This window comes from Thalassophryne amazonica, chromosome 4 (genome assembly GCF_902500255.1).
Source record: "Thalassophryne amazonica chromosome 4, fThaAma1.1, whole genome shotgun sequence".
NCBI classification, from domain to species: domain Eukaryota; kingdom Metazoa; phylum Chordata; class Actinopteri; order Batrachoidiformes; family Batrachoididae; genus Thalassophryne; species Thalassophryne amazonica.
Window position 1 is genome coordinate 111,783,857 of NC_047106.1, and position 1,153,433 is coordinate 112,937,289.

General features: G+C 41.7%; 3 protein-coding genes, 4 long non-coding RNA genes and 2 pseudogenes across 8 annotated transcripts in view; 4 read left to right on the plus strand and 5 right to left on the minus strand.

Annotated features, from left to right (window-relative positions):
* Positions 1-40,147: 40,147 nt before the first annotated feature.
* On the minus strand, positions 40,148-757,257 carry LOC117508633 (cell adhesion molecule 2-like). 2 transcript variants are annotated; one of them, XM_034168434.1, is made up of 11 exons: positions 757,182-757,257; positions 298,399-298,425; positions 220,561-220,710; positions 174,104-174,256; positions 161,305-161,442; positions 89,915-90,073; positions 82,755-82,845; positions 80,738-80,916; positions 47,270-47,296; positions 42,113-42,235; positions 40,148-42,020 (listed from the first exon to the last, which is right to left on the minus strand). In XM_034168434.1, the coding sequence occupies exons 1-11, from the start codon at positions 757,240-757,242 to the stop codon at positions 41,902-41,904; spliced, it is 1,227 nt and encodes a 408-aa protein (XP_034024325.1). In that variant the 5' UTR covers positions 757,243-757,257; the 3' UTR covers positions 40,148-41,901. The 2 variants fall into 2 exon arrangements, with proteins under 2 accessions (XP_034024325.1, XP_034024327.1); XM_034168436.1 differs by lacking the exon at positions 47,270-47,296.
* LOC117508635 lies at positions 146,907-155,854 on the minus strand. The gene is made up of 3 exons (XR_004560151.1): positions 155,681-155,854; positions 147,013-147,019; positions 146,907-146,916 (listed from the first exon to the last, which is right to left on the minus strand). It is a non-coding gene; the product is annotated as an uncharacterized LOC117508635 (long non-coding RNA).
* LOC117508634 lies at positions 393,776-396,642 on the plus strand. Its single transcript, XR_004560150.1, has 3 exons — positions 393,776-393,854; positions 396,287-396,288; positions 396,632-396,642. It is a non-coding gene; the product is annotated as an uncharacterized LOC117508634 (long non-coding RNA).
* LOC117509309 (protein BTG4-like) lies at positions 600,159-600,623 on the minus strand. Its single transcript, XM_034168973.1, has one exon. The coding sequence runs from the start codon at positions 600,621-600,623 to the stop codon at positions 600,159-600,161; it is 465 nt and encodes a 154-aa protein (XP_034024864.1).
* An 18,940-nt stretch (positions 757,258-776,197) lies between the features above and the next one.
* On the plus strand, positions 776,198-802,795 carry LOC117509256. The gene is made up of 5 exons (XR_004560336.1): positions 776,198-776,328; positions 781,952-781,963; positions 782,559-782,561; positions 787,219-787,223; positions 802,785-802,795. It is a non-coding gene; the product is annotated as an uncharacterized LOC117509256 (long non-coding RNA).
* A 9,518-nt stretch (positions 802,796-812,313) lies between these two features.
* LOC117509257 lies at positions 812,314-838,854 on the plus strand. Its single transcript, XR_004560337.1, has 5 exons — positions 812,314-812,444; positions 818,039-818,050; positions 818,645-818,647; positions 823,276-823,280; positions 838,844-838,854. It is a non-coding gene; the product is annotated as an uncharacterized LOC117509257 (long non-coding RNA).
* Positions 838,855-1,034,487: 195,633 nt separating this feature from the next.
* Positions 1,034,488-1,034,606, minus strand: LOC117509673 (annotated as a pseudogene).
* Positions 1,034,607-1,055,409: 20,803 nt separating this feature from the next.
* Positions 1,055,410-1,055,528, minus strand: LOC117509674 (annotated as a pseudogene).
* Positions 1,055,529-1,090,055: 34,527 nt separating this feature from the next.
* gbe1b (glucan (1,4-alpha-), branching enzyme 1b) overlaps positions 1,090,056-1,153,433 on the plus strand; it is a 555,782-nt gene continuing 492,404 nt past the window's right edge. Inside the window, exons 1-2 of the mRNA XM_034168442.1 lie at positions 1,090,056-1,090,293; positions 1,143,889-1,144,058. Coding sequence (XP_034024333.1) covers positions 1,090,196-1,090,293; positions 1,143,889-1,144,058 — 268 coding nt within the window. The 5' untranslated portion in view covers positions 1,090,056-1,090,195. The remainder of the gene's footprint in view (positions 1,090,294-1,143,888; positions 1,144,059-1,153,433) is intronic.

A 1,153,433-nucleotide genomic window follows, 5' to 3' on the forward strand; every position in this document is an offset into this window, starting at 1 on the left:
TTTTGACCTCATACTGACATGCTGGCAATGTAACCCAAGTCATCCAGAGGCATAACTTTTAACTTATAGTTAAAATTTTAACCAAACTCATTTTGGACAAGTTATTTAAATTAACGTCACGTCTGAAGTTTTCTAAAATGAAAATATCATATATATATATATATATATGTATATATATATATATATATATATATATATATATATATATATATATATATATATATGTATATATATATATATATATATATGTTTTAGTTTTAAAGTAATGCACTAATTTTGAAGGTTTTAGTGTGAACGTGCTGTCTCCACAGAGTGCATTATGGGTAATCTCAGTACATTCATGACAGAAGAAATGCATTTGAGATGCTCTGATCAGGCTCCACACGGACAACACCATTAAACTCTTTGCATATTGTGCCTAAAACCCTCGTGAACATATTCTCTGGGTTTATAGATGTTCTTATTGTGTTTGTTTTATGTAAAAATTCCAGAATAAGCCCAGGTTGCTTCTCCATTATTTTCAACTGGAATCATTGCAATCGATTCCTGTTTGCACTTTAGAATCCTGCTTATGTCAAACACTGTCTGCTGTCTTTGTTCCAGAGTAATATATATAAGATGTCTGGAATTCAGCTTGCATTTATTAAATTCCAAGCATCTTAAACATAGAGACACGGATTATCTGGAATTATGTTTTGGTAAGTGTTCACGGTCTCTACTGCCATCTACTGGCCAGTAGTGTTCATGTCAGTAATCGCCCTACGCACTGAGCATCTGGGCACCAGCAGAGGGCAATGTTCTATTTATTTTGACATCGTTATATCAGATGGTCGTCTAATTACAACTTGCCAATGATTTGCAAATGCCTTTTTTTTTTTTTTTTTTACAAATAAAAAAATATCATATTTTACAAAAGCACATTTATATGTAAACACTAACACACACCTCACATTAATGTGTTGGTTTTTACATAGAATGAATGAGTCAACCAATCAGTGTTAGCAGAGGCACATTTTACCTATAATCCCTTTGGCATCTGTCTATGTTTGTTACAAAACTTCAGAATTAGTGCATTATTTAAAATGAAAAGATATGTTATATTTTGAGTTATTCTATCAGTATTAATTCTATTTATAAATCAAAACCATAAGTCAGCACTGCTTTATTTTCCAAGAACTTTGCCTCACAGCGCCACTGCTATTGAGTAGACAGTTAAACTTCTCTGCTGCAAGCTATGTAGTAAATAGGAGCTTCCAGCAGTGGGCGGGATGCACAAAGAAGTGCTGACTCATTGTTTGGGTCTGTAGTAGACTTTGATGCTACCAGAAACCATCGTGGTGTTAAAACTCAAAATCAGCTTGTTAGTAGTTACAAATGTACTGGAGACAATACTGGAAGTTATTGGTTATCTATAGCTTCTGATATTTTTGGGTGGTTTATTTAACTTTATAAAAGATGACTTTTCAGTTAGCTGATTATCTGTTATTGAAGCTAACTTTGTGGTTATCTGTGCCCACCACTGGTCCAGACTGATCTGACTCAAACACCCCAAGATTTGTGCAGTGCAGGGGTGGCAGGAAGTACGACGAGTGCACAAACACCAACGTACTGCGTGCACATTATGTTAGCTTATGATACATTAATTATAAGTTAAAAAATAGCAAAATATCCTTCCTACCAATGATTGATGCCCTGTGACAAATAGGGCAACAGACTCATACCGCTAATGTGTAAGATGGAGCGAGCGCTCCAGGCATTCATTTAGGCCCACTGCCGTTTGAGTTACATAATTACAGTAGATAACAGCTTTTTTATGTACATAAGTTCATAAGGCCCTGACAGGACTGCTTTGAGTGCTTCCATTTAACAATCATATACAAGAGCGCAACAACGCTCATGAGCGAGAAGCTAGTGTTCCTCCTGAAAAATTGTGGTTTGCAGTCCACTCATGCTAATTACTCTTCAGCTAGGAACACTTCAGCATTTCCATTGTCAAGTATTTGCTGGGACTAGCAGTTCAAAAAGAGCAATAAAAGCTGGCATTTAAAGAGCTCACACAACTTGAATTGATTTGAAAGCTACAAAAAAGGAAAAGGAGAATCAAAATATATATTTTTCTATGATCTTGTCCAATAATTGCTGCTTTAATGAAGGGCATGCCCTTTCTTTAATTTAACAAAAACATAGTCATGCTACTACCCAAATTAATAGAGTTCCTAAAGCTGTCATTTTACAGGAGAGGACTCATTCTCACACTCACTAATATTCCAAGTTTAATTAAGTCTCTAGTGAGTTCCTTGGAAGAATCTCAAGCCCTCAAATCCAAACAGATGGCATGCTATTTATTGCATACCTTATGCCACAGGTACTCAGTTAATTTTCCTGCAAAAGAAGATACCCAAGACAAAGCTTCTTTTTTTAAGCTCTCCTGGGGGTGCGTGATTCAAAAATCAGCCAAACAATACGGAAAAGTTTGTTTTAATTAGATCTAAATATACAACATTGAATAAATCAAGTGGCAGACAGACAATCCCTGGACAGACTATTTAAAGCTATACCGCAGGGAGGGGGATTCAGTGTGGATGAATGAGTTTAAAATACAGTGGGTAGCCCTGTTTATCTCATCAATCCACGAGCCTGCATGTGGCCTGGTTTGTGTAGCGGAGCCGTTGCCACGCAAAGTGGAAGCCCTCATGCAGCAAACAAGGGAATTGTGTCTGACTGTACACATTCATCTACAGCGCCGGCACGATGATGCATCTAGTGGGAAACACAAGCTCCTGTTCTTTGTTCCAGATCATTTGATTCCACTCGGCACTGTCACAAGTGGAAGCCTGAGTGATCTGTTTCATCTCATCAAATGTGATTAGGCAAAACACATCTCAAGATAATATCCTGCAGCCATCTTATTCAGCAGCAATACAGATGAGACATGAACATGGTGGCTATAAGTCAGCAACGTGAGTGCTCCACCTTTATTAGGTTTAAAGGCAAATGTGCCGTTTAAACACAGGAAAGTAAGAAGCAATTAGCTGATCCCTCCTGTATGAAGTTACTGCAGGAGGGCTTTGAGAGGAAATCTTTTTGACCTCGTCACACATAGCAAGAATGTGCAGCAAGCAGGCCGACACTGCAAAAAATGTTCATAATCCAGACGCAGTCAGGAGGAATAGAGGCGTGGTCAGCCGTATCAGAACAGCCTAGTGGAGCAGCTTAACTACAATTTCCATAACAATTGTTCATTGTGTGATAAAAGCATGGAATTTGGAACACATATTCTAAATTAGCTAATGTTTATTTTCAGATATGGAACCATCCTGGAGCTGACCTCTAATGAGCTACAGGGGTCAATAAAGAATTACACAGGGGTCAAAATTTTAAAATGCTCCAATCATTATTTGTCTGATCATAACAGTTCCAAAAAGGTATAGTTTGGACTATCTATGACTGAATCCCATGGAGTTATGCGGTAAAAACAGCAAAAATGGTGACAAAGGTCAGTTTTAGTTTGTATAGGGGTCAAAAGTTAAAGTTGCTCCATCCATCCATCCATTTTCTTCTGCTTTATCCGGAGTCGGGTCACGGGGGCAGCAGCTCAAGCAAAGCCGCCCAGACCTCCCGATCCACACACACCTCCCCCAGCTCCCAACCCCAAGGTGTTCCCAAGCCAGCCGAGAGATGTAGTCCCTCCAGCGTGTCCTGGGTCTTCCCCGGGGCCTCCTCCCAATGGGACGTGCCCAGAACACCTCTCCAGCGAGGCGTCCAGGGGGCATCCGGAAAAGATGCCCGAGCCACCTCAACTGACTCCTTTTGATGTGGAGGAGCAGCGGCTCGACTCTGAGCTCCTCCCAAGTGACCGAGCTCCCCTCCCTATCTCTAAGGGAGCGCCCAGCCACCCTGCGGAGGAAACTCATCTTGGCCGCTTGTACTTGCGATCTCGTTGTTTCGGTCATGAGCCAAATCTCATGACCATAGGTGAGGTTTGGAACATAGATCAATCGGTAAATCGAGAGTTTTGCCCCCCTACTCTGCTCTCTCTTCACCACGACGGTCCGATACAGCGACCGCATCACTGCAGATGCTGCACTGATCCATCTATCGATCTCACGCTCCATCCGTCCCTCACTCGTGAACAAGACCCCGAGATACTTAAACTCCTCCACTTGAGGCAAGGACACTCCATCGACCTGAAGAGGGCAAAGCACCTTTTTCCGGTCGAGAACCATGGCCTCGGATTTAGAGGTGCTGATTCTCATCCCGGACACTTCACACTCGGCTGCAAACCGCCCCAGTGCACACTGAAGGTCCTGATTTGACGAAGCCAACAGAACCACATTGTCCGCAAACACCAGAGACGAGATTCTGTGGTTCCCAAACCAGACCCCCTCTACACCCTGGCTGCGCCTACAAATTCTGTCCATAAAAATAAACCATAAACAGTGCTGGTGGAGAGCTGCTTCCACCTCCTGAGGCGCCGGACGGTTTGCCAGAATCTCTTCGAGGCCGACCGATAGTCCTCCTCCATGGCCTCCCCGAACTCCTCCCAGACCTGAGTTTTTGCCTCTGCGACCGCACGGGCTGTGGCACGCTTGGCCTGCCGGTACCTGTCAGCTGCCTCCTTTTTTTCTTTTTTTTTTTTTACCAAAATTGGAGCAACTTTGTCAGGAGGCAGCTGACAAAGTTGCTCCAATTTTGGTTAAAAAAATTATGCAAATTATTGGTTGAGTTAATAGCATTTTAAAAAAGGAATAGTTTGCACCATCTGTCATGCTTAGTTATCATGTTAAAGGGTAACATATGTCACATGCTTGTCTCCCTTTATATAGCACCTCTTGGGCATATACTGCGGCGTTTTGGGATTGCCTTTCATTGCTATGCTGATGATACTCAGTTGTACATGCCGACAACTGCTGGTAATCTCACTCACATAAAATCCTTAGAAGATTGTCTTGCATCAGTAAAAAGCTGGATGTCTAGTAACTTCCTACTTGTAAATTCTGATAAGACTGAAATGAAGGTTCTTGGTCCAGTGAGACTTCAGCATCAATTTGACCAGCTAGCGCTTGGCCTGGGTTCGTGTGTCATACATCATACAGACAAGGTGAGGAACCTTGGGGTAATTTTTGATCCTACGTTGTCCTTACTTTGACTTCCACATTAGCCCTATAACGACAAGTGTGTCATATTTAATACAGGATTTTCTGAGATGTCTACATCATCCGTGTGATATTGTTTTCCCCAAAAAACCCATCGTATACAATGAGATACCTGTAGTGCACAGACAAACCATCAGAAGTCAATATCTTATGCATCAGAGGGCCTTCAGATGAGACATTCAAAATGGCTGCCTGCAACAAGCGAACCACAGCAATTTCCCTAAGAAACCCCAGCATTTTATAGGTTTGAAATGTTATGTTTGCCCTGGATTTAAAATGGATGTTTTTATGCTAGAATGTCCAATATAGCAAATATGACACAAATAAAAACATATATGCAAAATGTATTTTTAAAATTTTTATTTAGTTTTAATTAAATAATTTTATTTAGTCTCCTGTTTCAATTTTTTTTTTTGAATTTTCTGGCAATTTTATGGGGTGAGTTTTATAGGGTTAAAGACATTACAAGGACTGCTTTCTTCCACCTGTGAAATATAGTGATGATTTGTCCCATCCTGTCTATGGCTGATGCTGAGACCCTGATTCACGCATTTTATTTTCTGTGTTGCCGCAGTCCAGAATCAGGGGTCTTCAATTGGTTCAAAATGCTGCTGCCAGACTTGAAGCAGAAAGTTTGACCACATCACACTCATTTTGGCATCTGTTCACTGGCTTCCTGTCACTTCGAGATCAGATGTTACGGTTCTCCTGGCCTATAAAATTGTTCATGGTCTGGCACCATCCTATTTGGTTGAACGTTCTTCTTCTGTATAGCACTCTACCAGCAGCATTTGGAACCAGCTGAAGACTTTAAATACTACTGTATGGGAGCCAGAAAATATGACAGTACAGTAATCAATTCTAGGTGGAACAAATGCATAAACCAATGTTTCTACATCTGACATGGACAGAATATGCTGAATCTTCCCTATATTCCACAAAAGAAAAACAGCATTCTTAGTAATGTCTGTAACAACAGTGTGGGATCAAAGATCACTCTGACATTTTTAGCTTTACAATGATGAATTGCACATGCATCTAATGGCAAAGGGCCTCATTCACTCATTATACAACCCCTGGCAAAAATTATGGAATCACCGGCCTCGGAGGATGTTCATTCAGTTGTTTAATTTTGTAGAAAAAAAGCAGATCACAGACATGACACAAAACTAAAGTCATTTCAAATGGCAACTTTCTGGCTTTAAGAAACACTATAAGAAATCAAGAAAAAAAGATTGTGGCAGTCAGTAACGGTTACTTTTTTAGACCAAGCAGAGGAAAAAAATATGGAATCACTCAATTCTGAGGAAAAAATTATGGAATCACCCTGTAAATTTTCATCCCCAAAACTAACACCTGCATCATATCAGATCTGCTCGTTAGTCTGCATCTAAAAAGGAGTGAACACACCTTGGAGAGCTGTTGCACCAAGTGGACTGACATGAATCATGGCTCCAACACGAGAGATGTCAATTGAAACAAAGGAGAGGATTATCAAACTCTTAAAAGAGGGTAAATCATCACGCAATGTTGCAAAAGATGTTGGTTGTTCACAGTCAGCTGTGTCTAAACTCTGGACCAAATACAAACAACATGGGAAGGTTGTTAAAGGCAAACATACTAGTAGACCAAGGAAGACATCAAAGCGTCAAGACAGAAAACTTAAAGCAATATGTCTCAAAAATCGAAAAATGTACAACAAAACAAATGAGGAACGAATGGGAGGAAACTGGAGTCAATGTCTGTGACCGAACTGTAAGAAACCGCCTAAAGGAAATGGGATTTACATACAGAAAAGCTAAACGAAAGGCATCATTAACACCTAAACAGAAAAAAACAAGGTTACAATGGGCTAAGGAAAAGCAATTGTGGACTGTGGATGACTGGATGAAAGTCATATTCAGTGATGAATCTCGAATCTGCATTGGGCAAGGTGATGATGCTGGAACTTTTGTTTGGTGCCTTTCCAATGAGATTTATAAAGATGACTGCCTGAAGAGAACATGTAAATTTCCACATTCATTGATGATATGGGGCTGCATGTCAGGTAAAGGCACTGGGGAGATGGCTGTCTTTACATCATCAATAAATGCACAAGTTTACGTTGATATTTTGGACAATTGAAAGGATGTTTGGGGATGATGAAATCATTTTTCAAGATGATAATGCATCTTGCCATAGAGCAAAAACTGCAAAAACATTCCTTGCAAAAAGACACATAGGGTCAATGTCATGGCATAGGGTCAATGTCAATGAGCAGATCTGATTTGATGCAGGTGTTAGTTATGGGGATGAAAATTTACAGGGTGATTCCATAATTTTTTCCTCAGAATTGAGTGATTCCATATTTTTTTCCTCTGCTTGGTCTAAAAAAGTAACCGTTACTGACTGCCACAATCTTTTTTTCTTGATTTCTTGTAGTGTTTCTTAAAGCCAGAAAGTTGCCATTTGAAATGACTTTAGTTTTGTGTCATGTCTGTGATCTGCTTTTTTTTCTACAAAATTAAACAACTGAATGAACATCCTCTGAGGCCGGTGATTCCATAATTTTTGCCAGGGGTTGTATAATATGTTTTGGTAATTTACAGAGTGTTTTTTATATTAAACGAAATTAAATGTACACTGTAAAAAAATGATAGCCCATTAAGTTAAGTGAACTTATATCTTCTCATTTACTTCACTTGTAATGGTGAGTTTAGGATATTGGACGCAAGTTTATATATTTTCAAAATCTGAACTTAAAGGTGCCCATTGTCTTCACTAATTTTGAGTTGAAACAAAGCTTATCTTTAAGGTGAAATAACATACTAAAAGTATAGAAAATTATGTCAATGAGAAGATGATTTTTAAGGCATAATAACGATATGCAACTGACTTGATAATTTTTGCTTCAGGAAAAAAAAGTATTGGTCATTATTAGTGTTTTAATCTTACAGTGCTGAAATATGTTGCATGATGTTTAAGCCTGGTTTTCTTGTTGACATTAATGAACCGAAAGTGGCAACTGAAAAGACTATACATATACTTCTGATTGGTCCCACATATCAGGCTTGGTGGCTAAAGACGTCTGGACGCAAATGCAAAACTCAGATTCAAAGCTCTGTGGTTCAGAAGGTTTTAGTGATGATTCAGGCAGAGGTCGGTACATGTAAAGGGAGTCCAAAACAAGCGGCAGTACAAAAAAGATCAGGCAGAGGCAGAGTCAGATACACAGGCAGGCAGTCAAAGAATGGTGAGGCAAAACAGGACTAGAAAACACATGGGGTAGCACTGGAAAGAAAGCACAAGGCGCATTGATCTGGCAAGTGACTAGTGAAACCTGTGAGCCTTAAATACCCCCAGGTGATGAGCTACAAATTAGGAACAGGTGTGCATGGAAAGCACCAGAAAAAGGGTGTGGCCAGACAGAGTGAAACGCCCACCACCAAGCATGAAGGAAAAGACAAAAGAAAAAGGGACAGAAAAAACCCAAGCAGAAAAAGACCAGAAAGATAACTAACAACATAGAAAAAACAAAAAACACAATAACTAAATCAGAGCACGGTTCAAGCCAGACAGTTTTACAAACTTCAGTCAAATGTATAATTTATTTTCACCAGGGGAAGACTGGGGTCTATTATTTTATTTAATATTGTACTTCCCTAAAATCCTGCCAACTAGGAGTATATAAATGTTGCTGCCTGAATTCAATTTTCATTTCACTCATCTCAGAAGAGATATGAACAGTCTCACTGTTCACATTCAAAACAAATTGTTTTAAACACATAATCTTTCATTGAAAATGCTCATGTGATGATTTAATGTTTCACTGGATTTTTTTTTTTTTTTTAATCTTGTAAATGGTATGGTTAATTCAAGTTTTGGCAAGATCTAAAAAAAGGTATATTTTGATGGTAGTCAGAAACATCCAGTCCAAATGAATAAGCTGTGTGTTCGGTGAAAACCTCTACTTGATAACGAGGCGACAGTGACATTCACACGAGGAGGCTGTGATGACATCCAGAGAGCAAATGCAGCTCGAGAAGAACTGCTGTCCATTTCTGTTGGTCAGAAGGTGCACATTAAATGTAGCAGACACTACATCAACACCAGTGTCACTGCAAGAGACAAAAAGAGTTCATCTAAGGAAGCAGGTCGATCCCAGACATCTCTGAATTCACGGTCAACCAAGACAGCTTTCGTCTATGTTGAACAATGTTTGTTCTATAGTTGTGGAAACAGCTCTGGAGGCAGGCAAGAAGTTTGTAAGCTCATACCTGTCTGCACAATGAACACGCAAAACCGCATCCTCGAGGCATGTGAGAAGTATGGCGGTTCATGGGTCGACATTGTCAGACACTGGCTTCTGTCTGTGCGTGGTTTGCATGTTGTTGACGCAGTGTATCACAGTCTGTGCTCAACGAATTTTGAACTGGAAACCAGATTCCCAATATTTTCCAATCTGATAGCAAAGCCTTCAAGCGGACCAAGAGGAGTGACACAACAAGAGAAGCGTTCCTGAAAGTTACTGAATATTTGAAGGAAAATGACAATGAACAGAAGAGTGTCACATACTTGATTATGAAAATGAAGGAGTACTATGATGCACATGAATTCATGCACATGAAAAATGAATTAAAACAACACTTTGGAGAGGAAACTGTCATCACAGAAATTGAAGGCAACACAAATGTAGTCACTGAAAAGTATAACATTCCATATATTTCATGGTTTTAAGATAAAGTCAAAGGATGAATATTTTGATGAGTAATGTGAAGTAATAAAAACTGATGCTGTTCTCATCTAGAATGATATCAAAGAAATTAAGCAACCATGAGACATGTGTCCAACCTCCAGCACCACGCAATCCACAGAAGACAACTTGAGTTACCTCCCAGTCTTGTTGCACAAGCATGTGGACCATGTAGACCATATGTTCAAATATGTGCACCATCAAATTGGAGGAACTAAACACAGAGAACTTGAACCGGTAAATATAATGTTTATATCATGTATTCAGGTAATGTATACTTTACTGTACTAATTACAGAACATCTAGTTTTTCACTTAAAGACAATCCTCTAAAATCATGAGATTAAATTTAAATTGGAATCAGTATATATGATCAGTCATGAAAGTGTCTGACCAGCAATGCCCAAATAGTTTTATGTCTATCGGTGTGCAATGATCTATAGGTAGGGATGGGCATTGATAAGATTTTATTGATATCAATACCATTATTGATTCCAGTTATAAATCTGATTCCTTATCGATTCACTGATACCTCTTGTGAATTTTCTGCTTTACAGGTTTTCTATGTTAACAACAGCCCAGTCTCATGTTTTTTTTTTCGTGCTCCCATGATGAAATGACAGAGCTTTTTTAAACTCACTATTCCTAACCCTACTCCCACCCCCAACCCAAATCAAAGCCATACCCTAAACTTACTCCTTGCCCCCACCCTAACCATAACCACCCCAGACCCGGATCCCCCCACACACACTTCACTTTTAATTTCGTGCAGCCATCACTGAATGAATGAGAATGAATTTGTGCTGCCGTGACGAAAATGAGGTGCTTTTCGTCACAATGTCATGAACTAACAGATGAATGTATATTTCATGCTGCTGAAGCATGACTTGCCGTGAGACCAGTCTTAAAGTAAATAAAATATGAAATTGGTCACTGAATCCCTAAACTCTGGACATAAATAAACTTTACATGGTGGATGCTTGATCTCTGGACACAAAAAGAAATAAACAAAATCTGTAGTTTTTGTTAAAAGCATTTCCTTTCAGACATTATTGGCATGAATATCATTCCATACATCTGAGCCGAGCTCTTGCAGCTGGCTGTGCTGCACGTCAGCATCAATGTAATTCATAAGGAACGAGGATGTCTCATTTTGGGAGGAAAAAAACATTTTAGTCGATTGTAGTGTGTTGTCTGTTACAGCGTTTGGAAAGAGGTGTCATTTTATTTAAAGTGGCAATTCTCTTTCAAGTTATTAATACAGACTCTAATTTGACTCAGCACAGAATAGGGCAGTGTTTGGAGCTGTGCCAACGGAACGGAGGACTATTCTCATGTCTTGACTGCAACAAGACAGGGGTCCCAGTTAGTGAGTTTAATCCGCACAAAAGTGATTCACGATTGACTTGACATATTTTAATGGCTTTAAGAGGGGTTAAGAAGCGGACTTGCCGCTTCTGAAGAGCAGCGAATCAAAGAACCAACGAAACAGCGGATCAAAGCACTGCTTTATTGGTTCAAGCTTCAAACAGTCGCGCTGCAGAAACGGTTGATTGCAGAGCTGCTGCAGGGTCTGCAATCAACGTAGAGAAATGATCATTTTTTTCCCGACAAACACCCTCAAAAACAACGGCTGCTCTAAAAGACCGATAAGGGAATCGTTAAACAAAAAGACTATTGATGTTGGTGGATTGAATCATTTCTTAACGATACCCGAAAATAATCGGTTCTCAATACCCAACCCTATCTATAGTATTATAAGCTCCAGCAGCAGCAGCAATCTGAATCCACAGTGAGCTGAAGATCATTTGCCAATTTCATGAGTGGTGTCACTGCAAATTTAAAGCATGCAGGAATGTAAGTGCAGGTTGTAAGTGACAGATGAATAATATTCACCATAGTGGGGCCGAATGAAGGCTACAATTCCTAAAATAAATTAGCTGGCAGCAAATCAAAAAGATAGGTAGAGCTTTTTGCATTGTCCACCATTTTCAACATCAAGTGAGGCAGTATAAAAACCTATAACTATTATCTGTCAAAATTAACACCTATCTTAATTTTAGGATCAGTGATCAGTGCACTTGCTTCCAAAACAGAAGTTCACCCCTGCCCATTCTCCATGTACTGTGGGGTTGTGTCAGGAAGGGCATCATTGTACAAACTCTTGTCAAATCTGCATCTGTTCTGCTGTGGTGACCACAAGCAGATGGGAGCAGCCAAAAGAAATTATGGATTCATGCCTTTGTCTCTTCTAGATTAATGTAGTGACATATTTTCTGGTTCACCACAGACCAGCATAAGAAGTCGTCAGAACATTTCAAAATAGTGTTGCTAGAGTCTTGCCTAGGAGAAGAAAGCTTGATCACATCATCCTGATTTTGGCTTCCCAGTGTGAGGCCAGATTCTAAGTTTTTTTTTAATAACATACAAAATCCTCAATGGACACGTCGCCCTATATGGCTGATCGAATTAAACCCTATGTACCAGGTTGTGCTAGGAGTTCTCAGAATGTAGGATTACTGAGTGTTCCAAAGGTTTAAAAGAAGTCAGCAGGTCACAGGTCTTTCTTCTCATGCACCTTTTCCGTGGAGATAAAATAATCTGATTCTATGGACTCATTCAAATCCAGAATAAAGACACATCTGTTCGCTTTCATATAATTCCTATAGATGTGTACTGAATTACCTCTCACATCCATCCTAAAGTCACATTACTACTAGTGGAACTGGTGTCAGTGTACCCATATCTAAATTCTGGATTGCCTGTGAAATATATCTCAATGTTTCTAGCGATTATGTTCGCATTCTGTCCGGTATTTTGCTGTTGTGAAACACTGTTCCTATGAGTTGCTTGTTCTGGCTGATTTCTGCTCTGCCCTCTTGTCTGTGGTGCCATGGATAATGAAGCTGCAAAAGGATCATCACTAGTAATGAGACCTACTGTGGAAGAGGGGCATCACATGCATCCCAAAGTTTAACCCTCACTGACAGTAAAAGGAGCAGTGAGAGTTTAAGTGCCTGTGTCATTGAAGGTTTAAGGGATGCACATTTTTCACAGGTACCTATTTTTTTTCACTTGGTTACAAACATGATAAACTTGGTTCCATTATCTTTACCAACTAATTGATTTGTGGTCATTGTGACCACAGGACGTGACAGTTACCTGGATTTCTAGTTCTATATCTGTCTTTGCATATTTGATCATTCTTTGCTATTCTTTGTTTATTTTTTGATTTTTTTTGTTATTGTATAGTCATATGATCAAAGCAGATGGTCACCCCTCTGAGTTTGGTCTGCCTGTGGTTTCTTTCTGCAATTCAAAAAGACCAAAGGCACCACTGTTGCCAATATACTTGCTCTGCGGGATGGTTAAGATTAAACCTTACCCTTATGAAGTGCCTTGGGGTAGCTTATGTTGTTATTTGGCACTAGATAAATAAATAAATTTAACTTACTTTAGCCTAGATGAAATCTGCTGATACTGTTACCCAAATATCCTATTTCCTCTTCAAAATAAGCCAAGAAATTCTGGGCTGTGAATGTTTGAACAGCTTGCAAATGGTTGCCTTGAATAGATTTAACCACAGTGTTGAAAAGGATTTTTGGATTGTGATTTTTGCTAATAAGGTCAGAATAATAAACCCTTTTAGCAGCCAATAAAGCATATTTCTCATTTAATATGCAGTTATGCCAAGCAAGATGAAAAATGTCCAAATTAGAACTCTGCCATTTATGCTCCAGTTTTCAAAATTTACACCCAAGATTTTATGTGTTCAGTGAAAAAGTGCAACTGCATCCTAAGGGAATTTGATTTCCCAGTAAGTGGTGGAATTGGATTCAAGAGTTTAGTGAGAGCTGTATTCAGGATACTTGTGAGACTGTCAACTGGATGACCATGTTCAGAGTGTGACCCCAGAATCTCAGGAAACTTAAAGTTGTCCAAACACTTTATGTCTGTGTGCAGCCTGCATGGTTCACAGCTGGAACACAAACACAGTGCACAGTGTATAGGGCTTACACCTTGTTTAAGCTGCATGCACAATTATCAGGCAAGTTGTATTTTTGAGCATTCCTTTTATTGAACAAATACACTCTTCTCAGTCAATCCAAAATGTTATTAAACCTCATACCTGAATGTGTAACAAAGGAAACGTGCATGTCCTCCTCATGTTTGTGTGGGTTCTCTCCAGGTGATTCCGCCCACTTCAAAAGACACGCAAGTTAGGTGAATTGGCATCTTTAAATTGACCGTGTGTGCATGCGCAGGTGTGAATGGGTTTGTTTGTCTATATGAGGCCCTATGATAGACTGGCATCCTGTCCATGGTGTACCCAGCCTCTCACCCCATATCTGCTGGGATAGGCTCCAGACCCCTGTGACCCTTGCTTGGAGTAAGCGGCTATGGACAATGAATGAATTTTCCCATATCACTTGCTTATTTTCATTTATTAGAGTAAATACAACAAATAACTGCAAATTACCAAATAAGCACTTCTGACATTTTAAAAAAATCAGTCACCAATGTAGCCCCCCTTCGTTCCATGAGTCCATCCATGGAGTCTGTCAATTTCTTCATCTGTTGACAATCAACTTTGAGGCATTTGCTGGCTAGTCAAGCAGTGGACTTGGACACGTGATGGACCATTTTCATGCATAAAAAGCATGGCTTTCTTGAACGATGCAGACTTTTTCCTGCATGACTGATTGAAGAACGTATCCTATGAAGTGCTTTGTGTGTATGGCTCTGTATGTGTCTGCAGTGAAGGTGGCACTCTTGGCATTGTGGATTTCTATGTGCGTAAGCCACCACCTCACTTGACAGGAAAACACAGGAAAGCACACACACTTCTTTGATGATCTGTTAGGCCAATAAACCACATTATTACAAAGATTTGTAACAAATTGCTCACAAAGGAGCCATTCGGTCATGCTAACCATAGCCGTTAGCATCCTATGTGATGCTGGCGACTTCTATAACAATGGTCAACACGATTTTTCTTGCATGGAGTTTTTCAATGGATGTTTGGGTAATTTGGGGCGCTGAATCCAAAACCAATGTTAGTTTATGCCGGTCACATCACATTTTTCAGATATGAAAACATTTCTCATGTCAAGCATTGAAGCAAAAGCTGTAGTCTCGCACACCTCTTCTGTGCCATAAACGATATTACGGCTCTTGTTCACATTTCACAAACCTGGTTTAAAAACTATGCTTTTGAAGCTACGTTTGTGCAGGATTAGTGGTGTCAAACTCATGAATGAATGAGCAACTTTTGTGTAATCCATAAATAAGGAACATGGAGATTGCAAGAAAACGTGCTGCGAAAGAGGAAATTTGAGCTCAGATTCAGATTCAGCACCCCAAAATGACCCTAAATCAATTCTTAAAGTCCATGCAAAAAGTTATTTAATTTTTGACCAGTGTAATGTGACACTTACAAGATGTCACTGATTAAATCCATCATGCGATTTTGCAAGTTCTCCCACTTAGAAATCATAGAGGGGTCTGAAATTTTCATCTTAGTTGCATGTCTACTGTGAGAGACATAATCAAAAAAAAAAAAAAAAAAATCCGGAAATTACAATGTATGATTTTTTTTTAAATAATGTATTTGCATGTTACTGCTGCAAATAAGTATTTCAACACCTGCCAATCAGCAAAAATTCTGGCCCTCAAAGACCAGTTAGTCCGCCTCTAAAAAGTCCACCTCCACTCATTTTCCAAATCAGAAGCACCTATTTGAGGTCATTAGCTGCATAAAAACACCTGTCCACCCCACACAATCAGTAAAACTCCAACTACTTGTACTAACATGGCTAAGACCAAAGAGCTGTCCAAAGACACCAGAGACAAAATTATAGACCTCCACAAGGCTGGAAAGTGCTACGGGGCAATTGCCAAGCAGCTTGGTGAAAAAAGATCAACTGTTGGAGCAGTTATTAGAAAATGGAAGAAGCTTAACATGACTGTCAATCTCCCTCGGACTGGGGCTCCATGCAAGATCCCACCTCATGGCATATCAATATCCTAAGAAAGATGAGGAATCAGCCCAGAACTGCATGGGAGGAGCTGGTCAATGACCTGAAGAGAGCTGGCACCACTGTTTCCAAGGTTACTGTGGGTAATACACTAAGACGTCTTGGGTTAAAATCATGCACGGCACGGAAGCTTCCCCTGCTTAAATCAGCACACATCCAGGTCCATCTTAAGTTTGCCCATGACCATTTGGATGATCCAGAGGAGTCATGGGAGAAAGTTATGTGGTCAGTTGAGACCAAAATAGAACTTTTTGGTCTTAATTCCACTCGCTGTGTTTGGAGGAAGCATGCTGAGTACCATCCCAAAATCACTGTCCCTACTGTGAAGCATGGGGGTGGAAGCATCATACTTTGGGGTGTTTTTCTGCACATGGGACAGGACGACTGCACTGTATTAAGGAGAGGATGACCGGGGCCATGTATTGCGAGATTTTGGGGAACAACCTCCTTCTCTCAGTTAGAGCATTGAAGATGGGTCGTGGATGGGTCTTCCAAAATGATAAAGACCCGAAGCACACAGCCAGGATAAACAAGGAGTGGCTCCGTAAGGAGTGGCTCTGTAATTACAAACAAAGGCTACTGTACTATTCGGATATTTTGGGGGTCCCCTGTGACCTCCTCTTATCCCGTGCGTCCATTGATTTGAAAGAAGGTATTAACCAGTCATTTAAATTTGAACACAATTACTCTGAGGGCTAGTCCACCACTCAGAGATTTATTGAACAGGATTTAATTGTCACAAATTGTCACAGAATTTAAGTTTTACAGAATAAGTGAGATAAACAAAAACATACCCAGAAGTTCTGAGGGTCCCAGGAGCTGCGAGCTTCCAACCAGCAATCTGGTGTCCCAGCAAGCTGACAGCAAGGAGGAACCCTGTGGGCTGGCATTTAAATTTATACCCTAAGCTACTACAACGTCTTTCTGCTAATCTTGGGCGTTATCCTTCGTCTGGGTGGTCTTGATCCCTCTTTTTCGTGGCATGGTCCCCACATGCGCTGTGAAGTCTTCTGATAAGGTTTTCAGGCAACAACTGTCAACTGAAGGTCCTGCCCACACGCGCTGTGAAGTCTTCTGATAAGGTTTGCAGGCAACAATCACTAACTGAAAAACTGTCAGCAAGTTACATCACAAGAATGTTTGCACAATTCAAAAACAGCATTCAAACATATAACCCAAGAGTATTTGAATATATAGATATCATGTAATTAACCTTAACTATTGTTTCACTATGAGCATATGAGTAATATATTCTTCAGCAACAAGCTCTAGTAATATATAAATGATGACTTCTAAACATTAAAACACACTCATGCAACAATATATTGTTAGCTCAATAAAAGATAAATAATATTATGATGATACTGAATGGGGAAAAAGCACAAAGTTTAATGCATAGTAGCACATTTAGGATATATTCCTTCAGTACCAAATATTAACATTGATTTTCACAGGTGTTCAAATACTTATTTGCAGCAGTAACATACAAATAAATTATTAAAAAATCATACATTGTGATTTCCGGATTTTTTTTTTTTTAGATTATGTCTCTCACAGTGGACATGCATCTAAGATGAAAATTTCAGACCCCTCCATGATTTCTAAGTGGGAGAACTTGCAAAATCGCAGGGTGTTCAAATACTTATTTTTCTCACTGTATATGCTATAGTTGTGTTTTATAAGTGTAATAAAGGTTTACAATCAGAAATAAGAAAGGAAAAAGTAAAGTGGAAAATAATTTTCCACACATTTATTCAAAACACACAGCAAACTATAATAAACAACTGTTTTGACACTTTAGAAAGGTAATTTGGGCTCTTGTGTGAAAGACTGTACAACAAAAAGGTTCAAATAATAAACACAAATGAACATTTTGAACAATATATTCAAAATGGTCTATGTGTTTTGTTTGTCTTCATCTCAAAGCAATTTCTGTCTGCTATTACACAAAGGTCATATCACAAACTTCTACTATGAAGTTGACTGTGTGTTTGTTCTCTCCTACTCTGAAAGCAACATTCACACTTCGAGGCTCATTCAGTTTGAGGAGCAGCCCCTCCCCCCTCGCTCCATTGATATGGTAAACAGTGCTTTACACCGAGCAAGAGAGCTTGCCACAGGCTTATCCAGTAACATTCACAGGAAAACGTGTCGAGCAGTCCTGATACTCACACACTCTGTTTGAGCACGTAAGATTGTATGAGAGGTTTTCCCTGTCTGCTCCGCCTGCTCACGTTCACTTTCGCTGTGCGTAATGGTGCAGGGCACATTGGAGCAGCTAGGGGGCTATTCAAATGGGCCAAATAGTAACACATCACTCCTAAAAAACAATCTTTGGTGTGTCATGTGAGGTGAATGCCCTACGATTGGATTTTGGAAAACTATGTGACGGTGAACCAATTCTGATTGGACACTCACGATTAAACACTCACATTGCTCACATCATCACACAGCTTCTATGAAGAGTACAAATATGGTGGACGGTGGCTCAAAAGTCAGCGGAGTTAACTTTTCAGCAAAAAAGTAAGTTTCCATTTCATATCATTAAAAAGTTATTTCTAATTTAGTAAAGCTTGGCTATGGTGGACAGGTTGGAGTGTGATTGATTAAGTGTGTGAACAGGTGTTTTTTTTATACAGGTAACAAGTTCAAACAGGTGCAATTAATACAGGTAAAGCATGCAGAATAAGAGGGCTTCTTAAAGAAAAATGAACAGGTCTGTGAGACCCAGAATTCTTGCTGGTTGGTAGGGGGTCAGATACTTATTTTATGCAATAAAATGCAAATTAATTATTTAAAAATCATACAATGTGATTTTCTGGATTTTTTTTTAATTTTATTTTATTTTTTAGATTCTGTCTCTCACAGTTGAAGTGTACCTACGATAAAAATTACAGACCTCTCCATTCTTTGTAGGTGGGAAAACCTGCAAAACTGACAGGGGGTCAAATACTTATTTTCCCCACTGTATAAAGAGAAACTACATAAGTTTTTCTTTATTTTCTAATAACAAGTTTATTCACTGAGAGAAACAAATGCTAAATTATTGCTGTGTCATAACTTAATTTTTGTTCAGCCTTTGTGACCCGTCTTCATGAAGTTAGATGCAAAAATGTTGAAACTGGCTCTATCCTGCAATGATAAAGAATCCTTAAAAAAAATACTGGATCCAGATCATGTTCTGGATCATTACCAAAATTTAATGACTTCTACGTTAGGCCAGGATACACCCCTGGTAAAAATTTCATTGAAATCCGTTGAGGATTTTTTGAGTAATTCTGCTAACAATCCGACCAACCAACAAACAAACGGACGCAACCGAAAACATAACCTCCTTGGCGGAGGTAATAAAATATCAAATGACAAGGATCTATTTTAGCAGTTATATAAAACAATTAATGTTTTTTTTCATTCATTCAGTGGAACAAATATTTCATGTGGTGAAAGAAAATTTCACCTCGTGAAATATTCGTGCCATTGAACTCATAAACATTAATTATTTGTATACTATTGCACAGTGACTCCTGCTGGCTTCCATCACACTTAGTTTGAAAACATGCATGCAAATAATAAGGCAAGAATAGTAATTTGTAACTGTACATACAGTATACCTCTGTGTACATATGTGCACATATTTGGCAACCATTTACCCATTTATTGCTATGGAAGCCTCTGTTCGACATTTTTTGACACATTTCCTTTTTGTTTTTTTGTTTTGCTTTGTAGAGGTATTTTGGTCTAGAATTTGCCTTGAGTACATTGAACAAAAAGGAAAAGTTGGATTTCAGAGGGATTGTATATGCGCTGTGTGCCAGAAAGCTGGCTTTGATAAGCTGCTAAGCTTTAGAAAACTAGTAACCTTACTTAGCTACTTCAATTCAGTTACCTGACTGGTAATAGTGTAGTTGTATAAGTGAATAGAAACTATTTTAGCAAGATAAACACAATGTGAATATGATTTAGGGTTTGCAGCTATATCATTAGTTTGTCACCTCTTGTTTTAGTGTATTTAGAGTTCCATGCACATATTCCACACAGCTGGATGATGAAAACAAACAGAAATAGCCTCTGTGGTCTCCATAAAGGAATGCATTTCACTAGAGGGCCTGTATATTGTGGACATTAGGTTTTGTTCCACAGCTGTTTTCTGGTGAATGTAAAGCATACTGTACTCAAAAGTTGGATGGTATTGAAATGATGATTCTATCAAGCAAACACTGCACAGTTCATATGTGTACATTACATTCTGTCTGGGCTATAGTTCAGTGAATTTTCTCCCATATAAGTGGGTCTTGGCAACACAGAATGAAATAACTGTCAATATTGAGAGATAATAATGTACAAGATTGATCTTAAATGTCTGTATCATTTGCCATCTGCACTCGTGTGCACCATTATTCAACCCAAATGTAAAATTGTATCTCAGCTGTGGCAGAGATCCTCAAGGTTAATGCCAGCCTTGCAGCTGTCGGAACACTGCGTTGTGAAACTTCTTTTAAAAGCTAATCCTTTCTGCTTCTCCCTTGTTTCACTCTGGGTCATCACAGCAGATCCAAGGTGAAAATGCATGTTGATTTTGCACAAGTTTTATGCCAGATGCCCGTCCTGATGTAACCCCACATTATGGAGAACGGACAGGGATGACATTCAACGGGAAACATCTGGTAAGTACTTGGGTGCCACCAAATTCTGATGCATTTTATAAGAAGTGTAGAAAAAAATGAAAGCAACCAGGTACAACTTCCTCTTGTCATTCCTATGTAAGTTTCTGAAAGGCACTATACAGTAGAAACCTTTGAATAGTTGGGTCAGGTGACTTGTCCACCTTCTTATTTTCCTCCTGTGAGCTCCTGGTCCCTGACACACAGCAAATGAAAAGCATTGTCTTCATATCCACTCCTCCACTGTGGTCAAAGTAATGGAGGCCATTCTCATAAAAATGATAATGTCCTGCACTATAATCACTGAATTTCTGAAAAATCAACAACACGTGCACAAAGTGATGATGGATTTGCTGTGCATATGAGCACTATTATTGACATCTGTGACTACGTTTATATGCAGCCAATAACCCTTTCATAACCTTTTTTATAACCGGAATATTAGCAATAACCCGGTTGCGCACGGCCAAGTAAACACCCACAAAAACCTGAGTATGCTCATATTCTGGTTTTTAAAAACCTGAATATGACCCCTGGGTTACTCCTTTTCTAACCCGAATATCAGGTCATATAAATGCGCATCGGAATATCCCCATAGAAAGGAACATTATTTTGCACATGTTCTATCTGCAAGGAATCTTGGTCTTTTGAGTATGGCAACTACTTGTATGCGGCGCGCGCAACCCACCGGACACCACAGAAGCAGAGGTAAACAAGCATGGGGAAATCCCACTTTTGGAGCGAGGAGGAAACCGAGTACTTCATTAGTATCGTGAAAGACATGAATATAATGTCTTTTATTGATGGTAGAAAGTACCGAGATATTGACATTTACAAGAAGGTGGCCGAAAAGGTACGCGAAGCAGGATTTGCATGAATGCCAGACCAAATCAAGCACCAGTGGAAGACGTGCATCGCTGTTTAGATGAGGATATTCCAAATGATACCAATGACCATGTATACAGGAGTAACTGTCTGCTTAAGCATGTAAACGGGTTATTCCTAATGATTCAGAAACCAGAATATTGACCTTATCCTGAATATTAATGGCATGTAAACGTAGCCTGTGTAGCAACGTGGTCAGGGCGCGGAGTAATACTTTAAATGTGAAATGGTTGAATATTTTGCCACTGTCAATGCAATCTTTTATGGTTGGAAATCTCAAACGATTAACCAGTCAGATTTGCGGATGAAATGTAATTGGAATAGGATGTTCAGTATAGGATCTAAATGTACTTACTGCTAATTTCTCAATTATGTGTTTAATTGTCCAGAAAATACACTTGTAAGTATTATTTGGTGGATAATTAGTGTTTGTCACTACATAAACATGATTGTGCTGTAGACCTAAAGTGTATTAAGTGGAATGAAATTTGAAGGTATCAGTTTGTCCCTGAGGCATTTTGTGTGAGACTCATGTTCTGCTATGATCAATCAATCAATCAATCAACTTTTTTCTTGTATAGCGCCAAATCACAACAAACAGTTGCCCCAAGGCGCTCCACATTGCAAGGCAAGGCCATACAATAATTATGAAACACAGTCTACGTCTAAAGCAACATAACCAAGGGATGGTCCAGGGTCACCCGATCCAGCCCTAACTATAAGCCTTAGCGAAAAGGAAAGTTTTAAGCCTAATCTTAAAAGTAGAGAGGGTATCTGTCTCCCTGATCTGAATTGGGAGCTGGTTCCACAGGAGAGGAGCCTGAAAGCTGAAGGCTCTGCCTCCCATTCTACTCTTACAAACCCTAGGAACTACAAGTAAGCCCGCAGTCTGAGAGCGAAGCGCTCTAATGGGGTAATATGGTACTATGAGGTCCCTAAGATAAGATGGGACCTGATTATTCAAAACCTTATAAGTAAGAAGAAGAATTTTAAATTCTATTCTAGCATTAACAGGAAGCCAATGAAGGGAGGCCAACACGGGTGAGATATGCTCTCTCCTGCTAGTCCCCGTCAGTACTCTAGCTGCAGCATTCTGAACCAACTGAAGGCTTTTTAGGGAACTTTTAGGACAACCTGATAATAATGAATTACAATAGTCCAGCCTAGAGGAAACAAATGCATGAATTAGTTTTTCAGCATCACTCTGAGACAAGACCTTTCTGATTTTAGAGATATTGCGTAAATGCAAAAAGGCAGTCCTACATATTTGTTTAATATGCGCTTTGAATGACATATCCTGATCAAAAATAACTCCAAGATTTCTCACAGTATTACTAGAGATCAGGGAAATGCCATCCAGAGTAACGATCTGGTTATACACCATGCTTCTAAGATTTGTGGGGCCAAGTACAATAACTTCAGTTTTATCTGAGTTTAAAAGCAGGAAATTAGAGGTCATCCATGTCTTTATGTCTGTAAGACAATCCTGCAGTTTAGCTAATTGGTGCGTATCCTCTGGCTTCATGGATAGATAAAGCTGGGTATCATCTGCGTAACAATGAAAATTTAAGCAATACCGTCTAATAATACTGCCCAAGGGAAGCATGTATAAAGTGAATAAAATTGGTCCTAGCACAGAACCTTGTGGAACTCCATAATTAACTTTAGTCTGTGAAGAAGATTCCCCATTTACATGAACAAACTGTAATCTATTAGACAAATATGATTCAAACCACCGCAGCGCAATGCCTTTAATACCTATGACATGCTCTAATCTCTGTAATAAAATTTTATGGTCAACAGTATCAAAAGCAGCACTGAGGTCCAACAGAACAAGCACAGAGATAAGTCCACTGTCCGAAGCCATAAGAAGATCATTTGTAACCTTCACTAATGCTGTTTCTGTACTATGATGAATTCTAAAACCTGACTGAAACTCTTCAAATAGACCATTCCTCTGCAGGTGATCAGTTAGCTGTTTTACAACTACCCTCTCAAGAATCTTTGAGAGAAAAGGAAGGTTGGAGATTGGCCTATAATTAGCTAAGATAGCTGGGTCAAGTGATGGCTTTTTAAGTAATGGTTTAATTACTGCCACCTTAAAGGCCTGTGGTACATAACCAACTAACAAAGATAGATTGATCATATTTAAGATTGAAGCATTAAATAATGGTAGGACTTCCTTGAGCAGCCTGGCAGGAATGGGGTCTAATAAGCATGTTGATGGTTTGGATGAAGTAACTAATGAAAATAACTCAGACAGAACAATCGGAGAGAAAGAGTCTAACCAAATACCGGCATCACTGAAAGCAGCCAAAGATAACGATACATCTTTGGGATGGTTATGAGTAATTTTTTCTCTAATAGTCAAAATTTTGTTAGCAAAGAAAGTCATGAAGTCATTACTAGTTAAAGTTAATGGAATACTCAGCTCAATAGAGCTCTGACTCTTTGTCAGCCTGGCTACAGTGCTGAAAAGAAACCTGGGGTTGTTCTTATTTTCTTCAATTAGTGATGAGTAGAAAGATGTCCTAGCTTCACGAAGGGCTTTCTTATAGAGCAACAAACTCTTTTTCCAGGCTAAGTGAAGATCTTCTAAATTAGTGAGACGCCATTTCCTCTCCAACTTACGGGTTATCTGCTTTAAGCTACGAGTTTGTGAGTTATACCACGGAGTCAGACACTTCTGATTTAAAGCTCTCTTTTTCAGAGGAGCTACAGCATCCAAAGTTGTCTTCAATGAGGATGTAAAACTATTGACAAGATACTCTAACTCCCTTACAGAGTTTAGGTAGCTACTCTGCTCTGTGTTGGTATATGACATTAGAGAACATAAAGAAGGAATCATATCCTTAAACCTAGTTACAGTGCTTTCTGAAAGACTTCTAGTGTAATGAAACTTATTCCCCACTGCAGGGTAGTCCATCAGGGTAAATGTAAATGTTATTAAAAAATGATCAGACAAAAGGGAGTTTTCAGGGAATACTGTTAAGTCTTCTATTTCCATACCATAAGTCAGAACAAGATCTAAAATATGATTAAAGTGGTGGGTGGACTCATTTACTTTTTGAGCAAAGCCGATAGAGTCTAATAATAGATTAAATGCAGTGTTGAGGCTGTCATTCTCAGCATCTGTGTGGATGTTAAAATCGCCCACTATAATTATCTTATCTGAGCTAAGCACTAAGTCAGACAAAAGGTCTGAAAATTCACAGAGAAACTCACAGTAACGACCAGGTGGACGATAGATAATAACAAATAAAACTGGTTTTTGGGACTTCCAATTTGGATGGACAAGACTAAGAGACAAGCTTTCAAATGAATTAAAGCTCTGTCTAGGTTTTTGATTAATTAATAAGCTGGAATGGAAGATTGCTGCTAATCCTCCGCCCCGGCCCGTGCTACGAGCATTCTGACAGTTAGTGTGACTCGGGGGTGTTGACTCATTTAAACTAAGATATTCATCCTGCTGTAACCAAGTTTCTGTTAGGCAGAATAAATCAATACGTTGATCAATTATTATATCATTTACCAACAGGGACTTAGAAGAAAGAGACCTAATGTTTAATAGACCACATTTAACTGTTTTAGTCTGTGGTGCAATTGAAGGTGCTATATTATTTTTTCTTTTTGAATTTTTATGCTTAAATAGATTTTTGCTAGTTATTGGTGGTCTGGGAGCAGGCACCGTCTCTACGGGGATGGGGTAATAGGGGGATGGCAGGGGGAGAGAAGCTGCAGAGAGGTGTATAAGACCACAGCTCTGCCTCCTGGTCCCAACGCTAGACAGTCACAGTTTGGAGGATCTCAAAAAATTGGCCAGATTTCTAGAAATGAGAGCTGCTCCCTCTAAAGTGGGATGGATGCCGTCTCTCCTAACAAGACCAGGTTTTCCCCAGAAGCTTTGCCAATTATCAATGAAGCCCACCTCATTTTTTGGACACCACTCAGACAGCCAGCAATTCAAGGAGAACATGCAGCTAAACATGTCACTCCCGGTCTGATTGGGGAGGGGCCCAGAGAAAACAACAGAGTCCGACATTGTTTTTGCAAAGTTACACACCGATTCAATGTTAATTTTAGTGACCTCCGATTGGCGTAACCGAGTGTCATTACTGCCGACGTGAATTACAATCTTACCAAATTTACGCTTAGCCTTAGCCAGCAATTTCAAATGTCCTTCGATGTCGCCTGCTCTGGCCCCCGGAAGACAATTGACAATGGTTGCTGGTGTCGCTAACTTCACATTTCTCAAAACAGAGTCGCCAATAACCAGAGTTTGATCCTCGGCGAGTGTATCGTCGAGTGGGGAAAAACGGTTAGAGATGTGAACGGGTTGACGGTGTACACGGGGCTTCTGTTTAGGGCTACGCTTCCTCCTCACAGTCACCCAGTCAGCCTGCCTTCCCGACTGCACGGGGTCTGCCAGGGGGGAACTAACGGCGGCTAAGCTACCTTGGTCCGCACCGACTACAGGGGCCTGGCTAGCTGTAGAATTTTCCACGGTGCGGAGCCGAGCCTCCAATTCACCCAGCCTGGCCTCCAAAGCTACGAATAAGCTGCACTTATTACATGTACCGTTACTGCTAAAAGAGGCCGAGGAATAACTAAACATTTCACACCCAGAGCAGAAAAGTACGGGAGAGACAGGAGAAGCCGCCATGCTAAAACGGCTAAGAGCTAGTAGCTACGCTAAGCTAGCGGATTCCCAAACAGGGAATCCGACACTAGACAGGCTGTGGAGCAGCACAGGTAACGCACGACAACAGTGCTAAAAAATAAAATAAAAATAAAAATCCACTGGACAGGCTGTGGAGCAGCACAGGCAACGCACGACAACAGTGCTAAAACAAAATAAAAATCCACTAGACAGGCTGTGGAGCAGCACAGGTAACGCACGACAACAGTGCTAAAATAAAATAAAAATCCACTAGACAGGCTGTGGAGCAGCACAGGTAACGCACAACAACAGTGCTAAAAAATAAAATAAAAATAAAAATCCACTGGACAGGCTGTGGAGCAGCACAGGCAACGCACGACAACAGTGCTAAAACAAAATAAAAATCCACTAGACAGGCTGTGGAGCAGCACAGGTAACGCACGACAACAGTGCTAAAACAAAATAGAAATCCACTAGACAGGCTGTGGAGCAGCACAGGTAACGCACGACAACAGTGCTAAAACAAAATAAAAATCCACTAGACAGGCTGTGGAGCAGCACAGGTAACGCACGACAACAGTGCTAAAACAAAATAAAAATCCACTAGACAGGCTGTGGAGCAGCACAGGTAACGCACGACAACAGCGCTAAATAAAAATCCACTGGACAGGCTGTGGAGCAGCACAGGTAACGCACGACAACAGCGCCCAAAAAAATAAAATCAAAATCAAAATCCACTGGACAGGCTGTGGAGCAGCACAGGTAACGCACGACAACAGTGGTAAAAAATAAAATAAAAATCCACTGGACAGGCTGTGGAGCAGCACAGGTAACGCACGACAACAGTGCTAAAAAATAAAATAAAAATCCACTGGACAGGCTGCAGAGCAGCACAGGTAACGCACGACAACAGTGCTAAAAAAAAATAAATAAATAAATAAAATAAAATAATAAAATAAAAATCCACTGGACAGGCTGCGGAGCAGCACAGGTAACACACGACAACAGTGGTAAAAAATAAAATAAAAATCCACTAGACAGGCTGTGGAGCAGCACAGGTAACACACGACAACAGTGCTAAAACAAAATAAAAATCCACTAGACAGGCTGTGGAGCAGCACAGGTAACGCACGACAACAGTGCTAAAATAAAATAAAAATCCACTAGACAGGCTGTGGAGCAGCACAGGTAACGCACGACAACAGTGCTAAAATAAAATAAAAATCCACTAGACAGGCTGTGGAGCAGCACAGGTAACGCACAACAACAGTGCTAAAAAATAAAATAAAATAAAAATAAAAATCCACTGGACAGGCTGTGGAGCAGCACAGGTAACGCACAACAACAGTGCTAAAAAATAAAATAAAAATAAAAATCCACTGGACAGGCTGTGGAGCAGCACAGGCAACGCACGACAACAGTGCTAAAACAAAATAAAAATCCACTAGACAGGCTGTGGAGCAGCACAGGTAACGCACGACAACAGCGCTAAATAAAAATCCACTGGACAGGCTGTGGAGCAGCACAGGTAACGCACGACAACAGCGCCCAAAAAAATAAAATAAAAATCAAAATCCACTGGACAGGCTGTGGAGCAGCACAGGCAACGCACGACAACAGTGCTAAAACAAAATAAAAATCCACTAGACAGGCTGTGGAGCAGCACAGGTAACGCACGACAACAGTGCTAAAATAAAATAAAAATCCACTAGACAGGCTGTGGAGCAGCACAGGTAACGCACAACAACAGTGCTAAAAAATAAAATAAAATAAAAATAAAAATCCACTGGACAGGCTGTGGAGCAGCACAGGTAACGCACAACAACAGTGCTAAAAAATAAAATAAAAATAAAAATCCACTGGACAGGCTGTGGAGCAGCACAGGCAACGCACGACAACAGTGCTAAAACAAAATAAAAATCCACTAGACAGGCTGTGGAGCAGCACAGGTAACGCACGACAACAGCGCTAAATAAAAATCCACTGGACAGGCTGTGGAGCAGCACAGGTAACGCACGACAACAGCGCCCAAAAAAATAAAATAAAAATAAAAATCCACTGGACAGGCTGTGGAGCAGCACAGGTAACGCACGACAACAGTGGTAAAAAATAAAATAAAAATCCACTGGACAGGCTGTGGAGCAGCACAGGTAACGCACGACAACAGTGCTAAAAAATAAAATAAAAATCCACTGGACAGGCTGTGGAGCAGCACAGGTAACGCACGACAACAGTGCTAAAAAAATAAAATAAAATAATAAAATAAAAATCCACTGGACAGGCTGCGGAGCAGCACAGGTAACACACGACAACAGTGGTAAAAAATAAAATAAAAATCCACTGGACAGGCTGTGGAGCAGCACAGGTAACACACGACAACAGTGCCAAAAAACAAAACAAAAATCCACTGAACAGGCTGTGGAGCAGCACAGGTAACACACGACAACAGTGCTAAAAAATAAAATAAAATAATAAAATAAAAATCCACTGGACAGGCTGTGGAGCAGCACAGGTAACGCACGACAACAGTGCTAAAAAATAAAATAAAATAATAAAATAAAAATCCACTGGACAGGCTGCGGAGCAGCACAGGTAACACACGACAACAGTGGTAAAAAATAAAATAAAAATCCACTGGACAGGCTGTGGAACAGCACAGGTAACGCACGACAACAGTGCTAAAAAATAAAATAAAAATCCACTGAACAGGCTGTGGAGCAGCACAGGTAACACACGACAACAGTGGTAAAAAATAAAATAAAAATCCACTGGACAGGCTATGGAGCAGCACAGGTAACACACGACAACAGTGCTAAAAATAAAATAAAAATCCACTGGACAGGCTGTGGAGCAGCACAGGCAACGCACGACAACAGCGCCAAAAAATAAAATAAAAATCCACTGAACAGGCTGTGGAGCAGCACAGGTAACGCACGACAACAGTGCTAAAAAAATAAAATAAAATAATAAAATAAAAATCCACTGGACAGGCTGCGGAGCAGCACAGGTAACACACGACAACAGTGGTAAAAAATAAAATAAAAATCCACTGGACAGGCTGTGGAACAGCACAGGTAACGCACGACAACAGTGCTAAAAAATAAAATAAAAATCCACTGAACAGGCTGTGGAGCAGCACAGGTAACACACGACAACAGTGGTAAAAAATAAAATAAAAATCCACTGGACAGGCTATGGAGCAGCACAGGTAACACACGACAACAGTGCTAAAAATAAAATAAAAATCCACTGGACAGGCTGTGGAGCAGCACAGGCAACGCACGACAACAGCGCCAAAAAATAAAATAAAAATCCACTGAACAGGCTGTGGAGCAGCACAGGTAACGCACGACAACAGTGCTAAAAAATAAAATAAAAATCCACTGGACAGGCTGTGATAAGAGCTTATTGTGAGCTGTAGGACTGGTACGGGCCGTGCCTTCAGGGTCCAGCGGGGATCAGTTCCTTCACTTTATTGTGACTCGTAGGGCGTCCTCAGAGGTCATGCTGTGATTGTTATATCACCCATAGTGTGGTTCTCACATTTCAAGAGAAAGGAGAAAATCTATTTTTCAACTCACTATTTACAGTCGTACACAAACGCTTCCCCCTTCAACATCCAATTACTAAATTATGATGGATTCTTAGTATTATTTTCTGCCAGGCATTACTCAAGACAGTCTATTTCAATTCATGCAGCTTAATGAAGCACTGGGGTTTTAATAAGGATATGATACCATGAGCTGATGTTTATTTCAACTCGCCGGGCTTATGCTGGTAATGATTATGAAGCGTGCGTTGGGAACCATGTCGGTGAGATGGGGAGCAAGTTACGGTGTGAAACGGGCAGATGGTTGGCCGGCCAGTGTAGTGTGTTGGTAATTGCAGCATTAGTCTGCTTGGAAGCAACATTATTCTCAAGGTCAGTAAAGGCTGGAGAATGGAGGATAATGATCTGCTTCCATGTCCTGGAACCAGATCTCCCTTTAAGGGTGCTTAGATATTTAATACAGGCCCATCTGCACAAACCTGTTACCTGTGTTTGAATTTAAGGAAAGTGTCTGTGTCAATCAATGAAAGCGTATACCCAACAGAAGCTTTGTTCTTTATCTTTAATTCATATATAGTTTACAGTAAATGTTAACCCCTGTACAGATAACACTTTGTCTAATCAGAATATTATATAGAATAGTATACAAATAATGAATGTTTATGAGGTCAATGGTATGAATAGTTCATTCGGTGAAAGATATAATGTACCATCATTCACCAAATGAAATATTCGTTCCATTGAAAGAATGAAAAAACATTCATTATTTGTTTTATATAACGGCTAAAACAGATCCTTGTCGTTTGATATTTTATTAATTTATAAACAGAAAAGGGACTTACATTTTGGTGTTCGTTACTGGTGCCTTGACATCAACAGTCTAACATGAACTTCAAATAGGAGTCCAAAATTGTTCTCAGTCAATTTGCAAAAAACAATTCTGACGATGTAGTCCGTGATGCCGTCCACTGACTTCGTGTACAGACTGCCGTCTGCTTTCCTCACTCCAGCAAAAAACCGTGTCAGAAATTTGTCCAGCTTTTCATCCTAACTTCATCCTCTTCATCCAAACAGCTCTTCATGACTCCACATGGCTAACGGCATGGTGATTTTTGTGTGTGTGTGAGTTAGAAGAATTAGCACTGTCAGTTAGCTCCTTCAAACCGTCATCTGCCAGCAAAACAAACTCCGCCATGTTTAGCTAAACGCCGTCCCCACTAGTGTGAGCATGCGAGGTGGATGAGGCGCGCAATAGCACATTTCATATAATAACAAAATTACATGCTAAAAAGAACTATTGCACGGTAAATTAAACACAACAGCAAATGGTACGAATAATCCATGTCACATGACAAGGATCCACTCAGCCATTATATAACACAGAATGCTAAATAGAAAGAACAACAATATTTTCCAAGTGTTTATAGCAGCGGTTAGCTAGCTAATTTAATTAGTTGGACAAGTATTAGACATTTATTTGCCTCTACTGGTGGTTGGCTCTCACTGCGGTATTGTATCACTTCCTGTTCCGGAGCACAGCGGTGTTTTTCTGTATCTGTTAGCTGTTTAATCTGCGCAGTTAGATTGATCTAGTTATCTAGATTACGATTTGTTTCCCAGTGTAATCTTTACGTGCCTTAACTAAAGCACTCCTTCTGCTGAATCACCTCTAAATTTTTACACATTATTCACTTTGCGTGTTTTTAGGAATCTGCTAGGTTAGCGTAGCTACTAGCTCTTAGCCGATTTAGCATAGCGGCTTCTTCTGTCTCTCCCGCACTTTTCTGCTCTGGGTGTGAAATGTTTAGTTATTCCTCGGCCTCCTTTAGCAGTAACGGTACTTGTAATAAGTGTAGCTTATTCGTAGCTTTGGAGGCCAGGCTGGGCGAATTGGAGACTCGGCTCCGCACCGTGGAAAATTCTACAGCTAGCCAGGCCCCTGTAGTCGGTGCGGACCAAGGTAGCTTAGCCGCCGTTAGTTCCCCCCTGGCAGATCCCGAGCAGCCGGGAAAGCAGGCCGACTGGGTGACTGTGAGGAGGAAGCGTAGCCCTAAACAGAAGCCCCGTGTACACCGCCAACCCGTTCACATCTCTAACCGTTTTTCCCCACTCGACGACACACCCGCCGAGGATCAAACTCTGGTTATTGGCGACTCTGTTTTGAGAAATGTGAAGTTAGCGACACCAGCAACCATAGTCAATTGTCTTCCGGGGGCCAGAGCAGGCGACATTGAAGGAAATTTGAAACTGCTGGCTAAGGCTAAGCGTAAATTTGGTAAGATTGTAATTCACGTCGGCAGTAATGACACCCGGTTACGCCAATCGGAGGTCACTAAAATTAACATTAAATCGGTGTGTAACTTTGCAAAAACAATGTCGGACTCTGTAGTTTTCTCTGGGCCCCTCCCCAATCAGACCGGGAGTGACATGTTTAGCCGCATGTTCTCCCTAAATTGCTGTCTGTCTGAGTGGTGTCCAAAAAATGAGGTGGGCTTCATAGATAATTGGCAAAGCTTCTGGGGAAAACCTGGTCTTGTTAGGAGAGACGGCATCCATCCCACTTTGGATGGAGCAGCTCTCATTTCTAGAAATCTGGCCAATTTTCTTAAATCCTCCAAACCGTGACTATCCAGGGTTGGGACCAGGAGGCAGAGTTGTAGTCTTACACACCTCTCTGCAGCTTCTCTCCCCCTGCCATCCCCTCATTACCCCATCCCCGTAGAGACGGTGCCTGCTCACAGACCACCAATAACCAGCAAAAATCTATTTAAGCATAAAAATTCAAAAAGAAAAAATAATATAGCACCTTCAACTGCACCACAGACTAAAACAGTTAATTGTGGTCTATTAAACATTAGGTCTCTCTCTTCTAAGTCCCTGTTGGTAAATGATATAATAATTGATCAACATATTGATTTATTCTGCCTAACAGAAACCTGGTTACAGCAGGATGAATATGTAGCACGGGCCGGGGCGGAGGATTAGCAGCAATCTTCCATTCCAGCTTATTAATTAATCAAAAACCCAGACAGAGCTTTAATTCATTTGAAAGCTTGTCTCTTAGTCTTGTCCATCCAAATTGGAAGTCCCAAAAACCAGTTTTATTTGTTATTATCTATCGTCCACCTGGTCGTTACTGTGAGTTTCTCTGTGAATTTTCAGACCTTTTGTCTGACTTAGTGCTTAGCTCAGATAAGATAATTATAGTGGGCGATTTTAACATCCACACAGATGCTGAGAATGACAGCCTCAACACTGCATTTAATCTATTATTAGACTCTATTGGCTTTGCTCAAAAAGTAAATGAGTCCACCCACCACTTTAATCATATCTTAGATCTTGTTCTGACTTATGGTATGGAAATAGAAGACTTAACAGTATTCCCTGAAAACTCCCTTCTGTCTGATCATTTCTTAATAACATTTACATTTACTCTGATGGACTACCCAGCAGTGGGGAATAAGTTTCATTACACTAGAAGTCTTTCAGAAAGCGCTGTAACTAGGTTTAAGGATATGATTCCTTCTTTATGTTCTCTAATGCCATATACCAACACAGTGCAGAGTAGCTACCTAAACTCTGTAAGGGAGATAGAGTATCTCGTCAATAGTTTTACATCCTCATTGAAGACAACTTTGGATGCTGTAGCTCCTCTGAAAAAGAGAGCTTTAAATCAGAAGTGTCTGACTCCGTGGTATAACTCACAAACTCGTAGCTTAAAGCAGATAACCCGTAAGTTGGAGAGGAAATGGCGTCTCACTAATTTAGAAGATCTTCACTTAGCCTGGAAAAAGAGTCTGTTGCTCTATAAAAAAGCCCTCTGTAAAGCTAGGACATCTTTCTACTCATCACTAATTGAAGAAAATAAGAACAACCCCAGGTTTCTTTTCAGCACTGTAGCCAGGCTGACAAAGAGTCAGAGCTCTATTGAGCTGAGTATTCCATTAACTTTAACTAGTAATGACTTCATGACTTTCTTTGCTAACAAAATTTTAACTATTAGAGAAAAAATTACTCATAAACATCCCAAAGACGTATCGTTATCTTTGGCTGCTTTCAGTGATGCCGGTATTTGGTTAGACTCTTTCTCTCCGATTGTTCTGTCTGAGTTATTTTCATTAGTTACTTCATCCAAACCATCAACATGTTTATTAGACCCCATTCCTACCAGGCTGCTCAAGGAAGCCCTACCATTATTTAATGCTTCGATCTTAAATATGATCAATCTATCTTTGTTAGTTGGCTATGTACCACAGGCTTTTAAGGTGGCAGTAATTAAACCATTACTTAAAAAGCCATCACTTGACCCAGCTATCTTAGCTAATTATAGGCCAATCTCCAACCTTCCTTTTCTCTCAAAAATTCTTGAAAGGGTAGTTGTAAAACAGCTAACTGATCATCTGCAGAGGAATGGTCTATTTGAAGAGTTTCAGTCAGGTTTTAGAATTCATCATAGTACAGAAACAGCATTAGTGAAGGTTACAAATGATCTTCTTATGGCCTCGGACAGTGGACTCATCTCTGTGCTTGTTCTGTTAGACCTCAGTGCTGCTTTTGATACTGTTGACCATAAAATTTTATTACAGAGATTAGAGCATGCCATAGGTATTAAAGGCACTGCGCTGCGGTGGTTTGAATCATATTTGTCTAATCGATTACAATTTGTTCATGTAAATGGGGAATCTTCTTCACAGACTAAAGTTAATTATGGAGTTCCACAAGGTTCTGTGCTAGGACCAATTTTATTCACTTTATACATGCTTCCCTTAGGCAGTATTATTAGACGGTATTGCTTAAATTTTCATTGTTACGCAGATGATACCCAGCTTTATCTATCCATGAAGCCAGAGGACACACACCAATTAGCTAAACTGCAGGATTGTCTTACAGACATAAAGACATGGATGACCTCTAATTTCCTGCTTTTAAACTCAGATAAAACTGAAGTTATTGTACTTGGCCCCACAAATCTTAGAAACATGGTGTCTAACCAGATCCTTACTCTGGATGGCATTACCCTGACCTCTAGTAATACTGTGAGAAATCTTGGAGTCATTTTTGATCAGGATATGTCATTCAAAGCGCATATTAAACAAATATGTAGGACTGCTTTTTTGCATTTACGCAATATCTCTAAAATCAGAAAGGTCTTGTCTCAGAGTGATGCTGAAAAACTAATTCATGCATTTATTTCCTCTAGGCTGGACTATTGTAATTCATTATTATCAGGTTGTCCTAAAAGTTCCCTAAAAAGCCTTCAGTTAATTCAAAATGCTGCAGCTAGAGTACTGACGGGGACTAGAAGGAGAGAGCATATCTTACCCATATTGGCCTCTCTTCATTGGCTTCCTGTTAATTCTAGAATAGAATTTAAAATTCTTCTTCTTACTTATAAGGTTTTGAATAATCAGGTCCCATCTTATCTTAGGGACCTCGTAGTACCATATCACCCCAATAGAGCGCTTCGCTCTCAGACTGCAGGCTTACTTGTAGTTCCTAGGGTTTGTAAGAGTAGAATGGGAGGCAGAGCCTTCAGCTTTCAGGCTCCTCTCCTGTGGAACCAGCTCCCAATTCAGATCAGGGAGACAGACACCCTCTCTACTTTTAAGATTAGGCTTAAAACTTTCCTTTTTGCTAAATCTTATAGTTAGGGCTGGATCAGGTGACCCTGAACCATCCCTTAGTTATGCTGCTATAGACGTAGACTGCTGGGGGGTTCCCATGATGCACTGTTTCTTTCTCTTTTTGCTCTGTATGCACCACTCTGCATTTAATCATTAGTGATCGATCTCTGCTCCCCTCCACAGCATGTCTTTTTCCTGGTTCTCTCCCTCAGCCCCAACCAGTCCCAGCAGAAGACTGCCCCTCCCTGAGCCTGGTTCTGCTGGAGGTTTCTTCCTGTTAAAAGGGAGTTTTTCCTTCCCACTGTAGCCAAGTGTTTGCTCACAGGGGGTCGTTTTGACCGTTGGGGTTTTACATAATTATTGTATGGCCTTGCCTTACAATATAAAGCGCCTTGGGGCAACTGTTTGTTGTGATTTGGCGCTATATAAAAAAATTGATTGATTGATTGATTTACCACACTGTCTCTAGATGCTGAAAAGACATTCGACAGAATTAAACTGCCTTAATTATTTGAGGTCTTTTGCCAATATGGATGTTGTCCAAAATTATGTCAGCAGATTAATTTACTTCATTGTGAAGCAGCAGCTTCCGTTATTATGAATATTTGAAATTCTGGGCCCTTCAACCTTCTGATGTGACAGTTGTTAACGTATCTGTTGTTATTTGCTGATATTTATATTAACACTTAAACCTCTAGCAATAACAATTCGAAATCCTTCAGGGATAAACAGAAGTAATATTTCAGGCCAAAAACGGGTTGTTTTAAATTTGTTGATGATGCGCCATTATATGTTTTAGATCGTTTAAACACACACACACACACACGCACACATGCACGCACGTGTGCGCCTGCTTTTATTAATGTAATTGATCATTTGAGCAGCATTTCAAGTTATAAAGTCCATCAGTCTCAATCATCGTTTTGTGAATGAATCAGAAATTGGAGAGATTGTGCACAGTCCAAGTTTTGCATTTTACTTCACCAGTTATCCAGCTTCATCATGAAATGGTAAAGAGACAGATTTTCTGAAAAAGAACTGAAACTTCAGCTACAGTTTGCCAGAAGACACACAAGCGATGCATGACTAGATTTAATCTGCTTTGTCGTATGACAGTTCTTCTCTGCTCAGCTCTGCTATGAAACTGTGAGTGGTGAAGTACGTAGAATACAAAACTTGAACCATGCACAATCACTCCAATCGCAGGCACAGAAACCAATAACATCTTCAGGATTGTCATGGGTTTCTTGGTGTCTTCCCTCATTAGTTACCTTCTTGCACAGTCACTCATTTTTTGGCAACTGCCTCCTCCGGACAGATTTACCAGACAGTACCATACTGTTTGCAATTCTTAATAACTAAGGTAAATATAGTCCAAGACATAACTGGTGTCTTGGAAAAGTTCCTCAAGGTGCTTCATACAGGTAAGCTCTAACCTTACCAAGCCCCCTGAACAACCACACAGGCGACAGTGGTAAGGAAATGCCCCCCCTCCCCCCCATGATGCTGAGGAAGAAACCTCAAGCAGACCACACTCGGAGGGGTGACCCTCTGGTTAGGTCATTCTAACAGTTACAAGGTTTTTTTTACCAACCTGCAGAAACAGGAAACAGAGCCCCACTCATACTGCTAGAACATGCATTGACACCAGGGCTGCATACCATTATTTTGGCTTTTAGATTTTTACCTGAAGCCAAAATATGGCCATCAGATATCGCAAAGACTTTGCATCCGTCCGTCTATCCATCCATGTGTCTGTTTGTGCACAGCATAAGTCCAGTCCTGACTGCCAGGGTCTTCAGATTTACAGGGAACATTCTTGGGACACAGACTGTGGACAAGTTCAAAGATGGCTAAGCTTGACCTATTTTATTAGGTCAGATGGTCACCCTTGTTTCCTATTCTTATGCTCACATGGCCGAGGGTATTTTAGCATTGTGTTATATTTTTCTTTTGATGTCATAAAAAATTCAAACATGTAAAAGCTCAAGGGTGCACCAACTTTTTCTACATCATTGCATATATAGAGGGTTGCTTTTCCACTGAATCAGTCAAGTGAGGGGAGGCCTGTCTTCACTGGTTATTCTAAACACCCTCCCAAATGGATTCAGAAGAGGCAACAATGGAGAATCAGCCACCACAGATGTGCCACTGGCTCTAAAAAGGACTCATTGAGATTTTGATGCCTTCTCTCCCTCAAAAAATGAATTGGTAGCTTTTAAGAATTCACCCTGAAATTACATGCCCCCCTGGCTGTAAATTTTGACATGTAAGTATATACTACAGTCAACAGACCACAATGGTTTCCTATTAGATCACTGCTTTTTATGTTAAAAACATTTATATCGGTCTTTGTTATTTTTGCTTAATGGCATTTAATTCTAGGATATTCCAGGAGGAGCATTTGGGGGTTGTGAATTGTGCCACAGAGGGTAACCACAATCAGAATGATAACCTTTCAAATAATCAATATTGTTTGTTTGCAAGTGTGACCAGTAACGTCATTGCTATGATTCTTTGTTAAAATGGCACAGCCCATAATATTATTATTTTTTTATTAAAATATACACAGTTGAATTACAGAACACATAAAGCAAGTACTTTTTATTGTTAAAATTTTAAAAGTAAGTACTTTTTAAAGTTGAATTGCACATGAAGTGCGCATGAAGCAGGAATCATATGCAAACCGTGTAATTTCATAGCTGCTTCCAATGCCTCATACACCTGTTGCTACAACTATTTGTGCACACCAGCGGCTGAAAGACAGAGTGTGCACTGTGCGAGCCCATTGAACCCTCTTGCGGCAGGTGTCGGCCAAACTCCAGCTGACACACACGAACATCTAACCTCGCCCGTTTGGCACTTGTGTGGCCATTTGCACTCTTGACATGACAACCGACTGCAGACAATCACTGCCGTACTCGCAGTGAATTTTGTCTAAGTTCCCCATGAGTGTGGCTTTGCAAACACATACACACTGACACGTGGGTGTGTGCGCTCCACTGACAGGAAGCGTGGCTTCGGACAGAAGCAGCTGTGGCGATCTGTGGATTTGGACATCCCAGCTGGACAACACCTACTCTGTTTGGACAGACATGGACTAACAACTGTTCATTGTGAGGCGTATGTGTCTGATTGCTGTACTTAGGTGGACTTAAATAAAAACATATATCGCGACAAGCTGCAGTGAGCGAGCATGCGCACGGAGCGGACATTGACAGCCTGACAGCCAGGTTGAAATGGACCATCAGATCAGAACACGCAGTGGGCGATATGACTGTCACGAGACCCACATGAGCTCTGTTCCACATGACGTGGTGTTTGTGCTGCAGAGTGCCGTCCACAAGACACGCGTATCAGGCAGAACACGTGCGCGGGGTGAATGGATGCACTGGACCAGTAGATCTGGACATAATCAGGGCACACTGCTTCTCATTCATGTCATTTCATGACTGTATGTCTGTAACCATGTGTCATCTACAGAGGAACAGACGGATCATATTTGTATCACCCGTTTGATAAATGCAGTGTTTTTATATGGTGTGTGATTTAAATTTTGTTTTTGTAATCCTTCCATATCCTTCCTGGTATGAGGCAGATTCCTGCAGCTTTCAAAACACAGCTGTGTAGCTCAGTGGTAAAGGCAATCAGAGCTTTTGGAAGGCACAGGTTCGAGTCCTGTGGGTGGGATTTCTTTTTTCTTTATTCCTCATAAGCAGCGTGATGTGGTCCCACAGGTACCAGCTGGTTTTTATTTTTATTTATTCCTCATAAGCAGTTTGATGTGGTGCACCTCGCACTGTGTTCCTGCTCGAAAGACACCGTCACGTGCATGAACTCTTGAACCGGGATTGTGCATGCCTGCCCGTCTGTGCGAAGTTGTGTGGTGCGCTAATTCAAACTGTTTTGCGCTCTTTCACCGTATTCGACCAAACTTTGCACTACGTGTGAAGGGGCCCTTACTTAATTATGGTTGTTTATGTGGTACTTCTGACTTCTGCTTTTGATTTTTTTTTTTTTAGTTCTTTCTTCTTTGACTGAATCAATGAATCTGAGTACTTCTTCCACCACTGTTTCACTGGTGGAAAAAAGTTATGTAATGGGCTCGCAAAGCAGAACTTTGTTATAAAAGAACAGCTGTTACCAGGCTACAATAATAATGGTACTGTATTTCGCTCATCTTTGTGAAAACATTTTTTTTGCTGGGTGGCTTACATCTGATGCATATAAATAACAAAACTTTTCAGTAAAAACAGTTTTGCAAATCTTTGATTATGAGTGCAAAAACATTTTTCATTGAAAACAGGTTGGTCGTATTTTTCTACTAAGGTTTGAACTTTGAGAGTGTTTACACACGAGAGAAAAGTGAGAAAATGTTAATGCCTGTTTGAGAAAGTGTATAAAGTGTGTAGTGAGGGGTTTTACAGCCTTAAAACGTCTATAATAATTGTAAAAAATAACGCTGACTACTTCGTGGATTTCGCTTATTGCGGGTTATTTTTAACTCCCGCAATAAACTGTATGTATGTATATATATATATATATATATATATATATATATATATATATATATATATATCTGAAGGAACTTCATGGTTTTTAGGTTCTTCCTTCACTGAGTTGCTTTGCATACATTATTAATACTAAAAGCTGAGCAGTGTTCAGCAGTTGTATGCACTTACAGCTTCAGTCAATGTCTGTCAGTGTACACTGGATTTTTGCAGCTGTGGACACATGGCCTGATGGTGTGACTTTTCAGTGTCCATTAGCACATTTAAAAAGTAAAACACAGTCACAAAAAAAAAAAAAAAAATAATAATAATAAAAAATAACAGAGTGGCAATTTTCAAGTTGTTCATACTTTAATCCAGATTTTCCTTCTTTTCTTTTTCTTTTTTTCATTTTTTTTTTACAGTGGCATAGTTGAAAAATGAATATTCAATACATCACACATCCCCCATAAAAAGCAAATTAATTACAGCGAATAAAACTTTATACAAAATGAGTTATTTATAGCATTGTACTGACTGAGCTAACAAAATAACATGTGTCCATTGGCAACAATGAATTTAATACAGTGACTATGTACAGTGAGGGGATGTCTGATTCACCAATGCCTCAGCATGTCATTAATACTGTTTGCAGCAAACTCAAAGGCCATAACGGTGATCATCATATTGTTTGTCATGATAACTTACAGAATAAAAATCAAACAAACAAAAAAGCAAATGGAAAGGTTAATGTCAGACAACAACTTTAGTAATGACAGCAATAATATCAATCAATACAGTATTATCTAATAAATGTCAATCAGAATAATAAATACATATATTTTAACCAGATTCCCTCCCCCCAACACACACACATACACACATTTTATTCTTTCGATTCGGATCCCTGTTTGAAGAATTCTTTCAAAATGTGAAAACGGTATCTTCAAAGTGACAGGTAGTGATATGATCTGAAATTAAAAAGCTCTAATTTGTGTTTTCTTTTACTAAAACATAATACTTACACATTATTTACACGCCTTCTGGCAAAACAATCTCTGGTTTTACTTAGCTTAATGACAAAAATTAAAATGTGGAGTATGTAAATAGTGATTATGCTAATATACAAATTGTTATGTGTCAGGAATCTCAAGTTTCAACAATTTCGTTCACCATTATTCACGTTAGCAAAGTATTTTACAGCAATATCCACATATTGAGCATAGTTATTCAATAAAATAACATACATAAAGAACACCCACAAGGTTTCATTCATTCCAGTTGGATTGTACGTGAAATAGGCAACGAAAAAAATTCATTAGTGGCAACAACTTTTGAACTCCTCATCGTATAACTGACATCATCTCTCTGTCGAGACTCGCATTGAATCCTGAGAAACAGTTGATGTGTTATCCCTCCATTTTAGTCCTCAGACTTTGTGCTTTAATTTTCTAACTTGCTCTCTGTTGTGGTAAACAACAGCAAAACACAATCAAAATGGAAATAAATCAATGCAAGAATACACAGACACTGCTAAAAGTGAGCTGATGTCATCTAGAGACGATCACCAAGTGTGCTTCTACGTTTTGTTTTGTCTTGTCAAAATGTTTGGTCTACTTCAGGATTTTTATTTATTTTAAATAAATGCAGTATGGGCACAGTGGGGTTGACTCCGCGCAACAAAAAGGGCACTTTTAAAAAAAAAAATTCTTCATCAAATGTTAATATCTGATGAAGTTGTGGATCTATCATGTTTTGCTGTTACAACAAAACAGTATGAAAAGCTGATGCGTTGAAACATAAATGACAAAAAAAGCTTTGTTACAGGTTGAGTGAAGAAATCAGGCTGTTATAACTGAAAGAAATATATTTTTTAAAAAGTACAACAGTTTTCTACCATGGGACCTTGGAAATAATCCCAAAGGACACAGTTCAGACTGAATACAAATGGAGAAGAGTATGTTGTCAGCAAATGCTTTGAAAATAAGCATATAATCATGTGAGGACAAATGAAACAGATTATGTACCAACGCAGAGGCAGCTTCAAAAATCACACCTGCCATCCAAAATTGTCAAAATGAGCAAAAACAAATGAGCAACAGAGGTCTAAATGAAATACTCTTTCTTTTCCTCTGCGTGCACATGGTTTCCCTCGGCGTTGATGATGGCCGTGTCTGCATCGGGGGCATCCTCCGCGCCTTTGGCCTCGTGTGTTAAATATGTCCCTGTGGGCATAAAAAACGACAGTGAGTTATTGATGTTTTTGCTCGAGGCCAGAAAAGTTATTATTCAAGGGAGCCAACGTGACCTATTTTACCTTTATGTCTGGCCAGATAACGTCCCAGAACTATTATCAAACACAAGGTGATGAAGACGACCACTGCAACAACACCACCGATTAAAGCGTGGTCAGGTCCGTGCTGTCCTAAAGCGTTGGGGTCTGGATGAAGACAGACAGAAAAGCAGAGGTAATGTTAACACCTGCTGGTGTCTCACACACAGCTGCTTTATTAAGGAGCAATGAAAATATTTTAATCCTTTTGTTCTCCTGAGCAAATCCAGCTGCAGCTTTTACACTTGTGAACAAAGCATAAGAGGCCCAACTGAGCTTCTGTCATACTTAGAAGCAACCTGAACTGAGGTATAAGACGTAATCACAGGAAATGCCACGGATGTCTACACTTCTTAAAATGGTTTAAACAAACGCTGAAAGAATGCTTTGTCTTTTTGTGAGCTCACTCCCACATTCTGCTGCTGAGGACCAGGATTTTCAAATAGGCATTATTTAACATGAGGCATCCTCTAGACAGAGAGCATGCTGATGGTTTCCCATGCCTTTTGTGTGTGCCCTGTAATAAACTGTACGTGGATGTGTCTTTACTGTGCATCTCAGGTGCTCTCATTATCTCAAGCTGATGAACGGCGGTCGCTTGCTCTCAGTTTTGCAAAGTGACCTGGGATATGACGGCGGGGATGTTCCTGCAAACCTTGTTAGTTTCCCCTGCTTTGGAAATATAATGATCTTTAAAAAAAGAATAAAAATATTGTGTATTTAAAATAAAAATAGTGAAACATGCAGGTTGCTGAAGTCCATGCAGAATAGAGCCATCAGGCAGCAAGCACTTCATATTTTTTAATCAACAACTCACTTGCAACAGTTGGATTAATTTAATTGCATGTTGATGATATAATGATGTGTACAGGTGATCACAGTGTGCACACGGGGCATAAGTTCTTTTCATATCACACCAAGCTAAGTAGTGGTGCAGCTTAGCTAAAATTTCCATAAAAAGTGTTCATTTTGTGATAAAAGCATGGAATTTGACACACGTATTCTAAATTAATTAATGTTTATTTTCAGATATGGAGCCATCCTGGAGCTGACCTCTAATGAGCTACAGGGGGCAATAAAGAATTACACAGGGGTCAAAATTTAAAATGCTTCAATTATGTTGACAACAATACCACATTATTTGTGTGATCATAACGACTCCAAAATGGTATAGTTTGGACTATTTATGACTGAATTTCATGGGTTAAAAACAGCAAAAATGGTAACAAAGGTCAGTTTCAGTTTGTATAATGGTCAAAAGTTGCTCCAATTTTGGCAAAAAAATGATGCAAATTATTGGTTGAGTTAATAGCATTTTAAAAAGGAACAGTTTGCACCATCTGTCATGCTTAGTTATCATGTTACGGGGTAACATATGTCACGTCAAAGAATCCAATGGACGTCGACCTTGTTTTACCTTTACTTTGGAGACCAAGCATTCCACACAGTCAAAACTATTCCATTTATTAATCCTTTTATTTCGACCAATAATTTGCATCACATTTTACCAAAGTTGGAGCAGCTTTAACATATGACAACTGTACAAACTGAAACTGATCTTCGTCACCATTTTTGTCATTTTTACTCCATAACTCCAGAACATTCAGTCCTAGAAAGTCCAAACTATACCTTTTTGGAATCGTTATGATCAGACAAATAATGTGGTATAGTTGTCAACATGATTGGAACATTTTTAAATTTTGATCCCTGTGTAATTCTTTATTGACCCCTTTAGCTCATTAGAGGTCAGCTCCAGGATGGCTCCATATCTGAAAATAAACATTAATTAATTTAGAATAAATGTGCCAAATTCCATTCTTTTATCACAAAATGAACAATTGTTTTGCTATGCCGCCCCACTAAAGTGGCCAAGTGTTCGCAGCAATGACAAACGATGAACTGCCCGCATTTCAACCCAGCACAACTTGTCGCCAAAACATAACCTCATCCCTTTCACCTCAAAAGGCACAACTCCTCATTGAAATGCAAACATTGTCACCTCACCACTGACATACAAACAGCTTTAGAACCCATTAAAAATCACTGACCAATCTATTTTTGAAGGTGAACAAAGTGTGCCACACACAGCTCAGTCTCATTTTTTTTCAAAATATCATCACAAAATGTATTATTATTTTCATGACGCGGTCACCCTTCGCGTACTAATTTTAACCCTAACAATAACCCTAAACACAACCCCAGTGTCACGCCAAATTTGATGACACCATCACAAAAATCTACTCCATTTCCTTACGGTATCACAAACTAATAGATTAAATCACTTTTCATAACGCCATCACAAACTTGGCATCAGATCGGGTTGGCCACACGTGTACCAACAAACACAACATGTACACATTGTGCGCTATGTTCCACTTGACTTTGCATGCTTCTGTGGAGTCTGTCATAAGGAACCTCTTGTCAAAGCATTTGCATTTTGGACTCAAATTATTTAAAACATAAATGTTTATTTGGACTCTAATCAAATACTCTTATCCTGAGTTATAAATGCAACATGTTTTTTGCATACACATTTGTTTGTTTTTCAGAAATCTCAGGTAATTTCAAAAGTGCCATATTATTATCACTCCAAAGCACACCTGTGCAATAATCATGCTTTTTAATCGGCATGTTGACATGGCACACCAGCCAGATGGATGGATTGTCTGGGCGAAGATAAAGTTTGTTCACTAATGCTGATTTTAACAAATTTGTGAACAGAATTTGATGGAAATAAACCTTTGGTATGCATAGAAAACATCTTTTACTACAAGTCATGAAAAATGGGAGGTTAGAGTTGGCTTCACTTAAGAACTTGTGTAGCAATCTTCTGCTTCTGCTTAAACTAATTAAGGTTTTATAGAGATTCAAGTAAAGCGATGAAGTTGCATTAATATGGAACTTTAACTTCTCTGTTCTGTTCTACCATGAAACTGCAACTGTTGACACAACAGTCACGTTTTCCTGTGCACAATGTAACTTCTCCAAACAGAAGCACAGAACATCTTCTGGCTTGGACGTCTAGTGTTCTTCTTGCTCGGCCACTCAGTGTTTGCGAAATGGAGATGACAGACAGATTAACCATGGTGTGCCATGATGTTTGATTGTAGTCTAGGGATGGGTATCGATAAGAGTTTATCGATATCGATACCATTATCGATTCCGCTTATCGATCCGATTCCTTATCGATTCCCTTATCGATACCGCTTGTTAATTTTTTTGTGTACTAAAAGTAGACTTTATAGGTCTTCTATGTCTGTGGGTCAAAGAGCTTTTTCTTATCGTGCACCCGCTCTGTGGAATGGTCTTCCTGCGACCGTGAGGCAGCTGGAGTCCATGGACATTTTTAAGTCAAGACTTAAAGCCTATTTTTATTCTCTTTCTTATGAATAGTTTTTTTTTATATCTGTTTTATTCTTTGACTTCTGTTTTTAATTATGTATTAGAATTTTTTTATTTATTTATTTATTTATTTATTTTTTATGTTGACCTGTTCTATGTGAGGCGCCTTGACATGGCTTTTGTTGTGATTTGGCACTTTATAAGCCGATTAAACTGAAATTGAACAACGTTTTTACTGAGTCTTAAAGTAAATAAATATGAAATTGATCACTGGATCCTTAAACTCTGGACATAATAAACTCTACATGGTGGATCCTTGATCTCCGGACATAAATAAAAATAAACAAAATCTATAGTTTTTGTCAAAAGCATTTCCTTTCAGATGTTATTGGCATGAATGTCTTTCCATACATCTGAGCTGAGCTCTTGCAGCTGTGCTGTGCTGCACGTCAGGATGTAATTTATAAAGAAAGCAGGACATCTCATTTTGGGAGGAAAAAAAAAACGTTTGAGTTGATTGGAGTTTCTTGTCTGTATTACGTTTGTAAGAGGTGTTATTTTATTCAAAGCGGCGATTCCTTTTGAAGTTAATTTTAACCAGACTCTGTCTCAGCAGAGAGCCGCGCAGCATTTGGAGCTGTGCCAATGGAACGGAGGATGATTCTCGTTTCTTGACCACAAGACAAGAGTCCCAGTTAGTGACTTTAATACACACAAAAGTGACTCACAATATTTTAATGGCTTTGAGAGGGGTTAAGAAGCGGACTTGCCATTTCTGAAGCACAGCGAATCAAAGAACCAATGAGCTAGTGGATCGAAGCATTGCTTCACTGGTTCACACTTCAAAGTGGTGTCGTGCTGCAGAAACGGATGATTACAGACCCGCTGCAGGGTCTATAATCAACGTAGAGGAATGATCATTTTCCCGAGAAACACCCTCAAAAACAATGACTGCGCTGAAGGACCGATAAGGGAATCATTAAGCAAAAAGGCTATTGATATCAGTGGATCGAATAATTTCTTAACGATACTCGAAAAGAACAGGTTCTCGATACCCAACCTTATTAATGACTGATGGAAATTAAGTGCAAAACATATTTAGTGGCTTGGAAATGTTCATGTATTCATCCCCTGACTTGTCTAAATAAAACTGCTTATAAAAGTGATGACTTTTATAACCAGATCTCATATTTAGTTTGACTATGAATATAAATGTCTGTAATTCCTAAATGGAGAATATGGTATTTTTGTTAAACCCTTTGAATCAAAATCTACACCACAAGCACATCTCCACTGTTCCATTACAGAAGCCACATTACAAAACAAACAACAAAAAAGGCATTACTGTCCAAATACTTATGGACCTGACCATTCTTAAATAAATAGCTGCAAATGCCAGAAAATGCAATGCATATTAATGTACCTTATCATGAATATTATGAAAATGTACTTTTGTCAAAGGAACAAAGTTAAGAGAAAATGTTGAATTGCCATTTTCCATTGAATTATGCTATGATCACTTCTTAAATCAAATATTTACACGTGGGTGCAACTCCACTCAAACAGAGCCATTTTATTGTGCAAAGCCAAACCAAAGGAGTAAATAGGTCGTGGGATAACTTATGCAGCCTGAGACATGGCCAGAGACAAAGTGAGTGGCATCAGCAGAGCGGGCATCCATGCATGGTGATGGTTTTTTGGCTCATGGAGTGGAGGCAATGATGTGTCCTGACCCACATCCAGATCCAGCATCACACACTGTAAATCTGGCTTGCAATGATTATCCAGTGGGATATTTACCTGTTGTGGGCCCTGGTAAGCCTTTGGCTGTTGCCATGGTTGCAGATAGTGACAGCAGTAAGGGAAGACGAAGGGAACAAGACGGTGATAAAAAATGTGACCACAAAGTTCAAAAGAAACATGAGAAAATACCACTGACTTTTTTTTAGCCATTGCTTAGACAGCATGCATAAGTGACATTAAAGAAAGCTTGCCGTCTGAACCAGATTCATGCTGAACTAGAAAACAACTACTGGAAACCTCACTGAGAGATCAGCACACGACACCTTGACAAAAACAAGATAACCAACAATGGCGTACATACGTTTTTGGTGTGTAACTGCAAAGATCATAATTACACACTGTGAGTTTGGTGTTTCATACAATTGGCTGTCAGGTAACTCTGTTTGTCTGCGCCCAACACCACCCCCCCATCCCCACCGCCAAAAACATTCTCCAACTTCATAATTATGAACACCTGTTTGATGACTTGGATTTAATTTAAAAAATACTGATCAGATCCGATTAGATTGGGACATCCCTCTTAAAACCATGCATGCTGTCATCTTGTAAATCACCAAACTAAAAATGGCACATAACAAAGATGATCTTTTTCATTTGTGGTGAATGCCAGATTGTCTAATCTGCCATAGACGTGTCTGTTCCATGGGGGAACATGATGCCCACTGTGTTTGTAAAATCGAGATGAAATATATAAGAGAAGAGGAGAACATGTGGCTGTGGGTGATGTGAACAACTTTTTGTTGTTACTGCAAATTACTGTTGGCTAACTCAAAACACTACTTGGAAATGTTTTGAAACCTCTGAAACACCCATGTTCTGGAAGATTGTTCTGAAACCCACATGAAAAGGAACACTTTCAAAACAGCACAACAGAATGGGAACGAAAACCGTATTTAAAGAATATAAAGAGTGGCTGGCGATGGCCCCAGATCTTTTAGTTGCCACTACACGAGTGACAGATAAGTCAGAACACTGCTTTGATATGTTTTGAAGCCTTATACTTGTAGTAAACTGGCAGACTACAACTAACATGAAATGCACACTGCCATCTCCTCTACTGGAGGGTGAAGAGGAACTTATTCTTATCTACGCCATAGATAGATAGATAGATAGATAGATAGATACCGTAGATAGACAGATAGACAGATAGACAGACAGACACTGATGCAGAAGTGATGATGTAGAAGACAATGACTGTTATGTTTGTGCAAAACAGTGGGTTTAAAGTGTAGGTGACACGATATGTAATGTTTTTTGAGAATGTAAGACTAAAATTAAACAACAGTTTGAAATTTATCCTTTCCTGGTGTGCAGTTACTGAAGAGATAAATATTAAGATTTTGAACTGTGCGCCATTAAAAACCAGGAACTTCCCAGTGAGTCCCGACATTGGAGAAGAAGGAGGAAGTGGCATCCCTGCCGCAACATTACCTTAATATTCCCATTAATTTTTTGATTAATTTCTGGATTTTTACAGGCTACTGACAGCACTGTTTCTACAGAGTGGTTCGGGTTGGTGGTACACGTTTTTTTAATACGTGTCAGAATGGTTAATACTCGCCGACAGAATCCTTTTAATTGGCAGGTGGAGCACTTTTATTGACAAGCGCGCTCACACGGTGTCGGCAACTTCTCCACGGTCTTAACTTGCAGTGCAAACAGGAGAGACTTGATCCATCAGCTGCAGACCTGTAGCTGACCGTGCTGGTCGCGGATCAGTACAGCATAGACTCGAACCATCATGGACTTTTCTTCAGCCAGGACAACGAATTAAATTATTTTCAGACGTTTTCATCAGACTGAAGATGATCTCACTGAAATAGGCATGTAAGACTATATATTATTTCCTCCTTGTGTGAATGGTTTTAATATTTAATATCAACGTGTTAAGCTACTAACGTACAGTACACTAACTGTATTCAAGAAGGAAAGAATATTTATTTTAAAAATAGCTGATATTTTCAGTCCCACCTGAATTTTTTTCAGATTTGAATGTACCTGTTTCTCAGGGAAAAAAAATCAGAAATAAAAATCCACACCACCACTTTTTTCTGATGTCACAGATAGTAATTTCTTTCTTTTTTTATCAGTTGATTAGACCAAAGAGCTGGCAAAAAGTATCACCTCCACCCACATGGTGAAATCACCTGAACTATTTATTTATTTTATAATCACCATTCTGTGTTCTGAACTCTGCCTATATCATCACTGTTGTCAGACTGAAGGTTTTCCTCCAAGGTTTAGTCTCCCTCATTTTTATCTAAATAAGGCTCAAAACCATAAAGTTGTGTCCTCCATAGCTTCTTCAGAAACACCTTCAGAATGGACTTAAAAAAAAAGCTCCACACTAGAAAAAAAAAAACTGTCCAAAAACAGCTCGACCTCTGCTGTGTTTACAATTGATTTGGTTTTGAATCAGCAGGTCCGTTCTGGTGATGACGTCGCAACAATATTATGCAATATCATTTTTATATCATGCACATGTTTACATCATGAAATTAGACCTAATTTGACTGTTTTTTGGTTTGTGGATTTTTCTGTTTATTATATGATGACAGATGATTCTTTTGAATTTACCATTGCACAGGAACTCAATTAAAAAAATTTCATTCCACTGAACATAGTTTTCATAATATTGATCCAAACTGTTTTTTTTTTTCTTAAAAATATTATTCATCATTGTAAATACTTTACTGAAGAACAATTTAAGGATGATTGTTTGACAAATGGGATGTTCTCCATCATACATTTTAATAGCAGAAGTCTTCTTATCAATTTTTCTAAAATTCAGGACTGTTTAAACATATCCAACAATCATTTTTCAGTTATTGCAATTAGTGAGACTTGGTTAAAACAGGTTGACATTGTTCAGCTTGAAGGATATGAATTTTTTTTTGCCACAAATAGGATAAAAAAATGGGGTGGTGGTGTGGCGCTTTATGTTATTTCACATCATCAAAGTGAAATGTACAAAATATGTCATTTTCTTTGGAGAATGTTATGGAACGTGTCAGAGTGGAAATTAAATGTAAAAAAAAAAAAATAAAAAATCAAAAAATATAATTATAAGCTGTGCTTATAGAGCTCCCGGATCAAATATTAATATTTTTATGGACAAATTGACTGAAATGTATAACACAATTATAAATAATAAGCTTTTATTTGTTTGTGGAGACTTTAATATAGATGTCCTAAATCCTCATGGTCAACCCCAAATAATGGAATTTATAAATTCTGTGTTTTGTATGGGGTTGTATCCAGTGATTACACATCCAACTAGGATAACTATGAATACATCAACACTTGTCGACAACATATTAACAAATGTTACTGTAGGAAATTTAATGGGTGGATTACTCATTAGTGATGTCAGTGATCATTTGCTGGCTTTTGTTGCTTTCCAGTCTTTAGTTCATAAAAATGATCAAAACAAAACTACAAACTTCGTAAGGAATATGACTGATGTTACGATTGAAAATTTCGGAATGGACTTAATGAATCAAACTTAGTGTGTTTATATTGAAGATATTGACAAATCATACAAATTATTTATCTCTATTATTTCCAATTTGTATGATAAACATTGCCCATTTGTGTCAAAAATTGGTAACAAGTGAAAAATTCATAAACCTTGGGTCACAAAGAGACTCCAGCATGCATGTAAAAAGAAAAAAAAGTTTTGTATAAGCAGTTTATCAAACTCAGAACAAATGAAGCTGAAACAATAAACAAGACACACAAAAACAAATTAACTAACATTATGAGATCTTGTAAGAAGCAGTACTATATTGATTTATTGACAAAAAATAACACCAATATTAATATTAATATAATATTAATATTAATTTAATTAATCATTAAATAGAAAAGTTGTTAAAGATTATCCAGCTTATTTTACACATATTCTGACACAATCGTAAAAGAAAATAAAGTTATTGCAGATCATTTCAATGACTGTTTTGTTAATGTGGGAAAAAAAACCACAAATTCAATTGTATCCTTGAAAACGTGTTCTTTGAACAACAGTAAAACAATTAACACAATTCTAGATTCAATGTACTTTAAAGAAACAGAGGAAAACAAAATCATTGACATAGTTCATAAACTAAAAGGAAAAAAATCAACTGATATGTTTTGATAAAGAATATTATTGATTGTATTGTTAAAACTTTACCTCATATTTGTAATTTGTCATTAATGACTGGAAAATTTCCTTCTAAAATTAAGCTAGCTAAAGTGATACCACTGTTCAAATCTGGTGACAAACACGTCTTTTGAAACTATAGGCCAATCTCACTCTTAACACAATTTTCAAATTTCTGGAAAAGATATTTGTAAAGAGGTTAAACGATTTAATAACTAAACATCATATACTCAGTGAACAGAAATACGGATTTAGAAAAAATCGCACTAATTCACTGGCTTTAATTGATTTTGTTGAACAAATTACAAATGCAATTGAGAACGAGAAATACACTGTAGGGGTTTTCTTTGATTTACAGAAAGCATATGACACTATAGATCACACTTTAGTGTTGGATAAACTACAGAAGTATCATATTAGAGGACTGGCACATGATTGGTTAGCGAGCTAGTTACACAACATGTATCAATGTGTCCATATTGGTGGGATACAGGGTTCTAGCCAAGGTGGGTGGCGCCAGGCTGTCCTGCCCGGTACTGCAAATTTCCACCCATTTCTCGGGTTCAAACTGGCTATGCCACCTTGCACAGAATTTCTGAAAAATGAACTGAAATGTTGCTGAAAATGTACCAATTAGATCGTATTTCAAGCTTATAGCATCATAGTTTTGCAATTTTAAACCAATAATTAAAGTACTAAGAAATATATTTCTAATTTTCTTCGTATCAAATCGCAAACAGAAGAGATCAGAGAGTCAGCGTGTTCTGTGGTCACAGAGCTGTAGATGAACAGCATCTCTCCTGCGCGCTGAGCTGAAGAAAATAAATGAACCCCACAATGAAAGTCCTCCAGAGGTCTTTCTGAATCTGTATCCTGAAACCAGGATGACCAGCATGGCAGCACCTGTGTGGGCACAGACAGCCCCTGTTTCCTCGCCGTATTGCACTCTGGGCCGGCCGCAGGTCTGTGTGCAACTCCAGTAACAGTGGCGTTGGTAAATGAAATCGGTTTATGAGCCAATTATCGTCATTTGCAAGTAAATCCTCGTGTTCTGAGTACACGCTCACATCGGATTGCACCATTTGCAATGTGCTTTAACAGTGCTAACACAGCCATTGTTAGTGCCATTTTACGCATCACTTTGCGCATGCTTTTATATCCATTCATATAACTGCAAACGTGGGTGCGTTAATTGCTCATCACTGTGTCACTGATGTGCACATCACTCTTCTAGCGGCAGGTCTGCAATGTCTTCATTAAACCCTCTCAAAGCCATTTAAAGATGTCAGCTTTGTGTGGATTAAAGTCATGAACTGGGATTCTTGTCTTGTGGGCAAGAAACGAGAGTCATCCAATGTTCCACACCGGAGTTTTACGCAATGGTTCTCTGGCATGAGCACCAGCTGGTGTGTAAACTGAAGTTGCCCATCAGGAAAAGGAAATAATAATAATTGTAATAATAATAATATTAATAATAATATCCTCCAACTTGTGGGACTAAGTGCACAGCTCCAAAGAGCTGCGCAGATTTCGGTCATAATTAATAACTTCAGAGTGAATTAGCATTTTATATCAAATGACACATTTTTCCCAGCATTACAATACAAACGATAAACTACAACCGACCAAAACCGGGGTTTTTTTTCCCCAAAAATGAGACAGCCTCCATTTTTTATGAATTAGATACTGACGTGCAGCCAGTTGCAAAAGCTCAGCTCAGAGGCTTTGGAGTTACATTTGTGTCATTAGTATCTTAACCCTCTGGGGTCCGAGGGCATTTTTCAGTTCACTTGTCTGGCATAAATGTTTTATTATTGCTGCTAACAGCTCTCCCTGCTTCCCACAATCAAGTTTTATGTCTCTTTTTTTCAGGACAACCTGTACTTTCAGAATATATGCTACAGTGGTGTTTTATAATGGAATAAAGGTTTACAATCACAAATAAGAAAGGAAAAAGTAAAGTGGAAATGATTTTCCACACACATTTATTCAAAACACACAGCAAACTATAATAAGCAAATGTTTTGACAATTTATAAAGGTAAGTTGAGGTCTTGTGTGAAAGACTGTACAACAAAAAGGTTCAAACAATAAACACAAATGCACATTTTGAACAATATATACAAAATGGTCTATGCGTTTTGTTTGTCTTCATCTCAAAGCAATTTCTGTCTGCTAATACACAAAGGTCACATCACAAACTACTACTTCTCTGTTGACTGTGTGTTTGTTCGCTCCTGCTCTGACAGCAGCTTTCACACTTCGAGGCCCATTCACACTCTGAGGAGCGGCCCCACCCCCTTGCTCTATTGATATGATAAACAGTACTTTACACCGGCACAAGAGAGCTTGCCACAGGCTTATCCAATAACATTCACAGGCAAACTAGTGAAGCAATCCTGATACTCACACACTCTTTGTTTGAGCACGTGAGACTGTATGAGAGGTCCTCCGTCTGCTCCATCTGCTCACTTTCACTGATTGCTGTGTATAATGGCGCAGGGCGCATTGGAGCCAGCAGCCAGGGGCTATTTAATCGGGCCAACTAGTAACACATCACTCCTAAAAACAATCTTTGGTTTATCACGTGAGGTAAATCTGCCCTACGATTGGATTTTAGAAAACCATGTGATGGTGAACCAATTCAGATTGGACACTCACATTGCACACATCATCACACAGCTTCTATGAGGAGTACAAAGATGGTGGATGGCTGGTTCAAAAGTCCGCGGAGTTAACTTTTCAGAAAAAAAAAGACAAAAAAAAAAGACTAAGTTTCTATCTCATATCATTAAAAAGTTATTTATAATTTAGTAAAACTTGGTCTCAGCCGTCGTATACAACGGCGTCAGCCCCAGAGGGTTAATGGAAATGCTTTTGGCAAAAACTACAGATTTTGTTTATTTCTACTTATGTTCACAGATCGAGAATCCATGATGGACATCAAGGAACCTGACCATGTACAGATTTTATGATTTTTATTTATGTCCATAGATCAAGGATCCAGTGACCAATTTCATATTTATTTACTTTAAGACTCAATAAAATGTTGTTGACATAGAAAACCTGTCAAGCCTACTTTTGGTACACAAAAAAATTCACAAGAGGTATTGATATGGGAATCAATAAAGAATCAGATCGATAAGTGTAATCGATAATGGCATCGATAGATAAAATCTTATCAATACGCATCATTAAATCGTATTGCACCAAATCGCATCCTATCATATTGTGAGGAATTGAATCACCGTCAAATACATATCAAACTGCATTGAATCGGGAAAGGGGTAAATCATACTGCATTGTATCATCAGTATCGCTATATGTAACGTATCGCTGGTAATGTATCGAGGGGTATATCAAATCGTTGTCAGTAATGAGAGTCACATGCCTAGTGTTGTGGTTTGTTTATGACCTGAAGCTCAAATGTGTTGAGGTGGTTTTGCAGGCGAGAGAATGTAGCTACTCTGGTTAGCTGTGTAGGCTAACACTTATCGAGACGATGTCTCCCATTTGCCTCATGTTCCCTTCTCCACTGGGAACCAAAAAACTGCACTTTTCATGACTGCTTCAGTGACTGCAGCCGAAAACAAAACAGTACACCATTTTCCGTGTGAAGTTATGCTGTGTATATATTGCGCAATGGGAGCGGCTGTCTCCATAAGTAGTCAAATCCCGCGATATCATGCAGGGTTCAAACGAGACTGCACTGCCCTATTACAATAAGTGTTCTAGAAAATGAATGAATATAGTATATGGTGGGTTGCACTGTTCTTAAGATTGGGGACAGCTGCTTTATGTCTTTAGTAATTGTGTGACAAAACAAAACCAATAATAACAACCAACAGCAACACATCTATTGTACAGCATGAAGAAGAAGCAAAGACAAAAACAAATTCAAACCAAACCAAACCAAAAGAAAACAAAACAAAACAAAACCACTAACACCCTGTGAGTTAAGAGAATTCAAGCCCTTAGTTTGAACAACAATTACTCATTTCTCAGTTCAGGGTTTGTGATAATGAGTTGATTATCAAAATGAAGCACATGAGAAACCTAAGCAACCCTTGTGCTTTCTCCATGACAACGCTGAAACTATTTTAGCTGTCAAGGAAACCACTTAGCATGTTTTACCAACAGAGTGCTTTTGTAGCACAATATGGTAACAAGTCATAAGCAAACACTAAAACGCTACACTACTTATTCCATTAGGAGACATGAGCTGAGTAAACACATGGCGCGTGTAATTAATGTTCCATAATTGCATGTGTTCTTGTTGATTGCTTGTAATTCTAGAAAGAACAAGAACAAAAATGTTATTGTATTTTGTGCTCATATTTTATCATATCATTTGTTTCTACAGGTAGTTTTTGCAACAGTTTACATATACAGAAGTATGCAGAAGCATACACAAAAACATGCATTTGGTATTTCCCCACCAAAAAGGGGAACTTTCTCAAAAAACATACATACAGTACCAACATATGCATCTCATGCACACTTTACAGCATCCATATATACGATTTTGTATAATTGCCTCAGTTTGATTTTATTTTATTTTTAAAAAGGAGATGTGGGGGGGGGGGGGGGGGTGTGTGTGAAAAAAGCAAGACAACAATTGTACATAATTACTATTAATATATTACTGTAGAAATGATGGATGGGTGCTATAGGTATCACAGTAAACCATAGTAACACTTGCTCTATTAAGAGTCAGCTGGTCTTTATTCTGACCAATAGTAGAATCATAATCTTGGAATCTGTGACCACCTTCTTCATACATTTCTTTTTTCCTCGATGGATTGGAAAACTAGAGCCATTTTAAAGAAAAAAAATGGCTCCTATGTATCTCTGGAAAGTGGGGCTAACTTTGGTGGAGTGAAATTTTCCAAAATGGCCACCGCCACTATCTTGAAAAACAGTAAATGGACTGCATTTATATAGTGCTTTTCCATCTGCATCAGATGCTCAAAGTGCTTTACAATTATGCCTCACATTCACCCTGATGTTAGGGTGCTGCCATACAAGGCGCTCACTACACACCGGGAGCAATAGGGGATTAAAGGCCTTGCCCAAGGGCCCTTAGTGAATTTCCAGTCAGGCGGGGATTTGAACCCCTGATCTTTTGGACTCAAGCCCAACACCTTAACCACTAGACCATCACCATCACAGTAAAATGATCTCGGGCACCATATAAGCTAGATGAGGTATTATTTCCCCACAAATTCTGGCGTGACAAATTCACTGAAATGGTTATTTTAGTGTTTCCCGGTCATCCTGATCTGTAAATCCAAGATGGCAAGCAATAAATGATTTCATCAGCAAAAAGGTAAAGTTCATTTGTCAGGTCAATATTACCTTTTTTAACTGTTGAATGTAAAATGGCAAAAATCATTTGTATCAAATGTACATATGATAATACTTTCCATAACCTATACAGAATGAAAACCAAGCAATATACCATATGACCTACATTAACAATTCTGAAAGATGTGCTGTCTAAACTTGCAAAATCAATAGAAGATAAAAAGATGTCCTTTGCAGTAATTGTTGGTGATCATCCCGTCTATGTGCTTATGCTGGAGTTGAAAAGTGAGAATGCTAAGCCATTTGGCAGAATTTTACCATTCATAGGACCCTTACACATTCAAATGTCATTCATCTACACTATATACAAGAGGTTTAAGGGGTCTGGTTTAGCCATATCTAAATTCTGGGATTGTCTGTGAAATGTAAGGCTGTCACACTAGCACTGTGTCTGTTATTTTGCTGTTTTGAGCTAATATTCCTGTGAGTTTGTTTTAGCTGACTGATTTCTGCTCTGTGTTCTTGTTCAAGATGCTGGGGATGATGAAGCTGCAAACAGATCATTACTGACCCGTTAGATGTATCATGGAACAGGAGCATCACATGGTTCCCAAATAGAATGCCCTTGCCTTCATCTACTGTGATTGGAGCAAGAAGACGGTTTCAGTACCAGTTTGAGTGCCAGTGCAAGTGGTGGTTTGTGCTTTCAACTGTCAGCTGACTGTAATGACCACGCTTCATGGGGCCATGATCTTTACCACTTGGTTGATTTGTGGTTGTTATGACCACTGGACTTCAAGATTACCTGGACACCTTGTTCTATCATTATGTGTCTTTGCATGTTTGAAAGTTCTTTGTTGAACTTTTTTGATTTGATCGTTTGTTATTATTAGTATGGCCAAAGCAGATAGTCACCTCTCTGTGTCTGGTCTGCTTGACATTTCTGTGTTTAATGACCTTTGATCCTTATTGGTGAATTTGCAATATGATTGCTTTGACACAAACAAAGTTGTTTGCAGTTGCCACAGTCAACACAATGAAAACCCACATTGGGATGAGGGACACGTTTTACACCAGGTGGCATTCCTGATGTAACTCCAGTTATATATGAAAATCATCTTGAGCTCCTGGTGTTCCCAAGAGCTTGCCCAGCCAAGTACTAATCTGGACCTACCTCTACTTATCATCTGCGATCTGCACAGAACAGCATGGCTGCTTTATCAGCCATGCTGATAAATACTGCCAGTTACCCTCAGATTAACTGTTAAAAATTATTCAGTTACTGTTACGTAATCCACTGGGTCCACAGACGTGCCAGTGCATCCAGGTCAACTGTTCATCATATCTATATTATAATAGCCAAGTGGCCTACGTGTGTGTGCATGTGTATAGGTTCGATCACGCAAAAACCGGGGAGTGCTGACATTTTCGGTTTGGCATGCCTATGTATTTTGGGTCTAGGATGAACGCTGTGAAAACAGACAGTTGATAGGACAAATATTTTTGGAGAAATTAGCAATTTTAGCTAACCAATAAACAATGAATGCTGTGCTGCAATGCACCATGGGAGTTCAGGGTTTTGAGGATTTAAATGTTGTTATTGTGGTTTCTGTTATTTTAACAGTGTTGTTAGTGTTATTGATTTATTGTGTTTTTGTAGCTCAATTGCTTTCATCAGTTTAGATAAGTCTCATGTTGCAGTTACCATGAGTGACTTAAGTTTCATGTTGGAACCATGAGTGAAATGCTTTGTGGTTTTCATGTCTTCAGCCACTGTCTTCGTTTCTCAAGTTAAAACCACCTGCTTACAGCAGCTGTGCGTGCGTGCGTGCGTGCGTGCTAGAACATAGAACTGTTTTACCAAGCCATGACAATGTAAACATGGCAAATAATGACCTTTTTAGATGGCTTCAAATACTTTCTCCACCCGGCGCGGTCCTCTGTGATTCAAGAAGTGATTAGAGCTGTTTTCAGCAGCCAACTTGCAGAGAAAATGAAGAATCCACTACAAAATTATTTTATATACGCAGCATGCAGCGCTCAGCGTGTGGCAGCCGGTGGAACAAAGCACAGTGTCCAGCTGGGAACACAGAGGGTGGGATCGTTATGACAAGCTGTCTCTCTGTCTGCTCTTTTTTTTTCCGAGACCTGCTGTTTGTGTTCTCTGGTTTTGAAAGAAATCCATTTTATGAATTGAAACAATGTAACCATGTTTTCTGATGTGTGTTTTAATGGATGGATCCCTGCGGGCTCATGCACACACGGCAGGCTCTGTGGATCATTTATCACAGACTCGCACACGTTGGATCACACACGCTGCGTGCTACATGGATCAAACCTGTTCACTTTTCACAGTTGAAGTCACGCTTCTCTAAACTGCTGCCTGGTTTGCACAAACCAAGGCGCAGTTCCCTTTGTTCACCATATCGGCCCTCAGCAGCACCAAGACAACAAGGGTGATCACGCTGCTGCAAAGCCTCCCTGCTGTGAATAAATACACAGCCATCAACGATGGTGTCAACACTTAGCTGCACCATGGCAATGAGGGTGATCGCATGCCTGCAAAGCCTCTCCCACCACAGCAGTGCTCACAAACTGGCTTCTGTTTCTACCACACAACATTCTGAGCCACCGACTCAGTTTCTACAGCGTACAGCTGTGTAGATTTGAATGCAATAGCTCAGTGTAGCGTAGACTTACATACAGAAGCGCAGACTTGCTTAAAACGGCGTGCTTTAATCATGTAGTGTTCTACGCAGAAAAGATTAAATGTGTTTAATTTCTTCCGCTTACTTGGAGGAGCAAAAACTCGGCGCTGAGCTGCATAGAGCTGCATAACTCAACGTAGTAGGTACGCCACAATGGGGAACTCTACTTTTGCGCTGGTGTGAAAGGGGCTTAAGATCATAATAAGAACAGCCTTTATCAGGATCTTGAAACACAATGCTCCATCAAAGTATCCTAACTTTTCAATTTGCAGCAGTAGTTAACAGGTGTTGGTTCAGAAAACTGTTCATAAGTATCAACAATCATGTCCCACATATGCACTTTATTACTTATATATGTATGTGTGCGTGTGTGTGTGTGTGTGTGTGTGTGTGTGTGTGTGTGTGTGTGTGTGTATATATATATATATATATATATATATATATATATATATATATATGTGTGTGTGTGTGTGTGGGGGGGGGGGTGTTATACACACAAGGCATATTCACAAAAATGGCGTGTGCACCTTTGTTCACATTTTTCAGTATAATACTTCAGTAAACAGTCTGAAATGGATCTTTTGTGTTTCTGGTCCTGTGGTTCATATTTCAAAGTGACTTGCATGTAAAAAGAAGAAGAAAAACAAAACAAAACAAGAAATACTGCATTATCATCTATGGTCACAAGATGGCACCTTCGACACGTGAAAAGTTGTTCATGTATACTGATCGGAAGGAGGTGCTGTTTGATCTACACACTGGAACAGAAGGTGATGGTAATACACCATCAAGCTGGATGCCAACTGCCATAAAACAAGAACAGGAAGATCTCACTGATAATGACATCCTGGGTTTTTGAGAACAAGTGAAATGAATAAATCATGCTCTCATACCAAAACACCAGACTCAGGGAATACCCTTCATACTACTTGGCACTCCACTTGTTTGCACTTTGTGGGACAGCCAGAGGCATAATGAGGAGGACAGCTAGGCTAAGGTGAGGCTTACTACAATGTTTTAAAAATGTATAGGCATTTTTAAAGTTTTACTTACATTCACTGAGGTAAACATGCACAGGTTTAGATCTGCTTTGAAGTTTGCAGCTGTACAGTGATGACATGAAGACGTTTGCTGTTGAATTCTTTGTGGCTTATAAAATAGCATTAATTCCCAGCTGTTTCACACACTGAATGATCGCTGGCCCTTTGTTCTGCTCACACAAAGCTGTTTCTTGTAATCGCAAAGTGAACTCTATCCAACGACACAATGTCTCACGCCAGGGGTTTCCTGCTTCATTGTTTATTTCGTTGTTTATTATTATTGCATGGGTTTCCTTTGGGTACTCTGTTTCCTCCCACAACAACATGCTTATTTAGGGTCTGCTCCTTTCTCTGCTCCTGACCAAGGAGGAGTCTCTACATCTGGAGTTGGTCCCTGGGCGCTGGACTGTGGCTGCCCACTGCATCTAGTAGTTGTATTGCGTCTAACTGTAACTAGAATGGGTTAAATGCAGAGGATAAATTTCATTAAATGTATGTATTCATTTATTCACTCGTTAGCTTCTGTTTGCTAGCCTGGTGTTAGCATTATAAATGTATAATGCACCAATTAAATTATTTTTGCTTCTTGTTTCATGAAAAAGCAGTACCATGTCTCAAATAAAAAAAGGCGCACTGCAACTTAAAAGTTTTTTTTCTTTTTTCTTCTTCATGATACATGTTTGAACTGATGTGACTAATACTGCAGTACGACATATGGTCAGGAAAATACAGTAATAAGAGCGATAACTGCTGGGAAGATTGTCATCATATTGACCATAGTACAAGGTGGATCATCATGCAAATCATGTCAGTGGCAACAAGGTCAAATTATTACTAACAATATAACATTTCATGCACAGAAAGTATGTATTCCTTGATTAATCTGTAAGCAACAGACAACACTACCAAGAGAGTAGTTTCATTTGACACGTGTTTCAGTGCAAGTTGGCTCACTTAGACCTGGCAATTTCAGTACTTGCTCAGTCTGATTGCCTTCGTGAGACTTGCTGTCCTTTTCAGTTTATTAATGATGAGGAGACATCAGAGGTGAAGGAGAGATTAATCACTCCTCCAAAAAATTAGATGATATTAGTGCCATTTTCCCAGCTGCCCACTCTGCTCCCAACTTAACTCTTAGATGGTGGTTACCATGGTTGCCTCCAAACATGCGCCACAGATGTTCTATCTTTACCTCAAGGCATGTGTCGAGGCCACACCATGTGACCAATGGTAGGACAAAACACATTGCAGTGCAAGGCATTGGAAATACTTTTAAGGAGAATAGCAAAGCACCATAGATGCATTACAATATGTACTGTTAAATGTGTACTGCTAAAATATGATTTTTATTCCCCTTTCTGTTTTTTTGTTGGGTTTTCTTTTTTTTTTGGTTTGCTTTTTTGTTGATTGGCCATTGGACACACCAATGTCCAATGGCATTTGTACAGCATCCAAACTATTGTGAATGCGCTCTTGCTTTGAAATTATTTCCCACAAATTATTTATTGATTTTTTTTTGGCTGCTTCCAGTTACTTGGGGTAACCACAATGGCTCGGCTAGAGATCCATATTAGAATATGATATGTGTTATAACCTTCTAATTGCAAATCCAGCTGTATGTGGAGAACTGCTCCAATATGGTATTCCAGCCAAGCACAATTCAGGACCTACGGGATCAGGTGTGCACAGAGTGACGTGGCTGCAATGTAATCACTACTGTTATGGGACTTTTAGTAGTGACTCACTAAATGCAGACAGGGAATATCTGAAGTATGCTTTCTTCATAAATCTTCTGAAGCCACTTCCAGAGAAAAGTGTAAATGACAGGTGAGTACTACTGATGTATTTTCACTGATCAGGATACACTACTAGCATGAATCGAAGTAAAGATGAAAAACTGGCTTGTTTACCATATGATCAGATGAATGTTTCACTCATCTTCTTCAGTTCCTTTCTGTGTAGAATTCACAAGTTCAACTTGTGTGTCGTGGGCACTCTGGGTTCCTCCCGCCACTAAAATATGCACATTATGGCTTAAAAAAAATCATAGTTTCTATTGATGGAAGATCTCCTTTAATGACCCCAAATGAAAGACAACCAAAACAAAAAATTCTAACCACTGCATAAGTTGTGCATTTGTTTGTCCCTTAACCTCTTTGTCAGTAAACGCATGTGTTGTGGGTATACAGTTTTCTATTTAATTTATTATGTGAAAGTTTGACATTGATGCTAAAATTCTTGAATACACTGCTTTCACATGGGCACATAATAGCATTTTAAAAACCTGTTTTTCTGAGCAAAATGGCAAGGGAAATTGTGAATATTCATGAGATAATGATGTAGTATCTGTAGAGTGCTCCTCAGACTGGAGTAGGCTTTACTAAGCCAGTACCATGAATGACACCTGTTCAGCCAGGGAAAGTCATAGCAAGTCAGGCAGTTTGTTTTTCTCTGTAAATCTTTATTTTTTGCTACATGAAGAGAGGCTTATCTGGCCCATCCATGGCTGCAAGTGATCCTGTTAATGTTTCCCACAGCGCTTCTGACTCAGTTCACACTGCAGTGGGATTGAATTTACAGGCTGCCCATGAGCTCAACTGGTCCCTAGTGGTGTGCTAAGGCATAGGCAGTAGAAATCATCACTCTCTTGAGTGTGGTACCTTGGCCTCTCTGAGTTCACAGGAATTTGCTGATGCAAGCTCAGGGGCAAATATTGGACTCAAACCTTCAAATTTGGGATCTGAAAAAGATTTTCCGTTGAAAAGGGGAGGTTAGTGTCCTAGAGTTGCTTCAGCTATTGTAGTATTGTAGCTATTGTAGTACACTATTGTATTATAATGTGCTACCCTCCCTCAGGGAATAGTAACAACATGCCATATTTCTCAACGCAAAACAAGAAAAACTAACCTTTCCTACCTTCACCACTTTATCCAGCTCTTGCTCAAAAACTGGGCTAGGAATAAAGGTGATATCCTGTTCCAAGCTGTCCTGTCCACTGGAAGTGTATGCCTCCAAGGTGATGCTTCTATCAGTGCATGTTTTTTGGTCAATTTCACATTGCCAAAATGCATGCGGTATGATGACAACTACATTTGCACACTACACCACTGGAAAGTTGCAGAAATATGGAGTTACATTTGTCTCATTAATACCTGCAAATGCACAGAGGGTGATCTACAAATAGTCCTTGATTTGCACGTGTTTTGTGATCCACAAACACAATGTTCAGATTTTTAACTTGTGTGTTGGTTTTTACAAATAAATGTGTATTTGTAAATCTGTAATTTTTTCATTGAAAAAAAGGCATTTGCAAAACTGAAAATTCTGTTTGTGAAGTGTGATTCAGCATTTGTGGCTCACCGATCACACGCATTCATCACTTTGCACAGCTATGAAATATTGAGACATTCTAAGCATAAAACTGTCATTGAGATTCACAAATATATGTCACTAGTCATACTCCCATCCTGTAGATGGCAGTGTTGTTCTATGCATTTTGACGGGGTGGTGGTGGGGGGGAGTGATCAGACAGAAACTTAGAAAATATCATTTCCCACAATGCCTTTTGGCACATGTCAGTTAACGTGCAAACCTTCAGAATCAGTGTGTTACTATAAGATATGTGCTATATTTTCACTTTGTAAAAAAATGAGTGTTGCCGTTAATATTGATAAACTGTCTGGAATTAGTTTTGTTTATAAATTAAACCATGAGTGAAACTCCAGAAGAAACAGTTTCACTCAGTTTTGCAAATGTCTTTTTTTTAACAAATGAAAAAAATTACATATTTACAAATACACATTTATTAGTAAAAACCAACACGTAAGTTACAAATCAAAAATTTGGGTTTGTGGATCACAAAACACGTGTGCAAATCAAGGACTATTTGTAGATCACCCTCTCTGCATTTGCAGGTATTAATGAGACTAATCAGGGGAGGTGATGGTGGAGTGGTTAAGGTTCAAATCCCAGGCTGACTGGAAAATCACTAAGGGCCCTTGGGCAAGGCCTTTAATTCCCTATTGCTTCCGGTGTGTAGTGAGCGCCTTGTATGGCAGCACCCTCACGTTGGGGTGAATGTGAGGCATTATTTGTAAAGCGCTTTGAGCGTCTGATGCAGATGGAAAAGTGCTATATAAATGCAGTCCATTTACCATTTACAAATTTAATTCCATAGAGAAAGGAGTCATGCAGGAGAAGAAGTGACCAAAACATGGCTCAGCTTCACAAAGAAAGAACAGTGTTACTTGTAATGTCCAAAAAATGATTGTTTCAAGTAAGAGTGGAAACCCCAGCAATATGTTCTAAGGGTGAGTGGCACTGTTTCAAAAATGAACAGCACGTTTGTTGCTGAGGATAACCATCCAAAGTCATAAAAATAGCATCACGTAGGCAGGATCATCACAATGACTTCTCTGACTAAGAAAATCGAAGTACAAATGAATGCTGTATAAATATCCTTTCATTTTGTTCATTTTAGATGATGACAGACTGTTTGGCAGTGATCGCTCTGAAGCTACAGCCAGCTGCTCGACTCGCCCATCAGCTCCCAGCCAGCAAACCCCTTTCACGCTTTCTGCACATGGAAGGAAAATGAGCGAATAAAGGGTGAACGAGTGTCACCGTGCAGTCACAAAATGTGCAGGAAAAGGTTTTTAACCTTTCAACAGTAGAAGAACAAGAATTTCCATAGGTTAAAGTTATATCCTTTGAGGAAGAGTAACTTTCAAATTCATTTTAAAATGTTCAGATTTTATGAGGAAGACGTTCTTCATTGTGTTCAAACTCAGACTGATGAGGAATCAATGCGGAAATCGATAATCAGAACAATAAGTGTGATCAGTAATGGCAGTGGTATCAATAAAATCTGATCAATTCCCATCCAAACTCAGTAAAAAAAAATGCCCTCAAAGGTTTCATGAAAATTGTTCAATCCTTTGCATAAGTAATAAAATTAAAACTTTTGCAGATACAGTGAGCTCAGAATTATTTTTTTGTTCCCCAAATAGTAAATGATGATTTGAAACTTAGGGCCCCGTCACACTTAGTGTGGATGAGAACGAGCCAAGCCCAGTCAGGCGGTATGTCAATAATAACCAAACTTCGTGCCACATCTGGCACAATAAGAATTGTGGAGGACAGCTGTCCGAATACCCAGACAGTGCTCTGACCCGCCCTGACTGATCCATGCACATGCCGTGCACATGAGCCTCTGAACGCAGTACAAATGTAGGTGGAACACTGTAAGAGTACCTGAACAGCTGCCAGAATGTAGTAAGAACAACAAGAATGCACTTACAAGCCGTGTGATTGCGGCCCTATTGCGATTTGGCAGAATACAGTATGTTCCAGCAGCACTCGAGGTGCACTCATGATGCGTTCAGCACATTTGGGACATTTGGCCAGGGTTCGACGATGTGGCAGAAAAATGCTGAACGTCCCCCCGAACACAATCAGAATGCTATGAATGTTGTTTTCACACCGTCTGATTGTTTAGAATGCAGTCAGACTCCTGTCAGATGGCACTTCGACTGTCATTCGACATTTTTCCACTTCGACTGCGCCCTGAATATTTTAACATAAGCAAAACATATGGGGCGGCCACACGATTATGCTCGACTGTTTAGATTGTGCTCGGAATGCTGTCTGATGGCCACAAATGCACCTCGACACCTCCTGAATCGAAATCGGTCCCCCCGATGACATGGTTCACGGATTAACACCTTGTTTCTGTTTCAAACCGTACTCCAGTCATCATCTATCTCAGCAACAGATATCTGAAACTTTTGTACAACAATCATTCCCACATAAATTCAGCATTATTTCATCATAAAAGGCGATGGAAGCATTCAGAGTGCCACGGCTAAACGAGCTGCTAGCTGATGCATTCACTGCGCATCAGACATTTCAGACATGCCTCATTTCTGCTTAAAACTGACTTTAGTGTCAGGGCGGGCGGCTGCCCGACAACTGAAGTGACTGGACCCGCAATGCAGACTCCCAGACTTGGAGTTGGAGTAGGAAAAAACATGGTCTTTATTTCAGGCTTAGGTTCGGTGCACAAGTGGTCAAGCAGCGGACCAGAGGTACAATTGGGATCAGACAAAAACGCAGTCATGATCAAGCAGGGGTCAAGGCACGAGCAAGCACAGTAATCAAAGATGAGGCAAAAAGCGTGGTCGAGGAGAACACAGCAATAATTGGTACACGGCTTGGCAAAAAAAAGGACTGACAACAAAAGGCTGAGATGTGTGCAAGAAGCGACAACAAACTGGTAAAGGAGTGGTGGCTGGGAGGAGATTAAATAAGCAAATGTTAACAAGAGTGCACGTGAGGAGAAGGATCTAGAAAGGGGGCGTGGCTAGTGAACAAAGAGTATAGCTGGGGCAAGACAGTGAGGAAGGGAGTGTGCAAAGTGGCGTGATGTAATAGACAAAGAGACCTGAGCTGGTGCAAGAGTGTGAGTGAATGGAAACAAAACAGACTGACTCAAAGTGAGGGAAAAAACATAATGGCAGGTGCAGGACGTGGAGTGAACCTAATTAACTGGGCGTGAGGGAAACTGAGAATTATGGACAAAAGTAAAATAAAAACTGAGGGCAGAATAACATAACCAAGAACAGGGTATGAACATGAGGACCGAAATGGAACATAAATACTTAAGCAAAACAAAACTAGGAAAGCAATGTGGTAAACAAGCTATAAGAAAAACAAACTACAGAAGGCAAAACAAACAAGTGATAAACAATGATCAATAATGCAAACACAAACCAGCAGAACAAAACTAGAATGGAACTGGATAATGGCTCAAGAATGAAAAGTAACAAAACAAAGTAACACAGCAAAACTAGAACAGAAAATAACCACATGATGACAAAAACTAACGAATACATCAAAGCTGGGGCAGGAGTTGAGCCAAAGGGAGAGGCAAAATAAGGATCAAGGCCTAGACCCCGGCCGGGCATGACATTTAGAATGATTTAAGAGGTTTTACCTTTATCATCTGATGGTTAATAATCCCATTAATCCATGTGGTTGCTTTGGGTGAAGAGACTCTGTCTCAGACATGCTGCTGTGGTCCGAAATGACGCATGCATAGATGCAAAAGGTGGACTGATTTTTAGGGGTGGACCATTCAGTCTGCGACACTGGAATTCGGCCTCTATTGTTATGCGGGCACAAAGGACTTTCCAGATTAGCAATGATGATAATAAGTACAAGCAGCATATTAGTGCATGTACAGAACCTATGCTGAATGTAGTCTTTGGACATGCCAGCACATCTAAATCATTTTCCTTGTTATGTTTCTATTAATATCTCAATAACGGAATGCCGCATTGAAATTCAAATATTTCCTGGAATTACAATTTCTTAGCTCCCAAACCAGTGACCTTGCTAGATGATATACCACTGACGGCCAACCAGAGAAGCTCACATGGTACTGTGCTGTCTGCCCCTCTGTGCACATGAATGGCTGGTCTTCATGTCTATCAGCTTCTGAGTGAAATGGACCAATGAACACTCACCAAATTGCCCACCAACTTGTAAACAACTTTTTCATGGGCTTTAAGTCGAGGGAGAAGGAGACAGTGACATTTAGAATAGTGGTGAAGAGGTTGCAAAACTTTACTGCTGCTTATTATTTTAGAGAGCAGTGGCTTCTATGCACACTGTGCAGTGTCCAGAATACATCTATCAATAGCTAAGGACTTTTTTTTAAATATATATATACAAAATAAACATAGCTGAGGTACAACTGAAGATCTATAAGCATATTTATTTTACAAAATGTTTGTTGAGCGTCCTGAGACGATGAGTGTCCATGCTGTATGCAGTGGCCAAAATGCATCTGTTTATCAATCACCATAAAATGTGCACAATCCAACATAAATATAACACAATGCTAAAAATCCCTCAGCCGGATGAGCATGTATTTAATGAAACAGCGTGTAGAAAGAATGTGACCTTTTGACCCTTTAGAATAGGTCAAGGTTAGCCATCTTTGAACTTGTCCAAATTCTGTGTCCCAAGAATGTTCCTTGGGAATTTGAAGACCGTGGCAGTAATAGAACTGGACTTATGCTGAGCACAGACAGACAGACAGACAGACGCAAAGTCTTTTCAATACCTGATGGCCATATTTTAGCCTCAGGTAAAAATCGATTTTAAACATAAAAAATAGTGGAATAAGTTAGACATAATAAGACTAAAAACAGAGGGAAAATGACAACATTTTAGTCTATGTCCTTTTTTAAAATGTATTTTATACACAGAAGAATCATCATTGCCAGCACCACCTGGGCTTCAGTCACCATCATTATCAAGTGTGAGTGATTTGATGCTGGATGAAAGATCAAAAATGTTCTCTGATGCATACATCTGTATAATGTACCCAAAAATGAAATTGGTCATTGGTCATTTCAAAGTGAAAATAATGGCGGAGCATCCTGAGCTTCTTCTGGCATTTTTACATACACACAATAACAAGGTCTATAAATCCGGAATATAATCACAAGAGTTTTAGGCACAATATACAAAGAGTTTAACGCTGTTGTCCGTGTGGAGCCTGATCAGAGTGTCTCAAATGCATTTCTTCAGTTGTGAATGTACTGAGATACCCATAATGCACTGGGCACAGCATCTCCACACTAAAACCTTCAAAATTAGTGTATTACTTTAAAACTAAAACATATATCTGATATTTTCACTTTATGAAACTTCAGATGTGACGTTAATTTAAATAACTTGTCCGAAATTAGTTTGGTTAAATTTTTAACCATAAGTTAAAACTGTATGCCTCTGGATGACTTGGGTGATATTGCCTGCATATCAGTATGGGGGGGAGCTTTTTTTCCTCCTCTTCCTTCTTCCTTCTTCCTTCTTCCTTTTCTGTGACCGGCTCTCCTTTACTTGCAGAGAATAGAGTGATTTTTTTTATTTAAACCAGCTCTCCTCTGTTGACAGAGGATAGAACTGTGTATCTACTACAAAACATTTAACAGGTAGGTACTCAACTGATTTTAGATTTCATAAATGTTTGTAACTATTCAGCTTTATTTATCACATCGTTAGTGGTCTAAAAATTATTGGACCAAAACTTATCGGAAGATAATTAGTCCGATCATGGTTTTCAAAGTTATCTGAAAAGCTAATCCGATAATGAAAACATCATCTTCTGTAATTAGCGGTTTCTGTAATTGGCGGAACTGTGCCCACCACTATGTATGTATGTATGTATGTATATATATACATGCATACATACGAGGTCTATTAGAGAAGTATCCGACCTTATTGTTTTTTTCAAAAACCATATGGATTTGAATCACGTGTGATTGCGTCAGACAAGCTTGAACCCTCGTGCGCATGTCGGTTGCGTCATTCGCCTGTGAGCAGGCTTTGAGTGAGGAGTGGTCCAGCCCCCTCGTCATTGTTTCATTGCCAGGAAATGGCGGAATGATTTGGGCTTTTTTTCCATCAGAATTTTTTCAGAAACTGTTAGAGACTGGCAGCTAGAAACCATTAGAAAAATTTATCTGGCTTTCTGTGAAAATGTTGCGGGCTTGGTAGAGAATAAGGAGTGTTACTGTCGCTTTAAGGATGGCCCCCAGCAGCTGTGGGGCACGGCACCCTCCGAAGCCGCCATCGACAGGCTGAACAACCATTTCATTTCTAAACGGATGGCTGTCTGGATCCGTGACCATCGTGTGCCATTTCTCTGGTTATCACAAGAGCTGGACATCAACCATTTTCCGGCAGATTTCACTTTTAAAAAGAGATTTAGTCATGGAAAGCCGAGCGGAGGCTTGGCGCGTCACGATGGATTCGCTACTGGAGCGAGACAAAACCACGTCCGTTTTGGTCTCACAGGACGGCTTTGAGATGGCGTTCAGACAGCTGTCGGTGATTTTTCCATCGAGTGATTATCCGGGAAATTGTGGATGTGCCTGGACATGCCAGAACATGTCCTGTGAGGCTTCATCACGGCGTTGCTTTGCGCCATGCGGCACCGCCACGACACACGGAATTCCTCCGCACGTCTGTCTCAATGTGCCGAAAAAGTGCTGATGTCCACGTCTTTTCACAATTCCTGTGCTAGTCAGACGACATCCTGGATAAAACACAAGGTCCAGTTTGGAAATGAACGGCACATTCCACTGTTACAGGGGTTTTTGTCATGGAAAGAGCGGATTTCTCGGATAATCACTCGATGGAAAAACCACCGACAGCTGTCTGAACGCCATCTCAAAGCCGTCCTGTGAGACCAAAACAGAGGTGGTTTTGTCTCGCTCCAGTAGCAAATCCATCATGACGCGCGAAGCCTCCGCTCGGCTTTCCATGACAAAATCTCTTATTAAAAGTGAAATCTGCCAGAAAATGGTTGATGTCCAGCTCTTGTGATAACCAGAGAAACGGTACACAATGGTCACGGATCCAGACAGCCATCTGTTTAGAAATGAAATAGTCGTTCAGCCTGTCGATGGCGGCTTCGGAGCGGGGCACGCCCCACAGCCGCTGGGGGCCGTCCTTAAAGCGACAGTAACACTCCTTATTCTCTACCAAGCCCGTAACATTTTCACAGCCAGATAAATTTTTCTAATGGTTTCCAGCTGCCAGTCTCTAGCAGTTTCTGAAAAAATTCTGATGGAAAAAAGCCCAAATCATTCCGCCATTTCCTGGCAATGAAACAACGACGAGGGGGCTGGACCACTCCTCACTCAAAGCCTGCTCACAGGCGAATGACGCAACCGACAGGCGTGGAAAAACTCACGCATGCGCACGAGGGTTCAAGCTTGTCTGACGCAATCACACGTGATTCAAATCCATATGGTGTTTGAAAAAAAAATAATAAGGTCGGATACTTTTCTAATAGACCTCGTACATACATATATATATATATATATATATATATATATATATATACGAGGTCTATTAGAAAACCCTCGTGGGCATGCAAGAGTTTTTTCACGCCTGTCGGTTACGTCATTCGCCTGTGGGCAGTCTTTGAGTGAGGAGTCGCCCACCCTCTCGTCATTTTTTCATTGTTTAGGAATGGCTCAGAGACTGCTGCTTTGTTGATCAAAATTTTTTCAAAACTGTAAGGCACAACTGAGTGGACACCATTCGTTAAATTCAGCTGGTTTTCGGTAAAAGTTTTAACGGCTGATGAGAGATTTTGGTCTGGTAGTGTCGCCGTAAGGACGGCCCACAGCGCCTGATGGTGATCTGCGCTTTGAGGCGGCAGCGTCTCGCCGTTTCAAGTTGAAAACTTCCACATTTCAGGCTCTGTTGACCCAGTAAGTCGTCAGAGAACAGAGAACTTTCAGAAGAAGTCGGCATGAGGAGTTTATTCGGACATTCCATTGTTAACGGACATGCGGGCAGAGTCGCATGTCGGGCAGGACCCGACCGCGTGGGGCGCGACAGGAAAAACACCTCTGTGTTGGAAACCTTAACGGGCAAGTTGGAACATGCCCAAGCTGTTAAACAATTTCTCAGTTACTCACTTGTTGAAAGCCATCAAAAGCCGCCTGAATTTTACAAATGGTTTTCAACACGGAGGTGTTTTTCCTGTCGCGGCGCACACAGATTTGCCGAGTCATCACGGAAACGACTCGGCGAATTTGCGCGCACGTCTTTCATTAAAAAATGTCCTTAAACAGTGGAATGTCCGCATAAAGTCCTCATGCCGCATAAAGTCCTCATGCCGGCCTCTTCTAAATCTTCACTGTTCTCTCACGACGTCCTGGGTGAATTAAGCCTTAAATTAGGATGTTTTCAGGTCGAAACAGGCTGACGACGGCGCCTGGAAGCGCTGCACGACGTCCCACTCCGTGGGAAGTCCTTACACCGACAGAAACACCCCATAATCTCTCATCAGCCGTTAAACTTTTCACCGAAAACCAACTTAATTTCTCAAATAGCGTCCACTCGGATATTCCTCACAGGTCCAGAAAAAATTTTGATAAAGCAACACGCGCCGTCTCGAGCAGCGTGTGAAACAAAGGAATTCAGCCGAGAGGGCGGGACCACATCTCACTCGAGGCCTGCCCACAGGGAAATGACGTCACCGACACGCGTGAAAAAACTCAGGCATGCGCACGAGGGTTCAAGCATGATTGGTGTGATCGCACGTCATTCAAATCCATATAGTTAAAAAATAAATAAATAAAAGTGTTGGTTTATTATCTAATAGACCTCATATATATATATATATATATATATATATATATATATATATATATATATATATATATATATATATATATATATATATAGACACACACACACACACACACACACACACACACACACACACACACACACACACACACACACACACACACACACACACACTTTGCGGTGGGATACCAATTTAACAACTGCAAATTTTAAAGAAGACAATGCTCATACGGCTGAGGGCATTTTAGCATTACATTATATTTTAAGCTGTAGAGTCAAATTAATTATCTAACCATTGTTCTAGATAAATATAGAACATGCACTCAACAAAAATATAAATGCAACACTTTTGGTTTTGCTCCCATTTTGTATGAGATGAACTCAAAGATCTAAACCTTTTTCCACATACACAATATCACCATTTCCCTCAAATATTGTTCACAAACCAGTCTAAATCTGTGATAGTGAGCACTTCTCCTTTGCTGAGATAATCCATCCCACCTCACAGGTGTGCCATACCAAGATGCTGATTAGACACTATGATTAGACTGCCCACAATAAAAGGCCACTCTGAAAGGTGCAGTTTTGTTTTATTGGGGGGGGATACCAGTCAGTATCTGGTGTGACCACCATTGACCTCATGCAGTGCAACACATCTCCTTCACATAGAGTTGATCAGGTTGTCAATTGTGGCCTGTGGAATGTTGGTCCACTCCTCTTCATTGGCTGTGCGAAGTTGCTGGATATTGGCAGGAACTGGTACACGCTGTCGTATACGCCGGTCCAGAGCATCCCAAACATGCTCAATGGGTGACATGTCCGGTGAGTATGCCGGCCATGCAGGAACTGGGACATTTTCAGCTTCCAAGAATTGTGTACAGATCCTTGCAACATGGGGCCGTGCATTATCCTGCTGCAACATGAGGTGATGTTCTTGGATGTATGGCACAACAATGGGCCGCAGGATCTCGTCACGGTATCTCTGTGCATTCAAAATGCCATCAATAAAATGCACCTGTGTTCTTCGTCCATAACAGACGCCTGCCCATACCATAACCCCACCGCCACCATGGGCCACTCGATCCACAACATTGACATCAGAAAACCGCTCACCCACACGACGCCACACACGCTGTCTGCCATCTGCCCTGAACAGTGTGAACCGGGATTCATCCGTGAAGAGAACACCTCTCCAACGTGCCAAACGCCAGCAAATGTGAGCATTTGCCCACTCAAGTCGGTTACGACGACGAACTGGAGTCAGGTAGAGACCCCGATGCGGACGACGAGCATGCAGATGAGCTTCCCTGAGACGGTTTCTGACAGTTTGTGCAGAAATTCTTTGGTTATGCAAACCGATTGTTTCAGCAGCTGTCCGAGTGGCTGGTCTCAGACGATCTTGGAGGTGAACATGCTGGATGTGGAGGTCCTGGGCTGGTGTGGTTACACGTGGTCTGCGGTTGTGAGGCTGGTTGGATGTACTGCCAAATTCTCTGAAACGCCTTGGAGACGGCTTATGGTAGAGAAATGAACATTCAATACACGAGCAACAGCTCTGGTTGACATTCCTGCTGTCAGCATGCCAATTGCACGCTCCCTCAAATCTTGCGACATCTGTGGCATTGTGCTGTGTGATAAAACTGCACCTTTCAGAGTGGCCTTTTATTGTGGGCAGTCTAAGGCACACCTGTGCACTAATCATAGTGTCTAATCAGCATCTTGGTATGGCACACCTGTGAGGTGGGATGGATTATCTCAGCAAAGGAGAAGTGCTCACTATCACAGATTTAGACTGGTTTGTGAACAATATTTGAGGGAAATGGTGATATTGTGTATGTGGAAAAAGTCTTTGAGTTCATCTCATACGAAATGGGAGCAAAACCAAAAGTGTTGCGTTTATATTTTTGTTGAGTGTATATTCTGAAAGCTGAGATTGTTATGAACAGTTTGTTATGTAAAAAAATGAGCATTATAACCAAAAAGTACTTTGAACGGGGAATTACTGACAGTATGGGAAAATTAAGAAAATGCCCCTGGACATCATAGCGTTAAATATGAAAATTATAGTTTGACAAGGATGCACATTTCTGAACTGTACAGCAGGTGGCAGTGTTCACCAAGTGGCAACAGAGCACATGATATCTTAATTTTAATGCAGACTCTGCAGCAATGGTTGAAACATAAGTGTTTAAGGGTTCCAAACATTTTAAAGCAATGTTTTGAGTCACAATACTGACAGAAAGATCTGGCATCATTCACATTCTATCCACCCTTTAGTTATTGTTATAGTTTCCCCTTTAGTTCACATTTTGGCTCATATTGTGATGTCTTCCTTTTCATGCAGACTGTTGAAGCACAGGTGTATAGATAAATAGATATACTTTATTGAGCTCACCATGGAGAAATTACATTTACACTCCAGTTACCTCAGACAGCAATTTGTCCACAATTATTACTTGTTTACCGTAATAATTGCACACATCAGAATTAAAGGCAACACATACACATTTGACATTGTTTATGTGCACTAAGTTTGAAGAAGTACGTTATCCGAATTGAGGCAAGTGGGTGAAGGTCACGCAGCAGCCCTGAGTAATTTGCAGTAACTATGACATCTCCAGCCACAGGTTCTACCTATTGTTTAATTCCAGTTTTACTTCCCTCTTCTGTTGAATATTTCATATGGTATTTGCTCATGTAACAGGCATCATGTTTCTCCGCACACTTGATAACTTAAATCTGCTTGTTAGCCAACACTGACATAAAGGGCGGAACAGACAAGTTTACGTGAGCTTACAGAAACAATAAAAAGCTGCTTTTAGGATTGATCTGATGAATCAAGGTTCACCACAAACTATCAGATCATCCTCTCTGTGCCATTGAACAGACTTTTGAGACTTGCAAAATTATAGCATTTATTGTTTTAGTTTTATTGTCTATACCAGTGATTCTCAACCGGGGTGCCGCGGCACCCTAGGGTGCCGTGATCGATTGTCAGTGGTGCCGTGGGTATTTTTCATATTCGCGATTATTTTTCATATTCGCGATTACCGTGAATTATTTATTTTATCCATAAAGCATAAAACGACTCAGAATCTGACGTCATTGTGCTGCAGCCTCGCTCTCGTCTTAAGGCGGGACAATAACAAGGAGGCTGACGGCTGATTAAAACAGTACTGTCTCCTTCAAAAGCCGTCTAAAATGCGGAGCTGTCGGTGTGTGTGTCGGTGTCTGTGCCTGTGTGTGCGCGCGCGGAGTTAACAGGCTGCAGACTGCGAAGGAGGGGGTGGGTGAGGGAGATTCCTGAATGCAGGCGCAACACGTTCAGTGCGCAGCGAGCGTGGAGCAGAGAGAGGATTTTAACCCGAGTGAACGTTAACAAAACGGAAACATGAAGCTGATTTTACTTCTCTCTGAACTTTCTCTAAAGGTGTGATTCTGCCGTTACCGTCCTGTTCACACCATGTGCGCGTCGTATGCTGAATTTATGAGATCATGAGATGAAATAAATGGTCAAATATCTTTAAAAACATATTTAAAAAATGAGAATATATGAATGAACTGAGCCACAAAAAAAAAAACAATGTTCAGACGCAGAGATCACAAAAAGCAGGTGAGAACTCTGAACTTTAACAGCTGTTATTTTCCAAAGGTATTTATTTGTTCAATCTTGAGCTTAATGCAGTGTTTAAGCACAAAACGTGACTGATGAGGAGAAACAATTTCAGAAATGCAACAGAAACAACCACAAATCAGAAAAAGTTGGGACTGTATGTAAAATGAAGATAAAAATAAAAATGTTGCACCATTCCCAGTTTCTCCACTCACAGAAGCCAAACGTTCTTCCAGAGTTGTGTAATTATACTACAATAGTAGAATATAAAGAAGGGGAAAAAAAGAAAAAAAAATAGACAATATATTCGTCAATCGCAATTATTTGTCTGACAATTAATCGTCTCCAGAAATTCCTAATCGTGACAGCCCTACTTGAGATCAGAGCACAAAATGCTTGAGGATTTTCAAAATGCGGTGTTTTCTGTATCGATTTTCTATTGCGATAATTGGGTTTTGCGCAAAACCAGAGGTAATAGCATTATAATATTTTGGTTGGTGGTGTGCCGCAGGATTTTGTAAATATAAAAAGGGTGCCGCAGCTCAAAAAAGGTTGAAAATCACTGGTCTATACAACCCAGCTGGGATGATCAATCTCATTCTACTACATTTTTACTGTCCAAGCTCTACGTTGTTAATAGCACAGGGTAAACGGGTCACACACAGGGTATATAACATATATCATATATGTGAAATAAAGCTGAAGTGACATTGTGTTGAGATGCTGCAGCTTCACATCAGTTTGACATTTTCCCGCTGCTCCATGTATTAAAGTACAGGACTGTTACTGTCTCTCCACTGTTTCAGATGGAGTAATTATCGTATACCCTGTTTCTACAATTTATTCAATACAGTGTATTAAGGACTATAATTGCAGACGGTGATGAATTGCACTGAAGCGGTGACATTTATTGCTTCTCAGCTATCCTGTCATTAGCAAATTAGGCTTAGAGGCTGAGATGATCCAAAGAGACCCTGTAAGTACTCAGCCAGACACGCTGGAGCTCTGAAGAATGACTGTCATCATCAGTGGAAATGAGCCCGTCTCACACATCTTCTACTGTCTCAATTTTTCATTCTCCGCCAGAATCTCTGTGTTTAGAGTGTGAGGGCTACATCGAGACACAGCTGCTTGGCTGAAAACCCAGGTGCAGTCCAAAAAAACCTTTAAGATGTTGGGTCTTTGTTCCTTTTTCTTTCTTTCTTTCTTTCTTTTTTTAATCATTGCATGGCACCCAGATGAGACATGATGTTATGTCATAGCTCCCTTCCATTGTCCAACGAGCACATTGAAAGAAGAGGTAATATATAAGCTCGCTAAAAGGGCAAATGTGTCATCCTCTCTATGTATCCCTCCTTTTTTCCCTGACTGAAGGGCCTTCCCTCTCACAAAGCCGTTGCTTTTAAAATCGAACAAAGAACCTGCTGTGCATCAACTAACTGCTCGGGAGCACGAATAAGTCCATCATCTGAGCTGTGATAAATCCTTCTGAAGCAAACTGCACTCTCATGTGGGATTGTTTAATTGGCAAAATGGGATAAATCCATGTTGAATTTTAATATTCTGTCCTTGTTTTTGTAGTTTTTGGTGCGGTTTATTTGATAAATGCTGCAAACGTGTTGCAAGAGCCTTAATGATGTTTTTTTTCTTTACCATGCTGTCTTTACTCAAGCCACTGTTTTGGGATTAACTTCTCTCTCCTCCAGGCAGTACTCAGAAGCTAATTTCTGAATTCTCTAACACCTTATTTTTTTTATACCACTGTTTCATTACAGGCAAACTCCAGGAATTGTGTACAGATATGAACAGTGTAGTGAGGCAGCGCAGGTTATCCTGCAACACTGTCGAGACAAAACTTGGAGGTGGATTTTCATGGAAATGGTCTGTAAACTGGTGACACTGCAGTATTTCATATTAGTTTGTAGTAAGTGCTGAATTTTAACCAGTGGTGCAGCACAGTTCCCCTAATCTGCTAACCACTAATTAGCAAAGCTAACTTTTTTGTTAGCTGATCAGCTTTTGAGCTAACTTTGAAAACCATCAATGGACCAATTAACTTCTGCTAAATTTAGTTCCAATAACTTTTAGACCGCTAACATCGTTTTGCGGGTATAGTGGATAAAGCTTAACAGTTAAAAACATTTGTAAAGCCTGAAATCATACATTTTATTTCCTGTCTTTTACGTGTTTTGTAGCAGACAGGCAGCTATGAGAAGTAGAGCTCAATCCTCTGGCTGCAGAGGAGACCTGGCTAGCAGAGAGAAAGGAAGAGCAGAAAAAAGGTCATTTATTTTCACAGCCATGCAGTCTTGCAGATGTGTCGGAGGAGACATGCACAGCAGGCCAGTTTTGACTTATGGTTCAAATTGTAAACAAACTAATTCCGGACAAGTTATTGAAATTAACATCACCTCTATTATTTTGACAAAGTGAAAATATGAGCTATATGTTTTAGTTTTAAAGTACTGCACTAATTTTGAAGGTTTGAGTGTTTACAGACACACATGCCAAAAGGCATTATGGGAAAATGAACGTCCTGTCATCAGTGGTTGGTGAGTTTATTTATATGTAAAAACCAACACACACGTTACTGTAACGTGTGTGTTGGTTTTTACAAATAAATCTGTATTTGTAAATATGTCATTTTTTTCATTTGTAAAAAAAAGGCAATTTGAAAACTGAAAATTCTGTTTGTTAAGTGATTCAGTGATTAAGTGATTCAGCACTTATAGCAAATGTGGGCAATTGGTATTCACACTCCCATCCAGTAAAGGTGTTCATGGTAGTGAATACCAATTGCCACACATTCGCCATATGTGCTTAATCACATTTTTTTTTATTTAAGTGTGTGAGTGATTTGTCCGTTTAATAAAACATGAAGGGTATGCCAGTTGGTCTGGGACACACAGAACTGCTTCCTTGAGGGAAAGTTTGATGCTCAAGTTAAAACAGCTTCAGGTCAAGTAAATAAGTAAAGTATAAGTAAATAACTAAATAAAACTGCTGCACAATTCCTGAAAAAAAGTCATTCCATGTTTTTCCACAACAATTTTTTTGTCTTTAAGACTAAATAAAAAAGGTCAACAGGACCTTTATATTAGTTTTTAGAAAATTTCAGTGGTGTTTTTCATTGAGGATCTCTCACTAATAGACACTGTGAAAATGCAGTGAGTGAGGGTGAGTGAGGAGACAGACCCATGTGATATTCTTTGCTCCCTCGGACTGGCTGTGAAACAAAGATCATCTGGAGGAGAGATGGAAATTACTGATGAGAATTTGTATTTACAGGAAGTGGCCGAACAAAGTTTCTGTGATGTTTCGTCGCTGAACTTTTAATGGAAATATTAATGCAGAGAAGTACAGTGACATTCTTAAACAACATATGTTGTATTCAAGAAGACATCTTTTCCAGGGATGTCTATGCATTTTCCAACAATACAATGCAAAACTACATTTCACACACATTACAAAGGCATGGCTGTGGAACAAGAAGCTACCGGTAGAGGACTGGCCTGCCTGCAATCCTCACCAGTCCCCAAAGAGAATGTGTGGAGAATTTTTAAATGAAAAATTCAGTGATGAACCTGAAGTTGCATGCCTTAGGGCCCCTTCACACACAACATGAAAGATGCAGAAACCGGAAGAAAATCTGCAAACCAAAAACAAAATGGGGAACCATGAAAACATTCCACCTGCTGTCGGGAGGGACGCATGGTCAGACAGGCGTGCACAATACTGCGGAAACGGTTTTGTGAGCACAGTGCGAGCGCGTGGAAAGTCGCGCACACAGCAGTGGAGGAAAAAATTGATCAAATACCATGAGAGGCTTCGTGGCTTGGTTTCTCCAATCCCACAGTGAATTTTAAATGTTGTAAGAAGGAATGGCAACATTACAAAGTGGTAAATGCTTTTTTATCCTAATCTTTTCTGGATTGTGTTGCAGGAATGGATGTATAAATAAAGGTGACAAGGAAAAAACATGAAATAAAACATGAAATATCTTGGATTCATACTATTTGCAATGAAATGGAAGTTAAAGTACTGAAAATCACTATTATTTGTTTGTTTATTTATTTATGCATTTTCCATACTTTCCAACTTTTTCTGATTTGGGGTTACACTTCATCAGTTACAGTGAGGTGTATCAGATGTCTGATGTCAGATGTGTCTGTGTTTCTGTTTCAGTTGGTCAAACCTTTTTTTTCTATTTCCTGTCACCTGTTTGTATGCAACCTTATGTTTAACTCAGTGACATTCAACAGTCATTGTGCATGTTACCCTGGAAAGATTACATTCATACTTACAGAGTCATACATCGTGTCTGCAAATGTTAAACTACCACAGGCAGTCGTTATGCTGGTTGCGCATCTGGGGAATGAAGCACAGCTGTGACAGCTGTGCTGCAAAACCTTGAATTTAAAGCGAAGGCAAACCTGATCCATAATACAAAACCAGGCCGTGCTGAGCTACTCACCATATACAAACAGTACATATTCAGCACTGCTGGTCCCCAGGTAGTTGCTGGCCTCACATCGGTATGTGCCGTTGTCTGTTTTGTTCAGTGTGGTGATGGTTAGTTCCCTGCCCTCCACAATCATCCGCTCAATGTCTGGCAGCTCTCCTCCATCTTTAGACCACTGCACCTGTTCAGGTCTGGGGAAGGAGAGGGAAGAGGCATAAAGTACTGCAGAAATGTGTCTCCTACTGCTTATAATTTTCTAAATGTCACAAATTGTGAACTTTAGAGACATTCTGGGAAAAGTGGCATGCACTTCGGAAAATATGGAAGATTCATGAGGCTAACCTCCCATGTTACCATGGTTGAGGTATGCATAAGGTGTTGTTACTGTGAACGACATGTTGGTCGATGAGCTACTGCAAGTAGTAACAGTCCACAGTCCAGATAGTGTTATATTCTGCTCATCTTTACTAAGTGCCAGCCACTTCCAAAACATCCAATCAGTTCAGTGCCAAGCAAATCCTCCATACTCTCAGAAATACACCACACCAATTGCAAACACCTCTTTCAGTGTAACTTGAAACACACTTATTTACTTTATCACAAAGAAATCACAGGTTTATAGTAAATTAATTTGTTCTCTTGGTTCATAGGAATGGATCATTTTTCATGAACCCCGAAAACCCAGTCAGATGACCAGGAATTAAAGCTGCACGGCCTTTCAAATGTCAAAATTTCAAAATAGGCAAAATTTAGTTTAAACAGAAATACAAGCTTCATAATGTAGGTTCATGTTTGTAACGTGTTGCAAAATTACAGCTCATTTTAATGAAGAGAACATATTTATCTGGGGGGGGGATTCCACTGCAATTTTTTTTTCCTTTTAACACTGAGGTTTTGAGATTACATTTAACACAACTTTCTTGTGTGATGTGTATTCATGGGGCGCGCATGATAACATCACTCCAGAAGTGTTATCTTATTTCAAAATCAGTATTTTTCAATTTAGAAGTGTCTATTTCTTGCTAACTTTTACATAATATATAAGAAGCATTAAATTTCTATAGAAATAAGCTGTTTTGGAGCATTTTCCATGATCTTGGTTTATTTTGTTTGAGCAAGCAGCCAGCTGACATCACGCTGTCTGTCTTTACACCAGCTGGCTGTTGCAGGTGCTTCGCAGCATCCCTTCTCAAGTCCGGGAAAGCCTTCACATGATCTGACATAGCTGCCAAATGTAGTTCATGGTGAAATTTTATATGTTTTCCAGACAGCGTGGAGTTTGATCATAATAGCAATATCATATTATGAATCCCTTATTTAAAGGCTAAGGAATAAAATTATAGTGGTTCAGAGAAAATTCTTTGCATGACTTAAATCTTGAAAAAAAACAAAAAAAAACAGAGGACGTGCACCTTTAAATAATCAGGTAAAGCAAGACAGACAATCAAGCATCCAGCATCCTTTCTCAAGTTGGGGAAAGCTTCCACATGATCTAACATTGTTGCCAAATGTAGTTTATGGTCATCTGGTCACTGGAATTTCTTCCCTTCAGGGGAAGAAAGTTTATATGTTTTCTAGACAGTGTGGACTTTGATCATAATAGCAATATCCTATTATGAATCCCTTATTTAAAGGCTAAGGAATAAAATTATAGTGGTGCAGAGAAAATTCTTTTCATGACTTAAATCTTGAAAGAAAAAAAAAAAAAACAGAGGCCGTGCACCTTTAAATAAAAAATGTTTGCAATTTTGTGTTGTCTACTGCATTTGGGATAGAGGTTTTACTTCTAATAAGGTAAAGCAAGACAGACAATCAAATGCATATTTTATTCCAGAATTTTCAAAGTAACACTGTGGAGGTGGAGCTTAGTCATGTCTATGGTGCCACATACTGAACACCGCTGCAATGCAAAACACCTATTTACGAGTAGTAACTATTAGGTAAAATTTCCATTCATCCATATTTCAAGCTTAATCTATTTCTATTTTAATCTGTTTCCTTTGACATATTATATATACACACAACTTACATTGGATTGCCTATGGAAACGCACTCCAATTTGAAGTATTGGCCTTCTTGTGGAATAATCAGTGAATGTGTAATCTCCAGATGGGGAACATCTGCAAAGAAGAGACATAAAATGCACTGCTATGACAGACTTGTACTGTACGATGCAGTGTTTCAAACTAACGAAGTGCTACAGTCGTTGGCTGTTTGCCCATTGGGCAGCTCTCAGTTGAAGTCTATATCCGTGTTGTGCTTCGGTACTAATCCCTTACCTGCAAACTAATCCTGCACTAATTCTGAGCAAATGCAAAGCTAAACCTGCAGACATAAATGTAATCTCAAACCTTGTATTTCTTCTCAGTTCTAAGCTTACACCTAATCCTATCAGGATTCTCCCTCAGCATCCACTTCTCCCAGCCAGTGGTGAACTCACCATGCCTCTCCTGTTCTTGCTGAACCTATCACACCTGTGTTTCATCTGTGATCACGGGTTCTTTGGCTGAATCTCAATGCTCTCCAAAAGCTCTAAACCATGAACCCTCACAGATTTAATTGGCATCACCTGGAAAGTGACTGAATGCAAGAGGCTGCAGGGTTCAAAAGTGGTATAAAAAAGAATGAAACGGCACCACAGACTGTATATATACTTTATAAACCCTGTGTGCCGCACGGTGCATCTGGAAAGTAGTCATAGCGCTTCACTTTTTCCACACGATTCCACACTGTGACTGTCATTTCAACGTGAGTTAGGGAACAATCATTTTTTATGTGTGTGTCCAACTGTCACCCAACAGCAGCACAAATATATAAAAATACTTACGTCACCATCAACTGAGATTATAATCCAGATTAATCAGCGCTCCATGTGAATAAAGTTGAACCTTGTCAACTCCAAAGTGGCACAGACAGCAGTCACGTGACTGTTTCCATATGTGCATTACTGTAACAACAGCGGTGGGTAAGGGTCCGGTCCCACTGGGGAGAGGATTAATTGCACATGAATTGAGTACAAATTTCGGGCGTTTGTTGTCCTCTGCAACAAAATTGGCCTGAAATGACAAATCCTCAGTATGCATCGGACCTGGCGCCACGAGGGGGCGTTTGGGGGCGACGCCCCCTCACGTCATCAACCTCCGATGTGAGAGTTATCAAAAAATAAAAATAAAAAAGAAAGAAAAAGAAATACTGGAAAATATAGCAAAATATTAGTTATTCAATAATATCATGTATTTAACAAATAAACCAAATTAACTAAAGTAATTCATTTTAAAACAAACGGATATGGTGTGTGTCTGTGTTTGATAGATTTGATAGGTTGAAGGTTGCGCTTGTCAGTGTGGCAGAGGGCAAGGATCCTGAGTCCAGCGATTATGGCAAGGTGGACGAATTAAAGCATGCTCCATTTATTCAAGCAGTGTCAGAGCTGGAGTTCCTGGGATTCGTCAAGTCCAGTTAGTGCGAGAACTCTTTCTCAACATTAAAAAGAGTGTTCAGTGATCACAGACTCAGCATGCTGCATGAACGAAAGGCGAACTTAGGCTGGGCATACACTGTACGATATTTTCAATCATTGTACTTGGCTCCAGCTCAAACTGTGCGACAAAACCGCAGGGTTTAAAAGTTCAGAGCGCACGATTCATGTTCTCACACTGTATGGCCCGATGCTCTGATGCGATCTGACTGCTCACATTGTACGTTCAAAAACCACACGTCGGAAACTTTTTTTCCTTTAAAAAAAATTTATTTCATGCCTATCAGTGTGCACAGTGAGTGAAATCAGGTGGGGGAGACTGAACATATATGCGCGCACGCACACACAGCAGACAGCAACATGATCCATGAGAGGACAGTAAAAAAGAAAACATAAACATTCATAACAGGTGTTGCTACTTACACTGTTGTATAAATAAACTATATTTCATACGGAGTCATACAGCTGTGCAAGGTGCAGAAGCTTACTCCCTCATCTGTCGTAAATCCTGCTGTTGTCTGCTGTGTGTGCACGCACGCATATACGTTCAGTCTCCCACCGCCTGATTCCACTCACTGTGCGCGCTGACAGGCATGAACTTTAATATGATATTAGGTTATTGCAAGAGAACGCAATAAAAAAACACAAGACTTTACATGAGAGAACTGTTTGCTCTCTCTGGTGTTTGCTCATCGACAGTGCGTGAGGTAATCAACGCGTAGACGCTTGTAGTGCTGCTTCAGCAGCACGGAACCCTCACGAGCCACGAGGGCCGACGGTCGTCCCACTGGCGTTTAGGAGGATTTGCGCATGAAATGAGGAGACAAAAGCTGAGCATCCGCAACAAAGGTGGGCGGAAATGACAAATGTCCCGGGGTGGATCAGTGAATACATGAGGAAGAAAAGCGGATATAACAGGGAACAGAAGCGAAGGCGACCGCGGAGGCGCCCCCATGAGGGGCACAGCGGCCGTGATGCACTCGCTTCATCCGTGCCCACTCTGTCTGCATGCGCGACATACCATTTGCGACCGTCATGTGGCCGTGCTGGGCACGCGTCATATCTGTTTTGCACACTGTCCCGGTCCGCTGCCAAGCCGTGCCAACCCGTCGGTTGTGGATATCAGCGGATGACAGGGGATATGCGGCGCGTTGGTTGTGTATGTCCTGCGTATGTCTTCAGTATGTGTTCAGGCAGTGATGCGGATCTCATCCGCAGCAGGATTTTTGAGCCGCTCAAAAATCCTGGCTGCGGACATGTGTGCCTCTGCGGATGATCACAAACGTTTTCGGATAGCGGCCGACTCATACAGGAATGTTACACGGTTATTGCAGTTGTTTGGCGGATGTGGGCCACTTTTGTGCGCATTCCATCCGCAAATCCTCCTAAACTCCAGTGGGACAGGGCCTTTAGTCTGTGATGTGGATGTAATAGGCACGCAAAATATTCATTTTACACACTGTCCCAGTCCGCTGCCAAGCCGCAATACCCCGTCAGCTGCAGATATCAGCGTATAACGGCGGATATACAGCACATAGCTTCAGTATGTATTGCGTATGTAAGGCGCATGTGATCCGCAACCAAAATTTTGTGCAGCTCAAAAATCCTGGCAATGGAAAAACGCGCCTCTGCGGATAATTGCAGAAGTGTGCAGATGTCAGCCGACTCATACAAGCATGTTTCACGGATATTGCAGATGTTAAGCGAATATGAGCCAATTTTGTGCGCAATCCATACACAAATCTTAAATGTGGCTTGTTGTGGGACTCACAAAACTGATCTCGTCATTGACTATGTGTTGCCACAGTTACTTTGAAAAGATAGTTTTTAGTTACTTTATACAGTTATTTTATAAGCAGATGCTGGCAAATTGGAACTAATAAGTAATGTAATCATTAAGGTAACTAGTGATTTTACTTGGTTACTCTTAAGATTGAGTAATCAGCAAAGTAACTAATCAGCAATGTAAAAATAAAATAAAAAATAAAAATAACCAAGTTACATTACTAGTTACTTTATTAGTTACAGTCAGTTAATGAAGTAACTGTAAAAAGTAACTAATAAAGTAACTTTTCAAAGTAACTGTGGCAACACCTGTTTGCCATACAGTGCTGTGAAAAAGGTAGTGCACCCTTGAGATTTTATGTTTGAATTTTTTATGACATCAAAACAACAAAACAAAAAAGTCTGGTGTTTTACATATATAAAAAATCTAAAATGATTGCCTTTAAACTCATAGTAAAAAGTTATCTGAATAAGAAGAAATAAAAATCTAAAAGACACAATTATATTGTGAATACGTAAGTGCACTCTTAATATATTGCATGTAAACCATCACTTTGACATCCAGTCTTCTTCTAACAAGTCAGGGGATGGATACATGAACATTTCCAAGACACTTATTATGTCTTTGACTCTATTTACATCAGTTATGAAGAAATACAAACAGTGTGGTAGTCTGTGGTAAATCTGTGTGGGGCAGACAATTGTCAAAAACTGAGTGACTGTGGAAGAGGAGATGAGTGAGGAAAGCCACCAAGACACCCAGACAACCCTGAAGCAGTTATCAGCTTTTGTGGCTGCAAATGGAGAAATTGTGCATAGTGCAAGTTTTGCATTTTGCATCACCACTCACAGCAGGTTTGAAGCTGAGAGTGAAGTGACTGGGATGAGAATCAGCACCTCCAAATCTGAGACCATGGTCCTGTGGTGGAAAACGGTCGATTGCCCCCTCTGGGTCATAGAAGAGTTACTGCCCCAAATGGAAGCGTTTAACTAGTAACCCATAGGTTTTCTATAGACAACCATTTTGAAGTGCAAAACCAGCTCTCTGTGTTGCCAAGTTGGCAGCACTTGCTGTGCCTATATCATGGCCAACCCACATTTGGATAAAGAGGTGGGATGCTGGTGAGACCATGTATGACCTGGGAAGGACCAATGAAGCCTGATCATGTGCCCATGTCTGAATTATCAAATAAACTAAGCTAACAGGCTAACCTTGGTTTGGGTGTTTATTAAATCATATTTTTGGGGGAGGGAGTGGTGGCTTTGGTAAAGGTTTGCTTTGGTGTGGGTATTACAAATATATTACCTGCTTATTTCATCACTAACTGTGGATTAACTGGACCTAATGTCATCAAGCTACCAATAGCTGCTAAAAATGCTAACACCATTACTATAATGCCGGGAGGGGGACCGAAACACAGCCGTTAGCACTCCTAACGTCTGTGTGTTGTGGGTCCTGGATGACAATCACCCAGGCAGACAATTGGCCCATTTTCACATCTAAAATAACCATCTATCTGGAAACGGGCCACATGGCCAGAATGTCAGAACTGATGCTCCTTAACAATACAAGCAATACTCCTCATCTTACTCTCTCTTAGTAACCGCTCCTTTGATACAAAGTCATTCCAGAGGCACCCAAGGATTGACCAAAGAAACCTAGTACCAAAGACATCTAAGGTGCCTCTAACCTATAGACAGAAAAACACATTAACACTCTTACTCACACCTATTTAATATTTCCAATTCACCTATACTATCCTGCATGCCTTTAGAAATGTGAAGCAGCCGTAGCACTCGGAGTGGACACATGCGAACATGGGGAGAACATGCACGCTCCACACAAAAAGGACCAGGTTGGATCTGTACCTGGGTGAGATAAGCCTGGGTCTGTCTCACTGTGAGGCAACAGTGCTAACCACTAAGCCACGATTTGTAATAAAATGCTCAAAAAAGGGACAGTCCTCTAAACAGGTAGCAGCCACAACATGCAGCCACTCTACTACTGAAGCTCTGGACTCACCTCATCGTCAACAAACGAGCTGTCATACAAAGCGACCGCAGCCCTAATTATGCATAACGTTATGGCTTTAAATGTCTTAAACTAAGAACTTATAAAAATTGGGAGAGTTAAACGAGTTATAGAGACCAAAACTGCTTTTTTGTACCATCTTTATTCCTGCTCTAATGTTGGTCATTTTAACATAGGTTTCTATGAGAATCTTCTAATTTTGGAGCCAAGCAGCCAGTCAAGGAAGTGCAATTTTTTCTTGTTCCAGGTGCATCTCATTTTTGATTGTCAAAGCTTACCACTAGGACAGCACGTTATGAGATAACATGTTATGTTGACAACGCTAACATTCATGCTCCTGAAAACTGTTTCTTTTTTCTTTAGGCTTAACATACCTCACTAATCTAAATGTCACTAATCTCCCTACATAGTACATGCCTCGGGACTCTGAGGTTTTGATCCCGGTGTATCTTCAAAGGATTCAAAGGATTCAAAAGAATTTTATTGTCATATGCACAAAGGAACATGTTCCCTGCAAAATGAAATGTGTCTACTGCATTTAACCCATCCTAATTGCCAGTTAGGAGCAGAAGTCGCCATTAGGCGCCCGGGGACCACCTCCAGATGTACATCCCTGCCTTGGTCAACAGCAGGGCTGAGCAAACCAAGACCAACCCATAACAAACGACACACATAACACACAACACACATAGGCCGGCCCGGTACATAAACACATATAAAAAGCACACGAGGTAAGGAAGAGAAAAAACCCTCATAGCCACTGTGTTACACAGCAGCAATGAGGAAAAAAACCCCCATCAGCACAGAAAAACAATAATCACACAGACAAACAAAGATGCAGGACGACAACCGAGATTTGAAAGTCCAGTTTATCAGAACACTCCGGAGGCAGCCTATTAGGCGCCATCAACGGCCTTGTCCAACAATCCTGAAAGGGGGAGGGGCTCAGCCCTGAGCAGTCCACTGTCCACAGTCAATGTCAGAGCTGGAGAAGCTGAGGGGAGGGGGATGACCAGGGAGCGAGGCTTAAGTGTTGATCTTCTTGAGGAGGTTTTTTATCGCAGCGGCCTTGAAGTGCAGCTGTGTTTGGGGAAGCCAAATGAATATCCAGATTAGCAGACGCCTGAAAGATTCCACAGTTCTGAGAATAGAGTGGCTCTCAATACATCTGAATGTAGGATGTGGTCTTTACTGATGGTCAAAGCGGATTTCCAGAGCTGCAATCCTGCCTGAGATGTTTTCCAGCGTGCGGTTAACACCCGCCGACTGCGCAGCCACTGCCTTCCCAATTGAATCAATCATGTGGGGCAGCCTGGACGGCCCAATTATTGCTGCTTCCACTTTCTTAATTTTCCGGTAAACCAGCGCCATGCCCGCTCCACACAGCAGAAAGCCGGTCACCACCAAGCCAAATATATACACATCTTCAACGTCCTCCACAGAAAGCGTGTAAAGGCACATGACCTGCCATCTCCTCCACGAGTCCATCACGTAACCCATCACATGCGTCCCGGCAGGACAGGTCGGGTCCTCCGCCCCCGAATGTCTTGTGGAAAAAATAGTGTCAATTGCGTTCAGAGACCACTTTAACAGATCCATTTTTGTCGTTTTCCAGAAGAGCAAAGCTGCAGCCTCACAGACAACACGCCACAGAAGCAGGAAAGATAAGGAAAAAAAATCTATGGACACAAATTGATTTTTAGAGTGTTTTCTTGCCATCTACAACTGTGGACCCAGCCGAGTGTCTTTAAAACTATTCCCTTGTTTTTGGACTTTCCTGTTTTCTGTTGTTAGTGTCCTTTCCTCACTTGTGCAATAAGTTACTTTCTTTAATTATGCCTCGCTGTTCACCCGTGACAAATCCGGCTTTGCGGCAGGTGTGTGTTGCACTCACAGTGGACCTCTAGGACCTCTGTTGTCATGTAGGGGTTGGACAGAGACACTTGCTCCACGCTGCAGGTGTAGGCGACCCCATCATCCCGTCTGTCCACCTGAAACTGGAGGCTGCTTTTCACTGTGAATGACTTTCCTGTTGCATTCACCTCCTTGGTGCCTGCACAGTCAAAACAATGACACAATCAGATGTACCAACTGTTGTTCAGGAAGAATAATTAATTATAGTATAAAGAAACAGGTTATAAGAGAAATCAGCTTGTATGTCATGTTGTGAAATTCATTTCATGTTGCTTTTCTGACACAGACAACAGCAGTTTTTTTTTGCTATATATCCTTCAAGAGAAAAGAGTCCTTGGCCTTTAAAAATCAAGTCAAAGTAGAGAGAACGGTGAGGGCCAAGCCGCACGAGCATGAGTCGGTTGGATGGGTATGTTTGCTCCTGGAGGACCGTCTCTCAAACATCCCCTTCAGCACAAACAGGCACACCACGGGCCGAGTCACTCCAAAGCTTTTCTTATCCTCCTTTGTCTCAGTATGATGCTCTGAATCCTACAAATCTTAATTTGTGTTTGTATTGTCCCTGCCCTGTGATGTCTTCATTCGCACAAATCCCTTTTAAATTCTAATTGGACACACGGCTTTGTTGTTTACAACACAACGCCGCTGCTGGGTCCTGTCAACACCTTGTGCAGAGGCGCTATGTTTCTCTGGCAAAAGCATTGCACCAGTGTGCTGCACCTCAAAGGGACTGAAGCATCATCTGCCAGCAGAAATCGCTCACTTTTAGCTGCAGCCATGAGCTTCCTCAGTGGGCTCTCTCTCCCATACAGAGTCAATACAAAGTACGGTATGTGCACGAGCAACTAGTTCACTCTCAAATGCACATTGAGTGAATACATAAATGTATGAGTCCATTCTGATAATTCAAAACAAATAAATAAGTAAATAAAATAAATACATACATTCATCTTGCGACTCGCCATATTAAAAGGCCCTATAATGAGACAAACACTTTATCAACAGGGAATCTTTGATCTCAAACAGGACTGAATGGATTTCAACAACAGTTTGTGGAGAAATGGGTTGGAAGAAAGAAATGATTAAATTCTTGTGGTGATCATGTTCTACCTAAACTAAAAAAATGCTTCCTTTAGTTTATTTCTTTTACAATGTGAGAAAGGATCAAAACAACGAACAAAAAAAAAAAGAAAAAAAAAATACAAATCTTACCTGACATATCAGAAAACCCAACACTTTTCTTATCACAGCCGAAAGCTCAACACACCAGATCAGATCAGCAGTCTGCAGTGGGACGCCGCATTATGTGTGAAACTAAACTGTCCCAACTGTTCCACAATGGTGTCATTTGGTATTACATTAAAGTACAGACAGAAGTGCATATATGGTAAATGTGAAAACATTTTTTTATGTGTTGAATTGTGACTGCTTTCCTCCATCACTCTGCGGAAGTCCTAATGGCACTGCCCGTTATTGTTCTGGTGGAGGTTCTGTGAGTGATTCTCTCAGGGCCCTTTTATTTGCCTCTCTTAATATCACAAGTCTATCAGAACCAGTGGTACAAAAAGGCTGGACACAAATGCTAAGCTCAGATTCGGTCAAAGGGTTTTACTGGTGCAACGAGCAGGGTTCGGTACACAGAAAGCAGTCCAAAAACTGCAACAGTAGCAGAAACATGAGGCTACGGCATGGCCCAAAAAACAGGCAGTCCAAAAAAGTATGGAAACAGGTTGAGGAAAAACACAAGGAACAGGGCTATGAAGCAATGGCATAAAGTGCAACTATCTGGCAAGGAAGTGAAGGAAACGAGAGGCTTAAATACAGGGTGTGATGAGCAGATAACAGAAAACAAGTATGCAGGAAAGCTCCAGAACAAGACGCCCACCACCAAGCACCCAAGTGACAGAAAAGAGAAAGCACTAATACAAAACCCAAGCAGAAACGTAACAGCTGCTGTGAAAAGCTGTTGTGTTCCTGCGTGCAGAAAACCGTTGCAGCAGGTATTTTTAAAAATGTTATTTATTTTTTCTTCACAGTAACCACATCGTGCAGCTGGTGGCACTGTGTTCCCGCATGCACGAACTGTCGCACCGGCATCGTGCATGTCTGCCCGTCAGTGCGATGTTTCGTGGTGCGCTCATAGGAGTTGGTCCAACAGGTGTCACCCTGAGTTGTACATATTCGCACTATGTGTGAAGGGGCCCGAAGCAAAGTAGGGTCCTGGTTAGTACTTGGATGAAAGACCTCTCAGGAAGACGAGGGACTGTGCCTGTTTCTCCGGATGGAACTGGAGTTGCATCAGGAAGGCCAACCGGTGTAAAACTTGTGTCAAGTCTCAATGCAGAGCTGCACTGGATTCGCCATGGGGACCCTAATCAAACGGGATCAGCCGAAAGGAAAAAAACAACAACATGGTTATGGTGTTGCCTTAGCCTAACTGTCCTCCTCGGTTGAGTTTAGGCTGTCCCACAAAGTTCAAACAAGTGTTCAGAGAATTCAGAGTAGTATGAAGATTATTCCCTCTTATTATTTAACACTGTGGTCTTTCAGTTTGAGAGCATAATTTATTAATTTTTTTTTTTTTTTGGTTTATCAACCCAATCTCATGCCAAGATTGTGATGGCATCACGAACAAAAATTACTGGTGAAGGGTGACCGCATCAGGATTCTGTGATGGTATCACAAAAAAAAAAAAAAGTGACACTGGGTGGACATATAACTCGTAAGATTAGCCAAACAAGTAAAAAAAAAGTGACACATAGTCTGGGATATATGGTATACGCAAAACCACTATTATAATTGCTGCAACACAGTGGTTAGCACTCTTGCCTCACTGGAATGACTGTGTCAAGTAGTGACATTGAAACATGGCCTATAACTTGCACTGTGGGAGAATATCAGCTACAACACGATCACCATGTGGTATCCTTCCCTAAGCATGATCCAACACACAGCTGACTCAGTGTTGAGGACCCCAGCAACTGCAAAAGTCCAAGGGGATGCCCACAGTTCATCTGGCTGTGACAGATGGATACATTCAGGAGTCAGATATGGAACAGTTTTCTGCCTGAATGGTTGCCATCCAAGACCCAGGGCTGTTCTGTAGGATGATGGATGAAGTGAGGGGCAGCACCAACAACATACTCTCAGACATGACCTGATGTATTTCTACTGCTGCTGCATCCACCCTAAAAAACCCCATAAAAAATGTAATAAATCATACAACGGTTCTTAAAATTCAGTCTGTGTATGAGCATTCCCCAAAATTTCAGTTATCTTGGTCGCTTTGCATAAAAGTCATGTTCTTTCCAAATTACGCTCCAAATGGTATGATTTGTTTGTGAAATAGGCCTCCAGGCAAAATGTTTTTTCCTTGGTTGACCAAGACATGGGGTGACACGGGAGTCGTCTTCCAGCAAACTGAAATTTGCTGGACCTTTGTAGGATTTGTTACAATTTTTATGGGTTCTGTTTTTGTGGGGGGGAAGGGGGGGGGGGGTCACCCTGTACAACCTGAACTCCAGTGCACCCTTGAGCTATTACAGGTTTTATCAACTTTTATCTGGTGTATCACTGGTTACAACTTCATAGTGGAGTCCAGCAGACAAGAATTTTATTTAAAAGAAAAGATTAAACCTCAGGTAGTTTGTCAGAACACACTTGAGATTTTCAAGCTTGCAGTAGATGTAATCTGCATTCTTGTATGTGCTAAAAATTAAAAAGGCATTCATGTCAAAATATGGAGAAAGGTGTTGCAGACAGTACTGCGTCTTCCTCAGACACAAAAAGAAAGAAACATATTTCTTAAGGCTGCAATGAACAATTTTTTTCATTATCAACTTATCATTTGATATTTTCTGGATTAATCAATTGGTTCTTTCATCAATAAAATGTCAGAAAAGGTGAAAAATATCTATCAGTGTTTGTCAAAGCCCAACATGACATTCTCAAATGTCTCTACAATGCAAATATGTTCAGTTAACTGTTGCAGAGGAGCAAACACATCGAAAATATTTACATTTAAGATGCTGAAATCAGAGAATTTGGCCATCTATCTACAACCCCTGGCAAAAATTATGGAATCACCGGCCTCGGAGGATGTTCATTCAGTTGTTTAATTTTGTAGAAAAAAAGCAGATCATAGACATGACACAAAACTAAAGTCATTTCAAATGGCAACTTTCTGGCTTTAAGAAACACTATAAGAAATCAAGAAAAAAAGATTGTGGCAGTCAGTAACGGTTACTTTTTAGACCAAGCAGAGGAAAAAATATGGAATCACTCAATTCTGAGGAAAAAATTATGGAATCACCCTGTAAATTTTCATCCCCAAAACTAACACCTGCATCATATCAGATCTGCTCGTTAGTCTGCATCTAAAAAGGAGAACACACCTTGGAGAGCTGTTGCACCAAGTGGACTGCCATGAATCATGGCTCCAACACGAGAGATGTCAATTGAAACAAAGGAGAGGATTATCAAACTCTTAAAAGAGAGTAAATCATCACGCAATGTTGCAAAAGATGTTGGTTGTTCACAGTCAGCTGTGTCTAAACTCTGGACCAAATACAAACAACATGGGAAGGTTGTTAAAGGCAAACATACTGGTACACCAAGGAAGACAAAGCGTCAAGACAGAAAACTTAAAGCAATATGTCTCAAAAATCGAAAAATGTACAACAAAACAAATGAGGAACGAATGGGAGGAAACTGGAGTCAACGTCTGTGACCGAACTGTAAGAAACCGCCTAAAGGAAATGGGATTTACATACAGAAAAGCTAAACGAAAACAATCATTAACACCTAAACAGAAAAAACAAGGTTACAATGGGCTAAGGAAAAGCAATTGTGGACTGTGGATGACTGGATGAAAGTCATATTCAGTGATGAATCTCGAATCTGCATTGGGCAAGGTGATGATGCTGGAACTTTTGTTTGGTGCCTTTCCAATGAGATTTATAAAGATGACTGCCTGAAGAGAACGTAAATTTCCACAGTCATTGATGATATGGGGCTGCATGTCAGGTAAAGGCACTGGGGAGATGGCTGTCATTACATCATCAATAAATGCACAATTTTATGTTGATATTTTGGACAATTGAAAGGATGTTTGGGGATGATGAAATCATTTTTCAAGATGATAATGCATCTTGCCATAGAGCAAAAACTGCAAAAACATTCCTTGCAAAAAGACACATAGGGTCAATGTCATGGCATAGGGTCAATGTCAATGAGCAGATCTGATTTGATGCAGGTGTTAATTTGGGGGATGAAAATTTACAGGGTGATTCCATAATTTTTTCCTCAGAATTGAGTGATTCCATATTTTGTTCCTCTGCTTGGTCTAAAAAAGTAACCGTTACTGACTGCCACAATCTTTTTTTCTTGATTTCTTATAGTGTTTCTTAAAGCCAGAAAGTTGCCATTTGAAATGACTTTAGTTTTGAGTCATGTCTGTGATCTGCTTTTTTTCTACAAAATTAAATAACTGAATGAACATCCTCTGAGGCCGGTGATTCCATAATTTTTGCCAGGGGTTGTATAAAGCAAGAAACGTCTGTGTGTGTGTGTATGTGGCTCTCATATCTCATTGACTCTTTGTCACATCAGCCTCAGCTTTCAGATATAGCTTGCACATGGCATGATGATGTGCATCCTTTATTATAAAAAATTTTAGGATTAATTTTCAAAACCTTTATTTTGATATTATACCTTTATTTTGACATTGTAACATTAGTATTTCCAAGATGGCACCATTTGTAGTAAGTATATGGATTTCCGTCAAAATTAGCTTATATGTTCTATTTATTTCGTGATATAAAAATATAGAAATATATATTTTATGGCTTTATTTTGACATGATAGAAACCGAATGATCTGCACAGCCACAGTGATTCCAATACAAAAAAAGGCTTTATTTAACAAAAAATAAATGTAACGTTTCGGGCAGACAGCATGCTCGATGTGAAACACCTGTCTAAATACTGACATAATTGATGACTGCCCTCACCTGAAGACTAATCAAACCAAAATTAAAAACATCTTGACATATTATCTGCTACAATCAAACTCACAAATTAATGAGAGCAAACAGATAAATAAGCGCCCCAGCTGATTCGGTTTCTATCTTTGGTTTCTATCTTTGGTATATTTTTGGATGTGGAGGTGTTTTGGATGTGCGTGTCTTCATTGCATCACTTTTATTTTGACACAAAACACACTCCTCTCAACATGTGACCCTGTGGCTAAAAACAAGCGCACCCTTTCTTCTTCTGTGGCAGCCGGCATCCATGTTGTTGCACTGCTGCCACCTGCTGCATCAGTCCGTTATAGCAATACTAAATCCTCTCAAGACATCCAGTGTCTTTTAAAGTATTTAAAAAGCCAACACTTCCCCCTCTCACTTGACCTTATGGCTAAAATACTTCCTACAGAAACTTCTTTCAGGCCTTGCAATTGATTTCCTTCAGTTTTTACTCTGTAATAGATAAACCATTTAAAAATGACGAGGTATAGTTTGCAAAATATTAAAGCACTGTGCTAAATACTGTACAGGTATATTCATTGGTTATGATTTTTATTATTTATATTGCAACTGGTGGCGTCTGAAAGTGCTGCATTCTGGCGATGGCATTTCACAACACTTTATTTAAAATTCAACTGGTCTGGTGGTGGTATTTGGCATTGTTATGCAATATTGATCTAGTGATGGTAATATTTTAATTAAAATTTTTAGCTCCCAATTTTCTGTAGGAATACAAACAAAAGAGAGGCTGTCTAACGTCAAAAGAAACAAACATTACGGGAATATTGGATTAGAAAAAAACAACAAAATAGCAATATTTAACGTGACTTACCCTTCTGTCGCCATGACTGTTGGAACTACAATTCTTGTGAGAGCCTAGCTGGAATGGCAGTTATCACAAGAGGACAAAACCCAGTGGTCACATTCCATCAATCAATGGAAATGCTGTCAGTTCCCGATAATGTTTTGTTAACATTCTATAAATATCACTTAACTTTTGCAAAAAGCTGTAATGGAAACTGAGCTCCTGACAGAGGTGGGTGTTATGAGGTGCATCTTGTCTGTTCTTTGTTTGTTTTTGTGTTCAGGATACCTCAAAAACACAGTGATGGATTTCTGTAAGATTTTTAGGGAGTTGGTCTTCAGGACAGGGATCTCACAGGTTTTTGTTCATGGGGCTTTCAATTAAAACATCTGCTGCTCAGTCTCTCCTGTGCATATGCATATGACTGTATGAGCGGGTGTCAAAGAGCAGAAAGGAAGTCCAGACGTGACCTTCAAAGACATTGCTCACAGAAGTCTAAAAGTAGTTATTTCAGCATGGGGTTGTCTTATTCCTCCTGCTGTTACTGCAACTCACATTACTGCTACTACCAATTGGGAATACTACTTCTTATAATAATAGCACTGAAGAAGAAAACAAATGAACAAACAAACAAAATCACGGCATAATTGCTACAGCTCTTCTAATTTATATTAACGAATGCAATGCAATAACTTAAATAAAAAATATGCCGGATATCTCCGATCATCTCATGCAGGTGAGATGGGGTTGTTGCATTTTGCCCTGAAGTACATAAGTGAAACGGGAAGTGACTCTGTGGTGTCGAACACAAATCTGTCTAGGTTTTGCTCGTATTTGTTAACACGCCTGCAGGATCACAGCTCCCTCAGTGAGGCTGTCACTCTGCTTCAAGGTGGCTGCTGGCATTGCCAGACATCATGCACGTACAGCGTTCCTAAGATTGGGAATGCGTCCATGTGTGCCTGCTTTAAACCAGAGCCCCGGGGGGTAAAACAAATCCACATAAAGGCAAGTAGAGGCCCTCCTGTAATCACCACCTCACCATCTGTTTGAACAAGCAGGAGCCTCAGCAGCAGAAACTGATGACTTTGAATATGTCACTCACAATATTTTGTGAGCTGTAAGAGCAGGCTTACTGCAGGCTAATATTAAGACGGGTCAGATATCTGCAGTGAATTACGGTCGTATCTTCTACTGTGTCATTCCAAGAGCACCAGCAACATAGTTGTGATTTTCACCAACATGTCATGTAAATTATAAATAGAATTTCTTTCATTTACTCACACGTGTGTGTGTCAGGCTGTAGTCAGGAGCTGTGTTGGAGCATTGCTATTTTGTGGCAACAGAACATTAGTGTGCCGTAGACAAGAAAAATCATGGTTTAAAATCAAGCACAATGATGTTTTGGAATTTTGGAATTTATAGGATACAATTAATGTTCATGAGTTCAATGGTATGAATATTTCATGAGGTGAAAGCTGTAATGTTTCATTAAAAGAATGTAAAAACATTAATTATTTGTTTTATATTACGGCTAAAATAGATCCTTGTCATTTGATATTTTATTAATTTATAAACAGAAAAGGGACTTACATTTTGGTGTTCGTCACTGTTGCTTTGATGTCAACAGTCCAACATGAACTTTAAATAGGAGTCCAACATTGTTCTGTCAAATTGGAAAAAACACTTTGATAGTTCAAAAATAATTTTGATGATGTAGTCCATGATGTCATGCACTGACTTTGTGTACTTCTACAAAAGAGACTTTGTGTACTTCCTCAGTGCAGCAAAAAAATCACGTCAGAAATTCATCCATCTTTTCATCTTAACTTCATCCTAATGGCTCTTCGTGCCTCCAGATGGCTTACAGCATAGTGGATTTGTTTTGTGCGTGTTTGTGTGTCTGTTAGAAGAATTAGCACTGTCAATTAGCTCCTTCAAATAGTCGTCCATCAACAAAAACTCTGCCATGTTTAGTTACACACCGCCCCCACAAGTGTGCGGTGGTCGCAGCGTGCAATGGCACAAAATGTATGGAACCCAATTTTCACTGTAATTGGAACCAAATTACACGGTAAATGTAACGCAACACAAATGGGACGAAGAATCCGTGTCACGTGGCATACAAAGCACCAATCAAATGACAAGGATCCACTCAGCCGTTATATAATATCCAATATTTAAATAATCTGCTTGTATACACAAGAAAACTAAAATGAGCACAACCATTAAATACATATGATATATTAAGTCATATGCTTCCATGTGTATTTGTGTTTAAGATTGACTGCTGGTTGGCTCTCACTGCGGTATTGTATCACTTCCTGTTCCGGAGCACAGCGGTGTTTTGCTGTATCTGTTAGCTGTTTAATCTGCGCAGTTAGATTGATCTAGTTACCTAGATAACGATTTGTTTCACAGTGTAATCTTCACGTGCCTTAACTAAAGCACTCCCTCTGCTGAATCACCTCTAAATTATTTACACATTATTCACTTTGTGTGTTTTTAGGAATCTGCTAGCTTAGCGCAGCTACTAGCTCTTAGCCAGTTTAGCATGGCGGCTTCTCCTGTCTCTCCTGCACTTTTCTGCTCTGGGTGTGAAATGTTTAGTTATTCCTCGGCCTCCTTTAGCAGTAATGGTACTTGTAATAAGTGTACCTTATTCGTAGCTTTGGAGGCCAGGCTGGGCGAATTGGAGACTCGGCTCCGCACCGTGGAAAATTCTACAGCTAGCCAGGCCCCTGTAGTCGGTGCGGACCAAGGTAGCTTAGCCGCCGTTAGTTTTCCTCTGGCAGATCCCGAGCAGCCGGGAAAGCAGGCCGACTGGGTGACTGTGAGGAGGAAGCGTAGCCCTAAACAGAAGCCCTGTGTACACCGCCAACCCGTTCACATTTCTAACTGTTTTTCCCCACTCGGCGACACACTCGCCGAGGATCAAACTCTGGTTATTGGCGACTCTGTTTTGAGAAATGTGAAGTTAGCGACACCAGCAACCATAGTCAATTGTCTTCCAGGGGCCAGAGCAGGCAACATTGAAGGAAATTTGAAACTGCTGGCTAAGGCTAAGCGTAAATTTGGTAAGATTGTAATTCACGTCGGCAGTAATGACACCCGGTTACGCCAATCGGAGGTCACTAAAATTAACACTGAATCGGTGTGTAACTTTGCAAAAACAATGTCGGACTCTGTAGTTTTCTCTGGGCCCCTCCCCAGTCGGACCGGGAGTGACATGTTTAGCCGCATGTTCTCCTTGAATTGCTGGCTGTCTGAGTGGTGTCCAAAAAATGAGGTGGGCTTCATAGATAATTGGCAAAGCTTCTGGGGAAAACCTGGTGTTGTTAAGAGAGACGGCATCCATCCAACTTTGGATGGAGCAGCTCTCATTTCTAGAAATCTGGCCAATTTTCTTAAATCCTCCAAACCATGACTATCCAGGGTTGGGACCAGGAAGCAGAGTTGTAGTCTTACACACCTCTCTGCAGCTTCTCTCCCCCTGCCATCCCCTCATTACCCCATCCCCGTAGAGACGGTGCCTGCTCCCAGACCACCAGTAACCAGCAAAAATCTATTTAAGCATAAAAATTCAAAAAGAAAAAATAATATAGCACCTTCAACTGCACCACAGACTAAAACAGTTAAATGTGGTCTATTAAACATTAGGTCTCTCTCTTCTAAGTCCCTGTTAGTAAATGATATAATAATTGATCAACATATTGATTTATTCTACCTTACAGAAACCTGGTTACAGCAGGATGAATATGTTAGTTTAAATGAGTCAACACCCCCGAGTCACACTAACTGCCAGAACGCTCATAGCACGGGCCGAGGCGGAGGATTAGCAGCAATCTTCCATTCCAGCTTATTAATTAATCAAAAACCCAGACAGAGCTTTAATTCATTTGAAAGCTTGACTCTTAGTCTTGTCCATCCAAATTGGAAGTCCCAAAAACCAGTTTTATTTGTTGTTATCTATCGTCCTCCTGGTCGTTACTGTGAGTTTCTCTGTGAATTTTCAGAACTTTTGTCTGACTTAGTGCTTAGCTCAGATAAGATAATTATAGTGGGCGATTTTAACATCCACACAGATGCTGAGAATGACAGCCTCAACACTGCATTTAATCTATTATTAGACTCAACTGGCTTTGCTCAAAATGTAAATGAGTCCACCCACCACTTTAATCATATCTTAGATCTTGTTCTGACTTATGGTATGGAAATTGAAGACTTAACAATATTCCCTGAAAACTCCCTTCTGTCTGATCATTTCTTAATAACGTTTACATTTACTCTGATGGACTACCCAGCAGTGGGGAATACGTTTCATTACACTAGAAGTCTTTCAGAAAGGGCTGTAACTAGGTTTAAGGATATGATTCCTTCTTTATGTTCTCTAATGCCATATACCAACACAGTGCAGAGTAGCTACCTAAACTCTGTAAGTGAGATAGAGTATCTCGTCAATAGTTTTACATCCTCATTGAAGACAACTTTGGATGCTGTAGCTCCTCTGAAAAAGAGAGCTTTAAATCAGAAGTACCTGACTCCGTGGTATAACTCACAAACTCGCAGCTTAAAGCAGATAACCCGTAAGTTGGAGAGGAAATGGCGTCTCACTAATTTAGAAGATCTTCACTTAGCCTGGAAAAAGAGTCTGTTGTTCTATAAAAAAGCCCTCCGTAAAGCTAGGACATCTTACTACTCATCACTAATTGAAGAAAATAAGAACAACCCCAGGTTTCTTTTCAGCACTGTAGCCAGGCTGACAAAGAGTCAGAGCTCTATTGAGCCGAGTATTCCTTTAACTTTAACTAGTAATGACTTCATGACTTCATAACTATTAGAGAAAAAATTACTCATAACCATCCCAAAGACATATCGTTATCTTTGGCTGCTTTCAGTGATGCCGGTATTTGGTTAGACTCTTTCTCTCCGATTGTTCTGTCTGAGTTATTTTCATTAGTTACTTCATCCAAACCATGAACATGTCTATTAGACCCCATTCCTACCAGGCTGCTCAAGGAAGCCCTACCATTATTTAATGCTTCGATCTTAAATATGATCAAGCTATCTTTATTAGTTGTCTATGTACCACAGGCTTTTAAGGTGGCAGTAATTAAACCATTACTTAAAAGCCATCACTTGACCCAGCTATCTTAGCTAATTATAGGCCAATCTCCAACCTTCCTTTTCTCTCAAAAATTCTTGAAAGGGTAGTTGTAAAACAGCTAACTGATCATCTGCAGAGGAATGGTTTTTCTGAAGAGATTTCAGTCAGGTTTTAGAATTCATCATAGTACAGAAACAGCATTAGTGAAGGTTACAAATGATCTTCTTATGGCCTCGGACAGTGGACTCATCTCTGTGCTTGTTCTGTTAGACCTCAGTGCTGCTTTTGATACTGTTGACCATAAAATTTTATTACAGAGATTAGAGCATGCCATAGGTATTAAAGGCACTGCGCTGCGGTGGTTTGAATCATATTTGTCTAATCGATTACAATTTGTTCATGTAAATGGGGAATCTTCTTCACAGAATAAGGTTAATTATGGAGTTCCACAAGGTTCTGTGCTAGGACCAATTTTATTCACTTTATACATGCTTCCCTTAGGCAGTATTATTAGACGGCATTGCTTAAATTTTCATTGTTACGCAGATGATACCCAGCTTTATCTATCCATGAAGCCAGAGGACACACACCAATTAGCTAAACTGCAGGATTGTCTTACAGACATAAAGACATTGATGACCTCTAATTTCCTGCTTTTAAACTCAGATAAAACTGAAGTTATTGTACTTGGCCCCACAAATCTTAGAAACATGGTGTCTAACCAGATCCTTACTTTGGATGGCATTACCCTGACCTCTAGTAATACTGTGAGAAATCTTGGAGTCATTTTTGATCAGGATATGTCATTCAAAGCGCATATTAAACAAATATGTAGGACTGCTTTTTTGCATTTATGCAATATCTCTAAAATTAGAAAGGTCTTGTCTCAGAGTGATGCTGAAAAACTAATTCATGCATTTATTTCCTCTAGGCTGGACTATTGTAATTCATTATTATCAGGTTGTCCTAAAAGTTCCCTGAAAAGCCTTCAGTTAATTCAAAATGCTGCAGCTAGAGTACTAACGGGGACTAGAAGGAGAGAGCATATCTCACCCATATTTGCCTCTCTTCATTGGCTTCCTGTTAATTCTAGAATAGAATTTAAAATTCTTCTTACTTATAAGGTTTTGAATAATCAGGTCCCATCTTATCTTAGGGACCTCATAGTACCATATCACCCCAATAGAGCGCTTCGCTCTCAGACTGCAGGCTTACTTGTAGTTCCTAGGGTTTGTAAGAGTAGAATGGGAGGCAGAGCCTTCAGCTTTCAGGCTCCTCTCCTGTGGAACCAGCTCCCAATTCAGATCAGGGAGACAGACACCCTCTCTACTTTTAAGATTAGGCTTAAAACTTTCCTTTTTGCTAAAGCTTATAGTTAGGGCTGGATCAGGTGACCCTGAACCATCCCTTAGTTATGCTGCTATAGACTTAGACTGCTGGGGGGTTCCCATGATGCACTGAGTGTTTCTTTCTCTTTTTGCTCTGTATGCACCACTCTGCATTTAATCATTAGTGACTGATCTCTGCTCCCCTCCACAGCATGTCTTTTTCCTGGTTCTCTCCCTCAGCCCCAACCAGTCCCAGCAGAAGACTGCCCCTCCCTGAGCCTGGTTCTGCTGGAGTTTTCTTCCTGTTAAAAGGGAGTTTTTCCTTCCCACTGTCGCCAAGTGCTTGCTCACAGGGGGTCGTTTTGACCGTTGTGGTTTTTACGTAATTATTGTATGGCCTTGCCTTACAATATAAAGCGCCTTGGGGCAACTGTTTGTTGTGATTTGGCGCTATATAAATAAAATTGATTGAATTGATTGATATGCAGGTTGTTGGTGTCAGAGAGGAATATGCAGAGGACAGGGTGAGATTGAAATAGATGATCAACTGTAGTGACCCTTAAATTTAACAGCTGAAAAAAGAAGATGAAGTACTATTGCATGTCGATGGTGCACAGTGCACGTGCCAAGTATGTGCCATTTGAAGCTTTAAATACCAGAAAGTGACTGCACTGCGCGCTAGATTTTTGCTGGTATGAAGTTTAAATGCTTTCTGGTGATGGAGGATATGAATGTGTCAACTTTGTGTCCGTGTACACACACGTCAGTTTTCAACCCTCCCACAAGAGCACAAGGCTGCATAGCAATTAAAGAATGTGGGCACTGGGATTAAAAATGACAACTGCCTCAAGTGGAAACTAAATCAAATCAAATCAAATCAAATCAGTTTTATTTATATAGCGCCAAATCACAACAACAGTTGCCCCAAGGCGCTTTATATTGCAAGGCAAAACCATACAATAATTACAGAAAAACCCCAACGGTCTTAACGACCACCTATGAGCAAGCACTTGGCGACAGTGGGAAGGAAAAACTCCCTTTTAACAGGAAGAAACCTCCAGCAGAACCAGGCTCAGGGAGGGGCAGTCTTCTGCTGGGACTGGTTGGGACTGAGGGGAGAGAATCAGGAAAAAGACATGCTGTGGAAGAGAGCAGAGATCAGTCACTAATGACTAAATGCAGAGTGGTGCATACAGAGCAAAAAGAGAAAAAAACACTCAATGCATCATGGGAACCCCCCAGCAGTCTAAGTCTATAGCAGCATAACTAAGGGATGATTCAGCGTCACCTGATCCAGCCCTAACTATAAGCTTAAGCAAAAAGGAAAGTTTTAAGCCTAATCTTAAAAGTAGAGAGGGTGTCTGTCTCCCTGATCCGAATTGGGAGCTGGTTCCAGAGGAGAGGAGCCTGAAAGCTGAAGGCTCTGCCTCCCATTCTACTCTTATAAACCCTAGGAACTACAAGTAAGCCTGCAGTCTGAGAGCGAAGCGCTCTATTGGGGTGATATGGTACTAAGAGGTCCCTGAGATAAGATGGGACTTGATTATTCAAAACCTTATAAGTAAGAAGAAGAATTTTAAATTCTATTCTAGAATTAACAGGAAGCCAATGAAGAGAGGCTAATATGGGTGAAATATGCTCTCTCCTTCTAGTCCCCGTCAGTACTCTAGCTGCAGCATTTTGAATTAACTGAAGGCTTTTCAGGGAACTTTTAGGACAACCTGATAATAATGAATTACAATAGTCCAGCCTAGAGGAAATAAATGCATGAATTAGTTTTTCAGCATCACTCTGAGACAAGACCTTTCTAATTTTAGAGATATTGCGCAAATGCAAAAAAGCAGTCCTACATATTTGCTTAATATGCGCACTGAAGGACATATCCTGATCAAAAATGACTCCAAGATTTCTCACAGTATTATTGGAGGTCAGGGTAATGCCATCCAGAGTAAGGATCTGGTTAGACACCATGTTTCTAAGATTTGTAGGGCCAAGTACAATAACTTCAGTTTTATCTGAATTTAAAAGCAGGAAATTAGAGGTCATCCATGTCTTTATGTCTGTAAGACATTCCTGCAGTTTAACTAATTGGTGTGTGTCCTCTGGCTTCATGGATAGATAAAGCTGGGCATCATCTGCGTAACAATGAAAATTTAAGCAATGCTTTCTAATAATACTGCCTAAAGGAAACATGTATAAAGTGAATAAAATTGGTCCTAGCACAGAACCTTGTGGAACTCCATAATTAACCTTAGTCTGTGAAGAAGACTCCCCATTTACATGAACAAATTGTAATCTATTAGATAAATATGATTCAAACCACCGCAGTGCAGTGCCTTTAATACCTATGGCATGCTCTAATCTCTGTAATAAAATTTTATGGTCAACAGTATCAAAAGCAGCACTGAGGTCTAACATGACAAGCACAGAGATGAGTCCACTGCCACTCTTTCTGCCAGGTGGAACTTGCAAGAAGAAGGTAAACTTGGGGTTAGTAAGGTCAGACCTTACTTGTGTGAACGCTGTTGTGATTTGGCACTATATAAATGAAAATAAATTGAAAAATTTTTTTTTTAGCATTATTCATAATGTTGTCATGTATGTGATAACAATGTGATGGCATTTGTTGTTTTTGAGTTATTATGTTGACTGACTACACAGAATGGACTCGTTCACTTATTGCATTTTACAAGGCATATGCCTAGGCTTTTATCAAAACCAAGGAATAATTCATAGATAATTGTTCATGGAGAAATGGTCAGATGTTGTCCGTTGCTTTCATGCCAGTCCCAGCAGAAGACTGCCCCTCCCTGAGCCTGGTTCTGCTGGAGGTTTCTTCCTGTTAAAAGGGAGTTTTTCCTTCCCACTGTCGCCAAGTGCTTGCTCACAGGGGGTCGTTTTGACCATTGGGGTTTTTACGTAATTATTGTATGGCCTTGCCTTACAATATAAAGCGCCTTGGGGCAACTGTTTGTTGTGATTTGGCGCTATATAAATAAAATTGATTGATTGATTGATTGATTGAATAAATCTGTACAGTGAACACATTTCTATGTCAAATGCAAACTAGTGTTTAATTTTATTTGTTGGTTCAATTATCTATCCACATCTTGATTATTGCCAGATGTCTGCATGCTCAATCTTTTTTGGAAACCTCCATGTTCAAGCTTTACCATATTAAAATTCCAGCTCTTTGGGTCTGCTTTTCAAGGGTTTAGAGACCAAAAACAACAACAACAAAAACCATGAAGTAAATATTCTTTGCTGTTGTAGTTTATCAGTTTAACATGATCACAGTTAACTTTGCAGTTTGTGGATTAGTAATTGAAAATGAAGAATGAAATACTTTGCACCTTTGTCATATTTTATGCTCAGATGGCAAACAGACTACATACCTAATGTGGAGTTAGTGTTGTGTGGGCCGCTGAAGAGGAGGTACTGCTGGCCCACCACCAGAAGGCGCCCTGCCTGAAGTGCGGGCTTCAGGCACGAGAGGGCGCTGCCGCCTCAGGAACAAGCCGTGGTGACAGCTGTCACCCATCATCCGTGACAGCTGTCACTAATCAACACATCTGGTATAAAAGCAGGAAGACACCTCCACCAAACTGCCGAGATATCATCTTCATCTGGAGGTAATACTCTCAGCCCTTTTTGTGAGATTTCTAAATCTGTTATTGTGAGTGTTTGCAGGAGAACCGGTCGTGTTTTCGGAGGCTGTGCAAGACGGCGCTCCTTTTCATCTGAGACCGCTGCAACGTGTTGAGTGAGAGGTGGCATTCCCACCATTGTTACTGGGTGTTCACACACCCACCCTTTGACTGTCTTTTGCTTTCTGCCAGCAGTACCAGATCCGACACGCCGGGAGGGTGGCCACCTGGGGACTCCGGGACTTGGCGGCTCCAGTATTCCTCGCGTTCAGGTGGCGGTGGAAATCGTGTGGTTCCGATTCGTTTCCACACGGGCGTCTCCTATCGTCGAGCCTGCCCACACGACACCTTTATTAATTGACTGTTGCACATTCTGAATCTGCTGTGTTTGGTTGTGACATTCACAACAGTAAAGTGTTATAATTTGACTCCTTCCATTGTCCGTTCTTTTACGCCCCCTGTTGTGGGTCCGTGTCACTACACTTTCCCAACAGGCTATCTCGGCCAGCGTCATGGACTCCGAGGGGCGTCACCAGGCTGTTGAACAACCAATGGGAGAGCAGGGAGCGCAGGCATCTGCAGGAGGCGTGATTGGTGAGCTACAGCATATTCTCACCGCCTTTACGGCTCGAATGGATCAAACAGCCGAGCAAAACATCCTCCTGAACCGCAGGGTGGAGGCTCTCTCCGCGCAAGTGGCGGCGAGCGCTCAGGGCGCTGCTGCAGCTCCTCCTCCTGTCGATCCTGTGCTAGATATTAATGTTCCAGTGGTGGTCCAACAACCCCTCCCACCATCCCCTGAAGCATACATAAGCCCTCCTGAGCCGTACGGAGGTTGTGTGGAGATGTGCGCGGACTTTCTTATGCAGTGTTCGCTCGTCTTCGCACAACGTCCCGTCATGTACGCGTCAGACGCAAGCAAAATAGCTTATGTGATCACTCTGCTTCGGGGAGAGGCACGCGCTTGGGCTACGGCGCTTTGGGAGCAAAATTCACGGCTCCTTCACACATACACTGGGTTTGTGAGGGAGTTCAGAACTGTGTTTGATCACCCTAACAGGGGAGAGACCGCTTCAACCGTGCTGCTGTCAATGAGACAGGGACGCCGGAGCGCAGCCGCTTATGCAGTCGACTTCCGCATCGCGGCTGCGAGGTCCGGCTGGAATAACGCTGCACTCCGCGCCGCCTTTGTAAACGGACTGTCGTCAGTCCTAAAGGAGCACCTAGTGGCCAAGGATGAACCGCGGGAATTAGATGGGCTTATTGATCACGTTATATGGTTAGACAATCGGTTGGAGGAACGCCGTCGGGAACGAGACGAAGGACGTGGCCGGGCGCACGCCGTCCCTCTTCCTTCCGGGTCCGAGAAAGGTCCGCCCTTCCCACGCTCCCTGGCCTCTACGTCCCGTGGGGCGACAGCTCCCCCTGCTGACGAAGCTATGGACACGAGCAGGGCCACATTTAGACCACCTAATAGACAGAGGAGGTTTCCACGTGGGGCGTGTTTTGTTTGTGGCTCAATGGAGCATCAGTTGAGCGATTGCCCCGAACGGTTAAACACCAACGCCCGCCCCTAGAGACTGGGCTTAGGGTGGGCCAAAAAATTCACGTGGGACACACACATATTGCCGCACGACTCCCAGTTACAATCCTTAGTGGGGATTTAACCCTTCAGGCCCCAGCACTGGTAGACACAGGGTCAGAAGGGAATCTGTTAGACAGCAGATGGGCTAGGGAGGTAGGGCTCCCTCTGGTGGCGCTACCTACACCATTGCAGGTGCGAGCACTAGATGGCACCCTACTCCCTTTACTCACACACAAGACACCACCAGTAACTCTGGTAGTGTCAGGGAATCATAGGGAGGAGATTGAGTTTTTTGTGACTCCTTCCACCTCCCGTGTGATTCTGGGGTTCCCCTGGATGTTGAAACACAATCCCCAGATTGATTGGCCGTCCGGGATGGTGGTACAGTGGAGCGAAACCTGCCATCGGATGTGTTTGGGATCCTCGGTTCCTCCCGGTTCCCAGGCTAAGGAGCAGGTCCAAGTACCCCCCAATCTGTCGGCGGTGCCGGTTGAGTACCACGATCTTGCTGACGTTTTTAGCAAGGATCGGGCACTCACTCTTCCCCCGCACCGTCCATATGATTGTGCCATCGATTTGTTGCCAGGCGTGGAGTTCCCGTCCAGCAGGCTGTACAACCTCTCCTGACCTGAGCGCGAATCGATGGAGACCTACATCCGGGACTCCTTAGCTGCCGGGCTGATCCGTAACTCCAACTCTCCGATGGGAGCGGGTTTCTTTTTTGTGGGAAAAAAAGATGGCGGTCTTCGTCCATGCATTGATTATCGGGGGCTGAACGAGATCACGGTTCACAACCGATACCCGTTGCCTTTGTTGGATTCAGTGTTCACTCCCCTGCATGGAGCCAAAATCTTCACAAAGTTGGATCTTAGGAACGCATACCACCTAGTTCGGATCCGGAAGGGAGACGAATGGAAGACGGCATTTAACACCCCGTTAGGTCATTTTGAGTACCTGGTCATGCCGTTCGGCCTCACTAACGCCCCCGCGACGTTCCAAGCTTTGGTTAATGACGTCTTGCGGGACTTCCTGCACCGATTCGTCTTCGTATATCTGGATGATATACTCATCTTTTCTCCGGACCCTGAGACCCATGTACGGCATGTACGTCAGGTCCTGCAGCGGTTGTTGGAGAACCGGTTGTTTGTGAAGGGCAAGAAGTGTGAGTTTCACCGCACTTTTTTGTCCTTCCTGGGGTTTATCATCTCCTCCAACTCCGTCGCCCCGGATCCGGCCAAGGTCGCAGTGGTGAGAGACTGGCCCCAACCTACAAGCCGTAGGAAGCTGCAACAGTTCCTCGGCTTTGCGAATTTCTACAGGAGGTTCATTAAGGGGTATAGTCAGGTTGTTAGCCCCCTGACGGCCCTGACCTCACCAAAAGTTCCCTTCAGCTGAAGTGGACACCTCTGACTCAGGGATAGGAGCCGTGTGCCTATTTTTCCCGCAGGTTGACCCCAGCAGAGCGGAATCATGACGTGGGCAATCGAGAACTCCTTGCGGTGAAAGAGGCCCTTGAGGAGTGGAGACACCTGCTGGAGGGAGCGTCAGTGCCTTTCACGGTTTTCACTGACCACCGGAACCTGGAGTATATCAGGACCGCCAAGCGACTGAACCCCAGGCAAGCCCGCTGGTCACTGTTTTTCGGCCATTTTGACTTCCGGATCACCTACCGCCCCGGGACCAAAAACCAAAGATCGGATGCCCTGTCCCAGGTGCATGAACAGGAAGTCAAGACCGAGCTGTCGGATCCACCGGAACCCATTCTCCCGGAGTCCACTATCGTGGCTGCTCTGACCTGGGACGTGGAGAAGACCGTCCGGGAGGCCCTGGCACGGAGCCCGGATCCCGGAACAGGACCGAAGAACAGACTATACGTCCCACCAGAGGCCAGGGCTGCCGTCCTGGACTTCTGTCACGGGTCCAAACTCTCCTGCCACCCAGGGGTGCGTAGGACCGTGGCAGTAGTCCGGCAGCGCTTCTGGTGGGCGTCCCTGGAGACTGATGTCCGGGCTTACATCCAGGCCTGCACCACCTGCGCCAGGGGCAAGGCTGACCACCAGAAGGCACAGGGACGTCTACAGCCACTTCCTGTGCCTCACCGCCCCTGGTCCCACATCGGTCTGGATTTTGTCACGGGCCTCCCGCCGTCCCGGGGACACACCACCATACTCACAATAGTGGACCGTTTCTCCAAGGCGGCCCACTTCATGGCCCTCCCGAAGCTCCCGTCGGCCCAGGAGACGGCGGATCTCCTCGTCCACCATGTTGTCCGGCTGCATGGGATACCAACAGACATCGTTTCGGATCGCGATCCCCAGTTCTCCTCGCAGGTGTGGAGAAGTTTCTGCTGGGAACTGGGGGCCACCGTAAGCCTCTCGTCTGGGTATCACCCGCAGACTAACGGACAGGTCGAACGGGCCAACCAGGAGTTGGAGCAGGCCCTCAGGTGCACGACCTCTGAACACCCGACGGCTTGGAGTGAACATCTGGCCTGGATCGAGTACGCTCATAACAGCCAGGTGTCCTCTGCCACTGGCCTCTCCCCGTTCGAGGTGTGTCTGGGGTACCAGCCCCCTTTGTTTCCTTTGGTGGAGGGAGAGGTCGGTGTGCCCTCGGTCCAGGCCCACCTGCGGAGATGCCGTCGGGTGTGGCGCACCGCCCGTTCGGCCTTGTTGAGGGCCCGGACGAGGGCTAAAGCCCATGCAGACCGTCGACGGTCCCTGGCCCCTACTTACCAGCCCGGGCAGGAGGTGTGGCTTTCCACCAAGGACATTCCACTCCGGGTCGAGTCCCCCAAGTTGAAGGACCGATTCATTGGACCCTTCCCCATCCTCAAGGTCCTCAGTCCTACCGCAGTGAGGCTCCAACTCCCGGCCTCACTGCGGATCCATCCGGTCTTTCATGTCTCCAGGATAAAACCGCATCACACCTTGCCCCTCTGTGCACCCGGTCCAGCGCCGCCTCCTGCCCGTATTATTGACGGGGAGCCGGCTTGGACAGTTCGCCGGCTCTTGGACGTCCGTCGAATGGGCCGGGGTTTCCAGTATTTGGTGGACTGGGAGGGGTATGGACCCGAAGAACGCTCCTGGGTGAAGAGGAGCTTCATCCTGGACCCGGCCCTCCTGGCTGATTTCTATCGTCGCCACCCGGACAAGCCTGGTTGGGCGCCAGGAGGCGGCCGTTGAGGGGGGGGTCCTGTTGTGTGGGCCGCTGAAGAGGAGGTACTGCTGGCCCACCACCAGAAGGCGCCCTGCCTGAAGTGCGGGCTTCAGGCAAGAGACGGCGCTGCCGCCTCAGGAACAAGCCGTGGTGACAGCTGTCACCCATCATCCGTGACAGCTGTCACTAATCAACACATCTGGTATAAAAGCAGGAAGACACCTCCACCAAACTGCCGAGATATCATCTTCATCTGGAGGTAATACTCTCAGCCCTTTTTGTGAGATTTATAAATCTGTTATTGTGAGTGTTTGCAGGAGAACCGGTCGTGTTTTCGGAGGCTGTGCAAGATGGCGCTCCTTTTCATCTGAGACCGCTGCAACGTGTTGAGTGAGAGGTGGAGGTGGCATTCCCACCATTGTTACTGGGTGTTCACACACCCACCCTTTGACTGTCTTTTGCTTTCTGCCAGCAGTACCAGATCTGACATGCCGGGAGGGTGGCCACCTGGGGACTCCGGGACTTGGCGGCTCCAGTATTCCTCGGGTTCAGCTGGCGGTGGAAATCGTGTGGTTCCGGTTCATTTCCAGACGGACGTCTCCTATCGTCGAGCCTGCCCACACGACACCTTTATTAATTGACTGTTGCACATTCTGAATCTGCTGTGTTTGGTTGTGACATTCACAACAGTAAAGTGTTATAATTTGACTCCTTCCATTGTCCATTCATTTACGCCCCCTGTTGTGGGTCAGTGTCACTACACTTGACCAACAGTTAGATACATCCCAAATACACTTGCAGGATGCACTGTACATCGTGTGTCATAGGTAGTCAATGCCTCCTTATCCTGTGTGCTGAATTTGATTCATGTTTCTGTGGTTTATGCATTTATTATTTGAGTGTGATTCATTTATTTAACTTTTCTCATCTTCTGTGGTTCCATGCTGTGCATCTTTTAATCCTACAGATCTTAAATTATGGTCCATTTGTTAAAGTCTTGAATATTTCATATCTTCCTTTTCTTTAATTTTGGCCTCATTTCTTAATTAATTGTCTGACTATATTTTAAGCATGAAAACTTATACTATGCTCAAACACCTTGTCTTTCCTTTATTTAGAATTAGTTAGCATTAATTAATTTTACATGGATCATTACTCTTTATAGTCTTGCACACTTTGTATTTTGGTGTTGGGTTGCAGGAATCAGAGATATGTTAATAATGTCTCTACAGAACAGTGTGAAATGTGTGGTGAGAATGTATGGCTCTTATGCACGCTTTAGACCATGTGCAGATATTTTTCAAAGCAATTTAAGCCTCATATTGTTTGGCTTTGGAAAAGCTTAAGTACAACCCCAATTCCAATGAAGTTGGGACATTGTGTAAAATGTAAATAAAAACAGTATACAATGATTTGCAAATTCTCTTCAACCTATATTCAATTGAATACACCACAAAGACAAGATATTTAATGTTCAAACTGATAAACTTGATTGTTTTTGTGCAAATATTTGCTCATTTTGAAATTGATGCCTGCAACACATTTCAAAAAAGTTGGGACGGGGCAACAAAAGACTAGGAAAGTTGTTGAATGCTCAAAGAGCACCTGTTTGGAAACGGGTGAGTGTCATGACTGGGTATAAAAGGAGCATCCCCAAAAGGCTCATCCGTTCACAAGCCAAGATGGGATGAAGATCACGACTTTGTGAACAACTGTGTGAAAAAACAGTCCAACAGTTTAAGAAAAATGTTTCTCAACATTCAATTGCAAGGAATTTAGGGATTCCATCATCTACAGTCCATAATATACACTCAACAAAAATATAAACGCAACACTTTTGGTTTTGCTCCCATTTTGTATGAGATGAACTCAAAGATGGATGGAGCAGCTCTCATTTCTAGAAATCTGGCCAATTTTCTTAAATCCTCCAAACCGTGACTATCCAGGGTTGGGACCAGGAAGCAGAGTTGTAGTCTTACACACCTCTCTGCAGCTTCTCTCCCCCTGCCATCCCCTCATTACCCCATCCCCGTAGAGACGATGTCTGCTCCCAGACCACCAATAACCAGCAAAAATCTATTTAAGCATAAAAATTCAAAAAGAAAAAATAATATAGCACCTTCAACTGCACTACAGACTAAAACAGTTAAATGTGGTCTATTAAACATTAGGTCTCTCTCTTCTAAGTCCCTGTTGGTAAATGATATAATAATTGATCAACATATTGATTTATTCTGCCTTACAGAAACCTGGTTACAGCAGGATGAATATGTTAGTTTAAATGAGTCAACACCCCCGAGTCACACTAACTGTCAGAATGCTCGTAGCACGGGCCGGGGCGGAGGATTAGCAGCAATCTTCCATTCCAGCTTATTAATTAATCAAAAACCCAGACAGAGCTTTAATTCATTTGAAAGCTTGACTCTTAGTCTTGTCCATCCAAATTGGAAGTCCCAAAAACCAGTTTTATTTGTTATTGTCTATCGTCCACCTGGTCGTTACTGTGAGTTTCTCTGTGAATTTTCAGACCTTTTGTCTGACTTAGTGCTTAGCTCAGATAAGATAATTATAGTGGGCGATTTTACCATCCACACAGATGCTGAGAATGACAGCCTCAACACTGCATTTAATCTATTATTAGACTCTATTGGCTTTGCTCAAAAAGTAAATGAGTCCACCCACCACTTTAATCATATCTTAGATCTTGTTCTGACTTATGGTATGGAAATAGAAGACTTAACAGTATTCCCTGAAAACTCCCTTCTGTCTGATCATTTCTTAATAACATTTACATTTACTCTGATGGACTACCCAGCAGTGGGGAATAAGTTTCATTACACTAGAAGTCTTTCAGAAAGCGCTGTAACTAGGTTTAAGGATATGATTCCTTCTTTATGTTCTCTAATGCCATATACCAACACAGTGCAGAGTAGCTACCTAAACTCTGTAAGTGAGATAGAGTATCTCGTCAATAGTTTTACATCCTCATTGAAGACAACTTTGGATGCTGTAGCTCCTCTGAAAAAGAGAGCTTTAAATCAGAAGTGCCTGACTCCGTGGTATAACTCACAAACTCGTAGCTTAAAGCAGATAACCCGTAAGTTGGAGAGGAAATGGCGTCTCACTAATTTAGAAGATCTTCACTTAGCCTGGAAAAAGAGTCTGTTGCTCTATAAAAAAGCCCTCCGTAAAGCTAGGACATCTTTCTACTCATCACTAATTGAAGAAAATAAGAACAACCCCAGGTTTCTTTTCAGCACTGTAGCCAGGCTGACAAAGAGTCAGAGCTCTATTGAGCTGATTATTCAATTAACTTTAACTAGTAATGATTTCATGACTTTCTTTGCTAACAAAATTTTAACTATTAGAGAAAAAATTACTCATAACCATCCCAAAGACATATCGTTATCTTTGGCTGCTTTCAGTGATGCCGGTATTTGGTTAGACTCTTTCTCTCCGATTGTTCTGTCTGAGTTATTTTCATTAGTTACTTCATCCAAACCATCAACATGTTTATTAGACCCCATTCCTACCAGGCTGCTCAAGGAAGCCCTACCATTATTTAATGCTTCAATCTTAAATATGATCAATCTATCTTTGTTAGTTGGCTATGTACCACAGGCTTTTAAGGTGGCAGTAATTAAACCATTACTTAAAAAGCCATCACTTGACCCAGCTATCTTAGCTAATTATAGGCCAATCTCCAACCTTCCTTTTCTCTCAAAAATTCTTGAAAGGGTAGTTGTAAAACAGCTAACTGATCATCTGCAGAGGAATGGTCTATTTGAAGAGTTTCAGTCAGGTTTTAGAATTCATCATAGTACAGAAACAGCATTAGTGAAGGTTACAAATGATCTTCTTATGGCCTCGGACAGTGGACTCATCTCTGTGCTTGTTCTGTTAGACCTCAGTGCTGCTTTTGATACCGTTGACCATAAAATTTTATTACAGAGATTAGAGCATGCCATAGGTATTAAAGGCACTGCGCTGCGGTGGTTTGAATCATATTTGTCTAATAGATTACAATTTGTTCATGTAAATGGGGAATCTTCTTCACAGACTAAAGTTAATTATGGAGTTCCACAAGGTTCTGTGCTAGGACCAATTTTATTCACTTTATACATGCTTCCCTTAGGCAGTATTATTAGACGGTATTGCTTAAATATTCATTGTTACGCAGATGATACCCAGCTTTATCTATCCATGAAGCCAGAGGACACACACCAATTAGCTAAACTGCAGGATTGTCTTACAGACATAAAGACATGGATGACCTCTAATTTCCTGCTTTTAAACTCAGATAAAACTGAAGTTATTGTACTTGGCCCCACAAATCTTAGAAACATGGTGTCTAACCAGATCCTTACTCTGGATGGCATTACCCTGACCTCTAGTAATACTGTGAGAAATCTTGGAGTCATTTTTGATCAGGATATGTCATTCAAAGCGCATATTAAACAAATATGTAGGACTGCTTTTTTGCATTTACGCAATATCTCTAAAATCAGAAAGGTCTTGTCTCAGAGTGATGCTGAAAAACTAATTCATGCATTTATTTCCTCTAGGCTGGACTATTGTAATTCATTATTATCAGGTTGTCCTAAAAGTTCCCTGAAAAGCCTTCAGTTAAGGGGACTAGAAGGAGAGAGCATATCTCACCCATATTGGCCTCTCTTCATTGGCTTCCTGTTAATTCTAGAATAGAATTTAAAATTCTTCTTCTTACTTATAAGATTTTGAATAATCAGGTCCCATCTTATCTTAGGGACCTCGTAGTACCATATCACCCCAATAGAGCGCTTCGCTCTCAGACTGCAGGCTTACTTGTAGTTCCTAGGGTTTGTAAGAGTAGAATGGGAGGCAGAGCCTTCAGCTTTCAGGCTCCTCTCCTGTGGAACCAGCTCCCAATTCAGATCAGGGAGACAGACACCCTCTCTACTTTTAAGATTAGGCTTAAAACTTTCCTTTTTGCTAAAGCTTATAGTTAGGGCTGGATCAGGTGACCCTGAACCATCCCTTAGTTATGCTGCTATAGACGTAGACTGCTGGGGGGTTCCCATGATGCACTGTTTCTTTCTCTTTTTGCTCTGTATTTAATCATTAGTGATCGATCTCTGCTCCCCTCCACAGCATGTCTTTTTCCTGGTTCTCTCTCTCAGCCCCAACCAGTCCCAGCAGAGGACTGCCCCTCCCTGAGCCTGTTTCTGCTGGAGGTTTCTTCCTGTTAAAAGGGAGTTTTTCCTTCCCACTGTAGCCAAGTGCTTGCCCACAGGGGGTCGTTTTGACCGTTGGGGTTTTACATAATTATTGTATGGCCTTGCCTTACAATATAAAGCGCCTTGGGGCAACTGTTTGTTGTGATTTGGCGCTATATAAAAAATTGATTGATTGATTGATTGAAAGATCTAAACCTTTTTCCACATACACAATATCACCATTTCCCTCAAATATTGTTCACAAACCAGTCTAAATCTGTGATAGTGAGCACTTCTCCTTTGCTGAGATAATCCATCCCACCTCACAGGTGTGCCATATCAAGATGCTGATTAGACACCATGATTAGTGCACAGGTGTGCCTTAGACTGCCCACAATAAAAGGCCACTCTGAAAGGTGCAGTTTTGTTTTATTGGGGGGGATACCAGTCAGTATATGGTGTGACCACCATTTGCCTCATGCAGTGCAACACATCTCCTTTGCATAGAGTTGATCAGGTTGTCAATTGTGGCCTGTGGAATGCTGGTCCACTCCTCTTAAATGGCTGTGCAAAGTTGCTGGATATTGGCAGGAACTGGTACACGCTGTCGTATATGCCGGTCCAGAGCATCCCAAACATGCTCAATGGGTGACATGTCCGGTGAGTATGCCGGCCATGCAAGAACTGGGACATTTTCAGCTTCCAAGAATTGTGTACAGATCCTTGCAACATGGGGCCGTGCATTATCCTGCTGCAACATGAGGTGATGTTCTTGGATGTATGGCACAACAATGGGCCTCAGGATCTCGTCACGGTATCTCTGTGCATTCAAAATTCCATCAATAAAATGCACCTGTGTTCTTTGTCCATAACAGATGCCTGCCCATACCATAACCCCACCGCCACCATGGGCCACTTGATCCACAACATTGACATCAGAAAACCGCTCACCCACATAACGCCACACACACTGTCTGCCATCTGCCCTGAACAGTGTGAAGCGGGATTCATCCGTGAAGAGAACACCTCTCCAACGTGCCAAACGCTAGCGAATGTGAGCATTTGCCCACTCAAGTCGGTTACGACGACGAACTGGAGTCAGGTCGAGACCCCGATGAGGACGACGAGCATGCAGATGAGCTTCCCTGAGACAGTTTCTGACAGTTTGTGTAGAAATTCTTTGGTTATGCAAACCGATTGTTTCAGCAGCTGTCCGAGTGGCTGGTCTCAGACGATCTTGGAGGTGAACATGCTGGATGTGGAGGTCCTGGGCTGGTGTGGTTACACGTGGTCTGCGGTTGTGAGGCTGGTTGGATGTACTGCCAAATTCTCTGAAAAGCCTTTGGAGATGGCTTATGGTAGAGAAATGAACATTCAATACACGAGCAACAGCTCTGGTTGACATTCCTGCTGTCAGCATGCCAATTGCACGCTCCCTCAAATCTTGCGACATCTGTGGCATTGTGCTGGGTGATAAAACTGCACCTTTCAGAGTGGCCTTTTATTGTGGGCAGTCTAAGGCACACCTGTGCACTAATCATGGTGTCTAATCAGCATCTTGATATGGCACACCTGTGAGGTGGGATGGATTATCTCAGCAAAGGAGAAGTGCTCACTATCACAGATTTAGACTGGTTTGTGAACAATATTTGAGGGAAATGGTGATATTGTGTATGTGGAAAAGTTTTAGATCTTTGAGTTCATCTCATACAAAATGGGAGCAAAACCAAAAGTGTTGCGTTTATATTTTTGTTGAGTGTAATTAGAAGATTCAGAGGATCTGGAGAACTTTCTACACGTAAGCAGCAAGGGCGAAAACCAACATTAAATGTCTGGAACCTTCCTCAGGCAGCACTGCATTAAAAACTGACATCATTGTGTAAAGGATCTTACCGCGTGGGCTCAGGAACACTTCAGAAAACCATTGTCAGTAACACAGTTTGTCGCTACATCTACAAGCGCAAGTTAAAACTCCACCATGTAAAGTGAAAGCCATTCATCAACAACATCCAGAAATGCCGCTGCCTTCTCTGGGCCCGAGCTCATTTGAAATGGACAGACACAAACTGGAAAAGTGTGCTGTGGTCTGATGAGTCCACATTTCAAATTCTTTTTGGAAATCATGGACGTCGTGTCCTCCAGACAAAAGAGGAAAAAGACCATCCAGATTGTTACCAGGGCAAAGTTCAAAAGCCAGCATCTGTGATGGTATGGGGGTGTGTTAATACCCATGACATGGGCAACTTACACATCTGTGATGGCACCATCAATGCTGAAAGGTACATCCAGGTTTTCGAGCAACACATGCTGCCATCCAAGCAACGTCTTTTTCAGTGACGTCCCTGTTTATTTCAGCAAGACAATGCCAAGCCACATTCTGCATGTGTTACAACAGCGTGGCTTTGTAGTAAAAGAGTGCGGGTACTAGACTGGCCTGCCTGCAGTCCAGACCTGTCGCCCATTGAAAATGTGTGGCGCATTATGAAGTGCAAAGACCCCGGACTGTTGAACAACTGAAGTCGTACATCAAGCAAGAATGGGAAAGAATTCCACCTACAAAGCTTGAACAATTAGTGTCCTCAGTTCCCAAATGCTTATTGAATGTTGTTAGAAGGAAAGGTGATGTAACACAGTGATAAACATACCACTGTCCCAGCTTTTTTGAAAGGTATTGCAGGCATCCCTTTCAAAATGAGCAAATATTTGCACAGTTTGAACATTAAATATCTTGTCTTTGTGGTGTATTCAATTACAGACCCACTGCAGGGTCTGTAATCAAGTAAAGAAATGATCATTTTCCCGATAAAACACCCTCAAAAACAACAGCCGCTCTGAAGGACCGATAAGGGAGTCATTAAGGAAAAACGTTATCGATGACGGTGGATCAAATAATTTCTTAATGATTCTCGAAAAGAACTGGTTGATGATACCCATCTCTCGCGCTACCCGTGAAGAACTCTGGTGTTAATTTTACATTGGTGGTTTTGCTGTGCACTGCTGTGAAGAGAGGAGTGTGGTGACTAGGGAAGGATTTTTTCTGTCATCATTTCTTTTTGTGTTTACGTGTTCCAGGCCTTGCCAGTATGACAAGGTTGTGGGTTTAATCACCTGACCAATTTTCAATTTATTTCAATTTATTTCATTTTATATAGCAACAAATCACAACAAAGGCTGCCTCAAGGTGAGTCACACAAGGACTGACCTTACCAACCCCTAGAGCAAGCACAGGCCAGATGAGTAAACTTTATTTCGACAAGGTGCCAGTACAGCACGTCTTTGTACCATTCTCATTACCACCATTATGTTGCCCTTGAGCAAGGTTAATAATTCCCTAATTGCTCCTAGTGTGTAGCTGAGTGCACAGCAGCTCCTTACATCAGTGTTTGTGTAAATCACTTGGAGCATCTGTTGAGATGGAAATTTGCCATAGAAATGCAGTTTTTGATGATGTACCAAATTGGACATGTCTCGTGTTTTTGCTATCTCTGAGTTTGTTTTCAAACTAATTTTGGCTTGGCTTGCTTCACTGGCAATAACAAATCTTTGGACTTTCTACATCATACTGACAGTAAGAATCAATAGATTATGAATGAAAATGCAACATTTAACATCAGCTCCAGATTTACTTGTAACTGAAATGATTTCATATGGAGCACCTGAGGGAACAACATTTAGACCCTGGAGACTGGGGTGGGGATAAGACCTTTGAAGAGCCCTTATACACAAACCGTGCTGTAATTCCAACACTGTAAACAATATATTTTACAAACCCTGGCAAAAATTATGGAATCACCGGCCTCAGAGGATGCTCATTCAGTTGTTTAATTTTGTAGAAAAAAAGCAGATCACAGACATGACACAAAACTAAAGTCATTTCAAATGGCAACTTTCTGGCTTTAAGAAACACTATAAGAAATCAGGGAAAAAAATTGTGGCAGTCAGTAACGGTTACTTTTTTAGACCAAGCAGAGGGAAAAAAATATGGAATCACTCAATTCTGAGGAAAAAATGATGGAATCACCCTGTAAATTTTCATCCCCAAAACTAACACCTGCATCAAGTGATCACACCTTGGAGAGCTGTTGCACCAAGTGGACTGACATGAATCATGGCTCCAACACCAGAGATGTCAACTGAAACAAAGGAGAGGATTATCAAACTCTTAAAAGAGGGTAATCATCAATAAATGCACAAGTTTACGTTGATATTTTGGACACTTTTCTTATCCCATCAATTGAAAGGATGTTTGGGGATGATGAAATCATTTTTCAAGATGATAATGCATCTTGCCAATCAGAAAAACTTGGAGCCAAATTGATGAAGAGTACTGTTTGTCACTCATTAAGTCCATGCCTCAGAGACTGCAAGCTGTTATAAAAGCCAGAGGTGGTGCAACAAAATACTAGTGATGTGTTGGAGTGTTCTTTTGTTTTTCATGATTCCATAATTTTTTCCTCAGAATTGAGTGATTCCATATTTTTTCCCTCTGCTTGGTCTAAAAAGTAACCGTTACTGACTGCCACAATCTTTTTTTCTTGATTTCTTATAGTGTTTCTTAAAGCCAGAAAGTTGCCATTTGAAATGACTTTAGTTTTGTGTCATGTCTGTGATCTGCTTTTTTTCTACAAAATTAAACAACTGAATGAACATCCTCCGAGGCCGGTGATTCCATAATTTTTGCCAGGGGTTGTATGTTGCAAGTGTATTCATTGTTGTAATATTTTGGTTGGATATGCTTTTTATATTACATTATTTTTGGAAAGCATCACATAAGAATTTATTTATATCACACTTTGAAGTAGAACATTTTCCAAGTTGCTTGACATCATAAAAAGAAAATCAAGGAACAACAATTAAGCAAATTATACAACCCGTGGCAAAAATTATGGAATCACCGGCCTCAGAGGATGTTCATTCAGTTGTTTAATTTTGTAGAAAAAAAGCAGATCACAAACATGACACAAAACTAAAGTCATTTCAAATGGCAACTTTCTGGCTTTAAGAAACACTATAAGAAATCAAGAAAAAAAGATTGTGGCAGTCAGTAACGGTTACTTTTTTAGACCAAGCAGAGGAAAAAAATATGGAATCACTCAATTCTGAGGAAAAAATTATGGAATCACCCTGTAAATTTTCATCCCCCAAATTAACACCTGCATCAAATCAGATCTGCTCATTGACATTGACCCTATGCCATGACATTGACCCTATGTGTCTTTTTGCAAGGAATGTTTTTGCAGTTTTTGCTCTATGGCAAGATGCATTATCGTCTTGAAAAATGATTTCATCATCCCCAAACATCCTTTCAATTGTCCAAAATATCAACATAAACTTGTGCATTTATTGATGATGTAAAGACAGCCATCTCCCCAGTGCCTTTACCTGACATGCAGCCCCATATCATCAATGACTGTGGAACTTTACATGTTCTCTTCAGGCAGTCATCTTTATAAATCTCATTGGAAAGGCACCAAACAAAAGTTCCAGCATCATCACCTTGCCCAATGCAGATTCGAGATTCATCACTGAATATGACTTTCATCCAGTCATCCACAGTCCACAATTGCTTTTCCTTAGCTCATTGTAACCTTGTTTTTTTCTGTTTAGGTGTTAATGATGCCTTTCATTTAGCTTTTCTGTATGTAAATCCCATTTCCTTTAGGCGGTTTCTTACAGTTCGGTCACAGACGTTGACTCCAGTTTCCTCCCATTCGTTCCTCATTTGTTTTGTTGTACATTTTTCGATTTTTGAGACATATTGCTTTACGTTTTCTGTCTTGACGCTTTGATGTCTTCCTTGGTCTACCAGTATGTTTGCCTTTAACAACCTTCTCATGTTGTTTGTATTTGGTCCAGAGTTTAGACACAGCTGACTGTGAACAACCAACATCTTTTGCAACATTGCGTGATGATTTACTCTCTTTTAAGAGTTTGATAATCCTCTCCTTTGTTTCAATTGACATCTCTCGTGTTGGAGCCATGATTCATGTCAGTCCACTTGGTGCAACAGCTCTCCAAGGTGTGTTCACTCCTTTTTAGATGCAGACTAACGAGCAGATCTGATATGATGCAGGTGTTAGTTTTGGGGATGATAATTTACAGGGTGAGTCCATAATTTTTTCCTCAGAATTGAGTGATTCCATATTTTTTTCCTCTGCTTGGTCTAAAAAAGTAACCGTTACTGACTGTCACAATATTTTTTTCTTGATTTCTTATAGTGTTTCTTAAAGCCAGAAAGTTGCCATTTGAAATGACTTTAGTTTTGTGTCATGTCTGTGATCTGCTTTTTTCTACAAAATTAAACAACTGAATGAACATCCTCCGAGGCCGGTGATTCCATAATTTTTGCCAGGGGTTGTACATTTGTGAATGCAATCTAAAATTGAAGCATCTAAAGCAAAATCGACATACAGACCAGCAGATATACTTAAAATATCACAATGAAAGAAGTTATGAACAGCAGTAAATAAATCTTTATTTAGCTTTAGAAGATTAATCTGACAGCGACAGACTAGTGTCTTGTCCAGGGTGTACCCCGCGTCACGCTCTATGATTGGTGTGATAGGCTCCGGCACCCCCCACAACCCTAAAGTGGAGTAAGCGTTTGAAGATGAGTGAGTGAGCTTAATCTGAAATGGAGTTTCAACAAACTGTTCCACAAAACTGGATCCTTATAAGCAAAGACTCAAAAGTCTGCTGACTTCTCCCAAATTCTGAAACTATAGGGCACGAGAAGGCACATAAGGCTTTCCAAGTTCAGGAAAATAAGTTGGTGCATGACCATTTAGATATATATATGTCTGCAGCAAAAACTTGAAATCTGCTCTTACAATGACATGGAGCCACACAAAGGGAAGCCAAAACAGGTGTAATATGACCAAATCTCATAGTTTTAGCACAAACTCAGGCCGGCATGTTCTAAACCATCTGCAGACATAAGCCACTCTGTTATGATCTGGGCTAAGTCAAAGTCAAAAAAGGAACCCCAGTATGCAGGCAGCCAGGAGACCAAAGGTTAGTTGCAAAACCACAGTACGTTAATACTACAGTGAACAATTGAATCAGATGATGTGCCATGATGTGAAAACAAAAAGAGCCCAAACCAAAATATGGGCGATGATCAAACAGGATGTGCCAAGGAGTAAATAAAACTAACCTTTGATGAAAAACAAAGTTGGAGATACTTACTCATAATACTTTTGATTTGGCAACAGATGAGATCAATGTTAACAAGTAGCACAATATTAACGATAATATTATATATATATATATTAACGATAACAATGCAATGTTAAACCACCAGTGGAGACACAGACAAAGACGTACGGCTAAAAAACAAACCAACTAATGAAACAACAAGTGCAAGGAATCAGGACGGACAGGAACAACAAGATACGTGATAAAAGAAATGAATGCTAGGTGACTAAAAACTAAACAGACCTAAGAAAGTATGTAGGAAATAAAACATAATAACAAAATGCAAGAGAGAGACTCACAGAAAAAAATTACATCTCCAAAAACAAAATGTAACAACAACTGTGGAACTTAACAGTAACATGGAGGCAAAAAGAACACAAAGTACAACAGGAACAAAATCATAATCACAAGTAAATTAAAGAATACATATAGTAAAGAAATATGGAGCTCAAATGGGAAGCAGAGTGCAAAACCTGAAAAACCCAAGAACACATAATGACACTAACAGAGCAGAAACCAAAGACAAGATAAACATGAGACAGGGGAAATATAAGGACAACACAGACAGCAGGCTGACCACCAGGATGCAGGTGAGACAGATGACGAGGACCAAGACTAACAGACTACAGACACAGACAGGGGATAGACCACAAGGATGACAAATACAAATAACCAACACAGCAGAGAGTTTTCCCATGGCTGCATGTTTGATCATTTTTTCCTGTACTTGTTTGTTACTTCTTTGATATGCATGCAAGGTTTCAGACGACGCTTCTCACTGGCCAAAGCTCTGGCGCCAGAAATCAAATCTTGATGCAGCAACATGCAGCATGGCTGTTCATTTAGCCAAGGTCTGCTGCTACCTGCTGCTGTTGCTATGTGTTTCCAGTAGGACCTCTTTTCTGCACGGACTGACTCCTCAGTGAACGGACTGAATGGCGCTTTTCTAATTAATATAAGGTTGTAACCGTTTTTCTCATTTCTGTGACCTTTGCATCACTTCTGTTAGTTTTTAAATGTAACAGCTATGAATTTTAGCTCATTATCTTACTCCTTACATGACTGACATCATACCAGACCAGTCTGACTGTGTTTTGTACATTAACACTACTTCTAACCTTAATGACATGAAATTTCGGGTTCCACAGGGGTCCGTTTCAGGCCCCCTGCTTTTCTCTCTTTATATAGCACCCCTTGGGCACATATTGCGGTGTTTTGAGATTACCTTTCACTGCTATGTTGATGATACTCAGTTATACATAGGGTTGGGTATCGAGAGCTGGTTCTTTTTGAGTATCATTAAGAAATAATTCGATCCACGGATATCAATAGCCTTTTTGCTTAACGTTTCCCTTATCGGCCCTTCAGAGCAGCCGCTGTTTTTAAGGGTGTTTGTCGGGAAAATAATCATTCCTCTACGTTGATTATAGACCCTGCAGCAGGTCTATAATCAACTGTTTCTGCCATGCGACACCACTTTGAAGCGTGAGCCAATGGATCAGTGCTTCGATCCACTAGCTCATTGGTTCTTTGATTCGCTGCTCTTCAGAAACGGCAAGTCTGCTTCTTAACCCCTCTCAAACCATTAAAATATCGTGAGTCACATTTGTGTGGATTAAATTCACTAACTGGGACTCATGTCTTGTTGCAGTCAAGAAACGAGAATCGTCCTCCGTTCCATTGGCACAGCTCCAAATGCTGCATGGCTCTCTGCTGAGACACAGTCCGGTTGGAATTAATAACTTCAAAACAAATTGCTGCTTTAAATAAAATGACACCTGCCAAGCATTGTAATACAGACAAGAAACTACAATCGACTAAAACGTTTTTTTTTTCCCTCCCAAAATGAGACGTCCTGCTATAAATTACATCCTCATGTGCAGCACAGCCGGCTGTAAGAGCTCAGCACAGATGTATGGAAAGACATTCATGCCAATAATGTCTGAAAGGAAATGCTTTTGACACTAGAGATTTAGTTTATTTCTATTTATGTCCAGAGATCAAGGATCCACCATGTAGAGTTTATTATGTCCAGAGTTTAAGGATCCAGTGACCAATTTCACATTTATTTACTTTAAGACTCAATAAAATGTTGTTTAATTTCAATTTAATCAGCTTATAAAGTGCCAAATCAAAACAAAAGCCATCTCAAGGCACCTCACATAGAACAGTTCAACACAAAAATTAAAATAAATAAATAAAAACAGAAGTAAAAGAATATAACAGATAAAAAATAAAAACTATTCATAAGAAAGAGAATAAAAATAGGCTTTAAGTTTTGACTTAAAAATGTCCACGGACTCTGACTGCTTCACGGTCGCAGGAAGACCATTCCACAGAGCGGGTGCACGATAAGAAAAAGCTCTTTGACCCACTGACATAGAAAACCTGTAAAGCCTACTTTTAGTATACAAAAAATTCACAAGAGGTATCGATAAGGGAATCAATAAGGAATTGGATCTCTCGATACCCATCCCTAGTTATACAGGCCGATAACTACTGGTAATCTCGACATACAGTAAAATCCTTAGAAGATTGTCTTGCATCAGTAAAAAGCTGGATGTCTAGCAACTTCCTACTTTTAAACTCTGATAAGACTGAAATTATGGTTCTTGGCCCAGTGAGACATCTGCAACAATTTGACCAGCTAACACTAGTCTAGTGTGTCATACATACATCACACTGACAAAGTGAGGAACCATTGGGGTAATTTTTGATCCTACGTTGTCCTTTGACCTCCACATTAGAGACATCACAAGGACTGCTTTCTTCCATTTGAGAAATATAGCAAAGATTTATCCCATCCTGTCTATGGCTGATGCTGAGACTTTGATACATGCATTTAACTCTGCTAGATTGGATTATTGTAATGCTTTATTTTATGGTTTGCTGCAGTCCAGTGCAAGGGGTCTTCATCTGGTTCAAATTGCTGCTGCCAGATTGTTGACAAAAGCAGAAGGTTTGATCATATTACCCCCATTCTGGCATCCCTTCACTGGCTACCTGTCTCTGCGAGGTTGGATTTTAAGGTTTTGCTATTGGCCTATAGATTTGTTCATGGACTGTTAGTTAAACCTTATGTACCGGCCCGGGCTTTGCGTTCATGTGATGCAGGACTGCTCTGTGTCCCAAGGGTGAGCAAAAGGACTGCGGGACAGAGAGCCTTTTCATACCGTGCTCCTCTTTTGTTGCTCTCCCGACCTCAGTGAGACTTTCAGATTCTGTGGAGACTTTTAAGAAAAGACTAAAGATATGTCTTTTTACCCAGTCTTATGGCTAGCATCCTTTATTAATTCTTTAAAGTTCCTTTACTCTTTACTGTGTTTTATTTTGAATTTTTAATTGTGTTTTTGATGTTTTAATTTTATTTTACATTTTTTTTTTATTATTTTATATTGTTTTTTGAGCTGTTTTTATGTGAGGCGCCTTGAGGCAACATTGTCGTGATTTGGCATGACATAAATTGAATAAATTGATATTAATTACTGCAAGGTTTTGTTTTATTTTTATTTATTTATTTATTTATTGTTTTTTACATTTTCCATACGTCCTAACTTTTTCTATTTTAGGGTTGTTGGACTGTGTTCATTGTTATTCATTAATTTTGGAATAGGTGTCTGCCTTGGCAGCTGACAAAGCATGTTCGTACCTCGCCAAGTAATCATACCAACCACAAAAGGCCCATTCCAAACTTGATAACCAGAAATCAGTCAAAAAGACATAAATGAAGCAAACTTGTAATCTAGTTCTGGCAGACAGCTTGAGCTTCATGCTACATATACAATGACATTATTTACACAATCCTCTAAATTGCTACCCTTAAATTGGGGGGGGGGGGGGGGGGGGGGGGGTACTGTTTAAGATGCAAAAAATTTCCCTGCCACCCCCATCAATACTGCTGCCACATCACTTCTGCTATTAAGCCCCGCATCCAAACCAGCATCCATCTGTGGGGTGGAAAAATGTCTAATCATCATTCCCTCATACTGTATGTCAAAAAAAATCAGAGGGGATCGGTGATGATCAGAGCCCATCTGCCAAACTCCAGACTATATGCTGCTGTCGTGTCTGTGTGGGTTGGCTGACTGAACTAGAAATGGTCAAACTTAGGCTTCTTTTTACTTACACTTATACTATTTTTTTAAAATCTGCTCTGAGAAAAAAGTTAACAAGTAGTGCAGATTTACTTTTACACACATAGCATAACCTCCAATACAAAATAGGACTAAGTGCAGCTGTTATTTTACATACAAGTTAATCACTGTTCATACACAGTAAAGTCACCAGTGTTAGTTTTACACTGGTGATTTTACTGTGTATCATCCATCACCAATATTACTGAGACGTACTGCACAAAACAATTTAGGAAATAAAGAGATTTTCCAACATGGCATAGTGGATATCACTGCTGCCTCACAGCAAGAAGGTCCTAGGGTCACTTCCCGCCTGGTCCTTTTTGTGTGGAGTTTGTATGTTCTCCCTGTGTCTGTGTAGGTTTCCACAGGGCACTCTGGTTTTCCCCCCACAATCAAAAACATGCCTTGTTTGGGGTCTGGTCCTTTCTCTGCACATCACCAGGGCACCATCTCTACATCTGGAGTTGGTCCCTGGGCACCAGACTGTGGCTCCCCATTGCTCCTAGTGGTTGGATTGTGTCTAACTGTAATTAGGATGGATTAAATGCAGAGGACAAATGTCCTTGAAAATATGTACAATGACAATAAAGCCCCTTCTTCTTCTTCCTTTCCTCTTCTGTACATTATTTTCTGACAAAAATGAAAAATCCTGTTTATTCCATCAAAATCTACTGAATTACAAAATCCTCTGCCCATCTGAGAGTGGCTGCTGTTGTAAGAATGAATTATGCAATGTCTCAAACAGAATCAACAACTAAGGCCATATACGTAAGAAAATGCTTTAAGATTAAACAATACGTAATGTACAAGGAAAATTACAAGTCCACCATCGCACACGTGGAACTACAAAGCAGCAGTTCCTCAAAGTAGACACGGCACATTTATGCAGACATTAGCTCTGCAGCTGTATGATGGCTGCACGGATGTAATCTTCAATTATTGCTCATATGACTGTTAGACTATAAATGAGGCATAATGTCATCACAGCACTGATGTGGTGGAAAACAAAGGAAGGGTAGAAGGGAGGTGTAGGTGGCGAAGGTCCACATGCAAACAAATCAGCATTTTTCACACGTAAGCTGACTTTTTCAGAAGAAGAAGCTGATGCACATCTCACATGTACAGCATGTCAAACCAGCGTAACAGTGATATCTACAACCATCAGTGTGATGTGATGAAGTGGAAATGTCAAAATGATGCAAATCTGATATGCAAAAAGCGCAATGAGATATCACAGTGCCCAGCTGATCAACTCCCTGCTTCTTGTGTGTTAAAATCTCTTTGGAATGTCACAATGCATCTCAAAAAGTGGCTTATAGGTTACAGTGACTTTTTCTGGACAGATGGTCCACAGTGAATGGAGCATTCAGCTAATTTTAGTGGTGATATGAACCAGTTTCTAAATTTTCCCATTTATCACTTTTTTTTCAATTTCTTAACCATTCTGTGGCGGGCTTTTCTTTCATTGCTTTGTCATTCTTCCCTTGTAATGTCATAAACCCTCCTCTGTCAATTGGAAGACATAATAAATGTTATCCATTGTCCTCCCCAACAGAGGTATGGTCTCTCTCTCTCTCTTCTCTCTCTCTCTCTCTCTCTCTCTTTCTCTCTCTCTCTTATGCTCTCAAGATAGAAAAGAATACTACAGAGGCAATGTCTGCACTGATAGAGAAGGCCAGGGGCAGTTACATTGTGTGTTTGTGAAGTTAGAGAACACTTATCACAACATACCAAGAGAAGAGTTGTTTTATTGTAGTATGAGGAATTCTGGAGTGGCAGAGAAGTATGTGAGAGTGGTGCAGAATATGTACAAGGTTAGTGTGTCGGCAGTGATGCACAGTAGGAATGGTGGATTTGTTCAAGGTGGAGGTGGGATTACATCAAGGATAGGCTCTGAACCTTTCTTGTTTACAGTGGTGATGGACATGATGGCAGGAGAGATCAGATTGGGCACTCTATGGACAATGATGTTTGCAGTTGATATTGTGATTTGTAGTGAGAGTAGGGAGCAGGTTGAGATGAGCCTCTAGAGGTGGCGATACACTCTGGAGAGAAGGGGAATGAAAGTAGGTGCAAGATAGACTACTTGTGTGAATGAGGGAGCAAAGTAGCAAAGAAGTAAATTTGGTGGAGTGAAATTTACTCTGCTGGGATAACATTTGGTCCCAATCCAAAGAGAGTTAAATATACTCTATCACAGGGTTAAATCAACTCAACACAGTGTAAAATCAACTCTTAATGGAGTAAAATTCCTTGAATTGACAAGACGGTGTCGCCGACCGAACGGTCTCCCCAAAAACTACAGTCACCATCTATCTCAGCGACAGATAGCTGAAGCTTTTGTACAACAATCATGTCCACATCAGTTCAGCATTATTTCATAATAAAAGACAGAGGAAGCCATCAGAGTGCAGCAGCCAGGCAAGCTGCTAGCTGCTGTGTTCACTGTGCATCAGCCATTTCAAAGTGTCACTGATTATCGCCTCGTTTATGCTTAAAACGGCCTCGTTTATGCTTAAAACTGACTTTAGAATGATTTAAGAGGTTTTACCTTGTCATCTGATGGTTAATAATCCCATTAATCCATTTGATTGCTTTTTGTGAAGAGACTCAGTCTCAGATGAGCTGTTGAGCTCCGAAATGACGCATGTGCAGTGAAGGCAGGGCGGACCCATTTTTAGGGGGGACTATTCGGTTGGCGACAACGGTAGAGCTGATTTCCCTCTATAATAGAGTGTATTTTACTTTATTTAGACTGGGACCAAATGTTATCTCGGCAGAGTATATTTTACTCTGCAAAATTTACTGTGTACAAGGAGCAGAGGTGCTTAAGGCAGATGAGTTTAAATTCTTTGGGCCAACTCTCCAAAGTAATTGAGAGTGTGGTAGAAAGTGCAGGCCTCGACGAGTGGGTGGACAAAGATGGAAGGAGGGATTTGTGATAGAGGGGTATTTGCAAGAGAGAAAGGAAAGATGCTGTATTTTTTGGGGGGGGGGGGGTGATGGGGAGTGGCGAGGATGGACAGAATTGGGAATGAGCTTGTCAGAGGGAGAACACAAATCAGACAGTTTGGGGAGAAAGTCAGACAAGTGAGATTGAGATGTTTGGACATGTGCAGAAGAGGAACCCAGGGTATATATGGAGAAGGATGCTGAGGAGGGAGGCCAAAGAGGAGGTTTATGGATCTGCTGAGAGGATATGCATTTACTTACTTTATACATGCTTCCCTTAGGCAGTATTATTATACGGCATTGCTTAAATTTTCATTGTTATGCAGATGATACCCAGCTTTATCTATCCATGAAGCCAGAGGACACACACCAATTAGTTAAACTGCAGGATTGTCTTACAGACATAAAGACATGGATGACCTCTAATTTCCTGCTTTTAAACTCAGATAAAACTGAAGTTATTGTACTTGGCCCCACAAATCTTAGAAACATGGTGTCTAACCAGATCCTTACTCTGGATGGCATTACCCTGACCTCTAGTAATACTGTGAGAAATCTTGGAGTCATTTTTGATCAGGATATGTCATTCAAAGCGCATATTAAACAAATATGTAGGACTGCTTTTTTGCATTTACGCAATGTCTCTAAAATTAGAAAGGTCTTGTCTCAGAATGATGCTGAAAAACTAATTCATGCATTTATTTCCTCTAGGCTGGACTATTGTAATTCATTATTATCAGGTTGTCCTAAAAGTTCCCTGAAAAGCCTTCAGTTAATTCAAAATGCTGTAGCTAGAGTACTAACAGGGAATAGAAGGAGAGAGCATATCTCACCCATATTGGCCTCTCTTCATTGGCTTCCTGTTAATTCTAGAATAGAATTTAAAATTCTTCTTCTTACTTATAAGGTTTTGAATAATCAGGTCCCATCTTATCTTAGGGACCTCATAGTACCATATCACCCCAATAGAGCGCTTCGCTCTCAGACTGCAGGCTTACTTGTAGTTCCTAGGGTTTGTAAGAGTAGAATGGGAGGCAGAGCCTTCAGCTTTCAGGCTCCTCTCCTGTGGAACCAGCTCCCAATTCAGATCAGGGAGACAGGACACCCTCTCTACTTTTAAGATTAGGCTTAAAACTTTCCTTTTTGCTAAAGCTTATAGTTAGGGCTGGATCAGGTGACCCTGAACCATCCCTTAGTTATGCTGCTATAGACTTAGACTGCTGGGGGGTTCCCATGATGCACTGAGTGTTTCTTTCTCTTTTTGCTCTGTATGCACCACTCTGCATTTAATCATTAGTGACTGATCTCTGCTCCCCTCCACAGCATGTCTTTTTCCTGGTTCTCTCCCTCAGCCCCAACCAGTCCCAGCAGAAGACTGCCCCTCCCTGAGCCTGGTTCTGCTGGAGTTTTCTTCCTGTTAAAAGGGAGTTTTTCCTTCCCACTGTCGCCAAGTGCTTGCTCACAGGGGTCGTTTTGACCGTTGTGGTTTTTACGTAATTATTGTATGGCCTTGCCTTACAATATAAAGCGCCTTGGGGCAACTGTTTGTTGTGATTTGGCGCTATATAAATAAAATTGATTGAATTGATTGATATGCAGGTTGTTGGTGTCAGAGAGGAATATGCAGAGGACAGGGTGAGATTGAAATAGATGATCAACTGTAGTGACCCTTAAATTTAACAGCTGAAAAAAGAAGATGAAGTACTATTGCATGTCGATGGTGCACAGTGCACGTGCCAAGTATGTGCCATTTGAAGCTTTAAATACCAGAAAGTGACTGCACTGCGCGCTAGATTTTTGCTGGTATGAAGTTTAAATGCTTTCTGGTGATGGAGGATATGAATGTGTCAACTTTGTGTCCGTGTACACACACGTCAGTTTTCAACCCTCCCACAAGAGCACAAGGCTGCATAGCAATTAAAGAATGTGGGCACTGGGATTAAAAATGACAACTGCCTCAAGTGGAAACTAAATCAAATCAAATCAAATCAAATCAGTTTTATTTATATAGCGCCAAATCACAACAACAGTTGCCCCAAGGCGCTTTATATTGCAAGGCAAAACCATACAATAATTACAGAAAAACCCCAACGGTCTTAACGACCACCTATGAGCAAGCACTTGGCGACAGTGGGAAGGAAAAACTCCCTTTTAACAGGAAGAAACCTCCAGCAGAACCAGGCTCAGGGAGGGGCAGTCTTCTGCTGGGACTGGTTGGGACTGAGGGGAGAGAATCAGGAAAAAGACATGCTGTGGAAGAGAGCAGAGATCAGTCACTAATGACTAAATGCAGAGTGGTGCATACAGAGCAAAAAGAGAAAAAAACACTCAATGCATCATGGGAACCCCCCAGCAGTCTAAGTCTATAGCAGCATAACTAAGGGATGATTCAGCGTCACCTGATCCAGCCCTAACTATAAGCTTAAGCAAAAAGGAAAGTTTTAAGCCTAATCTTAAAAGTAGAGAGGGTGTCTGTCTCCCTGATCCGAATTGGGAGCTGGTTCCAGAGGAGAGGAGCCTGAAAGCTGAAGGCTCTGCCTCCCATTCTACTCTTATAAACCCTAGGAACTACAAGTAAGCCTGCAGTCTGAGAGCGAAGCGCTCTATTGGGGTGATATGGTACTAAGAGGTCCCTGAGATAAGATGGGACTTGATTATTCAAAACCTTATAAGTAAGAAGAAGAATTTTAAATTCTATTCTAGAATTAACAGGAAGCCAATGAAGAGAGGCTAATATGGGTGAAATATGCTCTCTCCTTCTAGTCCCCGTCAGTACTCTAGCTGCAGCATTTTGAATTAACTGAAGGCTTTTCAGGGAACTTTTAGGACAACCTGATAATAATGAATTACAATAGTCCAGCCTAGAGGAAATAAATGCATGAATTAGTTTTTCAGCATCACTCTGAGACAAGACCTTTCTAATTTTAGAGATATTGCGCAAATGCAAAAAGCAGTCCTACATATTTGCTTAATATGCGCATTGAAGGACATATCCTGATCAAAAATGACTCCAAGATTTCTCACAGTATTATTGGAGGTCAGGGTAATGCCATCCAGAGTAAGGATCTGGTTAGACACCATGTTTCTAAGATTTGTGGGGCCAAGTACAATAACTTCAGTTTTATCTGAATTTAAAAGCAGGAAATTAGAGGTCATCCATGTCTTTATGTCTGTAAGACATTCCTGCAGTTTAACTAATTCGTGTGTGTCCTCTGGCTTCATGGATAGATAAAGCTGGGCATCATCTGCGTAACAATGAAAATTTAAGCAATGCTTTCTAATAATACTGCCTAAAGGAAACATGTATAAAGTGAATAAAATTGGTCCTAGCACAGAACCTTGTGGAACTCCATAATTAACCTTAGTCTGTGAAGAAGACTCCCCATTTACATGAACAAATTGTAATCTATTAGATAAATATGATTCAAACCACCGCAGTGCAGTGCCTTTAATACCTATGGCATGCTCTAATCTCTGTAATAAAATTTTATGGTCAACAGTATCAAAAGCAGCACTGAGGTCTAACATGACAAGCACAGAGATGAGTCCACTGCCACTCTTTCTGCCAGGTGGAACTTGCAAGAAGAAGGTAAACTTGGGGTTAGTAAGGTCAGACCTTACTTGTGTGAACGCTGTTGTGATTTGGCACTATATAAATGAAAATAAATTGAAAAATTTTTTTTTTAGCATTATTCATAATGTTGTCATGTATGTGATAACAATGTGATGGCATTTGTTGTTTTTGAGTTATTATGTTGACTGACTACACAGAATGGACTCGTTCACTTATTGCATTTTACAAGGCACATGCCTAGGCTTTTATCAAAACCAAGGAATAATTCATAGATAATTGTTCATGGAGAAATGGTCAGATGTTGTCCGTTGCTTTCATGGTGAAAACAAGTAAGTAAGTCCCTTGAGCTGCTCCCTTGTTTGCACTCGGGGTTGCCACAGCAAATCTAAGGTGGATCTGCATGTTGAATTGGCACAGGTTTTACGCTGGATGCCCTTCCTGACGCAACTCCACATTACATGGAGAAATGTGGCAGGGGTGGGATTTGAACCCGGAACCTTCTACACTGAAACCAAGTGCATTAACCACTTGGCCACCACCCCTTCATGGTGAAGCCAAGAGTCAATTTAAAAGTATTAAATAACCTGCTTTGTTGTTCAACAAAAATATTTTAACTTTTGATAGTTCCAGTTCCAGTTCCAATGTATTTCTGACATGTCAGAAATACATTGTCTCCTGTAGCGCAAATATAAAGTGAAGGACAATAATTACCCTAAGCTATGTTGCTGAGCCCAACATCAAACTTCCACAAGGTATAATCTACAGTGCCAAGTTTGATCATGATCCATGATGACCTCAGAGTTCTTGCATACACGAGGTTTCAGAGACTCTGTCCCCTGGTGGCCAAAATAAGAAGTGAGGTACAACCAATGTTGAACATGTACAAGAGCTCATGAGTTTGACCTTGTGCACCACGTTTCACCTTGAAACACCAAGTCTTTTTCAAGATATAGCCTATAGAAGGTTTCACATTCTGTTTGTCTGTCTCACTGACAAGAACACCTGTTTCTAATCCATCATCAATCTAGCATCCAGTAGCCATTCAGCAGGTGGCAGACACATCTAGGTAAAATAAATTTGGTTTTTAGATTACTCTAGTGCAGGGGTGGCCAAGTTCAGTCCTCGAGAGCCACATTCCTGACACTCTTAGTTGTCTCCCTGCTCCATCACACCTCTTTCATTGGATTCAGGTGTGTTGGAGCAGGGAGACAACTAAGAGTGTCAGGAATGTGGCTCTCGAGGACCGAACTTGGCCACCCCTGCTCTAGTGCATCAGAGTTCACGAAATGCAAAACCTTTGTCCTCCTTATATGATTATTTGATCTGGCGAGGTACAAGATGAAAACATGTATTGTTTTTGAAGTATCATGTTAAGAAAGAAGAGGGGATGGATTTGTTTGTCTATTCACTCAATCCTTTTTAGAGCGTATATGTTGAGACTTTAGAATTTACATATTTCATGATTTGAATTGTACTAGGAAAAACATCTCTTAAATATTTATTTCTTAAATTTCTGGACTCTGCATGAATTATTCTCCACCTTTATTCTGCTTTTGTGTTTGTTTTGTCTTTACATGACACACTTCATGATATCAATGCTGTCAGTGTGTGATGATGAACACTATGACAGTTGGGCATAACTGAGGTGCATGTGGGCTGTGTTAAAGAATTACTGACACTTTGGTTGCAAATTAGTTGCAGCTGTGCCTTGGCACAAGTGTACTGACGCTGTGACTGCAATTTGGAGAAATATGTTTTCAGACACAAGAATTCAGAAGCAAACAGTTGGTCATGGACCAGTCTCCATCCGTGTCTGGGTAACTGTGGGAGTTAGAATTGTACACTGTTCCACAAGGACTGAGAGTTATGAAACAGAATCATCCATACACAGAATTTAATATGCATAAGAATACTTATGTCTTTGTGTGTACAGAGCTTTTGTCTGCAAATTACAGTTTTCTGCATCTTGTGACAGGAGTCAAAAAATTCTGAGCAATCAACAGTTGATGAAGACAACACCATCCAACACCATCACATATTGCATCTCATGTCCATAAAAACCCACCCACACTCCAAACCTCAGCTACTTGCAGCTATAGCATAAAAAAGGGCAGTCAATCTGATGTAGGAAAAGAATCTGAATTATTTAGTTATGCAAACTGAGTTGTCTAAGTTCAACATAAAAATAATACAGGGGAGGTGATGGTCTAGTGGTTAAGCGCTGGGCTTCAGATCAGAGGATCCTCAGTTCAAACCCCAGCCTGACCGGAAAATCACTAAGGGCCCTTCGGCAAGGTCCTTATCCCCAAGTTGCTCCCAGTGTGTTGTGCGTGCCTTGCATAGCAGCACCCTGACATTGTTGTCTGTGTGAATAGGTGTATGTGAGGCATAATTTTAAAGCACTTTGAGCATCTGATGCAGCTGGAAAAGCGCTATATAAATGCAGTCCATTTACCATTTACTATAAAGTCGTAAAAGTACCTCATAAGAAGGTCAAAGTTGTTTGTTCAAATAAAATTAGATGATAATGTGCATTTTGATGTATTATAAAAGCTATACCAGACCAGTCAGTTGTGGAGGTTGCTTCAGAAATAACGTGCAGGCTGTATGTGAGAACGATGAAGCACATTCGACACATGGCGAAAGCTGGATGAGGATAAAAAGTCAAAAAGTCAAAAATTGTTGAGAAAAGGTTGACAAAACATCCTGTACTTTTCCCATCACTGAAAAGCCTGCGAATCAAGTAAACTCAAACAGAACTTAAGATGAAAAGAAAAATGAAGCGAACGTCAACCTCGCTGCTTAAAATGAAATTAAAATGAAACATACATGATGACAAGACCGAAAGCATGAATAAAACAGAGCGCACATGCAGGCCAGCCACAAACGTTGAAACGTATGTAAATAGTTAAAGTAGTACATAAAACATTCTTAACGCTATTGTTTCTGTATAAAAACATTGCTTTTTCGTCCCAAGCATGTACAGTTCATTAGCAATACATGGATGTTCCATTCAGCTCGTCGAAGCTTTAATTATTAATTAATTCAGATATCGTCAACCTCCGTTCAAAACGTCGGACTTGGGAGCTTGAACAAAGTTGGACTAAAGTCAAACAAAACGCTAACGTTCCGAAAACTAAGCAAATGATAAGAAACTGTCAACAATGAAAGCAAAACAAAATATGGACGAATTGAGGTTGTTGTTGGTATTTGTTCAAATTTTTCAACCATTTAAAAATCCTGACGAAGCGCCAGCTGCAGGAATGAAGCTGGATGAAGATTAAACGATGTTTTGGAAAGTCAACAAAAATCTAGATTTCTTGTTTCGTTTGGGCTTCGTTAACTCTCGTTAGTGCAGTGTGACCGGGGCTTAAGGCAGTACTATATCAACGCCATTTATTTTAGAAGAAACAGAGATCACAATGCACACATTATGGTGCACAAAGGAGGGGCTGCGCATTGTGCGCCGCTCTGCACACCTCTCTCACACCAGCCACAGATAGCTGGTGTAAGAGAGAAATAATAATAATAAAAAAAAATCCACTGTGTGCACAAAATATAGTTATTTTCCCCATTTAATTAATTTATATGCACATTATGTGTCCATGTTTGGCAAATTGCCAGGTGTACACAGAGACAAGAGTTAAGGCCCCTTCACACAGTGTGAATATGTACAACTCCAGGGCGACACCCGTCGGAGCAGCTGGTATGTGCACACCACGAAACATTGCATCGACTGGCAGGTGTGCATGATGCTGGTGCGATGGTTTGTGCATGTGGGAAAACAGTGACACCAGCTGCATGATGTGTAACTACAACGTGCAGCTGGTGTGAAGAAAAAATAAATAACAAATAAAAAAAATACATGCTGCGACAGTTCCGTAAATGCGGAAACATAGCAGCTTTTCCCCAGCAGCTGAGTCTTGCCAACATGCGTGTCTTGTGGACGGCAAGCTGCAGGAGCCCACATCATGTGGAACAGAGCTCATGTGGGTGACGTGACAGTCAAATCGCCTGCTGCATGTTATGATCTGATGGTCCGTTTCAACCTGGGGGCAGCCTCTACATGTGCATGAAATGTGCGTGCACTTGCTACAGCCCGTCGCCGCAGTGATTATGTTTTTATTTTTGGCCACTTGATGACAGCAAACAGACACATGTGCATCACAGTGGTCGGCTATTAGTCCATGTCCATCCAAACACAGTACTGTCCAGCTGGGATGCCCAGAATGACAGATCTCCACGGTCACTTTTGTCATAGCCACACCTCCTCTCAGTTCAGCGCACACACCAAAGCCACACTCGTGGGGCACTTAGACAAAATTTCACTGTGAGTACGACAGTGATTGTTTGCAGACTGTTGTCTGCAAGAGTGCAAATGGCTACACATTTTCTAAGTGCCATGTGAACGGTGTTAGATGTTGCTGTGTGTCAGCTGGAATTTGGCCGACACCTGCCGTGAGAGGGTTTGATGGACTTGCACAGTGCACACTCTGTCTTTCAACCGCGGGTGTGCGCAAATAGTTGTAGCAACAGGTGTACGAGGCGCTTGAAGCAGCTAAGAAATTATACAGTTTGCATACAATTCCTGCTTCATGCGCACTTAATGTGCAATTTGACCAAATTTGCACTATGTGTGAAGGGGCCTTCGAAAATTACACTGTATGTCATAAACATTACTACTGGGTTTCGTTGTTGATAATAACAAACAAACATAAATACATTTATTAAGCACAGAATAGATTTTGTTTGCTTTGAGAGCATGGTGCAAGCATCCAATCTGCTCTGTGTCAGCCTGTTCCCGTCAGTTCTCAGAAGCTAAGCAGTGCAGCATCTGGTTTGTACTTGGATGGGAGACCTCTTCGGAACACCAGCGGCTGTGTGTGTTTCTCCAGGTGAAACTGGAGTTGCGTCAGGGCATCCAGCGTAAAAGTTGTGCCAAATACCAATGCAGATCTGGCTGTATCTTCTGTGGCGACCCTGAACATTAATGGGAGCAGCTGAACAGACAACAGCAACAACTGAGAGCATGGTGCAAATTAACCACCTTGCCATTTCCAGTGGTATGATACTACCCCAGTCCAAATACTGTCAGGCCAGCTCCTTAGTCACAGTTTCCTGCCAGGTCAATATGATATCTGTACATTTTGACTCAATCTTGTCTCTGTGGTTGTAACAACATATATATAATGCAATAAGTGTAAGGCATTGGTCGCATTCCAGTAGTTTTGAACATGTTTGAACTTCTGCATTGGTCTCTTCTCGTCAACAGGTAAGCTCGTGACACAGGTCTTGTGCATACCTTGCAATAGGAGTTGCATTTCTGTACAATCTTGGCAAAACAAATTCCTATCACATCACCGTTTAGTGAGTGGCCTTAGAGATGATGTGTCATGAAGTGCTATCATCAGCAGACATCTTTGGTTTAGAGAAGCATGGAGTGCAAATAAGCCTCCATTTGTTTCTGTAGTAATTGGTATTACATTGTCACATTTTCTGGTCCTTGTTGGAAATTTTTGAGTGGATGTGCTGGCAATACTGTATTTGAGATGTTGGCAAAGGACAGGAAGTAGAAATATGTACAGTGCAAGAGCTGCATCACAAAGTGTGTTTGTCAACCTAAAGGGAATCGTCGTGTCAAACATTATAAATGACAGTTGCTTTTTCGTTCCTCTGCTTGCTCTTGAAGGGTGTGAGGCCAATGCCAAATGAAGCACGGCACTAAAGTTAACATCACTCAGTTTGAAACAAAAGGTTCTTTCAGACTGTGAGCTTCTACCACTGCCCACGAAAACTGAGACTGGGGCCGGGGTTTAAATCTGGCTATGTGATGCATCTGTCTGCATGTTGTCATGTTTTTCCAAAACTCCAAATGCATTCAGATTAGGCCCATCTGGCTGTACTGTCAGGTCAATACATATTTCAACAGTCACAATTTTTGTAATCTTGCCTCTGGAGTTGGAATGAAACAAGAGCGCTGAGCGACGTCTCGCACCGTGGGAAGTCCTTAAAGCGACAGAATCACCTCAAAATCTCTCATCAGCCGTTAAAATTTTCACTGAAAACCAGCTTAATTTTTAGAACCGTGTCCACTTCGATGTGTCTCACAGGTTTAGAAAAAAGTTTGATCAAACAACGCGCCAGTCTCTCAGCAACTTCTCAGACAAAGGAATTCCGACGAGGGGCTGGACGACTCCTCCCACAAGGAGTGCTCACAGGTGAATGACGTCACCGACAGGCGTGGAAAAACTCACGCATGCGCACGAGGGTTCAAGCATGTCTGACGTAAAAACATATGAATGAAATCCATATAGTTTTTGAAAAAAATAAAAAGGACCGTTACTTTATTGACAGACCTCGTATTTTTAACAGTAAAAGTCAATGATAAGTGCACAAGTCAAGGATAAACAACAGCTGTCTGAAGCCTGCGCTCCATTTGGGCCCTCAGCCGTGGCCATATTGTTGCTACGTCACTGGGAGAATGGGACCTGCTGATTCAAGCCCAAATCAATTGTAAACACGGCGGAAATCAAGCTGTTGTCGGACGATTTTTTTTTTCAAGTGTGGAGCTTTTTTGAAGTCCAGTCTGAAGGGGTTTCAGAAGAAGCTGTGGGGACACAGCCTTATGGTTTTGAGCCTTATTTAGATGACAATGAGGGAGACTAAACCTTGGAGTAAAACCTTCAGTCCGACAACAGTGATGATATTGGCAGAGTTCTGAACACAGAATGTGATTATAAAATAAATAAATAAATAATGCAGGTGATTTCAGCATATGGGTGGAGATGATAAATTGTTGTTTTTGTGTGTGTTTTTTTTTTTTTTTGCCAGCTCTTTGGTCGTAATCAACTGTGGATTTTGTGTACATTTGAAATTAGTATTGAAAAGCCCATTCATTTTGCATTATATCACAATCAAAAGTGCCTCAATCACTCTCATTCGTGACAATGAGGTGCAAACTGCCACTCTCATTGAATAGACTAAGTCTGATCTGTATTGCGGATTTAGCAGATATTTGATTTTAATATTGAAAAGCCCTTTTGTTCTATATTTTGTATTATAATTTAGCTTATGAAAAGCCTCTTCTAACAGGACTTTTTTTCCAAGATACAAATTTGTGGAACTGGAAACTAGTGTTAGGGAGGTTTGCACTCTACGAGCGTGGTGCTGTAGTTATTATTGTAATGGGTTGTTTCAGTTTTGCCTTCATGGTATCCTGTCTGTGGTGTCTTTGTTGTCTAGTTAATTGTCTTCTGATGTTAGTTGTCCATGTGTTATTGTCATTTCTGTCTCTGGCATGCCATTTCTATGTTTCAATCTTCCCTCCTCTCTGGCTCCCACTTAGGCCCTCTTTCAGGATCATCCCTCGTGTCCTCAGCTGTCATTAATTATTTGTTCCACATCTGATTCCCATTGTCAAGCAATATATCAAAGAATTAACCCCTTAACGCCCGAATTTATATAGCTGTATATAAAAAAATGTTTTGTGTGTGTTTTTGCCTTTAAGTAGATGGTAAATAATGTTGAGATTACTAATTTCACTTTTGCACAAAAACTAGATAGTAATATTGGGTATTCTGGTAATGACTTTATGTTATAATGTTATAATAATAATGATGGTATGTTGCAAATTTGCGACAACGGGCATACAGGTCAATTTGGTAAGTTGTATATTCGATGGGCGTTAAGGGGTTAAAATTCCTTCCTTTGTTACACGGTTCATTTTATGCCACTCTCATGATTGTTGCTATAGTCTTTTTTATTGTTATCCAGTTACAGACATCCTGTTGCTCTTGTATTTCTTCATCACTGCTCTCCTGTTTTAACCTTGGCTAACAGCTTGTGTTTCTGAGTTATTTTGCTTGCTGTTTTCAGTTGATCATTCTTGGTATGACATTGTTTTGCCACTGAAGTCAGCTGGTTTTTGGAGAGCCCTCTTCTGCCTGCTTTAATTGACTGCTTCCTGTGCTGGACTGTTGATCTGTGTTTTTGTTTTTTGCCATCAGCCTGACTCCTGAGTATTTAACATTGTCGTGTAACATTCTTCGGTTTTTTAGTACCTGATCCCCCTGTTTTTCTTTATTAATTACTCTGTACTGATACATCTGGGGGGCAGCATGGTGGATTACTGGTTAGCCCTGTTGCCTCACAGTGAGAAGGTCCAGGGTTTGCTTCCAACCTGGTGCTTTCTGTGTAAGGTTTTCGTGTTCTCCCTGTGTTTGCATGGGTTCCCTCTGGATGTTCTGGTTTCCTCCCACTTTCAAAGCCATGCAGGTTAGGTGAATAGGAGACTCTAAATTGACCATAGGAGTGAGTAACAATGTGCATGTGTTTGTCTGTCTATATGCGTTGGCCCTGTGACAGACTGACTTCCTGTCCAGGGTGTACCCTGCGTCTCGCCTAATGACTGCTGGATTAGGCTCCAGCTTCCCATGACCCTTAATTGGAATAAGTGGGTTTGGAAAATGAATAAATGAATGATATATTTGGCTCATGTCTCTGTACTGGGTTAATGTCTAAGAACTCATCTTTACGCTGGGTACCTCAGTTAAGCTTCTCCCTCCTTCTTTTTCTTCTGTAGGTAAATTCATACAAAATGAATTGAGTGGTGTTCTCAACTCCACTGGTTTCAAATCTGATGTTTTCTGATCCAAAAAGCTCAAAGTGTACACATTAAATCATGAGCATTGAACATTGTTGAGGCATATCGACATGCTGATTAAATGGCATGATTACTGCAAACATATGCTTTGGACTGGTCACATTAAATGGCCACTGTAACGTAAGATGATTCAAAAGTAAGCTTGTAGAGCTGTGATTTAGTACATCTAGCCTAAGAGTGAGCCAGCCTGTGTCTGAGAGCAACTCTGAGCAAGGAGGAGACAGAAACTCCTATCTTTGTGAGGAGGCGGGGTTGACCCCGTTGCTAGGTATGATGCAGTCCTCTAAGAGCTGTGATTGGTTGTCACCAAAAGGGGAGGAGAAATAAAAAACAAATGCTCTCCGCCCTCCTAGTCATCAATGGACAGTAAAATCAACCAATCATATAACCTGAACTGCATTAAAAAGACATGTAATCATAAGGGTAACTTTGTTATGATGAAACCCAGCAAAATTGAATAGTTACACAGCTTGAAAATGTTTGAACGTACATCATTCACATGCCGAATATCTATATATTAAAAACCATGCGTGAGTTTATTTAGTACATTCATTGAGTACATTGTTAAAAATACATGCATGACACAAGAAAGTGAAAACACTTATTTCCATTGTGGGTCCATTTAAAATCAAATGACAAAATACAAGTAATAATAAATATATTAATAATACCAGCAATGATAATATTAACAGTGTACATATGATAACAAAACCTAAACAATTTATAGATACATTAAGACAGTAAATTAACATAAAATAATTATGTAGAACAAGCCGGTAGTGTGTTACTGACTCACTGTCATCCTACATACAGAGAATATCTCTCTGTCTTTTCTGCCATCTCCTCTGCTTAAGACACTCTTAGGCTTCTTAAAAGTCCTCCTCCCTCCTCTTACCAGTTTGGCTCCTTAGGAGCTCTCTTAAGGCCAAAGTGCTTTGTGGACAACTTTCATCTTACCAAGGGAAAATTATAAAACCTCCGTTACACATAGCAAGAATGTGCAGGAACCAGGTCAACAAGGCAAATATGGTCATAATCTGGACGCACTCGGGAGGGAAAAAGGCTTGGTCAACTGTGTCAGAACAGAGCCAAACTGCCTCATGCACACCTGCAAGATGCAGCCCAAACATAGTTCAGACAACAGTCAGGTGACACACACCGACTGCTGTCAGATGGCACCAACGTTGGAGGTGTCACTCACCCACTCACTCACCCACGCAATCAAATCTTTGCTCATGCTCACATTCTCAGTGCTCACTGACCTCTCATCAGGAGGAGGGTCCACTGACAGGAGTGCATGAGTCTTACATGACGGAGTGTGCGTGTGTACGTGCATAGAAGAAGCAATCACCCTGTAAATTTTCATCCCCAAAACTAACACCTGCATCAAATCAGATCTGCTCGTTAGTCTGCATCTAAAAAGGAGTGATCACACCTTGGAGAACTGTTGCACCAAGTGGACTGACATCAATCATGGCTCCAACATGAGAGATGTCAATTGAAACAAAGGAGAGGATTATCAAACTCTTAAATGAGGGTAAATCATCACGCAATGTTGCAAAAGATGCTGGTTGTTCACAGTCAGCTGTGTCTAAACTCTGGACCAAATACAAACAACATGGGAAGGTTGTTAAAGGCAAACATACTGGTAGACCAAGGAAACTGGAGTCAACGTCTGTGACCGAACTGTAAGAAACCGCCTAAAGGAAATGGGATTTACATACAGAAAAGCTAAACGAAAGCCATCATTAACACCTAAACAGAAAAAAACAAGCTTACAATTGACTGAGGAAAAGCAATCGTGGACTGTGGATGACTGGATGAAAGTCATATTCAGTGATGAATCTGAAATCTGCATTGGGCAAGGTGATGATGCTGGAACCTTTGTTTGGTGCCGTTCCAATGAGATTTATAAAGATGACTGGCTGAAGAGAACATGTAAATTTCCACAGGCATTGATGATATGGGGCTGCATGTCAGGTAAAGGCACTGGGGAGATGCTGTCATTACATCATCAATAAATGCACAAGTTTACATTGATATTTTGGACACTTTTCTTATCCCATCAATTGAAAGGATGTTTCGGGATGATGAAATCATTTTTCAAGATGATAATGCATCTTGCCATAGAGCAAAAACTGCGAAAACATTCCTTGCAAAAAGACACATAGGGTCAATGTCATGGCCTGCAAATAGTCCGGATCTTAATCCAATTGAAAATCTTTGGTGGAAGTTGAAGAAAATGGTCCATGACAAGGCTCCAACCTGCAAAGCTGATCTGGCAACAGCAATCAGAGAAAGCTGGAGCCAGAATGATGAAGAGTATACTGTTTGTCACTCATTAAGTCCATGCCTCAGAGACTGCAAGCTGTTATAAAAGCCAGAGGATACAGATCCTGGACCTTTGACCCTACAATTACTTCACTTTGAATAAAGTCTGATGTCAGTTGAGGTTAGACTGACCTCATCCTCATGAAAACCAAAAGGATGTTCACTAAAATATGCCGTGTGTGAGGAAATCTATTTTATTACAAAGTATCATGATGTTTAACCTTCTCTTTGATATCTGAATTTTGAGGTTGACTATTTTGGGACCCAAACATTTGGGGAGGTGACGGTCTAGAGCAGGGGTAGGCAACCTGTTCCAGAAAGAGTCATGAGGGTGCAGGTTTTCTTTGCAGCCACTGACTCCACCAGGTGATTTCACTGATTAACTGATTCCATCTGCTCAAAGTGATATTAATCAGTAAAATCACCTGGTGGAGTCAGTGGCTGCAAAGAAAACCTGCACCCTCATGGCTCTTTCTGGAACAGGTTGCCTACCCCTGGTCTAGAGGGTAAAGCGGTGGGCTTGAGACTTGAGGACCTTTGGTTTAAATCACTGTCAGATGGAAATTCACTAAGACCCCTTGGACAATGCCCTTATTCCCAGAAGTTGCTACTGGTGTGCAGTGGAGCGCCTTGCAGCTGATGTCAGTGTGTATTGGGGAATGTGAGGCATCAGTATTAAATGCTTTAAGTGACTGCTTGAGATGGAAATGCAGTCCGTTTATTGTTGACAGTGACCTTAACTTCATTGACCTACACTTGCCTCAGTATTATTCAAATATGCTAAATAAATAAATAAATAAATCACCTTTGACCTTGATCTTCAATCCTACACAAAACAGGACCATAACCCGATTGCATGCTGAAAATCAAGGTCAAATGTCAGTTTAAAAGTGAGAGCACGGACAAACAAATAAGATAATACAAATTGTGCTTCTCTCCTTGCCTGTCAGTGCAGTCAGTAAAAATGTGGTGTATTTAGAAAATAAGTGAATATTTCCAAGAATATATTCAACTATCCATTTATTCTTTTTTTAAATATTTGTATTGTCTTTACAAGGCGGTGGAGTTAATGTGTGCATTACCAGCAGTCCAAACATAGCACTATAACTGTGCAGCTTTCCTAACCTTTGTGGATACTGGGATATCACCCCCCCCCCCCACCCCCAACCAACCACCACCACCCAGCCAGTGACCCGCAAACAAAACACGCAGGTATAGATGGATGAATGGATTTTTTATTTATTGCAACTTGTGCAAAAACAAACATATGGAACACAAACTTGATAAGGTCAGTTTAATAAGATTCAACATTTTTTTTCTTCTTTTGCTAATGCATGTCCTATATTGATAAAGGTTTATTAAAAATCAATCAAACCACTTTCCTATAAAGGGCAAGATGGTTGAGGGGCACAGTGTTTTTCAGCTTCTAAAGACGTCAGTAAAGATCCACTGAGGGAAGATCACATTGTAACATCATTTTAAAGAATATTATATTTGATTCTGTATTTTGAATTTATTTGTTAAGGCACCTCTCAAAATTGCTTTTATCATCAATAAGGATTTATCTTTTGATTATTTGAAATAATTAATGACATCCACCGGCAGTCGCACGTGTTGGTATTGTTTTTGGTTGTGTATATGTCAGTCTGTATGTGACCTAAATAACTTGAAGAATTCTGATCTGACTTGGCCAAAACTCTGTGAAAGGACTGATGGCCAGTCAAGAAAAAAGTGATTTGATTTTGAGAAAAATTGCTTAAAGGTCACAGTCTAAGCTCAAAATTTGGGCCCAGTGCCAATAATTTACAGTATACAGGGGATATTCATTCATTCATTTTCTGAACCTGCATAGCCCTGTTAAATGTCTGTCCCAGCATACACACAAACACTCTCACTCACACCTCCTGCCAGTTTGGAGATCCCAATGTCTTTGGAAGTGAAGGAAGCTTAAGCATGGGGGAACCTGCAAACTTCACACAGTAAGGACCAGGTTTGGATTCAAACCTGCAACACTCGCGGAATTGGATAACGATGCATCAACTGTCACTGTCAAACATGGATATAAAATCATGTAACCCTTCTTTTAGTACTTAGTTGACCTTGAATGGTCATATTGAAGGTTATAAGCACTTAAGTCAAACAATTTGGAACCAATATGGGTTACAGATGGTGGAAGGGTTGTGTGTTAATAAAAGATAACTAGAGACATTCATCACGAAATGCCCTGCGCGCAGTATTGTTTTCCATGCAAAGTGCAGTAATATGTACTTGTATGGGGTGGGTATTTGGTTGAAGCCTTATGTGTTTGATGTAAACTGGGATATACAATGAAAAAATTGGAGATTGGCATAATATTTATTTAGAGGATGTGACAAACAGTGACCATAAAAAGTCGGTCACGGTCGCCAGCCTTCAAAAAATGCAACCACTGGTCACCTTGAAACGGAGGTCAAGGTCACCGGCCTTTGAACCCATGCGAAGTACTCCTCCAAGGCATGTACCCACCAAGTATGTTTCTATGAGCAAAAGGTGCCGAGCTACGTTGTGGCAAAGGATTTGACAGTTGTGACCACTGGTGACCTCCAGAATTAGGTCAAGGTCACCGGCCTTCGAACCCATGCAAAGTACTCCTCCAAGGCATGTACCCACCAAATATGAAGTTTCTGCGAGCAATAGGTGCTCAGCTACGTTATGGCAAACGAATTGCGGCCGGACAGACGGACGGACGGGCAGACGGACAGACGGACAGACGGACAGACGGACGAACTGACAGAAGGATGGGCGGACAGACAACCCGGATGCCATATGCCCCGTCTCGCGGCACAAGCGCCGCATGGGGCATAATGAAAGTGATTCACATTTGTACAGAATTGATCAAAGGTCTAGGCAGGAACCATATACAACCCCTGGCAAAAATTATGGAATCACCGGCCTCGGAGGATGTTCATTCAGTTGTTTAATTTTGTAGAATAAAAAGCAGATCACAAACATGACACAAAACTAAAGTCATTTCAAATGACATCTTTCTGGCTTTAAGAAACACTATAAGAAATCAGGAAAAAAAATTGTGGCAGTCAGTAACGGTTACTTTTTTAGACCAAGCAGAGGAAAAAAATATGGAATCACTCAATTCTGAGGAAAAAAATTGTGGAATCACCCTGTAAATTTTCATCCCCCAAACTAACACCTGCATCAAATCAGATCTACTCGTTGACATTGACCCTATGCCATGACATTGACTCTATGTGTCTTTTTACAAGGAATGTTTTCGCAGTTTTTGCTCTATGGCAAGATGCATTATCATCTTGAAACATCCCCAAACATCCTTTCAATTGTCCAAAATATCAACGTAAACTTGTGCATTTATTGATGATGTAATGACAGCCATCTCCCCAGTGCCTTTACCTGACATGCAGCCCCATATCATCAATGACTGTGGAAATTTACATGTTCTCTTCAGGCAGTCATCATTATAAATCTCATTGGAACGGCACCAAACAAAAGTTCCAGCATCATCACCTTGCCCAATGCAGATTCGAGATTCATCACTGAATATGACTTTCATCCAGTCATCCACAGTCCACGAATGCTTTTCCTTAGCCCATTGTAACCTTGTTTTTTTTCTGTTTAGGTGTTAATGATGGCTTTCCTTTAGTTTTTCTGTATGCAAATCCCATTTCCTTTAGGCGGTTTCTTACAGTTCGGTCACAGACGTTGACTCCAGTTTCCTCCCATTCGTTCCTCATTTGTTTTGTTGTGCATTTTTCAATTTTTGAGACATATTGTTTTAAGTTTTCTGTCTTGACGCTTTGATGTCTTCCTTGGTCTACCAGTATGTTTGCCTTTAACAACCTTCCCATGTTGTTTGTATTTGGAGATGAAAATTTACAGGGTGATTCCATAATTTTTTCCTCAGAATTGAGTGATTCCATATTTTTTTCCTCTGCTTGGTCTAAAAAAGTAACCGTTACTGACTGCCACAATCTGTTTTTTTCTTGATTTCTTATAGTGTTTCTTAAAGCCAGAAAGTTGCCATTTTAAATGACTTTAGTTTTGTGTCATGTCTGTGATCTGCTTTTTTTCTACAAAATTAAACAACTGAATGAACATCCTCAGAGGCTGGTGATTCCATAATTTTTGCCAGGGGTTGTATTATGGTGTCACTGAATCCCAAAAACTCAATTTGCATTAATCAGGGTCAAATATGTAAAGTTAGAGGACAGCATTCCAACATGGACATTCAACATACATATCAAAATAGCTGATGATTATTTCCTGTTGGTTGATTCAACTCTTGGGTCCAATGCACTCAGTTTAAAAAGCAGACATAACCTTACTGATTCTGTTCCTGTTGTAATCGTGCATTTGGCTGTGTATTTTTTTGTATTCTGTGAAGGTAATGTTTAGGATATTTTAGACATGTAAACACAGTGACAGTGGGTATATTTTTTCCTTATTAGATGACAGGTTGAAGCTAAGCTGCCATTCAATCATGCGAGTAATTTGTATGGTTCTTCTGTGCAAACACGTTGACGCTGGATGACAGTTGCATTTTGAGCTGTGCAACAGTGTGTGCATTTCTAATATGAATTGTTGAAAAACAAATCATCAGAGCATGCAATAAATATGACATGTTTTTACTCGACACCTGCTGTCGTCTTGGAGCTTTGTAGCCCGGGCCCCCGGTGGGGATAGATTTGACTGACAGCAGACACTGGCGGCAATGATCTACCACACAATAACCAATGGCAAAACATGCTGCTCCCAGCACATAGTGACGAAAGAAAGCTTTAAAGCACACCTACAAAAGATGTGGATCCAGAGCACTGATTGACATCTCCCCTCTTTGACACTTTGACATGGAAATGAAGTTTTTAAGTCAAGCCCTCCAGTGTTTTCTTTGTTCTTTACCTGGGTTTGACTTTTATATGCAGCACACTGAGTTTGTTTGCCCAAGCGAAGTAAAAATAATAAAAGCACATTTGGGTACAAGACACTGATTTGAGCACATTTACACAACATGATTTTTATTTTTTACATCAACATGTAAATTAGGCAGCACATCGCTGCTTTTTCATACATCATATTCCAGGGCAGGGTATCATTCTTGTGCCTTTATTTTCTATTCTGCATATTTGTGATTGACAAATTCTGTATTAAGCATTACATTTTTAATTGTCTACTTCAGAAAAGAGGGTTTAGTGTGTTATGCACTGAATTAGGCTGTTATAAATGTACAACTCATGAGGAACCTTTTTATTGTTTAAAGTGGTGGACATACGTTTTCATACACCTTTGGCTAAAATCTTTCATATTAAATTTTCCCCAATTGCACATATTCCATTTTATCAAACAGTATTGGTGTCAAAAAATAATTTTGACACTGGTGGGCAGTGGTGGGCACAGATAAGCAAAAAATTAACTTCGATAACAGATAATCAGATAACTGAAAAGTTATCTTTGATAAAGGTAAACCGATAAACCACCCAAAAATGTATCGGAAGTTACAGATAACCGATAAATTCCAGTATTATCTCTGGTACATTTGCAACTACTAATAAGCTGAATTTGAGTTTTAACACCACGATCGCTTTTGGAAGCATCAAAAGCAACAAAAGGCCCAAACAATGAGCCCACACTTCTATGTTTGAACATCCTGCCCCCTGCTGGAAGCTCTTGTTTACTACATGGCTTACAGCACGGAAGCACACTGAGCGCAGCCACAAAGCTAGCTCTCCACCAATCACAATGCGCCGGTCACTTCACTTCACTTGTGTCCCCATGGGGCAATTAGCTTTGCAGCTTGAGAATACATTAAAAACACATGACACACAGAACACATATCAGTACCATGGTGCAGCATCACAAACAATTACACAGTCCAAACATTAAAAATACAGTCCATTAAAGGTCAGGCGGAGGTCTTGGAAAATAAAGTCATACTGACTTATGGTTTGGTATGAATACTGATAGAATAACTCCATTAATGTCAATTCTGTCATTTGTACAAAGTTAAAATATAACCTATATCTTTTAATGTTGAATAATGCACTAATTCTGAGGTTCTGTAACAAACACAGACAGATCGCAAAGGATTCTGGGTAAAAGTGCCTCTGCTAAACACTGATTGATTCAGTCATTCATTATGTAAACCCACACATTAATGTGATGTGTGTCGTGTGTTGGTGTTTACAGATAAATGTGCTTTTGTAAAATATTCCATTTTTTATTTGTAAAAATGTATTTTTACGGAGCCCTGGAAGTGTCATTGCAAAATGTTTTGCATGTGGAGAGAATACGCGCTCATTTTATTAGTGCCATGCACACGTTTTATTATATTGTAAAACGTGCACTCAATATTGTCTTGACACATAATTGTTGGCGTTACACTGTGCGAGTTTTGGTCCTTTTTCAGATGATTTTTCATTCGTGTGAGAATTTTTTGGACCGAGTTTCAGGTTAATCGTGCGTCCTGCATCGTGTAGTGTACATGGAGTAACAAGCTGCGTTTAACATCTCACGACCACCTCCTGATCGCCGATCGTATGGTCGAATGAAAATCAAACCTGTTTGATATTATTCTGGTTGGCCGTCGTGAGGGTTTCCTGCTGCTGAAGAGCTACAAGCGTCCAACCACGCACACTGTGCCTGTGCAAACACCGCAGAGCTGTCTTATGTTTTTTTTGTCATTTTGTTTTGTTTTTAAACTTTGATGTCTCCCATCGAGAGTTTTTGTAAATTAAGTTTGAAAAAACTTAACTTGTCATTAAAAATATCATACAGTGTCTGCTCATCTTCAGGACGAATACTGCCATGAACTGCCATGTACACTACTGGCCAGTAGATGGCAGTAGAGACCATGAAAACTTGCCAAATTAGCACATTAAAACTAAAACATATAGCTGATATTTTCACTTTAGAAAACTTCAGACATGACAGTAATTTTAAATAACTTGTCCAAAATTAGTTTGGTTAAAATTTGAACCATAAGTTAAAATGTATGCCTCTGGATGACTTGGGTGATATTGCCAGTGTATCAGTATGGTGTTAAAGGAAATGATTTTTTTTGTGTGTGTGTGACCAGTTCTCCTTTACTTGCAGAGAATAGAGCAGTTTTTCATAGAAGCAGCTCTCTTCTGTTTGCAGCGGGTGGAACTATACATTTTTTAGGAAACTTTTAACAGGTAGGTGCTCAACTAATTTTAAAATTGTTTGCTGCTCTTCAGCTTTGCTTACTACGTTATCGGTCTAAAAGTTATCGGACAAAAATTTATCGGAAGATAACTAGTCCGATAATGTTTTTTAGAGATATCTAAAAAGATAATCCGATAATGAAAACATTATCTTCGATAATTATCCGATAGTTATCGGATTATCGGAACTGTGCCCACCAATAAGTTAGCGTTGATAACAGCTAATCCGCTAACTGAAAAGTTATCTTTTATAAAGCTAAACCAATAAGCTACCCAAAAATTTATTAGAAGCTACAGCTAACTGATGACTTTCAGTATTGTCTACGGTACACTCTCAGCTACTACAGTAACAAGCCAATTTTGAGTTTTAACACTACAATCATAAACCCAAACAATGAGTCATCACCATGCGCCCAAACATATTTCCACTGCTAGAAGCTCCTGTTTGCGACATATGTTGCAGTAGTAAAGCAATTGAAAGGCACTAAACTCAACTGCAGCAAAAAGAGCCTAACTGTCAGGCCACCACAAACAAACAAAAAAGTAATTATTGCTTAATAGCATGCAGCAGTCCCCCCCCCGTGAGGCAGACGTCTTGGAAAATAAAGCAGTTTTGACTTATGGTTTTGATTTATAAATCAATTAATCCAGGCAGAATAACTCCATTAATGACAATTCTGTCATTTGTACAAACTTAAAATATAACACATATCTTTTAATTTCACATAATGCACTAATTCTGAAGTTCTGTAACAAACACACACAGATGCCAAAGGGATTATGGGTAAAATGAGCTTCCGCTAACACTGATTGGTTGACTCATTCATTCTATGTAAAAACTAACACATTAATGTGATGTGGCATGTGTGTTGGTATTTACATATAAATGTGCTTTTGTAAACTATGCCATTTTACATATTTCATATGTTAAAAAAAAGCCAAAAAGCCAAAAGTCAAGTTGTGATTAGACAACCGTCTGATATAACCGGCATCAAAATGCATAGAACACTGCCATCTACTGGCGCCCAGATGCTCAGACCCTAACCCATAATCCTTTGTGCACCAGAGATTTTTTTTTTTTTTGCATGCTAGAGAGTTGTTGCAGTTTAAACAGCACAGAGAGAATCCACAACAACAATTGTAAATGAACATTATACGACCAAAATGTACATTTTTATTTCTATTCATCAGCTGCAGCAGGAGGCTGCAGCAACTCTCTGGTGTGCAAAGGATTATGGGATATCTCAATATTTAGGGTGGATACTTCCATGAACACTACTGGCCAGCAGACAGCAGTAGAGACCATGAAAACTTGCCAAAACAAATATTTCAAGTAAACAATCGGCATCTGCCACGTTTAATCTGCGTGGAATTTAATAAATGCAAACTGAATTTCAGACATCTTATGTATATTACTCTGGAACAAAGATTACAAACAGTGTTGTAAAGGACAATAAGCAGGACATTAAAGAGCAAACAAGAAGCGATTGCAGCTCACAGTGATTTCAACTGAAAATAATGGAGAAGCAACCTGAGTTTCTTCTGGCATTTTTACATAAAACAAACACAATAACAACATCTATAAACCCAGAGAATATATTCACAAGAGTTTTAGGCACAACATACAAAGAATTTAATGCTGTTGTCCGTGTGGAGATCAGAGCGTCTCAAATGCATTTCTCCTGTTGTGAAGTTTTACCCATAATGCACTGGCACTGCCAAGGCATGTCCACACTAAAACCTTCAAAATTAGTGCAATATTTTAAAACTAAAACATATAGCTGATAGTTTCATTTTATAAAACTTCAGAAGTGACGTTAATTTAAATAACATGTCCGAAATTATTTTGGTTAAAATTGTAACCATAAGTTAAAACTGTATGCCTCTGGATGACTTGGGTGACACTGTTGGCAAGTTAGTATGGTATCAAGAGAAATGGTTTTGTGACCAGTTTTCTTCTGACTGCAGAGAATAGAGCAGTTTCTTCTGAAACCAACTCTTCTCTGCTTGCAGAGAATAATACTGTATATGTATTACCAAATGTTTAATAGGTAAGCACTAAAATCTCTTATATCAGACTTAAACATTTTAACTGTTTAAGCTTTATTCACTACGCCTGCAAAAAATGTTAGCAATCTAAAAATTATCAGACCAAAATTTAGCAAAAGATAATTGGTGGTTTTCAAAGTTATCTGAAAAGATAATCCGATAATGAAAACATTAGCTTCGATAATTAGTGGTTGGAGGATTAGCGGAATGGTGCCCACCACTGAATTTAGAATTTCTGCTTTACATCAGGTTTTTTACTCCACTATTAATTCATTATGTCAGATTTTCACTTAACTCTTTGAAATCCTCACATATTTCAAGCGGTTGAGTTGACTATTATATGCACAGTAAAGTATGTGCAACTGATCACTTTTCGCCTCAACGTCCTGGGGCCTCATATACAAACCGTGCGTATGCACAAAAACCTGGCATACATCTATCTGTCTCCAGGCTAACGTTCAGATGTATCAAACATGAAATGACCGTGGAAATATGCGGTGCATCACGCAAAAATCCCGGCTGGCGTACATACGTTTCTACAGCTATTGCTCATCTGCTGACACGTAGAGGTGGTGCTGGGGGCCATTAATAATGTGAAAACATGAAGTCATCAGAGTGATGTGCACATCAGAAACACACTGGTGAATAATTAACGCACCCACGTGTTTGCAGTTATATGGGTGGACATAAAAACATGCGCAAAGTGATGAGGAAAACGACATTAACAATGACAGCGCTAGCGTTGTTAGAGGACCTTGCAAATGGTGCAATTGGGGATTCAGGGAATGCGAGGAGTTGTACTTGCAAATGATGATAATTGGCTCATAAACCGATTTCGTTTACCAAGTCCAGTGTCACTGGAGTTGCACGCAGAATTGCGGCTCAGAGTGCAATACGGTGAGGAACCAGGGGTTGTCTGTGCCCACACAGGTGATTACCACACTGGGCTTCCTGGCAACAGGGGCATTCCAATGGGGGCTCGCCGAGTGGTCAGGAGTGTGCCAGTCAACCTTGAGCCTCTGGCACACAAATAGTTAAAGAACGTGGGTACTGAGTATGAAAATGACAGCTGTGTCTGTTGAGAACTCGCAATAACACTTCTGCTGTACTGTGCACAGCTATGCTGCCAACTGGGGCATAGTGCCCTTTGAGTGTCAAGGATCATGAAACAGCATAGCAACTTTCATTCTATTCCACACTTTAAAGTGTATTTTCAAAGTGTGTAAAACCTGCTGTTGCTTGTGAAGTGGCACGTTTTCAAGGATGAGTCTGAGTGGAATTGTTTTAGTTTGAGACAAATTGGTTCAGCAACTGTAGCACTGAACTTGGAGGTGCAAAACACCAGTGGATCCATCATAACCGACTGGATTAGTGGAGAAATATCTGAAGACGGAATGCGCTGTGTTTCTCCACATGCAGCGCCTCACTGTACTCTGTTGTGCGTGCACAGACAGAGTACAGTCTACTCATATGAATTTGTGATCTTTTCAAACACTTATATGGTTGATATTTGCACTGCATTTTGCTGGTGGAAGTGCAGAGGCAGCAGCTTCTTTACACAAGAAGACCTGAGCCTAAGCAGAACTAATTGACAAAAACCTCACAAGTGTGTGTGTGTGTGTGTGTGTGTGTGTGTGTGTGTGTGTGTGTGTGTGTGTGTGTGTGTGTGTGTGTGTGTGTGTGTCTGCAGAGGATTGATCTGTCAGTCACTGCAATTTGTTCAACAAAATGATGAACAGGCTTGCACACACTTAGAAAATAATAATATCTAAATCTATACGATCTAAAATCTAATAGCAGGCAACAGAAAATAAATAAGTTTTAAGACTAGTCTCAAAAAACGTCAGTGGAATTTGCATGTCTCATATCAACAGGCAGGATATTCCACAAGGCAGGGGTATTGGGAGGAAAAGGCTCTGAAGCCTGCTGACTTCATTTCAACCCTCAGGACACAAAGCAAGTCCACATCCAGAGACTGCAGGGTACATGGAGGCACATAAGGCTTCACCAGTTTTCCACGATAGTTGGGTCCGTAACCATTTAGAACTTTACATATCAACAACAAAACCTTAAAATCTGCCCTTCAAGTCATGGGGAGCCAGTGAAGGGAAACCAGAAAATAATGATACAAAAGTATATTTCAAGCTCCAGTGTGTAGGATTTAGTGTTATTTTTGGGCAGCACAGTGACTTACTGGTTAGCACTGTTGCCTCACAGCAAGAAGGTCATGAGATCAATTCCCACCTGTGGCCTTTCTGTGTGGAGTTTGCATGTTCTCCCAGTGTTTGCGTGGGTTTCCTCCAGGTGCTCTGGTTTCCTCCCACATTTAAAGACATGCAAGTTAGGTGAATTGGAAACTTTATAATTGTCCAGGTCTCCCTTGCAAAAGAGATCTCGACCTCAATGGGACTTCTTGTTTTTGTCCATTCGATTGCTTCTGTTCCCATTGTTCGAGGTCGCCACAGTGGATACAGCCAGACTGGCATTGCTATTTGGCACAGGTTTTACACCGGATGCCCTTCCTGACACAACTCCAGTTTTACCAGGAGAAACACACAGCCGCTGGTGTTCCGAAGAGGTCTCCCATCCAAGTGCTAACCAGATCCTGCTCTGGTTAGCTTCTGAGATCCAGCGGGATCAGGCTTACACAGAGCAGACTGGCTGCCTTGATCTCAATGGGACTAACCTGCTTAAATAAAGGTTGAATTAAATTAAATCCAATGGTGAAGTTGCAGAATACACTATGTTGTTGACAGTATTGAATTATGTCCCTTTTGGTCTACTGTAACAGCAACATGGTGGCTTCCATGATTGGGCCCACTCCCATGTAGATATGTTACGCACATAACAGCCATGACCGTCCAATGCATGTACATCACCCCCCAAATAGGTCCACTCACGTAAAGCTTAGCTTCTTTAAAGTGTGTCTGCACACACAAAGCAACATGAAGATCAGCTCAGTGCCTCTTGAGATGGACAGCAAGCCCGGTTGTGATGCTGCATGCCAGCTCACTGCTGGCCTTTCAGGAATCTACGTGCAAGTCATTTCAACAAGAAAACTTCATATCCCAGCCTCTCTCCCATCAATCATCATGCCATGTTGGGCAGACATAGAGACAACCACCAAGAAAAAGCTCTCTGGTGCAAATCTTCAATAAAGAGCAACTGTCACACTGAGTATCCGCAGCAGGCTCCACTACATTAAAGAGCTCCACTCGGCTTACCTCTTCCATCAAGTCGAGGGGGAAAAAAAAAATTCTATTCCTGTTTTTAAAAAGTTTGTCTTTTTTGTATGTGTGGTTTTTGTGTGTGCCAGAAATAAGAAAGTGATAAAAGCTCTAAAAATATAAGATTCAGACAGTTCACAAAGAGGTGCACAAGAAAGTGAGTTTGTAAGACTGTGCAGAAACAGAAAGCATCAGTGGGATGAGTGTGATCAGCATCAACACATTACATTGTACCATCTGCTGCCTGATACATTGTCCCTGTCAGTGATTTGCATTCTGAGTGAAGCTATTTATGTGGCATTTCTGAGTTTGCATTCTTGTGTCCTCAACTTGTCCCACAGTCTAATCACTATACTATAATCCCTGAATAAATAACGCACATAGTGCAGACCACCTGGGCTTGACGAGTACCAAAGGGAAGCTGTGCAACATCACCCCTTCAGGTTCAAGTAGGGCTAACATCTGTTCTACTGAGAATTGTCAAAGAATTCTGCATCTTAAACATCTGAGTTATGTGCAGTGCTCAAAAGGGAAACAACTAATTTTAACAAGCGAATATCTGTTATTCCTTTGTTAGAAATGCTGGAAAATCCATCATACCAAAGTAATTAATAGGATGTACTTTTACTAGCTTTATCCTAGTAATTAATAGGATGTACAACTGTAGAACTCCTCACTCAGGGGGAGGAGGAGTAACAGGAAGACAGAGGTTGGGAATGAGAGGAACAGTAGTAGCCAGTAAACCAGCATTGATCAGTATGTTTAGTATTTATATTTATATTTGCAAGCTGTTTTTCTTTTTTACTTTCACTTTTTATACTCTAGGTAGTTCTATTTAATCTAATCTAATCCAATCTAGGACAAATTCACATTCATTGAATAAATGTTGATGTTGTCCATTCGGCTGCTCCCTTTCTGCTCGGGGTCGCCACAGTGGACAGAGCCAGATCCGCACTGGTATTTGGCACAAGTTTTGCACCGGATGTCCTTCCTGATGCAACTCCAGTTTTACCTGGAGAAACACACACAGCCGCTGGTGTTCCGAAGAGGTCTCCCATCCAAGTACTAACCAGATCCTGCACTGCTTAGCTTCTGAGATCTGACGGGATCAGGCTGACACAGAGCAGACTGGCTGCTACATTCATTGAATAAATGAATCAGCTAATTAAATAATGTGATTCATATTAGATTATGCGTATCCATTGATTTGTGCATAGACTGATGTAATATGGTCATACCATCTTAATTTTGGTGTCATATTATAGAACATCTTGCCAGAAACTACATAGTCATTATGGTAGTGACTACAAATAACCAAATTCAGAGTACACAGATATCAGTAACCACTGATCCCAGTGAGCATCTGAGCTTAAATTACCCAGAGACATTAAGTACCAATTTGATTCAACTTAAGCTTTTTTTCTAAATGTCTCACTTGAGTCTTTGATGAAAGGACCTCTTTCGGTACATGTCAATAACAGGTTAGCAAAATCATCCCAGTGAAGAGAAAAACCAAAAAGGCCAAAGACAACTTCTGGTCATGTCACTTTGATTAAAGTCAAGTTGTTATAATCAAGACAAGCCAAAAAATGTCAACCTGTCATTATAAAAACCGAATGACACTTAATGACAGCAGTCATAAATGTTTATGACATTGACATAATGTTTATGACACCTTCATGACTGTGTCATGTAACAGTTATGACAGTAACATGACACTATTATGACGATATCTTTAAGTAAAGTGTGACCGCAAAACCTAACTGAGCTCTCACCCAATTTTTGTGATGTAATATAGAAAACTACACAGCTTATCCAAAACAACGTTCCTTATGTGCATGTGTCCAAATGAAAGTCACCTGATTAAAAACATGATTTTGCTATGGCAGCTACAGAGTCTAGCAAAAACAGCACATTGGTTTCTTTGTTGGCAGTTTATTGCTTCGCATTCAAAATATTTGGCAACTAAAGAATTTTGAATTAAAAGCACAGCATGAAATAGAACATGCAATGACAGAAATGTTGCAGCTCAACAGCCATACAGTATGTCATCCAGTTTTCACAGTGACAGCCTTGTTGAAAATACAACAAGTATAGAGTCCCATTGGAATAGACGCAAGTCAGTATTTGTGTTGATTCCAGATCAGTCAGTGAGGTATTCCCTACAGCACACCCAAACTCAGATATACCTCCAATCTCTCACCAAGATGCCCCATCTTTTGGCAAAATGCAAAATGAGTTTCCAAGTTCAAAAAGTTCCATTATAGACTGCATGCATATCGATACAAGGCTGCACTTACATTGCTCATACATTTGATGACCCTGAGTTCATCCTACACAACCTAATTTTTTTTCAAATTAGATTCATAGAGTCCTGTACAGTCACACAGCAGCAGCTGGACATCACATTTATCAATAGATATGATCCATCCAACAAAATAATCACTTAGTTATGACAAATGTTCAACTTTACTTGCAACAGTTCATACAGTATATGTGTAAGGAGAGTTTTTTTTTCCGGAAGCCTTCATATCAATCCAATCCCAACTATCAGCTGTATTTGACTGGACTACGTATGAGTCATAATGTGCCTGTAGGCTTCTAACCTCTCACAAGGTCATTCATGTACGTGTGCCTGAAAAATGATTGAATTTGTTAGACCATTGGATCAGCAGCCCTGAGTGGCATATCCCATCTCAAATACTGTAAGGATGTGATTTTTGCATCGTTCTCCACCAGGATAGAAATATTGACTTCACATTCTTATGTGCAAATCACCTTTGCTCTTGCCTGATTGATTTGTGATCTGTTAATTAGCCATCTGAGTGCATTAGGATTCAATACTGTTGTGCCACTAGTGGTGACAACAGACTGCTGTACAGACCTTGTTTGTGATCTACACTTTATAATTAGAATCAATAACAGACACTCTTCTATGTCTGCTTTAGTCAGGCAGTGAAATGTGGACAGCTCCGCTACAGTCCAACAAAAATTGGACAGCTTCCAATGGCAGCAGGAACTGGCTGTGAGCCCGGTAAACCATGGCGTTGCTAAACCCCGGCCAGTGGAATAATGCATGACTACGAGCACAAAGGAATGCAGCTGCTGAGTGATGTGACAGTAATAATGTGTACAAGAGAGTACAAATGTTCACAAAGGATACATGACTCAAATGTCCACACCACTGACATACTATACCTTGGACCTCCTTGTCATTGCGGAACCATCGGATGACGGCAGCTGGTTTGCTGCCTGTTGTAGTGCACGTCAGGGTTATGATGTCCCCCTCCTTGGCAGGCTTGGTGAATCCAGTGATTTCTGGTCGTACTGGCATTCCTATGGGGCAAAAAACATGGCAAATTACATTTCCGTATGCATCATTTCATTTCAGGAAGTTCTAAACCATATATGGGTGGGTTATTCTGTGAGGCAGTTGGGTTTGGCCCGCCCACCTTTGAAACGCTCAAAAATGAGGGCAGGTCTGGGAGCATGGACCGGCGTAGTGTGTTTCAATTCATACCACAGAACTCCCTTGAACCTTTCAGTATGTGCAAACCATCCAGTCAGATAACTGGTCCATCCACCTGCTTAAAGTGAAAAATGGGTTTACACCATCTGCTGGGGTACTCGGCACTGAGGTACCCGTGTGCTGAATCATACCCAGAGAAATATGCTGGGGTAAATTTAGTTGACTGGACATGATTTGGAAAGGCACACGCCTGACTACATATAAGGTGCCACAGTTGACAGTACATGTCAGAGCACAAACCGAGCATGAAGTCAAAGGAATTGTCTGTAGACCTCCGAGGCAGGATTGTTTCGAGGTGCAAATCTGGGGAAGAGTACAGAAACATTCCTGCTGCTTTGCACGTCCCAATGAGCATAATGGCCTCCATCATCCATAAAGGGAAGAAGTTCAGAGCCACCAGGACTCTTCCTAGAGCTGACCGCACGTCTAAGCTGAGTGTTCAGGGGAGTTTGTCAAAAGGCACTCGAAGGACTCCCAGACCATGATAAACAAAATTCTCTGGTCTGATGAGACAAAGATTGAACTCTTTGGCATGAATGCCAGGCCTCATGTTTGGAGGAAACAGGCACCATCCCTACAGTGAAGCATGGTAGTGGCAGCATCATGGTGTGTGGATGTTTTTCAGCAGCAGGAACGGAGAGACTAGTCAAGTTTGAGGGAAAGATGAATGCAGCAATGTACAGAGACATTCTGGATGAAAACCTGCTCCAGAGCGCTCTTGATCTCAGACTGGGGCAACGGTTCATCTGTCAGTCAGATAATGACCCTACACACACAGAGCAAAGATATCAAAGGAGTGGCTTCAGGACAACTCTGTGAATGTCCTTGAGTGGCCCAGCCAGAACCCACACCTGGCTCTGACTGAACATCTTTGGAGAGATGTGAAAATGGCTGTGCACCGTCGCTGCCTATCCAACCTGATGGAGCTTGAGAGATGCTGCAAGGAGGAATGGGCAAAAGCACCCAAAAATAGGTGCACCAAGCTTGTGACATCATTTCCAAGAAGACTTAAGGCTGTAATTGCTGCCAAAAGTGCATCAACAAAGTTTTGAACAAAAACTGTGAATACTTACGTACTTGTTTTTAATGAATTTACAAAAATTAAAAGACCAGTTATTTTCATGTTGTCATTATGAGGTGCTGTGAGTAGAATTTTAGGGCAAAAAAATTTTTACTCCATTTCTGAATACGGCTGTTACATAACAAAATGTGGAAAAAGTGAAGCACTGTGAATACTTTCCAGGTGCACCGTACATGAGTTCCTTCATCTTCTCTTTATTTCAGTAGGGTCGCCACAGTAGATCTGAGATGGACCCGCATGTTGATTTGGCACAGGTTTTATGCCAGATGGCCTTCCTGACACAACTCCACATTACATGGAGAATGAGCAGTGGTAGTCTTGAATTCTGCTCTGGCAACAAACAGGCTAACCGCTTGGCCACCATGCCCCAATTAATAGAAAAGTATGTTGAGATTTTAGAGCTAGGGCAGGCATGAAGGGTCGAGCCAGTGCAGGTTGTGTATTAAGAATGATGTACAGTATATTAATACATAATATGAAGCTGGCCACAAAAAACAAAACAAAAAAAACATGAAATATACTGGGTTTACTTTTTGTCATTTATTTTAATTTGAATTTTCCATGCAAATTTTGTTTCTGATTTGGGGTTGAAACATGTGCACCTCTTGGTGTTCCTAAACAGTCTACCATTCAGGACCAATTCTGCTTAATTTCTAAGATCTGGATGTGCACAAAGTGCTGTAGTTGCATGTGTGGTATTATGGCAAATTATTATTATAATTATTTTTCCAAGAAGATGTCAAAGGTTAATAGTGTTCTGACCACTTTTCTGTGTACTTCACTGCAGCATAACAATAGGAGTCAAATCACGGGTCAAAGAAAATTGTACTGTTGAAAGTTAAATCTGGAAATAGGACTCATCATCATCACATTAGTATCTATATGAAATTGCTCATTCCCTCTCAAATCTTCAACAGCATTGTGCGAGAACCTTTTCTCAACTTTGAAGTGGATTTTTTTAGCCAAGGGAAGATGCATGTTGCACTCAAAGGAGGCCCATTTGATTCAACTCACACTTGAAAAAGCGCTAAGACACAGATGGAAAAAAAAAAGTTCTGTGTGCTTCAATTTACTGGTAACTGGTGAGCCTTTGGTGTTTTATTTCGTTTGCCAAGGACATAATAAAAGCATCTGCGTTTATTTATTTATTTATTTGTCTTTCTGTTAGCAGAATTACATCAAAACTACTACATGGATTCTCACCAAATTCACACCACAGATGGATATTAGGCCATGAAACTCTATTAAATTTTGGAGGTGATCCAGATCTGGATCCTGGATCAAGGTTTCACTTTATATAGGCTTTGAAGGATTATGTCAAAACTATTTGACAGATTCTCACCAAATTTGCACCACAGATAGATATTAGGGCATGGAAGACTCCACTGAATTTTGGAGGTGATCCAGATCCGGATTGGTGGATGTCAGAAATCTCAGATTGCTCTTGTTTTATGTGCATTCAGTGTGGTTTTGTCTTAGACACTGGAACGTCACCTTTTGAGAGGTGAGATATACAAACTGTGTGGTTGAATCTGTAGTTTGTATTGATTTACCTAGGCCGTAACCTATGCTTCCTGTCTTACTTTATGATTGTGAGACTTGGATGCTGTCCACTAACCTAAGCTGATGCCTGAAGGCCTTTGATACCAGGGCCTGGTTTCATAAAGCAGTCTAATCTTGTTTAGTCAACTAAAGTCACTTAGTTGACTAATTTTTTTTTACATTAGTCATTGAGCAAAGCACTTAGTAAGCAAAAGTTTTGCGTTAGCCGACTGAAGTTTTTAGCCTGCTACAGAGAAGGCTAATCTTATTTCAGTCAACAAAACACGTCTTACCGAAAAAAAAGTGGCTATCATGTACCACCACTTGATGGAGGAGGAAGGAAGGAGAAACTTGAAGCAGGAGCGGGTGTTCTAGGACTGGAATAATCCATTGGAGATGTTTACAGACGCTGAGGCCAGCAGCACTTCTTCTCTGCTGTGGTGGAGTCAGCCATGTTTGTAACATATGGACCAACCCGGAAATAAAAAAAAAAAAGCTGTCACGCATTGGAGGCATTTCTAGGCAACGGCACTCGCAAGGCCGCTATGACTGTACTATGACTGCTATGACCCCGAGGCCGCTATGACTGTGAAAATCATCGACTAACGCAAGACGGCTAATCTACAAGTTTACCCATCAATGTGAAACGGAGATTAGACAGATAATGTTGGGTGACTAATCTTGGTCGACTAAGTGCTTTGACTAAAAGATTAGACTGCTTTATGAAACCAAGCCCCGGTCTCCTTGGAGGATCCTCTGGTATGTTTGGAATGGTTCTGTGTCAAACAGACAGTTACTTAGTGAGACACAGATGAGGAGCATCACTTGCATTGTGAAAGAAGATCAGCTACAACATTTTGGTCATCTGATACTTTTCTCTGTGCATGACCCAGCACGCAGGTGCCTGAGTGTTGAGAACCCAACCTCATCTCACGCCATTTCATGATGGCATCACGAAGAGTAAGTTAATCTATTAGTTTGTAGTATCACAACAGTGTGATGTGGGGGGGGGGGGGGGGATGTCTGTGGGGGTTATGGTTAGGGGAAGGGAGAGTGTTAGGTTATGGCTAGAATTAGAGGAAGGGGTAGGGTTAGAAATAGTACAATGAATAAAAAACAGGGTCACAAAAAGTCACTCATTTTGTGATGGGAGTACAAAAAAAAATGTGTGAGACTGGCTTGTGAGAACCTCAGTGGCTGGAGAAGGCCAAGAGGATGTCCACATTTCAGCTGCCTGTGGCAGATAGATGGTTACTTTTCAGATGTGGGGATGGAGTGGTTGTCTGGTTGGTTGATTGTCCTCCAGGACCTGATCTTTGACCTGACTTTTTGTAAGTAATTTGTGTGATGTTATCAGTTATGCAAAGTGTCTGGGCAGTGTTCGAGTTCCACCTGGCTTGGCTGCTTCCCTAGAAAATAGAAGGCCCTCATGTTGATGGTATGAGTGAGTGACATTTTTATCAGTCTTTAAATAAGTGTTATTTTATTCTCAACAATATAATCACAAACAGCAGTGCAGTTTTCATTCCAAAGGAGCTGTATAGTGTTTCAGTGGTGAACACTATCACCCTGCAGGAAGCAGGTTGAGGGTTTGAGCACAGTGGCCTTTCTCAGTTCTCCTGAAGTGTGTGTTTTGTCCAGGTATGCTGGCTTCCTTCTGAAGATGAGAACACTGAGCAAACAGGAGACTCAAAATCGACTGTACGTGTGAGTGAATGGTTGTGTGTCTGCAATGTTTTAATGTGGGACAAACCGGAAGAAAATTAGCCACATTTTTAATATTTTATGCATTCTAATTTGTTTTATATTTCCATCAGCCTTCGGGCTGATCTGATTAATTAGTGCAATAAAATGTGAGTCAGAGGTGAATCTAACAAGTCTTACAGCTCTCACTCTGACTCCCTATGAACAGGACACCAGAATGTGAAAGCAACCTAAAAAAAATGTGAAGGCCATATTCTGACGACGGGTGCTAACATGAGCTGTACAGCTAGCAGGGTTGGGTAGGATTACTTTGAAATGTAATCCAAAAGTAATTAGATTACAAGTAATCCAAATGTATGTACATACATATATGTAATCCACATGTATTCTTTCAAAGTAATCCTACCCAACCTTGGCAGCTAGCACAGTCCATTTAGGACATGTCCAACCGTGCTTTGTGGGAAATACTTGCGCAAATCTCTGCACTCTGTGCAAAGGGGTTGGATTTGCTGTGTTCATCACTCATACACCTATTTTGGTCTGAACATGATATCAGCCAATCAGAGTGCCACCTGTCCTTTCCTTCAAACTGGAGTTTGCCAAGCACACAGCACCTTCATATCAAGGGAGCGGACACAAGTGAAAGGATTAATTCGTGGCTTGTTAATGGATCAACTTCAACGTGTCAGAACCCACAACACACAGTTTTGTTTTGATTTGTTTTTGGAGTGTTAACTCTTGTTTTGTTTGATGGTTGTTCTCAAGCCACTTTCATCATGCATTTTATGCATATGATGCTGCATTTATGTGAGAGAATGTTAATTAATATTACACCATTACTGGTGGGTGTTTTCATGTGGCGCCGCGCAATGAGCGGCTGCGTCCTAACGCGCAAATCCGTCCGCACGTCTTTCATTACAAAATCTCCTTTAACAGTGGAATGTCCAGATAAACTGCTGATCCCTACCTCTTCTGAAACTTCTCTGTTCTCTCACGACGTCCTGCATCAACAGAGGCTTAAAGTTTTCAGCTTGAAACAAGCTGACGACGGTGGCTCGGGGCGCGGCGCGCCGTCTGCCTCCGTGGGCAGTCCTTAAAGCGACAGTAACACTCCATAATCTCTCATCAGCCCTTAAAATTTTCACCGAAAACCGTCTGAATTTCTCGAATGGTGTCCACTCAGATCTGCCTCACAGTTTCTGAAAACATTTTGATAAAGCAAAGCGCCAGTCTCTCAACAAGTTGTCAGACAAAGGAATTCCGACGGGAGGGGTGGACCAGTGCTCACTCAAAGCCTGCCCACAGGCTTGAAAAAACTCACGCATGTGCACGAGGGTTCAAGCTTGGCTGACGTAATCGCACGTGATTCAAATCCATATAGTTTTTGAAAAAAATAAAAAGGACCGTAACTTTATTGACAGCCCTCGTATGAGGTCTGTGAGAAAAGAAACGTTCCTTTTTATTTTTTTCAAAAACTATATGGATTTCATTCATATGTTTTTACGTCAGACATGCTGGAACCCTCGTGCGCATGCGTGAGTTTTTCCACGCCTGTCGGTGACGTCATTCGCCTGTGAGCACGCCTTGTGGGAGGAGTCGTCCAGCCCCTCGTCGGAATTCCTTTGTCTGAGAAGTTGCTGAGAGACTGGCGCGTTGTTTGATCAAAATTTTTTCTAAACCTGTGAGACACATCGAAGTGGACACGGTTCGAAAAATTAAGCTGGTTTTCAGTGAAAATTTTAACGGCTGATGAGAGATTTTGAGGTGAGACTGTCGCTTTAAGGACTTTTCACGGTGCGAGACGTCGCTCAGCGCTCTCAGGCGCCGTCATCAGCCTGTTCAAGCTGAAAACCTCCACATTTCAGGCTCTATTGATCCAGGACGTCGTGAGAGAACAGAGAAGTTTCAGAAGAAGTCAGTTTCAGCATTTTATCCGGATATTCCACTGTTAAAGGAGATTTTTTTAATGAAAGACGTGCGGACGGATCCGCGCGTCGGCTGCGTCCCGACGCGCGGATCCACCACAGGAAAAACACCTCTGTTGAAAGCCTTAAGGACAAGTTGGAACATGTCCTGCCTGTTAAACAATTTCTCATATACTCACTCCACTGAAAGCCATCAAAAGCCGCCTGGATTTTACAAATGGTTATCAACACGGAGGTGTTTTTCCTGTGCCGCCGCACCGTGTCGGCTGCGTCCCGACGCGCGGATCCGTCCGCACGTCTTTCATTAAAAAAATCTCCTTTAACAGTGGAATATCCGGATAAAATGCTGAAACCGACTTCTTCTAAAACTTCTCTGTTCTCTCACGACATCCTGGATCAATAGAGCCTGAAATGTGGAGGTTTTCAGCTTGAACAGGCTGATGACGCCGCCTGAGAGTGCTGAGCGACGTCTCGCACCGTGAAAAGTCCTTAAAGCGACAGTATCACCTCAAAATCTCTCATCAGCTGTTAAAATTTTCACTGAAAACCAGCTTAATTTTTCGAACCGTGTCCACTTCGATGTGTCTCACAGGTTTAGAAAAAATTTTGATCAAACAACGCGCCAGTCTCTCAGCAACTTCTCAGACACAGGAATTCCGACGAGGGGCTGGACGACTCCTCCCACAAGGAGTGCTCACAGGCGAATGACGTCACCGACAGGCGTGGAAAAACTCACGCATGCGCACGAGGGTTCAAGCATGTCTGACGTAAAAACATATGAATGAAATCCATATAGTTTTTGAAAAAAATAAAAAGGACTGTTACTTTATTGACAGCCCTCGTATATATATATATATATATCACAGATCGATATTAGGGCATGGAAGACTCCACAGAATTTTGAACGTGTAGCAGACCAAATGGCCCGCCCCTAAAAATCAGTCCGCCTTTCGCATCTGCACATGCATCATTTCGGACCACAGCAGCATGTCTGAGAGGGTGTTTCTTCACCCAAAGCAATCAAATGGATTAATGGGATTATTAACCATCAGATGATAAAGGTAAAACCTCTTAAATCATTTAAAGTCAGTTTTAAGCAGAAACAAGGCAGTTTTAAGCAGAAACTCGAGGAAATTCCGTGACGCTTTGAAATGACCAACACGCAGTGAATGCATCAGCTCACAGCTCGTTTAGCCGTGGCGCTCTGATCGCTTCCTCCATCGTTTCTGATAAAATAATGCTGAATTTATGTGGAAATGATTGTTGTACAAAAGCTTCAGATATCTGTCGCTGAGATAGATGAAGACTGGAGTCCAGTTTGAAGCAGAAACAAAGTGATAATCCGTGAACCGCGTCATCAGGGGGGACCGATTTTTGGGGGGACCATTCGGTCTGCGACACAGGATCTGGGTTGGTGGATGTTAGAAATCTCCGATTGCTGTTGTTTAAGGTGTGTCTGACTGCTGCGCTAAACATTAGATTGGATTTTTGTTGGTCTAGTATAGAGATGCTTTCTAGTGATGGATATCAGTGCCACATTCTTCAATAAATATGCACACATGAGCCCAACTGGCAGTCATTTACAAGATGCAGGTGCAAGTCATAAAAATTCGCATCAGGTGGAAATTAACAGTGGAACTCCCACTGGGCTTTGCTCTGCTCTGTGCAGATATACTTTATATATATAAAGTTGAATACACCACAAAGACAAGATATTTAATGTTCAAACTGATAGACTTTTTTTGTTTTTGTGCAACATGTTTCAAAAAACATGGGACGGGGCAACAAAAGACTGAGAAAGTTGATGAATGCTCAAAGAACATCTAATAGGAAACAGGTGAGCATCATGATTGGGGTATAAAAGGAGCATCACCAAAAGGCTCAGCCGTTCACAAGCAAAGATGGGGTGAGGATCACTACTTTGTGAACAACTGCATGAAAAAATAGTCCAACAGTTCAAGAACTATGTTTCTCAACATTCAATTGCAAGGAATTTAGGGATTCCATCATCTACAGTTCATAATAGGCAAAAATGTACGTATGCTGTCTTTTCACGTCTTACCACACAGCCAGCCATACTTCTCCTTTATATATCTCAGTAGCTGTGAAAGTGAACATAATTTGCGTAAACCTGTCTGAGTCTGCCACTCAAAGATGGACCTGTTCTGCCACACAGTGATGAACCCGGAAATTGGTACCGTCCTCTGAGAGGTGGAGGAAACAAAGTATGAAAAGCTACTGAATTAAAATATCAGGTGATCAGAGCATGGCTTTGAATATTGCAACCAACATCAACAAATGAATAAATAAAAACAGAGGTGTGATCAAATTTAGCACATGCTTGATTATTTACCATGCAGTGTGTGAGTGTGAATTTTATATATTAATACGTGTGCATGCAAGAACAATATGTTAATAATAATAAGAAATATAAGCTCTTATTTTTTCTGTTCATCCTTGTCATATCAGGATTGACCTGCTCTGAAAAATGTGTACGAATGGTCTGAAGAATGTGGGAGGTGTGCAGATTGTCACTGCATCTTCTTCCTTTACAAATCCAAATGTATGCATAAGAAATGGCATATATATGGTTTTTGGCCATATACAGTGCATCCAGAAATGATTCACAGTGCTTCACTTTCTCCACATTTTTGTCATGATCTGGCCTGTTTGTGCCAGCTGTTCTGATTCTGGACTTTGTTTTTTCTCTTTCATGTTCTGAGCCTTTTGTCTTTTAGTCATGTATAGTCCAGCTTAGGTTATGTCTGGTCTTGTTTCATGAAAATTCAGTAAGGTATGTTCATGTTCATGTCAGATTTTCATGTTCATGTTATCATTGGTTTTGTTTCTGTCAATCGTCCTTGTATTTGTTCCCTCTTGGTTCCTTAAGTAGCTGTAGTTTAGTTCTGTTCATCACATTCTGTGTATTATGCTTTGGTCACAGTTTTTGGTTGTTATTTACCTGCAAGTGTTTCCTGTCTGGTTATGTTCCTTTAGTTACAGTATTCATTGCACTCTGTTTATCATTTATTTTGTGTTGCTTTATTATGCTTTAATCACTGGTGTTGGTTAATATTTATCTTCAGTGTTTTCATCCAGTTGTGTCCCAGTTGTATTACATTTCCTGTTTATGATTTATTTTGTTGTTTGGTCTCTGGTTTTAGTCTGTTTTATTTTTGCTCATCAGTTGTTGTTTTTATTCTTATACTTTGATATGGGTCAGTCTGGTTAATATATTATTCAGTTTTAGCTTTGTTCATAGTTCAGTGTTTCCTTCTTGACTGTCCAAGTATGTTCCCACTCCACATCACTGCACCAGCCATTGTGTTTTTGCCTCACACTTTGTTTCTGTCTGCTTTGTATTTTCACTCACTCCCGCTCTTGCACTTGCTCACGTGCCTTTGTTACTTTCATCACTCCACTGTGTTTTCCTGCCTTCACTCTCTTGCACTTACCTTTGTCTTCCCTGGTCACGCCCCCTTCCAGAACCTTCACTGACACCTGTGTCTTGTTCCACTAATTACAACACCACTTATTTAAGCCCTCACAGTCTTACAGTCCCTTGCTCGATTGTTGAATGATTTCACTTTCCAGCACTCATGTCATTGCCTTGTATTCAGCCTGCCGGTATCTGACCTTGTTTTGCCCTCGACCTTGTACTTGTCTTTGGATCTGATTACCTCCACGCCGTGTTTTTTGACCACAGCCTGTTTTTTGGACCAAGCCTCAGCCTCACGTCTGTCGGTGCCTTTGCCGTCGCTACTGGACCTCCCGTGTACTGAATCCCAGCTTGTAATTAAACCTTTTTTTTATACCGGTCTGTTTGTGAGAGTTTTGAATTTGTGTCCTGCTCAGTTTGTGCCATGCCTGACAATTTTGTTATGTTACAGTCTTATTCCAAAATGGAGTAAATTCATTTTTTCTCTCAAAATTCTACTTACAACACCCCATAATGACAACAGGAAAAAATGTTGTTTTTTTAATTTCTACAAATTTATTTGCAAAAACAACACCCCCCCCAAAATAAACAAACAAACAAAAGCAAAATCGAAGAAATCACATGTACATAAGTATTCACACCCTTTGCTCAATACTTTGTTGATGCACCTTTGGCAGCATTTACAGCCTGAAGTCTTCTTGAATATGATGCCACAAGCTTGGTGCACCTATCTTTGGGCAGTTTTGCCCATTTCTCTTAGCAGCACCTCTCAAGCTCAAGCAGTTTAGATGGGCGGCCAGCTCTAGGCAGAGTCCTGGTGGATCTGAACTTCTTCCATTTATGGATGATGAAGGTCACTGTGCTCATTGGGTCCTTCAAAGGAGCAGAAATGTTTCTGTACCCTTCCCTAGATTTGTGCCTCAAGGCAATCCTGTCTCAGAGGTCTACAGACAATTCCTTTGACTTCATGCTTGGTTTGTGCTCTGACATGCACTGTCAACTGTGGCACCTTATATGTAAACATGTGTGTGTCTTTCCAAATCATGTCCAGTCAAGTGAATTTACCCCAGGTGGACCCCAATTAAACTGCAGAACCATCAAAAGGATGATCAGTGGAAACAGGATGTATCTGAGCTCAATTTGGAGCGTCACTGCAAAGGTTGTGAATACTTACGTACGTACGTACGTGTAATTTCTGAGTTTTTTTTTTAATTTTTAATAAATTTGAAGAAAAAAAAAAAAAATCACAGTTATTGTGGGGATGTCCGGTCTCAGCTGCTTCTGCAAGAATTCCCCTGACACACTCCGCATTTCCAAATCCTCCATTACAATGGGACCTGTCCTTATCTCCACATCTTCCACAGGTTCTGACACGATGGTCCTCCATGACCAAAGTCCATATTCTGTCAATCACTTGGTCATTTTGGTTTGTGAATGGCCTCAATTCATTTCATCCTGAAAATCTGACTGGGACACAGTACATGTCTGCACTCTTTAGCTTGGTGCTTGTGCTCTGTGGACTATAAAAAAATGAAGGCATGCGTAAACAACAACTTGCACCAAACAACAACTTGCATGCTTCATTTGTTTCTGTGGGTTAAAATAAGGTTGCATTTTTTTTCATGCACCTTGTATATTCATCATGCTTTTTGACATCAGGTTTTATATCTGACTAAAGACCAGTGTGTTTTCAATTCAAGTAATGAGGAAAGCATTGATCTGTGGATATCCACTAAAGTACATTTTATCAAAGAAGGTACAAAAGACCTTGGAAATTTGGAAATTACACAGCCAGTCTGCTCTGTGTACTTCTGATCCCACCAACTCTCAGAAATTAAATAGAGCAGGTCCTGATGAGTACTTGGATGGGGGACCTCCTTCTTAGGAAGACCAATGGTTGTGTGTGTGTTTTATTGGGTGAAACTGGAGTTGTGTCACGGAGGGCATCTGGTGTAAAACCTGTGCAGATCAGTACTGGTTCTGTTGTGTTGACTCTGTACATATGGGAACAGCCATAAAATGAACAATGACCATTGCAACTTACTCTCTGACCTTTCTGGAGAACAACCCCAAGAACACCGTCCCAACCATGAAGCATTGTGGTGGAAACATCAGTTTTGGAGGTGCTTTTCTGGAAAGGGGACAGGACGACTGCACCCTATTGAAGGATACCCTCCCCACCCCCCCCGCCCTCAAGGTATCCCCAGAATGCATAGCTTTCACCTCAAAATATGAGATATGGCACAAAATTTGAGATATGGCAAAAAAAAAAAAAAAAAAAAAAGTGGACTAAAGTGGGACACTGCCCCAAATGGCCCAAATTTGTGCAACTGTCAACGTGGCTGTGGGAGCTCACATGCACCATTAGAAGCAGTCAACCACACCAGCCCTGGGCTCTAGTGTCAGTTCAGGGGAGAACAAAAGAAAGGCAGATGTGGCACAGTTTCCCCTTCATGACACAACAGCCCCCCACTGGGCCATGTCACACAGGCCCTGCTGATTCTGCTGAGATTATTCCGGCTGCCCTGCCTCACTGAAATTAAACATAGCAACATGACTACTTCGCAAGCTGTCACTCATAGCTGCCATTGTTAATTACAAGAAACAAAGAATATAAAATGTCATTCACAAATGTCTTTTTTTTTTCCTGCTCAGCAATATAACAAGTGTTTTGTGAAGAAAAACAGAAGGCATGAATCTCTATATTCTGACAGAAGTTGAAGAATTAGCTACAGATAATTGGCCTGTGGAGACTTGGTCAAAACAGATGTACTCACCCAGAACCGTGAGGAAGGCCTTGGTGGTCTTGACAGGCATGGTGAAGAGTGAGCAGGTGTACTGGCCCTCATCTGACAGGCTGACGTCACTGATTCTGATGGTGAGCTCCTGCCACGAGGCTCGAACCAGCTCGATTCTGTTGTCCCTCAGAGCTTCAAGGGGAAAACCGGAGACAAAGGTTCACTGAGAGCAAAATAAACCCTCCCCAGAAGCACATTACTGACCAAATTAATGTCCATTTCAGTGAACGGCACTTTTAACTTGTGGAACTGCTTTTGGGAAATCCAGTGACATGTACAAAAGCACAAGCTGCTACACTGTGATTCCTGCAATTTCCAGTTGTTGGTGAGCACTGTAAACATATTGTAGCAAATAGATTGAAACACTTATGTTTCCTTTACATTTGCATTCTTGGCTGACACTTAGTTTGAATACACAAGGCATCATTGTGACATATTGAGTGTTGGAGAAAAAAGCTTATAGGCCTAGATTACTATGTTTAGTTCAGTCAATGCTTATATTCTGGGTACTGATCTTGGCATTTTAGCTACTGTACACCCTACACACAACCACTTAACCGGTAATTACATTCAAAACCAATACCAACTATCACATGAAAGTGGCAGCATTAAACATATTGAATCGCTGAAGTTAAAACTGCTGGGAATCAAAGTCCAAGCTAAATAGATCATACACAGATCACGTCTGACCTTTGGAAAATTATGTAAAAAATGATGCAGATGGTTTGGTGAATTGAAAGAATTCCAGCTAAAAAGTAATATTTGAGTCTAATCTACAGTTAACTCAGTTAATGCTACACAGTGTGGGTCAGTGCAACTCCCAGAGATATGAACAGATGGTGGAATCCAATAAGTAAGAATAATTTTTTTTTTCCAGTGTGAACTTAAAATAAGTATGCAGTATATGAGAAATACAGAGAGCAATATGATGTAATCAGATGGACGGTATCACTGAAATCTGAAACACCCAGTGGAGCCAGGCTCTATTGTGTGTGTGTGTGTGTGTGTGTGTGTGTGTGTGTGTGTGTGTGTGTGTGTGTGTGTGTGTGTGTGTGTGTGTGTGTGTGTGTGTGTGTGTGTGTGTGTGTGTGTGTGTGTGTGTGTGTATGGGGGGGTATTTGCAAAGTCAGAAAACATCCAGCAAGAGATATGCATCTAGTTAACATAAAGAAAAAAAAAACTGATTAAAGAGATAGGGGTGGGGGGGCATGTTAGTGTGGGGAAAAAAACCTGTTTCTAAGATTATGGGACTCACAATCTCCACAGGATTTCATCAATACATGCATCCAAAAAAAAAAAAAAAAAAAAAAGAGACAAGTACACCCATGCAGCTACTTTGGGAACTACAAACTGTGGTCACTAGGATCCATATTTCCATCATTGCAAAAACATGTTAAAAATTGTATCCATAGGAGAGTTTGAAGGTAAAAATAAGTGTCTGTAGAAGGAACATACAAGCTGTAAGGATGTTGCATTCACATTATTTAAAAAAACAAAAAGAAAATATCTGATAAAGTCCAGTCAAGGATCACAGGGGGGACTGGAGTCTATCTCAGCAGTCTTAGGGTGTAAGGCAGAGGACACCCTGGACATGATGCCAGTCTATCACAGGGCCACATATAAACAGACAAACACATTCATTCACACCTATGGTCAATTTAAAGTTTCCAGTGAATCTAACCTGCATGTCTTCGGATGTGGTAGAAAGCTGGAGCACCTGGAGGGAATCCACTCTACCATGGGGAGAAAATGCAAACTCCATACAGAAATGCCCAATGCGGGAAGCAAACCCACAACCTTCTTGCAGTGTTAACCACTCATCCACCATGCCATGATCCAGACCCAGATAAGGTGCAAAACATGAATGCTAAAGCCCATTAATTCTGGGACAGTGTTCTGTGAACTAGTGGAAGTAACAGTTTCTGTTACATGAGTTGCATTCAAACCCTGCGGTGGTGGTGTGATGGAACTCACCCAGAAAATGTTAGAACCGTAACCTTTGTGTGAGTTGGGCTATACAGTCACACAGAGACACACATGAGCAAGTCCACCTCAACTGCATCAAATTAAGGTTGTGGAGTGGCTTTAAATGCTCCAAGATGCTGAGGCAAAGTCTGTCTGAGTTTGGGCAATTCTGCAGAGAATGGGTCAATAACCTTCTGCAGTGATGTGAAAATGATGTCAAGTCATCAGAACAATTTGGTTACTGAGGTTATGGAGCAATTTTGTTTTCTAAGGCTGACATATTCATCAATCTATATTCCACTGCTTATCCAATGCTGGATCATTGTCACTAAGAATAGGTTGGCATGATCACTGTCTGGTTCTCCTCAGCCACGTCCTTCACTTTCTGTTGAAAGATCCCAAGGCATTTCCAGGCTAGAGGGAATATGTAATTCTGCATGCAATGGATTGATCCCATTGATTTACTTAGAGCTGTCAATGACATCCATTTTTTTTTAATTTATATGTCAACATATTATGTTGAGTAGCAGAGGTACCAGCATATCAACACTGTGGTTTCAGGGTATAATTAAACTACAACACTCACAGACTGCTCTTGTTCAATCTTTTAAATGTGCTGTATTATTGCGCCAAAATTGTCAAACTTGTGCCATTTCATGTGTTAAGATATTTATTGTAGAGTTTTATTATTTTATTTTTCATTGTATTGTTTCACGTTCTGTACTGTATAGACTTAGAATAGTTCAAATCATTATTCCACACACTCCAATACAGTAGGTGGCGATATGCACCTCTAGAGTTGTTTGGAATCCACCAAAACTCAAAGAAGATTAATTTTCCTTACAAACTGATGAGTTTATTTTCAGATTTTGAGTGAAGAAAAAGATTGGCAGTGATTTGTCCTTTCTACTAAAAGACCAGAAGTGACGCTAGCAACCACACTCAACTCTCCTGGCCCACAAGAAGTTACCAAGACCAAAACAATAATGCCGGCAAAGATGAAGCCTATACCTAGCAGAAAGAAATCAGCTTGACTGTCACAGTGGCACAAAATTTCTACTAAAAAATATCCAATCCAGGAGGCCATGTAATAATTCATTCCTTGGCAGAGTTTGGCAGCAACAAATTTCAGGAAAGGATTTGGCGACTAATGCCAGGCGGCATCAAACAGCCACACAAACAACACAATATATATTGCAATATTCGCAATAGATTTGCTATAATCTGATAATGTACTTTGGGCACATTCTGAATGTTATTCTTTATTTATTGTTCTTTCCTATCACAATACTGATACTTGCACATTTTATGTTTGTTGGATTCCATAGTGAAGCATTTTTGTAATCAGGTTGGAGCCACATGGGGCTACTTTGAACCAAAAGGGGACTTTGTTCGCTGCATAAAATGGATGATGAGAAACCACAGTGTGTTCATCGTTGTGCCCATAGGAGGACCAATAATGCCTGCAGGTGTCTAACATGCTACGTGCTGTTAGCGTGCCACCCCTGAGTAGCACGGCTCCAACTGCAGGGTGAAGAGGCACCTGAAGTGGCGCTCCGTGTGGGATAACTCCATCAGGGTGAACAACACTGCACAATGCACTGTGTTAACTACTTATTAAAGTCGGTATGTGTGAACTCAGACTGGAAGATTTGACACGGTCACATTGCATGCGTGTTGATAATGCTGCTTATAGTGTGGCTACCACCAAAACCTTTTATTACACTGGTTCAATTTATTTAACCTTTTAGAGGACAAATGCAATCAAATATACTAAACCACTTATTAAGCAAATTATAAAAGTCTCATGGCATGTACTTTGTAGTGGCTGAGTTGGAATTTAAAAAGATCCATGCAAATTAATTGTTACCTATTTTTTTTAAGTTGAACACTGCAGTCTTCTTTTCTTTTTTTGTGTGATAGACCACCATAACAGACACTATCATTCCAAAAATAAATGGACAGGCAACCTTATAACAAGGATTTCCAAATGTCATATTCTCTCAAAAACACCAACAAGACACAAACATTTTAATGGATCCTTGTTCTTTGTGTTGTCTTTAGAACAGTAGAAGATATTCTCAGAGAGCATTGTCTGAGAGTTGATATTGTTAACCTTTTGGTGTTGGTGAGTGCAGCGGCTCACCCAGAGGGTAACATTTTATTTATTTGATTTAGGAGATGGTATAGTTCTCTTAGGTTTATGGCCAATTTAATTTACACCCATGGGCAGAGGTAAATCAGACAGCTGTAATGCCTGACTGGGACATGTACACTCAACAAAAATATAAACGCAACACTTTTGGTTTTGCTCCCATTTTGTATGAGATGAACTCAAAGATCTAAAACTTTTTCCACATACACAATATCACCATTTCCCTCAAATATTGTTCATAAACCAGTCTAAATCTGTGATAGTGAGCACTTCTCCTTTGCTGAGATAATCCATCCCACCTCACAGGTGTGCCATATCAAGATGCTGATTAGACACCATGATTAGTGCACAGGTGTGCCTTAGACTGCCCACAATAAAAGGCCACTCTGAAAGGTGCAGTTTTGTTTTATTGGGGGGGATACCAGTCAGTATCTGGTGTGACCACCATTTGCCTCATGCAGTGCAACACATCTCCTTCGCATAGAGTTGATCAGGTCCAGAGCATCCCAAACATGCTCAATGGGTGACATGTTCGGTGAGTATGCCGGCCATGCAAGAACTGGGACATTTTCAGCTTCCAAGAATTGTGTACAGATCCTTGCAACATGGGGCCATGCATTATCCTGCTGCAACATGAGGTGATGTTCTTAAATGTATGGCACAACAATGGGCCTCAGGATCTCGTCACGGTATCTCTGTGCATTCAAAATGCCATCAATAAAATGCACCTGTGTTCTTCGTCCATAACAGACGCCTGCCCATACCATAACCCCACCGCCACCATGGGCCACTCGATCCACAACATTGACATCAGAAAACCGCTCACCCACACGACGCCACACACGCTGTCTGCCATCTGCCCTGGACAGTGTGAACCGGGATTCATCACACCAGCGATTGTGAGCATTTGCCCACTCATGTCAGTTACGACGACGAACTGGAGTCAGGTCGAGACCCCGATGAGGACAACGAGCATGCAGATGAGCTTCCCTGAGATGGTTTCTGACAGTTTGTGCAGAAATTCTTTGGTTATGCAAACCGATTGTTTCAGCAGCTGTCCGAGTGGCTGGTCTCAGACAATCTTGGAGGTGAACATGCTGGATGTGGAGGTCCTGGGCTGGTGTGGTTACACGTGGTCTGCAGTTGTGAGGCTGGTTGGATGTACTGCCAAATTCTTTGAAACGCCTTTGGAGACGGCTTATGGTAGAGAAATGAACATTAAATACACGAGCAACAGCTCTGGTTGACATTCAGCATGCCACTTGCACGCTCCCTCAAAGCTTGCGACATCTGTGGCATTGTGCTGTGTGATAAAACTGCACCTTTCAGAGTGGCCTTTTATTGCGGGCAGTCTAACGCACACCTGTGCACTAATCATGGTGTCTAATCAGCATCTTGATATGGCACACCTGTGAGGTGGGATGGATTATCTCAGCAAAGGAGAAGTGCTCACTATCACAGATTTAGACTGGTTTGTGAACAATATTTGAGGGAAATGGTGATATTGTGTATGTGGAAAAAGTTTTAGATCTTTGAGTTCATCTCATACAAAATGGGAGCAAAACCAAAAGTGTTGCGTTTATATTTTTGTTGAGTGTAAAAAGTGTTTAAGCTGCTGGTGCCTTTCTAGCAGGTCAAACCAGTCTGGCCATCCTTCTCTGACCTCTGCCATCAACAATTAATTTTCACCTGGAGAACCACTGGTCAATGGATAATTGTTCTTTTTTGGCCAATTTTCTGTATACCTTAGAGACGATTGTGGAAAAAAAAATCACTGTAGATCATCAATTTGTGAAACACTTGAACCAGCCCATCTGACAGCAACAACCATGCCATGTTCAAATTCACTTAAATTCTTTTTCCTCCACATTCTGTTTTTCATTTTGAACTTGAGGAGATCCTCTTGACCATGTCTACATGCCTCAATGTTTTTAGTTTCTGCTGTGTGAATGGATTATTAGATATTTAATTTAATGAGCAGTCAAACAAGTGTAACTGAGTTGCCATTGGCTTTATATTGTTTGTGAGCTCAGGCAGACATATTTTTGAAAATGCTTTTCTTAATTATTTTAAAATAGATGCTTAGACCAATAACCTTTAGGTTGAAACAAACTAAAATAAAAACACCAAAAAACAAAAACAGTTGTATCCATTGGTGGTTGAAATGCCACATGCAGAACTTTTAAAGATAACTTAAGCGTTGTATCAGGTCTAACAGGACACGAACAAAGAGCTCTGTGTGTAAAAATAGTTTACTGAAGCAGTAAACAGGGTCCGGTACACAAAAAGGCAGTCCAACAAGAGCAAACGTACATGGAACATCAGGCTTAGGCGTGGTCCGTAACGGCAGGTGGTCAAAACACATGACAGGCAAGCAGGTTGAGAATACACAAAAACAGAGCTGGAGAGAAGGCACAAGGTGCATCAATCTGGCAAAGGAGCAGAGCAGAATGAGGAGCTAATATGCACCCAGTGTCAGGCTCGATAGGCAGGATGAGCTGGACGCAAATGCACAATGCTGGAACACAGCTTAGTGGAGACAAATTGTTTACTTCGTGAACAAGCAGGGGTCGGTACACAGAAAGGCAATCCAGAAAGAGCAACAGAATCAGAAACATCAAGCAAAAAAGCGTGGTCGGAGTACAGAGGCAGGTAGTCAAAAACCGATGAGGCAACAATACAAGGCTAGAAAACAGGAACAAGGTTGAAGCGAAGGCACAAGGCGTAACGATCTGGCGAAGGACAGAGACAAACTGTGAGGCTTATAAAGCACCCATGTGATTAACAGTAAACTCAGAACAGGTGTGTGAAGAAACTCGAAACAACGGGCTGGAACGGAACAGTTTAAGATGGCTAACATGAAAAGTGGGGTGGACCTTCAGAGACCCAGGAAGACGAAGACGGACAGAGACAGGATTTACGATCCTAGTAATCGGGAACGGACCAACGAACCTGGGAGGCACACCACGAAACGGCAGATGCCACGTGGACAGCCAGACCCGCTGTCCTGGCATGTAAGAGGGCGCTGCAGAACGCCTGCGATCCGCCGCCACTTTGTAACATTTGGAGGACCGCAAAAGAGCCCTCCAGGCCCGAACGCAGGTCCGTTGGCACCGCATGACAAGACCCAGAGCAGAGGGTACCGGCGAGCGCAAACCAGCAGAGGGGAACAAAGAAGGTTGATGATCATAGACAACATGGAATGGAGAAAAACCAGAGGAAGCAGTAGGTAAGCAGTTATGAGCCAGTTCAATCCAGGGTAATTGAGTGGACCACGAAGCGGGGCACTGTGAGGACAAAATACACAGCCCCTTCTCCAATTCTTGATTTAGGCATTCGGTTAGGCCATTAGCTTGAGGATGGTACCCCGAGGTGAGACTAGAAGTGATCCAGAGAAGACGGCAGAATTCCCTCCAGAAATGTGAAACAAACTGGGGACCCCGATCCGACACTATGTCCTGAGGCAAACCATGCAGCTTGAAGACATGTACCAACAATGCCTCAGCGGTTTCTTTGGCAGACGGGAGCTTTGGTAGCGGTACAAAATGAACCATTTTAGACAATCGATCTACCACCATCATGATCACAGAATTCCCCCTGGAGGGCGGTAAGCCAGTCACAAAGTCTACTGAGATATGAGTCCAAGGCCGAACGGAAATGGGTAGAGGCAACAGAGCCTCAGAGAACAAGAGAGAAGTCTTATGCATTGCACAAACAGCACAAGCATTCACATATTCTTTTTGACATCTGAGAACATCTTTGGCCACCAAAACCGTTGGGAGAGAATATACATTGTTCTTCGGGCACTCTGGTGGCACGAAAAGCGACTATAATGTCCCCATTGAATGACCTCCCCCCTGAGAGCTGTAGGAACAAATAACTTGCCGTTCGGGCAATCTGGAGGCACAGGAGAGTTGCCTACAGCAGACCCAATCTTTGATTCAATGTTCCAGGTTAAGGCTGACACGAAACACTTGTCCGGCAAAATTGATTCGGGAATGGAAGTGGAATCAGCAGAGTCATATAAGTGAGAGAGCGCATCAGGCTTGCCATTTTTGGACCCCAGTCGATAAGACAAAAAAGAAGTTGAATCGGCTGAAAAAGATGGCCCACCGAGCCTGATGCGCATTTAGACGCTTAGCGGAACAAAGATACTCCAGATTTTTACGGTCTGTCCAAACCAAAAAAGGCAATTGTGCCCCCTCCAACCAGTGACGCCACTCCTCCATGGCCACTTTGACTGCCAGCAGTTTGCGATCAGCGATGCTATAATTGCGTTCCGCGGCAGTGAGTTTCTTGGAAAGGAAAGCACAAGGGTGCAACTTGTTATCAATGGATCCCGTTTGGGATAGCACTGCCCCAATCCCAACATCGGAAGCATCCACTTCGACAACGAACTGCCAGGCAGGGTCAGGAAGGAGCAGCAGGAGGGCCGTTGTAAAACATTTCTTTAGGTTCTGGAACGCTTTATCGCATTTGGAGGTCCACACAAACGAACGGAGTGAGGAAGTGACGTTGTGAAGTGGAGCTGCAGCCGTACTGAAATTGCAGATGAATTTGCGATAAAAGTTGGCAAAACCAAGGAACCGTTGAACGTCTTTGCGGCATTTAGGAACTGGGCACTCGCGAACTGCGGCCACCTTAGTCGGATCCATCTGAATTTGTCCTTCAGAAATCACAAAACCTAAAAAAGATACCATGGAGCTGTGGAATTCACATTTTTCTGCTTTAACATATAGATTATTGCGTAATAGCGTTTGGAGGACGGAACTTACTTGTTGAATGTGGGTCTTCAAATCAGGGGAGTAGATCAGTATATCATCAAGGTAAACGAAGACACATTTGTTAAGGAATTCACGCAATACGTCATTTACTAGATTTTGGAAAACAGCTGGGGCATTAGTGAGACCAAACGGCATTACCAGATATTCGTAATGACCGGTGGGAGTATTGAAAGCAGTTTTCCATTCATCACTGGCGCAAATGCGAACTAAATGATAGGCGTTCCGTAAATCCAATTTGGTAAATATCTGGGCTCCCTCCAACAGTTCAAAAGCGGATGAAATAAGTGGCAAAGGATACCGGTTCTTTATCGTGACCTCGTTAAGACCTCGATAATCTATGCAGGGACGGAGTGATTTATCTTCTTCTCTATGAAGAAAAACCCCGCCCCGGCAGGCGAGGAGGAGGGGCGGGGTTTTTCTGGCGCAGATAGAGAAAACAACTTCCCCCTCGGAGGGGTGGCCCTGGAAGCAGATCTATGGCACAATCGTACTCGCGGTGTGGTGGAAGTGACTTGGCTCTACCTTTACAGAACACGTCGGCAAGATCATGGTAACATGGGGGAACTCCTTCCAGATCAGAACTATCTACACTACAGGCGCTGACAGGCTGAGTTAGGCAGGTATTATAACAAGCAGGACCCCAGGAATCTATCTTCCCATGGGACCAGTCTAAACGAGGTTTGTGGCATTGTAACCAGGGGTGCCCCAGGATTACCGGGTGAGTCATTTTGTCAAAAATGTGGAAACTGATGCTTTCAGAATGATTCTTGGGAATGGTCATACCACCTGATTGTGTTTGAAACCTGATTTGACCTAATGGACTACCATCCACTGCATCCACAACCAATGGACGTGGTAGCCGATATAACCTAAGATGGAGGGACCTGGCAAGAGATGATAACATTAGATTAGAGTCAGCACCAGAATCAATAAACACTGGGCAGATTTGAGTGGATGAATCAGACTTTAGCTCAGCATTAATCACATTCTGTGAAGAGGGAATAATAGAACTTTGACTCACCTGCACTACTGTTTTTGGCCGGACCGGGGCACCCCTGACTGGACAATGAAGAAGAATATGACCAGGTTGACCACAATAGATACAGAGTCCTTCCACATGGCGGTGCTCCTTCTCTTGGTTGGTGAGGCAGGCCCGCCCCACCTGCATGGGCTCCTCGGCGGAAGTGGAGGGGAGAGCACCCAGATGACCGGAAGTAGGCGGCCGGTCAAAGGAAATAACGTGATGAGGACGTTCATGGCATGGATGGTCCGACAGGTGACAGTCCATGCGGATAACCAGGGCAATGAGATCGTCCAGATCTTCGGGCAAATCCACCACGATCAGCTGACTTCGGATACTTTCGTTCAATCCCCAGAAAAATACGTCTTGGAGTGCCGCGAGATTCCAATCACTCTTCGCGGCCAGAATACGGACGTCAATAGCGTAGTCGGCCGCGCGCCGATTGCCTTGCCTCAGCCTCATCAGCTCGTGTGCCGCCTCATGCCCCGGAAAAGAGTGCTGAAAGACCTGCTGGAGAGATTTGGTGAATGCTGCCAGGGAGGAGCAAGACGGCGAATCTTGGCTCAATTCAGCCGTGGCCCACGCTGCCTCCCGACCGGTCAGGTGAGTGATGACGAATGCTATCTTCGACCGCTCAGTCGGAAACATTGGCGCCATCAGTTCAAAATGTAGTTCACATTGGGTTATGAATGGTTTGATGTCTCCAGACTCACCAGAAAATCGTTCAGGTCGCGAGAGTTGGTTGCAGACCTCAGGAACAGATACAGGAACCAGTGGAGCAGCTAACGACCCCAGAATTGGCGTGACAGTGGGAGTCGTACCGGACTTAGCCTGATGTTTTACAGCAATAAGGAGTTGCTCCATCTGAGCACTCTCAGAGTCCATAAATGTGTTTTGCCGCTTTGCCAGCTCTCTGAGTCCGGTGTTCAGAGCGGCCAGCTGGTCCTCCTGTTGCACTAATTGCTGACTATGTTGGCGTACCGCCCGCTGAAAGGGGTCAGCGTCCGCTGCGTCCATAGTTGGCCAGATTGTTCTATCAGGCTCGATAGGCAGGATGAGCTGGATGCAAATGCACAACGCTGGAACACAGCTTAGTGGAGACAAATCGTTTACTTGGTGAACAAGCAGGGGTCAGTACACAGAAAGGCAATCCAGACAGAGCAACAGGATCAGAAACATCAAGCGAAAAAGCGTGGTCGGAGTACACAGGCAGGTAGTCAAAAAACCGATGAGGCAACAATACAAGGCTAGAAAACAGGAACAAGGCTGGAAGCGAAGGCACAAGGCGCAATGATCTGGTGAAGGACAGAGACAAACTGTGAGGCTTATAAAGCACCCAGGTGATTAACAGTAAACTCAGAACCGGGGTGTGGCCAGACAGAGAGAGACACCCACCAAAGAACCAGGAGAGAAAAGCAAGAAACAACAAGACAGAGAAAACCCAAGCAGAAAGATAGAGCAGAGACAGAACAAGAGATAGATGGAACAACAACAACCACCCAGAAAACCAAGAACCTGACACACAGGTGATGAGCTGCAAAGAGTGAGTGAAACGCCAACCACCAAGAACCAAGAGGCAGACAAGAGAGACATGGACAGACAAACCCAAGCAGGAAAAAAACCCAGCAAGAGAATAAACATACAAGAAAGCAACAGAACCATGACAAAATAAACCAAAGTATGAAAATAAAACCTGGCAAAAACTCACATCCTGACAAGTTGTCTCTCTCTGTACACTATGACAGAGTTAGAGTGAATGTTCTTTATCCATTATAAGGTTGGAGTGTGTCATTAAAGTTTGTAAACTGTTCCTGTATCAACAGGCTGTGAAGCATTTCAGTGATGTACTGTATTATCAGCAGATACAGTATGTTTTCATTTCAATGTAACATCTGGACTCACTGTGAAAACTGAATCGTCCTGTCTTCCTCTACATGATATTCACACAGCCCCAAGGTAAGAGCCAGAGTTATTTAAGATGTGTGTTTTCCTTTAATTATTTCTTTTATTTTGTTATTATTTTTGCATTCAATTCAGTTCTGAGAAAGTGCCTCTGCTTACCACAGTGTCAAACATTACACTCAATTTTCTTCATAACTAGCACAACACAGTTATTTCATGCAGTTTTTACTATTTCTCAATAAAATGGGATTTCATTCTCACAAAGCTATGAAAACAACACATTTATGCTGAAAGGTCATCTCACGCCTGATGTCTCTTGGGCAATTTTAAATTCAGAGTGACCTGCTCCTACAAACCACTAACTACAGGAAAGAAACGTGCTCTTCATTGAATAAATTACACATACTTAATCCTTCCTCCCTTCAGGCTCTCTCCCTGGACATTATTTCAGCTGAAGTAATTTGAACTGTACTGGATTGTCCCACGCAGAATGAGTCTTACAAAATGCAGCAGCAGAAGAAGCGCTTAGGTTTTAATCAATTTGACCAATGCAAAATTGCGTCTTATCAGATAATGAACACATTTGCAAATCATTAATAACCCGCTACATTCAGATTTGATTTTAGTGATAACATATGTGGCACACATGCAGTACACAATTAAATTAAAGATTGTCTGAAATGGATATTACACAGAGACGCGTCATTACGAACAACACTGTTGTTCAGCTGTAATTACACAACATCATTTGATGATCATTATCATATAATGACACAGTTACAGAAAAAACAAAAAACAAAAACGAGAGGACAAAGATTGGCTATAAAGATATTGATGGCACAGAGAAGTTTCTTATTAGAGACCGGCTGTTATCGAAAAATAAACAGCAGCGTAAATAAAAACAATCTTGAAGCCAAAATTAAATTTTAATAAGCTGTGCCATCGCAGAAGCCGCTTACGATGTGCTATGGGGCTTAATACAAACATTTGACAGCGTTCCTGCAACAAACCGCATCCTGAAACAAAACTGCCTGACGTTCTTTGTAGTTAAGCATCCTCACTACACAGCTTGAAAATGCCCAGAGGCTCTGGCAGAAAACAGCAAACCCTTTGCTGGATGGATGCATCGGAGAGGTTATGGGGTCTAAGCAAACATCGTACAGTAACTCAAAAGATGCAGAGCAGAAGCTTGGCAGATCAAAGCTTTGGACAGGATGACATACCATACCTCTCAGGGCCCGTATCCCTCCATCTCCAACACACAGAGGAGACAGGTGGAGAAACACACTTGTTTTTGTTCTTAGCTCTTCTTCCTGGAGCACAAACACCTCTGAGATGCTGTTAAACGTTTCCAACTGCATCTAAAGTAGGAATTGTTAAGGGGTAACTGACATGGTTTGCTTTAAGTGATGTTCCACACAAATCTGTGGGTGGAAAAGGTGCAAAGTCTATATTTTGCTGCAGCAGCTTCTGCCAGCTTGTATTTGTGTCAGATACAGTAGATTCCAAAGGTGACAAGTTGTCACTGTAGAACAAAAAAAAAAAAAAAAGTTATCAAGCCACTTCTGCAAAATAATTCATTTTCCTTTGGCCATATGTTCATTATGTTTATGCTCACTTTCTGCTGCTACTGTACCATGTGCTGGTAAAACTGAGTAATTATAATCAGTACTTTTCTTTTACTTGTTAAATAATAAACACAAATAATATAAAATTACAGAAAATGAAATACTATGTACACAAGATGACAAATTGTCATTTGTACTGTAACACACAGCATAGGCCATAGAGCATGAATACATAATAGGTCTTAATCAAATTTTGAGGTTATCATAACAGTAACAACAAATAACAATAACGAAACCCCTCTGGTTTACAGAAGTTTTGTATCATCAAAGAAAATAATCATTCTTAGACTACACTAAAATAATTGATAAAGTGCGTAAGGGGCTTTATATGACATCTAAATAGATCCTTGTCATTTGATTGGTGGATTGTAGGTCACATAGCAGACTATTTGTCTGATTGTATAGAGAAATAGTCCATTGCATGATACAGTGCATCCAGAAAGTATTCACAGCTGTTCACTTTTTCCACATTTTGTTATGTTACAGCCTTATTCCAAAATGGATAAAATTATTTTTTTCCTCAAAACTCTACACACAATAGCCCATAATGACGATATGAGAAAAGCATTTTTTAATTTTTTCATTATGTTTTTTAGATTTTTGCAAATTTATTAAACATAAACACTAAAAACAAAAAAAAAATCACATGAAGCCACAGCCTTTGCCATGAAGCAAATTTATTAAAACAAAAAACTAAGTAATCACATGTACGTAAGTATTCACAGCCTTTGACATGAAGCTCAAAATTGAGCTCAGGTGCATCCTGTTTCCACAGATCATCCTTGAGATGTTTCTACAGCTTAATTGGAGTCCACCTGGGGTAGATTCAGTTGATTCGACATGATTTGAAAAGGTATATATGGCCCCACAGCTGACAATGCATATCAGAGCACAAACCAAGTACGAAGTCAAAGGAATTGGCAGGATTGTCTGGAGGCACAAATCTGAGGAAGGGTACATAAACATTTCTGTTGCTGTGAAGGTCCCAATGAATACAGTGGTCTCTATCATCCGGAAATGCAAGAAGTGCAGATCCACCAGGACTCTTCCTAGAGCTGGACGCCCCTCTAAACTGAGCGATTGGGGGAGAAGGGCCTTTGTCAGGGCATGACCAAGATGGAGCTCTGACAGGTGACCATTGGGTAATGGTCACTCTGTCGGAGCTCCAGCTTCCAGAAGGACAACCATCTCTGCAGCAATCCACCAATCAGGCCTGTATGGTAGAGTGGGCAGATGGAAGGCACTCCATAGTAAAATGTACATGGCAGCCCACCTGGAGTTTGTCATAAGGCACTTGAAGGACTCTCAGACCATGAGAAACACAATGATCTTGTCTGATAAGACAAAGATTGAACTCTGGCGTGAATGCCAGGCATCATGATTGGAGAAAACCAGGCACCATTCCCACAGTGAAGCGTGGTGGTGGCAGCATCATGCTGTGGGGATGTTTTTCAACAGCAGGAACTGGGAGACTAGTCAGGATTGAGGGAAAGATGAATGCAGCAATGTATAGAGACATGCTGGATGAAAACCTGCTCCAGAGTGCTCTTGACCTCAGACTGGGTTGACAGTTCATCTTTCAGCACGGCAATGACCCTAAACACACAGCCAAGATATCAAAGGAGTGGCTTCAGGACAACTCTGTGAATGTCCTTGAGTGGTACAACAGGGGCCCAGACCTGAATCCGATTAAACATCTCTGGAAATATCTGAAAATGGCTGTGCACCGACGCTCCCCATCCAACCTGATGAAGCTTGAGAGGTGCACCAAGCTTGTGGCATCATATTCAAGAAGAGTTGAGGCTGCAATTTCTGCCAAAGTTGCTTCAATAAAGTGTTGAGAAAGGGTGTGAATACTTATTTGATCAATACTTTATTAATACTTATCTAATGTCCTAGTTTTCTATTTTTAATAAATTTGTAAAAAATGTAAAAAAAAAAAAAAAAAACTTATTTCATGTTGTTATGGGCTGTTGTGATCAGAATTTTGAGGGGGAAAATGAATTAAGTAACAAAAAAAGTGAGCACTGTGAACACTTTCCCGATGCACTATATGTGTCATTTTTTGTGCAATTGTAGCTCCACACATTTTGCACACTGAACAACTTCACTAACTTTTCTTAAAAATGTACTCATGATATGAGGTAGCATTCTATAGCATATTGCTATGTCTATAAAGCTGTTTAGGTGTCATATCACACAAATAATGAATATTTTCCAGTCCTGCAATGGAAAGAATATGTGCATGGGTTGAAAGATGGAATATTCCATCCAACCCAACGCACAGAAGCACAGCACAAGTGTCACTGCTAACTTCCAAACCGACACAACTGTCATTTTTATGCTCTTTAAGTACCATGTCTATTCACACCCATCTCTTTACCCATGGACATTTTGGTCCTCAGATGAGGTGCAACTCTCTCTTAAAGGGAATGACAGTTTACATTATGGGAGAATACACTTCATCTGCATCATCCCAGTGAACACACCTGTAAATGGGTATCAGCTTTAGCTGGGGATTTTCATAACAGAAACAGGTATGAATTAATCTAGTACCAAATTTAATGTATTCACCTGAAAATAAACAGAATACATGAAAAATTAAAAGTGACACTTTATTGGTGAATAAAAAGACAAACAACAATAAACAGTTTTAAGTACATTATTTAAAAATACACTAATTCAAAAATGAATAATGGTATTTAAAATTCTCTTTGAAAATGCAGCTTCTGAAGAGTAATAACTGAATCCACACACTGAATTTAATGACTCTATTCAAGGACTCCAATGCAAGGAACAAAAATGAAAGGCTAGAAAAACTGACATGTTCTCCTACTGCAGGTAGGATTGGACAAAACAGGCTCAGGAATCTGTCCAAAACAGCAACAGTCTATTTGAGAGACGAAGCAGAAGACCAATCCAAAAAAAGCAGTTCAGTAACCAAATTTCTCATTTTAGTGGTTATGCTGAAGAATGATCCAAAACAGTCAAAGATTAATTAAAAGAGATTCTCATACCACTCAGTGCAAAAGGGCAAGTGCAATCCGAAAAGGCAGCAAGTGTTTGAAATGTGGAATTAAAATGCAGCAACTTGTGCAAAACAGTAGGCAAAAAACAAACAAACAAACAAAAAAAAAACCATTCGGCCGTAATGGTAGCAAAGGTCAGTAACATGGAATCAAAATCACACATACATGGAATGCTAGAGAGCAACTTGGAACTAAATACAATCTGGTGACTAAGAGATGGTCTCATGGTGTTTCTAAAGAATCTAGAAGACAAAAACTCAGAAATGAAATGAACAAAAGTGAGGCGAGCTCAAACAAAAGGCCAACATCAGAGCACCACTAACAAACACCACTAAATGACATGGAGGGAAAATGACCAGAAATAACTAACTTAGAATATTTAGCCAAAAAGAGCAAAGCAGAACTGGAGGCAAAAACATAACCCATGACACTGAATTAATACAGATTATAATCACATATTTAAAAATCTTACTGAAAACAACAATGTAAGTTCTTTTGTCTTCTCACTTTTTCATTCAAGGTCACCACAGCAGACATGGATTCACATGCTGATTTGGCAAAAGCTTTTACCCTCCCTGACACAACTGCACATATTACATGGGGAATGGATACAGGTGGTCTTAAACCAGAAACCTTCTGATTGAAAAACAAGCGCACTAACCACTTGGTCATCACACTGCGTGGCTTGAAAAGAACAATAGATACCTAAATTCACAAACTGAATTAAATGTACAACTTTTAATCAAGAATTTTTGCAATTTGGTGACACGGTGGGTTAGTGGTTAGCCCTGTTGCCTCACAGCGAGAAGACCCCAGCTTTGTTCTTAACCTGGTCATTTCTCTGTGGACTTTGCATGTTCTCTCTTGTGTTTGTGTGGGTTCCCTCTAGGTGCTCCGGCTTCCTCCCACTACCAAAGACATGCAGATTAGGTGAATTGGTGACTTGAATTGACCATAGGTGAGAGTGTGAGTGTGTCTGTATTCGGCCCTGCAGTAGACTGGAATCCTGTTCAGGGTGTTCCCTGCCTCTTGTCCAGTGACCGCTGATATAGCTCCAGCTCCCCCGTGACCCTTAATTGGAATAAGCAGGTATAGAAAATGGCTGAAATAATTTTTTTTGTAATTTCCTGTTTACTTTTATGCAAGCTATTTGATTCACCCAGTCATTGAGTTTCTCCTTTTAGCCACTCCAGTTAGCCTTTGCTTTACACTTTGGGCCTTGTGTTGGTAAACCGAGGTACAATACAAATTAGAGTTTTAATAAGTGCTCTTGGTGGGAGGGGTTATTAAGTTACGCGCCAAACGGTAGCCACAGTTTTGCCGCAAGTTTATAGGAAGCAGTTTGAGTGGAAAAATTGTTGGGGTGTCTACCATGTAGGTTTTCTAGGTGCTGCACACTTGGAGGGTTAATGCTGGCTTGAACTTACTAAACTTTCACTTATTTCCAGTCCTTCCAATATTATGAATCCACTTTTTTCTAAATGTTCCTGTTGTGTGGGCCGCCAGAAGAGGAGGTACTGCTGGCCCACCACCAGAGGGCGCCCTGCCTGAAGTGCGGGCTTCAGGCACGAGAGGGCGCTGCCGCCACGGACACAGCCAGAAGTGACAACTGTCACTCATTATTTCCTGACAGCTGTCACTCATTCTTCATCATCTCACTCCATAAAACCCAGACGTCATCTCCACCTCATCGCCGAGATATCGTACTTCTATGGAGGTAACTTTCTCTGCCTGTATTGACTGATTCCAAGAGCTATTGTGTTGCAGCTGTCTAACCAGAGGACCGGCATGGGTCGCGACTGTTTCGTTCTACTTCCCGTCAGATAAGTGGTTACACAGACGCTGCACGAGTGTGTATTAGAGGTGGAGGTGGCATTCCCACCGTTGTTGTTACGGGGTGTACACAGACCCACACTTGACTGTCTTTGCTCTTCGCCAGCAGTACCAGATCCGACAGTCGGGGACGGTGATCACCTGGGAATTCGGGACTTGGCGGCTCCAGTATTCACCAGGTTCGGTGGCGGCGGAAATTGTGTGGTTCCGGCTCTTCTCAGGACAGACGTCTTCTATCCTCGAGCCTGCCCACATGTCACCTTTGTGGATTGACTGTTATCAGATTCTGAGATTGTCTGTATATTCGTTGTGCACCTTCACAACATTAAATTGTTACTTTTTTGGCTCATCTATTGACCGTTCATTTGCGCCCCCTGTTGTGGGTCCATGTCACTACACTTTCACAACAGTTCCATTCTTAGGAAAAACATAGAAGTTCACAGTTTATCCTTGAGATGATTATTGAAGCATCCAGGCACACAACAAGTAATCCCAGCATTCTGAGCCTTTTGTTTACTTTCCACAGCAGGCACACATTTCCCACAATCCCCTATGCAACCAAAATCCAATATGGCAGGTATGTAATCCCCCTACTGGAAACTTTAAACTGACCAAAGGTGTGAATGTGTCTGTCTGTCTGTATGTGTCCCTGAGATAGACTGGCATCCTTTCCAGGTGTACCCCATTTTTGGCCCAGTGACTGTTGGGATAGGCTCCAGCCTCTGTGACATTAACTGGAGTAAGCGGGTATAGAGAATGAATGAACAATTGCTCTGATTGGCTCTCATCTGGTATGGGAAGAAAACATTGACAGAGGAATTGCTCCGGTATTTGGTGAACACTGATCTCTAATCAATCACAGAGCTTGTTCCATCCCCTGGTGAATTTTCAGTGCCTACAGGCATGTCCAATCACATGGGTGCTGAGAAATTTTGAGTATGTTTTGTTATGAAGCTTTAATATCTGAAGGTTTTAGCAAAATTAAAACCCAGGCAGTAACTGCTTCGCAGAGGATGATGAATAATTTTTAAATCACACAAAACATTCCAGCCCATCCATTTATGAATATTCATCAGATAAAAACATACTGTGCCAAAACAATTTCAAAACCAATTGACTGGAAGCATAGAGAACAGTAAACAGACAACCGGCTATGCTAAAGACTTTCTAGAAGTGTCTGTGGTTCCTTAACTGTGTGTTGAAATCTGATAAAATATAACGCAATGCTAAAATACCCTTGACCTTATGAGCATAAAAATAGGAAACAGAAAGTGACATTCTGAATCAAGGTTAGCCATCTTTGAACTTGTCCAAGGTTTGTGTCCCAAGAATGTTCCCTGAGAATTTGAAGACCCTGGCAGTAATAGAACTGGACTTATGCTGAGCACGGACAGACACAAGGCTTTTGCAATACCCAATGGCCATATTTTGGCCTTGGGTAAATATGATCTAATTGAGATATTTTAAAATATATTTTGTCAATTCAGTTCATTTATATAAATCACAATTCACCACAAAGTGCTTCACAATGGTAAGGTCTAACCTTACCCACCCTTTGAGCAAGCACATGTTGTGTTGCCAGATTCATTATATATCATGTCAATAGCCGGCTTACTAGTGTACACCTACTTTGAAGAATTAAACTGATACATTTCAAACAAACTTTAAAGAGGATTTTAAATACTGAGTTGATTTTCTCTCACAGAATAGATAAAGTAAATCTAAATGTAGGTTACTGAAATACTGATACAAACAGAAAAAACCTTACACGTAAATAAAAGATAGAGTCTGCTGATGCATTTTTGTTAAACAGCCACTGGCACTACACAACATATGGGTCAATGACATATTGATAGAACGAGATGTACAAAGTTTGAATAACCCAAAGACAAGTGTTATCTATTACTCAAGCAGTGTATTCCTAAGAGGCCATAGCACCAGAATGCAATCCAGGCTAGAGGCCCTGACTGTGGGCAGATCTGTCACAATCAAATCCAAATGCCAACAGCTGACAAAGCTTTTTTCCAGGTGCTTTAGGAAATCAATTTGATGAAAAGGTTCATTTCTCCTAAACCCTAGATAGCTCCTGCACTGTTCATTCTGCTTAGGAGAGGGCATAAATCTGCACCCTGACCTTGTGTATGCGACAGCCTTGCAGCTTGGCAGCTTAATGTGCAGTACATCTCCAGTGATGGAGTCCTTACCAAGGCTGTATCAGATCAGTAAAACTGACACACCACTCCCCCTCAGGGCAGGTGATAGTCTCAGTACTGCCCTATGATGCAAAGTAATGTTTGCCTTGTGTCCTGGCTGTCCTTCTCACCATCGACCGTGCTGCTAGAGGAACAATCTTGGGTCGTGCTTCACAGCTGCTGTCTGTCAGATCCAGTGTAGGTCAATATTATTTAAGGTTTACAAAATATTCTGTAATTAAGATCCAATTTTCAAATGTGAAACTGCTCTTAAAATGGCTGAATGCAGTGTAGTGTTCTGCGTTCAAGAGAAGAGCTGATGTCACTGCATTAGTTCTATCTTTGGCTAAACCCAACAGAGGAGAATTTGGGAATGGACTTAAAACATGGCATTCACTTCTCTACTCCACTGGGTAGCAGACACATGTGAACCATTCAAAATCCAAAACCAGAAATCGTGTCCTGACAATTCATTGTTCTTGGACTCCAAGCCAGTGGCTGTTTGGTTGAGCCAAATTGTTTCACATCTGCATAGTTGCGTCCCATTTGGCAATTATTTGCGTTTTTTTTAAACCCGTTTGAGCCAGTCCTGGGCCCGGTTGCAGTCTAAACTTTTAGTCTACTAAACTTACTTAGTCGGCTAAGGTTAGTTGCCCAAGATTAGCTATCTAATCTCCATTTCACATTGACGCTAAACTTGTAGATTACCCATTTTACGTTAGTTGACAGTTTTCATGGGTATAGTGACCTTGTGAGTGCCGTTCCCAAGAAGCGCCTCCAATGCGTGAGAGTTTTGTTTACTTCCGGGTTTGTTGTCTGCTACAACCATGGCCAAAAGCGGAGGAAGCTTTCCTTTTGGAGCAATACGAGCGATATGCCAAGCTAACATTCCTCATGATTCGGCACACGTTCGACTTGGAGACGTGGATGGTGTTGCTGATAACCTGCTGAAAGGTTCCACAGGCGTAAAAATCTGGCTGGCTGTAAAAATCTCCAATGGATTATTTGGGTCCCGGAACACCCGTTCTTTCAGCCATTTTTTGAGGTAAGACACTTAAGTTTTGTCGACTAAAATAAGATTTACCTCCTCTGTATCAGGCTAAAATCTTTAGTCGGGCAACACGAAACTTTAGCCGCTTTATGCAACGACTAACGTCAAAAAATTGGTCAGCAAAGTGAGTTTATTCAACTAAACAAGATTAGACTGTTTCATGAAACTGGGCCATGGAATGTGAAAGCAGAAGCTGTCCTCTGCAGTGAGAACATAGGGTTCTGGCACTACTCTTGCTTCATTCCAGCCAGGAGCTCCACTCTTTGCAATTAAGAGCACGTTTGCTGCTGGCTGTGCTCACTCAGTGACTGTGTGGGTGAATGTGGATGTTTTCAGGGCTACTGGTACAGGCAGGAGCCTCTTTCCCACCACACATGACTGCAATTAAGAGAAGGAAAGGGCCTTGTTCCAGAGGGCCATTGTTACTGCCGGCACTCGCTGAGATCCCACAAAGCAGATGCTACTCAAATTGGACTCATTTGCAGTGCTCAAAGGAAGGAAGGTAAGACGGGGGAATTCTCCCATCAACTATCACACTTTGCCTTTTCAAGTGGTGAATAATGAGACTGAATATATTTTTTGACTTTTTTTTTGTTACCCCACTGACATTAGCTTGATTGTACACTTTTTTGTGTCAGCGTTTTGAATCCCTCTTTAAAATTTCAATAAAACTGATGAAAATAATGGAAAAATTCAAATAAATAAAAACAAATACTACTACTATTACTAATAATAACAATCAGATCCACAGAACAGCACACTAGACCCTTTACTCTCATCTTGAGGGTGGAGAGCCCACATAGAGGTTGATACCATGTTGTTTGTTCATGATGAGCCCAACCAAGCCCTGTGGCTGTAGACTCAGCACCCCCTCCCCACAGGTCTGGCTCCTGGAAGAGGCCCCGGTTTCCCTAATTCCAGAAAGCTGACTCTATCCTTACTTGTCGAAAGCCTGGATCTTACCCTAGATTCGAGACTTGATCCAGGACAACAGCAAACCCAAACTCTCAGTTTCTCTGGTTCTGCAATCATGGCCTCCACTGATTACACAGCTTTTCTACAGGGTGAAACTTACACCTCAAAATAGTTAAACTTACCCTTGTAGGGCATAAAATCAACATTGATCCCATCAACTGTCAGAAATAAATCCAACACTGTGCATATGTTAACACTGTCAATGTTATAACTGTGTTAAGAGTTAAAATCAGCTGTGAAATACTGAACATTTTCATACAACACTTTTTTGTTGAGTCTCTTTTGATTTGCCATTCAGATTACCCATTTCAGAGGAAAACTCTTAAAGGAATTCAAGTACAATTCCTTCAGTAGTCTAAAATGCAAATCCCCTTTCAAATGATTTTCATGTTGCAGACTGCTTATTATATACCACAGCGAAAAGCTGCACTCATGTTACCAGTGTAGATTGTTGAGTTCCATAAAGCTGGATTCCCGTCTCAGGTCTGACGGAGGTAACCCAGTACACTTAAAAGCCCATTAGTCCCTAAAGAAAGGCATTAGACGTGGCCATGAGGCCCTTTCCACATTTTGTCGCTACTTAAATTAGTCCTCAAACGTAAACACAACGTTTGCACAAACAAACCTGTGCCCTTTGTCCTGGGAAACATTTCTCTGCATTACTGAGATTCTTGTCTGCTTGAAAGCAAATGCAGGAAATCCTTACCTGTGAATCCATTTGCAAAATTATCTTCATTGTGTGCTGCACTCTGATGGTTTTCCCTTTTTGACCCAACCATCAAATGTTGTGTGTTTACAAGAATGTAGGTTTAAATGTGCCTTCACTGGTACTCACTCCTGTAATTGCATCCTTGGTAATTATCCTTCATTCTCTCAAACTAATGAATGTTTTAATGCTCTCATTAGGGCATTCATTTAGCACATAACAGCATTTTGATTACTACAAGCCAATTAAGATCAATTCTGCTTTGTGACCTTTATGATCCAAGCTGAATGCCCCTATTAAATGTCGCGAATGACGAACCATTAAATTCTGGAACTCGGAAATGAGATGAGATAGTGATGTTGAATTTGCCACAGTATGTATGCATACCTCGTTTCTTTCTGTGGTGCAGGCATATGTATACTGTAGATCAAACAAGCAATTTGTTATCTGCTGTTGACATGCATCCTGCAGTAGCTTCCCATTAATTGCATTATTCATATTCAGTGTATCTGACAAAAAAATTGTGCTCTCTACCTGCATGCCTCCAGAAATGTCATTACTATTCTCTACAACACTGCTGCCTCAGTTTTATCCTTTTCCCACAGAAGCTAAAAGTGGAGTAAATCATAATGAAGATGGCAAAGGACAGCTCTGCTCCCATTTGTGCTGCTCAATAATAATAATTTACAACCCCAGAAACATAAAAAAGTGATAATTCTACACAAGGCATATGGTCCAAATCGATTTCTTCATAGAGGCAGCAAACCAGCTCCCTTCAACACTCTCTGCTAATTGGCCTAATGTATGAATGCTGTGTTACCGTGGCTACAGCTCATTTTCATGAAATATCACTTCTAGTGAACCTCAAGTGAGGTTTTGATCAAAAAGTTTGTTTTGATACAAGGTAACAAAGGCAGGTAAACACATGTAGAAAAACGTCTTATATAAGCCCTGACACCCTTATCTTGAAGGTGCTTATCTCGAGATACCCTGAAGCAGTGGAGAATCTCTGACTCACCCTGGATGGGATGCCAGTTCCCATGCAAATTACTTCCCCACCCAATGTGGGTACCCCTTTGTGAGGGTACTGGACAAGACAGAAGAATGCCTTGTGCAAGGACACAAACAGGTAGCATGACAGGGAATGGAACCCAAGATTACATATTGGTTGTCTAACTCCTTATCCCATTGAGCTCCCTGCTCACAGCAATGGAATACTAGAACTATTAACCCTCCGGGGTCCGAGGGCATTTTTTGGACAGTTCACTTGCCCGGCATAAATGTTTTATTATTGCTGTTAACAGCTCTCCCTGCATCCCACAATCAAGTTTTATGTCTCTTTTTTTCAGGACAACCTTTGCTTTCATAATATATATGCTTTTGTTGTGTTTTATAAGTATAATAAAGGTTTACAATCAAAAATAAGAAAGGAAAAAGTAAAGCGAAATATAATTTTCCACACACATTTATTCAAAACACACAGCAAACTATAATAAACAACTGTTTTGACACTTTATAAAGGTAATTTGAGGTCTTGTGTCAAAGACTGTACAACAAAAAGGTTCAAACAATAAACACAAATGCACATTTTGAACAATATATACAAAATGGTCTATGCGTTTTGTTGTCTTCATCTCAAAGCAATTTCTGTCTGCTAATACACAAAGGTTAAATCACAAACTTCTACTTCTACTGTGTTTTGGAGTGTTCTGTGCTGCTCAAACAGCTTTCATTCACACTTTGGCCCACTTTGGCTCCTTACAGTCTGAGGAGCGGCCCTCCCCATCACTCCATTGATATGGTAAACAGGGCTTTACGCCAAGAAAGCAACAGAGTTATCCAGTAACATTCACATGCAAACTAGTGGAGCAATCCTGATAGTTACACACTCTTTGCTTGAGCATGTGAGATTGTCATCAGAGGCTCTCCATCTGCTCCGTCTGCTTCTCTGATCCCTGTGTGCAATGGCGCAGGGTGCATGGAGACCAATAGTATGTAGTCATTGGAGCACCCAGGGGGTTATTCAAACGGGCCAACTAGTAACATATCACTCTGAAAACGATCTTTGCCTTTTTACATGAGGTAAATCTGCCCTACAATTGGATTTTGGAAAACCATGTGACGGTGAACTAATTCCGATTGGACACTCACATTGCACACATCATCACACAGCTTCTATGAGGAGTACAAAGATGGCCGATGGCTAGCTCGAAAGTTCGCGGAGTTAACTTTTCAGCAAAAAAAAAAAAAGTAAGTTCCTACCTCACATCATTTAAAACTTATTTATAATTTAGTAAAGCTTGGTCTCAGCCGTCGTATACGACGGCATCGGCCCCAGAGGGTTAACTGGACTGGGTGGTACTATAAGGTCTAACTAAGGTTAGACCTTGTGTGAAGCACCTTGGGGCAGTTTTGTTGTGATTTGGTGCTATATAAATTAAATAAATTGAAATTTTAATTACTATAGTCATGGAGAGAAGTAATGATTTACAACTTCTAAACTTAGTGCAATTAAGTATTCCTGGGGATTGAGTATTTACGAGTATTGTAGTGTGTAATTGTGCTCTTAAGTATGCATTATGCAATGTAATCTACTTTGCTTCTTTTAAAATCATTATTGGCAGAGGGGCTGACAGTTAAATAGCATCTCTAAACCAAATCACATCTATCAGACTAAATATCACATGAACTAGCAGATGTGTCTGGTTCCCATATAATTTGAATGATATCAATTCAAGCTGTTGAGGAAACCATGGAACCACTTTGATTCATGGATGGCAACTACTGGGGCAGACAAGTTGTCTATACCCACCTCTCAAAAGTAACCATGTATGTGCTGCAGCCAGGTATACATAGTGGTAGTCCAGGTCCTGTCCCACTGAGCTACCGCTTCTGTGTATGAACGTAGTATTTCTTGAAATTTTCTTAAATCCTCCAAACCGTGACTATCCAGGGTTGGGACCAGGAAGCAGAGTTGTAGTCTTACACACCTCTCTGCAGCTTCTCTCCCCCTGCCATCCCCTCATTACCCCATCCCCGTAGAGATGGTGCCTGCTCCCAGACCACTAATAACCAGTAAAAAATCTATTTAAGCATAAAAATTCAAAAAGAAAAAATAATATAGCACCTTCAACTGCACCACAGACTAAAACAGCTAAATGTGGTCTATTAAACATTAGGTCTCTCTCTTCTAAGTCCCTGTTAGTAAATGATATAATAATTGATCAACATATTGATTTATTCTGCCTTACAGAAACCTGGTTACAGCAGGATGAATATGTTAGTTTAAATGAGTCAACAACCCCCCAGTCACACTACTGCCAGAATGCTCGTAGCACGGGCCCGAGGCGGAGGATTAGCAGCAATCTTCCATTCCAGCTTATTAATTAATCAAAAACCCAGACAGAGCTTTAATTCATTTGAAAGCTTGACTCTTAGTCTTGTCCATCCAAATTGGAAGTCCCAAAAACCCGTTTTATTTGTTATTATCTATCGTCCACCTGGTCGTTACTGTGAGTTTCTCTGTGAATTTTCAGACCTTTTGTCTGACTTAGTGCTTAGCTCAGATAAGATAATTATAGTGGGCGATTTTAACATCCACACAGATGCTGAGAATGACAGCCTCAATACTGCATTTAATCTATTATTAGACTCAATTGGCTTTGCTCAAAATGTAAATGAGTCCACCCACCACTTTCATCATATCTTAGATCTTGTTCTGACTTATGGTATGGAAATTGAAGACTTAACAGTATTCCCTGAAAACTCCCTTCTGTCTGATCATTTCTTAATAACATTTACATTACTCTGATGGACTACCCAGCAGTGGGGAATAAGTTTCATTACACTAGAAGTCTTTCAGAAAGCGCTGTAACTAGGTTTAAGGATATGATTCCTTCTTTATGTTCTCTAATGCCATATACCAACACAGTGCAGAGTAGCTACCTAAACTCTGTAAGTGAGATAGAGTATCTCGTCAATAGTTTTACATCCTCATTGAAGGACAACTTTGGATGCTGTAGCTCCTCTGAAAAAGAGAGCTTTAAATCAGAAGTGCCTGACTCCGTGGTATAACTCACAAACTCGCAGCTTAAAGCAGATAACCCGTAAGTTGGAGAGGAAATGGCGTCTCACTAATTTAGAAGATCTTCACTTAGCCTGGAAAAAGAATATGTTGCTCTATAAAAAAGCCCTCCGTAAAGCTAGGACATCTTACTACTCATCACTAATGAAGAAAATAAGAACAACCCCCAGGTTTCTTTCAGTACTGTAGCCAGGATGACAAAGAGTCAGAGCTCTATTGAGCCGAGTATTCCTTTAGCTTTAACTAGTAATGACTTCATGACTTCATAACTATTAGAGAAAAAATTACTCATAACCATCCCAAAGACATATCGTTATCTTTGGCTGCTTTCAGTGATGCCGGTATTTGGTTAGACTCTTTCTCTCTGATTGTTCTGTCTGAGTTATTTTCATTAGTTACTTCCTCCAAACCATCAACATGTCTATTAGACCCCATTCCTACCAGGCTGCTCAAGGAAGCCCTACCATTAATTAATGCTTCGATCTTAAATATGATCAATCTATCTTTATTAGTTGGCTATGTACCACAGGCTTTTAAGGTGGCAGTAATTAAACCATTACTTAAAAAGCCATCACTTGACCCAGCTATCTTAGCTAATTATAGGCCAATCTCCAACCTTCCTTTCTCTCAAAAATTCTTGAAAGGGTAGTTGTAAAACAGCTAACTGATCATCTGCAGAGGAATGGTCTATTTGAAGAGTTTCAGTCAGGTTTTAGAATTCATCATAGTACAGAAACAGCATTAGTGAAGGTTACAAATGATCTTCTTATGGCCTCAGACAGTGGACTCATCTCTGTGCTTGTTCTGTTAGACCTCAGTGCTGCTTTTGATACTGTTGACCATAAAATTTTATTACAGAGATTAGAGTATGCCATAGGTATTAAAGGCACTGCGCTGCAGTGGTTTGAATCATATTTATCTAATAGATTACAATTTGTTCATGTAAATGGGAAATCTTCTTCACAGACTAAGGTTAATTATGGAGTTCCACAAGGTTCTGTGGTAAGACCAATTTTATTCACTTTATACATGTTTCCCTTAGGCAGTATTATTAGACAGCATTGCTTAAATTTTCATTGTTACGCAGATGATACCCAGCTTTATCTATCCATGAAGCCAGAGGACACACACCAATTAGCTAAACTGCAGGATTGTCTTACAGACATAAAGACATGGATGACCTCTAATTTCCTGCTTTTAAACTCAGATACAACTGAAGTTATTGTACTTGGCCCCACAAATCTTAGAACACACGGTGGCTAACCGATCCTTACTCTGGATGGCATTACCTGACCTCTAGTAATACTGTGAGAAATCTTGGAGTCATTTTGATCAGGATATGTCATTCAATGCGCATATTAACAAATATATAGACTGCTTTTTTGCATTTGCGCAATATCTCTAAAATTAGAAAGGTCTGTCTCAGACTGATGCTGAAAAACTAATTAATGCATTTATTTCCTCTAGGCTGGACTATTGTAATTCATTATTATCAGTTGTCCTAAAAGTTCCTGAAAGCCTTCAGTTAATTCAAAATGCTGCAACTAGAGTGCTAACAGGGACTAGAAGGAGAGAGCATATCTCACCAATATTGGCCTCTCTTCATTGGTTTCCTATTAATTCTAGAATAGAATTTAAAATTCTTCTTCTTACTTATAAGGTTTTGAATAATCAGGTCCCATCTTATCTTATGGGACCTCATAGTACCATATCACCCCATAGAGCGCTTCGCTCTCAGACTGCAGGCTTACTTGTAGTTCCTAGGGTTTGTAAGAGTAGAATGGGAGGCAGAGCCTCCAGCTTTCAGGCTCCTCTCCTGTGGAACCAGCTCCCAATTCAGATCGGGAGACAGACACCCTCTCTACTTTTAAGATTAGGCTTAAAACTTTCCTTTTTGCTAAAGCTTATAGTTAGGGCTGGATCAGGTGACCCTGAACCATCCCTTAGTTATGCTGCTATAGACTTAGACTGCTGGGGGGTTCCCATGATGTGTGTGTTTCTTTCTCTTTTTGCTTTGTATGCACCACTCTGCATTTAATCATTAGTGATTGATCTCTGCTCCCCTCCACAGCATGTCTTTTTCCTGGTTCTCTCCCTCAGCCCCAACCAGTCCCAGCAGAAGACTACCCCTCCCTGAGCCTGGTTCTGCTGGAGGTTTCTTCCTGTTAAAGGGGAGTTTTTCCTTCCCACTGTTGCCAAGTGCTTGCTCACAGGGGGTCGTTTTGACCGTTGGGGTTTTTCCGTAATTATTGTATGGCCTTGCCTTACAATATAAAGTGCCTTGGGGCAACTGTTTGTTGTGATTTGGCGCTATATAAATAAAATTGATTTGATTTGATATATGTTGTGTTACAGTATATTCAACCGTTTATCAAATGACACAGCTTAAAAAAAATTGTATAAAGAAACTGTTCTTATAATCCGTAGTGCCACTCTGTCTCCTTGTTTCTGAAGATAGGAAATCCATCCTTTTAAATAATGCATCTTATGGGTTACACAGTGCTTTAACTCTGCACACACCCAAGTCACATAATATTAATGCTTTTCTGCAATTAAAAGTGCACTGTGATCTGACACTTTTTGTTAATCAGGCAGTGCATTCATGTGCATAGTGACGAACTGACAACAGAGTTTCACATTCAGCTGCAGCTGCATTCAGTCTCTGCTAATCTTTGCACAATTTCCTCCTCCTTCTGCCCTGGCTCCAACAGTAGTTCTATTAAAAGCTCCACAGTCATTAGATCTCATTATCATAGTAGTCACTCTTGAAATCTTCATTTTACAGTGGTTGATCTCTTTTACCAGTTCTTTATCACAGTGCATGAAAACACCACCAAGAACACTGAGCACTTTACTGCAATATTAAAACTTGTAACTTCAAATAAATAGATCCAGCAGGATAAATCCTCCAGGATCTATCCTGCTTGTTAAACTACTTAAAGCTAAAAGTTTGCACTACAAGCACATCTTGATTGTTTCATTCTAACTCGATTGTGCTGGTGTACAGAAAAAAAAAACTGTCAAAAAGAAATGCGTCATGACCTAATAGGTTACGCATCTGACTGCATATTATGGCTTAATCATACAAAATGGGCAATATGTCCCTCTTGTGGATTAATCGATCAGAATGATTCCATTCAGACTGGAATCCTTTATATGACCATAGCTAGTGTTGTGCTGTGATCAGTGCCATTGACTGCTCAACTCAAGGTACCATTAAAGGAATTATTCAGTTTTTAACAACTGGAGTCTATATTAAAACAATTTTATCAACCAAACCTCCGAGTGAAGTATTCATCTTTGATGATTACTTTCTTTGCAAGAAATCCTTTACTTGAAGAAGTTAATCTATGCATCCCTCTTAGAGTAAAACAAAGAAACCATGAGCCATCTCCAAAGGCGTTTCAGAGAATTTGGCGGTACATCCAGCCGGCCTCACAGCTGCAGACGACATGTAACCACACCAGCCTCGGACCTCCATATCCAGCATGTTCACCTCCAAGATCATCTGATATCAGCCACCTGGACAGCTGCTGCAACAATCGGTTTGCATGACCAAAGAATTTCTGCACAAACTGTCAGAAATCGTCTGAGGGACGCTCATCTGCATGCTCGTTATCATCATTGGGCTCTCGACCTTACATACATACATACATATATTGTGAATAATATTTGAGAGAAATTGGTGTTTTGTGTACATACAAAATGTTTTAGATCAGATACAGTTCAGCTCATGAAAAATGGGAGCAAAAACAAAAGTGTTGTCTTTATATTATTGTTCAGTGTACTTAAAATGGGAATAACTGGAAGTATGGGAAAATCTAGAAAGTACCCCTATACCCCAGATGCTTAAGATTGATGGTTATCATGAAACCGGGAGCAGGTAGTTCTGAGTAAATCCCCTGCAGGACACCATCATGTTGAAAGACGTTACCACATTTACAACTTAAAAGATAATACTTACTGCTCTCAGAATATTGAATGTACATGTTTATGTTGCCTGCCACGTGATGATGTTAGTGTACCACATGTGCACCAGTGTACCATGTAATCTATCTGAGTTGTCACTGTGCAAAGTAAGGATCTGTATGCTGTAGTTTGCTGTCTTTGCCACGGTGTACTCTGAAGCCTCCGAGGTGGTAACAATCAGCTAAGACTCCGATATATATAATGAATGAGGAGAAGCAATGCCAAAGAGCCAGCTGGCACAATATGAGAGGAGAGCTGTGTTCAGGTTTAGACAAATGTGCAAAGACAGTCCAGCCCATATGGATCGACTTTGGAATTCCGGCAAGGTTATCACTCCTGTTGGTGCACCATGAGTTTTGACTGAGCTTCTTACGGGAGAGGATGAGAAGAAAGTCCTTCGCTATCACTCACACTCTCACCAAAGATACATTAAATGAACGCACTGCCACCCTTTCCACATTTCTTATCCGCCTTCCAGGACTGTGACAAGACGTGACACTGCTGTGTGGACAAATTGCAGGTCACAGCTTGTTGAATGCACTGCTGAGATCATGCTGTGTCCACAAGGGTCTCTAAAGCCCTCATGCACCATTCTCATTCAGCACCTTTTCTGTTGCATGTTGCAATCAAATTAACAGAAGGTTAATTATGATAATCTTGTCATTACTGGCACATATGACCAGTTGCTGATGCACATGAAGAATTTCTTAGTGCAATTTTCAAGAAGCCGCAGCATTCAATCTGTTTAAAATTCTGGAAAGGCACAGAAATCCCTTCTTTCCTTGGCTGTAACAGTGAGTTCTTGGGCTTTTTTCATATGCTCATTTGTCAGACCTGAATTAAAATGGAACAAATTATAGTCGGGGCAAAGATCAGATTTTTGTCTTTCTTCACCCAGCAGCTGTCAAACTCAACTGATACAACATGGAACTTCAGCTTCTTTACAGATGTTTCCCTTCGCTTCACTACAGCTGTTGAAAAAGATTTAAAAAGGTCATTTGAATACTCTTTTCCTTGCTTGCTGTTTTATGTCAAACTTCCAAAATATCCAGACAAATGCCCTTATCTTTAATACCGTGCTTCAGGCAAAAAATTATTTTTTTTTAAACAAAAGCCTCAGAACATTGAGTCTAATTTATGAAAGAACAGCAGATGTATTTTTATCATCACTACTTGTACATTATGTGCTGAGGGGTCACACATAAAACCTATAAAAGCTGAATTTCTTTGGACGACAAACTCCTACAATGACAAACTACCTTTGTGGAGCGGGAATGGAGCAGCTTCAAATGCTGACATATGGCAATGCTGACATTGGCACCCGTGGGGATTGTAAGCAGAAAGGTAGGCAACAAGGGAAATGAAGCATAGAGACAACAAGCACCACAGAACAGAAATATGTACACTAACTATAAAGAATACTAACACACATGAGCTTTTTTTTTTGTCTTTTTACAATACTATACAGTGAGGAAAATGAGTGTTTGTTACACTGTCGATTTTGCATGTTTCCTACCTACAAAGAATGGAGAGGTCTGTAATTTTTATCATACAATGAAAAAAGAGAATGTTTGAACCAACAGTGTTACAATTTATAAAAACCTGAATGAATTAAGTTGTTTGAACTTAAGTTTGTAAGTTAGAGTTGATTGAACTTTCAAACTTAAGTTCAAACAACTTAATTCATTCAGGTTTTTATACATTGTAACACTTTTTTAAGTTGGTTCAAACATTCTCTTTTTTTAGTGTAGATACACTTCAACTGTGAGAGACGGTTGGGACGGTGTTCTTGGGGTTGTACTCATCCTCCAAACATGGCGAGTGGAATTGATAAAAAGCTTTATTTTGGTCTCATCTGACCACATGAACCACCGAATAATAAGTCATGAGTAATGAGCCACGCATGGGTGTGTCAGCAATGATTCAAAGAATGGTCCACGCCTTAAGCCGTCACATATCCGCTACTAAGGCACCTCTATGTGCCTCTCTGTACCACACATGTGCCAGGTATCACGTTTATGAGCCACGACGACCTGTCATTTGGGCCCCGTCCAGCCTCCAATGGCTTGTGTCGCCACATATGATCCATGTACTGCCATGTAACACGATGTTGGTGCACGTTTAGGCGTGAGTTTGGTCCAAACCTCCAGCCCTCCCACACTTGGTCCCTTTAAAGTGTAGGTTTTCAATTCCCAGCATCTATTCAACATGTTGTCAAATGTTTTTAAACACATCCCAAAAAAGACGCTCCTGCACAGGCGTGCACCATCCGTGCGCCAGGCTGCTGTTCACCTGTGTTCCAGAGTCATTAAATGCAACAATTCTGCGTGTTCACCCAGCTCTCTGTAACCATAAAAAAAACACCACAATGAGGTGGCCACTGTGGATCCCCCCCCCACCCCGAAAAAAGCCACAACACAAAACACATCCATAGTGCAGCTAAAACTGAACCACGGGTTCCTGGACAGTTGCCTTTGTGCTTGTTCTCGCTGGCTTTATTTCTTCCACTGCTTACAGTCATTTTGACACAGTGATCCAACTTTTAACTTTGTGTTTGTCCGTTACTGTCTGCAAAACTGCTCTTTTGCGAGCTCACATTCTGCGTAAATGCTCATCTTGAGCATGAGTCATTGCATCAGTGCATGCCCAGAGTGTGCCTCATCTGATCCATTATAACAAGATGTTAAATATATCATAAACATACTTCTACAGCTGCTTATAAAGAAGGAATGAATATGCAACTGTTTTACCAAGTTATCACAATACAAACATATACGTACGCAAATACGTACCTTTTAGGCTATTCCAAATATGTGCTCCACCTCAGCGCACGAGACAGAGAGAGAGAGAGAGAGGAAAAAAGGGTCCAGATGAAACAGTCCTCTGTGATTCCAGAAGTGATTAGAGGTGTTTTCAACTGCCAAACTGTGACAGAAAATGATTAATCCGCTATGAAATAATTATTGAATATACAGTGTCCAGCACACAAAGTAGGTGGAATTGTAGTGTGCAAGAGGGCCAGATGCTCGGATAATGGGCATTTAACAGCGTCGTCCTCATCACAAACATGCCTCTAAAATCCTCGTTTGTCCCCCTTGTACACAAACTGCCCCATGCTGTTGCTAAATTTTGTGTGTGTGTGTTGGGGGAGTGGGGGGGGGGGCAGTGTTTGTGTGTAGCAGCTGGAATTTGCCGACACCAGCCGAGAGGGGGGTCGAATGGGCACTCGCAGGGCACTCGCTGTCTTTCAGCCGCTGGTGTGCGTGAATGGTTGTGGCAACAGCTGCACGAGGTGTTTGAGGCGGCTCTGATTTTTCACGAGGGGCATGTAATTCCTCATTCGTGCACCAGTCAGCTTCAGTCATGTTATGTGTGAATTCAGGTCTACCAATTGTAGTGCATTTTTAAGTTGGTTCTTTTTCAGTGTAGGATATGATCAAAAAAATAGTTTTCTAAAAAGATAAACAATAGGTGATACTGATTACTTACTCCCTGATTGTTAGAAGGTTAAAGATAAGAGTAAAACTGTGAACATATGGGAAAGAAAAATGTTAAAGAATGGAAAGAGGATCCATATTAAAAACAGATGAAGAAAATACAGATGTGAAATTTGTGTTTAAAAATAATCAATCAAACAAACAAACAAATAAATAAATAAAAAGAAAACATTGCAATTTCTTGAAACATTAAGGAAAAAACATCAGTTTACAGGAGAACTGAATGTTGTCAACTGCAACAGATTGGTTTTGATGTTACATGTGAAAGGTCAAGTGAAAAGAGGAAAGACAAATATTGTGGATATGATGTGCTGAGATGTTGGTTGAAAGAAGCAAGGGGTAGATGAGATGAAATGAAAGAAGGAAAAGAAAGTTGAGACATTACAGACCAAGAGTGATACAGAAAGGAATGTCATAAAAGGAATTGATAAACCATTCCCTCCATCCATCCATTTTCTTTCGCTTTATCCCGAGTCGGGTGGCGGGGCACAGCTCAAGCAAGCCGCCCAGACATCCCGATCCACACACACCTCCCCCAGCTCCTCAGGGGGAACCCCAAGGCATTCCCAAGCCAGCCGAGAGATGTAGTCCCTCCAGCGTGTCCTGGGTCTTCCCCGGGGCCTCCTCCCAATGGGACGTGCCCGGAACACCTCTCCAGCGAGGCGTCCAGGGGGCATCCGGAAAAGATGTCCGAGGCACCTCAACTGACTCCTTTCGACGTGGAGCTCCTCCCGAGTGACCGAGCTCCTCACCCTATCTCTAAGGGAGCGCCCAGCCACCCTGCAGAGGAAACTCATCTCGGCCGCTTGTACTTGCGATCTCATTCTTTCGGTCATGAGCTAAATCTCATGACCATAGGTGAGGATCGGAACATAGATCGATCGGTAAATCGAGAGCTTTGCCCCCCTACTCAGCTCTCTCTTCACCACGACGGTCCGATACAGCGACCGCATCACTGCAGATGCTGCACCGATCCGTCTATCGATCTCATGCTCCATCCGTCCCTCACTCGTGAACAAGACCCCGAGATACTTAAACTCCTCCACTTGAGGCAAGGACACTCCACCGACCTGAAGAGGGCAAAGCACCTTTTTCCGGTCGAGAACCATGGCCTCGGATTTGGAGGTTCTGATTTTCATCCCGGACGCTTCACACTCGGCTGCAAACCGCCCCAGTGCACGCTGAAGGTCCTGATTTGATGAAGCCAACAGAACCACATCATCCGCAAACAGCAGAGACGAGATTCTGTGGTTCCCAAACCAGACCCCCTCTACACCCTGGCTGCGCCTAGAAATTCTGTCCATAAAAAATAATGAAACAGAACCGGTGACAAAGGGTAGCCTGGCGGAGGCCAACGTGCACTGGAAACAGGTTTGACTTACTACCGGCAATGCGAACCAAGCTCCTGCTGCGGTCGTACAGGGACCGGATAGCCCTTAGCAAAGGACCCTGAACCCCGTACTCCCGGAGCACTCCCCACAGGGTGCCCCTAGGGACACGGTCGAACGCCTTCTCCAGATCCACAAAACACATGTGGACTGGTTGGGTGAACTCCCATGAACCCTCGAGCACCCGATGGAGCATGTAGAGCTGGTCCAGTGTGCCGCGACCAGGACGAAAACCACACTGCTCCTCCAAATTTCTGAAGTTCGACCATCGGTCAAATTCTCCTCTCCAGTACTCTGGAATAGACCTTACCGGGGAGGCTGAGGAGTGTTATCCCCCTATAATTGGAACACACCCTCCGGTCCCCCTTCTTAAACAGAGGGACCACCACCCCGGTCTGCCAATCCAGAGGCACTGTCCCCGATCGCCGTGCAATGTTGCAGAGGCATGTCAGCCAAGACAGTCCCACAACATCCAGAGACTTAAGGGACTCAGGACGGATTTCATCCACCCCAGGAGCCTTGCCACCGAGGAGCTTTCTAACCACCTCGGTGACTTTGGCCAGGGTAATGGATGAGTCCGACTCTGAGTCCCCAGTCTCTGCTTCCTCTTCCGAAGACGTGACAATGGGATTGAGGAGATCCTCAAAGTATTCCTTCCACCGCCCGACAACATCCCCAGTCAGGGTCATCAGCTGTAAACAGTGCGGGTGGAGCGCTGCTTCTGCCTCCTGAGGCATTGGATGCTTTGCCAGAATCTCTTCAAGGCCGACTGATAGTCCTAAATTTTGAACATGTTTTTAAAGCTCTTAATGTTCTTTCATCACCATATTTGAGTGAGTTATAGTAGGTGCTATATGACCAAAGCAGGGTTCTGAGGTCATCCAATCTCCATCTGTTGGAGGTCCCTAGATCAAACTTGAACCATTGGGGTGACCGGTCTTTCTCAGTCACTGGGCCCACACTTTGAAACAAGTCCCCCAAATGATGCACCATACAAAAGCATTTGGTCACCATTTGGGCTGTGTAAAAGGTTATACAAATAAAAGTAGATTGAGTGATTGAACAAATAACACAAGGTTAGCAAAAAAAAAAAAAAATTTGCTGCTGTAATTTTGCCAAAATACAGTGAAATATTTGGGTTTTACCTATACAGTTCCTATGGCAGGCTCAGATAATATTGTCTGGATTTCTTAGGCAAGGGAGGCATGAATGATACATGAACTGACATTCAAACGACATTCGTGCAATTCGTGCTGCACTTGAACGCTTCGTACAGCATTCCTACAGAAGTCGGCACACTGGTGTGCCACTTGTGTTGGGAAACATCCGAAGGGCAGTGGAGTCAGTTGTACTGCATTTGTACTGCCGTAGGAATGGACATTTCAACGTCATTCGTGCAATTCGACTTGCAGTCGAACTGCATTCGACCTGCAGCATGAATTGCATGAATGCTGTACGAAGTGGCATTTGAACTACATTCATGCAATTCGTGCGGCATTCGACCTGCAGTCGAATTCCTTGGACAGCATTCGTGTGGCAGTTAGGGAAATACACCAAATTGGCAGGGCAGCACAAATGTAGAGAACAGGCACACTACTGTTGTGCTGCATTCAAACTGCCATACCGTGGTTGACTGTGACATAACAATTTACAAGACAAGAAAATCAAGGATGAGAGGTTGAATCTGTGCCCCCGCTGAGGAAGAGGAGACTTTGGAGGGTGAACAGAGGGGCCATCTGCGCTCTGGACTCCAAAAGCACACACGCTGACGCACACATGTATGCACACAGATTGGCTCCCACTGAAGTGGAGCGCATGATCGGTTTTAACACACACTTGAAGGGAAAACGTCAGTACCGACAAAACTGGCCAGTGTGGTTGTTTCGTTTTATTTATTTTATTAGAAATTTTGGTAAAAGCAGCTGCGTAAAAGCAGCACCACGTTTTGGATCTGAGGGAGAGCGCTGCATTTGGTTGCTTTGCAGTAGTTGGTGGTGGTGATGCTTGCAAAAGTTTTTTTTTTTTTACTTAAATCTGGCAAACTGTGTAGCTATAAATGACTGTTCTCCACCCTTCCCTGTTGGCAGTCGGATATCTACGCCAAATGTCACCAGCAGTTGGTAATCCTCTGCACGTGGAACATGTCACCATGTCTTCCTGGCTCATTGCTGCTCGGCCGAAGGTGTTGGACAAAGTAATCCTACCTGCCCCTAAGCTGATAATAATCATCTCCTCTGTCAAGCGTCTCTGCTTAATGCCACAGGTGGGTTAAGAGCAGTCTTTATTATTCTTTATATGATGCGAGCGTGACACCCAGCAAGTGTGACATGGCAGGTCTTCAAAAGAGCGGCGCTCGGTCTGCTGTGCTCCCCCCATGAACAGCTGATTTCCAGAGAGGGAGAGAGAGTGCAGGACAGAGAGACAGTAAGAGACAGAGGGAAAAGAGGATGGTATGTGTGCAAGGGGAGGGGGCAGATATCAACCTTGGAACTGTCATGTATTCAGTTCATGGGTAGGATGTCACTGACACCCAGCAGGACTTCTGTCCTGTTGCAGGTTCATAGCGGGAAGCTGAGAATTGTGGTATATTACTCTTCCAGGCTGGATGCTATAGCTCATGCTCTTTCTCCATACATGCGGGGGGGTAATTGTCTCAGCACTGGCCATTCAGGCTTCTGCTTCCATTGCTTTCTACAGACCACTCACCTTAAAAGTTCCTCATGCTGTCTCCATTATGCTTTTGCAACACAAATTATCTTATCTATCCCCAGCTAGACATCTATCTTGCATGACCGTATTACTTTCACAACCAAATGTCACTATTGAAAGGTGCACCACACTGAACGTTGTTACACTTCTTTCCACTCCTGAATATGGGGAACCACCTAACTGAACTGCTGAAACTGATAAATGTGTTCTTCCCAGACAAGCTCTCTGACACCCTCTTCCTGATGTGACATGGTGTTATTTGTGGATGGATCATGTAGTAAGACATTTGATGGAACAAACCAAACTAGATTTGCCATTGTTACTTCTGCAGTTCTGGGCCTTTACCTTCTCATTTTCAGCACAAGCAGCTGAGGTTTATGCTTTTGTGTGCTAACAAAAACGTTAAGGTGTTGAAATACTATACACCAAAATAAACAGTAATCAATTCACCGCCCTGAGTGAAAGTCCGCTACAAAGGGACCAGTGGTCAATAGGATACTATCATGTCAACTGAACATATTGTCTAACAGTGTTTTCTGTTTCTGCCTCTCCTACGGGGTTGCCATGAATGTCATCATCTCAGCTCAGCTCCTCACTGATCGAGAGAAGTTTGTTCAAATCACCAAAGGAAACAAGTGGTATCAATGGGTTAATCATAGTTTGCGAGTATTTACCCCGGTAACATGTTTGCATGCGCTGGGGCAAATCCTGAACGTGAGTAGCCGCAGCCTGTCCTATAACACTTTTATCTGCAACAGGTTGTACTCGATCTCAAATCTGGAAAAACTTATATGCGGAAGAATGGAGCCAGGAATTCCACAATGAGATGTATGTTCAAAATGTTATTTGTAACAGAACTACAACTAAAGTAAATTGTTTTGATTCATTTTATGCCAAAACAACTCTGTAAAGGAAGAATGGCACCATTGATGTGCCAACAGTCAACTTTTTGCAAGGTAGCATTTGTGGTAATATGCCAGCATCAGTATTTCCAGCTAAATGCATGCTATGGCACATGGCTGGAGTGTCCTTTAAGAGTTGTAATCATTGGTCGTGGCCTCCTATGCCTAACAATACAAAACCACCAATGGTCAGAGAATTCTCAAAATCCCATTATGAATGTGTTTCGACCATGCAATTAAATCATACAAATATGATTTGGTAAAGTAAAACTGGAAATATTTCCTTGTTGTTGTCATACTTTGTATGTGCACCCAAATCTGTTTGTTTACTGTTATAACACATCTGGAGGTAGGAAAACTCCAGCTGTCCATGGCAATCAACCAGAGTACAGCCCTGGTAGATATCTGGTGGAACATGTGGTAACGGTTAGTCTGCACGGCTCTTCTACCTAAAGGATGGAAGGGTAACTGCAAGTATGTCCTTGTTCAGCCCTTCTCGTATACAGAAGGTACCAGGTACTCGCCAGCATGTTATAAACTCAGAGTTCTCAGAGATACAGGATCTACCAGGGAACCAGCTGATGAATAGCAACAACCCCTGCAAGCATCGCATGGACACAATAGGCATTCCCACGGTTGTCCCTGATAGGTACAAAGCCATGAACCAAATCCACTGCGGATTTGAATCTGCCATTGTGGTGGTGCACTACAAAATAAAAATGTGGATTGGCTTAAATTTATTTGCTATAAATCAAATGTACAAGCCAGTTTGACCAGAAAAGCAGTCCAATTAATCCAGGAAGAATTGCATGCAAACACCAAAACAAACAAAACAAAACAATTAGCAATACAAGTAGACTGCTACTGGCTGAAAAAATCTGTGCTATGTAAAATGTTGGAGAGAAGTGCTGCACCTTCACTTTTAGCGGAATATGCTGACCGTATTAAAAACGCTGGCATACATACTGGAGTCCGTTGTGTTCTACGCCTACATTTCTCCGTATGGCCTCACAGGAGCTGTATTAGTTGTGCAATAAAGCTTTTCATTTGGCTGTTTAAAAGATGGAGAGGAAGTGTTCTCACACTTAGCCCAGACCAGCCTCTGCTGAGTGGACTACATCAGTTTGTCATCCATATTCCTCGGAAAACGGGATCCTGTCATGCACATCTAAATGGCTGCCCAGGAATGGCAAAGTGGCTATACATATTGTGCTTTCTGAGCGCTATGGACATGCTTTCAAATGGCAGCATGTACGTAAGTATTCAAGCTTGCTGTGTTCATAGACGAAAACACGCCTTTGCTGAGGTCAACAAGGCCAATGAAATGAGATCATCTTTGAACTTTCATCACAGTTTGCAGATGGAATTACCGGCTTTTCAAACCTTGTTCATTAAATGCAACTAGATATCTCTGAAAAGCAAAACCACTGTAGTGTGTACTCTATATACATTTTGTGGTAGTGGGTCATCACAGTAAAATTAGGAAATGACCCTGTTGTGTCTGATGATTTGCAGACATTAATGCTGGATTTTACGGCCGAAATTTGACTTTTAGCAGAGCCAGTTTATTTTGCACGGTTTGCACGGTTTATTTTTCTGTAAGTAATTCAGTCGGCAAATCGTTGTGAAATCAGGTTCTCCATCTCGTCAGCTGCACTGAGTCTAATCCACAGTGAATCCAGCAATCAATCCAGTTAAATCCATGAAATCCAAGTTAAATCCATTAAATCCACAAATTTCAGCATCGTCGTCACTGCACTAGTTTCTGTCACTCTCACATGGGCTGCATTTTATATAGCGCTTTTCCATCTGCATCAGGCGCTCATAGTGCTTTACACATCAACGCCTCACATTCACACCGATGTGAGGCTGCTGCCATGCAAGGAGCTCACTACACACCGGGAGCAACTAGGGGATTAAGTACCTTGCCCAAGGACCCTTAGTGATTTTCCGGTCAGCTGGGATTTGAACCGAAGATCCTCTGGTCTCAAGCCCAACTCTTTAACCACTACACTATCACCTCACCTCTCAGCTGACAGTGCCATTAGTGACACCTGCGCAGCAACACAGTCATGGTGCAGAGTTATACATCAAATGTTAAACAGCCATATATGGTCCAGATGAACCATTTCAGAAAATTCTGATTAAATTGAAAAAATATTCTGCTTTAATGCAGGAAGGAGCTGGTGCTGACACATCTCTCTTTGATTTCTTGGATAACTGGTTTGGTAAATGGAAAGGAGTGATTGTTTCTCTTGTTATTGTTGTATCTATTGTGTATTTTGCATTATCCTGTGCTTGATGTGTTGTTCCGTATTTGAGGTGTGGCATCTTGACTGGTAAACTATGCTGTTGATAAATGGCTTATTTTTAGTTGAATTTTTATCTTATCTAATAGTGTTGTATTCTTTTTTCTTATTAGTATAACCTGCAGTAACCTATTGTGTTTACATGACCAGGCTTGAAGTCGTTGTGAGTCAAAGGGCAATAAGATGTATGAAACTGCTGACCTTTGGGTGTGGTTGAAACTGATTGGAGCCATATCCAGATGACTGCATTTCAAAGAAACTGTCTTTGTGCACAAGACAACCACCCTAATGTGTAGCCTGCCCTACTGTGTATAAAAATCATGACGTGACACTCTGTACTTCGAATTACCTTTGGTCCGTGTACCAAACTGTAACTCCTTTTGTGAGAAAAATTCAACAAAGGTTTTGATGCCACAGCACACCTTACCCAGGTGTCTTGTATTTATTTAAAGTTAAGGAAGTTAATTCAGATTTTTCTATCATCAACAATATTTTTTCCTTGCAAAATAAAATATGCTGCTCATTATTCAACATGTTGATTTACCTTTATTTATAATATGGAGTCAATATTTTGTCCACTGGGTCAGACTGCACTTTCATGATAAATGAACCACCACCAAAGTACAAATGAAATCAGATTAGAGGTACAACTGGTCCCAGTCCAATTATTTTAGTGCAGCTTCAACTGTGAGTCCAGCATTTATGTATAAACTGAGTGGAGGTAGAAAATGCACCAAGGTCCAAAACGCTCCAAACAACCACGGTGTTACAACGCTCTATGTAAGTGCACAAAGGAGAACAGTGAGGGAAGCCATCAAGACAACATCTTCCACCTGCCGACTTCACTAGTCATAGCATAAAGATAGTTTTATCTTTGATATAAATAAACAATAAAATCTCGGCTGACTTTCTTCGTATTACATGAATACATTTGATTTGAGGTCACAAAGCAATAAAATTAAATTCATAAAGAAGTAAATGAGGTATTTTTGTAAGTATGTAGCAGAGGACAAAATCTAATCATCATGCTGCTATCAACCTTATCTATTTGGAAAAACACAGTCTGTGTAAATCTCCTCATCAGAAGGACAGAACAGCCGTCCTGACACTCAGCCAGTCTGCAGTTAGTCGTTGGAATGAAAAGCAGGTATAAGGTTCAAACTAACATTTTTCATTGGCTCCTACAAGAAAGCACAACAAACAGGAAAAGAAGGACAGTTACAGGCCTTTGCCAAGCAATTAACTGGTGATTTGGCACAGCAGAGATTTCATCCCAGGTGTCCTACCCTCTTCCTCGCATGGAGTCCGTTGTGTTCTACGCCTCCCATTTCTCCTTATGGCCTCACAGGCGCTGTATTAGTTGTGCCAATAAAGCTTTTCATTTGGCTGTTTAAAAAGATGGAGAGGAAGTGTTCTCACACTTAGCCCAGACAGCCTCTGCTGAGTGGACTACATTCAGTTTGTCATCCATATTCCTCGGAAAACGGGATCCTGTCATGCAATATAAATGGCTGCCCAGGAATGGTGAAGTGGCTCATACATATTGTGCTTTCTGAGCGCTCTGGACATGCTTTCAAATGGCAGCACGTACGTAAGTATTCAAGCTGCTGTGTTCATAGACGACATCACGCCTTTGCTGAGGTCAACAAGGCCAAATGAAATGAGATCATCTTTGAAACTTTCATCACAGTTTGCAGATGGAATTACCGGCTTTTCAAACCTTGTTCATTAAATGCAACTAGATATCTCTGAAAAGCAAAACCACTGCAGTGTGTACTCTATATACATTTTGTGGTAGTGGGTCATCACAGTAAAATTAGGAAATGACCCTGTTGTGTCTGATGATTTGCAGACATTAATGCTGGATTTTACAGCCGAAATTTGACTTTTAGCAGAGCCGGTTTATTTTGCACAGTTTATTTTTCTGTAAGTAATTCAGTCGGCAAATCGTTTACACATCAACGCCTCACATTCACACCGATGTGAGGCTGCTGCCATGCAAGGAGCTCACTACACACCGGGAGCAACTAGGGGACTAAGGACCTTGCCCAAGGGCCCTTAGTGATTTTCCGGTCAGCTGGGGTTTGAACCGAGGATCCTCTGGTCTCAAGCCCAAAGCTTTAACCACTAGACCATCACCTCACCTCTCAGCTGACAGTGCCATTAGTGACACCTGCGCAGCAACGCAGTCATGGCGCAGAGTTATACATCAAATGTTAAACAGACGAATATTTTGCCACATCTACTAGATATTGTTTATGGTCTGAAATCTCACACGATTAACCAATCAGATTTGTGGAACAAGTGTAATTGGATTAGAATAATTGTTTACACAGTAGCTGGCTTCTCTGTAACATGCACCCGTGCACATTTATTTGATCAGCATATGCTCTGATGTTGAAACAAACTCAGGAATTTCATTTCACATTCATCAGTTTTTGTTTCTAATGTTTCCTCTATGAAACATTACATCTTGTGTATCTGAAAGAGCATCAGTCTCACAGTGCTTCATAAGCGTGGAGTGATAACAGGTAGCACTCAATGCCAGTTTTAAAAACATTTCATTCTCCTTTGCTTAAAATATGCACCAAGTGTGTTCTGATGAAGGGCACATTTAATATACCCTTGATGCAGTGTACAATATGGTGTAATTTCGCACAAAAAATAACCCATGTTTTGTCTTAATGTTTTGGATGTTTTCCCTCTGCTTTTACAGAGACAGTACACTAACATAGCCAGAGAGGTGAGGAAACAAAAAGGGAGGGCCATCCCTCCATCCCCCTTGTCGAGAATAAAGGTCCACTTTTGAAAACATTTTAAAGACATATTTTCAAGTAACAACATTAATAATAATAATAACAATTATGGGCAGCAGGGTGGCTTAGTGGGTAGCTGTGTTGCCTCTTAGAAAGAAGCTTCCCACCTGGTCCTTTCTGTGTGGAGTTTGCTTGTTCTGGAGTTCCATCCAGGTACTCCAGGTTCCGCCCACTACCAAAACCATGTTTATTTAGGGTTTGTTCCTTCTTCTGTCCCTGAACAATGAAGCATCTTTTCATCTGGAGTTGGTCATCAGGCATTGGACTCTCGCTGTCCACTGCTCCTAGTAGCTGGATTGTGGGTAACTGTAATTACGATGGGCTAAATGCAGAGTACAAATTTTGTTGTATGCATTCTATCTATGTACAATGACAATAAAGGCTCTTCTTCTTCTTCTCTTTCCTTAGCGACTCTAAATTGACTGTCGGTGTGAGTGCATGTGTAAATGAGTTTGTCTGTTTCCATGTGGCACTACGATAGACTGGTGTCCTGTCCAGGGTGCACCCATGTGTCATGCCCTATGACTGCTGCAGTAGGCTCCAGCTTCCCTGTGACTCTTGAGTAAGCAGGTATAGAAAATGAATGAATGAATGAATGAATAATTATCAATGCCCTGCTCCTGCTGCCAATATAAATCCTAGAGGACACACTGCATCGTTTTGATGGGATGACTTTTGCTCGACACCACGGCAGTCTATATTTAACATCTGGTGAGCTTTTGTTAAATTGTATTTTGAAGTTATCCCACCTAATAAAATACCTTAGACCTCATTATTAAATCCAATCACTTGCACGAAGGAAAGTATTTCCACAATCCAGACTGTGACTCTTCTGTTCCTTCCCTTTCCATCTTCTATCTCTCTGTCCTACCAATTGTTATTCAAAAGAAAGTTCATTTTCAATCACAGAGCCTATGATATTGTATTAGCAGCTACCGCACAAATGAAATGGTAATAAGATGAGAAACACCTCCAACCCACGCAACACTAGCCCACTGTCACAATCCCTGCTACCCCACTTCCAATTTATCAACCACAGACTTTTGTCACTTTTAAATTGGAACAGGCCAGTGAGAGCACATTCTAATTCAGTCTGGTTTATTTCACGAGGTTGTAACAGCATGCGTGTGTTCAGAATGACATCCAAACACCCATACAAATTAGGGCAAGCAAAAATGCTAATTGAACCCAATCAGTTGGCAATCCACAGGCACTACAGTGTTGTAAACAACAAAGTCACTGTTGCCTGATTACGAAATTTCAATTCAGAAACATATTTTTAGTATGTGCCCTGAGACATCAATGGAGACATTGATTCATTACAATGCTGCTTTGACATTAGGGGTAATGTACTCCTTTCTTATGATGTCTTCTTCTGTATTCAGTCTCGCAGGCAGGCACGAAGACAATTTCCACGTTTGACAAATTAATACAGACGACCACCATGCTAATGTAATCCACAGACATCTTTATGCATAGCTCATCATTTTTATCATTACACCATTATGCTCTATTACTCACCTTTCTTGTCCCCAAAGACAGGGTCTGTTGTGCAGGATTCGACCACTGGAGGGAAGTGTTCATCATTGTAATCCACACGGCAGGTCATGTTGGCCGTGCCCCCCTCCACCACCGTCACATTCTGAGTTATGGGGAACTGACCTTGGCTACCTGCAGGATTATGAGACAGAGCTGAGGTCATGGTCGTGATGTGAATAGATGGCAGTTTTGGACCTATGGTTTACTGTCTTATCATTGAATCACATTAATGTAAGTCAAACCTGACATGGTTCAAAATTAATGCTCTGTGGTCACAGCACCCAAGAATAATAACCATCTTCACTACATCACAGAATGAACATAAGTCAGGGAGAACCCGGTCAACACAGATGCCAGGCTTCGACAGCTGCTGGAGTTGGAAAAACAGCTTTTTTTCATGTGAGGAAACAATGGTAGGTTTTACTTTCCCAGAGTGCCTTCCTCGCTGGCTTATTGCAGAGCCCTAATTGGTAGCATGGCCTAATTAGAGGTAGTCATGTTCTGCTGTAGAGTCTCAAGCTGCAGCTGGGTGGTAAATTGACACATAATCCTAGACACTGTGGGCCTTCGATCCAAGCAACTACCTCGCCCTAAAACAAGGCGCTTGTCACAGTGTGCACAAGACATCCAAATGAGGCCTAATCACTCAGCGTGGCTGGAATGTACCGCCTTATTTTACATTTGTACTTGTCTTCTCAGCAAAGTCACCAAAATACATTGCAAGAACAGTTCTGCTCTGTTGTGTTTGGCTGAACTCTGCCAGCCTTCAAACACAGATGTTTTAAAACAAGTGTGCTTCTGCTGGGACTTGTAAGAAGTCAAAAAGTTGGCTAACAAGAGCCTGACCACACTGGCTTCTTAAGGATAACAACATGAACAATAACAAGTGTACAACCCTGCACACACACACACACACACACTTCAGGCAGCCAACAACAGACAAGTTGCCAAATTCATTATGCATTTTTTGTTTCCTGTTTGCTAATGACCTATAAAACTGCCTGATGCAAACACAATCACTGCTTCTTCCAAACCACGACATCAGCATCCACCTGCAGCCACTGACTGGAGTCTTTGGGGGGAAGAACTGTATTGTCGTCACTCCCCAATCTCCCTCTGTGCCCATATATTCTGCACCTGCCCCAGTTTACCATGTGAATTGGTCATAACACTGTTCCTGCTTTATTTATTTATGTACAACAGAAGACTGAAACAAAGACTTTAGTCCTGAAACCGATTTAAAAAATAGAGATGCTTGACTGATTTGGTATCACATTCAAAATACCTACAGCTGAACAATTTTAAGAAAAACATAACTTGCAGTGACCGTAATAGGTTATTTACATAGCACTTTCAGGTTAGAATGCTTCAAAGGTTTTTACATTATAAACACATCTAAGCACAAACACCTTAAACTTCCACCTGCTGTAAACAGGCACAGACGGCACCACAAGTATAACTGGCTGGTACTTTTCACTACCTCATTTTTGTGATCAGTGCCTGCATCCTCTAAATAACAATACCACTTGTCCTGGTCTAGTAAAATGTGGTGTGGTTGACCCATAGAACTGTTGTGTTGAAATTTTCTGGCACCAGAAAGTGTTTGCACCCTGAGGACAAGCAAAAAACAGGTCTAAACACATGTGCTATCTCGGTCTGTGGAAAAAAGGACCTTTTCCTGACTTTTGCAGAGTGGTGTTGGATGCTCGAGAGGATGCAGCCAATCATGGCCAGGCAGAAGCTCCATGGGGCAATCGAATGAGGTGTGAAAAGTGGTGTCTCGCACTTCACTAACTAGCTAAAGGTTGTTCTTCACAATGGGGAACATAGTGACTGTGAAGGCCCCTGACACTTGCATGACTTTCTTGCACGTACATGCATGCCCTGTGTCATGCAGGAAAGTAAACTCATCGTTAACAGGTGTAGACTGAACGTGAGAGGTGCACCGGCGCACGCAATTGTGGAAATTGAAATGTTCAAAAAATCTTTCACGCATAAATGTTGTGCAACATTGCGTAATTTAGTCGCCAACACTACATGCAGCTTGTCAAGTTGAGTAAAGAATGAACAGTGCAAGTGGCTGTGTCAGCGCACCGCATCAGAGCGCAGCTCGTCTGAATGATTATAACGATATGTTGAATCTATCACAACATACTTTTACAGCTGCACACAAGAAGTAAAGAACAGGAAACAGTTTTACCAAGCCATGACAATGTAAACATGACAAAAAAAAAAAACCTTTTTAGACAGCTCCAAATGCTTTCTCCACATCGTTCAGCATGTGCGTGAAAACAGCTGTGGCTGGAACGTTCCTCTGTGATTCAGGAAGCAATTAGAGCTGTTTTCAGCAGCCAACTTGCTGAGAAAATAATAATCAGCTAATAATAAGTAATATAATAAGTACTTTATATATGCAGCGTCCAGCACACGTGTGGCAGCCAGTGGAACGACGATGTGTGTGACAGTGCATTGCATTCAAGTCGTGCAAGTGTCAGGGGGCCTGACTCTCACCAGCAATATACAGAAGACATCATCTTTTTGAAAAATTATTTTAAGCTGTAATGTCAGGTCTGTTTTTTTTTTTTTTTGTATTACTTTTTTATGATCTCGACAAACCCAATTTTTCTCCACTAGTATTGTTCACATTGCAATCAAACATAAGAATTAAGTATTCATTCATCTGTCATTCATTTTATGCCTTTATCCAGGATAAGGTTACGCTGACAGCAGGTCAAGCAGCTCAATCCACACTTCCCTATCCTCAGCCAAGTCCTGTAACTCTTCCTGGGCTATCCCGAGGAGTTCCCAAGCCTGCTGGGAAACAGAATCTCTCCAGCGTGTCTTGAGTCATACCCGGGGCCCCCTTCCGATGCCAATGTTCCACTGACTTCAGTGAGAGGGTGATGGAAAAATTCCATCTCCAGTGGCAAATTGATGTTTTATTTTTAAGGAGGAGAAAAAATGGACTGCAAGATTGAATTGATAATTTAAGTGCAGAATCACATGATTTCAAACAGGTATGAACTTTTGAAACTACCATCAGAACCAGGTGTCGGATACATGATTTGATACATATCACAATACTAATCTTGCAGCAAGGTTCACACTAATTATGTAGAAAAGCAATATATGGTGAATGTTTAACTTTAACGAAACAAATTATTTTGATGGATAAATTGCAATTCTTGATGTTATCGTTTCCTTTTTGTAGGTTTTCTAAATCATTTTATGATTGTTCTGGAAAAGGTCATTATTACTCTTTGCACTAGCTGACTTTTCATGGCTTCAAGATACTTACTTAAAAAAACAAACAATACAGTTCAAGTACAGGCTCCACAATGATGTATCATTAACCCCAGCCCAGTCTCACGTATTTGTTCATGCCCCATCACAAAAAGCACTCCATTTTCATGACACGTTTCTTTTTTCATTTTGCTATTTGGTAATCCTCCCCATTCTCTCCCCTAAACATAACCATAACCCCCCCATACCCTTCCCATTACCCCACATTTGTGACCCCGAAAGAAATTGTGCCCCATCACAAAAAGCACCCCAATTTTCATGCCCCATTATGAACCCATAGATTAATGTACTTCGTAATGGCCACCGCGAACTGCTGTGAGGACTGGATTGTGCACTCCACCTCCTGATGGAACTAACAGAAGTCTTGAAGTGGGGTGAAGCTGGTCTAGATCATACAACTGCACTTATGAGCACTGTTTCTGACTGGCTTATCAAGGCAAGGCCAAAAGCAAGTCAAGTCAAGTCATAGGTCACTGTTTTCTGTCTGTGGTGGCACCTTCAAATTCAAAGAGCAACATCAATCAGAATTGTTGGATATTAACTAGGTGAACCACCCTCAGTCAAAACAGGTCAAATTAAGTTCATATATCTAGGCTCACGGTCAAATCACAGGGCATCATCAAAACTACACTAATGACCATATCTCGGTAAGTACATGAGATAGCACCAGAACATCAATTACTTGGTAGCTCATCCTGGCCCATGGGGTCTTGAACAGTCATAAAATCAGTGTAATTACATTGCTGCCATGTTGCACAAAATCACACTAAATGACAACCAAGTATGGATTTGAGAGCTGAGCAAGCAGATATAGTTTTATTGAAGAAAAAAAACAACAGTGTAAACAGTTTGTTTACAAGGTGAAAATCAACAAACAAATGACCAAGTTTTGTTCCTGAAGGGGAGTTCTATCTAAAACATTAATCAGAAATGAAATCTCAGGAGAACTGAGGGAGGAAATATAGTTTTTCTGAAATGTGGACAGACAACAGACATTGTCATTGCTCACCTGGACTTCAGCCCGGATTGAGCTAAAAATGTTGCTTTGCACAACCTTCTGCTGTTCTTGGAGCCAGCAACATCTGACATCTGCTGCCAGTGACGTCAAATGATGACCGCAAGCAAAGTCAAAACAATTAGCTAGTGGCAGCAAGACAAAGAAACAAACAAGGCATAAGCATGTCTTGAATATTCTATTTTCACAGAAATTTCTCATGCCCTTGGACACACGCGTGGTTGCACTGGCCATGAATTTCTATGAATTGTTGTGAAATTGCTAATCTCCTGACATCTTTGTCGGACTGTGCTCCCACAAGGTTGATTTCATTCCATCCAATTCAATCTATTTTAGCTATATAGCACCAAATCACAATAACGCGGCCTCAAGGCGCGTCACATGAGTAAGGTCTAACCTTACCAACTCCTCTGAGCAAGCACACAGGCAACAGCGGTAAAGGAAAACTACCTTTGGTAATAATGAGGAAGAAATGTCAAGCAGACCAGACCAGATGGGTTACAAGGTTTTTGTGCTGTTTAGGCTTTGTTTTTATGGTCTGATTAGTCTGGATTTTAGATTGTGCAGTCTCTGTGACTTCTCTAGCTGGGTGTTTTCTGTTTGGGCTTTATCGGTCCATATTTCTCGTCTGTCTCTCTTGGTGCTTGGTGGGGGGCGTTACACTCTGTTTGGGCCACACCCTGTTCTGGATCTTTCCACAGGTGTTTCCAATCTGCTGCTCATTACTATGTGTATTTAAGCTTCACTGGTTGAACTGGTTATTCGCCTGATCATTGCGCCTTGTCCATGTTGTGTTTTGACCACCTGCCTGTTTATACCAACTACGCCATTTGCCTGATGATTCGGATCTGTTTGCTTGTTTTGGACTGCCTTTCTGTGTACCGGACCTCACTGATTTATTCAGTAAACACCTCTTTGACCCAGAGCTACTGTGTCGAGTCCCGCATTTGTCTCCAGCCTTCTCTGTTTGACAGATCTGATACATACCCTGTGACCCAATGTCTTGAAGGTAAATTGGGTATAAACCCAGTGTAACACCCTAGATAGGATGCTAGGGCCAGATATAGACAGACAAACATGGTCCCATGCACACTCATCCCCGTGGTCAATTTAAAGACACCAATTCATCTAACCTACAAGTCCTTGGGAGTAGAAGGACGCTGGAGCACCCGGAGGGAACCCATGCACACACCAGGAGAGCATGCAAACTCCCCACAGAAAGGGCCAAGCAGGAAGTGATCCCATGACCTTTCTTGCTATGAAGCAACAGTGCTAACCATTAACCCGCCAGACTACCACTCACTAGTCATTGGTTTTAAAAAAAACAATTTTGATCTGGGAAATTTTCTAATTCTCCATGCAGCGACTTTCATCAATCACTCTTTGTATATGCAACACCTTTCCCATATTTTATCATTATCACACATTTGGTCAACAGCTCAAGGGAGGTGGATCTGCTAGGGTGGGTGGGTGGGTGGGGGGTCAGGCCACCCAGATTTGCCACTTCAGCTGTGTGTATGGACAAAAATATTTGAGAAATGCTTAGAGCACCTTGTTTGGTAAAGGTAAAAATGGGTTCAACTTGGCAAGAGCATGGTCTACCTAATGAAGTGGCCAGTGAGTGTACACACAGTGTGAGTTGGCGGGGTTTCTCTTGATTTAACACATCTGCTTTGCAACCGCCCATGCTATGCCTGAATATGAAGGTGACATTATCTCTGCCTCTCTCAGGTACAGTTCACCACGAGGACATTTCCACTATGGGAGCAGCTGTCTGCCTCATTAGTCAAGCTCACATAGGGATTGGATGAGAATGGGACAGAGAAAGGTCTGCGGACCTTCCTTGACCTCGATTGTCCTGATGGAGAGCATTGTCAGCTGGTGGTGAAGACGAAGCCGACTATAAATAGTAATAGGAAAATTATTCTGTGAGTGCTCATTAGTTATATACTCATTACTATGGAAAACATATCAACAAGCACATCATCATTTCATCACTGCAATATTTCTAGCTGGACAGATGTCAACTGAGTGTAGTAAAAAAAAAGAAGCTATATGCTATTATATTGAAAAAAACAGATGTGGATGTATAGTGTGTGGGGTCTTGAATTCCATAAGGAGGTGATATTGTCGGTTCCTGTTTAACTTTCAACTTTTTTGTCATGTTATCTCCCCACTATATTCCCTGCTTGTCTCCAGCATATACTGTTAAAGTATTCACAGAATGGTTACGCCAAAAAAAAAAAAAAAAAAAAAAAAAAAAAAAAATCAAAAATGCACACAGCTGAAATCCTGTTTAATTATGCCTATGAGGCCAAAAAGGGTTGTTGGCATAATAAGAAGAAGTCTGGCTGTGTCCTGGGCATTGTTTTCAAAGAAATGTCAGGTTTGCATGCGCTGCAGCTAACTGGGCTTCACTTAATGCATTCATGAAATTCCACTGTCTTGACATTCTGTAGCAGTCGAGAGTGCAGCAAATGCTGTCCTTTCTGTGGAAACATAATCCCTAGTGCCAACTACAGAGTGTATTTTTTTTTTTTTTTTTTTTTTTGGAGATGGTGATTGGATGGCGGCTGGCTTATTTCTGCAGTATGCAGTATAGTGCCAAACAATATTCTGGAAAGTTACTGAAGCACAAACTGCTCCAAGGACTCGACATTGTGCTGCGTGCCCTGTGCAGTGACCTGTCTATTTAAAAAAAAGGCACATGTTCAGGTCTATGTGTCGAGGAAAGATATTCCAAAACACATTTCATTTATGCTGTGTAACCTAAGCTACACCATATATTTAAAATTCAAAATGGAATTGGCAAGTGTTTTCTGCCCCCTGCCACAGCATATATAGCCGCTGTATAACTGACGTGTTCTGTGATCTGCTTTGACAGAAAATAAGTACCTGCCAGGCAGAAATTTATATTTTCTTTCTCGCTCTCTCTCTTTGGTTCCATGATTGCATACCTGTCAGAATGATGTTTCTTTTTGTAAATAGAGAACTTCTCTGCATACAGCCAAATGATCACTGAGGATACATTTGCAGGATACACAGAATTAAATGAAGCATATTTTATAAAACTTTATAACAAAAGGTTACAGGTAGCCTGAAATAGAAATCTCCAAATTTTAAGCATCAGATCAATGATCTTAAAAAAACATAGAATATAGAAATATAGAATTTAATAATGAGCCAGAATTCACAATATTATAAATCTTCAGATGTAAAACCATTTTGTGTGTGCATTTATACAATTAAAAAAAAAAAAAAAAACATTTCCTAAAGCTCTTTGCAGGAGAAAATGCACACACAAGATGTTAGAGCTTCTAAAGATGAGCTGTCCATGGTGCTGATGCTGTGCAACACAAGAACGTGGTGTGGCATGTTTAAATTACTGTTAGATGTCTCAAAGCAAAAATTATGGCACATGACTGTTACAAACAACATATAAAAGTTATACATATTAAATGAGCATGTATCCATCATACTGTGTGTCAATAATTCAGGCTGCTGGTGGACGTGGTGTAATGTGGCAACTGTGCAATGCAATTATGTCAGTATAGACCAAAATCTCTCTCTGAGATGTGTTTCTAGCACCTTGGTGAATCATGGCACAAAGAATTAAGGCACATTTTAATCCAAAATTGCTTAAAATGTTTAGATGGGCACATTTGCAACTTGGTTAAGGTTTTGTGTGTGTATATATATATATATATATATATATATATATATATATATATATATATATATACACGGGTGATTCTTAGACTACAGGCACTTATTATGTCCTTTGATCATATTGTATGAAAAACAGAAAAAAGGGGAAATTTCACACTTTTATAGTTATCTTTACAATGAAAGTGTGTTAGGAAATTTGTTCTAGTAGTCTATGATAACTTTTTCACCTTTTTTCAGCATCATTATATGCAAATATTGCCGTTTTGTGCTTGTCCCACACCCAGACTTTTGATCTTCAATGATAAAAATGAATGGTAAAGAAACGTTTTTTCTAATGTTTTAAAATATCTCTGAATAAAATATCAGTAAAATAATCAAAACATAATTGGGGTATTCAATGTCATACAACTGTTGTGATTTTTTTTAAACAAAATGTAGTTGTCCCACACTATTGCCGTAATTTCCACCACAACACTGTAATGTCCCTAAACAGTTTGTATGAAAGATTGTTTGGGTAGTTTCTATGGAGATAAACAGTGACATCACAGCACATGTATATAGCGCGAAATCACAACAAACAGTTGCCCCAAGGCGCTTTATATTGTAAGGCAATGGTGTGGTGGAAATTACATTTACAAGGCCAATAGTGCCCGTAGTTAAAGAATCACTCATATATATATATATACATACAGTGGGGGAAATAAGTATTTGATCCACTGTCAATTTTGCAAGTTTTCCCACCTACAAACAATGGAGAGGTCTGTATTTTTTATCATAGGTACACTTCAACTGTGAGAGACAGAATCTAAAAAAAAAAAAAAAAAAATCAGAAAATCACAATGTATGATGTTTAAATAATTAATTTGCATTTTATTGCAAGAAATAAGTATTTGATCCCCTAGAAAAACAGACCTTAACAATTGGTACAGAAATATTTGTCTGCCATTAGAGAGGTCAGATGTTTCCTGTAGTTCTTGACCAAGTTTGCACACTGCAACAATGATTTTGGTCCACTCCTCCATACAGATCTTGTCCAGATCTTTCAGGTTTTGAGTTTCAGCTCCCTCCAAAGATTTTCTATTGAGTTAAGGTCTGGAGACTAGCCAGGCCACTCCAGGACCTTGAAATGCTTATTACGAAGCCACTCCTTAGTTGTCCTGGCTGTGTGTTTGGGGTCATCGTCATGCTGGAAGACCCAGCCACGACCCATCTAAATGTTTTTACTGAGGGAAGGGGGTTGTTTTCCAAAATGACCCCATCCATCCTCCCTTCCATACGGTCCAGTCATCCTGTCCCCTTTGCAGAAAAGCACCCCCAAAAATGATGTTTCCACACCCATGCTTCACGGTTGGGGTGGTGTTCTTGGGATTGTACTTATCCTTCTTCTTCCTCCAAACGCGATGAGTGGAGCTGATAACAAAAAGCTCTATGTTGGTCATCTGACCACATGACCTTCTCCTATGCCTCCTCTGGATCATCCAGATGGTCACTGGCAAATTTCAAACAGACCTGGATATGTGCTGGCATGAGCAGGGGGTCCTTGTGTGCCCTGCAGTATTTTAAACCATGACGGCATTGTGTGTTACTAATGTAATCTTTGCAACTGTGGTCCCAGCTCTCTTCAGGTCATTGACCAGGTCCTCCCATGTGCAACCCCAGCAGCTAAACACAGCTGTTGGTACAGGGCACAGGTGGGTCCCATGCTAAAGACACTGTGCATGATACAACCCCAATTCCAATAAAGTTGGGAAATTGTGTAAAATGTAAATAAAAAGAGAATACAATGATTTGCAAATCCTCTTCAACCTATATTCAATTGAATACACCACAAAGACAAGATATTTAATGTTCAAACTGATAGACTTTGTTGTTTTGTGCAAATATTTGCTTATTTTGAAATGGATACCTGCAACATATTTCAAAAAAGTTGGGGTGGGGCAACAAAAGACTGTGAAAGTTGATGAATACTCAAAGAACACCTAATTGGAAACAGGTGAGTGTCATGATGGGTATAAATGGAGTATCCTGAAAAGACTCAGCCATTCACAAGCAAAGATGAGGTGAGGATCACCACTTTGTAAACAAATGTGTGAAAAAAGTGCAACAGCTTAAGAATGTTTTGCAACGCTCAATTGCAAAGAATTTAGTGATTCCATCATCTACAGTCCATAATATAATCAGAAAATTCAGAGAATCTGGAGAACATTGTACACATAAGCGGCAAGGCTGAAAACCAACATTGAATGCCTGTGACCTTTAATCCCTCAGGCGGCACTGCATTAAAAACCGACATCACTGCGTAAAGGATTTCACGGCATGGGCTCAGGATCCCTTCATAAAACCATTGTCAGTTAACACAGTTCGTCGCTACATCTACAAGTGCAAGATAAAACTCTACCATGCAAAGCGAAAGCCATACATCAACAACATCCAGAAATGCCGCTGCCTTCTCTGGGCCCGAGCTCATTTTAAATGGAAAAGTGTGCTGTGGTCTGATGAGGCCACGTTTCAAATTGTTTTTGGAAATCATGGACGTCATGTCCTCCATACAAAAGAGGAAAAAGACCATCCAGATTGTTACCAGCACAAAGTTCAAAAGCCAGCATCTGTGATGGTATGGGGGGGTGTTAGTGCCCATGGCATGGGCAACTTACACATCTGTGATGGTATGGGGGTGTGTTAGTGCCCATGGCATGGGCAACTTACACATCTGTGATGGCACCGTCAATGCTGAAAGGTACATCCAGGTTTTGGAGCACAACATGCTGCCATCCAAGCAACGTCTTTTTCAGGGACGTCCTGCTTATTTCAGCAAGACAATGCCAAGCCACATTTTGCACGTGTTACAGCAGTGTGGCTTTGTAGTACGGGTACTAGACTGGCCTGCAGTCTAGACCTGTCGCCCATTGAAAGTGTGTGGCGTATTATGAAGCACAAAATACAACAACTGAGACCCCGGATTGTTGAACAACTGAAGTTGTACATCAAGCAAGAATAGGAAAGAATTCCACTTACAAAGCTTCAACAATTAGTGTCCTCAGTTCCCAAATGCTTATTGAGTGTTGTTAGAAGGAAAGGTGATGTAACACAGTGGTGAACATACCACTGTCCCAGCTTTTTTGAAATATGTTGTGGCATCCATTTCAAAATGAGCAAATATTTGCACAAAAACAATAAAGTTTATCAGTTTGAACATTAAATATCTTGTCTTTGTGGTGTATTCAATTGAATATAGGTTGAAGAGGATTTGCAAATCAGTGTATTCTGTTTTTATTTACATTTTACACGTCTCAACTTCATTGGAATTGGGGTTGTAACATGCACAGTGTCTTTAGCATGGGAACCACCTGTGCCCTGTCCCAACAGCTGTTTTTAGCTGCAGTTACACAGAGTTTTCAGTCACAGGACAGGTTTGGTCATATCAGATGGCATTCACTCGTGCTACGTATCAACACAATCAGCACACTATGGATCCAGCTTGGGTCCTGAATGACAACCTCACAGACAGAAATCCATTCCATCTCCACCTCCCAAAAAAAGAGAAATTCCAGCCATTCCCTGGCATGAGCCATCTCAGATCTGGACCTGGAGGCAGTGCAGTGACTGACTATTTAAAGGACCAAATAATTTTTTGATAACAACAACCAAGCCTCTGAGTGCAGTACTCATCTTTGATAAATGTGTGGCATTAAAATTCATTATTTATGATACAATTTGTGTAAATAATTATTAATAGATAATTACTACTAAAACTATCAATAGGCAAATGTAATAATGCTCAATGAATTCGCACTGCAATGTTTCAAAATCCTGCCCCCCTGCGGCAGGCCTCCGTTCTTCCCAAGCTGGCAGGTGGCGGGACTCCAGTTGCAGCGGCTACCACACACTCACATCGCCTCAATTTGGAAAATGGACTGTTTCAAGTTTAGTGCACATAAACAATGTCAAATGTATATGTGTTGTCCTAATTCTGATGTGTGCCATTATTACGGTAAACAAGTAATAACTGTGGATTAATTGCTGTTTGTCTGTGGAATGTGAGTGCGGAAATCTCGTTGTAATGACAATGATAATAAAAGTTATCCATCCATCCATCCATCCATACTCACACTGTAAACGTCCACTGATGATTCAACATTATACCATCAGACTGTGGTGCTCTTTGTTCAGTAAAGTTTGGAAATTTTAGCTCGTTCAGCTAATAACAGTTGTCAAGGCAAACTTTGCTAGCTAAAGACACTGTTGCATAACACAGTGAAAACAGGTATCTATGAGCAGCAATATCGTTTCATGCAGAGAAAGCGCACTACTGTTGCAATGTTTGCTCTGAGGGCACTGATGGAGAAGTATAGAGAAGGCTAGATGGAGTTGTATGGTGTGTTTGTGGATTTAAAGAAAGCATATAACAGGGTGCCAAGAGAAGAATTGTTGTATTGTATGTGGAAGTCTGGAGTGACAGAGAAGTATGTGATGGCAGTACAGGACATGTACATGGTCACTGTGACAGCAGGAATGACAGATTTGTTCAAAGGTGGAGGGGAGATTACACCAAGGATCAGCTCTGAGTCATTTCTTGTTCGCAATGGTTGATGTACGAAATCAGATAGGAGTCTCCATGGACTATGATGTTTGCAGATGACATTGTGATCTGCAGTGAGAGTTGAGAACAGGTTGAGTCTAGCCTGGAGATGTGGAGATATGCTCTGGCGAGCAGGGATATAAAAGTCAGTAGGAGCAAGACTGAGTACATGTTTGTGAATGAGAGGGAGCCCAGTGGAATATTGTGGTTACAACGAGTAGAGGTGGTAAAAGTAGATGAGTTTAGATACTTGGGCTGAACTGTCCAAAGTAATGGAGAGTGTCACAGAGAGGTGAAGAAGAGAGTGCAGGCAGGGTGGAGTGGGTGGAAAAATGGTAAATGGACTGCATTTATATAGTGCTTTTCAATTTGCATCAGATACTCAAAGCACTTTACAAATAATGCCTCACTTTCACCCCGATGTGGGGGTGCTGCCATACAAGGGGCTCACTACACACTGGAGAAAGGTGGCAGGAGTGATTTGTGACCAAAGACGATCTGCAAGCGTGAAGGGCAAAGTTGACAAGACAGTAGGGAGACCAGCTATTTTGTACACCTTAGAGAAGGTGGCACTAACAAAAAGACAGCAACCAGAGCTGGAGGTGGCAGAGCTGAAGATGTTGGGATTCTCTTTGGGAGTGATGAGGATGGGCAGGATTAGGAATGAACATATCAGAAGGACGGCTCAGGTGGGACGGTTTGGATTCAAAGTCAGAGAGGCAAGATTGACATGGTTTGGGCATGTGCAAAGGAGGGACCCAGGGTATATAGTGAGAAGGATACTGATGATGGACACACCAGGCAGGAGGGGAGGGAGGCCAAAGAGGAGATTTATGGATGTGTTGAGGGAGGACATGCAGGTGTTTCGTGTGACTGAAGAAGATACAGGGGACAGGGTGAGATGGAAAGGATTGATCTGTTGTGGCAACCCCTAACAGTAGCAGCCAAAGGTAGAAGAAGAAGAAGATTAAAAAATCATGACAAACAGCCCTGATCATTGTGCATTCATTCAGCATCTGTTGGGAGGTCATGGCATCATCAGTGCAGTGTTTGTGGTCTGTGCTTGTATTTGAGCATCCTCTAGCCTTGGAGCCTCTTATGTGTTTTTCAGGTGCAGCTCTATAATTCGTGGTGACCATGAAGACAGTGGTATGTAGTGCACAATGACTTAGCATGCCTTATAAAGTCCTGGCATGCACTGTGCATTTCTTTGGGATCCTCTGGCATTCTCCACATTTTCCTGCTTACACAAGCAGACAGCCAGCAGAAGGCAGAAAAGTGCTTCCAAAAATGTTTTTTTTTTTCTGCTTTTTTTGTTACAAGCACGCATCTATGCTAGATCAAGTCCTTATATAGTAAGGTTTCACATCAGGGGCGATGTCAAAAATAAAAATCATTTTTGGCCATTTTTGGGCCAAAACCCTCCATTTTTGGGTCAAAATTCAAAAATGGTCCAATCCTTTTGATAGGCATATCAAATTACTCGTCTTGATGAGTAGAGTTCAAAAATATACACTCAACAAAAATATAAACGCAACACTTTTGGTTTTGCTCCCATTTCGTATGAGATGAACTCAAAGATCTAAAACTTTTTCCACATACACAATATCACCATTTCCCTCAAATATTGTTCACAAACCAGTCTAAATCTATGATAGTGAGCACTTCTCCTTTGCTGAGATAATCCATCCCACCTCACAGGTGTGCCATATCAAGATGCTGATTAGACACCATGATTAGTGCACAGGTGTGCCTTAGACTGCCCACAATAAAAGGCCACTCTGAAAGGTGCAGTTTTATCACACAGCACAATGCCACAGATGTCGCAAGATTTGAGGGAGCGTCCAATTGGCATGCTGACAGCAGGAATGTCAACCAGAGCTGTTGCTCGTGTTCATTTCTCTACCATAAGCCGTCTCCAAAGGCGTTTCAGAGAATTTGGCAGTACATCCAACCAGCCTCACAACCGCAGACCACATGTAACCACACCAGCCCAGGACCTCCACATCCAGCATGTTCACCTCCAAGCTGACGAACACGGTGCTTGCTGTTATTCCGGCTTGGCGAACAGAATAGCTTCAACCCTTGGATATCAGTGTGAGCAGAGTGTTTAAGTTGACGCTGAGAGCTGCGTGGGAGCACTGGGTGAGCGACGGCGGAGGATTAGCGTGTGCACTTGGAAGGAGCTGGCATCGATGATTGTGAAAAGCGTTTGAAGCAGACGAACATGGTGTTTATTCCGGGATGGCTAACAAAACAGCTTCAACCCTTGGATATCAGTGTGAGCAGAGTTGACGCTGAGAGCTTCATGGGAGCACTGAGTGACGGCGGAGGATTAGCGTCTGCACTTGGAAGGAGCTGGATCGACACCGCTGAGTGGTCATGAGCTGCGCAGGTAGGTGCTGCATGGTTCGGCTCGCAATGTGGTCCGCAAAATATAAACATATCCGTAGGTAAAACTCAGCTCACGAGAGGGCACTCGAGGCTTGTGTGACTGTTCCTGCGACTTCTGACTACCATAGAAAAATAAAAATTTCAACGTTACTGATAACTTAACAAGACAACGGAGAAGGCCCGAAAAAATGCCACCAAAAAGAAAATCATAATCTGCAGATTACAAGTTACGACTGGTAAAATATGCATCCGAAAACGGTAGCCGTCACAATATTATCATCTGAACTTTTCATGTTAACATACCTGTATGTCCATGGGACTTATAGTCCAGTGCAACTTATTTATGGTTTATTTTTCTTTATAATGGATAAAGTGGCTGGTGCAACTTATACTCCGGTGCGACTTATAGTCCGGAAAATACGGTACTACAGTAATGGGTGGGTAGTACATATTACTTTTCTGGAGTATAAGTAATGGGTTATTTTATTAATTTGAGAAGTCCTGCAACTTATACTCTGGTGTGATTGTATAACAACAACAACAACAAAAAAATCATGAATTCATTATTACCTCCACCAAGGAGGTTATGTTTTCGGTCGCGTTTGTTTGTTTGTCTGTTTGTCTGTCTGTCTTTCAGCAGGATAACTCAAAAGGTTTTGAACGGATTTTGATGAAATTTTCTGGAGTGGTTGGAAATGACAAGAGGAACAAGTGATTAAATTTTAGTGGTGATCCGGATCACGATGCTAACACGTTAGCATGTCTATGGCATTTTCAATGTTAAAAGTTAGCATTAAGCAGTTGCAGCTGTCATCACGTTCAGGTGCATTTGTTTTCAAATTGTAATATTTCTTAAATTTATTTTTGTTTATATATTAATAATCTAATGATTATTAATACAATTTTAGAGAAAGAGACAAAAAGAAATAGATCACTGTGCCAAGGAGGGAATCTCTTTAGGGCCAGTGACCCTATGGCCTTGTTTAGAGAAGTGTTTCATAAATGTTAAAAAATTCATATATTTGCAGTTTAGTTGAATAATAAATTGAATTTTGTCTCTTATTTGTTTTTGTCTATAAGCACATGCAATATCAATATCAGTGCTCAGATGACAGTAGCTTCTGGGAAAGGTGCAAGTTGCACTAAACTATGATGCCTAAGGATACATGCTATCCAGTCACAGCAGATGACTTTTTTTACTACTGAGCAAACATCATTGTTAGATTTTTTTAGGTTCAATGATTCCACGGCGTGTAGATGGTATGCCGTCAGTGACCCCATGGCCTTGGCGGAGGTTTGCACTCTCTGAGTGCTTCTAGTTAATAATAACTGTTATAATCACTATTTATACAGGACTTTACCAGGAATCAAAGCACTAAATAAATTAAACTACCAACAATTATTCCGCAATAATACATAAAAAATCTCATATTCAAGAGTTGATATTGCAGAAAAAAGGTGAAACTTTGACTCCATTGCAACTTGCAATCCAATGTAAATTGTGTTTTTTCTTCTTCAAGAGGTTTTTTTTTTTTTTTGGACAGGTGCATCTTATATTCAGGTGTGACTTACAACACAGTTACTTAAAATACAATAACTGACTTTCCTTGCATACTAAGTATTTGGATGCAGGGCTGCTCTGCCTTTAATGATGCAAGTGATCTGTCAATTGCCCCATTTGCAACACTTTTTAGGCTCTTTTTTATGTCTCAAGCAAAACATTCTATAACATTACATGAAAGCAACAAGAACTTTATTCGTTGAGCTTGGTGGCAGTGCAGTATATAACTACCTGTCATCACTTTGGTTAAATGACTGTAATGTTACAAAGGCCCGCGAAGGACAGAGGCAAACCAGGCTCAAAAGATTAATAAGTGACAATATTAAGTCTGCACCTTGATCACAGATATCCATTTAAAAGAGAATAATGGCTAATATCTTTCAGATATATTCAAATTGTATCCAGCTTTTGAAATGACTGAGAGATGATGGTGAAATTAGTGAGCTGCTTTCCATCTGCATCAAGGACGAGATAATGAGGAAGCTGAAAGGAAGCGTGAGAGACAGCTCGTACGTTATTCACAACTTCTGCTTTGATAAATATCACCTACCAGTTTGAAAACACTCTGCAGTCGTTACTGCTTTTCTGTGAAGGTCCTGTCATGTTAGAAGACAGCTGCTAAAAGACCTTTGTTGTGAATAGGATACGTTTAAAAGTTCAAATACAGTCAGATTAATTGCATGGTGATGCCTGTATTCCACGGCTTGCATGTGTGAAAAGGGTAAACAGTCAGACAGCAGAGTATGACATGACACCGTGCAAACCACAGATGTTCAATCTCAAAACATACAAGCTTTCAAGCACAGCTATGAATCCTCACAAACAAGCATGGAAACAATGATGGAAAGTACCTGTAACCCTGCTTTAAGTGTAGTGAAAGTACACGGATAACATGAGAAATATCGGTGCAGTGACCGTAAAGGACTATTTACCACATTTAGCATTAGATTTTTACCAAACGACAAACTCTGTTGCTGAAAACTGAAGCCAATGTAGAAAATATCCTGCATTTTCTTGAATGAGCACTTGAGGCTTGCTCCAAATGAGAGACAGTGTCCATAGAACAGACCCCTAGCCAAGATATGAAATTGTTTTTTTTTTGTTTTTTTTGGTGAAAGTGGACCTTTGTCAGCAGGGTGTCTGGGAGAAAATTTGGGGAATTTCATATCCAAGGATGTATTCTGGAGGGTTTTTTCATGACTGTTTTCTTCCCCCAATTTAGTTGAACTACTTAATATCTGGTCTGGTATTTTTTTTTTGCACATTTTCACCTTTTCTTTGCCTTTACCCCAAAGTGATATAACAGCCTACATGTTTGTTATTTCGATAGCTCTTTACAGCAGCCAGACAGTGTCCAAACTGTTTTACAGTAAAATTACGGAACAGGAATTCACAAAAATAAAAGCAAACATAGAGGAAAATTAAGGCGGCACATAAAACCAAACATGTCACAGTCTCATATTTTTTTGGAGAAACAACGGATATTAGCTAGCATTGCTAATTACATTCTAGATTAACATGTCATTCCAGCAGGGGGCAGGAAAAACATCTTTATATTAAAAATGTAAGTGCATGTGTGTTTTTGTTTAGTAAATTCAACGTAAGTACATAATATCTATCTGTAAAGCAAGATGTGTAAATGGATGCGGAAAGGACTCTGCTGCAGGAACAGATTAACTGAGTGGCTTGATGACACCCCCCCATTTAAAAAAAAAAAAAAAAAAAAAAAGCCAAGTTGTATTTAGATAACCGTCTGATATAACCGGTGTCAAAATAAAGAGAACACTGCCATGATCTATTGGTGCCGGGCAAATACTGCCATGAACACTACTGGCCAGTAGATGGCAGTAGAGACCGTGAAAACATGCCAAAACAAAATTCCAGATAATCCGTGTCTGCTACGTTTAAGATGCGTGGAATTTAATAAACGCAAACTGAATTTCAGACATCTTATATATATTACTCTGGAACAAAGACAACAGACAGTGTTTGAGATATGCAGGACTCTAAATAGCAAACAGGAATCGATTGCAGTGATTCCAACTGAAAATAATGAGAAGCAGCCTGAGCTTCTTCTGGCATTTTTACATAAAACAAACACAATAACAACGTCTAAACGCAGAGAATATATTCACGAGAGTTTTAGGCACAATATACAAAGAGTTTAATACTGTTGTCCGTGTCAAGCCTGATCAGAGAGTCTCAAATGCATTTCTTCTGTCGTGAATGTACTGACATTACCCATAATGCACTGCAGGGCACAGCATCTCCACACTAAAACCTTCAAAATTAGTGCATTACTTTAAAACTAAAACATATATCTGATATTTTCACTTTATAAAACTTCAGACGTGACGTTAATTTAAATAACTTGTCCGAAATGAGCTTAGTAAAAATTTTGACCATAAGTTAAAACTGTATGCCTCTGGATGACTTGGGTGATGTTGCCAGTGTATCAGTAAGAAGTCAAAAGAAATGAGCTTTTTTTTTTGTGGCCAGTTTGCCTTTGCTTGTGGAGGATAGAGTGGTTCCATAGAACTGGGCATTTACTACAAAACGTTTAGCAAGCAGGTACTCAACTGATTTTAGGTTTCATAAACGTTTGTAACTATTCGGCTTTGTTTACCATGTCTGCAAAAATATCTTAGCGGTCCAAAAATTATCGGACCAAAACTTATTGGAAGATAATTAGCCCGCTAATGGTTTTCAAAATTATCTGAAAAGCTAATCTGATACTGAACACCTTATCTTTGATAGTTAGTGGATTAGCGGAATTGTGCCCACCACTGTTCTCTGCTCAACTCCACTATGTGCAGCTTTTCACTATGTCAATGTACAGCCAAAATCAAAAATTTAACTTTCTCCAGTGTTACAATGTAAGTTCATCAATTAAAAGGTAATATTTTTATAGATGTTTTTGTCTGTATGTGCTTTAATCTAAATATTTCTAACATCAGCCTGCTTATGGGCCTAAAGCTGTTTGGTCCCTTGGCAGTGCTTACCTGTTTTATCACGCTTTCTTTTTTTTTTATGATAGCCACATGGTTCTGAAAGCTGCCTTTTTATGATTTCTAAAGCAAAAAGCCCACTCCAGTAAAAGCTGAAACTGGCAATATCATCCTGAGCTGGGAGATTACAGCCCACGTTTGGTTGGGCTACAGGCACACACATCATCCTTCCCAATGTCAGCACACACCTGATCAGTCAGGTTGTTTGCGACGCTTCACGTCGTCAGTGACGGCGCTGACACATCCCTCCATGGAGACACCAGCTTGCATACAGAAATGAAATATTTGCCAGCGCAGTGGAAATTAGGTAGAAATATAAATGACAGAGATGGTAGCATCTTCATTTTAAACCCAAATATTTATTGACCAGATTCAAAAGGGAAACAGAAGTCTTAAAACACCAAAGGTGGACACAAATGAGTGGCCTTTTTTTTCCAGGTCTGTCCAGCAGCTGTAGAGCAAAATATGAATGCAGATGTTCAGAATGGCTGATAGTTGAGTGTGCATTATTGATAAACTATTTCATTTCATCTCAACAGCCCTCTATTCACACTGTTATCAGAATGCGGCTCAGACCCGAGCCTGATGGAATCGCAGTCTGACAATATTTGAAACCAAGAATAGGATGCTGTGGTGATTGATTTTGCAAGTCCTGTGGTGCAGATGGCTATCTCAAACATGCAAATCTGAGCGGGTCACGGCTGGGGCATAATATACTCACAGCATTTCTTTTACTTTTCTTGTCAACACAGTGCTTTATTGTTCTTGATAATGCTGAAATACGGTGAACTTTGATGCCATGCTGAAAAAGCAGCGTTGGATATAACTTGACAGAATCCTCTAATGAGCGCTAATCTGAGATGATCGGTGAAACATATGAACAACATCTCTGTTGTCGAGAACAGAGTTCGTGGAGGAAGAATGAGCCGTAGCCCCCCCGAAAGCCTTTCTCAGTTTCAGCTGACTGCACCAAATAATGGAAAGCGGTGCCTTGATGAATGGCTGGAGAGCAGTCAAGCAAACCATCGCAGAATAAACTGCAGGCAGGATTAAAAGAAAACAGATATCTCCAAAAAAAAAAAAAAAATGAGTGCAAAAATCAAGTTATTCATTCCCAAATAAGAGCAATTACTAATGTTATTTGTCATGGATTTACTAAACCACAACCTGTGACTCTTCAGTTTTCATTTATTGAAAGGAGGTCATGATCCGTATCTGCATGCTCCAGAATGATGTCATCATTATGTAAATATTTATGCTCACAGAGCAGAGTGAATGTGAAATTGGATTGTTTGATATTTTAAATAAAAATGCAGGCAACAACAGTATTTGTTCCTGTATGTGTGGTTGCAGACATACAGGAAAGTTTGGGGATAACTTTGAATTGCTCTATAATACAAGCTGCTGATGTACCAAATCAGAATGATGCCATATTTTACTGTATTGCCATAGTTTTATTTGCTGTATATATCACAGTGTAGTATAAGTCACATCTTTTTTTTCTGTATTATCAGATCATTAATTTGGTACTTTTGTGCATTGTTTTGTGCATTTTTTTTATTACTGGCATTTATTTTTTCATTATTGGAGTTTATTTTGTTTAGTGCTTTGATTCCTGTAAAAGTATAAGAGATAAGATAAGACTTTATTGATCTCACAGTGGAGAAATTCACATATATATAACTAGTTGCTGTCATAATTATTATTAATAACAACATTATGATTTTTCACTGTGTAAATTACACCAGAGTATAAAATTGCAACTTATGCTCCTGAAAATTTGCTAATTAAATATTGTTTGAAATCTACTGTCTGAAATCTATTGTTTGAAAATATTAAAGCTACAGTATGTAGAATTTCTGGTCTTGTGAGAAATGGGAAAAAAAAGGAAAATAACATTAATAACTATCTGTACATTCATGTATAATTATTTGCAACAATGAAGCAATGTGTTGTTCTAAGCTGAGGTTGAGTTGTTCATAACTACATGTTAGTGGGCCCATTCATGGGCTGTGACCCAATTCAGGGGGTGCATACTTCTAAGATTGCATGCTATGATGAGCTGGCCTACTTAGACAGCGCAAGTCAGACCAAGTGTTCTGAAATGAGATGGTCTAGTCCATGAAGCATTTTTCTATTATGTCATTAGCTTTTCCCACCTCTTCCCCTGTTGCCTGGCAACCTTAACAGTTGCACCAACAAGCTGGCATAGTGACAGTAACAAGTAGTTAAGAAATCTTTTTTCAATAATTAGTTATGCTTTACTTACAAACATTACTTATTTATCCTTTTTTATATTTACCAACCATTTTGTGTTGAAAAAAATGCGCAATGACTCATGGGATTGTTTGGGATCAAAGGATACATCTGTTGTATCCTTCAGTTTTGGGAAAAGAAGGCTGCTCGAAATGGGACAGCCTGTTCAGAGCCATTTATGGCGCATGTGATTGACAAATAAGGGCCTGAAAGGGTGCAGCTCCTGAATTGGAACACAGCCATGGAAGCCACCATGTTGCATGGTCACGTTGATACAGTAGCCCAAAAGGAACATATTCCAGCTTTCGCATTTCGTAGCACAGGTGGAAGACCGAACAAAAAAAGAAGTGGAGTGATGGCTGCTCCCTTACACAGTGTCTATTAGTTACTAGTGCAGATTAACAAGTTTGAGAATCATCATATTTGTGAAATGGGGGAACATAAATATTGCCAATCACAAGAGAAGGCAAGGAGGGGTGGTGGCCAAGTGGTTAATGCGCTTGGTTTCAGTTCAGAAGGTTCTGGGTTCAAATCCCACCCCTGCCACATTTCTCCATGTAATGTGGAGTTGCGTCAGGAAGGGCATCCGGTGTAAAACTTGTGCCAATTCAACATGCAGATCCACCTTGGATTTGCTGTGGCGACCCCGAGTGCAAACAAGGGAGCAGCCGAAGGGGCTTACTTACAACAGAAGGCAAGGATTCATGAATTCCCATTGCCAAAGAAATAAAAATGTGAAAGAAAACATATTCATGACCAATGATGACATAATGCAATCTGCAGCTTTACCACTAGATGACACTAAATCTTACACACTGCAGCTTGAAAGCAGCACAACATACCAATTTATTGCAGTGCCATTCCAAATTAATTGTATTCTACAGAAATGAGGTAACCGCTGCTTTACATGGTTCTTGTCGATTGATTTTTACCAAAGGCCATCAAATATGGCTGTCGGGTAGTGCAAAGACTTTGCATCCATCCATCCATCTGTCTGTGCTCAGCATAAGTCCAGTCCTATTACTGCCAGAGTCTTCAAATTCACAGGGAACATTCTTGGGACACAGACCGTGGAAAAGGTCAAAGATGGCTAACCTGAACATATTTTAAGAGGTTAAAAACTAACATTCTGTTCCTATTTTTATGGTATGATCTCGCAGACATTAGTGTAGGGACGTCACAGGTGTCTCTAGCTACTAACTTCGCTTTGTTTTTGGCTAAATATAACACCTTTATCATACTATAATATGTTCGATGTCACTGACATTAATGAGTGAAGCTTTTCACTCTCTGTGTATTAACAACCCCAGTTCCAGTGAAGTTGGGACGTTGTGTAAAATGTAAATAACAGTGACAATGATTTCCAAACCCTCTTCAAACTAAGTTCAACTGAATACACAAAGACAAGATATTTAATGCTCAAACTGATAAACTTTATTGTTTTTGTGCAAATATTTACTCATTTTGAAATGGATGCCTGCAACACATTTCAAAAAAGCTGGGACAGTGGTATGTTTACCACTGTGTTACATCACCTTTCCTTCTAACAACACTCAATAAGCGTTTGGGAACTGAGGACACTAATTGTTGAAGCTTTGTAGGTGGAATTCTTTCCCATTCTTGCTTGACGCACGACTTCAGTTGTTCAACAGTCCGGGGTCGCCGTCGTCGTATTTTGTGCTTCATAATGCGCCACACATTTTCAATGGGCGACAGGTGTGGACTGCAGACAGGCCAGTCTAGTACTCGCACTCTTTTACTACAAAGCCACACTGTTGTAACACATGGAGAATGTACCTTGGCACTGTATTGCTGAAATAAACAGGGACGTCCCTGAAAAAGATGTTGCTTGGATGGCAGCATGTGTTGCTCCAACACCTGGATGTACCTTTCAGCATTGATGGTGCCATCACAGATGTGTAAGCTGCCCATGCCATGGGCACTAACACACCCCCATACCATCACAGATGCTGGCTTTTGAACTTTGCGCTGGTAACAATCTGGATGATCTTTTTCCTCTTTTGTCTGGAGGACACGACGTCCATGATTTCCAAAAACAATTTGAAAAATGGACTCAATAGACCACAGCACACTTTTCCACTTTGCGTCTGTCCATTTCAAATGAGCTCGGGCCCAGACAAGGCGGCAGCATTTCTGGATGTTGTTGATGTATGGCTTTTGCTTTGCATGGTACAGTGGTGGGCACAGCTAACCAAAAAGTTAGCTTTGATAACTGGTAATTAGCTAACTGAAAAGTTATGTTTTATAATGCTAAACTGCTTAAAAACCTATTGGATGTTACAGATAACTGATAACTTTCAATTTTGCCTCCCATATGCTCTCAGCTAACAAGCCAATTTTGAGTTTAAACACAACCAAAGCTTTTAATAGAATCAAATGCAATCACAAACCCAGCCAATGAGCCAGCACTTCTATATTTGTGCACTCTACCCACTGCTATAAGGAAGTATTATTTATCTTGACAGCATACAACGGTTCAGTGATGAGGCAGAGGTCTTGAAATGGAAGGCAAGTTTGAATTATGGTTTTGCTTTATAAATAAAATTATTCCCGATAGAATAACTAGATTAATGTAAACTCTTAAAATGTACAAAGTTTTATATAACACATACTGTATCTGTTAATTTTAAAATAATGCACTAATTCTGAAGATTTGAACATTAACACACAGATGCCCAAATGGATTATGGGTAAACTTAGCCTCCGCTCATACTGATTGGTTCAGTCATTCATTCTATGTAAAAACCAGCACAAGTGAATCAATGTAACATGTGTTGGTGTTTCAAAATAAATGTGCTTTTGTAAAATATGTCATTTTTTAAAATTTGTATAAAAAACGAAAAGAAAGAAGATCCCACTAGACACCGCCTAAGCGCACGTGTGATGAGCTCACAACTCTATCTGGTTAGGGAGACAAGGTTTCTTTCAATAACAAGAACTGTCAAAAAACTTTCTCGTGTGCGGTTGGAGTTGTGTGGCAACAGGAATCGCCTTTTGAATGCTTGAATAACGATGTCAGTCGCACAAAGAAATCAAATAATAGTGAAAACATGTTCATTGCACCCAGAATGTTGGTATTTTGGTCATTGAACTTTGTGGTGTGGTGTCATAATAATGCATCAATCAGTCGCTCCGTGCGGTGTCATAACATCCGATCGGTTAGCGGCTCGGTGCGGTGTCACAACGGATCAATCAGTCGCTCCATGAGGCGTCATAACATCCGATCGGTTAGCGGCTCTGTGCGGTGTCACAACGGATCAATCAGTCGCACTGTGAGGTGTCATAACAACAGATCTGTTAAGCCTGGTTCACATGACAAGATAATTAGGCCGATATCGGACCCGATCTTGCCCTTCCGACAATCTTAAGAATACCCCGTCAATCATGATGACGCTAAATATAATCAGATATTCCTGCCGTGTGTAGTATGTTAAGAGTGCTCTGATCTGCCCGGAAGGACGTGAGGAGCTAAATGTTACATGCAGCCAATCAGAAAGCGAGGTGTTCGACCTGAGAATGTTTGTGTGTGAAATCTGTTTGTGTGTGTTGTTTTTACCATGTGGCTGCACATCACACACTGTACAACTAAACCTGTCAGAGCTATGATTTTTTATCTCCACGTGTGTGGTCTCTCAGGTTTTGGAAACCTACAGATAATTTTAAAATCCTGCAGTTGACAACACTCTGATGTAACCGGTTGCCAGTAGATGGCAGTGTTCTATGCATTTTGACGCCGGTTATATCACACAGTCTGATTCACAATTTAACAGAGGTTTCGGCTTTGCAAATGCTTTTTTTTTTTTTTTTTTTTACACAAATGAAAAAAATGACATATTTTAAAAAAGCACATTTATTTGTAAACACCAACCCATGTTACATTGATTCACTTGTTTTAGTTTTTACATAGAATGAATTAGTCAACCAAGCAGTATGAGCGGAGGCTAAGTTTACCCATAATCCCTTTGGACACATGTGTGTTAATGTTCAAATCTTCAGAATGAGTGCATTATTTTAAAATGAACAGATATGTGTTATATATCCACTTTGTACATTTTAAGAGGTTACATTAATGTAGTTATTCTATCTGGAATAATTTAATTTATAAATCAATATCATAAGTCAAACCTGCTTCCCATTTCAAGACCTCTGCCTCATCGCTGCACCACTGTATGGGATTAAGAAATGAGAATTTCTTTTTTTTTTTTGTGCGGCAGTTTGGCTAGGTCCTTTCTGCTGCGGGCAGAGTTGAGCTCAGCTCTTCTTAGCTATCTCACTGCTGCAAAATACATAGCAGACAGGAGTAAAAGGGATTCTCAATGTTTTTCAAGTTACTAGCAATGTAAAAAAAAAAAATGTTAGCGGTCTAAAAGTTATTGGAACTAAATTTATCGGAAGATAATTGGTCCGATGATAGTTTTAAAACTTATCTGAAAAGCTAATCTGCGAACAAAAACATTAACTTCAATAATTACTGGTTATCGGATCAGCTGAACAGTGCCCACCACTGGTATGATCGATTTTTAACTTGCACTTGTAGATGTAGCAACGAACTGTGTTAACTGACAATGGTTTTCTGAAGTCCTGAGCCCACATGGTAAGATCTTTTACACAATGATGTCAGTTTTTAATGCAGTGCCACCTGAGGGAACGAAGGTCACGGGCATTCAATTATGGTTTTCGGCCTTGCTACTTACGTGTAGAAAGTTCTCCAGATTCTCTTAATCTTCTGATTACCAAGGCACCAAGGCAGCTTAGCCGCCGTTAGTTCCCCTCCAGCAGATTCCGAGCAGCCGGGAAAGCAGGCCGACTGGGTGACTGTGAGGAGGAAGCATAGTCCTAAACAGAAGCCCCGTGTACACCGCCAACCCGTTCACATCTCTAACCCTTTTTCCCCACTCGGCGACACACCCGCCGAGGAACAAACTCTGGTTATTGGCAACTCAGTTTTGAGAAATGTGAAGTTAGCAACACCAGCAACCATAGTCAATTGTCTTCCGGGGGCCAGAGCAGGTGACATTGAAGGAAATTTGAAACTGCTGGCTAAGGCTAAGCGTAAATTTGGTAAGATTGTAATTCACGTCGGCAGTAATGACACCCGGTTACGCCAATCGGAGGTCACTAAAATTAATATTGAATCGGTGTGTAACTTTGCAAAAACAATGTCGGACTCTGTAGTTTTCTCTGGGCCCCTCCCCAATCGGACCGGGAGTGACATGTTTAGCCGCATGTTCTCCCTGAATTGCTGGCTGTCTGAGTGGTGTCCAAAAAATGACGTGGGCTTCATAGATAATTGGCAAAGCTTCTGGGGAAAACCTGGTCTTGTTAGGAGAGACGGCATCCATCCCACTTTGGATGGAGCAGCTCTCATTTCTAGAAATCTGGCCAATTTTCTTAAATCCTCCAAACCGTGAATCTCCAGGGTTGGGACCAGGAAGCAGAGTTGTAGTCTTACACACCTCTCTGCAGCTTCTCTCCCCCTGCCATTCCTTCATTACCCCATCCCCGTAGAGAGAGTGCCTGCTCCCAGACCACCAATACCCAGCAAAAATCTATTTAAGCATAAAAATTCAAAAAGAAAAAATAATATAGCACCTTCAATTGCACCACAGACTAAAACAGTTAAATGTGGTCTATTAAACATTAGATCTCTCTCTTCTAAGTCCCTGTTAGTAAATGATATAATAACTGATCAACATATTGATTTATTCTGCCTTACAGAAACCTGGTTACAGCAGGATGAATATGTTAGTTTAAATGAGTCAACACCCCTGAGTCACACTAACTGCCAGAATGCTTGTAGCACGGGCCGAGGGGGAGGATTAGCAGCAATCTTCCACTCCAGCTTATTAATTAATCAAAAACCCAGACAGAGCTTTAATTCATTTGAAAACTTGACTCTTAGTCTTGTCCATCCAAATTGGAAGTCCCAAAAACCAGTTTTATTTGTTGTTATCTATCGTCCACCTGGTCGTTACTGTGAGTTTCTCTGTGAATTTTCAGACCTTTTGTCTGACTTAGTGCTTAGCTCAGATAAGATAATTATAGTGGGCGATTTTAACATCCACACAGATGCTGAGAATGACAAACACAAACTCGCAGCTTAAAGCAGATAACCCATAAGTTGGAGAGGAAATGGCGTCTCACTAATTTAGAAGACCTTCACTTAGCCTGGAAAAAGAGTCTGTTGCTGTATAAAAAAGCCCTCCGTAAAGCTAGGACATCTTACTACTCATCACTAATTGAAGAAAATAAGAACAACCCCAGGTTTCTTTTCAGCACTGTAGCCAGGCTGACAAAGAGTCAGAGCACTACTGAGCCGAGTATTCCTTTAACTTTAACTAGTAATGACTTAATGACTTTCTTTGCTAATAAAATTTTAACTATTAGAGAAAAAATTACTCATAACCATCCCAAAGGCATATCGTTCTCTTTGGCTGCTTTCAGTGATGCCGGTATTTGGTTAGACTCTTTCTCTCCGATTGTTCTATCTGAGTTATTTTCATTACTTACTTTGTTACTTCCTCCAAACCATCAACATGTCTATTAGACCCCATTCCTACCAGGCTGCTCAAGGAAGCCCTACCATTAATTAATGCTTCGATCTTAAACATGATCAATCTATATTTATTAGTTGGCTATGTACCACAGGCTTTTAAGGTGGCAGTAATTAAACCATTACTTAAAAAGCCATCACTTAACCCAGCTATCTTAGCTAATTATAGGCCAATCTCCAACCTTCCTTTTCTCTCAAAAATTCTTGAAAGGGTAGTTGTAAAACAGCTAACTGATCATCTGCAGAGGAATGGTCTATTTGAAGAGTTTCAGTCAGGTTTTAGAATTCATCATAGTACAGAAACAGCATTAGTGAAGGTTACAAATGATCTTCTTATGGCCTCAGACAGTGGACTCATCTCTGTGCTTGTTCTGTTAGACCTCAGTGCTGCTTTTGATACTGTTGACCATAAAATTTTATTACAGAGATTAGAGCATGCCATAGGTATTAAAGCCACAGCGCTGCGGTGGTCGGAATTATATTTATCTAATAGATTACAATTTGTTCATGTAAATGGGGAATCTTCTTCACAGACTAAGGTTAATTATGGAGTTCCACACGGTTCTTTGCTAGGACCAATTTTATTCACTTTATACATGCTTCCCTTAGGCAGTATTATTAGACAGCATTGCTTAAATTTTCATTGTTACGCAGATGATACCCAGCTTTATCTATCCATGAAGCCAGAGGACACACACCAATTAGCTAAACTGCAGGATTGTCTTACAGACATAAAGACGGATGACCTCTAATTTCCTGCTTTTAAACTCAGATAAAACTGAAGTTATTGTACTTGGCCCCACAAATCTTAGAAACATGGTGTCTAACCAGATCCTTACTCTGGATGGCATTACCCTGACCTCTAGTAATACTGTGAGAAATCTTGGAGTCATTTTTGATCAGGATATGTCATTCGATGTGCATATTAAACAAATATGTAGGACTGCTTTTTTGCATTTGCGCAATATCTCTAAAATTAGAAAGGTCTTGTCTCAGAGTGATGCTGAAAAACTAATTCATGCATTTATTTCCTCTAGGCTGGACTATTGTAATTCATTATTATCAGGTTGTCCTAAAAGTTCCCTGAAAAGCCTTCAATTAATTCAAAATGCTGCAGCTAGAGTACTGATGGGGACTAGAAGGAGAGAGTGTTTCTTTCTCTTTTTTCTTTGTATGCACCACTCTGCATTTAATCATTAGTGATTGATCTCTGCTCCCCTCCACAGCATTTTCCTGGTTCTCTCCCTCAGCCCCAACCAGTCCCAGCAGAAGACTGCCCCTCCTTGAGCCTGGTTCTGCTGGAGGTTTCTTCCTGTTAAAAGGGAGTTTTTCCTTCCCACTGTCGCCAAGTGCTTGCTCACAGGGGGTCGTTCTGACCGTTGGGGTTTTTCCGTAATTATTGTATGGCTTTGCCTTACAATATAAAGCGCCTTGGGGCAACTGTTTGTTGTGATTTGGCGCTATATAAATAAAATTGATTTGATTTGATTATATTATGGACTGTAGATGATGAAATCCTTAAATTCCTTCCAACTGAATGTTGAGAAACATTGTTCTTAAACTGCTGGACAGTTTTTTCATGCAGTTGTTCACACAGTGGTGATCCTCGCCCCATCTTTGCTTGTGAATGGCTGAGCCTTTTAGGGATGCTCACAATTAGTGTCCTCAGTTCCCACACGGTTATTGAGTGTTGTTAGAAGGAAAGGTGATGTAACACAGTGGTAAACATAGAGTGAGGAAAATAATTATTTGAAAACCCTGTGGTTTTGCAAGTTCTCCCACTTAGAAATCATGGAGGGTCTGAAATTTTCATCTTAGGTGCATGTCCACTGTGAGAGACATAATCTAAAAAAAAAAAAAAAAAAAAAAAAATCTGGAAATCAGAATGTATGATTTTTTTAATAATTTATTTGTATGTTACTGCTGCAAATAAGTATTTGAACACCTACCAACCAGCAAGAATTCTGGCTCACACAGACCTGTTAATTTCTCTTTAAGAAGCCCTCTTATTCTGCACTCTTTACCTGTATTAATTGCACCTGTTTGAACTTGTTACCTGTATAAAAGACACCTGTTCACACACTCAATCAATCACACTCCAACCTGTCCATAGCCAAGACCAAAGAGCTGTCTAAGGACACCAGGGACAAAACTGTAGATCTGCACAAGGCTGGGATGGGCTACAGGACAACAGGCAAGCAGCTTGGTAGAAGACAACAACTGTTATGATTATTTATTAGAAACACAAGATGACTGTCAATCTCCCTCGGTCTGGGATTCCATGCAAGATCTCACTTTGTGGGGTAAGAATGATTCTGAGAAAGCTCAGACCTACACAGGAGGACCTCGTCAATGACCTGAAGAGAGCTGGGACCACAGTCACAAAGATTACATTAGTAACACATGATGCTGTCATGGTTTAAAATCCTGCAGGGCAGCAAGGTCCCCCTGCTCAAGCTAGCACATGTCCAGACCCGTTTGAAGTTCACCAGTGACCATCTGGATGATCCAGAGGAGGCATGGGAGAAGGTCATGTGGTCAGATGACCAACATAGAGCTTTTTGTTATCAACTCCACTCATCGCGTTTGGAGGAAGAAGAAGGATAAGTACAACCCCAAGAACACCACCCCAACCGTGAAGCATGGGTGTGGAAACATCATTTTTGGGGGTGCTTTTCTGCAAAGGGGACAGGATGACTGCACCGTATGGAAGGGAGGATGGATCGGGTCATGTTGGAAAAACATTTAAGATGGGTCGTGGCTGGGTCTTCCAGCATGACGATGATCCCAAACACACAGCCAGGACAACTAAGGAGTAGCTTCGTAATAAGCATTTCAAGGTCCTGGAGTGGCCTGGCTAGTCTCCAGATCTGAACTCAATAGAAAATCTTTGGAGGGAGCTGAAACTCAAAACCTGAAAGATCTGGAGAAGATCTGTATGGAGGAGTGGACCAAAATCCCTGTTGCAGTGTGCAAACTTGGTCAAGAACTACAGGAAACATCTGACCTCTCTAATGGCAGACAAATATTTCTGTACCAATTGTTAAGGTCTGTTTTTCTAGGGGATCAAATACTTATTTCTTGCAATAAAATGCAAATTAATTATTTAAACATCATACATTGTGATTTTCTGATTGTTTTGTTTTTTTTAGATTCTGTCTCTCACAGTTGAAGTGTACCTATGATAAAAATACAGACCTCTCCATTGTTTGTAGGTGGGAAAACTTGCAAAATTGACAGTGGATCAAATACTTATTTCCCCCATTGTATATATATATATATATATATATATATATATATATATATATATATATATATATATATATATATGGGTGATTCTTTAACTATGGGCACTATTGGCCTTGTAAATGTAATTTCCACCACACCATTGCTTTACAATATAAAGCGCCTTGGGGCAACTGTTTGTTGTGATTTGGAGCTATATACATGTGCTCTGATGTCACTGTTTATCTCCATAGAAACTACCCAAACAAACTGTTTAGGGACATTACAGTGTTGTGGTGGAAATTACAGCAATAGTGTGGGACAACTACATTTTGTTTAAAAAAAATCACAACAGTTGTATGACATTGAATACCCCAATTATGTTTTGATTATTTTACTGATATTTTATTCAGAGATATTTTAAAACATTAGAAAAAACGTTTCTTTACCATTCATTTTTATCATTGAAGATCAAAATTCTGGGTGTGGGACAAGCACAAAACGGCAATATTTGCATATAATGATGCTGAAAAAAGGTGAAAAAGTCATCATAGACTACTAGAACAAATTTCTTAACACACTTTCATTGTAAAGATAACTATAAAAGTGTGAAATTTCCCCTTTTTTCTGTTTTTCATACAATATGATCAAAGGACAACCCCAAGAAAACCCCAAGAAAACCATTCCAACTGTGAAGCATGGGGGTGGAAACATCATACTCTGGGGGTGCTCTTCTGCAAAGGGGACAGGACGACCACACTGTATTGAAGGGAGGATGGATGGGGTCATGTATTGCGAGATTTTGGCAAACAACCTCCTTCCCTCAGTATGAGCATTGAAGATGGGTCGTGGCTGGGTCTTCCAGCATGACAATGACCCCAAACACACAGCCAGGGCAACTAAGGAGGGGCTCTGTAAGAAGCATTTCAAGGTCCTTTAGTGGCCTGGCCAGTCTCCAGACCTGAACTCAATAGAAAATCTTTGGAGGGAGCTGAAACTCCAAACCTGAAAGATTTGGAGAAGATCTGTATGGAGGAGTGGACCAAAATCCCTGCTGCAGTGTGTGCAAACCTGGTGAAAAACTACAGGAAATGTTTGACCTCTGTAATTGCAAACAAAGGCTACTGTACCAAATATTAACATTGATTTTCACAGGTGTTCAAATACTTATTTGCAGCAGTAACATACAAATAAATGATTAAAAAAATCATACATTGTGATTTCTGGATCTTTTCTTTTTTTTTTTTTTTTAGATTATGTCTCTCACAGTGGACATGTACCTAAGATGAAAATTTCAGACCCCTCCATGATTTCTAAGTGGGAGAACTTGCAAAACCGCAGGGTGTTCATATACTTATTTTCCTTACTGTACCATTGTCCAGCTTTTTTGAAACATGTAAAAGAGTGCGGGTACTCAACTGGCCTGCCTGCAGTCCAGATCTGTTGCCCATTGAAAATGTGTGGCACATTATGAAGCGCAAAATACGACACCCCGGACTGTTGAACAACTGAAGTCGTACATCAAGCAAGAATGGGAAAGAATTCCACCTACAAAGCTTCAACAATTAGTGTCCTCAGTTCCCAAACGCTTACTGAGTGTTAAGGAAAGGTGATGTAACACAGTGGTAGACACACCACTGTCCCAACGTTTTTGAAACATGTTGCAGGCATCCATTTCAAATGGAGCAAATATTTGCACAAAACAATAAAATTTCTCAGTTTGAACATTAAACATCTTGTCTTTGTGTTGTATTCAATTGAATATGGGTTGAAGAGGATTTGCAAATTATTGTATTCTGTTTTTATTTACATTTTAATGTCCCAGCTTCATTGGAACTGGAGTTGTATCATTAATAATAATTTAAAATTGAATAATTGTTGCAGAACCTCAAAGTAATGATAGGCTACTTCACAATTGTCATTACAGTTCTTTTTTTATGACAATATTGTAATAATGTAAGGAAAGAAGTTTGTGCCATTTCCGGATTGCGGCTTCGTGTACCATCAGTAGAAAGTCTAGAAAGTGATTTACAGCTTCATCCAGCGATGGGAGTTGTATTTGTGTTGGCAACCTTCCTGTCCTGTGCGCCAACAGCATTTCTTGTATATTCATCTGTGAATTGTTCTGTAATTTATGTTTGTAGCATGGCCCAAGTAGAGTGTCCCCCCTTTGAGTCTGGTCTGCTTGAGGTTTCTTCCTCAAACTGAGTTTTTCCTTACCACTGTTGCTATGGGGGTTGGTAAGGTTAGACCTTATCTGTGTGAAGCGCTTTGAGGCAACTCTGTTGTGATTTGGTGCTATACAAATGAAAATAAATTGAAATTGAAAATTACGAAGCCCCAGTATCAAGTGGATGAATATTACTTATTGAAGCTTATACATTTATTTTTCCATGAATTATTTCTATAATTTGTGTTTATAAAAAACTGTTTTCAAGTTTAACCAGAAATTATGACAGTTGTATTTATGATAGTTTCTAAAGGACTTATATCACAACTGTATATAAGACAGTCACACGTTACATAGCTGGTTTGCTGAATTATAGTTTGTGCATCAGCATATATTTAATAATTTTGAAGAAGTCTTTATAATCATGTGTTTTTTCATTATATTCTAAGTTGATTCATGGTGCCCCGGACACTGATTCACTTTGCCCCGTGAATTAGTGTCCGGCTGTATTAAATCCACAATAGAATGACCTAAACTTATGCATAATGTGTTTATACAACCACAAAACAACATTTCTGATCCACTGTGCCCTGGTTTCCCAACCTCTGTCATATATTATGTAAAAGCTACCGAGAAATAAATACTTCTAAAACTGGAAATGCTGTTTTTCTAACCTGATAATACTGCTGGAATCATTTACAAAACAGGATCTTAATAATTAATGTAAATAACCATAAATGTACAATTAAATTTATATGATACCAAGTAAACAACTGCAAATTGTAAAGAAGACCATGCTCATATGGCAGAGGGTATTTTAGCATTGCATTTTTTTTCTATTTCTATGCAGTATAAGTACTACAGTCTGATACACACATCTCAGAAAATAATTCCAGTATTGCATAAATTAAATCAACAACTATCCCTAAAGTATGTCAAATGCATCTGCTAATATTTTCATGGCCATCCTTTTCAGTCTGCTGGTGTTAACTGCACATGGCATAATTAACGGAATATATTTTAACCTCTATGCGCATAATAACCAGAAGGCTGGAGAAGAAACTCAAATGCATCAACAGTCAAAAGGTACTTAAACAGATAATATACTCCTGAGAACATAATAATTAGTCACAACAATGGCTGTCGCTTGAAAAAAATAATTACTCAGCCACCTCTAAACTGTGTGGCCTACTTGTTGGTATGTTGGGAGAGAAGTTCACCATGCACAGTGTTTAAATATACCATTTAATTAAAACTTGAAGCCTCTTGCTGTGTGGAATCCTTGGTGGAGAGGACAAGAAATAACAAAGCTTGGCTTACATTTACTTTCAAAATCCTGCTGGATTCCTATGTTCCTCTTTTACTTGTCCCGGAGTGCTTTACTGTCACTTTCACAACAGCTTTATCAGATATAAATCATATATTAGTCCAAAAGACTGCATGTCTTAAAATAATTTAACAAGTCAAAAGTCTGTTGACTAAACTATGCTGCTTTGTGACTTGAACACACCAGCCCAAAATGTGGTGGCTGGCTGGTCTAGCTACCTGCTAACTGTGCTTCCTTTGTGTGAAAATATAACAACTTTCTCATATATTATGTAAAAGCTACCGATAAATAAACACATCTAAAACTGAAAGTGCCATTTTTGTAACCTGGCAACAACTTTGAAGTGATTTACAAGACATCTCATGGACGTCAGCGTGCACGCTAACTTCCGCTAAGGCCTGGTTCACACAGCAAGATAATTAGGCCGATATTGGACCCGATCTTCCCCTTCCGACAATCTTAAGGACGCCCCGACAATCGTGATGACGCTAAAGATAATCTTATCAGATATTCCTTTCATGTGTGCTGTGTTAAGAGTGCTCTGATCTGCTCGGAAGGACGTTAGGAGCGCTCTGATCGCAAATCGGGGATAGTCAACATGTTGGATTTTTTTGTCCCGATATTACAGCGTGTGTACGGAGCAGAAAATAAAATCAAAACAGCTGTTCTGACTTACCAGAAAGTCCAGTGGTCACGCTGTCTCCACTCCTTTAAAGAACGCCTTTTCTTTTTCTTTTTGTATCGTTTTTTTCCCTCTGTTTTAAATAGTCCACAAAGTATCTCCGTTTGTTTACTCTGAAGTCACGTTTAATCTCGAGAGATTTTGCGAGATTTCCTGTCTGAGCTGGAAATGTTCGTGTGTGAAATCTGTTCATGTGTGGTGTTGTTGGCTGAACACCACACACTGTACGACCAAACTTGTTAGAGCTATGATTTTTTATCTTCACGTGTGTGGTCTCTCAGGTTTTGGAAACCTAAAGATAATTTTTAAATCCTGTCGTGTGAACCAGGTTTAACTCAAAGCTAATTTCCACTCTTGTCAAAAGTTCATGTATGCGAATGTGCATGCCCTCCTGCAGATGCTGTTAAAATGTAAATACGTAAAATCTTGTTTATGATTGATTGATTGAGTTTATTCTGCAACAGCAATATAAATATAAAAATACAGAGGTGAATGTATCAATGATACACTGATAACACAATAAAGCATAAATGCTTATTTCCATTGTGCCCCTTGTGAAAGTACCACGTGACAGGGGCTTGATTGAACATGGATTTGCATATGTCTCAACACCTCTCTACCATATCTAACCCTAAGCCCAGTCCTATGTCTATGAAGAAAAGTAAAGGACATCTTTTCACTGCTGCCAGACAAACCTTTTGCATTGCAGTGGGCTTGACACTACTTATAAACGTAGCCATGTCATGTCACATTCTATTTACATAACAGTGAATAGTCTGACCAAGAAGAATGGCATAAAGGCAGAACAGTGGACCAAGAAAAGAACCCTGGAGTACGCCATGTCATTATGGAAAACATACTGACACTGATTTAACCAGAAACAATTCAAATACCTGAGTATTTTACCACAGTTGTCGTAAAACGTAAAACATGTTTTACCAAAAAAGCAGAGGAAGAAGAAAAAGAAGGTCGCAGGATACGGGACTGTGTGTTCCTAGGGTGAAGAAGAAATCAGCGGGTGCACCCGCTCTATGGAACAATCTCCCTACTACTGTGAGGCACTGATTCCATGGACATTTTTAAGTCAAGACTAAAAACATATTTTTACTCCCTTTCTTATGAATAGTTTTAATTTTTTAAATCTGTTTTATTATTTTACTTGTGTGCAGGGGTGGTGGCCAAGTGGTTAATGCGCTTGGTTTCAGTGCAGAAGGTTCCGTGTTCAAATCCCATCCCTGCCACATTTCTCCATGTAATGTGGAGTTGCGTCAGGAAGGGCATCCGGTGTAAAACTTGTGTCAATTCCACATGCAGATCCACCTTGGATTTGCTGTGGTGATCCCGAGTGCAAACAAGGGAGCAGCCAAAGGGACTTAATATTCTTTTACTTGTGTGTTTGAATCTTTTAATTTACTCACTTATTTTGAATTTGATTTTGAACTGTTTTGTGTGAGGCGCCTTAAGGCAACTTTTGTTGTAATTTGGTGCGTAATAAATTGATTAAATTGAAATTGAAAGAAAGTATGTCCAAGTTAGTTAATAACTGACTGAAAACTGTAGTTTTTGACTTCATTGCCAATACTTTACCCAGCAACAACTTGTACTAATCAACACCATAGTGAAGGTAGCCAGCACCATGAGCTTCCTGAGATTTAAAAATAATATCAGACAACTCATGTACTAGAAGAATATTTATTGCAACTGCAGCACGTATAGGGTATCTCAAAAAATGTACCCAAAAGTATTTTGACAGCACACAAAAACCAATCAATATTAGTTTTTAGTTCAGTCTTTCCTTTGTGATGTTTTAACCCTTTATCTTTTACACCACATGGTCAATGCAACCTCCTCATTTGAAGTTTCCTAAGAAACAAATCATCCATCTCTAGTTTTCCGGAAAACCACCCAGCAAATTCAAGTCTCCTTGCCATTTACTGGGGAGTTAGTTCACTCTGAGGCTGAATTTTGTATGGAAAGAGATGTACAGTGTCAGCCCTTAGGATGCGTTGCATAGAACTCAACAATTTTTGTTCTCTGAATTAGGGTCAACTGCAGCATTTTTTCTAGACTTTAATGTCTTGCAGAACAAACTTTAGGGTTCCTGAAATGAGAAAAACACCATTATTTCTCAGTAAAACCATTTCCTTGTATTCATATTTCAGAGTACTTTTGGGTCCATTTCTTTGAGACACCCTATAGATTCGAGTTTGGCCAGTTAAGTTCACATCACTCCCTTCCGATGCTTGCTTGTGATATAAGAGAGTGATCATTAGATATACAGGACATAATTTCTCCCCGATTGAGCCCATAGGTGGCGAGGGTGGTGGGGCGGAGCAGCAGCACTGATGTGAGGCAGCAGACAGTGCTTGACAGGGGGAATTGTTGCCTCTTAAATAGCATCCCAATTAAAGACAGTGTTTAATAGGATTATGTAAACAATGTGTTGTCATCAAGCATCAACACTCTAGCCTAAATTTTGGTCCCAAAGCGGAAGTCATAATTCTTGTAGTTTCTTGACTGGCCACTTGAACCTGGCTCCAAAACAGAGCACTTTTCCATAGCACCCAATGTTAAAATGTCAAACTTTAAACCAGAAATAAGCATGTTTGCAGGTTGGTGTAAAGAAGGGTTTTGGTCTCCATAGACAGTTTCCCCTCCATGACAACTGTGCAGCGGTGATTTTTTTTTTTATAACTTGTTATTTTAAGACATTTTAATAAAAAAAAAAAATCTGTAGAAATCTTGCTTTGAATGTCAGCTGCTGAGTTCACAGTTGACTCCTTCTCTCATATCCTCCGACCGTAACTCTGGAGTCCGCGGGCAGCGACCACTTGCCGTTATGTTGTTGCTATGTCTGTTTGGAGGTATTTTATTAAAAAGCCTGGAATAATATGTTTTGTTGTTCTGTGAAATGTCCTAATGGATTATCTAAGATGTCTCTGTTACAATATTCATGCTGAGTGAAATTCTCATCTTATTTAATGTTGTATGCTAACGGTGTTAGCACTTTTAGCAGCTGTCTGTTAGGTCCACTTAATGCACAATTACTGAGGAAATACACAGCTCATAAGTTTTACTGCCTACACCAAATTAAACTGTTATAAGAACAAATGCACAGTCCTCAAAAATATGAATTAATAATTACCAGAACCAAGAACCTGAACCACTAATTACTGAAGATAATGTTTACATGCCAGAAGAAGCTCAGGTTGCTTCTCCATTATTTTCAATTGGAATCATTGCATTCGATTCCTGTTTGCTATTTAGAGTCCTGCTTATGTTAGACACTGTCTGTCTTTGTTCCACAGTAATATATATAAGATGTCTGAAATTCAGTTTTTATTAAATTCCACGCATCTTAAACGTAGCAGACATGGATTATCTGGAATTTTGTTTTGGCAAGTTTTAACGGTCTCCACTGCCATCTACTGGGCAGTAGTGTTCATGGCAGTATTCACCCTAAATACTGAGTGTCTGGGCACCATTAGATGGCAGTGTTCTATTTATTTTGACACTGGTTATATCAGACAGTTATCTAATTACAACTTGTTTTTTTTTTTTTTTGGCAAATGGCTTTTTTTTTACAAATTAAAAAAATGGCATATTTTACAAAATGACATTTGTATGTAAACACCAACACACAACTCACATTAACGTGTTAGTTTTTACATAGAATGAATGAGTCAGTGTTAGCGGAGGCACATTTTACCCATAATCCCTTTGGCATCTGTCTGTGTTTGTTACAAACCTTCAGAATAAGTGCATTGTTGAACATTAAAAGATATATGTTATATTTTAACTTTGTACAAATGACAGAATTGACATTAATGGAGTTATTCTATCGGTATTAAGTTTATTTATAAATCAAATCATAAGTCAGCACTACTTTATTTTCCGAGACCTCCACCTCACAGCAACACTACTACTGAGTAGAGAGTTAAGCTTTGCTGCTCCTCTCAACTGCTTCTCTACTGGAAGCTATGTAGTAAACAGGAGTTTCCAGCAGGAGGCAAGGCGCTCAGAGACAGAAGTGCTGATTCATTGTTTGGGTCTGTGGTCACCTTTGATGCTACCAGAAGCAATCGTGGTGTTAAAACTCTATCCTCTGCCGAGTCCTGTCACTCTTCACCGGGGATGCACAGGCGTTCCCAACCCAGCTGTGGAATATAATCCCTCCAGTGTGTCCTAGATCTTCCCTGCAGCTTCCATCCAGTTGGACATATCTCCTCACCAGATGCCCAAACCACCTAACCTGACTCCTTTCAATGTGAAGAAGCAGCTACTCTACTCTGATACCCTCCTGGATAGTCAAGCTTCTCACTCTGTCTGGGTGTGTAAATCCAGATACCCGACTGAGGGATCTCATTTCTGCCGCTTGTATCCGTGCCCGGTGCATGTCCAACTCCATTTTACTATATCAAAGGTACATAATCTGAGCACAAAATTAGAAGTAGGGTGCAAAGGGGCTAGATTTATCCCATAAATTACTCATTATCTTGTTTTGAACTGAACATAAAATAAACAAGTGTGATCTCTCATTGCCTTTAACAGCTGGATTGAATCAGGTGCACAGTATAGTGTTATTGAGAAAGTAGATTCAAGTGAGAGGTTTGATGGTGAGTTGATGGCTGTGTTCTGACCTGTCAGAAAATACCAGCACACAGTAAACACCAAAGCTCCCTGAAGTGAAGCAAGCAACAAGATGACATTTAGTATTTTTTCCATGTTTACTTTTGTCTTGCTTAACGGTTGCAGTCAATTCAGCTTGATTACATATGTAAGCACTAAGCAGGGTGGATAGGCATTGTGCATATGCTTATTTAAGAAGTAATTGAGTATTGCATCAGTAATGAGTAATAACACAAATACACCATGCTTAACTCTGTACACGGTTTTTGGTGGTCTGTGGTATAATGGCTGTCTGTTTCCACATGATTGCACTGGACCAGCACAGCACTTGGCCACACCTCATTTTTAGACCAGCACGTCCATGGATCCTTGGAGGTGACTGCCCAGACACACAACTAGTTCATCCCCATCTCTCAAGAAGTGACTATCTCTCTGTCACAGGCAGGTGAATTGTGGGCATCCCCTTGGGCTTCTCTCACCTCTGGGGTTCTAACCTCTGAGGCACCATAATGCATGGCCCATAGAAATGTGCCATACGGTCAAAATAGTGTAAGCACAGATGAGCCCAAATTATACTTGCTATTTACACGATGTGGGAACTAGACAAAAACTATAACTGCATCAGGTCCAAACTACCAATGATACTTGCATTGTGCTGTGTACTGCTTTGTGCTGGGTGGAAGATGGGGCCTGTTAAGATTAATCAACACAATCTAAATCTAAATAAAGATAAAAAAAATGTTGGCCTCAAGAAAATAATTATTCATGCTTGAATTCACTTACTTATTTGTTAATTTTACTTCACTGGATTGATGCACTCAGTTTCCTCAAAACGCTTAAGTTGGATGAACTCAACATGTTTTACAGTTAGTTTTCATCAAACAGTATTTTGGCTTGGAATTAAAGGTATTTCAACACAAATAATTTTTCTTCAGATGAATTCAATATTTTATTGATGACTTTTATGGCTTGTCAAGGCATTGCCTCTAGCTTTGACTCTGACAATTTGGCCAAGTATGAGTCAGAATGCAGTTTTAACATTACCCGCAAGGCTCTCAGTACTTCCTATATCTAGGCTCAAGATGAAAGATGACTGGATTTCACTGTCAGGACACCAAGGCTGTGGGATGTCATGCTAGACAAACTCAGACTGTGACATCACAATCATCTGTTAAAAAGACATTACACAACACCCCTCTAAGAAATAAACAAACAAAACAGAATCCATTTTCAAAGATCAAATTTGCTCTTATTGCTGATCTTGCATGGGTATGTAACATCTGTCACTCAGTTAATTAATCCACTATTATCTATTAACAATTTATTTGCACAATATTTATTCATCTTAACACATTTCATATCCTTCAATTTTCTTAACATAATTTTTCTGTCAAGGTGCAATAGGCTATGCGTAAAGTTATAGAGTTACACAAGGGGCTTTATCTATGGTGCACAATCAAAACATCTAAAACTGTTTGTGGAAATTAATTTGGGTTGTATCCAACCCTAATTGCTGGGGGCAAAGAGGGTGGTTTGATAGTTATTATTTAAGGGCGCAGGGTGTTTGTTTGTTTTTTAGTAATATGACACAACATAATATCATCCATATGTGGTGCACAGCCAGTTCATTGTGAGTGCTGCTCCCAAGCTGGGTAAATGAGAAGGGAACAAACAGGAAGAGTGTACACCATAAACATTGTCAAATCTCCACCACACTGGGTACACAAGCCAGTGTGCTCTGAGTCCCAGTCCCAAACCCAGACAAATGAGTAGGGTTGTGGTAGGAAAGGCATCCAGCTATGGCTGCAGCTATCGATTATTTTAGTAAAAGAGTTTTCAACTGATTATTCTGGCAATTAATCAGATAAAAAGTAAAAAAGTAAGTCCCTTTGGCTGCTCCCTTGTTTGCAATCGGGGTCGCCAGCAAATCCAAGGTGGCTCTGCATGTTGACACTGGCAAAAGGTTTTACACCGGATGCCCTTCCTGACGCAACTCCACATTACATGGAGAAATGTGGCAGGGATGGGATTTGAACCTGGAGCCTTCTGAACTGAAACCAAGCACATTAACCACTTGGCCACCACCCCTGCTGAGTAATCAGATAAAAAGTACTTTGCATTTTTAAACATCAATAGTCCCGAGCTCTCCCTAAGCAATGACACAATGTCTCTGCACCAAAATCTTAGTAAATCAGAAGAGACACGCACATCCAAGATGTGTAAAAAAAAGGCGTACTGGATCAAAAAACAGAAAATACCAAAGCAAAAATCTGCACAACCTGAGTGCTCCCATGCAAAAAGCTTTATTTGGACACAAATAGCAAAATAGCTGCACCAAAATCTTGACATTTTGCTGAAATGGCAATGGAATGTGGTTTCTGTTTTGTTTTTTCCCCAACTTGTAAAATTTAACCTTTTTTTAAGGTTGGTGGACTGGCTCCCTGCGTTATTTTTTTAATCCCTCTTTCTCTGCAATTCAGCAGATGCATTTCAGCTGGAGGCTGAACATGCAAGCCTCACGGTCAGTTTATTATTATTATTATTATTATTATTATTATTATTATTTTATTTAAGTTACAGTGTTTGTGAAGCGTTGTGTATTGCCCAAAATGGCGAAAATTAAAAAGGGAAACACTCGATGTGAGTCTGAGCAAAACACAGAAGAAAGAGTGGACTTTTGCTGAGAGGATCTTTCAGAAACTGTTTGTCAGTGTAGCTGGGGACGGAGCTGTGACTTGCCCGGTCTGAGGGGAGTGCTGAGCCCCTCACGCTGGACTGAGAGAGAGACAGCAGCCGGCCGTCGGGTCAAGTCACTCCTCACGTAGAGCGGACCATGTGTTTTTTAATAATAGACAAACACACTGCTTCGCTTTAAATGCGCAGTCAGTCTATTTCAGACGATCAGCGTGGACCGTCTTTCTCTTAAAAGGCTTAATTTTACTCTGTGTCATGTTGGAAAGCGGCAGCTTTAGGCACTAATTTGATTATCGTTTACACGGTTTATGGGCATGCTCTAGTCTTCTTTTTTTTTCCTGAGGACGTTACAGCACCACACACAAGCCTGGCATATGTACTACAACTTTAAATGAAGCTTCGAGGAACAGAATTTGCCTCAAACATTTTTTGCAATTGAATTATTCAAGTAACTCAACTAATTGTTTCAGCCCTACATCCAGTATAAATTTTGCCAAACCAAACATGCAGATCACAAATTAAATTTATGTATCAAATTGTCAACGCCCCTGTTAACAATGACCACCACCACAATTGCTGTCTAACAGGGTGCCAGTGGAAATTGGGCTACTGTTGGGTGAGGAAGAGGAGAAGATGCCTGGAGGCAATGGGAAAGGAGGAAAGTCAGGGGTGTGGAAGCAACTGTCAGTATGACTGGTAAAGCGACAGTTAAGTGATATGATATAATGAAGAAAGACAGACATACTGTGTGTACAAGAGACCAAGTGAAAGGGAAGTCATGCCAAGAGTATTGGTGGTGGGTTCAAGCTGTTGTATCATGGTGTGGATAGGAGGAAAATGGGGTTTGGGGTCATTCTAGGTGGCGCGGGCCCCGCCTGCTGCGGCCTTCACCCACTTTACCTCAATTCGGATGATGGACTGCTTCAAGTTTAGTGCACATAAACAATGTCAAATGTATATGTGTTGTCTTTAATTCTGATGTGTGCAATTTTTATGGTAAACAAGTAATATTTGTGGCTTAATTGCTGTATCTTGTCTGAGGTAATTGGAGTGTAAACGTAATTTTGTTGTTGCACTCATGTAATGACAATGACAATAAATCTCAACTCTCATCTCATCTCTCATCTCTCTAAAAGAAGAACATATAAAGGGTGTCTTAAAACTGAAGATAGTGTCCCATAGGTTGATGAGAGTGAAGTTGGAAATTGAAGGGGTGATGATGAATGTCATCAGTGCATATGCCCCATAGGTTGGGAGATTAAGGAGAAAGAAGATTTCTGGAGTGAGTTAGATGAATTGGTAGAGTGGTGGATGAAAGGATGAAAGAGTGGTGATTGTAGCAGACTTCAATGGTGAAGGCAACAGAGGTGATGAGGAAGTAATGGGTAGACATGGTATCAAAGATGGGAGTGTGGAAGGGCAGATGATAGTAGATTTTGCAAAAAGGATAGAAACAGTTCAAGATAGACAAATGCCACCCCTGCCACCTGGTGGCATAGCTAGACAGCATCAGATGGTCATTTGTAGGATGACTTTGGAGTTGAAAAAAGGAAGAGAGTCAGAGCTGAATCAAGGATCAGATGGTGGAAGCTGAAGAAAGAAGACTCATGAGAAATTCAAGGAGGAGGTGAGACAGGTACTGAATGGATGTGCAGTAATTCTGGACAACTGCATAACTACTACAGATGTGGTGAGGGAGACAGCTAGGAAGGTACTGGTTGTAACATCCAGACTGAGGAAGGATGACAAAGCAACTTGGTCGTTCAATGAAGAAGCGCAGGAAAATATAAGGAGAAAGAAGGTGGCAATAAAGAATTGGGAAAGTTGGAGAGATCATCAAAGTAGACAGGAGTACAAGGAGATGTGGCAAAGGCTAAGGAAAGGGCAGATAGCAAGCTGTACATGAAGTTAGACACTAAGGAAAGAGATAAAGACATACAAATTATCAAGACAGAGGGCCCTAGTTGGCTAGGTTGTGCAACAGGTTTGGGTGAAAAATGTTTAGGAGAGATGGCAGTTTTTTTTACCTGGTTCTTCAATAAAATCTGTGAAAGTGAGAAGACATCTGAAGAGTGGAGAAAAGTCAGTGAGTGAGTGGTAGTCAATAAACACTGTGCCATCTAAAAAAAAAAAGAATAGAGAAGTGTACTGTTCTTATTTTTAAGAATAAAGGTGATATGCAGACCTGCAGTAACTACAGTGGCATAAAGTTGATCAGCCACAACACAAAGTCATGTGAAAGAATAGTGAAAGTTAAGCTCAGGAAAAGGTGGAGGTTTATGAGTAGCAATATGGTTTCATGCTGAGAAAGTGCACTACAGATGCAATGTTTGCTCTGAGAGTGACGATTGAGAAGTATAGGGAAGGGCAGAAGGAGTTACACTGTGTGTTTGTGGATTTAGAGAAACCTTTTGACAGAGTGCCACAAGACTTGTTATATTGTATAAAGAAGTCTGGAGTGGCAGAGAAGTATGTGGGGGTAGTGCAGGATATGTACAAGGACAGTGCACAGTAGGAATAACATGTATTCAAGGTGAAGGTGGAATTATACAATCCTGTCTCACGGCAAGTTGTGATACAGGAGCACGAAATGTACATTAATATATTGGTTTGTGATATTGTGATGAAAAGTGCCTTATTTTCATCATGGCAGCACAAATTCATTCTAATTCATTCCGTGATGGCTGCACAAAATTAAAAGTGAAGGGGGGGTTATGGTTAGGGTGGGGGGAAGTAGTAAGATTAGGTTATGGTTATGGTTAAGGTTAGGGTTGGGGGTTGGACTAGGGTTAGTAATATTGAGTTTAAAAAAGCCCCATCACAAAAATTGGACTCATTTTATGCCAGGAGCATGAAAAAAACAAAACAAAACATGAGACTGGGCTGAATTACATCAAGGATAGACTGAGCACTTTCTTGTTTAAGTAAAGAGCAGATTGAGATGAGCCTGGAGAGGTGAAGATACATTCTGGAGAGAAGGGGAATGAAAGTCAGCCGAAGCAAGATGAAGTATGTGTGTGAATGAAAGGGAGCCCAGTGGAATAGTACAGTTGCAAGGAGTAGAGGCGGTGAAGATTCGTGAATTGAAATACTTGGAGTCAACTATCCAAAGTCAGGGAGAGAGTATTAGGCAGGGTAGAGTGGGTAGAGAATGTTTCCAAGACAGTAGTGAGACCACCTACTGTTTTAGGGCTTAGAGGTGGTAGCACAAACACAAAGAGAGCTGGCAGAGCTGGAGGTGGCAGAGCTGAAGATGCTGAGATTTTCTTTGGGAGTGAGGAGAATAGAATAGGATGTTTTGGAGACAAAGTCAGGGATGTGAGGTTGCAGTGGTTTGGACATGTACAGGGAAATGACACAGGGTAAATAGGGAGAAGGATGCTGAGGGTGGTGCCAAAAGGTAGGAGGAGAAGAGGGGGGTCAAAGAGGAGGTTTATGTATGTGCTGAGGGAGGACATGCAGGTGGTTGGTGTGACAGAGGAAGATACAGAGGACAGGGTGACACTGAGATGAGAGTAGCTGCAAGAAGAAGATACAACAACATAATAGTGGTAAATCTGAGTGTCACCTTTTATTCTCTGTCAACAGGAGTGTGCACGTAGAAGGAGTGTGTAGTGCCATGGTAAGAAAGAGTTGCAAGAAAAAGATGCACAAATAATTTCTGCTGTGAAAAAGGACTTGCAGGGTGAGCATGCACACATATGCATGGAATCAGATTGAAAAGGAGATGCAATGCTGGATGTTGCGTGACAATTGGATTAACACCTTTGTCAATGTTGCATCCATTACTACCTGTTACTCCACAAGTGTGAAGAACACATTTAACAGTGTGCACAAGGCACACACATCATGAGGCACATGCGGCTGGACTTACAGATGGACCTCATCCATGCTATTTGAGCTACATTAGTTAGTACATTAGTACTGTGCACTGTGTTGTATTTGAAGTGGTCATTCTTTGTCTATTTTAAGGTCAAAATGTGTGGTTAATGTTTTGAATGTTTTTGTGTGTGAGAGTATGGGTTGTTGTTTTCATGAATTTTATGACAAATTTTTTTACTTTCTTATGATGGATGATAGGAATGATGGAAAATCAAAACCCTAAAGACTTGGGCTTTTGTTCTCCTGCAAATATAATGGCATTACCAGTCACCTCTATTCAAAAGTCCAAGTAGCCAGAGATGTGAATGTCACTGTCAAGTTAAGTGAATATCCCTCCAACTTCCACTCGTAGATACACTTAAGATGGCCAAGTACAAGAAGTCAGTGAAAACCTGTCCTGTGGAATGATCTTCCTGCAGAGATAAAACAGTCAGATTCTGTAGAGTCATTCAAGTCCAGAATAAAGACTTGTCTATTCTCCCTCTCATATGGCAATCATACCAGTGTAGTCTGGGATTATGTTTCCTCTCCTTTTATATCATATTATTAAGAATAGAACAGGTCTCAGCCTCACTATATCTAAATTCTGGGTCTGTTAATAAAGCACAGGCGTAGCTGTTGGCGACCACTTTATTGCTGATGCCAAGATCTGAGAGGTTGGCGTTGCTTCCAGAGTAATAGGCTAACATGGCACTGGCATTTGATGTCAGCTATCAGAAGTATCCAAGAGCTGAAACTAGAGAATGTACTAAGATGGACCATTTGTACTTTAATAACATACTCTATCCCATCTTTTGAAAAACCTTGTACCTGTTCAAATGGCCCAAGCAGTGGGTCACCCCTCTCAGAGGGCTAGGTAATGGTGCTTTTACACATAAGCAAGACGCATTACGAATGTCATTTTTCTGTCATTCGTGACACATTCCTGACATTCTTAACGTGACTTAACGCATCTGAATAGGTTTCTTAATAGCACGTGTTGGTGCGTGATATTCTTGATATTCGTGGAGCATGTTTTTTGGCTGTCAAAAAATCTTCCACGAATGTCACACACCACCCTCATTTCGCCTCACGTCGTGGAGGTCGCAACTGAGCGTATTGATCCATCTTGATAAGTATTGATCCTTAATAGAACGTGACAACGTTCGTAGTGGTTCCTGTGATGGTTCTTGGAGCCCAAACTGTCACATGTTATTATGAAGTGACACGGAAACTGTCAAGTTTTGACACGACTTGTAACGCAGCATCACATTTCAGTGCGCACCACGACAAATCAGTTTTCTGTCATGTGCGCACAATTAAACTCGGCTTCACAGTGTTCAGTTTGATGCAGTATGCCGAAGAGGAACAGTGACGCAAAGTCAGCCAAGTGTCGTTCCACAGTTACTGCTGAAGCTCCTCAGGATGCTCCTGCAGGTGTTGCACCTGCTGTTGTAACCGATGAACGGGAGAACGAGTCTGAGCAACCAGAGGAGCGAGAGGAGACTCACGTGTAGCCAAACATCTCTGCACCTCCTCCTCCCCTCCTCCGGAGGAAGAAGCGCGTGCACAATTAAACCCTGCTGCACCACATTCAGTTTGATTGCTGACACCAAGTCAGCTAACAGTCTCATTTCAGTGCTCTTCAGCGCTCTCCTGCAGGTGTTCCACCTGCTGCATGTGCCTGATGTTTGGGAAAATGCACGAGACGAGAGCCGCATGAAGCCACACATCTGGCTCTGTCCTCCTCCTCTCTGCGCCACTCCATGGCACAGAGCCCAACTACGCATGCAGTCACAAAGTTCTTAGAAAAACTGGAGCGATCTGAATTGGTTGGATGAATATGGGTGTGTGTGTGGAGACAATTCACCTCGTTCACAACGTGACAGAACTTAATGATGCGCTGTTATTCTTGACCGTGCGTAATGGTTCCTGATAATTCTCCAGCAACACGTGCCATTAATCGTAATGCGTTGTAACAGGTTGCAGCAGTTCCTGAGGACTCCTGACGCCTCTGCCCCGAATCATCACATTCGTGATCAGCGGCCAAGAATGTGTACTTCGTGACATTCGTGACTTCTTGTCGTTATGTGTAAACGCAGCATAAGGGTAGAACTTACTCATGTGAACTGGCTTGAGGCAGTGCTGTTGTGATTTGGTGCTATATAAATAAACTGAATTGAACTGAATCCTGGATCTTACTCTTGATCTAGGACAATCACAACTCTGATTCCTCTTTCAGCTTCTCAAATGCTGCAATCAGAGTATCCACTGATTCCACAGCAATCACACTGACATCAGGGTGAATGTGAGGCATTATTATAATGCACTTTAAGCGTCTGATGCCGATGGATAAAGCGCTATATAAATGCAGTCCATTTACCATTCACACTATCATCCGCAAAGTCAAGGTCAGTAAACCCTTTGTCACCATGCCTAAATTGCTGGTTTCAGGTGTTAGACAGATGTGTTGGACATGGAGGAACACAACACAGCCTGAGGTGATCCAGATCTATTACATAATAATGAAACAGTTCAAAGCAGATGTGTCTAGGGAAATTATTTCTTATTAATGCAGTTACACAGCTTTTAGTTTTCGCAGTTTGTTCTAACAATAGCGAAGAGGCAAAAGAGAGAACAGCGAGACCTGTGGAAATTGACAATTAAAGAAATTCAAACCTTCAGTCAGTATATTTATGCCTCTAAAGTTATGCTCAGTCGTCTACTTAACAGCCAGCGCAGCTCATTTTAAGTACTTTAAATATTTCATATCACCAAACTGCGGCAAACAACAGTGCTCTAAATTATGATGAAATTCAGGTGAATCTGTTTCATTGCTTCATTGAATCATTTTTATTTTGGCGAGTGGGAGCTGCAGCAGTGCTGTGTTTAATGGGCAAACAAAACAAATCCTTCTGTTTGAAGAAATTCCAACAGTTAACTCTGTCCAAACACAAAGCTGTACACATACTACATATTGAGAAAAACTGAGTGGGTTTCATGACAGCAGTGCAAACTGAAAAAAAAAGGGGGTTTTAATCATGTCCCAGCACATTTCAAATCAACTTTGTGGGAAAACAATTTAATAGCTGTCTTATTAATGTAATGAAGGATCACTTGTGATTACATAATCACGCTTATAATGCAGCTGGTGAAGGCATGCCTCTTTATTTTTCTTCAGTCAGTTTGCTTTTGAAACGCTTTCAGTATTTCTGATATGCCCAAATGCTTTTTGAACATTTCAGATACTCCATGAATATTTATTAAATGTGTCTGAACAAATATTATATTTCTACATTTTGTTTTGAATGCAGACTGCTGTTGATGTGATGTTTGCGGGCCAGAAACGTGACCCCATCCCACCACCACCAGTTGGTCCCTATGTGACCTCAGGTGTAGACTCCACCCCTGCCTTCTTCTGACAGCAGGATTCAAGATCATTATACCCCTTCACATTCAAGAAGGGGACCCAAGACTGTCCTAATATTTTGTACAACATTGCTATGGACTAAATGTTAAACAGTTTCTAGTCTCATGAGTCTCAATGGTGTTACTCTATTGGCAGTTAACATAACAATAATTCTTTCAATATTTAAAAGTTCCATAGTTGCAGATGACAGTCATTAAACATCTGATAGCCGTAGTCACTTTTGTGTCTTTTGATTCTTTCATTTGTCCAGCAATAGTCAATAAGCTGGTAAGCATAGACAGATCTAACTAGCAGTGCTAAATACTTCAAAGTCCCATGAAATCCACATCACAGCTATACTGTCAAGATTGCTAAACCAATGTTGCTTCCTCTCCAGGCCTTCGTGGAAAGTAGGATAAACTTGCACTGCTTTTTCGTAGACACATACAAAATCAAAGGTGAACATCAAGCATTACAAACAAAGTGACTAGAAATTCAGCTGACTAGAAAATAAAATGATGTTGGCGAAGCAATGCATTCTGGGCCAGTTTTTCCTACTATATGCAGTAAGAAGAACTGAAATGAAGTTGACCACACAAAACAAGAAATATTTTGGTTTCACACTGTTTGCAGTAAAACAGAAGTCAAGATAATTGCAAGGATCACTGTTGTTTTTTTTTGTTTGTTTTTGTTACTTTGAATTTTCCATACCATCCCACCTTTTTTTTTATTTGAGGTTGTAATGAAGTACAGATTTTCAGTACACTTTCTACCACTGGCTACAGCAGAATTAATATTACACATTATAGGATCTGGCATGATCCGCATACCTTCAAAAAATACAAAACCATTTCTGTACTGACATTTAAAATAGTCATCAGCTGAAAAAAACATTTTATTTAAATTCAGATGTGCAGTGAGGACTGCTGGGTAATATGTAAATTGATGTTCTTTAGTGTTAAGTCTGTAATTTATATCCATTTGACTGTCTCACTCCTCAGTACTCATGCACATTTGGCATAATTCTGCATGATTTTTTTGTTAATACACAAACATACAATACTGCTGTGCCAATGCATGACTTCATTATAATTTATGTACCCTCACTGTCAAGAGTTCCCAAATAATTTTTTATAAATGCTTCAAAGGAAATGGCATAGAAGTTTAGTCTTCTGGGAAAGGTGAAGATAATAAGGAAATAGGAAAACACTTCAACATGTAAATTAGATAACCTTCGATGAGGGTACCAAAAAGCTCTTCATGTGAACAGTTAAATTGCCCACTGGTGGCAATGTATAGAAATGAAAAACACTTTCATGATCATATGATAAATAAATGCTATATAGTACTATAAATGCCATATGTTTTGTTCCACATGCTAAGAAATTAAATTCTATACTTGCTTCATCTGGTTATGTCAACATGTCCCACATAACTTTTTTAAGGGAAACAAAATATACAATTCATTAAAAAAACCTGTAACAAATAAATGGGAATAGTTGACATAATTGGATGAATATAGCATTTCATTTCTTAAAGTGCACTAAAAAGATACTCACTGTAAATGGATCCATAGAAAAAAACATAATCCATACATATTTCACCAATTTTAATCGGTAATACACATAATTGCCATTATATTTTTCTAGGATTTTGAATCTGAACTACAGCAAATGCTGAAGGTGTGAAGAATGTGGACTGCAACCAGCCTTCATTAGGCCCAGCTGGCAATGTAGTGGCCATTTAATAATACCGTCATTACAACACCACCTATCAAAGAATGACATCTGACTTGACTGTGTGATTTTTGCATGATTTTGCTTGTTGGTTTTCTTAAATATTACATATTAACACCCGAGGCCACGTCATAAACGCAACTGTTCCTATGGTTTTTAATTAATTGCTATTTTGCAGTGCAGAAAAAACCCTCTTGGGTCCTGCCACTGGTAAAACAACTAGAATACTGCGCTCGTAGAGCACAAACCACCACCACTAGTTCCACTAATTCCACAAGTTGTTACCTTGGAAAAAACTTTCAAGGTCAAAGTCCTGTTAGAAGTGGCTGTTCATAAGATATAATATACGAGGTCTGTTAGAAAAGTATCGGACCTTTTTATTTTTTTCAAAAACCATATGGATTTGAATCATGTGTGATTGCATCAGCCAAGCTTGAACCTTCGTGCGCAGGCGTGAGTTTTTTCACGCCTGTCGGTTGCGTCATTCGCCTGTGAGCAGGTTTTGAGTGAGCACTGGTCCACCCCTCTCGTCGTTAAGGAAATAGCGGAATGATTTGGAGCTTTGCTGCATCAATTTTTTCCAGAAACTGTGAGAGACCTCCAGGTGGACACCATTTGGAAAATTAATATGGCTTTCAGGGACGATTTTATGGGGATTACACAGATTAAGGAGTGCTCCAGCCGGTTTGAAAGCGCGGCGCGCTCCGAGCGCTGATCGACAGGCTGACATCCCTCTGAAACAACCAGATCATTTCCAATGTGAAGGCTTTGTTGATCCGGGACGTTGTCTGACTTTCACAAAAAGGCAGAAGGCGTGGACATCAGCACTTTTTCGGCACATTCCACTGTTACAGGAGTTTTTTTCATGGAAAAAGAAGCGGGGGATTGCCCCACCGTGCCGCTCATGGTGCGGGACAAAACCACCTCCGTGTTGGTCTCTCAGGACAGCTTTCAGGTGGCTTTCAGACGGCTTCCGGTTGCTTTTCAGTTGTGTGAATATCCGAGAAATTGAGCATGAGCTGGACATGCCCCAACATGTCCTGTGAGGCTTCATCACGGCGTTGCTTTGCGCACATCACGGCTCCGCATGTCTGTCTCAATGTGCCGAAAAAGTACTGATGTCCACGTTTTTCGCAATTCCTGTGCTAGTCAGACGACGTCCTGGATAAAACACAGCGTCCAGTTTGGAAATTAACAGCACATTCCACTGTTACAGGAGTTTTTATGATGGAAAGAGGAGCGTAGGAATCCCGTGTGTCGCGGTGGAGCCGCATGGCGCAAAGCAACGCCGTGATGAAGCCTCACAGGACATGTTGGGGCATGTCCAGCTCATGCTCAATTTCTCGGATATTTACACAACTGAAAAGCAACCAGAAGCCATCTGAAAGCCACCTGAAAGCCGTCCTGAGAGACCAACACGGAGGTAGTTTTGTCACGCGCCATGAACGGCACGGTGGCGCATTCATCCGCTTCTTTTTCCATGAAAAAAACTCCTGTAACAGTGGAATGTGCCGAAAAAGTGCTGATGTCCACGCCTTCTGCCTTTTTGTGACAGTCAGACAACGTCCCGGATCAACAAAGCCTTCTTGTTGGAAATGATCTGGTTGTTTCAGCGGGGTGTCAGCCTGTCGATCGGCGCTCGGAGCGCGCCGCGCTCTCAGACGCTGTGGGCAGTCTTTAAACCAGCTGGAGCACTCCTTAATCTGTGTAATCCCCATAAAATCGTCCCTGAAAGCCATATTAATTTGATGCAGCAAAGCTCCAAATCATTCCGCCATTTCCTTAACGACAAGAGGGGTGGACCAGTGCTCACTCAAAGCCTGCTCACAGGCGAATGACACAACCGACAGGCGTGAAAAAACTCACGCATGCGCACGAAGGTTCAAGCTTGGCTGATGCAATCACACGTGATTCAAATTCATATGGTTTTTGAAAAAAATAAAAAGGTCCGATACTTTTCTAACAGACCTCGTAATATGAGCAAAGTGTTGGCACCAAAGGCACTGGCGCAAACTTGTTCATGGTACAGGGAGGCCCAAAGAGGAAATGCCAAATCTTAAGTCCACAGTGAACCAGGAAAGGTCAAATATTGGACACTTCCTGGACCAACAGTACATGAGATTAACCTGTTTTTCAGTACGTTGTTTATGCTGTGGTATGTTCATCTGTGACATTTTTGTGTAACTTTTTGTTTGTCTCAATTTCAAAAAATAATTGAATAAATAAATAAATAAAAAAAGACAAAAAGACGATCTCGTGTGAATAGATGAGATCTCACAGGAAAGTCGACACTGAAACTGGACATGTCAAATGTTGAACATTTCCTGGACCAACAGTGCAGGAGATTAAACTGTTTTTCAGTGCATTGTTTTTGCGGTTGGATGTTTATCCTATGTAATGGCCCCTTCACACATAACACAACTGAGGGAGAATGGCACCCAAAGGAGAAGATGACTGGTACTCACGGAAAATCGGCGCTGTACTCGAATGCCTGGTACAGCAGTCACCACATCCATTCAGGCACTGCACACAGACTCTAAAGTCGTGTGCCGCTCACACCGGAAACCCATTTGAATGGCAGGCACGTTGAAGTTGCACTGCCATGTGATCATGCTCGCAGCATTCTCACGGCATGTTGCATGCAGGTCGGACATATCGTGCTGCGGCTGAGCAGCTGCATGAAATCACTGGCCATGTCAAACCATGGCCGAATGACGTGATTGAGGCTGCCTTCACGCCACAGACCGAAAGTGGGTGAATGCCATGCAAGTGGCCATTCAACCCATTCTTGGCTGGAGTCGTCCAGAGTCCAGGTGCCAACCATGAACATCCAACATCTCTCTTGGGGCAGTTAGAAAAGGTGGTGCCATTCGTGTTGCCAGCACAAAAATAGAAAGCAGTCGACCACTTTCGAGCTGGATGTGTGAATGGACCCGGATTTTCAAAGTGTCCACAAGTGTGAAGTGTCCCCCCTCCCTCCCCCTCCAACAACACATATGGTGTGCAAGTGTCCTCCCCCACCACACAGATGAAATGGTGTGTGAGTGTGTGTTTCCCCAGTAACACTGTCAGTATGTCACGTGTCTCCCCTCCACCCCCAAACCACAATCCAACATTGTGGAGGTTCGGCTGCAGTGGAAAATGCTCCAACACGGCCAGAGTGCAGTGCGATCACTGTCCAACGCAGTGTGCACATCTGGTCGGCCTGTCATGTCCATGATGGACGTCATGTAACCTATTCCCTCTCATTACACAAAATAGGACATTAGGATCATTGCAGCTGTAGTAGCACACATGCAGGTGCATCCAGCTCTGCGCCCACACAAGTTGATGCATATGAGGCTCGCATGCACAGCTGACCAGCATGTCAGAGCTGTGGACCGCCCATCATGTCACATTCTGCATGTCCCTCTTGAGGTGGGATCATCACGCAGCAGTGCACACATACCCGCACTGCAGAGTTAAAAATAAAAATGCTCAGTCCATGGCCAGCACAGCCATCAAGCAGGCAGCCACGTGACACGCGGTCGCAACATCGGGCTTTGAATGACAGCCAGCCGTGAGCCCAAGGGGGACTGTTGCTCAGATCATGTCAGTGCAGACTCACCGACGCTGTCAGATAACATGCATGTTGTTGATTAATCTCCACATGCCTATTTCATGATCATTCAATCATGTCAGTTCGGTAATCCTTTGGTCCATGTACAGAGGAACAGGGAACAGAGGAATGATCATTCTTGTATTGTCTGCTGTTTACACCAGGAATTAAATATTTTACCAGAAAAAAACACAGTCCATTTGATCAGTCATTTTCAGCACAGACCGTCACATCATCAAGCATCAATTACACATCATAAGAATAATAAGGGAACTTTATTAATCCCAAAGGAAATAGTTTTGCCAGAGTGCTGAAACAGTCACAGTAAATTTTTTTTCTTTTTCTTTATTTTATAGCAGTGAGAAAAGAATCATTACCAGATTGTCTTACATTTCAACAGTACATTAATTGTTCTCATTGTTTTCATGTTCTGTGCGCTCTCATTTATTTGTCCTTAGGCATTTTCATTGATTTAAGTACATTTACACATGTAATTCCTTCCGTTGCTGTATGAGCACGGTGTGGTCTCACACATCTGACGTGGTCACAATGTGTTCATGCGCACGCACACCGTTGCTGTGGGATCATTCACACCTGTCCGACTGTGTGTCCCTCCCGACAGTGGCTGGAATTTTTTGCAGCTCGCCAATTCTTTTTTTTGCCCTTTTTCAGCCAGTTTGTGCTTATTTCACCCAACTTTGTGTTGTGTGAAGGGGCTCTTAGGTTTTTGTGTAACTTTTTGTTTGTTTCATTTAAAAAAATAAAATTAAATAAAAGACAAAGAAGAGATCTCGTGTAAATAGATTAATTCTCGCAGGAATTCAGTGGAAAGTCAACACTGAAACTGAAGCCGGACATGTCAAATGTTGAACACTTCCTGGACCAACAATACAGGAGATTAAACGGTTTTTCAGTATGTTGTTGTTTTTGCTGTGGTATGTTTACTCGCTGTAAGGTTTTTGTGTAACTTTTGTTTGTCTCAATAAAAAAAAAAAAAATTTTAAATAATTAAAAAAAAAGACAGAGTAGATCTCGTGTGAATAGGGGAGATCTCACAGGAATTCAGTGGAAAGCCAACACTGATATTGGACATGCCAAAAGTTCAGTCGACACTGAAACTGGAAATGTGTAACTTTTTGTTTTGAAAAAAACAGTACAGGAGATTAACCTGTTTCTCAGTATGCTGTTTTTGCTGTGGTTTGTTCATCCTATGGAAGGTTTTGGTGTAATTTTTTTGTTTGTCTCATTTAAGAAAAATGAAAAGAAAAAGAATACGAGGGCTGTCCATAAAGTATAGGTCCTTTTTATTTTTTTCAAAAACTATATGGAATTCATTCATATGTTTTTACGTCAGACATGCTTGAACCCTCGTGCGCATGCGTGAGTTTTTCCACGCCTGTCGGTGACGTCATTCGCCTGTGAGCACTCCTTGTGGGAGGAGTCGTCCAGCCCCTCGTCGGAATTCCTTTGTCTGAGAAGTTGCTGAGAGACTGGCGCTTTGTTTGATCAAAATTTTTTCTAAACCTGTGAGACACATCGAAGTGGACATGGTTCGAAAAATTAAGCTGGTTTTCGGTAAAAATTTTAACAGCTGATGAGAGATTTTGAGGTGATACTGTCGCTTTAAGGACTTCCCACGGTGCGAGACGTCGTGCAGCGCTCTCAGGCGCCGTCGTCAGCCTGTTTCAAGGTTAAAACCTCCACATTTCAGGCTCTATTGATCCAGGACGTCGTGAGAGAACAAAGAAGTTTCAGAAGAAGTCGGTTTCAGCATTTTATCTGGATATTCCACTGTTAAAGGAGATTTTTTTAATGAAAGACGTGCGGGCGGATTGCAGCGTCGGCTCGCAGCCGCCGCAACGCTCCACCACAGGAAAAACACCTCTGTTGGAAGCCTTAAGGACAAGTTGGAACATGTCCAGCTGTTAAACAATTTCTCATATACTCACTCCACTGAAAGCCATCAAAAGCCGCCTGGATTTTACAAATGGTTATCAACACGGAGGTGTTTTTCCTGTGCTGCCGCACCGCGTCGGCTGCGTCCCGACGCGCGGACCCGTCTGCACGTCTTTCATTAAAAAAATCTCCTTTAACAGTGGAATATCCGGATAAAATGCTGAAACCGACTTCTTCTGAAACTTCTCTGTTCTCTCACGACGTCCTGGATCAATAGAGCCTGAAATGTGGAGGTTTAAAGCTTGAAACAGGCTGACGACGGTGCCTGAGAGCGCTGCGCGACGTCTCGCACCGTTGGAAGTCCTTAAAGCGACAGTGTCACCTCAAAATCTCTCATCAGCTGTTAAAATGTTTACCGAAAACCAGCTTAATTTTTCGAACCATGTCCACTTCGATGTGTCTCACAGGTTTAGAAAAAATTTTGATCAAACAAAGCACCAGTCTCTCAGCAACTTCTCAGACAAAGGAATTCCGACGAGGGGCTGGACGACTCCTCCCACAAGGAGTGCTCACAGACGAATGACATCACCGACAGGCGTGGAAAAACTCACGCATGCGCACGAGGGTTCAAGCATGTCTGACGTAAAAACATATGAATGAAATCCATATAGTTTTTGAAAAAAATAAAAAGGACCTATACTTTATGGACAGACCTCGTAGAGTGGTGTTGTTCACTCCGTTTACGTCAAGGCCACACCGAGTTGTGATTGAATAACAGCCTTTGTTCGCTGTCACTCTCACTGATTCCCACTGCGGTTGCAGGCTGTTCTCAGTGGGGTCTCCATGGTCGGAAAAAAGTCGGTCACCATCACTCTCCATCACCCCCATCACTCTCCTACAGTTGTGCGAGTGTACTGAACTGTGTAAAACACATGCACAAGTTGTGTGACCAGTTAACAGATACAACCCCAATTCCAATGAAGTTGGGACATTGTGTAAAATGTAAACAAAAACAGAATACAATGATTTGCAAATCCTCTTTAACCTATATTCAGTTGAATACACCACAAAGACAAGATATTTAATGTTCAATCTGATAAACTTTATTGTTTTTGTGCAAATATTTGCTCATTTTGAAATGGCTGCCTACAACACGTTTCAAAAAAGCTGGGACAGTGGTATGTTTACCACTGTGTTACATCACCCTTCCTTTTAACAACACTCAATAAGCATTTGGGAACTGAGGACACTAATTGTTGAAGCTTTGTAGGTGGAATTCTTTCCCATTTCTTGCTTGATGTATGACTTCAGTTGTTCAACAGTCCGGGGTCTCCGTTGTCGTATTTTGTGCTTCATAATGCGCCACACATTTTCAATGGGTGACAGGTCTGGACTACAGGTAGGCTAGTCTAGTACCTGCACTCTTTTACTAGGAACCCACATTGTTGTAACATGTGCAGAATGTGGCTTAGCACTGTCTTTCTGAAACAAGCAGGGACATCCCTGAAAAAGACGTTGCTTGGATGGCAGCATGTGTTGCTCCAAAACCTGGATGTACCTTTCAGCATTGATGGTGCCATCACAGATGTGTAAGTTACCCATGCCATGGGCACTAACACCCCCCCATACCATCACAGATGCTGGCTTTTGAACTTTGCGCTGTAACAATCTGGATGGTCTTTTTCCTCTTTTGTCCAGAATACACGACATCCATGATTTCCAATAACAAAATGAAATGTGGACTCATCAGACCATAACACACTTTTCCACTTTGCGTCTGTCCATTTCAAATGAGCTCGTGCCCAGAGAAGGCGGCGGCTTTCTGGATGTTGTTGATGTATGGCTTTCGCTTTGCATGGTAGAGTTTTAACTTGCACTTGTAGATGTAGCGATGAACTGTGTTAACTGAAAATGGTTTTCTGAAATGTTCCTGAGCCCATGCGGTAAGAATCTTTGCACAAGGATGTCGGTTTTTAATGCAGTGCCGCCTGAGCGATCAAAGGTTACGAGCATTCAGTGTTGGTTTTTGGTCTTGCTGCTTACGTGTAGAAAGTTCTCAAGATTCTCTGAATCTTCTGATTATATTATGGACTGTAGATGATGGAATCTCTAAATTCCTTGCAATTGAATGTTGAGAAACATTGCTCTTAAACTGTTGGACTATTTTTTTCACGCAGTTGTTCACAAAGTGGTGATCCTCACCCCATCTTTCCTCGTGAATGGCTGAGCCTTTTGGGGACGCTCCTTTTATACCCAATCACGACACTCACTGGTTTCCAATTAACATGTTCACCTGTGGAATGTTCCAAACAGGTGTTCTTTGAGCATTCATCAGCTTTCCCAGTCTTTTGCCTCAACTTTTTTGAAAGGTGTTGCAGGCATCCATTTCAAAATGAGCAAATATTTGCACAAAAACAAAAAAAGTTTATCAGTTTGAACATTAAATATCTTGTCTTTGTGGTGTATTCAATTGAATATAGGCTGAAGAGGATTTGGAAATCATTGTAATCTGTTATTATTTACCTTTCACACAACGTCCCAACTTCATTGGAATTGGGGTTGTACATGGGTCTCATCTCACTCTCAACTTGATCCTGTGGGTTGTAAGAGACTCTCAGTTGACTGTGCATGGGGTTGCATCAATGATCGCGGATATTTTCACTCACACAATTCAGTCACAATGCGAGCTTGGTGTAAACCAAAACAATGGATCACAGCAGAGATCAGCCAAGACTTGTGAGAGTTGACAAAATGTTATGATCTTGTCGGTCTTGTAGGTCTCAGTCCAGTGTAAAAGGGGGCAATACTCTTAAAAAAAAAAAGACAAATGCAGATCCCTGGGATGCACCATTTGCAAGATCATCAACAGCATGATAAAACTGCACACCTTTGAGACATTAAGTCAGAATCTAATAAAAAATTGATGATTTTAAAATTCTCAATCCACAGCTTGATGCAGCAGCTCAGCGAGACCCACAATCAGAGCTGAAAATTGTTGTCCAGTAAATGGCTGCCTGTCACACGGGTCTCCACAGCAATATTGATATTATTGTTCAGTATAGCATTCATGTGGTCTTCATGCCAAAACCAAAACAACAGCCTTTTCAAAGGCAGTGAAATGAATTAGATTAATGCTCATGCTTCCAAGGACGATGACTGAAATTCATAAGCACTCCCTCTAAAGGCATTCAATCAAGTACCAAACTAAGCAAACTGCTTTCAAGTTCATGTCTGTTTAAAAGAAAGATTCAAAAATTCCATTCTCTCTGCATTCTGACCCTATGAGTATATGGAACAGTACAGAGACTTTACTTTCAAATTTAAATGATTGGCTTGTTAGTAGAGACACTGCAAGTATAGGAAAGCTGTGAATTAATATTCCATAATGTAAGTCAGTGGAATGCAGAAGCTCTCTTTGAAGCATATCTTGCAAACAACATAATCTATTCTGTGCCGTTTAAATAACGCAAGGTCTGAAAAGTCACATTCTGGTTAGTGGTTGGCGATATTATGCAGGATACCCAGAATACTAATGCATGCAAACGCATTCTCTTAGTCTGTGGCAATTCGGTGATGCTAATTGCTTATTTATTTCTGGTGCATGAGAGAACAGAGGATGTGTGCATGAAGAAATCATAGAGCCACATATAGATAAACACATTCACACAGACAGTCATTTTAAAGTTTCCAATTGACTGAACCTGCATGTCTTTGAAATCGGGTGAAAGCTGAAGCACCTGGAGGGAAACCATATAGACCCGGGCAGAACAAGGACCAGGTGGGATGTGATCCAAGGACATGCTTGCTGCAAGGCAAACTCCACACACAAAGGACCAGGTGGGATGTGATGCAAGAACCTTCTTGCTGTGAGGCAACAGTGCAAACCATTAAGCCACTGCGCTGTCTTGGTTTGAAGAAAAACATTCAAAAGTATCTATGGTAAAGATGTCACAATTCAATCAAGGCAATCTAAATTTGGTTCAATCAAGGCATTTTTCTGATTGATTGGTTTCAGATAAATTCAACACGATTCACCAAATCAGTGTACATTCCATTTGTTTTTTGATTCATAAGCACAGTGCCAGCAGGTCAAGCAGGCAGCACTTTGTCATAAGTGCCGAGGTGCATGTTTCATTTATGCTTTCCTTCACTTCCAATATGCAGCAAGTCTGTTTTATTTACACAAATTATCATCATTATCATCATTTCACTCTCCTTTGCTATGAGTATGCACAGAGTCTTTATCTGATGAATAGCACATGAAAGTTGCTTCTTAATGGCCAATCAGGTAGCACTTTCCACATAAATAAAAGAGTGTCTCTCATTATCTTGTTTGCATTTTCATCCTCCTAACAGGTACTATACCGATGAGGAGCCAAAGAGGCGAGTGGTTCCCCCTTTGAATACAAGGTCCAATTCTGAAAACATATTTACCATTCAGTCATTACTTTGAGAGTTCTAGTTTTACCACTACAATGCTGTATGAACTATATTTTAAAAAGGTGCTATTTTGTAAAAGATAAATACATTAATAAGGGCAGCATGTAGCACTATTGTCTCATAGTGAGAAGGTCCATAGTTTGAATCTGATCTGTGTGGAGTTTGTATGTTCTATCCATGTTTGGGCGGGTGCCTTGTGAGTGCTACGACTTCCTCTCACTTTCAAAGACATGCATGTTAGCTGAATTGGAAACTCTGAACTATAGGTGTAGTTGGGAGAGTGACTGTGTTTGTGTGTCTACATGAGTGTTGGACCTGTGATAGACTGGTGGCCTGTCTAGCATGTATCCTGCCTACTGCCCAATGACTACTGGCATAGCCCCCCCGACAAAACTGACAAAATTTAGTTTCCTGAAATCCAAGCATTATAATGTTGGTTTATTTTTTTAATGTATTGTAAAATTATTGCTCAGTTTAATCAAGAGAACATATTTATCTGGGGGGAATTCCAAAATTAATATTTTCTTTTTGTTTTTAAATGCCATCTGCAGGAGGATGTGCATGTGCGCATGCATGAGCTTTTGAAGTTACCTTGATGCAATGCGTGATGCTGATGTCTGTAAAATGTCTTTAAAATCACTCCAGAGGTGTTATCAGGTTACAAACACAGTGTTTACATTTTAGAAGTGTTCATATCTAGCGAGCTTTTACATAATATATGAGAAACATCTTAGATTTACACATAAACACTGCGGTTTCTGAACATTTTCTGCAGTGTTGGAGGAGGAGCCAGAGTGAGAGGAGCCAGCATACATCACTGTAACTCTCTACTCTGATTGGCTGCCACCGTGTGCTTCCCATAATGCTTTGCACAAGTCTAGGGAAGCCTCCCACATGATCTATGATATCACTGTCATACACTGTATTGGTCTGAACTGTCACTGCCGTAAGTAGTTCAAGGCTGTCTGTTCTTTTGAAAATTTGCCCTTCAGGAGAACTTTTTATGATTTTTTTCTGGACAACACCAATTATGATTGTATTGGTAATGTCATATTATCAATCACCATACTTATAGGCTAATAAGTATAATTGTAGTGTACCAATGAAAATTGTTTGCCTTAAATCTTAAAAAGCTCAGTAGCTCTATATTTTTAAGGACCAGCTTGACAGAGCTGTTAACCCTCTGGGGTCTGAGGGCATTTTTTGGACAGTTCACTCGCCTGGCATAAATGTTTTGTTATTGCTGTTAACAGCTCTCCCTGCATCCCACAATCAAGTTTTATGTCTCTTTTTTTCAGGACAACGTGTGCTTTCAGAATCTATATGTTTTTGTTGTGTTTTATAAGTGTAATAAAGGTTTACAATCAAAAATAGGCAAGGAAAAAATAAAGCAAAAAAGAATTTTACACACACATTTATTCAAAACACACAGCAAACTATAATAAACAACTGTTTTGACACTTTATAAAGGTAATTTGAGGTCTTGTGTGAAAGACTGAACAACAAAAAGGTTCAAACAATAAACACAAATGCACATTTTGAACAATATATACAAAATGGCCTATGCGTTTTGTTGTCCATTGATATGGTAAACAGTGGTTTACGCAGAGAAAGCAACAGAGTTATCTAGTAACATTCACATGCAAACTGGCACAGGGCACACTGAGTATGTACTCATTGGAGCACCCAGGGGGCTATTCAAACGGGCCAACTAGTAACATATCACTCCTGAAAACGATCTTTGGCTTTTCATGTGATGTAAATCTGCCCTACAATTGGATTTTGGAAAACCATGTGACGGTGAACTAATTCCAATTGGACACTCACATTGCGCACGTCATCACACAGCTATGAGGAGTACAAGGAGTTTTTTTTTTTTTTTTGCTGAAAAGTTAAGTTTCTATCTCATATGATTCAAAAGTCATTTATAATTTAGTAAAGCTTGGTCTTAGCCATCGTATATGACGGCGTCGGCCCCAGAGGGTTAAATTGTCAAACTTATACATTGGATGAACTTTAATGTATTTGTATTGTGCTCTGTGCAAGTTTGAAAATACACTAAATCAAAACTGAGACAAGGAAAGAGAGCAGACACAGACAGCATGAAGAAGTTGGAAACCCTAAATGTTGACAAAAATGCATTCCCAGACATTTTCAACCTGAAATTATAAGCACGCTGGAAAGAAAAAATGTATTGAAAGTGAATGTTTACACAAATACACGAGGCTGCCATCAGTTATATACTGGCCCATGAGGAAGCCCGCTCATATCTGATTCTTTTCACCACCAGACACCATTGCCAAAGCCTTAAAAACATTGACAAAAGAGATTTCATTCATGTGATTTATTGCAATAAATTCTGAAAAGTCATATCTGTCACCCAAAACCAACATTTGTGCTCAAAGTGTGAGTTAAGGCCTGATTTAGTCCAATTTAGTCTTTCACAGTATCCACCATGCCAAGGCAGCACAGTGGATTAGTGGTTACCTCACAGCGAGAAGGTCCCAGGTTTGCGTCTTTCACCCCCTGCTTATCTCCCTTTATATAGCAACCCTTGGGCACATACTGAAAAGCTGTGGGACTACTATTCACTGCTACACTGATACTTAAGGTGCACTGACACTTGCACGACTTTGATTCGCACACTTGCAGGCACATCATCATGACGATCCCACCCGCTGGGTTCCCAACTGGACACTGCGCTTTGTTCCACTGGCTGCCATGTGTGCTATACGTGCGCTGGACACTGCATATATAAAATAATTATTTCATAGTGCATTAATCATTTTCTCTTCGAGTTGGCTGTTGAAAACACCTCTAATCGCTTCTGGAATTACAGAGGAGAGCTTCAGCTGCTGCTTTCTCACGCATGCACTTAATGAGGTGGAGAACATATTTGGAGCCATCTATAAAGGTAATTATTTTTAATGTTTATATTGTAATAGCTTGGTAATAAACAGTTGCATGTTCATCTCTTCTTGTGAAAAGCTGTAAAAGTATGTTTATGATAGATTTAACATCTTGTTATAATTGTTCAGATGAGCTGCACACTGATGCGGTGCACTGACACAATCACTCGCACTCACATGCTGCGTTTTTAAATTGTTTGCATAATGTTCCTGTGAAGTTCACGTAATTAATGCGTGACGGAGATTTTGAACATTTCAAAATTTAATTTCACACTTGCACAAAGCTGCGCACAGTTTACCGTTGTTTACAATGAGTTTGAGATGAGTTTATTCTTGTGAACGGCAGCGTATGTGCAAGTGCGCGGATCAAAGTCGTGCAAGTGTCAGGGGGCCTTTTGTTGTACATGTCGATAACTACTGGTAATCTCATACATATCAATACTTTATAGGATTGGTTTGCGTCAGTGAAAGCCTGGATGTCTCCTTGGTCCAGCGAGACACACACACTCACCATTTTGACCAACTAGCGCTTAACCTATACTCATGTGTCATACATCACACTGACAAAGTGAGGAACCTTGGGGTGATTTGAACCCACATTGTTTTTTGACCTACAGAAATCACTAGAACTGCTTTCTTCCACCTTCATAACATAGGAAAGATTTGTCCCATCCTGTCTATGGCTGATGCAGAGGCTCTGATCCATGCATTTGTCTCTTATAGACTGGATTATTGCAATGTCCTATTCTCTGGTTTTATGCAGTCTGGCAGTAGGGGTCTCCAATTGGTTCAAAATGCTGCTGCCAGAATTGTGACAAGAAGCAAAAAATTACACCACATTACATCGATTTGGGCCTCCCTTCATTGGCCTCCAGTCTCTATGAGGTCTAATTTTAAAGTACTGTTATTGAATTATAAAACTTAATCATGGATTAGTGCCTCCCTACCTACTTACCTACTTGACCTAATTACACCCTATGTACACCATGCTCTGCATTCTCAAATTTTAACCTTTGTGTCCCAAGGGTTAAAAAAAAGTTGGCAGGCCACAGGGTCGTCTGTTATTGTGTGCCTGTCTTGTGGAATGATCTCCCTACAGAGATAAAACTGTCAGATTCCGTAGAGACAATTAAGCCCAGACTAAACATGCATCTATTCCCCCTCTCGTATGGCTAACATGCCAGTGTGGTATGGAACTATGCTTCTTCTCCTTTTTATTCATATTATTAGTAACAGAATATGTCTCAGCCTCACTACATCTAAATTCTGTGTCTGTTAATGAAGCAAAGGGCCAGCTGCCGGTGACCATCTTCATAATGTCTTTTGCTTCCATGTTGATTTGCCATGTTGATTTTTCCCTCTGTCTGAGGCACTGGTGAGACCTTCAACGGATGCTGGCCCTGCACCCCAGGGCACCGGACTGACCTCAGGATACTCTACCTATTCAAGGAGGAAGCAACTAAGTACCAGGATGGATAGCCTTTTAGCTCAATAATGGACTGTGTTTTTGTTGCTCTTCTGTTTTTTTCTGTTTCTTCTACTGTTTGTAAAAAAAAAAAAAAGGTAAAAAATTTGTATGTGAGTCTGGTCTGCTTGAGGTTTCTTCGTCATTATCATCAGAGGGAGTTTTTCCTTACCACTGTGCTTGCTCAGGGAGGTTAGTAAGGTTGGACCTTAGCCGTGTTTAAGCGCCTTGAGGCAGCATTGTTGTGTTTGGTGCTATATAAATAAATTGAATTGAACTGAATTTCTTGGCCTATGTGGCTGAAAGACTCCATATTAGAGGTTAATGGAGCAGTGTTTGGATGCTGATATATTTGCTGGAAAACTAAACCTCAAGTCTTTGTTCTTTGTGGAGGTGATGGTCAAGTGGTTAAGGCAGTGGGTTAGTGACCAGCCACACCAGAAAATCAGAAAGTACCCTTGGACAAGGTCCTTAATACCCCAGTTGCTCCAAGTTGTCATAAGCACATATGGCACTCTAACATGGATGAATGTGAGGTATCACTGCAAAGTGCTATACAGATGCAGTGCCTTTACTATTTCATTGTCGTCGTGCTTCCACTGTTACTGTATGGTTGCAAAATTGGAAAGTAACGTGTGACCTCTGAAAACAATGGGTCAACTTTGGTACAAAGTATCTCCAGAGAATCCTTATGTAGTCCTGCAATGACTTTGTGTCAAATAACTGGTTATTTTGGAAGTAGTAGATGAGATGCATTGCTTGCAATGTTAGAGAACGTCTCCTATGACACTCTTGTTATGTGGCACACTTTCTTGGGTTGTGATCCAGCATGCAAATAGCTCAGTGCTGAAGATGTAAACAACTGGAAAAAGCCAAAAAAAAAAAATGCTCACGTCACACCTGGCAATGGGAGATTGATGGCTGCTTTTGAGAGGTGAAGATAGACTGGGAGTCTCTGCGGGTGGTTGCCAATCAAGACCAAGGGAGCTTCTTTAATGTACTGGATGCAGCAAAACTCAGCAACAGGGCACTGCTCCCAGAGCCTTTCTGAGTTTCATCCTGCACTCTTCTTGTAGTGCTCAATACATTGCTCACTCACAGTCATTCACTCACCATTCACTTCATGTTTCCAACCATTCATCCATCTTCTAAACCCACTTATTCCTGTTAAGGGTCATCTGGGAGGGATTAGAGCCTATGCCAGTGGTCATTGTGTGATACAGGTCACCAGTCAATACATCATGTTTCCTGTTATCTGCTTATGAAAACCACAATGTAAATAAACACCATTATTAGAAGCTGTGTTTCTGTGTTCTCCTCAGTAACATTAGTATAGACTGTAAATATGTTTTAATATTTGTTGTTATTGGCCAAATAAATCATACATTTCAAGAAATTGACTTTTTCCTCTTGATTTATGAATATTGTCAAACATAATTATCTCAATTTTTCTTCACCCCACCAAAAATTTAATCTCATGCAAGTACCATATGAATGAACATAAAATATAGTACTTCATTCAAAGGAAGACTTTTTGAAGATTTCACTCCCCCCGCCCCCATCAAAAATAGCCCCTCTTTGGATGATTACTCATTAGTAACTCAGTAAACAAAGTAAACATATTTATGTAATTGATCATTTAATTAAACAAAACACACATGCTTGATTACTACCACTGTGCAGAATCCAAATACAGTAGTAGGTCAATAGATCCTTTCAAGCCATGTCAAAAAGGCTAAAAAAGTCTCAACAGACAAGGCATTATGACACAAAGCACAACCAACGTGAGACGAGACTTTTTTTAATTTGACATTATTTTTGCCTGATGATGGCCTTTGGCCGAAACGTTGCTTGATTAAATTTACCTTTGTGTTGCAAGTGAGGCAGTGTGTGAGAGTTTTTTGTTTTCTAATTTGACGTTATTGAAATGGGAGTCAGGTATACAAAGACTTCTCTAAGACTACTGCTCTGATGTTAACCGCATTAAAGCCATTGCCTCCACATGCAGAAAACCTGGACCTGTGAAGAATTTTCATAAAGGTGATTGTCCTGCAACTGGATCAGGCTAAAGTGATAACCACCAATGGCTACTTTTGAGAAATAGGGATGGACTGTTCTTTGGAGTTGCGGATATGGGAACACACAGTACATGCTCCTGGACGTAACCTGGCAAACAAAAGGAAATAAGTTCTACTCTACTCAGGTGTCTTGAGATGTGTGTTGATCCAAAAAGCTCAAAAAGGTCCACATGAAATCATCAGCAGTGACTGGTGAAATTTCTATCTTTTATTAGAACAAGGCAGCAGAATCATAGCTTTCCTTAAAGTATGACAGAATTTCTGTAAAAAGAAAAAAAAAAGATATAAGTATAAAAAATACACTTCCGCAAATCAGTAAAAGCTGGGATGCTACAAAAAACAAAAAACAAACAAACAAACAAACAAAAAAAAACAGTTTTCCTTCCAGTTTTATTTCATTGCCAATTGTATGAACCCAAGATATTTCATGTTTTTCTGGTCAACTTAATTTTATTTGTTAATATGCATCAATTTCTGCATTTTAGGCTTGCAGCACATTCCAAAAAAGTTGGGATGTTTTTCATATTTATCTTTTTTCTTTCTTTTTAAAAAGGATTTTCTTCATTTCACTTCATTAGTTTGGACTATTATTTTGTAAGCACAATGTCTAAAAATCCATTTGAATTACTTGTTGTAATGTCAAAAACAAACAAACAAACAAAAAAGTAAGACATCAGGAGGGATGAATACTTTTACAAGGTACTGTATTTATACATGTATAAGAAATAATCTCAACACAATGCAAATACACCCAGTTGAATGGACAGCTTTCAATGTATGGTGATGTATTGCAGCAGGGAAATCACTGTGTATGATGTGATACCAACATCAAAGATGATCCAGCTTGCACAAAAATCTGCTCGAGGTGCGTTGTGCGGCATCATGGCTCAAGCATCACGGGAAGAAACTGACTGGTATAATATATGTACAGGTCAATCTTTTCTGCTTCAAATATGGTTTTGTGGAGCTTTACTGAGACCAGTGGTGGGCACAGCTAACCAAAAAAGTTAGCTTTGATAACCATTAATCCAATAACTTAAAAGTTATCTTTTATGATGCTAAACCGACAAACTGCTAAAAAAATTTACCTTTATTACAGATAACCAATAACTTTAGAACTGATTTGGATGCGACCACATCAGATTACACTGTTGGCTTCTGATAAACCAGTTTCAGGGGCTGCTGGGTAAATTCAAGGATCACAAACACAAAAAGAATGCACGAAAAATGAATGAGTAAAAAAAAAAAAAAAAAAAAAAGAAAAACCCAAACACTGTCATCATCTTTCAAAAGCAGTAAAACACAGTGTTAGAAGTCAGTTTATCTGTTATATACACCGTCATTTACGTCATTTGCTGCTTTTTTTACACGTTTTGAACCCTGTGGCTTAAACAACTGAAATATGTCCATTAATGCATTGATTGGCAAAGTAAAAGACACGTAGTAAATATAAATTCTTACCTGTTAGTTTCATTGGGGTTCATTAAATTCTGAAGAAATAATCCACATAAAGTGTCCTGATTATTCAAAACGGTGTCTAAGAAAAGTTCCTTTGTGACACAGCTGCGCTGTGAGATCTCCTCTCTCCCACCGAGTCTTGGTGATTAAATTATGCCGTCAGCCACAAAGAAATAAAATAAAATAATGTTAAAATTAGTCAGTTTTGTTTTTGCATCGAGCGGACAATGCTCACTGTAACGTCCAAAGTGAACCTGAACTACACTACCCACAATGCTCCCTGTGTCGACCAGCCAATCATGTTTTGCGCTTAATGATGACGTCATCAGTAAGTGACAGCCACAAACACACAACAGACGGACTGAAATGTTTGATTTTAGGGTTTATAAATGTTTTTGACCATTAAACTTTGCTCACTTTACCAGCAAAAAAAATGTTAGCAGACTGAAAGTTATCAGAACTAAATTTATCGGAATATAATTGGTCCACTGATGGATTTAAAAGTTATCTGAAAAGCTAATCCACTCGTAAAAACATTAGCTTTGATAATTATCAGTTATCTGCGACAGACTGGCGTCCTGTCCTGTCCTGTCAGTTATCGGATTAGCTGGACTGTGCCCACCACTGACTGAGACAAATACAAATGCACACATTTACAAACTTGCACTGGGTTTTCTGAAGTGCATCCATCATCAGTAAAGTGGAACAGATGTTGAGATGACCCACTGCCACACCACAACTGGGTAACAACCCTGTACGGTATTCAGAGTCCGCGCTGATAGCGTGATCTTAAATGATGCAGTCAGGTGATTGAATTGTTACAGAGCCTGATGAAAGGTGTTAGGAAAGAACCAAGACAGAGTGAGCTGTCTGTCAGCTTTACCCTCCATCAGAAAGGACATTTGGTGCCTGTTACTGAGTAGCACCTTTGCAGAAGTGAACATCCTTCGATTCAGAGGCGGTACTGAGCGCTGTCTTCCCCTGTGATTTGCCACAGTGGGGGAGACAGGGGAATCTAATGAGGTGGGGTGTTGGGAGGGGCAACCCAGAGAACTGACAATAAATATCCCTGCTGAGGGAAAGTCATAGCTATCTGGATTTTTTTTTATTATTCTGCTATACAGCAAAAAAGAAAAAAGTGGAAGGTACAAATACTGGGTCAGAAATATTGTACTGTCTCCAGGTAAGATTAAAAAAAATAAATAAAATCCATGTTTAGATGCCAAGACTTGCGCTGAAGTATGTGCACTGTCTCATCATTGTCAAAGTTTATATTTTTCACAATATTAGCAGGTAGCATAACACTTTTTAAAAACAACTCTAAAATACAAATGGCCTGCAATAATAAACGTCCTGAAGAATTATTAACAGAACTTTAGAGGCCTGCTATCAGGCCAATAAATGCTTTCATTAATGAGAATTCAGACAAACACAAGCCTGATTGTGATTTACGCAGCATATTCTCTCAATAACCACAAGTATGGATTTCCTTTAGAGTGCAGAGGAGCCATCAAGGGGGAATAAATGAGACTAGTTACCCTTTATATACTTCTTATATACAGCACACACACACACACACACACACACACACACACACACACACACACACACAACACACACACACACACACACACACACACACACACACACACACACACACACACACACACCTCAGTGAGTACTTTGGACAAACACTGTTGCATATCTTGAGATGATACTCTTCAGGTAGCAAATAAATCCTGTCTGACAGTCACTAAATGTAGAGAAAGTATCCACAGCGCTTCACTTTTTCCACATTTTGTTTTGTTACAGCCTTATTCCAAAATGGATGAAATTAAATTTTTCCCCTCACAATTCTACTCACAACACGTCATAATAACAACATGAAACAAGTATTTTTGTTTTTTAAATGTTGCAAATATATTAAAAAAGAAATCACATGTACATACGTATTCACACTCTTTCCTCAATATTTTGTTGATTCACCTTTGGCAGCAATTACAGCCTCAATTCTTCTTGAATATGATGCCATAAGCTTGGTGCACCTATCTTTGGACAGTTGTGTGCATTCCTCTTTGCCACACCTCTCAAGCTCCATCAGGTTGGATGGGGAGTGGCGGTGCACAGCCATTTTCAGATCTCTCCAGAGATGTTCAATTGGATTCACATCTGGTCTCTGGCTGGACCACTCAAGGACATTCACAGAGTTGTCTGAAACCACTCCTTTGATATCTTGGCTGTGTGTTTAGGGTCGTTGTTCCACTGAAAGATGAACTGTCACCCCAGTCTGAGATCAAGAGCACTCTGGAGCAGGTTTTCATCCAGGATGTCTCTGTACATTGCTGCATTCATCTTTCCCTCAATCCTGACTAGTCTCCCAGTTCCGGCTGCTGAAAAACATCCCCACAGCATGATGCTGCCACCACCATGCTTCACTGTAGGGATGATGCCTGGTTTCCTCCAAAACATGACGCCTGGCATTCACGTGAAAGAGTTCAGTCTTTGTCTCATCAGACCAAAGAATTTTGTTTCTCATGGTCTGCGAATCCTTCAGGTGCCTTTTGGCAAACTCCAGGTGGGCTGCCATGTGCATTTTACTAAAGAGTGGCTTCTGTCTGGCCACTCTGCCATACAGGCCTGATTGGTGGATTGCTGCAGAGATGGTTGTCCTTCTGGAAGGTTCAACTCTTTCCACAGAGGAATACTGAAGCTCAGACAGAGTGACCATCGGGTTCTTGTTCACCCTCCTGACTAAGGCCCTTCTCCACCAATCGCTCAGTTTAGACCAGTTTAGGCCAGTTCTAGGACGAGTCTTGGCGGATCTGAATTTCTTCCATTTACAAATGATGGGGCCACTGGGCTCATTGAGACCTTCAAAGCAACAGAAATGTTTCTGTACCCTTGCCCAGATTTGTGCCATGAGACAATCCTGCCTCGGAGGTCTACAGACAATTTCTTTGTCTTCATGCTTGATTTCTGCTCTGACATGTACTGTCAACTGTGGGACCTTATATGTAGAAGAGGTGTGTGTCTTTCCAAATCATGTCCAATCAACTAAATTTACCCCAGCTTGACTCCAATTAAGCTGTAGAAACAGCTCAGAGATGATCAGTGGAAACAGGATGCACCTGAGCTCAATTCTGAACTTCATGACAAAGGCTGTGAATACATGAGATTTCTTAGTTTTTTATTTGTAAATAAATTTTCAAAAATCTAAAACAATTTTTTTTTCATGTTGTCATTATGGGGTATTGTGTGTAGAACTTTGAAGAAAAAATTAATTTCATCCATTTTGGAATAAGGCTGTAACATTAATAAATGTGGAAAAACTGAAGTGCTGTAAATACTGTCTGAATGTACTGTACAGAGAAGAAAAAATTTCCTGAAATGGGGCACTGGTTTGCCCTAGCTTTTAAGCACTAAATGTAATTTAACAGTTGCTTTACAAATTACACAATAATTATTACAGGGCAATAGCACTGCTGATGAAATGTATCAATCAGCATTCAAGACTGACTACATTCATTATCCAATCCAATCCAATCCACTTTATTTATATAGCACATTTAAACAACAGAACAGTTTCCAAAGTACTGCACATAAAAATGATTATACAACTATACAAAACAATAAACCCACTCAGATACTAATAAATAAATAAACATAAAAACAATAAAACAATAAATAAATAAAACACTAGGCCAAAGACAACAGAGGACCATACAACTCATGCAGAGCTAAAAGCCAGAGAATAAAAGTGGGTCTTCAGACGAGACTTAAAACACTCCATTGTGGGGGCTGTTCGAACGTGGAGAGGCAGAGCGTTCCAGAGTCTGGGCCCAGCCACAGAGATTATCTACATCCATGTTAATAAAAGTTATTAACCATAATTACAGTGCTGCCAAATAAGGCTTTCAAATGTTGAACTACACTCCAGCAGTACAGATGCTGACTGTGCATCTCATGTTAATTAAAAACTAGCTGGCTAATTATTTCTGTAATTAGAAAACACTAAATGTTGGGAAAAAGCACAAAAACACTGTTTTTGTTATCAACATTAACTCCTGGTCTTTGTTTATCCATAAAATGGCCTAAATTCCTCAACCTTTGGGTTTAGAAATAAGCAAGTGGGGGATCTTAGTGCTGTAAGAAGATACATTTCGTTTCCCAAATTTGGTGTACTATTGGGGAAAGGTTACGAAACAAACCATGTAACAGCATTTATGCGTGGTTCATGATATTTGGTTGCACGTCATCCCTTACCAGTCTTTCTTAGCACTGTTGAATGACTTTTTTTTCTTAGTCTTTTTTTTATACATGTAAATTCCAGACACATTATCCAAGTCAGGTCAGGTCAGGTCTGGTGACATGTCTTAGTACCACATGTTACTGCATCCACCACACTGCCTTGGGTCCTAGAGGGCAACTAGCCAAGCAGAAAACTGGGTCATCGCACCTCTCAAAATTGAGCACTCCCTGGGCCTTTTCCAGTTGCTGGGTTCAAAAACCTCTGTCCAGTGACCTTATGAGTCCATAAGCTCTTCCCTGGAGTCTCTTGAGCTCAAAGGTTGAGGACCCAGAGACATGAATGCAATTGCTGAGATACGTGAATGGTTCCACACCTTCACCACTTTCAAATACAGATCCATTTCTTATGGCTGGGTCCAGAAGGACAGTGAAAGCCTGGATCTTTGTCCAAGAAAAAGTTGATGGATGACTTGATAATGCTGTTTAACAGGTTCATCTGTAACCCGTGAGCTAGTTCTGTCAGACAACTTGAACTACTTTGCTCTCCTCATAATCTACCCAACCGCATCCTGTGAATTGAGAAGGTTATTTAAGAATCAAATTCCCAGCTCTGCCATCTGGCTGTGAATGCCACTATATCTGCATCAATGTTGCAGCCAGCTGTCAACTCCACCTCCACCCCAGCATCCAAAAGTGGGCCCCGATAAGTTGTGTATCTAACATCACTCCCCAATATTGCAAGTAATAATGCGAGGAGAGTGATGAGGTTGGACGCTCAACGCCCAACTCTATGTGCTGCTGCCACAATAGGGATTATCAAATGCGAGTTATCTGAGTGAAATGGCTATTCTAAAAGCTTTTGAACTTTCAAGGTCACTCAAGAGCAACTGTCATGTGATAAATAGAAAGACTGTATAGGACTTCATATTTGGGTTTAACACTAATCACAAGAGTCTCTGGTACTAACCCCTCAAAACAGCCATTCTAAATATCTCACACATAAGCACTGGGCAAAACTTTGTGTTTTTGTACATTTTCATCAAGATTCAAGATTCAAGATTCAAACAACTTTATTGACCCCTAAAAGGGCAATTCATCTTCACACCCAATTACCTCAGACAAAAATACAGCAATTAATCCTACTAGTTGAATGTAATAATGGCACACATCACAATTAAAACAACCACACATTTACATTTGATTTGTTTATGTAGGCTGAGCTTTGAAACACTCTGTCATCCGAATTGAGGAAATGAGTGTGTGTGGGCTGCAGCAGCATTTCTGCTGTGCGGCCGAGCTCGGGGAGTGGCAGAGGTTTTGGGCTGGGGTTGGGGGGGGCAGAAACACAAGTGGGGGGGAGTGTGTCATGTGTGCAGATGAGTTCATATCAGTCTCTGTCTGTGTATGCATAGAGTCTGGAAGGGCCTTGACAACAACTGCAGACTGAAGGGCAGGGTAAATGAAGAGAGAGCCAGATGCTTCAGCAAGGCCGTTGGAATCCTTCTGGAGGAAAACAAACGGGGCATTTTAGCCTTCAGTAGCTGATATGTTTGGGTTAGGCAGAAAAGCAAAGAGTTCCAATATGGCCTCTCTTTAACCATCCAGATCCAACTGTGAATATTCACTGGTCTCCAACATCAATTCCTTTGCAGGGCAGACATTTGCGCCGAGATGATTTCCAATTTGCGTTTAAGTTCAAGAGCTAACGCAGTCTGAGTTTGTACCGCCTTGCACACCTCATTAATCATGATGAACAGGTGTGGGGTTGTGGTTTTGCTAGCAGCCGTCTTACACATTTCTGGTAGGTCAGGGCAGCACCTAATCCAAGAAGCAAAAGCCCTCCTGCCATAAAAGCAAATAAGAATAAATCCTCAACGTCTTCCACAGAGAGTGGTGCCAAGCACACAACGTGCCACTTCTCCCAGGCGTTGAGAGCATAGGTTGTATCTGGGCATGCAGGGTCCCCCAGCCCTGATTTCCTTGTTGAAAAGATGGTTGAGATAGACCAGCTGATCAATTCCATGGTTTTTAAATAGTTTTTCTATATTTATTTACATAGGGATGTTGCACTGACTGGAGAGCACTTTAAAATTTTGTTGTATATATTACAGTGACAATAAAGACCTATTCTATTCTATTCTATTCTATTCTATTCCAAATATAGTTAAAAGAATTCACAGTCCGGTAAAGTTGGGACTTTTGATGGTTGGGGCAGAGACAGAGAAACACAGAAAGAGAGGAGAAGAGATGCGACCGCCCTCGCTGGAGTCCAAACCGAGTCATCATTTCTCATATAATCAGAATTCAGTGAGGTAGCTCACATCCACTGTACTTTCCTTCAGTAAATGTATTCTGCAGTGTCCTTTGATAGCAAAACAAACCACACTGAACTGATATTCAATGTGCTCGGTTCCTGTCATTTCAATTATTGGTTGGATATTTGTTTGGTTGTGTTGGATAAAATGAACAAATGAACAGCATCAGAACTCCCTAGAATTCACTTTAAGACTAACTTCTGCAAGTGGGCCCAGTGTGATTATGGTGGTGGAGATCAATTACTATGTTCACATATGTGGAAACAAACTAAATATAAGTGAAAATGCACCAGGGTCCGAATCAAATGCTCCAAATAAACTCTGTGAGAAAACACCTTTAGTCTTCAATTTGAATCACGCCACCTGTGAATTAAGACGCACGCTTTTTAAATCACAAGTTTGATTGTAAACTGAATGATCGTTCAGCCCTACTGAACGCCTTTTTTTTCTCTTGATACAGCAACAAGCTAATATGATTTGACACATTTCAGTAAAGATTCTAACAGTAGCATCAATAAGAGTTCTCAGGGTGACTCCCAGAGACACCGGGGTATTGATGTTAGGATGCTGCAACAGCATGAGCCAGCAAGAACATGAGCAATAACACAAACTGTATATCCAATATACAAAGTCAGAGAAATGCCTGTAAATCATTATGAAATACTCCGAAGCAGCATTTTTTTTCCTCCTCACAAGTAAAAGTAATTTGTGGATGAGCAGCAAGAAAGAAAAATAAAACACCCTAGGTGCTGAATTTCTCATCTTGGCACCTAATGAATCTGAAAATGACAATTTATTAAGCAACAGATTGGTGAATACAAACACAAGCAAACATCAGGAATACGCAATAAATCCCCGGCAAGGAGCAGTAGGCTAAAACTATAAGTAGCAGACTGGCAAAGGGAGCGATGTGAAAGCACGGTGTGTCTGAGAACATCGGGGTGAGGAAAGCAAACAGGGAGTACTGATCGACCGCTGAGCTGTCCTTGAACGGGCACCGACACCCCCCAGCTGCTCCACTGGAGCTGCACAGCGGCCAAATAGAGAAAAAGCATGACTGACTGAGGTGGCAGAGCCCCGATGTGACCATGCGAATCAAAACATATGTGAAGCAAGTCATATCTGAGAGAGAGCAGACATGTTCGTCAAACCTCTCCTGAAATCACAAAGGTTAAACACTCCCCAGAAAGCTTTGCACTTACGCTGTATGTTAATGCTCCTCTGGCTCTTGTGGGAAATGAAAGGGCGATCCAAAAGGTTGGTTATTAGCAAGTGTGTGAAACATAAATCAGATAATAAGAAAATGGAAACAATAACTCACCTTTCACTTTGCTCTTTGTCCCAGCCACTGATAGCATGAGGAGTAAAGGAAGAAAAGGGCAGGTTAGACAGCTCGTACCGCAAAGAAACATTGACAGCATGATGACTGTTTGTTCTATCTGTGGTGACAGCAGGCACACGGCTGGATGGACTGAATATGGACAGGAATACCCAGGATGAATTTAGATCACATTCTGTTGTGATGGATCAAATGTCAGCATTTATCTATGCAAGGATAAAATGGTGATATGAACACCAAAAAAACAACTGAAAAACAGGAATAGAAATAATAGTTTGATTCATTTGAATTCCATTAAAAACATACTTCAGAAGAACTAAATCCAGATCAGGCCCTGAGGCACACTGGCGTCAGTGCTTATCTCCGGATTCTGTAGCGTGAAGTGGATACAAGTCTATGACTGTTCCTGGATGGAATATCAGTCCATCACAGGTTAATTCCCCAGCTAAGGCCAGCACGTATTTGAAGCTGGGTGAACTGAGACAATGCTGATGAACTGGCTTCTGCTAAAGAAGCCTTAAAAACTGTAAGAGCATTAGCTCAGTCTTCGCTATTTATTCTGCTTGACTTATCAGCTGCTTTCAAAATGGGCCGTCACTACATCCTACTGTCTACAGAATACTTGCAAATATAAGCATCTCAAGCAACAAGCATTCTTAGTTTGAAGCCTGTCTCATTGGGCAGTGATTTACTGACTTTTGGCTAGGACAGTCATTGCCTCTCCACAGGGATCCCCCAAGACTTGGTATTGGGGCCCTTCCTTTTGCCATTTACAACACCTCACTGGGGCTGATTATCCACTTACTCGGCTTCTCATGTCACTGTTATGCAGATAATGCCCAACTCTATCTGTCAATCCTGCCAGATGGTGTCCAAGGTCACACAGATTTTAGACCGTCTCTGAGACATATCCTCATCCTAAAGGTGCCTTTACACTTGCATGAGTTTGATCCACGCACTTGCACGCACGTCATCGTGATGATCCCACCCACTGTGTTCCCAGCTGGACGTTGTGCTTTGTTCCACTTGCTGCCACGTGTTGTGTGCTGGATGCTGCGTATATAAAATAATTATTTCATAGCAGATTAATCATTTTCTCTGTGATTTGGCTGTTGAAAACACCTCTAATTGCTTCCGGAATCACAGAGGGCTGTTCCAGCTGCAGCATTTCTTTCTCATGCGCACATGCTTAATGAGGTGGAGAAAGCATTTAGAACTGCCTAAATGGTATTTGTCATGTTTATATTGTAATAGCTTGGTAAAACAGTTGCATGTTCTTTCCTTCTTATGAGTAGCTGTAAAAGTATGTTTATGATAGATTTAACATCTCGTTATAATCGTTCAGATGAGCTGCGCTCTGATGCGGAGTGCTGACGCGATCACTCGCACCCACACACTGTTTTTGAATGCATAATGTCCACATGACGTTCACGTAATTAATGCGTGATGGAGAGTTTGCGCACTTGCACGAAGCTGCACACAGTTTACAACGGTTTACAATGTGTTTGAAACAGATTTACTCTAGTGCGTACAAGTGCATGGATCAAAGTTGTGCAATTGTCAGGGAGCCTTAATACTGTCATATTGGTTCAGAACAGAAAAGATACATTATGGTAACTACAGCTGACTTACATTATGACTTTAGCTTTCAGTCAGCTGTGCCAATCACAATATTTTTTGAGAGGCTATGGATATTAGCCAACAACACTGAACAATGGGCATTGCTAACTACAATCTGGACTCACATGCCATTCCAACAGGGGGCGGTAAATCATCTTTATATTAAAAGCATGAGTGCATGCATGCTTGATTTTATTTAGTAAGTTCAATGTAAGTATAATTGTAAGTATTATAGTATAATTGTAAATATGTTAAAAATACATGGATGACACAAGAAAGTGAAAACACTTATTTCCATTGTGGTCCATTTAAAAATCAAACGACAAAATAGAAGTAATAATAAAATATAATTTTAAAAAATAGTGTGTATATGATAACATGAACCTAAACTATTTAAAAATACATTAACACAGTAAATAATAATTAACAGGAAATGAAAGAGATGAGTTCCTCTTCTAAATACTATTGAGGTATAAGGTTCTAAAAACATTGTGGATTCTCACACCATTCCAACTCATTATACATGCTTTGCTTAATTTATTACCACCCTTGAAAAATGTGAGCTACCTATTTTATAAACACTACCCGATCTACAGCTTGTGGCTCCCCACAGGCAACACACTAGTATTCTTACTAATGGTCCATATTATAGACATTCCAACCTCCACTTTAAAGACACAAATCTTTTATGCAACTCACATTCATAAATTATCAAGCAGTCACAGATGACGCATGCAGAATCAGCCAGTCTTCATCTTCATGCTTTCAAGTTGTGTGAATGAAAGACGTGAATAATCGTTATTTAATTCCCCGAGCAACTAATTGGAGGAAAATCCAAGTTATGGTGTGCCCTTCTGATTGGATGTATAATAAAAATCTCATTCTTTTTTCAGCATTATTGAGCAATTGCTGCAATTTTAGAGCAAACATTTATTGTGTGATTTTATGATAGAATCAACACATAATGAGGGATTTGGTTGGGTGCCAGGAACAGACGTGGTTCTGACAAGTTTTGATGCAACACCTAAGCCAATTTCCCACTGAAACAGCAGAAACTCACTTCATGCTGGCTCTCCTGTCATGCCAGTGTTCTTGGCACAAAAATACTTTTTTATTGTGCAAACTAGTGAGGTCCATAAAATTTCATAAAATTTGCTGCTTGAAGACAAGTGTGACCACATCATGACTCAATGTAAATCTAATGACTTGTTCAAAGTTCGCTTGTTGTTTGTGTTGTGTTTCCACAATTAATGCTGTTTCACTCTATTTCCAGCATCATTCCAGTGTCTGAAATTTTGACAATGGAGCATTTTTTGTAGGTGCAACAGTGACGAAGAATAAGACAAAGACTGTAAATAAATTACATTTCTCAGTAAAATGAGAGCATTAACAATTTAAATTACTATTACAATCACTGCACATGCCTTAATGTTCATGTATGAGGTGCATTCAAAAGGTATCTATTTAATTTTATCCATCAGAAACAAACGAAGCGTGTTGAGGGAGTGTAGGCAGCCTTCTTGTACAACCCCAATTCTAATGAAGTTGGGACGTTGTGTGAAATGTAAATAAAAACAGAATACAATGATTTACAAATCCTCTTCAACCTATTTTAAATTGAATACACCACAAAGACAAGATATTTAATGTTCAAACTGACAGACTTTATTGTTTTTGTGCAAACATCTGCTCCTTTTGAAATGGATGCCTGCAACACGTTTCAAAAAAGCTGGGACAGGGGCAACAATGCTCAAAGAACACCTGTTTGGAACATTCCACAGATGAACAGGTTAATTGCAAACAGGTGAGCGTCATGATTGGGTATAAAGGGAGCATCCCCAAAAGGCTCAGGTGTTCACAAGCAAAGATGGGGTGAGGATCACCTCTTTGTGAACAACTGCATGAAAAAAATAGTCCAACAGTTTAAGAGCAATGTTTCTCAACATTCAATTGCAAGGAATTTAGAGATTCCATCATCTACAGTCCATAATATAATCAGAAGATTCAGAGAATCTGGAGAATTTTTTACACGTAAGCAGCAAGGCCGAAAACCAACATTGAATGTCTGTGACTTTTGATCCCTCAGGCGGCACTGCATTAACAACTGACATTGTGTAAAAGATCTTACCGCATGGGCTCAGGCACACTTCAGAAGACCACTGTCAGTTAACACAGTTTGTCGCTACATCTACAAGTGCAAGTTAAAACTCTGTCATGCAAAGTCAAAGTGATACATCAACAACATCCAGAAAACCGCCGCCTTCTCTGGGCCCGAGCTCATTTGAAATGGACAGACCCAAAGTGGAAAAGTGTGTTATGGTCTGATGAATCCACATTTCATTTGTTAAATGAAAGCACCCAACCATTCAATTCCGCTGATTCAGGCTTTCCTGGCCAAACACAACACTCCTGTGATTTGTCAGGCTCCCTACTCTCCTGACATGGCTCCCTCTGATTTTTAGTCTTCCAGAAATTATTCCTTCAATGGCAGAACTGCTGGGAGAAGTGTGTGCAGTCCCAACAAGACTATATTGAAGGGGATTAGGATTTCAGGTGAGTAACTGCATTTTTCATGGCCAAAGGTCAGATACTTTTTGAATGCACCTCGTATGTGTCTCATTTTTTTTAATTAATGCTTTGTGGGTTATTTTCTCAATACAGTGTTGCTTTTTATTAACACGTAAAGGACAAAAAAATAAATAAATCATGGCATACACTACTTTTATAATCACACCCAAATCTTTGAGCCAATGATATCCCCAGTGAATTCCATGAATATAGCATAAACTAAGAAGCACAATCATTGATTTTAGTGTGGAATCATGGATGAAAAAAGAAGAAAGACATAAAACATAATTCAGCTTTCACGATGTTGCCTGAAATTTCATTTCCCCAGATCATAAGAGGGAACATCAAACAGAAAACACTTCAGATATAACAAATTTGTATCTGCTTGTGGATACACAAACACACACACACAAATTATACAAGCATTGCATATTTCATGCGTGAGAAGCCTCTTGAGGAATGCAAGTTATTCATTAAAGTGTGAAATTTGCAACAGATGTTGCACATTCACTGCCCACATCAGCAAAACAAAAAGACCTGTGAGCATCACAGACCTAACTCTGAACTCAGTGCTTCGCTGTGATGTAACACTGTAGGCTGTAGCTTGACAGTCTATGATGCACAGTCCATTTGGGAATGGGCTGACTCATTTTTGCAATTTAAATGGTGCATAATCTCAGGACAAATTTGGTGCTGAATGCAAAGGGTTTTGGATTTAATCTCTAGTTATGAGCATGTTTATGGTATATGAAAGAGACCAATCAGAGCTTCATCTGTTATCCCCTTTAAACTGGAGTACACCAGGTGCACACACTCTACTACTTAGAAAGTGAACTCAAATGAGAGGTTTTCTGGCAAGTTATGGATGTGCACCAACATGTGACTGCCAAAACTCCGTGAGGTGATGCAGTGAAGGAGTAAGGGGAAGTTTTGTAGTTGACTAATTACTTTTATTTCATTGAATGGCTGTTTTCAGTTTCTTGTGTATACAAGAAGGGTATATATGTGTCATAAACCTCCTTATGTGAGGCACGTCTGAGTGTTGTGCAGTTTACGTATCAAAAAGACCCCACGCTGGACATCCATCGGTGCATAGATGAGTGTTATTCTACTACTTGTGATTTTCAGGCCTTTGAATAAGGGTGTAAAACTATGTCAGGTGGAAACCGATAAGTGTTGTGCTGTGCGTGCCTTTGTGGTAGGCAGAAGATTTGTGAAACATCAGGTAATAGCTCACATCAGATGTAAATTTAAATTCTGTTAAAATTTATATTTAATACACCCGTAGCCACACAATATGAGGTCTATTAGAAAAGTATCCGACCTTATTATTTTTTTCAAAAACCATATGGATTTGAATCACGTGTGATTGCGTCAGCCAAGCTTGAACCTTCGTGCGCATGCGTGAGTTTTTCCACGCCTGTCGGTTGCGTCATTCGCCTGTGAGCAGGCTTTGAGTGAGGAGTGGTCCACCCCTCTCGTCCTTTTTTTCATTGTTTAGGAATGGCTGAGAGACTGCCGCTTTGCTTGATCAAAATTTTTTCAGAAACTGTGAGGCACATCCAAGTGGACACCATTCGAGAAATTCAGATGGTTTTTGGTGAAAATTTTATGGGCTTCAAAGAGATTACGGAGTGTTACTGTTGCTTTAAGGATGGCCCAGAGTGACTGGTGGTGCGCCGCGCTCCAAAGCCACCATCGACAGGCTGAGCGACCATTTCATTTCTAAACGGATGGCTGTATGGATCCATGACCATCGTGTGCAATTTCTCTGGTTATCACAAGAGCTGGACATCAACCATTTTCCAGCAGATTTCACTTTTAACAAGAGATTTTGTCATGGAAAGCCGAGCAGAGGCTTCGCGCGTCACGATGGATTCGCTACTGGAGTGAGACAAAACCACCTCCATTTTGGTCTCACATGACGGCTTTGAGATGGCGTTCAGACAGCTGTCGGTGGTTTTTCCATCGAGTGATTATCCGAGAAATTGTGGATGTGCCTGGACATGCCAGAACATGTCCTGTGAGGCTTCATCACAGTGTTGCTTTGCGCCATGCGGCACCGCCGCGACGCGTGGAATTCCTCCGCACGTCTGTCTCAATGTGCCGAAAAAGTGCTGATGTCCACGTCTTTTCACAATTCCTGTGCTAGTCAGATGACATCCCGGATAAAACACAGCGTCCAGTTTGGAAATGAACGGCACATTCCACTGTTACAGGAGTTTTTGTCATGGAAAGAGGAGCGGAGGCTACGCGCGTCGCGGCGTTGCCGCATGGCGCAAAGCAATGCCGTGATGAAGCCTCACAGGACATGTTCTGGATCCATACAGCCATCCGTTTAGAAATGAAATGGTCACTCAGCCTGTCGATGGCGGCTTAGGAGTGCGGCGCACCACCAGTCGCTCTGGGCCGTCCTTAAAGCGACAGTAACACTCCGTAATCTCTTTGAAGCCCATAAAATTTTCACCAAAAACCAACTGAATTTCTCGAATGGTGTCCACTTGGATGTGCCTCACAGTTTCTGAAAAAATTTTGATCAAGCAAAGCAGCAGTCTCTGAGCCATTCCTAAACAATGACAAAAACGACGAGAGGGGTGAACCACGCCTCACTCAAAGCCTGCTCACAGGCGAATGACGCAACCGACAGGCGTGGAAAAACTCACGCATGCGCACGAAGGTTCAAGCTTGGCTGATGCAATCACACGTGATTCAAATCCATATGGTTTTTGAAAAAAATAATAAGGCCGGATACTTTTCTAATAGACCTTGTATATTTACATGTATGGTTTTGGTTCCACTCAAAAAAGCATTGAAATAAATAAAAAACAATGAATAAACTACTTAACTAAATGCTTTACTAAACTTGAGTTATTCTAACAATGGGTACCTTCTGCCAGTGATTTTGCGCAACTGCTACTAGTCTATGCCTATCCAATAGACTTGGTGTTAGGAACAGCTACTGCAAGGGGTGACCCTTTAGTCTGTTGATTAGTCCTTTAAAATAAGGGTTGGTGGAGTTGGACCCGTGACTTTGGATAAGTGTTTGTATATAATGGCTGAGTGGATCCTTGTCAATTAATTGGTGCTTTGTATGTCACGTGACATGGATTATTTGTCCTATTTGTATTGCATTGCATTTAGCATGCAAGTATGGTTCCATTTACAGTGCAAAGTTGGATCCATATGTTTTGTACCATTGCACGCTGCGAACTCCGCCCACACACACTAGTGGGGATGGCGTTTATGTAGCTAAACATGACGGAGTTTGTTTTGCTGACAGATGATGATTTAAATGAGTTAATTGACTGTGCTAATTTTTCTAACACATACACACACACACACACACACACACACACACACACACACACACACACACACACACACACACAAAAAGCATCCACTACGCCATAAGCCATCTGGAGGTATGAAGAGCTGTTAGGATGAAAACCAAGCCAAATTTGTGACACAATTTTTCACTGGACTGAGGAAATACATGATACAAGTCTTTTTTTTCCCAAACTATCATGGACTAAATCTATTTTTCCAAGTTGACTGAAAACAATTTTGGACTCCTTTTGGAAGTTCGTGTTGGACTGTTGATGTCAAAGCACCAGTAATGCACACCAAAATGTAAGTCCCTTTTCTGTTGTTTATAAATTAATAAAATATCAAATGACAAGGATCTATTTTAGCCTTTATATAAAACAAATACTCACTCTCATCACTCATCTTTAACCACTTATCCAGGATCGTGTCGTGGGGGCAACAGCTCTAGCAGGGGATCCCAGACTTCCCTTTGCCGTGCCACATTGACCACTTCTGACTGGAGGATCCTGAGACGTTCCCAGGCCAGTGTGGAGATATAATCGCTACACCTAGTCCTGGGTCTTCCCCGGGGTCTCCTCCCAGATGGACATGCCTGGAACACCTCCCTAGGGAGATGCCCAGGAGACATCCTTACCAGATGCCCGAGCCACCTCAGCTGGCTCCTTTCAATGTGAAGGAGCAGCAACTCTACTCCGAGCTCCCCATGGATGACCAAACTTTTCACTATTTCTAAGGGAGACACCAGCCACCCTCCTAAGGAAGCCCATTCTGGCCACTTGTACCCACGATCTAGTTCTTTCGGTCATGACCCAACCCTCATGACCACAGGTGAGAGTAGGATCAAAGATTGACCAGTAAATCAAGAGCTTCCCCTTTTGGCTCAGCTCCCTTTTCGTCACAAGAGTACGGTAGAGCAAATGTAATGCCACCCCTGCTGCGCACATTCTCTGGCCAATCTCATGCTCCATTGTCCCCTCACTTGAGACCAAGACCCCAAGGTACTTGAACTCCTTCCCTTGGGGCAAGACCGTACTCCCTACCCGGAGTAGGCAATTCATCGGATTCCTGCTGAGAACTATGGCCTCAGAATTAGAGGTGCTGATCCCCACACACAACTGGCGCCTCACACCCTGGGCAAATCCAGAGAAGAATAAAGTCCAACCCCTGTCAAGGAGAGTGGTTCCGGAGCTGAGGCCATAAGGTGATGTTCCACACCCCTGGAGCTACCCTCTGCCATCCGGGTCTCGTCCGCCGAGCCCCTTGACTTTCACTGCCACCAATGGGACAGTGCACCTGACACCAGCGGTTCCCCCTGTAGGTGGTGAGTCCACAGGGTGGAGATAAAAGGTACACGTTGCCTTTTTGGGCTGTGCCTGACTGGGCTTCGTGGCAAGTCCAGCCACCAGGCGCACGCTGATGGGCCCTACATCCAGGTCTGTTTCCAGATGAGAGCCCGGCTTCCTCTGGGCCGTGTCACATGTCCTCTGTCTCATTTTTTCATGGTGTCTTGTGAACCATTCTTAGTCTGGTCCCTCGTCTGACTCCCATTTGCCACAGGAGACCCTACCAGGAGCACAAAGGCTCCAGACAACACAGCTCTCAGGTTCATAGTGGCAGACAAACCTTTCCACCCCGATAAGGTGATGATTCCTGGAGAGGAACATACCATTCAATGAGGCCTCATTGAATGGTACTTTCTAGCTTTAACCTCATTAAATATTTGTACCATTGAACTCATAAACATTCATTATTTGTATAACATGTCCTGAAGAAAACTCTGAACTTCTCTGGGGCAGAGTTCCCCCAGTATCCCAAACAACTATGCAGGGAAAGAAGAAAGTCTGATGATGGTCTGGATTCACAGTTCAATTGGCTCCATTAATTATAACCACAGTACATGGTTAGTATGAGTACCCTGAAACTACGTTTGTTCCCTCTGATTTTAAGACATCATTGTAGGGGAAGCAGAACTGGGCATATCCTAAAAAGCAGCACACTGTGTAGCTGAGAGGTCACACAATGTGCTGCTTCTTGGGGACAAAGAGGTTGACAAGCACATTTCTTTGCTCCTAATGCAGGACAAAAAAAGGCTCCATTTCTAGTATTTATGTTGTGTGGGCAGCTGAAGAGGAGGTACTGCTGGCCCACCACCACAAGATGGCGCCCTGCTTGAAGTGCGGGCTTCAAGCACGAGAGGGCGTCGGCTTTGCTGGAGGTGACAGCTGTCATCAATCAACACAAGCTGTCACCCATCACCACCACTACAAAGACCGGACTGCAACTCCACCTCCTTGCCGAGAAATCAACTACCATTCAGGTAATCTCTCTGCTGACTGACACATTGTGTAACAATCTAATCTCATTTGCAGCCGTTGTCCTGTGGTTGTTCCCTTATCTGGGATTTTGGCGTTTGGTGTGACTGCGACGACTGCGCCTCACACTCCAAACAGATAAGTGGTTAATCAGGAGCTGCACGAGTGTGTAATTTGGAGGTGGAGGTTCTCCCTCCTAACTGTGTACAGATCGTGGACCACTGAGTGTGTGAACTCACACTCATCTGGACTGTCTCTGTTCTCTGCCAGCAGTACCGGGTCTGACTGCTGAAGACAGCGGCCACCTGGGGCGCAGGGCTTGGCGGCTCCGGTGTTCTTCAGCTCCGTTGGTGTTGGAAGCTGTGTGGGAATCCGGCTCTTTTCTCTCCAGGCGTCTTCTATCGTCGAGCCTGCCCACACGTCACCTGGTGTATGATTGACAGTCCACCATATTGTTATTGTCTGTACGTTGTTGTGCGATTCACAACATTAAATTGTTACTTTTTGGCTTATCCACTGTCCGTTCATTAACGCCCCCCTGTTGTGGGTCCGTGTCACGCCACTTTCACAACAATTTACCTCTTTTCCACTTCTGCTCTACATGTGCATTGTGTGCAGAAACATCCTGTCTGTTTTGGGAAACGTCTAACAGCTCCTAATTCTCTTCCCGCTATAAGCACCAGGGACACTGTCCACGCTGTGCACACCTTGTTTGCTTCTGTTGTCAGGAATACCTTCTGGATTCTCCCCATCTTTCTGCTGCATGTGTTCGACATGCTCATCAGTGCTGCATTCATGTGTTTTCCACTCTACTGACATCTGAGAACTGCTGGGCTTAACAATAACAGCCGGTCAAGCAGATATGGCTGCAAATGCTGGTGTCTTTATTCTTTATTCTAACAAGTCCAGGCAATCTGTTTTTTGTTTTGTTTTGTTTTTTTTTTTTTTTGCATAGAGTGAATTGTTTTTATATAGTTTTGTTTTTGCAGCTGGACTAAGCATTAAATTAAAAGGTTGATTATGACCAAAACTGTCAATAACATCCCAAACTGAGAATTTAATGACACCTTATTTGGTGAAAAGTAATATTTCTATATTTAAATTAAATCACTGTTACAAAAAAAAAGACAAAGACAGACAGAGCTGATGGCTGTGACTCTACTCAAAGCTATGTAGCTCAGCAGCAGCCTCACTGCATATTTCAGAAGCATTTCAAAAACATATCTAGGCTTCACTTTTGCATATAAATATGCATATTTTTCCATTTTTTCAAAGATACCACTTTATTCCTTACCATTACCATGCAGTTTTGCTTACCTTCTTTGACCTTTGTCCTCTTGACCTCTATCTATCTATCTATCTATCTATCTATCTATCTATCTATCTATCTATCTATCTATCTATCTATCTATCTATCTATCTATCTATCTATCTATCTATCTATCTATCTATCTATCTATCTATCTATCTATCTATCTATCTATCTATCTATCTATCTATCTATCTATCTATCTATCTATCTATCTATCTATCTAATGTACTGCCTTTTTGCACCTCCCTGTTCTGTTCAATACTTTTCCAATGTGTCATTTCACATTATTAGACATAACTTGTGTACTTATTTGATTTGATTTCTTTGGATGTGTGTGGATTACTTGGGTTGTTACTGACACCTGGTGATATTTTCATGTCAATAACACCTTTAGAAATATATTTACTGAGAAAAATGGTGCCATTTTCAGTACATATTTCATCTGCTGTATACAGTGCATGTGGAAAGTATTCATGGCACTTCACTTTTTCCACATTTTATGTTATAGCCTTATTCCAAAATAGATTAAATAATTTTTCAAAATTCTACACACAATAACACATAATAACAATGTGAAAAAATGTTTTATTATTATTTTTGCTAATATATATATATATATATATATATATATATATATATATATATATATATATATATATATATATATATATATATATATATATATATATATATATAAACTAAGAAAAAAGTTTTCACAGCCTTTGCCATGAAGCTCAAAATTGAACTTCCATGCATCCTTTTTCCACTGATCATCCTTGAGACAGTTCTAGATCTTAATTGGAGTCCACCTGGAGTAAATTCAGTTGAGTGGGCATGATTTGGAAAGACACACACCTGTCTATATATATATAAAATCCCACAGTTGACTGCATGTCAGAGCACAAACCAAGCATGAAGTCAAAAGAATTGTCTGTAGACTTCTGGGACTGGTTTGCCTCAAGGCACAAATCTGGGGAAGGGTACAGAAACATTTCTGCTGCTTTGAAGATCCCATTGAGCACAGTGGCCTCCATCATTAGTAAATGGAAGACGTTGAGATCCACCAGGACCCCTCCTAGAGCTGGCCGCCCGTCTAACCTGTGATGGGGGTGAAGGGCTTTAGACCAAGAATCCAATGGTCACTCTGTTGGAGCTGCAGCATTCCACAGTGGAGACAGAAGAACCTTCCAGCAGTACAACCATCTCTGCAGCAATTCACCAATCAGGCCTGTATGGTAGAGTGGCCAGACGGAAGCCATTCCTTAGTAAAAGGCACATGGCAGCCTGCCTGGAGTTTGCCAAAATGCACCTGAAGGACTCTCAGCCCATGAGAAACAAAATTCTCTGCTTTAACGAGACAAAGATTGAACTCTTTGGAGTGAATGCCACACATCATGTTCAGAGGAAACCAGGCACCATCTCTACAGTGAAGCATGGTGGTGGCAGCATCATGCTGTGGGGATGTTTTTCAGCAGCAGGAACTGGGAGACTAGTCAGGATTGAGGGAAAGACAAATGCAGCAAAGTACAGAGACATCCTGGATGAAAACCTGCTCCAGAGCAGTCTTCGACTGGGGTAACTCCTCATCTTTCACCAGGGCAATTACCTTATGCACACAGCCAAGATATCAAAGGAGTGGCTTCAGGACAACTCTGTGAATGTCCTTGAGTGGCCCAGCCAGAGCCTAGACCTGAATCCGATTCAACATCTCTGGAGAGATCAGAAAATGGCTGTGCACAGACGCTCCCCCTCCAACCTAATGGAGCTTGAGAGGTGCTGCAAAGAGGAACGGGCAAAACTGCCCAAAGATAAATGTGACAACCTTGTGGCATCATATTCAAGAGGTCTTGAGGGTGAGGTTGCTGCCAAAAGTGCATCAACAAAGTATTGAGCAACAGATGTGAATTCTTATCTACATGTGATTTTTTTTTATTTTGAATAAATTTGTAAAAAAAAAAAAAAAAAACTTTTTTGATGTCATTATGGGATGTTGTGAGTAGAAGTTAAAGCAAAAATGAATTTACTCCATTTTAGAATAAGGCTGTAACATAACAAAATGTGGAAAAAGTGAAGCGCTGTGAATACTTTCTGGATGCACTGTAGATGTCAATTTCTTAAGTTCCTTAATCAAAATTGCTCTTATCTCATAGGGAAACCATACAAACAACATATGCCATTCTGCAATCTAATGTAAAATTCAATATTTTTTGCCACTCATCAATATTTCTGTATGCTGCGAAGCTTGCACATCTTCCTATTTTCTCCTTAACATAGAAGTTATTAATCTCTGGCTCTCTCTAAATTTAATAGTGTTGACAAAGTCACATACCATGATAAGACTCTCTTTGCTGTGAACTGGAAATGTTTGAAAGCACGCTGCAAGCATATCAATATGTTCTATCTGAAAAGTGTAACGACTTGACATTCCTAAGAGGACTTTCTCTGAAAATCAATAACAGACCACACTACTTCTTTGTATGAATGCCAATGTGTTTAAGACATTTGTGGTACAAGTATGTTAAATCTAGCACTGTTGAGATATAATACAAATACACATGAAGAGATTTTGATTGTGCTAAATAACCTGAATAAAGACTTTATTAAACTCACCAAAGAAGCTGTGCTATGTCAAAAATTTGTTGGAAGTGCTGCTTGCTATCAACAGAATACTTGATTGCACATTAGTAACGACCGGGATCCAGAATAGGAGTCTGGAGTTCTTTAACTTTGCAGGGTGCAGTATTTGTGATTATTTTTTCCAACAGCATGACAATCAGTAGAGCAGTGATGGTCAATGCAGTGGTCAGTGAGCCATGAGCTAAACAGAAGGGCACTCAGAGAGGGTATAGCTCCACCAATGGAGGACCATTGGTCAACAATACTATTACCTCCACCACCTGACAGATAGCACTGGTCAGAATTAAAAAATGGGCAAGGTGATCACATTAGGTCCATCTCTCCTCTGCAGTTTTGCAGGAGGTACCCCTCCAGAGGATGTTACTTACTACTCCTACCACTAATCATGCATCAAGAGGCACCCCTGTAGAGTGCAAACCTCCATCTGACCTGGAATTGCCCCTTTAACCAATTTAAATCCAAACCACATTCTAACACTTATTTAAATGGCTGTCAAAATAAAAAAAATTGATTTAGATAAATTAATTAAGCCATTTTGCCTTGCCTAAGTGTATCACTTGTCATTTTCTACTCACAATAAAAAAATCTCAAAATGCAACTTTTTCCACTTAAAAGAAAAAATCTGAGCATAAACGGGTTAATTACAGCAGGTATAACACATCAGTTTTTAAAATCTCAATTAATCACACTTTGATCTGATTTGTTTTGAAATTACTTTCTTGTTGGGTAAATAGAGTGTTTGAACCTGCATTTGGACACTATTTAAACAGTTCTGTAAAAATCTGCACCAACCCAAAAAAAATTTTTTTCTTATTATCGCCAATGAAATATAACACTATCAGCACATCCACAGCGCTCGGATCAGCCTTGTTAATGTTTCCTGCTGCTCAGCTCAACACATAAGTAAAATACCTGTTCAATACTTTTCTGTCAAAGTAACTTGCTTTAAGTGTCATCGATATAAATTTGCAGGGTTTGTATGTAAACTAGGGCATGTTTTGTGCTACTGCACTGCTCAGGTTTAATGATCATTAATTAAACACAGTGACAGAGGAATGACAGATAAAAAACTGTGTAGAAATTATAATGTTTTTCATCCACAATTTTTTTTTCAGTGAGCAGACTTAAAAATGAAATGGTCTTACATCCAATAATATAATTATTAAAGGGGTCACATTGTGCCAAATCACTTTTTATGTACCTTTCACAGTTTCATGTATTTGATAGTTAATGTTCAACATCTCTAAAGTCCCATAATTCAGCCTGTTTAAGACCTCTATGATCTAATTTTACCTCAGATTATTAAAAGCTCACCCAATTACATCCTACACACTCTTTTTCAATAGCCCAAGAATAATCCAAAATCAGAAAAAACCCTAATGTGCAAAGTTAAAATTACTACACCACACACACCACTTTAATTAAGGTGACAAAAATGGTTGAAAATACACTTTGTAGTGCAGCAATAAGTCATGCTCAGTGTGTTCATGATGCACCATTTTTGCAAAGTTCATAGATTGCACAGTTCATTTTTATGCATTAAAATATTTCTCCAGTTGGTTGCAAGCAGATACAAGGTGGATCTGCATTTTGATTTGGCACAGGTTTTGCAACAGATGTCATATTCCATGGACAAAGAGCAGGATTTGAACTGGGAAGCTTCTGCATTGGACACAAACTAACTTAACTGCTTGGCCATCAGCTGCAAAGCTTGTAATTAATTCAATATTTTTTTTAAATCTCCAAACAGCACTAGAGGTGGGCAGCTGGATCCTAATATTGATAATATCGATACCAACGCTGGTATTGATATTGAACGATCCTCGTATAAAAAGATCGACACTCAAGCTTTTTTCTCTCCTGCAAGCACTGACTGCTGTGCATGCAGATTCATCAAATTCTACTCTCTGTCTGTAAGAGCAGCAGTGCACTGTGTCATACAACATGGAGCAGCGCACCCTTGTATTGTGGTTTGTCATGCAGCCCTCTTTCTCAGGAGAGTTTAAGTTGTGTTGAGGGATATTTTTTAAGCAAAAATTGATTGTGATAATAAAGTAATTTGTTGTCACGTACAATGTTTGGCGAAATTCTATCCTAGGTCTTTTGGATCCTTTGGATCTACGAAGCTTAAATATGAAAAAGTATCGGTATCGGTATTGATATCGGCGATACTGGGCCTGTGTTTACTTGGTATCGGATCAATACCAAAATTCCCGGTATCGCCCGCCTCTAAACAGCACTACTTATTTATCATGCTCCAATTAAAATGTTTCTCTGTCTTCATGTTTAGTAGCATCATATTTAATTTTTTAGTACCAAAATCACTGATATTTTCTTGCCAGTGTGTTTTAGTTGTGCGAATAGGCTATTTTAAAATTTCATGTGGCTAACAGCTTTTTTGAAGAAGGACTTCTCAGAAGCATTCATACCAAATTTGGTGCTTGTATCATCAACTTAATTATTCTTTTTTAGTGAACACTCTCTTTGACTGTAAGTGATGATGACTGTGATCTGATGTTGGTAATGACAAAGATGATGATCTAACTGATTGGGAACGTGGATGTACAGCGGGCTGTGGCAATATCAGCAATTGATTAAGACAGGGATGTTCCATTGATGGGGACTGTTTTATCTGTTACAACCCTTTGCACTTATCTGTACTGCACAAGATGTGTGTTTTCTTGTCTTGTTGTCTGTTTTGTGTGTAATTCCGACATTCAGTTTCTCACATGGGGGAAAATAAAGTATTTTGTATTGAATCGCATCATATCATGTTGTATGCAGTAACTAACAATGGCAACTGTACGTGCACACTATCAGTGACTCTGAAAGTGGAAAATCAGTGTCATGTGCTAATTGACGCTGTTATAAGGAAAAAGTCATGCTTCATGCTTCAGTATATTGCCGCGTTCACACCGGGCGTGACCAGACTCGCCCGGTGTGTCGCTCTGCTTTCGCTGCGAAAATTCACCCCAGTGCGTCATCAAATAGGAGTAGGTTCCATTCCACTCACCGGCTCCGGTTGTCAGTCAAGTTAACATGACGGACTTTGATCACACGGAGCGAGTTGTTGCGGAAAGCTCCCAATTCGGGGAGTTTCATTATTTGCTGCAGGAGCTGCGTCTGGATGACAGCCACTTTCAGCGGTCCTTCCGCCTCTGCAGGACCCAGTTTGAGGACCTCCTGTCCTGTTCGCGCGTGCACATGTAAACAATTAAAAAAAAAAAAACCTCTGCTGCTTGCTGTGGGGCTGCTCCTCGCTCTTCCCCAAAAAACTCTGTCATAATTGTGTTTAGAAACCAGTCACCATTTGTTTTATTATACATCTGTGTAGTTAATAAGTAAAATAATCTCCACAGATGATTCGCTCGCACGTGCATGTAAGAAAGAAAAAAAAAAATGAAAGAAACTCCGCTGCTTGCTGTGGGGCTGCTCCTCACTCTTCCCCAAAAAACTGTCATAAATGTGTTTAGAAACCAGTCACCATTTGTTTTATTATACATCTGTGTAGTTAATAAGTAAAATAATCTTAACGGACGATTCGCTCATGCGTGGACGTAAAAAAAAAAAACCTCTGCTCCCCCTGCCTTCGGGCGGCTGCTCGCTCCAAAAACTCTCTCATAATTGTGAAATAAAGGACAAAAGAGACATAAGTCCTGCTCACAGGCTGCTACCAGAGACAGGACATGTTCACATCCTCAGTCAAACTCCAGACATCTCCATGTCACTAAATGGAGGAGGGCAACGCGACGTGATGCGAGATGCGACGCAATATCGCGCCAATCGCTCAAAATCGCTTCATTCGCATCCATCACGTCGCACTTAGTGGCTTGGCGCCAAAATGCCTCCCTTCCATAGGGATTACATGGCAACCTATCGCTGCTGTCGCTCGCGTCGCGTCCGTTGTGAACGCGGCATAAAATGCAAAGTAGATTAATCCTCTCCCTCCCAACTCTTCTGTACTTTGCTGCATGGTGAAACTGTCTGATAAGACTGATGATTAAGTTCTGCACATATCATTCATCACAGAACCTACTGTGGACAAACTGTATCTGCATGAATTACTGACCAATTCCCATTTAAGTCAAAATGGGAGCCTTGCTACTGTCAAGACATGAAGTTTGTAAAATGTGTAAAAAAAAAGATTATAATTTTGCCTGGGCTGAAGAGGATTAATATGTGAAGGTCACAGTAACCTGAAGGGATTTTGGCTTCTAAGTTTGATCTGAAGCATGTAGGACACAGACAGTGTTCTAAGTGCAGCTATTCTTGTTGTTTTTCTCAGAAGCAGTGAACTTTTCCCACCAATTTTCCATGCCTCGCTCTCAGTGAAGACAGGGGGAAAACACTGAAAGACAAGAGAAATGGAAGAAACCACACTGCAGACTAGGCAGGAATCCCACAGCAGGAGGGATGAGTGCAATATGTGCCAGAACAAAACAATGAAACAGCCAATAGACTGTCAATGACAGTGAGATAAGGAGGGAATGAGAAAAAAAAGAGCTATATCGACGGAGACTGATGTGATTTTGGCCAGTGACATCAGTGGAGGCATCGATTTGGAGCATTCTGGCTGCTTGTTAGCTATATTTGCATTGTGTGAGGTTCAACGTGTGGCCCAATTAAGTCCATTCATTTATCTGTCAGGCTATTTCTGAAGAGAGGATGCAGCAGTTTGTGGTGCGTATGGTGATTGCTGACAGCTGGCCTCTGTCCCACAGCTTTCCATGACAGGGGTCATCGCTTTTCCACTGTCACACAACGAGATGGTGGGGCTGTAAGCAACCCTCTCACAAGAAGTATTTCATCATATTCACCTCTCACTGGTACAAGGGGAATCGCTGCTGCTTCAAAGAGCCAGGGATGTTACCGAAGCAAAACATACTGTGGACATATAGGCCTTATCTTAGGGATGGATTTGAGGTTTGTCCAGTTCCTTTTTTTCTATTTAGATAACAGGTAATCTGAGATGTTATATATGTCCTTCAAATTAGTTATGGGTATTTTTTTTCTAACTGTACCATAAACGTCCTTACGTTTGTGGCTCTGTGTGTATGTGTGTGTCCGTAGCAAAGGCGGCACTCTCGCCATAGTGGCTTTCTGTGTGTGACAGAAATAAATGGAGAACAAGCCTCTTAGATGATGCATTAGACCAATTAACCACACAATAAGCCATATTATTCCATATATTTAGAATAAAACGCTCCAAGGAGCCGATCTGTCACATTAATGATAGTCGTGACATATGTGATGTCAGCAACTTATAAAAAGTGACATCATTTTCAAGACAGGTGAACAAGTAAGTCCATCATGAATCACTGCTTTAAGGCAATCGGCTTAAAGCCTTGGTCAGGCCATCAGTCACAGTTTGAAAATAAACCTAAAACTAAAAAAATAATTAAAAATACATCTTGTGTGTGTTTACTGGTGGATCACAAACAAGCCTGAGTGGTGTGTATCGCCACCTACTATATTAGAGTGTGTGGAATCATGACATTAATTATCCTGTCAATATAATACAGAACATCCAATCATAGAAAATGAATGAAGTCTGTTTACCTGGATGGAACCCATGCACTGTCCACTCCTTTGTGCCAGGTAGAAGGTAGAGTCCACATTCACTTCTACAACTACAAGTAATCAAAAGGGAGGTGAAATAAAATTTACCGATGCCCTAAAAATCTAACCATTACTGATGCACGATCAAACCTATTCTGCCAGATTTTGAAAACTGAATTGCTATGGGCTGTAAAAGAGACAGCCACATGCGCATCAGTACCCGACATCAAAAGTTAAAACATTTCAACTTTTTCCACTTTTTCCAGAGTGTGAACTATGCTCCTATGTATGTACTATGCCAACATGACCCAGACTTGGACAAACAGTAGAAAACAAATGAATGGCTGAAGGGGTGAAGATATGTTGTGTGCAGATTTATTCAGTGTCATTTCATCTAAATCACTCACAAATTTGGTTACATATACAGCAACTGACAGCATGTTCACTTAATATGACAAATTACACATTTTTGTTTTGGACATTTATTATCCACTAATTTTTTTTTTTTTTTTTTTTATGTTAGGCTACTTTTGTTACCCAAAAACGTTACTACACTAATTTCTAAAACCAAAGCATTTTGTCCACATGAACAAAGCAGTATTTTCACGAAAGATTTGAAGAATATCTACAAAGCACTTTTCATATATTCGGATTTAGAGCCACGTTGCAGCCTGACACACTGTTTTAGACAAATATACAGTGGCTTGCAAAAGTATTCAGCCCCTTGGTATTTCATACATTTTAATTTGTTTATGACATTTCAAATACAAAAAGTATATCAGGCTTCTCAATATAAAAATTTATATTATCTTCCTTAGACTCAAACTGAAAGTAAATCTCTACAACTTGATGTAAATTAATTAAAAATATAAAAGGCAAGATGATGGGTTGCATAAGTAACCAGCCGCTTTGGTATAATGCCTGTAAATAATCAATATAATTTGCAGTTTTATTCAGACAAGTCAGGGGATGGATACATGAACATTTCCAAGTCACTCAATGTGTCTTGAACTTTATTTACATCAGTTATGAAGAAATACAAACAGTGTGGCACTCTGTGGTAAATCTGTGTGGAGTAGATAGTTCTCAAAAACTGAGTGACTGTGCAAGAAGGAGAAGAGTGAGGAAAGCCACCAAGACATCCAGACAACCCAGAAGAAGTTACAGGCTTCTGTGGCTGTGACTGGAGAAATTGTGCACAGTGCATGTTTTTGTATTTCTTCATGATGTAAATAAAGTTCAAGACATAATCATTGACTTGTATCTGTCCCCTGACATGTCTGAAGAAAACTGGCAATTAAACTGATTACTTACAGGTATTATACCAAAGGGGCTGATTACTTATGCAACCCATCATCTTGACTTTTATATTTTGAATTAATTTATATCAAGTTGTAGAGGTTTACTTTCAGTTTGAGTCTAAGGAAGATAATTTTAGATTTTTTTATATTGAGAAACCTGATTTACTTTTTGCATTTGAAATGCCATAAACAAATTAAATTGTATGAAATACCAAGGGGCTGAATACTTTTGAAAGCCACTGCATGTCTCAGAAAGCTGAGGTTGTTCTGAACATTTTGATATGCAACACATTATACTGTATACAAGTACTAGTAACGGGAAATTACTGAAGGTGCGTTAAAATTGAGAAAATACCCTTAGGGCTGTAAGGGTTAAGCTAATAGTGAACATGTGCTCTGAACATTTTAAATAACCCTTGAAGGTACTGAACACCTCACTGGAAGAGGTAATTAATTTTTCATTTGCTTCATAAATGCTGTAATCCATAAAAGAAAGTTGACAAAACATGAAAAAGAAACATAGCCCATTTCTAAAAAGTCAATGTCACATTTATAAAAACACACAAAAGCTGCAAACTCTCACACCTGAGAAGCCAGAGATGAGAAAATTTCAAAACATTTTACATGATAAATGTCACAAAATATTAATTGAAAACTGTTGTGGATTATTTGGAGACTAATCGTCAACTCTTGAAGATAAATGCATATTTTTCATATTAAGTTGAAGAAATATGAAGTTACATGGGAAAAAAATGATTCATTTAATTTCTTACTATTGTGATTTATTTTCTTTACAGAAGAACCAACAGGCGAGGTCTTTCACCAAATGCAAGCATTTTTTGTTTTGTTTTGGTTATTGGGTAGTTGGGGAAACTACCTGTTGAGAGTATTGCATCGTAAAATCCAGTCTACCACGACTTTCAGGTGAAAAAAATTGCAGAAGTTTCTTTGATGGTTTTATTGCATGTTTCTGAACCTTATCAATCAAATGTGAAGTGAAATGGAGCAGACGAGTAGAAAAGTTAGAAGTGCACTCTGCTGAACATGAGGTGACACAGATGTTATAGTTCAATTGCTGAAATATCTCCTCACCTGTGTCCAGAATTTTGTGAATAATTCAGGGTTTAGTTGATTATTGATGAGGTCGAGCTGTAAGAAATGATCAGTGCCTCCAGGTTTTTGCAGTGATAATACAGAATGAATTACCCCAATAAAAGCAGCGACTCCTGGACACACAGAGCGAGCGGCTCCCTAAAGCATCTTTTTCTTTCCTGTCATCACACCAACAGACTTGAATCTCTGCTTGCTTGTCCAATTAGCGCACACACAGATGCACACAGCATACATTTTGATGACGACAAAACAGTTCCTCCTTCAAATGTCTCTTAATTTTACTCTCGCCTCCACTGTTTCAGTCTGAGCACTTTGTATAACCAAAACATGTGAGTCCCCCCAGTTATCTGCTAACACATGCATGCAAAGCCGAGGGTAATTGCCAAAATGCGATTTCACAGTTGTGTCACAGTGTAGCTGCTGTGTGATGAATAAGACTTAGTCATCACTTCATATTCCACTGATAACGCAAAAATCAAAGCATTATAATGTTTTTGGACACAACAATGAAGGCTGAACTGCACCAAAATTCAGACAATAACATATATTCATTCTTCTCAATTCTCTGACGCATATAATGGCATCAAAGTAATTCTTTATAGATTATAACTGAATGGTTTTCTTAAAACTCTATAACAATTTCACCTGTGAACGTAACATTCAATCAATCAATCAATCAATTTTTTTTTTATATAGCGCCAAATCACAACAAACAGTTGCCCCAAGGCGCTTTATATTGTAAGGCAAGGCCATACAATAATGATGTAAAACCCCAACGGTCAAAACGACCCCCTGTGAGCAAGCACTTGGCTACAGTGGGAAGGAAAAACTCCCTTTTAACAGGAAGAAACCTCCAGCAGAACCAGGCTCAGGGAGGGGCAGTCTTCTGCTGGGACTGGTTGGGGCTGAGGGAGAGAACCAGGAAAAAGACATGCTGTGGAGGGGAGCAGAGATCGATCACTAATGATTAAATGCAGAGTGGTGCATACAGAGCAAAAAGAGAAAGAAACAGTGCATCATGGGAACCCCCCAGCAGTCTACGTCTATAGCAGCATAACTAAGGGATGGTTCAGGGTCACCTGATCCAGCCCTAACTATAAGCTTTAGCAAAAAGGAAAGTTTTAAGCCTAATCTTAAAAGTAGAGAGGGTGTCTGTCTCCCTGATCTGAATTGGGAGCTGGTTCCACAGGAGAGGAGCCTGAAAGCTGAAGGCTCTGCCTCCCATTCTACTCTTACAAACCCTAGGAACTACAAGTAAGCCTGCAGTCTGAGAGCGAAGCGCTCTATTGGGGTGATATGGTACTACGAGGTCCCTAAGATAAGATGGGACCTGATTATTCAAAACCTTATAAGTAAGAAGAAGAATTTTAAATTCTATTCTAGAATTAACAGGAAGCCAATGAAGAGAGGCCAATATGGGTGAGATATGCTCTCTCCTTCTAGTCCCCGTCAGCACTCTAGCTGCAGCATTTGAATTAACTGAAGGCTTTTTAGGGAACTTTTAGGACAACCTGATAATAATGAATTACAATAGTCCAGCCTAGAGGAAATAAATGCATGAATTAGTTTTTCAGCATCACTCTGAGACAAGACCTTTCTGATTTTAGAGATATTGCGTAAATGCAAAAAAGCAGTCCTACATATTTGTTTAATATGCGCTTTGAATGACATATCCTGATCAAAAATGACTCCAAGATTTCTCACAGTATTACTAGAGGTCAGGGTAATGCCATCCAGAGTAAGGATCTGGTTAGACACCATGTTTCTAAGATTTGTGGGGCCAAGTACAATAACTTCAGTTTTATCTGAGTTTAAAAGCAGGAAATTAGAGGTCATCCATGTCTTTATGTCTGTAAGACAATCCTGCAGTTTAGCTAATTGGTGTGTGTCCTCTGGCTTCATGGATAGATAAAGCTGGGTATCATCTGCGTAACAATGAAAATTTAAGCAATACCGTCTAATAATACTGCCTAAGGGAAGCATATATAAAGTGAATAAAATTGGTCCTAGCACAGAACCTTGTGGAACTCCATAATTAACTTTAGTCTGTGAAGAAGATTCCCCATTTACATGAACAAATTGTAATCTATTAGACAAATATGATTCAAACCAACGCAGCGCAGTGCCTTTAATACCTATGGCATGCTCTAATCTCTGTAATAAAATTTTATGGTCAACAGTATCAAAAGCAGCACTGAGGTCTAACAGAACAAGCACAGAGATGAGTCCACTGTCCGAGGCCATAAGTGTTGTATGGCTGGGGGGGCCTGGCTGCTGGTTTGTTTGCCTTTTGTTTCCTCCCAGGTGGCATGCATTTGGGACTGAGTGGCTGTGTTGCTGAGGCTGTTAGGACTTCACCCTGATCACCTGCGACTCGTCAGGACTCACAGCTGAGGTGCATCTGGAGGGATTGGAGTATGTTGGCATTTAAGACTGAAGTGCGCAGTGGGCATTTGCCAGAGACTCGACCTTGTGACCAGACGGGTGAGATCGTCGTCTTGGGAGCCATCTCATCAGCAGCGGACGCTGAGAAACGTCCAGGTTTGATGCACGGTCTGTGAAAGAGGAGAGGGTGAGGTCTCACGCTCGTCAGCACACTTCCTGAGGTACGTTGGATTTTGTGACTAACAGTTATACAGTCAGTAAATGTGGTGTCCCTCACACCTTATTGTATTGAGCTGTATGTTAGTCATGTATCAGCTTCCACTGCTGTGGTGATTTGTGAACGAGATGTTCCATGCCTGCAGGTTGGAAGCTGATCAGTAATCAAGCCAGGAAGTGTTTGCTGTTTGTACACCTTTAAGTGTTCTGTGTGTAGAGTGTGGACTCACATAATGGTTCCTTCTTTCACAGACTCGGTTGTTGCGGCCACCTGGGGGGTGTCGGCGGGGTCCTTGGGTCCGAAACAGCTTCTGGCTCCGGACCATTAGCGCTGCTGGGAGCGCACCACGCCAGACCGCACCTTTTATTATTATTATTATTATCACTGTTATGTATTAAATTCAGTTAGCCTTTGTACCGTGCTCTGCTTATTTCATACTGGGTCCTTCAAACGCTGGTCGGTTCTCCGAGCTGCGTCCGACACATAACAGTAGTCTCTGGCCAAACACCACGGACCCAGCGGTAGCAGAGACGGTAACGCGCCGGGAAGGCGGCAGCAGACGTTCAGTGGTTATCCGGATCAGTTGCGGGGCTCTCCGCCCGGAAGGTGCGTGTTTGAGAACCCATTACTGGATACTAATTTGTGCTCTCTTGCAGCCGTGTCCTGTGTTTGTGCCTTATCCGTGGGTCGTGGTGGAGTGTGACTGGCGACAGCTTCGCGTCACACTCCGACCGGATAAGAGGTGTAAACGGGAGCTGCAAGAGTGCGTTTGTAATGGGTTCACGCGCACGGCGGAGCTCTGTTAGCACGGGTCGCTGGGCTTCCTGTGCTACAGTCGTAGCCCCGTTTCCCCGGATAAAAGGTAACTACTGCGTCTGTTGTTTCAGCTCCGGCGTTATTTAGTTGAGCACATTTTGGTTGTGTTGCACACAGCTGCGCACGAGGATGCAGCTCGTTTGTTTTTTGTCACCAAAGGGGGTTTTTCATTTTTTAGCACTCTGGTTCCCCCTTGTGGTGACTGAATCACGGTACCGTCAAGCTCTTGAGTAGGAACAGGTGTGTTCCATTTGGTTGAGCTTGACGGTATACCTCACTGATTTGTTTTGTGTTGGTTCATTTTGTGTGGGTGTTTTTTGAGTGGGTTTTTGTGTGGGCTTTTGTTTTTTTTGTTGTCCACTGTTTGTCTGGGGGTGCGATCCTGCAGCCTTTGCTACACAAAAAAAAAAAAAAAAAAAAAACAAAAAAAAAAAAGAAAAGACGGGGACCCAAAGAACTGTGTGTTGGTCTGTTTTTTTTTTTTTTTTTTCTTGTTTCTTTTTGTTTCACATCCCCAGGATTAGGTGGAGCGGTCCCCTGGGGGGGTGATGGGGTGGTATTCGGGTTGTTTTTTTTTTCTCTTTGTTTTTTGTTATGCCCTCTCTTCTCCTCTGACTCCAGCCGGGGGTGCCGTAGTGTCGGCATTGCTGGAGGGGTGCAGTTGGGTTGTGCTGGGCGTTTCCCAGGTGGCCTCTGCACCCGGGAGGGGAGGGGGGGGGGGTTTTGGGGTTTTTATTTTGTTTTCCCTCCCCCAGTTTCCGCCCTCAGGGTTTGACTGTGGTGTCCTCTGGGGGGGGAACGGGCGTTGGGTCCATCTAGCCGTGGGCGGCCGGGGCTGGGTCCATTGGTCGTGTGGGGAGGCGTCTCCTGGGGTTGACGAGTGGTCCTCTGGGGGGCGCTGGTAGTCCCCATGGGTGACGGTGGATCCCAGAGGGACCTCGGCCGTGGTTATTACTCCTGGAGTTGGCGAGTGGCCCTCTGGGGGGTGTTGGTCCCGGCGTGTCGTTTGGGGGGGGGGGGGGGGGGGGTGTTTTAGCGTTTTTGTTTGTTGGGTTGTTTTTCCTTTCTCCCCTTCCCTGGGGTTTGATGGGACGGTCCCCTGGGGAGGGGGGGGGATGTTTTGGTTGTTTTGTTTTTGACTAATCACACATGTTTTGGTGAAAGGCTGACCGCACAGGTGTAGGAACTCCTGGCCACACCTGTGCTAAGACTGTTAGAACCAAGGGCAAATATGCAGCCAGTTCGGGCAGTCTGTTGGAGGACGAGCGCGGACGTGGTTTCCAGCCATGGTCCCTGGAGGGGGGTGTTTCTCCTGGGCCAGGTGTGTGTGGTCGCCGGGAGGCTTCCCGTGAGGGTGGGGTACTGTTGTATGGCTGGGGGGGCCTGGCTGCTGGTTTGTTTGCCTTTTGTTTCCTCCCAGGTGGCATGCATTTGGGACTGAGTGGCTGTGTTGCTGAGGCTGTTAGGACTTCACCCTGATCACCTGCGACTCGTCAGGACTCACAGCTGAGGTGCATCTGGAGGGATTGGAGTATGTTGGCATTTAAGACTGAAGTGCGCAGTGGGCATTTGCCAGAGACTCGACCTTGTGACCAGACGGGTGAGATCGTCGTCTTGGGAGCCATCTCATCAGCAGCGGACGCTGAGAAACGTCCAGGTTTGATGCACGGTCTGTGAAAGAGGAGAGGGTGAGGTCTCACGCTCGTCAGCACACTTCCTGAGGTACGTTGGATTTTGTGACTAACAGTTATACAGTCAGTAAATGTGGTGTCCCTCACACCTTATTGTATTGAGCTGTATGTTAGTCATGTATCAGCTTCCACTGCTGTGGTGATTTGTGAACGAGATGTTCCATGCCTGCAGGTTGGAAGCTGATCAGTAATCAAGCCAGGAAGTGTTTGCTGTTTGTACACCTTTAAGTGTTCTGTGTGTAGAGTGTGGACTCACATAATGGTTCCTTCTTTCACAGACTCGGTTGTTGCGGCCACCTGGGGGGTGTCGGCGGGGTCCTTGGGTCCGAAACAGCTTCTGGCTCCGGACCATTAGCGCTGCTGGGAGCGCACCACGCCAGACCGCACCTTTTATTATTATTATTATTATCACTGTTATGTATTAAATTCAGTTAGCCTTTGTACCGTGCTCTGCTTATTTCATACTGGGTCCTTCAAACGCTGGTCGGTTCTCCGAGCTGCGTCCGACACATAACAATAAGAAGATCATTTGTAACCTTCACTAATGCTGTTTCTGTACTATGATGAATTCTAAAACCTGACTGAAACTCTTCAAATAGACCATTCCTCTGCAGATGATCAGTTAGCTGTTTTACAACTACCCTTTCAAGAATTTTTGAGAGAAAAGGAAGGTTGGAGATTGGCCTATAATTAGCTAAGATAGCTGGGTCAAGTGATGGCTTTTTAAGTAATGGTTTAATTACTGCCACCTTAAAAGCCTGTGGTACATAGCCAACTAACAAAGATAGATTGATCATATTTAAGATCAAAGCATTAAATAATGGTAGGGCTTCCTTGAGCAGCCTGGTAGGAATGGGGTCTAATAAACATGTTGATGGTTTGGATGAAGTAACTAATGAAAATAACTCAGACAGAACAATCGGAGAGAAAGAGTCTAACCAAATACCGGCATCACTGAAAGCAGCCAAAGATAACGATACGTCTTTGGGATGGTTATGAGTAATTTTTTCTCTAATAGTTAAAATTTTGTTAGCAAAGAAAGTCATGAACTCATTACTAGTTAAAGATAATGGAATACTCAGCTCAATAGAGCTCTGACTCTTTGTCAGCCTGGCTACAGTGCTGAAAAGAAACCTGGGGTTGTTCTTATTTTCTTCAATTAGTGATGAGTAGAAAGATGTCCTAGCTTTACGGAGGGCTTTTTTATAGAGCAACAGACTCTTTTTCCAGGCTAAGTGAAGATCTTCTAAATTAGTGAGACGCCATTTCCTCTCCAACTTACGGGTTATCTGCTTTAAGCTACGAGTTTGAGAGTTATACCATGGAGTCAGACACTTCTGATTTAAAGCTCTCTTTTTCAGAGGAGCTACAGCATCCAAAGTTGTCTTCAATGAGGATGTAAAACTATTGACGAGATACTCTATCTCCCTTACAGAGAGATATTGAATGTCACTTGATTACTCTGAGAAAAATAAATCTGGGGGGATGTAATGACAATGCAGTTAAACCTGTGATATTAACAACCAAAAGGTGTGTTTATTAACAGAAAACAGAATTAACTCCTTAACAGAAAAATCTAGTTAAGGAGCTAGTTTCAGTGGTGGGCACAGTTCCACTAATCCGCTAACTGCTAATTAGCAAAGCTAAGTTTTTTGTTAAAGGATTATCTTTTTAGCTAATTCTGAAAACCATCAGTGGATTAATTAGCTTCTGCTGAATTTAGTTCCGCTAACTTTCAGTCCACTGACATTTCTTTGCTGGCATAGTGAGTAAGACCAAATGGACAAAACCATTTGTAAACCCTAAAACCAAACATTAATTCCTCTCTGTTGGATGTTTAGCAACAGCCAGACTGCTGTAAGGAACTCAGCCCTCCCCCAGTAGAAAGAGGCGGGCTGGCTGCTGATGTGGCTAGAAAAAAGTAATTTAATTTCAACATGCAGCAGCTCAGACAGTGGAAGAAGAAGTAAATCGCAACATCAATTTCACTCATGGTCACAACATAACTCTTCATCAAACTAACTACATTCTTTGAACTATAAAAACACAACAAATCTATAACACTAACAACACTCCTAAACTAACATGTACTACAATAATAATAAAAAGAACAAACAAACCCCGAACTCCCATAATGCATTGCTGCAGTGCATTATGATCAACAGTGTGCCTGCTTTTAAAAGACAGCATGTACATGCAAACCTTTACGTTTTTTAAGTGCAAAGACACTTATTTATGGAGTTAAATTTGCCTCATTAATAGGTGCAAATGCACAGAGGGTGATCTACAAATAGTCCTAATTTGCACGTTTTGTGATATACAAACATAAATTTTTGATTTGTAAAAAAAGGAATTGCAAAACTAAAAATTCTGTTTGTGAAGTGTTACTCAGCATGTTGCCCACTTTTCTCACTCCCATCCAGTAGATGGCAGTGTTCTATGCGTTTTGACGGCGGGGGGGGGGGGGGGGGGGGGGGGGGGGGGGATAAGACTAGCCTGACAATCGGCCCGGCTATGAATTGGGCTGTATACTGGCCTCCATTTTGGTGTGAGATTTCCCACCCCTAAACGACCAATAGGAGAGCAGCACTGGAATTCCCTCTCCTAAACGACCAATAGAAGAGCAGTGCTCGCGCCACATCAATGTGAGGCTGATGCATGGGCTGACGTCAGCGTCTCAGCCGCTAACAGGCTAGGAGAGAGAGGCCAGAATCTGGCCCAAATCAGGGCCGGTTGTGGGGCTCTGCTAAGACAAGTCTGATTTCCCATAATGCCTTTTGTGTCGGTTTAGCGCTCAAACCTTCTTTATTCTTTCTTCTTCTTTACTTTAAAAGTGCGATATTTTCACTTTGTAAAAAATGACAGAGTTGCTGTTAATGTGTTGATAAAGTGTCCAGAATTTGTCTGTTTATCCATGAAACCATAAGTGAAAGTGCCTTGCGTTTGATCTACACTGCCACCGTAAAAGGTAAGTGAGATGTCTTTGCAGCAGCTGACAGGGTGTTTAAAGACACAAGCGCTGCACTGAATTTACTCAGAAGCCTTTGCGGCGCTAAAAGTTGCTGACAGTATGCCAAGTCTATACTGAAAGTTAGTGGTTAGCTGTAACTTCTGCTAATTTTTTTTTTTAGAGGTTTATGGGTTTAGTGTTATAAAAGTAAACTTTTCAGTTGGCTAATTGACATTTATTAAATACTGCTTAATTTCTGCTTAAGATTTATTTACTTAATTTCTGCTGATCTTTTCAGTTAAATCAGGGGTGGGCAACTTGTTCCAGAAAGGGCCAAGAGGGTGCAGGTTTTCTTTGCAGCTACTGACTCCACCAGGTGATTTCACTGATTAATATCACTTTGAGCAGATAGAATCAGTTAATGTTGGATTGTTGGATTTACGCTGCGATCGCCAAGGCTGTAAATTGTTGTGCTGCAATGCATTATGGGAGTTCTGTACCACAAGTGTAAACTGTTTTGTGTTTGATGTCTTCCCTCTGTGTTGTGTAAAAAATAATAGAATCTCTTTTTGGCAGAGTACAGAAAAAAAACCAAAGCTCTGGCTTGGTCTTTGTTCTTCCATGCAGCTTGCCACAATAATATGATGAATTAATTGTGGGGGTGCTACTCCATTAAAAATGTTGCCTATGGCACCAAATTGGTTAGGGTCAATACAACAGTTTGTAAGGGTAAGTCTAGGTTGACATTACTTAAAAAAATGTGTTGTGCCATTTTGCAAAGTTAAGCTAACCTTACTTGAAATCTGAAGCTGATTGTAGTTAGAAAATGCATTTCTTTGAATACAAGAATGAAGTAGATTCTACAAAGAGCAGTCTTACTTTATCTACATAGTAATCTTATGCAAAAAGTTGCCTTAATTTTTTAAAGTAAATCAGTGGAGACATTTTTATCAGTGTAGATCTGAACAATTGCTGTAGTAGATTAATTGATTATTAATCGACTATTGTTCGTCTATCTATTAGAGCCAGAGGAGACAGAGGAGGGAATGGTACAAGAACAAGCAGAGAGACAGAATGAAGCTGCAGTTGAAACTACTCGTTTGTTACAGCCCACCACTTGATAGTGTTATACCACAATCACTCATTGGCAGTGTGTGCCATCCCATCTTCAGTGAATGTACAACAAAAAATTCTGCCACCTTTGTAAGAGAGGCACTCACGGATCACAAACTTATTCCACTTGCCACAGCGACAAGGACAAACCAGATTTTGATTTACCTTTAACAGTCATGAAAGACAGACAGAGACAGATAAATGATTTTCGTTGAGATACACATGGCTTTATAAAAGGCAGAATTTGAGTGATATTACAGAGAGAAATGTAGCTGCAACATCACATAAAAGGTGACTTTGTAAGCAGAAATCAGAGTGAGAGTTTCCTGTTTTAATCTAGCATTGTGCCAAACACTAAAAATCTGCTGGATTTTTCTATTAAGTAAACTATAGGGCCTTTAATTAACAATGTTTGCATCGTCATATGTACTATCTGCCTCTGCAGATTACAGTGATTCTGCTATAATAATCAGTTCACCTCACTGAATGTGCGTTCCATCTTTAACCTCATGAAATATTTGTACCATTGAAAGAATGGCAAAACATTCATTATTTGTTTTATATAACAGCGAAAATAGATCTTTGTCATGTGATATTTTATTAATTTATAAACAACAGAAAAGTCACTTACATTTTAGTGTGCGTCAGTGCTGCTTAACAGCCCGACACGAATTTTAAATAGTCCAAAATTGTTGTCAGTAGTCCGCGATGCCGTTCACTGACTTCGTGTACAGACTGCCTTCTGTTTTCCTCCCTCCAGCGAGAAATTTGTCCAGCTTTTCATCCTAACTTCATCCTAACAGCTCTTCATGCCTCCAGATGGCTTACAGCATTGTCGATTTTTTTTTTTTTTTGTGTTAGAAGAATTACCAGCGTCAATTAGCTTCCTCAAACCATCATCCGCCAGCAAAACAAACTCCGCCATGTTTAGCTAAATGCTGCCCCCGGTAGTGTGAACATGCGTGGCGTGCAATAGCACATTGCATATAGCACCAAAATTGCATGTTAAAATGCACTACTGGACAGTCAGTGAAACACAATGGCAAATGATATGAATAATCCATGTCACATGACATACAACCCACCAATCAAATGACAAGAATCCACTCAGCCGTTATATGAGTAATATATACAACCGTATAGTACAACTACAACAACCGTTTTTCTGCCTTCTGCAACATTATACCATAACGTTCTAACAGTGCATAACAAGATAATAGACATTAGCAAAAAATTTGTGTCTTAATATTAATAATATATCACTTTGATTAAGCTGTCACTGCTTTGTTTCATAGTTTTAACAGCCAGGCTTCAAAACAAGTTGCAGGCTACTAGTGGTGCAACAGATCATAGTTGATGGTGATCCATACAGACTGCCGCTCATGGTTTGCCATGCTTTCAAACTGTGGCTTATATTAATTGGTAAGATTAGAAAATAGTGTGAAATACAGATTTCATGTAATGGTGGCCTGTTTTTAAAGTAACAACTGCATAAATCTCTGTAGATTTACAGTGAAGTCAGAGTGTGAGCAGAGGGAATACATTTGTGCCTTCATGTGAATGTATGTTTTAAAAACAGACGGCCTCTGACATCTCATGGTTTGCTGGAAACAGCCTGGTGGCTGGGTCCAAACATGGAAACTATCTCTCCAAAATATCAGGAGTTGAGGACCACATGTTTGTTGCGTCTTCCTTGTGCCATCATGAGTCCCTGAACCAAGCACGTGCTTGAAGTGTGGGTGGGGCTGAAAGACCACTGAATTCCTGAAATAAATTACTTTTCTTGACTGTTCCGAATGGTGTGTCTGCTCAGTGTTATCCTGAAGGTGCCATATAAATAAAGCTATTCCCCTCTTACAGGACAATGTAGGCATCCTCATCTTTTTGAAAAAGGATTTGAACTTATAAACTTAAATACATTTTTCTCATTTTCTACCTTTTCTTAAATACTTCTTTTATGATGATGAAGTAAGTAAGTATTAAGTATTAGTATTAAGTATTATACTGTATTTCAAAATATTAATATATTATTTAAACATCAGACACCTTTGTATTCATTCAGGTCCACAGGCAAAAGTTCCTTGTTTCATTGTTCTTTAAGTTATTTTTGAAAATGGAAGCAAAGGGGTATTTTCTTTGTTTTTTTCCGCCCTGATCCAAAAATGATATGATCTGTGACTTAAAACTGTGATCTGATACAAACTGTTGGTTCTGTGATCCGTTACACCCTTAGAGGCATTCTGCTTTCTCTGCTTATTTTGGCAATGCTGAAAAATAGTGATATTGTCACAACAACAGGCATAGTACAACCCCAATTCCAATGAAGTTAGGACATTGTGTAAAATGTGAATAAAAAAAAGAATATAATGATTTGGAAATCCTCTTCAACCTATATTCAATTGAATACAACACAAAGACAAGATATTTAATGTTCAAACAGATAAAGTTTATTGTTTTTGGGCAAATATTTGCTCATTTTGAAATGGATGCCTGCAACACATTTCAAAAAAGCTGGGACAGTTGTATGTTTACCACTGTGTTACATCACCTTTCCTTCTAACAACACTCAATAAGCGTTTGGGAACTGAGGACACTGTTGGGAAGGTGTCGTAGCACGGACCCACAACAGGGGGCGCAAAGGAACGGACAATGAATAAGCCAATAAGTAACAATTTAATGTTGTGACAACACACAACTAAACACACAAAATATATATAGTCAATTAACACCAGGTGACGTGTGGGCAGGCTCGAAGATAGAAGACCCCCGACGAGAGATGAGCCGCGTCCCACACGGCTTCCACCACCAACGGCCTGAAGAACACCGGAGCCGCCAAGTCCCGAGTCCCCAGGTGGCCTCTGTCTTCGGCTGTCGACCCTGGTACTGCTGGCAGAAAACAAGACAGGATGGATGAGTGTGAAGTCGCACACTCAGTAATCCACAGTCTGCACTCAGTTAGGAGGGAGCACCTCCACCTCCAATCACACACTCGTGCAGCTCCTGTTTAACCACTTATCTTGGTTTGGGGTGTGAGGCGAAGCCGTCGCTGATCACACCAAACGCCAATCCCACAGATAAGGCAAAACACCACAGGATAACGGCTGCAAAAGAAGTTCAGATTATTACACAAGGTTTTTGTTCAGCAGAGAAAATTACCTCTTCGGTAGTTGATTTCTCGGCGGGCAGGTGGAGTTGCAGTCCGGCTTATATAGTGGTGTAGATGAGTGACAGCTGGTGCGATGAGTGACAGCTGTCACTTCTTCTGGGTCTGGCGCCCTCTCGTGCTTGGAGCCCGCACTCCAAGCAGGGCGCCCTCTGGTGGTGGTGGGCTGATACGATGTCCGATGGTATCCCATGCAGCCGCATGACGTGGTGGACCAGGAGGTCTGCCGTCTCCTGGGCCGTTGGGAGCTTCGGGAGGGCCACGAAGTGGGCCGCCTTGGAGAACCGGTCCACTATCATGAGAATGATGGTGTTGCCCTGGGACGGCGGGAGGCACGTGATGAAGTCCAGGCCGATGTGAGACCAGGGGCGGTGAGGCACCGGCAGGGGTTGGAGGAGTCCCGAGGTCTTCCGATGGTCTGCCTTGCCCCTGGCGCAGATGGTACAGGCCTGGACGTAGACCTGAACGTCGGTTTCCAGTGACGCCCACCAGAAGTGCTGCTGGACCACTGCCACGGTCCTACGCACTCCGGGATGACAGGAGAGCTTGGATCCGTGACAGAAGTCCAATACGGCAGCTCTGGCCTCTGGTGGGACGTACATTCTGTTCTTGGGGCCGGTCCCTGGGTCCGGGCTCCTTGCCAGGGCCTCCCGGACGGCCTTCTCCATGTCCCAGGTGAGGGAGGCCACGACAGTGGACTCGGGGATGATGGTCTCGGTGGGGTTCGACAGCCCCGCCTTGGCTTCTTCTTCGTGCACCCGGGACAACGCATCCGATTTTTGATTTTTGGTCCCGGGGCGGTACGTGATCCGGAAGTCAAAGCACCCGAAGAACAGAGACCAGCGGGCTTGCCTGGGGTTCAGCCGCTTGGCGGTCCGGATGTACTCCAGGTTCCGATGGTCCGTGAAAACTGTGAAAGGCAACGACGCCCCCTCCAGCAGGTGTCTCCACTCTTCAAGAGCCTTGTTCACCGCGAGGAGGATCACAGATGCTGGCTTTTGAACTTTGCGCTGGTAACAATCTGGATGGTCTGGATGCCCATGATTTCCAAAAAAAACCAATTTGAAATGTGGACTAAAAGACCACAGCACACCTTTCCACTTTGTGTCTGTCCATTTCAAATGAGCTCGGGCCCAGAGAAGGCAGCGGCATTTCTGGATGTTGTTCATGTATGGCTTTCGCTTTGCATGGTAGAGTTTTAACTTGCACTTGCAGATGCAGTGACGAACTGTGTTAACTGACAATGGTTTTCTGAAGTGTTCCTGAGCCCACGCCATAAGACAATGATGTCGGTTTTTAATGCAGTGCCGCCTGAGGGATCGAAGGTCACGGGCATTCAATGTTGGTGGGCTTACGTGTAGAACGTTCTTGAGATTCTCTGAATCTTCTGATTATATTATGGACTGTAGATGATGGAATCCCTAAATTCCTTGCAATTGAACTTTGAGAATCATTGTTTTTAAACTGTTGGACTATTTTTTCACACAGTTGTTCACAAAGTGGTGATCTTCACTTCATCTTTGCTTGTGAACACCTGAGCCTTTTGGGGATGCTCCTTTTATACCCAATCATGTTACTCACCTGTTTCCTATTAGGTGTTCTTTGAGCATTCATCAACTTTCCCAGTCTTTTGTTGCCCCGTCCCAACTTTTTTGAAACGTGTTGCAGGCATCCTTTTCAAAATGAGCAAATATTTTCACAAAAACAAAAAAGTCTATCAGTTTGAATCTTAAATATCTTGTCTTTGTGGTGTATTGAATTGAATATAGGTTGAAGAGAGCTTGCAAATTATTGTATTCTGTTTTTATTTACATTTTACACAGCGTCCCAACTTCACTGGAATTGGGCTTGTAGATGTTCCCCATTGGTGGCTCAGGCTGTAAACAATGCACACTTCACTAAAATTTTCCTATGGTGCTGATTACTCTTATACAACAAGGTGATTTACACTGTAGGTGGAATGCAGACTAGTTCATGTATGATTAAATGACATCTTCATTTTTGGCTGTGTTTAAGAATGAAGTAAAGTACTAAATTAAGCAATATATTTACAGGAGAACCACAACCTATAATATGCGCAAACTACAGTATACTGTTGTGGTTTAAGGTCAGTTTATATTATACTTTGGTCACTACCAGGCATTCAAAGCACAGAGGTAAGCAACAGTTTCTACTGCACAGTCATGTAAACTAAACAGAAATATTGGCAGATTCTGCACAGCACCAATATAATTTATGTATCATGTACATATTACATTTAAAACATCCCTGTGCAATATATGGAGTAATTATCTGAATTGTCTGGCGCACCTTAAACTCAAGAATCTTTCTTTTTTTTTAAATCATATTTTGTTGTTTTTGTAACTACTTGTAAACAGTATTACTTGTGAATGCCCCAAACAGAATTGCTGTAGAATTGCTAATTTTGTTGTACTTGTACAATGACAATACATGAGTTACAATTCTAGCGTAGGATTAATGGAGTATGTTAGGGAGTGTGTCTGTAAGTCAGCAATTTCACAAACACAATTGTATGTTCTGTTTTGAAATTCTGTATTCTGATCGATACAGGTGAGGACCAGTGAACCTCCTATTTTTGGCCAGATTGGTATCTTTTAACATAGCAATTTGCTGTTGTTTTTACCTGAGGCCAACAGATGGCCATTGGGTATTGCGAAGACCTGCCATTGTCCGTCTGTTCGTCTGTCTGTTTGTGTACAGCATAAGTACAGTTCTTTTACTGCTACCGTCTTCAAATTCACAGGGAACATTCTTGGGACACAGACCTTGGACAAGGTCAAAGATAGCTAACCTTGACATATTTTAAGAGGTATTTTTGACGTTAAAAACTCACATTCTGTTTGAACCTGTTCGATTTTGTTTTTGAGTGGCAGGCCAATCAGAGTCAAGCTGTACAGTGACATCAGTGGTTTGTCTATCCAAAACTCCTTCATTTTGTGTGTTTATATACATGTTTCTCATATATTATGTAAAAACTAGCAAGAAACAAACACTTCTAAAACTGAAAATGCTGTTTTTGGAACCTAATAACAACTCTGAACTTATTCTGCAGATGTTAGCATGTTGATGTCATAGGCTGGAAGCTAGCTGCAAAACTCTGTTTCATTTGTGTGTAACTATGTCGTCGTTGTCATATATTATGTAAAAGCTCATGAGAAATAAACACTTCTAAAACCGAAAATGCCATTTTTGGAACCTAATAACATCTCTGAACTTATTTTGTGGATGTTAGCATGGTGACGTCACAGGCTGGTAGCTAACTTCCTATGAAGTTTGTCTCATTAGTACCAGCAAATGCACAGAGGGTGATCTACAAATATTCCTTGATTTGTGTAACTTCCGCATTTGTCAAAAGCTCATGGACATGCACACGCAAAGGCTCCTGCAGACGCTGCTAAAACTTAAATATTGTTTTTGATTAACTGTTTAATAGAGGGGCTTTACTGAACAAGTACAAATTGTATGTAAGACAACAGGATCTTAATAATTAATTAAATCCATCCATCCATCCATCCATTTTCTTCCGCTTTATCCGGAGTCGGGTCGCGGGGGCAGCAGCTCAAGCAAAGCCGCCCAGACCTCCCGATCCACACACACCTCCCCCAGCTCCTCTGGGGGAACCCCAAGGCGTTCCCAAGCCAGCCGAGAGATGTAGTCCCTCCAGCGTGTCCTGGGTCTTCCCCGGGGCCTCCTCCCAGTGGGACGTGGCCGGAACACCTCTCCAGCGAGGCGTCCAGGGGGAAAAGATACCCGAGCCACCTCAACTGACTCCTTTCGACGTGGAGGAGCAGCGGCTTGACTCCTAATTAAACAATTAAACTAATTAATTAACTAATTAACTTAATTAATTAACTTAATTAATTAATTAAGTTAAATAATTAATTAATTAATCAACTAATTAAACAACTGCAAGTTATAAACAACACAATGCTCATACAGCTGAGGGTATTTTAGCATTGCGTTATATTTTAGAAATTAGTTTACGCATGACTGTGACGTATGAAGCTGTGTTACTAACTAAAGTGCCCTGGTCACTGTTCCTTGTATAAAATTAAAATATGAGGCAGAACTATTTACACAATAATCATTTATAATAATCACAGCTATGGGTTAGCATGGAGGTCCACTGTAGCTCAGTCAGCTTGCACCATATTTCAGCAGCTAATTTCTAATAATAACCTGATAATTCATTTGGATATGTTTTCGATAGAATTAAAATAATGACATCTGATAAAACTCCCATATTTTCACACCAATACACTGTTTACTAAGTTGAACTGAGGTTACCATATTTACGTATATGAGGTTGCAACGGAATGGGTTCTGCCAGTCGTCTGACAGTTGTGCAAGTGAAATAGTTGTTAACTTTCGAGAGAATTATACGAGCTCCAAACCAAGAGAAAATCTGGACTGTAAGTTTTGTTTGCCAACAGTTCATGGAAATCAGGTGAAGAAATTTGTTGAAACCTGCATCAAAGTCTGGTCTGTAAAATTACAACGGCCACACTTACATCTGTAGAAGGCATTTTGACAGAGGTATGTTTTTAGAAAATGTAGTCAGTAACACAAGCAGTGATAATCCTGCATAAGCATGTATTTTTCAAGGCTTTGTACTACACATTTACACAATGGCATAATAGGGCTGATTTTTAAAAGACGGAGCTTGCTGGGCAAGAAAGGGAGTGTTAATAATCTGAGAAAAAAAAAACACTCAGAATATATAAGATTAAAGTCATACATTCACAAGAAAATGCTTGGAAAAACAGTTTGGAGTGTTCATCCGGAAGCCACATTGCTTTGCTTCACACCACAGATGCCGCTGCTTGTGGGCGTATGGCTACATTATGCACAACAACACATGCGTGCACACCACTGATGAGCCTACGTGGAAAATCCTCCTCACATTCATAAGACATCTTTGTCCCAATAACATCTCAAAACCGCAATTTTTCAAAAAGATTACAAAAATACAGGACTCTAGTCAACCGCTCACATTTGTACCCATCATACACATGGCCAACATCATGCTGACTTGGAGAATAGACAAGCTAGCTAACATCCTGTAATAATTTCACAATCATCTGAAGGAATTGTTCATGTAACTAACGATTACTGTCTTATTCAAAGAAGTTGCCCACGACAAGATTTCCTGGATTACTTTGAGAAGAAAATAGAAGACATTAGGTTAAACATATCCCACCCTGCTATTGAGGTGGGCACCATTACTGAGGTATTACCGAGATTTACAGAATTTAACAGTATCTCACTAGGCATGCTGACGAAACTCATAACGTCAACAAAAAGCACAACCTGTTTATTTGATCCTATACCAACAAAACTGTTTAAGGACCTGTGGCCCACTCTTGGGCAGACTGTGCTGGAAATTATTAATCTTTCTTTAACTTCTGGATCTGTTCCTAAATGTTTCAAATATGTAGTGATTAAACCATTACTTAAGAAACCTAATCTTGACCCTAGTGTATTGAAAAACTACTGGCCGATATCAAATCTATCATTTTGCTCTAAAATGCTGGAAAAAGTGGTGTCATGGCAGCTCAAGGACTATTTTACTGACAATAATCTGTCTGAGTCACTGCAGTCTGCTTTTAGAAAATATCATTCCACAGAGATGGCTCTCACTAACGTGGTGAATGATCTTCTACTTGCAATGGATTCGGACACCACTGCGGTTCTGGTGCTGTTAGATCTCAGTGCTGCATTTGATACTGTGGATCATTATATTCTACTTGATAGGCTGGAAAATCATTTTGGGATTACTGGGAGTGCCCTTGCATGGCTGACATCATACTTGACCAGTCATTCTCACTGTGTTTTGTACAGTAACACTACCTCTAACCTTAGTGACATGAAATCTGGGGTTCCATGGGGTCTGTCTTATGCTCCCTGCTTTTGTCCCTTAATATACAACCCCTGGCAAAAATTATGGAATCACCGGCCTCGGAGGATGTTCATTCAGTTGCTTAATTTTGTAGAAAAAAAGCAGATCACAGACATGACACAAAACTAAAGTCATTTCAAATGGCAACTTTCTGGCTTTAAGAAACACTATAAGAAATCAAGAAAAAAAGATTGTGGCAGTCAGTAACGGTTACTTTTTTAGACCAAGCAGAGGAAAAAAAATATGGAATCACTCAATTCTGAGGAAAAAATTATGGAATCACCCTGTAAATTTTCATCCCCAAAACTAACACCTGCATCATATCAGATCTGCTCGTTAATCTGCATCTAAATAGGAGTGAACACACCTTGGAGAGCTGTTGCACCAAGTGGACTGACATGAATCATGGCTCCAACACGAGAGATGTCAATTGAAACAAAGGAGAGGATTATCAAACTCTTAAAAGAGAGTAAATCATCACGCAATGTTGCAAAAGATGTTGGTTGTTCACAGTCAGCTGTGTCTAAACTCTGGACCAAATACAAACAACATGAGAAGGTTGTTAAAGGCAAACATACTGGTAGACCAAGGAAGACATCAAAGCGTCAAGACAGAAAACCTAAAGCAATATGTCTCAAAAATCAAAAAATGTACAACAAAACAAATGAGGAACGAATGGGAGGAAACTGGAGTCAACGTCTGTGACCGAACTGTAAGAAACCGCCTAAAGGAAATGGGATTTACATACAGAAAAGCTAAACGAAAGGCATCATTAACACCTAAACAGAAAAAAACAAGGTTACAATGGGCTAAGGAAAAGTAATTGTGGACTGTGGATGACTGGATGAAAGACATATTCAGTGATGAATCTCGAATCTGCATTGGGCAAGGTGATGATGCTGGAACTTTTGTTTGGTGCCTTTCCAATGAGATTTATAAAGATGACTGCCTGAAGAGAACATGTAAATTTCCACAGTCATTGATGATATGGGGCTGCATGTCAGGTAAAGGCACTGGGGAGATGGCTGTCATTACATCATCAATAAATGCACAAGTTTATGTTGATATTTTGGACAATTGAAAGGATGTTTGGGGATGATGAAATCATTTTTCAAGATGATAATGCATCTTGCCATAGAGCAAAAACTGCAAAAACATTCCTTGCAAAAAGACACATAGGGTCAATGTCATGGCATAGGATCAATGTCAATGAGCAGATCTGATTTGATGCAGGTGTTAATTTGGGGGATGAAAATTTACAGGGTGATTCCATAATTTTTTCCTCAGAATTGAGTGATTCCATATTTTTTTCCTCTGCTTGGTCTAAAAAAGTAACCGTTACTGACTGCCACAATCTTTTTTTCTTGATTTCTTATAGTGTTTCTTAAAGCCAGAAAGTTGCCATTTGAAATTACTTTAGTTTTGTGTCATGTCTGTGATCTGCTTTTTTTCTACAAAATTAAACAACTGAATGAACATCCTCTGAGGCCGGTGATTCCATAATTTTTGCCAGGGGTTGTAGTACCCCTTGGTCACATATTCCGGTGTTTTGGGATTACCCATCACTGCTATGCTGATGATACTCAGTTATACATGCCGATAACTGCTGGTAATCTCATTCACATAAATTCCTTAGAAGATTGCCTTGCATCAGTGAGAAGTTCGATGTCTAGAAACTTCCTACTTTTAATCTCTGATAAGACTGAAATGATGGTTCTTGGTCCAGTGAGACATCAGCATCAATTTGACCAGTTAATGCTTAGCCTAGGCTTGTGTGTCATACATCATACAGACAAAGTGAGGAACCTTGGGGTAATTTTTGATCCTACATTGTCCTTTGACCTCCACATTCAAAATATTACGAGTACTGCTTTCTTCCACCTCCAAAATATAGTGAAGATTCGTCCCATCCTGTCTATGGCTGGTGCTGTGACCCTGATCCATGTGTTTATCTCTTCTAGATTGGACTACTACAATGTTCTATTTTCTGGTTTACCGCAGTCCAGCATTAGGGCTCTCCAATTGGTTCAAAATGCTGCAGCCAGACTTTTGACATGAATCAGAAAGTTCAACCACATTACAACCATTTTGGCATCCCTTCACTGGCTTCCTGTACCAGTGAGATCAGATTTTAAGGTTCTGCTAGTAGTCCATAAATCTGTTCACGGAGTGGCACCTCCGTACTGAGCTGACCTAATTAAAGCTTACATGCCGGCCCAGCTTTGCGTTCTCAGGGTGCAGGACTACTTTGTGTCCCTAGGGTGAATAAGAAGTCTGTGGGTCACAGAGCTTTCTCTTATCGTGCCCCTGTTCTGTGGGATGATCTCCCTGCGTCAATAAAACAGTCAGATTCTGTGGAGACTTCCAAGTCCAGACTTAAGATGCACTTATTTTCCATTTCGTATGGCTAGCATACTGGCATAGTATAATTTTACAGGTTTTACTCTTTTAATTCATTTTATTAGGCAACGGAGAATGCTGTGGCCTCAACTTTACCTAAATTCTGGGTCATTTAGTGAAGCTTATGGCTAGTGGCCGGCGATCACCTTAGTAATTCCTGTTTTTCTTGTTGTTTAATGGTGGCAAGCTTGAGCACTGTCAGACCCTGACACTCGATGGTCGGGATGGTCGCTGTGAGGCGCTCAGCACTCCCCAAGCAGAAGGGGGAGGGGCACTTGCCGCCTCGCCGCGTCAATACTAAAAGTTAGCTGTGACGTCCGCTAAATTTTTTAGTGGCTTATCGGTTTAGTGTTATAAAAGTAAAATTTTCAGTTAGTGGATTAGCGGTTATCGAAGCTAACATTTTGGTTAGCTGTGCGCACCAGTGAGAATTAGTCTAACCTTACCAGACCAGATGGGTGTTTAGAGGTCAACCACGTGTTTCAGTCATCAGCATTCCCACTGTACAACTATGTCATGAAAGTTGCTGCCGTTTTGGATATTGTCTTCATAATGTTGGTGCCAAATATCTTGTTGCTTGCCAACCCGTGGGAGCTGTAGGAAAAGAAACTAGTATATGGTGTGTGACACACATGACAGGCAGAGATCCATTCAAGAACAGGAATCAACATTTTTGTGTTTGTGTGGAGGTGAGGACAAAATGTGTCCATTGCGACTCTCTTCAGGGGCTACACCTACTGAAATTATGTAACTTGTCCCTGATTGTGGATGTGAATCTGTCTTTATCATTAACCATGGTAACATGTACGTCCATCATCACATGCATACCATGTCAGATATAAAACAAAAATGTTCCAAAGTCAGATGTGTTGTGCTTACATCCTGCTCCATGTATTTTAAGTTATGAATAATTCACACATAGTGAACAGCAGTTATCTCACACAGCATGAAATGACTCATCTTCATCCTCTTTCCAGCTGTCTGTCAAAAATATATCAGCGCCAGTGGAGCCAAAAAATGCTCATAACCACCTGCGGTACTGTGACAAAGATTTAGGCACCCTAGAATTCATAAGTATTTGAAGTTTTTCCCCTTCTTTTCCAGTGGCTTAAGAGCAAGTGGGAGATTTTGATGGTCTCAGATGAAGACCTACCAGAAGAAGAAAAAAGTGGAGTTCCTTGACTGGGCACTTGGGGCTGGCTCCAAAACAGACCACCCTCTCAAAGGATCCCGTGTTAAAATGTCCAACTTTAGAGCAGAAATAAACCTGGCACAAAAAACAGTTTTGGTCTCTATAGATAGTTTCTTCCTCTATGAAAACTGTATGGAGGGTGAATCTTTTTCTAACATCTTAGTTTAAGATTTTTAAGCCGTAAAGTTCTATATAATTAGGGGAATGGTCAGTTTGAATGACAGTGTCTCCACCTCTCGTAGCATCCGACTGTTACTCAGTGTCTATGCAATGCAGCTGCTAGCTGCCGTGGAGGCTGTGTCTGTTGTTTAGAAGTATTTTATTGCAAACACCTGGAATAATATTATAATTGTGTGGTGAAATGCGATAACACCTCGTGTAAGACCTCCCTGCTGTCATATTCGCTCTGAGTGCGCTTCTATTGATTATTTAATGTGAAAAGCTAGTCGTGTTAGCACTTTTGGCAGCTATCGGTAACTTCATCCATTAGATCCCATTAATGCACGATTCCTGAGAAAATAAGCGGCTCATAACTTTTAATGTCCACACTAAAACTAATCATTATGATCAAAAATTCTATTAGTTCTGAATAATAGTATAAATATAGACCATTTTTTCAAACGAACAATTCAAACCAAAAATAATTCAGAATGATGGAAAATGCAGACCCTACAGTATAATCTCAATGTAACATAAGTCAGTACAAGCAGTATGTGTCACAGCTACTGCAGGATTATACTCCAGTTATTTAAGCCTGAACTGATCTGCAATTGTCTATATTCCACTCAAACCCTTTGGCCTTCCTGCAATGGCGCAAACATTTACTTCACTGACATTGTTAGAGAACTCTCTTTGACTCTGATCCTGTAACCTGACAATTCAGCATATATTGAATTGAGCAAGACTTCCTTTGCTTCCACTTGTAATCAGTGGCGGGCACACTTCCGATAATCCAATAACAGATAATTATTGAAGATAATGTTTTCTACAGCTAGCCAGGCCCCTGTAGTCAGTACGGACCAAGGTAGCTTAGCCGCCGTTAGTTACCCTCTGGCAGATCCCGAGCAGCCGGGAAAGCAGGCTGACTGGGTGACTGTGAGGAGGAAGCGTAGCCCTAAACAGAAGCCCCGTGTACACCGCCAACCCGTTCACATCTCTAACCGTTTTTCCCCACTCGACGACACACCCGCCGAGGATCAAACTCTGGTTATTGGCGACTCTGTTTTGCGAAATGTGAAGTTAGCGACACCAGCAACCATAGTCAATTGTCTTCTGGGGGCCAGAGCAGGCGACACTGAAGGAAATTTGAAACTGCTGGCTAAGGCTAAGCTTAAATTTGGTAAGATTGTAATTCACGTCGGCAGTAATGACACCCGGTTACGCCAATCGGAGGTCACTAAAATTAACATTACATCGGTGTGTAACTTTGCAAAAACAATGTCGGACTCTGTAGTTTTCTCTGGGCCCCTCCCCAATCAGACCGGGAGTGACATGTTTAGCCGCATGTTCTCCTTGAATTGCTGGCTGTCTGAGTGGTGTCCAAAAAATGAGGTGGGCTTCATAGATAATTGGCAAAGCTTCTGGGGAAAACCTGGTCTTGTTAGGAGAGACGGCATCCATCCCACTTTGGATGGAGCAGCTCTCATTTCTAGAAATCTGGCCAATTTTCTTAAATCCTCCAAACCGTGACTATCCAGGGTTGGGACCAGGAAGCAGAGTTGTAGTCTTACACACCTCTCTGCAGCTTCTCTCCCCCTGCCATCCCCTCATTACCCCATCCCCGTAGAGACGGTGCCTGCTCCCAGACTACCAATAACCAGTAAAAATCTATTTAAGCATAAAAATTCAAAAAGAAAAAATAATATAGCACCTTCAACTGCACCACAGACTAAAACAGTTAAATGTGGTCTATTAAACATTAGGTCTCTCTCTTCTAAGTCCCTGTTGGTAAATGATATAATAATTGATCAACATATTGATTTATTCTGCCTTACAGAAACCTGGTTACAGCAGGATGAATATGTTAGTTTAAATGAGTCAACACCCCCGAGTCACACTAACTGTCAGAATGATCGTAGCATGGGCCGGGGCGGAGGATTAGCAGCAATCTTCCATTCCAGCTTATTAATTAATCAAAAACCCAGACAGAGCTTTAATTCATTTGAAAGCTTGACTCTTAGTCTTGTCCATCCAAATTGGAAGTCCCAAAAACCAGTTTTATTTGTTATTATCTATCGTCCACCTGGTCGTTACTGTGAGTTTCTCTGTGAATTTTCAGACCTTTTGTCTGACTTAGTGCTTAGCTCAGATAAGACAATTATAGTGGGCGATTTTAACATCCACACAGATGCTGAGAATGACAGCCTCAACACTGCATTTAATCTATTATTAGACTCTATTGGCTTTGCTCAAAAAGTAAATGAGTCCACCCACCACTTTAATCATATCTTAGATCTTGTTCTGACTTACGGTATGGAAATAGAAGACTTAACAGTATTCCCTGAAAACTCCCTTCTGTCTGATCATTTCTTAATAACATTTACATTTACTCTGATGGACTACCCAGCAGTGGGGATTAAGTTTCATTACACTAGAAGTCTTTCAGAAAGCACTGTAACTAGGTTTAAGGATATGATTCCTTCTTTATGTTCTCTAATGCCATATACCAACACAGTGCAGAGTAGCTACCTAAACTCTGTAAGTGAGATAGAGTATCTCGTCAATAGTTTTACATCCTCATTGAAGACAACTTTGGATGCTGTAGCTCCTCTAAAAAAGAGAGCTTTAAATCAGAAGTGCCTGACTCCGTGGTATAACTCACAAACTCGTAGCTTAAAGCAGATAACCCGTAAGTTGGAGACGAAATGGCGTCTCACTAATTTAGAAGATCTTCACTTAGCCTGGAAAAAGAGTCTGTTGCTCTATAAAAAAGCCCTCCGTAAAGCTAGGACATCTTTCTACTCATCACTAATTGAAGAAAATAAGAACAACCCCAGGTTTCTTTTCAGCACTGTAGCCAGGCTGACAAAGAGTCAGAGCTCTATTGAGCTGAGTATTCCATTAACTTTAACTAGTAATGACTTCATGACTTTCTTTGATAACAAAATTTTAACTATTAGAGAAAAAATTACTCATAACCATCCCAAAGACGTATCGTTATCTTTGGCTGCTTTCAGTGATGACGGTATTTGGTTAGACTCTTTCTCTCCGATTGTTCTGTCTGAGTTATTTTCATTAGTTACTTCATCCAAACCATCAACATGTTATTAGACCCCATTCCTACCAGGCTGCTCAAGCAAGCCCTACCATTATTTAATGCTTCGATCTTAAATATGATCAATCTATCTTTGTTAGTTGGCTATGTACCACAGGCTTTTAAGGTGGCAGTAATTAAACCATTACTTAAAAAGCCATCACTTGACCCAGCTATCTTAGCTAATTATAGGCCAATCTCCAACCTTCCTTTTCTCTCAAAAATTCTTGAAAGGGTAGTTGTAAAACAGCTAACTGATCATCTGCAGAGGAATGGTCTATTTGAAGAGTTTCAGTCAGGTTTTAGAATTCATCATAGTACAGAAACAGCATTAGTGAAGGTTACAAATGATCTTCTTATGGCCTCGGACAGTGGACTGATCTCTGTGCTTGTTCTGTTAGACCTCAGTGCTGCTTTTGATACTGTTGACCATAAAATTTTATTACAGAGATTAGAGCATGCCATAGGTATTAAAGGCACTGCGCTGTGGTGGTTTGAATCATATTTGTCTAATAGATTACAATTTGTTCATGTAAATGGGGAATCTTCTTCACAGACTAAAGTTAATTATGGAGTTCCACAAGGTTCTGTGCTAGGACCAATTTTATTCACTTTATACATGCTTCCCTTAGGCAGTATTATTAGACGGTATTGCTTAAATTTTCATTGTTACACAGATGATACCCAGCTTTATCTATCCATGAAGCCAGAGGACACACACCAATTAGCTAAACTGCAGGATTGTCTTACAGACATAAAGACATGGATGACCTCTAATTTCCTGCTTTTAAACTCAGATAAAACTGAAGTTATTGTACTTGGCCCCACAAATCTTAGAAACATGGTGTCTAACCAGATCCTTACTCTGGATGGCATTACCCTGACCTCTAGTAATACTGTGAGAAATCTTGGACTCATTTTTGATCAGGATATGTCATTCAAAGCGCATATTAAACAAATATGTAGGACTGCTTTTTTGCATTTACGCAATATCTCTAAAATCAGAAAGGTCTTGTAACAGAGTGATGCTGAAAAACTAATTCATGCATTTATTTCCTCTAGGCTGGACTATTGTAATTCATTATTATCAGGTTGTCCTAAAAGTTCCCTAAAAAGCCTTCAGTTAATTCAAAATGCTGCAGCTAGAGTACTGACGGGGACTAGAAGGAGAGAGCATATCTCACCCATATTGGCCTCTCTTCATTGGCTTCCTGTTAATTCTAGAATAGAATTTAAAATTCTTCTTCTTACTTATAAGGTTTTGAATAATCAGGTCCCATCTTATCTTAGGGACCTCGTAGTACCATATCACCCCAATAGAGCGCTTCGCTCTCAGACTGCAGGCTTACTTGTAGTTCCTAGGGTTTGTAAGAGTAGAATGGGAGGCAGAGCCTTCAGCTTTCAGGCTCCTCTCCTGTGGAACCAGCTCCCAATTCAGATCAGGGAGACAGACACCCTCTCTACTTTTAAGATTAGGCTTAAAACTTTCCTTTTTGCTAAAGCTTATAGTTAGGGCTGGATCAGGTGACCCTGAACCATCCCTTAGTTATGCTGCTATAGACGTAGACTGCTGGGGGGTTCCCATGATGCACTGTTTCTTTCTCTTTTTGCTCTGTATGCACCACTCTGCATTTAATCATTAGTGATCGATCTCTGCTCCCCTCCACAGCATGTCTTTTTCCTGGTTCTCTCCCTCAGCCCCAACCAGTCCCAGCAGAAGACTGCCCCTCCCTGAGCCTGGTTCTGCTGGAGGTTTCTTCCTGTTAAAAGGGAGTCTTTCCTTCCCACTGTAGCCAAGTGCTTGCTCACAGGGGGTCGTTTTGACCGTTGGGGTTTTACATAATTATTGTATGGCCTTGCCTTACAATATAAAGCGCCTTGGGGCAACTGTTTGTTGTGATTTGGCGCTATATAAAAAAAATTGATTGATTGACTGATTATCGCATTATCTTTTTAGATAAAAACCATCATCAGACTAATTATCTTCCGATGAATTATCATCCGATAACTTTTAGACAGATAACGTACTAAACTAAGCTGAACAGCAAAAAACATTTTTAAAATTGTTAAAGCTGTTGAGATCTACTTGTTAAATGTTTTTAATAGGTATGTTATTCTATCCTCTGCAAACAGAAACCACTCTATTGTCTGTAAGCAAAGGAGAACTGGTGACCAAAAAAAAAAAGTCATTTTCTTTAACACCATACTAATATAATCGCAATGTCACCAAGTCATCCAGAGGCATACATGTTTAACTTATGGTTCAAATTTTAACCACTCATTTTAGACAAGTTATTTAAAATTATTGTCATGTCTGAAGTTTATAAAGTGAAATATCAGATATATGTTTTCGTTTTAAAGTAATGTGCTAATTTTTAAGGTTTTGTGAGCACATGCTGTGCCAGGCAGCAATGCATTATGGGTAGCATAAGGTAATCTCAGACGTTCACGACAGGACAAATGCATTTCAGACACTCTGTTCAGGGTCCACAGATAACAGCATTAAACTCTAGTGCCTAAAACTCTCGTGAATATATTCTCTGGGTTTAGAGACGTTAGTGTATTTGCGTTTGTTAAATTCCACGCATCTTAAATGTAGCAGACACGGATTATCTGGAATTTTGTTTGACATTTTTTCAAGGCCGCTACTGCCATCTACTGGCCAGGAGTGTTCATGGCAGTATTAAATGTCTGGGTACATGGCTGCTCTCAAAGTGTTGGTATTGTCCATTGTCCAGGCGCTTTTTGTGTACATATATGTTAACTTTGTATTCTAAAACTACGGTTAGAAGTAATTCCGACTCCTTATCGGTCCACACGAACGAGGTTGGCGCCATGTTTTTAGTTTTTGTGGAAGTGACGACAAGAGAATAAGGCTCCTGATTGGATAGAATTTTAATCAGTACCGCCACCCAAATGTTTGGCAGACTAATTACAACACATTTATACGGTTCGATGTGGATGGATTTTTTTTTTAAACGACGTAGTGTGGATGAAGTTTTTTCCCCAAACTGAAAGGGTAAGATATTCGGTTTTACAAATATCCGACAACATGTGTACATGGCCTTATGTCTGTGAAAGGCACTATATAAATAAATTTACTTACTTACTTACTAATATTGAGTGCACATTTTACAACATCATAAAAGTTTTAAAACATGCAATTGCGATGACACTTCCAGGGCTCCGTAAAAATGCCTGTTTTTACAAATAAAAATGGAATATTTTACAAAAGCACATTTATCTTTAAACCAACACACGACACACGTCACATTACCGTGTTGGTTTACATAATGGATTACTGAACCAATCACTGTTTAGCACTTTTACCCAGAATGCTTTGCGGTCTGTGTTTGTTACAAAACCTCAGAATTAGTGCCTTATTCAACATTAAAAGATATTTGTTATATTTTAACTTTGTACAAATGACAGAATTGACATTAATGGAGTTATTCTATCAGTATTTTCAAAAAAACATAAGTTAGTATGACTTTATTTTTCAAGACCTCCGCCTGACCGGAGTGTTGAAATTAATAATGAGCTGGCCTTGTGGGTGCTTTGGGTGTGCCTCTGTGGTGGGAGTGCTGTTGTAAACAAGAGCTTCCAGCAGGAGCAGAATGTTAAAAGAAAAATGATTATGATTAGTAAAGAGTTGATTTCGTGGGTGCTCTCAGGATTTGTCTGTGCTGCTTCCTGCAAAGGACAGCATGGTCAAACATTCTTGCTTATTCTTTAGGTCTTTTACTACCTTTGATGCTTTCAAAAGTGATCGTGTTAAAAATCAATTTCAGCTCTTTAGTAACTGCAAATGTCCCATAGACAACACCGGAGTTTATCGATTATCTGTAACTTCCGATACATTTTTGGGTGGTTTATCGGTTTGTCTTTATCAAAGATAACTTTTCAGTTATCTTATCTGTTATCAAAGTTAATTTTTTGGTTATCTGTGCCCACCACTGCTTGTAATGCACATGTGTATCTTTGTTGCTACTGCAGCTACCCAGTCACTCTGGGATGAATTCTATGCTTTTTCCCTCATGTTATTTTATAGGTTCTACTCTCTTATTGCAATGCTCCTATAATATTTTTGTTATGTTTCTGTAATGCTACTGGAATGTTCCTATATGTTATTGTTAACCGTCACTGTAATTACTGTAACATTACTGTATGGAATGGCAGACATGACATAGAATGTTGCAATGTGACCAACTGGGAACCAAATGGGAAGGTCCCTTGTAAACAACGGTAGCAGTGTTAATGGGTGCTCAACAATGGTTATCAAGGGAAACTTTCCTCTAACAAAAATCTTAAATGGAGCATTCACATATCAGAAGAATCAGAATCAGAATCGCCTTAATTGTCATTGTAATTTACATTGCAACGAGATTTGAGTGCAACTCCAAAAGGTGCTTTTCCAAGGTGCGAGTAATTGTTAATCAAATAAAAGATAATGAAATTTAACAAAATGATATATTTAAATATATGTACAACTAAAATAAAATGTAGAGAAAAAGTAAAGCGTGCGGCCTGCTAGCTCGACTGCAGCATCAGGGATCAGCGGGTGAAACCATGTCTCCGTGATGAAAATAATGCTGCAGTTCCACAGAAAGCTGTTTGTAGCCATCTGTAGCTCCAACTCGTCCATTTTTTAAAAAACATATAAACAACTTAAATATAACAGAGATTCAATGATAAGGGTCTATTGGTGGCCATTTTGGACGCCATTTTGAATCTTAAACCCATGAATGAATTTAGTTTAGGCACAAATGAGTTTGCTGTGACCTGCAATGGTCTTCCCATTGAATCTCTGTGATATTTGAACTTGAACTTACTTATTTGGCATACAACTCGTCAATAACAAAAACTGATATACAAGACAATTCCACAGTGACATGTGTGACCAAAAAGGGGGTGAGCAGAAGCAAAGCTTATAAACGCCCACCCCATATATACATACATACATATATACACATTAACTACCCCCAGAGCAAGCACACAGGCGACAGTGGTAAGGAAAAACTCCCTCTGATGTATTGAGGAAGAAACCTCAAGAAACAAATTTAACAACACAAACTCAAATCCCATTATCATAAACATATCAAGTGAACACCGTGTCTTCGTCTACATACATATTTACATACATATACATGTATACACACACCAACATACACCTACACATAAATACATAATTACACACATACACACATATACACATATATACACACATACATATATATACATATACATAGATATATATATACACATATACATACATGCACATACACAAATGAATGTTACTGAACAAGTTCACAATTACAACTGACAATACAAAACTCATCGTACTTCATTAGATACATATCTTGAAAACATCATTTTTTATATTGATTTTTAAACTGATTGATATTTGGACATCGTTTGAGTTCATCCATCAGGTTATTCCATAATCTAGGGCCACACATGGAGACACAGAAACCTTTCCTGGTTGTCCAAGTGCCAGGAATTTTAAAATGATACAAGCCCCGTAAATTATATTTTCCTTCTCTCTCAGTAAAATATTCTTGAATTCTAAATGGCACTTGTTTATTTTTCACTTTGTGCATTAATTGAACAGTCTTGAACGAAATCATTCATTAAGTTTTAATATTTGAGATTTAATGAACAGTGGGTTGGTGTGGTCTCGATAACCTGCATTATGAATTGTCCTTAATGCTCTTTTTTGAAGAATGAATAATGGTTGCAATGTAGTTTTGTAATTGTTGCCCCAAACTTCAGCGCAATAAGTCAAGTAGGGTGCAACCAGAGAACAATAGAGAGTATGTAGTGCTCTGCAATCAAGAACATACATCCATCCATCCATCCATCCATCCATTTTCTTCCGTTTTATCCCGAGTCGGGTCGCGGGGGCAGCAGCTCAAGCAAAGCCGCCCAGACCTCCCGATCCACACACACCTCCCCCAGCTCCTCCAGGGGAACCCCAAGGTGTTCCCAAGCCAGCCAAGAGATGTAATCCTTCCAGCGTGTCCTGGGTCTTCCCCGGGGCCTCCTCCCAATGGGACGTGCCCGGAACACCTCTCCAGCGAGGCGTCCAGGGGGCATCCGGAAAAAAAGATGCCCGAGCCACCTCAACTGACTCCATTCGACGTGGAGGAGCAGCAGCTCGACTCCGAGCTCCTCCCGAGTGACCGACCTCCTCACCCTATCTCTAAGGGAGCGCCCAGCCACCCTGCAGAGGAAACTCATCTCGGCCGCTTGTACCCGCGATCTCGTTCTTTCGGTCATGAGCTAAATCTCATGACCATAGGTGAGGATCGGAATGTAGATCGATCGGTAAATCGAGAGCTTTGCCTCCTACTCAGCTCTCTCTTCACCACGACGGTCCGATACAGCGACCACATCACTGCACCGAGCCATCTATCGATCTCACGCTCCATCCGTCCCTCACTCGTGAATAAGACCCCGAGATACTTAAACTCCTCCACTTGAGGCAAGGACACTCCACCGACCTGAAGAGGGCAAAGCACCTTTTTCTGGTCGAGAACAATGGCCTCGGATTTGGATGTGCTGATTTTCATCCCGGACGCCTCACACTCAGCTGCAAACCACCCCAGTGCACGCTGAAGGTCCTGATTTGACGAAGCCAACAGAACCACATCGTCCACAAACAGCAGAGACAAGACTCTGTGGTTCCCAAACCAGACCCCCTCTACACCCTGGCTGCGCCTAGAAATTCTGTCCATAAAAATAATGAACAGAACCGGTGACAAAGGGCAGCCCTGGTGGAGGCCAACGTGCACTGGAAACAGGTTTGACTTACTACCGGCAATGCGAACCAAACTCCTGCTGTGGTCGTACAGGGACCGTATAGCCCTTAGCAAAGGACCCCGGACACCGTACTCCCGGAGCACTCCCCACAGGGTGCCCTGAGGGACACGGTCGAATGCCTTCTCCAGATCCACAAAACACATGTGGACTGGTTGGACGAACTCCCATGAACCCTCGAGCACCCGATGGAGGGTGTAGAGCTGGTCCAGTGTGCTGCGACCAGGACGAAAACCACACTGCTCCTCCTGAATCCGAGGTTCGACCATTGGTCGAATTCTCCTCTCCAGTACTCTGGAATAGACCTTACCGGGGAGGCTGAGGAGTGTGTTCCCCCTATAGTTGGAACACACCCTCCAGTCCCCCTTCTTAAACAGAGGGACCACCACCCCGGTCTCCCAATCCAGAGGCACTGTCCCTGATCGCCACGCGATGTTGCAGAGGCGTGTCAGCCAAGACAGTGCCACAACATCCAGAGACTTAAGGTACTCAGGATGGATTTCATCCACCCCAGGAGCCTTGCCACCGAGGAGCTTTCCAACCACCTCGGTGACTTCTGCCTGGGTAATGGATGAGTCCGCCTCTGGATCCCCAGTCTCTGCCTCCTCTTCGGAAGATGTGACGATGGGATTGAGGAGATCCTCGAAGTACTCCTTCCACCACCCAACAACATCCGCAGTCAGAGTCAACAGCTCCCCACCCGCACCGTAAACAGTGCTGGTGGAGAGCTGCTTCAGCCTCCTGAGGCGTCGGACGGTTTGCCAGAATCTCTTTGAGACCAACCGATAGTCCTCTTCCATAGCCTCCCCAAACTCCTCCCAGACCCGTGTTTTTGCCTCTGCGACCGCACGGGTTGTGGCACACTTGGCCTGCCAGTACCTGTCAGCTGCCTCTGGGGTCCCACCTCCAACAAAGATAAGTAGGACTCCTTCTTCAGCTTGACGGCATCCCTTACTTCCGGTGTCCACCACCGGGTTCAGGGATTGCCGCCGCGACAGGCACCAGAGACCTTGTGACCCCCGTGATCTGGGAGAAGCTCTCCCGGAGGTGGGAGTTGAAGACCTCCCTGACAGAGGGTTCCGCCAGTCATTCCCAGCAGACCCTCACGATACGTTTGGGCCTGCCAGGTCTGACCGGCTTCCTACCCTCCCAGCGGATCCAACTCACCACCAGGTGATGATCGGTCGACAGCTCTGCCCCTCTCTTTACTCGAGTGTCTGAGACACGCGGCCGAAGGTCAGATGTTACGACTACAAAGTCGATCATCGACCTCTGGCTCAGGGTGTCCTGGTGCCACGTGCACTTATGGACACCCTTGTGCTCGAACATGGTGTTCGTGATGGACAAACTGTGACTAGCACAGAAGTCCAACAACTGAACACCACTCGGGTTCAGATCAGGGAGGCCGTGCTTCCCGATCACCCCCCTCCAGGTCTCACTGTCGCCGCCCACGTTGGCATTGAAATCCCCCAGGAGAACAATGGAGTCCCCAGTCGGAGCGCTATCTAGTACCCCTCCCAGGGACTCCAGGAAGGTCGGGTACTCTGCACTGCTGCTCGGCCTGTAGGCCGAGACAATGGTGAGAGACCTGTCCTCGACCCGAAGACGTAGGGACGCGACCCTCTCGTTCACCAGAGTGAACTCCAACACGTGGCGACTGAGCTGGGGAGCAATAAGCAATGCAACCCCAGCTCTCCGCCTCTCCCCGTGGGCAACGCCAGAAAAATGAAGCATCCAGCCCCTCTCTAGTCGGTATCTCTCAACCTCCCACACAAGCTCAGGCTCCTTGCCCCCCAGCGAGGTGACATTCCACGTCCCAACAGCCAGGGGCTGTGAGCATTGACCAGGCCGCTGGGCCACCCGCCCTCGACCGCCACCCAATCCTCTCTGCACCAGACCCCCATGGCTCCCTCTGCAGGTGGTGAACCCACAGGAGGGCAGGCCCACATTGCTCCTTCAGGCTGAGCCCGGCCGGGCCCCATGGACTAAGGCCCGACCACCAGGCCTTCGCGCGCGAGCCCCAACCCCAGGCCTGGCTCCAGGGTGGGACCCCGGCTCCGCCATACCGGGTGACGTCTCGGTCCTTGATCTTTCACTGGTCATGGAGGTTCTGAGCTGCCCTTAGTCTGACCCATCACCTAGGACCTGTTTGCCTTGGGAGGCCCTACAGGGAGCACAAAGCCCCCGACAACATAGCTCCTAGGATCATCCGGGTACGCAAACTCCCCCACCACGATAAGGTGGCAGCCAGAGGTGGAGCAATCAAGAACATGCTTTACTTTATTTAATACTGCAATACTTTTTGATACCTTCATTTGAATATGCTGAATATGAGTTTTCCTATTATTTTTTCATCAATAATGACACCTAAAAACTTATTCTCTTTGACACGTTCTATGTTTACTCCATGTATATTTAACTGAATTTGTATGTCGTTTTTATAATTTCCAAATAACATCAATTTAGTTTTAGATAAATTTAATGATAATTTGTTAATATCAAACCATCTCTTTATCATTTCTGTTCCTAAATCAGATAATAATTGTTGCAGATTTTCCCCTGAGCAAAACAGGTTTGTGTCATCTGCAAAGAGCACAGTTTAAACCATATCTGAGACTTTACATAAATCATTAATGTATAAAATAAATAATTTTGGGCCCAACACAAAACCCTGTGGTAGCCCACAAATGATGTCCAGATATGAAGAACAGTATTCCCAGAGTTTAACAAACTGCTTTCGGTTTTGTATAAATAGCTTTTAATCCAACTCAGAGCAACTCCTCTGATCCCATACAGTTCCAACTTTTGAAATAATATATTGTGATCAATTGTGTCAAAAGCCTTTCTTAAGTCAATAAATAAACCTGCAACTATTACCCTTTGGTCCACATGTTTATTGATCTCTTCTATGGAATCGAGCAATGCCAGTGTCGTGGACCTTTTTGCTCTAAAACCATATTGACTTTCATCAAGCAAGTTGTGTCGATCTATAAATTTATCCAGTCTGCTGTTGTAAAGTTTTTCCAGTATCTTTGAAAATTGTGACAGTAGAGACACAGGCCTGTAGTTAGTAAAAAGATGCTTGCTGCCAGATTTGAATAAAGGTGTCACTTTTGCCACTTTCATACTGTTAGGAACAATCCCAGTTTGAAATGATTTGTTAAAAATATATGATAATGGTTTTGCAATTTCAGTAATTATTCGCTTTACTAAGGACATATGTACCTCATTATGATCCATTGACTTTTTACTTTTACATGTACTAACTATGTTAATAATTTCCCTTTCATCTACTGGGCTGAGAAACATTGTGTGCGGATTTCTGGTGATTAATTGCTGATTTTCCCATGTACTGTGTGGGATTTCAGCTGCCAGATCTGGCCCAACAGCAAAAAATTTATTGAAACTATTCACTACTTGGCTCATGTTATATTCAGCTTTGTTGTCATAAGTAAAGTATGTTGGATAGTTATTTGATTTGGTTTTATTTGCTATAATACTATTCAATATTTTCCATGTTTCCTTTATATTGTTTTTATTATCGTTTAGTATTTCTCCAAAGTATGATTTTTTTTACAGTTCCGCATAGTAGTTGTTTATTTTTATAGTCCTTATATTTAACCTCTGCCTCTCTTGATTTACTTTTAATGAATTCTCTGTATAGCCTATTTTTCTTTTTACATGCCTTTTGAAGACCTTTTGTTATCCATGGGTTAGCTTTATAGTTATTTTTATTATACTGTATAATTGGACAATTTTTGTTATATATATTGAGCAATATGTTTTCAAATTCGGAATATGCTAAATTTGCATCTTGCCTATTGTAAATGGGATTCCAGTCCTGTAAAAGTAAATCATTTTTTAAGGCAGTGATATCTTCTTCAGATTGCAGGTGCTTGCAATATTGTTTTTTTCTCAGTACATTTTTTTATTAAACTTCAAATCAGTTACTATAAAAATTGGTAATTGGTCACTAATATCATTAATTAATAAGCCACTTAGTATTTTGGTATCGATATCATTTGTAAATATATTATCAATGAGAGCAGTTGAATGTGAAGTGATTCTTGAAGGCCTAGTAATTTTTGGATATAGACTTAGACTGTACATAGTGTTAATGAAACCCTCAGTTACTATATGCTGATGCGGGTTTTAAGAGATCAATGTTTATATCTCCACAAACAAATACTCGCTTATTACCCATCTGTGAAAATAATTTCTCTGTCCAATTTTGAAATTCTTCAATTTTAGAGCCAGGAGCTCTATATATGCAGCTAATAATTATATTTTTGCCTTTTTCCATACCTATTTCAATTGTGATGGATTCCAAAAGATTTTCCACAGCCACAGTCATTTCATCTTTAATTTTGTAGTTAATCCTTTTGTCAACATACAAAGCCACTCCTCCTCCTCTATTTCGTCTATTCAGATGATTAAATTCATAACCCTCCAGCTCAGGGGTGGCCAAGTTCGGTCCTCAAGAGCCACATTCCTGACACTCTTAGTTGTCTCCCTGCTCCAACACACCTGAATCCAACAAAAGACTCATTAGCAGACTTTTAATGAGCCTTTCATTGGATTCAGGTGTGTTGGAGCAGGGAGACAACTAAGACTGTCAGGAATGTGGCTCTTGAGGACCGAACTTGGCCACCCCTGCTCCAGCTCATAGTTTGTGTCATCACCCTCTGTAAGCCATGTTTCCGTTATGGCAATTATACTGAATGGTTGACAAAATTGTTTTAAATAGTCTTTGATACTCCCAAAATTTTTGTACAGACTCCTGCTATTAAAGTGGATTATTGACAATTTCACATCACTTGAAATGCAGTTATTGTATTGTTCCTCTGTGTAATACTGACAGTTACTATCTATGAAGGAATAGAAATGATTGTCCAGATCTATCTCATATTCCAGATCCTGTATATGATGCTCAGTGTACTTAAAAGGTTGTAATTCCACATTCTCATAACCATGTATGATCTCAGTTATACTATTACTGTTCAGAAGCACCGATGAATGGTCTGTATGTTTGACAGTCATTATGAAAGTTGGTTGCGTTCACTTACCATGTTTTAGTCATATTTTGCCAATTCCTCCATGCTTCTGATCAGCAACACTTTGGCTTCTTCTGGGGACCTGTTCAGTTTGATGAATACTTTACAGTTTGAAGTCCATGTGTTTTGAATTTTTTTGTTGTTTTCTCAAGTATCTTGCCTTTTTTGCTATATCTGCGTTGTGTTTAGTGAGATGTTCATTTATGTAAACATTTGATCCTTTAAGTTTATATCCTTGTTTGAGCAGAGCTGCTTTGTCTTTCCTGTTAACACCCAGAAGGCCAAGGTCTGGTCAAATGACCAATCTACCTCTAAAGTCCACAGATAGTCAAATGACTCCAAGATCCCCTGTGGAGAGCTACTTCTGTTATGTAAACAAGGAAGTCTCAGAACACCTCAGGGGAGGGGCTGACTTGGCTAGCCACATTCTTGTGTTTGCATATTTGCTGTCTGAAAGGGCTGCTGATTTGTGCTTAGGTAGATAAATAACTTTATCCTGGGGGAGAGATGAAATTTTGTTTTCTGAATTGTATTGAAATGTACCAAAAAACACACCAAAAGAAAACTTTGTTTTCTGGATTTTACTGAAATGTACCAAAACCGCTGTGGTGCACAATTAGTTGTAGCAATAGGTGTACTAGGCAGCTGTAATTTTACATGTTTTACACACAACTCCTGCTTCATATGCAGCCCTTTCAGCTAAGCAGGCAAGTGACTCCAAGATCCCCTGTGGAGAACTACTTCTGTTATGTAAACAAGAAAGTCTCAGAACACACAGACAGCAAATATGCAAACACAAGAATGTGGCTAGCCAAGTCAGCTAGCCAGGGTCATTTGACTCTCCGTGGGCTTTACAGGTAGAAGAGAAAAGCTCAAACCTCATGATGACTGTAGGTTTGTCTGATGAATTCTTTCTGGGTAATGGATGACATGCTTCAATAGTGTTTATATCCAGATCGATCCCCTTTGTTTGTAGAAACGCAGCAACTTGTTGCTCTGTGGAGCGTTCGTCTTGTTCATGGGGCTCCTCCCTGTTACCAGAGGCTGCTGCCCAAGCATACGATCTGGGTCTGATGTAGAGCCCAGATACAACAACATCGTTCATTTGCGTGTACTGCTCCATCTCATTCACCCTTCTTTCCAACGACGCAATCCGTTTGTCCTTCTGCTCAATAAGGACTCTCAGGTCCTTAACTTCCTTCACTAGTGCCAGTATCTCCTTCTGCTGAGTTTTTACAGCACAAACCTCCTCAGTGAGAGTATCCAGAACCTTCTTAATATCCTCCAGATCCTCCGTCACGGGTGCTTTCTTTGGCTCCATTCTCACTGTCTTATTTAACAGCTGTTTGTTGTGCAACAGCTGTTAGCGTTTAGCTGTTAGCCAAAAATCAGGTTGGCTTAGCCTAGCCTGCGACGTTCCAGCTTCTCTGCGGGGCTGACAGGCCGACTGCTGATGTTAATTGCTGCCACGACGAGTCGCGGGTCCAGGTGGTGTCTCCGGTGGTGGAGGGCTGGTGATGATCTCCGACGAGCTGCGGTACCGGCTGGGCCTCCATCGAGCTGCGGGCTGATGGCGGCCTCCCTCGAGCTGCGGCCGAGCTGCGGCCGAGCTGGGCCTCCGGCAAACTGCGCGCTGATGGCGTCCACCGACGTGCCTGGTCCTGGCTGGGACCTTCGGTGGCCCATGGACTCTGATTGAAGTTGTACAACGGTAAGGCCGTCTACCCAGATGCCGACTGTCCACTCGTGCTGCTCGCTCTGGTGCTCACGCTGCTCACTCTGAGCAGCGTGAGCACCAGAGCGAGATCCATCCTCCATCCATCGCACAGAGCGAGATCCATTCCTCCATCCATCCCTAGATCCATCCCTCATGAAATGAGGGATTGGAGAGGAAGAGGCTCGGTAATGCTGGCCTGTGAGGTTGTTTATGTAGCCTAGCATCAGAGCCCGACCGATATCCTCGCTTCTGCTTCCTGTCTCTGCGCCGCCTTTTCTGCCTGCTGGGCAGGCTGGTAATCCACGAAGAACCCGGTGTTCTTGCTATGTCCTCCGGGATGTTGTGGTACTGATGGAATTTGCTAGTAACTGACAATTTGTACCTCAGACCGAGGTCAATAAGGTTTTGACGGCTGAAACTATGGGTCGCTTTACAAAACTTGAAGAATATACAAGAAAAAAGTAACAAAAACAAGCACCAAATTGGTGAGCTAAAAGCCGCTGCACCTGTGCGCACCACCATCTTGCACATAGGAGCTGCAGAGAACCACACTGCTATAATTCCCCCCACATACATGTTCCAAAACCCCTCTGTGTGATGCCATGATACTGTAAGCGAACATAAACTGAATGTACAGCTGAAGTCATTAACAGAACAAAACATTAATACTGTTCCTTTGTGACAGAACCACATGGAAACATTCTTTTTCCATCCTAAATATGGTCCTTGTAAGGTTGCAGTATGATGATAAAGTGATCATCATTGAACACCCCCCCCCCCCCCCCAAACGTCCAAAGGGGAATGTCAGCAAACCTGTATGTGAATGTATGAAGCGATGGATGTATTTAAAAAAATAAAACCACACACTATAAAAACACAGCATTTCATTGAATCCCTCTTATCAAGTATGAGCCATCTGTTCCTCTTTAGATGACCCATGGTTGCAGATGTACAGTCATGAAATGACATGAATGAGAAGCAGGGGACTCTGATCATGTCTGATCACGTCCGTGGATGGCGCGCTGCAGGACTGACACCACGTCATGTGGAACAGAGCTCGCGTGGGTGACGTGACAGTCAGATTGCACGCTGATGGTCTGTTTCAACCTGGGGGCAGCCTGTCACATGTACACGCCGTGCGTGCACTCGCTCGCTCGCTGCAGCCCGTCGCCACAGTGATATATTTGTTTATTTCTGTCCACCGTGAGGACAGCAAGCAGACACATGCACAGTGGGCAGTTGTTAGTCCATGTCTGTCCAAACACAGTACGTGTTGTCCAGCCATGACGTCCAGATCCACAGATCTCCACAGCTGCTCCTGTCGATGGCCACACCTCCTGTCAGTTTAGTGCACACACCAACTCACTGTGTCTGTTTGTAAAGCCACACTCATTTAGCACTTAGACACATTTCACATCCAGCCCGGCAGAGATTGTCTGCAGACTGTTGTGTTAATACTGCGAATGGCACATTTTGTAAGTGCCATGCGAGCGGGGTTAGATGTACATTCATGTCACCTGAAATTTGGTTGACACGTGCCGCGAGTGTTCGATGGGTTCGCACAGCGTGCACTCTGTCTTTCAGTCGCTGGCGTGCGCAAATAGTTGAAGCAACAGGTGTACGAGGCATTGGATGCAGCGATGATTTTACACGTTTTGCATATGATTCCTGCTTCATGCGCACTTAGTGCGCAATTCAACCAAATTCACACGATGTGTGAAGGGGACCTTAGAGACAGTGGCACTAACAAAAAAACAGGAGGCAGAGCTGGAGCTGGCAGAGCTGAAGATGCTGAGATTCTCTTTGGGAGTGACGAGGATGGACAGGATTGGGAATGAACATATCAGAGGGACAGCTCAGGTGGGACGGTTTGGAGACAAAGTCAGAGAGGCAAAGACTGAGATGGTTTGGACATGTGCAGAGGAGGGACCCAGGGTATATAGGGAGAAGGATGCTGAGGATGGAAGCATCAGGTGGGAGGAGAAGAGGGAGGCCAAAGAGGAGGTTTATGGATGTGCTGAGGGAGGACATGCAGGTGGTTGGTGTGAGAGAGGAAGATTCAGAAGACAGGGTGAGATGGAAACGATTGATCTGCTGTGGAGACCCCTAATGGGAACAGCCGAAAGATAAAGAAGAAGCATTCTCATAACTAAAAGGTGTCATTTTAGAAACATCCCCAATGATCTGTAAAAGTTCAGGATGTTCTTCACTTTCAGACAATCTTATGCAAGGTGCACAGAACATCTCCTCCTCAAGTACATGGATTTGGACCTCTGTGCACTTTTTGTTTTTCTAGACCATCCTTGAACTTTACCCAGCCTTTAAAAGTGTGTTTTTGCTTGAGGCAGAATTGTATTTTCACCAGAGATATACAATAAGATACTTAAAGCTGGTGGTGACACACTACACAACTTTCACACCAATTTTGAAAAGATTTGGAGTACTCACTAGGCAGCTGGTTTTAGCAGTTGTTTTTATAACTACTGAAAGACCTGATGAAGGATCACAGATGACATGATTTGTCAAACCAATTGACGCCAACTGTTGCTGTTATTTGTGCAGCTGTCTGCGCTGAGATATGCATTATGACGGAAAAACGGGTATGGCTCAAGTCGTAAGGGAGTTCTGATATTTTTGGAGGAGTTTTGACATTCCTGCTGGCTACTTCCTTTCATCTTCATCTTCTAACATTATTTCCAGTGTGTCACCTACTCGTTTTTATTGGCTGTTGGCAACATATTTTTTTTTTGCAATTGGGTCAGTAATCAGCACATATTATATGATTGCATCCAGAGTCTGTAAAAAAAAAAAAAATAAATCCTAGCATGTTTGATTGAGTGTGACTGAAATCGGGTCAGGTCTGTTCTCCTCACACATTTGCCAATTGGGGTCTTTGCCCCTAACACATTATAGTGCAGCAGATAAGTGAAACAATCATGCAAATAGTGATAAAAGCATCACATTTGGCAGAAATACTCCTTAGACACTCCTCTTTTAAAAAAAACAATTGGCCACTTGCCTTTTCAATTGGTGGTCAGGTAGGGGTCAGTTGAAGAATTACACAGAGGTCAAAATTAAAAGATGCTCCAATCATATTGAAAAATATTCCATATTATTTGCCTGATCATAAAGATTCCAAAAAGGTATAGTTTGGACTATCTGTGACTGAATTCTATGGAGTTACGGGAAACAAACAGCAAGAATGGTGACAAAGGTCAGTGTAATTTAGTACAGGGGTCAAAAGTTAAAGTTGCTCCAATTTTGGTAAAAAGTTATGCAAATTATTGGTTGAGCTAATAGGATTAATAAATGTAATAGTGTTGACAGTGTTGAATGCTTGGTCTCCAAAGTAAAGGTCAAACAAGGTCAACGTCTATTGGATTCTATGACATGTGACATATGTTACCCCGTAACGTGATAAGTAAGGATGATACATGGTCCAAACTATTCCTTTTTAAAACTGTGTTAACTCAACTACTAATTTGCATCACTTTTTACCAAAATTGGAGCAACTTTAACTTTAACAGATTTCTGTGGCAACTTGCCCCACCAACTAGTGCTGACTGATGTAAACTCTGTCCAACTGTGAATTGTTGATTCAGACCAGCAATTTAATTTGAAGGTGCAAGCTAAGTTCTGTTGGGTGGATGTGCTTCCTCTTCCTTTAACAAGCCGTGATTTAGCAGGAATCTTAAAACCATTAACGTATGGCTGGCATAACTGTGCAAATGTGGTACGTATACTATAAAATGCCTGCTGGTACAGTATGTCAGTCATGGTAAGCAAATCCCACAACAATATAAAACAAGTACAGTCCTTCTAGCACTCTGCGCTGGTGTGCATGCCATGGGGACAACCTTGAGTCCAGCATTGCTGTATTTGATGTAAACAGATGTTTCACTGTGACTTTGCCACATTTGTCACTTCACTAGAAATCAAAATCTCCTCATGTTACAGAAAATTGCTTGACATTATGTGTCTGTATCAACACCTTGAAATAGGACTGTGCATGCAGATGAGAGTCCACTGCTTATGGCAAACATGGATTCCAAACTCCAAAGTCCTTATCTGTCTGCCCCCGGGATAACGGCAAACCCACGCAACAACACTTGTCTCCTCTGGCGGTGACACTGTCAGGTATAATATCTTCTTATTCTGTAACACATTAATGCATAACTCTAAACTCTCAATTTCCCCTTCAGTGTGGAACATTAATGTTGGGTTTATCAAAAGTTTAAATGAAAAATACCCGCACTTGCCGTATGCAGACATTTCAAGAATTTGATTGGATCAAATGATTATATTCCAATCATTTCTTAAAAGAAAATTTCTTCCCCTACACTAAACACACAATTTGCTCCTTGGCTGATAGACGGCACAGTTGGGAAGCACAGGACTGTGTAAATTAATGCAGTCTGAATTGGGCTTTAAGATGCAGTAATCCTGGTGCTTTATTTCCTAGATGACTGCAGAGGACAAGGCTTTCATGTTGCAGTAATGACACTCAGTGAGCATATTTAAGGGTGATCGGGGGAAAAAAGACTGAGGTCCCAGGAATTAGCTTCACAGAAAACAATTTATATTCACAGCATAACCCAATATTTAGGAAAGCAATCTTAAGAGAGATGTGATGAACAGCAGGAGAGCGAGTGTAAAAAAAAAAAAAAGTACTGTGCTTTGCAGAATTACAAGGGCTGTCCGTAAAGTATAGGTCCTTTTTATTTTTTTCAAAAACTATATGGATTTCATTCATATGTTTTTACGTCAGACATGCTTGAACCCTCGTGCGCATGCGTGAGTTTTTCCACGCCTGTCGGTGACGTCATTCGCCTGTGAGCACTCCTTGTGGGAGGAGTCGTCCAGCCCCTCGTCGGAATTCCTTTGTCTGAGAAGTTGCTGAGAGACTGGCGCTTTGTTTGATCAAAATGTTTTCTAAACCTGTGAGACACATCGAAGTGGACATGGTTCGAAAAATTAAGCTGGTTTTCAGTGAAAATTTTAACAGCTGATGAGAGATTTTGAGGTGATTCTGTCGCTTTAAGGACTTTTCACAGTGCGAGACGTCGCGCAGCGCTCTCAGGCAGCGTCATCAGCCTGTTTCAAGCTTAAAACCTCCGCATTTCAGGCTCTATTGATCCAGGACGTCGTGAGAGAACAGAGAAGTTTCAGAAGAAGTCGGTTTCAGCATTTTATCCGGATATTCCACTGTTAAAGGAGATTTTTTTTAATGAAAGACGTGCGGGCGGATTGCAGCGTCGGCTCGCAGCCGCCGCGACGCTCCGTCACAGGAAAAACACCTCTGCTGGAAGCCTTAAGGACAAGTTGGAACATCTCCAGCTGATAAACAATTTCTCATATACTCACTCCACTGAAAGCCATCAAAAGCCGCCTGGATTTTACAAATGGTTATCAACACGGAGGTGTTTTTCCTGTGCCGCCGCTCCGCGCCGGCTGCGTCCCGACGCGCGGACCCGTCCGCACGTCTTTCATTAAAAAAAATCTCCTTTAACAGTGGAATATCCGGATAAAATGCTGAAAGCGACTTCTTCTGAAACTTCTCTGTTCTCTCACGACGTCCTGGATCAATAGAGCCTGAAATGTGGAGGTTTTCAGCTTGAAACAGGCTGATGACGCCGCCTGAGAGCGCTGAGCGACGTCTTGCACCGTGGGAAGTCCTTAAAGCGACAGTGTCACCTCAAAATCTCTCATCAGCCGTTAAAATTTTCACTGAAAACCAGCTTAATTTTTCGAACCGTGTCCACTTCGATGTGTCTCACAGGTTTAGAAAAAATTTTGATCAAACAAAGCGCCAGTCTCTCAGCAACTTCTCAGACAAAGGAATTCCGACGAGGGGCTGGACGACTCCTCCCACAAGGAGTGCTCACAGGCGAATGACGTCACCGACAGGCGTGGAAAAACTCACGCATGCGCACGAGGGTTCATGCATGTCTGACGTAAAAACATATGAATGAAATCCATATAGTTTTTGAAAAAAATAAAAAGGACCTATACTTTATGGACAGCCCTCGTATACCTCTCATTACTTTGTGTCCTTGCAGCTCTCTTGATGTGAGTAAGAGTCACTCAGTTATATCTGCAGATGTTTAGATGAAGTTAAAATATATGACACAGTTATCTTGGGATCAGTTTGAAGATTTTGAGATATTTTAGCCTGTGCTGTGTTGTCACAAAAAGTGTTAAAGCAGCCTCTCTGTACTTGTTTCCTGCAATGAAGATTTCAAGCTGTGAAAACACTGATAATGTCACTCACTTGGAGCAAACGTGTCATCTTTGTGTCGCGCTACAAATAAAAATTACTTCTGATGCTATTTATGGAATTCATGCTGGGCGGGGTAGGATGAAGCACTGAATGAACCTTTGGGTCAAATGTCTCATCCTTGAGTCATTACTAGTTCATCGTGTCAGGTTTGCATTCACTTCTGTCTCGGACATACAGATATAAAGCAGGTGATGTACTCTTTGTGGGAGAATGAAGGGCCGAGTCTTTAAACCTCTGGGGTCTGGAGGTATTTCGTAGACATTACCATACTTTCAGTAATAATTTGTGATTCTCTTTGGGAGTGACGAGGATGGACGGGATTGGTGCCTGTGCTATTCTGGTTTTTCTGTTTCCTGTTTCTTCAGCTTGGTAAAAACACAGCATTTCAATGAATCCCTCTTATCAAGTACCCCTCTGAATCTGTTCTGCTTGAGGTTTCTTCCCAATATCATCAGAGGACATTTATCCTTACGACTGTTGCCTGTATGCATGCTCTAGGGATTGGTAAGGTTAGACCTTACTCATGTGAAGCGCTCTGAGGCAGCTTTGTTGAAATTTGGTGCTGTATAAATGAATTTTTTTTTTTTTTAGTATAAGTCACATGTGTTGCATATGAAAATGTTCATAACAATCTCAGATTTCAGAATATGTGTCACGTATTTGTTTATATGGTTTGGGCATCCTTACTAGATGCCCGAACCACCTCAGCTGGCTCCTTTCGACGTGAAGGAGCAGCAGCTCTACTTCAAGATCCCCACGGATGACCAAGCTTCTCACCCGATCTCTAAGGGAGACACCAGCCATCCTTGTAAGGAAGTCCATTTCGGTCGCTTGTACCTGTAATCTAGTTCTTTCGGCCATCACCCAACCCTCATGACCATAGCTGAAAGTAGGAAGGGAGATTGACCTAAAGATTGAGATCTTCGCCTTTTGACTCAGCTCCCTTTTCGTCACAACAGTACAGTAGAGTGAATGCAATACCGCCCCTGCTGTGCCGATTTTCCAGCCAATCTCATACTCCATTGTCCCCTCAATCATAAACAAGTCCCCAAGGTACTTGAACTCTTTCACTTGGGGCAAGACCACATTCCCTACCCGGAGTAGGCAATCCATCAGTTTCCTGCTGAGAACCATGGCCTCAGATTTGGAGGTACAGCTTCAGAGTCGGCTGCAAACCGACCCAGTGAGTGTTGGAGGTCACAGGCCGATGAAGCCAACAGGACCACATCATCTGCAAAAAGCAGTGATGAGACCCTGAGCCCACCAAACTGGAAACCCTGCTCCCCCCGACTACACTTCGATATCCTATCCATGAATATCACAGACAGGACTGGTGATAAGGTGCAGCCCTGGTGGAGGCCAGCCCACACTGGAAACAAGTCTGACTTACTGGATGGGCATACTCCCGGGCATCCTCCAAGATCCTTGTGAGAGTGAAGACCAGGTCGGTTGGTCCACAACCAGGATGGAACCAGCATTGTTCCTCTTCAATCAGAGGTTTGAGTATAGGCCAAACCCTCCTTTCCAGCACCCTGGAGTTTACCAGGGAAGCTGAGTAGTGTGATGCCCCAGTAATTGGCACACACTCTCTGTTCCCCCTTTTTAAATATGGGGACCACCACACTAGCTTGCCCCTTCTTAGGCACTATTCCAAACCTCAATGCAATGTTGAAAAGACGTCTCATCCAAGACAGTCCTGCTATACCCTTCCCTCTACAGCCTTCAGCATTTCTGGACGGATCTCATCAACCTCTGGGGCCTTGCTACTGCGGAGTTGCTTGACCACTTCAGTGACTTCCACCAGAGAAATTGCTGAAAATCCTCCATCAGTTTCCAGCTCTGCCCCTACTATAGAGGGCACTCCGGTCTGGTGCAGGAGTTCCTCAACGTGTTCCTTCCAGCGCCGGATTACATCCTCATTTGAGGTCAACAGAGTCCCATCCTTACTGTAGACAGCTTGGATGGTTCCCCGTTTTCCCCTCCTGAGGTGCCTCACGGTCCTCCAGAAGCACCTTGGTGCTGACTGAAAGTCCTTCTCCGTGGATGCTCCAAACTCCTCCCTCACCCACTGCTTTGCCTCCACCACAACAGAGGCTACTGCCCTTTGGGCTTGTCGGTACCTTGCAACTGCTTCTGGAGTCCTCTGAGGTAATATATCCCAGAGGGACTCCTTCTTTAATCGGACGGCTTTCCTGACCACCGATGGGTGCCACGGTGTTCAAGGGTTGTCTCCCCTTGAGGCACCTAAGACATTCAGGCCACAGCTCCTCACTGCAGCTTCAGCAATGGAAGCTTTGAACATTGTCCATTCTGGTTCAATGCCCTCAACGTCCACCGGGATGCTAGAAAAGCTCTGCCAAAGGTATGAGTTGAAGATATATCAGACAGTGGGCTCCTCCAGACATTCCGAGTTCACCCACACTATCCATTTGGGCTTACCAGGTCCTCCCCCACCCTTTGATCAAACTCACCACCAGATGGTGATCAGTTGACAGCTCTGCCCTCTCTTCACCTGAGTGTCCAGAACATGCGGCCTCAGATCAGATGATACGATCAGAAAATCGATCATCGATCTTTGGCCTAGGGTGATCTGGTGCCATGTACAGTTATGTGCATCCTTACATTCGAACATGGTGTTTGTTGTGGACAGTCCGTGACAAGCACAGAAGTCCAATAACAAACGACCATTCAGGTTTAGATTGGGGAGGCTGTTCCAGGTGTCTCTGTCATTGCCCACGTGTACATTGAAGTCCCCCAGCAGAACAATGGAGTTCCCACTGGAGCGCCATACAGGACTCCATTGAGGGACTCCAAGAAGTCTGAATACTCCAAACTGCTGTTCGGTGCATATGCACAAACAACAGTCAAAAGAGATGTCGATCTCAGTGGGCTTTTATCTGGTTAAATAAAGGTTTAATAACTAAATATAAATAAAACAGGAATTGAAAGAGGTGATGATCTTTGGCTTCAAAAATTGATCTATTGAAGTTTCTGTGGTATTCCACTGCCAATTTATAAGTAGAAATATGATGAAAAATGGCATTGGACATGCAGGCTTATCCATTGACCACATGCCTTTGGTACCAAATCTCTTTGGAGGAGCCTTGGGTACTGTTGGAATGACGTTGTGCCAAATGAGCTATAACATTTTGTCATACTTCTCTGTGCATGATGCAGCACACAGGGGCCTCAGTGTTGAGGGCCCCAGCAGCTGGTCAGGTCCAAGGGGACGCACACCTTTCACCTCGCTGTTGCAAATTGATGGTTATTTTTGAGAGATGTGGATGATGGATGGTCTGCTTGGGTTGTTGTTGTCCAGGACCTGGGGTGGTTTCTGTGGTGTGGTGGATGTGACAATGCATGGCATTAGCACATGCACCAAGACATGGTGTCCTCAGTGCCATTGTGTGATGACAAAATGGAGTACACCGTAATTCTGGGGTATGAACCGGGGCCTCTTCATATTTGTATGTGTGACTCCTTGTATATTTGTATCACTTTTCCGACTTGAAAGAACTGGACTTGTGTAGATGCAGAATTATGGCTTTTTTTTCTTACATTTCTCCCCCTGAACATAAATACAGGAAGGCACTGCTTCTTCACATAGGCCCTTACATAAAGCCAAAGACTCCCTAATTAGGTGTGAGTGAAGTCAAGTCTTTTAAGAAGCAATTTCATAAATTTCTAGAATCATTTAAAATGTTGTATGTTGTTGAAAAAGGAAGGCTTCTTGGTTGGTTGTAAACCACTGACCCATGAAAAAAATGGATTTTGGCTGATTTACGATATGTCAAGAGCTGATATATAAACATTAGGTTTTATTTTATTTAACTTCATCGAAAGTACCAAGTCTCTCCTGTACTGAGTTACGCTCAGGATGGCCTATTTGTTGTAGATATAAATGCATAAAATGACAAATATCTGATTCACTCTTAATACATTATTTACAAATGATACTTTTGGTATTACATGGTTACAGTTTACAAATTCTCTCCTGAATAACAAGGAAATTATTTAAATTTGGATAACATGTAAATGCTTTTATAGCTAATGTGTCTTTATTTCACAAACTGATTACTGCATCTCACATCAGAGGTGGCAGTCTGTGGGCACACACACACACACACACACACACACACACACACACACACACACACACACACACACACACACACACACACACACACACACACACACACACACACACACAGACAAGTGCATACAGAGAACACACAGCATGCTTACGTTAGTATGTTAGCATTGTGTTACGGAACCCAAGCAAAATTTGAATTGCTGTGTTACTGTTGACCGTTGATCTTCTCGGTCAGGTTGCCAGCCACGGTCTGAAATTAAGTTCAATAAAACTTTTCTGCAAACAACATCATTCAAAACTCCACATTTCCCATCATGCATATCTGCTTCCCTGACAAATTAAACACAGTTTGGCAGTCATGTGTCTTGAAAACAAAGACAAGCCACTGACATTGCACGCATTCTTAATGTCATAATCACATGTTGTATGTAATCTGTCACATTGTCGGACAGTTTTTTAATCGCCAAAATTTTTCATATCTGCAGATGCTGCTAATTAACTTTTAACACTTTTATCAGCCAATATCACAATTTTCCTGATATAATCACGCGTCCTGACTGAAAATCTGACAAAGTGAAGAAACACTTTGTATATATATATATATCTTGCAACAAATGTTTTTAAATAACCTTTTTGGAAATAAACTAGATAATGTAACTGATTTTCCTTTGGATAAAATAGAATGTGTACAGTAGGAGAAAATTGAATTCAAAAGTTTTAAGCCAAGATGTATGTTAATATGTCTGCAACTGTATGTACATTGTACAAACACTTACTTTTTCATGTTTCTGGCAAATCAGTTTCTTATCTTTCAAAGACTCACAGTTGTTTTCCATGTCTCAGTGATGGAATTCAAAAGAAGGTCAACCTCTTGAGAGTATTTTCGACTGCAAAAATAATCCACTTTGATTAATCTGTCCACATTCTCAAAGCATCATCCTTCAAGGCTTTTGGATGCACTGATGTCCAAATTCATTTAAAAAAGATGCTTTATACAGTACATCCAGAAAGTATTCACAGCACTTCACTTGTTCCACATTTTGTTATGTTACAGCCTTATACCACAATAAATAAAGCAAGTAAATTATTTTTTCCCTCAAACTTCTACACACAATGTCCCATAATGACAGTGTGAAAAAGTTGCTTTTTTATATTTTTGCTAATTTACAAAAAAAAAAAAAAAAAAAAAAATTCAAACAACAACAAAAATAATCAGACAAACTAAGAAATCAAACGTATGTAAGTATTCACAGCATTTGCCATGAAGCTCAAAATTGAACTCAGGTCCATCCTGTTTCCACTGATCATCCTTAAGATATTTCTATAGCTTAATTGGAGTCCACCTGGGGTAAATTCAGTTGATTAGGCATGATTTGGAAAGACACACACCTGTCTACATATAAGGTCCCACAGTTGATGGTGCATGTCAGAGCATAAACCAAGCATGAAGTCAAAGGAATTGTCTGTAGACCTCAGAGACAGTTTTGTCTCAAGGCACAAATCTGGGGAAGGGTACAGAAACATTTCTGCTGCTTTGAAGGTCTCAATGAGCCCAGTGGCCTTCATCATCAGTAAATGGAAGAAATTCAGATCCATCAGGACTTTTCCTAGACCTGGCCACCCATCTAAACTGAGCAATTGTGGGAGAAGGACCTTAGTCAGGGAGGTGACAAGAACCTGATGGTCACTCTGTCAGAACTCTAGCATTCCTCTGTGGAGAGAGGAGAACCTTCCAGAAGGACTCTGCAGCAATCCACTAATCAGGCTTGTATGGTACAGCGGCCAGATGGAATCCACTCCTTAGTAAAAGACACATAGCAGCCCACTTGGAGTTTGCTAAACAGCACCTGAAGGACTCTCAGACCATGAGAAACAAAATTCTCTGGTCTGATGAGATAAACATTGAACTCTTTGGTGCGAATGCCAGACGTCGTGTTTGGAAGAAACCAGGCATCATCTGTACAGTGAAGCATGGTGGTGGCAGCATCATGCTGTGGGGATGTTTTTCAGCGGCAGGAACTGGGAGACTAGTCAGGATTGAGGGAAAGATGAATGCAGCAATGTACAGAGACATCCTGAATGAAAACCTGCTCCAGAGTGCTCTTGACCTTAGACTAGGGCAACAGTTCATCTTTCAGCAGGATGATGACCCTAAGCACACAGACAAGATATCAAAGGAGTGGCTTCAGGACAACTCTGTGAATGTCCATCCAGCCAGAGCCCAGACCTGAATCTGACTGAACATCTCTGGAGAGATATGAAAATGGATGTGCACCGATGCTCCTCATCCAACCCAATAGTATTGGAGAAGTGCTGCAAAGAAGAATGGACAAAACTGCCCAAAGATAGGTGCACTACTCTTTGGTGTGAATGCCAGGCGTCGTGTTTGGAAGAAACCAGGCACCATCTGTACAGTGAAGCATGGTGGTGGCAGCATCATGCTGTCGGGATGTTTTTCAGCGGCAGGAACTGGGAGACTAGTCAGGATTGGGGGAAAAGAATTTTCCTTGGCACCACTATCATTTTAATTATTAGCCTTTAAATATTCCTAACATGACATTCCCAATATGATCTAAATTTGTGCCATCTGGGAAAAATTAACAAAATAGCTCCTTTTGAAACAAAAAGACAGCCTTGAACTACGTTCGGCAGTGATCTACACAGTCTATGATACTGACTGTAGCAACGTCATAAATCATGTGGGGGATTCCCTCGGCTTGTGCCAGGGATGCTGGGAAGCACATGACAACAGCCAATTAGAGTAGAGAGGCAGATAACGCCTCTGAAGTGAAGACATCTTACGGATGTTAGTGTGCACACCTCGTGTACACACATCATGCAAGGTAAATGGTAACTTCCTGTAATTTCAAAATAGTATTAAAAAGAAAATAAAATATTCATTATGGAATTCCCACCAGGTCAATATGTTCTCTTCATTAAAATGAGCTGTTAATGTGCTTGGATGGTTGGATTTCAGTAGAAAATAAATTTGGCTAGTTTTGTGAAATTTGAAAGGCTGTACAGCTTTAAATTAACATTTTTAAGTCACATTAAAGCAGCAGACCAGGTCCAGATTGTTCTGTGACCGGTTTTGACAACAGTATGCATGTGCTTCAAAACTGCAAAGAGCAAATTTGCCCAGTACATGAGACGATTGTTAATATATACATACATGCAGATGGGACATTTGCTTGTTACCGATGTCTCATTTTCCTAGTCATCTGACAGTTGTAACAGATCGGGAATTGTCAACTGACAATCGTCAACTTCAAATGTTCATCTTCTTTAATTTGTACTATGGGTGATTTTGTAGTGTGAGTGCAGAAGCCAAGGCCACAAGTTCTTTCTTCCATTTCCCACCTATGTTGTAGCTCCGGTTTTTGCAAAATTATTTCAATACATCTAGTTTCCAGTGCTCAAACTCTTCAATATTTACGTTGCTGTCTGTCCTTATTGTATGTTTTGGGAAGTCGTGAACCTTGAACCAGCTCGACATGTATTGCACATATTGAGATGCTGAATTCGCTTATTGACAGAAAACACAAAAACGAATTGTGTAGACAATGCAAATCCACTCCAGCACCCTGGAGTAGGCTTTACCAGGGAGGCTGAGTAGTGTGATGCCCCGGGAATTGGCACACACTCTCTGGTCCCCCTTTTTTGAATATGGGGACCACCACACCAGTTTGCCACTCCTTAGGCATTTTCCCAGACCTCAATGTAATCTCATCAAGACAGTCCCTCCACACCCAGAGCCTTCAGCATTTTGGGACGGATCTCATCAACCCCCGGAGCCTTGCCACTGCAGAGTTGTTTGACTACCTCAGGAACTTCCACCAGGGAAATTGATGATAATCCTCCATCAGCTTCCAGCTCTGCCCCTACTATAGAGGGTGCTCTGGTCTGATGCAGGAGTTCCTCAAAGTGTTCCTTCCAGCGCCTGATTACATCCTCAGTTGAGGTCAACAGAATCCCATTCTTAATGTAGACAGCTTGGATGGTACCCCTTTTTCCCCTACTGAGGTGCCTCACGGTCCGCCAGAACCACCTTGATGTCGACTGAAAGTCCTTCTCCATGGTTGCTCTGAACTCCTCCCCCAACCGCTGCTTTCTCCACTGCAGAGGCTGCTGCCCTTTGGGCCTGTCAGTACCTTGCAACTGCCTCCGGAGTCCTCCGAGATAACATATCTTGGAGGACTCCGGAGATATGACTTCTTCAGTCGGACGGCTTCCCTGACCACCGGTGTCCACCACGGTGTTTGAGGGTTACCGCCTCTTGAGGCACCTAAGACCTTCAGGCCACAGCTCCCAGCTGCAGCTTCAGCAGTGGAAGCTTTGAACATTGCCCATTCTGGTTCAATGCCCCCAACCTCCACAGGGATGCTAGAAAAGCTCCGCTGTAGGTGTGAGTTGAAGATTTGTAGAACAGTTTGGTCCTCCAGATGTTCCCAGTTCACTCCCACTATCTGTTTGGGCTTAGCAGTTCTGTCCAAAGCCCCCCACCCTCTGATCCCACTCACCACCAGATGGTGATCAGTTGACAGCTCTTCAGTTGACAGTTTAGTTCAGTTCAGATCAGTTGACAGGTTTGGGACTCTTCAAATTCAAATTCCAAAAACTTTATTTGTCCCCAAGGGGAAATTCAAATACCAAGAGCAGCAATATTTCAAACAAATAACAACAAAAAATGAATGAATAAATGAAAATAAAATAATACCACAATAAATGAAAATCAATACAAGTATAAGTACTTCAGAAGTAAAATAGTTATATCATAAACAAATTATTAGGGGATTGCAAAAAAAAAAAATTCACTCCTGCCAGGGAAAAAAAAGGAGAGGGATTAAGAGGAGTTAAAGAGGTGAACAGCGCTGGGAACAAATGTCACTCTTCTCCTCTGTGTCTTGCACCCAAGGCACCAAAGTCAGCGCCCTGAGGGGAGCCACTCAAATGCAGTGTGCAGAGCATGCGATGGATCCTGTATAATCTTTTTAGCCAACCTAAGTGCTTGCTGCTCATAGGTGGTAATATTTGGAGCAGACTCTGGTTATATTCTCTAAACGATTCCTGTTGTGAAGGCTAATGGAATGAAACCAGCAGGTCACAGAGAACGTAGCAATACTTTCTATAAAAGAAAAGTAAAAAGTTAACAAGATGTTCACCCAAGTGTCCAAAACACGTGGCCTCAGATCAGATGATACGTTCACAAAATCGATCATCGACCTTGGGCCTAAGGTGCTCTGGTACCATGTATACTTATGAGCATCCTTATGTTCGAACATGGTGTTCATTATGGACAGTCCATGACTAGCACATAAGTCCAGTAACAAATGACCATTCGGGTTTAGATCGGGGAGGGCGTTCCTACCAATCACGCCTCTCCAGGTGTCTCTGTCATTGCCCATGTGTGTGTTGAAGTCCCCCAGCAGAACAATGGAGTACCCCATGGGAGTCCCATACAGGACTCCAATCAGGGACTCCAAGATGGCTTAATATGCCAAACTGCCGTTCAGTGCATATGCACAAACAACAGTCAGAGTTTTTCCCCCGGCCACCCGGAGGCGCAGGGAGATGACCCTCTCATCTACCGGGGTAAACTCCAACGTAGCGGCACTCAGCCAGGGACTCGTGAGTATTCCCACACCCGCCCGGCGCCTCACACCCTGAGCAACTCCAGAGAAGAATAAGATCCAACCCCTATCAAAGAGAGTGGTACCGGAGCCGAGGCTGTGCGTGGAGGCGAGGCCCACCAGATCTAACTGGTATCCCTCCACCTCCCACACAAGCTCCGGCTCCTTCCCCCACAGCAACGTGACAGTCCACACCCCCAGAGCTAGCCTCTGCCGCCCAGGTCTGGTCCACCGAGGCCCTCGACTTTCACTGCCACCTATGGGACAGTGACTTTATCTTCTTCTTGTTTAGTTTAAATGTTAACAGACAAGAAACAATTACTAAATAACAATTTTCTATTATATTTATTTATTTATTTTTATTAATTTGCTGTTGTTTTAAGTAAGAGAAGATTTTTTTATACATCAGAATCAGTGTGACAAGTTGAGTGGTCATTTTTCTCTGAGTCCATGAACCTAATGTTTGCAGAGAATGATTGGCTGCACTTCTGTGTAAAATGATGTACACATATTTCACTTTTACTGTACTGTAGACAGAGCAATTGTCATATTTATGTCCATTAGTTGTGAATCATGTTGCATTTGAGTCAGGCTTTTCCCTGTTCCAGAGGAGTGGAACTGGAGTTTTTGTACTGCGATGGACAGATTGTCCTGTGGCAGTTCTGACAGCTAGATATGAAAGAATAGTTTCACTAATAATACTGTTAATGCAGTGTGTGAGTGACAGTTGGAGATATTTGACAGTTTGGAGCTTGTTCATTTTTTTTATTTGAAGAAATATGTGACTATTTTTAGGTTCTATAGGAAGAGGAAGAAAGGTAGCATTAAAATAGGGTACAAACGAGATTCATTAAAGCTGTGGATAAAAACTTTGTCAGGTTTTCTTTAATTTCATTATTATTATAGGATGAATCCTCAAGCAGGCCAAACTTAGTGGGGTGACAATCTGTTTTGATCATAATAACAAAATCAAAACCTGACACAAACAAAAAAAATGTTACAGCTAAGCAACCATATAGTATAGTCTAGTGGTCGCAATAAACATTGGCTAAAAAAAAAAAAAAAAACACACAAACAGTGAAGAGCAAAGTGTCAGTGACACAGACAACAACTGGTGAGTCAATTTCAATTTTCAATTTATTTTCATTTATATAGTGCCAAATCACAACAAAGTTGTCTCAAGGCGCTTCACACAAGTAAGGTCTAACCTTACCAACCCCCAGAGCAACAATGGTAAGGAAAAACTCCCTCTGAGGAAGAAACCTCAAGCAGACCAGACTCAAAGGGGTGACACTCTGCTTGGGCCATATCTACAGACATAAATTACAGAACAATTCATAAAACAAATATACAGGAAATGTTGCTGGTGCACAGGACAGGAGGGTTTCAGAAATAGATACCACTTCCATCTCTGGATGGAGCCACACCTCAAACAGAGAGAAAAAAAAAACAGAATCAGGCATCAGAAAGACAACAAATACAGTGTAATTTGTCAGCATTAAGAGCCCTGTCCCACTGGCGTTTAGGAGGATTTGCGGATGGAATCAACTCAATCAATCAACTTTTTTCTTATATAGCGCCAAATCACAACAAACAGTTGCCCCAAGGCGCTCCACATTGCAAGGCAAGGCCATACAATAATTATGAAAAACCCCAACGGTCAAAACGACCCCCTATGAGCAAGCACTTGGCCACAGTGGGAAGGAAAAACTCCCTTTTAACAGGAAGAAACCTCCAGCAGAACCAGGCTCAGGGAGGGGCAGTCTTCTGCTGAGACTGGTTGGGGCTGAGGGAAAGAACCAGGAAAAAGAGATCGATCACTAATGATTAAATGCAGAGTGATGCATACGGAGCAAAAAGAGAAAGAAACAGTGCATCATGGGAACCCCCCCACAGTCTACGTCTAAAGCAACATAACCAAGGGATGGTCCAGGGTCACCCGATCCAGCCCTAACTATAAGCCTTAGCGAAAAGGAAAGTTTTAAGCCTAATCTTAAAAGTAGAGAGGGTATCTGTCTCCCTGATCTGAATTGGGAGCTGGTTCCACAGGAGAGGAGCCTGAAAGCTGAAGGCTCTGCCTCCCATTCTACTCTTACAAACCCTAGGAACTACAAGTAAGCCCGCAGTCTGAGAGCGAAGCGCTCTAATGGGGTAATATGGTACTACGAGGTCCCTAAGATAAGATGGGACCTGATTATTCAAAACCTTATAAGTAAGAAGAAGAATTTTAAATTCTATTCTAGCATTAACAGGAAGCCAATGGAGGGAGGCCAACACGGGTGAGATATGCTCTCTCCTGCTAGTCTCCGTCAGTACTCTAGCTGCAGCATTCTGAACCAACTGAAGGCTTTTTAGGGAACTTTTAGGACAACCTGATAATAATGAATTACAATAGTCCAGCCTAGAGGAAATAAATGCATGAATTAGTTTTTCAGCATCACTCTGAGACAAGACCTTTCTGATTTTAGAGATATTGCGTAAATGCAAAAAAGGCAGTCCTACATATTTGTTTAATATGCGCTTTGAATGACATATCCTGATCAAAAATAACTCCAAGATTTCTCACAGTATTACTAGAGATCAGGGAAATGCCATCCAGAGTAACGATCTGGTTAGACACCATGCTTCTAAGATTTGTGGGGCCAAGTACAATAACTTCAGTTTTATCTGAGTTTAAAAGCAGGAAATTAGAGGTCATCCATGTCTTTATGTCTGTAAGACAATCCTGCAGTTTAGCTAATTGGTGTGTATCCTCTGGCTTCATGGATAGATAAAGCTGGGTATCATCTGCGTAACAATGAAAATTTAAGCAATACCGTCTAATAATACTGCCCATGGGAAGCATGTATAAAGTGAATAAAATTGGTCCTAGCACAGAACCTTGTGGAACTCCATAATTAACTTTAGTCTGTGAAGAAGATTCCCCATTTACATGAACAAACTGTAATCTATTAGACAAATATGATTCAAACCACCGCAGCGCAATGCCTTTAATACCTATGACATGCTCTAATCTCTGTAATAAAATTTTATGGTCAACAGTATCAAAAGCAGCACTGAGGTCCAACAGAACAAGCACAGAGATAAGTCCACTGTCCGAAGCCATAAGAAGATCATTTGTAACCTTCACTAATGCTGTTTCTGTACTATGATGAATTCTAAAACCTGACTGAAACTCTTCAAATAGACCATTCCTCTGCAGGTGATCAGTTAGCTGTTTTACAACTACCCTCTCAAGAATCTTTGAGAGAAAAGGAAGGTTGGAGATTGGCCTATAATTAGCTAAGATAGCTGGGTCAAGTGATGGCTTTTTAAGTAATGGTTTAATTACTGCCACCTTAAAGGCCTGTGGTACATAACCAACTAACAAAGATAGATTGATCATATTTAAGATTGAAGCATTAAATAATGGTAGGACTTCCTTGAGCAGCCTGGCAGGAATGGGGTCTAATAAGCATGTTGATGGTTTGGATGAAGTAACTAATGAAAATAACTCAGACAGAACAATCGGAGAGAAAGAGTGCACAAAAGTGGCCCACATCTGCCAAACAACCGCAATAACCGTGTAACATTCCTGTATGAGTCGGCCGCCATCCAAACACATCCGTGATCATCCGCAGAGGCACGCATGTCTGCAGCCAGGATTTTTAAGCGGCTCAAAAATCCTGCTGCGGATGAGATCGGCATTACTGCCTGAACAGATACTGAAGACATACACAGGACATACACAACCAACGCGCCACATATCCCCTGTCATCCGCTGATATCCGCAACCGACGGGTTGGCGCGGCTTGGCGGCGGACCTGGACAACGTGCAAAACAGATATGATGCGTGCCCAGCACGGCCACATCACGGTCGCAAATGGTATGTCGCGCATGCAGACAGAGTGGGCACGGATGGAGCGAGTGCATCACGGCCGCTGTGCCCCTCATGGGGGCGCCTCCGCGGTTGCCTTCGCTTCTGTTCCCTGTTATATCCGCTTTTCCTCCTCATGTATTCCCTGATCCACCCTGGGACATTTGTCATTTCCGCCCACCTTTGTTGCAGACGCTCAGCTTTTGTCTCCTCATTTCATATGCAAATCCTCCTAAACGCCAGTGGGACAGGGCCCTAAGCAACAAGAAAACAAAAGAAATACTATAGTCAGTGTATGCAGTGATGCCAAATCAGTAACTGAAGAGGATATTCCCTAGTTTTGAGCCACATGATGGTCTCATAAACCACAGGTACATGTTTGAAATTAAAATGGTCAGTTTGTGTTCAGTTTCATTTTATGTTCCTTTTGTGCACTATTAGCAGAGTCACTGCACTAAAAATGCAAGTGCTATCTTGTGTTTGACACCAGGAATATGCCAGGTGTGCACTCTCTCTCTCTCTCTCTCTCTCTCTCTCTCTCTCTCTCTCTCTCTCTCTCTCTCTCTCTCTCTCTCTCTCTCTCTCTCTCTCTATATATATATATATATAAAACGGCTGAGTGGATCCAACTCCTGAAATGAATGGTCTTTTCAGGACTCTGATGAAGATGTGATTTGTACATCAAAACATTAGTCTTTATTTATGTTTTCAGCACCTTATTAAACTTTTCAGCACCTACTTCTGTGTTGCACCAGCTGCTTTCCTTTTCTATGTTAAGAGTGTGTTGGAGGTTAAGGGAGTGTCTGGCAGGGTGATGACTATGAAGTTTGAAATTGAAGGAGTAATGATGAATATCATCAGCAGGGGTGGTGCCCAAGTGGTTAATGAGTTTGGTTTCAGTGCAGAAGGTGCCGGGTTCAAATCCCACCCCTGCCACATTTCTCCATGTAATGTGGAGTTGCATCAGGAAGGGCATCCGGCGTAAAACCTGTGCCAGTTCAACATGCAGATCCACCTTGGTTTTGCTGTGGCGACCCCGAGTGCAAACAAGGGAGCAGCCGAAGGGACTTACTTTTTTTAATGATGAATATCATCAGTGTATATGCCCCACAGGTATGTTGCGAGATGAAGGAGAAAGAAGATTTCTGGAGTGAGTTAGATTAGGGTGGTGGAAAGTGTGCTCAAGCTTGAAAGAGTAGTGATAGGAGCGGACTTCAATGGGCATTTTGACGAAAGGAACAGAGGTGATGAGGAAGTAATGGGTCGATATGGTATCAGGGACAGGAATGTGGAAGGACACCCTGTCAGTTGCTTTTGCAAAAAGGATGGAAATGGCTGTGGTGAACACCTAATTTAAGAAAAGGGAGGAGGACAGTGTGACATAGTAGAGTGGAGGAAGGTGCACCCATGTGTAGGAGATGCAAGATAAAATAAATTAGATTGTAAGGTGGTGGCAGGAGAGAGTGTAGCCAGACAGCAAAGGATTATGGTTTGTAGAACGACTTTAGAAGTGAAGAAGAAGAGTGAGAACTCAACAAAGGATCAGATGGTGGAAGCTGAAGGAGGAAGGCTATTTGTGAAATTCAGTCAGCAGGTTAGAAAAGCACTGGATGGAGGGGAAGCAATTTCGGACAACTGGAAAAGTACTGCAGATGTGGTGAGGGAGACAGATAGGCCAATAGTGGGTGTGAAATCTACACAATTGCTTTTTTATTTTATTGCTGTGACTTCAAGAACAGTATCAAATTTATATAACATAGTTTAAAAAAAATCTATGTAGTAATCAGACCTTAAAGAAAACAGCACAGCAGTTTTGTGTTTATATTTTAAAAATATATTTCTTCACTTCTTCTGCATTTATTGTGCAGAGAACCTTGTAAAGCCAGTTGCACAAACGTTTCAGTGATGGAGCTGAACACCAAAACCTGAAGTCCAGAAGGAAGAGAACATCTCTGCTCTTCAAAATGTGAGTAAAGTGTCTCCAAAAACTCCATCAAGAGGTCGAAGCTGCGGTTGACACCTTCATCTGGTTAAACTCACACCTGCTGCTACGCTTCCAAATAAAACAAAAGCTCTTTGAAGAGCAACTATTTTGTTATTTGAAAAGCTGTTTCCTTTTATATTTTAACAGTAACTTAATGAATCATTAAACATGCACATGAATCAAACGTTCAGTCAATAAGACACTTGCACAGGTAGTTGTGCACAACTTCAAAGCATTCAAAATCACTAGAATAGTCAAATTCATATTTTAGTAATTACTCTGCCTTGATTACAACATTAACAACAAACACATAGTTAATGAGGATGTAAATAAATGTTGAAATGACTAAATTCCAAAATGATTTAATCATGAGGTTTATGTCACATTGAGAAATCCTAATGAACAAACACTGCAGTCATTCTTACATCATCTCCTGTTGTGTTTATAATAAATATTTGTATTTATTTACAGTGTTGTTTTTCCTGGTTGAAATGCAGATATGAATGAATGAATCTACCAGATTTAAAAATGTACACATTACTTTTCATGCTTTTTTATTTGTCTGAAAATAAATGTCCAAGGTTCCTTATAATGTTAACCAAGAAATCATCTCATCTAAAATAACAACAGACAAGTTATGTTTTTAATTTACAGATAAACATCAAAGATTTCTAAAAAAATCTTTTCTTTGTTTCTAATGTAAGAAATTTTTTTAAACTTCAGAATGTACATAATCAGAAGCTAATTTTGAGGTTAAAAAAACATATGTAAGGATTTTCTTTGTGTACTGTTGTGTATAACTTAACACATTTTGTCTTCCGTGTTTTGGCCTGTTGCCTCATTTCTATTGGATACACAAAGCTACGTCACAACATGCAGCGGTGAAAGTTGGATTGGGTTGAACTTTGACCACGGCGGCCTGACAATAAGTGGCAGTCTGTGCCCCCAATGGCGCATTTGCTGCAACGTGGCATTACCGCAACATTACCGTGACATTCTCATTGAAAATAATGGGTTTTAGAGCGATGCGTGTAGAGTTTAAGTGCTCGGTGTGAAAGGCCTGTGAGAATGCAGGTGGTGAAGATAAGTTCCGCTTGTTCCATTCTGAATCAACTGGACTAGTTCATTATGTTGGTGACTTGTTGCATGGCATAGTGGAGACACTGACACAGCAGAGGATGTGCCTTTAGCAATTAAGCAACTCACTGCAATTTTGGTGCCAAGACTGACTACAGTTAGTGCTGCCAGCACTACTTAGAACAGGTCAAACGCACAGCAAGCACAGTACACCCACAAGATTTTCAATACTGCATTACTTGAAATGGGAATTCAATTTAAAATGAGATGTTGTCTGCCCTCTGTACCATTTTCAGATAGCTGAAGATTCAAAATTGAAATTCTACCACATCTCCCAGACCAAACATTAAAGTTCCCTCAGAAAGAATTTACAGTTCTGTACCAAAGTAACAATAGTGACTTAGCAGTGGAAAATGCCCACAGTTAATCATTCTGTCTCACACAGTCTGGGTGGACCATAGTTCAGCAGGTACAGTGGATCAGACTACAACTGAAGGTTCAGGTCCTATTGATAAGTACCCACATTAGAGCATCAATGTCTGCATTCACATGTCAATGGTAGAAACGCCATCATGCCAGTTGTAATAGCAAATCACAGACAGTAGGTGATGAGATGTGGTCATATTGCAGTATTTACAATGCATCCAGAAAGTATTCACAGCGTTTCACTTTTTCCACAGTTTTCACACCCTTTGCTCAATACTTTGTTGATGCACCTTTGGCTGCAATTACAACCTCAGGTCTTTTTGAATCTGATGCCACAAGCTTAGTGCACCTATCTTTGGGCAGTTTTGCCCATTCTTCTTTGCAGCACTTCAACACCATCAGGTTGGATGAGGAGCATCGGTGCACATCCATTTTCATATCTCTCCAGAGATGTTCCGTCGGATTCAGGACTGGGCTCTGGCTGGATGGACATTCAAAGAGTTGTCCTGAAGCCACTCCTTTGATATCTTGTCTGTGTGCTTAGGGTCATCATCCTGCTGAAAGATGAACTGTCGCCGTAGACTAAGGTCAAGAGCACTCTGGAGCAGGCTTTCATCCAGGATGTCTCTGTACATTGCTGCATTCATCTTCCCTCAATCCTGACTAGTCTCCCAGTTCCTGCAGCTGAAAAACATCCCCACAGCATGATGCTGCCACTACAATGCTTCACTGTAGGGATGGTGCCTGGTTTCCTCCAAACATGACGCCTGGCATTCACACCAAAGAGTTCAATCTTTGTCTCATCAGACCAGACAATTTTGTTTCTCATGGTCTGAGAGTCCTTCAGGTGCCTTTTGGCAAATTCCAAGTGGGTGGCATGTGCCTTTTACTAAGGAGTGAGCTTCAGTCTCGCCACTCTACCATACAGGCCTGATTGATGGATTGCTGCAGAGATGGTTGTCCTTCTGGAAGGTTCTCCACTCTCCACAGAGGAATGCTGGACCTCTCACACAATGATCATTGAGTTCTTCGTCACCTCCCTGAATAAGGCCCTTTTCCTAGAGCTGGCCACCCATCTAAACTGAGCAATTGGCAAGTCATTGTGGATCTGAACTTCTTCCATTTATGGATAACGGATAATGGTTGCCACAACCATTCAGGCACAGCACATGCACTCTACATTCACGTGCCACTCATGGCGGAAACCCATTCGAATGCCATACAAGACGAGGTTGCACTGCCATCTGATCATGTTTGCAGCATTCCACGACATGTCAAGCGCAGGTCAGACATATCGTGCCACAGCTGAGGAGCTGAACAAAATCATCGGTCATGTTGCACCGTTGCAGAATGGCATGATCGAGGCAGCCTTCACACCTGCGGCCAAATGTTGTTGAATCATAGACAAATGGCCATTCGACTCACTCTCGACCGGAGGCGGCCAATGTCCAGATGCCACCCACGAACATCCAAGACCACTCGAGGGTCACTTAGAAAAGGCCGGGCTATTAGCGCAGCCAGCAGAGTGCGACCATTTTCGACCTGGCTGTGTGAATGGCCCTACATTTTCTAAGTGCCTCACAAGTGTGCCGTTACCAAGCAACACAAATGTCATGCAAGGCCCCCCATTCCATAACACAAATAGTGTGAAGAGTGCCCCCCCCCCCCCCCCACACACACACACACACCATGATCCAACATTGTCAGGTGTGGCTGAGGATGCCAGAGTGCTGTCCAGCACAGCGCACATTTGGACAGCTGTAATGTCCAGCTGGAACAGCTGACCACTGTGTACTTGCAACTCAGCTGGAGAATCGTTTATACCACATATCGTGGTATAAACAACATGACAACACTCCACGCAATGCACATGTGTATGCATGGCTCTCATGCTTTCATGACATGCTGATAATTACGTACAGACAAGGCGGACTAACCATCAACGTCTGAGCGTGCACAGCATGGTGTGAACTTTGTTATCAGCCAGCCAACCAGCCTAATGAACCCTCTACTATGTAAATTTTAGTCCACATGACAGACAGAAAGAGTGGAAAATAAATACAACATGGGGAAAGGCATGACCTCATTCATGTGTAATCACTTTGTTCATAGTGCTGTGGGCACATGGTGCCTCTCAGTTGATTGCCGGCCAGTGACTCAATGTCAGCTGGAACTTACAGTGGCTCACAATTTAACACAATGTGTTAAATTTAAAAATACAGAGAACAAAGTCAGGAGAATTAAATAAATCCATACAACAATAACTGTATACATAATTACATAAAAAATACATCAAATCACAGAACAGAGAGTGAGACTTTTTTCTGTGAGCTGAGTTGGTCGACAGAGGTGGCCTCTGAGATCTGTGGTGACAGGTGGAGAACACTGTGCCATGAAGGATACCACCTGACAACACTCCACAGTGAGGTGCGTGCATGGGCATGCTGTCCTCACGTGGAAATATGTGTACATAAAAACACATATCGCCTTTGCAATGGGCAGGAGCAACCACGTCACTGCACATATCAGCAGGCTGCCTGATGTGAAAAGAACTGTTTTATCATGTTAACACTCAGCTGGAAATCTGAAAGTCATGTCCACCACATGAGCTATGGTCCACATGACACGGTGTCCTTTGGCATGCTGCTCGTTGGACATGCAGCGCCGGCTGGACATGCAGCACCAGCAGATGTGGACATGATAAGAGCTCAGGGCTTCACTCGTGTCATTTCATGACTTTCCATCTCTGACCATGGGTCATATACAGACAAACAGAAGGATCATACTTGTACTGTCTGCTCTGTATAAGAGAGATTAAATATTAGAAATTGCTGTGGTTTTTTGTTGTGTGTGTGTGTGTGCTTTTTTACACTTTCCAGGTGTTCGCACTATGTTCATGTGTGCGCATGAGCGTGCACAAAACCGTTGCCACTGTATTGTTCATGCCTGTCTGACTGTGTGTCCCTCCCAACAGCAGGTGGAAAGTTTTGCAGTTCCCAAATTTGTTTTTTGTTTTTTTTTCTGTGGTTTTTCGGCTGGTTCCTGCTTCTAGTGTTATGTGTGAAGGGGCCCTAAGATGCATAACAACAATCTGAAAAAAATAAATTACTAACTGTAATCAAACATTCCAACCTTAACATATAAAGAAAAACTCAGCCACTCCATATTTGTATCAGTGAAAGTTTTTCTTAATCAATCAATCACAAAAGAAAGTTGAAACATTTGTCTTGCTTGTCATTGCACGTCCTGCAGTGTGAAAATTGTCCATGCACACATCATGATGATGCTGAAATGAGAATGATTTGATGCAAGTTTTGCAACAGTTGCTACATGTGGTACAGCCTTCAGCATTTTGTTGTACTTTGACAGTGTTTTCCATGTAATTTTTGCACACTGCATTTGCTTCTGTGCTGTGTGTGCCACTTCTGGTCCTGGTTTGAAAACCTAAACTAATTAGTGTGCCACACTCGTAGAGCATAAACGTCCGATAACACGAGTTTCCAGTTCCAGAAATTTTTACCTTGGAAAAAAATTTTTCAAGGTCAAAGTCCTGTTAGAAGTGGCTTTTCATAAGTTAAACTATAATACAAAATATACACTCAACAAAAATATAAACGCAACACTTTTGGTTTTGCTCCCATTTTGTATGAGATGAACTCAAAGATCCAAAACTTTTTCCACATACACAATATCACCATTTCCCTCAAATATTGTTCACAAACCAGTCTAAATCTGTGATAGTGAGCACTTCTCCTTTGCTGAAATAATCCATCCCACCTCACAGGTGTGCCATATCAAGATGCTGATTAGACACCATGATTAGTGCACAGGTGTGCCTTAGACTGCCCACAATAAAAGGCCACTCTGAAAGGTGCAGTTTTATCACACAGCACAATGCCACAGATGTCGCAAGATTTGAGGGAGCATGCAATTGGCATGTTGACAGCAGGAATGTCAACCAGAGCTGTTGCTCGTGTATTGAATGTTCATTTCTCTACCATAAGCCATCTCCAAAGGCGTTTCAGAGAATTTGGCAGTACATCCAACCAACCTCACAACCGCAGACCACGTGTAATCACACCAGCCCAGGACCTCCACATCCAGCATGTTCACCTCCAAGATTGTCTGAGACCAGCCACTCGGACAGCTGCTGAAACAATCGGTTTGCATAACCAAAGAATTTCTGCACAAACTGTCAGAAACCGTCTCAGGGAAGCTCATCTGCATGGTTGTCATCCTCATCGGGGTCTCGACCTGACTCCAGTTCGTCATTGTAACCGACTTCAGTGGACAAATGCTCACATTCGCTTGCGTTTGGCACGTTGGAGAGGTGTTCTCTTCATGGATGAATCCCGGTTCACACTGTCCAGGGCAGATGGCAGACAGCGTGTGTGGCGTCGTGTGGGTGAGCGGTTTTCTGATGTCAATGTTGTGGATCGAGTGGCCCATGGTGGCGGTGGGGTTATGGTATGGGCAGTCGTCTGTTATGGACGAAGAACACAGGTGCATTCTATTGATGGCATTTTGAATGCACAGAGATACCATGACGAGATCCTGAGGCCCATTGTTGTGCCATATATCCAAGAACATCACCTTATGTTGCAGCAGGATAATGCACGGCCCCATGTTGCAAGGATCTGTACACAATTCTTGGAAGCTGAAAATGTCCCAGTTCTTGCATGGCCGGCATACTCACCGGACATGTCACCCATTGAACATGTTTGGGATGCTCGGGACCGGCGTATACTACAGCGTGTACCAGTTCCTGCCAATATCCAGCAACTTCGCACAGCCATTGAAGAGGAGGGAACCAACATTCCACAGGCCACAACTGACAACCTGATCAACTCCATGCGAAGGAGATGTGTTGCACTGCATGAGGCAAATGGTGGTCACACCAGATACTGACTGGTATCCCCCCCCAATAAAACAAAACTGCACCTTTCAGAGTGGCCTTTTATTGTGGGCAGTCTAAGGCACACCTGTGCACTAATCATGGTGTCTAATCAGCATCTTGGTATGGCACACCTGTGAGGTGGGATGGATTATCTCAGCAAAGGAGAAGTGCTCACTATCACAGATTTAGACTGGTTTGTGAACAATATTTGAGGGAAATGGTGATATTGTGTATGTGGAAAAAGTTTTAGATCTTTGAGTTCATCTCATGCAAAATGGGAGCAAAACCAAAAGTGTTGCGTTTATATTTTTGTTGAGTGTAGATCAAAAGGACTTTTCAATGTTAAAATCAAATATCCATTATGTCCGCAATACGGATCAGATGCGGATCAAAATAGTCTATTCATTGACCTCACTGACTATTCATTTGCACCTCATTGTCACAAATGTGAGTGATTGGGGCACTATTGGTTGAGATATAATGCAAACTGTACATCAAATGGGCTTTTCAATATTAAATACAAATGACCACAAAAGCCACAATCCGGATCAGATCCGGATCAACATTGACAGGCAATAATGAGTGCCAGTCTGCACCTCACTTTCAAATATGTGATTGAGGGCGTGTTTGATTAAGATATAATGTAAAATATACATTAAATGGCGTTTTCAATGTTAAATTTAAATGGCCATATAATCTGTATTCCGGATCAGATCCTGATCAAACTTTGTCAGTTGATGAAGGATGCCATCTATGTGGAATTATTATTAAACTTGTAATACATTTCTGATAAATCCTTGTTACAAAGATGATGCTGACTCACAATAAAGTTACCTGATAAAAGTATTAGCTTCCTTCATGTCAGTGCTTTTTATCATTAGGCGAAGTAAATCAATTAAAAGCTACAATGGCACCAGTCTAATATCTATAAAATATGTTTATGTGTCTGTCATCTATAATGCAGAGTATTTCCATAATTTATCATGATAAAGCCTGCATGTTACTGTAATGGTGAAGTTAGCAGAGTAAATTTAATATTTGCTCCGGTCCATAAGTATTTGGAGAGTGATTCACCACCACAATGAAAGTGAATTGAAACAGCTCAGTTGTGCTTGTGGTATAGAGTTTGGGTTTTAATGCAAGAGTTTTAAGTTTCATGAACTGTTTAGGAATGAGAGCCATTTTTGTGCACAGTCACTCAATTTTCAAAAGCCATATGTAAAAGGAAAAAACATATATAGGCATTATTAATAATACAATTAATCACATTTACAGACAGATTTCTTAAAGAAAAGTCAGGGGATGGATCACACTGTGTGTACACCTAACCTCAACAGAGCTCCTAACTTAAAGTAGTACTCGGTTGGGGAACTACTTACGTAGACCAGGAGCTGCACGTTTATCCATGTACAACTGGAGTTGTGTCAGGAAAGGTGTAAAACTGTGCCAAATCCCATTGCGGATTTTCACCAGTTCTGTTTTGGCAACTGACGACTGTCAAAAGCCAGTAAAGTAATGATCATAATAATTAATATTAATGAAGACAAGCCCTTATACATCTGGTGAACTGGGATGCACGAAACTGATCAAAAGAGCAACTTTGTTTTCCCGAACGTCCCACAGTCATACTGCCACCTGATGGATGTTTAGCGAAGTTGTCCACCTTTAGGTAAGCATCAGTTAATACGTTATGGACCATTAGTGGAAGCAGAATAGGAGGTTCCTTTAGGTACTCCCTTGTTTTTCCACTCGGGGTCGCCACAACAGATTTGCTGCTGTTAATTTGTGTCAATCTTGTGAAAGGCCCCTAAAATGAGTCATACAACACTTTTTATACCTTGTGGGTGTTAACATGGGTGTGGTTTAGTCTCACATTTCTATTGTTACTGGCTCTCACTAACAGGGGAAGATCTCCCTGTGTCTAAAACCTGAACACATGATGAAGTAAGACATTACTTATATTTCTCAGAACTTCCAAACAAATAATATAAATACTTGATAGCTAACATAAAATAAAGAATTAGCACAGATATTATCTAACATTTTGAACCAGGAACCTGCCGCACTCAAACCAAGCACACTAACCACTTGGCCACCAACCCCATTAGTGGAAGCAGAATAAGTTGTCAAAAATACGAACAGCTGTGGTAGAAACACATGTAGTTTATCCATCTCCTGAGTACTGGACACGTTGTGTATTCATTGGTGCAACCATCTAATAACCACACGAAGAAACACAATGCCCCTATTGGCAAACTGTAAAATACAACAAAACAGAAAACTAGAACCAGCACTAAACAACAGACAGAACGCGTGGCTGGGGATGGTGCCAAAACACTTTACCATTTCTATAAATTAGTGACGTTAACTCAAGTCATTACTTCAAAATCTGTGTTGGATATTATTCTGGAGTCTGTATGGAGCTTCAATGTGTCACCAACTGATTCAAAAATAATGGTTTGAAACATTTCAGTTGATTTGGTGTTGAAACATTAAAATGTAAGTGAGTGAACAAGGATCAGACTATTTTTTATATTTAAAGACTACAGTTCCTAAAGGCACATGGGAGACTCAAGCTTCGATTTAATTTGCTTTCTCGGCATGAAAATCCATCTCTGTGATATGAAGCTGTGATGTGGAAGTGTGTCATCAAAAAGTTGCAGTTATTTTCGTTCAAATCCATTATGGTGGTGTAAATTTTGGTGTTGTCCAAATACTTATGGGCCCAAGTGTTGGGAAAGTGTAGTGACACGGACCCACAACAGGGGGCGCAAATGAACGGTCAATAGATGAGCCAAAATATAACAATTTAATGTTGTGAATGTGCACAACGAACATACAGACAATCTCAGAATATCACAACAGTCAATACACAAAGGTGACGTGTGGGCAGGCTCGAGGATAGAAGACATCTGTCCTGAGGAGAGCCGGAACCACACGATTTCCGCCGCCCCAAAACCTGGTGAATACTGGAGCCGCCAAGTCCCGAATTCCCAGGTGATCACCATCCCCGACTGTCGGATCTGGTACTGCTTCCGAAGAACAAAGACAGTCAAGTGTGGGTGTGTGTACACCCAGTAACAACAACAGTGGGAATGCCACCTCCACCTCTCACTCAATAACTTGCAGAGTACTGAAGATTCCTCAGGGAAAAGAGTGCCTTCTAGCGCTCTCTCAGCTTCCACTGACAGCGGTACCAGTACTCCTGCAAACACTCACAATATACAAACAATATTGCAAAACGGCTGAGGATATTACCTCCAACGAAGTATGATATCTCGGCAACGAGGTGGAGATGACGTCTGGTCTTTATGGAGTGAGATGATGTTGAGTAGATGGGTGACAGCTGTCAAGAGGTAATGAGCGACAGCTGTCACCCCCGGCTGTGTCCATGGCGGCAGCGCCCTCTCGTGCCTGAAGCCCGCACTTCAGGCAGAGCGCCCACTGGTGGTGGGCCAGCAGTACCACCTCTTCTGGCGGCCCACACACAACACCAAGTGTGGAAAGCACATGCTTGCTCACTCATGGTTTTATGGCAGACTTGTAGAAGGAAATCATATGACACCTTTTTGTCCACAACATGAATTTGCTGTTCGTTAAGCAGCTTCTCCCTGAGTCCTGCAATTTAATTTTGGGCTGGTGTCAAAATCCTCCCCGCTGAGTGCTGTTGGGGATCTGTAATTGCACCCTGATAAAAGTGAATCAGCATGACAAAGCAGAGCTTTCATTTTTTTCCCTCTCCAATCATGGCAGGAGTCAAACAGAATCAGTACTCGGTGCCAGCTGGTCAGAGTCTCTGTGCAACAAGAAAACATTAATATGATTTGGGCTTTGGGCAGCCCTCTATTGTCTTTAATGGAGGTATAAAATCTATTTTAGCCTGTTCGTTAAAAAACAAACAAAAAAAACAACAACTTATTTATCATGTTCTTTTATTTTTCTTTTGTTCTAAAAATCACCCTCCCTTTTATATGTGAGCATTAAGCCAAGGCTGTAAATGAGAAAAAGCAAATTAATCATTAAATACGAGCAGACTGTTTACAACACTAATAAGCCTCCTGCCTTGAACCACTGCCACGACCACCACACTTTTCGAAGACGGCCAGAAAGTGGCTCCACTCTGAGCTTCAACATGTTGTGTTGCAATACCCAGCTGCACGGTCAATATTTGGATGGGAAGACTGTATGACGTTACTGTTTTCATAAGTGAGCAAATGGCTTTTTCCACTTTTCAGACTAATCAAATAGCCGCCAAGTTGATGTTGGCGTGTACCAAGCAATCAAGACCTCAGTGAAGTCGGCTGAGAGTCGAGCGGAGAGGAGGAAGGGCCGATCGCTGCCTCCACAGCCGCGCGGCGCCCCGCCACGGATGAGACGATGTGTCTGCTGGAAGAGAGCCAGCAGGCACGCTGAGCATGGTCCACAAACTGGTTCTCAGACACGTTATGTGGGAAATTGCTGTTCTCTGACACCAAGCACACAGTGGACTCTGGCGACAAAATACCCACTTGTCTGACAGCGGGAAATCCACAAAAACTGCTCCACTGGCGCACGTCCCCCTCAGCAGTGTAATTCCCACCATCTTGGGTCTTGATGCCGTAATTTAATCCCCCGAATAGTTTTCCCCTTTGGATGTAACGTACAGGATCTGAGCAAATCAAAGAGACAGAACACGAGCCTGCTGTTTGGCTTTAGCAGACCGACTGTGTGCATTTCCAAATTTATGACAATAACAGACACTGTGCATGTGTGTGTGTGTGTGTGTGTGTGAGAGAGAGACAGAATGTTTTGGTTCAAACAAGGCAATGTTTATCCGCATTTGTCTCTCTGGATGAATGTGGTGGATTATTCATGACGCATCCGCCGTGTAATTGTCACAGCAGATTTTCAAGGTGACAAAAGCAGAATGCACATGCATGCACGCACACAAAGATGGACTCATTCAGAGCATTAAAAAAACCTCCACTGTGACCTACACATCAGTCTGTGTCTCACCACATAACTTACCCAGTCAATGTCTGCACTTCCTTTAAAGGTGTAGTCCCTTTGGATTTTTCACCAAATGGACAAAATTTACACAACCAAATCTCACACCGTCTCCTGATGGCATCATGAGCTATAGATTAATTTATTTGCCATCACTAAACGTAAATTAATCTATGGCTCGTGATACTGTCATGAAAAGCGCCACATTTTCGTGACCGGAGGACAAATTAATTTCATGATGGTATCATGACATGCAGGGTGATGGTGGGAGAAGGAGGGTGTGTGGGGGTTATGGATAGGGATGGGGGAAGGGACACTGTTAGAAATAGTAAAAATATAACGTAATGCTAAAATACCCTCAGCCGTATGAGCATTGTGTATTTTATAATTTGCAGTTGTTTAATTAATTATTAAGATCCTATTGTTTTACGTACAATTTGTACATGATCAATAATGATGTGTTATAAAGGTGTGTTATAAGGTTACAAAAACATCATTTTCAGTTTTAGAAGTGTTAATTTGTCACTAGTTTTTGCATAATATATGAACATTATGAGCTTTCCCATATGGAAAAGAAATAGAAAAAACTTACAAGAAATTTCATCAATTCCAGTAATAAATCTTTATGTTTGACATGTGTTGTGCTTATACGTAAGTCTCAGTTTGATATTACACATATCTACTAAAGACTCTGTATGTAGAATTACTGCCATATAATGTTCTTGTAAGTTCCCAATTTATATAAGTTACATATTGTACAAATTTACTAAGGATCTTATATCTGGTTTGACTGTCACATGCATTACTTACAAGTTCCAGATAGAACAGATACAAACTTTATAAATTTTATGTATATCTCTTTCTAAAAGAGGGGAAGTTAGTTTTGAGTTAGCGGATGTTAACGTGCACGTCAATAACCGCTAAATGTCTTGTAAATCACTTCAGAGGTGTTATTAAGTTCCAAAAACATAATTTTCAGTTTTAGAAGTGTTTATTTCTCACTAGCTTTTACATAATATATGACAAAAAGGTTATATTTACACACAAACGAAACAGAGTTAGCAGCTAGCAACCAGCCACTGCTGTCACAGTGCAGCTGTACTCTGATTGGCTGTCAAAAACACTGATTGGCCACTCAAAAACAAAACTAAACAGATTGAAACAGACTTTTTAACCTTTTAAAATACCTCTTATATTAGGTCAAGGTTAAACATCTTTGAGCTTGTCCAAAGTCTGGGTCCCAAGAATGTTCCCTATGAATTTCAAGACTTTGGCAGTAACAGGACTGGATTTATGCTGAGCACAGACAGACAGGCAGACAGATAGATGGACGTAAAGCCTTCACAATACCCGATGGCCATATTTGATGGCCTTAGGTAATAAAAAAAACATGAAAACATAACTAATTTTGTGAAGAGAGCACAAAAAAGCATGAAACTGGGCTGAATTTACTTCCCTGTTGACATGTATTTATTACACTGTAAATTCATTTTTGTGATGTATCACAACTCAAGTCAAGTCAAATCTGGGAGTATGAACTATTGTTGTACTTTGATGCATCCATGACACCATGGATCCACCTTGGGTCCTGGATGGCAACCACCCAGGCAGACAACTAGTTCATGCCCACATCTCAAAAATGGCCATTTATTTGCTGCAGCCAGGTGAAACAAAGAGACCTTGTGCCAGAGAGACATCCAGTCGTCGCATTAGATCTCTGGTTAGCGTCGAAGTCTCACAACCATACAGAAGACAGGTAGCACCAGCGCCGTGAAGACATGGACGTTAGGTTAGGACATAGACCTTCATTCTCCTCCAAAGATATCGGTATCGGCCAACATGTTTGTCCAACAACCTCATGACTCTTCCAAAGTATCCCTCGATCTCAATGGCTGGTAACCAAGAGACATGAATGTCACCACTGAGATAAGTAAATGTCTCCATAAGTTCAACACTTTCACCACGTACAAATACAATTCTGCTGGCTCAGTCCATGAAATGTTAAAAATCCTGAATCTTAGTGTTGATCCAATTTCAATTCAATTCAATTTATTCAATTTATAAAAGCGCCAAATCACGACAACATCGCCCCAAGGTGCCTCACACAAAACAGTTCATAAACAGATTAAATTGAATTAAAAACATGTTTAAAAAGACAATTAAAAGCAAAAATTAACAGAATAAAAATGAAAAAAAATTTAAAAAAAAGAAAAAGCAGAATAACACACTATATTAACCAAAGCACTGATAGAAAAAAATGTGTCTTCAGTCTTGACTTGAAGGTCTAGACAGTATCGGACTGTCTTATCGACACTGGGAGACCAGTCCACAATAATAGTCCACAATAAGAAAAGGCCCTTTGACCGACAGACTTTTTCTTTACCCTCGGGACACAAAGCAGTCCTGCATCAGATGAGCGCAAAGCCCAGAATGGTACATAGGGCTTAATCAGATCAGCTAAGTAGGTCAGTGCCAGTCCATGAACAAATTTATAGGCTAATAACAAAACCATCCATCCATTTTCTTTTGCTTTATCTGGAGTCGGGTCGCCGGGGCAGCAGCTCAAGCAAAGCTGCCCACACCTCCCGATCCACACACACCTCTCCCAGCTCCTCCGGAGGAACCCCAAGGCGTTCCCAAGCCAGCCGAGAGATGTAGTCCCTCCAGCGTGTCCTGGGTCTTCCCCAGGGCCTCCTCCCAATGGGACGTGCCCAGAACACCTCTCCAGGGGGCATCCGGAAAAGATGCCCGAGCCACCTCAACTGACTCCTTTCGACGTGGAGGAGCAGCAGCTCAACTCCGAGCTCCTCCTGAGTGATCGAGCTCCTCACCCTATCTCTAAGGGAGCGCCCAGCCACGCTGTGGAGGAAACTCATCTCGGCCGCTTGTACTCGCGATCTCATTGTTTCGGTCATGAGCCAAATCTCATGACCATAGGTGAGGATCGGAACATAGATCGATCGGTAAATCGAGAACTTTGCCCCTCTACTCAGCTCTCTCTTCACCACGACGGTCCGATACAGCGCCCACATCACTGCAGATGCTGCACCGATCCGTCTATCGATCTCCCGCTCCATCCGTCCCTCACTCGTGAACAAGACCCCAAGATACTTAAACTCCTCCACTTGAGGCAAGGACACTCCACTGACCTGAAGAGGGCAAAGCACCTTTTTCCGGTCGAGAACCATGGCCTTGGATTTGGATGTGCTGATTTTCATCCCGGACGCTTCACACTCGCTTCACACAAAACCTTAAAGTCTGATCTGGCAGACAGGTAACCAATCGAGGGATGCCAGAACAGGTGTAATATGGTCAAACTTTCTGCTCTGTCAAAAGTTTGGCAGCAGCATTCTGAACTATTTGGAGACCCCTGATACTAGACTGTGGTAATTCTGAAAACAGGACATTACAATAATCCAATCTGGAGGAAACAAAGGCATGAATAAGGGTCTCAGCATCAGCAATGGACACAATGGGACGAATCCTCGCAAATGGATCCAAGGCATTCGCAAACCCAGAAACTCTGATTCCTCACACAGTTCCATGTTGCTGGAAATTGTATTTTAACCGACATGTCAAAATCATAAATTGCTTGTAGACAAGATGAATTTTAATCATATTGGCTATATAAGATTGTCAATACTTTATTGGAAGACTAATAAACAAAAGTGGTCCTTAAGAAAATAATTTTTCCAAATTAATAGTGAAACAAACAAACAAACAAAAAAAAATGCAAAATCAAAAGTGACTCCACCTGTAAGCTTCTGTCAGACTGAAGCCAAAGTGTTCTGGAATCAGATTTGTGCGTCTCATGATTACAGCACTAAACAGGACTGAGGCCCGTTTTCTTAAGTGTTTTTCACAAAGATCTGTGGCTTCGCTGCATTTCGCTGCCTGTTAAGCGTCTTCCTCGGAGCACTGCCACATATTCTAATTAGTGAATACACAGGCTGAGTGGGCTTTTTAAAAATAGCTTCCCCGTAGGTTAGCACAGAGAAATGCAGAGCAAGTACACTGACGGTAGAAGGGTGACTTCATCTATGCTCTCTGTGCAAAAACACAGCGGCTAGAATACAGTCATCATGAGGACGGAGGGAAAAAAAAAACAGACAAATCTCATTCAACAAACAGGCACACGACCAATTAAAACCTAACTTAAAACAGCTTCCAGGTACTGGCAACCTTATGATCACGCAGCGGAGCTGTAGACGTTTCCTCGTCTGTGACAAAACTTGAGCGTGCTGCAATTTAATGGATCAGAGTTCTGTGCACGGCAACAGATGGGGGTCTAGCTGGCATAGCCCTCATTATTGCGCCTCCAAGCCCTCCTCTCTCGCACTGCCACCTGTCCAGCAGGTCTAATGTTATTCTCGCACCTGGGCAGGCCATCACAAGCTATCATCAAAGTTGTGCTTGGAGGGGCACAGTCTTTCTGCAGTGTGTCACAGCCATTCGAAAGAGAAACAACCCAAATTCACCTTGAGACTGCACCATCTCTTGATTACGGCATCCAAAAGGCCTTTAAAAGATTTAAACTGTCTCAGCAGCGGGATGTAGATTAGAGTAACGCACGGCTACGGGAAATAATAAACACGGCTTTGTCTCGCCGAACTCTAAGGGTACGTCTGCATTTATTTTGTTGATTAACGGATTATAAATGTATTCAAACCGTGTCGTCGCGCTGACATAAACCACCTCTTATTTGCAACAAAAGGGTTCCAATCACGGCAAGGAGCAGCTGACAATGATTCAAATGGGCCGGAACAATGCTCTCAGAAGCAGCTGAGAGATCCATATGTATGAAGATAACAGTTGCATCAAACAGCTGAGTCCACTTGTTTATTTCTCTCTTGAGAGGAAACTTACAAAGAGTTGGCCGTACCTGCTTTGCTTCTGTGATTATTTCCTTGTAGCAAATGAACATCCGCTGAAATTATTATAACCATCTCAGGCTCTGATTTATTTTTACATTTGCGTTTGCATCGCCGCCTTCACTGATTCATTATGTATGGCGGCTCGGTGCCATTACAATAACAAAAAGGCACCCGACATGGTTTTCATCTTGTGTCTCGCCACGATAAGAAGAGATTTACCGAAGCCTTGTCAAGTGGATGTCAGCGTTCTACTTATTGCACTTGTGGCAGCCAATGCAGTTCATTCATCATGTGGAATCTGTTGATTTTTTTTTTTTTTTTGCTGAGATCTTCAGGATATCTTCAGCTAAGAACAAACACTTCATCTGTCATCACGGTTGCGTTGTCTGCTCACCTCAGATGATGCGACCGATGGGTTCATTCTGAGCCGAAAGCGTGACGGCAGACAGAAGATGTTCGAAAGATAGTTCTGCAAACAGCCACGGAAGCGTGTTCTTTTTGCCATGGTACAGGGGGTACGTGCTTCTTCTTTGGTTTCATTAACATATCTCTAAAGCCACTACAGCACAAGGTCTAGAAGTTGATTACAGGTGTGTTTGCTCCCAGGCAGGAAGAACAAAGGTTTCACAAAGTTGTACAGAGAGCGCAGTACCTGCACAGCAGCCATTAAAAACTGTAATATCAGTTTAGCCTCTCAGACTCCAGCCATCAATAAGAAGGTCTTCCTGACTGACAAATACAAACAGCAAACAGCTCACAGCCACAATCCCACCTGATAAGGCCCATAACCTCATTCACTCTTCACCAGAGGAGTTAATCAAGTCAGGCTGACATCATGAACTGAGATAATGCCAATAAATACCATTTTCTCACACCATGTTTGGTAATTATAGCCCTCTAATCTACCAATTGCCTGGGTCGAAGGGTGAAGATACTGCCTCAAGGTGAGGCTCAGTATGCTCATTATTTCACTTACATGTACACTGCTTTTCGGCCACAAAATACAGTGTTTCAGCAGCAACATCCTCCTCCAAGAATGTAAGTAAAGTACAGGCCAGCGCACACACTGATCCTGCACTGACTGCAACCGTTAAATACGAAACCAGCACAATCCCGAGTTTATTCACGTGTCTTTTAATATGTTTCAACCAAACCGCAACCTCCGGTGAAGAAAATTGAAGTCCACGTGCCCAAGTATCAAAACTTGCATTTCCTTGAATGGCAGGTCACTATTAGGTGAATGTGGATTTGAGTGAAGCTTGTACGCCAGGTCAAGGCAGCCATCTGCTAGCAGAGGTTGCTAGTTTCTGTGGACCATGTTTGTCCTTTCTGTACATTTTATTACAAATATCTCTTATAATGTGTTGCTCTGTCGTTAATTGTATCAGTGGATCATGTAAGAATTCTATGCATCTGTATTTCGATTGAGTGAAATTTTAGCATTAAATTATTAAGTTAAGGCCTGGTGACATTATCGCCACTGATTGTGCAATGGTTACTGAGGCACCAAACTAACTGTAGATTTTAATACGAGCACACATACCATCCATTATAAAAACGAACACCAAGTCCACTAAATTATCTGGGTGTTACTCAAACACAGGTACCAAAGTTAGCCTGTTAGATTTAACTTGCATGTTAACGACAAGGGAGTCGTGTTTGGCCTTCACTCATCCTGTTCAACTCACACTGGTCTTGATCATGCTCCATTTTTTACCCATTTTTGTGTTGGCTGGGAGTTAGGCGGAACCAGGTACTGCTAAGATGACATCTGGAGCCATCCCATTTATTCTTCAAACCTGCTCTTCATTAAACCTCTGGGTGGTGTCACAGAGGGTTTGTCCAGTATGTGTATAGTCTATGGTTTAAATTGTTTCTAATCAGTTGATGATATATTGAGGCTTAGGGCCCGGTCACGTGGCACACGGCGATAAACAAGTCACAAAGTCACAAATCATCGAGAAAAGGTGGATGAATGACCTTGCACCTTCCCCATCACAGAAAAGCTTGTGAATCAAGAGCACAAAAAAGGAACAACACAAAAGCAAAACTAACAAAAGAAAAATTATGCAAACGTTGACCTTGACGCGTTAAATGAAATCAAAACGAAAAATTCACAATGATGTGAGCGACAGCAACTGAGCGCAGCCAGCCTTGTCCTCATGTCACCAATTAGCTAAACTGCAGGATTGTCTTACAAACATAAAGACATGGATGACCTCTAATTTCCTGCTTTTAAACTCAGATAAAACTGAAGTTATTGTACTTGGCCCCACAAATCTTAGAAGCATGGTGTCTAACCAGATCGTTACTCTGGATGGCATTTCCCTGATCTCTAGTAATACTGTGAGAAATCTTGGAGTCATTTTTGATCAGGATATGTCATTCAAAGCGCATATTAAACAAATATGTAGGACTGCCTTTTTGCATTTACGCAATATCTCTAAAATCAGAAAGGTCTTGTCTCAGAGTGATGCTGAAAAACTAATTCATGCATTTATTTCCTCTAGGCTGGACTATTGTAATTCATTATTATCAGGTTGTCCTAAAGTTCCCTAAAAAGCCTTCAGTTGGTCAGAATGCGGCAGCTAGAGTACTGACGGGGACTAGCAGGAGAGAGCATATCTCACCCATATTGGCCTCTCTTCATTGGCTTCCTGTTAATTCTAGAAAAGAATTTAAAATTCTTCTTCTTACTTATAAGGTTTTGAATAATCAGGTCCCATCTTATCTTAGGGACCTCGTAGTACCATATTACCCCATTAGAGCGCTTCGCTCTCAGACTGCGGGCTTACTTGTAGTTCCTAGGGTTTGTAAGAGTAGAATGGGAGGCAGAGCCTTCAGCTTTCAGGCTCCTCTCCTGTGGAACCAGCTCCCAATTCAGATCAGGGAGACAGATACCCTCTCTACTTTTAAGATTAGGCTTAAAACTTTCCTTTTCGCTAAGGCTTATAGTTAGGGCTGGATCGGGTGACCCTGGACCATCCCTTGGTTATGCTGCTTTAGACGTAGATTGTGGGGGGGTTCCCATGATGCACTGTTTCTTTCTCTTTTTGCTCCGTATGCATCACTCTGCATTTAATCATTAGTGATCGATCTCTGCCCCCCTTCATGGCATGTCTTTTTCCTGTTTTTCTCCCTCAGCCCCCACCAGTCTCAGCAGAAGACTGCCCCTCCCTGAGCCTGGTTCTGCTGGAGGTTTCTTCCTGTTAAAAGGGAGTTTTTCCTTCCCACTGTGCCAAGTGCTTGCTCATAGGGGGTCGTTTTGACCGTTGGGGTTTTCATAATTATTGTATGGCCTTGCCTTACAATATGGAGCGCCTTGGGGCAACTGTTTGTTGTGATTTGGCGCTATAGAAGAAAAAAGTTGATTGATTGAAGTTGATGTCCGTAGCACTTGAAGGTGTGGGATTTGGTTGTCTTGACAACAGGTGAGAGATGTTGTTTGTCTACACAACAACAACAACAACGTGTGCGCACACGCAGACCAGCCACAAACAGCTGGAACCTGCTTTGTTCAAGTAGTTGATAAAACATTGTTACCGTTATTATTTCTGTATGACAATGCTGTTTTTCGTCCCACACATATCAGATATCGTCAACGTTCATGCGAGCTGTCTGACGGCAGTCAAATGGAATGCTTTATGGAAACTATGCAAATGATGAGGAACCATCAAGACAGAAAGCAAAACACAATATGGACGAACTGAAGTTGTCGTCAGGATTCGCTCACATTTTTCAACAGTTTGAAAATCCTGACAAAGTGCCAGCTACAGGAAAGAAGCTGGACGATGGTTAAGCGATGCCTCTGAAAGTCATCATAAGTCCAGCTTTCTTGTTTCATTTGGGCTTTGGTGCCCTTCGTTAGTGCCGTGTGACCTGGGCTTTAATTCAGCACAGCTCATAATGTCGTCCTTTTGATACAAATTCATTTGTAAAACCTTAAAAACATTCTGGAGCCATGTTACAAGTACTGATAAGATGCTACGGCACCATCTCCAGCCACACATTCTATCTATTGTGTAAATGTGGTTTTAGTTTAGTGCCAATTTGCTGGATATTTTATCTTGAATTTGCCAATGTAGTATCATGTGCTGGAGGCAGACAAACATGAGTTTCAACCACAGCTCTTGGTGATTTTTGGTCATGTATCCAGCATCCGTAACTTGTTAACTGAAGCTTACAATGAAGGCAGTCACCTCCACTAACCCTATAGGTGGAAGACATGTCTATGGGATATTACATAGGCACAACAAATTAGACCTTTTGATCAATGTGATACATCAAAATTCACTGGATGCAATCTAGGTTATCCTCATATTTTATTTTAATTTGGTGAGTTACAAGATGGCAGGTTTGATTATTTTTTTGAGCTATTGTTTACACAAGCTGGCTGGGATGGACTCACCCATTAATCTACATTTTTTACTGTCCACACCCCTCAGTGTTACCACTGCAGGGAATTATAAGGAACTATGTTGCAGTTAAAGAGACAAGAATGGGGATTAGTTTTTGTCTAGCCCGAGCAGCTCAAACGAATGGGTCACAGAGCAGCGGTTATTTGTATTGGACAGTTCTGCCTTTATTCAATTATGCATTCATGGCTTTACACTCCAGAGGAAAGCAAAAATGCATAATTATTGACTTCTGCTGTCAGGGTAAGCTTTCCACATTCTCAATACAACAGCTTCAGCATGTTCTGATCTCAGCGCCCTGTCCAAACAAGTGTCTCGCTCACTCGCTCCTCTGCCTCCTGTACAATGTGTAATTTTGTCATAACTGATATCTGTGACAGCCTGGCTGATAGTTCCTTCGTAGACTAACAATCATCAGATTTACTCATGTGCCCATGTTGACAGACAAACCAGAGCTTCAATTTTATCAGCACTGTCAGTTCAGCAGTCATCCAAGTCAAGCCACGCCGAATGTCCTTGACTACCAAACGGCCGTCTGTGCAGGCTATGACTCATGTACTTGTTTACTACATGCCACATACTAAAAGACATGCTGTGGCATTACTTGGACTTTTACTCATCCTCCTTCCAAGCAGCAATTAAAAGAAAAAAAATCACCTTCGACTAATGTGGCGGGATGGCTGTGTGTCGGGAGTGATGGATGCTCACAGTGGTAAGGGGCTGTTCACACGCGGCTGCTGAAGTATCATTTCAGCCCCTGGAGAGAGGGCAGAGCCAGGGTGGGGTGTTAGCTAAGTGATGTCCCCGACTGAGCCTTCCATCACACTCTGCACAAGATGGACAGAGAGAATACTCTTCCTCTCCAGAGATTGATTGCCTGCAGTTAGCTGTCGAGTGAGATTAACCTTGTGAGTGTGCAGATGGAACTGTATGGTTCCGTCTGCATCGATAAAAGTTTTAATATATTGGGCATCTGCATAGAAGGTAGGACACAGGAATATTTATGGTAGTTACATTACACCCTAATGGTGTACAGAAATGGCGCAGTGTCCCAATAGGCAACTTCTGCAAAATGCACAACATCTTGGGCATCACAAGCCCAAGCGTATTCAAGGTCACAAGCAATTAGTTTTACCTGCATTAAGGGTCCTGTCCCACTTTCGTTTAGGAGGATTTGCGTATGGATTGCGCACAAAATTGGCTCATTTTCGCTTAACATCCGCAATATGCGTGAAACATGCTTGTATGAGTCGACTAACACCCGCACACGTCCGCAATTATCTGCAGAGGCACGTTTTTCCGTTACCAGGATTTTTGAGATGTACAAAATTTTGGCTGTGGATGACATCTGCCTTACATACTCCATAGATACTCAATACATACACAATACATACATATACATACTCAATCTATGCGCTGTATATTTGCCGTCATCTGCTGATATCCGCAACTGACAGGGATTTGTGGCTTGGCAGCGGACTGGGACAGTGTGTAAAATAGATATTTTGCGTGCCCATCATGTCCACATCACGAACTAAAATAAGTTGTAGCGACTGCATACAGACTGGCCACGAATAAAGCATTTTTATTACGTCTGCTTTGCATCTGATTTGCGGCAGATGCAAATCAGATGCGCTGTGTTCACAGCTGGATGCCGTTCTTTGTTCTACCAGCTGCCACGCGCTCTCTGCGCTGGATGCTGCCTATATAAAAAAATTATTTAGTGGCGGATTAATCATTTTATTCTGCAAATTGCCTGTTGAAAATGGCTCTAATCTCCTCCTGAATCACAGAGGGAGCTGCAGCTGGGCCATTCTTTCCGAACGGCTCCAGCTGCAGAAAGCATTTTGAGCCGTCTAAAAAGGTAATTATTTGACTTGTATCAAGCCTTTACATTGTCAAGGCTTGATAAAACAGTTGCGTGTTTTTTCCTTCTTGTCTGCAGCTGTTACAGTATTTATTCCGATGTTTATAACACATTTAACTGCTTGTTATAATTGTTCAGATGAGCTGCGCTCTGATGTGATCCGCTGACATCACCACTCACCCTGTTCACTGTTTGTTTACTCCAATCAACTTGTCCAAGTCCAGCAAATGCTCCAGAGGCTGCACTGTTGGTGTGAATAGTGATGCCGAAAGGAGCAAGTACGCTTCTTTTATGACCACAATGCAGATGCCGTGCATGCGTAACACGTGCGCGATGCATTCATAATACACCTGTAATACTGCCGTGATAATCGCAGTGTATCTGATCTGTTTCCTCACTACATGCGTTATACAACCATGATTGTTCATCATATATTTGCTATATATTATTAATATATCCGTAATTCATACTGGGACATTTGTCATTTTTGGCCATTTTTTTTGCGGACGACAACGAACGCCGTACTTTGTGTACTCAATTCATGCGCAATTAATCCTCTCCCCAGTGGGAGAGGGGAGGAGAAAGGTCATGTGATCAACACAGTCTGTCCATTCATCTCCATGTAGGATATCTTAAAAAGTGGCTGACCGATTTGCAGGAAATTTAAGGATAGATGGTTCTTTCATTGAGAATGATGTGCCTCAAATGTTTTCTTTGTCTCCTTTTCTCCTAGCATCGGGTATGGACAGTAAAAATAAGGATGAGTGGGTGAGTGAGCAAGTCTATCCTATCCAGCTTGTGCAGATAACTCAAAACCCATCAATTCCATCATCTTGCAATTCACCAAATTAAAAATGAGGATAAACTCATTAGTTTGTAAAAAAGTTTGATGTACCAGATCAATTCCAAAAGAAACTGTTTTGCCAGTGTAATATCTAATAGATGTGTAAGCTCAACCCCTCACATTAGCATCAGTGTTGGAGTTAAGCTAGCACTGTGCAGAGAAATATGATGGCCACTACATGGACAAATCAAAACTAAACACACAACAGAACATAAACGTGAGTGAAGTCAAAATACTACTTTGAAATATTTTGAGGGCTTTGAATCACCTGTATTTCAAACATTGGTCCAGAGTCCACGTGAAAGGGAAGATATTAAAATATAAGTCAAAATATACACCAGAATGGGATCCTATACTGGAATTAAAGAACTGATAGAATGTGTGGCTGGGGATTTCGCTAAATTAGGAATGGCTAATTCTAAACACTGATCCAAAATGTTTTTAGGCCTCTGAACTACTCATGTTTCACACATTGTTCCAGAATAAATGCAAAAAAGAAGACGTCAAGTGCTGTTCTGCCACTTGGTGAACACTGGCACCTGCTGAACTGTTTAAGATTGGGAATCTATATTAAATTATGAATTTCATATTTAAAGGTTCTAGACAGTGCAAGGTTGATATGTGCACTAGCATATTCAGTGCCTGTTAATGCTATGAGGTAGTGTTTCCTTATATAACTTTATGATTCTTGCCTTTTAATGGCACAAAGCTCTGATAGATTGTATTTTGTAATGCTGAAATACGTAATGCACCCTGTATTTAAAAAAGACACTTCCAAAGACACTTTCCCTAACAGGCTGTGTCTGTGTGATGATGTCTGGTCAGCATTTGTACACTTGCTGTCATGTCATACTGGCATCATAACATATTTGTGATATTTCTCATTGATGCGGTGATGGCATGTGGTGATACTTGCTGATATTTTGTCAGGTCCAGATGAGGTCGGGCAGTGTCTGGCGATGTCGTAGCGGTACTGCAGTGTAATCATGACAACATGGTGGGTGAGGCACTTTTCTGACCTGAATGACCATGGATACCTTGAACAACAATCAATAGCGGTTCATTCTAAAGAGCAATTCCCAACAGTGGAAATCCGACTGAAGTCAAACGAATCGAAACCGGTGATGTCACAAATAAAACAACAACACAAAAAATGCTGGCTAATGTTTCTAAACCTTATTATGGCAGAAAAATCAAGTCCTAGATATTTTTAGAAGGTGTTGGCATGAACTTCAAAAACAGCAACAGACATCCATGTTTTCAGTTCATACCACATAAGAACCTCCACCAGAGCCATACAAATAAACTTAAGTTTCACTTTCATCAGTTTCTTTACACCTGACATACATGTTCAATGATCAAATGGTTTCCCCACCATTTCTTTCCAATCTCAATGTTTGTTGGGGTAGCCCAAGGATGAAGAGTTTGTGGTTCAGTGTCTCACTCAAGGTTTTTTTGACAGTCAGGAATAATCAAGTATTGAAACTCAAGGGCAACCTGTTCTAGCACCTGAGCTACAGGTCAGGGTAGGTCTGGTGCCACCCTTTGCAGCATAAACCACAATACAAAACCATGTTGGGTCCTGAATGGCAACTACTCAGGCAGACAGCCTGTCCATCCCCTTATCTGTAAGGGGATACAATGTACCCTTGAATCATGTATTGGACTTTGCTGTATAGCAGGTACATGAAAATACAAATGGAATATTCCATGAACAGGTGGCACGGTGGTTTCATGGTTAACACTCACCTCACAACAAGAAGGTCATGGGATCACTTTCCACCTGGTTCTTTCTGTACAGGGTTTGCATATTCTCCCCGTGTTTGTGTGGGTTCCCTCTGGGTCCTCCTACTTCCAAAGACATGCAGGAGCTGGTGACTCAAAATTGACCATAGATGTACAGTATGTGAATGTGTTTGTCTGTCTGTGTGTGTCCATGCGATAGACTGGCATTCTGTCCAGGGTGTACCTTGCCTCACGCCCTATGACTGCTGGGATAGGCTCCAGTCCCCTGCCCCTGTGACCTTTCACTGGAGTAAGCGGGTATCAAAAATGAATGATTGAATACTCCATAAAGAACTCAATGGTACCCAAGGATTCTCCACTGCTGAGCCACAGAACACTATATTACTGAACACTATTAAACATATCCGTCAGGAGGCTGAATAGGGCTGAAATGGGTCCATGATCTTTACAGAGTGATTTTTTTTTTTTTTTTTTTTTGGATAGTTAGTGCATATGAGCGCTGAACTTTTATGAGTGAGTGGCTGCTTTGTTTTGTTATTGGTTGTATGGCCAGAGTGGACAATCAAGTAACACCTGAGGGAGTTTTCCTTATTACTGTTGCCAATGTGCTTGCTCCAGGGGGCTAAATTCAACCTTACCTCAGGGTGACTTATGCTATGATTTTGCACTATATAAATAAACTGAACTGATCATTCCTAGCAGGCACCAGAATATCATGTTTGACTTGATGATATTATGCTTTTTGTTTTGGTGTGCTGAAACTCATGACAACATTTTACAAATGTGCATCATTGCACAGTAGTACACAAGTATTCTTTTTTTCCAGCTGGCTGTCCCCACCACGAACAACATTAATGGCTGGGTCTTTTCACTGTATTATGGAAGACAGTTCATCATGAGCAAATCAATGAAAACATAACTCGTTGATGAACGTGACAAACGTAGCTTTCCCCATATCAAGTTGTCCTTTTCACCCTCATGAATCAGTGTTGACTAAATCATCAGCAGGACTGCGATGAAACTAGCCATCTGCTCCAATCTTAATTAATCAACAATTTAATCATGAATTAATAAGCTAAACAATTCATAGTTCTAAAAATTAAATGGACATAAAAAGGGTCATTTGTAAAAACAATTTGCCATATTTTTGACCATTTGTCCTTAAAGAGTTGATTTCTACAGGAAAGGATTAGACAGAAGCTTGTCCTTGTGTTTTTTTATGTCATACATGAATTAGGGTCCCGATTGACTTTACCATTTAATTACTGATCTCACCTCTATCAAATGAGCTAAACTCCACCTGCTGGAGATAGATGTCGTCTATATCATATAATGAGCTCATTCATGTTCATCTTTTATGTTCGCAAAGGATGCAAGCTGCCTGGTGCCAAATGAATACACAAAACAGCTGTGAGTGCAAGCAAGACTCATTGAAAGATTTCAAACAACCCTACTCATTAGTCAGGAAGGTTAGAAGAAGACTTTGAAACAATTTTGTTAAGGTTTGAGTAGACCAAAGTATGTAAATGTGAATTTTCTGTGTGTTAATTGTCATGAGTGCAAAATGAAAGTAAATAAGACACTAAAGTTAAATTACTAGATGCAGGTGCAAGGCACCTCTCTATCCAGATCGAATACAATTGTATGAAAAGTTTCAGCACCCCTGGTGATTTCCATGATTTTCCATTATAAATCATTGGTTGTTTGGATCTGCAATTTCAGTTAAATATATCATATAGCAGACAAACACAATGATATTTGAGATGTGAAATTAAGTTTATAGGATTTACAGAAATTGTGCAATAATTCTTTAAATAAAATTAGGCAGGTGCATAAATTTGGGCACCCCAACAGAAAAAAATACATCAATATTTAGTAGATTCTCCATTTGCAGAAATAACAGCCTCTAAACACTTCCCATAGCTTCCAATGAGATTCTGGATTGTGGCTGAAGGTATTTTATTCTCTTGTATTCTTCTTTACAAAACATCTCCATTTCAGTCAGGTTTGTTGGTTTCTGAGCATGGACAGCCTGCTTAAAATCACACCACAGATTTTCAATAATATTCAGGTCTGGGGACTGAGATGGCCATTCCAGAACATTGTACTTGTTCCTCTACATGAATGCCTTAGTAGATTTTGAGTATTGTTTAGGGTCGTTGTCTTGTTGAAAGATCCAGCAACTTCAACTTTGTCACTGGTTCATGAACATTGTTCTCAAGGATCTGCTGATATTGACTGGAATCCATGTGACCCTCAACTTTAACAAGATTCCCAGTACCTGCACTGGCCTCATAGCCCCATAGCATGATGGAACCACCTTCAAATTTTACTGTAGGTAGCAAGTGTTTTTCTTGGAATGCTGTGTTCTTTTTCAGCCATGCATACGGCCCCTTGTTATGTCCAAATAACTTAATTTGTAGCTTCATCAGTCCACAGCACCTTATTCCAAAATGAAGCTGGCTTGTCCAAATGTGCTTTAGCATACCTCAAGTGACTCTGTGGCATGTACGCAGAAAAGGCTGTCTCTGCATTACAGCATCATACAGCATCTCCTTGTGCAAAGTATGCTGTATAGTTGAATGATGCACAGAGACACCATCTGCAGCAAGATCATATTGTAGGTCTTTGGAGCAGGTCTGTAGGTTAACTATGACTGTTCTCACCATCCTTCGCTTCAGCTTATCTGAGATTTTTCTTGGACTGCCACTTCAGGCCTTAACTAGTACTGTGACTGCGGTCTTCCATTTCCTCACTGTGTTTCTCACAGTGGAAACTGACAGCTGAAATCTCTGAGATAGCTTTTTGTATCCTTCTCCTAAACTGTGATGTTGAACAATCTTTGTTTTCAGTTCATTTGAAAGTTGTTTAGAGGCTCCCATGTTGCCACTCATTAGAAGAGATGCAAAGAGGGGAAACATTTGCAAATGGACACCTTAAATACCCTTTCTCATGATTGGATTCACCTGTGTAAGGAGGTCAAGGGTCAATGAGCTTACCAAACCAATTTTGTGTTCCAATAATTGGTGAAAAATGTATTCAAATCAATAAAATGACAAGGGTGCCCAAATTTATGCACCTGCCTAATTTTGTTTAAATAATTACTGAACACTTTCTGCAAATACTAGAAACTTCATTTCACTTGTCAAATATCAGTCTTTGTCTGCTATATGATATATTTAACTGAAATTTCTGATCCAAACAGCCAAATATTTATAAAGGAAAATCAAGAAAATTATCAGGGGTGCCCAAACATTTGCATACAACTGTATTTATGGAAGATATTTCAGTAGTCAGATAACAGTACTTTTATTGACTTCTCAAATTCTATTCACATTATCATTATTTCTCCAATGTTTGTCAAACTATTTTAAAAACTGATTACACTCAATAGTTACTTCATCCTCTGTCATGCTTTTCCATGTAGCCACCATTCTCATTGTAAATCAGAATGTCTTAAAATTCAGTCGTCACCTTCTTTTATTTTATTATTATTATTTTTTTTTTTTTGCTTGGCATTTTTCCTCCCGGAATTTCATGCACTCATGTGGGCAAACCCCAAACTGCATTTTTTACACATGTAATCCTTCAGGGCCTTAATATTTTATTGTTTTTGTCTTTAAAAAAATACAAACAAAATTATGATCATAGCTCCTTTTGAAAAGAAACACATTTATGAACTGGGAGTTTTAATTTGAGCTGAGATTATTCTCAGCTTGATGGGCCAGTGCGCTACTTACAGCCATTGAGCGGATTGGTTCGTCCAGAAGATGTCATCCCTTGAATGGAATATTGATTTCATGTGATGTCATGCTGCCCTATTTTCAATATCTTACACATTAGCAAAATGCTACAGGTTCCATCTTCCGGACCTCCCATCACCACACCCTCCCCAGAGGTAAAGCACCACCATACTTAAAATTTCTGGGAAGAGCACTGGGATCTCTTAAATGGAATATTGATTTCATCTAATGCCACACTTCCTGAGTTGCTACAGCTTAACCATTATTGATTTCATGGCAGTTGGTAATAGTGACAAACGCTGGATCCATATAAATTACATTGCATCATAACATAATGTAACATCATTGTGACATTTTTACAGCCTCCTGCAGGTACAGAGCTCTGAAGTGTGACATCACACAACCATTACAATGTGTGGGCTTTTTTTAATCCTTATGTACAATGGAGATTTTGTGATTTTGATTTGGCAACAACAATAAAATGTAGTTAAAATACATAAATTAGTAACTGCCAAGGACAACAGTAAAAAAAATACACTTATTTTCATTGTTGTCCTTGAATGAAACTCAGGATACAAATAAGTTGGGTTATTTATATATAAAACTAGCTGAGTTACCTGTTCCACGCACAGGTAACAGAAAAGAGTTTTAGCCATGTCATTGTATATTTCATGTCAATTTAGTTAAGGTGTAATAAGCTGCATTGCATTGTGTGTATGTTGTCATCATTAATTTTCATAGAGCAATTTGTGACATTCAGGAAACTCAAGTGAATGATGATAATAAGGTGATAGCATGTCATATCACTGCAGTTCTCTGGCATGCCGTACACAGCAGGGACATTTTAAATGAAAAAATGTGCACATTAATTTACACACAGCAAGCGCTGGCCTGTGTGGATTGCAATTAAAGTACACCCTAGCCACCTGCTACTACGTAGTAAGTAAAGTGTGATGCCTGCTACCTGACCTGAGTACCACATGAACTGCGAAAATAAGGGCTCCAGTAAGCGGGTCGTGATCTAATAATATATAAGGCTGACTGTGTGCTTGTGTTCATGCACATGCACTTCCAATCTAAGGGCCCCAGTGACCTCCCCCTTGGTGACCCCAGTCACTATACCAAGTTTGGTGTCGCTTGCTAAATTACTGTGGCTGTGCATAGCAGAGCAGATTGTGATCAAATACTGTATATAAGACTGACTGTGTGTATTTTGGTGTGTATTTGTATGTTCGCGCATGTGCGCTTTCAACCTAAGGGCCCCAGTGACCTCCCAGTTGCTGCCCCCAGTCACCATACCAAGTTTGGTGTTGATTGCTTAATTGCTGTGGCTGTGCATAGCAAACACAAACCGTGCCACATACATGCATACACATACATAGAAGTGCACACATTCCTCCACCAGGTCTGCACTGGTTTTACAGCTGTGTGGTTACAGTGGTTACATAGCAGCTCACTTCAAAGCCAAGACGAGTCGAACTGCAATCTATGGATGTTCTTCCATTCTTGTGTACAGCAGTGATGGAATGAACAAATAAGGTTAAGTTACTTGTATATATTTCATGTAATAATTGTCAGTTTGCACCAGAGTACTTGTAGATGTCATGGTTTGGACAAACCTTCCTACACTTGGTTTAAAATAAATTTTAAAACAGACTTACTGATTGGTTACACTGCTGCACAGAAGCTCACTTGAGAGCTGTAGTTCAAGTTTTGACAGTATAATCCTCGTCGCACACACCCCAGCACTTCCAAAATGTCCCAAGGACCTAGACTGTCGACAGCTCAAGCTACATGGAAAAAATAATTGGAGTTGCAAAACTGAGGAGGTAGAAGATATTGAAAAAGAGCTGTACATTATATATATATATATATATATATATATATATATATATATATATATATATACATACACAGCCCCAATTCCATTGACGTTAGGACATTATGTGAAATGTAAATAAAAACAGAATACAATGATTTGCAAATCCTCTTCAGCCTATAGGCCTATTCAACTGACTACACCATGAAGACAAAAATATTTAATGTTCAAACTGATAAACTTTGTTGTTTTTGTGCAAATATTTTCTCATTTTGAAATGGATGCCTGCAACACGTTTCAAAAAGCTGGGACAGGGCAACAAAAGACTGCAAAGGTTGATGAATGCTCAAAGAACAAATGTTTGGAAACAGGTGAGTGTCCTGATTGGGTACAAAAGGAGCATCCCCAAAAGGCTCAGCCGTTGTAAACAACTGCATGAAAAAATAGTCCAACAGTTTAAGAGCAATGTTTCTCAACATTCAATTGCAAAGAATTTAGTGATTCCATCATCTACAGTCCATAATATAATCAAAAGAGTCAGAGAATCTGGAGAACTTTCTACACATAAACGGTAAGGCCAAAAACCAACACTGAATGTCCGTGACCTTCGATCCCTCAGGAGACACTGCATTAAAAACCAACATCATTGTTGTATGGCTGGGGGGCCTGGCTGCCTTTTTGTTTCTGTCTTTTGTTTTTCCTTCCAGGTGGCTTGCATTTGGGACTGAGTGGCTGTGTTGCTGAGGTTATCAGGACCTCACCCTGATCACCTGCGGCTCGTCAGGACTCACAGCTGAGGTGCATCTATATGGATTGGAACATGGTGGCATTTAAGACTGGAGTATACAGTGTGTATTTGCCAGAGACTCGACCTTGTGACCAGACGGGTGAGATCGTCGTCTCGGGAGCCATCTCATCATCAGTGGATGCAGAGAACGTCCAGGGTTTGATGCACGGTCTGTGAAAGAGGAGGGGGTGAGGTCTCACGCTCGTCAGCACACTTCCTGAGGTACGTTAGATTTTGTGACTAACATTTATACAGTCAGTAAATGTGGTGTCCCTCACACCTTTTTATATTGAGCTGTATGTTAGTCATGTATCGGCTTCCACTGCAGTGGAGTTTTGTGAACTGGATGTTCCATGCCTGCAGGTTGGGAAGCTGATTAGTAATCAAGCCAGGAAGTGTTTGCTGTTTGTACACCTTTAAGTGTTCTCTCTGTGTGTAGAGTGTGGACTCACATAATGGTTCCTTCTTTCACAGACTCGGTTTGTTGCGGCCACCTGGGGGGTGTCGGCGGGGTCCTTGGGTCCGAACAGCTTCTGGCTCCGGACCGTTAGCGCTGCTGGGAGCGCACCACGCCAGACCGCACTTTCTTTTGTTATTTTTTGTATCACTGTTATGTATTAAATTCAGTTAGCCTTTGTACCGTGCTCTGCTTATTTCATACTGGGTCCTTCAAACGCTGGTCGGTTCTCCGAGCTGCGTCCGACACATAACAGTAGTCTCTGGCCAAACATCACGGACCCAGCAGTAGCAGAGACGGTAACGCGCCGGGAAGGCGGCAGCAGACGTTCAGAAGTTATCCGGATCAGTTGCGGGTGCTCTCCGCCCGGATGGTGCGTGTTTGAGAACCCATTACTGAATACTGATTCGTGCTCTCTTGCAGCCGTGTTCCTGTGTGTGCCTTATCCGTGGGTCGTGGTGGAGTGTGACTGGCGACGACTTCGCGTCGCACTTCGACCGGATAAGAGGTTTGAACGGGAACTGCAGGAGTGAGTCTGTAATGGGTGAACGCGCACGGCGGAGCTCTGTGGCACGGGTCGCGGTGCTTCCTGTGTTACAGTCGTAGCCCCGTTTCCCCGGGTAATAATAGCTACTGCGTCTGTTGTGTCAGCTCCGGTGTTATTTAGTTGAATCACATTTTTGGTTGTGTGCTGCTCACAGAAAGGCAGCATGAGTTTGTTTTCTCAGTTACCAAAGGGGGTTTTTCATTTTTAGCACTTTGGCTCCCTCTTTTGGTGACTGAGTCACATTACCGTCAAGCTCTTAAGTTGGAACAGGTGTGTTCCATTTGTTGGAGCTTGACGGTATAAATCACTTATTTGTTTTGTGTTAGTTCATTTTGTGTGGGTGTTTTTTGAGTTGGTTTTTGTGTGGGATTTTATTTTTTGTTTTTCACTATTTAGTGTCTGGGGTCGTGACCCTGCAGTTCTGCCAAAAAAAACAACAACAACAACAAAAAAAAAAACAATAAAGTTTATCAGTTTGAACATTAAATATCTTGTCTTTGTGGTGTATTCAACTGAATATAGGTTGAAGAAGATTTGCAAATCATTGTATTCTGTTTTTATTTACATTTTACACAACGTCCCAACTTCACTGGAATTGGGGTTGAACACACACACACACACACACACACACACATATACATACACATTCACACACAGTTACAGATGGAATGTTTGCTCTGAGAATACTGATGGAGAAGTATAGAGAAGGCCAGAAGGAGTTACATTGTGCGTTTGTGATTTAGAGAAAGCTTGACAGGGTGGCAAGAGAAGAGATGTGGTATTGTATGAGGAAGTCTGGAATGCCAGAGAAGTATGTGAGGGTAGTGCAGGACATGTATGAGGATAGTGTGACAGAGGTGAGATGTGCACAAGGAATGACAAACTCATTCAAGGTGAAGGTGGGATTACACCAAGGATTGACACCAAGGAAATTGACTCTGCTAGTGAACATATGGTCCCACTCTGGTCAGAATGGGACCATATGTTAACTGTCAGTGTTAATTTAACACTGGTGATTTTACTGTGTAGATGGAGGACTGGGGTCATCTGCTCATTTGCTGGCTGTTAATTCCATTCCATTTGTGTATATTCTAATATTAATAGAATATACAATGTCAAAGCGACTGTCATGTGACCCACCAAATTGACAGAAAAAGCATTTCCAGTCTATGAATTTGCTCTGACAGAATATCTCAGGAAGGAAAACCTGATGTGAAAAAAAAAACCCGAGGCTAATTATAAAGGGATAATATGAGATTTGTGAAAGTTAGACTTCTAATTGAATCACAAAACGAATGGTGAGATATTTATCACGACAAAGCATTCAGGCAGTAAAACTGAAGTCACTACTTTACAGAATACAGATCGAAACAAAAAATAAATAATTTTCTAACTGTTATTCAGCAATTTTAGGCATTTCCCAACATCATAAATGTTACATATAATGCACACTTATGAAAGCTCACTTCACAATTTATTATTATTTGTTTTTGTTTTTTTTTATTTAACTTTTATTTAACCAACAATCCTTTGTCAGCTGGGTGCTGAACCTGAACACTGCACAAAGCAGCATTTTCAGATCACTTTAACCAATGTTTAAGTCAGCAAATAATGTATTTCTATTTAATTGAATGCCTGATGATGCATAATAACAATAAACAAGATGCTGGCTGCTAAATAGCTAAATAGAAATCGATGAACCCTATCACCTCTGAGGTGAGCTCAGCCAGCTGCGCTGCACGTCAGGATGTAATTCATAAAAAATGTAGGATGTCTCATTTTGAAAAAAAAAAATGGGTTTTGTCAGTTGTAGTTTATTGTTTGTAGTATAAAACAGTGAAGCAAGGAACCAGCAAACAGTGGGTTGAAGCGCTGCTTCGTTGCTTCAAACTTCAAGCAGATGGCAGACCCACTGCAGTCTGCAATCAATGTAGAGAAATATCCTTTTCTTGATAAACACCCTCAAAACAACGGCCGCTCCGGTGTTCCGAGCCATCCGTGGTCCATTCAATGTGCCTCAGAAAAAATTTGATGCAAGCAGGCAGAGAGTGATGCAACATGATTCAACCCGTCAATTGAATCGATGCTCACTGAATGAATCGATGCACTTGCATCGCGCACGTTTTTTTTTATCTAGATACCGATTCATATCGATTAATCTCAACATGTCTAGTGTGAATACTTATGTATATATGATTTCTTAGATTTTTATTTTTAATAAATTTGCAAAAAAAAAAAAAAGGTTTTCATGTTGTCATTATGGGGTGTTGAGGGAAAAAAATGAATTTACTTAATTTTGGAATAAGGCTGTAACATAAGAAAATGTGGAAAAAGTGAAGCGCTGTGAATACTTTCCAGATGCACCATACATATGTGTAGTAACAGCGCTTGTTCCATATCCATATATAAGTTGTGTGTGACCTACATGACCTCTGCTAATAAAAGCTTATGATGCCCATAGGACCAGGACAGGCTCTGGGCTATATTACTGACACATCTGTTATGAGATGAACATAACAGAACCACAAGGAGAGATTGCTCTGGTTTTACAGGGCAGCAGCTATTGGACTGCAGATTGCTACACAAATAACATTTTACACATCAGCTACAGTAAAAACACTGACGGTCTGAAAAGCACTTGAACCATCAAAAGTAGAGCACAGGTTTATAATGATTTGTTGACATGGGTGATGGAACCAGTTTACCAGGCCACATGTCACACGTTGGACACCTGGATCTAATAATCAAGCTTCAAGGTGTAAATGGGGAACTGATGATAGAAAAATAAATGAACCAAAAACAGTTCAATGGCACTGTTCATGTACGAGCTGATAGAGTTTGGAAATTTACACTAAAACCAAGCACAGGCACCATCGTTTTTTTTTTTGTTTTTTTTTTGTGTGTGTGAAGCCTCAATGTCTGTATTTTCAGCCTTTGGGGAATAATATTTAACTCTGATATTCCTCAAGTACATTTATACCTGTCATTGATGTGACTTGTATAATGTCCAATTAGGTCATCCATAAATAGCAGCGCAAATAAATCATGTTCTTTGCTTGCGAGAAAGGAGTGCACATCAGTCTGTCAGGTGTGCAAACGAAATTATACCTCCCATGGGGACCATGGACCATGTACTTCATTATTCCCCTTTTGGAGGAAAAGAAAGTGCATTCATTGCAGTTTTTTTTAAAACCATACACCACAGTACCATTATTTCTGACACCAGCAGCTTGGCCTGACAGATCTACTACAGCACAAGCATCTGGGCCAGGATCCACAGCAAAAGAGGAACTAATGAGTGTCTCAGTTGTACAGTGGGTAGGCAGCTGGACTGTGGAAACACCACAGTTGTTTCTTAGTGTGTTCAAGCGGATGGGTGCTACAATACAGATAAAGAGCGATGTGTTGCTTCATAACATTTGCTTCCATGTTTACTACATCAACCGCATAACTCGAGTAGAAGCTGCAGTGCCACTTATGGGGAAATGACTGTTGTTGCGTGAGCACTAATAAATTTTTCTGTTCCCACGTTGCTCTCTTCGTTCAAATTTATCGGCACACGAGGAGTGAGATGGAACAGGTTTCACATCTCTGACAGGAACCAATGACTCATGACAGAAGGCGGGTATCCAATTTTGGTGAGCAAGCACAGAGAGAAGACATGGGCACAAAAATCACTGGAGTTGCAGTCGACTGTGTCATCGGCTCAGCATGAACGTTCACTTTCACTGGAACGATCAAGCCACAGCTTCCTGGGACTCACTACAACAACTCCCTCAACCAAACCCACTGATCAGGTGTTTTAGATTGCAGGAGTCAGGAAGACATAACCTTCAAGCCTCCTGCATCATCTCACTGATTGGATTTTTGTAGTAGTAAGTAATCATTTGCAATACTATAACTCCTGGTACTTCTACAAATAGGACCACTTTACAGCTCCCAGTAATTATTATCTTTATTACATAGTAATATGTTAGTTATACCTCCCTCAGAAAACCAAACCTTCGGTGAGCGTCCATCTGTCCATATGTCTGGCAAGTGCAACTCCTCAGAAACCATTCACTTTCAACTCCACTTCATAGAGTGGTAGTAATCCATATGAAGGTCTGTATGAAGAAAAATAATTATGGTCCATCATCTTGAAAGGGAGATAACAGGACTGTATTTTACTTTCATAATTTACCTTAAAAACTGTTTACTTTGCCTTGTTTGGTGTCATTTTTTTTCAGCACAACCATACCTGTGTGACTTTACAGTTTGTCTTTCAATCTGACATACTGTATTAACACAATAAACCTAAATCCACACAAAAAGACAAAATTTGAATAGAAAAAAGCTTTTCTTACTCTGAAACATGTTTAACAATTTTTTAAACTTAGAATGCAAATATAAATTGTAAATTTCAAAAACATGTATAAATGTAGCAAACAACAAAGTTATATACAACTATTTACATTCAAATGCAGGAAATGCCTCAGGTGTTTTTTTGTACAAATATTTTGTACAATCCTGTCGATAACCAGACCTCACTTACTTGTGTTGGACATGTCACAGGCCTGACACTTTGCCATCTTTGTCTTTGGTAGATTTTTTTTTTCCCAGCAATGCCCCCACATGGAGATATTGATTAATCCATGTGGGATCGGTGGTTTTGACTGGTTTTACGTCATGCATTTTTCCACAAATAATAAAGGGGAAGATGTTCAAACATCAAGCTGTTCAGCTTCAGTCATGTTCAAACATCTTTAAATGAGGTAGTCCTAGTGAGTACAGCTTGAAAATTGTTTGACTGTGTTCCATCAGGGTAAAAATTTGAAGCAGCAGCAGCGTTTGTTGGGGTTTTGGCTGAGGGTGAAGCCAGACACAGCTTTACTTTTGTTTTGGAGGGGGTTGCCAGGCACAATTTGTAAGCCAGCTAGTTTCCAGGTCTGCACTTTATAAGCCACCCTGATAGGAAGCAAGCCAGAGTAAGCTGTTTGTGCACTTTTTCTGGATTGTGGGGGACCATAATCAAACGGTGAAAATCAGTTAGTAGTTTTTTGCATAATCCTGGTAAAAGTCAAACATCTCCACAGCAGATATAAAGATGTACTTCTAGTACGGCAGAGTGAGGGGTATTATTTTGTGAGCTTGTTCAGAGATTTCTAGATGTGACCTGTGCAGTCAGACAGAAAATAATATTGTGACAACTGGCTGGAGTTGATGGTGGTCATGCTTTTAACTGTTAATGACTGGCCAACACTCTAAGGAGGTTCAAGAGTGTGCAATCAGAGAATGACTTATTTTGGCATGATAAACATTAACCAGTTATTTTGTTCATTATTATTATTATTATTTTGTTCATTTTCTTTTGCTTAACAAGCAGCTTTAACATTATCTTTCATGTTCTTTGCAGTTCAATTTATTACTCTACAGTGTGCTTCACAGCTGTTATAGTTGTGGTGGCGGGCCTCAGCTGAAATCTCAAATGGCTCAAAGAACAGCACTGAATCTTTAAAAAAATCCAATAAAACCTTCACGCATGTGTTGCACAATAAAAGTATTTTAATATAAAGGCAACACTAGGCCTGTGAAACTGAAATGCCTTGTGTGACTAACTTTAGCAAACATCAGCTTTTTCCAAAAACAGACTGAAGCGTCAGCAAAATATTTGGTTTGGAAGTCATCTTCAAACACTGCAGGTATGTAATATATTTCACCATGTGGAACAAAGCAAGATAACAGGAATTCATTCCAAACAAGGGCTGGCAATCAACCGCCACCAATAACCAAGTTTTAAAGTGATACCAACAGTACACGGTTTGCTTGCATCCATCCAAGAAAGTCCCCAGTTCAAAGCACACATGCCCATTCTCAAAATACATCTGCAGTTGAGTCAGGAAGAGTATCTGCTGTAAAATCTGTGCTAAATCAATATGCCGATCCATACCAGATTCATTGTGGCATAAAGAAACTAGAACCAGCAACACAAGCATTTAAGTCACTACTGCATGGGTTCAATCACAACCCTGACAAGCAGCAGTGCACATTTGCAAAAGTGAATATACAAAGTCTGACAAGCCAAAGCACCTTAACAAAACATTTCAATGCCTCACGGAAAATGTCTGATCACCTTTTTCAGGCTGATCACATGAATCGGTTGAAATCAAATACCACCTTCAATTCAATTTATTTATATGGGACCACATAACAACACAGGTTGCCCCAAGGTGCTTCACAAGAGTACAGCCTAACCTTACCAACCCCCGAGTGGTAAGGAACACCCTTAATTTACTCAAATTGACAATGGTGTTGCATGTTGATAGAATTAGAAAAAACACAGATTGTATAGTCAAAGAACCTGGTCCAGACCCAATCAATGATCATCAGGAGGTGCTGGGTGCGTAACCTCACTTCACCACCTTCACACACTCAAATCCTACGGCTCCTTCAGCGATATCCATACAGTTGCACACACATCTGGGTCTTTCAATTGTATGTCAGCAGCAAGCCCCACTTAAATTAACTGGTCTACTGAAGCAGGCAAGGATAAGCTGACACTCTTTAGAATTATCATGATTATAGTGCTCTGTGAGAAATGGCTATCAGATTATCACCGATGAGAGAGAATACTAACAAATGCTCCTGCAGCCAAGGAGCTCTACGAAAGCGGGGTGGCAGCTGTTGCCCTATAAATCTGATCATGTTTCTGCTCCCACAGGGGCACGTGAGCTTTCCAGAAAGAGCAACTGGAGCTGGCCAATATGCTGGCATAATGTCTCAGTGCTCAATTGCACCTAATTCATATTTTGCTCTTTTTCTGTCTTTGACCCCAGATTTAGCTGCCACATTCAAAGCCAAACGCCACAATTAGAGGGGTGGCATAGCAAAACAACTGTTCATTCTGTGATAAACGCATGGAATTTGGCACACATATTCTAAATTAACTAATGTTTATTTTCAGATATGGAACCATCCTGGAGCTGACCTCTAGTGAGCTGCAGGGGTCAAAGAATTACACAGGGGTCAAAATTTAAAAATGCTCCAATGATGTTGACAACTATACCACATTATTTGTCTGATCATAAAGATTCCAAAAAGGTATAGTTTGGACTATCTATGACTGAATGTTCTGGAGTTATGGGGTAAAAACAGCAAAAGTGGTGACAAAGATCAGTTTCAGTTTGTACAGGGGTCAAAAGATAAAGTTCCTCCAATTTTGGTAAAAAGTGATGCAAATTATTGGTTGAAATAAAAGGATTAATAAATTGAATGGTTTTGCCTGTGGTGAATGCTTGGTCTCCAATGTACAGGTCAAACAAGGTCGGCATCCATTGGATTCTATGACGTATGACATATGCTTTCAGTTTCAATTTATTTTCATTTATATAGTGCCAAATCACAACTAAGTTGCCTCAAGTCGCTCCACACAAGTAAGGTCTGGTATGTTACCCCATAACATAATAACTAAGCATGACAGATGGTGCAAGCTATTCCTTTTTAAAATGCTATTAACTCAACCAATAATTTGCATAATTTTTACCAAAACTGGAGCAACTTTACAGGCCCCTTCACACATAGTGCGAATTAGGGCAAAACAGCACGAAACAGTTTGAATTAGCACACCACGAAACGTCACGCCAGACAGGCAGGCGTGCACGATCCTGGTGCGACAATTCGTGCATGCGACGGTGTCTTTCGAGCAGGAACACAGTGCAAGCTGCTGCAGCTGCTTGCACTGTGGGATGAGCTCCACCACATCGCACTGCTGATGTGGAGGAAAATAACATAAAAACCAGCTTTATAATTAGTGAATATCTCTGGGTTGATATTAACAATACATGAAAGGGGACGCAATACAGAACACTGTGGTTAAATAACCCTGGTTAAATTAAAAAAAAAAAAAGCCACTCACAGAGTTTGAATTACCAGAATTTGATTACCAGACGGAAACTTTACCACTGCGCCATAATCACTGTCTCGTAACAGGAGTGTGAAATGGTTAAAATCAACAAGCAGACAAACATATTTTTTAAAAGAAAGAAAAAAAAGCGCTGTGATAACTGACCAAACAACATTTGGTACAGTGTATTTTTGCTGATATGTGACTGAAAGCGGCGTATGTGTCGTACTGTTGGCCTGTGGTCCTGTGGCACGCCGCTCACTGTCCTGTCAGACAGACGTGATGTTCAGATCGCCTGCTGCATGTCCACATGAACTGATGGTCCGGTCTAGCTGGAACAGCCTGTCAATGTGCGCGCTCTCCAGCCCGTCGCAGAAGCAATATATGTTTTATGTATTTTGATGTGAGGACAGCAAGCATACACACGTGCGTGTCCGTCAAAACACGGTGCGTGTTCTGTAGCTCTGATGGAAAGGACCAGAGTTGTCAACAGCTGCCACGCCTCAGTCCATTCAGCGCACAGACCAAGGTGTCAGTCAGATGATGAGAGGCGCCACGCCTGCGGGTGGGCGCGCGGACCACATGCATGCACGTGTTGGGGGGAGCGGGGGGAGCACAAACACACATACACATGTTGTGGGGGGAGCCGACACTCTGGCACATCACATGTGCACTCAGTAACTACACAGTCGTGGGGCACTTAGACAAATTTCACATCCAGCTCGACAGTGATTGTCTGCTGACTGTTTTCACGATGATAGTACGAATGGCCACACATTTTCTAAGTGCCTAACGATGGTGTTAGATGTTCGTGTGTGCCAGCTAGAATTTGGCTGACACCTGCCGCGAGAGGGTTCGATGAGCTCGCACAGTGCTGGTGTGCGCAAATAATTGTAGCAACAGGTGTACAAGACGTTCGAGGCAGGGACAAATTTACACGTTTTGCATATGATTCCTGTTTCATGTGCATTTCGACCAAATTCATACTATGTGTGTAGGGGCCCTAACTTTTTACCCCTGTACAAACTGAAACTGACCTTTGTCACCATTTTTGCTGTTTTTACCCCATAACACCATGGAATTCATTCAGATAGTTCAAACTATACCTTTTTGGAATCACTATGATCAGACAAATAATGTGGTATAGTTTTCAACATGATTAGAGCATTTTTCAATTTTGACTCCTGTGTAATTCTTTCTTGGTGCCTGTAGCTCATTAGAGGTCAGTTCCAGGATGGCTGCATTAATTTAGAATATGTGTCCAAACTCCATGCTTTTATCACAAAATGAACAATTTTTATGTATATTTTAGCTAAGCTGCGCGACGAAATTAAGTGATTATGGAGAGTATGTGAGGATTAGGTGAGGAATTATAAATGCAGAACCCTGCAGCTTTTGAACCTGTAGCAACAATATTTTAAATGGAGGGGTTGACAAGACAGGAGTAAATAAATTTATCTCTATCTGTCCATACACTCCTGTTCAAATATACTTAAACAGGAAAATAAATGCACTTTGATTAGAAATTGATATTCATTTTGAAAGCTGTTTATACTAAAGGAATAAACAAATATATTAATATATTATTTACACATTGTTTATTCATGTACAACCCCTGGCAAAAATTATGGAATCACTGGCCTCGGAGGATGTTCATTCAGTTGTTTAATTTTGTAGAAAAAAAGCAGATCACAGACATGACACAAAACTAAAGTCATTGCAAATGGCAACTTTCTGGCTTTAAGAAACACTATAAGAAATCAGGAAAAAAGATTGTGGCAGTCAGTAACGGTTACTTTTTTAGACCAAGCAGAGGGAAAAAAATATGGACTCACTCAATTCTGAGGAATAAATTATGGAATCACCCTGTAAATTTTCATCCCCAAAACTAACACCTGCATCAGATCAGATAAATGTACATCTATGTGTGATAATGAGAAATTACAGGGAAAAAAATACCGAACACCTCAAGAAAGGAAGGTGCAAAAACACATGGAAAGCCAAAACACCAGCTGAAATCTATCAATAATCAGAAAACAATCCTGCCCTTTGTCATTGCAAATTAATATCAGCTGGTTTGGTCCCAACTGATGGCCTATATAAAGGTGTCTCATTACCAAAGAGTCACAAAAGAAACATCTCTTGATGAGTAAAAGCAAAGAGCTCTCTCAATATCTTTGCAACCTTATTATTGCAAATCATACTGATGGCATTGGTTACAGAAGGATTTCTAAACTTCTGAATGTTCCAGTGAGCACTGTTGGGGCCATAATCCGTAAGTGGAAAAAACATAATTTCACCATAAACTGGCCATGACCAGGTGCTCCTTGCAAGATTTCTGACAGAGGACTGAAAACAATTATCAGAAGAGTTGTCCAACAGCCAAGGACCACTTGTGGAGGGATTCAGAAAGACCTGGAATTAGCAGCTGCAATTGTTTCAAAGAAAACAATAAGTAATGTATTGAACCGCCATGGCCTGTGTGAATGCTCACCACGCAAGACTCTGCTGCTGAAGAAAAATCATATTGAAGCTTGTTTAAAGTTTGCTGCACAACATTTAGACAAGCCTGTGAAATACTGGGAGAATATTGTCTGGTCATATAAGACCAAAATTGAACTCTAAGGATTCCATAAACACACCATGTTTGGAGGTCAAATGGCACTGCACATCACCCCAAAACTACCATCCCAACAGTGAAGTTTGGAGGTGGGAATATTATAGTGTGGGGCTGTTTTTCACCTATGGCACAGGCAAACTTCACATAATTGAAGGAAAGATGAATGGAAAAATGTACAGCGACATTCTTGATAAAAATCTGCTGCCATCTACCAAGATGATGATGAAATGTGGGTGGACATTTCAGAAAGACAAAACTCCCAAACACACAGTCAAGGAAACTCTCAGATGGTTTCAGAGAATGAAAATAAAGCTGTTAGAATTGCTCAGCCAATCACCTGACTTGAATCCAACAGAAAATCTATGGAGAAAAAAAAAAAAACTAAAGATCAGAGTTCACAGAAGTGGTCCACAGAACCTTCAATATTTGAAGGCTGTTTGTATGGAAGAATGGACTAAAATCACACCTGAGCAGTGCATGTGATGAGATTCTCCATACAGGAGGCATCTTGAAGCTGTCCTTATCAACAAAGTCTTTTGCACAAAGCATTAAAATAAATTCCAGTAAGTGTGTTGAATACTTTTTCCCTGTGTCATTCCATTTTATGTCACATAAATTAATTTCTGCACTTATTTGTTTTGAGTTCTTTGCATGTGTGGATTACTTGGGTTGTTACCGGCATCTGGTGAAAATTTCATGTCAGAAGCACCTTTAGGAATATACTTTTTAAAACAGAACTGCTTTCTCCACAGATTTAACATACAGTACAATACACTTTTATTTCATAATGTTGAATGTAAATGAAGTCCAAGACACATTCAGGGATTTGCACATATTCAAGTATTCATCCACTGACTTGCTTAATGAAAAGTGGTTCCTTATATTTCGAGATTTATGAAGAACAGGTGGTCCCATGACAGCCTTTCTCAAAGAGTGGTCTGCAGACAACTGGTGGTCCATGAGCGAACCTTAGTGGTCAATCAGTAGATTGATAAAATATCGCATTTTAAATTAATACTGTATTCTTAACTAAGGGCCCCTTCACACAGTACGAATGTAGTTGAATTGCGCATGAAGCAGGAATTTTATGCAATACGTGTAAAATTGAAGCTGTCTCCAATGCCTCGTTCACCTGTTGCTACAACTATTTGCGCACACCAGCCGCTAAAAGACAGAGAATGGGAGGCAGAGCCTTCAGCTTTCAGGCTCCTCTCCTGTGGAACCAGCTCCCAAATCGGATCAGGGAGACAGACACCCTCTCTACTTTTAAGATTAGGCTTAAAACTTTCCTTTTGCTAAAGCTTATAGTTAGGGCTGGATCAGGTGACCCTGAACTATCCCTTAGTTATGCTGCTATAGACTTAGACTGCTGGGGGGTTCCCATGATGCACTGAGTGTTTCTTTCTCTTTTTGCTCTGTATGCACCACTCTGCATTTAATCATTAGTGATTGATCTCTGCTCCCCTCCACAGCATGTCTTTTTCCTGGTTCTCTCCCTCAGCCCCAACCAGTCCCAGCAGAAGACTGCCCCTCCCTGAGCCTGGTTCTGCTGGAGGTTTCTTCCTGTTAAAAGGGAGTTTTTCCTTCCCACTGTCGCCAAGTGCTTGCTCACAGGGGGTCGTTTTGACCGTTGGGGTTTTTACGTAATTATTGTATGGCCTTGCCTTACAATATAAAGCGCCTTGGGGCAACTGTTTGTTGTGATTTGGTGCTATATAAATAAAAATTGTTTGATTGATTGATTGACATGCATAAAATGTTTATATGTACGTACAGATCTGATCACATGGGGGCCGGACAACCAGGTCTGAGCACACACAGCATGGGGAGGGGCCTGTCAGCTGATCACAGCACACTGACAGCTGGATAATGGCTCAGTGCACACATTACAAACACAGAAACCACTGCCAGGACAGTTACATAAATAATTATGACAATACCTACATACACAATTACATAACAAATAATGAAAATGAATGACCACATAACACAGACACGTTGGTCTGGGCGCTGAATGGACAAGGGGGGAGAGGCGTGTCTGCTCACAGCAGCTGCTGTTGTGATCTGTGCTCCTGGGCATCCCAGCTGGAGAACACGTACCATGTTTTGAAGGACATGAACTTACAACATTCCTCTGTGAGGCACGTGTCTCTGCCTGCTGTCCTCACGTGGAAATACATAAAACATCTTTCGCCTTTGCACTGGACTGCAGCAGCCGCACACAGCATACCTCGTCCATGTCCTTGTTGATTTCAGGCATTTTTCCATACCATTTACAAGCCAGTGATGGTACCGCACTGGTAAAGCTTCTGGCTGGCAATCAGAGCTTTACAGGTTCGAATCCTGTGGGTGGCATGTATTTTTCTTTTTTTCACAGCAGCTGTGCAATGTGGTTGCTCATGCTCCAGCTTCTCACACTGTGTTCGCGTAAACAAAACCATCGCAGCAGGATCATTCACGCCTGCCTGTCGGCTCGATGTTTTCATAGTTTGCTCATACGAGCTGTTACGCAGTGATTCGTCTTGATTTGTACTTATCCGTACTATGTGTGAAGGGGCCCTAAAAAGTGTTTCTTGAATTGTTTAAAAATTACTGTAATGTCTAATAGATAGTAGCATATCTATTATTTTCATTATTAACTCAACTTGTATGTAAATTATTATTTTTGGATATTCTGGGAGATAGGTGGTCCACCAGATTAATTTTCTTTAATTGGTTAAGTGGTGCTTGGTCTGAAAAAGTTTGAGAAACGCTGTTCTATCATAAGTAGCCCGCAAACCCTGGTCAGCTCCACCACATGGCTAGAGTGGGCAAGGGGTTTGACACCAGGTGTGTGCTTCTTGATACCCCTCTGTTTCCTGGGAAAAAAAAAAACACTTCATCTGCATTGTCCAAGTCCACCCAGCTGTAAAGTGGGTGACAGTCACCTGTGACTGACCATTGGCTAATCCAGGTAGACGAGTACACCCTCGTGTACATGCATGTGATATAATATGGGGGGTTCAGCACCAGGACCTCGATACAGTAGGATTTACTTCTCTGATGATACTGAATGAGTTCTATTTAACTGATGATTTCACAGGTGAGCGCATGTCTCCTACAGTTTGTTAGATTTGTGCAGTCACTAAATAAGGGGTATATACTTTCAAACCACAAGCCTGATTGCATTGCATAATTTGTTTTTGCTTCTATAACTACAGATATAATGTGAATACGGCACTTTGTCCTTACTACGCAAAATGGATCTAGATACTGATTTGTCACAAGTTTACACTGGAGACATTTCCTTCCACAACTCCAGATGTACAAGTACTGGAGAGTGAGTGAGATTTGTTGTGAAGCAGTGCACCTACCACACAAACAGGGTTGCCGCTGGACCATGGTGACAATTAGGTTGATAAGTATCCACAAAAGCTCCAACATCACAAAACTACTATTAAAACTCTACACAAATCTGGAGCAACATTTTCTTGGTCTCATTAGACCAAGAAAATAGTGACTTTGGTCACTTATTTTCCCCTTCGTATGGCTAGCATACTGACAAATTCTAGGTCTTTTAGTGAAGCTTAGGGCTAGTGGCCGACAATCACTTAGTATCTTCTGTTTTTCTTGGAAGTTAAGTCTGGCAAATTATACTGTATTTCTTGTCTTTCTGATGCCTGATTCTGTTTTTTTTTCTCTCTGTTTAAGGCTCCATCCAGAGCTGGGTGTGGTATTTGTGCTGGAGACCATCCTGTCCTGTGCAACAACTGCATTTCCTGTATATTCGTTTTGTGAATTGTTCTGTAAATTATGTCTGTAGCATGGCCCAAGCAGAGGGTCACCCCTTTGAGTCTGGTCTGCTTGAGATTTCTTCCTCAGAGGGAGTTTTTCCTTACCACTGTTGCTGTGGGGGTTGATAAGGGTAGACCTTACTTGTGTGAAGCATCTTGAGGCAAATTGAAATCATTAGGATTTAGCTATTATGAGCTGTGCAGTTCCATTAAAAGTAATTTTCCACACATATGCAATAGGCAAGATCATTGTCCCCAGCTTAAAAGGACAAACTGTAAATACCTGCAACCATCGTAAATGAGTTCAACATAATGCATACTGTCATCACGTGGATAAAAGAAATGAACCAAAAAAAAAATTATATGATCCATTTTGTCTTTCATCACCATCTTGTAATAGCACAACATGATATCAAAGAAACTGTAAGAGCTTGCACACTTGAAATACCTTCAGTAAACATACACACTGCACTGAAAGACACTAAAGGCACACTCCCAGTCAATTTGAATTATGTGCAGTCTATCAGTGACATAGCCACGAGAAAGCACAAAGACCTCGTGCAGGACATCCTCGGGGTAAACTCTATATCACAGCACAACCTCAGTGGCCATTCTGTAATAATGTCCACTCTGCCCAGTGGTGGGCTCCGGCGCCATGGGGTCTGCACATCAAGCTCTGTGGTTCCACGATAAAGTGCAAACAGCCGAAAGCATTATTTCATGCTGTTCCACCGGCCTGCAGACTGACTCATCTTTCCTGATATATATGTAGCCCTAGGGATGATGTTCAGTTTAATTATGGATATGCAGGATTTCAGTGAAAGTTAATGTTGTTCTTGTTTTACACAGCCATCCATACACGCTGCCTTGCCACAGCTGGAACACTGCCACGCATTGTCCTACGGCCACAGAGCGAGCTCAGAAGCCAGGTGAATCTTTTAATAATTGATAACCTCTAATTTCTAAACCAGAGCATGTCTCCAGCTGCTGTCATCTAATCATCATTTGGTGAAGAAGACATTTGAGCTTTTACTACAGCGACAGGTAATATCAGCAGGCTCCGTGCACATTCTGGGAACCTCTCTGCTGGGGATGTCATAGCGCTTCTTATACAGAAGCCGTGACAAATACTGTGCTCAGCCCTCGTCTCCTGACAGCGGCCTCGGGCAACACTCATCCCTCCCCTGGCAGGGCTGCAGGCAATGTGGCCATTACCTTCAGCCCTGTGGAGCTCCACGTCCCCGGACAGCCACACTCTCAGAGATGCTGATGCTCTTTTATAAAGGCTCTTCCTTATGGCAAGAATATTAAAAATGTGCTCGATGGTACCAGCTTGGGAAGATGTCCATCTTTATTGTGCGGGGATATGAGCAGGCACTTAATGCTTGTGTATCACTCTCACGCTTACTCTCGATTACTCTCAATGAGTTCGTAGAAATGCGCAGAATTAAACCGTTTTATCTGCCTAATACGCAGCAGCCATGTGGAATATGTACGTTGTCTCATTTACCTCCTGTTTGGCTTCAAGTTCAGCACAATATTCATGGATCTTACCATCAAAGCTCAGATTTCTTTGTGAAGCCTTGTAGATTAATTGCAGCAGTTCTAGCAACAGAACAAAAGTGATTTCTCCCAAAATATGCCACTAATGACTGCGTGTCACCCACCCGCTCTACGTCTGCATGTATGCCAGATTGTAACCAGCCAGACTGATGTGATTAAAGTATAGGAAATCGGACAGATGGCAAAGGTTACTGCTTGATTGATTTGCATTGTGATTGTTCTTTAAAACGGACCATTGTGCTGGACTTGTAGAACAATAGGGAGGAAAAAAAAAATCTGTCTCCAGGAATCGTTAATGACTACCTTTTTATCTCTGTGCTGACATATTCCCCAATTACCTCCGCTATTTCCAAATGGATGATGAAGAGTGTCACAACAGAAAATGCAAAGTAACTCCAACATGGAGACTGACACATGTTCTCCACGGCTGGAGCCAGAGACTCTTGGCTCCAAATGAGAGCTTCCCAGCCAGCTCTTCTTGGCACCGCTGGTTCTCTGTCCTGGGCATACTGATTCTCATATCAGGGCTCATTTACATAATCCTCCCTGTGATTGGTCTCAGTTAATGAAGGGTGGTAATGCATTTCTATAACAATGTTTCACTCCTCAACATGCCAATATAAACAGAACAGTGGGATGACATCTGGTGAAGCACTCGCTGACTCCATAATCGTAAAGAAGGAACCCAGTTGTAATTTGGCGGCATTAAAGCTCTGGCTTCTTACTTTAACAAAGGAGATGACAAACTTTGTTTCCTGTGTGTATGCTGCTGGCAACTACTGGAGCAAACTGTACCGACTTGCAGCAGGAGCCAACTGAAAAGTTCAGTTTCTTCTATCTTTGAGCTGTAACATTCCTCCAGCAGGGGGCGAAAAACCAATCACACAAAGCTGAAGACATGCTCGCTCCAGGTTGCCAGATGCCATTCCTGATGCACCTGCAGATCTACTAAGAGAAAGATGTTTTGTCTTAATCCTCTGTGGTCCAAGGGCGTTTTCTTAATTTGACCATACTTTCAATAATTCCCATTTCCATTAGTATAATACCAGTGTCTTGCGCATCAACATGCTCAGAACAATCTCAGCTTTCTGAACATTAGACATATATTTGTATATAACACTGTATAAAAGATATAAGTTGGCTCTAAAAATGAAAATATGAAATGTGGTTTTAGAAATTCTTTAAATATTTAGTGAATATACATTTTATTCATGTGGATGAAATGTTTTGGTGTTAGAAGGGGTTTTACAAAAGTCTTTGAGTCACAAATGTTATGTAATATATGAAAAAATAAAGCAATCCATAATAATAATAAAAAAAAAAACACAAAACTAAATATGCACCATGCAGTGTAGCAGTACCACCTGCTGGGAACTACACAGCAGAGATCTTGAAAATTCCAAAACAGTATATTTGTAGAATCATATCTCTTACCTGTCTGCTGTGTGCTGCTCTTGTCATATATAATTCCTTCTGGATGAATAAAATCTATTTTTGATGAAAGCTGATGTCAAAAAAATGTCCATTATTCCTTGAAAATTTTCTTTTACCACACCATTTCTGAAGAAAGTAACATGTTTTTCCATGATGATGTTCTTTGTCTCTAAAACTAAATAACAGTAAAAGTGTGTTTTCTGGTTAACAGGACTGCTCTTTTGGAGTGTATGAATCTTTACTGGTGTATTTGAGTGAAAATCTATCACTAACAGCTAACAGATGCTACAGCTGGGTGGATCCTCTCACAGCAGGCATAGAAATGAGACAGACCATGTGACCTTCTCTGGCCTCTAGAATTGGCTATGAGTCAAAGATCCTTAAGAGGAGAGATCCATTTTACACATGAGAATTTGTAATTTCAGAAAGTGATCGAATGATAGTAAGTCCCTTCGGCTGCTCCCTTGTCTGCACTCGGGGTCGCCACAGAAAATCCATTGGTGGATCTGCATGTCGAATTGGCACAGGTTTTACGCCGGATGCCCTTCCTGACACAACTCCACATTACATGGAGAAATGTGGCAGGGGTGGGATTTGAACCCAGAACCTTCTGCACTGAAACCAAGTGCATTAACCACTTGTCCACCACCCCCTTGATATCTCTGTAATATTCCATCACTAATCTATCAATAGAAAAATAATGAATACTACACTTAGATGAGTTGACACATCCATGGACCTCAGAGGGTTAAAGAGCGTGAACTGGAGCACTTGAAGTAAACCCATGAAGATACAGGGAGAACATGTAAAGTCCATACAGAAAGAAGCTTGTTATTGGGCAGCAGTTTGTCACAATAGTGATCTTTCTTTCACGGTTGCTGAGTTGCATATTACCACCCCTGGATTTGGAGCAGATTACTCAACTCAAGATTTCACTGTATCATACCTCATTTACATACTGTGTCATTTTTCTCATTCTTATAGAGGGAGAATACAAGTTAGGTCAGGGGGCATACTCTAATACAACATGTCATCACACTATGGAACCACCCTGAAAGATCATGCCCACCCTCTGAAAGTAGCATCTTCTTAGTCTTTTCTACTTGGTGCATACTGGATCATGCACAGTGAAGCACATGAATTAGGGCGTACTCACACTAGGCCCAGTTGCCTTGTACAGTGTCTAAGCACAATAGTCTCCATTCTCCCACTGTCCCACACTCAGCTTGCACTACACACTCCAGGCCCAACCACAATTACGTCAACATGATGTAACTTTTATTTTCAAAAAGAACTCAGTCCCACACAAGGTTGGCAGGTCTCGGAAATAAAATCAGCCAGATAGACACTCAACCAGCTCAATAGCCAAAAGAAAGAAGGAAAGAAGAAAGAACACCACAAAAACTAACCCAATACCAGAATTCTAAGAAAGGAAAAAGCTGAAAGCATTCATAGGAAGCAGTATAATTTGCAATACTTCAAAAGTAACACAATTGTGTGGAAAACTGTGGATCTGGCAATACTGCTCCAACATATTGTGTATGAAGAGGTCCTTGCCAGTACTCAGGCCTTTTCTCCACTGGGATATTAATCCTGTAGTGATGATGTGCCAATCATTTTGGTTTGTGAACATCAGCATAATTTATCACAACCCTTTCATCAATGAAACGCAACATTGCTAAGGTAAAAACAAGGTGAAACAACAAAACAGCAAAACCATTCAACGCTGATTGAACCCCAGTCAGAACAGATGGCACCTTATGTCGACTCTGTCATCTCCTGATGGGAATCTGGGATCACACCTGCAACCTCTGAACATGGGGTTTCTTCTCAAACAATGCAGCCATGGCGGGGAGATTAAGTAGGCTGCCACAGGAGTGCAAGATGCTTCATTAGGCCGAGCAAGGAAGGATGTCTGTGCCTGAAGCAATCTGGCACCCAGTGAAGTGTCGAAGGGCCTCTAATGCAATCCCACATTCTACTCATTAATGCCTACTGTATTGACTATATTTAAGGAGGGCTAGAATGATTATTCAAAGGATCAAATCAATTCTTCACATAATGCCTTCACTCAAGATGTAATCATGGCATGCTTAATGTATTTAATAGTGCAAAGGGAAGCAGAGCATAAAACCGTGTCTGTGAAGGTGGTGATATTAATGGCTTAAGTAACTTGTGACTGCTAAACCAGTGCTGCTTTGCTGAGACAGTGGAATCGCACCAGGAAACTTTTCAGAGTGTTAATTATATTTAACAGGCTGTTCTGATGGTCAACCTTCAGTCTGCCGCCAGCATTTTCTCTGATATCATCACAACAAAGAACAAAGGATCCTTTTATAATTTTCTGCTTCTATAATGACCTCAACAGATTGCAACACCCAAAACCTACATCAAAATAGTATTTGAGTTGTGAAAGTCATTATCAGCCAAAAAGCTAAAACCAATAAGCATACTGATGAATGGTCAATAGAAATCTTTGTGATGTCACATACAGTATGGAAATGCCTTTGTTCAAAAATAACTTCCTAAATCCTACATTCGATTAGACAGAACTTTATTAATCCCTTGGGAAGACTCCCTCAGGGAAATTGAGGTTCCAGCAGCATTGTGTAGTAGCACACAGAGTATCAAAATATAAATAAAAAACAATTCGCAGCAGCCACTGCGACGCTCCGCCACAGGAAAAACACCTCCGTTGGAAGCCTTAAGGACAAGTTGGAACATGTCCAGCTGTTAAACAATTTCTCATATACTCACTCCACTGAAAGCCATCAAAAGCCGCCTAGATTTTACAAATGGTTATCAACACGGAGGTGTTTTTCCTGTGCCGCCGCACCGCGCCGACTGCGTCCCGACGCGCGGACCCGTCCGCACGTCTTTCATTAAAAAAATCTCCTGGATCAATAGAGCCTGAAATGTGGAGGTTTTCAGCTTGAAACAGGCTGACGACGGCACCTGAGAGCACTGCGCGACGTCCCGCTGTGTTGGAAGTCCTTAAAGCGACAGTATCACCTCAAAATCTCTCATCAGCCGTTAAAATTTTCACCGAAAACCAGCTTAATTTTTCGAACCGTGTCCACTTCGATGTGCCTCACAGGTTTAGAAAAAATTTTGATCAAACAAAGCGCCAGTCTCTCAGCAACTTCTCAGACAAAGGAATTCCGACGAGGGGCTGGACGACTCCTCCCACAAGGAGTGCTCACAGGTGAATGACGTCACCGACAGGCGTGGAAAAACTCACGCATGCGCACGAGGGTTCAAGCATGTCTGACGTAAAAACATATGAATGAAATCCATATAGTTTTTGAAAAAAATAAAAAGGACCTATACTTTATTGACAGACCTCGTATAGACACCTCTCCCTGGACAGGATGCCAGTCTGACACTGGTTATTTCCCCATCCAGGGACAGTACTCCATTTACAGCTGGGAGGACAGAGACAGTGCAGATGAAGTATGCTATTCCAGGATACAGTAGGTAGTGAGTGTGATTACCCACTGAGGTACCTCTTCTACAGTTGTTTGTGTGTCATTATTTGAAATGTTATTTATGTTTTGGTACTTGTTTATTCACTGGATCAATGCCAGACTGGTTGTCTATTTCTAGGGTAACCATTACACACTAAGTGCAATTACACCTGACATCTACTTTTTAATCATTTGACAAATGCAGTGTTTTAACATCAGGTTATAGTCAAGTTCACTGTCACCAAAAAACTTGGTAGGTTCTGAAAACTTTGGTAGGTTAGGAAAACTAAACATTTTTGGAATCTTGAGACCATGAGGAATATAAAAATCAATGTTGTCATTGCCACTAACAACAACATTGTGGCCGTGTCACTTTTTCAAAATGGCTACCACAAAATACGTATTTTGCTATCTATTCATAACTAATCTAGCAACGTAATTAAATATGTTAACCCCAGTTAATGTTTGCATTGATAACATACTTCTAAATGTTAATCCTGTTAATTGTTTGAATTTTTTTGTGTGTTCCTAATGATATCCACCGAAAATTATTCCTTTGTTCAGTATATACGAGGTCTGTCCAAAAAGTAACGGACCTTTTTATGTTTTTCAAAAACTATATGGATTTGAATCATGTGCGCTTGCATCAGCCAAGCTTGAACCTTCGTGTGCATGCGTGAGTTTTTTCACGCCTGTCGATTGTGTCATTCGCCTGTGGGCAGGCTTTGAGTGAGCACTGGTCCAGCCCCCTCATCGGATTTTCATTGTCAGGGAAATGCCTGAGCGACTGCCGCTTTGCTCCATGAAAATTTTTTCAGAAACTGTGTGAGACAGCCAGGTGGAAACCATTCGGAAAATTCAGATGGCTTTCGGTGAAGAGTCTATCGGCGTCACACAGATTAAGGACCATTAAAACTGGATTAAAGACGGCCCACACCGGTGGAGGGCACGCCGCTCTCTGAGCGGCCATCGACAGGCTGAAATGACCAGATCATTTCCAAAGTGAACGTTGTGTTGATCCTGGACGTCGTGTGACTACCAGAGAAATCGCAGAAAATGTGGACATCAGCACTTTTGCGGCACATTCCACTGTTATAGGAGATTTTCTAATGAAAGACGTGCGGAGGAATTCGCGCGTCGGGACGGAGCCGCTCATGGCGCACAACAAACAACTGACACACATCAGACACACACACACACACACACACAGATTTATTGACTATATACCTCAACTGACAATCTCCTTCTCACTCTTTTTCTTTTGCAGCTGAATTTCTTCCAAAATGTTTTCTACTAGGTTTTTGTGTGGCGATACAAATATGTTATTGGAGTTTTAGTTCTGTGACTCAGAAAGTGACAGGTTACTTCTCTGATTTACTATGCTTTTTATATTAGCATTTACTGTTTATGAGCTATCTTGTAAACAAACTTGAATGGACTAATTTACCTATTCATTCGTTGCATTTTACAAGGTACATGCTGGCCAGGGGCCTTCACTTTTATTTTCACCTTCTGACATTTATCTGTTGAAGATATTATTTGGCCAAGCTGACAGTTTGGAGACACAGAAAAGCCTTAGGGGCCGTCAACACTGACAGGACAGCCACAGCCTAGAACACATTTGCAATACATACACATATATTCTTTACCTGTTTGATAAACATCACTTTTTTTTTCTTTTCTCCCTCATTAAAACCAACTTTCATATTATTCCCCAATAAATAACGGCAATTCTAATTATGTTGAACTTTATAGCTGGATACGCTTCCTGGGATCAACACTTCCCTTTTTATCCCAATTTAATACTGCCCCCGAGGAAGTAGAACAACACTTTCAATGGACACAGAGCAGTGCAAAGCAGTGTGTCAGGGGTAAAGCAACAGAAATGAACTGTCGCTTAGAAATTGTACAGTACTACACAAAAATCGGAAGCACAATTTATAGAAAAACAAATATGTTGCATAATGAATAAAAAGCGTCTAAATATTAAATACTTTTCCATAAGAAAAGACCTAACAAAATAAATACATCTTAATTTTATGAATTATTTTCATGTGTATCAGGTCATGTGTCTTTGAGATATTATTTTCTGCAATAAAATCAATAAAATTCTCTGCAACATTTGATTTTGTTTAAATTACCATTCAGAATTTACACAGAAATGCTTGCCCACTTTTGACTTTTGCCCAGCACTGTATGTTTATTATTTTGAAGCGTGCCTTTAAAAGCAGTTAACAGACTGATTGTTGTGTTTACCTTTGCTATAAAGTGCAAAGGTGCTATTGTAATGGCCGTGTTTGTCTGTCTGTCTGTCTGCAGCAATATCTTCGAAATACAAAGAGCAGGTACAATCAAACTTGGTGGATAAACTTAGTAGACCATCATCTCACAACATGAGTAATGTCAAGGTCATACGTAGGTCTATATTCAAAGCAGAGTCAGATGTTACTGTCAAAAACACAATTAAAATGACCATATTTTAGGAACTACATGAGATACTGAAATAAAGTTTTCTGCATACATTTCTTCTGGTGAAACAAATGCATCAGACCTCTGACATTAATAACATCAAGTGGAGTTAAAAATAAATAAATAAAAAAATTAGCTGGCAACAGCGAGGAACTGTAATCATCTGGATTAAGTCAAGTGTGGGTGCATGCAATAGTGGATCATGCACATAGAAACTGCCCAAATGTCCAAAATATCTTAGTTTAGTCTTAGTCTCTCTTAGTAACCATTCATTTGATATACAATGTAATCCAGCGATACCCAACGATCCCCCAAAGACACAGAGTACCAAAGACATGCAGTCATCACCTTAGGTCGCTAGTGACTGTGCACGTCTCACAAACATACAGCAAGACAGGCAGCATCAGGACCCAAAAGATTTGGACCTTCATTCACACGCAACGATATCAGCATCACCAAACCCCTCTGTCCAGTGACCTCATGACTCCATAAAGTCTTCACAGGCGTCTGATAATCATCCATAATATTCATCTTGATGCCTTTCAGCAAGTGAAATGTTTGTCCATTGTCCAAAATGTAATTTCTGCTGAAAATATACTGTGTTTCCAGGTCAGGGCTGTTCTGGGATAATGTGCCAGTACTGCACATTTCTGCAACTGCCTTGAGTCCTGGAAGGCCAGCACCTAAGTAGACAATTAATCCATCCTCACCTCTCTAAAATAACCATCTATCTGCCACAGCCAGGAAAAACATGCCATATGGACAAAATGTTGTAGCTGACACTCTGTTACAAAGCAAGTTATACGCCTCATCCGAGTCTCCATAAGTAACACTCCTTCTGACACAAAGTCATAACAGTGGTACCCAATATTCTGTGAAGAGGCCTAGTGTCAAAGTCATCAAGTTGTTGACTAAGACTCACAATGATACAGAAAGGCAGGAAGCATCAGGACCCTATAAATGTGGACCTTCATTCTACTGCATCCAAACACCTCTGTCCCATGACTTCATGACTCCATAAGCTCTGTCCAGACCTCTTTCAATCTCAAAGGGCTCTGACCCAGAAACAGAAATATTTCCAACACCATTTAATTGTTGTTACATCTGCCAAGGACATAATAAAATCATCAGCGTTTATTTATTTGTTGGTCTGTCTGTTAGCAGGATAACGTCAAAACTACTGTAGAGATTTTGACGAAATTTTCACCACAGATAGATATTAATGCATGGAAGACTCCACTAAATTTTGGAGGTGATCTGGATCCGGATTGGCGGATGTGACAAATCTCAGCTTGCTCTTGTTATCTCTGAATTTTGTAGTGTGATGTCAGTGAGTCTATAACCCCACTTTGAATGGATGCCAGTCTGCTCAAGTTACTTTCCCAGCTAAGGCCAGTACAACTAGGTGAGCTGAGACAATGCAGATTAATTGTCTTGCCCAAGGACACAGACAGGTAGCATGAACAGGAATCAAACTCACATCTACATATTGATAGCCCATCTCTTAAACAATCATCTAGCCGCTAGGCTATGAACCAAGCATGAGTAAAAGCATATATACATATATATATATATATATATATATATATGAGTAGGATAATTGCATACATAATGTTCCTTTGGTGCACAAAGGCCCTAAAGGGACACACCTTCATAATCAATCACGCACAAACCAGTGTTCCAAAAGTTTTCAGCCCCACAGCCTTGTTTTTGTTTTGAAACAATGCACTTGCATTTTAAAGTTGAAATCAATGAAGCTAAATAATTAAGACTGCAAAAAAAATATTGGGCAGAGTGTGCTCTGTTTGTCTCAAGAGTAACTCAGACTGAAACACAGCCCAAGGTTTTCTTGGCATCTTCAGATGAATCAGTGGCCGGGGCTTTTATCAGCACTCTGTCAGTCATTTTCAAACGGGATCAACACAGATTAGACTGAATTTACGCCGGCGACACTTTTAACTCATTTGACTTGCATCTGAATACAAAATTAGCTGTAATTCATTCAAAGCAAGCAAACAGAGGCAACACGGTTGAGCGTTAGGCAGCATGGAAGGTGTCAGACATGAAGGTCACGGTTCTGGGCAGGTCAGAAAGGCTGAGCTCCAAGGAGACAACAGAGTGTCGCTGTCATGCCGAGTATATACCCACTCTACCTCTGAGAGCGGTCAGGTGGAAGAGGCCAGCCCTCGAGTGGGCATGCCTTCTGTGTGTGTGTGTGTGTGTGTGTGTGTGTATGTGTGTTCACGCAGAGGGAGCAATCAGCAGTGTGCTGGAGGCTACGGCCTCTTTGACGTGACAGATTCCTTTTGCAGCCTGCAAAGCCAGGAGGGAGCCAGTCAACATCCTGCCACATGCGCCGCTGTTTATCTTCCAGAATCTGGCGGCGGGTTGTATCCTCTGGGCCCAGCCCCTCCGCTCCCTCCTCTCGCCGTAATCACCATAAGTTATGGTGACATAAATGACCGCGTGCTTTCAATGGTTTTGCTATACTGAAAGACGGCTGCCCTAAAACAGATTTTTTTTTTTCCCCTTTTCACCCTCCCTGCTGATGGATTTCCAGGTATCGAGCTGTGAACACGTTAACCTGTTCTTGGCATTTATAGGAGTATGCAAATGAACGCTTAACAGATTCTAGCTGAATCAGGTTTCCCCAGGATAAACAAGGTAGATAGTGAAGAGCTGTGAGATCATAGACTCTTACTGAAGAGGGGGAGAGCTGAAATGGGGAGGAGGAGGAGGAGGGAGGAAAAAATTCAATTCCAAGTCTGTGGCTTCAAAAAGTGGATGAAAGCTGAATGCAAATAAAGTTCTGTTTCTCTGTGTTGTGATTTATCACTGTGCCGAGCGGTAGTGCCGGGGCAGGCGGTGTATTGAATGGAATGACTCTCCTCACATATTGGAAAAGCAAGTCGACAACAAAGTGCAGGAAAAACAGAGCCAGACAGATGGATGACCTTCAGTCCTCCTTGGTGGGAACAGGTAGAGGAATTTCTTCAGAGAGATAATCGTTCACCCCAGTTAAATAATTGTCTAGAGAGGCCCATCTGTACTTCAGAACTGTATTTATATGACCGCTGTGAAGTCAAATGAAATGATCTGAAGGTTGAGGGGAAAAAAATGAACAAAGAAACGTGGGTGTTTGGCTTAAAAGGAAAAAAAAAAAAAAAACTACGCCTGTCCAGAGTGGCAGGGTTTTATCTTTTATGAAAAAGCATTATTGACGAAACTGCGTCCAACATTCTTGCTATCAGCCTTTAAGAATGAGAAATAAAATGTTCTTTTTTTTATCAAGTGCAACATTCTGGATGCACTATAAGCAAATATTAACGGAGTGTTTGACATTCCTCTGAGGCACAGTGACACTGCTGTCCTCCAAGCAAACAAAGCCGCTGTGGAATCAAAGTACTTCAAATCCTTTAAACCACATTTATGCTGCATTTTTTGCTCAATTGACAGATTACATATCCTAAGATGGGTTTTCCTTCATCCATTGTAATTCAAAAACGCAAAATGCATGAATCATTTAAGCCATTTATGCAATTGTTATGTTTAAGGCCAATTTGTACAGATACATTAAAGCTACAGGGCTACCCAAATTTCACTAAACTGACTAAATTTGTCAGTTTATTTTTGAAATATCCTGCAAAAATTACAGCTCATTTGAATTTAGAGAACATATTTATCTGGAGGGAATTCCATAATGAATATTTTTTCTTTTTAATGTGCCCATGAGCTTTTGAAAAGACTGGAAGTTACCAGCTCTACACGCTCCATCAGGTGCTCGAGGGTTCATGGGAGTTCGCCCAACCAGTCCACATGTGTTTTGTGGATCTGGAGAAGGTGTTCGACCGTGTCCCTCGGGGCACCCTGTGGGGAGTGCTCCGGGAGTACGGGGTCCGGGGTCCTTTGGTAAGGGCTATCCGGTCCCTGTACGACTGCAGCAGGAGCTTGGTTCGCATTGCCGGTAGTAAGTCAAACCTGTTTCCAGTGCACGCTGGCCTCCGCCAGGGCTGCCCTTTGTCACCGGTTCTGTTCATTATTTTTATGGACAGAATTTATAGGTGCAGCCAGGGTGTAGATGGGGTCTGGTTTGGGAACCACAGAATCTCGTCTCTGCTGTTTGCGGACGACGTGGTTCTGTTGGCTTCGTCAAATCAGGACCTTCAGCGTGCACTGGGGCAGTTTGCAGCTGAGTGTGAAGCGTCCGGGATGAAACTCAGCACCTCCAAATCCGAGGCCATGGTTCTCGACCGGAAAAAGGTGCTTTGCCCTCTTCAGGTCGGTGGAGTGTCCTTGCCTCAAGTGGAGGAGTTTAAGTATCTCGGGGTCTTGTTCACGAGTGAGGGACGGATAAAGCGTGAGATCAATAGACGGATCGGTGCAGCATCTGCAGTGATGCGGTCGCTGTATCGGACCGTCATGGTGAAGAGAGAGCTGAGTAGGGGGGCAAAGCTCTCGATTTACAGATCGATCTACATGCCGATCCTCACCTATGGTCATGAGATTTGGCTCATGACCGAAAGAACAAGATCGCGAGTACAAGCGGCCGAGATGAGTTTCCTCCGCAGGGTCGCTGGGCGCTCCCTTAGAGATAGCGTGAGGAGCTCGGAGTCGAGCTGCTGCTCCTCCATGTCGAAAGGAGTCAGTTGAGGTGGCTCGGGCATCTTTTCCGGATGCCCCCTGGAGGCCTTGCTGGAGAGGTGTTCCGGGCACGTCCCATTGGGAGGAGGCCCCGGGGAAGACCCAGGACACGCTGGAGGGACTACATCTCTCGGCTGCCTTGGGAACGCCTTGGGGTTCCCCCGGAGGAGCTGGGGGAGGTGTGTGTGGATCGGGAGGTCTGGGCGGCTTTGCTTGAGCTGCTGCCCCTGTGACCCGACTCCGTATAAAGCGTAAGAAAATGGATGGATGGATGGAAGTTACCTTTGACCGTGGGTGGTGCACGTGCACTTAGCATGCATGCTGACATCTGTAAGATGTCTTGTAAATCACTTCAAAGGTGTTATCTGGTTACAAAACCAGCGTTTCTTGTTTTAGAAGTGTTTATTTCTTGCTAACCTTTGCAAAAATACGAGAAACATGTTAGATTTACACAGAAACGCAGCTGTTTCAAAGCATTTTCCACCATTTTGCATTAGCAACAAGAGAGAGACAAGCCAGCAGGCATCACTGTGCATCTCTTAGGATGTCACTGTGTGCTTCCCAGCATGCCTCACGCAAGTCAGGTGACACCTCCACGTGATCTATGGCGTCGCTATGGTTGTGATCATAAAGTGTGCGTCGCTATGGTAAGTCGTTCAAGGCCGTCTGTTCTTTTGAAATTTGCCCCTTCAGGGGAACTTTTAATTTTTTTCAAGATCATATTATCATATTGTCATCATACTGCCAATGACATATTATGAATCCCCTCTTAATAAGCTAATAAATTAAATTATGGTGGTGCCAATGAAAATTGTTTTTTGCTTTAAATCTTAAAACACTCAGAGGCCCTATACTTTTAACAGTAACTTTATCTATTGAACAAAAATGCATATATTATGAACACATTTTATTACTTTGCCTATTTAAAGGGGTTAGTGTGTATAGATTGAAGACTTATTGCTAGCTTGACACAGCCAGAGTAATTGTCAGTTTGAGAATTATTCTGGTACCTCTCCATTCCCATTTCTTTACTTTCTAGAGGGCCATATGAAAATACAAAATGGGCGAAATGGAGGGAAGTGGGGCGAAATGGTACCATTTTTTTAAAGTTGAACTGAAAATTACCCCCAAAATAGCCAACTGTGGGTATGACCAGGCAGATTCAAATTTCCAGTCCTGTATATGTGTTGGCCATCTCTGTTTATTTAATCCCTTTCTACAGCACTCAGCACAGCACACTCCGCAAAAGAACAACATGCTTAGGCTGAGGCTGTGGGTATGACCAGGCAGATTCAAATTTCCAGCCCTGTATATGTGTTGGCCATCTCTGTTTATTTAATCCCTTTCTACAGCACTCAGCACAGCACACTCCGCAAAAGAACATGCTTAGGCTGAGGCTGTGGGTATGACCAGGCAGATTCAAATTTCCAGCCCTGTATATGTGTTGGCCATCTCTGTTTATTTAATCCCTTTCTTCAGCTACTTTATGTTCTCAACTGTTAAGCACATAACTGTCCTGTACAACCCAGTTTGCCTTCCTGCCTGAATACATAAATTTTATGTTTGTAAAATTGCAATGTAAAAACAGTGAAATACACCACTACCTCAATTTTGATTCATTGATATTTACATTTACTCTTACCTACCTTTTGTGTGTAATTTTTGTTATAAATTTGATTGCAAAACAAAGTCTGCTTGAAGGACTTCAAATGTGTTTGTCTTTTAACCAAGTATTTCCACTTAGTTTGGAGAGTCGACCTCTTATAGTTCTGCTGGACAAACTTTAACCCATTAACTATTATATTTATAAGACATCAGCATTATAAAAACAAATGTTGGGCAACTGTTTTGATTAAAATGATAGGTATTTGGCTTATGTCTAAAAGCAGGTTAACCCCAGCTAGTATATATATATATATATATATATATGCATTTTTTCCACATTTATTTCCCTCAAAATTACAAATACAGCTGTATTTCAAGGGCATGGTCATTTTCAGGCTGTTTGTCCCGGAGATTTTGGCACATATCCCAGGTTATTTATTGGTGTCATATTAGTCTAGAACAGTTGAGTTATACTCTTCTAAATGATATCCATACATGTCTAAGCTAGGTCCTAGACTAAAAGGAGTGACTTTCTGAGTCTGCTTTTGTTTGTTAACCACTGGAAGAGAAGTGCACCTGAAAAAAATAAGAACAACAAAACAAAACTTTCTCAATCAGGCTAAAATCAGCTCTGGGGTTTGGCAATTTTTATTAAATCATCCTGTTTTATGCAGAAATTGGCGTAAGGTGGATTGTGTGACATCAGACCTGTTTTTTTCCATCTGTCTTTTCTCTTCATATGATTCTCTAAGTCACGTCACTCTTGCTCCTTGACATGGGGGAGCCTCAATCTCTGTGGCCACTGACTGCACCGCAGAGCAATCCTTCAACACATGACTGGCATCAATCTTGCTTGGAAGCTGTTGGCAATGAACCTGGACTGCCTTGAAAAGTTCTCTGGCTGACAGCTTCCATGATCAGCCGTCACAGCTGACTGTTTGATTCATACCTGAACGACACATTGCGAGGAGAGAGAGATGGATCCTCACTTCAACCACCACCTCAAAATGTAAGCATTTAATCAAGAGAAGGAGAATCCTTAATCCATAATATACAGTATACAGCATATACAGCAGATGCACAATGAAAAAAATGAGGGATACTCATTAAACAAAGGAACTTGAGCTATTTTAATATTACCCTCATGGTAAACAGCTACACTTTTGCTTTTTAAGCTGCTTCACTGAAGGAAGAGGAGATTCAGGAACTGCTCTGCTCTGTGAGTGCATCCATCTGTGCCAATGATGTGACTGCAATAGCTTGACAGAGACTTTATGTGTCAACGTAAATCTCGGTACACCACCTCACTAATCGCCCAGTCACATGGCACTTAACGAAGGGCAACGAAGCCCAAACAAAACAAGAAATCTGGACTTTCATTGACTTTCGTTGGCATTGTTTAACCTACGCACAGCTTCGTTCCTGCAGCTGGTGCTTTGTCAAATCACATAAATTATATCCTTTTTGGGAATGATAGGAGAGGGTTTTTGGTGCATTGGTGTATTTGTACAGTTCAAATTTAGAATATCTCAAATCAGGCAACAAGCACACGTGCCTACGATAATTAAAAAAGAAATCAACAAGTTTACCAACAGGAGATTTAAGATGTACATTATATGAAATAAAAATATAAAAACAGCAAGCAGTATAAGTTTTTATATTTTTCTATTTGTACTGCTGAAGATGGTGAAAATGAATTTCTCAATTTCCTTAAACAGAGCAGGAAAGAATGGAGTATTGGTTGGGGGAGCTTTGCTCTATTGCCATAATCATATTTTTTTAAGCAGTGGCAGCAAAAAGTAGAGTAGTAGGTGAAACAGAAAGGTTAAATAATCTACGGAACTATTCATATTTCAGGAACAGAATTCCTGTTGGAAAGCTGACCCACCAACAGTTTTTCTTTGTTGGTTTGTTTGTTTTTACAATCAAGAAATAGTCATGTGATTTAGGAGATAATGGATCTGAGGTTGCTGGAACTACAACCATAGGACAACAACAAAACCATCAGTGTCAGTGAAGCAGCCAATCAGGAAGCGATTGTGTTGTAAGATGGGTTGTTCTCAGCCAATGCAGCAGGTGAAAACTGCAGGCGGCTTGCCCAACTCCACAGGAGCTAGGTCAATGTCGGTCGGGCAATGCCGACGTTCGTTGTGGTCCTCACAAAATTTCAAGATGCTTAAAATCTTCGACATTCAAGCTAAAACGCTAAAGAGGTGAGTTCTGGTACTGTTTTTTCACCTCCGCTAGTATGTTGCTACTACTTTGTTGCCCTCTGATGATCTTTGCTAGCCAACGTCAAAGGCCTGACTGAATGCACCACCTCCTCAGCATGAAGAAATATGTAGAAATATTAAGAAATGTGAAGAATCTATCTTGATGACGCATCAGTACCAAGTGACACAATCGCAGAGTTAGCTTGAGTTTATATAGGCTACGTCACATGACATCTCAAACACTGATAATCAACTCCGCCAAGTTACACTACTGCTCGATGGAGTGCAGAAACCATGTGCCTGCCCTCTAATGGTGAAAGTTGAACTACGCCCAATAGTAAGTCAGTGAGCCATGGCTAAATTTCAAGCACTCAACATCACCCTCTGCTGAGCTGCATCGACCTGCGTTGAATACAGTAAATTTCATCTCGCAGAGTGTGTCTACTCTGATGTTTCACAGAGATTTTTAAGAATCTGCTATGTCAGCTATGTTGTGTGAAAAATAAAGCATTGTTGAAATGACAACCGAATATTGACGTAAAGAGTGATATGCAATGCAGCTAAATGAACATAATATCACACAATAGATGATTTTCTGTCATCAACACAGCCCTGCTAGAGAGGATAGTAAAGTGCTTCTCAGCTCTTCAGTTTTATAGTTTTAAGAAATTATTCACCAGTAACATAACTGCAAAAATCCCCGTCCCAGCCTCACTGCAGAGGCTTCCTGTGCTGTGTACAATACAGCTCCAGATTCTCAGGTTTGTTTTACATCAATAAATGGTTCATGTATAGTTCGTGGCATGGAGCGCTTTCGTCTCTTTGCTCATTAAAAATGGGTCTGTTGGCTGTTCCCGAAGCTGAGAGCTTTTACTGAACCTTTGGACTGTGGAATAACCTCCCCCAGGCAATCAGATCTGCCTCTGTGAATTTAAGTCTCTTATAAACTCACTTTTATTATGTTGCATTTGTCATTCCATCTGGCCTGCTGCTTGTGCGGTTTCACAATGTTTGCAATGCTTTTTTGGTCACCTGTTGTGTTTTACTGAATTCATTTCATGATTTGTGCAGCACTGTGGTGAACGGCAGTTGTTTTAAATGTGCTATACGAATACAGTTGATTTGATTTGATAATATGTAATTTACGATACATCTGCTTTTCAGGCTCACACATTAAAATGACGAGCATTGTCCTTGAAGAATGTACCATGTACTTGAGCTTTTGCAGTCACTCATAGGTTCAGCCATTTTCACATTTGCAGATATGTTTGCTGGAAGGCCAAAGTCGAAAACCACAAAACCTTGAAGATCACGGTTGGTCATAAATGTCATCTAGCACATGGCTTGATGTCACAGCATGCCAGGCGAACACGCAGTATGATGACGTAGCCATGCGATGTGTGCAAAAACAAACAAACAAATAATCAAAAAACCAGCATGCCGGTAGTATAACTTTAGCACAGCAGTGGCATTTTGGGAAAATCTCCAGGTGATGTTATAGCATGTATGAGACAGGTGCACGGAAATGTTAAAGATTACCAAAGTATGCCAAAGATTACATCAGACAAAAAGACATTTTTGATAATCTTTAAAATCCAGTAACGGTGAAAACATGACCTCAGGACAATGACACACATCCACATCACCACATCCACCACACTACAGAATGATCTTGGGTCGTGGATGACAATTATGAAATATATGAGAGAAAACCAGATGTCCCTATGTTATATAGGGATGCACCGATCCACAATTTTTCACTTCCAATTCCGATACCTGAATTTGGATATCTGGCGATACCGATACTTTTCCGTTGTGATACCAGAGCTCTGTTTGCGTTAATATTATTATTATCATTAGTATTGATTTTATATGAGGATTTTTTTAAAAAGAAGATCTGAAAGTTCAGAGTCCAGAAGGTGCATCTAAAATGAAATCCTAGATTTGGTGTTTTGGTGAAAGAATTATCCATCCATCCATCCATTTTCTTCTGCTTTATCCGGAGTTGGGTAGTGGGGGCAGCAGCTCAAGCAAAGCCGGCAGACCTCCCGATCCACACACACCTCCCCTAGCTCCTCCGGGGGAACCCCAAGGCGTTCCCAAGCCAGCCGAGACACGTAGTCCCTCCAGCGTGTCCTGGGTCTTCCCCGGGGCCTCCTCCCGATGGGACATGCCCGGAACACCTCTCCAGCAAGGCATCCAGGGGGCATCCAGAAAAGATGCCCCAGCCACCTCAACTGGCTCCTTTCGACTTGGAGGAGCAGCGGCTCGACTCCGAGCTCCTCCCGAGTGCCCGAGCTTCTCACCCTATCTCTAGCGCCCAGCCACCCTGCGGAGGAAACTCATCTCGGCCGCTTGTACTCGCAATCTCGTTCTTTCGGTCATGAGCCAAATCTCATGACCATAGGTGAGGATCAGAACGTAGATCGATCGGTAAATCGAGAGCTTTGCCCCCCTACTCAACTCTCTCTTCACCACGATGGTCCGATACAGCGACCGCATCACTGCAGATGCTGCACCGATCCGTCTATCAATCTCACGCTCCATCTGTCACTCACTTGTGAACAAGACCCCGAGATACTTAAACTCCTTGTTGTGTGGGCGGCCAGAAGAGGAGGTACTGCTGGCCCACCACCAGAGGGCGCCCTGCCTGAAGTGCGCGCTTCAGGCATGAGAGGGCGCTGCCGCCACGGACACAGCCGGGGGTGACAGCTGTCACTCATTATCTCATGACAGCTGTCACCCATCTACGCTTCATCATACTACTCCATAAAACCCGGACGTCATCTCCACCTCATTGCCGAGATATCATCTACCTGTGAAGATAATTCTCTGCTGAACTGAAAACACTCACTAATAGTCTGAACTTCTTTGCAGCTGTTTTCCTGTAAGTGTTTCCTTATCTGTGGGATTGGCGTTTGGTGTGATCAGCGACGGCTTCACTTCACACTCCAACCAGATAAGTGGTTAACAGGAGCTGCATGAGTGTGTGATTAGAGGTGGAGGTGACTTTCCACCTTCTGACTGTTTTTGTTACTGGGTGTGCACACACCCACATCTCACTGTTTGTGCTCCTCACCAGCAGTACCAGATCCGACAGTCGGGGACAGTGATCACCTGGGAATTTGGGACTTGGCGGCTCCAGTATTCACCAGGTTCGGTGGCGGCGGAAATCGTGTGGTTCCGGCTCTTCTCAGGACAGACGTCTTCTATCCTCAAGCCTGCCCACACGTCACCTTTGTGGATTGACTGTTATCATATTCTGAGATTGTCTGTGTATTCGTTGTGCACCTTCACAACATTAAATTGTTACCTTTTGGCTCATCTATTGACTGTTCATTTGCGCCCCCTGTTGTGGGTCCGTGTCACTACACTTTCCCCAACACTCCACTTGAGGCAAGGACACTCCACCGACCTGAAGAGGGCAAAGCACCTTTTTTCCAGTTGAGAACCATGGCCTCGGATTTGGAGGTGCTGATTTTCATCCCGGACGCTTCACATTCGGCTGCAAACCGCCCCAGTGCACGCTGAAGGTCCTGATTTGACAAAGCCAACAGAACCACATTGTCCCCAAACAGCAGAGACGAGATTCTGTGGTTCCCAAACCAGACCCCCTCTACACCCTGGCTGCGCCTAGAAATTCTGTCCATAAAGATAATGAACAGAACCGGCGACAAAAGGGCAGCCCTGGTGGAGGCCAAAGTGCACTGAAAAGAGGTTTGACTTACAACCGGCAACACAAACCAAGCTCCCGCTGCGGTCGTACAGGGACCAGATAGCCCTTAGCAACGGACCCCGGACCCCATACTCCTGGAGCACCCCCCACAAGGTGCCCCGAGGGACACGGTCGAACGCCTTCTCCAGATCCACAAAGCACATGTGGACTGGTTGGGCGAACTCTCATGAACCCTCGAGCACCCAATGGAGCGTGTAGAGCTGGTCCAATGTGCTGCAACCAGGACGAAAACCACATTGCTCCTCCTGAATCCGAGGTTCGACTATCGGTCGAATTCTCCTCTCCAGTACTCTGGAATAGACCTTACCGGGGAGGCTGAGGAGTGTGATCCCCTGTAGTTGGAACACACCCTCCGGTCCCCCTTCTTAAATAGAGGGACCACCACCCTGGTCTGCCAATCGAGAGGCACTGTCCCCAACTGCCACGCGATGTTGCAGAGGTGTGTCAGCCAAGACAGTCCCACAACATCCAGAGACTTAAGGTACTCAGGATGGATTTCATCCACCCCAGGAGCCTTGCCACCGAGGAGCTTTCTAACCAACTCAGTGACTTCGGCCTGGGTAATGGATGAGTCTGCCTCTGAGTCCCCAGTCTCTGCTTCCTCTTCGGAAGACATGACGATGGGATTGAGGAGATCCTCGAAGTATTCCTTCCAATGAAAGAATTAAGTACTTTTATTTTTATAGACTTATAGCCTTATTTTTATTGACTTAAAGAGAAAAGATAGCACTTTCTGTCTGTCTCTCCTCAATTTTCAATTTCGATGGAGTGTTATTGATATGGGAGACATATGTTTACATTGTCAAAGCAAGTGTTACAGAGTAAAAATTAAGTCCTCTGTCTCTGTCTGTCTCTTTCCCTCTCTCTCTGCCTCTTTGTCTCTCCCTCTCTTTCTGTCTCTCTCTCACTCGCTTTCGCTCTCCCTCCGTCTCTCTTTTTCTTTCTCTCTCACTGTGTTCGTGCTGTGCAAACTTTGAACTTTTTGGAAACACAAAGTCTTTCAACTGTAAAATAAATGTATCAACATTGATGCTCATGTGCAGGATTTTAAGGGAGACTTTTTTCCTTTCAGCAGACAGAATCTCTGTTCAGCTCCTCCTCGGCTGCACGCTGAGCTGGCTTTTCATAGCATTTTACAGCCTCTGGAAAGTGAAGCAGCTAAATTTTTAGCACACATTCTCAGCAACAATTCAGCTAATTTTTTGGAAAATCTGTGCTTGATGAATGGACAATTTGAATGTGAGAGCCTGCGGAAATTTGCTGCTAACCATAGCTAGAACACTGTAAAAGAGAGCTCTCTCAAAAAGCCCGGCTTCAAAAACCTCCCCTCTCCCCTCCTCCCGCTCGGCAGTAAACAAGCAGAAAGCAAACAACAGCAGTTGAGAGGATTCACAGTGGCTCTTCTTTGGTATCGGAAAGTGTCACAGGTTGGATCGGTATTTTCCGATATGTGAATTACGTCGGTATCGGAACCAGATACCAATCCGGGATCTGGTTTTAGCACTTAGAACAAAGAGAATCAAGTTACCATATTAGGGATTGACTGATCATCGGCTTGGCCGATAATCAGCCGATTATCGGCCAAGCCAAATTATCGGCATCGGCCAATTATTGACCCCGGCCGATTATCGGCTTATCCCTATAGAGCACCCAGAAGAATTATCGGCCAATGCCGATTTTCGGCTCAACCAATTTTCGGTCTATCCCTACAGAGCACCCAGAGGGATTATTCAGGGCTGTGAAAACACTGCGGATCCGCAGGATTCCGCGGATTTCATCATGGGAAGGGGGGGGGATGTTAGTGTTGTACTCTTTAATCGTGATCATCAGAGTTTTTAAAATGCTTATCGCAAAGTGTTCTCTTTTTTACCACATTGTGCAAGTTTTATAAGTCCGTGGAAACTGATCTGTGCGTTACAGATATAAATCAGTTTCCTCGGATTCGTGGAGTTCGGAGGAGGAAAAATGGCACTCAAAGCGTAGCTGTTACGACAGTTGTTACGAGTGGTTGATTGCTGCGATGACACTGTGTGGATCCTGTGCAACGCTTAAGCTAAATGTAGCATGTGGACATCGCAAACTTTTAGAGCTTTCAAGTTTGTAAAATAAGAATTGTGCAGCATGTCTGTGTCACGGACCGACGTCGGACAGAGAGAAGATGGTGAGAAGATGGCGAGAAAGATGGTTTGAAAAAGTCTTATAAGGACAAGAATCTGTGGAATTGTCGCTGGCTTCATCAACACACCTGAAAGATGAAAGAAACGGGAAAAGTGAACTGTGCTCTCTCAGGAAAACATGGTAAGATTTTTTCTCTCCCTGGAAAATAAACATTCTTCTGTTCAAACAGGATTTCAGACAAGATTATGTGACTTTTTTCATTAATCTAGACTTTCTTTCATTGTAAAAAAGACTTTGTGGCTGAATGGATTTAGGCTGCATGAATTTACGCAAGAATATAAGTGACTTTTTACTATAAGGTTTGTTATTGATATTTTACCATGATTTTTAAAATATTCTACAAGCTTTAGCTGTGGTTTTTGAAATGCTGTAACAGTCTTTTCAGTCTTCATGAATTTCATGTAGTTCATCTGTTCTGAGTTAATGCATAACTTGGTTTACAATTAAAAGGAAAATCATTCCAGGTCCTACTTCCATGTCATATTCTGTTATTTCAACATGATCATTGACAGGTCAACTAAAAGGTTGAATATAGGATAATTTAAATATGCACAAATTTTAAGATTTGTTCTTCAAGGAGATGCTGAAAAAGTATTATTAGATAAAAATTTTATTCTGGGGCCTCACAGGGCTTCAGACCCCAGCTGTGCTCCCCCAGACCCCCTGCAAATTTTCCTCGGATTTCACAATTTTCATTTCACAGCCCTAATTATTGGCCGATGCAGATTATCGGCCAGCCGATTATCTGTCGATCCCTAGACCATATGTACCGTTCTCACACAGGCTTGGGTAAGGGGCTCGGATTTGCGTCTATGCCTACGGGGAGCCAGTAAGTTTAGCATTTGCGAAATAAGGTCCATCTTTTGAAACTCCTATATTGTGTTTTCTAAAAACTACTTCTGTTCCTTTGTTCGGGATTCTGATCGAGCGGACCTGCTGTGAGAGTGATGTTCGTCAGAATCCAGGCCTATAATCTCACTTTAACTTTGAATAAATTTAACCTGAGAAATAGTCTGTTTACGGACCTTACTGGGACAGAATATTAAGAACTGTGAGAAAACGTTCACCTGACATTAACATTTAATTACAACATGTTCACCTTATGTCACACTGGTGCAAAATCTAAAAGTTACCTGTCTCTAATATGAAGAAAATGTGATAAGATGAGTGCACAAACAGGCTGTTCTCCATGGCAAGCCGCAGTCTCCACATTCACAGGAAGAGAGAAAGAGAGAGAGAGAGAAATCACTTTTTCTAATCTTCAAACACTAATCGGATCTGATCTAATCTTGTCATTCATTCTGAAATCGGTCTCTCACAGGTGTGCTCCATTTTTAGAAATGGGAAGTGGGGGGGGGGGGGGGGGGGGGGGATGTTATAAACTGTAGTTTTTTTTATCATTATGACTTGATCGTGTTGAAACCTAATTAACCCATTTTAGCAGCATTTAGAGAAGTCGGAGAAGATAACGGAATATTAGCGCACATATAATAAAATGGGAAGATGACAACCAAATCTCACCTGCTTATAATGTGTACTTTCATCTAGTTTTCCATTTAATTCACCATTATTCTTGCATAAGAGAAATGTTCCCATACCTTTGTAAGGTCAAGGCTGAAATAGCTTTGCCTCCTGCTTAATAATGAACTATTCCTTGGCCAACTTTTACTACTTGGAGCACTGTTTGATGAGCTAACATTTGGTGACCAAAAATATATGTGACCAAAAATTTGCCTTCCTTTCACTTTTTTCCTGAAGAAAAGAAAATGGCTTGCTTCCCTTTCGGTCTGAACACAACCGTTTCATACAGACTGTCTGCACACCTCTTTGCTATTTAGTTTTTATTTTTGCTGAAAGTCCTGCGCTGTCCTCAGGGGAACTTACAGAACAGCAAAATCTGCATTGAAAATGTTATTAATACCTGGGCACGATGAAGTTATTTGGTTTCTACACCCACCCTCTTTGAGGTTATACGTGTAACATATTCTCCTGCATAAACCAATATTGTTTGCTTGTAAATGATATTGCTGATTTGCAGCTAGATTGAAGAGTAACAAAATCAAAGCTATGACAAGCTTATGAAGCCGCTTTCTTGTGTCTTCAAGCTATTATGCATTCTTTTGCCAGCACCGCAGAGGGGAGTTGTGCTCTAATTAAACTCACCTCCAAACATCCTTGTTGACACTTCCAGAATACTCAAAAGCTTTTAAAATGTGCCTGAGATGGAACTTTGTTATGTGTGTAGGCACCATCGCTAATAAATTCCCTGCTTACACTTCAGCTAAGATTAGCATTGCAACCTGCAGAACACGAATGTAGCGTGCCGCTGGGTCAAAGAGGTCACTATTCAAATTCTTTGACACATGAAAGCTCCCTGTGATTGAAACAGCCCTCAGAGGTAACGCCAGCTGGCGCGGCAGGCCTGTGTGAACCGTTAACTACGGCTTTGCTGCTGTAAACATCTGCCGAGATAAAGAGCCTTTCTAGCGTACAATGCTATAAAAGCTAATTCAAATATGATGCTCAGCTCACAAAATAGTGAAAAATGTGGCACACAAAAGGCTGCACCAAAGTCTTACATTAAAATTTAACTGAATTTTTCAACACATGATTAAATTAGAAACCACTTAGAAGGCCTTACGCCCACCTGTCGTCAAAGAAGCACACAGTGAAAATCAAGTGGTGTTTCTGGTTACGACCCAGTGGTTTTAGTGCACAGTGCCCACATTTTTCAATAGAAAACTGAATTTTTGCTCAAATTTGCACCCATGGACCAATAAAAACCTGGCCTTAAGTTTAGCACTGTGCATTTCTTGTATTTAAAGACCTCAGTAATCAGAAAGCTTCACATGGCGGTTTCACAATGCACATATCCTGTGATGTGTACTGACATGTTAAACCACAACAAAAAATGTACTGAAAAAAAAAAAAACTGATGCAGACAGCAGGTCTCACTACTTCCATTCATTCAGGAATTTGCATGTGATGTTCATCCCCTCAGGGACAGTAAAATGTGGTGCACACGGAAAGTATTCACAGCACATCACTTTTTCCACATTTTGTTATGTTACAGCCTTAATCCAAAACGGAGTAAATTAATTTGTTGCCTCAATACCTCATTATCTGGTATTCCGCAATACCACATAATGACAAAAACCTTTTTTTATTCGAGTAGACAGAAAATTTGATTTGATTTGATTTGAAAATTTATAAAAAAAAACAAAACCTAAGAAATTTGGAACGGCACACACCTGTCAACATATAAGGTCCCACAGTTGACAGTGCATGTCAGAGCACAAACCAAGCATGACATTAAAGGAATTGTCTGTAGACCTCGAGGCACAAATCTGGGGAAGGGTACAGAAACATTTCTGTTGCTTTGAACGTCCCAATGAGCGCAATGGCCTCTATCATCTGAAAATGGAAGAAGATTGGATCCACCAGGACTCTTGTCAGAGCTGGCTGCCCGCCTAAACTGATGATCGAGAAACAGGGCCTTAAGGCACCTTGATACTTGCATGAACTTGATCCCCGCACTGCCGTGCAATTCATCATGCCAGTGCAACCCGCTGAATGCCACGCTTTCTGATGCCACGCGATGTATAATAATCATTTCATAGCCAAGGACACATATGCTCTCAGAACCTAGTTGATGAAACCATCTCTCATTGCTCCCAGATTGACAGAGAAATATCTACAGCTGCAAGCTGTCTCATGTGCATCATGCAGTGGAGAAAGCATTTGGAATCTTGTATCAAAGGTTAATTATTTATAATATATATTGTGAATGGTAAAATAGTTGCATTTTAATTCTTTCATATGAGTTAGATAATGTATCTGTAAAATTATGTTTATTATGCCTGCCAAGGACGTCATAAAATCACCTGAGTTTATTTGTCTGTCTCTCTGTCTGCCTGTTAGCAGGATTACATCAAAACTACTGCACGGATTTTGACAAATTTTCACCACAGATAGATATTAGGCCATGGAAGAACCCATTAAATTTTGGAGTTGATCTGGATCCAGATTCTGAATCAAGTTTCACTTTATATAGGCTTTGAAGGATTACATCAAAACTACTTCACAAATTCTCACCACATTTTCACCAGAGATACATACAGTTGTATGCAAACATTTGGGCACCGCTGATAATTTTCATGATTTTCTTTTATAAATCATTGGTTGTCTGGAGCTCGGTCACTCGGGAGGAGCTCGGAGTCGAGCCGCTGCTCCTCCAAGTCGAAAGGAGTCAGTTGAGGTGGCTCGGGCATCTTTTCTGGATGCCCCCTGGACGCCTCGCTGGATAGGTGTTCCGGGCACATCCCACTGGGAGGAGGCCCGGGGAAGACCCAGGACACGCTGAAGGGACTACATCTCTCGGCTGGCTTGGGAACGCCTTGGGGTTTCCCCGGAGGAGCTGGGGGAGGTGTGTGTGGATCGGAAGGTCTGGGCGGCTTTGCTTGAGCTGCTGCCCCCGCGACCCGACTCCGGATAAAGCGGAACAAAATGGATGGATGGATGGATGTTTGTCTGGATCAAAAATTTTGGTTAAACATATATAGCAGATGAACACACTATTTGAGAAGTGAAATGAAGTTTCTAGTACTAACAGAAAATGTGCTATAATTATTGAAACAATGCTATACAGATGTCTCTGTACAGCATTGTACAGAGACATCCTGGATAAAAACCTGCTCCAGAGCACTCTTGACCTCAGACTGGGGCGACGGTTCATCTTGAGGCTGTAATTTCTGCCAAAAGTCCATCAACAAAGTATTGAGCAAAGGGTGTGGATACGTATATGTGTGTGATTTCTTAGGTTTCATTTTGAATAAATTTGCAAAAATTTCAAAAACATTTTTCCATGTTGTCATTATGTGGACTTGTGAGTAGAATTTTGAAGGGAAAAAAAAATGAATTTACTCCGTTTTGGAATAAGGCTGCAACTTAAAATGTGGAAAAAGTGAAGCACTGTGAATACTTTCTAGATGCACTGTCAACATAACTAACTAACTAATCTCAATGGCTGAAAGTGCATTACCTTACTTGCCATGCACCATGGCTGGTGAACATGCTACAGATACAAGAAGTCTGGACGTATTCATGTTTTAATCAAACTGTCAGAGCAACTTTCAGCATGGTTTCTTTTGCCAGCTGATTCCGTGTGCAATCCTACAAGCACTTGGCACATTTGTGCTGTCAAGATAGAAGCAGGTGCCACTCTGTTTGGCTGAATTTATGATATGCCAACAACACAACCTTCACTAATGAAGAGAATAAATCCAACCCCTTTTCACCCACAGCCAACCTTTGCATTTAGAATGGTTTGTTAATTAATGGTTTTAGTTTTTGTTTATCATTTTATGGGTGTATTAATTCACTGGTTTAATCATCTATTCTTTATCATGAAACTACAGGGATGACACCCGCCAACTCTTCAGCTAATAAATAAACAACACACTCTACAATCTGAGTTATAGATTCAACCCCACCCCCTGATCCGTAGGTGACTGTAGCTACGTACACTGTAAATGCTAACCGGTATGTGCAAATCAAAAAACTTGAGGAGGCGGATTATCTTCATGCTTTTAAGTTTAGATAAGTATGCAACATTATTCTCATGAATAAAATAAGTCATTCCTAGCATTACTTCAACTCATTTGAAATATATATATATATATCCTGCATAATTTGCACACAGGATCGGAGTGCTTTTTCTTGTTTAGACAAATTTGATTTTTTGACAGTCAGATGTTTTTGTTGTCAAACTTGCTCCGATTACTTGGTCTTGAAGCATGCCTGTGTCTAAGCTCTTGCTCAAGGACATTCTGAAGTAGCCATGAATTGTTCCTCTGACCTCTTAGTACAACAATAAACCCGCTTCTACAGTGGCAGTGTTAATTTAACACTGTCAGTCTTAATTTTACACTGGTGATTTTACTGTGTACCCTCTGACTCTGTACAAAACAAACAAAACAACAACAAAATATTCAATAAAATTTATGTAGTAAAAAATAAGAGAAAACCCACAGAGAAAAAGAGGTGGCGTTCAAAAAAGAGAGAATGGAATTTCTTTATTAAATACAACAGAATCATCTTAAACCTTGAGTAGTACAGTTCAGCAAATGTGGCCTAAGCAGAACAGGCTGTATAAAAAACTGAAACTTTGGTAGGTGTAATAGCAAATCTAACTGTTTGATCTAACTGTTTGAAGAGACACGCTAAAAAAAAAAATACTCCTAAAAAGATTAAAGTTTGAGGGGTATTTTTTAAAAGTTATTGTTGCTTGATTCAGATACATTTAATAATTGCAATTTCACATGATTTGACAAATATTGTGAATACATGCAAAAATTTCAAATTATTGCATCATTAGATGATTTGACTTAGTATAACAAAAATGAATCAAGTTAATTTTTATTATATTCCTATTATTTAGAATGGTTGAATTGTTTTAATTTCATTAAATAAATTAGTTCAAGGCAAGGTTTCCTCAAATTGCTGAGCTGAACTAACATCAGGTTGTACAGTGTACGGCAGGAGACCCATGAAGCCAAAGTGTTGTGGGTTTACTTCTCAGCATTTCAATGCCATTTAGCCAAATATTTAAACCTAAAATTCTCTACACAGACAATAAGTAATAAAACAGAAACAATGACAAAAAAAATACAATACCCAAAAGCAAAAACTTTAGTAATGAACAATTTCTTATTAGTCTGGATTCAATTTCCAGATATGACAGAACTGCTTGCACCATAGTACAATGGTAAAATCCCAGTAGGTTTACTCCCATTTTCTGTAAGTCCCATTTGGTCAATTCCAATTTAAAGTTTAGGTTGAAGAGATAAATTAGAACTACATATAAAAGCAATGTGACAAATTTAGAGGGTAGAACAACTAGGGGGTTTTGATAGGACACACTGGAAGGTTATTTTATTTATTTATTTATTTTGACCAACTGGGTAAAAACTGCATTTAACTGACATGTTGGTAGTACAATGCCATGCATTCATCATCCTATTCATCATCCTGCGGCACTTTGGAAACTAGAACTTCTGTCATAATACTCACTTCTGACAACCAGTTGTGAGTCATTACTGTGATCTGGGTCAAACAATATCTGGATTTATAATTTTTAATAGCATACTTCATGGACTACTGGAGACCTCATCCATGTTGTAGTTAGTGAATGAATGGATGAAGTGGTAAATATGATCCTGGAACTGCACCTGAATCCAGATCTGTCTCAAAAAAAATTAATAAATAAATAAATAATAATAATAATAATTCTTCCAGACACAAGGACCACTGATCCACAATCGGTCTATTTATTTATGTATTTGCAATATATTGCACATACAGTGGGTTGCAAAAGTATTCAGCCAATTGGTATTTCACACATTTTAATTTGTTTATGACATTTCAAATGCAAAAAGTAAACCAGACTTCTCAATATAAAAAATTCTAAAATTATCTTCCTTAAACTCAAACTGAAAGTAAATGTCTACAACCTGATATAAATTAATTAAAAATATAAAAGCCAAGATGATGGGTTGCATAAGTAATCAGCCCCTTTGGTATAATACCTGTAAATAATAAGTTTTATTGCCAATTTTCTTCAGACAAGTCAGGGGATGGATACATGAACATTTCCATGTCACTGAATGTTAGATAAATTATACTGTAAAAACATGTATATTTGAAAACATGTAAACTTGAAGTTTATTTACATCAATTATGAAGAAATACAAAACAATATGGCACTCTATGGTAAATCTGTGTGGCGTAGACTTTTCTCAAAAACCCAGTGACTGTGCAAGAAGGAGAAGAGTGAGGAAAGCCACCAAGACACCTAGACAACCCAGAAGATGTTATAGGCTTCTGTGGCTGTGATTTGAGAAATTGTGCACAGTGCAAGTTTTGGATTTTATATCCCCAGTTATACAGCTTCATGATGAAGTGGGACAGAGGAGGATTTTCTTAAAAAGAAGACCTGAAAGTTCACCTACAATTTGCCAGAAGGTACATCTGAGATGTAAGCCTAGATTTGATGTTTTAGTGAAAGAAGACCCACGTCTATAACACTTCATCATGAAGCTGTATAACTGGAGATACAAAACGCAGAATTTGCACTGTGCACAATTTCTTCAATCACAGCCACAGAAGCCTGTAATTTCTTCTGGGTTGTCTGGGTGTCTTGGTGTCTTTCCTCACTCTTCTCCTTCTTGCACAGTCACTCAGTTTTTGAGAACTGTCTACTCCACACAGATTTACCACAGAGTGCCATATTGTTTGTATTTCTTCATAACTGATGTAAATAATGTTCAAGACATATTCAGTGACTTAGAAATGTTCATGTATCCATCCCCTGACTTGTCTGAAGAAAACTGGCAATTAAACTGATTATTTACAGGTATTATACCAAAGGGGCTGATTATTGATGGAACCATCATCTTGGCTTTTATATTTTTAATTAATTCATATAAAGTTGTAGAGACTTGTTTTCAGTTTGAGTCTAAGGATGATAATTTTAACAATTTTTATATTGAGACGCCTGATTTACTTTTTGTATTTGAAATGCCATAAACAAATTAAAATGCATGAAATACCAAGGGGCTGAATACGTTTGCAAGCCACTGTAACCACACAAACAGCAGTATAACAGAGGTATTATTGGAATAGCCCAGGTGATAATATACATTTTTACCAAGAAATATTATTCATTTCAGAAAAAACAGCATCAACAAGGGATTAATAAAATTTAGTCATATAACTTCAAGACTCAATCAAGCCGGCACCATTTCTGCACTGTTGCTTTGTAAAGAGGCTTTTAAACCAAGCAGGAGCTTTGAATTGATGTTAAACAGTTGAATAAACACAGCCATCAGCGAGGAAAGCAGCGTGTTCGTTAGCGGCTCCGTCCTCACACAAAGCGAGGAACAAACCTCCTCTGTGATAAAAGCTTATTAGCTACCTGCAAGGATTAAATCTGATCACTGGGGGCTGTCGCTGCAACAGTAAATAGATGTGTTTCTACTTAGCTTTCCGCTTTATAAATCACAAGGATTTTGAATCCATTACAAGCCTGCATTAAATCTGTGCCCGGCACCACTTTTTACGCCCCATGAAAAATGACATTGCTGTCACCTTTCGAGATATACCTTCAAACATGACTGCTAATCTACGCCGTTTGCTAAGTGCTTGAGGGGAAAGAGTGAGCTATTAAGACAGAAACTAAAGACATCTTAAAAGATTAAACACATAATTAACTGCAAAGGCATGAAGGGCAGGACTCGTGGAATCTCGAGGGGTTTGATCTTAAATCTTCCACAACGAATTCACAACACGAGCTCAGAGACATAAACACGGTCATAAAGCTTGAAGCAAAGAAAAATCTCTGCAATCTTTCAAAACACGTTGTCTGTTACTGCCATCCAGAGATCCCTGGAATCAAACCAGAATTCATCTGCAATCTCTTTCCAGGATGCATTTAACACAGCAGCAGAGCGACATCTGGGCGCCATGGCAACGGCAAACTTGCAAGTCATCCAAAGCAGCGTTCAATGCCCTATACCGTCCCCAACAGGAACTAATTCAATAATTACGCATCTTTGAGGCGAGATAATGATTCACAGATGCGCCAAATTAACAACTTTGTTTGTGCAACAACAAAGTATGAACCATGATTCTTGTGTGACATTCCAGATAACTGAGCGGAACTTTGGCTGCTGCCCCAGAATGAGCATCTGTCAAAAACAAATAGATTGTCTTTTCAAAATATAGAAATAACCAACTTATGATCTATGGATGAATAAAATCAAGCACTGACAAAGAAGTGTAGAAACTCAACAGACAGAAGCGTGACAATCACAGCAGTTTTACTTTCAGGGCAAAAACACCCCCCCAAAAAAAAACAAACAAACAAAAAAAACTCCCACATAAATGGTTTTTGGCAGACTTAATATGGCATTATCCCAAATGGGAACATTGTGTGAAAAACAACATTCAAGGGTGTTCTACAGTGTTATTTCTAACACTGAAATGAGAATTCAGAGAGTTCAGAAGCTCACTCCGTATCCTTGTTGGTGTCAAAACCATTCAGAATGTTACATAAATAAATCAACTCACATCAAACCTACAGAAATGCTTATTTCTACTCAGCAGACAGAGATAATTCATTTGATTCCATCGGAACATTATGCATAGTGATGGAGAACAAAATAGTACAAACAGGCCAATGCCTTTACTTGCAGCGATTATCAGAATATTAAAGCTAGAGTGCCAGGAAGCATATTGAAACTGAGACGATTGTTAGAATTTTGATGGGGACCAAAGTATTTTTTTTTTCCCTGTCTGCATATATAGTAATGGTAAATGCCACACTGGCAGAACCATTTATGAACATTAATACACATATATGCAATTTATTCTTGCAGGACAGAAGGTATGTAGTGCGTGAGTGAATGTGGTGTGCATGTGTGACCCCCATCCGCCCTTCCTGATCACCATACAAGATCCTGCTCAAAGCCAACTGACAGCTTCTATCAGTAGGGACCGACCACCAAAACAACACGAAGACAGACAAAAATGAAAGACAAGTGATGAAAGTAATAACTGTGAAGTGAGACACTGAGGAGACGGGGCCCCAACATAAAACATGCCGGAACAAACCACCACACATGAAACAGTGACAGCGACAGTCTGTTGTCTAGTTAGTGAGCATTCATTCCCTAATCTAGCACACCAGAGTCTTGATCCCCTTGAGAGCACCCAAAACCGAATTGTGGTGTCGGCCACAAACACGTGACCAGCCACACACAGAGACCCAGATCACATATCTGATCACTACTGTGGCTGGTGTGTTGGGCCAAGATAAAAGTACAGAACCCTACCATAAGACATGGACCACACCGGCGCGTCAGAAGCCATACAGCCGACCGCAAGCGACAACGGAAAAGGGCCCAGGAAGCAGGGCCCCAGGAGGGGCCAGGCGAAAAAGGGAAGCAGAGGGGCACAGGGGCCAGGACGGGCAGCCACCAGAGTAATTTTGTTTGTTAGTGTGAATATAAAGGATTCCCAAAATATTAGTCTGAACATGATTAAAATTCGTTCATATTGAAACAAATTCTGAATTATTGGCACGTGCCAAAAATTCAAAAGCCAGGACGCCATCAGGGTGATGTCACAGGTCATGTGGGGGGGGTTCACCACTAGCTGCAGCGACAGAAGACTGGCGATCGAATTCACGAGGATTTTGCAGCGCTGCTTTTGGACAGGTGAGCTGCCTGGTGACTGGTGTCTGACGGTGTACAGTTATGGTTATTTTCTGAGTCTGTTATTATCTGATTATCTGAGTTATTAAGTGCGTCTGCGCTTGGCTTGAATTCGTCTGCAGGTTTTGACGTTCTCTGGTGCAAAATAGGCTATGGATTTCCCTCACATTATGTATGTTCCCACAAATTAAAAATTCCCCCCCAAAATTAATGGGTTCTAAATATGATGTAGTTTATATATATTAAACTTCAGACTATATTTTATCTATTGAAGATTGCCGGCATTCTAGCTTTAACCCAGACCAGGACTGAAGCACAGTGATGCCCTATCTGGTTTAAGTTTTCACATTCATCAGATCGATCATTGTTGAATTATGAGCCAGGACAGGGAGAGAAAAACAGTTTATTGTTTCCTTCAACAAATCCCCAATTATGAGCAATAATACAGAAGACTTGTATAAAGTATACTCACAGAGAAACAAACACACTCAAATGATTGATCCAAGAAACCTGAATCAGTATTCAGGACAAAAGGATAAACACTGTTACATTACCAGTTGAAAATAACCCTCATTCTCTGCTCTGGAGGTCTGATTGTGTGAATTTTAAAGCACAAAAGAGGTGGCAAAAGTCACACCACTGACTGATTTGTAATGGCACACAATAACTGACATTTGAGTGACGACAAACACAAGTTCACGCTCCGACTGAGGACGCTTCAGACACCGACTCGGGCTGATGTGATTGAAAAGGATACTCTCATCGTTCACTGTGAGAGTGATGCGCTGCTTCTAACAAACACCCGGGTCTACAGTACAAAGCCGGGAAACCGAGAAGAGAATATGAAGATTATGAAATAAATAATTCATTCACCCCTTATTGTTATTCAGGGTCACAGAGACAATCCCAGCACACACTGTGTGAAAGGTGGAAAAACACAACGGAGGGCCTAACAGTTAATCACACGGCCACAACAGACAATCATTCACACTTTTAGGCCTGAGGGCAATGAATGTGGCTTGCATGCATTTTGTGTCTGATGGGTAATACCAGAGTTGCAGACGACCTCACATACTAGTGCAAGGACTGCATCTAATCTGTCTTTAGACTTTTTGGTGTAGAATACCTCAGACCAAAGCTCATGTTGCTACTGCTCTTTGTAATGAATGCTACATGCTAAACTGTCAGAGTAGCATACTATAGCCATTGTAATTTTGCTGTATACATTCCTATGAATACATAGACCAATTGGGTGGTAACAGCACCCACAGCTCTGCTATAAAATTGGTGTCAGACAAGTGGAAAAGATGAACTTCAATTCATAGTTGAGCAGGCGTATCTAATGTAGAGGCCTGTAACTCCTCCCGGTTCTTTATGTAATATACTACCCCTTACAAAGAACCAAATCGATATATTCCTCAGTTTGAATTTATTGAAAGTCACGTTGAAAACCAGGCCCGGGTCCCGAGAAACAGAGCCCACAGACAGACTCCATTTTCTGAAAAAGACGTTGAACATGGTCAACACAATACTTTTATACAAGTCAATATGGGCGGTACAGTGGGTGTGTTTTAGTCTCACAATCTTAATCTTACTGGCTCCCAACAGACAGGGGGAGCCCTCCCTTTATCTGACACTTGTGCATGCGTGATGGAAGTGAAACTTAACTCCTATGCTGAAACCTTGAACCGGGCAATTCCACTGTAACTGACGCAACATTCAGAGAATTTTAGCTATATGATTTACTGTATCCTTCAGAATTTATTTGATGGATTTTTTAAATTTCTGTATGATTATAGAGTACAGGTGATACCACAACTAGGACTTTAGAGAATTTGTGTAAATATAAATTGAGAATCACAATATATGCAATTGAATGGTTGTAACTGACGCAACGGAAAATGGGCGTGAAACTTCACATGTTGTTTTACAAGTCATATATCTCTGAAAGTAAAATACCTAGCCTTTTCATATTTATAGAAATATTATGACAGCCTGTGATATTTTATAATAGTAATGCAATCAAAGACGGAGTCATTGCAAAATTTTTATCAACTCATAAAACATAGTGTAACTGATGCAACATATAATGTAACTGACGCAACAGTGGTTTTAGCTTAACCCAACATTCACTCATTAAATGTTGTAAATGCTTATATTCCAAATACGTCCCAGTATTTACATCTCTTGTTAAGTCTATCCAGTCATTCAAATTCCTTCTGCATAAAGCATTTATGAAGTATGAGTAGTGAAATAAATGCACTGTTAACAGACTAGCATTCACATTTATAGAATTAATAGTAATCTTCCCAACTGTCAGATAAACATCCTCTTGAACAACAATACAAAATCACTGAAGCATGATCTCTAGACCTATAGATAGTAGTTCTAGGTAGGCAATAATAGTTAATTCTTAAAAAGGAAAATCACCTCTGAGGTAACATTTTCTGTGGAATTGCCCAACCAGTTAGAGCCAGGTTCCAGACACTTCTAGACAGATAACAAAAGCAAATACTTGATAACTAACATAAAATAAGGAATTAGCACAGATATTATCCAACAGTCCACGGAGTGTACAGCTCACATGCAACTGGGCAGTTATTCAGTCAAATGAGATGAGAACAAGCAGGTGTGGTCCACGTAACCACAAGATCTAGCCTTTGGAATTAAACAAACTAAGAGAAAAATAATACAAAATACGTTTTGCAGGCATGTGTGGAGTTGTGCCTGTTATTTGAGTTTTACAATACAACTGCTGTGAAACAATCAAAAAGTTACAGTTAACTTCTCTGTCTTAGTATATTTCTGGACCGAGTGTCTCTCTCACTGACAACCACACCTGCACCTAATCCATCATCAGTCTAGCATCGACTAACTATCCAGCAGGTGGCAGACATGCCTGAGGGATATTTTATACGTAGGCAAAACAAAGTTGCTTTTTGGATTGATCTGGTACATCCACATTCATTCATTCAGTATACCCAGTTGAGGGTCACAGGGGGCTGGAGCTTATCCCAGTAGTCATAGGCTGTGAGGGGTGGTGGTGGGGGTAAAACCCTGTAAAGAACACCAGTCTATCTCGAGGCCACAGATAGACAAACATATTCACTTACACCTACGGGCAATTTAGAGTCACCAATCCACCTAACCTGCATGTCTTTGGGAAGTGAGAGGAAGCTGGAGCACCCAAGGGAACTCAAGTGAACATGGGGAGAGCATGCAAACTACACAGAACGGGGCAGTGAAAAGCAATGCCATGACCATCTTGCTGTGAGGCAACAGTGCTAACCACTAAGCCACCGTGCACCCTACATCCATTTTCACCAAATTTTAACTGTCCTCATTATGTGTCCTTTTAATATGGTGAGTTACAACAGAATTTATGAATCCATATCTATCTATCTATCTATCTATCTATCTATCTATCTATCTATCTATCTATCTATCTATCTATCTATCTATCTATCTATCTATCTATCTATCTATCTATCTATCTATCTATCTATCTATCTATCTATCTATCTATCTATCTATCTATCTATCTATCTATCTATCTATCTATCTATCTATCTATCTATCTATCTATCTATCTATCTATCTATCTATCTATCTATCTATCTATCTATCCACTCACTGCATTTTACAGGGTATGTGTCTAGGCTTTTTTCAAAGTGTGAAAAATAACACACTCTGCAAAACTATGCACCAAAAGAATCTTATTTCATTGTGAAAGTGAGTCTTTTTTCCCAAACACCAATATACACTGTATTTCATATGCCTCCAGAAAACATCAAAAGAGTTTTGGTGACTATTGTACCATTACATAGAAGCAGGGAAGCAGACAACAAAATTGTCGACAGGGACAACAGGATCACACAATGGCCACTTCAGCGGGAAATGACACCTTTGAACATCCAGGTGTCCCATGAAGCCCAATAAATGTAACCACCATTTCCCCAGTAAAACACCATTCATTCATAACTAACAGCGGGCTTCATGACGTGATGTCAAACAAAGCTGTGGGTGGTTGCTAGGTGAGTGTAAAGATGTGTAATACCCACAATCCCCCTAGCTCATAAATAGGACAGATAGCTACTGCCAGTCAGCATCAGCACCATTGTGTGCTGCTGCTTTATTAGCTGCAGACACACACTGGCCCGTGCACAAACACATTTTCTCTTCCTCACTGGTAATGCATCTTTTAAAAAGTGGTTATGTGCAGTGTTAATACCATAGATACCTAACATACCTGCAGTTATGACTGTATAACTGCAGGTGACTTGCAGCAGACTTCATCTAGATGACAGCGGATGATAAGTCACTTGCGAGAAAAAGTTGTGCCCTCTGAAGGAGCGCAGTTTAGTAAAGTCAAATAGCTTCTACATGCAAATGTAATGACCTGTTTGTCTGTTAGTCAGGCCATTAAAGCTTCAGTTAGAGCTGAAACACTTACAGTATCTGACAAACTGATCCATGGAATACACTGTACTTTTCATTGGCTATCATCTAAGCTTTGTTAGTACCAGTGCCTTGCCCATGGGGATGCACAGGCTCTAGATTGGGTAGTGTTTATAAAATAGGTAGCTGACTTTTTTCAAGGGTGGGAATAAATTATGCAAAATTTCTATAATGAGTTGGAATGGTGTGCGAGTCCAGAATGTTTTAAGACCCTTAGACCTCAACAGCTTTTAGAGGAAGAACTCAACCCTTTTATTTTTAATTTAAACTGAAAACCTGGTGTTATCATACCACACTGTACAACAGGATTATGTGGCCACTAAAGCTGTGCGAGATTCCACTATCCACGGTAAGCAAGCTGGATGGAAAAGCAAATGCATTTATCCGGAAATTGCTGGGGTTGCCGCGTTGTCTGTCAGAGACTGGTCTTTTTGGGAGAAACATACTCCAGCTGCCATTGAAATCTATCACCCTGGGCTATATGCAGGAGAAGACCAGGCTGGTGCTGGAGTGGAAGGAGTCAAATGACCAGGCAGTGAAAGCCGTCAACGTCCGGGTCCATGCCGGCTATAAGTGGGATGCCCAGGCTGAAGTTGCCAAGGCAATAAGCAGGCTGCAGCACAAAGAAATCATTGGCCAGGTGCAAGTAGGGAGAGCTGGCCTTGGATATGGAGAAGCCCCAAAGTTCTGGTTAAAGGCAACTAAGGAAGAGAGGAAGGAGCTGATTGTGGCTGAGGTGACGAGCATGGAGAGTGAGCGTCTCAAGATCAAGGCCGTTGCTCAGGGACGCCAGGGGGAATGGACTACATGGGAGGGCGTGATTGGCAAAACCATTAATGCGGCTGACCTACGGAAGATCCCGCAGGCTAGGCTCAGCTTTCTGGTGAGACCCACGTAAGTTGGGTGGAGTGAGATAATGCAGATTGTGTTGTCCAAGGACACAGGGAGGTAGTACAAGTAGGATTTAACCCCTTAACGCCCGAATTTATATAGTTGTATATAAAAAAAATGTTTTGTGTGTGTTTTTGCCTTTAAGTAGATGGTAAATAATGTTGAGATTATTAATTTCACTTTTGCACAAAAACTAGATAGTAATATTGGGTATTCTGGTAATGACTTTATGTTATAATGTTATAATAATAATGATGGTATGTTGCAAATTTGCGACAACGGGCATACAGGTCAATTTGGTAAGTTGCATATTTGAGTCAGAGATTGTAGCATATATGCGACGATGGGCATTAAGGGGTTAACCCCATGTCTACTATATATATTTGCAGGCCAGCTCCTTTTCTGCAGAGCTAACTGCTCTGTGACATAAATAAGCCTGGTTTTCCGTAATGTCTCCCTAACCACTCTTTGGATTCTGTTTTTGTTTTCCTGCTTTTTTATTTAGCAGCCAACCTGCTCCACCAACTAAGCTATAGTCCCCATATAAGAAGAAACCTAACCCTAACCACAACCCTAATTAGTAAACAATGTTGTGTCTTACTTTTCCAGAAATACAAATTCCAACCATGTAGCTATAGACACAGAGGGCATGTTACACATTGATCAAGTGACACCAAAGGATTGTGGTAAAGCCTCATTATTTGATGTTTCTCAACAAAAAGGCTGATTTAGAAAACCCATTTTCCTATGCAATGGCAAAGGCTTCCTTCTGTGTTTTACTTGGACAGAGCATCGTGATATGATGAGTGGAAGGTCATGATATGATGCTCTGGATAATCTGTCCTCCCAAACCAGGAAGAGCAGAGTGAAAGTTTCCAGTGGGAGATTACAAAGAAAATGAATTGCCGTTATAGTTTACATAATAATTGTCCTTGTGGGTTTTATGTTTATTGTTTAAAAAATGCTGAGTTGTGGCCAAGCCCCAACCAATCTCCAGTGCCAACTTGGGAGTGGCAAATCTTGCAATTTCTTGAATGGCTCCTTGAGGCTGGATCCAAAATTGAGTCACTCCCCATAGATGCCTATGCTAAAACCCCCAACTTTACAGTACAAATAAGCATGTTTATTTACTTTTTAAGCCATAAAGCCGTGAATAATTAGGGGTGTGGTCACTCTGAGTGACAGCTGTGTGCCAGAGTCATGATCCCAGTAGTAGTGGATGTGAGCTGCTACATATTCAAATGGATTGTCTGTCCGGTCTGAGCATTTTATTACAAAAATCTGAGCTAACACGGCTTACAATGCAATTATTTCTACCAATGGATCATCAAATAATTTGATGGCAGTATTGAGGTCACACTAATTAGCAGGTAGCTTGATGACATGAGGTCCACTGATTTTTACTCAGGCAATATGTCAGTCATGCATTTTAATACCCATCACTCAATACAGAAAAGTATGCATTAATCAAACACAGAACCAAAGTTAGCCTGTTAGCCTTAAGTTATGGCGCTATTCCAGAGCGCCACTCCTTCCTTTTAAATCCCATATAGCAAATTGGGACACATTTTGAAGCATCACAGTAACTTCTTGATCTATCTTTGTCAATCCTGAAGAAACTTTGTATATGTAGTAGTTATGGCCATCATTGCCACCAGTTTTGAAATCGGGTTGAAATTTTCGAACTGTTGAAAAATTGCATCTTGATTTGCAAAATTGTCACTAGTATGTGGTAATTTCCAGGTTTTCGTAGTCTTAACAGCTTCAATCATGTTTGGATGTCTTTAAGTGGGATATTTCCTGTGAGTATAGCTGGACAGTTGCCAGGTCTGCATATTATAAGCCAGCCTGGTAGGAGGCAAGCTGGAATTTTGCACTTTTTTCAGATTGTGGGCGATCACAATAGAATGGTGCACTGTGAAATAGTAGTGTTACCTTTGCTTCTCTGGATACGGTGAGATGGAGCATAATGGGGCTTCATTTGTCCCGCCTAAGGCATGCTTGCCCACATTCCAACTCTTTCCAAATTTATGATGGCTGGGAATTAGGGGGAGTTACCCAGACAGCAAATAGATCCGGGTCGGATGTAGTCCAACATCTGGTACCAATCCTGAAAACAGATCCGGTCCAGACAGTTTTTGCACCCTGGCCCAGATCCGGCATGGCTCCGCTTTACAGTTCTGGAACAGATCTGAACCATATCTGAACTGGATCCGCAAAAGACCAACCGTTTACAGACCATATCTGGCACGGATCTGGGGCAGATGTGGACCGCATCACATTACCGTGGCAGGAACAAGTTTTACAGGGGTAAGTTCTGTGGATCCGAGGAAACTGATTTGTATCTATAACACACAGATCAGTGTCCCTGGACTTATAAAACTTGATTGTCGTAAAGAAACAAACCGCTTTGCAATAAGCATTTAAAAAAACCTCAGTGATGATCACGATTACAGAGTACAGAGTTTATAACTGCTAATGGATAGTTTCTGCTGAGTGCAAATAAAATTGCTTATCGTTATGCCCCATGTTCCTGCCACGGTGCTGTGATGTGGACCACATCTGTCCCAGATCCGTGCCAGATATGGTCTGTAAACAGTTGGTGTTTTGCGGATCCAGTTCAGATCTGGTCTGGATCTGTTCCAGAACTGTAAAGCGGAGCCGTGCCGGAACTGGGCCAGGGTGCAAAAACTGTCTGGACCGGATCTGTTTTCAGGATTGGTACCAGATGTTGGACTACATCCGGCCCGGATCTACTTGCTGTCTGGGTAAGCACTGTCAAGAAAGCGACATGTGGAGCTGCCCCAATTGACCTTCAAAACTGCTCTTCAGAAACCTATGGAAACCTATGGGTGATGTTACAGAGGGTTTGTTTACCATATATACAGTCTATAGAGGTGGCACAGTGGTAGATCATTTGAATTCCAACAAGAAGGTACCTGGTTCAAAGTCAAACATAAATTGGGAGACATCTGCACTTTTGCTTGCCTCTACTGGTGGTTGGCTCTCACTGCGGTATTGTATCACTTCCTGTTCCGGTGCACAGCGGTGTTTTGCTGTATCTGTTAGCTGTTTAATCTGCACAGTTAGATTGATCTAGTTACCTAGATAAAGATTTGTTTCACAGTGAAATCTTCACGTGCCTTAACTAAAGCACTCCCTCTGCTGAATCACCTCTAAATTATTTACACATTATTCACTTTGTGTGTCTTTAGGAATCCACTAGCTTAGCGCAGCTACTAGCTCTTAGCCGGTTTAGCATGGCGGCTTCTCCTGTCTCTCCTGCACTTTTCTGCTCTGGGTGTGAAATGTTTAGTTATTCCTCGGCCTCCTTTAGCAGTAATGGCACTTGTAATAAGTGTAGCTTATTCATAGCTTTGGAGGCCAGGCTGGGCGAATTGGAGACTCGGCTCCGCACCGTGGAAAATTCTACAGCTAGCCAGGCCCCTGTAGTCGGTGCGGACCAAGGTAGCTTAGCCGCCGTTAGTTTCCCTCTGGCAGATCCCGAGCAGCCGGGAAAGCAGGCCGACTGGGTGACTGTGAGGAGGAAGCGTAGTTCTAAACAGAAGCCCGGTGTACACCGCCAGCCCGTTCACATTTCTAACCGTTTTTCCCCACTCGACGACACACCGGCCGAGGAACAAACTCTGGTTATTGGCGACTCTGTTTTGAGAAATATGAAGTTAGCGACACCAGCAACCATAGTCAATTGTCTTCCGGGGGCCAGAGCAGGCGACATTGAAGGAAATTTGAAACTGCTGGCTAAGGCTAAGCGTAAATTTGGTAAGATTGTAATTCACATTGGCAGTAATGACACCTGGTTACGCCAATCGGAGGTCACTAAAATTAACATTGAATCGGTGTGTAACTTTGCAAAAACAATGTCGGACTCTGTAGTTTTCTCTGGGCCCCTCCCCAATCGGACCGGGAGTGACATGTTTAGCCGCATGTTCTCCTTGAATTGCTGGCTGTCTGAGTGGTGTCCAAAAAATGAGGTGGGCTTCATAGATAATTGGCAAAGCTTCTGGGGAAAACCTGGTCTTGTTAGGAGAGACGGCATCCATCCCACTTTGGGTGGAGCAGCTCTCATTTCTAGAAATCTGGCCAATTTTCTTAAATCCTCCAAACCATGACTATCCAGGGTTGAGACCAGGAAGCAGAGTTATAGTCTTACACACCTCTCTGCAGCTTCTCTCCCCCTGCCATCCCCTCATTACCCCATCCCCGTAGAGACGGTGCCTGCTCCCAGACCACCAATAACCAGCAAAAATCTATTTAAGCATAAAAATTCAAAAAGAAAAAATAATATAGCACCTTCAACTGCACCACAGACTAAAACAGTTAAATGTGGTCTATTAAACATTAGGTCTCTCTCTTCTAAGTCCCTGTTAGTAAATGATATAATAATTGATCAACATATTGATTTATTCTGCCTTACAGAAACCTGGTTACAGCAGGATGAATATGTTAGTTTAAATGAGTCAACACCCCCGAGTCACACTAATTGCCAGAATGCTCGTAGCACGGGCCGAGGCGGAGGATTAGCAGCAATCTTCCATTCCAGCTTATTAATTAATCAAAAACCCAGACGGAGCTTTAATTCATTTGAAAGCTTGACTCTTAGTCTTGTCCATCCAAATTGGAAGTCCCAAAAAACAGTTTTATTTGTTATTATCTATCGTCCACCTGGTCGTTAGTGTGAGTTTCTCTGTGAATTTTCAGACCTTTTGTCTGACTTAGTGCTTAGCTCAGATAAGATAATTATAGTGTGCGATTATAACATCCACACAGATGCTGAGAATGACAGCCTCAACACTGCATTTAATCTATTATTAGACTCAATTGGCTTTGCTCAAAATGTAAATGAGTCCACCCACCACTTTAATCATATCTTAGATCTTGTTCTGACTTATGGTATGGAAATTGAAGACTTAACAGTATTCCCTGAAAACTCCCTTCTGTCTGATCATTTCTTAATAACATTTACATTTACTCTGATGGACTACCCAGCAGTGGAGAATAAGTTTCATTACACTAGAAGTCTTTCAGAAAGCGCTGTAACTAGGTTTAAGGATATGATTCCTTCTTTATGTTCTCTAATGCGATATACCAACACAGTGCAGAGTAGCTACCTAAACTCTGTAAGTGAGATAGAGTATCTCGTCAATAGTTTTACATCCTCATTGAAGACAACTTTGGATGCTGTAGCTCCTCTGAAAAAAGAGAGCTTTAAATCAGAAATGCCTGACTCCGTGGTATAACTCACAAACTCGCAGCTTAAAGCAGACAACCCGTAAGTTGGAGAGGAAATGGCGTCTCACTAATTTAGAAGATCTTCACTTAGCCTGGAAAAAGAGTCTGTTGCTCTATAAAAAAGCTAGGACATCTTACTACTCATCACTAATTGAAGAAAATAAGAACAACCCCAGGTTTCTCATAACCATCCCAAAGACGTATCGTTATCTTTGGCTGCTTTCAGTGATGCCGGTATTTGGTTAGACTCTTTCTCTCTGATTGTTCTGTCTGAGTTATTTTCATTAGTTACTTCCTCCAAACCATCAACATGTCTATTAGACCCCATTCCTACCAGGCTGCTCAAGGAAGCCCTACTATTAATTAATGCTTCGATCTTAAATATGATCAATCTATCTTTATTAGTTGGCTATGTACCACAGGCTTTTAAGGTGGCAGTAATTAAACCATTACTTAAAAAGCCATCACTTGACCCAGCTATCTTAGCTAATTATAGGCCAATCTCCAACCCTCCTTTTCTCTCAAAAATTCTTGAAAGGGTAGTTGTAAAACAGCTAACTGATCATCTGCAGAGGAATGGTCTATTTGAAGAGTTTCAGTCAGGTTTTAGAATTCATCATAGTACAGAAACAGCATTAGTGAAGGTTACAAATGATCTTCTTATGGCCTCAGACAGTGGACTCATCTCTGTGCTTGTTCTGTTAGACATCAGTGCTGCTTTTGATACTGTTGACCATAAAATTTTATTACAGAGATTAGAGCATGCCATAGGTATTAAAGGCACTGCGCTGCGGTGGTTTGAATCATATTTATCTAATAGATTACAATTTGTTCATGTAAATGGGAAATCTTCTTCACAGACTAAGGTTAATTATGGAGTTCCACAAGGTTCTGTACTAGGACCAATTTTATTCACTTTATACATGTTTCCCTTAGGCAGTATTATTAGACAGCATTGCTTAAATTTTCATTGTTACGCAGATGATACCCAGCTTTATCTATCCATGAAGCCAGAGGACACACACCAATTAGCTAAACTGCAGGATTGTCTTACAGACATAAAGACATGGATGACCTCTAATTTCCTGCTTTTAAACTCAGATAAAACTGAAGTTATTGTACTTGGCCCCACAAATCTTAGAAACATGGTGTCTAACCAGATCCTTACTCTGGATGGCATTACCCTGACCTCTAGTAATACTGTGAGAAATCTTGGAGTCATTTTTGATCAGGATATGTCATTCAAAGCGCATATTAAACAAATATGTAGGACTGCTTTTTTGCATTTACGCAATATCTCTAAAATTAGAAAGGTCTTGTCTCAGAGTGATGCTGAAAAAATAATTCATGCATTTATTTCCTCTAGGCTAGACTATTGTAATTCATTATTATCAGGTTGTCCTAAAAGTTCCCTGAAAAGCCTTCAGTTAATTCAAAATGCTGCAGCTAGAGTACTATCGGGGACTAGAAGGAGAGAGCATATCTCACCCATATTGGCCTCTCTTCATTGGCTTCCTGTTAATTCTAGAATAGAATTTAAAATTCTTCTTCTTACTTATAAGGTTTTGAATAATCAGGTCCCATCTTATCTTAGGGACCTCATAGTACCATATCACCCCAATAGAGCACTTCGCTCTCAAACTGCAGGCTTACCTGTAGTTCCTAGCGTTTGTAAGAGTAGAATGGGAGGCAGAGCCTTCAGCTTTCAGGCTCCTCTCCTGTGGAACCAGCTCCCAATTCAGATCAGGGAGACAGACACCCTCTCTACTTTTAAGATTAGGCTTAAAACTTTCCTTTTTGCTAAAGCTTATAGTTAGGGCTGGATCAGGTGACCCTGAACCATCCCTTAGTTATGCTGCTATAGACTTAGACTGCTGGGGGGTTCCCATGATGCACTGAGTGTTTCTTTCTTTTTGCTCTGTATGCACCACTCTGCATTTAATCATTAGTGATTGATCTCTGCGTCCCTCCACAGCATGTCTTTTTCCTGATTCTCTCCCCTCAGTCCCAACCAGTCCCAGCAGAAGACTGCCCCTCCCTGAGCCTGGTTCTGCTGGAGGTTTCTTCCTGTTAAAAGGGAGTTTTTCCATCCCACTGTCGCCAAGTGCTTGCTCACAGGGGGTCGTTTTGACCGTTGGGGTTTTTACGTAATTATTGTATGGCCTTGCCTTACAATATAAAGCGCCTTGGGGCAACTGTTTGTTGTGATTTGGCGCTATATAAATAAAATTGATTGATTGATTGAAAATCATGCAGAAATAAGTGACACAATCATTGAACAGGGAACATTCACCAGTGCTTAATAATCTTCACAATCTGATCTGCATCATAACAATTCAGCCCAACCCGCAGAATGACACGCTTACAAACTGAGTGAACAGTTGTGGCGTTATTTTATTGAGCTCATTACTTGGTATCTCCTGAATCAACAGTGCTGCTTGTCAAAACAGACTGCATTTCAGTGAATAAAAACTAATCAGTCATATCTCAAACAAATGATCCATGTTACATCGCCAGTTGAGCAGAACTGCATGATGGCACCCACAGGGCCGAAAATGTTTTCAAGACTCCTTTGGAAATCACTAAACAAAATGAGTGGAGGTTAACTGCGCAGGTTATCATCTCTCAGTCAATCTTTTGATTTACAGAAAATCTGAGAGAAAAGATTTCATAGCCTTTTATCTTCAATTTTCCTGGAGTCTTCTGATGTCAAAGGGGTCCATTTTTCAAGGAAAACTAATTAGAATATGCCAAAAAAAAACTAAGATCAATTACAGAACTGTTTTGAATGTTTGACTTGATGAAGTCTGTCACTGTGCTTCACACATGTCGTCTATTTCTTTGCTGTCACCTCAAATGTGCAAATGTAATGAGCTAAAATTTCTTTTTTTTTTTTCATTTGAGACTCCTGTATTATGAAGCTAATTAGGTCATTTGCTCTGCTGAAGACAATGTTTGCAGATAAAGTTGCTCTGACCCATCTGGCTAATGGCCTGGTAGGTTTTCAACCCCTATTAAAATATCTGCCACTGAGGACAACGAAATATACTGAATCCTATTATTGTCCTAATCTAATTATTCAATATCAGTGGACTATCATTTCTGAGAAGCCCTTGACAATTCAGCCCTAACTGAAAAAGAAATAAAAAAACACACCAAACTGATTTAAGATTTTCATGCAATAAAATGCAAACTAATTATTTAAATACCATACATTATATATATATATATATATATATATATATATATATATATATATATATATATATATATATATATATATATATATATATATATATATACGAATGTATGTTAATATATCGTATGTTAATATATCGTATGTTAATATATGAAAATCCAACTCGTTCAGTGTTGTCACAGGTGTCTTCGTGGCTAGAAGGTCACTAGTCTTCTTGCACAGTCCATGTTTTTAGAACTGCCTACTTCAGACAGTGTTACTATGCACTGCCATTCTATCATATTTCTTAATGATTGATGTAAATGAAATTCAAGACATATTCAGTGACTTGGAAATATTCATATATCCATCTCTTGAATTCTCTGTAAAAGTGATGATTTTTATTAACACCGACTCATATTTAGTATTTCTTGGTCTCTGTAAAAGGAGGGAATGTGTATAAAGGTTATATCAGGTCTAACAGCATGCACAGCCAGTTTGCTCTGTGTTAGCCTGATCCCGTTAGGTGTCAGAAGCTAAGCAGAGTGGGTCCTAGTTAGTATATAGATGGGAGACTTCTTCAAATGGCCAGGAGCTGTGTGTTTTTTTCCTGGTGAACCTTGAGTTGCATCAGAAGGGCATCCAGCATAAAACGTGTGCCAAATCCCAATATGGACCTGTGCTGGGTCCTCTGTGGCCGAAAGACCACCACCAGGTCTAAGAACATGTGCTAGTGCTACATGGAACTGTCCTTGGTCATTCAGGTAGAAAATGAGTCCAAACCCACTTCTCAAAAGTAACCGTCTATCTTCCACAGCCAGGGTGTCTCACTGGTCTTCTCCATGCACTGGTGTCCTAAACTCTGAGGCACCTGTGTGCTGAAGCATGTCAAAAACACACCTCGTGGCCAAAATGTTAGTGCTGATGTTCCCTCACAATGAAAGTGATACTCCTCATCTGAGTCTCCTTAAGTAACTGTTTGTTTGACATAAAGTCATTCCAGTGGTGTCCAAGGATTCTGAGAAGAGACACAGTGCCAAACACATCTTTGGTTGTGTGTAACAATAACAATGACTGTAATTCTCAAATGCTTAATTTAGTATTTTTCTTAAATGCCTTGAAGCTGAAAGTCTACACATTACAATAAGCATATTTTGATTGTTTCATTTCTCCTCCATTGTCATGGCATACAGAGGCAAAACTAGAAATTTTGTGTTACTGTCCAACTACTTTTGGACTTGACTGTATGTATCCCCATTTCTCACCTTCACTCTGGCTTTGGGGACTTAGTCTTCTCATGTTCTTTCTTTCTGATGTTTCAGTTGCTTGGAATTTGCTCCTTGTCAACTACCATTATGTCTGGTTGATAGCCCTGCTGTTGTCAACCACTTTGGTTGTGTAGCCAAACTTAAATTTGGATCAGGACTATACAGTGCATCCTGAAAGTATTCAAAGTGCTTCACTTTTTCCACATTTTGTTGTTACAGCCTTATTCCAAAAATTAGGTGAGTAAAATTTTTCCCTCAAAGTTCTGCTCACAGCACTCCATAATGACAATATCAAAAAACTTAAAATGATTAACTGATTTAAAATTTATTAAAAATAAAAAAACTAAGAAATCACATGTACATGGGTATTCACACCCTTTGCTCAATACTTTGTTGATGGACCTTTGGCAGCAATTACAGCCTCAAGTCTCCTTAAATATGATGTCACAAGGTTGTCACACCTATCAATCAATCAATCAATTTTATTTATATAGCACCAAATCACAACAAACAGTTGCCCCAAGGCGCAGAATATGTAGCGCATATGGCGCTACATATTCTGCACCATATGCGCAGAATATGTAGGTACACCTACAGTACCTTTGGGCAGTTTTGCCCATTCCTCTTTGCAGCACCTCTCAAAACTCCATTAAGTTGGATGGGAAGTGTCACTGCACAGCCATTTTCAGATCTCTCCACAGATGTTCAATGAGATCCAGGTCTGGGCTCTGGCTGGGCCACTCAAGGACACTGACAAAGTTGTCGTTTGATATCTTGACTGTGTGCTTAGGGTCAGTGTCCTACTGAAAGATGAACCGTCACCTCATTCTGAGGTCAAGAGCACTCTGGAGCAGGTTTTCATCCAGGAAGTCTCTGTACATTGCTGCATTCAGGCACCAGGCACCATCCCTACCATGAAGCATGGTGCATGGTTTCCTCCAAACACTGGCAGGTGCCTTTTGGCAAACTCCAGGTGAGCTGCCATGTGCCTTTTACTAAGGAGTGGCTTCCGTCTGGCCACTCTACCATACAGGCCTGATTGGTGGATTGCTGCAGAGATGGTTGTCCTTCTGGAAGGTTCTTTCTCTGTAGTGGAATGCTGGCCATCAGATTCTTAGTCACCTCACTGACTAAGGCCTTTTTCCTCCGATTGCTCAGTTTAGATGGGCGGGCTGATGGGATGTACTCCTGGATACACCCTTATTTAAATCTGGATAGCGCGCCAACGTCCACTCATTTCACTAATTATAAAGTCTCAAGATGTCTGATTTTAAGTGGAACCTGACATGCATTGTGAGGAGTTTGTGTCATGCTCTTTGCGTTTGCGTCACACTCAGGGTTGAGTTTTAGACGGCCAAAAACTGTTTAATAATTTGGCAAAAATTCTAGTTCTGTGATGAATGGAGAATTTGGGTTATAGGGTGGGGGCAAATTGGCAAAATATTAATATCTTGCAAAGTGATAACACTTGCTTAAATGTTTTATGAAGCCCTTTTTATAGAAGTAATACAATCGCATCATAATTACTAAAATTCCAACCTGATTTACAGCCTGCATGATGCCTAAAGTAGAACAGTGTACAAATAATGAATGTTTATCAGTTCAGTGGTATGAATATTTCATGAGGTGAAAGCTGGAACATACCATTCAATAAGGCGAAGCACAATCAAATTATATCTCAGTTGAGTCGTTGTCCCCCGTGCGCACACACACGCAACCTGGTCGGCGCTTGTGCGTGCATGTACTACCAAAAAAAGATTGTGTACGTCCTCAGTGCAGCGAAAAAAAAAAATCATGTCAGAAATGAGTCCAGCTTTTGTTCTTTCTTCCTGCCAACAGCCTCCAGACAACACAGTGGATTTGTTTTGTATGTGTGCGTGCACGCATGTGCATGTGTGGGCGAGTGCACGTGTGAGGACATGCACGTGCACAAGGGCGTGCGTGCAGAGTGCAATGGTACCAAATGTATGTTACCAAATTTGCACTCTAAATGGAACCAAGCTGCACTCTAAATGCAATACAACACAAATGGGATGAATTAACCCATGTCATGTGACATACAAAGCACCAATCAAATGACAAGAATCCACTCAGCCGTTATATAACATAGAATCGATGTTTATTGTTGTTGCAGTCCTGCAATGAAAAGTGCAGGAAAAGTGAAAAGTGCCTGTCACACTATGTCAGGTTGAGGAAACGCATGAGTAATGTATATAAAATTTTGATATCCATTTATGCTAGTTTTTGTTAATGTTTTTTTTTTAACTTCTTTTCTCATTTGTTAAGTGTGTTCCTTGTCACCTGATGTCACACAGCCTGTTGGGATGTTTTGTGCATGCAGATGAAGAGCTTTCCTGGTGGTTGAACGTTAATTTACTGTTTTGTCCTGTTTACTTCCATGATACTCATGTGTTCATATCCTGTGGCTGTCTGACACTGTGCTTAACGGTATGACTTAACTGAAGAAAAAGTGTGGCTATGTGCATGGATCTAGATTTCAGAGTGCACTTAATGGATTCTTTTGGTGAGAAGGTACAGTAGAGAAAGAAGCTGTTTGCTGTCTTCTCCACACTGAATGCCAGCACAGTGGAGAGGACACTGTCAGTGCATTAACAGTAGTGAGGATATATGAAGCTATGACCCCAAAGCTAGCCTGATTCTAACCCCAACTGCATTAAGACCTCTGCAAATGCTGCTCAAATCCCGCTCTCCTCAGTGCGCATTTAACACTGGGAAAATTGTTCTGCTGAATGCAACGCTTTTGTGTTGCAAGTGGAAATGTGATATCATCTGTCCATCAGAGTCCCAAATACAGTGGAGATTGACAGATTAAGCAATATTTGCCACCGGACAAATTATTTCAACCCATTACTATTCAGTTTACTCAATCAATCCTAGTGTGACTCCACATTTAGAAAGTACCAATTGAAACTGAAAAGATAAGTGATGATAGCAGCACTCAAGGTGTATGACAGCAGAGTGTGCTCTGCATTGCCATGTGAAACATTTTTTTTTTTTTGGCAAATGTTTATCTGAGATCAAATGATCACACGTCTTTTGAAGTAGGCATCAAAGACAGTTTTGTTTTTCCACACCTCTTGAAGTAGCCTCCTTTGGCACAATTTCAGAGAGATAAGTTCTTGCCACCTCTTGTGAAGTAGGTGTGACAAAGACTTGACACAATTTAACAAATATTTCCACAAAAAAAATATTTTGTCATATCTTAGTGTTCTTATGTGATAGATATATTTCAAACATATGTTTTCCTATTTTACACATAATTTGTGTTTCGCAGGAAAAAAAAAAGATCTAAAAACTGTTTTGCCAGGACGTTTTTTTGCCAGGTTTTAACCATGATGCGTCTAAATCATCCCAACCTTGCATAAGGCCCCCATCACACAAAGCAAGAATGTGGAGGAGCCATTCAGATACGGCAAATATTGCCATTATCCGATGCAGTCTGCAGAAAGAGGCCAGCCATGGTCCGAACGCATCCGGACTGCCTCGTGCACACCTGCAGGATGCAGCCATTTCAGACAGCAGTCAGATGACACAGATTGCTGTCAATTGGCACCAACACTGGAGCTGTCACTCACCCATGCAATCAAATCTGCGCTCGTCCTCACATTCCCAGTGCTAAACTGACCTCTCATCAGTGTGTGTCTCACATGACAGAGTGCACACATGTACGTGTGTAGAACAGGTGATCAAAGCAGTGTGTGTGTGTGTGTGGGGGGGGGGCTGAAATATTCACTCAGCTGTGTGTATATGTGTCCATAAACGCTGTACCAGCAACTCCGCATGCGCACACGGGGCACCACCTGCTGTTGTACAGTCCAGTGAAAAATCCCTTTAGGTGTGTGATCAGAATATACTTGCATTGGTAGATTTTATTTTTCTGGCTGTACTCCTAACTGCCTCTGAATTGTGCTGGCCACATGTGCGCAATATTGAGATGCAGCCAGTGGACTTTCTCATTTCTCTTTTGTTTTTTTAACTGTTTTTTTGTTGTTGTTGTTGTTGTCATTTCACTTGATACACACCATAACACAACTGTAGCTGGATTATCATTGTGGGACAGTGCTTCACATGGGATTTAATTATACGAGAGTTGGATTATGCTTTTGTTATCTGATTGATATTGTCAGCACACAGCGCAGCAGGTGAAAGAGACTTGACCAGCTGTCTGTGCCGCACTGTGGAATGTGATGTACCAGAGGTGAGTTCTATGTTTATTTATGTTGTCAGGTGCTGGGCAAACATTTCCGCATCATACCTGCTACAGATTTAGGAGGTGTACATGTAATAACACAAGCGTTACAGCGACGATATCCTGTTCAGCTGTGTTGCTGGGTGCTGAACCGTGCCTCTGATGCATGCACATTGCCACATACATGTTATTACATAACAATATTTCCTTCGCCCTCCCTGGCCGGGGTCCGGTGGAGGTGGACAAACATGGCACAGCCAGTTGGCAGGCTTTGCTGTGATCAGTTGATCTCAGAGCTCAGTCAACCACAAACAAATCATTTCAGATCCTGTTTATGCCGCCATCAGAATATGTAAATTGTGGTCAGATGGTCATCAGATTACATATGGATCGCTGTCGGATAGGTGTCTCATCTCGACGGCACCTGGAGAATTATGAACATGTGCGGGCCACCGGCCGATTTTGACCAACTGTGTGGACTTCGGCAGATGGCTGTCAGAAGGTTTTGGAACTGAAATCCGACACCTTTTGGATGTGCGCCAATTCATAACTCCGATGGCACTCTTGCATGATTCCGGCTATGTGTGACGGGGGTATAAATGATAGCCACCTGCATGATGGCGTTCGTATCGTTCTGCCTGTAAGTTTTACAAAATTTATATTTGTGTCCTGTCAGAAAGGTGGTTCTTATGATTTTTAAACAAACTGTATCACACTTAGTGATTGATGAGATAGGCTCTTACACCACTTAACAAGAATAAGTGTGTTTACAAAATGGATGGTTGGGTGGAATTGCTATTCTTTTTTCTGTATTGTATATGTGAATTAACAACATGTGGACAGTGGAAATGAATTTTACAACGCATAGTTGCACATTTATTAGAACTTCTATTGCTCCACCAGTAAAAAAAACCTATGGAACAACCCCTACGACTAACAGTGACAATAGTGCCTCCTACAGCCACTTATTTCTCGAACCCTTCAGCTAAAAACTTTGACATCCAATCCGAAGTGACCCCAAGTGAAATGTGATTAGGGAGATAACAATTACAGTACAAAACTAATAGGATGTGTCACAAGTAGGTAGCTGTCTGCCAGTTCATCGACCACTGGTTGGCAAAATCTTTGCCTTATGACTCACATCCATCTGTCAAATTGAAATGGGACTGCAGTGACTCTCTGGCCAAATCTGCTGCCCTTTTCACTAAACCACCAGACACTGGCATCAAATCTAAAATGGCCAGGGCAGATGCTGTGCCTGGCATGCGTATAAGATACTGGCAAACTACAGATAAAATTAGATTATAAACCATTTTAATGGTGCACAGTCACTGCAATGGAAATGTCATGTTGACAAAGTTGGACAATTCATTACAAAACATAAACTTCTGTGCTGAGCAACGATTCCACAACTGTCAGGTTTCCACTGCCAACAACGTATTAAACTATCCCTCTAAAGTATAAAGCACAGGTGTGTTTTGGACCACAGCAAGGTCAAAGGAGAGTTCTGTGTTTATTCCTATCTATAACTGCTACAACGGATGTTTTTAATCAGTTAACTGCAACAAATTTCCGGTCCATTTTTCATAATGTTTCACAAATGCATCTTTTAACATGCAATAATGAATGAGAAGATATTCCTATTTTATATTCTGAAGTAAAAATATTTATTTCATAATTCAGTGAAACTCTTCAAAAATATTTTCTCCAAATAAAGATGCAAAGCGTGATTTATCTGAAGGCTGCAGCACAGCCACTTTTAAAGTGTTTCTGACACTTCTGGATTTGAATATCAGCTTACAAGGCAGAAAAATGCATGAAAAAGATATGATGATATGAAAAATGCAAATGAAAAAAAATGCAGTTATACTCACATTTAGTTTGACTTGTACTTCATTGCAAACTGTGTGGACCCAAAATATTTCATATTTTGTATGGTCACCTTTAATTTATTTGTTAATATACATCTAGTCCTGCATGTAACCCTTTAAGACCCACTGTTGCAGAATTACAACAATTTTTGTTATCCCCAAAACCTTTTTACGTTTTTTTTTTCCCTCGATTAAACTACATTAACATACTCATTTGGTCCTATTGTTCAGCCTCAGAATGCTATTGGGTCATATATTTGTATATAAGGCCTGCCCTGGGGTACAGAAGTCACGCAACCTCCAGATTTTTGAGACGCCGTCATCCCCTCAATTCACTGGGTTGGATTCAACTGATTAAAGTAAGTAAAATGCTTTAAATATTTTTTTTGTGTTTGTTACAGTGTCTAGAACATGTCCATATGTAGTCATTGTTGAAAATGTCTCTTACATTTTATTTAGAGCTTGTTTTGTAATTGTTGCAATCTTAGAACATTGGGTGATAGTGGTAGTCAAAACAACCCAGTTTTGAAAGGGACGTCTTGAAAGGAACTTCAGTTTAAAAATTCCCAATATAAATTTAAACTACACATGATTTACACACTCTAGCCTTATATTAGATAACCTATTATTGTATTATAAACTAGTGTGCAATGATATATTGCCATACATATATTTTTTTTCATTTACTTAGGATTTTTAACCACCTTCAACACTCAGTATTTCCCCTTTTCACATAAAGCAGGACTTTCTAACAAAGTAATTCTGTTAGTTCACATCTGCCTCTTGTCTTGGTTCATGATAAGAATGTTCCTATCAATACATAGTCAAAGCCATAGTGGGGGATGCTTGGGGCATTCTCGCAGTTGGACATCCAGAAACTTCCTAGCCAGAAGCAAGCCACCATCTTAGTTTGGGGAATTGAGCGACTTCGGTAACATTGAAAGCAACACGAAAATGCCCAAAAGTTGTTGTGTTCCAGGTTGTACAGCCAACCAAGAGTTATCCCGAACGGCTAGATAGAATGGCAGTTCTATATTATACCATCTGAGAAATGCAGGCATGAGAAATGGCTCGCTGCAATCAACAGGACCGCTGTAAACACGAATGGGAGGATCAACAAAAAGAAACAATGGAGTCCCAAGTCTGGTCATTGCTATCTGTGTACTGCCCATTTCATCTCATAAGTACTTTTTGTGTTAATATTTATGATTTATGAATTGAAGTTGTTGCCAGGATCCGTTCACATTTTTCAACAGTATGAAAATTCTGATAAAGCGTCAGCTACAGAAATGAAGCTGGAAGACAGTTAAACAATGTCTCTGAAAGTCAACGTAAGTCCAGATTGCTTGTTTCGTTTTGGCTTCAGTGTCCATAGTGAGTGCACCAACAGCATTTCCTGTATATTCATTTTGTGAATTGTTCTGTAATTTATCTCTGTATCATGGCCCAAGCAGACGGTCACCCCTTTGAGTCTGGTCTGCTTGAGGTTTCTTCCTCAGAGGAAGTTTTTCCTTATCACTGTTGCTCTGGGGGTTAGTAAGGTTAGACTTTACTTGTGTGAAGCGCTTTGAGGCAACTTTGCTGTGATTTGGTGCTATATAAATAAAAATAAATTGAAACAGTTACTTTAGTGCAATGTGTAAGCACTTCATAGTGAAATCAATTTCCCCACCATCCCCTCTTTTAGAATCTGCACAATTCTGTGGATGAGATGATGATTTCTTTTGTTTCGTTCAGCAGCATCAAGCAGTATATGCGAGACAAGCCACACCCATGGGGTTTCAAAGTGTGGGTGAGAGCTGGAATCTTTGGCATGATACTTGACTTTGATGTTTACCAAGGGAGTGTGAACACTGGACTACAAGTCAAATCTGAACTTGGATTGTCAGGTGATGTTGTGATGAAGCTTGCCTCCACACTTTCAAAGGGTCAGAAGTACAAGGTCTACGCAGACAACTACTTCACCTCTGTTCCATTGGTAGTGAAGCTCCTTGAGCAAGGAACCCATTATGTGGGAACAGCCAGGCAGGTTCGCCATCCCAGCTGCAACCTTGAAGATGAAAAGAGCTTGAAGAAGAAAGGTAGAGGAAGCTTTGACTACAGAGTGGCGAGTAGAGGAAACACAACATCTGTGCTGTCAAATGGTATGACAACAGAGCCGTCACACTTGTGTCATCCTTCGCTGGACCAGAACCTGTGCAGAAGATTCAATGCTGGGACAAAGCCACCAAAACCTACAATGGCGTTGAACAGCCTTATGTCTTGTCTACCTACAACAAATACACGGGAGGCGTGGATTTGTTGGACTCATTCACAGTGACATACAAGTTTGCCCTGAAATCCCGGCGCTGGTACACATATATCTTCAGGCACACTCAGCTCTAACAGGCGTCAGGGGCAATATAGGACTTCTTCCTGTGCACACTACCAAAATAGAGCTGAAAGGAAGCTATCAAGAGTGTCAACTTTCAGCTGAAATTCAAATGGTTTTGCAAAAATATCCCATGGACCATTTAGCAATTACAGCAATATGAAGACATTGCCCCTTCAAATTTGGAGTCCATAGTAATTGGACAAACTAAATATGAGACCTATTTTCATATTATTCATTTTTTTACAGCCAATTTTCTCTCAACAAATCAGGGGATGGACACATGACCTATTCCAAGTCACTGAATATGTCTACAATGGTATGGAAATGTACAGCAAATTTATCTGGAGCAGGCAATTCTCAAAATCTGAGTGACTGTGCAAGAAGGAGATTGGTGAGGGAAGCCACCAAGACATCCAGACAACATTGAAGCAGTCCTAGGCTCCTGTGGCTTTAACTGGAGAAACTGTGCACAACAATGTTTGTCTGCTGCATCACAACTTATCAGTTATCATTAGTTACACATATTGGTGTAAAGTGTCACAGTTGATCCGTGGCCTGTATGGGCTGCCGCCCACAGTTTGGCACGCATGTGAACCGTGAATTAATTGCAAAGTTTACATAACTGTGTGATTTTTGTGTCATGCAACTTGCTTTTAAAGTGTAAACTGCATTCATTGTTTTTTTTCTGATCTAAAAATGATCTGATCCATGACTTTAAAACTATCGATCCAAACGAGTTTTGTGATCTGTGATCATCATGGTGGAGTGGAACAGAGCAGGATTTTTCTGAAAAAGAAGATGTGAAATTTCAGCTACGCTTTGCCAGAAGCTAAGTAACCAGTGACGCAACAGACAACTGTTGCACTCTGTACAGTTTCTGTGATAGTGTTTTCAGGCGTGCAACTACATCAACATCACTTACAAAGTGATCAGATTGGGTTTGAACTCAAAAAAATATTATCGAATGCCACAGAACTCAGTTCACACTCAAGACCTGGACAGAACTACAGTATAATGACCCATTTAGAGAGTTAATAATTACTGTAGCTTTGAATCAAGACTTACGTAATTAGCTCTTTGCAAAGCTCAACACCTAGGGTGTTCAAACAACACCATAAACGTCCAAATCAACTATGAAAAGTGTGCCTCTGGGCAATTAACACTCGAGTTTTGGCTATGTGAGTTGGCTGACCTGCTGACAAACACAAAAGCGAAGCATCACTGTGAGCAGCTGCACACAGGAGGAGAAAGAACATGCTGGAAAGAGCAGGACGGAAAGCAACAGAGCAGCACAATGAAGTCCGTCCTTGACAGTCTCAACTCGGAGTATAAAATGACTCCTTTGTGGAACTGTTTTTATTCATTTGCACACACACAAAACTAGATAGGCTGATTGTTGAGGTTCGAGTCCCTCATATGCCTGTTGGCAAGCTGCAGCTGAAATTTCACATTTTTTGTTTTTTTTTAAGAAAACCCTTCTCTGTTCCACTCCACCACGAAGCCGTCCAACATATTCTCATAACCTGTTTCATATGATTTTATACAAAAAGTTAAGTTTAACCATATTTCATACATACAATATTGAACGATAAAAGCTTATGAAACATTCCTAACACTTAAATCATCATGTGATAGACACTGTCCAATAAAAAAATTAAAACTGTCCCCCTGAGGGTGACGGGTATCTTGCCAAAAGGTGAATGTAAACCATGGTGCTCCGACTTCCTCCGACTTTCAAAGACATGAAGACACAGTCGGTGAGAGTGTGACTGTCTTTGTCTATCTATGTGTGGCCCTGTGAGAGACTGGCATCCTGTCCATGGCGTACCCCACCTCTTACGCATTGTCCACTAAGACTGGCAACCAATTCCCCCATGTTCTAAAGCAGAATAAATGGGTATTGAAACTATGTGGTTTGAATGGCTTCATAATTAAGTCACTCAGAAGTCATACACAGTCAAAAATACCATGACAGAGATGTGTACAATATGTTCATTATGTTCACCAAGGACTTTTATTTATTTGTCTGTCTGTTAGCAAGTTTACATCAAAATTACTGCATGGATTTTGACAAAATCTTCACCACAGATAGAAATTAGGCCATGGAAGACTCCAGTATATTTTGGAGGTGATCCGGATCAAGTTTCAGTTTATATAGGCTTTGAAGGATTCCGTCAAAACTATTTCATGGATTGTCACCAAATTTTCACCACAGACACATGTTAGGACAAGGAAGAGTCCATTACATTTTGGAGGTGATTTGGTGTCGCAGACCAAACGGCCCCCCCCATAAAAATTGGTCTGCTCTGCCTCCACTGCGCATGCATCATTTCGGAGCTCAAGCAGCTCGTCCAAAGGCCCAGTCACAAGGCACTTATCGAAGGGGAACAAAGCCCTAACGAAACAAGAAATCTGGACTTTCATTGGCACTGTTTAACCTTCGTTCAGCTTTGTTCCTGCAAAGGAACACTTTGTCAGGATTTTTAAACTGTCGAAAAATTTGAACAAAGGGCACCAAAAACCTCAATTTGTCCGCATTTCATTTTGCTGTCATTCTTGACATTTTTTTTTAATCGTTTGCTTAGTTTTTGTAACGTTAGCATTTAATTTGACTTCGTTCGACCAGCTGAATGTTTTCACACATTGCGGAAGCGGTTTGTTAGTGCGGTTTGTTAGTGCTGCTGCTGCCACTGCGTTCATGTACCGTCGGAAATTACAGCGCAAACATCCTGTTTGCTTGGATTTTTTTTTTTTTATCTGGGTGGGAGTCAACTTCAATGGGCTCAGGCACCTTATATAGGCCAGAATGAATTTTTTGTGTGGATACAATTAATTATTTTGTCACAAGCAACTGCTGAATTTGAAACAACAAAAACGTTGTGTAATTTCCAACAGTACTTGAACGCAGCGGCAGCAGCAGCTCCTGCGTGCATTTAACATTTTTTATTAAATATAACAATATATGAGTGTAGGAATGACAATCCAGCCCTTATGTACATGTGGCAACAGGTAGATAATCCAAATGATTATATAAAAAGCTGTTCTGGAAGGCAGAATTCACGTTGTGGATCAGCAGCAGCTGGTGGAATAATGACACATGGGGAGTCAATGCGCATTCACACGGTCTGATCAATTTACTGCTCTGATATATTCAATCATCTTTACACTTACATTTATTCCCCCTTTTGACAGTTTTCTGTTATAAATCAATATAGCTTAGTAACGTAATACAGTGATACAGCAGTGACCATGGCACACCAGGTTTTTCTTTTTTTTAATTGGAGCAAGGCGGAGCGAGCAGCAACGTGCACACAGATCTCCACAGCTCTGTTTGCAGTTTCTCCAGGACTCAGGCGCTATGAGCTCCGTCCCAGTGCCAAGTCCTGGAACTCAGAGATGCAGAAACACACTGCTCCAGTTGTGGTTCCAGGCACGCTTCGTTTAAAGTGTCAAGACCAACGTTACCTTCGGTCTCATTTTGTTTCTCTTTCGTCCTTTTTGCGCTCCTGATTTGCAGGCTATTCGGTGATAAAGCTCTTTCGTCCACTTTTTCTCAACAAATTTATGACTTTTTACTTTTTTTTCCCTTCATTTAGGAATTGTTGTATGCCGTGTGACTGGGCCATAAGACAGAGTCACTTCACCCAAAGCGATCAAATGGATTAATGGGATTATTACTCATCAGATGATAAGGTAAAACCTCTTAAATCATTCTAAAGTCAGTTTTAAGTAGAAACAAGGCTGTTTTAAGCAGAAACGAGTTGATACTCTGACGCAATGAAATGACTGACACGCAATGAATGCATCAGCTAGCACATAATGTAGCTGCAGCGCTCTGATCACTTCCTCCACATTTTATGATGAAATAATGCTGAATTCATGTGGAAATGATTGTTGTACAAAAGCTTCAGATATCTGTCGCTGAGATAGATGATGACTGGAGTGCAGTTTGAAATGGAAATGAGGTGATAATCTGTGAACCGCGGCTAATCACACATGCGCAGTGAAGCCAGGGCGGACTGATTTTTAGGGGGACCGTTCAGTCGGCGATGAGTGAAATCACACCAAATTTGCACCACAGATAGATATTAGGGCATGGAAGACTCCACTGCATTTTGGAGGTGATCTGGATCCGGATTGGCGGACGTCAGAAAACTGTGATTGCTCTTGTTTGTATTTTTAACTGAATAGAGGGAATGCTCTGATGCTTTACTTTTATTTGGGAAATACTTTATTTGGGATAGTACAAATCTGGGTGAATAATATGAACAAATGTTTGTGCAATACTTCTTACATACATACATACTTCTTCTTGCATTACACCAAACAACTGCAGTGCGAGTTTTTTCATGAGGATAAGCTGAGCTGTGACTGGTGCCACAAAATAGAAAAGTTGCATTCTGCACCCAGTTTCTTCTGTGCATATCACTCCTTTAACACATATCACTCCTTCAATAGTGTCTGGGTGTTTCTGATGGCTTCCCTCACTAAACTCCTCTTGGCACATTCACTCGGTTTTTGAGAATGCCTACTTGAACACAGACTACCATACAATACCATACTGTTTGTATTTTTTATGACTGATGTATAGATGTCCAAGACATATTAGTGATTTGAAATGTTATGTATCCATCCCCTGACTTGTCCTCAAGAAAACTGGATGTAAAAGTGTTAAAACTATTCTGCAAATTAGTTTTTCCAGTTCATTAAGGGCTCTGAAAATGGAGGAGCTGTGAATAAAAATTCCTTTTTGTGAAATCCCTTGAATTAAAGCTAAATGTTGACACTATCTATCTATCTATCTATCTATCTATCTATCTATCTATCTATCTATCTATCTATCTATCTATCTAGCTATCTATCTATCTATCTATCTATCTATCTATCTATCTATCTATCTATCTATCTATCTATCTATCTATCTATCTATCTATCTATCTATCTATCTATCTATCTATCTATCTATCTATCTATCTATCTATCTATCTATCTATCTATCTATCTATCTATCTATTCAATCTATGTTTGTGGTAAATACTGCAAAATGCCAATCTGCACATTCAAATCTGAATGACTGTCTTCCTTCTAAGATGAAATCAGTACATCAGAATATAAACTGGTAACAACTGACACAAATCCTGTTCATGAATTTCATGGTTCTGAAACCATGGGTCCTCTGTTACAAAAGATTGTCCCCTCTGGGTCAGGGGAGAGTTAATGCCCCAACTGGAAGAGATCAAGTTCCCTTGTTCATGAATAGGGGTAAGCTGGTGAGTGAGACTGGCTGATAGATCTGTGCTTAGTCTGAGGTCCTTCCGATGCTCTACCAAACTGTTGTGGTAATGAAAGTGCTGAGCGGAGGGCCACGTTCTCAATTTACCAGCTGATTTATACCCCTATCCTCACACATGGCCGTGAGCTTTGGATAATGGCCAAAAGAACAAGGTCACAGATTCATGTAGCAGAAATTAGGTTCCTCCATCGGGCATCTCGGTTTACACTCAGGCACAGGGTGAGATGCTCAAATATCCAGAAAAGATTCAGATTAGGGCCGCTGCTCCAACGCATCATGTGGAGCCATTTGAGGTGATTCAGGTATCTGGTGATGATGCCCCCGGCTCGTCTCCTCAGGGAGGTCATCCAGGCACATCCAACTGACAGGAGGCACTGAAAAAGAGTCAGGATACACTGGAGGTTTTATGGAGGTTGGGATTATATGTCCCATCTAACCTGGGAACACCTCTATATCCCCCAGAAGCGTAGAAGACTTGTCGGGGATATTTACGTCTGGAAGAAAATGAATGAATAAAAAGAACACAACTATAAACTAACTAAATATTATGAAAAAGGTTTACAGGGTATAAAGCTGAGACTGGAACTTACAATAAGGTGATAAGGCTGTAAATCTAAAATAAACATATAAATCTAATGATGAGTTTATTATAAATACAGTGTATGGTTTGAGCCTTTACCCCAAAATCACCAGACCCAGGAGGATCACATCACACAGTGCCACATTAACAGATAATATATTTACAGACCTCATAGATAACAACATAATAAGCGGATTATTTATCAGTGATATCAGTGATCATCTACCCGTTTTTGTTATTATTTTGTTTTATTATGATAGCGATTACAGGAAAATGACAAGGATAGCACACAGAGGTATAAAAGAGAGAGAGCAGAGGAGTCAATGATCACATTCAAAAAGGAACTACTCAATCAAAACAAGCTCAATAGTGAGGGAAAATAATATTGCTAAAGCTTATGAAATGATCCTCAACACTTTCAAATCATCATATGATAGACAACGTCGAAAAAAAAAACAATAAGAAAGGTAAATATTTAGATGCACCATGGATCACAAAGGGATTGCAGAATGCCTGTAAAAAAAGAACACACTTTACAGAGAATTTATAAAGTATAGAACTACAGAGGTAGAAAATGAATATAAAAAAATATGAGTCGGTTAATTAATATTTTAAAGGCAGCTAAACACGAATATTATAGATAATTATTAGATGTGTATAAAAGCAATATTAAAAGCATATGAAATATTAAATAATATTATTAGGATCCAACTAATTATCCACAATATTTTAGGAGTATGAAAATGTTGATTACATGATATAGTGGTTCATAATTTTAACAAATATTTTATGTGTCAGCCCAAACTGACAGAGAAACTCCCTGGTTTTGGTGGAACGAAGGTCTGGAATGATGAACTCACAACTAGAAATATAAATTCAATGTTTCTCACAGCAGTGGAGGAGAGCAAAATCATAGCTATTGTTAGTAAATGTAAAAACAAATGGTCCACTGACTGCGATGACATCGATATGACAACAGTTAGAGTTACTGGTGCAATTATTAAACCATTGACTCACATCTGTAGGCGAGCAGCTGGGAGTGGCTGTAGCGTCCTGAAGTGGTTTGTTAGGTGTTAATTTGGTTGTTTTGCCCGCAGGGACTCCTGGGAGTGTTACTGCCGTCAGCAGCCGGCGTACGGTTCTTTGTCAGTCGTTGACTGCCGCTGTGCGGTGTTGATGTTCCACCCTACACTGTACTGATTGGTCGGTAATGCGACGACATTGGCCTCCTGTTTTGTCCATGTGTGTAAACGTATGGTTATTTGTTCAATTTTAGGACTACAATTGAGGGCGGTGTGACTGAGTTGTCTGGAGCAAACCACTGCTGCTCCGCTCTGGTGCTTCACTGCTTCGTTGGAGCTTCGTTGTTGCTTTGTCTTGTTCTCCCTTGTTATGTCCTGTTCATCCTGGTCGGTTCTGTTTATGATCAGACTGACAGCTGTGTTTGGTGGTGTGCTGTGGCGCTCCTTCTTAGCTGTGCCGATGTGATTTACATTGGCACATCAACGGTTCCTGGCTGTTGTGGCCAGCAGGTGTGTGTGTTCTGCAGGGGGAGTGAATCAGCCAACTGTAGAGCGATGCTCAACCCAGAGTCTGGGATGAATGGTTGAATACTTCATTTCTGAATTAATTTGTGTGGTGTATGTACAACCCCAATTCCAACGAAGTTGTAACTTTGTGTAAAATGTAAATAAAACAGAATACAATGATGTGCAAATCCTCTTCAACCTATATTCAATTGAATACACCACAAAGACAAGATAGTTACTGTTCAAACTGATAACCCTATTGTTTCTGTGTAAATATTTGCTAATTTTGAAATGGATGTCTGCAGCACATTTCAAAAAAGTTTGGACAGTGGTATGTTTACCACTGTGTTACATCACCTTTCCTTCTAACAACACTTAATAAGTGTTTGGGAACTGAGGACACTAATTGCTGAAGCTTTGTAGGTGGAATTCTTTCCCATTCTCGTTTGATGTACGACCAGTTGTTCAACAGTCCGGGGTCTCCGTTATTGTATTTTGCACTTCATAATGTGCCACACATTTTCAAAGGGCAACAGGTCTGGACTGCAGGCAGGCCAGTCTAGTACTCACACTCTTTTTACTACGAAGCCACGCTGTTGTAACACGTGCAGAATGTGGCTTGGCATTGTCTTGCTGAAATAAACAGGGATGTCCCTGAAAAAGACGTTGCTTGGATGGCAGCATGTGTTGCTCCAAAACCTGGATGTACCTTTCACCATTGATGGGTGTAAGTTGCCCATGCCATGGGCACTAACACCCCCCCATACCATCACAGATGCTGGCTTTTGATCTTTGTGCTGGTAACAATCTGGATGGTCTTTTTCCTCTTTTGTCCGGAGGACACGATCTCCATGATCTCCAAAAACAATTTGAAATGTGGACTCATCAGACCACAGCACACTTTTCCACTTTGTGTCTGTCCATTTTAAATGAGCTTGGGCCCAGAGAAGGTGGCAGCATTTCTTGATGTTGTTGATGTACGGCTTTCGCTTTGCATGGTAGAGTTTTAACTTGTACTTGTCGATGTAGCGACAAACTGTGTTAACTGACAATGATTTTCTGAAGCGTTCCTGAGCCCACGCGGTAAGAAACTTTACATAATGATGTTGACTTTTAATGCAGTGCCGCCTGAGGGATTGAAGGTCACTGGCTTTCAATGTTGGTTTTCAGCCTTGCTACTTATGTGTATAAAGTTCCCCAGATTCTCTGAAGCTTTTCATTATGTTATGGACTGTAGATGACGGAATCCCTAAATTCCTTGCAATAGAACCTTGAGAAATATTGTTCTTAAACTGTTGGACTATTTTTTCACGCAGTTGTTCACAAAGTGGTGATCCTCATCCCATCTTTGCTTGTGAATGGCTGAGCCTTTTGGGGATGCACCTTTTTTACCCAATCATCACAGTCACCTGTTTCCAATTAGGTGGTGTTTTTTGAGCATTCATCAACTTTCCCAGTCTTTTGTTGCCCCATCCCAACTTTTTTGAAACGTGTTGCAGGCATCCATTTCAAAATAAGCAAATATTTGCACAAAAGCAATAAAGTTTATCAGTTTGAACATTAAATATCTTGTATTTGTGGTGTATTCAATTGAATATAGGTTTAAGAGGATTTGCAAATCGTATTCTGTTTTTATTTACATTTCACACAATGTCCCAACTTCATTGGAATTGGGGTTGTATTTTCTGTTAAGCCATTATGGCTTGTTTTATGTTCAGTTATATGTAAAATGAATTTTAACAGTGTGTTCTGTTTAGTCTTTTAAGACAAAAGAGAAACTAGACTGTACATAATAAATTAGATTTTGTATTTGTGGAACCACCTTCTCTGACTGTCATTTGCAAATGTCCCTGCATACCTTGTAATTGAGTTGGTTTAATTAAGAGTTCTCTGGGTGAAATTCCCAGGGTGGTGTCAGACGTTTGACCTATCATTACCATCACTATTCCTGATTATCTCAATTAGTAAAACTCGTCCGCTTTGCCACCACCACACACACACACACACACACACACACACACACACACACACACACACACACACACACCACACACACACACACACACACACATACATTATATATATCCTGGCATTTGCCCGTCTGCAGGAGATGAGTGTTTCATTTATATAGCGCCAAATCAAAACAAAGCTGCCTCTAGGTGCTTCACACAAGTAAGGTCTAACCTTACCAACGCCCTAGAGCAAGCACACAGGTGACAGTGGTAAGGAAAAACTCCCTCTGATGACTTGAGGAAGAAATCTCAGGCAGACCAGACTCAGGAGACATAATCTAAAAAAAAAAAAAAATCCGGAAATCACTATATGATTTTTTTAATAAATTTGTTTGTATGTTACTGCTGCAAATAAGCATTTGATCCCCTACCAACCTGTATTAATTGCACCTGTTTGAACTTGTTACCTGTATAAAAGACACCTGTTCACACATTCAATCAATCACACTCCAACCTGTCCACCATAGCCAAGACCAAAGAGCTGTCTAAGGACACCAGGGACAAACTGTAGACCTGCACAAGGCTCTGATAGACTACAGGACAACAGGCAAGCAGCTTGGAAGAAGACAACAACTGTTATGATTATTTATTAGAAAGTGAAAGAAACACAAGATGACTGTCAATCTCCCTCAGTCTGGGATTCCATGCAAGATCTCACTTTGTGGGGTAAGGATGATTCTGAGAAAGCTCAGAAATACACAGGAGGACCTGGTCAATGACCTCAAGAGAGCTGGGACCACAGTCACAAAGATTACATTAGCAACACATGATGCTGTCATGGTTTAAAATCCTGCAGGGCAGCAAGGTCCCCCTGCTCAAGCCAGCACATGTCCAGGTCCACTTGAAGTTCATCAGTGACCATCTGGATGATCCAGAGGAGGCATGGGAGAAGGTCATGTGGTCAGATGAGACCAGAATAGAGCTTTTTGGAATCAACTCCACTTACCATGTTTAGAGGATGAGAACAACCCCAAGAAATCCATCCCAACCGTGAAGCATGGGGATGGAAACATCATACTCTGGGGATGCTCTTCTGCAAAGGGGACAGGATGACTGCACCATATTGAAGGGAGGATGGATGGGGTCATGAATTGCGAGATTTTGGCAAACAACCTCCTTCCCTCAGTAAGAGCACTGAAGATGGGTCATGGCTGGGTCTTCCAGCATGACAATGACCCCAAACACACATTTTCTGGTAAGCAGCCTTTGTGTGAAGACGTGTGCAGTGCTTTCGGCGGATTTTTATTACAAGGAAAATGGCGGAACGACTGGAGCAGCGCTACTGCATCAAATTTTGCCAGAAACTGGGCGACAGCCAGGTGGAAACCATTCAGATGATTCAGACGGCTTTCGGGGATGATGCTATGAGCATCACACAGATTAAGGAGCGGTACAACCGGTTTAAAGACGTCCGCACAATGGTGGAGAGCGCGCCGCGCTCCGGTCAGCCATCAACATGCTGAAATGACCGGATCATTTCCAAAGTGAATGCTGTGGTGATGCGGGGACTGTCGTGTGACTATCCGAGAAATTGCGGAAGAGGTGGATATCAGCACTTTTTCGGCACATTCCACTGTGACAGAACATTTGGCCATGAAAAGAGTGACGGCGAAGTTCATGCAGAAGCTGCTGACGGCGGAGCAAAAGCAACTCCGTGTTGAAGTCTCACAGGACATGCTAGACTCCAAAAAATGATGCCACCTCTTCAATAATTTTTCGGATAGTCACACGACTGAAAAGCCACCGAAAGCCGTCTGAATCTTCCAAATGGTTTCCACCTGGCTGTTGCCCAGTTTCTGGCAGTAGCGCTGCTCCAGTCGTTCCGTCATTTTCCTTGCAATGAAAATCCACCGAGAGCACGACACACGTCCTCACACAAAGGCTGCTTACCAGCAACTGATGCAATCGACAGGCGTGAAAAAGTTCATGCATGAGCACGAAGGTTCAAGGTCGGCTCATGCAAGCACACGTGATTCAAATCCATCAGGTTTTTGCAAAAAATAAAAAGGTCCGATACTTTTTCTAACAGACCTCGTACATCCTTCTGTAATGATTTCTTGAAATGTCTGCCTTGAAACTATACAGTGCATACCAATATTCGGCCCTGTGATGTATTGGTGACCTGTCCAGAGTGTACCCCACCTCTTGTCTCATGTCTGTTGAGACAGACTCCAGTCCCAAAGATCCTTCATCAGAATAAGCAGGTTTTGAAAATGGATGAATAGAATACTATACATCAAGTGTTACATGTGAGACAGTAATATAATGTGTATTTGTGAAAATAAGCCTGCCTCCAGTATATTCTTTATATTCTTTTCACTTTTACCGATAAAATCAATACACTTCAGCTGTGGAGGCGCGTCTTCCTTAAGAAGCTATGCAGTATTTTGTGAGAGCTCTCCATGTCTGATTTTTTGATAATTTTCAGGCCAAACTGCACACTTAATAGAAATAGTGATTCCTAGCTTCCGCATTATTCTAAAAATGTTCAGCCTCCCTGATTGCAACAAGGTCATTTATATAAGCCGCACACAATCAGGTAAGACAGATGTCATCTGTTGTCTGCCATGACTAATACCAGAGTTACACTCTAATCAACGACAATCATTTCTGCAATTAAGTATGCGCTGAATATAGCCCGCGATCACACCAGAACGGAATGAATTAAAGCAGTGTTTATATCACAACTGTTTACGTTTTCTCTTATCGGACGTGATCTGTCAACGAATAAATGCAAACTGAACGAATCTCCATCTCTTATCAACACGATGCTATTTAATGATAAGCCAACTGTCATTCCATAATAAATTAGCATGTAATAGGCTGTTTTTTTTTCTGAAAGCTGTTCCCTTTTTTGACATCTTGATTATGTATTTACACAACAGTTAGAGCTGAGTGCTCGTGCTGCCTACGGCTGCAGTCTTACATTCAAGATAATGAACTTAATTTGCTCAGTGGAGTGCTAAGAAATAGCCTTGAAATGGGACATCAAGGCCTGGACACCAGCCCTCCCTTCTCAATTATAAAAGCAAATATCTTTTCAAGAAAGACAAATATGGCCACAAGCGGTGCTCAAGTCAAGCAACGGGAGGCCTCACCAAGGGCAATGTGACTGCTGATAAACCCTCAAGTCAACAGCAGATTTAATCTTTGCGTCCCACTTGGCACCTAATGGGGGACTTCAGACAGATTTATCTCTCTGAGTCTATGTACACTTTTTTTTCTTTTCTTTAATCAAGTGAATGTGGCAAAAAATTAGGACAAATTTAATTTCCAGTGGGTAGTTGTGACAAGTAAACCATTTCCCAATGCAAAAAGCCAACATAGTTAGAAATGAATGTATTGGTACTGAACTGCATTTATTTAAAAATGTGCTTTTTATTCTTAAAGTAAAAACATATTCCAACAACATGATTAAATGAAAAATCTAAACTAATACACACAAGGAGAAATGAGCTTCAGTGGCTGTGATTGGTGAGGCCGTGCAAACAAAAAATACTTCCTCAGAGCAGAAAATAATACATTGCTAAAAAGAACAGAATATTCAAAATTAAGCTTTTTGGACATCAGACTCAATGTCATGTGAGATGTGATTTTTACACTGCACATCATTAAACACACACGATCCTGATTGTGAAGCTTGGTGATGGCAGCATCGTACTGTGCAGATGCTTCTATACTGCAGATTACAGGAAAGTTTTTTTTTTTTTTTTTAACAATAGAAGGTAACATGAATGGATTAAATGACTTTTACAGACATGATAGCCCTACATCCTGTCAGGCTGAAGCCTGGTGGTGGCAGCACTGTGCTGGGTGGAGGCTTCTCAACTGCAGGGGTTCTTTTTTTGTTTGTTTGTTTTTTTTTTACTTCACCCCCCATTCCCCACCCCAGGCGGGGAGTGAAGTAATGTTTTTAGCGCTGCTGTATGTCTGTTTGTGTTTCCACATTTGGTAGTACATGCAGTGTAGTTTAACTAGTAGGGATGAGCGAGTACACCGCTATCTGTATCTGTATCTGTTCAACCATCTAAATGATGTGTATCTGTATCAGTACTCAGAGTGGGCGGGGCCTAAAACGAAAGTGGGCGTGGTTTAACCAGAAATTTTTATGAACTGTAGTGAGAAAGTATCAGATACTGCATGCAGCCATTTACAATAAAAATATTAACATAGGCTACTTTGTGCATTCACCTATATATGTTTATGTGTGTAAGTGGTCTGTAAGACTGTTTATTTTTTAATGATCTGTGACATAAACTTGGTGATTCATGCAAACAACTGACTTTATATCACCAGCCAAACGAAAAAAAAAAAAACACAACGGGAGTGGAGGCAGTGACCGACGCAACATGATCCCTTTTCAGCTCTGTCCTGTCAAATGCACCGAGTTCACCAAGTAACTTTAAATATCATACAAACAGAAACAGAGACGAGCTGAAGAAAAGAGAGCACTGTGAGCTAGAGTCAAGCCAAGCACAGAGAGATCAGTCCCTGTCTGTTTGTGTGTGTGCGAGAGTGGGGCACAAATCTGGCAGCAGAGAAGTGTCTGTGTAGGGAGGGGCGGGCACTGTGTGTGACTGGCCAATCACACAGCATGAAGACAGTCAGTTACCTAATGAGGATTTTCCTTCAGCACGAGCACGGATATTGACGAGTTTTACTCATATCATGCTCGTACTTGTCAAAAAATACTTTATCTGTACCGGTTACTCATCTGAAACAAGTATCCGGCTCAACCCTAGTAACTAGCCAACCAAAACCACACATTCTCTGTTTCGCAGTTTTTAATCTCACGCCGTCTCATGGTCCGTGACTCATGTGAGAGGTCGGTTTCAGCAGAGTTATGCGGTTAGTTCACAATGTAAACAAACCTCGTGAAGTATGGACAACAAGACAACATTGGGGCATGACAGAAGTTCATCACAGGTGCTACACCTCCTCTTGATAACCTTCTCAACTTGAGAGAATGTGTCATCATCATAATCACTTGAGAACTCGCTGAATCGGTGCTGTCCACATCCTCGCTAGCCATTGTTTACATGCGCTGTGACACGCTGGAACTCTGCTGGCACTGTGGTGCATTCTGGGAAGCGCAGGGGGATTATGGGAAACGTTAAAGTACTGAATACTGTGTGTATTACCAGAACAGCAGCTTAATCGTAAAATGGAAAGTTGACCCCCCAAAACATACATAAAAAGTGGATTTTTTTTCTAAAATTAAAATATTATTATTTATATTTGAAAAAAAAAAATCCATTTTTGATTTTGTTTTCCATGTTGTACATATCCACTAGTTGCATGAATGGGGTGAAGTCCACCATCTCATCTCTGATCTCCTTGTTTACAATAGAAGGCAACATGAATGGATTAAGTAACTTTTTACAGGCACGTTAGCCTCAATCAGGGATCAGATACCTGATTGGGTTCTGAATATGACTGTAATCTGTTTGAAAAAAGTTGCATTGTAGAGCAATATGAGCAATTGGGAAAGTCTTAAACATGTTTTAATAACACTGGTCAACACAGTTTTTCTTGCATGGAGTTTTTCAACAGATTTTGGGTGATTTGGGCGCACTGAATCTGAATCTGGTGTTAGTTTTTGCCAGTCACATCACATTTTTGAGATATGAAAATATGTTTCTTGCATCAAGCACTGATGCAAAAGATGCAGTCTTATTCACCTCTTTGGCACCATAAACAATATTACTGCTCATGCTCATGCTTTTGAAGCTGCTTTTTCTGCATGATTAGTGGTGTCAAACTTGTGATGAGCAACTTTTGTGTAATCCATCAATATGGACCATGCAGACTGCAAAAAAATGTGATGTGATAGAGGAAATCTGAGCTCAGATTTGGATTCAGCACCCCAAAATTACACAAAATCAGCACTCAAAGTCCATGCAAGAAAAAAAAAATTGTTGATAGGTGTAATTTGTGACATCAGTTTAAATTGTTATCCACACAATTTAAACAATCAGATTTAACTGATGCAGGTTGGGGGTACCCTTGTGTAAAAGTTGGTGAAAGTGGACAAACGGGTACAGGTAGCATTTTATGCTTGTGCCATTTCCCATTACGAGGTCTGTTAGAAAAGTATCAGACCTTTTTATTTTTTTCAAAAACCTGATGGATTTGAATCACGTGTGCTTGCATGAGCCAACCTTGAACCTTGGTGGACATGTTGTGACATGCCCAGCTCTTCCACAATTTCTCGGCTAGTCACACGACTGAAAAGCCACCGAAAGCCATCTGAATCTTCCGAATGATGGAAGAGGTGGGCATGTCACAACATGTCCTGTGAGACTTCAACACGGTGGCGCTTTTGCTCCGCCATCAGCTTCGTGCCAAAGCCATCGACATGAATTTCGCTGCAACTCTTTTCATGGCAAAATCTTCTGTCACAGTGGAATGTGCCGAAAAAGTGCTGATGTCCACCTCTTCCGCAATTTCTCGGATAGTCACACGACGGTCCCACATCACCACAGCATTCACTTTGGAAATGATCCAGTCATTTCAGCATGTTGATGGCCGCCCGGAGCACAGCTGTCTCCACCGTTGTGCAGACGTCTTTACACCGGTTATACCGCTCCTTAATCTGTGTGATGCCCATAGCATCGTCACTGAAAGCCGTCTGAATAATCCGAATGGTTTCCACCTGGCTGTCACCCAGTTTCTGGCAAAATTTGATGCCTTCGCGCTGCTCCAGTCGTTCCGCCATTTCCTTGCAAAGAAAAAACGACGAGAGACTCCACCCATCCTCACACAAAGGCTGCTTACAAGCAAATGACACAAATGACAGGTGTGAAAAAGTCACGCATGCGCATGAAGGTTCAAGGTTGGGTCATGCAAGCACACAATTCAAATCCATCAGGTTTTTGAAAAAAATAAAAAGGTCGGATACTTTTCTAACAGACCTCGTACACAATTGAATTGTATGCGCTCTGCAATATTCAGTCACACTCATATGTAAACAGTTATAAAATAGCAGGTAATCCCAATTTTGACCATGATTTAAAGAAAATGTGCCTGAGTTCCTCCATTGTGAAATCAAGATGGAAATTGAAGCCAAAAATTGGCAGTGGAAGATGGTCTACACTGAAGCATGGTGGTGGCAGCATAATATTGTGTGGATGCTTCTCTGTTGTATTATGTATGCAGATTGCTATGATAGAAGGTAACCTGAATGAAACAAATAATCTTTTATAAGCAAAAACTAAAGTATACATTAACCTGAGGTAACCTGCACCACTTGTGCCATCACTCAGGTCATCCTATTTCTCATTTAGAAATTATTCCTATCATCGCTTATAGGAATACTGCAGTTAATGCAGAGAGTGGGGAAAACCTGTTTTTTGATCAAACAAATTATCATTCTGAGTGCAGAGATGATTACCACTGAAATCATTTGAACAAAGGGAGCTCGAACAAAATGATATGAAAAACACTCAACCAGCTCCAGCAAAGCTTTCACCACATAAAAACACCATTAATATCTTTCCTCATGTTGTTATCCACGCAGACCAAAACATCTTTGTACAGGATGGGTTGATCTGCTCCATCAAATATAGCATCCTGTTTCCAAGCCAACCAAGTTCCAGGAAGTCTGCTGTCGGGTGACTTCACTTCAGATATGTAAAAGAAAAACACAAACAAAAAAACTGACTACTAAATCTTATCACTATTCTGACTGGAGCACAATTTCAGATGTTGGTTATCTAAGTATCAGTCTTTATGAAGTTTTTTTTTTTTTTTTTGAATAACAAAAATGTAAATGTAGAAAAAAAAGCCTAATTTTTTAGTAAAACAGTATTTGAAAGTTAAAACATCAAGGGCCTGATTTGCTAAGATCGTAGATAATGAGTGCTAAATTGTTTGGGCAATTCAAACCTTTGCATGTTAGGATGGCAACAGTTTTATGAAGAATAAGTGTGCAATTGATAGCAGGTAGTAATGCAAAGTAAACAACACTATGTAAATTAAGATTTGCATATTTAATGGCTGTAATCACAAAATAAATTTAAATCAGCCATTTGCGGTTATGCACTTTGAATCAGAACCAGAATCAAATTTATTGACAAGTAAGTTCGCACATACAAGGAAATTGGTCTGGTGTTACTGGTGGATAAACAACAAGAAAAGAAAAGAAAAAAAAACACTTCTGTAAGAAGCATAAGAGTCAAAGAGGCAAAACTACGGAGCCCTGGAAGTGTCACTGCAAAATGTTTCACATGTGGAGAGAATGTGCGCACGTTTTATTATATTGTGCACTCATTTTATTATATTGTATGCATGTTTTGTTATATTGTGCGCTCATTTTATGATATTGTGCGTACATTTTATTATATTGTGTGCATGTTTTAAGCATCATTTGAGTAAAACAAGGGCACGAGCTACTTAAACGTGACCACAATTTGTAAATCATGCACTCAATTACTCAATATTGTCTTGACACATAAATGTTGGCTATTAGTCAACAAACCAGGAGATAGTGTAATACAGTTCCCCATTAGAAATGGATCTGGTCAGGGTATATCATGGTTTGGGTGCACAACTCCAGCTACCCAGAATGGCATCACCTGGAGTTTAAGCACATTAAAAAGGATGCTGAGGTCGAAGCGTCTCCCCGTCGTGAGGATGACAGTTTAGGTCATATTATGGAGTTAATTTTGAACCAAAGGAAAACGTGTGCACGTTTTATTAATTTGAGGGCTCATTTTATTAATTCGTGGGCTCAATTAAAGGAAAAAGCACAAATTATCATGGCCAGAAAAAAAACATCACTTTAAGTGACCTCTTCGGGGTTCCATACAAAACTGTATTCACTGTTAAATAAATATAATGGAATGAACAGGACTGTGAAAAAAACAGGTGATTGGAGTACAGGTGTATGATACCTTTCAGTGCAGGGATGTCCAATCTGTACTTTATGGTAGTTGGGGGGGGCAGTGGCGGCGCCAGGAAATTTTGTTGGGGGGGCTGGGGTAAAAGTTGGAGGGGCTCCACAAAATGTTGTCGAAATGAACAATATATAGTAAATTGCTTTATAAATACCAAGGTATATGTTTTAGTCACCCGTGATCCTCTAAAATGTAAAAATGCACACATACATCACTTAGAATGATTGCATTCATCACTTAACTCAGTTACGCAATATTGAGATATTCTCAGTGCAAAACTGCAGTTGAGATCCACAAATATGTCAGTCGCTATTCACATTATTGGCAGAATTATTGGGGGGGCTGAGGGGGGGCTTGGCTCATTAATGGGGAGGCTTAAGCCCCCCCATTGCGCCGCCACTGGGGGGGGGGGGTTGGCAGGGTAAGTGGGGGTCTCTGCCATTATTTATTAGTCTAGCTGCAGATGGAAAGAAGCTGTGGGCACAGTTCTGCTAATCTGCTGTTAATTATTGAAGCTAACTTTTTTGTTAGCGGATAAGCTTTTCAGCTAACTTCAAAAACCATCAGCAGACCAAGTAGTTTCTGATAAATTTAGTTCTGATAACTTAGACCGCTAACATTTTTACATAGTTCGTAACAGTGAAAAACATTTATAAACCCTGTTGGTTCCTGTGTCGGACTGGTGTCACATCCAGAGGGTGTAGCAGAACATCATCTGCTTCATATTAGGAATTTACCAATGGGCCTCAAGGTCTGTATACAAAAGGACGTACTGATAAGATTGGTCACATCAACAGAAAAAAAATCTTTCAGGTAATTGATCAAAATCTTGACAAATGCCCTCATGTCATTCAAAAATAATGCGATAAACAAAAAAAATCACATTTGGAGTCTGATCACCATGAAGATCACACCGTTTCTTCTTTTGTGATATGACTGATAACAACACCAAATTTCAATGACAATGGATTAAAAATTGTCAAATGGACACAACCAAACACGTACAACTGCAGTGATGCTCCTTCTTTAGCAAACATACAAATGGGAAATATAGGAAAGACAGACAGACTTTATTAATCCCCAAAGGGAAATTTTAGTTGTCATAGCACCTCAAAAAGATAAAAATAAAATGAAAAAAAATGAATGAGGAGCAAAATAACCTGCCTACAAGAGTTGTTGTTTATCCACAACTGGCCAAGCGGCACAACTGATTTTTTCTTTGCTTAAAGATGCAGTCTGGGCTGGTTCTGGGAAACATGATCTAATATTATCTAATCCTCCTGTGAAGGGCACATTTGTCTTCCCACCCAGGATCCAACATGTTTACCAGACCCGTGTCAGCCTGCTGAACACCGTTCAGACTGCAGAAAAACATGAAAAACCTCTCACACTGATACCAGAAGATTAACATAGCATTAGCTTGTGCAGTAACAGAAATACAGGCTGCAAATTGTCATTTTAATCTGTTTTCTGACTGATCTATAATGGATTCACATCCATATTGTACCGAGTCAAATTCTCCCACGTTCAAGGTCAAATACAAATCTTTAAGTCATTGTGCCTAAGTCTGTGAGTCGATGACTATATCCTAGTGAGCCAGATAAGACTTCACAGCTTCATCACAGCATGAGCCATATAGATGAGGAGCAAGCAAATATCTCACTCTGGCCTCACGCCTTCATATTGCACCATCAACAGTATCACAGACGCACCAACAAAAACTCCACCACTAGATCTTATCCAGGGGAAAATCGGGGAGATGTGGTATGATTGTTTAGAGGTCGAACGTTTTGGAGATGAATAACTGATTTGATTGCAAATACTGTATGTTTCTGTGTTCATGCACCAGAACATTTGCACCCCCTCGGCAGAAAGACGTTTGAATCTTTGCAGGTCCACCATCCAAGTTAAGGCAAATCTGGCCATAACATCTGTAGTTTAAAACCCCGATTGGAAAGCGCTACCTGTGTGCATGTACACTCTGCAAGTAGTAAGATTTTACTGCTGAAGGAACTCACCTGCACTCTCGCTTGTACCATATTTGCCCAAATATTAGTGGAAATACATTCCAAAAATTGGGGTGTGATTTATAATCTTGGACTTTTACATGCCACATGCATTATACAATTAATAATCACTTCACAGCAGCTAAGAATGGGCAAATTTACACTCATGGTGCCAAATATTGCTTCTTTGCATTTTAACACCATAGTCTCTTAGCTACATAACTTTAACAAGGTCATCCCCAGAACCAGCATAAAACACGGGCAAATAACACACTATATCATGATTATTTACAGTTTTCCAGCAGCCTTTTACTCCTTTTCTGCAATTTTATTTCAACATTAGACACATGTTATTTTCACTGTTCAAAGTTCATCAGGGGGTTGTGCCTGCTTAGCTGCTGGAACCAACCACGCCTGTCCTTTCTGAGCATTTTATTAAAATATATCTGTGATTACATGGCTTCTTGTGTGGTATTTATCCTCAGGGATCTTCTGCAAAGTCTATGCTCAAGTGTTTCCATCTTTTTGTTATATTTAACTTGTATGTTAGCATTGGTAGCACTGGTAGCTTGGTGATGCTAGCACCACTGTTACTCAGTGGTTATTGAGGCAATAAGCTGGTTATAATTTTTAATATCCGCACCCAATCCACTCTACAAAAATATGTGTTAATAAAGCTTCCAAACCTATGTTAGCCTGTTAGCTTTAGCATATTAGGCAACTCTGAGCTATGTGGCATGAACGGGCTTCATTCCTTCCACCCAAGTTACACACACTGTCTTGTTTATGCTTCATCTCTTCATCCATTTATGGGTTGGCTGAGACTAAGGCAGAGTAAGCACTGCCATTAACAACATTAAACAACTCTTCATAACACCTATGAGTGATTTCACAGAGGGCTTGTCTTATGTATACAGTCTATGGACATGTCCCACTATGCCAACACTACATGTTCCACTAAATTATAAAAGGGTAACTGTAATTAAACCCGCTGGGGTCCGAGGGCATTTTTTTGGGCAGTTCACTCACCTGGCATAAATGTTTTATTATTGCTGTTTAAAGCTCACCCTGCATTCCACAATCAAGTAGTATGGCTCTTTTTTCAGGACAACGTGTACTTTCAGAATATATATGCTATAGTGGTGTTTGTAAGTGTAATAAAGGTTTACAATCAGAAATAAGAAAGGAAAAAAAAAAGCAGAAATAATTTTCGCACACATTTATTCAAAACACACAGCAAACTATAATAAACAACTATTCTGACACTTTATAAAGGTAGTTTGGGACTTGTACAAAAGAATATACAAAATAAAGGTTTTAAGAATAAACACAAATATACATTTTGAACAATATATACAAAATGGTCTATGCGTTTTGTTGGTCTTCATGCCACATCTCAAAGCAATTTCTGTCTGCTATTACACAAAGGGCCACATCACAATCTTTCACTTCCATGGAGCTGACTGTTCTTTTTGGAGTGTGTTCCTGCACTGAAAGCAACCTCTACTCACACTTTGAGGCCTCCTCCCCCTCCTTCCATTCATATGCGTAAACGGTGCTTTACGCATCAATTGTTGGAGCCAGAGGCTTCAGCAACATTCACGGGCCAAGTAGTAAAGCATCTCTTCTACTGACACTCTTTGGTGCACCACGTGAGATTGTATGAGGCCCTCTTACTCTGATCACTTCCATTCATATGCATAAACAGTGCTTTACGCATTGGAGCCAGAGGCCTATTCAAATAACATTCACGGGCCAAGTAGTAAAGCATCTCTTCTACTGACACTGTTTGGTGCACCATGTGAGATTGCTCTGCCCTACAAGTGGATAGTGGAAAACCATGTGATGGTGTCTAATTCCTGATTAGACACTCACATTGCGCATGTCATCACACAGCTTCTATGAGGACTACAAGCATGGCAGTGGGCTCATTCGAAAGCCCGCAGAGTGTACTTTCTGCAAAAAAGAAGTAAATTTCTATCTAATATCATTAAAAAGTTATGTATCATTAAATACAACTTTTATTAAGCCATCGTATACGACGGGGATGACCCCAGAGGGTTTTAAAGGATCCCACATGGCTCAAATTAGGACACCAAGTGGTGACCATCTATGTCTATGATAGTCCAAGATTTCTAAGCTGAATATGCAGTAGCTTTTACAGAGTTACTGATGGAAATTTTGCAGACCCACTCACTCACTGGCATGATGGCTTAGTGGTTAGCACTGTTGCCTCACAGGAAGATGTTTGTGGGCTCGCTTCCCACCTCGTCCTTTCTGTGTGGAGTTTGCATGTTCTCCCCATGTTCATGTGGGTTCCTTCCACTTACAAAGACATCCATGTTAGGTGAACTGAGAACTTTAAATTGTCCATAGGTGTGAGTGAGGGTGTGGCTGTGTTTGTCTGTCTATATGTGGCCCTGTTATAGACTGGCATCCTGTCCAGGGTGTACCCTGCCTATCACCCCAAGACTGCTGGGATAGGCTCCAGGACCCCTGTGACCCTTTATTGTTGTAAGTGGGTATAGAAAATGGATGGATGCTCTATTACTGACTCAACGCAGTCTCACACGAAGTCATCACATTTTGATGCAAAAGGTTTGTTTTGGCTGGAAGTCAATATGTGCCTTTGCGTTGCGCATGAGGAAATGCTATCCCTAACCACAATCACAACAATACAAACATAGACGAATGTTTCCTGTTGACAGGATGACTCTGATATCAGAGAGAAAGGACACTGCTGTGAAAAACTTGTTTCCTACTCACCTAACTCTGGCCACTAGCCAAATTACCTACATGTGACAAATGTAAGAAGCTTGGAGTGAGCTGTGACTGACTCCATTCTACCGATGGAAAGATGGACAACAGCAGAATATGGTTGTCTGCCTGGGTGGGTGCCATCTAGGACCCCAGGTGGTTCTGTAGCGTGGTGTTTGCACCGGTGCATATACCCAAACCAGAAGAAATAAAAAATCCTTATCCTTTGTGAAGCTTGTGTGAAGTGCAGTAAATAGTGTCTCAAAGGATGAAAGTAAGAAAGTGAGTCTGTGTTTGAAAGCAGAAGATGAAATCAGCAGAATTCACATTGCTGCTTACTTCATCAATGCTCTCCTAGAAAAGGCAGGTACCTCTGCACATTTTTCAAATCTGAGAGGCTCACGAGCATACACAGGCAGGGTTTACTTCTTCGCTATCTCAACAGACCAATCAAAGAACAGCCTAAATTCCATCCAGAACTTTAGGACCGGTTGATTTGACATGTTTGAAAGAGTGTGCATGAACATATTTCAGTAGTTCAGTGAACAGATTTTTGTCGTTGCTTAACCCTCTGGGGTCCAAGGGCATTTTTTGGACTGTTCACTCGCCTGGCATAAATGTTTAATTATTGCTGTTAACAGCTCTGCCTGCATCCCCCAATCAAGTTTTACGTCTCTTTTTTTTTTCAGGACAACCTGTGCTTTCAGAATATATATGTTGTAATAAAGGTTTACAATCAAAAATAGGCAAGGAAAAAAATAAAGCAAAAAAGAATTTTCCACACACATTTATTCAAAACATACAGCAAACTATAATAAACAACTGTTTTGACACTTTATAAAGTTAATTTGAGGTCTTGTGGGAAAGACTGTACAACAAAAAGGTTCAAACAATAAACACAAATGCACATTTTGAACAATATATACAAAATGGTCTGTGCGTTTTGTTGTCCATTGATATGGTAAACAGTGCTTTACGCAGAGAAAGCAACAGAGTTATCCAGTAACATTCACATGCAAACTAGTGGAGCAATCCTGATAGTTACACACTCTTTGTTTGAGCACGTGAGATTGTCATCAGAGGCTCTCTGTCAGCTCCTGCTTTCACTGATTGCTGTGCGTAATGGCGCAGGGCACACTGAGTATGTACTAATAGTATGTACTCATTGGAGCACCCAGGGGGCTACTCAAACGGGCCAACTAGTAAAACGATTTTTGGCTTTTCACATGAGGTAAATCTGCCCTCAGATTGGATTTTGGAAAATGATGTGACGGTGAACCAATTACGATTGGACACTCACACTGCGCACGTCATCACACAGCATCTGTGAGAAGTACAAAGATGGCCGATGGCTGGCTTGAAAGTCTGCGGAGTTAACTTTTCAGCAAAAAAGTAAGTTTCGATCTCATATCATTCAAAAGCTATTTACGAGGTCTATTAGAAAAGTAACAGACCTTTTTATTTTTTGCAATAACCTTATGGAATTGAATCACGTGTGATTGCATCAGCCAAGCTTGAACCTTTGTGCGCATGCGTGAGTTTTTTCACGCCTGTAGGTTGTGTCATTCGCCTGTGAGCAGGCTTTGAGTGAGCACTGGTCCTCCCCCCTCGTCGGATTTTTATTGTGAGGGAAATGTCTGAACGGCTGGAGCAGTGGTGCATCAAATTTTCTCAGAAAGTGTGATAGACAGCCAGGTGGACACCATTTGGAAAATTCAGATGGCTTTCGGTGAAGATCTTATGGGGATCACACAGATTAAGGACCATTACAACCGGATTAAAGACGGCGCACAATGGCAGATGGCGCGCCATGCTCCAAGCGGCGATCGACAGGCTGAAATGACCAGATCATTTCCAAACTGAATGCTGTGTTGATCCAGGATGTCGTCTGACTAGCAGAGAAATGGCAAGAGAGGTGCACATAGCACTTTTCCGGCACATTCCACTGTTAAAGGAGATTTTGTCATGAAAACATGAGTGGAGGAATTCGCCACGGAGCCGCTAATGGCGCGGAACGAAAGCACCTCCATGTTGGTCTCACAGGACATGCCCTGACATGCCCAGCTCTTCGACAATTTCTCGGATACTCACTGGACTGAAAAGCCACCCAAAGCCGTCTGAATATTCCAAATGGTGGAAGAGCTGGGCATGTCCCGTGAGACTTCCGACACGGAGGTGCTTTTGTTCCACGCCATGAGCGGCTCCGTCCTGACGCTCGAATTCTGCCGCACGTCTTTCATTACAAAATCTCCTTTAACAGTGGAATGTGCAAGAAAAGTGCTATGTCCACCTCTCTTGCCATTTCTCTGGTAGTCAGACGACGTCCCAGATCAACACAGCATTCAGTTTGGAAATGATCTGGTCGTTTCAGCCTGTCGATCGTCACTCGGAGCGTGGCGCGCCATCCGCCATTGTACGCCGTCTTTAATCCGGTTGTAATGGTCCTTAATCTGTGTGATCCCCATAAGATCTTCACCGGAAGCCATCTGGATTTTCTGAATCGTTTCCACCTGGCTGTCTCTCACAGTTTCTGAAAAAATTTTGATTTAGCAAAGCGGCAGTCGCTCTGCCATTTTCCTGACAATGAAAATCCGCCGAGGGGGCTGGACCACTCCTCCCACAAGGCGTGCTCACAGGCGAATGATGCAACCGACAGGTGTGAAAAAACTCACGCATGCGCACAAAGGTTCAAGCTTGGCTGATGCAAGCGCACATGATTCAAATCCATAAGGTTATTGCAAAAAATAAAAAGGTCGGATACTTTTCTAACAGACCTTGTATAATTTAGTAAAGCTTGGTCTTAGCCGTCGTATACGACGGCGTCTGCCCCAGAGGGTTAAATCTCTACATTTCAAAATGTTGTGTGTAGAAGATTACTTTGGAAATTCCTTTAAAAATGTAAACTGTTCATGTCACTAATTTGGATTTTATGTTCCATATTGCAGCACCTAACTTGGAATAACAGCAACACTTCACAGGATCACCAGAATTATTTTACAAAACCTCCAGAGTGGATTAAGTTGGGATTTTCAAGTGACTCCAAATGTTTTTGGCTATGAGTCGGATTGAAGATTGAAGTGGTGACATATTTAATTACTTTCAGTGCAGCTGGTCTGCTCTGATCAAGCAAACAGCCAGGTTTGATCCATCCTGGTGTCTTAGCTGTGAAGTCAGCAGTCATTCTCATTACGCAATGTGTTTAATTGTCATTAATGCGCCCACGCCACTCTGAGCACACCTGAGCCTGTCAGATCTCAGGAGTGAAGCAGAATAGGCCCTGATTAGTAGTGGGCTCGGAAACCACCTGGGAACACAACGAGCTGTGAACAGTCTTCTCTAAGTTGTGTCAGGAAGGGCATGTGGTGTGAAACTTCTGTCAAATATGCGGCTCTTTGCTGGCTCTACTGTGGTGAAAGTAAAAAGTGGATTTCTCAAGAACCTGCACTAAAATACCACAGGTAATTATTATAATTCAGTTTCATACTGTGCAGTAACATTGTGACTGTTATTATGTTAACAATCACTCACGTAACAGTCAGTGTTCCTGTTGTGTTCATGAAGACCTCTGTTCACATAGTTGTGAGAAGATTGAAGAACAAACTACTGTAGTTGTTGAGAAGAACATAAATGTCTGATTAAATATGTATTGTAGGGAAAAAATGGGAGGAGGTATGCTCAGAATAAAAAAAACCTCAAATATATTTTCAAAGATTAAAGTAAAAAAATTACAAGGAAAACTGAACTTGTGCTTTTGTTGTCAAGGAAACAAAATACACCACATGTGCAAATGGTAAATGGAATGCCACCTGGGGCATAACAGCATGCTGTCTGGAACAACTCTGGGATCGCAGAAAAAAATGTCAAAGATAATTTTGAAATAGGTGTTATTCGCACAAGCTGACAACATATGGGAATTGAAGTGTTACTTTATTCATTCATTCATTCTCTTACTCCCTTAATCCAATCAAGGATCACGGCAGGGGTGCTGGAGCCCATCCCAGCAGTCTGGAGAGGACGCCAGTCTGTCACAGGGCTACATATAGACAGACAAACACACTCACAGCCGCACACACAGCTTCAGACATTTAAAGCTTCCAATCCACCTAACGTGTATGTCTTTTGGAAGTGGAAGGAAGCCGGCGCACCCGGAGGGACCCCATGAGAAGAACGTACAAACTCCACACAGAAAGGCTCCAGATGGGAAGCAATCCCACCACCTTCTTGTTGTGAGGCAATAGTGTTAACTACTAAACCGCCCACATTACCTGAAAACATGAATTTAAAAAATATAGATTAGCAACCAAAAATATGATATGACCTAATTTATGTGACCTAAATTACTCAAACAGGATTATTAAATTATATATATATATATATATATATAGTCTGGGATAGTAGAAAGTAGTATTTGGAACAGTCGTGGGACGGTGAGGAAAAAAAGTTAATTTTGAGTCCTGGTGTGTGTGTGTGTGTGTGTGTCATACTGAGGATTCGTGGTTACACTTAATCTTCCATTTTTTCAGTGTAACTTATCTTTCACTGACCTTCTTTAAGGTAAATTGTACAACCATTAAATTATGGAAATGAAAAGTGTCTCCTTGAATTATGCAATTATGACAGTTTCAGGTAAGAGCAGTCATCTGTAAATGTTCATTTCTATTTTACATACGCATTTGAGGTATGGTGTTTATTTTTCATTCAAATATGTGCTTTGCAGATCCCAACAGTAACTGTTGCTCACTGGGTTACAGTACATATCTTCTCCATGTGGACATCAATAAATCTGTGATCAACTTCATTGTCTGTTGAAGAAAACCATGAACATGCTTCTGTCTGGATTACTTGCACCTGAGCTGACCAAGTAACCACAAGCCGGGAACGCCCATCAAGCAGCAAACACTAACTGCTTGTCACCATCATTTGTAGCAAATGTGACTGCAGGGAAACAATATGTGACTAGAAGATAGTATCAGTGTCACAATGCTTTTGCTTACCCTGACACATTACTGGGAGGGAACAACTATTCAGTCCTAAATATTAATTTATTATATTGTATTACAGTATATAACATTACATTATATAATGACCCATGATTTCTAAGGTGTCTGTATATTACTTTAACCTAGTCCTACATCAGTGTGTGCTTGCTCTAAATCCATCCATCATCAACTCAGTCTCATGGTTTTTTTCGTGCTTCCGTCACAAAATGATTCAAATTTTCATGACGGGTTTTTTTTTTTTAACTCAATACTACTAACCCTACTCCAACCCCCAACCCTAACCATAACCCCCCCGCTTCACTTTTAATTTCGTGCAGCCGTCATGGAATGAACTATAATGAATTCATGCTGCCGTTGCGAATATGCGGCGCTTTTCGTCACAATATCACAAACCAATAGATTAATGTATATTTGGTGCTGCTGAATCACGACTTGCCGTTAGATATGGTGGGAAATCATAAGGTGCGAGGCAGAGTACACCCTGGACAGGACACCAGTCTCTCACAGGCTAAAATATAGACAAACACACACATTCACACCTGCACACACACCAGCAGACAATTTAAAGTTTCCAATTCATCTAACCTGCAAGTCTTCAGATGTGGAAAGAAGCCGGAGCACCCGGAGGGAACCCACACAAACATGGGGAGAACATGCAAACTCCACACGGAAAGGTGACAGGTGGGAATCGATCCATGATCTTCTTGTTGTGAGGCAACGGTGCTAACCACTAAGCCACCGTGCTTGCTCTAAATATTAAGGAAAAAAAAATAAGACTATATTAAGGAGAAAAATTTAAGATTGTATAAATACTAGTGGCAAGGTGGCTTAGTGGTTAGCAGCAAGAAGGTCCTGGGATTACTTTCTCGCCTGGTCCTTTCTGTATGGAGTTTGCATGTTACCATGAGTTCCCTCAGGGTGAATGTGTTTGTCAGTCTACATGTGGCGCTGCGATAGACTGCCGTCCTGTCCAGGGCATACCCTGCCTCTCGCCATAAGACATAGGCTTTGGAAATAAGGAAAGCTTCACACAAGATCATTTCTAGCTACATATAACTTCATAACTACACATATGTTCAAAGAGACAGAGAGAGAATGAAGAAGTGTCTGTTTTCACACCTATCAAACAAAATCCTTCGCAAAGCATAGTGTAGGCTTGTGACTGAATTATTTTTTAGACGCTAACTGCTGTGAAACAATTTACTTCTCTGATTTGGTAAACTCGGCAGAAATACTGTTTCTCTCTCACTGACAACCACACCTGCTCCTAATCCATCATCAATACATCATCCACTGACCATCCAGCAGGTTGTGGCCATCTATGGGATGCAATTTAGCAAAACAAAGTTGCTTTCAGATTGATATGGTTTATCAAAGTTACTTTCTTCACTAAATTCCTCATTGCTCTCAAGGATCCATGGCTCCTGGATTGGCCAGTTTATCTTGGATCTTTTCATCGACATACAAAGACCAGGGTCCTGGAAAGTGAAGTGAAGCGAGGCAGTTTTCTGACCTGGGTTTTGTTGAGATTCTCCACTGTGCTCAGACATGTCTGGCTCTCATATGAACCACACAATAGCTTTGTCTGCAACATTTCTTATTGTTGTGATTGTAAAACACTGCAGATGAAAGCTTTTACTAGACGGCTCTCCCCATAAAAAATGTGAATCTTCGAGCTTTAGCTGCCTGAAGTGGATCAAAGTGGGAAAAAAAGATGTATTTTGGTAACTTTCACCCATTCTCTACTGTGACTGCTGTGTGTAATTACATCTGTTGAGCCAAGCATTACTCTGCAACTGCAGAATAACCATGCCTTTACAGAATGACAACAACAATAATGCACCTACATTTGTCCTACAACAACAAAGAATATCAGTAGACAGCAGTGTCCATGCACTAGTTTATGTTCCCCCTGGATGTCTTTCCCCATTGTAGGATATTTCCCATCCACCCACATTATTCATGACAATATTTGAGAGAGGTGTTGAATTATTTTAAGGTTGAGTTTTAGGCTGTAATTTGTGGTGCTGTTCACTTTACTGTTATACTGAGAAGTGTAACTAAACCTGGCAACCCCTCGGTGCAGTGGAAGATTGTCTCTTGATTCATTCCTGGACATGATCTACATCCAGGGTCGATTGAGAGACACCTGTGTGTGGGTTTGTTTAATGTAGGAATGTTGTTGTACAGTGACAAACACACAGTCCTTGACAGACTCTGAGCCTGTTTCAATGGCTGGGGAAATCCCAGACGACTGGTGTCTGAGGACCTGCTGCAGACTTCATCCGCTTTACCAGCCGCTGGTTACAAGCCGTCACCTCCTCGGTCTGATCCTCCATTGAGGATTTCTTGTTTCACCAGAGCCCTGTTAGTCATCTTGTGTTGAGGGTTCCTGTTGGGCCTTCATGGTTACCAGAGCAGCCACCTGGCACTCAAGGTCCCCACTGTATTTAACCCCAACAGGCAATTACCTACTTACTTTCTTACCCATTGTGTCATGACGCAGACACGGGATTGGCTTTTGACACCCAAGTGTACGTAATATTTAGTTCTCAGCTCAAGTCTGGTGACAAGCGGCAGTGCCACAGAGATGTTTTTAAATAAATGTATCGGAAGCAGACACTTCTTCCTTCTCGCAGTCTCTCCCTCAACCAGGCCCAGCACCAGAAAAAAATATTAAGGGGGTGATGAGTTTATCACAGGGGGCCCACAAAAAAAGTGCGCACCGGAGGGGACGTGCCTCTGAGCGTGCGTAATGAATTGGGTGCGCTCCTGGAAAGCTCGTGTATTTAGGCTACACCGTTTTAAGAGACTGACTGAGTAAGAGTAAAGAGTGATGACAGTATTTTTAAAATTATTATTTGAACGTTTAGACCCACAAAACCAAACCAACAACTGATCTGAGAAACGACACGAGACAGTAGATTAACCCCACATACAGCCCTCCATCACAAGCACAAACACAGCACAATTGGGCATGACAGTCACACAACGGGTCAAAGATAAACCTTTCATGTAGATATATTTACAACAATACATAATTTTTATCTTACCATAAAAGTCCATATCTTAACATAAAATTCTGTGTGGAAACTGGATGCTAGCCTACCTCAGAAGAGTTGAAGCCTTTGGTTGGATGCCGCGTTGAATCTTCTGAGAAGGACATCTCGCCACTCTCCGTTGAATTTCCTGGTTAGGTCATTCTCAAATGCCAGCCTTATTAACGGCCGTCGTGGCTCGTGAGGGTTCCGTGCTGCTGAAGCAGCACTACAAGCGTCTACGCGGCACTGTCGATGAGCAAACACCAGAGAGAGCAAACAGTTCTCTCATGTAAAGTCTTGTGTTTTTTATTGCGTTCTCTTGCAATAACCTAAAATCATATTAAAGTTCATGCCTGTCAGCGCGCACAGTGAGTGGAATCAGGCGGTGGGAGACTGAACGTATATGCGCACGTGCACACACAGCAGACAACAGCAGGATTTACGACAGATGAGGGAGTAAGCTTCTGCACCTTGCACAGCTGTATGACTCCGTATGAAATATAGTTTATTTATACAACAGTGTAAGTAGCAACACCTGTTATGAATGTTTATGTTTTCTTTTTTACTGTCCTCTCATGGATCATGTTGCTGTCTGCTGTGTGTGCGTGCGCGCATATATGTTCAGTCTCCCCCACCTGATTTCACTCACTGTGCACACTGATAGGCATGAAATAAATTTTTTTTAAAGGAAAAAAAGTTTCCGACGTGTGGTTTTTGAACGTACAATGTGAGCAGTCAGATCGCATCAGAGCATCGGGCCATACAGTGTGAGAACATGAATCGTGCGCTCTGAACTTTTAAACCCTGCGGTTTTGTCGCACAGTTTGAGCTGGAGCCAAGTACAATGATTGAAAATATCGTACAGTGTATGCCCAGCCTAAGTTCGCCTTTCGTTCATGCAGCATGCTGAGTCTGTGATCACTGAACACTCTTTTTAATGTTGAGAAAGAGTTCTCGCACTAACTGGACTTGACGAATCCCAGGAACTCCAGCTCTGACACTGCTTGAATAAATGGAGCATGCTTTAATTCGTCCACCTTGCCATAATCGCTGGACTCAGGATCCTTGCCCTCTGCCACACTGACAAGCGCAACCTTCAACCTATCAAATCTATCAAACACAGACACACACCATATCCGTTTGTTTTAAAATTAATTACTTTAGTTAATTAATTTGGTTTATTTGTTAAATACATGATATTATTGAATAACTAATATTTTTGCTATATTTTCCAGTATTTCTTTTTCTTTCTTTTTTATTTTTTTGATAACACATCCGAGGGGGCAGGGTTGATGACGTGAGGGGGCGTCGCCCCCAAACGCCCCCTCGTGGCACCAGGTCCACCCTCAACATATGTGTGGTTTTGAAATTGCAGGAAACTGGCTTGTCAAGTTTTGTATTTTATTTTTTTGGGGGGGGGGGCGGCCCTAACGGCCACTGGTGGTATGTTAAACATTTCTTGTAATCAGGGCAGGTTTAGTTTTGAAAAAGGCCTTCCATCCCATTATTGATCCAAGCACAGTGAAAATTTGTGCACAGCAAAACCACCAGTGTTATTGACAGTGTTATTTAACACTGGTGATTTTGCTGTGCATCAGTGGGGTACTTTAGGTGGAAGCACCTGCATCCATTACAGATAGGGACTTTCTTCTCTCTGCTCACAACATGATGTTTTTTGTTTGTCCTAATTACATAATAATCAGAGCAGTAGTTTGGCTGAGTCAGTGATGTACTGCAGCAGACTAGCTTTACAGATTTGGGTATCTTCCTAACCAGGAAGAAGATATTTGGTGGAATTAAATAACGGCTGAATGGGTCCTTGTCATTTGATTGGTGGGTTGTATGTCATGTGACATGGATTATTCATACCATTTGCCATCGTGTTTCATTGACCCTGCAATAGTTCTTTCTGGCGTGCAATTTTGGTGCTATATGAAATGTGCTATTGCACGTCTCGACCACCACACACGCTTACACTACCGGAGACGGCACACACACACAGACACACACAAACAAATCCACTAAGCCATCGGGAGGCATGAAGAGCTGTTAAGATGAAAAGCTGGATAAAGATCTGACATGATTTTTCACTGAACTCAGGAACTACACAAAGTTTTTTGTTTTGTTTTTTTGTTTTTTTTTTGGAAGTACACAAAGTCAGTCCAGGGCATCACGGACTACATTGCCACAGTTATTTGTGAACTATCTAACTGTTCTGACTGAGAACAATTTTAGACTCCAATTTAAAGTTCATGTTGGACTGTTATATCAAATGACAAGGATCTATTTTAGCCATAATATAAAACAAATAATGATTTTTTTCATTATTTCAATGGCACAAATATTTAATGAGGTGATAAATGGAACGTTCCATCTTTCACCTCATAAAATATTTGCACCATTGAACTCATAAACGTTCATTATTTGTATATTATACACTGCTACAATAGTGCTAGCATGTTTTAAACACTGTGTCAGTGTTTGCATGTTTTAAACACAAAACATGGCTGGTTGTATGTAGCATGGTTTAAACAACAAGCAAGATCGTTTCTATATTTTTAACACAAAGAAGGGTCCGCGGTAGTGTAGAGGCTGCACTCTCTGTTGGGTTGTTATGACTCCGCACATTCGCTTCCCTCGGAATGCAAACTCACAATCCTCGACATGAAAGTCGGGCTCTCTAACCAGAAAGTTAAAACCAACCCAGGGCTCTGGCCTTGTAACCAGAGAATCTTTTAAGCTGGTGGGAGTCAGGTTTACTAACTACATCTGCACAGTGACACCTGCTGGCCTCCGTTACACTCACCCCCCTAAATTCACTCCTATCCGGGTCATGGCACCACAGTAACTGCTCATTCTTGTGGGTAGCATTGTATATATTTTTCAAGATGCCTTGTGTTTCCTTCCAATCACATTCACAGGCAATATATGCATTGAATATGCGTTTTTGTCATAGTGAAGTTTCTGTTTTGAGGACAGACTATAATTCCTGGTGCTTTTGTCTTTTGATATGGCTGTGAGACTTGGGTGCTAACCAGTGACATGGGTAACAACTGGATGTCTTTGGTGCTAGGTCTTGGGTATGAATGGCATGACTGTGTCAAATGAGTGGTAGCTTAGGGAGACTTGGATAAGGACTATCACTGTAAGCTGTAAGATTTTGTCCATGTAGTGCACGAGAGGTATATGACATATACCATCTTCAAAAAATATTGTGAGGTTTGGTTTAACAATGTGCAATCTGATGTTTAGGGCTAGGGCGATGTGTTGACATAGTCAGTTACATCAATACTTTCATTTATGTAATGTGCACTGACGCATCACAAAGAGGGAGTAACAGTTGTGTGTAGTCAGTGCATGAACTCCACAGAAGAGCAAGCTGAAGAGAACAACCTCACCCGTGATCATCTAAAATGTGGGAGGGATGAGTGCTGAAACCCAATGTTCGGTGCTGCATTCAGTATCAGAGAAATTAAGGAAATAATCGTATTTTTGCTGTTCCCTGAAGAGCACTCTCCTTCTCTCCCCCAGTCCGTGCTTGCGGCTATGAGCAGCTCTCAGCTCAGTTCCTTTGTCTCTCAGCCCCTCCCAGAACACACACACACACACACAGGCCACCGCCGGCAGGTTTAAAAAAACGAGGGAAAAAAGAGACGACATGCAGATACCCCCAGCCTCACAACCTACTTCAGAAGATTTAGATGACTAGATTGGTAGTGGGTTTGGATTTGAAAAGACAGATGTCGCTCAAACGACAGCAGTGTGCAAAATATGTCGGAAAACCTGCAGTTTAAAAACAGCTCAACAGTAAACTTGTTTCACCACCTGTGAATTAACTACATCAAAGAATATGAAGAATATGAAAAGCTTTGACGCCGCTGCCAAAGAAAAGCCTAAATCAGCTAAGTTATCTCCACAACACTACGCTAAATGTTGTATTTAGGTTAGTGCTTTTCCATCTGATTCAGGTCAAAGCGCTTTACAATGATGCCTCGCATTCATCCATTCATACACCAATGTCAAAGTGCTACCATTCACAATTTGGGGTTTCAAGACCTTGCCCAAGAGCCCTTAATTATTTTCCAGAACTATGGCCGGCCCAGAGTGAAATACAGCGAAGAGCCAGGGGTTGTCTGTGCCCACACAGTTGCTGCCATGCTGGGCATCCTGGCATCACAGGCATTCCAGCGTGAGCTGGCTGATTGGTCAGGCATGTACCAGTCAACCATGCGCTGAGCCATGCCATCTGTGTGGAACAAAATCATCCGAATGTCATCCAGGTACATCACATTCCAACATTACAGTGAATTTTGCAGCGAGAGCCTGTTTCTCGAATGTAATTGGAGCTATTAACTGCACACTTATTGCTATGAAGGCACCACCACATGGTGAAATTGTTTTAGTTAATAGGAAACATTTTCATTCCATCAGTGTTCAAATCATGTGTGGTGCACAAATGCGCATCAGGCTGGAGGCTGCACGGTGTGCGATCGGGGGCTGCTTGGTGGTTAAATAATTTATCCATGTAATTGTTCCTAATGAAAACTAGCGCAGACACATTTGGGCATTTGCACATTCAAATATGTTTGTTTTATTATTATTAATATGAACTAGAGAGTCTCTAATAAGCCCCCAACTGTGTTCAGTATTTGTCAATAAAAGCGTGTGTAATGTTAATGTCACACACTGTCAGCCACCATGCACCTAATATCTTTTTACTTCAGTTTGTTTGCGCAGCTCAGTCCAGCTCATTTACACACGCAAACGTACTTTAATTTCCATTTTGCATTACAGCAAGCTGAGAGAATGGTGATCTGAAAAGAAACCCCAGGTTTCTTTTCAGCACTGTAGCCAGGCTGACAAAGAGTCAGAGCTCTATTGAGCTGAGTATTCCATTAACTTTAACTAGTAATGACTTCATGACTTTCTTTGCTAACAAAATTTTAACTATTAGAGAAAAAATTACTCATAACCATCCCAAAGACGTATCGTTATCTTTGGCTGCTTTCAGTGATACCGGTATTTGGTTAGACTCTTTCTCTCCGATTGTTCTGTCTGAGTTATTTTCATTAGTTACTTCATCCAAACCATCAACATGTTTATTAGACCCCATTCCTACCAAGCTGCTCAAGGAAGCCCTACCATTATTTAATACTTCGATCTTAAATATGATCAATCTATCTTTGTTAGTTGGCTATGTACCACAGGCTTTTAAGGTGGCAGTAATTAAACCATTACTTAAAAAGCCATCACTTGACCCAGCTATCTTAGCTAATTATAGGCCAATCTCCAACCTTCCTTTTCTCTCAAAAATTCTTGAAAGGGTAGTTGTAAAACAGCTAACTGGTCATCTGCAGAGGAATGGTCTATTTGAAGAGTTTCAGTCAGGTTTTAGAATTCATCATAGTACAGAAACAGCATTAGTGAAGTTTACAAATGATCTTCTTATGGCCTCGGACAGTGGACTCATCTCTGTGCTTGTTCTGTTAGACCTCAGTGCTGCTTTTGATACTGTTGACCATAAAATTTTATTACAGAGATTAGAGCATGCCATAGGTATTAAAGGCACTGCGCTGCGGTGGTTTGAATCATAGTTGTCTAATAGATTACAATTTGTTCATGTAAATGGGGAATCTTCTTCACAGACTAAAGTTAATTATGGAGTTCCACAAGGTTCTGTGCTAGGACCAATTTTATTCACTTTATACATGCTTCCCTTAGGCAGTATTATTAGACGGTATTGCTTAAATTTTCATTGTTATGCAGATGATACCCAGCTTTATCTATCCATGAAGCCAGAGGACACACACCAATTAGCTAAACTGCAGGATTGTCTTACAAACATAAAGACATGGATGACCTCTAATTTCCTGCTTTTAAACTCAGATAAAACTGAAGTTATTGTACTTGGCCCCACAAATCTTAGAAACATGGTGTCTAACCAGATCCTTACTCTGGATGGCATTACCCTGACCTCTAGTAATACTGTGAGAAATCTTAGCTCTAAAATCAGAAAGGTCTTGTCTCAGAGTGATGCTGAAAAACTAATTCATGCATTTATTTCCTCTAGGCTGGACTACTGTAATTCATTTTTATCAGGTTGTCCTAAAAGTTCCCTAAAAAGCCTTCAGTTAATTCAAAATGCTGCAGCTAGAGTACTGACGGGGACTAGAAGGAGAGAGCATATCTCACCCATATTGGCCTCTCTTCATTGGCTTCCTGTTAATTCTAGAATAGAATTTAAAATTCTTCTTCTTACTTATAAGGTTTTGAATAATCAGGTCCCATCTTATCTTAGGGACCTCGTAGTACCATATCACCCCAATAGAGTGCTTCGCTCTCAGACTGCAGGCTTACTTGTAGTTCCTAGGGTTTGTAAGAGTAGAATGGGAGGCAGAGCCTTCAGCTTTCAGGCTCCTCTCCTGTGGAACCAGCTCCCAATTCAGATCAGGGAGACAGACACCCTCTCTACTTTTAAGATTAGGCTTAAAACTTTCCTTTTTGCTAAAGCTTATAGTTAGGGCTGGATCAGGTGACCCTGAACCATCCCTTAGTTATGCTGCTATAGACGTAGACTGCTGGGGGGTTCCCATGATGCACTGTTTCTTTCTCTTTTTGCTCTATATGCACCACTCTGCATTTAATCATTAGTGATCGATCTGTGCTCCCCTCCACAGCATGTCTTTTTCCTGGTTCTCTCCCTCAGCCCCAACCAGTCCCAGCAGAAGACTGCCCCTCCCTGAGCCTGGTTCTGCTGGAGGTTTCTTCCTGTTAAAAGGGAGTTTTTCCTTCCCACTGTAGCCAAGTGCTTGCTCACAGGGGGTCGTTTTGACCGTTGGGGTTTTACATAATTATTGTATGGCCTTGCCTTACAATATAAAGCACCTTGGGGCAACTGTTTGTTGTGATTTGGCGCTATATAAAAAACTGATTGATTGATTGATTGATCTAACCACAGCGTTTGCTGTTTTTGCACATTATCTCTGAAAGGCACCTGGACTATTAGTCACTGGGTGGAAGCAGTAATGACATTTTTCAATTCTTTTTAGTAACAAAGATGGGGTACATGAGGGTCTCATTAGCTTGTAAAGGGGACTAGCACCCTTGTTGCTCTGCTCGTGGACAAACAAGGCCTGTAGTTTCAGCACACTGGATTTCACATATCACCGCCTTCTTGTCTGATTTCATTCAGCTCAAAATCACAGCTCTCTTTACTTTTAGTTCACGGCACTGACAGAATGTTGTGTTTTCACAGCGTCATTCTCTCAGATTGTTCAGTATGCACCACGGGACTGTGGCTACAGAGCCGTGGCAGAGGAAAGCCTTCACTAGACTCCAAACAACTGTCATGAAATGATATTAACACGTAACGCTTCTTATCAACACAACTGCCACTTGATAACATAGAAAATAACTGTTTGTAAGGCTGTCGGCTGCAAAAGGCAGCTTTAAATTACGCTACTTGCATGCCGAGGGGGTTTTACGGTGTAAATATGTGAATCAACATCATATTGTCTTCTTTTTCTGGCTGCAGCAGCTCTTATATTCTGCACCTCTCTGCGCGTTTTCGAAGGATGTTGAAGGATACAGTCTGTAAAATACCGCCAAGGGAGGTGAAGGAGGTAGCGCGCTGATGTGGGCTCTGCCAGCGAGCGCTTTCTGTGACTCCTGGGCCCAAACAAATGAATGAGGAAATGAGGTCTGTTTAGCTTAAACAGTTTTACGGTGATAGCCAACTTTGCGTTGTGATACAACATGACACCTGAGCAACGCTGACTGAACAGATTCTAAATGAGGTGCACAACACAAAGCTGCTCAGCCATAAGAGGAACGATATACCGTACCTGCTCCGGGGGAGGCGCGGGGAGGAAATATTGACAAGCAAGCACCACTGGAGTGTGTCGAAGCAAACAGCACCTCGCCTCATAATATAATAACAATTATCGCTGCTGCAGCAGCTTCATCAAGCAGCCGGGGGGAGGAAAAAAAAAGTGTCTGATTGTCACATGAAACTTGAAGGCACTTCACACCCAGCGGTCGTGTTCAGCCTGAAAGCCACTCACATGAATACAGATGCTAAATGCACATTGTCTTATCAGAGCCAGTGCTTGAAAGGAATCCGAGTGAGGCGAGAAAATTTGCAGCTCGGTCAGGTCCCAAGGTGTCTACAAAAGCGAGTGTGTTGACATTTTAACACTACTTGTGAATGCAGATGGCACCGGTCAACATCTATATAGAAACAGACAAGGAATTAGGCTTTCCACGCCAACAGAAAGGCACATAGAAGTGGCGGAAATATCACAAACGCTAACCTTGTGGAAATTCTTGCCAAAATAACTTTAAAATTATTTTGTTATGGCACAATATTTACACAAAACACACATTCAAGGTGTCTTCCACATCCACATATACTGTCGTCAGGTGTATGAATCAATCATAGAGGAATACAGTACAAACAGTATATTTCCATATGGCAAATGTGACTGGGGTAGGTGGAAAATTTAGTGTGCTTCAAACAAACTAGTAAGGGGAACCACCAAGACACCCATGACAACACAGAACTAGTTATAGGCTTCTGTGGCATGCATCTCATCCAAAATTTCCTACTTTTAAACTCTGATAAGACTGAAATGATGGTTCTTGGTCGAGTGAGACGTCGGTATCAATTTGACCAGTTAACGCTTAGCCTAGGCTCATGTGTTACACATCACACTGACAAAGTGAGGAACCTTGGGATAATTTTTAATCCTACATTGTGCTTTGACCTCCACATTAGAAGTATTACGAGGACTGCTTTCTTCCACCTGCGAAATATAGTGAAGATTCGTCCCATCCTGTCTATGGCTGATGCTGAGACCCTGATCCTTGTGTTTATCTCTTCTAGATTGGACTACTGCAATGTTCTATTTTCTGGTTTACCGTAGTCCAGCATTAGGGCTCTCCAATTGGTTCAAAATGCTGCTGCCAGACTTTTGACACGAAGCAGAAAGTTAGACCACATTACACCCATTTTGGCATCTCTTCACTGGCTTCCTGTCCCAGTGAGATCAGATTTTAAGGTGCTGCTAAAATTGTTCATGGACTGGCACCTCCCTACCTAGATGACCTAATTAAACCCTACGTACAGGCCCGGCTTTGCATTCTCAGGGTGCAAGACTACTTTGCGTCCCTAGGGTGAATAAGAATTCTGTGGGTCATAGAGCTTTCTCTTATCATGCTCCTGTTCTGTGGAATGATCTCCCTGCATCATTCCCTTTCAAGTCCAGACTTAAGACGCCCTTATTTTCCCTTTCGTATGGCTAGCATACTGGCATAGTATAGTTCTGTGCCTTTTACTCTTTTAATTCATTTTATTAGGAAACGGAGCATGTCTCGGCCTCAACGTTACCTAAATTCTGGTTTAATACTGGCAAATTATACTGTATTTCTTGTCTTTCTGATGCCTGATTCTGTTTTTTTTTTTTTCCTCTCAGTTTAAGGTGCAGCTCCATCCAGAGATTGGTGTGATATTTGTGCTGAAAACCCTCCTGTCATGTGCACCAACAGCATTTCTTGTATATTCGTTTTGTGAATTGTTCTGTAAATTGTGTCTGTAGCATGGCCCAAGCAGAGGGTCACCCCTTTGAGTCTGGTCTGCTTGAGGTTTTTTCCTCAGAGGGAGTTTTCCTTACCACTGCTGCTCTGGGGGTTAGTAAGGTTAGACCTTACTTGTGTGAAGCATCTTGAGGCAACTCTGTTGTGATTTGGTGCTATATAAATGAAAATAAACTGAAATGAATTGAATTGAAAAGAGGGAGTTTTTCTTTACCACTGTCACCTGTGTGCTTGCTCTAGGGGTTGGTAAGGATAGACCTTATTGTGTGAACCGCCTTGAGGCAACTTTGTTGTGATGTGGTGCTATGTAAATTAAATAAATTGAAATTTAAACCTAATTAGTCAGTCTTTTCGTTGGCAGTGTGAGATGGACCCATTTGTAGAGTCAACATCACTGTCCGATGAAGAGCATTTCTGTCCAGATTACAAGTTTTCTATTATTATGCATAAAGGTTCGAAGAATGGTGATAGGATAACAACTTCAAAGGTTGCTTTGTCACTGACTTTGCAGGCTTGTCATATATTTTTGTGCTTTCTTGAAACAGCCACTCCAAAAGGAACATTTTGACACCAGGTTGACCAGGATATCTCAACTAGAAACTAAGATACAAACTCTTCTGATTTGGCACCCATTCTTAGAAATTTTAAAGTCTGAATTTAATTAATTGACCCTTTTATGTTTTTGCCCATGTTTGTTTGTTTGCTTGTTTGTGAACAGCTTGGACCTCACAATTTTTCATACATTGTTATGAAATTTTTACTGAAGATTCATATCTTCATAGGCAAGAACTGGTCCAGTTTAAAAAGGTCAAAGATCAAAGTCAAGAAAAATCTTGGAAAAGTTGAAAAAATATGTTTAATGGATTAGATCCCTGAAGAAGATGAAATACGAAGAATTTATCAACCTGTCACTCTGATCCAAATTAGTAATATCTTTTATTCTCATTACTGTGACTTATTTAACATGTTTAACAGTGTCCTTGAAGAAGAAGAGAAGTATATCGAGAAGAGATTTTGAGGCCTATTGACGCTGTTGCTTTTTACCACACTCCATAGTGTGAAGCAGATGAATCTAAAGCTCTGTCAGGATGTGATGCTCATCCATTGAAGGTTACTTCCCCAGATAAGACTGGCACCCATTTACAGCTGGGTAGACTAGGACAGTGTTCTAGAACACAGACAAGTAGCATGACTGGAAATTGAACCTACATCTACACAATGGTGGTCAACCTTAGCTACATGGTCTGCAGTGTACCTAAAGGTCATGATCATTCATCCATCCATCCATCCATTTTCTTCCGCTTTATCCGGAGTCGGGTCGCGAGGGCAGCAGCTCAAGCAAAGCCGCCCAGACCTCCCGATCCACACACACCTCCTCCAGCTCCTCCGGGGGAACCCCAAGGCGTTCCCAAGCCAGCCGAGAGATGTAGTCCCTCCAGCGTGTCCTGGGTCTTCCCCGGGGCCTCCTCCCAGTGGGACGTGCCCGGAACACCTCTCCAGCGAGGCGTCCAGGGGCGCTGCACATGTCTGAAACATTTCCTAATGCACCAATTGTGCCCTTTTGTGCCCCATTTACACATCTGATGACATGTGAACTAATGTACCATGTGAAACTATCAATACCAGTATCTGTCGGATCACAAGTTGCTTCTGTCCAACAGTACACGGGGTACAAACAACCTTCCTTTTAAAGCAAGAGCTCAATGTTTTTGATGTTGTACAGCTTCACCTTAAAACAAATTGGGGTGATGTTTCTTAAAAGGCCAGTATTGCACTTTTGTTGTTTTCTGATTTCTGTACCTGCAATTCAGCAGAGTCTTTGTGAGAAGTACTGCTCCTATGCTCTTTCCAGGCCACGGGCTGTACAGTAATCAATGTTGATGAATGAGTAGGAAGGCTCTCTTTATTCCGGCCCTCGCTGAATAGAAAGTTTCCATTATCTCTCACAATGTATTCACTCTATCAAAGTGACAGGGTTGAGGCAAGCCACACTCCATTGCCCTCACTGTGCCCATACCTACCTTCATCCGTCTACACAAAAAAAACAGGGAAAGCCGGAAGAGACGGCTCAAATAACACTGCACAAACCTACAAAATCTATAAGACTTTAACTCTCGAGCTCATCCATCAAACCTCTAAGGATACAATTATGTGCATGTGTTGTGAAAAAAATATATACTGCAACAGGGAATAATTCAAGAGATGACAGAGTGTGACATTTATTTCTTTGAAACATTTGACAAAAACTTTCTTGTATTTTTTCTTCAAATAAAAATGATGGAAAATAATCTACTTGCACTTTGTTAAACATTTTAGTTTGCTGCAATCTATTTGGTCTTGTGGCACACTTTTATACCTATACCAACTTCAGCCTCTGCATGTGCTGACCCAAAGCTAAATATCTAGAATCTAGTATTAAACCTTTCAGGTCATCTGTGTTAATAACTAAAAAGTAATATGAACATAAAATGTATACCATATTTTCTCGACTATATGTTGCACTGGAGCATTACATGTGTTACTTCCACCTGGTTCTTATTGTAATACTGTCCCTTAGGGCTCCTTCACACATAGTATGATTAAGTACAAATCTGGGCGACTCACACCGGAACAGCTCGTATGGGCGAACCACAAAAACATCAAGCCGACGGGCAGGCATGCACGATCCCGGTGTGACGTGTCATGCGAGCAGGAACACAGTGTGAGCAGCTAGGATGAGGTGCACCACATCGCGCTGCTGATGTGGAGGAAAATAAAAAAAACAGCTGTATAATTATTGAATATCACTGGGTTGATGTAAATAATACATAAAAGGGGATGCAATACAAAACCCCATGGAGTCATTTTTGATCAGGATATGTCATTCAAAGCGCATATTAAACAAATATGTAGGACTGCTTTTTTGCATTTACGCAATATCTCTAAAATCAGAAAGGTCTTGTCTCAGAGTGATGCTGAAAAACTAATTCATGCATTTATTTCCTCTAGGCTGGACTATTGTAATTCATTATTATCAGGTTGTCCTAAAAGTTCCCTAAAAAGCCTTCAGTTAATTCAAAATGCTGCAGCTAGAGTACTGACGGGGACTAGAAGGAGAGAGCATATCTCACCCATATTGGCCTCTCTTCATTGGCTTCCTCTTAATTCTAGAATAGAATTTAAAATTCTTCTTCTTACTTATAAGGTTTTGAATAATCAGGTCCCATCTTATCTTAGGGACCTCGTAGTACCATATCACCCCAATAGAGCGCTTCGCTCTCAGACTGCAGGCTTACTTGTAGTTCCTAGGGTTTGTAAGAGTAGAATGGGAGGCAGAGCCTTCAGCTTTCAGGCTCCTCTCCTGTGGAACCAGCTCCCAATTCAGATCAGGGAGACAGACACCCTCTCTACTTTTAAGATTAGGCTTAAAACTTTCCTTTTTGCTAAAGCTTATAGTTAGGGCTGGATCAGGTGACCCTGAACCATCCCTTAGTTATGCTGCTATAGACGTAGACTGCTGGGGGGTTCCCATGATGCACTGTTTCTTTCTCTTTTTGCTCTGTATGCACCACTCTGCATTTAATCATTAGTGATCGATCTCTGCTCCCCTCCACAGCATGTCTTTTTCCTGGTTCTCTCCCTCAGCCCCAACCAGTCCCAGCAGAAGACTGCCACCTCCCTGAGCCTGGTTCTGCTGGAGGTTTCTTCCTGTTAAAAGGGAGTTTTTCCTTCCCACTGTAGCCAAGTGCTTGCTCACAGGGGGTCGTTTTGACCGTTGGGGTTTTACATAATTATTGTATGGCCTTGCCTTACAATATAAAGCACCTTGGGGCAACTGTTTGTTGTGATTTGGCGCTATATAAAAAAATTGATTGATTGATTGATTGATTGAAGGGGCCCTTACAAAGTACAAAGTCAAACTATTTCTCAATTTAAATTTATTCAAAGTCACAGTGAAAAACAGGGATAGATTCTGAAGAATGTCTCTCTTGCACGAGATCCACCTGTTCAGAACCTCAAACAAAGAACTAAAACAGTTTTTTTATAAAACACAACATGGGCGCCACAAAGGCGTACCTTATTTTGCACAATCCTTCCCTTATTGGTCCCCATGGGAATTAAAGGGAGGTCCCGCCCCTACCCATATCCGAACATACAAGTATTATAATTTATATTGCAACATCAATCTCTTTGTTCTGAGTGGTAAAACCAGTTCAACCAGTTCGACATGCACATTTAGACAAATAACAGACTAAAAGTGTTGTGAAGGTGTCGTAGCACGGACCCACAACAGGCGGCGCAAATGAACGGACAATGAGTAAGCCAAAAGGTAACAATTTAATGTTGTGATATTACACAACGAAACGTGTCTTAATGTTCACAGTCAATAAACACCAGGTGACGTGTGGGCAGGCTCAAAGATAGAAGACGCCCGACGAGAGAGAAGCCGCGTCCCACACGGCTCCCACCAACAACGGCCTGAAGAACACCGGAGCCGCCAAGTCCCGAGTCCCCAGGTGGCCTCTGTCTTCGGCTGTCGACCCTGGTACTGCTGGCAGAAAACAGAAAGATGATGTGTGAGTGTGAGTCCGCACACTCAGTGATTAACAGTCCAGACACCGTTAGGAGGGAGCACCTCCACCTCCAATCATACACACGTGCAGCTCCTGTTTACCACTTATCGGTTTTGGGGTGTGAGGCGAAGTCGTCGCAGTCACACCAAACGCCAAAAATCCCAGATAAGGAATACCAACAGGAAAAACAGCTGCAAAACAGATCAGATTATTATTCGCAATAATCACAGCAGAGAAGTTTACCTTAGTACTGGTAGTCGATTTCTCGGCGGGGAGGTGGAGTTGCAATCCGGCTTATATGGTGGTGTAGATGAGTGACAGCTGGAGTAATGGGTGACAGCTGTCACCTCCTCTGGGTCTGGCGCCCTCTTGTGCTTGGAGCCCGCACTCCAAGCAGGGCGCCCTCTGGTGGTGGTGGGCCAGCAGTACCTCCTCTTCAGCGGCCCACACAACAGGACCCCCCCCCTCAACGGGCGCCTCCTGGCGCCCGACCAGGCTTGTCCGGGTGACGTCTGTAGAAATCGGCCAGGAGGGCCGGGTCCAGGATGAAGCTCCTCTTCACCCAGGAGCGTTCCTCGGGTCCATACCCCTCCCAGTCCACCAGATATTGGAACCCCGGCCCTTACGACGGACGTCCAGGAGCCTGCGGACCGTCCAAGCAGGCTCCCCGTCGATGAGCCGGGCAGGAGGCGGCGTAGGGCCAGGTGCACAGAGGGGCAAGGTGTGGTGTGGCTTGATACGGGACACGTGGAAAACAGGGTGGATCCGCAGTGAAGCTGGGAGTCGGAGCTTCACTGCGGCCGGGTTGATGATCTTGAGGATGGGGAATGGGCCGATGTATCTGTCCTTTAATTTGGGTGAGTCCACACAGAGGGGGATGTCCTTTGTTGACAGCCACACCTCCTGCCCGGGCTGGTATGTGGGGGCCGGGGAACGTCGGTGGTCCGCATGGGTTTTGGCCCTCGTCCGGGCCTTTAATAGGGCAGAGCGGGCGGTCCGCCACACCCGGCGGCACCTCCTGAGGTGGGCCTGGACCGAGGGCACACCGACCTCTCCCTCCACCAGCGGGAACAATGGGGGTTGGAACCCCAAACATGCCTCAAAAGGGGAGGAGGCCGGTAGCAGACGAGATTTGGCTGTTATGGGCATACTCGATCCAGGCCAGATGGTGACTCCAGGCCGCCGGTGTGCGCGGAGGTGACGCAGCGAAGGGCCTGTTCCAACTCCTGGTTAGCCTGCTCTGCCTGGCCGTTGGTCTGGGGTGGTACCCGGACGAGAGACTCACGGTGGCCCCCAGCTCCTTACAGAAACTCTTCCACACCTGTGAAGAGAACTGGGGACCACGATCTGAAACGATGTCCGATGGTATCCCATGCAGCCGCATGACGTGGTGGACCAGGAGGTCCGCCGTCTCCTGGGCCGTCGGGAGCTTCGGGAGGGCCACGAAGTGGGCCGCCTTGGAGAACTGGTCCACTATCGTGAGAATAACGGTGTTGCCCTGGGACGGCGGGAGGCCCGTGATGAAGTCCAGGCCGATGTGAGACCAGGGACGATGAGGCACTGGCAGGGGTTGGAGGAGTCCCGTCGTCCTCCGATGGTCTGCCTTGCCCCTGGCGCAGATGGTACAGGCCTGGACGTAGTCCCGGACGTCGGTTTCCAGGGACGCCCACCAGAAGCGCTGCTGGACTACTGCCACGGTCCTACGCACTCCGGGATGACAGGAGAGCTTGGACCCGTGACAGAAGTCCAATACGGCAGCTCTTGCCTCTGGTGGGACGTACAGTCTGTTCTTGGGGCCAGTCCCCGGGTCCGGGCTCGTTGTCAGGGCCTCCCGGACGGTCTTCTCCACGTCCCAGGTGAGGGTGGCCACGACAGTGGACTCGGGGATGATGGTCTCGGTGGGGTTCGACAGCCCCGCTTTGGCTTCTTCTTCGTGCACCCGGGACAATGCATCTGGTTTTTGGTTCTTGGTCCCGGGGCGATACGTGATCTGGAAGTCAAAGCGCCCGAAGAACAGAGACCAGCGGGCTGCCTGGGGTTCAGCCGCTTGGCGGTCCGGATGTACTCCAGGTTCCGATGGTCTGTGAAAACCGTGAAGGGCAACGATGCCCCCTCCAGCAGGTGTCTCCACTCTTCAAGAGCCTCCTTCACCGCAAGAAGTTCCGATTGCCGACGTCATAGTTCCGTTCAGCTGGGGTCAACCTGCGGGAATAAAAGGCACAAGGATGGAGGACTTTATCAGCCTCCACGCTCTGGGACAGCACGGCTCCTATCCCTGAGTCAGAGGCATCCACTTCTACTATGTACTGGCGATCAGGATCAGGCTGCACCAGAAACTGGTGCAGTCGAGAACCGGCGTTTCAACTCCTGGAACGCGGCTTCGCACCGATCCGACCAGGCGAAGGGGACCTTGGTGGAGGTCAGGGCAGTCAGGGGGCTAACTACCTGACTGTAACCTTTAATGAACCTCCTGTAGAAATTTGCAAGCCTAGGAACTGCTGTAGTTTCCTGCGGCTTATCGGTTGGGGCCAATCTCTCACCGCCGCAACCTTAGCCGGATCAGGGGCGACGGAGTTGGAGGAGATGATGAACCCCAGGAAGGACAAAGAAGTGCGGTGGAACTCGCACTTCTCGCCCTTCACAAACAGCCGGTTCTCCAACAACCGCTGTAGGACCTGACGTACATGCTGGACATGGGTCTCAGGGTCCGGAGAAAGATGAGTATATCGTCCAGATATACGAAGACGAACCGATGCAGGAAGTCCCGCAAGACGTCATTTACCAAAGCTTGGAACGTCGCGGGGGCGTTAGTGAGGCCGAACGGCATAACCAGGTACTCCAAATGACCTACGGGGTGTTGAATGCCGTCTTCCATTCGTCTCCCTTCCGGACCCGAACCAGGTGGTACGCGTTTCTAAGATCCAATTTTGTGAAAATTGGGCTCCATGCAGGGGCTGTGAACACTGAATCAACAGAGGTAAGGGTATCGGTGCGAACCGTGATCTCGTTCAGCCCTCGGGAATCAATGCATGGACGGAGTACGCCGTCTTTCTTGCCCACAAAAAAGAAACCAGCACCATCGGGGAGGTGGGTTCCGGATCAGCCGGCAGCTAAGGAGTCCCGGATGTAGGTCTCCATTGATTCGCGTTCCGGACGTGAGAGGTTGTACAACCTACTGGACGGGTACTCAGCGCCCGGGACCAAATCGATGGCACAATCATACGGTCGGTGCAGGGGAAGAGTGAGTGCCAGATCTTTGCTGAAAACGTCAGCAAGATCGTGGTACTCCTTTGGCACCGCCGATAGATTGGGGGAACTTTGACCTCCTCATTAGCCGTAGTGCCGGGAGGAACCGAGGATCCTAAGCACTCCCGGTGGCAGGTTTCGCTCCACTGCGTCACAACCCCAGACGGCCAATCAATCCGGGGATTGTGCTTCACCATCCATGGAAAGCCCAAAATCACTCGGGAGGTAGAAGGTGTTACATGGAACACTATCTCCTCCCTGTGATTCCCAGACACAACCAAAGTCACTGGTTGTGTCTGATGTGTGATTAATGGAAGCAGGGTGCCATCTAGTGCTCGCACCTGCAATGGTGCCAGCAGAGCCACCAGAGGGAGCCCTACTTCCTTTACCCATCTGCTGTCCAGCAGATTCCCTTCAGACCCTGTGTCTATTAGTGCTGGGGCATGAAGGGTTAAATCCCCACAAAGGATTGTTACTGGGATTCGTGCAGATTTGCGGGGTTTTCCCGCGTGCGTGTTATGACCCACCCTTAGCCCAGTTTCTAAGGACGGGCGTTGTAGTTTGACCGTTTTAGGGCAGTCCTTCTGCATGTGCTCGCAAGAGCCGCAGACAAAACACTCCCCGCGGGCCAGCCTCCTTTGTCTGATTTTTTGATCTTAATTTGGCCCTGCTCGTGTCCCTAGCCTCCTCAGCAGGGGGAGCCGTAGCCACACGGAGCTCTCTGGCAGTGAAGCGTGGGGACGACGTCACCTTGTCGGAACCGGAAGGGGGAGGGATGGCTCGTGCCCGGTCACGCCCCCCGGCCTGCTCCCGACGATGCTCATTTAAACGGTTGTCTAAACGTATAACCAAATCGATCAGCCCGTCAAATTCCCGCGGTTCATCCTTGGCCAGTAGGTGCTCCTTAAGGACCGGGGACAGTCCATTTACAAAGGCGGCGCGGAGCGCAACGTTATTCCAGCCGGACCTCGCTGCCGCGATGCGGAAGTCGACTGCATACTCGGCTGCGCTACGGCGCCCCTGTCTCATCGACAGCAGCACGTTCGAAGCGGTCTCGCCTCTGTTGGGATGATCAAACACTTGTTTGAATTCCCGTACGAACCCAGTATAAGACGTCAGGAGCCGTGAATTCTGCTCCCAAAGCGCCGTAGCCCATGCGCGTGCCTTTCCTCGAAGCAAATTAATAACATAAGCCACCCGGCTAGCGTCTGATGCGTACATGACGGGGCGCTGTGAAAAGACGAGCGAACACTGCATGAGGAAGTCCGCGCACGTCTCGACACAGCCCCCGTACGGTTCCGGAGGGCTTATGTATGCTTCAGGGGACGGTGGGGGGGTTCGTTGAACGACCAGTGGAACGTTTGATACGGGCCCAGGACCAGCCAGAGGAGTGGCTGCAGCAGCGCCCTGATCGCGCGCTTCCACCCTGGCGGTGAGAGCCTCCACCCTCCGATTAAGGAGGACACTCTGCTCGGTCACAAACACTAACCGGGCCTTGAAGGCGGTTAAGATCTGCTGCAGCTCACTCAACCCACCTCCCGCTGACGCCTGCGCTCCTGGCACTTCCATTGGCCGTTCAAGCTGGAGTTGACGCCCCTCGGAGTCCATGACGATGGCCGAGAAATCCTGTTGTGAAGGTGTCGTAGCACGGACCCACAACAGGGGGCGCAAATGAACGGACAATGAGTAAGCCAAAAGGTAACAATTTAATGTTGTGATATTACACAACGAAACGTGTCTTAATGTTCACAGTCAATAAACACCAGGTGACGTGTGGGCAGGCTCGAAGATAGAAGACGCCCGACGAGAGAGAAGCCGCGTCCCACACGGCTCCCACCACCAACGGCCTGAAGAACACCGGAGCCGCCAAGTCCCGAGTCCCCAGGTGGCCTCTGTCTTCGGCTGTCGACCCTGGTACTGCTGGCAGAAAACAGAAAGATGATGTGTGAGTGTGAGTCCGCACACTCAGTGATTAACAGTCCAGACACCGTTAGGAGGGAGCACCTCCACCTCCAATCATACACACGTGCAGCTCCTGTTTACCACTTATCGGTTTTGGGGTGTGAGGCGAAGTCGTTGCAGTCACACCAAACGCCAAAAATCCCAGATAAGGAATACCAACAGGAAAAACAGCTGCAAAACAGATCAGATTATTATTCGCAATAATCACAGCAGAGAAGTTTACCTTAGTACTGGTAGTCGATTTCTCGGCGGGGAGGTGGAGTTGCAGTCCGGCTTATATGGTGGTGTAGATGAGTGACAGCTGGAGTAATGGGTGACAGCTGTCACCTCCTCTGGGTCTGGCGCCCTCTTGTGCTTGGAGCCCGCACTCCAAGCAGGGCGCCCTCTGGTGGTGGTGGGCCAGCAGTACCTCCTCTTCAGCGGCCCACACAACAAAAAGTATACCACACTAAGAATATAGCCATTTATGTGAAGTGATTACGTAATACCAAAACAAATAGCAAAGAAAACTAAATAATATATAAACACACAAACATATCTAACAGATGCATCTGTCCAAAAACATTCATGAAGAGAAAGAAACATGCATGAGATACATTTATTTTTGAAATGTGGTGCAATAAAAGCAAATTGAATTTAATTAGTGTATTATTAATTTAAAATGCAAACACCACATTAGTAAGCAGAAGCCCATGGGCTAATTAATGTTAATGTTTGAGACACATAGAACTCAAGAGTAAACTACTGCTTTTCACCAGTGAACACCTGAAAATTTCAAAGTGGAACAAAATGTGCACACTTTTACCTGACTAAATTTAAATAAACCTTTTAAAATCACAATATATTTTTAAAGCACAGTGGCTTACTGGTTAGCACTGTTGCCTCACAGCAACAAGGTCATGGGATCGATTCCTACCTGTGGCCTGTCTGTGTGGAGTTTGCATGCTCTCCTTGTGTTTGCATCAGTTCCACCTGGCCTCCTCTCACATCTAAAGACATGCAGGTTAGGTGGATTGGAAACTTATAATGTCCAAGTCTCCCTTGTAAAAGATATCTTGATCTCAGTGGGACTAACCTGATTAAATAAGGGTTAGTTGGTGCAAGAACTGGCATGTCAGCTAGGTGGTGAGTATGCTTTGGCCGAAGATGCCTGACGTTTACCAAGCTGCACCTGGAACTTGTGGCTTGTTGTCATTGACAAACACAGAGTCAGTTGCTCCGTCTCACTCACACAAAGTATCATGTTTATCACACTAACTAGCGTGCAGTACACCGACTGTATTCAACATGGAATCAATATTATTTTACAAAATATCTGATATTTCAGTTCCTTACTTGGTATGCAGGTGCTGTATGTATCGTTTTTCAGGTTTGAGGTTGTTGTCAGAAACTGAATTAGATTTAGCCATGGAAGGAACGACAAGCTGCATATGAAACGACAAACATTTATTTACAAGTGCAACAGCGAACAGGTCTTTCTGCCTGCCAACTTAAGGCACCTTGACACTTGCTCGCATTTCAGCCCCGCACTGCCGCGCACATTGACAATGTTCTGCTGGATGCCGTGCTTTGTGCCGCTGGGTCCTGCATTATATAAAATAATTATTTTGTAATGGAATAATCATTTACTCTGAGATCTTGGCTGATGAATCCACCTCTAATCGCTCCCGTAATCAGAGACGTTTTCTGCAGCTGCAGCTGTTCTCGTATGCTTCATGACGTGGAGAACACATTTGGAAACATCTAAAAGGTATTTATATTGTAATGGCTAGGTAAAACAGTTGCATTTTCATTCCTTCTTATGAGTATCTGTAAAATTACATTTATGATAGATTTAACATCTCCTCATAATCGTTCAGATGAGCTGCGCTGTGAAATTAACTTGCACTGACACTCAGTGTTTTTGAATAGACTGTGCAATGTTCACATGTAGTTCACAAAATTAATGCATGCCAGAGGTTTTGCACATTTCAAAATTTTTGCACACTTGCATGAAGCTGCGCAAGAAGATTGCATGCCAGTGTGCGGATCAAATTCGTGCAAGTGTCAAAGTACCATTACTCTGCACTCTGCTCTTGGCAGTCACGGCCTTTTATAGAGGCGTTTGCGCCCTCTGCAGGTTTCAATAATCTACTACACCCACACAATGTTTTAAACACCACAGAAATGATGTTGTATGTACTGTTTCTAAGAAAAAATAATAACAAAAATCATCCCTTCCTCACCACTTTTTCCTGGTGTCATGGATGATAAACTAATGTTTTTTTTTTTTTTTAATGGGGCCTTAATGGATTTATTTACCAGGAATAAAACTTTTATGTGTGTTTACAAATGACTTATTGGTGATGCTTTACAAATGATGAACAAAGCATCAACTAATAGCTTACGAACGCTTAACAATTGCTTCATAGTGTGAAATTACTATAAAGTGCTACCCCTTGTTTTTATCTAAGTTATGAAGGCTATTGCCTCCTTATATTCAGGAGCATGGTCTTTCAGTTTGAGAGCTTGATTTTTTAATTTCAGTCATTCTCTAAGATCCACCACATCTCCCTCATTCTTCAGCCATTATCTTCTTCTTGTGCTTGTTTTACATTTCATTCCTATCATAGCAGTTTGTCACGGGACTGTGCCATCTCATGCCCAAAAGTGATAATGCAGCATTTTAGTCATGTAAATTGCTTTGTTGTTGCAAGACTTGCCAAACAAGTAAAAAAAAAAACAAACAAAAAAAAACATATGACCTGGAAAATATTGTGTACAACACACAAAATAATGCAGCAATAATTCTTAGAATATGTCAGTGACAGTGCTGTGAAAACAGCTTGAATACTTTTACAGTCATTTGTGGGATATCGGCATGGGAATTGACTCATATTTTGGATGAGATATTGCTTTAAGGCACTGTTACATTTTTAACATAGTGACGTGTGAAGTCTCACATGTTGTTCACATGCTCATCCCTTACGCACAGAGATTTGACTAGATTTCTTGAATATTTAGAATATGTAAACTGTCGGAAGTGAACTGGCAAAAATATTTCCAATTTGTTTCGAAGAAACGTTTTAACCTCGCTACAAAGCCAAAAGAGGCTTTCGTAATGGCCATGTTGGCCACCCTGTTTGTTGATTTGTTTTCCAGTACAAATATCTGTAAAACGCATGAAGCAGGTTCAGTCAAACTTGGTAGATAAACTCAGCAGAGCATCCTTTATAATGCAGGTCACTTCAAGCTCATGGGTCAAATGTCAAGGTCAAATGAGTGATGACTGTCCACTATCCATGGTGATATCTTTAAAAGCACAAAGAGCAATTTCAGTCAACCCAATGGTCATTCTCTTGTAACACAAGTTACACAAGTTATGCCAAGGTCATAGCCATAGGTGCATGGCATTTCTTTCCCATAAAAGATAAAATTAGAGCACTGCACTCATAGAGCAAACATCCACCAACACTAGCTTCCAATTTACAAATTTTTACCTTAGAAAAAATGTTCAAGGTCAAATTCCTGTTAGAAGTGGCTTTTCATAAGCATAGATATAATACAAAAAAATATAAACCAAAAAGGCTTTTCAATGTTAAAATCAAATATTCGCTGAATCTGCAATACAGAACAGATGCATCTGAAACTTAATCTATTCATTGAGAGTGCCAGTTTGCACTCATTTTCCCAAATGAGAGTGTTTGAGGCACTTTTGATTGAGATATATGTCAAATGTACACCAAATGGGCTTTTCAAGATTAAATTCAAATGTCCACAAAATCCTCAATCCAGATCAGATCCAGATCCATCATTGTAAGGCGATAGTGAGTGGCAGTCCTGCACCTCCCATTCAAAAATGAGAATAATTGGAGCATGTTGATTAAGATATAATGCAAAAATATGCATTAAATTGAGTTTCGATGTTAAATTCAAATGACCACAAAATCTGACGCTGGATCAGATCCGGATCAAAACTTGTCAGTAAATAAAGGATAGCATCCTACATAACACTCTCAAATATGATCTTTTTGACAGAGTTATGAAGTTTTGAAAATTTATTCATGATAGGGATTTCTAATATTCCAAAAAATTTCGTGACTTTGAACTTTGACCTATGACCTATTAAATTCTAATGTTGTTCTAACATTTAAATTCTTTATAAACATTTTTGTTGTTGAAATTGTTATTATAGTAGTATTAGTAGTAGTAGCATGAAAAATTGTCTTCAAAAGTGGACCTTTAATGTAGGGCTCTTGTGGGGAGCTCCACCACACCCACTTCCCGCATGGATTCACCCTGGTTGCTGTCTGAGCAGAAGAATGAATAATGTGGATTTTATGCAGAAAACACAACCAAGTGACATGTAAGAAAGTTTTAGCAGCATTTTTATGTCATGTGGCGTCCTCAGAAACAGACTTTAGATGCATTTGGGCGGGGAAAACAAGTGTTTGTCTTTGTTGTCAACGCATTGTGGATCAGCTGTTTTTAGTGAGGACACTCAGAGTGGCACAGAGTTTAAAGAAAAAAAAAAGCATAAAATGTCTTTGTAAAGCTCAGTGCAGGGGTGCTGCCATTACCGCGCTTTGAAAGATGACAACTGTTTGTCAACTTGGAGCTGCTGCACAAAACGCAGGTGAAAAACTTGTAGCTCACGTGAAAGTGGGCAAAGTTCAACCAAACCCCAACCCCATGCCCCGAGCCAGTTTCAATGCTGCGATCGACCCACATAATAGTAACACACAGTGACTTGGAGAAGTAACTTTATTCTGATTACTGATTTGGAAAGATCAATGCATTAGATTACTCGTTACTGAAAAAAAGTGGTCAGATTAGAGTAATGCTTTACTGGCATCACTGATTACAAATGCATTATAGTGTTATTACAGTATGAACAGATTTTTCAAAGTGTTCTACTGTTGTATGAACTCCTGCCGACAGAGTGCTGATGGAGTTTCGGGAAAATGGAATACTTAAAGAACAGTCCATCAAATAGTACTAATTTAAAACAATATGTTGAACTTAAACATGAGGACTCAATCATTCAAGACATGGAAGCTAAATGATTATTTCTCGTTTGCTCATCTTCCGCTTGAGCTCTTTGAGCACAGTAGGTCTGTTTTGACCATGTGCACGCAATGTGCACCTGTGACCATGGACTCTTTCTATCTACCCGTCATGGTAACATTACTAGATCAAGTGACCCTAATTTTTGGATTAAATTGTATTTTATTTTTACCTGAATGGCACAAAGTTGTTTTTTTTTTGTCATATTACATTCGGTCCAGTTGCAGATGTGGCCCGAGACCCCCTTTCTGTCTGATCTCTGGTGATGCGACAGCTTATTGTAATGGCCTTCCTTTTCCTCATTAAATTCATTTCATTTGGTGTTTTTAAGCATTGAAATTCAGATAGTACCTCATTAAGCACTATTTTTGTTGTGAATAATGAATAAATAAATTAATTATAGGTCACAGGTTGCAATTTAAGTCATGAATTCATTACTATTTTACTTTTAATGCATATTTCAGCTAAAATTTGGGCAATGTTGATGGTCTGGGAGTGAGTGAGACCAAGGTTAGGGGAATCTGATGATTCTTTGGCTGTAAATGTGAGCTCCTCCTGATTATAACGACAGTAACTGTATGCTAAACCTTTAACACTTGACTTAAAATGTATCTTTAGGATTACGTTGGATAAACACTATTATTGACAACTTTTCAGAAGCAGAGCTGTGCACATCATTTACTGGGTAAATACTGAGTACAGCTGCAGTCATTTTGCACAAATGTGCGTGACTGCCTGAAAATGAGATGTGGTCAGGTGGAATACTGGTGTGTTCATATCATGTGACAGCATGAACATGTTATTGTCACATGTCACCAACCTTGTCCAGCGCACAATTTCTGGCATTTACAGAGCATGCATCTTACAGAAATGGGTTCTTCTAGACAACAAAACTTAATTCTAAACAAGCATTAAATGAAATTAAACAGAAAAGTTAAAAACTTCCCCTCACTGTTTTACCTGAGAGAGGTTTGATTACTGTCACTGGAATCACCATGTGGCAACACTCAAGCCCATGTTTTGGCCCTAAGGCAGAAGTCAGATTTGTTATAGTTCCTTGACTGGCCGCTTGAGGCTGGCTCCAAAACAGAGCACTTTCCTTTCGGACTCATGACTCAAGAAATCTAATCTTGACCACAGTATATTGAAAAACTATAGGCCCATATCAAATCTATTATTTTGTTCTAAAATTCTGGAAAAAGTGGTTTCACAGCAGCTCGTGGACCACCATACTGAGAATAATCTCTTTGAGCCACTACAGTATGCATTTAGAACGTCATTCCACAGAGACAGCTCTCACTAAAGTGGTGAATGATCTTCTGCTTGAAATGGATTCTGACACCATGACAGTTCTGGTGTTGTTAGATATTAGTGCTGCGTTTGATACGGTGGATGCTAGCCTACCTCAGAAGAGTTGAAGCCTTTGGTTGGATGCCGCGTTGAATCTTCTGAGAAGGACATCTCGCCACTCTCCGTTGAATTTCCTGGTTAGGTCATTCTCAAATGCCAGCCTTATTAACGGCCGTCGTGGCTCGTGAGGGTTCCGTGCTGCTGAAGCAGCACTACAAGCGTCTACGCGGCACTGTCGATGAGCAAACACCAGAGAGAGCAAACAGTTCTCTCATGTAAAGTCTTGTGTTTTTTATTGCGTTCTCTTGCAATAACCTAAAATCATATTAAAGTTCATGCCTGTCAGCGCGCACAGTGAGTGGAATCAGGCGGTGGGAGACTGAACGTATATGCGCACGTGCACACACAGCAGACAACAGCAGGATTTACGACAGATGAGGGAGTAAGCTTCTGCACCTTGCACAGCTGTATGACTCCGTATGAAATATAGTTTATTTATACAACAGTGTAAGTAGCAACACCTGTTATGAATGTTTATGTTTTCTTTTTTACTGTCCTCTCATGGATCATGTTGCTGTCTGCTGTGTGTGCGTGCGCGCATATATGTTCAGTCTCCCCCACCTGATTTCACTCACTGTGCACACTGATAGGCATGAAATAAATTTTTTTTAAAGGAAAAAAAGTTTCCGACGTGTGGTTTTTGAACGTACAATGTGAGCAGTCAGATCGCATCAGAGCATCGGGCCATACAGTGTGAGAACATGAATCGTGCGCTCTGAACTTTTAAACCCTGCGGTTTTGTCGCACAGTTTGAGCTGGAGCCAAGTACAATGATTGAAATATCGTACAGTGTATGCCCAGCCTAAGTTCGCCTTTCGTTCATGCAGCATGCTGAGTCTGTGATCACTGAACACTCTTTTTAATGTTGAGAAAGAGTTCTCGCACTAACTGGACTTGACGAATCCCAGGAACTCCAGCTCTGACACTGCTTGAATAAATGGAGCATGCTTTAATTCGTCCACCTTGCCATAATCGCTGGACTCAGGATCCTTGCCCTCTGCCACACTGACAAGCGCAACCTTCAACCTATCAAATCTATCAAACACAGACACACCATATCCGTTTGTTTTAAAATTAATTACTTTAGTTAATTAATTTGGTTTATTTGTTAAATACATGATATTATTGAATAACTAATATTTTTGCTATATTTTCCAGTATTTCTTTTTCTTTCTTTTTATTTTTTTGATAACACATCCGAGGGGGCAGGGTTGATGACGTGAGGGGGCGTCGCCCCCAAACGCCCCCTCGTGGCACCAGGTCCACCCTCAACATATGTGTGGTTTTGAAATTGCAGGAAACTGGCTTGTCAAGTTTTGTATTTTATTTTTTGGGGGGGGGGGCGGCCCTAACGGCCACTGGTGGTATGTTAAACATTTCTTGTAATCAGGGCAGGTTTAGTTTTGAAAAAGGCCTTCCATCCCATTATTGATCCAAGCACAGTGAAAATTGTGCACAGCAAAACCACCAGTGTTATGACAGTGTTATTTAACACTGGTGATTTTGCTGTGCATCAGTGGGGTACTTTAGGTGGAAGCACCTGCATCCATTACAGATAGGGACTTTCTTCTCTCTGCTCACAACATGATGTTTTTGTTTGTCCTAATTACATAATAATCAGAGCAGTAGTTTGGCTGAGTCAGTGATGTACTGCAGCAGACTAGCTTTACAGATTTGGGTATCTTCCTAACCAGGAAGAAGATATTTGGTGGAATTAAATAACGGCTGAATGGGTCCTTGTCATTTGATTGGTGGGTTGTATGTCATGTGACATGGATTATTCATACCATTTGCCATCGTGTTTCATTGACCCTGCAATAGTTCTTTCTGGCGTGCAATTTTGGTGCTATATGAAATGTGCTATTGCACGTCTCGACCACCACACACGCTTCACTACCGGAGACGGCACACACACACAGACACACACAAACAAATCCACTAAGCCATCGGGAGGCATGAAGAGCTGTTAAGATGAAAGCTGGATAAAGATCTGACATGATTTTTCACTGAACTCAGGAACTACACAAAGTTTTTGTTTTGTTTTTTTTTGTTTTTTTTTGGAGTACACAAAGTCAGTCCAGGGCATCACGGACTACATTGCCACAGTTATTTGTGAACTATCTAACTGTTTCTGACTGAGAACAATTTTAGACTCCAATTTAAAGTTCATGTTGGACTGTTATATCAAATGACAAGGATCTATTTTAGCCATAATATAAAACAAATAATGATTTTTTTCATTATTTCAATGGCACAAATATTTAATGAGGTGATAAATGGAACGTCCATCTTTCACCTCATAAAATATTTGCACCATTGAACTCATAAACGTTCATTATTGTATATTATACACTGCTACAATAGTGCTAGCATGTTTTAAACACTGTGTCAGTGTTTGCATGTTTTAAACACAAAACATGGCTGGTTGTATGTAGCATGGTTTAAACAACAAGCAAGATCGTTTCTATATTTTTAACACAAAGAAGGGTCCGCGGTAGTGTAGAGGCTGCACTCTCTGTTGGGTTGTTATGACTCCGCACATTCGCTTCCCTCGGAATGCAAACTCACAATCCTCGACATGAAAGTCGGGCTCTCTAACCAGAAAGTTAAAACCAACCCAGGGCTCTGGCCTTGTAACCAGAGAATCTTTTAAGCTGGTGGGAGTCAGGTTTACTAACTACATCTGCACAGTGACACCTGCTGGCCTCCGTTACACTCACCCCCCTAAATTCACTCCTATCGGGTCATGGCACCACAGTAACTGCTCATTCTTGTGGGTAGCATTGTATATATTTTTCAAGATGCCTTGTGTTTCCTTCCAATCACATTCACAGGCAATATATGCATTGAATATGCGTTTTTGTCATAGTGAAGTTTCTGTTTTGAGGACAGACTATAATTCCTGGTGCTTTTGTCTTTTGATATGGCTGTGAGACTTGGGTGCTAACCAGTGACATGGGTAACAACTGGATGTCTTTGGTGCTAGGTCTTGGGTATGAATGGCATGACTGTGTCAAATGAGTGGTAGCTTAGGGAGACTTGGATAAGGACTATCACTGTAAGCTGTAAGATTTTGTCCATGTAGTGCACGAGAGGTATATGACATATACCATCTTCAAAAAATATTGTGAGGTTTGGTTTAACAATGTGCAATCTGATGTTTAGGGCTAGGGCGATGTGTTGACATAGTCAGTTACATCAATACTTTCATTTATGTAATGTGCACTGACGCATCACAAAGAGGGAGTAACAGTTGTGTGTAGTCAGTGCATGAACTCCACAGAAGAGCAAGCTGAAGAGAACAACCTCACCCGTGATCATCTAAATGTGGGAGGGATGAGTGCTGAAACCCAATGTTCGGTGCTGCATTCAGTATCAGAGAAATTAAGGAAATAATCGTATTTTTGCTGTTCCCTGAAGAGCACTCTCCTTCTCTCCCCCAGTCCGTGCTTGCGGCTATGAGCAGCTCTCAGCTCAGTTCCTTTGTCTCTCAGCCCCTCCCAGAACACACACACACACACACAGGCCACCGCCGGCAGGTTTAAAAAACGAGGGAAAAAAGAGACGACATGCAGATACCCCCAGCCTCACAACCTACTTCAGAAGATTTAGATGACTAGATTGGTAGTGGGTTGGATTTGAAAAGACAGATGTCGCTCAAACGACAGCAGTGTGCAAAATATGTCGGAAAACCTGCAGTTTAAAACAGCTCAACAGTAAACTTGTTTCACCACCTGTGAATTAACTACATCAAAGAATATGAAGAATATGAAAAGCTTTGACGCCGCTGCCAAAGAAAAGCCTAAATCAGCTAAGTTATCTCCACAACACTACGCTAAATGTTGTATTTAGGTTAGTGCTTTTCCATCTGATTCAGGTCAAAGCGCTTTACAATGATGCCTCGCATTCATCCATTCATACACCAATGTCAAAGTGCTACCATTCACAATTTGGGGTTTCAAGACCTTGCCCAAGAGCCCTTAATTATTTTCCAGAACTATGGCCGGCCCCAGAGTGAAATACAGCGAAGAGCCAGGGGTTGTCTGTGCCCACACAGTTGCTGCCATGCTGGGCATCCTGGCATCACAGGCATTCCAGCGTGAGCTGGCTGATTGGTCAGGCATGTACCAGTCAACCATGCGCTGAGCCATGCCATCTGTGTGGAACAAAATCATCCGAATGTCATCCAGGTACATCACATTCCAACATTACAGTGAATTTTGCAGCGAGAGCCTGTTTCTCGAATGTAATTGGAGCTATTAACTGCACACTTATTGCTATGAAGGCACCACCACATGGTGAAATTGTTTTAGTTAATAGGAAACATTTTCATTCCATCAGTGTTCAAATCATGTGTGGTGCACAAATGCGCATCAGGCTGGAGGCTGCACGGTGTGCGATCGGGGGCTGCTTGGTGGTTAAATAATTTATCCATGTAATTGTTCCTAATGAAAACTAGCGCAGACACATTTGGGCATTTGCACATTCAAATATGTTTGTTTTATTATTATTAATATGAACTAGAGAGTCTCTAATAAGCCCCCAACTGTGTTCAGTATTTGTCAATAAAAGCGTGTGTAATGTTAATGTCACACACTGTCAGCCACCATGCACCTAATATCTTTTTACTTCAGTTTGTTTGCGCAGCTCAGTCCAGCTCATTTACACACGCAAACGTACTTTAATTTCCATTTTGCATTACAGCAAGCTGAGAGAATGGTGATCTGAAAAGAAACCCCAGGTTTCTTTTCAGCACTGTAGCCAGGCTGACAAAGAGTCAGAGCTCTATTGAGCTGAGTATTCCATTAACTTTAACTAGTAATGACTTCATGACTTTCTTTGCTAACAAAATTTTAACTATTAGAGAAAAAATTACTCATAACCATCCCAAAGACGTATCGTTATCTTTGGCTGCTTTCAGTGATACCGGTATTTGGTTAGACTCTTTCTCTCCGATTGTTCTGTCTGAGTTATTTTCATTAGTTACTTCATCCAAACCATCAACATGTTTATTAGACCCCATTCCTACCAAGCTGCTCAAGGAAGCCCTACCATTATTTAATACTTCGATCTTAAATATGATCAATCTATCTTTGTTAGTTGGCTATGTACCACAGGCTTTTAAGGTGGCAGTAATTAAACCATTACTTAAAAAGCCATCACTTGACCCAGCTATCTTAGCTAATTATAGGCCAATCTCCAACCTTCCTTTTCTCTCAAAAATTCTTGAAAGGGTAGTTGTAAAACAGCTAACTGGTCATCTGCAGAGGAATGGTCTATTTGAAGAGTTTCAGTCAGGTTTTAGAATTCATCATAGTACAGAAACAGCATTAGTGAAGTTTACAAATGATCTTCTTATGGCCTCGGACAGTGGACTCATCTCTGTGCTTGTTCTGTTAGACCTCAGTGCTGCTTTTGATACTGTTGACCATAAAATTTTATTACAGAGATTAGAGCATGCCATAGGTATTAAAGGCACTGCGCTGCGGTGGTTTGAATCATAGTTGTCTAATAGATTACAATTTGTTCATGTAAATGGGGAATCTTCTTCACAGACTAAAGTTAATTATGGAGTTCCACAAGGTTCTGTGCTAGGACCAATTTTATTCACTTTATACATGCTTCCCTTAGGCAGTATTATTAGACGGTATTGCTTAAATTTTCATTGTTATGCAGATGATACCCAGCTTTATCTATCCATGAAGCCAGAGGACACACACCAATTAGCTAAACTGCAGGATTGTCTTACAAACATAAAGACATGGATGACCTCTAATTTCCTGCTTTTAAACTCAGATAAAACTGAAGTTATTGTACTTGGCCCCACAAATCTTAGAAACATGGTGTCTAACCAGATCCTTACTCTGGATGGCATTACCCTGACCTCTAGTAATACTGTGAGAAATCTTAGCTCTAAAATCAGAAAGGTCTTGTCTCAGAGTGATGCTGAAAAACTAATTCATGCATTTATTTCCTCTAGGCTGGACTACTGTAATTCATTTTTATCAGGTTGTCCTAAAAGTTCCCTAAAAAGCCTTCAGTTAATTCAAAATGCTGCAGCTAGAGTACTGACGGGGACTAGAAGGAGAGAGCATATCTCACCCATATTGGCCTCTCTTCATTGGCTTCCTGTTAATTCTAGAATAGAATTTAAAATTCTTCTTCTTACTTATAAGGTTTTGAATAATCAGGTCCCATCTTATCTTAGGGACCTCGTAGTACCATATCACCCCAATAGAGTGCTTCGCTCTCAGACTGCAGGCTTACTTGTAGTTCCTAGGGTTTGTAAGAGTAGAATGGGAGGCAGAGCCTTCAGCTTTCAGGCTCCTCTCCTGTGGAACCAGCTCCCAATTCAGATCAGGGAGACAGACACCCTCTCTACTTTTAAGATTAGGCTTAAAACTTTCCTTTTTGCTAAAGCTTATAGTTAGGGCTGGATCAGGTGACCCTGAACCATCCCTTAGTTATGCTGCTATAGACGTAGACTGCTGGGGGGTTCCCATGATGCACTGTTTCTTTCTCTTTTTGCTCTATATGCACCACTCTGCATTTAATCATTAGTGATCGATCTGTGCTCCCCTCCACAGCATGTCTTTTTCCTGGTTCTCTCCCTCAGCCCCAACCAGTCCCAGCAGAAGACTGCCCCTCCCTGAGCCTGGTTCTGCTGGAGGTTTCTTCCTGTTAAAAGGGAGTTTTTCCTTCCCACTGTAGCCAAGTGCTTGCTCACAGGGGGTCGTTTTGACCGTTGGGGTTTTACATAATTATTGTATGGCCTTGCCTTACAATATAAAGCACCTTGGGGCAACTGTTTGTTGTGATTTGGCGCTATATAAAAAACTGATTGATTGATTGATTGATCTAACCACAGCGTTTGCTGTTTTTGCACATTATCTCTGAAAGGCACCTGGACTATTAGTCACTGGGTGGAAGCAGTAATGACATTTTTCAATTCTTTTTAGTAACAAAGATGGGGTACATGAGGGTCTCATTAGCTTGTAAAGGGGACTAGCACCCTTGTTGCTCTGCTCGTGGACAAACAAGGCCTGTAGTTTCAGCACACTGGATTTCACATATCACCGCCTTCTTGTCTGATTTCATTCAGCTCAAAATCACAGCTCTCTTTACTTTTAGTTCACGGCACTGACAGAATGTTGTGTTTTCACAGCGTCATTCTCTCAGATTGTTCAGTATGCACCACGGGACTGTGGCTACAGAGCCGTGGCAGAGGAAAGCCTTCACTAGACTCCAAACAACTGTCATGAAATGATATTAACACGTAACGCTTCTTATCAACACAACTGCCACTTGATAACATAGAAAATAACTGTTTGTAAGGCTGTCGGCTGCAAAAGGCAGCTTTAAATTACGCTACTTGCATGCCGAGGGGGTTTTACGGTGTAAATATGTGAATCAACATCATATTGTCTTCTTTTTCTGGCTGCAGCAGCTCTTATATTCTGCACCTCTCTGCGCGTTTTCGAAGGATGTTGAAGGATACAGTCTGTAAAATACCGCCAAGGGAGGTGAAGGAGGTAGCGCGCTGATGTGGGCTCTGCCAGCGAGCGCTTTCTGTGACTCCTGGGCCCAAACAATGAATGAGGAAATGAGGTCTGTTTAGCTTAAACAGTTTTACGGTGATAGCCAACTTTGCGTTGTGATACAACATGACACCTGAGCAACGCTGACTGAACAGATTCTAAATGAGGTGCACAACACAAAGCTGCTCAGCCATAAGAGGAACGATATACCGTACCTGCTCCGGGGGAGGCGCGGGGAGGAAATATTGACAAGCAAGCACCACTGGAGTGTGTCGAAGCAAACAGCACCTCGCCTCATAATATAATAACAATTATCGCTGCTGCAGCAGCTTCATCAAGCAGCCGGGGGGAGGAAAAAAAAAGTGTCTGATTGTCACATGAAACTTGAAGGCACTTCACACCCAGCGGTCGTGTTCAGCCTGAAAGCCACTCACATGAATACAGATGCTAAATGCACATTGTCTTATCAGAGCCAGTGCTTGAAAGGAATCCGAGTGAGGCGAGAAAATTTGCAGCTCGGTCAGGTCCCAAGGTGTCTACAAAAGCGAGTGTGTTGACATTTTAACACTACTTGTGAATGCAGATGGCACCGGTCAACATCTATATAGAAACAGACAAGGAATTAGGCTTTCCACGCCAACAGAAAGGCACATAGAAGTGGCGGAAATATCACAAACGCTAACCTTGTGGAAATTCTTGCCAAAATAACTTTAAAATTATTTTGTTATGGCACAATATTTACACAAAACACACATTCAAGGTGTCTTCCACATCCACATATACTGTCGTCAGGTGTATGAATCAATCATAGAGGAATACAGTACAAACAGTATATTTCCATATGGCAAATGTGACTGGGGTAGGTGGAAAATTTAGTGTGCTTCAAACAAACTAGTAAGGGGAACCACCAAGACACCCATGACAACACAGAACTAGTTATAGGCTTCTGTGGCATGCATCTCATCCAAAATTTCCTACTTTTAAACTCTGATAAGACTGAAATGATGGTTCTTGGTCGAGTGAGACGTCGGTATCAATTTGACCAGTTAACGCTTAGCCTAGGCTCATGTGTTACCATCACACTGACAAAGTGAGGAACCTTGGGATCATTTAATCCTACATTGTGCTTTTGACCTCACATTAGAAGTATTACGAGGACTGCTTTCTTCAACCTGCGAAATATAGTGAAGATTCGTCCCATCCTGTCTATGGCTGATGCTGAGACCCTGATCCTTGTGGTTTATCCTCTTCTAGATTGGACTACTGCAATGTTCTATTTTCTGGTTTACCGTAGTCCGGCCCATTAGGGCTCTCCAATTGGTTCAAAATGCTGCTGCCAGACTTTTGACACGAAGCAGAAAGTTAGACCACATTACACCCATTTTGGCATCTCTTCACTGGCTTCCTGTTCCCAGCTGAGATCAGATTTTAAGGTGCTGCTAAAATTGTTCATGGACTGGACCTCCCCTACCTAGATGACCTAATTAAACCCTACGTACAGGCCCGGCTTTGCATTCTCAGGGTGCAAGATACTTTGCGTCCCTAGGGTGAATAAGAATTCTGTGTGGTCATAGAGCTTTCTCTTATCATGCTCCTGTTCTGTGGAATGATCTCCCTGCATCATTCCCTTTCAAGTCCAGACTTAAGACGCCCTTATTTTCCCTTTCGTATGGCTAGCATACTGCATAGTATAGTTCTGTGCCTTTTACTCTTTTAATTCATTTATTAGGAAACGGAGCATGTCTCGGCCTCAACGTTACTAAATTCTGGTTAATACTGGCAAATTATACTGTATTTCTTGTCTTTCTGATGCCTGATTCTGTTTTTTTTTTTTCCTCTCAGTTTAAGGTGCAGCTCCATCCAGAGATTGGTGTGATATTTGTGCTGAAAACCCTCCTGTCATGTGCACCAACAGCATTTCTTGTATATTCGTTTTGTGAATTGTTCTGTAAATTGTGTCTGTAGCATGGCCCAAGCAGAGGGTCACCCCTTTGAGTCTGGTCTGCTTGAGGTTTTTTCCTCAGAGGGAGTTTTCCTTACCACTGCTGCTCTGGGGGTTAGTAAGGTTAGACCTTACTTGTGTGAAGCATCTTGAGGCAACTCTGTTGTGATTTGGTGCTATATAAATGAAAATAAACTGAAATGAATTGAATTGAAAAGAGGGAGTTTTTCTTTACCACTGTCACCTGTGTGCTTGCTCTAGGGGTTGGTAAGGATAGACCTTATTGTGTGAACCGCCTTGAGGCACTTTGTTGTGATGTGGTGCTATGTAAATTAAATAAATTGAAATTTAAACCTAATTAGTCAGTCTTTTTCGTTGGCAGTGTGAGATGGACCCATTTGTAGAGTCAACATCACTGTCCGATGAAGAGCATTCTGTCCAGATTACAAGTTTTCTATTATTATGCATAAGGTTCGAAGAATGGTGATAGGATAACAACTTCAAAGGTTGCTTTGTCACTGACTTTGCAGGCTTGTCATATATTTTTGTGCTTTCTTGAAACAGCCACTCCAAAAGGAACATTTTGACACCAGGTTGACCAGGATATCTCAACTAGAAACTAAGATACAACTCTTCTGATTTGGCACCCATTCTTAGAAATTTTAAAGTCTGAATTTAATTAATTGACCCTTTTATGTTTTTGCCCATGTTTGTTTGTTTGCTTGTTTGTGAACAGCTTGGACCTCACAATTTTTCATACATTGTTATGAAATTTTTACTGAAGATTCATATCTTCATAGGCAAGAACTGGTCCAGTTTAAAAAGGTCAAAGATCAAAGTCAAGAAAAATCTTGGAAAAGTTGAAAAAATATGTTTAATGGATTAGATCCCTGAAGAAGATGAAATACGAAGAATTATCAACCTGTCACTCTGATCCAAATTAGTAATATCTTTTATTCTCATTACTGTGACTTATTTAACATGTTTAACAGTGTCCTTGAAGAAGAAGAGAAGTATATCGAGAAGAGATTTTGAGGCCTATTGACGCTGTTGCTTTTTACCACACTCCATAGTGTGAAGCAGATGAATCTAAAGCTCTGTCAGGATGTGATGCTCATCCATTGAAGGTTACTTCCCCAGATAAGACTGGCACCCATTTACAGCTGGGTAGACTAGGACAGTGTTCTAGAACACAGACAAGTAGCATGACTGGAAATTGAACCTACATCTACACAATGGTGGTCAACCTTAGCTACATGGTCTGCAGTGTACCTAAAGGTCATGATCATTCATCCATCCATCCATCCATTTTCTTCCGCTTTATCCGGAGTCGGGTCGCGAGGGCAGCAGCTCAAGCAAAGCCGCCCAGACCTCCCGATCCACACACACCTCCTCCAGCTCCTCCGGGGGAACCCCAAGGCGTTCCCAAGCCAGCCGAGAGATGTAGTCCCTCCAGCGTGTCCTGGGTCTTCCCCGGGGCCTCCTCCCAGTGGGACGTGCCCGGAACACCTCTCCAGCGAGGCGTCCAGGGGCGCTGCACATGTCTGAAAACATTTCCTAATGCACCAATTGTGCCCTTTTGTGCCCCATTTACACATCTGATGACATGTGAACTAATGTACCATGTGAAACTATCAATACCAGTATCTGTCGGATCACAAGTTGCTTCTGTCCAACAGTACACGGGGTACAAACACCTTCCTTTTAAAGCAAGAGCTCAATGTTTTTGATGTTGTACAGCTTCACCTTAAAACAAATTGGGGTGATGTTTCTTAAAAGGCCAGTATTGCACTTTTGTTGTTTTCTGATTTCTGTACCTGCAATTCAGCAGAGTCTTTGTGAGAAGTACTGCTCCTATGCTCTTTCCAGGCCACGGGCTGTACAGTAATCAATGTTGATGAATGAGTAGGAAGGCTCTCTTTATTCCGGCCCTCGCTGAATAGAAAGTTTCCATTATCTCTCACAATGTATTCACTCTATCAAAGTGACAGGGTTGAGGCAAGCCACACTCCATTGCCCTCACTGTGCCCATACCTACCTTCATCCGTCTACACAAAAAAAACAGGGAAAGCCGGAAGAGACGGCTCAAATAACACTGCACAAACCTACAAAATCTATAAGACTTTAACTCTCGAGCTCATCCATCAAACCTCTAAGGATACAATTATGTGCATGTGTTGTGAAAAAAATATATACTGCAACAGGGAATAATTCAAGAGATGACAGAGTGTGACATTTATTTCTTTGAAACATTTGACAAAAACTTTCTTGTATTTTTTCTTCAAATAAAAATGATGGAAATAATCTACTTGCACTTTGTTAAACATTTTAGTTTGCTGCAATCTATTTGGTCTTTGTGGCACACTTTATACCTATACCAACTTCAGCCTCTGCATGTGCTGACCCAAAGCTAAATATCTAGAATCTAGTATTAAACCTTTCAGGTCATCTGTGTTAATAACTAAAAAGTAATATGAACATAAATGTATACCATATTTTCTCGACTATATGTTGCACTGGAGCATTACATGTGTTACTTCCACCTGGTTCTTATTGTAATACTGTCCCTTAGGGCTCCTTCACACATAGTATGATTAAGTACAAATCTGGGCGACTCACACCGGAACAGCTCGTATGGGCGAACCACAAAAACATCAAGCCGACGGGCAGGCATGCACGATCCCGGTGTGACGTGTCATGCGAGCAGGAACACAGTGTGAGCAGCTAGGATGAGGTGCACCACATCGCGCTGCTGATGTGGAGGAAAATAAAAAAAACAGCTGTATAATTATTGAATATCACTGGGTTGATGTAAATAATACATAAAGGGGATGCAATACAAAACCCGATGGAGTCATTTTTGATCAGGATATGTCATTCAAAGCGCATATTAAACAAATATGTAGGACTGCTTTTTTGCATTTACGCAATATCTCTAAAATCAGAAAGGTCTTGTCTCAGAGTGATGCTGAAAAACTAATTCATGCATTTATTTCCTCTAGGCTGGACTATTGTAATTCATTATTATCAGGTTGTCCTAAAAGTTCCCTAAAAAGCCTTCAGTTAATTCAAAATGCTGCAGCTAGAGTACTGACGGGGACTAGAAGGAGAGAGCATATCTCACCCATATTGGCCTCTCTTCATTGGCTTCCTGTTAATTCTAGAATAGAATTTAAAATTCTTCTTCTTACTTATAAGGTTTTGAATAATCAGGTCCCATCTTATCTTAGGGACCTCGTAGTACCATATCACCCCAATAGAGCGCTTCGCTCTCAGACTGCAGGCTTACTTGTAGTTCCTAGGGTTTGTAAGAGTAGAATGGGAGGCAGAGCCTTCAGCTTTCAGGCTCCTCTCCTGTGGAACCAGCTCCCAATTCAGATCAGGGAGACAGACACCCTCTCTACTTTTAAGATTAGGCTTAAAACTTTCCTTTTTGCTAAAGCTTATAGTTAGGGCTGGATCAGGTGACCCTGAACCATCCCTTAGTTATGCTGCTATAGACGTAGACTGCTGGGGGGTTCCCATGATGCACTGTTTCTTTCTCTTTTTGCTCTGTATGCACCACTCTGCATTTAATCATTAGTGATCGATCTCTGCTCCCCTCCACAGCATGTCTTTTTCCTGGTTCTCTCCCTCAGCCCCAACCAGTCCCAGCAGAAGACTGCCACCTCCCTGAGCCTGGTTCTGCTGGAGGTTTCTTCCTGTTAAAAGGGAGTTTTTCCTTCCCACTGTAGCCAAGTGCTTGCTCACAGGGGGTCGTTTTGACCGTTGGGGTTTTACATAATTATTGTATGGCCTTGCCTTACAATATAAAGCACCTTGGGGCAACTGTTTGTTGTGATTTGGCGCTATATAAAAAAATTGATTGATTGATTGATTGATTGAAGGGGCCCTTACAAAGTACAAAGTCAAACTATTTCTCAATTTAAATTTATTCAAAGTCACAGTGAAAAACAGGGATAGATTCTGAAGAATGTCTCTCTTGCACGAGATCCACCTGTTCAGAACCTCAAACAAAGAACTAAAACAGTTTTTTTATAAAACACAACATGGGCGCCACAAAGGCGTACCTTATTTTGCACAATCCTTCCCTTATTGGTCCCCATGGGAATTAAAGGGAGGTCCCGCCCCTACCCATATCCGAACATACAAGTATTATAATTTATATTGCAACATCAATCTCTTTGTTCTGAGTGGTAAAACCAGTTCAACCCAGTTCGACATGCACATTTAGACAAATAACAGACTAAAAGTGTTGTGAAGGTGTCGTAGCACGGACCCACAACAGGCGGCGCAAATGAACGGACAATGAGTAAGCCAAAAGGTAACAATTTAATGTTGTGATATTACACAACGAAACGTGTCTTAATGTTCACAGTCAATAAACACCAGGTGACGTGTGGGCAGGCTCAAAGATAGAAGACGCCCGACGAGAGAGAAGCCGCGTCCCACACGGCTCCCACCAACAACGGCCTGAAGAACACCGGAGCCGCCAAGTCCCGAGTCCCCAGGTGGCCTCTGTCTTCGGCTGTCGACCCTGGTACTGCTGGCAGAAAACAGAAAGATGATGTGTGAGTGTGAGTCCGCACACTCAGTGATTAACAGTCCAGACACCGTTAGGAGGGAGCACCTCCACCTCCAATCATACACACGTGCAGCTCCTGTTTACCACTTATCGGTTTTGGGGTGTGAGGCGAAGTCGTCGCAGTCACACCAAACGCCAAAAATCCCAGATAAGGAATACCAACAGGAAAAACAGCTGCAAAACAGATCAGATTATTATTCGCAATAATCACAGCAGAGAAGTTTACCTTAGTACTGGTAGTCGATTTCTCGGCGGGGAGGTGGAGTTGCAATCCGGCTTATATGGTGGTGTAGATGAGTGACAGCTGGAGTAATGGGTGACAGCTGTCACCTCCTCTGGGTCTGGCGCCCTCTTGTGCTTGGAGCCCGCACTCCAAGCAGGGCGCCCTCTGGTGGTGGTGGGCCAGCAGTACCTCCTCTTCAGCGGCCCACACAACAGGACCCCCCCCTCAACGGGCGCCTCCTGGCGCCCGACCAGGCTTGTCCGGGTGACGTCTGTAGAAATCGGCCAGGAGGGCCGGGTCCAGGATGAAGCTCCTCTTCACCCAGGAGCGTTCCTCGGGTCCATACCCCTCCCAGTCCACCAGATATTGGAACCCCCGGCCCTTACGACGGACGTCCAGGAGCCTGCGGACCGTCCAAGCAGGCTCCCCGTCGATGAGCCGGGCAGGAGGCGGCGTAGGGCCAGGTGCACAGAGGGGCGAGGTGTGGTGTGGCTTGATACGGGACACGTGGAAAACAGGGTGGATCCGCAGTGAAGCTGGGAGTCGGAGCTTCACTGCGGCCGGGTTGATGATCTTGAGGATGGGGAATGGGCCGATGTATCTGTCCTTTAATTTGGGTGAGTCCACACAGAGGGGGATGTCCTTTGTTGACAGCCACACCTCCTGCCCGGGCTGGTATGTGGGGGCCGGGGAACGTCGGTGGTCCGCATGGGTTTTGGCCCTCGTCCGGGCCTTTAATAGGGCAGAGCGGGCGGTCCGCCACACCCGGCGGCACCTCCTGAGGTGGGCCTGGACCGAGGGCACACCGACCTCTCCCTCCACCAGCGGGAACAATGGGGGTTGGAACCCCAAACATGCCTCAAAAGGGGAGAGGCCGGTAGCAGACGAGATTTGGCTGTTATGGGCATACTCGATCCAGGCCAGATGGTGACTCCAGGCCGCCGGGTGCGCGGAGGTGACGCAGCGAAGGGCCTGTTCCAACTCCTGGTTAGCCTGCTCTGCCTGGCCGTTGGTCTGGGGTGGTACCCGGACGAGAGACTCACGGTGGCCCCCAGCTCCTTACAGAAACTCTTCCACACCTGTGAAGAGAACTGGGGACCACGATCTGAAACGATGTCCGATGGTATCCCATGCAGCCGCATGACGTGGTGGACCAGGAGGTCCGCCGTCTCCTGGGCCGTCGGGAGCTTCGGGAGGGCCACGAAGTGGGCCGCCTTGGAGAACTGGTCCACTATCGTGAGAATAACGGTGTTGCCCTGGGACGGCGGGAGGCCCGTGATGAAGTCCAGGCCGATGTGAGACCAGGGACGATGAGGCACTGGCAGGGGTTGGAGGAGTCCCGTCGTCCTCCGATGGTCTGCCTTGCCCCTGGCGCAGATGGTACAGGCCTGGACGTAGTCCCGGACGTCGGTTTCCAGGGACGCCCACCAGAAGCGCTGCTGGACTACTGCCACGGTCCTACGCACTCCGGGATGACAGGAGAGCTTGGACCCGTGACAGAAGTCCAATACGGCAGCTCTTGCCTCTGGTGGGACGTACAGTCTGTTCTTGGGGCCAGTCCCCGGGTCCGGGCTCGTTGTCAGGGCCTCCCGGACGGTCTTCTCCACGTCCCAGGTGAGGGTGGCCACGACAGTGGACTCGGGGATGATGGTCTCGGTGGGGTTCGACAGCCCCGCTTTGGCTTCTTCTTCGTGCACCCGGGACAATGCATCTGGTTTTTGGTTCTTGGTCCCGGGGCGATACGTGATCTGGAAGTCAAAGCGCCCGAAGAACAGAGACCAGCGGGCTTGCCTGGGGTTCAGCCGCTTGGCGGTCCGGATGTACTCCAGGTTGCGATGGTCTGTGAAAACCGTGAAGGGCAACGATGCCCCCTCCAGCAGGTGTCTCCACTCTTCAAGAGCCTCCTTCACCGCAAGAAGTTCCCGATTGCCGACGTCATAGTTCCGTTCAGCTGGGGTCAACCTGCGGGAATAAAAGGCACAAGGATGGAGGACTTTATCAGCCTCCACGCTCTGGGACAGCACGGCTCCTATCCCTGAGTCAGAGGCATCCACTTCTACTATGTACTGGCGATCAGGATCAGGCTGCACCAGAACTGGTGCAGTCGAGAACCGGCGTTTCAACTCCTGGAACGCGGCTTCGCACCGATCCGACCAGGCGAAGGGGACCTTGGTGGAGGTCAGGGCAGTCAGGGGGCTAACTACCTGACTGTAACCTTTAATGAACCTCCTGTAGAAATTTGCAAAGCCTAGGAACTGCTGTAGTTTCCTGCGGCTTATCGGTTGGGGCCAATCTCTCACCGCCGCAACCTTAGCCGGATCAGGGGCGACGGAGTTGGAGGAGATGATGAACCCCAGGAAGGACAAAGAAGTGCGGTGGAACTCGCACTTCTCGCCCTTCACAAACAGCCGGTTCTCCAACAACCGCTGTAGGACCTGACGTACATGCTGGACATGGGTCTCAGGGTCCGGAGAAAAGATGAGTATATCGTCCAGATATACGAAGACGAACCGATGCAGGAAGTCCCGCAAGACGTCATTTACCAAAGCTTGGAACGTCGCGGGGGCGTTAGTGAGGCCGAACGGCATAACCAGGTACTCAAAATGACCTAACGGGGTGTTGAATGCCGTCTTCCATTCGTCTCCCTTCCGGACCCGAACCAGGTGGTACGCGTTTCTAAGATCCAATTTTGTGAAAATTTGGGCTCCATGCAGGGGCGTGAACACTGAATCCAACAGAGGTAACGGGTATCGGTTGCGAACCGTGATCTCGTTCAGCCCTCGGTAATCAATGCATGGACGGAGTCCGCCGTCTTTCTTGCCCACAAAAAAGAAACCAGCACCCATCGGGGAGGTGGAGTTCCGGATCAGCCCGGCAGCTAAGGAGTCCCGGATGTAGGTCTCCATTGATTCGCGTTCCGGACGTGAGAGGTTGTACAACCTACTGGACGGGTACTCAGCGCCCGGGACCAAATCGATGGCACAATCATACGGTCGGTGCAGGGGAAGAGTGAGTGCCAGATCTTTGCTGAAAACGTCAGCAAGATCGTGGTACTCCTTTGGCACCGCCGATAGATTGGGGGGAACTTTGACCTCCTCATTAGCCGTAGTGCCGGGAGGAACCGAGGATCCTAAGCACTCCCGGTGGCAGGTTTCGCTCCACTGCGTCACAACCCCAGACGGCCAATCAATCCGGGGATTGTGCTTCACCATCCATGGAAAGCCCAAAATCACTCGGGAGGTAGAAGGTGTTACATGGAACACTATCTCCTCCCTGTGATTCCCAGACACAACCAAAGTCACTGGTTGTGTCTGATGTGTGATTAATGGAAGCAGGGTGCCATCTAGTGCTCGCACCTGCAATGGTGCCAGCAGAGCCACCAGAGGGAGCCCTACTTCCTTTACCCATCTGCTGTCCAGCAGATTCCCTTCAGACCCTGTGTCTATTAGTGCTGGGGCATGAAGGGTTAAATCCCCACAAAGGATTGTTACTGGGATTCGTGCAGATTTGCGGGGTTTTCCCGCGTGCGTGTTATGACCCACCCTTAGCCCAGTTTCTAAGGACGGGCGTTGTAGTTTGACCGTTTTAGGGCAGTCCTTCTGCATGTGCTCGCAAGAGCCGCAGACAAAACACTCCCCGCGGGCCAGCCTCCTTTGTCTGATTTTTGATCTTAATTTGGCCCTGCTCGTGTCCCTAGCCTCCTCAGCAGGGGGAGCCGTAGCCACACGGAGCTCTCTGGCAGTGAAGCGTGGGGACGACGTCACCTTGTCGGAACCGGAAGGGGGAGGGATGGCTCGTGCCCGGTCACGCCCCCCGGCCTGCTCCCGACGATGCTCATTTAAACGGTTGTCTAAACGTATAACCAAATCGATCAGCCCGTCAAATTCCCGCGGTTCATCCTTGGCCAGTAGGTGCTCCTTAAGGACCGGGGACAGTCCATTTACAAAGGCGGCGCGGAGCGCAACGTTATTCCAGCCGGACCTCGCTGCCGCGATGCGGAAGTCGACTGCATACTCGGCTGCGCTACGGCGCCCCTGTCTCATCGACAGCAGCACGTTCGAAGCGGTCTCGCCTCTGTTGGGATGATCAAACACTTGTTTGAATTCCCGTACGAACCCAGTATAAGACGTCAGGAGCCGTGAATTCTGCTCCCAAAGCGCCGTAGCCCATGCGCGTGCCTTTCCTCGAAGCAAATTAATAACATAAGCCACCCGGCTAGCGTCTGATGCGTACATGACGGGGCGCTGTGAAAAGACGAGCGAACACTGCATGAGGAAGTCCGCGCACGTCTCGACACAGCCCCCGTACGGTTCCGGAGGGCTTATGTATGCTTCAGGGGACGGTGGGGGGGTTCGTTGAACGACCAGTGGAACGTTTGATACGGGCCCAGGACCAGCCAGAGGAGTGGCTGCAGCAGCGCCCTGATCGCGCGCTTCCACCCTGGCGGTGAGAGCCTCCACCCTCCGATTAAGGAGGACACTCTGCTCGGTCACAAACACTAACCGGGCCTTGAAGGCGGTTAAGATCTGCTGCAGCTCACTCAACCCACCTCCCGCTGACGCCTGCGCTCCTGGCACTTCCATTGGCCGTTCAAGCTGGAGTTGACGCCCCTCGGAGTCCATGACGATGGCCGAGAAATCCTGTTGTGAAGGTGTCGTAGCACGGACCCACAACAGGGGGCGCAAATGAACGGACAATGAGTAAGCCAAAAGGTAACAATTTAATGTTGTGATATTACACAACGAAACGTGTCTTAATGTTCACAGTCAATAAACACCAGGTGACGTGTGGGCAGGCTCGAAGATAGAAGACGCCCGACGAGAGAGAAGCCGCGTCCCACACGGCTCCCACCACCAACGGCCTGAAGAACACCGGAGCCGCCAAGTCCCGAGTCCCCAGGTGGCCTCTGTCTTCGGCTGTCGACCCTGGTACTGCTGGCAGAAAACAGAAAGATGATGTGTGAGTGTGAGTCCGCACACTCAGTGATTAACAGTCCAGACACCGTTAGGAGGGAGCACCTCCACCTCCAATCATACACACGTGCAGCTCCTGTTTACCACTTATCGGTTTTGGGGTGTGAGGCGAAGTCGTTGCAGTCACACCAAACGCCAAAAATCCCAGATAAGGAATACCAACAGGAAAAACAGCTGCAAAACAGATCAGATTATTATTCGCAATAATCACAGCAGAGAAGTTTACCTTAGTACTGGTAGTCGATTTCTCGGCGGGGAGGTGGAGTTGCAGTCCGGCTTATATGGTGGTGTAGATGAGTGACAGCTGGAGTAATGGGTGACAGCTGTCACCTCCTCTGGGTCTGGCGCCCTCTTGTGCTTGGAGCCCGCACTCCAAGCAGGGCGCCCTCTGGTGGTGGTGGGCCAGCAGTACCTCCTCTTCAGCGGCCCACACAACAAAAAGTATACCACACTAAGAATATAGCCATTTATGTGAAGTGATTACGTAATACCAAAACAAATAGCAAAGAAAACTAAATAATATATAAACACACAAACATATCTAACAGATGCATCTGTCCAAAAACATTTCATGAAGAGAAAGAAACATGCATGAGATACATTTATTTTTGAAATGTGGTGCAATAAAAGCAAATTGAATTTAATTAGTGTATTATTAATTTAAAATGCAAACACCACATTAGTAAGCAGAAGCCCATGGGCTAATTAATGTTAATGTTTGAGACACATAGAACTCAAGAGTAAACTACTGCTTTTCACCAGTGAACACCTGAAAATTTCAAAGTGGAACAAAATGTGCACACTTTTACCTGACTAAATTTAAATAAACCTTTTAAAATCACAATATATTTTTAAAGCACAGTGGCTTACTGGTTAGCACTGTTGCCTCACAGCAACAAGGTCATGGGATCGATTCCTACCTGTGGCCTGTCTGTGTGGAGTTTGCATGCTCTCCTTGTGTTTGCATCAGTTCCACCTGGCCTCCTCTCACATCTAAAGACATGCAGGTTAGGTGGATTGGAAACTTTATAATTGTCCAAGTCTCCCTTGTAAAAGATATCTTGATCTCAGTGGGACTAACCTGATTAAATAAGGGTTAGTTGGTGCAAGAACTGGCATGTCAGCTAGGTGGTGAGTATGCTTTGGCCGAAGATGCCTGACGTTTACCAAGCTGCACCTGGAACTTGTGGCTTGTTGTCATTGACAAACACAGAGTCAGTTGCTCCGTCTCACTCACACAAAGTATCATGTTTATCACACTAACTAGCGTGCAGTACACCGACTGTATTCAACATGGAATCAATATTTATTTTACAAAATATCTGATATTTTCAGTTCCTTACTTGGTATGCAGGTGCTGTATGTATCGTTTTTCAGGTTTGAGGTTGTTGTCAGAAACTGAATTAGATTTAGCCATGGAAGGAACGACAAGCTGCATATGAAACGACAAACATTTATTTACAAGTGCAACAGCGAACAGGTCTTTCTGCCTGCCAACTTAAGGCACCTTGACACTTGCTCGCATTTCAGCCCCGCACTGCCGCGCACATTGACAATGTTCTGCTGGATGCCGTGCTTTGTGCCGCTGGGTCCTGCATTATATAAAATAATTATTTTGTAATGGAATAATCATTTACTCTGAGATCTTGGCTGATGAATCCACCTCTAATCGCTCCCGTAATCAGAGACGTTTTCTGCAGCTGCAGCTGTTCTCGTATGCTTCATGACGTGGAGAACACATTTGGAAACATCTAAAAGGTATTTATATTGTAATGGCTAGGTAAAACAGTTGCATTTTCATTCCTTCTTATGAGTATCTGTAAAATTACATTTATGATAGATTTAACATCTCCTCATAATCGTTCAGATGAGCTGCGCTGTGAAATTAACTTGCACTGACACTCAGTGTTTTTGAATAGACTGTGCAATGTTCACATGTAGTTCACAAAATTAATGCATGCCAGAGGTTTTGCACATTTCAAAATTTTTGCACACTTGCATGAAGCTGCGCAAGAAGATTGCATGCCAGTGTGCGGATCAAATTCGTGCAAGTGTCAAAGTACCATTACTCTGCACTCTGCTCTTGGCAGTCACGGCCTTTTATAGAGGCGTTTTGCGCCCTCTGCAGGTTTCAATAATCTACTACACCCACACAATGTTTTAAACACCACAGAAATGATGTTGTATGTACCTGTTTCTAAGAAAAAATAATAACAAAAATCATCCCTTCCTCACCACTTTTTTCCTGGTGTCATGGATGATAAACTAATGTTTTTTTTTTTTTTTTAATGGGGCCTTAATGGATTTATTTACCAGGAATAAAACTTTTATGTGTGTTTACAAATGACTTATTGGTGATGCTTTACAAATGATGAACAAAGCATCAACTAATAGCTTACGAACGCTTAACAATTGCTTCATAGTGTGAAATTACTATAAAGTGCTACCCCTTGTTTTTATCTAAGTTATGAAGGCTATTGCCTCCTTATATTCAGGAGCATGGTCTTTCAGTTTGAGAGCTTGATTTTTTTAATTTCAGTCATTCTCTAAGATCCACCACATCTCCCTCATTCTTCAGCCATTATCTTCTTCTTGTGCTTGTTTTACATTTCATTCCTATCATAGCAGTTTGTCACGGGACTGTGCCATCTCATGCCCAAAAGTGATAATGCAGCATTTTAGTCATGTAAATTGCTTTGTTGTTGCAAGACTTGCCAAACAAGTAAAAAAAAAACAAACAAAAAAAACATATGACCTGGAAAATATTGTGTACAACACACAAAATAATGCAGCAATAATTCTTAGAATATGTCAGTGACAGTGCTGTGAAAACAGCTTGAATACTTTTACAGTCATTTGTGGGATATCGGCATGGGAATTGACTCATATTTTGGATGAGATATTGCTTTAAGGCACTGTTACATTTTTTAACATAGTGACGTGTGAAGTCTCACATGTTGTTCACATGCTCATCCCTTACGCACAGAGATTTGACTAGATTTCTTGAATATTTAGAATATGTAAACTGTCGGAAGTGAACTGGCAAAAATATTTCCAATTTGTTTCGAAGAAACGTTTTTAACCTCGCTACAAAGCCAAAAGAGGCTTTCGTAATGGCCATGTTTGCCACCCTGTTTGTTGATTTGTTTTCCAGTACAAATATCTGTAAAACGCATGAAGCAGGTTCAGTCAAACTTGGTAGATAAACTCAGCAGAGCATCCTTTTATAATGCAGGTCACTTCAAGCTCATGGGTCAAATGTCAAGGTCAAATGAGTGATGACTGTCCACTATCCATGGTGATATCTTTAAAGCACAAAGAGCAATTTCAGTCAACCCAATGGGTCATTCTCTTGTAACACAAGTTACACAAGTTATGCCAAGGTCATAGCCATAGGTGCATGGCATTTCTTTCCCATAAAAGATAAAATTAGAGCACTGCACTCATAGAGCAAACATCCACCAACACTAGCTTCCAATTTTACAAATTTTTACCTTAGAAAAAATGTTCAAGGTCAAATTCCTGTTAGAAGTGGCTTTTCATAAGCATAGATATAATACAAAAAATATAAACCAAAAAGGCTTTTCAATGTTAAAATCAAATATTCGCTGAATCTGCAATACAGAACAGATGCATCTGAAACTTAATCTATTCATTGAGAGTGCCAGTTTGCACCTCATTTTCCCAAATGAGAGTGTTTGAGGCACTTTTGATTGAGATATAATGTCAAATGTACACCAAATGGGCTTTTCAAGATTAAATTCAAATGTCCACAAAATCCTCAATCCAGATCAGATCCAGATCCATCATTGTAAGGCGATAGTGAGTGGCAGTCTGCACCTCCCATTCAAAAATGAGAATAATTGGAGCATGTTTGATTAAGATATAATGCAAAATATGCATTAAATTGAGTTTTCGATGTTAAATTCAAATGACCACAAAATCTGTACGCTGGATCAGATCCGGATCAAACTTTGTCAGTAAATAAAGGATAGCATCCTACATAACACTCTCAAATATGATCTTTTTTGACAGAGTTATGAAGTTTTGAAAATTTATTCAATGATAGGGATTTTCTAATATTCCAAAAAATTTCGTGACTTTGAACTTTGACCTATGACCTATTAAATTCTAATGTTGTTCTAACATTTAAATTCTTTATAAACATTTTTGTTGTTGAAATTGTTATTATAAGTAGTATTAGTAGTAGTAGCATGAAAAATTGTCTTCAAAAGTGGACCTTTAATGTAGGGCTCTTGTGGGGAGCTCCCCACACCCACTTCCCGCATGGATTCACCCCTGGTTTGCTGTCTGAGCAGAAGAATGAATAATGTGGATTTTATGCAGAAAACACAACCAGATTGACATGTAAGAAAGTTTTAGCAGCATTTTTTATGTCATGGCGTCCTCAGAAACAGACTTTAGATGCATTTGGGCGGGGAAAACAAGTGTTTGTCTTTGTTGTCAACGCATTGTGGATCAGCTGTTTTTAGTGAGGACACTCAGAGTGGCACAGAGTTTTAAAGAAAAAAAAAAGCATAAAATGTCTTTGTAAAGCTCAGTGCAGGGGTGCTGCCATTACCGCGCTTTGAAAGATGACAACTGTTTTTTCAACTTGGAGCTGCTGCACAAAACAGCAGGTGAAAAACTTGTAGCTCACTGAAAGTGGGCAAAGTTCAACCAAACCCCAACCCCATGCCCACGAGCCAGTTTCAATGCTGCGATCGACCCACATAATAGTAACACACAGTGACTTGGAGAAGTAACTTTATTCTGATTACTGATTTGGAAAGATCAATGCATTAGATTACTCGTTACTGAAAAAAAGTGGTCAGATTAGAGTAATGCTTTACTGGCATCACTGATTACAAATGCATTATAGTGTTATTACAGTATGAACAGATTTTTCAAAGTGTTCTACTGTTGTATGAACTCCTGCCGACAGAGTGCTGATGGAGTTTCGGGAAAATGGAATACTTAAAGAACAGTCCATCAAATAGTACTAATTTAAAACAATATGTTGAACTTAAACATGAGGACTCAATCATTCAAGACATGGAAGCTAAATGATTATTTCTCGTTTGCTCATCTTCCGCTTGAGCTCTTTGAGCACAGTAGGTCTGTTTTGACCATGTGCACGCAATGTGCACCTGTGACCATGGACTCTTTCTATCTACCCGTCATGGTAACATTACTAGATCAAGTGACCCTAATTTTTGGATTAAATTGTATTTTATTTTTACCTGAATGGCACAAAGTTGTTTTTTTTTTGTCATATTACATTCGGTCCAGTTGCAGATGTGGCCCGAGACCCCCTTTCTGTCTGATCTCTGGTGATGCGACAGCTTATTGTAATGGCCTTCCTTTTCCTCATTAAATTCATTTCATTTGGTGTTTTTAAGCATTGAAATTCAGATAGTACCTCATTAAGCACTATTTTTGTTGTGAATAATGAATAAATAAATTAATTATAGGTCACAGGTTGCAATTTAAGTCATGAATTCATTACTATTTTACTTTTAATGCATATTTCAGCTAAAATTTGGGCAATGTTGATGGTCTGGGAGTGAGTGAGACCAAGGTTAGGGGAATCTGATGATTCTTTGGCTGTAAATGTGAGCTCCTCCTGATTATAACGACAGTAACTGTATGCTAAACCTTTAACACTTGACTTAAAATGTATCTTTAGGATTACGTTGGATAAACACTATTATTGACAACTTTTCAGAAGCAGAGCTGTGCACATCATTTACTGGGTAAATACTGAGTACAGCTGCAGTCATTTTGCACAAATGTGCGTGACTGCCTGAAAATGAGATGTGGTCAGGTGGAATACTGGTGTGTTCATATCATGTGACAGCATGAACATGTTATTGTCACATGTCACCAACCTTGTCCAGCGCACAATTTCTGGCATTTACAGAGCATGCATCTTACAGAAATGGGTTCTTATAGACAACAAAACTTAATTCTAAACAAGCATTAAATGAAATTAAACAGAAAAGTTAAAAACTTCCCCTCACTGTTTTACCTGAGAGAGGTTTGATTACTGTCAACTGGAATCACCATGTGGCAACACTCAAGCCCATGTTTTGGCCCTAAGGCAGAAGTCAGATTTGTTATAGTTCCTTGACTGGCCGCTTGAGGCTGGCTCCAAAACAGAGCACTTTCCTTTCGGACTCATGACTCAAGAAATCTAATCTTGACCACAGTATATTGAAAAACTATAGGCCCATATCAAATCTATTATTTTGTTCTAAAATTCTGGAAAAAGTGGTTTCACAGCAGCTCGTGGACCACCATACTGAGAATAATCTCTTTGAGCCACTACAGTATGCATTTAGAACGTCATTCCACAGAGACAGCTCTCACTAAAGTGGTGAATGATCTTCTGCTTGAAATGGATTCTGACACCATGACAGTTCTGGTGTTGTTAGATATTAGTGCTGCGTTTGATACGGTGGATCACAGTATTCTACTTGATAGGTTGGAGAATCATTTTGGGAATACTGGGAGTGCCTTTGCATGGTTGACATCATACATAACCAGTCGTTCTGTGTTTTGTACAATAACACTACCTCTAACCTTAGTGACATGAAATTTGGGGTTCCACAGGGGTCCATCTTAGGCCCTTTGCTTTTCTCCCTTTATATAGCTCCCGTTGGGCACATATTGCAGCGTTTTGGGATTACTTTTCATTGCTATTCTGATGATACTCAGTTATATATGCCGATAACTGCTTATAATCTCATACAGATAAAATCCTTAGAGGATTGCCTTGTATCAGTGAAAAGCTTGATATCTAGCAATTTCCTACTTTTGAACTCAGACAAGACTGACAGGATGGTTCTTGCTCCAGCGAAACATCGGCATCAATTTGACAAGCAAACGCTTACCTAGGCTTGTGTGACATACATCACACTGACAAAGTGAGGAACATTGGGGTGATTTTTGATCCTACGTTGTCCTTTGGCCTCCACATTAGAGATATCACGAGGACTGCTTTCTTCCACCTACGGAATATAGTGAAGATTCATCCCATCCTGTCTATGGCTGATGCTGAGACCCTGATTCATACATTTGATTCTTCTCGATTGGACTACTGTAATGTTCTATTTTCTGGTTTACCATACTCCAGCATTAGGGGTCTCCACTTGGTTCAAAACACTGCTGCCAGACTCTTGATAGGAAGCAGAAAGTTTGACCACATTACACCCATATTGGTGTCTCTTCAGTGGCTTTGCATCTTTGTGAGATCAGATTTTAAGGTTCTGCTATTAACCTATATAATTCTTCACAGATTAGCACCTCCCTATTTAGCTGACCTAGTCAAGCCCTACATACCGCCCTGGGCTCTACGTTCTCATGGTGCAGGGCTACTTTGTGCCCCTAGGGTGAATAAAAAGTCTGCGGGCTACAGAGGCTTCTCTTATTGTGCCCTTGTTTTGTGGAATGATCTCCTTGTGTCAATAAAAGTCAGATTCTGTAGACACTTTCAAGTCCAGACTTAAGATGCAGTTATTTTCCCCATCGTATGGCTAGCCTGCTGGCATAGTGTGATATTATGCTTCCTACCCTTTAAAATTCATTTTCTTGGTAAACAGAGCGGGTCTCAGCCTCAACTTTATCTAAAGTCTGGGTCTGTTAGTGAAGCTTAGGGCTAGTGGCCGGGGATCACTTTAGTATTTCTTCTGCTTTCCTGTTACTTAATGCTAAAAAATGATATCTTAAGTGTAGTTTTCTGGCCGACTGATTCTGTTTTCTTTTTCTCTCTGTCCAAGATGCAGCTGGATTCACATGCTGGATTGGATGATTTCTGTGGTGGACGCGGGATGGATTCCACTGTAGGAATAGATCCAACGAGTGGCTTGATGACCCCCACCCAACTCCCGCCACCGCTAACAGTGGACTGGACACCTGCATGGACTCAATTGTAAACCTTTTTGGTAGAATGGCCTAAGCAGTGGGTCACCTCTGAGTCTGGTCTGCTTGAGGTTTCTTCCTCAATATTTTCAGAGGGAGTTTTTCCTTACCACTGTCACCTGTGTGCTTGCTCTAGCGGTTGGTAAGGTTAGACCTTACTTGTGTAAAGTACCTTGAGGTAGCTTTGTTGTGATGTGGTGCTATATAAACTAAACAAATTGAAATTAAATTGAATTGACAGTGTTAAAATGTCTGACTTTAGAGTAGAAATAAACATGTTTACAGACTGGTACAATAAGTGGTTTAGGTCTCTATAGATAGTATGCATCTCCATAATAACTGTATGGGGTGAATATATTTGTAACTTCTTACACACCGTCACAACTGATGCCGAATGGTGTCAAAATGACACATCTGGCCACAGTCGGGAAGGATTGAGTTTTGGTCTGAAGATGGAAGGACGGCGGTCTTTGAGTAGTCTACATATTTGGTCCCATTCGTTGGCTGTCCCGAGTGTGGTGCACAGTTCAAAACACTCTTGGTGCTGTCAAGATGGGACGCACATCTGACGGCGGACTATGTGCAGTTTCTGCGCCATCTGCTCGCAGTCTACATATTCTGACAGCATCATAAGCATCTGAAATGATCTGATCACAGTTGATTGAGCTCTGAGATTGATTGGTCACGGCAAAGCTTGCCGGCATGTTGTGCCACATATGTCCACCTCCACTGGACACGCCCAGACAAGGGGTCATTTTGGCTGCTCCGGGTCTCTATAGAAAACACACAGGGTTTGTCCAGTATATATCCAGTCTACTGGTGGGACACATTCTCACTCCCAAGTCTTCACATTTTTAACACTTGGTCAGTACCCCTTTTCGCCATGATGTGACGAGTTAGTGACTCTTGTTGCATAATTCAATAATGGAAGGGGAGATGGGTTTTTTGACAACTGTGTCATTTCTCTCTGATAATGCATGGAACTATCCAGCCCAGTCTCACACTTTTTTTTTTGTGCTCCCGTCACGAAATATGTCAAATTTTTGTGACTTTTTTAACTCACTATTACTAACCCCACTACTACCACCAACTCAAACCTTAACCATAACCTAATCCTACTCCTTCCCCCACCCTAACCATAACCACCCCGGACCGCCCTCTTCACTTTTAATTTTGTGCAGCCATCACGGAATGTATTAGCATGAATTTGTGCTGCTGTGATGAAAATGAGGCGCTTTTCATCACAATACAGTGGTCCCTCATTTATCGCAGGAGTTACATTCTAAAAATAACCCGCAAAAGGCAAAATCCGCAAAGTAGTCAGCGTTATTTGTTTACAATTATTATAGATGTTTTAAGGCTGTAAAACCCCTCACTACACACTTTATACACTTTTATCAAACAGGCATTAACATCTTCTCACTTTTATCTCCTGTGTAAACACTCTCTTTTTCTTCTGGGCAACAAGCTTATAAACAGACACAGGCAGAACACAATGCGCATGCTCTCCCTTTGCTCACTGCATCCGGGGGTACGCATGCGGGACCCGTAAAGAATCCAAGTCATGGCCACGAAGCTCTGCTTCTGCGGTTACCAAGACCATGCAGTGTGCACTGCGGATTTTCCGCAAGAAGACTATCCTTGCGGGCTGGCGGAGCGCTCCGCATCAAAACAGCGAGCATAGTCTCTGGACCTGTTGCCAGAGTTGTCCGCAGCTCCGCACAGCAGAGAGGGAGGCGGTGTGAGTGGCCCACTGAGGCGCTTACCGAGCCCACAGACTCAGTAAGCGCATCGGAGGCAGTGAGAGCAATCGCGGTGATGCTGACCGGTGCCGCAACCAACCCGCCTGATAAGGACGCAGAACACAATGCGCTGTAAAAAAAAAAAAAAAAGAAGAAGCATGCAAAATTGCACAAAAAAAAAAAAATCTGCGAAGCTGCGAGGCCACGAAAGGTGAACCGCATTATAGCGAGGGACCATTGTATCACGAACCAATAGATTAATGTATATTTCGTGCTGCTGAATCACGACTTGCCGTGAGACTGGGTTGGATTATCTCCTTCAGTTCCTTATCTTCATGGAACGTTCATCTGTGTTTTTGTTATGTTATGGTCATGGTTAAGTTCATAACCATTGTATTTTCCCACATGTCACAGTCATGCAACGGGGGTACCAGACTTGTCACAGATTGACATTCAGTAAAAAACAAATTATGTTGATTTGGGTGTGACACTAGGTTGGCTGGTGCTTGCTGATAAGTTGGTGCTGGCCCATTAACTTGCCAGAAAACCTCAGACTTGCAGCCACGTTATCAATACCAGAGTGCTTTAAGTACCCCATATTAAAAGGAATGACAGGTGACACTATTGGAGAGAATAAATCAAACCCCTTTTTGCCCAGTGCCCTCAATTGCCCTCACAGTTTGCACCTTGTATGTAGCATTGTGTGGCTGAACACACTTCAGATGCATCAGTGGAATAGTGCACACAAGTCATGGTTTATTTCACAACATGGTTTGGACATCACTCTTTCGTTTGTGAGGAAAAAAGTTTTTATTTTTTTCCTCTGCCTTGCTGCAGTGATTGGCACAGCTGGGTGATGGTATCGAATGCTCTTTAGCATGTTAGGTGTTGCTTTTAAGCGCACTGCACGTGTGGAGTGGATGGATGAGTGAAAAGGGGTGGGGGCACTTGACGAGTGACAGTGAATACATCAGAACGTTTGTGAGCGACAAAAGAAAAGTGATGAATGCTTTGAGTGACATTCATATACTCATAACTGTAGAACAACACCGTCCACGTCCGGACTGCCACTCACTCACAATTGCTATTGTAGCTCACTTGGAACCCAGAGATGTTCCGCACCACCAATTTAAAAGAAGCAAGAAGTTCCTCTCTAGCTCCTGTGGGTCATTAGTTTCCACCCACCATAGTTATATCAATGAGTGTGACTGACTCAGAGGCACCTGGAAAGAACTTGTGCATGTGAAAGCGCCACACCATAACCTCCATACTGTGACAGTTCGTTACAAATATAGGTACCAATCCACCCCTAGTTCTTTTTGACTTAGACAATGCATTATCGACTGTACACAGTGGACTTGGAAAAGAAAAATGTGAGATGCCCAGTACCTGAAGACGATCCAAACAGTTGCGACTTCCTGACTGGACTAAACTATTATTAGCAAACAAGAAATTGATCAGAATACCATGTATCACATTTCAGTTAGGCGCATTCTTTCGAAGGAACCAAGTTGCACGTGTAATCTGTGCACAAAAATCTGAAGTCTACTACAGATGTAAGATGCTATCTTGCAGTGTTATCCTGCTGTGCACATCCAACAATCAAGCAGCGCAGCCTGTCAATCTGTGAAAGCATGCAGAGGAGACACTGTGACAATAAAGTGCATCCAGTGCACACACCACATCCAGCCTGCTGCAGTATCATTATGTTACTCTGCTGTGGTTGCCGTTTTAAAGGCTGAACTCATTATTTTTTCATGTTGTAGATCTCTCAACTTTACAGTCCCGGGAGAACAGGGTCATGCTCTTCTACATTAGTCCCGTTAAACGGCTTCCACTTTCCTTTGATGTAATACTGCACACAAAAGCAAATCTGTTTTCTACCTCCAAAAAAAAAAAAAAAAAAAAAACTGCATTCCCTCTCATTAATTTATCTTGAATATAAAGCACATTGAAGGAGAAACAGAGTGTGTCTTCTGCAGGAATAACAGCCACATTTAAAGTTGACAGTCAGATCCATCCACTGGATTTTGGAGATGTGAAAATATGGAAATGTGATATCTGCTGCCTTTGGCTCATATACTTTTTATGTCAGTTTGTAGTGCATTACTTCTTTTTTTCCTTTCTGTTCTACCTCAAGAATATTTGGTGATCTGACATCTGTTTTGACAGAATGTGACTACTTAAGATTTTATGAAACATGACAGCTCCAGGGCCCAGAAAATTAACGATGAACGCTACGAGAAAAAAAGAAACAAATGGAAAATTGTGAACAAAATCAAAAAGCAGACATTTTAAGTGAAAGAGTGGATTTAATTATAACTGATATCATACGGCATCATGTAGTCTTCTACTCTGATCAAACCTCCACTGATATCTCGAGTGTAATACAGCATTGAATGTCTAACCTTTTTTACTTGAACTCAGCTGTGAAGGAAGTATCATCAATTCAAAGCACATACAATCCACGTAACAGGTTTCAAGATGTATCAACAATTAGGAATCGTGAAATCAGTTTAGTTGCCCTGCTCTTGTATTTTAGCTTCTGGTCTGATCCGATGCCTTCAATATTGAGAATCTGCCATGGATCTGACACAATACGCTTGGCATCACTGTAAAACAGTTGTAATAATACATTATGATTATACCGGTGAAGTTTTTAACACACATGAGAATACATAAACACAATGCTAAAATACCCTCAGCTGTATGAGCATAAAAACAGAAAAGAGAATGGGACCTTTTGACCTCTTAAAATAGGTCCAAGGTTATCCATCTTTGAACTTGTCCAAGGTCTCTGTCCCAAGAATGTTCCCTGTGAATTTGAAGACCCTGGGAGTAATAGGATGGGAGTTATGCTGAACACAGACAGATGGACAGACGGACACAAAGTCGTTGCGATACCTGATGGCCATATTTTGGCCTCAGGTAAAAATCAGGGCAGCAACTTAACCCTCTGTGGTCCAATGGCATTTTTTGGACTGTTCACTCGCCTGGCATAAATGTTTTATTATTGCTGTTAACAGCTCTCCCTGCATCCCACAATCGAGTTTTATGTCTCTTTTTTCAGGACAACCTCTGCTTTCATAATATATATGGTTTTGTTGTATTTATAAGTGTAATAAAGGTTTACAATCAAAAATAGGCAAGGAAAAAATAAAGCGAAAAATAATTTTCCACACACATTTATTCAAAACACACAGCAAACTATAATAAACAACTGTTTTGACACTTTATAAAGGTAATTTGAGGTCTTGTGTAAAGGACTGTACAACAAAAAGGTTCAAACGCAGAGAAAGCAACAGAGTTATCCAGTAACATTTACATGCAAACTAGTGGAGCAATCCTGATAGTTACACACTCTTTGTTTGAGCATGTGAGATGGCATCAGAGGCTCTCCGTCTGCTCCTGTTTTCACTGATCGCTGTGCGTAATGGCGCAGGGCACACTCAGTATGTACTAATAGTATGTACTCATTAGAGCACCCAGGGGGCTATTCAAACGGGCCATCTAGTAACACATCACTCCGGAAAATGATCTTTGGCTTTTCACGTAAGGTAAATCTGCCCTATGATTGGATTTTGGAAAACCATGTGACGGTGAAGCAATTCCGATTGGACACTCACATTGCACACGTCATCACACAGCCTCTATGAGGAGTACAAAGATGGTCGATGGCTGGCTCGAACGTCCGTGGAGTTAACTTTTCAGCAAAAAAAAAAAAAAGTAAGTTTCTATCTCATATCATTCAAAAGTTATTTAGAATTTAGTAAAGCTTGGTCTTAGCCAGGGTCAGACTGGGAACAAATTTCTGCCCTGGCATTATTCCTCTGGACCAGCCCACTACTGGCCCGACGAATCCACCCCAAACATGCACACCCACCCGTCCATACCAAACCCCGAATGAACAAATACTATACACCTAAACACCATGAACACACACCTAAACACACACTTTCACTGTCATTTCACCTTGATCATAGTACAAAACGGAAGCAAAAGCACACAAGCGGAAAAAAGCTTTTGTGTCTCCAAAGTGTGTGTGTGAGAGGAGAGAGAGAAAGGTAATGTGTGTGTGTGTGTGTGTGTGTGTGTGTGTGTGTGTGAGTGAGAGAGAGAGAGAGAGAGAAAGGTTGTGTGTGTGTGTGTGTGTGTGTGTGAGAGAGAGAAAGGTAATGTGTGTGCGTGTGTGTGAGAGGAGAGAGAGAAAGGTAATGTGTGTGTGTGTGTGTGTGTGTGTGTGTGTGTGTGTGTGTGTGTGTGTGTGTGTGTGTGTGTGTGTGTGTGTGTGTGTGTGTGTGTGTGTGTGAGAGAGAGAGAAAGGTAATGTGTGTGAGAGAGACAACACATTTTTTTCAAAATCTTTGGACATAAATCTGCCAAATACTAGAGGAACATCGTAGTTTTGCTCAAACAAAGTAATATTTATCATAATTTAGTTTGTTGCAAGGATTACAGTTTAAAAAAGAAAAAGAAAATTACACCATATTCCAACCGTCACAAAGATGTTTACGACAAGTAAAGGGTATATAAACTGCACGTACCTCCCTATCAATTAATAGTAAACGTTAAACCTCAATAACGTTTTTTTGAGTCGTCACTACCTACTCGCAGTTACAAAGTAGAGAACAGGGCCGGGGTGAACTTGGGAGGGCTGGCCCATGCACGTCTAAACGTGCAGCGGCCCACCGGGCAAATGCCCAAAATCACAGATTACCAGTCCGAGTGTGGTCTTAGCCATTGTATATGACGGCGTCGACCCCAGAGGGTTAAACAAGTTTGACTTGAATGATGGCAGCTGGACAATGCAGTCAAATCACAGTTTTCTTAATGGTGCGAGTTTTTAATTAGGGTCAGACTAAACTCTGACAACTTTCACACCTTTTACTGTAATTGCTGCAGCAGTTTAAAAGAAGAAGCTACACAGGGCAGGTTACCTGCTGTCGGACGATTAATGCAGCAAGATAATTGAAGTACATCACTCATCAAGCCAAACAAACAAACACACTTTCACCATGACTCCCACAATCACAATAAAAGAAAAGAGAAAGAAAAAATAATAATTCATTCTGACAATTAGCAATTTTTAAGAAATTTTCATGAAATTTGTGATTTTGAACAAGACCTTGGACACAACTTTGATGGAGGACCACATGGGAAACATGCAAATTTAATCCCAATTAGACCATAACTGTAGGAGGAGGAACAATTTATTGAATTGTGAATGACTAATGACGGACAATGCAGTGGCATAAACCCATCTGACCTTCATCAGATGACCTTAAAAATGTTCTGTTGTTCTTTCAAGCACTTATGGTCAATTTCAAATATCACACATCAGTGCACAACTACATTATCATGTCGGTACCACGGCACCATACATGAGGCTGTGCCACTGTTTCTTCTGGCAACTGTAGCGTTCACAAAATGGCACCAATGGAACTGGCCAATCCAAAATGCAGGTTTGCTTCGCATAACCAGTTGACATCTGCGCTGTAGACTGCTTTGTGCTGAATGCACGATGCAGCCCTAAAAGTGGATCTGCTGTACCGTTACTCTGAAAGCGCCAAATCACAACAAAATCCATCTCAAGGCGCCTCACACAGAACAGTTCAACATAAAAAAATTTAAATAAATAAATAAAAATTAAAAAATTCAAATACATAATTAAAACCAGAAGTAAAAGAATAAAACAGATAAAAAATAAAAACTATTCATAAGAAAGAGAATAAAAATAGGCTTTAAGTCTTGACTAAAAATGTCCACGGACTCTGCCTCACGGTCGCAGGAAGACCGTGAGGCAGAGTGGGTGTACTATAAGAAAAAGCTCTTTGACCTGCTGACCTAGAAAACCTGTAAAGCCTACTTTTAGTACACAAAAAATTCACAAGAGGTATCGATAAGGGAATCGATAAGGAATCGGATCGATAAGCGGAATCAATAATGGTATCGATATCGATAAAATCTTATCGATACCCATCCCTAATAAACACGGGGCGAAGTCGAGGATCATCGACATGCCCGTCTGCAACATCGGCGAGGCGATTTTTGTTACACTTGATGAAGTTCTGAGGCAACTCATAAGATGTGGACAAAACCCCAGTTATGTGATACCGCTATGCGGCTGTGTGTACTGTAATAAAACTGATTTTGGTGCGATTTGTTGGATGTTATAAGGCTTTTGTGTTGATTTTATGGATTTTCTCACTTAGTTATACAGGTGGACCCTCAAACGGGTTGACATGTATAATCAGACTGTATAATCCCCACCCCCACAGCCCCATCTGCAGGATGAATACATAATGAACAATGTTATTCAGTTACACAGAGTTATGTCCAATATTTTTATTTATTTATTTAACCTTTATTTAACCAGGAAAGTCCCATTAAGATTACTAATCTCTTTTTCAAGGGAGTCCTGGCCAAGACAGCAGCACAGATCACAACAATTTCAAGACATAAAAGACATTTTCATACAATAATACAGCTATTTAAAAGCATTTACAAATCATGGATTTCATTTCCAAACCTTTGAGCAAAAGTTTAAACTTGCCAATTGGAACCAGTTCCTTTAGTTTCCAGTCTTTCTGTAGAGTGTTCCATGTTGTGGGGACAGAAAACTGAAATGCCACCTTCCCAATTTCTGTGCGGACACTTGGTACAGACAGGAGCAGTGATTCTTGAGAGCATAAGGAATACAATCCAGCCACTTTTGGTTGAATATATTCAGAGATATATGAGGGTAGCAGACGGAGAATACCCTTATAAATGAACATACCCCAGTGAGTGAGTCTACGAGAATCCAAGGCTGGCCAGCCCACATGTGTGTAAAGTTCGCAGTGGTGTGTACGAGGCTTACAGTTTATGATGAACCTCAGAGAGGCATGGTAGACTGAGTCTAATAGTTTCAATACTTGAGTTGGGGCATTCATATAAATAAGGTCACCATAATCCAAAATTGGTAAAAATGTTGCAGCTACGAGTTTTTTTTTTTTTTGCATTAAAAGAAAAGCATAGCCTGTTTCTGAAATAGAAACCAATTTTCAGTCTCAGTTTCCCAATTAGTTGTTCAACGTGTCCTTTAAAGTTAAGGTTGTCATCAATTAAAATTCCTAGATATTTAAATGATTTGACCCTTTCAATCTCTGCCCCTTGAAGAGTGACAATTGAAGGGCTCATCAGCAGACTGTTTTTTGTTTTTGAGAACAGCATCAATTTGCTCTTATTAGCATTTAAAGAGAGGTCTATCTTTAGAAACATTTCCTGAACTATGTTGAAAGCGTTTTGTAATATAGAGACACTAACATTTAGAGTTTTTGCAAAACTATAGATGACCATGTCACGAGCATAAAAATTATATTTTGTGTCCATGAGATCCTGGCCAACGTTGTTCACATAGATGGTGAATAGGAGTGGCCCCAAAACAGAGCCCTGGGGCAATCCTTTCGTTAATGGTAGAATATTAGAACAAATCTGATCAGATTTAGTACACTGGGATTGGTCAGTAAGATAATTACAAATCCACCCAACTGCCTCTTTAGATAGTCCAATGTGGGTCAACCTCTCTTTGAGTAAAATATGGTTCACAGAGTCAAAAGCTTTTGACAAATCAATAAAAAGCACAGCACTATGTTGCTTATTGTCAAGAGCCGTTGAGATATCATTGATCACTTTCAGTGTTGCTGTAATGGTACTATGACCTTTTCTGAAACCTGACTGAAAATTACACATTATTGTAATACAAGAATTCTTTCAGTTGGTCATTTATTAAAGATTCCAAAATTTTACATAAAATCTAAAGTTTTGAAATTGACCTATAGTTATTTAAGATTGTAGGGTCACCACCTTTGAATAATGGTGTGACAAAAGCTGATTTCCATATTTTGGGAATTTGCATAGTGCTCACACTCAAATTAAAAATATAAGTCAGGGGTTGTGCTATGAAATCAGCAGCAATTTTCAGAAAGTAGGGATCAGCTAAATCAGGTCCTTGAGGTTTTTGGGCATCTAACAATTTTAATGCTTTGTGGACTTGGCCCAAGGTAAATGGCTGGAAACTAAAGGCTGATGTATCAGTGGGTGGTTCAGACACAGTCACCGGACTGGTTGAATTTAGAGAGGGTGTAAAGGAAATAAAATGTTTGTTGAAACAATTTAACATTTCAACCTTATCATAAATGTTTCTTGAGTTATGAACAATATAATTTGGAAGAGCCTGTGAGTCATTTCCAGCAGTTAGAGATTTTACAGTTTTCCAAAATCTTTTTGGGTCATTAAGACTATCAGTTGTAGCTGACAAATACTGTAGAATTCGGACTTGGCCTTTTTAATTTGGGAGGAACCTTTATTTCTTAATTTTCTAAAAATATCCCTATCACATTTGAGACCAGTTTTTCTTGCTTTTGCCCAGGCAAGGTTCCTCTCATGTAAAAAATTTGCCAAATCTTGTGTAAACCAAGGATTCTCTCTTCCTTTAATTCTAAATTTCTTAAAGGGGGCGTGCTGGTTAACTGTAGCCATGAAACACTCATAGAAAAATGACCAAGCTGTTTCAACATCTGGAATGAGTTCAATTCTGTTCCACTGGCACTTAGAAAGGTCATGATTAAATGCCTGTTCATGGAAATGTTTTAAATCTCTCTTTATAATGACTCGTGGTTTCTTTTTATCCATTTTAGTATTCCTAACAGTGGCCATGATGCAGTGGTCACTGCAATATTGTCAAACATCTTGTGCAAATGTCAACAAAAGCAGACATAAATTTTGGTCAAGTATTTTGTTACAGGAAAAGCTGAACTTCATAGTTCTGTTAAATCTAGCCATTGTACCATCACAGGTGAGAAGGTGAAAAATCTAATCCTGAAGCTAAATAAAGGTGTAGCCCTAGGGCTCGACGGAATTACAGCTGAACATCTATTCAATGGTTTTTCCAAATCTTTGCGTAACCAGTTAGCTAATTTATTTTCTGTGATGTTATCATATGGTGTAGTACCTGATATTCTAGACAAAGTGTAATAGTTCCTGTATTAAAAAGCATACGCTCAATCCCAGACTATCAGAACATTATAGACCTATTACTTTGAGCTCTGTTCTATCAAAAATTGCCGAAATGTTACTCATGCCGGACTTTGTGCCCTCAAAACCCCACTAAAAACCCATCCTAAATTTAATCTAAAGTCAAGCAAAATCTGCATACAAACTAATATGGAGATTCTGGGTGTCAAGTTTGATTCTGTGGGTAAGTACACCAGCCATGTAAATAACAGGATAAGTGCCGACAGAAGGAGCATGTACAGTAGTGTTCAGAATAATAGTAGTGCTATGTGACTAAAAAGATTAATCCAGGTTTTGAGTATATTTCTTATTGTTACACGGGAAACAAGGTACCAGTAGATTCAGTAGATTCTCACAAATCCAACAAGACCAAGCATGCATGATATGCACACTCTTAAGGCTATGAAATTGGGCTATTAGTAAAACAAAAAAAAAAGTAGAAAAGGGGGTGTTCACAGTAATAGTAGTGTGGCATTCAGTCAGTGAGTTGGTCAATTTTGTGGAACAAACAGGTGTGAATCAGGTGCCCCCTATGTAAGGATGAAGCCAGCACCTGTTGAACATGCTTTTCTCTTTGAAAGCCTGAGGAAAATGGGACGTTCAAGACATTGTTCAGAAGAACAGGGTAGTTTGATTAAGAAGTTGATTGGAGAGAGGAAAACTTATATGCAGGTGCAAAAAATTATAGGCTGTTCATCTACAATGATCTCCAATGCTGTAAAATGGACAAAAAAAAAACAGACGTGTGGAAGAAAACGTAAAACAACCACCCTCTGTTAAATAAAAGACGTGCAGAAGAGGTTACAATTTGCCAAAGAACACATCAACTGGCCTGAAGAGAAATGAAGGAATATTTTGTGGACTGATGAGAGTAAAATTATTCTTTTTGGGTCCAAGGGCTGCAGACAGTTTGTGAGACGACCCCCAAACTCTGAATTCAAGCCACAGTTCACAGTGAAGACAGTGAAGCATGGCGGTGCAAGCATCATGATATGGGCATGTTTCTCCTACTATGGTGCTGGGCCTATATATCGCATACCAGATATCATGGATCAGTTTGGATATGTCAAAATACTTGAAGAGGTCATGTTGCCTTATGCTGAAGAGGACATGCCCTTGAAATGGGTGTTTCAACAAGACAATGACCCCAAGCACACTAGTAAACAGGCAAAATCTTGGTTCCAAACAAACAAAATTAATGCCTTGCAGATGTGAAGAAATCATGACAAACTATGGTTATACAACTAAATACTAGTTTAGTGATTCACAGGATTGCTAAAAAAGCAGTTTGAACATAATAGTTTTCAGTTTGTAGCGTCAACAGCAGATGCTACTATTATTGTGAACACCCCCTTTTCTACTTTTTTTTTTTTTTTACTAATAGCCCAATTTCATAGCCTTAAGAGTGTGCATATCATGAATGCTTGGTCTTGTTGGATTTGTGAGAATCTACTGAATCTACTGGTATCTTGTTTCCCATGTAACAATAGGAAATATACTCAAAACCTGGATTAATCTTTTTAGTCACATAGCACTACTATTATTCTGAACACTACTGTATAAGTTAGCATCAGTTGGATTTCAATACTCAGGTCTACATACTTCTGTCAAATAATATTTATGGAAAAGTGTTTGTTGTCCCACAATGTTTGTATGTTATCTATTGCATCCCACTATGTCGGTCCAATATTGCTTCATTAAAATCTGCCCAGGGAAGTATAATTAAAAATGTTATGGGTCTAAGAAAAAGGCACCATCATTCACATTTGCTAAACACATTACAAATCCCTACAGTGGTTGATGTTATAAGAAAGAATATGTACAGCTTTTATGATAGAGCCTTGTGTATTAGATCTCCTGTGCAACGAATCCAGTCTACATTCCTTTTACATTATATTTTAAACAGTGAGATCATTAAGAACACACTACTGGATAAATTGATGTAGCAGGGTGATAATCCATTTTTATAATTTTAGGAAATTATCCATTGAATTTCAATGTAATGGCATGACAGATTCTTTAAGATAGCTCTTATTTCACAAACATTTTGTTAAACCATGGTCTGCTGAGTTTACTCTTGTCAATTTACTCACTTTGTCATTTTAATCCTTTTATAGTTTTCTATTGTGTTTTTATTGTATGTTTTTATTGGTGTGTGTTATTTTTTGATTGTGTGGATGATTATTTTTACCCAATTTTGGGGGTTTTAAATAAGAAAAAATAAATGTTGTACTTATTGTAAAAAAACAAAACAAAACAAAAAACACGTTCACCGTTTACTGCTTTGTAAATTTCCTTTGGGATAAATAAAGCTGATCTTATCTGGATACATTTTTCTGTTATGAGGCTCCACCTGCTTCATGGGATAGCTTAGTGTAGTCCATTTCCACACTATGGAGGTAGTTGAACATCCGGGTCCTGTTCGACTACTACAAAGTATACTCAGCATTCGGATACTCTACGGATATTGACATACAAATGTTTACTTATGATACAGTAAACTCATAAGCACCTTTAGCTGTAGCCAAGATGGCAAAACCCGTGTGTGATTCTCAGTCGAGCTCTGCAAAGAACACTTGAAGTTGATAACATTTAATATGCACTGGATTAACCTCTAAAAAGATAAAGTCAGAACGGGTTTTGCAATCATATCAATTAAATAAAAAGCTATAAAGTGAGCACCTTTCAGGCACCTTGAAAGTGCCATCCAGCAGGTTGGAAATTCTAATAAAATATAATAAAAGCTGAAATTAAATGAATAGGTGCCTTGACATTTCAGTTATTTTTCATCAGCCCTCCACCACATAACAGAAAGGGTTTTTAACATTTTTTCTTTAGCCCTAATAAAACATATTAACATTCCAAAATGAACATATTGACATGTGCTTTATAATCTGTTATTAGTATGCTCCAGGGAGCCCTGCATAATACCAGACCACTCTGATGAGTTTGATGGTCAGGTCTGACCCCCATGTGCAACCACCTGAAAAGAGCACATCACATTGACAGTAGCCGGGATAAGTCTCCATCCTTCTTATTTTAAACCCTCCACACAATAGCTATTGGCAAATGCCAGCATCACTAACAGAACTGCAACATGTAAGCACCTTATGCGGTTTACAGATAGGTTTTTCTCACTGGATTAGGCCAAACATCCCAGCTCACACCTCCACTGCAAGGTGGAATGGCACATGAGATTCAAGTGTTGAGACACTCATTTGAAACAATTTGTATTTGTTTATAAATTTTTTTGTTCATGAGCCAATTAGTTTCAGTAAGTGCTGTCATACTGCTTGAAATCCTGCTCAAACCTGGAAAATGTGTTTAGGTCATATCTACAGATGCAGACAGATATAGTGGATATGAAAAGAGACATACGTTTGTATCTGACCGCTTACCTTAAACTGCACTTAGCGCATTGCAAAGGCTTTCATCACCAGGTCTCAAGAGGCCAATTTCCATCTGCTGGGAATATTCATGCTGCTGAACATGAACCTGATTTTTCTTACATGCTTCTTTATCAAACACATTTGCCGATCAGTAACATTGGGTTGGTGGGATACAAAGAATCCACATTCTGACTGAGCAAATGGATACTGTGATGCAGCTGCTCTTTGTTATTACATCAGTGGTGTCAAAATCGATTTATCAAAGATCCCATAGTCAGGTGTTTGTCCTCCAAGCAGGTATCACCTGAACATTTAGTGAAAACATACCTTGGGTTGTCCAGAGCTGAAAAAAGTGTTGCCATTGGTAAAGATCCAGGCATTTATTATTGGCATTCTAAAGCTGAGCAGATAGGTCAGCGGGATAAGGAGCTGAGCTTCCTGTATGTAGACCTGGGTTTGATTCCTACTCATGCTACATGTCTGTTTCCTTAGACAATACACTTGATCTGCATTGTCCCCACTGAAGTAGTTGTAAATGAGTACTAGATTTTGTTGAAGTAGCCTGTGATGCACTAGCATCCTGTCCATGTGGAGACTGAAGCTCTCATGGCCATTAGCTACTAAATTCAGAGATAAGCATTAACATCAGTGGGTTTCATACGTAGGTCTTACTTTCTTCTCATAGAATCTGGGACATTTCTGTTATACATATACAACATTTTTCTCAATATATTTTGAATTTTCACCACATCCGTAACAACCAAAGTAAACCATATATATAAAGACATCAAATCATAGATGTCCATAAATTAAGTTATGTGTAATAATGTGAAATGACAGGGAAAAATAATGTTCATCACCTGACGAAAGGGAGGTCCAAAAAAGCATGGAAAGCCAAGACACCAGCTGAAATCTGTCAGTAATTAGAAAGCAATCCTGCCTCTTGTCAGTGCAAATTAATATCAGCTGTTCTTTCCAACTGATGGCCTGTTACCAAGGTGTCACACAAGAAACATCTCATCATGGTGGGTAGAAAGAAGGATCTCTCTCTCAAGGTCATCACAACATTATTGTTGCAAAACATACTGATGGCATTGGTTACAGAAGGATTTCTAAACTTCTGAATGTTCCAGTGAGCACTGTTGGGGCCATAATCCGGAAGTGGAAAGAACATCATTTCATTGTAAGCCTACCACAAGCAGGTGCTCTTCGCAAGTTTTCTGACAGAGGAGTGAAAATAATTATCAGAAGAGTTGTCCAAGAGCCAAGGGCCACTTGTGCAGAGCTTCAGAAAGACCTGGGCCCATATGCACAAAGCATATCAAAGCCTTCTCAAAGAGCTCCTAACTTCGACTAAAATTTCCTGGCAAGGAATCTTAGCCCAAGAGTGAGCCAGGAGGTGTCTGAGAGCAAGTCTGAGCAAGAAGGAGATTGAAGCTCCTATCTTAGTGAGGAGGCAGGCTTGACCCCATTGCTAGGTATGACGTGGTCCTGATTGGTTGTCACGGAAAAGGAAGGGGAAATAAAAAAATAAATGCACTGTGCGCTCCTACATATGACTGAACAGTAAAATCAACCGGTCATATAACTGCATTAAGAAATGCGTAATCATGAAAATAATTTAGTGTCATGATGACGATACTCAGCAAAATTAAACTGGAACGATCGCTGGGCCGGTCACTAAACCTGTAAATTCTTGTGCTGCAATACATTATGGGAGTTTAGGGTTTGGGGGTTTAAATGTTGCTATTGTGGTTCATGTCAGTTTAAAAATGTTGTTAGCGTTGTTGATTTATTGTGTTTTTGTAGTTCAATTGGTTTAGTGAGTTACGTGTCACCATGTTGTCACCATAAGTGAAAAGTGTATCGTGTTTGATGCCGTCCTTTGTGTTGTTTTATTTGAAAAAATAAGAGTGCCTCCTAGCGGCAGAGTGCCAAAAAGACAAAAGTTCTCGCTTATGCTTCATTATTCCACGCAGTTCACAACAAAATGAATTGTTACACACCTTGAAGATTTTTAAACATATCTCATTCACATGCCGATTAGCTACATATTAAACGTGTGCGTGGATGTGTGAGTTTATTAATAAGTTTAATGTAAGTACATAGTATAATTTTAAATACATGCATGACAAGAAAGTGAAAACACTTATTTCCATTGTTGTCCATTTAAAAATCAAGTGACAAAATAGAAGCAATATTAAAATACGTATCAATAATACTGATAATAATAATAAAATAATGATCATATTAATGTGTTAATATGATAACAACCTATACAATTTATAAATACATTAAGAAAGGAAATTAACATAAAATAATTACATAGATCAAGCTGGTTGTGTGTTATTGACACACTGTCATCCTACACACAGACTCTCCTTCCTCTGTCGTCTTTTCTGCCATCTTGTCTGCTTAAGAAACTCTTAGGCTTCTTAAAAGTCCTCCTCACTGCTCTTACCAATTTGGCACCTTAGGAGCTCTCTTAAGGCCTAAGGTGCTTTATGGACAACTTTCATCTTACCAAGGGAAAATTCGAAGAAATGTCTAAGAATTTGAGAAATTCTAAGATTGTTCTTAAAATAATGTCACTAAGAGCTGCTTCGTGCATACGGGCCCTGGAATTAGCAGGTGCAGTTGTTTAAAAGAAAACAAGTAATGCACTCAACTGCCACAGCTTGTCTCCACGCTCGCCACACAAGATTCCATTATTGAAGAAAAAGCATGCTGAAGCTCGTTTAAAAGTTTTCTGCACAACATTTAGACAAGCCTGTGAAATACGGGGAGAATACAGTCTGGACAGATGAGACCATAACTGAACTCTTTGGATACCATACTACGCACCATGTTTGGAGGTCAAATGGCACTGCACATCACCCCAAAAACACCATACCAACAGTGAAGTTTGGAGGTGGGAACATCATGGTGTGGGGCTGTTGTTCAGCATCAGAAGTATTAAATACATTTCAGTAAGCGTGTTCAATACTTTTTCCATGCCATTCCATTTTATGACACCTAACTTCATATCTGTACTTCTTTTGATTTTTTTTTTTTTTTGCATGTGTGGATTACTTGGGTTGTTATCATGTTCTGGTGAAAATTTAATGTTAATAACACCTTTAGAAATATACTTACTGAGAACAATGGTGATATGTTCAATACTTGTTTTACCTGCTGTGTGTTTGTGTGTGTACGTGCTTGAATACATGTAAGAAAACACTTGGTTCTTCACTGAATAGAGCAGGGGTGGCCAAGTTTGGTCCTCGAGAGCCACATTCCTGACACTCTTAGTTGTCTCCCTGCTCCAACACACCTGAATCCAATGAAAGGCTCATTAAAAGTCTGCTAATGAGTCTTTCATTGGATTCGTTGGAGCAGGGAGACAACTAAGAGTGTCAGGAATGTCGCTCTCGAGAACCGAACTTGGCCACCCCTGGAATAGAGAATGACATTAATTTAGTCATATAGTATCATTTACATGCTGCAGCTGTGATTTGTTCTGCAAAAAGCAGATGGTTACACAGAAAAAGGTGTTTATTCAGCTTCGTTTATTTCTGAAAATATGGACTGTCAAACAGTTCATCTGAGTGCTTCGCTTGTATTTCAGTGTATATGTTTCAAAGAGCAGTCTTTGTTCTTTATCGTGCTCCGTGGATAAAAATCAACTTTGTCATTTAACGTAAATGAATACATACAAGAAAATTTGTCCTCTGCATTTAACCCAGCCTGATTACAGTTATACACAATCCAACCACAAGGAGAACTAGTCAGCCACAGTCAGGAGCACCTCGACTAGCTCCAGATGTCGAGCCTCTGCCTTATGCCGCATTCACACTGGAAGCCACACGAGCGATGGCGGCGACAGGTTGCCATGTAATCCCTATGGAATGACGCGTTGTGGCGCCACAAAAGTTCAAGCCACGCAATGTGACACGATGGATGTGAATCAAGCGACGCAAATAAAGCGATTTTCAGCAATTGGCGCGTTTGTGGCGCGATATCATGTTGCATCACGTCGTGCTGCCTTCTTCGCCAAGTTGAAAAATCTGAACTTTTTAGTTTTGTTGCACCACGATGACCAATCATCAGACTTATGTCCCTTTTGTCCTTTATTTATATAACACAATTATGACAGAGTTGGAGAGGAGAGCGATGGGCTGCAGCAGCAGCCAGTTTTTTTTTTCACATGTGCACGCGCGAACAAATCGTCCATGAAGATGTATAATAAAACAAATGGTGACTGGCTTATAACACAATTATGACAGAGTTGGAGAGGAGAGCGAGGAACTGCAGCAGCAGCAGCCAGTTTTTTTCTTTGTTCACATGTGCGTGCAAATGAATTGTCCGTGAAAATAGTTTTATTAACTACACAGATGTATAATAAAACAAATGATGACTGGTTTATAACACAATTATGACAGAGTTGGAGAGGAGCGCAAGGAACTGCAGCGGCAGGCAGTTTTTTTTTCTTTGTTCACATATGCACGCGCGAACGGGAGAGGAGGTCCTCAAACTGGGTCCTGGAGAGGCAGAAGTACCGCTGAAAGCGGCCATCATCCAGACGCAGCTCCTGCAGCAAATGATGAATTTGTGGCGTCCGGTGTGAATGCGCCTCAAGCAGAGTGACACACCCCGGGCAATGATGGCGCGTCCATCGACAAATGAGGGATGCAAATTTGTGGTGTCGCGTGGCGTTCAGTGTGAACGTGGCATTAGTCAGGGGCAGAGAAAGGAGCAGATGCTAATCTGTGCAGACACAGAGAGAACATGCGAACACACACACACACACACACACACAAAAATGTGGCACTGGCAGAACTGAAAGCCAGACCTTTTTTGCTGTGAGAAAACACCATTAACCACGGAGCCACTGTATGGTACTTATGTTATATGACTTCAGAGAAATAATGTGTTAATGATCAAGCCTACATATACTGTACAAGTTAAAACTTTTCAACTGATGCTGCTTAGTTGTGTGACAAAGATGAATTGGATGTTGTTTCATCTTCAAAAAGGAGGACAAACAGACAGCGAGAGATGGATTATTTAAGTGCAGAGAGGTGCCTGTCTTTAAACAGGCAAATGTGAATTTGTGTAATATTTCAGAAAGGAAATAATTTATAACCTCACAAAAACTTAGCTTTTTAAGATGCCGTCAGTGCCAGGGTTTCCTGTTTTAATATAAGGCTGTGCAAATTTTAAAACTCATATATTTCAATGAAGTATATTTTGTCTGTGTCATTACATCATCACCTGTACAACAAATTCAAACAGGTGCAATTAATACAGGTAATGAGTGCAGAAAACTAACAGGTCTATGACAGCCAGAATTCTTGCTGGTTGGTAGGTGATCATATACTTCCATGCAAAAAAATGCTAATTTATTATTTAAAAATCATATATGTACAATGTGATTTTCTGGATTTTCTTTTTTTTTTTTTTTTTAGATTGTGGGTCTCACAATTGAAATGTACGAATGATAAAAATTACAGAGCTCTCCATTCTTTGTAGGTGGGAAAACTTGCAAACTCGATAGTGGATCAAATACTTATTTGCCTCAGTGTAGATGTAACATCTCATCATAATTGTTCAGATGCCCTGCGGGCAATGACACGCAGTGTTTTCGAATAGGCTGCGCAATGTTCACGAGTAGTTCACAAAATTAATGTGTGCCACTCAAACTTTTGTTTGCGCGCTCGCACGCAGCCGTGGACAGTTTATAACAGTTTTCAAGGAGTTTATTCATTGGCACACAATATTGAGTGCCAGCGCCAGGATCAAAGTCATACAAGTTTCAAGGTTTCATTAAAAAAATCTCCTTTAACAGTGGAATATCCGGATAAAATGCTGAAACCGACTTCTTCTGAAACGTCTCTGTTCTCTCACGACGTCCTGGATCAATAGAGCCTGAAATGTGGAGGTTTTCAGCTTGAAACAGGCTGACGACGGCGGCTGAGAGCGCTGAGCGACGTCTTGCACCGTGGGAAGTCCTTAAAGCGACAGAATCACCTCAAAATCTCTCATCAGCCGTTAAAATTTTCACTGAAAACCAGCTTAATTTTTCGAACCATGTCCACTTCGATGTGTCTCACAGGTTTAGAAAAAATTTTGATCAAACAAAGCGCCAGTCTCTCAACAACTTCTCAGACAAAGGAATTCCGACGAGGGGCTGGACGACTCCTCCCACAAGGAGTGCTCACAGGCGAATGACGTCACCGACAGGCATGGAAAAACTCACGCATGCGCACGAGGGTTCAAGCATGTCTGATGTAAAAACATATGAATGAAATCCATATAGTTTTTGAAAAAAATAAAAAGGACCTATACTTTACGGACAGACCTCGTATATATATATATATATATATATATATATATATATATAATTTTACAACACTGTCAGTGGATCACTTAATGTAAAAACTGTCATCACTAGTTGAGAAGGAGAGTGAATGTGTAACATCTTCCATATGAGCGCACATCTTTAAACTGTTTCAGAAGCAATGTCATTCCATATGCTGCATTTAATGATACACGCTGTGGGTCATAAATTACTGGCTTGAAGGTCTCATCCAGCCTCCAGGTCAACAGTTTGTAACCCCTGAATTAAAGTTAAAGCCTGCATTGCATGCTAATGTTGCTGACTGGGACAACCAGAACACCTCCAAGGTGACCGACCATGTGATGTCAAATTACAATTTAATTTGTTGCAGAAAAGAAGAATGCATCAAAAAGCTTATTTTTAAATTGTCATGGTACTACAGGGTAAACCAGAATGTTTTTCCCCATCATCTAAATTAGCATTTATTCATTCCCATGGCGCTATTAGCCTTCATCACTGAGTGCTTTCATATAACCTTCTCAGTATAACAACAAATAATATGAACAGGGAAAATAGAGCAGCAGGTTTTATCATACAAAATCGGCAATACTCAGTGCAGTGTCCCAAGGCTGAGATAAAAGACAGAGAATTGGCACTACTTTTGTTGTCCTTTAATAGATCTCAGTGGTAACACAGAAAGATAGCCTTTAAATGTGAGTTCCAAGGTTCTGAGATACCTTTCTGCAGACCTTCTCTTAACGTGAGCTTTCTCTGTGGCACACACTGCTGGCATTTCTTTCTAATGAACAAGACAAATGTCAACAAACATCAGCTATATGTGCGGGCTAACAGTATCACAAAATAAACAAAGAGACCTTTATATGCTAAGCTAATACTGTTTGTACTTTGCAGTTAAAATATTTGCAGTGTGGACAAGCAGCCAAAGCCCCCCCTGCATCTGTCCATCAGAAAGCTTCAAGAGTCTGTGTATTTACTCCAGTGGTTGCTTAAATTCACTCTACATTTTCAGTCTTAGCTCTCTTTGTTACCTGCCACCTGGCCCATGTTTATGCTGAGATCAGAGGTTCCACTGCACTAACGCTTTAGCCGTGACTTCCATGCACACTGTTCAAGAGATATGTGCTTCATGTTGACACAATAAAGCACCGTGCTCACAGACACTGTCCTGCTTTTGGCTTTCAGAGGAAGATCATCCAATTCTGGTCAACCCAACTTACAATTTCACACATATACTGCGTATATACTGGACAAACCCTTGATGACATCACTCATAGGTATACTAAAGGTCAAAAGGGGCAGTCAAATATTGTTTCCATCTTGGCAAAGCCTGATTTTGTGTAACTCCCGTCCAACCCATAAAAGGTTAAAGAGGTGAAGTGTGGGTAAGACCAGCTGCATTCGCCCTATTGACGTTTCAAATCCTGCAAAACCTCGGAGAGGTCGCCATGCTGCAAGATCTCAGTAGCACTGAGAACTGCATTGAGACACTCTGATCGGGCTGCACTTTAACCGCTGCAAACGGACAACACCATTAACATCGCAACATAAAACTATTTTTATATTGTGCCTAAAATTCTCATGAATATATTCTCTGGGTTTATAGATGTTATTGCGTTTATTTTATGTAAACATGCGAGAATCACAGGTTGTCTCTTCCGTTATTTTCAATGGGAGCTGCTGTGAGCTACAATCGCTTCCTGATCATGTCGTTCTGGAGGAAAGTGAAGTTTGCTCTTTAACGTCTTGATTATTGTTCTTTACAACACTGTTTGTCCTCTTTGTTCCAGACTAATATATATAATATGTATGAAATTCGGTTTGCATTCAATAAATTCCACACAGATTAAACGTAACAGACATGGATTATTCATTATAATTGTTTTAGCAAGTTTTCAGTACATTTTGTAGTATAATATTCATTTACAATTGTCATCATGTGGATTCTCTATGTTGTTTGACTGCAGCGACTCTCTGGCGTGCGAGGGATAATGGGATACGTCAGTAGGGCGAATGGAGTGTGAAAATGCACCCATCTCTGAGTTACTACACAAGCTAAATCTAGCAGGTCATTCTAAGTTCAGATGTTATCTTAATGCATAGTGTTGAGGACTAAGCAATGGCTTTCACACCTGTTAGCTTTCGTGTGGGTATTAAAATCTATTACCGGAATACAGCCTCAGTAACTGTGAAGTAACAGTGGAGATAATGGCAACAAGCACTCAATACCTTAGCGCTAACAGACAAACTACTACATAACCCTAAAATTCTACCCAACTGAAATACAATTAACTACACTCCAAGTCATACTATCTAAGATAGTTGTTATAAAATGCTTAGAAATTACATTACATTACATTTCAACAGCAGCTAGCAGCCACTGCTAGCATGCTCTGCTAGTGGGGACCTCAACCTGCTGGCACACACTAGCTGTCACTCTTAAACAAACCCCTAATTATTCCTGACTTTGCAGCTTAAAATAGTTTCATTTGATGAATTATATAAAAATTCAACCTCTAACTTTTTATGAACAGGAAATGTGGTGACAGTAACTCAAACCATTTTTTATTTCTGCTGTAAATTTGGGAATTTTTACATTGGATTTTGTGGAGTGTTTCGCAACATCCCATAATACCCTGTGCACACAATAGTTGTGGTGCGGCAGACAATTTTTTGTTGTTGTTTCTGTTGACGATGTTGTTTGTTTGCTTTTGGTGGAATGATGGAGGAGAAAAAAAACAATATTAGAAAATGTCAAAAAAAAAAAAACGCTTTGGAGGTGTCGTTTGTTCTTTGTATTTGCAGTACAGCAATTCACAAATGAAATGTTCGGCACAAGTTAAAATGATAATGTTCTTCAGATTTCCCAACAATGAGCACCACAACAAAGCAGGAATGAGGGAAATGAGACACCTTGGATTCTCAAAAAGCATCCATGGATCTGCAGTGAACACTTTAACGGTATGTTTATGTTTTTTTTTTTACGTTTTTTTTCTCTTGTATTTTCCAAAATAATAAAAAAAGAAATTTAAATGAAGCAAGCGATTGCTGTTTCTGTGGTAGAGATGGCAGACACATATGTCTCATTCAACACGAAATCAAACCAGGTTAAAAACGCTCAACAAAAAAAATTACCTAACTGTGCATGAAACTGGAAGAGTAACATTAATTATTACTAGATAAGAAAGGAGCAGTAATACCACTAACTATAATGTTGCTAACAAGAAAAAAAATAAGTGAACGCTACCTGTACCTCTTTTGTCCACCAGCTTAGTTTTTCCACTGGAGCATAAACAGACTAACGCTAGATACTCAGATTTGGCAGTAAATAGTAGAATTTTTAGGCTCAGTCAGTCCCTCTCTTTGGGAATCATAGAATGTCCCCTCCACAGGTAGAAATACCACAATCCTGCATTAGAAGCATTTTCAAGTCCTTAAATCCCACACGAAGCAAGCGTTCGAAGCTTTTTCCACTCAACCTTCCGGCCATGACCGATCGCATGTGCAGGGTATTGTGGGAAGTTGTTAATTTAATGACGGAGACTGTCTTGCTTCTTGACCTTGCCTCAAGCGGTCATTCAAGGAACTAAAACATTTTGCACTTCCACATTGGCCTCATTTTTCAGCACCAGACATTGGGCCTTGATCAAACTGCAAGGTCACTTAGTTTCCTGAAAAGATGCAAAATTACTGAGAAAATCCAACACAAATCTCCTGCCTAATCACTTCTGGCCAGTAACACGTGAAGAAGCAAAAACAAACACGACGTATAATGAAGCAGGCTGAGCACAAAACCCAAAATAATTAGCCAATTAAAGGTGTGGAGGCAGCGTTTGCAAAGTCTCAAGGTCAAACACATTTAAATGCAAATTCAAATGACTGATCAGTGCAGAGGATGTGCAGTTTAATGACCATATAACAATGAAACAATCTGCCTTGGTATATACCATGTAGCTGATCCCTTTGCAGGAATGCGCTGTGCAGTAAATTACCAATGTGCTTAGATGACTTTACAGCACATTTACCCAACATTAACAACTGATTTTTATGTCAAAGCAGCATCAAAAGCAAGTTGCATACAGTTGAGCAGCACTCTGTAATAGATGTCTCATCATCAAGTGCACTAAACACTGCTGTACTTAGTTTTCTGCATCCCACACTTTTGAGGATTGATAGCGAGCTCCAACACATAGCATTTATTGATAAGTGATTTTTCAGCCCAGGCACCATGCACAAACTGCCAGGATAAGACAAAGTGGAGGAAAACTATGTTTGAAATAGTGGGGGTGTAGAAACGCGGCTAATGAAATCGATACTGCTAAAACCAGGCTACACAATTTCTTTGTGTCAAATGGGATGAGGGATTTCTCAAAGCAGACCTGTCAGATATGCAGAAAACGTATTCGGCTGTAAAATGCAGGCAGCCTCGGACGCTCCATTGACACGCAAATCTGAGGCCACAGCTTGGGTTGTTTTTTAACCCCTCCAGGGGCGTAGCCACACAATGCCTCCAACCAACATGAAATAGCAAAAATTGACACATTGTGTACCAAAATTATAGCCACTTCCATTTTTTATTATTTTATAGCTATTCTGTATGTAGCCCAGTCTCACGCTTTTTTTTCTTTGTGATACCGTTACGAAATGTGATACATTTTCATGGCACAGTCAAGTTTAGTTGCCTTTTTTTTACCCCTACTTCTACCTGTATGAGACCCTTAAAATAGCTCTTGAAGGTAGAGGTGGGCGATACCGGGAATTTTGGTATTGATCCGATACCAAGTAAATACAGGCCCACTATCGCCGATACTGATACTGATACTGATACTTTTTCATATTTAAGCTTCATAGATCCAAAAGACCTAGGATAGAATTTCGCCAAACATTGTACGTGACAACAAAATACTTTATTATCACAAAAAATATCACTCAACACAACTTAAAACAAAATCTCCTGAGGTAGAGGGCTGACTCGAGGAGAGCGCTGAGTGGGCGGGCCAGGCTGAGCCTACCTGCATGGCTGTTGGCTGGCGTCGCTGAGCCACGTGACAGTGCAACAACAAAAGACCAGAGGGGGGAGGGTGTGCTGCTCTGTATTGTGTGAGACAGCACAGCGGTGCTCTTACAGATAGAGAGTAGACTTTGATGAATCTGCGTGTGCAGCAGTCAGTGCATGCGGGAGAGAATCTATCGATCTTTTTACATGAGGATCATTCAATATCAATACCAGCGTTGGTATCGATATTAGGATCGATCCGCCCACCTCTACTTGAAGGTATAACCATAATTCCATTTCATTGAACATCATAACCGGGACTGCAAAACCATCTGTGAGCACCGCTAAAAGAAAAGTTAGCTTTGATAACCATTAAACTGCTAACTGAAAAGTTAACTTTTATAACAGTAAACTGATAACTGCTAAAAAAATTTTAGCAGAAGTTACCACTAATTGCTAACTTTTAGCATTGACTCGCACCCTGCTCAGCATGCCAACATCTCTGCTATTTTGGTATTGTGGGACAGCTCACCGGACTACTTTCGCCTGACCCAGTGCTGAATTTGCCAACATGAGAAGATGCTGCTGGATGAGTGTGAGTATTGACTTACAATTATTTAGGTGTAAAAACACATGAGATGCACAAGTTCTTGTGCCAAATATACTCCTTATGTTTTTGTTACCCATGAAAACGCACTGTCATCACAAATACAGCATTGTTTGGGAACTACTTTTTGCGCAGGAATTCATCAAGCACGTCGCGTGTGGGCGTGTACTAATACAGAATATACAAAGACTGTACAGTAGTTCAGCCAAAACAAGAGCGTCCACTTTTAGCTTGCCATAAGCTAAGCCAGTGGCGCTCGAGTTTAAGCGCCGCAGGGGCTACTGGGTAAATTCAGAGGTCATTACAAACATAAAATGAACGCATGAAAAATAAATAAATACAAAATAAAAACCCCAACACTGTCATCATCTTCATCAAAAGCAGTAAATTGCAGTATTAGAAGTCACAGTTTATGTTGTATATTTATAAACCATTTCCTGTACTTGTCCAAAGTCCTTTAGGCGAGTTCCACCAAATAAGATACATGGATGATGGTCAACCCCAGAATTATCCTGAAAGGGTTTCTTTATTGAGGTCAAATGTCAGAATTTAGATTTTTCAGTCGGATATCCGTAAAACCTGTTATACATACGTACGTAGGTGGGTTCTGGAATTGCCCAAGCAATGTCAAATTTGCTAAAGGTCAAGGCAAAGGTCATGTCTGCCTGTCTGTTAGCCTACTCCTCTCAGGTTCATTCGTCGATTTCTGCTTAACTTGCTTAAATGAAGGTTGGCCCCATTATTACCCTTAAAGAATTTGTTTCTGCAAAGGTCAAGGAATTTGACTTTCAACCACAATTGGATTGAATGTGACAGACACTCAGGTGGATGTCACAATTCCTCTGGCTCAGTCAGCCAGAGGTCAATCATTTGGGTGAAGGACAATAGGGTCAAATGTCAGATTGCTGCACCTCTTTCTGCACTCTAAAAAATGAATCCCTGTCTCAATGAGAAAAAGTGATGTAACAATTTTATTATACTTCAACTTAACTAAAGTTATTTCAAGTTAACTTGAAAAGTCTTGTGCATTAACTCTTAACTTTAACTAAACTTTTAAAAATCTATGCAAATTGTTACATAAATTTTCTTGAGACAACGGTTCCTTTTTTAGAGTGTGTCTTCATAACCAAGGGTATGGTTACATGCCTGCTTGGAGTCAGCTTGTCAGTTTGTTTGTTTTTTTTTTATTTCCAAATCCCGAATCTGATGCACATTTTAGAGCTTTGTACTGTATTTAATCCAAAATCTAAGATTTCCCACAATATTTTCATTATTTTACAAAAGCTTTAGGTGCAGCAACTGTGCTTAAAATCTTTACACTGTCTTATAATTCTAAAGAAGCAATTTAGGCCTTAATTTTGCACAGTGGGATATTAAGGATATTTTATATTAAAATACAAAACTTATTTAACTGTAAAGGGCAGAATAAAAAGTAATTTTACACAATACAATCTCTTTAACCGACAGTAATAGAATGACATCAGTTTAGAAGTATTTGTGGAAGTTGTTTTTGATCAAAATGTTAGAACATAGTGCAACAAAATAGACAATTTTGTTAAAGTGCACATCCTTTTAATGTTGCTTATTAAACTTAAATTCAAGATTAAAAAATCTTTTGGGACAAGTTTGTGGACCGGAAAAAGTGGCTCTGACACACTTAATTTACATAACTTCTTGAATATTTAAAATTTTGTACCATTTATTAGTGTTGTAGAAGAAGAAATGATCAGTAATCACATCAAAAACAAGCATGTGCTCGATTGAAATCGACAAACAGCTCCACTCTGTTGAAATGTAATTTTCGCTTTAGTGCCTCTCAGCTGGGAAGAATCTCTAAATGAATTTAAGCCGCACTTCCACACGTGCACACGCACACACTGTCTGCACTCAAGTGTGAATTCCTCAGATTCAATTAGAAGCTAATTTTCAGTCATTATACAACGGCAAACAATATGGAAATGAGCTCACAGGTTGCTGACAGTTCAGTTGACTTTGACCAGAAAGAAGTGTGATGAAGTGTTGCAAAAAATAAAAACTCATTTATTCACATCTACTTTACGAACCAATTATCTGACAGCTGAACAGGGACATCGTAAGTCAATGGTGAGAACCTGATTTTTTTTTTCCTCCCCTCCAGCAGCAGCTTACACTCATCTGTAACTGATCCTCAGGACCTTCTCAGCATTATCCCCTCTGCTGGAAACGGCATAGTTTAGCAAAAACATACACAAGTGGGTGAGGGAGTGAGTTAGTCCATCCAAGGAATCGTAAAATGAACAATAACTCAAAAACAATGAATGCTGTCATTCTGTAACACAAAAGAATGCATTTGCTTCTGCTAAACTTTGATGCAACACATCGATCAAAAGTCCAACATTGATGGATGTCCCATAGACATCTCTGTCAGCAACTGGATGGTTAGTGGACGCTGAATTACTAGTCAGGAACAGCTGTAAGTGAAATCATATTCAGTCTGTCTGCCTCATGAACACACTGTGTATTCATCTCTGCGCTCCACCCAACAAACAATCCAGCAACCTTTAAGAGAAACAAAAAAGTACTTCAACCAGCAAACATGTGAGAAACCATGAGGAGAAACATGAAACACTCGAACCTGCTAACAAGACAGCAATCACAGTGAGAAACACGGAGCACTCCACCCAACAAACAAGTAATGACAGGGACAAACAAGAAGCACTGCACCACAATACTCACCGGCCACTTTATTAGGTACACCTGTTCAATTGCTTGTTAACACAAATAGCTCAGCAAATCACATGGCAGCAGCTCAGTGCATTTAGGCATCTAGACCTGATGAAGATGACTTGCTGAAGTTCAAACTACGATTTTCATGCACAACCATCTCCAGGGTTTACAGAGAATGATCTGAGAAAGAGAAAATATCAAGTGAGCGGCAGTTCTGTGGACGAAACTGCCATGATGGTAAACTGATGGAATGGGTGACTGTGTGATGCTATGTCGATATGAACCAACATCTCTGAGGAATGTTTCCAACACCTGTTGAATCTATGCCATGAAGAATTAAGGCAATTCTGAAAGCAAAAGGGGGTCCAACCCAAAACTAGTAAAGTGTACCTAATAAAGTGGCCGCTGAGTGTAACAATGCAGTGACTGTGATAAGAAACGTGATCCCCATTACGTGGGTAAATATACATCAGAATGTGAAAGCATAAGATGTGGCTGTGGAAAACACCAAAACATTTCATCGATTCTGTAAATTAGTGTTGGCTAACTGAAACAGTATTTCGAAACGTTTCAAAACATTTGAAATTCCTGTGTTTTGAACACATCTTCAAAGGAAGACATGATGAGCTAAATGGAACATGAGTGCATCACCAGCTGTCTAATATTTGCAACCGTTCTGTGTGATTTGCACCCTGTGACGCTGAAACTAAAACGTGGATTAAGTTGAATCACACTGTTTTTGACTCTCCTATAATAAAACCTACAGTCAGCACAGTGTGTGTGCGTGTCTGCATTTTTGCACATGCTGCAGTGAGCTTGTGATCGTTTTGTGAATTTCTACTGGTGAGGGTCTGTGTCATTTGAAAACTTATTGAAACTCCCAAAACACAGCGCTGCTTAATATTAAAGAGCAATGTGAGAAGTTTGCTCAGTATTTCCACAGCAATTTAAAAAAGTCTGAATTCCCTCCAAACTTTGTATAATCACAAATGTGTCATAGCACTTCTGTTTCCCTTTTCCTATCTCTCTAGATTTGCAATTTTGGAATATCTCCCACAGTGCAGGTCGTGTCACGGCATCTATGCCGAAGGGGAAAATAAATAAATAAACATTGTGACGCCAATGCAGCCACTTCTTTCTGCAGCTGCTTGACATGCATTCAGCCTGAACCTGTACCATCACTATGAGTACAACTAGATGATTTTGTTGTTTATTTCAAGTGAGCTGGAAAAGTGCTGACGTGAGCATTTTGAACACGTCCACAGCGTGAATGCACAGTACATATCTCAGCCCTCGAGCTTTTTCCATTTTATTACTCACTTGAAATATTTCACTTGTCTTTTTTTATTATTCCTGTCACCGCCATAAAAACATTATGCACTATACGATCATTTCTGAAGCTTGTGTAAGCATTTCTGTTTGTGGAAAATCTTTCAGAAGACATTCGGAGAGCACAGATGGAGACACGGTGAAATTAAAGGATTCTGCTGTTTATTGACATAAAGGAGTTTGTTTTTCAAGCACAACCAATGCAGTTCCCCCAGTTTGTCCACTGAGGCGTGGTCATTCTTTTCTTGCAGGACAGTACACTCTTGTGTGCTTGGATCATGAAGTGTCTGCCACCAGCTTCTGATATGAAGGACCTACTGTAGCTAATTGAAAACCTGTGCTTTTGTGTTAGCTCCTGTCATCTTCTCCATCCTTCTCTTCATCTGAGGAGCAGCCTGAGTGGATGTCAAGGCTGGCACACTCGACAGCTTCATGGATATGGAGGTAAACCTCTCCATCTCCCCACCGCCTGCTGTCCACCACTGAGATGCAGAATGGGGTGCTGTATTGACCATCACTACAGAGAACCTCTCCGGGATCGGCCCAAATGGTGATCTCCTTGGGCAGACCCAAGTCCTCAAATCTCACGGCGTCTGCTCGATCCTGCAGCTGCACACAGTTCATACTCAGACGCCTGCTGATCTGACTCTTGCTGGGTGCATTGCAGTGCCAGTGGTACTTGTAGTTCTCAAAAACAACAGAGATGAGTGCATCAGCAAAGCGCTTCCCTGGACTCATTATTGAAACAGCCATATATGTCTTTATCAGCTGAGACACAAAGAAGACACCAGCAGCAATCTCCTCCTTCACCATCCGAACATTTTAATGAGCTCTCAAACCAACTAGCCTCACAGCAGTAGGGGAAATCAGGGCATGGTGAATCAGTAGCTATATCTGCAAAACTACATATATATTTGCAGCAGTTATGCTATATTTTTATGCATAAAGACATTCCCCTTATAAATTAGTGTTTTGTTTTTGGATACATTAAGGGTAAAACTAAGTGGCATGTGAAGTCAGTTTTTTCCTATCAAAAGTAAATTTTGTGGATGTCAGTGTCTTTGTATTTATAGAGGAAAGGTGGCCCAAAAAAATTATTAGTTAGAAGACTACCCCGTCCAACTGATGAACATGTGTTATGTCTTCTCCAGACTATCAGCTATTTGATAACATGACTCATGTGTGTCACATGCACGCGAGGCACAGTGAATCAGTCTAGAAAGTGATTTACTAAGCCCCAGTATCAAGTGGATGACAAATATTACTTGTTGAATCTTATACATTTAGTTTTCCATGAATCATTTCTATAAGTTGTGTATATAAACAACTATTTTCATGGATGAACAGAAACTATGACAGCTGTATTCATAATAGGACTTATAAAGGACTTATATCACTATATAAGACACTGACACATTACATAGCTGGTTTACTGGATTATAGTTTGTATATGCATCAGCATATATTTAATAATGTTGAAAAAAATCTTTATAATCATGTGTTTTTTGATTATATTCTGTTGATTCACTGTGGCCGGTGAATTACAGTAGTGAATCAAAAATTTTAAAATTGGTTTTAAACACCTGTAAATTACACTTGGGGAGGCATAAATAACAGTCTTATAAACAATAACTTACTGTATTAAATCCACAATCAAATGATCTACACCTATGCATAATGTGTTTATGCTGCCACAAAACAACATTCCTGATCCACTGTGCCCCGGCTTCCCCTACTATGCTCAGCTTATAAAAAAAAAACACACACACACATATATATATATATATATATATATATATATATATATATATATATATATATATATGAGGTCTGTCCAAAAAGTATCCGACCTTTTTATTTTTTTCAAAAACTATATGGATTTGAATCACGTGTGATTGCATCAGCCAAGCTTGAACCTTCGTGCGCATGCGTGAGTTTTTTCACGCCTGTCGGTTGCGTCATTTGCCTGAGAGCAGGCTTTGAGTGAGCACTGGTCCACCCCCCCTTGTCGGATATTTATTGTCAGGGAAATGTTTGAATGATTTGGAGCTTTGCTGCATCAAATTTTTCCAGAAACTGTGAGAGACAGCCAGGTGGACACCATTCGCTAAATTCAGATGGCTTTCAGGGACGATTTTATGGGGATCACACAGATTGAGGAGTGTTACAGCCGGTTTAAAGATGGCACACAATGGCGGAGGGCGCGCCGCGTTCCGAGCGGCGATCGACAGGCTCAAACAACCAGATCATTTCCAAACTGAACGCTGTGTTGATCCGGGACGTCGTCTGACTACCACAGAAATGGCAGAAGACGTGGACATCAAGACTTTTTCGGCACATTCCACTGTTACAGGAGTTTTTGTCATGGAAAGAGGAGTGGAGGAATGCACCACCATGCCGCGAATGGCGCGGCACAAAACCACAGGAATTAGCGTGTCGGGGACGGAGCTGCATGGCGCAAAGCAACACCGTGATGAAGCCTCACAGGACATGTTCTGGCATATCCAGCTAATCCACAATTTCTCGGATAGTCACACGACTGAAAAGCCACTGAAAGCCGTCTGAAAGCCGTCCTGTGAGACCGGACGTGACCGGACCGGACGAGACACGGAGGTGGTTTTCAGAACGCGGCGTGCCCTCCGCCATTGTGTGCCGTATTTAAACCGGCTGTAACTCTCCTTAATCTGTGTGATCCCCATAAAATCATCCCTGAAAGCCATCTGAATTTAGCGAATGGTGTCCACCTGGAGGTCTCTCACAGTTTCTGGAAAAATTTGATGCAGCAAAGCTCCAGATCATTCAGACATTTCCCTGACAATGAAAATGCGACGAGGGGGGTGGACCAGTGCCTGCCCACAGGTGAATGACGCAACCGACAGGTGTGAAAAAACTCACGCATGCGCACAAAGGTTCAAGCTTTGCTGATGCAATCACACGTGATTCAAATCCATATAGTTTTTGAAAAAAAAAAATAAAAAGGTCCTTTACTTTTTGGACAGACCTCGTATATATATATATATATATATATATATATATATATATATATATATATATATATATATATATATATATATATATATATATACAGTGAGGAAAATAAGTATTTGAACACCCTGTGATTTTGCAAGTTCTCCCACTTAGAAATGATGGAGGGGTCTGAAATTTTCATCTTAGGTGCATGTCCACTGTGAGAGACACAATCTAAAAAAAAAAAAAAAAAATCCGGAAATCATAATATATGATTTTTGAATAATTTATTTGTATGTTACTGCTGCAAATAAGTATTTCAACACCTGTGAAAATCAATGTTAATATTAACAGTGTCAATGTTAACAGTAGCCTTTGTTTGCAATTACAGAGGTCAAACATTTCCTGTAGTTTCTCACCAGGTTTGCACACACTGCAGCAGGGATTTTGGTCCACTCCTCCATATAGATCTTCTCCAAATCTTTCAGGTTTGGAGTTTCAGCTCCCTCCAAAGATTTTCTATTGAGTTCAGGTTTGGAGACTGGCCAGGCCACTCCAGGACCTTGAAATGCTTCTTACAAATACCCTCCTTAGTTGCCCTGGCTGTGTGTTTGGGGTCATTGTCATGCTGGAAGACCCAGCCATGACCCATCTTCAATGCTCTTACTGAGAGAAGGAGGTTGTTTTCCAAAATCTTGCAAAACATGACCCCATCCATCCTCCCTTCAATACGGTGCAGTCATCCTGTCCCCTTTGCAGAAGAGCACCCCCAGAGTATGATGTTTCCACCCCCATGCTTCACGGTTGGGATGGTTTTCTTGGGGTTGTTCTCATCCTCTAAACATGGTAAGTGAAGTTGATTCCAAAAAGCTCTATTTTGGTCTCATCTGACCACATGACCTTCTCCCATGCCTCCTCTGGATCATCCAGATGGTCAATGGTGAACTTCAAACGGGCCTGGACATGTGCTGTCTTGAGTAGGGGGACCTTGCTGCCCTGCAGGATTTTAAACCATGACAGCATCATGTGTTACTAATGTAATCTTTGTGACTGTGGTCCCAGCTCTCTTCAGGCCATTGACCAGGTCCTCCTGTGGCGTTCTGAGCTTTCTCAGAATCATCCTTACCCCACAAAGTGAGCTCTTGCATGGAATCCCAGACCGAGGGAGATTTACAGTCATCTTGTGTTTCTTCCACTTTCTAATAAATAATCAATCAATCAATTCAATCAATTTTATTTATATAGCGCCAAATCACAACAAACAGTTGCCCCAAGGCGCTTTATATTGTAAGGCAAGGCCATACAATAATTACATAAAAACCCCAACGGTCAAAATGACCCCCTGTGAGCAAGCACTTGGCGACAGTGGGAAGGAAAAACTCCCTTTTAACAGGAAGAAACCTCCAGCAGAACCAGGCTCAGGGAGGGGCAGTCTTCTGCTGGGACTGGTTGGGGCTGAGGGAGAGAACCAGGAAAAAGACATGCTGTGGAGGGGAGCAGAGATCAATCACTAATGATTAAATGCAGAGTGGTGCATACAGAGCAAAAAGAGAAAGAAACACTCAGTGCATCATGGGAACCCCCCAGCAGTCTAAGTCTATAATTCGTCTATAATTAGCTAAGATAGCTGGGTCAAGTGATGGCTTTTTAAGTAATGGTTTAATTACTGCCACCTTAAAAGCCTGTGGTACATAGCCAACTAATAAAGACAGATTGATCATATTTAAGATCGAAGCATTAAATAATGGTAGGGCTTCCTTGAGCAGCCTGGTAGGAATGGGGTCTAATAAACATGTTGATGGTTTGGATGAAGTAACTAATGAAAATAACTCAGACAGAACAATCTGAGAGAAAGAGTCTAACCAAATACCGGCATCACTGAAAGCAGCCAAAGATAACGATACGTCTTTGGGATGGTTATGAGTAATTTTTTCTCAATAGTTAAAATTTTATTAGCAAAGAAAGTCATGAAGTCATTACTAGTTAAAGTTAAAGGAATACTCGGCTCAATAGAGCTCTGACTCTTTGTCAGCCTGGCTACAGTGCTGGAAAGAAACCTGGGGTTGTTCTTATTTTCTTCAATTAGTGATGAGTAGTAAGATGTCCTAGCTTTACGGAGGGCTTTTTTATAGAGCAACAGACTCTTTTTCCAGGCGAAGTGAAGATCTTATAAATTAGTGAGACGCCATTTCCTCTCCAACTTACGGGTTATCTGCTTTAAGCTGCGAGTTTGTGAGTTATACCACAGAGTCAGGCACTTCTGATTTAAAGCTCTCTTTTTCAGAGGAGCTACAGCATCCAAAGTTGTCTTCAATGAGGATGTAAAATTACTGACGAGATACTCTATCTCACTTACAGAGTTTAGGTAGCTACTCTGCACTGTGTTGGTATATGGCATTAGAGAACATAAAGAAGGAATTATATCCTTAAACCTAGTTACAGCGCTTTCTGAAAGACTTCTAGTGTAATGAAACTTATTCCCCACTGCTGGGTAGTCCATCAGAGTAAATGTAAATGTTATTAAGAAATGATCAGACAGAAGGGAGTTTTCAGGGAATACTGTTAAGTCTTCAATTTCCATACCATAAGTCAGAACAAGATCTAAGATATGATTAAAGTGGACTCATTTACATTTTGAGCAAAGCCAATTGAGTCTAATAATAGATTAAATGCAGTGTTGAGGCTGTCATTCTCAGCATCTGTGTGGATGTTAAAATCACCCACTATAATTATCTTATCTGAGCTAAGCACTAAGTCAGACAAAAGGTCTGAAAATTCACAGAGAAACTCACAGTAACGACCAGGTGGACGATAGATAATAACAAATAAAACTGGTTTTTGGGACTTCCAATTTGGATGGACAAGACTAAGAGACAAGCTTTCAAATGAATTAAAGCTCTGTCTGGGTTTTTGATTAATTAATAAGCTGGAATGGAAGATTGCTGCTAATCCTCCACCTCGGCCCGTGCTACGAGCATTCTGGCAGTTAATGTGACTCGGGGGTGTTGACTCATTTAAACTAACATATTCATCCTGCTGTAACCAGGTTTCTGTAAGGCAGAATAAATCAATATGTTGATCAATTATTATATCATTTACTAACAGGGACTTAGAGGAGAGAGACCTAATGTTTAATAGACCACATTTAACTGTTTTAGTCTGTGGTGCAGTTGAAGGTGCTATATTATTTTTTCTTTTTGAATTTTTATGCTTAAATAGATTTTTGCTGGTTATTGGTGGTCTGGGAGCAGGCACCGTCTCTACGGGGATGGGGTAATGAGGGGATGGCAGGGGGAGAGAAGCTGCAGAGAGGTGTGTAAGACTACAACTCTGCTTCCTGGTCCCAACCCTGGATAGTCACGGTTTGGAGGATTTAAGAAAATTGGCCAGATTTCTAGAAATGAGAGCTGCTCCATCCAAAGTGGGATGGATGCCGTCTCTCCTAACAAGACCAGGTTTTCCTCAGAAGCTTTGCCAATTATCTATGAAGCCCACCTCATTTTTTGGACACCACTCAGACAGCCAGCAATTCAAGGAGAACATACGGCTAAACATGTCACTCCCGGTCCGATTGGGGAGGGGCCCAGAGAAAACTACAGAGTCCGACATTGTTTTTGCAAAGTTACACACCGATTCAATGTTAATTTTAGTGACCTCCGATTGGCGTAACCGGGTGTCATTACTGCCGACGTGAATTACAATCTTACCAAATTTACGCTTAGCCTTAGCCAGCAGTTTCAAATTTCCTTCAATGTCGCCTGCTCTGGCCCCCGGAAGATAATTGACTATGGTTGCTGGTGTCGCTAACTTCACATTTCAGAGTCGCCAATAACCAGAGTTTGATCCTCGGCGGGTGTGTCGTCGAGTGGGGAAAAACGGTTAGAAATGTGAACGGGTTGGTGGTGTACATGGGGCTTCTGTTTAGAACTACGCTTCCTCCTCACAGTCACCCAGTCGGCCTGTTTTCCCGGCTGCTCGGGATCTGCCAGAGGGAAACTAACGGCGGCTAAGCTACCTTGGTCCGCACTGACTACAGGGGCCTGGCTAGCTCTAGAATTTTCCACGGTGCGGAGCCGAGTCTCCAATTCGCCCAGCCTGGCCTCCAAAGCTACAAATAAGCTACACTTATTACAAGTATTAAGTAAGTACAAGTACAGATTAAACAGCTAACAGATACAGCAAAACACCACTGTGCTCCTGAACAGGAAGTGATACAATACCACAGTGAGAGCCAACCACCAGTAGAGGCAAGGAAGATAATCATAACAGTTGTTGTCTTCTACCAAGATGCTTGCCTGTTGTCCTGTAGTCCATCCCAGCCTTGTCCCTGGTGTCCTTAGACAGCTCTTTGATCTTGGCTATGGTGGACAGGTTGGAGTGTGATTGATTGAGTGTGTGAACAGGTGTCTTTTATACAGGTAACAAGTTCAAACAGGTGCAATTAATACAGGTAAAGAGTGCAGAATAAGAGGGCTTCTTAAAGAAAAATTAACAGGTCTGTGAGAGCCAGAATTCTTGCTGGTTGGTAGGTGATCAAATACTTATTTGCAGCAGTAACATACAAATAAATTATTAAAAAAAAATCATACATTGTGATTTCCGGATTTTTCTTTTTTTTTTTTTTTTTTAGATTATGTCTCTCACAGTGGACATGCACCTAAGATGAAAATTTCAGGTCCCTCAATGATTTCTAAGTGGGAGAACTTGCAAAATCACAGGGTGTTCAAATACTTATTTTCCCCACTGTATATAGATAGATAGATAGATAGATAGATAGATAGATAGATAGATAGATAGATAGATAGATAGATAGATAGATAGATAGATAGATAGATAGATAGATAGATAGATAGATAGATAGATAGATAGATAGATAGATAGATAGATAGATAGATAGATAGATAGATAGATAGATATTTCTTTTTTAAGTTACAATTCTCTAAAGCTTCTCACACATTAAAGAACAGGAACACAAACACGACGAAACTAATAACACGACTAACAAAAAGAATAATGATGTATAAGAAACACTAAACTGAGGCAATGGCGAAGAGTCCCCGATCATCAGCTAAAAATTGTGACAGAAGTCCTGCAGGGATAACAGGAGTAGTTTGAACTTTAAGCCCTTAATGTTTTCTTTATGATGTCACAATGAAACAAGTGTTTTGCTTTTTGTGTTGGGGGGTGGGGGGGGGGGTGTTTGTTCATGATGTATTAAAGCATATTGGAATGTTTTTGACAATTTAGTCAGTTCTTAATAAAATAACCAAAAAAAATAGTAGAACTACATGCAAAAATCAGCCAATAATGTTTTTCATGGTTACAGTAAAAACTCAACATGCATTAGTACTTTGCAACAAAAGCATCCCCTGATGGTAACTGCAGTCAGTTGGATTAGTGTTGGCTTGATCACTTTGGAAAATAATTTAGGAGACATTCACTGAAGCATGTCTTTTGTGTTCTGCTACTCTATATGGAAATAACATCCAGCTGTTTTACTGACCTAACCATGCTGCCACACTGGGATCTTGGTAAATAAAATATGAGTAGTTTTGTGATCAAAAGTTTAAAGCTGGAAAATTTATAATTTACTGTATGTTCAACAAATATTTATTTATTTATTTAATTACGTGTGGCTGATCAGTTAGGGTATTAACAGGAATAAAAAAGGAAGCTGATGCTGCCAAAGGAGAAAAAAACACACCCTTTAGCTTATCTGGAAAACTAAATTCCATGAATCAAAACTCATCACATATCAAAATCGGATGAAATTTGTATTTTTCCTCAAAATTTTCTTTTTTTTTCTTTTTTTTGATTTTTGCAAATTTATGAAAAAGAAAAACTAAGAAATCACGTACATACGTACTCACAGCATTTGTCATGAAGCCCAAAAATTGAGCTCAGGTGCATCCTGTTTCCACTGATCATCCTTGACATGTTTCTACAGCTTAATTGGAGTCCACCTGGGGTAAATTTAGTTGAGTGGACATGATTTGGAAAGACACACACCTGTCTACATATAAGGTCCCACAGTTGCCAGTGCATGTCAGAGCACAAACCAAGCATGAAGTCATAGGAATTGTCTGTAGACCTCAGAGACAGGATTGTCTTGATGCACAAATCTGGGGAAGGGTACAGAAACATTTCTGCTGCATTGAAGGTCCCAATGAACACAGTGGCCTCCATCATCTGTAAATGGAAGTTTGGATCCACCAGGACTCTTCATAGAACTGGCTCCCCATCTAAACTAAGCGATCGGGTTAGAAAGGTCTTAATCAGGGAGGTGACCAAGAACCCCATGGTCATTCTGTCAGAGCTCCAGCATTCCTCTGTGGAGAGAGGAGAACCTTCCAGAAGGACAACCATCTCTGCAGTAATACACCAATCAGGCCTGTATGGTAGCGTGGCCAGACAGAAGCCACTCCTTAGTAAAAAGCACATGGCAGCCCTGAAGGACTCTCAGACCATGAGAAACAAAATTCTCTGCTCTGATGAGACAAAGACTGAACTCTTTGGTGAATGCCTAGGCATCATCTTTGGAGGAAACCAAGCACCATCCCTACAGTGAAGCATGGTGGTGGCAGCATCATGCTATGGGGATGTTTTTCAGTGCCAAGAAATGGGATACTAGTCAGGATTGAAAGAAAGATGAACCCAGCAATGTACAGAGATATCCAAGATTAAATCCTGCTTCAGAGCACTCTTGACCTCACACCGGGGTGATGGTTCATTTTTCAGTGACCCTAAGTACACAGCCAAGATATCAAAGGAGTGGATTCAGGACAACTGGGTGAATGTCCTCGACTGGTCCAGCCAGAGCCCAGACCTGAATCCAAGTGAACATCTCTGGAGAGATCTGAAAATGCCCGTGTGCAGATGCTCCCCATCCAATCTGAGGAGCTTGAGAGGTGCTGTAAAGAGGAATGGGTAAAACTGCCCAAAGGTAAGTGCATCAAGCTTGTGACCTCATATTCAAGGAAACTTGAGGCTGTAACTGCTGCCAGGAGTGAATAAACAAAATATGAGCAAAGGATGTGAATTTTTATGCAGATGTGATTTCTTAGGTTTTTATTTTTCATAAATTAGCAAAAAATTCAAAACAAACTTTCTTATGTTGTCATTATGGGGTGTTGTGAGTAGAATTTTTAGGGAAAATTAATTTATTTCATTTTGGAATAAGGCTGTAAAAACAAAATGTGGAAAAAGTGAAGCGCTGTGAATACTTTCTGGAGGCACCGTAAGTAATAACCCAATTATACATGTGACTTGACACGCACACTACATTGTAGCACATGAAAACCTAATTAAATTACTTCAGCTGGTAACACTCAAACAAATTGTTCATCCAAATTAAGATAATGTGTTGGCATTAATATTACTTAAGTTAGATTGGTTAAAGAATTCTTTATTCAGTGTGTGAACAAAATAAACTGATCATGACAGACAGGCTGTCTGGTTCTGATCATTTCTAACATTAACATCCTATATTGCATTAAGAAAAACATGAAATTACAGAATCAATACATCTAAAAGGCTTCTTTTTCAACTACAGGATAATGTGTTTCATTTAACTGAGTGATCTTATAACACATTCCAAAACTTTACAATGGGTTTCATAACAAGTCATTCACAATTTAATAAATTAATGATAATTATGCAATAAAACTGTGTAAAGGAAGCAGTAACGGAAAGGTTCTGTCTTTTCAGTAACAACTATTAGGAGTCACATCTGACTGACAGCAAAGATCTAACACAGACACTTTAACACTGTATTAGCCCTCATACATCTGGATTTCACATTTGTTCAGACACTCATTTGTTATAACACCTTACAATCTATCTGATTTACTCAAAATCATTCTTTGCTTAAATACGGGAGGTACTTTGCAAAAGCAACCTTCAGCAATTCTGCACAGAAATGTGCTCACAGCCAACAAAGCATAATGGAGACAATCTCACCTTCTGAGGAAAAATAGAAGCAGTGATTTTCCTGTTTTGTCTTTGAATCCATCAAGCTTTTAACCTTGCAAGTATAAGTGCACTACACCTGGTGAAAAAGAACAAAGCAAAGTTTCTGAAGTTTGCTGAATTGCCATAAATATGAATGCAAAGTTGCCACATTCAGCTGTCAGACTACATTTGACAGACTGTCACATCCCACCATCCCTGCAGCAGTTTCAGAAGTCCTAATTCCATTTTCCCAGACAATCACTGTTCATATTAGAATTTTCTCCACTCACCCTGGCAGTGCATGATTAATTTTATGCACAGAAGTGATTCTTACAAGGATGCACCCATAACATACTGCAGGAATTATTAAGGGCAAGAGATTGGAATTGATAATCGCACCTCTCACCTCCGTGTTCCTCTTGTCCACTTACTTGTGGCACTCTGGAATTATTTGCAGATTTTGCTGATTATCTTGTGCAGCACATTTAATGAGCTGGCAGGCTATGCAGAGGTGAGCAAACATAGATACCTGGATTAGGAATTGGGGAAATATATGCAGACCTGAAGCGACTTATGCGAACTTAAAAGGGCCAGTTCAACAAAATTACAATTTTTAACAGTCAGATGGTTTCTGCTTCAAGCTCTGAAATCTGAATTGTTCTATTTCTGAAATATCTGCTGCCACACCAGTACTATGACTGTGAGTGGTTATGTGCTCACATTCTGTAAAATTACATCCATGTCATGGCTACTGTCGAAGTTCTTATATTTTCTTCATACTTGAAGCACACAGATTTTTTTCTGTATATATCAAATCTTTAAAAATGTAAGGCTGGTTGGAGATAAAATCTCAACCACCCACATCCACTGCAGTCATGTTCCAATATTCAAAAATTTTCCAACCAGTATTGTTACTTTTCTGCTTTACTAGTGTCCACCTCTTCACTACACACCTTAACTGGACAATAAACAGTGTGAGCATGTTTCTGTCATATCAGTGAACCTTCACATAAATCAGTCCAGTGTAAGTGATTGCACAGCCTCATCATAGAGATCAACCTTGGCTTATAGCATGGAAATGTTGTCTATAAGCCTGATACTGTGACCACCATCGAGCCTGGCAGCTGCTGGGAGCACACAGCCAAACAATTATTTGCAGTATAAGATTTTATTTCTGAAAACAGAAACTTGAGATTGTAACATGTACTGCACCAAAAAGGGGTGCAATCTGAGTGTATGTCCTGTCCCTAGCAGTAAAGGCCTAAGGTGTAATAGATGAACAGTTACATCCCATTTTCCAGTGCTCTCTGGAATAAACAACAGTCCTATACTAACCCTTGTGCATGTTGGTGTCGCACGTGGAATTTGCGCGTGACAGATGATGTCACATTTCCACAGATAGGAGATCTGCCGCCGAAGAGGAAGCAGAGACAGGGGACTCAGAGGCAGACTCATCCATTACCCAGGCCGAAGTCACCAAGATGATCAGAAAGCTCCTCGGGGGCTAGGCTCCTGGGGTGGATGAAATCCGTCCTGAGTACCTTAAGTCTCTGGATGTTGTGGGACTGTCTTGGATGACACGTCTCTGCAACATCATGTGGTGGTCGGGGACAATGCCTCTGGATTGGCAGACCGGGGTTGTGGTCCCTCTGTTTAAGAAGGGGGGCCAGAGGGTGTGTTCCAACTACAGGGGATCACACTCCTCAGCCTCCCCAGTAAGGTCTATTCCAGAGTACTGGAGAGGAGAATTCGACCGATAGTCGAACCTCGGATTCAGGAAGAGCAGTGTGGTTTTAGTCCTGGTCGCAACACACTGGACCAGCTCTACACCCTCCATCGGGTGCTCGAGGGTTCATGGGAGTTCGCCCAACCAGTCCATATGTGTTTTGTGGATCTGGAGAAAGTGTTCAATCGTGTCCCTCGAGGCGCCCTGTGGGGGGTGCTCCGAGAGTACAGGGTCCGGGGTCCTTTGCTAAGGGCTATCCGATCCATGTACAACCGCAGCAGGAGCTTGGTCCGCATTGCCGGTAGTAAGTCAAGCATGTTCCCAGTGCACGTTGGCCTCTGCCAGGGCTGCACTTTGTCACCGGTTCTGTTCATTACCATTATGGACAGAATTTCTAGGCACAGTCAGGGTGTAGAGGGGGTCCGGTTTGGAAACCACAAAATCTCATCTCTGCTGTTTGCAGATGATGTGGTTCTGTTGGCGTCATCAAATTAGGCCCTTCAGCATGCACTGGAGCGGTTTGCAGCTGAGTGTGAAGTGTCCGGGATGAAAATCAGTACCTCCAAATCCAAGGCCATGGTTCTCGACCGGAAAAAGGTGCTTTGCCCTCTTCAGGTCGGTGGAGTGTCCTTGCCTCAAGTGGAGGAGTTTACGTATCTCGGAGTCTTGTTCACAAGAGAGGGACGGATGGAATGTGAGATCGACAGATGGATCAGTGTAGCATCTGCAGTGATGCGGTCGCTGTATGGGACTGTCGTGGTGAAGAGAGAGCTGAGCCGGGGGGCAAAGCTCTCGATTTACCGATCGATCTATGTTCTGACCCTCACCTATGGACATGAGATTTGGCTCATGACCGAAAGAACAAGATTGCGAGTACAAGCGGCCGAGATGAGTTTCCTCCACAGGGTGGCTGGGTGGTCCCTTAGAGATAGGGTGAGGAGCTTGGAGTCGAGCCACTGCTCCTCCACATCGAAAGGAGCCAGCTGAGGTGGCTCGGGCATCTTTTTCGGATGCCCCCTGGACACCTCGCTGGAGAGGTGTTCCAGGCACGTTCCATCGAGAGGAGGCCCAGGGAAGATCCAGGACATGCTGGAGGGACTACATATCGCAGCTGGCTTGGGAACACCTCGGGTTCCCTCGGAGGAGCTGGGGGAGGTGTGTGTGGATCGGGAGGTCTGGGCGGCTTTGTTTGAGCTGCTGCCCCCGCGACCTGACCTCGGATGAAGCAGAAGAAAATGGATGGGTGGCTGGCTGGCTGGCTGGCTGGCTGGCTGGATGGATGGATGGTGTTTTTTATACATATGATGAATTTTGAGCATTTTGCTTCATGTTTCCTCACTGTTTGTGCACACTGAGAGAGCGAGAGCGAGCAAAACAAGCTAAATATTAAGTGGTTAATTTTTCATGCTCCTCTGTTTGAATTTATCTTGTGTGCATGCGCACGTGTCCCATGCATTTCTCTATTATTCACGGGCAGCGTCAGCTCAATGACATCACTAGACACTGGACTTTCTATGGCAAGAAAACAAAAGCCATGAAAAATAACAGATTTTTTTAAACACCATTGCAAGGACTGAAAAAAGCCACATTGAATGAATGAATGAATTTATTCAGCACACAAAACAATAACAAAACATCTCAGCAACAAACCCGTGTGACTGAAAGGGTGAGGGCAGAAGCAAAGCTTATATTTATAAGCTTCTGCCCTCACGCTTATAAATACCCACCCCTTATACCATAACAATAAGAAATGTATACACACATATATACATGCATGCACACATGAACACAATTTCATAAATACATATATATATATATATATATATATATATATATATATACACACACACACACAGATATATACGTACATGCATACGTACCAACATATACACACATACACCCATGACGACAAATACAAAAAAAAGGTGCAATATTAGTCAATGAACTCAAATTTACAAAACCCAACCAAACAATGGCGCACAACACACAAGCCCGAAAGCAATAACAAAAATTGATAAACCTGAGTCTTAAAACTATAGTAAGCAATTTTATTGCTCTTGTAATGCCTTTTAAAGCTAACTAAAGTACGTAGTACTTCAATATTGTCAGGACAGTTATTCCAGATGTTAACACCTTTAACAGAAGTTCAATGACTTTTTGCAGTAGTTTGAATCCTTAATTTTTCAAAAAATAGTAAGTCCCTTCGGCTACTCCCTTGTTTTCACTTGGGGTCGCCACAGCAAATCCAAGGTGGATCTGCATGTTGAATTGGCACAAGTTTTATGCCGGATGCCCTAACTGATGCAACTCCACATTGAGAAAATATGATGACACACTTCCATTAAACGACACACTGCTCAGTTCCAGCTGCAACAGCAGTACAACTTGTGATGGTTACGTTACAAGATCACAATCCTCATTTCAAAATATAACAGGATTCACTACAGGCTCCAGGATGTGATTATTATAACACAGGATATTATTATACCCCTAACACCTAATACCATTTAAAAATATTTTTTAAATATCATGTATTTAGATCTGCTTTGAAATTATGTGTTTTTTTACTCCAACCAAAACCATTGGTGACAGGATATTTGTTTTAAAATAACAGATGTGCGCACAAAATCTCATTTCTCATGAGCTACTACAACTTTGTGACAAAGTGCTGCCTGGTGCACCATGCTAAAAGCTCAAAAATGGCACTCAGCGGCTACATCGACCCACACACTTAGCATTCAATGTGAAGTATCCTGTGGTTTATTAGCTATACAAGAAAAAATGAACTTCAAATATCAGCCTTTCAGTTGGAACAGCTACAGCATTTCACTAATGCAGACTTAAGAACAGGAGGTCACCAGTTCAAATCCACACTTCATGTGGGAGAATATGTGCTTAACAATTCCCTTACAGCTCTCCTAACGAAAGCACGTAACCTTCAGCTGTTCCAGCGAAGCAGCTCGGTGATCAGTAGTATAAAACTGCAGCAGTGCCGGGCAGCTCCCACACGTGGCTGTGGCTGTGAGCTTTGGAGGGACTGCAGCAATCTCTACCTGCACACATTTAGAGGAGGAAAAACCGATCTGCCTGCACTCACGTCAGCACTCTGCTGTGCCTGAGCTAATAGGCAGTTTAAAGATGGGAGACAGCTGATGTCAGCACATCCACATGCCAAATGGTCAGACACACACTCTCATTAGATCTCAGTTCCCACATTTCTTCTCTGCCACTAACTTCACACAGTAACTTTTGAAGACTGATTGAAGCTTTCCATGCAGTTGTTTTTATGTTCAATAAAGGCATTAGGAATTATCCATGAAGCTTGGACATAGAGATATTTCTCACTCTGCAGTGACTGGTCCTCTACAGCCTTTACATTTATGGGTTTATATCGATCAGCCTTAGTATTTCCTTGTTTTGGAAGAAGGGAAAAAAAAAACACGGCTGGTTTGGCCATACTTTCTGCTTTACCTACTCGCTCCACCTATGGCTTATATCAAAAATATCCGGCTTTATCATCGACAACCCCAACTCAAATGAAGTTGGGACATTGTGTAAAATGTAAATAAGAACAGAATACAATGATTTGCAAATCCTCTTCAACCTATATTCAACTGAATATGCGACAAAGACAAGCTATTTAATGTTTAAACTGATAAACTTTATTGTTATTGTGCAAATATTTGCCCATTTTGAAATGGATGCCTGCAACAGGTTTCAAAAAAGCTGGGGCGAGGCAACAAAAGACTGGGAAAGTTTATGAATGCTCAAAGAACACCTGTTTGGAACATTCCACAGGTGAACAGGTTAATTGGAAACAAGTGAGTGTCATGTTTGGCTATAAAAGGAGCATCTCCAAAGGCTCAGCCGTTCACAAGCAAAGATGCCGTGAGGATCACCACTTTGTAAACAACTGTGTGAAAAAATAGTCCAACAGTTTAAGAACAATGTTTCTCAATGTTCAATTGCAAGGAATTTAGGGATTCTATCATCTACAGTCCATAATATAATCAGAAGATTCAGAGGATCTGGAGAACTTTCTATACGTTAGCAGCAAAGCCAAAAACCAACAATGAATGCCCGTGACCTTCAATCCCTCAGGCAGCACTGGATTAAAAACCAACATCAAAGTGTAAAAGATCTTACTGCATGGGCTCAGGAACACTTCAGAAAACCATTGTCAGTTAACACAGTTTGTCGCTACATCAACAAGTGCAAGTTAAAACTCTACCATGCAAAGCGAAAGCCATACATCAAAAACATCCAGAAACGCCGCCGCCTTCTCTGGGCCCGAGCTCATTTGAAATGGACAGACGCAAAGTGGAAATTGTGCTGTGGCCTGATGAGTCCACATTTCAAATTGTTTTTGGAAATCATGGACGTCGTGTCCTCCAGACAAAAGAGGAAAACGACCATCCAGATTGTTACCAGCACAAAGTTCAAAAGACAGCATCTGTGATGGTATGGGGGTGTGTTAGTGCCCATGGCATGGGTAACTTACACATCTGTGATGGCACCATCAATACTGAAAGGTACATCCAAGTTTTGTAGCAACACATGCTGCCATCCAAGCAACGTCTTTTTCAAGGAGGTCCCTGCTTATTTCAGAAAGACAATGCCAAGCCACATTCTGCATGTGTTACAACAGCATGGCTTTGTAGCAAAAGAGTGTGGGTACTAGACTGGCCTGCCTGCAGTCCAGACCTGTCGTCCATTGAAAATGTGTGGCGCATTATGAAGTGTAAAATACGACAACGGAGACCCCGGACTACTGAACAGCTGAAAGTCGTACATCAAGCAAGAATGGGAAAGAATTCCACCTACAAAGCTTCAACAATTATTGTCCTCAGTTCCCAAATGCTTATTAGGGATGGGTATCGATAAGATTTTATCGATGTTGATACCATTATCAATTCCGCTTATTGATCCGATTCCTTATCGATTCCCTTATCGAAACCTCTTGTGAATTTTTTGTACTAAAAGTAGGCTTTACAGGTTTTCTATGTCAAAGGGTCAAAGAGCTTTTTCTCATCGTGCACCCACTCTGTGGAACGGTCTTCCTGCGATCATGAGGCAGTCAGAGTCCGTGGACATTTTTAAGTCAAGACTTAAAGCCTATTTTTATTTTCTTTTTTATGAATAGTTTTTATTTTTTTTATCTGTTTTATTCTTTTACTTTTGTTTTAATTAAGTATTTGAATTTTTATTTATTTATTTATTTAATTTTTTTTATGTTGAACTGTTCAATGTGAGGTGCCTTGAGATGGCTTTTGTTTTGATTTGGTGCTTTATAAGCCGATTAAATTGAAATTGAATAGAAAACATTGAATCTTAAAGTAAATAAATATGAAATTGGTCACTGGATCCTTAAACTTTGGACATAATAAACTCTACATGGTGGATCATTGATCTCTGGACATAAATAGAAATAAACACAATCTGTAGTTATTGTCAAAAGCATATCCTTTCAGACATTCTTGGCATGAATATCTTTCCATACATCTGAGCTGAGCTCTTGCAGCCGGCTGTGCTGCAAGTCAGGATGAACTTTATAAAGAATGCAGGACATCTCATTTTGGGAAGAAAAAAATGTTTTAGTCGATTGTAGTTTCTTGTCTGTATTACAACGTTTGTAAGGAGTGTCATTTTATTCAAAGCGGCAATTCATTTTGAAGTTATTAATTCCGACCGGACTCTGTCTCAGCAGAGAGCCGCGCAGTGTTTGGAGCTGTGCCAGCGGAACGCAGGACGATTCTCGTTTCTTGACTGCAACAAGACAAGTGTCCCAGTTAGTGACTTTAGTCCACACAAAAGTGACTCACGATTCATATTTTAATGGCTTTGAGAGGGGTTAAGAAGCGGACTTGCCGTTTCTGAAAAGCAGCGAATCAAAGAACCATGAGCCAGTGGATCGAAGCATTGTTTCATTGGTTCACACTTCAACATGGTGTCGCGCTGCAGAAATGGTTGATTACAGAGCCGCTACAGGGTCTGTAATCAACGTAGAGGAATTATCATTTTCCCGACAAACACCCTCAAAAACAACAGCTGCTCTGAAGGACCGATAAGGGAATCATTAAGCAAAAAGGCTATTGATATCGGTGGATCAAATCATTTCTTAACGATACTCGAAAAGAACCGGTTCTCGATACCCAACCCTAATGCTTATTGAGTGTTGTTAGAAGGAAATGTGATGTAACACAGTGGTAAACACACCACTGTCCCAGCTTTTTTGAAATGTGTTGCAGGCATCCATTTCAAAATGAGCAAAGTTTATCAGTTTGAACATTAAATATCTTGTCTTTGTGGTGTATTCAATTAAATATAGGTTGAAGAAGATTTGCAAATCATTGTATTCTGTTTTTATTCACATTTTACACAATGTCCCAACTTCATTGGAATTGGGGTTGTACGGCTACAACATGACACATAGACAGTGACCTGATCCACATTCTTGAACCAAACGTGGAGACAATGCACCACTGACAACTACCATAAAAAGAAGAAGATCTGACTGAGGATATGCTGGGTCTTAGTGAATAAATGAAATTAATAAATCATGCTCTCAAACTGAAAGACCATGCCCTTGAATAAAGAGAGGGAAGAACCTTTATACACTCTAGAATAAAGAGATGGAATACCATTCAAATCACTCATCACTCGAATTGTTTACACTTTGTATGACAGCCGGAACTGCAATGCAGAAGCATGGTTAGGCTAAACCAAGACTAACTGTATGATCTTTTTAAAAATGTAGGGCAGTGTGGTAAACATCCACACATTTAGCTCTGCATTGAAAGACAGGAGTACAAGGAGATGCAGCGCAAGGTGAAAAGAGAAGTGGCAAAAGCGAAGGAACATGCACAAAGCAAGCTATACAAGAGGTTTGTGTCAAAACTTACAGTTTTCGTGACAATTCTTAATGACGCATGACAGTTTGCGCTCCAAGAAACATCACAGGAACCACTACAAATGCTGTCATGCTCTATTAAGGATCACCGCTAATCAAGACTGATCAACACGCTCAGCTGCGAACTCCACAGCATGAGGTGAAATGAGGGTGGTGTGTGAAATTCGTAGAAGATTTTTGACAGCCAAAAACATTCTCCATGAATATCACACACCTACCACCTAAAAACTGTTAAGACAGCTATTTAGATGTGTTAAGTCACGTTAAGAATGTCAGGAATGTGCCAGAAATGACAGAAAAATGACATTGGTAACGCGTCCTGCCTATGTGTAAATGCAGCATTACATTAAATTACTTATGTGATCTCAAAATGGAAGAACTGTGAACAAAAGTGGTTTTAAAAATTGTGTGTCACGCACATTTTATGTCACATGTCCAGAGGCAGTATAATAATTTTAATAATAATGTGTCACTGTTCAGTTACGTATAGACCTGACTGTAAATAACACAGGCACAACACAAAATGTGTTCTGAGCCTGTCTGGTAGGACAGACTAAGTGGAAGTTGTACTTTTTTACAATTAGACATTCCAGCTAAGACCCCCCCCCCCCCCCCCCCAAAAAAAAACTAAAAAATTCTTGAACAATGAAAGTGGACATTGAACCTTCAGCAGAAATTCAACAGACCAAGTAGACTTAAAAATATGTTTGAAGTATAAAATGAAAGAACATATTAATAACTGAAAAATACAGTTTTAAAGTCTACAAAATTACTGCAGGTGTCCTGTTGATATGCATGCATTTCTCTGATTTGATGCATATGTCAAAGGTGAGTATAACATCCAGAGGCTTGAATGCAAACAATGTTTTTAATATGTGAAATGGTTTAGTTTAGTTTGAGCTTGTCCATTGAATATAATTTAGAGCAATATTTTCCACGTTTTTCCTTCCTGAAGACAACTCATCTGTGTTTCAAATGAGTTGATCCTGGTGGTTATCATTATACCCTTGTGGTGCTGCACAGAACATAATCCCCATGTTTTCATTGGGAGATAAGCCTTATTTGCTGGAAGTCAGAGTGAATTTTCACTGTAAAATCCCAACTTTTTTCCAATCAGCAGTCTTGGGCGATCTGTTCAGGAAATCCTGGACACTCCGACTAAAATATTCCTTACCACAATCTGGGACCCACCAGCCAGTACATTTACTGCAGGTCCGAGTTGTGTGTTGTTGCTGATGCCATGTCAGATAAATGGATAATGACCTTCAAACTTTCAAAAATTGAAGTGGCTATCTCCTGCTGCCACCTGGGATGAATAAAGTGCCGAAGTTTCCTGGTGCAGGTTTTCAGCAAGTGATCAGCAGGTAGTTCAGAGGAGACTTTGCACCGACAGGAAGCTGTGAATATTGAGGTGGTGATTGAATAATTGGGCTCACGTGCATATGCTGTGCTGGAAGACGCTGAGGTGATAAAACGTCATGACTGTAAAAACATCACACCGTCCTTGGGTGTTTGGGCTCCACAGCTCTATACAGAAAAGGTGAGCCCAAGTGGAAACAAGTTTTACAGGACTGCTTTAAAAACTGGAAGTAAAAGTGAGGTGTTGCTTTAGGTCCTTTGTACCCATCTGTGTGCGACAATAACTTCTTCTGATTTGGGCTAAACTTGGTGGAATAATAACATTCAGCAAAGGACAAATTACTATCGATATCAAAGGCACTAATGATACAAATGGCTGTAATTCCGAAATGGTTCATCCAGTGTTTCTGCAAAATGATCAAAACATGTTTTGTAATGAATTAAAGATGAAAGTCTATGCTGTTCACACGATTGTTTCGTATCACCTCCATGGTGGAGATGTATTGAGGCAAAATTCCAAATATGAATGGACTTGACTGCATAATGTGTCTATACAGTATATGGAAGGAAACTAATTAAAAAATACTTTGGTGATACACAGCCTGAGAGCACAATGGGTACTGGTATAACATTGATACTCATGAACTAACAATTGCTGTTTTGAAATGAGCAAAATAAACAGGTGGTACTGCACACTCCAATCTCTCATTTCTAACTTTATTTACAGATATTTTGGCCAATGGCCTTTATCAAGGAACCTTGATAAAGTTTATTTTGTTTTGTTGCATCTCCCTAGCTGGCTGACCTGGTGAAGCCCTCCATACCAGCTCTGGTCCTGCATTTGCAGGTTGCAGGACTTTGGTGTATTCCCAGGGTGAATAGAAAGTCTGCCAGTCACAGAGCTTTCTCCTACCATGCCCCAGCTCTGTGGAATGATCTCCCGGCACATATATGGCAGCCAGATACTGTGGAGATTTGTATTGTGTTATGATGTGCTTTCATTCTTGTGCTGTTTTGTGATTTTATGTTTTTATTGTGTTCTTAATTTTTTAATTCTTTTTTTTTTCAGTTTTTCGGTATTGTGTTGTGTGAAGCACCTTGAGTCGATCTCATCGTGAATTGGCGCTATAAAAATTAATACATTTAAATTTGTTGTGCTTATGTTCCTAGATGACACCTCTACCTGGGTGTGCATTATTTTCATCTTTATTTTTGATATAAGTAAATAAAATAATCATATGTAGTGTGGAGGTCTTCTCCATATACTGTCCTGTGAATATCGTAAAGCAGTCACGGGCTGGTTGGAAATCGAAAGGCCCTGTGCCATTTTACACCAATCATATTTAAGCTAGCTTGCATTCAATTTGTCCAATAACAACAAAAATGCTGACGTCTTGGTACGATTATGGATGAACAAACCACAGTATGATGCCAGGCTTCTCTCAATGCATCCACTTATTCAAAGACAAAGTAATGAACTGAGACAAATACAACAAAAGCGATGGCAAAGTACACATGAATCCAACAACTCACCACTGTTGGAACCCTACATGTGGAGCACACTACATATACCCCAGTCCAGATATCTACACTGAATGATAAACTGATAATTATGTAAAGATTATGGCATCATAAGTCCAATAAATACAGTGTACAAATACAGAACACAAATGCTTTAGACACTCATTCCACTGAACAACAGGGCTACGTTCTATGTATGTATGTGGATTACTGTTTCACATGGATTAAACTGTTGATCATTTGATCATAAAGAAACAAAGAGAAGAAACAAAAGCAGCACTCTGAGGAGAGTGCACTTGCGCAGGACAATATGAAACAAAAACCAAGACAGAGCAAAATAGTACAAACAGCAAGTAGGACAACAATGATCAAAAAGAGAAGTCACATGAACAGCAGGCATCTTATTAAATCACTGAATGTACAGTATGTGTTCATATCTCTGTATTTCCATACACATCATTCAAGTCTACTTCATTTCATTCTAGATTGGACTACTGCAATATTCTATTTTCTAGTTTACAGCAGTCCAGCATTACGGGTCTCCAGTTGGTTCAAAATGCTGTTGCCACAGTTTTGACTCAAAGCAGAAAGTTTGACCACATTACCCCCATTTTGGCATCTCTTCACTGGCTTCCTGTCCCAATGAGATCAGATTTTAAAGTTCTTAAATCGTCTCTAAGCTGTACAACACAACTGGTTTCACTATAGTCTTGTAAACTTCCCCTTCACTCTTGCAGATATTCTTCAGTCGCCAATCACTCCTGCCCTGCCACCTTTCTCCACCCACTCCACCCTGCCTGCACTCTCTTCTTCACCTCTCAACCACACTCTGCATTAGTTTGGACAGTTGACCCCAAGCATTTAAACTCATCTACTTTCATCACTTCTACTCCTTGTAACCACATTATTTCACTGGGATCCCTCTTATTCACACACGTGTTCAGTCTTACTCCTATTGACTTTCATTCCCCTGCTCTCCAGAGCATATCTCTGCCTTTCTAGGGTAGACTCAATCTGCTCTTTACTCTCACTACAGATCACAATGTCATCTGCAAACATCATAGTCCATGGACACTCATGTCTGATCTCATCTGTGAAGCTGTCCTTCACTACTGTGAACAAGAAAGGACTCAGAGCTGATCCTTGGTGTAATCCCACCTCTACCTTCAATGAGTCTGTCATTCCTACTGCCCATCTCGCCTCTGTCACACTATCCTTGTACATGTCCTGCCTTACCCTCACATACGTCTCTGCCACTCCAGACTTCCTCATTTAATACCACAACTCTTCTCTTAACACCCGGTCATAAGCTTTCTCTAAATCCCCGTACACACAATGTAACTCTTCCTGGCCATCTCTATTCTCTGAGCAAACACTGCATCTGTAGCACTCTAGAATGGGTCTCTTCGTAATGGTTTGTTATAATTCACCAGCGATATGCGCCATTAATTGTAACAGATGGTAACAGGTTGCAACAGTTCCTCAGGACTCCTGACTCCTCTGCCCTGAATCATCTCATTTGTGATCAACGGCCAGGAATGTATACTCTGTGGTATTCATGACTTCTTGTTGCTATGTCGAAACGCACCATAAGGACCACTGTTAATACAAGTCATCCCTTTAATAGCCTTTTTTTTTTTTTAACAAGTCAAGGGATGGATGCATGAATATTTGCCAGTCCCTAAATATGAACTGGATTTCATTTACATCAATTATAAGGATATATACATAGTATTACACTATATAGCAAATTTGGCTGGAGTAGTATGCAGGAGGAATTGGTGTAGAGAACCAGTTCTAGGTGACAACAGGTTCCAAATTTTTCAGTTGACTGGATTTGTATTTCTGATCCTTCTGTGTTGCAAAAAAAACCATGCATTATGATGTCAAACAACAAGGGAACTGATAAAGGACTGGACAAGATAAGCAGAACTGATAATGGAACTGATAAAGTCTTATCAATTACCATCAGTGGCTGGTCTCTCCAAAACCACTTCACTGTGTTTATATGTTCTCATATATTATGTAAAAGCTAGCAATCATCTAAAACTGAAAACGCCATTTTTGGATTGCAATAACACCTCTGAATGTACTTACAGAACATTTTGCGGACATTAGCATGGTGACATCACAGACTGGTAGCTAGCTGCAAAACTCCATTATATTTGTGTGTAAATATACTATCTCTGTTATCAGGTTACAAAAACTGTGTTTTCAGTTTAAGAAGTGTTTATTTCTCTTTAGTTTTGACATAATATATGACAGTCATTTACAAACCATTTTGTGGTGTTAGCATGCATGCAAACTTTCGTTAACTCAAAGCAAACTTCCTATGGAAATGAATTTGTCTGATTAATACCAGCAAATACACAGAGGGTGATGTGCAAATACTCCTTGATTTGCACAACTTCCACTCTTGTCAAAATCTCATGTACACACACATGCAAGACCTCATGCAGATGCCGTTAAAACATAAATATTGATTATGACTGACTGATTTATAGAGGCTTTATTGAACCTTACAAATTGTACGTAAGACAATAGGATCTTAATAATTAATTAAACAACTGCAAATTATAAAGAACACAATTATGCTCAATTATGCTATGAGGGTATTTTAGCACTGAGTTATATATTTTTTATGTTAATGGACTTAAAGTTTGCATAACTACACTTAGTGGAATCAAACTGGTCCATGAAAGGTTTTCAAGCTAAAGCGTTTATGAAAAAGTTTGCTTTGCTAATTAGCAATGAACAGATTGGTGGACGTGTGCCCACCACTCTAGACCACAAACACTGTGACTGTTCCAAAGTAAACTGCCAGTGTTATTTTGTTGTTAGTTTACAACAGTTACGATAGATTTTTGTATCTCTTATGTCACATTCACACCGGAAGCCACGCGAGCGAAGGCGGCGACAAGTTGCCATGTAATCCCTATGGAAGGATGTGTTGTGGCACCACAAAAGTTCAAGCCATGCAATGTGATGCGATGGACGTGAATAAAGCAAGTATGAGCTATTGGCGTGTTTGTGAAGCGATATCACGTTGCATCACGTCGCCCTCTTCCCCAAGTTGAAAAATCTTTTTCATCTTGTCGTGCAATAACCAATCAGGGACTGGATATGTAGTGACGTGGAGATGTCTGGAGTTTATACTTGATGTGGACATGTCCTGTCTCTGGCAGCCAGCCTGTGAGCAGGACTTATGTCCCTTTTGTCCTTTATTTCACAATTATGACAGAGTTTGAAGGGAGAGCGAGCGGCAGCACCGCAGCAGCCAGTTGTTTTTTCACGTGCACATGCGAACGAATCGTCCGTGAAGATAATTTTATTAACTGCACAGATGTATATTAAAACAAATTGTGACTGGTTTATAACACAATTATGACAGAGTTTGAGGGGAGAGTGAGCAGCAGCACCGCAGCAACAGCCAGTTTTTTTTTCACATGTGTGACTATGAATCATACGTGAAGATAATTTTATTAACTCCACAAATGTATAATAAAACAAATCGTGACTTGTTTATAACACAATTATGACAGAGTTGGAGAGGAGAGCGATGAACTGCAGCAGCAGCCAGTTTTTTTTTGTTTGTTTTTAATTGCTCACATGTGCGCGCGTGAACGGGACAGGAGGTCCTCAAACTGGGTCTTGGAGAGGGGGAACTACCGCTTAAAGCGGCCATCATCCAGATGCAGCTCATGCAGCAAATAATGAAACCCCCTGAATTGGGAAGGTCTCATGACTATGTTGTGAACCCAGGGACGGTGCCGCTGGCGATGTTTGTCAGCTTTCCACAACAAATAGAGCACAGCAACTTGCTCCGTGTGATCAAGGTCCATCATGTTGACTTGATGGCGAGCAGAATGGAAGCTCCTCCTATTTAATAACGCATTGGGGCAAATTTTTGCAGCAAAAGCAGAGCAACCCACGGGGCAATGGTGGCGTGTCCATCGCCAGGCAAGGGACGCAAATTTGTGGCAACGCGTGATGTCCGGTGTGAATGCAGCATTAAGATGGCTGACCCATTCACTCTCACTCATTGCTAAAATAAATGGAGCAGAAACTGCAAAAATGTATCACAAGCACACAACATGTCAAAGATGAAAACAGCAGTCATGCACTTAATTTTTAACGTTTTAAAATGACTAGGGGTTTCAAAAAGCAAGTTTATCTTTCAAGGATATACTGTATTTCAGATATTTTACAAATACAGAAAGCTTTTGTGGCACTCAACAGATGGAGGTAAAAATCATAAAGCAAACTTTTAACAGAAACTCTGAGGTACCGTGGGCGTGGTAGATACTGTGCACAATTTCAGCGTCATTCACTAAATACCAGTGAAAAATCAATGGAGCGACACGGCTCATTTGTTTTATCCAGGCTGCAGGCTGTGGTACGTCAGCCAGCCAGTTGTAATTGCAGTGTCAGAGGGGGTGGCATGTGTCGTAGCTGTCGACGCCTGTAGACAGATGGACTGAGGATGTGCGTTGACATCGTGATACTGACAGGCCGCAAGTCCTCACAGTATGTTGGCCTGACAGCAAAGCAGCATTCCATAGAGCAACAATCTGACACTGTGCCCAACTCGCTGCTTCAGAGTCATTCAGTGAAGTTAGAAGATGACAAGCAAGATGTTGGATTTACAGTAATGCACATGTTTTACAGGAAAAATCTACAAGCACGGACAACAAACTTCATCACAAGTCTGCTGAAGCCTTGGTCATTTTGATATTGGCTCTACCCTTGCCTTGTGAGTCAGGCATATTAACATGCAAGGTGTGCCAAGGTCTTGCATCTGCAACCTTAAAGGTATGGCAGTTAGTCGATGCAAAACACTGAATAATTTAAAGGGAGGACAAATAAATTCCAGACAACACTGGACTCAGGGGCCAATTGGATGTTAAGGTGAAGTTGCTCAGGAAACTTCGGGCTGTTAAAAAGGGCAATGGCTGAATATCTTACTCAGGAAATTAGTATGGGCTCACCAGTGCAGGTTGAGGCTGAATCAATGTGTGGTAGGCGATGGACTCAAGCAGCAGCTGAATTTAAAATACAAATATTATCCCTGTCAAGATACATATTTCTTTTTAGCTAAAATTTATTCTAAGTAAGGGCTGCCACACATTATATCTGACATTTCTATGCCTTCAAAAATTCCAGCACTGAACTTTCCACAACGTTTAACCTCTTTCATTCATTTGTGCAGCGATGATCCGCAGGCAGCTAAGTCCATATCTGCTAAGATGCATCTGACAAAATCACTTGAGCTCTCATAAATATTTAAGACTTATTTTAAGATTATTTTGACAGTGTTTGAAGTTGAGTGAGGCAAACCAACTACTAGACCAATAATTATCAGACAAGGAGATGAACAGACATGTATTACGAAGTACATATAACACTAACAGTACTGCAGCAGCCGCTGGAATACACCTGTTTTACAAAATGTGAATCAAATTACCTGCTACACAAACTGTATTTTTACATCACAATAATTTAAATATGTTTTAACTAAGAAGGACACTCGATAGCGAGCATCCCACCAGGTCAGGGAACATGCACTGCCGCCACGTGTTGCACTGTACAACAATCGACGCAACTGCCCAAGGTCCAGGATGGCAACCACGCAGACAGAAAACAAGTCTATCCCCATCTCCCAGAACCAGCAACATGTCTGCCATAACCAGGCGATGTGTGTGTGGTCTTTTCCAGTTGCTCAAGTCTTCAGAAATGAGGCGACTTTGTTGGATCATGCACACAGGTGCCACATGACACCCAGAGGGGCCCAATGGAAATATTTTGGGAGCAGGCAGTCGGAACTTTACTGCAGGTGGTAACGGGTGGCTAAAAATGATCACAATTTAACAGGAGCGAACAGAGAGAGACGGACACAGTGCAGTGAGTTACTGTTTCCCCATCTAAGGGCATTAACCGAACTGTCACATGAAACTGTCTTTAAATTAAATGAAAAACAACCAAATCGTAGTGCTTCAAAAGACATACAGGCCAGGTAATCGAAACAAACAACCACATGAATCTTTTCAATAACAGCCTAAATGATGTATTTTCTCCAGTGAGACGTGAGGAGGCACAAAATGAATGCATCTCTATTATTGTACGTATATAAGTTCTCAGTGTTTCACAGATGTGAATGGGACTGGACGGGCACCTTGAGGGAACAGGCGGAAGTGTAACACACATGCTGTGGGTGCAGGCGGTAACAGTCTGAAATTCAGCGGGGCATGCGGGACAAAGAAATTAGTCCCATGCAAGGCTCTACCACATGGCTAAAACTGTGGGAGTTTATGTGTCCTCAGCTGAGTATCCCTAATGGCCCATTCATAATCCGACGATTTGCCCAGCGTGTGCTGACAGAGAATAAAAAGTTGCTTACCAGAGCCAACGTTCACCAGCCTCCACAGGAGTGAAGTTGACATCAGTCAGACCATACTGACGTTTGCTGTGGTCCCGGAAAATGTTCAACATGCTTAAAATCTTCAATGTTCATGCTAAACCACTGGCATGAGTTGAGCTCCACTACCGCTGCATCACATCCGCTAGTATTCAGTTGCTGCTCTGTTGCCCTCTGCCAGCCTCCACTGGCCAACATCAGAGGCTTGACCGAATGCACTGCCTCCTCTGGTTCTGCTGGGCATGAAGAAATATGTAGAAATGTAAAAGAATATGAATAACCCGTCTCGACGACACACCAGCAGCAAGTGACACAATCACAGAGTTACATCAAGTTTGCATAGGCTACTTCACATGACGTCTCCAACGTTGACTCAAACAGCTCTACCAAGATACGCTACTGCTCTGTGGAGTGTGCTACCAAAGTGCCCGCCGTCTGATGGTGTTACAAAAAGCCACACACATTTGGTGCATGTGTCTTGCATGTGTGCGCGTGTGTCGTGCTCCCCCCCAACACATCTGGGGACACTTGCATAAAATGCTTATATGTATGTACAGATCTGAACACATGGGGGCCGGTAGGCGAGGTCTGATCACGCACAGCACAGGGAGGGGCCTGTCAGCTGATCGCAGCACACTGACAGCTGGATGACGGCTCACTGCACACATTAAAAACACAGAAACCACTACCAGGACAGTTATATAAATAATTATGACAATACCTACATACACAATAACATAACAAATAACGAAAATGAATGACCACATAACACAGAGTGACACATTGGTCTGGGCGCTGAACAGATGGGGGGGTCTGCTCACAGCCATAACTGTAAAGATCTCTGCTCCTGGATGTCCCAGCTTGAGAACACGTTCCGCATTTGGAAGGACAGGAACTTACAACATTCCTCCGTGAGGTGCGTGTCTCTGTCTGCTGTCCTCACGTGGGAATATATAAAACATCTTTCGTCTTTGTGCCTGGATGCAGGGGCCGCACACAGTGCACCTCGTCCATGTCTTTGTTGATTTCAGGCATTTTTCTGCACTCATTACAGGCCAGCGATGGTAGCACAATGGTAAAGTTTCCATCTGGTAATCAGAGCTTACAGATTCAAGTCCCGTGAGTGACTTTTTTTTTTAAACAGGGCTATTTAACCACTGGGGTCTGTATTGCGCTCCCTTTTATGTATTGTTTATATCAACCCAGTGATATTTACTAATTTTACAGCTGGTGTTTGTTTTATTGTTTTCCACATCAGCGGCGTGATGTGGTGCAGCAGCTCGCACTGTGTTCCTGCTCGAAAGACACCGTCATGTGCACTAACCATAACACCGGGATCATGCACGCCTGCCCGTCAGCTCGATGTTTGCGTTGCTCGCTCATATGAGCTGTTTCGCCGGGAGTCACCATGAGTTGTACTTATTCGCACTATGTATGAAGAGGCCCTTAGATAAATAAATCTAAAGTTATCGTCCTTAACTCAAACTGAAAACAAAGCTAGTGGTGGGCACACTTCCGATAATCCGATAACAGATAATTAGCGAATATAATGTTTTCATTATCGGATTATCTTTTTAGATAACTTTAACAACCATTATCAGAATAATTATCTTCCGATAAGTTGTCGTCCAATAACTTTTAGACCAATAACATAGTACACAAAGCTGAACAGCAGCAAACACTTTTAAAATCAGTTGAGACTTACCTGTTAAAAGTTTCCTAAGAGATATATAGTTCTACTCTCTGCAAACAGAAGAGAGCTGCTTTTAGAGAAAACCACTCCATCCTCTGCAGAGAAAGGAGAACTGGTCAAAAAAAGAAAAATAATTTTCTTTAACACCATACTGATACACTGGCAATATCACCCAAGTCATCCAGAGGCATACATTTTTAACTTATGGTTCAAATTTTGACCAAATTAATTTTGGACAAGTTATTTAAAATTAATGTCATGTCTGAAGTTTTATAAAGTGAAAATATCAGATATATGTTTTAGTTTTGAAGTAATGTGCTAATTGTTAAGGTTTTGTGAGCACATGCTGTGCCCAGCAGTGCATTATGGGTAGGATAGGGTAATCTCAGTATGTTCACGACAGGACAAATGCATGTCAGACACTCTGTTCAGGCTCCACAGACAACAGCATTAAACTCAAGTGCCTAAAACTCTTGTGAATATATTCTCTGGGTTTATAGACGTTGTTATTGTATTTGCGTTTGTTAAATTCCACGTATCTTAAATGTAGCAGACACGGATTATCTGGAATTTTGTTTTGGCAAGTTTTCAAGGCCTCTACTGCCATCTACTGGCCAGTAGTGTTTATGGCAGTATTCACCCTAAATACTAAGTGTCTGGGCACCAGTAGATGGCAGTGTTCTATTTATTTTGACCCTGGTTAGATCAGATGGTTGTCAAATCAACTTTTGTCCATTTCCGTGATTGGTTGTATTCGTTGTGCACATTCACAACAGTAAAGCGTTGTTATTTTGACTTACTCCATTGTCCGTTCATTTGCGCCCCCTGTTGTGGGTCCGTGTTCCTACACTTTCACAACAGGATATCTCGGCCAGCGTCATGGATCCCGAGGGGCGTCAACCGGCTGTTGAACGGCCAATGGAAGAACAGGGCGCACAGGCGTCCGCAGGAGGGGTAATCGGTGAGTTGCAGCGGATCCTCACCGCTTTCACGACTCAGTTGGATTTGATGACCGAGCAGAACGTCCTCCTGAACCGCAGGGTGGAGGCTCTCACCGCGCAGGTGGAAGCGCGCCCTCCGGGCGCCGCTGCGGCTCTCCCTCCCGTCGACCCTGTGCGTAACAGCGACGTTCCACTGGTTGTCCAACGACCCCTCCCACCTTCCCCTGAAGCATACATAAGCCCCCCAGAGCCGTACGGAGGCTGTGTGGAGATGTGCGCGGATTTTCTTATGCAGTGTTCGCTCGTCTTCGCACAGCGTCCCGTCATGTACGCGACCGACGCTAGCAAAGTAGCTTATGTGATAAATCTGCTTCGTGGTGAGGCACGCGCTTGGGCTACAGCGCTCTGGGAGCAAAGTTCACGGCTCCTTCTGACATATGATGGGTTTGTGAGGGAGCTCAGAACAGTGTTCGATCACCCTAATAGAGGAGAGACCGCTTCAGCCGTGCTGCTGTCAATGAGACAGGGGCGCCGGAGCGCAGCTGCCTATGCAGTCGACTTCCGCATCGCGGCTGCGAGGTCCGGCTGGAATAGCGCTGCCCTCCGCGCCGCCTTCGTAAACGGACTGTCGTTGGTCCTCAAGGAGCACCTGGTGGCTAAGGACGAACCGCGGGATTTAGATGGGCTCATCGATCTTGTCATACGATTAGACAATCGGTTAGATGAGCGCCGTCGGGAACGAGACGAAGGGCGTGGCCAGGCACGCGTCGTCCCTCTCCCTTCCGGTTCCTACCGCGTTCCGCCCTCCCCACGCTCCACGGCCCCTGCGCTCCGTGCGGTTACAGCCCCCCCTGCTGACGAAGCTATGGACACGAGTAGGGCAACATTTAGGGCACCGGGTACACAAAGGAGGCTGGCCCGCGGGGCGTGTTTTGTTTGTGGCTCGATTGAGCATCAATTAAGAGACTGCCCCGAGCGGTTAAACACCAAACGCCCGCCCCTAGAAACTGGGCTAGGGGTGGGCCGAGACATTCACGTGGGACACACCCACATCGCCACACGACTCCCAGTTACAATCCTTTATGAGGATTTAACCCTGAAGGCCCCAGCACTGGTGGACACGGGCTCAGAAGGGAATTTGCTAGACAGCCAGTGGGCCAGGGAGATAGGGTTCCCTCTGGTGGTGCTTACCTCGCCTGTGCGGGTACGGGCGCTAGATGGCTCCCTACTCCCTCCAATCACTCACAAGACACCACCAGTAACTCTGGTGGTGTCGGGGAATCACCGGGAGGAGATCGAGTTTTTCGTGACTCCGGCCACCTCCCGTGTGATTTTAGGTTTCCCCTGGATGTTGAAACACAATCCCCGGATCGATTGGCCGTCCGGGGTAGTGGTTCAGTGGAGCGAAACCTGCCATCGGGTATGTTTAGGTTCCTCGGTTCCTCCCGGTTCCCAGGCCAGGGAGGAGGTCAGAGTCCCGCCCAATCTAGGGACGGTGCCGGTGCAGTACCATGACCTTGCAGAGGTGTTTAGCAAGGATCTGGCGCTCACCCTTCCCCCGCACCGCCCGTATGATTGTGCCATTGATTTGGTTCCAGGCGTTGAGTTCCCGTCCAGTAGGCTGTACAACCTCTCACGACCTGAACGCGAATCAATGGAGACCTACATCCGGGACTCTTTGGCTGCCGGGTTGATCCGGAATTCCACCTCCCCGATGGGTGCGGGTTTCTTTTTTGTGGGGAAAAAGGATGGCGGATTACGTCCATGCATCGATTTCAGGGGGCTGAACGAAATCACGGTTCGTAACCGATACCCCTTACCCTTGTTGGATTCGGTGTTCACGCCCCTGCATGGAGCCAAGATATTCACCAAACTTGATCTTAGGAATGCGTATCACCTGGTTCGGATCCGGAAGGGAGACGAGTGGAAGACAGCATTTAACACCCCGTTAGGTCATTTTGAGTACCTGGTCATGCCGTTCGGTCTTACCAACGCTCCCGCGACGTTCCAAGCATTAGTTAATGATGTCTTGCGGGACTTCCTGCACCGATTCGTCTTCGTATATCTAGACGACATACTGAGATCCTGAGACCCATATCCGACATGTACGTCAGGTCCTGCAGCGGTTATTGGAGAACCGGCTGTTTGTTAAGGGCGAGAAGTGTGAGTTTCACCGCACCTCTTTGTCCTTCCTGGGGTTCATCATCTCCCCCAACTCCGTCGCTCCTGATCCGGCCAAGGTTGCGGCGGTGAGAGACTGGCCCCAACCCACAAGCCGTAGGAAGCTGCAACAGTTCCTCGGCTTTGCGAATTTCTACAGGAGGTTCATTATGGGCTACAGTCAGGTTGTTAGCCCCCTGACAGCCCTGACCTCACCAAAAGTCCCCTTCACCTGGTCGGATCGTTGCGATGCCGCGTTCAAGGAGTTGAAACGGCGCTTCTCGTCTGCACCCGTTCTGGTGCAGCCCGATCCTAGTCGCCAGTTAGTGGTTGAAGTGGACGCCTCGGACTCAGGGATAGGAGCTGTGCTGTCCCAGAGTGGGAAGACCGATAAGGTCCTTCATCCGTGTGCCTATTTTTCCCGCAGGTTGACCCCGGCTGAACGGAACTATGACGTCGGCAACCGAGAACTCCTTGCGGTGAAAGAGGCTCTTGAAGAGTGGAGACACCTGTTGGAGGGAACGTCCGTGCCATTCACGGTTTTCACTGACCACCGGAACCTGGAATATATCAGGACCGCCAAGCGGCTGAATCCCAGGCAAGCCCGCTGGTCACTGTTCTTCGGCCGTTTTGACTTCCGCATCACCTACCGGCCCGGGACCAAGAACCAGAAATCGGATGCCTTGTCCCGGGTACACGAAGATGAGGTCAAAATGGAGTTGTCGGGACTGGACCAAAGAACAGACTTTACGTCCCACCAGAAGCAAGGGCTGCAGTCCTGGACTTCTGTCACGGCTCTAAGCTCTCCTGTCATCCAGGGGTGGGAAGAACCGTGGCAGTTGTCCGGCAGCGCTTCTGGTGGGCGTCCCTGGAGGCCGACGTCCGGGACTATATCCAGGCCTGTACCACCTGCGCCAGGGGCAAGGCCGACCATCGCAAGGCTCCGGGACTGCTACAGCCGCTGCCCGTGCCTCATCGCCCCTGGTCCCACATCGGCCTGGATTTTGTCACGGGCCTCCCGCCGTCCCAGGGAAACACCGTCATCCTCACGATAGTGGACTGATTCTCCAAGGCGGCCCACTTCGTGGCCCTCCCGAAGCTCCCAACAGCCCAGGAGACAGCGGACCTCCTGGTCCACCACGTCGTCCGCCTGCATGGGATACCATCAGACATCGTCTCCGATCGCGGTCCCCAGTTCTCCTCGCACGTCTGGAGGAGCTTTTGCCGGGAACTGGGGGCCACGGTCAGTCTCTCATCCGGGTATCACCCCCAGACCAACGGGCAAGCAGAGCGGGCCAATCAAGAAATGGAGCAAACACTACGTTGTGTGACAGCCGCGCACCCGGCGGCCTGGAGTACTCATCTGGCCTGGATCGAGTACGCCCACAACAGTCAAGTGTCATCAGCCACCGGCCTCTCCCCCTTTGAGGTGTGTTTGGGGTATCAGCCCCCATTATTCCCGGTGGTTGAGGGAGAGGTCGGTGTGCCCTCAGTCCAGGCCCACCTGCGGAAGTGCCGTCGGGTGTGGCGTGCCGCCCGTTCTGCTTTGTTGAAGGCCTGGATGAGGGCGAAGACCCATGCAGACCGGCGGCGGACCCCGGCCCCTACGTATCGCCCCGGGCAGGAAGTGTGGTTGTCCACCAAGGACATTCCGCTGCAAGTGGCCTCCCCAAAACTGCAAGACAGATACATAGGTCCGTTTAAGATTCTCAAGGTCATCAATCCCGCCGCAGTGAGGCTTCGGCTTCCAGCCTCACTGCGGATCCATCCAGTATTTCATGTGTCAAAGATCAAGCCCCATCACACCTCGCCCCTCTGTACACCCGGTCCGGCACCACCTCCTGCCCGGATCATCGATGGCGAGCCGGCTTGGACAGTGCGCCGGTTGTTGGACGTCCGACGGATGGGCCGGGGCTTTCAATATCTGGTGGACTGGGAGGGGTACGGTCCCGAAGAACGCTCCTGGGTGAAGAAGAGCTTCATCCTGGACCCGGCCCTCCTGGCCGACTTCTACCGTCGCCACCCGGACAAGCCCGGTCGGGCGCCAGGAGGCGCCCGTTGAGGGGGGGTCCTGTTGTGTGGGCCGCTGAAGAGGAGGTACTGCTGGCCCACCACCACCAGAGGGCGCCCTGCCTGGAGTGCGGGCTCCAGGCACCAGAGGGCGCCGCCGCCTCACGGGAGCAGCCAAGGTGACAGCTGTCACCCATCACCTGAGACAGCTGACAGCAATCATCAGTGGGGTATATCAGCAGGACGGCATCTCCACCTCATTGCCAAGATATCGTTTCTACCTGAGAGGTAACGTATCAAAGCTGACGGAGTGTATTCTTTTGGATTTGTGCTTAGTTTGTGGATTACTGTACCAACGAGAGGTGGAGGTAACTTCCCTGCTGTTCGGAGTCCTGGGTGCAAACGCGCCCCCATTTAACTGTTCTTTGTTCCTCGCCAGCAGTACCAGGTCCGACACGCGGAGGCAGTGGCCACCTGGGAGTTCGGGACTTGGCGGCTCCAGTATTCCCGGGGTCCTGTGGCGGAGGAAGCCGTGTGGTTCCGGTCTTACCTTGGAGAGGCGTCTCCTATCTTCGAGCCTGCCCACACAACACTTTTGTGAATTGACTGTTGTCCATTTCCGTGATTGGTTGTATTCGTTGTGCACATTCACAACAGTAAAGCGTTGTTATTTTGACTTACTCCATTGTCCGTTCATTTGCGCCCCCTGTTGTGGGTCCGTGTTCCTACACTTTCACAACATGATGTAAATAAAGTCCAAGACATATTCAGTGACTTGGAAATTAAAAGGGAGTTTTTCCTTCCCACTGTCACCAAGTGCTTGCTCACAGGGGGTCGTTTTGACCGTTGGGGTTTTTACGTAATTATTGTATGGCCTTTGCCTTACAATATAAAGCGCCTTGGGGCAACTGTTTGTTGTGATTTGGCGCTATATAAATAAAATTGATTGATTGATTGATTGAAATGTTCATGTTTCTTCAGGCAAGTCAGGGGATGGAAAACTGGCAATAAAACTGATTATTATTTCCAGGTTTTATCAAGTTTTAGAGATTTGCTTTCAGTTTGAGGAAGATAATTTTAGAAATTTTTATTCCTTATATATATATATATATATATATATATTTCTTGTATTTGAAATGGCATAAACAAATTAAAATGTGTGAAATACCAAGTGTTCCAATACTTTTGGAGGGCACAGTATCCTAAACTTATGATGAGTGCAAAATGAGTGTGGAATTATTACTGTTTTGTTTTAAAAATGTTGTTTAAAATGTTTATAAGCCTTGCAGTCAGTTTTTTAAATTGTTATTTTATTTAAGTTACTGTGTTTGTGACACATTGTGTGTTACCCAAAAAAGCGAAAATTAAAAAGCAAAACACTCAGTGCGAGTCTGAGCAAAACACTGAAGAAAGAGTGGACAGAGAGACAGCAGCCGGCCACCGGGTCAACAGTCACTCCCTGCGTCGCCAGAAGCCAGAAGGTTATAGCCATGGTAATACTCCCCTGAACCATTTGCTGAAGGCCCTAAATGACATGGTGAGATGCTGAAGATCTTCGCTCAGGCATGTCTGCAACATATACATATTAATTTTCGCTGCGTAAAATTGTATCCATAGTTGTTTTGTTTTGTTTTTTCGCTCAAGTGTTAAGTGTTTCTTTCAACTGACACACAAAATTAAATCAGAACAGCAACAAATAAATAAATGTCCCATCTGCCTGTCGTGTCACTTCCAGACAGATTTTTGCCTGGAAGTGACACGTGTGCAGAGGAAGCAGGAACCAGCCAGCAACCTACACCAGGATCCCACTAGTGAGCTTCAGGTCTGAATTTACTAGCATCATTCTGGTTGTACTACAGGACAAGCTCTCTCAACTGAGTGTGCCTGACTCCACCTGTAGGGAGGGGTCACTGACTTCCTGTCAGAAGGAAGCAGCACATGAAGCTGGGGAAACATGTCTCTGACTCCAAGACTACCAGTGTCAGAACTCAGCAAGGCTGTGCTCTTTCTCCTCTGCTCTTTTCCTTGTACACCAAGGGCTGCACCTCCACTCATCATTCCGTCAAACTCCTAACGTTTGCAGATGACACCACTTCCATCGGACTCACCTCTGAAGGAGATGGGTCCACCTACAAGAGGGAGATCGGCCGAGTGACTTTTAAGGCCAGTCTGAAGACACACTTTTTTCCCTGTTTTTCGTATCATTAGTATTTTATATGACTGTCTTCTTTTATTCTTTTTATTCCTTTTATTTATTTATGTTTTAAATTTTTTATTGTGTTTTTAATCTTAATTCATTTTATTCTGCCTTTTAAATGATGCTGTGAAGCACCTTGAGGCAACTAGTCGTGATTTGGCATTATATAAATTAATAAATTTGATTTTGATTTGATTTGAGTGTTGACCTGGTGTGGACAATTAACTTGGAACTCAACACTCAAAAGATGGCAGAGATGATTGTGGGCTTCAGGAAAGGTCCAGCCACACTTAAACCCATCACCCTATATAACTGACCATCACTCCCTCATCGAAAAACCCCAGCAGAGGATGTACTTCCCGCAAAAGCTGAGAAAGTTCAACCTGCCAAAGACAATGTTGGTGCACTTCTACACAGCCATCACTGAGTCCATCCGCACCATCACCATCTGGTAGACTGCTGCCACCACCAAGGACAAGCAAGCTTCCATCTCTCCAAGTCCTGTACTTCTCTAGGACCCTGGGGCAAACAGGAAAAATGGTGGTTGACCCCTTCCACCCCAGATACTATCTTTTGGAGATGTTCCCCTCTGGTAGGAGGCTGCAGTCCACCAGGACTAAAACCTTTTGGCATATGAACATCATTTTCCTATCTGCAGGTGGCCTCACTGCGAGGGTCAGTGATACCCACTGACACCGTCTCACACTACTGGCAAGCCCCCCCCCCCACAAACACACACACACACACACACACACACAACCCCTGAGACTTTACATGCTATATTACCGTACGGACTACATCATCTGACTCTATGTGTAACATTAACACAACTCACCTACATCTCAGACTATTTAGCACATTCTATGGGGAATCACTTTGCACACCCGTGCACTTCCATGTGATCTGCTCATTTTAACAGCACACTGCAAAGCTATTCCTTTTCATAACTCTTTTTTTTTTTGGTAAACCAACATTCTTCTGATACTGGTTTTATTCGTCTTATGTTTATTGTTGTGCACCAAACAAATTGCATATTCCTTGTGTGTAAAAACTTACTTGGCAATAAACTTGATTCTGATGTAATAGTTGTTGTACTCTTAATGTGTTGATTTTGGTCAAAATAAAGGGCCTGATCATGTGTTTTGATAAGAAAAATAAAAGCCAGTAACTGCTCCTGCATATCTTCAGAAACAATTAACAGATGCCTTTAAGGGACTGACTTCAGGCATCTCCTTGCCATCTGCTACATCATGGTTCTGACATTAATGCCTACTGTGTGAACAGTGACGCATCACACAGACAATGCTTCGCCTAAAGCTACAACACATTTAACTGAAGGATTAAATTATAATAATAATAAATTTAGCATTGTTTTATGTGTTAAAAGCAAAGCCTCTCTCACACACAGATACACATTTCCCAAGTTTCAGGGTCATTGCAATTTATATTTCAAGCATTTACAATTCACTGAAAGTCACATGCATAGTTTTCAGTAATGTTAACAGTGGCGGCACCAGGAAATGTTTGATGAGGGAGCTGGGGTAAAAGTTGGAGGGTCTCCACAAAATGTCATTGAAATAAACAATATATAGTAAATTGCTTTATAAATACCATGGTATATGTTTTAGTCACCCGTGCTCCTCCAAGATGTGGTATCAATGCACACACACACATCACTTAGAATCACGTGCTTTGTGATCCACAAACACAAATTTCTGATTTGTAACTTGTGCGTTGGTTTTTACAAATAAATACTTATTTGCAAAACTGAAAATTCTGTTTGTGAAGGGTGATTCAGCATTGGTGGATCACCGAACACACACATTCATTACTTTGCTCACGCTTACGCAATATTGAGACATCCTCAGTGCAAAACTGCGGTTGAGATCCACAAATATGTCAGTTGTTATTCACATTATTGGCAGAATTATTGGGGGGGCTGGGCTCATTATTGGGCGGGCTTAAGCCCCCCCTTGGCGCCGCCACTGAATGTGAATTAAAGTTGTGAAAGGTATTTCTGCATCGAATGACTGCACACCTTGTATTTAATACTGTCTCTCTCCACAGAATGAAGTTGAATATTAATACAGCCAATTTCACTCGGCAACAGTGTGCCGTTACGCAGAGAGAGTTGATCACAAACCAAATAATTTTTGAAGCAGAAAATGTTCCCTCTGCAATAAGCTCTTTGGAATGACAGCCGCAGCGTGAATCCTCCTCCTTCTCCAACTCCTCCTGACAGCTGGGACACAGGACATCAGCTCTCCGATAGCGTGCCAACTGATGTTCCACAATTATCTCACTCGCAGTGCATACAATGGTTACAAAAAAAGAAAAAAAAACTGGTCACACTGTGAAATTAATGCTTTCAAACAAGAGTGTCTGAAATAAGGAACCAGAACACAAAACCCATTAAGTGTCATCAGGCTCTCTTGTTGTTAAATGTTTGCTCATGTTGACTGTGTTTTTCAGGCATCTGAAGCCACGTTTCTGATACAAATGCAGCAAACTAAAACCTCCATGTCTTTGGGGTCCAAAATTCATGTTTTCTTTCATTATAGTGATCATGCTTTAAATCTTGGAGTGAGTACTGATCCCACTTCTTCATATCACCAGCATGTTAGGGAGATTACAAAGAATGCCATTTTTAACCCCTTTTCTGTATATATTAACTATTATGAGTTACAGCCCGCTCATACAAGTAAACATACAGTAAAACTCACCAAAACCCTCATTGTACAGTATTCCATGAAATGACCACCATATACGAGATCTGTGAGAAAAGTATCCGACCTTTTTATTTTTTTCAAAAACCATATGGATTTGAATCACGTGTGATTGCATCAGCCAAGCTTGAACCTTCGTGCGCATGCGTGAGTTTTTTCACGCCTGTCGGTTGCATCATTCGCCTGTGAGCAGGCTTTGTGTGAGCAGTGGTCCACCCCTCTCGTCGTTTTTTATTGTGAATAAATGTCTGAACGATTTGGAGCTTTGCTGCATCAATTTTTTCCAGAAACTGTGAGAGACCTCCAGGTGGACACCGCTGTCGGTTGCTTTTCAGTCGTGTGATTATCTGAGAAATTGAGCATGAGCTGGACATGCCCCAACATGCGGAACTCCGCTCCTCTTTCCATGACAAAAACTCCTGTAACAGTGGAATGTGCCATTCATTTCTAAACTGGACGCTGTCTTCATCCGGTATGTCATCTGATTAGCACAGGAATTGTGAAAATGCATGGCGCAAAGAAACGCTGTGATGAAGCCTCACAGGACATGTTCTGGCATGTCCAGCTCATGCCCAATTTCTCAGATAATCACATGACTGAAAAGCAACCGACAGCCGTCTGAAATTCACCTGAAAGCCGTCTTGAGAGACAAACACGGAGGTGGTTTTGTGCCGCGTAATGAATGGCTCCGTGGCGCGTCCCTCCGCTTTTCTTTCCATGAAAAAAACTCCTGTAACAGTGGAATGTGCCAAAAAAGTGCTGATGTGCACGCCTTCTGCCTTTTTGTGAAAGTCAGATGACGTCCCGGATCAACAAAGCCTTCACGTTGGAAATGATGTGGTTGTTTCAGCGGGGTGTCAGCCTGCTGATCGGCGCTCGGAGTGCGGCGCGCTCTCAGCAGTTGTGGGCGGTCTTTAAACCGTCTGGATCACTCCTTAATCTGTGTAATCCCCATAAAATCGTCCCTGAAAGCCATATTAATTTTCCGAACGGTGTCCACCTGGAGTTCTCTCACAGTTTCAAGAAAAAATTGATGCAGCAAAGCTCCAAATCGTTCAGACATTTATTCGCAATAAAAAAATGACGAGAGGGGTGGACCAGTGCTCACACAAAGCCTGCTCACAGGCGAATGACGCAACCGAGAGGCGTGAAAAAACTCAAGCATGCGCACGAAGGTTCAAGCTTGGCTGATGCAATCACACGTGATTCAAATCCATATGGTTTTTAAAAAAAATAAAAAGGTTGGATACTTTTCTTACAGACCTCGTATGCCAGATTTTGTATAACAGAGTTTCACTCACATTGGACAAAAGTTCCGCCCCATCACAATGTACGGGACAGAGCAATCTGGACGTACTCAGTCGCAAGACATGTATGATATGAAGTTCAGCACCGACACAGGCTGATTTGAGTAAAGTGGGTACTGTATTTCCTTGATTAAAAGCCAGCCGTTTTTTTTTTTTCCAACTTGTGCTCAGACCCAGCACCTAAATGAGGCAGGCCTTTATTCAAGGCCGGTGATTATTAACAAAATGCTGCTTGCACTCTAATATGGTGTTTCACACAGTTATCCCCCAGTGTGGCAAACCAAAGACAACCGCTTTAGATCAGCGCCCTCTGCGTGGCTGCAAACCCTCTCCGGAGACCTGTTAAATGACAAAATCCACAAAGCCTGTGATTTGTCACTTTTATGTTTTCACTCCTTCCTCTCCCATCATATTTTAATAGTTTTTGCAGTGCGCACACCAATTACATTTTGATCATGTATCAAATAGAGGAACATTTGGCAGAAGAGTCTGCCAATATGACCAACTTTACAGCACGCTCAAATGACTTGCAATTCATGAAGGAAAATTACACATACCGTATTGTTAGTTTGGAGGTTGATGACTGCATTAAGAAGTGGAGCTTGTTGAGGGAGAAATTAATCCAGAAAAAGCCACTGTTCCTATGGTAAATTGCATAAAGACGCAACAGAACTTTTAAAGGGTCATGCGCACGTTGACGTCATTGCGTGGCCTCAGAGTTGTGGAGCTGTAGAAGCATAAATCAGGCTTTAGGATTTTAAGCTACCACTCCGCAGTGGACTTAGAAAAAAAAGAGTGACTCAATCAAATGTAATCTTTTTAATGTATCTAATGTCCAGCGCTTATTTAAGTCAGGCGTTTATTTTTTCAGATGAAGTTTTGAGCTGGCCATTAAACGAGGCAGGCCCCTATTCAAGGTCAGGGATTTAATAAAGGAAATGCATAAGCCTAATTGGACCTGGGGGTTCCCTGTTGATTGTTTGGCACCTCCTGACTTTAATCAGTTGCATACATATTATGGATTTTGTCCATTTTATACATATAGGAGACTGTGTCCATCTTATACAGTTATTGTTGGAGGCTACGAGAGAGGACTCACTGGGCTCAGCCGCTGTGACTCAAAGCCACCACACCCACAATTAGACAGAACATTATGACTTAAAACATCTTAAACTAAAATGTTAGGAAAAAAATTCACCTCCTGTACAGTTGTCATGGAGGTGGAAACTATCTATAGAGACCAAAACCGTTTTTTGTATCAGGCTGTAAACATGTTTATTTCTGCTCTTAAGTTGGACATTTTAACACTGAGTCCTATGGGAACATGCTGTGTTTTGGAGCCAGCCTCAAGCAACCCCGTCAAAGAACTGCAGTACTTCTGACTTCTGGGCTGGGATCAGAATATGCGATCAAGGTTAGTCAGGTCACAACTTCTCAGCCTTGTAATTGTCTCAAACACACACAGTCTTATAGTAATAATAATTTGTTATTTGTAGACTACTTTCTAGCCAAGCAGTTAGTGTGCTTGTTTCCAAAGCAGAATGTTCGTGCTTCAACACCACCCACGCCAAACCAACATGCAGATCTGCCTTGCGATAGACTGCCAGGGTGTACCCTGGGTCACACCCTATGACTGCTGGAATAGGCTCCAGCCCCCCGCCAACCAATCTTGGATAAGTGGTTGAGTTGTTAGTTTCTAATCACATTTCTTGTATTTTGTACTGGTTTCAGTTGATGTTCTATATTGTTGTGGTTGCCAGAAGGGTTGGTCACTTAACTGAGGTGGGTCAGCCCTTTTGGACCCTGTTTTTCTGAAGCGCCTTTACAAGACCCGTGTTGTGATTTGGCGCAATACAACTAAACTGAATTGAAAGTTCAAAGATGCAGCTTCTCGGCAGCTGCTGGATGCTGGCACCAAACAAAATGACTGAAGCAAATGGAAAAACTCCTACAAATACAACTTCACATCAACTATTCTTCTCAAGAAGTTACTAGAATCTAAATTATTAATAAAACTTCAAATTAATTTGCAATTGTTAATGTCTATGTGTAATTTGTGAAGATTTTTGTCAAGTCCTAAGTGTATAATTCTGCACTAGAGTATGTTACCATTTTCTTGGGGGGGGGGGGGGGTCATAAATAAATAAGATATGCTCAGTGGGTTTGAGAGGGTTCTGTCTGACACACCCACACAGTCTGTGGGAGAGAGACGCTGAGAGCGCCCCTGCCTTTCCAATTAATCGTCAGGCACAGAAACTAAAAATGGGTTAATTTAAGATGCACCACCTCAGTGTCTATGGGGTACTTTTGATTACAAATTTTAATATCTGTTTTAATAAGACCTGGTGTGATCTATATTAATTCACTGCAGGAGTCTTTTAATCACTCCCACATAATGGTAACAAGGTCACAGTAAGAAATCCACAGGTAATACTTGCTGTCAAGTACTGCGGTGAGTTCATGACTCATATTACACAAGTTGTTCTGAGAGCTTTATTTCACACTTTAGACGCTGAAAACAGTCATGCACCACCCACCCTCAAAAAAAAAAAAAAAAAAACAGGCCACATGTGGGAGCACTGATGCCACATCACACCACTCTGTGGAACCGCCTTGAGTCATGGATAGCAACCACAGAGGCAGACAACTGGTCCCCCCCCAAAGTAACCATCTATCTCCCACAGCCAGGTGAAATGTGAGCATTCCCTTGTGCTTCTCCAGCTGCTGGAGCTCTCAACACTGAGGCGACTGCATGCTGAAAGAATGACTTTTTAATTTTTATTGTCAAATTTAAGACTTTAATTTTTGTTATTGGTTTAACTTAGTGTATGTCCCTTTCCCTAGCCTTAAGCCTAATGCCAAAGGACGTCATTGATTGCTCCTGTAGCACGTGTGTTTTATACCTTTCTAAGACCTTTCTAAGACCTTGCACAATTTGAGGTTGGGCTCTGTCACCCTTTTTTTTTTTTTTGTTAAATGTATTTCAATCAAGCAACAGTGGCTTTGATGGCCACCAGCTACATACAAGTTCAAAACCACACATACAGTTGCAGACATAGTTAATAATGACAATAACAATTTTAATAAATACATAATAATAATAATAATATAAAGTTAATGACAATAAATTAAAAATGATGGTACGTGGCTCTGGAGTGTTTGTTTTGTCCTTTGTGTGTTGTCTGTTGTCCATACTGCCTCATGTGTTAATTATTATCTACAGTGTTATACGACTATTATTATCATTGTTATTATTACTCATTATTATATTATATATGTGTGTATGCATGCAAGTAATATTATTTTATGAATTAAATGCATATAGATAGGTATACTTATATTTTGTAGATATGAAATGAGTTATTTAATGAATTATAGTTATTAAATATAAAAATATAAACTGAATTACAATTAACTGTATAATTATATATATATTTAAATTGAATACTTGTGTGTACGGATGTGTATACATATAAGTAGGTATGTATATATATATATATAATGAGTGTACATATGTGTGTACTGTATGCTTATTCTGCTGTGTTGTTTTGTTTTTTTCTTTCTCCTTTTCTATTATGAAGCTGTAAATGACGGCAACCTTGTAATTTATTAAGCACTGATTTGGGGATGGGAGTAAATAAGCTTGTCTTCATCCCACTCCCTTCCAAGCTGTTTTTTTTTTTTTTTTTCTTTTTCCTCTCGCTACTGCTATAAGTGTGAATATTGTATATGATGCATATGATATCTTGTTTTGTTTTTTATATTACTGGCTTGGAATAAACTAAACTAAACTAAACAAAGGTTTAGGGGTATGAATATCATTGTACGTTTGGACTTTTAATGATGCCTTTCAACAGTTGTTTTGGTCAAGCGACTAACGGGTTGCAGTTCTTGGTTCAGGCTGTGTTCAGCAAAAATGGAAAGCTGCTAGACTGCACTGAGGATACTAGGTGACAGAAACACTAAGGATCTCCTCAACCCTAATGACATGCCTTCCTTAGAGGAGTCAACGATGGAAGACTTGAGTTCATTCTGGTTTCATCTCTCTGGCAGAAGTCACAAAGCCAGTAGCAAGTCACCAAGAGCAGATGAGATTCACTCTGAGATGCTGAAGTATCTAGATGATTTTGGGCTGTCATTGCTGATAGGCCTATAGTGTGCTGTGTGGAATTCTGGGACAGTACCTGTGGATTGACAAACTGGGATGGCGCTCCCCATCTCATGTAAGGGGACCAGAGAGTGTGTTCAAGTTACAGAGGAATCACACTTCTCAGCCTCCCTGGGAAGACGCCAGGATACTAGAAAAAGGAGATTTAGAGCAAGGAGCACCTCACAAGGATATTAAAAGGGGATTGGTAGTATGACCACCCAGTCTACATGTGTTTTGAGGACTTGAAAAGCAGCAGGAGTCTGGGGTACCAGAGCAACTGCAATGAGCAAACCAGTCGATATGACCAAAGCAGGAGCTGTGTCTGCATTCACGGCATAATAAACTTGTTCCCAGTGGGTGTTGGACTCCACCAGGGCTGCCCCTTCCTTTTTGTGATGCTGATCGACACAATTTCAGGTTAGATTTTCAAGTCAGGTACTAGAGGGTGTCCAGTTTGGTGACCTCAGAATTGCATCTCTGCTTTTTGCAGATGATGTATTTCTGTTGACTTCACACAGTGACCTCCGATGTCCACTGAGCAGGTTTGAGGCTGAGTGGAAAGTGACTCACAAACATAAAATGATTACGAAGTGCAGACCCTAACCAGCACCAAAGCAGCGCAGCAGATTACAGTCAAGATGTTTGCACTTATTTCTGTTACGGCAACATGAACTGTAACACCTATTTGATTCATTTTTATATTTTTAATCACTTCTCAAAATCAAATTACATGCCATGAGCCACAAATAAATATTTAAATTTGACAAAACTTACTGATATTTCATTTCTCGTCTTATCTGTGCCTGTGTTGTATGGCTGTGAGTGATCATCAAGATTTATGACAGTTGTGTGGTACCGCTACCAGATGGTATGCACTTTGATTATACTCTCTTTTCTCATCACTGATTTGGCCTGGTGCACCCGACCCCCCAGTTGTGGACAGGAGAAACAAAAAATATATATATATTATATTAAGTACACATGAACTACAAGAGTACTTAATATACCTAGACACATATTGGGCAACTTTAGAAGATTATCAATAAACCTGATTTTAAAAATGATCTTCAAACTGAACTATTCAATGGACCATGCTGTGCAAGATAAAAAAAAAAGGTTATTTTAGATATTATAAATGTGATGAACTCACAAATTGAGAGAAGCACCAAGGAAGAGCTGGTGGAGTCATGAGATTACTAGACAGAGGAGTTTGGTGATGCTGATACATTTGCAGGCGAACAAAGGTCCAAGTCTTTAGTAGAGCCCGACCGATATGGATTTTTTGAGGCCAATGCCGATAACGATATTTGGATGAAAAAATGCCGATAATCCATAAATCGGCTGATTTGCCGATAGCCGATAAATCAGCCAATATTATTATTATTTTTTAATGAATAAAATGTTCTTTTTTGGACCCTTAACAAAAAAGGTATGAGCTAAAAGCTGAAGTTTTGTCCTCATATTGATTAACTTCATATCAGAGAAGAATTTTCAAGTTCAAAAAATGCAAAAATGCAATTGGAGCAGTTAGGGAGTTATTTAAACGGGCCAACTAGTAAGATATCACTCCTGAAAATGATCTTTGCCATATCACGTGAGGTAAATCTGCCCTATGATTGGATTTTGGAAAACCATGTGACAGAGAACCAATTCCGATTGGACACTCACATTGCACACGTCATCACACATCGTCTATGAGGAGTACCAAGATGGCCGACGGTGGATCGAAAGTCCGCGGAGTTAACTTTTCAGCAAAAAAAGAGTAAGTTTCTATCTCATATCATTAAAAAGTTATTTACAGTTTACTAAAGCTTGGTCCCAGCCATCGTATACGACAGCGTCGGCCCCAGAGGGTTAATGGCGAATGGCAGTAATTCCCAGAACCCTTCCGGATGACCACTGAATCTGAATGTTTCAACCTCTTAGCAGTAACAATGTAATGAAGCACATTTGACACATTACTACATAAACTGAGTTAATCAAACTGAGTTGAACTGAAATGGGAGAAATGTGAGGCGAATGTAATCGCAAAGTTATTACAAACAATATCCTCATAAACTTACTTGTATGCTTTTGTCAACCCATCAGTGTAGTGTGACGGGGGCCGGTGATGAACACATTTTAACAGGGGTGTAAGCAGCTCTCAGTTGAATGGAGTCAGAGCTCCATCTACTGGACAAATGGTGCAAGGACATTTTACATTGCAGACAAACATTATTTCAGTAACTGTTCTGTTTATGAGAAATTATTGGGGTTCTATCGGCAAACTTTCGGCCGATAGTGAGTACTTTGAAAAGGGTTTATATCGGCTGATATATTGGTCGGGCTCTAGTCTTTAGGGTGTTTGTGATGCCTGTCCTATTGTATGGTTGTGACACTTTGACACTAACCTGTGACAACTAGATGCCTTTTGTGCAAGTTGTTGTTGAAGGATACTTGGATACTGCTGGAATGACTTAAACAAGTGGTTACTAATAGAGAGACTAGGATGAGGAGACTAGGGTTGGGTATCGAGAACTGGTTCTTTTTGGGTATCGTTAAGAAATAATTTGATCCACCGACATCAATAGTCTTTTTGCTTAACAATTCCCTTATCGGTCTTTCAGAGCGGCCGTTGTTTTTGAGGGTATTTGTCAGGGAAATGATCATTTCTCTACATTGATTACAGACCCTGCAGCAGCTCTGCAATCAACCACTTCTGCAGCGCGACTCCACTTTGAAGCGTAAACCAATGAAGCGGTGCTTCAATCCACTGGCTCGTTGGTTCTTTGATTCACTGCTCTTCAGAAGCAGCAACTCTGCTTCTTAATTCCTCTCAAAGCTATTAAAATATGTCAATCACTAACCGGGACCCTTGTCTTGTTGCGGTCAAGAAACGAGAATCGTCCTCTGTTCCGTTGGCACAGTTCCAAACGCTGCATGACTCTCTTCTGAGACAGAGTCCAGTCGGAATTAATAAGTTCAAAACGAATTGGCGCTTTAAATAAAATGACACCTCTTTCCAAACGTTGTAATACAAACAATAATTGACTAAAACATTATTTTCCTCTCAAAATGAGACGTCCTGCATTCTTTATGAATTACATCCTGACGTGCAGCACAGCCAACTGCAAGAGCTCACCTCAGACATATGGAAGGACATTCATGTGAATAATGTCTGAAAGGAAATGCTTTTGACAAAACTACAGATTTTGTTGATTTCTATTTATGTCCAGCGAGCAAGGATCCAACATGTAGAGTTTAAGGATCCAGTGACCAGTTTCATTTACTTTAAGACTCAATAAAATGTTGACATAGAAAACCTGTAAAGCCTACTTTTAGTACACAGAAAATTCACAAGAGGTATCGGATCGATAAGTGGAATCGATAGATAAAATTTTATCAATACCCATCCCTAATGAGGAGTATCACTTGCATTGTGAGGGAGTGTCAGCTTTGACATTTTGGCCATGTGGCCCATTTCTCTGTGCATGATCCAGGACGCAGGTGCTGAGTGTCAAGTACTCCAGTAACTTGAGAAGGCCAAGAGGACGCCCACGTTTCACCTGAGTGTGGCAGATAGATGGGTATTTTAGAGATGTGAGGATGGGCCGGTTGTCTGGCTGGATGGTTGCCATGGTGTTGTGGATGTGGCAAAACACAGCACCGGTACATGTTCCCAGATTTGACTTGTTACAAATTGTGCCATGGTACAGTAAGGAAATCATTAAAGATGTACAGCAGTTTTTCTGAAAACTGTGGCTGACGCCCCAGATGCTAAATACAGTTTTTTTTCCAGCAGTCTACATCCTGAATAAGCACTCCAAATCACCACCACTACACCTGCATAAGCAGAGTATAGCTTGACTAAATGTGCCCAGATCTGAAAGTGCTCAGTCACCTCTCCTGTCGCTCCACTTTCAGGTCAAATGATTAAATGATCCTCCCCAAACAACCGTCACGGAGCCGTGGGGCTATACAGAGGATGAGACACACCTTTTCTTACTTGGCTCTGCAGTAAACATCTCAAAATATCACAATGACTGGCCTGCTGCTTGCAAGTGTGTCTGGGAAATCTGTCTGAGAGTTCACTCAGGTATAGCAGAAGGCCCAGCGGCGGCTCAATGCAAATCACCAAGGCACATTGGCAGGCTTCTTTGTTGCTACCTCCTCTGATACAGCTCATCAAGTTCATTTAGAGCTCTCAGAAAAGTCAGGCCAGAAAGTGTTTGCACACATTCCAGCATCCTGAAAGCGCTACACCACCAAACGCTGCTCATAGGCAAGGTCTGACTTTGAGCATGAGCCCGCAATTCATCTGAAACACCAACTCAACTCCGCTACTAATTCATGATCAAATCGCTGATGAAGCCAGTGCACATCTACACTACGTGATACAATTCTGCACGCCATCAGACACATTTCAAGATTTGTCATTACCATTAATGCAACAACAACAGCAGATGTGTGGCCCAGAGAGATTGTAATTGCTGGATTTTGGTGAGGCAATCCTCCATTGTACTAATGAGCGGCAGGAAGGGAAACAAATCACACAGACCCAGCCCACTTTTGAAATCTTCTGCTAAGTTTCACTTTGACCTCATAAATACAAAAGGGTCAATTACAGAGAGATAATCCATAACTAATTTACTTGATTGATGATCTAATTATGTCTGTTTATGTCATGCTTGATAATTTACTCTGTGATAACCATAAGTACCCTCTTCACACTCAGAGCCACGGCGGTAATGAGCACACAAACATGGGTACCGCTTGGAGCTTTCTTACAACTCTCCGTGCGGTGTTAAGCAGCAGACTGTTTGGATCTTGCACCGTCTGTCAGCAACTTAAAGTTTTACTGTACATCCGAACACACCCTGTGGAGTTCACATGCCTTGTTAATAAGCAGTGTGAATGCACAAAATACGGCCTAAATTATTTGCGCAACAAAAATGCATATGTTGTAATGCAGATTTTCAACGTTTTTTGAGCCGCGGCACCCTTTTTATATTTACAAAATCCTGCGGCACACCACTGTCATGTGTCACGCACCACTAACTCGACTGTCTCTACACGGTGCGTTAGCACGTTAGCAACACGTGCGGTACAGATATGACGTAACATAGTATACTATAGTCATGGAGCTGTATATGAGAACTAGAGAGCGCAGTCCCAACGCTGCACACTAAACGAAAAGGTCCCTTCATGGACAGCGACATGACGTCTCCTAACCGGGCAAAATATTGATGAAGTACCCGGATGTTAATGCATTTTCAATGGAGATTCGCGACTGAACACACTCAGAAAAATGCTCGCAAAATACGTGTTAAAATGCCATTTTGTCCTGGATATTGAGCCAGCAAAATTAAATTACATTAAATTATGTCAGGAAAGTATTAAACTTACTCTGACACACACACATTCTCAAATATTAGTGTTGAAAGTTACACGGATCTGCGCTGATAAGCTACACTGCTCGGCTGAGCTGCTGCTGTGTTCAACGCAGCGCGGCTCCTAAAACCATTACAATACATTCATTCATTCATCTTCTACAGCTTTGTCCAATTAAGGGTCACGGGGGGCTGGAGCCTATCCCAGCAGTCATAGAGCGTGAGGCGGGGTACACCCAGGACAGGACGCCAGTCTGTCGCAGGGCCACACATTACAATACATTTATATATATTTTTACACAATTATCCTTTATTGACCGAGTTTCATTCATGAAGTCAGCGGTGTGTGTGTGCACATCTCTGTGTGTGTGGCAGCATAGCGCGGGTCATTAATCTCATTATTTTAAGGTGCAAAAAAAAAAAAAACTCCCCAGTCTTGTCGAACAATTTTTAGTCACTAACGACAAGAATTTTAACTAGACATTGGTCTAGCAATGGAAAATATCAACTAGACATAAGTGAAATTAATGATCCGTGTCATCGGGCGACACAGGTACGGCAGGAGACATACAGCTGTTTATCATCCAAATATCACGGTCAAAGTGACAACAATAACCAAAACCACTTACTTATGGAAGGAAATATTGTCTCCCTTGTTCCTCCGTTTGTGACTTTGCCAACATGCGCAGCTTTCCGGCATATTCCACCTGTTTCTTGATGAGACTAAGTGAACTTCTATGCACACAAATCACTAACTTGCCCGGAATTAAAATGGCGATCACGCCTCCTTGTCGGCACACGGCTCAGCGCTACTGCGCGCTTTGCTGCCATCTACTGGAATAAAAGAGCATTACACCATCTGCCACACTATTACAGCACATACACCTGATAATGGTGATATTTGATAACTGCCCACGGCACCCCTGACGATCGATCACGGCACCCTAGGGTGCCGCGGCACCCCGGTTGAGAATCACTGTTGTAATGTATAAAAAAAACAATTAGAGAGAAAAATGCTTGTAATTGTGCAGTACAGGAACTGTGACCCATTGATGCAAACATTTTGGAGAGGGTTAAAATATGAGTGTCAGCATTATCCATAATTTTTGGTAAATTTTCTCAATAGTTTCCCCTCCTCATTACACAGACACAAACCTTGAGGCTGCAATACCTGAAATCTTCATAAAGAGTCAAGTGATGAGATGACATGAGATTTATTGTCATTGTCATTACACGAGTGCAACAACACTGAAGTTATGTTTACACTCCAATTACCTCAGACAAAATACAGCAGTTAATCCACAATTATGACTAGTTGAACATAATAATGGCACATATCAGAATTAAAGACAACACATATACATTTGACATTGTTTATGTGCACTAAACTTGAAGCAGTCCATCATCTGAATTCAGGCAAAGTGGGTAAAGGCCGCAGCAGGGGGGGCCCGCGCCACCCAGCTTGGGGAGTTGAAGGCTGCAACAGTAAAAATCGCGCTGCCTCCAGGGTGGCAGGGAGGAAGCCAGGGTGAGGGGAGTGGAGAGACACGGGGGGGAGTAATAGGGATGGAGGGAGGGAGACGTGCATCCTGTGCGGATGAGTTATGTTTGTGTCAGTGAGTGAGAAATGTAGCACAGCATAAGCTCTACTAGGAAGACTCAGACTTCAAGACATCATTCAGATTCACATAATCAGTAACAGCTGTATATTTAACAGCAAGTAGCTGTTCCCCTTTTAGTCATCAACTCATGACCTAATACGAAAAATTTATTTTAAAATGTGACTTCTAACTCACCTCTTTGCAATCACTGGCTTGAAACGCTACCTCCTCCACCTAACCACAACCAGTTGGTCTCTGCAGGATTCAGGAGCAACATACCCCTTGCGGTTGAGACAGGGACCTGCCACAAACACTATCCTAACATTCTGTACAATATCACCACAGATTTAGCCTTGAATCGTTTCTAGTGTCCTGAGCCTTAATGGTAGAAAAATGTGGGCATTAAATGTATAACCAGTGATTAAAAAAATAAATAAATAAAAAACTGAAAAAACAAAAACATGTTTCCAATAGTCACTATTGTTGCTAAAACTCACAAGATTACATGATGATGTAGCCACATCTAATTATCATGTGGTGAGAACTGTGCTCACATCACATAGGAGATTATGTAGACTCCTCCAAAATTCTCAAACTTCATTATATTATATTAAATTAAATATGTTAAACACAAAAGAAATCAGAAATCATTTAAATAATCAAACTAAAAAAATATATATAAGATAAAAATGCACTTAACCCTCAAGAGACCAAGTGGGGTAATTTATTAAATGTGCTCCAGCTGTTCCATTGAGTAAAATTTCCATGTTCGTTTGTATGTTAGCAATATTACCAGTCATCAAAACCCTGGTGAGTGGATGATCAATGGACAACATTTACATAGTGCTTTTGTGGTCAAAGCGTTTTACAGTGATGCCTTACATTTACCTGTACACCAATGTCAGAGTGCTGCCATGCAAGGCACACACTGCACACCAGAAGTAACTTGGGGGTTAAGAATGCTGCCCAAGTTCTGATGGGGATTTGAAGTGAGGATCCTGTGGTCACAAGCCCACCACTTTAAACTTGACGACCACTGCCGCAATGAGAGTAATGATCATGAAGTGCATAACAGTGTACTCTGGTTCACTGGGTACACATGGAGACATTTATTTTTAAAAGAAACAAGCATAAAGTAAATGGTCAACTCTTTAAATATTCCAACCATTTACAATATATATATTTTTGTATTCTGTGTATGAGGAGGCAGCAGCAGCTTCTGTGTTGCTGCAGCAGCATTCTGCCAAGTGCAATAAGCTAATGCCAAGGTTTCAAATGTGCACCATACAGACACTATCAGCACCCACTACACGTGTGAATCCCGCAGCTACTTGCATGTTCCCTCCCACTAGTTTGCACACTCAAGTGGACAAATCCAAAACTACATATTCATGAATGCAAACACACAAAATGCACAATACTCACTATTACGTATGTGCATTTGAAACACACAAACATTTGTTTTGCATTTGTTTCAACACAAACAAACCATTAGTAAATAAGGCCCTTAATCTACATTGTCTCAGTTCACCCAACTGTAAATAGGTACTGGCCTTGATTGGGGAAGTACCCTACTTTGGCCTAGTGTCTCATCCAGGGCAGCTTCACATTACAGTATTCGAAGATAAGCACCAACATCAATGTGCCTCAGGCCCTATACAGGGCTTACTTCTTACCCACGAAAAAATAAACCAAATTTCACCATACAGTTCACAGGCTTCACCTCAGGGAGCTTTGGTGGCTGTTGTCTGCTGTGTAGTCTGACTAGCCAAAAACTTTTCACTTGCACCTGCTGCCTAAACAGAAGAGTGCTGTGTGCCCTGTGCACCTGCATCTTAAAGGGGATAACAAATTGCATTTGTTTTAACATGCTAATTGGTTTATTTCCACAACATGCCCTCGATGGATTTAGAGGATAAATATAACTCCTTTGTGCTCAGTGCCTTATTTTGCACTAAGATTACATACTCTCTCTGCTACAGCTCATCAAAATAGGGCCCTAAATTTTAACAGGATAACTTACCAACAGCTAAACACTCACTCACTCATCTTCCACCACTTATTTGGAATCAGGAACAGCTAAACATCATGTGAGAAAATCCAGAACTATCACAAAGAACAGAAAATGAAACAGAACAGAAAAAGTAAGGAAACAGGAAAGAGTTTAGAAGAAAAGGTGTGAAAATAACTTTTAAAAAGGTAAAACATGATAAGTTGAATCAGCAGGGAGTTCAGGGAGACGTGAGTCTTAAAGCAGCGTCACTGATTGAATTGACAGCAGGTGATCGTGGAAATGCGCAAGGCGAGAGGCTGCACTGGCGAGCAGACTGAACAGAGTGGGTGTGGCAGACAGAACAGAGACTTCAAGCAATGATTGTTGTGAGGATGGCTCCAGTGTCCAGAAATAGATCCATGTTCATGCAATGGTTGGTGCACCAAAAATCATTAAGCAACAAAACCAACTGCATGCATGTGTGTACTGCAGCTGTCAGTAATTTGCAAATTTAAACAGTGTCATTTCAAAGTGACAGATTATTCCTTCACCATTTTAGATGAGGGGTGTCTGAATGATGAAAACATATTAAGTTAACCTTACATTAAAGATGTAAGGTTAACATTTGTTTTAGTAAGGTAAGATATGAAAATGCACAAAAAATATAAAAACAACAAATTTACAATTACACCTTCTCAAACATCCACAAATTCTGTACTTTTGTACATCACCAACTTGCCACTAGATTTTTCTTGGTGGGGCTCAGTGGGGGCATAATTATTTAGTGGTAGTTTGACAGAAAATTTGCAACAATTGTGCAAATATAACTTTAATGGTAAATGTGAAGTGCCTTCTACATACGAGGTCTGTTAGAAAAGTATCGGACCTTTGGCTGGGGGAAAAAAAACTGGCTTACCTGGAGCGTTGGACACCTAATCACCCTCGAAGTAGTCTCCTTGGGACTCCACACACTTCTCCCAGCAGTGTCGCCACTGTTGGAAGCATTCCAAAAAACCTCTTTCGGGATTGATCCGCCATCGTTGCAGCCATGATGTCCTCCCTCGTCTCAAAACACGTTCCTTTTAATGGTCTTTTAATTTTTGGGAACAGCCAGAAGTCACAAGGGGCCATGTCAGGAGAGTATGGAGCCTGTGGAACCACAGGAGTTTGGTTTTGAGACAAAAAAGTCGGAATTAAGTTCGAGGAATGTGCTGGAGCATTGTCGTGGTGGAGGCGCCAATTTCCTGTGGCCCACAACTCCGGTCTCTTGTGCCGTACAGCATTACGGAGGCGACGAAGGACATCCCTGTAATACTCCTTCGTTACTGTTTGACCCTGTGGTGCGTACTCGTGGTGTACCACACCACAGGAGTAAAAAAAAAAAACAGTCAGCATTACCTTCACATTGCTGCGCACTTGGCGCGCCTTCTTCGGTCGTGGCAACGTGGAATGCTTCCACTGTGATGACTGGAATTTGGTTTCCGGGTCGTACCCGTACACCCAGGACTTATCACCGGTTATAATGGTGTCCATAAAGGTGGGATCAGTGTGAATGGAGTCCAGCATGTCCTGTGAGACTTCAACACGGAGGTGCTTTTGCTCCGCCGTCAGCAACCTCGGCACGAATTTCGCAGCCACTCGCTTCATGCCCAAATCTTCTGTCACAATGGAATGTGCAGAAAAAGTACTGATGTCCACTTCCTCCGCAATTTCTCGGATGGTCACTCGACGGTCCCACATCACCACAGCGTTCACTTTGGAAACGATCTCCTCATTTCGGCATGTTGAAGGTCGACCGGAGCGCGGCTCGCTCTCCATCGTTACGCGGCCGTCTTTAAACCGGTTGTACCACTCCTTAATCCATGTGGTGCTCATAGCTTCATCTCCGAAAGCCGTCTGGATTTTCCGAATCGTTTCCACTTGGCTGTCGCCAAGTTTCTGGCAGAATTTAATGCAATAGTGCTGCTCCAACCATTCAGCCATTTTCCGCACAAACAGAAATCCGACGAGGGGGGTGGAGCACTCCTCCCACAAGGCGTGCTCACAGGCGAATGATGCAACCGACAGGCGTGAAAAAACTCACGCATGCGCACAAAGGTTTAAGCTTGGCTGATGCAGTCACACATGATTCAAATCCATATGGTTTTTGAAAAAAAATAAACAAAATAAATAAAGGTACGATACTTTTCTCACAGACCTCGTACATGAATGTTTAATTCCATATGCAATAATATACAAATAATGAATGTTTATGAGTTCAATGGTACGAATATTTTATGAGGTGAAAGCTGGAACATACCATTCCAGCTTTCACCAAATTAAATATTTGTTCCATTAAAAGAATGTAAAAACATTCATTATTTGTTTTATATAACAGCTAAAATAAAAATAAAATTTCTAAACAACAGAAAAGGGACTTACATTTTAGTGTTCCACTGCTGCTGAAGTCCAAATTGTGAAGTGTAGTCCAGTGACGCTGTGCACTGACTTCGGACTTCCATAAAAAAAATAAATAAATAAATAAAACGTGTGTAGTTCCTCAGTCCAGCCAAAAATCACATCAGCGTTTCATGAGAACAGGTCTTCATGCATCCAGACGGCTTACAGCGGAGTGGATTTTGTGTGTGCGTGTAGCAGCGTTAGTTAGCTCAATCAAATCATCGTGTCGTTGTCCCCCGTGCATGCGCGCGCGCGCACACACACACACACACACACACACACACACGCAACCAGCTCAGTTGACTGTATATGTCCTCAGTGCAGCGGAAAAAATATCAGAAATAAGTCCAGTTTTTCTTTCTCTCTTCCTGCTCACAACCTCCAGACAGCACAGTGGATTTGTTGTTTGTGTGTGTGTGTGTGTATCTTACAAGAATTAGCAGCGTTAGTTCAAATTATGTCTCGGGAGAGTCGCTGTCTCCCGCGCGTGTGTGCACACACACGCAACCTGGTCGGCACTTGTGCGTGCGTGTACTCCCAAACAAAGACTGTACATCCTCAGTGCAGCAAAAAAAAAAAAAATTACGTCAGAAATGAGTCCAGCTTTTTTTTTCGCTCTTCCTGCTTACAGCCTCCAGATACCACAGTGGATTTGTTTTGTGTGCGAGCGCGCGTGTTGTGTGTGCGCGTGCATGCACATGTGTGGGCATATGTGCACAAGCATGTGTGCATGAATACATGCATGTGTGCACGCATGCGTGTGTAGAGTGCAATGGTGCCAAATGTATGGAACCAAGCCGCACTCTAAATGCAATGCAACACAAATGGGATGAATTAATCCATGTCATGTGACATACAAAGCACCAATCAAATGACAAGGATCCAGCCGTTATATAATATACAATAGTGAATGTTTATGAATTCAATGGTACGAATATTTCATGAGGTGAAAGCTGGAACATACCATTCAACGAGGCGAAGCCCTCACACAACTGGGACAGTGCTTGTGCACGTGTACTATAAAAATAAAAAAAAGACACCACACTTCCTCACTGCAGTGAAAAAAAAAAATCCGTCAGAAATTAGTCCATCTTTTCATGCTAACGTCCTGCTAACAGCCTCCAGATGGCTTACAGCAGAGTGGATTTGTTTTGTGTGTGCATGAGCGTGCGCGTTTTGTGTGTGTGCCTGCAGAGTGCAATGGTACCAAACATATGGAACAAAATTCACACTCTAAATGGAACCAAACTTCACTCTAAATGCAATGCAACACAAATGGGATGAATTAATCCTTGTCACGTGACACCAATCAAATGGCACGGATCCATTCAGCTGTTATATAAACAAATAATGACAGCACTTTATCTGCACTTGGCCAAATGAAGAAAATTAGGGGGAAAAAAACCTACAGCCAGAATAATCGAAACAGCTCTTCTTTTCATCTCACCCTGATTACTTGACTAAGCTGTTTGATGAGGAAATTGAGGGTGTGATATTATATATATATACACATATATATATATATATATATATATACACACACACACACACACACACACACACACACACATGATGATAACGATATTTAGATGATAGTCTTCAAAAATGTGTGTGTGTAAAACTCTTAGTATGTTGCTTACTAGGGACATTAATGGACACAGTGTTTAAGGAAAACAGCTTTAAGCTTCACTGTAGTGCCGTCTGTGAACTCTGATGTCAGCTCATAGTTAATTACAAGCTTGAGAAGCACAGATTGGTCACTAACAATCCTAAAGTTCTTGCTTAAAGTCTCTAATTACTGACTAAAACCTAATTAGATTGAACAGTAGAATGTGCAAAAAGAAACAAACAAGATGTAATCATAATTAGTTTAGCAGTAAACTGGAAATAAAGGGATTAGGAAATAGTGAACGTCAGCACTACACAATTTGTTTTGTAGATGTTGTGCTGTGGAGAAATAATATAATGACCCCTCTTTCTGATGATAATGAGCTGGACGTCCTGACCACTGCCTTGCCAGCTCTCTTCTTTATAAAGTAGCTGTGGTCTGTTCCAAAAGTTTCTACAATGTGCAAAAGGATGTCATGGACTCATATGCATATGGGGCCATTTTTTTTAAGCTATGAATGTGTTTGAAGAGTTGCAAGAGTGGCTCAATGCCAACAGCTTAATTATTGTGCATGTGCCATCTGTAGGCTGTTTACTTGATTATGGTAAAATATTGAATACAGTTTACTGCAGAAACAAGAATCTAGCAGTAAAGGCATTAGAAACAAAATAGAAAAAAAATAAAATTTATAAAAATGGAGTTTATGTCTTTTTCTTTACATGCGCCTGAGCGAATCATCTGTGAAGATTATTTTATTTATTAACTACGCAGATGTATAATAAAACAAATGGCGACTGGTTTCTAAACACAATTATGATAGAGTTTTTGGAGCGGGCAGCAGCCCCGCAGCAGGGGGAGCGGAGTTTCTTTCTTTTCTTTTCTTTTGTTTGCGTGCGCGCGCAAACGAATCGTCTGTGGAGAATATTTTATTAATTAACTACACAGATGTATAATAAAGCAAATGGTGACTGGTTTCTAAACACAATTATGACAGAGTTTTCTTGGGGAAGAGCGAGCTGCAGCCCCGCAGCAAGCAGCAGAGTTTTTTTTTTTTATTGTTTACATGTGCACGCGTGAACGGGACAGGAGGTCCTCAACCTGGGTCCCGCAGAGGTGGAAGGACCACTGAAAGCGGCCGTCATCCAGACACAGCTCCTGCAGCAAATAATGATACTCCCTGTATTGGGAGCTTTCCACAACAACTTGCTCCGTGTGATCAAGGTCCCTCATGTTAACTTGACTGACAACCAGAACCGGTGAGCGGAATGGAAGCTCCTCCTATTTGATGACGTACCAGGGCAAATTTTCGCAGCAAAAGCAGAGCGACACAACGGGCGATGGTGGCCCGTCCGTCGCCACGCGACCTCCGTGAATTTGTGCCGTCTGATCGCGCCCGGTGTGAACGCAGCATTACACCTGTAAATACAACTATTTGGGCACATCAGTGGCTGAAAGACAGAGTGTGCGCTGTGCGAGCCCTTCGAACCCTCTCACGGCAGGTGTCGGCCAAATTCCAGCTGACACACATCAACATCTATTCATACTATAAGCACGACAGTCAGCAGACGATCACTGTCGAGCTGGACAGTGACACGGTGTGTGCTGAAATGACAGGGGGTGTGCCTGCCCACAGGAGCGGCTGTGGAGATCTGTGGCTCTGGACGTCCCAGCTGGAGAGCACGTACTGTCTTTGGACAGACATGAACTAACAACTGTCCACTGTGACATGCATGTCTGCTTGCCATCATATATTACTGTTGCATATATCCAGGTGTGCACATAACTGGTACTCAAGGTGCTTGTGCATGCTAAAAATAAATCAAGAATAGCAGAAAACACAAGGGAAGCATTTCATAAGAGGAAAGCAATGACAGATTGTAGGCAAAGTGTTTCCCTCTGCTGTGCATCAATGACTTTTAGCACACATGAGCACAATGAGTACCAGTTATTTGCACCCCTGCATATATCATATATCACTGTTGCAATGGGCTGCAGCGAGGGTGCGCACATTGACAGGCTACCCCAAGTGAAATGGACCATCAGATCATAACACGCAGCGGCTGATCTGAATGTCACATCACCCACATGACCTCTGTTCCACATGATGTTGTGTCTGTCCAGTGATGTTCTACAATGAATTACTCCCTGGGCGACATTCTGTCCAAGCGCCCCCCCCCCCATCTAAAAAAAGCAAAAATTTTGCACAGCCAGCCATTTTTTTGTTACAACCCCAATTCCAATGAAGTTGGGACGTTGTGTAAAATGTAAATAAAACAGAATACAGTGATTTGCAAATCCTCTTCAACCTATATTCAACTGAATACATCAAATAAACAAGATATTTAATGTTCAAACTGATAAACTTTATTGTTTTAGTGCAAATATTTACTCATTTTGAATTGGATGCCTGCAGCACGTTTCAAAAAAGCTGGGACAGTGGTATGTTTACCACTGTGTTACATCACCTTTCCTTCTAACAACACTCAATAAGTGTTTGGGAACTGAGGACACTAATTGTTGAAGCTTTGTAGGTGGAATTCTTTCCCATTCTTGCTTGATGTACGACTTCAGTTGGTCTCCGTTGTCGTATTTTGCGCTTCATAATGCGCCACACATTTTCAATGGGTGACAGGTCTGGACTGCAGGCAGGCCAGTCTAGTACCCGCACTCTTTTACTATGAAGCCACGCTGTTGCAACACATGCAGAATGTGGCTTAGCATTGTCTTGCTGAAATAAGCAGGGACATCCCTGAAAAAGACGTTGCTTGGGTGGCAGCATGTGTTGCTCCAAAACCTGGATGTACCTTTCAGCATTGATGGTGCCATCACAGATGTGTAAGTTGCCCATGACATGGGCTCTAACACACCCCCATACCATCACAGATGCTGGCTTTTGAATTTTGCGCTGGTAACAATCTGGATGGTCGTTTTTCTTTTTTGTCCAGAGGGCACGACGTCCAGGATTTCCAAATGCAATTTGAAATGTGGACTCATCAGACCACAGCACACTTTTCCACTTTGCGTCTGTCCATTTCAAATGAGCTCAGGCCCAGAGAAGGCGGCAGTGTTTCTGGATGATGTTGATGTATAGCTTTCGCTTTGCATGGTAGAGTTTTAACTTGCACTTAGACTTTCTTTATTGTCATTGCACAAAAACACACAGTGAGTCTGGCAATGAAACTTGTAGAAGTAGAGATGAATTGTGTTAACTGACAATGGTTTTCTGAAGTGTTCCTGAGCCCATGCAATAAGATCCTTCACACAATGATGTTGGTTTTTAATGCAGTGCCACCCAAGGGATCGAAGGTCATGGGCATTCAATGTTGGTTTTCTGCCTTGCTGCTTACATGTAGAAAGTTCTCCAGATTCTCTGAATTTTCTGATTATATTATGGACTGTAGATGATGGAATCTCTAAATTCCTTGCAATTCAATGTTGAGAAACATTGGTCTTAAACTATTGGACTATTTTTTCACGCAATTGTTTAAGTGGTGATTCTCACCCCATCTTTGCTTGCGAACAGCTGAGACTTTTTGCGATGCTCCTTTTATACCCAATCATGACACTCACAATTAGTGTCCTCAGTTCCCAAACGCTTATTAAGTGCTGTTAGAAGGAAAGGTGATGTAACACAGTGGTAAACATACAACTGTCCCAGCTTTTTTGAAACGTGTTGCAGGCATCCATTTCAAAATGAGCAAATATTTGCACATAAACAATAAAGATGATCAGTTTGAACATTAAATATCTTGTCTTTATGGTGTATTCAATTGAATATAGGTTTAAGAGGATTTGCAAATCATCGCATTCTGTTTTTGTTTGCATTTTACACAACGCCCCAACTTCATTGGAATTGGGGTTGTATTATATTATTAATATTTTAGAAGTACCCCTGAAATTGCAATTGACATCAAAAGCCCACAGGCTACAGTATTACTTCAAAACAAAAATATCCATGAATTGTAAGTTTGAATAAACATGTCTTACATTAGACACTTTATTAATCTGTCTTTCAGGGAGGAACAATTAGCTGTTGTTTTTGTTTCAACATTTAGTTGATATTTGTACATATTAGGCTAAATGTGTAAATACGTAGCATTAACTAATATGCAAAACTTTTAGGTTTGACAGAAATTTGATCATGTAGTATTTTTCCTTTTTTTCCTCCCAATTTTTGATCTTCATCTGTGGATCAAACAAAAATCTAAACTGAAATGTTTCTTGCGTTCCCATGCCAATGAAATCAAATGTGATTCTTTTTCTCCCTCAAATAATCCAGTTAATTATGATAAGCCTAATTTTAAATTTCATTATCATTGTTATTATTTTGTCAAAAAGCTGCCAGCTGCTGGAAAATTATTGTAAAAACACACTCTTGCAGGCACAAAAGGGTCAGATTCAGTCACTTCAGCTAGTAATGTGAACACAGCATACGTTCTAAGCCATCTTTGCAAATAGGCAGGCTGTCCTTTTTGCAAACTTTTATTCCACAAGTGATCAGATTCAAACCCATTATTACACCCTGTCTGTCTGATTTCAAATGCCTTTTATTTCATAAACTGGCTGCCTGCCTCATTTGCTGCGTGATCCGCAGAGAAATGTGGCTCAGAGTTCTGGTTCTGTGCTGCATCCTAAGTGGACAGAGCCAAAGCGGAGCAGACGGGAGGAGAGCGCCTGTCCACGGTTTCCTGCCGCACATGGAGAGAATTCAGCTGCGTCCAGCTTGGGATAAAGCTGAATCCTCTGCATGTGTGGCAGGACATGTCACACAATTCAGAAAAATGTGGTGGAATTATAAGCCTGTATTTATAATATTATGAATGTGATGTGCGTTATTTGGAAGAAAGTCGAGGTGTAACTGACTTTAGTCCATTCTACACACACTGACAAGAAAACCATTTTGCGGTGGACATGATTTTTTTTTTAAAGAGTTCGCCCCACGGTACCACCACTCCATAAATGCTGCCCAGGGCAACAGCCCGCATGGGTCATATCAAAAACTGCCACTGTCTGTCCCATGGCGCACCATCCACAAGACACGCGTGTCGGGCAGGACACATGCACGGGGCTGGCTGGACACACCGCCAGCAGATGTGGACATGATAAGAGCATCCTGCTTCTCATTCATGTAATTTCATGACTGTACATCTGTGACCATAGGTCATCTACAGAGGAACAGATGAATCGTACTTGTATTGCCCGCTTGATAAGAGGGATTCAATAAAATGTAGTGTTTTATAGTGTGTGGTTTTATTTTTTCTTAAATACAGCCATGTCCTTGATATCAGGCATTTTCCCGCACCTTTTACAGGACAGTGATGGTAGCTCAGTGGTAAATCTTCTAGCTGGGAATCAGAGCTTTTGGAAAGTGCAGGTTTGAATCTCCTGGGTGGCATGTATTTTTTATTTTCACAGCAGCTGTACACACTGTGTTCCCACATGTGCAAAACCATTGCAGCAACATCGCTTACATCTGCCCATCCACTCAATGTTTGCGTGGTTCACTCATACGAGCTGTTCTGCCGTGAGTTACCCTGATTTGTACTTATTTGCACTATGTGTGAAGGGGCCCTAACACATGTGCTCTGTCTTACTTGCATATGATCCTGGCCAGAGATGCATTTGGATTGCATCACAGTGCAGGGAATGGTTGGCTATCCTTCCTAAAGTGGACAGAAAAGTTGCCCAATCAAGCAAGAAATCTTCTAAAATTGCAAAGCTCATCCTACACATTGTTTATATATCTAGCTGTGTTTACATTTCCAAAAATTAAGGTTGGAACTGATTTTACTTTTAAAAATATATACATCACAAGGGCTGAGGTTCTACTTAACTTAAAATATGTTTGAGCAGTCACATGACTTTGTCCATAATGGCTTCATTCATGAATGTTTTCTTATTTTCTCTTAACTATGGATGGAAATTCTCCTCTTGCCATTTCAGATCCCTAATTTGCTGTTCACTGTGTGAAGCTGTTGATGAATGAGGACTGTTCATAAACTGATTTTACATTCAAGCAAACACCTCCAATACTATGTGAATCTCAATCGATCCATTAATCACTGCTTTTTGTTTGGCCGGGTTGTGGTACCCGTTAGACAATGATTGAAGTCCAGATGTCCCTCATCTCCCAGCAACACGATCCAGGTCTTTGTAGGGAATCCCAACACATTCCCAGACCAGGTAGGAAACACAGTGGATTTTTCATGAATACGTTCCGTCATGAAAATTAAAATCCCCTGTGTAACCATACACACAGTAAAATCACCAGTGTTAAATTAACACTGCCAGTGTTAGTTTTACACTGCTGATTTTACTGTGCAGTTTCAACAATACTCAGTGTGAAAATGTGTTGAGATTTACCTGTGTAAAGCAACTGCATGTCATTTAAAAGAGCATTCCACTTAAACACTTTAATTTATTCATTTATATTTTTCAGAAATGACTACACAGCTGTGAATGGTACGAAATAATAAATTATACAAGTACACACATAAGCACCTGTGACCAGCATCGAACTTGAATGTCATCTCACAGAATTAGCCAGACTTCTTTCATGTCATCATGATTATGAAACCCCGACACATGTAGGCCTTCCATACATTTTTGATGGTGCTTGAGTGCCGACCCCGAGCAACAGGCGCCCCACTATAATCTTTTATGAATGCAGACCAATTATGTAACTACTGAGCACAAATAAGCCTGTAAGGCTGCTACTGTGCATCTTTAAGGAACAAACAAATCTCAGTGAAAAAGGACTTAAGCAGCCAGATTTTCACAGTGGAACAAGTGTGTAAAGTTCACTTTTAATGATCCATTATGACGATTTTATTTTCACTTAAACTGGTGTCGCAGACTGAATGGTCCACCCTAAAAATCGACCCCCCCGCCTTCTCTGTGCATGCGTCATTTCGGAGCATCAGCAGTGATTCATTGATTATCACCTCATTTCTGCTTAAAACTGACTTTAGAATGATTTAAGAGGTTTTACTTTGTCATCTGATGGTTTATCGCTTTGGTTTTAGAGAGTCAGACTCAGATGTGCTGCAGTGGCACTCTGATCACTCCCTGTTTTTATGATGAAATAATGTGAATTTATGTGCAAATGATTGTTGTACAAAAGCTTCAGATATCGGTCGCTGAGGTAGATGACTGGAGTGCAGTTTTAATCAGAAATGAGGCAATAATCAGTGAACTGCTGCTACCACTCAGAAGTGACGTATGCGCAGTGAAAACAGGGGGCCTGATTTTTAGGGTGGGACCGTTCGGTCAGCAACACTGGCATCGCCCAATTTGGGGCCAAAGTTTGGCCTGCTCTCCCTTTGGGTGGACTCATCAAGTTGTTCAGCATGACACTTACAGGAAAACAAGTATTTTTATTTTTACCCCAACTGCAGTCTTTTCAGGCTTCCTGTGCATTCTGTATCTGACCACAATTTTACAATGTACAAACTGGGGGCACTTTGAAGTTCCTCTGACAGTCAGCCCTTTTTTGAATGAACACTGCCATCTAGTGGGCTCAGAAACAAAAATACCAAATTCTTCATGAAGTGTCTTTGCCATCACTAACGACATCAATCAATCAATGTTATGTAATGTCTGTCTGGGGACATTTTGTGATGTAAATTAAATGTTGGAAACATATCCGGTACTGATTTGATACCGTGTACTGCCGTTTTCATCACATTTTGGGGGGTACGGTGGATGCTTTGCGTACAGCAAAATTATCTCAATAATTCAGTAAAAGTTTAAATTATTGTCTTATATCTAATGTGTAGATGGCAAACAAAATTTGGACGTTGGGCCACAGGGGAGTCGAGCTGTTGTGACATAAGTCTTTGACAGTCACAGTCATGATTCAAAACTACTGTAGTAAAATACTGATTATATCATGATTCTATTTGTAATTGAGCAACATTTGTTTTCAGAGAGTGATATGCATGTACAGTATTACAGGTCAAAACAATGACAAAGTACTAAGAAAGAACTATTTGTCTCCAAGGTAATTTTCATGTAGCTTAATTTTTATTTATTTATTTATTTTGGGCTGTATGCACTCTGCACACGCTTTAGAAAAGTCACTCTGACCACCTATGTTGCAGACACAAAAGAAACATTTGGATGTTATTTTTTATCTGCACACAGTGCACGATGCCTTGTGTACATTGGGGCATGGCAAAGGAGGCAATCACAAGCATGCCTTCAGATGACAGATGTGTCTCCCAAAAGTGTCTTTATGCATATCCGTGAGTGTAAAGAAATGGCAGAAAACTCCTTTTCTGGCAGCACATACTGTGATTAAATACACCTGCTGCGTCACTCACAAAAAAATTGAAGATGTGTCACAATTATACCCCCGTCATACCAGATCATGAATGGTCATTTGCAACAACATTCGTGGAATTTGTGCTGCATTCGAACTGCACTCTACCTCATACAGCATTGCTCAACACATTTGTGTCTTGCTCATACTGGAAAACATTCAATCGGTGGTCGAGTTGCAGTCGTACTGCATTCTTACTGCCGTATGAATGGACATTCAAGCATCATTCGTGCAATTTGACCTGCAGTTGAACTGCACTGGAATTCCTTGGACAGCATTCGTGTTGCAATTATGAAGATATGGCAAATTCACATGGCCAGCACGAATGTAGAGAACAGGCACACTACTGTCATGCTGCATTCGACCTGGGGAACATTCGTACGGTGGTTGTATTGCTGTGTGACTGCTTCTTCGAATGACATTCGAACTGGCATCCAAAATGGCAACCCACCAGCATTCGGAGCAGTCTGATTGCATCGGCATGTCCCAATTGTTCCCCCAATGAGCCGGACCCCTCCCCGGCATTCTGTTTTGGGTGAGCAAAGGAAATATCGTAATGTGCAAAGTCTGTGGCAAGCAATCATTATGTGCACTAGACAGGAACATTGCACAATCACACACCGTGTCACAGCGAGTCAGTGCATCTCCATGACATGCTGACGCTCAGTGTGGCCATCTGAACGGGGTCTAACAGCCATGTTAACATGAGATTACAGATACATCCTCTGACAAATGAAGTGGATTGACAATGGATCTGTAATATCATGCACATTATGGGCGTAAGTGGTGCGCCACTCAGTGCCTTTGACTCGCTATGGGGCAGGGCACTGAGCAGCTACATGTGATGTTACAGCTAACATGATGATCATAATACACATACGTAATGTAACTCATGAGAGGGCATGACCATGTATGTGTAACAGCCCTGCATCTCAGAGCCGGCAGAACGGGCTGTCACTGTGATGCTGAGCATCAAATACTGTGTTTGACTGACAAAAAACAAGTTTAAAAGACAAAAAAATAAAAGATGACAGATAGCAGCTGTGCCCCCGCTCAGCAAGACGAGACTGTGGAAGATGAAAAGGGGGCCATCTGCGCTCTGGACTCCAAACGCGCACACACTGGTCAGCACCCGCTGGAGTGGAGCGCATGATCAGTGTTAAACACACATAAGGGGAAAACTTCAGTTTTGTTTTATTTTATTTGAAATTTTCATGGAGAAGTGCTGCATAAAAGCAGTGCCACATTTTAGATTTGAGAGCACAAAGAGTGCCACGTTTGGTTGCTTTGCAGTGGTTGGTGGTGGCGATGCTTGTAAAGTTGTTAATTTATTTTTTTATTTTCCTTAAATCTGACAACTGTGTAGCTATAAATGACTGTTCTCCACTCTTCTCTGTTGGTCAGTCAGATAAATGCGCCAAATTTTCCCAGCAGTTTTACCAACTCCAGGTTCCCATCAATGGCCGACTGGTGGAGTACCGTCTGTCCTTCTGGGCCAAAGGAGCTGATGTTGAAGTCGCAGTTTGTCAGTGTAGCTCCTTCGTGTTGCCTTTCACTGCTTCTTGGAAAACCCTCTGTGGTGCAGAACATGTCAACACGTCCGCCTGGCTCATGATTGCAGCTCGGTATTGGACAAAGTAATCCTGCCTGCGCCCGAAACCTGATAATGATCATCTTCCCCTTTCGCGTGTCTCTGCTCAATGTCACAGGTGGGTTAAGAGCAGTCTTTAAAATATTTAGTATGATGCAAGCACGACACCCAGCAGTGTGATACGGCAGGTCTTCTAAAGAAGACCACAGCACTCCCTCTGCCCCCCTGCTTGTTTTCTACCCAGACCTCAGCTGGCACATACAGCATTGGAAGGGCAATCTGCATGTTTCTGCTGCATTGTGGAGTTTCATTCTGTGTTGTTTTTATTCTTGGTCTTTTTTATTTTTATTTTTGTGGGAAAAGGTTTATATCTACATTTGACTTGCACTCTGGGTAGTTGCCCTGGATTCGGCAGCTGCTGCACTCTGAACTGTTCGAATCATTCAAGCCAGCTTCATACCACATTGTGGGAGTTTGTACATGGCTGTACAAATGTCTGTCCCATACAAATGCAGCTCAAATTCTGTTTGTTTTTCCAGTTCTTGTGATTCGTACGGCACTCATGCTCTAGTGTGACGGGGCCCTTATGCACACGCATCTCAGTATGCATCCATGAAAACACATTATAATTTGCATGCATGTTCATTTTTCTGTGCATTATTCATATGGTACAGTGTGTGAATGGGAATGCTTATTTTGTTTGAGCAACCAATCAGTGTACATCACGCTGACTCGCTGAGATTGTCAGTTGCCATGTCATGTCGCTCAGAATATGTGACTTCTCATCTATTTTGGCCCCACCTAATTAGCAACAAGTGACCACCTCTCTCTTGTTGCTGTAAAACACACACTCAGATTGAAATGAATGGCAGCTGTTCGCTTTGCCACTGTCTCTTGTAGGTAATATGATGATATACTAGACACATAATTCACACTGCCAGTGCCTAGTGTGGGAGCATCACTAGACAAAAGCACTTCAACTCTGGGCCGAAGGAGTTAATGAAAATGGTTATGATCAAGAAGTAATTTGAAACTCAACTGAAATTTCCAGCCATCAGTACTTCAAGGGTTTTGTTTTCACATTGGCTTGCCTTATGCAAGTTATGCAGTTCTGTCGAAAAGTATCTGTTCAACTATTTACACCGCTGCCAGTGTCTGAATGCTAATTAGGGAGACAATTCTCAATCCAGTATTCTTTACTCAAGTGACAAAGTCTTTTCAAAGTGGCAGATGAATGAATCAAATTTTTAAATCACTGGAGAGTGCATTACTGTAGAACATGGTGTGCTGCCAGGTAAATGAGTTCACTTTAAACTTTCAGATAAAGGACAGAAGGTGTAATATGATCATCAGCAAAGAGATTATGGAAATAAATCCATAATGCTGCACTGTTGTGGAGATCTGTAAGAGTGCGCTGTGCAGCTCAATTACACATGGTGGATAAGTGTGTGATCTCTCTGAGCAGGTCTTGCGGTTTCCTCCCATTTCTGCACAGGGATCAGCCAGAACCAGCTATGAGAACGACATCCATCTAGTGATGTCAACCATTTTTATGAGCCTTTCAATCAGTGGTTTTCAATGCATTTTCTTATTTATTTATTTTAATTAACCGGTTATGATTAGAGTAGTGCTATCTTGGAGGCACATAAACTGATCATAAAACTGAGCACTGAGTACCAACGGGTAGGTTTGTCCAGTTCACTATTCATAGTTATATTGCAGCTGTATTATAATTTTATTACAGAGATTAGAGCATGCTATAGGTATTAAAGGCACTGCGCTGCGGTAGTTTGAATCATATTTATCTAATAGATTACAATTTGTTCATGTAAATGGGGAATCTTCTTCACAGACTAAGGTTAATTATGGAGTTCCACAAGGTTCTGTGCTAGGACCAATTTTATTCACTTTATACATGCTTCCCTTAGGCAGTATTATTAGATGGCATTGCTTAAATTTTCATTGTTACGCAGATGATACCCAGCTTTATCTATCCATGAAGCCAGAGGACACACACCAATTAGCTAAACTGCAGGATTGTCTTACAGACAGAAAGACATGGATGACCTCTAATTTCCTGCTTTTAAACTCAGATAAAACTGAAGTTATTGTACTTGGCCCCACAAATCTTAGAAACATGGTGTCTAACCAGATCTTTACTCTGGATGGCATTACCCTGACCTCTAGTAATACTGTGAGAAATCTTGGAGTCAGTTTTGATTAGGATATGTCATTCAATGCGCATATTAAACAAATATGTAGGACTGCTTTTTTGCATTTACGCAGTATCTCTAAAATTAGAAAGGTCTTGTCTCAGAGTGATGCTGAAAAACTAATTCATGCATTTATTTCCTCTAGGCTGGACTATTGTAATTCATTATTATCAGGTTGTCCTAAAAGTTCCCTAAAAAGCCTTCAGTTAATTCAAAATGCTGCAGCTAGAGTACTAACGGGGACTAGAAGGAGAGAGCATATCTCACCCATATTGGCCTCTCTTCATTGGCTTCCTGTTAATTCTAGAATAGAATTTAAAATTCTTCTTCTTACTTATAAGGTTTTGAATAATCAGGTCCCATCTTATCTTAGGGACCTCATAGTACCATATCACCCCAATAGAGCGCTTCGCTCTCAGACTGCAGGCTTACTTGTAGTTCCTAGGGTTTGTAAGAGTAGAATGGGAGGCAGAGCCTTCAGCTTTCAGGCTCCTCTCCTGTGGAACCAGCTCCCAATTCGGATCAGGGAGACAGACACCCTCTCTACTTTTAAGATTAGGCTTAAAACTTTCCTTTTTGCTAAAGCTTATAGTTAGGGCTGGATCAGGTGACCCTGAACCATCCCTTAGTTATGCTGCTATAGACTTAGACTGCTGGGGGGTTCCCATGATGCACTGAGTGTTTCTTTCTCTTTTTGCTCTGTATGCACCACTCTGCATTTAATCATTAGTGATTGATCTCTGCTCCCCTCCACAGCATGTCTTTTTCCTGGTTCTCTCCCTCAGCCCCAACAGAAGACTGCCCCTCCCTGAGTCTGGTTCTGCTGGAGGTTTCTTCCTGTTAAAAGGGAGTTTTTCCTTCCCACTGTCGCCAAGTGCTTGCTCACAGGGGGTCGTTTTGACCGTTGGGGTTTTTACGTAATTATTGTATGGCCTTGCCTTACAATATAAAGTGCCTTGGGGCAACTGTTTGTTGTGATTTGGCGCTATATAAATAAAACTGATTGATTGATTGATAATATCAAACAATCAGAGTGTCACAAAGTGCACACCAGTGTGCTGCTGAGAAAGAGGACGCAAGTGAAAGGATTTTTGGTGCGTTAATGGATTTGTGCCAACATGTCAGAGCAGACAGCCGCCAAAAGTTTTGTTAGGTGAAGCCATGAAGCGGTGAGGTGAAAAAAAATGTATTTTACCTTGAGTTTTTAATTTGCCAGTTGTTTTCAATTCACCTTTGTTGTGTATTTTGCAGTATTTTTATGCAAACATTCCTAGTAACAGAAAATATCATCAGTGTGCCAATGCAGCAACAGATCACACTTCATTCTTGTGCACAGATGAGCACAAGAAAATAGGTAATGGGCCTGAAAATCTGCATTGTGCAGAAAATAGCAATGAGACCTGTGTTACACTGTGCGCTCTGTTGTGAAGGGAAGGTAGAGCACAAAAACTGTTTGAGATTCATTGATTCATCTCTCTTTCTCTCCATGAATTAAACATTTTGACACCAACATTTTTGCAGTTTTACATGTTTAAGAGCTCTGTGGCTCTGATTGATTAAACATCATTAAGGCCTACTGAGTGTTTCGGTACAAGAGTTTGCTACTTAGTGCACACAGGTTTAGATTTTCTATGACAGTTATTAAGGCAAACTACTTCTACAAACCAGTAATTATTAGTCGTATGACTTACGTGTGCAAGAGGACAGCAGTAAAATGAGCAAAGCTCCTACATTCACATCTTTTGCTTCCACTTTATATGAATAATTAGCTGAGTTACCCGTTCTACGCACGGGTAATAGAGAAGAATTTTTGCCATGTTATTGTATATTTTATGTCACTTTAGTTAAGGTGTAGTAAGTTTCACTGTATTGTGTGTATGTTGTCATGATCCATTTTCATAGAGCTATTTGTGACATTCATGAGCTGATTCTGTAGATGTTTTCCCAGCTCTATTACATTTCATCCATTTAGCACTGAGTTTTATGGCGTAGTGCTCCTCGCTTCTTGGGAGGCATATCGAGAGTCTACTAGTCTGCATGTCGTACACAGCAGGTACATTTAAGATATATATATATATATATATATATATATATATATATATATATATATATATATATATATATATATATATAAAATAAAAATTGCACGCCTTAACTCATACACGTCACACACTGGCCCATTGAGATTCTAATTAAAATCCAACCTAACCAGCTGCTACTATGTAGTAAGTAAAGTGTGATGCTTGCTACTTGACCTGAGTACCATGTGAACTGTGAAAATAAGGGCTCCAGTGAGTGGGTGGTGATTCTAATACATGAGGCTGACTGTGTGTATGTGTGTTCACACACATACGCTTTCAACCTAAGGGGCTCAGTGACCTCCCCCTTGGTGCTCCCTGTCAGCAGAGCAAGTTTGATGTTGATTTCTTAATTACTGTGTCTGTGCATAGCAAACAAACACAGTCAGCTTTATATATTAGCTTTTTTAAAGCCTACACCATCCTGCAGAATATCCCATCAGAATGGACATCGACACAGTAAGATTTCTACAATTTCATCACCCGTTCTGGGGGCTCTTTGTAAGAGTAAACAAGGTTAATGGCTAGCCAGTGAAGTTCATGCTCATGCTTCATTCAGGGGAATGCTCCAATCCTTGCGCATGCTCTTAGGAACTGTAGCGTGATTACTGAATTTAGAACAGTAACATGTTACATTGCTGTGCTACAGACAAATGTAATGTGATTACAATAACAACCAACTCTGTTGGCCAGTAAAGCCCTGGTCCCACCAAATAATGAACAGTGAATAATAAGCCACACAGCATGTTTTTTTAGTATGAGAGGAGGTATTCAGCAACTGTGGCAGAATAGCAGCTTTGACAGCCTCTTAGAGGCAGTACATTTGGTTAACGGGTTTAATTTCTGAGCGTGGCGCTAATATTTTTGGCTATTTTTGGACAGGCTCAGCCCTCTTGTGCACACAATTCCACCTGCTTTGTGCGCCGGACGCTGTATATATATATATATATATATATATATATATATATATTATATATATATATATAAATTGTAGTGAATAAGCATTTTCTGTCAGAGCTTGCCAGTTGAAAACACCTGTAATCGCAGAGGACTGTTTCATCAGGACTTTTTTTTTCTCTCTTTCTCATGCACTGATGTGAAGAACAGCTTTCAAACATCTTAAGAAGGTAAGTATTTGTAATGTTTTTATTGTAATACATAGGTAAAACAGTTGCATGTTCATTCCTTCTATATAATCAGCTGTAAAAGTATGTCTACAATAGATTTAATTTCTTGTTAATGGATCAGGAGCTCCGCTGTTTGTGCACACTGACGCAATGACCCATGCTCAAAACGGGTATTTAGGCAGAATGCCAGCTCACAAAAAGAGTGATTTTGCAGACAATAATGAACAAACACAACGTTAAAAGTTGGATCTCGGTGTGAAAATGACTGTTTAAAGCCGTGGAAGAAATAAAGCCAGTGAAGGCATGAATGGAAAGGAAGCCAGCAAGAAGGAGCGCTGAGGCGGCTGTCCAGGAATGCAGAATGGCAGCGCATGCAAAAGAGTGACTTTGCAGATGGACAAACACAAAGTAAAAGTTGAATCACAGTGACAAATGTGTGTTTAAAGCCGCGGAAGAAATAAAGCCAGCGAGAAGAAGTGCAGAGGTGAATGTTCAGGAACCCGTGGTTCAGTTCTAGCTGGTCTGGTGCATTTAATGACTCTGGAACACAGGTGAACAGCAGCCTGGTGCACAGCGCACACTGGCCAGACTGCAGTGGAGCGTCTATTTTTGGACTGTGTCCATCTTAAATGGATGCTGTGAATTGAAAACCTACACTTTAAAAAGGGACCAAGCTTCAACACTAATTGTTCAAGCTTTGTAGGTGGAATTCTTTCCCATTCTTGCTTGATGTACAACTTCAGTTGTTCAACAGTCCGGGGTCTCAGTTGTCGTATTTTGCGCTTCATAATGTGCCACAGATTTTCAATGGGTGACAGGTCTGGACTGCAGGCAGGCCAGTCTAGTACTCGCACTTTTTACTATGAAGCCATGCTGTTGTAACACGTGCAGAATGTGGCTTGGCATTGTCTTGCTGAAATAAGCAGGGATGTCCCTGAAAAAGACGTTGATTGGATGGCAGCATGTGTTGCTCCAAAACCTGGATGTACCTTTCAGCATTGATGGTGCCATCACAGATGTGTAAGGTGCCCATGCCATGGGCACTAACACACCCCCATACCATCACAGATGCTGGCTTTTGAACTTTGTGTTGGTAACAATCTGGATGGTCTTTTTCCTCTATTGTCTGGAGGACACAATGTCCATGATTTCCAAAAACAATATGAAATGTGGACTCATCAGACCACAGCACACTTTTCCACTTTGAGTCTGTCCATTTCAAATGAGCTCGGGCCCAGAGAAGGCGGCGGTGTTTCTGGATGTTGTTGATGTATGGCTTTCGCTTTGCATGGTAAAGTTTTAATTTGTACTTGCAGATGTAGCAACGAATTGTGTTAACTGACAATGGTTTTCTGAAGTGTTCCTGAGCCCATGCGGTAAGATCCTTTACACAATGATTCGGTTTTTAATGCAGTGCCGCCTGAGGGATCGAAGGTCACGGGCATTCAATGTTTGTTCTCGGCCTTGCTGCTTACATGTAGAAAGTTCTCCAGATTCTCTTAATCTTCTGATTATATTATGGACTGTAGATGATGGAATCCCTAAATTCCTTGCAACTGAACATTGAGTAACATTGTGAACAACTGCGTGAAAAAATAGTCCAACAGTTTAAGAACAAAGTGGTGATCCTCACCCCATCTTTGCTTGTGAACAGCTGAGCCTTTTGGAGATGCTCCTTTTATACCCAATCATGACATTCACCCGTTTCCAATTAATGTGTTCACATGTGGAATGTTCCAAACAGGTGTTCTTTAAGCATTCATTAACTTTCCCAGTCTTTTGTTGCCCCTGTCCCAGCTTTTTTGAAATGTGTTGCAGGCATCCATTTCCAAATGAACAAATATTTCCACAAAAACAAAAAAAGTCTATCAGTTTGGACATTAAATATCTTGCCTTCATGGTGTATTCAATTGAATATAGGTTGAAAAGAATTTGCAGATTTTTTTTTTTTTTTACATTTCACACAACGTCCCAACTTCATTGGAACTGGAGTTGTATATAAAGGGAGAAAAGCAGGGGGCCTAAAACAGACCCCTGTGGACCCCCATATTTCATGTCACCAAGGTTAGAGGTAGTGTTGTTGTACAAGACGCAATGAGAGCAACTGGTTAGGTAAGATGTCAACCATGCAAAGACATTCCCAGTAATCCCAAAATGATTCTCCAGCCGATCAAGTACAATACAATGATCCACCATATCAAACGCAGCGCTAAGATCTAACAGCACCAGAACACTACTCATGTAGCTCTGGCTCCCATATCTCAGGCTATCAGGCTGACAGAATGTGTTCATATTTTAAGAAAAATGAACTCCATTTACAACACAAACAGTGAAAAGAATTATACCCAGCTACAGCAGTTTGATATATCATATGCAGAGTTGAATTTTAAAAAAGGTAAAAATCAGAAGTTTGTAGATTTTTTGGATGCATTTAGCTTTTACTTTTTCTGATATAACAAAAATAATACTACTACTACTACTAATTAAGAATTTCATTTATTTTAGTGTGTTCCATTTACTGGTATGCTTAAATTTTGTTTAATTATTTTCAGTGGTCATTGATGTCAATTATATCAAATTTTTAATTTTTGTTACATTTTCTGTAATATAACAATGACATTATTTAAATTTTAACTGACCCTACACTTTTTGACAAGATTTTGCTCTGGACTTTGGAAACAAAGAAAATGTCTGAATGTATCCTGATCCCTGTGGATCCATGTATTATGACAGTTATGTGTTTAATGTCTATATGTTTACTTATTGTGTTGTATCTTGTGTTATCCATCATTTGTGTTGTATCTTGTCTTTTTTCATGATATGGATCCTGTGTCTGGAATAAAGAGTAAAGTAACATTGCGATTATTTTATTCTTTGGGTTTTAAATATTTTTTTATATCTTGTTTAACAAATTTATCTATTTAGAAAGTGTAATAAACTAAGCTATATAAATAAATTGAGTTCTTTATGCATCAGCATTGTTGGCCTGATGCTGAGGCTGATTATACAGAGGTACAATCTAAATTTGGAACATGCTGTTTAATAAAAAAAAAAAAGTCAGACACAGGACTGTTTCAACACCCAGTGCACATCCTCAGATGAGAAGCCAGGGTAAGAATTATTCAAGGCATCACAAACTGTCTCCTCCACACTCCACATTATGTAATTGTTTTTGAGGACAAAGCCTTTAACTTTCGAAAAGAATATCATGGAAGTTGATGTTCAGGAGGAAGCCGTTACATATACAATGTCATTCTGCATTCATTTCTATAAAAAGGTGTGACAAGACAGATTTCATACCAAATAGTCAAATTTGCAGCATTCTTGAAATCCAAAGAAATCACTGTATTAAAGTCTCTGTTTGGCATCAGTGGGAGGAATAATATGGCATTATTTGACCCTAACATGAACGCGGGTTAAACCACATTTTATCTTGAAGATTTTTTTCCATCAGACCACTGTGTTTTCTAAAACAGGACTGTAAAGTGCTCCATAAATATCAGATTGTTTTGATAGTAAATGAAAACCTACAGGTTCACTGCTTTCCTCTAAATTCAGGGAGGCACTGCATGATTAATTGAGTGTAGGATCATTATGTACAACCCAGCACCTGGCGGACCTACTACTGCTACATTTTAACTTAGTGTGCTTGATAAATTTAAAGATTATAGCACACTTATCAGAAATTCATTTGCATGATTTACATTGACATTACACTATAAACAGATTCTCCTCAACAGAAATGAAGTAAAAAGCAGGTACCTCAGCATGTTTTTAAAATTATGGGTGTTTTTTTGGGGGGGGGGGGGGGGGGGGGTAATTGTGCAAGTGAAAATAATGATGAATTGGTTTATTCATCTTAACTTAACTATACCTCCCACAGCAGTCACCATCATTCATGTTAAATACAAAAAAAAAAAAAAAAAACATTTCAGCTACTGTCTGATCTTACTCTGAAGAATGTCTGGTGGGGAAGTGATGAACTCAAATCACTTAAATAGGCATGAGGTGATTAGGGTAACAAGACATAGGTGTGGAGGAACAACCTGGAAGGGGGTGTTGCAAACAAAAGAGAGAAGACACACCCATACCAAACCCTGAACACCAGACAAGAGAGTGCAGTGAGATAAAAAGCAAAGTGAACAAGACCCAACTAAAAGATGAACCTGAAGCCACAATGATCTACATAAAATACCAAAACCAAAAGTAATCAAAATCCAAGACCTACTAATTAAGAAATAAAATAAAGACTCAACACCAATCTTACTCTCAAGAATGTTTGAGGACTTACCGCAGCTCTTAACTTTTGATGTCAATGGAATTACGTGTTTACACACACTAAAATCACCAGTGTAAAACTAACACTGCCGGTGTTAAATTAACACTGCCAGTGTACATATGGTCCCACTCTGACCAGAGTGGGACCATATGTGTTTACTGTGTACATTGGACATGGAAACCAGTCGATGTTGACTTATATCAGGATTTGCCCCTGCTCAGGTCTTGACCTTTATTTTCTATCAGTCTTCCTGTATTGATATCTTATTTGCTTTTTTAATCATCTGTTTATTTTTCTTTTGTCACCGAGTTTTGTTTCTGTAGCCACACATTTAGTGCCATTCTTGTTTTGCTTAGTCTTTGATTTTTGTTCATGATTGCTTTTGTCACAGGTTTTATTTAGCAGGTTTACCACTGTAGTTTTGGTTTAATTATTGTGTTTTGTACGTGTTCCAATCATCAGTCCCATTCTAGTTTCAGCCTTGATTTACTTGTTACCTTCTTTTCTGTCTTAGCCATTTGTTGCCTAGTATTATTCTGTTCATGTTAAGATTCCATTCTGCCTTTAGTTTTATTTGTTTTTCTCAGCCTGGATATTTTAGTATTGTTAGTTCATGGTTTCTGGTTATGTCCCTGCTGCCACTGCACTCCATTGTTTGTTCCTCCTCATCTTTATTCTCAGGTTTCACACCGTTTCATTTGTGTCACTGTCACGCACTCTGAGCACTACACTCTCTTGCTCTTCACCAGTAGTTCCTCATTCCTGTTGGCCACGCCCTGTTTTGTTTGTCACCTCTTTGCCCACTTGTCACTTCATCTCTTGCCTTGTCTCTCATCTTTGTTTTGTCCACACCCTCCTCCTGCCAGCTCAGCACACCTGTTTCCCATCACTGCCTAATTAACCACTGAATATTTAAGCCCTGTAAGTTTTGTTTCATGTTGCTAGTTCATTGATTTTGATATCTCTGATCCAGCCCTCCTGTTTTTGTTCCATGTTCCTTGCCTTTGTTCTTTATTTTCTAGTGTAATTAGTTTCATTACACTAGAAGTCTTTCAGAAAGCGCTGTAACTAGGTTTAAGGATATGATTCCTTCTTTATGTTCTCTAATGTCATATACCAACACAGAGCAGAGTAGCTACCTAAACTCTGTAAGGGAGTTAGAGTATCTCATCAATAGTTTTACATCCTCATTGAAGACAACTTTGGATGCTGTAGCTCCTCTGAAAAAGAGAGCTTTAAATCAGAAGTGTCTGACTCCGTGGTATAACTCACAAACTCGTAGCTTAAAGCAGATAACCCGTAAGTTGGAGAGGAAATGGCGTCTCACTAATTTAGAAGATCTTCACTTAGCCTGGAAAAAGAGTTTGTTGCTCTATAAAAAAGCCCTCCGTAAAGCTAGGACATCTTTCTACTCATCACTAATTGAAGAAAATAAGAACAACCCCAGGTTTCTTTTCAGCACTGTAGCCAGGCTGACAAAGAGTCAGAGCTCTATTGAGCTGAGTATTCCATTAACTTTAACTAGTAATGACTTCATGACTTTCTTTGCTAACAAAATTTTGACTATTAGAGAAAAAATTACTCATAACCATCCCAAAGATGTATCGTTATCTTTGGCTGCTTTCAGTGATGCCGGTATTTGGTTAGACTCTTTCTCTCCGATTGTTCTGTCTGAGTTATTTTCATTAGTTACTTCATCCAAACCATCAACATGTTTATTAGACCCCATTCCTGCCAGGCTGCTCAAGGAAGTCCTACCATTATTTAATGCTTCAATCTTAAATATGATCAATCTATCTTTGTTAGTTGGTTATGTACCACAGGCCTTTAAGGTGGCAGTAATTAAACCATTACTTAAAAAGCCATCACTTGACCCAGCTATCTTAGCTAATTATAGGCCAATCTCCAACCTTCCTTTTCTCTCAAAGATTCTTGAGAGGGTAGTTGTAAAACAGCTAACTGATCACCTGCAGAGGAATGGTCTATTTGAAGAGTTTCAGTCAGGTTTTAGAATTCATCATAGTACAGAAACAGCATTAGTGAAGGTTACAAATGATCTTCTTATGGCTTCGGACAGTGGACTTATCTCTGTGCTTGTTCTGTTGGACCTCAGTGCTGCTTTTGATACTGTTGACCATAAAATTTTATTACAGAGATTAGAGCATGTCATAGGTATTAAGGGCACTGCGCTGCGGTGGTTTGAATCATATTTGTCTAATAGATTACAGTTTGTTCATGTAAATGGGGAATCTTCTTCACAGACTGAAGTTAATTATGGAGTTCCACAAGGTTCTGTGCTAGGACCAATTTTGTTCACTTTGTACATGCTTCCCTTGGGCAGTATTATTAGACGGTATTGCTTAAATTTTCATTGTTACGCAGATGATACCCAGCTTTATCTATCCATGAAGCCAGAGGATACACACCAATTAGCTAAACTGCAGGATTGTCTTACAGACATAAAGACATGGATGACCTCTAATTTCCTGCTTTTAAACTCAGATAAAACTGAAGTTATTGTACTTGGCCCCACAAATCTTAGAAGCATGGTGTCTAACCAGATCGTTACTCTGGATGGCATTTCCCTGATCTCTAGTAATACTGTGAGAAATCTTGGAGTCATTTTTGATCAGGACATGTCATTCAAAGCGCATATTAAACAAATATGTAGGACTGCCTTTTTGCATTTACGCAATATCTCTAAAATCAGAAAGGTCTTGTCTCAGAGTGATGCTGAAAAACTAATTCATGCATTTATTTCCTCTAGGCTGGACTATTGTAATTCATTATTATCAGGTTGTCCTAAAAGTTCCCTAAAAAGCCTTCAGTTGGTTCAGAATGCTGCAGCTAGAGTACTGACGGGGACTAGCAGGAGAGAGCATATCTCACCCGTGTTGGCCTCTCTTCATTGGCTTCCTGTTAATTCTAGAATAGAATTTAAAATTCTTCTTCTTACTTATAAGGTTTTGAATAATCAGGTCCCATCTTATCTTAGGGACCTCGTAGTACCATATTACCCCATTAGAGCGCTTCGCTCTCAGACTGCGGGCTTACTTGTGGTTCCTAGGGTTTGTAAGAGTAGAATGGGAGGCAGAGCCTTCAGCTTTCAGGCTCCTCTCCTGTGGAACCAGCTCCCAATTCAGATCAGGGAGACAGATACCCTCTCTACTTTTAAGATTAGGCTTAAAACTTTCCTTTTCGCTAAGGCTTATAGTTAGGGCTGGATCGGGTGACCCTGGACCATCCCTTGGTTATGTTGCTTTAGACGTAGACTGTGGGGGGGTTCCCATGATGCACTGTTTCTTTCTCTTTTTGCTCCGTATGCATCACTCTGCATTTAATCATTAGTGATCGATCTCTGCCCCCCTTCTCGGCATGTCTTTTTCCTGGTTCTTTCCCTCAGCCCCAACCAGTCTCAGCAGAAGACTGCCCCTCCCTGAGCCTGGTTCTGCTGGAGGTTTCTTCCTGTTAAAAGGGAGTTTTTCCTTCCCACTGTGGCCAAGTGCTTGCTCATAGGAGGTCGTTTTGACCGTTGGGGTTTTTCATAATTATTGTATGGCCTTGCCTTACAATGTGGAGCGCCTTGGGGCAGCTGTTTGTTGTGATTTGGCGCTATATAAGAAAAAAGTTGATTGATTGATTGATTTATTGCCTCACTGTGCTTGTTTTTCTGGACCTTGGTTTTTTTGTTTGTTTGTTTGTTTTTTGTCTCTGCCCACTTACTACTGTTTGCCATGCTCTCAACCTCAGCTTGTTTTTTGGCGACACCATTGTCTTACACCTGCCTGTACCTTCGCCTCGCTGACTGTTTCTTTGTGTACCAGACCACTGCCTGAATTGTCGATAAAGCCTTTTATATCCTACCACCTGTTTGTGAGTCTGCATTGTGCCTCCTATCTTCTGCTGTGCTCAGCTTCCCTGAGAACTTATAAATTCACTTCATTTTAATGCAAGTCAGCAGACGTTTACATTTCTTCAACAATATGAAACATGTAAAATCCTCAAAGCTCTGGGTCTAAATATGTATTGGTATTATGTCAATTGAGAGCCAACAATTCACTGAAATTACATGTCGTTTAAAGAGGGAGGAAATCAGAGCCACCACAGGGAGCCCACAATAACATGCGGAGAACATGTCCAGACAGAAAGCAATCCCACAACCTTCTTGCTGTGAGGTAATATTAGTGAAGCGACAGCACTGAAGGCACCAGCGCAAGCTCGCTCTGTGGTAGAGCGATGCCAAATCCGGAAATGCCAAATGTTAATACTGAAACCGGAAATGCCAAATGTTGAGTCGATACTGAAACCGGAAATGCCAAATGCTGAACTCTTCCTGGAGCAATAATAGATGAGATCTCGCCCGATTCAGTGGACAGTCGACACTGAAACCAGAAATGACAAATGTTGAACTCTCCCTAGAGCAGGGGTGGTCAAGTTCGGTCCTCGAGAGCCACCTTCCTGACACTCTTAGTTGTCTCCCTGCTCCAACACACCTGAATCCAATGAAAGACTCGTTAGCAGACTTTTAATGAGCCTTTCATTGGATTCAGGTGTGTTGGAGCAGGGAGACAACTAAGAGTGTCAGGAAGGTGGCTCTCGAGGACCGAACTTGGCCACCCCTGCCCTAGAGTGATAATACAGTAGATCTCATGCAAATTCAGTGGACAGTCGACACTGAAACCGGAAACACTGAAACCTGAGAGACCGTGCACCTCGACATCCCTTGACTATCTAGTGTCTAAATTACCTGTAAAAAAATATTTGATCTCTGAAAATAAATTCATTTCTCTACCCTGAATAATCAAAATTGATACTGAAAAAAGTCTGAAGGACCTAAATGACATGGTGAAGAGTATGGATGGCTCCCCCTGGAATAGTCATAGCACCCCCAAGAAAATAATTCTTCATTTATTATTTTAATTTCATCTCATGTTTTTTTAAGGCCTTGTCTACATTGAAACTGAACTTCTGATGTACATTCTTTGTTTTTTTCAAAACGTGTTCCATTCAAGAAATGTCTCCATTCTCACAGATCCAGTGAAACCGCATGAAAATGTTGCAGTACACATGCCGGGCCTGTATGTAGCGCTGTAACGCTTCTACAAAAAAAAAAGGGGGGGGGGAAGAAGTGGGGCTAATCAATATAGCAACAGATGTTAAAAATTTACCAGGCTGTACACATATTAAATAAAGTCTTTTAATCTGACCTTTTGCCAGAATTCATCATCACAGATGAAAACTGTTCTGCACATGACACCCTTGTTTTGGAAATGCGTTAATTCGTGATGATGGACGTTACTTGTTATTAAGGGTTTGTTTTGTTTTGTTTAAGTTTTTAATTAAGTCCCTCAGTGTCTGTCTGCTCTGGGTGAGTTTTTCAGACTGAGCTGGAGGACAGTGGCACTTTGTCCCACCACCAACAAGAAGAAAAAAATATGCTAAATTAGACTGTCAACATGTTACAGAGGCAGAGCGAAGACATCATCCTTTCAGTTTCAACAGAACTGATTGTTTTACACAAAATGAGTGTAACGTGATCTTCAATGACATCATGTTCAACAATGTCATGATATATTTAATTTATAATGCACCTTTCATGAATAAAAATCTCAAAGTCCTACAGAAAAAAATAAAACCAAGGATAAATGAGAGAATAAAAACTGAAAATCTTAAGATAAAAACAGTCACCACAATAGAATAAAACCTAAAATAATAAAAGAGAATAAAATATTAAGATGCAACAGATTGAAATTGAGACCTGTGATAGGCAGGGGCGTAGGCAGAAATCATAAAATGCGTGGGCCCAGAAAAAAATCAGACGGGCCCAACCTTTGGGGTTGTAGGTAAGGTGTAGGTATTATAATACACCATTTGAAAAAGTATGCCTCGTTTGGACATCATAAGCAACGTTATCACTTAGCCTACAGCACTGGCAAAGTGAGCACACAGACGCGACACGTCAGACGCAAGTACTCTTCATGGATAATGTAAGCTACAGTGCAGAGCCACACACACACACACATACACACATTCAGTGCGGTTTGTAAGAGTAGAATGGGAGGCAGAGCCTTCAGCTTTCAGGCTCCTCTCCTGTGGAACCAGCTCCCAATTCAGATCAGGGAGACAGACACCCTCTCTACTTTAAAGATTAGGCTTAAAACTTTCCTTTTTGCTAAAACTTATAGTTAGGGCTGGATCAGGTGACCCTGAACCATCCCTTAGTTATGCTGCTATAGACGTAGACTGCTGGGGGGTTCCCATGATGCACTGTTTCTTTCTCTTTTTGCTCTGTATGCACCACTCTGCATTTAATCATTAGTGATCGATCTCTGCTCCCTTCCACAGCATGTCTTTTTCCTGGTTCTCTCCCTCAGCCCCAACCAGTCCCAGCAGAAGACTGCCCCTCCCTGAGCCTGGTTCTGCTGTTAAACGGGAGTTTTTCCTTCCCACTGTAGCCAAGTGCTTGCTCACAGGGGGTCGTTTTGACCGTTGGGGTTTTACATAATTATTGTATGGCCTTGCCTTACAATATAAAGCGCCTTGGGGCAACTGTTTGTTGTGATTTGGCGCTATATAAAAAAATTGATTGATTGATTGATTGAGTGCAAGTCTGGTAGCCTACTTTGCTCGGCCTAAACCCAAAATGTCAATAGGTATTTAAATGAGGCATTGTTTCAAAAATGAATTCCAAGTTTAATGATGAACACATCTCAGCCAGCTCTCTTATACTCACTCGACTGATAAGCACTGAAAGCCGAGATAGGCATGTCCCAACTTGTCCTCTAACACTCCGAAACGGAGGTGTTCCTTTGTCTCGATTCATCAGCGAATCGGTCATGACGCGCGAAGCCTCCGCGCGGCTTTCCATGACAAAATCTCTTGTTAAAAGTGAAATCTGCCAGAAAATGGCTGATGTCCAGCTCTTGTGATAACCAGAGAAAGAGCACACGACGGTCTCGTATCCACAGAGCCATCCGTTTAGAAATGATCCAGTGGTTTGTGCCGCATCGTCGCAGCTCGGAGCGCGGCGCACCGACCGTCCTTAAAGCAGTCCTGAAAGCTGTAGTAAAAGTCCTTATTCTCTGTGAAGCCCGTAAAATTTTCACCAAAAGCCAGATAAATTTTTCAAATGGTTTCCAGGTGCCTGTCTCTAACAGCTTCTGAAAAAATTCTGATGGAAAAAAAGTCCTTTTCATTCCGCCATTTCCAGACAATCAAAATCCGACGAGGGGGCGGGACCACTCCTTCCCAAGGCGTACTCACAGGCGAATGACGTCACCGACAGGCGTGGAAAAACTCACGCATGCGCAAGAGGGTTCAAGCATGTCTGACGTAAAAACATATGAATGAAATCCATATAGTTTTTGAAAAAAATAAAAAGGTACGATACTTTATTGACAGACCTCGTATGACTTCATAGTATTTTCATATATAATTAAAAGTAACCATTAAGGGTGGGTAGCTAGAGCAATGTATCCATCTCAGCCATGTATGCATTGACTTGAGTGCAGCAGTCATTACTCAAACACAGAAATTCTGCTGCACCGCCCACATTCACCGCAGAGAGCTGTGCTGATTTATCCATTGTTCTGGTTAATTTTCAAAATAGAAAACCAATCTCATTTAATTTTAGCTTGAACTGTAGGTGCATCAAAATATCTGAGCAGCCAGATGTGTGTGGCTCTGGTTCATTCATGGCTCTTGTGCACACACACACACACACACACACACACACACACACACACACACACACACACACACACACACACACACACACACACACACACACACACACACACACACACACACAATTCCCCCATATTCATTCCTGACCAGGACACACTCTGCTTCCCTTCTGAGATCTAATGGGTTCCGGTGTACACTGCACTAAAAACAAAAATACCCAGAAATAAGGACAAAAAAAACAAAAAAAAACCACAACTTATACCTGTACTTCCTTTAGTGTTTTTGCCCAGTTCCAAAAACCCTGGAGAGCAAAGCGACAGGTCCAATCAGTGTTAATACAGGCACATCACATAAATCTCCCAACAGGGGTTATTAGCAGTATTCACACCCCTGTCACTGTAAGATCACTCACCGATTCCCAAACCACACGAGGGCAAATAACTGGTGTGATGCAAAGGTGTCACCCCCTTAGTGTAGCAACACAACTGGAGGCCTGTGCTTCGTGCTTCACTATCACTCACTGATGCCATGAAAAATGTAATACTTAGAAAAGCTCAAGGGTAGAATATTTTTAACGGTGAATTTGCAACAACAAGATCTTACTGTAAAAATGAACTAAACCAGGCATATATCCATGCAGCAGGAGCTTGCTTTATCCAGAACAAAAATCCTACTATCACTGTATCTTACACAAAACAATGACTGAGCATTAAAGAGAAACAGAATACTTTAAATCTGTCTGTATATTAGTTGCAGTAATGTTAATGGACAGCAGGACAAACAGGCACCACATAGGACAGTTATACCAAAGAGTGTCCAATCAGTCTGAGACAACAAAAACTGCCCAAAACCATGAGTAAGACTTTGAACTTCAATAATGTCCTAATTTACCCAAAGATGCTCATACTGGGTTCATTTCATTAAAGTCTAACTTAGATAACATGTTAAAAACAAATTGATACCACAGCAACACACTTCTGTCAGATTCAGCTATGAGAATCTGTATTTGCAGCCTTTACAAATGCAAAAATATTTTGCACATCTTGTTTGAATTACTTTTACAAACTTAGTTTTTATGTTATCTTTAATAAAGAAGTAGAAGTGACATTAATTAGGTTCGCAGCTCAGTCTCATGAAACTCAACAATGGAATATTTTAAAACAGGAGACTAATCCTGTGACTGACTGCAGGAAAAGATATGGCTAATGAGAAAGATGTAAAGCTTGCAATAAGAAAACTACTTTTCTTTTATGTGGGTGTTCTATAAATTTTAAGGAACCTATCTAGACGATCTATGGTGTGCAGTTGACGGATCATCAGGCAAGTACAGTACATTTGGGCTGTGTCCAGCTCCACATTATTATTTTGGAGGCACAAAGTCGTGCACAGGATGTAAAGGCGTTGAATTTATTCACCTAGTTAGTCATGGACATAAGATAACCAATCACAATGTCATCTGTCATTCCCTTTGAGACAAATGCATCAGGTGTGGGTGCATTGCTATGCAGAGAACACATTCAGAAGTGAGAGGTTTTCTGGCAAGAAAACAAATTTGTATGCAGAGTGAGATGCTCTGTAGCAAAAGTGAAATCAAAAACACTGGTGTTAAAGTGTCAAAAATGGCAGGAAGCCATGCTAAGTGTGGCGATTGCCAAGAGACTTCGATCATCAGATTACATCCATTGCCATGTGTCATAATTCATTATCAGGATTTGAAATGTCTTAGCTGACCGTCGGCATGCACATAAGACAGGTAACTCACACAAATGCTTTAATATATGGATGGACAAGTTCACACAGAGATACAGCCCATGCACTACTTCTAACCATAAGATAAAAACTGTTCTCTCCGACTGAAAATCATTGTAGAGTTCTTGGCAACATTCTTTTGTACCTACATTAATTCTATTGAATCTCCGTTAATGGTAAGTGTCGACTAGGTGGAGTTATTGCTCCATTTCAAGAAACTTGGGACATGATGACATCGAGCCTGCTGCTTATACTAGTAGATGATGTGATGTGCTATGTCTGCCATGGTCTGATGCAGACATGGCATGAGCAAGTTGATAGATGTCACGAAGCGTCACCATTTGTCACATTTGTATTTTGTGTCAGCTACTTCATGTGCACGTGCCTCATGCAGACCTGCTCAAATATGTCACCTACTTTTTAGAACTCTGTGGGGTGCTTGTCAGTCCTGCTTGTTTGAGTGTTATACTGTTTTTTGTTTGGTTGTTTGTTTTTTTCGTCAAATGTGATAGAATCTATTTTGAGCGTGCAAATATTCAAATTGATGCAGATGGGCTAAAATCTGTTCATTGCTATTTTCTTTAAAAGCAGTGAACACAGACATTTTCTAAAATTTGGATCATCAGTAAGTAGTTTAATTTAATAAAATCTGATCTTATGCTTTATGTGGAACATTTAAACAAACTGTTCAGGGAGAGCTCCATGGTGGAGATTTTAGTTTGGTAAATACTGAAATGTTGGACTACTCAGTACTTTGGACTGAAATTCAAAAGATTTTAATTTTCTAAATGTTCTGTGCAATTATGTCTACATCTCTTCAAATAACATTGATACTGCAGTATTTTATTTTTACATAATTTATAGCAGAAAACATTCTTAAAACAATCTAAAATACTATATTGAAATAATTTGATAAAATCCATAAAAGCCCCAAAAGGGGCATATCATTAATTCTAATACCCCCATCACACATAGCCAGAATCACGCAGAATGGCATCAGAAAGACGAATCGGCGCACATCTGAAAAGTGTCGGGTTTCAGTTCCAAAACATTCTGACAGCCATCTGCGGAAGTCCACACACACCACACACAAAAAAAAAATCGGCCAGCGGCCCCAAATGTGATGCACATGTTCAAAACCCTCGGGGCGCTGTCGAGATGGGACACCTATCCAACGGCGGTACATCTGACCACTATTTACATATTCTGATGGCGGCAAAACAGGATACAGAATGATTTGGGTGCATACGAAGGAACCTCGAGATGGATCTGGCACAGCCTGCCAGTATGACCTGCATGTGTTATGTATAATAATGCCCCCCCGCTGGAGCACAAAGGAGCTGTTGAACTGTATGTGGCATACTTCATCATGATAATATTTATGAATTATCATGTATAGTGAATGTGAATAGCAGCTACCAAACCAAAAGCAGCACCGTGTGCTACTGTGCGCACACTGCTGCAAATCTGAAGAGGCTGTTATATCCACAAAAGACCTTATAGTACAGATATTTCTCCATTCCTTCCCATGAGCAATGTAAATAATGTGAACTATTGTCTCCATCACATCTCTGTATACCACGGGCAGCTGCGCCTCTCCGTGGTGTGCAGTCATGTGTCATTGCACGCATCAGGATCAGAGCTGAATGGATCTCACAACTGTAATATATGATCGCCTTCTAACTCTGTAGGAGATATGACATGGGACCAGGCCATGACACCATTAATAAACATGAATCTCACCTCCAACAACGGCCCAGCAGTGTTGGTTAAAATCCTCTCACCAGGCTGCTGTGGAATCAACCACACAAAGATAAATCCCATGTGGTAATCCAACCATCGTGGTGTCCAGAGTTGCATTGTGCTACTGAAGTGAGCCAAAACAGAAAGAAATTAAAGTTCCCTGGAAAAGCGCTGCATCTGACTGCTGACAACAGCGTGCATGAGGCACATAACTGCTCATTCAGCCATTGGGAACACAAACACACACAGCGATAACGTCATCAGTCCAGCACCTCTGCTCTATGCATACACACGAGGTCAGTAGTGCTGGGAAGTGGAAGGCGAGCACAGATGTGATTGCATGACTGAGTGAGTGACTACACCACTCTGGCTTTGACACATTTGACGTGAGTTGGGTCCATACGTTGGTTGTACTCCAATGTTCAGTACTGACAGGAACATAGGGAGGAACATAGCGCTGGCTCCCACTCTGGTCCTGTGTTTCCTATCGAGACGTTTAGACATTGGGCAGTTTTTAACAGCTTTTATGGCCATCTGACAGCAGTCTGTCATCTACCTGTGCTTTGGAGTCCATCGTGCAGGTGTGGATGAGATAATGTGGATGCGTTCTGACACTGCTGATCATGCCTCTTTTCCTCCTGACTGCGTTGGATAATCGCAATATTTGCAGTGTCAGGCTGGCTTCTGCACATTCTTGCTATGTGTGATGGGGACTTAAATATTGATATAATATCTCTACTTTGTACAAAGTGGCTTTTGATTGTTTCCCTAGGCCACACTAGATCAAAAATATTCATGCCTCAAATGTTAAAGTTAGCTAACTGCTCACATGTGGTTTTTACTGTTTAACACAATGTTTATTATAAAACACATTTAATGTGAAATTACTGTAACTGAGTTAGGTTTTATTTATTATGATAATGTGCAACTATATTATCTATATATTTAAGGTGTTCATTGATTGTTCATGCTGACATCCAGAATTGTATTTAATATAGTCAAAATTCATGATGTAAGTTTTAACAAGTATCACTTCAGGCACAGTGTAGGCACCAGCACCATTTCAAAAGTAATGGTTTAACAATCAGTATCACAACAAAATAATAAAAAAAAAAAACACCCAAGTTATCAAAAGCACATTAATACTCTAAATATGCATGTAAAAAGTCTTTTATTCACACAGATCATCAACAGCGCACATCAGTCTGTGACTGTTACGGGCATTTCCTTTTGAAAGTTTAATTGTAGTGACTCATAAAACAATGGCTGGTGATTTATAGCAGACAATATATGCCTACTGATACTTATTTTTCTTGTGAATCGAATGCAGAGATGAATAACGACTTTGTTGATCAATTGCATGTCTGTCAGATGAGTTAATCAATGAAGTTTTGCATGTTTGGTCAGAGGTCTTTTGCCATGTTGTGGGTGCACCATTTGACCAGCAAGGTAGGAAATGAAAATCAATGGGCGGGGGTGGGACTGCCACCATTTATTTTCCTCAATTTTGGCATCATTGATGCAGCACTCTGCGAACAGCCAGCCCTTTCAGCAATGACCTTCTGTGATTGTGCTACAATGTATGTTAAATATATCGATTACTATTTAAATTATTAGTATTCCAATGCAAGATCCTTGCATGACATCAGCAGTAAAGACAGATTTACCCCTAGGTGGCCATATTCCTTCAGATGTTGCCGTTTCACTAACGTACCTACAATTACAAAGTAGGTTGCCCAAGTTATTTTATCTTTGTTTTAAGCAGAGGGTAGATTGCTGTTATCCCCATACGGTTGTCCCCTTTCCATTTTCATTCATTAATTTGTCAGAAAAGGGATTTCTTCCCCCCATCTCCCCCCAAAAAGCAATTGTCAAAGGTGAGTACAACATGCAGGGACTTGGTTGCTCAAAATGCTTTAAGACGCCTGGGTTTGTTAAAAAGACCAAAAAAAGTAGTCTTAATGTTTTACACACACTTAACTGTAGGTGCAGCAGTATGTTTGATTTTTAAATGGCTGTCCTGTTATGATTTTCTACATTTTTTTGTGTGATTTTGTGCTATTTACAACATGGAATTTAAACTATGCCAAACACAGAGAGCTACATTTTAAGTTAAAATAAACTTAGTGATTTCAATAACCTTGCAGTATGGAGCACATTTTAACATTGTAAATCTGAATGAGTCCCATTTGTATTTTCAGTTACAAATCACAGAAATAAATTTGCAGAGTATGAGGCAACTGTGCCCAGAAAAGCTGATTGCGCTGTGAAGTCAGCAACCTCGCACAGTGACGATTCAGTCAAAGCTGAAATAATTGAAACACGAAAACACAGCATAGACCCTCCAGAATGAAGAGCGTCTAAATTTTTAATAATAGCTACCTCTGAAGCTCCCAAATGGTTTAAAAGCAAACAATTTAATCCTTCAAAAGGAACAGCATCATTTTTCAAAACATCCTTGTGTTGCTGTTGTACGCCATCCTATGGGTGACGCGGTGCCATGTTGTCCGCAAACTTCAATGAAGTCAGTTTAAAAAGCGTGACAGCTACCACTTTATCAACACTTCTTTCATACGGCTCATGTGTCGGATCAGGCTTGGAGCAGTCACAATTTTGTAAAGTTGGCTGATCAGAAAATAGCTGACTTATAAAGTGCTCCAAACAAAACAGCAAATTTCCACAACTACAAATTAAGTCAACATTTCCAGACGAACATTTCTTTTACCCAGTTGAGATCACTAGTCAAAACTTGATTACATACAACTGCCACTTGGCTGTTGCAGCTGAAGCACAACTACCGCCAAACACTGTCTTTATGAACCTGCAAAAATACCTACAGAGACTGTTTTTGTGAGGATAAAGCCCACCTACAAGTACATGTCCATTGAAAACGTTTCCGCCGGCAGCTTTCTGCTGTGACTCCATGTGGTCCTTGTATTTACAAGGTGATGAGGCCTGCTCCTGGGGTTCAAAGTGGTCATTATCTGGGGGATGCTACAGCTTCGATAGGTAAGGTCACCTGGTATATGCAGGATGTTCTCCCACTAATCCAGTGCTGGAGGATACTAAATGTGCAATCATCTCTGAGCCTGCAAAAGGCAGGGTATGTCCAGACGAGCCATTATACCTGAGAGCTTATTGTAAGGTCTATCCAGCCTTTATATCCTGCTATTTCAGCAGCACAATCCAAAATAGTACACCTTTACAGTAATATTTTCAGCCACAAAGCCCACAGAGAACTTTTACTGGAGTCAAAGTTCATTCAGAAAGAAAAGCTGCTACCTGCACTGCTTACTGGTCCCAGTTTTGCCACACCCACCATCTGCAATCCTTTCAACTGATCATTTTTTAACTAATTACTTTGAAATGAAGGACCTGCATAATAATTTCTAAACAGGAGTGTCCATTAGGGCTGCAGCTATAGATTATTTTAGTAATCGAGTATTCCATTGGTTATTTTGGCGATTAATTGGATAAAAAGTACTTTTACATTTTTAAACATCATCAATAGTCCAGGGCTCTCCCTAAGCAATTGGCAGAATGTTGCTGCACCAAAGTCTTGGCATTTTGCTGAAATGGCGATTTGGCTTTCTGTTTCGTTTTTTTCTCCAACTTGTAAAATTTAACCATTTTTGTTTTAAGGTTGGTGGATTGGGTCCCTGCGTGATTTGTTTTTTTTTTTTTAGCTGTCTTTCTGTGTGATTCAGCAGATGCATTTCAGCTGGAGATTGAACATGCAAGCCTCACAGTCAGTTTTTTTTATTATTATTATTTTATTTAAATTACAGTGTTTGTGAAGCGTTGGTTGTGCGTTGCCCAAAAAAGTGAAACACTCAGTGAGAGTCTGAGTAAAACACAGAAGAAAGAGTGGACTTTTGCTGAGAGGATCTTTCAGAAAATGTTTGTCAGTGTGGCCGGGGACGGAGCTCTGACTCGCCCGGTCTGAGGTGAGTGCTGAGACCCTCACACCGAGCAGAGAGAGACAGCAGCCAGCTGCCAGGCGAATAGTCACTCCTCACGTAGAGCGGACTGTGTGTTTTTTAAAAAATAAACAAACACACTGCTCCGCTTTAAATGCGCAGTCAGTCTATTTCAGATGATCAGCGTGGACCGTCTTTTTCGTAAAAGGCTTTATTTTACTCTGTGTGTCGCGTTGGAAAGCTGTAGCTTTTGGTGCAAAATGTGATACAATGCAATCCGATCAGATGTTCCTTGTAAAATGCCAACCTTCATGTTTCCATGATAAAGCAAAATAAGCCAAGTGTAGCATTGGATATCTTTAAAATACATATTTCACAAAAGATCAGGGAATCGCAATAATGTCTGTTACTTTATGCCACAACAAAAAAAAAGGAACATGAAATATATCATTTCACAACTATAGGTTTGGGCAACAGATGCCATGGCCATGATTACATTAGACTTCACCAAGTTGTAGCTCAGTTGTGACTGGAAAAAAAAAAGTTTAGTCTAGGTATTTTCTATGTCCTTGTTTGTATTAGCTTCCACACACTCCTTATCACTTGCATGGGTTTCACTGTGCTGTGTCACCAGGTGATTTGTCTTGCTACTGCTGTATTTAACTGCCATTCTACACCGCTTGCATAGTACCAGACATTCGTCCAACTTTTTTGTACTTATTGCAAAATCCAAATCTGTTATGGCCCCTTCACACATAACATGACTGAGGCTGAATGGCGCACAAAGGAGGATTCAAATGCCACTTGTGAAAGATCGGACCCGCCTCCAACAGCAGTCACCACATCCATTCAGGCACAGCACGTGCACTCTACATTCGTGTGTTGCTCGTGCTGGAAACCCATTCAAACGGCGGGCAAGATAAGGTCGCACTGCCATCCGATTGTGCTTGCAACATTCACAGAGCATGTCAAACACAGGATGGACATATGGTGTCGCAGCTGAGGGACTGCACAAAATCATGGCCATTTGGAAGTGTGGCTGAATGGCATGATGGAAGCAGCCTTCACACATCCTTCAATGGCATGTGAGTGTCCATTCGACCCACTCTCAGCCAGAGTCAGTTGGAGTCCAGGTGCCACCTACGAACATCCAACACCACTCACGGGGCACTTAGAAAAGGTGGGGCCATTTGCGCAGCCAGCACAAAAGTAGAGAGCCGGCAGACCACTGTCGAGCTGGAGTTCAAAGATGGCTAACCTTGAACTATTTCAAGAGGTTAAGTCACATTCTGTTTCAATCTGTGCCATTTTGTTTTTGAGTGGTGGGGGTCACCCGCCACTCTCTGATTGGCTGTCACAGCCAATCAGAGTAGAGCTGCACCGTGACGTCAGTGGCTGGTGTCTCTAAAACCGCTTTGTTTTATATAGATGTTTCTCACATATTATGTAAAAGCTAGTGAGAAATAAACACTTCCAAAATAGAAAAAGCTGTTTTTGGAACCCGATTGCACCTCTGGAGTCATTTACAAGACATTTCACAGACTTCAGCGTGCATGCTAACTTCTGCTCTTGTTAAAAGCCCATGTACAGGCAGACGCACACAATCCTGCAGACGCCTTAAACTGTTTATGATTGATTGATAGAGGGGCTTTATTGAACATGTACAAATTGTACGCAAGACAATAGGATCTTAATAATTAAACAACTGCAAATTATAAAGAACACAATGCTTATACAGCCACGGGTATTTTAGCATTGCCTTATATTTTAACAGTTGTGACTCTGGCAGTAACAGGGTTGAACTTATACTCAGCACAGACAGATGGACGGACGCAATGTCTTCACAATACCAGATGGCCATATTTGATGGCCTCGAGTAAAACGTGGAGATACGTTTTTAAAACTCATCACAGATGTGCTGTTTGTTGCGTTGTCACCATGCTGTGAAACACAGAGACGACGCAAACTGTTATTTTTTTTTTACCATCTCTGAGCTGCTGGACAAACAGCTCACCATATCCAGCGCTAAAATATAAAAAAAAACAGGGACGGGATTACCGGGACATGTATCAAAAGTCTTTACCGGTACTCCGATAGTACCATGATCCGGTAGAAGTGTAGGTGTGACTTATACTTTGGAAAATATGGCAGATGCACCTTTCCATGTACAATTTGGATTTTGGTTTATAAAAAAAACCCCTCAACATCCATGTGGATTAAAGTACACCTCATGCAGAATAAGTTAGGGTGAGCATCACCTGTTCCAATCATTCAGAATGTCTTATTCAAGAAACAATTTTTCATAAAGACAGGTAATTCCTTTGAACAAAGGAGATTTACTGAAACTATTCCCAAACCATCTGAAGATTTACTTCCTCACACAAATCTGTGTGTGTGTGTGTGTGTGCGTGTGTGTGTGTTTGGGGGGGGACAGGATTTTTTTTTTAACTCTTCAATTATAACTCATTGGCAGACCAGCTACTCAATAATAAGAGCATATGAATGGATGACATGTCATGGTGTCATATAATGGATAAGCACATTTTTAAAGAGCCATAACACCTTAGACAGTTCTCACAACAAAGATAAAAGAAGATGGCAGATGTATCTTACATTAAACTGATGTGCGTCTGCTTGTTTTACAGTTTATATGCCTTCCTACTTCACACCTTTCTTCCTTTCCTCTTCTTGCTCACAGTTTAGCAGCTTTAAGGCTTTTTTCTTCTCAGAGTAGCACGCATTCTGGCTCAGGGCACTGGCATCGCTTGCATCGGCATGCAGCTCTCGTACAGACTGCTGATCCCTCTTTATGAGGACATGAGTTTCAATGCTTTTATCCCCCACCTTCACTTGCAAATATGCCTGCATTCAGTATCTGCACTCTAGCTTTAGAGACCTGTGGGAAGCTTTTAAAGAGGAAGTCAATAAAAGGGTATAAACATGCATGAGCCTCAGTTTGTGCTATTGGTGTCTTTATTCCTACAGAGTTTTTTTTTTTTTTGGGGGGGGGGGGGGGGGGTGTCAGCATCTCTCTTGAGCAGGGCTGGAGAACAAGATTCATTTCCAGCTGTTATACTGAAGAGAAATGGAATTTCTAATGTTTTGACTCATCCACTGAATCTATGGCAATATTTCTTTCAAAATTTTGAATTATTCTAGTTATATCAAGTGCATCCGGAAAGTATTCACAGCGATTCATTTCTTCCCTCAAAACTGTACTCACAACACCACATAATGACAACATAAAAAAAGTTTTTTTTTTTTTTTTTTGCCGATTTATTATAAATAATGTCAATAATAATAAGAAACCACATGTACATAAGTATTCACACCCTGTGCACAATACTTTGCTGATGCACCTTTGGCAGCAATTACAGCCTCAAGTCTTCTTGAAATGATGCTACATGCTTGGTGCCCCTGTCTTTGGACAGTTTTGCCCATTCCTCTTTGCAGCACCTCTCAAGCTCCATCAGGTTGGATGGGGAGCGTCGGTACACAGCCATTTTCAGATCTCTCCAGAGATGTTCAATCAGATGCAGGTCTGGGCTCTGGCTGGACCACTCAAGAACATTCAGAGTTGTTCTGAAGCCACTCCTTTGAAATCTTGGCTGTCTGCTTTGGGTTATTGTCCTGCTGAAAGATGAACCGTCACCCCAGTCTGAGGTCAAGAGCGCTCTGGAGCAGGTTTTCATCCAGGATGTTTCTGTACATTGCTGCATTCATCTTTCCCTCAATCCTGACTAGTCTCCCAGTTCCTGCCATCGAAAAACATCCCCACAGCATGATGCTGCCACAACCATGCTTCACTGAAGGGATGGTGCTTGGTTTCCTCCAAATATAACACCTTGAATTCTTGCCAAAGAGTTAAATCTTTGTCTCTTCAGACCACAGAATTTTGTTTCTCATGGTCTGAGAGTCCTTCAGGTGCCTTTTGGCAAACTCCAGGTGGGCTGCCATGTGCCTTTACTAAGGAGTGGCTTTCCTCTGGCCACTCTACCATACAGGCCTGATTGGTGGATTGCTGCAGATGGTTGTCCTGGAAGGTTTTCCTCTCTCCACAGAGGAATGCTGGAACTCTGACAGAGTAACCATTGGGTTCTTGTTCACCTCCCTGACTAAGGCCCTTCTCCCCCGATTGCCACATTTAGATGGTGGCCAGCTCTAGGAAGAGTCCTGGTAGAGCTGAATCTCTTGCATTTACAGGTGATGGAAGTAACTGTACTCATTGGGACCTTCAAAGCAGCAGAAATGTTTCTGTATCATTCCCCAGATTTGTGCCTTGAGACAATCCTGTCTCGGAAGTCTACAGACAATTCCTTTGACTTCATGCTCGGTTTGTGCTCTGACACTATGGGACCTTATATGTAGACAGGTGTGTGTCTTTCCAAATCATGTCCAATCAACTGACTTTACCCCAGGTGGACTCCAATTAAGCTGTAGAAACATCTCAAGGATGATCAGTGGAAACAGGATGCACCCGAGCTCACATTTGAGATTCATGGCAAAGGCTGTGAGTACTTATGTACATGTGATTTTAGTTTTATTTATTATTTTTAATAAATCTGCAAAAATCAAAAGAACTTGTCACACAGTAAAATGAATTTACTCCATTTTCGAATAAGGAAGGAACAAAAAATGTGAAAAAAGTGAAGTACTGGGAATACTTTTTGGATGCACTGTAGTTGTATGGAGCTTTAAGCCTGAATTTGTTTTCAGTTGGTTGGTTCTGAGTAAAAACAGTATTTTAACATTTTCACATTTGAGTTAATGTCCCCAAGCTGGTTAGAATCAAATTAAATAATGGTTAATAACATTGCATATAAGGCTGTGACACATTGCAAAAGCATAAATTCTTCATAATACGTATTTTTTTTGTCAAAATACATAATCTAGACCTAATATAATACAAAATCCATTCGCATGTAAAATTTCAATCAAATGTAAGGACTTACTTTTTGATAAACAACCTATAAATGTTAATTTTCATTTGTTCCATTGGCAGATTTTTTTTTCAATTACTAAAAGTTAGCAACCACCTTATTTTCAAGTAATAGATTTCAATGAAATAACTGAGAATTCATTTCAAATTCCTTGAAATAAATTGCTGAAATTAAAGAAACCTCATTTTGAGCTATTTTAGTAGCATTAGGAAGTGCTACATATAGTAATTTAAAAATTTCATGGTGAGTTAGAAAAAAGGTTTTCATCTCAGACATGATTCAAAACAAGAACTGTTGAGACTTTTTTGTGTTTTGCTGCTCTGCCTTTCTCCCTTGTGGGGAATCTTACTTTGGAAATTGAGAGTCATCAAGGTTGCCCAGCAAGAGTACCCTACAGCTTTGCCACTCGTCCAAATTAACTTGTTATCCTGGCATTAATTGAAGCCTGGACCTCATCGAGAGATACTTCTGGTGGCTCACGCTCCAGGCAGATATCAAGGACTCTCTCCTCCAGCGCTAGCTGCACCAGTGGAAAGTCATCACATCACCCTCCACCCTCGGCTTTATAACTAGACTTCCCACCTCTAACGGGAGTACAGTCATACTCACCATCATCGACTGCTTCTCCAAGGTAGCCCACTTCCTGGTCCTTCCCAAACTCCTGACACCCAGGAAACTCCTGATCGACTAGTCCAATATGTCTTTCAGCTAGCTGCAGGGCATACCAGTGGACATCATCTCTTTGAGGATCCCAGTTTACATCCCACATGTGGAAGGTAATCTGTACTGCTTTTGGTGCCTCGGTCAGCTTATCATCCAGTGCCTAACTGCCCTGGGTTGAGTATTCACATACTCATGTGATCACTGCCATCAGGCTGTTGCTCTCTGAATGCTCTTTTGGATACCATTCACCACTGTGAGCAATTTAAAATTTTCATGGTGAGTGAAAAAAAAGTTTTCATCTATGGAGAACTGCCCGTTCCACTCTGATCCATGCCAGGGACCAGACTCAGCGCCACACAGACTGACATGAGACCCAGGCCCCCCAGTACCAAGCAGGACATGGGTGTGGTTATGGGCCATGGACATCTCATTGAAAGCTGAAGCTCACAAATTGGCACCCTGCTATCAAGCACTATGTAGTGGACCAACAGTGGTCCAGCTACAGTTGTCCCATTCACTGTAGATCCATCGCACCTTCCACATGTCCTGACTTAAGCAGGTCAACTCCATGGAGTAAATCTGGCCTCAGGTTTATAGCCATGAATTCTCCAGTGTTCCTCAGTCTAGTTAGTTTTGAACCTGCTAATCATGTCACCCTTGTTTATAGTTCCCCATCTTCAACAGCTCCACTGGTTCCACCAAGCCCTGGCTTCTCAACTCCTGGCACTATCAGTAAATCTTTTTTCTTCTTAACCTGCTGCCCCAGAGCATTTTAGTCCACCTCATTAGACCCCAATCCTGACACTTTTTTAACAAGATGTTTATGATGCATTACTTTGAGCAGACACACTTGGTTTTAGTATGGAACGTTCAACCACCACCACATTTCTCCATACAATGTGGAGTTGCATGAGGAAGGGTATCTGGCATTAAAAAAAAAATTGCACCAGAATCAACACACAGGTCCACCTTGGACTTGCTGTGGCGACCATGAGTGTAAAACATGGGAGCAGCTGAAGGGACTTACCATTTATGATGTGTTATTTAAAAACAAGTCCTTATATCTCATTAATTTAGTCATTTTGGTTTGTATTAAGTGTGTGTTAGATAGTTTGACAAGACATTAAACAAATGTAGTTGATAAGATTTTGCATTTTGGCCATGCATACCCATCATTAAGATATCTACTGATAAAGGCAAAATCTTTTTCGATAGTGAATCCCACAAAAATACTGGCAAACCCCAAGGCACACATTTAGTACGAGATGAGCTTTTTATTTAAGTTAGGGGTTTTCAAAGTGTGAGAAAGTGAGCCCCCCTCAGAGAACAAATGAATAGCTGCTGTGTTTCTTTTTATTCTTTTACACATCTTAGATATATTTATGTGTTTAAGGAACTGCCTCCGCATTTCCACATTTTATAGCATTTGTAAACATGTTTTTAAAGAACTTTCTATTCTTTCACACATTTTATTTCCAAAAATTTTAAACGTTTTTAAAAAGCTTACTATTCTATTTTTACCTTTTGTCGTATTTTCAAAGTCTTTTTTTTTTAACATTTAAACATCTGTGTGTTTTTAAACATCTTTGACATAACTAACATTTTAACAAATAAACTTTTTTACATATTTAGTCTCATCTCGTCTCACCTCTTGTTTAGTGCGAGTCTGGGTCTTTGACACGCACAGGCGGTTGATGTGGTGATGCACTGGAGGGGAGCAAACGATCACCCTCTACTTTCTTCTTATTTTGGTTGCCCCAAACACTGGTAGATTTACGCACTAACAGTGTTTTCTTTTTCTCCCTTCTTTTTTTTGTTGGTTAACAGTGTTTACAGTTATTTTTTGCCCTCCCCCGAAGAACTATGACCCCAGTTTCAAAACCACAGAATTTTACCTAGAATTGGGCAGGTGATTTGTCAATTCATGGATTGTTGTTCATGTCTGTAGAAACACAATATCCAGAGTGGATTTAAAGTTTTCATCATTTAAAAGGTTGGCTAATGAAACATATATTCTGCTAATTACATGTTTTCTATGCAACGTGACCTCTCAAAAGTGGAAATTCCATTAAAAGCCAAACATGGCTTTGATAAAACTATTGTTCAGTTTATAAATAAAGTTTCCTGTTCCTCAAGTGTTCCCTGTCGCGCACTCGTCTGCTTTCACAAGATGGTTTCTCATTACTTCCACCTGGCGTTTCAAAAAATATTTTAACATAAATGCAGCTGTATAAAAACCATTTCACTGTACCTGTGTAAATTCCACACTCCTGCCCCAGGAGAAAGAATGAATGTTTTTACTAGAGCCTGGAAACACAATGGGTATTTTGAAATGTGCTACACAGAAAATGAATTTGTAAAGTAAATTCCACACACAAACAGATTTGTAAGCAGTTTCAATATTTGATAACAGACTGTTTTTAATGTGACATACTAACAAGGACTGGAAAAAAAATAATGTTTTACATGCCAGGAAAATACACCCTCCAGGCTGCTGGCATTAGCACACAAGCAGTCAGGCTCAAGTAAAATAAGTTTTTCTTTTCCGAGAGTCAACTGCACCAGAAGTCTATTGTTTTTAACTTTTGCTGTCTTCTAATAAAATATAAAAAGAAGAAAGCTCATAACAAGTACAGTCTCATGCTTCATTCTGAAAGACAGATATTCACCTAAGTTAGAAAATGGTTGATGTTGACCATACTGTAAATGGGGATGGTTTTCATTAAGGACCCCTTCACACATAGTGCGAAGTTTGGTCGAAGTGCACACAGTGTGCATGACGCAGGAATCATGTGCAAACTGTGTAATGTTGTCCCTGCCTCCAAGCGCCTGAAAGACAAGTGCGAACCCATTGCACTCTCTCACAGCAGGTGCCGACCAAATTCCAGGTGTGTGGAAATCTGTGGATCTGGACAGTCTAGCTGGACACCACGTACTGTGTTTGTACGGACATGAACAAACAACTGCCCACTTGATGCGCGTGTGTCCGTTTGCTGTTATCACGTGGACATAAATAAAAACATATATCACTGTGGTGACATTCTGCAGCGAGCGTGTGCACAGCACGCACATGGACAGGCTGCTCCCAGGTTGAAACAGACCATCAGCTCAGAACACACAGCAGGCGATGTCACCGTCACATCACCCACATGAGCTCTGTTCCATATGACGCGACGTCCACAAAACATGTGCGTGCGGCTGGGTGGAGACAAGCCAGCAGATGTGGACATGAATGAGTGAACTGCTTCTCATTCATGTCATTTCATGACTGCATGTCTGTGACCATGGGCCATTTACAGAGGAGCAGACGGATCATATTTGTATTGCTCGCTTGATAAATGCAGTGTTTTTATATGGTGTGTGATTTAACTTTTTTTGTAATACTTCCATGTCCTTCCTTATATGAGGCAGATTCCTGCAGCTTTCAAAGAACATGTCCATAGCTTATTGGTAAAGTCTCTGACTGGTAATCAGAGTTTTTGAAAGGTGCATGTTCGCGTCCAGTGGGTGGTGTGTTTTCTTGTTTTGTTTTTTTAATTATTCCACATAAGTGGTGTGATGTGGTCCCCACAGGTACCGGCTGGTTTTATTTATTCCATATAAGCGGCGCAATGTGGTTCCACACGTACCAGCTGTTTTTTATTTCTTCCACATAAGTGGCGCCATGTGCTGTACCTCGCACTGTTCCTGCTCAAAAGACACCAGCGCGTGCACAAACTCTCTCACCAGGTTTGTGCATACCTGCCCGTCGGCACGATGTTTCGTGGTGCACTAATTTTGAACTGTTTTGCTGTAATCAACCAAACTTCGCACTATGTGTGAAGAGGCCAGAAAAAAAGTGCTGCTTTTGATTTATGCAGGAAACAGGAGAAACAGACGGATTAACTCAGAGATAGAAGACACTTTTTCATCAGGAACATGATTTCAATTTATTTTATTTATATAGCGCCAAATCACAACAAAGCTGCTTCACACGCATAAGGTCTAACCTTACCAACCCCCAAGCAAGCACACAAGTGACAGTGGTAAGGAAAAACTACCTTTAATGATATTGAGGAAGAAACCTCAAGCAGACCAGACTCAGAGGGGTGACCCACTGCTTAGGCCATTCTAACAGTTACAAGGATTTTATAAAGTTTTTACCAAGCTGAAGAAACAGGAAACAGAAAAACCAGAACAGCATAAAAAAAACAGTACTATTGAGGTGAGCACTAAATAATCAAGGCTTACAGAGCCTACTATAGTGAAAGAACAGAAGATGGCAATCCACACCGAGATAAACTATGTCTCAAGTGCCCACCAGCATGAGCCACCTCAGATTTGGACCTAGATGCTGCGGCGGACAACTCTTCAGCATCGCACTAATCACCACCTGCCAAAGACAACAGCCTTGGTGGTCTTGGCTTTTCCAGTGAAAACTAGTTCTGGCTCCTACACTGTTCAATGCTTGCACTGAGTGTTGGTTAGGGTTGCTGGAAAACCAGGTACGTGGGTGCCATTATTTGTATTGAAAGGTTTACAGAGTTTGACTTGCGGACAATGCTGTGATCTTTGCGGAACCAATCAAAACCCCGATTACAGCACTTGAGAAGCTGACTGAGGAATCAGAGTGTTTGCTTTGCAATTGTCCAGATCAAAAATTAAGATCCAAGTTTCAATTACTTCTCAGACTCAGCCATTAGAAACATATCTGTCTGCAGGTGAACATGTTAAATATCGAGAGATATTCGCTTATTTCAGCAGTGACTTTCATGTTTTGGCCTTTGACATCAAGAGATACCTACAAAGAGCCTATTTAATTATGAGAACACTGGACACAGCCATGTGGCAACACCAGTGCATTTGAAAGAGACGTCTTTAGGGACATGGTGCTTGTGAGGCTTGGATACTAACCAGTGACCTAAGGCAAAGGATAAATGTCTGACACTAGCTCTCTGTGGACAATCCCTGGATACCACTAGAATAATTTTGTGTCAACTAAGCAGTTACTCAAGTCTCAGACGTGGAGTATCACCTGTATTGGGAGGAAACATCAGCTATGACATTTTGGTCATGTGGCACGTTTCTCGAGTCATAATCCAGCTTGCGTGTGCTTCAGTGTTGAGGACAACTGCAAAATGCCAAGGAGATGCCGGTTATCCATATGGCTGTTGTTGATAAGTGGTTACTTTCCAGAAGTGGGGATAGACTGGCTGTTTTTAATGAATACAGGAACCAAGATGGTTCCATATTGTGGTGGATGCAGCAATGCACAGCACCAGCACATGCTCCCAGACCTGACCAGAGATAAGTCTTCAAGCAGCTTCCCCCAACTCCATTATAACGCATCACCCTCCAGTAGAAAGTAGCAGCAGTGCTCCTCTCACAGTGAAATAATTCATTCTAAAGTAAACTAGGTTATTTGGGATGTGCTGTATGCTTGGATGTTGTGTTAAATACAGCTTTGCAATATTCAGGAATAGCACTGACTCAGCAGTGTCACGTTATCATTTTAAAATGTGTTTAAACTCATTACCGGGTTCAAGTGCTGCAGTGGAAGTAAGGTAATAGTTCCACCTTCCTCTATCTCCTCCTCAATTAAGCTATAGTATGGTTGCTTGGAAGAAAAACTCACATTTAGCTGCAAGATTTGGATGGGCTCCCTGCAATATCCTTTATGTTGCTCAAATCCTTTGAGAGATGTTTGAACAATTTCGAGCATACAGCATAATAAAAAGTGACTATGTTAGTTAAATTGCTCCAAAGAAACAGTGCTGTCAGTAAATTCACGCTGTTGCAGGGAACTTTTTCTTGAAATCTCCATGTAGATTTGTGGGTGTAACATTTACAATAATTATCGGCAAGACAATCAGCAAACGCAGCTGCAGGGTCAGTGTGTTAATTAGCAGTACAGGTGGAGTAACAGCCGAGGAACTGCTGCAATTTCCTACAGCTTGTCGGTTGGGGCCAATCTCTCACCGCCGCAACCTTGGCCGGATCAGGGGCGATGGAGTTGGAGAAGATTATGAACCCCAGGAAGGACAAAGAAGTGCGGTGGAACTCGCACTTCTCACCCTTCACAAACAGCTGGTTCTCCAACAACCGCTGCAGGACCTGACGTACATGCTGCACATGAGTCTCAGGATCCGGGGAGAAGATGAGGATATTGTCCAGGTATACGAAGACGAACCGGTGCAGGAAGTCCCGCAATACGTCATTAACCAATGCTTGGAACGTCGCGGGCGTATTGGTGAGGCCGAACGGCATGACCAGGTACTCAAAGTGACCTAACGGGGTGTTAAACGCCGTCTTCCACTCGTCTCCCTTCCGGATCCGAACCAGGTGATACGCATTCCTAAGATCCAACTTGGTGAAAATCTGGGCTCCATGCAAGGGCGTGAACACTGAATCTAACAGAGGCAGCGGGTATCGATTGCGAACCGTGACTTCGCTCAGCCCTCTGTAGTCAATGCATGGACAGAGTCCGCCGTCCTTCTTGCCCACAAAAAAGAAACCTGCACCCATCGGGGAGGTGTAGTTCTGGATCAACCCGGCAGCTAAGGAGTCCCGGATGTAGGTCTCCATTGATTCACGCTCAGGACGTGAGAGATTGTACAACCTGCTGGACGGGTACTCAGCGCCCGGGATCAAATCAATGGCACAATCGTACGGACGGTGTGGGGGAAGAGTGAGTGCCAGATCTTTGCTGAAGACGTCAGCAAGATCATGGTACTCCTCAGGCACCGCCGACAGACTGGGGGGAACTTTAACCTCCTCGTTAGCTGTCACACCGTGTGGAACCAAGGATCCGAAGCATTCCCGGTGGCAGGTTTCGCTCCACTGCGTCACTACCCCAGACGGCCAATCAATCCGAGGATTGTGCTTAACCATCCATGGAAATCCCAAAATCAGTCGGGAGGTAGAGGGTGTTACATAGAACACAATCTCCTCCCTGTGATTCCCAGACACCACCAAAGTCATGGGTGGTGTCTGGTGTGTGATTAATGGGAGAAGGGTGCCATCTAGTGCCCGTACCTTCAATGGTGAAGGTAGAGCCACTAGAGGGAGCCCTACCTCCCTAGCCCAGCTGCTATCCAGCAGATTTCCTTCCGACCCCGTGTCCACCAGTGCTGGGGCGTGAAGGGTAAGATCCCGACTCAGGATCGTCACTGGGATGCGTGCAGATCTACGGGATTTCCACGTGTGAATGTTATGGCCCACCCTTAACCCAGTCTCTAAGGGCGGGGCGTTGAAGTTTAACCGCTTGGGGCAGTTTCTTTGTATGTGCTCAATCGAGCCACAGAAAAAACATTCTCCGCGAGCCAGCCTCCGTTGTCTGTCATTTGATTTTACTTTAGCCCTGCTCATGTCCATAGCTTCGTCAGCAGGGGGAGCTGTTGCCACACGGAGCTCTCTGACTGTGGAGAGTGGGGACGGCGGCACCCTTTCGGACCCGGAAGGAAGAGGGACGGCTCGCGCCCAGCCACGCCCTTCGCCCCGCTCCCGACGGTGTTCTTCTAACCGGTTGTCTAACCGTATGACCAAGTCGATAAGCCCGTCAAAATCCCACAGCTCATCCTTAGCCAGCAGGTGCTCCTTCAGGACCGGAGACAGTCCGTTTACGAAGGCGGCGCGGAGTGCAACATTATTCCAGCCGGACCTCGCAGCCGCGATGCGGAAGTCGACTGCATACTTGGCTGCACTCCGACGTCCCTGTCTTATTGACAGCAGCACGGTCGAAGCGGTCTTGCCTCTATTGGGATGATCAAACACCTGTTTGAACTCTATCACAAACCCAGTATATGTGGTTAGGAGCCGTGAATTTTGCTCCCAGAGCACCGTAGCCCAGGCGCGTGCCTCTCCTCGAAGCAAATTAATAACATAAGCCACCCGGCTGGCATCGGACGCGTACATGACGGGACGCTGTGCAAAAGATGAGCGAACACTGCATCAAGAAGTCTGCGCACGTCTCGACACAACCTCTGTACGGTTCCGGAGGGCTTATGTATGCTTCAGGGTAAAGGGGGGTTCGTTGAATCACCACTGGAATGTCTGTATTCAGTGCTCGGTCAGCAGGAGGAGGTGCTGCAGCAGCGCCCTGTGTGCGCGCTTCCACCTGGGCGGTGAGAGCCTCCATCCTCCGATTAAGTATAACGTTCTGCTCGGTCACCAAGTCCAACCGAGCAGTGAAGGCGGTTAAGATTTGCAGCAGCTCACCTAACACGCCTCCTGCCGACGCCTGTGCACCCTGTGTTTCCATTGGTGGTTCACTCGATGGTTGACGCCCCTCGGGATCCATGACGCTGGCCGAGAAATCCTGTTGTGAAAGTGTAGGGACACGGACCCACAACAGGGGGCGTAAATGAACGGACAATGGAATAAGCCAAAATACAACAATTTAATGTCGTGAATGTGCACAACAGAACAACAGACAACACAATTTAGAACAGCAGTCAATAATTCAAGGTGACGTGTGGGCAGGCTCGAGGATAGAAGACGCCTGTCCAGAGAAGAGCCGGATCCCACACGCTTTCCACTGCCAGCAGATCTGGAGCACCCCGGAGCCACCAAGCGCTGAGTCCCCAGGTGGCCACTGCCTCCGGTTGTCAGATCTGGTACTGCTGGCAGAAATAACAGACAGGTGATGGTGGGTGCGTGAACACCCAGCAAACAGTCAGAAAAGGGTGGGAAACACCTCCACCTCTTAATCACAATATTCCAGAATTAAGTGCAGATCCTGTTGGTATACTTAGTAGTCCCCAACCGAGGAGCGGAGTACGCCAACTCCCCAACACACGACTACTCCTTACGTACAAACAGGTTCGTCTGCAAAAGTAATGTTACACACAGAAGCAAAGACGTTACTACTGTTGTGTTTACTCAGGCTGAGCGGTTTACCTGACAGGTAGACGATTTCTCGGCAGCGAGGTGAAGATGCTGCCCGGCTTTTATGGTGAAGTGGTTTGAGGTGAAGATGAGTGACAGCTGGTGCTGTTGATGAGTGACAGTTGTCACTCCCGGTTGCTCCGGCGCCCTCTCGTGCCTGAAGCCCGCACTTCAGGCAGAGCGCCCTCTGGTGGTGGGCCAGCAGTACCTCCTCTTCAGCGGCCCACACAACAACAGGGTTGCTTCCGTAAAGTGACTGATGTTGCCTCAGCTGCATGTTTGATGACCTTGAGACAACACATGTAGCAGGTATTAAGGTGCGTTTACACATAAGCAAGACGCGTTGCGAATGTCATTTTTCTGTCATTTGTGACACATTCCTGACATTCTTAACGTGACTTAACGCATCTGAATAGGTTTCTTAACAGCACGTGTTGGTGCATGATATTCTTGATAATCGTGGAGCATGTTTTTGCCTGTCAAAAAATCTTCCACGAATGTCACACACCACCCTCATTTCGTCTCACGTCGTGGAGGTCGCAACTGAGCGTGTTGATCCATCTTGATGAGTAGTGATCCTTAATAGAATGTGACAATGTTCGTAGTGGTTCCTGTGCTGGTTCTTGGAGCCCAAACTGTCACGCGTTATTACGAAGTGACACGGAAACTGTCAAGTTTTGACACGACTTGTAACGTGGCGTCACATTTCACTGCACGCCACGACGAATCAGTTTTCTGTCATGTGCACACAAACCCGGCTCCACAGCGTTCAGTTTGATGCAGTATGTCGAAGAGGAACAGTGACGCGAAGTCGGCCACATGTCGTTCCACAGTTCCTGCTGAAGCTCCTCAGGACGCTCCTGCAGGTGTTCCACCTGCTGTTGTAACCGATGAGCAGGAGAATGAGTCTGAGCCAGAGGAGTGAGAGGAGACTCACGTGCAGCCAGACGTCTCTGCACCTCCTCCAGTCTGGTGGAGGAAGAAGCATGCGCACAATTAAACCCTGCTGCAACGCATTCAGTTTGATTGCTGACACCAAGTCGGCTAAAAGTCTAATTTCAGTGCTCCTCAGCGCACTCCTGCAGGTGTTCCACCTGCTGCATGTGCCTGATGTTTGGGAAAAAGCGAGACGAGAGAGACGAGAGCCACATGAAGCCACACATCTGGCTCTGTCCGTCTCCTCCTCCTCCTCCTCTCTGCGCCACTCCATGGCACAGAGCCCAACTACGCATGCAGTCACAAAGTTCTTCTGAAAAACTGGAGCGATCCAAATTCGGTTGGATGAATATGGGTGTGTGTGTGGATACAATTCACCTCGATCACAACGTGACAGAACATAACGATGCATTGTTATGCACATTGTTACGCACCTTTTACGCACAGGAGATAATGGACAATCTGATGTGTATAGTGCTCTGTGTAAGCCTGATCCCATCAGAGCTCAAAAGCTAAGCAGTGCAGAATCTGGTTAGTACTTGGGTGGGAGACCTCTTTGGAACACCAGCGACTGTGTGTGTGTGTTTTTCCAGGTAAAGCTGGAGTTGCGTCAGGAAGGGCATCCGGCATAAAACTTGTGCCAAATACCAATATGGGTGTGGCTGTATCCGTTGTGGTGACCCCTAACAAAACCGGAGCAGCCGAAAGTACAATTTGTTGTACTATATAATTTGTCAATGAAAGAACTTTGCGAGAAGCTGACGGAAGAGCTGCCGTGGGACATTGTTCTCTGGTTGGCGATCGCGTGTGATCTGTGCATGATGACTTCTTTGATGGTGTGGACTTTACATATTTTATCTTGGAAATCATTCTACAGGTGGGTGAGTGCGCTGTTCAGTTTTATTTCTTTTGTATTTTGTTGTACTCAGTGGACCTGGTAGGCTTTGTTATTTTTATTTTACTTTCAGAGAGTCTGTCAGATTTTGGATCTCAATGTGTGTGGATTCTGCTGTCTACTGGAGCAGCACAACATTTTAACCCCAATATAACTCCCACCATGAAAATGCACATGCAACACTCCACTGTGTCAGGCTGTCTGATCACACAGATGTATTTTTTTATATTTTCAGTTATATTGATGACAACACTTATAAGTGTGCACAAAGCTGAGCCTCTAGCAGAGACTTTTTTTTTTTTAACAGGAGACTTTTTTAAACAGGCTGCATTCATGATGAATGTGCATGTGCACTAAGTCATCTCACAGTGGAGAACAGCTGCTGCTTTTACCGTGACTACATCAAAATTAACAGTTATCACTTAAAAACAAGTCATAACACAACATCACACTTAAATAAACTTTGCAATAAATCTGAGGCTCCGATCTTAACGGAAGCAGTTACATTTCATCGACACGCATGCTGGGATGTTTTCCTCAATGTTCCGTAAACGCCATCAGAAACACTCAAAAAGAAGTCCTTAGTACTTTGTTTTCGGCAGTCTCCATAGCTGTTTTTTGTGAATGCTGTATGCTTTGAGACTGGTCATGGAAGTGCACAAAGTAATCCCGGTGTATCACTGGATGATCAAACAGCCTAAATCTAAGTTGTTATGATTTCGGTGCGATATGTCCTTTAAATTTTAACAGTCATAACAGTACTGAAGGGTACCAAAAAAAAAGCGTGTTAAAAAATACTCGCAAATTCTGCCAAACTTGAAGACATTTTTAAATAAGCTTTTTTTTGTTAAAGTTTACACCATACACTCTTAAAGTTGACATGTTTTCCCAAGATGTGCGGGTTTCCTTGCAGATCTCACAGCCGTGAAATTTAGTTGGACAGAAGACACTAAAATGCCTTAAAACATGAGTGTGTTTATGTGCAGCTGCTTGGCTCTGCGATGGGCAAGTGATCTCCCAGCAGCACCTATCTGCATTCTGCCAAATGCAGACTCATGACCCTGACTGGGTTTTGGTGAGTTGAGAATATGAAGAGCTTTCATTTTTGCCCTGAAAAAATGGCTGCAGACATGAATCAACAATGGGTTTTCACCAGGTTTTACTTGGTATCTTTTCACCCCCCCCAGTAAAATCGAGATGAAATCACACAGGCTTGCAAGTCCATCTGAGGCTCTGATGTCAGGACGGCCTGCTTGTCTGAAGGAGCAGTGAGTTCAGCAGTCCACTGATCTGAAATATGACATAAACCGACTGACTGCAGAGACTATCTGCAATTTCTGCTTCAACATAAAAACTGAATCTTAAAATTGTTCCACCAGTGAGGTCAACTTACCAATCCTTGATGGGACTTTTTTGTTCAATTATATAATTGTTTTTGTATTTTTGCTATTGGAAACAAGATTTTTGAATTCATTTTCTTCATTTCTTCTTCATCTACATCTTGTTCCTAACATATTTGCAGCAATTACAGCGAGAGGTTTACATGCTGTAGATCAATATATGGACATGAATATCATGCAATACAAAATGAACAAATTTCTTTGAACTGACAAATCCAAGATTTTGCTATGCAAGCTGTAATTCATTTTGTTGTTTAGGAACTCAGAGGATCAAAATTACATATATCAGGGCAAAAATATATATATTCATTCTTTTTCTGCAGCAATCTGCTTTGTGTACACCTGAACCCATTAGCTCTCAGAAGCTAAGTAGGGCAGATCCTGATTAGTACTTGGCTAGGAGACCATTTAGGGGCTGTGTTTGTTTCTCTGCATGGAACTGGAGTTGAGTCAGGAAGGGCAACTGGTGTACGACTTGAATGATATTGAAATTAAAGTGAACAATATTCATTCATTTTCTGCAGCTTATCTAGCTTTGAGTTGCAGTACACTTTCCTATCCTTGGCAAAGTTCTCTAGCTCTTTCTATGGGATTCTAAGTTCCAAAGCCTGCTGGAAAACAAAATCCCTCCAGCAAGCCCTGGGTCTTCATGCAGTCTCCTTCCAGTTGGACATGCCTGGAAGACCTCCCTAAAGGTGCACTGACATTTGCACGACTTTGATCCGCGCACTTGCACGCACTTTGTCGTGATGATCCCATCTGCTGTGTTCCCAGATGGATGCTGCAGTTTGTGTATATAAAATAATTCTTTCAGAGCTGGCTGTCGAAAATGCCTCTAATTGCTTCTGGAATCACAGAGGAGCATTTTATCTGCCGCTTTTTTCCTCACTCTCTCTCGTGAGCGGACATATCCTCTCGCTGGCGATCGGTCTGTGAGCAGGAGTTAATGGACTTTATTTAACACAATCGTGAGATAACTTGAGTAGTTGAAAGCACTGAGGAGCTGCAGCCAGGCTGTAAAGAGCATTTTTTCTTTTAATTGTTGACATGTGCTTGTTGAGCAGTATAATTACTGCATTGTGTTACGGTATAAAACGTTCAACAACAATCCTCCGTGATTTATAGCTTGGCAGCAATGGATCACAGCAGGAATCATAACTTGGCATCAGATAGTGTGGTGTGGCATACAGTCACCTTATGTACCGTAACGTCGCCTCAACTTGAGTGAAAACTACTTCCTTTCTGCATCCAGCACTCTACACCGAAAATCTGCCAAAAAATTAAAGATGTTTAATTTTTTTAATCAGGGTTTTTTGTTTGTTTGTTTTTTTTTTTTTTTTTTTGCATCTTTCACGTCACCCTTTGCATCCCTGAACGTATTGTGGCATTAGGCTGCATAAACTCACCGTCATCATGACGCCGCATGACACAACTCTGTGTTGGCCTGATGTCAAAGGTTCTTCAATGGCAGAGTCAATTCAATCCCCAATATGCAGAGCAGCAAGGACATGGAGAGGCACATCAATCACTGAGTTTAGTGTGACAAAAATGTTCCAAAAGTGCAGAGGTGAAATAGCAATCCCAAATAACACAGTACAACAAAAACCACGGAGACTGCAAAGTGAAAATATTTCACAAAGGGCAGAATATAACAAAGAGAACAAAACATGGACAGCGATCAGGTACTTATACGTAGGGAGTATAAGGAACCACAGCAAGAACACAGAAGAAATACCACAATGGACCAGCCCTAGAAGACAAACAAGGAAGTGCTTAAATAAGTGGAATTGACAGCAGGTGGGGAGATAACGAGAGGGCGGAACCAAAGACTCACATGAATACACCAGAGTGCAGAGAAATAAATAACTGAACAGACAAGACCCTGTAAGAAATAATCATGACCATAAAAAGAACCACAACTACAATAATCAACCATAACAGAAGAGGAGGGGAAATCACAAAACCACATAAAACTTGAAAAAACAACATAAAAATATAAGGAAGTGAACTCAAACACAAAGACTAATAATGACTGACAAAGAAAGGCAATGTGGAAACTAAAACGTGAAGGAATGCAACTGAAAGACAAACATTACTGACAGGGAAGGATGCAAAGATGGAACACAAGGAACCAGACCACCAGGACACCAGGACCACCAGAACCTATACAGAAAATAAGACTAAGGGCACACATACACAAAATAATAATATGAAAAGAATGAAACAACTGAATACCTATAGAATATAATATTTAAAAAATTCAAAATTCAACCCCCAAAATAAGAGAAACCCTAAAACCCCAGCCAAACAGGTTGCAGGGTCGAACCCCAACAACTCACATTCTTTTTTTCATGATAATGATATATGACCAAACCCTTTGTATGCATGTTAAATGTGATTAGTGTTGTGTAAATGGTGTGCATGTTTAATAATTTCATTACTTTGCATTTACTTTTATAGTAACACAGATATCACTGTAGCTTTGTACTTTATAACTTCTTCACGCCTGTTTTAAATTTAACAGCCCAGTGGTTGTGAACTGACCGATGATGATGACTTTTATATATCCACTTCCAGCTCCTCAGTAAAAGACAAAGAGTGGCATTTTTCTTTTCTTTTTTCTTCACAGAAACAAAGCTTTCTGCCCTTGAGGATCATGGCAATTAAAGTAAGACGAGAGAATGCTGCCAGCAGTACAGAGAAGGTTCAGGAAGAAGTACGGCTCTACAGAGGCTGACCAACTACCCTGTCCTCGGTGAATCTAATGAGCTGGTGAGATGTTTTCATAAAGAGGTATAGCTGTGAAGGGGACAACCCTCTACCCTGTCATCAGTAAATCTAGTGAGCTGGTGGCAAGGTTTCAGGAAGAAGCATGGCTCTACAGGGGCTGGACATCTACCCTGTCCTCAGTGTATCTATTGAGCTGGTGAGAAGGTTGAGGAAGAGGTACGGCTCTGCAGAGGCCAACCATCTACCTGGTCTTTGGTTAATCCAGGGATCTGGCAGTAGAACATGAAGGACACCCTACCAATGTTCTCAGACTTGGCAAGCAGGTATCTCCGTGTACAATCATTACCACACCCTCACAACGTACATTTTCTTCTGCTTTGGACACCATCAGCCAAGAGTGGGTTTGTCTGTTACCCAAGAAAGCAGATGTCCAAGTTGTAAAGCGTTTTTTTTATTATTATTTTTATTATTTTTCCCAGTGTTCAGTGGACAAATGCTAATTACTGACACATGAAAGGACTGAAAAAGACTATATAATTATATTAGTATCCACAACATCCACTATCTGTCAGGGCTTGTGATGGATTGACACAGGAAACAGGTGGAGACCAATGCAGACTCTCAGACATGGCTGGTTGTGATGAATAAAAGGCTTTATCTGGTAACCAGGCAGTAGAGTCGGTATCCAACTGATTACTGATTAATAATAATTAATAATCCAACTGATATAGAAAAGTGAATACAATAAAAATGGTAAAACAAACATTTGGTTCAACAGAGCATAAGTGATGATCAGAAAACAAAACCAGTGACCACTGAATAATGCAATAAACGACAAATAGAACATAATCTGATGAGCAACACTGAAGATTAAAAATAACAAAAACCTGTGACTAAGCATTATACAACAAATGTGATAAACAGAACTAAACTAAGACTAAAGTAACTTAAAAGACCCAGAGTGAACAAATACAAACTGCACAATAAATGATAAGCAAAGAATGAACCAGTGATGAAAATGTAAAACAAGGAAAAACAACAAATAACTGAATGACTGCAAACTAAATGAAGAGGTGCTGAATGAAAACAGTGACTAAATAATAAACAAAGCAAAACAATAAACAGAACCAAACTGAGACTAGCATGATAAAGTATAAACTAATGAAAACTAAAAACAGAAAATCACAAAAGAAATACGCCAAGGGCTAAGACCTAAAACCCGAGCCGGGGCCGAGCATGACACTATCAACCAACTACTTTAAATGAAAGTTTTAAATGTGCCATAGAACTGAAAAATAAAACCAAGGTTAAAACTGTAAATGTGTAATACAAGTTTCCTTTTTGTTGAATTTTTAATAAACTGCCAACAAAATAACAAAAAAATAATACAAGGACGTAATAAAATCATTGCCGGTTATGTATTTGTCTGTGTGTCTTTTAACAGGATTACGTCAAAACTACTGCATGGATTTTGACAAAAGTTTCACCACAGATAGATATTAGGCCATGGAAGAACCCATTAAATTTTGGAGGAGATCCAGATCCGGATTCTGGATCAAGATTTCATTTTATATAGGCTTTGAATGTTTACATAAAAATAAATAACTAAAAATACTTCACAGATTCTCACCAAATTTACACCATAGATAGATGTTAGGGCATGAAAGACTCAACTGAATTTTGGAGGTGATCTGTATTCTGGATTTCACTTTATATAGGCTTTGAAGGATTACGTCAAAACTACTTCACAGATTCTCACCAAATTTGCACCACAGATAGATATTAGGGTATGGAAGACTCCACTGAATTTTGGAGGTGATCCTGATTTGGATCCAGATTCTGGTTCAGGATTTCTATTTGTATGCTCCACTTTGTCGGATTTCAAGGATTGCATCGAAGCTACTTAACGGATTTTCAAAACATTTTCACCACACATTGGTGTTAGGCCTTGGAAGACACCATTAAATTTTGGAGGTGATCCAGATCTGGATTCAGGATCAGGATTTCACTTTGTAAGCTTTTCAAAACTACTTCACAGATACAACATCACAATGTAAAAACAAGATCAGGAAGACACTGTTTTGTTTCAGCTTGTGAATTAAATATCACATTACAACATCTTGATCAGTCAGACCATTCTGGATCTGTATGCAGTTATTGAATTATATTGTGGAATCCAGATCCAGGTGTAATTTCTCCTGCTTTTTATGTAATTTACTGCCCCTTTCCAAGAACCAAACCATTGTATTCCTCATTTTGGATTTATTAAAGGTCATAATGAAAACCAGACTGGGACCCTCACAGACAGTGTCCACCTTGTGAAAGGCCCAGAAAATGGGTCAAACAACACTTTTTATACAGGGTGGGTGTTTACAATGGGTGTAGTTTAGTCTCACTTTTCTAATGTTACTGGCTCTCACAGATAGGGGCAGCCCTCCCTGTTACTAAAACTTAGACATAAATGATGGAAGTAAACTTATGTTTAAACGTTAAACCAGATCCCAGAGACTTCCAATCAAATAGCAAAAGCAAATACTTGATAACTAACATAAAATAAGGACTTAGCACATTTTGAGTCCTCATCAACCCTTGGCGGATGTCAGAAGTCTCGGATTGCTCATGTTTTGCCATATTCACTGCTCTCTGACCAGCTGCTGATGCTATTCAAATCACACACAGCTCAGTTTCCCCTGTGGATTTGCACATGTTCATCAAAACAAATGTTCAATACTTATAGGAGTAAATCACTTCAAAGTAATTTTCAGATGAAGACGTAACTTAACAGCAGTGTTGGTAATGTTTTACTGCAATCACATTACATTAGTCTGTAACACAGCAAACTAATGTGTTACTCTTGTAAATTCAGTAATCACACAACAGCTCCTAAAACCATGAGTGAAAATGACAAATTTTCCCTTCAACTCAAGAGAGAAGCAGATGATGAAAAGAGGTTCGTTCATTTCTATGCCCAGTGAGCATTTTAAGTTGAAAAGACGTTCAAAAATGGTTCATAAGGGAACGTATTTTCAACGTCTATTTGTACATGTTTAACAAAACAAATTAAAAATTATACTAACATGAACAATGAAGGTTTTTAACATAACTGCAGTTTCTGTAATTATAGTTATACTGATTAACTCATTGAGTGCCAGCCATTTTCAATGTTCAGAACATCCCAGTGCCAGGATTTCTTCAGCATTTGAGTGTTTTTTCAAGACCCATAGAAAATTGAGTTCTATGTCCATGTCTACAACAAACCTACCACAAGAAAAGAAAAGAAATTGGCTCGATGACGCGTCTTTGGCGCGGGGCGTTACTATCGGAAAAGACGCGTTTTAGAGTCAATGGCATCGAGTGAGTTAAGTATAAAGATTTGTAAAGTAAATACATTTGCATATATTTATTTGGCAATTTACATGTACATAACACAATCTGACAAAGGATAATACAAAAACAAATTACTTATTTCCATTGTGGTTCTCAGAAACAGAAGAAAATTCAACAGGTAAAAAGGCACAACAAAAAAATACAGCACATTTAATCATAGAGTTTTCTGCATTGTGACAAAGTTAGCACATCAGTTAGCTTCCAGTACTGCCTAAAAATGAAATATTACAGGCTGCACACACAGCCAGTTATGAAGCCAGTTTCATTAACCCTCTGGGGCCGACACCGTCGTATATACGACGGCTAAGACCAAACTTTACTAAATTATAAATAACTTTTTAATGATATGAGATAGAAACTTACTTTTTTTTTGCTGAAAAGTTAACTCCACAGACTTTCAAGCCAGCCACTGGCCATCTTTGTACTCCTCATAGATGCTGTGTGATGACGTGCGCAATGTGAGTGTCCAATCGGAATTGGTTCACCGTCACATGGTTTTCCAAAATCCAATCATAGGGCAGATTTACCTCACATGAAAAGCCAAAGATCGTTTTCAGGAGTGATGTGTTACTAGTTGGCCCGTTTGAATAGCCCCCTGGGTGCTCCAATGAGTACATACTATTAGTACATACTCAGTGCGCCTTGCGCCATTACGCACAGTGATCAGTGAAAGCAGGAGCAGACGGAGAGCTTCTGATGACAATCTCACGTGCTCAAACAGAGTGTGTAACTATCAGGATTGCTCCACTAGTTTGCATGTGAATGTTACTGGATAACTCTGTTGCTTTCTCTGCGTAAAGCACTATTTACCATATCAATGGACAACAAAACGCATAGACCATTTTGTATACAGTGGTCCCTCGCTATAACGCGGATCACCTTTCGCGGCCTCGCTGTTTCGCAGATTTTTTTTAGTCCAATTTTGCATGCTTTTTTTTACAGTGCATTGTGTTCCGCGGCCTCATCAAGCAGCCGGTCGCGACACCGCGAAGGGAGAGCACGCGCATTGTGTTCTGCGTGTCTGTTTATAAGAATCTTCTCGCCCAGAAGAAAAAAGAGCACCAACAACTACCCATAACTGTGTTCTACACTCGGAAAAAGACACCTGCAGCGAGGTGTGAGTCAGTGGAAAAAGATGTGACAGAGCAGCGGCGCCAGGACGCAGAGGCATGATCAGAGGAACTGTGAAATACTGGTCAGTCACTATTAATAATTTCTTATGTGTCCAACCTCGTACATTGATTGTTAAAATTAAATTCCTTAGTTCTAAAAGCCATCATAATTATTTATAGGAAAACGTTCTATTTTTATTTCTCAAACAAATGTTTGGGCCTGAAAACAGGTTGGTCTTATTTTTCTACTCAGGTTTGAACTTTGAGAGTGTTTACACACGAGAGAAAAGTGAGAAAATATTCACGCCTGAATGAGAAAAGTGTATAAAGTGTGTAGTGAGGGGTTTTACAGCTTTAAAATGTCTATAATAATTGTAAAAAATAACGCTGGCCACTTCGCGGATTTCGCCTATCGCGGGCTATTTTTAGAACGTAAGTCCCGCGATAAACGAGGGACCACTGTATATTGTTCAAAATGTGCATTTGTGTTTATTGTTTGAACCTTTTTGTTGTACAGACTTTCACACAAGACCTCAAATTACCTTTATAAAGTGTCAAAACAGTTGTTTATTATAGTTTGCTGTGTGTTTTGAATAAATGTGTGTGGAAAATTATTTTTCGCTTTATTTTTTCCTTGCCTATTTTTGATGGTAAACCTTTATTACACTTATAAAACACAACAAAAACAGATATATTCTGAAAGCACAGGTTGTCCTGAAAAAAGAGACATAAAACTTGATTGCGGGATGCAGGGAGAGCTGTTAACAGCAATAATAACATATTTATGCCAGGAGAGTGAACTGTCCAAAAAATGCTCTCGGACCCCAGAGGGTTAATGACCAAACACCACAAAAAAATGTGTCGTGAAAATAGTTTGAGGACAAGGTAAATCTCCATCACGCATTAATGATGTGAACTTCAAGTGAACATTGTGCAAAAAAAAATCAAAAACACTGTGTGAGTGCAAGTGAGTGCATCAACACACTGTATCAGAGCACAGCTCATCTGAACGATTCTGATGAGATGTTAAATCTAGCATAAACATACTTTTACAGCTGCACACAAGAAGGAGTGAACACACAACTGTTTTACCAAGCCATTACAATATAAACATGACAAATAATGACCTTTTTAGATCATTCCAAATGTGTTCTAAATAAATAAATGGTAAATGGACTGCATTTATAATTCGCTTTTCCATCTGCATCAGACACTCAAAGCAGTTTACACACAAATGCCTCACATTCACCTCAGTGTGAGGGTGCTGCCATACAAGGTACTACACACCGAGAGCAATAGGGGATTAAGGACCTTCCCCAAGGGCCCTTAGTGATTTTCTGGTCAGGCTGGGATTTAAACCAAGGATCCTCTGGTCTCAAGCCCAACGCTTTAACCACTAGACCATCACCTCCCCTTAATGTGTTTCCTCCACCACATTAAAGTGGATATGACACTTAAAGACAACATAGTCTTATTACATGTAACAAAGTTATATAATTCGGTCAACCTAAGCATTTTGGGAAAATGGACACAGTTCTCCCATTATATATAACATTTGAACGTCCTGCCAGTGAAAAATGTGCACGCCCCCTGAACAGCTTCCCGCTGAGCACCAAGCCGAAAATACGTCACAGGCTGTACACCGTATCGGCTCGCGCGCCTGGCGGCCGTTGTTTACACTTTTTTTTTTAGCGGCAGAAACTTTGTTTAAACACAGCTCTCAGGGACTTGTTTGTCGATATGCCTGACCAGTGTGTAGCAGCATATTGCACAAACAGAAGGGCGAAAGGTTTTAGCCTTTTCAAGTCCAGGCTGATTGATTGAAAGCTGCTGTGTTGTGTGATTCACAAAATGTCCGGCTGCCGCTCCCTCCGCTCGCACACCCACATTTGCTCCAGACAGCAGACACTTTCCTCTACCGTCTCCATGTTCTTACTGCTCACAGGAACACATAAAACGTCAACCCCAAATAATATGTTCACAATAATCTTGCAGCATGTAAACACGACGGCGGCATGAAAACACGACAGCGGCAACACAACGGCGGCAACACGACGGCGGCATGAAAACACGGCAGCGTAAACACGGCAGCAGCATGAAAACACGGCAGCGGCATGAAAACATGGAGGCGTAAACACGGCAGCGGCATGTAAACACGGCAGCGGCAAGAAAACACAGCAGCAGCATGAAAACACGGCGGCGTAAACACGGAAGCGGCATGTAAACACGGCAGTGGCATGAAAACACAGCAGCGGCATGTAAACACGGCAGCGGCAAGAAAACACAGCAGCGGCATGAAAACACGGCGGCGTAAACACGGCTGCGGCATGAAAACACGGCGGCGTAAACATGGCAGCGGCATATAAACACGACATAGGCATGTAAACACGGCAGCGGCATGTAAACACGGCAGCGGCATGAAAACACGGTGGCGTAAACACGGCATCGGCATGTAAACATGGCAGCGGCAAGAAAACACGGCAGTGGCATGAAAACACGGTGGCGTAAACACGGCAGTGGCATGTAAACACGGCGGCGGCATGAAAACACGGCGGCGTAAACATGGCAGCGGCATGAAAACATGGCGACGTAAACACGGCAGCGGCATGAAAACACGGCAGTGGCATGTAAACACAGCAGCAGCATGAAAACACGGCAGTGGCATGAAAACATGGCGGCGTAAACACGGCAGCGGCATGAAAACAGGGCAGCGGCATGTAAACACGGCGGCGGCAACACGGCGACGTAAACACGGCGGTGACATGAAAACAGGGCAGCGGCATGTAAACATGACGGTGGCAACACAGCGGCATAAACACGGCGGCAGAGGGTAAACACGACGGCGGCATGAAAACACGACGGCGGTGTAAACACGGCGGCGGGATGTAAACATGACATAATTAGAGTAATTAGAGTGTTATAAACAGCAGCAACAAAAATCAAAGCCTCCCTTACCATTCCATATTCTGCAGCCTTTCAAAATCCATCAGAATTGGCACGTCTCTTGCCTCTGCTTCGGCTCCGCCATAAACACCGTCGGCATTATTTTCGCTGCCAGAATACTCCGTTTGAATGTTCGTCCGAAAGATACGGCTCCAATCTATAGGGTCTAATCACTGCTGCAACATCCTCAGGATCCGAGTCAGAAATAATCCACACTTGAAGAGGAGTCAGAAAAGTTCTTGATCTCGTCACAGTCTGAGGTCCATCTGTTCCTGTTGTCGATCGAACAGACAAAGACGGGACTCTCCAACCTGTGTCGTCACGGCATCATGTGACCGCTGAAGGCGCGCTGAAATTAACATACTTTTGAGAAGCTGTACAAACTTTATTTTTCAGTGATAATGAGTATAATTATTTTCAACTTACTATAAAATATGTATATTTTGCTACTTATATCAGTTTTCTATATTTTTTTGAGGTGTCATCTCCACTTTAAGTGCACGTGTGACAGAGACAGTCCACTGTGATTCCGGAAGCAATTACAGGCATTTTCAACAGCCAACTCCAACAGAAAATGATTAATCTGCCACAAAAAAATGATTTTATATACGCAGCATCCAGTGCACAGTGCATGACAGCCAGTGTAACAAAGCACGGCATCCAGCTGGGATCGTCACAACGAAATGCGTGCAAGTGCGCGGATCAAAGTCGTGCACGTGTCAGGACACCTGTAGTAAAAGTACCTACCAAGTGTGTCATTCTCATAAAGTCTCACATTTATTCGGTTACAGGTCTTTGTTACAGTGTTCTTAACTATGATCCTATATATTGCGCGTCTTTATATATATATATATATATATATATATATATATATATATATATATATATATATATATATATATATATATATATATAGGTGAAAATGAAAAAAATCTCTGTGATCCTAGAGCTAACATAAAACAGTCTGGACTATGCCCAGGATGTCCTCAAATGTTGGAAATGGCATTTTTGAATAGTTAACTCTTAAAATATTCCTGATGTTTACAGTGGACCCCCCATTTCTCTGTAGGAGGCAGTGGCCTCTGTGCTGTTGAAACAGCAGTATGTCAAGTGCAATAAACTGAAGCCAATGTTTTAAACTCAGAAAATGCAGATGTTATCATCACCCACTAAATATCTGCTGACCTTGACCGATCATGTGCAAACTGCACCTATTCACGTTACAATACCAGAATTTTTCACTCTCAGGTGGACACACCGGAAATTGCATGTTCATGAAAGCAAATGCGCTAAATAGACAATACACACCATTTTGCACATTTGAAAGTTACGAGCTTCAGTGCACACCGTTAGTAAAGCAGGCAAGTTTTGTTTTTTGCAAGTGCTATGGTGCACATTTTTGCAGATGCAAACCTTCAGTAAAGTAGTAGGTCCTGAGCGTCCAAATATGGATTTGTATACCTAAAGACAAATCACATAACCACACAAAATAAAAATTTTATCAAGAATATCTCATCATTTTCTCTCAGACATTCTACCAAGAAAACTATATATTTTAAGACGTCACCATTCAGTACTTCTTATAAACACCACTTGTTATGCATGCAAGAGTCGTTTCCCAGAGCTTCAGAAAGATTGTATTCATCAACAGTGAAGCCCTGTTAAAAATGATTTGACATCACGGTTTCACTCTTTTGCGCCGGCAGAGACGTGTCTGTGCCCGGGCCATTAAAACAACAACAACAATAACCAAGCCATAACTCAGAACAACAGCGGTCACTGGCGGTCAGGCTGCCAGGTGTTGATGCATCAGACAGTCACTCTGCTTTTGGAAGCCTCCCAAACATGCACAGCAAAAGCATAAAGGCACGTCTCTTACTATGCCCACATAATGACGCTCCCAATATTTCATGATTAACATTCTGCACTCAACAGCTCTCTTCACTGCATTAACACACTTTTCCGAGTTGAAATGAGAGCTGCTCTCAGGAACATCTCATCCACGTCTGTCATAATCAGAAAACAAAGCTGACATAACTAAGGGCCCCTTCACACATAGTACAAATGTGGTCAAATTGCGCATCAAGTGCACATGAAGCAGGAATCGTATGCAGTACGTGTAAAATTGTAGCTGCTTCCAACACCTCTTATCACCTTTTGCTACAACTATTTGCGCACACCAGCGGCTGAACGACAGAGTGTGCCCTGTGAGAGCCTATCAAACCCTCTCGCAGCAGGTGTCGGCCAAATTCCAGGTGGCACGCACAAACATCTAACACTGCTCCTTTGGCACTTAGAAAATGTGTTGCCATTTGCACTATTAGCACGACAACAGTCAGCAGACGATCACTGTTGAGCTGGATGTGAAATCTGTCTAAGTGCCCCACAAGTGTAGAGTTGCCAAGTTCAAATGTGGCGTGCCAGAGTGTCGGCTCCCCCCACAACATGTGTGCGTGTGTTTTGCGTGCTGTACCCCCACTCCCCACCCCAACACGTGTGTGTGGTTTGCCCCCCCCCACCACATGAGGCGCCTCTCATCTGATCACAGAGTGACATCTTGGTCTGTGCGCTGACAGGGACAGGGGGCGTGGCTGGTTGCCAACAACTGTTGAGAGATCCCTGGTCCTGGACGTCACAGCTGCAGAACACGTCTCGTGTTTTGATGGGCACGCGCGTGTGTGTGCTTGCTGTCATTGTGGAAATACATAAAAACATATATCGCTTTTGCGACAGGCTGGAGAAACAGGCCGTCAGTTCATGTTACGTCTGTCTGACAGGACACGCGTCGAGCCATGAAGGCTGTGAGTGGTGCGCTGCGGGACAAGCCAACAGTGCAACAAATATGCCACTTTCAGTCATGTATCAGCAGAAATGTGCTGTAACCAGTGGTGGGCACACTTCGGATAATCCGATAACAGATAATTATCGAAGATAATGTTTTCATTATCGGATTATCTCTTTAGATAACTTTAAAAACCATTACCAGACTAATTATCTTCCGATAAATTTTCGTCCTATAACTTTTAGACTGATAATGTAGTAAACAAAGCTGAACAGCAGCAAACATTTTTAAAATTTAAAGTCAAGTGAGCACCTAGCTGTTAAAAGTTTCCTAACAGATATATAGTTCTATCCTCTGCAAATAGAAGAGAGTTGCTTTCAGAAGAAACCACTCTATCCTCTGCAGGCAAAGGAGAACTGGTCAAAAAAAAAAAATTCCTTTAACACCATACTGATACACTGGCAATATCACCCAAGTCATCCAGAGGCATACATTTTTAACTTATTGTTCAAATTTTAACCAAAATAATTTTGGACAAGTTATTTAAAATTACTGTCATGTCTGAAGTTTTATAAAGTGAAAATATCAGATATATGTTTTAGTTTTAAAGCATATTCAAATATAGAAGTGTGGGCTCAATGTTTCGGTCTTTTGTCGCTTTTGATGCTTCCAAAAGCGATTGTGGTGTTAAAACTCAAATTCAGCTTGTTAGTGGTTGCAAATGGACCAGAGACAATACTGGAATTTATCGGTTATCTGTGACTTCCGATACATTTTTGGGTGGTTTATCTTTATCAAAGATAACATTTCAGTTATCTGATAATCTGTTATCAAAGTTAATTTTTTGGTTATCTGTGCCCACCACTGGCTGTAACAAACGTTGTTTGGTCAGTTATCACAGCGCTTTTTTCAATTTTTTTAAAATATACATTTATCTGCTTGTTGATTTTGGCCATTTCACGCTCCTGTTAAAAGACAGTGATTGTAGCCCAGTGATAAAGTTTCCGTCTGGTAATCAGAGCTTATGGGTTTGAATCCTGTGAGTGAAATTTATTTTTTAATTAACCAGGGTTATTTAACCATGGGATTCAGTATTGCCTCCCCTTTTATTTATTATTTATATCAACCCAGTGATAGTCACTAATTATTCAGCTGGTTTTTATTTATTTTCCTCCACATCAGCAGCGCAATGTGGTGCAGCTGCTCGCACTGTGTTCCTGCTCGCACGACACCGTCGCATCGGGTTCGTGCACATCTACCCGTCGGCTCGATGATTTCGTGGTTCGCTCATACGAGCTGTTCTGCTGATTTGTACTTATTCGTGCTATGTGTGAAGGTGCCCTTAGTGATGTAGCATCCACTGTGGAAGGACAACTAAAACAGATGACATGGCTGCTGCAGCGCGGGATGGGCGCTGCTGTCATTTCCAAACAAAAAATATTAACTTTGCTCATAGAGACTGCCGCAAGAGGAGAAAAGGGAGATCATTACACAGGCTAAATGAGATTCAGAGGCTCATCCATAGTCGAGCACAAAGCCCACTTCAACAGAGATGAGGGCCAAGAGAGATTGGTAAAGGTCAACACTGCAAACGGGCATGAAATGAAGTATTGGCTTCATTTTGGGCACAATACTGAAATGTAGGGAATACATAAACCTCTCACAGAACAAACCTACCAACGGTACAGCTGAATGTAATTCATCAAAATGTCAGTGAAAAATGTTTTTTTTGTTTGTTTGTTTTTTGTTTACCTTCTGTGAGCATGCTATTCAAATACAGACAGACAGCCTTTAGATTAGTTTTAGTTGAGCTGACCAGTGTTCGCGCTGTACTGCTCCACTGTGGACATTTCTGGCACAAAGCTTTCAAAGACATATTTAGATGTGAAGATTTGGTTTAAGTTGAGGATTAGAATGAGGTTACGCAACTGTGGTAGCAAACAATTCTGTAATAAAATCTGTTTTTAATCAACTTTTACAGCTAAATATGGTTAAAGTTTCATGTCATTGTAAAAGGTCAGAAGAGCAGGTGCTAGCTTGGCTAGTAGGTTAGCCTCTGGATAATTGGAAATGCAGCCAACAGACTGGGGCAGCGAGTGTGCAGCTGTAACCTCAAGTGTTGAAAAACAGCACAGAACAGTCAAAAATTCCAGTTCCATTAATGGCCACTTGAGGCTGTCTTCAAAAGCAAGTCAATTTCCATAGAACCCCATGTTAAAATGTCCAAATGGACAAGAACAGTATGTATGTTTACCACCTGGTACCTTGGTCTCAATAGCTAGTTTCCTCATTCACATTAATTGTACAGGTGCATTCTTATATTACTCTTCAGATTAAATGAATTTAAACCATAAATTTATAAATAACTATGGGTGTGATTGTCAAAGTGATAACTATCGTGCTGAGTCAAGGCAGCTACCTGCTAGCAGAGGTTGCAAGCTGCTGTGGACTCAACCGTGTTTGTCCTTTCTGAGGTACTTGGTGGTTTTTAAACAAATACTACCAGACCCCCGTAGAGGTCTGTGCTTCAGTTTTTCCTCTAAGTAAAATTTTAGTATTGACTGACTTGTATATTAGCACCATTAGCAACAATCAGCAAGTATTAATAGCTTGGTGAGGTTATCTACACTGATGGTGCAACATTATTGAGCCAATACACCGGTGATAGTTTGTAATACCTGCACCCAAGCCACATGTTATGAAAACCACCACCCATTCGCCCTAATCATGTATCCCATAATCCTTTGAGTGCCAGAGAGTCACTGCAGTCAAACAACATATAGAGAATCAACACGGTGACAGTTGTAAATGAATATTATACTACAAAAATGCAATTTTTTATGCTTTTCGTCACGTTAATAAGAAACTGCATGCATGATACCCTGAAAATTTGTCTGTTATGTGTCTGTTACGTTTAATCTGCGTGGAATTTAATAAACGCAAACCGAATTTCAGACATATTTTATATATTAGTCTGGAACAAAGAGGACAAACAGTGTTGTAAAGAACAATAATCAAGACGTTAAAGAGCAAACTTTACTTTCCTCCAGAACAACATGATCAGGAAGCGATTGTAGCTCACAGCAGCTCCCACTGAAAACACCGGAGAGACAGCCTGTGATTCTCCCATGTTTACATATAATAAACACATTAACAACGTCTATAAATTCAGAGAACATATTCACGAGAGTTTTAGGCACAATATAAAAATAGTTTTATGTTGCAGTGTTAATGGTGTTGTCTGTGTGCAGTTAAATTGCAGCGTGATCAGAGCGTCTCAATGCAGTTCTCAATGTTACTGAGATCTCGCAGTGCGGCGACCTCTCCGAGGTTTTGCGGGATTTGAAACGTCAATAGGGCGAGAATTTCACCAAAATATGCATTAAACACTCACACCAAAGTATGCCCAATTTGAGCTCCAATTCCTCTCATACCATCAAATGAGTCATAATACATTTTGATCAGTTCAGGGGGTCCATGTATCAATGTATCCATTATGTTTACCTTAAAAATGATTTCTGATTCTTATTGGTGAACTGTAGCATGTGAATGCAGTATTAAGACACACAGTACCACTTGGTTTTTAACTTTTTATTGCAGTAAAATATTGAAATTCAACACCAGAATCAGTCACTGATGGATTCACTATACCAGAAACCTTTTCAATATCAAATTGATTTTAATAGTACAAAGGAATGAGCTAAATGCAACTGACATATGGAATATACATATAAATTTACCACTGAAGTTGCATGAAAACAGTATTTTGGCCAACAATAAAAAAAAATAAAAAGAAAAAAATACCAGTGCAGTCCTTTAAATTCATGATCAGAAGCTGAAAGTCTTTGAACCAAAGAGAGTTTCTCATGCTAACCATCTTCACAAAAGTGAACCTCACACTTGAAGAAAACCTGTTCTGTTGTAATCTGGAAGCCGCCTTCACCAACAAAGTCACTGTTTTTATCTGAGGAATCCAGCTTTAGCACTTAGAAAATTCAAGTTCAGAAATATGGAATGAGCCAACCCTGATCATAGAATATATGTAAATTCAATTTTACGGTGTCTTCTTCTCAGTGTGTGAACACAGGTGTCTCCTCAGGCGGGCTGGGACTGAGGCGAGCATGGCTTTAACTGCTTTCCACCATAACCAACTGTGCCATTCAACTTATCACAAATATCTCCAGACCAGCTGCCAGAAGAAAAATCTCTGAACATCGTTTTTGTTAAATGCAGGTTAAAAATCATCTTTAGTGGTATAATTACCCAGCGGCAGCTTACCAGCTTCTTTACTAAGCCTATACCCACTTGCTTTAGGGTTCACAGTGAGGAAAATCATTTTGACAATGAGCACGGTGAAGGAAGACGAGCGGCATAGTCGGGGCAGCTAATCTTTTTAAACCCATTCCCCACTCGTCTGAGCACATTTGCCTCTGGCTCAAGGCTTATCCCGACTGATGTATATCTGTCATCAGAAAGCAAGCAGTGATCTTTTGGAGCACATTTGTCCCCCCCCCCCCCCCCCCTTACCCTTTACTGGATTATTCATCTGCAATGGCACACAGCCTGCACCAGAGCCAACTCGGCAACAACCTCAATCCGGCCAAGCATATTTTTTTCTGATTTCTAGTCAAAATATGTCATCACACATATAAGACATAATCGCATAAACAGTACCACTGCAAAGACTGATATTTAAGAAAGTTTAAAAAAAGACTTATTTAAAGAAAATTTGACTTAATTAGAAAAATAATGTCAAGCAATTTTACATTAAAAATAAAATGTCTTATTTTGGGAAAATGTATCTCATTTTTTCTTAATACATTTTTTCCAGCTAATATCAAGCTGTATTTAAAGAGCAACAAGGAAAGGCAACATATTTCAAATCATTCAAGCAAAGGAACAAGATTGTCTTCCTTATTTTAAGACAGAGGCTCATCTTAAAATGAGAATTCTGTCTAGTTTAAGGCACATTTGGATTATTCAGTGTCCCCAGACATTTTGCTAGTTTTAAGAATTCTAACCAAGTAATTTTTTCTTACCCCATCGCCAGATTTTATTTTATTTATTTATTTTTTATTATTTTTATATTTCTTTTTTTTCTTTGCTTAATACAAGACAATTTGTCTAGATTTCAGATTATTTGTCTTATTTTGAGACGGACAGTTTTTGCAGTGAATGTTCAAGTGACATATAGGAGCTTCTTTTTAAACAGGTGCATCTTGAATACTTTCTTAAGTGAAACAGTCTTCAAGACATCTTGTTTTGAGTCATATCTCGGACAAAACCAGCTTTTTAAAAAAATGTCATAAGGTTTTTAAGGTGCTGTGTTATTTGTAAAATAATGGAAATAGACTTAACTTGAATTGATGCAATTCTGCTTTATTGACAATTGCAAGCCAACATGCCCAACTCACAACCACTCATAATAGTACAGTGTGGCATCTCCATCAAACCATGTCCATGTGATCTCGAAAAAAAGAGGCAAACGCTGGAATTATGTTCCCTACTCTGTTCAGCTGCACTCTGGAGAGACAGCACCATATTATTTCAAAAGTAAGAGGTAAAAACAAATACTGTCATCAGTTACAGTGTTCCATCAATACTGTTAGCTAAAATGTTGAAAATGGGGCCTGCTTAATACGAGTGAACCGCCGCGAAGCCCAAAGCTTGCTCTTATGGCAGATGATGGCACAATCCGGGATTGGCACAAAACACGAAGGTACACACCGGAAATGGCACAAAACAATTCGGAAATTCTGCCCAGTGAAGAAAAAGCCACAAACTGGACAACATTGTCGTGAAAAGCCGTAAAAAGCCGTAAAAAAGCCACAAACCAATGGCAGATGAAGCCACAAATGCGAAATGACAGTAAGATGCTAAAGGGCTTTGCTCATTCATGTCTGTGACATATACATACTCGGATGGGAGACCTCTTCAAAATGCCAAGGGTGGCTTATTATGAGACACAAAATTTCACAATACTAGTAAAATATAGCTAACAATGACTTTTCCCAATTAATTTGAAGACCTCTTTTATGTTTTAAGGCTTAAATATAATGTGTTATTTCAAGAAATCTTACCAGGCAAATTTTCACTTGTTCCATTGGTAGAATTTTTTTTTTACTCTTGCTTTTTACAAGCAAAATATCTAGTATTATTATTATGTCATTTATTTATTTATTTAATTTTTACTTATTTCTGAAGTGGCCATTTTTTCCACTGAAAACTTGGCTTCTAGCAGAAGTATCCTTTGAATGTACACTACCTTCCGCAACCACACCTTGCCTTTAGCGCTACCTTCTTATTCCTGCTGCCTGATTATTCCAACCACCAGAAGTGGCATCCATGCCTACTTCACAGACTCCCAGTTTCACGCTATGTGGCGCTTCGGGTTCAGTTTTATTCGGATCCAACATGTATTCATTTCAACAGTTTCTATACACTCATATCCAACTAAAAAATGAACTCCATTTTTGTATAAAAGAGCAAAGAACTGATGCAATAGAAGACTCGAAATGACAATTGACAGTTCAAGCAGGGTAGTTTTTCACCTATTAAAATATTTTGCCGAACCGCAGAAACTTTTTGACTCCTTGTTAACAATAGCTATTTCAAATTATGTGTATGCCAAATAGAAAGTATCACAAGGCAGTACTTCAAAGCTTCAGTTCAATCCAGAAAATCACTTTGGTTAATTTTATTCTTCTGCTTGACTTTAAAAATAAATATTTTATGTAATTTTATGTATTGTGCTGTGGAGGTGCATTATTGTACGTACTCAGGTGATTTGCCTGACTGCTGTAATTAATATCCCAATGACTGCAAATTGAAACATGTATGAATTCATTAAAAATGAAACATTAATAACACAAAAATATCATGTGCAGCATTTGCATTAATGCAACATAATGCCTGACTTTTTCAAGTCTAAAAGCACTAGTAAAAAAATTGGGCAAATTAGGCAAAAACATAAACATAAAGCCAATGAAATGTCAAATTTTATGACTGCCAAGCCTGAGTTTAAAATTTGTTTTATTGTTTTAATGTTCTTCATAAACAAACTTGACCTTGATATTACAAATTGCAAAAATTCAGTTTCAGATTAGAGCCCGACGAACATACCTGTTGGCCGATAATATCAGCCAAAATCAGCCTTCCTAGGACGCATCGGTATCTGTGTTATTTTTGCAGATATGAAAACTTTTAAATTACCAAATAAACAATGACAAAAAAACACTTTGGCTGTTGGAAACGATGTCATTACAGAGTTTATCCAGCAGAGGGCATTGCTTAAATTGCTATCAAGCATGGCTGGGGCCCCCATCAGCCCTAGATCAGATTAGCTACAACAGACAGAGGCAAAGTGACCAGCTGCCATTCATTTTCAGAGTGGGCATTTTACAGTAAGAAGAGACAAATCAAATCAATTTTATTTATATAGCGCCAAATCACAACAACAGTTGCCCCAAGGCGCTTTATATTGCAAGGCAAAAGCCATACAATAATCACAGAAAAAACCCAACGGTCAAAACGACCCCCATAGTGACAAGTGGTCGCTATGCCATCAGATAAGCGGGGCCAAAATATTCACCTGAGTTGTGTAGCCTAGTCGCATGGTGAGGGGGCAAGAGACCTCAACGGTCCATATCAGCCCCTGTCGAAGACGGCATTTGTATCAATAGCCTTCTTAAACTGAACTACTGTATCTGCATGTACTGCAAGGGCTGGAACACTGTTCCACAAATTAACTACTCTCTGTGAAAAAAGTGCTTCATTATGTCCAAATGGGATATATTCTTATAGCGTTTCATATGGTGATTGCTCGTCTCATAATGACAACTTAAAGAAGTGCTCTGGATATACCTGCTCTATCTCTTTTAAACTCTTAAAGGTCTCTCTATTAGATCACATCATTGCTTCCTGCCTTTTAAAGTAGTTAATCCAGTCCAGTCCTTTTTAGTCGCACTTTGTGTGGAAGGTGATACATTTCATGAATCATCTTGGTTGCCCTTCTCTGAATCCTTTCAATCATATCAGTGTCTCTCTGCATCAAAGATGACCATGCTTGAACAGCATACTCAAGATGAGGTTGCACAAGTTGATTGTACAGCCGACACCTTACATTCTCGATGATCCTTTTAATAAGACCAAGTATTGTGGCCTTTTATACTCCTTCTGTGCTTGACTTGATGGTTTTAAATTATTTTGTACATAGAACCCTAGATCATTTTTACACTTCAATGCCATGTGATACCTCACTGTTCATGCTATATTCGTGCTGCTGGTTGTTGTACCCCATATGCATGATGGAACATTTTGGAATGTTAAAAAACATTTACCAGTCCTTCAACCATCTGCAAAGCTGATCTAAGTCTTTGTGTAGTTGGGTTGCACTGGTCCTATCCCTAATTTCAAAGTATACTGTGGCAACGTAACTATCTTGGATACCATATCTCCTCAAAATCATTTATAAAAATCCTTAACATAATCGGACCCAATACCAATCCCATGGGTGTCCCACTCAGGACACTCCAGCTCCATGCTCTTCTTGAAGTAGTATCCACTGTTTCCTAGCAGTTAGCCACTCACCTATCCAGTTCAAGACATTTCCATCAATCCCATGTGCCTTTAGACCTGTTGTCTATTTAATGCAATTGCTAACCAATGCAACATGGCAACTGCTAATCTGAGTGAAGATGCATCTGTGTTATATTTATGGATTAACATCAGAAACGAATGTATACTATTTGTATGATAATTGTTTCCATTTTCACATGAACAGAATGAATATCTATCTATATCTATAGAGAGAGAGAGAGAGAGAGAGAGAGAGAGAGAGAGAGAGAGAGAGAGAGAGAGAGAGAGAGAGAGACCTTATTTGCCATTTGTACTCACACCAAAGGTTTGGGTACATTGGAATTCTTGTGCAGAGCTCTCACGTAAATAAAGGGATGAAGGTATGAGGTATAACATACAAACACATAACATATAAAAAAGTACAAAAGGTATACCCTGTGCACCTAAAAAAAAGTGTATATATATATATATATATATATATATATATATATATATATATATACACACACACACACACGAGGGCTGTCAAAGTAATGGTCCTTTTTCTTTTTTTCAAAAACTATATGGATTTCATTCATATGTTTTTACGTCAGACATGCTTGAACCCTCGTGCGCATGCGTGAGTTTTTCCACGCCTGTCGGTGACGTCATTCGCCTGTGAGCACTCCTTGTGGGAGGAGTCGTCCAGCCCCTCGTCGGAATTCCTTTGTCTGAGAAGTTGCTGAGAGACTGGCGCTTTGTTTGATCAAAATTTTTTCTAAACCTGTGAGACACATCGAAGTGGACACGGTTCGAAAAATTAAGCTGGTTTTCAGTGAAAATTTTAACGGCTGATGAGAGATTTTGAGGTGATTCTGTCGCTTTAAGGACTTTTCACGGTGCGAGACGTCGCTCAGCGCTCTCAGCCGCCGTCGTCAGCCTGTTTCAAGCTGAAAACCTCCACATTTCAGGTTCTATTGATCCAGGACGTCGTGAGAGAACAGAGAAGTTTCAGAAGAAGTCGGTTTCAGCATTTTATCCGGATATTCCACTGTTAAAGGAGATTTTTTTAATGAAAGACGTGCGGACGGGTCGGGACGCAGCCGCCGCGACGCTCCGCCACAGGAAAAACACCTCTGTTGAAAGCCTTAAGGACAAGTTGGAACATGTCCTGCCTGTTAAACAATTTCTCATATACTCACTCCACTGAAAGCCATCAAAAGCCGCCTGGATTTTACAAATGGTTATCAACACGGAGGTGTTTTTCCTGTGCCGCCGCACCGCGTCGGCTGCGTCCCGATGCGCGGATCCGTCCGCACGTCTTTCATTAAAAAAAATCTCCTTTAACAGTGGAATATCCGGATAAAATGCTGAAACCGACTTCTTCTGAAACTTCTCTGTTCTCTCACGACGTCCTGGATCAATAGAGCCTGAAATGTGGAGGTTTTCAGCTTGAAACAGACTGACGACGGCGGCTGAGAGCGCTGCGTGACGTCTCGCACCGTGGGAAGTCCTTAAAGCGACAGAATCACCTCAAAATCTCTCATCAGCCGTTAAAATTTTCACTGAAAACCAGCTTAATTTTTCGAACCGTGTCCACTTCGATGTGTCTCACAGGTTTAGAAAAAATTTTGATCAAACAAAGCGCCAGTCTCTCAGCAACTTCTCAGACAAAGGAATTCCGATGAGGGGCTGGACGACTCCTCCCACAAGGAGTGCTCACAGGCGAATGACGTCACCGACAGGCATGGAAAAACTCACGCATGCGCACGAGGGTTCAAGCATGTCTGACGTAAAAACATATGAATGAAATCCATATAGTTTTTGAAAAAAATTAAAAGGACCGTTACTTTATTGACAGCCCTTGTATATATATATATATATATAGATATATATTACAGTGTGCTAGGTTAATGGGGACTGTGAACAGCAGTTATTGCACACTTGTATTCCAACACAGTGGATTTTGCAAAGATAAAGGTTATATTGCACATGTGGATCAAACAGATATTGCATCAGTGATTGTTATTTCAAGGAATAAAATCAAATATTGCACATTAGGTTATAGTTGTGTGATAAATATTGCCCAGTTGATTACAGTGAATGGGAAAAATAAGCATCAATGTTTTTAATCTGTCAGCCGAAAGGTAATAATTGCAGTTTGGAAAAAAAAAAATCAGAAAGCCTGAATTTACGTGTATTTTTAAAGCAAACTTTTTTTCTGTTTGACAGGAGGTTATGTTTTAAGCCATATATTTATACTGTTAGCAGGATTACTCAGTAAATAGCAAATAAAACCAAATTTCAGAATTACAGTTCTGGTGCAGAAACAAGAAATTTACAATTTGAAGACAACTAATGAAAACAGAGAAATCATGTTCATTCAATTTTAGGGTGATGTTACATAAGCAACAGCACAAGGTCATTTGTAAATGATTTTTTTCAACATAGCAAGACAGGGTGACTATCAGATTTTTTATAGTACTTGGTATAACACCTTAGGCCCTATCTTCAATAGGTACTACACATTTTGAGGTGCATCAAATAGATTCATTTCAAATTACAAAAAAAAGGGTGTGATGATAGAAACAAATTTCAAGAAATGTGCTGAAACTATTGGGTCTATTATGAAAGAAAAAATGATTAGATTGCAGACAGATGGAAAAACATTGTGTATCCAGATAATCTGACAATATTTTAATATACACTCAACAAAAATATAAACGCAACACTTTTGGTTTTGCTCCCATTTTGTATGAGATGAACTCAAAGATCTAAATCTTTTTCCACATACACCATATCACCATTTCCCTCAAATATTGTTCACAAACCAGTCTAAATCTGTGATAGTGAGCACTTCTCCTTTGCTGAGATAATCCATCCCACCTCACAGGTGTGCCATATCAAGATGCTGATTAGACACCATGATTAGTGCACAGGTGTGCCTTAGACTGCCCACAATAAAAGGCCACTCTGAAAGGTGCAGTTTTATCACACAGCGCAATGCCCCAGATGTCGCAAGATTTGAGGGAGCGTGCAATTGGCATGCTGACAGCAGGAATGTCAACCAGAGCTGTTGCTCGTGTATTGAATGTTCATTTCTCTACCATAAGCCGTCTCCAAAGGCGTTTCAGAGAATCTGGCAGTACATCCAACCAGCCTCACAACCGCAGACCACGTGTAACCACACCAGCCCAGGACCTCCACATCCAGCATGTTCACCTCCAAGATCGTCTGAGACCAGCCACTTGGACAGCTGCTGAAACAATCGGTTTGCATAACCAAAGAATTTCTGCACAAACTGTCAGAAACCGTCTCTGGGAAGCTCATCTGCATGCTCGTCGTCCTCATCGGGGTCTCGACCTGACTCCAGTTCGTCGTCGTAACCGACTTGAGTGGGCAAATGCTCACATTCGCTGGCGTTTGGCACGTTGGAGAGGTGTTCTCTTCATGGATGAATCCCGGTTCACACTGTTCTGGGCAGATGGCAGACAGCGTGTGTGGCGTCGTGTGGGTGAGCGGTTTTCTGATGTCAGTGTTGTGGATCAAGTGGCCCATGGTGGTGGTGGGGTTATGGTATGGGCAGGCGTCTGTTATGGACGAAGAACACAGGTGCATTTTATTGATGCCATTTTGAATGCACAGAGATACCGTGACGAGATCCTGAGGCCCATTGTTGTGCCATACATCCAAGAACATCACTTCATGTTGCAGCAGGATAATGCACGGCCCCATGTTGCAAGGATCTGTACACAATTCTTGGAAGCTGAAAATGCCCCAGTTCTTGCATGGCCAGCATACTCACCGGACACGTCACCCATTGAGCATGTTTGGGATGCTCTGGACCGGCGTATACGACAGCGTGTACCAGTTCCTGCCAATATCCAGCAACTTCGCACAGCCATTGAAGAGGAGGGAACCAACATTCCACAGGCCACAATTGACAACCTGATCAACTCTATGCGAAGGAGATGTGTTGCACTGCATGAGGCAAATGGTGGTCACACCAGATACTGACTGGTATCCCCCCCAATAAACCAAGCTGCACCTTTCAGAGTGGCCTTTTATTGTGGGCAGTCTAAGGCACACCTGTGCACTAATCATGGTGTCTAATCAGCATCTTGATATGGCACACCTGTGAGGTGGGATGGATTATCTCAGCAAAGGAGAAGTGCTCACTATCACAGATTTAGACAGGTTTGTGAACAATATTTGAGGGAAATGGTGATATTGTGTATGTGGAAAAAGTTTTAGATCTTTGAGTTCATCTCATACAAAATGGGAGCAAAACCAAAAGTGTTGCGTTTATATTTTTGTTGAGTGTATAAACTAGAGATATTTGGGCATTAGCAGAGTTATGCACTTGAAAAACTATGCTTCTTATCCAGGATGTTTGACATTTTTTAATCACTCGCCTCAGTTTCTAACCTTATCAGACAAGGAATGGTTTTAAATTTCGTTCCTATGCCACCTCTCTTTTTGTCGACAGTTTTGATACTAGATTAACATGCAAAAAGGAAGAGACCTCCTTTTATTTATTCTTCTGCTTGGGCCTCATTACTGCCCCACACATCATTATGGTCAAACACACACCTACTCAAATGTCAGCCACAGGTCTCACTTGCCAAAATGTCAGAGATAAAAAATGATGAAAGACTCTACACTCAAACAAAAGAAACGTTCCCTCTGAGGTAGAGCATATTTTTTAAGGCTTTGTAAGATGGAAATGGATTAAATATTTGACTTGCAGAAATGTCAGCCAACAAGTGGGGATGCTGCAACCAACACAAATCTGCTCCAGTGACACCAACAACCAGTGGCAGATCCAAGGGTAGGGCTAGAGGGGCACTGGCCCCACCTGAAATCTGATTTGCATCTGAGGTGCCCCTGGCTTTTCAAAACGTCAACACATTCTTATACAGTAAAATTCTCCTAAACTGTCATCATATAAACCAGATACTTGCACTTACCAGACAAAAGTAAATGTCCCAATGCTTTTGTATGGTTTTCCATGTAATAAACACGTATATACTGGATTTTGTATAACAGATTTTTGCTCAAATTGGACAAAATGCCCCATTTCATCGCAATGTATTTCAGTTAAAAAAAAAAAAAAAAACCTTGCATGTACTGGACATAGCGGTATGGATGTGCCCAACCGCAACAGAGGTAATGAAATGAAGTTCAAGACAGAACCTGGTCGATTTGAGGAAAGTAGGTACTGTATTTCCTTGATTAAAAAGCCACAGTGTTTTTTTTTTTTTTCAAACCATGCTCAGACCTGGTGCCTAAATGAAGCAAGCTGTAATTTAAGGTTGGCGATTATTAACAAAATGCTGCTTGCTGCCTGCACTGTAATATGGTGTTAGGTTTCACACATATCCCTGGGTGTGATGAATCAAAGACACCCGCTTTAGATCAGAGCCCTCTGCATGACTGCAAACCCCCTCCGTAGCCTGGCATGCACCTGCTAAACGACGGAGATCACAAGGGCTGTGACTGGTCACTTTTACGTCTTCATTCCTTCCTCTCCCATCATATTTTAATCGTTTTTGCAGTGTGCCAGCCAATTACATTTTAATCATGGATCAAATTTGTTTAGCAGAAAAGTCCGCAAATATGACCAACTTTACAACACGGTGTCAGAAAAGGACACTCAAATGACTCGCAATTCATGGAGGGAAATTGCACGTACCAGTATCATTGGTTTGGAGGCTGATGATTGTAGAAAGAAGTAGAGCTCATTGAGGGACAAATTAATCCAGAAAAAAAACACTGTTCCTGCAGCAAACTGCATAAAGATGCAGTGGAGAACTTTTAAAGGGTCACTCGCATGTTGACATCAATGCATGGCCACAGAGTTTCGGCGCTGTAGAAGCATAAATCAGGCTTTAGGATTTTAAGGTACCACTCCACAATGGACTTAGAAAAATGAGTGGCTCAACTAAATGTAATCATTTTAATGCACATTTTAAGGCAGGTGTTCATTTCTTTATCAGAAGATGTTTTGATCCCGCCATTAAATAAGGCAAGTCCCTATTCAAGGTCTGGTGTTTAATCAAGGAAATACGTAAGCCTAATTGGTGCTGGGGAGTCCCTGTAGATTGTTCGGCGCCTCCTGACTGTAACAAATCCGTAATGTAACATACATATAAAATACATCCATATGTAACAACGGATTTTATCCATTTTATGCATATAGCAGATTCTGTCTGTTTTATACGAGCAAAGCGACGTGCAGCGGCGCGAAGCTCGCTCATGTTACAGGAAGTCCCAAACAGGAAGTGCCAAATTGGATTGGCACTTCCTGGATTGACAGACGAAATCTCATGGAATCTCATGGAAACTCAGTGGCAAGTTCACACTGAAAAAGGAAGTGCCAAATTTTGAGTCCACAACAGGAAATGTTAAATGTTGAACACTTCCTGGCTTGGGTGGAGCTAGAGCGGAGGCCAGGGTTGCACTGGATTGCATCTGATTGGACACAGATGATTGTTACCCCTCATGGCACATGCAAAAAAGAAAGAGCTGCATTTTGAAAGCTGTGACACATATTGACTGCTAGGTCCCTCCTGTAGAGTAGTTGGCATTGTGTTCCACATCAAAGTTCTAATCCACCGTAGAAGAAGAAAAATATTTGAGCCAGTTTTGAATTTGAACACATCATCCTAACCACAGACTACTAGTTATATTGGTGAGTAATTGGCCATTTTCTAATGCCTAAAATTATCTTCCTTAAACTCAAACTGATAGCAAATCTCTACAACGTGATATAAATTTAATTAAAAATATAAAATACAGTTTCCTGATGAAGCGGTGTAGAGGAGGATTTTCTTAAAAAGATGTTATTCAGCTACAATTTGCCAGAAAATACATCTGAGATGAAAAAGCCTAGATTTGATGTTTTGGTTAAAGAAACTTTTGTATTTCTTCATAATTGAAGCAAATCAAGTCCAAGACATATTCACTGACTTGGAAATGTTCATGGTTCCATCCCCTGACTTGTCTGAAGAAAACTGGGAATAAAACTCATTATTATTTACAGGTATGATCAAGTTTTAGATAGATTTGCTTTCAGTTTGAGTTTGAGGAAGATCATTTTAGAAATTTTTATTGTTTATAATTTTTGTATTTATTGTATTTGAAATGGCATAAACAAATTAAAATACGTGAAATACCAAGTGTTCCAATATTTTTGGAGGACACTGTATCCTAAACATATGATGAGTGCAAAATAAGTGTGGTATTATTGCTGTTTTGTTTAAGAATGTTAAATTTTCACTGTTGCTGCACTTTGTGTAACCAACCAACCAACGTTTATTTATACAGCGCTTTACAACACCGAAGATGACCAAAGTGCTTCACAATAAAACAAAAACAATTTAAAATCTATAAGACAATTAAAACAATACATAATTGCACACAACTAACAGAGCAAAATACATTCAGGTAAAGTGTCACTGTGCTACTGCGTGTTGAAAGCCAGTCTGAAAAGATGAGTTTTAAGCCTAAAGTTAAAGAGGCCAAAGTCAGTGATGGTGCGCATGTCGGGGGCGGTTTGTTCCAGAGTCTGGGCCCCGCGACTGAAAATGCCCAATCACCACAGTGTTTATATTTCACTCGAGGGACGTCCAGCAGGAGCTGATCTGAGGACCTCAAGGCTCTGGTCGAGCTCCGAACCTTCAGGAGCTCAGACAAGTACAGAGGAGCAAGGCCACTCAGGGCTTTAAAAACAAAAAGCAAAATTTTAAAATCAACTCTAAAAGAAACTGGAAGCCAATGCAAAGAAGAAAGGACTGGGGTGATGTGCTGACGTCTACGTACGTTTGTTAAAAAACGGGCAGCAGCGTTTTGTACCAGCTGGAGGAGATTCAGACAGGACCGAGGGACTCCAACATAAAGTGCGTTACAGTAGTCGATCTTTGAACTAATAAAAAAGGTTTTACCTTTGTTAAAAGACGTAATTGATAAAAGCTCGCTCTAACCACACTGGCAATTTGGTTTTCAAATCTTAAAGAACTGTCCGAAATAACACCAAGGTTTTTTACTGTAGATTTAAAATTAGAAGTCAGTAACCTAAAGTCTTCAAATGAGGTGCTGCCAAACAAAATGCAGTCAGTTCAAAATCATAGTCATCTTGTATATCATATTGATATGACAATATTGAGATATTATTATTTGGCCATATTGTAAAGCCCTAATGTCAATATTGGAATTTAATTTACATCTACATTTAAAAAATCCTTAAAGTGGCAGGGGGTTAAAAGGGCTGAAATTTGGGGGTCTGGGGGATGACCCCCCCCCCCCCCACCACCACCACCACCACCAGAAGCTGAAAGGTTTTAGCCATGCTAATGCTCTTCTGAAGCATTTGCTCAAATTAAGTCTGGAGGACCTAAATGACATGGTGAGATGCTGAAGAGCTTTGTTTGTTCATGTCTGCGACATATACATATTACATATAGCAGATTTTGTCCATTTTATACATAAAGTAGATTTTGATTATGATGGACAAAATTCCCATGGTCCTCCTGAGTCCATTTTTATATAAGTTTTACTGTACATTGTAAACATCCTGTGTGATTCACACTAAAAAGCAGAAGGGGGCAATAATACACCTTTACTTTGGATGCCTACAGCAGTAAAAGAAGAACAAGATGATGAACCACTAATAATCTATGCACCATAGGGTAAATGGATATGAAAATTGTTGCATTTTTATTTTCTAATATATTTAAAAGTACAGAAAGTATTTGACATTTAACGTTTGCAAAATATATTCAGATATGCATTACCTCAAATCTGAACCCAACAGCAAAGAAATTATTGGTAAATTGTGTTCATTGTTCAACATATACGAGGCCCTTCTGTGTAAAATGTGCCCCCTGACAAAGAATTCCTAGATCTGTCACTGCCAGCAGCCCACAGTTCCGCACCACATGGATAATCGGCACTAATCATTTGTACCTAAGTGGCCCTGACAGGTGTGTCAAATGCGTGCACGAGCCCTCTTTTACAAATATGTTGTGATGATTTTGGTGCACTGATATGCTCAAACCTCACAGTGACACAAGTTCCCACTGGAGCACTTACAGGAGCCTCACAATCACAGCATATACACAGTGTAATTATTCTGTTCTGTCACTACAGCGCATTAAACATTCAGTCAGTGTAGTGCGCCACAGGCTGCAGTTATAGATAAGAGTCCAGTAATGCATTTAAGCAACATACTGTAGCAACAGTGCAGTTCTTCGAAGAAGGATGGGCCTGTGTGGAATGGCTGTGAGCATTGTGGAGCAACAACAGAGCTGCTGAGGCTTCAGTATCTCTGCAGAGTCTGATTCAGCACGCTGCAATTTAAACGTCAATTAGGCAGCGATAACACTGAAGATGCATGGAGCTTATCGCCTGAAAAACATTATGCTTTCAGTCCTGTTTGTTGCTCACAGTCAACTGTGTTTGGTGCAAGGTCAGAGCGGTGCCTCGTGTGGAACAGCAAGCTGTGCATTTTATTTTAAAGATTTTATTTTTTTTAAGCATTGTTAAATAGAGTAATAGATATTTTCCCGGTTTTCTCATGAGCTACTTTCCATTACAACCATTGCTGTGTGTATTTTAGAGGGGATTTGGGTCCTGGGGCAAATTTAAAATTTCTCAGCATCTTAATAATAAATTCTTGAGGATTGTGCAGCCTCAGAGGAGATGTGTACTATTTGGCTCCAGACAGCATACATCTCCTCCAAAGTATGTAAGAGCTTTATGTTTTCGACGCTGAGTTTTGAGGCAAGCCCTGGGTGTTCTGGGTTCCATGTGACTACACTTAAGCCACATGGCATAAATATTTAAAATAGCCCTGAGGTGGGCACTATCGAAGGAAAGCTGGAGAAATATAACCGTCCAGTGCACCACTTTCATTGGCAGAATGTGTCATGAACCCAAATCCATGCTTGTAAAATTGGCAAACATTATCTTTGCCATTTTTATTTCCATTGCTGTTATCCCTTAAGTTTCTTCACATTGGCTACTAACACTAATTACTATGTGATGTGTCTCCCAGTGAGTCGACAGATGAGAAGGCAATAGGCTGAAGGTTATGAGTCCTCATGTGAGAACACAGGCCGATTCTTGAAGCACAAGATTTCCCATAGATGTTGCACAGGAAGGCATCTCCTGCTTGTACCTCTCTGGTTTGTTCCCAATAGTCAGTATTCTGTTATGTTCAAAAGCCTTAATGCCAATAGAGTACACCTGTCTCCAGTGTGGGCGATCAAGGGCATGTACTTCTCAGGTAGCAATGTCAAAGCCACAGACTTTTCGATTTGTCTTTGTTTTTGAACCATTTGCACTGTCTTCAAGGTTTACACTGGTCCTCTTTCAACTGACTGTATAGCAACATTTTGGGTATCCTGGAGTCCCTCATGCGGCCAACATGTCCTGTCCAGCTCAGCTGGCTCTTGACTGTCACGCCCTCAGTGTTGGGCAGTCCTCATCTCTCTAGGAGTGCTAGGTTGAAAACCTTGTCTTGCCATTTTATAGTCATGCTTCTCCTCAGTCAGTTGATGAGACACACCCACATGAACTGTGAGATAGACACAGAGACCTCTAGCTTGACAGTGGGTGCAACAACAAGTCACCCAGAAGGCACAAATCCATTTGTGACATGTCCCAGCATACATTCTCATTTAGACAGCGGGACATACCAATGCAAAGCCAGGCACTGTCCACAGAGGGGTTGGATTTCCAATGATCATGAGGCATGGATGTGTTGAAGACCAAACACTATAATGAGCAATCAGAGTGGCTCCTGACACTGTGGTATTGAGAAAGCAGCTACAAGTGAAAGGATTTCTGGTGAGTTAACCGATTAGCATCAAGCTTCCACATTGCACAATGGACAGTGGGCACCAAAGCTCCCTGAGGTGAAGCAGCGAAGTAGTTTAAAAATCCACAGCGCTGCACTTTATATACATTGAGGAAAATAAGTATTTGAACACCCTGCGATTTTGCAAGTTCTCCCACTTAGAAATCATGGAGGGGTCTGAAATTTTCATCTTAGGTGCATGTCCACTGTGAGAGACATAATCTAAAAAAAAAAAAAAAAATCCGGAAATCACAATGTATGATTTTTTAATAATTTATTTGTATGTTACTGCTGCAAATAAGTATTTGAACACCTGTGAAAATCAATGTTAATATTTGGTACAGTAGCTTTGTCTGCCATTACAGAGGTCAAACTTTCCTGTAGTTTTTCCACCAGGTTTTCACACACTGCCGCAGGGATTTTGGTCCACTCCTCCATACAGATCTCTAGAGCTTTCATGTTTGGAGTTTCAGCTCCCTCCAAAGATTTTCTATTGAGTTCAGGTCTGGAGACTGGCCAGGCCACTCCAGGACCTTGAAATGCTTCTTATGGGGCCCCTCCATAGTTGCCCTGGCTGTGTGTTTGGGGTCATTGTCATGCTGGAAGACCCAGCCATGACCCATCTTCAATGCTCTTACTGGGGGAAGGAGGTTGTTTGCCAAAATCTCGCAATACATAACCCCATCCATCCTCCCTTCAATACGGTGCAGTCATCCTGTCCCCTTCGCAGAACAGCACCCCCAGAGTATGATGTTTCCACCCCCATGATTCACGCTTGGGATGGTTTTCTTGGGGTTGTTCTCATCCTCTAAACATGGTAAGTGGAGTTGATTCCAAAAAGCTCTATTTTGGTCTCATCTGACCACATGACCTTCTCCCATGCATCCTCTGGATCATCCAAATGGTCACTGGTGAACTTCAAACGGGCCTGGACATGTGCTGGCTTGAGCATGGGGACCTTGCAGGATTTTAAACCATGACAGCATCATGTGTTACTAATGTAATCTTCAGCTCTCTTCAGGTCATTGACCAGGTCCTCCTGTGTAGTTCTGAGCTTTCTCACAATCATCCTTACCCCACAAAGTGAGATCTTGCATGGAATCCCAGACCGAAGGAGATTGACAGTCATCTTGTGTTTCTTCCACTTTCTAATAAATAATCATAACAGTTGTTGTCTTCTACCAAGCTGCTTGCCTGTTGTCCTGTAGTCCATACCAGCCTTATGCAGGGCTACAGTTTTGTCCCTGGTGTCCTTAGACAGCTCTTTGGTCTTGGCTATGGTGGACAGGTTGGAGTGTGATTGATTGAGTGTGTGAACAGGTGTCTTTTATACAGGTAACAAGTTCAAACAGGTGCAATTAATACAGGTAAAGAGTGCAGAATAAGAGGACTTCTTAAAGAAAAATTAACAGGTCTGTGAGAGCCAGAATTGTTGCTGGTAGGTAGGTGTTTAAATACTTATTTGCAGCAGTAACATACAAATAAATTATTAAAAAAATCATACATTGTGATTTCCGGATTTTTTTTTTTTTTTTTTAGATTATGTCTCTCACAGTGGACATGCACCTAAGATGAAAATTTCAGACCCCTCCATGATTTATAAGTGGAAGAACTTGCAAAATCGCAGGGTGTTCAAATACTTATTTTCCTCACTGTATAATTTCCCCTGGTCTAAGGTGAAAACACTTTCTTGTGACAGATGACGTACTCTCATCTGACAACTCATTTTTAGACACACATGCACACATGAGCACAAGTGGTGTGATCCATAGAGAAAGTGGACACAAAATTGCCACCTGTGCCAGGGGTAAACTAAGAATGACACTTATGCTACACAGTGCACTGCTTTGTGCTGGGTGGAAGATAAAGCCCAGAGAAATGAGTGAGTGCGAGAGAACGGGCTCGGAAACAAGTATCACCTCTGAGTCTGAGTTATATATTTTTGTCGATAACATTTTACAACACCTGATTGTTTATATTAACGTGACAAAAATATTGATTGTAACTCTTTAATTTATAATAAACCGTACGTTCCTGTGGCTGATCCCTCACTTTCACAGAGCCAAGGTGGATCAACAGACAAATAAATGGAATGTGCCCCCCCCCACACACACACACATTTTAATGGAATACTGAAGACAAATGGTTGTAAAAGTAATTCTGGTGAGTTAAATTCATCCATCCATCCATCCATTTTCTTCCGCTTTATCCGGAGTCGGGTCGCGGGGGCAGCAGCTCAAGCAAAGCCGCCCAGACCTCCCGATCCACACACACCTCCCCCAGCTCCTCCGGGGGAACCCCAAGGCATTCCCAAGCCAGCCGAGAGATGTAATCCTTCCAGCGTGTCCTGGGTCTTCCCCGGGGCCTCCTCCCAATGGGACGTGCCCGGAACACCTCTCCAGCAAGGCGTCCAGGGGGCATCCGGAAAAGATGCCCGAGCCACCTCAACTGACTCCTTTCGATGTGAAGGAGCAGCGGCTCGACTCCGAGCTCCTCCCGAGTGACCAAGCTCCTCACCCTATCTCTAAGGGAGCGCACAGCCACCCTGCGGAGGAAACTCATCTCGGCCGCTTGTACCCACAATCTCGTTCTTTCGGTCATGAGCCAAATCTCATGACCATAGGTGAGGATCGGAACGTAGATCGATCGGTAAATCAAGAGCTTTGCCCCCCTACTCAGCTCTCTCTTCACCATGACGGTCCGATACAGTGCCCGCATCACTGCAGACGCTGCACCGATCCGTCTATCGATCTCACGCTCCATCCGTCCCTCACTCGTGAACAAGACCCCGAGATACTTAAACTCCTCCACTTGAGACAAGGACACTCCACCAACCTGAAGAAGGCAAAGCACCTTTTTCCGGTCGAGAACCATGGCCTCGGATTTGGAGGTGCTGATTTTCATCCCAGACGCCTCACACTCGGCTGCAAACCGCCTCAGTGCACGCTAAAGGTCCTGATTTGACGAAGCCAACAGAACCACATCATCCGCAAACAGCAGAGACGAGATTCTGTGGTTCCCAAACCAGACCCCCTCTACACCATGGCTGCGCCTAGAAATTCTGTCCATAAAAATAAGTTAGAGTTAAATTCAATTCAGTTAAATTCAAGAGCTGTGACAGACTGGTGTCCTGTCCTGGGTGTACCCCGCCTCGCGCTCTGTGACTCTTGGGATAGGCTCCAGCCCCTCGCGACCCTTGAATGGATTAAGCGGTTGAAGATGAGTGTGTGTGTAAATTCAAGCGTGTGTATATATATATATATATATATATATATATGTGTGTATATATATATATATATATATATGTAAATTTAATGTCAGTCATGTTATACAGATGTGTCCCCTTTTTTAAAACATTAGAACACTGCATAATATTTTTTAATTGTTGCGTAAAAATCCCACATCATTTTATTTGATTATGTAAAAAAGCATCTGGAGTATAAGATAGTGATATTATTATAGAGTAATGGCACATTATCATAGGTATAATCCTACATAGTCTGACCTGAATCCAGTTTGCACTGGTTGCAGTCAGCCACAGAAATTACAGTCTTCAGAGACATTCACACTATTCTTAAAAAGTGAGTAAAAGTATTTCAACCCACATACTGTAACACACACAGAGAGTGAAAATGGTGTGTAAAATAAAAGGTGGAGAGATTTTTAACTGGAGAAAGAAAAACAAGCCACATCAGTCAAAACCAAGCTATGGTGACCCATATCTAGCTATCATCAGTTCGAAGGTAGAGTTGTGAGAACTTCATTTTATTTTCCTTCTTTGTCGATGCCACGAGTACTCTATGTCTTGATGTGACTACACCCTGCATTGGCAGCAGCATACAGCTTGTACAGCAAAAATGCAAGTGAGTGTGTGTTTGTACATCCCAGCCAGTTTGTGTAAACATTCAACATTCAAAAACAAACATTTAAACCTTCAAAATTAGTGCATTACTTTAAAACTAAAACATATAGCTGATATTTTCACTTTGTAAAAACGACAGAGGTGATGTTAATTTTGATAACTTGTCCGGGATTAGTTTGTTTAAAAACTGAACCATAAGTCAAAACTGGCTTGCTGTGCATGACTCATGTGACACGTCTGCAAGACTGTATGGCTGTGAAAATAAATTAGTTTTTTTTTTCTTCTCTTCCTTTCTGCCTGGTAGCCAGATCTGTTCTGCTGCAGAGGATTGAGCTCTGTCTCTCATAGCTGTCTGTCTGCTATAAAACATATAAAAGGCAGGAATTAAAATGTATGAGTTCAGGCTTTACAAATGTTTTTAACTGTTAAGCTTTGTTCACTATGTCCGCAAAAACATGTTAGCGGTCTAAAAGTTATCAGAACTACATTTAGCGGAAGTTAATTGGTCCGGTTTTCAAAGGTAGCTGAAAAGCTAAGCAGCTAACAAAAAGTTAGCACTGCTATTTAGCGGTTAACCGATTAGCAGAACTGTGCCCACCACTGGTAATGAGACACCTATTTATAGACCATCAGTTGGTACTGAACCACCTGATATTAATTTGCACTGACAAAGGAAAGGATTGCTTTCTAATTACTAATAGACTTCAGCTGGTGCCTTAGCTTTCCATGCCTTTTTGCACCTCCCTCTCAGATGTTCAGTACTTTTTCTCTGTTATTTCACATTATAACACATAACTTAATTTATGGTCATCTGTGGTTTGATTTCTTTGTATGTGTGGATTACATGGGTTGTTACCGGCATTTGGTGAAAATTTCATGTCAATAGCACCTTTTGAATTATATTTACTGGGAAAAATGGTGACGTGTTCAATACTTATTTTTCCAGCTGTGTGTGTGTGTGTGTGTGTGTGTGTGTGTGTATATATATATATATATATATATATATATATATATATATATATATATATATATATATATATATATATATATATATATATGCGAGTGGCAGGGTGGTGTGGCAGTGATGCCTCACAGCAAGAAGACCGTGGGATCACTTCCCGCCTGTGTGGGTTCCCTCTGGGTGCTCCTGCTTCCTCCCACTTAGAAAGACATGCAGGTTAGGTGAATTGGAAACTTTGAAATTGACAGGTGTTTTTTGTTTCTCTACATGTAGCCCTGCAATAGACTGAAACAAATGTGTGGTAAGATGTGCTTTCAACAGGGCAACTTCTCACATGAACAGTCAGATAACTGCAATGTTTAATATAAAAAGCACAAGCATCATTACTGTAAAAGGTAAATTTAAAAAAACTCATTTTACACAAAGTGGCTGCTATAAAAAATACTGCTTGTAGCATAATTTGCTAAAGAAATAGTAAATCAAACTACTGACTGGGAGTACTGCCCACCATGCACATTTCTTAGTTTGTACAATGCTCTCCTATCCAATATTTAAACGCTTCTTACAGAAATGAACAAACTATTAAATTCTTATTTAAACTGTTTTTGCAATCACAATATTGCCAGTTTTCCCTTGAACACATGATATAGGGAAACACAGCTCTCACATCTCAGACATCCAATCATGCACCACTGTGCTGTCATGACAAAGAAAAGTTCACAGCAGGCGACAACAGCAACTCTGAAGATGTTACTGGTACCTGCTCAGTCTGGTGCAACGTTGACATGGAGGCATGAGGGCGGAAACATTGGGTTTGCAAACACCGGCCTTCGGATCAGCTGCTGAATTTAATGGAATTGCATGAAGCACAAATTTAACCTGAACAAATGTGCAAAGAGGGTTGTGAGATCACAGCTAAATGGAGACGGCGTACTGTGATAAATAAAAAGGGAAGCTGCAGCCAAGCAGCTTTCATTTTGAAACTTGACCTTATGAGGTTTAACCTTATTAAGATGCTTTCATTTTTGGTTAAAGCGGTCATATTACACACCTTTTCAGCAAACTACTATAAGACAGCATGTCTTAAAAGCAATAAAGTGCATGAAGTGGGTGATATGTGCTTGCCATACCTTTCACTGTGTATTACCGTGAAGTTAAAAAAAGCGAAATATTGTCCATCTTCACTGTGATTATGAGTCTTAAACAAAAAAAAAGGTCTCTGAAAATAATCCATTTCTATGCCTGTTTCTTTAAAGGGGTCATATTATGAAAAAATACAACCTTTAAAGTTACACATGTGTCGAATGTAGGTGTGGTTATAGGCAGAAATGAAATACAGCATTCATTATCCTTTTGTTAGTATATACAGGCATTAAAGCAAAACAAAACAAAATCTTCTGACCAAAAGTTTTTACAACCAAATCATAAGCTGTTCACCATCTTCCTTTTTAAAAAACCTTTTCACAATCGTGTCCTACGAAAAAAAAAAAAAAAAAGCTGGAAACAGCTAAGAAAACAATTGGAATCAACAGAAATCTTTTAAAACATAAAAGATCAATTACAAGCTGTTTCTTTTTCCTGGTCAAAAAGGATAAGCAGAAATTAAAAAAAAAAACATTTGATTTTCTCTTGATACTTATAGAAGGCTAATAAAAAATAAAATCAATGGCAAACAGTAATAATAAAAATGACCTGTTTTCTCTTATACCAGTGCATCTGGAAAGTATTCAAAGTGCTTTACTTTTCCACATTTTATGTTACAGCCTTAATCACAGGTGGGATGAAGTCACTGTCAAGTCATTCTCAAGTCATGAATCGGCAAGTCTCAAGTCAAGTCTAAAGTCAGCTTGCAAACAATTGGTTGTCATTATGACTTGAGACTTTACTTGAGCCTTGTGACTTGCCGATTCTTGCTGGTGACTTCGTCCCACCTCTGGCCTTAATCCAAAATGGAGTAATTTTTTTTTTCTCTCAAAATTCTACTCATAACACTCCATAATGACATGAAAAAATATTTTTTAATTTTTTGCAAATTTATCAAAAATAAAATATAAGGAATCACTTGTACATAAGTATTCACACCCTTTGCTCAATACTTTGTTGATGTACCTTTGGCAGCAATTACAGTCTCAATTCTTCTTGAATATGATGCTACAAGCTTAGTGCACCTATCTTTGGGCAATTGTGTCCATTCCTCTTTGCAGCACCTCTCAAGCTCCATCAGGTTGGATGGGGAGCATCGGTGCACAGCCATTTTCAGATCTCTCCAGAGATGTTCAATTGGATTCAGGTCTGGGCTCTGGCTGGGCCACTCAAGGACATTCACAGAGTTGTCCTGAAGCCACTCCTTTGATATCTTGGCTGTGTGTTTAGGGTCATCGCCCTGCTGAAAGATGAACTATGTTCCCAGTCTGAGGTCAAGAGCGCTCTGGAGCAGGTTTTCATCCAGTATGTCCCTATACATTGCTGCATTCATCTTTCCCTCAATCCTGACTAGTCTCCCAGTTTCTGCCACTGAAAAACATCCCTACAGCATAATGCCACCACCACCATGCTTCACTGTAAGGATGGTGCCTGGTTTCCTCCAAACATGACGTATGGCATTCACACCAAAGAGTTCAAGTTTTGTGTCCTGCCACAGAGGAATGCTGGAGCTCTGGCAGAGGGTCCATCGGGTTCTTGGTCACCTCCTTGAGTAAGGCCCTTCTTCCCCGATTGCTCAGTTTAGATGGGAGGCCAGCTCTAGATGCACAGTTCTTCCAGTTATGGATGATTGTGGTCACTGTGCTCATTGGGACCTTCAAAGCACCAGAAATGTGCCTTGAGACAATCCTGTCTCTGAGGTCTAGAGACAATTTCTTTGACTTCATGCTTGGTTTGTGCTCTGACATGTACTGTCAACTGTGGGACTTTATATGTAAACAGGTGTGTCTTTCCAAATCATGTCCAATCAACTGCATTTACCCCAGGTGGACTCCAATTAAGCTGTAGAAACATCTCAAGGATGATCAGTGGAAACAGGATGCACCTGAGCTCAATTTTGTGCTTCATGGCAAAGGCTGTGAATACTTATGTACACGTGATTTCTTTGTTCTTTATTTTTAATAAATCTGCAAATTCTCGAAAAAAAAACTTTATATTGTCATTATGGGGTACTATGTGTAGAATTTTGAGGAAAAGCAAAACTTCATCCAGGGTGAAGGTTGTGGCAGGGCGATAACCTACCACAGGTGAGGGCCTTCCCTGGAAAACGTTTTGAAAATGAAGTGCCAAATGGTGCTATTTAAGCATAGTTTTAAGAATGAACAGAACAAAAAGTCCATATTTATTTTATACATTTACGGAGTGAGGGTAGTGTAGCAAGAAAAACATTGTACTTATTTACATTACAGCAAATTTCCATTCGTGACATAGAAGTCAAGCCACAGGTAGGCACAGCAAAGCATGGCAAACTGATTAAACAATATTCAGTTAAACTTATGCGAACTGATATTCATTAGTAGAATAAATGTCATTCATATTTGTGTAAATTCAAAATGATGTTCTAGATGATATGAGGTAAAATAATCTGTTTTAAAAATTGCATGCCAATGCTGCTTTATCATGTGTCAATGACAAGGAAACAGCTTAGATTGAACTCAGCTACTGTAGTATTGTGTCAATACAGCACCTGAATCACTTGGATGGGAATTAATTTCATTCTAATTTTAAGTAGTTCATGGCCATTTCCAGGTTGCTCACAGTAAAATCAGGTCACATTAAGCAAGTGGGTGACTGGCTTTCTAAGCACTGTCAACACATGGAAAACACACGATCTGTCTTTCAGCAAAAACTCAGAATCAACGGGGAAAACCATCAATTCCTATACAAAGAAATTTGGGGAATAATATTTTTTCAAGAATCAAACTGACTTTAGAATGATTTAAGAGATTTCACCGTTATCATCTGATGGTTAATAATCCCATTAATCCATTTTATCGCTTTCAGTGAAGACAATCCATCCATAAAGCGCCTGATCGCCGAAATGATGCATGCGCAGTGGAGGCAGGGCAGCGGGACTGTTCGGTCGGCGACACCGGTAGAGCTGATTTCACTCCACAATAGAGTGTTTTTACTCTATTTAGACTGGGATCAAATGTTATCCCAGCAGAGCAATTTTTACCCAACAAAACAGCCGTAATTACCCGTCAGTCCATTTTCTATACACACTTACTTTAAATCAGGGTCATGGGGGGGGCGGGGGTCCCAGCAGGTGTAGTGCATGAGGCAGGGTACACCCAGGACAGGACAAAAGTCTATTGCTGGGTGACATATTGACAGACAATCACATTCACACCCACACGTATACCAATGGTCAATTTAAAGTTTCCAGTTCACCTTACCTGCATGTCTTTGGATGTGGGAGAAAGCCTGAGAACTGGAAGAGAACCCACGCAAACGCCACACAAAAGGGCCCCACATGGGAAGCAATCCCACAACCTTCTTGCTGTGAAGCGACAGTGCTAACCACTAAGCCACCGTGCTGCCCCATCTGACCAATATTAGTGGCACAATCGATAAACAACACATTATACTCTATTTAACAAACAAAAGCACCATAGAAACATATAAATGTGCAATATGAACGTTAAAGTGAATCTCAAGTTCCTACTATAGACATGTTCAAGCATAACTCCAAAGTGATCAGCAAGGGTCTTATTTTGAGATGTTTTAGGGTTCAATTATGAAGTTAAGACTAGTTAATAGGTCCAGGATTGATTTGAAATGCTAACATGGTCACATGCTAAACAGCTATGCAATGTAAATGAATGGGGGAAGCTAAAATATTCAAAGTAAACTGTATATTGTCACCACTGAATAGGCATAAATATCATTACAAGTGTCTGGCTGGATGGAGAAGATACCTATAGAGGTACACATGTGCATATTTACCTCAGTAAATGTGAAGAAACTGTACATTATACGGTTATACAGTTAGCTTCTCAAATTAGCCTGGTGTTATGGCTCAGCAGTCAGTCATTACAAGCTGACTGTCATTGAAGGGCTTGTTCCTGTTATAAGCAGAAATACAAACCCTTCACCCACAATCGACTTGTAATGAATTAGTAGAAAACTGCAAATCCAGAGCAAAAGCAGGCTAAGGAAAGATGCTAACTGCTTAATCCATCATTTTAAAATGTTTATTTACACTTACTGAGGTGACTATGCACAAATCTATGTCTGTAGGGATTCTCTCTATGCTACCAGGCCCTTCTAATGATATTTTCACATCTGCACTGGTACCAAGTGATTTCATTTAATGCTGCATTTACACATAACGACGGCACGTCACGAATGCCATGAATTATACATTCTTGGCCGCTGATCACAAATGTGATGATTCGGGGCAAAGGCGTCACGTCTCCTCAGGAACTGCTGCAACCTGTTACCACGGGTTACAATTAATGGCACATTATCAGGAACCAGTACGCACGGTCAAGAATAATGTTCCGCGTTGTTGCGCACTATCGCACGTAACAGTGCATCGTTAAGTTCTGTCACGTTGTGAATGAGGCGAATTGTCTCCACACACACACACACACACACACACACACACATATATTCATCCAACCATCAGTTGCTGAACAATTCAGATCACTCCAGTTTTTCCTCAACAGCCACAGCAGAAGAACTTTGTGATTACATGCTTCATTGGACTCTGTGCCATGGAGTGGTGCAGAGAAGAGGAGGAGACTGAAAGAGCCAGATGTATGGCTTCACGTGGCTCTCGTCTCGCTTGTTTTCCCAAACATCAGGCACATGCAGCAGGTGGAACACCTGCAGGAGCGCGCTGAGGAGCATGAGAACGACTTTTAGCCGACTTGGCATCACTGTCCTTCTTCAGCATCCTGCAGCAATGAAACTGAATGCGGTGCAGCGGGGTTTAATTGTGCACGTCAGAAAAGAACGCTGTCACGCTCTATTAAGGATTATCACTAATCAAGATGGATCAACGTGCTCAGTTGTGACCTCCACGACATGAGGCAAAATGAGGATGGTGCGTGACATTCGTGGTAGATTTTTTTTTTTTGACAGACAAAAATATGCTCCACGAAAATCATAAATATCACGCACCAACACGTGTTATTAAGACACCTATTCACATGCGTTAAGTCATGTTAAGAATGTGAGGAATGTGCCAAGAATGATGCAAATATGACATTCGGAACACATCTTGCCTATGTGTAAACGCACCTTGAGGGTTTTAGCTAGCCCCATATGATTACAATTACATTATATATTTATGTAGCCTGTAACAGTGTTAGCATTCTAACTCAATACTTAACTGATTAAAAACATTTTTTTTGCCAAGTAAAAAGATAAGGTCCAAAACGTCCAAAAATAAAGCCAAGATTGAAAATTCTAAAGTGCTCCTTTAATTGACCCATACAATACACAACACACAGAACTAATGACAACAATTGTTTAAAAATAATAATCACCCTTCTGATACCGCTTAAAATCTGGGGGCCATACTACATAACGAAATGGGGCGAAATGGGGACTGACAATCACGAAATGGGCTAAAATGTAATGAAATGGAGCAGAGAGAACCAGACTGACTCCAAATACAGTCTAAGAAATGAAACAGGGGTTTTAAAATGTAATTAATACTGTTATTTTCAATATACTTGCAATTGTTAATTTTCTGGATTTAAGTAATGTTTCATTTGATTTAATTAATTTCAACTACAATATTATTTTGCACTTAATTGACAGTGTTATGTGGAAAAAGTTACCTTAACTTTATCAATTAAATTCAATGTTTTATTTCTTAGAGTGTATGTACTTTTATTTAATTGTTTGGCTTTTGTTTTTTGTGAGATGCGCTCAGTACATGAAGTAGGGGCAGGTGCGCCATCTGGCATTCAAGAGATGAAACTTCAGTCAGTGGGTCAGTCTGCTCCATTTCATTACGTTTTACCCCCATTTCGTTATTATCAGTCTCCATGTCGCTCCATTTCACAAAAAAATTAAATAAAAGTACTTAATTGAATCATATTTAGAGTCAGCCTGCTCCATTTCGCTACGTTTTTACCCCCGTTTCATTATCAGTCCCCATTTCACTCCAATTTGCTTAAAAATAATTAAATAAAAGTAATTAAATGAATCATGTGTAATCATATTTGGAGTCAGTTTGGGTCAGCCTGCTCCATTTCGTGACATTTTACCCCATTTTACCCCCAAGGTCAACTTTCCGCCCCATGCTAATGTATTGGAAAATGGATAATTTTGTGGAAATGAGTTCATTTCAGACATTTTACTGTTTTTGAACTTGTCTTTAAAAGTCCATGTAACATTTTTTGCAGTTTGATATTATTATTATCATGATTATTATTATTATTACAGATGTGATCATCTCAGTATCTGCGGGCTACTGCTATTATCTGTTTTTATGACATTTTCTCAACCCTCCTGGAGGCTATTCCAGAAGTAATTGGGTAAAAGGTGGGGCACACACTGGAAAGGCTCACCTGCATTATCTTCATGAAAATATGTATAATATGACCCCTTTAAACAGAAACAAATTCATTCTTACTACTGGGGCAAACTCGCTCCACTAACTGTGTGGGCATGTCTCAGAGAGCAAGTGGGACTCCACATACGGTGACATATGTCACAAATTTCCAACTCCTGTTATTGAAGCAGTCTGAATTGTGCCACTGTGCAAATGTGTGACATGAAACCTTGAACATGTTACTTTTAATAAGATTTTCAAAAAACATGTTTTTTTTAATAATATGACCCCTTTAAATTGAACAAGTTGTGCGTTGTCTCCAGGACACCCTGTGCTCTTGGGCAAACCAAGATATGTGACAAGAAGTGGGAGCAGGGTTCTGTGAGGAATAGTTTGAGCAGAATGAGCAGCAACACAAAGCTCTCACCGAACACATCACTGCAACACACTCATCCAACAATGCCAAACACACACACACACGGATGACAGGTGCATGAGCCAGTGGATCATTTTTGTTTTGATCCGGCAGTCCTTGACACCCCCTTTGCCGTGCCGGCGGTGCGTCTGTGCGCGCTGGTCGCCCACAGGGCGGTGGCTGCGCAAGCATGTCCGCGAGCCGGACGCACATGGGGCAGTTCCTTAGGACCAAACTGATGCCTGGCTGCACAAAACCATCACCTGCGATTGTCATCCCAGCAGCCCAACTTTGACGCTCAGTGCACGCCAACACTGCGCGGGGTCGCAGCCTGCGCCAAACACTCACGGCCGCGACACAAACGCGTAATGAATCCAGAAGAGAGAGAGAGAGAGGGGGGAAAAAAGCATCAAACTTCTTCTCTGGCAGAAATCAGTGATGTGTGCGAGAACCACCAACAACAGAAGAGGGTCCGAGGCGACCCGGAGACTCAGAAACGATTCAATCAGGCCACCATCAGCGCGCACACAGCTGCTGCCGTGCGTCAGCGCGATCCGTCACAGCTGCAACATCCAAGTTGCCCCCCGACAGTAAAACTTGTGCAGCCGCATTGTGCTCGTCGTATAACGACGCACGATTCAACTTCCAGCGCATTCCTGCACAGCGCACACCGAGCGGCCACGCAAACCAAAAAAAAAAAAAAAAAAAAAACACGACATCAGCACCTCTGCGCGTGATGTGACAAAACGAACACATGTCATCTCCACACCTCGCGCACATCACCACGCCCGTCTGTGCGGCTCGGGTTCTCACCTTTAAAGAGGTCCGCGCACAGGCTGGAGAGGATGAAGATCAAGTGCTGCTTGACGATCATATTCTGTTGTCTTTGGCCGTCGAGCTGCGCTCTGATGCTTGTTTGTGTCGGTTGTCGTTGTCGGTGCACTTATCCAGGCAGACGGTGCAGTTTCACAGGATGAGCGGAGTTACATTGATAACTCGGTACGTGTGTATGTGTGTGTATGTGTGTGCGCAGATCCGGGCGGCAGTGAGCACTGGACTGAAGCAGGACGACACAGATGCTCGTCGGCAAAGTGCAGCTCTTGCCTCCCTTTATCGCCTTTCTCTTTGACTCGCTGCAGAGCGCAGCAGAGTCCCGCCCACACTTTTTGACTAATGAAGACGCCTCACCAATGGAGAACACCTCGAAAGACGTCCACAGAAACTGCCAAAAACTATTGCTGGCTGTCCTATAAAACCATGGAGCTGAAATGGAACCACGCAGACAGACTCAGTGCGTGATAATAGGGGAGACCGGGAATAACGATCACAATTCATCAAACCATGGTTCCACGTGAAAACCTACGATGGCGTTTTAGGGCTGCATTGAATTATTATTATTATTTTTTTTTTTTTAGACTTCGAGAATAAAGTCGTAATATTACGAGAATAAAGTCGTAATTTTAAGACTTTGATAATAAAGTCGTAATATTACAAGAATAAAGTCATAATATTATGAGAATAAAGTCGTAATATTATGAGAATAAAGTCATAATATTATGAGAATAAAGTCATAATTTGAAGACTGATAATAAAGTCCTAATATTACGAGAAAAAAATCATTATTTTACAAGAATAAAGTCGTATTTTTATGAGAAAAAACAACGTTACGGTCAACACACAGCTAACATAGGCTAACGCTATCACGTGGAAGCAGCTTAGAAGGGTTTTTTTTTTAAAACAGCCTTAGAAGTAGTTAACTCAACAGTGCCTCAGACTTGGGTTTATGAACAAGCAAAACCGTTTTATAGAAGTTTGACGTGGATGCAGCGCAACAGAGGAGTCACGGAGGATGTTTTGTGTGCTGTCAATGTTTCATTTCCGAAATCAAGCTTTTTTTCCTCTTTCACGATTACAAGTTTTTTCTCGTAAAATTACAACTTTATTCTTGTAAAATTATGACTTTATTCTCGTAATATTACAACTTTATTCTCGAAGTCTAAAAACAAAACAAAAAATTCAATGTGGCCCTAAAACGCCATCGTATAAACCAAACCACAGTAACTAAGTTTTATTATTTATCCTAATAAACTGGTTCTGAATTTTTTTTGTCCATCCACGTAATCACATTCTATCTTTTTGTTGCTTTTTTAAATTGACCGCATTAGAAACACTTGTCAGCACTTTTCTGTGTTATTCACGATTTGAGATGGTAGAATTGTAGTTGATGTTGTATTCAGAGCCCTCAGAAGCTTGGAGAGAGTAAGTCCCTTCGGCTGCTCCCTTGTTTGCACTCAGGGTCGCCACAGCAAATCCAAGGTGGATCTGCATGTTGATTTGGCACAGGTTTTACGCCGGATGCCCTTCCTGACGCAACTCCACATTACATGGAGAAATGTGGCAGGGGTGGGATTTGAACCCAGAACCTTCCGAACTGAAACCAAGCGCATTAACCACTTGGCCACCTGACATAAAAAATCTCTACTTCCGTAAAAGGTACATTCATGAGATTGCCTCGGAGATAAATATGGCTATGGATGGATGCTAGAACCCTTTGCCCCCGTGACCCGATCACGGAAAAGTGGTTGAATATGAGTGATGACAAATATGGATGAACTACTTAGCCTATTACAATAGAGCTAGGCTAACATTATTGTTTTGGGGAAAATGAAATCGTTAAAGACTTTTTTGCTGATGTGCGGTGCTGCTAACTTTATTAATTGTACATAAAATGTGAATATATTATACAAATAACAAATGATCATGAGTTCAGTGGTACGAATATTTCACTGAATTAAATATTCGTTTCATTGAAAGAATGTAAAAACATTCATTATTTGTTTTATATAATGGCTAAAATAGATCCTTGTCATATTATATTAATTTATACAATAAACAACAGAAAAGGGACTTACATTTTGGTGTTCCACTGGTGTTTAACAGTCCAACACAAACTTTAAATTGGAGTCCAAAATTGCGACAGTGTAGTTCGTGATGCCGTGCACTGACTTCCTGTACTTCCAAAAAAAAAAAAAAAAAAAAAAAGACTTTGTGTAGTTCCTCTGTTCAGCAAATAAATCACGTCAGAAATTTGTCCAGCTTTTTATTCTAACAGCTCTCCATGCCTTCAGACGGCTTACAGCGTAGTGGATTTGTTTGTTTGTTTTTTTTGCGTGTGTTAGAAGAATTAGCAGTGTCAATTAGCTCTTTCAAATCGTCGTCTGCCAGCAAAACAAACTCTGCTATGTTTAGCTAAATGCCACCTTTGGTAGTGTGAGCATGTACAGTGGTCAGAGCGTGCAATAGCATGTTTCATACAGGACAAAAATTGCATGCTAAAAAGAACTATTGCACAGTCAATGAAACAACAGCAAATGCTATGAATAATCCATGTCACGTGACAAACAACCCGACAATCAAATGACAAGGATCCAGTCAGCTGTTATATAATAGATACTAGTGTGTTGCCTGTGGGGATCCACAGGCTTTAGATTGGGTGATGTTTATAAAATAGGTAGCTGACATTTTTCAAGGGTGGTAATAAATTAAGCAACGTTTCAATGAGTTGGAATGTGTGTGAGTCCAGAATGTTTTTAGAAACGTGGACCTTAGACCTCAACACTCAACCCTTTTATTTCCTGTTAATTACATAATATTTATGTTAATTTGCTGTCTTAATGTATTTATAAATGGTTTAGGTTCTTGTTACCAAATACACACTATTATTATTATTATTATTATTAACAGTATTATTATTGTTATTATCATTTTTATTTTATTTGTACTTCTATTTTGTCATTTGATTTTTAAAAGGACCACAATGCAAATCAGTGTTTTCGCTTTTTGTGTCCTTATCAGGTTCAGTAGTCAGGAATGGTTGGACACAAGTGCAAGACTCAGACAAACAGCTCTGTAGTTCAAAAAGGTTTAGTGAGTTATCAAACAGATGTCTGTACACATTGAGGCAGTCCAAAACAAGCAGCAGCACAAAAAACATCAGGCAGAGGTGGAGTTGGATACACAGGCAGGTGATAAAAAATGATGAGGCAAGCAGGACGAAACACACAAACAGAGCTGGAAAGAGGCACAAGGCACATGGATCTGACGAGGGACTAGTGGAACCTGTGAACCTTAAATACACTTAGGTGATGAGCTGTAAATTAGGAAGAGGTGTGCATGGAAAGCACCAGAATAAGGGTGTGGCCATACAGAGTGAAACGCCCACCATCAAGATCCAAGAAGAAGACAAGAGAGAAAGGGACAGAGAAAACCAAAGCAGGAAAGAGACCAGCAAGATAACAAACATGCAGAGAAAAACTAACCAAGCAAAATAACTAAACAGAGCAAACAAAGCAAAAATCCAAACCCTGACAGTCATCCCTGTATTTTTAATGTATTTGTAATTTTATTATGTACTTACATTGAACTTACTAAATAAAATCGTGCACGCATTCACGCTTTTAATATAAAGATGATTTACCGCCCCCTGCTGAAATGGCATGTGAGTCCAGAACGTAAATATCAATGTCCATCGTTCAGTGTTGTTAGCTAATATCCATAGCTTCTCCAAAAAATATTAGTCCTATCAATGTTTTGTTTCGGAGGCATTCATCCTTGACCCAAAATACATAAGCATGCCAAAAGGCAAATGTCAGCTCGTCCGTTTGTCCATGATCGAAGTTATACACACATGCATGCATACATGTACACAGGCCACTTCACTTTTAATATATTGTGTTGAGTTGAGGGGAAGAATGAAAACCGAGCCAGAGCTTTTTGCCTTGTGTGCATTCAGCTGCTTTTATTTTTACACACCCACAAACAGACTGTGGCAGAAGACATCAAACGCACTCCACTTGTCACTCATGGTAACTGCAACTGGACACTTAACTAAACTGACAAAAACAACTGAACTACAAAAACTGGAACACTAACAACACTGTGAAACTATCATGAACCACAGTAACAACATTTAAAATCCCAACCTCCCATGGTGCATTGCAGCCAGTGTTGCCACAGTGACTTTGAAATGTTACTTTATTAGTTACGTTATACAGTTATTTCATTAGCAGCTTCATCCATCCATCCATCCATTTCCTTCCGCTTTATCCGGATTCGGGTCACGGGGGCAGCAGCTCAAGCAAAGCCGCCCAGACCTCCCGATCCACACACACCTCCCCCAGCTCCTCCGGGGGAACCCCAAGGCGTTCCCAAGCCAGCCGAGAGATGTAGTCCCTCCAGCGTGTCCTGGGTCTTCCCCGGGGCCTCCTCCCAATGGGACGTGCCCAGAACACTCACGGCCGTGACACAAACGCATAATGAATCCAGAAGAGAGAGAGGGGGAAAAAAAGCATCAAACTTCTTCTCTGCCAGAAATCAGTGATGTGTGCCAGAACCACCAACAATAGAAGAGGGTCCGAGGTGACCCGGAGACTCAGAAACGACTCAATCAGGCCACCATCAGCGCGCACACAGCTGCTGCCGTGCGTCAGCGCGATCCCTCACAGCTGCAACATCCAAGTTGCCCCCGTTAACTGATTAGTCTTAGCAGGATTGCATCAAAGCTACTGCACGGATTTCGACAAACTTTTCAACACAGATACAGATTAGGACATGGAAGAATCCATTAAATTTTGGAGGTGACCCAGATCTGGATTCGGATTCTGGATCAAGATTCACTTTATATAGACTTTGAAGGATTACATCAAAAGCTACTTCACAGATTTTTTTATTTTTTATTTATTTATTTATTTATTTTTTACCACAGATAGATATTAAGCCATAGAAGAACCCATTAAATTTTAGATGTGATCCGGATCCAGATTCTGGATCAAGCTTCACTTTATATAGGCTTTGAAGGATTACTTTTAGCAGGATTACGTCAAAACTACTTCATGGATTCTCACCAAATTTGCACCACAGATAGATATTACGGCATGGAAGACTCTACTGAATTTTGGAGGTGATCTGGATCCAGATCCGGTGTCACTGACTGAACAGTCCACCCTAAGAATCGGTCCACCCTGCCTTCACTGTGCATGTGACATTTCGGAGCTCAGCTATCAGATATCTGAAGCTTTTGTACAACAATCATCCATCCATCCATCCATTTTCTTCCGCTTTATCCGGAGTTCGGTCGCGGGGGCAGCAGCTCAAGCAAAGCCGCCCAGACCTCCCGATCCACACACACCTCCCCCAGCTCCTCCGGGGGAACCCCAAGGCGTTCCCAAGCCAGCCGAGAGATGTAGTCCCTCCAGCATGTCCTGGGTCTTCCCCGGGGCCTCCTCCCAATGGGACGTGCCCGGAACACCTCTCCAGCGAGGCGTCCAGGGGGCATTCGGAAAAGATGCCCGAGCCACCTCAACTGACTCCTTTCGACGTGGAGGAGCAGCGGCTCGACTCCGAGCTCCTCCCGAGTGACCGAGCTCCTCACCCTATCTCTAAGGGAGCGCCCAGCCACCCTGCGGAGGCAACTCATCTCAACCATGTACAACAATCATTTCCACATAAATTCAGCATTATTTCATCATAAAAGACAGAGGAAGCGATCAGTGTGCGATTTCAGAGCATCAGTCGCGACTCACTGATTATCGCCTCGTTTCTGCTTTAAATGGCTTTGTTTCTGCTTAAAACTGACTTTAGAATCATTTAAGAGGTTTTACTTTGTCATCTGATGGTTAATGATCACATTAATCCCTTTGATCGCTTTGGTTGTAGAGAGACGTGCTTCTGAGCTCCGAAATGATGGATACGCTGTGAAGCAGTGAAGGCAGGGTGGACCCTTTTTTTTGGGGGGGGGGGGGGCATTCGGTCAGCAACCCCGGCAATCATGTGATGTTTTGTGACATGTTTGTACTGAGCAGTGGCATGTTTGTGGCAGATAGTGGTGCTTTGGGTGTAAGTGTTAGATATGCCTGTAAATGTTATGCACACACCATCTGTGTGAGAGACGCCTTAAAATGTGAGCAGTGTCACACGGACATTGTAGATGGGTACAAAAGAAAGGCTCTCCTGTGGGTGAGTTAGATGGTGAGGTCATGACCCGGTGTTGGGTGCATGTCAAGAATCTGTGCAAACTCTTAGTGGAGGGTAATGGCCTGCCGGACATCCCTGTTGCTTCAAATGCTCCTCTGAGAGGGCCACAGAAATGACTGTGACTGTCAATAAAGACGGAGAGGGAGGGGGAACAGCAGCTTCAGTTCGGGATCATTTTCTAAGCCCATCGTGTGGATTTTACACATGGTTTAACATGCTGCCAAGCAAATTTAGTTCAATATTTACACTGTGGCCTTTCATGCCACTCCTATTTCAAATCAACCTGCTGACCCAACACTAGCACCCGAGGAACAGCTTTGACACCAAACAAATAATAAATAATCATGGGCCTCATTCACGAACCGTTCTTAAGAACAAATTTGTTCCTCAGTCGTGCTTCTGAAGTTTTTTTTTATGAAGATTGTGTCATTCATGAATGTTTTCCTATCCAGGATTTGTTCTTAGGTAAGAACCAATCCTACAAAAACTCAGGAGTACTCCTACATACATTTCAATGCCGACATGTCACATTGGTTGCTTATGTGAAGGTCATTAACATACAATATTGCAGCGATATCTCTGCTCATTATTATATGTTACATTTGGTAATTTCCTCCGCCAAGGAGGTTATGTTTTCAGTCGCGTTTGTTTGTTTGTCTGTTTGTCTGCAGGATAACTCAAAAAGTTTTGAACGGAGTTTGATGAAATTTTGAGGAGTGGTTGGAAATGACAAGAGGAACAAGTGATTAAATTTTAGTGGTGATCTGGATCACGATCCGGATCCAGGAATTTTTTAAAGGATTCTTCAGTATTGCAGGATAGGGGGAATTTTGACATTCTAGTTTCTAACTCCACAAAAACAAGGCAGAAAGGCTTGAAAAAAATTAGGGTGTAACATAGTCAAATGTTCTATCAAACAACAAAGGTTGGTGATGATCGGATCCGGATTCCGGATCTGGTGATCCAGAATATACAAAAATATAGGGAAAATAGAAAACGTGTCAGTGTGAGGTGACAAATCAAATCAAATCAATTTTATTTATATAGCGCCAAATCACAACAAACAGTTGCCCCAAGGCACTTTATATTGTAAGGCAAAGCCATACAATAATTACAACGGTCAAAACAACCCCCTGTGAGCAAGCACTTGGCGACAGTGGGAAGGAAAAACTCCCTTTTAACAGGAAGAAACCTCCAGCAGAACCAGGCTCGGGGAGGGGCAGTCTTCTGCTGGGACTGGTTGGGGCTGAGGGAGAGAACCACGAAAAAGACATGCTGTGGAGGGGAGCAGAGATCAGTCACTAATGATTAAATGCAGAGTGGTGCATACAGAGCAAAAAGAGAAAGAAACACTCAGTGCATCATGGGAACCCCCCAGCAGTCTAAGTCTATAGCAGCATAACTAAGGGATGGTTCAGGGTCACCTGATCCAGCCCTAACTATAAACTTTAGCAAAAAGGAAAGTTTTAAGCCTAATCTTAAAAGTAGAGAGGGTGTCTGTCTCCCTGATCCGAATTGGGAGAAGGTTCCAGAGAAGAGGAGCCTGAAAGCTGAAGGCTCTGCCTCCCATTCTACTCTTAAAAACCCTAGGAACTACAAGTAAGCCTGCAGTCTGAGAGCGAAGCGCTCTATTGGGGTGATATGGTACTAACAGGTCCCTGAGATAAGATGGGACCTGATTATTCAAAACCTTATAAGTAAGAAGAAGAATTTTAAATTCTATTCTAGAATTAACAGGAAGCCAATGAAGAGAGGCCAATATGGGTGAAATATGCTCTCTCCTTCTAGTCCCCGTCAGTACTCTAGCTGCAGCATTTTGAATTAACTGAAGGCTTTTCAGGGAACTTTTAGGACCACCTGATAATAATGAATTACAATAGTCCAGCCTAGAGGAAATAAATGCATGAATTAGTTTTTCAGCATCACTCTGAGACAAGACCTTTCTAATTTTAGAGATATTGCGCAAATGCAAAAAAAAGCAGTCCTACATATTTGTTTAATATGCTCATTGAATGACATATCCTGATCAAAAATGACTCCAAGATTTCTCACAGTATTACTAGAGGTCAGGGTAATGCCATCCAGAGTAAGGATCTGGTTAGACACTATGTTTCTAAGATTTGTGGGGCCAAGTACAATAACTTCAGTTTTATCTGAGTTTAAAAGCAGGAAATTAGAGGTCATCCATGTCTTTATGTCTGTAAGACAATCCTGCAGTTTAGCTAATTAGTGTGTGTGTCCTCTGGCTTCATGGATAGATAAAGCTGGGTATCATCTGCGTAACAATGAAAATTTAAGCAATGCTGTCTAATAATACTGCCTAAGGGAAGCATGTATAAAGTGAATAAAATTGGTCCTAGTACAGAACCTTGTGGAACTCCATAATTAACCTTAGTCTGTGAAGAAGATTCCCCATTTACATGAACAAATTGTAATCTATTAAATAAATATGATTCAAACCACCGCAGCGCAGTGCCTTTAATACCTATGGCATGCTCTAATCTCTGTAATAAAATTTTATGGTCAACAGTATCAAAAGCAGCACTGAGGTCTAACAGAACAAGCACAGAGATGAGTCCACTGTCTGAGGCCATAAGAAGATCATTTGTAACCTTCACTAATGCTGTTTCTGTACTATGATGAATTCTAAACCCTGACTGAAACTCTTCAAATAGACCATTCCTCTGCAGATGATCAGTTAGCTGTTTTACAACTACCCTTTCAAGAATTTTTGAGAGAAAAGGAAGGTTGGAGATTGGCCTATAATTAGCTAAGATAGCTGGGTCAAGTGATGGCTTTTTAAGTAATGGTTTAATTACTACCACCTTAAAAGCCTGTGGTACATAGCCAACTAATAAAGATAGATTGATCATATTTAAGATCGAAGCATTAATTAATGGTAGGGCTTCCTTGAGCAGCCTGGTAGGAATGGGGTCTAATAGACATGTTGATGGTTTGGAGGAAGTAACTACTGAAAATAACTCAGACAGAACAATCGGAGAGAAGGAGTCTAACCAAATACCGGCATCACTGAAAGCAGCCAAAGAAAACAATATGTCTTTGGGATGGTTATGAGTAATTTTTTCTCTAATAGTTAAAATTTTATTAGCAAAGAAAGTCATGAGGTCATTACTAGTTAAAGGAATACTCGGCTCAATAGAGCTCTGACTCTTTGTCAGCCTGGCTACAGTGCTGAAAAGAAACCTGGGGTTGTTCTTATTTTCTTCAATTAGTGATGAGTAGTAAGATGTCCTAGCTTTATGGAGGGCTTTTTTATAGAGCAACAGACTCTTTTTCCAGGCTAAGTGAAGATCTTCTAAATTAGTGAGACGCCATTTCCTCTCCAACTTACAGGTTATCTGGTTTAAGCTGCGAGTTTGTGAGTTATACCACAGAGTCAGGCACTTCTGATTTAAGGCTCTCTTTTTCAGAGGAGCTACAGCATCCAAAGTTGTCCTCAATGAGGATATAAAACTATTGACGAGATAATCTCTCTCACTCACAGAGTTTAGGTAGCTACTCTGCCCTGTGTTGGTATATGGCATTGGAGAACATAAAGAAGGAATCATATCCTTAAACCTAGTTACAGCGCTTTCTGAAAGACTTCTACTGTAATGAAAGTTATTCCCCACTGCTGGGTAGTCCATCAGAGTAAATGTAAATGTTATTAAGAAATGATCAGACAGAAGGGGGTTTTCAGGGAATACTGTTAAGTCTTCAATTTCCATACCATAAGTCAGAACAAGATCTAAGGTATGATTAAAGTGGTGGGTGGACTCATTTACATTTTGAGCAAAGCCAATCGAGTCTAACAATAGATTAAATGCAGTGTTGAGGCTGTCATTCTCAGCATCTGTGTGGATGTTAAAATCGCCCACTATAATTATCTTATCTGAGCTAAGCACTAAGTCAGACAAAAGGTCCGAAAATTCACAGAGAAACTCACAGTAACGACCAGGTGGACGATAGATAACAACAAATAAAACTGGTTTTTGGGACTTCCAATTTGGATGGACAAGACTAAGAGTCAAGCTTTCAAATGAATTAAAGCTCTGTCTGGGTTTTTGATTAATTAATAAGCTGGAGTAGAAGATTGCTGCTAATCCTCCGCCTCAGCCTGTGCTATGAGTGTTCTGGCAGTTAGTGTGACTCGGGGGTGTTGACTCATTTAAACTAACATATTCATCCTGCTGTAACCAGGTTTCTGTAAGGCAGAATAAATCAATATGTTGATCAATTATTATATCATTTACTAACAGGGACGTAGAAGAGAGAGATCTAATGTTTAATAGACCACATTTAACTGTTTTAGTCTGTTGGGTATTTTCTCCTCCAAACATTTTTAAAACCTTTAACAAGACAAACAGAGTCAAGAAACACCAGTGAGACAGAAAGTCAAATTTTACGCGCGGAGTGCAGTCAGGCTGTACACCAAGGCTACACTAAAGTCTGGCCTGCTTTTCCGCTCTTTTTATTAAGAGACGCCCTCATCACATAAACAAAAACTTGTCCTAAGGGTGGGGGTGATGACGCAAGACAAGTTTCTTCCCGTAACATAAACGCATACGTCAATAAGTGCAGCTGTAAGGAAGAACACTTTCTTTTACACAGGTCAGCACATCTCGTTCGTCTGTTGCAGTTATCAGCTGTTCTGCATCTGCCTGAAGTGTCCTGTCCTTCACACTCCTTCACACTAAGCACCACATCACAACAGTCAAAACGTTCTCTTACTCCCAGTCGTTAGAGGCTGCGAAAACAAAGTTATATTATAATAATAAGTACATCCAGCCCTTCATTCCCAGCTCAGATTGACCCCAGCATGCTAAAACAAGGTTGAATAACACGTACATTCTCGGGGTTAAGTGCAAACAGCACAACACCGTTCTCATCAGAAAGAAGACAAAGGTCCAAATGTTTAACAGTGATAACATATATATATATATATATAAAATCCTTAACATTTCCCACCTGTTTATCACCTGTTAAACATACAGTAGGCATCACCCAGCTTAGTTAGTTAGTTTATTAACTTAATCTATTCTGTCCACGTTTTTATTAATTGAACACCACCAACAGATGGAAGATTCGAATCCAGCTGCTATTTGATCAACCAGTTTATACTCGTCAGGCACTCCTCTGGGGACTCCTATTGCGTCAATATATGTTGGATTTCCTACTCCTTTCCAATCTCTTTTTACTCTATGTCTGGCTATGCCTTTCTGCCAATCCTCAGGAATAAGAGAGGCTGCATATGTCGTAACGTCTTCAGGGGTCATGGGTAACAATAATGATATTAATGCACAATAACCTGACACATTTCGTGGCAGTCTGTCAAAGATTCTGTTATCACCACACCACCACCATACATCACTTCGGCTGACTGGTATAAATGAACCGTTTTTTCTGTATTATTCGACTACACCACTTGTCTTATTACTTTTTCAGCTAAAGCTTCATAGGCTAAGAGTGTGTTAACTCATCACGTCAACAGTTCAAGCTTGAACTGGAGTTGTGAGCTTTTCAATATCATCATAATTCTCAGTACAGTCATTATAGTTTTCTCCACTAAGGTCTGACTTTCAATGCTTGATATTTTGGCATAGTTTGTTGGAAGGCCAGATTACACTGTACAAATGTATTTGACACCATTTTGCCAACCATTGTTTTGATATAAGGGATCACACAACACATGCAAAGTCCAATCAGAATTAGGACTATAATAACTGGTGTCACCATTTTCAATAGTAACTGCCAACATGGTCCTGAAGTCAACCAGGACCAGGGATTCCACCAGTTCACGGCTAGGGTGTCTTTATGCATTGCATCACGAAGTTTATTCAGCTCTTCCAATGCGTCCTGCATATCCACTGAATGAATGGAGTCTGGGATGAAAGTACAGCATGTTGTGTTCAGCAGAACACAAACTCCTCCCTGTGAACCAGTAAGCAAGTCTAAAACCATGCAATTTTGCATCACCATGGTACGTAAAGCATCTATTTCAGTGTTTTGAGCTGCTACTATTTTTTTAGTTACATTCATGAACAGACCCAATCGATAATTCAGAGTTTCAATCATTAATGAATTTTTTCCCACTCCTATCCAGGGGAACAATGAATGTGCTATTTTATCTCCTACAGACCACAATTTTTTGGTCCTTTAGTACATCCGAGCCCCACATGTGATCATGTGGTAACACATCTGGGTATATCAATCTCCTCCGTCTGGTGCTGCCATTCTTCTCTGTGGAGGTCCTTGGCACTACCACATATGTATGGTCAGTCACCTGGGTAGGTGCACACACACCACCCCAATTTGGTGGGAGACTCATGTACAGTCTGGAACCACAAAGCCAATAGATGTCATCATACACCGGAGTACCATTTACAGGTGGTAGCAAAAACTTACTAACATAAGCACATGATTCATCCGTTCCCCATGGACAGGAGCCTGTATAATTACATCCCCGTCCCACATATTATGTTTTGGTTAGGCTTAAATTATTTGATAAAACATACGTTTGGGTACACAGACGTTTCTTAATTTTACCTACAGTTTTATTCCCTGTCCCGTAAAAGCAAATTGGGAATGGCCGTTGTGATGACAATTTAACGTGATGATATTTTTCGTTTCCCTTCAGTCTAGTCAATGGAGCAGCACTTGGGCACGCTTGTACGTCCTCTGTTGAAATCCCTATCATATAAGTGGTTGCACTGAGGCAAGTGGTGTTACATCTTATCAGATTTGCTGAGAACTGCTGCCCCCGAAATACAGTTTGATTATGCATCCGTATGATAAGACATTCTGTCACCCTAGCAGGGTACGGTTTAGCCGTCAGAGCTGGGTGTGTTGAGGATATAGGTATTTGCGAACAAACATAACAATTAGTAACGTAATTCCATAGCCAATAAATGAACATATCTGTACCACATATTAGTATGGTATATATGAGGGTGTCCATCTGTCTCGTTCACATTATGAATAAACCTCTTCTGACGTTGCTTGCGTTGTTCTCTGGCTCGGTCCACAGTGAGCTGCAATTCTTGGGTCAACCACCAGGCCAGGAATCCGAGGAGCACGAAACACACTAAGATCACAACGCAACCGGCTGCCCTACCAACAGTCCGGCAGCGGCGGCGCTGAGCACGCCGCTCCGGGGTCTGCTGTAGTTCAGTCATGATTGCTAGGATACAGTGTTGTTAGCCACCTCACCTAATAGTGCAAGGATCTCCCTGCTTCACTGGCATTGAGACAATCTATTGCTAATTAAATAGACTCCCTTTGTAGCCAGACTTCCCCTTACACTGTGGAGGCCGCCAACACACGCTGTATCTTACAGTGATGTATCCACGTTGATCTCTCTGCTATCTTTACTGCAGTTGGTGTTGTTAACAGCACTTGGTATAGACCTTCCCAACGAGGACTGGACTCTGATGAAAACCCAGTCTCCTGGCTAGACTACTGGAAGGCCGTCCTGTGGAAGATCAAAATTATTCGGCAGTAAATGTGTTTAAGTTATCTCTTTCTGTGTTAATGTCTTTTTCATAAAATTTGCTAATGTTTGTTCCTCATCTGCTATTTTAGTATCCATGTCAAAATTGGTAGACGATATGGTCGTCCATAAAGTATCTCAAATGGTGTTAACCCTGATGGTGTTGGTGTTATTCTCATATACAATTTTACTAGGTCCAAACATTCAATCCAGGTTCGTTTTGTCTCTTCTATACATTTCCTTAATCTTATTTTTATTGTGCCCTTTGTCCTTTCCACTAATCCGGCACTTTGTGGATGATAAGCACAATGATTTTTGAGATTAACCTGTAGCGCTTCTCCTACGTATTGCACTATTGTATTAACAAAATGCGCTCCATTATCTGAATAGACTGTTTCTGGTATTCCAAATCGTGGAATGATGTCTTTGCACAGTGCTTTAGCCACTGTAAGTGCATCTGCATGTTTTGTAGGGAACAATTCTACCCATTTTGAGAAGGCATCAATTATGACTAAACAAAATTCCTTCCCTTCATGTTTACTCAGCTGTATATAATCCATATGAATCACTTGAAAGGGATATTGTGGTGTTGGAAATTTGCCTCTTTGGGGTCTCAAATTGCCTTGTGAGTTGTGTTTTGCACATATCATGCATGCTCTACAATGCTGTTTTGCATATGCATCGAACCCATAAAGACAAAAAAATAGATTGCAATTGCGATATCATACCCCCTGATGAGACATGCGTCACGCCATGGCTCATAATAGCTGCCCAGTTAAACATTTTTTGGCAATATGGGTTTCTTTTGTGGGCATACGTACAAATCATTTGCATACGTAGCTCCTTTAGCTATCCACATTTGTTTTTCTCTGTCAGTTGCCTGCTGTTGCATGTCAGCAAGCAGTGTATGACCTAAATGCAAATCTGGAGTAGTTTCCTGTACAACAAAAATAGAAGAAGCTGCTGCTGCCTCTTTTGCTGCTCTGTCAGCAAAATCATTTCCTTTTGAAATACTGTCAGAGCCTTTGGTGTGAGCCGCACATTTGCATATAGCAATTTGTTTAGGCAATTTCACAGCCTTCAGTAGTGCAGTTAGGAGAGTGGCATGAGTCACTGGCTTTCCAGATGATGTCACCATTCCACGCTCTTCCCACAGTTCCAACAAATCAGGGGACCACGTGGTGGCCCTCCCTGTCTGTGCTGCTGTTGTGGTTGCCAGGGTCCTTGATGTTGTGGCTGTCCACCTCGTCTATTTTGCCATGGCTTTTTGGGGCGTTTGCACTGCTTCTGCTGTCTTAAGTTACCGTGCTGGTAATATATTTCATCATCTCCATGTGCTACATACACTCCTTACAGAGTTTAACTGCTTTGCATTAACAGACGATTCTGTATCATCGCTTACGGAGTTTAACTGTTTTATGTGATCACTTTTATCCCCTACCGGTACGCGTATATAAACAGAGGAGTCCGCACCCTCCTTACAGAGTTTAACTGCTTTGCATTAACAGACGATTCTGTATCATCGCTTGCGGAATTTAACTGTTTATGTGATCTGATCACCACTCACTCAGTACTGTTTACAAAGAAATTTTACTCACTGACTCGACTTCCTGTCTGTCTTCTTCGGGAAAATCTCGTCAACCAGACGATGCCAACGGTGGTCGACAATTGCAGACACGATCAATCGATCGGACCTTGGCCAAGGATTTACGTCTGGACTTGACGACCTCCGCTGGACACCTCCGGTATTGTCAGTGGTACGCCTTGTTGGTCTGCAGGATTCCAGTCCCCGCGTATCTGACTCCATTTAGGGCCACATGCTTTCATCCACACCTGTTGGACTTCAGGTCCATTAAGGTGGTAAGATGTTCTAATGTTTTCTATATCCTGCAGAAAGCCCTCGATATCGACATGTGGCGATGGTATCATGTCGACTGCTGCTTTGATATCATCAGCATTCCATGTCCGATAAACGAGCATGGTTGATAGCTGTCCTGCTGTTCCTGCACGAGGATTTGGTACTTCTATCATAGGATAGGCACGTCCCTGATCACTATGTTCCACCATGGGAGGGGCTGTAGGCACTTTCGCTTGACTGCGTGTTTGTGGTTTTTCTGGTTTTTCTCTTTTTACCTTAGGTTTTACTGCCAAATCATACTGTGGTGGCGGTACATCGTCATCCTCTGGTAGAGGAGATAAAGGTCTCTTTGTCACCGACGATCCAGCCAGCGGTGATTGTTGAGGCTGTTCTGGCTCTCTGTGCTGAATTATCACATCTTCTTCTGCCTTACCTACAGCTTTCTTTTTCCCTGCTTTCTCTAATCGTCGCTTCTCTGCTCCTTTCTGTCTGTTCTCTGCTTCTTCCTCCCAAAATGCCACTAAATCTGCCCCTACTTTCTGCATCTTTTTCTCATCACCTTTATGTTGCTGTTCTAACTCCTTCTTTAGCTTCTGTATACTGATCAGGTTCAGTCGTCCGTCAAAGTCATGTTTATTTATCCAGGTCTCCAATTTCTTTGTTGCTTTTGGATTTTTTTTGCTTCCATAAATTTCCAGTCGTCAGTTGATAAATTTTCCTTATTTTTAGACGTCTTACCCCCCATTTTTATTATATTTTTTATCCCTTGTTATAATTTGGACTTCAGACGGGGGCACACCTAGGGTGTTCTAAATCTGAAGTTTTCACACTTTCTTTGGACGTGACAATTAATTTGCCGTCGTGTGGTTGATTCCTTTCACCTCCCCGTAGGAAGCGGAATCACTTGCCTCTGCTTCCACACGCACGGTTGTCGCTAACGTTGTCCAAAGTATTACACTTTCACACAGTTATTTACACTTACACAAAACACTATTTACACATAGAAACACTTTTAATAATCGTACGCGTATTCTTATGCCAGGGGAGCTCGCCCTCCCGTGAAATGTAACTAATGTCCTGCATTAGGGGACTCCGCTGTCCCTGCCAAATTTAACTGCTTTTTTACAGTGCACGTATTTCTACCCGGGATTTCCTTTACGTATTAAAACAGAGGAGTCCGTATCCTCCTTCCGGAATTTAACTACGTGCGTCCCTCGCAACCGTAGAGGAGTCCGCCCTCCTTACAGAGTTTAACTGTGTTTCATTAACAGACGATTCTGTATCATCGCTTACGGAGTTTAACTGTTTTATGTGATCACTTTTATCCCCTACCGGTACGCGTATATAAACAGAGGAGTCCGCACCCTCCTTACAGAGTTTAACTGCTTTGCATTAACAGACGATTCTGTATCATCGCTTACGGAGTTTAACTGTTTTATGTGATCTGATCACCACTCACTCAGTACTGTTTACAAAGAAATTTTACTCACTGACTCGACTTCCTGTCTGTCTTCTTCGGGAAAATCTCGTCAACCAGACGATGCCAACGGTGGTCGACAATTGCAGACACGATCAATCGATCGATCGGACCTTGGCCAAGGATTTACGTCTGGACTTGGCGACCTCCGCGGGACACCTCCGGTGTTGTTGAGATCCCGGACGAGCCCCCAGTCAATGTTGGGTATTTTCTCCTCCAAACATTTTTAAAACCTTTAACAAGACAAACAGAGTCAAGAAACACCAGTGAGACAGAAAGTCAAATTTTACGCGCGGAGTGCAGTCAGGCTGTACACCAAGGCTACACTAAAGTCTGGCCTGCTTTTCTGCTCTTTTTACTAAGAGACGCCCTCATCACATAAACAAAAACTTGTCCTAAGGGTGGGGGTGATGACGCAAGACAAGTTTCTTCCCGTAACATAAACGCATACGTCAATAAGTGCAGCTGTAAGGAAGAACACTTTCTTTTACACAGGTCAGCACATCTCGTTCGTCTGTTGCAGTTATCAGCTGTTCTGCATCTGCCTGAAGTGTCCTGTCCTTCACACTCCTTCACACTAAGCACCACATCACAACAGTCAAAACGTTCTCTTACTCCCAGTCGTTAGAGGCTGCGAAAACAAAGTTATATTATAATAATAAGTACATCCAGCCCTTCATTCCCAGCTCAGATTGACCCCAACATGCTAAAACAAGGTTGAATAACACGTACATTCTCGGGGTTAAGTGCAAACAGCACAACACCGTTCTCATCAGAAAGAAGACAAAGGTCCAAATGTTTAACAGTGATAACATATATATATATATATATAAAATCCTTAACATAGTCTGTGGTGCAGTTGAAGGTGCTATATTATTTTTTCTTTTTGAATTTTTATGCTTAAATATATTTTTGCTGGTTATTGGTGGTCTGGAAGCAGGCACCGTCTCTACGGGGATGGGGTAATGAGGGGATGGCAGGGGGAGAGAAGCTGCAGAGAGGTGTGTAAGACTACAACTCTGCTTCCTGGTCCCAACCCTGGATAGTCATGGTTTGGAGGATTTAAGAAAATTGGCCAGATTTCTAGAAATGAGAGCTGCTCCATCCAAAGTGGGATGGATGCCGTCTCTCCTAACAAGACCAGGTTTTCCCCAGAAGCTTTGCCAATTAAGCTTCTGTGGAAAATAAAACGTAAAAATGAAGCTAGAGATGCACAACTAACACCAAATTGTAGCTGAATCTGTACTGATTCAGTAAGGTGTCATCAGATTTGATGTAGCTTCAAATGTTATGGAGCTAGATCCAGAAGAAAACCGCCATTACCGAAAAATCGTTTTTATACAATAACTTTTGAACTAATAAAGACATAAAAGTGATTCAAAGTTCTAGTGGTATGTTTTCATGGTCAAGGGTGTCAAATATACAGGAAAGAAAAGTGTATGTATCATAGTTTTGGTTGCAACACTGAATTGTTGAATAAGATCACTGTGCCAAGGAGGGAATCTCTTTAGGGTCAGTGATCCTATGGCCTTGTTTAGAGAAGTGTTTCATAAATGTTAAAAAAAATTCATATATTTGCAGTTTAGTTGAATAATAAATTGAATTTTGTCTCTTATTTGTTTTTGTCTATAAGTACATGCAATATCAGTGCTCAGATGACAGTAGCTTCTGGGAAAGGTGCAAGTTGCAATAAACTGTGATGCCAAGCACTAAGGATACATGCTATCCAGTCACAGCAGATGAAACTTTTTTTTACTACTGAGCAAACATCGTTAGACTTTTTTAGGTTCAGTGATTCCACGGCGTGTAGATGTTATGGCGTCAGTGACCCCATGGTCTTGGCGGAGGTTTGCACTCTGTGAGTGCTTCTAGTTTATAGAGTTTTTTTTATATTAAAATAAATTAAATGTACACTGTAAAAAATGATAGCCCCATTAGCTTAAGTGAATTTATATCTTCTCTTTTAATTCACTTGTCATGGCGAGTTTAGGATATTGGACTCAAGTTTATATGTTTTCAAAATCTGAACTTAAAACTATCGGTTGTCTTCACTAATTGTGAGTTGAAACAAAGCTTATCTTTAAGGTGAGTTAACTGATATTCAGTTGAATTAACTCACATTTTCAAGTCAGCTGGTGTACCAACATTTTAACATTAATCAAGTGGAGTAGCAGCCGTACAGGGAGGGGATGGAAGCGTTTCCTCGGGGTCAACACTAATGATAAAACAGGGAAAACAAATGAGTCTTTAAACGTGACTTAAAAGTCTTCACAGTATCCGACTGCCAAATGTGTGCCAGGAGATCGTTCCACAGAGCTGGGGCACGGTAGGAGAAAGCTCTGTGACTGGCAGACTTTTTATTCACCCTGGGAACACACAGAAGTCCTGCACCCTGAGAACGCAGGGCCTGAACTGGTACATAGGGGCTTACCAGGTCAGCCAGATAGGGAGGTGCAAGTCCATGAACAATTTTATAAACTAATAACAGTACTTTCAAATCCGATCTTGCAGGAACAGGAAGCCAGTGCAGGGACGCCAAAACGGGCGTAATGTGGTCAAACTTTCTACTTTGTGTCAAAAGTTTGGCAGCAGCATTTTGAACCAGTTGAAGACCCCTAATCCTGGATTGCGGTAAGCCAGAAAATAGAGCATTACAGTAGTCAATCTAGAAGAGACAAATGCATGAATCAAAGTCTCAGCATCAGCCATAGACAGGATGGGATGAATCTTCACTATATTTCACAAATGTAAGAAAGCAGTCCTCGTAATGTCTCTAATATGGAGATCAAAGGACAACGTAGGATCAAAAATTACTCCAAGGTTCCTCACTTTATCCGTATGATGTATAAGACACGAACCTAAGCTAAGTGCGAGCTGATCAAAATGATGCAGATACCTCACTGGACCAAGAACCATAACTTCAGTCTTATCAGAATTTAAAAGTAGGAAGTTACTAGTCATCCAACTTTGTATTGATGCAAGGCAATCTTCCAAAGATTTTATGTGAGTGAGATTACCAGCAGTTATTGGCATGTACAATTGAGTGTCATCAGCATAGCAATGAAAGGGAATCCCAAAGCACCGCAGTATATTCTCAAGGGGTACTACATAAAGGGAAAAAAGCAGGGGGCCTAAAACGGATCCCTGAGGAACCCCAAACTTCATGTCCCTATGATCAGAGGAGGTGCCATTACACAATACACAGTAAGAACGACTGGACAGGTATGACGTCAACCATGCAAGAGCAGTTCCAGTAATCCCAAAGTGATTCTCCAGCCTATTGAGTAAAATATGATGATCCACAGTATCAAACGCAGCACTAAGACTGTAGTGGTATCTGAGTCCACTGCTCGCAAAAGGTCATTCACTACTTTAGTAAGTTCTGTCTCTGTGGAGTGATATTTTCTAAAAGCAGACTGCAGTGGCTCAAAAAGATTATTCTCAATGAGGTAGTCCACGAGCTGTCGTGAAACCACTTTTTCCAGGATTTTAGAACAAAATGATAGATTTGATATTGGTCTAATTCTTCAATACACTAGGGTCGAGATTGGATTTCTTAAGTAATGGTTTAATCACTGCAGACTTGAAACATTTAGGAACAGATCCAGAAGTTAATGAGAGATTTAGAATTTCCAGCACAGTCGGTCCAAGAATGGGTCCTTAAACAGTTTTGTTGGTATGGGATCAAGTAAACAGGTTGCGCTTTTAGTAGACATCATGAGCTTTGTCAGCAGACCTAGCGAGATACCATCAAAATCTGTAAATCTAGGTAACACCTCAGTGGGCGCATCCACCTCCATAGCAGTATGCAGTGGTTGGACCAAAGCCTACTGAGATATGCTCAACCTAATATCCTCAATTTTCTTCTCAAAATAGTCCAAGAAGTCCTGTGCTGAAAAGGGAGAGTGAACTTTGAGTTATGCTTGTTTTTACTGATCAAATCAGAATAATAGGCACGCTTTGTAGCCAGTAGTGCCTGCTTATAATCTAATACAGCATCACGCCATGCAAGGTGGAACACCTCTAATTTAGAACTACGCCATTTCTGTTCCTAACCTCAAGCCTTCTGCTTAAGGTCATGCAAGTAACCATTGAACCAAGGCGACTGTGCCTTGGGAAGGCGTGGCCTTAAAAGAGGAGGCGCAACCTTATCCATTGTAGCCTTGAGCGCTGAATTCAAGCCATCTGCAAGACTATCCACTAATTGAATATTCTCCAACCCTGAAGCCAAAATTTCAGGCAGTCTGGCTTCGAGTTCAGTCATAGTTGAGGGATTAATGCGTCGCCGCAGAGATAGACAAGGCTTTTGGTCCACTAAATGCGGCAACATAAATGCACAGCTAATAAATGAGTGGTCAGAGACCACCGAGGCAAAAGGCAAAATGTCAATGTTCATGACAGCAAGGCCATGTGTGAGAACCAAATCAAGGGTATTTCCACTAATGTGTGTTGAATCCTGAATGCATTGCTGGAATCCTAACGCATCCACAAGTTCCATAAATGATCTGCAAAGGGGATCAGAGGGCTTATTTATATGAATATTAAAGTCACCAATAATGTTGTCCGCACTAGCTGGCAGGCTAGAGATGAACACACCAAATTCATCTAAGAATTCAGAACATGGGCCAGGAGGCCTATAAACAGTAACAACATAGCATGACTGATTTCCATACTTCTGACCCTGACAGAAGCATTTTGTAGCATCATGCATAGAGCGGAGAGTCAGATGCTCAAACAAATTATATTTATGGCCCCCAACAGTCAAGAAGGTAAACCTGGATTTATAAATAAAAGCAACACCCCCGCCTTGCTTCGCACCACATGTGACTAAATGTGTACCCTGGTGGGCAGGCCTCATTCAGAGGAAGAACAGCTGTGGGTTTGAGCCAGGTTTCACATAACCCAATCATGTCCAAGTGATGATCCATAATTAGATCGTTGATCAACTTGGATTTTGAGGACAGTGATCTGATGTCAATGAGACCCGAACTGAAGACTTCTGTCGGTTTGACAGACTGACATCTTTGAATAGGCCTGAGTAGCTTAAAATCCACTCCATGTTTCCCATCCAGCGCCCGGAGAGTGTCAGAAACCGCTGTTGTCACATCAGGACTACAAGTCCCAGAAGCTGCAGCTCTGTGATGATGTGGGCGCTGCGCTCAGCTGACCAGATAACCGGCACAGACGACCCAGTCTGATGGAATACAAGCTTTCTCCGGGAGCCTCTGTGGACGCAGCGAGGTCGGCGGAGCAAGCCAAGCTCTCTGATAGCGAGAATGTCCCGAGGAACATTGTTGTTGTTCAGGCTCCGTAGTTCAGCTGCAGATTAGCTTAGCATCGCGCTAGCCGAGGGAGTGAAGTGCGGCGTCATACAGCACAAAAAAGGCACTAAGCAATCAAAAATGGTTAAAAATGCACACTGAAGGACCAAGAACCATGTCAAGTACATACCCAAAGATAAAAAAATTACACTCAAGCCACTAAAAACCAAGTTACAAACAAGAAAACTGGAGAAAAACCAGAACACACAACGCCAGACTCATCACACTCTGTAAATCAAACCATTTCTTTTTTGCTGATTTCCTGCGCTAAGTTTGTACCCGAGTTGCAACTTGTGTCCTCTATGGATAGATTGCTGGACTCGGTTTAACTACTTTAGAAGATAGGCACACTAGAGGTGATTTACAGTTTTTGCCAACTGTGAATGCTTCTACCATATCACATGATGTGCTGTGATTCAGCAGCACAAAATCTGAGTCCACCTCTCCAACACTCTCACCTGGCTCATCAAGAAAGCCCACCAACGTCTCGAGATCCTCAGGGCGTTCTACAGCTGTGCAGTGGAGAATGTCCTGTCCTGCTGCCTCCCTGTGTGGTATGGTGGCTGCACGGTGGCGGAGAAGAAAGCGCTGCAGCGGGGGGTGAAGTCTGCACAGAGGACCATTGGATGCTAGTGCAGCAGATAAGCAAAGGAACACTTCAGTTAATGATGCAAGCAAGAAATTTTGCACAATAGCTCAGTAGAACCTTCTCTTTCAAAACGTTTGGGTACCCACAAAAAATTTCCAGATGGCTGCCATTTTTCAAGACGGCCACCGGCTATACTAATTTGTACACAATGGATGAAACAAATGCACCATTTCTTAGCTAAAGTGTGTTTTTGGGCTTGTACAATAGTGAAAATCATCAACAGTATAAGAAATATCATTTTGAAAAGCATATCGTTCAAACTGCCGGGGCAAAATCGTCTTTTTAGCAATTATGATTTCAAGCTATAAATCTGAAAATTTCTGATGTATCTGCATATCTCACATTATAAGGTTTTATCAGAATAAAAAAGTATAAATTATATGGACATATCATATATACATGTATACCTCAAATCATGTGTATGTATGTATATATGTGTGTGTGCGTGTTTGTGTATGCAAATTCCTCTTTAATATGTGTTTCTAGATATATATAGAAATAAAAACGTACCTACAAATATAGACTCAAACTCAGTATTGGAAGTGAATTGGAGGCAGTTGCATTGACATTCAGATGTATATTTGTTGATCTGTACTGTAGCGATAGACACAATTTTCTGACAAAAAATATATAAATAAAGAACCGTTTGACCATCTGCTGCAATGATACATTGCTTATATTGCAAAAAATTCGACAAGATAAAGAAAGCTTTGGCAGTTCCAAAGAAAAAAGAGGATCTCCAAACAAGTGACTCAGAATTAGAAGAGGATCAATACGAATTGTGAGAGCACATCATAAAAAAGTAGTCCAGAAGACTTTCCATTGATCCCCATCCTTCTCCCAACCCCAGTCAGATGGACTTTCTTCTTCTGGCTGGCGCAGAATTGCTTGGGCCCAGACACAACCTGCCTGATATGCCGAGCGTTTTGTGTGTTGAAGCAGAACTGCTCTCGTTGGAGGGATGGCTTCATATGGCTTCTGCTTTCTGGCAAACAGGTCAAGTCTGGCCTCATCACTATGGAGGTTGCTGGACCTTTTCTGTGGTATTTTGCCATGTTTTCTCTCAGTGTTGCCTCTATGCCACTGCCTTCATCCAGCCTTGCTGGGTCAAAGGTGATTGGCATTTCACCGATTTCCTGGAACAATGGCACATTTCTTGCAATCATCACATATCCATCCTGCTCTGGATCATAATGCATAGAGACTAAGGGTGAAATAAGAGCTTCCTTTTTATTGTCTTAACAAAGACAGCAAAGACAGCATTTGCTCCAGTCAGTTTCCTTTCTGCTTGGGAAAGAACTTGTCATTTTGAGCACTTGACAAAGGCAGAGGGGCTATCCTTTTACCACCTTTGTCAAGTATGCACATTGATGTATGGGATACAACTAGGTTCGGTTACCCTACACCTAGCCCGATCATTCATCCAATGTCATTTAAGTCCCGTGTGATCTGTAGACCATCTGGGTAAGTACATGGGTAACCCATGTATAGCCCCCTCACCCTTGGCTCGGCTCTCCCACGCTGGCACACCCTGTCAATTCAGGTGCGGCTGTCTAACTAAATCTACCAACTACTTTCTACTAGCTAATTAATTTGGGGCTGCTAGACAGCATTTGGGACACTATTCTAAGCTAAACTACACTGCAACTAGCGCTAGCATACCATTTTGGTGTTAGTAATACTAAGTATGGCATTAGTAAAGCAAGATTAGCTGACACTGAACCCCATGCTGAGTTGAACAGCAGTGAAGTCACCAGTGTGCCCTGGTTGTGCATTGACTTTCACTCTTTTAAATATATTATAATACAAAATCAGCAACTTCACACCAAACTGAATTGTAAACCAATTGTGTGTGACATATTTAATGAAATGAACACTTCTGCATGACATAAAAACATCGCCAAGAGCCTTGTAAATCATTCATGTGTTCTGATCGGAAATATGGCTGCCATATTTGTGTATACTTGTAAATCTATATACTACATTAATCAGTATACAAATATCCAGCATATATTTACTTGGGGGTGTAGATTAAGCAAATAAAACCAATACAAATGCTTAGAAACATGACAAAGTTGCGAGAGTTGCGATATGAAAAGTCGACTGTCGGCCATCTTGAAATTTTGACTGGGTACCCACTGAATTTTCACAAGTACACTATGGGGAATATCTGTGCCAATTTTTTTGCTTGCATCATTAACTGAAGTGTTCTAGTGAAAAATTGAACTTATCTGCCGCACTATGCAGCTTACCACCCATTGGGGACATCTACATCTCCAGATGTAGAGACAAAGCCACCTGCATCCTCCAAGACTCCACCCACCCTGTGCACAGTCTGTTCACACCCCTTCCCTCTGGAATGAGGCTGTGCAGCATCCAGGCAAAAACATCCAAACTGAAAAACAGCTTCTACCCGAATGCTGTCAGACTGTTGAACAGTTCAACATCCACCACCAACTGTGAACATTGCACTACATGCCCATTGTCACTTCTTAATACTCAAACGCTGCTGCTGCTGCCGACCCTGTGCCTTGTATATATATTCTATATATAGGGGTGCGCATATTGTACATTGCAAAAGTTTATACAATAGGTTAGGTTAAAAAATTGTCCCAGTTAACTACACCAAGACCTGGAGAAACTGCATTTCATTCTGCTTGTAAGGGTCGAGTGACAATAAAAGTGAGTCTGATTCTGAGTCTGAAAATATACATTAATCTATTCATTTGTGATACTGTCACGAAAAGTGCCACATTTTCGTAACGGGAGCACGAATTTATTCTAATTCATTCCGTGATGGCTGCACAAAATTAAAAGTGAAGCCGGGGGGGGCATGGTGGTTAAGGTTAGGGTATAGTGAGTTAAAAAAAATTGTCACAAAAATTTGAATAATTTCGTGACGGGAGCGTGAAAAAAAACATGAGACTGGGTTGGAATGCTTAGATTAAAACTTCAAATCCAAAATGTCTTGTAACAACAGCTAAAACACAATGTGACAATACCTTAAGCATATTTTCTGCTTTGCACTTTGCTTGCAATTATTCAATACAGTTGTTGCAGAACATTACACACAGTTTCCTACATTACACACTAAATTAAGATAAAATACCTTGTTGTCATTGGGATAACACTTCTAATAAAAATGCAAAACACATCTGGTAATTGGAAACACTTATGCACAGATCTGAAAACAGTCACACAGAAAACTCATCACCAATCAGTCTGACATTTGGCACTATAAATAGAGCTCAGGTAAGACATTTTGTCAAATCTGCAATCACAGAGGCGGTAACACCCAGAGAAAGAGGAACAAGACAAGGAAGACAAAGAGATATGTGGACAAGGACAAAGAAGACCAAGAAGTAGAAATGTTTCAGATGAAATTCAAGCAACTTTGGTAGACCATGTGATCAACTTCGGCCTCACACTGAGGGAAGTTGCACTCTAAAAAGGTGCTGTCTTAATGAGAAATATTGATGTAACAATGGGGACAGCTTAAGATGGAAGCTAAATGCACCTTGACACTTCCATGACTATGATCACTTGCACGCACTCTGCTGTGCAGGAGAGTAAACTCATCACAAACCATTGTAAACCATTGTAAACTGTGCGCGGCTTTGTGCAAGTGTGCAAAGAAAATTTTGGCATGTTCAAAATCTCTGTCACACGCAGGAGTGGTGGCCAAGTGGTTAATGCACTTGGTTTCAGTTCAGAAGGCTCCGGGTTCAGATCCCACTCCTGCCACATCTCTGTCACACATTAATCATGTGAACTTCACGTGAACATTGCTCAAACAATTAAAAAACACTGCGTGAGTGTGAGTGATTGCGTCAGTGCACCGCATCACAGCGCAGATCATCTGATCGATTATAATGAGATGTTAAATCTATCATACATACTTTTACAGCTACTCATTAGAAGGAATGAACATGCAACTGTTTTACCAAGCCATTACAATATAAACATTACCAATAATTACCTTTTAGATGGTTCCAAATGCATTCTCCACCTCATGAAGCGCACGAGAGAGAGAAAAAAGGTCCAGCTGAAACGGTCCTCTGTGATTCCAGAAGCGATAAGAGGTGTTTTCAGCAGCCAAACTCTGAGAGAAAATGATTAATCCACTATGAACTAATTCTCAACTCAACTCAACCTTTATTTCTAAAGCACGTTTAAAATGACAGCAGTCAACCAAAGTGCTGTACATAATTAAAAAATAGGCACCAAGTTACCCCCAATCGTAACCAAATGTATTAAAAATAATAAAATTACAACAGATAAAAGACAAAGTAAAATAAATAGCAAAATGTAGTAAGAAATAATTTAATTTGAATTAATTTTATCTTATTTACATAGCACCAAATCACAACAAAGCTGCCTCAGGTGGCACATATAGTGAGGTCTAACCTTACTAACCCCCAGAGCAGCAGTGGTAAGGAAAAACTCCCTCTGAGGAAGAAACCTCAAGCAGACCAGACTCAAAGGGGTGACCCTCTGCTTGGGCCATGCTACCGAAAGACTACAAATAAGGTAAATTTGTCAGCGTTAAGCAACAGGAAAAACAGACAAAAAATACTAAGGTGAAACAGATATGTACCTGCTCATTTAGGAAGCACCAGAGAAAAGAAATAGGTTTTTAAAGAGGCTTTAAAAGTCTCTAGAGATGGGGATGATCTATTATTAAAGGGGAGACTATTCCAGAGCCTGGGATCAGCTGCTGCAAAGGCTCTGTCACCTCTCCTCTTTAATCTGGTTTTAGGCACCTCCAGCAATAGTTGGTCAGAAGATCTTAAGGCTCTGGTTGGGGTGTAAGGCAAAAGTAGCTCTGAAAGATACACTGGGGTCAGGCCATTGAGGGCTTTATAAACAATTAAAATAAGTTTAAAATCAACCCAGTAATGGACCGGAAGCCAGTGAAGAGTAGCCAAGACAGACGTAATGTGGTTGTACTTTTTCTTTCCCGAAAGAAGACGAGCAGCAGCATTCTGAATAAGCTGGAGGCGGTTTAGAGAGGTCTGATCCAAGCCAATGTACAGAGAGTTACAATAATCTAGTCTATTTATGATGAAGGCATGGATAACCTTCTCAAGGTTAATCCCAGAGAAATATGGCTTGGACTTGGCTAGGAGATGGAGTTGAAAGAAACAGCACTGATCTGCTTATCAAATTTAAAATGGTTGTCAAAAATTACCCCAAAGTTCTTCACACAGGAGTGAATGTTGGAACCCAGGGGACCCAGGACATCAGCAGAGCAGGCTATGGAAGTGTTCCCCCCAAACAAGATAACCTCCGTCTTGGATTCATTAAGATTTAATAGGTTAGCACTCATCCAGGATTTGACCTCACTCAAACAATCCAATAATGGCTGCATTAGGTCACTGCCTAACAACCTTAGTGGCATGTACATTTTTACATCATCGGCAAAGCAATGGAAAGATATTTGGTATTTTTGAAAGATACCGAGGAAACATGTACAAAAGGAAAAGAATAGGACCTAGAATGGAGCCTTGAGGGACTCCACAGGACAGTGGGGTCACATCTGAAGAAAAGTGGCCCAGCTGCACAGAAAAGCTCTGGTCTGTGAGGTAAGAATTGAACCAGGTGACAGCAGAGCCTGTAATGCCCACACACTGCTTGCAGCCCAATCTCACTTTTTTCGTCCTCCCGTCACGAAATGAGTCAAATTTTTTGTGATGGGGTTTTTTTTTTTAACTCACTATTACTAACCCTACTCCTACCCCCAACCCTAACCTTAACCATAACCTAATCCTACTCCTTCGCTCCACTCTAACCATAACCACCACCCCCCGACGCCCCCCAACCCCCCCGCTTCGCTTTTAATTTCGTGCAGTCATCACGGAATGAATTAGAATTTGTGCTGCCGTGACGAAAATGAGGTGCTTTTCGTCACAATATCACAAATCAATAGATTAATGTATATTTCGTGCTGCTGAATCACGACTTGCCGTGAGACTGGGTTGCTGTTTAAGACGGTGCAGCAGAATCACGTGGTCCACTGTGTCAAAGGCAGTTGACAAGTGTAGAAGCATCAGGATGGCAGGTCTACCTGAGTCAGCAGCTAAAATCAAATGATTAAAAACTCTCAGTAGAGCGGTTTCGGTGCTATGTCTGGGTTTGAAGCCACACTGAAACTTTTCATAAATGTCATGCTGGGCTAAAAACAACTGCAACTGGATGTAGACTGCTCTCTCCAACACCTTAGATAAAAAGGGGAGCTGGGATATAGGCCTAAAATTAGAAAGGATGGAAGGATCACCATTTTTCTTTTTAATTAAAGGTTTCACCAAAGCATGTCTAAAAGCTAACGGCACACAGCCAGAGGTAAGACTGGTGTTAACCAGCAACAAAATAGTGGCTCCCACTGAATCAAAAACGCCTGTGAGAAGACGAGGAGGAATAATATCTAAAGAACAATTTGTAGGATGCAGATGATTGATTTCGTCAGAAAGTTGGGAGAAGGACAAAGGATTAAACTGATCAAAGGCAGCAGAACACAGAGGAAAATCCGAGTCTGTGATGGGCCTAACACCTGAATGAGCTGGTCGAAGGGCAGACACTTTTGTGATAAAAAAAAATGTAAAAAGTTGTTACAGAGTGTAGGTGTTGGCACAAGAGGAGAGACACCACTGGAATTAATAAGAGAGATCAAGATATTGAACAAGACTTGAGGCTTATGGCTATTATTTCTGACTAAAGTAGAGAAATAAGTTACTTTGGCAGCTTTCTGATAAACAAACATACAGCCATGAAGAATTTGTCGAGATGCAATGAGATAATTTTTTTTCCATTTCCTCTCAGCGCATCTACATGCACGTCTGAGTGCGCACATTGTCTCGTTTAGCCACGGCTGTGAGCGTGGTTTAGAGCACCTTGGCCTAAGAGGAGCGACACAGTGCAAGATCTCCATTCATGTGGAATATTATTTGCTATAGCGTCCAGCGCACAGATCGTGGCATCCAGCTGGGAACACAGTGAGTGGCATTGTCATAACGAAGTGCGTGAGTGCAAGTGTAAAGGCACCTTAAGAAGATTCTTAAGAAGATATTGGTGAATGAGGCCCATTGACTTTTATCATCGAAATTAGACACTGTAGTGGTGAGGGGGTTTTTTGGAGAGGAGGGCTTGACAAAATAACATTTAATGATAAATTTCCAAGTTTGTTCTGATTCGCCACAGCTTTGAATAAGAATGGCTCGATCACTCTGCCGTTACTAAGATTGGTACTCATTCAGGTTTTGTATGCTGATGGCGCATTTTTGCCTTTTAACGCAGAACCATGCACATCTCTAATCCCCGAAGAGCCATTGTTGCCTTTCTGAATTGTAAACCTTGAAGGACTGAGCACTCTTGTGTGACAAGTCATCTCTATAGAGCACACTTATAATTCAGAGCAGAGCTACACAAAGCCAATTACCATGAGGCTGGTGGTAAAGAATCAATCCCACGTGTCCTGAAGGTCAGTTTCTCGTTATGCCATTAGATCTTTGACAGTAGAATCCCACTCATGCACCTTTTAAACAGTAAGAATTTATTGACCCTGTGGGTTCAGCAGAAAAGCATGTAGTGCTGACAAAGACGTGCAGTGCAGAGAAGTACGTTGGCCTCTGCATTCATATCTGCAACTTCATACCGTGTTCCATAACCTTTAGAGTTTGTGTGCATTTTGAGATCTAAAGGGGTTGGCGATGGAGCGTGATGAATCAAACTCTCTACTTGGCAAGCACAACATGTTTTTACCTGGCTAACTTTTGTTCCTTCCATTTAATTTTGCTTGGAGTTAAATTAACACCTGAAATACGGAGCTAAGGAAGAGCCAAGCAAGTGTGCGACAGGAACAAAGGCTACAACAATGCCTGAAAACAAAGGCAAAGACAAACGTACCATTAATATGCATTAAAGTATCACTGATGGCATTTAATCCCCCTGCTGATGGAAAAAATAAGTCATCCGCACAGACGGCAAACAGTCTGTTATCCAAACAGGCTTGAATGACAGCAATTGTTAGAGCTGATTTTTTTTTTAAATGGTGATGAAGTGCTGAGCACAGGATCGTGTTGGTCTGGTTTTATCTTGTTGGTCAATACCTTAAAGACGGTGCAAAGAAATGCATGTCATTGCACGCGCTTGAGACATAGTTGTCATTTTTACACCGAATTTCCATGTAACAATCAAATGTACTCATTTGTGTACCCACAGGTGTGTTGGACTTTAAAGATGTGGGGGAAGCGCAGTGCTGTTGTTTTTTTGTTTTTTTTTTTAGACAACTGGAAGATATTGCACCATTGGCCAATGAAATTTGGTCTGAAGTCATACTCAGAGATTATCTGCTATTGAGGCTTTTCAGGTTTCAAATCCCACAAAACCTCAGAGGTCGCCGCGCTGCCAGATCTCAGTAACATTGAGAACTGCATTGAGATGCTCTGATCACGCTTCACTTTAACCACTGCACACGGACAACAGCATTAACATTGCAACATAAAACTATTTTTATATTGTGCCTAAAACTCTCATGAATATATTCTCTGGGTTTATAGAAGTTGTTATTGTCTTTATTTTATGTAAACATGCGAGAATCACAGAGTCTCTCCGTTATTTTCAAGGCAAAGGCTATACGCCCAACCGTTGGGCAGATAAATATGTCTTATATTATTCACCCAACCGTGATCGTGTATTTGACATGTTTTGTGCATCTAAACTACATTTTTTTACGCCACTTTTTAAGGCTGTATTGTGGCGTATGTTTGACACATTTAATGGCACCGTCTTTAATTACTGCGAAAACACCGCAGTGGATGAAAACAGACAAACTTCATAAGCATTTTGAACGGAAGCCTGTTAACGACGAAAAAGTTTTTGAACAAAATGCTGCTTGTTGGCTGTAAGATGGTGTTAGTTTGACACGGTTCCCTGGGTGTGACGAGCCAAACAGAACCACTTTAGATCACAGCTCCTCCACGGGCTGCGAACCCTCCCGCAGCAGCCTTTTTTCCCTCCCGCGTTGAAACCAGAAGTGAGCTTACAAGCGCTCTCATTGGTCGGTTGTGGGTGGCCGTATATATGCTTGCGCATTTACTTTATTGACCCAACAGTTGGGTGTATAGCCACTCTCTATTTTCAGTGGGAGCTGCTGTGAGCTCCGCTCGCTTCCTGATCATGTCGTTCTGGGGGAAAGTGAAGTTTGCTCTTTAACGTCTTGATTATTGTTCTTTACAACATTGTTTGTCCGCTTTGTTCCAGACTAATATATATAATATGTCTGAAATTCGGTTTGCATTTATTAAATTCCACGCAGATTAAACGTAGCAGACACGGATTATTCAGTACAATTGTTTTAGCACGTTTTCAGGGTATCATGCAGCAGTCTCTTATTAACGTGATGAAAAGCATAAAAATTACATTTTGTAGTATAATATTCATTTACAATTGTCATGTGGATTCTCTATGTTGTTTTGACTGCAGCGACTCTCTGGCAGGCAAGGGATTATGGGATACGTGAAAACCCCGAATTTATACAGAGCAACATTCACATACATCAGATTCAGAAGATGAGTGAGGAATCAGAGGAATCAAACTCTGGGTTTGCAATTGTCCTGGGTCAAGACAAATGCTTTCAATGACTTCTTGGATTCATTCAATACTTCTGTTAGTTTTTCACTGTAACTGCTGTGAATTTTAGCTCATTATTTTACTCTTCTGTGAATCTTAGCAGTGAATTACTCCCCCGGCGGCACTCTGTCCAAGTGCCACCCCCACCTAAAAAAAAAACAAAAACAAAAAACAAAAATAAATTTTGCACAGACAGGCATTGTTTATTATTTTATTATTAATATTTTAGAAGTGTCCCTGAAATTGCAATTCAAATTGACATCAAAAGCCCACAGGCTACAATATTACTAAAAAGCAAAACATCCATGAATTTGCAAGTTTGAATAAACTTGTACTCACATTAGAAACTTTCAGTCTTTTAGGAAGGAACAATTAGCTCTTTTATTAAGGTACATATTTGTCTCAGTGTTTAGCTAAACATTTAGCTTGATGCTTGCACATATTAGGCTAAATGTGTAAATACTTAGCATTAACTAATCTGCAAAAGTAAACTGTTTGTGCAAACTGTACACATCCATAAAATGATGATCTAATGATCGACAGAACTGTGACTCTTCCTCAGAAATCAAAGTTGACCTTGGAATATTATGATTTATTTTACATTTTCATTGCTTCATGTTGGTCATTAGAGTGCATCTTTTCACAAAGTGCGGTTCATATTTCAGTCTGAACCCGACACAAATCCATGGCCAGTGAACAGGCAGAATTGCTGTTAGAGCCTGTATTTTTATCTTTTAAATGAACAAAAACACGGTCTGCATCTTATGAAGAAGACCTGTTGGCAGCACACAGAGTAAATTAAGTTTTTTAATCTGACCTGTTGGTGTTGTTTCTCTTCGAGTTAGAAATCACAGCCTGACAAAAACGTATCCATATAAGACGCCTGGAAGTACTTTAATTACTTATCATAGAATTGCGTGTGAATAACTGCAGCATTTTGAAAGACATCCCTCTGTTTGCTCCGGGTGCGTTTCTCAGCCGCCAACAAGCACAAAATAAGTCACTTATTTTAAGAGTTGAAAGTCTTTTCTGTAATTATTTTATTTGTCACAACGGTCCCAGCGTTCACCACGGCTGTCCATCATGTCTTCAGTGTTCTGCTCGCAATGGAAAATAAACAGCAATAATGATCCATCAAGACAAGAAAATATGTTAAATTAATATCGGGCCTGTGGTGCAATGGATAACGTGTCTGACTACGGATCAGAAGATTATACACAACAAAAATATAAATGCAACACTTTTGGTTTTGCTCCCATTTTGTATGAGATGAACTCAAAGATCTAAAACTTTTTCCACATACACAATATCACCATTTCCCTCAAATATTGTTCACAAACCAGTCTAAATCTGTGATAGTGAGCACTTCTCCTTTGCTGAGATAATCCATCCCACCTCACAGGTGTGCCATATCAAGATGCTGATTAGACACCATGATTAGTGCACAGGTGTGCCTTAGACTGCCCACAATAAAAGGCCACTCTGAAAGGTGCAGTTTTATCACACAGCACAATGCCACAGATGTCGCAAGATTTGAGGGAGCGTGCAATTGGCATGCTGACAGCAGGAATGTCAACCAGAGCTGTTGCTCGTGTATTGAATGTTCATTTCTCTACCATAAGCCGTCTCCAAAGGCGTTTCAGAGAATTTGGCAGTACATCCAACCAGCCTCATAACCGCAGACCACGTGTAACCACACCAGCCGAGGACCTCCACATCCAGCATGTTCACCTCCAAGATCGTCTGAGACCAGCCACTCAGACAGCTGCTGAAACAATCGGTTTGCATAACCAAAGAATTTCTGCACAAACTGTCAGAAACCATCTCTGGGAAGCTCATCTGCATGCTCGTCGTCCTCATCGGGGTCTCGACCTGACTCCAGTTCGTTGTCGTAACCGACTTGAGTGGGCAAATGCTCACATTCGCTGGCGTTTGGCACATTGGAGAGGTGTTCTCTTCACGGATGAATCCCGGTTCACACTGTAAGTGATGTTCACACTGTAAGTGATGTAAGAAAGTGATGTTATATTATTTAAGTGGGGATTTGATGGTCTAGTGGTTAAGCATTGGGTTTCAGACGAGAGGATCCTCAGTTCAAATCCCAGCCTGACCAGAAAATCACGAAGGGCCCTTGGGCAAGGTCCTCAATCCCCGAGTTGCTCCCGGTGTGTAGTGATTGCCTTGCATGGCAGCACCCTGACATCATGTGTCTGTGCGAATGTGAGGCATAATTGTAAAGCGTTTTGCGCGTCTGATGCAGATGGAAAAGCGCTATATAAATGCAGTCCATTTACCATTTAAGTGAAATGTTCGTAAATAATAACTGATGAATTAAACATGTTTTCAAAGTCATCATAAAAGTGTAAGGGTATCATTAAGTATTCGTATCGGTACTCGGTATCGACAAGTACCAAAATTTATGTACTTGTGCTTGTACTCAGTCTGGAAAAAAGTGGTATCGGTGCATCCCTACAATAAAATAACCAGTGTAAAACTAGCACAGACAGTGTTAAATTAACCCTGACAGTGAATATATGGTCCTACTGTGGTCAGATTGGGACTATATGTTCATTGTTAGTGTTAATTTAACACTGGTGATTTTACTGTGTACTGAATACAGTATTTATATATTTTATATTCTTACTGTTGTTGATAGCTCTTGCACATAAAAGTACATTTTAAGATGTTAGTAAAGCCCCGTTTACACATAGACGGTAAGAGCTCCCAGAAGCGTCCCGGAAGAGTTTTTGGCCATCTTAAGGATCAAACGCCATTGTCAATGCCAGCACTAGGGGGCGTGGCTTAATTCCGGCTTTACCAGGAATCGTTGAAAAAATTATTCAACACGTCAAATAATTCCCGGAGCGCTCCCGGAGAATTCGCGTGACGACGGAGACAACGCGAACAACAGCGTTTGATACTTTTTAATCGCCGTTTCATCCTGCCCCTTCCTGTAGTGCCGCAGTTTACCACCGCCGTAATTGGCGGCCAGCGTTGTATCCCTAACCAACGACATGTAAAACAACGATAGAGCCCACACTGGCGTCCTCAAAGGCGTTTTAACTGGCGACAGAGGCAGACAAAACGGCAGCGCTAGTGGACAGTACGCCGTTCTAAACGACACATCCCGGTTAACGGCGTTCCAAATGGCCGATAGGCGGCGGTCAGTATATAAACGCTAGTGCGCTGCATGCAGGCCTCTCACTCGCGGCCAGCTCCAGATATTTTTGCAGAGAAGCTCCAGTATGCCTCCTAAAAAAAAACTGGCAGCGGCAAGGACTTACCAAGAGGTCTGGTTCAGAAGCAGAGGGTAGCCCTGTGGTGGAGACGAGCAACACGTTGAGGAGGGGAAAAGGAAAGGAGAAGAAAAGGCTGAGAGATGATCTCCCTCCCCCTGCAGTGACAGCTGTTTCAGCCTATTATACTCTGGGGGCGGTGCCTATATGCAAAAGTTCCTGGAGTAATGCAGGATTTGCCTGGATAAATCCAGCGGTACACAGGGCATTATCGGCGGCAGCAGAATACCGCCATTCTCACGCGCGTCTTAACCTGCGATTGTAAAGGATAGAACTGGGTATTAACCCCCGTTGCCTGACGTGTGCCGGATGTTACGGCATCAAAACGCTGCTTTATTCGGCGGATTTAGCGGCCATTTTATCTGCGTATTTGCAGCTAGTATGGCGCTCAAAACGCTGGCGAAATGCTCCGCCACTTTCCACCGCGAAAACAGCCGGAACTACCGCGAACTTTGGTCTATGTACTACCCACCGACAAAACCGTCTATGTGTAACCTGGGCTTAAGAGTAAGAAAGACTGTCCTTACTGTTTTTACTTTGTGTTGTCCAGGAGAATGAAAGTAACAAAATTTCAATTCTCAATATGTCTGTGTACACTCAAAAAACTCATGCATTGGATGAACTCAATTCAATTATGAGCAGGATTTCCATCTAATAAATATATGTTGCCTCAACACATCCATACAAGATAATTTAATTTAATTAGTTGGGACTACATATATTAGATGGAAATCCTGCCCATAACTGAAATGAGTTCATCCAATAAGTTATTTGTTTGAGTGATATCACTCAAAAAACTGACTCATTGGATTGGATTCCATCTAACAAATATATGTAGTCCCAACTTAAAGAAAACACATCAATGCAAGATAATGTAATTTAATTTAGTTGGGACTACATATATTTATTAGATGGAAATCCTGCATTTAATTGAGTTCATCCAAAGAGACATTTTTTGAGTGTATGCACTGCAGAATTGACAAATAAAGTTCGCTTTGACTGTCGTGAATACTGATGCTATCATCAGTAGTCCAAGATGGCGGCAGCACTTCCACAGTGCCACTAGTGTCATTTGTCAGATGCTCTGTACAGATACTCCACACCTGCTGTTTGTGGAGCCCGCAAGACAGAAGGCATCACAGTCTCTACCTCTATGTGTGCCTTCTTGCTGAGAGCGAGAGACAGACAGAGACAGAGAGAGACAAAGAAAGAAAGAGAGCGAGAGACAAAGAGAGAGAGAACTTTGTTTTTCTTCAAGCTACATGGCTCATTCCTCTGCTGGTGCTGGAGCGTTGGCCATTCAGAACCCAGAATGAACTATTGGACAGCTGCAGGAAAAATAAAAGACAAGCAGAGGACAAAATGGAAAAAAAAAGTACAGGCAGCGGGAGAGCTCTCTACCTGATCTCAGCTCAAATTTTGAACACACACAAAACTTTCTGATGAACTTGGTGGACATCAGCTGACAAGGAACTCATTTTGTGGCTTTGAAAAGGACTTTTATCAGACAAAAAAAAAACCCCACGAACTTCTAGTATCAGCTTCTTAACATTGCCATGATCAGTCACAGTGTGACCGGGCTGTACCCCCCCCCCCCCCCCCAAAAAAAATATTTTGAAGTACATTTGTTGTCTGTTTTTTATTTATTTGTTGGCGTGGGAGGAGTAAAAAGAGGAGATGTGATCGGCTGAAAGTGATACTGGCTTTGCTGACATGTCAGATAGAAGTGATTGACTCGTGTGGACCACCGATGTCACAGGGGCAGGCTGTACTCCTGGTTGACTGGTGTGTAATTTGGAAGTCACACGCACGCCACAAACACTGCACATGCACTGTTCACGTGTATCAGACATGCGATTTCCATGAATATTGCACTGACAGCACAGTTTTCCCCATGCCTCATGTTCAACAGCCGTACAGCCTGTGTGACGACTGGGTTTTTAAACATGCCCAAAATCCTACAGTCCTACTCTATCAGGCCAGGAGAGCTTTCAGGAGAGCTTTCATTCTACAGGTGCATATTAGGCATGTGGAGATTAATCAATTCATTAACTGCATCAATTCGACTGACAGGTGAATCGTGTTGCATCGTTCGCTGCCTGCTTGCATTGATTTTTTTTTTCAGAGGCACCACAGATGGAAGCCAGAAAGCACATTTTGACCACAACATACATGATGCGATAGTTCTCTGGCGTGAGCACCAGACGGTGCGGAAACTGAAGTTGTCCATCAGGTAAAGGAAATAACAATAATAATAATATGCTCTATTTTGTGGGACTAAGTGCACAGCTCCAAAAGCCACACAGATTTTGGTCAGAATTAATAACTTCAGAGCGAATCGGCATTTTAATCAAATGACACCTCTTTCCAAACATTATAATACAAACAATCAACTACAACTGACCAAAACCAGGTTTTTTTTTCCTCAAAATGAGATGTCCGCTGTGTTTTATGAATTACATCCTGATGTGCAGCGCAGCCGGCTGCAAGAGCTCAGCTCAGAGTCTATGGAGTTACATTTGTGTCATTAATATATGAAAGGAAATGCTTCAGACAAAAACTACAGATTTTGTTTATTTCTGTTCAGAGATCAAGGATCCATCATGTACATCAAGGATCCAGTGACCATGTACAGATTTTATTGATTTTTATTTATGTCCAGAGATCAAGGATCCAGTGACCAATTTCATATTTACTTAAGACTCAATAACATGTTGGTGACATACAAAACTTGTAAAGCCTACTTTTAGTGCACAGAAAATTCACAAGAGGTATTGATAAGGGAATTAAATCTATCAATACCCATCCCTATTCTGATTGTACCAAATCGCATCGTATCACATCGTGAGGAATTGAATTGCTATTAAATACATATCAAATTGCATTGAATCGGGAATGGGATGAATCGTATCGCATCATATTGTCAGTATCATCATGTATCGTCATGTATCGCTATACGAGGTCTGTTAGAAAGTATCCGACCTTTTATTTTTTTTTCAAAAACCATATGGATTTGAATCACATGTGATTGCATCAGCCAAGCTTGAACCTTCGTGCGCATGCGTGAGTTTTTTCACGCCTGTCGGTTGCGTCATTCGCCTGTGAGCAGGCTTGTGTGAGCAGTGGTCTACCCCTCTTGTTGGATTTTATTGCGAATAAATGTCTGAACGATTTGGAGCTTTGCTGCTTCAATTTTCTTCAGAAACTGAGAGAGACCTCCAGGTGGACACCATTTGGAAAATTCAGATGGCTTTCAGGGACGCTTTTATGGGGATTACACAGATTAAGGAGTGCTCCACCCCAGTTTAAAGACCGCCCACAGCTGCTGAGAGCGCGCCGCGCTCCGAGCGCCGATCGACAGGCTGAAACAAGCAGATCATTTCCAACGTGAAGGCTTTGTTGATCCTGGACGTCGTCTGACTTACACAAAAATGGCAGGAGACGTGGGACATCAGTACTTTTTCGGCACATTCCACTGTTACAGGAGTTTTTTTCATGGGAAGAGAAGTGGAGGGACGCACCACGGAGCCGTTCATTACGCAGCACAAACCACCTCTGTGTGGTCTCACAGGACGGTTTTCAGATGGCTTTCAGATGGCTTTCGGTGGCTTTTCAGTCGTGTGACTAACCAAGAAATTGTGGATGAGCTTGGACATGCCAGAACATGTCCTGTGAGGCTTCATCACGCGTTGCTTTGCGTCTGGTTGTTTTCAGTCTGTCGATCGGCACTCGGAGCGCGGCGTGCTCTCAGCAGCTGTGGGCGGTCTTTTAAACGGCTGGAGCACTCCTTAATCTGTGTAATCCCCATAAAAGCGTCCCTGAAAGCCATCTGAATTTTCCAAATGGTGTCCACCTGGAGGCCTCTCACAGTTTCTGGAAAAAATTGATGCAGCAAAGCTCAAAATCGCTCAGACATTTATTCGCAATAAAAATCAGACGAGAGGGGTGGACCACTGCTCACACAAAGCCTGCTCACAGGCGAATGACGCAACCGACAGGCGTGAAAAAACTCGCGCATGAAGGTTCAAGCTTGGCTGATGCAATCACACGTGATTCAAATCCATATGGTTTTTGAAAAAAAATAAAAAGGTCGGATACTTTTCTAACAGATCTCGTATGTATCATATCGCTGGTAGTGTATCGAGGTGCCTATCGAATCATTATTCACTTTCCCGGGGCATTGCTAGGCCGGTATCGTAGCTTATGTCGACGCTATCTGGCTATACTCCGCTCGCTGTGTGTAAACACATGATGTCATAGCGCACACGCAGCCCAAGACTGTCCGCAGAGGTGAAAAAAAACGTCCGCAGAGGAAAAGATGAAAAGGCGAGAAGTGTGTTTTGGTCCCATATGGATATTCAGGATGATTTTCTTATGGATAGTACGACAATGAACAGCAGCTAAAGCAGCCAGCTTGATAAGGACGCACTGCGAATTTGGAGAGCAGCAACGCGCCAGCTGACACAACAAAGTTAAGTGAGCCAACTTTTATGTACCGTGTTACGTGTTGTGTATCTCAGTAAAAAGCGATAATAAGCAATAACATGCTGTTGTCATGCGGTATGCATTTCCTGAGTCCCTCCGTCACGCCCAGTCACCCAAAATGACAGATATTCGCCCTCGTCTAACTCGGGTGAATATCTGTCATTTTGGGTGACTGGGCGGTGACGTCGGGCCTCTGAAAATGCATACCGCCCTCAAAAAGCATGTTATTGCATATTATCAGTGATGAGATTCGTATTCTTAGTACATACTGAACAGTTCTGTAAATGTTCATTATGTACCTGTTCAGTAAACTTTGTTGTATGTTGAAAACTTTGCAGTGAGAAATAATCATACACAAAGGACTGACTTCTATTTTCTGATAATTGCACTCGACTTCATTCGAAAAAACAGAAAATCCGAATATCGGAAACTTTCACCACTGAAGTCAAAAGTTAAGCAAGGTTCATTTTTTTTTACCACTTGTGGCAGGACACACCTAGATCACAAGAACACATTGTCAGTCACTGTTTCAGTATTTTTGCTCACCAAAATTTGCTCAGATAGAAAGGACATCTTTGTTCTGTTTTTTTAAACAAAACTAAATGTAAAATAACAGAAATAAAATTTTGAAATTTCTAAACTTTGTCTATTCATTTTTTTTATATCAAATCCCAAAGGTCTACAGTGCATAGCAAAAAGAAAAAAAAAATTGTCATTTTAATAGTTCAAGACTGATCATAGCTTTTGTTGCTGTTATGTTTGCTTTGACCAAGAACATCATATCTGTTTCTCATGCACAAATTATTTTTCAGTACTTTCATTTAAACCTAACTGTGGTAAGAACCACATGTAGAAACTGAATCCCCTGGTGCAGACTGCAGGACAGGAATCTAATAACTGTTGGCTTTGCAATCACAATCCAAATAACAAGCTTGTCCGATTAGAATGAAATGGGGACCTGCTTTCTGCTGCTGGGAAAGTGAAATGTACTACACGTTATTTGGCCATCACTGGTTGAGCACACTGCGTCAGCTGGACTGAGCTCGTGCACATTACAATTAAAAAGTTGGCAAAATCGCAGAACACAAACTAATAAAGACATTCTGACGAGGTAAGCGCTCAACACTGGATAAGTGGACGCCTGGAGAGAGGTCCTTTAAATCAACTTTGACAAGATGTAATAAACTGCAAAGTAATCAGAGTTAATGACGCGCAATGAACAATGTTGTGTTGTGCAGCATGTTCTCTGATTGCATGTGTTACAACTCATAAATATCATGGAAAGGCACAGAGATGAAAGTGTTTCAATGCTAATGAGATCCCAAACACATAGAATTAATTAATTCAGAAGAATCAATTAAAAGTATCACTCACAAAAACATTTCCGTCATGTTCTTTACCTTTAGGGAGTATATTATAGTGTTCGCATTAGGATTACAAAAGACCAGCTTTGTGAAAGCCTGCCCCTCTTCCCCATCCCCTTTTCAGCACCCTATGAAATACATTATGGCATATGTTCTCACTAAAAATCTCTTCTATCCATTTTTCACCATTTATCCAGGGCAGGTGGTATTGGCAGCAGTTTATGTGAGGTAGTCGAATCTTCCCAGTCTCCTCTAATTCATCCTGTAAGATCCCCAGATGAGGTGGGATCTAAAATCCTATCAGAATGCTTATTGAATCCTGCCTTAGCTGGAGGTACAAAGAGAAGGTCTGGAGGTAGGTGACCAGGAGCCATGCCCAAACCACATCATGCGACTCATTTCTGCACAAACGGCACAGTAGTTCTACGTTGACCTCCATCTTTATGTCAGAACTCAACACCCTGTATGTCAGGATGAGAATAGCCTGCTACTCTGGTGTCATTCAATATCCAAAGTTCATGACCACAGATGAAGGCTGGAAATAAATTTGATGGTAAAAGAAAAGCATGAATGGCTGATGCCTTTCCCTGCGTGCCCTACACACAGTGATAAAAATGTACAAGTAAATATACATACACTCAACAAAAATATAAACGCAACACTTTTGGTTTTGCTCCCATTTGTATGAGATGAACTCAAAGATCTAAAACTTTTTTCCACTACACAATATCACCCATTTCCCTCAATATTGTTCACAAACCAGTCTAAATCTGTGATAGTGAGCACTTCTCCTTTTGCTGAGATAATCCATCCCACCTCACAGGTGTGCCATACCAAGATGCTGATTAGACACCATGATTAGTGCACAGGGTGTGGCCTTAGGACTGTCCACAATAAAAGGCCACTCTGAAAGGTGCAGTTTTATCACACAGCACAATGCCACAGATGTCGCAAGATTTGAGGGAGTGTGCAATTGGCATGCTGACAGCAGGAATGTCAACCAGAGCTGTTGCTCGTGTATTGATGTTCATGGTCTCTACCATAAGCCGTCTCCAAAGGCGTTTCAGAGAATTTGGCAGTACATCCAAGCAGCCTCACAACCGCAGACCCAACGTGTAAACACACCAGCCCAGGACCTCCACATCCAGCATTTCACCTCCAAGATCGTCTGAGACCAGCCACTCCGGGACCGCTGCTGAAAACCAACGGTTTGCATAACCAAAGAATTTCTGCACAAACTGTCAGAAAACCGTCTCAGGGAAGCTCATCTGCATGCTCGTCGTCCTCATCGGGGTCTCGACCTGACTCCAGTTGGTCGTCGTAACCGACTTGAGTGGGCAAATGCTCACAGTCGCTGGCGTTTGGCACGTTGGAGAGGTGTTCTCTTCACGGATGATGCGAAGGAGATGTGTTGCACTGCATGGGGCAAATGGTGGTCACACCAGATACTGACTGGTATCCCCCCCCCAATAAAACAAAACTGCACCTTTCAGAGTGGCCTTTTTTTGTGGGCAGTACTAAGGCACACCTGTGCACTAATCATGGTGTCTAATCAGCATCTTGGTATGGCACACCTGTGAGGTGGGATGGATTATCTCAGCAAAGGAGAACGCTCACTATCACAGATTTCGACTGAGTTTGTGAACAATATTGAGGGAAATGGTGATATTGTGTATGTGGAAAAAGTTTTAGATCTGTGAGTTCATCTCATACAAAATGGGAGCAAAACCAAAGTGTTGCGTTTATATTTTGTTGATTATATGTCCTGTAATGGTGTTTTTTGATTATGTGTGACTTCATCTTATTATGACTCACTAGTGAACTCATTCTATGCCAGTCAATCACAAATATTTTGCTCATCAGACAAGTATATGATTTAGATCATCTATCTAGGCTTCTTGATTGTGAAGTTTAAAAAAAAAAAAACATGTTTTTTTCTGACCATGGTTCCTTGACCTGTACCTAACCGGAAGCCGTGAAGGGAAGAGAGCACCAGAGTTATGTGCTCACACTTCTTTGTCCCAGTTAGGAGACGAGCTGCTTCATTCTGCACAAGCTGCAGGTGTTGAGCTGTGACTGGTCAATGCCAACATACCGGAGTTAGAATCTTATATGATTTCATTATGAACTCATTCTATGCCAGTCAATCGACAAATATTTTGGCTCATCAGTATATGTTTTAGATCATCTATCTCGGCTTCTTGATTGTGAGGTTTTTATAAAAAAAACATGTTTTTTCTGACCATGTTTCCTTGAGCCCTTAACCAAACTACTCTCTATCTATCAATCTACCTCTAGATACAGTAGTGTTCAGAATAACAGTAGTGCTATGTGACAAAAAAAGATTAATCTAGGTTTTGAGTATATTTGTTATTATTACATGGGAAACAAGGTACCAGTAGATTCAGTAGATTCTCACAAAATCCAACAAGACCAAGCATTCATGGATATGCACACTCTTAAGGCTATGAAATTGGGCTATTAGTAAAAAAAAAAAACGTAGAAAAAAGGGAGGGGTGTTCACAATAATAGTAGTGATGGAACAAACAGGTGTGAATCAGGTGTCCCCTATATAAGGATGAAGCCAGCATCTGTTGAACATGTTTTTCTCTTTAAAGGCCTGAGGAAAATGGGACGTTCAAGACATTGTTCAGAAGAAACAGCGTAGTTTTGATTAAAAAGTTGATTGGGAGAGGGGAAAACCTTATACGCAGGTGCAAAAATCTATAGGCTGATCATCTACAATGATCTCCAGTGCTTTAAAATGGACCAAAAAAACCACATATGTGTGGAAGAAAATGGAAAACAACCATCAAAATGGATAGAAGAATAACCAGAATGGCAAAGGCTCACCCATTGATCAGCTCCAGGATGATCAAAGACAGTCTGTATGTCCCTGTAGTGCTGTGACAGTTAGATGATGCCTGTGGAAGCTAATTTATATTTGCAAGAATCCCCGCAAAGTCCCTCTGTTAAATAAAAGAGCATGTGCAGAAGAGGTTACAATTTGCCAAATAACACATCAACTGGCCTAAAGAGAAAATGGAGGAATATTTTGTGGACTGATGAGAGTAAAATTTGTTGGGAAGGTGTCGTAACACGGAACCGCAACAGGGGGCGCAAATGAACGGACAATGGATAAGACAAAGAGTAACAATTTAATGTTGTGAAACGCACAACTGGATACAGACAAAAATATATAATGCCAATTAAACACCAGGTGACGTGCGGGCAGGCTCGAAGATAGGAGACCTCTGGCGATCGAAGAGCCGGGACCCACACAGCTTCCACCACCAATGGCCTGAAGAACACCGGAGCCGCCAAGTCCTGAGTCCCCAGGTGGTCACCGTCTTCTGTTGCAGACCCTGGTACTGCTGGCAGAAGATGAAAACAGTTAATGGTGAGTGTGTATCCACACACCCAGTAACCCTTCACCCACAGGTCTTCAAGGAGGGAAAACCTCCACCTCTGATACAGAATCACCCGTGCAGCTCCTGACAGTTGCTCCTTGGATGGAGTGAGAGGCGAAGACGTCGCAGACTCTCACTGCACGCCAATCCAAAAATCACTGAATCCTCAGGAATACGGCTGCAACACAGAACAATTAGTTAGCACTAATCACAGCAGAGATTACCTTAAACGGTAGCTGATTCCTCGGTGAGGAGGTGGAGTAATAATCGCGGCTTTTTGTAGGGAAGGTGGTGATTGGTAACAGCTGGTGTAAATGAGTGACAGCTGTCACTCTCTGTTGTCTCGGCGCCCTCTCATGCTTGAAGCCCGCACTCCAAGCAGGGCGCCGACTGGTGTGGTGGGCGCAGCAGTACCTCCTCTTCAGCCGGCCCACACAACAAAAATTGTTGTTTTTGGGTCCAAGGGCTGCAGACAGTTTGTGAGATGACCCCCAAACTCTGGAATTCAAAGCCACAGTTCCACAGTGAAGACAGTGAGAGCATGGTGGTGGCAAGCATCATGATATGGGCATGTTGTCTCCTACTATGGTGTTGGGCCTATAGATCACATACCAGGTATCATGGATCAGTTTGGATATGTCAAAATACTTGAAGAGGTCATGTTGCCTTATGCTGAAGAGGACATGCCCTTGAAATGGGAGTTTCACCAAGACAATGACCCCAAGCACACTAGTAAATGAGCAAAATTCTTGGTTCCAAACCAACAAAATTAATGCCTCTCAGATGTGAAGAAAATCATGAAAAACTGTGGTTATACAACTAAATACTATTAGTGATTCACAGGAATTGCTAAAAAAGGCAGTTTGAACATAATAGTTTGGAGTTGTAGCGTCAACAGCAGATGCTACTATTATTGTGAGCCCCCCCTTTTCTACATTTTTACTTCTAGCCCAATTTCATATCCGTAATAGTGTGCATATCATGAATACCTTGGTCTTGTTGGATTTGTGAGAATCTACTGAATCTACTGGTACCTTGTTTCCCATGTAACATTAAGGAAATGTACTCAAAACCTGCATTAAATCTTTTAGTCACATAGCACCACTACTATTATTCTGAACACTACTGTATCTATCCAAGCAATAGTCACACCAATTTGATCTATCTATGTAGACTTCTTGGTTGTTATGTGTTGAAAAGTGATTCCTGCTTTTATTACGTCTCACTTAGATTATTCTAACTCCCATGTATGTTGGCATTGACCAGTCACAAGCTTAACCACCCTGGCAGCTTGTGCAGAATGAATCAAGCCCATCTCCTAACTGGGACAAAGAAGCATGAGCACATATCTCTGGTGCTCTCTTCCCTTCATCTGGGTTCCGGTTAGGTACAGGATTTATTTTAAGATTCTTTCATTTGTTTTAAGTCTCTGAATGGCTGGCCCTGGAATACTTGTCTGACCCTATTAGATTGTACCAGCCCTCCACAGGCCCTTAGGTCAGTGAATCAGTGCTTCTGGATGTTCCTCAATCCTTCTTAAAAAACTAAAGGAGATCGAGCCTTTGCAAGTTGCGGCTCCCACTTTGTGGAACATGTATCTTTCACAGTATGGACTGTGAATAGCCTTTCCAGTTTTAAAATGCTCTTCAAGTAGGGAGGCACCAATGCTGATACCAGTATTGGTATGGGCCCAATCCTGTATGTATTTACTTGTATTTGTAATCATAAAACTGCTCACATTACTAGACAACCCGATACCACCTTTACAGCAGTGTGAGGTCAACCTCTCAATTGTGTTTGTATTGTGGGATTGATCACTGGCAGCCCGTGGGCAAGTGGAGGTTGCAGTTCGACGAAACTGCCCACTTTGGCCACGAAGCGGTTTGATGCTGCGAGCTGTTCATCTGTTTTCGGCAGCACAGCTCAGAGTTGAGAACAGCTGTTGTCTCTGACAGCAGCACACCTGCACTGAGCTTTACAAAGTCATTTTACATTTTTTTTTTCTTTAAAACTCTGTGCTGGCTCGTGTGGGTCCTCTCTAAAAACAGCTGATCCGCACGCATTAACAAATGCTAACGCTTGTTTTTTCCATTCAAATGTGCCTAAAGTCTCTTTCTGAGGATGACATGAAGTAAAAAAAAAAAAAAGCTGAAAAAAAAAAAAAAAAATCACTATCAATCTCGTCATGCTCTTTCCAAAAATACGCTGTCAATTCTTCCTGCTCAGACAGCCATCTAGGGGCAAATCCAGCGGGGGGGCGCTGCTTCCCCTCCACACCTTAGATTAAAAGTCCACTTTTGAAGACAATTTTCATACTACTACTATAATATTAATAATTTTAACAATTAAAATGTTGAGAAAGAATTTAAATGTTAGAAAAATGTTATGCTGCATTTACACATAACGATGACAAGTCACGAATGCCATGAAGTATACATTCTTGGCTGCTGATCACGAATGTGATGATTTGAGGCAGAGGCGTCAGGTGTCCTCAGGAATTGCTGCAACCTGATATGACATGTTACGATTAATGGCATGTGTTGCTGGAGAATTATCAGGAACCATTACGTGCTATTGTGCGTAACAGCGCATTGTTATGTTCTGTCATGTTGTGAATGAGGTGACTTGTCTCCACACACACACACACCCATATTCATCCGTCAGTTGCTGAACAATTCAGATCGCTCCAGTTTGCTCCTCAAAATCCACAGCAGAAGAATTTTGTGAATGCATGCTTAGTTGGGCTCTGTGCCATGGAGTGGCACAGAGAGGAGGAGGAGATGGAGAGAGCCAGATGTGTGGCTTCACGCAGCTCTCGTTTTGCGCATTTTCCCAAACATCAGGCACATGCAGCAGGTGGAACACCTGTAGGAGTGCGCTGATGAGCATTGGAATGGAACTTTTAGCCGACTTGGCGTCACTGTCCTTCTTCAGCATACTGCAGCAATGAAACTGAATGCGATGCAGCAGGGTTTAATTGTACGCACATCAGAGAAGACACTGCCTCGCTCTATTAAGGATCACCACTAATCAAGACGGATCAACATGCTCAGTTGTGACCTCCACGGCATGAGGCAAAATGAGGGTGGTGCGTGGCAATTTTTTGACAGCCAAAAACATGCTCCATGAAAATCACGAATCACGCACCAACACTTGCTATTAAGAACCTATTTAGATGCGTTAAGTCACATTAAGAATGTCAGGAATGTGCCAAGAATGACGCAAATATGACATTTGTAAGGTGTCCTGCCTATGTGTAAACGCAGCATAAGAAAGAATTTAATAGTTACATTTATAAACAATGTAGATTATAAATTGTAAGTTTTACTGTTACAGTGCTGTCAACATTTAAATATGAGGTCAAAAAAGATGTCTATTTTATTTTTTATAAAACAAGTATTTATGTTCATTGAAGCCAAGAAAGGGTGACTGTAAAGTGAGTATTGGCAAAACTTTCATGTTGAGGTGGGGGGGGGGTGTTGTCAGCAGCTGCTGGAACTAACTAATAATGTAACTAGTAATCTAAATTAGTTACTTTTAAAACTGAGTAATCAGTAAAGTAATTAAGTTACCTTTTCAAGCAGTAATCAGTAATTGGATTACTTTTTCAAAGTAACTGTTGTAACACTGGTGTTCACAGACATAAGTAAAGTTAGCGATGGACAGTTTCACTTCAGTTCTGGTGTTGTATATTTTGTCCACAGGTTACATTTAATTGAGATGTCTGGCATTGTCGTGTTTGTTAAGAAACACACAGTTAATGTTAAAGGACAATTTGTTGTAAGTCAAAAAGTGATGTTACATGATGTTTGTCAATAAAAACAAAGCTACTGATATTGGTAGCAGTTATAGTCAAAAAGTAAGGAACAACTGATGAATAAAACGTTTTCTAAGTTATCATAAAACTGTAATGGTATCATTAAGTATTCGTATCAGTATTCGGTATCGACGAGTACCCAAATATAAGTACTTGTACTTGTGTACTCAATCTGGGAAAAAAGTGGTATCGGTGCATCCCTATTCTCAAGTCTCACTTGTTTACTTTGGCCTTTGGCTGAGTAAAATCACTTTTATTGGGTCTTATATCTGTTTCATTCCCCCTGTATTATTGTTTTTAGCTTTTATTGTTTGTATTGCTTTTTATTATTTGTACTGTGGTGCCTATTTTACTGTAAAGCACTTTGGAAGGCCATTGGCTGTTTTAAATGTGCGATATAAATAAACTGACATTATGATGTGTAAAAAAAGGTGATTTTCAAGCCATGTTTTCCTTGATCTTGACCTGTGAGCAAACTATGCCAAAATATAATTACCTCTAGATAGCTATTCAAGTAATTTTCTCACCAAGTTGGAATGAAATCCATTGGCCACAGACACGCACACACACATGCCAGTGAAAACACCCAGCTATTACTGCTGTGCATTGTAATTAAACAGTTCAGGAAGAGCAATCAACCATTTTCCCAGTTCAGACAACCATCAGCTCAGATTGTCATTATGAGCAATTCAGTTTCTTCCCACTCAACTACAAGCCATCATAATACACACTGGAGGTCATCAGCATCAGAATAGTGTTCTTTACTTTAACAATTCATAAACTGCAAGATCAACACTGAAAAGATTTTAACAAGGAATGTCAACAAATTGAGTTGGTATCTACTTTTAAATGCCTAAGATTTTTAATTGATGAGCATCTGTGTGTTAAGGAGCACATTCAATGTTGTAAAAAATGTATTTTTATTATGGAAAACACTCTTGTTTCTGTTTTAATGTGAAACATAAATTGGTGGAAACAACATTTATATTGGTTATTGACTATGGCAGGGGTTTTCAAAGTGTGGGAGAGTGAGCCCCCCCTGTCCAAACATTCAATCCAGGTTCGTTTTGTCTCTTCTATACATTTCCTTAATCTTATTTTATTGTGCCCTTTGTCCTTTCCACTAATCCGGCACTTTGTGGATGATAAGCACAATGATTTTTGAGATTAACCTGTAGCGCTTCTCCTACGTATTGCACTATTGTATTAACAAAATGCGCTCCATTATCTGAATAGACTGTTTCTGGTATTCCAAATCGTGGAATGATGTCTTTGCACAGTGCTTTAGCCACTGTAAGTGCATCTGCATGTTTTGTAGGGAACAATTCTACCCATTTTGAGAAGGCATCAATTATGACTAAACAATTCCTTCCCTTCATGTTTACTCAGCTGTATATACCATATGAATCACTTGAAAGGGATATTGTGGTGTTGGAAATTTGCCTCTTTGGGGTCTCAAATTGCCTTGTGAGTTTGTTTTGCACATATCATGCATGCTCTACAATGCTGTTTTGCATATGCATCGAACCCATAAAGACAAAAAATAGATTGCAATTGCGATATCATACCCCCTGATGAGACATGCGTCACGCCATGGCTCATAATAGCTGCCCAGTTAAACATTTTTTGGCAATATGGGTTTCTTTTGTGGGCATACGTACAAATCATTTGCATACGTAGCTCCTTTAGCTATCCACATTTGTTTTTCTCTGTCAGTTGCCTGCTGTTGCATGTCAGCAAGCAGTGTATGACCTAAATGCAAATCTGGAGTAGTTTCCTGTACAACAAAATAGAAGAAGCTGCTGCTGCCCTTTTGCTGCTCTGTCAGCAAAATCATTTCCTTTTGAAATACTGTCAGAGCCTTTGGTGTGAGCCGCACATTTGCATAGCAATTTGTTTAGGCAATTTCACAGCCTTCAGTAGTGCAGTTAGGAGAGTGGCATGAGTCACTGGCTTTCCAGATGATGTCACCATTCCACGCTCTTCCCACAGTTCCAACAAATCAGGGGACCACGTGGTGGCCCTCCCTGTCGTGCTGCTGTTGTGGTTGCCAGGGTCCTTGATGTTGTGGCTGTCCACCTCGTCTATTTTGCCATGGCTTTTTGGGGCGTTTGCACTGCTTCTGCTGTCTTAAGTTACCGTGCTGGTAATATATTTCATCATCTCCATGTGCTACATACACTCCTTACAGAGTTTAACTGCTTTGCATTAACAGACGATTCTGTATCATCGCTTACGGAGTTTAACTGTTTTATGTGATCACTTTTATCCCCTACCGGTACGCGTATATAAACAGAGGAGTCCGCACCTCCTTACAGAGTTTAACTGCTTTGCATTAACAGACGATTCTGTATCATCGCTTGCGGAATTTAACTGTTTATGTGATCTGATCACCACTCACTCAGTACTGTTTACAAAGAAATTTTACTCACTGACTCGACTTCCTGTCTGTCTTCTTCGGGAAAATCTCGTCAACCAGACGATGCCAACGGTGGTCGACAATTGCAGACACGATCAATCGATCGGACCTTGGCCAAGGATTTACGTCTGGACTTGACGACCTCCGCTGGACACCTCCGGTATTGTCGTGGTACGCCTTGTTGGTCTGCAGGATTCCAGTCCCCGCGTCTGACCCATTTAGGGCCACATGCTTTCATCCACACCTGTTGGACTTCAGGTCCATTAAGGTGGTAAGATGTTCTAATGTTTTCTATATCCTGCAGAAAGCCCTCGATATCGACATGTGGCGATGGTATCATGTCGACTGCTGCTTTGATATCATCAGCATTCCATGTCCGATAAACGAGCATGGTTGATAGCTGTCCTGCTGTTCCTGCACGAGGATTTGGTACTTCTATCATAGGATAGGCACGTCCCTGATCACTATGTTCCACCATGGGAGGGGCTGTAGGCACTTTCGCTTGACTGCGTGTTTGTGGTTTTTCTGGTTTTTTCTCTTTTTACCTTAGGTTTTACTGCCAAATCATACTGTGGTGGCGGTACATCGTCATCCTCTGGTAGAGGAGATAAAGGTCTCTTTGTCACCGACGATCCAGCCAGCGTGATTGTTGAGGCTGTTCTGGCTCTCTGTGCTGAATTATCACATCTTCTTCTGCCTTACCTACAGCTTTCTTTTTCCCTGCTTTCTCTAATCGTCGCTTCTCTGCTCCTTTCTGTCTGTTCTCTGCTTCTTCCTCCCAAAATGCCACTAAATCTGCCCCTACTTTCTGCATCTTTTTCTCATCACCTTTATGTTGCTGTTCTACCTCCTTCTTTAGCTTCTGTATACTGATCAGGTTCAGTCGTCCGTCAAAGTCATGTTTTTATCCAGGTCTCCAATTTCTTTGTTGCTTTTGGATTTTTTTTGCTTCCATAAATTTCCAGTCGTCAGTTGATAAATTTTCCTTTTTTTAGACGTCTTACCCCCCATTTTTATTATTTTTTTATCCCTTGTTATAATTTGGACTTCAGACGGGGGCACACCTAGGGTGTTCTAAATCTGAAGTTTTCACACTTTCTTTGGACGTGACAATTAATTTGCCGTCGTGTTTGATTCCTTTCACCTCCCCGTAGGAAGCGGAATCACTTGCCTCTGCTTCCACACGCCGGTTGTCGCTAACGTTGTCCAAAGTATTACACTTTCACACAGTTATTTACACTTACACAAAACACTATTTACACATAGAAACACTTTTAATAATCGTACGCGTATTCTTATGCCAGGGGAGCTCGCCCTCCCGTGAAATGTAACTAATGTCCTGCATTAGGGGACTCCGCTGTCCCTGCCAAATTTAACTGCTTTTTTACAGTGCACGTATTTCTACCCGGGATTTCCTTTACGTATTAAAACAGAGGAGTCCGTATCCTCCTTCCGGAATTTAACTACGTGCGTCCCTCGCAACCGTAGAGGAGTCCGCCCTCCTTACAGAGTTTAACTGTGTTTCATTAACAGACGATTCTGTATCATCGCTTACGGAGTTTAACTGTTTTATGTGATCACTTTTATCCCCTACCGGTACGCGTATATAACAGAGGAGTCCGCACCCTCCTTACAGAGTTTAACTGCTTTGCATTAACAGACGATTCTGTATCATCGCTTACGGAGTTTAACTGTTTTATGTGATCTGATCACCACTCACTCAGTACTGTTTACAAAGAAATTTTACTCACTGACTCGACTTCCTGTCTGTCTTCTTCGGGAAAATCTCGTCAACCAGACGATGCCAACGGTGGTCGACAATTGCAGACACGATCAATCGATCGATCGGACCTTGGCCAAGGATTTACGTCTGGACTTGGCGACCTCCGCGGGACACCTCCGGTGTTGTTGAGATCCCGGACGAGCCCCCAGTCAATGTTGGGTATTTTCTCCTCCAAACATTTTTAAAACCTTTAACAAGACAAACAGAGTCAAGAAACACCAGTGAGACAGAAAGTCAAATTTTACGCGCGGAGTGCAGTCAGGCTGTACACCAAGGCTACACTAAAGTCTGGCCTGCTTTTCTGCTCTTTTTACTAAGAGACGCCCTCATCACATAAACAAAAACTTGTCCTAAGGGTGGGGGTGATGACGCAAGACAAGTTTCTTCCCGTAACATAAACGCATACGTCAATAAGTGCAGCTGTAAGGAAGAACACTTTCTTTTACACAGGTCAGCACATCTCGTTCGTCTGTTGCAGTTATCAGCTGTTCTGCATCTGCCTGAAGTGTCCTGTCCTTCACACTCCTTCACACTAAGCACCACATCACAACAGTCAAAACGTTCTCTTACTCCCAGTCGTTAGAGGCTGCGAAAACAAAGTTATATTATAATATAAGTACATCCAGCCCTTCATTCCCAGCTCAGATTGACCCCAACATGCTAAAACAAGGTTGAATAACACGTACATTCTCGGGGTTAAGTGCAAACAGCACAACACCGTTCTCATCAGAAAGAAGACAAAGGTCCAAATGTTTAACAGTGATAACATATATATATATATATAAAATCCTTAACATAGTCTGTGGTGCAGTTGAAGGTGCTATATTATTTTTTCTTTTTGAATTTTTATGCTTAAATATATTTTTGCTGGTTATTGGTGGTCTGGAAGCAGGCACCGTCTCTACGGGGATGGGGTAATGAGGGGATGGCAGGGGGAGAAGCTGCAGAGAGGTGTGTAAGACTACAACTCTGCTTCCTGGTCCCAACCCTGGATAGTCATGGTTTGGAGGATTTAAGAAAATTGGCCAGATTTCTAGAAATGAGAGCTGCTCCATCCAAAGTGGGATGGATGCCGTCTCTCCTAACAAGACCAGGTTTTCCCCAGAAGCTTTGCCAATTAAGCTTCTGTGGAAAATAAAACGTAAAAATGAAGCTAGAGATGCACAACTAACACCAAATTGTAGCTGAATCTGTACTGATTCAGTAAGGTGTCATCAGATTTGATGTAGCTTCAAATGTTATGGAGCTAGATCCAGAAGAAAACCGCCATTACCGAAAAATCGTTTTTATACAATAACTTTTGAACTAATAAAGACATAAAAGTGATTCAAAGTTCTAGTGGTATGTTTCATGGTCAAGGGTGTCAAATACAGGAAAGAAAAGTGTATGTATCATAGTTTTGGTTGCAACACTGAATTGTTGAATAAGATCACTGTGCCAAGGAGGGAATCTCTTTAGGGTCAGTGATCCTATGGCCTTGTTTAGAGAAGTGTTTCATAAATGTTAAAAAAATTCATATATTTGCAGTTTAGTTGAATAATAAATTGAATTTTGTCTCTTATTTGTTTTTGTCTATAAGTACATGCAATATCAGTGCTCAGATGACAGTAGCTTCTGGGAAAGGTGCAAGTTGCAATAAACTGTGATGCCAAGCACTAAGGATACATGCTATCCAGTCACAGCAGATGAAACTTTTTTTTACTACTGAGCAAACATCGTTAGACTTTTTTAGGTTCAGTGATTCCACGGCGTGTAGATGTTATGGCGTCAGTGACCCCATGGTCTTGGCGGAGGTTTGCACTCTGTGAGTGCTTCTAGTTTATAGAGTTTTTTTTATATTAAAATAATTAAATGTACACTGTAAAAAATGATAGCCCCATTAGCTTAAGTGAATTTATATCTTCTCTTTTAATTCACTTGTCATGGCGAGTTTAGGATATTGGACTCAAGTTTATATGTTTTCAAAATCTGAACTTAAAACTATCGGTTGTCTTCACTAATTGTGAGTTGAAACAAAGCTTATCTTTAAGGTGAGTTAACTGATATTCAGTTGAATTAACTCACATTTTCAAGTCAGCTGGTGTACCAACATTTTAACATTAATCAAGTGGAGTAGCAGCCGTACAGGGAGGGGATGGAAGCGTTTCCTCGGGGTCAACACTAATGATAAAACAGGGAAAACAAATGAGTCTTTAAACGTGACTTAAAAGTCTTCACAGTATCCGACTGCCAAATGTGTGCCAGGAGATCGTTCCACAGAGCTGGGGCACGGTAGGAGAAAGCTCTGTGACTGGCAGACTTTTTATTCACCCTGGGAACACACAGAAGTCCTGCACCCTGAGAACGCAGGGCCTGAACTGGTACATAGGGGCTTACCAGGTCAGCCAGATAGGGAGGTGCAAGTCCTGAACAATTTTATAAACTAATAACAGTACTTTCAAATCCGATCTTGCAGGAACAGGAAGCCAGTGCAGGGACGCCAAAACGGGCGTAATGTGGTCAAACTTTCTACTTTGTGTCAAAAGTTTGGCAGCAGCATTTTGAACCAGTTGAAGACCCCTAATCCTGGATTGCGGTAAGCCAGAAAATAGAGCATTACAGTAGTCAATCTAGAAGAGACAAATGCATGAATCAAAGTCTCAGCATCAGCCATAGACAGGATGGGATGAATCTTCACTATATTTCACAAATGTAAGAAAGCAGTCCTCGTAATGTCTCTAATATGGAGATCAAAGGACAACGTAGGATCAAAAATTACTCCAAGGTTCCTCACTTTATCCGTATGATGTATAGACACGAACCTAAGCTAAGTGCGAGCTGATCAAAATGATGCAGATACCTCACTGGACCAAGAACCATAACTTCAGTCTTATCAGAATTTAAAAGTAGGAAGTTACTAGTCATCCAACTTTGTATTGATGCAAGGCAATCTTCCAAAGATTTTATGTGAGTGAGATTACCAGCAGTTATTGGCATGTACAATTGAGTGTCATCAGCATAGCAATGAAAGGGAATCCCAAAGCACCGCAGTATATTCTCAAGGGGTACTACATAAAGGGAAAAAAGCAGGGGGCCTAAAACGGATCCCTGAGGAACCCCAAACTTCATGTCCCTATGATCAGAGGAGGTGCCATTACACAATACACAGTAAGAACGACTGGACAGGTATGACGTCAACCATGCAAGAGCAGTTCCAGTAATCCCAAAGTGATTCTCCAGCCTATTGAGTAAAATATGATGATCCACAGTATCAAACGCAGCACTAAGACTGTAGTGGTATCTGAGTCCACTGCTCGCAAAAGGTCATTCACTACTTTAGTAAGTTCTGTCTCTGGAGTGATATTTCTAAAAGCAGACTGCAGTGGCTCAAAAGATTATTCTCAATGAGGTAGTCCACGAGCTGTCGTGAAACCACTTTTTCCAGGATTTTAGAACAAAATGATAGATTTGATATTGGTCTAATTCTTCAATACACTAGGGTCGAGATTGGATTTCTTAAGTAATGGTTTAATCACTGCAGACTTGAAACATTTAGAACAGATCCAGAAGTTAATGAGAGATTTAGAATTTCCAGCACAGTCGGTCCAAGAATGGGTCCTTAAACAGTTTTGTTGGTATGGGATCAAGTAAACAGGTTGCGCTTTTAGTAGACATCATGAGCTTTGTCAGCAGACCTAGCGAGATACCATCAAAATCTGTAAATCTAGGTAACACCTCAGTGGGCGCATCCACCTCCATAGCAGTATGCAGTGGTTGGACCAAAGCCTACTGAGATATGCTCAACCTAATATCCTCAATTTTCTTCTCAAAATAGTCCAAGAAGTCCTGTGCTGAAAAGGGAGAGTGAACTTTGAGTTATGCTTGTTTTTACTGATCAAATCAGAATAATAGGCACGCTTTGTAGCCAGTAGTGCCTGCTTATAATCTAATACAGCATCACGCCATGCAAGGTGGAACACCTCTAATTTAGAACTACGCCATTTCTGTTCCTAACCTCAAGCCTTCTGCTTAAGGTCATGCAAGTAACCATTGAACCAAGGCGACTGTGCCTTGGGAAGGCGTGGCCTTAAAAGGCGCAACCTTATCCATTGTAGCCTTGAGCGCTGAATTCAAGCCATCTGCAAGACTATCCACTAATTGAATATTCTCCAACCCTGAAGCCAAAATTTCAGGCAGTCTGGCTTCGAGTTCAGTCATAGTTGAGGGATTAATGCGTCGCCGCAGAGATAGACAAGGCTTTTGGTCCACTAAATGCGGCAACATAAATGCACAGCTAATAAATGAGTGGTCAGAGACCACCGAGGCAAAAGGCAAAATGTCAATGTTCATGACAGCAAGGCCATGTGTGAGAACCAAATCAAGGGTATTTCCACTAATGTGTGTTGAATCCTGAATGCATTGCTGGAATCCTAACGCATCCACAAGTTCCATAAATGATCTGCAAAGGGGATCAGAGGGCTTATTTATATGAATAAAGTCACCAATAATGTTGTCCGCACTAGCTGGCAGGCTAGAGATGAACACACCAAATTCATCTAAGAATTCAGAACATGGGCCAGGAGGCCTATAAACAGTAACAACATAGCATGACTGATTTCCATACTTCTGACCCTGACAGAAGCATTTTGTAGCATCATGCATAGAGCGGAGAGTCAGATGCTCAAACAAATTATATTTATGGCCCCCAACAGTCAAGAAGGTAAACCTGGATTTATAAATAAAAGCAACACCCCCGCCTTGCTTCGCACCACATGTGACTAAATGTGTACCCTGGTGGGCAGGCCTCATTCAGAGGAAGAACAGCTGTGGGTTTGAGCCAGGTTTCACATAACCCAATCATGTCCAAGTGATGATCCATAATTAGATCGTTGATCAACTTGGATTTTGAGGACAGTGATCTGATGTCAATGAGACCCGAACTGAAGACTTCTGTCGGTTTGACAGACTGACATCTTTGAATAGGCCTGAGTAGCTTAAAATCCACTCCATGTTTCCCATCCAGCGCCCGGAGAGTCAGAAACCGCTGTTGTCACATCAGGACTACAAGTCCCAGAAGCTGCAGCTCTGTGATGATGTGGGCGCTGCGCTCAGCTGACCAGATAACCGGCACAGACGACCCAGTCTGATGGAATACAAGCTTTCTCCGGGAGCCTCTGTGGACGCAGCGAGGTCGGCGGAGCAAGCCAAGCTCTCTGATAGCGAGAATGTCCCGAGGAACATTGTTGTTGTTCAGGCTCCGTAGTTCAGCTGCAGATTAGCTTAGCATCGCGCTAGCCGAGGGAGTGAAGTGCGGCGTCATACAGCACAAAAAAGGCACTAAGCAATCAAAAATGGTTAAAAATGCACACTGAAGGACCAAGAACCATGTCAAGTACATACCCAAAGATAAAAAATTACACTCAAGCCACTAAAAACCAAGTTACAAACAAGAAAACTGGAGAAAAACCAGAACACACAACGCCAGACTCATCACACTCTGTAAATCAAACCATTTCTTTTTTGCTGATTTCCTGCGCTAAGTTTGTACCCGAGTTGCAACTTGTGTCCTCTATGGATAGATTGCTGGACTCGGTTTAACTACTTTAGAAGATAGGCACACTAGAGGTGATTTACAGTTTTTGCCAACTGTGAATGCTTCTACCATATCACATGATGTGCTGTGATTCAGCAGCACAAAATCTGAGTCCACCTCTCCAACACTCTCACCTGGCTCATCAAGAAAGCCCACCAACGTCTCGAGATCCTCAGGGCGTTCTACAGCTGTGCAGTGGAGAATGTCCTGTCCTGCTGCCTCCCTGTGTGGTATGGTGGCTGCACGGTGGCGGAGAAGAAAGCGCTGCAGCGGGGGGTGAAGTCTGCACAGAGGACCATTGGATGCTAGTGCAGCAGATAAGCAAAGGAACACTTCAGTTAATGATGCAAGCAAGAAATTTTGCACAATAGCTCAGTAGAACCTTCTCTTTCAAAACGTTTGGGTACCCACAAAAAATTTCCAGATGGCTGCCATTTTTCAAGACGGCCACCGGCTATACTAATTTGTACACAATGGATGAAACAAATGCACCATTTCTTAGCTAAAGTGTGTTTTTGGGCTTGTACAATAGTGAAAATCATCAACAGTATAAGAATATCATTTTGAAAAGCATATCGTTCAAACTGCCGGGGCAAAATCGTCTTTTTAGCAATTATGATTTCAAGCTATAAATCTGAAAATTTCTGATGTATCTGCATATCTCACATTATAGGTTTTATCAGAATAAAAAAGTATAAATTATATGGACATATCATATACATGTATACCTCAAATCATGTGTATGTATGTATATGTGTGTGTGCGTGTTTGTGTATGCAAATTCCTCTTTAATATGTGTTTCTAGATATATAGAAATAAAAACGTACCTACAAATATAGACTCAAACTCAGTATTGGAAGTGAATTGGAGGCAGTTGCATTGACATTCAGATGTATATTTGTTGATCTGTACTGTAGCGATAGACACAATTTTCTGACAAAAAATATATAAATAAAGAACCGTTTGACCATCTGCTGCAATGATACATTGCTTATATTGCAAAAAATTCGACAAGATAAAGAAAGCTTTGGCAGTTCCAAAGAAAAAAGAGGATCTCCAAACAAGTGACTCAGAATTAGAAGAGGATCAATACGAATTGTGAGAGCACATCATAAAAAAGTAGTCCAGAAGACTTTCCATTGATCCCCATCCTTCTCCCAACCCCAGTCAGATGGACTTTCTTCTTCTGGCTGGCGCAGAATTGCTTGGGCCCAGACACAACCTGCCTGATATGCCGAGCGTTTTGTGTGTTGAAGCAGAACTGCTCTCGTTGGAGGGATGGCTTCATATGGCTTCTGCTTTCTGGCAAACAGGTCAAGTCTGGCCTCATCACTATGGAGGTTGCTGGACCTTTTCTGTGGTATTTGCCATGTTTTCTCTCAGTGTTGCCTCTATGCCACTGCCTTCATCCAGCCTTGCTGGGTCAAAGGTGATTGGCATTTCACCGATTTCCTGGAACAATGGCACATTTCTTGCAATCATCACATATCCATCCTGCTCTGGATCATAATGCATAGAGACTAAGGGTGAAATAAGAGCTTCCTTTTTATTGTCTTAACAAACAGCAAAGACAGCATTTGCTCCAGTCAGTTTCCTTTCTGCTTGGGAAAGAACTTGTCATTTTGAGCACTTGACAAAGGCAGAGGGGCTATCCTTTTACCACCTTTGTCAAGTATGCACATTGATGTATGGGATACAACTAGGTTCGGTTACCCTACACCTAGCCCGATCATTCATCCAATGTCATTTAAGTCCCGTGTGATCTGTAGACCATCTGGGTAAGTACATGGGTAACCCATGTATAGCCCCCTCACCCTTGGCTCGGCTCTCCCACGCTGGCACACCCTGTCAATTCAGGTGCGGCTGTCTAACTAAATCTACCAACTACTTTCTACTAGCTAATTAATTTGGGGCTGCTAGACAGCATTTGGGACACTATTCTAAGCTAAACTACACTGCAACTAGCGCTAGCATACCATTTTGGTGTTAGTAATACTAAGTATGGCATTAGTAAAGCAAGATTAGCTGACACTGAACCCCATGCTGAGTTGAACAGCAGTGAAGTCACCAGTGTGCCCTGGTTGTGCATTGACTTTCACTCTTTTAAATAATTATAATACAAAATCAGCAACTTCACACCAAACTGAATTGTAAACCAATTGTGTGTGACATATTTAATGAAATGAACACTTCTGCATGACATAAAAACATCGCCAAGAGCCTTGTAAATCATTCATGTGTTCTGATCGGAAATATGGCTGCCATATTTGTGTATACTTGTAAATCTATATACTACATTAATCAGTATACAAATATCCAGCATATATTTACTTGGGGGTGTAGATTAAGCAAATAAAACCAATACAAATGCTTAGAAACATGACAAAGTTGCGAGAGTTGCGATATGAAAAGTCGACTGTCGGCCATCTTGAAATTTTGACTGGGTACCCACTGAATTTTCACAAGTACACTATGGGGAATATCTGTGCCAATTTTTTTGCTTGCATCATTAACTGAAGTGTTCTAGTGAAAAATTGAACTTATCTGCCGCACTATGCAGCTTACCACCCATTGGGGACATCTACATCTCCAGATGTAGAGACAAAGCCACCTGCATCCTCCAAGACTCCACCCACCCTGTGCACAGTCTGTTCACACCCCTTCCCTCTGGAATGAGGCTGTGCAGCATCCAGGCAAAAACATCCAAACTGAAAAACAGCTTCTACCCGAATGCTGTCAGACTGTTGAACAGTTCAACATCCACCACCAACTGTGAACATTGCACTACATGCCCATTGTCACTTCTTAATACTCAAACGCTGCTGCTGCTGCCGACCCTGTGCCTTGTATATATATTCTATATATAGGGGTGCGCATATTGTACATTGCAAAAGTTTATACAATAGTTGGTTAAAAATTGTCCCAGTTAACTACACCAAGACCTGGAAACTGCATTTCATTCTGCTTGTAAGGGTCGGTGACAATAAAAGGAGTCTGATTCTGAGTCTGAAAATATACATTAATCTATTCATTTGTGATACTGTCACGAAAAGTGCCACATTTTCGTAACGGGAGCACGAATTTATTCTAATTCATTCCGTGATGGCTGCACAAAATTAAAGTGAAGCCGGGGGGGCATGGTGGTTAAGGTTAGGGTATAGTGAGTTAAAAAAATTGTCACAAAATTTGAATAATTTCGTGACGGGAGCGTGAAAAAAACATGAGACTGGGTTGGAATGCTTAGATTAAAACTTCAAATCCAAAATGTCTTGTAACAACAGCTAAAACACAATGTGACAATACCTTAAGCATATTTTGCTTTGCACTTTGCTTGCAATTATTCAATACAGTTGTTGCAGAACATTACACACAGTTTCCTACATTACACACTAAATTAAGATAAAATACCTTGTTTGTCATTGGGATAACACTTCTAATAAAAATGCAAAACACATCTGTAATTGGAAACACTTAGCACAGATCTGAAACAGTCACACAGAAAACTCATCACCATCAGTCTGACATTTGGCACTATAATAGAGCTCAGGTAAGACATTTTGTCAAATTCTGCAATCACAGAGGCGGTAACACCCAGAGAAGAGGAACAAGACAAGGAAGCAAAGAGATATGTGGACAAGGACAAAGAAGACCCAGAGAGAAAATTGTTCAGATGAAATTCAAGCAACTTTGGTAGACCATGTGGATCAACTTCGGCCTCACACTGAGGGAAGTTGCACTCTAAAAAGGTGCTGTCTTAATGAGAAATATTGATGTAACATGGGGACAGCTTAAGATGGAAGCTAAATGCACCTTGACACTTCCATGACTATGATCACTTGCACGCACTCTGCTGTGCAGGAGAGTAAACTCATCACAAACCATTGTAAACCATTGTAAACTGTGCGCGGCTTTGTGCAAGTGTGCAAAGAAATTTTGGCATGTTCAAAATCTCTGTCACACGCAGGAGTGGTGGCCAAGTGGTTAATGCACTTGGTTTCAGTTCAGAAGGCTCCGGGTTCAGATCCCACTCCTGCCACATCTCTGTCCACATTAATCATGTGAACTTCACGTGAACATTGCTCAAACAATTAAAAAACACTGCGTGAGTGTGAGTGATTGCGTCAGTGCACCGCATCACAGCGCAGATCATCTGATCGATTATAATGAGATGTTAAATCTATCATACATACTTTTACAGCTACTCATTAGAAGGAATGAACATGCAACTGTTTTACCAAGCCATTACAATATAAACATTACCAATATTACCTTTTAGATGGTTCCAAATGCATTCTCCACCTCATGAAGCGCACGAGAGAGAAAAAAGGTCCAGCTGAAACGGTCCTCTGTGATTCCAGAAGCGATAAGAGGTGTTTTCAGCAGCCAAACTCTGAGAGAAAATGATTAATCCACTATGAACTAATTCTCAACTCAACTCAACCTTTATTTCTAAAGCACGTTTAAAATGACAGCAGTCAACCAAAGTGCTGTACATAATTAAAAAATAGGCACCAAGTTACCCCCAATCGTAACCAAATGTATTAAAAATAATAAAATTACAACAGATAAAAGACAAAGTAAAATAAATAGCAAAATGTAGTAAGAAATAATTTAATTTGAATTAATTTTATCTTATTTACATAGCACCAAATCACAACAAAGCTGCCTCAGGTGGCACATATAGTGAGGCTAACCTTACTAACCCCCAGAGCAGCAGTGGTAAGGAAAAACTCCCTCTGAGGAAGAAACCTCAAGCAGACCAGACTCAAAGGGGGTGACCCTCTGCTTGGGCCATGCTACCGAAAGACTACAAATAAGGTAAATTTGTCAGCGTTAAGCAACAGGAAAAACAGACAAAAAATACTAAGTGAAACAGATATGTACCTGCTCATTTAGGAAGCACCAGAGAAAAGAAATAGGTTTTTAAAGAGGCTTTAAAAGTCTCTAGAGATGGGGATGATCTATTATTAAAGGGAGACTATTCCAGAGCCTGGGATCAGCTGCTGCAAAGGCTCTGTCACCTCTCCTCTTTAATCTGGTTTTAGGCACCTCCAGCAATAGTTGGTCAGAAGATCTTAAGGCTCTGGTTGGGGTGTAAGGCAAAAGTAGCTCTGAAAGATACACTGGGTCAGGCCATTGAGGGCTTTATAAACAATTAAAATAAGTTTAAAATCAACCCAGTAATGGACCGGAAGCCAGTTGAAGAGTAGCCAAGACAGACGTAATGTGGTTGTACTTTTTCTTTCCCGAAAGAAAGACGAGCAGCAGCATTCTGAATAAGCTGGAGGCGGTTTAGAGAGGTCTGATCCAAGCCAATGTACAGAGAGTTACAATAATCTAGTCTATTTATGATGAAGGCATGGATAACCTTCTCAAGGTTAATCCCAGAGAAATATGGCTTGGACTTGGCTAGGAGATGGAGTTGAAAGAAACAGCACTGATCTGCTTATCAAATTTAAAATGGTTGTCAAAAATTACCCCAAAGTTCTTCACACAGGAGTGAATGTTGGAACCCAGGGGACCCAGGACATCAGCAGAGCAGGCTATGGAAGTGTTCCCCCCAAACAAGATAACCTCCGTCTTGGATTCATTAAGATTTAATAGGTTAGCACTCATCCAGGATTTGACCTCACTCAAACAATCCAATAATGGCTGCATTAGGTCACTGCCTAACAACCTTAGTGGCATGTACATTTTTACATCATCGGCAAAGCAATGGAAAGATATTTGGTATTTTTGAAAGATACCGAGGAAACTGTACAAAAGGAAAAGAATAGGACCTAGAATGGAGCCTTGAGGGACTCCACAGGACAGTGGGGTCACATCTGAAGAAAAGTGGCCCAGCTGCACAGAAAAGCTCTGGTCTGTGAGGTAAGAATTGAACCAGGTGACAGCAGAGCCTGTAATGCCCACACACTGCTTGCAGCCCAATCTCACTTTTTCGTCCTCTAGCCGTCACGAAAATGAGTCAAATTTTTGTGATGGGGTTTTTTTTTTAACTCACTATTACTACCCTACTCCTACCCCCAACCCTAACCTTAACCATAACCTAATCCTACTCCTTCGCTCCACTCTAACCATAACCACCACCCCCCGACGCCCCCCAACCCCCCCGCTTCGCTTTTAATTTCGTGCAGTCATCACGGAATGAATTAGAATTTGTGCTGCCGTGACGAAAATGAGGTGCTTTCGTCACAATATCACAAATCAATAGATTAATGTATATTCGTGCTGCTGAATCACGACTTGCCGTGAGACTGGGTTGCTGTTTAAGACGGTGCAGCAGAATCACGTGGTCCACTGTGTCAAAGGCAGTTGACAAGTGTAGAAGCATCAGGATGGCAGGTCTACCTGAGTCAGCAGCTAAAATCAAATGATTAAAAACTCTCAGTAGAGCGGTTTCGGTGCTATGTCTGGGTTTGAAGCCACACTGAAACTTTTCATAAATGTCATGCTGGGCTAAAAACAACTGCAACTGGATGTAGACTGCTCTCTCCAACACCTTAGATAAAAAGGGGAGCTGGGATATAGGCCTAAAATTAGAAAGGATGGAAGGATCACCATTTTTCTTTTTAATTAAAGGTTTCACCAAAGCATGTCTAAAAGCTAACGGCACACAGCCAGAGGTAAGACTGGTGTTAACCAGCAACAAATAGTGGGCTCCCACTGAATCAAAAACGCCTGTGAGAAGACGAGGAGGAATAATATCTAAAGAACAATTTGTAGGATGCAGATGATTGATTTCGTCAGAAAGTTGGGAGAAGGACAAAGGATTAAACTGATCAAGGCAGCAGAACACAGAGGAAAATCCGAGTCTGTGATGGGCCTAACACCTGAATGAGCTGGTCGAAGGGCAGACACTTTTGTGATAAAAAAAAATGTAAAAAGTTGTTACAGAGTGTAGGTGTTGGCACAAGAGGAGAGACAACCACTGGAATTAATAAGAGAGATCAAGATATGAACAAGACTTGAGGCTTATGGCTATTATTTCTGACTAAAGTAGAGAAATAAGTTACTTTGGCAGCTTTCTGATAAACAAACATACAGCCATGAAGAATTTGTCGAGATGCAATGAGATAATTTTTTTCCATTTCCTCTCAGCGCATCTACATGCACGTCTGAGTGCGCACATTGTCCTCGTTAGCCACGGCTGTGAGCGTGGTTTAGAGCACCTTGGCCTAAGAGGAGCGACACAGTGCAAGATCTCCATTCATGTGGAATATTATTTGCTATAGCGTCCAGCGCACAGGATCGTGGCATCCAGCTGGGAACACAGTGAGTGGCATTGTCATAAACGAAGTGCGTGAGTGCAAGTGTAAAGGCACCTTAAGAAGATTCTTAAGAAGATATTGGTGAATGAGGCCCATTGACTTTTATCATCGAAATTAGACACTGTAGTGGTGAGGGGGTTTTTTGGAGAGGAGGGCTTGACAAAATAACATTTAATGATAATTTCCAAGTTTGTTCTGATTCGCCACAGCTTTGAATAAGATGGCTCGATCACTCTGCCGTTACTAAGATTGGTACTCATTCAGGTTTGTATGCTGATGGCGCATTTTTTGCCTTTTAACGCAGAACCATGCACATCTCTAATCCCCGAAGAGCCATTGTTGCCTTTCTGAATTGTAAACCTTGAAGGACTGAGCACTCTTGTGTGACAAGTCATCTCTATAGAGCACACTTATAATTCAGAGCAGAGCTACACAAAGCCAATTACCATGAGGCTGGTGGTAAAGAATCAATCCCACGTGTCCTGAAGGTCAGTTTCCTCGTTATGCCATTAGATCTTTGACAGTAGAATCCCACTCATGCACCTTTTAAACAGTAAGAATTTATTGACCCTGTGGGTTCAGCAGAAAAGCATGTAGTGCTGACAAAGACGTGCAGTGCAGAGAAGTACGTTGGCCTCTGCATTCATATCTGCAACTTCATACCGTGTTCCATAACCTTTAGAGTTTGTGTGCATTTTGAGATCTAAAGGGGTTGGCGATGGAGCGTGATGAATCAAACTCTCTACTTGGCAAGCACAACATGTTTTTACCTGGCTAACTTTTGTTCCTTCCATTTAATTTTGCTTGGAGTTAAATTAACACCTGAAATACGGAGCTAAGGAAGAGCCAAGCAAGTGTGCGACAGGAACAAAGGCTACAACAATGCCTGAAAACAAAGGCAAAGACAAACGTACCATTAATATGCATTAAAGTATCACTGATGGCATTTAATCCCCCTGCTGATGGAAAAAATAAGTCATCCGCACAGACGGCAAACAGTCTGTTATCCAAACAGGCTTGAATGACAGCAATTGTTAGAGCTGATTTTTTTTTTTAAATGGTGATGAAGTGCTGAGCACAGGATCGTGTTGGTCTGGTTTTATCTTGTTGGTCAATACCTTAAAGACGGTGCAAAGAAATGCATGTCATTGCACGCGCTTGAGACATAGTTGTCATTTTTACACCGAATTTCCATGTAACAATCAAATGTACTCATTTGTGTACCCACAGGTGTGTTGGACTTTAAAGATGTGGGGGAAGCGCAGTGCTGTTGTTTTTTTGTTTTTTTTTTTTAGACAACTGGAAGATATTGCACCATTGGCCAATGAAATTTGGTCTGAAGTCATACTCAGAGATTATCTGCTATTGAGGCTTTTCAGGTTTCAAATCCCACAAAACCTCAGAGGTCGCCGCGCTGCCAGATCTCAGTAACATTGAGAACTGCATTGAGATGCTCTGATCACGCTTCACTTTAACCACTGCACACGGACAACAGCATTAACATTGCAACATAAAACTATTTTTATATTGTGCCTAAAACTCTCATGAATATATTCTCTGGGTTTATAGAAGTTGTTATTGTCTTTATTTTATGTAAACATGCGAGAATCACAGAGTCTCTCCGTTATTTTCAAGGCAAAGGCTATACGCCCAACCGTTGGGCAGATAAATATGTCTTATATTATTCACCCAACCGTGATCGTGTATTTGACATGTTTTGTGCATCTAAACTACATTTTTTTACGCCACTTTTTAAGGCTGTATTGTGGCGTATGTTTGACACATTTAATGGCACCGTCTTTAATTACTGCGAAAACACCGCAGTGGATGAAAACAGACAAACTTCATAAGCATTTTGAACGGAAGCCTGTTAACGACGAAAAAGTTTTTGAACAAAATGCTGCTTGTTGGCTGTAAGATGGTGTTAGTTTGACACGGTTCCCTGGGTGTGACGAGCCAAACAGAACCACTTTAGATCACAGCTCCTCCACGGGCTGCGAACCCTCCCGCAGCAGCCTTTTTTCCCTCCCGCGTTGAAACCAGAAGTGAGCTTACAAGCGCTCTCATTGGTCGGTTGTGGGTGGCCGTATATATGCTTGCGCATTTACTTTATTGACCCAACAGTTGGGTGTATAGCCACTCTCTATTTTCAGTGGGAGCTGCTGTGAGCTCCGCTCGCTTCCTGATCATGTCGTTCTGGGGGAAAGTGAAGTTTGCTCTTTAACGTCTTGATTATTGTTCTTTACAACATTGTTTGTCCGCTTTGTTCCAGACTAATATATATAATATGTCTGAAATTCGGTTTGCATTTATTAAATTCCACGCAGATTAAACGTAGCAGACACGGATTATTCAGTACAATTGTTTTAGCACGTTTTCAGGGTATCATGCAGCAGTCTCTTATTAACGTGATGAAAAGCATAAAAATTACATTTTTGTAGTATAATATTCATTTACAATTGTCATGTGGATTCTCTATGTTGTTTTGACTGCAGCGACTCTCTGGCAGGCAAGGGATTATGGGATACGTGAAAACCCCGAATTTATACAGAGCAACATTCACATACATCAGATTCAGAAGATGAGTGAGGAATCAGAGGAATCAAACTCTGGGTTTGCAATTGTCCTGGGTCAAGACAAATGCTTTCAATGACTTCTTGGATTCATTCAATACTTCTGTTAGTTTTTCACTGTAACTGCTGTGAATTTTAGCTCATTATTTTACTCTTCTGTGAATCTTAGCAGTGAATTACTCCCCCGGCGGCACTCTGTCCAAGTGCCACCCCCACCTAAAAAAAAAACAAAACAAAAAACAAAAATAAATTTTGCACAGACAGGCATTGTTTATTATTTTATTATTAATATTTTAGAAGTGTCCCTGAAATTGCAATTCAAATTGACATCAAAAGCCCACAGGCTACAATATTACTAAAAAGCAAAACATCCATGAATTTGCAAGTTTGAATAAACTTGTACTCACATTAGAAACTTTCAGTCTTTTAGGAAGGAACAATTAGCTCTTTTATTAAGGTACATATTTGTCTCAGTGTTTAGCTAAACATTTAGCTTGATGCTTGCACATATTAGGCTAAATGTGTAAATACTTAGCATTAACTAATCTGCAAAAGTAAACTGTTTGTGCAAACTGTACACATCCATAAAATGATGATCTAATGATCGACAGAACTGTGACTCTTCCTCAGAAATCAAAGTTGACCTTGGAATATTATGATTTATTTTACATTTTCATTGCTTCATGTTGGTCATTAGAGTGCATCTTTTCACAAAGTGCGGTTCATATTTCAGTCTGAACCCGACACAAATCCATGGCCAGTGAACAGGCAGAATTGCTGTTAGAGCCTGTATTTTTATCTTTTAAATGAACAAAAACACGGTCTGCATCTTATGAAGAAGACCTGTTGGCAGCACACAGAGTAAATTAAGTTTTTTAATCTGACCTGTTGGTGTTGTTTCTCTTCGAGTTAGAAATCACAGCCTGACAAAAACGTATCCATATAAGACGCCTGGAAGTACTTTAATTACTTATCATAGAATTGCGTGTGAATAACTGCAGCATTTTGAAAGACATCCCTCTGTTTGCTCCGGGTGCGTTTCTCAGCCGCCAACAAGCACAAAATAAGTCACTTATTTTAAGAGTTGAAAGTCTTTTCTGTAATTATTTTATTTGTCACAACGGTCCCAGCGTTCACCACGGCTGTCCATCATGTCTTCAGTGTTCTGCTCGCAATGGAAAATAAACAGCAATAATGATCCATCAAGACAAGAAAATATGTTAAATTAATATCGGGCCTGTGGTGCAATGGATAACGTGTCTGACTACGGATCAGAAGATTATACACAACAAAAATATAAATGCAACACTTTTGGTTTTGCTCCCATTTTGTATGAGATGAACTCAAAGATCTAAAACTTTTTCCACATACACAATATCACCATTTCCCTCAATATTGTTCACAAACCAGTCTAAATCTGTGATAGTGAGCACTTCTCCTTTGCTGAGATAATCCATCCCACCTCACAGGTGTGCCATATCAAGATGCTGATTAGACACCATGATTAGTGCACAGGTGTGCCTTAGACTGCCCACAATAAAAGGCCACTCTGAAAGGTGCAGTTTTATCACACAGCACAATGCCACAGATGTCGCAAGATTTGAGGGAGCGTGCAATTGGCATGCTGACAGCAGGAATGTCAACCAGAGCTGTTGCTCGTGTATTGAATGTTCATTTCTCTACCATAAGCCGTCTCCAAAGGCGTTTCAGAGAATTTGGCAGTACATCCAACCAGCCTCATAACCGCAGACCACGTGTAACCACACCAGCCGAGGACCTCCACATCCAGCATGTTCACCTCCAAGATCGTCTGAGACCAGCCACTCAGACAGCTGCTGAAACAATCGGTTTGCATAACCAAAGAATTTCTGCACAAACTGTCAGAAACCATCTCTGGGAAGCTCATCTGCATGCTCGTCGTCCTCATCGGGGTCTCGACCTGACTCCAGTTCGTTGTCGTAACCGACTTGAGTGGGCAAATGCTCACATTCGCTGGCGTTTGGCACATTGGAGAGGTGTTCTCTTCACGGATGAATCCCGGTTCACACTGTAAGTGATGTTCACACTGTAAGTGATGTAAGAAAGTGATGTTATATTATTTAAGTGGGGATTTGATGGTCTAGTGGTTAAGCATTGGGTTTCAGACGAGAGGATCCTCAGTTCAAATCCCAGCCTGACCAGAAAATCACGAAGGGCCCTTGGGCAAGGTCCTCAATCCCCGAGTTGCTCCCGGTGTGTAGTGATTGCCTTGCATGGCAGCACCCTGACATCATGTGTCTGTGCGAATGTGAGGCATAATTGTAAAGCGTTTTGCGCGTCTGATGCAGATGGAAAAGCGCTATATAAATGCAGTCCATTTACCATTTAAGTGAAATGTTCGTAAATAATAACTGATGAATTAAACATGTTTTCAAAGTCATCATAAAAGTGTAAGGGTATCATTAAGTATTCGTATCGGTACTCGGTATCGACAAGTACCAAAATTTATGTACTTGTGCTTGTACTCAGTCTGGAAAAAAGTGGTATCGGTGCATCCCTACAATAAAATAACCAGTGTAAAACTAGCACAGACAGTGTTAAATTAACCCTGACAGTGAATATATGGTCCTACTGTGGTCAGATTGGGACTATATGTTCATTGTTAGTGTTAATTTAACACTGGTGATTTTACTGTGTACTGAATACAGTATTTATATATTTTATATTCTTACTGTTGTTGATAGCTCTTGCACATAAAAAGTACATTTTAAGATGTTAGTAAAGCCCCGTTTACACATAGACGGTAAGAGCTCCCAGAAGCGTCCCGGAAGAGTTTTTGGCCATCTTAAGGATCAAACGCCATTGTCAATGCCAGCACTAGGGGGCGTGGCTTAATTCCGGCTTTACCAGGAATCGTTGAAAAAATTATTCAACACGTCAAATAATTCCCGGAGCGCTCCCGGAGAATTCGCGTGACGACGGAGACAACGCGAACAACAGCGTTTGATACTTTTTAATCGCCGTTTCATCCTGCCCCTTCCTGTAGTGCCGCAGTTTACACCGCCGTAATTGGCGGCCAGCGTTGTATCCCTAACCAACGACATGTAAAACAACGATAGAGCCCACACTGGCGTCCTCAAAGGCGTTTTAACTGGCGACAGAGGCAGACAAAACGGCAGCGCTAGTGGACAGTACGCCGTTCTAAACGACACATCCCGGTTAACGGCGTTCCAAATGGCCGATAGGCGGCGGTCAGTATATAAACGCTAGTGCGCTGCATGCAGGCCTCTCACTCGCGGCCAGCTCCAGATATTTTTGCAGAGAAGCTCCAGTATGCCTCCTAAAAAAAAACTGGCAGCGGCAAGGACTTACCAAGAGGTCTGGTTCAGAAGCAGAGGGTAGCCCTGTGGTGGAGACGAGCAACACGTTGAGGAGGGGAAAAGGAAAGGAGAAGAAAAGGCTGAGAGATGATCTCCCTCCCCCTGCAGTGACAGCTGTTTCAGCCTATTATACTCTGGGGGCGGTGCCTATATGCAAAAGTTCCTGGAGTAATGCAGGATTTGCCTGGATAAATCCAGCGGTACACAGGGCATTATCGGCGGCAGCAGAATACCGCCATTCTCACGCGCGTCTTAACCTGCGATTGTAAAGGATAGAACTGGGTATTAACCCCCGTTGCCTGACGTGTGCCGGATGTTACGGCATCAAAACGCTGCTTTATTCGGCGGATTTAGCGGCATTTTATCTGCGTATTTGCAGCTAGTATGGCGCTCAAAACGCTGGCGAAATGCTCCGCCACTTTCCACCGCGAAAACAGCCGGAACTACCGCGAACTTTGGTCTATGTACTACCCACCGACAAAACCGTCTATGTGTAACCTGGGCTTAAGAGTAAGAAAAGACTGTCCTTACTGTTTTTACTTTGTGTTGTCCAGGAGAATGAAAGTAACAAAATTTCAATTCTCAATATGTCTGTGTACACTCAAAAAACTCATGCATTGGATGAACTCAATTCAATTATGAGCAGGATTTCCATCTAATAAATATATGTTGCCTCAACACATCCATACAAGATAATTTAATTTAATTTAGTTGGGACTACATATATTAGATGGAAATCCTGCCCATAACTGAAATGAGTTCATCCAATAAGTTATTTGTTTGAGTGATATCACTCAAAAAACTGACTCATTGGATTGGATTCCATCTAACAAATATATGTAGTCCCAACTTAAAGAAAACACATCAATGCAAGATAATGTAATTTAATTTAGTTGGGACTACATATATTTATTAGATGGAAATCCTGCATTTAATTGAGTTCATCCAAAGAGACATTTTTTGAGTGTATGCACTGCAGAATTGACAAATAAAGTTCGCTTTGACTGTCGTGAATACTGATGCTATCATCAGTAGTCCAAGATGGCGGCAGCACTTCCACAGTGCCACTAGTGTCATTTGTCAGATGCTCTGTACAGATACTCCACACCTGCTGTTTGTGGAGCCCGCAAGACAGAAGTGCATCACAGTCTCTACCTCTATGTGTGCCTTCTTGCTGAGAGCGAGAGACAGACAGAGACAGAGAGAGACAAAGAAAGAAAGAGAGCGAGAGACAAAGAGAGAGAGAACTTTGTTTTTCTTCAAGCTACATGGCTCATTCCTCTGCTGGTGCTGGAGCGTTGGCCATTCAGAACCCAGAATGAACTATTGGACAGCTGCAGGAAAAATAAAAGACAAGCAGAGGACAAAATGGAAAAAAAAAGTACAGGCAGCGGGAGAGCTCTCTACCTGATCTCAGCTCAAATTTTGAACACACACAAAACTTTCTGATGAACTTGGTGGACATCAGCTGACAAGGAACTCATTTTGTGGCTTTGAAAAGGACTTTTATCAGACAAAAAAAAAACCCCACGAACTTCTAGTATCAGCTTCTTAACATTGCCATGATCAGTCACAGTGTGACCGGGGCTGTACCCCCCCCCCCCCCCCAAAAAAAATATTTTGAAGTACATTTGTTTGTCTGTTTTTTATTTATTTGTTGGCGTGGGAGGAGTAAAAAGAGGAGATGTGATCGGCTGAAAGTGATACTGGCTTTGCTGACATGTCAGATAGAAGTGATTGACTCGTGTGGACCACCGATGTCACAGGGGCAGGCTGTACTCCTGGTTGACTGGTGTGGTAATTTGGAAGTCACACGCACGCCACAAACACTGCACATGCACTGTTCACGTGTATCAGACATGCGATTTCCATGAATATTGCACTGACAGCACAGTTTTCCCCATGCCTCATGTTCAACAGCCGTACAGCCTGTGTGACGACTGGGTTTTTAAACATGCCCAAAATCCTACAGTCCTACTCTATCAGGCCAGGAGAGCTTTCAGGAGAGCTTTCATTCTACAGGTGCATATTAGGCATGTGGAGATTAATCAATTCATTAACTGCATCAATTCGACTGACAGGTTGAATCGTGTTGCATCGTTCGCTGCCTGCTTGCATTGATTTTTTTTCAGAGGCACCACAGATGGAAGCCAGAAAGCACATTTTGACCACAACATACATGATGCGATAGTTCTCTGGCGTGAGCACCAGACGGTGCGGAAACTGAAGTTGTCCATCAGGTAAAGGAAATAACAATAATAATAATATGCTCTATTTTGTGGGACTAAGTGCACAGCTCCAAAAGCCACACAGATTTTGGTCAGAATTAATAACTTCAGAGCGAATCGGCATTTTAAATCAAATGACACCTCTTTCCAAACATTATAATACAAACAATCAACTACAACTGACCAAAACCAGGTTTTTTTTCCTCAAAATGAGATGTCCGCTGTGTTTTATGAATTACATCCTGATGTGCAGCGCAGCCGGCTGCAAGAGCTCAGCTCAGAGTCTATGGAGTTACATTTGTGTCATTAATATATGAAAGGAAATGCTTCAGACAAAAACTACAGATTTTGTTTATTTCTGTTCAGAGATCAAGGATCCATCATGTACATCAAGGATCCAGTGACCATGTACAGATTTTATTGATTTTTATTTATGTCCAGAGATCAAGGATCCAGTGACCAATTTCATATTTACTTTAAGACTCAATAACATGTTGGTGACATACAAAACTTGTAAAGCCTACTTTTAGTGCACAGAAAATTCACAAGAGGTATTGATAAGGGAATTAAATCTTATCAATACCCATCCCTATTCTGATTGTACCAAATCGCATCGTATCACATCGTGAGGAATTGAATTGCTATTAAATACATATCAAATTGCATTGAATCGGGAATGGGATGAATCGTATCGCATCATATTGTCAGTATCATCATGTATCGTCATGTATCGCTATACGAGGTCTGTTAGAAAAGTATCCGACCTTTTTATTTTTTTTCAAAAACCATATGGATTTGAATCACATGTGATTGCATCAGCCAAGCTTGAACCTTCGTGCGCATGCGTGAGTTTTTTCACGCCTGTCGGTTGCGTCATTCGCCTGTGAGCAGGCTTTGTGTGAGCAGTGGTCTACCCCTCTTGTTGGATTTTTATTGCGAATAAATGTCTGAACGATTTGGAGCTTTGCTGCTTCAATTTTCTTCAGAAACTGAGAGAGACCTCCAGGTGGACACCATTTGGAAAATTCAGATGGCTTTCAGGGACGCTTTTATGGGGATTACACAGATTAAGGAGTGCTCCACCCAGTTTAAAGACCGCCCACAGCTGCTGAGAGCGCGCCGCGCTCCGAGCGCCGATCGACAGGCTGAAACAAGCAGATCATTTCCAACGTGAAGGCTTTGTTGATCCTGGACGTCGTCTGACTTACACAAAAATGGCAGGAGACGTGGACATCAGTACTTTTTCGGCACATTCCACTGTTACAGGAGTTTTTTTCATGGAAAGAGAAGTGGAGGGACGCACCACGGAGCCGTTCATTACGCAGCACAAAACCACCTCTGTGTTGGTCTCACAGGACGGTTTTCAGATGGCTTTCAGATGGCTTTCGGTGGCTTTTCAGTCGTGTGACTAACCAAGAAATTGTGGATGAGCTTGGACATGCCAGAACATGTCCTGTGAGGCTTCATCACGGCGTTGCTTTGCGTCTGGTTGTTTCAGTCTGTCGATCGGCACTCGGAGCGCGGCGTGCTCTCAGCAGCTGTGGGCGGTCTTTAAACCGGCTGGAGCACTCCTTAATCTGTGTAATCCCCATAAAAGCGTCCCTGAAAGCCATCTGAATTTTCCAAATGGTGTCCACCTGGAGGCCTCTCACAGTTTCTGGAAAAAATTGATGCAGCAAAGCTCAAAATCGCTCAGACATTTATTCGCAATAAAAATCAGACGAGAGGGGTGGACCACTGCTCACACAAAGCCTGCTCACAGGCGAATGACGCAACCGACAGGCGTGAAAAAACTCGCGCATGAAGGTTCAAGCTTGGCTGATGCAATCACACGTGATTCAAATCCATATGGTTTTTGAAAAAAATAAAAAGGTCGGATACTTTTCTAACAGATCTCGTATGTATCATATCGCTGGTAGTGTATCGAGGTGCCTATCGAATCATTATTATCACTTTCCCGGGGCATTGCTAGGCCGGTATCGTAGCTTTATGTCGACGCTATCTGGCTATACTCGCTCGCTGTGTGTAAACACATGATGTCATAGCGCACACGCAGCCCAAGAACTGTCCGCAGAGGGGAAAAAAAAACTGTCCGCAGAGGAAAAGATGAAAAGGCGAGAAGTGTGTTTTGGTCCCATTATGGATATTCAGGATGATTTTCTTATGGATAGTACGACAATGAACAGCAGCTAAAGCAGCCAGCTTGATAAGGACGCACTGCCGAATTTGGAGAGCAGCACACGCGCCAGCTGACACAACAAAAGTTAAGTGAGCCAACTTTTTATGTACGTGTTACGTGTTGTGTATCTCAGTAAAAAGCGATAATAATGCAAATAACATGCTGTTGTCATGCGGTATGCATTTCCTGAGTCCCTCCGTTCACGCCCAGTCACCCAAAATGACAGATATTCGCCCTCGTCTAACTCGGGTGAATATCTGTCATTTTGGGTGACTGGGCGTGAACGTCGGGCCTCTGAAAATGCATACCGCCCTCAAAAAGCATGTTATTGCATTATTATCAGTGATGAGATTCGTATTCTTAGTACATACTGAACAGTTCTGTAAATGTTCATTATGTACCTGTTCAGTAAACTTTGTTGTATTTTGAAAACTTTGCAGGTGAGAAATAATTCATACACAAAGGACTGACTTCTATTTTCTGTATAATTGCATCGACTCATTCGAAAAACAGAAAATCCGAATATCTGAAAACTTTCACCACTGAAGTCAAAATTTAAAGCAAGTTCATTTTTTTTTTACCACTTTGGCAGGACACACCTAGATCACAAGAAACACTTGTCAGTCACGTTTCAGTATTTTTGCTCACCAAAATTTGCTCAGATAGAAAGACATCTTTGTTCTGTTTTTTTAAACAAAACTAAATGTAAAATAACAGAAAATAAAATTTGAAATTCTAAACTTTGTCATATTCATTTTTTTTATATCAAATCCCAAATGTCTACAGTGCATAGCAAAAAGAAAAAAAAAATTGTCATTTTAATAGTTCAAGACTGATCATAGCTTTTGTTGCTGTTATGTTTGCTTTGACCAAGAACATCATATCTGTTTCTCATGCACAAATTATTTTTCAGTACTTTCATTTTAAACCTAACTGTGGTAAAACCACATTGTAGAAACTGAATCCACTGGTGCAGACTGCAGGACAGGAATCTAATAACTGTTGGCTTTGCAATCACAATCCAAATAACAAAGCTTGTCCAGATTAGAATGAAATGGGACTGCTTTCTGCTGCTGGGAAATGTGAAATGTACTACACGTTATTTGGCCATCACTGGGTGAGCACACTGCGTCAGCTGGACTGAGCTCGTGCACATTACAATTAAAATGTTGGCAAAAATCGCAGAACACAAACTAATAAATGACATTTCTGACGAGGTAAGCGCTCAACACTGGATAAGTGACGCCTGAGAGAGGTCACTTTAAATCAACTTTGACAAGATGTATAAACTGCAAAAGTAATCAGAGTTAATGCGCGCAATGAACAATGTTGTGTTGTGCAGCATGTTCCTGATTTGCATGTGTTACAACTCATAAATATCATGGAAAGGCACAGAGATGAAAGTGTTTCAATGCTAATGAGATCCCAAAACACATAGAATTAATTAATTCAGAAGAATCAATTAAAAGTATCACTCACAAAAACATTTCCGTCATGTTCTTACCTTTAGGGAGTATTATTATAGTGTTCGCATTAGGATTACAAAGACCAGCTTTGTGAAAGCCTGCCCCTCTTCCCCATCCCCTTTTCAGCACCCTATGAAATACATTATGCATATGTTCTCACTAAAATCCTTCTATCCATTTTTCACCATTTATCCAGGGCCAGGTGGTATTGGCAGCAGTTTATGTGAGGTAGTCGAATCTTCCCAGTCTCCTCTAATTCATCCTGTAAGATCCCCAGATGAGGTGGGATCTAAAATCCTATCAGAATTCTTATTGAATCCCTGCCTTAGCTGGAGGTACAAAGAGAAGGTCTGGAGGTAGGTGACCAGGAGCCATGCCCAAACCACATCATGCGACTCATTTCTGCACAACGGCACAGTAGTTCTACTTTGACCTCCATCTTTATGTCAGAACTCAACACCCTGTATGTCAGGATGAGAATAGCCTGCTACTCTGGTGTCATTCAATATCCAAAGTTCATGACCACAGATGAAGGCTGGAAAATAAATTTGATGGTAAAAGAAAAGCATGAATGGGCTGATGCCTTTCCCTGCGTGCCCTACACACAGTGATAAAAATGTACAAGTAAATATACATACACTCAACAAAAATATAAACGCAACACTTTTGGTTTTGCTCCCATTTTGTATGAGATGAACTCAAAGATCTAAAACTTTTTCCACATACACAATATCACCATTTCCCTCAAATATTGTTCACAAACCAGTCTAAATCTGTGATAGTGAGCACTTCTCCTTTGCTGAGATAATCCATCCCACCTCACAGGTGTGCCATACCAAGATGCTGATTAGACACCATGATTAGTGCACAGGTGTGCCTTAGACTGTCCACAATAAAAGGCCACTCTGAAAGGTGCAGTTTTATCACACAGCACAATGCCACAGATGTCGCAAGATTTGAGGGAGTGTGCAATTGGCATGCTGACAGCAGGAATGTCAACCAGAGCTGTTGCTCGTGTATTGAATGTTCATGTCTCTACCATAAGCCGTCTCCAAAGGCGTTTCAGAGAATTTGGCAGTACATCCAAGCAGCCTCACAACCGCAGACCACGTGTAACCACACCAGCCCAGGACCTCCACATCCAGCATGTTCACCTCCAAGATCGTCTGAGACCAGCCACTCGGGACAGCTGCTGAAACAATCGGTTTGCATAACCAAAGAATTTCTGCACAAACTGTCAGAAACCGTCTCAGGGAAGCTCATCTGCATGCTCGTCGTCCTCATCGGGGTCTCGACCTGACTCCAGTTGGTCGTCGTAACCGACTTGAGTGGGCAAATGCTCACATTCGCTGGCGTTTGGCACGTTGGAGAGGTGTTCTCTTCACGGATGATGCGAAGGAGATGTGTTGCACTGCATGGGGCAAATGGTGGTCACACCAGATACTGACTGGTATCCCCCCCCCAATAAAACAAAACTGCACCTTTCAGAGTGGCCTTTTTTTGTGGGCAGTCTAAGGCACACCTGTGCACTAATCATGGTGTCTAATCAGCATCTTGGTATGGCACACCTGTGAGGTGGGATGGATTATCTCAGCAAAGGAGAACTGCTCACTATCACAGATTTCGACTGATTTGTGAACAATATTTGAGGGAAATGGTGATATTGTGTATGTGGAAAAAGTTTTAGATCTGTGAGTTCATCTCATACAAAATGGGAGCAAAACCAAAAGTGTTGCGTTTATATTTTTGTTGAGTATATGTCTGTAATGGTGTTTTTTGATTATGTGTGACTTCATCTTATTATGACTTCACTATGAACTCATTCTATGCCAGTCAATCACAAATATTTTGCTCATCAGTACAAGTATATGATTTAGATCATCTATCTAGGCTTCTTGATTGTGAAGTTTAAAAAAAAAAAAACATGTTTTTTCTGACCATGTTTCCTTGACCTGTACCTAACCGGAAGCCAGTGAAGGGAAGAGAGCACCAGAGTTATGTGCTCACACTTCTTTGTCCCAGTTAGGAGACGAGCTGCTTCATTCTGCACAAGCTGCAGGTGGTTGAGCTGTGACTGGTCAATGCCAACATACACGGAGTTAGAATCTTATTATGATTTCATTATGAACTCATTCTATGCCAGTCAATCACAAATATTTTGCTCATCAGTATATGTTTTAGATCATCTATCTCGGCTTCTTGATTGTGAGGTTTTTATAAAAAAAAACATGTTTTTTTCTGACCATGTTTCCTTGACCCTTTAACCAAACTACTCTCTATCTATCAATCTACCTCTAGATACAGTAGTGTTCAGAATAACAGTAGTGCTATGTGACAAAAAAGATTAATCTAGGTTTTGAGTATATTTGTTATTATTACATGGGAAACAAGGTACCAGTAGATTCAGTAGATTCTCACAAATCCAACAAGACCAAGCATTCATGATATGCACACTCTTAAGGCTATGAAATTGGGCTATTAGTAAAAAAAAAACGTAGAAAAGGGGGTGTTCACAATAATAGTAGTGTGGAACAAACAGGTGTGAATCAGGTGTCCCCTATATAAGGATGAAGCCAGCATCTGTTGAACATGTTTTTCTCTTTAAAGGCCTGAGGAAAATGGGACGTTCAAGACATTGTTCAGAAGAACAGCGTAGTTTGATTAAAAAGTTGATTGGAGAGGGGAAAACTTATACGCAGGTGCAAAAATCTATAGGCTGATCATCTACAATGATCTCCAGTGCTTTAAAATGGACCAAAAAAACCACATATGTGTGGAAGAAAATGGAAAACAACCATCAAAATGGATAGAAGAATAACCAGAATGGCAAAGGCTCACCCATTGATCAGCTCCAGGATGATCAAAGACAGTCTGGAGTTCCCTGTAAGTGCTGTGACAGTTAGATGATGCCTGTGTGAAGCTAATTTATTTGCAAGAATCCCCCGCAAAGTCCCTCTGTTAAATAAAAGACATGTGCAGAAGAGGTTACAATTTGCCAAATAACACATCAACTGGCCTAAAGAGAAATGGAGGAATATTTTGTGGACTGATGAGAGTAAAATTTGTTGGGAAGGTGTCGTAACACGGAACCGCAACAGGGGGCGCAAATGAACGGACAATGGATAAGACAAAGAGTAACAATTTAATGTTGTGAAACGCACAACTGGATACAGACAAAAATATATAATGCCAATTAAACACCAGGTGACGTGCGGGCAGGCTCGAAGATAGGAGACCTCTGGCGATCGAAGAGCCGGGACCCACACAGCTTCCACCACCAATGGCCTGAAGAACACCGGAGCCGCCAAGTCCTGAGTCCCCAGGTGGTCACCGTCTTCTGTTGCAGACCCTGGTACTGCTGGCAGAAGATGAAAACAGTTAATGGTGAGTGTGTATCCACACACCCAGTAACCCTTCACCCACAGGTCTTCAAGGAGGGAAAACCTCCACCTCTGATACAGAATCACCCGTGCAGCTCCTGACAGTTGCTCCTTGGATGGAGTGAGAGGCGAAGACGTCGCAGACTCTCACTGCACGCCAATCCAAAAATCACTGAATCCTCAGGAATACGGCTGCACACAGAACAATTAGTTAGCACTAATCACAGCAGAGAATTACCTTAAACGGTAGCTGATTTCTCGGTGAGGAGGTGGAGTAATAATCCGGCTTTTGTAGGGAAGGTGGTGATTGGTAACAGCTGGTGTAAATGAGTGACAGCTGTCACTCTCTGTTGTCTCGGCGCCCTCTCATGCTTGAAGCCCGCACTCCAAGCAGGGCGCCGACTGGTGGTGGTGGGCCAGCAGTACCTCCTCTTCAGCGGCCCACACAACAAAAATTGTTGTTTTTGGGTCCAAGGGCTGCAGACAGTTTGTGAGATGACCCCCAAACTCTGAATTCAAGCCACAGTTCACAGTGAAGACAGTGAAGCATGGTGGTGCAAGCATCATGATATGGGCATGTTTCTCCTACTATGGTGTTGGGCCTATATATCACATACCAGGTATCATGGATCAGTTTGGATATGTCAAAATACTTGAAGAGGTCATGTTGCCTTATGCTGAAGAGGACATGCCCTTGAAATGGGAGTTTCACCAAGACAATGACCCCAAGCACACTAGTAAATGAGCAAAATCTTGGTTCCAAACCAACAAAATTAATGCCTCTCAGATGTGAAGAAATCATGAAAAACTGTGGTTATACAACTAAATACTAGTTAGTGATTCACAGGATTGCTAAAAAAGCAGTTTGAACATAATAGTTTTGAGTTTGTAGCGTCAACAGCAGATGCTACTATTATTGTGAGCCCCCCCTTTTCTACATTTTTTACTTCTAGCCCAATTTCATATCCTTAATAGTGTGCATATCATGAATACTTGGTCTTGTTGGATTTGTGAGAATCTACTGAATCTACTGGTACCTTGTTTCCCATGTAACATTAAGAAATGTACTCAAAACCTGCATTAATCTTTTTAGTCACATAGCACCACTACTATTATTCTGAACACTACTGTATCTATCCAAGCAATAGTCACACCAATTTTGATCTATCTATGTAGACTTCTTGGTTGTTATGTGTTGAAAAGTGATTCATGCTTTTATTACGTCTCACTTAGATTATTCTAACTCCCTGTATGTTGGCATTGACCAGTCACAGCTTAACCACCTGCAGCTTGTGCAGAATGAAGCAGCCCATCTCCTAACTGGGACAAAGAAGCATGAGCACATATCTCTGGTGCTCTCTTCCCTTCACTGGTTTCCGGTTAGGTACAGGATTTATTTTAAGATTCTTTCATTTGTTTTTAAGTCTCTGAATGGGCTGGCCCTGGAATACTTGTCTGACCCTATTAGATTGTACCAGCCCTCCACAGCCCTTAGGTCAGTGAATCAGATGCTTCTGGATGTTCCTCAATCCTTCTTAAAAACTAAAGGAGATCGAGCCTTTGCAGTTGCGGCTCCCACTTTGTGGAACATGTATCTTTCACAGTATGGACTGTGAATAGCCTTTCCAGTTTTAAAATGCTTCTCAAGTAGGGAGGCACCAATGCTGATACCAGTATTGGGTATTGGCCCAATCCTGTATGTATTTACTTGTATTTGTAATCATAAAACTGCTCCATTACTAGACACCCGATACCCCTTTACAGCAGTGTGATGTCAACCTCTCAATTGTGTTTGTATTGTGGATTGATCACTGCAGCCCGTGGGCAAGTGGAGGTTGCAGTTCGACGAAACTGCCCACTTTGGCCACGAAGCGTTTGATGCTGCGAGCTGTTCATCTGTTTTCGGCAGCACAGCTCAGAGTTGAGAACAGCTGTTGTCTCTGACAGCAGCACACCTGCACTGAGCTTTACAAAGTCATTTTTACATTTTTTTTTTCTTTAAAACTCTGTGCTGCTCCGTGTGGGTCCTCTCTAAAAACAGCTGATCCGCACGCATTAACAAATGCTAACGCTTGTTTTTTCCATTCAAATGTGCCTAAAGTCTCTTTCTGAGGATGACATGAAGTAAAAAAAAAAAAAAAGCTGAAAAAAAAAAAAAAAAAATCACTATCAATCTCGTCATGCTCTTTCCAAAAATACGCTGTCAATTCTTCCTGCTCAGACAGCCATCTAGGGGCAAATCCAGCGGGGGGGGCGCTGCTTCCCCTCCACACCCTTAGATTAAAAGTCCACTTTTGAAGACAATTTTTCATACTACTACTATAATATTAATAATTTTAACAATTAAAATGTTGAGAAAGAATTTAAATGTTAGAAAAATGTTATGCTGCATTTACACATAACGATGACAAGTCACGAATGCCATGAAGTATACATTCTTGGCTGCTGATCACGAATGTGATGATTTGAGGCAGAGGCGTCAGGTGTCCTCAGGAATTGCTGCAACCTGATATGACATGTTACGATTAATGGCATGTGTTGCTGGAGAATTATCAGGAACCATTACGTGCTATTGTGCGTAACAGCGCATTGTTATGTTCTGTCATGTTGTGAATGAGGTGACTTGTCTCCACACACACACACACCCATATTCATCCGTCAGTTGCTGAACAATTCAGATCGCTCCAGTTTGCTCCTCAAAATCCACAGCAGAAGAATTTTGTGAATGCATGCTTAGTTGGGCTCTGTGCCATGGAGTGGCACAGAGAGGAGGAGGAGATGGAGAGAGCCAGATGTGTGGCTTCACGCAGCTCTCGTTTTGCGCATTTTCCCAAACATCAGGCACATGCAGCAGGTGGAACACCTGTAGGAGTGCGCTGATGAGCATTGGAATGGAACTTTTAGCCGACTTGGCGTCACTGTCCTTCTTCAGCATACTGCAGCAATGAAACTGAATGCGATGCAGCAGGGTTTAATTGTACGCACATCAGAGAAGAACACTGCCTCGCTCTATTAAGGATCACCACTAATCAAGACGGATCAACATGCTCAGTTGTGACCTCCACGGCATGAGGCAAAATGAGGGTGGTGCGTGGCAAGATTTTTTGACAGCCAAAAACATGCTCCATGAAAATCACGAATATCACGCACCAACACTTGCTATTAAGAAACCTATTTAGATGCGTTAAGTCACATTAAGAATGTCAGGAATGTGCCAAGAATGACGCAAATATGACATTTGTAAGGTGTCCTGCCTATGTGTAAACGCAGCATAAGAAAGAATTTAATAGTTACATTTATAAACAATGTAGATTATAAATTGTAAGTTTTACTGTTACAGTGCTGTCAACATTTAAATATGAGGTCAAAAAAGATGTCTATTTTATTTTTTATAAAACAAGTATTTATGTTCATTGAAGCCAAGAAAGGGTGACTGTAAAGTGAGTATTGGCAAAACTTTCATGTTGAGGTGGGGGGGGGGGTGTTGTCAGCAGCTGCTGGAACTAACTAATAATGTAACTAGTAATCTAAATTAGTTACTTTTAAAACTGAGTAATCAGTAAAGTAATTAAGTTACCTTTTCAAGCAGTAATCAGTAATTGGATTACTTTTTCAAAGTAACTGTTGTAACACTGGTGTTCACAGACATAAGTAAAGTTAGCGATGGACAGTTTCACTTCAGTTCTGGTGTTGTATATTTTGTCCACAGGTTACATTTAATTGAGATGTCTGGCATTGTCGTGTTTGTTAAGAAACACACAGTTAATGTTAAAGGACAATTTGTTGTAAGTCAAAAAGTGATGTTACATGATGTTTGTCAATAAAAACAAAGCTACTGATATTGGTAGCAGTTATAGTCAAAAAGTAAGGAACAACTGATGAATAAAACGTTTTCTAAGTTATCATAAAACTGTAATGGTATCATTAAGTATTCGTATCAGTATTCGGTATCGACGAGTACCCAAATATAAGTACTTGTACTTGTGTACTCAATCTGGGAAAAAAGTGGTATCGGTGCATCCCTATTCTCAAGTCTCACTTGTTTACTTTGGCCTTTGGCTGAGTAAAATCACTTTTATTGGGTCTTATATCTGTTTCATTCCCCCTGTATTATTGTTTTTAGCTTTTATTGTTTGTATTGCTTTTTATTATTTGTACTGTGGTGCCTATTTTACTGTAAAGCACTTTGGAAGGCCATTGGCTGTTTTAAATGTGCGATATAAATAAACTGACATTATGATGTGTAAAAAAAGGTGATTTTCAAGCCATGTTTTCCTTGATCTTGACCTGTGAGCAAACTATGCCAAAATATAATTACCTCTAGATAGCTATTCAAGTAATTTTCTCACCAAGTTGGAATGAAATCCATTGGCCACAGACACGCAGACACACACATGCCAGTGAAAACACCCAGCTATTACTGCTGTGCATTGTAATTAAACAGTTCAGGAAGAGCAATCAACCATTTTCCCAGTTCAGACAACCATCAGCTCAGATTGTCATTATGAGCAATTCAGTTTCTTCCCACTCAACTACAAGCCATCATAATACACACTGGAGGTCATCAGCATCAGAATAGTGTTCTTTACTTTAACAATTCATAAACTGCAAGATCAACACTGAAAAGATTTTAACAAGGAATGTCAACAAATTGAGTTGGTATCTACTTTTAAATGCCTAAGATTTTTAATTGATGAGCATCTGTGTGTTAAGGAGCACATTCAATATGTTGTAAAAAATGTATTTTATTATGGAAAACAACTCTTGTTTCTGTTTTAATGTGAAACATAAATTGGTGGAAACAACATTTATATTGGTTATTGACTATGGCAGGGGTTTTCAAAGTGTGGGAGAGTGAGCCCCCCCTCAGAGAACAAACCAATAGCCCCCCCCTCCCCCCATGGCACACATACACACAATTTTAACATCTTTGTGTGTTTCTTTTTATTCTTTTACACATCTTAAACACATTTATATATTTATGCATTTTTAAGGAACTGTCTATGCATTTACACATTTTACAGCCTTTGTAAACATTTTAATAAACATGTTTTTTACAGAACTTTCTATTGTTCTATTTTCACTTTTTGTCATATTTTAATTATTGTTTTTTTTTTTTACATTTAGAACCATTCTGTGTGGTTCTAAATATCTTTGGCATAACTAACACACTATAGCATAAATAGTATTTATTCAACTTCAGGGATGGGTATTAAAACAAACATGTAACACCGCTCACTTGGCACTTAGAAAATGTGTTGCCATTTGCACTGTTAACATGACAACAGTCAGCAGACAATCACTGTCGAGCAGGATGTGAAATTTGTCTAAGTGCCCCCACGAGTGTGGCTTTGCAAACAGACACAGTGACACGTTGGTGTGTGTGCTGAGCTGACAGGGGGCGTGTCCGCCAATAGGAGCGGCTGTGGAGATCTGTGGTTCTGGACGTCATGGCTGGTAAACATGCACCGTGTTTGGACAGACATGAACTAACAACTGTCCACTGTAACACGCGTGTGTCTGCTTGCTGTCCTCCTGTGGACAGACATAAAAACATATATCGCTGTTGCAATGGGCTGCAGCGAGCACGTGCACACTGCGCACCTTGACAGGCTAACCCAGGTGAAATGGACCGTCAGATCATAACACACAGCGGGCGATCTGAATGTCACATCACCCACGTGAGTTCTATTCCACATGATGCAGTGTCTGTCCTGCGGCGCGCCGTCCACAAGACACGTGTGTCATGCAGGACACAGCGACAGCAGATGTGGACATGCGCCCTGCCCTGCTTTTCATTCATGTCATTTCATGACTGTACGTCTATGATCATGGGACATCTACAGAGGAACAGACAGATCATACTTGTACTGCCCGCTTGATAAGAGGGATTCAATAAAATGTGGTGTTTTTATATGGTGTGTGTTTTTATTTATTTTTTTAAATACATCAATGTCCTTCTTGATATCAGGCATTTTCCTGCACCTTTTGCAGGACAGTGATGGTAGGTCAGTGTTGAAGTTTCTGGCTGGCAATCAGAGCTTTTGGAAATTGCAGGTTCGAATCCTGTGGGTGCATGTCTTTTTTTTTTTAATCTTCACAGCAGCTGCGCAATGTGGTTAAACATGCTGCAGCTGCTCGCACGGTGTTCCTGCATGCACGAAACCGTCACAGCTGCATCGTGCATGCCTGCCCGTCAGCTCGATGTTTTCGTGGTTCGCTCATGCTAGCTGTTCCGCCGTGATTCGCCCTGATTTGTACTTAGTCATACTATGTGTGAAGGGGCCTTAACGATTCTCCAAAAGAACCGGTTCTTGTTACCCAGCCCTTGCGCCTGTCCATCTGTCTGTCCATCATCTGTTGTTAATTTTATTTTGCTGTTTGTTATTTTTAATGTAACCATGATGCTGCCTTCTTGGCCAAGTCTCACTTGTAAAAGACATCTTGATCTCAGTGGTACTAACCTGGCTAAATAAAGGTGAAATAAAGAGTTTTTTTAAGGTCAAGTTTTTAAGCTATCAGAACTTCATCATATGCAAAAAGCAACCCTCCAGTCATGAGACTTGTCAAACAGATAAGCTCCAAGCTTTGCTGAGACCTTGAGAAGCTACCCATGAAAACTAAGTCAAATGGTGACAAAGTGCAAGTTTGACCAAAAAATTGAAGGTGGATACCCACATCTTGTATAAAGCTAATTTTCATACACTGTATAATACCTAATGCATATATTGTCTTTTTATTCATACTTTCCACCGTGAACCACTTCTGCCTCTATTCTTCCCTTTAAATATTTAATTTAAAAAATGTTTTCATGCCGTTTCATTGTAGGACTTTTGCTGCCATCATTATAAGAGTCCTAATACTGTATTTTGAAATATTCAAGCAAATTTGAAATGTGTCCTAACATAATAACATGTTTCATGTCACCAACATTAATGAGAGAAGCTTCTCACCATCTTACCGTGTCATTTATGAGGTCCTTCAGACTTTTTTTCAAGATAATAGTGTTGTAACCTTAAATGTAAATGAAATTGCTGAAGAAGCAAGAAGGTCATATAGGTCCATCAGACTTTTTTCCAGTATAATTTAGAGTTAGAAAACAAAATTGTAGAATAAGCACTTAACCATCAAGGGTCATATGGTTTCTTCAGACTTTTTCTGTATAATAATAAAAAATAATTGTTGCAGAAGCATGTAAATAGCAAGAGTCATAAAGCTCCTTCTGATGTCCATCATCTGGTATTGAAACTGGGAGCCCTGATTTTGACTTCCATTCAAAGGTAATTGTACAAAAAAGGTGCAAGATATCTAATTGTGTTTTCTGTGTTGGACTGGATTAGATTAGATTAAATTAGATTTAAATATTTTAGATCAGATTAGATTAGATCAAACTATATTAATCCCTTGGGAAGACTCCCTTAGGGAAATTGAGGTTCCAGCAGCATTGTATAGCAGCAAGCCAGTCTCACTGCATGTCGTGATTCAGCAGCACGAAATATACATTAATTTAGTGGTTTGTGATATTGTGACAAAAAGCGCCTCATTTTTGTCACAGCAGAATGAATTCATTCTAATACATTCCGTGATGGCTGCATGAAATTAAAAGTGAAGCGGGGGGGGGGGGGGTCGGGGTGGTTATGGTTAGGGCTAGGGGAAGGAGTAGGGTTAGGTTAGGGTTAAGGTTAGGGTTGGGGGTAAGAGTAGGGTTAGTAGTCGTGAGTTAAACAAAAACCCTGTCATGAAAATTTGAATCATTTCATGACGGGCGCACGAAAAAAAAAAAAAACCTGAGACTGGGCTGATAGCAGCACACAGAGTAAGAAGCACACACAGCATCAAAACTGAAAGGAAAAAACAATTTGCAAATATAAATATAAACACACAAATATAGATACCAGACATATTGATTGCTACTGGTTTACTGGCTACTACTGCTTCTCTCCTTCCCATCCTTTGTCTTCCTGTTACTCCTCCTCCCCCCGAGTGAGGAGTTGTACAGTCTCATGGCTTGAGGGACAAAGAAGTTTTTCAGTCTGTTGGTCTTGCACTTGGGAAGGAGCAGTCTGTGGCTGAAGAAGCCCTGCCACCATCACCATCACCAGAGAGTCCAGTTTCATGCCAGCCATGCCTTCATGCCACATGTATTAAACTTCTTGCGGAGGAATTTGTCATCTTGCCCACCTATGGTGAAGGAACAGGCATACTTCACATTGGTATGGCCACACTTAGAGTATGCAAGTGCTTCCTGGGACCCTTATCTCATTAAAGACAAGACTCAGCCAGATTTGTTTGTAATGAATATAGGAGGGAACCAGGAATTGTTACCAGCCTTTATTGCACTCTGGAGTGGCAGCCACTGGAGCATAGAGGGAAGTAAGGCGACTTGTAATGCTGCACACGATAATCAACAAACAAGTTGCAGTGCCCCTGCCAACGTACTGTACATCCTGCCTGCTACCCGTAATGGGAGGAGGAAGCAGGACTTCATCCTGCTCACAGCATCAACTGACCAATACCGGCGGAACTTCTTTCCACGGACAATTGTTGCTTGGAACCAATTACCGGACAATATTTGATCATTGCCCCTAGTGGAGTTTAAGTCTGATGTTGCTTCAGTTCTCCTGGCATCATAATCCTAGAACTGGACTGCACAGTTTTTAGCCATTTTAGTTTGTATATTTGATTTAAAATTTTAGTTTATGCACTTTTTTTGTTTTGTTTTGTTTTTGTTTTTGCTGAATGTAGGGAGATGTTGCCACCTTTGGGTGCTCAGTGTGATGCCTACCGGCAGTTACTGGGGGATGGCTGTAGATGTAAATATAGACATGGAGCCAGCCTACCTGATCAGTTTGTCCAGCCTGGATGTGTCCTTATTGGATGTGCCCCCCAACACACCACGGTGTAAAAGAGGATGCTGGCTATTACAGACTGGTAGAACATCCATAGGAGTTTCCTGTAGATGTTAAACGGCTGCAGCCTCCTCAGAAAGTACAGCCTGCTTTGTCACTTCCTGTACAGGTGGTCGGTGTGGGTTGTCCAGTCCAGTTTGCTGTCTATCCACAGCCCGAGGTACTTGTAGGAATCCACAGCCTCCACCTTATTTCAGTGTTGTGATTGGAGGAGTGATATAATGAGGGTTATATAGTTTTCTCTTCTGAGATATTGATATTGTTCCCTTGTGTGCAGTTGCATATTGGAAATCCCAGCTCTTTCTCTGTCTCAAGCAATTGTGGTTGGGGTCTTTGCAAGATGGCACAGCCTATCTTGGTATACAATAATATGCGGGTGGAAGGAAAAAATGGGTCACTGGTATCAGTGCCAGATGATTTTGCCCTCAAAAGGGCAACAGACAAGGCCCCTATTCCTTGACTCAAATGCTATTGTTCCTGGGTATAACAATATAACAATATAAAAAAAATTTTCACCAGTGTCTGTTGCAAGGCCTTGGCAGTGATGGATTGCCCCTGCCAAAGCAAGACATAAAGGAATTGTACAGCTGTGACAGGGACATTCCAATCATCTTTCGATTGGTATGGTGGGCGCTATTTGTGGCTGACCTTCAAGAAACGGTGGACCAGAGTACTTTGGAAACTTAACCATAACCGCATATAACAAGGAATCTGGGGCCTTGTTCCATCACTGTAAATAATGTCAATGACAGTTCCGGTGGCTCCATTGTACAAACGATATTGAACTGAGAGGCTGACAGTGAGGGTGACCTTTGAACCGCTGCAGAGGTGCACAACAGGCTGGAGTCCCCCTGCCTTATCTGTTGGACATGCGCAGGCATGGGGACCATTTGAAATGGAAACTATTTTGGCAATGGGGTTATGTTGATTGCATTCAAGGAGTTTCTTTTTGTTCTGCAATGATTCTTTTTGATGTGTGGGAAAGACAAAGAAACCATTTTCATCAACATGGTTGAATAAAGTGTGACCATATTTTGTGCCACTGGAACTGTTGTAGCCATTAAGCATGGTCACTATTGAGTTTGTATTCTCTTAATGAGAGTAGAACATTTCTGAATGCTGATTCTGTGTCAGATTGTCTAATGGACATTTCACACTGCACGCATTCAGGACGTTAAACGCATCACTAGTTTTTCCTTAACACTGTTGCTCTGGGGGTTGGTAAGGTTAGACCTTACCTGTGTGAAGCGCTTTGAGGGAACTCTGTTGTGATTTGGCGCTATATAAATGAAAAATAAATTAAATTGAAAATCACTCTAAAACAAATTATTTTCAGTCAGAAACATTGCGTTTTTGACGCATCACACTGCGTCGCTCCACCGGGTACGCGTATTGTGACTTGTTATCAGGCTGCCAGGATCAAAGGTCAACCCAATCCAACTTTCACCAGTGCACACTGTGATGTAGCTTTGTGCTATCCAATAGAAACGAAGCATCAGGCCAAAACATGATAGACTACAGAGTGCAGAAACGTGTCACAGAACTGCTAATTTATACACAGCTGTTTTCTGAAGAAAATCTTTAGAAATCTTTGTTCATCTGTAAATTAAAACCAGAACTTCTCTGTTGTTGTTTCAGAAGAGATGATTTCGTGATTAACATTATTTTCCCTGTTTTATCATTAGTGTTATGATGTGTTTTTATTCTTGTATTCTTTTATGGTCGTCTTTTTATTGTGTTTTAAATTTTTAATTCAGTTTTCTTTTTTTTTTTTTTTTGGTTTTATGTTGTGTGTAGCACCTTGAGATGATTTCATCATAAATTGGCGCTATATAAATTAATAAATTTGAATTTGATTTGATTTTGATTTGAATTTGAACATTATAATGAACCTTGGACATTTATTTTTAGACAAATAAAATAGCATGAAAAGTAATGTGTACATTTTTAAATCTGGTAGATTCATTTATTCATGTCTGCATTTCAACCAGGAAAAAAGTAAAAGTAAGTCCCTTCGGCTGCTCCCTTGTTTGCACTCGGGGTCACCACAGCAAATCCAAGATGGATCTGCATGTTGACTTGGCACAGGTTTTACGCCGGATGCCCTTCCTGACGCAACTCCACATTACATGGAGAAATGTGGCAGGGGTGGGATTTGAACCTGGAACCTTCTGCACTGAAACCAAGCGCATTAACCACTTGGCCACCACCCCTACGTTCAACCAGGAAAAAAGATACTGTAAATAAATGCAAATATTTATTATAAACACAACAGGAAATAATGTAACAATGACTGCAGTGTTTGTTAATTAGAATTTCTAAATGTGACAAAAACCTAATGATGAAATTTTTTTTTTTATTATTTAGTCATTTCAACATTTAATTACATTCTCATTGGCTATGAGATTGCTTTTAATGTAATCAGACCAGAGTAATTACTAAAATATGGATTGGACTACTCTAGTGATTGTGAATGTTTTAAAATTGTGCACAATAGGGCTTCTACTTGTGCCAATGCCTTTTTGACTGAACTTTGACTTCATGGACATATTTAATGATTCATTCATTTAATGTTAAAATATAAAAGGAAACAGCTTTTTCAAATAATTAAATAGTTGCTCTTTAAAGAGCATTTGTTTTATTTAGAGGTGTAGCAGTAGGTGTGAGTTTTCAGAGATGACAGGTGAGCTGGACCCTCAGGAGATATAAACAGATAAAGGTCTTCTCTGCAGCTTCAACCTCTGGTGGAGGTTTTGGAGCTATTTTTCTCATATTTTGAAGAGCAGAGATGCTCTCTTCTTCTGTCTTTCTGGACTTCAGGTTTTGGTGCTCAGCTCTGACTGGAGGTTTTTGAAGTGCGTCTGTATCTAGGTTGTCTGCACAGCAAATGTAGAAATATTCCTGATGTGGGACAAGAAAAGAACTAAAAAAAAAAAACTAAAAAAAATCTAAGTCAGTTAAAAGTTGTCTAAGTCAGTTAAAAGTTGTCTTTTTTGTTGTAGTCACAGCAGCAAATTTTTTAAAAAACAGTAGCTTTAGTTGCTAAAAATAGATTGAACCATTTACAGATTAAAATGTTCACTCAGCTCGACGGAGTGCAGCTAAAGGCTAAAGTAAGACGATCATTAAACCTTCAGCATTGCAGTAACCTCAAGTTTTATTTTTAATTGTTCTCATCTCAGACAAATTTGCAGAAGCTCCGTTGCTCAAACTGGGTGTTTGTACATATCCAAAAGTGGAGAATGTCGGATTGAGTGGGTTTGCTCCATCACCCCTGCTGCTGTGCCTTGCTCTGCTCAAGAATGTGGCCTGAACCCTGGCTGCTGTGTGTGGCTTTGATCAATCCCAATGTCTGATTAGATCTCCATTGGCTCGATGTCACTCCAAACAGTTGCTGAAAAAACCTTGTCCAAGCAGGGTGACTCCTGCCTTTTGTGGTTATGATTGGCAGACTATCTTGCTTTTCTTTACGCAAATCCAAGATGGTGATTGTGTTGTGTGTTGGGGGGTGTGGCTGGACATTTTGGTGTTCTTTTCTCTTCTTTGCTCTCCAGGTGGCATGAGAACTGATTTGTCTGTGGAGAAGGTGCTGGCTGAAGAGTCTTTCACCCTCATCAACATCATGTGTAGCACCTGTGACTGGTGCTCACATGCAACCTTAAAGACTTTCAGCTGAAGCAGATAATTGGATGGCGTTCTGCATTTAAGTTATGTGTGATTCAAGCAGAACTGCCGGGAACTCGACCTTGTGATGTTCGTTTGTGAGACGCTGAGGACCGTGCCTGGGTTTGACACATCGAGCCCGTGAAGCAAGGAAGGGTGAGGGACACATGCTGTCAGCACACATCAAAGGTGATTAAGTGTTTGACTAATTGTTGATAGTAACTTGGTATTTTGTTACGCAGTATACTTGAATTGTGATGAGGATTGTGCAGCTTGCTTCTCACTGCTGTGGCATGCGGACAAGTGGTCCTCCACCTGTTGTGAGAAGCTGCTCATTTGCATAAAGCTTAAAATTCAGACCTGCATGTGTTGCTGATAGTGTGTGTGTTTTGAAGGATATTAGTTGTAACTGCTGACTTACCTCACCTCTTCTATGCTTCGCAGAGAGTCGGTTTGTCGTGTCCACCTGGGGGGTGTTTGGCGGTGGTAGTGGGTCCAGGAGCGCCGGGCTTCGATCCTTTTGGGCGCTGGAGAGCGTGCCAGCCTTCACTCCACCAGAAGGACGCTATTTCTGTTTTTACACTTTTTATGCACCAACGGGTGAAATAAATATATTGTTTTTGGAACCGCTTTTCTGGTTATTTGTAGCGCTGGGTTCCGTCTGACGCAGGTCCGCTCCTCAACCCGCGTCGACACATAACAGATTGTACTGCTTGTTCATGAGGCTCCCAAAAAGCCAGATAGTGATGTAGAATTCATTCAGCTTAGACAAATCAGCATTTGGCAGATTCAAATTGTCAGATTCATCATTGGCATGTTGAAGGGACTTATTTACCTGCTCCATCCAAATGGGTGTTGTGTCTGGATATTGAAAGGACTTTTTGTCAAATCTAATTCCAAGCCCCCACCATCATATGTGAAATCTTCCACTAAGACCTCATCATAATTTAGGTGGGGATGGATAAGATCAACCCACTCAGGTTGATCACCAGTTGCTTCTGCATTTGTGAATTTTCTTCTGAGTCAACCTCAGTGGATTTTTCTTTAGCACGTTCAACTGAAGCTCTTATGGTAAGGGGTTCGGGTGGAACCGATAGCTGGGAAACATTCATTAATTGTTTGGTGTCAAAGTTTATGCAGTTCTTAGCAGAGTTCTTGAATAGTTCTTTATGAAAGCACAGTCTCTGTCTTAAGGAATGTGAGAGCGGGATCCCACAGAGAGAGACCAGAAGTGGCAAGTAGGTCCAGGAGTGCTCCAGCCAGGAGCCGAAGAGTTTCCACAGAGACGTGTGGAACCAGTAGCCAGTACCAGGGTCCAGGTCCGCACAGGGGCAGTACTGGATAGTTCTGGAACACGAGGAGAAGAACAGTTTTTGCTATTGCAGAGTCAAGGGGCCAGGCCAGCGTTACCTTTGTATAACTGCAGGGTGCTTCGGTGTCTGAGCGCACAGCTGGAGACGCATTCAAGGTCACAGTGCAGTAGTCGGATAAATTATGTGATCCCCCTCTGGAGCGTTTGGCAAGACTCGGTGGCTGGCGAGGCAAAAGGTTAACACGGCACCGAAAAACAGACTGGGAGGCTGAAGAATAAACTAAAGAATAAATAAAGAATAAACTAAATCTCTGCTCTTAAATAGTCTCTACCTAATCAAACATAATTGATAACTGGTATGCAGATCAACTAAAGGGCACCATCAAATGGAGAACAGAAAATACTACAGGAACAAAACAGAACGCGAAAATAAGTCATTACACCTGACGTGGCAGGGCAAAACACTACAGAAGCTTTTACAAAATTTGTACAGGTGTTAGAATTTAGAAATTGTCATTTATGTTGTCTAGCTGACATCTGCTGGCTTGATATCAGTTATCTGTCTCCATTTTTCTTGCTGTCGCCAGCAAGGAAAATGTAACAGGACCATGGCCCTTGAATAAACTTCACTGACAGGTCATGTAGGGACAAAACACCCTGTGATCACTGGCACTCTGCCTGATGCACATAAAAAAGAAACCACACACAGGGACTGGGACTCTCCCCTATCCCAACTGAGGTAACAGTCTAGTGCATTGTTTTTCAGGACATACTGCCCATTTTGTTGTTCATGGACCGGGGCACCTGATAAACTAATTCTTTGAAAAGTATGTGAGCACCGGAAGAGTGGTATAGATGAAATTAGAAAATGTGCTTCTAGAGATGATATGTCACATTTTACAGTGCCTACAAGACATTTCATGATAGCTGATTTTACAGAGTATCAGGTGCATTGTTGATCACATTACAAAATAAAGTGTGGACTGCCCCTGTGGGTTGGTTGCTTTTGCAGCCATAACCTGTTACATATTTTTCTATGGACAGAATATCATATATTGATGGGTTTTGTGGATCACCTTTGGAAACAATTATTGAAATTTCTCGATTGACACGCCAACCTTGTGAATGAAATAGTGAATTTTGAACTTGATGGGGATGGTCCCTTGGCATTTCAAGGTGGAGGCATTTGTTCTTGTCATGGACTACTGGATTAGATCTGTGGGTTTTGCCAGGGCTGTTTTCAGGCCCAACTCCATCTGACATACTTTAGGGCCAGATCTGACTTGATGCAGACAGAAATCTGAGTATCTGTGAATCCAGACTCTGTTAAGGAGAAGCAGGTAGACTTTCCTGCAAATCACTAGTCATTTTCCTTGGAACAGGAATTCTTGTCAATGTTAACTGTGTGGGCTTCAGGTAATTCCCCATCAAATGGGTAGAGATTTAATCTATTTTAAGTTATGACAATGTCATGACAGGCAGGCTGATTTTTGCTTCAACCAAAGTAGGGCATCTTCTGACTTTAAAATCTTACGAGGTCTATTAGAAAAGTATCCGACCTTATTATTTTTTTCAAAAACCATATGGATTTGAATCACGTGTGATTACATCAGACATGCTTGAACCCTTGTGGGCATGCGAGAGTTTTTTCACGCCTATCGGTTATGTCATTCGCCTGTGGGCAGTCTTTGAGTGAGGAGTCGCCCACCCTCTCGTCGATTTTTTCATTGTTTAGGAATGGCTCAGAGACTGCTGCTTTGTTTGATAAAAATTTTTTCAAAAGCTGTAAGGCACAACTGAGTGGACACCATTCGATAAATTCAGCTGGTTTTCAGTAAAAATTTTAACGGCTGATGAGAGATTTTGGTCTGATAGTGTCACTTTAAGGACGGCCCACGGCGCCTGACGGCAATCTGTGCTTCGAGGCGGCAGCGTCTCGCCGTTTCAAGTTGAAAACTTCCACATTTCAGGCTCTGTTGACCCAGGAAGTCGTCAGAAAACAGAGAACTTTCAGAAGAAGTCGGCATGAGGAGTTGTTAACGGACATTTTGTAATGAAAGAACGTGCGGGCAGAGTCGCATGTCGGGCCGGACCCGACCGCGGGGGGTCGCGACAGGAAAAACACCTCTGTTGGAAACCTTAACGGACAAGTTGGAACATGCCCAAGCTGTTAAACAATTTCTCAGTTACTCACTTGTTGAAAGCCATCAAAAGCTGCCTGAATTTTACAAATGGTTTTCAACACGGAGGTGTTTTTCCTGTCGCAGGGCGCACACAGATTCACCAAGTCGTCACGGAAACGACTCTGCGAATTTGCGCGCACGTCTTTCATTGCAAAATGTTCTTTAACAGTGGAATGTCCGCATAAAGTCCTCATGCCGGCCTCTTCTGAATCTTCTCTGTTCTCTCACGATGTCCTGGGTGAATTAAGCCTTAAATTAGGATGTTTTCAGGTCGAAACAGGCCGACGACAGTGCCTGGAAGCGCTGCGCGACGTCCCGCTCTGTGGGAAGTCCTTACAGAGACAGAAACACCCCGTAATCTCTCATCAGCCGTTAAACTTTTCACCGAAAACCAGCTAAATTTCTCGAATAGTGTCCACTCGGATATTCCTCACAGGTCCAGAAAAAATTTTGATAAAGCAACGCGCGCCGTCTTGAGCAGCGTGTGAAACAAAGGAATTCAGCCGAGAGGGCGGGACCACATCTCACTCAAGGCCTGCCCACAGGGAAATGACGTCACCGACGCGTGAAAAAACTCACGCATGCGCACGAGGGTTCAAGCATGATTGGTGTAATTGCACGTCATTCAAATCCATATAGTTAAAAAAATAAATAAAAGTGTCGGTTTCTTATCTAATACACCTCGTATATCTTATGGTACTTTTGGAAGAACATGAGCAAGTTCATTGATCTCTTTGTGGGAAACTGACACAGTGGCCATTTGAAGCAAAACCTCCATGGTTGAGCATGTGAATATTGATGCATGGGGAAATTAGTGATATTTATGTTTTGTTCTACTACTGTCAAATTGGAGAGTTGGGGAGGAACTGGACCAGAGACCATATTATTTTCCCTTGAAAATAATTTGATGTAAGATTTATCTGCATCGTCTGCAAATGCCATTTTGATAAGAGTTTGAAGATATTCTACGATTTTACCAAATGTTACAAAAGTGGAATTGTACTGCAATTGATTTAACTCAAATGGCCTGATGGCAGCAAGTGCTTCTTTAAATTTGTTATCCAAACTTATTTGACACGGTTCTTTGAAAACCAAATTGAAAAAACCTTTATGGTTAGAATTTTTAAGATTGCTCAACTGTAGCAGAATCTTTCTGCACATTCTTTGGTGATGTTTGTACATTTCTTTTTTGGACTTGTCTGGTATGGGTGGGACATACATAACTGCAAATTTAAAACACGTTTTCAAGGCTTTTCTCTTTCTTCATGTGCATTTTTGTTAGCTTGACAGAATTGGCAGATGTAAGATCTTTTTTGACATGTTTTGCTTTTTCTGTGATGCCAGCTTGATTTCAGACATATTTTTTTGTCTTTGTCTTTGTTTTGCTTGTCTGTGTGTTGAGACTGCATGGTATGGGATTAGATAGCATAGGTTGAGTGGTACTGTTGTTGTTGTTGCTGCTGTTGTTGTTTGTGTCTGGAGTATTACCTGATGGACTATTGAAAGTGGCATAGGTATGATCCTGTGGGTCGGATTGACTATTGAAAGTGGCATAGGTATGGTCTTGTGGGTCTTGCTCTTTGGCAGTGATTCATCTTTAGGTTGTGTGGGTGAAGAAGTATTTGAGGTGTTGGCATGGGAAGTGCCGGGCCACTACATTAGCATAGGATGGGCGAATGTTGGCAGTGAACTCTTGTTGAGATCCTGTGCTAATCCCACATTGATGTTGTAACCAAGAGTAGCAGCAGCTGGGGTTGCAGCCCATCCATTTTTCTAAACCATTTGAGTGACATAGGTTTGCCTTGTTGGCAACAGATGATGATGCGACATGACTTCACTGGACCATAGATACCAGTTGTCAGCTATGTTTGAAGATTGTGTGCCTCAAATTTCCAGTTTGACCAAAACTGCCATGGCAGGAAAGTGACAAACAATGGAAAAAACAATTGCCATCGGATGGCACATCATGAATGGTAAAGTTATTACCATTTAAGGTGGCCTTGTTGCCACAGATAAGCATAACCCTATTTGAGGATGTTATTTTGACCAACTGCATAAGTGACGACAGCCTTTCTTGAATTAATTGAGAAAATCACAATAAACTTAGATAAATCAGCTTTTCAACAATTTTAAATGTAGTTTTAGATTTTTTTATGCCTTTGATTTGATTAGAAAATAATACATGTACTTTACATGCTAGATCAGGACTCTTCAACTCATTCCAATCAATCAATCAATCAATTTTATTTATATAGCGCCAAATCACAACAAACAGTTGCCCCAAGGCAACCACCCACTCCACCAGGTGATTTCACTGATTAACATCACTTTGAGCAGATGGAATCAGTTAATCAGCCCTTTTTGGAATGACTTGTAGAGCCCTGCGCGAGATAGTCACTGACTGACCTTAGCCCTCTGGGGCCGACGCCGTCGTATACAACGGCTAAGACCAAGCTTTGCTAAATTCTAAATAACTTTTTAATGATATGAGATAGAAACTTACTACTTTTTTTTTTTTTTTTTTTTGCTGAAAAGTTAACTCCGCGGACCTTCGAGCCACCATCCACCATCTTTATACTCCTCATAGAAGCTGTGTGATGACGTGTGCAATGTGAGTGTCCAATCGGAATTGGTTCACCGTCACATGGTTTTCCAAAATCCAATCGTAGGGCAGATTTACCTCACGTGATAAACCAAAGATTGTTTTTAGGAGTGATGTATTACTAGTTGGCCCGTTTGAATAGCCATCTGGCTGTTGGCTCCAACAAACCTGTGGCAAGCTCTCTCGCTGTGGCATAAAGCACTGTTTACCATATCTATGGAGCAAGGGGGAGGGGCTGCTCCTGAGAGTTTAAGGAGCCAAAGTGGGCCAAAGTGTGAAAGCTGCTTTCAGAGCAGGACAGAACTCTCCAAAACACAGTAGAAGTAGAAGTAGAAGTTTGTGATGTGACCTTTGTGTAATAGCAGACAGAAATTGCTTTGGGATGAAGACAAACAAAAAGCATAGACCATTTATATATATTATATATATATATATATATATATATATATATATATATATATACAATTTATTGTATATATTGTTCAAAATGTGAATTTGTTTATTGTTTGAACCTTTTTGTTGTACAGTCTTTCACACAAGGGCCCAAATGACCTTTATAAAGTGTCAAAACAGTTGTTTATTATAGTTTGCTGTGTGTTTAGAATAAATGTGTGTGGAAAATTATTTTCCGCTTTACTTTTTCCTTTCTTATTTCTGATTGTAAACCTTTATTAAACTTATAAAACACAACTATAGCATATATATTCTGAAAGTACAGGTTGTCCTGAAAAAAAAGAGACTTAAAACTTGATTGTGGGATGCAGGGAGAGCTGTGAACAGCAATAACAAAACATTTATGCCAGGCGAGTGAACTGTCCAAAAAATGCCCTCGGACCCCAGATGGTTAAGGGCTGTCAAGGTGTGCGCTGCCTCTCAGGTTAGTGTTTCCAGTTTCAGTGTCAACTGTCCACTGAATTTGCAGGAGATCTCCTCTAGTAGCGCAAGATCTCCTCTATTATTGCTCCAGGAAGATTTAACTTTTGGCATTTCTGGTTTCAGCATCGCGCCACCATAGGGCAAGCTTGCACCACAGATGCCGGTGCTTCACTCATAATATTCTGCTTGGCCCTGCCTTCTGCCTCTGTGTGTTTCTAGGTGGTGTGCTGCAGAGCTGATCACCGCACCTGTGGTTCATCATCGCACCTGTTTTTAAACCCTGGTTCAACAGTTCTATCTTTGCCAGAAACTCAGTTATCACAACATGGTACCTGGCTCCCCTATAGCAGACTGCTATAGGCTAGTGACTAAACAATAGCTCTAATTAGCACCTATTGTGCTCTAGTTAGCACCCTCCTAATGATGGGATGGACGCCTCTCCTGACGGCTCCCCTTCCGACTCTCCTGATGATGTGACTGACTCATTACCATGAACAAAAGACTGAAACTGCTTTGACCTGAATACCCCATTGTAAACAGGGGATAAAGCGTGTCTCAGACCCCCTACTCCGTTAAGGCTGGGTTTCAACTGTTTCACATAAAATGCCTCCTTCACTCCTCTCTCAAACCATTTCCTTTCTCTGGCTAAGATTTTAACTTCCTTGTCCTCAAACGTGTGGTTTGTGTCTTTAAGGTGGAGATGAATTGCAGACTGAGGTCCACCGGTACCCTCTCTGCGGTGCTGGTATAGCCTTTTGTGTAACGGCTGCTTAGTCTCACCTATGTAGTGTTCGTTACAGTTTTCCTGACATCTGATAGAATACACTACATTGCTCTGTTTGTAACTAGGGATCCTGTCCTTTGGGTGAACTAATTTCTGTCTCAAGGTGTTAACAGGTTTAAAGTAAACTGGGATTTTCTACTGTCTGTAGTTTTTCCCCTGCTCCTGCTAAATAAGGGGGAGACACTCCTCTTCTTCTTGGCTCCGACTCCTGTCTGTCTGGTCTCTTTGTTCTTTGAGACTTTTGCACTTTATCCAGGGACCATCGTGGGTAACCACATACTGTGAGGGCTTTCCGGACATGTTGTTGTTCTTTAGCCCTTCCCTCTGTAGCTGTGGGCACCTGTAGGGCTCTGTGTTGAAGAGTCCTGATCACCCCGAGCTTGTCTTCAAGGGGGTGATTTGAGCCAAAGAGCAGATATTGGTCAGTGTGAGTGGGTTTTCTGTAAACCCCTGTCTGGAGCTGCCTGTTCTCTCCAATCGTAACATCACAGTCCAAGAAGGCTAAATGGTTGTTTCTGGCATCCTCACGTGTGAACTTGATATTGGAATCCACCGAGTTGATGTTCTCTGTAAAGGCCTTCACTTCCTGTTGCTTGATTCATCCCTGATGAATGCCATTTGTCACAGGGAAGAAATCAGACATTATGCACATGCTCCATACAGCAATCACAGTACCTGTGTACAGGCTGGCAATGATATCCAGCCATTTGTTCGGGATCTCATGAATTCCCGGCATGTTCCAGACCCAGCCAACCAAATCAAATACTTTGCAAAAATCAACACAAACGAAGCACTATTCATGCTGGCATTCAGCAAGTAATCATATGGAGTTCTGCAAGTGCAAATGCATTAACTGCTCCAAAACACCAAATTCCTATAATTGCTGTGAGCTGAAAGGTAAGAGTGGATCAGACAAACCCCCAGCCTTTATGTAATTGGTGCCATGCATCATGCTAGCTAACAGCAAGTGATTCTGAAATAAGCCCGTTTAGCTCATTTGCAAGTATATAATGTAACCTGTTGTGACTGCAGCATCATTCAAAAACTGGAAACACTGAAGGAAAATTACTGGAAATTAGCTAAAAAAAAAAAAAAAAAAAAAGAGAGAGAGAATGCGAGAGAGAGAGAGAAAAGTGTTGTGAAAGCATGTGTTCTTTCCTACAACTTCTCATTTGTTCATCAAATTGTAAAAATAATTTCTACCTCCATGCATCTCTGTCTGATCCAAATAGGTCCCAGTGCTCATTAAATGATATTACAAATACTGCAATCAGTTTAATTATTCTGAAAAATTCCAATTCATAAAATCAGTTAAATAGCCACTTGGGACAATGTGAAAGTATATGTAATACTAATTTTCTAAATACAAGTTCATATTTTGCTGTCTGTCTTTTGGCTGCCCCCTGTTGTTCAGGGTCATCACAGCAGATCTCATACAGATCCACTTTGGAATTTGGCACAAGTTTCATGCCGGAAGGCCTTCCTCATGCAACTCCACACAGTAAAATCACCAGTGTTAAATTAACACTGACAGTGAACATATGGTCCCACTCTGACCAGAGTAGCACCATATTTACACTGGCAGTGTTAGTTTTACACTGGTGATTTTACTGTGCAGTTTTACCCACAGGAACACACACAGCCCCCTGGTCTTCTTTGAGGTCAATATCCAAGTACAAACCAGGACCCACTTGGTTTAGCTTCAGAGAACTGACCAGATCAGGTGCTCACAGCAGACTGCTGTGGTTTTGAAGTCACATCTCAAGGTAAAGTTAGTCTCTAAGTAATGCTTTATTTTATTTATTTATGTTACTGCATAATTGACTTAAAAGCAAATGATAACTGCTGCTCCTGACATTTTCTCCATCACAGAGAGCCTTAAATGAAGTAAGGCAAAGCAAAGTGCCTTGTGTACAGTTCTCCATATGAGCCTTCCGTGTTTATGACACGTGATTGTTTTCTTGTGTCAGTTGCCTACTGGGAAATAACACCTGCTCTGTAACATGTTTTAATGAGAACTTTGTGTTTGCATGTGCTTTGCCTTATGCTTGCAAGAATATGTGCTGCTGATGCATGACAGGAAAACAGTTTCATCACTTTATTGCCTTACTGATGGAACAGTGGGAACATTTGATAATGCGATTTCTGCAACCAGGCAAAGTACATGCACATTAGCACAACATGAGTGTCATTATATGTTGAAAATAATAAATATAGTAACTCATTCGTGATGCCTGGACTTAGGGACCTTTTGGTCACAATTTTAAGTATGTAGAAACGTACATCTACAGGTGAGAAATCGATACTTGTGATATCACAATACTTTCTAAGACATAAAAATCCATTTTTAAACTCCAGCAATCGATATGTCCAATTTCATTGCTTACATATACAAATACTATTACTCAGAGGTCTGAAATCCTAATCCCCTTTGAAGTGGTGTCCTTGGGACTGCACACACTTCTTCCAGCAGTTCTACCATTGATGGAAGCATTTCTGAAAGGTTTGTTTGGGAATGTGTCCAGCTGGGCTATTGCATTCTGCGTGATGCCTTCCCACGACTCAAATTGCATCCCTTTTGTTGTCGTTTTGATCTTGTGGAACAGCCAAAAATCTGATGGAGCCATGTCAGGAGAGTAGGGAGCCTGACAAATCACGGGAGTGTTATGTTTGGCCAGGAAAGCATGAATTAGCTGAATGGGCAGGTGCATTGTCATTTTGGTGTTGCAAACTTTGTGCCACCCACAGATCACCATGAAGGTGATGCAAGACCTCCCAAGAATACTCTTTATTAATATTTTGGCCTTCTGGTATGTGCTCATGATGCACCACCCCTCGGGAGTCAAAGAAAACGGTCAACGTGATTTTGACCTTGCTGCACACCTGATGTACTTTCTTTGGCCTCGGTGATGTTGGATGTTCATCAGTGATGATGATGATGTCAGGAGGTCAGCATTGTTATTTACACATTCCAAAATGTCCTGCAAGACTTCTCGATACAGTTGTTTCTGCAAATGAGAATCAGATGGGTGCTCACTACATGTGTTCACTCCAAGGCTGACTGCTAGTGACTGATGTGCTCTGGTGGCAGGAAAAAATTCACGCATGCTCAAGAAAATTCCCTACACCTCCCCAGCAAATGACAATTCATCCGCCTCAATTTGCTTCTGTGGGATAAAATAAGGTTGGATGCTTTTTCAATGCACTTTGCATGTATAAGGTAGAAAGAACATAGTACTGCTTTCATCATGAGGGCACCTGTTGAAGCAAACAAAAATAGCCAAGGTCACTCTTGACATGTTCCAGGTGGAGATTATGGTAAGACTGTTTTCTCCAGATGACAGCATGCTCAAATTGCAGTTACTCAGAGTTGAGTTTACAGATTTAGAAAGATTGTCAGGAGAGAACTTGACATCCAAGGTGATTACTGGAAGTATTCAATCTCAAGGGGATCCTTGGAGAAACATGGAGGTCAATTGTATTTATCGTGAAGGAGCATCAGCTGCAATACAGCAGTCATGAGGTGTGTTCACCTGAACATAGTCAAGCACACAGGTGCCTCATTTCTAAAGACCCCAGTGATTGGACATAGCCAAGGGGATGCCTCTGTGTCACCTGTCTGCAGGAGACAGCATGGGACAACATATTTATTCAGAGTGTATGATGCTTCCTGAATTGCATGAAGTCACATGATTTTCAACCACATAATGACTATGATGTACTGAGTTAGTTGAACTGAATCAGCTCGTTGTGGCGATACATTTACATACACTAGCTAAAAACTTTCAAAGTCAGATTATTGTTTTGTTTTTCCTGCTGCACACATTGAATTGTATCAAATAATATACATTGCAAGTCCATGATAATGTCAGCTTTATTTTCATATCAAGTTATTTTAAAATAATAGTTATGATATAAATTGATGTCAGCTTTTATTCATTATTTCAGATTTTCTGCAGGTCATCAGTTTACATGCACCGAGACGAAAGTGCCTTTAAACAAAATACAAGATTCCAAAAGATTTCAAAAACTGAAATTACTGATAAAATAATCTGAATGGCATAATTATTAATGGCATAATCACAGTGCAAGTTTTGCATTTTGTATCACCAGTTATCCATCTTCATGATGAAGTGGTACAGAGGAGGATTTTCTTAAAAAGAAGACCTGAAAGTTTAGCTATAAATTGCCAGAAGGTACATCTGAGATGCAAGCCTGGATTGGATCTGTTTTGGTGAAAGAAAATCCTTTTCTGCTCTACTCCACTATGAAGCTAAGAGTAGTGGTGCAAAATGCAAAGCTTGCACTGTGCACAATTTCTCCAATCACAGCCACATAAGCCTATAACTTCTCCTGAGTTGTCTGGGTGTCTTGGTGGCCTTCCTCACTCTTCTACTTCTTGCACAGTCACTCAGTTTTTGAGAACTGTCTACTCCATGCAGATTTACCATAAAATGCCATACTGTTTGTATTTGTTTGTAATTCATGTAAATAAAGTCCAAGACATATTCAGTGGCAGTTTTACCATCAGAGAGCCTCGTCCATAACTACCACAAAAGACTCCAAGCTGTCATTGATGTTAAAGGGGGCAACACACAGTATGAAGAAAAGGAGTATGTAAACTTTTGATCAGGGGCATTTGGGTAGTTTGTGTTGTCATTATGATTACAGAAGAGTAAACACAGTTGTGGGCAGCAAGGTGGCTTGGTGGTTAGCACTGTTGCCTCACAGCAAGAAGGTCATGGGTTCAATTCCCACCTGTGGCCTTTCTGTGTGGAGTTTACATGTTCTCCCCGTGTTTGCGTGGGTTTCCTCCAGGTGGTCCAGTTTCCTCCCACATCCAAAGACATGCAGGTTAGGTGGATTGGAATATTTAAATTGTCCGTAGGTGTGCGAGTGGGTGTGACTGTGTTTGTTTGTCTATATGTGGCCCTGTGACAGACTGGCGTCCCGTCCTGGGTGTATCCCGCCTCACGCTCTATGACTGCTGGGATAGGCTCCAGCCCCCCACGACCCTTAATTGGACTAAGCGGTTGAAGATGAGTGTAAACACAGCTGTTTGACAATAACTGGCTTCACCCAACCACTAACCATGAGTGAAACAAAGTTTTTGTGTTATCATTCATATTCTCTGAAAAATGGCCAAAAAAACTAAACTTCTGCCAGGGTATGTAAACTTTTGAGCACAACTGTAGATATTTCGACTGTGATTCTGCAGCTAAAAGGCTAAGCTAACATTAGCCAAACATTAAACCTTCAGAAGTGCATGTCACAATTTATTTTTAAATTATTCTCCCCTCAGACAAATTTGCAGAACTAAGCTCCGATGTTGAAACAGGGTGTTTGTATGTATTCAAAACTGAGGAATTTCAGACTGAGTGGGTCTGCTCCATCACCCCAGCTGTGTGTCTCGTTGTGCACTGGAATGTGGCCTGAACCCCGGCTCCATCGTGCGGCTCTGCCTGCTGTCATTTTTCGAGCGATCCCACCAACTCATCAGTCCTCCCTCGGCTCGGCATCACTTCGAAAAGTCGCTGAAAAAAAAACCTTCTCCCAACAGGGTGATGGGAGACTTGTTCTACTGCTGTTAAGCTTTTTTTTTTGTGGTTCTACAGAGGCACAAACAGACAAATCCAAGATGGCAATCACTCAGCTTTCTTAAGCTTTTGGAAAAAATCAGAGTGACGCCCCCTTGCCGCGTCCAGCGTGACGTCACTGATGTGTTGGGAGGCGTTACCTGCCACGTCTGCTGCTTCCAGTGTGAAAGACCCATAGGCCCATTACGTGTTCATGTGTGGCATCTGGAATTTGGCCGAATGGGTACTTGCAGGGCAATTTCAACAGCTTGATACTGTAAAAATGACAGTTTATTCTGTAAAGGTATTTACGTAATTTTAATGTTTATGTGAATTATTCAGTTTTTTTTTTTTTTTTTTGTTTCTTTAAAAACAATGGATTTTCTTTATACAGATCTGGGTGATCCAATAGTCATCATACTGAAGGAGCGGTCGCTGCTGTGGTGGCCTGGCTCCAACTGATATCACACTTGTCAATGAATGTATTATAAAGGATCAGACTTTGGGATTCTCAGGATGTTGCATGTCACAGGTACTCTTGAGTGGATCAGAGTCTCTGACATCTTCCCAGTAAATTTTGTCATTTGTCAGGGATGTGTTCTGGGTCCTTCTCTGCTCATCCTTTTCTCAGTCGTTAAATGTGATCCTTTTCAGCTGATGTCCTGCCAATCCATTGCGGCCTGGTAGTTGCACGTTTATTTACCATTTAGTCTTGTACTTGGTAGCTTGCCAGTGGACATCCAGTAGACATTAGTCATATCTGTGCATTATCTATTCATCTTCTGTACACATCTGGAAGTGTTGCACACCTGCATTTGGCAGTTGTCCACTCATTCCAGCAGAGCCCCAAATCCACCAAAGACTGACGGATTAGGCAATTTTTGCTTTGGGACAAATTATTTCAATCATACAATCCTGCAGTCACAAGAACACTACTCTAAGACCCCCTTTACACAGGATGGCGGTAGTTTTGAGTCTGTCATGGGTTAAAACAAGCCCGATCCACAGAGGTGACACAACAACACATTTCTGTGAAACTGCTTCAGTAGCCCTTGTGCAGTGTTAGTGTCTCACACGGAATTTCTGTGCTACAGATGTTGTCACATTTTCTTTGAGATCTGCTGAGTTTTTGATATATATGATGGATTTTAAGCAGTTTGCCTCATATATCCTCACTGGTTGTGCACACTGTGAGAGAGAAAGAGAGAGAGAGAGAACAAAACAAGCTAAATATGGTTACGGGCAGCATCAGCTAAATCAGCAGAAAATTGCCATCACTGGACAGGGCTGAACTGGGACAAAAACTGGACCCTCGACTTTTTGGTCCCAACTGACCCACCACTACAATCCATGTGTAAATACTGTGGAAACGCCCACCCAATGAAGTACATATAAACACACAAGCCCTTAATAACACAACTATACTGAACAATATCCCTTTATATTCTGGAGCCTTGAATAAAATAAATGATGAAAATTGTGAAAATAGCAGATCTGTTGTGTGTTGGGGGGTGTGGCTGGATGTTTTGGTGTTCTTTTCTTTTCTTTGCTCTTCAGGTGGCATGGAAACTGATTTGTCTGTGGAGAAGGTGCTGGCTGAAGAGTCCTCACCCTCATCAACATCATGTGTAGCACCTGTGACTGGTGCTCACATGCAACCTTAAAGACTTTCAGCTGAAGCAGATAATTGGATGGCGTTCTGCATTTAAGGCATGTGTGATTCAAGCAGAACTGCCGGGAACTCGACCTTGTGATGTTCGTTTGTGAGACGCTGAGGACCGCGCCTGGGTTTGACACATCGAGCCCGTGAAGCAAAGAAGGGTGAGGACACATGCTGTCAGCACACATCAAAGGTGATTAAGTGTTTGACTAATTGTTGATAGTAACTTGGTGTTTTGTTACACAGTATACTTGAATTGTGATGAGAATTGTGCAGCTTGCTTCTCACTGCTGTGGCGTGCGGATAAGTGATCCTCCACCTGTTGTGAGAAGCTGCTCATTTGCATAAAGTTAAAAAAGATACAGACCTGAATGTGTTGCTGATAGCATGTGTCTTTTGAAAGTTATTGTTGTAACTGCTGACTTACCTCACCTCTTCTTTGCTTCACAGAGAGTCAGTTTGTCGTGTCCACCTGGGGGGTGTTTGGCGGTGGTAGTGAGTCCAGGAGCGCCGGGCTTCGATCCTTGCATGCGCTGGAGAGCGTGCCAACAGTCACTCCACCAGAAGGACGCTATTTTTGTTTTTACACTTTTTATGCACAGCGGGTGTAATAAATATATTGTTTTTGGAACCGCTTTTCTGGTTATTTGTAGCGCTGGGTTCCGTCTGACGCAGGTCCGCTCCTCAACCCGCGTCGACACATAACAGTAGTTCCCGGCCATTCCATAATGGACCCAGCGGCAGAAGCGGTTCCTTTTGCCGAAAAAGTTCAAGAACACTTGGAGAAAATATGGGAGCAATTACAGCATCTCGCAAACCAAATTAAACAAACAGACGCCCGTGTTACGGAGCTTGCAGCGCAAGCCGTTCTGCTTCCTGCTGCTCCAGCTGTGGCATCATCGATACTAGTGCAGATAACTCCGTCACCCAGAGATTCGGCGTCCGAATCGATTGTTTGTCGTCCGGAGCCTTGTGTGGTGATGCAATGTTCTCTGGTTTCTGCTCAGTCAGGTTGGAATGCCGCAGCTTTACGAGGAATGTTTGTAGATGGGTTAAATGAGTCATTAAAAGACGAGCTGGCAGTCCGTGACAAGCCAAACGATTTAGATGAGCTAATATCGTTGCTGATTCGTCTAGATGATCGGATGAAGGAGCGTGGACGCGAGAGAGGACGCCCATCAGAGTGGGTTTTTTTGTCTCGGGGCTTTCCCCGACACAAATCTGGGCCGCCTCTTCTTCGCCCCACTGAGGCTCCTCCGACGGGACCTCTGGCTCCTCCTGTTGACGAGCCCATGCAGCTCGGTCGAGCAGAGATTACTGTATTGCCCCGACATATAAACGTCAAGAAAAATAATGGTGACGTATCTCCAGGTGTTCTGGGACAGGCAAAATAACACACATAAAAAAAAAAAAAAAAAAAAAAAAAAAAAGATCTAGCACGGGTAAATGTTTTGTTTTCTTTAAATAGGGGTTATAATTGTTTGGGGAGTCAGAGGCGTATCTGGTGGAGTGAATGTTAGGCGGTTAGAAGCCCGTTTGGGCTCACTTCATTGTTAATTTTTATGTGTTTTTAGGTATTTTCTGTTTGGGTTGTTGGGTCGTTTTATTTTGTTGTTTTTTATTTCTCTACATCCCTAACCCCAACCTCACTTGCCCCAAGACCGTTTGTCTTGTGGGTTGTGGGGTGGTGCAGGTTGGTCACGCTGAGCGTTCTCAGAAGACCTCTGCACCTAGGGGGGGGGGGTGTTTGAGGCATTTTTTCTTGGTTTGGTTAGGGCCCGGTTCCACTCCAGCCTCGGTGAGCCTTTGTACCGTTCGTCATTGGTGTTGCCGGGGGGGTGGTGCAGCGGAGACTTACCTCAGTCGGAGGGGTGGGCCGATCTGTTGCCGTTCGCCATTTCGGTAGTTCCACCCCTCCCGAGAGGCTGGGGTATGGTCGAGTTGGGGCACCGGACGTATTTCCGGTTCTCCGCTGCGCCTTGGGGTTGGAGCTGGGTTAGTTTTTTCCTGTTTCCTTCCCCGGCTTAATGTTTTGAGCCGTTCGCCAAAGTTGAGCCGCCGAGGGGCTCTGGGAGGGACCCGGGGTCTTTCGGGGTGCCAGGGAGGGTAACAGGGTTTATGGTCGTTTTATATCCCCCCGGGGTTGTTTTTGGTAGTCCTCCGGGGGTTGATTTTTGATTTTGTTCTGTTTCCTTCCGGGTTCCACCTCCAGGGTTGATGGGACGGTCCTCTGGGGGGGAATTGGCTTGGAGCCAACTAGCCAAGTGCCGGGTCTGGGGTTCCGGGATTGTGGGGAGGGTACCTCCTGGGGTTGATGGTACGGTCCTCTGGGGGGCGCCGTTTGCTCCATGTACACCTGGGGACCTTTGTGGGATCATGGTTCTGGCTGTTCCTCCTGGAACTGGCGATGAAGGCCTTCTGGGGGGGGGGGGGGTTGGACTCTGCAGGTCATTCTGGGGGGGTTGTTTGTTATTTTTCTTTTATGCATTTACGTTTGTATTGTGTTTGTGGGGCTGTGTTGGGTTTTTGCGTTTGGGAGTTTTTCTTTTCTTCCCGGGGTTTGATGGGACGGTCCCCTGGGGAGGTTTTGGGTGGGTTTTATGTTTTTTCTGTGTGTTGAATTGTACTGGGGAATGTTTTGGGGCTTTTGTTGATGCCAGCCGGCCTTCCAGCTGCGGTGCCTGTCCTGCTGTCTGTGGTAGACCTTAGGAGCGTGGTGCTGTCTGCTTCCTGACGTGGACCCCGGAGGGAGGTGCTGTTCTCGGGCCTGGTCTGTTCGGTCGCCGGGAGGCTTCCCGTTGATGGGGGGGTACTGTTGTGTGTTGGGGGGTGTGGCTGGATGTTTTGGTGTTCTTTTCTTTTCTTTGCTCTTCAGGTGGCATGGAAACTGATTTGTCTGTGGAGAAGGTGCTGGCTGAAGAGTCCTCACCCTCATCAACATCATGTGTAGCACCTGTGACTGGTGCTCACATGCAACCTTAAAGACTTTCAGCTGAAGCAGATAATTGGATGGCGTTCTGCATTTAAGGCATGTCTGATTCAAGCAGAACTGCCGGGAACTCGACCTTGTGATGTTCGTTTGTGAGACGCTGAGGACCGCGCCTGGGTTTGACACATCGAGCCCGTGAAGCAAGGAAGGGTGAGGACACATGCTGTCAGCACACATCAAAGGTGATTAAGTGTTTGACTAATTGTTGATAGTAACTTGGTGTTTTGTTACACAGTATACTTGAATTGTGATGAGAATTGTGCAGCTTGCTTCTCACTGCTGTGGCGTGCGGATAAGTGATCCTCCACCTGTTGTGAGAAGCTGCTCATTTGTATAAAGTTAAAAAAGATACAGACCTGAATGTGTTGCTGATAGCGTGTGTCTTTTGAAAGTTATTGTTGTAACTGCTGACTTACCTCACCTCTTCTTTGCTTCACAGAGAGTCAGTTTGTCGTGTCCACCTGGGGGGTGTTTGGCGGTGGTAGTGAGTCCAGGAGCGCCGGGCTTCGATCCTTGCATGCGCTGGAGAGCGTGCCAACAGTCACTCCACCAGAAGGACGCTATTTTTGTTTTTACACTTTTTATGCACAGCGGGTGTAATAAATATATTGTTTTTGGAACCGCTTTTCTGGTTATTTGTAGCGCTGGGTTCCGTCTGACGCAGGTCCGCTCCTCAACCCGCGTCGACACATAAGATCTACAGGCTCAAATCACATCACAATGCAACATGTGAGTTGTAAGCTTGTAGATCTGCAATTATGCAATTATCCTTTGATTAAAGTATAAAATAGTGGTTAAATGGTTATCACTAAAAGCAATTAATCAATTAATCACGATATGAATATGGTATAGTTTTCCAATACTTTAGATAACTAGATTTAGTTTCAATATCCAATCCAATCCAATCCACTTTATTTATATAGCAGATTTAAACAGAACAGTTTCCAAAGTGCTGCACATAAAAATAATTATACAACTATACAAAACAATAAACCCACTCAGATACGAATAAATAAATAAACATAAAACAATAAAACAATAAATAAATAAAACACTAGGCCAAAGACAACAGAGGACCATACAACTCATGCAGAGCTAAAAGCCAGAGAATAAAAGTGGGTCTTCAGACGAGACTTACATACACCATGCAGAGTTTGCTATGTGGTGAGTACATTATATGTTTGATTTGTGCGTTTATGGAGACGTAAATGTCATGCTCTGCCCCTGGTCCAAGCTTATGTCTTGGTGTGTCCCCTCTCTGTGTCCACTTTCCCCTTCACTGTTCAACTGTCTGGCCCCGGTCCCTGTCATCTGTTATTATACTTTAGTCACTGGTTGAATTATTTGTTTTAGCCACGTGGTGGGTTCCGTTCTAGTTTAGTCTCTGCCTTTTATTTTCTCGATCACTTTCCATTTCTTTCATTTGATTCCTAGTTTGATTCCTTGTTTTCATGTTGGTATTTTATTCATCCTTTGATCTTTGTCATCTTAGTTTTAGGTATTTTATTATCATCACTGTTGGTTTTGGGTGGGGTTACTTTCGCTAATCCTTTTTATACTCTGCTCCTGTTTTCTCACACCCACTTGTCACTCTAGTCTCTTGTCTCCTGTCTTCCCTCATCTCATCCAACCGCATCCCCTTCTGGATGTTCCCTGCACCTGTCTCACATCACACCTTGATTACCCTCTGCGTATTTAAGCTTCGTGTGTCATGTATCTCACTGCCAGTTCTTTGAAATTAGTGTCTTTGTTCCAGCCTTCTTGCCATAGTTCTGATTTTCTAGCTGTGTATGACTTTTCTCCATTTTTGACCTCGCTCTTGTCTCTGTCATTGAATTTTGTCGATCTGTGTGTTTGAACTGTGTGTTTTGGACCACGCCTCTGCCTCACGATTGACTGTTACAGCCACCTGGCTGAATGTCTTCCTGTGTACCAAAACCTCTGCCTGTTTATTGGATAAAGCCTCTTTTACTCCTACCCATCATGGTGAGTCTGCATTTGTGTCCACCACCTGTTTGAGCCACGTCACCATAGATCATGATCAAAAATCTCTTAGACCCATAGGTGCAACTGGAAAGGGGGGGGGGGGGGCATATTCATTTATATGAAAGGCTAAACATTTATATGAATGACTGTTTATCCATACCGTGTTCACTGGCTTGCTATCATCGCTGCCACCACCAATCTCCTCCTGCTCCTGTATCACCTCATGGCAATGGAAGCCTCACTGTCCAACTCGGATATCACCCGCTACTACTGAAACAGATCCGCAGGCACCCCTGCCAGGTTGGCCCCATAGAAAACATTGCTTTTCTGCTTTTAGCAGAATCAGTCACAAGAGCTTTTTAAAAACTTTTTCCTCAGTTTTTCTGCACTGGCTTTCCGTTTTTTTTCTCCATTGGTTGGATGAGAGTCGTCAAGAACATGCATGGGCGGGACTCCTGGGCCTCTGTAGCCTATTATAGGGCCACAACTGGGTCAGGTATTTTTTTGACAGACAAGCAACTGGGCCTATGATGTATCTGCAGGCTGCAGCTGAGCTCTGTGGGCTGGTGCTTGTCTCTCACTGGTCTGGGAGGGTTACCATGGCAAGGCGCAGCAAAAAAAAAAAAAAAACAGGCAGCCATCGGCCCATTATTGACCGGCCCACCGGGAAAAATCCTGACACTCCCAATGGCCAATCCATCCTTGTCACTGGACAAATGACATTTTTCACTGGACTTTCTATGGCTGTAAAACAACTGACAGCCAGGAAAAATAAAAACAGATTTTTAAACCATTGCAGGGACTGAAAGAAGTCACATGACTGTTGTCCTTTTCAGAAAACTCACATTTTTGTCTTCTTGGTGTTCTGTGAGTCAAACTCTGGATTATACAATTCATGCAAAAAAGAACAAAACTATGGTGAGTCCTCAGTGAACTTAATGTATCTACTTAAATATTAAAACATTCCATTCGAGGTGTTTCAGGCAGATGATGTGTGTCAGGGGCACGGCAGTGGAAAAAAAAAAAGTACACACACGCTTAATCTAAACTGAATGTGCACATACAGAAATGTGGAAAATGATTCATTTAATATTTAGCACAGTTTTTTGTTAGTGCTACAGCTTGTCATCATAATAGTAAGTGGGTGCAGATTACTTATCTGACGTGTCTGGCATGATGTGTGCTTTTTGCATGTCTGCTTGTGCTGAATTGACACTGTAGTTTTTAAAGGCCCAGAATGAAGCATCAGCTGCAGGAAAAGTAGAAGACAATGCTCTTCGCCTGATCGCCGCTCAGATTTGAACACGCACCAACAGGGCCGGTGCTAGCCATTTGGGTGCCCTAAGCACAAATGCTTTGTGGTGCGCCCCCCCCCCCCCCCCTTTGTCAGTGTGGTTCTCTTTATTTCCAAAATAACTTCTCAATACTCAATATAAAATTAATATTGAGTTATTATTTTAATAATAAATTATTAATGTTTTGAAAACAGCTGCAAATAAATAATTTTGCATTAACAATTGCACCAAACATGACAAGAAATAAATATGAAATTTAAAATAAATACCACCACCATTATTAAAAAAAAAAAAAAAGATTTGTGCAACCACAATAGACTGAACATTGCACTGAATTTTGTAAACACAGAGCAAAGTATTCAACTATTTAGACTTGTGAACATACATGTAAGTGATCATGTACAAAATTCATCAGTAAGTAATACTCGTACATGTATATTACTAACTGAAGAAATTTGCACTTATTAATCTGAACTTCGCACATCTGCCCAGAACCTGGTGGAGAGTCCAGCAGGCGCAGTGTTGGCAGGGGAGCAAAGGGGAGAGTCAGTGCTTTTAATTGTTGTGCATCCACGACAGGGAGAGGAACAGATGAACGCGAGCCCACGCTTAAGAGACGAGCACCTCCAGGCCACCTTCTTGACCCCCAGTGGGATGCCTGGCCGCATGGACAAATGTGTAATCTTGTTCGTAATCCAGTGCATAAAGTGTCCAGAATGAATTCTTATGAGGAAAAGATCAGGGTTGCGGGTCTGTCCTCGCCTAAACAGGAGCAGGAGTCAGATTTAGTCCCAGAGGGTCAGGGTCAGGCGCTTTTGAAGGTGAGCTCGCTGCCCTGGCTGATGCAGATGGGGGCGCGGGCACAGCGCAATGCAAGTCAGCTTGTGGTAAGAAAGACGAGGATGGGAGGGAGGGAGGGGGAGGATGATGAGAACAGCTGTGACTGGCTAGTGAACTCAGCCACCCACAACAGCTGTACTTTGCACCTGATTTTACGGACTTCCCGCAATCCTCACCCACTGGTTACCCAATCCATTTTTATTTATTTTATTAAAATGTCTAAAGTTTAAGTACTTTCCCTTAATGCGGGGAAAAACAGGAAAGTCTCGTTTTGTGCAAAAAAAAAAAGAGAGAGCAGGAAAGAAGTCCTAGGTAGAAGACGCACAGAGATCATCACTTTATGAAGAATAAAAGTTAAATAGGGGCACTGGAAAACGTGTTTACCCCAAATCACACTGACAGATCGAGTCCAGATTCCCCAAAAAAAAAAAAAAAACCTCTGCTGTTTCTCTGTTTCATTCACAGGAGAGAACGGAGACAGGTGCATGTTTTTAGCCACTTCTCTGATTATGCAGATACAGGACCAGGAGCTTGATTTTTTTTTTTTTTTTTTTTTGGGTGCCCCCACAGGTAACTGGTGCCCTACGTGCAGTGCATGATGAGCCTGTATAGAACGATGGTACTGCGCACAAATGTTTCTGATGAACTCCGTGGACATCAGCTGACAAGGAACTCATTTATAAAATGAACTTTATTCATAAAAAGAACACAGTGCTCACAGAGCGCAAACCTCCGCCAAAACCAGTTGACAATTCCACAAAATTTTACATTGTAAAAAAGGTCAAAGTCCTGTTAGAAGTGACTTTTCATAAGCTAAATTAAATGTGATCAAATGTTAGGAGTATGCATTTAGTTCATGCACTTGAATCAAAGGTTTTTTTGTGGTGCTGTCAGGTTTGTTTGTTTTTTCAACTCAAATTTTCACAGAACATTGTTATCTCTGCTACGCACAATTTGTCATTGCTTTTTGGCACTTGGTTTCTGACTGATAACTGGAAAATAGACAGAAAAACAGATAAACAGGCATAAAACTGGAATCTCCATCCAATTTTGGTAGTGTAGGTAAATCCGTAACTTAAAATTGAGAGTGACTGAGGCACTTTTGATTGTGATATAATGAAAAATGTACACCAAAGGGGATTTTCAATATTAAATTCAAATGTCCATAAAATCCACAATCTGGATCAGATCCAGATCAAACTTTGTTAGCTGATAGTGAGTGCCAGTCTGCACCTCACTTTCAAATATGAGAGTGATTGGGGCATGCTTGATGAAGATATAATAATTACAATAACAATCAATCAATCAATCAACTTTTTTCTTATATAGCGCCAAATCACAACAAACAGTTGCCCCAAGGCGCTCCACACTGCAAGGCAAGGCCATACAATAACTATGAAAAACCCCAACGGTCAAAACGACCCCCTATGAGCAAGCACCCGGCCACAGTGGGAAGGAAAAACTCCCCCCCAACAGGAAGAAACCTCCAGCAGAACCAGGCTCAGGGAGGGGCAGTCCTCTGCTGAGACTGGTCGGGGCTGAGGGAAAGAACCAGGAAAAAGAGATCGATCACTAATGATTAAATGCAGAGTGATGCATACGGAGCAAAAAGAGAAAGAAACAGTGCATCATGGGAACCCCCCCCACAGTCTACGTCTAAAGCAACATAACCAAGGGATGGTCCAGGGTCACCCGATCCAGCCCTAACTATAAGCCTTAGCGAAAAGGAAAGTTTTAAGACTAATCTTAAAAGTAGAGAGGGTATCTGTCTCCCTGATCTGAATTGGGAGCTGGTTCCACAGGAGAGGAGCCTGAAAGCTGAAGGCTCTGCCTCCCATTCTACTCTTACAAACCCTAGGAACTACAAGTAAGCCCGCAGTCTGAGAGCGAAGCGCTCTAATGGGGTAATATGGTACTACGAGGTCCCTAAGATAAGATGGGACCTGATTATTCAAAACCTTATAAGTAAGAAGAAGAATTTTAAATTCTATTCTAGCATTAACAGGAAGCCAATGAAGGGAGGCCAACACGGGTGAGATATGCTCTCTCCTGCTAGTCCCCGTCAGTACTCTAGCTGCAGCATTCTGAACCAACTGAAGGCTTTTTAGGGAACTTTTAGGACAACCTGATAATAATGAATTACAATAGTCCAGCCTAGAGGAAATAAATGCATGAATTAGTTTTTCAGCATCACTCTGAGACAAGACCTTTCTGATTTTAGAGATATTGCGTAAATGCAAAAAGGCAGTCCTACATATTTGTTTAATATGCGCTTTGAATGACATATCCTGATCAAAAATAACTCCAAGATTTCTCACAGTATTACTAGAGATCAGGGAAATGCCATCCAGAGTAACGATCTGGTTAGACACCATGCTTCTAAGATTTGTGGGGCCAAGTACAATAACTTCAGTTTTATCTGAGTTTAAAAGCAGGAAATTAGAGGTCATCCATGTCTTTATGTCTGTAAGACAATCCTGCAGTTTAGCTAATTGGTGTGTATCCTCTGGCTTCATGGATAGATAAAGCTGGGTATCATCTGCGTAACAATGAAAATTTAAGCAATACCGTCTAATAATACTGCCCAAGGGAAGCATGTATAAAGTGAATAAAATTGGTCCTAGCACAGAACCTTGTGGAACTCCATAATTAACTTTAGTCTGTGAAGAAGATTCCCCATTTACATGAACAAACTGTAATCTATTAGACAAATATGATTCAAACCACCGCAGCGCAATGCCTTTAATACCTATGACATGCTCTAATCTCTGTAATAAAATTTTATGGTCAACAGTATCAAAAGCAGCACTGAGGTCCAACAGAACAAGCACAGAGATAAGTCCACTGTCCGAAGCCATAAGAAGATCATTTGTAACCTTCACTAATGCTGTTTCTGTACTATGATGAATTCTAAAACCTGACTGAAACTCTTCAAATAGACCATTCCTCTGCAGGTGATCAGTTAGCTGTTTTACAACTACCCTCTCAAGAATCTTTGAGAGAAAAGGAAGGTTGGAGATTGGCCTATAATTAGCTAAGATAGCTGAGATAGCTGGAGGGTGGGATGCATTTTCAGAGGCCCGACGTCCACGCCCAGTCAACCAAAATGGACGGAGCAATTAGAAAAACATGACATGTAACATAGAGTCTGGAAACATGAGAGGGAAAAAACACGGCAGGTTACAGACTGCGCCTGAAAGCGCCAGTGAAAAAACACAGACAGTTAAGCCCCGTTTACACATAGACGGTAAACTCTCCCAGAAGCGTCCCGGGAGAGATTTTGCCCCCTCCGGGCTGTTATAGGGATCAAACGCCGTAGTTAACGCTGGTGCACGGGGGCGTGGTTTGGTTCCGGCTTCACCGGGAATCGTCAAAAAAATTATTCAACATGTCGAATAATTCCGGGAGCGCTCCCGGAGAAGTGGCCTGATGACGGAGACAACGTGAACAACGGCGTTTGATACTTTTTAATCGTCGTGTCATCCCGCCCCTTCCTGTAGTACCGCAGTTTACACCGCCGTAATTGGCGGCCGGCGTTGTATCCCTAACCAACGGTGTGTAAAATGGCGATAGAGCCCACATCGGTGTCCTCAAAGGTGTTTTAACCGGCGACAGAGGCAGACAAAACGGCGGCGCTAGCGGACAGTACGCTGTTCTAAATGCCACCTCCCGGTTAACGGCGTTCCAAATGGCCGATAGGCGGCGGTCAGTATAAAAACGCTAGTGCGCTGCATGCAGGCCTCTCACTCGCGGCCAGCTCCAGATATTTTTGCAGAGAAGCTCCAGTATGCCTCCTAAAAGAAAATTGGCAGCGGCAAGGACTTACCAAGAGGTCTGGTTCAGAAGCAGAGGAGAGGTCTGTGGTGGAGACGAGCAACACGTTGAGGAGGGGAAAAAGGAGACAAAAGAAAAGGCTGAGAGATGATCTCCCTCCCTCTGCACTGACAGCTGCTTCAGCCTATTATACTCTGGGGGCGGTGCCTATATGCAAAAGTTCCTGGAGTAACGCAGGATTTGCCTGGATAAATCCAGCGGTACACAGGGCATTATCGGCGGCAGCAGAACACCGCCGTTCTTACGCGCGTCTTAACCTGCGATTGTAAAGGATAGAACTGGGTATTAACCCCCATTGCCTGACATGTGCCGGATGCTACGGCATCAAAACTCCACTTTATTCGGCAGATTTAGCGGCATTTTATCCGCGTATTTGCGGCTAGTACGGTGCTCAAAACGCCGGCGAAATGCTCCGCCCCTTTCCACAGCGAAAACAGCCAGAACTACCACGAACTTCGGTCTACGTACTACCCGTCAACAAAACCGTCTATGTGTAACCTGGGCTTTACTGTTGTGGACATGGGAGCCCACGGAGGTGGAGTTGCAACAAGAGCAGAGACTTAAAAAAACTCTGCAGGGAAAAAGTCAAGGAGCTCAGAGGCTCGCATCAGGAAAACAGAAAAGTGACATTAGCTCCAACGCGGAGACAGAACACCAAACAAAATACACTATGAGAAAAACAGAAAACAAAGCTTGAGTTACCAGCTAGGTGCAATGGCTTGGCACAGCTGGGAACCCATGGGAACCCAGTTACTACCAGGAGAAACGCAGAGGTTCTTCAGGTGGTCTCAGGAAAGATACTGGCACCAAACCCATGACAGGTTTGGGATTAAATCTGGAGTGGTGATGAGTGTCAGCTGTGAACACCCACTCAGTGTTGATCCAGTTCAGCTATGAGACGCCGCTGTGTGGCCTCTTGACAGATGGGGCAGGGCCCACGTGCCCTCGGGCAGCGGGGAGCAGAGCCCTGACATACACACAGTGAAAAGCAGCCAGCCAAATCACCAGCAGCTCCACCTCAGCTTCACCTGAAAACATAAAAAGACAGAGGCCAGCAGACCAGGGGCAAACCACAGCAGTCACTGACCGAACACACCTTCACAGCGCATGCGTCATTAGCTGCGGTTCACAGATTATCTCCTTGTTTCTGCTTCAAACTGCACTCCAGTCATCATCTGTCTCAGATATCTGAACCTTTTGTACAACAATCATTTCCACATAAATTAAGCATTATTTCATAATAAAAGCATTATTTCATAATAAAATCTGGAGGAAGCGATCAGAGCACAGCAGCAAGATGAGCTGCTGCTGCGTTCACTGCACCTCTGTCATTTCAAAGCATCAGTAGCAAATCACCGATTATCTCCTTTTTTTCTGCTTAAAAGTGACTTTAGAGTTATTTAAGAGGTCTTACTTTGTCATCTGATAGTTAATAAGCAGCCAGCCAGCAGAATGCAGAAAAGTGCTTCAAACATTTTGGCATTGTTTGTTACAAGCAGGCATCTATGCTAGATCAAGTCCTTATATACTAAGGTTTCACATCAGGGGCGATGCCAAAAATAAAATTTTTTTTTGGCCATTTTTGGGCCAAAAACCCCCATTTTTGGGTCAAAATTCAAAAATGGTCCAATCCATTTGATATGCATATGAAATTACTCGGCTTGACGAGTAGAGTTCAAAAATATATAGACCTATTTTTGACCTTGCGTTACGTCACAATGACCGAAAATGTGGAAAGGTCAACGCACTTTTCGTGAAGGGTCAAATTCATAAAATCTGTTATGATGGTCCGATTATGACAATTTTGGTGTCTAATTATATGTTTTCTTGCACAAGAAAACCAATAAGACAACTTACATAGACCATTATGCCAGTCTTAGCTATGAAAATACAATTATGTCAGATAAGATGGGTCTATTGATTAACTTTATCCAACTTCAAAATGGTTATGACATCAAAATTGATCATAATTGGCCTCTTTTACATCAAGCACATTAATTAAATATAAAAATTGCATAAGTATGTTTTTTGTGAATATAAAGAAAATCAGAATACAAAAGCAAAGAAGACAGAGGCATGTCAGAGTACACTATGGCTAATTTATTAAAATCATTTTTATGATTCATTGTTTCCATTACACAACATACACTTGATACCTCAAGTATCAGAACCATTCAAAATAAGTTCAATACACCCACTGACATTTTTTTTTTTTTTTTTTTTTTATTAGTACCAAATTGACAAATTTTAGTTACCTTAAAGGGGCATAACATAAAAAATTAAACTGATTACCACCCATGTTATGGAAAACATATATTGATATGATTTTGGTAAAACTATGATTTGATGTGATTTGACATCATTTGAAGTATATTTGGGTGTAAATAGAGGGAAAAAGGGATGTGAGGCAAAATGCAAGACTGCAGCCTGAGTGGTCAGTGTTGCATGGGTGCCTGTGGGTGCCGTGCAGAAGGCTTTTAAACCCAAGTTGATTGCTTTAAGTAGCTAACACAACAAAACACTTAAAATGCAGTATTTTCAGTTTGGAATTTATATAGAATGTCCTTTGAATGCGTTTATTTGTAATCTAATTTCAGAATTATGCATTTTTTTTATCTACATTTATTACAAGAAAAAACACAATTTATAGCTCATGGCTCTGATGCTTGAACTTGCAAATTATGATGTGTAAAGTTAACAATGACTCAGAAAATGTGATTCTAAGAAAATTGATATTTTTTTGCCCTAAGATATCTTGTTTTGGTTGTGGTTTGTACATAACTATGTAAGGACTTGATCTAGCATAGATGCCTGCTTGTAACAAAAAATGCTGAAAAAAAAATTTTTGGAAGCACTTTTCTGCTTTCTGCTGGCTGTCTGAATCACATTATTCCCTTTGATCAGTTTGGGTGAAGAGACTCAGTCTCAGACGAGCTGCTGTGGTCCCAAATGACGCATGCGCAGTGAAGGCAGGGAGGACCATTTTTTTTGGGGGGGGGGGGGGGGGTTCGGTCTGTGACACCAGATCAGTCTTTGTCAGCCGATAAAGGATACCATCCTACATGACACTTTCAAATATGAAAGAAACTTTTTGACAGAGTTATGAATTTTTGAAAATGTGTTCAATGTTAAAGATCAGGATTGTTCTAGTTTTCCAAGATATTTCCTGAGTTTGCCCTTTTGCCTATGACCTTGAAAATTGAATCTGTTCTTGCCTATCAGGATATGAATCTTCAGCAAAAACATCATAACAATGTAGGAAAAAATGTGGGCTCCAGCTTGTTCAGAAACAAACGAACAGACAAACAAACAAACAGGGGCGATAACATAATCAAAATGAACAAAAAGGAGGTTATCAATGAACAAATCAATTAACATTATCAGTGTTATCAGTTAACCAAAAGGAGGTAGCTCAGTGGGAGTAGAGGTAACCTACCAATTTGTAAACGTCATTTCAACCTATCTTTGCCCTTGAACAAGACACTTTATCTTCACTGTCTTAGTCCATTCAGCTGTAAATAGAATTTTACAGAGCCCTAGACACTGAACCCTCCAGAGCGAGCACTAAAGCAACTAACTTGTTATGCATTCATAACAACCAAATCTACATTTTAATTAATTTTGTTGTCTAAAGGCCACATGTGCCTTGGTATTGATAATCTCAATTTTTCTGAGACCTTCAAAAACATGCAAAATGATAACCATTAGTTTTGTTGTGTTAGCTATTTTGAAGAAGAAATAAACTTGTGTATTAACAAAGAATTGGACTGCGGACCATAGGACACTGAGACCACTGAGTATCGTTGTCTCAGTCATAAACAAACCTGTCTTATGAAAGAAATATTTTCAGTATATGATAAGGACAAGTTGCATCTCATTCTTTTCATTTGTTTTTTTTTTTGTGTGTGTGTGTGTGTGTGTGTGTGTGTGTGTGTGTGTGTGTGTGTGTGTGTGTGTGTGTGTGTGTGTGTGTGTGTGTGTGTGTGTGTGTGTGTGTGTTGGCCTGCCACCATGTAGACTTGGCTTTAAATCCCATTCACACTACAATGTGTCCTTGGACAAGATGCTTCATCAAATTTCAAATTTATTCATTTGTATTGCACCAATTCTTTATTATAATTATTTTCTGATTGTTTACCAATAGTTATGTTCTAAAACTAACATGGTCACAAGTCCACCCAATGCTTCTTGCGTCTGCTTGTCAGTTTATTTTATTTTCAAAGCCTAGGTGTGATGACCACAAGAGCCATTGATGCTTGTACTAACAAAACAGCTTATAAGCCAGTGTTGTATAGTAAAGAAGTAAAAATACTTCACTACTGTACTTAACCCTTTATCTACGGCGATGGCGCCCACGCCATATTTACCGTAACTCCGCCATAGATTGTCCAATTCGAATGATTCAAAGTGCATTGTTAAGCTAACACCAAGGGCTTTCCAATGATATATTGTGTATTACGGTAAACGTAAGCCTGTGACATCATCACGCAGAGGAAAAACACAGACGTTTCACACTAGTGCGCCGCTGATTCTCATTACCGTATGTTCTCATGTAAGCCCTCAATCTGAAAAATTTCAACACTGACAGCAAGCCAAGAACCCGTGCTTTCCAACAGTATGCTATGTGTTGCATATACGAGGTCTGTTAGAAAAGTATCCGACCTTGTTATTTTTTTCAAAAACCATATGGATTTGAATCACGTGTGATTACATCAGACATGCTTGAACCCTCGTGGGCATGCAAGAGTTTTTTCACGCCTGTCGGTTACGTCATTCGCCTGTGGGCAGTCTTTGAGTGAGGAGTCGCCCACCCTCTCGTCGATTTTTTCATTGTTTAGGAATGGCTCAGAGACTGCTGCTTTGTTTGATCAAAATTTTTTCAAAACTGTAAGGCACAACTGAGTGGACACCATTCGATAAATTCAGCTGGTTTTCGGTAAAAATTTTAACGGCTGATGAGAGATTTTGGTCTGGTAGTGTCGCCGTAAGGATGGCCCACGGTGCCTGACGGCGATCTGTGCTTCGAGGCGGCAGCGTCTCACCGTTTCAAGTTGAAAACTTCCACATTTCAGGCTCTGTTGACCCAGTAAGTCATCAGAGAACAGAGAACTTTCAGAAGAAGTCGGCATGAGGAGTTTATTTGGACATTCCATTGTTAACGGACATTTTGTAATGAAACAACGTGCGGGCAGAGTCGCATGTCGGGCCGGACCCGACCGCGGGGGGTCGCGACAGGGAAAACACCTCAGTTGGAAACCTTAATGGGCAAGTTGGAACATGCCCAAGCTGTTAAGCAATTTCTCAGTTACTCACTTGTTGAAAGCCATCAAAAGCCGACTGAATTTTACAAATGGTTTTCAACACGGAGGTGTTTTTCCTGTCACGGCGCACACAGATTCGCCGAGTCGTCATGGAAATGACTCTGCGAATTTGCGCGCACGTCTTTCATTAAAAAATGTCCTTAAACAGTGGAATGTCCGCATAAAGTCCTCATGCCGGCCTCTTCTGAATCTTCTCTGTTCTCTCACGACGTCCTGGGTGAATTAAGTCTTAAATTAGGATGTTTTCAGCTCGAAACAGGCCGACGACGGCGCCTGGAAGCGCTGCACGATGTCCCGCTCTGTGGGAAGTCCTTACACCGACAGAAACACCCCATAATCTCTCATCAGCCGTTAAACGTTTCACCGAAAACCATCTTAATTTCTCGAATAGTGTCCACTCGGATATTCCTCACAGGTCCAGAAAACATGTTGATAAAGCAACGCGCGCCGTCTCGAGCAGCGTGTGAAACAAAGGAATTCAGCCGAGAGGGCGGGACCACATCTCACTCAAGGCCTGCCCACAGGGAAATGACGTCACCGACACGCGTGAAAAAACTCACGCATGCGCACGAGGGTTCAAGCATGATTGGTGTAATCGCATGTCAATCAAATCCATATAGTAAAAACAAAATAAAGTGTCGGTTTCTTATCTAATAGACCTCGTATTATGGTAAAGTGCATTCGTTGACTTTTGAAACGAGGGAAAAGTATGAAAAAGAGCACAGAAGTGACAGAAAAGTACAGAGACAGACAGCAAACATAAATGTAGTAATTTTTGAGGAAAAGGCAGGGTGTTAGTGTCATTTGTGAAGGTGTGTGTGCGTGTTTGTGTGGGTGTGATGGCTTCGCAACGGCCGTCAAGAGCCATCAAGCGGCCGCTCAGATATATTCAGGAGGAGAGTGATTTGGAAGATGCTTCTTCTGAAGAGAGGTATGTAAATGTGAACTTGCATGAATATCTATAATGTCAGGTTTTTATTGTATAGGTGTTATTATACCATTTACTAAGTGTCAGATATAAACATAAAATATAAAATATTTAAACAAATAATTTATATTAAAAATATTTTTAAAAATTAAAATAAAAATAAAAAAAAATATTTATATTAAAATAAAAAAAACATAAAATATAAATTTGCTAAAATGACTGTGTTTCTGCCCAATAAAACAGATTACATTACTTTCTATGTTACTTTCAGTTTTCTCCTTTCTGATGATTTTGCACAAAATGAGTGATCAAATGAGTGATTTATTGCACATTTTAATAACACAGATAATAACTGATATATTTATATATAGTTTTGCACTTTGTTTGTTCATATTGTTTGGTTCTGCACTTTAAAATTGGTTACTTTTTGCATATTTGTGCCTTGTAAAATGTTTACTTTTGCACTGTTTCTGCACTGTTTCTGAATTCTAGACACACAAAATTAATTATTTTGATTGTAAACACATACAGCTTCCTGTTAAAAATGTAAAATCCAAACTTCCTTTACATAACAATCATTTTTCACTAAAAAAACTGAAAAAAAATCAAGTTCGTTTTTGTGTTTTTTCTCATTTTAAATGCTAAAACTTACAAATAATGTGTATAAATAGTTAATCAGGTGTAATATAATTGAAATTCAGGTACTCTTGGAAAAGGGTACCAAAGCACACAAACATAGAACATTATTTCTTAATTTTATTGCTATAATAAAAAATGATCACCAATCGTCCATTTATAGCCTCAGTAGGTAAAGGGTTAAGTACGTTTTGTGAGACTTTGTACTTTACTTGAGTTTTTTTAATTCAGCTTACTTTCACTTTTACTTCACTACATTTCTGACCTTAATTGCATACTTCTACTCCGATACATTTTCTATGCGCCATGCCGTTACTCGTTACAAAAAAAAAAAAAAAAAAAACACCCAGAGACACCACTGATTACTAGTGACTGCAACGAAGTCAGGCTGATTTGCAGTTGCGCACTTGCACACTTGTTTGTCAGGAAAATGATCATTTCTCTACATTGATTACAGACCTGCAGCGGGTCTGTAATCGACTTGTCTGCAGTGCGGCTTTGCTTTGAACCTTGAACCAATCGAAGCAGTGCTTCGATCTACGATTCGAAGGATTCATTGTCACTTTATCCTAATTTTTCCCCGCTAAAACCCTGAAGAGCATATGTCTGTGAGTAATAGTTAATATTTTTATGTTAAACAGACCTGTTATGGTCTTCTGAAAAAGTTGATAGATGTATTTTATAACTTATAAACAGGACCAATGCTAACGCGTTAGCATGTCTATGGCGTTTTCAATGTTAAAGTTAGCATTAAGCTGTTCGCATCAGCAAGTTTGTGTTGATTTGTTTTCTGTATAATTAATGGCTCAGCGTTCGTTGTCGTAAAAGAGTCACATTGTAATTTTTTAAATTTATTTTTATTCATATATTATAGCAACAACAATATAGTCTACATAGTAAGTCCCTTCAGCTGCTCCCTTGTTTGCACTCGGGGTCGCCACAGCAAATCCAAGGTGGATCTGCATGTTGATTTGGCACAGGTTTTACGTCGGATGCCCTTCCTGACGCAACTCCACATTACATGGAGAAATGTGGCAGGGGTGGGATTTAAACCCAGAACCTTCCGAACTGAAACCAAGCGCATTAACCACTTGGCCACCACCCCTGCTAACAATATAGTCTACATAATAGACAATAATAGTCAATAATAATAGACTAATAATGTTACAATACAATATTAGAGAAAGAGACAAAAAGAACCTAATGAAACAAAACACAACAGAAAAGATAAAACCATGTAACAATGAAAATAAATAAATACATATAGAAATAAATAACTGTTTCCTGTGAACACCTAGTGAGTACCCTACTCTTGTTTAGGTTTTGAAACCTTGTTTCTGAAGTGTTTTTGTGTGATGTGCACAATTTTCCGTATTTTGACTAATACTACCAGTCATTTACAAGCTAGATAAACTTTAATATAAAAAAATCAGTCCGTTTTTGATTATTAACATTTACTTGTACTTTTACTTTCAATACTTGAGTACATTTAGTTGTACATTACTTGTCATACTTAAGTACAATAAATACTAGATACTTTAAGACTTTTACTTGAGTAGCATTTCAGTCGGTGACTTGAACTTCTACCAAAGTCATTTTTTTAATGGGTATCTGTACTTTTACTTAAGTGTGATTTTCCAGTACTTTATACAACACTGATATAAGCTGAAATTTGAACAGTATTTTCATATAATAAAACAGGATTTTATTAAAAGTCACGTACAATGCAGATTTATACATACAGTAGTGTTCCCGATAAACATGGCAGTATCATTGCTCCATGTTTTCTTACATTAGGTATATAACTGCTCTCACTGAGAGAGTGTTGAATAAAATATTTGTCCCATTTAATGTAGACGTGCTTATAAGGACATCCAGTGCAGCATCACAATACAGTTTTATTTCCAGCATCACAGGATTATGTAGCAGACCTTTAGTATGGCTCATTAATTGCAAACAATACCTGAACCAAACAGGGTGACACAACAGAACAACCCATCTGCTGAAACTACTTTTGAAAGATAAGTCATTTTTTGGGCTGGTCGAGGCACATAATGATCACAGTACCATTACTGTGTAGCTGTAATAATCCAATCAATACTGACCTTTTTTAGCTTTACAAACCCATCATCTTTTCAAGGGCACACACGTCCCCGTGCGACTGGTGCCCAAGCATATTCAAGCCGACGCACGCTCTCTCCATTTCCAACAATGCAAACTAAACCCAGCACCCTGGTTATGTAGAGCAAAGTACTTTGTGTTAGGGCTCACGTCCACGATGGCCCCGGCAGCTGGTGTTCTCACAGACCACTGCATGGAAAATGGGCTGATTTCAGGATTTAGCGGCCCGCAGTGGATTCCTCATTCGCTGCTTATTGGGTGAAAATTACTTTGACATGGAGTTGCACAAGATTAACAAGAAGATTTTAAACACAGAGGCTCAGTTTTGTTTGTATTTGGTCAGCGTTGTTACCATCCGTGGTCATTGCGCTACCTTGAGAAAAGCAGCTTTGTTTACAAATTCCTATTAAAGAAATATCTCTGAAGTGAAAATTCAAGCTTTGATGTGTCTGTTGTTTTGATACTTTCAATGGGAAACTTCAAACACCAAGGTCGTTGTGTCCATCACACTTGGGAAAGTCATCAATGTTTAGGATCTATAGCGCAAATGTAAATTATACTGCTATTATGACTTTTTGCCACAAAAGGTACGTTGATGTTGGACATCAAAAGAAATGAAAGTCTAAACAACACCATCAAACAAAGCGGAGACAAAATAAAGCAGCACAGCCGGTATCTATCACCTTTTATATTCATTACGTAGCAAATGAGAGAGGACATTTAGAAATGCATGACTTCCTTAGCAGTCTGACAGCATGTGTTCGCAAAACTTTTGATAGTGGTGTCTCTGTGTTCTACATAGAATTATGATGCCGGCGTCTCACAGCTCATCAGCACTCTCTGCACCTCCTTTGCTTATCTTTGCATAACTACACATCCTGGTCATGTTTCCTTTCTCCTCCTAACCATCTGTTCCCTGCTGCCAATCCATGGAGCGTGCCAGCTTATGGCTCGGCATCCTCTCCCCACACACTCAATCCCAGTATTGGTATCATATTTACTCAGTCTCTATTTCTTTCCTCTCTGTTTATTTCTGTGTTCTAAGTGTAATAGAGCTGTGAACAGGAGTACGGTGAAAACACTTTGTGTCGCACATATTAGACTTCATACGCATGGGCTGCATGCAGGGGTGGTGGCCAAGTGGTTAATGCCCTTGGTTTCAGTGCAGAAGGTTCCGGGTTCAAATCCCACCCCTGCCACATTTCTCCATGTAATGTGGAGTTGCATCAGGAAGGGCATCCGGCGTAAAACCTGTGCCAATTCAACATGCAGATCCACCTTGGATTTGCTGTGGCGACCCCGAGTGCAAACAAGGGAGCAGCCGAAGGGAGTTACTAACTTACACGTGGGCTGCATCTAGCTAATATACTTAAGGCAAAGCCAGGCAAATATATTGTATCGATTGTATGTGTTACACCACAGTTCAAAATTGTTTGAGTGTATGAAGGTCTTGAGATGAAGGTACTTTAGGGCCCGGTCCCACTGGGGAGAGGATTAATTGCGCATGAATTGAGTATACAAATTACAGGCAAACAACAAACAACAACACAACAAAATTGGCCAAAAATGACAAATGTCCCAGTGTGAATTACAGATATATTAATAATATATCAAATATATGAGGAACAATCATGGCTGTATAAAGCATGTATTGAGGAAACAGATCGGACGCATTGCGATTATCACGGAAATATTACAGATGTATTGTGAATGCATCGCGCACGTGTGGCGGCAACAGCGGCTGTAATGCCCGTGCGCAGCATCTGCATTGCGGTCATAACAGAAGCGCACTCGGGCCTGTCGGCATCACTATTCACACCAACACCACAGCCTCTGGAGCAATTGCTGGACTTGGACACGTTGATTGGTATGTTGTTGGATGGCAGCAACTATCACACTATGTCTTTGGGAATCCATAACTACATCTGTATGTCTCCACAGCTGGACTGGCAATGACTGGCAGGTATGTCGATATCTGTTTATAAAGCAGATGTAATACAAATGCTTTTTTCATGGTCAATCTGTATGCATTCGCCACAACTTATTTTAGTTTGTGATGTGGACATGACAGGCACGCTATATATCCATTTTACACACTGTCCCAGTCCGCTGCCAAGCCGCAATTCCCCGTCAGTTGCGGATATCAGCAGATAACAGCGGATATACAGTGCATAGATTGTGTATGTATTGTGTATGTAAGGCGGCTATCATCCGCAACCAAATTTTGAGCAGCTCAAAAATCCTGGCAACGGAAAAACGTGCCTCTGTGGATAATTGCAGATGTGTGTGTATATCAGCCGACTCATACAAGTATGTTTCAAGGATATTGCAGATGTTTAGCGAATATGAACAAATTTTGTGCGCAATTCATACACAAATCTTCCTAAATGCCCATGGGGATCGGGCCCTTAAATAGACTGACACAATTTGTTAATTATAAACGACTGTAGGCTTTAATGGTATGAGGTCTGTGAGAAAAGTATCGGACCTTTTTATTTTTTTTCAAAAACCATATCATACACGTGATTCAACCATATTTGAATCACGTGTGATTGCATCAGCCAAGCTTGAACCTTCGTGCGCATGCGTGAGTTTTTTCACGCCTGTCAGTTATGGGGATTATACAGATTAAGGAGTGTTACTGCCGCTTTAAGGACGCGCCACGGAGCCATTCATTACGCGGGACAAAACCACCTCGGTGTTGGTCTCACAGGACGGCTTTCAGGTGGATTTCAGATGGATTCCGGTTGCTTTTCAATCGTGTGATTATCCGATTGTGATTGTGCATGAGCTGGACATGCCCCAACATGTCCTGGAAGGCTTCATCACGGCGTTGCTTTGCGCCAGGCGGCTCCACCGCGACACGCGGAACTCCTCCGCACGTCTGTCCTAATGTGCCAAAAAAGTGCTCATGTCCACGTCTTTTCACAATTCCTGTGCTAGTCAGACGACATACCGGATCAAGACAGCGTCCAGTTTAGAAATGAACGGCACATTCCACTGTTACAGGAGTTTTTTTCATGGAAAGAAAAGCGGAGGGACACACCACGGAGCCGTTCATTACGCGGGACAAAACCACCTCGGTGTTGGTCTCACAGGACGGCTTTCAGGTGGATTTCAGATGGATTCCGGTTGCTTTTCAGTCATGTGAATATCCGATTGTGATTGTGCATGAGCTGGACATGCCCCAACATGTCCTGGAAGGCTTCATCACGGCGTCGCTTTGCGCCATGCAGCTCCGCTGCGATGCGCGGAACTCCTCCGCACGTCTGTCTTAATGTGCCAAAAAAGTGCTGATGTCCACTTCTTTTCACAATTCCTGTGCAAGTCAGACGCCATACCGGCTCAAGACAACGTCCAGTTCAGAAATGAATGGCACATTCCACTGTTACAAGAGTTTTTGTCATGGAAAGAGGAGCGGCTCCACCGTGCGTCGCGGTGGAGCCGCATGGCGCAAAGCAACGCCGTGATGAAGCCTTCCAGGACATGTTGGGGCATGTCCAGCTCATGCACAATCACAATCAGATAATCACACGACTGAAAAGCAACCGGAATACATCTGAAATCCACCTGAAAGCCGTCCTGTGAGACCAACACCGAGGTGGTTTTGTCCCGCATAATGAACGGCTCTGTGGCGCGTCCCTCCGCTTTTCTTTCCATGAAAAAAACTCCTGTAACAGTGGAATGTGCTGAAAAAGTGCTGATGTCCTTTTCTTTTCACAATTCCTGTGCAAGTCAGATGACATACCGGATCAAGACACCGTCCAGTTTAGAAATGAACGGCACATTCCACTGTTACAGGAGTTTTTGTAATGGAAAGAGGAGCGCTCCACCGCGACGCGTGGTGGAGCCGCATGGCGCAAAGCAACGCCATGATGAAGCCTTCCAGGACATGTTGGGGCATGTCCAGCTCATGCACAATCACAATCGGATAATCACACGACTGAAAAGCAACCGGAATCCACCTGAAAGCCGTCCTGTGAGACCAACACGGAGGTGGTTTTGTCCCGCGTAATGAACGGCTCCGTGGCACGTCCCTCCACTTTTCTTTCCATGAAAAAAACTCCTGTAACAGTGGAATGTGCCGAAAAAAGTGCTGATGTCCACGTCTCCTGCCTTTTTGTGAAAGTCAGACAAGGTCCCGGATCAACAAAGCCTTCACGTTGGAAATGATCTGGTTGTTTCAGTGGGGTCTGAGCATGTCGATCGGCGCTGGGAGCGCGCCGCGCTCTCAGGAGTTGTGGGCCGTCCTTAAAGCGGCAGTAACACTCCTTAATCTGTATAATCCCCATAAAATCGTCCCTGAAAGCCATATTAATTTTCCGAACGGTGTCCACCTGGAGGTCTCTCACAGTTTCTGGAAAAAAATTGATGCAGCAAAGCTCCAAATCATTCAGACATTTATTCGCAATAAAAATCTGACGAGAGGGGTGGACTACTGCTCAAAGGCGAATGACACAACCGACAGGCGTGAAAAAACTCACGCATACGCACGAAGGTTCAAGCTTGGCTGATGCAATCACACATGATTCAAATCCATATGGTTTTTGAAAAAAATAAAAAGGTTTGATACTTTTCTCACAGACCTCGTACATACATATGGGTTTATTAAAGATATTCATGAAAATATCATTGCTAAGTAGAATATCAAGAACAGAAATGTCTGTATTCTCGAGATCAGTAGATTTATTGAATGATCAATGTAATTTACAACAACAGTAAATAATATGTTTATGTCATCAACATTAATGAACGAAGCTACTCACGTCTCACCATGTCATTTAGGTCCTTCAGACTTTTTTCAGTAAATTGGTTCTGGGGAGCATTAGCATGGCTAAAACCCTTCAGCCTCGATCCCCCCCCCAACCAGGGCCTTATTCACTCCCGCCATTTGAAGCATTCTTCTTTATTTGCCTCCCACGTCACTGGAAGCTCCTCACCATTTCACCATGTCATTTAGGTCAAACTTTTTTCAGCCTCACTCAATGTTTGGTATAAGTAGCTGGACAAAGTAAGTACATAGGAAATTTTGCTGAGTAAAATTTACTCTGCTGGGATAGCATTTAATCCCAGTGAAAATAGAGTAAATTATGCTCTATCATAGAGTGAACTCAGCACTACAGTTGTCGCAGACTGAACGGTCCACCCCCTAAACATTGACCTGCCCTGCCTCCACTGCACATGTGTCCTTCTGGAGCCCAGCCACCCGTCTGACACAGAGTCTCTCCACCAAATACGATCAAATGGATTATTAGCCATAAAATGACAAAGTAAAACCTCTTGAATCATTCTACAGTCAGTTGTAAGCAAAAAACAAGGTTGTTTAAGCAGAAATGAGACTTGAATCAGTGATGCTTTAAAATGACTGACTTGCAGTGAATGCATCAGTTAGCAGCTCGTGTAGCTGCGGTGCTCTGATCGCTTCCTCCGTCTGTTATTATGAATAATGCTGAATTTATGCGGACATGATTTGTGTACAAAAGCTTCAGATACCTGTCGCTGAGACAGATGATGACTGGAGTGCGGTTTTAAGCAGAAACAAGGTGATAATCAGTGAACCACAGCTGATGACGCATGCGCAGTGACGGCGGGGCTGACGGGACCATTCGGTCGGCGACACTGTCTGGTCAATGCAAGTGGTTTTACTAAAATAACAGTTGATTTCACACTGTGTTGAGTTGATTTCGCTCTGTGATAGAGTATATTTCACTCTGTTTGGACTGGGACCAAATGTGATCCCAGCAGAGTAAATTTTACTCAGCAAAATTTCCTGTGTACAAGGATTCAATCGTAAATCATTTATTTCATTTATACAGTGCCAAATCACAACAAAGCTGCCTCAAGGCGCTTCACATAAGTAAAGTCTAACCTTACCAACCCCTAGAGCAAGCACACAGGCGACAGTGGAAAGGAGTTTCACTCATTCGTTTTCTAAACCCATTTAGTTTATCTAAGGGTATTGATGTGGGGGTGGGAGGTGGCCCATATGGAAAAGATATACATAAATTTTATAAAGTTTCTATCTGTTCTATCTGGAACTTGTAAGTAATGCATGTGACAGTCAAACCAGATATAAGATCCTGAGTAAATTTGTACAATATGTAACTTATATAAATTGGGAACTTAAAAGAACAATATATGACAGTATTTCCACATACAGAATCCTTAGTAGATATGTGTAATATCAAACTGAGACTTATAAGCACAACATATGTCAAACATAAAGTTTATTACTGGAATTGATGTAACTTCTTGAAAGTTTTTTCTATTTCTTTTCCATATGGCAGTCATTTTGCGAGAGGTGGGGGACATCCTGGACAGGCTGCCAGTCTATCACAGGGCCAGAATATTGACAAACGCATTCACACTCACATAAAAATGAGTGTCAACATAAATGTTTCTCAGGGAACAAATGTACCACGTAGATGAACTAATACTCAAGAGACACAGACAGGCTGCATGGGTCAGCATCTGAAAGCCAAAACAAAGAAAGAACACAATAAATCAGGCAGGAGAGCATGGCAATCTGGAAAAAGAGTGAAGGAATTGTGGAGGTCAAATACTGCTTGAAACAATTAGTGAGGTAACCATAGTGCCCGTGAACCTTATATAGGAGAAACACTAATGAACATAAGGAGAAGGTAAGTAACAATTACAGAAGCAGAATCAGAAAACCAGGAGTCCATGACAAGAGATTTTCTTTACATCAATCAATAAGAAATACAAACAGTATGATACTATGGAGTAGACAATTCTCCAAAAGTGACTGAACATGCAAGCGAGAAACTAGTGATATCAAGACACACATGACAGCTTTGAAAGATTTATAGGCTTCTGTAACAGTTTGCCCTGAAGCATCTAACTTGGCAGATACACATACATGAGAGGAATGTTGTCAGTGACTATAGTGAAAGTAGGCAGTGCCGTACAGGTAATCAATAAAGTTTTCTCAAACAGCCCATTTCAGAGGTAAGAACATAAGCTTGTAAGTGGGGTAGTTTGTCTCACTTTTGGAAAGCCCTGGCATGCTGGAGTGCTGAGTTCCTGACACCGGGAAAGGTCCAAAACTCGTAAAGATGTGAAAAAAATAATTAATTACAGAGGAAAACAGAAAGGGATACACTACATTTTGCAGTCTGCATGGTGGCGCAGCGACATTGTGCCATTGCTTAGGGCTCCTTCACACATAGTGTGAATATGTACAACTCAGGGCAACTCCCACCGGAACAGCTCATATGAGCACACCACAAAACATTGCGCTAACAGGCAGGCATGCACGATTTTGTGCGACGGTTCATGCATGCAGGAACACAGTGCCAGCAACTGTGTGATGTGTAACCACATTGCGCAGCTGCTGTGAAAAAAAACAAAAAAAATACATCACCCAAGGGATTTGAACCCGCGCTTTCCAAAAGCTCTGGTTGTCAGTCAGAAACTTTACCACTGAGCTACCATCTGGCCTGTAAAAGGTGCAGGAAACTGCCTGATATCAGGAAGGACATGGACGTATTTAAAAAAAAATGAAACCACACACCATATAAAAACATCACATTATCAAGCGGGCAATACAAATATGATCTGTCTGTTCCTCTGTAAATGACCCATGGTCACAGAGGTACAGTCATGAATGTCATCATGTCCACATCTGCAGACGTGTGTCCAGTCGACCCACACGCATTTCCTGCCGGCGTGCCACAGGACTGACACCACTTCATGACACCACAGAGCTCACGTAGGTGATGTGACAGTCAAATCGCCCACTGCATGATCTGATGGTCTGTTTCAACCTGGAGGCAGCTGGTCAATGGACTGCAGTGTGCATGTGCACGCTCGCTGCAGCCCATCCCCACAGTGATATATGTTTTTATTTATGTCCACATGATGACAGCAAGCAGACACACATGCATCACGGTGAGCAGTTGTTAGTCCATGTCCATCCAAACACAGTATGTGTTGAACAGCTGGGATGTCCAGAATGACAGGTCTCCACAGCCGCTTCTGTTGGTGGCCACACCTCCTGTCAGTTCAGCAAACAGACCAAAGCCACATTCGTGCGGCACTTCACTGCCAGCATGACAGTGACTGTCTGCTGACTGTCGTGTTAATAGTGCAAATGGCTACACATTTTCTAAGTGCCATGTGAGCGGTGTTAGATGTTTGTGTGTGTCACCTGGAATTTGGCCGACACCTGCCACGAGAAGGTTTGATGGGGTTGCACAGTGCACACTCTGTCTTTCCGCCGCTGGTGTGCTCAAATAGTTGTAGCAACAAGTGTACGAGGCAGCTGCAATTTTACACATTTTGCACACGATTCTTGCTTCATGCGCACTTTATGCATAAATTGACCAAATTTACACTATGTGTGAAGGGGCCCTTGGGGAGAGCACAGGACTATTAATGTTGTTTTTTATCCAAATACTCAATTAATCGCCAGAATAATCAATAGTATTCACCATTATTAAATTAATCGATAGCTGCAGCCGTACTCCAGTGCTGGCCTCTCTTCATTGGCTCCCATTTCGGGTTAGAGCAGATTTTGACGAGCTCTTTCTTACTTATAAAAATGTTAATGGTTTAGCACAATTGTACATGTAGAACCTGGTGAAGTCCTACATGTCTGCACGTACACTGCTCTCCCAGGATTCTGGTATTCTGTGCATCCCAAGGGTCTGGAAAAAGACTGTTGGTGAGCGTACTTTCTCCTTTCGTGCACCAACTTTGTGGAATAGCCTGCCTCTTGACATCAGGCAGGCTTGTTCTGTTGAAGTATTTAAAGCCAAGTTGAAGACCCACTTGTTTTCTGTTACATTTGAGGTGGTTTGGCAAAGTATTGAGCAAAGGGTGTGACTATTTATGTACATGAGATTTCTTACTTTTTATTTTTAATAAATTAGCACAAATTAAAAAAAAATCATGTTGTCTTTATCAGGTGTTGTGAGTAGAACATCTCAGTAACTGACTTTGTTTTTGTTGTTCTATTTTATTTCTGTTTTGTTTCTTTTTTCCCATCTCAGAGCGAGCACATCAAACAGCTCCCATTGCACATCCTCAGACAGAGACAGCGCTCGAGATAAAAAAGATTCATAATGTCACAGCACTCTGTGCTGCTCAATTTTATTTTATTTTTTTAAAGAAAAAACAATCAGTGCATAAATCCAGGAAGCTTGAACAGGAGTAGTAGCTGTCCCTCTCCAATCATCTCCGCTTTTTTTGTCATGCTCCCAGGGCAGCTGGTGCGTATGGCTCACCCCTCCCACAGTTCTCCCACAAATCTCTCACATTAGGAATCCCAGCGAGTGCATTCAGAGGGTCACACAACACCAGCGACGGTTCTGGCAGCATACAAGGAGGAGCCTTTTTGCCTCGACAACTTTGAACAGTTCAGAATCCAGGCACTATTCTTATGATGCCCTGCAAGTGAAGCAAGGGAAGAGTGCAACCCAGCAAATGTTGGGCGAAATCAAGCAATTTCCCTTATCACTTGCATTGTGAGGGAGCATCAGCTATGACATTTTGGCCATGTGGCTTGTTTCTCTGTACACAATCCAGCACGCAGGTGCCTGAGTGTTGAGGACCACAGTAACTAGAGAAGGCCAAGGGGATGGCCACTTTCACCTGACTGCAGCAGGTACATGGTATTTTAGAGATGTGGGAATGGATCAGCTGTTAGTGTGGTTGGTTGCCATCTAGGACCCAAGGCAAGTTCTGTGGTGTAGTGGATGTGGCAAAGTGCAGCCACAGCACATGTTCCCAGACTTGAATTGAAATTTGTAAGTTAGCGCCGTTCACTCTATTGGTCAGATATCGTTTTGTAACATTCGCTATGCTGACAGTTAAACAGTTGCTGAGGCTATGCCAGTCATAGTTTTTAATGATGGGCACCCAAGCCACCTGTTATTAGAGCTACCAATCTGTAAAAATATGCATTTCAAATCCACACTTCAGCAAACCTATGGGTGATGTCACAGAGTGGTGAGGAAGTGCTCAACCCAGCGTTCTAAAGGAATGACTAAAATGTACAAGACAGAAGAATAGTTCAACTGAAAGCGCCCCTGGTAACCCACGAAACCAGGCGCAGTGACCAGCAGAGTCTCTTTGCCAAGGTACCGGAAACAGCTGTGCAGACGGATGGCTCCTCAACTGAAAACTAGATGGCATCCAGCATCTGACCTCACGGAGACCAGCTGCACCGCGCATCCAAGTAAGACCGGGCTACGGTATCAGATAAAAACAGTGGCTTTATTTAATTCTGTTCACTGTCACTAACCATCTCTTACATTAATAATTAACAAAGCAAATCCCCAGCGGATTAGAACGGAATTGATTCTTAAACTCCTGTAACTAAACCAAATTATCTTAATATCATATAATAATTGCTCAGTGAACATCATCATCAAATTGCTTACTGTGATATGTCCTGTTATTTAAGTCCTGACTGAATTAAATGTTTTAAATGTGTGAAGTTGTCTGTGATTTTGTATGGTTTGACAGAGGGGTCGGACTTGACCTGTAGAACTTACTACTGTAAGATTAGACACTGATTTTAATATTTCCTATTGACTGACCCTAAAATCAGTGATATTATAACCTTGTTATATCATTCAGTCATAGGTGGTGCCCCCATTATTCAAGGTAAAATTATCCACAAGTGATAATTTCAAAATATCCTAAAACACATAAAACACATATTCTTCCTGCTACAGCCGCAAGAGTTGGGGTAATTCACTTCCGGTCGTCTGCCAGCAATAACACCAGATGTGCTTGTAAAGGACACTTTCTGCGTGTTTGCTTGCATTCTCTGCCGTGTCTTCAACAAGTTATCCCTCAAATTATGTTCAAAGCGTAGCTTGAATGATGTTCTTGTTGATTTTAAATCGTATTCAGGACAAAACGTGATAATATTATTGATAAGAGCATGCAGACTGTCAGCAACTATGGCGGAAAATCACAGCCAATAATCATTAATTAGTCATAAAAAGTGTATAAAAATACAATAAAACCATATAAACCAACCATATAAAACTCAAAAATAGCACAGTAAACGTCATCAAACACTATAATAAAATTGCCAATTAATAAAAATCAGACACCATAAAATAATCACAGTATTCCTTTGAAGTAATAACACTTGGAGCATTTACCACATGATGAGGGAGGCTGTTCCACAAAGTTACCACTAAATATAAAATATTTTCTTGAGTCATATCTGCATATTTGCACCTAAATATGTGAGAGTGACCTCTCAAAACATAAATAAACTCTATTTTGGAAAAAAAAAAAATGACGGGCTGAATATATATATATATATATATATATATATATATATATATATATATATATATATATATATATATATATATATATATATATATATATATATATGGGTGGATTTTAGTCAGTCAAACGGCAACATGCAGAGATGTGTGCGATGTGCGATATCACAAGGTTGCCGGCCTCACTGCAACAATTTCTATTTTTTCCCAGGATTTCAAAGAAATATTGGCTGGCATCAGTATTGAAGATCCTGAAATTGCTTCAGAAGAACCACGTTCTTTTGCTGAACAACAAAATTATTAAGAACAATTCACATTTTATTTTCAGTCAAATTATTTCGATATCACTGAGGTATCACACAGTCAATACAGTGAAATATGCATCATTTATTTCAGTCCACACAAATCAAAGAAAAAAATGAGAGGCCTCATGGAGGATCTGACACCTGCCTTCAGTTTCTATCAAGCTGCCAAAACTGTGGAAAAGTCACCAGCAAGTCCAGCAGGTTTGTATATTACATGATTTAAATTGACATGAAAGTTTTGTGGTTTCAGATCTGTGCACATTGCTAGTTCTTGCATCATGAAGACGTCCAGGATATCTGGGATCAACCGCAAGGCCTCACGGGCGGCATTCTAAGAGACGGCAGCTGACAGGATGATGCAGGTGACAGGAGACCACCAGCTGACTCTTGGATGCTGAGTTGAGCAGTTCTCAGTCTGGTAATGTGGACAGCCTTGATCCCTTAGATAAAATAGTGCTTAGAGTAAAACAAAAATCATCAGTATTTACAGAATTGATTGAGTTAATTTTGTAAAATCAATATAAACACAGAAAGGTGAATATATCAATGATACACAGATGACACAATAAAACAAACGCTTATTTCCATTGTGGTCCATGTGAGGCTGAAATGTGACAACACTGAGAAGCTCGATTAAACATGTAAAGATTGTAAAGACATTATAACCTCATCAATTAATGTAACTAGCAATAAGTGTATAGTTTATATATATACAATTTTCATTGGGATACCAATAAAATAAAATAAGTAGAAATTGAACAGAGAACAATAAGATCTCGATAAATTAAAATAAACAGAAACTGTATCCCTGTAGAAGCGTAGACAACAAATTTAGCACCACGTTTTGGACAAGAAAATAATGGACGAGAAGATAAGATTGTCTTTTGGACCAGAGATCACATTAAAAAATAAAAATAAATAAAAAGGTGGCGTGATCCTCTTCCCTTAGGTGACTGAATAAACTTAACTATAACTGTCTTAAAACTTTCTTTGTTGCTAATCAACTGCAAGATCTATATTTTATATACGATGTATTTTAGCTGAATAGTTCCCAAAGTGTGGACTATGTAGGTTATATTTTCATCTTTCGACCTAACCGGTTGTGTCCAAACCTTCGCAGCAATAACAGTTCTGCACGACGAAGCATTTTTATTTTGAGAGCAGTGCGACTTTGTAAGCGATAATCGGGGCAGCTACAAAATGTAAGGCTCAGTAAATTATTCAGAATAATTGATCAAATCTTTTAACCTGATTTTGTGATGTTTGATATCGTTGATTCCCAGCAGAATATTGCAGTTTATAATACCTGTGAACGAAGCGAAGGCTGCACAGCAAATGACTGGAAGTGAAAAACCCAAACTCCTTTCTCGTGTGCACGGCACAACCTCAACCCCCGAGATCAAGAGTTTGCATTCCATCTCTCTACTTCTATGATTTTGTTTAGTAAAAAAATTTAATTGAAAACAACTATTATATATTATGCATGCATAAATGAAAATTTCATCAAGGAAACACGATGACTGAGATATGTAGATGCAATTACAAGCTTAGCTCACATCAAAGTGAAATAAACTGATATAAATAAGTGTGAGGGGGGTATGTAAAGAAACGTGTTCAGGCTAAACAGATACTCAGAATCCAAAGTTGTATAATCATGTTTTTCGTCACTGAGCTGCACCAGTGACAAATCTATTTTAATAAAGCATCTGCTGCTGCTGCTTCTGTTGCTTGAACTTCAACACTCACAGTAAAAAGCAGCACAGAAGAATGCTGCCACATTCCACCTGCATGCAGACTTTAAGATGAATCTGCTAAACATTGTGACGGGTGATTACAGGTTGTTGTGACCTAAGCCAAGCAGAGCACTGTTTGCAGAACTGCCAAGTCCATTAGGAGGTATTTGTACCTCTCCACTCAAAAGACTATTTTTAATGTCTCATCTTTGGCCAAAACAAAACAAATCCCCTAGGGTGGCTGTTTCAGATCCCTAAAGGAGGTGGCAGTTGTCTGCCAAGTAAAGCTCTCTCAGGGTGTGCAAATGACACAACACAGGCCAAATATACAACAGAAAACATGCATACACCTTTTCCAATGTGTTCAATCCAGGCCTACATGTTGCTCTGAGAGATACAAGTGTAAAATAATACCCAGCCTAGTGGGGGGTTTTTAGACAGTATACGCTAGAATCTCTCAAAAACCCACGTACAAGTCAAAACATATTTGATTATAAAGTTGATGTCACCTCAGTCACATTAAAATATTGTTCACAGTAAAGTCTCTGTGTGCTGAAAGAAAATGCATGGGTATCAATGGAGTACCTGTACTTAATGGCCCCTTCACACATAGTGCGAAGTTTGGACGGAGTTTGGACGAAAACGGCAAAACAGTTCGAAATTAGCGCATGAAACATTGCTCCGACAGGCAGGCGTGCACGAACCCGGTGCGAGAGTTTGTCCACAAGCCGGTGTCTTTCAAGCAGGAACAGTGCCAGGTGCAGCACATGGCGCCGCTTATATGGAATAAATAAAAAAATAAAATCCAGTAGGTACCTGTGGAACCATATCGCACCACCTATGTGGAATAATTTTTTTAAAAAAAGAAAACACACCACCCACTTAATGTGAATTCATGCCTTTCAAAAGCTCTGATTACCAGTCAGAGACTTTACCACTAAGCTACGGAGCTGTTCTTTGAAAGCTGCGGGAATCTGCCTCATATCAGGAAGAACATGGAAGTATTACAAAAAAAATTTAATCGCACACCATATAAAAACACCGCATTTATCAACTGAGCAATACAAATCTGACCCGTACTGTTCCTCTGTAAATGACCCATGGTCACAGACATACAGTCATGAAATGACATGAATGAGAAGCAGTTTGCTCATCTCATTCATATTCACATCTGCTGGCGCGTCTCCAACCAGCCACACGTGAGTGTCTTGTGGACAACGTGCCGCAGGACACCGCATCATGTGGAACAGCTCATATGGGTGATGTGACAGTGAGATCGCCTGCTGCGTGTTCTGACCAGATGGTCCATTTCAACCTGGGAGCAGCCTGTCCATGTGTGCGGCATGTGCGTGCTCATTGACTGCAGCACGTCGCCACAGTGATATATGTTTTTATTTATGTCCACTTGATAACAGCAAACAGTCACGCGTGTTACAGTGGGCAGTTGTTTGTCCATGTCCGTCCAAAAACAGTACATGATGTCCAGCTGGACTGTCCAGATCCACAGATTTCCACAGCTGCTTCAGTTGGAGGACACAACTCCTGTCATCTCATCGCACAGACCAAAGCCACACTCGTGTGGGACTTCGACAAATTTCTCTGCAAGTACGAAGGTGATTGTCTGCAGTCATGTCAAGAGTGCGACTGGCCACACATTTTCTAAGTACCATGGGAGCGGGGTTAGATGTTTGTGCGTGTCACCTGGAATTTGACCTGCCGCGAGAGGGTGCGATGGGCTTGCACAGCGCACACTTTGTCTTTCATGCGCTTGTGCGTGCAGATAGTTGTAGCAACAGGTGTACGAGGCATTGGAGGCAGGCACGACATTACACGGTTTGCACATTTCCTGCATCATGCACACTAAGTGTGCACTTCATCCAAACTTCACACTATGTGTGAAGGGGCCCTTAGGGAGAGCCCAGGACTACTTAATTTCATTCAGCTAAGCGCTGAATGAAATGAAGCCGTATTTTTCCTGAAACTCATAATTTCACCACATAAGGTATTGCCATGTTTTGGGCCTTTTTTTTTTTTTTTTTTTTTGCATTTTATAATGACTTACATCATGCACTGCTGGTGATATTATTAAATTTGGGGCTGTTTATCCAATGGTTGTATTTAATGGGTAAGACTATAAGTATACACTTCTTCCTACTTCTTTTGGGGCATGAATTATACAGAGAATCTTGGTGCTTTACTGTGAAGTCACTCATCCTGGTGTCTTGATGGCTGTGATGACTGCACCTCAAACAGAGGGCAGAATCAATCAGTCGGAACAAACAACTCACAGAACACTATTTCTCAGCAGCAAAATAACCGAATAACAGACAGAATGCTAATGTGATCACTGGCAGCTAACTCTTTGTTTCACTAACAGTCCCAGAATTTAGATATGATGAGTCCTACTCCAATTATTAATCATGACATTAAGGGGAAAAATAGTTCAACACAACAGTATTATCTTAAGTCGTAGGAATGGGAGAACAGATGGGTTTTTAATCTGAATTTACGCACTTTTTTAGGGCACTATTGGAATTCCGGATGCACATGCGCTAGGCGCGGCTGTTTGTTTCTGAGTCAAAGGTTATGGAACACAAACACAGCAGGCACCCATATGCAGTCTATGGGATGCCCTTTATTCATTCAGCTGAGTGCAATTATTTATTTGGAGTTTTTGTGCCAGTTTCTGATGAATAATGCCATTCTGTGCCGTGTTAAGCCCTGTTTACACGATGCGATTTCCAACTGTCCCAGATCAAACATTAGCATCATCAAAGAAACGTGCTGTTATATTTGGTTGTTGATCTGAAACTGTGTCTGCATGCTTGTGCTGTTTCCTGGTACTGACAGGAAGTCTTTTTTCTTGCATGTTTTGTTTATTAGATTTTGTGGGGATTATTTCCCACCCCCATTTTGTTGATTCACTTCTTGCTTTCCACCTGGACCTTTCTGTGTGGAGTTTGCATGTTCTTCCTGTGTTCATGTTAGTTCCCTCCAGGTGCTCCAGCTTCCTTTCACTCCCAAAAACATGGAGACTAGGTCAGTTGAAAAGTTTAAATTGGTCGCAGGTGTGTGTATATGTGTTTGTTGACACATGGCCTTGTGTCAGACTGGTGTCTCGTCCCGGGTGTACTCGCCTCTCGCCCCCAATGACCGTTGGGATAGGCTCCAGCTCCCATGCAACCCTTAAATGGAACAAGCGGATATAGAATACAATTGAATGAACAACAGAATGTTGTTTCACATTCATATTTGGTGGAATACAACAACCCATGAAATGAGCCGGTCCATTGGGTGTTTTTCTTTCCCCCTGACAGAAAACAAGGTGTCACACAATTCATCTTTAAAATAATAAAAGCAATAGCTGATAAAAGCAGTGACCCTCACCCACCCTCAGTTCCGCTAATCCTCTAACCGCTAATTAGCAAAGATAACTTTTTTGTTAGCAAATTAGCTTCCGCTAAATTTGGTTCTGCTAACTTTCAGTCCGCTAACACTTTTTCTGCTGGTAAAGTGAGTAAAGTTTAACAGTCAAAAACATTTGGAAACCCTAAAATCATTCATGTTAGTTCCTGTCTATTGTGTGTCTGCAAGAGTCGGGCTGGTGTCGCAGATAGACTGGTCCCCCCTAAAAATCGCTCTGCCTTGCCTTCACTGCGCTTGCGTCATTTTGGAGCATCAGTAGCAACATTTTTGAGCGTTGCCAGCGATTCACCGAGTAGCACCTCGTTTCTGCTTAAATCTGCACTCCAGTCATCATCTGTCTCAGTGACAGATATCTGAAGCTTTTGTACAACATAAATTCATTATTTCATCATAAAAGTCAGGGGACTGATCAGACTGCCACAGCAGCGCATCTGAGTCTGACGTGCTGCTGTACCTACGTCATTTCGGAGCATCAGTAGCGATTCACCAATTATTGCTTCATTTCTGCTTAAACCTGACTTTAGAATGATGTAACACAGGGGTAGGCAACCTGTTCCAGAAAGAGCCATGAGGGTGCAGGTTTTCTTTGCAGCCACTGACTCCACCAGGTGATTTCACTGATTAACTGATTCCATCTGCTCAAAGTGATATTAATCAGTAAAATCACCTGGTGGAGTCAGTGGCTGCAAAGAAAACCTGCACCCTCATGGCTCTTTCTGGAACAGGTTGCCTACCCCTGATGTAACAGGTTGTACAAGGTCTGTGAGAAAAGTATCGTACCTTTTTATTTTTTTCAAAAACCATATGGATTTGAATCACGTGTGATTGCATCAGCCAAGCTTGAACCTTCGTGCGCATGTGTGAGTTTTTTCACGCCTGTCGGTTGCGTCATTCGCCTGTGAGCACACCTTGTGGGAGGAGTGCTCCACCCCCCTCGTCGGATTTCTGTTTGTGCGGAAAATGGCTGAATGGTTGGAGCAGCGCTATTGCATTAAATTCTGCCAGAAACTTGGCGACAGCCAAGTGGAAACGATTCGGAAAATCCAGACGGCTTTCGGAGATGAAGCTATGAGCACCACACAGATTAAGGAGTGGTACAACCAGTTTAAAGACGGCCGCGTAACGGTGTAGAGCGAGCCGCGCTCCGGTCGACCTTCAACATGCCGAAATGAGGAGATCGTTTCCAAAGTGAACGCTGTGGTGATGTGGGACCGTCGAGTGACCAACCGAGAAATTGCGGAGGAAGTGGACATTAGTACTTTTTCGGCACATTCCATCGTGACAGAAGATTTGGGCATGAAGCGAGTGGCTGCGAAATTCGTGCAGAGGTTGCTGACGGTGGAGCAAAAGCACCTCCGTGTTGAAGTCTCACAGGACATGCTGGACTCCATTCACACTGATCCCAGCTTTATGGACACCATTATAACCGGTGATGAGTCCTGGGTGTACGGGTACGACCCGGAAACCAAATTCCAGTCGTCACAGTGGAAGCATTCCACGTCGCCACGACCGAAGAAGGCGCGCCAAGTACGCAGCAATGTGAAGGTAATGCTGGAGTAGTACTGGATGAGCTCGTCAGATAGGTCGACTCCACCCATGTTCTTATAATAAGACAACACTGGGGTAGGACAGGGAATGTCTTTCACCGTCCAGCGTCCATGCTTCTCATCCTTCACCCTTCTCCGCACTCTCACCCGAAAACACATGATGGATGGTGGAGCACACAGATACCTCCTGTGTGTCCACCCACTTTACAAACACTAGAGGCCCCTCTTTTATTCATTTTATAGATCGCCTTCAGATTTTTTGTGAGAGCAATTGCCCTCCCTTTGAGGCATCCTCGTCTGTTCTCCCTGTATGTGCCACATGCCCCAACCTTCATGTAGCCAGGTCCATGAACAGTTTGGGACTTGTGTAAAAATTGTCCATGTAAATGTAGTACCCAGTACCAAGTGAGAATGGCTGGATCGGGTTCATGACCACGTCGTATGGCAGCCTGTGCTCACTTGTGGTCACTGTCTTGCTAGTGTAAATGGTGAACTTGAGTGTGTAGCCATTACTTGAAACAGCCAACACAAAATGTTTCATGCACCATTTTGTTGGCTTGTCCTTCAAATATTGTCATTCCAGATTTTGCCTTCATCGCCACCATCCTTTCATCCACTGCCAGCTCCCTCCTCAGATGGTAATAAGCCTGGCAGGCACTGAGGATGTCATCATAAAGAGGCCTGACTCGAAACAGTTTGTCATGACCTGCTGTTCTTTTTTCTATCATTTTCTACATCCTCATCTGGATCAATTAGGAGGATGTTCCAGAATATCGATCTAAATCTGTATCTTGATATTACTTTTGCTGGAAAGGGCACAGACAAAATATTTTTTTGTTTACAGTAGTCCTAGAGACTTGGCAGTGACACCAAAGACATCTTTATCAGAAGTCCAAAAAAATTGTACAGATCTTCCATGTCAATGTATGTACACTTGTATTTTTTCCCTAATGCTTTGTTTTTTTGCAGCGATTTTATTGGTGTTGGTGCAAATTGTTGTAATTGTGTCAGTTACAAAAACAAAAGAAAAAGGTGTTTTGAACTTTTGGTGGAAAGTGTATCAACCTGGACTCCTGGTGGTCTCCGAGGCTGAAATTTGCTTACTGGAGCGGTGTCTGCATCCTCCTCCATGTTCCAGCAGTCAGCGCTGGGGCATGTCTCTGCTGCGCGTCTGAGCAAAGATCTGGATCTGGAAACAGAAGCGTGCGCTCCAACCCTCTGTTCAGATCTCCGTGCGCACGTCGGTGGATCCACCTGCTTTGGTTGCTCCTCCAGAACAAAAGAGGGATCATCTCTTTCAGCACCAGAATCCTCACTGTCTGTTTCAGACTCTGATGATGCGCTGCACACTACGTCTTCCTCAATTTCAAAGAATAACTTAAGAGCTTGCGCCACAATAATAAAATGGCTCACTTTAAAAAAAAAACCCAAACAACAACAAAACACTAACCACACACATTTTCCACCAGTAATAAAGAGAAAGCAACCACACAATTAGACCCATGTGGGGTGGGTGGGCTGTGATCAAACACACTTGGGGTTAGTGAACACGTGGGGTTAGTGACTTCTGATTGGTGGAAAGTTCACGAGCCCACCAACCAATGAGGAAGAAGGAGTCATATTTCTTCCCACCGCTGTCGCTGCTGCAGTAGAGAAGGAAATGATCCTTTTGGCTGTGTGTGTGTACATAAACACACAGCGAAAAATGACAGTAATATTCATGAAAATGTATGGCATAAAAAAATACTCAAGTCAAGTTATACTAAGCCTATTAACAAAATTTTAAAAGTGCTATAAAGGTTGAAGTCTCTACGTTCAACAGGCATTTAAAGGGAGCCTCAGAGTGCAACAGACTGAGTGTTATGTCCGCTTAATTAGGTCATGTGACTGTTTACGCGAGGGCGCATCATTCGACTCCAGGGAGTTTATAATCACATTATTCCCTTTTGGTGGCTTTGGGTGTAAACAGTGGTGGGCACAGTTCCACTAATCTGCTAACTGCTAATTAGCTAAGATAACTTTTTTGTTAGCAGATTGTCTTTTCAACTAATTTTGAAAACCATCAACGAATTAATTACCTTCAGTTAAATTTAGTGCCGCTAACTTTCAGTCCACTAACATTTCTTTGCCGACATAGTGAGTAAGACCAAATGATCAAAAGCGTTTCTAACTCCTAAAACCAAACATTTATTCCTGTCTGCTGGGTGTTTTGCAACAGGGTCAGTCAAAAAGTAATGCCATTTGTTTTATTGCATGAAAAATAAAGAACAAAACAGAATGTGTTATACATAAAAATGAAGCTGTACATCAGAGGATCACATCCCTACTTCTCAACATAGTCACCGTCTCTTTCAATTGCAACATTCCACCTTCGAATGAGGCCATGTACCCCAGCTTCGTAAAACTTTGCTGGCTGCTCACAAAGCCATTTCTTGACAGCAGTTTTCACTTCCTTATCATTTGCATAATGGTGGCCTCTCAATGCTTCTTTCGTGGGAGTCTGATGGTGCCAAATTGGGTGAGTATGGAGGATGGGGCAGAGTTGGCCACCCAAATTATGTGATTTTTCTCCTTTGTCCTGATGCTCGTGTGAGGTCTGGCATTGTCATGTTGAAGAAGAACTTTATTCATGTCCAAGTCGGGTCTTACTCATTGAATTCTTGCTTTTAGTCTTTTTAGGGTCTCAATATATGCTTCAGAGTTAATCGTATCTCCTCTTGGCAAGAAATCAATAAGAGTCACTCCTTGAGTATCCCAAAAGACACTCGCCATGATTTTTCCTGCTGACTTTTGTGCCTTGAACTTTTTGGGTTTTGGAGATTTTGGGTGATGCCATTCCATCGATTGTTTTTTTGATTCAGGTTCATAGTGATGAATCCAAGTTTCATCACCTGTAATAAGCCTTCTAAAGAATATGTTGTCTCTTTGACTGAATTCAAGGAGCTCAATGCAGCAGTTAACCCTTTCAGTCTTGTGCTCAGCTGTGAGTTGCCTTGGTACCCAACAGGCACAGACTTTTGAAAACCCAAGTGACTCAACAATGCTGTGAGCACTACCATGACTTACTCCAAGCTCCAATGCTAACTCTTTAAGGGTTGTGCGCCTATCAGCTCTGATTAAAGCATCTGCTTCTGCTTTGTTGTCAGGGCTGGCAGGGTTGACAGCAATTGACAGGCGGCCAGCACGAGACTTGTCTTCTGAGTTTGCAGTTCCTGCCTCTTTAGCTTCCTTCAGACGACAGACACATCTACACACATTGCTATAGTCTATAGTGTCATCTTCATAAACATTTTTTAGTCTTTTGTGGATGTTATTAGCAGTTTCTCCTTCAGCAATAAGGAATTCAATAACAACACGTTGCTTCTGATGGACGTCCAAGGGGCGGCCATCTTTAAATAAGTTCAGTCACTCATACAAACCTGAAACACAAAACGAGACTTTTCACTCTCAAGAAGATATGTACCTTTATGCCAAATTTCAACTAAATCTATAAAAAAAAGAGAAAGCTGGGATAAATATGACATTACTTTTTCACTGACCCTCGTATAACACTAACAACACTCCTCAACTATCATGTACTACAATAATAATAAAAAAACAAACAAACCCCAAACTCCCATAATGCATTGCTACAATGCATTATGATTGTGTGTCTGCTTTAAAAGCCACAGTGTACATGCAAACCTTTACTTTTTTAAGTGAAAAGACACTTATTTATCGAGTTAAATTTGTCTCATTAATACCTGCAAATGCACAGACGGTGATCTACAAATAGTCCTTGATTTGCACACGTGTTTTGTGATCCACAAAACAAATTTCCGATTTGTAACTTGTATGTTGGTTGTGTATTTCGTAAATATGTCATTTTTTCCATTTGTTAAAAAAAAAAAAAAACATTTGCGAAACTGAAAATTCTGTTTGTGAAGTGTGACTCAGCATGTTGGCCACTTTTCACATTCCCACCCAGCAGATGGCAGTGTTCTATGCGTTTTGACGGTGGAGTTACAAGACAAGTCTGATTTACCATAATGCCTTTTGGCGCTTGTGTCGGTTTAACGCTCAAACCTTCTTTAGTGTTTCTTCTTCAGTACTTTAAAAATGCGATATTTTCACTTTGTAAAAATGACACAGTTGCTGTTAATGTGTTGATAAACTGTCTGGAATTAGTCTATTTTTAAAAGAAACCATGAGTGAAAGTGCCTTGCGTTTGATCTACACTGCCACCGTGAAAGGTAAGCAAGACGTCTTTGTAGCAGCTGACAGGGTGTTCAAAGACACAAGTGTTGCATTTTTTTTTCTTCAGAAGCTTCTGCAGTGCTACAGGTCGCTGACAGTGTGCCAAGTCAACACTGAAAGTTAGCGATTAGCTGTAACTTCTGCTAATTTTTTTTTTTTTTAGGACTTTATCAGTTTTGCGTTACAAAAGTTAACTTTTCAGTTAGTGGATTAGTGGTTGTCAAAACTAACTTTTTGGTTAGCTGTGCCCACCACTGGGTGTAGAGAGTCAGACTCAGCTGCATACACATTGAAGGCAGAGTGGACCAATTTTTACAGGGGACCATTTGGTCGGCAACACCAGTGTTCTGTCAAGATGAGCTCCGGTAGCGTAAATCAACAATTAGTGTGTCTGCTTTAAAGACAGCGTGTACATGCAAATCTTTACTTTTTAAAGTGAAAAGACACTTACTGATGTATTTTTATGTAGACAAAACGTACATGGTTTTCTTCGGTGGGGAAGCTCAACGCGGCGGGTGAGATGTGGATTTTACCAGTCGTATTGGATGCAACACGGGTGAGCCGTTCCTGTGTTTATAAATATAATACAGAGATAAACTGTGACTATTAATATTGCGATTTGCTGCTTTTTATGAAAATTATGACTGTGTTTAAGATTTTATTTTTTTAATTAATTTTTCGTGCATTTGTTTTCTGTTTGTGAACGCAGCTTTGTTAACTGTTTAGAAATATATAAGATAGAGATAAACTGGGACATCTAATACTGTGATTTACTGTGATCACGGGGAGGTGATGGTCTAGTGGTTAAGTGTTGGGCTTGAGACCAGAGGATCTTTGGTTCAAACACCAGCCTGACTGCAAAATCACTGAGGACCCTTGGGCAAGGTCCTTAAACCCCAATTTGCACCCGGTGTGTAGTGAGTACCTTGCATGGCAGCACCCTGTCACCGGTGTGTGAGTGTGTTTGTGTGAATGGGTGAATGTGAGGCATAACTGTAAAGCGCTTTGCGCATCCAATGCAGATGGAAAAACGCTAAAGATCCAGTGTGGTCACGACCGAGTCAGTACTAAAAGTTAACAGTTAGCTGTAACTACCGCTAAAAAATTTAGCGGTAGTTACAGCTAACTGTTTGTTGGTTTAGCATTATAAAAGTTAACTTTCCAGTTAGCGGATTAATATCAAAGCTAACTTTTTGGTTAGCTGTGCCCACCACTGCCCTCACCAGAAACATATAGTCTGTCCAATCTGCTCTCATAAATGAGCTTTGGTGTGTGGGCATTAATCTCACTGAGCGCCATAAGCAAGCACTACTAATTTTTCTTTCCTACCATCGGGATACCTCAGTCATGCAAATATTTAACAAGTCTGTTCCACTTCCAGCAGCACAAATCAGGGAATGAATGAGCAGATGTCACATTGAGATAGGTTGATTGCATTATTTATAGCCCATAATGCAGTGCATGCACAGAACTCCATCTTGGCTTATTGAGCTTAAGTTTTTAAGTAGATCGAACTTCACAGTGCTCATATGATCCATTCCTGAATATACCTGTTCAAAACAATTGATTCTTATATCAGGCCTTCGATACCTGAACACCGGTGATTGAAAACATTACTGTGGGTACTACAAGCTCTTGCAGCCATGTGTAATTTTCATTGGGTGAAACAGATCTTTTATTCTGCTGTTGTTTTCATTGAGATTCTGGTGGAGTAAGAAGTAATCTTAGACAGCTGACTAAAACCATGTCTCAGAGCGACACAATATGATTTTCAGAACAGGCCCTCACTGATTTGACGATGGGTGGAGTCTGTGGCAGCTGCAGCTGGGATTGATGTACGTGCGAGTAAGCGCTCCAAATCTATCTCAGGACATATGGTAGTCAGGTCATGATTTTCAGACTGGCTCTCTCTGTAGTTGCTTTCGTTGGGTAGAGAGAGACAAGTTGTGATGTGACATACGGATTGCCAGTATATCACAGTGTTGACACTTGTACAGATATAACCATGTTAAGGGCCCCTTCACACATAGTACAAATAAGTACAACTCAGGGCGACTCACAGTGGAACAGCTCATATGAGCGAACCACGAAAACATCAAGCCAACGGACATGCATGATGCTGCTGCGACTGTTTGTGCATGCAGGAACACAGTGTGAGCAGCTGCAGCATGTGTAACCAAAATAAAAACAATAAAAAATTTAAAAATACATGCCACCTATGGGATTCAAACCTGCACTTTCCAAAAGCTCTGATTGCCAGTGAGAAACTGTACTACTGAACTACCGTTACTGTCCTGTGAAAGGTGCGGAAAAATGCTTGATATCAAGAAGGACATGGACGTATTTAAAAAAAAATAAAACCACACACCATATAAAACACAGCATTTTATTGAATCTCTCTTATCAAGCAGGTAATACAAGTATGATCCGTCTGTTCCTCTGTAAATGACCCATGGCCACAGACGTACAGTCATGAAATGACATGAATGAGAAGCAGGAAGTTCTTATCATGTCCACCTCTGCTGGCGGCGTGTCCAGCCGGCCGCACACGTGTGTCTTGTGTATGGCACACCGCAGGACAGACACCGTGTCATGTGGAACAGAGCTCACGTGGGTGATGTGACATTCAGATTGCCCGCTGCGTGTTATTATCTGACAGTCCGGATCACCTGAGGTAGCCTGTCAATGTGCGCGGCGCGCACATGCTCACTGCAGCCCATTGCAACAGGGATACAGTATATGTTCTTAATGTATGTCCACGTGAGGACAGCGAGCAGACACACACGCATCACAGTGGACAGTTGTTAGTTCATGTCCTTCCAAACACAGTACGTGTTCCCCAGCCATGACGTCCAGAACCACAGATCTCCACAGCCGCTCCTGTCTGTGGCCACACACCATCAGTTCAGTGCACACACCAACGTGTCACTGTCTCTGTTTGCAAAGCCACACTTGTGGGGCACTTAGACAAATTTCACATCCAGTTCGACAGTGATCGTCTCCTGACTGTTTTTGTGCTAACAGCGCAAATGGCCACACATTTTCTAAGTGACAAGTGAGCAGTGTTACATGTTACTGTGTGTCACCTTGAATTTGGCCAACACCTGCCGCGAGAGGCTTCAATGGGCTCTCACAGCACACACTCTGTCTTTCAGCTGCTGGTGTGCACAAATAGTTGTAGCAACAGGTGTACGAGGCATTAGAAGCAGCTACGATTTTACACGTATTACATACGATTCCTGCTTCATGGGCACTTCATGCGCAATTCGACCAAATTCGCACTATGTGTGAAGGGGCCCTAAGGCCCGATGTGGTGTTGGTATCAGCCTTGTCAAAGCAGGAGATTCTTCTGGCATTGACAGTCCCCTGGGAGGACCAAATGGAATAAGGAAATGAGCAAAAGTAGTCCAACACTAGGGGCTGCTGGAACCGTGTCAGAAGAGAGGCTGGAAATATTGCTCTATGCCCCGTGAAGTAGTGTGTCGAGGTTTGGCTTGCTGCCCACTGTGCAAGTTCTACACTTTACTTGGGATCACAGGATCTGCAAAAAAGAGAGCCAAATACAAACACACCATAGAGGCAAGAGAGGTCCTGCAGATGGTTGTGGATTAGGAGGTGTGGGAAGTGGCCCTATGCTGCTGGGACTCAAGCCAGAGTCTGATGAACCCTGTTTGCGTCATCTGAGCAAGGGTGTATTATGTTGAAAGACTCAAAACACCCGATGACCTCAGAAAACATCACTGGTGATGTGCCCCATTGTATCCAAACATGTGCCTTCACACGTCGCAGTTTCAACAAAAATCAGTTTAGATGCACCAGTTAGCTTGGTCTGCATGTCCCATGTGAGGTAGAACATATCCTCCTGGGAAGAAATGTGAGTGGTCACTTATTTGGTACCAAAAGGGATCATTTTATTAGAATCAGAATCAGACAACTTATTAATCCCCGAAGGGCAATTCAGTTCACAGTTACCTGCCTTATTGAACTGTCTAAATAATTGGAGAGCAAACAAAAATAAGTACAAGACTTCCAGCAGCATACAAATGATTGCCCTCAGTACCCCCAGATTAGCAGGATCAGCAATAAATAAATACAATAAGTTTGACTGTAAAACCCTCCTTAGACTCCAAATTCAGCACAGGCCACAATCAGCCTCAGCCTACATCCCAGCATTTAACAGACTGATAGCTGACTGAAAAAAAAAATGAGTTGGAGTATTTGATCGTTTTCCTTGGGGTGCATAATAGCGCCACCCGGAGGGCATGAGAGAAAAGTCAGAGGAGAGAATGTGTCCAGGCTGATCAATGATATTCATCTGGTTTTCTGGAACACACGTTTCTCCCAGAGAGAGCTCAGGTCCCCATTAATGAAATACCACTAAAACTGGCCTATTCTATCCAATAACTGACACAGGCACCTCCTGACTTATAAAGCTGTAATGTCTTATTCTCTGGCCTCCTGAATGTGAAAACAAGAATTCTCCATTTGGTGCAAAAACGCAGCTGGTAGAGTTCTGACCGGGATGAAAAAGTGTGATCATGTCGCAGCTGCATTAATTTTGCTTTACTGTGCCCCCCCCCCAAATATCTCCAGTACATGCGAGATCAGATTTTAAGGTCTTGCTGCTGTAATATAACATCCTGTATGGTCATTCCCCTTTGCTGAGCTCTCAAGTCTCACTCATTCGCAGTGAGACTCACGCTTTAAAACGGTCCTGTCAGGCCTCACGCACTCAGCGTGAGACTATATGTTGTCATGCTCTCATGCTAATGCATGATATTCCACCATAATGACCTGCAAGACAAGAGTTGGTGAAAAATAACTCCTTGAGCGTATCTCAACTTGAGAGCTCTGCTGTAGTTGCCTCAATGTCTTGTACTTCCAGTTTGCCACAGTGTTTATAAGCAGCTGTTTCTTTCACACGTGACACTCATGAACATTATACATCACCTGTGAGTTCTGTGTCATGCACACACACCATAATTTTGTTGAATTAAGGCAGAAAGTCTACTCTCTTCATTTCAGATCCATTGTGATGGTGTACAGCGCCAAAATTACAAAAATTGTGTTACTGTCCAACTACTTAACATTAAATCATTTGGTAGCTTGGTTGGCTTTAAAAGGCTCTGTAAGAATTATTTAAGTACTTGTTATAGCATGAAGAATTAGGTTTATCGATTTTGTTTTGTTTTGGGGTTTGTGCATGGTGGACTGCTGTTTGTGTGTTTGTGTTTTGAAATTTCAGATCAGTGATGAATTTATATTTTGTATTTGTTGTCATTGATATATGTATATTTTTATATGCATATGTATACGAGGTCTGTCCATAAAGTATCGTACCTTTTTATTTTTTTCAAAAACTATATGGATTTCATTCATATGTTTTTATGTCAGACATGCTTGAACCCTTGTGCGCATGCGTGAGTTTTTCCACGCCTGTCAGTGACGTCATTCGCCTGTGAGCACGCCTTGTGGAAGGAGTGGTCCCGCCCCCTCATCGGATTTTCATTGTCTGGAAATGGCGGAATGAAAAGGACTTTTTTTCCATCAGAATTTTTTCAGAAGCTGTTAGAGACTGGCACCTGGAAACCATTCGAAAAATTTATCTGGCTTTCAGTGAAAATTTTATGGGCTTCACAGAGAATAAGGGACTTTAACTACAGGTATAAGGACCCCTTTAAAGGACGGTCGGTGCGCTGCGCTGCGAGCTGCGACGATGCGGCACAAACCACTGGATCATTTCTAAACAGATGGCTCTGTGGATACGAGACCGTCGTGCGCTCTTTCTCTGGTTATCACAAGAGCTGCACATCAGCCATTTTCTGGCAGATTTCACTTTTAACAAGAGATTTTGTCATGGAAAGCCGCGCGGAGGCTTCGCGCGTCACGACCGATTCGCTGATGAAGCGAGACAAAGGAACACCTCCGTTCGGAGTGTTAGAGGACAAGTTGGGACATGCCTATCTCAGCTTTCAGTGCTTACCAGTCGAGTGAGTATAAAAGAACTTGTGGAGAGCTGGACATGTCCCAATCAGCCATCAGCTTAGAAATGATCCAGTGGTTTGTGCCGCATCGTCGCAGCTCGCAGCGCGGCGCACCGACCGTCCTTAAAGGGGTCCTTATACCTGTAGTTAAAGTCCTTATTCTCTGTGAAGCCCATAAAATTTTCACTGAAAGCCAGATAAATTTTTCGAATGGTTTCCAGGTGCCAGTCTCTAACAGCTTCTGAAAAAATTCTGATGGAAAAAAAGTCCTTTTCATTCCGCCATTTCCAGACATGAAAATCCGACGAGGGGGCGGGACCACTCCTTCCACAAGGCGGTGCTCACAGGCGAATGACGTCACTGACAGGCGTGGAAAAACTCACGCATGCGCACGAGGGTTCAAGCATGTCTGACGTAAAACATATGAATGAAATCCATATAGTTTTTGAAAAAAAATAAAAAGGTACGATACTTTATGGACAGACCCTCGTACATTTTAATTTTGGGTTCAAGGGGTGGGCGTTTATACGCTTTTGCTTCTGCCTGCACCCTTTCGGGCACATGGATACATTGTTAAATTGTTTTCTTTATGAGTTTTCTTTGCTATTTTGAATCTGTGTGTGCCGAATAAATTCATTCATTCATTCACTTATGGACCTGAATGTATCGATATTCCCGCATAAGTCAAGGGCAGAACTGGCTGTGCTGGTAGCAAATGGTGCTGTAGTATACACAGAGAAAACAAAAGAGGTACCAGGAAAGAGCCTTTGGGCACTCTCTGTTTACCGGAAAATTATATAGATGTAATAGATGTTACAGAAAACACACTATGCCCTGTGTAAAAAGTATGATTTGACCCATAAGAGCACTATGAACAGCATGCAATGGGTAATCATATCAAAAGCTGCACAGAGCTCCACTAACAGCAGTATTTTGATCCAAATAAAAGTGTGACTACAGTGGAACAAAATATGTTTCCACAGACCGGGGTCATTTTAATTCATTCACTGTACAGTCACAAATAGGGCTAGAAACATATAACACAGAAGAGACGTCTACTAGCCTTGGAGGAGGTATACACTCTCACAGTGGCCTTCTCATTTAAAATACTTTTGCTTTCCTGGTGTACATTAACTTTGGCTCAATCAACACAAAGAAAACTCTGTGCCATTTCTAATTTCACCCTTTTCACTTTCAGAGAAATAGCCTTGTTTAGAGGAGAATTACCCTTTTCCGCTAATGGCTAATTCACCTCCAGAATCTATTAGCAGAGTGCGCTACCCTGCTGTTTCTCAAACTGTGCTGCTAATTTAGACAGACGCCTCCCGTCACTGTAAAACAAGGTGAATAACACAAAAACAAAAGTGTACTTAACACACAGCACGTGGCTTCAGAATTAATGGAAGGATTTTTAATGTCAGATACTGTCGATCAAAATACATTTTCTAATTTGTAATTTTGCACACAGTTGAACTTTTCATATTAAAAAGGGGCCAAAAAACAAAAGTAGCCTGGCAGATAATAATTCCCCTGGGTGTAACCTCTTGCTAACAGTGCAAGAAGAAAGCTTGATTAGTTCTCTTGTGAGTTGTGTGGCGCTCTGATACATCTCATTTACTTGATAAATATTCCGAGCATTTCCATAAAACTTTTGATTCCAGCCATTTTCATTTCATACCTATAGCGTGCCCTTTCCGCTGGTGGATACCGAAGTGATTTTGATTGATTTCTCCAAATGAAATGTCAACATGTCATGGATCAAACCAATTTCCCTGCGTTCCTGTTGCTGCCTGGAAAATTGGGAATGGATTCACCTGACAAAATGAATGTGTTCCTGCGCAAGGTTTGGGCGATGCATCAAAAACGCTGTGGATTCTTTTGCCTGACAGAAAGCAAACACTGATGTTACTTTTCAGCATGTGCAACGTTTCATTTCACAGAGGAATTTGTCAATTATCTCGATCCACTCGTTCCTTCTGTGAACGCGGGGTTGCAATTGCGGCGTGCACAGCTATGAGCCAGAAAGCGAGCTCTGTGAGGTACATAGCAACGAGTCGCTTCCAAATGGCTTTTAACCATTAAGCCCCACAAAGTGTGGCTTTGAATGCATCTCATTTACAGTGATTAATACTTCAGGTGCTGCAAACTATAATAAATCTAATATTCCCACAGTAGGCAAGGGGAGATGGTTGGAGCTGCTCTTCTCCCAATCAATTAGATCTGTGAAATCCATTTCTCTTTGCATGTTTGCTCTTGTTTGCAATAATTACAACCTCCACCCCAAACAGGCATGATAAACACCCCCTGATTTAGAGGTGTTTGTTCAAATCGCACAGACCTGCTGCTTGTCGTGCTGTTTATAAACCGTGGAAATCCACAGGGATTACACAGGCTCATCACCATCTGTGGCATCGCTCCAAAACATGTCTACACACACAACAAGCCCAATCAGTCTGATGCAAAGCACAAATACACACACAGTGACCCACACATGCCATTTAACAGGCCTTATTATTAGCTTCAAGAAAAAAAATCTCGTGTTTGCATGTGTTTGTGTTGATATATTGAAGTGCATGTGTGCACATGACCAAGCAGTTGCTGCACTTGCTTCCAAAACAGAAACTTCGTGAACCACCTATGGCCATTTTCAGTGTAGGGTTGTGTCAGGAAGGGTATCCGCATAAAAAAAAAAAATATCTCGTGTCAAATTAATCTGCCAATCAGATCTGCTGAGGCAACCCTGAACAAAAAGGGAGAAGCCGAAAGAATTTGCTCGTTGCGAATTAACAATACAAAACTTTGTGCATTGTATAGAAATGGGAGAAGTTTGGAATTTGATGCTGCAGCAACTGTGTTGTCAACATGCAATCATACACAATTATATAATGGCTGAGTGAATCCTTGTCATTTGATTGGTGCTTTGTATGCATGGATTATTTGTCCCATTTGTGTTGCGTTGCATTTAGTGTGCAAATTTGGTTCCATTTACCGTGCAAATTTGGCTCCATGCGTTTTGTACCATTGCACGCTGCAAACCCCATCCACGCACACACTAGTGGGGGCAGCATTTAGCTAAACATGGCAGAGTTTGTTTTGCTAATGGACGACAATTTGAACCAGCTAATTAATGGTGATAATTCTAACGCACACACACAAAACAAATCCATAAGCCATCTGGAGGCATGAAGAGGTGTTAGGATGGAAAGCTGGACAAATTTCTGATGCGATTTTTCGCTGGACTGAGGAGGTACACAGTCTTCTTTTTATTTCTTTTTTTTTGGGGGGGGGGGGGGGGGGGGGGTAATCACAGACTATCAAATAGTTTTTCCAAGTTGACTGAGAACAATTTCAGACTCATATTTAAGGGCCACTTCACACATGGTGCAAATTTGGTCAAATTGCACATTAAGTGCGCATGAAGCATGAACCATATGCAAACCATGTAATTTTGTAGCTTCTTCCAACACCTCCTACACCTGTTGCTACAACTATTTGCACACGCCAGCAGCTGAAAGACAGAGTGTGTGCTCTGTGTGAGCCCATTGAAACCTCTCGCGGCAGGTGTCGGCCAAATTCCAGGTGACATGCACAAACATCTAACACCCGCTCGCATGGCACTTAGAAAATGTGTGGCCATTTGCACTCTTGGCACGACAACAGTCTGCTTACAATCACTGTCGTACTCAAAGTGAAATTTGTCTAAGTGCCCCACAAGTGTGGCTTTGGTGTGTGCACTGAACTAACAGGAGGTGTGGCTATAACAGAAACGGCTGTGGAGATCTGTCATTCTGGGCAACCCAGCTGCACAGTACTGTGTTTGGACGGACATGGACTAACAACTGACCACTGTGACGCGTGTGCTGTCATCAAGTGGACAAAAATAAAAATATATATCACTGTGGTGACGGGCTGCAGCAAGCGAGCATGTGCACGGCGCACACGTGGATATGCTGCCCAAGTTGAAACGGACCATCAGATCATAACACGCAGCAGGCGACCTGACTGTCATGTCACCCACGTGAGCTTTGTTCCACATGATGCAGTGTCCTGCTGGCGCGCCGTCCACAAGACACGAGTGTCGGCAAGATACTCGCGGGCCAGCAGATTATGCGTCAGATGTGGACATGAATGAGATGAGCGAACTGCTTCTCATTCATGTCATTTCATGACTGTATGTCTGTGACCATGGGTCATTTACAGAGAAACAGACGCATCATATTTGTATTACCCGCTTGATGAGAGGGATTTAATACAATGCAATATTTTTATATGGTGCGTCATTTTTATTTATTTATTTATTTATTTTTAAATATGTCCATGTGCTTCCTGATATAAGGCAGTGTTCAGCATCTTTTACAGGACAGCGATGGTACCTCACTTGGTAAAGTTTCTGGCTACAATGAGAGCTTTTGGAAAGTGCGGGTTTGAATCCTGTGTGTGACATGTTTTTTTTTTTTTCAGCTGCGCGATGTGATTACAAACACAAACCAGCACACACCCGGCGCAAACGACAGAGACCAGTTTGGAACAAACGTAGGACAAAATAACAACAGTGCTAATTTAATATTTTGACTGACGGGGGTAGCTTCACGCAGGTGACTTTTATTGTGCTCCTTCTTTCTGATGTTGCTGTCAGCTGGGATTGTCACATTGACCACAACTGCGGTCTTGTTTCCTTTGTCAACCACCACTATGTTTGGTTGGTCCCACAGGACCTCAGCCCTGTCGTTTTCAACCACCTTTGGTGGTGTCTCCCATTGGGACTTGGGGACTCTAATCCATATGCAGCATAGATGTTCCTAGACACGATTCCCGACACTTTGTGTTGCATCTCAGTGTGCACTGTCCAGCTTACATCGTGCATCCTGCTACTACACAGTAAAATCACCAGTGTAAAACTAACACTGACAGTGTTAAATAAACACTGCCAGTTTACATATGGTCCTACTATAGAATGGGACCATATGTTCACTGTCAGTGTTAATTTAACACTGGTGATTTTACTGTGTATGTGCTGGACTGTCTCTGGGGCACATTTGCACAGCCTGTAGCTTGGGTCCTGTCAGCTTTGGTAGACTCCTGCCTCTATGGATCTGGTGCTTAGGGCTTGTTCTTGTGCTGCCATGATTAGAGCCCTGTGCTGGTCCATTAGGCCAGCCTTTTGTAACCACTGGTATGTCTTGATATATTATCTGACAATGGTACATCCCATGGAGGGGCTTGGTCTTCCATGATATCTCCTCCTGCTGTTCCTTATTACTGTCTGTCTTCATTTGCCTGAAGTATTCTTGTAGCAGCTGATCTTGGGGACCATCTTTCTGATGTATTCATGAATGCTCCTCATCTCATCATGGATTGTGGCTCTGACACTCATTAATCCTCACCCTACCTCCTTGTGTTGCTCATTGAGCCTCAGGGTACTGGACTTTGGGTGGAAACCGTGCATTGTGAGGAGTTTTGTGTCTTGACATCAGAGGCATCTATCTCCTCTTGTGGCCAACTTATTATCCCAGCTGTGTATCTGATGGCTGGTAGGGTGTATGTCTTGATTGCTTGGCTCTTATTCCTGCCATTGACTTGGCTTCTCAGCACCTGTCTTACCTTCTGGAGGCATTTGGCTGAGGCTGACCTTTCAGCCACACTTCCAATGCGAATGACATCCTGATGTCTTCACTGTAGATCCCAGTGAGGTGGATCAGTGAGTCTTGGCATACAGCATGATGCTATCCATGTACAGGAGGTGGCTGATGGTTACTCCACTATTAAATCGATATCCATAGTCGCTCTTTGTGATGACTTGGTGGCGGGGGTTGAGGCCTATGCAAAACAATTCAATTTCAATTTATTCATTTTATGTTGTGCCAGATCACAACAGAGTCACCCCAAGGTGCTTCACACAAAACAATTCAAAAAACAAAATGAATTAAAAGACTAAAAAAGCACAGTAAAAGCTTTTTTTTTAAAAAGTAAAAAGCATAGTAACATAATGGCCTCTACTGGTGGTTGGCTCTCACTGCGGTATTGTATCACTTCCTGTTCCGGAGCACAGCGGTGTTTTGCTGTATCTGTTAGCTGTTTAATCTGCGCAGTTAGATTGATCTAGTTATCTAGATAACGATTTGTTTCCCAGTGTAATCTTCACGTGCCTTAACTAAAGCACTCCCTCTGCTGAATCACCTCTAAATTATTTACACATTATTCACTTTGCGTGTTTTTAGGAATCCGCTAGCTTAGCACAGCTACTAGCTCTTAGCCGATTTAGCATGGCGGCTTCTCCTGTCTCTCCCGCACTTTTCTGCTCTGGGTGTGAAATGTTTAGTTATTCCTCGGCCTCCTTTAGCAGTAATGGTACTTGTAATAAGTGTAGCTTATTCATAGCTTTGGAGGCCAGGCTGGGGGAATTGGAGACTCGGCTCCGCACCGTGGAAAGTTCTACAGCTAGCCAGGCCCCTGTAGTCGGTGCGGACCAAGGTAGCTTAGCCGCCGTTAGTTCCCCTCTGGCAGATCCCGAGCAGCCGGGAAAGCAGGCCGACTGGGTGACTGTGAGGAGGAAGCGTAGTTCTAAACAGAAGCCCCGTGTACACCGCCAACCCGTTCACATTTCTAACCATTTTTCCCCACTCGACGATACACCCGCCGAGGATCAAACTCTGGTTATTGGCGACTCTGTTTTGAGAAATGTGAAGCGACACCAGCAACCATAGTCAATTGTCTTCCGGGGGCCAGAGCAGGCGACATTGAAGGAAATTTAAAACTGCTGGCTAAGGCTATGCGTAAATTTGGTAAGATTGTAATTCACGTCGGCAGTAATGACACCCGGTTACGCCAATCGGAGGTCACTAAAATTAACATTGAATCGGTGTGTAACTTTGCAAAAACAATGTCGGACTCTGTAGTTTTCTCTGGGCCCCTCCCCAATCGGACCGGGAGTGACATGTTTAGCCGCATGTTCTCCTTGAATTGCTGGCTGTCTGAGTGGTGTCCAAAAAATGAGGTGGGCTTCGTAGATAATTGGCAAAGCTTCTGGGGAAAACCTGGTCTTGTTAGGAGAGACGGCATCCATCCCACTTTGGATGGAGCAGCTCTCATTTCTAGAAATCTGGCCAATTTTCTTAGTAACCTCTTAGTACCATATCACCCCAATAGAGCGCTTCGCTCTCAGACTGCAGGCTTACTTGTAGTTCCTAGGGTTTGTAAGAGTAGAATGGGAGGCAGAGCCTTCAGCTTTCAGGCTCCTCTCCTGTGGAACCAGCTCCCAATTCGGATCAGGGAGACAGACACTCTCTCTACTTTTAAGATTAGGCTTAAAACTTTCCTTTTTGCTAAAGCTTATAGTTAGGGCTGGATCGGGTGACCCTGAACCATCCCTTAGTTATGCTGCTATAGACATAGACTGCTGGGAGGTTCCCATGATGCACTGTTTCTTTCTCTTTTTGCGCTGTATGCACCACTCTGCATTTAATCATTAGTGATCGATCTCTGCTCCCCTCCACAGCATGTCTTTTTCCTGGTTCTCTCCCTCAGCCCCAACCAGTCCCAGCAGAAGACTGCCCGTCCCTGAGCCTGGTTCTGCTGGAGGTTTCTTCCTGTTAAAAGGGAGTTTTTCCTTCCCACTGTAGCCAAGTGCTTGCTCACAGGGGGTCGTTTTGACCATTGGGGTTTTACGTAATTATTGTATAGCCTTGCCTTACAATATAAAGCGCCTTGGGGCAACTGTTTGTTGTGATTTGGCGCTATATAAAAAATTGATTGATTGATTGATTGATTGATATGCTAGCCATACGAAAGGGAAAATAAGTTTGTCTTAATTCTGGACATGAAAGTCTCTACAGAATCTGATTGCTTTATTGATACAGTGAGATCATTCCACAGAACAGGGGCACGATAAGAGAAAGCTCTGTGACCCGCAGACTTTTTATTCACTCTAGGGACAAAAAGTAGTCCTGCACCCTGAGAACGCAAAGCCCAGGCCGGTACATAGGTTTTAAATAGATCAGCTAGGTAGGGAGGTGCCAGTCAGTGTTAAAGGCTAGCAGCAGAACCTTAAAATCTGATCTCACTGGGACAGGAAGCCAGTGAAAAGATGCGAAAATGGGTGTAATGTGGTCAAACATTCTGCTTTGTGTCAAAAGTCTGGCAGCAGCATTTTGAACCACTTGGAGCCCAGGCCAAGATAAGTAATAGAATCCAAAGCATTAGGCAGGGACAAAGTCAAAAACAGGCAGGCAGGTTAAAGACACAGGTATGCAAAAAACAGGACAAAATGCTCAGAAGAAGTGCTCAAAAGTGGCTCAAGGCTCAACAATCTCGCAACCAGACAGGGTGAAAGGTGTGACTTAAATAGAGAAAGTGATTATCAGGAAATGTAGGACAGGTGTGTGTGGAAAGATCTGGAAAGGGTGTGGCAAGCAGGAGAGAGGACCAAAGGGAACCACTCAACACCAAGCAGAAGACAGCAGACAAGAAAAGTCCCTCCACCAAAACCCCAAGCAAACATAACAGTGACAGATAATCGGCAAAAACAAAACAAATAAATCAAAAGACACTCCTCACAGACACACACACACACACACACACACACATACGAGGTCTGTTAGAAAAGTATCGGACCTTTTTATTTTTTGCAAAAACCTGATGAATTTGAATCACGTGTGCTTGCATGAGCCAACCTTGAACCTTCGTGCGCATGCATGAACGTTTTCACGCCTGTCGATTGCGTCATTTGCTGGTAAGCAGCCTTCGTGTGAGGACATGTGTCGTGCTCTCGGCGGATTTTCATTGCAAGGAAAATGGCGGAACGACTGGAGCAGCGCTATATCAAATTTTGCCAGAAACTGGGTGACAGCCAGGTGGAAACCATTCGGAAGATTCAGATGGCTTTTGGTGACGATGCTATGGGCATCACACAGATTAAGGAGTGGTACAATCAGTTTAAAACGTCCGCACAACGGTGGAGAGTGCGCCGCGCTCCAGTTGGCCATCAACATGCTGAAATGACCAGATCATTTCCAAAGTGAACACTGTGGTGATGCGGGACCGTTGTGTGACTATCCGAGAAATTGCGGATTAGGTGGACATCAGCACTTTTTCGGCACATTCCACTGTGACAGAAGATTTGGCCATGAAAAGAGAGGCGGTGAAATTCATGCCGAAGCTGACGGCGGAGCAAAAGCAACTCCCTGTTGAAGTCTCTCAGGACATGCTGGACTCCGAAAAATGATACCCATCTCAATTTCTCAGATAGTCACATGACTGAAAAGCCACCGAAAGCCGTCTGAATCTTCCGAATGGTTTCCACCTGGCTGTCGCCCAGTTTCTGGCAAAATTTGATATAGTAGCGCTGCTCCAGTCGTTCCGCCATTTTCCTTGCAATGAAAATCCGATGAGAGACAACACCTGTCCTCACACAAAGGCTGCTTACCAGCAAATGACGCAATCGACAGGCGTGAAAAAATTCACGCATGCGCACGAAGGTTCAAGGTTGGCTCATGCAAGCACACGTGATTCAAATCCATCAGGTTTTTGCAAGAAATAAATGTATATGGGTGAGATGTGCAGCATGTGTGGCATGGGCAGGACAAATGAAGCATGAACACCAACAAGCTCTGCTAACAGGCTACGCCATTAGCATCTTTCTGACTACTTGCAGGCTAACCTCAGTTTGGGTGCTCATTATATCATATTTTTAGAGAGTTGTGCTTTGATGTGGGCATTAAAAATTATGACCTGCGTATTTCCTCAGTAAACATGGACTAATGCCCTAACGTCATGAAGCTACCAATTAGCTGCTCCAAATGCGAACACCATGAGTATCCATAATACAGTAGTGTCAGAATAATAGTAGTGCTATGTGACTAAAAAGATTAATCCAGGTTTTGAGTATATTCTTATTGTTACATGGGAACAAGGTACCAGTAGATTCAGTAGATTCTCACAAATCCAACAAGACTAAGCATTCATGATATGCACATTCTTAAGGCTATGAAATTGGGCTATTAGTAAAAAAAAAAGTAGAAAAGGGGGTGTTCACAATAATAGTAGTGTGGCATTCAGTGTCAGTGAGTTTGTCAATTTTGTGGCACAAACAGGTGTGAATCAGGTGTCCCCTATTTAAGGATGAAGCCAACACCTGTTGAACATGCTTTTCTCTTTGAAAGCCTGAGGAAAATGGGACGTTCAAGACATTGTTCAGAAGAACAGCGTAGTTTGATTAAAAAGTTGAATGGAGAGGGGAAAACTTATACACAGGTGCAAAAAATTATAGGCTGTTCATCTACAATGATCTCCAATGCTTTAAAATGGACAAAAAAAAAAAAAAAAAAAACAGAGATGCGTGGAAGAAAATGGAAAACAACCATCAAAATGGATAGAAGAATAACCAGAATGGCAAAGGCTCACCCATCAGCTCCAGGATGATCAAAGACACTCTGGAGTTACCTGTAAGTGCTGTGACAGTTAGAAGACGCCTGTGTGAAGCTAATTTATTTGCAAGAATCCCCCGCAAAGTCCCTCTGTTAAATAAAAGACATGTGCAGAAGAGGTTACAATTTGCCAAAGAACACTTCAACTGGCCTAAAGAGAAATGGAGGAATATTTTGTGGACTGATGAGAGTAAAATTGTTCTTTTTGGGTCAAGGGCTGCAGACAGTTGTGAGACAACCCCCAAACTCTGAATCAAGCCACAGTTCACAGTGAAGACAATGAAGCATGGTGGTGCAAGCATCATGATATGGGCATGTTTCTCCTACTATGGTGTTGGGCCTATATATCGCATACCATGTATCATGGATCAGTTTAGATATGTCAAAATACTTGAAGAAGTCATGTTGCCTTATGCTGAAGAGGACATGCTCTTGAAATGGGTGTTTCAACAAGACAATGACCCCAAGCACACTAGTAAACGAGCAAAATCTTGGTTCCAAACCAACAAAATTAATGCCTCGCAGATGTGAAGAAATCATGAAAAACTGTGGTTAAACAACTAAATACTAGTTTAGTGATTCACAGGATTGCTAAAAAAGCAGTTTGAACATAATAGTTTTGAGTTTGTAGTGTCAACAGCAGATGCTACTATTATTGTGAACACCCCCTTTTGTTGTGTGGGCCGCTGAAGAGGAGGTACTGCTGGCCCACCACCACCAGAGGGCACCCTGCCTGGAGTGCGGGCTCCAGGCACCAGAGGGCGCTGCCACCTCACAGGAGCAGCCGGTGTGACAGCTGTCACCTACGACAGCTGTTACCAATCATCTGATCCGCAGCGGTATATCTGCAAGACGTCATCTCCACTTCTTTGCCGAGATATCGCTCTACCAAGGAGGTAACGTTCTCAGCTGACTGTGTTTCTGACAGGAATATCTGTTGCTTGTGTGTGTTGGACAGCAGATATTCTGTTTCTTTTTTTCGACGAGAGGTGGAGGTGGTTTTCCCACCATACGTGTTGCTGGGTGCACACGCACCCACATCTAACTGTTTTTGTTCCTCGCCAGCAGTACCAGATCCGACAAGCGGAGGCAGTGGCCACCTGGGTGTTCGGGACTTGGCGGCTCCAGTATTCCCGGGGTTCGGTGGCGGGAGGAAATCGTGTGGTTCCGGTTCTGCTTTGGACGGACGTCTCTTATCTTCGAGCCTGCCCACGTGACACATTTTTTGTGAATTGACTACTTGTCTATAATTGTAAATCGCCGTGTTGGTTGTGCTTCTTCACAACAGTAAAGTGTTGTTATTTGACTTCCTCCATTGTCTGTTCATTTGCGCCCCTGTTGTGGGTCCGTGTTCCTACACTTTCACAACACCTTTTCTACTTTTTTAACTAATAACCCAATTTCATAGCCTTAAGAGTGTGCATATCATGAATGCTTGGTCTTGTTGGATTTGTGAGAATCTACTGAATCTACCAGTACCTTGTTTCCCATGTAACAATAAGAAATATACTCAAAACCTGGATTAATCTTTTTAGTCACATAGTACTACTACTATTCTGAATACTACTGTACATCACATGATTTTACTTGACACAAATGGTGGCGCATGTACACATCTTAGATGATTTGTGCGGAGAAATAACCACACAACAAACCATATTATTACAGATATTTCCTACCTATAATTTGCAGTTTGTATGGATGGTTATTGCCACCTGGCATTATTCCGCCAACAGCTTTACTGAAACAGGTCCGATCACTGCCAAACTCTACCAAGGAATGGATTATTATCATGGCCTTTCAGATTGGGTATTTTTGAGTTGAAATTTGGTGCCACTGTCAAGCGCGGGGCTGATTTTGTTATGTCATCAGCCTTGGTCACTATTTACAGTTTGAACAATCCACTCTCTGACTATCCCAGCATTTATTTTTTAATCTTTTGCATTGTGCATTCTGACCAATGGGTATTTCTGCAAGTATTACACAGTTATCAAGGGTAACTAAAGCTGAGAGAAGCTTGATGGATAACAATGTTTTAATGTAACTGAGGTTGTAAAAATGTGATCGTACTTTAATCGAGCATGGATTGCAACTGTACGGGTTGATTGGTCAAAAGCATTTCCTCAGAACATAACATCAATTCCTCTGAATGTTATTTGACCCTACATCCAAATACAGGATAATGTTACTGTGAAAAAGAATTTTCTGACAGCCTATAAAAGAAAAATGAGAAAATTATAAGTGCTCAGATCAGGGGCGGCTTGTTCATTTAGGTAATTTGGGCGACAAACTGTAAAACAGGTTTTTTTTTTTTTTTTTTTTTTTTTTTTGTCTCAGTCTACCCATTACAGTGAGTGTTCCAGGCCATTTGATCTGCCTCTGAATGTCATTGTCTCGTCAGGTCGTGCCCATTCTGGTGCGATTTCAGTCAGGTTGAAAATCGCTCCACACGTCTCTCAAAGTATAAAATCAATATTTTCACGAAACAGAGCTTTCAATACAGTTTCTATGTTTTCTGGATGCACACAGCATCTGTTCAAAACCTCTGAGATGCTCGGACGCTGAGCGTAATAAGTAGATTATTTGTTGGACATTTTTTGCCATCGGTGTGTGGCGTTAACTTCACACAAACCATTTGTTATTATTTTTTATTATGTTTTAAGGCTGACAAAATAAAACGTTCATTACATTATTAATTCTAGCACCTATAATGCGTTCCATTTTTAAAAAAATTGCGATTAATCACTCTTTGCTCTGATTTGTTTCGATGCCACTGACGTGGTCTGTAGATAAAGTATTTTGAGAGCAATACATGGTTAGATGCCTGAGATTCTGGACACTTTTTTGCACAGTTTAAACAACAAGACCAGGTCAGAAATATAATTTTTTTAAATAGCGGTAACAAAATCATGCGACCAGTGTAGCCACAGCGTATGGGTTAGTTTATGTGGTTAAACTTGTTAATATTTCCTCCTGCTGACCAAGGCATGCAGGTAAAGAACACATCAATACTTTCATACCAAAGTTAAATTGTCATTGTTTTATCTCATCTGTGGGAGTTTGTTCATTTATCAACATGTTTGGCTTTAACTACTGTTAAATTACAGTTTCAGGGGTGCTCGGACAGGCGTAAAAGAGTTTTAAAATGTTTGATTCATGATGCTTTTTCATCCAGATTTTAATGTTCAGTGGACACATTTAAAATGAAAGGTCTTGGAGCCAATAAGATAACTATTAAATTTGTCATATTGTGCAAAATCATCTTTTACATAACACCTGCACAAGGCCCACAATTCTATGAGTGTTTTTCACAGATGTTTCTCCTGATTTAAGATGAATTTATGTCACAACTTGCTTACACCCTACCAGTGGCTTCCAGTGGATTGTTTGCTGTTGTGACGCTCTTCCGAACTTTACATGGTTTGCATACGTTTCTTTTATTTCTGCTAGCATGATTCTGGTTAAGTGTATCTACTCTGAATCCTATTTAAATACAGTCCTAGAAGTGAGAAGTTGGATGTCTAAAAACTTCCTACTTTTAAACTCTGATAAGGCTGAAATGATGGTTCTTGGTCCAGTGAGACATCGGCATCGATTTGACTAACACTTAGCCTAGGCTCGTGTATCATACATCACACTGACAAAGTGAGGAACCTTGGGGTAATTTTTGATCCTACATTGTCCTTTGACCTCCACATTAGAAATATTACAAGGACTGCTTTCTTCCACCTGCGAAATATAGCGAAAATTCGGTCCCATCCTGTCTATGGCTGATGCTGAGACCCTGATCCATGAGTTTATCTCTTCTAGATTGGACTACTACAATGTTCTATTTCTGGTTTACCGCAGTCCAGCATTAGGGCTCTCAACTGGTTCAAAATGCTGCAGCCAGACTTTTGACACAAAGTAGAAAGTACAACCAAACATTATCAGAAAAATTGCTCCTCCTTCAGGAAATTCTTCAGGAGCTGCCACTGGCTCAGATGCATTTGAACTTTTTAATTGTCATAGAATAGAAATAGATTTCAGCTAATGTATTAAGGAAAATAGAAGCCACCTATTTGTTACACTGTCAAGTGGTTAGTGCACTTGATTGTTGTAAGGAAGGTTCCCGGTTCAAATCCCACCCCTGCCACATTTCTCCATGTACTGTGGAGTTGCGTCACGAAGAGCATCAACGTAAAACTTGTGCCATCTCACAATGCAGATCCACCTTGGATCTGTTGTGGCGACTCTGAGTGAAAAAAATGGGAGCAGCCGAAGGGATTTACTTACTGTCTGCACAATAAACAGTGCACATGCACATTTATGTTGTCTTTGTGAAAGTTCAGATAAATCTCTTGGTGTAAGGGATTTCACAGCCTTATACCCGGCATTGTGGTATAAGGCTGCCATGATTACAATGACAAATTTCCAATATAAATGATTCAGAATAATATTGATAACACACTGTGCTACTTAATCTGATTTTTACAAAATAATTGTGAATTATTCAGTTGGTTCATGAAATAATCTGGGCAAAACGGAAACATAAAAAGGAAATGACGTGTAGAGTATTGACTACTGGACGTAGCTGTGACAGAGAGTGAGAAGTGAAGACAACTATGTTGAAGTAAAAGAGGTTTATACTGCATTTCTTTAATCAAGGGTCCTAGAAGAGAGTGAAAGAAACTAGGAATTTCACCGTTATGGATAATTTACGTTGTGTATGAGTTGTGTGTCCTGCTAGTAACAATAATAAACAGTCTTGAGAGAATGTTTAGCCTATACATGCATTTGGTGCATAAAGGAAGTGCATGAAGTCTTTAAATCCTACTCACTAGCATTAGAAGTGCATTTAAACTGCGCTCACGTGCGTTTATCTTGTGCTTGCACTACAGCCCTGTGCTTTGTTCACACGAGTCAGACATGAGAAGGTGCTCTTTTCTTCTCAAACTACGTTGTAATTGAATATTCACATTCAATTTTTAAATATGCTTTGGAGAAACCCTCATTAAATAGGACTTTACACTTCTGGCCTAAAAAAAACAGTGCCCCCCTCAGGGCAATGCAAGGCCCCTCGCAAAACTATGTCTGGCGCTGGGTCTGCCCAGTCTCATCAATCATAGAGACTCACCTTTGCTTACAGCATGGAGATAGTGTGTATAGGGCTCCTACTGTAATCACCCTCTAGCCTGGCAATGCCTGGTTGCACACAGCCAAACAGTTCTTTGCACTATAAAATTTAATTTCTGTAACCCAAACTTGAGATTTCAACAATACTGTACCACACCAGGATGCCATTCAGGTGCAGGTCCTGTCTACAGCAGTAAAGGCCTAAGCTGTAATATATCAACAGTTACATCCTGTTTTCCAGTACTCCAGATCTGATTGTTCGCTGTTCATTATGTACTTATTTTATATATATATACACTAGCTGGGGTACCCGGCGCTGCCCAGGTTAACCTGTTTTAGACTAAGCCAAATGCCAATCATTTAATCAAAACAACTGTCCAACATTTGTTTTGTAATGCTGATGTCTTATAAATATAATAGTTAATGGGCTAAAGTTTGTCCAGCAGAACTATACGAGGTGGACTCCACAAACGAAGTGGAAATACTTGGTTAAAAGACAAACACATTTGAAGTCCTTCATGCAGACTTTGTTTTGCAATCAAATTTATAACAAAATTACAAACAAAAGGTGGGTAACAGTAAATGTAAATATCAATGAATCAAAATTGAGGTAGTGCTGTATTTCACTGTTTTTACATTGCTATTTTACAAACATAAAATGAATGTATTCAGACAGGAAGGCAAACTGGGTTGTACAGGACAGTCAGGTGCTTAACAGTTGAAAACATAAAATAGCTGAAGAAAGGGATTAAATAAACAGAGATGGCCACACATATACAGGGCTGGAAATTGAATCTGCCTGGTCATACCCACAGCTTCAGCCTAAGCATGTTGTTGTTTTGCTGAGTGTGCTGTGGCTGTGCTGTGCTGAGTGCTGTAGAAAGGGATTAAATAAACAGAGATGGTCAACACATATACAGGGCTGGAAATTTGAATCTGCCTGATCATACAGTCGGCTATTTTGGGGGTAGTTTTCAGTTCAACTTTGAAAAAAAATGGTACAGTTTGTTCCCCATGTCATGAGGGTTCAGAATATATATAGCTTTTAGGGCAACATATTATAGTTTGGGAGTTTATCGCACATGGTACAACACTGTATGGTCTTACATAAATGGCTATTTTGGGGGTAATTTTCAGTTCAACTTTTAAAAAATGGTACCAGTTTGTTCCCCATGTCATGAGGATTCAGAATATATATATATAGTTTTTAGGGCTACATATTATAGTTTGGGAGTACAAGTAAAGTCTTTGCAATCTGTACATGTTTAATCGAGCTCCACAATGTTGTCAAGTTTTAGCCTCGCATGGACCACAATGAAAATAAGCCTTTATGCTTTATTGTGTCATCCGTGTATCATTGATATATTCACCTTTCTGTGTTTATATTGATTTTACAAAATTAACTCCATCAATTCTGTAAATACTGATGATTTCTGTTTCACTCTAAATGTTATTTTATCTGAGGGAAAAATGTGTGAACCGTAAACAGTCTCAAGCGGGGACGTTTTGCCTTCCATATAAATTTAGTGATTGCTTTCTGTAATCTATCCCAGTAATAAAATGAAGGTGGAAGTGGGATCATAGAACTGAATAAGTTAATACGAGGGAGCACATTCATTTTGATAATAGAGACATGTGCTCTAAGGGAATTGGGCAAAGAGGACAATCTCTCCAACTCAGCTACAATCCTGGATAAGGCACTTTCATAATTATTTTAACAACAGAGTGCAGAGAAGGAGAGACCTCAATCCCAAGACATGTAAACTGTTTAACAACAGGGATGCCCGCGGGTAAAGTGATATCTCTCATTGCATAGTTTTACGGCAGAAAAGCAGACTTATCCCAGTTGATCTTATACCCTGATATATTACTAAACATAGTCAAAATATTAGGGACAGATTGGGCCGACCCTTCATAAAGAAGAACATCATCCGCATACAAATAAACACTATATTAGTGTCATTTGCCATTACAGGGGCAATGTTATTGGACAGATGAATTATTTGGGCCAGAGGCTCCAGAGAGAGCACAAATAGGAGACGGCTTAAAGGACAGCCCTGTCTGGAACCCCTGGTTGTGTTGAAAGCGGAGGAACATATTTTACCTGTGAGCACCAGAGCTGTTGGATTGCTGTAAAGCACTTTGATCATGTTTATAAAGTCACATCCAAGGCCTAGTGAATGAAGTAAAGACCATAGATATATACTCCAGGCAATCAAAGGCATTCATTGTGTCCTGAGAAAACACAGCTGCAGGGAGAGGTGATGTGGAGGCACAGTGTATTATATGGAGCAGTCTCCTCATATTATCTGATGAGTTCCTTGGTTTAATGAAGCCTGTCTGATCACAATGAACCAATTTGGTCATTAAAGGCTGGAGTCTATGAGCCAATAACAGCAAATATTTTAGTGTCTGCCTTCAAGAGGGATAGGGGCCTGTAACTTGAACAATCCTGGGGATCTTTATCTTTCTTAAGAAGGAGCAATATGATTGCTGTATTAACATCTCTACACAGTAAAATCACAATTTCAATTGCAATTATTTTCATTTATATAGCGCCAAATCACCAACAAGGTTGCCTCAAGGCGCTTCACACAAGTAAGGTCTAACCTTACCAACCACAGATCAACAGTGGTAAGGAAAAATTCCCTCTGAGGAAGAAACCTCAAGCAGGACCAGGCTCAAAGGGTGACCCTCTGCGTGGGCCATGCTACTGACAAAAATTATAAAACAATTCACAAACGAACATACAGGAAATGTTGCCGGTGCACATGGACGGTTTCTGGAACAGATACCACACTCATCTCTGGATGGAGCCACACCTCACACAGAGAGAAAAGAAAAAAAGCAGAATCAAGCATCAGAAAGACAAATACAGTGTAATTTGTCAGCATTAAAGCAACAAGAAAAAACAGAAGCCCTAAGCTTCATGATAAAGACCCAGAATTTAGATAAAATGAGGCCACGGCCTGCTCGTTCCTAATACAATGAATTAAGAGAGTAAAAAGCATAGAAATGTTATGTGTCGGACGCAGCTCGGAGAACCGACCAGCGTTTGAAGGACCCAGTATGAAATAAGCAGAGCACGGTTCAAAGGCTAACTGAATTTAATACACAACAGTGATAATATAACAAAAAGGTGCGGTCTGGCGTGGTGCACTCCAGCAGCGCTAACGGTCCGGAGCCAGAAGCTGTTTCGGACCCAAGGACCCCGCCGACACCCCCCAGGTGGCCGCAACAACCGAGTCTGTGAAAGAAGGAACCATATGTGAGTCCACACTCTACACACAGAACACTTAAAGGTGTACAAACAGCAAACAATTCCTGGCTTGATTATGATCAGCTTCCCAACCTGCAGGCATGGAACATCCAGTTCACAAAACTCCACTGCAGTGGAAGCTGATACATGACTAACAAACAGCTCAATACAATAAGGTGTGAGGGACACCACATTTACTGACTGTATAACTGTTAGTCACAAAATCTAACGTACCTCAGGAAGTGTGCTGACGAGCGTGAGACCTCACCCCCTCCTCTTTCACAGACCGTGCATCAAACCTGGACGTTCTCAGCATCCGCTGTTGATGAGATGGCTCCCGAGACGACGATCTCACCCGTCTGGTCACAAGGTCGAGTCTCTGGCAAATACACACTGTGCACTCCAGTCTTAATGCCAACATGTTCCAATCCATCCAGATGCACCACAGCTGTGAGTCCTGACGAGTCGCAGGTGATCAGGGTGAGGTCCTGACAGCCTCAGCAACACAGCCACTCAGTCCCAAACGCAAGCCACCTGGGATGAAAAACCAAAAAACAGAAACAAACCGGCAGCCAGGCCCCCCCAGCCATATAACAAGAAACATACTATGCCAGTATGTTAGCCATACGAAAGGGAAAATAAGTGGGTCTTAAGTCTGGACTTGAACGTGTCTACAGAATCTGACTGTTTTATTGATGCAAGGAGATCATTCCACAGAACAGGGGCACGATAAGAGAAAGCTCTGTGACCCACAGACTTTTTATTCACCCTAGGGACACTAAGTAGTCTTGCACCTTGAGAACGTAAAGCCCGGGCCAGAACATAGGGTTTAATTAGGTCAGCTATGTAGGGAGGTGCCATTCCGTGAACAATTTTATAGGCTAGTAGAAGAACCTTAAAATCTGACAGTGACATTGACAGTGAACATATGGTCCCACTCTGACCAGAGTAGTACCATATGTACACTGGCAGTGTTAATCTAACACTGTCAGTGTTAGTTTTACACTGGTGATTTTACTGTGTAGAAAAAGAACCAGCATCCAATGAGGACTGGACCATTTCAAACATCAAGGGTCCTAAATAATCCCAGAAAGTGAGATAAAAATCAGGAGGAATCCCATCCAGGCCGGGCGATTTACCACGGGTCATAGCTGTCTTTAAGTTCAGTGATTGTAATTGGGCAGTTTAATTTTGGCAGGTCTTCCTCTGACAGTCTACTCTAGGCATATGCGTATCTTTAAGAAAATCTTTAAGAAAATCTCTTTATCAATTAGATGGCTGTAAAAGGATCAGATAGTTTAACCAAATACAAAGACATTTTGTGTGTCATCCATTTTGAAGAGCAGCTAGGTTAAGATCAGATAGTTACAAGGACATTTTGGATGTGCGTCAGCCATTTTGTGTTATGCATCATGGAACACTCTTACACATCCATGTGCAAAGATCATCTGAAGCATGTTTCTGATCCAGAGTAGAGAAGCTTGAATCTTCGTCTGGATTGTGTTGCTTGACACGAGGACGTTTTGCTTCTAATCGCAGAAGCTTCCTCAGCTAAAATTCTTGCTCTGGTAGTCTGACTTCTGTCTTGACTCTTGTAGCAAAGAATAACAGAAGCCAGCAAAAGCTGGAGTTTTAAACCTAACCAGGCCCCTCCTACCAAGTGGCAGACTGCTATTGGCTCGTGACTAGCAATTGCTGTAATTAGCACCTATTGTGCTCTAGTTAGCACCCTCCTAATGACAGGGCAGCTGTCCCTCCTAACGATGGGACTGACGCCTCTCCTGACGACATGAATGACTCGTTACCATGAACAAAAGACTGAAACTGTTTTGACTTGAGTGTTGGGAAGGTGTCGTAGCACGGACCCACAACAGGGGGCGCAAATGAACGGACAATGAATGAGCCAAAAAGTAACAACTTAATGTTGTGACAACACACAACTAAATACACAAAATTTGCAAAGTCAATTAACACCAGGTGACGTGTGGGCAGGCTCGAAGATAGAAGACCCCCGACGAGAGAGAAGCCGCGTCCCACACGGCTTCCACCACCAACGGTCTGAAGAACACCGGAACCGCCAAGTCCCGAGTCCCCAGGTGGCCTCCGTCTTTGGCTGTCGACCCTGGTACTGCTGGCAGAAAGCAAAGACAAGATGAATGAGTGTGAGTCCGCACACTCAGTAATCCACAGTCTGCACACAGTTAGGAGGGAGCACCTCCACCTCCCATCACACACTCGTGCAGCTCCTGTTTAAACCACTTATCTGGTTTGGGGTGTGAGGCGAAGCCGTCGCTGTCACACCAAACGCCAATTCCACAGATAAGGACGAACACCACAGGATAACGGCTGCAAAAGAAGTTCAGATTATCACTCAACGATATGAGTCAGCAGAGAAATTACCTCTTCGGTAGTCGATTTCTCGGCGGGGAGGTGGAGTTGCAGTCCGGCTTATATAGTGGTGTAGATGAGTGACAGCTGTCACTTCTTCTGGGTCTGGCGCCCTCTCATGCTTGGAGCCCGCACTCCAAGCAGGGCGCCCTCTGGTGGTGGTGGGCCAGCAGTACCTCCTCTTCAGCGGCCCACATAACAGGACCCCCCCCCTCAACGGGCGCCTCCTGGCGCCCGACCTGGCTTGTCCGGGTATCTTTTGTAGAAATCGGCCAGGAGGGCCGGGTCCAGGATGAAGCTCCTCTTCACCCAGGAGCATTCTTCAGGTCCATACCCCTCCCAGTCCACCAGATATTGGAACCCCCGGCCCTTACGACGGACGTCCAGGAGCCTGCAGACTGTCCAAGCAGGCTCCCCGTCGATGAGCCGGGCAGGAGGCGTCGTAGGTCCAGGTGCACAGAGGGGCGAGGTGTGGTGTGGCTTGATGTGGGACACATGGAATACAGGGTGGATCCTCAGTGAAGCTGGGAGTTGGAGCTTCACTGCGGCCGGGTTGATGATTTTGAGGATTTTAAATGGTCCAATGTATCTGTCTTTCAACTTAGGGGAGTCCACACAGAGAGGGATGTCCTTTGTTGAAAGCCACACCTCCTGCCCGGGCTGGTATGTGGGGGCCGGGGAACGCCGGCGGTCCGCATGGGTCTTGGCCCTCGTCCGGGCCTTCAACAGGGCAGAGCAGGCGGTCCGCCACACCCGGCGGCACCTCCTAAGGTGGGCCTGGACCAAGGGCACACCGACCTCTCCCTCCACCAGCGGGAACAATGGGGGCTGGTACCCCAAACATGCCTCAAAAGGGGAGAGGCCAGTAGCAGACGAGACTTGGCTGTTATGGGCATACTCGATCCAGGCCAGATGGTGACTCCAGTCCGCCGGGCGCGCGGAGGTGACGCAGCGAAGGGCCTGCTCCAACTCCTGGTTAGCCTGCTCTGCCTGGCCGTTTGTCTGGGGGTGGTACCTGGACGAGAGGCTCACGGTGGCCCCCAGCTCCTTACAGAAGCTCCTCCAAACTTGCGAAGAGAACTGGGGACTACGATCTGATACGATGTCCGATGGTATCCCATGCAGCCGCATGACGTGGTGGACCAGGAGGTCTGCCGTCTCCTGGGCCGTCGGGAGCTTCGGGAGGGCCACGAAGTGGGCCGCCTTGGAGAACCGGTCCACTATCGTGAGAATGATGGTGTTGCCCTGGGACGGCGGGAGGCCCGTGATGAAGTCCAGGCCGATGTGAGACCAGGGGCGGTGAGGCACCGGCAGGGGTTGGAGGAGTCCCGAGGTCCTCCGATGGTCTGCCTTGCCCCTGGCGCAGATGGTACAGGCCTGGATGTAGTCCCGAACGTCGGTTTCCAGGGACGCCCACCAGAAGCGCTGCTGGACCACTGCCACGGTCCTACGCACTCCCGGATGACAGGAGAGCTTGGATCCGTGACAGAAGTTCAATACGGCAGCTCTGGCCTCTGGTGGGACGTACAGTCTGTTCTTGGGGCTGGTTCCCGGGTCCGGGCTCCTTGCCAGGGCCTCCCGGACGGTCTTCTCCACGTCTCAGGTAAGGGAGGCCATGACAGTGGACTCGGGGATGATGGTCTCGGTGGGGTTCGACAGCCCCGCCTTGGCTTCCTCTTCGTGCACCCGGGACAACGCATCTGATTTTTGGTTCTTGGTCCCGGGGCGGTACGTGATCCGGAAGTCAAAGCGCCCGAAGAACAGAGACCAGCGGGCTTGCCTGGGGTTCAGCCGCTTGGCGGTCCGGATGTACTCCAGGTTCCGATGGTCTGTGAAAACCGTGAAAGGCAACGACGCCCCCTCCAGTAGGTGTCTCCACTCTTCAAGAGCCTCCTTCACCGCGAGGAGCTCCCGATTGCCGACGTCATAGTTCCGTTCAGCTGGGGTCAACCTGCGGGAAAAATAGGCACAAGGATGGAGAACCTTATCAGCCTCCACGCTCTGGGACAGCACGGCTCCTATCCCTGAGTCAGAGGCGTCCACTTCCACTATGTACTGGCGATCAGGATCAGGCTGCACCAGAACTGGTGCAGTCGAGAACCGGCGTTTCAACTCCTTGAACGCGGCTTCGCACCGATCCGACCAGGTGAAGGGGACCTTGGTGGAGGTCAGGGCAGTCAGGGGGCTAACTACCTGACTGTAGCCTTTAATGAACCTCCTGTAGAAATTTGCAAAGCCGAGGAACTGCTGCAGTTTCCTGCGGCTTGTTGGTTGGGGCCAATCTCTCACCGCCGCAACCTTGGCCGGATCAGGGGCGACGGAGTTGGAGGAGATGATGAACCCCAAGAAGGACAAAGAAGTGCGGTAGAACTCGCACTTCTCGCCCTTCACAAACAGCCGGTTCTCCAACAACCGCTGTAGGACCTGACGTACATGCTGGACATGGGTCTCAGGGTCCGGGGAAAAGATGAGTATATCGTCCAGATATACGAAGACGAACCGATGCAGGAAGTCCCGCAAGACGTCATTTTCCAAAGCTTGGAATGTCGCGGGGGTGTTAGTGAGGCCGAACGGCATGACCAGGTACTCAAAGTGACCTAACGGGGTGTTAAATGCCATCTTCCATTCGTCTCCCTTCCGGATCTGAACCAGGTGGTACGCGTTTCTAAGATCCAATTTTGTGAAAATTTGGGCTCCATGCAGGGGCGTGAACACTGAATCCAACAGAGGTAACGGGTATCGGTTGCGAACCGTGATCTCGTTCAGCCCTCTGTAATCAATGCATGGACGGAGTCCGCTGTCCTTTTTGCCCACAAAAAAGAAACCAGCACCCATCGGGGAGGTGGAGTTCCGGATCAGCCCGGCAGCTAAAGAGTCCCGGATGTAGGTCTCCATTGATTCGCGTTCCGGACGTGAGAGGTTGTACAACCTACTGGACGGGTACTCAGCGCCCGGGACCAAATCGATGGCACAATTGTACGGTCGGTGCGAGGGAAGAGTGAGCGCCAGATCTTTGCTGAAGACGTCAGCAAGATCATGGTACTCCTTTGGCACCGCCGATAGATTGGGGGGGACTTTGACCTCCTCATTACCGTCATGCCGGGAGGAACCGAGGATCCTAAACACTCCCGGTGGCAGGTTTCGCTCCACTGCGTCACAACCCCGGACAGCCAATCTATCCGGGGATTGTGCTTCACCATCCATGGAAATCCCAAAATCACTCGGGAGGTAGAAGGTGTTACATGGAACACTATCTCCTCCTTGTGATTTCCAGACATAACCAAGGTCACTGGCTGTGTCTGATGTGTGATTAATGGAAGTAGGGTGCCATCTAGTGCTCGCACCTGCAATGGTGCCGGCAGAGCCACCAGGGGGAGCCCTACTTCCTTTGTCCATCTGCTATCCAGCAGATTCCCTTCCGACCCCGTGTCTACCAGTGCTGGGGCGTGAAGGGTTAGATCCCCACAAAGGATCATCACTGGGATTCGTGCAGATTTGCGGGATTTCCCCGCGTGCGTGTTATGGCCCACCCTTAGCCCAGTTTCTAAGGACGGGCGTTGTGTTTGACCGTTTTGGGGCAGTCCCTCTGCATATGCTCACAAGAGCCGCAGACAAAACACTCCCCGTGGGCCAGCCTCCTTTGTCTGACGTTTGTTTTTACTTTGGCCCTGCTCGTGTCCATAGCCTCCTCAGCAGGGGGAGCTGTACCCACACGGAGCTCTCTGGCAGTGAAGCGTGGGGACGACGTCACCTTTTCGGAACCTGAAGGGGGAGGAACGGCTCGTGCCCGGTCACGCCCCCCGGCCTGCTCCCGACGATGCTCATTTAAACGGTTGTCTAAGCGTATAACCAAATCGACAAGCCCGTCAAAATCCCGCGGTTTCTCCTTAGCCAGCAGGTGCTCCTTCAGGACTGGAGACAGTCCATTTACGAAGGCGGCGCGGAGCGCAACGTTATTCCAGCCGGACCTCGCTGCCGCGATGCGGAAGTCGACTGCATACTCGGCTGCGTTGCGACGCCCCTGTCTCATTGACAGCAGTACGCTCGAAGCGGTCTCGCCTCTGTTGGGATGGTCAAACACTTGTTTGAACTCCCGTATAAACCCAGCATAAGACGTTAGGAGCCGTGAATTCTGCTCCCAAAGCGCCGTAGCCCAGGCGCGTGCCTCTCCTCGAAGCAGATTAATAACATAAGCCACCCGGCTGGCGTCTGACTCGTACATGACAGGATGCTGTGAAAAGACGAGCGAACACTGCATGAGGAAGTCTGCGCACGTCTCAACACAGCCCCCGTACGGTTCCGGAGGGCTTATGTATGCTTCAGGGGACGGTGGGGGGGGGGGTCGTTGAACGACCAGTGGAACGTCTGTTACGGACCCAGGACCAGCAAGAGGAGTGGCTGCAGCAGCGCCCTGATTGCGCGCTTCCACCCTGGCGGTGAGAGCCTCCACCCTCCGGTTAAGGAGAACATTCTGCTCGGTCACTAAATCTAGCCGAGCCGTGAAGGCGGTTAAGATCTGCTGCAGCTCACTCAACACGCCTCCCGCTGACGCCTGCGCTCCTGGCTCTTCCATTGGCCGTTCAAGCTCGGGTTGACGCCCCTCGGAATCCATGACGAATGGCCGAGAAATTCTGTTGGGAAGGTGTCGTAGCACGGACCCACAACAGGGGCGCAAATGAATGGACAATGAATGAGCCAAAAAGTAACAATTTAATGTTGTGACAACACACAACTAAATACACAAAATTTGCAAAGTCAATTAACACCAGGTGACATGTGGGCAGGCTCGAAGATAGAAGACCCCCGACGAGAGAGAAGCCGCGTCCCACACGGCTTCCACCACCAATGGTCTGAAGAACACCGGAGCCGCCAAGTCCCGAGTCCCCAGGTGGCCTGCGTCTTCGGCTGTCGACCCTGGTACTGCTGGCAGAAAGCAAAGACAAGATGAATGAGTGTGAGTCCGCACACTCAGTAATCCACAGTCTGCACACAGTTAGGAGGGAGCACCTCCACCTCCAATCACACACTCGTGCAGCTCCTGTTTAAACCACTTATCTGGTTTGGGGTGTGAGGTGAAGCCGTCGCTGTCACACCAAACGCCAATTCCACAGATAAGGATGAACACCACAGGATAACGGCTGCAAAAGAAGTTCAGATTATCACTCAACGATATGAGTCAGCAGAGAAATTACCTCTTCGGTAGTCGATTTCTCGCCGGGGAGGTGGAGTTGCAGTCCGGCTTATATAGTGGTGTAGATGAGTGACAGCTGGTGCGATGAGTGACAGCTGTCACTTCTTCTGGGTCTGGCGCCCTCTCGTGCTTGGAGCCCGCACTCCAAGCAGGGCGTCCTCTGGTGGTAGTGGGCCAGCAGTACCTCCTCTTCAGCGGCCCACATAACATTGAGTACCCCATTGTAAACAGGGGACAAAGCGTGTCTCAGACCCCCTCCCCGGTTAAGGCTGGGTTTCAACTGTTTCACATACAATCCTTCCTTCACTCCCCTCTCAAACCATTTCTTTTCTCTGGCTAAGATTTTAACTTCCTTGTCCTCAAACGTGTGGTTAGTGTCTTTAATGTGGAGACGAACTGCAGACTGAGGTCCACCGGCGCCCTCTCTGCGGTGCTGGTATAGCCATTTGTGCAACGGCTGCCTAGTCTCACCTATGTGGTGTTCATTCTGATCCAAGTTTTCAGAACGGCTAGATCTATCAGCCCTCTCTGCGGTGCTGGTATAGCCTTTTGTGCAACGGCTGCCTAGTCTCACCTATGTAGTGTTCATTCTGATCCAAGTTTTCAGAACGGCTAGATCTATCAATCGAACAATCAATTACCAAATTAAAGTCAGCACCTATTCTAAATGTAAAATCAAGAAGTTCAAGCATTAACTTAATTATGTGATCAAAACTTTTGTTGAAAACATTAGGAGCATATAAATAAATCAGGGCTACATCAACACACTCTATGTGAACTTTAGCGAGCGCAATCCTGTCTCTGTTATCACACCAAGTATCAATAAGATTAAATTGTAAATTGCAGCAACAAATAACTGCAACCCCTTTTGTTTTGTTCCAAGCAGAAGAACAATAACCTTAAAGAATATATTTGCTAATCTGTGAATGTCACCTCCAAGCACATGGGTCTCTTGTAACATTGCAATTAGAATCCCTTGGCAACGTAAAAAAGTTCAGTATGGTAACACATTTCACGGGATTATAAAGGCCACCTGGATTAAGGCTGAGAAATTTCAAATTGATGCCATTAGATATTCATGTAAAAACAGAGTAGGCAAGAGCCACCAATGATACAGGAGAAAAAAAACACAGAGTCCTGGGTCTGAGTAAACCAACATAACGACCATGAAAACAAAAACAAACAGTAATGCAAATAGAAAATAAGAAGCAGAAAGGAAACTTCCTTACCTAAAGCTCCCAAAGAGAGAGGGAAAAAAAGGACTAATGAGTCCTAAACTGCACACTAGCAGCTAAACAAAATAATGAAAACTAAAAAGGGCTCACAAGCTACCTAACATACCCCCGTCTGGCCATCACAGTAAACAAATATACTGTTAAAGTCTGTGCACCAATTGAAAATAAAATAATAATACTCCCCCATTTATGAGTACTGAATGAGGGAGAACAGGGATACAACCCGATATAAAAACACAGCCTGCCTTGAAAAATACTGAATATTGGAGGGAAATGTAATTGCTGCAACACATTACCATAAAAGAACAAGCATAAAAAGGAAAACAGAAGATATGGAAGAGTGTCTTTAACGTGGAGACGAACTGCAGACTGAGGTCCACCGGCGCCCTCTCTGCGGTGCTGGGGGGCATCTGTCCATCAATAAACCTACGTCAGCAGTCAAGTGTTAAGCCCAGAAAGAGAAAAACAAAACAAAACTCATGCCAAAATAAATAAATTCATTCATTCATTCATTCAAGACTCTCCAGAAAGGCCCTGGCGTGTTCAGGATCTTTAAAAGATTTCCAGATACCATTTAGCTGGAAAGATAGCACAGCAGGAAACGCCATCCGAAAGCATATATTCTTTTTGATTAGATCAGAGCAGACTGGGTTGAAGGCCCTCCTCACCTGTCTGTCGAACCGCGGGTTGGATGTCATGTTGTGTGGGCTGCTGAAGAGGAGGTACTGCTGGCCCACCACCAGAGGGCACCCTGCCTGAAGTGCGGGCTTCAGGCACGAGAGGGCGCTGCCGCCTCACAGGAACAGCCGGGAGTGACAGCTGTCATTCATCAACTCATGACAGCTGTCACCTATCACCATCTCATCAACCACTCCATAAAGGCCGGATGACATCTCCACCCCGCTGCCGAGATAACACCTACCATTGGAGGTAATTCCTCAGCCATAATCTGTGCCGTATCGCACATATTTGTTGTCTGATCCTCTACAGGAGTTCCTGATAGTTTGTGTCAGCGGGAGGCTGAGCTAGTCGTGGACGACAGGGTGATAAGGCGCACCCTTCCCGATCTGTGCAGACAAGTGTTTGTATCAGATCTGTAGAGAAACTGTGTTTGTAATTGCGGAGGTGGAGGCGTAATTCCCACCTGTATTGCTGACTGTTACTGGGTGTGCACACACCCACACCTAACTGTTTCTGCTTCCTGCCAGCAGTACCAGATCCGACAGCCGGAGATGGTGGCCACCTGGGGACTCGGGACTTGGCAGCTCCAGTATCTTCCAGGTTCGGTGGCAGTGGAAATCGTTTGGGATCCGGTTCTTCTCTGGACAGACGTCTTCTATCCTCGAGCCTGCCCACACGTCACCTCTGTGGATTGACTACATATAAATTCCATAATCATCTGTATTTCATTGTGCACATTCACAACAGTAAAGTGTTGTATTTTGGCTCATTCATTGTCCATTCATTTACTCCCCCTGTTGTGGGTCCGTGTCACTACACTTTCACAACATGTCGGGGACGATGCGGAGTGAACAGCCATCGTGCTGGAGACCACCCAGACATCTGGCAGTGGACAGGATCAAAGCTGCATCGCGAGGACAGCGAAGCTTAACAATGACAGGGCGATGACTGCTGTTCGCGGGCTGACCCAGAACTCGATGTGCGCTGTCTATGGAAACTTCTGGATCTGGCAACTTTAGAAGCTTTGGAATTAAGTTTTCAAAAAATGAAACTGGGTCTTCACCTTCTGTGGACTCCTTGAGGTTTAACAGATGAATATTATCCCGTCCAAAACGGTTTTCAATGTCCAAAATCTTGTCCTGCAGCTGTGCATTTATTTTAATCAAATCTGCAACTTTCCCTTCAGCAGAGTCACGTTGTCCTCCAATCCGGAAATACGAGCCTCCGCCTCGGCTACAGGGGAAGTCAATGAGTCGGTGACTGCCACCAATTCCTCAATTCACTTGACAGCATCATCAGTCTTGGCATTCAGTGAGGTCTCAAACATAACAAAAACTCCATTCATGGTCGTTTCAGTCCGGTGCGCACCGGCCGCCACCGTATCTGTGATATGTTTCAGCAAAATCTCCGTGGAGAAAACGGAGTTAGCATTAGCAGATCTTTGGCTATCATCACTGTGCAGAGAACTGCACTTACATGTGTATACTTATGTACATGTGCTTTTTGTTTCAATTAAAAAGACATTTCTTTCATTTGTGATGTGAGAGTGAATGTTACTTTAACAAAAAAAAAACGTCACTTTTTTTTTTACTTCGCTGGTTATAAAGATGCACAATGTAAATGTCATACACAGTATTCTGTAATTAAGACGCTGGCATTTAATTCAAATGGCAATTATCCAACCATCACAGGTGACTCTGAATTGCAATGGTTGGCTTAATTTGGAGTAAATACACAGACAGACTAGTGAACCTTCAGACTAGTGAACCCTTCCCCGTGATGGCAGTCTTGCCCACTCTGCAACTCTTTGCCCATTTATGGGTTGGCTAGGAGTTAGGCAGAGTTAACCACTGCCAGGATACTGATAAATGGACCACCCCCCACCCCTGTTTGAGCTTCAAACCCACTCTTTAGAAAACCTGTAGGGGTTTGCTCAGTGTATATTAAATATACACACATACACATATATACACAGACACACGTTGGAACATTGTGTTGTGGCTGGGGTGCCTGGCGTGCCTGGCTGGCTTTTGTTTGTCTTCTGTTTTCTGTCTTCTGTTTTTCCTTCCAGGTGGCATGCATTCAGGACTGAGTGGCTGAGTGATTAGGACCTCACCCTGATCACCTGAGGCTGGTCATGTGCAGCTCGTCAGGACTCACAGCTGTGGTGCATCTATTTGGATTGGGGCATGGTTGCATTTAAGTCTGGAGTACACAGTGTGTATTTGCCAGAGACTCGACCTTGTGACCAGACGGGTGAGATCGACGTTCGGAGAACCATCTCATCATCATGGACGCAGAGACCGTACCAGGTTTGATGCCATGGTCTGGTAGGGGTGGTGGCCAAGTGGTTAATGCACTTGGTTTCAGTGCAGAAGGTTCCGGGTTCAAATCCCACCCCTGCCACATTTCTCCATGTAATGTGGAGCTGCATCAGGAAGGGCATCCGGCGTAAAACCTGTGCCAGTTCAACATGCAGATCCACCTTGGATTTGCTGTGGCGACCCCGAGTGCAAACAAGGGAGCAGCCGAAGGGACTTACTTATGATTAAATAATGCTGCAAATGAAATTGTAACTCAAACCAGATTTCTTGGAGTTTTTATTGATGATAAATTAAAATGGAAAACTCATTCATTATATTAAATCTAAAAATCTCAAAAGCCATTGCAATCCTGTATAAAGCACAAGACCTCCTCTCCCAACATTCATTAGTTATGTTATACCATTCATTACTTGTCCCATATATGACCTATTGCATTGAGGTTTGGGGAAACACATACAAAACAAATACAAATCCAATATTTTTACTACAAAAGAAAGCTATAAGAGTTATCTGGCAGGATTTCCCCCAGGTCCTGGTTTTAACTTTGTTTTTACCAGTGTCATGTGTTAGTTTGTCCATCAGATGTTGTCCTCAGTTTTGTTTCACACCTGGATCAGATGACTGACTGATTTCTGATAAACAATTTAAACCCGGACTTTCTGTTCTTTAATTGTCAGATTCTTCCAACAGCCAGCCCAGATACTTGCATGTCCTTTGCTGTCTGTTGCCTTGATTCCTTGTTTTGCGGAGCCAGCTTCCGAAGCCTTGTCTATGATCCAGACAGATACCAGAAGGACTAAACCTGATTGCCACCTTGTGACCTTGACTGCATCTTCCAGCTGTGCACTCAAGACGCTGAAGCTTTCTGCTGCTTAAGCTGCCTCCCCCACTAATTCCTGCATTAGAGCGAACTGTCTTTTCCAAATATTCCAGACGATTACAGTACGGATCCCAAGCAGACCTGGACCCTGGCACTAACTACCTGCACTAATATACCTGGGAACTCCTCGGCTTCTGGCATGGAGCGCATCTCGACTAAACATTAGTTAAGTTCATCTCAGTGGGATCCCATTCTCACTAAGCCCTGTTTGTGACTGTGCTATGATAAAGAACTATTCCAAGAACGCTGTTTATGAACTGCATGAACTCTGATATCAAACAACTAAAGAATCCAGCCTAGCTGTATCAAGTCCTGCTTAATTGGTAGTGTGCTTCAACACGCAGCACTTGACCTCTGAACACTGGATATGACTTATGAACTATGAGCAATTGCTGAACAGTGAACTGTTTTTCTTCAGAAGAAAACTTTATTTCATGAACTCTGAAACAACCTGTGTCAACCCCTTTAAGATCTGTGACTGTACTGAGGCTCCAGTGTTATGAGTGCATTCACTCACCCTGTGTGTCTTTATTCCCTATAGTTCCTGTTTCGGAGGTGAGCATTCCACCCGGCCCTGGTCTTTGAACCCTTAGCTGACATTCTCCTTCAAGACTGGCTCGGAATCCTGCAGCACCCGGATTTCCACCGCTACGAGCGGGCTGACTCTCACCTCAGCAGGTCACCTTTATTTCATTGCTTAGTGTTAATAAATCTCCTTTTGTTCATATTCTGTCCTGTTTCTTGCATTTAAGTCCATTGCCAAGTACCGGTTGCTTGAGGTATGCTAAAGCACATTTGGATAAGCCACCTTCATTTTGGAATAAGGTGCTGTGGACTGATTAAACTAAAATTGAGTTATATGGCCATAACGGGGGGGATGCATGGCGGGAAAAGAACACAGCATTCCAAGAAAAACACTTGCTACCTACAGTAAAATTTGGAGGTGGTTCCATCATGCTGTGGGGCTGTGTGGCCAGTGCAGGTACTGGGAATCTTGTTAAAGTTGAGGGTCACATGGATTGCAGTCAATATCAGCAGATTCTTGAGAACAATGTTCAAGACTCAGTGACGAAGTTGAAGTTGCGCTGGGGCTGGATCTTTCAACAAGACAACGACCCTAAACACTGCTCAAACTCTACTAGGGCATTCATGCAGAGGAACAAGTACAATGTTCTGGAATGGCCATCTCTGTCCATGCCCAGAAACCAACAAACCTGACTGAAATGGGGATGTTTTGTAAAGAATAATGGCCCAAATACCTTCAACCAGAATCCAGACTCTCATTTGGAAGCTATAGGAAGCATGTAGAGGCTGTAATTTCTGCAAAAGGAGGATCTACTAAATATTGATGTATTTTTTTCTGGTGGGGTGCCCAAATTTATGCACCTGCCTAATTTTGTTTAAAGAATTATTGCACGCTTTCTGTAAATCCTATAAACTTCATTTCACTTCTCAAATATCACTGTGTTTGACTGCTATATGATATATTTAACTGAAATTGCTGAGCCAAACAACCAATGATTTATAAAGGAAAATCATGGAAATCATCAGAAATGCCCAAACTTTTGAATACAGCCGTATTTGATACCTTTGTGAAATACTTTCTCATTCAAAGATGAGCCGGTTTCGCAGACCGAAGGATCCGTCCCCAAAAATCGGTCCGCCTTTTACATCTGCGCATGCATCATTTCGGACCACAGCAGCACCTCTGAGACAGAGTCTCTTCACCCAAAATGATCAAATGGATTAACAAGATTATTAACCATCAGATGAGAAAGGTAAAACCTCTTAAATCATCCTAAAGGCGTTTTAAGCAGAAACTAGGTCATTTTAAGCAGAAACGAGGAGAAAATCGGCGAGGCTTTTAAATGTCTGACAAGCAGTGAACGCATCAGCTAGCAGCTCGTTTAGCTGCAGCACTCTGATCACTTCCTCTGTCTTTTCTGGTGAAATAATGCTGAATTTATGTGGAAATGATTGTTGTACAGAAGCTTCAGATATCTGTTGCTGAGATAGATGATGACTGGAGTGCAGTTTGAAGCAAGAAACGAGTTGTTAATCTGTGAACCATGTCATCAAGGGGGACCGATTTTTAGGGGGAACGTTCAGTCTGTGACACCAGGATTCATTAAATTGCTTTACACTTACAGTTTCAGGGTTTTTTGATTTTTTTTTTTTTGTTTGTTTTTTTCTTCTATGTCTAATAAATATCAATTAGAGGTCACTCTAAGTTTTTCTCATTTTAGGAAGGTTTATTTATTGAATGCTTCATTCCATCTACATTTCTTTTTAAAGAGCACATCAGAAAGGTTCACAGCTTATTTTAGACTCAAAATTCTCCTGTATTCAGCATTGTTAGAATCTGTCATTTATGAATGTCTGGTTGACGGCTGTTCTTTTATAAACAAAGAGTGGCCTTAACAAAGCTAGTGTAGACCCCATTTTCCAATGTTATGAACCCAGTGTATCTTGAAATCACCACCTTTCAAAGGTTGAAGTCTATGTTTTTATCTGTACCAGTCAAGTCTGGCAGCATGCGTTCATGCCGCACTTCACCACATCCATGACACGGTGGAACCACCTTTGTTCCTGGAGGCAACCACCCAGGCAAATAAATGGTCTATTCCCACATCTCTAAAATAGTCATCTATCTACAGCAGCCAGCCATGGACATCACTTGGTCTCCCACCCCTGTGGTCCTTAATGCTTAGGCATCTATGCGCTGGACCACGGACTGAGAAACACACCACATGGCCAAAATGTTGACGCTCATGCTCCCTCACAATCAGGTCAGCCACAATCAAATGCCGTTTATGGATAAACCGTTGCTACAGTTCCATAGTGATGAGTTTTTCATAAGTACCTATGTTTTTTCTTCTTGGTTATAACACTAGCAACTGCCTACTTGATCAACGCATTGTCATGATTGGACTTGTGGGGTTTGTTCGGGTTTTTGTCTTCATTGTATTAGCTGTCTTTTGTTCATGATTGCGTTTTATATTAGGGATTTCTCATGTCTGGTGTTGGGCATTTCCCTCTTGTCCTCCCTCCTGCTTGCCATGCCCTGTTCCAGATCCTTCCAACACACCTGTCTTGCATTTCCTCTTATCACTCCCTCTTTATTACAACCCCAATTCCAATGAACTTGGGATTTTGTGTAAAATGTAAATAAAAACAGAATACAATCATTTGCGAATCCTCTTCCACTGTTAAAGGAGATTTTGTAAACAAAGAAAGTGCGGACAGGTCCGCGTGTCGGGACGCAGCCGGCGCCGCGCGCCGCCACAGGAAAAACACCTCTGTTGGAAGCCTTAAGGACAAGTTGGAACATGTCCAGCTGTTAAACAATTTCTCAGATACTCACTCAACTGAAAGCCATCAAAAGCCGCCTGGTTTTTACAAATGGTTAGCAACACGGAGGTGTTTTTCCTGTGCTGCCGCACCACGCCGGCTGCGTCCCGACGCGCAGACCCGTCCGCACGTCTTTCATTAATAAAATCTCCTTTAACAGTGGAATGTCCGGATAAACTGCTGATCCCGACCTCTTCTGAAAGTTCTCTGTTCTCTCACGACGTCCTGGGTCAACAGAGGCTTAAATTTGGAGGTTTTCAGCTTGAAACAGGATGAGGACATCGCCTCGGAGTGCTGCGCAACGTCCCACTCCGTGGGAAGTCCTTACAGCGATAGAAACAATCCAAAATCTCTCATCAGCCGTTAAAATTTTCACAGAAAACCAGCTGAATTTCTCGAATGGTGTCCACTTGGATGTGCCTCACAGTCTTCTCAGACAAAGGAATTCCGACGAGGGGGCTGGACCACTCCTTCCACAAGGCGTGCTCACAGGTGAATGACGTCACCGACAGGCATGAAAAAACTCTCGCATGCCCACGAGGGTTCAAGCTTGGCTGATGTAATCACACATGATTCAAATCCATATGGTTTTTTAAAAAAAATAATAAGGTCGGATACTTTTATAACAGACCTCGTATACAAAATGGTTTATGCGTTTTGTTTGTCTTCATCTCAAAGCAATTTCTGTCTGCTATTACACAAAGGTCACAAACTTCTACTTCTACTGTGTTTTGGAGTATTCTGTCCTGCATGCTCTGAAAGCAGCTTTCACACTTTGGCCCACTTTGGCTCCTTACACTCTGAGGAGCGGCCCCTCGCTCCATTGATATGGTAAACAGTGCTTTACTCCAGAGCGAGAGAGCTTGCCACAGGCTTATTCAATAACATTCACAGACAATGGCTAATGGAGCATCTCTGAAACTCACACACTCTGTGTTTGAGCACGTGAGATTGTGTGAGAGGTCCTCCGTCTGCTCCCTCTGATGATTTTTACTGATCACTGTGCATAATGGCGTAGGGCGCACAGCCAGGGGGTATTCAAACGGGCCAACTAGCAACACATTACTGCTAAAAACAATATTTGGTTTATCACATGAGGTAAATCTGCCCTACGATTGGATTTTGGAAACCATGTGATGGTGAGCCATTTCCAATTGGACACTCGCATTGCGCACGTCATCAATCAATCAATCAATCAACTTTTTTCTTATATAGCGCCAAATCACAACAAACAGTTGCCCCAAGGCGCTCCATATTGCAAGGCAAGGCCATACAATAACCATGAAAAACCCCAACGGTCAAAACGACCCCCTATGAGCAAGCACTTGGCCACAGTGGGAAGGAAAAACTCCCTTTTAACAGGAAGAAACCTCCAGCAGAACCAGGCTCAGGGAGGGGCAGTCTTCTGCTGAGACTGGTTGGGGCTGAGGGAAAGAACCAGGAAAAAGACATGCCGAGAAGGGGGGCAGAGATCGATCACTAATAATTAAATGCAGAGTGATGCATACGGAGCAAAAAAAGAAAGAAACAGTGCATCATGGGAACCCCCCCACAGTCTACGTCTAAAGCAACATAACCAAGGGATGGTCCAGGGTCACCCGATCCAGCCCTAACTATAAGCCTTAGCGAAAAGGAAAGTTTTAAGCCTAATCTTAAAAGTAGAGAGGGTATCTGTCTCCCTGATCTGAATTGGGAGCTGGTTCCACAGGAGAGGAGCCTGAAAGCTGAAGGCTCTGCCTCCCATTCTACTCTTACAAACCCTAGGAACTACAAGTAAGCCCGCAGTCTGAGAGCGAAGCGCTCTAATGGGGTAATATGGTACTACGAGGTCCCTAAGATAGGATGGGACCTGATTATTCAAAACCTTATAAGTAAGAAGAAGAATTTTAAATTCTATTCTAGAATTAACAGGAAGCCAATGAAGAGAGGCCAACACGGGTGAGATATGCTCTCTCCTGCTAGTCCCCGTCAGTACTCTAGCTGCAGCATTCTGAACCAACTGAAGGCTTTTTAGGGAACTTTTAGGACAACCTGATAATAATGAATTACAATAGTCCAGCCTAGAGGAAATAAATGCATGAATTAGTTTTTCAGCATCACTCTGAGACAAGACCTTTCTGATTTTAGAGATATTGCGTAAATGCAAAAAGGCAGTCCTACATATTTGTTTAATATGCGCTTTGAATGACATATCCTGATCAAAAATAACTCCAAGATTTCTCACAGTATTACTAGAGATCAGGGAAATGCCATCCAGAGTAACGATCTGGTTAGACACCATGCTTCTAAGATTTGTGGGGCCAAGTACAATAACTTCAGTTTTATCTGAGTTTAAAAGCAGGAAATTAGAGGTCATCCATGTCTTTATGTCTGTAAGACAATCCTGCAGTTTAGCTAATTGGTGTGTATCCTCTGGCTTCATGGATAGATAAAGCTGGGTATCATCTGCGTAACAATGAAAATTTAAGCAATACCGTCTAATAATACTGCCCAAGGGAAGCATGTATAAAGTGAATAAAATTGGTCCTAGCACAGAACCTTGTGGAACTCCATAATTAACTTTAGTCTGTGAAGAAGATTCCCCATTTACATGAACAAACTGTAATCTATTAGACAAATATGATTCAAATCACTGCAGCGCAGTGGCTTTAATACCTATGACATGCTCTAATCTCTGTAATAAAATTTTATGGTCAACAGTATCAAAAGCAGCACTGAGGTCCAACAGAACAAGCACAGAGATAAGTCCACTGTCCGAAGCCATAAGAAGATCATTTGTAACCTTCACTAATGCTGTTTCTGTACTATGATGAATTCTAAAACCTGACTGAAACTCTTCAAATAGATCATTCCTCTGCAGGTGATCAGTTAGCTGTTTTACAACTACCCTCTCAAGAATCTTTGAGAGAAAAGGAAGGTTGGAGATTGGCCTATAATTAGCTAAGATAGCTGGGTCAAGTGATGGCTTTTTAAGTAATGGTTTAATTACTGCCACCTTAAAGGCCTGTGGTACATAACCAACTAACAAAGATAGATTGATCATATTTAAGATTGAAGCATTAAATAATGGTAGGACTTCCTTGAGCAGCCTGGCAGGAATGGGGTCTAATAAGCATGTTGATGGTTTGGATGAAGTAACTAATGAAAATAACTCAGACAGAACAATCGGAGAGAAAGAGTCTAACCAAATACCGGCATCACTGAAAGCAGCCAAAGATAACGATACATCTTTGGGATGGTTATGAGTAATTTTTTCTCTAATAGTCAAAATTTTGTTAGCATCACACAGCTTCTATGAGGAGTACAAAGATGGTGGACGGCTGGCTCGAAAGTCTGCGGAGTTAACTTTTCAGCAAAAAATAGTAAGTTTCTATCTCATATCAATAAAAAGTTATTTCTAATTTAGTAAAACTTGGTCTCAGCCATTGTATACGGTGGCGTCGACCCCAGAGGGTTAATAAATTAAATAACACTGAAAATGTTAAAACACAATATTTAATGGAGATAGCATTTACTCTCTTCTTCAAAAATGACACACAGTGGGCCTCATTTATCAACACTGCATAAAAACAGGCACAGATCTGAGCGCATAATTGGTCTTACGACAATACACACGTGATTTATGAAACATTCGTATCTGACCGATCCCAGCGTACAAATGATCAGCTCTTGATAAATGCAGCGGCTGAATTTAACCGTCATTAGCATGTTACACCCTTAAATATTCATGGTTCGGAAGCCTCGCCCACTGAGCTCAACATGGAGAGAAGAACCACTGGGAAGAAGAAAAACTTTTTGGAGATCGAAATCGGCATCCTAACATCGGAGGTGGAGAAAAACAAACTTGTACTTTTTGGCAGTCTGAAAAGTGGAGTCAGAGGCGCTCATAAAAATGCCGTGTGGAAGAGTGTAACGGAGGCGGTCAACAGCGTTGCCACAGAGGAATGGACTCTGGCTGAGGTTTGGAGAATTCTTTGACTTAACCTATGCCTAATGATTTTGAATCAATCTTTTAAGCACCCTCAGTTAAAAGCTTATGCCTGCTAATTGACTAAGAATTCTTTGCATTTAGGTCAAGAAAAAGTGGTCCGATTTAAAGCTGGCCACCAAAAAACGTGTTGCGACACTTTAAGTGCAGCATTAGGCAGACTGGGGGAAACCCAGCGGAAAACCGAGGCTATTTTGAGTTTGTTTGCGAACACAGATTTCAGCTTATTTATGATTATTTCACATTTTAATGTGCAATGATTAGTTGTCATGTTTAGGCTATTTAGCATATGTATTTTTTATTTTACAAAGGAAGCAGCATCATTAATAACATGGGCTTTTTTAAATTAATTTTGTTTAATCCATTTTAAGAATCCATTTTGATCTGTTCTGAATATGTGGCTGCTTATGCTTGGATGACAGCTGATGTTTTTTTCATAATTACTTTCAGACTCAGACAGATTTTGTAGTGCTGTGCCGCAAATCCACAGACTCAGATTTGTGTACACGAGCTCAGACCAGACGCGAGCTCTGTCGTGAGATTCGTCTTAGCCTCCGCTCACATCCAAATTGATAAATACCAAAGTTTGCGTAAAAATGGCCGTACACACGTTTTCTGCCGTACGTTTGTTTGATAAATGAGGGCCAGTATCTTTTAATCCAGTGAAGCAGGGAATTTTTCTGTTATCCTGACAGTTTTGTTTTTTCAACAACTTGAATGGGATTGCATTACTTTTTCTTTTTAAACAATATAACACCTAATTGCCTTGTTTGAACAAGAGCTGAACCTGGACTGATTTGTCAAACCTGCTCTTTTAAATGAAAAACTTTTCCTTTCACTGATGCTGTGCCACCCCTCCTCCTCCACACTCTCTCTCTCACACACGCATCTGCTGTTTTTCAAACTCAGAGCTTTTTGGAAACACAAAGCCTTTCAGCTGTAAAATAAATTAAATTTCTCAATGTATCTTCAGATACGGATACAGAAGGACCTGGATTAATGTCAGTTTTTCATGGAAGATTTTTTTTTTCTTCTGTTCAGAGCAGAGATGCTGTTTCCATCTGTGGCACTTCACAGCTCTGTGGCCACAGAATGCGCTGACTCGCTGAGCTCTGCTGAGCTCTGCTGCTTGCAATTTTATACGAAGAAAAAGAGAAATATATTTCTTATTACTTTAATTATTGGTTTAAAATGGCAAAACTATGACTCTATAAGCTTGAAATATGATAAAATTGGTACACTTTCAGCAAGATTTCAGTTCATTTTTCAGAAATTCTGATGTCAATCCGTGCCTGGAAGTTCCTGGAACACCATAGACAGGACATCAATGCCGAAGCACCTGGAGCTGATGGATGCTTATAAGATCGGGAATTTTGTGCGGCACGCTTTGTCTTTGCTGCCTCGATACGCTGAAATTCATAGGCTGCTGCTTCCTTCATGACTCCTCCTCACAAAGATCGTGGGTTCTGAGCCAATGACTCCCAGGCTTGTGTGATTAGTGCCGAGTCTGTAGTTCTCCATAGAAGAGTACTTTGGGAAGGAGCTCATCCAGCAATTTGGTGATGTGACCAGCCCAGTGGAGTTGAGATTTGCGGAGCATTATGAACACGCTGCACATGTCTGCTCACTCACGGATATCTGTATCCGGGATCTTATCCTGCCATTTCATCTTGAGTAGCTTGTGAAGACTGGTCAAGTGGAAGTGGTTTGGTTTCTTGGCGTGAATCCGTCGGTGTACAACAGTATGGGGTCACCATTGTTATTTTAGTTTCGCAAATCTCCACACATTCTCTATTGGGGACAGGTCAGGACTGCAGGCAAGCCAGTCCAGTATCTGTACCCTCTCCTTCTGCATCTATGCTTTTGTAAAGTGCACATTATGTAGTTTTATATTGTATTGGTGAAGAATGTATGGCTTTCCCTGGAAAAGATGTCATCCAAAGGTAACATACAAGGTGCATTCAAAAAATACAATTACTCACCTGGGGTCTGAAATCCTAGTTCTCTTCAAAGTAGTCTCCTTGGGACTGTAGACACTTCTCCCAACATCTCTTCCATTGTTGGAAGCATTTCTGGAGGACTTTGGAATAGTGTCCAGTTAGGCCTTCTGTGTAGGTTCTCAGTTGTCCAGGTGGTTTCCATAGTAGAGAAGCTTGAATCTTCGACTGGACTGCGTTGCTTGACGAGAGGACGTTTCGCTTCAAATTGCAGAAGCTTCCTCAGTCTGCGGTTCACCTCCACCTTAAAGACACTAACCACACGTTTGAGGACAAGGAAGTTAAAATCTTAGCCAGAGAGAAGAAATGGTTTGAGAGAGGGGTCAAGGAGGCATTCTTTGTGAAACGTTTGAAACCCAGCCTTAACCGGGGAGGGGGTCTGAGACACACTTTATCCCCTGTTTACAATGGGGTACTCAGGTCAAAGGAGTTTCAGTCTTTTGTTCATGGTAATGAGTCATTCACGTCATCAAGGGAGCCATCAGAAAGGCATCCATCCCATCATTAGAGGGACAGCTGTCCTGCCATTAGCTGTGCTAACTACAGCACAATAGTTGCTAATTAAAGCTATTGTTTAGTCACTAGCCTATAGCAGTCTGCCTCTCAGTAGGAGGGGTCTGGTTAGGTTTAAAACTCCAGCTTTTGTTGGCTTCTGTTTTATTCTTCTCTACAAGAGTCAGACAGAAGTCAGACTTCCAGAGCAAGAATTTTAGCTGAGGAAGCTTCTGCGATTTGAAGCGAAACGTCCTCGCGTCAAGCAACCCAGTCCAGTTGAAGATTCAAGCTTCTGTACAGTTAGGCCTTCGCATCCCGCATGATGTCTTCTTGCAACTCAAATAGAGCCTCTTTAAGTGCCATTTTGACCTTGGGGAACAGCCAAAAATCAAAGGGAGCAATGTCAGGAGATTAGGAAACCTGACAAATCACAGAAGTGCTGTGTTTGACCAGGAAAGCATGAATCAGCTGAGCAGAATGGGCCAGTGCATTGTCATGACGGAGCTGTCGTTTGCGGTGCACAGCATCACGACGGTGAACTAGGACCTCTCAATAATGGTCTTTATTAATATTTTGGCTTTCTGGTGCCAGTGGTGGGCACGGTTCTGCTAATCCACTGACCGCTACTTAGCAAGTGCTAATTAGCGGTTAGCAATGGCAGTGTTCTATGCATTTTGGCCCATCTACTGGATGGCAGTGTGAATGGCACCCAGTTATATCACACGGCTGTAGAGTTGAATCACAACTTAACAGAATTTTCAGTTTTGCACATGGCTTTCTTTTAACAAATGAAAAAATTACATATTTTACAAATACACATTTATTTGTAAAAACAAACACATGTGTTACAGTCACTTGTGTGTTGGTTTATACATCAATCAATCAGTGGAGGCTCATTTTACCGATAATGCCGTTTGGCATCTGTGTGTTAATGTTCAAAACATTCAGAATTAGCACATTATTTTTAAATTAAAAGATATGTGTTATATTTTCACTTTGCAAAACTGTCAGAGTTGACATTAATGTTGTTATTCTCTCCAGATTAATTTGATTCGTAAATAAAAACCATAAGTCAAACATGCTTTCCTTTTCAGGACATCTGCCTCACAGCTGGGCTACTGTATGCTGTGAATGTAAATGAATTTTTTCTTAAGCAGTGAGCATGGCGCATGCAGCTGGTCTGCTCTGTGTCAACCTGATCCCGTCAGATCTCAGAAGCTAAGCAGAGCAGGATCTGGTTAGTACTTGGATGGGAGACCTCTTTGGAATGCCAGCGGCTGTGTGTGTTTCTCCAGGTGAAATTGGAGTTGCATCAGGAAGGGCATCCAGCGTAGAACTTGTGCCAATTACCAATGCAGATCTACTGTATCCGCTGTGGCAACCCCGAACAAAACCGGGAGCGGCCGAATGAACAACAACAACAAGTGAGCACGGCGCATTAAGACAGAGCACTGACTCATTGGTTGTGTTGGATTTGTGATCATCTTTGATTCCAATCAGAAGCTTTGGCGGTGCTTAAACTCAAAACCAGCTTGTCAGTAGCTGAAAGCGTACCGGAGACAATACTGAAGATTTGCGATTAGCTGTAGCTTCCACAAAAATTTTTAGTGGTTTGTCGGTTCAGTGTTAAAAAAGCTAACTTTTCAGTGAGCTGATTAGTGGTTATCGAAGCTAACTTCTGGGTTAGCTGTGCCCACCACTGTCTGGTGCATACTCATGATGCACCATCCATGGGCGTCAAAGAAAATCATCAACATGACTTTAACATTGCTACTCCCCTGGCGTGCTTTCTTTGACCTCAGTGATATTGTTTGTTTCCATTGTGATGACTGAAAATTTGTTTCCAGGATGTACCCATAAGCCCATGTCTCATCACTAGTGATTACAGTTTTCAGGAAGTCAGGGTCATTGTTTGTGCATTCCAGCATGTCCTGTGAGACTTCTAGGCACAGTTGCTTCTGCACTGCCATTAGGAGCTTCGGCACATATTTTGCTGATACTCTCCACATGCCCAAATCCTCCATCAATACAGAATATGCCAAACCTGTGCTTATCCCCACCTCGTGCGCAAGTTCTCCCATATCCATAAGGGACCTGTCACACTGAGCATGAATGAGGATGACTGAAGCATGAATCAGCCCGAATGGGAAAAAGCCAAAATTTGAGCCACATTCATGAGGGACAGACATTCTTACAGCCATGTACGAATACCGTGCGAATACCCACAATGTGTTTTCAAAGCCGCCTCGAATGATTTGCGCACATTTGAAGTGCAGCAACTCCTGAATCCAGGTCGACTACCCGGAGTGCAGGTGAAATGCACACACAACACAGCGTGAAACATGAAAAAATAAAAACAAAATAAAGTAAAAATGACAAAGAATAAAAAGGACACAGCACGAAACCCCACAATGCCAGCAGAATGCAGCAGGAATATGCAGAATACATCTCCAATGCCGTACGTGCCACCTGAGGTTTGGGTGGAAGGCAAGCAAGGGAAGGAGTATGGCAAAGTGAGCACTGTGGTCCGCTCTTCTGAAAACCTGCCGTGTCCTACTGCTGGATGTTGAATGACATCCAACCCATGAACTGATTACATGTCAGTTTATGGGTGGGATGCCCCCCATTTCACTCACACCTTCTCTCTCTCTCTCTCTCTCTCTCTCTCTCTCTCTCTCTCTCTCTCTCTCTCTCTCTCTCTCTCTCTCTCTCTCTCTCTCTCTCTCTCTCTGGACATCAGCTGCTTAGTGGCCAGCTGGACCTTTTACCCCTTTCAAAGGGCACTGGCACAACCCACACCATCACAGACCCTGTTTTTTTATACTTGTTGCTGAAAACAGTCTGGATTATGCTTTTCTTGTTTGGGCACAAAAAAAAGATATGGAATACTCATTTGTCTGACCACAATACATGTTTCCACTGTGAGATGGTTCAACCCAGATGCCTGCAAGCCCAGAGATGTTAATATAACTTCTTTAACTATAACATGTGGTTATATCAGCTATTGATGCATGGTGGCTCTTAAGATAGAGCTGTCTAAGGGATGGGAGAGCACTTGTGTTGAGCTTAGGCTTATCCCCCCTTTTCATTTATGCACTGAAATTCCTCCAGATTGCTTGAATCTTTTAAGCTATTATGCACTGTAGAGGGAGGAATATGCCAATCCCTTCCAATTTTTCTTTAAGGAACATTGTTTTTAACCATTTCAATCATTTTTTGACAAACTAAACCCGTCTTTACTCCTGAAAGACTAGAGATATTGCTTTTGTACCAAATCATGTTTACCATCACCTGTTTGAAATAACATCATTTACTTTTTTAACCTCATTACTAGCCCAGAATTGCAACTTCACCAACTTCTTGGAATGTGCTGCAGGTCTGAAATGCAGGAATTGATGTATAGTAACAAATGACATGAAAATGACTACATGAAAATGAAATATCTTGGGTTCATGCTGTTCACAATGAAATAAAAGTAAAAATAAATGTAAGAATTGCTATTTGTTTGTCATTTTCTACATCATTCCAACTTCTTCTGATATGGGGTTGTACTTACTGCTAAATCATAAGTCACCCCAATGCATCAAACATGGGGAAGGTCCAGACCAGGGCTGCCAACATGTGTTCCTGGAGGGAGGATTTTTTTTTTTTTTTTTTCATTTTTCATTTGTCACTGACAGCATGAAACCTTGAGAAGACCAGACTTAGTGGGGTGACCAGCAGCGCAACCTCAACAACGGGGAAGGATGGCAGCATTATTGTTCCCTGGCAAAGAGAACTTAGCATCAAGAACATGAATTTCACTGGGTAGGTTTGTTGACACTTAAGAGTGTACCAAAGTACACAGCAAAATTGCTGGTGTTAAATTAACAAACAAGCCATTGTTTACAAACCCAAAATTTACAATATAACCTCTGCCAGTGTTTTACACTGTGTAAATTTCAAAGGCATTTTAAGGGAAAGCAGGAGAATGTTCTGCAGTGACCATCTGAGCTGTATCCAGCTGAGCATGTATTAACTTGCTGAAGGGGAAATTGAAAGCAACATGCACCAAGCACTAGACCTGCCTGAGCATCACTAAGGAAGAAACCCAACAGCTGGTGATGTCTATGAATTCAAACCTCCAGGCAGCTGCTGGCTGTTGAGGTTTTGCAATGAAGTAATATAAATGATAACTGGATTTATGACTTATTTTGTTATACTTGTTATACTTTTGTTCCTTTAAAAAGAACATGGTCACATAATTCCAACATCATTCATACGACTTCAGTTCCAGTGAAGTTGGGATGTTATGTAAAATGTAAATAAAAACAGAATACAATGATTTGCAAATCCTCTTCAACCTATATTCAGTTGAATACACCACAAAGACAAGATATTTAATGTTCAAACTGATAAACTTTATTGTTTTTGTGCAAATATTTGCTCATTTTGAAATGGATGCCTGCAACACATTTCAAAAAAGCTGGGACAGTGGTATGTTTACCACTGTGTTCCATCACCTTTCCTTCTAACAACACTCAATAAGCGTTTGGGAACTGAGGACACTGAATATAGTGTTGTGTGGGCCGCTGAAGAGGAGGTACTGCTGGCCCACCACCAGAGGGCGCCCTGCCTGAAGTGCGGGCTTCAGGCACGAGAGGGCGCAGCCGCCTCACGGGAGCAGCCGGGAATGACAGCTGTCCCTCATCACCACCTGACAGCTGTCACTCATCACCACCTCATCACCATCTCCATAAAAGCCGGGCAGCAACTCCACCTCCCTGCCGAGATATCGTTCTACCTCTCAGGTAAACTGCTCAGCCGTTTTTGAGTCTTTCACATACAGTTTTTGCTTCTGTGTTGTTTGCAGTCATTTCTGTGAGTGCTTGCAGCTGGAGGCTGGGTTTGTGGTTCGTGGAGGGCTGACATCTTCGCTCCCCACGCCAGACTTCGATAAGTACTTACTGATACTGTATGTGCCGAGTTTCTGGGTTGGAGGTGGAGGTTTTCCCTCCGTTTGAAACTAAGGACTGTTTGCTGGGTGTGCACACACCCACCGTTTCTGCTTCCTGCCAGCAGTACCAGATCTGACAGCTGGAGACGGTGGCCACCTGGGATCTCAGGACTTGGCGGCTTCAGTGTGCTTCAGATCTGTGGGCAGTGGAAATCGTATGGGACCCGGCTCTTCTCTGGACAGACGTCTTCTATCCTCAAGCCTGCCCACACGTCACCTTTGTATATTTGACTTGATTCTAAATCTGCTATTGTCTGTATTCCGTTGTGCACATTCACAACATTAAATTGTTGTCTTTTGGCTCATCTATCGTCCGTTCATTTATGCCCCCTGTTGTGGGTCCGTGTTACTACACCTTCACAACATATAGGTTGAAGAGGATTTGTAAATCATTGTATTCTGTTTTTATTTACATTTCACACTTCATTTATTTACATTTCCAACTTCATTGGAATTGGGGTTGTACATCACTATTCATTATTCATATTTTTAATAAATTTGCACAAAAAAAATACTTTTTTCACATTGTCATGTAGTATTGTGTGCAGAAATTTCAGGATAAAACTGAATTTCATCCATTTTGGAATAACCCTGTAACAAAACAAAATGTGGAAAAAGTGAAGAGCTGTGAAAACTTTCCGGATGCACTGCATATTGCTGAGGCAGATAAATGGCTGTTTTTCAGAAGTGGGCATGGGCTGGTTATCTGCCAGAGTGACTGCCATCCAGGGCCCAAGGCAACTGCATGGTTCATACAATGAATTGCGTCAGCACATGCTCCCAGACCTGACTTGCCTGAAGTACAGCCATGACCATAAATATTTGACCTTGGAGTATGTGTGGTGTTGTAGGCTGAGACATTCACCACGGTAAGGAACCTCTCCATGAACCCAGGAACTACCACTGAGGCAGACCAACGGTCCATCTCTTTCTACTGAAAGCAACAATCAATTTGCTCCACTCATTTGATATATGGACATCCCATTGGCCCTGTGTCATCACTGGGGTACTCAGTAGTGAGGTACCTACATTCTGGTTCATACCCAGAGAAATGCAAGTCAAAACTTCACACATTTTCAGAAAATGCTGATTTCTTAGAGTGCAAAACATGGAGAACCATGCCCTACTTTCCCTGGGTCAGGCTCAAAACTTCTCATTCACCCCTTGTAGTATAAAGGAATTGCAAAAATAGTTGTGATACTTAGTTCTCTGTCCTGGCAAATACAACCAACAATTGAAAGCAGACAATGAATATGAGCTCATTGTGCAAATGCAGATAAAACCCAGTAGCCCCTCATGTGAGTGTAATTCAGAGTTACAGGTTACCCTCCTATTGTATTTGTTAAAATTCAGTTTTTCCACTTCATTACAGAGTGCACACTTAGTTTGCTTGCTTGGTCTTTCTCTTTACACAGATTAACATAATACTTCCATTTAAAATATGCAGTCTGAGGCTTTATGCAGTCACATATTGTGGGTGGGCCTGCTTAAATGAACAATTATCTGGAAGGTTTTGTCTTTTCAGTGCAAGATTAATTCATATTGTATTAATGAGTTTTCAGTGAGTGTAAACATATCAGTAACCAGTGAAATATCATGTTATTGTGATTAAAAAGAAGATATTCCCAGATTTCAACACGTTCATTTGTAATGTGCATAAAAAGTGAGAGTGAGTGTCAGCATTCTTCATTAAAACTGATGGATACCCCAACTGAATACTTCAGCAGGGCTGCTTGTTTCTCATGGTAATTGGCTTTAATGACGCATTCAAAGTAATGCTAATACCACCATTTTCATCCACCATTAAAAGTGGGATATGAAATTTAATAAAATGATATGGTTGAATCAGAAGTGTTATTTTCTGGGTTGTGGCCAGTTGGATTTAAATATTAATAATCATGTTCAGTCAAATTATGGGTACTCTAATGTTATGACAAATGCACAGGTTGTCACCATGGAAATATAGACCTGGAATGGACGTCATGTGACTAGCGGCGTGCGCACGGTGGCAATTACTAAGGGTGGAGAAAACATCTTGAGCCAGTTATGTCACCTGTTAAACAGAAGTGAAATGAGAGGAAAAAAGGCAGCCAGTGGTGTTATGTGTCGGACGCAGCTCGGAGAACCGACCAGCGTTTGAAGGACCCAGTATGAAATAAGCAGAGCACGGTACAAAGGCTAACTGAATTTAATACATAACAGTGATGTGATACAAAAACAACAAAAGAGTGTGCGGTCTGGCGTGGTGGTGATACGGTGCACTCCCAGCAGCGCTAACGGTCCGGAGCCAGAAGCCGTTCGGACCCAAGGACCCCGCCGACACCCCCCAGGTGGCCGCAACAAACCGAGTCTGTGAAAGAAGGAACCATTATGTGAGTCCACACTCTACACACAGAGTGACCACTCAAAGGTGTACATAAACAGCAAACACTTCCTGGCTTAATTACTAATCAGCTTCCCAACCTGCAGGCATGGAACATCCAGTTCACAAAACTCCACTGCAGTGGAAGCCGATACATGACTAACGTACAGCTCAATATAATAAGGTGTGAGGGACACCACATTTACTGACTGTATAAACGTTAGTCACAAAATCTAACGTACCTCAGGAAGTGTGCTGACGAGCGTGAGACCTCACCCCCTCCTCTTTCACAGACCGTGCATCAAACCCTGGACGTTCTCTGCATCCATTGATGATGAGATGGCTCCCGAGACGACGATCTCACCCGTCTGGTCACAAGGTCGAGTCTCTGGCAAATACACACTGTATACTCCAGTCTTAAATGCCACCATGTTCCAATCCATATAGATGCACAACAGCTATGAGTCCTGACGAACCGCAGGTGATCAGGGTGAGGTCCTGATAACCTCAGCAACACAGCCACTCAGTCCCAAATGCAAGCCACCTGGAAGGAAAAACAAAAGACAGAAACAAAAAGGCAGCCAGGCCCCCCAGCCATACAACACAGTGGTTCACCATCATAAAACAAATGTCTATTTTAAAGTCGTTATGTCACAATTTAATATCGATATACTGAGACTATAACTCAACGTCATAAGTTTTTTTTCATTAAGCTGCATTCACATGCATACAAATACAGAAACAACAATGTTTAAATATATTTATGTATGTTAGTAAAAATCATATATATGTTGTTATTGTCATTGTCATTAAAAGACTAACAGTAATATTACAGTGGAAAAAAGCAGCAAGTTAAATGACCACAATGGCAAGGCATACTTCAGGTTTATGTTTTAATACATAAGGATTTTTTATCCAGGCATGTATGGGTTCATTAGAGCTTTTAATCAGCTTGAATACAACTTACAAGGCTTAATTTATAAAAATCCATTGAGAATTATGATGACAGGAAAAAACATCACAGTAAATGAACAGAATGGCATATTTTTCCCCAAATTTCCACACTTTACATAAAACTTTTTTTTCTACCTAGGCATGTATGGATTCATTGGAAAGAACAATTAAAGGGCTTTAAAACAAGCCTACTTTTATTAAAATCTGTTAACAAATAGCAACAACAGAGTGAGAAAAGCAGCACAGTTTGTTGTAATTTCCCCAAATTTCTGCATTTTACATAAAAGGTTTTTTTTCACACACACATGCATAGGCTCATTGGAAAGAGCTTTCAAAGGTCTTTAAAACAAGCCTACATTTATTAAAATCCGTTAAGAAATAGCAACGCTAGTGCGAAAAAAAATGGTCGGTTTATTATCTATGATCTGCACTTCTCCACCCTTAGCAATGGCGCCGCCCTGTGTTTAGTGATGCTAATAGATTGAGGCGCGCACATCCATTCCAGGTCTATATTTCCATGGTTGTCGCACCTAAGCACATCCTGTTAGCTTATGTTGTGAAAACATGACTTGACAGGTAATGTGGAAGACATCAGGATCCTCAATAGGCTTGTTCACTGTTGTTGCTATACTCGACTCAGAGAAATTGACACAGCATTATGCATTGAAAGTTAGTTGAGGTGATGGTGGCATTCCCAAAGGAATTCATCCAAGGGTCCCTGTTATGTGCAGACGAGAGTTGAGGAGCGGACCAGCGTCTGACTGAACCCAGCGCTAAATAACCAGAAAGCGGTTCCAAAAACAAAACAAATTTATTTCCCTTCTGTGCAATAATTTGTGTACAACATAAATGTGCAGTTGTCTGGCGAGGTGAAGGACGGCGCGCTCTCCAGCGCCCAAATGGATCGAAGCCCGACGCTTCTGGACCCAGACTCACCGCCGAACACCCCCCAGGTGGACACGACAAACTGACTCTGTGAAGGATGGAAAAGGTGAGGTAAGTCAACAGCTACAACAAATATCCTTCAAAGGCACACACTATCAGCAACACATTCAGGTCTGAATTTAAGCTTTATGTAAATGAGCAGCTTCTCACAACAGGTGGAGGATCATCATTCCGTACGCCACGGCAGTGAGAAGCGAGCTGCACAATTCTCATCAATGTTCAAATATACTGCGTAACAAAATACCAAATTACTGTTAACACTTATTCAGACAATCATCACCTATGATGTGTGCTGACAGCATGTGTCCCTCACCCGTCCTCCTTCACAGGCATGATGTGTCAAACCCAGGCGCGGTCCTCAGCGTCTCACAAACGAACGTCACAAGGTTGAGTTCCCGGCAATTGTGCTCGAATCACTCATGGCTTAAATGCAGAACGCCATCTCATTATCTGCTTCAGCTGAAAGTCTTTAAGTTTGCACGTGAGCATCATCCACAGGTGCTGCAAGTCATTAGGCCTGCACGTGAACATCCTCCACAAGTGCAGCCAATAATGCTGATGAGGGTGAAGGACTCTTCTGCCAGCACCTTCTCCACAGACAAAAACCAGTTTGCATACCACCTGGAGAGCAAAGAAAAGAAAACAACACCAAAATGTCCAGCCAAACCCCCCAACACACAACAGTCCCAACTGTTTTAGCCTTTGACAACATTGGCATGAGGGAAGAGACACTGAGCAAGGAAGGAACAATACATCGTATTAACAGTATTGTGATGCAGACTGTGTCTTAACCTGTGCTCCACAGAGGCCAGAGGAGGCAATCGTTTTTAAGCAGGAGAAAAGAAGAACAATTGAGACAGTTGGTGAAAGTATATGCAGCAGGCCAGAGAATGGGACCACCCCCACTAAACACCCCAACTTTGTCAGTGCCATTCATAGATGCACCCACAAGTACTCACCAAGAAAATTACATTTGGCTTCTTGTGCGGATGCATGATATTCACAATCAGATCATACCCTCATGGATTGTATTCAATATCCAGACAAGGGACAATGTTTCAGTATCCAAGGACACCGTTGGTTACCTACCAATAATCAATGCCCCACCTTCAGATCTTTCTACTGTGCAAGAGATTCTGTGCAAATCAGTGTCCATTTGCCAGTCAGTACAACTTAACAAAAATATGTGTGGTAGTGGACCAAGCTTTGTATGCCAAAGCTACAGAGATAGCTTGGAAAGACCAGTTGAAATTCAAATGTTTTGTCTTGATGATGGGAAACTTTCATGTCATCTGCAATTTACTGGATATAATTGGAAATCTGTTTGGATCTCCTGAGCTGTGTGATCTAGCGGTTGAATCTGGGATAATAGCAGAAGGGTCAATTGAGAAAATGTTATTGGGTCAGCAGTACAACCGAGCTGTGTGTTTTCATAAAATCGTTTATGAAGTGATGATGTGACAGATTTGGTCAGGGTTTTTAGAGTGGTTAGATAACAGCCACCATTATGATCTTCACCCACTTGATGAAACCTTTCGATGTGTGGCTGATCTCCATGAAAATATGTGCTTCGTTACATTTGAATCCCTTGAGGGAGACATGTCTTGCCAAAGGATACTTCATCTTTGTGAGGTATACTTGGGTGTTCTGCGCAATGATAGAGGTCCTGTTTCCGCATTCTGGATGACGTACACTCAACAAAAATATAAACGCAACACTTTTGGTTTTGCTCCCATTTTGTATGAGATGAACTCAAAGATCTAAAACTTTTTCCACATACACAATATCACCATTTCCCTCAAATATTGTTCACAAACCAGTCTAAATCTGTGATAGTGAGCACTTCTCCTTTGCTGAGATAATCCATCCCACCTCACAGGTGTGCCATATCAAGATGCTGATTAGACATCATGATTAGTGCACAGGTGTGCCTTAGACTGCCCACAATAAAAGGCCACTCTGAAAGGTGCAGTTTTATCACACAGCACAATGCCACAGATGTCGCAAGATTTGAGGGAACGTGCAATTGGCATGCTGACAGCAGGAATGTCAACCAGAGCTGTTGCTCATGTATTGAATGTTCATTTCTCTACCATAAGCCATCTCCAAAGGCGTTTCAGAGAATTTGGCAGTACATCCAACCAGCCTCACAACCGCAGACCACGTGTAACCACACCAGCCCAGGACCTCCACATCCAGCATGTTCACCTCCAAGATTGTCTGAGACCAGCCACTCGGACAGCTGCTGAAACAATCGGTTTGCATAACCAAAGAATTTCTGCACAAACTGTCAGAAACCGTCTCAGGGAAGCTCATCTGCATGCTCGTCGTCCTCATCTGGGTCTCGACCTTGAGTGGGTAAATGCTCACATTTGCTGGCGTTTAGCACGTTGGAGAGGTGTTCTCTTCACGGATGAATCCCGGTTCACACTGTTCAGGGCAGATGGCAGACAGCGTGTGTGGCGTCGTGTGGGTGAGCGGTTTTCTGATGTCAATGTTGTGGATCGAGTGGCCCATGGTGGTGGTGGGGTTATGGTATGGGCAGGCGTCTGTTATGGATGAAGAACACAGGTGCATTTTATTGATGGCATTTTGAATGCACAGAGATACCGTGACGAGATCCTGAGGCCCATTGTTGTGCCAACATCCAAGAACATCACCTCATGTTGCAGCAGGATAATGCACGGCCCCATGTTGCAAGGATCTGTACACAATTCTTGGAAGCTGAAAATGTCCCAGTTCTTGCATGGCCGGCATACTCACCGGACATGTCACCCATTGAGCATGTTTGGGATGCTCTGGACCGGCGTATACGACAGCGTGTACCAGTTCCTGCCAATATCCAGCAACTTCGCACAGCCATTGAAGAGGAGTGGACCAACATTCCACAGGCCACAATTGACAACCTGATCAACTCTATGCGAAGGAGATGTGTTGCACTGCATGAGGCAAATGGTGGTCACACCAGATACTGACTGGTATCCCCCCCCAATAAAACAAAACTGCACCTTTCAGAGTGGCCTTTTATTGTGGACAGTCTAAGGCACACCTGTGCACTAATCATGGTGTCTAATCAGCATCTTGGTATGGCACACCTGTGAGGTGGGATGGATTATCTCAGCAAAGGAGAAGTGCTCACTATCACAGATTTAGACTGGTTTGTGAACAATATTTGAGGGAAATGGTGATATGGTGTATGTGGAAAAAGTTTTAGATCTTTGAGTTCATCTCATACAAAATGGGAGCAAAACCAAAAGTGTTGCGTTTATATTTTTGTTGAGTGAAATATTACTTGGTCTGATCACAGCTGATCGTGAAGGGTATTGGTATCTTCACCTAGCTTGTATTCAGAAGATGATTCCATGGTGTTTTGCAATGGACAAAACCAATTACTAATGCTATCTTCCAGTTCATTATGATCAAATGATGACGCTCAATTCTGTTTGCCCTGATTTTCACCAATGTTTTCTCAATGAGGGGGTTTTCTGTTCGGCACAGCAGTGGAAACCCATTCGGGAAAATTGCTGTAGACCAAACCCTTGAGGAAACTGTAAATAAAGACCAGATTGAACCAGGTTGAACCAGAGGGTTTAGCATGAACCATGGGGCCATGTCTCGGTACTACCTCACTGCAGAGCATAGGGCAAAAGCCTTATGTCAACTCAGGGAAATAATTTCCATCCAAAGTTCCTTAGGACAACAGGTTCTGCAGAGATCTCTAGAATCAAGGTAGCTGCTTCCTTCACACTAAAGTGGACTTTTGGTCAAGCTTTCAATTCATGGGTCCTTGTAATTATGTTCAAGAATGTTTCACAAAAACTTGGCAAAAACCTCATTTTTCAGATATATTTGTCATTTTTTTACAAAAAACAACTGGTAGAAACCACTTTTATTACACAAGAGAAGAATTTGTATGGAACTTCTAGCAAAATTATCCCAAATAAAATGTTTTAGTTCATTCCAATGATGAGTTATTACATTTTAGTTTCCCAGTTTAGTCAGAGGGAATGGCTGCCATCTTTGAAAATGGATGCGTAGGGGTATTAAGCTACTGATATGAAATGTCTGCTTGACATTTTCTGACATCTGAGATGTCAAGCTACACACATTTGGTCCCAGTCCAAGTAGAGTTAAATATACTCTACCACAGGGCTAAATCAACTCCACACTGTAAAGTCAACTCTTTTTGGAGTAGAACCACTTGAATTGACAAGACGGTGTCATCGACCGAACGGTCCGCCCAAAAAATCAGTCAGCCCTGCCTTCCCTGCGCATGCGCCATCAGCCGCGGTTCACGGATTATCACCTCGTTTCTGCTTCAAACTGCACTCCAGTCATCATCTATCTCAGCAACAGATATCTGAAGCTTTTGTACAACAATCATTTCCACATAAATTCAGTATTATTTCATCATAAAAGATGGAGGAAGTGATCAGAGCCCCGCAGCTACACAGGTTGCTAGCTGTCACGTTCAGTGCGTCTGTCATTTCAAAGCGTCACAGAATATCGCCTCATTTTTGCTTAAAACAGCCTCGTTTCTACTTAAAACAGACTTTAGAATGATTTAAGAGGTTTTACCTTGTCAAATGATGGTTAATAATCACATTAATCCATTTGATCATTTTGGGTGATGACAGTCCAGCTTACAGGAGTTGCTGAGTTCCAAAATGACGTGTGCACAGTGGAGACAGGGCGGGCCAATTTTTAGGCGGAACCGTTCGGTCGCCGTTAATGGTACAGCTGATTTCATTCTATAATAGAGTATATTTTACTCTATTTAGAGTGGGACCAAATGCTGTCGCACCAGAGTATATTTTACTCAGCAAAATTTACTGTGTACCCAAAAATCTCAATTGTGTTTATTCAGTCACTTGATACCCACTTTTCACCTGGCTCATGGACTACAGGAATCATCCCTGTGCCTAAGGTTTCCTGTCCTGCCACTAATAACGATCTGAGATCAATAGGTCTTACATAAATTGTTATGGAATGATGTTTTGAGAGGATTATAATGAACTTGCTCATGGAGGATGTTGCACCATATGTGAACCCCCTTCAGTTTGCTCACAGGTGGGGTCGGAGCACAGAGGATGCTGTAACCAGCATGATGCATCTCATTAGCAAATGTCTTCCAAGGTTTACGCTCGTGATTTATTTTCAGATTTTAGTTCAGCTTTTAAATACAATTCATCCACATCTACTGGCCCATGAGTTAAATAGTATGCATGTGAATCCTTTTATTATAAAATGTTTTTGTGTTTTGTTTTTTTAATCAAAAAAGTCTCCACAAGTGAAGGTCAATGGCATGCTCTCGAGGGTGAAATACTGTACCACAGGGGTAACTCAGGGCTGCATTACTGCTCCTATTCTTTTTACTTTGTATACTAACAATTGCAGGAGCAGACAGCCCAGTACAGTGGGGTAAAAACTATTTAGCCAGTCCCTGATTGTGCAAGTTCCAGGAAATCACATTGTAGGATTTTTAAAGAAATTAGTTGTAAATTATGGTGGAAAATAAGTATTTGGTCAATAGCAAAAGTTCAACGCAATACTTTGTAACATATCCTTTGTTGACAAAGACAGAGGTCAAATGTTTCCTGTAAGCCTTCACCAGGTTTGCACACACTGTAGCTGGTATTTTGGCCCATTCCTCCATGCAGATCTCCTCTAGAGCAGTGATGTTTTGGGGCTGTCACTGGGCAACACAGACTTTCAACTCCCTCAACAAATTTTCTATGCGGTTGAGGTCTGGAGACTGGCTTGGCCACTTCAGGACCTTGAAATGCTTATTACGGAGCCACTCCGTTGCCTGTGCGGTGTGTTTGGGATCATTGTCATGCTGGAAGACCCAGCCATGTTGCATCTTCAATGCTCTCACTGATGGAAGGACGTTTTGGCTTAAAATATCATGATACATGGCCCCTTTCCTTCTTCCCTTAACACAGATCAGTTGTCCTGTCCCCTTTGCAGAAAAACAGCCCCAAAGCATGATGTTTCCACCCCCATGCTTCACAGTGGATATGGTGTTCTTGGGAGGCAACTCAGCATTCTTCTTCCTCCAAACACGAGTTGAGTTTTTACCAAAAAGTTCTATTTTGATTTCATCTGACCACATGATATTCTCCCAATCCTCTTCTGGATCAACCATATGCTCTCTGGCAAACTTCAGACAGGCCTGGACACGTACTGGCTTAAGCAGGGGGACATGCCTGGCACTGCAGGATTTGACTCGCTCTCTGCGTAGTGTGTAGCCTTTGTTACTTTGGTCCCAGCTCTCTGCAGGTCATTCATCAGGTCCCTCCGTGTAGTTCTGGGATTTTTGTTCATTGTTCTCATGATCATTTTGACCCCACGGGATGACATCTTGCATGGAGCCCCAGATCGAGGGAGATTATCAATGGTCTTGTATGTGTTCCATTTTCTTACAATTGCTCCCACAGTTGATTTATTCACACCAACCTGTTTGCCTATTGTAGATTCACTCTTCCCAGCCTGGTGCAGGTCTACAATGTTCTTCCTGGTGTCCTTCGACAGCTCTTTGGCCTTGGCCATTGTTGAGTTTGGAGTCTGACTGTTTGAGGCTGTGGACAGGTGTCTTTTATACAGATAACGAGTTCCAACAGATGCCATTAATATAGGTAACAGGTGGAGGACAGAAGAGCTTCTTAAAGAAGAAGTTACAGGTCTGTGAGAACCAGAAATCTTGCTTGTTTTTGGGTGACCAAATACTTTTCTTTTTTTTTCTCATTTTGTCTCTCATAGTTGAAGTGTACGTATGATGAAAATTACAGCCCTCTCTCATCTTTGTAAGTATGAGAACTTGCACAATCAGGGACTGACTAAATACTTTTTTACCCCACTATAACTATGTCATCAATTTCTCAAGACACAGCGATCTTGTGTCTGCTGTTTGGGGATGCTTGCTCTTCTGTATATTATGAGGAGATCACTACTTTTAAAGCTTTGTGTGACAGTCACCATCTCATTTTTAATGTTAACCAAAGAGATGGTATTTGACCCTAGAGGTGATGGCCCACGACCCGATAATTATTAATGATGAGGTGATTGAGCAGGTGGACACTTTTAAATACGAGGTCTGTTAGAAAAGTATCCGGCCTTTTTATTTTTTTCAAAAACCATATGGATTTGAATCACGTGTGATTGCATCAGCCAAGCTTGAACATTCGTGCGCATGTGTGAGTTTTTTCACGCCTGTCGGTTGCGTCATTCGCCTGTGAGCAGGCTTTGTGTGAGCAGTGGTCCACCCCTCTCGTCGAATTTTTATTGCGAATAAACGTCTGAACGATTTGGAGCTTTGCTGCATCAATTTTTTTCCAGAAACTGTGAGAGACCTCCAGGTGGACACCATTCGGAAAATTCAAATGGCTTTGAGGGACGATTTTATGGGGATTACACAAATTAAGGAGTGCTCCAGCCGGTTTAAAGACCGCCCACAGCTGCTGAGAGCGCGCCGCGCTCCGAGCGCCGATCGACAGGCTGAATCAACCAGATCATTTCCAACGTGAAGGCTTTGTTGATCCGGCACGTCGTCTGACTTACACAAAAATGGCAGGAGACGTGGACATCAGTACTTTTTCGGCACATTCCACTGTTACAGGAGTTTTTTCATGGAAAGAAAAGCGGAGGGATGCGCCACCGTGCTGCTCATGGCGCGGCACAAAACCACCTCCGTGTTGGTCTCACAGGACGGCTTTGAGATGGCTTTCAGACGGCTGTCGGTGGGTTTTCAGTCGTGTGACTAACCGAGAAATTGTGGATGTGCCTGGACATGCCAGAACATGTCCTGTGAGGCTTCATCACGGCGTTGCTTTGCACCATGCGGCACCGTCTCACAGTTTCTGGAAAAAATTGATGCAGCAAAGCTCCAAATCGTTCAGACATTTATTCGCAATAGAAATCCGACGAGAGGGGTGGACCACTGCTCACACAAAGCCTGCTCACAGGCGAATGACGCAACCGACAGGCGTGAAAAAACTCACGCATGCGCACGAAGGTTTAAGCTTGGCTGATGCAATCACACGTGATTCAAATCTATATAGTTTTTGAAAAAATAAAAAGGTCGGATACTTTTCTGACAGACCTCGTATTTGGGCATTCAGATGGACAGTAGTTTAAGAAGGAGCGCCCACAAGGATTTCTTGTGTGGGAGGTTGGCCGAGAGATTGTATTTTCTTTGTAGACTCACTCATCATGCCAATATTTTATTTTGCTGTGCTGGAAAGTATCATCAGATATGGCATGTACAATTAAAGTCTATACTCATGTACATGGTGAAAACAGCTATGAAAGTGGTGGCCGTAAAAGATCACTCTTCCCTTTGGATCATCTGTGACCATCTGTAATTAAGTTGGCACACAGGACCTTAAATGACCCTTCACGCATTGTGTTCTCTGAGTCCAACCTGCTACATTCAGGCAGATGGTACAAAGCTAGCGCGTGTAAAACTAACCATCCTAAGCTGCCATTCATCCTAACGTCCATCACACTGCTTAATAAGGAAAAAGGTACGTCCAGATAGGATCTTCTTACTTGGCACTTTAGCATTTTCACATATTTGCACACTGTGAATTTTGTAGATAGTATTGTGTTTTAGGCTGTTTTAAGAAAGGTTTGGTGTTTTGGTTTTAACACCTCTTATTTTGTGATTTTATCAATGCTGTATCTGTCTTTTTGTGTCATTTGTCACTTTCTGCTCTGGAGTGTATAGCACTTATGCTCAAGAAAAAAATCCCTAATAAATAAAGTATATTTGATTTGAGCAGGACTGAGAAAAAAAAAAAACAGTGGCGGCTCCTGACAAATTTCTCTGGGAGGCAGCTGCTGCAGTGGTAGCTAAAATGACCCATTCTATAATTAACACAACACATTAGCCAACTAGACCTCATCTGTGCACCCATGGACACGTTGGTCACAAAATGACATGTGGTGAGGTACAGTGTGGGTGCATTGCTATTGTGTGGTAGCAAAAAGAGCATGTGAGTGAGTGAGTGAGAGCACGAACACACAAGTTGTGTGTTGGTTTTTACAAATGTGTATTTGTAAATATGTTATTTTTTTCATTTGTAAAAAAAAAGGCATTTGCAAAACTGAAAATTCTGTTTGTGAAGTGTGATTCAGCATTTGTGGATCACCAATCACATGCACTCATCACTTTACTCACGTAATATTGAGAAATTATGAGCGCAAAACTGCATTTCAGATTCACAAATATCATATGTAGGGGAATATGAACAGTGAATCAAGGGGCACAGTGAATCAGGAGATATATCAGCAAAACTACATATATATTTGTAGCAGTTATGCCATATTTTTTATGCATAAAGACATCGCTCTTATAAATTTGTGTTTTGTTTTTGGATACATTAAGGGTAAAACTAAGTGGCAAGTGAAGTCAGTTTTTTCCTGTCAAAAGTAAATTTTGTGGATGTCAGTGTCTGTTTTTATTTCTCACAACAGAGGAAAGGTGGACGAAAAAAATATTAGTTAGATGACTACCCCGTCCAACTGATGAACGTGTGTTATGTCTTCTCCAGACTATCAGCTATTTGATAACATGACTTGTGTGTCACATGCATGTGGGGCATAGTGGATCGGGGCAGGCGCCGCCCTGTGTTTAGTGATGCTAATAGATTGAGGCGCGCACATCCATTCCAGGTCTATATTTCCATGGTTGTCGCACCTAAGCACATCCTGTTAGCTTATGTTGTGAAAACATGACTTGACAGGTAATGTGGAAGACATCAGGATCCTCAATAGGCTTGTTCACTGTTGTTGCTATACTCGACTCAGAGAAATTGACACAGCATTATGCATTGAAAGTTAGTTGAGGTGATGGTGGCATTCCCAAAGGAATTCATCCAAGGGTCCCTGTTATGTGCAGACGAGAGTTGAGGAGCGGACCAGCGTCTGACTGAACCCAGCGCTAAATAACCAGAAAGCGGTTCCAAAAACAAAACAAATTTATTTCCCTTCTGTGCAATAATTTGTGTACAACATAAATGTGCAGTTGTCTGGCGAGGTGAAGGACGGCGCGCTCTCCAGCGCCCAAATGGATCGAAGCCCGACGCTTCTGGACCCAGACTCACCGCCGAACACCCCCCAGGTGGACACGACAAACTGACTCTGTGAAGGATGGAAAAGGTGAGGTAAGTCAACAGCTACAACAAATATCCTTCAAAGGCACACACTATCAGCAACACATTCAGGTCTGAATTTAAGCTTTATGTAAATGAGCAGCTTCTCACAACAGGTGGAGGATCATCATTCCGTACGCCACGGCAGTGAGAAGCGAGCTGCACAATTCTCATCAATGTTCAAATATACTGCGTAACAAAATACCAAATTACTGTTAACACTTATTCAGACAATCATCACCTATGATGTGTGCTGACAGCATGTGTCCCTCACCCGTCCTCCTTCACAGGCATGATGTGTCAAACCCAGGCGCGGTCCTCAGCGTCTCACAAACGAACGTCACAAGGTTGAGTTCCCGGCAATTGTGCTCGAATCACTCATGGCTTAAATGCAGAACGCCATCTCATTATCTGCTTCAGCTGAAAGTCTTTAAGTTTGCACGTGAGCATCATCCACAGGTGCTGCAAGTCATTAGGCCTGCACGTGAACATCCTCCACAAGTGCAGCCAATAATGCTGATGAGGGTGAAGGACTCTTCTGCCAGCACCTTCTCCACAGACAAAAACCAGTTTGCATACCACCTGGAGAGCAAAGAAAAGAAAACAACACCAAAATGTCCAGCCAAACCCCCCAACACACAACAGTCCCAACTGTTTTAGCCTTTGACAACATTGGCATGAGGGAAGAGACACTGAGCAAGGAAGGAACAATACATCGTATTAACAGTATTGTGATGCAGACTGTGTCTTAACCTGTGCTCCACAGAGGCCAGAGGAGGCAATCGTTTTTAAGCAGGAGAAAAGAAGAACAATTGAGACAGTTGGTGAAAGTATATGCAGCAGGCCAGAGAATGGGACCACCCCCACTAAACACCCCAACTTTGTCAGTGCCATTCATAGATGCACCCACAAGTACTCACCAAGAAAATTACATTTGGCTTCTTGTGCGGATGCATGATATTCACAATCAGATCATACCCTCATGGATTGTATTCAATATCCAGACAAGGGACAATGTTTCAGTATCCAAGGACACCGTTGGTTACCTACCAATAATCAATGCCCCACCTTCAGATCTTTCTACTGTGCAAGAGATTCTGTGCAAATCAGTGTCCATTTGCCAGTCAGTACAACTTAACAAAAATATGTGTGGTAGTGGACCAAGCTTTGTATGCCAAAGCTACAGAGATAGCTTGGAAAGACCAGTTGAAATTCAAATGTTTTGTCTTGATGATGGGAAACTTTCATGTCATCTGCAATTTACTGGATATAATTGGAAATCTGTTTGGATCTCCTGAGCTGTGTGATCTAGCGGTTGAATCTGGGATAATAGCAGAAGGGTCAATTGAGAAAATGTTATTGGGTCAGCAGTACAACCGAGCTGTGTGTTTTCATAAAATCGTTTATGAAGTGATGATGTGACAGATTTGGTCAGGGTTTTTAGAGTGGTTAGATAACAGCCACCATTATGATCTTCACCCACTTGATGAAACCTTTCGATGTGTGGCTGATCTCCATGAAAATATGTGCTTCGTTACATTTGAATCCCTTGAGGGAGACATGTCTTGCCAAAGGATACTTCATCTTTGTGAGGTATACTTGGGTGTTCTGCGCAATGATAGAGGTCCTGTTTCCGCATTCTGGATGACGTACACTCAACAAAAATATAAACGCAACACTTTTGGTTTTGCTCCCATTTTGTATGAGATGAACTCAAAGATCTAAAACTTTTTCCACATACACAATATCACCATTTCCCTCAAATATTGTTCACAAACCAGTCTAAATCTGTGATAGTGAGCACTTCTCCTTTGCTGAGATAATCCATCCCACCTCACAGGTGTGCCATATCAAGATGCTGATTAGACATCATGATTAGTGCACAGGTGTGCCTTAGACTGCCCACAATAAAAGGCCACTCTGAAAGGTGCAGTTTTATCACACAGCACAATGCCACAGATGTCGCAAGATTTGAGGGAACGTGCAATTGGCATGCTGACAGCAGGAATGTCAACCAGAGCTGTTGCTCATGTATTGAATGTTCATTTCTCTACCATAAGCCATCTCCAAAGGCGTTTCAGAGAATTTGGCAGTACATCCAACCAGCCTCACAACCGCAGACCACGTGTAACCACACCAGCCCAGGACCTCCACATCCAGCATGTTCACCTCCAAGATTGTCTGAGACCAGCCACTCGGACAGCTGCTGAAACAATCGGTTTGCATAACCAAAGAATTTCTGCACAAACTGTCAGAAACCGTCTCAGGGAAGCTCATCTGCATGCTCGTCGTCCTCATCTGGGTCTCGACCTTGAGTGGGTAAATGCTCACATTTGCTGGCGTTTAGCACGTTGGAGAGGTGTTCTCTTCACGGATGAATCCCGGTTCACACTGTTCAGGGCAGATGGCAGACAGCGTGTGTGGCGTCGTGTGGGTGAGCGGTTTTCTGATGTCAATGTTGTGGATCGAGTGGCCCATGGTGGTGGTGGGGTTATGGTATGGGCAGGCGTCTGTTATGGATGAAGAACACAGGTGCATTTTATTGATGGCATTTTGAATGCACAGAGATACCGTGACGAGATCCTGAGGCCCATTGTTGTGCCAACATCCAAGAACATCACCTCATGTTGCAGCAGGATAATGCACGGCCCCATGTTGCAAGGATCTGTACACAATTCTTGGAAGCTGAAAATGTCCCAGTTCTTGCATGGCCGGCATACTCACCGGACATGTCACCCATTGAGCATGTTTGGGATGCTCTGGACCGGCGTATACGACAGCGTGTACCAGTTCCTGCCAATATCCAGCAACTTCGCACAGCCATTGAAGAGGAGTGGACCAACATTCCACAGGCCACAATTGACAACCTGATCAACTCTATGCGAAGGAGATGTGTTGCACTGCATGAGGCAAATGGTGGTCACACCAGATACTGACTGGTATCCCCCCCCAATAAAACAAAACTGCACCTTTCAGAGTGGCCTTTTATTGTGGACAGTCTAAGGCACACCTGTGCACTAATCATGGTGTCTAATCAGCATCTTGGTATGGCACACCTGTGAGGTGGGATGGATTATCTCAGCAAAGGAGAAGTGCTCACTATCACAGATTTAGACTGGTTTGTGAACAATATTTGAGGGAAATGGTGATATGGTGTATGTGGAAAAAGTTTTAGATCTTTGAGTTCATCTCATACAAAATGGGAGCAAAACCAAAAGTGTTGCGTTTATATTTTTGTTGAGTGAAATATTACTTGGTCTGATCACAGCTGATCGTGAAGGGTATTGGTATCTTCACCTAGCTTGTATTCAGAAGATGATTCCATGGTGTTTTGCAATGGACAAAACCAATTACTAATGCTATCTTCCAGTTCATTATGATCAAATGATGACGCTCAATTCTGTTTGCCCTGATTTTCACCAATGTTTTCTCAATGAGGGGGTTTTCTGTTCGGCACAGCAGTGGAAACCCATTCGGGAAAATTGCTGTAGACCAAACCCTTGAGGAAACTGTAAATAAAGACCAGATTGAACCAGGTTGAACCAGAGGGTTTAGCATGAACCATGGGGCCATGTCTCGGTACTACCTCACTGCAGAGCATAGGGCAAAAGCCTTATGTCAACTCAGGGAAATAATTTCCATCCAAAGTTCCTTAGGACAACAGGTTCTGCAGAGATCTCTAGAATCAAGGTAGCTGCTTCCTTCACACTAAAGTGGACTTTTGGTCAAGCTTTCAATTCATGGGTCCTTGTAATTATGTTCAAGAATGTTTCACAAAAACTTGGCAAAAACCTCATTTTTCAGATATATTTGTCATTTTTTTACAAAAAACAACTGGTAGAAACCACTTTTATTACACAAGAGAAGAATTTGTATGGAACTTCTAGCAAAATTATCCCAAATAAAATGTTTTAGTTCATTCCAATGATGAGTTATTACATTTTAGTTTCCCAGTTTAGTCAGAGGGAATGGCTGCCATCTTTGAAAATGGATGCGTAGGGGTATTAAGCTACTGATATGAAATGTCTGCTTGACATTTTCTGACATCTGAGATGTCAAGCTACACACATTTGGTCCCAGTCCAAGTAGAGTTAAATATACTCTACCACAGGGCTAAATCAACTCCACACTGTAAAGTCAACTCTTTTTGGAGTAGAACCACTTGAATTGACAAGACGGTGTCATCGACCGAACGGTCCGCCCAAAAAATCAGTCAGCCCTGCCTTCCCTGCGCATGCGCCATCAGCCGCGGTTCACGGATTATCACCTCGTTTCTGCTTCAAACTGCACTCCAGTCATCATCTATCTCAGCAACAGATATCTGAAGCTTTTGTACAACAATCATTTCCACATAAATTCAGTATTATTTCATCATAAAAGATGGAGGAAGTGATCAGAGCCCCGCAGCTACACAGGTTGCTAGCTGTCACGTTCAGTGCGTCTGTCATTTCAAAGCGTCACAGAATATCGCCTCATTTTTGCTTAAAACAGCCTCGTTTCTACTTAAAACAGACTTTAGAATGATTTAAGAGGTTTTACCTTGTCAAATGATGGTTAATAATCACATTAATCCATTTGATCATTTTGGGTGATGACAGTCCAGCTTACAGGAGTTGCTGAGTTCCAAAATGACGTGTGCACAGTGGAGACAGGGCGGGCCAATTTTTAGGCGGAACCGTTCGGTCGCCGTTAATGGTACAGCTGATTTCATTCTATAATAGAGTATATTTTACTCTATTTAGAGTGGGACCAAATGCTGTCGCACCAGAGTATATTTTACTCAGCAAAATTTACTGTGTACCCAAAAATCTCAATTGTGTTTATTCAGTCACTTGATACCCACTTTTCACCTGGCTCATGGACTACAGGAATCATCCCTGTGCCTAAGGTTTCCTGTCCTGCCACTAATAACGATCTGAGATCAATAGGTCTTACATAAATTGTTATGGAATGATGTTTTGAGAGGATTATAATGAACTTGCTCATGGAGGATGTTGCACCATATGTGAACCCCCTTCAGTTTGCTCACAGGTGGGGTCGGAGCACAGAGGATGCTGTAACCAGCATGATGCATCTCATTAGCAAATGTCTTCCAAGGTTTACGCTCGTGATTTATTTTCAGATTTTAGTTCAGCTTTTAAATACAATTCATCCACATCTACTGGCCCATGAGTTAAATAGTATGCATGTGAATCCTTTTATTATAAAATGTTTTTGTGTTTTGTTTTTTTAATCAAAAAAGTCTCCACAAGTGAAGGTCAATGGCATGCTCTCGAGGGTGAAATACTGTACCACAGGGGTAACTCAGGGCTGCATTACTGCTCCTATTCTTTTTACTTTGTATACTAACAATTGCAGGAGCAGACAGCCCAGTACAGTGGGGTAAAAACTATTTAGCCAGTCCCTGATTGTGCAAGTTCCAGGAAATCACATTGTAGGATTTTTAAAGAAATTAGTTGTAAATTATGGTGGAAAATAAGTATTTGGTCAATAGCAAAAGTTCAACGCAATACTTTGTAACATATCCTTTGTTGACAAAGACAGAGGTCAAATGTTTCCTGTAAGCCTTCACCAGGTTTGCACACACTGTAGCTGGTATTTTGGCCCATTCCTCCATGCAGATCTCCTCTAGAGCAGTGATGTTTTGGGGCTGTCACTGGGCAACACAGACTTTCAACTCCCTCAACAAATTTTCTATGCGGTTGAGGTCTGGAGACTGGCTTGGCCACTTCAGGACCTTGAAATGCTTATTACGGAGCCACTCCGTTGCCTGTGCGGTGTGTTTGGGATCATTGTCATGCTGGAAGACCCAGCCATGTTGCATCTTCAATGCTCTCACTGATGGAAGGACGTTTTGGCTTAAAATATCATGATACATGGCCCCTTTCCTTCTTCCCTTAACACAGATCAGTTGTCCTGTCCCCTTTGCAGAAAAACAGCCCCAAAGCATGATGTTTCCACCCCCATGCTTCACAGTGGATATGGTGTTCTTGGGAGGCAACTCAGCATTCTTCTTCCTCCAAACACGAGTTGAGTTTTTACCAAAAAGTTCTATTTTGATTTCATCTGACCACATGATATTCTCCCAATCCTCTTCTGGATCAACCATATGCTCTCTGGCAAACTTCAGACAGGCCTGGACACGTACTGGCTTAAGCAGGGGGACATGCCTGGCACTGCAGGATTTGACTCGCTCTCTGCGTAGTGTGTAGCCTTTGTTACTTTGGTCCCAGCTCTCTGCAGGTCATTCATCAGGTCCCTCCGTGTAGTTCTGGGATTTTTGTTCATTGTTCTCATGATCATTTTGACCCCACGGGATGACATCTTGCATGGAGCCCCAGATCGAGGGAGATTATCAATGGTCTTGTATGTGTTCCATTTTCTTACAATTGCTCCCACAGTTGATTTATTCACACCAACCTGTTTGCCTATTGTAGATTCACTCTTCCCAGCCTGGTGCAGGTCTACAATGTTCTTCCTGGTGTCCTTCGACAGCTCTTTGGCCTTGGCCATTGTTGAGTTTGGAGTCTGACTGTTTGAGGCTGTGGACAGGTGTCTTTTATACAGATAACGAGTTCCAACAGATGCCATTAATATAGGTAACAGGTGGAGGACAGAAGAGCTTCTTAAAGAAGAAGTTACAGGTCTGTGAGAACCAGAAATCTTGCTTGTTTTTGGGTGACCAAATACTTTTCTTTTTTTTTCTCATTTTGTCTCTCATAGTTGAAGTGTACGTATGATGAAAATTACAGCCCTCTCTCATCTTTGTAAGTATGAGAACTTGCACAATCAGGGACTGACTAAATACTTTTTTACCCCACTATAACTATGTCATCAATTTCTCAAGACACAGCGATCTTGTGTCTGCTGTTTGGGGATGCTTGCTCTTCTGTATATTATGAGGAGATCACTACTTTTAAAGCTTTGTGTGACAGTCACCATCTCATTTTTAATGTTAACCAAAGAGATGGTATTTGACCCTAGAGGTGATGGCCCACGACCCGATAATTATTAATGATGAGGTGATTGAGCAGGTGGACACTTTTAAATACGAGGTCTGTTAGAAAAGTATCCGGCCTTTTTATTTTTTTCAAAAACCATATGGATTTGAATCACGTGTGATTGCATCAGCCAAGCTTGAACATTCGTGCGCATGTGTGAGTTTTTTCACGCCTGTCGGTTGCGTCATTCGCCTGTGAGCAGGCTTTGTGTGAGCAGTGGTCCACCCCTCTCGTCGAATTTTTATTGCGAATAAACGTCTGAACGATTTGGAGCTTTGCTGCATCAATTTTTTTCCAGAAACTGTGAGAGACCTCCAGGTGGACACCATTCGGAAAATTCAAATGGCTTTGAGGGACGATTTTATGGGGATTACACAAATTAAGGAGTGCTCCAGCCGGTTTAAAGACCGCCCACAGCTGCTGAGAGCGCGCCGCGCTCCGAGCGCCGATCGACAGGCTGAATCAACCAGATCATTTCCAACGTGAAGGCTTTGTTGATCCGGCACGTCGTCTGACTTACACAAAAATGGCAGGAGACGTGGACATCAGTACTTTTTCGGCACATTCCACTGTTACAGGAGTTTTTTCATGGAAAGAAAAGCGGAGGGATGCGCCACCGTGCTGCTCATGGCGCGGCACAAAACCACCTCCGTGTTGGTCTCACAGGACGGCTTTGAGATGGCTTTCAGACGGCTGTCGGTGGGTTTTCAGTCGTGTGACTAACCGAGAAATTGTGGATGTGCCTGGACATGCCAGAACATGTCCTGTGAGGCTTCATCACGGCGTTGCTTTGCACCATGCGGCACCGTCTCACAGTTTCTGGAAAAAATTGATGCAGCAAAGCTCCAAATCGTTCAGACATTTATTCGCAATAGAAATCCGACGAGAGGGGTGGACCACTGCTCACACAAAGCCTGCTCACAGGCGAATGACGCAACCGACAGGCGTGAAAAAACTCACGCATGCGCACGAAGGTTTAAGCTTGGCTGATGCAATCACACGTGATTCAAATCTATATAGTTTTTGAAAAAATAAAAAGGTCGGATACTTTTCTAACAGACCTCGTATTTGGGCATTCAGATGGACAGTAGTTTAAGAAGGAGCGCCCACAAGGATTTCTTGTGTGGGAGGTTGGCCGAGAGATTGTATTTTCTTTGTAGACTCACTCATCATGCCAATATTTTATTTTGCTGTGCTGGAAAGTATCATCAGATATGGCATGTACAATTAAAGTCTATACTCATGTACATGGTGAAAACAGCTATGAAAGTGGTGGCCGTAAAAGATCACTCTTCCCTTTGGATCATCTGTGACCATCTGTAATTAAGTTGGCACACAGGACCTTAAATGACCCTTCACGCATTGTGTTCTCTGAGTCCAACCTGCTACATTCAGGCAGATGGTACAAAGCTAGCGCGTGTAAAACTAACCATCCTAAGCTGCCATTCATCCTAACGTCCATCACACTGCTTAATAAGGAAAAAGGTACGTCCAGATAGGATCTTCTTACTTGGCACTTTAGCATTTTCACATATTTGCACACTGTGAATTTTGTAGATAGTATTGTGTTTTAGGCTGTTTTAAGAAAGGTTTGGTGTTTTGGTTTTAACACCTCTTATTTTGTGATTTTATCAATGCTGTATCTGTCTTTTTGTGTCATTTGTCACTTTCTGCTCTGGAGTGTATAGCACTTATGCTCAAGAAAAAAATCCCTAATAAATAAAGTATATTTGATTTGAGCAGGACTGAGAAAAAAAAAAAACAGTGGCGGCTCCTGACAAATTTCTCTGGGAGGCAGCTGCTGCAGTGGTAGCTAAAATGACCCATTCTATAATTAACACAACACATTAGCCAACTAGACCTCATCTGTGCACCCATGGACACGTTGGTCACAAAATGACATGTGGTGAGGTACAGTGTGGGTGCATTGCTATTGTGTGGTAGCAAAAAGAGCATGTGAGTGAGTGAGTGAGAGCACGAACACACAAGTTGTGTGTTGGTTTTTACAAATGTGTATTTGTAAATATGTTATTTTTTTCATTTGTAAAAAAAAAGGCATTTGCAAAACTGAAAATTCTGTTTGTGAAGTGTGATTCAGCATTTGTGGATCACCAATCACATGCACTCATCACTTTACTCACGTAATATTGAGAAATTATGAGCGCAAAACTGCATTTCAGATTCACAAATATCATATGTAGGGGAATATGAACAGTGAATCAAGGGGCACAGTGAATCAGGAGATATATCAGCAAAACTACATATATATTTGTAGCAGTTATGCCATATTTTTTATGCATAAAGACATCGCTCTTATAAATTTGTGTTTTGTTTTTGGATACATTAAGGGTAAAACTAAGTGGCAAGTGAAGTCAGTTTTTTCCTGTCAAAAGTAAATTTTGTGGATGTCAGTGTCTGTTTTTATTTCTCACAACAGAGGAAAGGTGGACGAAAAAAATATTAGTTAGATGACTACCCCGTCCAACTGATGAACGTGTGTTATGTCTTCTCCAGACTATCAGCTATTTGATAACATGACTTGTGTGTCACATGCATGTGGGGCATAGTGGATCGGGGCAGAGTGAATCAGCCTCGAAAGTGGTTTACTAAGCCCCAGTATCAAGTGGATGACAAATATTACTTGTTGAAGCTTATACATTTATTTTTCCATGAATGATTTCTATAATTTGTGTATATAAACAACAGTTTTCACGTTTGAACAGAAATTATGACAGTTGTATTTATAATAGTTTCTAAAGGACTTAAATCACTATATAAGACACTCACACATTACATAGCTGGTTTGCTGGATTATAGTTTGTATATGCATCAGCATATATCTCATAATTTTGAAGAAATCTTTATAATCATGTGTTTTTTCATTATATTCTAAGTTGATTCACTGTGCGCCCTGAATTAGTGTCCGGGGCACAGTGAATCAAAAATTTAAAAATCGATTTTAAACACCTGTAAATTACACTTGGGGAGACATAAATAACACTGCCTTATAAACAATAACTTGCTTTATTAAATCCACAATAGAATGACCTAAACCTATGAATAATGTGTTTATGCTGCCACAAAACAACATTTCTGATCCACTGTGTCCCGGTTTCCCCTAAACATTCAGGTCAAAGGACAGCTAAGATTGCGGCAGCTTAGTACATCCCTACTACTCACTCACTTACTTTTAATATGTACATACTAAGCATTTGGATGCAGGCCAAGGTACTGTATGAATTTGTGTATTCTTCTGAGAATTATTGTTGTTTCACAGCTTTAAAGCTGAGGCTCACATTCATTCAGTGCTTCAAGTTGCTTTGTTTTATTTGTAACCACCAAAAATATTCTCATGTGGAAGAAGAGCAGAGTGTTCTCAGAGTTAAACCATACTCTGATCCAAACCTTTGTACTTTGCAATACAGCCAGACGGCACATTGCTCAGCAAGTTTTCTGTACGGTAGGATTACGATTGCCAAGGGACTGAATCCAAGAAGGAAATGATACTCTCACGATTCGCCCTGCAGACTGAATTCGAGCACAGCACATACTGAATTAGTCATCAGGATATGCACATTCACTGATAGAGAGGCCAGTAATTATTTTTCTCTAACCTTATTTGAAAATCATCTTGTTCTGTTCAAGAAGCCAATGACCTCCCTATTACTGAAGCATTGCTGAAAATCGTCCTCTTCACCTTCTTCTTTGACGCCGTCCCATGAGCCACTGCTGCTTGATTTAAACCATTTGGCCCTTTATATTTCAGGTTCAGGTGCTAATTGACATTCACCGAATAGGCTGACGAGCCTGAAATTTATAAATGAGTTTTGTGGCAGTACAGGCTCTGGTTAACTCCTCACATCCTCTACGTAAATCAACCACTAATCACCATTTAAAATCTCTTGCTGTTCACATCCACACATTATTTAGTGAATTATTCAAAGCGAGTACACATGTTTATGCATATGCTCAGGAGAGAGCTGATATCGGAGGGGTTTCGATCTATAAAGTGATTCATGTACCTGGTTGGCTCAGAACCTGCTGTCAGCACAAGCTTTGTGTTCTGTGTCACAGATATATTCGGAGATCACTGTCTTGTCTAATGTCTCTCATTAAAGATCTTTCTCCTCACATCAGTCGCTCGTCCCCTATGAGATCCTCGTTCTTCCATCCTTGAAATTGGGGACTGGTGTGAATCTTATCGCCTCTCATTAGCTTCCCATCCGTTCTGTCTGGCGGTCTTTTGTTGCTCAGCATTAACCCTCACACACGATGGCATTCATGAAGAAGTGGCAGCCTTATTACTGAAGAATTATTGGTATGAGCTGGTATTTCAGCACACTGATCTTGACATGTAACTTGATCTGTAACATAAAGATGTGTCGACTGTGGCTGAATTATATTTTAAAATGAATGGAAATTATTATTTTACATTACTGAGTCTTATCCCAGTTAAGGTCACAGTAACACGTGATACTGATTGCCTTGTAATAAGTGTGAATTCAAAAGAAGGACCTTACAAGTCATCATCAGATACTTAACAGTTGTTCATCTTTTGGCCACCCACATTTTTGGTCAGGGTCACCACAGTGGAGTCAGTACAGATCCACATTGGGATTTGGCACAAGTTTTTTGCCCTTCCTGATGCAACTCCTTTTTGACCTGGAGAAACATGGGCCCCGTATCCACAAAGCAACTCAAAGTCCTCACAAAGAGCTCCTCACTTGGCCTAAAATTTCCTGGCAAGGAATCTTAGCCTATGAGTGAGCTACCAGGTGTCTGAGAGCAAGTCTGAGCAAGGAGGGAACAGAAATTATTGTCTTTGGGAGAAGGCGGGGTTGACCCCATTGCTAGGTATGACACAGTCCTCTAAGAGCTGTGACTGGTTGTCACGAAAAGGGGAGAAGAAATACAAAAACAAATGTGCTCCGCTATGGGGCCATTATTGTAGCTAAAGTATTTGCAAATGTGTATTTTGACCTGTGCGTGTGTAACCAGATCCACAAATGTGTAAAGAAAATCTGTGTGTGTGTAACCAGATCTGCAAATGTGTAAAAAAATCTCTGTGTGTGTATTTCGATTTGTGCATGTGTAACCAGATCCACAAATGTGTCAAAAAAAAAATCCATGTGTGTGTGTAACAGTTCCTCATAGCCAAACTATCCACGCTTAGTGACAATACAAAGTAGTTAACAATATCGGCACACATAATCGAGGGCCACATTTTCATATCATCTTCCCACTATGTTATGACCCGTGGGTGAGCCAGAGTCGTTCCCTTTGAGCTTTTCAAAAATGTTTTTGTTTCTACCCGTGTAATATCTTCCATTTTTCTATATTGAAAACACCGCTCACCGGAAGTCCTAAGACAAAACAGAAATGCCTCTGTTGTAAAAGTGGGCAGGGCTGAATAATGTGAATAGCAAACAGTGGGTCAAATTTCATGTATTTATTTTTAAATTAGAAGATTATTATGATAGTTAAAAAGTAAAATGCTGGGTTTTTTTTTAAATCAAAATCAGAATAACCTTTCTTCAAAGAATACAAGGAATCTAACCGGTTTGAACTGTACGCGCTCTGTACATACATGTATAAATAAACACTAAATTCAACAGGTAAATTAAATTCACAATAAAAATGTGTAAAATAAAATATGCAATAAAAAAATGCAAAGGAGAAGCACACAAACAGATTGCGTTGTACATGAGGTATATAAATTAGTGAGTTTATTGGCAGGTTAAAGTGTTCATCAGTGTGATGGCCTGTGGACAGAAACTGTTCCTGTGTCTGGTTGTTTTGTCATACAGAGCTCTGTGACGCCGTACAGAGGGGAGGAGTTTAAACAGTGTGTGTCCGGGGTGTGAGGGGTCTGTAGAGCTCGCTTCATGATCCTGGACCAGTTTAAGTTCTGGATGAAGAGCAGCTGGCTCCGATGATTTTTTTTCTGCTGACCTGACAGTTTGTTGAAGTCTGTGCCTGTCGTGTGTGGAAGCAGAGGGAAACCAAACATAGGTGGAGATGCAAAGGACAAACTGGATGATGGTTGTGTCAAAGATGATGAGCAGCTCCTGGGGCAGGTTGAACTTCCTGAGTTGTCTGAGGAAGTACATCGTCTTCTGTGCCTTTTTCCTGATGGAGTTTATGTGGGAGGTCCACTTCAGATCTTGGGAGATAGTGGATCCCAGGAACACAGTGTTGTTGAGGATGGGGGGGTTGATGGGCGGTTTCTCCTGAAGTCCACTATCATCTCCACATTATTGACTGGGTTCATCTCCAGGTTGTTCTGACCACACCAAAAGACCAGCCTCATCACCTGTATGCAGCCTCATCGCCATTCTGGACGAGATCAGTGATGGTGGTATCGTTTACAAACTTCAGGAGTTTAACAAATGGTTTGTCGGCGCACCCAGAGCTGATTCACACCTGCTGCACATCACCACAACACATCTGCCGTGCATGAGCGGCTGATGAACAGTGGCCTATTTAATCACCAGCTCTAGCTCTTTCAGTGCCAGATTCTTCGTTGATTTTCCTCTCCATGCCATGAAGCCAGATACTCTGCATGACATTCCATGACCTTGACCTCATCTTCTTGCTGCTCCCATGCACTAAGATGAAGGAGCTTCCTGCAGCTATACTCAAGGTAACCTGGCCAGCTGTCTAATTCTCGTATTTGAGCGTACTCTCTTTCCTGATGTTCCAGACATTATCCTGCGCAGCTTCTATGCTGTACCGACTCCTGGCTTCACCTCTCCTCTCCTCTCCTCCGTTCCTCTAGTTCCCATCCTTGGCTATGTGCGTCCAACTGACCCCAGGATTCCAGTTTGTTCTCAGACTCCCAAGTCTGTCCGTGTGTGCACTGCAGCATCCAGATGTTCCACTACTTACAAGTGGGCCCTGTTTGGCTCAGCAGGCCATCTAACCAGCACAGCATTGTTCCTCAGTTTATTGTAAATAAATCTTTTTCGTTCACAACCAGGTCCGTTTCCTGCTCCCTGCATTTAAGTCCAGTCCCAAGTACCGGTCCGCTCCCTTTCAGACCGCTAACCATGATGGGTCACCTGAGGTGCAGTCATTTGTTTAGAGGGAGAAGAGCAGTGGGGAGGGCACACACCCCTGAGGGTCACCAGTGCAGATTGTCTCTGTGCTGGATGTGATGGTCCTGAGCCTCACCTGCTGTGTCCTGTCCGTCAGGAAGTAGGAGATCCACTGACAAGTGGAAGCTGGCACAGACAAGTTGGAGAGATTTTTTTGTGGAGAATGTCAGGGATGATGGTGTTGAATGTGATGCTGAAGACCACGAACAGGATCCTCACGTATGTCCCTGCAGAGTCCAGGTGCTGCAGGATGTAATGCAGACACATGTTGACTGCATTCTCAACTGACCTGTTTGTTCGGTAGGCAAACTTCATGGGGTCCAGCAGGAGTCCTGCAATGTCCTTCAGGTGGCTCAACAGCAGCCATTCAAAAGATGTCATGACTACAGATGTCAGTGCAACGGCCCTGTAGTCCTTTATTCCTGTTATGGAGGGTTTCTATGGGACTGGGATAATAGTGGAACGTTTAAAGCAGAAGGGGGCTTCTCACAGCTCCAGGGATCAGTTGAAAATCTTGGTGAAGATGGGGGCTAGCTGGTCAGTGCAGGCTCTCAGACATGAGGGAGAGACAGCATCAGGTCCTGGAACCTTCTTTATCCTTTGTATGCAAAACTGCTGGCACACATCCTCTTCACAGATCATTAGTGTGGGTGGTGTTGCAGAGGGGAGGGGGGAAAGAGGTCTCCAGGGGGACAGGTAGTCCATTGTTGTTGGTATGGGTTGTGAGCGGGTCGCTCTCAAACCTGGTATAAAACAGGTTCAGCTCCTCAGCCAGCCACGGATTCTCCACAGGGTGGGGGGGGATGATCTCTTGTAGTTGGTGGCATGCTGAAGACCTCTCCACACTGTTGCAGGGCTGCTGGCTGATTTCTGCTGAATCTTAACCCTCTGGGGCCAACGCCGTCGTATACGATGGCTAAGACCAAGCTTTACTTAATTCTAAATAACTTTTTAATGATATGAGATAGAAACTTACTTTTTTTTGCTGAAAAGTTAACTCTGTGACGTTCGAGCCAGCCATTGGCCATCTTTGTACTCCTCATAGAAGCTGTCCAATCGGAATTAGTTCACTGTCACCATGGTTTTCCAAAATCCAATCGAAGGGCAGATTTGCGTCACATGAAAAGCCAAAGATCATTTTCAGCAGTGATGTGTTACTAGTTGGCCTGTTTGAATAGCCCCCTGGGTGCTCCAATGAGTACTTACTATTAGTACATACTCAGTGCGCCCTGTGCCATTACACACAGCGATCAGTGAAAGCAGGAGCAGACGGAGAGCCTCTAACATGCTCAAACAAAGAGTGTGTAACTATTAGGAGTGCTCCACTAGTTTGCATGTGAATGTTGCTGGATAATTATGTTGCTTTCTCTGTGTAAAGCACTGTTTACCATATCAATGGACAACAAAACGCATGTACCATTCTGTATATATTGTTCAAAATGTGCATTTGTGTTTATTGTTTGAAACTTTTTGCTGTACAGTCTTTCACACAAGACCTCAAATTACCTTTATGAAGTGTCAAAACAGTTGTTTATTATAGTTTGCTGTGTGTTTTGAATAAATGTGTGTGGAAAATTGTTTTCGCTTTACGAGGTCTGTGAGAAAAGTATCCGACCTTTTTATTTTTTTCAAAAACTATATGGATTTAAATCATGTGCGCTTGCATTAGACAAGCTTGAACCTTCATGCGCATGTGTGAGTTTTTTCACGCCTGTCGGTTTCGTCATTCACCTGTGGGCAGGCTTTGAGCGAGCACTGGTCCACCCCCCTCGTCGGATTTTTATTGTTTAGGAATGGCGGAGCGACTGCCGCTTTATTCCATGAAACTTTTTTCAGAAAGTCTGCCAGACAGCCAGATGGAAACCATTTGGAAAATTCAGATGGCTTTCAGTGAAGATTCTATCGGTATCACATGGATTAAAGACCATTAAAACTGGATTAAAAACGGCCCACGGCGGCGGAGGGTGCACCGCGCCCCGAGCGGCCATTGACAGGCTGGAACGAGCAGATCACGGATTTGCGCATCGCGACGCAGCCACTCATGGCGTGGGACAAACAACACCTCCGTGTTGGAAGTCTCACAGGACAAGTTGAAACATGCCGAGCTGTTAAACAATTTCTCGGATACTCACTCGACTGAAAAGCCATCGAAAGCCGTCTGAATCTTACGAATGGTTTCCAACACGGAGGTGTTTTTTTGTTGAGCGTTTTTTTGTTGTTGTTGTTGAGATTTGTTGGATTTGTTGGATCCTCCACACGTCTTTCATTACAAAATCTCTTGTAACAGTGGAATGTGCCGCAAAAGTGCTATGTCCAGCTCTCTTGCCATTTCTGTGATAGTCACACGATGTCCCGGATCAACACAGCGTTCAGTTTAGAAATGATCTGGTCGTTCCAGCCTGTCGATGGCCACTCGGTGCGCCGCACGCCCTCCGCCGCTGTGGGCCGTCTTTAAAAAGGTTTTAACACTCCTTAATCCGTGTGACGCCGACAGAATCTCCACCGAAATCCATCTGAATCTTTCGAATGGTTTCCAACTGGCTGTCTCTAAAGCCCAGGTTACACATAGACGGTTTTGTCGGCGGGTAGTACGTAGACCGAAGTTTGCGGTAGTTCCGGCTGTTTTCGCGGTGGAAAGGGGCGGAGCATTTCGCCGGCGTTTTGAGCGCAGTACTAGCTACAAAAATGCAGATAAAATGGCGCTAAATCCGCCGAAAAAAGTGCCATTTTGACGCCGTAGCATCTGGCACACGTCAGACAACGGGTTTAATACCCAGTTCTATCCTTTACAATCGCAGGTTAAGACGCGCGTGAGAACGGCGGTGTTCTGCTGCCGCCGATAATGCCCTGTGTACCGCTGGATTTATCCAGGCAAATCTTGCGTTACTCCAGGAACTTTTGCATATAGGCACCGCCCCCAGAGTATAATAGGCTGAAGCAGCTGTCACTGCAGGGGGAGGGAGCTCATCTCTCAACCTTTTCTCCTCCTTCCTTTTTCCCCTTCTCAACATGTTGCTCGTCTCCACCACAGGGCTACCCTCTGCTTCTGAACCAGACCTCTTGGTAAGTCCTTGCCGCTGCCAATTTTCTTTTAGGAGGCTTACTGGAGCTTCTCTGCAAAAATATCTGGAGCTGGCCGCGAGTGAGAGGCCTGCATGTAGCGCGCTAGCGTTTTTATACTGACCGTCGCCTATCGGCCGTTTGGAACACCGTTAACTGGGAGGTGGCATTTAGAACGGCGTACTGTCTGCTAGCGCCGACGTTTTGTCTGCCTCTGTCGCCGGTTAAAACGCCTTTGAGGACGCCGATGTGGGCTCTATCGCCGTTTTACATGCCGTTGGTTAGGGATACAACGCCGGCCGGCAATTACGGCGGTGTAAACTGCGGCACTACAGGAAGGGGCAGGATGAAACGGCGATTAAAAAGTATCAAACGCCGTTGTTCGCGTTGTCTCCGTGTCTCCATCGTCAAGCAAATTCTCCGGGAGCGCTCCCGGAATTATTCGACATGTTGAATAATTTTTTCGACGATTCCCGGTAAAGCCAGAACTAAGCCACGCCCCCTAGTGCCGGCGTTAACAATGGCGTGTGATCCTTAAGATGGCCAAAAACTCTTCCGGGACGCTTCCGGGAGCTCTTACCGTCTATGTGTAAACGGGGCTTAACAGTTTCTGAAAAAAATTTCATGGAACAAAGCGAGAGCCTCTCAGCCATTTCCCTGACAATAAAAATCCGACGAGGGGGGTGGACCAGTGCTCACTCAAAGCCTGCCCACAGGCGAATGACACAACCGCCAGGTGTGAAAAAACTCACGCATGTGCACGAAGGTTCAAGCTTGTCTGATGCAAACGCACATGATTCAAATCAGTATAGTTTTGGAAAAAAATAAAATGGTCGGATAGTTTTCTCACAGACCTCGTATGTTTTTCCTTGCCTATTTTTTATTGTAAACCTTTATTACACTTTAAAACACAACAAAAACATATATATTCTGAAAGCACGGGTTGTCCTGAAAAAATGAGACATAAAACTTGATTGTGGGATGCAGGGAGATATAATAAAACATTTATGTCAGGCAAGTGAAATGTCCAAAAAAATTCCCTCGGACCCCAGAGGGTTAAGTATTGTGTCAAAGAAAGAAAGCACTGTGGCATTGCAGTGCTAATGGATTGGGAAACACAAGATAATTTAAACATATTCATCTTTCAGAAATTATTCAACATGCGTTCCCAAAGTGAAATCACCAGCAATTTCCCACAGGAAATGTATATGTTGTTGCATGAATACAGCTCTTGCATTACACCAGTGCACTTTTAAGTTTGACAGAGGATTTTGCATTGATTCAGATAAACAGAGCTTTTTAATCCCCCCCAATTCACAAACTGTAAAGCTGCCTGTGCTTTCATCTGACAGCTGCAGGTGTCCATTTAAAAAACAACAAATAAACTGGTCCTCAGAATATAGATTCCCTGCATCAGCTTGACATCACTTTAATTAACAAAGAAATTAAAGAAGATGCAAATTCATTAACTAACTTCAAATTAATCCAACCTTGTGTAAGATCATACTTGCACAAAGGTTCGTCTGCAATTCAAGCATTTTCTGTGGTATTTTTCTTCATATTGCTGTGATTTCAGAAAAAGAAAAAAATCTTTAGGGTTCAGGGTCAAACAATATAATTGCCGCCTACTTTCCAAAACAAGTGCGTTTCTCTCTCCTCTTCGTTTTTCATGCTCTTCTAGTCGCCTGTTATAGTGTCCCCTCATGACCCCCAGAAAAATACTGCACATGATTTAGCATTTCATTTGCACATCAAACTACTCGTCTCGTTAAGGGTGTAGCAGAACATTAAGATATTTTGGAAAGTAGATTTTATTCACTTAAAACTGTCTCAGTGTACATGTTCATTGTCTGACTGCATTACGGCACAATATGAATCAAGTCTTGCTGACTTTGTCAGTAAAAACTGATGCTGAAACAAACTTTATGACCAGGTCAACTTTTGACCTATTTTGACAGTGGGCACTAACACGAATTGCGCAGGCTGCACAAATCCATTTTGCTGTATGACCCAATGCACTTTTAAACAACAGGAAATACCAACACAGAGCAAGGCACTGTGCACAAAAGGTTTTGGTTTTACCTTTTCATTTTTCATGGGCATTTGGCCATCTAAACATAAACCAATGAGCATGGCACCTGCCCTTCCTTTTTAACTGCAACGTGCCAGGCACACAGTGTTGTGGTCCTGAGGAAGAAGATGCAAGTGAAAAAGTATTTCTGGCTTGATCAGAGTGCCACAGCAATGCATCAGAGTCAGATTCTCTGAGTCTGACTCTCTACACCCAAAGCGATCAAAGAGAATATTGTGATTATTACAGTTTTTATTGATTGCTCTGACGCAACAGTCAACTCAAAATCCACATTTTCAAAACAGTTATCACAGAGGCCTAAACAGTGCCCCCAATGGTCAAAATGACACATTTTGATTGCAAAAGGCTCCAACTGTGCCAAAACATTTAAAATAAGGAACAAAAGCAAATTTTGCCTTCAAACTGCACAACTTGCCCATAAGTGTATGAGCACTTACAATCAATCATAACACAATGGACAACAAAATACAAAATACAGCACTCTGTGTGAATCAGTGCACCATTGGTTGACATTGTAGCCCATAATTGTTACATGCTAGTGCCATTTACTGCCTTCTTGCAAAAAATGGACCCAGAATCAGATTTGCTTTGATGCAAATTTTATTGATTCAATTACATTCTTTTTTCAGGCTTTTTTGTGGCTGATAACTGAAATATTCCTACAGAAAGTATGTAAATCAAAATATGTACAATCCATTACTGTAGGCCTATAAGAAATTAGGAAAATAAAAACAAAATCAATCTTTTACAGTAAAGAACAAAAATCTTTAGTAGGCCTATACTATAGGAGTATAGAGTACAGTAAGAGTACAGTACGATTGATAGTCTCTTCTGTCTTGATGAATGGGCCACATGGCCTCATCCACATCACATTCAATGTTCTCTCTGGCAATGCAGCGAGGGAAAAACCTTCTGGCATGCCTGATCCAGCCTTGGCATACCTCTGCATCAATATCTTGGGCTGCAGCAGTAATTGCGTTGAGCAAGGGCATCCGATCATAGGGGTGATGATCATAAACCTTCCATCTCCAAGCACTAAAGAATTCCTCTATTGCAGGGGTAGGCAACCTGTTCCAGAAAGAGCCATGAGGGTGCAGGTTTTCTTTGCAGCCACTGACTCCACCAGGTGATTTCACTGATTAACTGATTCCATCTGCTCAAAGTGATATTAATCAGTAAAATCACCTGGTGGAGTCAGTGGCTGCAAAGAAAACCTGCACCCTCATGGCTCTTTCTGGAACAGGTTGCCTACCCCTGCTCTATTGGATTCAAAAAAGGGGAATATGGTGGAAGGAATTGCACCATCATCCGAGGGTGGACTGCAAACCACTCATTTACAATACGAGAGTGGTGCAATGCCACATTGTCCCATATGATGACGAACAGTGGCAAGCCAGGCCTCAACAGCCCTCTCTCCTGAGGCAGGATTAGCATGTCATGAAGAACATTCAGGAATGCTATGAGGTGCTCAGTGTTGTAGGGGCCAGTGGTGGGGATATGACACAGGACACCATCATTGGAGATGGCAGCACACATAGTTATGTTGGCGCCCCTCTGCCCTGGACCTCCAGTAGCGGTCCTATGCCCAATGAGGTTCCTTCCTCATCTCCTGACTTTACACAAATTGAAGCCGGCCTCATCTACATAAATGAAGACTTGATGTGCCCCCTGGGCTTCAAGCGCCATTATTCTCTAAAGAAAAAAAGGTCAAAATTACAATTACATAAAAGTGTCTCTAGTTAACTCTACAGTAACTGCATGATATGACAAGGCATACAGTAACAGTAATGTTTCCTTACCTCCACATATTGGCATCTGGCCTCCTTCACAGCATCAGAGTTCCTTTGAAAAGGAACACTGTAGAGTTGTTTCATTGCCATATGGTTCCTCCTGTTGTGTGGGCCGCTGAAGAGGAGGTACTGCTGGCCCACCACCACCAGATGGCGCCCTGCTTGGAGTGCGGGCTTCAAGCACGAGAGGGCATCGGAGCAACGGAGACAGCTGTCATTCATCATCTGCACCAGCTGTCACTCATTTTCCACATCACCATAAAAGCCGGACTACAACTCCACCTCCCCGCCGAGAAATCAGCAACCAAGAGGTAACCTTCTCTGCGGTAATTTCTCTGCTAACTAAACTCTTCTTTGCAGCCGTTTGTCCTGTGGTGTACTTATCAGAGCTGGAGTAAGAGCGTGACCGCGACGACTTTGCATCACGCTCCATAGCAGATAAGTGGTTACACAGGAGCTGCACGAGTGTGTGATTGGAGGTGGAGGTGCTCCCTCCTTACAGAACATTGACTGTGAATGGACTACTGAGTGTGCGGATTCACACTCACCTGGATTTTCTCTGTTCTCTGCCAGCAATACCAGGTTCGACAGCCGAAGGCAGAGGCCACCTGGGGACTCGGGACTTGGCGGCTCCGGTGTTCTTCAGGCCCGTTGGTGGTGGAAGCTGTGTGGGAATTGGCTCTTCTCTCGCCAGAGGTCTTCTATCTTAGAGCCTGCCCACATGTCACCTGGTGTATAATCGGCAATCCAAATTTCTGTCTGTATTCCGTTGTGTGTTTCCACAACATTAAATTACTTGTTGGCTTATCCATTGTCCGTTCCTTAGCGCCCCCTGTTGTGGGTCCGTGTCACGACACCTTCCCAACACCTCCTGATGATGTGGTCTCGCTCACAGTATTTATATTTCTAAATACTCCCTGATCTGCAATTACTGCAGCCCTGATTTCTCGCAGCCTAATGGTAATATTTGCCACGACCATGTTGACAACGGCTGCCTCCTGCTCAGCATTAAAAATTCTTCTTCTACCACCAGTGACTGATAGCCTTTTGATTCTATAAAAATACATGAAATGGGAATGTGGAAAAAATTACAGGAAGTACTGTATATTACTGTACTGCAGATATTTCTGTATATATTGTAGGCCTATAACAACATTACCTGTTCTCCTGTTGAAAAACTCTGACAATTGAGGCAACAGTGTTTCTGTTTACAACAGGTTGGACTCTTTGTCCAGCCTTTCTAAGTGAAAGGCCACGATTTATAACATGATCAATTATAGTTTCATCAGTAACTTGAGCCCTTCCAACGATACCTTCACCTTGCACACGGACTCCTCTTCCTCGAACTCCTCTACCTCTTATTCTCACTCTCATCTGCCTTAGACCTCCTTGATCCATGCTTGCAAAGAACAACACAGGCATTGCACCTTTTAAGGCCTCCTACATACTGATTGCAAATTGAAGATTTGTGTGAAGAAGTGTCAAACAGGTGATTCAGTGATTGCATACAAATCAGATAGTTTCTAATCGCTGGGAACATATGGTTTCTGTTAGGATACCGTAGCTAAAACAGTGGAGTTTTGACTGCTTGAATGACATCTGTGTTAACGGTTTTGAAAAAGGGTGGGGGAAATGGGTCAATTCAATGAGAATGGGTTAACACATTTGCAAGAGGAGTCTTTTGCTCTGCTGAGATGGCGATGATGAAGGCTGAGAGGTTCCCAGTTTCTTCAAACAGGTCAAAGCAATCAATAAAAACTGTAACCATCAGGTGACAAATTAAAACCTCATATATCATTCTAAAGTCAGTTTTAAGCAGAACCGAGGCAATAATCTGTGAATTGCTAGTGACTCTCTGAAATAACGTATGCGCAGCGCTCTGATCAGTGACAAGCTAACAAAATTTGGATGTATTAACATTTACTGGTCGCTCAACAGCTCGAAAGTTTTATAATTTTTTTGAAAAAATCAGATATAAATAACAGGTGTTTTAACATAAACGTAAGAATTTTGTAGAAATCCTTAAAATGAAGACTAGCATCTGCTAGCAGTTACTTCAGAATTTAAGTGATATTTGAACAAATACAGATTAACACAAAAAATGACTGTAAAATGTCACAATGTGCAGTGCACTGTCCAGAGAATGACGTTACTGCAGCTTCAGCAATAGCTTCATTTGTCCTCTTGTAGCTGTCCAGCTCAGGCAGTAGCTGCAGATCATCTTGTGGAGCAGATGACGCACACATGCATGTGAACCAAGCCTTCAGGTAGACCTTTTTCATAAAAGTGGTGAAATGGCCAAGAGACGAGGGTTTGTGTGCAGTCAGTCGGAACTGGGAACGAAAGATGTATATCTTCAGACTGCATATGAGCTTTGCCATCATCTAACACAATGGGATGCCCCAGGAGTCTGAATGTGTACATCACCATTGCAGTCAGATCCCAGAAACAGCAGTGACAAGTACAGGAGTTCACGGTAATCATGTCTGGGATGAAACTCTGTTAGTTGTTTCTGAATGAAGCGAATTATATCACCCTTAACTATTTTGACAGCTGACACTATGAACTCACCATCTATAGTCCACTTTCATAGCCAGACTGGTCAATTGAGCCCCAATTATATTACATGATATAAGAAATACTTCAGTTCATTGAGCTACTAGTAAGTATCCATATATCTGAATGAGACTTGTAGCGGTTAATATGCTTCATAAAAGGAAAAAATTAGTCGGTGGGACCTCGAAAAAGTTGAAAAAAACATTTTGGCCATAATATTGTTGGCCATAGAATAGCATAAAAAACAGAATGCATTATTGAGGCGAGCACTCAGTCATTGGCACAAAGGTAGTATGTTGTGAGAACAGTCCTGAGCCCTGGGGCGCAGGGACAGCATCCATCCGTTGTCTCATCAGTTTCACTTTCGTAAAAGCTGTCTTCATGGAAGACTGCATTCCAAAAGAAGACTGCAGTAGCTCAGAGAGTTCACCCTCAGTAAGGTGGTCCATGGGCCGCTGCATCAGCTTCAGCCGGGGCCAGGTGTCCAGTGCCGTGGGATGCGTATTCATCATCCACAGGAGGTCTCATCAGACAGACAGAAAAAGAGCAGAATCAGTCATTTGGAAATAACCGCACCTAAGGTATGAGTTCACCAACAGTAAATCAACAGGGAAGCAAAGAAAATACTAAGGACATCAGCAGCAGCTAGCCCGAAGCCTCACTAACAAACCCAGAATTTACATGCAGTGAGGCTTAGACATGTTCTGTTGCTAATAAGATTAAATAAAAGGATAGGAAGCACAGGTCCATACTATGCCAGTATGCTAGCCATACGAGATGGAGAATACATGCATCTTTAGTCTGGATTTGAATGTCTCTACAGAATCTGTTTTATCTCCACAGACATATTACTCCACAAAATAGGCGCATGATAAGAGAAGGCTCTGGCCTGCAGACTTTATATTAACCTTTGGGACACAAAGTAGTCCTGTGTGCTGAGAACGCAGAGCAGGGCCGGTACGTAGGGTTTAATTAGGTCAACTAGGTAGAGAAGTACTGATAAATGATTTCATAGGTTAGCAACAGAACCTTAAAATCAGACTTCACAAAGACAAGAAGCCATTGAAGGGAGGCCAAAATCGGTCTAATATGGTTGAACTTTCTGGTTCTTGTCAAAATTCTGGCAGCAGCATTTTAAACCAATTGGAGACTCCTAATGCTGGACTGTGGCAAACCAAAGAATAGAACATTGCAGTTGTCCAGTCTAGAAGAGAAAAATGTATTGATCAGAGTTTCTGCATAAGCCATAGACATGATGAAATGAATCTTCATTATGTTACAAAGGTGGAAGAATGTAGTCTTGGTGGTTTCTCTGATGTGTAGGTCAAAGGACAACGTGACATCAAAAATCACCCCAAGGTTCCTCACTTTGCCATTGTGATGTGTGACACACGGGCCTAGGTTAAGCCATATTGGTGTCTCACTGAATCAACCATCATTTCAATCTTCTCTGCATTTAAAAGTAAGAAACTGGTAGACATCCAGCTTTTTACAGAAGCAAGGCAGTCCTTGAAAGTCTTGATGTGTATGAGATTACCAACAGTTATCAGCAAGTACGAGTCATCAGTGTAGCAATGAAAAGTAATCCCATAATGTCACAGTATATAAAGGGAGAAAAGCAGGGGGCCTAAGACAGACCCCATGTGGAACCCTGCATTTCATGGCAACAAGGTTAGAGGTAATGTTATTGTACAGGACACAATGGTTAGGTAGGGTGTCAACCATGCAAGGACGTTCCCAACAATCCTAAAATAATTCTCCAACCTATGAAGTAGAATATGATGATCCACGGTATCAAATGCAGCACTAAGATCTAACAGCACCAGAACTGTAGTGGTGTCTGAATCCACTACAAGCAGAAGATCATTCACCACTTTAGTGAAAGCTGTCTCCATGGAATGGTGTGTTCTAAATGCAGACTGTAGCGGCTCAAAGAGATTATTCTCAGTAAAGAGGTCCATGAGATGCTGTGAAACCACTTTTTCAATAATTTTAGAACAAAATGATAGGATTGATATTGGCCTATAATTTTTCAGTAGAGTGGGGTCAATGTTAGATTTCTTAAGTAATGGTTTAATCACTGCAGATTTGAAACATTTCGGAACAGATCCCGAGGTTAATGACAGATTAATAATTTCCAGTACATTCGGTACAAGAGTGGGCCACAGGTCCTTAAACAGTTTTGTTGTGTAGGGTCAAAAAGACAGGTTGTACATTTAGTAGAAGTTACAAGTTTCATCAGCACACCCACATTCAATAACAGGGTGCAGTTGTGGGTATATTTAACCCAACGTCATCGATTTTCTTTTCAAAGTAATCTAAGAAATCTTGGGCTGTAAATGGAGAGAGATGTATAGGTGGCTGACTTTGAATAAGTGTTGCCACTGTGTCAAACAGGAACTTTGAATTATGCTTGTTTTTGTTAATCAAATTAGAGTAGAAGGCTAGCCTTGTAGCCAATAGAGCTTGCTTGTAGCACTGCACCACGCAAGGTGGAAAACCTCTAATTTTGAAGAACGCCATTTTCACTCTGGAACTCTCGACATGTTAGAGGCCACATAAGTGATCACTGAACCAAGGTGAGTGTGTTTTAGTGGGGTGGGGCGTAGTTTCAATGTAGGTGGAACAATCATGTCCAATGTGTTCATGAGTGCTGAATTTAACCTGTCCACAATCTATTGAATGATCATGTTCCGCAGTCTGGCTGTAAGCTCATTTGTAGTTAAGGAGTTGATGTGTTGCTGTAATGATGAATGAATGAATGAATAAGTTTTATTCAGCACGCACATAAACAAAATAAGATACCAACATAACAATCTCTTACTAACAAAACAAAAAATAAAGACAAACAGGAGAAAATACAACAATTACTCAAACAATTTCCCAATTGCGTGCGGCCCTTTTATAACAGGCTGAATAAAGAGCTGAATAAATAAATAACAGGCTGAAGTAAAAAGCTTATAAACGCCCACCCCCTACACCAGTTACCAGTAGTGGGCACAGTTCTGCTAATCCGCTAGTTATCGAAGCTAATGTTTTCATTTTCGGATTAGCTTTTCAGATAACTTTGAAAACCATCACCAGACTAATTATCTTTCGATAAATTTTGGTCCAATAAATTTTGGACCGCTAACATATTTTTGCAGACATGGTGAACAAAGCTTAAAAGTTATAAACATTTATGAAGTCTGAAACAAAAGATCTGAGTATCAACCTGTTAAGTGTTGAGTAGTATATACAGTTCTATCCTCTGCAAACAGAGGAGAGCTGGTTCCAGGAGAAACCACTCTATCCTCTGAAAGCAAAGGAGAACAGGTCACAGAAAAGAGAAGAAGAAAAAAAAAAAAAAAAAAAGATAATTTCTTTTGATCTCATACTGATGTGCTGGCAATATCACCCAAGTCATCCAGAGGCATATAGTTTTAACTTATGGTTAAAATTTTAACCAAACTAATTTCAGGCAAGTTATTTAAATTAACATCACGTTTTATAAAGTCTTTTGACACCTACCAATGTACCAGATGATTTAATACTATCAGAACAATTATTCTAGATTCTAACACCTTTTACAGAAATACAATGACTTTTAACAGTAGTTCGAAAATTTCTTCTCTCAAATATCAGTGTTCCTCGCAAATGATAGTTGGACTCCCTCATTTTAAACAACTCCTGAACGTGTGAGGTGAAAGTTTATTTTTAACTTTGTACATGGTCTGTATCGTAAAATAATCCACACAACCTTGAAATTTAAAAATACACAGACAGGCAAACAATTGGTTCGTTGGTTCATAATATGTTTTTTTTTTTACTTATAACTCATAGCTTTCTTTTGTAAGAAAAAATAAACTGGATTTGTTTTTGTTTTATATGTGTTTCCCCAAACCTCAATACAATAGGTCATATATGGGACAAGTAATGACCGATACAGCATGACCAACAAATGTTGGGGGAGAAAATATTGTGCTTTATACAAAATTGAAATAACTTTTGAAATTTTAGATTAAACATAATTTATGTGAGTCTTCCAACATAATTTACACTGTAAAAAAAAATGTTGTTTTTACAGGAAAACGCTGGCAGCTGTGGTTACCAAGGAATTCCTGTAAAAAATACAGCAGCACAGTAGATAACTTTACAAACATAATATGTAAATGGGTTTACAGTGAATGAACCACGGCTGACTCACATAAAAAAAAACAGTTTTTTTGAGTCAGCCGTGGTTCTGATACCTATTACATAAATAACTAGCTAACCAATCCAGGGCTAATCCTCTAATGCCGTACTTCTGTAATTTGTCCAATAATAAAGTATGATCTATGGTACCAAATGCTTTTTGTAAAGCAAAGAAAACCCCTACAGTGTATTACTTCATCTCTATTGCATTTGTAACTTGTTCAACAAAATCAATTATAGCCAGAGAAGTGGTGCGACTTTTTCTAAAACCATACTGCTGTTCACTAAGTATATGATGTTTGGATATAAAATCATTCAACCTCTTTACAAATTTTTTTCCAGGATTTCAGAAAACTGTGATAACAAAGAAATTGGCCTATAGTTTGAAAAGACATGCTTGTCACCAGATTTAACAAAGGTATCACCTTACCTATTTTCATTTTAGAATGATAAATAAATGTCTTGTACCAGTGGACAAGACGATGGGACTGTAAATGTAATAAGTGAGTGATCTTAAACCACCAATGCAAGAGACACAATGTCAATATTTGAGACAGTAATGCCACAAACGAAGACTAAATCCAGGGTATATCCACTAATGTAATGTCAACTATAATGTCCATGAATGACTTGCAGAGGGGGTCAGATGGCAACGCAGAACCCCTTTGTGTCCTGCGTCTTTGTACTCAGATTAGAGGCTGGTGGTTTTGGAAATGCCCATAAAATGCAATTGCATTATGCTCTTTAGAATGTGTTTGAGAGAGCCTCAAGACGAGTCTATTGTTGAAAACAAATTCAAGGATTATGGAATATAATCTCTGTAACCATTTGATTTTTGCCTGTAAAGTGCCTTGAAGAATTCATCTCCATCTGCCATTGGCTTTAAACCTGCATCTATCCAGGATTTCTTCTCTTTGTTGGTTCTGTTCAAAATATGTCTGCATATCACAAGTGTTTGACCAGAAAGATGAAACTAAGTAGGTAGTGTTTATAAAATATGTAGCTGACATTTTTCAAGGGTGGTAATAAATTATGAAAAGTTTCTATAATGATTTTAACTGAAAGTGCAGGAAATTAAAATAAGAAGGTTTTGTGAATCATTTTATTTAGTTAATGTTGTGTTTTACAAGTAAGATTGAGATATTTCCTTTGTTCAGAGCTTGTCTGGTTACCAGGGATGGATTAATGGTGATATCAACATCCATTGTTCACTTTTACCTATTATCCCTAATTTCTCTAAAAATATTAGTCCTATCAACATTCCATTTTGGCAGCGTTCATCCTTGACCCAGAATACATAAGCATACCAAACGGCGAATATGAGCTCTCCCCAGTTTGTCCGTGATTGAAATTACACACACGTACACAAAGGCCACTTCGCTTTTAATATACACTCAACAAAAATATAAACGCAACACTTTTGGTTTTGCTCCCGTTTTGTATGAGATGAACTCAAAGATCTAAAACTTTTTCCACATACACCATATCACCATTTCCCTCAAATATTGTTCACAAACCAGTCTAAATCTGTGATAGTGAGCACTTCTCCTTTGCTGAGATAATCCATCCCACCTCACAGGTGTGCCATACCAAGATGCTGATTAGACATCATGATTAGTGCACAGGTGTGCCTTAGACTGTCCACAATAAAAGGCCACTCTGAAAGGTGCAGTTTTGTTTTATTGGGGGGGGATACCAGTCAGTATCTGGTGTGACCACCATTTGCCTCATGCAGTGCAACACATCTCCTTCGCATAGAGTTGATCAGGTTGTCAATTGTGGCCTGTGGAATGTTGGTCCACTCCTCTTCAATGGCTGTGCGAAGTTGCTGGATATTGCTGGTACACGCTGTCGTATACGCCGGTCCAGAACATCCCAAACATGCTCAATGGGTGACATGTCCGGTGAGTATGCCGGCCATGCAAGAACTGGGACATTTCAGCTTCCAAGAATTGTGTACAGATCCTTGCAACATGGGGCCGTGCATTATCCTGCTGCAACATGAGGTGATGTTCTTGGATGTATGGCACAACAATGGGCCTCAGGATCTCGTCACGGTATCTCTGTGCATTCAAAATGCCATCAATAAAATGCACCTGTGTTCTTCATCCATAACAGATGCCTGCCCATACCATAACCCCACCACCACCATGGGCCACTCGATCCACAACATTGACATCAGAAAACCGCTCACCCACACGACGCCACACACGCTGTCTGCCATCTGCCCTGAACAGTGTGAACCGGGATTCATCCGTGAAGAGAACACCTCTCCAACGTGCTAAACGCCAGCAAATGTGAGCATTTGCCCACTCAAGGTCGAGACCCAGATGAGGACGACGAGCATGCAGATGAGCTTCCCTGAGACGGTTTCTGACAGTTTGTGCAGAAATTCTTTGGTTATGCAAACCGATTGTTTCAGCAGCTGTCCGAGTGGCTGGTCTCAGACGATCTTGGAGGTGAACATGCTGAATGTGGAGGTCCTGGGCTGGTGTGGTTACACGTGGTCTGCGGTTGTGAGGCTGGTTGGATGTACTGCCAAATTCTCTGAAACGCCTTTGGAGATGGCTTATGGTAGAGAAATGAACATTCAATACATGAGCAACAGCTCTGGTTGACATTCCTGCTGTCAGCATGCCAATTGCACGTTCCCTCAAATCTTGCGACATCTGTGGCATTGTGCTGTGTGATAAAACTGCACCTTTCAGAGTGGCCTTTTATTGTGGGCAGTCTAAGGCACACCTGTGCACTAATCATGATGTCTAATCAGCATCTTGATATGGCACACCTGTGAGGTGGGATGGATTATCTCAGCAAAGGAGAAGTGCTCACTATCACAGATTTAGACTGGTTTGTGAACAATATTTGAGGGAAATGGTGATATTGTGTATGTGGAAAAAGTTTTAGATCTTTGAGTTCATCTCATACAAATGGGAGCAAAACCAAAAGTGTTGCGTTTATATTTTTGTTGAGTATGAGAGGTTGATATCAGAATCTTGAAGACACTTATTTATTGAAGAGTTGCAGTTTAAATGCATACAAGCTTCATTTTACAGTCTTTTATCTTCAGCTGCAGTTCTTGCCTTGGAGAATTATGGTGCATAAACACCCTGGAAACTAATTCTCTTAGCTTAGATGAGTTGGGACGCCTTGATGAATAATTACAGGTGTTGACGGACAAATTGTATTCTTTCATTATGAGTGTGACATGCTTGTGTAGTCGCATCAATTAAGCTGAATAAGAAGCTTGTTTGTTTGAGGGTTTTATTAAAAGTCACGCAAAAATGCCATTTCAATTGTGTTGTGCATTTTATATTTCCAATTGCCTGCCTTTCCAAATGACATACTGTATGAAGTTGTAGGAGGGAAGGCTCAAAACAGAAAAATGAAAAGATTTTATTTCTAATCAATGACAGTTTACTTATTCATTGGAAAGAATCAGTCACCCAAACGTATCATTATGGTGTCCTGAAAAATGTGTGTGTGTGTGTGTGTGTGTGTGTGTGTGTGTGTGTGTGTGTGTGTGTGTGTGTGTGTGTGTGTGTGTGTGTGTGTGTGTGTGTGTGTGTGTGTGTGTGTGTGTGTGTGTGTGTGTGCAATTCTTTGACACACCATCAGGGAGAAACAGTAAATACCCATCAAGACATTAAATTCAATTCAATTTATTTTCATTTATATAGCGCCAAATCACAACAATGTTGCCTCAAGGCGCTTCACACAAGTAAGGTCTAACCTTACTAACCCCTAGAGCAAGCATACAGGTAACAGGTACAATTCTCACAACCATCCAGTACGGCAGGAAGCACTAGGACCCTAAAGATTCACGCTTTCATTTTCCTGATGACTCCATAAGTTCTTACCAGGTGTCTGTTGCCAAAGGCCAAGGCTGCAGAGACATGAATCTCACTGCTAAGACAAGTAAATTCATTCATTTTCTATACCCACTTACACCAATCAAGGGTCACGGTGGTGCCGGAGCCTATCCAGGTGCAAGGCGGGGTACACCCTGGACAGGACACCAGTCTATTGCAGAGCAAGACAAGTGAATGCCAAGTGAATGCCTCGACAAATTCAAAGCCTTCGCTCCATACAGCTACTGTTCTGATGGCTCAGTCAAGAAGTCATTGAAAGCCTGGATCATCATCTTGATCCAGGAAAATCACAAACTCAGACACTCCAGTTCCTCCCTCAGCTTATCGAGCGCTGCAGTCAGGGAAACCTCTGATTCCACAAAGATCACAGCATCATCCGTGAAATCAAGGTCAGTAAACCTTTCATCTCCAACAAAGGCACTTCAGCCACTGGTTTCAACAACTATACCCAACATCCAGTCCAAGCAAGCATTGAACAGTGCCGTAATGAACAACAGTATTCACAAAGAATTCAAAGTTTCTGCCCCAATGCCCCACAACACTCACAGTACCTACACAGGTACTGTGAGTATGCCCAGCATAGGCTGGCTATGATGTTCAGGAACTTGTTAGAGATCCCACAAAAAGCAGCCCAGTCCACTGAGTCAAACACTTGGCAAAAATCAACACAGGTTGCAAAGAAGCACTGCTGATATTCACACTTGCATTCAATGAGTGTTCGCAGAGGCAGGATGCAGTTGATGGTTGACTTCTTAGCTCTGAAGCCAGACGGTTCCACTCAGTGAGCAGTAAGTGACTGGTACTGAATCCTGAACAAGCATCACACCACAATATAAGACAATGTACAAGTCCCATGAGTCTTTTTTCTAATTCATACATTTTATTATAAAACAATATTCATTGTATGTGTCTAAATATAAACAACTACCAAAGTATCCGTCCTTCGGACGGTGAAGAAAAAGTGTACTAATTGTGAATCACTGACCGGGAAAAGTGTGCAGCAGTATACTGACAAAACGTATTAGCTTCCAAAAGAAAGCTTTCAAAACATTTTGAAGTTGCAGCTATAACAGACACACTGAGGCCTCATTTAAGAAGGTTAAAGTAGACCTGCATTGAAATAAATGCAGTCAGATCTTTGGACCAAAAAATGACATATTTACACATAAGATCCTTCTGAATGTAGTAAAGTAAATCTGCAAGCCCAGCTCTGTCATTAAATGGAGAAATCTTCGTTTAAAAAATGACAAATTTACAGCTAAAATTTGGCCCTCCGCAAAACTGTCATCACATCTGGGACGTTGCTGAGACATCAGAGAGCATGCATTGCGCGCGCCAACTGTAATTTGTGGATTGACGTCAGTTTGCATCTCTTACAAAAGCACCTTTTTATTGTCTTATACGGAAGGATCGACTTTTTTTTAAACTTCATATTGTACATTTATTTTTGCCTGAAAATTATTTTTTGGGGACTTTTTCATACGCCCATTTGATTGACTGGTCTCGCATTGAAAATCTACTGTCTTTAGCCTACTGCCGTTTCGAGGTTGTTTATGATTGTTTTGGCTTTAGACTAGATCTATATTCGATCATATTTCCCCGTAAAAAACTATTATTGGTGAGTTTTATATTATCTTGCTCTAAGACTGAATGTTTGTGGACTGCATAAAAAATGATATTGTCGGGACTTTTTGCAATGTAAGTAGGATCTGCATGATCAATGCAGCTGCAGTATGAGTGAACAGACGGAGGTTACCGCGACGACCTGCTTGCATGCTGCGCTAGCGAGCAGGTTGGCACAGTAAGGGTCGGGGAAGAACGTCGCCCGCTGTCGATGTCGCCACTGATCTGAGCATGCAGAGCTGTATCTCACATTCACTTCAGCTTACTTTTGGATGTTGAAACCAGGATGTGTATAACAGTAACATTACTAACAGATAACATCAATTTCAATTGAGAAATAGCTAGTATTGCATTCACTCAACATGCGGAATCAAACTGAAGGCGGTAGCGCTCTGTCTTATCTCTTACGTCATGGCAATGTCCCGGATGTACAAACAGTTTTCGCGGAGGGCCAAATTTTAGTTGCAAATTTGTCATTTTTAAACGAAGATTTCTCCGCTGAATTACAAATTTGGGCTTGCAGATTTACTTTACTGCATTCATAAGGGTCTTATAAATACATATATGCTATTTCTTTATGAGATCTGACCACATTTATTTCAATGCAGCTCTACTTTAAACTTCATCTTTTTGAAGTCTTAATAATTATGAAATGACTGAATGTGTAGTGTAAATGGATGTAACATTTCTTTTTTTTTTCTGATTATGTTATGAAGTTGTCAATAAAAATTTATCTATCTATCACAACAATCACACCACCAGGTGGCAGTAAAAGACATTTGCAGCAGTAATAGCGCCACCTTTTGTATACTGAAGTATGATGATAATGGCAGATTTGAATAAATAATGAGAATGCACGAAATTCAAGGCAAGACTGGAAAGAAAGTGTAATAAAAACATGCTGACATTTGTTTGCAGCAATTAAGAAGCAATGCTTTCACAAAACTATACTGTTTTTATGCATTCTTTGTAGGGGGAGCTGCCCCGGTGCTATTTTCTGCATCCAAAAACAGGGCCCGTAGTTCCCGAACCATAATAGCTGGCACAAATGTGATGGCAGATTTGGAATCTGCATATGTTTTGCCCTAGAAAACATCTTCAGATCATTTTCAGTGACCTACTTTGATGAAATACGGACGGAAAAAAAAGCAATGTTCGGTGACAAGGCACTGAATGTCCAACCCAGTCTCATGGCAAGTCATGATCCAGCACGAAATATACATTAATCTATTGGTTCATGATATTGTGACGAAAGCGCCTCATTTTCGTCATGGCAGCACAAATTTATTCTAATTCATTCCGTGATGGCTGCATGAAATTAAAGTGGTGGGGGGGTGGGGGGGGGGGGGTGTCAGGGTGGTTATGGTTAGGGTGGAGGGAAAGAGGAAGATTAGGTTATGGCTAAGGTTAGGGTTGGGGGTAGGAGTAGGGTTAGTAATAGTGAGTTAAAAAGAAAAACCCAGTCACGAAATGAGTCTGCAATAGCTCTGCAATAGACTGGCGTCCTGTCCAGTGCACGAAATTTTCGTGCACGAAAAAAAACTGTGACTGGGATGAAATGTCATACATGGAAGCTGGACAGATTTATACTCGCTTTGCAAAAACTCCATCTGGAAGAAATTGGCGGTATATCACAGATCGGCAGTTCTAATTAACCGCAAAATGTGGGCAATTAAGGGGATTTGTGAAAGAGACATGATGTGCGTCCATAACTACAGAAGATATGGGAAGATCGAGAACGTAGAGATGATGTGTGAGGTGAGCAGATCGAGAGAACATTGAGGACAAAAAATGGGACCTCCACGCTTAGTATATAGATTCTTTAATATAACATAAATCATATATGAAATAAAATAAATGGGTTTTGTTTTTTTGGGTTTTTTTTTTTTTTTTTTTTTTTTTTTGCTTTAAATCAACGATAAAAACTAATACACATTTATAATGTAATATATATGTATTTTTTGCTTTCAGGTGGCCCCAGTTGCTTGGGGTTGCAACAGCTGATGGTGGAAATCCATATTGGGATTTGTCACACTTTTTAACCCGGATGCCCTTCCTGACACAACTCAGTAGAGTTTGGAGAAGGCTGCTCACAGGTGTTGGTGTTCCCACAGGGTCCTCCATCCAAGTACTAATCAGGAATTACTATGTGCTGTTTCTAAAATCTGATTGGATCTGGGCCCGTTTTCATAAAACAGTCTAATCTTTTAGTTTACTAAGCTTACTTATTCGACTAATGTTAGTCGACCAACATTAGCCATCTAATCACCATTTCACATAGACGGCTAAATTTGTAGATTAGCCGTCTAACGTTTGTCGATGATTTTCATGGGCATAAGCGGCCTTGTGAGTGCTGTTGCCAAGAAACGCCTCCAATGCGTGAGAGTTTTGTTTACTTCCAGGTTGGTTATCTGCTACAACCATTGCCATGGTAGACCCTGGCTTTTGCACTTGTTGAGTCTGGATAATCTTTTTTGTCCTTGGTCTGAAGTACACAGCATCCATTTCTGTGAAAAAACACTTGCATTACAGATTCTTTTGACCACAATACACATTTCCACTGTGTGATGCAAATCCCTTTGCTCCTCAGAAGGCTCAGCCTTTCATGCTTTTGTACGAAGTCATGATTCCAATCACCCAATGACATCACCTGTTTTATTAGTATTATTATTTTTCCTTAATTTCTTGCCCTAAATTGCCCCATCCCAACTTTTTTTTTCTTCTAATGTGTTGCAGGCCTTACATCCAGGAAGTAACGTTTACCACACTGTCATATATGTTATGTATACAAGGTCTGTTAGAAACGTATCGGACCTTTTTATTTTTTTCAAAAACTTGATGGATTTGAATCACGAGTGCTTGCGTGAGCCAACCTTGAACCTTCGTGTGCATGCCTGAATTTTTTCACGCCTGTGGATTGCGTCATTTGCTTGTAAGCAGCCTTTGTGTGAGGATGGGTGGAGTCTCTTGTCATTTTTTCTTTGAAAGGAAATGGCGGAACAACTGGAGCAGCGCGACTGCATCAAATTTTGCCAGAAACTGGGCAACAGCCAGGTGGAAACCATTTGGATTATTCAGATGGCTTTCGGTGATGATCCTATGGGCATCACACAGATTAAGGAGCGGTACAACCGGTTTAAAGACGGACGCACAATGGTGGAGAGCGCGTCGCGCTCCAGTCGGCCATCAACATGCTGAAATGACCAGATCATTTCCAAAGTGAACTCTGTGGTGATGTGGGACTGTCATGTGACTATCCGAGAAATTGTGGAAGAGGTGGACATCAGCACTTTTTCGGCACATTCCACTGTGACAGAAGATTTTGCCATGAAAAGAGTTGCAGCGAAATTCATGCTGATAGCTTTGGCACGAAGCTGATGTCGGAACAAAAGCACCACCGTGTTGAAGTCTCACAGGACATGTTGTGACATGCCCACCTCTTCCACAATTTCTCGGATAGTCACACGACTGAAAAGCCACCAAAAGCCGTCTGAATCGTCCGAATGGTGGTCAGGCTGCTGCCATTCAAGGCGCCCATTACACACCTTGCTTAGTGGTTTTCCGGTCAGGCTGGGATTCGAACCGAGGATCCTCTGGTCTCAAGCCCAAGACCATCACCTCCCCTAGTAAGTTCAATAACAGTGCATAATATAATGGTAAATACGAGGTCTGTTAGAAAAGTATCATACCTTTTTATTTTTTTCAAAAACTATATGGATTTGATTTATATGTTTTTACGTCAGCCAAGCTGCCTGTCTCTAACAGTTTCTGAAAAAATTCTGATGGAAAAAAGCCCAAATCATTCCGCCATTTCCTCGCAATGAAACAACGACGAGAGGGGTGGACCAGTGCTCACTCAAAGCCTGCCCACAGGTGAATGACGCAACCGACAGGCGTGGAAAAACTCACGCATGCGCATGAAGGTTCAAGCTTGGCTGACGTAAAAACATATGAATCAAATCCATATAGTTTTTGAAAAAAATAAAAAGGTACGATACTTTTCTGACAGACCTCGTACATTAAAAATACACCAATGACACGAAAGTGAAAACACTTACTTCCATTGTGGTCCATTTAAAAAAATCAAATAACATAATAGAAGTAATAATAAAATAAAATCATAATAATGATAATAATATCATCATAATATAATCATATTTTCAGTTTCTTCCAGTAATTTAAATAATAAAATATACTCCAGTGGGATCAAAGACAGGTTTATTGCAAGTAACTATCAATAAACACTGCAGGAAAAATAAAAGTGCCTTTTTTTTCTATCACAGATTTTATGATATTTGTTCTAAGCAAAGTAAACTATGTAACTGGTTCAAAATATCCAGTTGATGGAGAATGTGGCTCCTTTTTTTTTTTTAAATGTGTGGTTGATATAAAGTATCTTTCCACTCAAACAGCTCTGTTACTTCACTGTAAATTAACAATTAATGGCACAATGTTTGACCTCCCATACCGATGTGAACAATAACATGTTTGTTCTACGTCCCACCAACAGATGGCTCTTTAGAATGACTCTCACTTTGTGACCTGCGGCTGGAAGAGTTTTATTCAGTGACAAGGACAGCCCTGTTTAAGGGCTGCACTATTTATTCAGCCTGCGTGCATATTTATCAGCTTTTTCCGGGAGGGATTTAATCTAAATCACTGCAAGGTTATCCCTCTGAAATCCATTAAGTTAGTAATGCCTCTTTGTGGAGGGGAAAAACTTTGTGAACAAAACATTACAAAACATTACAATTTACAACCATGAGAAGGATTTTGTGCAGTGGCGGTGCCAAGACGGGGCTTGGGGGAGCTTAAGCCCACCCAATAATAAGCCAAGCCCCCCCCAGCCCCCCTAATAATTCTGCCAATAATGTGAATAGCGACTGACATATTTGTGAATCTCAACTGCAGTTTTGCGCTGAGAATGTCTCAATATTGTGTAACTGAGCAAAGTGATGAATGTGTGTGTTTGGTGATCCACCAATGCTGAATCACCCTTCACAAACAGGATTTTCAGTTTTGCAAATAAACATTTTTTTGTAAAAACCCACACACAAGTTACAAATCAGAAATTTGTGTTTGTGGATCACAAAGCACGTGTAGAAATCAAAGGATATTTGTGAATCACCCTCTGTGCATTTGCAAGTATTAATGAGACAAATTTAACTCCATACTCCAAAAATTTAGGTTTCCTAAATATTTATTACGGCCACTCTTAAAACTTCACTTATCTTTATTTATACCTATGTGCAAGTTTATTGAACTTGCAGTCATTCTAAATGATGTGTGTGTGCACTGATACGACATTTTAGAGGCGCACGGGTGACTAAAACATATACCTTGGTATTTATAAAGCAAATTACTATATATTGTTCATTTCGACAACATTTTGTGGAGCCCCTCCGACTTTTAACCCAGCCCCCCTCAGCACCCCCAACAAAAATTTCCTGGCACCACCACTGATTTTGTGTAAAGTAAGACACTGTGGAGAAACACGCTCACCTTTTAGGCTATGTGTGTCACATTTTGCAGCATTTTGATGGACGTTCAATTGTTGTTTTATTTCCACTTCACGTGGAGTCAAGCCCATAAATATTTGGACATTGATGCTGTTTTTGGAATGTTGCCTCTGCACACCACCGGAATGGGGTTGGAATGAACCAATTCAGGTGTGATTGTAAGTAGACAACTTTAATTCAAGATCTTTTAACAAAAATATCATATTACACATTTAGGAATTGCAGTCTTTTTTATCTCTGAAAACCTTTGAAAATAATTTTTCAGAAGTTTAGTCCCTAAAAAAAATTTAGGGACTAAATTTTCAGAGGCCATAGTATTTGGAAATGTATTAATTAATTTTTGATTTCATCTAATGCAAATCCAGTTGTCTTTAGACAAGTCAGAGGATGAAAACATGAACAGTTCCAAGTCTCTGAATATGTCTTGGACGTCATTTAAATCAGGCATTAAGAAATAGGTGGTAAATCTGTATGGAGTAGGCATTTACCAAAAACTGAGGGAGCATGCAAGGAGATGAGTGAAGGAAGCCACCAAGGAAGCCATGACAACTTTGAAGGACAGCCTGAAGCACAGTTGTGGCACAAGCTTCTGTGATTGAAGAAAATATGTAAAGTAGAGCTTTTGTTTGTCACAGGTTCATGGTGGATTGGAACAGATCTAATCTAGGCTAAAGTCTACATATGTTTGCTGGCAAACTGTAATTGAAATTTCCTGTCTTCTTTATGAGGAAAAGTCTTCTCTGGGCCACCATTAAGCTGTATAACTCATTATACAACAGACAGTTTCTCCAGTCACGGCCACAGAAACCTGTAACTACATGAAGAAATTTGTATTATTTAAGGTTTCTTATTGTTTGTGTTGTGAAAGTGTAGGAACACGGACCCACAACAGGGGGCGCAAATGAACGGACAATGGAGAAGGTAAATAACAAGGTTTTACTGTTGTGGAACGTGCACAACCAATACAACAATTGACAATTGGGGTTAAGCCGAATTCCACTGGTGTCGTGTGGGCAGGCTCGAAGGTAGGAGACGTCCGTCCAAGTCGAACCGGAACCACCCAGATTTCCTCTGCCACCGAACCCTGGAAGTACTGGAACCGCCAAGTCCCGAATTCCCAGGTGGCCACTGCCTCCGCTCGTCGGATCCGGTACTGCTGGCAAGAGAACAAACACACAGGTGTGGATGCGGCTGCACCCAGTAAGGGGAGAAGCCGTCTCCACCTCACGTCACAATACTGCAGGAAGGTGAGTACTTATCTTTGAGTAGACAGCTGTCCTGCAATGCTCAACAAGAAAGGCAATATAATATAGCAGAGAATTGTACCTCTATCTTAAGGCGATATCTCGGCACTGAGGTGGAGACGCCGTCCTGATGATATACCTCCGTGCTGAGTGGAGTCAGCTGTGTCCAGTAATGGGTGACAGCTGTCACCCTGACTGCTCTCGTAAGGCGGCAGCGCCCTCTGGTGCCTGGAGCCCGCACTCCAGGCAGGGCGCCCTCTGGTGGTGGTGGGCCAGCAGTACCTCCTCTTCAGCGGCCCACACAACAGGACCCCCCCCTCAACGGGCGCCTCCTGGCGCACGACCGGGCTTGTCCGGATGGCGACGGTAGAAGTCGGCCAGGAGGGCCGGGTCCAGGATGAAGCCCTTCTTCACCCAGGAGCGTTCTTCGGGGCCATACCCCTCCCAGTCCACCAGGTACTGAAAACCCCGGCCCATTCGACGGACGTCGAGGAGCCGGCGCACGGTCCAAGCCGGTTCCCCGTCGATGATCCGGGCAGGAGGTGGTGCCGGACCCGGGGTGCAGAGGGGTGAGGTGTGATGGGGTTTTATCCGGGAGACGTGAAACACTGGATGAATCCGCAGCGAGGCCGGAAGCTGGAGCCTCACTGCGGCGGGATTGATGACTTTGAGGACTTTGAAGGGACCGATGTACCGTTCTTGGAGTTTGGGGGAGTCCACTTTAAGGGGAATGTCCTTGGTGGACAACCACACTTCCTGCCCAGGACGATACTTGGGGGCCGGGGCCCGCCGCCGGTCTGCATGTTTCTTCGCCCTCGTCCGGGACTTCAACAAAGCAGAGCGGGCGGCACGCCACACCCGACGGCACTTCCGTAGGTGGGCGTGGACCGAGGGCACACCGACCTCTCCCTTGACCACCGGAAACAAGGGGGGCTGATACCCCAAGCACACCTCAAACGGGGAGAGGCCGGTGGCTGATGACACTTGGCTGTTGTGGGCGTACTCGATCCAGGCCAGGTGGGTACTCCAGGCCGTCGGGTGCGCGGCTGTCACACAGCGTAGTGTCTGCTCCAATTCTTGGTTGGCCCGCTCTGCTTGCCCGTTGGTCTGGGGGTGATACCCGGATGAAAGGCTGACCGTGGCCCCCAGTTCCCGGCAGAAGCTCCTCCAAACGTGTGAGGTAAACTGGGGACCGCGATCGGAGACGATGTCTGATGGTATTCCATGCAGACGGACGACGTGGTGGACCAGGAGGTCCGCTGTCTCCTGGGCCGTTGGGAGCTTCGGGAGGGCCACGAAGTGGGCCGCCTTGGAGAAACGGTCCACTATCGTGAAGACGACGGTGTTTCCCTGGGACGGCGGGAGACCCGTGACAAAGTCCAGGCCGATGTGGGACCAGGGGCGATGAGGCACGGGCAGTGGCTGTAGCTGCCCTGAGGTCTTTCTGTGGTCGGCCTTGCCCCTGGCGCAGGTGGTACAGGCCTGGACGTAGTCCCAGACGTCGGCCTCCAGGGATGCCCACCAGAAGCATTGCCGGACGACTGTCACGGTCCTTCGCACCCCAGGGTGACAGGAGAGCTTAGAACCGTGACAGAAGTCCAGGACTGCAGCTCTAGCTTCTGGTGGGACGTATAGTCTGTTCTTTGGTCCGTTTCCGGGGTCCGGGTCACGGGTCAGGGCCTCCCGGACGGTCTTCTCCACGTCCCAGGTGAGGGCGGCCACGATAGCGGACTCCGGGATGATGGGATCCGGGGGATCCGACGGTTCCGTTTTGACTTCGTCTTCGTGCACCCGGGACAATGCATCCGATCTTTGATTCTTGGTCCCGGGACGGTAGGTAATCCGGAAGTCAAAACGGCCAAAGAACAGTGACCAGCGGGCTTGCCTGGGGTTCAGCCGCTTGGAGGTCCTGATGTACTCCAGGTTCCGATGGTCAGTGAAAACCATGAATGGCACGGCTGTTCCCTCCAACAGATGTCTCAACTCTTCGAGGGCCTCTTTCACAGCAAGGAGTTCCCGATTGCCGACGTCATAGTTCCGTTCAGCGGGGGTCAACCTGCGGGAAAAATAGGCACACGGGTGAAGGACCTTATCGGTCTTCCCGCTCTGGGAGAGCACCGCTCCTATCCCTGAGTCCGAGGCATCCACTTCAACCACTAACTGGCGGCTAGGATCGGGCTGCACCAGAACTGGTGCAGACGAAAAGCGCCGTTTCAACTCCTTGAACGCGGCTTCGCACCGATCCGACCAGGTGAAGGGGACTTTTGGAGAGGTCAGGGCTGTCAGGGGGCTAACTACCTGACTGTAGCCCTTAATGAACCTCCTGTAGAATTTAGCAAAGCCGAGGAACTGTTGCAGCTTCCTACGGCTTGTGGGTTGGGGCCAATCTCTCACCGCCGCAACCTTGGCCGGATCAGGGGCGACGGAGTTGGAGGAGATGATAAACCCCAGGAAGGACAAAGAAGTGAGGTGGAATTCACACTTCTCGCCCTTCACAAACAGGCGGTTCTCCAACAACCGCTGCAGGACCTGACGGACATGCCGGACATGAGTCTCAGGATCCGGGGAAAAGATGAGTATATCGTCCAGATACACGAAGACGAACCGGTGCAGGAAGTCCCGCAAGACATCGTTTACCAACGCTTGGAAAGTCGCGGGAGCATTAGTGAGACCGAACGGCATGACCAGGTACTCAAAATGACCTAACGGGGTGTTAAATGCCGTCTTCCATTCGTCTCCCTTCCGGATCCGAACCAAATGATACGCATTCCTAAGATCAAGCTTGGTGAAGATTCTGGCTCCATGCAAGGGGGTGAACACCGAATCCAACAAGGGTAACGGGTATCGGTTGCGAACCGTGATTTCGTTCAACCCCCTGTAATCAATGCATGGACGAAGCCCGCCATCTTTTTTACCCACAAAAAAGAAACCAGCACCCATCGGAGAGGTGGAATTCCGGATCAACCCGGCAGCTAATGAGTCCCGGATGTAGGTCTCCATTGATTCGCGTTCCGGCCGTGAGAGGTTGTACAGCCTACTGGACGGGAACTCACTGCCTGGAACCAAATCAATGGCACAATCATACGGGCGGTGGGGAGGAAGCGTGAGAGCCAGATCCTTGCTGAACACGTCCGCGAGGTCATGGTACTCCGCCGGCACCGCCTTCAGATTGGGCGGGACTCGGACCTCCTCCTTAGCGTGGGAGCCGGGAGGAACCGAGGAACCTAGACACTCCCGATGGCAGGTCTCGCTCCACTGTACCACTACCCCGGACGGCCAATCGATCCGGGGATTGTGCTTTAGCATCCAGGGAAAACCCAGAACCACACGGGAGGTGGCCTGAGTCACAAAGAACTCGATCACCTCCCGGTGGTTACCTGACACCACCAGAGTTACAGGTGGTGTCTTATGCGTGATCGGAGGGAGTAGGGAGCCATCTAGTGCCCGAACCTGTACGGGTGAGGTAAGAGCCACCAGAGGGAGCCCTATCTCCCTAGCCCATCTGCTATCCAACAGATTCCCCTCAGAGCCCGTGTCCACCAGTGCTGGGGCCTTCAGGGTAGAATCCTCATACAGGATCGTGACCGGGAGTCGTGTGGCAATGTGGGTGTGTCCCACGTGAATGTCTCGACCCACCCCTAGCCCAGTCTCTAGGGGCGGGCGTTTGGCGTTTGACCGCTCGGGGCAGTCTCTCACATGGTGCTCTATTGAACCACAAACAAGACACGCTCCGTGGGTCCATCTCCTCTGTGCATCTGGTGCCCTAAATGTTGCCCTACTCGTGTCCCTAGCTTCGTCAGTAGGGGGAGCTGTGACCCCACGGAGCGCAGGGGCTGTGGAGCGTGGGGAAGGCGGAGCTTGGTCGGAACCGGAAGGGAGAGGGATGACGCGTGCCTGGCCACGCCCTTCGCCTCGTTCCCGACGGCGTTCTTCTAGCCGGTTGTCGAGTCGTATGACTAGATCGATGAGCCCATCTAAGTCCCGCGGTTCGTCCTTCGCCACCAGGTGCTCTTTTAGGACCAGTGACAGTCCGTTTACAAAGGCGGCGCGGAGGGCAGTGCTATTCCAGCCGGATCTCACCGCCGCGATGCGGAAGGCGACTGCATAGGCAGCTGCGCTCCGACGCCCCTGTCTCATTGACAGCAGCACGGTTGAAGCGGTCTCTCCTCTGTTGGGGTGATCGAACACCGTTCTGAGCTCCCGCACAAACCCATCGTATGCATGAAGGAGCCGTGAGTTCTGCTCCCAGAGCGCTGTAGCCCAAGCGCGTGCCTCCCCACGAAGCAGGTTTATTACATAAGCTACTTTGCTAGCGTCAGTCGCGTACATCACGGGACGCTGTGCGAAGACGAGCGAACACTGCATCAAGAAATCCGCGCACGTCTCCACACAGCCTCCGTACGGTTCTGGAGGGCTTATGTATGCTTCTGGGGACGGAGGGAGGGGCCGTTGAATGACCAGTGGAACGTCACTATCACGCGCAGGATCCACGGGAGGGAGAGCCGCAGCGGCGCCCGAAGGGCGCGCTTCCACTTGTGCGGCGAGAGCCTCCACCCTGCAGTTTAGGAGAACATTCTGCTCGGTCATTAAATCCATCCGAGTGGTGAAAGCGGTGAGGATCCGCTGCAACTCACCGATTACCCCTCCCGAAGACGCCGACGCGCCCTGTTCTTCCATTGGCCGTTCAACAGCCGGTTGACGCCCCTCGGGATCCATGACGCTGGCCGAGATATCCTGTTGTGAAAGTGTAGGAACACGGACCCACAACAGGGGGCGCAAATGAACGGACAATGGAGAAGGTAAATAACAAGGTTTTACTGTTGTGGAACGTGCACAACCAATACAACAATTGACAATTGGGGTTAAGCCGAATTCCACTGGTGTCGTGTGGGCAGGCTCGAAGGTAGGAGACGTCCGTCCAAGTCGAACCGGAACCACCCAGATTTCCTCTGCCACCGAACCCTGGAAGTACTGGAACCGCCAAGTCCCGAATTCCCAGGTGGCCACTGCCTCCGCTCGTCGGATCCGGTACTGCTGGCAAGAGAACAAACACACAGGTGTGGATGCGGCTGCACCCAGTAACACAGAGAGGGGAGAAGCCGTCTCCACCTCACGTCACAATACTGCAGGAAGGTGAGTACTTATCTTTGAGTAGACAGCTGTCCTGCAATGCTCAACAAGAAAGGCAATATAATATAGCAGAGAATTGTACCTCTATCTTAAGGCGATATCTCGGCACTGAGGTGGAGACGCCGTCCTGATGATATACCTCCGTGCTGAGTGGAGTCAGCTGTGTCCAGTAATGGGTGACAGCTGTCACCCTGACTGCTCTCGTAAGGCGGCAGCGCCCTCTGGTGCCTGGAGCCCGCACTCCAGGCAGGGCGCCCTCTGGTGGTGGTGGGCCAGCAGTACCTCCTCTTCAGCGGCCCACACAACAGTTTGTTTGTTTGTTTGTTTTAAATCCTTGCTGCTGCCACAACATCCAGAGACTTCAGCATCTCAGGACAAATCTTGTCTGGCAACTTTGCACCTAAGAGGGTTTTTTTTTTACTACCTCAGTGAATTCCATTGCACTCAAAAAATTGGATGAACTCAATTATGTGCAGGATTTCCATCTAATAAATATATGTAGCACCAGCTCAAAAAAGCACATCAGATGGAACACATTAGATGGAAATCCAATCCAATGAGTCTGTTTTTTGACCCTTGGATCAGCATCTTATCATGGTGGAGGGGTTTGTGTGCTCCAGTGATCCTGGGAGCTGTGTTGCCTGGAGCATTAGGTCCTGATAGGGTCACCCTTGGCCAGTTGGTCCCAGGTGAGGAGACAGACAACGTGTGATCCAACTGACCCTTTATGAAAGACACAAAGTGCCAGGTCTACAACCATTGGATTCAGCCCAAAAAAACAATGCGGTGTCACCTCCATGTGGGCTCATTGCCCATAGGGAGTCTATAAAAGGTCTGGTTTGTGGCCACTGGGCAGGGGCACTGACTGACATTCATTGCAAGCTCAGTGTATCTTATAAGCCACACAGATATGTTGAGATATACAAAGACAGAAAGAAGTGTCTGCTTGTGCTACATTCACACAAAATCTTTTTTCTGCAGGGTTATATGGACTTGTAACTGTGTTTTTTGAGTTTAAGACTCAACAGACCAATCACACAGACGAACACATTCACGAGAACCAAAAGAGCTTTAATTCACCTTTTGAATGGGAACGCAGTCATGACAGATCTCTGGCCATCTGACAGCTTGTCCGTGGAACAGGACCAAAGTCACTTAAAACTCCTTTGGGAGGTCAGTATTGATAGCACACACAGTCATACACTTACTGCGTGCTCAAGAGTGTGTTTCAGCGCTGACAGCAGATCTGTCCAGTTATGTGACAAGAGGCCTTGACACTAAACAAACTCTGTCCAAATTAAACTCTTGCTAAAATCAATGTGATTTTCCTCCGTGCAGTCTGTTGCTGTTAAGTGTTGTGTACAGTACCAAAGGGGCAGTCCCTGAACCAAATGTACACAAAAAAAAATCACCCCAAGGCCACAGTACAAAATCTGTTAACACTATGACACTGATGGAAAGAACTGCTAATGGACTGACATAATGGAAACCAGAAAACTTCCTTTTAAAAGCTGTTAAGTGTTTTTTTTTAGATCAATATGTAATAGGGAATAAAGGACCTTTACTTTTAGCACAGCATTTGTCAAACACATAAAATGCTCTATTTATATATATATATATATATATATATATATATATATATATATATACTCAACAAAAATATAAACGCAACACTTTTGGTTTTGCTCCCATTTTGTATGAGATGAACTCAAAGATCTAAAACTTTTTCCACATACACAATATCACCATTTCCCTCAAATATTGTTCACAAACCAGTCTAAATCTGTGATAGTGAGCACTTCTCCTTTGCTGAGATAATCCATCCCACCTCACAGGTGTGCCATACCAAGATGCTGATTAGACACCATGATTACTGCACAGGTGTGCCTTAGACTGCCCACAATAAAAGGCCACTCTGAAAGGTGCACTTTTATCACACAGCACAATGCCACAGATGTCGCAAGATTTGAGGGAGCGTGCAGTTGGCATGCTGACAGCAGGAATGTCAACCAGAGCTGTTGCTCGTGTATTGAATGTTCATTTCTCTACCATAAGCCGTCTCCAAAGGCGTTTCAGAGAATTTGGCAGTACATCCAACCAGCCTCACAACCGCAGACCACGTGTAACCACACCAGCCCAGGACCTCCACATCCAGCATGTTCACCTCCAAGATCGTCTGAGACCAGCCACTCGGGCAGCTGCTGAAACAATCGGTTTGCATAACCAAAGAATTTCTGCACAAACTGTCAGAAACCGTCTCAGGGAAGCTCATCTGCATGCTCGTCGTCCTCATCAGGGTCTCGACCTGACTCCAGTTCGTCGTCGTAACCGACTTGAGTGGGCAAATGCTCACATTCGCTGGCGTTTGGCACGTTGGAGAGGTGTTCTCTTCACGGATGATGCGAAGGAGATGTGTTGCACTGCATGAGGCAAATGGTGGTCACACCAGATACTGACTGGTATCCCCCCCCCCAATAAAACAAAACTGCACCTTTCAGAGTGGCCTTTTATTGTGGGCAGTCTAAGGCACACCTGTGCACTAATCATGGTGTCTAATCAGCATCTTGATATGGCACACCTGTGAGGTGGGATGGATTATCTCAGTAAAGGAGAAGTGCTCACTATCACAGATTTAGACTGGTTTGTCAACAATATTTGAGGGAAATGGTGATATTGTGTATGTGGAAAAAGTTTTAGATCTTTGAGTTCAGCTCATACAAAATGGGAGCAAAACCAAAAGTGTTGCGTTTATATTTTTGTTGAGTGAGTTTCCAGGGATACACATCGAAAACAATGGGGCTCGAGGCCTCCAAAGAGTTTCTTCTGTCAGTTTGTGAAGATTAAAGATTAAAGGTACTCCTGATCAACTATTACTTTGTTACTTTTGGAACAAAAATAGACTTCAAATGAGTCCGCACAGGGCAGCATGGTGGCTTAGAGGTTAGCACTGTTGCCTCACAGCGAGAAGGTCCCACGTTGGTGTCCGTCCTGATCCTTTCTGTGTGGAGTTTGCATGTTCTACCTGTGTTTAGTTGGGTTCTTATAGATGCTCCTGCTTCTTCCCACTTCAAAAGACGTGTAGGTGAGGTGAATTGGAGACTAAATTGACCATGAGTGAATATCTTTGTCTATATGTGTCAGCCCTGCAACAGACTGGCAGCTTGTCGACGATGTACCCCACCTCTCGCCTAGTGGCCACTGGGACATGCTCCAGCCCCTCCATGACCCTGGAATAATCACATTCAGCTGAAGCATGGATGGTTGAATCCTCACAGCATATCTGTTCATTTGTGGTCATTACTGTAACACTGTTGTATATTTCACCAGATAGCCAATGTGTCAACAGATGAAGTCAACAAGGAGAGCAGCAGAACAATATTAGGTGATGAAAACCTGTTACTTTTATACAGGAAGAGGAGAAAGCCAATTTGTGTGCATCAACATAAGAAAAGGTCATAAAACATGGCATGCAGTGAATGATCAAACCTTGGGATTACAATTCCAAATCAGAAAAAGTTGGGATGATATGGAAAATGCCAGTTTAAAAAAAAAACCTGCGGTGATCCTTACATTTACTTTGCTTTCATTGCAAACAGTATGAACCCAAGATATTTCATGTTTTTTGTGGTCAAATTCATTTAATTTGTTAATATACATCCATTTATGCATTTAGTGCAGCAGATAACAGAATATTTACAAAAGACTCCTGCAAATGGTGATAGAAGCACCAAATTCAGCACAAATACTCCTTAGATATTGCTCTTTTGAAAAAACTGATGGACCACTTAAATTTTCAATCGGCAGTCGGGTAGGGGTCAACTGAACAATTACACAGGGGTCAAAATTTAACAATGCTCCAATCATATTGGAGCATTGTTAAATTTACATTGTTAATTGTAAACTTGCATTGTGCTATACCACATTATTTATCTGATCATAAATATTGCAAAAAGGTATAGTTTGGACTATCTATAACTTAATGTTATGGAGTTATGGGGTAAAAACAGCAAGAATAGTGACAAAGGTCAGTTTCAGTTTGTACAGGGATCAAATATTACAGTTGCTTCAATTTTGGTAAAACGTGATGAAAATTATTGATTAATAGGGTTTTAAAAAGGAATAATTTACACCTTGTGTCAAGCTTAGTTATCACATTACTGGGTAGCATATGTCACATGTCACAGAATCCAATGGACATCGACATTGTTTGACCTTTACTTTGCAGACCAAACACTCAACACAGTCAAAACTATTCCATTTATAATTCCATTAGCTCAGCCAATAATTTGTAGCTCTTTTGACCAAAATTGGAAAACCTTTAACTTTTCACCCCTGTAAAAACTGAAATTGACCTTTGTTGCCATGTTGCTGTTTTAACCCCATAACTCCATAACATGACAAAGTTGCATTATACAGAATATTTCCAACGGCAACCAAAGAAGCCTATAACTGCATCACAGTTGTCTGGCTGCCTTGATGGCTTCCCTCACTAGTCCCTTTCCAGCATGTTCACACAGTTTTTGATAACTACTTACTTGTCACAGATTTACTGTGCAGTACCATACTGTTGGTATTTCTTAATGACTGATGTAAATGAAGTCCAAGACATATTCAGTGACTTGGAAATGTTAATGTATCCATCCCCTGACTTGCCTCAAGAAAAGGTAAGTGACAAGGTAAGTAGAAATCCTTATATTTAGAATAAATGGTCCCTGTCCCAATTTTTTTATGTGTTGTAGGCCTGAAAATTAGGAATGGATGTATATTAACTAATTAAATGAAGTTGACCACAAATAGCATGAAAAATATCTTAGAAACTTACTGTCTGCAATGAAATAGAAGTCAAAGTAAATGTAATCACTGCAAGTTCTTTTTTTAATTCACATTTTCCATGTGTTCCAACTTCTTCTGATTTGGGGGTGTAATATTGAACTAAAATTTATTCAAAACTAAAGATATATGCAAAAACAAAATTCCAATGACAAACATGAATGGGAGATGAGAAGATCTTTCTTTATCAGAGCATCCCAAAACAAGAGATAAAGCTTGATTAGAAAAAAAGCATTGCATAATATCAGTGATGCCGGTCTAATCTGACCACTTTTTTTAGTAACGAGTAATCTAACGCGTTTATCTTTCCAAATCAGTAATCAGATTAAAGTTACTTCTCCATGTCACTGTGCGTTACTATTATTTTTCATTGTGGGTCGATAGCAGCATTAAACTTGGTCTGTGGGCAGGAGGTCGGGGTTCGACTGAACTGCTCACTTTCAGTGAGCTGTGAGCTTTTCATCCGCGGTTTCTTGCAGCTGCTCGACTCGTCCTCACCTCTTAAAGCGCGGTGATCAGCACACCTGCACTGAGCTTTACAAAGACATTTTTATACTTTTTCTCCTCCTTTATTTAGAATTCTGAGCTGAGCTGCTCCGTATCGTCTCGTTAAAAACAGCTGATCCTCCGCGACGCGTCAACAACTAACACTATTTTCCATTCAAATACACCTAAACTCTCTTTCTGAGGACCACATGATGTGAAAACGCAATAAAACTTTCTTACCTGTAAATCTGGTCCTGTTTTCTGCATAAATAAATGTTATCCATTCTTTGTGCTCAAACGCCAAAGCAGGGGCGAATCCAGATGAAATGGGGGCGTGGGGCAAGGATGTGCCCCCCCACAACACCCCTAGATTAAAGGTCCAGTTTTGAAGCCGTTTTGCACTACAACTACTAATATTGCTTAAAATAATAATAATTTCGACAAGTAAAATGTTTAGAGAGTTAGAATTTAATAGTTACATTTCTAAACAATGTAGGTTTGAAATTGCAAGTTTTACTGTTACAGTGCTGTCAACAGTTAAATATGAGGTCAAGAAAGAGGTCTTTATTTTACTTTTTATAAAACAAGTATTTATTTTCATTGAAGTCAAGAAAGGGTGACTATAAAGTGAGTTGTTGTCGGCAGCTGTGGAAAGTAACTAAAAAAGTAACTAGTAATCTAACTTAGTTACTTTTACAATTGAGTAATCAGTAAAGTAACTAAGTTACTTTTTCAAGGAGTAATCAGTAATCAGTAATTGGATTACTTTTTCAAAGTAACTGTGGCAACACTGCATAATATGTATATGTCGCACACAGGAACGAGCGAAGGTCTTCAGCATCTCATGATGTCACTGAGGTCCTTCAGACTGTTTTTTGAGGAAATGCTTCAGGGGAGCATTAGCGTGGCTAAAACCTTTCAGCATCTCCCCCTAAATATAAATAATACTCAGTAAATATTACTCAGTTTTATTGCCAGTTTTCTTCAGACAAGCCCAGGGGATGGAAACACGAACATTTCCAAGTCACTGAATATGTCTAGGACTTTATTTACATCAATTATGAAGAAATACAAAAGTTTATTTCACCAAAACATCAAATCTAGGCTTTCATCTCAGATGTACATTCTGGCAAATTGTAGCTGAACTATCGGGTCTTCTTTTTAAGAAAATCCTCCTCTACACCACTTCATCAGGAAGCTGGATTTTAGATTTTTAATTAATTTATATCAAGTTTGCTTTTAATTTGAGTTTAAGGAAGATAACTTTAAATTTATTTATCTAAAGTTGTGTAACTGGTGTGTCACTCAGACAGCAAAATAAAGAGGTTATTTAATCAATAGCTGCCTAATGATTTAAAAAGTCACTGGAGACACACGCATATGTAAGACAACCTGAATTACAGGAGAAATGCTGTTTTTTACAACCTGGACCTCATTTCTGACATAAAATACAGCCATTTTCTCAACAATATAACTTTGATGTCATTATTAGTCCATGGTTCAAATGAAGTGTTCAGTTCAAATATGAGGCAAACATTTTTCTTCTTCTACTAACTACTGGACAGCAGGAACCTGATTTCAGAATGCAGCTCTTTTCAAACAGACGTGCAGTGTCGTGACATGTCAATCATCTTTGTCCATACAGATTTCAGGGGAGTCCAGTACCACCCTGGCCTCTGCTCTAGCTCCACACATGCCAGGAAGTGCTTTACATTTCCTGTTTCACTGTGGATGCAAAATTTAGCACTTCCTCTTTCAGTGTGAACTTGCCACTGAGTTCCTGCGAGATTCCACAGGATCTTGTCTGTCAATCCAGAAAGTGTCGACCCAGGGGGTGTTTGACATTTGACATTTCCTGTTCCATTGTGGACTCAAAATTTGCCACTTCCTGTTTGGGACTCCCTGTACCAGTGAGATACAGGGAAGCTCGTGATATAAATAAGCAAAACTTTTGTCATTGGGCTCAGACTGTGCGCTCGCTCTCTCTCTCTCTCTCTCTCTCTCTCTCTCTCTCTCTCTCTCTCTCTCTCTCTCTCTCTCCCTCCCTCTCTCTCTCTCTCTCCCCCCTCCCTGTTTTGGCACTGGAGCTGATTATTGGACACACCTGTGGCAGCTGCAACCAATCACTCCTCACAGTATTTCAACCCCGACTCTTTACTCCATCCTCACCAGATCCGTGCATTCCTCTTTGTGTTAACTTGGCCTAAGAACTGTGTCACCAGCATTATTTTCAGTCAGTGTTTCTGTGTTTTGTTGTAACTGTGTAACTCCTTTTTTTTTTAACCCAGTGGCCAAAATATGGCCATCGGTTATTGCGTCTATCCATCTGTCTGTCAGTCTGTGCTCAATATAAGTCCATTCCAATTAGTGCCAGGGTCTTCAAATTCGCAGGGAGCATTCTTGGGAGACAGACCTTGGACAAGTTCAAAGATGACTAACATTGACCTATATTCTAAGGGGTGAAAAGTTCATATGGTTGAGGGTATTTTAGCATTGCGTTATTTTTTAGTTTACATTCAACAGCAGCTCCACCTGGCCCTGGCTCCTGTGTTCATGACCTTCCTTCAGACCACTGGTGGTTCCTCCTTCCATGCCTCCACATCTACTCCCATGAACACCAGCAAAATTCTGTCAATAAATTTTTTTGCATTTTAATCCACTGTCTCTTGCGCTTGAGTCCACCTCCCTGGTTCTCATTAAATACATTAATAGTAGAGAGATTTTTTTTTCTCATGTAGAAAAATCTCTCACACATCTCCTTGTGTCTGTATGTCTTAGGCCATTTGTTAAATCTACTCAGATTCTGTTTACTTGTGCTTTCTTGTTGCTGACCAGTGTTTTGTTCCAGTGCTCCAGCATCTTCGTTGCCTGTCCATTGGAGTTTGTCATTTTGTGTGCTGAACACTACCTGACTAATCCCTCACAGATACCTTCTCCCCACGGATGGCACTCCCATGTTTTCAGTCTTGTTCTGTTTGAACTTTGGAACGATGCAACTCCTTACCAACATCCACATTATCACGTCTATTCATAACCTTCCCATATTCATATATATATATATATACATTCAATTTTTTTATGTACAGATAGATAGATAGATAGATAGATAGATAGATAGATAGATAGATAGATAGATAGATAGATAGATAGATAGATAGATAGATAGATAGATAGATAGATAGATAGATAGATAGATAGATAGATAGATAGATAGATAGATAGATAGATAGATAGATAGATAGATAGATAGATAGATAGATAGATAGATACACACATGCAGTAACTGTAAATCCAGCATTTTTCTAAGATCAGTTATCATCCTGGCTTCCTTGATGCTTGGGTGTGGTCTGTAATGTGCCTGCTTTTTCCTCTCTCGCTCCTCACTGCCCTTGTTGGTGTCTTTGTCATGGGCACCATCTTTATCTGTGCATGTTGTTGCTATTTTGCCTAACCCCCTTAATATTTAGAATAAGGAGCTGGAAATTACTGCTGGAAAGGTAAAAATTATAGAAGGCAATGCTAAAGTTCCCTCGGCTGTATGAGCATAAAAATGGGAACCGCAACATATAGTTTCACTTGGCCAGCTGATGCAGTAGTGCCAATATACTGCCCTGGTGGACAACATCCAATGTAAAATGTGATGTTTTGATCCTGAAAGTAGGCCAAGGTCAGCTACCATCAATGTCCTGCAAGTTCATTATCCTGAGAATACACCCTGTAAATGTAACATTGCGACAACAGAGAGAATGGATGTAAGGAATGAAAGAGTGTGTCGAAAGAAGGTGCCGTTTTGACCCCTTAAAATAGGTCAAGGTTAGCCATCTTTGAACTTGTCCAACATCTGTTTCTCAAGAATGTTCCCTGTGAATTTGAAGACCCTGGCAGTAACAGAACTGAATGTATGCTGAGCACAGACAGACGGATGGATGGATGGATGGATGGATGGATGGATGGATGGATGGATGGATGGATGGATGGATGGATGGATGGATGGATGGATGGATGGATGGATGGATGGATGGATGGATGGATGGATGGATGGATGGATGGAAAGTCTGTGTTAAATGTGTCAGTGTTAAATTAATTTAACACTGGTGATTTTTGCTGTGTACCCGATGGCCATATTTTGGCTTCGGGTAATATTTCTTAATGGTATGAGCCTACCGTGGCTCATAATGGAGTGAAAAATGACAAACGAGAGGTTAAAAGAACTTTGGCCTTAACTTTCCTATTTCTGCATGCATTCCACACTCTGCATCACACAATAATGAAATAGAACTGAAAACAAGAGTTAACAATGAAATACATTTTTTAAAATAATGGAAAAGCACAAAACCTTTATAACTAATTTGTGCCATATTTCCATGCTAGTTTTCTTCATCAAAATGTCACAGCTGTTGTGGGCTGCCTCCTGTCAATGTCTTATGTGTTATCTGTTAGTTGTGGTGTTTTGCACACTTTAACTGTTGAGTTCCACTCTAATTTTTAGCCTTTGTTTCTTGGTTTTATACTTACTTTGTGGTTCCCTTTCCTTTGATCTTTATGTATGTTTTCGGTTCTGCTCATCTTGGGGGTTAGTAACGTTAGACCTTATCCATGTGAAGCACTGTGAAGCAGCAATGTTGTGATTTGGCGCTATATAAATAAAATAAATTGAATTTCTCAACCCTCTGAGCTCTCTGTGGCTTGATTTTTCTCTCTGTCCGTCCCTGTGTGTGCTTGTAGGTGCGGCTGTGTCACTTGGTGTTCCTGCACAGCTGTCTCTCATTGTAATCACCCCACCTGTCTCCTGTCTTCTGGTTACATGTCACTATTCAAGTTTGTCACTGTACTGTTCTCAGTCGCTGGGTTATTCCAGTTTTGTTGTTCTCCCGCCTGGTATAGATAGTTCTGTCTTTGTTCTTCTTCATTTGCCCTGGTGCTGCTGCCAACTCCCCTCCTGTGTGTTCCTGTTTGTTTTGGACTCATCACATTTCATCTGCAGGTAAATAAACGATTGACTTTTTGCTACTCCTGTCTCTATCCCTGTCGGAATTTTTGGGGTCAATCCTGCCTTAAAACGCAACAGCGGTAATGGTGGGGCAGGGTCTGTCTACACCTGTTTGGATATGGAAGAGACTGTGTTCTTGCAGCATTAGGTGTTTCGGGAATGGGGGAAGGCGGCACTCAGACGCTTCACTGCAGGGAGTTGTAGTGGATAGCTGCTGCTCCAAATCATGCACTATGTGTTGTGTGGGCCGCCAGAAGAGGAGGTACTGCTGGCCCACCACCACAAGATGGCGCCCTGCTTGAAGTGCGGGCTTCAAGCACGAGAGGGCGTCGGAGCGACCAGGAGTGACAGCTGTCACTCATCATCCGTACCAGCTGTCACTCATCCACTACTCATCACCACCACCATAAAGGCCGGACTGCAACTCCACCTCCCCGCCGAGAAATCAGCTACCATTCAGGTAACCTTCTCTGCTGTAATTATTGTTGTCCAAAACATTGTTCTGTGTGCAGCCGTGTTCCTGCAGGCTCTGTTGGAGGCTGGATTGGCGGACAGTGAGAGGACGACGTTCTTCGCCTCTCACTCCATCCAGGAAAGAGACCAACAGGAGCTGCACGGGTGAAATTGTTGCTGGAGGTGGAGGTTCTCCCTCCTAATTGTATACAGACTGTGGGATTACTGAGTGTGCGAACTCACACTCATCAGGACTGTCTCTGTTCTCTGCCAGCAGTACCGGGTCTGACTGCTGAAGACAGCGGCCACCTGGAGCGCAGGGCTTGGCGGCTCCGGTGTTCTTCAGCTCCATTGGTGGTGGAAGCTGTGTGGGATCCGGCTCTTCTCTCGCCAGGTGTCTTCTATCGTCGAGCCTGCCCACACGTCACCTGGTGTATGATTGACAGTCACCATATTGTTATTGTCTGTACGTCGTTGTGCGATTCACAACATTAAATTGTTACTTTTGGCTTATCCATTGTCCGTTCATTAACGCCCCCTGTTGTGGGTCCGTGTCACGACACTTTCACAACAGGATTTCTCGGTCAGCGTCATAGATCCCGAGGGGCGTCAACCATCGCTTGAACAGCCAATGGAAGAGCGAGGTGCACAGGCGACAGCAGGAGGCCTGTTGGGTGAGCTGCAGCACATCTTAACTGCCTTTACCGCTCGTTTGGACTTAGTTACCGAGCAGAGCAGTGTTCTCAATCGTAGGATGGAGGCTCTCACCGCCCAGGTGGAAGCACATGCTCAGGGCGCTGCTGCAGCACCTCCTCCTGCTGACCGTGTGCCAGAAACAGACATTCCGCTGGTCGTTCAACGAACCCCCCACCTTCCCCTGAAGCATACATAAGCCCTCCGGAGCCGTACGGAGGCTGTGTGGAGACGTGCGCGGACTTCTTGATGCAGTGCTCGCTCGTCTTTTCACAGCGTCCCGTCATGTACGCATCAGACGCTAGCCGGGTGGCTTACGTTATAAATTTGCTTCGAGGAGAGGCACGCGCCTGGGCTACGGCGCTCTGGGAGCAGAATTCACGGCTCCTAACGGTTTACACTGAGTTTGTGAGGGAGTTCCGACAGGTGTTCGACCACCCTCATAGAGGCGAGACCGCTTCAAGTGTGCTGCTGTCGATACGACAGGGGCGTCGGAGCGCAGTGAAGTATGCAGTCGACTTCCGCATCGCGGCAGCGCGAGCCGGCTGGAATACTGTTGCGCTCCGCGCTGCCTTTGTAAACAGACTGTCTCTGGTCCTTAAGGAGCAACTGGTGGCGAAGGACGAGCTGCGGGATTTAGATGGGCTTATCGACCTGGTAATACGATTAGACAACATATTAACAGAACACCGACGGGAGCGAGACGAAGGGCGTGGTCAGGCACAAGCTGTCCCTCTTCCTCCCGGGTCCGAAAGGGAGCCGACTTCCCCACGCTCCGCTGCCAGGGCTCTCCACGTGACGACAGCTCCCCCTGCTGACGTTGCTAGGGAAAGAGCAGGGCCAAAAAGCGATCAGATCAGAGACAAAGGAGGCTGATCCGTGGAGAGTGTTTTCTCTGCAGCTCTACCGAGCACACACAGAGAGAATGCCCCAAACGGTCAAAACAGCAGCACTCGTCCTTAGAGACTGGGCTAAGGGTGGGTCACAACACCCACGTGGGGAGACCCCGACGATCTGCACGAATCCCAGTCACGATCCTGAGTGGGGATCTAACCCTTCACGCCCCAGCACTGGTGGACACGGGGTCGGAGGGGAATCTGCTGGATAGCAGATGGGCAAAGGAGGTTGGGCTCCCTCTAGTGGCCTTACCGTCACCATTGTCGGTGCGGGCACTAGATGGCACCCTTCTCCCTCTAATCACACACCAGACACAACCAGTGACATTGGTGGTGTCTGGGAATCACAGGGAGGAGATTGTGTTTTATGTAACACCTTCTACCTCCCGAGTGATTTTGGGTTTTCCATGGGTATTAAAACACAGTCCCCGGATTGATTGGCCGTCTGGGGTTGTGGTTCAGTGGAGCGAAACCTGCCACCGGGAGTGTTTAGGATCCTCGGTTCCACCCGGTGTGACAGCTAAGGAGGAGGTTTTAGTCCCCCCCAATCTGGCGGCGGTGCCAGCCGAGTACCATGACCTTGCTGACGTCTTCAGCAAGGATCTGGCACTCACGCTGCCCCCGCACCGTCCGTATGATTGTGCCATTGATTTGATACCTGGCGCTGAGATCACGGAGACCTACATCCAGGACTCGTTAGCTGCCGGGTTGATCCGGAACTCCACCTCCCCGATGGGTGCTGGTTTCTTTTTTGTGGGCAAGAAGGATGGCGGACTCCATCCATGCATTGATTACAGAGGGCTGAACGAGATCACGGTTCGCAACCGATACCCATTACCTCTGTTGGATTCAGTGTTCACGCCCCTGCATGGAGCCCAAATTTTCACGAAATTGGATCTTAGGAATGCTTATCACCTGGTTCGGATCCGGGAGGGAGACGAGTGGAAGACGGCATTTAACACCCCGTTAGGTCACTTTGAGTACCTGGTCATGCCGTTCGGCCTCACCAATGCGCCCGCGACGTACCAAGTATTGGTTAATGACATCTTGCGGGACTTCCTGCATCGGTTTGTCTTCGTATATCTAGACGATATACTCATCTTTTCTCCGGATCCTGAGACCCATGTCAAGCATGTACGTCAGGTCCTACAGCGGTTGTTGGAGAACCGGCTGTTTGTGAAGGGCGAGAAGTGGGAGTTCCACCGCACTTCTTTGTCTTTCCTGGGGTTCATAATCTCCTCCAACTCCGTCGCCCCTGATCCGGCCAAGGTTGCGGCGGTGAGAGATTGGCCCCAACCAACGAACCGTAGGAAACGGTTCGTTCTTTCACAACACTATGATGCTATATGCGCAGATACATTTCCTGACCAGAAAAAACATCTTCTGAGTTCACCATCTAAATAGCAATACAGAACCTGTTGGCACACTTGTGTCATAAAGGCAAACTGCTAACAATCTGATTGGAATATTTCATGTTTTTTCCCAAAGCACACCCATGATTAATTCCATTCAGATACATAAATATTTGGACAATGTCACAATATATTTGTAGTTTTGTCTCTGTACATCAAGACCATTTAGTAGAAATAAATCAATTTGTGCTTGTAGTACAGACATTATGTTTTACTTGAAGGAATTTATCAAAAATATTGCATTACCCATTTGGTTGTTGTTGTTGTCCATTTGGCTGCTCCCATTTTGTTTGGGGTCACCACAGCAGATACAGCCTGATCCGCATTGGCATTTGGCACAAGTTTTACACCGGATGCCCTTCCTGATGCAACTCCAGTGTAATCTGGAGAAACACACACAGCAGCTGGTGTTCCAAAGCGGTCTCCCATCCAAGTACTAACCAGGCCCCGCACTACTTAGCTTCTGAGATCTGACGGGATCAGGCTTACACAGAGCAGTTCGGCTGCATGCATTACCCATTTGGTAATTACACTAATTTTTATGCATAGACCACCTGGTTTTAGAGGCTGTATGTAATCATAGATTCGAAATATAAGGACTAATACAAATCATTTGTCTTACAAACACTGTGGGGGGGGGGGGGGGTTGGGGGGGGGGGGTGACAAGTTAATGGATGGATATGTGAACATTTCCAAATACCTGAATATGTGTTGGACTTTGTTTACATCACTCATTTTAAAAAGCACAAACAGTATGGTACCTTATCTATTGGATATTGCAAAAATCAAATGGCCTTGCAAGAAAAACAAGTGTTGGAAACCACCAATACTTTTATGAGAACTCTGAAGGAGTTATAGGCTTCTTTGGCTGGGAGTGGCAAAACTGTGCATCGTGCAACTTTGGTCTGTTGCATTACCTGTTATACAGCTTCATGGTGGAGTGGAACAGAAAAAAGTTTTCTTCAAAAGGTGGGAAATTTCAGGTAAAGTTTGCCAGAAGGCACACTGAGGACTCAAGCCTAGATTTGATCTATCTATCTAAGAATGAACGCAGTATGCACCTTACTGTGCAATAGACACTAGATTGTCAAGACAGGACCTTCTGTGTCTAAAACACTGGTAGCAGCCCCAAGCAGTTTCATTATCATCACACCACACACTATGAGAATATTTTACAGGAGACACAACATCCTGATAATTTTGCTGTTAATGAGGACATATCGTAGTGGGGCTAATCATTTCCAGAGGGTGTCAGAAGAGGAACAGTCAAGGGGTCATTAAAATCAGGGTGGTTCATTTCCTTGGGGACATGAATGTGTGGTGCACTTAATTTCAATATTTCTACTAAATTATGAGAACTCGAGCTTGTGAGCGATTTAGCCTGAGGGTGATTCCAAAGGGAAGGTTCATAGAGTGTCTAAAAAAGGAAAGTTTCATCCTCTGAGGGGATGAAGGTACAAAGTAAGTTTTGTTGCAGGCTGAGTGGAGTTTGATATTTCTCTTAAATTTTTGTGGCAGAAAAAAAGGTCAGAGGGTCTGGCAATCTTTTCGATTTCTCCTGTAGGGACAGTGGTGCAGTAATTACCACCATCGCCTTACAGCAAGGAGGTCAACGACTCAACCTTAAACCTTTGTGTGAAGTCTCCATATTGTCCCAGTGTCTTGTGTTGGTCCTGTCTTTCTTGCAATCCAAAGGTCAGACCCAGTGTGTGCACTAGTTACCCCAGGAAAACTCAAAGGGATAAAGTGTAAGTAAGTCCCTTTGACTGCTCCTTTGTTTTCACTCGGGGTTGCCACAGCAGATCCAAGGTTGATATGCATGTTGATTTGGCACAAGTTTTACACCGGATGCCCTTCATGACGCAACTCCACGTTACATGGAGAAATGGTCAGGGTTGGGGTTTGAACCGAGAACTTTCTGCAGTGAAACTTGGCCACCGCCCCTGCCTCAAAGGGATGAACTGTGTACAGATAATATGAATCAGGCAATTCAGTAGTATCATGGATGATCAAGAGAAACTAAGTCAGTTGATGACAAAAATACATTGATTTATAGACCAGGAAAACAGAGTGAACAGCCATCCCACTCCCTCAAAATCTGACACCAAACACTCACTTGCCATCCAGTCAGGTCCATAAGTATGTGGACAGTGATATAATTTTTGAAAATTCTCCTCTGCACCACCACAACAAAGCTGAAATGAAACAAATTACCTGTGCTTATCTGGTAAACTGCAAGCTTTGATTCAGCGATTAAAACAAAAATATCATATTGACGGTTTAGGAAGTATAACAATTTCTATACACAGTCCCTCCATTTTCAGAGAGCATAAGTAATTCAACAAACTAAATATAAGGATTATTTTGAATGGGTCATTTCATGAAAAGGGGCCACCAATATGTGACATGAGGGCAGAGGTGTCAACCTCAAACCCTCCCATGTGTTGCTTCTGCCTGTGCACCTACAAACAGAAAAGCTAATAATCGATGACTGTTACTTTATTGTTCAACTAAATTCAGTCTCCCCATGGGTTTAAGGCTCTCAAGAGTGGTTGTTAGGTTTAAAACCACCTAAACATCATAAAACTGTAACAGAGAAAGACACAACAGTCAAATAAGAGTCAGAGAGTAGAATTCAATTGTAAATGCTCGCGAGGAGTGCAGCACAGAGACATCTAACAATCTCCAAACTGCACTAAACTCTGGCTGCACTCTTGCTCTTTTTATTAGGATGTCATACAGGTGCGGTTGTCAGCATACGTGGCACAACAGTTGAACAATCATAAACAGGTCTTGCAACTACAGTTGAGCAAGTCTTGCAACATCAGGTTTCTGCGACCTCAGGCTGCTGGTTTGGGGAAGGTGCGGTCAGGACTTCTCTCCTGGGCTCCGTTCTTCAGGTGTTATCTTCAGCCAGCACATGTCGGTTAACCTTTTGTTCTTTCCTGTGGTTGAAACCACATGCGTGCGAGTAGAAACATCATTTTGCAACACAGCTTGTAACACAATTTGCAATATAGCATACTTTCTCTTAGAATCATATTCAATCTTTCCATTACAACTCTCTTTTGCACAAAAACAATTCATATAATCATATACAAACATTTTCATTTCTTATTATTCATTTCATATGTTATTATATCTTTAATTGTTTGATCAGTTGTTTTGGACATCAACTCTTCTGACCTCGCTTTGCGACATCACTTAAGTTCCTCTTTCTCTCTAACTGCAAAGATAAAAACGACTCATGTAATCATTCATTTGTAACATACTTTATCAAGAGGTCATCAAGAAGTCAGCAACAGGCTTCTGACAGATACAATGAGTTTATTTCTATTATTAAATATTTAATAAAAGAATGTATAATAAAAGAATGTATAATAAAAGAATGTATAATAAAAGAATGTATGATAACTGACATATCCATATATACATAAATCCAACATTTCCCCCCTGTTTATCATGCATTCTTACGGTTTAAAACATTCACCCATGAACAAAATTTATTCTAACAACCACTTCTTTTCAGATTTTCAGTTGCGGGATCATCCAACAGTGGTGAGGATGCATTTACACTTGGGAGGCTTAGAGGTCATCATCGTCGTCATCAGGTTCACCGTAGTCACCTGGGTCTGGGAACAGGTCGGGTAAGCGTACGCTGTCATCGAACTCATCATGACAGCAGCCTTCTTTATCATCTGTGTCAGGGTTGTCTCCTAAGAGGGGGTACATCTGAGCATTGTCTCTTCCAGCCGGTGAGATAGCAGGGTGATCATTCTAGTGATTAGAGATCGTAGACAGGGAATACAACAACATCCACACAAGGTCAAAATAGCAGCAAAGACAGCAATAGAGATGAGTGCAGATGAGACTAACGTGCAGTATTTCCCAAACATATCCAACCACGAGTCCCAAAACTCAGTGTTAACTCCGCTGTGCTCCTTCATTTTATGATTCAGGGTGCGCAGATCCTCGATAGCCAGGGTCAGGCCCGCCATTAGCCGCTGTATTGTTTGGAATGAACGTGCAACACTGTTCTCCAAACATGGCGCAAACCCCACCCTTTTCAGCCAACAGCATGTCAAGAGCTATGCGGTTCTGGAACGCCATCAAGGACGTGGCAGCTAGTTGGGAGCGCACTGCTCGGAATCCTTCCTCAGTCCAACTGCTTAATCTTTGAACGTTGTAATGGATGTAATTGATCCTATCTACATTTTTGTTGATGGTACACCACCAACAAATAGAGGATTCAAAACTGGCTGCGATCTGATCAGCTAATTTATACTCATCTGGAACCCCTCTAGGGACCCCTATAGCGTCAATGTAAGTTGGATCTCCAGCAGTCTTCCATGCATTTCGCTTAGTGCGGGTCCAATGTTCAGGGACGACTGCTTTGGCATTTAAGGTTAGTTCTTCAACAGTCATGGGCAACACTTGTACAGGCAAAAGGAGTGATACTAGAGTACAGTGACCTGAGGCAATCGTTTGGTAATCTATCAAAAAATCCTATTATCTCCACACCACCACCACACATCGCTTCTAGCAATGGGTTTAAAAGGGCTTGGTGGTGTGAGAGTGTGGTTACACCGCACGGTCTCATTAGTCCCCCTAACTTTAGACCAGTACCTGGAAGCTTAACACAGGTAAAGTTTCCCTCTGCCACATCTTCAGAAAATAGGGGTTTATCCTTGGCCATGTTGGCCACAGGATAGATAGTATCCCAACTTGTGCAACTGTGATTCAAAGGTATGGACATTTTACCATCATAATTTCTAGCAAACAATCAGAGGTCAAAGGGGCTGGTACTACTCGCAGTATTGGATGAGGCCCTAAGCACACGACACAGTGGTTCTTCAGTTCAATGCAAACATAGTTCCCATTCACAAAATGAGCGCCATTGTCACTATAGATTCGTTCAGGTATGCCATAGCGGGGTATGATGTTTTTGCATAACGATTTGGCTACAGTCAATGCATCAGGTCGTTCTGTTGGAAAAAGTTCTACCCATTTGGAAAAAGCATCCACAATTACTAAACAATATTCTTTGCCCTCACTTTTACTTAGTTGATTGTAGTCCATATGTATAACCTGAAAAGGATATTGTGGAGTGGGAAATTTTCCTCTTTTAGGTCTCAAATTGCCTTGGGAGTTGTGTTTGGCACACGTGAGACATGCTCTGCAAAAATTTTAGAGTACGTGTTAAATCCAAAGGTTGTATAGATGGCATTAATCTGGCTCATCATCCCCCCTGTTGAGACATGAGAAATTCCATGGCTCAATATGGCAGCCCATCTATACAAATTTTTAGGTAAAATGGGTTTCCCTAATGGTCAGCAATAGATGTCATTGTGTATGACAGCCCCTCTCTTAGTCCATAAGTCCTTCTCAATGTTAGGACTTTGGGCTTGCATGTCAGAGAGGACTTGAGAAGTTAAACCAGTCCCCTCCACGGAATTTGTAATGTCCTACACTGGGTCTACGTGAAGCACACTAAGTTCTCCTACTGCAGCGGCTTTGGCGGAAATGTCAGCATAATGGTTCCCTCGAGATACAAGATCAGATTTCCCTGTATGAGCTGCACATTTACATACTGCAATTTTGGAGGGTAACTGAACAGCAGCAAGAAGGCGATTTGTTGTGTGGGCCGCTGAAGAGGAGGTACTGCTGGCCCACCATCACCAGAGGGCGCCCTGCCTGGAGTGCGGGCTCCAGGCACCAGAGGGCGCCGCCGCCTCACGGGAGCAGCCTCGGTGACAGCTGTCACCCATCACCTGAGACAGCTGACGGCAATCATCAGTGGGGTATATCAGCAGGACGGCATCTCCACCTCATTGCCGAGATATCGTTTCTACCAGAGAGGTAACATATCAAAGCCTACTGAGTACACAGTTTTGACTGAGCTAGTTATTGGTTTACTGTTCCAACGAGAGGTGGAGGTACCTTTCCTGCCGTTCGGAGTTCTGGGTGCAAACGCGCCCCCATCTAACTGTTCTTTTTCCCTCGCCAGCAGTACCAGGTCCGACACGCGGAGGCAGTGGCCACCTGGGAGTTCGGGATTTGGCGGCTCCAGTATTCCCGGGTCCTGTGGCGGAGGAAGCCGTGTGGTTCCGGTCTTACCTTGGAGAGGCGTCTCCTATCTTCGAGCCTGCCCACACGACACCTTTGTGTATTGACTTTTGTCCATTTCTGTAATTGGTTGTATTCGTTGTGCACATTCACAACAGTAAAGCGTTGTTATTTGACTTACTCCATTGTCCGTTCATTTGCGCCCCCTGTTGTGGGTCCGTGTTCCTACACTTTCCCAACAGCGATTAAGCTGTTCACTAGGTGTGACAGGTTTGCCAGTAGAGGTCACCATACCCCTATTTTTCCATGTTGGGCAAATACATGAACAGATGCAAAGGCATACTGACTGTCTGTGTAAATAGTGACTGGTTTGTCCTTGTATAGAGTGCAGGCATGTGAGAGAGCAATTAGCTCTGCAGCCTGAGCCGAGAAATGCGGTGGCAGGCGCTCGGCTCGCAGAACGCGAGTATTTGTGACTACAGCATAACCTGTCAAAGTTATGCCCATATCATTCTTCCTAGAAGATCCATCCACGAAAACTACATCGCCAAGTGTCAGGGGCGTGTCCTGTAAATCTGGTCTGGATTTGCTACAGTCTGAGTTGAATCTAGACAGTCATGTGGTTCTCCGTCATCAGGAAGTGGAATCAAAGTTGCAGGATTCAGTGTGGTGCATCGTTCGATTGTGACATGCGGTTGGGACAGCAGCGTGGTCATGCAAGACAGATGGCGTGCCGGTGATAAAAAGGTCATATTTGTTTGTAGCAACAATGCCGACACTGCGTGTGGCACCTTAAGAATTAGTGGGTGAAAGAGGACTACGCCAGCACTGCATTCCACAGCCATCGATGCCGCCACAACAGCACGTACACAATGGGGGAGAGCGCAGGCCACACTATCCAATTTGGCGGAATAGTATGCAACTGGGCGGAGTTTGGTTCCATGTTGCTGCGTGAGTACGGAAGTCATAAAGTGGCCCTTACAGTCAATCATTTGTACAAAAGTTTTGTTATAATTTGGAAGTGCCAAAGCAGCTGCAGAGGTCAATGCTTGTTTTATTTTCGAAAATGCGTCTTCTGCTTCAGAGGTCCATGTAACAGCTGTGTTCATGGAGATGTCTTCAGTGTACATTAATCTATTTAAAGGGTGCACAATTTGTGCATAGTCAGGCACCCAACTTCTGCAATAGTTTGTCAGGCCCAAAAAGGACATCACTTGTCGTTTAGGTCAGTGGTTTGGGGGCCTGTAAAATGGCTGTTTTCCTGTCTGCTACGATTGTTCGTCCTTCACAACTCAAATTGTGGCCCAAATATTTACTTCATTTTCCACAGTTGCAATTTGTTCTTACTGACCTTATGACCTTCCTTTGCCAGGTGATGCAATAGAGCAAGAGTATCTTTTAGCAATTTATCCCAGAATAGAACTGTTGGGTTAATCAATGCTTAAACACCAATAATAAATAGAAACAATGACAGAATCAGATACATAAACAATGTTTGGTTCGCAGGAATAACTATGGGTCAGGATGGACAATAATCATGTGAAAAGTTGTCCAACAATCTCTATCCTTTAAGGCCTAACTTAATTTGCATGCATCAAATAATAACTAATAAGCACTTCATTGGTCATCAATGCTTATGAAAGCCTGCAGCTTCTTGTTTGATTTGCAGCAGGGGTTAGTTGCATCACATGAGAGTTCACATTATTTCAATCAAAACACAGGATGATCAAAATATTGAGTTATTATTATTGTTTCTTCTACATTGCTGTCAGTTCACCCTCACCAACATTAATGCTTTCAACAGGAGCTCTATAAACATGTTACAATAATCAACATAGTTCTACTGTTCACACACTGTACAACCTTCTGCTCTGCTCTTCGGCTGGAGTGATAAATTACACTTTGTTTCCAAAACAAACTACGCTTCAAAAAATAGAACACTGAATGTATTTGGTAAAGTCAATGCAACGTAATGCAAAACAACATTAAAGCTGGAATTGATTACATCAAATAAACAATATCTCTCTAAGTGTAACAGTAACAAACACTTTTGAAACACTGGTATCAATTACATGTAAAACCCCTGTGTTTCATGTGTTATAGCACAACCAAATATCGCTGTAGTGTTTCTCAATTTCTCAAGTTGTGGGGGTGTGGAGCGGCAGGGAGAGGAGGAGGAGGGAAGTGAGCATTTAGAGCTTCCCTCAGTAGCTGTGTGTACACGCTCCTCCTCCAACACCCCAGACCAGGAACAGAATCCCACAACTGCTACAACAAACAAGCAAAATAACCCAACTCTTCTCAAACAAAAACGTCCAAAGAAGACCTGTGTTACATTATATGCAACATATTATACACACATGTAGACACGTAGAACTCAACGGAACTATTAATTACAGTGAACTGGTAGGAGACTTTTTTTTTATAGTCCTCAGAGAATCTACCACAACCACATCTTTATTTACTCTAGATCAGGGGTAGGCAACCTGCTCCAGAAAGAGCCACGAGTGCGCAGGTCCCCCCAGCTCCAGATGGAAAAAAAAAACTTCACTATAAAATGATGAAGCTCTTAATAGAGAGAGAAGAAAGAGAAGCGGCAAATGTCGAACGAACAAAAAACATTTTTTTCTTTGATATAATAATTATATCAAACTGTTGAGGGCATTAAATGCAGAACACATGGCAAAATGAAACAAAACAGACAGCATATATAACCTAATAACTTCATCCTTGTTCAAAGTATTCAAACTGGGAAGTGGATTTTCTGAAAACAAACAAAAAAGTAAAAACATAATTAAAAAGAAATAAAAGCAATAACGGTTGTCAAAACTCCCAACATCTGGAGATATTTTGCAGTTTCCAAGTTTACATAACATACGGTCGATAACTCAAAATAGCAGAGAAAAGAATGAAATGAATGCATACCGAGGTGAGAAGTAATACAAAAAGTAAACATCCTGACTTTCACACAAATAAATTGATAAAATAACAAAACATTATTTCATTACGCTAGTGCTGTAACAGGACAGGGAATCATATTTTGACTGCATTCAGGTTTTTACAGCACTTAAAATGAACAGAAATAACTGGGTGATTGATCAATACATAGATGCTAACTATCCACTACAAGACTGCATAATTCAAGTGATAAATTAAAATAATAATAAATAATAATAATAATAATAATTACCCTGCCTCACACCCCATGACTACTGGGATATTAAATGGAGTGAGCAGGAATAGAAAATTGATAGATAATAATCACCATCTTAAAGCTACAGCGTGTAGGATCTTTTTGTTCCATAAATTTCCAATCTTTGTTACTTAGACGATCCCGTGGATCCTGTTTTTGTGTCTTACTGTTCGATTTTCCCATTTTTACGTTGTTTTTATCTTTTTGTCTTTTTATAAAAGTAAAATATAGACCAGTGATATATCAACACCTACAGTGTTCTAAACACTGGTTATATGTTTCTTACAGGACAGCGAATTTAAATTTTCCACCAGTCAGTGAGTTCCCTTTCTCCTCCCCGAAGGAAGCGGGAAATCCTTGCCTCTGCCTCTGATCAGTGGTCGCTGTTTACCTTCCCGTAATTTTATATAGAGGAGGATCTAATGACCCGTCACTCTCATTCAGTCACCTTTATTACACTTCACACTTTTCACCGGTATTAATTTAGACGCCAGAGGAGCCCGTGCCGCCTAATACAGAGTTTAACTAGTTCGATACTAGAGGATTCTGTTCATCCTTACGGGGTTTAACTGCGTTTAACATTACCTGACATTGTCTAGAATTGTCAGGGTTTTAACATGACTTCCTGTCACTATACACTGTCCTGGTCCTTTTATGTGACTTCCTGTCACCACAACACACTTACAGTTTTTCAGTTAAAATTCTACTCACTCAAACCGCTGTCTTCCCCTCTCGGACTTGTCTTCAACCTTCCGGATCCCAGCCGGCGGACCGAGCCAGTCCCGTCAAAGGGTCTCAGTACCTTGGCCAAGGATTTTGCTGGTGTCAGTCTCGTCTGCTGGAACCCTTCATTTTATATTTTTCCCTGCACATACGGCTGTTCCGTTTTTACTGACCAATAATGTTGGCTTATGTAATGGTGACCTCATTTCATGAAATGAAACAATACAAACTCACCTTTACAGATATTTTTCTTGAGACAAGTCAGGGGATGGACACAACAACATTTTCAATTCAATGAATATGTCTTGGACTTCATACACACCAATTATTCAGAAATTCAGAAAAGCGGTGTGATATGGAATGGCGGCAGAAGTGGTTAGTTTGCCTGTTTCCCAGATGGAAGGTCCCCGGTTCAAGACCACTCATTCCCATTCTCCATGTACATCTGGAATTGGTGAAGGAAGGTTGACCCTGTGCAAAAAGGAGAAGCCAAAAGAAACTGCTCTTATATTGCATGGTAAATTTGTCTGAGAAGTCAGCAGCATCATAACCCTCTAGCCTATATCTGCCCTCATTTATTGTGTCCAAGTGTTGAGGGGCAGAGGTGCTGAGTAGAAGAACCTGTGTCTGTTCTGGCATCAGTTGGTATTTTCCACTTTGCTCAATGTTTGCTTTAATTTCATGAGTCAGTTGAAAATAAATGTCTTCATATGCTTCGTCATGTGTTCTTTATGTGTTATGCCTTCAGGCCAGACACAATAGCAGTTATTTAAAAAAGAAATACTGAGTCACCATGCAAAAAGACAAGAGAAGGACCACCAATGCACCCATGACAACTGTCAGTTACAGGCTTCTATGAATGTGATTGCAGAAACTGCATCATGCAGCTGTTGCCTGTTGTACCACCATTCATAGCGTCATGGTGGAGAGAAACAAAGGAGGAGTTTAACACAAGAAAAGAGATCAAACAAGAGTGCCTCGAGTGTGTGCACATATCAGTGTAGGATCTGAGTCACTGAGGTTGGACATATTCAGACATCCACAATACACAACCTCATATTTGTCTTCCTGTAGTTTTTCCACTTGACAAATTGTCTTCTTTATTTCAATTTCCAAAATAATAATAATAATAATTAAATAAATTCCAGTGTATGTGTATGTTGATGCAGGATCTCAGTTATTCAGATGTGAGATAACCAGGAGTTGACTGTACATAGTCACTTGGTACTCAGCAGCTGGAGCAGTCTGGTGTCACACTGAATAAATCAGCCATTGACCACATCCCAGCTGTGAGAGTGCTCACTGAATGCAAGCGTGAATATCTTCAGTGCTTCTTTGCAGTGTTGATTTTTGTAGAATGGCTGACTCATGCTGATCAGGCTGCTCTCTGGGACTTTCTGAAAAATTTGCAGGCTCCCGTTGTTGGTCAAATATGCAGGTGATATACACATAGTGTGAGTGCAGTTCAGACTGAAGTCAAGTCAGAATCTCTTGCTTGTTTCCAGTGAAAACTTGCATCCTCATGGTTTCACCCTGTAAAAACTGAAATTGACCTTTGTTGCCATGTTGCTGTTTTAACCCCATAACTCCATAACATGACAAAGTTGCATTATACAGAATATTTCCAACGGCAACCAAAGAAGCCTATAACTGCATCACAGTTGTCTGGCTGCCTTGATGGCTTCCCTCACTAGTCCCTTTCCAGCATGTTCACACAGTTTTTGATAACTACTTACTTGTCACAGATTTACTGTGCAGTACCATACTGTTGGTATTTCTTAATGACTGATGTAAATGAAGTCCAAGACATATTCAGTGACTTGGAAATGTTAATGTATCCATCCCCTGACTTGCCTCAAGAAAAGGTAAGTGACAAGGTAAGTAGAAATCCTTATATTTAGAATAAATGGTCCCTGTCCCAATTTTTTATGTGTTGTAGGCCTGAAAATTAGGAATGGATGTATATTAACTAATTAAATGAAGTTGACCACAAATAGCATGAAAAATATCTTAGAAACTTACTGTCTGCAATGAAATAGAAGTCAAAGTAAATGTAATCACTGCAAGTTCTTTTTTAATTCACATTTTCCATGTGTTCCAACTTCTTCTGATTTGGGGGTGTAATATTGAACTAAAATTTATTCAAAACTAAAGATATATGCAAAAACAAAATTCCAATGACAAACATGAATGGGAGATGAGAAGATCTTTCTTTATCAGAGCATCCCAAAACAAGAGATAAAGCTTGATTAGAAAAAAGCATTGCATAATATCAGTGATGCCGGTCTAATCTGACCACTTTTTTTAGTAACGAGTAATCTAACGCGTTTATCTTTCCAAATCAGTAATCAGATTAAAGTTACTTCTCCATGTCACTGTGCGTTACTATTATTTTCATTGTGGGTCGATAGCAGCATTAAACTTGGTGTGGGCAGGAGGTCGGGGTTCGACTGAACTGCTCACTTTCAGTGAGCTGTGAGCTTTTCATCCGCGGTTTCTTGCAGCTGCTCGACTCGTCCTCACCTCTTAAAGCGCGGTGATCAGCACACCTGCACTGAGCTTTACAAAGACATTTTATACTTTTTCTCCTCCTTTATTTAGAATTCTGAGCTGAGCTGCTCCGTATCGTCTCGTTAAAAACAGCTGATCCTCCGCGACGCGTCAACAACTAACACTATTTTCCATTCAAATACACCTAAACTCTCTTTCTGAGGACCACATGATGTGAAAACGCAATAAAACTTTCTTACCTGTAAATCTGGTCCTGTTTTCTGCATAAATAAATGTTATCCATTCTTTGTGCTCAAACGCCAAAGCAGGGGCGAATCCAGATGAAATGGGGGCGTGGGGCAAGGATGTGCCCCCCCACAACACCCCTAGATTAAAGGTCCAGTTTTGAAGCCGTGCACTACAACTACTAATATTGTAAAATAATAATAATTTCGACAAGTAAAATGTTTAGAGAGTTAGAATTTAATAGTTACATTTCTAAACAATGTAGGTTTGAAATTGCAAGTTTTACTGTTACAGTGCTGTCAACAGTTAAATATGAGGTCAAGAAAGAGGTCTTTATTTTACTTTTTATAAAACAAGTATTTATTTTCATTGAAGTCAAGAAAGGGTGACTATAAAGTGAGTTGTTGTCGGCAGCTGTGGAAAGTAACTAAAAAAGTAACTAGTAATCTAACTTAGTTACTTTTACAATTGAGTAATCAGTAAAGTAACTTAGTTACTTTACAAGGAGTAATCAGTAATCAGTAATTGGATTACTTTTTCAAAGTAACTGTGGCAACACTGCATAATATGTATATGTCGCACACAGGAACGAGCGAAGGTCTTCAGCATCTCATGATGTCACTGAGGTCCTTCAGACTTTTTTTGAGGAAATGCTTCAGGGGAGCATTAGCGTGGCTAAAACCTTTCAGCATCTCCCCCTAAATATAAATAATACTCAGTAAATATTACTCAGTTTTATTGCCAGTTTTCTTCAGACAAGCCCAGGGGATGGAAACACGAACATTTCCAAGTCACTGAATATGTCTAGGACTTTATTTACATCAATTATGAAGAAATACAAAAGTTTATTTCACCAAAACATCAAATCTAGGCTTTCATCTCAGATGTACATTCTGGCAAATTGTAGCTGAACTATCGGGTTCTTTTTAAGAAAATCCTCCTCTACACCACTTCATCAGGAAGCTGGATTTTAGATTTTTAATTAATTTATATCAAGTTTGCTTTTAATTTGAGGTTTAAGGAAGATAACTTTAAATTTATTTATCTAAAGTTGTGTACTGGTGTGTCTCTCAGACAGCAAAATAAAGAGGTTATTTAATCAATAGCTGCCTAATGATTTAAAAAGTCACTGGAGACCACACGCATATGTAAGACAACCTGAATTACAGGAGAAACTTAATTTTGCTGTGTTTTACAACCTGGACCTCATTTCTGACATAAACTACAGCCATTTCTCACAATATACCTTTGATGTCATTTTAGTCCATGGTTCAAATGAAGTGTTAGTTCAAATATGAGGCAAACATTTTTTTCTTCTCTACTAACTACTGGACAGCAGGAACCTGATTCAGAATGCAGCTCTTTTCAAACAGGACGTTGCAGTGTCGTGACATGTCATCATCTTTGTCCATACAGATTTCAGGGGAGTCCAGTACCACCCTGGCCTCTGCTCTAGCTCCACACATGCCAGGAAGTGCTTTACTATTCCTGTTTCACTGTGGATGCAAATATTTAGCACTTCCTCTTTCAGTGTGAACTTGGCCACTGAGTTCCTGCGAGATTCCACAGGATCTTGTCTGTCAATCCAGAAAGTGTCGACCCAGGGGGGTTTGACATTGACATTTCCTGTTCCATTGTGGGACTCAAAATTTGCCACTTCCTGTTTGGACTCCCTGTACCAGTGAGATACAGGGAAGCTCGTGATATAAATAAGCAAAACTTTTTGTCATTGGGCTCAGACTGTGCGCCGCTCTCTCTCTTCTCTCTCTCTCCTCTCTCTCTCCTCTCTCTCTCTCTCTCTCTCTCTCTCCTCCCCTCCCTCTCCTCTCTCTCTCTCCCCCCTCCCTGTTTTGGCACTGGAGCTGATTATTGGACACACCTGTGGCGCTGCAACCAATCACTCCTCACAAGTATTCAACCCGACTCCTTACTCCATCCTCACCAGATCAGTGCATTCTCTTTGTGTTAACTTGGCCTAGAACTGTGTCACCAGCATTATTTTCAGTCAGTGTTTCTGTGTTTTTGTTGTAACTGTGTAACTCCTTTTTTTTTTAACCCAGTGGCCAAAATATGGCCATCGGTATGCGGTCTATCCATCTGTCTGTCAGTCTGTGCTCAATATAAGTCCATTCCAATAGTGCCAGGGTCTCAAATCGCAGGGAGCATTCTTGGGAGACAGACCCTTGGACAAGTTCAAAGATGACTAACATTGACCATATTCTAAGGGGTGAAAGTCATATGGCTGAGGGTATTTTAGCATTGCGTTATGTTTTAGTTTACATCAACAGCAAGCTCCACCTGGCCCTGGCTCCTGTGTTCATGACCTTCCTTCAGACCACTGGTGGTTCCTCCTCCATGCCTCCACATCTACTCCCATGAACACCAGCAAAATTCTGTCAATAAATTTTTTTGCATTTTAATCCCGTCTATGCGCTTGAGTCCACCTCCCTGGTTCTCATTAAATACATTAATAGTAGAGAAGATTTTTTTTTCTCATGTAGAAAAATCTCTCACACATCTCCTTGTGTCTGTATGTCTTAGGCCATTTGTTAAATCTACTCAGATTCTGTTTACTTGTGCTTTCTTGTTGCTGACCAGTGTTTTGTTCCAGTGCTCCAGCATCTTCGTTGCCTGTCCATTGGAGTTTGTCATTTGTGTGCTGAACACTACCTGACTAATCCCTCACAGACTACTTCTCCCCACGGATGGCACTCCCATGTTTTCAGTCTTGTTCTGTTTGAACTTTGGAACGATGCAACTCCTTACCAACATCCACATTATCACGTCTATTCATAACCTTCCCATATTCATATATATATATATATACATTCAATTTTTTTATGTACAGATAGATAGATAGATAGATAGATAGATAGATAGATAGATAGATAGATAGATAGATAGATAGATAGATAGATAGATAGATAGATAGATAGATAGATAGATAGATAGATAGATAGATAGATAGATAGATAGATAGATAGATAGATAGATAGATAGATAGATAGATAGATAGATAGATAGATAGATAGATACACACATGCAGTAACTGTAAATCCAGCATTTTTCTAAGATCAGTTATCATCCTGGCTTCCTTGATGCTTGGGTGTGGTCTGTAATGTGCCTGCTTTTTCCTCTCTCGCTCCTCACTGCCCTTGTTGGTGTCTTTGTCATGGGCACCATCTTTATCTGTGCATGTTGTTGCTATTTTGCCTAACCCCCTTAATATTTAGAATAAGGAGCTGGAAATTACTGCTGGAAGGTAAAATTATAGAAGGCAATGCTAAAGTTCCCTCGGCTGTATGAGCATAAAAATGGGAACCGCAACATATAGTTTCACTTGGCCAGCTGATGCAGTAGTGCCAATATACTGCCCTGGTGGACAACATCCAATGTAAAATGTGATGTTTTGATCCTGAAAGTAGGCCAAGGTCAGCTACCATCAATGTCCTGCAATTCATTATCCTGAGAATACACCCTGTAAATGTAACATTGCGCCAACAGAGAGAATGGATGTAAGGAATGAAAGAGTGTGTCGAAAGAAAGGTGCCGTTTTGCCCCTTAAAATAGGTCAAGGTTAGCCATCTTTGAACTTGTCCAACATCTGTTTCTCAAGAATGTTCCCTGTGAATTTGAAGACCCTGGCTAGTAACAGAACTGAATGATGCTGAGCACAGACAGACGGATGGATGGATGGATGGATGGATGGATGGATGGATGGATGGATGGGATGGATGGATGGATGGATGGATGGATGGATGGATGGAGGTGGAGGATGGATGGATGGATGGATGGATGGATGGATGGATGGAAAGTCTGTGTTAAATGTGTCAGTGTTAAATTAATTAACACTGGTGATTTTTTGCTGTGTACCCCGATGGCCATATTTTGGCTTCGGGTAATATTTCTTAATGGTATGAGCCTACCGTGGCTCATAATGGAGTGAAAAATGACAAACTGAGAGGTTAAAAGAACTTTGGCCTTAACTTTCCTATTTCTGCATGCATTCCACACTCTGCATCACACAATAATGAATAGAACTGAAACAAGAGTTAACAATGAAATACATTTTTTAAAAATAATGGAAAGCACAAAACCTTTATAACTAATTTGTGCCATATTTCCATGCTAGTTTTCTTCATCAAAATGTCACAGCTGTGTGTGGGCTGCCTCCTGTCAATGTCTTATGTGTTATCTGTTAGTTGTGGTGTTTTGCACACTTTAACTGTTTGAGTTCCACTCTAATTTTTAGCCTTTGTTTCTTGGTTTTATACTTACTTTGTGGTTCCCTTTCCTTTGATCTTTATGTATGTTTTCGGTTCTGCTCATCTTGGGGGTTAGTAACGTTAGACCTTATCCATGTGAAGCACTGTGAAGCAGCAATGTTGTGATTGGCGCTATATAAATAAATAAATTGAATTTCTCAACCCTCTGAGCTCTCTGTGGCTTGATTTTTCTCTCTGTCCGTCCCTGTGTGTGCTTGTAGGTGCGGCTGTGTCACTTGGTGTTCCTGCACAGCTGTCTCTCATTGTAATCACCCCACCTGTCTCCTGTCTTCTGGTTACATGTCACTATTCAAGTTGTCACTGTACTGTTCTCAGTCGCTGGGTTATTCCAGGTTTTGTTGTTCTCCCGCCTGGTATAGATAGTTCTGTCTTTTGTTCTTCTTCATTTGCCCCTGGTGCTGCTGCCAACTCCCCTCCTGTGTGTTCCTGTTTGTTTTGGACTCATCACATTTCATCTGCAGGTAAATAAACGATTGACTTTTTGCTACTCCTGTCTCTATCCCTGTCGGACTTTTTGGGGTCAATCCTGCCTTAAAAACGCAACAGCGGTAATGGTGGGGCAGGGTCTGTCTACACCTGTTTGGATATGGAAGAGACTGTGTTCTTGCAGCATTAGGTGTTCGGGAATGGGGGAAGGCGGCACTCAGACGCTTCACTGCAGGGAGTTGTAGTGGATAGCTGCTGCTCCAAATCATGCACTATGTGTTGTGTGGGCCGCCAGAAGAGGAGGTACTGCTGGCCCACCACCACAAGATGGCGCCCTGCTTGAAGTGCGGGCTTCAAGCACGAGAGGGCGTCGGAGCGACCAGGAGTGACAGCTGTCACTCATCATCCGTACCAGCTGTCACCTCATCCACTACTCATCACCACCACCATAAAGGCCGGACTGCAACTCTCCACCTCCCCGCCGAGAAATCAGCTACCATTTCAGGTAACCTTCTCTGCTGTAATTATTGTTGTCCAAAACATTGTTCTGTGTGCAGCCGTGTTCCTGCAGGCTCTGTTGGAGGCTGGATTGGCGGACAGTGAGAGGACGACGTTCTTCGCCTCTCACTCCATCCAGGAAAGAGACCAACAGGAGCTGCACGGGTGAAATTGTTGCTGGAGGTGAGGTTCTCCTCCTAATTGTATACAGACTGTGGGATTACTAGAGTGTGCGAACTCACACTCATCAGGACTGTCTCTGTTCTCTGCCAGCAGGTACCGGGTCTGACTGCTGAAGACAGCGGCCACCTGGAAGCGCAGGGCTGGCCGGCTCCTGGTGTTCTTCAGCTCCATTGGTGGTGGAAGCTGTGTGGGATCCGGATCTTCTCTCGCCAGGTGTCTTCTATCGTCGAGCCTGCCCACACGTCACCTGGTGTATGATTGACAGTCACCATATTGTTATTGTCTGTACGTCGTTGTGCGATTCACAACATTAAATTGTACTTTTGGCTTATCCATTGTCCGTCATTAACGCCCCCTGTTGTGGGTCCGTGTCACGACACTTTCACAACAGGTTTTCTCGGTCAGCGTCATAGATCCCGAGGGGCGTCAACCATCGCTTGAACAGCCAATGGAAGAGCGAGGTGCACAGGCGACAGCAGGAGGCCTGTTGGGTGAGCTGCAGCACATCTTAACCTGCCTTACCGCTCGTTTGGACTTAGTTACCGAGCAGAGCAGTGTTCTCAATCGTAGGATGGAGGCTCTCACCGCCCAGGTGGAAGCACATGCTCAGGGCGCTGCTGCAGCACCTCCTCCTGCTGACCGTGTGCCAGAAACAGACATTCCGCTGGTCGTTCAACGAACCCCCCACCTTCCCCTGAAGCATACATAAGCCCTCCGAGCCGTACGGAGGCTGTGTGGAGACGTGCGCGGACTTCTTGATGCAGTGCTCGCTCGTCTTTTCACAGCGTCCCGTCATGTACGCATCAGACGCTAGCCGGGTGGCTTACGTTATAAATTTGCTTCGAGGAGAGGCACGCGCCTGGGCTACGGCGCTCTGGGAGCAGAATTCACGGCTCCTAACGGTTTACACTGAGTTTGTGAGGGAGTTCCGACAGGTGTTCGACCACCCTCATAGAGGCGAGACCGCTTCAAGTGTGCTGCTGTCGATACGACAGGGGCGTCGGAGCGCAGTGAAGTATGCAGTCGACTTCCGCATCGCGGCAGCGCGAGCCGGCTGGAATACTGTTGCGCTCCGCGCTGCCTTTGTAAACAGACTGTCTCTGGTCCTTAAGGAGCACCTGGTGGCGAAGGACGAGCTGCGGGATTTAGATGGGCTTATCGACCTGGTAATACGATTAGACAACATATTAACAGAACACCGACGGGAGCGAGACGAAGGGCGTGGTCAAGCACAAGCTGTCCCTCTTCCTCCCGGGTCCGAAAGGGAGCCGACTTCCCCACGCTCCGCTGCAGGGCTCTCCACGTGACGACAGCTCCCCCTGCTGTACGTTGCTAGGGAAAGAGCAGGGCCAAAAAGCGATCAGATCAGAGACAAAGGAGGCTGATCCGTGGAGAGTGTTTTCTCTGCAGCTCTACCGAGCACACACAGAGAGAATGCCCCAAACGGTCAAAACAGCAGCACTCGTCCTTAGAGACTGGGCTAAGGGTGGGTCACAACACCCACGTGGGGAGACCCCGACGATCTGCACGAATCCCAGTCACGATCCTGAGTGGGGATCTAACCCTTCACGCCCCAGCACTGGTGGACACGGGGTCGGAGGGGAATCTGCTGGATAGCAGATGGGCAAAGGAGGTTGGGCTCCCTCTAGTGGCCTTACCGTCACCATTGTCGGTGCGGGCACTAGATGGCACCCTTCTCCCTCTAATCACACACCAGACACAACCAGTGACATTGGTGGGTCTGGGAATCACAGGGAGGAGATTGTGTTTTATGTAACACCTTCTACCTCCCGAGTGATTTTGGGTTTTCCATGGGTATTAAAACACAGTCCCCGGATTGATTGGCCGTCTGGGGTTGTGGTTCAGTGGAGCGAAACCTGCCACCGGGAGTGTTTAGGATCCTCGGTTCCACCCGGTGTGACAGCTAAGGAGGAGGTTTTAGTCCCCCCCAATCTGGCGGCGGTGCCAGCCGAGTACCATGACCTTGCTGACGTCTTCAGCAAGGATCTGGTCACTCACGCTGCCCCCGCACCGTCCGTATGATTGTGCCATTGATTTGATACCTGGCGCTGAGATCACGGAGACCTACATCCAGGACTCGTTAGCTGCCGGGTTGATCCGGAACTCCACCTCCCCGATGGGTGCTGGTTTCTTTTTGTGGGCAAGAAGGATGGCGGACTCCATCCATGCATTGATTACAGAGGGCTGAACGAGATCACGGTTCGCAACCGATACCATTACCTCTGTTGGATTCAGTGTTCACGCCCCTGCATGGAGCCCAAATTTTCACGAAATTGGATCTTAGGAATGCTTATCACCTGGTTCGGATCCGGGAGGGAGACGAGTGGAAGACGGCATTAACACCCCGTTAGGTCACTTTGAGTACCTGGTCATGCCGTTCGGCCTCACCAATGCGCCCGCGACGTACCAAGTATTGGTTAATGACATCTTGCGGGACTTCCTGCATCGGTTTGTCTTCGTATATCTAGACGATATACTCATCTTTTCTCCAGATCCTGAGACCCATGTCAAGCATGTACGTCAGGTCCTACAGCGGTTGTTGGAGAACCGGCTGTTTGTGAGGGCGAGAAGTGGGAGTTCCACCGCACTTCTTTGTCTTTCCTGGGGTCATAATCTCCTCCAACTCCGCGCCCCTGATCGGCCAAGGTTGCGGCGGTGGGAGAGATTGGCCCCAACAACGAACCGTAGGAAACGGTTCGTTCTTTCACAACACTATGATGCTATATGCGCAGATACATTTCCTGACCAGAAAAAAACATCTTCGAGTTCACCATCTAAATAGCAATACAGAACCTGTTGGCACACTTGTGTCATAAAGGCAAACTGCTAACAATCTGATTGGAATATTTCATGTTTTTTTCCCAAAGCACACCCATGATTAATTCCATTCAAGATACATAAATATTTGGACAATGTCACAATATATTGTAGTTTTGTCTCTGTACATCAAGACCATTTAGTAGAAATAAATCAATTTGTGCTTGTAGTACAGACATTATGTTTTACTTGAAGGAATTTATCAAAAATATGCATTACCCATTTGGTTGTTGTTGTTGTCCATTTGGCTGCTCCCATTTTGTTTGGGGTCACCACAGCAGATACAGCCTGATCCGCATTGGCATTTGGCACAAGTTTTACACCGGATGCCCTTCCTGATGCAACTCCAGTGTAATCTGGAGAAACACACACAGCAGCTGGTGTTCCAAAGCGGTCTCCCATCCAAGTACTAACCAGGCCCCGCACTACTTAGCTTCTGAGATCTGACGGGATCAGGCTTACACAGAGCAGTTCGGCTGCATGCATTACCCATTGGTAATTACACTAATTTTTATGCTAGACCACCTGGTTTTAGAGGCTGTATGTAATCATAGATTCGAAATATAAGGACTAATACAAATCATTTGTCTTACAAACACTGTTGGGGGGGGGGGGGGGGTTTGGGGGGGGGGGTGACAAGTTAATGGATGGATATGTGAACATTTCCAAATACCTGAATATGTGTTGGACTTTGTTTACATCACTCATTTTAAAAAGCACAAACAGTATGGTACCTTATCTATTGGATATTGCAAAAATCAAATGGCCTTGCAAGAAAAACAAGTGTTGGAAACCACCAATACTTTTATGAGAACTCTGAAGGAGTTATAGGCTTCTTTGGCTGGGAGTGGCAAAACTGTGCATCGTGCAACTTTGGTCTGTTGCATTACCTGTTATACAGCTTCATGGTGGAGTGGAACAGAAAAAAGTTTTCTTCAAAAGGTGGGAAATTTCAGGTAAAGTTTGCCAGAAGGCACACTGAGGACTCAAGCCTAGATTTGATCTATCTATCTAAGAATGAACGCAGTATGCACCTTACTGTGCAATAGACACTAGATTGTCAAGACAGGACCTTCTGTGTCTAAAACACTGGTAGCAGCCCCAAGCAGTTTCATTATCATCACACCACACACTATGAGAATATTTTACAGGAGACACAACATCCTGATAATTTTGCTGTTAATGAGGACATATCGTAGTGGGGCTAATCATTTCCAGAGGGTGTCAGAAGAGGAACAGTCAAGGGGTCATTAAAATCAGGGTGGTTCATTTCCTTGGGGACATGAATGTGTGGTGCACTTAATTTCAATATTTCTACTAAATTATGAGAACTCGAGCTTGTGAGCGATTTAGCCTGAGGGTGATTCCAAAGGGAAGGTTCATAGAGTGTCTAAAAAAGGAAAGTTTCATCCTCTGAGGGGATGAAGGTACAAAGTAAGTTTTGTTGCAGGCTGAGTGGAGTTTGATATTTCTCTTAAATTTTTGTGGCAGAAAAAAAGGTCAGAGGGTCTGGCAATCTTTTCGATTTCTCCTGTAGGGACAGTGGTGCAGTAATTACCACCATCGCCTTACAGCAAGGAGGTCAACGACTCAACCTTAAACCTTTGTGTGAAGTCTCCATATTGTCCCAGTGTCTTGTGTTGGTCCTGTCTTTCTTGCAATCCAAAGGTCAGACCCAGTGTGTGCACTAGTTACCCCAGGAAAACTCAAAGGGATAAAGTGTAAGTAAGTCCCTTTGACTGCTCCTTTGTTTTCACTCGGGGTTGCCACAGCAGATCCAAGGTTGATATGCATGTTGATTTGGCACAAGTTTTACACCGGATGCCCTTCATGACGCAACTCCACGTTACATGGAGAAATGGTCAGGGTTGGGGTTTGAACCGAGAACTTTCTGCAGTGAAACTTGGCCACCGCCCCTGCCTCAAAGGGATGAACTGTGTACAGATAATATGAATCAGGCAATTCAGTAGTATCATGGATGATCAAGAGAAACTAAGTCAGTTGATGACAAAAATACATTGATTTATAGACCAGGAAAACAGAGTGAACAGCCATCCCACTCCCTCAAAATCTGACACCAAACACTCACTTGCCATCCAGTCAGGTCCATAAGTATGTGGACAGTGATATAATTTTTGAAAATTCTCCTCTGCACCACCACAACAAAGCTGAAATGAAACAAATTACCTGTGCTTATCTGGTAAACTGCAAGCTTTGATTCAGCGATTAAAACAAAAATATCATATTGACGGTTTAGGAAGTATAACAATTTCTATACACAGTCCCTCCATTTTCAGAGAGCATAAGTAATTCAACAAACTAAATATAAGGATTATTTTGAATGGGTCATTTCATGAAAAGGGGCCACCAATATGTGACATGAGGGCAGAGGTGTCAACCTCAAACCCTCCCATGTGTTGCTTCTGCCTGTGCACCTACAAACAGAAAAGCTAATAATCGATGACTGTTACTTTATTGTTCAACTAAATTCAGTCTCCCCATGGGTTTAAGGCTCTCAAGAGTGGTTGTAGGTTTAAAAACCACCTAAACATCATAAAACTGTAACAGAGAAAGACACAACAGTCAAATAAGAGTCAGAGAGTAGAATTCAATTGTAAATGCTCGCGAGGAGTGCAGCACAGAGACATCTAACAATCTCCAAACTGCACTAAATCTGGCTGCACTCTTGCTCTTTTTATTAGGATGTCATACAGGTGCGGTTGTCAGCATACGTGGCACAACAGTTGAACAATCATAAACAGGTCTTGCAACTACAGTTGAGCAAGTCTTGCAACATCAGGTTTCTGCGACCTCAGGCTGCTGGTTTGGGGAAGGTGCGGTCAGGACTTCTCTCCTGGGCTCCGTTCTTCAGGTGTTATCTTCAGCCAGCACATGTCGGTTAACCTTTTGTTCTTTCCTGTGGTTGAAACCACATGCGTGCGAGTAGAAACATCATTTTGCAACACAGCTTGTAACACAATTTGCAATATAGCATACTTTCTCTTAGAATCATATTCAATCTTTCCATTACAACTCTCTTTGCACAAAAACAATTCATATAATCATATACAAACATTTTCATTTCTTATTATTCATTTCATATGTTATTATATCTTTAATTGTTTGATCAGTTGTTTTGGACATCAACTCTTCTGACCTCGCTTTGCGACATCACTTAAGTTCCTCTTTCTCTCTAACTGCAAAGATAAAAACGACTCATGTAATCATTCATTTGTAACATACTTTATCAAGAGGTCATCAAGAAGTCAGCAACAGGCTTCTGACAGATACAATGAGTTTATTTCTATTATTAAATATTTAATAAAAGAATGTATAATAAAAGAATGTATAATAAAAGAATGTATAATAAAAGAATGTATGATAACTGACATATCCATATATACATAAATCCAACATTTCCCCCCTGTTTATCATGCATTCTTACGGTTTAAAACATTCACCCATGAACAAAATTTATTCTAACAACCACTTCTTTTCAGATTTTCAGTTGCGGGATCATCCAACAGTGGTGAGGATGCATTTACACTTGGGAGGCTTAGAGGTCATCATCGTCGTCATCAGGTTCACCGTAGTCACCTGGGTCTGGGAACAGGTCGGGTAAGCGTACGCTGTCATCGAACTCATCATGACAGCAGCCTTCTTTATCATCTGTGTCAGGGTTGTCTCCTAAGAGGGGGTACATCTGAGCATTGTCTCTTCCAGCCGGTGAGATAGCAGTGGTGATCATTCTAGTGATTAGAGATCGTAGACAGGGAATACAACAACATCCACACAAGGTCAAAATAGCAGCAAAGACAGCAATAGAGATGAGTGCAGATGAGACTAACGTGCAGTATTTCCCAAACATATCCAACCACGAGTCCCAAAACTCAGTGTTAACTCCGCTGTGCTCCTTCATTTTATGATTCAGGGTGCGCAGATCCTCGATAGCCAGGGTCAGGCCGCCATTAGCCGCTGTATTGTTTGGAATGAACGTGCAACACTGTTCTCCAAACATGGCGCAAACCCCACCCTTTTCAGCCAACAGCATGTCAAGAGCTATGCGGTTCTGGAACGCCATCAAGGACGTGGCAGCTAGTTGGGAGCGCACTGCTCGGAATCCTTCCTCAGTCCAACTGCTTAATCTTTGAACGTTGTAATGGATGTAATTGATCCTATCTACATTTTTGTTGATGGTACACCACCAACAAATAGAGGATTCAAAACTGGCTGCGATCTGATCAGCTAATTTATACTCATCTGGAACCCCTCTAGGGACCCCTATAGCGTCAATGTAAGTTGGATCTCCAGCAGTCTTCCATGCATTTCGCTTAGTGCGGGTCCAATGTTCAGGGACGACTGCTTTGGCATTTAAGGTTAGTTCTTCAACAGTCATGGGCAACACTTGTACAGGCAAAAGGAGTGATACTAGAGTACAGTGACCTGAGGCATCGTTTGGTAATCTATCAAAAATCCTATTATCTCCACACCACCACCACACATCGCTTCTAGCAATGGGTTTAAAAGGGCTTGGTGGTGTGAGAGTGTGGTTACACCGCACGGTCTCATTTAGTCCCCCTAACTTTAGACCAGTACCTGGAAGCTTAACACAGGTAAAGTTTCCCTCTGCCACATCTTCAGAAAATAGGGGTTTATCCTTGGCCATGTTGGCCACAGGATAGATAGTATCCCAACTTGTGCAACTGTGATTCAAAGGTATGGACATTTTTACCATCATAATTTCTAGCAAACAATCAGAGGTCAAAGGGGCTGGTACTACTCGCAGTATTGGATGAGGCCCTAAGCACACGACACAGTGGTTCTTCAGTTCAATGCAAAACATAGTTCCCATTCACAAAATGAGCGCCATTGTCACTATAGATTCGTTCAGGTATGCCATAGCGGGGTATGATGTTTTTGCATAACGATTTGGCTACAGTCAATGCATCAGGTCGTTCGGTTGGAAAAAGTTCTACCCATTTGGAAAAAGCATCCACAATTACTAAACAATATTCTTTGCCCTCACTTTTACTTAGTTGATTGTAGTCCATATGTATAACCTGAAAAGGATATTGTGGAGTGGGAAATTTTCCTCTTTTAGGTCTCAAATTGCCTTGGGAGTTGTGTTTGGCACACGTGAGACATGCTCTGCAAAAATTTTTAGAGTACGTGTTAAATCCAAAGGTTGTATAGATGGCATTAATCTGGCTCATCATCCCCCCTGTTGAGACATGAGAAATTCCATGGCTCAATATGGCAGCCCATCTATACAAATTTTTAGGTAAAATGGGTTTCCCTAATGGTCAGCAATAGATGTCATTGTGTATGACAGCCCCTCTCTTAGTCCATAAGTCCTTCTCAATGTTAGGACTTTGGGCTTGCATGTCAGAGAGGACTTGAGAAGTTAAACCAGTCCCCTCCACGGAATTTGTAATGTCCTACACTGGGTCTACGTGAAGCACACTAAGTTCTCCTACTGCAGCGGCTTTGGCGGAAATGTCAGCATAATGGTTCCCTCGAGATACAAGATCAGATTTCCCTGTATGAGCTGCACATTTACATACTGCAATTTTGGAGGGTAACTGAACAGCAGCAAGAAGGCGATTTGTTGTGTGGGCCGCTGAAGAGGAGGTACTGCTGGCCCACCATCACCAGAGGGCGCCCTGCCTGGAGTGCGGGCTCCAGGCACCAGAGGGCGCCGCCGCCTCACGGGAGCAGCCTCGGTGACAGCTGTCACCCATCACCTGAGACAGCTGACGGCAATCATCAGTGGGGTATATCAGCAGGACGGCATCTCCACCTCATTGCCGAGATATCGTTTCTACCAGAGAGGTAACATATCAAAGCCTACTGAGTACACAGTTTTGACTGAGCTAGTTATTGGTTTACTGTTCCAACGAGAGGTGGAGGTACCTTTCCTGCCGTTCGGAGTTCTGGGTGCAAACGCGCCCCCATCTAACTGTTCTTTTTCCCTCGCCAGCAGTACCAGGTCCGACACGCGGAGGCAGTGGCCACCTGGGAGTTCGGGATTTGGCGGCTCCAGTATTCCCGGGGTCCTGTGGCGGAGGAAGCCGTGTGGTTCCGGTCTTACCTTGGAGAGGCGTCTCCTATCTTCGAGCCTGCCCACACGACACCTTTGTGTATTGACTTTTGTCCATTTCTGTAATTGGTTGTATTCGTTGTGCACATTCACAACAGTAAAGCGTTGTTATTTTGACTTACTCCATTGTCCGTTCATTTGCGCCCCCTGTTGTGGGTCCGTGTTCCTACACTTTCCCAACAGCGATTAAGCTGTTCACTATGTGTGACAGGTTTGCCAGTAGAGGTCACCATACCCCTATTTTTCCAATGTTGGGCAAATACATGAACAGATGCAAAGGCATACTGACTGTCTGTGTAAATAGTGACTGGTTTGTCCTTGTATAGAGTGCAGGCATGTGAGAGAGCAATTAGCTCTGCAGCCTGAGCCGAGAAATGCGGTGGCAGGCGCTCGGCTCGCAGAACGCGAGTATTTGTGACTACAGCATAACCTGTCAAAGTTATGCCCATATCATTCTTCCTAGAAGATCCATCCACGAAAACTACATCGCCAAGTGTCAGGGGCGTGTCCTGTAAATCTGGTCTGGATTTTGCTACAGTCTGAGTTGAATCTAGACAGTCATGTGGTTCTCCGTCATCAGGAAGTGGAATCAAAGTTGCAGGATTCAGTGTGGTGCATCGTTCGATTGTGACATGCGGTTGGGACAGCAGCGTGGTCATGCAAGACAGATGGCGTGCCGGTGATAAAAAGGTCATATTTGTTTGTAGCAACAATGCCGACACTGCGTGTGGCACCTTAAGAATTAGTGGGTGAAAGAGGACTACGCCAGCACTGCATTCCACAGCCATCGATGCCGCCACAACAGCACGTACACAATGGGGGAGAGCGCAGGCCACACTATCCAATTTGGCGGAATAGTATGCAACTGGGCGGAGTTTGGTTCCATGTTGCTGCGTGAGTACGGAAGTCATAAAGTGGCCCTTACAGTCAATCATTTGTACAAAAGTTTTGTTATAATTTGGAAGTGCCAAAGCAGCTGCAGAGGTCAATGCTTGTTTTATTTTCGAAAATGCGTCTTCTGCTTCAGAGGTCCATGTAACAGCTGTGTTCATGGAGATGTCTTCAGTGTACATTAATCTATTTAAAGGGTGCACAATTTGTGCATAGTCAGGCACCCAACTTCTGCAATAGTTTGTCAGGCCCAAAAAGGACATCACTTGTCGTTTAGTCAGTGGTTTGGGGGCCTGTAAAATGGCTGTTTTCCTGTCTGCTACGATTGTTCGTCCTTCACAACTCAAATTGTGGCCCAAATATTTTACTTCATTTTTCCACAGTTGCAATTTGTTCTTACTGACCTTATGACCTTCCTTTGCCAGGTGATGCAATAGAGCAAGAGTATCTTTTAGCAATTTATCCCAGAATAGAACTGTTGGGTTAATCAATGCTTAAACACCAATAATAAATAGAAACAATGACAGAATCAGATACATAAACAATGTTTGGTTCGCAGGAATAACTATGGGTCAGGATGGACAATAATCATGTGAAAAGTTGTCCAACAATCTCTATCCTTTAAGGCCTAACTTAATTTGCATGCATCAAATAATAACTAATAAGCACTTCATTGGTCATCAATGCTTTATGAAAGCCTGCAGCTTCTTGTTTGATTTGCAGCAGGGGTTAGTTGCATCACATGAGAGTTCACATTATTTCAATCAAAACACAGGATGATCAAAATATTGAGTTATTATTATTTGTTTCTTCTACATTGCTGTCAGTTCACCCTCACCAACATTAATGCTTTCAACAGGAGCTCTATAAACATGTTACAATAATCAACATAGTTCTACTGTTCACACACTGTACAACCTTCTGCTCTGCTCTTCGGCTGGAGTGATAAATTACACTTTGTTTCCAAAACAAACTACGCTTCAAAAAATAGAACACTGAATGTATTTGGTAAAGTCAATGCAACGTAATGCAAAACAACATTAAAGCTGGAATTGATTACATCAAATAAACAATATCTCTCTAAGTGTAACAGTAACAAACACTTTTGAAACACTGGTATCAATTACATGTAAAACCCCTGTGTTTCATGTGTTATAGCACAACCAAATATCGCTGTAGTGTTTCTCAATTTCTCAAGTTGTGGGGGTGTGGAGCGGCAGGGAGAGGAGGAGGAGGGAAGTGAGCATTTAGAGCTTCCCTCAGTAGCTGTGTGTACACGCTCCTCCTCCAACACCCCAGACCAGGAACAGAATCCCACAACTGCTACAACAAACAAGCAAAATAACCCAACTCTTCTCAAACAAAAACGTCCAAAGAAGACCTGTGTTACATTATATGCAACATATTATACACACATGTAGACACGTAGAACTCAACGGAACTATTAATTACAATGAACTGGTAGGAGACTTTTTTTTTTATAGTCCTCAGAGAATCTACCACAACCACATCTTTATTTACTCTAGATCAGGGGTAGGCAACCTGCTCCAGAAAGAGCCACGAGTGCGCAGGTCCCCCCAGCTCCAGATGGAAAAAAAAAACTTCACTATAAAATGATGAAGCTCTTAATAGAGAGAGAAGAAAGAGAAGCGGCAAATGTCGAACGAACAAAAAACATTTTTTTCTTTGATATAATAATTATATCAAACTGTTGAGGGCATTAAATGCAGAACACATGGCAAAATGAAACAAAACAGACAGCATATATAACCTAATAACTTCATCCTTGTTCAAAGTATTCAAACTGGGAAGTGGATTTTCTGAAAACAAACAAAAAAGTAAAAACATAATTAAAAAGAAAATAAAAGCAATAACGGTTGTCAAAACTCCCAACATCTGGAGATATTTTGCAGTTTCCAAGTTTACATAACATACGGTCGATAACTCAAAATAGCAGAGAAAAGAATGAAATGAATGCATACCGAGGTGAGAAGTAATACAAAAAGTAAACATCCTGACTTTCACACAAATAAATTGATAAAATAACAAAACATTATTTCATTACGCTAGTGCTGTAACAGGACAGGGAATCATATTTTGACTGCATTCAGGTTTTTACAGCACTTAAAATGAACAGAAATAACTGGGTGATTGATCAATACATAGATGCTAACTATCCACTACAAGACTGCATAATTCAAGTGATAAATTAAAATAATAATAAATAATAATAATAATAATAATAATTACCCTGCCTCACACCCCATGACTACTGGGATATTAAATGGAGTGAGCAGGAATAGAAAATTGATAGATAATAATCACCATCTTAAAGCTACAGCGTGTAGGATCTTTTTGTTCCATAAATTTCCAATCTTTGTTACTTAGACGATCCCGCGGATCCTGTTTTTGTGTCTTACTGTTCGATTTTCCCATTTTTACGTTGTTTTTATCTTTTTGTCTTTTTATAAAAGTAAAATATAGACCAGTGATATATCAACACCTACAGTGTTCTAAACACTGGTTATATGTTTCTTACAGGACAGCGAATTTAAATTTTCCACCAGTCAGTGAGTTCCCTTTCTCCTCCCCGAAGGAAGCGGGAAATCCTTGCCTCTGCCTCTGATCAGTGGTCGCTGTTTACCTTCCCGTAATTTTATATAGAGGAGGATCTAATGACCCGTCACTCTCATTCAGTCACCTTTATTACACTTTCACACTTTTCACCGGTATTAATTTAGACGCCAGAGGAGCCCGTGCCGCCTAATACAGAGTTTAACTAGTTCGATACTAGAGGATTCTGTTCATCCTTACGGGGTTTAACTGCGTTTAACATTACCTGACATTGTCTAGAATTCTCAGGGTTTTAACATGACTTCCTGTCACTATACACTGTCCTGTCCTTTTATGTGACTTCCTGTCACCACACACACTTACAGTTTTTCAGTTAAAATTCTACTCACTCAACCGCTGTCTTCCCCTCTCGGACTTGTCTTCAACCTTCCGGATCCCAGCCGGCGGACCGAGCCAGTCCCGTCAAAGGGTCTCAGTACCTTGGCCAAGGATTTTGCTGGTGTCAGTCTCGTCTGCTGGAACCCTTCATTTTATATTTTTCCCTGCACATACGGCTGTTCCGTTTTTACTGACCAATAATGTTGGCTTATGTAATGGTGACCTCATTTCATGAAATGAAACGAATACAAATTCTCACCTTTACAGATATTTTTCTTGAGACAAGTCAGGGGATGGACACAACAACATTTTCAATTCAATGAATATGTCTTGGACTTCATACACACCAATTATTCAGAAATTCAGAAAAGCGGTGTGATATGGAATGGCGGCAGAAGTGGTTAGTTTGCCTGTTTCCCAGATGGAAGGTCCCCGGTTCAAGACCACTCATTCCCATTCTCCATGTACATCTGGAATTGGTGAAGGAAGGTTGACCCTGTGCAAAAAGGAGAAGCCAAAAGAAACTGCTCTTATATTGCATGGTAAATTTGTCTGAGAAGTCAGCAGCATCATAACCCTCTAGCCTATATCTGCCCTCATTTATTGTGTCCAAGTGTTGAGGGGCAGAGGTGCTGAGTAGAAGAACCTGTGTCTGTTCTGGCATCAGTTGGTATTTTCCACTTTGCTCAATGTTTGCTTTAATTTCATGAGTCAGTTGAAAATAAATGTCTTCATATGCTTCGTCATGTGTTCTTTATGTGTTATGCCTTCAGGCCAGACACAATAGCAGTTATTTAAAAAAGAAATACTGAGTCACCATGCAAAAAGACAAGAGAAGGAAGCCACCAATGCACCCATGACAACTGTCAGTTACAGGCTTCTATGAATGTGATTGCAGAAACTGCATCATGCAGCTGTTGCCTGTTGTACCACCATTCATAGCGTCATGGTGGAGAGAAACAAAGGAGGAGTTTAACACAAGAAAAGAGATCAAACAAGAGTGCCTCGAGTGTGTGCACATATCAGTGTAGGATCTGAGTCACTGAGGTTGGACATATTCAGACATCCACAATACACAACCTCATATTTGTCTTCCTGTAGTTTTTCCACTTGACAAATTGTCTTCTTTATTTCAATTTCCAAAATAATAATAATAATAATTGAATAAATTCCAGTGTATGTGTATGTTGATGCAGGATCTCAGTTATTCAGATGTGAGATAACCAGGAGTTGACTGTACATAGTCACTTGGTACTCAGCAGCTGGAGCAGTCTGGTGTCACACTGAATAAATCAGCCATTGACCACATCCCAGCTGTGAGAGTGCTCACTGAATGCAAGCGTGAATATCTTCAGTGCTTCTTTGCAGTGTTGATTTTTGTAGAATGGCTGACTCATGCTGATCAGGCTGCTCTCTGGGACTTTCTGAAAAATTTGCAGGCTCCCGTTGTTGGTCATAATATGCAGGTGATATACACATAGTGTGAGTGCAGTTCAGACTGAAGTCAAGTCAGAATCTCTTGCTTGTTTCCAGTGAAAACTTGCATTCCTCATGGATGTGTTCTAAGTCCTAAACTGTTCAGTGTTTGCAACGACTGGGTGTTTCACAGGGTTGTAGAAACCAGTGACTTGGTTGTAACCATTGCCAGAAAGAATACATTTGCTGACAATGACTATGTTTACATGCAGCCAATAACCCTTTCATAACCCTTTCATAACTGGAATATTAGCAATAACCCGGTTGCACACGGCCATGTAAACACCCGCAAAAACCCAAATATGCTCATATTCCGGTTTTTAAAAACCCGAATATGACCCCTGGGTTACTCCTTTTCTAACCAGAATATCAGGTCATATAAATGCGCATCAGAATATCCCCATAGAACGGAACATTATTTTGTGTTCTACGCATGTCCTATTCGCAAGGAATCTTGGTCTTTTGAGTACGGCAACTATTTGTATGCGGTGCGCGCAACCCACCGGACACCACAGAAGCAGAGGTAAACAAGCATGGGGAAATCCAGACGCGGCAGCACAGCACCACACTTTTGGAGCGAGGATGAAACAGAGTACTTCATTAGTATCGTGAAAGACAGATAGGGACATTTACAAGAAGATGGCCGAAAAGTTACGCGAAGCAGGATTTGCATGAACGCCAGACCAAATCAAGCACCGGTGGAAGACGTGCATCGCTGTTTAGATGGGGATATTCCAAATGATACCAATGACCATGTATACAGGAGTAACTCTGTCTGCTTAAGCATGTAAACGGGTTATTCCTAATGATTCAGAAACTGGAATATTGACCTTATCCCGAATATTAACGGCATGTAAATGTAGCCAATGACTTCACAATGTAATGATCTTTGCGGAATCAATCAATGCCCTGATTGCAGCACTTGAGAAGTTGAGTGAGGAGTTTAAGTGTCTCAATCTGCCATTATCCTGGATCAAGACTAAGATCTAGTCTTTCAGTGACTTCCAGCAGTCGGCCATCACAAGTGTATCTGTGTGCAGTGAAAGTGTCAAATTTGTACAGACATTCACTTATTTCGGCAGTGACATTCGTGTCTCTGGGTACTCAGCCTTTTTAAATTGAGAGACACCAGGGAAGACCTTCTGTTGTCAGGTTGCTTGACAGAGGTGTCTGGTGATGCCGATATCTATGCATGAAGGGCTCTGTGTTCCAGCATGGTGGTGAGATTTTGACACTAACCAGTGACCTAAGGTGGTTGTTCAGGGTCGCCACAGTTGATCCAGTACAAAGATGCATTGGAATTGGCCAGTTCTACATGGAGAAACACAGCCCCTGGTCTTCTTAAGTGCTCTCCCTCCAAATCACTAATGAGGACCTCCTCTGCTTCACTTCTGAGAGCTGGGTGGATCAGGACTACACAGAATGGGTTGGCTGCAATCAGTGACCAAAGGTGACGACTGGATACTTGGTCTCTTCGAAGGATGCGTATGAACTGCTGGAATGATTTTGTGTGAAATGTCTGGTTACTTCAGGAGACTCAGATGAGGAGTATCGCTTGCGTAGTGAGGGAACGCCAGCTACAAGATTTTATCGGATATTATCAGACAGAGAGGGGAATCCCAGCTCCCCGGGCCTATTTAAATACATTTTCATATTTAAATGGAGGCGTGGACAGGTAGGCGTTTGATACTTCTGAATGTGCGCACAATTCCATGTTGATTGGGATGTACAAAAGAAGTGTGCTTGCATCCATGCATACGCACACTTTGATCCATCTGACTTTTTTGTGCGTTTTAGCGTACGGCATGTTTCAGGAGGAAATCCATGCAAGTCTTTGTACCTTGCATGGCAGCAGCCTACATCAGGGTGATTGTGAGGCATTGATGTGTAAAGCACTTTGAACGTCTGATGCAGATGGAAAAGCGCTATATAAACACAGTCCATTTAAGCACCTTAGAGAGCATTCTGACCAGCTGCATGTCTGTGTGGTGTGGAGGCTGCAGTGCCTCTGACTAGAAGAAAGTGAGGAGAGTGGTGAGGACAGCAGAGAAGATCACTGGGGCTTCTCTTCCCTCCATTTAGGACATCGCACCTAAATGTCCCAAGTGAGGAGTTTTATCAGTGACTCCTCATACCCCCATCTAGTAAAAGATTCTGCAGCATTCATTACAGGACCACCAGGTTCTTCAGTAGTTTTTTCCACAGGCATCAGACTGCTGAACTCTTAATGGAAACATGCTGCTCGTGTGTCTACCTTCTAATGGGGCAGCGCAGTCTCGTTTGAACCCCTGCCTGATATCTTTGGATTTGACCACTTCTGGGGACAGGCTGCCATTGTGCAACACAAGCACAGCATCACTTCACACAGAAAGATGGTGTAGTGTTTTGTTTTCAGCTGCAATCACCGAAGTAGTTGCGAAAAGTGCAGTTTTTCTGGTTCCCAGTGGAGAAGGGAAGACAAGGCAAATGGGAGAGGTCGTGTCGGTATGTTTTAGCAAGATTTAATGTGAATAATGAGGAGTTGAAGGTGGACAGAGTAGTCTCTCATCGACACCTACACAACCGCCTCAACATGTTTGAGCTCCGGGTCATAAACAAACCGCAACACGTCTGCTTTCAACCGCATTTTCACTTTGTTTGCCATGCAATTTGCCCAAAAACTCAAAGTGTCATGTTTCTGATGGAGACAGACAAGTGAATGGGCCCTAATGAGGCTGTCCCTGTAAGTATATTTTTGCTTCATATGCTCTTTCATTTAACCCCTTTATCGCCCACCCTCAAACGAGTCTATGGTGCCCAATTACTTGAAATTTTTTTTCTTCTTTTTTTGCACTACTGTCAACTCCACAGGTCACTTTACATTACTATTACACCTTTCATTATTCTTTTGAACAAATGTATATCATATTAGATTTTTTTTTTAGATATTTTAATCTTGTCCTGAGTCCATTGCAACAAAAATTTGTTCTGTGGACACTGAACACAGATTGACAATAAAAAGTATCTAAGTCTAAGGTAATAGTAACATAATTGTGACCGGAGGACCTTTGTGGCCGGGACGGCGGTGGGATCGAATCCCACCATTTTTGACTTTGTCCCGAAGTCACAGGTGCATTTAAGCATGTTCTGTGACTATATATATATATATATATATATATATATATATATATATATATATATATATATATATATATATATATATATATATATATATGTTCAAACATTTTGTGTGGAATATATATATACATATATATATTCCACACAAAATGTTCATTAAATTGTTAAAAATGTAGCAGTTGAGTTTGGCCTTGTCCACCAACCTCAGTCCTCATTTTTATTTGTATACTGGGCTATGATTAGCTTGTTCCAATGTGTGATGGAAGGGCAGCACGTTAGCACTGTTGCATCACAGCAAGAAGGTCATGGGATCAATTTTCACCTGTGGCCTTTCTGTGTGGAGTTTGCATGTTCATGTGTTTGTGCGGGTTCCCTCCGGGTGCTCCAGCTACCTCCCACATCCATAGATAGTTTAGATCAATTGGAATCTTCAAATTGTCTGTAGGTGTGCCTGTGGGTGTGAATGTGTTTGTTTGTCTATATGGCGCCCTGTGATAGACGCATCCTGTCCAGGGTGTACCCGGCCTCACGCTTTGTGACTGCTGGCTCCAGTCCCTCATGGCCCAGTCATGGATAAGCGGTTGAAGATGAGTGTGTATATGAGAATTTGTGATGGAAGAAATCAAAGTTATCTGTGCCCCTGAGAAATTCAGGTTTCAGGTGAGAATCTTGCATGATTCATGAGAAGAACATGAATTGTTGGTATTTGAATATATAGATTTGTAAGTCCCTTCAGCTGCTCCCTTGTTTGCACTCGGGGTCGCCACAGCAAATCCAAGGTGGATCTGCATGTTGGCACAGGTTTTACGCCGGATGCCCTTCCTGACGCAACTCCACATTACATGGAGAAATGTGGCAGGGGTGGGATTTGAACCCAGAACCTTCTGCACTGAAACCAAGCGCATTAACCACTTGGCCACCACCCCTTGAATACACAGATTTGTGACTTCTCTAAATCATGTGATGATCTGTAGTTTAACTTTGTAACAGGCAATAATCCATGACGGTAATGTGAGGCCAAGTTCAGATAATGACTAATTAAATGCCATAATGCAATGCTTTCACACAACATAATGCTAATCATTATCATAAACCAAATGAATGTGCCCTGCCTATTTCACAAATTGAAGGAAAAAAAGTTACGAGTATTGCTGTATTTTACACCTGTTCATCAGAGCTTCTGTACACATTATGCCGTATATTCTAAATCTGTGGTTCAGTAAGCTTACTTTAGTGTTAAATTGCCTCTAATGTACAGGCTTCTACGGGCTCTATAAGACTGATTTGTCATAACCCAAAGTCTACCTTGGTGCCACCCAGAAACAACAAATATAGCCACTGTTTGCATCTCAGGAACCACCATGCAGCAGCCACACACTGAAAAAAGAGAAAACTTAATTAAACTGCTTATTTTGGTGACAGTCAAGTGAATTAAGTTTCCTCAAATCATTTTAAGAAGTTGCTGTAAATATTGCTTGTTCTATGTGACTATAGCACGGCTTGGATGCCGGTAATGTGAGTGAGTGAGTGTATCCACATTCTTTCAGACAAGGTATCTCCTAAACTAAGAGGGCCAGCATCTAATTTATCACATGTTGGTATGGAAGACATGACCTAATTTTCTTTTGAACATTTTAGGTGTTGGGTAGTGGGGCAGCACGGCGGCTTAGTGGTTAGCACTGTTGCCTCACAGCAAGAAGGTCGTGGGTGTCTGCCAATCATGGCAGACATCTTCCAGCCAATCAGAGGTGAAAAGGGCGGAACCTTCCCCTACCATACGTTTCACAAGTTCACTCACGGTTAAGCAGGTTAAGGTTAATTGTGAGATAAAATTGTGTTTAGATGTTAAAAAAGCGAAGTAAATTGAATATATTGCTATCAATGATAATATTCAATCTATAAAGTATATTATTTAGCCAAATGGCCAAATGAAAGTGATTTTCATTCATTGTTCATTATGGGAGAGCATTAAAGAAGAATTGAGCTTGAGAATAAGTTTTTAAACTACTGCATTAGAGTTAAAGTTTAATAATAATAATAAAATAGAATAATACAATTTACACATTTAGCAATTATAATAACAAATAATTAATAAATACATGGACTGCATGTTCAAAGTGTTTTGCAGTGACGCATCACATCCACACTCAAGTGCGGTTCGGGCATCATATTTTTGTCTGAACCCGACCCGCGTCGGACAATGTAGTGACCAAAACCAACCCAAACATGACAGGCATTTTAATATTTCTATTTGAACCCGACACTGTTTATGTCTCTGCCATTTCCATTCTAAACAAATCCCCCACAAACAGGAAGAAATCAGTAAGATCCTGCATTTTCTTTTTTCATTTTTCTATGAACAAAAATGCACATTTGCATCACGTGAAGCAGACCTGTTGGCCCCAGCACACAGAGTAAATAAAGTTTTTTAGTCTGACCTGTTGCGTTCTTTCAGACAGATTCATCGTCACAGCCTGACAAAAACTGAAAAAAAGACACCCTTGTTTTGGAAGATGACGTCTGGAAATACTTAAATTCCTTATCATGGAAATTGCTTGTGAATAAACATAGCGTTAATAAAGAAGTCCCTCTGTTATAATGCAGTGCTCCAAGTGTGTTTCTCAGTCCATCACTGCTTTGCCCCGCCACCAACAAGAAAAAAAATCACTTATTTTAAAAGCTGAAAGTCCTTTCTGTAATTATTTTCTTAGTGTCACATCGCTTCATTTAGTGATGATCAGCATTCAACAAAGCCATCCATCATCTTTTCAGTACTGCACCAGCGATGAAAATAAATTCCATTAATGATCCGCCAAAACAAAAAAGCGTATGTTAAACTACACAGTTAACAACACCAACATGCCATTCATTATGAGTGGCTGAGTTGATAGAGGCAGAGCTATGGCATCATCATTTCAGAAAAGTTCCATATTTTCAGTGTCTTTGTGCTGATGTAACCGAACCCGACTCAAACTCAAGTATCATTTTGAAATATTTGTTGGAACCCGACCCATAGGGGCCCATCGAGCCTGGGCCGGGCATCCATGCTCTAATCCACACACACATACCTATATTAGCATGCTGCTGTGCAAGGCACTCAAATACACAACAAGAGTAACTTGGGCTACAGGAACCTGAGAAATTGTTCCATTCTGACAGGGATTTGAACCAAGGATCGTGTAGTTATAAAAACCCACTTGACCATCACCTCTCCAAACCATGCAGTCTTGCAGAAGTGTCAAACAAAGTACACCCCCTTTCATGACAACAAACACAGTCTTAAACAGAATGCTAGCATTATCAAAACAAGCTAACCACCTTTGTGGGACCAGTTTTCCCTGATTTCCACATTAGGATTCTTGAACCAGCATATACAATGAATACCTGGGTATGTTGAGCTCACATCATAGTACACTCTTCTGGACTAGGCATTTGGGGTGTGGTGGTAATGGTGGTCGGGGGGAATAAGCTTGAAGATGTAGCTTTCAAACCAACTCCTAATTTCCATCATTCTATTCATGCGATGATAAGATCCCTACAAGTCCAAAAGGTGGCTGACAGGTATACAGTGCATTCAGGAAGTATTCACAGCACTTCACTTTGTTCACATTTTATTATGTTATAGCTTTGTTCCAAAATGGAGTAAATTAATTATTTTTCCTCAAAATTCTACACACAACACCCCATAATGACAATATGAAAATGTTTTTTTTTATTTTTGTAAATTTCTTAAAAATAAAAAATAAAAAACTAAGAATGTATATGTACATAAAAATTCACCCCCTTTGCTCTATACTTTGCTGATGCACCTTTGGCAGCAATTACAGCCTCAAGTCTCCTTGAATATGATGTCTGCCATGTGTTTTTTACTAAGGAGTGGCTTCCGTCTAGCCACTCTACCATACAGGCCTGATTGGTGGATTGCTGCAGGGTGTCCTTCTGGAAAGTTCTCCTTTCTCCACAAAGGAATGCTGGAGCTCTGACAGTGTGACCATTGCGTTCTTGGTCACCTCTCTGACTAAGGTCCTTCTACCCTGACCGTTCAGTTTAGATGGGCGGTCAGCTCTAGGAAGAGTCCTGGTGGATTTGAACTTCTTCCTTTTACAGATGGTGGAGGCCAGTGTGCTCACTGGGATATTCAAAGCAGCAGAAACATTTCTGTACCCTTCCCCAGATTTGCACCTCCAGGCAATCCTGTCTCAGAGGTCTACAGACAATTCCTTTGACTTCATACTTGGTTTGTGTTCTGACATGCACTGTCACCTGTGGGACCTGTCTAATCAACGGAATCTACCCCAGGTGGACTCCAGTTAAGCTGTGGAAACATCTCAAGGATGATTAGTGGAAACAGGATGCACTCAACTATGAGCTTCATGGCATGTTTTGTTTCCAGTGCTTGACCTTCAGCTTCTCATGCAGACTTTTGGACCGGTTGTATAATCTTTGTCACTGGTTATATAATCTTTAATTGGTGTCAATTTATTTCCAACATAACTGTTGTGTGTTGGGGGGTTTGGCTGGACATTTTGGTGTTGTTTTCTTTTCTTTGCTCTCCAGGTGGTATGCAAACTGGTTTTTGTCTGTGGAGAAGGTGCTGGCAGAAGAGTCCTTCACCCTCATCAGCATTATTGGCTGCACTTGTGGAGGATGTGCACATGCAGGCCTAATGATTTGCAGCACCTGTGGATGATGCTCACGTGCAAACTTAAAGACTTTCAGCTGAAGCAGATAATGAGATGGCATTCTGCATTTAAGCCATGAGTGATTCGAGCAGAATTGCCGGGAACTCGACCTTGTGACGTTCGGTTGTGAGACGCTGAGGACCGCGCCTGGGTTTGACACATCATGCCTGTGAAGGAGGACGGGTGAGGGACACATGCTGTCAGCACACATCAGAGGTGATGATTGTCTGAATAAGTGTTAACAGTAATTTGGTATTTTGTTACGCAGTATATTTGAACATTGATGAGAATTGTGCAGCTCGCTTCTCACTGCTGTGGCGTACGGAATGATGATCCTCCACCTGTTGTGAGAAGCTGCTCATTTACATAAAGCTTAAATTCAGACCTGAATGTGTTGCTGATAGTGTGTGCCTTTGAAGGATATTTGTTGTAGCTGTTGACTTACCTCACCTTTTCCATCCTTCACAGAGTCAGTTTGTCGTATCCACCTGGGGGATGTTCGGCGGTGAGTCTGGGTCCAGAAGCGTCGGGCTTCGATCCATCTGGGCGCTGGAGAGCGCGCCGTCCTTCACCTCGCCAGACAAACCGCACATTTATGTTGTACACAATTATTGCACAGAAGGGAAATAAATGTTTTGTTTTTGGAACCGCTTTCTGGTTATTTTAGCGCTGGGTTCAGTCAGACGCTGGTCCGCTCCTCAACCCGCGTCTGCACATAACAATAACTATCTCAACCCACGTCTGCACATAACAATAACTATTTCCCTTTTCATTGCACTGCAAGTAGAGAACTGCTGGACCAACCCATTAACGTGCTTCACTTTGTAAATTAAGTAGGTAGTTTCAAATGAATTTAACAAGTTTTGTAATTTCCTGAATGCAAACTTCCTTTGCATTCATTGTAATTCAGGGCTGTTAAGTAAAATGGTAAATGGACTGCATTTATACATATATATGTAGTGCTTTCATGATCAAAGCACTAAATCAAAGCACACACCAACGTCAGCATTCTGCCATACAATCTACTTGCTGGTAACTGCGCAGTGGGAGCAGCTTGGGGGTTAAGTACATTGTCCAAGGCATGTTAGAGATTTCTGGTATGATGGTGGATTTGAACTGAGGTTCCTCTGGTCACAAGTCCACCACTTGGCCATCACCTCTCCACATAAGTGATATGGGCATGCTTGTTGTTCACATCAGCTTGAAGAAGAAAAAAGATTGTCTATCAACCTCCACTCAACATGGTCTATCCAAATATTCCTGCTGTGAACCTGCACAGACAAGTGTCAGAAGATGTGAGGTCTGTTGGAAAAGTATCGTACCTTTTTATTTTTTTCAAAAACTATATGGATTTGATTCATATGTTTTTACGTCAGCCAAGCATGAACCTTCGTGCGCATGCGTGAGTTTTTTCACACCTGTCGGTTGCGTCATTCGCCTGTGGGCAGGCTTTGAGTGAGCACTGGTCCACCCCTAACGTCGTTGTTTCATCGCGAGGAGATGGCGGAATGATTTGGGCTTTTTTTCCATCAGAATTTTTTCAGAAACCGTTAGAGACAGACAGCTGGAAACCATTCGAAAAATTGATCTGGCTTTCGGTGAAAATTTTACGGGCTTCACAGAGAATAAGGAGTGTTACTACAGCTTTAAGGACGGCCCACAATGGCGCACGGCGTGCCGCGCTCCTAGCCGCCATCGAGAGGCAGAAACCACCAGATCATTTCTAAATGGATGGCTGTGTGGAGCCGGGACCGTCGTGTGCAATTTCTCTGGTTATTACAAGAGCTGGACATCAGCCATTTTCCGGCAGATTTCACTTTTAACAAGAGATTTTGTCATGGAAAGCCGCGCGGAGGCTTCGCGCATCACGACTGATTCGCTGATGAAGCGAGACAAAGGAACACCTCCGTTTCGGAGTGTTAGAGGACAAGTTGGGACATGCCTATCTCAGCTTTCAGTACTTACCAGTCGAGTGAGTATAAGAGAAATTGTGGAGAGCTGGGCTTGTCCCAACTTGTCCTCTAACACTCCGAAACGGAGGTGTTCCTTTGTCTCGCTTCATCAGCGAATCCGTCGTGACGCACGAAGCCTCCGTGCAGCTTTCCATGACAAAATCTCTTGTTAAAAGTGAAATCTGCCGAAAAATGGCTGATGTCCAGCTCTTGTGATAACCAGAGAAATTGCACATGACGGTCCCAGCTCCACACAGCGATCCGTTTAGAAATGATGTGGTGTTTTCTGCCTCTCGATGGCGGCTCGGAGCGCGCCGCGCCGTGTGCCATTGTGGGCAGTCCTTAAAGCTGTAGTAACACTCCTTATTCTCTGTGAAGCCCGTAAAATTTTCACCGAAAGCCAGATACATTTTTCGAATGGTTTCCAGCTGCCTGTCTCTAACAGTTTCTGAAAAAAGTCTGATGGAAAAAAAGCCCAAATCATTCCGCCATTTCCTCGCAATGAAACGACGAGGGGTGGACCAGTGCTCACTCAAAGCCTGCCCACAGGCAAATGACGCAACCGACAGGCATGGAAAAACTCACGCTTGCGCACAAAGGTTCAAGCTTGGCTGACGTAAAAACATATTAATCAAATCCATATAGTTTTTGAAAAAAATAAAAAGGTACGATACTTTTCTTACAGACCTTGTATGACTTGCTTTCCATACCTGGGCAACTCTGTGTCATACTACTACGAATAATAATATTGGCCTTTATTGTCATTGTACATACATACCGTGGAATTTGTCCTCTGAATTTAACCCATCCTAATTACAGTTAGACACAATCCAACCACTGGGAGCAGTGGACAACCACAGTCCAGAACCCAAATCCACATGGAGAGATTCTGCTTTGGTTAGTGGCAGAGAAAACAGCAGACCCTCAATAATAATTTTTTTGATAGTGGGAGGCAACCCACACATACACAGGGAGAACATGTAAACTCCACACAGAAAGGCCCAGGCAGGAAGTGATCACATGACCTTCTTGCTGTGAGGCAACAGTACAAACCATTAAGCCACCATGACGCCACCCAATGCTGACACTGATAATAAGAACACCAGCTCGAGTGTGTAGGAACTGCCTTCAGCTGGCTTCCCATCCGTGTTTTCAACAACAGAGGCCTTTGTCACGACATCAAAGTCCTTGTATACAAAGCTGTCATCATGCCAACCCTGCTGTACGGATCTGAGACCTGGACCACCTATCACCACAACCTGAAGACCCTCGAGCGATTCCACCAGTGCTGCCTGGGGAGCATCAGCATCAGGTGGGAAGACTACTGTACCAACATCACTATCCTGGCTGAAGATGAGTTCCAGAGCATCGAGCGTTTCATCATCAAGAACCAGTTTCAGTGGGAGGGTCACGTCATTAAGATGGATGCCAGCTGACTTCCCGAGCAGATCTTCTACTCCCAGCTGATTGAAGGAAAACAGTCCAGAGGAGGGCAGAAGAAATACGACAAGGACCTCCTGATGCACAACCTGAAGAGCTGCTCCATAGACCGGAAGTCTAAGGGAACAAGCCAGCTGGCGAGCAGTGATCCACACGGGAGTGGAAGACTTCAAAAGAATGCAGCCGAACAACAAAGAGGAGAAGGGAAGAAAGAGGAAGGAGAGAGAGCAAGATCCTGCCTGGCAGAAGCTTTCCGCAGCAACCATGTGCTGCATCTGTCAGAAACAGTGTGTTTCAAGGTTGGGTATATTTAGTCATCTCTTCTGTCCACCATCACATCCAGGACTCAACAAAGAGACCATCTTCCATGCCACAGAAGGATTGTTATGATGACAATGGGCATATAGAGTTGGCAGCTGATCTGCGGCACAGCAAAATGACCAGTGTCAAATGAATGCTGTAAGTGTCTATATATTCCTCACTGACCCAGTGTGGACCCATATAAACACTAGAGGGGGCGGATCGATCCTAATATCGATACCAATGCTGGTATTGATATTGAATGATCCTTGTGTACAAAGATCGATACTCAAGCTTTTTTCTCTCCCGCACGCACTGACTGCTGCGCACGCACATTCATCAAAGTCTACTCTCTGTCTGTAAGAGCAGCACTGCGCTGTGTCACACAACACGAAGCAGCGCACCCTTGTATTCTGGATTGTCAGCCCTCTACCTCAGGAGATTTTAAGTTGTGTTGAGTGATATTTTTTTAAACAAAAATGTTGATTGTGATAATAAAGTATTTTGTTGTCACGTACAATGTTTGGTGAAATTCTGTCCTAGGTCTTTTGGATCCTTTGGATCGATGAAGCTTAAATATGAAAAAGTATCGGTATCAGTATCGATATCAGCGATACTGGGCCTGTATTTACTTGGTATCGGATCAATACCAAAATTCCCGGTATCGCCTACCTCTAATAGACACTGGCAGTGTTAATTTAACACTGGTGATTTTGCTGTGTGTATTTTGGTTATGTGTGCTTTTAAAATAACTCACTCATCTTCAACCATTTACTCCAATTAAGGGAGCCTATCACCAGCAGTCATAGGGTGTGAGGCAGAGTACACACTGGACAGGAGACCATCTGTCGCAGGGCCACATACAGACAAACAAACACATTCACACCTGCACAAACACTTTAAAGTTTCAAATCCACCTAACCTTCATGTCTTTAGATGTGGGAGGAAGCCAGAGCACCTGGAGGGAACCCACACAAATGGGGAGAACATGCAAACTCCACAAAGAAAGGCCACAGGCGGGAATCAAGCCCACGACCTTCTTGCTGTGAGGCAACAGAGCTGTGCTGCCCCGCTACCCAACACCTAAAATGTTCAAAAGAAAATTAGGTCATGTCTTCCATACCAACATATGACATGATAAATTAGATGCTGGCCCTCTTAGTTTAGGAGATACCTTGTCTGAAAGAATATGGATACACTCACTCACTCACTCACATTACCGGCATCCAAGCCGTGCTATAGTCACATAGAACAAGCAATATTTACAGGAACTTCTTTAAATAATTTGAGTAAATTTAATTCACTTGACTGTCACCAAAATAAGCAGTTTAATTAAGTTTTCTCTTTTTCAGTGTGTGGCTGCTGCACGGTGGTTTCTGAGATGCAAACAGTGGCTATATTTGTTGTTTCTGGGTGGCACCAAGGTAGACTTTGGGTTATGACAAATCAGTCTTATAGAGCCCGTAGAAGCCTGTACATTAGAGGCAATTTAACACTAAAGTAAGCTTACTGAACCACAGATTTAGAATATACGGCATAATGTGTACAGAAGCTCTGATGAACAGGTGTAAAATACAGCAATACTCATAACTTTTTTCCTTCAATTTGTGAAATAGGCAGGGCACATTCATTTGGTTTATGATAATGATTAGCATTATGTTGTGTGAAAGCATTGCATTATGGCATTTAATTAGTCATTATCTGAACTTGGCCTCAAATTACCATCATGGATTATTGCCTGTTACAAAGTTAAACTGCAGATCATCACATGATTTAGAGAAGTTGTTGTGAAAGTGGCGTGACACGGACCCACAACAGGGGGCGTTAATGAACGGACAATGGATAAGCCAAAAAGTAACAATTTAATGTTGTGAATCGCACAACAACGTACAGACAATAATATGGTGGACTGTCAATCATACACCAGGTGACGTGTGGGCAGGCTCGACGATAGAAGACGCCTGGAGAGAAAAGAGCCGGATTCCCACACAGCTTCCAACACCAACGGAGCTGAAGAACACCGGAGCCGCCAAGCCCTGCGCCCCAGGTGGCCGCTGTCTTCAGCAGTCAGACCCGGTACTGCTGGCAGAGAACAGAGACAGTCCAGATGAGTGTGAGTTCACACACTCAGTGGTCCACGATCTGTACACAGTTAGGAGGGAGAACCTCCACCTCCAAATTACACACTCGTACAGCTCCTGATTAACCACTTATCTGTTTGGAGTGTGAGGCGCAGTCGTCGCAGTCACACCAAACGCCAAAATCCCAGATAAGGGAACAACCACAGGACAACGGCTGCAAATGAGATTAGATTGTTACACAACGTGTCAGTCAGCAGAGAAATGACCTGAATGGTAGTTGATTTCTCGGCAAGGAGGTGGAGTTGCAGTCCGGTCTTTGTAGTGGTGGTGATGGGTGACAGCTTGTGTTGATTGATGACAGCTGTCACCTCCAGCAAAGCCAACGCCCTCTCGTGCTTGAAGGCCGCACTTCAAGCAGGGCGCCATCTTGTGGTGGTGGGCCAGCAGTACCTCCTCTTCAGCGGCCCACACAACAGAAGTCACAAATCTATATACGAGGTCTGTTAGAAAAGTATCCGACCTTTTTATTTTTTTCAAAAACCTGATGGATTTGAATCACGTATGCTTGCATGAGCCAACCTTGAACCTTCGTGCGCATGCGTGAGTTTTTCATGCCTGTTGATTGCGTCATTTGCTTGTAAGCAGCCTTTGTGTGAGGATGGGTGGAGTCTCTTGTCGTTTTTTCTTTGCAAGGAAATGGCGGAACAACTGGAGCAGCGCGACTGCATCAGATTTTGCCAGAAACTGGGCGACAGCCAGGTGGAAACCATTCTGATTATTCAGACGGCTTTCGGTGATGATCCCATGGGCATCACACAGATTAAGGAGCAGTACAACTGGTTTAAAGACGGCCGCACAACAGTGGAGAGCGTGCCACGCTCCGGTCGGCCATCAACATACTGAAATGACCAGATCATTTCCAAAGTGAACTCTGTGGTGATGTGGGACCGTCGTGTGACTATCCGAGAAATTGCGGAAGAGGTGGAGATCAGCACTTTTTCGGCACATTCCACTGTGACAAAAGATTTTGTCATGAAAAGAGTTGCAGCGAAATTCATGCCAATGGCTTTGGCACGAAGCTGATGGTGGAGCAAAAGCGCCACCGTGTTGAAGTCTCACAGGACATGTTGTGACATGCCCAGCTCTTCCACAATTTCTCGGATAGTCACACGACTGAAAAACCACCGAAAGCCATCTGAATCTTCCGAATGGTGGAAGGCTGCTTACAAGCAAATGACGCAATTGACAGGCGTGAAAAAACTCACGCATGCGCACGAAGGTTCAAGGTTGGCTCATGCAAGCACGCGTGATTCAAATCCATCAGGTTTTTGAAAAAATAAAAAGATTGGATACTTTTCTAACAGACCTCGTATTCAAGGGGTGGTGGCCAAGTGGTTAATGCACTTGGTTTCACTGCAGAAGGTTCCAGGTTCAAATCCCACCCCCGCCACATTTCTCCATGTAATGTGGAGTTGTGTCAGGAAGGGCATCCGGCGTAAAACCTGTGCCAATTCAACATGCAGATCCACCAGCTCTTGAGGTTGTGCGTCAGGAGGTCCTTATCGTATTTCTTCTGCCCTCCTCTGGACTGTTTTCCTTCACTCAGCTGGGAGTAGAAGATCTGCTTGGGAAGTCAGCTGGCATCCATCTTAATGACGTGACCCTCCCACTGAAACTGGTTCTTGATGATGAAACGCTCGATGCTCTGGAACTCATCTTCAGCCAGGATAGTGATGTTGGTACAGTAGTCTTCCCACCTGATGCTGATGCTCCTCAGGCAGCATTGGTGGAATCGCTCGAGGGTCTTCAGGTTGTGGTGATAGGTGGTCCAGGTCTCAGATCCGTACAGCAGGTTTGGCATGATGACAGCTTTGTATACAAGGACTTTGATGTCGTGACAAAGGCCTCTGTTGTTGAAAACACGGATGTGAAGCCAGCTTAAGGCAGTTCCTGCACACTCGAGCTGGTGTTCTTATCATCAGTGTCAGCATTGGGTGGCGTCATGGTGGCTTAATGGTTTGCACTGTTGCCTCACAGCAAGAAGGTCATGTGATCACTTCCTGCCTGGGCCTTTCTGTGTGGAGTTTGCATGTTCTCCCTGTGTATGTGTGCGTTGCCTCCCACTATCAAAAAAATTCTTATTGAGGGCCTGCTGTTTTCTCTGCCACTAACCAAGGCAGCATCTCTCCATGTGGATTTGGGTTCTGGACTGTGGTTGTCCACTGCTCCCAGTGGTTGGATTGTGTCTAACTGTAATTAGGATGGGTTAAATTCAGAGGACAAATTCCACGGTATGTATGTGCAATGACAATAAAGGCCAATATTATTATTCGTAGTAGTATGACACAGAGTTGCCCAGGTATGGAAGCAAGTCATATCTTCTGACACTTGTCTGTGCAGGTTCACAGCAGGAATCTTTGGATAGACCATGTTGAGTGGAGGTTGATAGACAATCTTTTTCTTCTTCAAGCTGATGTGAACAACAAGCATGCCCATATCACTTATGTGGAGAGATGTTGGCCAAGTGGTGGACTTGTGACCAGAGGAACCTCAGTTCAAATCCACCATCATACCAGAAATCTCTAACATGCCTTGGACAATGTACTTAACCCCCAAGCTGCTCCCACTGCACAGTTACCAGCAAGTAGATTGTATGGCAGCATGCTGACGTTGGTGTGTGCTGCTCTTTGATCATGAAAGCACTAAATATATATGTATAAATTCAGTCCATTTACCATTTTACTTAACAGCCCTGAATTACAATGAATGCAAAGGAAGTTACAATACTTGTTAAATTCATTTGAAACTACCTAATTAATTTACAAAGTGAAGCACATTAATGGGTTGGTCCAGCAGTTCTCTACTTGCAGTGCAATGAAAAGGGAAATAGTTATGTTGGAAATAAATTGACACCAATTAAAGATTATATAACCAGTGACAAAGATTATACAACCGGTCCAAAAGTCTGCATGAGAAGCTGAAGGTCAAGCACTGGAAACAAAACATGCCTGGTTGTTATTGTGGTTTTGTACGCCCCCCCCCAACACACACACACACACACACACACACACACACACACACACACACACACACACACACACACACACACACACACACACACACACACACACACACACACACACACACACACACACTTTTCTTTGTTAATTGACAAGGTCAAAGTTGTCAAACTTCAGCCACGACCACAGTCCATTCAAAATCTATAGCTCATACACTCTATGTGAAAAAGTACTCTGGTGACAAACTCTGGCCATACACAGTATCACAGTGTAGACTGAAAATGAAATATACGGTGCATCTGGAAAGGATTCACAGCGCTTCACTTTTGCCACATTTTGTTACGTTACAGCCTTATTCCAAAATGGATGAAATACATTTTTTTGTCAAAATTTTACACAAAATACCCCATAATTGTGAAAAAGGTTTTTTTTTTTTTTTTAGATTTTTTGCACATTTGTATCTATATCTATCTGTCTATCTATCTAGATAGATAGATAGATAGATAGGTAGGTGTGTGTAAAACGAAGAAATCAAATGTATATAAGTATTCACAGCCTTTGCCATGAAGCTCATAGTTGAGTGCATCCTGTTTCCACTAATCATCCTTAAGATGTTTCCACAGCTTAAATGGAGTCCACCTGGGGTACATTCCGTTGATTAGACATGATTTGGAGCGACACACACACCTGTCTACATAAAAGGTCCCACATTTGACAGTGCATGTCAGAGCACAAACCAAGCCTGAAGTCAAAGGAATTGTCTGTAGACCTCTGAGACAGGATTGCCTGGAGGTGCAAATCTGGAGAAGGGTACAGAAATGTTTCTGCTGCTTTAAATATCCCAGTGAGGACACTGGCCTCCACTATCTGTAAAAGGAAGTTCAAATCCACCAGGTGTCTGCCTTGAGCTGGCCGCCCATCTAAACTGAGCGGTCAGGGGAGAAGGACCTTAGTCAGAGAGGTGACCAAGAAACCAATGGTCACTCTGTCAGAGCTCCAGTATTCCTTTGTGGAGAAAGAAGAACTTTCCAGAAGGCCACCCTGCAGCAATCCACCAATCAGGCCTGTATGGTAGAGTGGCTAGACGGAAGCCACTCCTTAGTGAAAACCACATGGCAGACATCATATTCAAGAAGACTTGAGGCTGTAATTGCTGCCAAAGGTGCATCAACAAAATATTGAGCAAAGGGTGTGAATTTTTATGTACATATATATTCTTAGTTTTTTAAAGAAATTTACAATAATAATAATAATAAAAATCATATTGTCATTATGGGGTGTTGTGTGTAAAATTTGAACAAAGTGAAGTGCTGTGAATATAAAGTTTTGAGGGAAAAAAAAAAGTGCTGTGAATACTTCCTGGATGCACCGTATACCTGTCAGCCACCTTTTGGACTTGTAGGGATCTTATCATCGCATGAATAGAATGATGGAAATTAGGAGTTGGTTTGAAAGCTACATTTTCAAGCTTAACCCCCACCCCCTACCACCACCACCCCCAAATGCGTAGTTCAGAAGGGTGTACTATGATGTGAGCTCAACATACCCAGGTTTTCTTTGTATATGCTAGTTCAAGAATCCTAATGTGGAAATCAGTGAAAACTGGTACCACAAAGGTGATTAGCTTGTTTTGATAATGCTAGCATTCTGTTTAAGACTGTGTTTGTTGTCATGAAAGGGAGTGTGTACTTCGTTTGACACTTCTGCAAGACTGCATGGTTTGGAAAAGTGATGGTCAAGTGGTTTAAGTGGTGGGTTTTTAGAACTACATGATCCTTGGTTCAAATCCCTGTCAGAATGGAACAATTCCTCAGGTTCCTGTAGTCCAAGATGCTCTTGTTGTGTATTTGAGTCCCTTGCACAGCAGCATGCTAATATAGGTATGTGTGTGTGTGGATTAGAGCATGGATGCCCGACACAGGCTCGATTGGGCCCCTATAGGTCGGGTTCCAACAAATATTTTGAAATGATACTTCAGCTTGAGCTGGGCTCGGTTACATCTGCACAAAGACACTGAACATATGGAAATTTTCTGAAATGATGTCATAGCTCTGCCTCTATAAGCTCAGCCACTCATAACGAATGGCATGTTGGTGTGGTTAACTGTGTAATTTAACATACTTTTTTTGTTTTGGTGGATCATTAGTGGGATTTATTTTCATCGCTGGTACAATACTGAAGAGATGATTGGATGGCTTTGTTGAATGCTGATCATCACTAAATGAAGTGCTGTAATGCTAAGAAAAGAATTAGAGAAAGGACTTTCAGCTTTTAAAATAAGTGATTTTTTTTTTTTTCTTGTTGGTGGCGGGGCAAAGCAGTGATGGAATGAGAATCTGTCTGAAAGAACGCAACAGGTCAGACTAAAAAACTTTATTTACTCTGTGTGCTGGGGCCAACAGGTCTGCTTCACATGATGCAAATGTGCATTTTTGTTCATACAAAAATGAAAAAAGAAAATACAGGATCTAACTGCTTTCTTCCTGTTTGTGGGAGATTTGTTTAGGATGGAAATGGCAGAGACATTAACAGTGTCGGGTTCAAACAGAAACATTAAAATGCCTGTCATGTTTGGGTTGGGTTCGGTCACTACATTGTCGGATGCGAGTCGGGTTCAGAAAGAAATATGATGCCCGAACCGCAGCTGAGTTTGGATGTGATGCGTCACTGTAAAACACTTTGAACATGCAGTCCATGTATTTGTTAATTATTTGTTGTTATACATTGCTAAATGTGTAAATTGTATTATTCTATTTTATTATTATTATTAAACTTTAAGTCTAATGCGCAGTTTTAAAACTTATTCTTAAGCTCAATTCTTCTTTATCGCTGTCCCATAATGAACAATGAATGAAAATCACTTTCATTTGGCCTTTTGGCCAAATAATACACTTTATAGATTGAATATTATCATTGATAACAATAGACTCAATTTACTTCACTTTTTTTAACATCTAAACAAAATTTTATCTCACAATTAACCTTAACCCGCTTAACCGTGAGTAAACTTGCGAAACGTAATATGGTAGGGGAAGGTTCCGCCCTTTTCGCCTCTGATTGGCTAGAACGGGTCTACCATGATTGGCTCTTTGATTTGGTCGTAAAACATCATCTTATGTTCAGGAACTGCCATTGTCTTGTTTATCCATCGATCCATCTCGATCGTAACAATGTGATAAATGTGTGCCATTATATTTATATTCCAAGCTCACATATTCATAGCCTTTTTAGAGAGTGTTTAGATTAGTCTTAGCTTTTTGGGGTAGTTTTGTGATGAAAATGTGAACTTACATTGTCATGACAATGTTGGATTGTTGTTTACTCTGTTGGCTCTCAAGCACTGAATAGTATCTGATTAAAGCATATGCAGACTTGCGCAATGTCTGGGTCCAAATGTAGGCCTGTGCAGCAAAATATCTCCTCCAATTTTAACCCATTTCAACCCATCGGTCACAATTGTGACCGGAAACAAATGGACACTTTCAAAGCTTTAAAAATGTTACTGAATCAATCATCAGTACGTGTAGAGCAAAAATGGGGACATGGAAGGGTTTGAATGAACTATGTGCAATATCAAGTGCGTAGTGCAATTTGTCACATGACCAGAGCTGTTTACATTATAGTGGCACAGACAGAATGAAATTGTTACACCAATGCTCTCAAACAAAACCTTAGGAAGGTTTGTTAAAATAAACATATCACCAAGATTGGCAGATTTTCCAGAATTTACACTTTTCTCTGTGCAATCATCAAAATATGAACATATTTCACTCAGAAATATTCCTGTGACTTTGTCCCAGCTCAATTCAACACACTCAAATCAAAATCATAAACATACCTCCCCCCTCCCCAACCCTAGTGGGCCTAACATGTCATAATACCCCAATATTTACACACTTTACAGCATTCAACACCCTGCGATTTTGGAGGGGTCTGAAATTTTCATCTTAGGTGCATGTCCACTGTGAGAGACATAATCTAAAAAAAACAAAACAAAAAAAAACAAAAATCCGGAAATCACAATGTATGATTTTTTAATAATTTATTTGTATGTTACTGCTGCAAATAAGTATTTGAACACCTACCAATCAGCAGAAATTCTGGCCCTCAAAGACCTGTTATGCCGCCTCTAAAAAGTCCACCTCTACTCATTATTCCAAATCAGAAGCACCTATTTGAGAACGTTAGCTGCATAAAGACACCTGTCCACCCCACACAATCAGTAAGACTCCAACTACAAACATGGCAATGACCAAAGAGCTGTCCAAAGACACCAGAGACAAAATTGTAGACCTCCACAAGGCTGAAAAGGGCTACGGGGCAATTGCCAAGCAGCTTGGTGAAAAAAGATCAACTGTTGGAGCAATTATTAGAAAATGGAAGAAGCTAAACATGACTGTCAATCTCCCTCGGACTGGGGCTCCATGCAAGATCCCACCTCGTGGCGTATCAATATCCTAAGAACTGCACGGGAGGACACACCACTGTTTCCAAGGTTACTGTGGGTATTACACTAAGACGTCTTGGGTTAAAATCATGCACGGCACGGAAGGTTCCCCTCTTTAAATCAACACACGTCCAGGCCCGTCTTAAGTTTGCCCATGACCATTTGGATGATCCAGAGGAGTCATGGGAGAAAGTTATGTGGTCAGATGAGACCAGAATAGAAGTTTTTGGTCTTAATTCCACTCGCCGTGTTTGGAGGAAGAATGCTGAGTACCATCCCAAAAACACTGTCCCTACTGTGAAGCATGGGGGTGGAAGCATCATGCTTTGGGGTGTTTTTCTGCACATGGGACAGGACGACTGCACTGTATTAAGGAGAGGATGACCGGGGCCATGTATTGCGAGATTTTGGGGAACAACCTCCTTCCCTCAGTCAGAGCATTGAAGATGGGTCATGGATGGGTCTTCCAACATGATAAAGACCCGAAGCACACAGCCAGATAAACAAGGAGTGGCTCCCTAAGAAGCATATCAAGGTTCTGGAGTGGCCTAGCCAGTCTCCAGACCTAAACCCAATAGAAAATCTTTGGAGGGAGCTCAAACTCCGTGTTTGTCGGTGACAGCCCAGTAACCTGGTTGATCTAGAGAAGATCTGTCTGGAGGAATGGGCCAAAATCCCTGCTGCAGTGTGTGCAAACCTGGTGAAAAACTACTATAAACTAAAACTATAAACTATATTGCACACAGTCCCCACACACACCTCATCCACCATTCACCACCCCATTGTACCCACCCCAGTGGACCAAACATACTGTCATAGTACAATTCTAATATATTAGAATGTTTAATAGGTATGTTTAATATTTTGAAGTAAATATGTAGAACTGATCAAGGACAAACTATTCAAAACATCTCTGGCTGAAATATGTTAAAATGCTGAGGACCACACAGAGAAATGTGTCAATTGTACATGGAAAACCCTGATAATACATTATCCCACTGGCCACTATTGTGACCGACGACAAAAAAACACCTTTTCAGCTGGTTTTCCATGAAAATTTAAAAATAACAATTGATCATTTCAAAGGTATACTCATGGGACATGATTTACATTTTTTCATGTAAAAAGGTGAAAAGGGTGGAACCTTCTGGCCAATCAGAGGTAAAAAGGGTGGAACCTTCCTGGCCAGTCAGACGCGAAAAACCTTCCCCTTCCATACTACGTTTTTCACAAAGGCAAAGGCTATTCGCCATTGGGCAGATAAGTCGTACATTGAACATTACATGCCCAACCATTGGGCAGATAAATATAATGTTTTACCTTATTTGCCCAACCGTGATTGTGTATTTGACATGTTTTGTGTATCTAAACTACGTTTTTATACCACTTTTTAAAGGCTCTATTACGACGTGAAAGACAGCGTATGTTTGGCACATTTAACGGCACCGTCTTTAATTACTGGGAAAAAAAACACTGCATTGGATGAAAGCAGACAAACTTCATAAGCATTTTGAGCGGAAGTGTTAATGACAAGTTTTTATTAACAAAATGCTGCTTGTTGCCTGCAAGATGGTGTTAGTTTGACACAATTCCCTGGGTGTGATGAGCCAAACAGAACCGCTTTAGATCAAAACCCTCCTGCAGCCAGCGAGAAAATATCCCCCTTTTTTCCCCTGCGTTGAAACTGGAAGCGAACTTACAAGCGCGTTCATTGGTCGGATGTGGTTGGGCGTATATGCTCGCGTATTCACTTTATTGAACCAACAGTTGGGTGTACAGCCACTCCGTTTCGCAAATTCACTAACTGTGACAACTTTGCAATATGCCACACCAAAACACTGGTTAGTATGTGAAAACAGAAAAAAATTATCTATCTATCTATCTATCTATCTATCTATCTATCTATCTATCTATCTATCTATCTATCTATCTATCTATCTATCTATCTATCTATCTATCTATCTATCTATCTATATAGATAGATAGATAGATATAGATATATAGATAATTTTTTTCTCTCTCTCTCTCTCTATATATATATATATATATATATATAAAATTTATTATTTTGTGCCCCCCTTATCTTATAATTTGTAGTTATGACATCCTCAACAAGAGTTTGTATTTCTGTACACTGTTCTCTGTTGTTATTAAAAAATTATATATATATATATATATATATATATATATATATATATATATATATATATATATATATTACATACAAATTAATCCTACCCAACCTTGAATATACGCACACAATGCATACACGACAGACTACAGGTTGTATTTTCATGTAATCTTTAGAGGAAGAGTATCTCTTCACCATAAAATAAAACAAGCAGTCATAGATGTTTTTTTGTTGTTGTTGTTGTTGTTTTTAATTCCGTACGTGCGCCAACAACCTTTGGGTGACCCACGACCTCAACTGCAGATCCACGTGCTGCCCACAGAGCCTGTGACGTCACAGCCTGCTGCGTCACCTTAAAGTGACAGCGACCCGCGACTCGGCTCCGCTCTCAACAATAGGGCACCTTATGAATGGGTCGGGCTCCACACAAAGCCGCTGATTGGCTGTTATCTTCCGCTTCCAAAACTTGAAGCGTGTTCCACAGCACGTCACCTCGCTCGCTCAGACCGGCTCAGACAGCAGCAGCAGCAGTCGGCGCTCGATTTGTTGTGTCTGAAAAGCAATGGCAGACGAGACGGATACTATTCCAATTCCTGAGTTTAGCTCTCTCCTCCAAATGGACCCCTACTTAAAACCATTCGAAAAGGACTTCCAGAGGAGGTAAAAGTCCAACACGCTGCTGTTTGTTCTGTGTGCTGCAAAAACTCTAAAGCATATCAAAGAGCTGCTTTACGCACCTTCTTCTCCTCAGTAACAAAGGAGTGTTATTGTTAATATGTAAAATGAAGGAGGCGCTGCACCAGCTGTGTTTCTATGTGACAGCTTGGTGAAGGAGTGACGGTAACAGTGGAGCCACGTGTTTTTTTTCCACTCAGCTGACTTCACAGTGAGGCGCTGCTGAAGGTGAAACACTTGGACCTACATCACTGTGGAAGAACAGTCCTCATTTCTCCTGTTTGACAAATCCACACGGAGTTGGGGGAGGTGATGGTCTAGTGGTTAAGGCGTTGGGCTTGAGACCAAAAGATCCTCGGTTCAAATCCCAGCCTGGCTGGAAAATCGCTAAGGGCCCTTGGGCAAGGTTTTTAATCCCCAATTGGTCCCGGTGTGTACTGAGTGCCTTGTATGGCAGCACCCTGATATCGGGGTGAATGTGAGACATTATTTGTAAAACGCTTTGAGAGTCTGATGCAGATGGAAAAGCGCTATATACGAGGTCTGTTAGAAAAGTATTGGACCTTTTTATTTTTTGCAAAAACCTGATGGATTTGAATCACGTGTGCTTGCATGAGCCAACCTTGAACCTTCGTGCGCATGCGTGAACTTTTTCACGCCTGTCGATTACGTCATTTCCTGGTAAGCAGCCTTTGTATGGGACGTGTGCAGTGCGCTCGGCGGATTTTCATTTCAAGGAAAAAGACGGAACGACTGGAGCAGCACCGCATCAAATTTTGCCAGAAACTGGGCGACAGCCAGGTGGACGGCTTTTGGTGATGATGCTTTGGGCATCACACACATTAAGGAGCGGTACAACCGGTTTAAAGACATCCGCACAACGGTGGAGAGCGAGCCACCCTCCGGTCAGCCATCAACATGCTGAAATGACCAGATAATTTCCAAAGTGAACGCTGTGGTGATGCGGGACCGTTGTGTGACTATCCGAGAAATTGTGGAAGAGGTGGACATCAGCAGTTTTTCAGTACATTCCACTGTGACAAAAGATTTGGCCATGAAAAGAGTGGCGGCGAAATTTGTGCTGCTGCTGACGGCAGCGCAGAAGTGCCTCCGTGTTGGAAGTCTCACAGGGCATGCTGTGACATGCCCACCTCTTCCACAATTTTTCGGATAGTCACACAACTGAAAAGTCATGAAAGCCGTCTGAATCATCCGAATGGTTTCCACCTGGCTGTCGCCCAGTTTCTGACAAAATTTGATGTTGCGCTGCTCCAGTCGTTCCGTCTTTTTCCTTGAAATGAAAATCCACCGAGCGCACTGCACACGTCCCACACAAAGGCTGCTAACCAGAAAATGATGCAATCGACAGGCGTGAACAAGTTCACGCATGCGCACGAAGGTTCAACGTTGGCTCATGCAAGCACACGTGATTCAAATCCATCAGTTTTTTGCAAAAAATAAAAAGGTCCAATACTTTTCTAACAGATCTCATAAATGCAGTCTATTTACCATTTACAATACTACAGCAGACTTGCTTTGCAGGTTTTCTATGAAATGACCCCCAATCAACTCTAGGCAAGACTACATCAGTGAGACCTAGAGTCAGTGTTGTTTTTCCTATCCAGATTTATACATTGCTGACAAAGTGGAAAACAACATTGAATCTCTATGTCTCAGTGATGTGGTCTTGCCTCGAGCTGATTGGAGGCCATTTGATAGAAAACTGATTCCCATCTTATAAACCTATCTACTTGTGGATTCACAATGTTGGCTATACAAGCAAGATCCCCATTCTGAAGTGACTGACCCCTCTTTTGTATAATTTCTCTCAATTCTGATGTACAGTTTCTTCCCTGGTCACTCTACCTTTGTATGAAATGATTGGGGGGGGGGGGGTAAGATATGCTGACCTAGATATATATATCTAGGCACCCCTGATGATTTCTGTGGTTTTCCTTTTATAAATCATTGGTTGTTTGGATCAGCAATTTCAGTTAAATATTTCATATAGCAGACAAGCGCAGTGATATTTCAGAAGTGAAATGTTTCTAGGATTTACACAAAGTGTACAATAATTATTTAAACAAAATTGAGCAGGTGCATAAATTTGGGCACCCTTGTCATTTTATTTACTTGAATACATTTAGCACTAATTATTGGAACACAAAATTGGTTTGGTAAGCTCATTGACCCTTGACCTCCTTACACAGGTGAATCAAATCATGAGAAAGGATATTTAAGGTGACCATTTGCAGATTTTTCCCCAGTTTCCATCTCTTTTAAGTGGCAACATGGGAGCCTCTAAAACCTCTCAAATGACCTGAAAACAAAGATTGTTCAACATCATGGTTTAGGGGAAGGATACAAAAACCTATCTCAGAGATTTCAGCTGTCAGTTTCCACTGTGAGGAACATAGTGAGGAAATGGAAGACCACAAGCACAGTACTACTTAAGGCCCAAAGTGGCAGGTCAAGAGAAATCTCAGATAAGCTGAAGCGAAGGATGGCGAGAGCAGTCATAGTTAACCCACAGATCTCCTCTAAAGACCTCCAACATGATCTTGCTGCAGTTATGTCTCTGTGCATCGTTTTGTGCACATTTTACACAAGGAGATGCTGTAATGCAGAGGAAGCCTTTTCTGCATACACTCCACAAACAGAGTTGCTTGATTCTGGAATAAGGTGCTGTGGACTGATGAAGCTAAAATTGAGTTATTTGGACATAACAAGGGGCGTTATGCATAGCTGAAAAAGAACAGCATTCCAAGAAAAACACTTGCTACCTATAGTAAAATTTGGAGGTGGTTCCATCATGCTGTGTGGTCAGTGCAGGTACTGGGAATCTTGTTAAAGTTGAGGGTCACATGGATTCCAGTCAATATCAGCAGATTCTTGATAACAGTTTTCATGAATCAGTGACAAAGTTGAAGTTGCTCAGGGGCTGGATCTTTCAACACGACAACGACCCTGAACACTGCTCAAAATCTACTAAGGCATTCATATAGAGGAACAAGTACAACATTCTGGAATGGCCATCTCAGTCCCCAGACCTGAATATTGTTGAAAATCTATGGTGTGATTTTTAAGCGGGCTGTCCATGCTCGGAAACCAACAAACCTGAGATGTTTTGTCAAGAAGAATGGTCCAAAATACCTTCATCCAGAATCCAGACTCTCACTGGAAGCTTAGGAAGCATTTAAAGGCTGTTATTTCTGCAAAAGGAGGATCTACTAAATATTGATGTATTTTTTTACCTGCCTAATTTTGTTTAAAGAATTATTGCACACTTTCTGTAAATCCTATCCATTTCACTTCTCAGATATTGCTGTTTGTCTGCTATATGATATATTTAGCTGAAATTGCTGATCCAAACAACCAATGATTTATAAAGGAAAATCATGGAAATCATCAGGGGTGCCCAAACGTTTGCATACAACTGTATATATAGTTTGAAGGTTGCTTAGTTATTGTTTAATACTGCCAAGGTTTTGGTGGGTTGAATTTGGCAATGTCATACAGAATTCTTGATATTGCGGCAGTGGGCGCGGCTATCCAGGTCGCTATATTTTTCCCGCACCCATCATGGATGGGTGTTCTCAATAGAACGTGATGAGAGCTGGAATGAGATACTTTTCTCAGCAGGGTATGCTCAAATAAGGTTCATTTACACAGGGCTGGAGATTTTAGTTGATTGTTTAGTCAGCCTCTAGCACCAAGTTGATTAAAAACGGTGTCTACCAGTTAATTACCTCCTAGTAAGGCTAAAATAGACATCAGACTTTGGTAATCAGGAATATAGTTTGAAGGTTGCTTCATCATTGTTTAATACTGCCAAGGTTATGCTGAGCTGGATTTAGTGATATATTGTACAGAATTCTTGATGTTTGAGTGGGGGTCACAATGTCTTACCCCCACCCTATCATAGACAGAAGAAAACCTCAAGTTTAGCCATGGATCTCCCAGTCAGCAGTGATTTATTTATTTACTTACTTATTTTAGAAACAAATCCCCTGATATAGAGTGGTGCACAATGACCTAACTGTGCATAAGTCCATTTATTCAACTGAACTGGTATATTTTGCAACATACTGTATTTACATTAAAAAAAAAAGGCAAAATTTTCATTGTTCATCTGTGGTGTCTGTCATGTAGATAAACACATCACCATACAAACCCATCACCATATCAGGCCATACAGTTTGATCAGTCTTCCAAGTATTGGCTAGAAAGCAGACAGGGCATAGTTTTAGCCCATCTCGACAAGTTCCTGGTTAGCTCTTTCCCTTGTTGGGTTGGCACATCCACCATCGCTACATAATTGGACAATATTGTGATGCCACATCACAGTGTAAATTCTACAAATTATATCCAAAATTACAAGAAAAATACTCTTATGAACAATTTCATGAAATTGTCAAGCCTATTACAGCTTTCAATGGTCCTGCTGTGATCTAGTCAGAGATTTCTTATTCTCAGTAAAATGAAAAAATTATAGAAAAACCGTAATTCTGTGGGATGGCTAGATCACAGCAAGGTCATTGAAAGTGGCAATGGACGTGGCAGTCTCTTGGAATTTGCCTTATCCAGAAATGGCGCATACCTCATCGTTGCTTGGCCAGTGAGATACAGAGATACCTGGGAAGAGCTGAAGGAGTCATGAGGTCCCTGAAAAGAGGTGTTTGATGAAAGTGATATATTTGCGGTAGAACAAAAGTCCAAGTTTTTGGGTCTTGCTTCCTGTTTTATTGTGTGGTTTGGACTCTTCACCAGTGGCATAACATGATGACTGGATTTCTTTGGTAGTCAGGCTCTTCAGAGTATCCTTGGGTACTGGTGGAATAACTTTGCGTCAAACAAAGGGTTACTTAGGGAGACTTGGATGAGGAGTATCACTTAAGATTGCTTGGGAGCAGCCAATCTGCTCTGTGTATGCTTGATGCTGTCAGATGTCAGAAGCTAAGCAGGGTAGGTCCTGATTAGTACTTTGCTGGGAGACAGCTTATGACAAGGGCTGTGTGTGTTTTTCTCAAACTGGAGTTGCGGGAGGAAGGGCAGATCTGTACTGAATCCACTGTGGTGACCGTATACTAAACCAGGGGCAGCTGAAAGTTGAATATTTTAGCTATCACATTTTGTCCATGTTGTGTGTTTCTCTAAACATGGCCCAGCACCTAGGTGCCTCAGTGTTGAGGGCTCAGCAACTGGAGAAGGCCAAGGAGATGACAATCTTTTACCTAGCTAGCTAGATGGTTATTTTCTTGAGGTGGGGATGGTTGTGTGCCTGTGGAGGTGATCTGTTCATCTCCACATATTCATAGGCCGCATGAATCATTATCAGCAGTCCGTTGTTGGGGTAAACAACAAGATCTCAACAAGAAATTCAACAAATGGAGCTGCAACGATAAACCAATGAATCAACTACTAAATTAATTGCCATTTGTTTTAATAATTGATTTTTTTTTTTTTTTTTTTGAGTCACTTAAAGTACAATTATTCGGTTTTTTTAAATATTGTTTTTGTGGTTTTATTACTAGTTTCTTACCTTCTTTCTGACAATAACCTGAGTGTCTTTGAGTTGTGGACAAAACAACACATTTGAGGACATCATCTTGGGCTTTGGGAAACGCTTCTCACCTTTTTTCACCATTTTTAACATTTTATGGACCAAACAACTAATCGATTAATTATGAAAATAATCAAGAGATTAACTGAATATAACAATAGTCTGTAGTTCTTCTTCTTTGTCTTTCGGCTGTTCCCGTTAGGGGTCGCCACAGCAGATCAATCGTTTCCATCTCATCCTGTCCTCTGTCCGGTATGGGAATTCGATTCTGAGTCTGCATAGTTTGGTTGGCTTGTTTATGCCGGATGCCCTTCCTGACGCAACCCTCATTTATCCGGGCTTGGAACCGGCACTCAGAATGTACTGGCTGCACACCCCATGTGGCTGAGTTAACAATAGTCTGTAGTTGCAGCCCTAAAAATGAAACACTCCCAGTAAGCAGTTAGTGCGCTTGCTTCCCAGTAAGATGTTTGCCGTTTGAGGCCACATGCACCTCATTCTTCTTGTACATCTGTGCTTGTGCCAGGAAAGGCTCCATTGTAAAACTTATGCCAAATTCACATGTGGATTCAATCCAAAGAAACTTTCATTCAGGTGTGTCTGGATATACGAGGTCTGTATCCGACCTTTTTATTTTTTGCAAAAACCTTATGGATTTGATTCACGTGTGATTGCATCAGCCAAGCTTGAACCTTTGTGCGCATGCGTGACTTTTTTCACGCCTGTCGGTTGCGTCATTTGCCTGTGAGCACGCTTTGTGGGAGGAGTGGTCCAGCCCCCTCGGCGGATTTTTATTGTCAGGAAAATGGCTGAGCGACTGCTGCTTTGCTGCATCAAAATTTTTTTCAGAAACTGAGAGACAGCCAGGTGGAAACCATTCGGAAAATTCAGATCTTATGGGCATCACACAGATTAAGGAGCATTACAGCCGGATTAAAGATGGCCCACAGCAGCTGAGGGCGCGCAGCGCTTTGAGCGGCCATCGACAGGCTGAAACGACCAGATCATTTCCAAAGTGAAGGCTGTGTTGATCCAGGACGTCGTCTGACTACCACAGAAATGGCAAGAGAGGTGGACATAGCACTTTTTCGGCACATTACACTGTTACAGGAGATTTTGTAATGAAAGACGTGCGGCGGAATTCGCGCGTCAGGACGGAGCCGCTAATGGCGCAGAACAAAAAGCACCTCCGTGTTGGAAGTCTCACGGGACATGCCCAGCTCTTCCACCATTCGGAAGATTCAGATGGCTTTGGGTGGCTTTTCAGTCGAGTGAGTATCGGAGAAAGTGTCGAAGAGCTGAGCATGTCACAACATGTCCTGTGAGACCAATACGGAGGTGCTTTTGTTGCCTTTAGCGGCTCCGTGGCGAATTCCTCAGCTCCTGTTTTCATGACCAAATCTCCTTTAACAGTGGAATGTGCCAGAAAAGTGCTGATGTCCACCTTTTCTGCCATTTCTCTGGTAGTCAGACGACGTCCCGGATCAACACAGCATTCAGTTTGGAAATGATCTGGTCATTTCAGCCTGTTGATCGCCGCTTGGAGCGCGGCGCGCCATCCGCCATTGTGCGCCTTCTTTAAACCAGCTGTAACACTCCTTAATCTGTGTGATGCCCATAAAATCGTACCTGAAAGCCATCTGAATTTTCCAAATGGTGTCCAGCTGGCTGTCTCTCACAGTTTCTGGAAAAATTTGATGCAGCGCTGCTCCAGCCGTTCAGACATTTTCCTCACAATGAAAATCCGACGAGGGGGGAGGACCAGTGCTCACTCAAAGCATGCTCACAGGCGAATGACGCAACCGACAGGCATGAAAAAACTCACGCATGCGCACGAAGGTTCAAGCTTGGCTGATGCAATCACACGTGATTCAAATCCATAAGGTTTTTGCAAAAAATAAAAAGGTTGGATACTTTTCTAACAGGCCTCGTAGATGAAAAGTGGTCAAATGCAAAAGAGGCCAGCATCATTCTTGTGGTGCAGGCAACTAGTGGCACCACATTCTTCAACCCCAAATCAGAAAAAGCTGAGAGGGTGTTGAAAATGCAGATAAAAAAACATACAAGCAGAAGACTCCACAGTGAGTCTTACATTAACAGTATTTTGATGCATATTAATGAAATGAAAACGACCACACAAAATAGGAAATATCTTGTATTCATGCTGTCTACAATGCAGGGGGAGTCACAGACTGAACGGTTCGCCCCTACGAATTGGTCCGCCCTGCCTCCACTGCACATGCGTCATTTTGGAGCTCAGCAGCTTGTCTGAGACGGAGTTTCTTCATCAGTGTTGCCACAGTTACTTTGAAAAAGTAATCCAATTACTTAGTTACTTTACTGATTACTCAATTGTAAAAGTAACTAAGTTAGATTACTAGTTAATTTTTTAGTTGCTTTCCCCAGCTGCTGACAACCAACCCTCTGCCACCTCACATAACAATGATACCTTGTTTTTGCCAAAACTCACTTTATGGTCACCCTTTCTTGACTTCAATGAAAATAGTAAAGTAAGTCCCTTCGGCTGCTCCCTTGTTTGCACTCGGGTCGCCACAGCAAATCCAAGGTGGATCTGCATGTTGATTTGGCACAGGTTTTACCGCCGGATGCCCCTTCCTGACGCAACTCCACATTACATGGAGAAATGTGGCATGGGTGGGATTTGAACCCAGAACCTTCCGAACTGAAACCAAGCGCATTAACCACTTGGCCACCACCCCTGCTACTTCAATGAAAATAAATACTTGTTTTATAAAAAGTAAAATAAGGACCTCTTTCTTGACCTCATATTTAACTGTTGACAGCACTGTAACAGTAAAACTTGCAGTTTCTTGCAAGTTTGCAACCTGCTCAATTTTGTTGTGGGGGGGCACATCCTTGCCCCACACCCCCATTCCATCTGGATTCGCCCCTGCTTTGGCGTTAGAGGACAAAGAATGGGTAACATTTATTTATGCAGAAAACATGACCAGATTTACAGGTAAGAAAGTTTTATCGCGTTTTTCACATCATGTGGTCCTCAGAAAGAGAGTTTAGGTGCATTTGAGTGGAAAATAGTGTTAGTTGTTGACGCGTCGCAGAGGATCAGCTGTTTTTAGTGAGCAAATACGGAGCGGCTCAGCTCAGAATTCTAAATAAAGAGGAAAAAAGCATAAAAATGTCTTGTAAAGCTCATTGCAGTGTGCTGATCACCGCGCTTTAAGAGGTGAGGACTAGTTGAGCTGCTGTAAAAAAACCATGGATGAAAAGCTCACAGCTCGCTTAAAGTGGGCAGTTCAGTCGAACCCCGACCTCCTGCCCACGGACCAAGTTTAATGCTGCTATCGACCCACAATGAAAAAATAATAGTAATGGACAGTGACTTGGAGAAGTAATTTTAATCTGATTACTGATTTGGAAAGATTAACGCATTAGATTACTCGTTACTAAAAAAAAGTGGTTAGATAGAGTAACACGTTACTGGCATCACTGCTCTTCACCCAAAGCGATCAAATGCATTAATGAGATTATTAACCATCAGATGACAAGATAAAACCTCTTAAATCATTCTAACGTCAGTTTTAAGCAGAAACGAGGCGATACTCTGTCACTTTGAAATGAAGGACGGGCAGTGAACGTATCAGCTAGCAGCTTATGATCGCTTCCTTTGTCTTTTATGATGAAATAATGCTGAATTTATGTGGAAATGATTGTTGTACAGAAGCTTCAGATATGTCACTGAGATAGATGATGACGAGTGCAGTTTTTTAAAACCAGAAACAAGGTGATAATCGGTGAACCGCGACTAATGATGCATGCGCAGTGAAGGCAGGGCGGACAGATTTTTAGGGGGGGACAGTTCGGTCAGCGACGGGGAAGTCAAAGTAAATGTAACAGTCACTACTGTTTTTATTTTTAAATTTCTGTTTTCCATGTCGTCCCACTTTTTCTTACTTGGTGTTGTAAGTTTTTTTTGTTTTCATTCACTTCATGTAATTGTTTCTGCCAGAGAAGATATGATTGGTTGCTTTTGTAACAAAAATGACGCACTAACCAAGTTGTCAGAGAGTGTTTCAACTGTCAAGAGTGGAACAAGCTGCCACTGCCACTTGGAGGATCTGTCTTATTAGGAAGTAACACACAGCAGCTATTTTGCAACTCTTTCTCTTACCATTGGCACTAGCCATAACACTTACAGGTAGACATATTAGGATTTTTGTCTGTTGTCTCCTGAATTATTCCCCCCCCCCCCCCCCCCCCACCCACACACACACACACACACTCTTCAGGTTTCACTGACTAAAGATTGACAGATGGGTGGAATTCTTACAAGCCTGGTTCACACAGCAGGATTTTAAAATTGTCTGTAGTTTACAAAACCCAAGAGACCACACACGTGGAGATAAAACAGTTTGTGGTTTGCAGCCACACAGTAAGGACAACACCACACACGAACCTTCCCAGCTCAGACAGGAAATCTCGCAAAATCTCTCGAGATTAAACGTGACTTGAGAGTAAACAAACGGAGATACTTTGTGGACTATTTACAACAGAGGGAAAAAACAATACAAAAAGAAAGTGTTCTTTAAAGGAGTGGAGACAGCGTGACCACCGGACTTCTAGTAAGTCAGAACAGCTGTTTATGATTTCAGATTCGGCTCTGTGCGTCTGTCACCTCGCTTTCTGATTGGCTACACGTCACATTCAGCAGGCTGCATGCTCGTTTGTGGTCGGAGGACACCACACACGCTGTGATATTGGGCCAAGACAATCCAACATGTTGAATATCCCCGATTTGCAATCGGAGCGCCCCTGACGGCCTTCCGAGCAGATCAGAGCACTCTTAACACACCACACACGGCAGAAATATCTGATAAGATTATCTTTAGTGTCATCACGATTGTCGGGACGTCCTTAAGATTGTCGGGAGGGGAAGATCGAGTCCAATATCGGCCTAATTATCTTGCTGTGTGAACCATGTCTGCTCATGCAAACAAATGAAAATGGCCTCAAATCTGAAAACTTTCACATGTAAACTAGTGTGCTGACTACAGTCATGTGACAGTAAATACTGCTATTAAAAAGAGAAAGAGAACTAGTATTATCATGTTAAAGCCTCTTTATGTCCAATATTTTTTTTGTTACATTGTCTTTCACATAAAGGGTGTCAGCAGCTTTTTGTCAGGCACTTCTTGGACTTTCCTCTGCTTGGATACCTTTTCTCTTTTATCCTGCATTAGCTCTTCTTTTTCTTCACCTGTTTTTGAATGATGTGACTTTTTTCATCTTTTCCCTTTGCTTTGTCAGTTCCTCTTCCTTTTCTTCAGCTGATAACATTGAACTAATTTTTTTCTGTGATTTTACTCTTAATGTATATTTACTTGTCATTTTGAAGGTATGAAATTAAGCAATAAATAAATGAAATTTAAAAAATATTTAGAAGCACATGTAATGAATGCACAAAATGCATAAAAAACTTTTAGAATTGGTAGAAAAAAAAAATATATATCTTACCGGCTGAGCCCGGCCGGGACCCATGGGCTAAGGCCCAACCACCAGGCCTGGCTCCAGGGTGGGACCCCGGCTCCGCCATACCGGGCGACGTCATGGTCATATATATATATATATATATATATATATATATATATATATTATATATATATATATAAATAAATAAATAAATAAATAAATAAATTAAAATTTTCCCCAGTTAACATTGCACAGCAACAAGCATTCATTAAGCTAACCTCCAAATATGTTCTTTGTCGGAACAGTAGCAATGACAGGACAATTTTTTTTTTTCATTGTTTGTGACCGCATTGATGGTCAATTCCTCCATTGCTCACTTTCAAGGAATGCGTCATGGACTTTGCCTGCTTCTTCAACAGTTGTGTTTTTTGTGGGGTTTTTTTGTGTGTGTGTTTTTTTTTTTTTTTGTGAGAAACTGAGTTTTATGGAGAAAGTTTCTTTATTCTTCACTGTTCTGTTGGCAAAAAATCTCACATCGTATTGCAGTAGTGATCTAGTGTCAATACCTCAGATTTGACGTTGAGCACCACATTCGCCTTTAGAGCAACCTTAAAGTACAGGAAGACTGCAAAGATAGAGAGAAAGTTGAGCTGAAATGGGCGCTGAAAGTCACTGTGACTTTGACTGAAACATGTTGGTCGAGCTGACTCTTCTTTGTGTTGCTTATTTGCAGCGGCTTTGTCGTGGTGTAGCTTTGAAATGTTTTATTTATTTATTCCTTCCCCTGGAGTGAGAGTGGAGTACTGTTTTAGAGGCTCTGTCTGTCTGTGTTTCCGCACTTAACAATACTTGCAATAGAGTGTAACCGAGGAACTGATCGACAGATCTTCGTGACCGAATCACTAGCTCAATTGATATTTTCATAATCAAAATAAATATATATATATACATACACACTGTGGAACATAAGTATTTGATACACTATAGATTTTGCAAGTTTTCCCACCTACAAATAATGCAGAGGTTTATTTTTTTATTGTAGGTATGCTTCAGCTGTGAGAGACAAGATCTAAAAAAAGAATAAAAATACAGAAAATTGCATTGTTGTTTTTAAATAATTCATTTGCATTTTATTGCATGGGATAAGTATTTGATACAATAGAAAAACAGACCTTAATATTTGGTACAGAAACCTTTGTTTGCAATTACAGAGGTCAGACATTTCCTGTAGATCTTGACCAACTTTTCACACACTGCAGCAAGGATTTTGGTCCACTCCTCCTTACAGATTTCAGGTGTCAGGGCTGTCACTGGGCAATAATGAGTTTCAGCTTCTGCCAAAGATTTTCTATTGAGGTCAGGTCTGGAGACTGGCCAGGCCACTCCAGGACCCTGAAATGCTTCTTACGGTGACGCTACTTAGTTGCCCTGGCTTTGTGCTTTGGGTCATTGTCATGCTGGAAGACCCAGCCATGACCCATCTTCAATGCTCTTACTGAGGGAAGGAGGTTGTTTTCCAAAATCTTGAGATACATGACCCCATCCATCCTCCCTTCAATATGGTGCATTCGTCCTGCCCCTTTGCAGAAAAGCACCCCCAAAGTATGATGTTTCCACCCCCCATGCTTCACAGTTGGGATGGTGTTCTTGGGGTTGTTCTCATCCTTCTTTTTCCTCCAAACATGGCAAGTGGAGTTAATATTACAAAGCTCTATTTTGGTCTCATCTGACCACATGACCTTCTCCCATGCCTCCTCTGGATCATCCAGATGGTAACTGGTAAACTTCAAACAGACCTGGACATGTGCTGGTATGAGCAGGGGGACCTTGTGTGCCTTGCAGGATTTTAAACCATGACAGTTTAGTGTGTTACTAATGTAATCTTTGTGACTGTGGTCCCAGCTCTCTTCAGGTCATCGATCAGGTCCTCCCATGTAGTTCTGGGCTAATTCTTGACCTTTCTCAGAATCATCCTTACCCCACGAGGTGAGCTCTTGCATGGAGCCCCAGACCGAGGACGATTGACACGATGTTTCAGTCAAAGTCACAGTGACTATCAATCAGAATTCTTGCTGATTGATAGGTGGTCATATACTTATTTCATGCAATAAAATGCAAATCAGTTATTTAAAAATGTGTTTCTGGATTTTTTTTTAAATTCTGTCTCTCACAGTGGAAGTGTACCTACAATAAAAATTACAGAGCTCTCCATTCTTCATAGGTGGGGAAAACTTGCAAAATCAACAGTGTATCAACTACTTATTTGATACACAACAGGATTACTTATAACTGCAAGAGTTTCTTCATCTTTCCCCATGTGGTTATTGAATGTGCAAACTGTGAGTACAGGAAGAACTTGCTGATCTAAAGGCTCAATTACTATGTTCAACATTAAGTACACACTAGTGCGTTGCCCGTGGGGATCTATGGACTCTAGATTGGGTAGTGTTTATACAATATGTAGCTGACATTTTTCAACGGTGGTAATAAATAATGCAAAGTTTCTATAATGATTTTAACTGAAAGTGTAGGAAATTAAAATCAGAACATTTTGTGAATTATTGTATTTATTATTTGGCACATTTTGTTGATGTCATTTTACAGCTGGCAAGGTTGAGACATTTCCTTTAAAACATACATAACACATACATAATTTACTCAGCTGTCTGGGATGAGGCCCAGTGTTATGAAACTTGTCAAAATGATAATAAAACAATAAAAATAGCTTGTTTGAAAACTGCATTTAATGTCTTGATGCAAATGTGCTGCGCACAAACAGCGCCAATTTCCATCTTGGCGCATTATCAAGCAGATTGTTGGGTGCTATAAAAATGCAACATTCCATTCATTCTTCAGAAACATTCAAGTGCATTGCTCCTTTTGTTATGAAAAGAAAACACCAACTCAGTATTTTTCAGGCATTTTGAAATGGTAAAAGGGGTAAGCAGCGGACCTCACCTCTCAGACTTTGTCCCTGTGCTTGGAGGTCTCAGGGTCACAGCGGCTCTTTCAGCAGACACCTCCTGAAGTTATTGTAAACCAGAGGGGCCATCGGGCTTGGATCTGAAGGGCATCAGGTCCTCCTTGGCGTGCACTTCGGAGAGACACTCCTCATATATGTTTTGGAAGAATATGCACTCAGCGCATTGCTCTCCCTCCCACAGCAACAGCAGAGCTGGGATATCACACTTAAGGTACCTTGACACCAGAGCACCCGCCACAGAGCTCTCGATTTACTGATCGATCTACGTTCCGACCCTTACCTATGGTCATGAGATTTTGCTCATGACTGAAAGAACGAGATTGCGAGTACAAGAGGCCGAGATGAGTTTCCTCCGCAGGGTGGCTGGGCGCTGCCTTAGAGATAGAGTGAGGAGCTCGGTCACTCGGGAGGAGTTCGGAGTCGAGCCGCTGCTCCTCCACGTCGAAAGGAGCCAGCTGAGGTGGCTCGGGCATCTTTTCCGGATGCCCCCTGGACACCTTGCTGGAGAGGTGTTCCGGGCACGTCCCATTGGGAGGAGGCCCTGGGGAAGACCCAGGACACACTGGAGGGACTATGTCTCTTGGCTGGCTTGGGAACGCCTCGGGGTTCTGCCGGAGGAGCTGGGAGAGGTGTGTGTGGATCAGGAGGTCTGGGCAACTTTGCTGGAGCTGCTGCTCCCGTGACCCGACTCCGGATAAAGCAGAAGAAAATGGATGGATGGGTACCTTGACACTTGCACAAATTTGATCCCCGCTTGCCAGAGAGTAGTTTGCAAAGAAAATTTTGAAATGTTTACATTCTCTGGCATGCATTAATTTTGTGAACTACACGTGAACATTGCGCAGCCTGTTCAACAACACTATGTATCCGTGCGAGTCAATGCGTCAGTGCACCACAGCGCAGCTCATCTGAATTATTATGACGAGATGTTAAATGTATAATAAAATTTTCCAGATACTAAGAAAAAATGAAAATGCAACTGTTTCACCAAGCCATTACAATATAAATATTACAAATAATGACCTTTGAGACTATTCCAAATGCATTGTCCATGACATGAAGGGCACAAGAACAGCTGTAGAAAATTCCTCTGATTCTGGAGCGATTAGAGGTGGTTTTCTCAGCCAAGTTCTGAGAGCAAATGATTAATATGCTATGAAAAAAATATTTTATATAACGTGGGTCCAGTGGCACAAAGTGCAGCATCCAGCGTAACAAAGCCAGTCGCATTGGCACGACGAATTGCACGGCAGTGTGGGGGTTAAATGCTTGCAAGTGGCAAGGTGTTTTTAGTCATGTGACATTTACACACCACTAAGCATATTGTTTGGCTGAAATTTCACCCGTATGCATGTCCGAAAAGCTATTTCTAACATATGCTATCTTTTTTATAAGTACACAAAGCTAAATACAGCCTTTGTTGATTAGCAGAGGTAATTAGCCTTCGAAAGTCATATTCTTTAAAAATAAAAGTTGAGTGCCGTACTTTTACTTTTCAAAGTACTGATAATGATCTGCAGCTCACGTTGCCACAGTGTTAGATCATTCCCCGCCTGTGCTAGAATTTAGACCTTAAAGCCCTGCTTACAGGCTGAATGGTTTTCTCCATTTTCATGACTGTTCGAGTTTGTCTCTCATGGGGCAGGAAATGTATTTGAAGCAGGCGGGTCGGGCGCTCGCCTGGCTGAGAGATGAGCATGTCAGCTTCATCTCAGACACAGCTTGGCGTTGCTAGGCTTCACTGAGCCCTAGACGTGTCTCAAACACCTGTCTCGCTGATGAAAGTTGCACATAAATTATTTTACATGTAGGAGCGCTGCGGTGGGAAGGTTAATTCTTGATAAGCCCCTGGTGTTCTGAGTCCGAGTCCAAACACCATGTCATGAACACAGGCGGAGGAATCGAGAGCGTTCTTGGGCCTCTGTGTCACGCTGAGTGCGCTTGCTGAGCGGCACGGTTGCAAGAATTGAGCTGGCTTATCAGCGAGCCCTATGACCACACAAACTGAATCTTTAGATTTCATCACCGTGTCATGGATCAAGGTTGCCTACATCTCATGTTTGCTGAACTTTGGTTCACAGCAGATACAAGTAGCAGGTGCTGTACTTAATACTGTTCGAGCAGTTTTTTTTTTTTTTAGATTAATTGTTCTGTGCTAACTCTCTGCTTTTATTGTGATTCATCAGGATGGTGAGGTTACAGATGCAGAGCTCTGCTGGCTCACTTCATTATTTACCATTCCTGGTGGCCAATTTGCACCAACATTTTGTAGTTTATGGTGCAACAGATTTGCTGAATTGTAGTAAATAAAAGCAGGGGGATTTAAGACAGCTGTTTAATATGCAAAGGGCTTTTGTGTAGACTGGAAATGTATTATCAGTCATTTCAAAAGGGGTGGGGAGATGGAACAGTGTGGGCGTTCCATAAATTTTTGCTTTCAAATATCTGTCTTCAACTCAGTGGTTGGTCTGATGGATGCCACACAAAGTTAAATTTGGTTCCATCTCAAGCAAATCAAGAGCACCGCTGCATATGTTTCTCTTTCATTCTGTAGAGGACATCTGTAAAGGTACTGCACAGAGGAGTTTTTATCAGTATGCTGAGGTTATAGACACATTGAACAATCCTCTGCTGACACACTTCATTATTTACCCTTCCTGTTAAGCAACTTGCACCAGAATTTTGTAGTTTCTGATGCAATGGTTTCTCCCTTTTTTTTTTTTTTTTTTTTTTTTTTTTTTTTTTTTTTCTCCCCCCCACTCAGTTACTGCAGCAGTTCTGAGGTGGGTCTGCATGCTGGCTTGGCACATGTTTTATGCCGGATTCCCATTCTTACGCAACTCCATATGACATGAATATGGGCAGGGGTGGTCTTGAACCGGGAACCTTCTGCACTGGAAACAAGCGCACTCACTGCTTAGCCACCACTCCTCTAGTTTCTGGTGCAATACAGCTCCAAAATTGCAAATGAAAATGAGGAGTTCTAAGATGATGACTTAGTTAAGATTGATGCAACCCGTAACTCACAGGCATCCCCCCAGGATACAGGTTGACTATTGCATGAAGCGGGCAAGTTGGGTCAAAAAGTGACAAAGCAGAGTTCCTACTAAGTATTGAATGCTTAGAGATATAATACACACTCTCTAAATGGCTTACAACAGGCTAAGATGTCATTACTGTCATCTTTTTTCTCTCTCTCTCTCTCTCTCTCTCTCTCTCTCTCTCTCACACAGACAGACATGCGCTCGCGCCAGAGAGTGCGCTTTGCTTGATGTGACACAGTCCGGCTGTAGTCTGACGACTACTTACTTAGCCGACATGCGTTTGTTTTCAGTAAGCGGTCTATTGCATGTGTGTCACGTGTGCGGAGCTGATAGACCCCATTGAATAAATGCTTTCTTTTCCACTTGCACCACAGTGTGTTTGAGTTGCAGCAGAATGTGCCACTACACAACAAATAGGCCTCATGAATAGTAACAGTACAGCACACTTACCCATGGTAGATTTAAAAGAAAAACTAGGGCTGGTCAAGTTGACACGTTATCACATTAAGGCATTAATTAATTAAAGCCAACAATTTGTTTTTTTTTTATTGCACCTTAATGCAGTTTTTTTTTTTTTTTTTTTTGTGTGTGTTTTTTGTTTTTAATCACCGGTGTACTTCAAGTCTTAAATATCACCTAAATGCATCACACACAGCTGATACCAGCAAATCATTCAAGGAAACACAATGCGGCACAAGGCTTCGGCAGACTACGTTAGCTGCAGCGTGTGTAAGAACTATTAATAAACAAAGGCAAGAGAATCTCGCAAATGCGACAGCGAAATGGATTGCTACAGACTGGCGGACGATTATTGTTGTGGAAGACGTCGGTCTGAGAGACATTCTAAGAATTGCAACAAATCACGGCACATATGAGATTCCCTCACGATGCACCCTAAAGGAGAGGACTTCAAAAGCCACAACTTTACAACATGCACCCACTGTTGCTCTAACTGGGGACTACTGGACATCACTGGGTAATTTTACAGTGCAATTTAGCATATTTTGTTTTGTTTTTTCTTCTTAGTGGTGGGACAAAGCAGTGGTTAATGCGCTTGGTTTCAGTTCAGAAGGCTCCGGGTTCAAATCCCACCCCTGCCACATTTCTCCATGTAATGTGGAGTTGCGTCAGGAAGGGCATCCGGTGTAAAACCTGTGCCAATTCAACATGCAGATCCACCTTGGATTTGCTGTGGCGACCCCGAGTGCAAACAAGGGAGCAGCCGAAGGGACTTACAAGTGGTGGGACAAAACAGATTGAGAAACTCACCCAAAGCAGACAGACACTGAGGGACTTCTAAAAAACCCATAACAAATAACTTCCATTATAAAGAATTAACGCATTTCCAGACGTCATCTCCCAAAACAAGTGTCATGTTTTCAACTGTGATGATGAATCCTGGGAACAGGTCAGATTAAAAGACTTTATTTAATCTGTGAGCTGTCTTCTAAAGTTTTAGCTTCTGTTGTTGGCTCCACGTTGTCTTCTCCATTGTTTTGTAGAAGCGTTACAGTGCTACATACAAGCCTGGCATATGCACTACACATGGTTTCACTGGATCTGTGAGAACGGAGACATTTCTTGAATTTAACACTTTTTGAAAATGACAGAAAAAGATTGTATAGGAGAAGTTCAGTTTCAGTGTAGACAAGGCCTTAAAAACATGAGGTGAAATTAAATTAAAATAATAAATGAGGAATTATTTTCATGGGGGTGCAGTAGCTGTAGGAATGGTATGACAAATCCAGGAGGAGCTCTAGCGCCCCCCTGGCACGTCCATGCTTTGATCATATGGCAGAACATTTAAAATAAAATTGTGCTGTACACTACTTTTGAATTAATTTTTGGATTTTGCATATAACAATGCAGTTAATCGTGGAAATCATGTGTTTAATCACAATTAAAATTTTGGATCATTGCCCAGCTCTTAAAAAACAAAACAAAAAAAAACACAGGAAAAACGGCTGGGGTATGCATACCTTTTAAATATAATTCAACTAAAGCAGCTATCACACTGTAGAGTAAGAGTAATGGAAACTAAATTTAGGTTTGTGTCCGTTTTTGTCCTGTATAAATCCCTTTCCCATTTACTAAAATTTGTTCAGAGCTGATAATTTGAAGACATACAGATTAGGTAAATTGGAAACTTTATAATTGTCCAGGTCTTGCAAAAGAGGACTCAATCTTAATGGGACTAACCTGGTTAAATAAACTAATAAATGTCTGGCGAGTCTGTGCGAACTTTTTTTTTTTTCCCCCTGTCTGCATTTTTAGTAATGGTAAATGCCACACTGGCAGAACCATTTATGAACATTAATACGCATATATGCAATTTATTCTTGCAAAACAGAAGGTATGTAGTGCATGAGTGAATGTGGTGTGGGTGGGTGTGTGTGTGTGTGTGTGTGTGTGAGACCCCCATCCGCCCTTCCCGATCAGCCTACAACATCCTACTCAAAGCCAACCGACAGCTTCTATCAGGAAGGGCCGACCACCAAAACAACACAAAGACAGACAAGAACGAGAGACAAGTGGTGAAGACAATAAGTGTGACGTGAGACATAGAGGAGACGGGGCCCCAACCATACGACATACCATGACAAAGAACCACACATGAACAAACAGTGACAGCAACAGTCTGTTGTCTAATTAGTGAGCATCCATACCCTAATGTAGAACACCATAGTGTTAATCCCTTTAAGAGCACCCAAAAACCGAATTGTGGTGACGGCCACAAACACAAAACCATCCACACACAGAGACCCAGATCACAGCTAAATATCTGATCACTACTGTGGCTGGTGTGTTGGGCCAAGACAGAGTACAGAACCTTACCATATGACATGGACCACTCTGGCACACCAGAAGCCATGCGGCTGGCCGCGAGCGACAATGGAAGTGGGTCCAGGACGCAGGGCCCCGGGGGAGCCAGGAGAAAAGGGGCAGCGGAAGGGCAAGGGGCCGGGAAAGGCAGCCCCTGCAGCCACCAGAGAGCACAGCATGCGAACATTTTTGTGCATGCTCATAACTTTTGAGCTGGCATCAGACACAGAGCATCCCCGGAGGTTTGCACGTTTGTTTCCTGTTTTGTCCTGTACTTGTTCGTAGCTTGCCAGTGAACCTCAGACAGATGTTAGTTTTATCCATGTGTTAACTGTTCATCTTCTCTTCATGTTGGGAAGGGCTGTGCACCTGCATGGTTGGCCACTCATTCCATCAGAACTCCAAATCCGCAGAAGACTGTATTGCGTGGTTTTTGGCACTAGGCAAACAATTTAAATCTAATCTAAACAGTTTATTCAATCTGTCACAGTGTGACTACACCTTAATCCTTAACTCTCCATGGTGATGCAACAGACAAATGTTTCCCTGTGCCCAGTTTGTCCAATCACATCCACCCCTTTAGAGTTGTCATCACCGTGTCCCTCTGTCTGTAAATCTCATAAGCACAGCTCCTCCTTTGGCAGATTTAATTGAAATTTCACACAATGAGGGAAAATAAACCCAGTCTGCTGTCTTCAAGAAGAAATATTTACAGTTTTTTTTTAATGAATTAAATTTGTAATCAAGACCAGCTTGACCTTGTTCTCATCTATGTGACCTAGGCAAAGTAGCATTGGATTCACTAAGAGATCATTTGTTGTGAAGCTGTGAATGTGGACAGCAGCATTGAAACCCTGCAGTCAGGCTGTCTATACTGTACATGTGGATGAACAGTGAGTCAGAGGTTGTGGTTTCTTCCTCAAAAGTACCTGTTGTATTAAGTTTAGTAAGGCAGCTTTTGCAGCAGCATTTTTTTTTTCTTCCTCCATTCACCTTGCTTGAGGCTCAACAGAGAACTTTAACTTTCATCAATCAACTTATGTGCAAAAGTTCAGGCCTTTCTTCAGCCTCATTAATGTGCTTTCTCAAAGGAGGACATTATTAATAACATTATTTGAAAGTCACCTTGCCTCTGGGCCACAGAGAACCGCTTTAGGCGAGCTAACATCAGGAAGAGAAAGTCCTTTCCTCTTGTGTTTCTTCAGGCTCCATGGTACACCACCATGCTTCGGTTGTCACTTTCACTCATGTGCAACACAACAGGCTTGAAATGTTACTCTAAATTTAGATACCTGGTTCTCTGACAAGTGGTACATGAACACTTTGTCTGTCTGTTTAAATGTCGCCCTGTGATAGGCATCCTGTCCAGGGTGTACCCTGCCTCATGCCTTAAACAGTGGTATGTAAAGGTTTGGTCACCGCTGATGATTTCTACGATTTTTCTTTATAAATCATTGGTTGTTTGCATCAGCAATTTCAGTTAAATATATCATATAGCAGACAAACACAGTGATATTTGAGAAGTGAAATGAAGTTTATAGGTTTTACAGAAAGTGTGCAATAATTCTTTAAACAAAATTGGGCAGGTGCATAAATTTGGGCACCCCAACAGAAAAAAATACGTCAAAATTTAGAAGATCCTCCTTTTGCAGAAATAACAGCCTCTAACCACTTCCTATAGCTTCCCATGAGAGTCTGGATTCTGGTTGAAGATATTTTGGACCATTCTTCTTTACAAAACATCTCCCGTTCAGTCAGGGTTGTTGGTTTCCGAGCATGGACAACCCGCTTGAAATCACACCACATATTTTCATTAATATTCAGATCTGGGGACTTGTTCCTCTGCATGAATACCTTAGTAGATTTTGAGCAGTGTTTAGGGTCATTGCCTTGTAGGGATGGGTATCGATAAAATCTTATCGATACCCATCCCTACCCATTATTGATTCAGCTTATCGATCCGATTCCCTTAGCGATACCTCTTGTGAATTTTTTGCCTACTAAAAGTAGGCTTTACAGGTTTCTATGTCAGCGAGTCAAAGAGCTTTTTCTTATCGTGCACCCGCTCTGTGGAACGGTCTTCCTGCGACTGTGAGGCAGTTGGAGTCCGTGGACTCTTTAAATCAAGACTTAAAGCCTATTTTTATTCTCTTTCTTATGAATAGTTTTTTATTTTTTATCGGTTTTATGCTTTTACTTCTGTTTTTAATTATGTGTTTGAATTTTTTAATTTTATTTATTTATTTTAATTTTTTATGTTGAACTGTTCTATGTGAGACACCTTGACCCGGCTTTTGTTGTGATTTGGCGCTTTATAAGCCAATTAAATTGAATTGAAATTGAACAACATTTTATTGAGTCTTAAAGTAAATAAATATTAAATTGGTCACTGGAACCTTAACCTGGAACCTGGTCCTTAAACGTTGGACATAATAAACTCTACATGGTGAATCCTTGATCTTTGGGCATAAATAGAAATAAACAAAATCTGTAATTATTGTCAAAAGCATTTCCTTTTATTCATTATTGGAGGAAAAAATGTTTTAGTCAATTGTAGTTTCTTGTCTGTATTACAAAGTTTGTAAAAGGTGTGATTTTATTTAAAGCGGCAATTCATTTTGAAGTTATTAATTCCGACTGGACTCTGTCTCAGCAGAGAGCCGTGCAGCGTTTGGAGCTGTGCCAACGGAATGGACGACGATTCTCGTTTCTTTCTCGCAACAAGACATGAGTCCCAGTTAGTGACTTTAATCCACACAGAAGTGACTCACGGTATTTTAATGGCTTTGAGAGGGGTTAAGAAGCGGTCTTGCCATTTCTGAAGAGCAGCGAATCAAAGAACCAATGAGCTAGTGGATCGAAGCATTGTTTCATTGGTTCACGCTTCAAAGTGGTGTCGCGCTGCAGAAATGGTTGATTACAGAGCCGCTGCAGCCTGCTTAAAGGTACATCCAGGTTTTGGAGCAACACATGCTGCCATCTAAGCAACGTCTTTTTCAGGGACATCCCTGCTTATTTCAGCAAGACAATGCCAAGGCATATTCTGCACGTGTTACAACGGCGTGGCTTTGTAGTAAATGATTGCGGGTACTAGACTGGCCTGCTTGCAGTCCAGACCTGTCACCCATTGAAAATGTGTGGCGCATTATGAAGTGCAAAATACAACATGGAGACCCCGGACTGTTGAACAGCTGGTCGTACATCAAGCAAGAATGGGAAAGAATTCCACCTACAAAGCTTCAACAATTAATGTCCTCAGTTCCCAAACGCTTATTGAGTGTTGTTAGAAGGAAAGGTGATGTAACACAGTGGTAAACATACCACTGTCCCAGCTCTTTTGAAACGTGTCGCAGGCATCCATTTCAAAATGAAGAAATATTTGCACAAAACAATAAAGTTTATCAGTTTGAACATTAAATATCTTCTCTTTGTTGTGTATTCAATTGAATATAGGTTGCAAATCATTGTATTCTGTTTTTATTTACATTTTACACAACGTTCCAGCTTCATTGGAATTGGGGTTGTAGAATTATTGTCATATGCGTCATATTTTAATCCTTTAGCACCGACCCTCAAATGAGACTGTGCTGCCCAATTAGCTAACAGTGAATAATGGACATTGATAATTACATTATGAACTTGCACACCATTCCAGCAGGTGGCGGTAATTCATGTATGTATTAAAAGCGAAATGGCCTCTGTGTGTGTGTATACCTTCGCACACGGACAACCTGTGGAGAGCTGACATTTGCTGTTAGGTATGCTTATGTGTTTTGGGTCCATGATGAATGCCGCCAAAACAGAATGTTGATGGGACTCATGTTTTTGGAGAAATTATTTACATTACGTAACAAGAGTGAACAATGGACGTTGGTAATTACATTCGAGACTCGCATGCTATTCCAAATCATAGAAACTTTGCATAATTCATTACCACCCTTGAAAATGTCAGCTACCCATTTTATCAACACAACCCAATCTTGAGCCTGTGGATCCCCATGGGCAACACGCCAGTCATAATTTGTTTTCTGCGGATATTTACTTTAAAGAGTTTCTGCCAGAGCGTACAGAAGTGAAGGATGACCAAGAGTCAGTTTTTTTCCTGCATGAAGTGGCAGAGTTGCCCTGTGACTTAGACTCAAAGTAAGTAGTCTGTGCTTTGTGCATGGAGTAAAGTGAGTGCAACATCACCACGCGCGGACTAAATGTCCCATTTGACCAATTGAGGTTTGAAATCCTGCAAAATCGCATAGAGGTCGCCACTCTGCAAGATGTCAATAACTCTGAGAACTGCATAGAGAGGTTCAGATAATGCTGCAATTTAACCGCTGCACACGGACAATGGCATTAGGATTGCAAGGTAAAACTCTTTGTATATTGTGCCTAAAGCTCTCATGAATATATTATCTAGGTTTTCATACATTGTGATTGTGTTTTATGTCAACATGCGAGAATCTCAAGTTACGTACAGTGGGAATTGGCCTGAGCCGTGATCGCTTCATGTTCTTGTCATTGTGGTGGAAAGTGAAGTTTGTTTTTTAACGTCCTGCTTATTATCCTTTTCAACACTTTTTCTGCTGTTTGTTCCAGAGTAATATATATAAAATGTCTGAAGTTCGGTTTGCATTTATGAAGTTCCACGCAGGTTGAAGGTAGCAGACACGGAATATTTGGAACATTTGTTTTCGCAAGTGTTCAGAGGTCTCATCCATGCACTCTTATAAATGTTATGAAAGGCATAAAAATTGTCAGGCAGGTTGGTCAAATGCAAGGCTCGAACAAGCAGCTCTGATTAGTAAAAGGGTTTACTGTGGTGGATAGCAGAGGTCGGTACATGAGTAGGCAGTCCAAAAATCACATCAGGTTAAGGCGTGGTCGTTCAAACAAGCAGGAGGTCATAAACACAACGAGGCAGGCAGGACTATGGAACATGAAGAACAGAGCTGGAGAGAAGGCACAAGGCGCATCAATCTGGTGAGGAATTCCTGCGCCCAGTGAGTTTATATAACCCCAGGTGATGAGCTGCAAATTAGGAACAGGTGTGCGTGGAAAGCACCAGAACAAGGCTGTGGCCAGGGAGAGGGAAACAGCCACCACCAAGAACCCAGGGACAGACAAGAGAGATAGAGACAGACAGACCGAAGCACAAGATCTCAGCAAGAGAATGAACACACAGAAAAATAATGAAACAGCAAAACAGACCAAAAATAAAACAGAAAACCAGACAAAATATCAAACCCTGACAAAAATGTACATTTTGGTAGTGTAATGTTTATTTGCGATTGTCATGTGGTTTTGACTACAACGCCTTTCTGGCGCACAAGGGATTATGGGATATCTCAGTCGGGCAAATGGGGAGATATTGGAGAATTTTTATAACGTACAGAAACAAACAAAAAAAAAAAAAAATCAAAATTGAATTTTATCTATTTTTGAAGTTCAACATATCCTTGGAATGTAAAGTGCACAGATCATATTCATAAGTCTGTCCCACTATGATGGATTGAGGGAACATATGAGTAACGTATAGGAAATTTTGATGTCCATTCATGTCTGGTTTTGTTCTGTAAAGGTCCTTTTCTCATTAGTTAAATGTCTTTCCTGTCAACGGATGTATGGCAAGTCCGTCTGAAAGTTTTGTGCTAGATTCTCACCACATTTGCATTGTGACTTTGGCGAATCCTGCTCAAATCATGGCTCTCTCAGCACGCATATATGTCTTGAACCCCGGAAAATCATTCTGCTAAAATCAGCTGTTTGTGTTGCCAGTGGAAATGTGACATCATCCATCCATCAGAGCCTCAAATCTACCAGAGACCAACAGGTTCAGTGAAATCCATGATGTTACTCATCACTTTACTCACTAAATTATACTGTGACTACAGCAATACATAGAACATTCTGAGGATGGTACAGAAAGTAGCCTACACGTTATTTCCATTGTGGTCCATGTTTTGTATGGTCCGAGGTCCCAACCCTGAATAATCATCCATTGCCTTGTTTTAGTGTAGACATTGTGATTATTCATTGAATAAACCCAAATGAGGACACCTCCTGCACCTTGAATTTGTAAACTCATTTCAAAGAGTCGAGGGGGGTTGGAGTGTATTCCAGCAAATTAATGAATTTCAAAGAGGACAAAGACAGATTTATAAATATTCAACAAAGAGTTGATGATTTTAGTTGTGCACCACAGTGTGTTGGAGTTGAACGCATATGATGAATATGAGGTCAACATGCATACTTTCAGTTTTAATTTGACCATATTTACAACCGAATTGGATCGACTGAGTTACACCAGCTTTGTTGGGTCAAATGTAATCAGATCCCTCACCCCTTTGTGTAACGGTCCACATATTTCAAACACACCTTTGCATAAAATGATTATAATAATATGATTGATAGTCATATTAGTAACAGCAGTAGTAATAATATTAAGGATGAATATATTTTTAATATCTAAAATAGATTCACCAAGCTTTCATCGGTGTCATTCAATATTATTCTGTTTTAGTTTTACTACTACAATGCTGCACCAAGTGGACTTGATGAGCCATGTAAAAAACAAAAAAAAAATTGTTTATTTAATAAAATTACCGTATCAGCTACTCGGAGTCTCCTGGGAGTTCCGCACAAAATCCTGCCTAAAGAGGGGTTGAATGTAAACATTGGATTTGGAGGTGCATTCGCAGCTGCTAGCTGGGGAGCCTGTACTCCTTGTCCACCATCTTGTTATGTGTCGGACGCAGCCCGGAGAACTGACCAGCATTTGAAGGACCCAGTATGAAATAAGCAGAGCACGGTACAAAGGATAACTAAATTTAATTACATAACAGTGATGTGGAAAATATAACAAAAGAGTGCGCGGTCTGGCGTGGTGGTGAAACGGTGTGCTCCCAGCAGCACTAACGGTCCGGAGCCAGAAACTGTTCGGACCCAAGGACCCCGCCGACACCCCCCAGGTGGCCGCGACAAACCGAGTCTGTGAAAGAAGAAATCATCATGTGAGTCCACACTCCACACATAGAGAGACCGCTCAAAGGTGTTCACAAACAGCAAACACTTCCTGGCTTAATTACTAATCAGCTTCCCACCCTGCAGGCATGGAACACCCTGTTCACAAACTCAACTGCAGTGGAAGCTGATTAAACGACTAACATAACAGCCCAATACAATAAGGTGTGAGGGACACCACATTTACTGACTGTATAAATGTTAGTCACAAAACCTAACGTACCTCAGGAAGTGTGCTGACGAGCGTGAGACCTCACCCCCTCCTCTTTCACAGACCATGCATCAAACCTGGACGTTCTCTGCATCCACTGATGATGAGATGGCTCTCGAGATGACAATCTCACCCGTCTGGTCACAAGGTCGAGTCTCTGGCAAATACACACTGTGTACTCCAGACTTAAATGCCACCATGCTCCAATCCGTCTAGATGCACCACAGCTGTGAGTCCTGACGAGCTGCACTTGATCAGCCTCAGGTGATCAGGATGAGGTCCTGAAAACTCAGCCACACAGCCACTCAGTCCTAAACGCGTACCACCTGGAAGGAAAAACAAAAGACAGCACAGAAGACAGAAACGAAAGGCAGCCAGGCCCCCCAGCCACAACACATCTTGCTCGTTCACATATATCTAAACTTTTTTATAAACCTTAGTGCAGTTTTTTAGCCCTTGCAACAATACTGGAGCTTCTTAACCTTAATAAATATAGCCATTTTCCCCAAACACTTTCTGTTTTCTGCACATGCGTCTTTCAAAATAAGAGCACATTTCAACATGAACGTAGATTCCACCACAACTACTACCAGCGCCCACTGATAATGCCGTGACAACATAATTACAGCTAAGACACGGAAGCAATGAGGAAAAACATTGTGAAAAGTAATTATTTCTTGCATTTCACAATGTTTTCGGGTCACAAAATTAATTTATTGTAAGTGGGTATTTAATACATTTTTAATAAAAAATAATTTACCCCAATCTCAATTCTCTTTTGTACCCCTATGCCTACCCCTTTAAAACAAGGGGCATATAGCATCCGGGTTGTCCTTCCGTCAGTTCGTCTGCCCGGCTGCAGTTCTTTCGCCGCAACATAGCTCGGCACCTATTGCTCGTAGAAACTTCATACTTGGTGGGTACATGCCTTGAAGGAATACTTTGCATGGGTTCGAAGGCTGTTGACCTTGACCTCCGTTTCAAGGTCACCAGTCGTTGCATTTGTTTTGAAGGTTGGCGACCGTGACTGACTTTTTATGGTCACTGTTTGTCACATTTTTTCATTGTATATCCCAGTTTACATCAAACACATAAGGCTTCAACCAAATACCCACCCTATACAAGTACATATTACTGCACTTTGCATGGAAAATAATATTGCGCGGGGTATTTCGTGATGAATGTCTCTAGTTTTTTCTCAACGTAATGGGATGGAAAAATCACCTTAAATAGCTGAGGTTTGGGGGATGCTTAGGCTTCGCACTCTTCCCCTCCCGCCGAGCTTTTGCATTATGGACTTATAAAGGGCCTTCTTTGTTAGTCTAAATATACCAAAATTTGATGTCCAGACAGAAGAAGAGCACATCTCTACAATTCAAAATATGAGGAAAGTGTCTCAAAAAACTCCGCCAATTTGAGGTTGATGCTGCAGAGAAGAATGTCCTGAGGGTCCAGCTCACCTGTTGTCTCTGCAAACTCGCACCTGCTGCTACGCTCTAAATAAAACAAAGGCTCTTTAAACAGCAACTATTTTATTATTTCAAAAATCCTTTTCCTTATTTTACATCAAATGAATGAATCTACCAGACTTAAAAATGTACATGTTACTTATAAAATAAATGTCCAAGGTTCATTATCATGTTAATCAAGAAATCATCTCACCTGAAACAACAATAAATCACTTATGGTTTTAATTTACATACAACATACATACAACTATGGCTTTACTGCACAAAATTTGGCGCTCAAAATGCAGGCAATAGCATTTTAGGGGATAATAAATTTCAAAATATTCAGGTGGAAGCTGGTCACAGTCTCCCCTTTTCTGCAGCGCTTGGTGTTGGGCTCGCTGCACAAGAACTTGAGCGGCTGCATGAGAACTTTAGCAGCTGTACAAGAACTTTTCCCATAGCTGAGCAATGATCCACACCAGAGAACCTTTGTGCGCTGTCCCATGGAAAAGGCACGTTATGAGGAATGGGGTAGAAAAACGGCGGTGTGAAACGGCAGCCGATTCTCTTTTCTTGCCCGCAATAACAGACGATTGTCCGGTAGCGACTTCAATCAACAGTAAAGTGAATCTTTAAATGGCTTTGACTGAGGGTGATGAAAAGAATGATCATTTCTGTAGGTTGATTTCTGATTGGTAATCAGAAATGATCATTTTCTCGCTGCACACTCTTGGAAACAGCGTAACGCCCAACTGCAGTGCAAGTTTTTCAGGCAACAGCGTAATGGGCCATTACACTATTATTCTGCTGCACTATTATTCTGCCACTCAGAAGCATGGATGTAGTACAACCCCAATTCCATTGAAGTTGGGACATTGTGTAAAATGTAAATATAAACAGAATACAATGATTTGCAAATCGTCTTCAACCTATATTCATTTGAATACACCACAAAGACAAGATATTTAATGTTCAAACTGAGAAACTTTTTTGTTTTGTGCAAATATTTGCTCATTTTGAAATGGATGCTTGCAACACGTTTCAAAAAAGCTGGGACAGTGGTATGTTTACCACTGTGTTACATCACCTTTCCTTCTAGCAACACCTAATAAGTATTTGGGAACTGACGACACTAATTGTTGAAGCTTTGCAGGTGGAATTCTTTCCCATTCTTGCTTAATGTACGACTTCAGTTGTTCAACAGTCCGGGGTCTCCGTTGTCGTATTTTGCGCTTCATAATGCGCTACACATTTTTGTTTGAAATGTTTATTTCAGATATCAAGGCACAAAAATAAATGACAACAATAATAACATAAAAATATATAAAGAAAACCACAATCAATGGATATTCAAAAAGGAGTGAGAAGAAGTAAAACTTATTTACTCCCACCCCTTGTAATTAAGTAAATAACATAATTAACTTATACACATATGTGCATTAATACATATATACACACACCATATAAACATAATACACAGAAACACCACAAAAAAAGACTAGCAAAGCTAGCCAAAGCAAGTAAAGAAAATAATTGAGTAGAAATGACCAAAACAACAACAAAAAAATAAATAAGTAAAAAAAAAAAAAACAACAAAAAGTAAATAACTAGACATTTGCCCCTAAAACACTTAGTGGTTGTACGAAATCTTGGTTTCTTAAAGTTACATTTTCTCCTTAGATTGTAATCCCCTTCCTGATTTTTGAAGTTGTTGAATATTCCCTGGTAATAGACTATTTGTTGCTTTGAACATTTTTATGCTGTTTGGTATTTCACGTCAGTAAGCTTGAGTAATTTTGACTTTAGAAATAATTCCTTTGTGTGATCCTGATAACCAGCTCTGTGAATGATCTATATTGCTCTTTTGTGTAGGATATTTAATGAACTTAATGAGGTTTTGTAGTTGTTGCCCCAAACCTCAGCACAGTACTGCAAATAAGTAGAGACTAGTGATTTCTTGTGGTCTATAGCATTTGTGATTAGTTCTATTGCATCTGTTATTGCCAGTGTTGTTGATCTAGTTGAACTAAATCCATACTGATTCTCTGCAAGTATGTTGTGTTTTTCCTTTCCTTCCTCCTTCACGATTGTCGCACGTTAGATAAAGAGTCCATTGTCTCCTGAAAATGGCGGCTTCTGAGTTTTTCCAATATGAGACATACATGCGTGTCCTGGCGGTCTGTAAAAACAGCATGTGGAGACAGTCCACGTTCATCATGTTCACAGCAGTAGTAAACCAGCATCCTGTGGCACAAACAGTGCATCATGACACTTAAGTTCCAAAATCTGACAGTCTCTGAAAAAGTTGAGAGTTTCGGTGTGAGGTGCATCGTCTCCTCTGTAAACCTGAGCCATCACTTTCAAATCAAAGCTCCGAAGTTTTGTTATCAGACATAACTGTATCTGTTTCGCTCTGTCTGTTGGCCATTGGGATGTTTCTGTTTTCCTAATATGTACGACACACACCGAGAATTGCAGAGTAAGACATTTTCCGGAAATGCACCCATTAGCTCGCTCAGGGAGAGCAATAAAAACATTAGAGACCACTAATTACGAGCACGTGTGCGGAGAGACTTACAATCATGAATACTTTGATGTTGTGCTAACTGGGATGTTAAAAGTGTGCATGTCCTTTAACTTATAAATGTGCAAGCATGGCAAAATTACAGTGAAATTGCTGCAAAATCAGTCAAGAATTTTATAGGTTTGTGACGAAGAACAAGCAAGAGAGAAAACTGTGATTTTAAATAGGGCTGGGACCGATCGGATTCCAATATCAAGAGACATATTCCAATAGAGAGACAGAGAGGGAGAGACGAAGAGAGAGAGACAGAGAGAAAGGGAGAGAGAGTGAGTGCTGTCTTTTCTCTATAAAGTTTTCTCCATAAAGTCTATCCTTTTTTTTCCCCAGACCTTCCTTTTCTCTTTTCTCCCCTTTGAAAGAAATCCAACTTATGAACTAAAATCATGTAAACCAGGTTTTTCTGGTTATTGAATTACTGAAGTTCATGTAAATGCGAGAGAACAGATTATTACAGTTATGTGATCACTAACAGTTCTTTATTATGGTCATGTAAATGTGCTCCGCTATGGAGTCAACTCGACAGGGGAGCTCATCTCCCTTGATCTGGCTGTGGGAAAAAAATCAAGCGCATCCTGTTACAGAGTGCGCTCGATTACCCCCCCAATTGGGTACAATTGGGTACAAGTACATGTACTGTTTTGAGAATGGAGTGCATTTCCAAAATGCCAAAGAAAGCACCAAAAAAATAAATAAACATACTTAATTCTTCCACCAAAGTATCACATCTAGTCTTGCATTAGATGTACCTTCTGGCAAATTGTAGCTAAACTTTCAGGCCTTCTTTTTAAGAAAATCCTCCTCTATACCACTTCATCATCAAGCTATATACGATACAAAATATCCTCAGATAAAATCAACAATAATGATAATAATATTAAAGCAAACAGAGCTCTGGTACCGGAATAGTATCGTACAGGTAAATTCAGGTATCGGGATCGTATCGGAAGTGGAAAAAATGTGGATCGGTGCATCCTTAATTTTAAAATCCCTAACTTTAAACTGAAGTCCCAACATTGACATACCTTTTATTTGGAATTCTGAGCTTGTTCTTGAGGGGAAAAAATACTTGCCAGACGTAATTAAATGGTCACATTCTGAGGCTCTTTGCAACTCAATGACAGACTGAGTTACAGCTAATTGGCGATGTGGTTACTATGTGCAGCCCTCTATTGAATATTGTATTATACTAAACTGAAGAATTTTTATGTAATGGCGCCCATAGGCATAAGAGAGGAGCTCATTAAAGTATTTGTCTGTTTGAGTGGAGAGGGCAACAATGATGCTCACACAGGTTCTGTTGCAGTCATGGGGTGGGTAGTACATCGTGTCTGTCATTACAGATATTTTTTAAATGATGCCAATGAAAAATAATGCCAAATATCCATCAATTTGTAAATCAGTAACACTGGTCTACAGTCGAAATGCTTCTGAAATAAATGTAGTCAAACTTTACAAATTTTGAGCCACTGAGAATGAAACTGATGTTTGAAATGGTTGATTGGCTCTAGTTTTAAGATATGTTACTACTATGCAACTAAGGGTTACCTTTTGATGATGTTTAAAGTGTTACAAAAAAACAGGTGAAATTTTATTATATGAACAGTCAGAGAAACATGAAAAGACCGATGTTTAAGATTTACATCATGAAAACTACTACAACCCCTGGCAAAAATTATGGAATCACCGGCCTCGGAGGATGTTCATTCAGTTGTTTAATTTTGTAGAAAAAAAGCGGATCAGACATGACACAAAACTAAAGTCATTTCAAATGGCAACTTTCTGGCTTCAAGAAACACTATAAGAAATCAAGAAAAAAATTGTGGCAGTCAGTAACGGTTACTTTTTTAGACCAAGCAGAGGGAAAAAAATATGGACTCACTCAATTCTGAGGAATAAATTACGGAATCACCCTGTAAATTTTCATCCCCAAAACTAACACCTGCATCAAATCAGATGTGCTTGTTAGTCTGCATCTAAAAAGGAGTGATCACACCTTGGAGAGCTGTTGCACCAAGTGGACTGACATGAATCATGGCTCCAACACGAGAGATGGCAATTGAAACAAAGGAGAGGATTATCAAACTCTTAAAAGAGGGTAAATCATCACGCAATGTTGCAAAAGATGTTGGTTGTTCACAGTCAGCTGTGTCTAAACTCTGGACCAAATACAAACAACAAGGGAAGGTTGTTAAAGGCAAACATACTGGTACACCAAGGAAGACATCAAAGCGTCAAGACAGAAAACTTAAAGCAATATGTCTCAAAAATCGAAAATGCACAACAAAACAAATGAGGAACGAATGGGAGAAAACTGGAGTCAACGTCTGTGACCGAACTGTAAGAAACCGCCTAAAGGAAATGGGATTTACATACAGAAAAGCTAAACAAAAGCCATCATTAACACCTAAACAGAAAAAAACAAGGTTACAATGGGCTAAAGAAAAGCAATCGTGGACTGTGGATGACTGGATGAAAGTCATATTCAGTGATGAATCTCAAATCTGCATTGGGCAAGGTGATGATGCTGGAACTTTTGTTTGGTGCCGTTCCAATGAGATTTATGAAGATGACTGCCTGAAGAGAACATGTAAATTTCCACAGCCATTGATGATATGGGGCTGCATGTCAGGTAAAGGCACTGGGGAGATGGCTGTCATTACATCATCAATAAATGCACAAGTTTACGTTGATATTTTGGACACTTTTCTTATCCCATCAATTAAAAGGATGTTTGGGGATGATGAAATCATTTTCAAGATGATAATGCATCTTGCCATAGAGCAAAAACTGTGAAAACATTCCTTGCAAAAAGACACATAGGGTCAATGTCATGGCCTGCAAATAGTCCGGATCTTAATCCAATTGAAAATCTTTGGTGGAAGTTGAAGAAAATGGTCCATGACAAGGCTCCAACCTGCAAAGCTGATCTGGCAACAGTAATCAGAGAAAGTTGAAGCCAGATTGATGAAGAGTACTGTTTGTCACTCATTAAGTCCATGCCTCAGAGACTGCAAGCTGTTATAAAAGCCAGAGGTGGTGCAACAAAATACTAGTGATGTGTTGGAGCGTTCTTTTGTTTTTCATGATTCCATAATTTTTTCCTCAGAATTGAGTGATTCCATATTTTTTTCCCTCTGCTTGGTCTAAGAAAGTAACTGTTACTGACTGCCACAATTTTTTTTTTTTCCTGATTTCTTATAGTGTTTCTTAAAGCCAGAAAGTTGCCATTTGAAATGACTTTAGTTTTGTGTCATGTCTGCTTTTTTTCTACAAAATTAAACAACTGAATGAACATCCTCTGAGGCCGGTGATTCCATAATTTTTGCCAGGGGTTGTATCAACAGAATTATGTAGACATAAAATGTAAAACTTAAATATCTTAAAAACAGTAGCCAACCAGTCATTTTATTGTCATATTTGAATTCAGCATGCCAAAATCCATCGTAAAGAGCACATTATATTTCTGAAGCAGACAACTTCTTAAAATTTGTAGATCAGTGTAATTTCAGCTCATCTGCAGCTTGGATCAGCACTGTAGTAATGAGACCCCCTCCCCCCCCATCCTGCTGAGGTTCACATGTGACTCAAATCATCTGTTGAATACTTTTTTCTTGAAGATGTTGCTAGTTATAATGTCAGTTTTACATAAATACATAAATTAATATTTGTGCCATTATTGTTAAACACTGATTCTGTTGTGTGAACTAGCAGACTTTTGCATTGCCATGTCTTAATGAGCTTTAACTCTCTGGAGTCGATTGACACACTACCGCATAAAAAGTCACATGACCTAATTAAGTGTAGCACACAATCTGCTCCACCCTGAGTGTCTGTTTGAATGCAGGGCGATTCTATGGTAACGGAATTACAAGTGCAGCACATTTTTAATGGGGAGCTAAAATATGGCCAGATTTTCCCATCGTCATAATTCCATTACCACAGAATCACCCTGCATGTTGAACATGTGGAATTCAACCTCCACACCACTTTTTAATTTTTGTTAATAGGCCAGTTATGAATTATGATTAATAATGTATGTGAGTTTTTGGGGGGATAATATTCTCATATTCGCTGTGCGTTTTGCAGACCCCTGCAACAAAAATGACTAATTTCCTTATTCAGCTGGAGGAGTGAGAGGCTGGAATGAAATGCGACTCCCTCAACTGCAGCAGGAGAGAGTGTTAACCATTGGTGGAAAACTCAGGAGCTAACCAGTGAAAATCACCAATTCCACGTGGGTTTGATGACAACCCACTGACCCCTTGTGGGTGGGTGTACGTGTTTTGCGAACGGGACTTTTCTTCTGTGTCTCTCTGTCTGCGACGGCAAACAAGTAGAAAACAAAAATACACAAATTTGTCTTTATTACTGCTGTAAAATATATTACCAAATAAACAATGATCCCCAATCCAAGTAATTTGCTTGCTGAGAGAAGAAAAGTGTGGTTTCATGTGGAGCAAAAAGCAGACTGCAATCAGTTTTGAATGTTGTCTGATATTTGCTGTGCTTTCAGTGTGTTTTAGTGTGTGTGGTGGAGTGTTTTAGCGTGTGTGGTTAGTGTGTGGTGTAGTTATTTTATTTAGTGCGTCAAAATAATCAGGTGCCTGGAACAGCGCGTGAAATCTCTTTTTAACTGCATGAAGACGATCGAAGCGCAGCGCGTCATCAGAGTCTGAACGAGAGCGTGATCAGTCTGATGAAGTGGACTTTATTGTTCTGGTCGGGATGAACCAGAGCAGGTGGATCCACCGATCTGTGCGCAAACATCAGCCCAGTGGATCAGACCACGTGCTTCTTGTTCCATCTTCACCTTTTTTTCTTTTTTGGCCACGAACACAGTCAGGACAGTCTGTAGTAACACCAATAAAGTAGCCATGTAAATCGCCACAGGAAACGCCTGAAGCATTTCCTGCATTTTAATGTGAATTGTTGTATATAACTTTGTTTGTGCTAAATTTTTACATAGACTTTTGAAATTTACAATTTATATTTACATTTTAAGTTATAAAAAATGGTTCGTTAAACATATTTCTGGTTTTCACTGTAAAGAAACTAACTTTTTACTGATTCGAATTTTAGGTTTTGGGGTGAATGTAGGGTCGGTCACTGTTTTAATGCAGTATGTCACAATGAAAGAAAATTTTAAAGTCACACAGGTGAGTTTGTGCTGAAAAAAATGACACCAAACAAGACCGGCTAAACAGTTTTTCAAGACATATTATGAAGGTAAAACCAAAAGTAATCAAAAATGCCCCAAAATAACCAAGACTCCAGAGAGTTAATTAAACATAACCACATATTTGTTAAACATAAAACTGCAAAAAATCTTTGATTTGTGACATTTTTCATCCAGATTTTAACTTTGAAGTCAGATTTACAAATAAAAATAGTGAGTATTCAACACAGGTAATTTTTAAAGGTAATTTGATGCAAATGCAGTTTCACTCTACCTATTTACATTTGATGTGTTTGAGGTTAAATATGAGCTAATTTCAAAATCCCATGACATTTTCCTGCTATAAACATCATTTAGGCCTCACAGTTTGTTTGAGACCTCTGTGACAAGTAGCATAAATTTTCCCCAACATCTTTAATTTTCCCTCCAGATTATTATAGCACCCCCCCCCCCCCCCCCCCTTCCACCACATGCTCAGTGTTGATGATGCATCATACTGTTTCATGCCTCCCAACCAACAGTGGTCCCGTTTACATGCACACACACAAAAAAAAAAACGCTTGCCGTCTGATTATTGGCTGTTATCTGATTATACGAGTGAAGCAACATGCAGCGGCATGAAGTACACACATGGTACACTGAGTCCCAAACAGGAAGTGCCACATTTTGAGTCCACAGTGAAACAGGAAATGTCAAACACTTCCTGGATCGACACTTCCTGGATTGACAGCTGTCCTCCCCTTAAATGAGGCCTGCCCACTAGCATATACATTTAGTCGCGCCCCTCGTGATGCAAAGCAAGGCGGGGGTGTTGCTCTTATTTATAAATCTAGGTTTAGGTTATTAGCTGTTGGGGTCACAAATATAACTCGTTTGGGCATCTGATTCTCCGCTCTGTTCAGGATATTACGCATTGCCAAGGTCAGAAGAATAAAAATCAGCCATATTACTTTGTCACTGTATATAGGCCTCCTGGCCCATATTCTGAATTCTTAGATGAATTTGGTGCATCATCTCTGACTTGTCAACTAGTGCAGATAACATTCTGATCATTGGTGACTTTAACGTTCATATAAATAAGCCTTCTGATCCCCTCTGCACATCATTTATGGAAATTGTGGATGCATTAGGATTTCGGCAATGCATTCGGGACTCTACGCACATTGTGGAGATACCCTGGATTTAGTTCTCGCACGTGGTATTGCTGCACTTACGTGTAGAAAGTTGTCCAGATTCTCTGAATCTTCTGATCATATTATGGACTGCCGATGATAGAATCCCTAAATTCCTTGCAATTGAACATTGAGAAACATTGTTCTTAAACTGTTTGACTATTTTTTTTTTTTTTTTCACGCAGTTGTTCACAAAGTGGTGATCCTCACCCCATCTTTGCTTGTGAATGACTTAGCCTTTTAGGGATGTTCCTTTTATACCCAATCATGACACTCAGCTGTTTCCAATTAATCTGTTCACCTGTGGAATGTTCCAGACAGGTTTTCTTTGAGCATTCATCAATTTTCGCAGTCTTTCGTTGCCCCTGTCCCAGCTTTTTTGAAATGTGTTGCAGGCATCCATTTCAAAATGAGCAAATACTTGCACAAAAACAAAAAAGTCTATCAGTTTAAACATTAAATATCTTGTCTTTGTGGTGTATTCAACTGAATATAGGTTGAAGAGGATTTGCAAATCATTGTATTCTGTTTTTATTTACATTTCACACAACATCCCAACTTCATTGGAATTGGGGTTGTAAAAGCGAACGAGAAATAAACACTTCTGAGAACATTTTTGTAACCTAATACCTCCGGATTGATGTACAAGACATTTCAAGGGTGTCAGTGTGCACGTTAACTTCCGCTAACTCAAACCTAACTTCTGCTCTTGTCAAAAGCTCATGTATGCGCACACACACACTCCTGCAGATGCAGTTAAAATGTAAATAAAATACGGTTTATGTGTCAGGGTGGGCGGTTGCCCGACACCAGGAGCGGTTGGACCCGCGAAACAGACTCCCAGACTTGTTTTTGGCATGTGAGTAATCATGGTCTTTATTCCATGCTCAGGTTCAGCACACAGGTGATCAGTCAGCGGAGCAGAAGCACAATATGGATTTGGCAAGAACGCAGTCATATTCAGGCAGGATTCACTGGCACGAGCAAACACAGTTATCAAGGGTGAGGCAAAAAGGCGTGGTCCAGGAAAACAGAGCAAAACACGGTACACAGCAAAGCAAGAAATGAGGACAAAATACAGAGGCTGGGATGTGTGCATAAAGCGACAACAACCTGGCAGTGAGCTGTGAGACTGTGATGGTCTAAATAAGGAGCAAACAAATTAGGGTGATGTGAAGTAGGTGCATGGAAGTCTCTGGAAGGGGGTGTGACTGGGGGAGCCAAAGGTTGTGCAGAGTACAAGATAGTGAAGGAAGGAAAGCACAGAGTGGAGTGAAGTAACAGACAAAGACACGAGAGCTGGAGCCAAGAGCGTAAGTAAGTGAGAACACAAAGCAGACTGGAACAAAGTGTGAGAGCAGGGCACAAAGCTAGTGGAATGATGTGACAACACAGAGATGTGAGAGGGATGAGAACAGAGCAGAAGCAGGGCATGGAGTGAAACAGAGCTACAACTGAAGACAAAATACACCAAACTGGAACATGACAAACTGATCAGAAAACATGGAGCATAGATAGTAAAGCAAAACTAAACAAGTATTAATAGTAAAATAAACAAGTGATAACCTAATAAAAACTGAATGAGAAAATAGAGATAAATACAAAATTAAACCAAAACTGACTTAACAAGGCGGTAAGACAAACCATAAGAAAAAGCAGTGACTAAATAATAACAGAAAACAAATCCTGACATAACTGTACAACAAATATTACAAATGAGAGGAACTAGATAAAACAAGTGATAAATTAAACAATAAATAAAACACAACTGACTAAAGAACACTAGAACAAAATGATAAGCCAAAGAAACAAGTAAAGAAAAAGTGACAAATCAAAACAGAACAGAGAATAATCACATGATTAAAATTAAATAACTAGTAAATCAAGACCGGGGCATGAGAAGGGGAAAAAAGAAAGAGGGAAAACCCAAATCAAACCCCTGATCAGGCCGAAATCGTGACATTATGAGTGATTGATTAATTGATTGAGGAGCTTTATTGAACAGGTACAAATTGTATGCAAGACAATAGGATATTAATAATTCATGTAAATAATAATAAATGTATAATTATTATCTGACGCCATCAAATATGGCCATTGGGTATTGCAATGGCTTTGCATATGTCCGTCTGTTCATGCTTAGCTTAAGTCCAGACAAGGTCCTTTGGGCAAGGTCCTTAATCCCCTAGTTGCTCCTGGTGTAGTGGGCGCCTTGCATGACAGCAGCCTGACATCGGGGTGAATGTGAGGCATTGATGTGTAAAGTGCTTTGAGCGTTTGATGCAGATGGAAAAGTGCTATATAAATGCAGTCCATTTATTTTATCATTGTGTTATTTTTAAATCTCTCCTGAAAACACATCTTTTCTCCTTGGCCTTTGACACCTATTAAGATGTTGACTACATTCATTTATTTGATTTCATCTTATGGCTTTTTATCATATAGTTGTTATTTTTCCTCATGTTTGTTTTTTTTCTTGTATTTTGTTTTCAATTTTGTTTTATGTGAATTATGGCGGCTTTTATGATTTTCATTTTTTCTTCTGTGCAGCGTTTTGGTTCACTGTGGTTGTTTTAAAGGTTGGTTGGTAATTCATATAAGTCATCAATTTTTATCTTAAGTTGGTGGTATTTTCAGTCTAAACTGGAATGCGGTTTGACCTCATATGGGCAGTGATTCAACAAGAAATGCAGGATTGGTACACTTTTGCTTTTCGGTTCATATTTTGGAGGAAAAAGGTAAATGATCCAACTTTATTTTTTTCTTCTAAGTTTCAGCTTGGAATAACCCGTTTGCTCCTTTCAATTGGCTGGCTCATTGTTCCGAGTATTCAGCACACACACAGCAGGCTGAGGGGTGTGGCCACGCCTCCTGCACTCAGGCAGAAGACCACGCCTCTTCCTGCTCAGATCAGGAAACTAGAGTGACACAGTCTGTGGACATGAGATGACATGTCGGTAACTTATGGAAACAAATGTGTGTATAATCATACTGTGCAATCGTACCATGTGTTCTGTGCAATGAACCATCACGTGCGGTTCAGTACAAATACATGTATTGTGACACCCCTAAATGCATAAATAAGTCGGTGTTTTGATTTAGTGTAGAGCCTCAAGTCTGTGGATGACTTTCTGACATGAAATGTCTTTATAGACCGTTTTAATCTGATTGTGATGTATGGTCTGCTCTCACGTCCTCCCTGTGTGCTCGCATTGGGCTAGAAGAGAGAGAGTGTGTGTGTGAGAGAATAGAGCGTTTCGCCAAGGTATTCCCTGTGGCCCAACTTTGTGCAGCTCATTTGTTATAATCATAGTCATGACTTTCATGCCTATTAATACTGTGGCAGTGAAGCTGTGCCCTTATTTGAGTCCTCGCTTTGTCCTTCTTTTCAACTCCTTCTTGAAACAGTGACAAAAGAGGCATGTGGCAGCATTGGTTGGACTTGAAAGGTTTGCATTTGGCAAACGCCGTCTGCAGCCACCGTGCTCAACACAGGGAGCAGCTGCTGAGAAATGGCACTGTTACTTCAGCACATCATCAGTAGCTCCAGGGCATTCACAGGCCAGTCTGAGCTTGGCTTCAGGGCTATAGGAGAGCACGTGCACTTAACTCAGCTGGCTGAAAGAGGCTCCCTGTACCGAGGGAATCTGATATGGACACCAGCTGGCTGGAGCAACTTAAGTGAGATAAATTGTGATGTAGTTAGTTTATCCTTCTCAGTTGAAGGCAACAAACAGAGGTTTATCTCTTTCAGTATGCCTGTAGTCACACATTCTTGAGGGAATGAGGCAGTTTTGCATCCTGGGGTGCACGCTCAAAGAAATAAAGTTAGTACCTGTGTGGCTGCACCGCTTGACCTGCAGCAACTGGCAAAAGATAAATAAATGCATGCAGTATTGACACAGCCCTACACAGACAGGAAACACCTTTTGTTGTAGCATCATACTAATTTCATAAATGTTTGTTTATGTGTTTTAGGGCTGCAGCTATCGATTATTTTACTAATCGAGTAATCTAGCGATTATTCTGGCGATTAATGGAGTAATCGGATAAAAAGTCGGACCCGGCGCCATGAGGGGGCGACGCCCCCTCACGTCATCAACCCCACCCCCTCGGATGTGAGCGTTACCAAAAAAGTAAAAAAGAAAAAGAAATACTGGAAAATATAGCAAAATATTAGTTATTCAATATTATTATCACTTTACCGGGGCGTTGCTGGGCCGGTATCGTAGATTTACGCCGACAGTACCAGTACTCATCGCCCCCTTAATATTTTTTTTCTGGCGCCAGGTCTGTAAAAAGTACTTTTGCATTTTGAAACAACATCAATAGTCCAGGGCTCTCCCTAAGCAATGGCACAATGCCGTTGCGCCACCACGCAGATTGTCAGATTTAGTCTATCCCTTTCTGTTTCCTGGGTAATTATTTATTTTTTCCCATCTTTACAAGTTTTGGGATCTTTCCCGGTGTGAGGAGCTCAGCTCAGCACTCACCTGACACTGTAAGCGCAGGTGGTCGATGTAATCCTCAGTCATTCAGGCTGCACCTGAACGTGAACACAGCCTGTGAAAAACTGGACTCTGGGAGAGGTGCGATGATTTATCCAAACTGACTCCAACAATTTACCCAAACTGACTCCAAATGACTAAATGAAGTACTTTTATTTATTGTCGGAAATGTTCTGTTCTCAAAATAGTACATGAAGCGCTCTCCCTTGCTCTCTCCCTCCCTTTGTCTCGCTGTCTCTTTAGAATGCTGAAACAATAAAGAAGGGATGTTTAAGTACTTTTGTGAGTACTGCCAATTTTTTTTTTGGGGGGGGGGGGCATACAGCGGACTCTGAACTTGAAGATCTGATGTTACGAGCCCTGGCGAGGCAGTAGTGCGTCCCGCTGTACGTCTGCAAAGGCGAGCGCCGTTTGCTCTTCATGTACAATTTTGAGAACAGAGTGCATTTCTGAAAATAAAATTACTTTATTTACTTGTATTTGGAGTCAGTTTCACTTTAAAGTCTATTTCAGATGATCAGCATGGACCCTCTTTCTCTAAAAAGGCTTTACTTTACTCTTTGTGTCATGTTGGAAAGCTGTAGCTTTTGGTGCTACAGATTAGCTCTTACACGGTTTATGCATATGCTCTTCTGTTTTTTCTTGGGACCTTACAGCACCACACACAGGCCTGGAATATGTACTATAATGTTAAATGGAGCTTTGAGGCACAGAATTTGCCTGAAACATTTTTTGTAATCGAATTATTGGAGTTACTCAACTAATCATTGTTGTTTGTTCAACTAATATGTATGTTTGTTCCAGCACTCCTCTCAAGCCCTGTTTCCACCAATCTAGATATGTGGATGATGATCAATCCCTGGGTTACCCTGAAAGGGTTTTTTGTCAAGGTCATTGGCATCAAAGGTCAAAATTATGATTGTCACTTCAATGTCCAGTGTATTTGGCATACATATGTAGGTGGGTTCTCGAATTGTGGAGGCAACATCAGAGCCACCCCTAGTTATATGGATTCCAGAGTTTCCATAGCACAGTCAGCCAGAGGTCAGTGTTTTAGGCAACAGTTAAAGTCTGTGGGTTTGGATGTCAGATTGCCATAGCTGTTGCTGTCTTTATGATGACGGGTACTATTACCTAGTAAAATTAAAGAAGAGAATTTCCAAATAAATTGAGGTACCTAAGTGGAGCTGTAAGTGAGATTATTAAAGACTGGAGCCTTGATAAGGTCCACCCTTTAATGATATTGCTTGCAGTACTGGAGAAATTAAGGAAATAAATTTAACTCTCTCTCTTTCTTTCTTTTCTCCCCCTGCCCCCGGAGCCTTGTGTGCACATCGCACATGGCATTATTCTTTCACTCTTGCTGCCACGGGTACATATGTGTGTTTGCTTGATTGTGTGAACTTGCATGATTGCCTCTGAACCAGCTCGCTCGGCTCTCTGTCCGTCACCGGGAGTGTGCGTCTGTTTGTCTGTAACAGTGGAGACATAATGCCAAGTGTTTGACTGAGCATTTGAGCGTGATCCCTCAGTGAGCGTGTTGTGCACTGTAGTGTTAATCCTGCTCTGTTCCAGTGCCCTGTACTGATTTTCAATCATTGCCATGTAAATAAAATGTATCGGCAACAAATCATCTGCATTTTGCCTATCGCCTACTGTTCTGCACTGATCGCTGTACACCAAGACAGCCGTGAGACATCGAGCTGACAACAGGTGTGCTGACTTGTAGATTTTCATGTGGGTACAAACTCAATTAATACACATTCTGAAGCTAGCCAGTTACTGAAAAGGATTGATGTCCTTGATCTCCTTGAGCTAAATACTTTTCAGTATAAGCCACAGGACATTGAAATGACTTTGATCCAGATAATGACTTATTTTTGAATATCAATGATTGCCACTATTACACTGAAGATCAGTATAATAGTACATTCAAATCTGCAAATAAAATTTCAATAATCCACTTCCAATGGCAGAAGCACATATGCCAAATTTCAGAACGTCAAGGAATACTTGAAGTCAGTTTTCACAATCTTTCAACATAATTGCTATACTTAAAACTTGGATTAATAGTGAAAGGGGCATGGACTTTGAACATGAAGGATATGAACTGATTTGTATGAATAGAAAAAAACAAAAATGGTGGTGGTGTGACTGTATGTGCATATGAATTATAACCATAAGGTGGTTTAAAAAATATGAGTGGTGGTTGAGAATGTACTTGAATGACTGACAACAGAAATATGTAGGGGAAAAAAGAAAAATGCTATTGTGAGTTGTATATACAGAACACCAGGGTCTAACATAACCCAAAATACATAAGCCTACCAAATGGCAAATACCAGCTCTCCCCGGTTTTTGCGTGATAGAAGCCACACACACACACAGAGGCCACTTGGATGTTATAGACTACGACAGTAAATTAACATTAAAAAATGACGTTATTGACAGGAAATGAAAGGGTTGAGTTCTTCTTCTAAAACCTGTTGAGGTCTAAGGTAAAAACATTCTGGACTCACACCCCATTCCAACTCATTATAGAAACTTTGTACAACCCCAATTCCAATGAAGTTGGAACGTTGTGTAAAAATGTAAATAAAAACACAATACAATGATTTGCAAATCCTATATTCAATTGAATACACCACAAAGACAAGATATTTAATGTTCACACTGATAAACCTTATTGTTTTTGTGCAAATATTTGCTCATTTTGAAATGGATGCCTGCAAAAAAGCTGGGACTGTGTTACATCACCTTTCCTCTTAACACTCAATAAGCATTTGGGAACTGAGGACACTCATGATTGCGTATCAAAGGAGCATCCCCAAAAGGCTCAGCCGTTCACAAGCAAAGATGGGGTGAGGATCACCACTTTGTGAACAACTACATGAAAAAATAGTCCAACAGTTTAAGAACAATATTTCTCAAAGTTCAGTTTCAAGGAATTTGGGGATTCCATCATCTACAGTCCATAATATAATAAAAAAAAATTCAGAGAATCTGGAGAACTTTCTACATGTAAGCGGCAAGGCTGAAAACTAACATTGAGTGCCTGTGACCTTTGATCCCTCAGGCAGCACTGCATTAAAAAAACGACATTATTGTGTAAAGGATCTTACTGCGTGGGCTCAGGAACACTTCAGAAAACCATTGTTAGTTAACACAGTTCTTCGCTACATCTACAAGTGCAAGTTAAAACTCGACCATGCAAAGTGAAAGCCACACATCAACAACATCCAGAAATGCCGCCACCTTCTCTGGGCCCAAGATCTTTTGAAATGGTCAGACGCAAAGTGGAAAAGTGTGCTGTGGTCTGATGAGTCCACATTTCAAATTGTTTTTGGAAATCATTGACGTTGTGTCCTCCAGACAAAAGAGGAAAAAGACCATCAAGATTGTTACCAGCGCAAAGTTCAAAAGCCAGCATCTGTGATGGTATGGGGGTGTGTTAGTGGCCATGGCATGGGCAACTTACACATCTGTGATGGCACTATCAATGCTGAAAGGTACATCCAGGTTTTGGAGCAACACATGCTGCCATCCAAGCAATGTCAGGCTTCAACATTAACGCTTGTCCGATTGTCCGGGACAAGTGTACAGCAATATGCTCTAATCGTTGTCCAACTGGACAAGTGGCAGTTTTTTGGTTTAAAACATTCAAATTCTTTATTTTCATCGCTCGGAACCAAAATACCTGACCGCTGCCTTTTTGTTTTCTTATTTACATCACATCTTGTCTCGCACCTCACGCGAAAGCGTCTTTGGTTTTTCCCGCCACTCTCCATGCAGTGGACAATCGGAAAACATGATATCAATGTGTGCGCGAGACCACTGTATGAAGTGTGTGTTCATAGTAGAGGTTGACATTTTTTTCGGGAATCCCACGGGATGGGAGTCAACTTTGCTATTTATCACGTGATTGGGACGATACGGGATTAAAAATTCACAGGAGCAGACGGGAGCGGGAACCAAGGTTTTAGGGTTAGGGTTAGCGTCCTGCTGTCATTTGAGCGGTCACTTTTTGAAAAAGATGCTGAAAAAATAGCGGGCGACTTTGCTTCAAGCCGTCTAAAATTAAGACTGGGACCGATCGCTGCAGCCGTGTGTGTGTGTGTGTGTGTGTGTGTGCGCGCGCACGCGTGAGTCGGCTGGCTGCGAGGGGGGGCTAAACTGTGGCGCTGCCTTTATTTCTGTCTGGACTGTTCTGACGGTACGTCCTGTTCACACCGTGTGCACGTGTCAGTGACAGTTATACTGAATTTATGAGATTAAATAAATTGGTCAAAATTCCTTAAAATGAGAATATATGAATGAACAGAATAAAAATCACACATGTGTTTTAAAAAAAACCTGATGTGGAGAAACTCTGCAGTGATGTTCAGAAGCAGAAATCACATAAAGCAGCTGAGAACTCTGCACTTCAACAGGCTGTTATTTTCCAAAGATATTTATTTTAGATGACTTAATGCAGTTGTTTAGATAGATAGATACTTTATTGATCCCAGAGGGAAATTCAAGGCATCCAGCAGCTTGCACATTAGACAAGACACACACATTACACCAGACACACAAATAAGATTAAATAAATAAAAGAAAATAGACCACTCAATAAAAACCACTAACTAAAAATAAAATTTGTCAGCATCCAGTCTCACAGAATATAACGGAGGAGTAAATAGTGTAATAATGCAGTAATAAGGAGGTAGTGCAAATGTAAACAGTACACAATATAAACAGTGTAAGTTGTGCAAAGAAGTAAACAGTGTAAACATTGCTGGTAGTGCAAAAAAAAAAAGCAATAAAAGGTCTAAGATGTATCACAGGATTATTTTTTGCTGTGTTGGGAAGAGTCAAACAGTCTGATGGCCTGAGGGACAAAAGACTTCCTAAATCTGTCCGTGTGGTTGGACTGGGACAGCAGTCTGCCACTAAATGAGCTCCTCTGCCTGATGATGGCGCTGTACAAAGGGTGCTCAACATTGTCCATGATGGCCAGCAGTTTACTGAGGGTCCTTCTCTCTGCCACTGATGTTAGTGTCTCCAGCTCTGTTCCCAACACTAAACCAGCTTTCCTCACCAGCCTGTCCAGTCGCCCGGCGTCCCTCCTCTTCATGCTGCTCCCCCAGCAGACCACCACAGAGAAGAGGAAAATGGCTACCACAGACTGGTAGAACATTGGCAGGAGTTTATGGCAGATCCTGAAGGACCGTAACCTCCTCTGGAAGTACAGTCTGCTCTGTCCCTTCCTGTAGAGGGTGTCAGTATTGGCTGACCCGTCCAATCTATCGTCCATAAGTGTCCCCAGATATTTGTAAGACCGGACCATCTCCACATCGACCCCTCAATGGAGACTGGCTGCAGAGTGGGCCTGGACCTTCTAAAGTCCACTACCATCTCCTTTGTTTTGGTAATGTTCAGCTGCAGGTGGTTTGATTTGCACCACTCCACAAAGTCCTGTATCAGGTCCCTGTACTCTCTTTCCTGTCCCTCTCGCACACATCCCACAATAGCAGTGTCGTCCGAAAACTTCTGCATGTGGCACGACTCCGAGTTGTAATTGAAGTCTGATGTGTACAGAGTGAACAGAACTGGAGAGAGCACGGTTCCTTGTGGCGCTCCAGTGCTGCTGATCACTGTGTCCGAGGTGCAGTTACTGAATCTAACGTATTGTGGTCTTCCAGTTAGATAATCAGTGATCCAGGTGACCAGATGAGTGTCCACCTCCATCTCCATGAGCTTGTCTCTCAATAGCAGGGGCTGGATGGTATTGAAGGCACTGGAAAAGTCAAAAAACATGACCCTCACAGCGCTGTTACACCTGTCCAAATGAGAGTGGGCCCTGTGAAGGAGGTTGTTAGATATGTTAGATAAATTATACTGTTTATCTAACAAAGGTAGAGGATGGCATCCTCCACTCCCACCTTCTCCCTATATGCAAACTGCAGTGAGTCCTCAGCATGTCTAACCTGAGGTCTGAGGATGCTCAGCAGCAGTCGCTCCATGGTCTTCATCACGTGGGATGTCAAAGCGACCGGCCTGTAGTCATTCAGCTCCTTCGGGTGTGCCTTCTTAGGAACTGGAATGACACAGGATGTCTTCCACGTGACTGGGACCTTTCCGAGACGCAGGCTCAGGTTGAAAACATGCTGGAGGGGCTCCCCCAGTTGGTTGGTGCAGGCCTTAAGCATTCTGGGACACACTTTATCCGGGCCTGCTGCCTTCCTGGGGTGGAGTCTCCTTAGCTCTCTCCTGACCTGGTCTACCGTGAAGGAGGGAGGGCGGTGAGAGTGGGTGTTTGTTCCGGCTGACTGTGATGACGATGGTGGTGAGGATGGTGAGGGTGAGGGCGAGAGCTGATCTACTATGGGTTTTGATGCTGACGGTGATGATGATGATGGTGAGGTTGAGGGCTGATCTGCTGGGGGTTTTGATGGTGATGAAGTGATAACTGCTGCGGGAAGGGTTGATGGGGGATTTGCAGAGGTAGAACAATCAAACCTGTTAAAGAAGTCGTTAAACTGGTTTGCTCTGTCCACACCCCCATCTGCTGGGCTGCAGCTGCTGTTTTTGCAGCCTGTGATGGTTTTCATTGCATCCCAGACCTCCTTCATGTTGTCTTGCAGCTTTCTCTCCGCCTTCTTCCTGTAGGACTCCTTGGCCTCTTTAAGGCGAGCCTTTAGTTCCCGCTGTACACGCCTAAGCTCTGACCCATCTCCGTCTCTGAACGCCCTCTTCTTTTGGTTTAGAAGATTCTTGACATCGCTGGTGATCCAGGGCTTGTTGTTTGGAAAGCAACGTACAGTTTTTATGGGAATAGCAACGTCCCTACAGAAATTCAGGTAGCCCATAATGCAGTGTGTCACCCCATCAATGTCCTCACCATGTGTGTCCTGCAGCACGCTCCAGTCTGTAGTCTCGAAGCAGTCCCTGAGGGCTTCTCCTGCCTTAGGAGACCAGACTCTGAATGAGCGTGTAATAATGGGCTGCCTCAGTACCAGTGGTTTGTACTGAGGCTGTAGAAAAACCAGATTGTGACCTGATTTTCCCAGTGGTGGTAATGGAGTAGCTGTGTATGCTTCCCTCACGTTGGCATACAACAGATCAATAGACCTGTTCTTTCTGGTGGGACAGTCCACAAACTGATGAAAAGCAGGGAGAGTGGAGTTCAGTGTAACATGATTAAAATCACCAGAGATCGCGAAGAAAGCCTCAGGGTGTTGTGTCTGCAGTGCTGCGATGGTGGAGTGGATGACTTCACACGCCACCTGCGCGTCAGCCCGTGGAGGAATGTAAACACACGTAAAGATGGTGTGTGTGAACTCCCTCGGCATGTAATACGGTCGAAGACTCACCGCCATCAGTTCAGTGTCCCGACAACAGACAGTCTCCTTTATGTTTACATGACTAGGGTTGCACCATCTGTTGTTAATAAACAGTGCGAGTCCCCCGCCTTTACGCTTGCCGCTTCGCGTCGCGTCCCTGTCCACTCTCAGCATGGTGAATCCAGGTAGCTCCATGTTAGCATCCGGAGTATCGCTAGTGAGCCACGTCTCCGTGAAACACAGTAGACTACACTCCCTGTAGATCCTCTGATTCTTCACCAGTCCCGCCAGCTCATTGGATTTGTTGGTCAGCGAGTTAACATTCCCCATGACCACCGACGGAACCGAGGGTTTATATCGCCGCTTCGCCGTGTTCTTAGCCTTTAGCCTGGCCTTTAGCTTAGCGCCGGCTTTGCGGCCCCGATACTTCCGCCTCAGCTCCTCCGGGATTGTGTGGACAATGCCCTCGCATCCCTTCAGACGTAGGGCCAGCAGTTCTTCCCGAGAATAAACACAATATTCTTCACTGGCCCGCGTGTATGAAGTGCACATATCCATCGGATATAATAATATATTCACACCAGACGTGTGTACTAACTTACAAGGAGGAAAAAACTTAAGAAAAGACACACTTCAGACGGAGCTACTAGATGACTTTTAGATGACGTTTAATGTCCAAGCATAAAATGTGACTGAGGAGGAGAAAAAAGAGGAAATGAACTCTAGTCTGAATAAAAATACAAGCTGCTGATTTTTATTTTTCAGTTATTAGCCTGCAGCTCTGCGTTTCATTTATTTCAAAGTAAGTCACCGCTTATTTTCAAAAATCACGAGTCAAATCAGTCTACATTGTTCAGTTTTTCCTGCACGTTTATGTATTTTTTTCCTTCTTTATAAGAGTTTGGTTTTTGTGTTTGCTGTACTAAAAAGTAAAAAAACAAAAACAATAAAATGTTAACACTTTTCCTTATAGCAGTTCTTTAGTTTTAGAAATGAAACAGAAACAACCATAAATGAAAAAAAAAGAAGGGACTGTATGTAAAATAAAGATGAAAATAAAAATGTTGTTATATTCCCAGTTTCTCCACTCACACCCACAGAGGGCAAACATTCTTCCAAAGTTGTGTCTTGGTAGCTTCCCTCACTTGTCTTCTTCCAGCATGGACATTTAGTTTTTGAGAACTGCCTACTTGACACAGATTTACCATAAAGTACCACACTGTTTGTATTTCTGAATGATTAATGGAAATAAAGTCTAAAAAATATTCAGCGAGTTGGAAATGTTCATGTATTCATCCTCTGACATTTCCCAAGAAAAAAAAAATTAATTCTTCCATTAACAATAAACTGCCCTGTCCCAACCTTTTTTCTTGGAAAATGCTGCAGGCCTCAATTGTAGGAATGGATATATATTAACAAGAACATAAATAAAAATAAAGCTGATTTCACAAAACATGAAATATGTTGGTTTCATACAGTCTGCAGTTACAGAAATAGAAGACAAAGTAAATGTCAGGATCATTATGTGTATATCACCACCACATTTTGAAAAACTATGAGACCACAGGCCATGTATTATTTATGTTTTGTGTCTTTAGGTGACTTTATTTTTATTTTTTAATTTGGATTAAGGCAATAAGTGCCTCCCTGTATTACCACAGATGAACTGTTTCTGTTTCCACATCTTCTGAAATAAATAGCAAAATTTTACCACCACACAGGAGAGTGACAGTATTAACTTTTTTTCATGAAGTGAATGTCACACCAAAGTAGATGTGATAAATATTTAATCTGAATCTCAGTCCCAGAAAATGTTGAAATGTAATGATTTTTCTATTTCAGCTGCAATTCCTATGTTGGAATATTAAAGTTAAAGTACTTACAAACAAAAGAAGTATGACAGGTTTTTATTAAGTAAGAAGTCAGAGCAAAGTAGATGTGATAAATATTTAATTTGAATCTCACTCACGGGTTGTCCGGACAACCAGCTTTTCCTATAGGACAAGTAAACTGCCAGGGTTACTTATCCTATGGACAAGAACACTAAAAAGCTTAATGTCAATACGTGAACGTCTTTTTCAGCAATGTCCCTGCTTATTTCAGCAAGACAATACTATGCCACATTCTGCACGTGTTACAACAGCGTGGCTTTGTAGTAAAAGAGTGCGGGTGCTAGACTGGCCTGTCTGCAGTCCAGACCTGTCGCCCATTGAAAATGTGTGGCTCATTATGAAGCGCAAAATACGACAACGGAGACCCCAGACTGTTGAACAACTGAAGTCGTACATCAAGCAAGAATGGGAAAGAATTCCACATACAAAGCTTCAACAATTAGTGCCCTCAGTTCCCAAACGCTTGTTGAGTGTTGTTAGAAGGAAAGGTGATGTAACACAGTGGTAAACATACCACTGTCCCAGCTTTTTTGAAACGTGTTGCAGACATCCATTTCAATATGAGCAAATATTTGCACAAAAACAATAAAGTTTATCAGTTTGAACATTAAATATCTTGTCTTTGTGGTGTATTCAATTGAATATAGGTTGTAGAGGATTTGCAAATCATTGCATTCTGTTTTTATTTACATTTTACACAACGTCCCAACTTCATTGGAATTGGGGTTGTATAATACGAGGTCGGTTAGAAAAGTATCGGACCTTTTTATTTTTTGCAATAACCTTATGGATTTGAATCACGTGATTGCATCAGCCAAGCTTGAACCTTCGTACACATGCGTGAGTTTTTTCACGCCTGTCGGTTGCATCATTCGCCTGTGAGCACTCTTTGCGGCGGATTTTCATTGTCAGGAAAATGGCCGAGCGACTGCCGCTTTGCTGCATCAAAATTTTTTCAGAAACTGAGAGACAGGCAGGTGGAAACCATTCGGAAACTTCAGATGGCTTTCGTTGAAGATCTTATGGGCATCACACAGATTAAGGAGCATTACAACCGGATTAAAGACGGCCCACAGCGGCTGAGGGTGCGCCGCGCTTCGAGCGGCCATTGACAAGCTGAAACGACCAGATAATTTCCAAAGTGAAGGCTGTGTTGATCCGGGACGTCGTCTGACTACCAGAGAAATGGCAAGAGAGGTGGACATAGCACTTTTTCGGCACATTACACTGTTACAGGAGATTTTGTAATGAAAGACGTGCGGCGGAATTCGCGCGTCACGTCGGAGCCGCTAATGGCGCAGAACAAAAAGCACCTCCGTGTTGGAAGTCTCACGGGACATGCCCAGCTCTTCCACCATTCGGAAGATTCAGACGGCTTTGGGTGGCTTTTCAGTCGAGTGAGTATCAGAGAAATTGTCGAAGAGCTGAGCATGTCACAACATGTCCTGTGAGACCAATACAGAGGTGCTTTTGTTGCCTTTAGCGGCTCTGTGGCGAATTCCTCCGCTCCTGTTTTCGTGACAAAATCTCCTTTTAACAGTGGAATGTGCCGGGAAAGTGCTATGTCCACCTTTTCTGCCATTTCTCTGGTAGTCAGACGACGTCCCGGATCAACACAGCATTTGGTTTGGAAATGATCTGGTCGTTTCAGTCTGTCGATCACTGCTTGGAGTGCGGTGCGCCCTCCGCCATTGTGCGCCGTCTTTAAACCGGCTGTACCACTCCTTAATCTGTGTGATGCCCATAAAATCGTCCCTGAAAGCCATCTGAATTTTCAGAATGGTGCCCACCTGGCTGTCTCTCACAGTTTCTGGAAAAATTTGATGCAGCGCTGCTCCAGCCGTTCAGACATTTTCCTCATAATGAAAATCCGACGAGGGGGTCGGACCAGTGCTTACTCAAATCGTGCTCACAGGCGAAAGACGCAACTGACAGGTGTGAAAAAACTCACGCATGCGCACGAAGGTTCAAGCTTGGCTGATGCAATCACACGTGATTCAAATCCATAAGGTTATTGCAAAAAATAAAAAGGTCCGATACTTTTCTAACAGACCTCGTATATTACCACCCTTGAAAAATGTCAGCTACCTATATTATAAACACAACCCAATCTAGAGCCCGTGAATCCCCACAGGCAATGCGTGAGTGTGTACTTAACGCTGAGTATAGTACTAAATGAGCCTTTAGATCACTGTTTGCGCATTTAACAACCACATCTTATCTTTATTTTTTCTCACCACGTTGATGGAACACACAGACTTGAATGCAATTTCTGTTTGTCACAAGCGCTATCAAGTGAAGTGCACACAGGGGGCAGGATGGTGCAAGAAGCATACACTACAAATGACTTATTTCCTTCATTTCTATTTTTCCCTGTGGCTTGAAGGTATCAGCTGCTGCAAAAGCAGCTTTTCCTGCTGGAGGCTGCAGAAGGAGGCTTTGAGCAGTTCACACGCAGCTACAACACCTTTGGCGTGCACCGGCAGCCTGACAACAGCCTGTTCTTTAAAGAGTGGGCTCCAGCTGCAGAGGCTCTCTTCCTCACTGGCGACTTCAGTAAGTAGTCTGGTCACAGCCTGCGGAGGTTGTCTGCATCTAAGCAACATGTCAACTATGTAATGTCAAGTTGTTTCTCCAGAGCCTTCTGAGCCTTATTGTTGCTCATTTATAATCTATGGTTTCATGTTCTGATCCACAGCTCCTATATATTTGACCCTGTATGGATATAAAAATGTAAATTATGGATAGAAAATATGTTTGATGCTGTACCTGATAGTTTTTTTTTTTTTTTTTGCAATTCTATCAGTTATCAAAATGAATTACGTCCACCAAGGACATAATAAATTCATCGGCATTTATTTGTCTGTCTGTTAGCAGGATTACGTCAAAACTATTTCACAGATTTTCACCAAATTTTCACCATGGATACATATTAGACCATAGAAGACTCCATTACATTTTGGAGGTTATCCAGATCTGAATTCAGATTCTGGATCAAGATTCACTTTATATAGGCTTTGAAGGATCACATCAACAGTACTTCACAGATTCTCACCACATTTGCACCACAGATAGATATTAGGGCATGGAAGACTCCACTGAATATTAGAGGCAAACCAGATCTAGCATGGCGGACTAAATTATATATGAATTATACATATATGAAATTAAATTACATTTTTATACATTTTGGAATTAAAAGATTTTTTTTTTTTTACTGTGTCCCAGACATGACCTAATAATTGATTTGCATTTTATTGCATGAAATAAGTATATGATCACCTATCAACCAGCAAGAATTCTGGCTCACACAGACCTGTTAATTTTTCTTTAAGAAGCCATCTTATTCTGCACTCTTTACCTGTATTAATTGCACCTGTTTGAACTTGTTACCTGTATAAAAGACACCTGTTCACACACTCAGTCAATCACACTCCAACCTGTCCACTATAGCTAAGACCAAAGAGCTGTCTAAGGACACCAGGGACAAAACTGTAGACCTGCACAAGGCTGGGATGGACTACAGGACAACAGGCAAGCAGCTTGGTAGAAGACAACAACTGTTATGATTATTTATTAGAAAGTGGAAGAAACACAAGATGACTGTCAATCTCCCTCGGTCTGGGATTCCATGCAAGATCTCACTTTGTGGGGTAAGGATGATTCTGAGAAAGCTCAGAACTACACAGGAGGACCTGGTCAATGACCTGAAGAGAGCTGGGACCACAGTCACAAAGATTACATTAGTAACACATGATGCTGTCATGATTTAAAATCCTGCAGGACAGCAAGGTCCCCCTGCTCAAGCCAGCACATGTCCAGGCCCGTTTGAAGTTCACCAGTGGCCATCTGGATGATCCAGAGGAGGCATGGGAGAAGGTCATGTGGTCAGATGAGACCAGAATAGAGCTTTTTGGAATAAACTCCACTTACCATGTTTAGAGGATGAGAACAACCCCAAGAAAATGATCCCAACCGTGAAGCATGGGGGGTGTAAACATCATACTCTGGGGGTGCTTTTCTACAAAGGGGACAGGATGACTGCAATGTATTGAAGGGAGGATGGATGGGGTCATGTATTGTGAAATTTTGGCAAACAACCTCCTTCCCTCAGTAAGAGCATTGAAGATGGGTCATGGTTGGGTCTTCCAGCATGACAATGACCCCAAACACACAGCCAGAGCAACTAAGGAGGCGCTCCGTAAGAAGCATTTCAAGGTCCTGGAGTGGCCTGGCCAGTCTCCAGACCTGAACTCAATAGAAAATCTTTGGAGGGAGCTGAAACCCCGAACCTGAAAGATTTGGAGAAGATCTGTATGGAGGAGTGGACCAAAATCCCTGCTGCAGTGTGTGCAAACCTGGTGAAAAACTACAGGAAATGTTTGACCTCTGTAATTGCAAACAAAGGCTACTGTACCAAATATTAACATTGATTTTCACAGGTGTTGAAATACTTATTTGCAGCAGTAACATACAAATAAATTATTAAAAAAATCATACATTGTGATTTCCGGATTTTTTTTTTATTTTTTATTATGTCTCTCACAGTGGACATGCACCTAAGATGAAATTTTCAGACCCCTCCTAAGTGGGAGAACTTGCAAAATCGCAGGGTGTTCAAATACTTATTTTTCTCACTGTATACCATATTGAATTTTCATGATTTGGCACTATATAAATAAAATAAATTGAATTATCATTAAAATTCAGCTGTTTCAAATTATGATAGAAAGTCATAATTATTCTGTTCTGGCTTTTCCTTTGTGAAATATTTAAGCAGGTTCAGATTAAATCAAGCCATCCATCCATCCATCTATTTTTCCTACCCACTTACTCCAGTCAAAGGTCACTGGGGGAGCTGGAGCCTTTCCCAGCCTATCCCATAGGGTGAGAGGAAGGGTACACCATGGACAGGATGGCAGTCTATCGCAGGGCCACGTATGGACATGCAAACACCTTCACACCTGCATGCATGCGTACAGTCGAGTTTCCAATTCACCTAAGATGCATATTTTTGGATGTGGGACGATGTCAGAGCACCTGGAGGAGAGACACGGGGAGAACATGCAAGCTCCACACAGAAAGGCCCCACATGGGAAGCAATCCCACGACCTTCCTGCTTTGAGGCAACAGGTGCTAACCACTAAGCCACTAAGCGTACCATAACTGCACTTTTGATATTTCATCAGTGCTGGTTTGCATCACAGTTGTTGAACGTATTTTAAAATTAAATTAAAATTTAATTTTAAAAGTATGCATTAACAGCAGCTGCAGTGTGTTGTCACTCAATGCATTTATTCATTTATTTTGTCACCCTACTGCACCCTACTGCTGTGACCACTGTGCAAAATGTTTTTTCTAGGCTCCACCTCACCCACAAGCACCTTGAGGTCCGTTTCAGAAAAGTTGTTCTTGCACTTCCTTATGGCTGCCATGATAAGTTAATGTTCATCTGGCTTGATTTTCCACCTTAAATATTCATTAGCTATTTTGCATTGATCATTTGTAGTTGAAAGTGGATGTATAGAGGGTGGAATATGAGATGATCCACATGCACACAATTACAGGTAGTGTCATTTATAAGGAGAATGTACTTTGCAGGTGTACATGTACACACGGTTTAATAAATCTGACTGTTTTGCGCACATTCTCAGCTTTTGTGTTAATGTAACCTTTGTTGTAGTATAGTGAATTATAATTATTAGGCACATATGTATGTGAACCACAAATTAATTGCTGAGTTTACATAAGTGTGCTTTTCTGTCATGGTGACTTATTTTAAAGTGATATTTCCATTCATTTCGATGCAGCCACAGTAAAATCAGTCCAAGTAGAGCAGCTGTGCATGCATGTCGTGAATGCAGCTTGTTAAAAACAGCTTCATGCTCTGCTTCGTACATACTCATCTTACTTCTGGATCAAAAAATGACAAACTCTCAAAATAAAGAGTTGAGGACAAAGTGTCCGGTGTCTTTTCCCTTTGTGGCTATTAACCACTGAATGTTTGTGTTGTTTGTGCACAACTGAGCTTGCCGAAACTCCATATTTTCGGAATATGACAAGTATTCCCAACTTTCTGTGTGTATCTGCTCTGTGTAGGACTAATGAATTAAGCCTGAAATAGTTCTCAATAAAATTATTCACCATCTCACCACACAATGAAGACATTCTCATCTCTTGTTTAAAAAAAAAAGAAATTAGATCAGCTGTGCTTGTTTACTTTTCATTTTTTTTCACTGATAAAGTTCATATTGCAATTTAATACAACAATGAAGTATTTTATTTGAAAATAGTGGAGACTTTTTCATTTTTCATTGAGCACTAGGCAAAAGTTCTTTTTCATTGCTAACCTAGGTTTTTTTAAGCAAAGTAGTATTTGTCTTTTGTTTTTTTAGCCAATCTGAAAATGATGCGATCCATGGCTTTAGAAAAAACTGAACCATGGGTTTCATGAGTCATGACACCTAGAATACTTTTAGTATAAATCCTACGCACTGTTTTGTGAATGATATCCCAGATGTCTAAAAAGGAAAAGATGCATTAGATTTGTCATCACTACTGGGACTAAAACAAGATTTCACTGCAAACATCAAGGTTGCATGTTGTCACGTCTCATTACATTCCCCCGCTTTTGACATTTATGCTTGCTCGAAGACAAACTGAGAGGAAAAAAAAATGTGAAAAGCAGCATGACATGGGGTGCAGGGGTATCGTTTGATCATCTGACCTGGGAGTAGGAAATGTGGGGAAAATAATGATTACGCAGGGTAAAATCGCACACTAAGGATGGGGGTCTTTGAATATAGACTGTTAATGTTTCAACAGGCTATTTCATCATCACTTGAATAGTAGTTGAGAGAGTGCAACCTCCCTGTTTGCAGTGAAATCTTTATTCCCTCTAGTTCCTACTTTGAATGTAATTTCAGGTTAATAGTTTTTTGAGTTATTTTCAGTGAATGTGGGCTGCGAGAATGCCATGAAACCATCATTAACGTGATTAAATGAGACTTGTGCTCATCTGTCACACAGATACAGAAACTACAGGAGCAGCCATTATCATCCTTTTTTTTGTGTGTGTGTGTGTGTGTGCGCGCATAACAGCTGTGATGTATTGCATAAAATAAAAAAAAATATGTCAAGTCTAATAATAGAAAAAAGAAATGCAAGGAAAGATTGTGAAATATCCACATCTGTGCACATAACTTAGATAGTGCTTGCTGTGCCACAGCACAAACAGCTTGTCTGAAGTGAAAGCCTACAGGTCACTAAATGAATCAAAATGCTAATAATAACATCCTTATGGTGACAGTGTGTGCCAAATCAAAGATTTGTCAATTCATTTTTTGTCCCGTTACGTTTTTGTTCTGGTTACTTCTATGCTTGCTGCCATTCCCTCTTTCCTTATTCCTCTGTTCCTTTTCCTTTTTTAATTATCTTCCCAGGACCTTGGGCAGTAGCTCATTCTTACCATTCATTTCTGTGAGAGATTACATTCTGACACAACTCAGTCACATTATTTGATTTCAATTTCATAGTAAATGTGGAAACAGCCCAGTAGCCCTAGTCATGCGTATTGTGACTGTCGAATGTATAATACGCTTTTTTTTTTTTTTTCCTGAGGAGTTTAAGTAAAGAGAGATAAATTGTTTGGGGGGGGTTGCAGCAACTCATCTGTGAAGAGTGTTAGTGTGTTGCGCGGCCACTTCTGGAACATCTCCCGTGTTTAAATTCCTTTCCAGCTGCAGTTTTTGCTCATGAATAGCAAACGTATTCGGATTACTGAATAAAAACATCCTAAATTGACATGCCAAAGTAGTTCTTTTGGAAGAAATATTTTGTATCCCAATTCACTCCTGTCAGTCAAAGACATTGGGAGCGTGTTATCAGTGTGTTACGCATGCAGTGCCAGAATATTGTTCCATCTCTAAGATGTCTAATGACGAGTGACATGGATGCATGTGTGTAAGATCCATATGTATTTGGGCACTTGCCAGTCACCATAGCATTTATTTTGGTATGTTTGAGTAGACTGCCGGTATGGAAGAGCAACCACACAGTGCTTTACATATTAGGGTCAGAATCCAGTGGCTTTGGGTCCAAGACAACTGGGGACCCTTTTCTGATGCAGCTTTCATCCACCTTCCCAATTGTTGTGATACTCCTCTACTCAATGATCATCTCCTGCTTGTTCAAGGCTGACTCAACAGGCAGGCTATCCATAGCTCAGCCAGTGGTTAACGAATGTCGGGACATATCCACACTCCGGTGGGCCTGCACGCGTGCCTTCAGGGCCCACTGCTGCACCAAGATCCCCCACAGTTTAGCTTGGGACCACAAGGTACCTACAGTAGCGTTCAGAATAATACAACCCCTGGCAAAAATTATGGAATCACCGGCCTCGGAGGATGTTCATTCAGTTGTTTAATTTTGTAGAAAAAAAGCAGATCACAGACATGATACAAAACTAAAGTAATTTCAAATGGCAACTTTCTGGCTTTAAGAAACACTATAAGAAATCAAGAAAAAAAGATTGTGGTAGTCAGTAACGGTTACTTTTTTAGACCAAGCAGGGGAAAAAATATGGACTCACTCAATTCTGAGGAATAAATTATGGAATCACCCTGTAAATTTTCATCCCCAAAACTAACACCTGCATCAAAGCACATCTACTTGTTAGTCTGCATCTAAAAAGGAGTGATCACACCTTGGAGAGCTGTTGCACCAAGTGGACTGACATGAATCATGGCTCCAACACGAGAGATGTCAGTTGAAACAAAGGAGAGGATTATCAAACTCTTAAGAGGGTAAATCATCACGCAATGTTGCAAAAGATGTTGGTTGTTCAGTCAGCTGTGTCTAAACTCTGAACCAAATACAAACAACATGGGAAGGTTGTTAAAGGCAAACATACTGGTAGACCAAGGAAGATATCAAAGCGTCAAGACAGAAAACTTAAAGCAATATGTCTCAAAAATCGAAAATGCACAACAAAACAAATGAGGAACGAATGGGAGGAAACTGGAGTCAACGTCTGTGACCGAACTGTAAGAAACCGCCTAAAGGAAATGGGATTTACATACAGAAAAGCTAAACAAAAGCCATCATTAACACCTAAACAGAAAAAAAACAAGGTTACAATGGGCTAAAGAAAAGCAATCGTGGACTGTGGATGACTGGATGAAAGTCATATTCAGTGATGAATCTCGAATCTGCATTGGGCAAGGTGATGATGCTGTAACTTTTGTTTGGTGCCGTTCCAATGAGATTTATAAAGATGACTGCCTGAAGACGACATGTAAATTTCCACAGTCATTGATGATATGGGGCTGCATGTCATGTAAAGGCACTGGGGAGATGGCTGTCATTACATCATCAATAAATGCACAAGTTTACGTTGATATTTTGGACACTTTTCTGATGTTTAAGGATGATGAAATCATTTTTCAAGAAGATAATACATCTTGCCATAGACCAAAAACTGTGAAAACATTCCTTGCAAAAAGACACATAAGGTCAATTTCATGACATAGGGTTAATGTCAATGAGCAGATGTGATTTGATGGAAATTTACAGGGTGATTCCATAATTTATTCCTCAGAATTGAGTGAGTCCATATTTTTTTCCTCTGCTTGGTCTAAAAAAGTAACCGTTACTGACTGCCACAATCTTTTTTTCTTGATTTCTTATAGTGTTTCTTAAAGCCAGAAAGTTGCCATTTGAAATGACTTTAGTTTTGTGTCATGTCTGTGACCTGCTTTTTTTCTACAAAATTAAACAACTGAATGAACATCCTCCGAGGTCGGTGATTCCATAATTTTTGCCAGGGGTTGTAGTAGTGCTATGTGACTAAAAGATTAATCCAGGTTTTGAGTATATTTCTTATTGTTACATGGGAAACAAGGTACCAGTAGATTCAGTAGATTCTCACAAATCCAACAAGACTAAGCATTCATGATATGCACACTCTTAAGGCTATGAAATTGGGCTATTAGTAAAAAAAAAAAAGTAGAAAAGGGGGTGTTCACAATAATAGTAGTGTGCCATTCAGTCAGTGAGTTCGTCAATTTTGTAGAACAAACAGGTGTGAATCAGGTGTCCCTGATGTAAGGACGAAGCCAGCACCTGTTGAACATGCTTTTCTCTTTGAAAGTCTGAGGAAAATGGGATGTTCAAGACATTGTTCAGAAGAACAGCGTAGTTTGATTAAAAAGTTGAATGGAGAGGGGAAAACTTATACACAGGTGCAAAAAATTATAGGCTGTTCATGTACAATGATCTCCAATGCTTTAAAATGGACAAAAAAAAAAAAAAAACAGACGCGTGGAAGAAAATGGAAAACAACCATCAAAATGGATAGAATAACCAGAATGGCAAAGGCTCACCCATTGATCAGCTCCAGGATGATCAAAGACAGTCTGGAGTTACTTGTAAGTGCTGTGACAGTTAGAAGACGCCTGTGTGAAGCTAATTTATTTGCAAGAATCCCCCGCAAAGTCCCTCTGTTAAATAAGACGTGCAGAAGAGGTTACAATTTGCCAAAGAACACATCAACTGGCCTAAAGAGAAATGGAGGAATATTTTGTGGACTGATGAGAGTAAAATTGTTCTTTTTGGGTCCAAGGGCTGCAGAAAGTTTGTGATACGACCCCCAAACTCTGAATTCAAGCCACAGTTCACAGTGAAGACAGTGAAGCATGGTGGTGCAAGCATCATGATATGGGCATGTTTCTCCTACATGCCCATATCAGTGTTGGGCAGTGTTGTAGTGTTGGGCCTATATAATCACATACCAGCTATCATGGATCAGTTTGGATATGTCAAAATACTTGAAGAGGTCATGTTGCCTTATGCTGAAGAGGACATGCCCTTGAAATGGGTGTTTCAACAAGACAATGAACCCAAACACATTAGTAAAAAAGCAAAATCTTGATTCCAAACCAACAAAATTGCCTCGCAGATGTGAAGAAATCATGAAAAACTGTGGTTATACAACTAAATACTAGTTTAGTGATTCACAGGATTGCTAAAAAAGCAGTTTGAACATAATAGTTTTGAGTTTGTAGTGTCAGCAGCAGATGCTACTATTATTGTGAACACCCCCTTTTCTACTTTTTTTTACTAATAGCCCAATTTCATAGCCTTAAGAGTGTGCATATCATGAATGCTTGGTTTTGTTGGATTTGTGAGAATCTACTGAATCTACTGGTACCTTGTTTCCCATGTAACAATAAGAAATATATTCAAAACCTGGATTAATCTTTTTAGTCACATAGCACTACTATTATTCTGAACACTACTGTAGTTAATGTGTGTGACCACAATAAAGGCATTGCAGGAGTCTTGGCGGTCAAGAGGCTGTGTACCATTCGGAGGAGACTTGCCTCCTCTTTTCACACCCATGAAAAGGACTAACCAGTGGCAGAAGTTGAGCGCAGAAACTAGTAAGCAGAAACCACATGCAACATTCACTAACTGCAAGCCCTGCAACACCAGTGTGACTACACTGGTACATCAGACACTCACTATGCAAACTACACCCGCACAAAATAACTGTGTCATCTGTCAAACATGGTGTTTATGGCAATGTTAGCACGGGCATGTATAGCTGCCAGTGGAACTGGGTCACTGGTGTTTAATGATGTGAAAGCTGATGGAAGCAGCACAATGAATTCCGAAGTATACAGGGATATACAGTACTTTGTGCTCACTTTCAGCAAAATGCTGCCAAACTAATAGGAGGAAACTTCAGAGTGCATATGGTAAATTCCACCAAAGCAACCAAAGAACTTCTCAAAGCAAAGAACTGGGATAGTCGTCAATGGGCAAGTCATTCGCCCGTCCTCATGCCAGTAGACCATGTTTTTCACTTGCTGACCTACAAATGAACAGAAACTGAAGGAGGCTGCAGTCGAGCCTTGGCAAAGCACCTCA

Excerpts from the sequence above, each read along its gene's own strand:
- LOC117509309 (XM_034168973.1), bottom strand. The coding sequence starts at position 600,623 with ATGGTGAAGGAGGAGATTGCTGCTGGTGTCTTCTTTGTGTCTCAGCTG.
- LOC117508633 (XM_034168434.1), bottom strand. The coding sequence starts at position 757,242 with ATGATCGTCAAGCAGCACTTGATCTTCATCCTCTCCAGCCTGTGCGCG. Across the intron at positions 90,074-161,304 it reads CAATGACAAGGAGGTCCAAG|GCACCAAGGAGGTGAATGCA; the intron begins GTATAGTATGTC and ends TTGACTGTGCAG. Across the intron at positions 42,236-47,269 it reads CTTACCAGGGCCCACAACAG|ACCCCAACGCTTTAGGACAG; the intron begins GTAAATATCCCA and ends GTCTTCATCCAG.